This window comes from Giraffa tippelskirchi, chromosome 12, assembly GCF_054371585.1.
Source record: "Giraffa tippelskirchi isolate mGirTip1 chromosome 12, T2T-mGirTip1v1.2.pri, whole genome shotgun sequence".
NCBI classification, from domain to species: Eukaryota; Metazoa; Chordata; class Mammalia; order Artiodactyla; family Giraffidae; genus Giraffa; species Giraffa tippelskirchi.
Window position 1 is genome coordinate 74,598,807 of NC_137286.1, and position 1,153,433 is coordinate 75,752,239.

Consider the following 1,153,433-nt stretch of genomic DNA (forward strand, 5'->3'; position numbering starts at 1 on the left):
GCTCCTCTCTCCATGGGATTTCCCAGTCAAGAATACTGGAGTGGGTTGCCATTTCCTTCTCCAGGGAAACTTCACCCTGAGACTGAATCCATATCTCCTGCATTGTCATGCGCATCCTTTATTGCTGAGCCACAAGGGAAACCCAACTTGGCAATTTCTAGCAAAGCTTGAAAGATGTACACCTTATGATTGAGTATTTTCATTTTTAGATACATATTCCAGAGAAAAAAAATGGTCATTAGTACATTGCTTAAAATAGAAGAATGAAAATTCCAATGTCCGATTGGGGAGAAATGGGTTTTAAATAGTTGTATATATATGTGTTCTATCAAAAAATAGAATAATCTATGCTAATTTAAAGAAATACGCTACATATCAACTTGAGTGGATCTTGACCACATAATGCCAAGTAAAGAAAGAAAAAGCAGCTTGATAAACTTATTCAGGGTATTACATTATGTGAAATTTTAAAAATACTTGTGAAAATACATCTATTACAATAGAGCTCCGTGCAATGATGGATATGTTCTATGTCTGCACAATCCAATATCCTAGCCACTAGTCACGTGTGGCTACTGAGCACTTCAAATATGGTGAGTGCAATAGAAAACTGATCTTTAACATTAAAAAAAATTATTTTAATTTAAATAATCACACTGGCTGGTGGCTTTATACAGAACAGCATAGACATATTTATGTCTGGATGTATAGATGCATGCATACATATATAGAAGGATGAAAATAGATTTGAAGGATACACAACAAACTCAGAATACTGGTTAAATTGAGGAAGAAACAGAATACATGTGAGGGAGGTTGCCAGAGAGGAATTTTGCTTTGTTGACAAAGTTATTTCTTCAAAAGAAGCAGAAGCAATTATGACAATATATTAGTTATTTTTCCTTGAGTAATAAGAATATATTCTTATATTATTACTTATACTTTTGGTTACACAAGTTGTAACACTATTATTGTATTACATTATTTGTTGTTGTTCAGTCCCTCAGTAGTGTCCAACTCTGCGACCCCATGGACTGTAGCACACCAGGCTTCCCTGTCCATCACTGTCTCCCAGAACTTGCTCAAGCTCATGTCCATTGAGCCAGTGATGTCATCCAACCATCTCATCCTCTGTCGTCCCTCCCAGCATCAGGGTCTTTTCTAATGATTCAGCTCTTCACGTCAGGTAACCAAAATATTGGAGCTTCAGCTTCATCATCAGTCCTTCCAATGGATATTCAGGATTGATCTCCTTTAGGATGGACTGGTTGGATCTCCTTGCAGTCCAAGGGACTCTCAAGAGTCTTCTCCAACACCACAGTTCAAAAGCATTAATTCTTTGGCTCTCAGCCTTCTTTATGGTCCATCATTTATAGTCCATACATGACTACTGGAAAAACCATAGTTCTGACTATACGAACCTTTGTCAGCAAACTAATGTCTGATTTTTAATATGCTGTCTATATTTGTTGTAGTGTTCCTTCCAAGGGGCAAGCATGTTTTAATTTTATGGCTGCAGTGATTTTGGAGCCCAAGAAAATAACGTTTGTCACTGTTTCCATTGTTTCACCATCTATGTGCAATGAAATGATGGGACCAGATGCCACGATCTTCTTTCTTAAATGTTGAGTCTTAAGCCAACCTGTTCACTCTCCTCTTTCACCTTCATCAAGGGGCTCTTTAGTTCCTCTTTGCTTTCTGCCGTAAGGGTGGTGTCATCTGCATATCTGAGGTTATTGATATATCTCCCAGCAATCTTGATTCTGGTTTGTGCTTCATGCAGCCTGGCATTTCTCATGATGTATTCTGTATGTAATTTAAATAAGCGGGATGACAACATACAGTCCTCACATACTCCTTTCTCAATTTGGAACTAGTCTGTTGTTCCATGTCCAGTTCTAACTGGTGCTTCCCGACCTCCATACAGATTTCTCAAGAGGCAGGTCAGGTGGTCTGGTATTCCCATCTCTTTCAGAATTTTCCACAGTTTATTGTGATCCACACAGTCAAAGGCTTTGGCATAGTCAATAAAGCAGAAATAGATGTTTTTCTGGAACTCTCTTGCTTTTTCGATGATCCAGCAGATTTTGGCAATTTGATCTCTGGTTCCTCTGCCTTTTCTAAAACCAGCTTGAACATCTGGAAGTTCACGGTTCATGTATTGTTGAAGCCTGGCTTGGAGAATTTTGAGCATTACTTTACTAGCGTGTGCTGCTGCTGCTAAGTTGCTTCAGTCATGTCCGACTCTGTGTGACCCCATAGACGGCAGCCCACCAGGCTCCACTGTCCCTGGGATTCTCCAGGCAAGAACAATGGAGTGGGTTGCCATTTGAGATGAGTGCAATTGTGTGGTAGTTTGAGCATTCTTTGGCATTGTCTTTCTTGGGGATTGGAATGAAAACTGACCTTTTCCAGTCCTGTGGCCACTGCTGAGTTTTCCAAATTTGCTGGCATATTGAGTGCAGCCCTTTCACAGCATCATCTTTTAGGATTTGAAATAGCTCACCTGAATCCCATCACTTCCACTAGCTTTGTTCATAGTGATGCTTCCTAAGGCCCACTTGACTTCACATTCCAGGATGTCTGGCTCTAGGTGAGTGATCACACCATCGTGATTATCTGAGTCATGAAGATCTTTTTTGTATAGTTCTCCTGTGTATTCTTGCAACCTTTTCTTAATATCTTCAGCTTCTCTTAGGTCCATACCATTTCTGCCCTTTATTGAGCCCATCTTTGCATGGAAAGTTCCCTTGGTATCTCTCATTTTCTTGAAGAGATCTCTAGTCTTTTCCATTCTATTGTTTCCCTCTATTTCTTTGCACTGATCACTGAGGAAGGCTTTCTTTTCTCTCCTTGCTATCCTTTGGAACTCTGCATTCAAATGAGTATATTTTTCCTTTTCTCCTTTGCTTTTCGGGTCTTTTCTTTTCTCAGCTATTTGTAAGGCCTACTCAGACAGCCATTTTGCTTTTTTACATTACTTTTTCTTAGGGATGGTCTTTATCCCTGTCTCCTGTACAATGTCACGAACCTCTGTCCATACTTCATCAGGCACTCTGACTCTCAGATCTAGTCCCTTGAATCTATTTCTCACTTCCACTGTATAATCGTTAGGGATTTGAATTAGGTCATACCTAAAAGGTCTAGTGGTTTTCCCTACCTTCTTCAATTTAAGTGTGAATTTGGCAATAAGGAGTTCATGATCTGAGCCACAGTCTGCTCGCGGTCTTGTTTTTGCTGACTCTATAGAGCTTCTTCATCTTTGGCTGCAAAGAATATAATCAATCTGATTTCGGTGTTGACCATCTGGTGATGTCAATGTATAGAGTCTTCTCTTGTGTTGTTGCAAGAGGGTGTTTGCTATGACCAGTGTGTCCTCTTGGCAGAACTCTATTAGCCTTTGCCCTGCTTCATTCTGTACTCCAAGGCCAAATTTGCCTGTTACTCCAGGTGTTTCTTGACTTTCTTCTTTTGCATTCCAGTTCCGTATAATGAAAAGGACATGTTTTTTGGCTGTTAGTTATAGAAAGTCTTATAGGTCTTCATAGAACCGTTCAACTTCAGCTTCTTCAGCATTACTGGTCAAGACATAGACTTGGATTACCGTGATATTGAATGGTTTGCCTTGGAAACAAGCAAAGATCATTCTGTCGTTTTTGAGACTGCATCCAAGTACCGCATTTCGGACTCTTTTGTTGACTATGATGGCTACTCCATTTCTTCTAAGGGATTCTTGCCCACAGTAGTAGATATAATGGTCATCTGAGTTAAATCCACCCATTCCAGTCCATTTTAGTTTGCTGATTCCTAAAATCTAGGCATTCATTCTTACTATCTCCCGTTTGATCACTTCCAATTTGCCTTGATTCATGGACCTAACATTCCAGGTTCCTATGCAATAGTGTTCTTTACAGCATCAAACCTTGTTCCATCACCAGTCACATCCACAACTGGGTATTGTTTTTGCTTTGGCTCCATCTCTTCATTCTTTCTGAAGTTATTTCTCCACTGATCTCCAGTAGCATATTGGGCACCTACCGATCTGGGGAGTTCATCTTTCAGTGTCCTATCTTTTTGCCTTTTCATACTGTTCATGGTTTTCTCAAGGCAGGAATAGTGAAGTTTGCCATTCCCTTCTCCAGTGGACCACATGCTGTCAGACCTCTCCACCATGACCTGTCCGTCTTGGGTGGCCCCACTCGCATGTCTCATAGTTTCATTGAGTTAGACAAGGCTGTGGTCCATGTAATTAGATTGGTTAATTTTCTGTGATTGTGGTTTTCAGTCTGTCTTCCCTCTGATGGAGAAGGATCAGAGGCTTACTGGAAGCTTTCTGATGGGAGAGACTGACTAAGGTGGATACTGGGTCTTGTTCTGATGGGCAGGGCCATGCTCAGTAAATCTTTAATCCAATCTCCTGTTGATGAGTGGTGCTGTGTTCCCTCCCTGCTATTTACCTGGGGCCAAACTATGAACTACTGACTTCCCTGGTGGCTCAGACAGTAAAGCATCTGCCTACAATTCAGGAGACCTGGGTTTGATCCCCGAGTCAAGAAGATCCTCTGGAGAAGGAAATGGCAAGCCACTCCAGTACTTTCACATGGAAAATCCCATGGACGGAGGAGCCTAGTAGGCTACAGTCCATGGGGTGGCAAAGAGTTGAACACAACTGAGCAACTTCACTTTCACTTTCAAACTATGGTGGAGGTAATGAAGATAATGGTGACCTCCCTCAAAAGATCCCATGCATGTACTGCTACAGTCCATGCCCCCAACCCTGCCGCAGGCCATCACCGACCCACGCCTTCACCAGAGACTCCTGGACAACTACAGGCAAGTCTGGGACCGTCTCCTGTGGGGTCACTGTTCCTTTCTCCCGGGTCCTGATGCACAAGGTTCTGTTGTACCCTCCAAGAGTCTATTTCCCAGTCCTGTGTAAGTTCTGGCAGCTCTATGGTGGGGTTAATGGTGACCTCCTCCAAGAGGACTTATGCCATACCCACACCCAGAGCCCCTGTCCCTGAGGCAGACCTGTACCTCCACAGGAGACACTCAAATACAGTTCTGTCTCAGTCTCTGTGGGGTCCCTGGGTCCTGGTGCACACAGGGTTTGTTTGAGCCCTCTGAGTGTCTCTGGCGGGAATGGGGTTTGATTCTAAACACGAATTCGCCCCTCCTACTGTTTTTCTGGGGCTTCTCCTTTGCTCTTGGACATGGGATATCTCCTCAACAGCCATTCAAGTGCCTACCGTCTTACTGGGGTTTCTCTGAGATTGGACGTGGGGTATCTCCTCTCGGCTGCTCACTGCTCCAGCGCCGCGCAGCCGCAGCTCTTAATATAGCTTTGATATACCACTGAAAGTGTTGACCATGCAGTAGAAGTTGTGTTAGGACTCTTTGGTTTCAGTAACACTCAGGGAAAGTAGAATCTGTGTATAAAGATATACAGGATTCTATAGAATCCACAAGCAGAGAAGCAGTGGACTTTAAGAAGGACCAAAAGCAACGACCAAAAGCCACTGGACTCCCAGATGAAATTTTGTCTTCTTGCTACATCTCTTCCACTCCCTGCATAACTTCTTTCTTTTTCCTTAGTTCCTATTGCATGACAGCATACATCCTTAACTCATGAGTTTACGTACTATAGTTCCAGTCCCCCGAGGGACTAACTCTCACTCTTGACCCTAAGCAGGAAATGTCTGGGAAGGCTCTTCCCCGTGGCATGGCATGGCATGGATCAGGAGCCTGTCAGGAGTTCAGCCAGCATGGTCAGAGAGTGGGACTCGCATTTCACCCAGAGCTGCAGAAGCAGCAGGCCCCAACCTTTGCGTCACCAGAGACCGGTTTTGTGGAAAACGGTTTTTCCACGGACAGGGCAGGGGGGTGATTTCAAGATGACTGAAGCACAGTAGGGCTCATGCTCCTGTGAGAATCTATGGCTGCCACCAAAATGAGAGAAGGCGGAGCTCAGGCAGTGCTGGGAGTGATGGGGAGCGGCTATAAATACAGAGGAAGCTTCACTCACTTGCCCACCTCTCACCTCCTGCTGTGCAGCCTGGTGCCACACAGGCCATGGACTGGTGGTCCTGGCCTGTGGTTCAGGGGTTGGGGACCCCTGTGCTAGAAGACTACCACACGTGAGAAGCAGGCAATCAAGGGGATATTTACCCAAGCAGACACTCCAAATGATATCTACCAGAGCTGTATTCCTTCTAATGGTGTACAAATCATTATTTTGTCATGTATTATATTTTTTATTTACCCAAAAACGTTCCATTTAAAAGAATGCTAGTTGCACCCACTCATAAAATGAATCATCACAATTTTAATATATCTTGTGGATAACTTTCAAATTTCCGATAATCACTCTTATTTAAATAAAAATCATTGGCAGTCACTTTCCAAAAACTTTACAACATGAACAAGTATCATAAGTATGTTCAAGAAGAATTAGCCTGTTTTGCTTTCATATTACTAAATTAGACTGCACGCACTTTAGCTATTTTATTTAATTCACTTCAGGTACTAAATGTTGCCATATTCCCTAGAGCCAGTGAACTTACCTTTTAAACTATTTAGAAGACACACCATGTGTATTTTATGTCCACAACATGGTCTAATACAGTGCAAAGGATGATGTTTTTAAAGAGAACTGAAAATCGTCCCCAAAAAGTCTTTGTAGTCTTTTGGTGTCTGGTGACAACCTCTCTCTTCAGAATGGACAAGTAAGTAATGAAATTCAACGTAAAGAGTATTTTATCTACATTTCATTATAGATTGTTTTTTCCAGCATTCACGTTTCCTGAAGTATTGAGGAATTTTGACTATATACCCATATATCCTGTTGATGAGTAACTTTCAGTTAAATTAGTAAATATTAGAGCAAAGTTTCCAGAGGATTCTGACTCCAAAGCACATGCAATTAGCCCTCACACTCGTAAGAAACGGGAAAATGCTGGGATCGTTGGCAAGGTAGAAGAGGATGAGATAGATGTGCTGTCTTTAGTCATGTCAGATCTAAAAGGGAAAAGATGTGCCAAGTATCAAGTAGTAGTTTAGGCTATAAACGGGTGAAGGGCAGATTTGGAGATGCCAGTTTTGGGAGTTATCTTCTTACAACACATTGTTAAAGCTTTATAAATGACCAGGCTTCTAAGGAATAATATAAAATCTGAGAAGCTGCTCAAAGGTTGAGCCTAAGGAAAAAATCACACTAAAGAGCAGAAGAAAGGAAGTAGCAGAGAAAACAGAGAAGCTATAGCCAGATTGCTGGAAAGACTATGATGCTGGGAGGAAAAATAATATGAATGGATTGTTAAAACAACTGAGCTAAATTAAGTTAAAATGGATTTTCTTGACAACCAACCTGTAGACAATGCCTTAATAAAACAATAGAGATATATTTATAGTCCCTTTCTTAGCACATCCTGTTCATTTTTACATTACGGACAGCTTCATTGTCATTACATGTGCTAAATATTTCCTTAAATCCAAATGAGACAGAATTATAGTAGTAAAATTATATTTCTATGATACCTGTCCCATTAAACGACAAAGCTGGGATTTAAATCCGTGTCTCTCCAGCACTCTGGCCACCCTCTTAACCAGTACACATTCTTGAAACATGGAACAAATAGAGATGGAGAACACTGCTAGTTTTATATCATGAAATTTCTATTATTTATATCATAAACATCACTATCATGTTTGTAAATATGACCTTAGATAACATTAACTTAGCAAATATTTATTAAATAAATCACATAGAAGAAAGTTATACCCCTTTCCAATTCTTTTTCAGTTTGTCTCATGGCCTCAAGAGGAGGCCATTGGTTTCGAGTAAGTGTTTGTATTAATAATATCTCCCTAACACTTGCCAATGTCCATTTTTCATGAAAAAGAAAGATAGCAGGCCTTAAGGTCAAATATTCTGTAGACAACAACTTCTAACTATAATTTATTAACATTGCTTTGTTTTCTTTGTTTTTATTTTTTATACTTTCTTTCTATTTATGGCAAATTATTTTACTTTTCCATTTTCAGTAGTCAGTAAAGTTTCCTGTCTAAATACAGATAAGATTTTTAATAGTGCCTCTGTCCAAAAACTTATATAAGGCAAGCAATAATACTGGAAGAATGTAGATAAATGGCATAATTTTGAGAGTGGCTTGTAAATGACTAAAATTAGGAAAAACTGCATTGTGTTAAACATCCTCTACCCCATGAAACCCTTAATCATAACCTTGGTGCCAATTACTTGGGATCAATTGCTTATTTTCCTCCCTCCATTCCTGTCACTCTTTCTGTAGCACTAATCCAAGCTATCTATGCCTTCCATGTGGTTATTCTGTTCATATGGTAGATTTTTTCTTTTTTTTCTTTTACTTTTCCTTTCCTTTTTTTAACCCTTGCAAAGAGTAAAACAATAACCAGGTCAACAAGACAGAAGAGATTTTGGATCTCTAAATTTCAGCGACAAAAAAGTGTATAATGATACTTTGAAATAGATGCTTCAGCAAATGTTTCTGAAAAGGGTAATAAATGGAATAATTTTATAAAGCTTCTACTTGACTCAGAGATGGTAACCATTCACTATTTTTAGACATAAGTTATCCAAATCATTCCTCCAAATATTCTTCAAAATTCTTTTTTTAAATAAATTTATTTATTTTAATTGTAAGCTAATTACTTTACAATATTGTAGTGGTTTTGCCATACATTGACATGAATCCACCACGGGTGTACATGTGTTCCCCATCCTGAACCCCCCTCCCACCTCCCTCCCCATCCCATCCCTCTGGGTCATCCCAGTACACCAGCCCTTAGCACCCTGTCTCATGCATCAAACCTGGACTGGTGATCCATTTCACATATGATATTATACATGTTTCAAAGCTCTTCTCTCAAATCACCCCACCCTCGCCCTCTCCCACAGAGTGCAAAAGACTGTTCTATACATCTGTGTCTCTTATGCTGTCTTGCATATAGGGTTATCATTACCATCTTTCTAAATTCCATATATATGCATTAGTATACTGTATTGCTGTTTTCCTTTCTGGCTTACTTCACTCTGTATAATAGGCTCCAGTTTCATCCACCTCATTAGAACTGATTCAAAGGTATTCTTTTTAAGGGCCGAGTAATATTCTATTGTGTATGTGTACCACAGCTTTCTTATCCATTCATCTGCTGATGGACATCTATGTTGCTTCCATGTCCTGGCTATTATACACAGTGCTGCGATGAACATTGGGGTACACATGTCTCTTTCAATTCTGGTTTCCTTGGTGTGTATGCCCAGCAGTGGGATTGCTGGGTCATATGGCAGTTCTATTTCTAGTTTTTTGAGGAATCTCCACACTGTTCTCCATAGTGGCTGTACTAGTTTGCATTCCCACCAACAGTGTAAGAGGGCTCCCTTTTCTCCACACCCTCTCCAGCATTTATTGCTTGTAGACTTTTGGATAGCAGCCATTCTGACTGGCATGAAATGGTACCTCATTGTGGTTTTGATTTGCATTTCTCTGATAATGAGTGATGTTGAGCATCTTTTCATGTGTTTGTTAGCCATCTCTATGTCTTCTTTGAAGAAATGTCTGTTTAGTCCACTGGCCCATTTTTTGACTGTGTCATTTATTTTTCCGGAATTGAGCTGCAGGAATTGCTTGTATATTTTTGAGATAAATTCTTTGTCAGTTGCTTCATTTGCTATTATATTCTCCCATTCTGAATGCTGTCTTTTCACCTTGCTTATAGTTTCCTTTGTTTTGCAAAAGCTTTTAAGTTTAATTAGGTCCCATTTGTTTATTTTTGCTTTTATTTCCATTACTCTGGGAGGTGGGTCATAGAGGACCCTGCTGTGATTTATGTCGCAGAGTATTTTGCCTATGTTTTCCTCTAGGAGTTTAATAGTTTCTGGTCTTACATTTAGATCTTTAATCCATTTTGAGTTTATTTTTGTGTATGGTGTTAGAAAGTGTTCTACAAGTGTTTTACAAGTGGTTAACCAGTTTTCCCAGCACCACTTGTTAAAGAGATTGTCTTTTCTCCAACGTATATTCTTGCCTCCTTTGTCAAAGATAAGGTGTCCATAGGTGCGTGGATTTACCTCTGGGCTTTCTGTTTTGTTCCATTGATCTATATTTCTGTCTTTGTGCCAGTATCATACTGTCTTGATGACTGTAGCTTTGTAGTACAGTCTGAAGTCAGGCAGCTTGGTTCTTCTAGTTCCATTCTTCTTCCTCAAGATTGCTTTGGCTATTCGAGGTTTTTTTTTTTTTTTTGTATTTCCATACAAATTGTGAATTTATTTGTTCTAGTTCTGTGAAAAATACTGTTGGTAGCTTGATAGGGATTGCATTGAATCTATAGATTGCTTTGGGTAACATACTCATTTTCACTGTATTGATTCTTCCAATCCATGAACATGATATATTTCTCCATCTATCTGTGTCCTCTTTGATTTCTTTCACCAGTGTTTTATAGTTTTCTGTATAAAGGTCTTTTGTTTCTTTAGGTAGCTTTATTCCTAAGTATTTTATTCTTTTCATTGCAGTGGTGAATGGAATTGTTTCCTTAATTTCTCTTTCTGTTTTCTCATTGTTAGTGTATAGGAATGCAAGGGATTTCTGTGTGTTAATTTTATATCCTGCGACTTTACTATATTCATTGATTAGCTCCAGTAATTTTCTGGTGTAGTCTTTAGGGTTTTCTATGTAGAGGATTATGTCATTTGCAAACAGTGAAAGTTTTACTTCTTCTTTTCCTATCTGGATTCCTTTTATTTCTTTTTCTGCTCTGAATGCTGTGGCCAAAACTTCCAAAACTATGTTGAATAGTAGTGGTGAGAGTAGGCACCCGTGTCTTGTTCCTGACTTTAGGGGAAATGCTTTCAATTTTTCACCATTTAGGATAATGTTTGCTGTGGGTTTGTCCTATATAGCTTTTATTACGTTGAGGTATGTTCCTTCTATTCCTGCTTTCTGGAGGGTTTTTATCATAAATGGATGTTGAATTTTGTCAAAGGCTTTTTCTGCATCTATTGAGATAATCATATGGTTTTTATCTTTCAATTTGTTAATGTGGTGTATTACATTGATTGATTTGCAGATATTGAAGAATCCTTGCATCCCTGGGATAAAGCCCATTTGGTCATGATGTTTGATCTTTTTAATATGTTGTTGGATTCTGTTTGCTAGAATTTTATTAAGGATTTTTGCATCTATGTTCATCAGTGATATTGGCCTGTAGTTTTCTTTCTTTGCGGCATCTTTGTCTGGTTTTGGTATTAGGGTGATGGTGGCCTCATAGAATGAGTTTGGAGGTTCACCTTCCTCTGCAATTTTCTGGAACAGTTTGAGTAGGATAGGTGTTAGCTCTTTTCTATATTTTTGGTAGAATTCAGCTGTGAAGCTATCTGGTCCTGGGCTTTTGTTTGCTGGAAGATTTCTGATTACAGTTTCAGTTTCTGTGCTTGTGATGAGTCTGTTAAGATTTTCTATTTCTTCCTGGTTCAGTTTTGGAAAGTTGTACTTTTCTAAGAATTTGTCCATTTCTTCCAAGTTGTCGATTTTATTGGCATATAGTTGCTGATAGTAGTCTCATGATCCTTTGTATTTCTGTGTTGTCTGTTGTGATTTCTCCATTTTCTTTTCTAATTTTGTTGATTTTATTCTTCTCCCTTTGTTTCTTGATGAGTCTGGCTAATGATTTGTCAATTTTATTTATCTTCTCAAAGAACCAGCTTTTAGCTTTGTTGATTTTTGCTATGGTCTCTTTTGTTTCTTTTGCATTTATTTCTGCCCTAATTTTTAAGATTTCTTTTCTTCTACTAACCCCAGAGTTCTTCATTTCTTCCTTTTCTAGTTGCTTTAGGTGTATAGTTAGGTTATTTATTCGACTTTTTTCTTGTTTCTTTAGGTAAGCCTGTATTGCTATGAACCTTCCCCTTAGCACTGCTTTTACAGTGTCCCATAGGTTTGGGGTTGTTGTGTTTTCATTTCCATTCATTTCTATGCATATTTTGACTTCTTTTTTTATTTCTTCTGTGATTTGTTGGTTATTCAGCAGCGTGTTGTTTAGCCTCCATATGTTGGAATTTTTAATAGTTTTTCTCTTGTAATTGACATCTAATCTTACTGCATTGTGGTCAGAAAAGATGCTTGGAAACATTTCAATTTTTTTTGAATTTACCAAGGCTAGGTTTATGGCCCAGGATGTGATCTATCCTGGAGAAGGTTCCATGTGCACTTGAGAAAAAGATGAAATTCATTGTTTTGGGGTGAAATGACCTATAGATATCAATTAGGTCTAACTGGTCTATTGTATCATTTAAAGTTTGTGTTTCCTTGTTAATTTGCTGTTTAGTTGATCTATCCAGAGGTGTGAGTGGGGTATTAAAATCTCCCACTATTATTGTGTTATTGTTAATTTTCCCTTTCATACTTGTTAGCATTTGCCTTACATATTGCAGTACTCCTATGTTGGGTGCATATATGTTTATAATTGTTATATCTTCTTCTTGGATTGATCCTTTGATCACTATGTAGTGTCCTTCTTTGTCTCTTTTCACAGCCTTTATTTTAAAGTCTATTTTATCTGATATGAGTATTGCTACTCCTGTTTTCTTTTGGTCTCTATTTGCATGAAGTATCTTTTTCCAGCCCTTCACCTTCAGTCTGTATGTGTCCCTTGTTTTGAGGTGGGTCTCTTGTAGACAACATATATAGGGGTCTTGTTTTTGTATCCATTCAGCCAGTCTTTGTCTTTTGGTTGAGGCATTCAACCCATTTACATTTAAGGTAATTATTGATAAGTATGATCCCATTGCCATTTACTTTGTCGTTTTGGGTTCGAGTTTATACACCCTTTCTGTGTTTCCTGTTTAGAGAAGATCCTTCAGCATTTGTTGAAGAGCTGGTTTGGTGGTGCTGAATTCTCCCAGCTTTTGCTTGTCTGTAAAGCTTTTGATTTCTCCTTCATATTTGAATGAGATCCTTGCTGGGTACAGTAATCTGGATTGTAGGTTTTTCTCTTTCATCACCTTAAGTACGTCTTGCCATTCCATTCTGGCCTGAAGAGTTTCTGTTGAAAGATCAGCTGTTATCCTTATGGGAATCCCCTTGTGTGTTATTTGTTGTTTTTCCCTTGCTGCTTTTAATATTTGTTATTTGTGTTTTATCTTTGTTAATTTGATTAATATGTGTCTTGGGGTGTTTTGCCTTGGGTTTATCCTGTTTGATACTCTCTGGGTTTCTTGGACTTGTGTGACTATTTCCTTCCCCATTTTAGGGAAGTTTTCAACTATTATCTCCTCAAGTATTTTCTCATGGTCTTTCTTTTTGTCTTCTTCTTCTGGGACTCCTATGATTCGAATGTTGGGGTGTTTAACATTGTCCCAAAGGTCTCTGAGGTTGTCCTCATTTCTTTTAATTTTTTTTTCTTTTTTCCTCTCTGCTTCATTTATTTCTACCATTCTATCTTCTACCTCACTTATCCTATCTTCTGCCTCCATTATTCTACTGTTGGTTCCCTCCAGAGTGTTTTTGATCTCATTTATTGCATTATTCACTATATATTGACTCCTTTTTATTTCTTCTAGGTCCTTGTTAAACATTTCTTGCATCTTCTCAATCCTTGTCTCCAGGCTATTTATCTGTAACTCCATTTTGTTTTCAAGATTTTGGATCATTTTCACTACCATTATTCTGAATTCTTTTTCAGGTAGATTCCATGTCTCTTCCTCTTTCGTTTGGTTTGGTGGGCATTTATCCTGTTCCTTTACCTGCTGAGTATTTCTATGCATTTTCATCTTGTTTATATTGCTGTGTTTTGGGTGGCCTTCCCGTATTCTGGCAGTTTGTGGTATCCTTCAAAATTCTAAGAAGTCAAATAAAATTATCAATAATTAAATGTTAATTATAGATAGTTTATTAATGTGATCCAAATTTTCAAGACCTTATCTGACACTGGGTTCAAATGAGTCTGCGTTAGCATTTCTGTACCAATTTTACTGTCACTTTTCACAGCATAACTACAGGACTTATGCATTACTTATTGCCACCCTGACAATAATGAGTTCTAATTTTGCAAGGACTCCTCAGGAGATGTGTAACACTTGGGCAGCAACAGTCCTCCACTGTGTTCTGCTCTGGCCTCTTGTTTTGTCCACTGGCTCGCAACCCATCACAATAAAGTACTTGGATATAATCATCATACCATGACCTCTCCATTTCTCTGTCTAGGCATTATTTATTCTGACCCTAACCTGCAAAACCTCAACATGTCAAAGAGCAATGTTTTCCCTCCACCATGTCTTCTGTGTAAAGTGGGGCCAGCCCCTCTCTAAATCCTGGTAGCACTTGGTTCACCTGGGACCCAGAGAAGTTCTGCTTACTTGGTGGGTCACACACTTTGCTTTTGAAATAGCATTTGCTTCAGCCCTCAGATTCCCTAAAGCTCAAAAAAGAAGCTGCACAGAACAGGGTTAACAAACTGACACTGCACTGTCCTCTCCAATCTTCTGTCTTGCTGAAACCTCCCCATACCTCTCGCTCACTCAAGTAGATGTCAGGGAGGTCCTGACTCAGCCTGTCTATCAAACACATCTGCACTTTTTTAACCCCAGCTGGGAAACATCTTTCTTTCTCCAATATTAGTTTCAATAATCCAGATTTCTCATATAAGTATATTTTTTTACACAGATGGATAGTTTTAAATGCAGTAAGCCCATTTTCCTTTTCTAAATTAATCTGTTTATTTTTGTCTGTGCTCAGTCTTCATTGCAGGGCATGGGCTTTTTCTAGTTGTGAAGAGCGGGGCATAATCTTCATTGCAGTGTGTGTTTTGTCTGGGTTCAAATCCCATCACAGTCATGAGGTTTTGGGATCACAAGAAAGAACAGGTAATTATTATTATTTTAATCCATTAAGCTTTGGGGCAGTCTGTAAGGCAACCAAAGTAAACAGAACCTGGAATATTACACACTAACATGTATGGATTGCCTACTATGTGCCAGACACTTACTTGTATCATTTTCTCTGGTCTGAACGATGACTCAGTATTTGCTTTTATACTATATTATTGGACATATCTGTGATTTATTTTATGCTAAGTTTTTGTCAATAAAGCAACTCCCAGATATAATATTGTCCCTCAGGAAAAATAAAATTTTAAGATGTTCTGCTTCCTAGTGGACACTCACCTAGAGGCAGACATCCTGGAGTGCAAAGTCAAGTGGGCCTTAGGAAGCATTACTGTGAACAAAGATGGTGGAGGTGATGGAATTCCAGTTGAGCTATTTCAAATCCTAAAAGATGATGCTGTTAAAGTGTCTCACTGAATATGTCAGCAAATTTCAAAAACTCAGCAGTGGTCACAGTGTTGGGACCAGCCCCAAAACGAGCTGACCTGAGGGAGCAGTGCTGCAGAAGAATAAAGAAAAAGAAGATTGAGAAATAAAGTGGGGATCAGGGGGCTGATGCCATTAGCAGGCAAAAGCCTAGATCCTAATCCTTGCATTCCTTTTATTGTTAACTTCTACTTCCTTATTCGTGCTCTAGAGATATCTGTTCTTTATAATCTCAGATCAAGGATAAAGATATGCAATGCACAGTCCTCAATGTCAAACCTTCAAGCCTATCATGACTTTGTTTAGCTCTTCGGCCATTTCTTAGCAACTCCCTGAAGGCTCTGGTTATGGGAAGAACTAATGACTTTCCATTAATGAAGTCACAGCAGTACTTCAACATCTTGTTTTCAAGATGTCTTTCCATGATTTACTTTTTACTGCTCCCAGCCCTTTGCCTGGGGGTGATGAGAAAGTCATTCTTATTTTTCAAAGAGGCTCTGTTAATTATAGTACAGGCCTCTGCATAGCATATTCCTTACACCATAGGACTGGAAAAGGTCAGTTTTTATTCCAATCCCAAAGAAGAGCAATGCTAAAGAATGTTCAACTAACATACAATTGCATTCATTTCACATGCTAACAAAATTATGTTCAAAATCCTTCAAGCTAGGCTTCATTACGTGAACCGAGAACTTCCAGATGTACAAGCTGGATTTAGAAAAGGCAGAGGAACCAAAGATCAAATTGCCAACATCTTTTGGATGATAGGGAAAGCAAGGGAATTCCAGAAAAACACCTACTTCTTCTTCATTGACTATGCAAATGCCTTTGACTGTGTGGATCACAACAAACTATAGAACCTTTGTAAAGAGATGGGACTACCAGAGCACCTTACCTGTCTCCTGGAAAACCTGTATGCAGGTCAAGAAGCGATAGTTAAAATTGGACATGGAACAACTGACTGCATGGCTCAGTCAATAAAGAATCTGCCTGCAATACAGGAGACCTGGGTTCGATTCCTGGGTCAGGAAGATCCCCTGGAGAAGGGAATGGCAATCCACTCCAGTATTCTTGCCTAGAAAATCCCATGGACAGAGGAGCCTGGTGGGCTACAGTTCATGGGATCGCAAGAGTCGGACATGACTTAGCGACTAAACCACCACCACCATATATATAGAGAGAGATTGTATATATATAATATATATAGTGACACTGATATATAGTGTCAAGGCTGTACAGTGTCACCTGCTCATTTAACTTATATGCACAGTACATCATGAGAAATGGTAGGATGGATGACTCATAAGCTGGAATCAAGATTTCTGGGAGAATATCAACAACCTCAGATATGCAGATAACACCATCTAATGGCAGAAAGTGATGAGGAACTGAAACCTCCTGATGAAGGTGAAAGTGAAAGTGAAGTCGCTCAGTCATGTCTGACTCTGAGACCCCATGGACTGTAGCATACCAGTCTCCGCCACCCATGGGATTTTCCAGGCAAGGGTACTGGAGTGGGTTGCCATTTCCTTCTCCACAGGATCTTCCTGACCCAGGGATCGAACCTGGGTCTCCCATATTGCAGGCAGACGCTTTATCGTCTGAGCCACTAGGGAAGCCGAAGGTGAAAGAGGAGAGTGAAAAGGCTGGCTTAAAACTCAATATTAAAAAAACTAAGATCATGGCATCAGGTCACATCACGTCATGGCAAATAGAAAGGTAAAAAGTGGAAACACTGACAGACTTTATTTTCTTGGGCTCCAAAATCACTGCAGATGTTGACTGGAGTCGTGAAATTAAAAGATGCTTGCTCCTTGAAAGAAAAGCTGTAATAAAACTAGACACCATATTAAAAACCAGAGACATCATTTTGCCAACAAAGGTCTAATAGTCAAAGCTATGACTTTTCAGTAATCACATATGGATGTGAGAGTTGGACTGTAAAGAAGACTGAGCACTGAAGAATTGATGCTTTCAAATTGTGTTGGAGAAGACTCTTAAGAATCCCTTGGACAGCAAGATCCAACCAGTCAATCTTAAAGGAAATCAATCTTGAATATTCATTGGAAGGACTGATACTGAAGCTCCAATACTTTGGCCACCTGATGCAAAGAGTCAATTCATTGGAAAATACTGTGATGCTGTGAAAGATTGAGGCCAGGAGCAGAAGGGGATGACAGAGGATGAGATGTTTGGATGCCATCATCAACTCAATGGACTTGAGTTTGAGAAAACTCAGGGAGAGAGTAAAGGACAGGGAAGCCTGGAGTGCTGCAGTCCATGGGGCTGCAAAAGTTGGACATGAGTTAGCAACTGAACAACAACCATTTCCTAGTGCTGTTACCACTGTGCCACTTGATTCATACAAAGGAGTACTACTGTTAGGTAATGAAAACTCATTTCAGGGTTTATACTCAGCAAGAAATATTTTGATGTTGACAGTTTTGAAAGAAAATAATTTTTAAATTATCAAAATTGAACTCTAAACTGCCTTCTTTCTTTAAGGTTTAATTCTATAAACTTATCAATATATTTATTTTTGGTGTACCACTTAAAAGAGGGAGTTTTAGTTACTTTTATAAAATATTTCTTCTTCTACTTCTTCTTTCATAATAACTAATATCCATTTTCCTTTAACTTTGCTGAAGCTAAGAAGTGTAAGGGAAAAAGTGGTCAAATAAGATAGAAATAGTCTTTTATAAGTTTTAAAAAATATATTTTATACCCAATCCTGACTTTTTACAGAAATACAACTGGGCTTATAGCTCATGTTTGAAGATGACACATAGTTCCCCAAGTCAATCTGTATTATGCAAACATAAAAATAACATAGTAATACAGCAAAATTACACATATACCCATAGATATTATATATATGTATGTTTAATTTTATGCATCCATTTTGTTAGTGCTAATTAGTAACACACACAATACTATTATTTTTAATAAATATTTTAAGTATTTATTACAAATATTTTTGTCATTATTATTATTGAAATACTTAGGGCCAAAAGAAATTCAACTCATGTGGAGTTCAAAGCAGCAATTCAAACTGTTTTCTTTCATCGGTCATCAACAAATGGAACAGATGCATTGTTTTGCTGGCAGATAATAGTCAGTGATATATTGGCTCTTGCACTAGAAACACTGGTGAATATTAAAGTCATAAATAATTCAATCCTTTGTAGCATCAGTATATGACCTCAGAATAACCCTGTTCAGTCTGAAGCTACTGGTAATTGCCCAAAGTTCAGCAAGGCCAAATCATAGCCTGCCATATATAGTAACACGCTGTAATGCAGAGCTTCAACAGAGAAAATACAGTTAGCATAATAATGAGGCATTAGCTGAAATGCACAAGAAGTTGTTGACCTGAAACAAAAAGTCTACAGAAAGGATATGTTTTAAAGGATGCTGACAAAGTAATTAAAATAACTAGAGAAATAGACCTAGCTTGAAACTTAGCAAGTCATAAGTCCTGTCTTAGTCACTTAACCTTTAACTTATGCTCCCTGATCCTTACAGACCATTTTAATATTCAGTTATTCAATAGAGTAAATTCAGAGCATTGCTGTATTCAATTTCAACGCTCCTGCCACAAGGACCTCTATCCCGATGCCAAACTTTGCATGATTTCCATAATGTATTCATTTCTTTTCCTCTTTGTGCTGTGCTGTGCTTAGTCACTCAGTTGTGTCCAACTCTTTTGCGACCCCATGGACTGCACCCCGCCAGACTCCTCTGTCCGTGGGATTCTACAGGCAAGAATACTGGAGTGGGTTGCCATGCCCTCATCCAGGGGATCTTCCCAACCCAGGGATTGAACTCAGGTCTCCTGTATTGCAGGTGGATTCTTTATCGTCTGAGTCACTGGGGAAATCCTTTCCTCTTTGGTGGCTCTTTACTTAATTGTGTTCTTAGCCTTGAATACTCTTCTTCTCCTTTGGGCTGCAGACTTCAGGTCTGTGAACCCTCACCTGATTTACCTAGACAGAACTTCTGCCCACCATCTCTGTGCTCACATGTTATTTTGTAAATCCATTTTCTCTAGTTCTTACTGTACCACAGTGATATCATTTGTGTATATATCCACCCATTTCTCCTTTCACAATTTGAGGTGCTTATAGGCAAGGACCTTATTTCATCCTTTTTTTCTGTAGTTGGTCACAAAGCTTAGTGGTCAACAGTGTGGACTTGGAAGTTCGATATCCAGATTTGAATTTCGGCTCCACCTTTCATCAGCAGTGTGTTACTGGGAGAAGGCTCTTGTGAGTCCCTTGGACTGCAAGGAGATCAATCCTAAAGGAAATCAGTCCTGAATATTCACTGAAAGGACTGATGCTGAAGATGGAACTCCAATACTTTGGCCACCTGATGCGAAGAACTGACTCATTGGAAAACACTCTGATGTTGGGAAAGATTGAAGGTGGGAGGAGAAGGGGACAACAGAGGATGAGATGGTTGGATGGCATCACCAACTCAATGGACATGAGTTTGAGTGAGCTTCACGAGTTGGTGATGGACAAGGAAACCTGGTGTGCTGCAGTCCATGGTGTTGCAAAGAGTAGGACCTGACTGAGTGACTGAACTGAATTGAACTGAACTAGGAGAGCTACATAGCTTCTGACCTTCATTATCTGCCAATGGACTATAGACTAACAGGAACTCTTGGAAGATTAAATGATATAAAACACATGTACACAGAGTATTCAATAAACATTGGTTACTGAATGTAATAAATCCTTGCTGTCATCTGATTAATTTGAAATGCTTACTCTAGGTTCTATCAGACTAATGGGCTGAAATCAGTGTCAGATATCATTTGTCCTTTCTGGGTTAAAAAAATGTTATCCACTTATGTGTGTTACCCAACAAATCTCCAATGCATCTTGGGCAATAATAAAAAGAATCCATAGAAATATTATTTGACTCAATACAGTAACCTCTTCCAGAACACCCTCAAAACCACACTATGGTCATCATTATCATCATAGTTATCAACTTATACCAAATTCACTCCCAACAATCCTTTTCTATTAATAAGGGGATGTATTTAAATTCATTTCTTAAAATTTAAATGTGAAAATGAATATATTTTTGTATTATAGAAAATATTAGTTTATTATATATGAAATATTCAAAATATACCAATTATTTAATATCTTATAGAAAATGTTACTTTATTATATATGAAATATTCAAAATATACCAACTATTTGATATCTTTAGAAACAGCGGCTAGTGGTAAAGCAGTTGGAACCATAAAGGAATAGTTTTTCGTTTGTTTTCTTATATAACAGCACTGGCATCATGCTTAGCCCTATACTAAAAAAAAATGCATCATCATTGATAGGGAGGATAATCAAATAGCTAGCTTAGAAATCCCACTAGGGAATTGTAGACAGAGAGGGAGCTTTAGGGGGCTTTGGAAGATCACAGTAAGGTTAATGATCACTCAAAAAAGTAATGGGAAAATTCTGAAACAATGTGGGCTTGCCTGACTCATAAAGTAGAACAAGTCGCTTAGCATCAAAGCCAGATTGTCTTGCTGAACAATAAAATCAAGCTAACTTGCTTAGCAACAAAACCACGTAACAGAAGCACAAGACATGCCCCAGAACAAACATTGGTTACATGAAACAATGATGGTGGCATGAGATCTACATCCTGTCCAGAGAGTTCAATGAGTTAATGAACCCCCAAACACGTTCTTTATTTCTTTTTCTCGGGGATGGTCTTGATCACTGCCTCCTGTATAATATCGTGAACCTCTGCCCATAGTTCTCCAGGCACTCTGTCTATCAGATCTTTGGTCAAAACTTTGGCCAATACTTTGGCCACCTGATGCAAAGAAATGAATCATTGGGAAAGACCTTGATGCTGGGAAAGATTGAAGGCAGGAGGAGAAGGGGACGACAGAGAATGAGATGGTTGGATGGCATCACCAACTCAATGGACATGAGTTTGAGCAAGCTTCAGGAGTTGGTGATGGACAGGGAAGCCTGGCGTGCAGCAGTCCATGGGGTCACAAAGAATTGGACACAACTGAGCGACTGAACTGAACTGAACTGAAACACATTCTTTGGTTCCTAAGACATGCTCTGTGCACCATGCCCCCAAAACAATAAAACAGTAGTAGAGAATAAGGTGTACCACGCGTCCAGTAGTGTCATCAAGTTAATGACCTCTAGGACATACTCTGTGCACATAGAAAACAATCATTTATGGAAAGTTGAGTTTCCGAAATGAAAGACTCTCATTGTGCTGGGACCTGAAATAATTTTTCCAAAGTTCTATGACAGTCCTGGCTTGACCATATAGGGAAAAGAAAGCTTCCTTGCCCAACTGGGGGAGGAATCAATGATAGAAGTGTGAGGTCTATTCAAGAAAGACAAATAAGGTCTTCTTCTCTCTCTTCCTTTGATTATAAAAATGTTCCTACTGAGTCCTTGGGGCAGTGCAACACTTGCCTGCCTGCTTGTGAACCTTACAAGCGTCCTAGCCTAATAAATCACTTTTTATCTATCACTTTGCCTCTCACTGAATTCCTTTCTGTGCTGAGACATAAAGGACTGTCATATTGGAGCTCTTTGGGGCCCCCAAAATAATACCAAACCATTTTGTTATTTCAAAATATGCATCTGCAGCCTCCTGTGAAACTGATCACACAGCAAAGGCCACAGTCAGGTTCATGATCTGTTTAGTGGAGGAGAGCAAGTGAACTCTGCCTGGAATCTAATTGTGCTTCTGTTACAGGACCAGGAGCCTGAAACATTCTGTATTTTTTCAATATCAAACTCACCTTAGAGTGAATTTAATCTGAATAACTGATTGGATCTACGTTTATCTCATTCATGGTCCTGGATGGTACTAACAGTGAGCTATATTCTCGGGCTTCCCTGGGGGCTCAGATGGTAAAGAACTCACCTGCAGTGCAGGGGACCTGGGTTCAGTCCCTGGGTCGGGAAGATCCCCTGGAGGAGGGCATGGCAACCCACTCTAGCATTCTTGTTTGGAGAATCCCCATGAACAGAGGAGCCTGGTGGGCTACAGTCCATCATGGACAGAGCCTGGTGGGCTACAGTCCACGGGGTCGCAAAGAGTGGGACACGACTGAGCCACTAAGGACAGCACAGCACAGCCAACTGCTCAAGCTATAGCCCTGAACAGAAGAGCAGAGAAGTCAGAAGTCCTTCTCATGGAAACTAGGGCATGTAAGGAAATAGAGCAAAAATGACCCCTGTCTCTCCCATCCACACCAACTTTTCTTGCATAGGGACTGAAGACACCTTTCTCCCCCTTTATGTGCAAATGAGAAGTAACACCAAGGACAGATCCTACTACTTTAAAACTGCGTGGAGGAGGTGAAAGTTAAGAACTGAGCTGAATAATAACACTGTTCAGCATTTCCCTCCATTATCATTGCTCTTCATTTCTTCTTATACTTAAGCTCTTTTTAGAAATGTCAAGCAAATAGCCAGTATGGTATTACTTTGAAATGCACACTCTATCTGCAAATAGTGGGGAATGGGGTTGATCCTTATTATATATAAAACTGTAAGCCTACGTAAATTAATTCATTATCAAATTTAGACCTCCTGGCAATTGACAGCTTAAAAATTGATTATTCTGACTTTAACAAAGTAAAAGGAGATTTCTCAGTAAGTATTAATAAGCAGAATTAAATGTAATGAATAAAAATGTAAACAGATTAGTAATGCTTTGAATTTATACCATTTTTATCAATTATATCTCAAACTATGAAGTATATTTTTTGTTCCTGTTGCATCATTGTATAGGTAATCTTTTAATATTCATTTTATTAGTAGTAATGAAAATGTTTTATACACACACACACACACATATGTGAAGTTAGGCAACTGTCTGTAATTTTGATGGTGAATGAGTTAAATGGAGAACTCAGGAATCCTGAGCAATTCAAGTCAATAAATATATTAGCTGTCACAAATTGTCAACCCTAACCCTAGCTAAGAGACTTGTTGTACTATTGACTAACTGAAAAGAAAAAGTAGTCTTTTTTTTTTTAGTTCATCTTTGTACTATCTATAGGTGTCATCAGGTGGCAATAAGTTAGGTCCCACTAGAATTTTTACAGGAATGTAGAAACATATCTTTCTCATCAAAGAAAATATATTCAGAGACATACAGTCAGAACTTCACAGGGGTAGAAATAAACTTCAAAATTGGTCTTTCCCAGCAACACGCTGACAAAGACTTACTTTTTCCAATTCCTCTTATCCCATTCTCACTGAAACCCACTCCATTTTGCCCCCCATTATGCCATTAAAGTTGCTCTTGCTAAGGTTATCACAGACGTCCATATTGCCAAATCCAGGGCTATCTTTCTTCCTCACCCTTTCTGACCTATGAGTGTTGACATTTAGCACATCGACTTATCAGCCTTGACACTGAACACAGTTTGAGCACCTGTCTTTCCCTGATACACATTCTTCACTTGGCTTGCAGGATACTATACTCTTGATTTTTCTCCTACAAGAAAGAAAAAAAAACTTCATAGAAATTGAACGATTTGAGAAATTTTTTTTTAAATGTGTCTATGTTCAGCAAGGCAGCCTTTGCCAGTGTCCTGTAATCTAAAATGTCTGAAGGTCTAGTGACTTGAAGATTTGCAATATAATAAAAACAGAATTCTTTGCACCAAACTAGAGAGATGCAAACAAAGCAGGAGATGGGAAATCTAGCATGAGATGAAACTGCTCTTTTTAAAAAAAAGGCCTAATGTTCAGGTTCCTAACTAATATCTCTTGTTATGAATTCTCTTCTTGCAAAAGGGAAATAACCATTCTAATTGCAAATATGCAGTGGGCTTGCAGCTTGGGGGCTCAAATCTGCTTAGTTATTGCCTATTCACTTGAAGACCATATGTTCACTATGCCGTGAGACAAAGGACAAAATAAAGATCTTGACACCAAGATCTGGGCAAATGAAGAAACTAAAGGTGTTTATTAAGAAGTACAAATCCCTACTCAGATTTGAAGTTAAAAGACTCTTTAATTTAACCAAGATTAAACAGGTTTCGTGACTAACCCGTGAAACTGCAGAGTCAACTAAATTCTTAGATTGCTTGCTAAAGAAATCTCAAATTTAGTAAATAAATGCCGGTGATTAATTCCTAAATCCTAAGTAATCCTTCCCTGGTGACTCAGACAGTAAAGAGTCTGCCTGCAATTCGTGAGACCTGGGTTTGATCCCTGGGTCGGGAAGATCCCCTGGAGAAGGAAATGACAACCCACTCAAGTATTCTTGCCCGGGCAATCCTACAGATGGAGGAGCCTGGCAGACTACCCATCGGGTCGCAAAGAGTTGGACAGGATTAAGAGACTTCATTTTAAGTAATCTTTAGACTTCCTCTCAGTGATGTCCTGATAAGTGACAAAAGTGGCTATAAGAAGGTGGACCTTGATTCAAAGCGTTTGCTGATTTCTCTAGTATAAATACTTCCATCATGGCCATTTCAAGCTGTCATTATGTATCATTGGATTCAGAGTTGGCAAGAGATATACAAAATTGGCCTTCTTTGCACCAACAGGAAATAGACTTCTTACAGACACAACTTCACCAGAAAGTGACTGGTCCTTAGTGCTCATTATCTATGAGGGATACTAGACTAGGGAGCTCCTTCCAGAGACAGGATGAGAAGCAACCAGATTGTATATGCACAAGGATTTGCTTTTACCCCCCAGGCAAGCTGTGATATATACTGTTGAATCAATGACCACTCTTGGTTGTTTCCTGTGCTATCCTCTTCTCTATATCCTGTCCTGTGCTTAGTCACTCAGTAGTGTCCGACTCTTTGCGACACCATGGACTGTAGCTCACCAGGCTCCTCTGTTCATGGGATTCTCCAGACAATACTGGAGTGGGTTGCCATGCCCTCCTCCAGGGGATCTTCCCAACCCAGAGATCGAACCCAGGTCTTCCACATTGCAGGCAGATTCTTTATCATCTAAGCAACCCTCTTCTCTATATGGATTCTAAATGGAAATTAGGCTATTTTAACCAGCAATTGCTTTGTGAGTTAATTGAAAGTGTTTAGGTTTTCCATATGTCCACTGGTTCTCAGATCAGGAGAAGTATATCCAGATCTATTTGAAAACATGTATTATCCAGATACCTTAAATTTAGTCTTAGATGCAGTAACTGAACCAAACTCTCAGTTGTCCCCCTTGGGGAAGGGCAGTAATGCCCAAAGAAGTGTGTGTCATTAAGTGCCAAGCTAAGGGTGCTTGGAAATTTATATATGTGGAGAAAGATGGGTATTGGAGCTGAGTTATCAGAGGATAGACTCTACTTGGTTTTCTCCATCTAGCAGTCACTCTCTCTTTTGCTAACAGTGCTGTATTTGGATTTCTTTTGGGTGCCCATTACCCTTGCATTCTCATCAACGCAGAGAGGTACAATTTAATCTTTTGTTCTAGGGAGAAATATGTGACTCAGGTCCTTCCAAATAGACCTCTGCTTTCCTCTAGGGAACAGCTTGCTCTAGAATGAGAATGTGACCTCCCAAGTGGTTCAGTAAGAATAAAACCTAGGACTTTCACTGAGTTACTAGCAAGTTATTTTCCCTTTCCTTCTGGACTTGAATCTTGGAAGATAAGAAGAGAGATGTAGAAGCCGCCATTCAACACTTTAAAATGATATCCCACAATGAATGGCACGGTTGAATAAGGTAAACTGACTTCTTTTTAGCTACTTCAGTGCAGTTCAGTTCAGTCACTCAGTCGTGTCCGACTCTTTGCAACCCCATGAATTGCAGCACGCCAGGCCTCTCTCTCCTTCACCAACTCCCGGAGTCTACCCAAACCCATGTCCATCGAGTCGGTGATGACATCCAACCATCTCATCCTCTGTCGTCCCCTTCTCCTCCCGCCCCCAATCCTACCCAGCATTAGGGTCTTTTCCAATGAGTCAACTCTTCGCATGAGGTGGCCAAAGAATTGGAATTTCAGCTTCAACATCAGTCCTTCCAATGAACACCCAGGACTGATCTCTTTTAGGATGGATTGATTGGATCTCCTTGCAGTCCAAGGGACTCTCAAGAGTCTTCTCCAACACCACAGTTCAAAAGCATCAATTCTTCAGCACTTAGCTTTCTTCACCGTCCAACTCTCACATCCATACGTGACCACTGGAAAAACGATAGCCTTGACTAGACGGACTTTTGTTGGCAAAGTAATGTCTCTGCTTTTAAATATGCTATCTAGGTTGGCCATAACCTTCCTTCCAAGGAGTAAGTGTCTTTTAATTTCATGGCTGCAGTCACCATCAGCAGTGATTCTGGAGCCCAAAAAAATAAAGTTTGACACTGTTTCCACTGTTTCCCCATCTATTTCCCATGAAGTGATGGGACCAGATGCCATGATCTTAGTTTTCTGAACGTTGAGCTTTAAGCCAACTTTTTCACTCTCCTCTTTCACCTTCATCAAGGGGCTCTTTAGTTCTTCTTCACTTTCTGCCATAAGGGTGGTGTCATCCGCATATCTGAGGTTATTGATATTTCTCCCAGCAATCTTGAGTCCAGCTTGTGTTTCTTCCAGCCCAGCATTTCTCATGATGTACTCTGCATATAAGTTAAATAAGCAGGGTGACGATATACAGCCTTGACGTACTCCTTTTCCTATTTGGAACCAGTCTGTTGTTCCATGTCCAGTTCTAACTGTTGCTTCCTGACCTGCATACAGGTTTCTCAAGAGACAGGTCAGATGGTCTGGTATTCCCATCTCTTTCAGAATTTTCCACAGTTTATTGTGATCCACACAGTCAAAGGCTTTGGCATAGTCAATAAAGCAGAAACAGATGTTTTTCTGGAATTCTCTTGCTTTTTCAGTGATCCAGCGGATGTTGGCAATTTGATCTCTGGTTCCTCTGTCTTTTCTAAAACCAGCTTGAACATCTGGAAGTTCACGGTTCACATATTGCTGAAGCCTGGCTTGGAGAATTTTGAGCATTACTTTACTAGCGTGTGAGATGAGTGCAATTGTGCGGTAGTTTGAGCATTCTTTGGCATTGCCTTTCTTTGGGATTGGAATGAAAACTGACCTTTTCCAGTCCTGTGGCCACTGCTGAGTTGTCCAAATTTGCTGGCATATCGAGTGCAGCACTTTCACAGCATCACCTTTGAGGATTTGAAATAGCTCAACTGGAATTCCATCACCTCCACTAGCTTTGTTCGTAGTGATGCTTTCTAAGGCCCACTTGACTTCACATTCCAGGATGTCTGGCTCTAGGTGAGTGATCACACCATCGTGATTATCTGGGTCGTGAAGATCTTTTTTGTACAGTTCTTCTGTGTATTCTTGCCACCTCTTCTTAATATCTTCTGCTTCTGTTAGGTCCATACCGTTTCTGTCCTTTATCGAGCCTATCTTTGCATGAAATGTTCCTTTGGTATCTCTAATTTTCTTGAAGAGATCTCTAGTCTTTCCCAATCTGTTGTTTTCCTCTATTTCTTTGCACTGATAGCTAAGGAAGGCTTTCTTATCTCTCCTTGCTATTCTTTGGAACTCTGCATTCAGATGGGAATATCTTTCCTTTTCTCCTTTGCTTTTCGCTTCTCTTCTCTTCCCAGCTATCTGTAAGGCCTCCTCAGACAGCCATTTTGCTTTTTTGCATTTCTTTTCCATGGGGATTGTCTTGATCCCTGTCTCCTGTACAATGTCACGAACCTCTGTCCATAGTTCATCAGGCACTCGGTCTATCAGGTCTAGTCCCTTAAATCTATTTGTCACTTCCACTGTATACTCATAAGGGATTTGATCTAGGTCATACCTGAATGGACTAGTGGTTTTCCCTACTTTCTTCAATTTAAGTCTGTATTTGGCAATAAGCAGTTCATGATCTGAGCCACAGTCTGCTCCTGGTCTTGTTTTTGCTGACTGTATAGAGCTTCTCCATCTTTGGCTGCAAAGAATATAATCAATCTGATTTCGGTGTGGACCATCTGGTGATGTCCATGTGTAGAGTCTTCTCTTGTGTTGTTGGAATAGGGTGTTTGCTATTAACAGTGCATTCTTGTGGCAAAACTCTATTAGCCTTTGCCCTGCTTCATTCTGTACTCCAAGACCAAACTTGCCTGATACGCCAGGTGTTTCTTGACTTCCTACTTTTGCATTCCAGTCTCCTATAATGAAAAGGACATCTTTTTTGGGTGTTAGTTCTAGAAGGTGTTAGCTGCTAGATCAAGCCAAACCTGAGGAAATGGTTACATGGGCCAGTAAGTTATTTAACTAGCTTAAATTGGGTTTTCTACCTCTTACTTCAAGAGATAAAACCATCTCAAGTACATACTTCTCTTAGCTTATTTTAAATTAAAGAGAAAATTTTACAGTGAATTATAGTTTTATCTTTTAATCCTTTGGCTTCCTCAGATTCCCCTAGCCACAATCTACTTATTCAGTGGAATACTAACATTTCAAAAAAAGTCAGATCACATTTAGGAAAGACAGAATACTTCTTACTTGATTCCCTATCTGCTATCTTTTCAAAAACTCCAGAAAATTCATGTGTAAAGCAAACATTTGCATATTTATGCTTATTGAATCTTGCTTCTTGTCATGTTGCATTCAATTTTACTGACCTTCAGACCTGTCAGATTTTTTTGTCACTGCAGAAATCAAGATGTTAAATAGTTTATATAATTATATAATTTAATACTCTAGTAAAGGATCCCTTTTTGCCATGGCATAAAGAAATATTTTGGAATAGGTTTACCTTTTGGTGTTCTTCAAATCAAAATTGTACTGGAAGCTCCCACTTTGCCAAATTATTGCAACAAATGTAGTGACTTCTTTTAAAGGCTTAAGTTAAACAAAATATGTCTTGAAAGAACATGAAATTTTGATTATGACAAAGCTTTACATAAGATAATTATCATTTGATACATGTAAGTTGCAATCCATATATAAATTCATATAGCTGTTTTTTATATTTAATGATCTATAATATAAAATAATATAGTTGATCTTTCAGTAAACAAAAATGTTACATTTTTATTTTCCTTAAACAGATGTTTCTTTACATCTTCACATTCTCATATTCATAAAGAAGAGACTTCATTTTAAGTAAGTTCATTTTAAGTGACCCTCTACTTTATCTGAGGGTCAGATAAATTTCCAGGTTGTTTCTTGAACTATCAGAACTCACTTGGTGGTGTCAGAAAGACCTCTGTTTGAACAGAAAGAAATTAGGTACCAAATTTGTATCTTAAGGAAAAAATGTAGGCACTGAATGAGATACAGAAATTCAAGGAAAATTTGTTGTTGGTTTGCTGTGCTAGGTCTAGACCAATTCCTCACTCAGAGCTCAGAGGGCACTTCTGAGTGGCACTTTTAAGTAATTTTAATTACTTAGAATTAAGTAAAATGTTACATCTAGTCCTCTGGCTTCAAGTTCCTTCTCCTTGAGATAGACATTCATTTAGTGTGCCCATTTTGTAAAATTTTCTGTAGAAGGATATTTTAATCACACTCAGTCAAAATCACTGTCTCTTTCCATTCTGCATTGGAATTCTACATGTTAAGGATTTACCTAGGGAGAACTGATTATGTTGGGTTTGGAGATCTCTGTTTATGTAGATTGTAGGCACTTCCCTGGACACTGTTATTCCTTGCTGTCCTGGTGTGGGAATGACTTCCAGAAGTATTCCTTCATCCCACTGTGCAAATCCATGCATAATCATGATACAGGAACATCAATTACAAATTTGTTAACGAGTGCTATCAGATCAGTCAGTGCCTAAGAGATCTTGAAATACCTTGAATCCGATGGCTCAGATATAAAAGAAACTTGATAGAGGATTTTCCAAATTTAGCAACAATATTAAAATAGCATATGGGCTTGATCACCAGGAGTTATGAAGCTGAAACTTCTCTAAACTTTTAATAAGGATAAATAAATCTAAGCTAACTATGCTAAAGAAAAGTCTGAATTATCTTTCTATTCTCTGGATAAAAAAGCTGTATTCTGAAGCTTTTGTCATATGAAGAGACAATTAATGGGTATGCTGCTAAAAAGTGTAGGGAAAAAAGTATTGTAGAAAAGTAACAGGAAATCCATCAATTAAAATAATTTTGTTAATTTTCTGAATTTTGTGACTTTGTGATATTTCAGGCTTTTGAAATTTGCAACTTGCTACAATTTATATATATTTCTAAATAATAATCACTTTATTGGGCTTCCCTGGTGGCTCAGTGGTAAAGAATCCACCTGCAATGTAGGAGACACAGGTTTGATCCTTGGATCTGGAAGAGTCCCTGGAGAAGGAAATGGCAACCCACTCCCGTATTCTTGCCTGGGAAATCCCATGGACAAAGGAGCCTGGCAGGCTACAGTCTACAGGGTGGCAAAAGAATCGGACACGACTTAGCGACTAAACAACAACAGCAGCAATCACTTTATTACCAAATTTTATATTCAAAACTTTATCTTCTTTTGCTTAAAGAAATCCTCCTCCCCAAATTGTATAAGCTTCAGCACACACAAAACTTGGATCCACACGTGCCTTCAAAATAAATATCAATAAAATTCTATCTATTTCAATGCAAAGTAAAAAAATTCTATAAACTAGGAGTTTCCAGATATCTAGATGATTTCCTGAATTTTAAAAAACTTCTCATCAGAATCACTGTCTCCTCAGATAGTTGTAATTACTGACATTTCAGAATTAGAATCTGATTTACAGCCTCTGTCAGTTCTCCAGGCTATGAAATCTCATTTGTTTGAGGTTCAATCCCACTAAAAATCAAAGAAAGTTTTAAATAACTCTGGTTATCATGGAAAATAATGTTCTGGTTCTTTGCCTCCTATCATATAGTTCTTCTCATCTAAACACAGCAAGTTCTTCCTTTACATTTTTATTCAGTACCTTTTGGCTAAGAATAAAACAGTCACTATCAATTTCTCACCAGTTCCTGAACATTCCTAAGCTGAAATTATTTTAGAGTAGTTATTCATGGGGTTTGCAAGTTGAATTGAAAAAGCACAGAAAATCAATTTCATTATAAGCTTTGAAGTAAAGGGATGTTGCCTCAATAAGCTTGACTGGTTGGTAGGTGGTATTTACTTATTTTATTCTGGAATGCTATAGCACAACAGCTTTTAAGCCACTGAAAAACCCAGCTGGTGATTTTCTGAAACGCATTCCCTGTACCTAATCAGAGAAGTGTCACTTGACTGGGTGCTTGCACAGAATCCACTGAAAAGAATACATCTGTATTATTTCATGGCAGTGACTTCATTTATAACATTATGCACTTTCCTTCTTATAGTGAATGTGTCAGTTAACGATCCTGTTCCATAGTGGATTGGATATTTTCCCTGGTGAGTATCAAGATAGTGAGACTAACAAACGGTTCTCAAAATCCTTAGGATAATTCGAAAATCAAAGTTTGCAATACTTATTGGGCCAAAAGCCTAAGGTTTAAAGTCATACAAGCACAAGCAATGTGATGTAGAGAACAGCAATTGACACTCAGAAATTTTAACAGCCCCACATGTTACTAACTTCTATGGGAAACCAGAGCTCTTCCCAAATCCCATTCACTCCAACCAGTGAAAAGAGTCAAGAACAAAACGAGGTCCCAAGTACACACAGTTTAGGTCTTGATATCAGGAGAGGACAGTTTAGTGGAAATGCAAAGATTAGTCGATAGAATTCAAATGAGACCACCATCCACCCTTCCTATGCCACTGAGCTGGCTTTCTTCATTCTCTTCCCTTCACCATGATTATACATCAAGGTAGAACCTTAGGGTATTTCCTGCATGGGAGTCCCTCACCACCCCAATTTAAACAGTGTAGTCCCTTATGGGTGTTGGGATATCCAAGATCAAACAGAGGGCCGTTAACCAGCAGAATCCTTACTGAGGATGCTCTAACTTTGGAAGGTCTATGACAGCAGGGTGGGGCTAAGAAGAGGAGACAGGCAAGCTCCTATCCAGTCCTTAAAGATAAGACTCTTGTTTTCTCTGGAACGTCACAGGAAAGTTTCAGGTGGTGAGGGTCAGTTGTTTAAATCAATCAACGGAGATGTAGGAAAAAGCCCCCAACCTGTCTATGGCATTCAGTTCAGTTCAGTCATGTCTGACCCTCTGCGACCTCATGGACTGCATGACGCCAGGCTTCCCTGTCCATCACCAACACCCAGAGCCTACTCAAACTCATGTCCATCGAGTTGGAGATACCATCCAACCATCTCATCCTCTGTCGTCCCCTTCTCCTCTTGCTTTCAATCTTTCCCAGCATCCGGGTCTTTTCCAATGAGTAAGTTCTTCACATCAGGTGGCCAAACATGGAGCCCATGCAGTCCATGGAGCTTCAGATTCAGCATCAGTCCTTCCAATGAATAGGGCTTCCCTGATAGCTCAGTTGGTAAAGAATCCACCTGCAATGCAGGAGACCCTGGTTCAATTCCTGTGCCAAGAAGATCTGCTGGAGAAGGGATAGGCTACCCGCTCCAGTATTCTTGGGCTTCCCTTGTGGCTCAGCTGGTAAAGAATCCCGCTGCAATGCAGAAGACCTGGGTTCAATCTCTGGGTTAGGAAGATACCCTGGAGAAGGGAAATGTTACCCACTCCAGTATTCTGGCCTGGAGATTCCACAGACTGTATAGTCTATGGGGTTGCAAAGAGTCAGACACACTGAGCGACTTTCACTTCGCTTCCAGTGACTATTCAAGACTGATTTCCTTTAGAATAGACTGGTTTGATCTCCTTGCTGTCTAAGGGACTCTCAAGAGTCTTCTCTAACACCCCAGTTCAAAAGCATCAGTTCTTCGGGGCTCAGCTTTCTTTATGGCCCAACTCTCACATCCATACGTGACTACTGGAAAAACCATAGCTTTGACTATACGGACCTTTGTCGGTAAAGTAATGTCTCTGCTTTTTAATATGCTGTCTAGGTTTGTTATAGCTTTTCTTCCAAAGAGCAAGCATCTTTTAATTTCATGGCTGCAGTCACTGTCTGCAGTGATTTTGGAGCCCTAGACAATAAAGTCTGTCACTGTTCCCATTGTTTCCCCACCTATTTGCCATGAAGTGATGTGACCTTATGCCATGATCTTAGTTTTTCGAATGCTGACTTTTAAGCCAGGTTTTTCACTCTCTTCTTTCAGTTTCATCAAGAGGGTCTTTAGTTCCTCTTGGCTTTTTACCATATGGGTGGTGTCATCTGCATATCTGAGGTTATTGATATTTCCCTGCGAAATTGTGATTCCAGCTTGTGCTTCATCCAGTCGAGCATTTCACATGATGAACTCTGCAAGGTGACAATGTACAGCCTTGACCTACTCCTCTCCTGATTTGGAACCAGTCTGTTGTTTCATGTCTGGTTCTAACTGTCGCTTCTTGACCTGCATACAGGTTTATCAGGAGCAGGTAAGGTGGTCTGGTATTACCATCTTTTTAAGAATTTTCCACAATTTGTTGTGATCCACACAGTCAAAGGCTTTGGCATAGTCAATGAAGCAGAAGTAGATATTTTTCTGGAATTCTCTTGCTTTTTCTATGATCCAGCAGATGTTGGCAATTTGATCTCTGGTTCCTCTGCCTTTTCTGAATGCCTGTGGTGTGGTCTGAAGGAATACTCATGTATCTAACACCCAACTACAACACTACAGTGGGTGGTCAGACAGGGGTTCTGACCAAACCCAGACATCAGACTTGCATATTACATTGACTGTGAGCATCAGGCAGGTAACATGACTAGCCAGGCAAGCCAAGCCTAAGGAAAGTAAGGCATGAGTGCCACAATACATGATCAGGGGTACCCACCTTCAAGGTCAAGGGGACAGGAGGAAGTGGTGGAGTGTGTGAACTAGAGACCCTGCCCTGTCAGAAGTCAGCAGTTGCCCTTCTAGTCCAGGGAATTATTGTCAGCCATGTCGATTTTTCAAGGGAAATTGGAAATCTGGATTTTCATGTGAAATCTCCTGATTTTTTTGTGTGCATGCGTGCATGCTAAGTAGCTTCAGTCTTATCCGACTCTTTGTAACCCTATGGACTGTAGCCCACTGGGCTCCTCTGTCCATGGGATTCTCCAGGCAAGAATACTGGAATGGGTTGCCATGCCCTCCTCCAGGGTATCTTCTCAACCCAAGGACTGAATCTGCATCTCTTGAGTCTCCCACATTGGCAGGTGGGTTCTTTATGACTAGCACCACCTGGGATGCCCCCTGATTTTTTAAGTTTCATCAATTAATTAAAACTTTAAAAAAACACTGGTTGCTATCACACAGGTCAAGCAAAAAAATAGCTGCAAACAGGATGTGTTTTATGGGCCATCAATCTGTAGTGTCTGCCAAGTGTTTACCATATGTTATGGGATCTTCATGTCTCATGACTCTGTGTGGCAGTAAGTTGTTGTTTCAGGAATCAGATAATCTAGGGTTTCTACCCCTTTATGTGAGATGATGGGACTAATACTATAACTTAATACCAATACTATACATTCTAAAAACAAAATGGAGAGATGTGAGTTCCAAGTAATATAATTGTTATATTACATTGAATTGGAATTGGAATTGGAAATGAAGGTGATAATTTTGCTTTCACTTTCATTTCCAAAGCTGGGTAGAAAGAGAAAAACCAATAGAGAGCCCTGAAATACTTAAGTTGTAATGCCCAGTGTGGATGGGATTTTGAGGATAAATTTTTATGTAGGATAAATACTCCAATTTTTAGAATATGGAATGTTAGTGCCCAGAAAAAAAGTTATATTAGATTTGGAAGTAAGAGTAGGAAGCTCTATCTACAGAAAATCTGAAAGTGTACCACTAGTATATGAGCTGTTGTAACATGATTCAACTCAGGAGAAAACCCCAAAAATTTTAGTACCTTTATTTCATTTTAAAAATATAATAAAAATAAGTGCCTTTATTAGGGAAAATACATGGGTTAATTTAAAGGAAATAAGCCACAGGCTCTCTGAAGATAATTTAAAAATATTTCATAGGAAGCTCAAGAGAATGTGTGACATGAATTAAAAAGACTAGATTTCTGGAAGAAAAATATCATTCATGGTTGATTGCAATGTCTAAAATCATGCAATGGCAAAGATGCTATCAGAGAAAAGTAGAGCTTTTCTTTAAACATATTAAGCCTGCTCAAGGGGAAGGTCAGGTGAAAATAAAATTATGTGTGGAAAAAATATCCAAGCCACAGTGTTATGTGGCAACCTGGATGGTAGGGGGATTTGAGGGAAAACGGATACATGCATATGTTGGGATGTGTCCCTTCACTGTTCATCTGAAACTGTCACAACATTGTTTGTTAATTGTATGTATTCCAATACAAAATAAAAAGTTTTTAAAAGTTCCAAATTAACCTTGGAATTTTTTTAAAATTCCAAGCTAAATTAACATCTCAATGGTGTATAGAGATACACACACACACACACACACACAAGAGTACCAGTGAGATAGGATATCTGAATAAAACTTGATGGATTGAGTCATGTTAACACATTAATATTCTGGTTATGATATTGTACTATTGTTTTGCATGACGTTACCACTGGGGAAACTGGGTAAAGAGTACATGGGATCTCTGAATATTATTTCTTACAACTGTATGTGAATCTACAATTACCTAAAAGTAAATTTTTAAATTTTAAAACACTAATAAAATGTAAAATACCAATCATAAGTTGTTAAAATATTGAAAGGTAGGAATATTGCTACCAAGGGACATAATAAGGACAGTGTGAAACATATACAGAGGAGAACAGAGAGAGAATAAATGATTTATTTGCTTCAGTCAGAGAAAGACATGAGGGAACTTTTCATTTTCATAGTGTCTTTAAAAGAGAAAGGTAATAGGTACTGTATCAAATATTGGCAATCACCCAGGTGGCACTAGTGGTAAAGAACCTACCTGCCACTGCAGGAGATGTGAGAGACCTGAGTTTGATCCCTGGGTCAGGAAGATCCCCGGGAGGAGGAAACACCAACCCACTCCAGTTTTCTTGCCTGGAGAATCCCAAGGATAGAAGAGCCTGGCGGACTACAGACCATAGGTTGCAAACAGTGGGACATGACTGAAGCTACTTAGCACGCGTTCATGGTAGTCCAAACTAAGTTGTCCCTGTCACCTGTCAGCCACCGTGGGCTTGAGGATAAGCACGCTGCTTTATTATCTTGGTACAACTATTGCCTTTGAGAGTAACTGGCACATAATAAGCATTCAATAAATGCTTATTTTTCTTTTAAAAAATTAATGAATGAGGGAGTGAAGGCCTGAGGATTAGTGAAATGCTGGGATCAACACCGTCCTCAGGAGGCAGTGTAACTCAATAATGAAGTGAATAGGGACTAAACTTGGACTTCCCTGGTTCAAATCCTGACTCTGTCCATAACTAGCTGGGGGGTTACACAAATGCTTTATTCCTTACTCACCCGTAAGCTGAGGATGATGAAATAACACCACTTATCTCACAAGTTTTGGGAAACTCAAAAAAGTTCAGTATAACAAGAGCACACGGCACAGAGCCTAAAACACAATAAACACTCAGTGAGCCTCAGCTCACTCTGCATAAGGAAGAGCCCAGTGCTAGCTTTGAGTGTTACAGGCCAGTAATCCTTTTTCTATACTGTGTAAATTAATTAAAAGTAAAATAAGAGTAGTCACTAGCGAGGAAGATAAAAAGAGCAAATTTAAGAAGACAACTCTTGCACATCTGTTGGAGCTCTTCATGGAAACAATTGTTTATTAAATACATAGTAAATGGCAGAAACCTTATGAAGTATTTAACTTAACTCCAACAATAATGCCAACAATTAATTCAGCAATAATTTTTAACGAATATTTTTAACACGATAATAATTTAATGAAGTATTTAACTTAACTCCAACTTCACTCCAACAATTCATATGTGAATGCCCAGTTCACATATAAAGAAAGCAAAACCAAAGAGGTCAACTAGTTAGTCAACCAACAAAGTCAATCAGCCTGAAGTTGGAAAAGCCAAACTCTAAGTTAAGGGACTGCCTTGAGAGCTCCCTCTTTTGGAAGAAAAAGAAAATTAAACTGTGATCAAGGATTTAAATACCAAAGGACGTACTATAGATTTTCAAGCAGTACATATTTTATTATATTGTTGTTGTTGTTGTTATTCAGTCACTCAGTCATGTCCAACTCTTTGTGACCCCATGGACTGCAGCACGCCACGCTTCCCTGTACTTCACCATCTCCCAGAGCTTGCTGAGACTCGTGTCCATTGAGTCAGTGATGCCATCCAACCATCTCATCCTCTGTCATCCCCTTCTCCTCTTGCCTTCCATCTTTCCCAGCATTAGGGTCTTTTCTAATGAGTTGACTCTTTGAATCAGGTGGCCAAAGTATTGGAGCTTCAACTTCAGATAGCACAGTAACCAACAAAATCTGTGAAAATGGGGTTTTGGAAGTTGACAGAAATTATTTCTAATGGCTCTATAACTAGTAACAGAAACAGTTTTGTACATAAAAAATATATATGCATTAACTCCATAATGCCATTCCAGGAGAAGTGACTAAAAAGATCACGTAATTTCTGGAAAAATAAACAGAAAACAAGTGACTTGCTTACCTCTGAAAGAACCTGAGTGACTAGAAGATAGAGAAGATCAGAGACTTTTTTAAAAATTAATTTTCACTGAATATAGTTGATTTACAATGTTGTGTTAGTATCTGCTGTACAGCAAAGTAAATCAGTTATCAATATACACATGTCCACTGGTTTTAAAATTCTTTTCCCATTTAGGTCATTACAGAGTACTGAGTAAAGCACCCTGTGCTATACAATTAGTTCTTATTAGTCATCTATTTTATATATAGCAGTGTGTATGTGTCAATCCCAATGTTATATCTCTCGAGTCCACTAGCAAATGATTTGGAAACCCAGCACCTGTGTTTCCATGATTTTTCTTTTCAAGATTAAACAAAACCAAACCAGCACTATTGTTATTAGCACTTACCAAGATATTGTTAGAAAGTAGGATATGCCTATGGCTTTACTCTATATTAGGTGCATTACCAAATTGCCAATATCTGCTGGATCATTGAAAAAGCAAGAGAGATCCAGAAAAACATCTATTTCTGCTTTATTGACTATGCCAAAGCCTTTGACTGTGTGGATCACAATAAACTGTGAAAAATTCTGAAAGAGATGGGAATACCAGGCCATCTGCCCTGTCTCTTGAGAAACCTGTATGCAGGTCAGGAAGTAACAGTTAGAACTGGACATGGAACAACAGACTGGTTCCAAATAGGAAAAGGAGTATGTCAAGGCTGTATATTGTCACCCTGCTTATTTAACTTCTATGCAGAGTACATCATGAGAAATGCTGGGCTGGAAGAAACACAAGCTGGAATCAAGATTGCCGGGAAAAATATCAATAACCTCAGATATGAGGATGACACCACCCTTATGGCAGAAAGTGAAGAAGAACTAAAGAGCCTCTTGATGAAGGTGAAAGAGGAGAGTGAAAAAGTTGGCTTAAAGCTCAATGTTCAGAAAACTAAGATCATGGCATCTTGTCCCATCACTTCATGGGAAATAGATGGGGAAACAGTGGAAACAGTGTCAGACTTTATTTTTTTGGGCTCCAGAATCCCTGCTGATGGTGACTGCAGCCATGAAATTAAAAGACGCTTACTTCTTGGAAGGAAGGTTATGGCCAACCTAGATAGCATATTTAAAAGCAGAGACATTACTTTGCCAACAAAAGTCCGTCTAGTCAAGGCTATGGTTTTTCCAGTGGTCATGTGTGGATATGAGAGTTGGACGGTGAAGAAAGCTGAGTGCTGAAGAATTGATGCTTTTGAACTGTGGTGTTGGAGCAGACTCTTGAGAGTCCCTTGGACTGCAGGGAGATCCAATCAATCCATCCTAAAAGAGATCAATCCTGGGTGTTCATTGGAAGGTCTGATGTTGAAGCTGAAACTCCAATACTTTGGCCATCTCATGCGAAGAGTTGACTCATTGGAAAAGACCCTAATGCTGGGTAGGATTGGGGGCAGGAGGAGAAGGGGACGACAGAGGATGAGATGGTTGGATGGCATCACCGACTCGATGGACATGGGTTTGGGTAGACTCCGGGAGTTGGTGATGGACAGAGAGGCCTGGCGTGCTGCAATTCATGGGGTTGCAAAGAGTCGGACACGACTGAGCGACTGAACTGAACTGAACTGAGGTGCATTATGACACATTGATAGTAATATTTACCTATTGTGGCTCTTTAGTCAGCTTTCAGTAGACTTGAGGCTGCTTGGCTATATGGAGTGAGGTAAAGCTTTAAAAAGTGGTGAGTAATACCTTTTAAAAAGGATTGTTACATGGCCTCTGGCTGTCTAGCTTTGTGGTAAACATGGTAGAATGACACATATTAATAAAAGGGTTCTAATTAGACAGTCAGGGAAGGTGGCTTTTCTGTAGAAGTGGTGTCTGAGCTGAGATCTCAAAGTAGACAAAGTAAAAAAGGAAGATGGAATCAAAAAGAGAAGCAGCACGTGCAGAAACCTAGATGCAAAATGCTTATCAACAGCTGCAAGATACCAATGTGGCCAGAAAGAAATCTGAGGGTGGTAAACATGAGAGAAGGCTAGACTGCGTCTTGTCCTTCATGTACCCCCATTATCTAGCTTAGAGTTCTGTTAATAAGAGCTGTGAAGCCATGAGAAAGATAGGAATTAAATGACTAGTCTTCTGACCAGATGAATAAATAGTACAGGTTATTACCTCTCCCTCTAAGCCAGTCCTGCAGATATTACACACACAAATAATAGGGAGGTTAGGGATCTGAGAAACTAGGTATGAAAAATCCCCTGGATGAACAGATCATGATTAGGCCCTACTGTTGAGGGGCAAGAACTGGAAGCCCAGTGCTGGAAAGGCAGAGCACCATGGGAGCAGGGGCAGCGTAGGCTGGCGGGGATTCTCCCAGGGGGGCAGCACATTGTAGCAGTCAGCTCCTGGAGTTCTCCTCCAGGGCGTTACAGCTGAGGGGAAGAAGGAGGGGAAGTTCTACCATCTGCCACTCTGGTGAGGGCCAGATTCCAACTCACAGGCTCTGGGCTTTGAGGACATCTTTACCTTTCTCAGCTCATTGGAATAACACACCGGAGCCCGCGCCTGGCTTCTCTCTTCTGCCACCATCTGATACAAAATCCCCATCCTCTCCCGTGACCTCAAGGGGCAAAAATAAACTGGTCATCTGGGACCACAGCATTACTGCAAAAGACAACAGGCTGCATCCCTACTCCAAATCACAGGGAATAAAAAAAGACCCTAGACTATGACAGGTTGAATGTTAAAAACAGAACGTTCATAAATCGTAGCAATGTTCTCTTAAGTCAGTCTCTCAAGGCAATAGAAATAAAGCAAAAATAAACAAATGAGGCCAAATCAGACCTGTAAGGTTCTGCACTGCAAAAAGAACCACATGCAAAATGAAAAGACAACAAACAGAATGGGAGAAAACTCACCTGCAAAAATGCAACAGACAAGGGCCTAATTTCCAAAACATACAAACAGTTCCCATACTCCAACATCCAAAAACTAAACAACCTAACCAAAAAATGAGCAGAAGACCTAAATAGCACCCCTCTAAAGAAGATACACAGGTGGTCAACAGGCACACAAAGATACTCAACATTGTCAAGCATTAGAGAAAAGCAGATCAGAACTACAATGAGGCACCTCCTCACACTGGTCAGAACGGCCAGCACTGCAATGTCTACAAACAACCAATGCTGGGGAGGGTGTGGAGAAAAGGGAACCCCCAAACCTCTAGTGGAAAGGCAAACAGGCACAGCCATCAGGAAAACAGCAAGGAGACACCTCAAAAACCAGAGTTGCATATGATCCAGCAATTCCACTCCTGGAAACACAACTGGAGAAAACTCTAACTCAGAAAGATGCATGCACCCCAAGGTTCACAGCAGCACTATCCACAACAGCCGAGACGTGGAGCAACCCAAGAGTCCACCGACAGTGAACAGACAAAGATGTGGAAACACACACGCACACACAGGGTGCTGCTCAGCCATAAAAAATGCCATTTGCAGCAACATGAATGAAACCAGAGGCTGTCATACTAAGCAAATCAAACAGAGAATGAAAGACAAATACTGTATATCACTTATATGTGGAATCCAAAATATGATACAGATGAACTCATCCGTGAAACAGAAACAGACTCACAGATAGGAAACAAACCCATGGCTACCAGAGGGGAAGTGGGTAGCTAGGGACAGATTAGGAGTCTGAGACCAGCAGACGCAAACCACCATATACAGACAGACAAATAGCAAGGCCCCACTGCTTAGCACAGGGAACCAGACTCAGCTCCTGCAATAAGCCAAAACGGAAGACATGAGAACAAACACATGGAATATCCATGGAATATTGATTGGGACAATGAACTGAGGAAACTGGTTAGCATACATATGTTTATTACATTGTTTTATCAGCAGCTAGCGGGGCCTAGAAGCACTAACACCTTGGTATCTAGAACATATCTAGTACCCAGATCCTGGTTTCTTAATATTATTCTCCAATAAAGAAACCATGACTTCTTGGATAAATGGCTAACTTTGGAACAGAAAAAATAGAAGATGAACCTGGAGCATCTTATGAAGCCAGAAAGTGAGAAATGCTTAAAACAACAACCTCACAATGAGGGGGGCATACCAAAGGAACACAAGAGCCAACTGTGAGAGCTCCTAGTGGCCAAAGAGGCAACACTTTGAGCAAAATTAAGTATTACTGGACTATTTCCCAAAGCATAAAATGAACAGCTGTAAGTCCATAGTGGTACAAATAAATGTAATAAATGAGAGAAGAGACTAATTTTGTTCTATAGAGTTTCAAATAACTGCTGTAAACATTCCACCCTCAAGAATACCACAACTCCACTCTTCTTAAGCGTGGGCTGCACACAGTGATTTCATTCCAAGGTGTACAGTTTTGTGGAGACGGGGTAACTTTACCCCATGGAAAAAAACCTGCAAATAAGACCTCAGCCAGGTGACCAAGGTTAACCTCAACAATAATAGGTAATGTTGATAGTATGTACTCTTAATATGGGATGAGAATGGCATTTACCTCTTTGATCTTCCTTGCAAAATCCCTTGATATTTTAAGATCCCCAAATCCTAATTATGAGAAAAACTCAATCCTAAATGAGAAGCTTTCTACAAAGTTTTGGACTTGGGACTCAAGCTTGGGACTTCCTGGTCGTCTAGTGATTGAGAATCCACCTGCCAATGCAGGGGTCACGGGTCTGATCCATGGTCTGGGGAGCTCCCACGTGCCATGGAGGAAGCAAGCTCCGAGTGCCACAACTCCTGAGCCAGTACTGTAGCGCCCACGAGCCACAATCCCTGAGCCCCAGGAGCTGCAGCTACTGAAGCCCACGTGCCTACAGCCTGTGCTCTGCAACAAGAGACACCCCTGCAATTAGAAGCCTGCGCATTGCAAGGAAGAGGAGCCCGTCCATTCCCCCCCAGTCACAAGTGAAGTCGGTGCACAGACTTCAAATCCAAAAATAAATAAGTAAATCTTAAAAAAAAAAAAAAAAAAACCTCAAGCTCATCAGAAACAAAGAAACTCCAAGAAGATGTTACAGCCAAGAGAAGCCTAAGAAGAGAGGATGACTAAATGTAATATCCTCAGTGGGATCCAGGTTGCTTTTTTATGTGTGAATTTGTAGGGACTGAGCCACCTTTTTGTGTTCCTATGGGGCTTGCAGAATTTATTCCTCTGGGGTTTTATTTTTCTTAATTAAAATTTGAGATATAACCCAAAATTTCAATGCAAAAGTTCATTGACATTAATTTCTTTCACCCATTATTTGTCTCATGTCACAAAAGCTGTCAGACCTCTGAGTTCCCAGTGGAGGAAGGTTTTCTCACTCAGGTAAAGGCATCTGATAACCATATCTACCCACCTGCCACTAACTCCCAGATACCACAGGCTTTCAAAAGGAGAAGACTTACTCTTCATTATTACCCTTTAGGCTTTTCCATGGAGAAGGAAATGGCAGCCCGCTCCAGTACTCTTGCCTGGAAAATCCCATGGACAAAGAAGCCTGCTGGGCTACAGTCCATGGGGTCGCAAAGAGTCAGACACGACTGAATGACCTCACTCACTCACTCACTCAGGCTTTTTCAAATATTTTTGTCATGTATATACTTGTAAAACATGCATTTCTTAAAAAAAATTAAATGACCAAGGCTTGAAGTATCCAGTTTGATACTATAAAATGCTGACATCTCAAACAAATTATTCCTGTTGTAGTTATTGAATTAGACAGACCTTGGCTTCAAAGCAATATGGCATTTGTGGTTTTTAAGATCAATTTTTTGATTATTATATTAACCTTAGACTTCACACAATCTCATTACTAATTATCTTAATAATTTTAATTTCTATGCAACTTCAGTCTGTTAGTATTAAAGTCTAATTAGCCTTTTAGAATCTGGTCCCAATTTTATATATTTCTTTGCACATCTCCTTAAGTTTCAATAATGAATTTTGTGGTAGACTGAATTTTTTGGGTGTCCCAAAAGAAGTGCATGTCCTAATCCTCAGAAGAATTTTTTGTGTGTTACCTTATTTGGCAAAAGGGGCTTTGCATGTGATTAAGTTAAGAATATTAAGATGAAAAATGGATTACCTAGGTGGACCCAGTATAATCACAAAGGTACTAGTATAAGGAAGACAGGATAGTCGGAGCAGGAGATGTAAGGATGAAAGAATAGGTAAGAGTGATGATTTCCTAAAGGAAATCAGTCCTGAATATTCATTGGAAGGACTGATGCTAAAGCTGAAACTCCAATACTTTGGTCACCTGATGCGAAGAACCAACTCATTGGAAAAGACCCTGATGCTGGGAGGAAGATTGAAGGAGGGAGGAGAAGGGGACGAGAAGAGGATGAGATGGTTGGATGGCATCATTGACTCCAGGGAAGTGAGTTTGAGTAGGGAGTCAGTGATGGACAGGGAAGCCTGGCGTACTGCAGTCCATGGAGTCGCAAAGAGTCGGACACGACTGAGCAACTGAACTGAATTGAAGGGTGATGTAGCCCCAAGCCAAGGAATACAGACAGTCTCAAGAAGCTGGAAAGGCGAGGAACAGATTTTGCTGACATCTTGATTTCTCACGTGTAGCTCTAGGAGACTCATTTCAGACTTCTGACCACCAGAACTATAGGATAATAAGTCTGTGTTATTTTAAGTCCCTAAGTTTGTGGTGTCTTGTCACACTAGCAGTAGGAAACTAGTACAAATGCCTTGTTTCCAGTTCTTTTAAAAGTGTATATCAGTGAACAGGTATATGGATAATTGTCAAATCTAAAGATATACAACATAATAAAGATTTTACTATAAGCAAGCAGTTTATCCACAAAATTCAAGGGTATTATATCAAGAAGAAACAATCAACAAAATTAATTACATCAACAAATTTGTAAGCAATGAATGCTTATCTTAGAAGTAAAAGTTCATTATTACAATTAAATTTGATTAAACAGATATTTACTGACATAAGCTAGGTGCCAATAAAGGTCTGAGGCCCAGGTGAGTTAATCCAGGTCTACAGAACTGAGTAGAGACCAAGAGCAGAATATCAGCCACGAGGCCATGACGGATGAGGGAGTGTTTCCGGAGGCAGAGCACGGAGGGTGACCAGCACACAGCAGAGGGATGGTGGAGGGAACCTGTGGGTAAGGAGAGGGCCTGCACCCCCACCTGTGGATAAGGTGGAGTCGTTGGGATCTTCCCAGACACCTGGGATAGCCACAGTGATTTGCCCCGTCCAATTCAGGGCTTTATCCTTTAGCTGTGACTCAGTAATCTGCAGAAGGCAAGTAGGTTTTTCCCATTCAGAACTACAGTACATGAATAATTAATCTCCACAACGGCCATAAAGTCAGTACAAAAATTAGCATATGAGCAATCAGAACATGGTTTTATAAAAGAATGAAAGAATCCTAACATTTTATTTAACTCTTTGTGTCCCTCTGTTCCCTCCTTCCCCTGACTATCATTTGTCCTTAAGTTCAATAGATAGACTGTGAAACATTTATATGAACCTATTTGACACATCTTAATTTTTTTAACTTTCTTTACCAACCGTTTTTGTAAAAATAAGCCATAAATGTTCCAAACATTGTATTCAGTTTAAAGCAATTTACTAGCAATTTCTTGGACATATCTTCTCTTAGAAATAAAAATGGCAAGAAAGCAGTGTTGTTAGGTAGAATTATAATTCATTTGGTAAAACAATGAACGTTTGCAAAGTGCAAAATGAGTTAAATTTCATACAGACTGACTAATCATTTCTACTTCACTGTTTTGACTTAAACAAATTTACCTAACTTTTAAAACAAAATTGAAAAAACTAGTAGCCTTAAAATCAGGTTAAATGCGCTATGATTAAATGGGGTAAGTCTTTACTTCAAGAGATAATTCAGAGAAATTTACACCAAAAGGCGGTTAAATCTTAACTTGTACTTATTGTGCTCAAATCCTATTATTCTCTACAGTAAGTTAACCACATGGCTCACAATATATTAAAGAATGCTGCCCAAAAATAAGAATTAAATAAGCTTATGATATGATCAGTAAGTCAAATTAAGTTGACTCTAATAATTAAAGATAATAGGAGAAAAACTATTTTGACAAAGAGATGATGAATCAAGAATGCTAAGTACTTAATACTTTCTATGTTGTCATTTATGGGGTATTTGTACCCTACAAGTAACGTTGAGATTGCTGCTTGACCGTGGCTGTAGTTATAAATTACTCAAGCCTTTGCTCCTCCTGACTTGTTGTCGAAACAGAGAAATGTTTGTAAGTTGGGCTGCTGGGAGGTGTCTTGCTAGAGCCTTCTTCTGCCCTATGAACTGATCTCCCTGGCACAGTGGTGGATCCAGGCATGAGGGTGCAGCCTAAGCCTTGCTGTTCATGCCATCTTATCCCAGGAGAACAAAGGACTCAAGATGAACCTTTTGAAGCTTCACCATGATCTGAAATTTCCTTCCACAATGATGCTGAAACTGAGAGGAAGTGGTCGTCCGCTTCTGTTCCCTCCACTGCCCTGAAACCGCCCTGGCCAAGAGCACCATTAGCTTCAGATTGCCAGAGCTAAGTGTCACTTTCTTCTCTTCCTTAACTTCTCAGAAGCATTCAAAGCAGCTGAATGCCTAGTCTCCCAGTTGACAGTTTTGCCCTCTTGGCTTCGAGGACACCACACTCTACATTTTCCCGTACTATGCTGGCCATTTGTTCTGAGACTTCTTGGCTGCTCTAAAATTCAGTACTCTAGGGTTATTTCCCTGAAACTTTTTTTTTTTCTTCTATCTATGCTCTTACTCTAGAGACTCTTAAATGCTATAGATAAACACCATATACATGATAATGGGACCCAAATCTTTGTCTCCAAGACTGTCCTCTCATTTTTACCTATTTAATGTCTCTCTCAGATGTCTTTGGAATCTCAGACCAACCATGATAAAACATACTTTGTGATTCTCACACTGTATGCATCCCCCAACCTAAACTATCTGCTTCCCTCTCAGTTTTCTCCACCTGAGGAAATAGCACCCTCAACCCAGACCTAGCTGGTAGCATGAAAATACAGGCATCCTCCTTAATGGCTCTTATTCTCTTGGCTTCCAAATCAACAAGACTTGTCAATCTACCTCCAAAACATACCCCAAGCCTACTCCCTTCTTTCTAAATCCATTTCAGTTCAGTCAGTTCAGTTGCTCAGTCACATCTGACTCTTTGCAGCCCCATGGACTGCAGCATGCTGCCTCCATTATTATCCTAATTCATTATTATCCTAATTCCAATATCACCCTAATTCAAGACACTATCATCTCTTACCAGGGTCGCTACAGTACCTTCTTACTGGGCATTTCACGCCTCTTCTATGTTCAGTCACTTCTTGCCACAGCATCATCTGGCTTCTTGTCATTCAGATTCAGTTTAAGTTTGATCTCCTCAGAGGAATTTTCCATGACCAGTCATCCCATCCAGCTTTTAACTTTTCTCTTTCTTTCTTGCTCTCACCTTAACTTAATGACACAAAATAGGAGCCTGTGCTCCATGTCTTGCTCACCATGTGGCTGTAACATCTAGTACAGAATACTGACTTGATAAAACTTTGAAGGAATGACTATGCTCCCTAAAGCTTCTCTAAGTTTAAATCTCTTTAAATCCGTTGCCACCCCATAAACCTCGGTGTATTTCACAGTAGCTCTCTATGCTTCCAAACCGAGTCGTTAACCTTGTCCCTGTCATAATTTCATTGCCCTGTTTCTAAGAAGCACCCAAGTTTACAAAGCTGAGGTCTCTATCTTTCACTTACTGATTTGAAACGTTCTTTATACATCAGGATATTACCTTCTGTCAATCAAATTGCATTTTTTCCCAATTTTGTTGTTGATACTTTAAATTTGTCAATGGGTTTTGATGTTTTTAATATATTTGTTACTGTATAAATGTTTAAATGTTTATGTTAGTGTCTTTAATGTTGTGCTTAGAAATATTTTTTCTTCCCAAAGATTATATGAATATTGATTTATTGTTCTCTGGTATTGTTTTGCAAATTGTTGCACTTAATTCTTAATTCCTATGGAAATTGTTTCATTGTCAGGTGGGAGGTAAGGATTCAATTTTATATTTTTCCAAATGATAAACCAGTTGTCCCAATACCAGTTATTCGTAAGTCCATCCTTTTGCCAGTAATGTGAACTTGAGGCAGATTGTGTGGTAATTAAAAGAATGACTCTGAGTTCAGAGACCATGGATTAAAACCAGGCTGATCGTATTATGTACATGTTGTCTAATATTTCTAAAGCTCAATTTCTTCATCTGCAAAAATAGGGTAATAGTAATAACTACCTCAAAGAGTTGTAGTGGAAATATTGTGAAATACTCAGCATGATTCATGGGATGTGGAAGCTACATTACTCTTCTTGTTAATGTTAGTATTATTATTCTTATATTTACCATTTTAATACCTGGTAGGGTAACTCCTCATGACCATTTTTTTTCTAAACTTTTTTTCTTAATCTAACCTTTCAACTTCAAATGGAATTTTGGTTGAAATTGTATTGAATATTTAGATTATATTATCTATATAACCACCACATTTGTAATATATAGTCTTCCCATCCACAAACACAACATATCTGTCTTTTTTCATGTTTATTTTAAAGAACTGTGCTTTCTCTTTCTTCATTCTTATTAACCTTATTTATAGGTAATTTATATATTTTATTGTTATCTTAAATGGAATCTCTTTTGTCACTATGTTGTCTATTTCATTAGTTGTATTTAGGATTATATCATTATTTGAAGACTTTTTTCTGAATTTGTAGTCATAACCTCTCTTTACTAATGATATATATTTCTTTTTCTCTCTTTTTTCATTGGTCAGACTTTATGATGTTTGCCTGTATCACTGACCTGTATCAATTCTATTTTTGTTTTGTCTATCTTACTGTTCCTATTTTAATTCATTTTTTTCCTTAAAGACTTATTAATTCTTCCTGCTTTCTTTTTGCTTATGTTTTTGGAGTTTTTCCCCAACATTTTGTTGTGAGTATTATTTAATTGAAATATAGCTTTGGCTATATCACATTCCCCTGGGATGTTCTCATTGTTAATTTCTAATTTCTAAGAGACTTTCATTTCTGGCAACTGTAAGCTAGACTATTTAACATGCCCGTGGAAAACAACTAAAAACTTCCTGGAAATGTTATTGATTAAACTACTGCACCCCACTCCAGTACTCTTGCCTGGAAAATCCCATGGACGGAGGAGCCTGATAGGCTGCAGTCCATGGGGTCGTGAAGAGTCGGACATGACTGAGTGACTTCACTTTCACTTTTCACTTTCATGCATTGGAGAAGGACATGGCAACCCACTCCAGTGTTCTTGACTGGGGAATCCCAGGGACTGGGGAGCCTGGTGGGCTGCCGTCTATGGGGTTGCACAGAGTCGGACACGACTGAAGCAACTTAGCAGCATCCACATATGTTTATGTCTTGCCCACTTAATAGTTTCAGTTTTTACCATACATGCAAAACTAAACTCAAAATAAATTAAAGGCCTAAATGTGAGACCAGACACTATAAAACTCCTAGAGGAGTTTTATAGGCAGAACACCCTTTGACATAAATCAGAGAAATATCTTTCTTGATCCATCTCCCACAATAATGGAAATAAAAACAAAAATAAACAAATGGCTCCTACTTAAACTCAAAAGCTTATGCACAGCAAAGGAAACAATAAACAAAATGAAAAGACAACCCACAGATTGGGAGAAAATATTTGCAAATGAAGTGACCAATAAGAGATTAGTCTCCAAAATTTACAAATAGCTTACGATACTTAACAGCATCAAAACAAACAGCCCAATCAACGAATGGGCAGAAGACCCAGACATTTCTCCAAAGAAGACATACAGACAGCCAAGAGACACATGAAATAATGTCCACCATGACTAATTATTAGAGAAACACAAATCAAAACCACAATAAGATATCACCTCCCACCCGCCAGAATGGCTATCATCAAAAAATCCACAAACAATAAATGCTGGAAAGGTTGTGGAGAGAAGGAAACCCTCTTACACTGTTGGTGGGAATGTAAAATGGTACAGCCACTATGAACTAAAAATAGAGCTACCATATGACCCTGCAGTGACACTCTTGGGAATATATCTAGAGAAAAACATGATCCAAGAGGATATGCATGCACCTTAATGTTCCTTGCAGCACAGCTTAAAGTAGCCAAGACATGGAAGCAACCTAAATGTCCATCAACAGAGGAATGGATAAAGAAGATGTGGTACATATATGCAATGGAATATTATTCAGCCATTAAAAAGAATGAAATAATGCTGTCTGCAGCAACATGGGTGTACCTAGTGATTGTCATACTTAATGAAGTAAGACGGGGAAGGAGAAATATCGCATGACATCCCTTATGTGTGGAATCTAAAAAGAAATTATACGAATGAACTTACAAAACCTAGAGAATGAACTTATGGTTGCCAGGGGGAAGGGATAGTTAGGGAGTTTGGGATGGATATGTACTCATGGTTGTATTTAAGATGGATAACAAACTAGAACCTACCATATAACACATGGAACTCTGCTCAATGTTATGTGGCAGCCTGGATGGGAGGGGAGTGTGGGGAATAGATACATGTATGGCTGAGTCCCTTTCCTATTTACCTGAAATTATCATAACATTGCTAATTGGCTATACTCCAATACAAAATATGAAGTTTAAAAAAAAAGTTTCAATTTTTACTTTTAATTATCTCATCCTCTGGGAATTTATAATTTTAGATGTGTATTTGTTATCCCTTTCTGTGTAACAAACTACCACAACTCAGTGGTTTAATATGACATTTATTTATTTAATTTATTTTTGGCCATGCCAAGGGCTACCCACTCCAGTATTCTGGCCTGGAGAATTCCAAGGACTGTATAGTCCATGGGGTCGCAAAGAGTCAGACATGACTGAGAGACTTTCACTTTCACTTATGCTTATGGGGTCTTAATTCCCTGATCAGGGATTCAATCTGGGTCCCTGCAGTGAAAGCAATGAGTCCTAACCACTGGACCACCAGGGGATTCCCACAACATACATCTATTGTCTCACAGTTTCCATAAATCAGGAGGCCAACATGGTTTAGATGACCCTCTATTTATGGTCCCACAGAGCTAAAGTTAGGTGTCAGGCAGGCTGTGATTTCCTCTGGAATCTGGTTTTCTCTTCCAAGTTTAAATGGCTTCTGGTAAATGCAGTTCCTTGCAGTCCTGAGGACCATCTTTCTCCCTAGTTGTCAGCTAGGAGTCATTCTCAGCTCCGACAGGCCCCTGTCGGTTTCCTGCTGTGTTGCCTTCTTAGAGGGCCTCTAACTACAGAGGCTTCGAAGACTCTCTGATATCTAAACACTTTATTAAAGTGTTCAGCTGATTAGGTCACACCCATTCAGCACAATATCCCTCCTGACTAAAGTCAACTGATTAGAGACCTTAATAACAGGTACAAATCTATTCACTCCCCCCTCAGATAACCTAATCAAGCTGTGATACCCATCATATTCACAGGTCCTGTCCATAATCAAGTATAGTAGATTATACAGGGAGTGTACACTGACAGACAGGAATCTTGGGGGTGATCTTAGAATCCTACCTAATTCCATTTGAAGTTAAGTGAAGTATCTCAATTTTTATCCAGAGAGAATCCATAACACCACTTGAATAATTCTTTTTTCAGTAGGTTTCATGTTCCACATTTATCATATATTAATTTATAACATGCATCTCAGTATCTATATGGCTCTATTTCTGGAATTGTATTGATTTTCATGAAGACTTTGTAATATTTTAATATCTAGTTTCAGTTCAGTCATTCAGTCATGTCCGACTCTTTGTGACCTCATGGACTGCAGCACGCCAGGCTTCTCTGTCCATCACCAACACCTGGAGTTTACTCAAACTCTTGTCCATTGAGTCAGTGATGCCATCCAACCATCTCATCCTCTGTCATCCCCTTCTCCTCCTGCCTTCAATATTTCCCAGCATCAGGGTCTTTTCCAATAAGTCAGTTCTTCGCATCAGGTGGCCAAAGTATTGGAACTTCAGCTTCAGCATCAGTTCTTCCAACGAGTATTCAGAACTGATTTTCTTTAGGATTAACTGGTTTGATATCCTTGCAGTCCAAAGGATTCTCAAGTGTCTCCTCCAACACCACAGTTCAAAAGCATCAATTCTTTGGTGCTCAGCTTTCTTTATAGTCTAAATTTCATATCCATACATGACTACTGGAAAACCAGATAAGGTTAGTTCTGTCTCACTATTCTTTTTTAAAAAGAATTTTAATATTTTATTCTTGACTTAATTTTCTATATAAAATTTAGGAACAACTCTTCTAGAAAAAATTTATTTATTGTATTTTATTAGGACCATATTAAATTAGCAGATAAGTTTAGAGGAATCTGATTTGAATGCTAATCAAGCATACAATATGTCTTTTCATTAATTCAAGTGCTCTATATATGTCTTTTCTTTGTATTTAAATGTTTTATTCATAGAGAACTTGCAAACTTATGAAAAAAAATGGGTTTGGGGCTTTAATTTTTTCCACTCTTGGCATAGATCCAATAGTTCCAATTGGAGTTATCTCTTTTTTAAGATTATATGAAATTCCTGTAAAATTGTCTGGAGCTGGTAATGTCTTTAGAAGATCATGCTTTGACAACTGCTATATCTTTTTGAAAATTGGTCTGTTTATATATTCATTCTTTTTTATGGTAATGTATTCATTCTATCCAGGTTTTTCGATTTGTTTGCATGGAGCAAAGTAATCTCAGAATTGCAGAGTAATCTCAGAATTCTTGAATGTCCTCCCTTCTGTCATTACTTTCCTACTGTCATTTTTCAATCTATATGGTTATACTTTCCTTGTAGTTTTCCTTCAGTTGACTCATTTATGTACTCTGTTATTTTCTACAAATACTGAGGTTTGGATTTATTTATCACTTCAATTTTCTGTTTTTTTATTTTAATTCATTAACTCAGCTTTTATCTTTACTAATACATCCCTCTGTGTTTCATAAGTTTATCTTGTTTTTCTAACTTTTTAAGTTAACAGCTTAGTTCATTTATTTTTATTCCTTTTTTAAAGTAATGTGAGAATTTAAGGCTATGCCTTTTTTGAGCACATACATTATCCCTATCTTTGCATTTTAGAAATTCTTCAACTTCAATGTGTAACTCTTATTTGACCCATGACTCAGGTTGTTAAGAATTATTTATATTATCAGAAGAAAGAACCATTTTATTTTTTGTTTCTAGTTTTATTTTATGGTGATCAAATACATTGATTGATGAACATGCTATTATCTAATTGTAAACAATATTCATGACTGCTCCATGGGTGTTTGAAAACAAGATGTAGTTTTTTTTCATGGACAGACTTCAAAATGGATGAATTGAACTTTTTAAGTAATGTTGTTTAGGTCTTTTAAGATCTTAGAATACAATAGTACTGTATTTTTGGACATTTCTTTTTGTAATTTCTGTCATTTGTGCCTTATGACTGTTACTGCTAACTTGATTAGTGCATAGATTTTCATAGCTTTTTTATATTCATTGTCAATTATCCTCTTTGGCATAAAAAAGAACACTTTATATTATGCCGTCTATCTTGAATTTTATTTTATTTGATATTGATGTCATAAGACTTAATTTCAACTCTTTTGTAAATTTTACATATGTTTTCTGCATTCAGTGAAAAGTTAAGTTTTGCTTTTTTATCTGAAAATGTTTTTTCTTTTAATCGTTAGTTAACTCATTTATATACGAGCACATGATAGATATGGTTGGCCTTAGTTCTCTCATTTTTTTCTGTGTAGCATTATTTGATGACAGTTGTTTCTAAAAGTCTTTCCAATGTAATTTGTTTACTTTTGTGCAGTTTTTTTGGTTTGAGAAGACCTGCGTTTTACTTCTCTGTTTACCATTTTTAAAAACAGTATTAATTCTCTATGAAGAATTATGAGAATATTATAGCATTTTCTAATCTTGTTTCCTTTCATCCCTTTGTCCCCCACTATGTCAATTCAATTATATTTCTTACTGTTTGTTAACTTTTCTTTTACTTTCAGTATTTGCCTGTCAACTTGAAATAATATCCAGTGACTTAGAGATATTATATGTGCTCAGTCACTTCAGTCATATCTGACTTTTTGTGACCCTATGGACTGTAGCCTGCCAGGCTCCTCTGTCCATGGGATTCTCCAGGCAAGAATACTGGAGTGGGTTGCCATGCCCTCCTCCAGGGAATCTCCCCAATCCAGGGAACAAACCTGGTTTTCTTATGTCTCCTGCATTGGCAGGCAGGGTTCTTTACCACCAGTGCCACCTGGGAAGACCCCATTTTTGCCTGGAAATGTCTTCAAATCATTGCTTGCCTAGGCCATTCAGATCTCAGCGCAACTCCCATATTATACTAGATTTAAGTATATCTCCTTAACTTCTTTATTTCTAAATTGTGAGAAAATACAATCTAGATCTATTTTCTGTCTCCCTAGTCTCCTTATTTGTTTTAGTCTCATTATTAGTTCCGTGGTTAAGATATTTCATTCTCATTGGTTAAGATATTTCATTCTCATTGCAAATTCTTATGCTATTGTTTCCCTAGTTATTCTAAATTGATGAAGTTTATCTTCAATAATTTTCTCAATAACGGCCATATATATATGGCCACATATATATTCCCTGGTTGCTCAGATGTTAAAGAATTTGCCTGTGATGAGGGAGACCCAGCTTCGATCCCTGGGTCAGTAAGATCCCCTGGAAGAGGGCATGGCAACCCGCTCCAGTATTCTTGCCTGAAGAATCCCATAGACAGAGGAGCCTGGTGGACTACAGCCCACTGGGATTGCAAAGAGTCAGACACAACTAAAGTGACTTAGCATGCACACACACATATATATATACATATATATATCCATTTCTTTTTCAGATTTTTTTCCCATATGTATTATTAAAGAATATTGAGTAGCGTTCCCTGTGCTATACGGTACCTTTTTGTTAGCTATCTTTTTTATGAATAGTAGTATGTATATGTTAATCTCAATCTCCTAATTTGTCGCTTGCCCTTGTGCATATGTGTGTGTGTTCAGTCCTGTCTAACTCTTTGTAACCCTATGGGCTGTAGCCTACTAGGCTAGGCTCCTCTGTCCTTGGAAATCTCCAGCAAGAATACTGAAGGGTGTTATCATTTCCTCCTCCAGGGGACTCTTCCTGACTCAAGGGTCGAACCTGCGTCTCTTATGTCTCCTGCATTCTCCTGCACTGGCAGGTATATTCTTTACTCAGTAGTAAAGAAAAGCCTGGAAAGCCTATCAGTTGCCCCTATGTTTCCCCTTTGGTAGCCATAAGTTTGATTTCAAGGTCTAAAATTTGTTTCTTTTTGAAAAAGAAAAGTTCATTTGTTTCATTTTTATTAGATGCCGCATGTAAGTGATACCATATGACATTATTTTTCTCTGTCTAGTTTACTTCTCTTAGTATGATAATCTCCAGGTCCATCCATGTTGATGCAAATGGCATTAGTTTTGTTTTTATGACTGAATAATATTCAATTGTATATATGCTCCATGTCCCCCTGTTGATGGACATTTAGGTTGCCTCCATGTCCTGGCTAGTGGAAAAAATTGTGCTGCAATGAATATCAGGGTGTATGTCTCTTTTCTAACTATGGTTTTCTTTGTAAATATGTCTAGGATTGGGATCACTGGGTCATACAGTATGTCAGTTTTTAATTTATTGAAAAACCTCCAGACTGCTCCCCATAGTGGTTGTACCAATTCACATTCCCATCAATATTATAGGAGGGCTCCCTTCTCGACACACACCCTCTCCAGCATTTATAGTTTATAGATTGTTTTATGATAGCCATTTGACCATTGTGAGGGGATACCTCATTGTAGATTTGATTTGCATTCCTTTAATAATTAGCTATGTTGAGCATCTTTTCAAGTGCTTTTTGGCCATCTGTATACCTTCTTTGGAGAAGTGTTTATTTAGATCTTCTGCACACTTTTTGATTGAATTATTTACTTTTTTGATTGAGCTGCATGAGCTGTTTATATATTTAGGAGATTAACCCCTTGTCTGTCACTTCATTTGCAAATATTTTCTCCCATTCTGAGAGTTTTCTTTTCACTTTGTTTACAGTTTCCTCTGCAGTGCAAAAGCCTTCAAGTTTAAGTAGGTCTCATTTGCTTATTTTTGTTTTTCTTTTCATTATTCTAGGAGATGGATACAAAAAGATATTGTTGCGATTTATATTAAGAGTGTTCTGCCTATGCTTTCTTCTAGGAGTTATCTAGTATCTACCCTTACACTTAGGTCTTTAATCCATTTTGAGTTTACTTTTATGTGTGATGTTAGAAAGTGTTCTAATTTCATTCTTTTATGTGTAACTGTACAGTTTTCCCACCACTACTTATTGAGGAGCCTGTCTTTTCTCCACTGTATATTCTTGCCTCCTTTGTCAGAGACTAACCGACCATAGATGAAAGATTTTATTTCTGGATTTTCTATCCTATTCTATTGATCTATATTTTCATTTTCATGCTAGTACCATACTGTTTTGATTTCTGAAACTCTGCAGTATAGAGAACATGATTCCTCCAGTTCTGTTTTTCTTTCTCAAAATCGCTTTGGCTATTTGGGGTCTTTTGTATCTCCATAAAAATGTTAAATTTTTTTGTTCTATGTGTGTGGAAAATGGCATTGGTAATTTGATAGGGATTGCATTGAATCTATAGATTGTCTTGTGTAGTGTAGTCATTTTGACAATATTGATTCTTCCAATTCAGGAATATAGTATATATTTCCATGTGTTTGTGTTATCTTTCATTTCTTTCATCAGCATCTTATTGTTTTCTGAGTACATGTCTTTCACCTCCTTAAGTAAGTTTATTCCTAAGTATTTTATTCTTTTTAATGCGATGATAGATGGGATTGTTTCCTTAATTGCTCTTTCTGAACTTTCTTTGTTAGCATATATAAATGCAAGAGAATTTTCTGTGTTGATTTTGTATTCTGCAACTTTACTGAATTCCTTGACGACTTCTAGTCGTTTTCTGGTAACACCTTTAGGATCTACTATGTATAATATGTCATCTGCAAACAGTGACAGTTTTACTTCTGCTCCAATTTGTATTCCTTGTCTTTCTTTTTCTTCTCTGATTGCCATGGCTAGGGTTTCCAAAACTGTGTTGAATAAAAATACTTGAGAGTGGACATACTTGTCTTGTTTCTGATCTTAAAGAAAATTATTCCAATTTTTCATCATCAAGAAGGATATTAGCTATGGGTTTGTCATATATGGCCTTTATTATGTTGAGGGAAGTATCCTGTATGCTCACTTTCTGGAGAGTTTTTATCATAAATGGGTGTTAAATTTTGTCAAAATTTGCTTTTCCTGCATCTATTGAGATGGTCATATGGCTTTTGTTCTTAAATTTGTTAGTGTGGCATACTACACAGATTGATTTGTATAGCCTGAAACATCCTTATATTCTTGGGATAAGTCCCACTGGATCATGGTGTAGGATCCTTTTAATATGTTGTTGAATTTGACTTTCTGGTATTTTGTTGAGAATTTTTGTGTCTATGTTCATCAGTGATATTGGCCTACTATCTTCTCTTTTATGAGTCATCTTTGCTTGGTTTTGGTATCAGGGTGGTGGTGGCCTTGTAGAATGAGCTTAGGAGTATTTTTTCCTCTGCAATTTTTAGGAAGAGTTTGAGAAGGATAGGTGTTAGTTCTTTTCTAAACGTTTGATAGAATTCATCTGTGAAGCCATCTGGTTCTAGACTTTTGTTTGTGGCCATTTTTAAATCACAGTTTCAATTTCAGTGCTTGTGATTAGTCTATTCATTTTTTCTATTTCTTTCTGATTCAGTCTTGAAAGGTTTTGCCTTTCTAAGAATTTGTCTATTCTAGGTTGTCCATTTAATTGGCACACAGTTGCTTACAGTAGTCTCTTATGATCCTTTTATATCTGTGGTGTTTGTTGTCACTTCTCCTTTTTAATTTCTAATTTTATTGATTTAAGCCCTCACCCTTTTTTTCCTTGTTAAGTCTGGCTAAAGGTTTATCAATTTTGTCTAAAAAAATAAAATATTTTTTTTAAAAAATTTGATAGTAGTTGCTTTACAATATTGTGTTGGTTTCTGCTGTACAATGAAGTGAATCGGCTATATGTATACATATACACCCTCTCTTGGATCTCCCTTCCAACTCCTCTATCCCACTGTTGATGGGAATGTAAACAGATGCAGCCATTATGGACAATAGCGTGGAGGTTCCTTCAAAAACTAAAACAAGAACTACCACAGGACCCAATAATTCTACTACTGGGCTTATACCTTGAGAAAACCAAACAGACATGCACTCGATATTCATTGCAGCACTATTTACAATAACTAGGACATGGAAGCAAAATGTGTCCACTGGAGAAGGGAATGGCAAATCACTTCAGTATTCTTGCCCTGAGAACCCCATTAACAGTATGAAAAGGCAAGAAGATAGGACACTGAAAGATGAACTCCCCAGGTCAGTAGGTGCCCAATGTGTTACTGGACATCAGTGGAGATATAACTCCAGAAAGAATGAAGAGACAGAGCCAAACCTAAAACAACACCCAGTTGTGGATATGACTGGTAATGGAAGTAAAGTCTGATGCTGTAAAGAGAAACATTGCATAGGAACCTGAAATGTTAGGTGCATGAATCAAGGCAAACTGGAAGTGGTCAAACAGGAGATGACAAGAGTGAACGTCAACATTCTAGGAATCAGCGAACTAAAATGGACTAGAATGGGTGAATTTAACTCATATGACCACTATATCTACTACTGTGGGCAAGAGTCTCTTAGAAGAAATAGAGTAGCCATCATAGTCAACAAAAGAGTCCAAAATGCAGTACTTGGATGCAATCTCAAAAATGACAGAAAGATCTCTGTTCGATTTCAAGGCAAACCATTCAATATCACAGTAATCCAAGTCTGTGCCCCAACCAGTAATGCTGAATAAGCTGAAGCTGAACGGTTCTATGAAGGCCTTTTAGAACTAACACACAAAAAAGATGTCCTTTTCATTATAGAAGACTGGAATGCAAAAGTAGGAAGTCAAGAAATGCCTGGAGTAACAGGCAAATTTGGCCTTGGAGTACAGAATGAAGCAGGGCAAAGGCTAATAGAGTTTTGCCAAGACAATGCACTGGTCATAGCAAACATCCTCTTCCAACAACACAAGAGAAGACTCTACACATGGACATCACCAGATGGACAATACTGAAAACAGATTGGTTATATTCATTGCAGCCAAAGATGGAGTAGCTCTATACAGTCAGCAAAAACAAGACCAAGAGTTGACTGTAGCTCAGATCATGAACTCCTTATTGATTGCAAAATTCAGATTTAAATTGGAGAAAGTAGGGAAAACCACTAAAGTATTTAGGTATGACCTAAATCAAATCCCTTACAATTATATACTGGAAGTGACAAATAGATTCAAGCGATTAGATCTGGCAGACAGAGTGCCTGAAGAACTATGGACGGAGGTTCATGACATTGTACAGGAGGCAGTGATCAGACCATCCCCAAGAAAAGGAAATGCAAAAAGGCAATATGGTTGTCTGAAAAGGCCTTACAAATAGCTGTGAAAGAAGAGAAGTGAAAGGCAAAGGAAAAAAGGAAAGATATACCCATTTGAATGCAGAGTTCCAAAGAATAGCAAGGAGAGATAAGAAAGCCTTCCTCGGTGATCAATGCAAAGAAATAGGGGAAAACAATAGAATGGGAAAGACTGGAGATCTCTTCAAGAAAATGAGAGATACCAAGGGAACATTTCATGCAAAGATGGGCACAATAAAGGGCAGAAATGGTATGGCCCTAACAGAAGCAGAAGATAGTAAGAAGAGGAGGCAAGAGTACAGAGAAGAACTATACCAAAAAGATCTTCATGACTCAGATAACCATGATTGTGTTTTCACTCACCTAGAACCAAACATCCTGGAATGCGAAGTCAAGTGGGCCTTAGGAAGCATCACTATGAACAAAGCTGTTGGAGGTGATGGAATTCTAGTTGAGCTATTTCAAATCCTAAAAGTTGATGCTGTGGAAGTGCTGCAGTCAATATGCCAACATATTTGGAAAACTCAGCAGTGGCCACAGGACTGGAAAAGGTCAGTTTTCGTTCCAATCCCAAAGAAAGGCAATGCCAAACAATGTTCAGACTACCACTCAATTGCATTCATTTCACACGCTAGCAAGATAATGCTCAAAATTCTCCAAGCCAGTCTTCAACAGTATGTGAACTGAAAACTTTCAGATGTTCAAGCTGCATTTAGAAAAGGCAGAGGAACCAGAGCTCAAATTGCCAACATCCTCTGGATCATTGGAAAAGCAAGAGAGTTCCAGAGAAACATCTACTTTTGCTTTATTGACTATGCCAAAGCCTTTGACTGTGTGGATAACAACAAACTGTGACAATTTCTTAAAGAAGTGAAAATACCAGACCACCTGACCTGCCTCTTGAGAAAATTGTATGCAAGTCAAGAAGCAACTGTTAGAACTGGACATGGAACAACAGACTGGTTCCAAATCAGGAAAGGAGTATGTCAAGGCTATATATTGTCACCCTGCTTATTTAACTTGTATGCAGATTCAGTTCAGTTCAGTTCAGTCGCTCAGTCGTGTCCGACTCTTTGCAACCCCATGAATTGCAGCACGCCAGGCCTCCCTGTCCATCACCAACTCCCAGAGTCCACCCAAACCCATGTTCATTGAGTCGGTGATGCCATCCAACCATCTCATCCTCTGTCGTCCCCTTCTCCTCCCGCCCCCAATCCTACCCAGCATTAGGGTCTTTTCCAATGAGTCAACCCTTCGCATGAGGTGGCCGAAGTATTGGAGTTTCAGCTTCAACATCAGACCTTCCAATGAACACCCAGGATTGATCTCTTTTAGGATGGATTGATTGGATCTTGAGAAATGCTGGGCTGGATGAAGCACAAGCTGGACTCAAGATTGCCGGGAGAAATATCAGTAACCTCAGATATGCAGATGACACCAACCTTATGGCAGAAAGGGAAGAATAACTAAAGAGCCTCTTGATGAAAGTGAAAGAGGAGAGTGAAAAAGTTGGTTTAAAGCTAAACATTCAGAAAAGTAAGATCATGGCATCCGGTCCCATCACTTCACGGCAAATAGATGGGGAAGCAATGGAAACAGTGACAGACTTTTTTTTTAGGGCTCCAAAATCACTACAGATAGTGACTGCAGTCATGAAATTGAAAGACACTTGCTCCTTGGAAGAAAAGTTGTGACCAACCTAGGCAGCATATTGAAAAGCAGAGACATTACTTCACCAGCAAATGTCCGTCTAGTCAAGGCTATGGTTTTTCCTGTAGTCATGTATGGATGTGAGAGTTGGACTATAAAGAAAGCTGAGCACTGGAGAATTGATGCTTTTGAACTGTGGTGTTGGAGAAGACTCTTGAGAGTCCCTTGGACTGCAAGGAGATCCAACCAATCCATCCTAAAGGAAATCAGTCCTGAATATTCATAGGAAGAACTGATGCTGAAACTGAAACTCCAATACTTTGGCCACTTGATGCGAAGAACTGACTCATTAGAAAAGGCCCTGATGCTGGGAAAGATTGAAGACAGGAGGGAAGTGGATGACAGAGGATGAGGTGGTTGGATGGCATCACCAACTCAATGGACTTGAGTTTGAGTAAGCTCTGGGTGTAGGTGATGGACAGGGAGGCCTGGCGTGCTGCCGTCCATGGGGTTGCAAAGATTCAGACATATCAGAGTGACTGAACTGAACTGAGGACACAGAAGCAACCTAACTGTTCAAAGAACCAGCTTTTAGTTTCGATGATCTTTACTATTGTTTTTGTTGCTGTTGTTGTTGTTTATCTGTATTTATTTCTTCTGATCTTTATGAATTCTTCTCTTCTACTAATTTTGGGTTTTGTTTGTTCTTCTTTCTCCAGTTACTTTAAGTAGGGTTAGATTGTCTACTTGAGATTTTTTTTTCTGAGGTAAGATTGTATTGCTATAAACTTCCCTCTTACAGATGCTTTTCTTATGTCCTGTAGGTTTTGGCTCATTGTGTTTTCATTGTCATTTTTCTCTAGATAATTTTTGATTTCTTCTTTTATATCTTCAGTGATCCATTGGTTATTTTTTTGTTACTTATTACTTTTATTATTTTTTATTACTTTTTCTATTTTCTTTTTTTAAGCACTACCATATCATCCTGCATTTCTTACCTTAAAATAGTCACATATAGTGCTTCTTCATAGTTTCTTTATTATAGTTGACTTAAGATATTATATAAGTTTTAAGTGTACAGCATAGTGATTCACAATTTTTATAGATTATGCTCCATTTAAAGTTATTATAAAATATTAGCTGTGTTCCCTGTCCTGTAAAATATATCCGTGTGGCTTATGTTTTACACATAATAGTTGATCCTCTTAATCCTCTTCTCACATCTTGATCCTCCCGCTTCCCTCTCTCCAGTGGTAACCCCTACTTTGTTCCTTACATCTGTGAATCTGTTTGTTTTGTGATATTGATCTTTCTGTTTTATTTTTTAAATTCCACATATATGTGATAACAGAGTATTTGTCTTTCTCCGTATGAATTATCTCATTAAGCATAATATCCTCCAGATCCATTCATGCTGTTTCGTGTGGAGTCAGACCCTGGGTCCTGTGGTGGACAGGGTGGTGTCCTGGGGTGGTCGTGAGCTTAGAGGGTCTTAGGGCACGCTGCCTGGTGTAGTTGGCACTGTGTCTCCACCCAGCAACTTGCCTGACTTGAAGTATTTACAGTGCTTTTGCCAACAAGCAGGTGGAAGGGGCCAGGTCCCAGTGCTCCTAAGCTGGAGAAAGGATTCCAAAATGACCCCTGCCAGCACCAGGGTCTTTGTGGTAGAACAAGCTCTCAAAATGGTGCCTCCAGCAACTGTGTTTCCTAGGTTAGCTCCATGTGCTTCCTGCATCTATTGGAGACTGTCCAAGATTAGCAGGTGGATTTGATCCTTTCAAACTAATAATGCTTCCACTCTGGCTCCCAGAGCATTTAAGGATTTGTGTGTACCCGTGAAGAGTGAAGTCTCTATTTCCAACAACCTTATGTCTCTCCTGAAAGTAAGCTCTCCTGGCCATCAAAGCCAAACATTCTGGGGGATCATTTTCCTGGTTCAGGACCCCCGGATTGGAGAATCTCATGTGGGACTTGGACCCACTGCTCCTTTGGGAGAGCCTCTGCAACTGTAATTATCCTCTCATTGTTGGTGGCCCCCTTAGTAGTATAGATGCTGACTGTACTGTGACAAGCTTCCCAGGTGATGCTCGTGGTAAAGAACCCACTGCCAATGCAGGAGATATAAGAGATGCAGTTTCAATCCCTGCATCTGGAAGATCCCCTGGAGAAGGAAATGGCTACCCATTCCAGTATTCTTGCCTGGAGAATCCCATGGACAGAGGAGCCTGGTGGGCTACAGTCCATGGAGTCACAATAGGTCAGACACAGCTGAAGCAATTTTCACAGCACAGTACACATACTGTGTTTCCACCCTTCCTACCTGTCCCATTGTGATTCCTTCTTTATATCTTTGGTTGAAGATCTTTTCTGATAGATTTCCATCTTTCTCATCAGTAGTTGCTCTATAAATAGTTGTAATTTTGACGTGCTCATGGATGGAGGTGAGCTCAAAATCTTTGTATTCACCAACTCAACTAAGTTCATTTTGAGAGAGTCAATTCTTAGATAGGTTAACAAGAAGTCCGGGGTCCCCGAGGGGCTCTTGAGAAGGAGGAAAGGACAAACTTTTTTTCTACATCCCTTCATCTTAATCACATAAAATGTTTTTTTCTTTAAGCCCAGAGCTGATGGTTACACAACAAAACAACTCATCTTAAGCTCTGTACTAAAGATTATATAACAACTATGTATCCTACTTGAGGACATGTTTCTCCTTCTTAAGACCCTTCTGACTAATCCTGTCATCTTAAAATGTATATTGTGGGAGTGGGTCTGGTAAGATCCTTACAACCTTGAGACATTCTTTTGATTTACTATAATAACCAACTGAAAAAGTATATAGCTCCCTTGCTAACACTAGTGAGGGGGGGCACTCTCCATCCCCCTTCTGATGTCTACGTCAGAAGCTTTCTCTGTCCCCTTTTCACTTTAATAAAATTCTGCTACACAAAAGCTCTGGAGTGATCAAGCCTCGTCCCTGGTCCCAAAGCTAAATCTTCTTCTGAGATCATGAATCCAACGTCGTTCACTGTAAGCTATCAATTTCTTTGTGGTTTATTTCACAGAAATAATTATTTCTTTTACCATTAAAAAATATTCATTATGAAGTTTTTAGTACCAAGTATCAACTATCCCATGGCATTATTTTTGGAGAGCATTCTGTTCTTATATCAAGAATCACTTTTATCTTTTTTCCATAGTATCTTTTAGTCAATTCTGTATCACTTTCTTTTTCTGATCAACAGTGTCAATGAGTGAGATTTCCCTGCAGTTGATGCCTATGAAAGGGTTCAGAGGGTTGCAACTAACACCACTGCAATTACACTGCCAAAGATACCTTACTTTAATAGCATACAATTGACAAAACACTTTGACCCATGCTCACAATTTGACCCATGCTCTTATTTTTATTTTCATCCTATCAGAATCCTGTGAACCAGATAGGATAATTATTATGCCCATTTTTCAGAGGAGGATGTTTGAGATCAAAGAGATTGTAAAATGTTTCCAAGTATTAAGTGATTAGACCCTAGTCCCCAAGCCTAGACATCACTACCAAGTGTTTACCTCTTGGCAATGAGATATAACTTTTGTTATCATTAGGAAATGACTCAGTAAAAGAGTAAATTTATTGTTTATTTTCTTATTATTTGAACTTTAAAATTATATAGAAATTTGGGATGTTCTAAAGTGCAGAGTACATCATGAGAAATGCTGGGCTGGAAGAAGCATGAACTGGAATCAAGATTGCTGGGAGAAATATCAATAACCTCAGATATGCAGATGACACCACACTTATGGCAGAAAGTGAAGAAGAACTAAGGAGCCTCTTGATGAAAGTGAAAGAGGAGAGTGAAAAAGTTGGCTTAAAGCTCAACATTCAGAAAACTAAGATCATGGCATCTGGTCCCATCACTTCATGGGAAATAGATGGGGAAACAGTGGAAACAGTGTCAGACTTTATTTTGGGGCTCCAAAATCACTGCTGATGGTGATTGCAGCCATGAAATTAAAAGACGCTTACTCCTTGGAAGGAAGGTTATGGCCAACCTAGATAGCATATTTAAAAGCAGAGACATTACTTTGCCAACAAAGGCCCATCCAGTCAAGGCTATGGTTTTTCCAGTGGTCATGTATGGATGTGAGAGTTGGATGGTGAAGAAAGCTGAGCGCTGAAGAATTGATGCTTTTGAACTGTGGTGTTGGAGAAGACTCTTGAGAGTCCCTTGGACTGCAAGGAGATCCAACTAGTCCATCCTAAAGGAGATCAGTCCTGGCTGTTCATTAGAAGGACTGATGTTGAAGCTGAAACTCCAATACTGTGGACACCTCATGCGAAGAGATGACTAATTGGAAAAGACCCTAATGCTGGGAAGGATTGGGGGCAGGAGGAGAAGGGGACGACAGAGAATGAGATGGTTGGATGGCATCACTGACTCGATGGACATGGATTTGGGTAAACTCCAGGAGTTGGTGATGGACAGGGAGGCCTGGTGTGCTGCAATTTATGGGGTCGCAAAGAGTTGGACACGACTGAGCGACTGAACTGAACTGAAAGTAAATAGTTTCTTAGTTTACATTAATAAAATTTATTTCCTGTTCAGTGGATAATTAGCTGGTTATTCGACTTCATGGGTCTCAGAGTTTTTACTTTTATAGTGCCTAGGCTTAAACTCAAATATCTAAAACTAGTAATCAGTGAGACTAATTCTCAACACATAGTGACCTGAAACAAGACCAGGACATCTTGAATCAAACACAAGACTGACTCACAAGATGAGACTTTCATAATTCTACATTTCTGCAAGTATAACAGATCTAATGGACCCCCACGCCCCACACCCTGTCGCCAATGGGTCATTCTCAGCCTTAGTCCTCTTCCTGGCACAACAGGGAGCATTTCAAAGTTAAAATTTAAAAAAAAAACAAAAACAAAAACCGAAGCCAATGTCCAAGGTAATTCCATGGGAGAGAGCCTGAGGACCCTCTACTTCTTTTTTTTTTCTTCCATTTTGTTCTCCCCTCTATGCCTCTCCCCTCATTGCCTTTCCTTGATATAACATTGACGACTGTTGCATGTTTTTGACTCAACCAACACGTAATTTGTGCCTACCACATGCCAACACCATGGTAAGTGTCGGAGTTGTGATTGAGAAATGACTCTTGTTGAAATGTTATAAACCTTTGATCTACTCTGAGGAAAAAAGCTATGAAAATTTAATCAATAAAGTAGGGAGGCTGTTGTATTATAGCTTATTGTTATTTCCAATCTGGAAATGTAACAACAAGCATACTTTGTGGTATGCACAGTTTTTATTTATTACATACCATTTTCTCCTCCAGCCAGATTTGTGGCTTATAAAAATAACCAAATATTTGCTTACAAATTGTTATAATGAAAATCTGTAGCCTGCTGCAATAAGATTCATGGTCACAATAACTTTGAAAGCATTTGTTTGCATTTGGAGTGTGGAGCAATAATTTAAATTTAAAATTTTTGCATAAATTATCTATATGTTGAGTCCAAGATGCAATGGAATTACGACAACATTTTTTAGAAGTGAGGCAGAAGTTTAAAATTTACAAATAACTCTACATTTTGGTGGCAGTAGATATAATTTTCTAGAAAGCTGTATTTTTTTGTTGTTGTTTGAATAGTGGTTAGTTGTTTTCACTCTCTCTAACAGATGGAACCAAAGCATTGTGAACATTTTCATTAAAACAGAAAATAAGCTATGAAAGAAGTGTCACATTGCCAAGTATTCATCCTGCAAATTAAATTCTACAATTTAGCAGGTGGTTTAAGTCCCCTTTAGAAATTTAAAATCAGCTTATTTTATTTATCTTTAACAGAGACACAGGTTCACTGCTGTATTCACTTACACAGAATCTGCATGTTTCTTAGACTTGACAGTTGGGAAAATATTTGCCAACTCTCACTCAAAAGGGCTCAGAAATGCCACAGTCAGATGGTTGAGTCTTTGATTTCCTTCACTATTAAAGTCTACTATTTGTCTCTGGATTCAATTGCAAGGCCTGATGGATCCAAAAATTTAAAGCCCCTCACTCTGGATGTAATTTTTAAAACCATTTTGAGATATATTATCATTCAGGCACTGGACTATACTATCCAATATAGAAATTTTCATTATTAGATAGTAATCACTATGGACAGAAACTTTGTGTTGCCCCAAAATTCATATGTTGGATTCTAATTCGAATGTGATGGTATTTGAAGTTGAAGCCTCTGGGAAGTGATTAGGTTATGAGGATGGAACCCTCATGAATGGGATTAGTGTCCTCATAAAAAAGGCTCCAGACCCCTCCTCTCTGCTTCTGCCACGTGGGAACACAGTGAGAAGACGTCATCTATGAACCAGGACCTGAGCTCTCATCAGGCACTGAATCACCTGGCACCCTGATATTGAAACACCCAACCTCTAGAACTGTGAGAAATAAGTTTCTGTTGTTTATTAGTTACGCAGTCTATGGTATTCTGTTACAGTAGCCTGAAATATTTCTAGCTTAGAGAACAACAGTGAAGCAATTGACACTTCCAAATCTCTGCAGGTCTGTAGTGATGAATTTACTTGATACATTAAAGAGTGGCCTTCTGCAGTCATTTCAGAGGTGATGAAGTAGACCTACATTTTCTGTTTCTAATGTCAGTGCCATAAGATTAATTTCACAAAAACATAATTTTTCCTCCAAAAAGTTCTTATGCTTTCCCACTACCTCAGAATAAAACTTAGATTCATCATTCACGGACTTCTTCAATTTTTCCTCCAAACTCTTCTTCCAATTACTTCTCAAAAGATCTTCTTGTTCCAGGTAAACTGATATATTTATTAATTGTCTCCCCAATAAGTTGGTACTACTTTGTATGCCCCTCTGTTCACTTTTTATACACCTTCTTTCTTGATTGTCTAAATCCTTCTTTTCCCTGTAGGAACAACTTAAATCATAACACAATGAAATCCTTCTTAACCACCCTAGATTTTCTTCTTAAACATCTCTACCATCCTTTATTACGTAGCTTGTATGGTTCTTTGTATTCCTTGTATACATTCAACCTTCCCAATTAGAATGTAAGATCCTGAGGGTAGATATGCCATATTACACACTGAATCCCTATTACTCCAGTACCCAGGACAAAGTAATCAGTTTTTAGTGTTGATATTGGTAAGGTAACAGATTTTCCCAGGTTACATCAAAAAATATAAAACACATTTATTGCAACTTCATAGCCTTTGGGGTTAAAACTATAGCTGAAGTTTTGCTTGACCAGCATGCCTCCTCATTTTCTTTCTTCAGACTTTTCTGGGGTCTCCACCCTCCGTCTATGTGGAGTGTCAATTTTAGTGTTGAATTTTTCAGAATAAACCTGCACATGATCCTGGATGTTAGTAAATTCAAGCAAAAGTTGAATTCTCACTCACACTGTGTCCAGAATGCTTTGGTTCCAAGCTTTTCTCCACATTCTCCTTCCTCTGGAACTCAGGCTAATATTTCCATCCCTATCTGGAGCGATGAAGAAGCAGAGAAATAGAATGTGGTAAATGTGCACTGACTCTTACAACTTGCTAAGGATGGACTTCCCTGGTGGCACAGTGGGTAGAATCAGCCTGCCGGTGCAGGGAACATGGGTCCAGTCCCTGGCCGGGAAGATTCCCCATGCGGTGGAACAACCAAGCCTGTGAGCCACAACTACCGAGCTTGCACGCTGCAACTCCTGAAGCCCTCACGCCTAGAGCCTGTGCTCCAAGGAGGGAAGCCACTGCGGTGAGAAGCCGGCTCACTACAACAAAGAGTAGCCCTCTCCCTGTAGCTAGAGAAAGATTACACAGCACAACAGAGACTCGGTGCAACCAAAAACAAGTAAGTAAATAAAATAATTAAAGATTATTTCTTTAAAAACTTACGAAAGAAGTACACACATGTACTAGCAGAAGGCTAAACATCGATGAAACTGAATTGAGAACCCAGAATTAAATCTTTACACTTATCATCAATTTGAAAAATGGTCTTTTTAACATGGTGTTGAGACAATTAGATACTCACATAAAAAAGAATAAGGTTGAATAACTACCTCACACTGTATAGAAAGATTCATCCAAAATGGATCATAGACCTAAATGTAAACTAAATGTAAAATATAAAAATAACATGCAAAATTAAACAAAAAAGCTAAAATCCCATTTAAGCTAAACTCTTAAAACGGGATTAAATTTTCATGATCTCAGCTATATATGACACTAACAAAAATGTTTCCTTCTATATGACACAAGTAAAAGAGAAAAATAAATAAAATTAGACTTCATTAAAATGAAAAACTTTGATCTTCAAGAAAGTGAAAAGACAACCAAAGGAATGTGAAAACATATATGCAAACAGTATGTCTGACAAGGGACCTGTATCCAGAATATATGAAGAACTCACCACTCAACAATAAAAAGACAATCTAGTTAAAAATGGGCAAGTGATTTAAAAAGACATTTCTCCGAAGAAAATGTATGAATGACCAATAAGCATATGAAAAGATATTCAACATCTTTAGTCATTAAAGAAATGCAAACCAAAATCAAAACAAGGTACCCACAAGGACAGTTAAATTTAAAAGACAGAAAATTATAAGTGTTGGTGGAGAAATTGAAATGCTTATACACTGCTGGTGGGAATGTAAAATAGTTCAGCTGCTTTAGAAAACAGCTTAGCAGTTCCTCAAAAAGAGAAACATAGAGTTAGCACATTACCCAGCAATCTCACTCCTGAGTATATATGCAAAAGAATTGAAAAGAATAAAAACATGTAAACAAGTGTTCATAGAGGCATTATTCATAACAGCTCAAAGTGGAGACAACCAAAATGTCCATCAGTGAATGAGTGGATAAACAAAATGCAGTAAATCCATACCCTGAAATATTATTCAACCATAAAAAGGAATGAAATACTGATTCTACAACTGGGATGACCCTGAAATCATTATGTTCAGTGAAAGAAGCCAGTCATGAAAGGCCACACATTGTATGAAGCATCCAGAATAGGCAAATCTGTAGAGACAGAAAATAAATTAGCAATGGACAGGGGCTGGTGGGGGAGCAACTGCTGATGAACATTAGGTTTCACTTTGGAGCGATGAAAACTTTCCAGAACCAGATGGAGGAGATAAGTGAACAACTCTGTGAATACACTGAAAGCCACTGAACTATACAATTGAAGAGAGTGTATTTTATGGTTTGTGAATTATATCTCAATAAGAATGTTGTTTTTCAAAGTGACATCCATCCCTTCTTCTCCCTTTCATTGGTCAAAGTCACATGGTCGTGAGTTATCCCAATGAAAGACAGAATTGCAACCCTACGGTGTGCTTGGAAGGAAAGTGGAAATATCTGGTGGACTGTATGAATGACTGCAAACAGTGCCCTCAGCCTTTAGCTCTACAAGTAGGATGAATCTCAGGGTAGGCCAGTCATGACACTGCACCCTCCTGGACACAATGATTGGCGCTGCTGTTGTTATTGTTCAGTCACTCAGTCATGTCCGACTGTTTGTGACCCCGTGGACTGCAGCACGCCACGCTTCCCTGTTCATCACCATCTCCTGGAGCTTGCTCAAACTCATGTCCATTGAATCGGTGATGCCGTCCAAACATCTCATCCTCTGTTGTCCCTGACCCTTCTGGCCCTCAGTCTTTCCCAGCATCAGGGTCTTTTCTAACGAGTCAGCTCTTCAAAACAGGTGACCAAAGAATTGGAGTTTCAGCTTAGCATCAGTCCTTCCAATGAATATTTCAGATTGATTCCCTTTGGGTTGGACTGATTTGATCTCCTTGCTGTCCAAGGGACTCTCAAGAGTCTTCTCCAACACCACAGTTCAAAAGCATCAGTTCTTCAGTGCTCAGCCTTGTTCTTAAAGAATCCGCCTTCAATTCAGGAGACGCTGGTTGATTTCTGAGTCGGGAAGATCCGCTGGAGAAGGGATAGGCTACCCACTCCAGTATTCTTGGGCTTCCCTGGTGGCTCAGCTGGTAAAGAATCTGCCTGCAATGCGGGAGACCTGGGTTCAATCCCTGGGTTGGGAAGATCCCCTGGAGAAGGGAATGGCTACCCACTCCAGTATTCTGGCCTGGAGAATTCCATGGACTGTGGATTCCATGTCCATGCGGTCGGAAAGAGTCAGATATAACTGAGCTACTTTCACTTCACTTCAGTCTTCTTTATGGTTCAACTCTCACATCCATGCATGACTACTAGAAAAACCATAGGTTTGACTATACAGACCTTTGTCGGCACAGTGATGGCACTGTAGTGGGCGTGTAACAGAAGTTAGGACAACCAGTCCTTTTGTGGCTTGGAGGTATATTACAGACAGAAATATTGGGGGATTATTAAACAGGAGGATGAGAGTTGGGAACTATCAAAAGCCGTATATAAGATCCTTGTGGAGAGAGCCTGCATCCAGCTGTGACTTCTAACCCCCTAGGTTTTCAAGATGCCAAAGAATTCTGATTAATGAACCATTAACAGCAAACTGGATTTTAATCTTATAATTCTTTGCCCAGCAGATGTCTCACATGTTTCTTGAGAAATCCCGCCAGTGTTTCTACTTTGCCACCTTCTGGAATCTGCTCTCATTCCCTCACTGTTGATGCCTACACAGAAGGAATCTCCTTTTACCCAGTCTTTCACACTCCCCCTTGCTTACAACTTCAGACTCCACCTTTGATGCTTCCCCAGATTGAAAAATTTTTAATGGAGCTCATTGTTCTGTGTTTTACTGTTTGTGCTAAACTGCTTAAAAACTGATCCCTAATTCTCCACCTTTGCATGTGTGAGGGTGGGCTGGACTCTTGAGAGTGGGCTGGACCTGTGACCTGTGCTAGCAAATGATGGAATGCCACTTCCGAGGCTAGGTTATAAAAAACTCCACTTTCTGATTTGCTTGTCCCCTCTTGCTCTCTCTTCCTCATTGTGATAGATGCCAGACACCATTTTGTCAGTTGCCCTATGAAGAAGCCCATATTGCAAGAAACTGAGGGCTTCCTCTGGCCAACAATCCACAGGAAGCTGAATCTTGTCAATATTAAGCGAGTGAATATGGAACTGGATATTCACCAGCTGAGCCTTGAGAGTTCTGCAGCCCAGCTGGTACCTTGATTGCAGACCTGAAACAGAGGTCTCAATTAAGTAAGCCATGTCCAAGTTTCTGATCCATACAAACTGTGAAATAATATATATTGTTATAAGTCAATAATTTTGTCATACTTTGTTATGCAGCAATAAATAACCAATACAGTGCCCCTTCCTCGAAATCATGACACAAGTTCTTTTTAGATCAAGATTGGGAGTTGTTATATATGCCTTTGTTCTAAACTGCTCTCAAAAAGTATCTGTTTTTGGACTTGCCTGGTGGTGCTTTGGATAGGAGTTCGCCTGCCAATGCAAGGGACATGGGTTCGATCCTTGGTCTGGGAGAATTTCACAGGTTGCAGAGCAACTAAGCCTGTGCACCACACCTATTGAGCCTGTGCTCCAGATCCCAGAGCCACAACTACTGAAACCCATGTGACTAGAGCCCATGGTCCACAATGAGAAATCACCACAAGGAGAAGCCCAAACACGGCAGCAAAGAGTAGCCCCCGCTCACTGTGATGCCCTGCAATCAGACATCACGTTCTGTCCATTTCTGTATTGATGTGATGTCAATTCCTGTTCCTGTCTTAGGCTCTTTCAAGACGGTCTTGATGACTTCTCACATATGCAATCTACTCTGCAGTGCTTCAAAATTAAATAAGATGATATTGAACCTGCATGTCAGTTTTTTCATCCAAATAATGAATAGAATGTGAAATATTCAAGCCAGCGACAGAGTTGGTGAATGAGCCCATGAATCCTGTAGGAGAACCTCTAAATAACTGCAGGTAGAGCTGCCCAGCTGGCTTATTCTGCTTGGGTTTCTAAGGTTCCTCTGTCCCGGCCAACACTGCCCACCCATGGACACCAACTCACATGCTCAGCCTGACTCACTTGGTCAGAGCCCCGGGTCCCCTGCAGTGCCTCCCACCAGCACTGGGATCTGCCTGTTACCTCGCTCCTGCCAGGAGACTGGGCCAAGCCTGCCCTCTCTTGAGTGCTGATGCTGGTAACATAAGTTATAGCAGACAGTTCCTACTTCATCTCTCTTATGCAACCAAGGGGTCAGCCAGGGCTTCCTCCCTATCAGACAGTGGGAATTCCTGTCCATAGGCCAGTGCCTATCTGGACCCTCCCTTTGGTTCCCCACAGCCTCTACTCCTCTCAGAAGGTTTAACATCCATCTCTCCCTTTACACCAGTTTCTGTAAGAAATCCAACCAAATGAAGTAGGCTGTGATGATCTGTGGATTTTTAGCTCACGTTGGGAGGATCTGGAAACACGAGGGTCTCCATGCAGCCGTCACTGTCTGGCCCATCTGCCTTTTCACCACCTGTGTCCTCCCAGGGGACCCAATGTGCTGAGCACACTCCAGTCTGCCCTGGTACTCACAGCAGTGTCTCTGCCGGGAGTGCTGGGTTATGAAGTTTCCTCCTTCTCATTATACTTGCTTTGGGTGCAGTTTCTAGAATGATCTGGCCTGGTATCTTATAAGTTCTTCTCACCTATTCAACCACCTTCCCCCCAATAGCAAAAAGTAAAAGTTAGTCTTACAGTCGTGTCTGACTCTTTGCAATCCCATGGACCATAGCCTGCCAGCCTCCTCTGTCCATGGAATTCTCCAGGCAAGAGTACTAGAGTGGGTCGCCATTTCCTTTTTCAGAGGATCTTCCTGACCCAGGGATCAAATCCAGCTCTCCTGCATTGCAGGCAGATTCTTTACCAACTGAATCACTAGGGAAGACCAATAGCAAAGCACCTCCTTTTTTTCCTGAAGCTGGTCCTAGAACTAGGCTGCATTTGCCAGGCCTTGGGTATGTTGGACTGTTCGCCAGGATTTGGTCTCCCCTCCAGCCCCATTGTTTACCACTAAACCCCTGCTTTGGGAACACCTTAACAATTGACTGGGACAGCAAAGCTTTTTCCATTTCATAGGTGTGTGTGCTGAGGCCAAAGTGATGCTTTCTCCTGGGTCTGCGCACAGAGAGGCAGATTAATCAAAAAGCTCTTAAGCAGGCACTGTTTGTTTTGCATGAACAAACAGCAATTGCTCTTTGTTTAAATTTAATAGTTAAAAATGAACAGTTCTGGCGATAATTACCACATATTTATATTGGTATTTTACTTTTTAAGTTCTGGGAGAACAGCAGTTTAACTCGATTGAATCATATTTAGTAAGCCAAAGGTTAAGAGCTACTATTGCCTTTTAACATTAGAGAAGACAAAGAAATTACTAAGAAAATGCCCCGAATTAATAGTCATTTACACTATATGTGTCTTTTGTTGTGGAAGAGATGAAAAGAGAGCTAAGAGTAACTAACAGTAGATTAAAGGAAATAAATATAATGTTTATCTATTAATATTCAGAAACATATGTAGAAAATCATCATTGTTGCCCACATTTGCATATGGCTGACTTTGGTTGTTGGATGGATGAAGCATGTTTGTCACAGAAGACCCTGCAGTACAAATGAAACACTAAGCACTTCATGCCACAAAATGAATCCTGCTGATTCAGCCCTTATCACACTGTAAATAAGAATGTCACAGTGGTATTTTTAATAAAAATGTTGTTAATGATAATCTCATGATTTATGAAAAACATTGCTGGTTTTAGAATCATGCTTCATCTTAGTCCTGTTTCTAGCCACCAGAAAGAGGGAATTTTTTTCATTGTGATAGTCTGTTTGCACTTCTCTTTAAAATATGCTTTTCCAGTGCATGGCACACGGGTATTTTAATTAAAACTCATCCATATGGAAGCTTTCTACCTGATCCTAGTAAATAATTTGAAATAGAAATGCTTGAAAGAGACTGTTACAAATCAAAAACAGTTACCGATTTGGAATTATAAGTAGAGTAGATTACATAGAACATGTTTATAGAAATGAGCCTTTATAACAAACACATATAAAGATGCTCAACATCACTCATTATTAGAGAAATACAAATCAGAACCGCAATGAGATATTATCTCATGCTGGTCAGAATGGCCGTCATCAAAAAGTCTGCAAACAGTAAATGCTGGAGAGGATGTGGAGAAAAGGGAACCCTTTTGTTGGTGGGAATGCATACTGGTGCAGCCACTATGGAGAAAAGTGTGAAGATTCCTTAAAAAACTTAAATAGAACTGTCATACAACCCAGCAATCACACTGCTGGGCACACACACCAAGGAAACCAGAATTAAAAGAGACACATGTACCCCAATATTCATTGCATCACTGTTTACAATAGCTAGGACATGGAAGCAACCTAGATGTCCATCAACAGACAAATAGATAAGGAATTTGTAGCACATATGCACAATGGAATATTACTCATCTATAAAACGGAATGTGTTTGAGTCAGTTCTAATGAGGTGGGTGAAACTGGAGCCTATTATACAGAGTGCAGTAAGTCAGAAAGAGAAATATCAATACAGTATATTAACATATGTATATAGAATTTAGAAAGACAGTAAGGACGATCCTATATGCAAGGAGGTAAAAAAGACACAGATGTAAAGAACAGATTTTTGGATTATGTGGGAGAAGGCAGGGGTGGGATGATTTGAGAGAATAGCTTTGAAACATGCATATTATCATATATAAAACAGATGACCAGTGCAAGTTCGATGCATGAAACAGGGCACGCAAAGCTCGTGCTCTGGGACAACCCAGAGGGATGGGGTGAGGAGGGAGGTGAGTGGGTGTGGGTCCAGGATGGGGGGACACATGTGCCCCTGTGGCTGATTCATGTCGATGTATGGCAAAAATCATCACGATATTGTAACGCAATTATTCTCCAATTAAAATTAATTAATTAATTTTTAAAAATAAACCTTTAATTATTTGACTTTAGAGATTTAAGATAACAATTTAAATTATAGAATTATAGAACTGGAAGAACTTTACGTGTTACCAAGATCAACCTCTCCTCACTCTCCTTAGATAAGGTAAGACATTAATCATGTATCTGAGACTACACACCTGGTGGGAGGGATGAAACTAACATGAAAGGCTACTGATTTCTGGATTAGCACTCTCACATTCATTGTACAACCTCTTCTAGTGTTCCAGTAGCAAATAAAATTAATTTGAAGTATTAACTTGCATTGTATTTTAATAGATCAGTTTTCTCAATGCAATTAAGATGTCAATATTTCAACCAGTCAAACCATTGACTTTATATGCATATTCATGTTTATAGTGTTTTGCATATTGAAAATTCAAGATCTTCTTTTCCTAGACCTAATTTTCATTCCATACAATTACTCAAAGGAAGGATAAGACATAAACTTTCAATATTTGCATTTTTTCTGCCAAATGAGAGTTCAAAAAATTAGTTCCATTGAGGTTTTTAATATTAATATATATCTTGAATTGTAGAAGAATACATTAATAGGAAATACATATCATTCTAAGATAAGTAAAATGCTTAATCCATTGTTCCTAAGCTGATTTTTTTTGCTGTTTTTATAAGATTAGGTTGCAGATTTCCTTTCATTAGAAAAGTACTTTACAACATTCATTGAACAATATGTCATACAAATAATCTTTCTTGACAATTTGTAATAAATCAGGGACTTTCTGACAATTAAAAATAGAAATAGCCTTCATATATCACTGTATCAGATAAGCTGCTTCCAGCTACAAGAAACAGAAATCCTAAATTAAACTGATGAAACAAGGAAATGTATTAGCTTACAAACAGAAAGTTTGCTTTGGGTGATTTGGCAGCTCAATCATGTCATCAAGAGCTTTAGTTCCTTTCATTTCTTTGCATGAGTGTCCAAAATGCCAGCTCCATTCTCTGTGACGTAGGTACTAGCATCTCCTCATTTTACAAATAAGGACATTTATGGTCTTAAAATGATGCCATCCTGGCCCTTTGTTGTCATGGTATGGGCTTCAGTAACAACGAGGGCTATATCATTTACATCCAACGAGAGGTAGACACTAGCTTCCTGTTGTTCTCTATCTAAAAAAGGAAGGATTTTCACAGAAGTCACTGGTACACTTCTCCAATCTTACTGGCCAAAATTAGGCCTCAGATTCATTCCTATACCAAATATTGGTGCAGGGGTTACTTTGAGTCAGTCAGACCCACCCTTGAGTCAGGGTCAGTTCTCCAACAAGACATTGCTGGTGCTCAGTGAAGAGGGGAGAGGTTCTGCACTGCGCAGGCCCCAGCTTCGCCTCTGAAGCGCCTCTGCCTCTTAGCTTCCGTGACCCCACTGTTAGTTTGCCCTCGGGCTTTCCTGTTCTCGCTCCGCAGGCTCCTTCTCCAGCTGCTCTTCGGCTTCCCTTTCTCTGAATATTGGGGTTTCCCACGCCTCAGTCAACAGGCTGCATCTCCTCCTTTGACTCTCTCCCTAGGTTATCTCACCTGTTCCCGTAGCTTCGAATAACACTCTAAGTTGATAACCTCCCACCGAAACTCTCTCCTGAGCTCCAGATTCATACGTCCAGCTTTATGCCATGTAGATACTCAGGTAGCTGTGTTTCTTCCTTTTATGTATCCTGTTTCTCCTGTAACAGTGGTTCTCAAACTTGAGCATGCATCAGAACCACCAGAGGGCTGAGTCAAACACAAATGGCTTACCTCCATCCTCAGAATTTCTGATGCAGTAGGTCTGTGCTGGGGCTAGAGAGTATGTGTTTCTAACAAGTTTCTAAGTGATGCTGACACTGCTCATCTGGAACAACCCTTTGAAAACAAGTTTCCTCATACGAACATCCAAAGCTGAGTCTCTGGCACACAGAGAGTGCAGCCAGTGGGAAGGGATGAAAAGAGAAGATAAAGGAAGCACATCCACTGTCTGAGGCCTTGGCCCTAAAGGATTATCCAGCGTGCCTACTGACATTCTATTGGCCTCACATAAGTGAAAGGAAACTGGGAAGCAATTCAGTCGAGCATTCCTTTAACCCAGCTACATTCTAGCGCTGAAAAACAAGAGGGAGATGGGTGCTGGCGGACAGCTGTAAGTCTGCACCCCCTCCAGTCTTATAATACCAACCAGGCAACAGCCACACGTGCTTTCTTTTATCTTCTCCAGTGTCGGGCAAGTGTATTTGCACTTGTTTCCACACTGCTTTGTGTCTGAGTGTTAATTTATGAAGATGACTAGGTGAGAACATGGAGAAGTTAAACTTACCTTTCCCCAGAGAGAGGGGCAGGTGAACCACAGCGCTGAAGGGAAAGGGGATGCTCTAGGATCCGGTCGGTAGGCAGAACACATGAGCCAGGGGAAAGCCGAGGCCAAAGCCTTTTCTGAGGTTTCCACCGGAAAGGTGAGGCAGGGCAGAGTAAACAGGTGAGAACTGAGTAGCTGGACAGGCTTTGGGCTAGAGGGATGGTCTTTAGTTGCCTGGTACCTGGCCCTGGGATGATTTTGGGCCTGGGAAATACTGGCTTGGTGTGTGAGAACTAGATAAAGGAGCTGATGGGAGTATGGACTGAGGTTGATTGATTGGTTTACATATGAAAGTCATGCTATAAGTTCAGCCCTTTGCTACCTCTAAGAATTGACTACCCTTGAGAGTCTTTCCCTAGGTCTATACAGATCCAGAGTGTCAAAACATCCTACAGTGCAAAAAATATAAAACATGATTAACACACACACATTCCTCTGTGCTTTGCATATGGCTGATTCATTCTCATCTTTGGTCTTGGTTTACATGTCACCTCAATAGAGGAATTATTCAAGAAATACCTTGCTTTAAGTAGACATCAGTCTACCTCACAAATTCTTGTTTATTTTCTTCTCATCACTCAAAACACCCTTTTCCAACAACACAAGAGACAATTCTATACATGGAAATTACCAAATGGTCAATATCAAAATCAGATTGATTATATTCTTTGCAGCCAAAGATGGAGAAGCTTTATAGAGTCAGCAAAAATAAGACCTGGAGCTGACTATGGCTCAGATCATCAGCTCCTTATTGCAAAATTCAGCCTTAAATTGAAGAAAGTAGGGAAAACCACTAGGCCATTCAGGTATGGCCTAAATCAAATTCCTTATGATTATACAGTGGAAGTGACAAATAGATTCAAGGGATTAGATCTGATAAGGCAGAGCACCAGAACAACTATGGGCAGAGGTTCATAACACTGTATAGGTGGCAGTGACCAAAACTGTCCCAAAGAAAAAGAAATGCAAGGTGGCAAAGTGGTTGTCTGAGGAAGCTTTACAAATAGATGAGAAAAGAAGAGAAATGAAAGGCAATTGAGAAAGGGAAATATATGTACCCAACTGAATGCAGAGTTCCAGACAATAGCAAGGAGAGATAAGAAGGCCTTTTTCAATGAACAATGCAAAGAACAGAGCTAAACAATAGAATGGGAAAGACTAGAGATCTTTTCAAGAAAACTGGAGACATCAAGGGAACATTTTGTGCAAAGATGGGCATGATAAAGGACAGAAATGGTAAAGACTTAACAGAAACAGAAGAGATTAACAAGAGGTGAAGTCAAATGGGCCTTGGGAAGCATTAGTATGAAAAAGCTAGTGGAGGCGATGGAATTTCAGCTGAGCTAAATCATAAAAGATGATGCTGCTTAATGCTGCACTCAATATGTCAGCAAATTTGGAAATTCAGCGGTGGCCACAAGACTGGAAAAGGCCAGCTTTCATTCCAATCTCAAAGAAAGGCAATGCTAAAAAATGTTCAGACTACCGTACAATTGCACTCATTTCATATGCTAGTGAGGTTATGCTCAAAATCCTTCAAGTTAGGCTTCAGCAGCATATGAACCAAGAACTTCCAGATGCACAAGCTGAGTTTAGAAAAGGGAGAGAAACCAGAGATCAAATTGCCAACAATTGTTGGCTCATAGAGAAAGCAAGGGAATTCCAGAAAAACATGTACTTCTGCTTCATTGACTACACTAAAACCTTTGCCTGTGTGGATCACAGCAAACTTTGGAAAATTCTTTAAGAGATGAGAATACTCGATCACCTTACCTGTCTCCTGAGAAACCTGTCTGTGGGTCAAGAAGCAACAGTTAGAACTGAACATGGAACAAAAGACTGATTCAAGACTGGGAAAGGAGTATGAAAAAGCTGTTTATTGTCACCCTGCTTATTTAACTTCTATGCAAAGTGCATCATCAAAAATGCTGGGCTGGATGAATCACAACCTGGAATCAAGATTGCCAAGAGAAATATCAGCAACCTCAGATATGCAGATGATACCACTCTAATGGCAGAAAGTGAAGAGGAACTAAAGAGCCTCTTGTTGAGGGTGAAAGAGGAGAGTGAGAAAGCTGGCTTGAAACTCAACATTTGGGGGGAAGCAGCATGAGGTGTTGGATGATCGCCGAGGGTTACTGAAGGGGGCCACCAGGGCCCTCTGCAACCTGCACTATATTTTTGGAGATTTTAGCCCTGCTGAATTCAATCAGTTCTCTGTGACTCCTCACACTTCAGTAGAGCTTCCTCTCCATGGTGGGACAGTTCTGGGTGGTGCACAGGCTGCTGGTGACCTCCCCAGCAGCTGGACACAACTATCAGAGAATTGAATATACGGTTAATGAAGTAACTGAACCCAGTGACACTTTGCCAAGAACTCCAAACTACAGTATTTCAAGCACACTGAATCCTCAGGCACCTGAATTTGTCCTTAGCTGTACAACTTCCAAAAAGTTCCCTAATGACATTGATAAAGAAGTGAACTACAGTTCTGCTGACTGCCAGTACTCAGGCCCTGCCCTTGCCCTGGATGGCAGCTCTCATGCAGAGTCAGAAGTTTTAGAGAACAACAGTGTTTCAGGTGGTCTCAGACAGTTCAGTTCAGCGCAGTTGCTCAGTCATGTCTGACTCTTTGTGACCCCAAGGACTGCAGCACGCCAGGCCTCTCTGTCCATCACCAACTCCCAGAGTTTACCCAAACTCATGTCCACTGAGGGAGTGATGCCATCCAACCATCTCATCCTCTGTCGTCCCCTTCTCCTCCTGCCCTCAATCTTTCCCAGCATCAGGGTCTTTTCCAATGAATCAGCTCTTTGCATCAGGTGGCCAAAATATTGGAGTTTCAACTTCAGCATCAGTCCTTCCAATGAATAATCAGGACTGATTTCCTTTAGGATGGACTGGTTGGCCCTCCTTGCAGTCTAAGGGACTCTCAAGAGTCTTCTCCAACACCACAGTTCAAAAGCATCAATTTGGCACTCAGCTTTCTTTATAGTCCAACTCTCACATCCATACATGACTACAGGAAAAACCATAGCCTTGGCTAGATGGACTTTGTTGGTGAAGTGATGTCTCTGCTTTTTAATATGCTGTTTAAATTGGTCATAACTTTTCTTCCAAGGAGTAAGGGTCTTTCAATTTCATAGCTGCAATCACCATCTGCAGTGATTTTGGAGCCCCCAAAAATAAAGTCAGCCACTGTTTCCACTGTTTTCCCATCTATTTGCCATGAAGTGATGGGACCAGATGCCACAATCTTAGTTTTCTGAATGTTGAGCTTCAAGCCAGCTTTTTCACTCTCCTCTTTCACTTTCATCAAGAGGCTCTTTAGTTCTTCTACACTTTCTGCCATAAGGGTGGTATTATCTGCATATCTGAGGTTATTGATATTTCTCCCAGGAATCTTGATTCCAGCTTGTGCTTCATCCAGCCCAGCATTTCTCATGATGTACTCTGCATATAAGTTAATTAAGCAGGGTGACAATATACAGCCTTGACATACTCCTTTCCCTATTTGGAACCAGTCTGTTGTTCCATGTTCAGTTCTAACCGATGCTTCCTGACCTGCATACAGGTTTCTCAAGAGACAGGTCAGATGGTCTGGTATTCCCATCTCTTTCAGAATTTTCTACAGTCTGTGGTGATCCACACAGTCAAAGACATGGCATTGTCAATAAAGCAGAAATAAATGTTTTACTGGAACTCTCTTGCTTTTTCAATGATCCAACGGATGTTGGCAATTTGATCTCTGGTTCCTCTGCATTTTCTAAAACCAGCTTGAACATCTGGAAGTTCACGGTTCTTGTACTGTTGAAGCCTCACTTATAGAATTTTGAGCATTACTTTACTAGCATGTGAAATGACTGCAACTCTGTAGCAGTTTGAGTATTCTTTGGCTTTGCCTTTCTTTGGGATTGGAATGAAAACTGACCTTTTCCAGTCCTGTGGCCACTGCTGAGTTTTCCAAATTTACTGGCATATTGAGTGCAACACTTTCACAGCATCATCTTTTAGGATTTGAAATAGCTCAACTGGAATTCCATCACCTCCACTAGTTTTGTTCATAGCGATGCTTCCTAAGGCCCATTTGACTTCGCATTCCAGGGTGTCTGGTTCTAGGTGAGTGACCACACCATTGTGGTTATCTGGGTCATGAAGATCTTTTTGGTATAGTTCTTCTGTGTATTCTTGCTACCTCTTTTTAGTATCTTCTGTTTCTGTTAGGTCCATATCATTTCTGTCCTTTATTGAGCCCATCTTTGCATGAAATATTCCCTTGGTATCTCTAATTTTCCTGAAGAGATCTCTAGTCTTTCCCATTCTATTGCTTTCCTCTATTTCTTTGTACTGATCACTGAAGAAGGCTTCTTATCTCTCCTTGCTATTCTTTAGAACTGTGCATTCAAATGGCTGTATCTTTCCTTTTCTCCTTTTGCCTTTTGCGTCTCTTCTTTTCTTAGCGATTCATAAGGCCTCCTGAGACAGCCATTTTGCTGTTTTGCATTTCTTTTTCTTGGGGATGGTCTTCATCCCTGTCTCCTGTACAATGTCATGAACCTCCGTCCATAGTTCATCAGGTCGCCATTATCTTCATTACCTCCACCATAGTTTGGCCCTAGGTAACTGTACAAAAAAGATATTCACGACCCAGATAATCACGATGGTGTGATCACTCACCTAGAGCCAGACATCCTGGAATGTGAAGTCAAGTGGGCCTTAGAAAGCATCACTATGAACAAAGCTAGTGGAGGGGATGGAATTCCAGTTGAGCTATTTCAAATCCTCAAAGGTGATGCTGTGAAAGTGCTGTACTCAATATGCCAGCAAATTTGGAAAACTCAGCAGTGGCCACAAGACTAGAAAAGGTCAGTTTTCATTCCAATCCCAAAGAAAGGCAATGCCAAAGAATGCTCAAACTACCGCACAATTGCATTCATCTCACATGCTAGTAAAGTAATGCTCAAAATTCTCCAAGCCAGGCTTCAGCAATATGTGAACCGTGAACTTCCAGATGTTCAAGCTGGTTTTAGAAAAGGCAGAGGAGGCAGAGATCAAATTGCCAATATCCGCTGGGTCATCGAAAAAGCAAGAGAGTTCCAAAAAAACATCTATTTCTGCTTTATTGACTATGCCAAAGCCTTTGACTGTGTGGATCACAATAAACTGTGGAAAATTCTGAAAGAGATGGGAATATCAGACCATCTGACCTGTCTCTTGAGAAACCTGTATGCAGGTCAGGAAGCAACAGTTAGAACTGGACATGGAACAACAGACTGGTTCCAAACAGGAAAAGGAGTACATCAAGGCTGTATATTGTCACTCCGCTTATTTAACTTATATGCAAAGTACATCATGAGAAACGCTGGGCTGGAAGAAACACAAGCTGGAATCAAGATTTCCGGGAGAAATATCAATAACCTCAGATATGCAGATGACACCATACTTATGGCAGAAAGTGAAGAAGAACTAAAGAGACTCTTAATGAAAATGAAAGAGGAAAGTGAAAAAGTTGGCTTAAAGCTCAACGTTCAGAAAACTAAGATCATGGCATCTGGTCCCATCACTTCATGGGAAATAAATGGGGAAACAGTGTCAGACTTTATTTTTTTGGGCTCCAAAATCACTGCTGATGGTGATTGCAGCCATAAAATTAAAAGACGCTTACTCCTTGGAAGGAAGGTTATGGCCAACCTAGATAGCATATTTAAAAGCAGAGACATTACTTTGCCAACAAAAGTCCATCTAGTCAAGGTTATGGTTTTTCCAGTAGTCATGTATGGATGTGAGAGTTGGACGGTGAAGAAAGCTGAGCGCCGCAGAATTGATGCTTTTGAACTGTGGTGTTGGAGAAGACTCTTGAGAGTCCCTTGGACTTCAAAGAGATCCAATCAATCCATCCTAAAGGAGATCAGTCCTGGGTGTTCATTGGAGAGACTGATGTTGAAGCTGAAACTTCAGTACTTTGGGCACCTCATGCGAAGGGTTGACTCATTGGAAAAGACCCTAATGCTGGGTAGGATTGGGGGCAGGAAGAGAAGGGGACGACAGAGGATGAGATGATTGGATGGCATCACCAACTCAATGAACATGGGTTTGGGTAGACTCCAGGAGATGGCAATGGACAGAGAGACCTGGCCTGCTGCAGTTCATGGGGTCGCAAAGAGTCTGACACCACTGAGCGACTGAACTGAACTGAAATAGCAGGGAGGGAACACTGCTCTACCCATTACAGAATATTGGACTAAAGATTTACTGAGCCTTTGCTTTCCCATTAGAACAAGACCCAGTTTCCCCCTCAGTCAGTCTCTCCCATCAGAAAGTTTCCATAAGCCTCTTATCCATCAGAGGGCAGACAGAGTAAAACCCACAATCTCAGAAAACTAACCAATCCGATCATATGGACCACAGCCTTGTCTAACTCAATGAAACTATGAGCCATGCCGTGTAGGGCCACCGAAAATGGATAGGTCATGGTGGAGAGTTCTGACAAAACGTGGTCCACTGGAGAAGGGAATGGCAAACCACTTCAGTATTCTTGCCTTGAGAATCCCATTAACAGTATGAAAAGGCAAAAAGATAGGTCTTGGACAAAGGGAGTGTAAAGAGAAGCAAAAACATCCTCCTGGATACTGCAGTTGCTTGAAAAATATATAGCCCCTTTCTATAACAAAAATGCCTTAATATCTGAATACTGAAATAACATAAAACAACATGAGGAATGTGAAGGGAGGAAAAGCCTTTCTGCTTTGGAGGATAAGACAAGGTTTTAGTAGAGGAGAAAACATTTGGCCTGTATCTTTCATGAAAGGCTGCATGTTCACATGCAGAGATGAGCAGTGAAGAATGTATGCCACGGTGGTTGGCAAGGGAGAACTAACAAACATGTTACAGACAATGAAACCTAGGAAGAGGAGGGCAGGGAAATGCAAGACTGTGTAGCTCATGGCTGGTAGGATGGCTTAGCACCAGTACAGACTTAAGAAAGAGGTCTGTGGAGGTGAGCCCGTGGGAAGTGCTACTTCTCGTGGAGGAGGAGTTTCAATAACTAACTAGGAAGGCTCTGGCTTTTTTGGCAATGAGGTGCCATGAAAAGATTTATAGCGGGGCAAGAAAGTGACATGAGAAAAGTGTGGCAGACACTGTTAATGTCCCTCCATGGGCATCCTTCCTTTGGTTTGCCCAGTTTTAAGACATGAAGACCACCAGCTCTGACAGTGAAACTGAAATCTGGACAATGATTTGTAAGGAAGATCTACTGAGTGCTCCTGGGAAATAAGTTTTTTTAAAGAGAAAGATATACAAAGGGAAAATCGTTATGCTCTCTCCTTCACTGGTTCCCTTTGCTGAACTAACCCTGTGAATTCTGTTGTGTACAGATACAGACAGTGCTTAGAGCTTCAGCAGCAATCTTGAAGAATGATCTCTCACACTCACAGATGGTTAAGTGATAAGATTCGAGAAGCCTGGGTCTTTGATGACATTATTGAACTGTTGAGTCAATTCCAGGACTGCCTGTTCCCAGACGACCAGTTAAGCAAATAGTAGATACATTATAGGTTAAGCCACTACTGGTTAGTGGCTTGTTTTTTGTGACCACACCGTTCAAACTAATGCTGAGAGCAGTGTTTTAGGAAGATTCATAAGAGATGGATGGGATGAACTGATGTAGTGTGAAAATAAGGATAACCAGTAGAAAAACAATTACTGAGCATTTCTTGTGTGCATCTTTGAAATTAAGAAACACATGTACAGCACTTACAGTGCACCAGATACTATGAAGCACTTCGCTCATTTCTCGTTCAATCTGTGTGAGGTAAGTACTATCATTATCCCCATTTTTCAAATAAGAAAACTGAGTCATAGATTAGTGATACAGTTTCCCCAAGGACACAGAGCTAGCATTTGTGGAGCATTTACCCAAGCAGTCCAGCTCCAGACTGTGCTCCCAGTTATTCGTATGCGGTTAATTTACATGCAAACACTATCCTACTCTTTTGTGATGATCTTATGAGGGGAAAAGCCACCATTATAGCCATTTTTTCAAGTGAGGAAACTGAAGCAGAGAGGTTAAGTAATTTAAGGTCATGTATATAACCAGGAATGGCGCGGAAAGTCAAGGCCAGTTCCACCTGATTCCAGAGATACAACCTTGGTTCCAAATCTCCAGCGATGAGACTGATCCAGACATCTGAATCAGAGCAGTGGCTCTAGAAATGTAAAAGGAGGAACTTACAGAAGACAGAGGATAGACGAGGATTAAGGGCAGATTTTCTGTTAGGGGAAAGGATGAAGGCGATTCTGGTTTTTCAAAGCTAAGTTAAAGCACACGGATACTGTGGTTTTTTGTTTTTGTTTTTTTTGAAGTATAGTTGATTTTCAGTGTGTGTTAATTTTAGCTGTACAGCAAATTGATTCACATATATATATATTCTTTCTCAGATTGTTTTCCCATATAGATTATTACAAAATGTTGAGTATAGTTCCCTGTGCTCTAAGTAGGTCCTTTATGTCCTTGTTGTTTAAATATAATAGTGTGTAATGTTACTCAGATTTGCAGATGATACCACCCTTATGGAAGAAAGCTAAGAAGAACTAAAGAGCCTCTTGATGAAAGTGAAAGAAGAAAGTGAAAAAGTTGGCTTAAAGCTCAACATTCAGAAAACTAAGATCATGGCATCTGGTCACATCACTTCACGGGAAATAGATGGGGAAACAGTGGAAACAGTGTCAGACTTTATTTTTGGGGGCTCCAAAATCACTGCTGATGGTGATTGCAGCCATGAAATTAAAAGACGCTTACTCCTTGGGAGGAAAGTTATGACCAACCTAGACAGCATGTTAAAAAGCAGAGACATTACTTTGCCAACAAAAGTCCGTCTAGTCAAGGCTATGGTTTTTCCAGTGGTCATGTATGGATGTGAGAGTTGGACGGTGAAGAAAGCTGAGCGCCGCAGAATTGATGCTTTTGAACTGTGGTGTTGGAGAAGACTTGAGAGTCTCTTGGACTGCGAGGAGATCCAATCAATCCATCCTAAAAGAGATCAATCCTGGGTGTTCATTGGAAGGACTGATGTTGAAGCTGAAACTCCAATACTTTGGCCACCTCATGCGAAGGGTTGACTCATTGGAAAAGACCCTAATGCTGGGTAGGATTGGGGGCAGGAGGAGAAGGGGACGACAGAGGATGAGATGGTTGGATGGCATCACTGACTCGATGGACATGGGTTTGAGTGGACTCTGGGAGTTGGTGATGGACAGAGAGGCCTGGCGTGCTGCAGTTCATGGGGTCTCAAAGAGTCGGACACGACTGAGTGACTGAACTGAACTGATATGTTACTCCAAAATTTCTAATTAGGGATACTATTTTTTTTTTAAAGAAAGTCTGGAAAATGAATATTTTAAATGTATATTTTGAGAAAATACTTCAAAATCCTTGTCAGCATACCCAATTAGTTAGGGCAAACTCCAAAAGTGGATATCAAGGTGAACCATCTTGTTTAAGTGGCAGTTTCTAGGTGCATCTAAAAATGTGGCCCAGGAGCAATGAGGAGGGGCCTCTTCCACTTAATCCTTTTGCAGCTTAAGATCCTTGAGGTAATTCTCTAAACAAACCCACAATTGCCTCCCCACCCCCAGGCCTCTCCCACAGCCACACACAGTCTCCCTCTGTCAGCTAGGACACATTTTGGCTTCTAATTTCTCATCTGTGGTTATCAACCACCCTTCAGGAAATTCAACTTTCCAGGCAGACAATGCCAGATCCTGTGCTCCTTCTAGGACACAAGGCATCATTTGTTTTGAGAACATAATACATGTAGTGCTGTGGGAGGAGTCTTGTGATGGGAACTATATTCACGGAGTCTCTGTGAGCTGTTTCCTGGGCTTCCTTCACAGGGTCACCTAGCTGCTGCTCACTAGCTCCAACCCTCTGTTTTTCCACAGAACCTTATTTCTACCCCTTGGACAAGGTGGATGATTTTTCTTAGTTTCTGTCGTCACTGTAGAAGTTTAGCTCTAGATGAAGGTTTTGGTTTGGGATTAAAATGACTTTTTCCATCTCCACCTGAAACTATTCAGTGGCCTCCAGGAATTTAACTTAATTCATTCAGTTACTTCCATTAAACTTTGACTAAGTGCCAGGCACCACACTAGAACCTTAAAGTCTAGGAAAGCACTGCTTCTCAAACTCTGACTGCATGGGAAATGCCTGGGTATTGATTAATGCCCCACTGCAGAGGCAATAGGTCAGAGGTGGGGTTGAGATTCTGCATCTCTAAAAGGCTCCTGGGTGAGTCCAATTTGAATAGCCATCGAGAAAGATGGAAATATAAACAACTAAGAAAGAGTTATAGATCCTATGCTAAGTATGTGAGAAAGCGAAAATGGAAAGAGGTTTTCCAAATTTCTCTGGTCTGCACCGCTTCCTCAGCAACCTCCCTAGACTGCTCCTGATTTATTTCAGTATTTCAGGTCCTGCTTTAAACCTCTGCCATCAACTCCTACTGTAAATATTTGCTACACACCTACTCCAGCTAATATTCCCCTATGCTTACAAAAGCATCTTTCTGCATCACTAATTCCCTCATACTTCTCCTTTGTTTCACTTAAATATTTGCAGAATTCCCTCATTTTGGCTTTAATTTCTCATCTGTGGTTATCAACTACCCCTCAGGAAATTCAATTTTCCAGGTATACAATGCCAGATCCTATGATCTCACCCTAATGAACACTAGTAGTATATAAACATATACATGTCATACATTTATATTTATATGTTGATTCTTTGTATATAATCATAACAATAGTTAACATACATGAAGAGCTTAAAATATGCCAAGCACTGTGATATCATCAAAGTTTGTGAGATTGGCACTAATATTATCCCATTTGAATAAAACTGAGACAGAGACATTGAAGTCACATTGCCATTAACCAGTTTGAAAATTGTATCTTCAAAGAATGGTGCCATTTAAAATGAAACTACTGCTGCCACTGCTAAGTCGCTTCAGTCGTGTCCGACTCTGTGCGACCCCATAGACGGCAGCCCACCAGGCTCCGCCGTCCCTGGGATTCTCCAGGCAAGAATACTGGAGTGGGTTGCCATTTCCTTCTCCAGTGCATGAAAGGGAAAAGTGAAAGTGAAGTCGCTCAGTCGTGTCCGACTCTTAGCGACCCCATGGACTGTAGCCTTCCAGGCTTCTCCGTCCATGGGATTTTCCAGGCAAGAGGACTGGAGTGGGGTGCCATTGCCTTCTCCGAAAATGAAACTAGTTACATCTAAATCTACTCACCATTGTGTAAGTTTGGGAAGATGTGTTTCTGTGGTGTGGGAAATCTCCTCCATGCTATGGATGGAATCAGAAATTTTCTCCGTCTATGAGTAGGAGAAGACCTGGTGTCTGTCAAATGTGCTTTCAAATCTGGTTAAATGGCTGTGTCAGGGCAACTTACGACTCTAGATGAGTCAGTTAAACTCTTAATTCAGTTCTGCCTTATACAGATGAGAGATTCACTTTTATTTGATACTTTAGGTTCTGATCAAGTCTTTTAGTCAAGTGTCTCAAACATGCAAACACAAATCTTCATTTTATAAAATCATCTGGATTTAACAGAAAATCTGATCTCACTAGAGAATTGTACCATGCTGGGTTCCTTTTATGCTGTCTCTATAATTGAATTGCCTTCTCACCAAAAAGATTATTTTGAACTCACGGAAAACTTCTTAAAAAAATAAATGACAATGAAAGCCCAAAGGACATTCAATATGAAACCAAATTATTATAGCATTAAAGGATCTAAGTTAAATCCACGAAGGCAAGAAAATTCAAAGCAGGGTTTTAGGAATAAAATTCCTTCAGTTTCATGCCTCACTGCATGTGCAGGACCACTTCCTTAAACATTAGGATGGAGTAGAGGCAATGAAATTCTTTAGCTGACAACTCCTGTGGAACTTTAAATCAGTGAAGGAACTCAAAATATTGGTAATAGGACAAGAATCAGAAAGGAATAATACAATTTTTTTCTTTTCAAATGGAACCTTTCATTGCTACTGTTTTCTCATCCTCGGTATTTTCTTTGTCCTTGGTATTTTCTTCAGCATACTTCCCAGAAGCTATCTTTTGGTCATAAAAATGATACCACAAAAGTGAGATTCCATTTCGGTTGCCATTACCACTCCCTCACCTGACCCAATCACCTCCTACCCGTGGCCCTCACTGCCTGCCAGATTCTGTCTTCTCATCTTCATTTCTTTCTCTCCGTTGCTCAGTCTTAAAAACAAATGTGAGCTGCTTCTGGCAGGAGAGAGCTCGCTACAGGGCCCCTTCTGTTTTGTCTTTTCCTGTAAACCAGGCACCGCCACCATCTGCTCATTTCAGGCCCAGCACTCTGCTCCAATGTTACAGTCACATAATGCCTTGCCTAACCTGTTGGTTCTCCCCGCAGCTCAGAAAAGTAGAAGTGAAGACCAAGCAGCTGACAGGTGACCAGATCTCTCCCTCAGCTTCCCCATCAATGATCTCACAAATAAACTGCATGAACAAGATAGCAAATAAAGGAAAATAACAAGCCAATAAGCCTGCACAGCAACCTGCGCACGATGCGCATGGTGGCGACTCTGAACCCCAGCTCAGTGATCAGCTGCGACCACTTCCCTGGTTCCCGTCAAAGCTTTCATGGCTGAGCAGAATCTCCAGAGGTGTTTCTGGGAGAAGACTGAGTCCACCATCTCCCCAGATTGCCAACACTCTAATTAAAAGCAGTTTTCCTCTCGACCAGCTTTTGCCTCTCTCAAGCATTGATCTTTGAACGGCAAGCAGCCAGACCTGATTTGGTAACACAATCTTTCTTTGCTCTTTCCATTTAGTCCCCTAATGAACCTCAAATTCAAACCCTTCACGAGCTCACTGCATCACTCAGATGACAATGTCCAGCTGTTTCAACGTGCACACGTGTGGGGGGTTCTGATACAAGCGGGCAAGGAGAGCACTCCAGAATCAGTGGGCAAGTGGCAGCTTTTGTCTATTGCATCAGATCATTCAAAGGGCCTGGAAGTTCATGTGCTTCACATTGAGCCTAAAAGCCAATATTACCAGCCTCTTCCTATAAGAAAGTAAAGTAAATATTCTGGAGTCACTTTCACTCCTAGGGGATAACTCTTTTCTGTAAGTGACAGTAACCTCTGTCGGCTCCCCCGATTTCTTTCCTGTGACAACTGGAGGGTGTCCCTGTCTCACAGGCTCTGGTGAGTACACAGTGCAGGCGTTTATCCAGGGCAGTTCTCTCCTCTCTCGTCTGTGCCTAGCAACAACTGTGATTCAATCATGTACACTGCTTTGCAATTCAGAGTATCAGGCATAATTTATTTCTCTTCTTCTTTCTCACTTTGGAATCAAAATGGTCTGAAATTCGGTAATTCCTCTTGCAAGGTTTCAATTCAGTATGTTAACATTGCCTTTTTGGCCGTTTTCCATGCTGCAGAAAAATCTGGGAGGGTGGAAAACCCACCTATATTCTATTTCTTTTTACATTGAGTCTAGCTAAGTTAACGGAAATGTGCTAATTAATCTCTATTATACACAACTCTTTAGCTGTACAGCCCTTTTTCCACCTATTTAAGTTTAGTCACATAAAAAGGTAACACGATGCAGTTCTGCATCATTTTCACTAGATGGCACTGCAACTTTCTGTATTTATTACTGAGCAAGGAAATAAAATACAATTCTAAAATTTATAGTTTAAATTACATAAATTATAGTTGAATATTAAAGAGAATATAATGGCACACAACTATATGATGATCTAATTTTCTTTAACTATTTTAGCTCCCTTTAAAAAAGTAATCAGTGAAAATCAGAACAAACAACTTTTTTAAAAATAAATTTCTCCTTTGTTTTGTTTTATTTTTGGCTGTATTGGTGGGTAATTTTCTTTAACTTTTAAAATTTGTATTGGGGCACAGCCAATTAACAAACAATGTTGTGATAGTTTCAGGTGAACAGTGAAAGGACTCAACCGTACATATACATATACATGTATCCATTCTCCTCCAATATCCTTGGACAGCAAGGAGCTCAAACCAGTAATCCTAAAGGAAATCGGTCCTGAATATTCATTGGAAGGGCTGATGCTGAAGCTCCAACACTTTGTCTACCTGATGCAAAGAGTCTATTCATTGGAAAAGACCCTTGTGCTGGGAGAGATTGAGGGCAGGAGGAGAAGGGGGCAATAGAGGAGGGGATGGTTAGATGGCATCACCAACTCAAAGGCCATGAGTTTGGGCAAACTGTGGTAGACAGTGAAGGACATGGAAACCTAGCATGCTGCAGTCCATGGGGTCACAAAAAGTTGGACAGGACACAATTGAGTGACTAAACAGCATTGTCCCCCAAACTCCCCTCCCATTCAGGCTGCTACATTACGTTGAGCAGAATTCCACGTGCGATACAGTAGGTTAGAATGATATGACATGATATTTTCACTGATACAGAGATGCTAAACCTCTAGTTTCTACTTTCTTTATTCAATTTTTCTAATAATGTAATAAATTCTTATCTGGAGTTCCATTGTCATTAAAAGTGTCAGATTTTGTTTCCCAGAAATTTAAGCTAGGGAGAAATCAGAACTATGAATTCAAATTTAGATCTTATTACCATCTATAAGCACAAACTTGTAAAGAGTAAACATTTTTCAGAAGAAGATATAGATAGTGCAAGTGATGGGGGAAATAAAAGAAAAAAGTAAAGAAGGCATAACTACTTAAATTCTTCTATGTCTGTGCCCTGAAGTGTGCAGTTCATGTAACTTTATGCAGTCATAACAGAGAACATTTATTGAGTTCTATTCTATGCTAAACACTATGCTGAATTCTTTACATGCATGAGCTCCCTTGATTCTCCAAGCTCTATGAGGTGGTTACTATTATTATCCATATCTTAACTGGGACAGACTAACACTCAGTAAGGTCATACATTCATTCATTTCTTCTTTCAACAAGTGATTATTGAGTGCCTACTATGTGACTTGAGCATTTGAACACGGCACAGCTTGAGTTAAACCCAGAATCTACTGAGACCAAAACCTAAGACTCCTTCACTTAATTACAGAACTATAAAGAATCAATTTCTCAGGTAAGCCTAACAGGCAATTAAGTGGTGAAAAAGAGAAAAGAAACCCCACCGTAAAATGAGTAAGCAACCGACACACCGCCTGAATCAGCTCTGGTTTCTCGCTCTATGTGTTTTTCATAATGTCGATTTGAAGTTCCTTTATTCAAGGTTCAAATCGGCCAGAATACAGTGTGTATGGTAATTACGGAACAATTCAACAACCATTTCTGGCACACCGAATATCTCTCAGAGTAAAAAACATTTGGGGGTTAAAATAAAAAAAAAAAGGCCTGGAATGACTTCCAGTTAAAATGGTAGGCTACACAGAGGAGAAAAACCCCTCTATTTCTTCAATAAAAACAACAAAAGCAGACATCTCAATAAAACATTTTGCATTATTTTGATAGTATGTAGCCAACCTCAACACTAGGAAAAAAACCTCAGGCTACATGAATAAAGAAGGAATTTAAAGGTTCATGTAAAAAGAAACAAAGTTGCACTGTCCACTAGGCACCAGGATACCACACTCAGGGTCTTCACATTTAGTGGACATGAGACTCAAGCTGCAGATCCTTGCACAGCCAGAATTCCATTTATTGCCTAACCTGGAAGGTGAGAAAGAATTATCCTGCCACGGGGCTGACTGGCCCCAGAGACAATCATCTGCCTGGGGATGAGGAAGAATTAGTCCACACAGGGAATCAAAACTATGCTCAACTGAAAGGATCTAAATTCCCTCTACCTACAATATGCAAACATTTGAAACTGAAAAACATGACAATTAAATCAGAGCACCAGTCCAGGTAATACGAAACCACCCCTTTCTAGGCCCATGTGAAACTGCCTGGAAAAAATAAGTCTTAAGGAAGATGAACTTAGCAGAAGTTACATGGAAATGTGGAGGCCAAAACAAGAACCCAAAGTGTAGAACTCAAAGCCCCACCAAACCGTAGATTTCACTGCTATAACAAAGAAATCTAAAGGGGACTTTAAGCAAGTTTAAAATGTTCAAAAAGAAAGAATATATATATTGTGTATATATAAGGCAAAAAGATATGACATTGAAAGATAAGCCCCTGCAGGTCAGGTGTCCAATATTGCCACTGGAGAACAGAGAAATAGCTCCAGAAAGAATGAAGAGGCTGAGCCAAAGCAGAAACGACACCCAATTGTGGATGCGTCTGCTGGTAAAAGCAAAGTCTGTTGCTGCAAGAACAATATTGCATAGTAACTTGGAATGTTAGGTCCATGAATCAAGGTAAATTGGAAGTAGTCAAACAGGAGATGGCAAGAGTTGGCAAAACATCAACATTAATCAGTGAACTAAAATGGACAGGAATGGTGAATTGAATTCAGATGACTATCACATCTACTACTGTGGGTCACAATCCCTTAGAAGAAATGGAGTAGCCCTCATAGTCAACAAAAGAGTCCAAAATGCAGTACTTGGGTGCAATCTCAAAAACAACAGAATGATCTTTCTTCGTTTTCAAGGCAAGCCATTCAGTATTGCAGTAATACAAGTCTATGCCCCAACCACTAATGCTGAAGAAGCTGAAGTTGAATGGTTCTATGAAGACCTACAAGACCTTCTAGAACTAACACCAAAAAAAGAAATACTTTTCATCATAGGGGACTAGAACGCAAAAGTAGGAAGTCAAGAGATATCTGGAGTAACAGCAAATTTGGCCTTAGAAAACAAAACGAAGCAGGGCAAAGGCTAACACAGTCTTGCCAAGAGAACCCAGTGGTCATAGCAAACACCCTCTTCCAACAACACAATGAACGACTCTACACATGGACATCACCAGGTGGTCAATACTAAAATCAGATTGCAACTGATTCTCTGCAACTGAAGATGGAGAAGCTCTATACAGTCAGCAAAAACAAGACTTAGAGCTGACTGAGGCTCAAATCATGAACTGCTTATTGCAAAATTCAGACTTAAATGGAAAAAAGTAGGGAAAACCACTAGACCATCAGTTCTGTTCAGTTTCTCAGTTGTGTCCAGCTCTCTGCCACCCCATGGACTACAGCACACCCGGTCTCCCTGTCTAACACCAACTCCCAGAGTTTACTCAAACTGATGTCCACTGAGTCGGTGATGCCATCCAACCATCTTACCCTCTGTTGTCCCCTTCTACTCTCAGGAAGAGGAAGCACTGCTATTAATAAAGCTAGTGGATGCTATGGAATTCCAGTAGAACTATTCAAAACCCTAAAGGATGATGCCATCAAGGTGTTGCATTCACTATGTCAGGAAATCTGGAGGACCCAGCAGTGGCCACAGGGCTGAAAAGTGTCAATCCTCATTCCAATTCCCAAGAATGGCAGTACTAAAGAATGTGCTAACCATTGGACAATTGCACTTATCTCCCATACTAGTAAGGTTATGCTTAAAGTCTTGCATGCTAGGCTTCAGCAATATGCAAACCAAGAACTTCCAGATGTCCAAGCTGGATTTAGAAAAGGCAAAAGAACCAGAGATCAAATTGCCAACATACACTGCATCACAGAGAAAGCTAGGGAATTCCAGAAAAACCTCTACCTCTGTTTCATCGACTATGCCAAAGCCTTTGACTGTGTGGACCATAATAGACTGTGGAAAGCTCTTAAAGAAATGGGAATACCAGACCATCTTACCTGTCTCCTGAGAAACCTGTATGCAGGTCAAGAAGTATCGGTTAGAACCTTGTATGGATTGGTTCAAAATTGAGAAAGGAGTACGACAGGGCTGTCTGCTGTCACCCCGTTGCTTAATCTATATGCTGAGCACATCACGAGAAATGTCAGGCTGGATGAGTTACAAGCTGAAATCAAGATAGGCGGGAGAAACATCAACAACCTCAGATACGTGAATGATACCACTCGCAGAAAACAAAGAGAAACCAAAGTCCCTTGATGAGGGTAAAGAGGAGAGAGAAAGAACTGGATTAAAACTAAATATAAAAAAAACCTAAGGTCATGGCATCCAGCCCCATTACTTCAGGGCAAACAGAGGGGTAAAATGTGGAAGTAGTGACAGATTTCCTCTTCTTGGGCTCTAAAATTACTGTGGACGATGACTGCAGCCATGAAATCAGAAGGTGTTTGCTTCTTTGTGGGAAAGCTATGACAAACCTACAGAGTGTGCTGAAATGCTGAGATGTCACTCTGCCGACAAGGGTCTATATAATCAAGTGGTTTTCCCGGTGGTCATGTATGGTTGTGAGAGCTGGACTGTAAAGAAGGCGGAGCGCTGAAGAATTGATGCCTTTGAACTGTGGTGCTGGAGAAGATGCCTGAGAGTCCCCTGGACTGCAAGGAGATCCAACCAGTCAATCTTAAGGGAAATCAACCCTGAATGCTCATTGGAAGGACTGATGCTGAAGCTGAAACTCCAGTATTTGGTCACCTGATGGGAACAGCCGACTCAATGGAAAAGTCTTTGATGCTGGGAAAGACTGAAGGCAGAAGGAGAAGAGAGTGTCAGAGGATGAGATGGCTGGAAGGCATTACCAAAGCAGTGGACATGAACCTGGGCAAACTTCAGGAGATGGAGAGGGACAGAGGGGCCTGGTGTGCTGCAGTCCATGGCGCGTTCGCAAAGAGTCGGACTGGGCAACTGAACAACAATAACAAAAGAAGTATAAGTTGACCAACATTTTCCTCTTGCACAACCATGGTTTTCTTTTCAGTGGAAAACTTGCCCAAAGTGGAGATAACTGACAAGGACATACAGTAAAGCTATTTGTGGTTAAGGGACTGTGTATTGTCTCTCCAGGTAAAAGAGGTTGTTCATTGCCTTCCTAAGAAATCTCCTGTTACACGCTGCTGCTGCTGCTAAGTCACTTCAGTCATGTCCGACTCTGTGCGACCTCATAGACGGCAGCCCACCAGGCTCCCCCATCCCTGGGATTCTCCAGGCAAGAACACTGGAGTGGGTTGCCGTTTCCTGTTACATGAGCGAAAAGTAAACTTAAAGATTTTTTTTGTTTGTTTCAGTAAGAAAAAGGGTTAGAGGGCCATAGACTTTCAGACTTCAAAATGTCAGCAATAAAGTTTTTCCTTGAAGAATTTTGTGTATAGCTGAAGCTGTTCACCTCAGATTGGGACTTGAACTCACATGTGGGGACTTGAACTCAGCCAAAATCCTGCTTGAGACTGGATCCCACATGGCCAAGACTCGAACCTGGCCAAACCCCACAGTCTTCTGAGATTACACATCTCATGTGTGAACCCAGTGGGGCTCAGAGTCTTGATGTCTCATTGCAGGAAGAATTCAGTAAGAGACAAAGCACTCGGTAAGAAGTGGATTTCTTTAGACAGAAACACACACCACAGACAGAGGGTTTGTGTCTGGGCTGCCACAGAGGGCAAGTGTGGTGTGGTAACTGTGGTGTGGTAAAAAGTTTGTATCAGGTTGCTCAGACAGGAAAGAATCTGCCTGCAATGCAGAAGACCCAGGTTTGATCCCTGGGCTGGGAAGATCCCCTGGAGAAGAGAATGGCTACCCGCTCACACTTGCCTGGGAAATCTCATAGACAGAGGAGCCTGGTGGGCTACAGTCAGACACAACTGAGTGACTTGCACTCAGCTTTTATGGGCTGGGTAATTTCATAGGTTAATGAGTGGGATTATTCCAACTATTTTGGGGAAGCGGTGAAGATTTCCAGGAATTGGGCCACCACCCACTTTTTGGTCTTTGATAGTAGGCATTGGAACTGTCACGATGCCTCTAAGTGTGTTTTACTTGCTGAGGTGTTACAATGAGCGTATACTGAGGCTCCGGGAGAGTGAAGGACAGGGAAGCCTGGCAGGCTGTGGTCCATGGGGTCACAAAGAGTCAGACAGAACTTACTGACTGAACAACAACAACGACAATACAGAGGCTCAAGATCTACCTGTCTTCCATCTTGGACCTACTTGGTTCTGATCAGCTTATGTCGTGTCTTCAGGCTATGTCATTCATTAAACATTGTGCCCTGTCCTGTTTGATAGCCGCAAACCCAACGCATTGCGTTTTCTCCAGCGTTTTAGACCAGTTTTCAAGTCTATACTTCGGGCAGGAGTAGCTAGGAAACATGTAACTCTTGGTGTTTTAAATTTGAAACAAACTAATTCTTCTTATATAGGGTCTGTCCTGTGCTTTGCAGGGGGTTTAGCATCCCTGGTCTCTACTCACTAACTGCCAGGAATTCTCTCACACGACCAGTTATTCTGACAACTAAAATTCCCCCTTATTTCTGGAGAACCAGTTTCATTGCATCACAAGACTAATTGGTTTTCTTCTCCAGAGCTACCATCAGCACAGTGCCTATCTAAAGACATGCTCTTATCACCATCACCCATTCCCTTGTCACCTAAGCAGTTAAACGGTGCTGGCTGCAACCAGTTTTGTTTGACGCTAATTCCCAGTCTCAGCCCAGTTATAGCTGTTGCAATATATTAATATAAAAATGTTCCCTAATTAATCAATCCTATTGAAAGCAATTCAAGTTAAGAAAACTCAAGTTGTAGTCGAGAGGTTTGTGCACTTCCCATCTCTGCGCTGTTTCTGTTCCCCTGTCCATTGGCAACAAATCCTTCAGCTTGTCTTAATTTTGAGCCCCTGAGTCAGAGCCCTTCGACCTCTTCCACACTGTTTGCACCTAGAAATTCAGCCTCAGATTCATCTGGTCAAAAGTCTGAGAGGATCAATATTTAAACCACTTGAAAGTCAGTGAGAATATTTGGGAAGAGCATTTTCATAATCATGAAAAAATAACAGGCTGAAAAGAGTAGCTGTTTCCTGCTAAACCCCACCCCTTTCCAGGCTTCACTGAGCCAGGCAAGTGAGGATGTGATAAAGATCTTTAGACAGGACATCAGCCTGTCCTTTTATAACAGTATTTTCTCTTGGCGATAAGCATTCTCTCTAGTTAAAGAATAGAGGGAGAAAAATGTGATTGGTGAAATCAGTCAGTAACAAAGTGATGAGGTTGGCTTACTTAAGTAGACAGGGTCTTTCGGAGGCCTGTTGAGATTGTACAGCCTTGGTATCGGAAATAGACAACACAGAGAGACTCTATGTAAACACAGGACGAGGAGACTCAGCAAGGTGTCAAGCTGAGCCTGAGGCTGAGGAAGAAGCCTGCAAAGGGATGAGGACGCAGAGAGCAGCAACAGCCTCTCTGTTCTGTGTGACACTGGGAGGCAAGTGTCCAGGAGAGATCATGCAGGAGGGCAAGGCTGCTGGAGGAAAGAGAAAAAGAAAATTGTGCCTATATCCAGAACAGGTACACCCAGGACATCAAGCATTAGGTAATGCTCAATGAGTCCTTCTTTCACCCAACCATTCATTTCTTCACCCAGCAAGTTTTTATGGAGCTACTATTACATGTGTTATTACATGGTTTCCCTGGTGGCTCAGCTGGTAGAGAATCTGCCCTGCAATGCAGGAGACCTGGGTTCCATCCTTGTGTTGGGAAGATCCCCTGGAGAGGGAATGGCTACCCACTCCAGTATTCTGGCCTGGAGAATTCCAAGGACTGTACAGTCCATGGGGTCACAAAGAGTCGGACATGCCTGAGCAGCTTTCACTTTCACTTTTATTATATTTCTGACACTGTGCAAGATGCTGCACAAAGATGAGCATAATAAAATCCCTGTCCTTCAGGTTTAGTGAAGAAAACTGACAAATAAACAAGCAGGCAGAAAACACTGTAATCAAGTGTTTTAGCAGAATGCTACATGTTGTAGGAACTTACAGCAGAGAACGACTTTTTCCTGGGTTCACAGAGAAGGCTGGAAAATACTTCAGGGATATTTCTTCATAGAAAAGCTGAAACATAGAGGCGTAGGACGGGACACTGAGGTATGGAAGCTGCGATTGGCTCACCATGATCTGAAGCCAAATCACCTGTGAAACAAGACAGCAGGTGAGGCTAGAGAGGTGGACAGAGGAGGCCTGTTCATGAGACAGCTGTGCCACATGAGGAGTCGACTTCATGGTGAATGTAAAGAATCTCATTCAAGGAGCAATACGGCCAATACTTTTTAAAAAACTAACCAACAACCATTCCTGATTTCTTACTTCCTTGCTCATCTCTCTCTCTAGAAGATGAAAAAACCCCTATATATCCATGTTCCTGTTCTCTCTTGTAGCTTACATGGCCATAGGACCCAGTGCTGGTCAATGGGACATGAGGGGAGGTCTCAGGGGCAGACTTCTAGGAAAGAGCTTCCTCCCCGGCAGAAGTTGACAAGTATGTAGGGGAGCTCTCTCACCAGCTTGGCCACACTTTTGCTTCTTAGTTTTGAGGCCTGGGGACACGATGCTGGTGCTGCAGGAAAGAAACATCAACCCAATGCCCTAAAATTTGAAGCTGCTGATCTAATCCCCAAACCATATGCATCCAGGTTTGCGTTATATAAGTGATACCCTATGACTTAAGCCACTTAAGCTTAACTCCAATTTAAGCTGGAGTTTTCCACAATTTGCTGTCCAAAGCATTCCTGTAACAGCTAGTTATTGAGAATTACTAAAATGTGGTATTCATAAACTAAATTAGACTTATTCTAGAATTTACTAAGTACTCTAAATCAGTATTCTAGTGGCTCTCAACTTTGCAAAGCGTGTTGCAGATGCTTGGAATTCCTCCTGCTTTCTGGAACTGTCCTTTCTTCAGTGTGCCAGCTATGCAATGGCGGGTTGGTCCCAGTTCACCTTTACTACTACCTTACTCTTTAATTATAGTCATATCTTGGGGATATCACAGGTTTGGTTCCAGACCACTGCCATAAAGTGAATATCACAATAAAGTGAGTCACACAAATTTTTGGTTTCCCAGTACATGTAAAAGTTATGTTTACACTATATGAGTGCATGCGTGCTAAGTCACTTCAGGGGTGTCTGACTCTTTGCAACCCTTTGTTTACAATATATTAAGTCTGTTAAGTGTACAATAGTGTTACGTCTAAAAAAACAACGTGTGTGCTGTGTGCTCAGCCGCTTCAGTCATGTCCGACTCTTTGCAACCCCATGGACCATAGCCCACTAGGCTCCTCTGTCCATGGGATTCTCCAGGCAAGAATACTGGAGTAGGTTCGCATGCCCTCCTCCAGGGGATATTCCTGACCCAGGGATCGAACTTGCATCTCTTACATCTCCTGCATTGGCAAGAAAGCTCTTTACTACTAGCGCCACCTAGGAAGCCCAAAAAGCAATGTACACATATTTAATTAAAAAAATTATATTGCTAAAAAATGCTAACCATCATCTAAGCCTTCAGAAAGTCATAACCTTTTTTCTGGTGGAGGATTTTGCCTAGATGTTGATGGCTGCCAACTGGTGAGGTTGGTGGTTGATCAAACAAAACAACAATGAAGTTTGCCACATCAATTTACACTTCCTTTCATGAATGATTTCTCTATGTCATGCAGTGCTGTTTGATAACATTTTTACCACAGTCGAACTTCTTTCAAAATTGGAGTCAATCCTCTCAAATCCTGTCTCTGCTTGATCAACTGAGTTTATTTAATCTTCTCCATCCTTTGTTGCATTTCAGCAATTTTTATAGCATCTTCATCTGTAGTAGATTCCATCTTAAGAAACCACTCTCTTTGCTCATATATAGGAAGAAGCTCCTCATCCATTAAAGTTTTATCATGAGATTGCAGCAACTCAGTCACATCTTCAGGCTCCACTTCTAATTCTAGTTTTTGTGCTATTTTTACAACATCTGCAATTACTTTTCCACTTAATTCCTGACCCCCTCAAAGTCACCTGTGAGAGCTGGAATCATGTTCTTCCAAAGTTGTGTTAATGTTCATATTTTGACCGCTTCCCATGAATCACAAATGTTCTCAATGGCATCTAAAATGATGAATCATTTCCAAGAGGTTTTCCATTGACTTTGCCCAGGTCCATCAAGGGAGTCATTATCTACAGCAGCTAGAAATGCACTTCTTAATATGACTAAATTCAAAATTACTCCTGATCCATATGCTGTGAATCCATGTGTGTTATCAGGCCTGAAAAAAAAACATTAATCTCAAGGTACATCTCCATCAGAGCCCTTGGGTGACCAGATATTGGGTTTGGCTAAAAACTTCATCCTAAGATGTTACAAAAAAGCCCAAATGAATTTTTTGGCTAACCCAAAACATTATCTATGAGCAGTAATATTTTGAAAGAAATCTTTTTTTTTTCCCCCTAAGTAGTAGTACTCAACAGTGGGCTTAAAATATTCAGTGAACCATGTCGTAAACAGATGTGCCATTATTCAGGCTTTGTTCCATTTATAAAGAGAGTAGGTTTATCATAATTCTTAAGGACCCTAGGATTTGGGGGATGGTAAATGAGCATTGCTGTTCAATTGCTAAGTTGTGTCTGACTCTTTGCAACCCCATGGACCACAGCACACCAGGCCTCCCTGTCCATCTCCAAATCCTGGAGTCCACCCAAATCCATGTCCATTGAGTCGGTGATGCCATCCAGCCATCTCATCCTCTGTCGTCCCCTTCTCCTTCTGCCCCCAATCTTTCCCAGCATCAGGGTCTTTTCCAGTGAGTCAGCTCTTCGCATGAGGTGGCCAAAGTATTGGAGCTTCAGTTTCAACATCAGTCCTTCCAATGAACACCCAGGACTGATCTCCTTTAGGATGGACTGGTTGGATCTCCCTGCTGTCCAGCGGTCTCTCAGGAGTCATCCCCAGCCCCACAATTTGAAACCATCAGTTCTTCAGCACTCAGCCAGTGAGCATTGGCTTCAACTTAAAGTCACCATCTGCATTAGCCTCTAACAAGAGAGTCAACATGTCCTTTGAAACTTTGAGGCCAGACATTGACTTCTCCTTTCTAGATATGACAGTCCTAGATGACATCTTCTTCCAATATAATTTCATTGAAAACTGGTTGTTTAGTACAGCCACCTTCATTCATTATCTTAGCTATATCTTCTGGATAACTTGCGTGGCTTCTACATCAGCACATATTGCTTTTCCTTATACTTTTGTTATGGAGACACTTCTTTCCTTCAACTTCATGAGCCTCTGCTGGCTTCCAACTTTCCTTCTGCAGTTTCCTCACCTCTCTCAGCTTTCATAGAATTGAAGAGAGTTAGTTAGGACCTTGTTCTTGACTGGCTTAAGGGAATGTTGTGGCTGGTTTGATTTTCTTTCCAAACCACTAAATTTCCTCCATATCAACAATATCACTTTCTTACCATTCATTTGTTCACTAGAGTAGCACTTCTTAATTTCCTTCAAGAACTTTTCCTTTGTGTTGATAGCTTGGCTAACTGTTTGGTCCTAGAAGCCTAGCTTTCAGCCTGTCTTGGCTTCCTACATGCCTTCTTCACTAAGCTTAATCATTTTTAGCTTTGGTTTAAAGTGAGAGACATGTAAGTCTTCCTTTCACTGGAACACTCAGAGGCCATTGTATGGTTATTAATTAGCCTAATTTCAATATTGCTGTGTCTCAGGGAATAGGGAGGCCCAACAAGAGGGAGCAAGATGAGGGGGAGGGGGAAGGGAAACTGCTTGTTGGTGGAGCAATCAGAACACACATATTTATCAAGTTCACCATCTTATATAGAGACAGTTTGTAGCATCCCAGAACGATTACAATAGTAACATCAAAGATCACTGATCACAGATCACTGTAACAAATATAATAATAATGATAAAGCTGGAAATATTGAGATAATTACAAAATTGTGACACAGAGACATAAGTGAGCAAATGTTGTTGGAAAAAATGGCATCAAAAGACTTGTTCTACATAGGGTTATCACAAACCTTCGATTTGTTAAAAACACAGTATCAGTGATAAGTAAGCACAATAAAACAAGGAATGCCTCTCAAGACTATTAACTTCATCATTATCAATTTAGTTTGTTTTGCATTCTTTGGTTAAGCTTACAGTATAGGCTTATTTTCATTTGAGCTATAATTTTTCAGATACTGGGCTTTAGTTCATGTGTGCACTGTTCCAAATAGAATGCACCCATATTGCTACTGATAAAGAAGTACCTCTCACCAAAAGTTGTTCATATAAGGATACTTTAATGATGATGAGTTACTATTGGGCTCATCCTTTTTTAAAATTTATAAATGTTATCATGGTGTTATAAAACCACATATAATTATATAAGCTTAAATATGGTGTCATGGTTGCATTCTTCTCCTAAAATATAAGTAGTTCATGTGAGTTGTGAAATATAAACATGTGGGCTTACATTTCTCTAGAATGCTTCTCTGAGCCTGCTCCCACTGGAACTGCTCAACAGCACTGCTAATCATCACTTGGGACTCTGACCCAAGTCCACTCAGTAGGCTGATACCACCTTGCTTGAGGCCACCATGGTTTTTTATTTGGTCTCTTCCGACAAGTACATCACACTGGGCAAGTATTTACAGATTTCTCTACTGGAGCACTAGCAGGGTAAGAGTAAGTTTCCAGCTAACACAACATTTTAATTTTGGTATCAAAGGGAAGGGCACCAGAGACTTCTACTTTCACACGGAAGTCAATTTTCCTTCACAGCCTGCCTCTCCTGCTTCCAGGACAGGTCATGCCCCCTTCTTCAGCATTTTCCGTCTGAACCTCCACTCCCTTCTTTTAGGAGCGTGCCGTATCTTTGCACAGTATGAGACCCCATTTCCTGGTTCCTTCCCTTTTCCTATCACACAATACTCTAAATATACACTTCAGTCAGATGGTTAGGGTTAGATTCTATTTCCATGTGTGACGGTAGATACAGGTCTTCCATCTTGAGTACCTGTTTACTTTTCTGGTGGCTTCTTCATCTGTGTGTGCGTGTTAGTTGCTCAGTCGTGTCTGACTCTTTTGCAACCCCACAGACTGTAGTCCACCAGGTTCCTCTGTCCATGCGATTCTTCAGGCCAGAATACTGGAGTGGATTGCCATGCCCTTCCCCAGAGGATCTTCCCAACCCAGGCATCAAACCCTGGTCTCCTTTATTGCAGACAGATTCTTTTACTATCTGAGCTACAGGGTAACATGCAGATAATAATAGTATCTATCTCATACAGTGGCTAAGAGGATTATGTGATAGCTCATGGCTTATAATAGTGACTGGCACATAGAAATTACTATCAGAATGTGTTTTTAGAAAATAACGTGAATTCTTTCTACTAGTGTATCTAATTAACATAAGCATATCTCTCAACAACAAATACTGTTTGTGTAGCTTATTTGTTTCTGAAACAGAATGGTCAAGTCCTGTGCCAGGGCTATTAGTTTGTTTAAATAAATGAATAAATAACTACTAAAAGGTTCAATAGTACTATTCCAAAAAACAGAAATGCAGGGGGGAAAACTGAGACTGGAAAAGGACATTGAGTTATTTTAAAACAACATAAAATAATATTTAAAAAAAGAATGTATATTTATGTATAATTGAATCACTTTGCTATATAGTAATAATTAACACAACACTGTAAATCAACCACACATCAATTAAAAACCACAATAGGATAAGTAAATGTTTTAACATTATACAATGTATTATTAGAAACCAATAAATTATAATATTGAACACTGGACAGAAAAAAGAAAAGAAAGAAGGAAAAGTGAAAGAGCAGAATGGGAAAACATACTCTTACATAATAGTAAGAAAACATATTATGGAGGAACAAATAAAAAAATGGAAGAAAATCAAGTTGTTTGTTTCATTAAGCAAGCTTCCGAGTTAATGAATCTGATTTTCTTTGGAATATGGCCAGAAGAAAATGAACACTTTAGGTAACGACCAATCCTCACTGGAAGCAGACGTCCAGGAAATTGCCAAGACAACAGCAGCTATTTATGACATACTGAGAAGAAAGGATGTTGAGAATTTCATTTTATTAAGTAGCTGAGACAATAGCAGGATACCATCAAATGGTGGAGATGAGGAATGGAGCATGTTCAAAACTCAGCGGAAGTGTAGTCAATAGCAATGCGAATGTCGAGGATGCTCGAAGTGTTTTCTTTTTTAATTCAGTTGAGTCGAACAATTAAAAAAATGTGAAAACAGTGCAAAGAAATATGGAAACCAAAGGAGAAACAGAAGGAAAAGTTCTGTGCTCTGTAAAGATGGGACATAGCTTTTAGCCCCAAAAGAAAACTTGAACTTGGCTTTGAATCCTGATGGCGTCCCTCATTGGGCAACTTACTTAGATATTCTGAACCTCAGTTTCCTCACCTACAGAAAGAAAATATTAGAAGATCGCTACGAAATTGAGTGAAATAATGTCATGTTGTCCCTGCCTGTTTTACAATAATTGTGTTATAAATTATAGACCTCTCTCTCTTTCTGTAACTAAATGAAAAACCTTTTTTTATAGAGGAAAATGAGACTATTAAAAATTAGAAAGCATGAAACAGTAAAATGTTTTAATGATGTGTGTTTGGACTATAATTAAAAGTGGAAAACAAGGGAAAGGGATCTGAGATTTATTTCAGTTCTCTAAAAAGTTGAAGAATTAAATCACTGAGTTTAAACCTTCATACTGTATGTACTTAGACTAATTTCAGGATACAATTGGCTTTACACTTAAATCTAACTCAAACTTACATATTGTTGTTCCTAAACTACATCTTTGCTTGAATATCTCATAGGAATCTCCAACTTTGCATGTTCAAAGTCCATCTTCTGAGTCTTTCAACACACAGATCGCTATAGGGATTTCTCATAAAGGTACATGGCACCATTTTCACTTAATTCAAACACGAAACTTAAGAGGCTTCCTTGATTCATAGTTTCCTTCAGTCCCACACCAACTTTCCTTCAAGTTCTTTTCATCTTACCGCCAAAATCTGTGGATTCTTCTCCATGTCTCTTTACCATGTCTCTGCTACATGCCAGTATCATCTCTAATCAGAAATGCTGCAACAGCTTCTACTCAGCTTCTGACATCCTGGCTTGCTGGCCTTAACATAGCCATGAGAGTGAGCGTGATCTTTGAAAACATAAATCTAACCATGTCATTCTAATGCTAAATGCCTTAGGTGGGATCTCTTTGAACTTAGAGTAAAATTCCTCTCCTTTCCAGTGCCTGCAAAGCCCTAAACAATCTGGCCCATGACTACACTCAACCTCATCGCCCCCAGATTACACCAGGCTCACAGACTTTTGACAGTTTCTAGAACATTCCATGCTTTATTTCTGGGCTTTTAATATTTGTTATTCCCTTTGTCTATAAAGTTCTCCCCTAACTCCTGCTGTAGTTGACCTCATCCTTCCTTTAGGTCTCAGACAAGCCTTTTCTGAACATCCAATGTAAATAATTCTTCCTTTTTACTTTCAATCACTATCACAGCCCATAATTATTTATTGATATACTGCTTTAGCTTTTAGTTCTCTGTCTCTCCCTTGAGAATTTCGGCTTTATCAGTGCAGAGATTGTGTTTGTTTTATTTTGAAGTGTATCTCTTACATTCAGAACTTGTCTGGCACATATTAGATGCTCAATAACAATTTGTAAAATGAATGAATTTTTAGTATATTCCCTATATTTCTATATATGTGAACATACACATTTACACATATACTCACTTTTAAAAAAAAGTAAGACCCCATGAGAATGAAACCAAAAGTTTTTCTTCTTTTAATTTTACCATCATTTAAAAAATATTTGCCTTTTGTTGTTTCTGTGGGTATTCAAGCCAAACATGAAGACTACTTCCTCCAACAGTAATTAGCTCCTTCTGGGAAAAGTTTTTAGAAAAATTCTTTGTGGTCTTGCCCAATTTGAGCACTGGTCTTATGTTAATTTTTTTTTTCCCCTTATATTTCATCTCAACTGGCACAAATACTGATTGACAGCTTAAAATCCGTGTCCCTCTCTTGGAGCAGGAATTGATACAGGATTAGGAAACCCCAGCACAGGGTTAGAAATCCACCGGCTGCTACAAATGTGAAGTCCAACAGAACACCCAGGCCAGATGGTTTAAACTTGCCTCTTTACTAATAACTTGGTACAAAGAACAAAATAACTCTCTAGCTAGATAGCATGTTTCAAACAGTTTTAGAGATGGGAATTAAGGTAATGGAAACCAGGTGAATAAACCAATTTTTCTCATTAAAAGTGCAGGTGGTACTTTCCAGTGCAGCTGCTATGTTTTAGGGGAAGATAATAGCAATGTACTTTTCATATTTTATGATTTTGAAACTTGATTTTTCTTTGGGAAAGTTTGAAACGTTACACAAATGCATTAAGTTATGATGGTTATTAATGTTATTAATGTTAACATTGCTATATGTATGAGTTACCAACTGCTGTGTGACAAATTATTCCCCAAACTTGGCACTTAAAACAATCCTTACGAGCTCATAGTCTCTGAAGCTCAGGAATCCGGTCATGACTTACCTGGTTCTCCTGCTCAGAGTTTCTCACAAGCTGTAATCAAGGTGTCAACTGGTTTGCGGCAAACTCAAGGCTCAGGTAGGGAAGGACCCACTTCCATGCTCACTCATACAGCCGATGGTGGGGCTCAACTCCACATGAGCTGCCAGTCAGAGGCCACCCTCAATTTTCCCTGCTGCTGTGGGTCTCTCCACAGCATAGCTCACCACATGGCAGCATGCTCCAGTAACATGCGTGAGCAAAGGGGCAGGAAAGAGTGCCAGCAGGCAAGAGTGCGATTAAGACTGAAGTCACAACCTTGCACAGTGTAATGTCAGAGTGGCATCCCATCATTGTTGCCATATCGTCTGTGTTAGAAGTCAGTCACTAGCCCCTTCCTGTCCCCAAGGGGAGGGGATTACATTCGGGAGTGAATACCAGGAGGCAGTGAATGTTGGGACCATTGGAAACAATTACCCCTGGGGTGGTAGACTTACCATTACCACCCTAAGTGTGCTGAAGCATCGTCATATTGCACATAAGAGCATGACCTTTGAAGCTGGAGAAAAGAAACTGAGTCCCAGATGTGTTACTTATTACCCATGTGACTGGACATATCTGTGGAAATCTGGCCTGTGCAAATTTTCATTTTCAAATTTGTAAAAATTGTAACACTCAGTTCAGTTCAGTTCAGCTACTCAGTCATGTCCGACTCTTTGCGACCCCACGGACTGCAGCACTCCAGGCCTCCCTGTTCATCACCAACTCCCAGAGCTTGCTCAAACTCATGTCCATGGAGTCGGTGATGCCATCCAGCCATCTCATCCTCTGTCGTCCCCTTCTCCTCCCACCTTCAGTCTTCCCCAGCATCAGGGTCTTTTCCAATGAGTCAGTTCTTCACCTCAGGTGGCCAAAGTATTGGAGCTTCAGCTTCAACATCAGTCCTTCCAATGAATATTCAGTCCTTCCAATGAACATTGCACACACAAATACTTTCTAAATAGTTTTGGCTTTGTCACTTGTATGGCCTCATAGCAATAACAATTGATAATGTGGAAAATTCTTCAAGAGATGGGAATGCCGGACCACCTGACCTGCCTCCTGAGAAATCTGTATGCAGGTCAAGAAGCAGCAGTTAGAACCAGACATGGAACAACAGACTGGGTCCAAATTGGGAAAGAAGTAGGTCTGAAGACTGTATGTTGTCACCCTGCTTATTTAACTTATACGTAGAGTATGTCATGTGAAACACCGGGCTGGATGAGGAACAAGCTGGAATCAAGGTTGCAGGGAGAAATATCAATAACCTTAGATAAACAGATGACAGCACCCTTATGGCAGAAAGTGAAGAAGAACTAAAGAGCCTCTTGATGAAAGTGAAAAAGGAGAGTGAAAAAGTTGGCTTAAAACTCAACATTCAGAAAACTAAGATCATGGCATCCAGTCCCATCACTTCATGGCAAATAGATGGGGAAGCAATGGAAATAGAGACTTTATTTGGGGGGGCTCCAAAATCACTTGCAGACAGTGACTGCAGTCATGAAATTAAAAGACACTTGCTCTTTGGAAGAAAAGCTATGACCAACCTAGACAGCATATTGAAAAGCAGAGACATTACTTTGCCAACAAAGCTCCATTAGTCAAAGCTATGATTTCTCCAGTAGTCATGTATGGGACGTGAGGGTTGCTGAGCACCGAAGAATTGATGCTTTTGAATTGTGGTGTTGGAGCAGACTCGAGAGTCCCTTGGACTGCAAGGAGATCCAACCAGTCCATCCTAAAGGAGATCAGTCCTGAATATTCATTGGAAGGACTGATGCTGAAGCTGAAACTCCAATACTTTGGCCACTTGATGCGAAGAACTGACTCATTGGAAAAGACCCTGATGCTGGGAATGATTAAAGGTGGGAGGAAAAGGGGATGACAGAGTATGAGATGGTTGGATGGCATCACCAACTCAATGGACATGAGTTTGAGCAAGCTCAGGGAGTTGGTGATGGACAGAGAATCCTGGCGTGCTACAGTCCATGGGGTCGCAAAGAGTTGGATACAACTGAACAACTGAACTGAAGTTTGTCATAGCTTTTCTTCCAAGGAGCAAGCGTCTTTTAATTTCATGGCTGCAATCACTGTCCACAGTGATTTTGGAGCCCAAGAAAATAAAGTCTGTCACTGTTTCCATTGTTTCCCCACCTATTTGCCATGAAGTGATGGGACCAAATGCCATGATCTCATTTTTTTGAACATCGAGTTTTAAGCCAGCTTTTTCCACTCTCTTCTTTCACCTTCATCAAGAAGCTCTTTAGTTCCTCTTCACTTTCTGCTGTAAGGGTGGTGCCATCTGCATATCTGAGGTTATTAATATTTCTCCCAGCAATCTTGATTCCAGCCTGTGCTTTATCCAGTCTGGCATTTCACATGATGCACTCTGCACAGAAGTTAAATAAGCAGGATGACAATATAAAGCCTTCTCATATTCCTTTCCCGATTTGGAACCTGTGTTTTGTTTCAAGTCCGGTTCTAACTGTTGCTTCTTGACCTGCATACAGGTCGTTTCAAGAAACTAAAGATACTCAAAAGTCACTCCCCAATTTCTATGAACAACCCTCTAAAAGTGAACCTCTCCAATTGATATAAATATACAAATTTAAAATGTGTGTAATTCAGAAAACCCTACTGTTTTCAGATTGCTTGTGTTCTAGAAGATATACAGTTTAAAAAAACACCAGAGATGTAGGGCTGAAGGCTCTCTGGATTACACAGGAAAAATGAGCCTCACTTCAGTAGGGAGCAATATGTGGAGAATGTGGCATCCTTGGATGTACTGAAGATTGGCGGATCACAACCCTGGTGGTGGGGTGGGGGGATAAAATGTATGCCTGCGTACGTGCATGCCTGCTAAGTTGCTTCAGTTGTGTCCAACTCTTTGCAACCCCATGGACTATAGTCCACCAGGCTCCTCTGTCCATGGGATTCTCCAGGCAAGAATATTGAAGTAGGTTGCCATGCCCTCTTCCAGGGTATCTTCCCGACCCAGGAATTGAACCTGTGACTCTTATATCTCCTGCAGGTGGGTTCTTTACCACTAGCGTCATCTGGGAAGCCCATAATATGTATAGTAAGGCCAATTTTCCCCAGCATGATATTCAAAGACAAAAGGACAAAATCTCAATACTTGAATTGCAATGTATATCCTAATACTAAATTTCTCTCCTTATGTGTACCACCTCACCTTACCTTCAACACTCTGTCTCCCAATAAAAGAGATAACTAGGCTTCCTGTGTTTCAAGAATATCCATAGACACCTGAGAATAGCTTTCTCCCATTTCACTCCATTTTACGGGATAGTATTTGGTACTTTTAAAAGTACTTAAAGAATCAGAACAGTCTTACTTTTTAATTTTATATTTTATCTTTTAGCTGAATTAATAACATTGAGGGACTTTTTATAGAGTCAGATCTTTTAGAGACAGATACAATACTTACAGATGAAATGATACAATGTCTGGGAAGTACTTCAAGTGATTTAGGGCATTGGTGGGGACTGCAAGTTTACATGAAACAAGATTGATAATTTTTGAGCCTGAGTGATGACATTCGCTCATCATACCATTCTCTTTATTTTTGTTCATTTGAATTATTAATAATAAAAAATTAAAAAGAATTTTTACAGAATATCATTAAAATCTTCTAGATTCTGCATGTCTGCTTTTGTTTTCCCAGTCCCACCTTAGGTCACAGCACTGACCATATGGACTTAAAAGCCTAGTGGTTGGGAGTATGGTCTGGTCCAAACTGTTAACAGTTCCAACCCTGCTCCAGCCCTCACTGTGCGTGTGACTGGCACAGGCTGAAAGAGGCAGGATGCCCTCTCTGCGGCTCAGCTTTCCTTTCTGTAAAGTGGGAGAAAAATATCAATCTCAATTTTGAACATACAATAAAATAATGCATGTTAAATGCAGAGTCTGACAAGTAGTAAGTGTTTATTCAGCTAGCTAATAATGGCAATCACAAATTAGTTCAGTTGATTATTTATTGACTACTTACTCCTTATGGGGCACTTTTCTAAAAGTAGCTATCATTATTCTCAGATGTAGCTATCAGCTATAAATACACAGGAATGGTGACTAAGAGGAGAAATTTGCAGAAACTCTAGAGTTGAACTGAAAAAGGAAAGGCACTGAAGAATCCGAATGAGGAAAAAGAAAATAAAGTCGTAGGTGCTGGTTTGACTGTGTTTTCCCCCTTTGTCCCTGTCTCTTTACACAATGAGATAAAAGGACACCTTTGGTTTTTGAAGGACTTAAAACTCCATGGACAGAAGATATCCTTTGCAAGTCCTCTTTATAAAGGATAGGAATACAATTGCTTGGTTTAAAAAATAAAAATCTGCTCACTGGGAGCCTTATCCATTCTGTAAGAACAAACCCAGGAGAATTTTTATCTCAACCTCACAACCTTAGGGGAAAAGATTCCTGAGGATTTGATACGCATTTCTTTTTCAAGCTGCATCTAATAAAAAAGCCCCTCACCTCAGCAGTGTGTCTGTGTTGCTTATTTACCCCCTAGCCACCTTGGCTTGAGAAGGATTCAGAAGCGATGCAGGCAGGAAGTTATTTCCCACGGACAGAGCTTCGCAGTGAGCGCCTCTCTCCTTCCCCCGCAGCTGCCCGGTCCTACCCCTGGGCACTAGTTCTCCCCGGCCTCTGCCTCTGGTCAGGGCCCTCGGACCCCCGGTGCCCGAGCCCTGCATGGACGCTCCCCCGCCCTGGTCTCCTGCCCCCGCCTGCCCCTGGCCGGTCTGCTCTGGCCCCGCAGCGTCCCTCCCGGTCCACCCCTCTGCCCTCTTGGTCAGCAGCTCGGTGCACCTGCTGCCCCTTGGGCCGTGGTGCTGTCAGGAGAAAATAAAAGCAAGAATCATGACCCTGGAGACTAAGACTCTTCATAGCAGCAGAATTATGGGAGTTGTATTACACACAGCATGTATGAAAGAAAAACTGGGTTTCTTTTTAATATATACACACAGATATAGCATATCAGTTTCTCTTTTTTTAACTTTTTATTTTGTATTGGGGCATAGCATAGTACCAATGTTGTGATACTTTCAGGTGAACATGGAAGGGACTCAGCCATCCATAGCCATGTAGCCATTCTCCCCCAAACTCCCCTCCCATCCAGGCTGCCACGTAACACTAAGCATAGTTCCATGTGTCATAGAGTACGTCTTTGTTGGTTATCCATTTTAAATATAGCAGTGTGTATGCATCCATTCCAAACTCTTAAATTATCCTTTACCCTTATCCTTCCCCCTCAACCCCCAGCAACCATAATATCATTCTCTAAGCCTGTGAGTCTGTTTCTTTTTTGTAAGTTCATTTGTATCATTCACTTCTAGATTCCACATATAAGGATGTCATATGATATTTCTCCTTCCCTGTCTGGCTAACTTCACTCAATATGACATCTAGGTCCATCTATGTTGCTGCAAATGGCATTGTTTCATTCTTTTAAATAGCTGAGTAATATTCCATTGTATCTCTGCACCATATCTTCTTAATCCATTCCTCTGTCAATGGACATGTCTTGGCTTCCATGTCTTGGCTATTGTAAACAGCACTGCCATGAACACTGAGGGGCATGCATCCTTTCAGATCATGTTTTTCCTCTGGATATATGCCCAGGAATGGGATTGCAGGATCATATGGTAGCTCTATTTTTAATTCTTTAAGGAACTTCTGTACTGCTCCCCATAGTGGCTATACCAATTTACATTCCTATCAACAGTGTAAGAGGATTTCCTTCACTCCACAGCCTCTCCAGCATTTACGGTTTGTGGATTTTTTATGACAGTCATTCTGGCTGGTGTGAGGTGGTATCTCATTGTAGTTTTGGTTTCTATCTCTCTAATAATTAGCAAAGTTGAACGGTTTTCAGGTGCCTCTTGGCCATCTGTATATCTTCTTTGGAGAAATTTCTATTTCGACCTACTACCCATTTTTTGATTGGGTTGTTTGCTTTGATGCTGTTAAGCTCCATGAACTGTTTGTAAATTTTGGAGACTAATCCCTTGCCATTCACATCATTTGCAAATATTTTCTTTCAATATGGGTTGTCTTTTCACTTTATGTATTGCTTCCTTTGCTGTGCAAAGGCTTTTGAGTTTAAGTAAGTCCCTCTCTGGATCACAGGGACTGGGGAAGCATAAAACCATATTTTCCCTACTCCCATTCTGCTAGGGATCTAGATGAGATTTAGGGAAAAAACAAAAGTAGGTCACATTTTTTTAATTTCCATTATTCTGGAGAATGGATACGTTTCTTAAAAAGTGGAAATTTTGTTTAGGAAAAGAATTCTTTTAGAATGCATTTGAAAGAATACACTCTCTTAGAAAAACATAAAGTTTTACATAAGTCTCAATTATGTTACCTAATTTGAGGTGAATACAGAGTGACCTCACTTTTCGTAGGGAGTCAGGCCTCCTCTCTCCTCATGGTGTGGCATCTGACAAAGTAAGTTGATCGACATGTTCTTTTAAGAATAATTCCCTCTTTTTTGATATGTGTCAAGATCTGAATTAAAAGCCTTCTCTTTCATTTTGTTTCTTCTTTTTTTTTGATTTATTATGTCAACACTTAGGGAGAGCAGGAGAGTCATCCTATAGTATCCAGCAGTGACGTTTGTTAGCTATTACAGGGAGCAATTTGAGACTCAGTTTGGATGATGCGATCTTTCAAACGTCGCTAGGAATATTCTAGAATGAATGATGGCCTCAGTGACATTTTTGCTAATTTGAGGGTAGAAAGTTGCTGGACTACCTGCTTTTACCATCTTGGGGATACTGGCAGAATTCAGTTATTTACAGTGTTCGTCAGTAAGTAGCATCCCATGTCGATCCCACCATTGCAGCCACTGGAGACGGTGACAGCTGTCCTTAACTCCCAAGTCTCCTTACTCCTTCTACTTCTGCTGCTGTTATCACCCTTTTTGGAGAAGCCAAGACTCTAGAAAGCGAGCTTTTTCAGCTTTTCTACTCTCCACTGTGATTCTCAATATCTGTATCATCTCAGTGAAGATTAAAATGTTTGTGTGGTGGGAGAGGCAGGCAAGAATTTTGAAAAAAAATACTAGTAGTAGTATTCTCTAGCGGGGAAATTAAGGGATTGCTGCTTCTTAAAATTTCCATCCTTTGCAAATTGTTAGGAAAGATAGTTAATAGCATTTTGATCAGGGGGAAAAAAAAAACCTCTGTTTTGCAAATGACCGAAAGAAATATTTTTTCTCTTCTCTTCATTATCTCTTCCCTTTCACCTCTTTTGGCACCCTCTTCACTCCCTATAAGAGAGTCAGCGTCAGTTTCAGAGCAACGGCGCATGGGGTGGGGACCTCAGAAGAAACAGCCCTTTCCCCTAAGCTCAGCGTTCACAGTTCCCAGGGGCCCGGTTTCCCTCTATCGTCACAAAGCTATCTCCCCTCCATTTTCACACCTCATCCCCTGGTCTTATTCTCCATCCCTTTTCCAGACCCTCTCTCTCACACAGCACAGACCTTGCCCGATCCTTCACCTTTCCTGTTCTCTCTCAGCCCTTCCTGTGCCTTGAAGAATTATAGGTCCGCGCTCAGCAAAATCCTGCCTCTACTTTCTTGAAAGTCCCTTGTGCTTCTGGTCTAATTGAAACCTGGTTATTCCCTGAGGACGCCACTCCTGCAACACTCATACTCCTTTTGTCTCAGGGCTGGGAGTAAACTGTAGACTGCTCCCCATTTCCATACCCGAGATTTTCTCTTCTTTCAAAGCCCAAATCCTCTGATTCTCCTTCTCTCCTTTGTGCCACGTTTTCTCCCTCTCTTTGGCTGTCATCTGCTGACCCCCTTCCTAGGCTCTTCTCTTTGAAGATGTTTGCTTGACACTTACAGTTGTCACCGTTCTCAGACACTTGACACCCACAAGGATGACACATCTCGGCCTTTCTGGCCTTGCCCCTCCAACTCGTAAACATTTCCTTCACCGACTTCAGAGACCCACACCCAACGTCAGAGTCTAGCTTGTTGTCACAGTAATGGCATCTGAAATCAAACTAGAATATGCTTCTTCTTAAATGCAGTCTTCCACATTTCCAGCTCACTGTCCACTGCATATACTGTAATAATGGTTCCTCTTCTGTTTTCATGGTTCATCATTCCCGGCAACTTCCCTGCACACACTTGCCCCTCCATTCTTCCATCACATTCACCTGTCGAAACTCCGACCTGCTTAAGCACATATTAGCACCAACGTTGCTAATGGCTGCCAGGAAAATGTTTCAGAGGACCTATGCATTCAAATCAGGATTACAAACCCCTGTTGAAATAATTTTCTAAATCCAAGATGGAGCTGTTTCTGCCTGGGGTGCCCATCAGCAGACTGAAACTTAGATCACATTGTGTCCCTGTAGCTGCACCCCCTGACCAGAAACAGTCTGCTCAGTCAACCTCCAGACACAGAGCTGACTCCCGGCCTTCTCACCCCAAGTCGACAGTGTGGCCCCACACAATCAGATATTTTGTTTGTCTCTTCCTTGGTCTTCATTCTTTATCCTATACAAGCTTCCTGCCTTCCACCCTATTTTGCAGGTCTTCCAAAGGAGACTTTCCACATCATCAAGTGTTTAATAGTTTGCTTGCATCACCTAAATTGTCTTTTTAAATCATTTTTTAATTGCATTTATTGATTTTTGATTGATCTATGATTGATTTACAGTATTGGTTTGATTTCTGTCAGACATCAACATGAATGAACCATAGGTGTGCTTATGCCCACCCTCTTGAAGCTCCTCCAAGGCTGTTACAGAGCCCTAGCTGGAGTTCCCTGAGTCACACAGTGAATTCCCCTTGGCGGCCTCTTTACATATGGTAGAGTGTAGGCTTCCACACTGCTGTCTCCATTCATCGCACCCTCTCCTCCCTCTCCCTTGCCTTTGTCCATCAGCCTGTTCTCTGCCTGCTTCTCCATTGCTGCCTTGCAGATAGGTTCATCAGTACCACCTTTCTAGATTCCATACATATACATTAATATCTGATATTTGTTTTTCTCTTTCTGACTTACTTCACCCTGTATGGAAGCAACCTAGATGTCCATTGACAGATGAATGAATAAAGAAGCTGTGGTAATATATACAGTGGAGTACTACTCAGCTGTGAATCATTTTTTAATATCCTAAACAGGGGGCTGGGGGCGGCGGCCGACAGGGGCTAGGCCAGGCCGGGGGCAGCGGCCGGACCCGGGGGTGGCGGCCGACAGGGGCTAGGCCGGGCCAGGGGCCGGGGGTGGTGGCCAACAGGGAAAACTAGCTAATCTGATCACACGGACCACAGCCTTGTCTATCTCAATGAAACTAAGCCATGCCGTGTGGGGCCACCCAAGACGGATGGGTCATGGTGGAAGGGTCTGACAGACTGTGGTCCACTGGAGAAGGGGATGGCAAACCACTTCAGTATTCTTGCCATGAGAACTCCATGAACAGTATGAAAAGGCAAAAAGATAGGACACTGAAAGATGAACTCCCCAGGTCAGTAGGTGCCCAATATGCTAATGGAGATCAGTGGAGAAATAACTCCAGAAAGAATGATGGGATGGAGCCAAAGCAGAAACGATACCCAACTGTGGATGTGACTGGTGACAGATGCAAAGTCCGATGCTGTAAAGAGCAATATTGAATAGGAACCTGGAATGTTAGGTCCATGAATCAAGGCAAACTGGAAGTGGTCAAACAGGAGATGGCAAGAGTGAACGTCGACATTCTAGGAATCAGTGAACTAAGATGGACTGGAATGGGTGAATTTAACTCAGATGACCATTATATCTACTACTGTGGGCAAGAATCCCTTAGAAGAAATGGAGTAGCCATCATGGTCAACAAAAGAGTCCGAAATGCAGTAGTTGGATGCAATCTCAAAAACGATAGAATGATCTCTGTTCGTTTCCAAGGCAAACCATTCAATATCACGGTAATCCAAGTCTATGCCCCAACCAGTAATGCCGAAGAAGCTCAAGTTGAACAATTCTATGAAGACCTACAAGACTTTTTAGAACTAACACCCAAAAAAGATGTCCTTTTCATTATAGGGGACTGGAATGCAAAAGTAGGAAGTCAAGAAACACCTAGCGTAACAGGCAAGTTTGGCCTTGGAGTACAGAATGAAGCAGGGCAAAGGCTAATAGAGTTTTGCCACGAGAACGCACTGGTAATAGCAAACACCCTATTCCAACAACACAAGAGAAGACTCTACACGTGGACATCACCAGATGGTCAACACCGAAATCAGATTGATTATATTCTTTGCAGCCAAAGATGGAGAAGCTCTATACAGTCAAAAAAAACAAGACTGGGAGCAGACTGTGGCTCGGATCATGAACTGCTTATTGCCAAATTCAGACTTAAAATGAAGAAAGTAGGGAAAACCAATAGACCATTCAGGTATGACCTAGATCAAATCCCTTATGAGTATACCGTGGAAGTGACAAATAGATTTAAGGGTCTAGACCTGATAGACAGAGTGCCTGATGAACTATGGACAGAGGTTCGTGACATTGTACAGGAGACAGGGATCAAGAAAATCCCCATGGAAAAGAAATGCAAAAAAGCAAAATGGCTGTCTGAGGAGGCCTTCCAGATAGCTGGGAAGAGAAGAGAAGTGAAAAGCAAAGGAGAAAAGGAAAGATATTCCCATCTGAATGTAGAGTTCCAAAGAATAGCAAGGAGAGATAAGAAAGCCTTCCTCAGTGATCAGTGCAAAGAAATAGAGGAAAACAACAGATTGGGAAAGACTAGAGATCTCTTCAAGAAAATTAGAGATACCAAAGGAACATTTCATGCAAAGATAGGCTTGATAAAGGACAGAAATGGTATGGACCTAACAGAAGCAGAAGATATTAAGAAGAGGTGGCAAGAATACACAGAAGAACTGTACAAAAAAGATCTTCACGACCCAGATAATCACGATGGTGTGATCACTCACCTAGAGCCAGACATCCTGGAATGTGAAGTCAAGTGGGCCTTAGAAAGCATCACTACGAACAAAGCTAGTGGAGGTGATGGAATTCCAGTTGAGCTATTTCAAATCCTCAAAGGTGATGCTGTGAAAGTGCTGCACTCGATATGCCAGCAAATTTGGAAAACTCAGCAGTGGCCACAGGACTGGAAGAAGTCAGTCTTCGTTCTAATCCCAAAGAAAAGCAATGCCAAAGAATGCTCAAACTACCGCACAATTGCACTCATCTCACACGCTAGTAAAATAATGCTCAAAATTCTCCAAGCCAGGCTTCAGCAATACGTGAACCGTGAACTTCCAGATGTTCAAGCTGGTTTTAGAAAAGGCAGAGGAACCAGAGATCAAATTACCAATATCCGCTGGATTATCGAAAAAACAAGAGAGTTCCAGAAAAACATCTATTTCTGCTTTATTGACTATGCCAAAGCCTTTGACTGTGTGGATCACAATAAACTGTGGAAAATTCTGAAAGAGATGGGAATACCAGACCATCTGACCTGTCTCTTGAGAAACCTGTATGCAGGTCAGGAAGCAACAGTTAGAACTGGACATGGAACAACAGACTGGTTCCAAATAGGAAAAGGAGTACGTCAAGGCTGTATGTTGTCCCCCTGCTTATTTAACTTCTATGCAGAGTACATCATGAGAAACGCTGGGCTGGAAGAAACACAAGCTGGAATCAAGATTGCCGAGAGAAATATCAATAACCTCAGATATGCGGATGACACCACCCTTATGGCAGAAAGTGAAGAAGAACTAAAGAGCCTCTTGATGAAGGTGAAAGAGGAGAGTGAAAAAGTTGGCTTAAAGCTCAATGTTCAGAAAACTAAGATCATGGCATCTGGTCCCATCACTTCATGGGAAATAGATGGGGAAACAGTGTCAGACTTTATTTTTTTGGGCTCCAAAATCACTGCTGATGGTGATTGCAGCCATGAAATTAAAAGACGCTTACTCCTTGGAAGGAAGGTTATGGCCAACCTAGATAGCATATTTAAAAGCAGAGACATTACTTTGCCAACAAAAGTCCGTCTAGTTAAGGCTATGGTTTTTCCAGTAGTCATGTATGGATGTGAGAGTTGGACGGTGAAGAAAGCTGAGCACCAAAGAATTGATGCTTTTGAACTGTGGTGTTGGAGAATACTCTTGAGAGCCCTTTGGACTGCAAGGAGATCCAATCAATCCATCCTAAAAGAGATCAATCCTAGGTGTTCATTGGAAGGTCTGATGTTGAAGCTGAAACTCCAATACTTTGGGCACCTCATGCGAAGGGTTGACTCATTGGAAAAGACCCTAATGCTGGGTAGGATTGGGGGTGGGAGGAGAAGGGGACGACAGAGGATGAGATGGTTGGATGGCATCACCGACTCGATGGACATGGGTTTGGGTGGACTCCGGGAGTTGGTGATGGACAGGGAGGCCTGGCATGCTGCAGTTCATGGGGTAGCAGAGAGTCGGACACGACTGAGCCACTGAACTGAACTGAAACAGGCATGAGACTGCATCGAACAATGCTGCATTTCCCGGGTGAGTTTGCTGTCTGGATATCTGAAGTGAAATGGAAGTGAAAGCCGCTGACTCATGTCTGACTCATTGTGACCCCATGGACTATACAGTCCATGGAATTCTCCAGGCCAGAATACTGGAGTGGGTAGACTTTCCCTTCTCCAGGGGATTTTCCCAACCCAGGAATCAAACCCAGGTCTCCCACATTGCAGGTGGATTCTTTACCAGCTGAGCTACAAAGGAAGCCCAGGAATATTGGAGTGAGTAGCCTGTCCCTTTTTCAGGGGATCTTCCCAACCAGGGATCGAACCCAGGTCTCCTGCATTGCAAGCGAATACCTGAAACTGCTCTTTAATTCATACCTTCCCCTCTCTTATCACTCCAGCTGATGATCATTCCTCATTCTTTATGGATAAAACAGAATAAAAAACTCTTCCTTCTTCCTTTAACAAATAGAAAACCTACTTACTTCTTACATCTTGGCCACCATCTCTCTCTTCCTGAGACTTTGCTCCTTTAACTCTGCCCTCTCACTGCAGCGTCCTCAGACTCTCCCTATCTTCTGGCTCGTTTCCGTTAGCACAACAGACATGCTCCAGCGTGTCCTCTTTAAAACCTCAACCTTCCTTTACCCAGTGTACCTCTCCAGCTTTCTCCGTATTTCTCTTTTGCTTTTCACTGTAAAACATCCCCAAACAGGTTCTACACTTACTTCATCCTCATTTTCTCTTGAAATAATTTCACTCTGGCTTCTGCTTTCATCATTCTTTCTACTTAATGTCTAGCGTACACCTAAAAATCAACTTGTTCAAAGCATTTCCCACCCCATGAAATCATCCACCTTCTGGTTTTCCACAGGTCAGACAGTGGAACCACCATCTGCCCAGATGATCAAGCCAGAAATCTAAGGGACATTTTGCTTCATCCCGTTTCCTCCTCCTTGGCCCAATCCATTAAATCCTGTCATTTCTTCCTCAAAATATATCTAGAATCTGCCGATTCCTCTTCCTATTTACAACTGCTTCTATCTTCCAGGATAATGCTTCCTTAAATGGGCTTAAATATCTACTCTTACACTTCTTCAATCCATTTTGCACAAAGCAGCCAAGAAGAGTGGTCTGTTTAAATGCAAATTGGATCTTTCAGCACAGCCTTTAATGGCACCCATTACACACACACAGTACACTCCAAATCTTACCTCTTACTCTTCCCTCAGGGCACAGCCCAGATGTCACTTTCTCCAGACCTGCCTTCTTTCATTCCACCCCACGTCTGAATCAACTGTCCCTCCCAGAGTCACAGAGCAGCCTGCGCTCCCCCCGTAGCTCTATCCCATCATCTTTCCTTCTTTCCTGCCTCTCTCATGCTGCACATTCTTTCAGAGCTGGGAATATGCTTACTGTGCTCATGACTGCATTGAAAGCTTTTAGCAAATTGTCTAGCAGACAGGATACCCTTGGTAAATAATTAGAATGTTGTTGTTCTTCAGTCACCCAGTTCTGTCCAACTCTTTGCAACCCCATGGACTGCAGCATGCCAGGCCTCCCTGTCCCTCACCATCGCCCGAAGTTTGCCCAAGTTCATGTCTATTGCATCAGTGATGCCATTCAGCCATCTCATCCTCTGACACCCTCTTCTCCTTCTGCCCTCAATCTTCCCCAATATTGGGAACTTCATCAGTGAGCCAGTTGGTCACATCAGGTGGCCAAAGAATTGAAGCTTCAGCTGCAGCATCAGTCCTTCCAATGAGTATTCAGGGTTGATTCCCCTTAAGATTGACTGGTGATCTCCTTGCTGTCCAAGGGACTCTCAGTGTTACAGCTCCATTTTATTTAGAAAATAAAGGAAAATACATCCTCAAGGCGTGAGGGCATGCCAACCCAAAAGACGCGAAGAGAAGAGAGAGTGAGATAGAGAGAGACCCCCGGCCCTTTGGCTCCTCTTTTTGTATGTTTTTTCTCCTCCCCCTGGGCATGCCCTACATAAACTGGGCTAGCCAGGAGTGCTGTTTGTTCTACCAGAGGTCCTCACTTCAGTCCTCAGACCTTCGTTTGTTCTATTTTTTCAGGCATTTCCCTTCCTTGTCTTTCAGCCACCGCCATTCTGGACTCCTTTTTCCTAACATTCCCCGCTCAAGAGATGGGAGGCCCAATTCTTTGGGAATAGGGATGTTACGGTCTCTCTGGCTACTTCCTGCTGAACTGGGACGGAGTGGGTCATTGGGCCTCCCCTCTTGCTAGTCTCAGGCCTCAGAATCCTTATTAGCGGTGTCCATCTAAGGATGAGTGATATTTTCCATGGTCAGATGTAGTTTTATATACCCTTGTTGAACTGATACAGCATGTTGTAGCTTGTTGACCTGAGCAGAGACAAAACAGGTTAGACAATTGGTAATATGTGGAGCAATCATAAGCAGCATCAATACGGTATAACAAGGACTAGTAGGAGCATTAGTCAACTCCAAATTCCCATCACCAGGATGGCTCAAGGCCCTCCTTGTTCAGGGATCAGGAGATCCATCTCCTGTCTGTTTTGGAGTACAACCCCTGCCACGCTGTGTTGACTCTTTAGAGCTGTCCTGAGAAATCTTATCCTCAGAAATTTTATTTTTGGGGGTGTTCCTGAGAATGGCACTCATTTGCAGATCTGAATAGGTATCTGAGATCTCTCAGGGGCTCACAGGTGTATTGAGTGGCCTCATCTGTTTTCTTCCACAGCTTGACTCATGAGTAGTGAATCCAGGAGTCATGTCCTGGTACCTTGACTGCTGTGGGGGTAGAAAGTATTACAGGGTAGGGGCCCTTCCATGTGGGCTAGAGTTGAGCCTTTGGGAACACATCTTTCCAGACTTTAATTAGGACTTGAGTCCCTGGAGCATATAGTGGTGACTCCTTAGAATGTTTTGGGTCCTGGTTGACACCCCACAAGCGTATATCCTGTTGGAATTGACCAATGGCCATGGTATAAGACCGCAGGGTCTGAGCCTCTGGATCTAGGAAGAGGTCATTGACATAAACAAAAGGTCTCCCATATAGTATCTCATAAGGACTAAGACCAACATGTTCCTTAGGGGCAATACAGGTGCAGAGGAGAGCTATTGGTGAAGCCTCCTTCCATCCCAGGGAGGTCTCCTGGGCTATCTTTTTTGGGGGGGAGGAGGGGCTATCTTTTTTATCGCTGATTTTAAGAATTGATTGACTCTTTCTACTTTTCCTGCAAACTGAGGCCTCCAGGCACAATGGAGATAATAAGTAATCCCCAATGCATTAGAGACCCCTTGGGTGACCTTAGAAGTAAATGATGTCCCATTGTCACTTTGTAATGACCTGGGCAGACCAAATCTCAGAATGATTTCATGGAGCAGTTTTCTTACCACCTCCTCAGCCATCTCAGTCCAGGTGGGAAAGCCTTCAATCCATCCTGTGAATGTATCTATTATGACTAGTAGGTATTTATACCCTTGAGAAACTGGCATCTGGCTGAAGTCCATCTGCCAGTCCTCTCCTGGGTAGGCGCCACATCATTGGACAGGCTGGGCCAGCTAGGCTCTTCGATGTCCTTGGGGGTTGTTTAATTGGCAAGTGGGACAAAAGGAGACCATTTGCCTTATATCGTTTGGAGGTCCGTTTCTGTGAAAGACCTTTCTAGTAATCTTTGGAGGGCCTTCTCCTCTAAATGAGTAATGGCATGTAAGGAGTTAACCAACTTCCATTGGAGGTTTCCAGGCAGAAAAAGGAGTCCCTGCTTTTGCAACCACCCTGTATGATCTTCTTGAAAGCCCTCACTCTTAGCTTTCAGAGTCTCACCTTCAGTATATGAAGGAGTTTCTGGCAAATCAGTCTGTGGAACTAAGGTGGTGACCCTTATTAGATCATTGGTCTGTAATGCTGCTCTCTTTGCTGCCTGACCAGCTACTTGGTTCCCTCGTGCCACTTCCGTGCTCCCTTTTTGGTGCCCTTTACAGTGGGAGGCTGAAACCTCAGTAGGCAGATGGACTGCCTCCAAGAGCCTAAGGATTTGATCACCATATTTGATTGGGGACCCTCGGGTGGTCAAGTGGCCTCTTTCTTTCCAAATAGCAGCATGTACATGTAGCACTAGAAAGGCATACTTGGAGTCAGTGAAAATGGCTGCTCTTTTTCCTTTTCCCAGCTCTAAAGCTCGAGTCAGGTCTATGAGCTCAGCCAATTGGTCTGAAGTACCTGGTGGTCTATGGTCTCAAAATTGGAGACGACTTCATAGCCAGCCCTTCTTTTTACATCCAAGACAAAGCTACTTCCATCAGTGTACCAGAATTCCTCAGGATTGGTCAGAGGATCTTCCAACAATCCCTCTTGGAGTTTTGTCCAGTGGTCCAAGGTTTCTAGGCAAGAGTGAAATGGGAGAGAGCCCTCGGGGGTAGGCAGGAGGGTGGCTGGGTTAAGAACCTCACAAGCGGATATAGTGAGGCCTGGATTTTCCATCAGCACTATTTGATATCTGAGGATCCTTTGATCAGGCATCCATAAATGGCCTCTCTCATTCAGGAGTTGTTTTACTTGGTGGCTGGTAAAACTAGTTTGCCCCCAAAAGAGAGTTTTAAAGCATTTTGTATCAGGACTGCAATAACTGCAAGATTTCAAAGGCAGGGAGAGATTTCTTCCCAATAAGAAAGGAGGATAGTCAGGGACCACTGGAAAATATTTGTCCATCCCAGCAACAAAGTGCTCAGGTGAATCTTTTATAATTGTTTTTCCTGTATCACCCAAAATGATACAGGTTTAGGAGAAGAAGGCTCTGGAGTAGGAGGTCAGGACAGAGTAGTAGCCCCCGTGTCAACCAAGAAATTCTAGGCCCTACCTGCCACATGCAGTTGCACCCTTGGCTCCAGCCCTGTGATGGTTATCTGTGAGAGGCGGGCCGGCTGGAGAGGGCCGCTTCAGTCCTGTTGAACCATCGTGAGGGAAGGCTTGGTGCTTGACCTTGAGGCTCTTGGGTCCCCGGGGCAGAGTGCTGCCAAATGTCCCAATTTATGGCATTTGAAGCAAGCCATCTTAGGAGACTTGTCACAGTTTGGATACTCTTTGGCCCAATGCCCCGCCTGTCTACAGATTAGGCATTTGCCTAGTGCCTTGTCCTTCAAGGACTCAGGGTTTACCACAGGGATTCCCTGGAGGGCGGCCAGCATCTGGGCATGCCTTGTCTCTTTCCTTTTCTCCCTCTCCTGGGCCTTGGCCTCCTTCTCCTGTTCTCTGTTATAAAAGGTATTGGTGGCTGTCTGGACCATCTCATCTAAAGGGGCAGCAGGGTCCTGCTGCTACAGCTGTTGTTTGTAACTTTATCCTGATGTCTGATGCACGCTGGGACAGGAATTTGTCCTTTAAAATCGCCTGTCCTCATAAGAGTCTAAGTCCAGATTGGTAAACTTTCAGAGGGCCTTTCCAGAAAGGCAATGGGGTCCTTGTTGGGCTCCTGAGTTATTGCTGAGACCCATGCGTAGCTGATTACTTTTTGCTGGGCTGCTTTCAGTCCTGCCTTCACACAGAGCAGAAAATGATCCCTTTCCCAGATGTGTTCAGGGTCATTATAATTCCAGTTAGGATCTGAGGAGGGGACTGCAGTTTCCCCTACTGGGTATTTATCACTTGACATGGGAAGCCCCGTTGCATACCTTCGGGCTTCCTTTAAGACCTTAGTACGCTCAGGGTCAGATAAAGTTTGACTAAATATGACCATGATGTCCTTCCACATCAAGTCAAACGCCAAGGTAATGTGTTGGAATGTATCTATACATTTGCTGGGTCATCTGTGTAGCTTCCCAGGTCTTGTTTGATCCGTCTTAGTTCTAAGAGGGAGAAGGGTTTATGGACCTGGGTTGGTCTGAATTCTTCTCCAGTTTCGACTCAGGGACATATTCAAGTTAGCTTTTGTGGAGGGGGTGCTCCCGGATGTGGGGGCACTTTTGGATACAAGGAAGGAGCACCAGGCAACTCGGGAGCTGTGGGAGGTAAGCCTTCACAGGGGGGTTCCTTCTCTTGGTTGTCTCTGCCTAACACCATTTGCCTATTAGGCCCCCTTTTAGGGCATACAACGATCCCATTCTCAAGACAGAGTTCCCTCATATCTTAGTCAGAAGAAAATTTGGACATAGGGGATCTCTGTCCATTTCCCTTGTCTTTTGCAGAATAATTCTAGCTGCAGGACGGTATTGTAATTTAAATTCCCATCCTCAGGCCAGTGTTCCTTGTCCCCCAGAAGCACAAAAGAATTTTAAGTGACTTCTCCTTAGAGTTAAGAGGATCGAACAGCTTCCAGATATCAAGGATGGATATCAAGGGCATCTACCAGGAAATGGATTGGTTATTTCCCATCTGAAAGACAGTCATGACAGGGAGGAAAAGAAAAAAGAAAAAACTAATAGACCTCCTTCAACTTCCTTGGGTGGACTTCCTTAGGGGTGAGTCTTTTTGAGACTTATCTTACCCAGTACTGTTGCAACCTGAGAGCTGTCCCTGGGTCAGGGTGCAGATACCCAGGCAAGCTGAGGCATGGTAGTCTCCTGGAGATCGAATCCCTGGGCAGGTCGAGGCAAGTCGGTCTCCTGAGAATTGGGTCCCTGGGCAAGTTGAGGCATGACGAACTCCTGGGATCCCTGGACTGGCGGATCCCTGAGCAGGTTGAGGCATGACAACCTTTCAAGGACCAGATCCCTAGACAGGTCGAGGCAGATGGGCCTCCTGGCACCCCTGGACTGGAGTTGGGTATCCCCAAGGTCTCCAGCATGACCAGTGCTGGGTAGGATTAAGGGGCTGTAATCTTAACTCATTGCCAGTTTGTTCACCGCAGATGGGAATAGATACCATGGTGTAAAGCAATCCAAGCCTGTGCCCTGAGACTGTGAACCTGGTGAAACAGCCATAAGCCTTATCCTCTTACTGCTCTAAGGGAAGGTAGGTCACTGATTTCCTTCCCTAGTCCTCCATAAGAGCAGCTTAGGGTGTTTCCAATGGTAAACATTTCATTGTAATAGGCCCACTTTAGGTAATAACAGAAGTAATGACAAAGGAGTGGGTTATCTGGCCCTGTTGGGGCATTAAAGTATTTTAATAATAGGCTGGATGGAGCAATGTTCCCCACAAGGGGGCAGGGTCCTGGTGGTAGGAGTTAGTAATTGGCTTAAGAACAAAATGGTAAGAGGCAAGAGACCAGATGTTCCATAAACAGGGAGTGGAGATTTGATCCTGGGGTATGTTTGTAACTTTAGGAGAACGGTGGTAAGGATTTGGGCTGAAACAGGCTCCAGGGCTAACTCCCAAAGTGGCAAATGTTATCCTGGAAGCCCAATTGTCTTTGAAGGGATGCCACCAGATGGACTTCTAGCAGGCATTGTGTGCCTGTCTCCCGCCCTAGCAGGTTCACTGAGAGATGCTAATTTTGCCCATGCTGTAGGAAACACGGAAGATGAAGGCCTGAATATCTAGAGGGAGTGGATATTATACAGCATTTCCCTCGCAAGGGCCAGCTATTTTCTGGTTGTCCCTCCAGAAGATTGTAGAGGCAACATTGTGGGTCCGGATGGGGCTCAGGAAAAGAACCTGAAACAGGAGGGAAGGGGACAAGACACAGCTTTTGAAAGAATGACATAGCGCAAGGGCATGACATAAACCAATTAAAATCAAATGGGTCCAAGATGACAAGTCAAATTCAACTAAATCTTGATCCTCAATCTGTAAGCTAAATGCCACAGCGAGGTGGCAGGACAGCTCCAAGGCACCAAAGATGGAGGAGTGGGTGGTTCCCCAATGGTCGGGATGATCCTCCCACTCATTAACATATGAATTCACCCAGATATCGAAAACTAACCAGACCACATTCCATGACCAAAGCACTTGCCCTCTGTGATGACCCACACCCTGCGGAGTGTGCTTCTCTCTGAATCTGAACAAATCCACCTCTGACCTATCGCTCTGTCTCTAACTGAATTTTTGCGATGAGACATCAGAGCCTAAGCTTCATTAGGTCCTGAAGCCAGGCCTCATAGGGTTTAGCCGGGCTCAAGTCCTGGGAGAGAGGAGCTAAAAGACAGGAGGAAAAAGCAATGGGAAAAACGTGCTGAGGAGTCCCCTTCATAACCTGCCAGAAAATCTGCTAAATACCTGACCTGTGTTCCCAGTTTCATTAACCTGATCCTTGGCACAAAGATTAAGGACAGAAGAACCCCCACCGACTTCAGTAATAACTACTGGGGCCCAGCAGATAGTGGAGTCTTTGGGGCACACTGGGTAGTAGCCTCTCCAGAGTCCCTCAGTTGCACCCACTCCTGCTCACCTGTTCCCAGGGGGTTCAAGGAAAAAAGAAACAAGAGATTGTAAAGGAATTAAAATTTTGTTAGGCATATGTCCCTCCAGGCATAGGAGCTAGGACCTCCTACCTTAACTGGAGCTCCTCTGGAATCTGAGACTGAGCTGCGTGAGCTTTCTGCTGAGTTCGTTTTTCACTGTCCCGGTTTCCAGCACGCTGGGCTTCTTGTCACTTCCCCTGCACTGGGCTTTCTTCGTGTTCAGCTTCCACGACTGGAGCTTTCGCCGACCGGAGCTTTCGCCGACTGGAGCTTTCGCCGAGTTGGGCTCCTGCTGTGCTTGGCCTCCTTCTTGTGGGGGCCACACCAACGTTGTCTCAGCCAAGTTAAATCTGAGAAACGGTACCACAGATGTCGGGGGAGTGCGTCATTTCCTCAGTTCTGTCTCCTCACAACAAAAATTTGAAGCTATGGACGTTAAAGCTCTTAGCATGTCTCAGCTCACAGACAGATCAGTGTTACAGCTCAGTTTTATTTAGAAAATAAAGCGAAATACATCCTCGAGGCGTGAGGGCATGCCGACCCAAAAGACGCGAAGAGAAGAGAGAGAGAGAACACACGAGACAGAGAGCCCCGGCTCTTTGGCTCATCTTTTTATGTCTTTTCTCCTCCGCCCGAGCCTGCCCTATATAAATTGGGCTAGCCAGGAGCGCGGTTTGTTCTACCTGAGATCCCCACTCTGGTCCTCGGATCTTCCTCTGTTCTATTTTCGCAGGCTTTTCCCTTCCTTGTCTTTTAGCCACTGCCATTCTGGACTCCTTTTTCCTATTCTAACTACCTAACACTTGCACTCATATGGTAAAGAATCCTGTTACCGATTTAAGTGAATGTTTAGTTAATATAGATTCATTGACCTTTATTTGTTGACAAATAACAGAAGCAAGAAGTTTCTGCAGTCTGTAGAAGATCTGGAGATGTGAAGGTTTCCATGAGCAAATTTTCTCCTGTAGTTCCAGTTGACATAATTACATGTGAAATGGTGACAAATATTTGGGACCTTCAAGCTTATGCTGCTAATCACAGAAAGATCTATCCCAAGGGCCTACATCCAGGAAAGAGAATCAGTGAAAAAAAGAAAATTATAGTCACAACTATAAGTAAAAACTTGCAGCTTGACGGTTTTTCTTCTAGGCATTGAAAGAAAACCACAAGCCCAAAATGGCATCACTCGTGCTAAAAGCTCAGGACACCAAACCTAGATTTAATGCCTGATCTAATTGCAGTTTCAATCTCTCTCAGAAATGTAATCTTAATCGACCAGGCTGAAATTTTCTGGTCAAGCACCAGTAAAGTAATCAGTCCTGTGGGCCCTCTCCATCCCCCAGAGGAAGAAGAGGCAATCTGCATGATAAAACACTTGCCATTCCCTTTCCCTGCAAAAGATGTCCTGGCCTAAAAACAATTCTTTCTTTTCTTTCACTAAAAGCACCCTTGGGGTCACCCTTCTTCCTTTAAAAATCTTCCATTTTCTACAGCTCCTTAGATTGCCCTTCCACTTGTTCATTGGGATGCTGTTGGATTCAGGAATCGTTGAAGAAGTCAATTAGATTTCTAAATTAACTGAGTTTAATTTTCCTTTCTTAACATAGATACAGCTTAAAATTAAGCCAAAACTCAGTGAAAAGTACATTTGAGTGATTTTGAACTTTAATTTTTTCGAAATACCTAAATATATATTACAGAATATAACCTTTAAGCTTTATTGTTTTAATTCATTCAGTCATTGTTGTTCAGTCACTAATGTCCAGAGAGTTGTGTCCAACTCTCTGAAACCCCATGGACTGTAGCACACCAGGCTTTCCTGTCCTTCATCATCTCCTGGAATTTGCTCAATCTCATATCAATTGAGTAGGTGATGCCATTCAACCATCTTAGCCTCTGTTGCCCCCTTTTCTGCTGCCTTCAATCTTTCCCAGCATCAAGGTCTTTTTCCAATGAGTTGGCTCTTTGCATCAGATGGCCATACATTCAATCACTGTTTATTGAGAGTTTCTATGTGTCAGGCACTGAGCCAGGTACCAGAAATACAGCAGAGAAAAAGATTTGAAGAGTATCTGCCATCAAGGAGATTACATTCCAATAGAAAGGCAGATACTGAACAATTATGTAATTCATTTTTTAGTTATAATTGTGACAGTTGCTATAAATGAGAAACAAAAAAAACTACGACCACACACGGGGTGGACAAACTTTGCCTTTAATATATATCCTCTCTTTGTTACCACTGCTGTTGCCTCAGAGTCATACCCCTGCCTCTCTTTTTAATAGAACCCTATAACTCTTATCTAGGTTTCAGGAGAGTTGGTGGAGATTTCTCACAAAACGTGGTCCACTGGACAATGCAATGGCAAACCACTTCAGTATTCTCACCTTGAGAATCCCATGAACAGTATGAAAAGGCAAAAAGATAGGACACTGAAAGATGAACTCCTCAGGTCAGTAGATGCCCAATACACTAGTGGGAGTCAGTGGAGAAAAAACTTCAGAAAGAATGAAGAGATCGACCCAAAGCAAAAACACCACCTAGTTGTGAATGTGGATGGTGATGGAAGTAAAGTCGGATGCTGTAAAGAGCAATATTGCATAGGACCTGGAATAGGTCCATGAATCAAGGCAAATTGGAAATGGTCAAACAGAAGATGGCAAGAGTTAACATCGACATTTTAGGAATCAGTGAACTAAAGTGGACTAGAATGGGTGAATTCAACTCAGATGACCATTATATCTACTACTGTGGGCAAGAATCCTTTAGAAGAAATGGAAGAGCCATCATAGTCGACAAAAGAGTCTGAAATGCAGTACTTGGATGAAATCTCAAAAGCAACAGAATGATCTCTGTTCCTTTCCAAAGCAAACTATTCATTATCACAATAATCCAAGTCTATGCCCTGACCAGTAATGCTGAAGAAGCTAAAGCTGAACGGTTCTATGAAGACCTTCTAGAACTAAAACCCAAAAAGATGTCCTTTTCATTATAGGGGATTGGAATGCAAAAGTAGCAAGTCAAGAGATACCTGGAGTAACAGGCAAATTTGGCCTTGGAGTACAAAACAAAGCAGGTAAAAGGCTAACAGAGTTTTGTCAAAGGAATGCACTGGTCATAGCAAACACCCTCTTCCAACAACACAAGAGAAGACTCTACACATGGACATCACCAGATGGTAAACACTGAAATCAGACTGATTATATTCTTTGCAGCCAAAGATGGAGAACCTCTAAACAGTCAGCAAAAACAAGACAGGGAGGTGACTATGGCCCAGATCATGAACTCCTTATTGCCAAATTCAGACTGAAATTGAAGAAAGTAGGGAAAACTGCTAGACCATTCAGGTATGACCTAAATCAAATCCCTTATGATTATACAGTGGAAGTGACAAATAGATTCAAGGGATTAGATCTTACAGACAGAATGCCTGGTGAACTATGGTTGGAGGTTCATGATATTGTACAGGAGACACAGAACAAGAGCATCCCCCCAAAAAAGAAATGCATAAAAGCAAAATGGTTGTCTGAGGAGGCCTTACAAATAGCTGAGAAAAGAAAAGAAGTGAAAGGCAAAGGAGAAAAGGAAAAATATACCCATTTGAATGCAGAGTTCCAAAGAATAGCAAGGAGAGATAAGAAAGCCTTCTTCGGTGATCAGTGGGAAAAAAAATAGAGGAAAACAATAGAATGGGAAAGACTAGAGATCTCTTCAAGAAAATTAGAGATACCTAATACCTAAGGGAACATTTCATGCAAAGATGGGCTCAATAAAGGACAGAAAGAGTACGGACATAACAGAAGCAGAAGATATTAAGAAGATGTGTAAAGAATACACAGGAAAATTATACAAAAAAGATCTTCATGACCCAGATAATCATGATGGTCACTCACCTAGAGCCAGACATCCTGGAAAGTGAAGTCAAGTGGGCCTTAGGAAGCATCACAAGGAACAAAGCTAGTGGAGGGGATGGAATTCCAGTTGAGCTATTTCAAATCCTATAAGATGATGCTGTTAAAGTGCTGCACTCAACATGCCAGCAAATTTGGAAAACTCAGCAGTGGCCACAGGACTGGAAAATGTCAGTTTCATTCCAATCCCAAAGAAAGGCAATGCCAAAGAATCCTCAATCTACCACACAATTGCACTCATCTCACATGCTGGTAAAGTAATGCTCAAAATTCTCCAAGCCAGGCTTCAACAGTACCTGTACCATGAACTTCCAACTGTTCAAGTTGAATTTAGAAAAGGCAGAGGAACCAGAGATCAAATTTCTAACATCCGTTGGATCATCAAAAAAGCAAGACAGTTCCAGAAAAACATCTACTTCTGCTTTATTGACTACGCCAAAGCCTTTGACTGGGTGAAAGTGAATGTCGCTTAGTCTTGTCCAACTCTTTGCAACTCCATGGACTGTATAGGAATTTTCCAGGCCAGAATACTGGAGTGTGTAGCCTTTCCCTTTTCCAGGGGATCTTCCCAACCCAGGGATCAAACCCAGGTGTCCCGCATTGCAGGTGGATTCCTTACCAGCTGAGCCACAAGAGAAGCCCAAGAATACTGGAGTGGGTAGCCTATCCCTTCTCCAGCAGATCTGCCTGATCCAGGAGTTGAACCAGGGTCTCCTGCATTGTAGGCTGGTTCTTTACCAACTGAGGTATGAGGGATCGCAACAAACTGTGGAAAATTCTTAAAGAGATGGCAATATCAGATCATCTGACCTGCCTCCTGAGAACTCGGTATGCTGGGCAAGAAGCAACATTTAGAACTGGACATGGAACAGCAGACTGGTTCCAAATTGGGAAAGGTGTACGTCAAGGCTGTATATTGTCACCCTGCTTATTTAACTTATATGTGGAGTACATCATGCAAAATACTGGGCTAGATGAAGCGCAAGCTGGAATCAAGAATGCTGGGAGGTTATCAATAACCTCAGATATGCAAATGACACCACCCTTATGGCAGAAAGAGAAGAATTAAAGAGCCTCTTGATGAAAGTGAAAGAGGAGAGTTAAAAAGTTAGTTTAAAACAACATTCAGAACACTAAGATCATGGCATCTGGTCTCATCACTTCATGGCAAATAGATGGAGAAACAATGGAAACAGTGACAGACTTTATTTTCTTGGACTCCAAAATCTCTGCAGATGGTGACTGCAACCACGAAATTAAAAGACGCTTGCTCCTTGGAAGAAAATTTATGACCAACCTGGACAGCTTATTAAAAAGCAGAGACATTACTTTGCTGACAAATGTGCATATAGTCAAGCTATGGTTTACCCAGTAGTCATGTATGGATGTGAGAGTTGGACCATAAAGAAAGCTGAACACTGAAGAATTGATGTGTTTAAACTGTGGTATTGGAGAATACTCTTGAGAGTCCCTTGGACTGCAAGGAAATCCAACCAGTCAATCCTAAAAGAAATCAGTCCTGAATATTCATTGTAATGACTGATGCTTAAGCTGAAGCTCCAATACTTTGCAAAGAACTGACTCATTGGAAAAGACCCTGATGCTGGAAAAGATTGAAGGTGGAAGGAGAAGGGGACGACAGAGGATGAGATGGTTGGATGGCATCACCGACTCAATGAACATGAATTTGAGTTGGTGATTAACAGGAAAGGCTGGCATGCTGCAGTCCATGGGGTCACAAAGAGTCAGACACGACTGATTGGCTGAACGACTGAACGACTGAACTGAACTGAACTGAGGTTTCTGGATGTAGTTGCAAACTAGAAAAAGCAAGAACTGGTTAGAACAAATTAAGCCTGAGATGGTGGCAGATTTCACTTCCAGTCGACCTTGTGCCTCATTAAAAAACCATTTAATACATTAGCTAAGTGAGAAACTCAGCAGCGCCATGACAATTGACAATTGCCCTGACAACAACCAGAAAAGCCTAGGTAAGGACTGATAAGCAGTTTTTCATCAGTTCCAGGTCTAAACCACATTTTTGTTCTGAGAGAATTCATGGATACTCCTTCCACTTTTTCCAATTCTCTTTCTTTCACTTCAACCCTCCTGTATATCTGATGTCACCAGAAGTTGATTCGCAAACTAGATTCCCGATTCTCCATTCTTTGGCTACCGAATAAAGCTTGTGCTGTTCTGGTCTCAGTTTTGTTACTGGTTATGTGAATCTGACCAGAAGAAGAATCTCCCTGGCTGAGATAAGGGTCTTGGCCTGGCTAGCACCTCAGCAGAGATCTGACCAGTTGGATAACATTCCTTCTCTGCTCTGCCCTGGGAGGCTGACCTCTTCGGATTCCTTGCTCTCTGGCATTCCTTTGGTTCAAGAGGATATGGGAGAGCAGAAAGGGATCCAGGTCAGGGCAACTGCTGCCCAAACCCCCTCCCAGGCCGACCCTGGCAGACAGTAGTTGCACCTCTCCCTTCGGGTTCTGGGAATCCCTTCTTCCCCTTGTCACCTAGGCCTCGCCTCGGCCACAGCTCCTTCACGACCGTCTGGCATTCCTCACGGCCCAGGAACCCTGCAGTGTAGCTGTTGGGTCATTTTGTTTAGCTCATCAGTTTCCTGATTCGTGTGCCAACTATTTCCTGTTAGGCTCCCTATGGACAAAAGTTGAGAGGACAGAACTCATGTTTAAGCTGCAGATTGAAGGGTGTTGCTCTCCTGGGTGGTCCCTCCTACGCCTGCTCTCTTTCCATATAACATCCACGTGTCCAGAGGAGAGTAGCAGCGTAGGTCATCAGTTGTTTGTTGCTTTATCCCTTTGCTTACGTGGCCCTCTCCCAGCCCCAGCAGGAAACGCTTTCCCTTTCTGTTTTCACTGGGCCAGGTCTTCCTGAGCTCTGAGATCAGTCCCCTCTTCCTCCTCCTCCATCGTCCATCTTTCCTGTCCTGTCAATATTCCTTAAACATGTGCCCTCCAGGTGACCCAGGCTGTGATGTGCGGGCCTCCTCTCTCACTGCCCCTTTGTATTCAGCCGCACTAGAGTTTTTGCTCTTCAATGCCTTTGTTCAGTTTTTCTCTGGATCACCCTAACCTCATCTGTCCTTTCTGTTGAAATCCCCTCCTGTTTAAACGCCACCACTCCACAAAGCCTTCCTAAAGGTCTCAGCGGGAAGTGTGTTCCCTTCCATTATTTTTTATCCCCATAAAGCCTTTTCTTTATTTTTACTTTCTTTGTTCTTCTCACATGATTTATACTTTTGATATTTGTGAAAGTGTTTTACGTCTCTCCCATCAGCTCTGGAAAGCAGGGACTAGTGTGTCTATGAAACATCTACAATACTCCATCTAATACAACAGCCACTATTTAGCAGGAGATGCTGAATTTTCATATCCATTGATACATATTTTATCTTCTGTTGTAGAAAATCATTTTGGAATTAATCCCTTACACAACACAATAAGGGAAACTGTTTGCGTGCTCTCTTTGTATGTGGCCCCTGGCCTGGTTACTTTCATATTGTGCTTTTTATTGTAATGTAATTAAATTGTACAGTTAAACCAAATATAACTAGGGGACATAGAGCTCAGACTATTTCCTCCAGTTACAACTTGGAGGGCCAGGCTTTATCCCGCCATTTCCAGTCTTTTAACATTCAAGTATCAGTCATGCCAAAGCATTTATCATCTCAGAAAAAATCAAACAAAAATATTATAAAGGCCTCTAGATACCACATAGCTGCATAGAGCTGGAGAAATAGGCATGAAACACAGGTTAATTGAGGTGGAAATAAAAATATGGTTCCTTTAGCTTCATGCTCCATGCTTCAAATTGAGATTTCTGTAAGTTCTCCTCTAGGAGGCCTTTGCTATGTCTATTGTTTGGTTTGCTGAGATTGGAAGTTGAGGAATTTGGGAATTTGAAGGAAATGGCACCCCACTCCAGGATTCTTGCCTGGAGAATCCTGTGGACAGAAGAGCCTGGTGGGCTGCTGTCCATGGGGTCTCACAGAGTCAGACACGACTGAAGTGACTTAGCATGCATGCATGCATTGGAGAAGGAAATGGCAACCCACTCCAGTGTTCTTGCCTGGAGAATCCCAGGGATGGGGGAGCCTGGTGGGCTGCCGTCTATGGGATAGCACAGAGTCGGACACAACTGAAGCGACTTAGCAACAGCAACTCCAAAAAGACTTTTCGACTCTGTGTATTCTGTGAAATTGAATTGATTTTAAATGGTAGTTTGTATACTTTACATATTTTAAATAAAGTAATAATATTAACTACCACTTATTAATTATCCAGTAATCCTTTTAACCTTATAACCAGATCCAATGCAGATATTATTGTCCCCATTTCATAGATGAGGAAACCGAGATTCAAGATGTTTACTGCCCTCTTCCAGGGCACAGTTTTCAGGTGACAGCTCTTCCTTGTCCAATGCTCACATTCTTAGATGCTACTGCACACCTCCTCCTGGCAATATCACTGAGGTGATGCCCATTTGCTTGGCCATCCTCTATGTACGGTGCAAATGTTCTGCAACATTCTGAAACTTGTATGGTCTCAGAAAGCTTCTTCCTTAGGGAACAGAGCTGCACAGATTGCTGGGGAAGAGATAGCCTGGCGGCAATATGGTGGGGAAATGGACCACCCTTATTCAAAGTCCTGCTAGGGCTTCCTCTGCCTTCTAAACCAGGAACAGCTGGGGAATGAGTCTGTTAATACGCTGGGAAGGAGAGTCTCTGGAAAAACAAAGAAGGACTTTCTTCCCTGCACACATAGGTAAGCATGCTCTGAGAGCATATATTATCTTCTATTTTATAAATCTGAGAAAGTTTGTTTTAAAGTGGTTGGGTGGTAGATTTTTTTACATTGCTTTCTATGCATATTTAAAGACATTTTTTTTCTCCAGTTGTTAGCAAAAGTTGTTTAAACATCAAAAGCCTGAAAAACATAAAGTCCAAAGAAAAATGTTTTTTATTGAATTGAAGCTATATTTTTTCAATCAAGAAAGCAGTCATGTAAGGGGCTTTTCCTATTTTCAGTTCAGTTCAGTTTAGTTCAGTCCCTCAGTCATGTCCAACTCTTTGCGACCCCATGGACTGCAGCACGCCAGGCTTTCTGGTCCATCACCAACTCCTGGAGTTTACTCAAACTCATGTCCATAGAGTCAGTGATGCCATCCAACCATCTCATCCTCTGTCATCCCCTTCTCCTTCCACCTTCAATCATTCCCAGCATCAGGGTCTTTTCAAATGAGTCAGTTCTTTGAATCAGGTGGCCAAAGTATTGGGGTTTCATCTTCAATATCAGTCCTTTCAATGAATATTTAGAACTAATTTTCTTTAGGATGGACTGGTTTGATCTTCTTGCTGTCCAAGGGACTCTCGAGAGTCTTCTCCAACACCACAGTTCAAAAGCATCAATTCTTCAGCACTCAGCTTTCTTTATAGTTCAACTCTCACATCCATACATGACTACTAGAAAAACCATAGCCTTGACTAGATAGACCTTTGTTGGCAAAGTAATGTCTCTGCTTTTTAATGTGCTGTCTAAGTTGATCATAACTTTTCTTCCAAGGAGTAAGTGTCTTTTAATTTCATGGCTGCAGTCACCATCTGCAGTGATTTTGGAGCCCCCAAAAATGAAGTCTGTCACTGTTTTATCTAAGGGGCTTTTCTTATTTTTTATCTCACATATAACATGACACCTCAACAGTAACATGAGAGACAGTATTCAGAAAGCAATTCCAAACACATTAAATGAGCTGCTTTGGAAAAATGAGTCAAGTGAATTTTCTCCCTCTAAAGGCTACAAAAAAGAAACACCCTTCTCACAGGGCAATAGGTTGAAAAGGGGATAAGGGGGAACACAATATCTCATCTAAAATCTTGCCGGCAAGAACGTTTATTATTGCAGGAAGCAGAAGGTGAGCCTAGCTTATAAATGAGATCCTGCAGACAAGGGAGATGTATCTTGTTGAAGTATTACTGTACAGAATGAACCTTTAAAGCTTGGACTCCAAAGGCATAAACCATTGTCAAATAAATCTAACTGATGTATTCATTTTTAATAAAAGAAAATGCGACATAGCATGGCCGTAGTAATATGTAATTTCATCCTTGCATTTCCATTCTCAAGGGTTATTTAATTTTCCTTAAAACATTACAGAAAATGCAAGGAGTTAGATGAAAATAAATATTCTCACCTGGAATGATATTAATTTCATCAGCATTTTCCCTGCCAGTAAGAAATAATAGTAGAATACACAAATATTAAGACCCATCTATGGTTTATCTATACAATAATTACAATACCAAATTAACATATAAATAGTTAAGAGAAGAAATGGCTAAATTTTTTTCTTTTAAAATTATTTTAGGGTCTTTCATTTGGATATTTAAATTCTCTATAATGAAGGCAAGTCCCACAGGAACAACATAAATATTAATTGTGAAAAATAAAAAGAACTGAACCAGCATACAAATATTCTATTAAAAATGGTTCTCATATGAATAATCCATGGGGTTAATTGCAACCTTGAAGCAAATGACTGCCAAAGCTGTTTTTAAAAAACATTTTCTTAATGTGACATTGAGTTTTTTATCTGTTTTTTTCTCCCTTCTTCCTCTTCTCTATTTTCCTTCTTCTATATTCCTCTCTTGCTATTTTTAAAGTAGAATTTAAATTAATTACATTAAAAACATATAAAGGAAGTAAATAAAATAGAAATGTTACCTGAAACTAATGATTTCACTATAACATGCTATGAAGATTGTAGAATCTTTTTGTGTTACAGTGTAGCTGAGTGAGTTTTATGGTGATCCAGGTAGATGTTAGACATTTTATTTTAAATTGAGATACAGTTGATGTACAACAGTATGTATCAGGTATATAATGCAGTGATTCACAATTTTTAAATTTATAGTTATTATAAAATATTGGCTATATTCTCTGCTTGGTACAAAATATCCTCATAGCTTATTTTATACATAGCAGTTTGTAGTTAATCTTCTAACCCTATGTTGTCACTCCCCTCTTCCCTCTCCCCACTGGTAACCACTAATTTATTATTTATATCTGTGTGTCTGTTCCTTTTTTGTTATTTCACTAGTTTGTTATATTTTTTAGACACCACATATAAATTATATCATACAGTGTTTGTCTTTTTCTGTCTATTACATTTAGCACAATACCCTCCAAGGCCAGCTATGTTGTTTCAATTGACAAAATTTCATTCCTTTTTGTGGCTGAGTAGTATTCCATTGTGTGTGTGTGTGTGTGTGTGTGTGTGTGTGTGTGTCTGAATATCACATCTTTATTCATTCACCTGTTAATGGTTACTTAGATTGCTGCAGTCCATGGGGTCAAAAAGAGTCGGATACGACTGAAACTGAACAACAATAAAGTTGTTTGTATGTCTTGGCTATTGTGAGTAATGCTGCTGTGAATATTGGGAAGCATATATCTTTTTGAATGTTTTCATTTTTTCCAGATATATACCCAGGAGTGGAATGATAGCTCTATTTTTAGTTTTTGGAGAAGCATCCATACTGTTTCCACAGTGGCTAAAATAATTTACATTCCCACCTATAGTTCACCAGGGTTCCCTTTTCTCTATACCCTTACCAACATTTGTTTTTTGTGTCTTTTTTTTTATGATAGCCATTCTGACAGGTGTGAAGTGGTATGTCACTGTGGGTTTAATTTACCTTCAGGTATTCTTTTTTAATGACCAGAATCATCAGTAACTTTCTTTTCACTAGTGCCCAACATACCAAGGAAAACTCTATTATATAATCATATTTAATGTAAGGATGCCTTTCTAGAAGATTGTTTCACTCAAAGGAACAAATATAGTTACTCAAATAATGAGTTGATTCCAAAAATCTGGATGCAATTCACAAATACTGACTTTCAGGGTTATAGTGTCTAAAACTTAACTTTCTATGTTGAAAAGAATCTTAAAAGTTTAAAGAAGAAAACAGTTTGGCAGTTTCTCAAAAAGTTAAACATAGAATTACCATATCACATAGGATTCCAGTCTTCAGAGTATACTCAAAAGAATTGAAAACAAATACTCCAGCAAATACATGTATCTGCATCTTCATATGAGTACTAGTCCTAACAGTTAGAAGGTGGAAACAGCTTCCATCCATCAGTGGAATGAATGGATAAACAAATTATGGTATATAAACACAGTGGTATATTACCCAGACATAAAAAGGAGTGAAGTACTGATACATGCTATGGTGTGGATGAACCTTAAAATCATTATGCAAAAAAAAAAGAAGCTAGACACAAAAGGTCACATATTGTCCGATTCCATGTATGTGAAATACCCAGAAGAGGTAAATCCATAAAGACACATGCAGACTGGATGGCTTCCAGGGGCTGGGAATGGGTGAGCAGTTGCTTAACTTTGTACAATGTGGTAAAAATGTTTTGGAACTAGAGAGAGGAGGTGGTTTCACAGTATTGTGTGTGTTCTAAATATCACTGAAACGTTCACTTTAAATAATGTTATGGTGTATGAATTTCATCTCTAAAAAATGAAAGAAAGAAAATCTTCCAGAAAAATATGTTAAAAAACGAAAACTCAAAGCCACTGAAATTTAAATTATAGCTCAGAAGAATATGGACAGGAGGCATTAGACAGTCAGAATTGAAGTAAATGAACATGTAGTAAGGTCAAGAAACAGAGAAGAAAAGTGAGTCCAATAGCAAGTATATTATGAACAAAAAACTTCCATAGAAAGGTATAGTCAAACAAAAGGAAACTCTCTCTAAAGCAAATTTAGGAGACGCTCTTTTTAAACGAGCGAAATATAAATAGCAGATATATTCTTAAATTTTATATTATTTAATCAATTATGCAGTAAAGTCCTAATTTATTTTTGTGGTGGATATTACATAGCTCATTTATAGTTTATTAAATTGAATACTTATTATCAAATGTATAGTGTAATTCAAGAAGTTGAAATAGCTCCCTCAGTATCTTTTTTTAAGCATAGGTGATTTATAATGTTGTGTTAGTTTCAGGTGTACAGCAAAGTGATTCAGATTGATAGGCAGATATATACCATAAGAATATATAATACATATATTCTTTTTCAGATTTTTTCCATTATAGGTTATTACAAAATATTAAATATAGTTCCCTGTGCTATGTAGTAGGTCCTTATTGTTTATTTTATATATAGCAGTATGTATCTATTTATCCAAAACTCCTAACTTATTCCTCCACCATTTTGTCTTCCTCCATCTCATTTCATTAAAGTTTTGCTCATATGGTTCATTTTCAGAGAGTAATGCAAAGGAAATTTTCAGTCTGTCTTTGGTCTGTGGTCAAAAAAAAAAAAAATCTGAGTAAGGTTTAAATGTTTGTAGCACCAAAACAAAGAACTGTATCAGAATGAAACATGTAGAGCAATTCTTAAATACAGAAGGAGGACTAAAAAAGTCCACATATAGGGTCTGAGTTATAGAGATGGTATGATACTGTTATTTCAGATAATTTTAATGATTAAGGTAAGTTAATCTGAAAAAAGGAGAAAAGCAATTTGAAAAACTGGAGACTATGTTGAGTACAATAGAGAAGGATAAGACAGCAAATGGGAAAAGGAAATGGAAGTATTCAGGAAGCAATTACGAGCTAGCCCAAGGTTCTGTGAATGATCTGACAGTAGGTGCCTGGTGAGTGAATAGGCCCTGAGGGAAGTAATCAGAGATAAGAATACCAGGATAAAGCATACAGAGATAGGATGACAAAGTTTACAGCCTGAACTTAAAGACATTGCACAATGAGAAAGAAAGCTAAAGCTGAGAATTGAATAAAGGGTCTGCTTGCAAATATTATGAAAATGTGAGATGATGGAATACAAGCTCACTGGAGGAGGCAGGATGGGCACGTGAGAAAAGCCGGAATGAGGTGCAAAAAGCAGGAGCATGATGAAAAGCATAAGTGAATTTTTAGGCTTCGTGTTCAAATGTGCAGATAGCAAAGGTGAACAGGTGCTGTGGTTCAGAATATTCTCAGAAGAAACAATTTCAAAAAAGCACAGTCTCATTTTAACTGAAAAATAGAAAATTAGTCCCTGCAATCAGGAAGATATTGTGGCTGGCCAGAGTTTCTCTTCTAGAAGTTCCATGGAAATGCAGCTGTTAACTGTTAGAAACACAGGAGAACTGAGAGCCTTTCCCAAACACCGACTCTGTATCTGGGAAAATGTGGACAAACAGCACAATGCAAATGTTGGGAAGAAAATAATCACTTAAAGTTCCATTAGAAATCATTTATCATCACATACCACATTCACTAACTAACGTGTAAACTGAGGAGCATATTTAACTATTTGAGTTATACCAAAAACAGTTCTACCTCCTCACAACCCCTTCAAAAGTATTTATTTATATTTTTGTATAAATATTGGTGTCAAGCCAAGTGTTTTGTCTATAATTACTGTTTTAAATGTCAGATGATATGGTCTTACATACAACCTTGTTTCTTTTCAGTTGTGTCCTTAATATTCCTAAGTCTCAGTTTTCCTGTCTGTGGAGAGGAGCAGATAATACCTGCATAAATGAATGTCTATTGTCATTGAAATGATGGTATGAGATAATGTCAAGATGCACCCTGCAACTTGTTGAATCACTATTAATCTTGCTGTCACTGATATTATTTGCCATAAATGGTCATGTTACCAGTATGCCTCAGTCAAATAACATGGAAAGGGGGAAAAAGAGGTTATAGCCAAATACAATATAAGCCTATTTGTTGTTGACATAACATAATACTAAAAAAAAACACCCCTCACTTTTTTTCATACAGAATTTTTAAATTAAATGTTTTATTTTTATTAATAACCATACTTTTAGTATAAAAGAGGAAAGCTGCACATTAAAAAATGCTTCAAAGAGAAATTAGTCAGTGTAATTACTATAAATTATCAAAATACTGACATATAAGGGTATATGTGCCCTATTACAAAAACCAGGTGTTTAAATAAGATAAAATTGCCTCCTGAATTGGAAGAGGATTGGACTTGAGTTGTGCTTTTCAAATATAGAAAAGATTGTTTCTAATTGCTTTCTCCATAGGTACCAAATCTGTGCATTTTGTTAAAATGTTTCAAAAAGAAGTTATCAATGCGATTGTGAACATTTTGTATGCATTTCAGCCACTCTGGATGTATCTTTGGCCCTGACTAAGAAAGAGAATTTAAATATCAATCTAGTATAGAATAATAGATGGGAAAATGCTAACCAAAATAGATGGAAAAAATATTCTTCCAGAACCTTGAGCTTAGCATAGAGATTTCTGCATAGCTTTTGAATCCCAGGAAGGGCATGTAAGGATGGAACAAGGTCCTGAAAGAGGCCGTAGGTGACTGGCTCAAGAGGCAGGTGGTGGGTCTGGCCTTTAAAAAGGACAAGGAGACACAGTAGCCCCTGAGACAGGCTGAAAGAACTGAGTGCAGGTGTGAATGCAAATAGTTTATAGACAGCAGGTCAGGGTTTAAGAAAGGTCATGCTCAATGGCCTCATTTTTCTTGATTAATTGGGAGGCAAGATTGTCTTTTGAGAGTGGAGCAGGCAGGGGCAAGTGGGGAAGGCTAAAACCAAAAGCAAAACCAAAGAAAGCATTAGTCATTGCCGCAGATCCAGGGATGAGATTAACCCCAAGAAATGTTAAACTTTTGTTGCAAAGACACGAAAGATCACAATCTCGACTAATTCTTTCACATGGCCATCAGATTATCCTTTAACTATCTATGCAGCTTTTGCATACTGTGTCTCATACATATTCCTCACTAAACTGCTAGAGATACACATAGTTTGTATCTGGCTCTGGTTGAAAAACCAATGCATTCATCTCCAGTTCTGCCAGGTTATCCACTCTTGCAAAAAGTGTTCACCTCAAATTGATAGGAGAGGTCATTTTCAAGGCCTCATATATGCATGAAGCTGTCTCCCAGCAATCACATCATTATCAAACCTTGGTTCCTACTGAATGTCTTAGTCTCTGAAGATAATATTCTGGGGAAAATGCCTGCAATTTCTACTCTAATTAATACAGTGCTCTGAAGGAAGCTCTGTTTGAAGGTGAAGTCAATTGTTCTCCTTTTTCAGTCTGCCAGGAAACAACTTAAGGATCTCATCCCTTCCATTTTGATTAAAAAAAAAATAGTCAGATAAAAGAGAAGCATTAATTATCCTGCCTACAAAATTTCCTGTTTATTTAGCAATAATAAGCATCTTTTCAGTTGGTGCAGTTGTAAAGAATTAACCTGCCAGTGCAAGGGGTGTGGGTTCAATCTCTGGGTCAGGAAGATTCCCTGCAATAGGAAATGGCAACCCACTCCAGTTTTCTTGCCTGAAAAATTCCATGGACAGAGGAACATGGCAGGCTACAGTCCATGGGGTTGCGAAGAGTTGGACACAAATGAGCAAAGCACTGCAACAATTGTCACGTGAGTTGTAACAAGCATCATTTCACCCCTCAAACATTGACAAAGATCCTCTCCTTGACCAAATTCTAATCAGGCATCTCTGAGGTCTATTTCAACTAGGTTTCGACTTTTAAACTTCTCTGTTCATCTCTGCAATGTCTGGTTTTAGCAAGAATTCTCCTTAGTCCAAGTTTAGACAGAATCCCTCACTCTCCGGGTCTGATCAGACTCAATATCTAATCTCATCCTCCACCACCTCTGGGATGATGTCTGATCACCCTGAGGTTCCTTCAACAAGAATCCTGCTAGACTGGTTTAGCCAGGATTCTTCTTTTCTTCTGAGGTTCTCTGGTAGCAATTTTCCACCCATTGACCTCCACCCTGCTCCTTGACTCTAATTCCCATTCTTTGTTGTTGTATTTGGAGTTGAGGCAATTTCTCTCTGCTCTCCCCTCCCCCCCACGCAAGACCCCAGTCAGAGCTCCCTTCATCTCTCACAGTCGTCCCCCTGAATCAAGTCTGACTTAACATTGTTTAGTGTCATCAATCTTTTTCTCCAACAACATCAACACTTAAATGTGGATTTAGAAAGGTGACCCAAGGGACTTCCCTGGTGGTCTAGTGGCTAAGGCTTCAGGTTTGTAATGCAGGGGGCATGGGTCGGGAACTGAGATCTCACATGATGAGTGACATGGCCAAAGAACGAAAACAAGTGACCCAAGCCTCAGTCCTAACATAAATTGGTCAAACCACAGTGAAGTGGGACCCATGATACCGTGATACCAGGTGAAATAATTGTCTTACTTGAGGACAAGTCATTGGAAGGACTGATGCTGAGGCAGAAACTCCAATATTTTCGCCACCTGATGTGAAGAACTGACTCATTAGAAAAGACCCAGATGCTGGGAAAGATTGAAGGTGGGACGAGAAGAGGATGACACAGGATGAGATGGTTGGATGGCATAACCAACTCAATGGACATGAGTTTGAGTAAGCTCCAAGAGTTTGTGATGGAGAGGAAGACCTGGTATGCAGCAGTCGGTGGGGTCACAAAGAGTCAGACATGACTGAGCGACTGAACTGAACTGATGACAAGTCCTTTGGGTGGATGGATCCAAGATATTTCTACTTTCTATTATTTCTACTGTTTTTTGCCAAAGCAAAAACAACACCCTATTGTGGATGTGACTGGTGATGGAAGTAAAATCTGATGCTGTAAAGCGCAATATTACATAGGAACATGGAATGTTAGGTCCATGAATCAAGGTAAAATGGAAGTGGTCAAACATGACATGGCAAGAGTGAACATTGACACTTTAGGAATCAGTGAACTAAAGTAGATTGAAATGGGTGAATTTAACTCAGATGACCATTATGTCTATTACTGTGGGCAAGAATCCCTTAGAAGAAATGGAGGAGCCATCAAAGTCAACAAAACAGTCCAAAATGCAGTACTTGGATGCAGTCTCAAAAACCACAGAATGATCTCTGCTCATATCCAAGGCAAAACATTCATTTTCACAGTAATGCAAGTTTATGCCCCAACCAGCAATACTGAAGAAGCTGAAGCTGAACTGTTCTATCAAGACTTTGGTGGCTGAGACGGCGCACAAGCGCGGCAGAGAGGAGCTACCCCGGGCCGGGGGTCAGGGGCGGCGGCTGAGAGGAGCTATCCCATTTCTGAGGTAAGGAGCAGCGACTTCACTTTGCTGGAGTAGCCGTGAAGAGAGACCCCGTGTCCAAGGTAAGAGAAACCCAGGTAAGACGGTAAACACTGAGAGAGGGCATCAAGGGGCAGACAGACTGAAACTACAGACATGGACAACTAGCCAATCTGATCACATGGACCACAGCCTTGTCTAACTCAATGAAACTAAGCCATGCCATGGGGGGCCACCCAAGATGGACGGGTCATGGTGGAGAGGTCTGACAGAATGTGGTCCACTGGAGAAGGGCATGGCAAACCACTTCAGTATTCTTGCCTTGAGAACCCCATGATCAGTATGAAAAGGCAAAAAGATAGGACACTGAAAGATGAACTCCCAGGTCAGTTGGAGCCCAAAATGTTACTGGAGATCAGTGGAGAAGTAACTCCAGAAAGAATGAAGGGATGGAGCCAAAGCAAAAAAAACATCCAGCTGTGAATGGGACAGGTGATAGAAGCAAGATTCTATGCTGTAAAGAACAATATCACATAGGAACCTGGAATGTTAGATCCATGAATCAAGGCAAATTGGAAGTGGTCAAACAGGAGATGACAAGAGTGAACATTGACCTTCTAGGAATCAGTGAACTAAGATGGACTGGAATGGGTGAATTTAACTCAGATGACCATTATATATACTACTGTGGGCAGGAATCCCTTAGAAGAAATGGTGGAGCCATCATAGTCAACAAATGAGTCCGAAATGCAGTACTTGGATGCAATCTCAAAAATGGCACAAAGATCTCTGTTCGTTTCCAAGGCAAACAATTCAGTATCATGGTAATTCAAGTCTATGCCCTGACCAGTAACGTCAAAGAAGGTGAAGTTGAACAGTTCTATGAAGACCTACAAGACCTTCTAGAACTAACACCCAAAAAAGATGTCCTTTTCATTATAGGGAACTGGAATGCAAAAGTAGGAAGTCAAGAAACACCTGGAGTAACAGGCAAATTTGGCCTGGGAGTACAGAATGAAGCAGGGCAAAGGCTAATAGAGTTTTGCCACGAGAACACACTGGTAATAGCAAACACCCTATTCCAACAACACAAGAGAAGACTCTACACATGGACATCACCAGATGGTCAACACCGAAATCAGATTGATTATATTCTTTGCAGCCAAAGATGGAGAACCTCTATACAGTCAGCAAAAACAAGACTGGGAGCAGACTGTGGCTCGGATCATGAATTGCTTATTGCCAAATTCAGACTTAAAATGAAGAAAGTAGGGAAAACCAATAGACCATTCAGGAATGACCTAGATCAAATCCCTTATGAGTATACAGTGGAAGTGAAAAATAGATTTAAGGGACTAGACCTGATAGACAGAGTGCCTGATGGACTACAGAGAGAGAGGTTCATGCTTCAGCTTCAGCTTCAACATCAGACCTTCCAATGAACACCCAGGACTGATCTCTTTTAGGATGGATTGATTGGATCTCCTTGCAGTCCAAGGGACTCTCAAGAGTCTTCTCCAACACCACAGTTCAAAAGCATCAATTCTGCGGCACTCAGCTTTCTTCACCGTCCAAATCTCACATCCATACATGACCACTGGAAAAACCATAGCCTTGACTAGATGAACTTTTGTTGGCAAAGTAATGTCTCTGCTTTTAAATATGATCTCTAGGTTGGCCATAACCTTCCTTCCAAGGAGTAAGCGTCTTTTAATTTCATGGCTGCAGTCACCATCAGCAGGGATTCTGGAGCCCAAAAAAATAAAGTCTGACACTGTTTCCACTGTTTCCCTATCTATTTCCCATGGAGTGATGGGACCAGATGCCATGATCTTAGTTTTCTGAACGTTGAGCTTTAAGCCAACTTTCTCACTCTCCTCCTTCACCTTCATCAAGAGGCTCTTTAGTTCTTCTTCACTCTCTGCCGTAAGGGTGGTGTCATCTGCATATCTGAGGTTATTGATATTTCTCCCAGCAAGCTTGATTCTAGCTGTGTTTCTTCCAGCCCAGCGTTTCTCATGATGTACTCTGCATATAAGTTAAATAAGCAGGGTGACAATATACAGCCTTGACGGACTCCTTTTCCTATTTGGAACCAGTCTGTTGTTCCATGTCCAGTTCTAACTGTTGCTTCCTGACCTGCATACAGGTTTCTCAAGAGACAGGTCAGATGGTCTGGTATTCCCATCTCTTTCAGAATTGTCCACAGTTTATTGTGATCCACACAGTCAAAGGCTTTGGCATAGTCAATAAAGCAGAAATAGATGCTTTCTAGAACTCTCTTGCTTTTTCGATGATCCAGCAGATATTGGCAATTTGATCTCTGGTTCCTCTGCCTTTTCTAAAACCAGCTTGAACATCTGGAAGTTCACGGTTCACGTATTGCTGAAGCCTGGCTTGGAGAATTTTGAGCATTACTTTACTAGCATGTGAGATGAGTGCAATTGTGCGGTAGTTTGAGCATTCTTTGGCTTTGCCTTTCTTTGGGATTGGAATGAAAACTGACCTTTTCTAGTCCTGTGGCCACTGCTGAGTTTTCCAAATTTGCTGGCATATCGAGTGCAGCACTTTCACAGCATCACCTTTGAGGATTTGAAATACCTCAACTGGAATTCCATCCCCTCCACTAGCTTTGTTCGTAGTGATGCTTTCTAAGGCCCACTTGACTTCACATTCCAGGATGTTTGGCTCTAGGTGAGTGATCACACCATTGTGATTATCTGGGTCATGAAGATCTTCTTTGTACAGTTCTTCTGTGTATTCTTGCCACCTCTTCTTAATATCTTCTGCTTCTGTTAGTGGAGTAGCCATCATGGTCAACAAAAGAGTCCAAAATGCAGTACTTGGATGCAATCTCAAAAATGACAGAATGATCTCTGTTCGTTTCCAAGGCAAACCATTCAATATCACGGTAATCCAAGTCTATGCCCCGACCAGTAACGCCGAAGAAGCTCAAGTTGAACGGTTCTATGAAGACCTACAAGACCTTCTAGAACTAACACCCAAAAAAGATGTCCTTTTCATTATCGGGAACTGGAATGCAAAAGTAGGAAGTCAAGAAACACCTGGCATAACAGGCAAGTTTGGCCTTGGAGTACAGAATGAAGCAGGGCAAAGGCTAATAGAGTTTTGCCACTAGAACGCACTGGTCATAGCAAACACCCTATTCCAACAACACAAGAGAAGACTCTACACATGGACACCACCAGATGGTCCACACCGAAATCAGATTGATTATATTCTTTGCAGCCAAAGATGGAGAAGCTCTATACAGTCAGCAAAAACAAGACCAGGAGCAGACTGTGGCTCAGATCATGAACTGCTTATTGCCAAATTCAGACTTAAATTGAAGAAAGTAGGGAAAACCACTAGACCATTCAGGTATGACCTAGATCAAATCCCTTATGAGTATACTGTGGAAGTGAGAAATAGATTTAAGGAACTAGACCTGATAGACCGAGTGCCTGATGAACTATGGACAGAGATTCGTGACATTGTACAAGAGACAGGGATCAAGAAAATCCCCATGGAAAAGAAATGCAAAAAAGCAAAATGGCTGTCTGAGGAGGCCTTACAAATAGCTGGGAAGAGAAGAGAAGCGAAGAGCAGAGGAGATAAGGAAAGATATTCCCATCTGAATGCAGAGTTCCAAAGAATAGCAAGGAGAGATAAGAAAGCCTTCCTCAGTGATCAGTGCAAAGAAATAGAGGAAAACAACAGATTGGGAAAGACTAGAGATCTCTTCAAGAAAATTAGAGATACCAAAGGAACATTTCATGCAAAGATGGGCTCGATAAAGGACAGAAAAAGCAAGAGAGTTCCAGAAAAACATCTATTTCTGCTTTATTGACTATGACAAAGCCTTTGACTGTGTGGATCACAATAAACTGTGGAAAATTCTGAAAGAGATGGGAATACCAGACCACCTGACCTGTCTCTTGAGAAACCTGTATGCAGTTCAGGAAGCAACAGTTAGAACTGGACATGGAACAACAGACTGGTTCCAAATAGGAAAAGGAGTACATCCAGGCTGTATATTGTCACCCCACTTATTTAACTTATATGCAGATTACATCATGAGAAACGCTGAGCTGGAAGAAACACAAGCTGGAATCAAGATTGCCAAGAGACATATCAATAACCTCAGATATGCAGATGACAATACCCTTATGGCAGAAAGGGAAGAAGAACTGAAGAGCCTCTTGACGAAAGTGAAAGAGGAGAGTGAAAAAGCTGGCTTAAAGCTCAACATTCAGATAATTAAGATCATGGCATCTGGTCCCATCACTTCATGGAAAATAGATGGGGAAACAGTGAAAACAGCGGCTGACTTTATTTTTGGGGGCTCCAAAATCACTGCTGATGGTGATTGCAGCCATGAAATTAAAAGACGCTTGCTCTTTGGAAGGAAAGTTATGACCAATCTACACAGCCTATTGAGAAGCAGAGACATTACTTTGCCAACAAAGGTCCATCTAGTCAAGGAGATGGTTTTTCCAGTAGTCACGTATGGATGTGAGAGTTGGATTATAAAGAAAGCGGAGGGCCGAAGAATTGATGCTTTTGAACTGTGGTGTTGGAGAAGACTCTGGAGAGTCCCTAAGACTGCAAGGAGATCCAACCAGTCCATCCAAAAGGAGATCAGTCCTGGGTGTTCATTGGAAGGACTGATGTTGAAGCTGAAACTCCAATACTTTGGCCACCTCATGCGAAGAGCTGACTCATTGGGAAAGACCCTGATGCTGGGTAGGATTGAGGGCAGGAGGAGAAGGGGGCAACAGAGGATGAGATGGTTGGATGTCATCACCGACTCAATGGACATGGGTTTGGTTGGACTCGAGGAGTTGGTGATGGATGGGGAGGCCTGATGTGCTGCAGTTCATTGGGTCTCAAACAGTCCTACACAACTGAGCGACTCAACTGATTTCCTTTAGGATGGACTGGTTGGATCTCTTTTCATCCAAGGGACTCTCAAGGGTCTTCTCCAACATCACAGTTCAAAAGCATCAATTCTTCAGCGTTCAGCCTACTTTATGGTCCAAATCTCACATCCATACATGACTGTTGGGAAAAAGAAAGCTTTGACTATATGGACCTTTGTGGGCAAAGCAATGTTTATGCTTTTTAATGTACTATCTAGGTTTGTCATACCTTTTTTTCCAAGGAGCAAGAATCTTTGATTTCATGGCTGCAGTCACCATCTACAGTGATTTTGGAGCCCAAGAAAATAAAGTTCTCACTATTTCCATTTTTTCCCCATCTATTTACCGTGAAGTGATGGGATCAGATGCCGTGATCTTACTTTTTTGAATGTTGAGTTTTAGCCAGCATTTTCACTCTCCTCTTTCACTTTCATCAAGAGGCTCTTTAGTTCTTCGCTTTCTGCCGTAGGTATGGTATCATCTGCATATCTGAGGTTATTTATATTTCTCCCAGCAATATTGATTCCAGTTTGTGCTTCATCCAGTCCTGCATTTCTCATGATGTACTCTGCATTTAAGTTAAACAAGCAGGGTGACAATATACAGCCTTGACCTTCTCCTTTTTAAACTGGGAACAGGTTGTTTGTTCCATTTGTAATTCAAACTGTTGCTTATTGACCTGCATACAGGTTTTTCAGGAGCAGGTAAGGTGGTCTGGTATTCCCTTCTCTTTATGAATTTTCCACAGCTTGTTGTGATCCACAGAGTCAAAGGCTTTAGCATAGTCAGTGAAGCAGAAGTAGATGTTTTTCTGGAATTCTGTTGCTTTTTCTATGATCTCAATGGATATTGGCAATTTGATCTCTGGTTCCTCTGCCTTTTTTAAATCCAGCTTGAATATCTAGAAGTTCTCGGTTCATGTACCACTGAAGCCTAGCTTGGAGAATTTTGAGCACTACTTTGCTAGTGTATGAAATGAGTCCAATTGTGTGATAGTTTGAACATTCTTTGGCATGCCCTTCTTTGGGATTGGACAGATAACTGACCTTTTCCAGTCCTGTGACCACTGCTGAGTTTTCGAAAGTTGCCAACATATTGAGTGCAGCACTTTCACAGCATCATCTTTCAGGATTTGTAATAGCTCAACTGCAATTCCATCACCTCCACTAGATTTGTTCATAGTGATGCTTTCTAAGGCCCATTCGACTTCACATGCCAGGATGTCTGGCTCCAGGTGAGTGTGAATGAGCACATCGTCATGATCATCTGGGTCATGAAGATCTTTTTTGTATAGTTCTTCTGTGAATTCTTGTCACCTTTCTTAATATCTTCTGCTTCTGTTAGGTGCATACCATTTCTGTCCTTTATTGTGCCCATTTTGCATGAAATTTTTCCTCGGTAACTCTAATTTTCTTGAAGAAATCTCTAGTCTTCCCATTCTATTATTTTCCTCTATTTCTTTGCACTGATCACTGAGGAAGGCTTTCTTATCTCTCCTTGCTGTTCTTTGGTACTCTATTCAGATGGGTATATCTTTCCTTTTCTCCTTTGCCTTTTGCTTCTCTTCTTTCTCACCTATTTGTAAGGCACTTCAGACAAACATTTTGCCTCTTTGCATATCTTTTTCTTGGGGATAGTTTTGATCACTTCTCCTGTACAATGTCACGAACCTCTGTCCATAGTTCTTCAGGCACTCTATCAGATCTAATCATTTGAATCAATTTCACTTTCACTGTATAATTGTAAGGGATTTGATTTAGGTCATGCTTGAATGGCCTAGTGGTTCTCCTTACTTCCTTCAATTCAAGTTTGAATTTTGCAATAAGGAGTCCATGACGTGAGCCACGGTCAGCTCTAGGTCTTGTTTTCACTGACTCTACAGAGATTCTCCATCTTTGGCTGCAAAGATTATAATCAACCTGACTTCAATATTGACCATCTGGTGATGTTCATGTGTAGAGTCATCTCTTGTGTTGTTGGAAGAGAGTGTTTGCTATGAGGAGTGTGTTCTCTTGACAAAATTCTGTTAGCCTTTTACATGATTCATTTTGTACTGCAAGGCCAAGCTTGCCTGTTACTCCAGGTATCTCTTGACTTCCTACTTTTGTATTCCAGTCCCCTATGATGTAAAGGACATCTTTTTTTGCTGTTAGTTCTATATCATATAGGTCTTCATAGAACCATTCAACTTCAGCTTCTTCGGCATCAGTGATTAGGGCATAGACTTTGATTACTGTGATATTGAATGGTTTGCCTCGGAAACAAACATAGCTCTGGAAGAACCATAGCTCTGACTATATGCACTTTGTCAGCAAAGTGCTATCTCTGCTTTTTAATACACTTAGTTTGTCATATCTTTTCTCCCAAAGAGCAAGTGTCTTTTAATTTCATAATTTCAATCACTGTCCACAGTGATTTTGGGACCCAAGAAAATAAAGTCTGTCACTGTTTCCACTTTTTCTTCATCTATTTTCCATAAAGTGATGAGACCAGATGCCATGATCTTCATTTTTTGAATGTTGAGTTTTAAGCCAGGTTTTTCACTTTTCTCTTTCACTTTCATCAAGAGGCTCTTTAGTTCCTCTTTGCTTTCTGCCATTTTCTGCCATAAGGTTATTGTCATCTGCTTATCTGAGGTTGTTGATCTTGATTCCACTTGAGTTTCATCCAGCCCAGCGTTTCTCATGATGTACTCTGCATATAAGTTAAATAAGCAGGGTGACAATATACAGCCTTGATGTACTCCTTTCCCAATTTGGAACCAGTCCGTTGTTCCATGTCCGGTTCTAACTGTTGCTTCCTGACCTGCATACAGGTTTCTCAGGAGTTAAGTAAGGTAGTCTGGTATTCCCATCTCTTGAAGAATTTTCCACAGTGTGCTGTGATCCACACAGTCAAAGGCTTTGGCATAGTCAATGAAACAGAAGTAGATGTTTTTCTGGAATTCTCTTTCATTTTGTATGATCCAACATATGTTGGCAATTTGATCTCTTGTTCCTCTGCCTTTTCTAAATCCAGCTTGAACATTTGGAAGTTCTCGGTTCACGTGCTGTTGAAGCCTGTCGTGAAGGATTTTGAGGATTACCTTGCTAGCATGTGAAAAGAGCACAGTTACGTAGAAGTTGGAATATTCTTTGACATTACCCAGTCCCTTCTTTGGAACTGGAATGAAAACTGACATTTCTAGTCCTGTAGCCACTGCTGAGTTTTTCGCACTTACTGACATATTGAGTGCAGCACTTTCACAGCATAATCTTTTAGGATTGAAATGACTCAGCTGGAATTCCATCACCTCCACTAGCTTTGTTCATACTAAGCTTACTAAGGCCCACTTAACTTCACACTCCAGGATGTCTGGCTCTAGATGAGTGATCACACCATCGTGGTTATCATGTCATTAAGACCTATTTTGTACAGTTCTTCTGTGTATTCTTGCCACCTCTTCTTAATATCTTCTGTTTCTGTTAGGTCTTTACCATTTCTGTCCTTTATCATGCCTATCTTTGCATGAAATGTTACCTTGGTGTTGCTAATTTTCTTGAAGACATCTCTAGTCAAGATTATCTACATTATTAGCAGAGGTACCTTACTCATTGCCTTGAGATGATATAAAGGAGATGTGTGGAGAATGCCCGGTCTATTCTGGTGCAGCTTTGGGGCAGAAATGTATTAGGGTTTTGAGCATTTGTCATCTGTGGGGGAATAGAGTTCACAAAGGCCATGGTTTATGAGGAAACAGTAGAACAGGGGCCAGACTGAGCATTCAGTACATGTCACACCCCAGCGACCAGATCCCTCTCCAGGGTCAAGGAGACAGGGAAGGCCAATTTGCCAGCCCTTCTCCTTTGACCATTTATGTCCCGTCCTCCCTGAACACCCACACTCAACCCTCCCAGCTAGACAAAACTAGCACAGAACTCACTGGCTCACCTCTTTGCCTAAAGGCTGGCAAGAAAATGTTCTTCTCTGACTGGATAATGCAGACCCGTCAGGCTCCCATGGAATCCCCATTGCTCAGTACTCCAGACCCACCGCATGGCCAAGCCCTTCTCCAATTTCCCACCCAACCAAAGCCAAGGCCCCTCCCTTAAAAAAAAATAGTTTTATATACTTATTTGGGGCTGTGCTGCGTCTTCATCGCTGTGTGTGGACTTTCTTTAGTCGCAGCAGCGGAGGCCCTGCTCCAGCTGTGGTGTGCAGGCTTCTCACTACAGCAGCTTCTTCCATTTCTGAACACGGTCTCTAGGGCATGTGGGCTTAATAGTTGTGGCGCATGAGCTCAGTAGTTGTGGTTCCTGAGATCTAGAGTACAGACTCAGTAGTTGTGGCGCTCAGACTAAGTTGCTCCATGGCATGTGGGATCTTCCCAGACCAGAGATAAAACCTGTGTCTCCTGCATTGGCAGGTGGACTCTTTACCACTGAGCCACCAGGGAAGCCAGCCAGGCCCTGTTACTAGCCAGGGGCTAGCTGCTCCTTTTCTATTTTTAAATTTGGCCTAACCTGTTTGTGGTTATTGCATTTGAAATGACTGTACCACAGCTGCTTGGATGACCTGGTACACATGACTAATTCATCAAAGGTATGTAGAGGAAAGAATTGACACTGTACTGGTTAGCTGACTATGAAGCTTGGCCAGTTTAGACACTGGTCCCAAGTCTCCAGGAAGATACAGGAGAGATTGATAGTAGAGGTAGAGATTTTCCATCTCCATATGCCTTTGAGTCCCATAATAATTTTATTACTTGGTTACTGTATGTGGTTGATGTGGGAAAGATCTCAGAAAGATTATGAGTAAAGCACTGGAAGAGAGTATCATTAAATACACTGATCAAGCCAGTTCTTCACTGTGGCGATGGTATTGGAAAGTGTTGTGTTAGTGTGAGGAATACAAGCCAGAGATGATATGAGAAGTGAGAAGGCAGAAGGAGGCAAAAGATAAGAAACAGAATATAAACTTGAACCATATGAAATAGCCATTTGTGTAGGTCAAAAACAAAATATCACCAATTTCAGTGTTCACCCTAATAAAAAGATGCATACTATGGTCTCAATTAAGATATGCTCAAGAAATAAATAAGCTATTTCATATCGTTGAATAGCTCATTCATTATGTCATTCATTTGACAATGATTTATTGAGATATGTGCCGGGTAACATTCCAGGTGCTGGGGTTCAGTAGCAAGTAGGACAACCAAATATCTCTGCCCTCTGGTAAAGAAAGACAGTCAATAAACAAACTATAACATATATCAATATACACACTCAAAAGCATCAAATATGCAATATAATATGTTAGCTATATATATGTATACATATGTATGGTCAGGCCACTCAAAATGACTTTTCTCTTGCTCTCTATACATCCCCTACTTGGCCAGTGCTTGATTCATCTGCACCCTACTCACCTGAACTTCGTATATTTTGCCCCAGTCACCAGCTGATGATTATTCTTGTCAAAGGGGCAGTGAAGACAATGTCCCTCCACAGGTTTCCCTGGTAACTGATGAGCCAAAGTGATGTTTATTCCCCCTATAACTGGCAATCTCCCCATACCCCTGGGTGTGAAGCCTGCCCATCATCATCCACCACACTTGGTAGGGTGTTACTCCAGGATCTTGTTTCAGACATGTAAGATCCCCTATCCATTAAACCATTGATGGCTCTGCCACCAACTCTGGTTCCTTTCTTTGGTCTTGAAGCTGGGAAAGCACAGTCCTTTTGTCCTGAAGAGTGCAGCCCAACAACATAGTATTGCTGTCTATCATAAGCAATGATAATCTCTAACATTTTATGTAATAAACATATCAATATGTTTATGTATATGTATGTATACACATTATCAGATAGTGATGCCAAAAGCTTGGCCTCTGTGCACCAGTGCCAAATTCAATCTTGGAGAAAGAGTTTTGGGTGAAGTTGAAAAGAATAGCTTTATTTTTTTTGCCAGGCAAAGGGGGAAGCAGTTGATCCCAGCCCTGAAAACTATAAGCCCCAACCTAGAAGGATTTGACAAGGAGTTCAAAGGTTCAAGGGTAGGATTGATGATAGGATTAGAGTGTGTGTACAACCTCTGCTCTGCATCAGGGACTCATTTGAAAAGACCCTGATGCTGGGAAAGACTGAAGGCAGGAGGAGAAGGGGATGACAGAAGATGAGATGGTTGGATGGCATCATTGACTCAACGGACATGAGTTTGAGCAAGCTCCAGGAGTCGGTGATGGACAGGGAAGCCTGGCATGCAGAGTCAGACACAACTGAGCAACTGAACTGAACTGAAAAACATCTGCTCCTCTAATCTGGTCTCAGGTAATCTTAATGACCTTCTCTGCTTCCTTTTGGGCTTCCCTGCTGGCTCAGAGGGTAAAGTGTCTGCCTACAATGCAGGAGACCTGAGTTCGATCCCTGGGACCAGAAGATACCCTGGAGAAGGAAATGGCAACCCACTCCAGTACACTTGCCTGGAAAATCCCATGGAGGGAGAAGCCTGGTAGGCTACAGCCCATGGGGTTGCAAAGAGTCGGACACGACTGAGCAACTTCACTTTCTGCTTCCTTTAATGTAGCCTAAGGTGGTCTCTTCTCTGGTAAGAAGAATGCTGACATCTTATAGGTTTAAAGATATAATTATGTGTATTCTTTCAACCAGGACCCTGCCCCAAGCCTGTATTATTGTTTCCTGGCTACCCCTCCTTTGTCTTTTCATCCCTTCCCTTCCCAAATTAGCAACTGATTGAATCCATCCTTTGGAAAACAGGGAAAGACATGGAGGCTGGAGTCCTTTTATCCTCCTTTACGGAGGATAAAAAGATTTCCACAACAAAGAGCCCTATGGGGTCCTCCTTGGTTTCAGTAGTAATATGCACTATAAAGACAGATAAATAGGAGAGGAAGATACAGAGTGACAGGTTACACAACTATGCAATCGTATGTAAATATGGTGACTAAGAATGACTTTATTGGTAAGTTGACCTTTGAGCAAAGATCTAAAGGAGATAATGGACTAAGCCAAGAGGTTATTTGGAAGAAGAACCTTCAGGAGGAGGGAACAGCAGAAACATCAATGTGACTCCAATGCAATGAGTGAAGGGTGGAGTAATAGGCAGCGTGTTCAAAGAAGTAAAAGGGAGCCTACCTTTCCAGGCACCATAAAACTTTGTTGCTCTGAGTAACAAGGGAGCCACTGGATAGTTTTGAGCAGAAGAGAACAACGCTCTGATTTACATTTTAAAATAATTCTGGCTGTTCTGTTGAAGAGATCCTTTAAGTGTAAGGGTGTAAGCAAGAAGAAGAGATAGAAACTGTTACGGTGATTCAAGGGAGAGAGTGAGAGGGTAGTGGTCAGGACTGAGGCATATTTTGAGGACTGAGTGAGTAGTGTTTACTGTAAGATTGGGCATGGGATGTCAGAGAAAAGGAAGTCAAGGAAGACCAAAGATTTTGGTCTGAACAACTGAAAGCGACACCAAAATTCCATCTCTGTGCACCAGTTCCAAATCAAATCTGAGAGTGAGCATTTTGGGTAAGGTAGAAAAGAACAGCTTTATTGCTCTGCCAGTTAAAGGGAGACGTAGTAGGCTCATGCCCCTCAAAACTGTGTGTTAAACTTATGAGAATTTGACAAGGAGCTTTACAATGATGGTTCAAGGATAGGTCATTGATGAGGATCAGGATGTGGGCAGAGCCTTCATTCCTTTAATTTGGCCTCACTTCCATTCAGTTCAGTCGCTGAGTCATGTCTGGCTCTTTGTGACCCCGTGGACTGCAGCACGCCAGGCCTCCCTGTCCATCACCAATTCCTAGAGCTTGCTCAAACTCATGTCCATTGAGTCAGTGATGCCATCCAACCATCTCATCCTCTGTTGTCCTCTTCTCCTCTTGCCTTCAATCTTTCCAAGCATCAGGGTCTTTTCAAATGAGTCAGTTCTTCTCATCAGGTGGCCGAAGTATTGGAGTTTCAGCTTCAACATCTGTCCTTCCAATGAATATTCAAAACTGATTTCCTTTAGGACAGATTTGTTGGATCTCCTTGCAGTCCAAGGGACTCTCAAGAGTCTTCCCCAACACCACAGTTCAAAAGCATCAATTCTTCGGCCCTCAGCTTTCTTCATGGTCCGACTCTCACATCCGTATGTGACTACTGGAAAAACCATAGCTTTGACTAGACAGACATTTGTTGGGAAAGTAATGTCTCTGCTTTGTAATATGCTGTCTAGGTTGGTCATAGCTTTTCTTCCAGGGAGCAATCATCTTTTAATTTCATGACTGCAGTCACCATCTCAGTGATTTTGGAGCCCATGAAAATAAAGTCTGTCACTCTTTCCATTGTTTCCCTATCTATTTGCCATGAAGTGATGGGACCAGGTCTTGTCCTGATGGGCGGGGCCATGCTCAGTAAATCTTTAATCCAATTTTCTGTTGATGGGTGCAGCTGTGTTCCCTCCCTGCTATTTACCTGGGGCCAAACTATGGTGGAAGTAATGAAGGTAATGGTGACCTCCCTCAAAAGATCCCAGGCATGCACTGCTATAGTCTGTGCCCCCAAACCTGCAGCGGGCCACCACCAACACACTTCTTTGCCAGAGACTCCTGGACACCTACAGGCAAGCCTCCTGTGGGCTCACTGTTCCTTTCTCCTGGGTCTTGGTGCACAAGATTCTGTTGTGCCCTCCAAGAATCTATTTCCCAGTTCTAAGTTCTGGCAACTCTATAGTGGGGTGAATGGCAACCGCCTCCAAGAGGACTTATGCCATACCCGCACCCAAAGCCCCTGTCCCTGCAGCAGACCACTGCTGACCTGTACCTCCACAGGAGACAACTCAAACACAGTTCTGTCTCAGTCTCTGTGGGGTCCCTGGGTCCTGGTGCACACACGGTTTGTTTGAGCCCTCTGAGTGTCTCTGGAAGCCCTCTGAGCATCCCTCAGTCAGTCTATCCCATCAGGGAGCTTTCATAAGCCTCTTATCCTTCTTCATTAGAGGGCAGACAGACTGAAAACCACAGTCACAGAAAACTAATCAATCTGGTCACATGGACCACAGCCTTGGCTAACTCAATGAAACCATGAGCCATACTGTATAGGGCCACCCAAGATGGACGGGTCATGGTGGAGAGTTCTGACAAAATGTGGTCCCCTGGAGAACGGAATGGCAAACCAATCAGTATTCCTGCCCTGAGAACCCCATGAACAGTATGAAAAAGCAAAAAGATAAGGCATTGAAAGATGAACTCCCCAGGTTGGTAGGTGCCCAATATGCTACTGGAGATCAGTGGAGAAATAACTTCAGAAAGAATGAAGAGATGGAGCCACAGCAAAAACAACACCCAGTTGTGGATATGACTGGTGATGGAAGCAAGGTCCAATGATTCCATCGAGCAATATTGTGTAGGAACCTGGAATGTTAGGTCCATGAATCAAGGTGAATTGGAAGCGGTCAAACAGGAGATGGCAAGAGTGAATGTCGACATTTTAGGAATCAGCAAACTAAGATGGACTGGAATGGGTGAATTTAACTCAGATGACCATTATATCTACTACTGTGGGCAGGAATCCCTTAGAAGAAATGGAGTAGCCATCATAGTCAACAAAAGAGTCCAAAATGCAGTACTTGGATGCAATCTCAAAAATGACAGAATGATCTCTCTTCATCTCCAAGGCAAACCATTCAGTATCACGGTAATTGAAGTCTATGCCCCGACCAGTAATGCTGGAGAAAATGAAGTTGAATGGTTCTATGAAGACCTACAAGAACTTCTAGATGAAAAGATGTCCTTTTCATTATAGGAAACTGGAATGAAAAAGTAGGAAGTCAAGAAACACCTGGAGTAACAGGCAAGTTTGGCCTTGGTGTACAAAATGAAGCAGGGCAAAGACTAATCGAGTTTTGCCAAGAGAACACACTGGTCATAGCAAACACCCTCTTCCAACAACACAAGAGAAGACTCTACACATGGACACCACCAGATGGTCCACACCGAAATCAGATTGATTATATTCTTTGCAGCCAAAGATGGAAAAGCTCTATACATTCAGCAAAAACAAGACCAGCAGTTTACTGTGGCTCAGATCATGAACTCCTTACAGCAAAATTCAGACTTAAATTGAAGAAAGTAGGGAAAACCACTAGACCATTCAGGTATGACCTAAATCAAATACCTTACGATTATACAGTGGAAGTGAGAAATAGTGTCCTTCTCAGTTTCATAGGGTCATAATATTGTTACCTGAAATCTGGGTTTGCCTCTTGGTAAGTGATACAACCAAAGGTGGGGAGAGGGAAGGATGGATTACTTACAGCAAGTAAGGAGATCGTTGTGGGGGTGGGGGGGGTGGGGGAGGAGGATTTCCCAAAGCAGTGTTTCCCTGAACTGCAAACCTGGGGAAGTTTTAAGCTAAGGGTGTGTGCATATTCATGAAGGGCCTCAGGCAGAGGAAAATTCAGCATAGAATTGGGGCAAAGGTCAACAGAGTTCAAGCTTTAGATGACTGAAGTCACAAGGGTCAGATAATTCTTCGGTTCCAACTGGTCTGGGGTCTCAGCAAGTAGCTACCATCCTCCACCTGGGTGGGAGCCTTAGTTCCTACAGAACTGATGTTCCCTTGAGGTGTTCCTTTGAGGAGGAACTAGAACTGTATTTTATATCACTCAACCATTGTTTCTTGACTGCTTCTCCTTTGTTCCTGCATTCTCTTAAATCATTAATTACTGAGACCTATTCAAGGGCACAGAGAAGGCAATGGCACCCTACTCCAGTACTCTTGCCTGGAAAATCCCATGGACGGAGGAGCTTGGTACGCTACAGTCCAGTCCGTGGGGTCTCGAAGAGTCAGATACAACTTAGCGACTGCACTTTCACTTTTCACTTTCTTGCATTGGAGAAGGAAATGGCAACCACTCCAGTGTTCTTGCCTGGAGAATCCCAGGGACAGAGGAGCCTGGTGGGCTGCTGTCTATGGGATCGCACAGAGTCGGACACCTCTGAAGCGACATAGCAGCAGCAGCAGCATTCAAGGGCAAGCACTGAGGCTGACTTAGATCACAAAATGACTTGGGCCAAAATCGACTTCTGTCAGGAAAACCATGCCTGTGTCTTTTTTGAGGGGATCCACTAATCTAGATAGAATAACCCACTATTACAAAATGATAATATTCATTCCAGAGCCAAACCCATAAACATTTTCATATATTTATAATTTTTAAGACCCCTCTAATGATTGCTTATGTGGTTATATAAATATCCGGTGGTTTAAAATTAACTTTATTTTTATATTAGCCCTTATGTTAACATATTATTTTCCCAAATGAATAGGAATTATAACAACTGATGGCAAAGAGTGTTATACAAAAATAAGCAAAGGTAGAATTTGATCCAACTTATTTTTCATCTAGACAAAGCTATGGTTTTTCCAGTAGTCATGTATGGATGTGAGAGTTGGACTATAAAGAAAGCTGAGGGCCAAAGAATTGATGCTTTTGAACTGTGGTGTTGGAGAAGACTCTTGAGAGTCCCTCGGACTGCAAGATCCAACCAGTCCATCCTAAAGGAGATCAGTCCTGGGTGTTCACTGGAATGACTGATGTTGAAGCCGAAACTCCAATACTTTGGCCACCTGATGCGAAGAGCTGACTCATTGGAAAAGACCCTGATGCTGGGAAAGATTGAGGGCAGGAGGAGAAGGGGACGACAGAGGATGAGATGGTTAGATGGCATCACTGACTCAATGGACATGAGTTTGAGTAAACTCTGGGATTTGGTGATGGACAGGGAGGCCTGGCATGCTGCAGTCCATGGGGTCACAAAGAGTCGGACACGACTGAGTGACTGAACTGACTGATTTTGCATATTCATCACATAATTTGGAAATTTTTGTATTTAAAAAAAGTACACACATTTCTGGCTACTGTTGGTTTCACTTCCAAAGTCATCTGCGCGGACAAAACTATGAAAATTGAAAACTATTGATCCCAGTTTACCCACATGTACTTGAGAGAAATAAAATCTGGCTCATTTCTTTTTTTTTTTTTTAATTCATGAGTTATATCTTGCGTTCAGTCATGCAGGACTGTAATTTGCTACTCATGTTCTCTTCATTTTAAAGTCAGCTTATTCGAGTCTCTGGTGTCAGAACAAATGTGTCCAGAGTTCCAAAGCATGTACATCACCCCTTTCATTTCACAGCGTCCCAGAGAAATCAGGATCTGAGGCTACTCAGAACACAGTCTATGCTGACCCCAGGCCTGTGGGTCAGAGACAAATGGATGTGTGAAGTAGGAATACAGTTACATTCATGTCATTATTTCTGTGATTCAGTTGATTCAACTTGGACATTTTATCACATTTTTCACTTGTTTCAACAGCCTTTAGGTAAACAATAAAAGAACCTTGGATTTTAATTAGCAGGAGAAATTCTTAGATGGCAAAAAGAATGAAGAGAGGGATAAGGGAAGAATGCAGTTAAGGATAAAGATAGAATTCTTTTTAAAAAGAAAAGGAAGGAAGTATGGGAGGGAGGGAGGGGAGAAATGAACCAAGGACTCCTCCAAATCCAACTTTGGGTTTATTACATTTTCTCTAGTGTTTTCCTGCATCTCATTTCCTAGCCACTACTTTGCTAAGTAGTTTTCAGATTCTGACTAGTCTGGTTTTGTGATTTCTGTCCATCTAATTATTTTCCTTCTATTAATATTAACCCTCAGAGAGCTTAGAAACAGATATGTTTGCCTATTTACCTAAACATAACATTTTGATCTAAGCAAAAATCCAAAGTGAAGAGCTGATTATACAATTAACAGCATAACTTCATTTTAACCTCAAGATCACCAAGGGTTCCTTCCTAACCTCCTGAGGAAGGGATGGGCTCCCCCGCATCAGCGAGAACTGTAATAAATCTGAAATCTCATGCTTGGGCTGCTATCTGTGAATGAAATGTATTTAAAGACAGAAAGCTGCAGACTAGTATTTTTAAATTAAATTATTCAGGTAATTACACAATTCTTCATATCATTACCCTATTAGCAGCTTAAGCTGATATACGCATCGACTAAGCTAAGGGCTTGTCTGAAATGCTAACTTTTTATTCTGCTTAGTTGCAACCATTGAGGTTTCCTATATTCCTTTTATTGGCCAGTCGTGTCCGACTCTTTGTGACCCCATGGACTGTAGCTCACCAGGCTCCTCTGTACATGGGATTTCCCAGGCAAGAACACTGGAGTGGGTAGCCATCCCTTCTTCCAAGGGCTCTTCCTAACCCAGGGATCGAACCGAGGTCTCCTATATTGCAGGCAGATTCTTTACCATCTGAGCCACCGGGGAAGCCTTTTTTAGTCACTAGTTTCAAAAGAAATGTAAGGAAGAAAAAAAAAAGTAGAAAGAAGAAGGAAAGATGAGTGATTTGATCATCACAAACCCCAGAACCCTGTTAAAAAGTATTTGTACTTTAAAAAATCTTTTTTGCTGAAAGCTTTTTCAGGAGAAATAAATTATACTGACTCTATATAAATAAAAGCAGAAAAAGAGCAAAGACGAACATGAACATATATTACCAATGCCATCCATCAAATATACTTGACACTTCAATCTAATCCAGCAAATGAAAACACAGAAGTCTATAGAGTTATAGGAAGTAAGCAATTTAAACATACCAGGGCATGAGGTCATCTAACAATACAAGAAGGAAGATGTTCCCTTTTTTTTCTCTTTCATTCTTTCACTTTTCTCAGATACTGATTGATATCCGTGTTTCTCACAGGGTGAGGTGATCGTCAAATCAGATAATTAATAATAGCAGCCCAAATGTTCCTGAACAATCCTCCTTGCTCTAATGTCATAAAATAAAAGGACTTTTCATGCATTTCACACCATCATTATAGTGCAGGATTTCTCTTTCCATAATAAAGTAATACATTTCTTACCTAATTAGTTCATTAATTTTAAATGTGATTCCCAGTTTAAAAAAAAAAAAAACCTCTTTGAGACAGTTAATCCTTCTTAAAAGTGTGTGAGGTTATAAAACCCAGTTCCCTGAGCACTGTCCCCACCAATCATTAACGGTCTGAATGGGTGAGGAAATACAGAGCTGAGAAAACACATCTCATTTGTTTTTGAAGGCAGACCTCCAAGGCTGCTTTATAACCAGAAATCATATCCATGTCATGCAGATGCTGTGGTAAACTTTACGGTTCCAATTAGGAAAGGACAGTTTTCAATGCACTGCTCAAACGCTTTGCTAGTCTATATGTAAATACTTCACTAAAACCACTGAACGGTGATGGAGTTCAATATTAATATCGCAAATTAAAGATGACATCTGAATGCCTACTATCCAGAAGAGTGATCAGCGCTCACGGCAAGGCAATAATCTGCGGCTTAAGCAACTTTCAAGCACCATGGGGGAAAAAACAAATGTGATGGAGCTTGGAAATTGCACTGGTGCATGAAGAACATACCATAAAGCAACTGCCGATTGACCTGGTGATGAAGTGGAGGATACTACCATATGCTGCCATGAAGGATATTTGGAAACAGCCTCGAGAATATCCCCCAAGAGCTCATGAGTATTACCTGGTGTATTCCCATTAATTGACAATGTAAACTTTATCTGTAAGAGTGAAATAAGCTGTCAAAATAACTGCCTGTCCTGGGAGGAAAAAATTGCCTGAACGGTGATCACACCCAGCACACTTTTCCACCACAAATATTGGAGGATTATGATGCCTGGATTCCCCTTAAGTTCCATTGTCACTGCCTTGAGGAGAAGAATGGTTTCCCCTTCTGTACTTGGATCATCTGGATGGGGAAAATAGGTATGCTCACGTGAAAATTGGAATAGAAAGTCATAGGAGAGGTAAGAGATGATCAGAGAATTTAGAATCTCAAGCGCATTGGGACTCTAAATCCCAGACTTAGAATCCCGAGTCTGTGATATGCTAAGGACACTACACTGAGCCTGCATCCTCCGGGAAGTCAGGCTTTACTTCTAGAAACCAGTCATAGGAAGCGAGCAAGGGAGTGGACACTGACCTCAGACACGAGGCCTAAATCCAAGAATCCCCCAAAGGAAGCCACGCAGCTCCGCAGACACCGGTTCCTCTCTTCTTCCTTCATGTTGAGCAAAAGTCAAGAAGTGAAAATGAACACAGATGCAAAGAGATACTATTTTCCCGTGACAGCCTGTGCCGGGGTCACAAGGACAGACTGTGAGGGAAAGTCTGCTGAGGTTCAGTTCCTGGCCCTGCTCCCTCCCAGCTGTGTGGCCTTGGGCAGATTACTTTGTCTCTTTGTGCTTCAGCTTTCCTCTGTGAAACGTGGCCGCCTCACAGACCAGGGCAGGCCCTGCGTGCTACAGCCGGTGCTTGCTGGCCTTAGTCGCTCAGTCGTGTCCGAGTCTTTGCGACCCCATGGACTGCAGCCCGGCAGGCTCCTCTGTCTATCGGGATTCTCCAGGTCAGAAGACTGCAGTGGGTTATCACACCCGCCTCCAGACGATCTTTCCAAACCAGGGATCGAACCCAGGTCTCCCGCATTGCGGGCGGATTCTTTCCTGTCTGAGCCACCAGGGAAGTTGTTTTTGTCTTCCTGGCACTAGAACAGTCTAGGGCCATGTTGAGAGAGTAAATTAAGGATGCAAGGTTGTTCTGGCCTCAGTTCATGCTGTCTCTGCTTCAAAAATGAGAAGGGGGATTTTTTTTTTTTTAACGTCCAATGGATGAGTTGTTTTTAACTCCAATTGTTGGATTGCACATCCCATTTATCTATTTACTTACTTACTTTTGGCTGTACTGCAGCATGCGAGGATCTTGGCCTTCTGTTAGGGACCACAGCCCTGCCCGCTGCGGCGGAAGCAGAGTCTTAAGCACTGCCCTCCGGGGAAGGCCCCCGAAGGGGAACTCGTCTCCTGGAGACGCCTCACCCCAGCTGCTGAACCAGGGCCCGGGGTGCTCCTCCCCGACGCGCCCTCCACCCGCAGAGCTGGCGGCGGGCCGGGCCCACAGCGCGGCCCTGTGGCCGCTCGGCTTCCAGGCGGGGAGACAGATCCCGCTCCAGGCAGGAAGAGGAGCCAAACCGCCCCGGGCGCCCCGACACTAGGGGAAGCTCAAGTCTTCTCCCCTGGTTTTTTTCGGGGGGGATTTGCACTAGAATCCTTGTCTCGGGGTCTTCTGGGGAATCCCAGACTAAGACACTCAGTTGGTGTCTGCTGGTGCTGTCACTGGAGTGTGAAAAAGGTTAGGGAATCCAGTGGTTGCATACCTTTGGGTGTAAGACCACTGTCAAAACAGCAGGCCCCTGCGAGTGGGTGAGCCAAGTGGGAACTGACCATGAACACTGGCAGGCTATGCTAATCTTCACGGCTCTTTCTGAATGTTTTTTTGTCCCAAGGGGCTTTCAACTAGGAGTGTGTAGAGGAAAGGAACAGGATATGGGAAGAGTACCGAGAGAAGCCTGCTTTCTGCTCGAACTGCTGTGAGCAGAGACAGGCTGCGCAGAACAGATGCTGTGTCAGGTTGAGAGTCCCTCACCTGTACTTTTCCAGGAGGCTGACACCAGCCGGACGATGTGACGAGGGGGCAGGCCCCCTGTAACAACCATCTACCACGGCTGCACAATCCATACAGCTGTGATAGAGAAAGCAACAGTAATAAAGGCACATTACCTCGCCTCTGTGAGATCAAACAGTGCTCAGATTGATGGAGGCTACACTTTGAGGTCTCCTGAAAAGTCCGTGTTTCTGGATATTGCTGAACTACCAAGGCTTTTCCTAAGGTAAGGTTAAAAAAATAATTGTGGTTTAGGCTCCTATTTCAAAAGGAGAACAAACTGCTATTTAAGTTCTGTGCGAGAACAACAGAGACCCCAAATATAGACAGTGTCTCTGACCTGCTGTACCATAGAAGTAAAATAAAGCTAGGCCATCCATTAATACCCGCCTTGAATTCAGGAGTAGTTGGGGTGCAGGACAGGAAGGAGGTATTATTATTTTTTAATGGCTACTTTAACAGAGATGTACACGTGAGCCTTCTTCATGGGGAAAAAGCTTCCATTCTCTAAGACGCCTGACACTCTCCAATTAAAAACATATTTATTGTCAAGGAGTAGTAGAATATTGGTTTCCTTCCACCTGTATTTTGTCTATTGTTGAAAACCTTACATAAAGAAAAAGTTAGAGGGTGAGATGAGCTTTTTGTAAGTCCAGAGTGGGGAAATATTGCCACTTAAAAAATAACATTTCTGAAAGAAAGCAGAGGTGTCAGAGACAAAGAGAAAAGGGGGTGATGTGTCAGCCAGTCAGTAGTCTTATTGAACACTCACCGTGTGGGGAGAACATGAAAGGCATAATATACTCCTTGCTTGTTCTCCAGGAGCTTGGGATCCAAAGAAAGGACAAGCATTAACACAAGGAAACATGCATAAAGCATATGACTAATTGCAACTTAAAAGAGCCATGTGTGAGTGAATGAGAGAGAGTGTGTGTGCATGGGTGAGTGTGAGTGTTTAAAAGGAACTTGAAGGTAAGATGCAGTCCTGGCAATGAAATCAGAGGATAAACACCACTGAACACAGGAGAAATGATACAAGAATACAAATGATCCTGTAGTACTTTTGTCTTTCAGCTGACTCTTCTCTGAGTGTAAATCAGAAGTGGGAATATAACACAGGATACCATTCTTGTCATTGGGATGTCGAGTAACTGGCATCCTCCCTTGTCTGATAGCTGACGCTTCAAAGATATGCATCATATGTATTACTGTTCCACCTCACGAAAGTGATTTGACTTGAAAATGCAATGACAGGGAGCCATATTGGGGAACAGAAATTGTTTACATAATTGCTTGGTCTGTTGGTGAATACAGACCTTCATTTAGAATTCATTATTTTATAAACTGCACAAAGGGATTTCTAAGTTGTCAAGCTTGGTTTGTAAAAAATAAAATAAAAAGATAATGATAAAATGTCTGGCACCAGCTTTTCTGACTGTAATTTTTTTCCTTCCATTCTATTCATCTTCCCAGTCATAGCAGGTACTCCATCAGCTGTGATAGCTGCTATTTTCTCTGGATTTAGATCAAACAACCTCAGAACATCCATCAGGGCCATTTTTACATCCTTTCTCCTTTGATGCCAAACCCCAAAGATTCCCTATCACGTAGAGTCTGCAAGTTGTTGGACTGACGAGCATTAGTAACCTTGGAATGTCACCCAGACGCAGCTTTCATACTGGAGGAGGCTAATGAATTTTTCTGTGACCAACTTGGTCTTGAAATGATTTTTCTTTAGGTCACCTTTCATAGTTAAAATAGTTTGCTTTCTCATAGTTTAGTTTTTGTCTGCTGAGTGAAGGTGGCAGAGAAGACTGGGCCAGAGAACAAGAGTTTGGAGGGCAAAATTCTGATGTGTGCTTTTAACACTGCATATTTTAAAATCATCTCAGCAAACCCTTATTTTTTACACACACATATTAAAATTATATTAAAGGTACATATATTGTTTGGTTTTATTTTTAAAGGATATCTTATGCTTAAAATGTTAAAAACCCTAAAGTATGGGCTATACTTTTATAATCATATTTAGCAGATGAGGACCATCTAAGCAATAAAATTTTGTCCAGATTAAAAAAACGTACAGTCTCAAAAGCCCATGTCAGAATTTTATGCTCTAGCCTCTCTTGTTCTGGGGCTCAGTCCTCTTTGCCACCCTTAGTCAGCAAGCAAAAAGAAAACCAGAAGAAAATGACTAACGAAAAATCATTTTACACACACATACACACACAAGACTTTTAAGTATAAATACAATTTTCATTCAGTTCAGTTGCTCAGTCGTGTACGACTATTTGCGAGCCCATGGACTGCAGCATGCCAGGCCTCCCTGTCCATCACCAACTCCCAGAGCTTACTCAAACTCATGTCCATCGAGTCGGTTATACCATCCAACCATCTCATCCTGTCATCCCCTTCTCCTCTTGCCTTCAATCTTCACAAGCATCAGGGTCTTTTCCAATGAGTCAGCTCTTTGCATCAGGTGGCCAAAGTACTGGAGTTTCAGCTTCAACACCAGTCATTTCAATGAATATTCAGGACTGATTTCCTTTAGGATGGACTGGTTGGATCTCCTTGCAGTCCAAGGGACTCTCAAGAGTCTTCTCCAACACCATAGTTCAAAATCATCAATTCTTCGGCCCTCAGCTTTCTTTATACTCCAACTCTCACATCCATACATGATTACTGGAAAAACCATAGCCTTGACTAAACTGACCTTTGTTGGCAAAGTAACATCTCTGCTTTTTACTATGCTGCCTAGGTTGGTCATAACGTTTCTCCCAAGGAGTAAGCATCTTTTAATTTTATGGCTGCAACCACCACCTGCAGTGATTTTGGACCCCCCAAAAAATAAAGTCAGCCACTGTTTCCACTGTTTCTCCATCTACTTGCCATGAAATAATTGAACCAGATGCCATGATCTTTGTTTTCTGAATGTTGAGCTTTAAGCCAACTTTTTCACTCTCTTCTTTCACTTTCATCAAGAGGCTCTTTAGCTTTTCTTCACTTTCTGCCATAAGGGTGTTGTCATCTGCATATCTGAGGTTATTGATATTTCTCCCGGCAATCTTGATTCCAGCTTGTGTTTCATCCAGCCCAGAGTTTCTCATGATGTACTCTGCATATAAGTTAAATAAGCACAGTGACAATATACAGCCTTGACGTACTCCTTTTTCTATTTGGAACCAGTCTGTTGTTCTATGTCCAGTTCTAACTGTTGCTTCTTGACCTGCACACAGATTTCTCAAGAGGCAGGTCAGATGGTCTGGTATTCCCATCTCTTTTGGAATTTTCTACAGTTTATTGGGATCCACACAGTCAAAGGCTTTGGCATAGTCAATAAAGCAGAAATAGATGAAACTCTCTTGCTTTTTCGATGATCCAATGGATGTTGGCAATTTGATCTCTTGTTCCTCTGCCTTTTCTAAATCCAGCTTGAACAGCTGGAAGTTCACAGTTCATGTACTGTTGAAGCCTGGCTTGGAGGATTTTGAGCATTACTTTCCTAGCGTGTGAGATGAGTGCAATTGTGAGGTAGTTTGAGCATTCTTTGGCATTGCCTTTCTTAGGCACTGGAATGAAAACTGACCTTTTCCAGTCCTGTGGCCACTGCTGAGTTTCCCAAATTTGCTGGCATGTTGAGTGCAGCACTTTCACAGCATCATCTTTTAGGGTTGGAAATAGCTCAACTGGAATTCTATCACCTCCACTAGCTTTGTTCATAGTGATGCTTCCTAAGGTCCACTTGACTTCTTCACATTCCAGGATGTCTGGCTCTAGGTGAGTGATCACAGCATCGTGGTTATCTGGGTCATGAAGATCTTTTTTGTATAGCTCTTTTTGCTACCTCTTGTTAATATCTTCTGCTTCTGTTAGGTCCATACCATTTCTGTCCTTTATTGAGCCTATTTGCATGAAATGTTCCCTTGATATCTCTGATTTTCTTGAAGAGATCTCTAGTCTTTCCCATTCTCTTGTTTTCCTCTACTTCTTTGCACTGATCACTGAGGAAGGCTTTCTTATTTCTCCTTGCTTTTCTTTGGAACTCTGCATTCGAATGGGTTTATCTTTCCTCTTCTCCTTTGCTCTTTGCTTCTCTTCTTTTCACAGCTATTTGTGTGCACGCCAAATACAATTTTGGCGTGCACAAAAATTTGCTCGTCCTTCAAAACAACTGAGTTCCACGGGTTTAAGAGCCACTAGTGCAGGGCTGTTGCAAAACTATTGTATTGTATTCAATGCAAAACTATTTCTGTTCTGTAATGTGCTCATGTAGAGAAGAGCGTCCATGTGGGCAAGTCGAGAGTTCAGGATTCACGTATTTAGGTAATTCATAACATTTGCTGACGACTAACGATATGCATTTCACGACTGTTTACCCCGACCCCACGCCCAGGGGCAGAAGAGACCCTCAAAATTCCAATCAAGACAAATTAGAGAGAAAGCAGCTAGAGTTTCCTCCCTCTCTCCAGTTCCTAACTACCAGCTGCGTTACCGTGGTAACCGGGGTCCCGCCCTCGGCAGCGCGCAGCGAGCGTAGGGCCTGGGGAAACTCGCCTACTGGCTTGTCCTGCGGCGCCTGCGCCGTGGGCGCGGCCCTCGCGCCGCTCTTCTCCACCAGGGGGCGCGCTCCCGGTTTCCGGACCCGCACGCCGGTCAACGCGGCGCTGCTGTATCACTCCATCCGCGGGCGCCCAGAGCGCGGCCGTCTCCCTGCCCCGCCTGAACGCGGCTCCCACGGCTTTGCCTCTCTCCCCCAACCCCGCCTGGACGCGGCTCCACGGGCGCCTGAGGACGACCTGAGGACCCCGGACCTGAAGCTGTCTGGGGCTGTCCTCCCGTGCCGGCCCCTCCCCGCGGCTGTATCACTGACTCTCCATCACTGCAGCAGCAGCTAAATCCCTTCAATCGTGTCCGACTCTGTGCGACCCCATAGACGGCAGCCCACCAGGCTCCTCCGTCCCTGGGATTCTCCAGGCAAGAACACTGGAGTGGGGTGCCATTTCCTTCTCCAGTCCATCACTGCAGATCCCACTAAATGCCAATTCTGATTTAGTAAGGCTGACCTGGGCCTGCATCTCTCAGGGGTGGGACTAGGCACAAAATTCAGGGGAGTGACAGAAAACTTAGCAATCAAGATGAATGATATTTTAATGCAATAGTAATAGTATTTAATGCAATATTTGAAATATATTTATTAAAATTAAATTACACCTGTTATTAAATTATATTAATATTTGTTAATAATTACTATAATACACGTTTATATAAATAATAATGCAATATTGATAGTTAATGCAATATTTTGAAAAATACGAATTTTACCCCAAAACCCATGATGAACAGAATATCCAGCTTTTAAATGCAGGATTAAATTTCCCAAGCAATGTTAATCTGACCACATTTTTAGCAGCAAGGCCCCAGAGTCTAACACATCTTAATTTCCTCCAAGAGGTAACATTTACCCTCCATTTTACCAGTTGTGTACCAATGTGCTTAATATGAGCCCATGTTAGGACCACTGATAACTTGTGAGACGTCTGTGTGATCCTCACCACTAAAGTGAAGTGGAAACTATAAGTTGATGAGGAGACACTCTAGAGCAGTCGTTCTAAAGTGAGGGAGCAGATCTAGCAACGCTTGGGAACGTTTTGGGTTGTCACAAGATATGAGGGCTCTACCGGCATCTGGTAAGGAGATGCCAGGAATGCTGCTGAGCCTCGTACATTGCACAAGACGTCTGTGCGTGCGTGTGTGCTGAGTCGCTTCAGTCGTGTCTGGTTCTGAGACCCTATGTACTGCAGCCCGCCAGGCTTCTCTGTCCCTGAGATTCTCCAGACAAGAACACTGGAGTGGATTGCAAGTGCCCTCCTCCCAGTGTTCTTCCTGACCCAGGGATCGAACCTGTCTCTTACATCTGCCTGCATTGGCAGGCAGGGAAGCCACCTGGGAAGTCCAGTGTTAGGCTGCATAGTCATATTTGACTCTTTGTGACCCCATGGACAGTAGCCCGCCAGGCTCCTCTGTCCATGGGATTTCCCAGGCAAGAATACTGAAGTGGGTTGCCATGTCCTACTCCAGGGGATCTTCCTGATCCAGGGATTGAACCCACATTTTTATGTCTCCTGTATTGGCAGGTTGGCAGGCATATTCTTTACCACTGAGGCTACCTAGGAAGCCCCTATTATTACGTAATTATAGCTATACGTGGGGTTTCCCTGCTGGCTCAGACGGTAAAGAATCTGCCTGCACTGCAGGAGACTGGGGTTCGATCCCTGGGTCGGGAAGTTCCGCTGGAGAAGGGAATGGCTCCCCACTCCAATATTCTTGCTTACAGAATTCCATGGACAGAGGAGCCTGGCGGGTTACAGTGCATGAGTCGCAAAGAGTCGGACATGACTGAGCGATGATCACATAGCTATATATAGACTAATTTATATATAATATACATATGACATTATATATAATGTTAATATAGCATTTTCATCTCATAATAATCTTTTAGGAGCATTACAAATGATGGCACTCAAACTTACTCTGTACACTTTTGATGACGAAGCTCCAAGGCATAAAACTGCTACAAGTGGTTTTAAAGAGTCCTAAAGTAAATTTTACCTGCTCTGTACAGAAATGTAAATAAAACGTTCCTATATGAGTTAGTGATTATTGCAGAGCTCTGGATTGATGATTTGCCTATTGTGTCTCAGCTCCAAAGCCGCCTTTTTGTGACCTGCTCTGTGATGCTGTGGCTGAGATTCTATGAACAGTATTTCCCAGATTCCGCGTGGGTCCCCCTTCTGTTAGGCTCTCTAATGGAAGGCAGGAAGAAGAGAGAGGTGTTTCTGTCTTGTTCTCTTGCTCCAACAGTCCAGCCTCGGGCTCTGTTAACACTCTCAGCACCTCTGGGACCCACACCAGGTATGGGATGAAGTAGAGCCCCCCTGAAGTTCTGCGTCCTAATGACCCCTTGCCCTCTCTTTTGTTTCCCTAGCCCTAAGGGTAGTAGTTGCCTCCAGAAGTTACTAACCCTAGGGCTACTTCAGCAGTTCCTCCCTGCTCTTTCAGGCTTCAAAGTCATGTAAATAATACCCTGCATGAAATCCCTCTGCTTGAAATACTTATTCTGGCTTCTGTTCTCCTGACTAAAAGCTAGCTCATATAGCCTATTATAACAATAAAAATATGGATTATATAATATATAACAACAAAATGCATGCAGTGTGATTGCACCTTTTCAGATACAGCTTACCGATTGTGCATTTCTCAGTGACTCTAGTAGAAATTTCACATGCAAGACATTATACCGCATGCTTGGAGCAGAACAGGTGCTCATGAAAGAGTGTACTTCTTTGCCATTTGTGCTTCTTTTTTCCCAACCAGAGGAAGTTAAAGATCAAAATTATTTTTAAAAAAGATTCCAACTGCTTGACCGAAAGAAGCAATATCTAGAATGTATTTCAATAATGTACCTCAACCAGATGTTAACTCGAGTTTTCTCCTTTTTAAAGAGCAAATGTGCCCATCCAAGAGGAAACACTAATCATCTTACTCTCCCTTTGGGACAGTGGAAAATTGTTGCTTGCAGATGCCACCTCATTGATCACATGTGGGTCTATGTAGGTGAGTGTGTAAAACTCCCGTTGCTCTATTTCTGACTTGCCTGTTCAGTTTTAACAAATATATATCCACTTTTCTGTACATCCTGGATGTTCTTAAGTCTTAAGGAAACTTGAATATTTTGGCAGCCTGGCTTCAGTCATTTAAATTATACTATGCACAACTGGGAATGTTTTTCCTAAAATACAGACTCCTAGGAAAGTTGAGATTTATGAGTATTCTGACAGTCGTTTTATTTTATACAAACACAGCAGTTAGTGATTTTTAAACCACTTCAATGACACTTGATAAGTAGGTAGACCATAAATAAATGACTGCATTTTTATAAAACCAGTTAGACATCTTCAAAAATACAATACTCATTGTTCAAAATATTCCTGTTAAAGGAGAATGTGAGTTTTGTTGTTTGTTTGTTTGTTTGTTTTTGTCTTCATTCACATCAATCAAATTGAGTGAAGTCAATGGTTCTATTTATATGGCCACTTTCTGCAAGTTACCAGTGGCCCAACACCATGAACTACCCAGTAAATGTAGAACATCTTGGATGCTATTTATAGTAGGAGTACCAAAGGGACATAAGATATAGACCCTGCTTTCTCAATCAGTAGCCTTTGGCAGGCAGCGGTGGGGTCCTCATGTGTCCTTGTATCAGTGTGGGAAACTTTGCATATACACGTACATGCAGAGGGCTGTCTGGCTGCCCTGAGACACGTGTAGGCCCTGAGACACGTGTAGGTGACAGATGATTCATGGAAGAGAAGCCTTGTGGAACTTAGCGGAATAGTCAACAGTGACCTGCACAGTCTACCCAGTCTGTTGTTTTAACGCAAGTTCCTCCCAAAAAAACAAAGCCTGAGCCCTAGGCTTCTGTGCAGGTAGTTTATTTTGGAAACTGATCCTAGGGATCAAGGAGCAGGGAGAGTGGAAGCAGGAAGGAGGAGAGGGCGCTCTGGAGTTCCACCCTGCCAGCACCTCCTAGTGCTGAGAGGAGTGGTCCACCCTAAGGACCACAGGGAGGGGCCCGATCCGCAGGCTCCAGGAGCTCCCTTGGAGCTCCTCTGGTGAAGAATCGCCCACTAGGGGTTAACTCTCTCCTACTCCTGAGGCCGCAGGTATCCCCCACCACAGGCGGGGAGCCCAGGCAGGTGAGAGAAGCAGTACTTTCAGCAGGAGATGGGTCAGAGTTTGTGCAGACCTGTCCGCTGCAGCCACGGCCTCAACGGGAAGCAAGACAGAGGGCCCATGGCAGGGCTCTGATAGGACCAAGGACGTCTGCTAGAAAAGAGATCTCACTCTTAGGCTGCAGTCAGCGTTTCCATTGCAGGTACCTTTCACTTGATTCTGGTTTATACTTTCTCTCTTTCTTCGTTTTTTTGGCCGCACCGCAGCTTGTGGGATTTTAGTTCCCTGATCACAGATTGAACCTGGGCCCTCAGCAGTGAGAGCACGGAGTCCTAACCACTGGATTGCCAGGGAATTCCCTATATTTTCTTATTTTTGTAGAACATTTTATTTTCCCAGATGTTTCACTACTAAAAATTAATTTCTTAGCTCCTGTGTAAGTGATATCTCACCAACTTTGAAGAAAGGGAGACGTTCCTGTCTTCTTTTAATGCGGCTAGGGTTTTAATTCTTGTTGTACACCGTAACTATTCACAGAGCCATCCCTACCTTGGGGTGAGCGGAGACAAATGTTTTTTCAAACAGCAACTGTCCGTATAAACAACTTGTGTTAGTTGCTCAGTCGTGTCCAGCTCTTTGTGATCCCATGGACTGTAGCCAGCCAGGCTCCTCTGTCTATGGAATTCTCCAGGCAGGAAATACCGGAGTGGGTAGCTGTTTCCTTTTCCAGGGGATCTTCCTGACCTGGGATTGAACCCCAGTCTTCCTCATTGTAGGCGGATTCTTTACCGTCTGAGCCATCAGGAAAGCCCAGACAATAAACAATTTGAGTTATGCAGAATCAGTCTGGCCCCACTGTTCTGGTGACCCGTACATTCCTCTGACAGAAAGACCTTTTGCAAGAACAATTTGTTCACGGGGCCGCCCTCCAGGTATGGGCAGCCAACCGCAGGGCTCCAGGACAAGCGCTCCATGGAGCCTGTGGCTCCCCACCCCTGAGGGCTGGGCCAGGCCACCGCCCTGCTGGGTTGGCTACCCACCTGAGGGGGCTGCGAGGGTCTGCGGAGGCGCTCCCCCCGCAGGGGGAGGGGGAGCGGGGAGCTGGCGACCCCGGCCCAAAGTCCAGAGCTTTCTGCGAGGGTCTAAGCGCGGTACTAGTTCTCCTGGCTGCCTTTTGTTTCAGCACATGCTTTCTTGTGATCTAATCGCTGTTACTCTGGCGGCCTAAACGCTGGGCTTTTCCTTGGTGAGCTCGAAGTGGAGCCGGAGCCTGCGGTCCTTCCCTTCCCTCATGTCCTCTGCCTGCCTTTTGCCTGTGGAGAACTTTAGGCAAAGATTAAGTTTAATCAGAGAAATGAGAAGTACAGAAACAAAGGAAAACAGTTAAAGGAGACCAGATAATAATAATAATGTAGTCATTAAGCATAGTCAGGGACCTTCAGTTCTTTCTCAACAGCTGTAGACAATATTCTGAGCCACATCCTGTGAGCTGTCCTATAGATACTAAAATATCATGGACATCACCAGATGGTCAACACCGAAATCAGATTGATCATATTCTTTGCAGCCAAAGATGGAGAAGCTCTATACAGTCAGCAAAAACAACACCAGGAGCTGACTGTGGCTCAGATCATGAACTCCTTATTGCCAAATTCAGACTTAAATTGAAGAAAGTAGGGAAAACCACTAGACCATTCAGGTATGACCTAAATGAAATCCCTTACGATTTTTCAGTGAAAGTGACAAATAGGTTCAAGGAATTAGATCTGATAGAGTGCCTGATGAAGTATGGACGGAGGTTTGTAACATTGTACAGGAGACACGGATCAAGACCATCTCCAAGAAAAAGAAATGCAAAAAGGCGAAATGGCTGTCTGAGGAGGCCTTACAAACAGCTGAGAAAAGAAGAGAAGCAAAAAGCAAAGGAGAAAAGGAAAGATATACCTATTTGAATGCAGAGTTCCAAAGAATAGCAAGGAGAGATAAGAAAGCCTTCCTAAGTGATCAATGCAAAGAAATAGAGGAAAATAATGGAATCAGAAAGACTAAAGGTCTCTTCAAGAAAATCAGAGATACCAAGGGAATATTTCATGCAAAGATGGAGAAAATAAAGGACAAAAATCATATGGACCTAATAGAAGCAAAAGATATTAAGAACAGGTGGCAAGAATACACTGAAGAACTATACAAAAAAAGTCTTCATGACCCAGATAACCAGGATGGTGTGATCCTCACCTGGAGCCAGATGTCCTGGAATGCAAAGACAAGTGGGCCTTAGGAAGCATCAGTAGGAACAAAGCTAGTGGAGGTGATGGAATCCCAGATGAGCTATTTCAAATCAGGGTAAAGAACTACGTGATGACCAGACTGTACTCCTGACAAAAGCTGCCGCAATTCTGAGAACTGGCCTCAAAGAAATGAAAACAAACGGACCCTGGACCTGAAGACTAACTGTACCTAAAACAACCAAGGTGATGCTGGCAGACCACCAGAGGCCCCCGTGAAGGGGACTGTCAGACTGGCTGCCCCTCCTCCTTTCCATCAGTGCTCTCACCCCACGAGCTGCCTGCGGTGGGGAGTCGGCCTTTGGACAGATGTCCACCCTCCTGCCCCAACCCAGTTGCCAGCCTCTGAAATAAAGCAAACTTGCCTTTCCACTGACCTGACCTGTTTATTGGCTTTTGAGCGGCAATCTGGACCCTACACTCTTTCAGTAACATGCTAAGGCCAAGCGTTTAGAAATTGGGCTTTAATGCAGTACAGAAATACATATATATATATATATCAGGACCTGATTTTTATGTGCAGTGTAACAAAGGAGCAACTCACTAGCAGTATTAAAATGCCATCTTCATGTTTTATATATTACTCTCCATACATTCACATTCCGCTTAGAAGATACTCTTGGTTTAAACAGAATGGAATGTATCTTGTTTTCATTTGATCTGTAACAGAATGTATAGGTAACACTGTATATTTTCTTCTTTAAATGATACCTCTTTGTTATTTTAACACTGGCTTAATATTTCTTACACCTATATTTATATCACAGATTCTACAGAAAACACGATTATCAAGGTCAGACAGTGCAGATATTGTCACACACACCCTTTCTTCAATGACAGCGTTACGCTGCTGCTACTGTTGAACTGTTTCCATGAGGTTAACATATAAAAATGTATTATTCATGAAAGAAAATGAATTTCATATATTTTGCCAATTGTTATTATTGTTCTAGAGGGGGAAATAAATGAAAATGGTGGTAGTTGTGGAAATGCATCCTTATTTGGAACTTAATATACGATACCAATTTAGACTACTTACCTTTTTCAACTTTATACCTTCCATTAAACTCAAACCTTGATGTCAGCTAAACTCTATAAATGTTAATTTAAGGTCAAGGTGCTCCTGGGAAGCATTTGAATGCTTAGAGCAGAGCCCAAGAAAACTTCTTTTCAAAGATTTATGGGATAATATGTCTCCTTTCTGAAAAATAGGAACTCTATTTCTACTTTTTCCAATCACTTTCTATTTCAAGCTCTAGGACACACTTTCCTTTATGGACCTTTCTCAGATGTTTAATGGCATTCTGGAGATGTTAAAATGCAAATTTTTTTCCACGTGTAAGGTATAGTGTCTCTCCAATTTAATCTTCATTTAGTAATGCCAAATGCTCTGTATAGTGAGGAATGAGTCATCCGTAACTCGGAAGTCCCTTCAACCATAAAGTAGCCACAACACAAATGCATCCCTTTCAATATCCAAATTATCATGAGGTGGGGTTTTTAGCCAGTGGTCACTTCTTCTGAAATCATGAACAAAATGCATTGAAGCTTTGGTTCCAATGAAGCCCACGGTCCATTTTTCTTTGTTGTCTGTTACTAAGTGAAATAAAGTTGGGCACACAGGATGCTGTACACGTTCCCCCTTTTAGTCCGCCAAGTTTCTTTCAACAGGGTTCTGGAATCTTTGAGGGGAGTGGTTGGGGAAGCAGCACTGCTTGTTATTTGCCTGGAAGCCCCAAGGGCTCTCTGTTCTACTCGTGAATGCAGAGTTGAGAGCGTCGTCTCCTGAGGAGGGGGCGCATCATCGCCACATCCACGCAGGTCTCTGGGATTCGGGGAGGAGGCAGGCCGCATTCACTGCTCTCCTATGATCCTCTGCCCACCCTCCCAGCAGCTGGTCGAGGGAGGCAGGTCTTCACGGCCCCTTAAGCGTTTTGTACGGCATTTTATGCAGCACAGCGTCTCTGAGAGCAAGTAACGGAAGGCCAGCAAATACCTGGGCTCTCCCGAGGTTGATTAGGTGGTTTGGCACAGCAGCTTTGTGCAGGGCGATGAGATTTTTCTCTCAGAAATTTGAAAGTGAAAAGACCGAAACCCAGAAATGAGCAATTAGCAGAGGGGTTGGAGGTGAAGGGTACACAGAGCAGGCTGTTTGCCGAGGCCACCGAAGCAGTAAAGGGTATAAATGAGCAGAAGCTCTAACACTGCCAGAGGCGTAAAGCAGAAAATGGGCATCGGAGAGAAATTCCTCAGAAACATCAGGAGAGAGAAGCTAAGTCATGTTAATTACAAAATACCAGGATACAAACTGTCTCCATGAGACCCTGCTGTAAACCTCTTCCCAATTCCCTGAAACGCTCAGTGTCCTCATTCCCTGCCTTTCTTGTTAACTGAAGTGACCTGAATTCTTTGCTCAGGACTAACAGAAGGGGGCATGCAAATAGCTCTGGAAGCTTCCAGGTAAAGCTTGGATATTAACTAAGGAACGCTTTTCTTCTGATGGAGGACTCTTGGACTCACAGGACTGACGAGAGTTTGAATCATACACTTAACAATAGTCATTGCATTCCTGAGGAAAATCCTAATTAGCCCCTCTTTGCGTGACGGGGCTGAGAGCCCCTGGGGGTTGGCGTGGCTGTGACAGCAGCAGCAGCCACAGGAACCCCGAGCTTTAGAGAAACTGATGCCTGAGGCCGCGGGAGGGTCTGGTCCTATACGCCCGCGGGTGCCCAGCGGGTCAGTCGTGTCCGACTCTCTGTGACCCCAGGCTCTTCTGTCCACAGGACTTCCCAGAGTGGGTGGAGTGGGTGGGTATTTCCTTCTCCAGAAGACACACCCACGCTGAGACTATGAGGCCTGGTTTTCTAGACAGGAGCACGCCTTGTGGCCTCTCTTGGGTGTCTCAGTGTAGAAGAAAGACAGCGCAGTGTCTCTTGGAGACCTTGACACTACAGATTTCCTGCGATTCACGTGGGCTGCCCGCTGGGAACTCGTTCTCTCAGGGAAACTCTGGTGTAAAACGATCAGAGTCAAGAGGAAGGAGTGAAAGTCCAAAGGCCTCACCCAGCCTTGTTCCTGGGGTGGTGGGGGTGGACAGAGCGCTGAGGTGAGAGCTGAGAGCCCTTCACCGCACTTCTTGGATCTCAGCTTCACCCGGGGAAACTGGGTGATGGGTTAGATGGAACCTGAGACCCCAGCTCGAAAAGCCGAGGTCTGTGACTTGACGCGGACATCTCCACAGGTTTGGAGCCCTGCTCGCTCTCCCTGGCATAAGCTGGGGATGGGAAGGAATATGTTTCTGTTAAGAGCTTTGCAACCATGGGCTTTAATTGCCATTCGACAACATCCAAGGTTGTGGATACACGTGTAAATACTGTCACAGTCAGCTCAGACTCTATAATATTCTGACCTGATCAAATCTGAGACATGCACGAGGATGAGAAAGTACAATCCTCTTTAGCAGGCAGGGTAAGCAACTGTCCATCAGGCAGTCTGAAAAGATCCGGGAATTGACTTTTCTCTTGAACCTCAAGCAAAGGCTGATCAGAGCTGGTCTACAACTGCCCCTCAGGGGGGATATCATGAAGGCACATGTTCTGCCCGGGGCTTCAGAGTTTCCCTAGTGGGATTTGGCTCCAGATGCCCTCGATTGAACAATTGCTTAAACTGGCCCTCTGAGCCAGGGTCCAATCTCCCGCCTGCCCATGTGGTGTGCTGCTGCTGCTAAGTCGCTTCAGTCATGTCTGACTCTGTGCGACCCCACAGACGGCAGCCCACCAGGCTCCCCCATCCCTGGGATTCTCCAGGCAAGAACACTGGAGTGGGTTGCCATTTCCTTCTCCAATGCATGAAAGTGAAAAGTGAAAGGAGGGACGCTCAGTCGTGTCTGACTCTTAGCAACCTCATGGACTGCAGCCTACTAGGCTCCTCCGTCCATGGGATTTTCCAGGCAAGAGTACTGGAGTGGGGTGCCATTGCCTTAGGGCAGGGTAGTTAGTTTCAGGAAGAAAAGTCACATGTGCAGAGGTCAGGGGCACAGAAAGCAACAGTGAGTTGGGAAAATGGCAAGTAGGGTCGTTGTACCAGGAACTTAAAGTGGGAAACAGTGAGAGATGAGATGAGATGTGAAAGCAGTGGCCAGTTATGCCTGAGAAGCCAGACTGGCGGTTTGGATGTTAGTACGTGGTAATGATGGGGAGTCACCGACGACTTGTTAGGAGGGAAATGATGCCATCAGTTTTCCTTTTTGGAAAAGTGCTCTGGCTGCAACATGGATAAAGAAGAGGATGCAGAAAACTGGAGGCAGAAAGACCAGTCCTGAGTCAGCGGGCGCTGTTTACATGAGAGACTCTGGGGGTTTAGATGAGGTGGTAGCCTCCGGTTTGGAGAAAAGTAGGCTGTTATGCAAACTTTCCTTGGCACCCCCAAGCAGAAACAGGCAGCCTTTCTCTACTCTCTATGAATACTAAACGTCTTTCTGCATACTATACATCTCTCTGTGGTTGCCTTTATCTTAGCAGATTATAATTGTTTGCTTGCATGTCTATTTCTCCACTGGACAGTAACTTCCTTGAGGTGAATACATGCTTATTTTCATTTTCACCTTGTGTCCAGTCGGCCAGCTCTCTGCTTGGTTCATGGTAATTTCCTAGATGTTTGTTGAAGGAGAAATGTTTCCCCCTTATACATTCCACCCATTCTTCTAGTTCTGCTGCTTGGCAATAGTAAGGACTATATTTAAACCTGTGCTGTTGCAGGAAGGGGGACATTTTCCAGGGCCTGAGGGGGGACCCTTGTCTAACACTCAGAAATGAATTGTGCAAGGAGATACACAAGCTGACAGAGACAGAGACTTTATTGGGAAGGGTGCCCAGGCAGAGAGCAGGAGGGCAAGGGAAATGGGGAGGACTGCTCTGCCGCGTGGCTCCCAGTCTCAGGTTTTTGGTGATGGGATTCGTTTCTGCGTTGTCTTTGGCCAGTCACTCAGGGGCCTTCCTGGTGGCTCACGCATTGGTCAGGCAAGATGGATGCCAGCGAGAAGGATTCTGGGAGGTGGTAGAACACATCTCCTTTTCACCTTTCCCAAACTCTTGAGGTTGGTGGTGACCTATTAGTTCCGTGTTCCTTACCAGGACCTACCGTTGTAAAATAGCTCACACAAATTGTTACTATGGTGCCTGGCCAGAGTGGGTGGTTTCAGTCAATGTTACCCCTAACAGTTTTGTATTTAAAGTCTCTTCAGAGCTCCCCTTTCCTCTTCCAGTTTCAACAATCTAATGCTTTCATTGGTTCTGTGGTGCCTGACTTAGTTTGGAATCCTTCACCATCCTAGTTCACCTAAGTATGCAAAACTCCTAGGACTGGGCATTGCACTTCAGGAAACTTGGGAGAGAAAAGCCAAGCTCCAGAAGGTACGTGAGACTGGAGACCACCCAACACTGTCCCATGGACTACTGTCCACACGCAGCCTACATGACTCTTTTCTCCGAGGGCCAACTAGAGACTAAAGCAAAAAGAAAGTGCCCCAGGGAAGTAAACCACTTGCCCATGTATTGCACAATACTGTCCTTAATATAAAGACTGGGGAGGGTGGGTAGACTGTGGAGGAAAGGTCAGGTGGGCAAGGGTGAATCTGCCCCCTAGCAAAGAGGACAAGGACAAACAGCCAGCTGAAATAAGAACCCAAGGGCGTCTGTGTTGCAGTTCATCCCTTCGGAGGCCAAAGGACAGAGTATCAACTTCAATCCCACTCACAAGTTACCAGCCATTTCTTTCCTATAAAACTGAAGTTTTGAACATTCTTTGTCATTTTCCTTTAGATACACATGTATAAGCACATACTTTCTAGCAGGAGAAGGAGAAAGACAGCAATATTGGAGAAGAAAAGTTCCATTGTTCTGTTGCTTCTAAAGTAAATGATGGAAAATTATAAGCTAATTTACATATGGGAGATTAGCAGAGTATCCCTTTATTCCTATTAATATATTTTCCCTTCCTAATTATAAAGATTTGAATCTTTTTAAAATAACTTTATACAAAACATTTGTGTGGATATAAGAACTGCATGTTAAATGCTAATTCTGGATGAGTTATTTGCATAACCTTACAAAGGAGCTAAATTGCTTGTATTTAATAATAAATAGAGAGTTTAAAAGGATTGCGGATATCTTGAGAAAATGTGAAACAGAGAAAAAATTTGCTTCTATTTTAAGATATGGACTTTTTTTTCCCCCACTTTGAATTTAAAACTGCTCACTGTCCTCTAGGGAAAACTTGTCCTAACTTTTCAATAAGCTTAATATTTCAAGGTTCCAGCAGCATAACAATTCAAATAAGTTGAAGGTGAAGAGCTAATAGGTTTTAAAATGAACATGGATCATCTTCAAAAGAAAATAAACTACATCTAAAGTAGTTCTACATTTGGAAAATGGAAACTTGAAGATTCTAGATATGATAGCAATATGGAGAGAATTGTAGAGGTTATCCAGAGAATTCAGGGAGAACCAAAATTCATAAAGAGAGAAAGATGGAAGACTCTTCTTTAAATAATGTGATTTGACAGTGTTATGACTCAGCAGTTGTTATTTCTGTAGGTGAGCAGGAAAAACATGCTAGCAGGTAAAACACGTGCAGTAACTAAGATGCTAAATACATCTTAATTTTGATTTGATGTTCACACTTTGTGAAGTCAGGAACCAGTCTCTTAATCAGCATTCAATACAGCAGACCCTTCATCTTTCTCTTCCCCCTCCTCCCCTCAATTCCTTGCTCTCTTGATTTTCCTTCTATCTCGTTGCCAACTCTTCTTCAGGCTCTTTTGTAGACCCTTCTTGCTCTCTTTGATATCTGTTGTTGGCCTCTAATTCTGTCCGCAGCCCTCCTTCATTTTCACTTATCCCCCTCTTTCTCAGGGATCTCTTCAGTTTCCATGGCTTTAAATTCTATCTCTATGCCAAATACCAAGCTTATATTCCCAAACCTATCTTCTGAGTCCTGGTTAACAGATGTCTGTCAGCCCCCTGCTCTCAGATGTCTGTCAGCATCTCAAACACAACAAGTCAGCCCAAAACTGTACTCTCGGCGTGGCTCACCATTCATGTCTCCCCAGACTTCTCCACTTCAGCAATTAGCACCATGTCCACCATTCTAACTGCTTGATATCAGCATACTGTCTCTGTCATGTCATTGAAAGCATGTCAAATCTTTTTGCCGGTCCTCTTTTACACCGTTGTCACCTTAGTCTAAGCCACCATCCCACGTGTTGGCTTCCCTACCTGCTACTGACACTCATGTCTCCTCCAAAAAGTTTTTCCTACAATAACAAGAAAGTAATCTTTGTATGTCATTAATTATTACCAGCTGCCTTTCCTTAGAATTGACTTAGAATTTCCTTAGCTAAGCAGATTCTATAGCTAACTGCAAAATGGCTACTCTGGGTTGTCACAGGTCTGACCTGGTCTATGAACAGGTCATTTTATATTGAAACCCTGTCAGTGGCTTTCTATTACATAAGAATAAGATATAAATTCCTGACAAGGGTGTTATGTACTGATTGTTTGTGTCACCCATAAAATTCATATATTGAAATCCTAAACCCTAGTGTGATGATATTAGGAGGTTTAGGTCATGAGGGTGGTGCCCTCATGAGTGGGGTTAGTGCCCTACTAAAAGAGACCCTGGAGAGCTTCCTCACCCCCTTCTGCCATCTGAAGATACAGCAAGAAAACGGCCATCTGTGATCCAAGAAGCTGACCCTCACCAGACACTAAATATTCTGGTACCTTGATCTTGGTCTTCCCAGCCTCCAGATCCATGAGAAACAAATGTTGTTGAAGCCACCCAGTCCACAGTGTTCTGTTACAACAGCCCAAATGGACTAAGACAAGTGGTCTACAAAGGCCCCAGGTGATCTGACAAACTACCCCTTGCTTATCTTACAAAATTCATCTCTTGCCCTCTCCACCTTCCCCACTTTCCTTCAGCCACACTGGCCTTTCAGCCCTTCAACTGTCCTGTGCTTTTTCCAGGCTCAGAGACTTTGCGTGTGTTGTCCTTTTATTGAGACTATCCTGTCCCTTTATTGCGTAGCTGACTCCTTCAGTTCCCGGCTTAAATGGCACTCTCTCAGAGAGGCCTTCCCTGCCCAGCAGTTCTGAGTCAGCCCTCCTGTACCGTTTACCATGGATCACTTTAACCTGTTTGTTTCCTTCAAAACAATGATCATAATTTTTATGTCATTTTTTTTTTTTTGCTTGTCTAGTGACAGCCTCTGCTACTAGATTGTTAATACCCTAAGGACAGGGATTATATTTGTTTTATTATCTAAAGAGCCTAGTACAGTGCCTGTCACATCCTGAGCCTTCCATAAATATTTGTAGAATGAAGGAAGAGTAAATGAATGAGCTGAGGGCAATATAGGAGGAGGTTTTCTACAGTTTTTCATGAGTGAAGAAACTAGTCAGCTGCTAATTATCTAAAAACTGAGTAGTGAATAGCTGTAGTTTGCTGCCTGAAAACTTGATACAACTTCATACATAATTTCTTTCAGGAAGAAATTATGATCTACAGCAATCTTTTCAAGTCTGGAGAACATTAAAAGTTTTAGAATGTAGCCATTCAAAACGTCAAGTGCCTATTGTGTCGAGGTTTTTAAAATTTTCAAATGAGTTAAGCTACATTGAATTCTCTTTATTTACTCACAAAACACACACATGGCCTGGAGAAACAGACTCGAATCCAGTGAATGCTCGGCAGCACACAGAGCCTGCCACAGGTGTCCGGGCGAGTCTCCGGCTTTCCTGGTGGGAGACAGAGAAACACCACAGCAAGTGACTCTGGAGGAGGATTACTCACCACTGTGGGCTGAGACCCAATGCCTTTGCGAGTATGTGATTCTACGACTCTCCACACATTTAATGAACTGATATGGCTTCTTGGACTTCTATTTTCTCTGTTCCAGTATAAATTTTCCTTGAGTTTTAAATATTGCTTCTGTAGTTATCTAGAATAATTACTTATGCAAGGATATTGTAAAACCCTTGGCAATTCCCCCCCAAAAAATGTTTTGCAACCTACCAGGGAATAGCCTCTGCCCTGCTGATTCCTTTGAGTGACATTTCAAAGCTGATTACTTAGTCCTATTCAGACAGATATCCCACTGCAATCAACATCCTTCTTGTGTTTGCCTCAATAGGGATTTTGCCTTAATAAGAAATATAGAATTGGTTTCTTAGTGATAATTATGATAATAATTTTCAAAGGACAAGTCTTCCCCTTAATAAAAAATTCTTCTGTAAGAGCAAGCATCCTTGAATCTTATCTATGCTAATTTTCAAGTGAACATTTTTAAAAATCAATTTTGATACTGGAGACTTATGCAAGGATAAGTAGAACTCAGAAATGATAGATTCTGTTTTTATGTGTATGTAGATGTTTACCTAATGCCAATAGTAGGAGAAAAATAAGAAAATTTGTTTATTAAGGTCTTCTTTAATCTTCCAATGCCAAAGATAACCTCAGATTCATATAAAATAAAGCATCCCACCATTGTCCTAAATTAATTAATTAAAACCAATAGAGGCTGCCTTATCAGAGCATTGTCATCATTGGAGTTTAATATAAAGCAGGCAGTGTTTGGATGGCTTGAGACTATTTAGCACCTCCTATTTCCATCCATTATCCACCATTCACCTCCAATACATATTTTTAAGTAAAAAGAGAGCATTTGTTAGAGTTTAATTCCTCAGCTATCTGTTAAATTCACATTGCTGCTTCTAAGCTGCTCATATTTGCGGATTCTGGACCTACCAGTGGAGACAATATAGCGAGGTAGCTAAGACTATGCAAAGATTCTGAAGGAACACAAAGTAAAATATGTGACTGGGAGGCAGTGAGTACAGGGTACGGGGTTCTCATAACACTATCTCTACAGCGTCACAGTTCAAGGCAGATGCCTCCATTTCACGGTTACGATGGTGAAAGCACTGAACGAAGGGTTGAGTGAGCAGAAGTCTAATTCAGCCACTGTCAGCTGTGGATCCTTATCCAAGACTTCCATTTCCTCATTGTAAAATTGAATGTGTAAGATTTCTGTTCCTGGGAACATAAAGTAAACATCATTTCCTTGTTTGTCATATAAAATAAAACTTTAAAACACCAAACATATATATAAAACACATCAGAAGCTCCTGAAAGGTGGAGAGAAGAAGGCAGACAAACAAGAGGCTTTGGGACATGAAAAAAAACATGGTGGTGAGTTCTCCAAGCTCTCTTTTAGCCTCATATATCCAGACTTGGGACTGAAGAAGCCAATGATATGGGAATGCCAATGGGAGCAAGGAAAAAATAAAACTACAACAAAACCTGCTCTTTCTAGCCAAGAAATAAAAAATGGGCAGCCCATTAGAGCAGAAACTTTGGGAAAATAAAAGCCAAGCATCAGAGAAAAGACCATGGCCCTACCCCACTCATGCTGGCAAAGGAGGAGCGGAGTGAGGAGCTTGGACTTACACCCAGACACACCACAGCAAAGTGCCCCAGCAGCCCTCCTAAGACGATGTCTGAGAAGACCATGTGGGAGGGTGGAGCACTCACCCCTGCTGACCAGCAGTGAGTCCCCTTTCTTACGCGGTGTTACTGGAGGCCACATGAGAGGCTGTAGTCCCACCCTGATCCAGCACTAAGCAGATCTCCCTCCCCTTCCATGTTGGGGCAGTATCAGAGGAAGTCTAAGGAAGAGTTGGTACTTTCACCGTCAACCAGCAGCAACAAGGCCATCTCTACTGTGACGTCAGTGGAGACCACAGCTGTGCTGAAAGTTATACTCATCCAGCTTTAATGAAGACGCCTCCCACCAGGTGTCAACAGAGGCTGGATGGCCACAGAGGCGACCTTTACTTGGCAGTAACAAGGAAGTGCCCTCCTCTTTCTCTAAAAGAACAAGTGTCAGAGAAAGACAGTTAAAATAAATGGCGATCCACAGTCTTAAAATGAAATGAAGAAATAACCAGGTTTCCATCGAAAATTACTCATCATACCAAGAACAAGGAAGATCTCAAAATGAATTTGAAAAGACTGTTGACAGATGGGAACACTGAAATGGCAGAGATGTTAGAATTATCTGACAAAATTTTTCAAGTGGCCACTAAGTAAGCTTCAGTGAGGGACTTCCCTGGTGGGCCCATGGTTTGGAATCTGCCTTGCAATTCAGGGGACACCAGTTTGATCCCGGGTTTAGAGGATCCCATGTACCTTGGGGCACTGAGCCCATGTGCCACAGCTACGGAGCCTGACCTCTGGAGCCACGACTCCTGAGCCCATGTGTGCAGCTGCTAAAGCCCACATGCCCTACAGCCTGTGATCCTCAACAAGAGAAGCCTCAGGGAGAAGCCCTGTGCACCCCGCTCACTGTGACTTGAAAAACCCTGTGTGCAGCAACAAAGACCCAGCGCAGCCAAAAATAAATAAATAAATAATAAGAAAAGAAATTGCTAAAAAAAAAAAAAAAAGCTTCAATGAACAATTACAAACTCTTGAAACTTTTGAAGAACAGAAAACCTCAGCAAAGAATTCGAATCTATGAAAAAAGAACCAAATGGAAACTTTTAGAACTGCAAAATGCAATGAATCACTGAAATAAGGTAGACACAGCAGCAGAATGGAAGTGACAAGAGTAAAGAATTAATGAACTGCAAGATAGAACAATAAAAATTACTCAATTTGAACAAAAAGAGAGGAAGTATACTAAAAAATAAAATGATGAGAGCCTCAGAAATCTGGGGTACTATAACAAAAGATCTAACATTTGAGTCATTCAAGTCCTGGAGGAGAGGAGAAAACAATGACATTGAAAAAGTACACAAAGAAATAATGATTGAAAACTCCCTAAATTTGGCAACAGACATAAAACCACAGATTGAAGAAGCTGAGTGTAGCCCAAGCAAGGAAAAACTCAATGAGATCCACGACAAGACACATCATCATTAAACTTCTAAAAGCAAAAGACAAAGACAAAATCCTAAAAGCAGCCAGGTATAATAACATACTAGCAGTAAGGGAAAAATAATTCAATGACAGTGGAATGCTCATCAGAAATCATGCAAGTCAAGTCAGAGGGAAATGGAAATCAAAAAATACATTGAACCAAATGAAAATAAAAACACAACACAAAAATTTTGCATTACACAGCTATAGCAATGCTAAGAGGAAATTTATAAGACTAAAATCTGTTAACAGGGAAGAACGTTCTCAAATCAGTCATTTAACATTCCCCCTCATGAACCTCAATAAACAAGCTCTAGGAATAAAGAGAACAAAGTAAATCTGAGGCAAGCAGAAGGAAGGAAATAATAAAGAACAGAAGTTGGTGAAATTCAAAACAGAAAACAACACAGAAAATCAACGGAGCAAAGAGCTGATTCTTTAGAAAATCAATAACGTTGATGAAACTCTAGTATGACTGACAAAGAAAGAGAGAGAGAAGACAAATCATCAATATCAGGAATGAAACAGAAGCTATCACTAAAATCCCTACAGGCATCAAAGGTAATAACTGAATCTCCTTCAACAAATGAATGGATAAAGAAGATGTGACATATACATACTATGGGCAACTATCCAGTGATTGAAAAGAATGGAATGCTGTCATTTGCAACAACATGGAGGATATTATGCTTAGTGAAATAAGTCAGACAAAGATAAATACTGTGTGATATCACTTATGGAGAGTGATAAAGCTGGCTTGAAACTCAACATTCAGAAAACTAAGATCATGGCATCTGGTTCCATCGCTTCACGGCAAATAGATGGGGAAACAGTGGAAACAGTGAGAGACTTTATCTTTTTGGGCTCCAAAATCACTGCAGATGGTGACTGCAGCTATGAAATTAAAAGGCACTTTCTCCTTGGAAGAAAAGTATGACCAACCTAGAGAGCATATTAAAACACAGAGACATTACTTCACCTACAAAGGTCCATCTAGTCAAAGCTGTGGTTTTTCCAGTAGTCATGTATGGATGTGAAAGTTGGACTGTAAAGAAAGCTGAGGGCCAAAGAATTGATGCTTTTGAACTGTGGTGCTGGAGAAGACTCTTGAGAGTCCCTTGGACAGGAAGGAGATCCAACCAGTCCATCCTAAAGGAGATCAGTCCTGAGTGTTCATTGGAAGGACAGATGCTGAAGCTGAAACTCCAATACTTTGCCACTTGATGCGAAGAGCTGAGTCATTTGAAAAGACCCTGATGCTGGGAAAGATTGAAGGTGGGAGGAGAAGGGGACGACAGAGGATGAGATTGTTGGATGGCATCAGCTACTCGATGGACATGAGTTTGAGTAAGCTCCGGGAGTTGGTGATGGACAGGGAAGACTGGTGTGCTGCAGTCCATGAGGTCACAGAGAGTTGGACACGACTGAGTGACTGAAATGAACTGAGGAGACTAAGAGGTACAAGTTGCTATGTAAAAAATAAACAAGCTCTAGGAATATATTGTACAGCACTAGGAATATAGCTAATATTTTACAATAAGTATAAATATTTTAAAACAGCTTCCCTTATATTTATTATTATTTTGATTATAGATATGTTTGACTATTTAAAAATATGAATCACTATATTTTACACCTGAAGCATATAATATTATAAACCAACTATACCTCAATCAATAAAAAAAGTAAAAACAAAAATAAATAAATAAACATTTATCCCCAAAAAAACAGTTCACTCTTGAACAACATGAGTTTGAACTGTGCAGGTCCACCTATGCATAGAATTTTTCTATTGTAAATACTACAGTACTATACAATACACAATTGGTTAAATATTGTGATGTGGAATCATAGATATGGAAGGTCAACTACAGGTTATACATGAATTTTTGACTATGTGAAGAGTTGGTGTCCCTAATCCACATTGTTCATGGATCAAATGTACTAAAAATAACTCTATACAAATAAATTTGACAACTTAGAAGAAATGGACCAAATCCTCAAAATTACAGCTTACTACAAGTCACCCAATATGCAATAGATAATGTGAATAGCCCTAAAACTATTAAGGATGTTGGATACATATTTTTTAAACTACCAAAAATAATTATGTGATCTTAGATGATTCTACTGAAGAATTCTACCAAATGCTTAAAAAAGAAGTATCACCAATTTTACACACAAGCTCTTCAAGAAAATAGAATAGCAAAGGACAGTTCCCAATTCATTTTATAAACTAGTGTTACTCTGATACCAAAGCCAGACAAAGACAGTACAAAACAAGAAAACTGTACACCCAATATGTCTCATGAATATGGATGCAAAGTCTTTAACAAAATCTTAGCAAATAGAATTCAGCAATATATTTAAAAAAGAATTACATACCACGAGCAAAGGAGATTTATTCCAGGGATATGAGAGGGTTTCTATATTTGAAAATCATTCAGTGTAATCAATTTGACATAATCCACTATATTAAAAAGAGAAATAACGTGATCAAATCAATCAGTGCAGAGCAGTCATTGAACAAAACTCATGAAAAATAGGAATAGAGGGTAATTTAACATAATTTGGTAAAGACCATCTACAAAAAGCCCTACAACTGGCATTATATTTAATGGTACACTGCAAGTATACCTGCTTTCACCAATGTTATTCAACACAGGGCTGAAATTTCTAGCCAGTGCAATAAGGCAAGAAAAGGAAATAAAAGCATATAGGTCAGAAAAGAAGAAATATAACGGTCCCTATGACAGAAGACATGCTTGCCTATGCAGAAACTTTCAAATTCTACCAAAAACATCTCCTAAAACTGATAGGTGAATGCACACAATGTGACAGGATACAAGATCCACATCTGAAACTCGATTGTATTTTTATATATCATTACTAACAATGAACATGAGAATACTGAAAAACATAATACTTGTACAGGAGCTTAAAAGAGTCCTTACATGTCAACCTAACAAGACCTATATAGGAGTCATATGTTAAAACCACACAATGACGATATAAGACATTAAGGATTTAAGTAAGTGGATGTTCATGGGTTAGAAGAGTCAACATAGTATAAGTTATCAATTTTCCCTAAATTGATATCCAGACTTGGCACAATTCCTGTGAAAATATAACAAATTTTTTTTGTGGAAATATATATGTATTTATTACCCTGGTAAAGGGTACACTAGATCTCTCTGCATTTTTTCTTATAACTGCATGTGAATTTACAATTATGTCAAAATAAAAGTTTGACTTAAGAAAAGAAGGTAGCAGGGTAGTCTCTCACATAACTTCTCAATTCTGAGAGATTCTCATTCAGTTATCATTTTAGTTGAACAAATGTAAATACACAGAAGCGTAAACATAAGACACAAAGGTTCAGTTCAGTTCAGTTCAATCACTCAGTCGTGTCCGACTCTTTGCGACCCCATGGACTGCAGCACGCCAGGCCTCCCTGTCCATCACCAACTCCTGGAGTTTACCCAAACCCATGTCCACTGAGTCAGTGATGCCATCCAGCCATCTCATCCTCTGTCATCCCCTCCTCCTCCTGCCCTCAATCTTTCCCAGCATCAGGGTCTTTTCAAATGAGTCAGCTCTTCACATCAGGTGGCCAAAGTATTGACACAAAGGTTTATTTAAACTAATACATTTTTAGCATTTATGACTGAAGTGGAAATAGGTCACTAAGTTGATAATTAATAGACTATATTCAGACTAGTGAATTCTTGCATATTTACCTCAGGTTGAAAATAGCAGCTCTAGGGTCAACTTGTGAAATACTATCTGGGATAATGCAAAAATCTCATGTACATTTCTTATAATGGTGCAAAAAGCTTCTAGACAAAAATTCTATCACAGGTGTGTGGTCTGGGGCCAGACTTGGAGAGAGTGAAACAATTTCCCGTTCTCCACATAATAACATTCTAAAGAAACACAAGGTTATACAAACACTATGTTAATCTGGCAAAAGCAAAGAGAAACTATACACATCAAAACGATACAAAATAAAACAGAAAAGATGACCTATTCTCACAGTATGTCATTGTTCAGTCACTAAGTCCTGTGCGACTATTCGCAATCCCATCGACTGCAGTATGCCAGGCTTCCCTGTCCTTCAGCATATCCCAGAGCTTGCTTTCCCTGTGTAGGTAATGCATCCACTCTTCCTGACCAAACTCTTCTCTTTCAGGAGCCCAGTTTGACTGGAGGGACGGAGAACCTAGAAGAGTGCCCTGTCTAGTGCTGGACTGAGGTCAAGAATTGTCAGGGTCAAGATTAGGAAACAAATGTCAGGCAGGCAGTCTAAGTGGCTTCAGTCCCGGAGCCCACAATGAGAGACCAAGTCCAGATGAGAAGCAGCAGGTAACAAACCAGGGGGAGCAGAAATTTCACCCGTAACAGGAGAAGCCCGCAGACACTGTCCGCACCGTCGGGGCAACACTGAAGGTGTTCATGCGGGGCGCCTGTGTTTGCACTACAGGTGAGAGGGCTTCTGAAGTTTGGGGTCAGTTCACACATCTACTCAGCAGCTTTGCAGGAATCTCTTTATGTGCTGGGCGTTGTGCTAGCATTGAGGAAGCAAAGGCTATTTAAGTGCTTACATGGTTCAGTTGAAGAGAGGGATGAGGCAGCCACGACCAGCACCTGTTGAAAGATGGAGGGACGGACAGGAGAGGTGGGCGCCCCCAGGGAGGCACATCTGTGATCTGACAGTTTGCGGCAGTGGAGGGGTGGAGAGAGGGGCAGGCCAGAGAAAACGTTGCCAAGATCACACCACCGGACTGGGGCTTGAAAGGACAAAGGTGAGAGAGAAGGATTGGGAAAGAAATTTCAGACACAGGAAAGGAGAAGGAATCTGTGTGAGATACTGAGGCTTGAAAACCTATGATGCCTCAAAAATTCTATTTCTGGAGCAATTGATGAAGCTGGGGACTCTGGGGACACTGAATAGAGACCGCAATAAGAGTGAGTCACAGAACTAAAAGCAACGGCATTAAACTACACAAAGGAAGGGGGATCTCCATGCAGAATGCCAGCCTCCAGGCTCCTCCACCAAAGGCAGAGGTTCACTCAGACTTCAACCTACATATCATTCTCTAGAGGATCTTGCTGAAAAAGCACTCTGACACAGTAGGTTTGAGGATGGGCCTGAGATGCTGCATATCTAACAGACTCCCCATGCGATGCTGACTCTGCAGGTCCCTAAACCACACTATGAACATTAAAGGTTTAGAATGCTCTAGTCTCCAGAGTGGACATGGACTAGGGAAGGAAATGTTAGGGCTTACATCTATGTGAGCATGCTAAATTCCTTTAGTCATGTCCGACTCTTGCAACCCCATGGACTGTAGCCTGCCAGGCTCCCCTGTCCATGGTATGCTCCAGGCAAGAATACTGGAGAGAGTCTTTATCAAAAATGCAGGAAATTAAACGCTGTGCAGTAGTATACAGATCAAATCCGGCACCTTCACTCTTTCTGTCTCTTGGACAGTTGGCGTGTGTCATATATAAGGAATCTTGTAGAAGGGGTGGACATTCTGTAACTTGGAGGAATTGACTGTGGCACCTTTTCTCCTATGTCAAATTTCAATTTATAGCCACACACTGCAATTATAACATATTATTCAGTGGGTTTCTGGATTATATTATCTAATATTAACAACCTGAATTACATTAGGAATATAAATACAAAGTGAAAAATCAAGTGGCAGTGATAATGTTTCTGCTACTCTTGGAATGAGGTCTTGGTAGCTACATAGTGACATGAAAACAATGATTCCAAGCTCTATTTCCAAGCTTGTTAAAAAATAAATCTAAATTATGAATAAGACTATATGCAGTATTTTTTTATATCTACAAATATTAACAATTAACCCCACTATGGCCGAATATTGTTCCTTGGGATATTCGTGAAACAGCACTTTTCAAAACAAAGCATTTCCATGGAGAAAGATTGCAGTATTTCTCAGCCACACTTAAAGATATGTAATTGTCAATCTGGGGCAAAATTTTACTAAATTTGATGTTACATTTTTAGAAACCACTTTTGCATCTTCTTACATAATAGCAGAGACAAAAAGTCGTACACCGGGGAGTGATTTGATCTTTCTGATATAGCCCACCACCAAAAATGAACAGGAAAAACATACACTAACCAACACACAGAATACCAACAGTGACTCAAGGAAGGACTCCCCATCTTCTAGGTCCCTAGGTCAACACCAGTCAGCTAACAGTTGAGAATAGTACATGGGAGATTCGTTTGGAATCTTATTGGAAGATACTGGTTTTACAGAGTTGTGGTGGTCTCTGTCATACATCAATGCCAATCAGTCATAATTATATACATACACCCCCTCCCTCTCTAGCCTCCTTTCCCCCTTCCATCCCTCCAGGTCAGCGCCAGGCTGGGCTCCCTCAGTTATATATCAGCTTCTTGCTACACAGGGGCTTGTGCTTGTGCTTGAAGCACAAGCTGGAATCAAGATTGCCTGGAGAAATATCAATAAGCTCAGATATGCAGATGGCACCAACCTGATGGCAGAAAGTGAAGAGGAACTAAAGAGCCTCTTGATGAAAGTGAAAGTGGAGAGTGAAAAAGTTGGCTTAAAGCTCAACATTCAGAAAACTAAGATCATGGCATCCGGTCCCATCACTTCATGGCAGATAGATGGGGAAACAGTGGAAACAGTGGCTGACTTTATTTTTCTGGGCTCCAAAATCACTGCTGATGGTGATTGCAGCCATGAAATTAAAAGACACTTACTCCTTGGAAGGAAAGTTATGACCAACCTAGATAGCATATTTAAAAGCAGAGACATTACTTTGCCAACCAAGGTCTGTCTAGTCAAGGCTATGGTTTTTCCAGTGGTCATGTATGGATGTGAGAGTTGGACGGTGAAGAAAGCTGAACACCGAAGAATTGATGCTTTTGAACTGTGGTGTTGGAGAAGACTCTTGAGTCCCTTGGACTGCAAGGAGATCCAACCAGTCCATCCTAAAGGAGATCAATCCTGGGTGTTCATTGGAAGGACTGATGTTGAAGCTGAAACTCCAATACTTTGGCCACCTCATTGGAAAAGAGCTTGATGCTGGGAAAGATTGAGGGCAGAAAGAGAAGGGGATGACAGAGGATGAGATGGCTGGATGGCTTCACTGACTCAATGGACTTGGGGTTGGGTGGATTCCGGGAGCTGGTGATAGACAGGGAGGCCTGGAGTGCTGCGGTTCATGGGGTTGCAAAGAGTCAGACATGACTGAGCGACTGAACTGAACTGAAGATTCACAGGAGATTTTGATGGGCCTGGAAGGTGGTTTACATCACTTTTGCTCAGTTTCCATTGACCTGAACTCAAAACTTGACTGTAACTAACTGCAAGAGAGACTGGGAAATATGTCTACCAAAATTTTTAAAAGAGCTGGGTTTGAAGCCAGTATCTCTGTTGAGTATGTAAAGCTGAGAAGTGAGCCAAAGAAATATTGATATCATACTTGATGGTTAAAATGTGTGTATGTTGGCTTTTTAAAAATTATTTCAAAAAATAAGAAAAAGCATAAAATAAATTGGCATCCAGTCAGACATTTAGAACTAGCAACCAATATGTTCTGGGTATATGATTTTCTTTTATAAAGTTTTGTTTTATTTTGTTTTTGAAGAAATACCAGTATTTAACCCTATTCGAAAAATATAGCTAAAGAAACAAACAGGGAGAAATGCTTAAGATCAGCTAATATTTTATTCAAACTACATATAATAACTTTTACTAGAATTCTTACAAAACTAATGATCACATTAATAGATATTAGGGTATATTATGAAGACTAAGCATTAAAATATGTGAATCTAGATGGGTTTACTTTCTTTTAAAATTAGTCTATAAACTAGTATGTAAAATATCCATTTCTGAATGCTTAATTGATATCTAAAAATATTCTCTAGAATTTAGGGAATTAATCTAATTAATTTTGCTAGGCTGACAACAAAATCACAGAAAACAATTCAAGAAATGCAGACCATATAACAGATGACTGTTCTTATTATCTCTGGAAATAATAATTCCCAGAGAAGATAAAACGTTCATCATACTGTTGTAAAATGAATGAAAGCTGCAAATTAAAATTCCAAATCCTGATAACATAACTGTACAAGAGGGGAAAGTGAAATTTACAAAGAACAATTAGAAAAATTATAAATACTTAGGATTTCAAAATTATTTTATAATATATTTGATTGCTGAGCTATTAAGATTTTTTCTCTCATAAAATTATAATAAATTCTAAGCAGTCTGAAAATCCTATCAGCAGGAAGCATGTGTCTTTTTTTAATACAATGTAGCTTTAAAATGAGCAATTCCCAATTATTAACCTTAAACCATCTCAACAGACAGAAATAGAGATAAATGCTTTGTTTTCTAGAGCCTCACACCAGGCATTTTCATCCTCTCCTCCTTGCTTCATAGGAAGCAATTAAATCTTTGCATAGAAGATTTACAAGTCTTTGGAAAAGCAAAATCATTAGAACAAAACAATGTGGCCATTTGAAAAGAGTATCAGGGTAGGTAATAACAATTGAACTTTGAGTTATTAAAGCAATAAATTTTTTAATCAATTTGGGAAGTATGATGAGTATCTGAAATCTTTACTTGGTACTAAATGATTTTTCTCTCCTAACAATCATTCTCAGACTGACCTCTTAAGGTTTCTTGAAGACTTAACTCAATTATATTTTTCCTCAAACTTTCTAAAGAAATAAAGTTCTTTTGATAATCAGTATGGTACACAGTAGTAGCTATCAGAGAGGGAGGGATATGGGCGGAGGGCAAAATGGGTAAAGGAGGTCAACTGGACAGTGATGGATGAAAGCTAGACTTTTGGTGGTGAGCATGCTTGCTGTAGTGTATTCAGAAGTCAAATATAGTGTGGGACACATGAAACTCATAATGTTATAAACTGATGTTACCTCAGCATAGTCATTATGGTATTTGTTTTATTTTGTATAATTCTTTTTTTCTTTTTGGTTGTGCCTTGAGGCATGCAGGGATTTTAGTTCCCAGACCAGGGATTGAACTTGTGCCCCCTGCAGTGGAAGCAAGGAGTCTTAACCTCCAGACCACCAGTGAAAGTGTTAGTGGCTCAGTCATGTCCGACTCTTTGCAGCCCCATCAGCTGTAGCTCCTGTGTCCATGGAATTCTCCAGGCAAGAATACTGGAGAGGGTAACATTCTGTTCTCCAGGGGATCTTCTCAACCCAGGGATCCAACCTGGGTCTCCTGCTTTGCAGGCAGAATCTTTACCATCTGAGCCACCAGGGGAGCCCAGAATCTTAATAGAAGTTAGGTATCATATAAGCCTCAGGATATTTATAAAAACACTTCTCTTTTTTAACATGATGCAAAGTTTAGGGTTGCTAGAAAGCAAGAGCATCATTGTTATTGCTCTAAATAGAGTTAAAGTTTACACATAATGATGTTTGGCAGATCACAGTTTATGACATCATGGTAGGATGGTCCCCAAAGCAAAAGAATGAAGCAAAGTGCTTCAAAGGCCCAGTTTTAAAGTAAGCATACTTGAGATTGCAAACAGGAGCTGAGAAACCAAGACTGGAATTTGTTTCAAGTCTCCTGGGGAAGCTCTTTCAGCTAAAGAGAGTGCAAACACCATAAAAAAAAAAAAAAATCTTTCAGCTGAATGCTGATGAATGTGCACCCGAAGGGCTCACACCAGCAGATCTGCTGGATATGGCCCCCACACATCCGTGCTTATTCCCACCTCTTTGATTACATTCTCCAATCATCCTTCCTAGAATGTCTCCTTCCCTCTTCTCCATCTTCAATAGCCCAAACACTTGACCCAAATCAAGTGCTGTCTTGCAAGGCTTCTCTACTTCAACCTATACGCGTATCTCTCTTTAGTAAATTTTTTTTTCATATTTCTCTGTAATATTTCATGTATCCCATACTTGATCACACAAACGCTGAGTTAACCTCAGTCCCTGACACAGAGCTAGCTCATGAATGCTTAATAAAATTCACTACCTGAAAGCAAACCAATTTGATAGCCCTTCCACCCATTCAACCTGTGACCTGGTTTAGACATCGATACAACTCCCTCAACTGACCATGTCTTGGAACTGATTAACAGATGCAAAACTTTCACTGTTGAAGCTCTTTATAAAGAGAATTGATGACTATATAACTACAGTTTACTTAAGCCATCAATTTCCTTTAAATAAAAGAATTGTGTTAGTAGATTTTTCATATATATGTATATAAAAGCTTATGGGGATTTCTCCTATGTTAGAGCTATCAGGTTCTGTTTCTGCTTATTAAGGATGCACTTCATATTCATTTTACTTGACACTACAGGAAATTGTGCATTCTTGGGCTACAGAATTCTAAGCTTACTTCTGAATTACTTTGACTATCATTTCAAACTGTTACAAGGTCATTTGACTCTTAACATGCATCAGGTAAAACAAGAAATATGTACATACATGCTAATGTAAATTTCATAATACATTCCTATATTCAGTATTATCCATGACCAACTCATGTTCTAACATCACTTTTTTCAGAAGGTATGATACTTACACAAGATATTGCAAAAGTTACAGCATTGGCGTTTCAGTCCAATAAACAATTATAGCATATTTACCACTTTGGATTCATTTGCCACCTCAATGCAATTCCAACAGTTAGATGAGTAATTTAGCTATTTAAAAACTACCTTCTTTCAGAGTAGTTTTTCTTTTACTGACTTTTTCTTAGAAATCAAGAAATGTATGCTCATTACTAAAAATCTTGTCCCAGCTCTTATGCCAAGATTAGTGTTAAATAATTATTACTGGATATTACTATTACATATAGGATCCTTAAGAAGTCAATTTAAGCCTAACAGTTTACAACTTGACTCATGCAGAAGCGGTCTTCTGTTAGAAGTGGTACTAGTTTAGGAGTAAGAGTAGCTCTTCCTAATTTGAGGCAACAATTTACTGAGTATTTGTTATGTGTCAGATATGTGGAACGAACTTGAGCTTTATAATCTGATATAATTATCACAGTAATCCTATAAATAGGCATTTATACTAGTCTCATTTTTTGCCAATAAGGGAACTGAGGTTCTGAAAAGTTAAGTAACTTACCCATAATCACACAGATAATGAATCATATTTTAAATATTACGTTCTTCCCAGGTTGCTCTTGTTTTCAAGAAGCCCAGAACTATCTTTAAGGTTCCCCTTGAGATTGTTGTGAAGTCTCCCTTCTGTTTCACACCGTACCTCCTTTATCCAGGTAACTGCTGCCCTCCGTGCATAGCCAGCCCAGGGGAGCGGTTACTGCTCATGTCATTTCTTCACATAAATAATTTTAATCTTTTGTCTTGTCTGCTAAACTCATCACTGTAAATTTAACTCAGTTTAAAACTTGAGTATTAAATCTTGAAAAACACTATGTTTTAAAAAGAGATATTCAAAGAGGAATTGTTTAATTCAAAGGAAGCAATTGCTGGTGATAGAACTTAAGGCAGCTGTGAAGATGTAGGAATAGATCAGTGGTTCTCGGTCTTGGCAGCACTTTAGATCACTTGCAGAGATTTAAAAAAGAAAAATCTTTATCAGAGTTCCCCAGAGGTCTGATTCAATTGCTTTGTATGGTAGATACTAGGTACCAGTCTGCTTTATAAAAGCTTCAAAGGTAATGATAATGGTGAACTAGGGTAGAAAACCAATAGTTCAGATAAGAGATCACAGAATAGCTACGTATCTAAAAGATTGGATTTGGCCTTCATTTTTCTCAAATGGTGTGTCAGTCTGTGGCAGTGAGCTTGCTCTCTCAATGAAACACAAATTTCTTACCAACATGTGGGTGGTGGTTTAGCTGCTAAGCTGTGTCCGACCCTTGAGACCTGCCAGGCTCCTCTGTCCATGGGATTCTCCAGGAAAGAATACTGGAGTGGGTTGCCACTTCCTTCTCCACTTCAAGATTTTTAAACAAACTTTTTCTATGAAAGTGCTAGGAAAAAAAAAAAATGGGGAGAAATGTTTGTAATGCTGAAGTGTAAGACACCTGAGTTAGACGTAAATCCCAGAAGCCAAGACAACAACAAAGAAAAGATAAATTAGGCTACAATATGAGCAATTATTTTTGCATAGGCAAAATAATCATACATAAAGTCAAAAGAAAAACCTCAAACTGAGAAAAGCTTACTTGCCACATGTTGACAAATGGATAATCGCTCAAAATTCAAAGAGTTTAAGAGCTGAGAGGGCTGGGAGCAGCAGCACCCCAAGAGCAATGAGCATACTTGGAAAGCAAACCTTGTTTTCTAAATGAGATCCTTCATTAAAAGGAACCGGCTTGTAATCTTCGTAAGTCTCAGGATCAGGAAAGTCACGGAAAGACTGAGAAACTGTTCTAAACAAAAGGAAACCACAGATAGATTGCAACTAAATGCCACACTTCATACCCGATCCTTTTTCTATAAAGGATGTCATTGGGACAGTTGGCAAAACTTGAACAGAATCTGAGGACTAGATGGTAATAAAATATCAATCTTGATCATCTGACCTGGGTATTTTTTGTTATAAAGGAACATAATCCCTAAAGTATTTGGGGGATTATGGGATTCACATCTTAATCTCAATGGTTCAAAAAAAAAAATCTTTGTTCTGTATTCACAATTTTTCAGTAAGTTCAAAATTATTTTTTTAAAAATGCAATGCACTGGAATTTATTAGAAAGCTCAGTGAGGTGGAGATGTGAATCTACATATTTTCCCCCAGGGAAAGCAAGAACAATAACAGCTCTCTAGGTACTAGATATGGCTAAACTATACAGAATTTGTAAATATCAAAAATGCTACCTTGAGGCTCCCTCAGTGACCTGACCTTGCCCTCTAACATTTAGGATTGCTGGGAGTAAGGGACTTCTCCTAAAGGGAAAGACTTTTATTTCCTTCTCAAAATTCAGTGGAAGAAGGAAGAAATCTAGAGAAATATATATAAATAAATAAAGCACCAAAGTTCCGCAGCAAGTTTGAACGTTTATGCATTTGCAGTTTAAAAAACCGTTTTTTAAGTACAGACATTTATGAAGTTCCAACAAATATTTCACAAGTACACTCTTTTTCAGAAGTACATTCAGTTTTTGTAGAATGCTGCCTCTTATCAGAGATAAGAAAAACATACTGTTCATTGAATTAGACCTTAAAGAGACCTCTGGAGCTTATCTGACCCAAATACCTCCTGCTAGGTTATAACCACACACACACACACACGCCCCTCCCCCCCCCGCCCTGCCCCCCCCCCCCCCCCATCCCTTTGCTCTACCCTGGTAAGAAAAGAGATAGAAGTCATCCTCTGATCCTGCAAGCTCGGCCATCTGCCGCAGAGAGCCCGTCCCTGTGCGGCCAGGCCTGGTTCCCTGCAGATCCTCCAGCCAACGTGGATGTTGATGTTCCGTGGTTCACAAGCTCCACAGGCAGCAATGCTTCCCTCCCAGCTGGTGGTGTTAATCCTCTTGAACCATGTGGCCTGTGGACCAAGCTAAATGCAAAAGGGCAGAAATCGCCTTTCATTAGACTCCGAGGAAATCTATGGGACACACAGCCATCATATTTCACCCCGTCCCACTGTGTAATCATCTTTCACACAATATTGCTTCTTAGAGTCACCTGTCCAGCATCTCTTCCCAGACTTCACCTGCCCTGCAAAGAGGACATGCACTCAGTCCCCTGCTCCCCCTTCCTTACCTAGCCCCCTGTAAGATGGACCCATCAAGTGGACAGACTGAATTACCCCTACATTTTTGGCTGTCACCTAATAGGAGATAAGGGCCCAATGTGGGGAACACCACAAGAGAGGGAAGCCAAAGCCAGCTACTGCTGCTGCTGCTAAGTCACCTCAGTCGTGTCCGACTCTGTGTGACCCCATAGACAGCAGCCCACCAGGCTCTCCCTTCCCTGGGATTCCCCAGGCAAGAACAATGGAGCGGGTTGCCGTTTCCTTCTCCAATGCATGAGAGTGAAAAGCGAAAGTGAAGTCGCTCAGTCGTGTCCAACTCAGCGACCCCATAGACAGCAGCCCACCAGGCTCTCGCTTCCCTGGGATTCCCCAGGCAAGAACAATGGAGCAGGTTGCCATTTCCTTCTCCAATGCATGAAAGTGGAAAGTGAAAGTGAAGTCGCTCAGTCGTGTCCGACTCCTAGCAACCCCATGGACTGCAGCCTACCAGGCTCCTCCGTCCATGGGATTTTCTAGGCAAGAGTACCGGAGTGGGGTGCCATTGCCTTCTCCAGCCAAAGCCAGAGATAATGCTAAATACAGTGGAATGACTGAGGAGATCTGTCCCTGGAAAATCGGAGTTCAAATGTTTTATACCTGAAATAAACCACAGGAAATCAATGAATCTTCATAAAACCACAGAGTGGGAAAAGACTTTACAGTCACTTGTTCTGGCTGAACCCTGTTCACCATGAATAGTCACAGTTCTTGAACAATAATCCACATTCTTGGTTTACAAAAGTGTTTTTATTCCTCCTTAGATACAGAAGAAGCAAGTCTGTGTAGTGTGGCCTGGTCCCTATAATTTGTTAAGGATATAGAATCTGTATTTCCTAAGCGTCTCAACCTCATTACGAATGAGGAGCTATTATTTTCCCCATTTCTCAGATGAGAAAAATGATCCTTAGAAAGGTTCAGTGGTGTATCCAGGGTCACACAGCAGGAGTGGCAAGGCCAGGCTGTGAAGCCAGAATGACATGATTCTGACAGGCTATTTTAGTCATTTCATTTTTGAAAAGTAACTTACTATATGATAGACACAGAAGAATATTTGTGACATATGCATAATATTCCAGTTATTTATTGCAAACCATGTGGCTGAAAACAGCCGTTTAGGCCGCCGGAGCCGCCTGAGGGAAAGGGCCGCGCGGGGCCGCCCGGCGCCGGGCTCCTCCGCACGCAGCGCCGGGGCGGCAGCGCTCGGGGACCGGCTCCTCGGAGCGGCTGCGGGGCCCGGGCCGCCGGGCGCCTCCCCCGCGTGCGGTGCGCTCGGGAACCAGCTGCGGCGCCCACAGCGCCCTGAGAGGCCACCCTCTGGGCCCCGGGGTCGCGCCCCGCCCGGCGCGCCTCCGCGCCTGCGCCGCGCGCTCACCGGCGTCCGCCGGGCCGTCGGAGACCGCAGTTTGCGCAGCGCCCTGCGCCCCTCGCCGCCCTTCATGGCGCAGCTTCCAAAGCTGACGGCCCGAGCCGACGGGCGGCAGCAGCGCCCTTCGCTCTCCCCGCCAGCGTCCTCTGCCCGGGGGGCAGGTGGCCGTCCTGCGAGGTCTCCTGCGCGACCCGGTCCACGGATGAAGGAGCCCCCGGCCCTGTGCGAGGCCCCGCAGGGCGGCTGACCCCGCGGATGGACGCTCACGAGCTGCGACCCCAAAAGAGATCCGACTGTCTGGGTCCTCTCCCCGGACCCCGGGGAGGGTGCAGGAGGGACCCTTCCTTCCTCCCCGAGCGGGTCCAGCCTCTTTCTCCAGCCTTCCACCCTTCATCAGGGAATATTCTTCCCTGTCTGGGAAAGAAAAGCAGCCTCCAGGAAAATCCATCTCTTCCTCCAGCTTTAGAACCGCCTTGGGGACTGATGCCCCCCACCCCCCTCTTAAGGTGCTCGGGTGAGGGGGGTTCTGAGGTTCGGTCCCTCTCCCCAGCCCTCAGGAGGGGCGTTGCCCTAAATTCTATTATGAAAACACAGCCAGCTCCGAATTTATCTTGCTTGGAAATCCGGTCTTGAAAGTACCCTTTCTTCAGTTCAGTTCAGTTCATTTCGGTCGCTCAGTCTTTGCGACCCTATGGACGGCAGCACGCCAGGCCTCCCTGTCCATCACCAACTCCCGGAGTTTACTCAAACTCATGTCCATTGACTTGCGACATGTCGACTGACATGCATGTCCACTGACATGAGACATGGGAGCGCCATGCGGTCAGTCAGTCCCCAACTAGGAGGTCTCACAGCTCCTTTCCTGTTGTTCCCATTGTGTATGTGTTTGTGTGATTTTTAAGAAAATGTTGACTTAACAACAACAACAAAACAGCAGTTTATTACTACTGCTCACAGTTCTGAGCATTGATGCAGCTCAGTAGGGTGGTTCCCACTTGGGTTTCCACAGGTAGTTGCAGGCAGGTGGTGGCTGGGGCTGATAGCCAATCTGCAAACTCTCATGTGCTAGACACGCATGCTGACTCACTCACTCATACCTCTGGGGCCTCAGCTGGGATAGCTGTTGAGCCATCACTGTCTGTGCAGCCTTTCCTGTGGCTAACTTGGGCTTCCGCACAATGTGCTGTTCTGAGGTAGTTGAACTTCCTACATGGTGGCTTGCTTACCCAGTGTGTGTATTCCCAGAGGCCAAGAGGGCAGATACAAAGTTTCTTATGGCTTAGGCTTATAAATCACATAGTGCTATTTCTGCCAGTATCACTGTGGGAGAGGATTATACAAGAGCATGAATATTGGGAAATGTGGAGCATTGAAAGTCCATCTTTGTAGGCTGGTTACCAAATATAAGTTAAGATGCATAATCAAAACACCAATAGCCATCAAGGCACCCTTCAAATAGAGAAGTAAAACATTACTAACACCACTGAAGATATTGTGTGTTTCCTCCTTACCCTGCCCTCTACAAGTTGTAAATACTATTCTGAATTGTGTGTTTTTAGTCTCTTGCTTTGTTTTTTTTAAAAAAAGCAAAAAGTGAAACAGTGTCTGTATGTGTACAAGTTGTTTAATTGTGCTCATTTTAAAACTACCGGAATGGTATCAAACAATGGGTAGTCTTCAGGTGCTTTTTTTTACTCTCAAAACTCTATTTGTAAGTTTCCCTATTCTCCTGTATGTAAGCAACAGTTAGAACTGGACATGGAACAACAGATTGGTTCCGAATAGGGAAAGGAGTACGTCAAGGATGTATATTGTCACTCTGCTTTTTTAACTTATAGGCAGAGTACATCATGAGAAATGCTGGGCTGGATGAAGCACAAGCTGAAATCAAGATTGCCGGGAGATATATCAATAACCTCAGATATACAGAAGACACCACCCTTATGGCAGAAAATGAAGAACTGAAGAGCCTCTTGATGAAAGTGAAAGAGGAGAGTGAAAAAGTTGGCTTAAAGCTCAACATTCAGAAAACTAAGATCATGGCATCCGGTCCTATCATTTCATGGCAGATAGATGGGCAAACAGTGGAAACAGTGACAGACTTTAGTTTGGGGGGCTCCAAAATCACTGCAGATGGTGACTGCTGCAACCATGAAATAAAAAGACGCTTACTCCTTGGAAGGAAAGTTATGACCAACCTAGATAGCACATTAAAAAGCAGAGACATTACTTTGCCAACAAAGGTCTGTCTAGTCAAGTCTATGGTTTTTCCAGTAGTCATGTATGGATGTGAGAGTTGGACTATAAAGAAGGCTGAGCGCCAAAGAATTGATGCTTTTGAACTGTGATGTTGGAGAAGACTCTTGAGAGTCCCTTGGACTGCAAGGAGATCCAGTCAGTCCATCCTAAAGGAAATCAGTCCTGAATATTCATTGGAAGGACTGATGCTGAAGCTGAAATTCCAATACTTTGGCCACCTGATGCGAAGAGCTGACTCATTGGAAAAGACTCTGATGCTGGGCTTTCCCAGCTTGAAGGCAGGAGGAGAAGGGGGCAACAGAGGATGAGATGGTTGGATGGCATCACCGACTCAATGGACATGAGTTTGGGTAAACTCCGGAAGTTGGTGATGGACAGGGAGGCCTGGCGTGCTGCAGTCCATGAGGTCGCAAAGAGTCGGACACGACTGAGCAACTGAACTGAACTGAATCAATACTCATTTTTGCTGTTGTAGAATATTCTGTTTTCCTGAAAGATCCACAGTTTATCTGAAGTGTTCATGTTTTTTGCTACCATACTCAGCACAACTATGAACCTTCTGTGCTTGTCTCCCAAGGTACATATATTGGAGGCTTTCTCAGACATATACCCATGAAATGCCACTGGGTCATGGATCACAGGAAAAAGAGTCTTTCAGTCAGTCTCCCTGTCTCCAGGTTCACACTCCTTTAGTCCATTCTCTACACACATGATAGAGTGATCTTTCTAAAATTCGAATCTGGTGTCATTCCCTTACTTCAGGGCCTTTGGTGAATGCCCACTGACCATACCAGTTATTCTCAGACTTTGTGTATGTTAGGTGAACCTGAGGGGCTTGTCAAAAACAGTGTCCTGGTCCTGCCACTGGAGATTCTGACACCATCATAAAGGCAGATGTGTGTGTTTAACAAGCTCCCCATATAATTCTGTTGCATACCAAAATTTGAAACTCACTTGATAACATGATAAAATTCCAACCCTTATTTTACTTTAAAACCACCCCACAATTTGTTTCCTGTCTACCACTCCAGATTTATCTTTATCCCACCCCTCAAAGACAGCAAGACTAAAGGCTTCAAGTTCCTGAAATGTCTCCTCTTGCCCTATTGCCCATCCCATTTACTTCTTATTGTTGCATCTATAATTCTATACTCTGGTTATTTTTACAGTCAGTCTCTCTTTATTGTGGGGAAAGAACTTGGAAATCAAGGATTCTTTTCTATTACCAAAATATCTCCAACATTGTGCATAGTATTCAGATACTTAAGGAATATCAAAATCACTGATTTTCCCAAGGTCACAAAACCAGTTAATGGTGCATCTGGGACAAGAAACTACAGTTTTTTATTTCTAGTCCAGTGGTATTTCTTTACCATGTAGTCGGTCTTAATGACCAATCATATGACATTATCATAGTGTTCCTGGTATCTAGACTAAAAGAACGGTGACCTTCATCCTCATTCTTAAGAAAGACTGCATATTCACTCCTGAAGGAGTATATTGAAAACAGTGTGGGAATCTATGTAAATCCTCAAATTCTCCAAAGCATAGTAAATCATGATTTTCCAAAGCGTAGGAAAGTTTGCTTTGGTAAGTATTTTACCTTTGAAAATCTACCCGTGTTTTTAAGGTTGTCTTTGGGAAAGTGTTATCTACTTATTTATCACTCATTTTGTTTTAGCTTTGTTTACCTTCACTTGCATTATACACCCTTTCCCTATTATTTATAGTTGTTTCCATTGTTTTAATAAAAATGCAAAGAGACCATTGTAGAATCTAAACTACCCATATTTTATAATGCATTTTTGGAAGATGCTCTTTGAAGATTCCCCATAGAACAGATTGTAAATAGAGTTGTTGTTGCTGTTTTTTTGTTGTTGATTTGGCTTCTAGCTTTAGGATCCTCTTCAAATGCTTTCTCAGACTTCTCAGCTCATCTATAATTTAGTGTTTCCATGTTTCTGAACTGTTCCTTTGTAGAAAAGCCATGTTGTATGCAACTTCAAAAATATATAGAAACAACAAAAAGATTTTTCTGAAAAAAAATCAATTAAGGTGATGTTTAAATGAGGTTAATTGCACCCTGAAATAAGCCAAGATATTTCCCTTTAGTGACAGATCTTATTTTATTAATATGAATTCTTGCCCTGATAGTGAGCCACAGAAGACAATTTGAGACAAGAATAATGAATTAAAAGATATATTTCATGAAGCAGATGACATTGACAGAGCAAGAAATAAGCAGAGCAGAATTCACAGTCTGAAGATGAGGAACTGAAAAAATCCAGCCCTTTCAAGTGATATAGGTATTTTCTTCTGATGCTCAAAAATGCAGACGGCGATTCAACCCTTTAGAGTTCTGTTTTTCATCAGCTTTGATCTTAAAATTGAGACAAGTGTTTGGAGTCCTGTCGCTGATAAGGAGCAAAGCGAGGGCTGGAAGCACACTCGAACAGAATGTGGTTACTCAGGCCCGGAACGATTAAATACTCACTGCATTTTTTCAAAGGCAAATTCCACAAGTCACACAGTTTCAGAAATCATTACAGAGAAAAAGAACACCACACACAGTACTTTCATAAGAGCAGAAGCTGTCATGACCACAGAATACCAAAGAATAAGCTCTGCACATACTCCCGGCTTCATCTTTAGTCTTCCTTATTTGTTTCTAGACACTATTTTCTCTGCTGCTGACAGTGTTTCCAGCCTCTGCTTGTCACATAATGAAACAGAAGCAGAAAGCCTGATTACGGTGTTAGTAGTTTAGAAAGACACCAACAGAGCTAGGTGTCATATTTCCTTTGTTTTATTTTTATTATTTTTTAAATTCTCTCTCCCGAGACATGCTACTTTCTTAGTCTGAGGATCCTGAGGAATCCTAGGTCAGCAGAGTTTTGGTAACTGAAAGGTTACATTCATAGCTAGCTGCAGGGTTGAGATGGGCTTCCTTGGTCGCTCAGTTGGTAAAGAATCCACCTGCAATGCAGGAGACAAGTGTTCAATTCCTGGGTGGGGAAGATACCCTGGAGAAGGAAATGCAACCCACTCCAGTATTCTTGCCTGGAAAATCCCATGGACGGAGGAGCCTGGTGGGGTCGCATGAATCAGACACGAGTTAGCAAGTAAACCACCACCATGGTTGAGATGCAGTCCAATAAGATGGAAATTACTAGTGATATTTCCCCCCTGGAAGAGGAAGCGATATCCCAGATGCCAACCCTTCCTTGCAATTATAAAACCCTAGGGTCCAGGCCAGAGGTAGACTGATAAAGTGTGGAACTTCCTCAGCTGCGCATTTCATTCACTGCCCCTCTTCATTTCGGGTGGGGATGCAGCTGAAAAACAGAAACTTCTCACTTAACTATTGGGCTTTAGTTTCCCACTTTGCATTAGCAGAATGTGTGAAATCTCCTGAGAATTGTACCTTTTTGTTATCTATGCTAAATATTCACGTGAGACAAAGTAGTATAGTTCATGAAATCATTTAAACATTACTCAGCAGATACTGCAAGGCCCTGGAAGCAGAAAAGGGAGTAAGACATACCATGCCAGACCTCAGACAGTCAAGGTCTAGTCAGAGACACAGAGACGCAAACATGTGATGACAGCATAGCGTGGGAAATGCGGTCATCACCTCCGCGGGGAGCTGCAGGAGCAGGGGTAGTGTGAGCTCATCCTGCTGAGGTTCCCGGAGAGAGGAGCTGGGACTGTGCAAAAGGAAGGATCAGCTGAGCTGGAGCTCTCCAGGAAGAGAAGACATAGAAAGCCATTCCAGAAAGAGCCGCCTGCAGAAGCCAAGGCTGGGGCAGTGTTTGGAAAGGTGTGTGGGAAACAGCTCATTGGGAAAGTTTGTTATCGAGTGATCTCTTCGGATAAGGGAGAACCTTGGAGCAAAGAGATAATTCCCGCACCTTTAGCACTGGCACCCTGAGAGAAGCAGATGAAATCAGTTAGAGTTGCTCTGAGAAAGGGAGGAGAGGTGGAGATGGGGCAAAGAGGCCACAGGGGGTGCAAGAGGGGCTGTGGGGAGGAGGAGGCCGCGAGGCGCCCCGGGTCGTGCCCTTCTGTTTACAGACTGTTTCGCGTCCAGGTCTTTACCAGGCGGATTCCTTTTCATTTCTGCACACGTTACCTCCGTGATGGGGCCTCTAAAGCAGCATGGACCTCATGAGTGAGCAGAATTGGAGATGCTCCCAGCTTTGCTATGTCCTAGGACATCGCTGTCTAAATCCCAAGAAATAGATGTAGGTTAGAGGTCTCTGCAGAAAAATAAAAACAGAGGAGAGACAAAGACTGCCTCCATAGGTAGTGGGGTCCTGAGGAGAGCAAGTGTTTGGGAGAATTGAGCCTCTAACAGCAGTGAAACGGGGGATAAAAGCAGAGGCCTGTCACCAGAATGACAGGGACTCTTGGGCAGACTCACTGCTAATGCTGTGAGGGGTGACTGAGGAGACAGGATTTCTAGCCCTGGAGGGGTGCTCCACAAAGATTCAGGGCAAACCGAAGTTTGACAAGAACAAAGACACATTCTCCTTGGTCTCCAGGTTTTCACACTTGCCACTCCTTCTGCCCCAGCTGACACTGTGTCATTGGTTTTTGCAAATTCAAGCTGGATTGAAACACAGCCATGTCCATTCTTTCAAACTTTGTCTACAGCTGCCTTTTTGCTCCAATGGTAGGGCTAAGTAGTTGTGACAGAGCTTTGTAGCCCGTAAACCCTAAAATGTTTACTATCTGACCATTTCCAGAAGAAGTTGGCCAACCGCTACTCCAGATCTATCTTAGAATTTTCAGGAAATATGGTGGATATAAGATCAAATCAAAATGGTACCACAATGATGCCATCAGCCAGATCCAGAATGTTGCACATTCCACCCCAGCACTGAAAAGAGGAGAGGGATATTATACTACACAAGAGAATTAACACACACAAATTCGTAAAATTTGCCAAATGTAAAACAAGAGGGAATGGGTGGCAGGATGTCTGTGAGTTCACATGTAGATTTCTAAACAATGTCACAGACTCAACAAAACCTGATGATTGAATCTGGCCAGACACAGCAACCTGTGAGCTATTGTATGGATGGTGAATGCTCCTAATGCAGCTGATTATTATTATTATTCATGTAGTTCTCAAGCTTTTTGAAATTAAATATCAGTGATTTTATTGTCTTAGTTATTAATAGGTCTATTTATCACGCCCAAGTCCTGTAGAGTTGTATCCTCTTGGATTTCTTTTGACTTGAAATACCAGTGTTTTCCCCCAGTGAGCCATAGTTGGTATTTTCCCAAGATTAATCACATGTCATGATTGTCCACTGCACATTTCTAACCTTGTTAGTTGCATATGTACCATGTTTCTATTCTTTCATCTGTTGAAAACACCTCATTTAGTACCATCTGCAAAGTTTAATAAATTATTTGTTCTCTCAAAGAACTAATGAGAATATTAAATGAAACCTTTTAAATGGTAACCAGAATTTGCATAGCTGAGTCTGTGACACTGTATGTGATCTTAGCGAAGCTGTTTAGTTTCTAGGTAGATCTCCATTTCAGTACTTTTCACCACTCCTTCAGTCTTTTCACTTATTTTACTTATTATCTTGAATGCAATTACTTGCAAAGCTACCTCTTGCTTTTTGTAAGAATGAGTATCAGAATTATGGGATGGACAAGTTGATACACTTCCTTTCTTAAAAATATTTGTTTTTTTCTCCCGAAAGTAAATATTTCACAAAAGAGTTGCATGCAGGTGTTTATACATGAATTTGTTTTTGATTCTGCTGCTGTCATTTAGCCACATTGTGATTAAAATGTGTGTTTGTAAAATGCAAACAATATAACTACAAAAAAGATGTGAAGTGCTGCTCTAAATTCCTTCTAAGGAACAAAATTGGTTATAGAAGTTAAATACAACTATATAAGGTAAATGAGAATTTATCATATAAGCATCAGAAACTGTACAGAATTTCAAATGACAGATCCATAGAAAGATGTCTAAATGTCCTCTTTGAAAACTGAAGGATAAAAGACTAAGAATTTCATGGAAAGATGGAGAAAAGACACAAACACAGTTCACCAAAAATGTATAAAAATAGTCCATAGTATATGAAAATATTTTCAATAAAATTATGATATTATAAATATCAATTAATTAAATGTTTCACACATAATTAGAGAAATTCTAATTAAAACAACACTGAGATACAAGTTCTCATTATGTAGTTGGTGATATTAAGAAGTATGACAACATATTCTGTTGGCCAGGCTCTGGGGAAATAGGAACTCTCATACATGGCTGCAAGAATGTAAAGTAGTTAAAATGAATCAGGAAGTACAGGAGACTCAAAACACCCAAGGCAACAAATTTGGAAAAGAGTATTATGAGGCTAAATACAAAGAACTGTACCCAATATAGTTACTAAATTTGCTTTTCACTGTGATAGTCACTGGGTTTTCACTCACAATTAAGCAACTTCATTATGTGTATTCCAGAATGGATTGAGTAAGTAAATATATTGCAGGTCATGAGAATTTGGCTTCCCACTGCTGGAGAAAGAATGAGGCAGGCTAGAATGAACCACAGAGTGGGGATTTGGAATCAGAGTTATCAGTGAATTCACGGTCTTTAATATATTCAGAGAGAGAGGGAAGAGTGTGTGTGCAATGTATGTGTTAGACATACATTATATTAATATTTCTTGTATTTTTTTCCTTACAGGAGCCTGGAAACAGTGACATTTCAGCATTGAGCCCACCTGGCATTCAGATCTTGGTTTTAAATCATTATCCAATAAAAGGAGTGTATTCTTGGCTGATTCCAGGACTGAGGCAAGAAAAATTCGCGAGGAGTCTGAAATGCACCGTGGTATCAGAGAGTAAGGAAATGAATGATAGAGACATATGAAAAACACAGAAGTTCACTTGAGGGAGCTTCCCTGGCTAACGCTGGGGAAGGCAACAATATTAATAATGAGACTAATAGGATATAACCTATAGAATAAAATAAAATTCCATGATTCATACTCAGAGAAATAAGTCATTAATATCTTTATGTGAACTTTTTTCCCCACAGTATCTTCTTCTATAAAAGTAGGACTAGAAATATTTACCTTGCAATATTATTGTGAGGATTAATTAAGGGAAAGGGTTTGAAAGAACAATGCAAACTACATGAAAGGTGTCTATAAATTAATTTACTTTCCTGCCTAGAGGGATAGGAAAGGTGGGAGGTGGGAGGGAGGTTCAGGAAGGAGGGGACATATGTAATTTATTTTCCTGTCTCAGTTTCTTTTTACACAGTCATTTCCTAGAAGCCAGAATATCACAATTTTGAAGTGAAATGACTGGAGTTTCTATTTCGTTTTAGAAACATGATCTTAGTCTTTTTTTTTTTTTTTAGCAACCTCCTTCGAAATGGAAGCATCTACCTATTGACTTGTCAGTGATAGTTAGCCTAGAATAGTCTTGAGAAATTCACCATTTCCCCATGAATTCTGCCCCAGCTGCTTCTCCCCTCCAGGTGCGTCCTGGAAGCGATGCTGAGACTGGAGCCTCAGAACGGGCGATCCTGCCGCCTGCCCTGGACAGCTGGCCGTTAGAGAGCACTGCAGGCTTGCAGGAGGCGGCCTGTCCTCTCCTTGGAGTTCAGCTCGCTGAGTAAGCAGCTGTCATCTGAACAAAGACGCTGATTTTCCGAGGAGGAAGTTTCAGCCTGGTTGGAAAATGTCTTTTTCTGTCCTGATATTTGGGTGGTCCTCTTTCATGGTTGTTAAAAAGAGTCTGATGAAGCCCTATTTTCTATGCATGTTGTCCTCTCCTTGATTTAACATAATCCTTGAAGGCAGAGAATGTTTATATTTTTCTTTGATAATCCCTTAGCATCTAGTTTAATATTCGCACTACTGGACTTGATGCTATCAAGCCAGTTTTGGGTGCAAACTGATCTTAGGATACAGATATAAATCCAGTGTTACTTCTGTTAGAGGGAGATAACCCTACCTTTTACATATTATATAGAGGTATGTGGTCACATCTTTTCTTAAAGTTAGACAAACACTTTGTGACTTTTTAATAAGAGCTTTGATCTCTAGCATAAGTGTAAATAACTCATTGAATATACTATGACCTCACTTATTCAACAAATATTTATCAAGCCTTCATGATCCCCCTGGCACTGTGTTAGTAGTGAGGGTAAATAAAACTCAGGGGCAAATAAATGGTAGTATCTGCCCTCAGCAGGCTTGCACTCAAATAGAGCGTGATACATGTGTAAGTAAGTGTAGCAAAGTGCCATGGGATACGAGCTGTGATAACCACTTCTACAGGATACACTGGGACTCAGGGAATGTCCAACGATTCCCCTGAAGTTGTTGAAAAAAGCTTCACAGAGAAACTATCAATTTAAGCTAAGTCGGAAAGAGATCTTGCAACAGAATGATGAACAGGTAAAAGGGAGGCTTGACTGAAAACACGGAGACCAGTGAGGGGAACAATTCCGAAAGTAGAGGCTGGAGACAGAGGGATCTGAAGCAGCAGACGGTGGGCCCAGCTCTGTGCAGGGCTCAGCCGAGGGTCGAGGGCAACATGGATTGAATGTGTGAAAGAGGAAACTGATAGAGGCGATTCATGTTAGTGTGGATGTGACAGGAAATAATCATCCATTCATTTAACATTTATCATGCATCTACTAGACATCAGACATTGTTTTAGGTAATGATTGCTGCTGCTGCTGCGTCGCTTCAGTCGTGTCCGACTCTGTGCGACCCCATAGACGGAAGCCCACCAGGCTCCGCTGTCCCTGGGATTCTCCAGGCAAGAACACTGGAGTGGGTTGCCATTTCCTTCTCCAATGCATGAAAGTGAAAAGTGAAAGTGAAGTCGCTCAGTCGTGTCTGACTCTTAGCGACCCCATGGACTGCAGCCTACCAGGCTCTTCTGTCCATGGGATTTTCCAGGCAAGAGTACTGGAGTGGGGTGCCATTGCCTTCTCCTCTAGGTAATGATTACACAGAGTCTATAAAATAGAGTCTGTTTTCAGGAAATTACACACTGATGGGAAAGGACAATAAACAAATAGTCAAATAAATATTGATCTAAGTCAGATGCGTATAAGCGATGTGCCCACAAATGAAGCAGACTAGGGCACGAGGGGCAGTGGGGGAGCGGGCTGCTGATTTATGTCAAGTGGCTGGGGATGGTCTTGCTGAAGGTTTTTGTATCCGTGGAGAACTGAAGGAAGGGAGATGGGGAGATGAAAGGCCCAGAGGAAACAGGGAGGCTCGTATTTCTGCACAGAGGGAGGGAGGGCAGAAAGGCAGCAGGTGGGGCAGAGAGGAGTGAGATGGATGCCCTGAGCAGGCCGCGGGAGGACGGCTCCAGGAGCACCGGTGTCCCAGGGGCGTGTGCACAGATACTGAAGGGGCCCTGGGGCCTCCACCGGCAGCGCCTTCGATGGTGGAGATGGCGTCTCCAAGCTCCGCGGGGCTCCAGAGCCCTAGGCCGTTGAAAGGGAAGACTCAAGAGTCTGCCTTGTGGGCTTCCCAGGGCCACCTGGACAGTTTGGGAAAAGCAGACTGAGGAGGTGGCAATGATGGCGGTTTGGATATGTTGAGTTTGAGTTTCCTAGGGGAGGGCCAAGAGGGATGGTTTATGCAGGAATCGGTAGCTCAGGAAAGACTTGGAAGTGGACAGAAGAGTCACGTGCTCGTTGGTGACAGTGATCTGCGGGGAGTTACGTGGTCACCGAAGGAGGAAAGAGAGGGGAGGAGGACGGAGGTCAGCTCGGGGGGATTACCGACATTTTAGACAGGGCAGGGATAAACAAGCCTGCACAAAGTCTGAGGAGGAAAGTTGGGGAGCAGGAGAGACGTGGCATCATAGAAGCCAGAGGAGAAGAGACTCCTCGAGAAGACAGGAATGAGGGCTTCTCTGGTGGTCCACGGGTTAGGGCGTGGGTATCACTGCCGTGGACCTGGGTTCAATCTCTGGTTTGGGGAACTAACATCCCACAAGCCATGCAGGATGGGAAAAAAAGAAAGAAAGAAACAGCACGTCAGGAATAATCAACATTGTCCAGTGAGGAAACACCAGTGGGAAGTGAGAGCACAAAGATACTGAACCTAGACTTTTTTTTTTCCAGGAAACTTTGCCGTAAAGGGAAGTTCAGAGAGCTGACGGCTGGAAGGGAGTCAAGGCGACTGAGGTGAGGCCGTCTTTGTTTTGTTTAAAGGGAGTTGATGCTTAAGCAGCTTGTAGCCTTTGGGGACCAAGTCTTCCCTGAGAGGAACCTAAGGACCTAAGAGACAGAAGAAATAACTGATTGGGTAAACGCTCACAAGAAATGAGAGAATGGAAAGAAAAGCAGTTCTTTCGGAAGACTGGTTTACAAGTGAGAACTCTCACACTTCTTACAAAACTACGATGCTGTCGTTATTTAAAATGTGAATATTTCATCCAAATTTTTGGAATATTCAATCAAAAAATTGTGTATTTTTACTTTAATTTTGCTATCTTGAAACATTGCATTAAAGTGTTTATCTTGATTATGAAGTTTTTGCCCTCTAAACTTTGCACCAGAAACAATCACCCTAGTCCCAGCCCTGTATGAAACAGACACACCTTATCTACCAATGAAAATGTTGTTAGGATTAATCATCAAGGAAAGAGGCTAATTCTAGAAAAGCACTGGAGACTAGAAGTACATTAGGGACGTAGGCAGAGTTGGGCACTGCCTGCACTCAGAGATGTGAAGGTCCTAGGTTCCAGGAATGCAGACACATTCAATGACATCCCTAAAAGGCCACTATGCAGAAAGGCACCCACAAGGGACACATCCCTCCCCCCCACAGGTGGGCCTGGCCTTGAGCGTGAGCACATATGATAATAGCCATTGGATGCTCACTAACTCATTCTTCTATGATCTAACCCCTCTAACTTCAGTAAAGTCTTCTTTCTACCAATGACAAACTATTGCCCAGCAAAAATATCCCAGACTCTAGCTAATAAGTTCACGTTATCCCCAAACTGCAGTACATTGCAGTACATTGCAGTACATTGCAGTACATTTCCTCGTTTTAATATATTTCTTTCTTTTCACATAACACAATTTATGTCCTTCCTCTTGGGATAGCTTCTTCTCCATCTCTGTCTGATATATTTATTCAATAGACTTATGAGTTCCATATCTTTGCTGATTTTCTAACAATATAAGGCACTACCCACACAGTTGATTGAGACAGTGTTTTTATTTTTTGTTGAAACCTAACTCAATTCTTCATTGCTACCGATTTTCAGTGTTCACTGGTGATAAAGAGAGAACAAGGGAAACCACTTGTGACTATCAGAGTTCACAGCATTATTAAAAAATAACTGCTGCTGCTGCTGCTAAGTCGCTTCAGTCATGACCGACTCTGTGTGACCCCATAGATGGCAGCCCACCAGGCTCCTCCGTCCCTGGAATTCTCCAGGCAAGAATACTGGAGTGGGTTGCCATGTCCTTCTCCAATGCATGCATGCATGCTAAGTCGCTTCAGTCGTGTCCGACTCTGTGTGACTCCATAGACGGCAGCCTACCAGGCTCCTCTGTCCACAGGATTCTAGTTGATGGGAAACTGTCCCACTAACCAGTTACGGAAACGTAAGTTAGTGTTTGGTCAGGCATCCACAAAGAAATAGACATCCATTGACACTGCCTTAGCCAAGAATGTGATGGTAAACATTTAACAACTAGCTCTCCAGAAAATAAAAAAGCCCTAACTTTTTTGTATTGAACAATTTCCATAGTGTAAATGCTCTTACAATGATTGATTTCAAGTCGCCAACCTGACATCACTGAATGTAGAATGGAAATAAGTCACAAAATAGCATAACCTTCATAACCTATGAAATTTCTGCCATAAACATACAATAAATGTGTAAACGTACAGGTAGGTGTAAAATAACAAGGAAGTGATGAATTTTGAGTGTTTATTAGTTTAAAAAATTTAGCTTAGTTCTAAGTTTATACAATTCAATTGTTAAGAGTGGCTTGCAAAATTTTTGAAAATTTAACAGTCATAGTGAGCGTGTGTGACAGAGTTCCAGGACAACCTTACTCCTTACTACCCTTAGTGAAAAGGAGTCGGTTAAAAGGAGACAGACGTGAAGCATAAACCTCCTTATTGGTAAGACTAGCATCAGCTCAGAGGGATGGTGCTGGCCTGCATCGAAGGAACAAAGGAACAGATAAACTAGGAGGCAGAGCAAAAGGAGCTTTTCAATGCAAGGGTTCAAAAGTGAAACACATAATCATGACTGTCTCACCCTCTGAAAAATTCTTGCTGCACTGATGTACCTAGTTTTGTGCTATACAAGTAAGACCACGCTACTGTATTTGCCCTATTCCACAGCTCTGCTGAGTGACTTTGTTTAGAAACTTGAAATGCTTTTCCTTCCTATGTTTATAAAAAACAAGGATTTCACACTGGAGTTAGAAAATGGGGGCTCATTGTAAGGATGGTTAGTCTTCCCAAAATTAATACGAGGAATTGTTATTATAAAATAATGCCTCTTACTGGACATGGAACAACAGACTGTTTCCAAATAGGAAAAGGAGTACCTCAAGGCTGTATATTGTCACCCTGCTTATTTAACTGGAATCAAGGTTGCCAGGAGAAATATCAATAACCTCAGATATGCAGATGACACCACCGTTATGGCAGAAAGGGAAGAAGAACTAAAGAGCCTCTTGATGAAAGTGAAAGAGGAGAGTGAAAAAGTTGGCTTAAAGCTCAACGTTCAGAAAACTAAGAACATGGCATCTGGTCCCATCACTTCATGGGAAATAGATGGGGAAATAATGGAAACAGTGTCAGACTTTATTTTTTGGGGGGGCTCCAAAATCACTGCAGATGGTGATTGTAGCCATGAAATTAAAAGATGCTTACTCCTTGGAAGGAAAGTTATGACCAACCTAGACAGCATATTGAAAAGCAGAGACATTACTTTGTCAACAAACGTCCATCTAGTCAAGGTTATGGTTTTTCCAGTGGTCATGAGTGGATGTGAGAGTTGGACTATAAAGAAAATTGAGCACCAAAGAATTGATGCTTTGAATTGTGTTGTTGGAGAAGACTCTTGAGAGTCCCTTGGACTGCAAGGAGATCCAACCAGTTCATCCTAAAGGAGATCAATTCTGGGTGTTCATTGGAAGAACTGATGTTGCAGCTGAAACTCCGATACTTTGGCCACCTCATGCGAAGAGCTGACTCATTTGAAAAAAGCCTGATGCTGGCAAAGATTGAGGGCAGGAGGAGAAGGGGATGACAGAGGATGAGATGGCTGGATGGCATCACCGACTCGATGGACATGGATTTGGGTGGACTCCGGGAGTTGGTGATGGACAGGGAGGCCTGGCGTGCTGCGGTTCATGCGGTTGCAAAGTGTCGGACATGACTGAGCGACTGAACTAAACTGAACTGAGGATCCTTTTTAAAAAATAAAATTTATCATGCTAGGGTTGGAGGAAACATTCCATTCTCCCCAGTCTTATGTCAAAGTCAGAGCAGTTTGGGAGAAAGTGTTTGTAGCATCTCTGAGTGGGCCATGGTCTGGACCCACATTTCCAGTGATCAGTCACCAGAATTGAAAGGCCTGGACCTAGGATGTGTGCAAATTCTAATTATTGGGGGGATGCTCATTCTGGAGAGAGGCAAGAAAGCTGACTGCTTATTATGGGTTGCTCCAGAACTCCAGCCCATCACACCTTGGAGAAAGCCGAGAATGCAGAACTGAAAATGCAGTCTTGAACTTGGAGCCATTTCTATGCCTAGTGGCAAAGCAGAATACTGTAAAGCAAGTTTTTCATGAATGTAGCTATTATATATTATTATTTTCTATTTGTGTGCTACTTAATAAATTGTCATCCTTTGAGCAAATTACATGTTGATTGCTTCTCTATTCTGGCTATGAAGTCTGCCAGTCAGACAAGGCATTTCTGGTATAGTGCAGTGGTTTTCCAAAGATCTTCTTAATAGGAGACACTTCCTGAGCTGTTCCTCTCTGTTGTTGACTTCTGAGTAAGATTTTATTTGATAAAAGAGTTTCCCCAGCTCAAAAGTCAAGTTCAGAAACCACTGGTAAGAGAGAAAAGAGTCTGTACCTGTGTTACATGACAAAAGTAAGAAAGGATTAATCTGGAAGCATTGGAACATCATTGTTGGAATTTATACTTTGATACAAACCAGTTGGTTTAAAGCTAAAAGAGATGTGAAGAAAGCCCTCAATATTAAATTGAAGATTGTTGTCCTGATATCATTCTTACTCAAGGACTATTGATTTTTTTACAAAATCAAGCTGTTTAAAAATGTTGTGCTAAGGATGAGACCATATTCAATGACAAATGGACTGCATAAACTGTCTTCCCAGAGCCTTATCAAAGCTTTTCACATGGTGCTTGGATAGTTCATTTTTTGATGGGCAGAATCTGAGTCGTGCACCCTTATCTGGCTTCATTATTATGGATATGAACATGGTTCCCGAGACTCTCACTGGTTCCACAAAAGGAGATTTCTAAAAAGGCAGCCTGATAAATTCCCCATTCAATGAGAGCTGAGGAGTGTTTTATTCCACTGTACTGTAGTTTAAAGGCATGTGACCTGAGTTTCTCCAGGAAGTTGTTTTTAATAGGGAGACTATTTAGGTTACAAACCTTGAATCCTCCTTCTCTTCCTCTAAACTCAATTTAAATGCTTTCCTCCTCACATCTATTTATGCAAGAGAGCCTGGAATGAAAGAAAGGAATCTGGAAAGAGGAAATTGAGAGCCCTGCCAAACACCTGGAAAAGCAGTTAAGAACACTCAATTCACCTCATACGAATTCAGATCCATCCAATTCACATCTGAAAAAAAGAACAGTTTTTGGTCTGAAGCCCTGGAGGACCACATTTCTGCTACCGACGCCCTCCAATGTGTGCTGTTGACCCCTTGTTTTTTCATGACTCAGAAGTTGAAAAGGGCTTAACTAGTCAGTCAGGAAAGAAAGAATCTTATCATTAGGGTGAGTAGTATCAGGCTCTCAGTTTCTTGGCGAGGATATTCACTGCAGGCTGCGCATTATGCTAACACTATCCGATCTATTTCTTATAGCAACTCCAAGGAATGAAGCCTTATTATCTCTACTGTGTAGGTTAGGTAGTTGAGGTTTAGAGATATTGTATGATTTACCTAAGGTCACTCAGCCAGCAAATGATAGAAAAAGGAGGTGACTCCCCCAGCAGTGGGACCCCAGGCCTGAGCACTTCACTGCAGATCCTACCACAGTGGAGCCGAAGGAGATGGTGGAGCCGTGTGACCCGTCGAGGCAGGGATGGAGAGACTGCAAAGGTCAGGAGCAATTGTTCTTTTCCTCGTAAGGGCTATTTTAGGCCTTGCTTCTTAGCATTCATCTACGCACTAGAATACTTTTTGTTTCCATACATAATGCAAAATTGTCTACATCTCTAAAATTTTATTATGAGTCTTATGTAATAATTTGTATAAGGTCAAATTTGCATAAGTCAAATGTTAAGTAACCAGGTTAGCATCTGCACATCACTATCTATAACTAAATAGAAAGGGAAATGAGAAAGACTGGTAGCATAGGTTTTTTCCACGGAGCCTGAGAGAGGATTATAGGGAATAAAGAAGTGGGAATGGAGAGGCAAACAGAAACTCTGAGAAAGGAACCCAGTTGAAGAGGAGAACTTAACTCTTAAAAAAATTTTTTTTTTAATTATGAAAATATGATATATTTTGAGCTTCCCCAGCAGCTCAGCATTAAAGACTCCACCTACAATGCAGAAGATGCAGGAGATGTGGGTTTGATCCCTGGAGGAGGGTAAGGCATCCCACTCCAATATTCTTACCTAGAGAATCCCACAGTCAGAGGAGCCTGGCGGGCTACAGTCCATAGGGTTGCAGAGTCAGACACGACTGAAGCGACTGACCACACATAGCACACGATAACACATTCACAGGAAACCTGGAAAATACAAAACAAGGTTACAGACAGTTCCACTATATATTACAATTATTTTTTACGTAGATAAACTTTGAGTAGATTTTTAGTTAGAGTTTCAATATCAAACTCTCAAACATCAATAGAATGAATATACAGAGAAGTTGAAGGATATAGTAGACCTGAAAATTACTGTGAACCAATTCAACATAATTAAGATTTATACAATTTTCACACAACAATAGGATACAAATTCTATTCAAGTTCTCATAGACTGTAAACTAGGAGACACTGAAACATATCCAGGGATGTAAAACAAGGTGCAAAAATTCCATGGTCTAAAGGTAGAACTTAATTTAAGTCAGTTATAAAAATTCACATGCTAGCCTGGATCCTTCTCACTTCTCTTTCCCTTCCTTTCTCCTTCCTTCCCTCCATTCCTTCCCTCCTCTCTCACTCTCTGCCCCCTTCGTCCCTCCTCCTTTCTCTCCTTCCTTGCTTGTTTGGTTATTAAGCTCTTTCAGATTCTCAGGAACATAAATATGTTCAGCACAGCTCAACCACGGTAGTTACTTGTAAGAATATTGGAGAAAATAAGGAAGTAAGAAAAACCAGGAAAAGTCCAGCATTAAACCATCAGGTCTTAGGAATAATAGCCCTCAGTTCCGAGTCGGACCTCAAGGATACTAAGAACAACGTTTAGCGGCTCCCAAGGTCACCGTTCGGAGAAGGCAATGGCACCCCACTCCAGTACTCTTGCCTGGAAAATCCCATGGACGGAGGAGCCTGGTAGGCTACAGTCCATGGGGTCGCTAAGAGTCGGACGACTGAGCGACTTCACTTTCACTTTTCCCTTTCATGCACTGGAGAAGGAAACGGCAACCCACTCCAGTATTCTTGCCTGGAGAATCCCAGGGACGGCGGAGCCTGGTGGGCTGCCATCTATGGGGTCGCACAGAGTCGGACACGACTGAAGCGACTTAGCAGCAGCAGCAGTAGCAGCAGCAGCAGCAGCAGCAGCAGCAGCAAGGTCACCGTTGGCCCTCCCCACGTCAGAAAAGTCTCTAGAGCCTCTGTCTCAGCTTCTACTTCACTCACAACCACAGATTCTACTTATTCTTTCTACCTCATGGCATTTTCTTGCTCTTGACTTCAACTATCTCATAGCTTTGTCTTCCTTCTGTATATATCACAGCTTTTGACAAATCATACAACAAAATCTAGTTTAACTCATTCTTTTATTTGAAGAATATTTAGCATGAGACACTTCTCTTATACGTTTCCTGAACACCCATTTATTCCCTGTATTGAAGACTTTTCAGAACATCTGACCAGTTCACAAGAATCCCCTTAACTATCCATCTACTCCCTTGTCGATTTGTACATGATCCCACTCACCTATCAGACAGACCAGTCCCAAGACCAGCCGATCAGCGTTTCTTCTCTGGCAGCACTGAGAGAATGGGCCTACCCAGGTAGCTGGGTTTCTAACTTATATAAAAAGGCTGTCTTCCTTCTTGCCATGGACTGTCTCATTTGTTCCAATCCAGACAGAACTCAGCTCTCTATCACCATTATCATTACAAATATCTGGTCATCAAGTATCTTTCAACTTCTGTCATCTGTTGTTAGTGAGGAGAAGGGTAGAGGAGTCCTGCAGGTTCTTCCCTCCTCCCTGTCCTTTCTCTGTCCCTCCTGGGTCACACTCACTCTTCTTGTTTTAAGTGTAGATTGTGCAACTTGAGCATGTCCTCAGGGCTCACCCACTCAGCCTACCAACTTATCCAGGAATTACTTCATACTAGGTATTCCTCCTCAGAGGAATCCTGGGCAATTTATTTTCCTGAGACAGTTTTATTCTTGGGAGCTGTGGCCAGATTTTTAACTGTGAGCAGTGCTTCAGAGTAGCCCTGACGGGTGAGCCATCTTGGGAAGCAGATGAAGAGAAGTAGAGAGGAGGGTCAGAAAGAGCACTTCCGGGTGGACGGTGTCTCTCCAGTCCCCGTCCCTGTCCTCTCCAAGGGCAGGCTGCATTCTCTCCCTTGGGTTCTCTGAAACAGCCCGTTAGTTAATAATTCCTTTCTTTGCTTAGATAGCCTAGATTAGCTAGGCTATCTATTTGTCAGCCAATAATCCTAATTAAAAACTCCTCCATCAAAAAAGCATCACTTTTTATTACCATTGACAGTTACATCTGTGCTCTTTCTTGACTGAAAGCTTCTCAAAGGCAAGGGCTGCATTTGTCTTGCTCACTGTTTTACTCCCAGGACTTAGCATGTTTCCTGGATACTTAATAAATATATTTGGATTGACTCCACAGTTATCGATTACCACCCGCACCAAGCACTGTGAATGAAAGATGAAAGACACGATCCTCACAGTGCTTAGAGTCTGTGCATGCGTGCTCAGCCCTGTCCAACTCTTTGCAACCCTGTGGACTGTAGCCCTCCAGGCTCCTCTGTCCATGAGATTCTCCAGGCAAGAATACTGGAGCAGGCTGCCATGCACTCCTGCAGGGAATCTTCCCAACCCAGGGATTGAACTCATGTCTCTTACCTCGTCTGCATTGGCAGGTAGGTACTTTACCACTAGCGCCACCTGGGAAGAGTCTAGTTGCTTCCAAATCAGCCCAGTTCTACTTCTACTTTAAGTGTCCCTTGTATTAGTGAGGACTTTTTGAGCTTCTGTGAAGGAGATAGGGTTGGCTCCAGCGACCAAATCTCACAAGAGACAAGGATAAAACTGGGCTGTGGGAACATCTGGAGCCAGGGACAAATGTGGCCAGGACTTTGCTCCCTTTCTTGTCTCTGTCTGTGGGTTAACTTCTCCACATCAGGCTTACTTCCTCCCAGGTATGGAAGAGTGCTGCGGTCCATGGGGTCGCAAAGAGTCGGACACGACTGAGTGACTGAACTGAACTGCACTGATGGGAGAATAACAACCAGCCATCTTCACACTTCCACTTTCCCGGCTTTATCATGAGTTTCCACGTTTACAATTCAGAAAGTACTGGGCAGGCCTTCCAGTTGGCTCGGATTTTGTTTAAGGCACTTCTCTGGGCCAATCACCGTGGAGAGAAGGCCCTAGGATTGTTTTAGTTTGGGTTTCCATCCCTACACCAATCACCACCCGCAGGACCTGTCAGATGGTGGCAGACAAACTAATAGGTGTCTGCCTACTCCATCTCCTTGACCTCACACGTATCAACCCTTTTCCCTGGCTTTATTTAACAAATATCTACTAAAAGTTCATTTAGTGCAAAGCATTGTGCTAGGTTATTAGATTAAGCATTTACATTTAATGTATCAAAATTAAATATTGTAAAGGAAAGCAAACATCTTTCCTTAATCCCTACAGTCATAATTCGGTCTCTTCATGATTATTTTTCAGAGTCACAGTACAGAAAAACCTTCAAGCACAGGTTTATTTGGACCATCCTAGTACACACGAGTCGGGTGATTTTTATCTTTTGTTCCTATCCTTGCCATCTCTAATCTGTCAGGCAGTCCTGAATCTATACCATCAGGCTTGTTTGTTCTACTTCTCTATCCTTTTATCATAGTTCCATTAACTCACATCCAAGGATGTCAAGAGAATAAATAGTCCAATAAAACAGAAGAATATACTTCCAGTTTTAAAAAGAAAGAAGCATACAAGAAATACATAAATCATATCGTATGACAATAGCCTGGAAGATTGCATGGGAGGATCTTTGTGCTTTCTGTAGAAGAAAAGAAAAATGGCATCTCCATGCCTTGCATCAGCACTTGACAGCTGAATATTGGGCAGTGAAAGGAGGAAAGGGTATCAGGAATGATTTTGCCTGAAATAAGCACAATTCCATGGAGGATGACCACATGTTTTCCCTGGCGATCATCTTATAATTCAGGATAATTTAAACACGAGCCTAAACCTACATTTTATCTAAGAAATTCTTAATCATAAACATTTCCTCCTCATAAAACATAGTCTTTTACAACATGGGTTTGACACACAACTCCCTATCACTTAATGTCACACCAATGTAATGGACACTCATGTCTCAATGAACTCTTCCCAGATTAACAGAAGGCACCTGTCCAAGAGTAATAAACACTTGGTACACAGGTTGCTAAGAGCACAAATAAAGATAAATTTGTTAGCCTGACCTAAATGTTCTCTGGATCTCAAATTAATCTAATGTTATCTGGCATTTGGCACTTTCTCTATCTAAACTGAAAAGACCACTCTATTGTCAGGGTCTCATCACTCTTTTTCAAGAAGTAATTGTTCTTTTGCCTCCTGGTGTTTCCCTGCTGCTTCAATGGGGTACATTGTGAGCTCCAAATGTGGCACCCAGATTCAAGTAGAATCTAATTCAAAGTCATTCAAAATCAAATGTTTGGTTCTTGGAGTCAACGCTGATATAAGGCTAAGCCTAACATCTAAGGGGAATTTTTTTTTTAGATTTTCTACATGACTTGAATTATAAATTTATTATATTAGCATTTAAAAATTCACTTTAGGGTTCTCAATTTAAACGCATAGTTTTACAGTTGAGGAAACCCAGACTCCAAGAACTAATTTCCCCAAGGTCACACAGACCTTAGTGAGTGCCAACTTACGCTAGAATAGAATTTTGTTTTACCTTAATTATAGAGAAACTGAAACTATTTAACTGCTCAAAATATGTTCTATACATTTTAATATGTTTAGTTATGACAAACAAAAAAATGTTCTCTGTCAATAGAAAGCTGGATTGGTGAGCAGCCAACAAGCTTACCTGCCAACTTCTGTAGATATTCCCAAGTTAATAATTAGTTTTCCTTTCTAGGAAATAAAGATTCCGTACACCGATCTCTGAGAAGGAGAAGAAGGAGAAGAGCCACGGAGAAGGTCACCCGCTTTAAACAGAGAAACACGTGCCCCAACCTCCCCATTAAATAAGAACACTTACACTAATATTATTGCTCTTATTGCTAGTTAATATAACCTCTGATGTCCTCCCAGAGCAAGTTCTGGAACGTGGTTTACAGCTCTTAGGAACTGACTCTCCTTTTACAACCAAAGCTTGTTTGCTGTTGTCTAGAAATCTGGTGTTTGAAAAAAGTCGCTTGCTGACAACTATGACCGAAATGAAAGCTTTTCCTCATCACTCTTACATGAACCTAACCTGATCTTCTGCCTGAAACAGGCAAGATGGCTTTACAATAGGGCATGTACTTCAAATTCACACGTCCAAAGGGTCATGTGACCACTGTGTGCTCCCTGCAAACCCTCCCAGGCTTGTGAATTTCCCTTGTTTGCCACTTTGGCCACTTGGTCAGTCCTTCTACTTCACCTACCCTCTCCACAGGATTGCCGTACAATGGTACAGATTTTTCCCAAGCATCTGCCCATTTTATTTGTTTAGAAGCAACAGTTCTCCAGCTGACTCTGTCTGTCCTCCTATCAGGACCAAATGCTCTTAGGGAAATTATTTTATTATTATTATTATTTTAAATTTTCTCCTCTTAAGATAGTTTATATAATCCTGCATTTGTTTAACATCAGAGTGAAATTTAAATAAAAGGAAATTTGCTAGCCTTTCTATGTTCTGCAGGAGGCAGATATAGAAATTGTAAATCCTGTGCTACACAGCACTGAGACAGAATCCACATGCACATCACGGAGGAATCTCCCAGTGTGATGTTTAGCAAGAGAAACGGGACCCAAAGAGAACGTGCTGTATAATCCCATGTTTGTCAAGTTCACAATCAGCAAACCTAAGTCTATGGTTATACAGGTCAGATAGTGCTTGCCTTTGGCTGGGGTATCAACCATCAGTGGGCATCAAGAGACTGCTGGTGACACTAGAAAAGTAGTGTCTTGATGTGGGTAGCGGCAAAATTAACTTATGTAAGTACTCACCTAATGTAAACATGAATTGTATACTTTACTATATGGAAATATGCATGTATTATGTTTTAATTTTAAAATTATGTTGTACCTTTTTTTTTTAACTTTTGTTTAACGATCCAGTGATGTGCTTGAATTGTGATTTATATAAGAAGCGTTCCTCAAGGTCAGGTTTCCCTTTTGGCTCAGCTAGTAAAGAGTCTGCCTGCAATAGGGAGACCTGGGTTCAATCCCTGGGTTGGGAAGATCCCCTGGAGAAGTGAACGGCAACCCACCCCAATATTCTGGCCTGGAGAATTCCATGGACTGTATAGTCCATAGGGTCACAAAGAGTCAGACACAACTGAGCCACTTTGCCTTTCATTCCTCAAGGTCACCATTACTGTAATTATAAATTTCTTTTTCATGGTGCAGAGTCTGTTGTTCTAGCCTTGATCAGTGGGGAGGCCCATGCTTCACCCCACCAGCCTGGTTGCTCTTCCAGAAGACAATCTTAGCCAGGCTGTTCTGCAAAGGATGTGGGCTCCCACCTCCCTGCACTGGTCTGCATCTCCCAGTGTTGCTATGATTACCTGGTGTTTTCTCCTGGTCAGAATTATCTTCTAGACATCCAGAGTACACACACATCTTTCTGGATATGCCAGGCAAATCCAAAAGAACACTCATAAATCTTCCTACAAGTACTTTAAAAGTATTTTAAATATAACAGCATCACAATACCAAAGAATATTGTGGTCAATTCATAATCTTCATAATTAATAAAAGAAATGAAGGAGTGTGAGCCCAATGATTATAGCATGCTAACTAATCACTTGGTTTCCTGTGTCCATGTTCTTTGTCCATCCTTGTCTATACACACACATAATTTAAAAGATATAGTCATATCATATAGGCATTAAAAGAGGTACACAGATCAATAGAATGCAATAGAGTCTTTCCAATCTGGATATCTTTTGTTTCATTTTCTTGCCTAATTGCTCTAACTAGTACCTCTAGTATGATAGCGAATGGATGTGGTGAGAGCAGATATTCTTGTATTATTCTTAATCTTGGAGGACCTGGTTTTCCATCTTTAAGTATGATGTTAGCTGTGGATTTTTAGACATGGCCTGTATTAGGTAGAGGGAGTTACTGTCTACTTTCAGTTTACTGAGCTTTTCTTTCATGAAAGGGTATTAGATTTTGCCAAATGCTTTTTCTGTGTCTGTTGAGTTGATCATGTTGTTTTTTTCTCTTCACTGCGTTAATGTGGTATATTACATTGAATGATTTTTGTGTATTGAATTACCCATGCTTTGAGGGGATAAATCCTGCTTGGTCATGGTATATTATATTTTTATATGTTGTAGGATTTAGTTTGCTAGTATTTTGTTGAAAATTTTTGCCATCTATATTTATAAGGGATATCAGTCTGTAGTTTTCTTGTGATGTCTTTGTCTGGTTTTGGTATCAGGATCATACTGGCTTCATAGAATGAGTCGGAAAGGATTCTTGGACCTCAACAGGCAGCATCTGATGGCAGGACATCTCACAGGAAGTTCTCCACTCCCAGGCATTGGTTCCTGGGCTTCCTGCCTCAGAAGTGCAGCCACCAGCCTCAGGAGAAAGTGAAAGGCTTCCTTAAGGATGACTCTTGCAAGCCCATGTACCTCTCAGCCTTCCTTGGCTGCAAGGCTGGCATGACCCACGTTGTGAGGAAGGTTGATAGGCCAGGGTCAAAAGTTCATAAGAAAGAAGTTGTGGAGGCTCTGACCATAGTGGAGACTTTGCCCTTTATGACTGTGGACACTGTGGGCTGCGTGGAAACACTATGAGGCCTCCAGACCTTTAAGTCCATCTTTGCCAAGCATATCAGCAATGAGTGCAAAAGGTGTTTCTATTAGAACTGGATTAAATATAAGACAAACGCCTTCACCAAATACTGTGAGAAGTGACAGGATGTAGACAGCAAGAAGCAGCTGGAGAGGAACTTCAACATCATGAAGAAGTACTGCCAGGTCATCCATGTCATCACCCACACCCAGATGTGCCTGCTTCCTCTGCCAGAAGAAGGCCCACCTAATGGGGATCCAGGTGAACAGAGGCACTGTGGCCAAAGAAACTGGACTGGGCCCATAAGAAACTAGAGCAGCAGGTCCCTGTGAACCAAGTATTTGGGTAGGATGAGATGATTGTTGTCATTGGGGTGACCAAGGGCAGACACTACAAAGGGATCACCAACCATTTGCACACCAAGAAGCTACCCTGTAAAACCAGCCAAGAGTTTCACTAGGTCGCCTGTATTTGGGTGTAGCCTCTTGCCTGGGTGGCCTTTCTGTGGCTAGGGCTAGGCAGAAAGGCTGCCATCACTTTAGAGAGATCAACAAGAAGATCTACAAGATTAGCCATTGCTACCTCATCGAGAGTGGCAAAATGATCAAGAACAATGCCTCTACTGATTGCAGTGTGTCTGACAAAAGCATCAGCCCCTTGGGTGGCTTTATCCACTGTGGTAATAACTTTGTCATGCTCAAAGACTGTTTGGTAGGAACTCACCCTGCGCACGTCTTTGTTGATGCAGACCAAACAGCAGACCGTGGAGAAGATTAACTTCAAGTTTATTGACACCACCTCCAAATTTGGCCATGACTGCTTCCAGATTGTGGAAGAGAAGAAAGGGCTCATGGGACCACTTAAGAAAGACTGAATTGCAAAGGGAGAAGAAGGGGCCTAGTATCAGAATAGATTGTACAACTGGCAGAATCTCAATAAAGTTAATTTCCAGTGACAACAAAAGAAGAAAGTGTTGCCTCTTCTATTTTTTAGAGAGTTTGTGGAGGATTGATGTCAATTCTTCTTTAAATGTTTGATAGAAATCATCGGGATATAATTTCCTTTACACATGTAAGTGGTATAGTATTAATATAGTGCTATTTTAGCTTGTATTTCTTTGATAACTAGCAAGGTTAAACATCTTTTTAAAAACTTATTTTCTTGAATATTTATTTGTTTTCACTGTCAATCCAGGCATACACACACACACACACACACACACACATATATTAGACATAGCCAATCCATAAGGTAATAACCTCCCTCTGAGTCCTTGTTGATGGTTCCATTTACTGAGTCCGATTTGCTGAGTGCCATGCCTACATGCTCAGCTCAACACAACATCTAGTTCAACTTCCCCCAACTTTTTTACCCAAGGGAAACATCAAAATGAAAAGCAAGCCATTTAACCAGCATGTATCTTGAAAAATTCATTCAGTTCACCATTTTAATGAAAAGCTAATGAAGAGGACTTGAGTCTTCTATAGGGACAAACATTTGGTTAATAAGACCAGTTGGCATATGGTCTGCTTAGAGGATTTTAAACTAAAATGTCATTCCCTACAAGCCTGTAACAATGCCTGGACAACCCTCATTAGAAAATGTATTATTTGTGATTAGATTTGGAAAAGACTTATTCCCTATATATTTTGTGTGGGTTATGTTTGTGAAGGTGAGTGGACTGTGGATGTGTGAGTTTAAATGAAATAAAAGGAAATAAAACACATAGAGGGTTTTTTTTAATTCCATAATTTTTTAAATAAAATTTTATTTACTTTCCTAAACTTCTCACAATTTAATATTCCACAGAGGCATTTTTGCTAGCACAGAATAAAAACCAACTCACTCAAAGTCAGCCTCAATAAAGTAATTTAAACTACCTAGTATAGATTTTCCCTGGCTCTTTGCACTGTCACTGGAAACAAAACTGCGGTTTATGTTTCGGAGATTTTTATGTCCTAGTCTCTTGTCACTTTAGATGAGTACACACACGGTTATACTATGTTTTCTCACACCAAACCTATAGAAATAATATACATGTTGACTATGTGGAAGGTGTTTTAATCATTCCTGTGTTTTTCATTCTTCTTTGGTCTATTTCTCCTAATCATAAATTGATCCTATTCTGTACATTTTATTCCTTTAAGAAGTTGTTGTTTAGTCTCTTAAGTCATGTCGTACTCTTTGCCACCATATAGGTTGCATCATGCCAGGCTCCCCTGTCTTTCACTATCTTGCAGAGTTTTCTCAGATTCATATCAGTGAGTCAGTGATGCTATCTAACCATCTCATCCTCTGCAACTCCCTTCTCCTTTTGCCTTTAATCTTTCTCAGCAACACAGTCTTTTCCATTAGATTAGCTCTTCGCATCAGGTGGCCAAAGTATTAGAACTTCAGTACCAGTCCTTCCCCTGAGTATTCAGGGTTTATTTCTTTTAGGATTAACTGGTTTGATCTCCTGGCAGGCCAAGGGACTCTTAAGAGTCTTCTCCAGAACCACAATTCAAAAGCATCCGTTCTTCCAAGCTCAGCTTTCATTATAGTCCAATTCTCACATCTGTACATGGCTAATGGAAAAAACCACAGCTTTGAGTATATGAACCAATGTTGGCAAAAGTGATGTCTCTTCTTTTTAATATGTTGTCTTGGTTTGTCGTAGCTTTTCTTCCATGGAGCAAGTGTCTCTCAATTTCAAGGCTGCAGTCACTGTCCACAGTGATTTTGGAGCCCAAGAAAATAAAATCTGTCACTGTTTCCACTTTTTCTCCATCTATCTGCCATGAAGTGATGGGACTGGATGCCACGATCTTAGTTTTTTGAACACTGAATTTCAAGCCAGCTTTTTCACTTTCTTCTTTCACCCTCATTAAGAGGCTCTTCAGTTCCTTTTCACTTTCTGCTGTTAGAGTGTTATTATCTGCATATCTGAGGTTGTTGATATTTCTCCTGGCAATCTTGATTCCAGCTTGTATTCTGCATATAAGTTACATATGTACTCCTTTCCCAATTTGGAACCAGTCTGTTGTTCCACGTCCAGTTCTAACTGTTGCTTCTTGACCCATATACAGGTTTCTCAGGAGGCAAGTAAGGTGGCTTGGTATTCCTCTCTTCTCTTGAAGAATTTTCCACAGTTTGTTGTGATCCACACAGTGAAAGGCTTTAGTATAGTCAGTGAAGCTGAAGTAGCTGTTTTTCTGGAACTCCCTTGCTTTGTCCATGATCCAACACATGTTGGCAATTTGATCTCTGGTTCCTCTGCCTTTTCTAAACCCACCTTGTACATCTGAAAGTTCTCAGTTCATGTACTACTGAAGACTTGCTTGAAGGATTTTAAGCATGACATTGCTAGCATGTGTAATGCGATTTTACAGTAGTTTGACCATTCTTTGTTGTTGCCTTTTTTTGGGATTGGAATGGAAATTGAACTTTTCCAGCCCTGTGGCCACTGCTGAGTTTTCCAAATTTGCTGACATGTTGAGTGCAGCACTTGAACAGCATTATCTTTTAAGATTTTAAATAACCCAGAGAGAATTCTGACACCTCCACTAGTTTTGTTCATTGTAATGCTTCCTTAGGCCTACTTGACTTCATATTTCCAGGATGTCTGGTTGTAGGTGAAAGACCACACCATCATGGTTATCTGAGTTTTTAAGACCGTTTATATATAGTCCTTCTGTGTATCCTTGCCACTTCTTCTTAATCTCTTCCGCTTCTGTTAGGTCCTTACCATTTCTGTCCTTTATTGAGCCCACCCTTGCATGAAATGTTCCCTTGATGTCTCCAATTTTCTTGAGATCTCTAGTGTTTCCCATTCCATTGTTTTGCTCTATTCTGTGCATTATTATCAAAGAAGATCTTCTTATCTCTACTTGCTATTCTCTGGAACTCTGCATTCAGTTGGGTATATCTTTCCTTTTCTCCCTTTTGTTTCACTTCTCTTCTTTTCTCAGCTGTTTGTAAAGCTTTCTCAAACAACCTCTTTGCCTTTTTGCCTTTATTTTTCTTTGGTATGATTTTGTTCACTACCTCCTGAACAATGTTATAAACTTCCATCCATAGTTCTTCAGACACTCTGTGTACCAGATCTAATCCCTTGAATCTATTCATCACCTCTACTGCATAATCATAAGTGATTTGATTTAGGTCATAACTGAATTTTTCCCTATTTTCCTCATTTGAGCCTGAAATTTCAATAAGGAGCTCATGAGCTCAGCCACAATCAGCTCCAGCTTTTGCTGCCTGTATAAAGCTTCTCCATCTTTGGCTGCAAAGACTATAATCAATCTGATTTCGGTATTGACTATTTGGTGATGGCCATGTATAGAGTATTCTTATGTGTTGTTGGAAAAGCATGCTTGCTATGACCAGTATGCTCTTCTGGTAAAACTCTGTCAGCCTTTGCCCTGCTTCATTTTGTACTCCAAGGCCAAACTTCCTGTTGTTCCAGGGATCTTTTGACTCCCTACTTTTGTGTTCCAATGATGAAAAGGACATTTTTTTATGTTAGTTATAAAAGGGCTTTCAGATCTTCATAGAATCATTCGATTTCAGCTTCTTTGTCTTTAGTGGTTGGAGCATAGACTTGGATTACTGTGATGTCGACTGGCTTGGAAACAAACTGACTCCATTTCTTCTAGGGATTCTTACCCAGAGTAGTATATACAATGGTCATCTGAGTTAAATTCACCCATTCCCATCCATTTTAGTTCACTGATTCCTAAGATGTTGATGTTCACTCTTGCCTTCTCCTGCTTGACCACATCCAATTCACCTTGATTCTTGAACCCAACATTCCAGATTCCTATGCAATATTGTTCTTTACAGCATCAGACTTTGCTTTCACCACCAGACATATCCACAACTGAACATTGTTTCTGCTTTGGCCCAGCCACTTCATTCTTTCTGGAGCTATTCATAATTGCCCTCTGCTCTTCCCCAGTAGCACATTGGATACCTTCCAACTTAGGGGGCTCATCTTCCAGTGTCATATCTTTTTTTCATGGGGTTCTCTCAGCAAGAATACTAGAGTGGTCAGCCATTCCCTCCTCTGGTGGACCGTGTTTTGTCAGAACTGTTCACTATGACCCACTCTGTGTTGTGTGGCCCTGCACGACATGGCTCATAGCTTCACTGAGTTATGCAAGTCCCATTGCCACAACAAGGCTGTGATCCATGAAGGGGACTTTAAGAAGTATCCCTCATATTTTTATGTGGAATTTAATAGATAATGTATGCCTACATGATCCTTGCAAAATGTACCTAACCTCTCTGGGTCTGTTTCCTCATTCCTAGTAGGATGATAGCTCTTTCAAGATTGCTGAGAGATTCTACCAAACCTTTGCTCCAGCCATCTTAGCAGAGGTAACAGGAATAGAGGTCACTGAACAAATAAAAGGCAGCACAGGATCGAGGAGCATCATCAAGGACCAAACCCTGTCCTCTCTGCTGCCCAGATGATTGCAAACCCTTGCCCTTTAGCTGAAAAATCACCCTGAGTGAAGGGAAGGAGAAAAGAGACAGAAAGGCCTTGAAGTTCTGTAACTATGTTAAACCATGGGTAAGTAAGGAAACACTGGACTAACTGAGTCCACCATGAATTGCCCAGATTGACTTTTCTACATTAACCTGCCATTGTGAGGCTCCTTCTTTGGAGAGAGAAAAATAACAGAAGCCTATTCTCTTCAATCACAGTTGGATCTAGTTTGACAAAATAGTTGGAAGATTTGGGGAGGAGGGTTAGATGACTGTTTCTGTAAACTTTGTCCTTATTATATCCTTCATGGATATCCTATCCATTATTAGATCCTAAGCACTGACATCAGCACATAGAAATATGCTTTCTTTTGAAGTAGACAAAAGTGTGAGTCACTGCTGGTGCTGGAGAAGACTCATGAGAGTCCCTTGGACTGAAAGAAGATCAAATCAGTCAATCTTAAAGGAAATCAACCCTGAATATTCATTGGAGGAACTGATGCTGAAGTGGAAGCTCCAATACTTTGGCCACCTGATATGAAGAGATGACTCATTGGAAAAGACCTTGATGCTGGGAAAGATTGAGGGCAAAAGAAGGGGGTAGCAGAGGATAGGATGATTAGATAGCATCACCAACTCAATGAACATATATTTCAGCAAGATCTAGGAGATAGTAGAGAACAGAGAAGCCTTGTGTGCTGCAGTCCATGGGGTCCCAGAGTTGGACACGACTTAGCAACTGAGCAACAATAACATTGCTGGAAAACTTTTTTCCAACCTCAAGTCAGTCTTTATGTCTGACCTATTGCTAATGGAAATGTTCTACCAAGTCTAAGAAAAATATACCCTTTGCACATCTTACTCACATAATCATCAAATTATGAAAGTATCTACAGTCCTGACTAAGTGTATCAACATTGCCACTAACTGTAACAAGGTCATCAGAACTTGAAATAGCTAACAAGCATTACCATTAGCAAGAGCCCATAGAGCAGAGGTCAAGAGTTAGGTTTTCATATAAGTGAAAGGCTTCTAAAAGCTTTAACATAGGAAACTGTTTATCAGCTCTTTCCATCCAGTGACATGGATATGTGTTATTCATCTAGGGAGCACATACACATTGATACTGTGAAGCAAGCACCTCCTTCCTGTAGACAACTCTTATGGCTGTTAGTGATGATGCTTCCGATAAGAGTCAACGTGGCGCCTTCACATTATCTTTCTACAACTGTGAACCCCTCTCAGCACGTTGCGAGAGCAGGAAAATGAGCAAATGAAAACCTGAAAACAAGTTGGAAATGGAAGCACCCCATTTAACTGAACTGAGAAGTTCTTCCTGAGTTTGTGGCAAACTCACTTGGCAACAAAGTGTGAACTGATATACAACTGTTTAAAGACTATTTATCCTAGTTAGCATGAATATTCATTCATTTCTCTGCAGAAATAACAATGTGCTTGATTACAGGGCACAGACCTGTTGAGAACGTTATATTATACATCAGCACATTACATAAGTTATATGCATTTGATTATCTTTCTGAAATTCAAAAATCTCTGAATTCTAAAATGCTTGTAGCCTCAAAGGTTTTAGGTAAAAAAAGTGTGAATTTGTACTCATTTCTCTAATTAGGTTATATAGAATTATTCTAACCACTTTTATTTCATATGGTAATATACCTGGTCCATATTCCCGCTTCTAGTTTCCTCATTTATATCCATGTCATAGTATATCTCATCCTAACTGGAGTACTAGGTAATTTATGATAGCTGAGCACTTAACATGAATGTATGTATGTATACATATATAAAACCTATATGTTTATGTGACACAAATACACACAGAGAACTGCTATGGGAACCACCTCAATTTTAGTGAAGGTGAAAGTGAAGTCGCTCAGTCGTGTCCGACTCTTAGAGACCCCATGGACTGTAGTCTACCAGGCTCCCCCATCCCTGGGATTCTCCAGGCAAGAACACCGGAGTGGGTTGCCATTTCCTTCTCCAGTGCATGAAAGGGAAAAGTGAAAGTGAAGTCGCTCAGTCGTGTCCGACTCTTAGCGACCCCATGGACTGTAGTCTACCAGGCTCCCCCATCCCTGGGATTCTCCAGGCAAGAACACCGGAGTGGGTTGCCATTTCCTTCTCCAGTGCATGAAAGGGAAAAGTGAAAGTGAAGTCGCTCAGTCGTGTCCGACTCTTAGCAACCCCATGGACTGTAGCCTACCAGGCTCCTCCGTCCATGGGATTTTCCAGGCAAGAGTACTGGAGTGGGGTGCCATTGCCTTCTCAATTTTAGTAAACACAGGTATATAACTGATACTTTCATTCAAAAACCTATTTCTCAGGAGCAAAGTTTAAATCAAGTGTACTGACAGTGACAGAAGGAATATCACTGAAAAATCTGGTTTAAAAGAGGCTGTCTTCACGAGGGGAACTTGCAGATGTCTCTTCAAATTGCTGAATATCTTAAAGGAAGTTGATCATCACGCTGGAAGTCAGTTTATATGTAAACTGTTTAAAGAGCTTGTATGTGACATCCACAAATACAGAGAACACTGCAAGAGTTTCTTCTTGAATATATTGCAAGAAGAGCTTGGGTTTCTATTTTTCAAAGAACTGTACCATGTATTCTCTGTATTTGGTTTTGTATATTGAGGATGATAATAATAGCCACCCCAAGAGTTGTTTTGAGGGTTAGATAACACGTTAAACATCAAGCCCAATGCATTCTACATGGTACCATTGTGAGGTAGTATGTGTGTGTGTGTGTGTTAGCTACTTAGTCATGTCCAACTCTTTGCAACCCCGTAGACTGCAGCCCACCAGACCCCTCCGTCCGCGGGATGGTCCAGGCAAGCACACTGGAGTGGGTTGCCATTCCCTTCTCCAGTGGGGCAGTATAGCTAGCATCATTGTCCTCAGTTTTCAGATGGGGCCTAGAAACCGTAGGTGGCTTGTGCAAAGTCACATGATCAGTACATTAAAAAAGTGACACTTGATCTCATTTTGCCAGCAGCAAGTTCAGTGTTCTTTCCACATCTTCTTACTATCTAAAATCAATGAGGAAGACATGGCAACCCACTCCAGTATTCTTGCCTGGAGAATTCCACGGACAGAGGATCCTGGCAGGCTACAGTCCTTAGGGTCACAAAGAGACAGACACAACTGAGGCAACTTAGCAAGCGCACATCTTTTATCATAACTTTTGCTAAGTGGAAATAGCTTTATTATTTTTACTGATTATTCAAACAAAACATGCTCATTGTATAAATAAGTGCACAGATCTAAAATTGGACAGATGTAAAGAAAAAAAATACCAAAAAATCACATCATCCAATCACCCAGAAATACCCATGTTTAATTAGAAGCATCATCTTTAAGACATTTTTCTACACATAAACACATGTAAATACAATATAACAGGATTTCCCTGGTGACTCGGTGGTAAAGAATCCACCTGATAATGCAGGAGATAAGGGTTCGATCCCTGGTCCAGGAAGATCCCACACGCTGTGGAGCAGCTAAGCCACAGCTCCAGAGCCTGTGCCACAGCTACGGAAGCCCGCAAGGCCCAGAGCCCGTGCTCCACCGCAAGAGAAGCTACTGAAAGGAAGCCCTAGAGCCTGTGCTGCACCGCAAGAGAAGCTACTGAAAGGAAGCCCTAGAGCCCGTGCTTCACCGCAAGAGAAGCTACTGAAAGGAGAGGCCCGCACACCGCGCCGAGAGAGTAGTCCCTGCTCGCCACAACTACAGAAAAGCCCACGTAGCAGTGAAGGCACAGCACAGCCAAAAATAAATAAATAAAATAAAATAAAATAGCTACAGCTTCCAAAAAAAACCCAAACAAACAATGTAACAGTTAAAATAGGGTAACATATCATTTCTATAGTGCATTTTTTGTAAAATAAATTATAGACATCTTTATGTATTAATAAATATGTTTTAGTTATAAATTTCAAAATATTTACTAAAGTGCATAAAACTTACAGTTTTACTGCGTAATTTATTTTTAAGACCCACAACTAGTAGAAAATTCCATCTGGGCAATTCATGGTGGACTCTGTTAGTTCACTTTTTTCTTGGTTACTTATGGTTTGACACAGTCACAGCACTTCGGGACTTTTTTCTCTCTTTCTCAATCACTTCACCCATGGTGATTTTTCAGTTAATGGTCAAGGGCTATGAATCATCTGGGCAGCAGAAAGAATAAGGTTAGAACCTTAATGATGCTCCTCTGTCTTATGCTGCCTTTTATCTGCCCTTTAGGCAGCAGTTTTCATTCTTGCTATGTCTGGTAAGAGGGTTGGAATCACTCCCTGACAGCTGGCTGTCAGGTTGTTATTCTGCATCCACTTTATTCCAAACACAAGGTCTTTTCAAGTCTGCCCACTAACCCATCTGCTTTAGTCTGTTAAAACTAAGTATACCATAGGCTGCGTGGCTTAAACACTAGACATCTCTTTTTCACACTTATGGAGGCTGGGAAGTCCAAAAGCAAGGTGTCAGCAGATTCAGTGTCTGTTAAGAGCCTACTTCTTGGTTTGTAGACAACCGTGTTCTCACTGTGTCCTCACATGGTAGAAGGGGCCAGGGAGCTTTCTGGAGCCTCCTTCATAAGGGCACTAACACCGTTTATGAGGGCTCCACCCTCATTACCAAATCGCTGCCCAAAAGCCACACCTCCTAACACTATCACTTTCAGGGTTAGGATTTCATAGATGAATTTTGCGGGGACACAAGCATCCGCTGTGTAACATCATCTGTGCCCTCTCAGTTGCCTTCCCAATGCCAAACTGAGATTACCCTTGGGACCACCTGCTGACACAGCTGACACAGCGTTTGCTACTCCACTGCTAGGGCACCATGCTGCAGTGGCCCTCAAAGGTGTTCACATTCTTGTGGTCAGAGCTTGTGAATATGAGACTTTACATGGTAAAAGGGGCTTTGCAGATGTGATTAATTAAAGATCTTGATATAGATTATATCAGCTTATCTTGGTAGGCCCAACATAATCATAAGACCCTTATTGAAAAGGGAAGTACGAAGATCAGAAGCTGCAAAGGAGATAAACAGAGAAAGGGAGATGCTGGAAGATGCTACACTGCTGGCATTAGAAATGAGAAAAGGGTTATGAGCGAAGGAAATCTCTAGAAGACAGAAGAGGCAAAGAATAGATTGTCCCCTAAAGCCTTCAGAAGGAATGTAGATTTTGCAACAACTTTGATTTTAACACACTGAGACTGATCTTGTGCTTCTGACCTCTAGAATTATGAGGTAATAAATTGTATTGTTTTAAGTCACCAAGCTTGTGGCAATTTGTTATAGCAGCAAAGGCTGTACCTAGAGAAGTAAAGCACAGGCACCCTCTTTACGGGTACGCCTTAGTTTAAATTGGATTCCTAGTCTCCCCACTCACCCCACTGTCAAAGCTTGGTCAACACGAACGCGAAGAATTATATTCCTTTTCAGAGAACACTGATAGCAGCCAAATTTGCTACTCTCCTCTCTCTGTGAAAAATAAAGTTGTTCCTTTGCCCAGAAAAGGGAAAAACTCTCTAGACAGTTACTCTTCCAAATCCATCACTTGTTTTAACACTTTAAGATTTCGACTTCTAATGTGAACAACCAAACTTTTCAAACTAAACACCTTTCTCTCACAAAGTCCAGCTCTTTAAAGCCTAAGCTTTTTAAATTTAAGTTTAAAATTTCATTCACATACATATGTATGAAGTTTAATTTGTTCTTTTCCTAAGCCAATAAATGCATTGATTCAGTGATAGGTGGAGAGAGAACCTGGGTTAATATCACCACAATTTATCTCTGTTCATATAAACTTCCATCAACAGTTTTTATTGAAGTACAGTTGATTTACAACTTTGTGTTAATTATTACTGTTCAGCAAATTGATTGAATTATATGTCTATAATACATATATTTTTAAAATATTCTTTTTCATTATGGTTTCTCATAGGATATTGAATATAGTTTCCTGTGTTATGAAGTAGGAATTTGATATTTATCCATTTTAATATATGAAAGCTTGTATCTGCTGACCCCAACTTCCCACTCCGTCCCTCCCCAAACCCTTCCTGCTTGGCGATCACCAGTGTGTTCTCTATGTCTGTGATTCTGTTCACAGACGCAGGTTCATTTGTGTCATATTTTAGATTTCACATAAAAGTGATATTATATGGTATTTGTCTTTCTCTTTCTGCTTGTTAATATGATAATATCTAATTGCACCCTTGTTGCTGTTGCTGCAAATAGCATTATTCTGTTCCATTGTATATGTATACAATGTACAATTCATCCATTCATCTATCATCCACCAATATTTTTAATGATTATAAAATATTCTACTATATGGTGACTCCAGAATATATTTACCTAATTCCCTTTTGATGGACATTTTGATTGCCAAGTTTTTGCTAATATAGTGTGGACATAGAGTGGAAGGAGAGGGTGGGACAGATTGGAAAATTAGCACTACCAGGTGTAGAGTAGATATCTAGGGGAAACGTGCTATAAAGAACAGGAAGCTTGGCTCAGTGCTCTGTGATGACCTAAAGGGGTGGCATGGGGTGGACTGGGAAGGAGGTCAAAGAGGAAGGGGATAGATGTATACATAGAGCTGATTCACTTTGATGTTCCACAGAAACTAACACAGCATTGTAAAGCAATTATACGCCAATGAAAAATAAAGACCTACATGATTCTAAGTTAAAAAAATCCAGAAATGAATTTTGATCAGTTGTGACATCATTTCTTTAAAAAAAAGCCTTAGGAACAGATTTTCTAGTTCAAAGTGTATGCACATATTATACTTGGAAACTTGTTACCAAATTGATTTTTTCTTATGCTGGAAGTAAAAATGAATTGTCCTTTTTGTTTTTCTCTTGTGTATAGTCCGGTGTATGAGAGTCCTACTTTATACACACTCTGTCCAATCAGAGGAGTTAGCAATTTTTCTTCATCCCCAATGGATCAACAATAATATCGAATTGATGTTTTACTTTGTATGTCTTTGATTATTGGATTAAATGTTTACTGGTCATTTTTACGGTCTTCCTGGGTAGCTCAAACTGTAAAGAATCTGCCTGCAATGCGGGAGGCCCAGGTTTGTTTGATCCTTGGGTCAGGAAGATCCCCTGGAGGAGGGCATGGCAACCCACTCCAGTATTCTTGCCTGCAGAATCCCATGGACAGAGGAGCCTGGCAGTCTACAGTCCATGGGGTGGCAAAGACCTTCTCTAGATTCATCAATCATAACCTCAGTCCATTTTTTTTAACATTGCCTTCTTCATTTAAGCTTTTTCATGCCATCACAACGTTTTCCCCTATGCTTGTCACTTATCTTTTTTCTTTTATTTCATTTTGTGGTTTCTCTGCCTCCATTAGATGTCAAGTATGTCAATCATTCTCTTAAATGTTCTGATTTAGCTAGCACTCCTGCCTTCAATTTTAGTACTGTTGGTGATTTCCAGAATGTGATATTTGAATGTTTGGATTAAGCAGGAACATTTAAAAGTAAAACCTTCTACTTTTCTCCCCCCAAAGTATGTATTTATTTAATTGATATCGTTGCATTTAGGTCTCCAATCTTACTATTACTTTCTTTCTTTTTAACATACAATTTTATATTAGTGTTATTGTGATATTTTGTGATTTGATGTACTGTGGTTTTATGTATTTATAAAATGATCACCACATTACTGTCCAGTTACCATGTTACACTTGGAAACTTGTTACCAAGAGTAACAAGTTACTGTCTGGTTACTATTATAATACAGTTATTACAATATTGTTGACTATATTCCCTATGCTATATATTGTATCCTCATGATTTATTTATTTTATAGTTGGAAGCTCATCCCTATTAATTAATATCCCTCATCTATTTCACTCAACCGTCTACCCTTCTCCTCTCTGGCAGTTTTTTCTCTATATCTGTGAGTCTGGTTCTGTTTTGATTTGTGTGTTCACTTGGTTTGCTTTTTAGATTCCACAAAGAAGTGAAATCATATGGTATTTGTCTTTGTCTGACATTGCACTTAGAATAATATCCTCTACGTCCACCCACGTTGTTGCAAATGACAAGATTTCATTCTTTTTTATGCCCAGTGAAATACTATATATAATGGAATGTTATTTATTTATTATATATAGCTCCATATATATGATGGAATGCTTCATATATATATATATATATATATGTATGTATGGTTCCAGATGGTATGATACTATATATATAAAATCCTAAAGACACCACCAAAAAGTATTATAACTAATAAATAAATTCAGCAAAGTTTCAGGATAGAAAATTACATACAGAAATCTGTTGCATTTCTGTACACTAACAATGAATTATCAGAATGAAAATTTAAGAAAACAATCCTATTTACAATTGCATAAAAATAATAAAATACCCAGGGATAAATCCAAACAAGGGGATAAAAACTTAGACAGCTATAAGATACTGAAAAAAGAAATTGAAAACAGCACAAATGGAAAGGCATAATGTGTTCATGGGTTGAAAGAACGAATATTGTTAAAATGACCATACTCCCCAAAGCAATCTATAGATTCAATCAATATCTCTTAACTAATTGTTCATGGATATGCACATAATTTTCATTTTGTCACGCATGGTACACGAGCCTCTCTTGCTGCAGAGCACAGGCTCTGGGGGCGAGAGTTGGGTAGTTCTGGAGTGTGGACTCAGTAGCTGTGGCACACGGGCTTAGTTGCCCTGTGGCATGTGCAGCTTTCCTGGACCAGGGCTCGAACTCATGTCACCTATGCTGGCAGGTTAACTCCCAATCACTGTACCACCAGGGAAGTCCAGTTTCTTCAGTTTGAACACACTGGAACAGCCTTGCATTTTTACTCTCTACTTCCCTATGTTTAATGTTTTTTATTTTATATTACTGTTTTGTATATCCCTTAACTACTTATTGTGGGTATAGATGATTTTGCTATTAATACTTTGTCTTTTAACTTTCCTACTAGCTTAATAAATGATTGGTCTACTACCTTTACTATATATTTGTCTTTACCAAAGAGACTTTTTTTCCTTTCATAATTTACATATTTCTAGTTGCAGTCTTTTGTGCCTAGAGTTCATTTAACCTCTTGTCAATCCAGTTTAATGGAGCTGAACTCTTTTGCTTGTCTGTAAAATTCTTTCTCTTCTTCAGATCTGAATGATGGACTTGCTGCTTAGAGCATTCTTGTTACAGTCTTTTTTTTCTTTCATCTCTTTGAACATATTTTGCCACTTTTTTCTTGCCTGCAAGATTTCTGCTGAAAAATCAGCTGACAGGTTTATGGGAGTACCAATGTACCAAAATAGCTGCTTTCCCTTGCTCCATTTAAGATTCTCTCTTGATCTTTAACTTTCGCCATTTTAATTAAAAGTGTCTCAGGGTGGGCTTCTTTGGGTTTCTTTTGTTTGGGACTCTCTGTGCTTCTTGGTCCTGGATGCCTCTTTCCTTTCCCAAGTTAGGAAAGTTTTCAGCTATTATTTCTTCAAATAGATTCTCTGACCCTTTCTTTTTCTTTTCGCTTTCTGAGGTCCTATAATGTGAATGCTTGATGTTGTTCCAGAGGTCTCCTGAACTATCCTCAATTTAAAAACTTTTTTTTTCTTTTTCTGTTCAACTTCGGTTATTTCCACCACTGTGTGCTCTAGTTCACTGATCCATTCCTTTGTATTATCTAATCTGCTATTGATTTCTTCTAGTATTATTTTTTTATTTCAGTTATTGCAGTCTTTAGATCTAGCTCTTTGTGTTTCTAAACTCTTTTCAAACCTTTCACTGTGTTCATCCGTTCTTCTCCTTAGTTAGTTGAGCATCTTCATAATCATTCCATTAAACCCTTTATCAGGTAGTTTGCTTAGCTCCACTTTGCTTAGTATTTTTTCTGGGGTTTTTATCTAATCCCTTAACCTTACCCCACCTCTCTTTGACTAATTTTCTGTATTTAATTTTCTATGTTAGGATATGTATCCCAATTTGGAGTAGAGATCTTATGGAGGAGACATCATACGGGCCCAGCTGCATACTCCCCTCTGGTCATCGGGTATATATGCTCCAGGATCATCTCCTATGTGAGCTGCTTGGGCATTTCTGTTGTGGCAGGCCTGGCCACTGTGGGTATACTAGTGGGCAGGGCTGGCCTATGGCACAGGGGCCTGCTAGGCCCTGCATCATGTGGTGGCTGCCAACCCACTGCTATGTGGCAGGATCTACCTGTGGGACCAGGGGCACCCTGAAGCTGGAGTCAGCCTGCTGGTGGTAGGTGGGGTCAGGTCCAAGGGCAGTCCAGGCTGGTGCAGGTAAGCTCCCTGTGTTAATGGGCTAAAGGTGAAGTGAAAGTGAAACTCACTCAATCGTGTCTGACTCTTTGCGACCCCATGGAGTATAGAGTCCGTGGAATTCTCCAGGCCAGGATACTGGAGTGGGTAGCCTTTCCCTTCTCCAGGGCACCTTCTCAACCCAGGGATCAAACCCTAGTCTCCCGCATTGCAGGTAGATTCTTTACCAGCTGAGTCACAAGGCAAGCCCAATGGGCTAAAAGGGGGATTTCAAAATGCCACTTGTATACAGAGCATTAATATCTTCTTTGTAGAGCAAGCTTCCAAAAACGGCAGCCACCAGCATTTATGCCCTTGTGGGGAATCCCAGTTGTCTCCTGCCTCTCCAGGAGACTCTCAAGATCAGCAAGTGGATCTGACCCAGAATCCTTTCAAATTACTGCTTTTGCACTGAGGCTAGAAGTGTGTGAGATTTTGCTTGTACTCTTTACGGGTAGAGTCTGTGTTTTTCCCCAGCTCTCCTGTATCCAAGCCCCACTAGTCTGTAAAGCCAGTTCTTCCGGGGGCTCCTCCTCCTGAAGCAGGACCCCTGGCTTGGGGAGTCCGGCGTGGGGCTGGCACCACTTGCTCCTTTAGGAGGACCTCTACGGTTGGGATTACCCTTCCATTTATGTGCTGCCTACCTGAGGGTCTGGGTCACAACCGTACCACACCTGCGCCCCCCGTCTAACTGCGGTTGCTTATACCTCTGTCCGTGGAAAACCTCCCCTGCCAGTCTTCAGGTTGTTCTCGTAGACAGTTGCCCTATCGATAGTTGTAATTTTGGTGGGCCCATGGGAGGAGGGGAGCTCAGTCAAGTTCTTCCCTCTCCAAAATCTTGGCCATATTATACAAATAAACAATGTAACCATAGTTACAAATAGACATTTCCTTGACACATCACCAGGCTTCGTTTTATAATAAATAAATAGATGTACTTTGTTTAACTGAAGATTTGTTGTTTAGTTACTAAGTCGTGTCTGATCCTTTTGCAACCCCGTGGACTATAGCCCGCCAGGCTCCTCTGTCCATGGGATTTCCCAGGCAAGAATACTGGTGTGGGTTGCCACGTCCTTCTCCAGAGGATCTTCCCAACTCAGGGACTGAACCCGTGTCTCCTGCATTGGCAGGCGGATTCTTTACCACTGAGCCACCAGGGATGCCAACTGAAGATTTAGGGTCTTTAAAAACTGTCAGCTGAGTAACTTTCTGAAGTTACCCAGTAATGTTTGTAACAGTTGCTGAGAAAGCACAGTCAGTGTTTGTGATTCAACTAGGTGTCACACTCAGCATCTTTTTCTTCTACAAATTAATAAACTCACTAGAATCCATTTATCTGAGATTTCTCTTTCTGCCATGTCTGTTCTTTGCAGAATTATTTGAATTTTTGAGACAGTTTGGAACATTAGTCTCTAGCAGCTTCTTTCAGTGTACACTTGGGTGCTGGAGTTGAATCACCGTTGAGCACACCAGAATTGCCTCCCCAGAGAGCTCTGGCTGCCTTGTTAGGTAGGCATATAAGTTGCATCTCCAAAATAAATGTATCCTCTAAACTCACCAGTGGGGGACCCCAGGGCAGTGTTTATATTAGACTACTAGATCAAATATTTTAACTAAAATGAACAGTCAATTCAGTCAGGTTATTTAACTGGTACTAAAGCAAGCAGTTTTTTGTGTGTGAAATAAAGGAACTAACCAGTGATTTAAAATTAAAATAATTTTCATAGCCTTGATATTTTAACACAGTATTGCCCTTGGTTCTCTGTAGGGTGTGTGAGTGTGTGTGTGTTTGTGTTCATGTGTATACTGGGGAGTTGTAAGCAGTAAAGAGAGAAATTCATGTATGTAATTGTTTTATAGGTAAAAGTGCTTAACATGGGATTTTTTTCAAGTATCAGCAACTCCTTTAGAGACATTCTTGATAAACTGATATTAATGAACAATTATGTAAACAAACACTATTATAGTTATGTTCCAGATAACCTACATGTCTCCACTTAAAATAACTAAGTGAATGATACTGTAAAACAGGGGTCGCCAGATGCTGGGATCTAATGCCTGATGATCTGAGATGGAGCTGATGTAATAATAATAGCAATAAAGTAAGCAATAAATTCTCAAATCATCCTGCAACCATCCCCCCAGCCCTTGGTCATGGAAAAATTGTCTTCCATGAAACCAGTCCTGGTGCCAAAAAGGTTGGGGTTCACTGCTGTAGCATATTATATAGCTATTAAAAAGAACAAACATAAATTAAAAATTCATACTTTTTGCAATTTCCCCCTCATGTATGTCTAACAATTGAAACTTACTTCAGTCAGCTAACAAACATATTCAAGAATTGTCAAGCTACAAATGGAAGCAAAACCAATGCACTTATTTAAAAAAAAAATAAAAGCTGTGGCTTAAAAACTATCATATTGAATATTTCTAAATGTCAGATATCTTCAATGCTAGAAATCTTTAATTCTGCTAAAACAGCTTGGTTAAAAGTTGAGTATTATTTTTTTTTTTCACTGATAAATTCAAGTAGCTTGTATAAAAAATATCTGACATATTTTCATCTTAAAATCTTTACTACAGTCAGAAAGCTTTGATTTCTCCTGACCACATTCTATCTAAATCAAATTCATTTTTGTCCAATAAAAAGTTCAGGAAGACTGCATAAAAATACTATGAATGTTGAAATACCAGACATTTTCTAGATAATTTTGTAGAAAAGATAATTCTGAATAGGATTCTTTTATCTTGATAGTGTGCTGTTTTTCATTTTTCTTGGAAACACTTTTTTCTGATACAGTTTTTCTCCTGTAGTGGAGAAACCATTATTTTGCTAATAGTTAACAATATATCTCCCAGATGGTCATTTCCTCTGCATTGGTTCCTTGACCTTTCTCTTCAGCAGCATGAAGTTCTTTCCTACAAATTCTTTCCGAAGCTTTCCGAAAAACTAGTGAATACTAGCTTTTAACAATGAGGTTTGCAAGGAACCCAACAAACTCTCTAATTGCTTTTCACCTTTGACCAGCTAGTCATTTTTGGCTGCAGATTTATGTGTCCAGAATACCTAAATTCCTTATCATGCTTGTTATCAATTGTTCTTTTTCAAGATCTTCACTATTTCTAAATGGTAAAAATGTCTCTTCATTTTTCTTGTTAAAGAAAATTTTTTAAAAAATATTCCAGTGTCAAAGGACATAATTAATTTAGGGCTTGTCCTGACTTATTAGTAAGTTTGCTTCCTTTCTTTGTAATTTGTTCCCCTGATATATTTGTTAACACTCCGTTGATTAGTCTTAATCCTTTATATTAATAGAATATTTTGCTTACTTGCAAACATATATCTTTTCAACTAAAGTTATCCCTTATCTGATGTGTTTACTTTGCTTCCTTGGCATCTTCTTATTTCCCAAATAGATTTTATTCATCAAAATCTTTTTTGTGGTATGTACTCAAGTCACTTGTTCCATAGAGTTTTCATTCCTTAAGGAATTAAAGCTATGCTGGGTTTGCATTAAAATCCTAAGTTGAACATTTCCTTCACACCTCTTGATTTAACATTTTTCTTCTGCACTTGGATTAGTTGTGTATTTTTTTCATGAATTATTATATAGTCAAGTCTCTAATGTTATACTGGGGTCATTAATTTTCTCTACCCATACCTGCTTTTACATCCATAATGTTCTAGAAAATACTGGGCTTCCATGGTGGCTCAGTTGGTAAAGAATCTGCCTGCTATGCAGGAGACACAGGTTCGATCCCTGGGTGGGGAAGATCCCCTGGAGAAGGAAATGGCAACCCACTCCAGTATTCTGGACTGGAAAATCCCATGGACAGAGGAGACTGGTAAGGGTTATAATGGAGCCTGTTATACTGGAGTCATTAATTTTCTCTACCAATATCTGCTTTTATATCTATGCGAGCATGTGTGAAAATCGCTCAGTTGTGTCTGACTTTTGCGACCCCATGGACTATACAGTCCATGGAATTCTCCAGGTCAGAATACTGGAGTGGGTATCTGTTCCCTTCTCCAGGGAATCTTCCCAATCCAGGGATCGAACACAGGTCTCCCAGGTTGCAGGTGGATTCTTTACCGGCTGAGCCACAAGGGAAGCCATTATGCCCTATAAGATAATAATTTATATTTCAACAACAACAAAAAATCTTTAAAAAATTCCTAAAAAGAGAGGCGTTGTCCTCTATCTCTTCCGAAACATCTTAAGAATTTAACATTTAAGATGAGTTAGTCACTCAAATGTGTCTGACTTTTTGTCACCCCGTGGACTGTACCCATCAGGCTCTTCTGTCCATGGAATTCTCCAGGCAAGAATACTGGAGTGGGTAGCCATTTCCTTTTCCAGAAACAGGTAGTAGTAAGACATAAAACCAATGCTTTAGAAAGATAAAATTAAGGAGCAGCAAAAATGGTTAGAAAAAAAGGAGACCAGGTGGGAGAATGCAGCAATAATACAGGAGCATGAATGGGAATGGAGAGAACATGTCAGGAGATTTTGTTTAAGACAGAATATTCTGAACTTACAGACTGGATGGGCAGGGAAAGCGAGAGGGCAGAACCAGAGATAAAGCTGTGGTTTCCAGCTCAAGTGGCTGAGCAGATGCAGTGCCTTTTAAAGGGATAAGGAAGTCAGAGGAGGAAGCAAGTACACAATCAGAGTTGGGAAGGGAGTTACGGGCTCCACTCCTCCAGAGTTGAGAATGGGAGGATAACTTTACAGCCAGCATCCATGATTATGATTCCACAGCCACAGATTCAAACAACCACAGATCATGTAGTCCTGTAGTGTTTATTTTTAAAATAGGCATATAAGAGTACCCCTGAAGTTCAAACCTGTATTGTTCAAGTGTCGTTATAGAGAGTGTGCAAGATTATTAGTTCTATTTTGGACAGAGTGTTGCTGGAATTTGGAGAAAATTGGTTGTAGTTACCCTGACTATATAGCACAGAATTTAAGATTAGAGCCAAATAGAAATGTAGGATTTAACCCAAGAGGATAGTTCAAGTCATGACAGAAGATGAGATGCTCCAAAAGTAAGAGAAGGAGAGTAGTACACCTTTAAGGTTAAGAGAAGAAAAAGGACCCAAGAGGAAGAAAACCTTCACAGGGAATGAATTGAGAGTGGCAAATGCTACAGAAATGGAAAAATGAGGACTGAGGACACAGCATTTCTAATCAGAGTAGGAGGTACCTTGAGTAGTGGAGGGAGAAGCCAAATTCAAAAAGGTTAAGTATTAAGTGACGGTAAGAAACTGAAATAAATTCGAATTTGTCTGCACCCCTCCCATCTTTTTTCATCCCAGAAATACTGGTTAGGTGTGTAGTCACATGCCTCTTTCCTTTTTTTGGCATCCCGTGGCCCTCCAGGTAGTGATTTGAGTAATTAAGCTCTTCTTAAATAAAGAACTAATTTAAGAATATAATGATTAATTTAACTTGTTGAAATGGGAAAGTCACAAAATCCATTTTAGAAAGCATTTGAGTCTTAGTACTGCAATTTCCTAACTATGATCTTGGTTGGATTACCTAAGCAATCTGGGTCTAGTCCTCATCTGTAAGTGTTAATAGGAAGTAATTTTGAGAATAAAATAAACACATTATTGAAAGAGCTATGTAAGTTGTAACATACTCTGCATAAATTAAGTTTTATTGAGACTCCATTGTTTATATAAGGGATCAGGAAACATGATGTTAATTGATTTAAGGGTAAAGGTTTGAGCTGGGGAAAGTGTATATATTAAAATAAGATTACATGTAGTTCTTGATGTTAGAGAAACAAAGAAAAAGAGAGTCCTTCCTATTATTTTGAAGACTTAATTCTTTCGTGTTTTTCTTCTCAGTAGTTAAAGTTAATTGCGAGCTCCTCTAACCTGTCCCACTATCTCTCTTTTCTAAAGACCCTGTGTCTCAGAACAGCTGTTCCTAGAGCTGGAGAACACAGCTGGGCTGCACAGACTGTATAGGGTGTGTCTCTTTCACTCTCCCAGAGAACCTTTACAGAGGTTTATACCTAGTCACCGCCCTCAAGAAAGTTTAATAGTGCGGGTGAGCGTGGTGGCTGCAATGGTGCACGAGCGAGCGTGGCCTAGAGGAGCTACCCCAGCCAGAGGTTGGGGGCAGTGGCTGCGTTATGTTGGAGCAGCCATGAAGAGAGACCCCGTGTCCAAGGTAAGAGAAACCCAGGTAAGACGGTAGGCACTGAGAGAGCGGATCAGTGGGCAGACAGACTGAAACTACAGTCACACAGTTAGCCAATCGGATTACATGGATCACAGCCTTTTCTAACTCAGTGAAACCAAGCCATGCCATGTGGGGCCACCCAAGAAGGATGGGTCATGGTGGAGAGGTCTGACAGAATGTGGTCCACTGGAGAAGGCATGGCAAACCACTTCAGTATTCTTGCCTTGAGAAATCCATGAACAGTATGAAAAGGCAAAAAGATAGGACACTGAAACATGAACTCCCAGGTCAGTAGGTGCCCACTATGCTACTGGAGATCAGTGGAGAAATAACTCCAGAAAGAATGATGGGATGGAGCCAAAGCAAAAACAACACCCAGTTGTGAATGGGACAGGTGATAGAAGCAAGATTCGATGCTGTAAAGAGCAATATTGCATAGGAACCTGGAATGTTAGGTCCATGAATCAAGGCAAATTGGAGGTGGTCAAACAGGAGATGACAAGAGTGAACATCGACATTCTACGAATCAGTGAACTAAGATGGACTGGAATGGGTGAATTTAACTCAGATGACCATTATATCTACCACTGTGGGCAGGAATCCCTTAAAAGAAATGGAGTAGCCATCATGGTCAACAAAAGAGTCCGAAATGCAACACTTGGATGCAATCCCCAAAACGACAGAATGATCTCTGTTCATTTCCAAGGCAAACCATGCAGTATCATGGTAATTCAAGTCTATGCTCCCACCAGTAACACCGAAGAAGCAGACCTACAAGACCTTCTAGAACTAACACTCAAAAAAGATGTCCTTTTCATTATAGGGGACTGAAATGCAAAAGTAGGAAGTCAAGAAACATTTGGAGGAACAGGCAAATTTGGCCTTGGAGTACAGAATGAAGCAGGGCAAAGGGTAACAGAGTTCTGCCAAGAGAATGTACTGGTCATAGCAAACACCGTCTTCCAACAACACAAGAGAAGACTCTACACATGGACATCACTAGATGGTCCACACCTAAATCAGATTAATTATGTTCTTTGAAGCCAAAGATAGAGAAGCTCTACACAGTCAGCAAAAACAAGACCGGGAGCAGACTGTGGCCCAGATCATGAACTACTTATTGCCAAATTCAGACTGAAATTGAAGAAAGTAGAGAAAACTACTAGACCATTCAGGTATGACCTAAATCAAATCCCTTATGACTACACAGTGGAAGTGAGAAATAGATTTAAGGGACTAGATCTGACAAACAGAGTGCCTGAGGAACTATGGATAGAGGTTCGTGACATTGTAGAGGAGACAGGAATCAAGACCATTTCCAAGAAAAACAAATGCAAAAAAGCAAAATGGCTGTCTGAGGAGGCCTTACAAATAGCTGAGAAAAGACAGGAAGCGAAAAGCAAAGGAGAAAAGGAAAGATATATCCATTTGAATGCAGAGTTCCAAAGAATAGCAAGGAGAGATAAGAAAGCCTTCCTCAGTGATCAGTGTAAAGAAATACAGGAAAACAATAGAATGGAAAAGACTAGAGATTTCTTCAAGAAAATTAGAGATACCAAGGGAACATTTCATGCAAAGATGGGCTCAATAAAGGACAGAAATTGTAGGTACCAAACAGAAGCAGAAGATATTAAAAAGAGATGGCAAGAATACACAGAAGAACTATACAAAAAAGATCTTCACGACCCAGATAATCACGATGGTGTGATCACTCACCTAGACCCATTCATCCTGGAATGTGAAGTCAAGTGGGCCTTAGGAAACATCACTACAAACAAAGCTAGCGAGGTGATGGAATTCCAGTTGAGCTATTTCAAATCCTAAAAGATGACGCTGTGAAAGCACTGCATTCAATATGCCAGCAAATTTGGAAAACTCAGCAGTGTCCACAGGACTGGAAAAGGTCAATTTTCATTCCAATCCCAAAGAAAGGTAATGCCAAAGAATGCTCGAACTACCGCACAATTGCACTCATCTCACACGCTAGTAAAGTAATGCTTAAAATTCTCCAAGCCAGGCTTCAGCAATACGTGAACCGTGAACTTCCAGATGTTCAAGCTGGTTTTAGAAAAGGCTGAGGAACCAGAGATCAAATTGCCAACATCTGCTGGATCACCAAAAAAGCAAGAGAGTTCCAGAAAAACATCTCCCTCTGCTTTATTGACTATGCCAAAGCCTTTGACTGTGTGGATCACAAAAAACTGGAAAATTCTGAAAGAGATGGGCATACCAGACCACCTGACCTGCCTCTTGAGAAACCTGTATGCAGGTCAGGAAGCAACAGTTAGAACTGGACATGGAACAACAGACTGGTTCCAAATAAGAAAAGGAGTACGTCAAGGCTATATATTATCACCCTGCTTATTTAACTTATATGCAGAGCACATCATGAGAAACGCCAGGCTGGAGGAAGCACAAGCTGGAATAAAGATTGCTGGGAGAAATATCAATAACCTTAGATATGCAGATGACACCACCCTTATGGCAGAAAGGGAAGAAGAACTAAAGAGCCTCTTGATGAAAGTGAAAGAAGAGAGTGAAAAAGTTGGCTTAAAGCTCAACATTCAGATCATTCGGATCATGGCATCCGGTTCCATTACTTCATGGCAGATAGATGGGGAAAGAGTGGAAACAGTGGCTGACTTTATCTTTCTGCGCTCCAAAATCACTGCAGATCGTGACTGCAGCCATGAAATTAAAAGATGCTTACTCCTTGGAAGGAAAGTTTTGACCCACCTAGACATCATATTAAAAAGCAGAGACATTACTTTGCCAACAAAGGTCCGTCTAGTCAAGGCTATTGTTTTTCCAGTGGTCATGTGTGGATGTGAGAGTTGGACTATAAAGAAAGCTGAGTGCCGAAGAATTGATGCTTTTGAACTGTGGTGTTGGAGAAGACTCTTGAGAGTCCCTTGGACTGCAAGGAGATCCAACCAGTCCATCCTAAAGGAGATCGGTCCTGGGTGTTCATTGGAAGGACTGATTTTGAAGCTGAAACTCCAATACTTTGGCCACCTGATGCGAAGAGTTGACTCATTGGAAAAGAGCCTGATGCTGGGAAAGATTGAGGGCAGGAGAAGAAGGGGACGACAGAGGATGAGATAGTTTGATGGCATTACCGACTCAATGGACATGGGTTTGGGTGGACTCCGGGAGTTGGTGATGGACAGGGAGGCCTGGCGTGCAGCAGTTCATGGGGTCACAAAGAGTCGGACAAGACTGAGCGACTGAACTGAACTGAAGTTTATGTCTGCACTGTGGCCCTTTATAAAGTCACAAACCATTGTAACGAACTAAATTTCATTGTCCTTATGTACCAATTTTAACCTTCTACAAGGTTGTTATTTCCTCTGTGGAGAATTTGTGTTTCACCTTCATGTGGGGAACAGATGCAAGGATTAGTACTTCAGCTTCATCCTTCCCCTCCGTCCATTCTCATGGTAAGTCTCTCCGTAGCTGAAAATACTTGAAAGCCAGGGCGAGGTGGGGCTCACCAATGCAGTCTATACGGACCGCCCTCTGAGGGCACAGGGCTGGGTGGAGAAGGTGAAGAGTGGACTCAGATGGTTGAACAGAAGATGTCAACACAGAAAATATGCCAGTAGCCGTGAAATCCATCTTCCATGTGGGGTGGCTTGGAGAAGAGGCAAAGCCAAAAGTCAGAAGAGGCGTGTTCTAAAGAAGACAGAGCAGACAGGCAATCAGATTAATAAAAAGAGAGCTTAACACAAAAGCCAAACTAGTAGCAATGGCTGGGATATTTTGAGACCTAGTTCTTTCCCAATACTTAAAGCATGAATCCTTAATCTCATGCGAGGATTGACACTCTCCTGCTCCTGTCTTAGTGGGTTCCTAGTTCATTAAGCTTCTGCCAGGGATGTGGTCCAAAAGGGTTGAGTACAACTTTTCATTTGATGAAAGGATTAATGAGACTTAAGACATGATGTGGAAGAATTAGAATTTGTGTCTAATTTCTAATAGACTTCCTGGTGTATCACATTATACTGCAACATTTCTTTGACTGACCCAAATTTATCAACTCTTTCCTGAAAGCTTCCACTTAAATCTTCCACATTTCACTTGACTTCCCTTTAGATTTTACAAATAGTTACAAACATTCACACTTAGTAAACAATTCTCAAGCATTCACATATGGGACTTTTTTCTCTTGTCACTAATTATTAGTAACCCCCAAATTTTCATATTATATAATATGTTTGTCATTTTTTTGTGGATATTATTTTTATTCTTTGTCTTACAAGGTAGCTGTCCATTAGCAAGTAAGTAAGGCTAGCCTATCAACCCACATTCACATTTATTTATTTATTTATTTATTTTAGTTGGGGGCTAATTACTTTACAATATTGCAGTAGTTTTTGCCATACATTGACATGAATCAGCCATGGGTTTACATGTGTTCCCCATCCTGAACCCCCCTCCCAAAGCCCTCCCCATCCCATCCCTCTGGGTCATCCCATTGCCCCAGCCCTGAGCATTTGTCTCATGCATCGAACATGGAATGGTGTTCTGTTTCACATATGATAATATACATGTTTCAATGCTATTGTCCCAGAACGTCCCACCCTCACCTTCTCCCTCAGAGTCCATAAGACTGTTCTATGCATCTGTGTCTCTTATTCTGTCTCACATATAGGGTTATTGTTACCATCTTTCAAATTCCATATATATGCATTAGTATACTCTATTGGTGTTTTTCTTTCTGGCTTACTTCACTCTGTATAATGGGCTCCAGTTTCATCCATCTCAATAGAACCGATTCAAATGTATTTTTTTTTAATGGCTGAGTAATATTCCATTGTGTATATGTAACACAGCTTCCTTATCCATTCGTCTGCTGATGGACATCTAGGTTGCTTCCATGTCCTGGCTATTATAAACAGTGCTGCGATGAACATTGGGGTACATGCGTCTCTTTCCATTCTGGTTTCCTCGGTGTGTATGCCCAGCAGTGGGATTGCTGGGTCATATGGCAGTTCTATTCCCAGTTTTTTAAGGAATCTCCACACTGTTCTCCATAGTGGCTGTACTAGTTTGCATTCTCACCAACAGTGTAAGAGGGTTCCCTTTTCTCCACACCCTCTCCAGCATTTATTGCTTGTAGACTTTTGGATAGCAGCCATTCTGACTGGTGTGAAATGGTACCTCATTGTGGCTTTGATTTGCATTTCTCTAATAATGAGTGATGTTGAGCATCTTTTCATGTGTTTGTTAGCCATCTGTATTTCTTCTTTGGAGAAATGTCTGTTTAGTTCTTTGGCCCATTGTTTGATTGGGTCGTTTATTTTTCTGGAATTCAGCTGCAATAGTTGCTTGTATATTTTTGAGATTAATTGTTTGTCTATTGCTTCATTTGCTATTATTTTCTCCCATTCTGAAGGCTGTCTTTTCACCTTGCTTATAGTTTCCTTTGTTGTGCAAAAGCTTTTAATTTTAATTAGGTCCCATTTGTTTATTTTTGCTTTTATTTCCAATATTCTGGGAGATGGGTCATGGAGGATCCTTCTGTGATTTATGTCGGAGAGTGTTTTGCCTATGTTTTCCTCTAGGAGTTTTATAGTTTCTGGTCTTACATTTAGATCTTTAATCCATTTTGAGTTTATTTTTGTGTATGGTGTTAGGAAGTGTTCTAGTTTCATTCTTTTACAAGTGGTTGACCAGTTTTCCCAGCACCACTTGTTAAAGAGATTGTCTTTTCTCCATTGTATATTCTTGCCTCCTTTGTCGAAGATAAGGTGTCCATAGGTGCGTGGGTTTATCTCTGGGCTTTCTATTTTGTTCCATTGATCTATATTTCTATCTTTGTGCCAGTACCATACTGTCTTGATGACTGTGGCTTTGTAGTAGAGCCTGAAGTCGAAAATTACTAGACCTAATCAATGAATATAGTAAAGTTGCAGGATATAAAATTAACACACAGAAATCCCTTGCATTCCTATACTCCAATAATGAGAAAACAGAAAGAGAAATTAAGGAAACAAGATCATTCACCATTGCAACAAAAAGAATAAAATACTTAGAATATATCTACCTAAAGAAACAAAAGACTTATATATAGAAAACTATAAAACACTGATGAAAGAAATCAAAGAGGACACAAGCAGATGGAGAAATATACCGTGTTCATGGATTGGAAGAATTAATATAGTGAAAATGAGTATACTACCCAAAGCAATCTATAGATTCAATGCAATCCCTATCAAGCTACCAATGGTATTTTTCACAGAACTAGAACAAATCATTTCACAATTTGTATGGAAATATCAGAAAGCTCGAATAGCCAAAGCAATCTTGAGAAAGAAGAATGGAACTGGAGGAATCAACCTGCCACATTCACATTTAAATCAGCCTTGCATTTAGCAACTTTCAGGGCCATCCATGAAGTGACTCTTAAACACAAAATATTTGTGTACAGTGAGCTAGCTCTTCATTTTGTGGCACAAATTATGCATTGTGATGGTTTTTAGAAATAGAGAAACTTGCAAAGACATAGTAAGGGTGCACACTAATTGAAAATCTATGGTTATAAAACATAAAAGCAATATATTTCTCACAGGATTTTCATTTTGTTACCCTTTTAGATGGCACATAAGAGAAGTCTTCAAATATGCGCAATTAGAAAGAATAAAGGGGTGACATAGTCCTTATTCTTTTTCTGATAAAGCCCTGGAACAAGCTGAGTTTTCTCAGTTTATCTAACACTCTTTATAAGAGGCACAAAAATGAAACAAATGGTAATTTTAGGAGAATAAATACTGACTCTATTCTCCTTAAAATAAAATTACACATTCACTTATAAAAGAAAAGGTGTCAGAGCTAGCACAGAAGAATGAATTCATGTTATTAAGAATTCACAATTAAAATATTAAAATTCTGACATTATAAAAATGCTCATAAACCCACACCCATCACTTGATGTCAGGATGATATTATAGTCATTAAAAAATAATATTACCTAGAAATTCCGTCTGAACAAAGAAATTACATAGAAGAATTTTATTAAATAAAATTAACATTCCTAAAGATATTTGAAATCTACTTTGTAACTTTTGTGATTGTGAACTACAAATAAGAGCATTAAGCACATATTTTAACCTGGTGAGGCACAATCACTTTTTATTTTGATCACATATTGAGTTCTGCAATTTGTAGGAAATACTAGCAAATTTGTATTCAGATCAGCTTTCACTGTTTATATGAATATAACATGTTTATATGAATATTTAAACATGGTAAAGATACATTTCTTAGCAACATGACAACTCAATAGGCACTAAGTATAGTGAACTTAGCACTACCAATATGTTAATTCACCAATATATTCATCAGTAAAATATAGAACGTTTTTATTTATTAGTTTTTGCCTTCATAGTACGGTAGTATAATCAATTTTTAAATGAAAGTCTGAATCTATCCTTTAGATTTACTTTATCTGGCATTAGAAGCAAGAATTGAGTAAAACAATTGATACAGATTTGGAAATATGTAATATAACTGCAAACTTACTAATATAAATTATAGTAAAACAACAATAAATGGACATTTTAAAAGTATATTTTCCCCTATGCCATGTAAAATAGAAACATTCATCTACAGACCATTATGAAAAGTTAACTCTTTTCATTTGTCAAAGTTCCTTCCTTTCTAGGCTGTATGCATTAGCAGTGAAATTCTCAAAATTTGTTAGTGGAGGTATTTTTCTGTGAAAAAATGTCTTTTTTCTTTATAATGGAGAAAATGATATTTACTACTTCCCGGAATGTGACACTTGGCTTTATTATACTGCAAATATGGGAATAAGGATTTTATGATTTTAGGGGATGATTAAATTTTGTATAACAAAATTATCATTTTCAATATACTCCAGCAAACTGTTATTTTCACTATCTTCATACATATGTTGACTCTCTAAGGAAACATGTTTGAAATCTCAGGGTTCATATATTCAGTTTACCCGGAAATATCTTTGCAAATCTTACCAAATTAATTTTTCCGTGCCTGTTTTTAGTTCTCAGTTCAGTTTAGTCACTCAGTCATGTCAGACTCTTTGCAACCCCATGGATTGTAGCATGCCAGGCTTCCCTGTCCATCACCAACTCCCAGAGCTTGCTCAAACTTTTGTCTGTTGAGTTGGTGATGGCATCCAACCATCTCATCCAACTTTTAGTCCTAGTAGTATACATTTGTTTGAAGTAAATACCCCTTTGCCTTAACATGTAAATGAAGCAAATATATAAGTTCTGCTATAAGAATATTTTAGTTACTTATAAGTAGAATATCCTGAGACATAGGACATCTTGTCTACAGTTATTTATCCTACCTCTGTGCTTAAGAATGAATGTTCCATGCTTTCTTTTTCACTGCCACCTACATAATAGCTTGCTCTTCTTGGTCAAGTATATGCCTTACCTTCTTCACAGCCTTACTGAAGTCCTATCACTGTTCCTTAAACCTTTTCCAAAACCATAGAATTGTGCGATTGCCTTCATGGTAAATGGCAATGGATATTGACCAGGTGGTGCTAGTGGTATAAAATCAGCCTGCCAACGCAGAAGACGTGAGAGACAAAGGTTCAATCCCTGTGTCAGGAAGATCCCCTGGAGGTGGGAATGGCAGCCCACTCCAAAATTCTTGCCTGGAGAATCTCATGGACAGAGTAGCCTAGTGGGCTACAGTCCATCAATCACAAAGAGTCAGACAAGACTGAAGCGACTTAGCACTCATGCGTTGACCATTGTGGAAGGCAGAATAATGGCCCCACAAAGAAGTCTGTGTCCTAATCTCTAGAATCTGTAAATAAGTTACCTTATAAAGCAAAAGAAAATTCAGGGTGTAGATGGAATTAAAGTTGATAATCAGTAGATCTTAAAATAATGAGATTATACTTAATTGCTTGGGTGGAGCCTTAAAAGCAGAGGAGAAGACTAAAGGGTCAGTAGAGGTGTGATGATAACATGAAGAGGCCGGTGAGATTTGAAGCCAGAGTGGGACTTGCTCTGAAGTTACTGGATTTAATATGGAGAGAGAGGACCATCAGCTGATGCATGTGAGTGGTCTGTAGATGCTGGGATGAGCCTTCAGCTGACAGTCAGCAATAAATGGGAATCTCAGTCTACAACAGTAAGATGTGGATTCTGCCAAAAACTTGCATGAGTCTAAGCATGCATTCTCCCCTAGAGCCTCCAGAAAGGAATGGGCCCTATTACACCTTCGTTTCTGTTTTCCGGCCCTCTGTCAGGCTGGGGAGGTGGGCACTCTGCTCCTTTCCCTCAGGGAAACCTGCAGGCCCCCAGGAGTGTTCCTGATCATTGCTCACAGTGAACTTACTGTGTGTGGAAACCTTCCTGGGTACCAAGGCTTGTGTTGAGAACTTTAGGAGTCTTTGTCTCTCTTGAGCCCCTTCATGGCCCAGTGAGGTCGATGCCATTAAGCCCCATTTAGTAGAGAAGGAAATGGCAATCCACTCCAGTGTTCTTGCCTGGAGAATTCCATGGACAGAGGAGCCTGGCGGGCCACAGTCCATGGGGTTGCACGAGTCAGACACGACTTGCGACTAAGCCACCACCCACCACCACACCTTAGTTTTAGTTTGGTTGAGACCTATTTTGAACTGACTTCCAGAATTACAAGATAAAATAAGCTTCTGTTGTTTTAAGCTTCTGTGCATGCTAAGTGTCTTCAGTGGTGTCTGACTCTTTGCAGCCCTATAAACTGTAGCCCGCCAGGCTCCTCTGTCCATGGGATTCTCCAGGCAAGAATACTGGAGTGGGTTGCCATTGCCTTCTCCAGAGGATCTTCCTGACCCAGGGATCGAATCCACATCTCCTGCATTGACAGGCAAGTTCTTTATCACTTGGGGAGCCCTGCTTTAAGTTTAGTTTTTGGCAGTTCGTGTGACAACAATAGAAAACTAATACAATCACATTCACCTCCAACTGTTAATATACTAATTAATTTATTCTATCATCCATTAACTGTCTTATAGATATATAGGATTGCTTCTGTTCCACTGGGACAAACTGAGTGAGGGGATTCAGCTCCTGTTCTCCTCAGGATTCTATTATTAGCATAGGAGCAAATAGGAGAATAAAGACTAAAGAATCAAAAACAAGAGTGGAAACATCAACAGACAAGAGAGTTTAATGAATTTGTGGAAGACAGAGAATGTATGCATGCTAAGTCACTTCAGTCGTGTCCAACTCTTTGCAAACCTGTGGACTGTAGCCCACCAAGCTCCTCTGTCCATGGGATTCTCCAGGCAAGAATCCCAGAGTGGGTTGCCTTGCCCTCCTCCAGGGGATCTTCCTCACCCAGGGATGAACTCTTGTCTCTTATGTCTCCTGCATTGGCAGGCAAGTTCTTTACCACAAGTGCCACCTGGGAAGATAGAGAGTATTTTGGAGCATATTTACGAGTAAGCTGGATTGGAAGAGTGTACAGATCAAAACCTACACAAGAAAATTGATAGAGAGTGTCAGTTCAGTTCAGTTGCTCAGTCCTGTCCGACTCTTTGTGACTCCGTGGATTTGCAGCATGCCAAATTATATTTGCCAGGCAAATGTTATAAATGTTGACAGTGTGAATGATAGACATGGCAGGGGGAACTGATGAGAGAAGTGGAAGGAATTAATTTCCTCGTTTTATGGCAGTTGAGAGATTTCACCTAAAGATGCTGAAAGGAATGGGCTCTATTACACCTCAGTTTTAGTCTGACTGAGACCTAAGAAACAAGATTCAAGTATGCATATTATTTAAAACCACTGGGAGGTAGCTTATCATCGTAGGCAGTCTCTAAGTAGCCCACAGTTATCCCTGCTTCCTGTATTCATGTCTTTGTGCCATCACCTCACCTGGAGTGTGGGCTAGGGTTATTGATTAACTTCTAGGAAATAGAATACAGCAGAAATGAGGGGATATGAATTTGAGATTAGGTGGTTAAGAGAAGACTGAGACCTTAAGCCTGAGTACTTCCTTGCATTGTGAGCCAGTCTGGTGAAAGGCCAGCAAGTGATCCTTTCCCTGTTGGTGAGCCTTCAGATGAGACTAAAAGCCTGGTTGGTAATTTGACTGCAATCTCAGGAGAAATCTTAAGGCAGAGGCACTGAGCTAAGTCACCCCAGATTCCTCATCCAAGGAAACTGTGAGATAGTAAATGTTATTGTTACATTATTTTTTATTATACACCTATTACATGGGTAGTTTATTATGCAGCAGTAATGAATATACACATTTATATATATTTTTACATATAATACACACATGTCATTTTTATTGATTTTGTAAATAGATTTTGCTATATAAAGTTTAAAATTTTTTATTCAAATATATCTCATCATTTTTCCATAAATTAAAATTTTCCTATCTATAAATTATACATAGAGTATCCTAGTTTTTTTTTTTTGGAAGGATAATTGCTTTACAATATTGTGTTGGTTTCTGCCATACATCAACATGAAGCAACCACAGGTATACCTATGTCTCCTCCTTCCTGAACGCCCCTCCCACCTCCCTCCCCATCCCACCCCTCTAGGTTGTCACAGAGCACTGGGTTGAGCTCCCTGCATCACACAGCAAATTCCCACTGTCTACTTTGCGTATAGTAATATATATGTTTCTGTGCTGTGCTCCCAATTTGTCCCACCCTCTACTTCCCCCACTGTGTCCACAAGTCTGTTATCTATGTCTGCTTTGTGTAAGGATGGTTTTTTAAAATTTTACAGTTATAATTTTAATTCATGTGAAGTTAACTTTCTGGCTAGAAGAGGTTCCTGTTAGACTTTTCCCATATGCCTAATCAGTTTTACCAAAAAATTTATTAAATAATCCATCATTTTCCCACTTATGTAAACAAAAATCAAATAAATTTAATGAATTATGATATGTAATTGGATTTGTTTCTGAAGGCTATTCTATTCTACAAATCCATTTGCCTCTTCCTATACCAACATCTTATGGATATGTTGATGCATGCACTAGCTGATTAGTAACAAAAGCTGTGACCCCATCCAAATTGCTTTTCATTTCTACTTTTATTGGCTATTTAAACTACAATGTACAAAGAGCTCAAGATGAATAAGAAAATGACACATCAATTTTTTAATTGACAAAAAAAATGTTATTTACCAAAAAAAAGCAAATTCAAATGACCAACAAATATAAAACTCTCCAATATTCAGTAATAATCTATTAAATTAACAATGGGCTTCCCTGGTGGCTCAGACAGTAAAGAATCCTCCTCCAGTGCTGGAGACGTGGGTTCCATCCCTGGGTTGGGACGATTCCCTGGAGAAGGGAACGGCTACCCACTCCAGTATTCTTGCCTGGAGAATCCTAGGCAAGAATCCCATGGACAGTAGAGCCTAGCGGGCTACAATCCATGGGGTTGCAAAGATTTGAAGTGACTTAGCACACACAAATTAACAATAAGATATATAACCTTACCCTATCTAATTGGCAAAAATCTGAGAGTTCTAATTTCTATTTCCAGTGAGAATGCAAAGTAAATGAATACTTACCTTAATGACAAGGGAGTGAAATTTGCATCGTTGCAGTATAGACCTAATAGAAGAAGAAGATATTAAGAAGAGGTGGCAAGAATACACAAAAGAACTATACTAAAAAGATCTTAATGACCCAGATAACCACAATGGTGTGATCACTTACCTAGAGCCAGACATCCTGGAGTGGGATGCTTAGGAAGCATCACTACAGACAAAGCTAGTGGAGGTGATGGAATTCCAGCTGAACTAGTTCAAATTCTAAAAGATGATGTTTTGGAAGTGCTGCACTCAATATGCCAGCAAATTTGGAAAACTCAGCAGTGGCCTAAGGATTGGAAAAGATCAGTTTTCATTCCAATCCCAAAGAAAGGCAATGCCAAAGAATGTTCAAACTACTGCACCGTTGCACTCATCTCACACACTAGCAAATGATGCTCAATATTCTCCAAGCTAGGCTTCAACAGTACGTGAACTGAGAAGTTCCAGATGTTCAAGCTGGATTTAGAAAAGGCAGAGGAACCAGAGATCAAATTGCCAACATCCGCTGGATCATAGAAAAAGCAAGAGAATTCCAGAAAGACATCTTCTGCTTCATTGATTATGCTAAAGCCTTTGACTGTGTGCATCAAAACAAACTGTGGAAAATTCTTCAAGAGATGGGAATACCAGACCACCTTACCTGCCTCCTGAGAAATCTGTATCCAGATCAAGAAGCAATAGTTAGAACTGGACATGGAACAACAAACTGGTTCTAAATCGGGAAAGGAATATGTCAAGGCTATATATTGTCATCCTGCTTATTTAACTTATATGCAAAGTACTTCATGCGAAATGCCAGGCTGGATGAAGCACAAGCTGGAATCAAGATTGTTGGGAGAAATATCAATAACCTCAGATATGCAGATGATACCACCCTCAAGGCAGAAAGTGAAAAAGAACTGAAGAGCCTCTTGATGAAGGTGAAAGAAGAGAGTGAAAAAACTGCCTTAAAACAAATTTAAAAAATGAAGATCATGGTATCTGGTCTCATCACTTCATGGCAAATAGATGGGGAAACAATGGAAACAGTGACAGACTTTATTTTCTTGGGCTCCAAAATCACTGAAGATGTGATTGCAGCCATGACATTAAAAGATGCTTGCTCCTTGGAAGAAAAGCTATGACCAACCTAGGCAGCATATTAAAAAGCAGAGATATTACTTTGCAAACAAAGGTGCGTCTAATCAAAGCTATGGTTTTTCCAGTAGTCATGTATGGATGTGAGAGTTGGACCATAAAGAAAGCTGAGCACCGAAGAATTGATGCTTTTGAACTGTGGTGTTGGAAAAGACTCTTGAGAGTCACTTGGACTACAAGGAGATCCAACCAGTCCATCCTAAAGGAAATCAGTCCTGAATATTCATTGGAAGGAATGATGCTGATTCTGAAGCTCCAATACTTTGGCCACCTGATGCAAAGAACTGACTCATTGGAAAAATGAGTTATAGGTCACACCTAGGGGTTCCACTCCTGAGAATCTATACCATAGAAATAAATAGCACTTAAGAATATTCATTTGTCTCAGTCACTGAGATGTATCTGACTCTTTGCAATGCTATGGACAGCAGCCCACCAGGTTCCTCTGTCCGTGGGATATTCCTGACAAGAATATTGGAGTGGGTTGCCATTCCTCCTCCAGAGGATCTTCCCAATCCATGTATCAAACTCACGTTTCCCATGCCTACTGCATTGCAGGTGAATTCTATATTGCTGAGCCACCGGGGATAAACAGTACTTAAGAATATTGCTATAGAATGTTTATTGCAGCAATGATCACTGTGGCACAAAGAAAAAAACATTTTTCATGCCCATTAGTAAAAGTATAGTTCAATAAATCATGGTGCATGTATATTATGAAATCTTCAACTATTTAAAAGGTGTCTCTTATAACTCTACTAGTCAGTTTAAAGATATTTACACAAAAAATGAGCAAGAAGAGGAAAACACAGTAAAGTGTAGGTAACATGATCTCAATTTTGTAAAATAACTAATGAGCAAGAAAACTTTTACGAGTATCATCTCTTTGCATGTAGAGAAAAAACATGAAAAATGACTGTGTAAACTGAAACCTTGCACATTGATTTAATAAGCAATAGATCAAACTATGATTGTTCTGAAACCCTTAACACATTTAGTCAACACTTTAGTTCTCTTAGTGTCAATTACACATATACACGCTAAGTCGCTTCACTAGTGTCCAGCTCTGTGCGACACGACAGACTATAGCCCACCCGGCTCCTCTGGCCATGGGATTCTCCAGGCAAGAATCCTGGTGTGGGTTGCCATGCCCTCCTCCAGGGGACTGAACTCCTGACCCAGGGACTGAACTCATGTCTCTTAAGTCTCTTATACTGGCAGGCAGGTTCTTTACCACTAGGGCCACCTGGGAAGCCCCAGTTACATAGAATTAGGTATAAAAGTATAGAGAAATTATCAAATGTAAAATGATATATTTAGTACACTTTAAGTTCAAATGTTAGGATCATTAAGAATCAAATGACTTTATTTCACTGTAAAAAACCCATTAAAACAAACTTACCAAAGATGATTGGAAGAGTACTGACTTCTCCACTGGGTAGCTTACTATAATGGACTAAGTATCTTTTCTGTGCGTTGGCAAACATTGCTCTCCTTCTCTGGTTTTGGCTAGGCTGTGCTGCTGGGCCAGTCTCAGCTCCCCAGCCAGGGTCTGAATGCTGGCCACGGCAGGGAAAGCCCAGGATCCTAACCGCTAGGCCAGCAGGGACTCCCGCCCTTCTTATTCTAAAGATTGATTCAGCTTCTGACATTTTATCCTTTTAATATTGCAAAATATCTCTAGAAATTGCCTTAATGTGAAGTTTCCTTTTTTATTTGCGTCACTTCCTGGGGGACTCCATTCTCCCATCACAATCACTTTCTTTACTCATGTTGGTAAGTTCACCTTCACTGAGTCCCTCTGGCTGCGTAGCTGGAGTCTCTCAAATGGCAGTAGTGTCAGCATCCCCATGGCCAGTATTTTTATGTCAGTTGGAGTTTCACTTCAGCATTATGACTTTCCGTTTTTTCCTGCACTTTCATCTTTGTTGTGTATTTTCCTTTTTGATTATTCATTTTGTAAAATGTTACATAGCTTTACCATTGGGAGACAAGGAAACAATATACTACAGGCTTTGCTGTCGACACACTGAACAAAAAATAGGCAGTGATCAGTCACTAACAGATTTTGAAAAAAGTGTCATGATTGGTCAAGATCATAATGTATATTTGTTATTTACAAGGTGACTTGTAGACTAACAAGTTGGCAGTGAAGTTTGTACTTTATACATGCATTCTCAGTTAATATATTGTGGCAACTGAAATTCAAACCAGACTTCTTAGCAGACTGGTGTTACTTAACTGAGCTGTGGTCAGAAAAATTTGTTTACATAGTAACTGGATAGAGTGAAGATTTGCTGTAGATTTACTCATTTTAACCATTTTAAGTATGTAGTTCAGTAATGTTAAGTATGTCCACATTGTTGTACAATAAATCTCCATAAATTTTCCATCTTGCAAAACTGAAACTCTTCATCCATTGAGCAATGTGTATGTTTTACATTATTATAAAATCACATCATTGTTGTTGCTGTTCAGTTGTTCGGTGGTGACCGACTCTTTGAGACCTCATGGACTGCAACATGCCAGGCTTCCCTGTCTTTAACTATCTCCCAGAGTTTGCTCAAGCTCATGTTCATTGAGTCGATGATGCCATCCAACCATCTCATCCTCTGTCACACCGTTCTCCTCCTGCCTTCAACCTTTCCTAGCATGAGGATCTTTTCCAATGAGTCGGATCTTTGGATCAGGTGGCCAAAGTATTGGAGCTTCAGTTTCAGCATCAGTCTTTCCAATGCATATCCAGGGTTGATTTCCTTTAGGATGGACTGGTTTGATATCCTTGTTGTCCAAGGAATGCTCAAGAGTCTTCTATAGCACCACATGAAGAAACATCAAAAGGTTTAATTGGCTGTTTAATAGGCAGGAAAGCTATGACAAACCTAGATAGTGTGTCGAAAAGCAAAGCTATCTCTTTGCCAACAAAGGTCTGCATAGTCAAGGCTATGGTCTTTCCAGCAGTCATGTATGGATGTGAGAGCTGGACCATAAAGATGGCAGAGCACTGAAGAGTTGATGCTTTCAAACTAGGGTGCTGGAGAAGACTCCTGAGAGTCCCTTGGACAGAAAGGAGATCAAACCAGTCAAACCTAAAGGAAATCATCCCTGAATATCCATTGCAAGGACTGATCCTGAAGCTGAAGCTCCAATACTTTGGCCACCTGATGTGACGAGGCAACTCATAGGAAAAGACCCTGATGCTGGGAAAGCCTGAAGGCAGAAGGAGAAGAGAGCGACAAAGGGTGAGATGGATGGATGGCATCACCGATTTAATGGACATGAACTTGGGCAAACTTCGGGAGATGGTGAGGAACAGGGAAGCCTGGTGTGCTGCAGTCCATAGGGTTGTGAAGAGTCTGGCACAGCTTGGTGACTGAACAACAACAAAAAACATTTTTGAAACAAGAAGTAAATGTGTTTCTGAATTAAGAGAGGGAAAATTAGGCAAAAAAAGAAAGAAAGAAAAAACTGCATTAAGATAAAAATCTATACCATATTGTCACATTTATGTATTTATGATAAATGTGTATAAATATTTGTGTATATATGGAAATAAAAATAAAGGTAACATTAAACAGAAATAAAAGTTCAATTAGCAAACTTTGAAGGGAAGAGATAGCAGAAGAGGTAGGGGTAAGCTAATTTTCTTATCTTTCATAATAGAGTCAGTTGATACTGTTGAGTACTAATAAACTGAGAAAACAGGACGTAAGTATAATATTCAGTATTACACAAGTAAAAACCAAAGGAACTTGAAATAAAAGCAGCTAAATGCAGTTATCTCTGCTAAATAGTACTAGGAGCAAAGAATGGGAGATTTTTGCTTTGTGTTTTATAATCTTCTATAAATTGGATTTTTTATTACCATATTTATTTTATTTTTATAACTTAAAAAATGGTAAACTTAGTACATATTCTCTGGGTGCTTACAATCAAGTTTCACACCACACAAAAATTAAAGTACTACATAGGGCAGTAATCCTTCTTCAGCATAATTATCTGTTTTGAAATATGCATATAATATAATCATTTTTCCTTAAGAATTGAAGTTTGGTAGTAGCATTAATGAGGAGAGAGGAGGCCCGCACTAAAACCTCTGTGATCATTATGCAGACGGTAATGTCCAACACTGTGAAATACTAAGATGAATGAAGGTGAGTAACAGGACAGCAGTAAGAACATTAACCTAAAGTTTGAAACCAATTTAAATGTTCTATGGTCAGCTCTACTATATAATGAAAAACCATGTCAGTTTCCTCCTTAAGTGAATCAAGGCACTTTAGCGTTACTATTAGGCAGGCATAATAGAAAAATGGATCTTGATCTAAAAGGTTTTCTAAAACATGCTTGATGTTGAGTAATTTTAGAAATCATTCATTTCCTTTAAAACTAGTCACATCTAAATTATGGCTTTAAAAATAATTGTGGGCAAATTTGTGACTTCCAGAGACTGTGTGAATATGCATAAATATGGCAGGGGGAGAGTGATTGAATTGCCAGAATTTATAAGTAAAAATAAGGTAACCTTTTATAGATGTTAAATACCTTGGAGAGCATGACAGTGTGATAGCTGTGTTTGCGCCCCTGCTACTGTTCTTAGAAGAGTGTGCTGGTATTTTTGGATAAAGCTAAAGGAAGGCGTGGACTTTTTATTTGCACATAATGTAAAATTGTGGTTGGTAACAGGCATTCTTCTCTCTAAGTTTTGGCATTGAAAGATGACATAGTAACGTGAGAAATTAGATTTTGTTTTTCAGGAGGAGCAGAAGATTCAATTACACTTTCTCAATACAAATTTTCAGAATGAATCATGTGAATAGACAGAAAGAATGAAATAAATTAGCAAGCCACATGTAAGAAAATATCTGTTGTTCAGTCTTACACATGGCATTTAAGGAAAGTATACTATTTGCTTGACCCTAGCTATCTCCAAATCCACATGAAAATTCCTCTTGCAGCTATTTCCAGAACTTTTACAAAAGCATTGACTCCTCAGAGTTTAAGAGAGAGAGAGAGACAGAGAGAGGGTAAGATAGATTAGTCATTTATTTAACATTAGCATGATTTCTTCATGAAAATGTACAGAGGAGGTTCCATGAATCAGTGTATACAAAATCTCTATTTTCAATTTATTTGCTTTATTTTGTAACCACATACTCAAACCTACTAATCACCTACCATGATTAAAATTTCTTTTTCTCAATTTAGTCCTCAAGATATAGTCCATATTAACAAAAGTAAAGCTGTGAAAAAAATTGAGTAATCAAACAGATAACTTTCAAAAAATTTAGCATTTAAGATGACTGGAAATTCATATTAGTGATTGGGCAATTCTCCTTGTTATTCTGTGAAACAAAAGCAAAATGTTGATTCTATCTTTATGCTTTTTTTTTTTTTTTTACCAATTCTGTCTGTAATAAACTCCCAATTCAGCTCTTCCTAAAAATTAAACTTAATTCCTTTCTCTCTGAGAGTATGAAGAGCCTCTTTCTAATCTTCAATAAACTTTCAATAATGCATGGGCCAAGGTGTAGTCAGTAAACCCACATGTAGAAGAAAGGAAACCCTAGAATATAGCTCAAAAGTTGCATGAGAAAAGCAAAGAAATAAAATTACCTGAATAGGTAATGGCAGGTAGGGAATGTATAAAAGGGATTCTTAGAATTGTTAGGAAAGTTACACTTGGTAAATGTTTAAAATTCCCTCTTGTTATCTCTGAATCTTCAGAAGAGCTTTGTCTATCATGGCAGACTGCCCATCTACCCTGAGGGGAATTGTGAGACAGGTCAAATCCTTACAAATAATATGCACTGGCTCTGCTTATGAAAATCTGCTCTGGAGAAGACTCCTAGTCTTCACATTGTAAACACACGTTTCTTGTCACTGTCCTTCCATTTGTCCTCTCAATCATTTCACATGTGAGTTTTGCAGAAAAGGTTTAGGGCCAGCAAGACTCACTGTGCTGTTTATCTTTTATGTAAAAATCTAAAAACTGTACCATAATCCCAACTTAATGATGACATTTTTTTTATACCCTTGGATGCACACTAGCATTAGAGAATGTAAAAGAAACTAATCTTTATTGAATGTTCAGACTGTAATATTATTCATCTCATTTAATCTTTACACTGCGGATCAGAAAGATTAAAAAACTGCAAACAATAAAGATGACAGTCAAACCCCACGGGTTTTGTGTGGCTATCTCAATTTTGCCTGCTAAGGATACTGTCCCACCTCACCCTAATCGGTGCAAGCATCCCAGTCTCCTGTTAGGAATTCCACAGCAATTCCTCATGATTTGAATGTACCTGCCCACCTCATTGTCTCACTTGTGTGACTTCTCCTCTGCCCCATTACATCCCCTCAACAAACCAGGGCATTTCACTCAGGTGTGATCAATCAGAGCCCTCCCTAAACTTTATTTGCTTGAATTAGTGAAGACCAGCTAAACCATTTCAGTAGGAGAGAAAAAGTGGATGTGAGAGATGTCAGGGAGAAAGAGAGAAGGAAAGGTCCCAGTTGATTTGATCCAGCACACCCTTCTCATGGCCATACAATGTGCACGTCGCACAGGATCGTGAACTTGTAAGGGCCTCACACAGAAAGTTCAATGCTCTGCTGTAGCCATCTTGAATGTCTTATTAAATTTTAAACAAGACATCTTGTTTTTTCATTATGCAAATTATATAACAAATCCCAAACTCCAGGTTCAGCTTCTGAGATCTAGTTCTTTTTGTTATTATATTTTTCTGTTATTTAAAAAGACATGCCCTTTTCTGCTTAAGCTAGTTTGAGTTGAGAATTTGTGACTTGCAATGGAAACACTTATGACAAGCATATCTTCAAACCTGCCCTTTCTATCAGTCTTCAGGTTGTGAAAACATCAACCTTGATCATATGGAAGCATAAGTTATTCACTTATGAATGATTTATGCCACAGTTTTAACACTAAATGCTGTTTTCCTGCCATCTGTCATGCTTTCAGCCAACTTCACAACATCAGTTAGATCGTCCATGGAATGAAAACTAATGATAACAACTCTGAAAAATATGTATGTTGCATTTAAATAAAATGTAAATACTTAAAATAAAATATAAATTAAAAAAAGCATACCTATATAGCAGGCAGCAAATGCATGTCAAAGAAAATTATAATATATACATACTTTAGAGTGATTTTCCATTTATAAAATGTTTATATATACAACATATTGCTATCAGTTCAGTTCAGTTCGGTTGCTCAGTCGTGTCCGACTCTTTGCGACCCCATGAACTGCAGCACGCCAGGCCTCCATGTCCATCACCAACTCCCGGAGTTTACCCAAACCCATGTCCATCGAGTCGATGATGCCATCCAGCCATCTCATCCTCTGTCATCCCCTTCTCCTCCTGCGCTCAATCTTTCCCAGCATCAGGGTCTTTCCCAATGAGTCAGCTCTTCGCATCAGGTGGCCAAAGTATTGGAGTTTCAGCTTCAACATCAGTCCTTCCAATGAACACCCAGGACTGATCTCCTTTAGGATGGACTGGTTGGATCTTCTTGCAGTTCAAGGGACTCTCAAGAGTCTGTCCAACATCACAGTTCAAAAGCATCAATTCTTCAGCACTCAGCTTTCTTTAGAAAGTTAAGTTAAAGTAAATGTAGTACTTAATTTCAAAAAGCATTTAAGCAAATTTATTAACGACAGAGGAACATGTGGTTACTAAAAGTATCAATAAATAGATTAAGACTGAACACTAGGTTTAACAAAGTTTTGGTGGAGAGCTAACAAGTGTTTTCATAGCTTTGTGGTTTTATCTGTCAAAAATATAAGAATTAGGAAAAAAGTCTGGGTTAGAGTGTCCTGGGTGTCTGTCCCCCTGAAGACTTTAACGGGGCCTCGCGCACCCACTGTCTGCTCAGCCGCCTCCTGACGCTCATTTCTTCCTTGGCCAGACTAGTTTGTCCCTGGTCAGCCCCACTTTTCGGGAGATGGGTAAAGTGCAGCTCTTCCTTGTCTTGGTGTAAACGGAGAGAGGATGTTTTGTTTTGTTTACAACAGTTCACTGCCTCTTGATAGTAAGAAGTGAACATTAGGTTTAGGGAATCACATAACTGAGAGAGGTGAAAACAGTTGGAGCAGCGGCGGGACCTTAAAATGAACTCAGGATTTAGTAACCACCTGAAGGATGACAGCAGATGGTAAGTTTAGAGGTGCACACATATAACGGGAAGAGGTCAGATGGAGTTCGATAGCAATCGCAGGAGAACTGCGTGATCGTTTTGAGGAATAAAGAAGAGAAGAGAAACCATCTGGTGAGATAGTAATTAGGCTCCAGCATTTGCCTTTAAGAAAAGAAAAATCTTGGAAACTTATTTATGAAGATGTAACCTGAGGTCAAGGAAAGGACTTATTGGAAAATAGAAGAAAGAGAGATGACATTAGGGTCTAAATTGCAGACTCTTGAAGAGATTTTATAGTAAAATTGAAACTAGGAAGATGAAAAAAGGAAAAATAGTCATTTAAACAACAGAGAACTATAAATCAGGCTTCCTCATGATAGGAAGAGTAGAATAGTACTGAGAAATTGAAGAGAGATCCCAAAGAAATTATTTATAAAACTAACCCAAACCATTTTGACACTGAAGATAAACTTAGTGAATTCCCTTCTTATTAAAATGCAGATCTCTTCTTCATGTCCAGGAGGAAAAGCAAAGACAGTGCAGAGAGAAGTCTCCGCAAGTGAGGTGACCACCTCAACTATTAAGAGCTTACTAAACTCCTTGCTAAAATCGTTCCATTCTCCAGGTTAGGCCAAGTTCCTTTTAAGTCAACAAAAGGTATGTATTTCATGGCTTCAGGAAACTAGTCCGAATGCTTTTCGGCTGCCTATTCTCCAGTCAAGGCAACCTGCAGGCCATGTTGGTTTATGGCGGTTTCTGCTTGAGAGGTTTCCCCTCTTACTCTTGTGAGGGATCAGAGAGATGTGGTAGCTGGAGGAGCTGGCTTTTAAAACCGGGGAGAAAGTAGGCAATCGATAACCATTCAGAGAGCTCTGTGGCAGCAGTCCATAGGATGCAGTGGGTGGGAGGGCGGTTTGGCCTTGCAGGAGAACAGGGCCTGAGGCAGGGCAGTGGTGTGGAGAGAAGGGATTTGAGGTGTGTTGAGGATTGACCGGATTTAGAGGCTGAATGTGAAAGGGTGCAGGTTTCGGCTGAGGTAATGGGGTCGGCCATGGTGCTGTCTGCTGAGGTGACTAACTGAGGGAGAGGCGGAGAGCAAGATGTTGATCTCACTTTTGTGTGTGTCGGATTTAGGTGTCTGTGGGATGATCTTTATTTCTCCTCTCTAGTTCTGAATGCCAGCCTTCTGATGAACATTTTTCTTGACAAAGATTAATGTACTCTTGATGTCAAAGTTATCAGTCCTTTAACCTAGGAAAAAACCCAACAGCTTTAATTAGTTTGATTCTCAGAGGGGCAAACATTCCTCCTTTTCGTACTTTGGGCTGGTGCTCACTGTTCACCCCGTGCCCTCTTGACATGGGTGTAAGTTGTCAAAGGCAAAAATGTTAAAAATAACTTTCAGGATTTCTGCCTGGAATGCTGAAGAACTATGGTGGTGCTGGCAAACATAAGCAATTGGGATGGAGATTGTGAGAGGTTCAGTTTTGTTAAATGTTTAAATTGGGAAAATACTAGAATTGTGATATCATAAAATGTCAGCCTGAATGGGACTTTCAAGGAGAAGGAAAAATAACATTGAACATCTGATGTGTACCCAGCACTTTGTTAGAACCCTTTTGTATGTGTGCATGTTTGCTAAGTCGCTTCAGTCATGTCTGATCCTTTGTGACCCTATGGACTGTAGACTGCCAGGCTCCTCTGTCCATGGGAGACTACAGGCAAGAATACTGGGATGGTTTGCCATGCCTTCCTCTAGGGAATCTTCCTGACCCAGGGATCGAACCAGCGCCTCTTATGTTTCCTTCATTGGCAGGCTGGACTTACCACTAATACCACTGGGTAAGCCCAGAACCCTTTTGTATATGTTACTTCAATTAATCTTGAAAATATGCTTGTAAATTACTTCTCCTGTTTTGTAAATGGAAATAGAGATTCTCAGACAATGAGTAAGTAGCTCAAGTCACCCAGTTAGTTATACAGTGAATTATTTACAGCATTTAGAGGATGAGAAGTGAGCTGATATCACTGCTGGTGTCTCATGCCTGGTGGCTCAGATGGTAAAGATTTGCCTGCAGTGAAGCCTACCTGTGTTCCATCCCTGGGTTGGGAAGATCCCCTGGAGAAGGAAACGGCTATACACTCCGGTATTCTGGCCTGGAGAATTCCATGGACAGAGGAGCCTGTCTGTTGCAAAGAGTCAGACAGGACTGAGTGACTTTCACTTTTTTTTTCATCTCATGCCAAAAGTATGAAAGCTGGTTCTTAGGTGGCAAAAAAAGTTCTCTTTTTATGTATAGTGAGGTGAGTGAAGTTGCTCAGTCGTGTCCGACTCTTTGCGACCTCATGGACTGTAGCCTACCAGGCTTCACTGTCCATGGGGTTCTCCAGGCAAGAATACTGGAGTGGGTTGCCATTTGGTTCTCCAGGGGAATCCTCCTGACCCAGGGATTGAACCCAGGTCTCCAGCACTGCAGGCAGACGCTTTACCCTCTGAGCCACCAGGGAAGCCCTTTTATGTATAAAGCACTGATAAACAAATAAAAATTTACAGGGGGGCAATTAGGAGAAACATTTACAAAGACTCTTTCAGGGTGTGATAGTATAAAAAACAAAATTGAGAAAAGCTGATTTAGATCCCATGTCATTTAATAATTTTTTTACTCTATTTTTGCAAATCCTTTTTTGTTTCACATGAAACCTTGTGTTGAAGAATTATATATACAATAAGTAAAAGCAGTGTTGGTTTAAATATTCCTCGGAAGAGGGCCCAGAATCATTCCATTTCCTTTTCCCTCCCTGTCTATAGTGGCCTTGGAAGGACTGATATGAAAGATTAGAGCTCTGAGCATCTTAGTTGGAATATCTGAAGAACAATTTAACCTCTTCATTTTGCAGATAAGAAGACTGAAGCATTCTTGTATCATAGAATCATGAACTCCTCTAGTCATTTTGTTACTTGAAAGCCATGTAAAAAGTGGAACTGAACCAAATTTTCTACCTTGAGGCATACTACAGGGTGAGACATTATTCCCAGCAAAGATTAGGGAAAGACTGTTTAGAGACACTGAGAGAAATAAGCAAGTAGAGATGTTTGAGAAGGATACTTATCACAAGAAAAAAAAAATTGTAACTATATAAGGTGACGTGTGTTAAGTAGAATTATTGTGGAATCATTTCAAAATATGTACAAGGTATTCCCTGGCAGTCAGTGGTTAGGACTGTATACTCTCACTTTCAAGGGCCCAGGCTCAATCCTTGGTTGGGGAATTACGATCCCACAAGCCGAGTGGCATAGCCAAGAAAATATATATGTATATATTAATACCTATGTACATCAGTTCAGTTCAGTCGCTCAGCTGTGTTCAACTCTTTGCGACCCCATGGACTGCAGCACACCAGGCTTCCCTGACCATAACCAACTCCCAGAGTTTACTCAAACTCATGTCCATTGAGTTGGTCATGCCATCCAACCATCTTACTCTCTGTCGTCCCCTTCTCCTCCTGACTATAATCTTTCCCAGCATCAGGGTCTTTCCTAATGAGTCAGTTATTTGCATCAGGTGGCCAAAGCATTAGAGCTTCAGATTCAGCATCAGTCATTCCAATGAATATTCAGGACTGATTTCCTTTAGGATTGACTGGTTTGATCTCCTCGCAGTCTAAAGGACTCTCAAGAGCTTTCTCCAGGACTGCAGTTCAATAACATGATTTCTTCAGCACTCAGCTTTCTTTATGGTCTAACTCTCACATCCATATGTGACTACTGGTAAAACCATAGCTTTGACTATACCGACCTTTGTTGGCAAAGTAACATCACTGCTTTTTAATATGCTGTCTATGTTGGTCATAGCTTTCCTCCAAGGAGCAAACATCTTTTAATTTCATGGCTGTAGTCACCATCTGCAGAGATTTTAGAGCCCAAGAAAATAAAGTCTGTCAATGTTTCCACTGTTTCCCCATCTGTTTGCCATGAAGTAATGGGACCACATGCCATGGTCTTCATTATTTGAATGTTGAGTTTTAATCAGCTTTTTCACTCTCCTCTTTCACCTTCATCAAGAGGCTCTTTAGTTCCTCTTTGCTTTCTGCCATAAGGATGGTGTCATCTGCATATCTGAGGTTATTGATATTTCCCCCAGCAATCATGATTCCAGCTTGTGCTTTATCCAGTCTGGCATTTCACATAATGTACTCTGCATATAAGTTAAATAAGCAGGGTGACAATATACAGCCTTGAACTACTACTTTCCCAATTTGGAACCAATTCATTGTTCCACATCTGGTTCTAACTATTGCTTCTTGACCTGAATATAGATTGCTCAGGAGGGAGATAAGGTGGTCTGATATTCCCATCTCTTTAAGAATTTTCCATAGTTTCTTGTGATCCACACAGTCAAAGGCTTTGGTGTAGTCAATGAAGCAGAAGTAGATGTTTTGCTGGAACTCTCTTGCTTTTTCTATGTCCAATGGTGTTGGCAATTTGATCTCTGGTTTCTCTGCCTTTTCTAAATCCAGCTTGAACATCTGAAAGTTCTCAGTTTGCATACTGTGGAAGCCTAGCTTGGAGAATTTTGAGCATTACCTTTCTAGCATGTGAGATGAGTTTAATTGTGCTGTAGTTTGAACATTTTTTGACATTGCCTTTCTTTAGGATTGGAATAAAAACTGACCTTTTTCAGTCCTGTGGCCACTGTTGAGTTTTCCTAATTTGCTAGCATATTGAGTGCATCCCTTTCACAGCATCATCTCTTAGGATTTGAAACAACTCAGCTGGAATTCCATCACCTCCACTAGCTTTGTTTGTAGTGATGCTTTGTAAGCTCAACTTGACTTCACATTCCAGGGTATCTGGCTCTAGGTGAGTGATCACACCATGGTGGTTGTTTGGTTCATTAAGATCTTTTTTGTATAGTTCTTCTGTGTATTCTTGCCACTTCTTCTTAATATTTCTTGCTTCTGTTAGGTCCATACCATTTCTGTCCTTTATTGTGCCCATCTTTGCACGAAATTTTCACTTGTTATCTCTGATTTTCTTGAAGATATCTCTAGTCTTTCCCATTCTATTATTTTCCTTTATTTCTTTGCACTGATCACCAAGGAAGGCTTTCTTATCTCTCCTTGCTATTCTTTGGAACTCTGCATTCAGATGGGTATATCTTTCTTTTCTCCTTTGCCTTTTGCTTCTCTTCTTTTCTAAGCTATTTGTAAGGCCTCCCCAGACAACCATTTTGCCTTTTTGCATTTCTTTTTCTTGGGATGGATTTGATCATCACCTCCTGAACAATGTTACGAACCTCTGTCCATAGTTCTTCAGGCACACTATCAGATCTAATCCCTTGAATCTATTTGTCACTTCCTCTGTATAACCCTAAGGGATTTGGTTTAGGTCATACCTGAATGGTCTAGTGGTTTTCCCTACTTTCTTCAATTTAAGTCTGAATTTGGCAATAAGAAGTTGATGATCTGGGTCACAGTCAGCTCCTAGTCTTGTTTTTGCTGACTGAATAGAGCTTCTCCATCTTTGGCTGCAAAGAATATAATCAGTCTGATTTCGGTGTTGACCATCTGGTGATGTCCATGTGTAGAGTCGTCTCTTGTGTTGTTGGAAGAGGGTGTTTGCTATGACAAGTGTGTTCTCTTGGCAAAACTCTGTTAGCCTTTGCCCTGCCTCATTTTGTACTCCAAGGTCAAACTTGCCTGTCACTCGAGATATCTCTTGACTTCCTAGAGAATTCCAATTCCCTATGATGAAAAGGACATCTGTTTTGGTGTTAGTTCAAGAAGGTCTTGTAGGTCATCATAGGACCATTCAACTTCGGCTTCTTCCACATTACTGGTTGGGCCATAGACTGGGATTACTGTAATGCTGAATGGTTTGCCTTGGAAATGAATAGAGATCATTTTGTCATTTTTGAGATTGAACCCAAGAACTGCATTTCAGACTCTTTTTGTTGACTATGATGGCTACTCAATTTCTTCTAAGGGATTCTTGCCCACAGAAGTAGATATAACAGTCGTCTGAATTAAATTCACCCATTCTGGTCTAGTTTATTTCACTGATTCCTAAAATGTTGATGTTCACTCTTGCCATCTCCTGTTTGACCACTTCCAATTTACCTTGATTCAGGGACCTAACATTCCAGGTTCCTATGCAATATTGTTCTTAACAGCATCGGACTTTGCTTCTATCACCAGTCACATCCACATCTGGGTATTGTTTTTGCTTTGACTCCATCCCTTCATTCTTTCTGGAGTTATTTCTCCACTGATCTCCAGTAGCATATTGGGCACTTACTGACCTGGGGAGTTCATCTTTCAGTGTCCTATCTTTTTGCCTTTTCATACTGTTCATGGATTTCTCAAGGCAAGAATACTGAAGTGGTTTTCCATTCCCTTCTCCAGTGGACCACATTTTGTCAGAACTCTCCAAAATGACCCTTCCATCTTGGGTGGCTCTACACGGCATGGCTCTTAGTTTCATTGAGTTAGAGAAGGGTGTGATCCAAGAGATCACTTTGGTTAGTTTTCTGTAATTGTGATTTGCATTCTGTCTGCCCTCTGGTGTATAAGGTCATATGTACCTATATGTGCCCAATGACACCCTGACAATGTTGATTGCTTTCCTCCATTTTCACTGTTAAAATAGCTATGCGAAAATTCACCAAGTTTAATGTTTTCTTTTTTTTAAATGCACGCTGAGAAGACAGCTGTCACAATACAATCTAAAAAATTGTTTCTAATGAAGTCAAAGACAACTGAGCACTGCTACAGTCATTTTATGGAAAAAACTGAATGAACATTTTGGCCAACCCATTGTTACTCAGTCCTCCAGGGATTTCCTGGCAATGTTTGGGGAAAACTAGCAGTAAAAGTCAGGAATGATGTTACACATCCTACATTGTATAGGATGGTCCCTCCCATAACATACAGCTCCAGAAGTTAATGGTGCTGAGTTGAGAAACTCTGTATAGACCCATGCATTATATATCAGTGATAAATCTGCGAATGTGATTTGACTTTTTTCGCCTAACATTCTATTGTAAAACAGCAGCAATTTTAACCAAGACAGACAGACATGTGGAAAGCGTGGTAGAAGCCATGTCTCATATCCAGTCCTGGAGGTATCACTGCTTTATCTTGTCATCAAGGATTTGGAATGAAAGTGCAAAGTCATTGCTAATGGCCAGACAATTATTTGAATACCCTGTCATTAAGCACAAAATGCTACAGAATTTATGGATAGTGAAGCATTCCTCCACTGGAATCAGGTGTTAAAGCAGTGGTGAAAGTGGTAATATTAAATTTAACTAGGTTTGAATTAGTGAGTGTAGTTAAAGTGTTAGCTGGTGAGTCGTATCACTTTATGATCCCATGGATCCCACCAGGCTCCTCTGCCCATGGAATTCTCCAGGCAAGAATACTGGAGTAGGTTGCCATTTCCTAATGGTTCGTGTTTTAATACACTGACCACTTGGAAAGTATTCACGGCAAAGAGTTGAATTTGTAATTTAACTGAAAGAGGAAAATGTAGTGATTTTCCTTGTTTGCTCTGTACTAATTTAAGGGAGAAAATGGATGTGAGAGGAGAGAATAGAAAAAAGTGGAAAGGCAGGTGGAGAAAGATAAATGTTTGATTACTCAAAATTAAAAAAAAATTCAAGTCATCCTAAAAGGGAATTAATTACTTCACTTTTCCTTACATGAACTTAGGAAAAATGAAATAATTACTTTAATTATTTTAATTAATAATTACTTTAATTAAAATGAACTTACTTCCTTACATGTTAGCTCGATGCCAACAAATTAAAATTTTCTGAAGAAATCGGAAGAGTTAAGGGAGCTATATCTAAAGTTCCTTTATTTTTGTTAGCTTGTGTATTTTGTTTAAGATTTGATATTAAAAAAAACTTATTTTCACACCAAAAAACCCCTTAATATGAAACATGTCCAATAAATAGAAAATTACCAAAAAATAGACACAAATATACTCACTTACTGAGATTAAATACATGTTACCATTCTGCTAGATTTACTGCAGGTCTTTCCTTTTTTTAGCTGTAATTCTCATAATATTTTAATTCTGTTCTGAAATTGGTCTACAAATATCTCTACATAACACTAAAGTCAGTGATTCAATAAATAAGAGGAATGTACTGATCGCTTTGCCATAAGCAAAAATAAGCCTTATACGTCCATGTCTATTTATTATATTTGTGGAATCAGTTTCCCAAGGCTTATGAAACTAAAGTGTGTGCACGCCACATACACACACACCACTATATTAAAATAAAATGGATTTATAGTATCAAATTAATACTATGTAAAATTTATAGCCAGATGTTGGCGTCTCTTAATGGACTGGAACCTGGTGGTACGGAGTCAACGATAAGAAAGTAAAGGAAGGAAAGAAGGAAAGAGGCTGATACTCTCTGGTTTACACAGAGTGTCAATATAACTCCAAGACAAAGAGTTAGCACTGTCTATGTAGGCTCAGGGTGCCCTCTCAAGGAAGTCTTGAAACCCTGGGCAAGTAAGTAGACACAGCGGACCCCTGTGCTCCATAGAAGCAGCCTGAAGGAGGGGGAGAGAGAGAGAGAAAGAGAGAAAAATGAAGAAAGACACGGGGACCAATGTTCTGATGGAACAAGGGCGTTTATTCAACATATTGTGGGCGTATATCTACTGTCTTACAAGATAGCTTGTTCAGCAGAGATAGGGATCAAAATTCATCCAGGAAACATGAGGGTAGAATCAATCTCAAAGAGAGGGGTTTGTAAACAGTTACTTTCCATATCAGAAGGGAAGAGAGTTGTAAATGGTTACTTTTCATCGTATGGAAACACTAACGAAGAAAATGCATAGATTCCTTTTATTCCCGGGAACCGCTTGTAGCTCCTCTCGCACCTGCATTCAGGAGCTAATAAGGAACAGAGGATTTATGCAAGACCGAAAACAGCACACAGGAAGCCTCCTGTTAAATGCTTCCTGACAGCCAGATAAACAACATATGAATTTGACTCATGAATACACTGTGGATCATGGGTGCCATACCTCACAAGTATGCGTTTCAGTTAAGAAGAGGGAAATAACTGCTTGGGTGGGTTTTAAGTGAGCACTAGTCACCACCAGGAGAACGCAATGGCACCCCACTCCAGTACTCTTGCCTGGAAAATCCCATGGAGGGAGGAGCCTGGTAGGCTGCAGTCGATGGGATCGCTAAGAGTCGGACACGACTGAGCAACTTCACTTTCCCTTTTCCCTTGCATGCACTGGAGAAGGAAATGGCAACCCACTCCAGTGTTCTTGCCTGGAGAATCCCAGGGATGGAGGAGCCTGGTGGGCTGCCGTCTATGGGGTCGCACGGAGTCGGACATGACTGAAGCGACTTAGCAGCAGCAGCAGCAGTCACCACCACAATCACAAGAAATTAATTTAATTACAGTATGCAAAGAGTTAACATACATGTGGATATTAAATTGACTCTACAGTAAAACTTTAAAAATCTGCAAAAAGATATTAGAATGTATGGTTTATAAAACCACTAGCTGCCACAGATTTTCAGTAGATGGTCCAAAGGACAATCAGGTTTTTATACCACCATCAGGGAAATGGTCTTGGTATGTCTCTTATGTATCAAGGAATAGCAGAGCGCAGAATTCAATATGCTGGACCAGGTTTGTTTACTCCAGGATCTTTCCCTTTTAATAGATAAAAACATTTACAGAAACTTTAGCAATAACATTTCAGCTTAGTTCCTTCCTTTCTTCTTTGGAACTAGATGACATCATTGTGTTTATTTCCCTCGTGTTTTTGCAGTGTTATCACATATACACATTACATTTATATATATTATGCTATATATTAATATATACAGACATTTAATTTCTCTATTTTTGAGATTTATCCATATGTAGGTCTAGTTATTTGTTTTAAATGCAGTGTAGAAGTCTACTGCATAACAAGCCTCTCTGTATTCTATTCCCTCCCTGACTGCAGAATATTTAAATGCTTTACCCTTTTTAGTTCTTACAAATGTTAAGAAAATATTTTTGCACAGCATCTTTGAGCTTCTCCAGGGAGACATGAAACATGGAATTGCTGGGTCATAAGTACATGCACCTTTACCATTTTCAAGTTGCTGTCTAAACTGGCTTTACTGGTTTTTCACTCTTATCATCTAAGGAGAAATCCCTACACGTTGGTGAAAACTTGGTGACATGGAACTTTGCCATTTTGCCAGTCTGATGAAGGTAAAATGGTATCTCATAGAGTTGTCATTAAAAGAAAATATTGAATGGGAATGATCCATCTCTTCCCTAAACATTTCACAACTTGCTTATACAATCATTAAAGGTGAACCCTTGAATGGATTGCATTACTAATTGTTTCGATATTTAGACTGAACAGAAATGATAAAGCAAAGAAACACATTCCTAGATTCCAAGCTTCTCCAGTTCTGCTTTTTGCTTCATTCAACTTTGTTCCAGCCCTGGGCATGGAGGCTGGCACAGGTAGCACTTCCAAAATTGCTGACTTGGGGGGTTTATCATATCCTTCTTGTTGGGGCATCAGAATGAGGGGCAGTACATGCTGTTGTGGTGTTTAAGTAATAAACATATATAAAATGTACTTTAAAAATGTGAAATTTATTAATAGACAAAGATATTTTCATAGGTGCAGTATAATTGCAAGAATTTCCATGAGAAAAATGTAAAGGTGCTCTATATAAAGCTTGAAAATCAATTATAATAGTTCCCACTTATTTATATTTAGTACCTTCTCTATGCCAAGGACCTGAGGTGGGCCTTGGTGTTTTTGGAAGCTGGCCTGACATTCACAGACAGGCCTTACTGTTCTTCTCATGGACATAACCAGTCTTACAGAATAAGGTTGATGGGAAGTCACTACTAAACTTTATGAGAGTATCAGTGACTGTCCTCCTTTGTCAATTATGGCTTTAGCCTCATTCTTTAGCCTGCCATCCAAGATTTACTAAGATATCGAATCATCGAACTGTCCCCAATCCCTGACAGCACTGAAATTCAGAGTAACCCTTCTCACTCTGCTTCTGAAGAGTCTTCCAAAATCACTTAACCAAAGTCCAAATCCTTTCAGGCCTTTCTAGCACCTTTTACTGAGCAACCCCATCCCAAAGTACATGTTCTCATTCTTTATGAGTAATAAACTCCATTGGTTCAACTACATGCGTTCCTCCTTCCTGGTAGCCTTTGCTGGGAGGGGCTTTCACAGACATTTCTAAGAACTTTACATGTGCTATCTCATTTAAGCCTGACAATTCTGATTGTTAGGTATTGCTATTACCCCCTTCTGCATTTGAAAAGGCAGAAGAAAGAAATTTTAACATCACCTTCAACATCAAATAGCTAGTAAATAACAGGAGTAAAATGTGCATATGGGTCCAATGATCACCAATAAGTAGGAACTACATACTTGCAGTTCTCCTGACCTTTCTGTTCTCCTGGACTTTCCCCTAAAGATTAGGTACTTTCTGAGTATAGAGACTGGCACAGAAGCTTTGTACAAATAAATAAACATAATAACAAATACAAATAAAACAAATAAACTTAAACAATCCTCCCTCCCCGCATTTTCTCAACCTCTATGCTAGCTCACATCCCATCCAGCTAGGACATCACAGAGCAACCTGTGCTAATCAGCAGGTTCCCACTAGCTATCTATTTTACACAAGGTAGTGTATATATTCCTAATCTCCCAATTTGTCCCACTCTTCCCTTCCCCACAGTGTCCATATGTCTGTTCTCTCCCTCTGCGTCTTTATTCCTGTTTTGAAAATAGGTTCATCTGTACCATTTTTCTGCATGAAGCACAAGCAGGAATCAAGATTGCCGGGAGAAATATCAATAACCTCAGATATGCAGGTGAGTGGCTTCCCTGGTAGCTCAGACGGTAAAGCGTCTGCCTGCAATGCGGGAGACCTAGGTTTGATCCCTGGGTAGGGAAGATCCCCTGGAGAAGGAAATGGTAACCCACTCCAGTATTTTTGCCTGGAAAATTTCATGGATGGAGGAACCTGGTAGGCTACAGTCCATGGGATCGCAAAGAGTTGTACACTACTGAGCAATTTCACTTATGCAGATGACACCACCCTTATGGCAGAAAGTGAAGAAGAACTAAAGAGCCTCTTGATGAAAGTGAAAGAGGAGAGTGAAAAAGTTGGCTTAAAGCTCAACATTCAGATCATTCGGATCATGGCATCCGGTCCCATCACTTCATGGCAGATAAATGGGGAAAGAGTGGAAACAGTGGCTGACTTTATTTTTCTGGGCTCCAAAATCACTGCAGATGGTGACTGCAGCCATGAAATTAAAAGACGCTTACTCCTTGGAGGGAAAGTTATGACCAACCTACACAGCACATTAAAAAGCAGAGACATTACTTTGCCAACAAAGGTCCATCATTTTCCAGTGGTCATGTATGGATGTGAGAGTTGGACTATAAAGAAAGCTGAGCGCCAGAGAATTGATGCTTTTGAACTGTGGAGTTGGAGAAGAGTCTTGAGAGTCCCTTGGACTGCAAGGAGATCCAACCAGTCCATCCTAAAGGAGATCAGTCCTGGGTGTTCATTGGAAGGACTGATGTTGAAGCTGAAACTTCAATACTTTGGCCACCTGATGAGAGGAACTGACTCATTTGAAAAGACCCTGATGTTGGGAAAGATTGAAGGCAGGAGGAGAAGGGGATGACAGAGGATGAAATGGTTGGATGGCATTGAAGAGGGAATTTATAGGGCTTGGACTCCATCTTAGGCCTGTTCATGCTGATCATGCTTGGCCACCTCTCTAATGGACTCTAAACTCTGTGCTTAGTGCCTATGGAAATGACAATAAAAGGATAAGACCCCCTTCCTACAGGGGAACCTTGAAGATCGTATCCAGGTTACTCATCGCCTTAGAGAAAACATACACTAATCACCCCTGTCTCCGGACAGGCCATAAATTTTCTTGTACCTATCGGAGTATAACCTCGGGCTTATTGATTATTGGTCAATTGCTTAACTGTTTGAACACATAACACATGATTGATGGGCTTATTGTGATTGTGTTTACCCTTCCTTTGTTTATGTAAGTCTCAAGGAATTTGGGGTGGTGAGTTTGGACACGTATACATGGGGTATAAAAGATTTTCACAAATGCTGGTCAGGGTCCTTGGCTAAGAGAAGACTCTGCCTTGGGCCCGTCGGTGTAATAAACTGCACTCAACTACCTGAATTGTCTTTCTGAGTGAGTTTGTTTCCCAGAACGCGTGGCTACAACAGCATCACCGACTCAACAGACATGAGTTTGGGTAAGCCCCAGGAGTTGGTGATGGACAGGGAAGCCTGGTGTGCTGTGGTCCATGGGGTTGCAAAAAGTCAGACACGACTGAGCGACTGAACTGAACTGTACCATTTTTCTAGAGTCCACTTATATGAATTAATATACAAAATTTGTTTTTCTCTTCCTGACTTATGTCACTGTTTGACAGACTATAAATCCATCCACATCTCTATGAATAACCAATTTCATTCCTTTTTATGGCTGAGTGATCTCTTCAAGAAAATTAGAGATGCCAAAGGAACATTTCATGCAAAGATAGGCTCAATAAAGGACAGAAATGGTATGGACCTAACAGAAGCAGAAGATATTAAGAAGAGGTGGCAAGAATACACAGAAGAACTGTACAAAAAAGATCTTCACGACCAAGATAATCACGATGGTGTGATCACTCACCTAGAGCCAGACATCCTGGAATGTGAAGTCAAGTGGGCCTTAGAAAGCATCACTACGAACAAAGCTAGTGGAGGTGATGGAATTCCAGTTGAGCTATTTCAAATCCTCAAAGATGATGCTGTGAAAGTGCTGCACTCGATATGCCAGCAAATTTAGAAAACTCAGCAGTGGCCACAGGACTGGAAGAGGTCAGTTTTCGTTCCAATCCCAAAGAAAGGCAAAGCCAAAGAATGCTCAAACTACCGCACAATTGCACTCATCTCACATGCTAGTAAAGTAATGCTCAAAATTCTCCAAGCCAGGCTTCAGCAATACGTGAACCGTGAACTTCCAGATGTTCAAGCTGGTTTTAGAAAAGGCAGAGGAACCAGAGATCAAATTGCCAATATCCACCGTATCATCGAAAAAGCAAGAGAGTTCCAGAAAAACATCTATTTCTGCTTTATTGACTATGCCAAAGCCTTTGACTGTGTGGATCACAATAAACTGTGGACAATTCTGAAAGAGATGGGAATACCAGACCATCTGACCTGTCTCTTGAGAAACCTGTATGCAGGTCAGGAAGCAACAGTTAGAACTGGACATGGAACAACAGACTGGTTCCAAATAGGAAAAGGAGTACGTCAAGGCTGCAGATTGTCACCCTGCTTATTTAACTTATATGCAGAGTACATCATGAGAAACGCTGGGCTGGAAGAAACACAAGCTGGAATCAAGATTGCTGGGAGAAATATCAATAACCTCAGATATGCGGATGACACCACCCTTCTGGCAGAAAGTGAAGAAGAACTAAAGAGCCTCTTGATGAAGGTGAAAGAGGAGAGTGAAAAAGTTGGCTTAAAGCCCAATGTTCGGAAAACTAAGATCATGGCATCTGGTCCCATCACTCCATGGGAAATAGATGGGGAAACAGTGGAAACAGTGTTAGACTTTTTTTTTTTTTTTGGGCTCCAGAATCACTGCTGATGGTGATTGCAGCCATGAAATTAAAAGACGCTTACTCCTTGGAAGGAAGGTTATAGCCAACCTAGATAGCATATTTAAAAGCAGAGATATTACTTTGCCAACAAAAGTCCGTCTAGTCAAGGGTATGGTGTTTCCAGTGGTCATGTATGGATGTGAGAGTTGGACGGTGAAGAAAGCTGAGCGCCGAAGAATTGATGCTTTTGAACTGTGGTGTTGGAGAAGACTCTTGAGAGTCCCTTGGACTGCAAGGAGATCCAATCAACCCATCCTAAAAGAGATCAATCCTGGGTGTTCATTGGAAGGTCTGATGTTGAAGCTGAAACTCCAATACTTTGGCCACCTCATACGAAGAGTTGACTCATTGGAAAAGACCCTAATGCTGGGTAGGATTGGGGGCGGGAGGAGGAGGGGCCGACGGAGGATGAGATGGTTGGATGGCATCATCGACTCGATGGACATGGGTTTGGGTAGACTCTGGGAGTTGGTGATCGACAGGGCGGCCTGGTGTGCTGCAATTCATGTGGTCGCAAAGAGTCGGACACGACTGAGCAACTGAACTGAACTGAACTGCATACCCCAGTTGCACTCATCTCACACGCTAGTAAAGTAATGCTCAAAATTCTCCAAGCCAGCCTTCAGCAATATGTGAACTGTGAACTTCCAGATGTTCAAGCTGGTTTTAGAAAAGGCAGAGGAACCAGAGATCAAATTGCCAACACCCTCTGGATCATCAAAAAAGCAAGAGCGTTCCAGAAAAACATCTGTTTCTGCTTTATTGACTATGCCAGACCCTTTGACTGTGTGGATCACAATAAACTGTGGAAAATTCTGAAAGAGATGGGAATACCAGATCATGTGACCTGTCTCTTGAGAAACCTGTATGCAGGTCGGGAAGCAACAGTTAGAAATGGACATGTAACAACAGACTGGTTCCAAATAGGAAAAGGAGTACGTCAAGGCTGCATATTGTCACCCTGCTTATTTAACTTATATGCAGAGTACATCATGAGAAACGCTGGGCTGGAAGAAACACAAGCTGGAATCAAGATTGCCAGGAGAACTATCAATAACCTCAGATAGCAGATAACACCACCCTTATGGCAGAAAGTGAAGAAGAACTAAAGAGCTTCCTAATGAAAGTGAAACAGGAGAGTGAAAAAGTTGGCTTAAAGCTCAACATTCAGAAAACTAAGATCATGGCATCTGGTCCCATCACTTCATGGGAAATAGATGGGGAAACAGTGGAAACAGGGTCAGACTTTATTTTTTGGGGCTCCAGAATCACTGCAGATGGTGATTGCAGCCATGAAATTAAAAGACGCTTACTCCTTGGAAGGAAAGTTATGACCAAGCTAGATAGCATAGTTAAAAGCAGAGACATTACTTTGCCAATGTAGGTCCGTCCAGTTAAGGCTACGGTTTTTCCAGTACTCATGTATGGATGTGAGAGTTGGACAGTGAAGAAAGCTGAGCGCCAAAGAATTGATGCTTTTGAACTGTGGTGTTGGAGAAGACTCTTGAGAGTCCCTTGGACTGCAAGGAGATCCAACCAGTCCATCCTAAAGGAAGTCAGTCCTGGGTGTTCATTGGAAGGACTGATGTTGAAGCTGAAACTCCAATACTTTGGCCATCTGATGCGAAGAGTTGACTCATTGGGAAAGACCCTAATGCTGGGAAGGATTGAGGGCAGGAGAGAAGGTGACGACAGTGCATGAGATGGCTGGATCGCATCACGGACTAGATGGACATGGGTTTTGGTAAACTCCGGGAGTTGGTGATGGTCAGGGAGGCCTGGCGTGCTGCGATTCATGGGGTTGCAAAGAGTAGGACACGGCTGAGCAACTGAACTGAACTGAATACCTCATTGTACGTATGTATTACATTTTCTTTATCCATTCATCAGTAGATGGACATCTAGGTTGTTTCCATGTTCTATTACTCCTCTGGGCCTTGCCCCTACCTGGAACGTCTTTTTGCTGAAAGTCACGCCACTCTTTTCTGTCCAAAGAAAGTCTTTGCATCCTTCCCTTCTTGTCGCCAAATCCTTTCCTTCAGACTTAATACTTTGCTTTTATTCTCAAGAAGTTTTAAATTAACTGTTATAACATTTATGTTATTTCATCTGCGCAAGGATTTGTGAAGCACATTACTAGTCTGTGAGCTCCTCCAGGAAGCGCTGTCTGGTTTTGGTGGCTGTCTCTGCCACCCCTGAGAGGGCTCCCAGCTCTCAGCAGGCGCTCAGAGTGTGGAGAAAGCGTCCTCTGGGGCGTCCTGGGCGCTGCGGTCCTCTCCTGCTTAGCGCCCCTTCAAGTAAAGATCCCAGAGGAACTACTTTTCCCAGTGGCCGTCACACCCGCGCCTCCCGAGACGCGCGGAGACGGGGAACAGATGATTTCGCATCCAAGCTCTGCTCAAACGGCGGCGCTGGGCGGGTCCCGCCTGCCTCCCAGGTCAGCTGGACTCTCCAAATTCCAAACACACCCAGACAAGTCACTTCCCGGTACTCTTCCCGCACTTCCAAAGCCGGCTCCACCCAGCGCCCTTCAACTTGGGCCACCAGGCCCTCCCGAGGCTTGAGCGGCCTAGGAACGGCGGAGCCGCCAATCACGCTTCTTCTTGCCCGGAAGGGGCGGTGCCCAGGGCGCGTCACTCCGCGCGCCGCTCCGGATTGGCTGGGCCCGGGCTGGGCGGCGGCCCCGGATTGGCTGGGCCCAGGCGCTAGGCGGTGGCGGGAGTTTTCGGATGTGTAGGCGGCGGCCGCGGCCGGGAGGTAGCGGTTTGACTCAGCCGGGGCGGCGCCGTCGGCGACGGGACTGGGGAGGCTCGTGTGCCGCGGACGCCGGGCTCCCGCCCGCTGCTTGCAGAGCTGCAGCCTTCTCCTCCCTCGCCTGCTCTGAGCCGCGGAAGTATGGACCGGCACCGGCCGCGTCTGCGTGCCCCGGCGCAGCGCTCGGCCGCCGGGGCCGCCTGCCCCGCCTCCTCCTCGGGCCGCAGCCGCGGGGACAGCGAGGCGCCGCGCAGGAAGGGCTTGCAGCGCCCTCCGCTGCCCCGCGGCCCCGCGGCGCCTGCAGAGAAGCGCCCCAAGTTTGTAAGTTGGGCCTGGGTCTGGGAGAGCTGCGGTCCCGCCTTGGGTCCCTCGGTTTTCCTCAGCTCCGCCCGGGCTCTTCTGTTTTCCTCAGCTCTGGCCGACAGCGTGGGCGGGTTCCCTGGGCCGAGCCACGAGCCACCCTTTGTTCTAGATCGTCAGAGCTGCCGTCTCCTCACGGGTTTTGACGGCAGGGCCCGATTCTGTTTGGATCCTTTGACAAACACCTGATCACTGCCCCAGCTTTCCAAGGCTGTCGTGAGAAGCAGCTTCAAACGTATAAGTCCTGATGTCTCTCGTGCACTTTGCATTTTTAAGTTAAACTTTTCCTTTTTCCCTTAGCATCTGAGGGTATGAGATACAGCGAAGTGATCTTTAGGGGATGGTATTGCTTTTTCTGCTTCATATTTTAATTCCCAAGAAGAACTTTTTAAAAGTATGTTATAACTTTACAAATTGCAACGGCTCGTTTTAAAACTTGGCGGGTCATGCAGTCACCGCTAAAGAATGTTTTGTTTAGTTTGCAAAGAAGTCTGAGTATTTGAAACCTGCTTTTCCGGTTGCTTCTCTTACTCACTTAAACGGTCAAAGAAGTGTCGTGATTAATGCCTTGTAAATCTTTGTATTGGCACTAACTAGTGAAAGCACAGGCAGTGAAGATGGTTTTGCTGTCTGTGTGTGAATAAATCACGAGCAAACTACATAGAGGGTTGATACATTTGGAGTGAGACAATTGAAAATTTAATACCCTTCCATTTTACTTAGGAATACGGGAAAGCATTTTAGTCATAGGTGAAATTTTAGAGTACAGCTTGTTCCTTCTGTGAACAAATGAAAGTTGTTAGAAATGTAAGTCAAGACACACAAATTAAGGGATGAAGGCTTGTCGAGGAAGAGGGAGTAGCTACATATACCAGTCAAAAATGATACATGAATAAAACCGCAGAGCCTGAGATGTATCAGAACACTGAAAATGACATAGATTAATGATACCAAATTAAGTATCAAGATGGCCATAGGAATGGTGAAATTTTACAAAGAGGATCAACTATGTTGTTGATTATGATCTTGACAGGGACGAGGAATAAAGATAGAGTTAGATTGGCAGTGAAAGATTCTACCCCATATGGGAAGAATCCACTGGGCAATGACTTTTCTTCTTTTTACTCTCTGGGTTAATGTCATCATTCCAGTTTGTCTCTGACTCCTGTGCTCCAGAATATATGAGGTGTAATTTTCTGTGACTCCTTTCAGCAAGGGGGTCATGAAAATAGAACCTAAAATAATATTTATTAATAGGTTTAGTTTCCTGGAAGGATGTATCAAGTGATGTGAGTTCTAGGTTCTGTGCTGTTTTTCACTTCTTAGGTATGTTGTAAAGATGAAAAAAAATGTCTATAGACACACACTTTTAAGCCCTCAATCTAATAAATACATTCAAAATACTGTGTGTATTTTTAGATCGGTAGGAGTCTGATTTGAGTCATGACTTTAAATTAATTAGAAGTAATTTGGATTCTTTGTAATCTCATAAACCAATTTAGATGCTTGCTTACATGACGATTTCTTGGTATTTTCCATTTCACTAATTCTGTCATCAGCTGTGTTTAATCTGTTTAACTTACTCTGAATATTTGAGTTCTCAATTATCTTTCGGAGAAGGCAATGGCACCCCACTCCAGTACTCTTGCCTGGAAAATCCCATGGACGGAGGAGCCTAGTAGGCTGCAGTCTATGGGGTCGCTAGGGGTCGGACACGACTGAGCGGCTTCACTTTCACTTTTCACTTTCATGCATTGGAGAAGGAAATGGCAGCCCACTCCAGTATTCTTGCCTGGAGAATCCCAGGGACGGGGGAGCCCGGTGGGCTGCAGTCTGGGGTCGCACAGAGTCGGACACGACTGAAGCGACTTAGCAGCAGTAGTAGCAGCAGTAGCAATTATCTTTTATTTCTATAAGTTCCATTTGCTTCTTTTTCAAATCTGCCTAGTTACTGCATTCTTTATATTGCTGTTTCTTATTCCTTTGTTCCTTTAGACACTGCCTACTTTACTCTTTTTCTTCTATATTTGGCATTTATGTTATGTGCATCTTTGGACTGTGTACACTGACTTGCACCCATGGTAGAGTGGTCTCTCCTTCCGTGCTTGTTAAATTTTGTTTTGATAATTTCAATGCTTAATCTTAACCTGTCTTCTAGGAGGCCTAATGGGGAGACTTTTCTTTGGACATGATCTGAGTCTATTTCTCCCAGGAGCCTGAAAGCGCCATCTCTCTGTTGGATTGGACTCATAGAGGGCCTAGAGTTCCAGGCTCAACTCTAATTCTCTCCTAGCCTAGGCTCAGTATCCCAATATGAAGGTTACCTTCTGAGCAGACCTTTCCAGTCTGCCTGCTTCTTGCTGTTCTCAGTCCCACTTCAGAGACACTTGTTAATCGGTTGGAGGGTGATTTTGGACACCACCACTTCTTCGTGAGATCTCAGCAGTGCCCCAAATAGTGATTGTTCTGTCGTTCAGTCTGCTGTACTGCTGGACCTCAAGTCCGTTCTTGGCTTTCTCTTGATTTGGACTGAAATGATGCTAACTAGTCTGAATCCCTTCAGGTCACATAGTCGTTAGGTCACCTGGTTGGTTTTGACTGTAACAAGTCATGCAGGTTGGTGATAATGTGTGTGACTGGTGTTTGCAAGCCACAGAGCTGGAAGCTTGTGTGGAACTCCAGGTAAACTGGCCACTGGCTCCTAGTGTAAGAAGGTAGGAGCTCTGGTCTCCACTGAATTTCTGTTGTACTTTGAACCTAGATAAAGTAGACAAATCCCCATTTTCTGCTACTTGAATAGTTGTGGGCCTCTAGTTAGTTTTGCATTGTGTATAAACGTCTGTAGCATAGAACTTCTCCCCATAGATATGTGTAAATAGTAGAGATTTGTCTGTTGTAAATGTGGGATAGTTTGGCTGCACAATAAATCAACTTCTTTTGGGCTGCTTGTGAACTCACCCACTTGCTTTCGGCAGGGGATGTGGCAAGCAGTGTGTGTGTGTGTGTGTGTGTGTGTGTGTGTGTGTGTGTGTGCACGCTCAGGTCCTGGGGATAGTTACCGAGGGACGGGGTGCAACCAGCGGAGGCTGGAAGGACAAGGCAGGAGCCTGGGTGAAGACTTTGTGAAGCTGAAGAGAATTCAGTAGGATCATTAAACTGGGACTTGCCCTAGGTCACACAATTCGTACCTGGACCCAAGTTCTATTTCCCTTCTAGAACAAAACAAAATGGTTTCCTCCTCATCGTGAAAATTCTTTGAGTGACCCTAGACGTTTAATTCTTGCCTCCCACTACTAGAAATGCACAGTATAGACAGGGGAAGCCCCCAGATCCAGAGTGAGAGCAGGACGTGTGGCTTCAGGCGAAGTCTCCATCTCCAGGATGTGGGTTCATTCTTTGAAAGGGGGCCTGTAAATTCCGTGATCCAAGCTGGCAAAGTAGCTCTTCTTTTTCAGTTAGGATATCCTTTAAGAGTTCTTACAGACTTTAGTGTAAATCTCACATCTCATCTTATGGTTTCCATTGTATAGATTGTTATTACAGCATCTAGTTCTGTCATTACAGTATCCTGTTTTGATATGAGAGGTTTTTCACCAGATCCATTAACATCTGTATGTCTACTGTGGTTGATCATTGTTATAAATAACAGTTAACCTTAATGAACCAAGCAGTTTTAGGTGCGTCATAGATTTCAGCTCCTGTAATTTGTTTAACAACCCGATGAGGTAGATAGTATGAATTAGCCTTGTTTGCTAGAAGGGGAAACTGAGGTGCAGAGGTTAAACCGCCTTTGATTGCACTGTTGCCTGTGGTGAGGCTGGGATTTGACCCCATGGAGGCTGGCTCCAGCGGACACATCCTTAGTCCCTGTCCTGTGGTATTCTCCCACGCTACTGGGAGTTTTACTCAGTACTGCTGCGTTTTTCATTCAGGAACCATTAACACTAGTTAGTAATGTCTTTAATCAATATAGATTTAGTGATTTCCTGTTTGTACACAGGTTGTGAGGTGGGAAGAGGTGTTAGGTTGGAGGACTTTTGCTTATTGTACTGGGAACTTGAGAACTAAAATCGGGGTGGGCTTGGTGAGAATGCTGTCTGCTTACCTCATTTCCTTGGGCTTCTTTGGAGGTAGGTGTGGTAGGCTGAATAATGATCCCCCTCAAAGATTCAGCTCAATTCAGTCACTCAGTCGTGTCCAACTCTTTGCGACCCCATGGACTGCAGCATACCAGGCCTCCCTGTCCATCACCAACTCCCAGAGCTTGCTCAAACTCATGTTCATCGAGTCAGTGATGCTGTCCAACCATCTCATCCTCTGTCGTCCCCTTCTCCTCCTGCCGTCAGTCTTTCCCAGCTTCAGGGTCTTTTCCAATGAGTCAGTTCTTCACATCAGGTGGCCGAAGGATTGGAGCTTCAGCTTCAGCATCAGTCCTTCCAGTGAATATTCAGGACTGATTTCCTTTAGGATGGACTCGTTGGATCTCCTTGGTGTCCAAGGGACTCTCAGGGGTCTTTTCCAACACCACAGTTCAAAAGCATCACATCTTAATTTCTGGAGCCGGTTACCTTATGACAAAAAAAAGACATTAAAAAATGGAGATATTATCTTGGGTTATCTGGGTTGACCCTACATGCAAACACATTTCCTTGGGAGAGGGAGGAGAGGGGATTTGACTACAGAAAGGAAGAAGGTGAGGTGACTGCAAGGCAGAGATGGGAGATGCAATGACATGCTAAAGAATGCTGCAGTCATCAGAGACTGGGAGAGGCAAAGGGCTGTTCCCACCATAGAGCTTCTGAGGGGAGATCGGCCCTCCTGACACCTTGATTTTGGCCCAGTTGAAAACATTTCTGTTGTTTTAAGCCATGAGGTTGTGGTATTGATAATTGGGTACTGCCGCCACAGGAAACTAACCGCAGGTATAGTTATGAGGATGACCACATTGAAAGTTTTGGCTTCACAACTTGAAGTGTGTGGTTTAGAAGAACCATCAGATTCATTTAAATCTCTTCCTGTGGTATCGTTTATTTTAGATTGGTGATGTGAGCAAAAAGAAGATAACCACAGTTTCGTTTCCTGAATTGACTAGAACCTTCGTTCACCTTGCTGTGCTGTATCTTTCTCATAAAGCGACTATGATCATGATACAGTCAATTTCTGTGTGCTTTTTTGGAATTAATTTCTTCATTGAGTCCTCAGAAAAGTGATGCTTTCAGTTGTCCTAGATTTGCACTGTCAAGAATTGGAGATTGTGTTCTTAGTTGAAGGCTTTAGGCATCTGAATTTTATTCATATCAAAATCCCACCTAACCCAGCAGGCACAGAAACCTATTTAAAGTAAAATCACTTTATTCAGCCCAGTCTTCTAAGTAGAGTTGTCTTTCGGTATCCACGGGGGATTGGCTCCAGGACCCTCCTTGGATGCTCCAGTCCCCCACATAAAATAGCATAGCATTTGCATATAACCTATGCACAGTGTGTTGCTCAGTCGTTTCCAACTCTTTGAGACCCCATGGACTGTAGCCTACCAGGCTCCTCTGTGCATGGGATTTTCCAGGCAAGAAGACTGGACTGGGTTGCCTTTTCCTTCTCCAGGTAACCTATGCATATCCGCCATTAAATCATCTTTAGATTACTTATGATACCTGTTACAATGTAATTGGTGTGTGTATGGTTGTAAATACAATGTAAATGGTGTGTGTATGGTTGTAAATACAATGTAAATGGTGTGTGTATGGTTGTAAATACAATGTAAATGGTGTGTGTATGGTTGTAAATACAATGTAAATGGTGTGTGTATGGTTGTAAATACAATGTAAATGGTGTGCAAGTAGTTGCTGTGCTTAGTTGCTCAGTCGTGTCTGACTCTTTGAGACCCCATGAACTGCAAGCTGCAGGGCTCCTCTGTCCAAAAGATTCTGTAGGCAAGAATACTGGAGTGGGTTCCCATACCCTCCTCCAGGGATCTTCCTAACCCAGGGATTGCACCCAGGTCTCCTGCACTGCAGGTGGATTCTTTACCGACTGAGCCACCAGGGAAGCCCTGTGAATGAGTGAGTGAAAGTCGCTCAGTCGTGTCCAACTCTTTGCGACCCCATCGACTATCTTATGGCAAATTCAAGTTTTGCTTTTTGGAACTTTCTGAAGCTTTTTTCCCCAAATATTTTTGATCTGTGGTTGGTTGACTGCTCGGATTCGGAACCTGCAGATACAGAAGGTTGAATGTAAATTGCTCTGAATCATCTCAGCCTTTCTTTTCTTTCTACTTTTTACTTTTGTTTGTTAATATGACTTATTAAAAGAAACAAAATATATCGAGTGGCTTTTGGGGAGTATATTAGCTGCTGAGAATAGATGATAGATGGTACATAGCTTTCTGATCATGTGGATCTTTGTAAATAAGAAGGGGTGGGAGCAGGGATGATTGTTTTAGATTTAGAGCAAGGCTTAATTGCTTTTTTCAAAGACTCATGTCTTTAATTATGAAGCAGGCAAACTGACATACATTTATTGCACTGTGAAACCTTGCATCTCATCTAGTCTGTCTTGCAGCAATTGCTTCTGAACAGATGTTACCTGAAACACCTTTGTGCAGTTGGTAGAATGCTAAAATTTGTCATGCTTTTATTATTGTTGTCTTAAATTAACTCTACTTTATGGCATAACTTTATTGCTGTATCCTAGAATCTTTATATATTTATTGCCTTATAAATTGGATTTAAAATTGGCTTTTTATATGGAATGTAAATTAACATGTGTATAACTTGTTTATGCTTACAGAATAATACAAGACAAAACTGCTTTGTATTACACTTATGCAATTGTCTTTAACTCAGCACATAGTATACTGTCTCCAAACTTGGAATGAAATGAATGCTACAGAATATGCTTACCATCACGCTCTGCTTGTTTATCCCAGAAGCTAATGTGACTTTTAGATCTATAAAATATAGATTAAGCATAACCTTTTACTTCATGGGATATTAAGGATCAAAGCATGAGCTTTCTTTGAACAGGATCTACAAAGGTAACTCTCTCTCAATAGCAGCAGGGTGGCGTTGAAACACCTTAGCGCTGAGAGTAATTTTCGCAAATAGCAAATCACATAATGATTATTAACTCAGGGGAGAATTTGAGAGTTTCAGTAAGTTAAGTTTTGATGCCGGAATATTCAGAGTACTGTCTAATGAAAACTACTTGGAAATGCTTGCCATAGATTTTGTTCTTCAAATGATCCACTGCCATCCTTTCTCACAAATTTTCTGTAGAAGAGACATTATGGATAATATTTCGGGGCAGTGACTTGTATCAGTTTTGGGGCTTGGATTCCAGCTGAGTCACTTATTAGCTGTGTGAACTCAAGCGGGTTGTTTAGCCTCTCTCTGTGCCCGTAAAAGGAAGTTGTTATGAAGATTAGAAGTTAATGTGATGGGTTGAGAACGGTACCTGTAACAGCGTTTAGCCTCTCTCTAAATATTTACCATTTATAGTTTTGTTGTTGTCATCATTAGTAGTAATAGTAGTAGTGGTAGTTCAGTTTTTGTGTAGGCTTTAGGGCATTGGGAACATTACAATGCATATCTAAACAACTTTCTTATATTGGGAAATCTTACTTGGGGCATAGTTTTTCCTCATGGTGAGATGGAGGCATTCTGTTCCCTAGTTTTACCCTGACAGGCACAGTGATGGGGACTTCTGATTCTTACGGCTGAGAAGTCAGAGCAAGTTTATGAATCTTTTGGAGGGGAGTGTTTTTATTTGTGAAAAGAGTTTCATGCAACTATGAAACTTGAGTACCAATGAAACTTACAAAAAGGAACTTACAAAGGAAACAAGCTCAAATTTAGGAAAAAAATTCTTGTGGCACTCCATTGTGAATTGAATGATAGTAAAAATAATGTTACTTATATATAAAAAAAACTAAGTATAAATATTTATGCTTTGGCCTCTTTTACAGAACAGATTTATATATAAAATCCAAAACAAAACTATAAAACCAATAAAATTTAAATTGGTAATATTAACTTAATGTGATTGATGATTTTTGTTGAAATTGCATCCTCATTATTAGATTTAATAGTGGAAAGATACATGTGTGGTTTGCTGGGTTCCTTTTTGTCACCTTGGCTCCTGGGACAGAAGTGGGATTCCAAAGCTGAGGAGGCTCAGCGCAGACCGATGGACCAAAGGCCGAGCTCTGAGAGGCAGGTGGAGGCCTGTCACTGAGCACCTTGTCCTTTTCACAGGGCCTGGGCTTGAGGCTCTGAAGTGAACAGCCTCACTGGCTCTTCTGGCTGAAGTAGTGAACTCTTGTGATGTGTTTATGATAAAAAAGAACCATATGTAATTTTTTTTTTTTTTAGTAAATTATATGAAACTGTTGAAAAAGAACAGAAAGAATTGGAGCCAAGACCACCAGTCCCTGTATTCATTTTTTCTTGAAATGTAACTTTCTGTAGCTGTAGGTTTATTGTTCCTTGAATAGTGTCATTTTCGAATTATACCAGCCTTTGGACCTGAATTTTTCCTAAGTACAGGAGTTTGTGAAATGTACACGGCATGCTGTCCATGTTGTTTGGCCTGCTGACACCATGTTGGTAGTGCACATAAAGGCAGGCATGTTCACCAAAAGTGCCTGAGGGAATGTGATTTAGAGGGGGCTTCCCTTGTGACTCAGCTGGTAAAGAATCCACCTGCAATGTGGGAGACCTGAGTTTGATCCCTGGGCTGGGAAGATCCGCTGGAGAAGGGAATGGCTATCCACTCCAGTATTCTGGCCTGGAGAAGTCCATGGACTGTAGCAGCTTTCACTTTCAGATTGTCCAGGACGTGCTTGATGGTGATGATTTACTCACTAAGTTGTGTCCAACTCTTGCGATCCCGTGGACTGTAGCCTGCCAGACTCCTCTGTCCCTGGGATCTCCCAGGTGAGAATATTGGAGTGGGTTGCCATTTCCTTCTCCACCAGGATGTGCTTGCTTTATTTCTAATGTTTAATATAATCTTGAAAAAATAGAAAGTTTTAAAATTCTGATAGAATTGGAGAGTCTGTAGAAGGGCCCTGCAGACCTCAGTTTGAGGAACTTGGAGATGACTTAAGGAGTTAGGAGAGTCCTTGAACAGGCAAAGGTTTTGTCCCTTTGTTTAGTGTCTCATTTCATGATGAACTAAAAGTGATTAGTAAGTATTTATCAGTAGTGAAGGATGTATATAATGTGCTTCAAAACAGTCTACCTCTAAATGGTTTTCTGAGCGTCAGCATTTCCCTTGCAGTCTTTAAAAGATACATTTTATCTTACAAAAGTGGTATAGAACACTGTGTACTGCTCACCAGTAAGCTTCAGAAGTGAAACATCATAAACCCTACTGAAATGTTCATTTCTTCCCCTTCTATCCCCATCTCTGTATTGTCTTTGCTTTTCATTTCTTTGAAGTAAGGGCTTATGTGATTTAAACTTTTTTTCCATTTTAATTTTTTTTCGTCAGGGGGTTTCCAATTTATATATATCTCTTTTTCCCTAAAAATAGACCCATGAATGGAATTAGTACCCAATAACTTTCTAGTCTCTCCACCATTGAGCATCATGCTGCTGCTAAGTCGCATCAGTCGTGTCCGACTCTGTGCGACCCCATAGACGGCAGCCCACTAGGCTCCTCCGTCCCTGGGATTCTCCAGGCAAGAATACTGGAGTGGGTTGCTATTTCCTCCTCCAGTGCATGAAGGGGAAAAGTGAAAGGGAAGTCGCTCAGTCGTGTCCAACTCTTCGAGACCCCATGGGCTGCAGCCTACCAGGCTCCTCCGTCCATGGGGTTTCCCAGGCAGGAGTACTGGAGTGGGGGTGCCATTGCCTTCTTGGAGATTGAGCATCATAGCCCATCTTAAATACCTGAAAAGGAGGGGGCGCTATGATTTAATGTATGAAACGTCTCCTAAGGGCATCCTGTGTGCTAAGGGCCTTGGTAGTCCCAGGTAGCTGTGGTCTATGTCAGACCTTCAAGGAAAAGATGGATAAGTAACCTGTCCAAAACTGATGAAAGAAATTAATGCTAATTCTAGGTCATTATAGATGTTAAAAAAAAAAAAAGTATATGCTTTTTTTGGAGGTAAGGTGTAGAATTTCTTAAAACTCTCAGTAAGATATTGATACTTGGATTGATCTAATTGTAAGATACATAATGTTACATTTATTTTTCCAATCTTATTGTGAGGTATCTTCCCAGGATGTGGGGGACTTTTTCCTGTAGTCACTGCATTTTGCTGAGGCAGGCTGTTTATTTGGGTGTCATAAAAATTAAACTTTGTTAACATTCAGTTTTTAACCAGGATTTACAAATTGGTGACATTAATTATAGATTGTACTATGATATTAAACTGTTTTTGTTTACCAAAACTTTGGATGGAATGCAATTCAAATGACAATTACAATTCATTTCTAATGAAAAATATGACAGCCTGAGAAATGAACATGAAAAATAGAATGCACATAATCTACATTCAGAAATCCACCGTGACAGTTTCATTTCTTTATAAAAGGTGATGCTGCTGCTGCTGCTGCTAAGTCGCTTCAGTCGTGTCCGACTCGGTGTGACCCCATAGACGGTAGCCCCCTAGGCTCCCCCGTCCCCGGGATTCTCCAGGCAAGAACACTGGAGTGGGTTGCCATTTCCTTCTCCAATGCATGAAAGTGAAAAGTGAAAGTGAAGTCGCTCAGTCATGTCCGACCCTTAGCGACCCCATGGACTGCAGCTTACCAGGCTCCTCCGTCCATGGGAGATCCCCCGGCAAGAGTACTGGAGTGGGTTGCCATTTCCTTCTCCGATAAAAGGTGATGGTTTCCATTAAAACCATGTTCTCACTGCACTCACCCCTCTTCTGAGGGTATTATTTTGCTCTTATTGATGTGTTATCTTGAGCCTGCTTTCAGTTGCTATGTGCATATGTTTGTAAGTGTTTGGAAGTCCCTTTCTCTCTTGGTGGTGCCTGACACAGGCTTAAGCTTACAACGTGAACACTTGGTTAATTGAAAATCTATTCAAAACTGTTCTTGTAATCTTAACACCGCCTGATTCACTAATGTAGTCATGATTAATTTAAATTTAAATGTTATTGATATACCTTTAATGTCTATTTTCTTTTCTCTGAAAGATTGCAGTGGGGGTGGGTGAGGGCATGGAAGTGTGTGCTTAGTTGCTCGGTTGTGTCCGACTCTTTGCAACCCCATGGACTATAGCTCACCAGGCCCCTCTGTCCATGGGATTTTCCAGGCAAGAGTACCAGAGCAGGTGGCCATTTCCTACACAAGAGGACCTTCCCGACCCGGGGATCGAATCCATGTCCCCTTTGCAGGCGGATTCTTTACCGCCAACACCACCTGGGAGGGCATGTAGAGACTAGAAACATATCTGGGTCATTGGAGGCCTGAGCCTGCTGACTCAGGTCCTCCAGGGGCCTTGCAGCGTGGCTTAGAACCTACCTCCCACCCCTAACCACTGTGATAGAGAGGCTTGGGTTATATAACTTTGGGTGAATTAACTTCTGTGCCTCAGTTACCCTGTCTGTAAAGTGGAATAGATAGTCATAGTATTGTGACGATTAGTCGAGGTAATGTGTGTTGTTATAATAGCTTGGGCACAAAACTAGCAGTTAATACATGACAGCTTTTATTACAGCTCTTTCTGGAATTGGCATGGGATTAGGGCCCGATAAACTAGTTGTAAGTTAAAAATATCGTAAGTCAAAAGTGCATGGACTATGCCTAACCTGCTGAACATCATAGCTTAGCTTAGGCTACTTTAAACATGCTTGGAGCATTGCATTGGCTTATAGTCAAGCAAACTCATCTAGCAGAAAGCCTGTTCTATGATGGAGTGTTGAATGTCTCTTGTCACGTACTGATCACTGTTCTGAAAGTGGTAAACAGGCTGGTCGTCCAGTCCGGAGCGGTTGCGTCCCCTGTGACCATGTGGCCCCACCTTGGGAGAGGACCCTGCACCTGTCGCTAGCCTAGAAAGGGTCAGAATTTAAAATCTGGAGTACAGTTTCTATCGAATAAGTATAGGATTTGCATCATCGTAAAGTCACCCCTTTGTAAGTGGGAGACTGTAGTTGTATTCTTTTGAGTCTTTCCCAGACCCCAGAGTAGGGGAGATTTCCACCTCTGCAGTGTTGGGCATCCTGAAGGGCAGGTGACCAGCTCTCAGTTGCTGACAGCGTCTTGACCTTTCTCCTTCTGCTGCCGCCTCCCTCCATCCTGCTTCCCCCATTCCTGGTGTCCAGGGACCCGACCTCAATTCCAGTAGCGAGCAGATAAAGGGGCTTGGTGCCTGGCTGCATTCCCCTCCTTTCTGTTTCATTTAGACCTTCATCTTCTGCCCTGGCCTCTCTTCCTTTCTCTGTCAGCCCCCTGCTGACAGCATTTGCTCCACACCCTACAGAAGGAACCCAGGACTCTTTTTGAACTAGGATGCCTTCACATTCCTTGCCTCCCCAAACCTGATATAACATGGAATATCAATAAAGAAAAAGAGCACTGGCATCCATGTCCACTTGCTTCCTGTCTCCAAGCCTGGTGTGACCTGACAGGCTTCTCAGTGACGGACCCATGCTCTGTGGCCTGGAGGAGACCCCGCCTGCCCTGCAGACTGCAGCCTTAGACGTGGGGAATCTGTGGACCTACTGATTGGCAGGGCCTCCAGTGCTCTTGATCACAGTCGTCATCACTGGCACTGCACTTACTTAGCTCTCTTGGTGGACTGTACACTGCTTTAATCACTTACTACAGTGCTTTAAAGTAGGACTCTCACGACCCTGGTGTTACGCTTGATGGGACTGAGGCGAGGAGAGAGGTGTGGGACGTTCCGAGGTGCTGCGGCGGGGGACGCAGCCTGGTGGGTGGAATGCAGCCGGACGGGCCAGGGCCCTGGCTTTGAGCTAGCTTTCTGGCTGCTGCTGTTGCTTAGTTGCCCAGTTGTATCTGATTCTCTTTCGACCTCATGGATTGAGATTTTCCAGGCAAGAATACTGGTGTGGGGTGCCATTTCCTTTCTCCAGGAGATCTTCCTGACCCAGGGATTGAACCCACATCTCCTGCCTGTGTCTCCTGCATTGCAGGTGGGTCTTTGACTGCTGAGCCACTGGAAGGCCCCGCTCTTTGGTTACATCCTTTTTTACTTCTCTCAGCATTTATGCTGAGACTGTATTCACTCTTTTTACCTTCTCTATGGGTCTGATTCCTTTTTGTTGTTAATAGTTTTTTAAATTGAAAAAGTAATGTATGAACCTCTTAAAAAGCCCAACAGTATAAGAGTTCAGGGTGAAATTGACCGACTCCCTTACATCCCAGTTGAGATTTTCCCCACACAGAAAGAGTGATGACTTTCATCATTTTCACTTGGATGCTTTACTGATACTCTGTGTGTATGCGTAGCTCCTACTTGGAGCTACCCTGGCACAGCATTCGCTGAAACTGTCTTAGAGATCATTTCTCCTGCCTCTCCACGCTCAGCCTTGACACCTTCTTCAGAGAGAAGATAAAGCCCATATTGCTTGAACTGGCTCAATTTCCTGCTGTTGCACCAATAATCTATATCTGCAACTCTTCCTCCTTTCTCCTCCAGTATCTGTAGAAGTGTCTGGTTTTCTATTCAGGGTTAACCCCTTTGCCCCTGATCTTGATCCAGTTCCATTGCAAGAGGTTGTTTCACTCTTCACAGGTCCCATCTTATTAAAATGCTCAAATATCTTCTACTCTGAAAGAAAAAGCAGGAGCAAAACCAAACACCCTCCCTCTCCCAACTTTCCCATGACCCAGACACCTCTCTATACCATGCTCTGTGTCCTTCCCTTATAGCCAAATTCTGTGAATTTGTTGTTTTCATTTATTCTGTAAATATTTGAATGGCACAGTTGGGTACAGTTTGGTCCCTGACTTCAGGAGGCTTGCACTCAGTCTGGCATGGAGACAAGTGGTGCAGTATTACCAGGGAGCCCATATTGTGTCATTTTTAAGAACTCAGGCTCTGAAGGTAACCTGGGTTTAAGTCCTGGCTCTGAAATTGGTAGCTCTGTGACCTTGGGAAATTACTTTTGTTACTGTTGTTGTTCATTTATTCATCTATGAGGTGGGATGTATTATAGTTAGACATAATGTTTTAATATGTTATATTGAGGGTTAACATTTAAGTACTAAACAGCTCTCAGCTCATTGCTCCTGTCATGATGGCATTGCCAAGGTTAGAGAGCGCTCGTAAAGGGGGGATTCAGACACCTCCCACAGGCTTCTCAACTTTTGCTTCTGTCTTTCCACTAAAATTTGGCAGGTCAACAACTGTCAACCCAGTGGCTGGTCTTCATCTTCAGTTCAGTTCAGTTCAGTTCAGTTGCTCATTCATGTCCGACTCTTTGCGACCCCATGAACCGCAGCGTGCCAGGCTTCCCCGTCCATCACCAACTCCCGGAGTCCACCCAAACCCATGTCCATTGAGTCGGTGATGCCATCCAACTATCTCATTCTCTGTCGCCCCTTCTTCTGCCCTCAATCTTTCCCAGCATCAAGGTCGTTTCCAGTGAGTCAGTTCCTCGCATCAGGTGGCTGGAGTATTGGAGCTTCATCTTACTAGACTTCAGAGTGTGAGCACCGACCCAGCATTGCTTCAAATCTGTGCTCTAACTTGTTCTTCTCGTCCAATCTTTGCTTATCCCTCTTCCTACTCTCTTGGTGTTCCAAGTACTATCTCTTTGATCTTTTACTTTTTTTGACTTGAGGTTTCCTTCCAGCATGGATTCATTCATTTCACTAGCTACCTAGTGATACAGGAGTCTCCCTGTATCAGTGCTGTTCAGTACAACTTTCAGTGATGATGGAGCTTTCTGTTCTGCTGGGTCCAATTTGATATCACTAGTCATATGTGGCTAATGCTATTAGAGGGCTGACTTTTAATTTGATTTAGTTGGAACTAACTTTTGAAATAGCCATATGTGACTAATGGCTAATGCCATACTTTGACCCACGTTCATGTTTAAAGGGACTGCCTGTGGCCTCAGAGTCTTTATTTGTAGGTCAGACTGCCTTCCAGTGATGTGACGGTTTGTTCCTACTGGGTAACTTGGACATCTTGTTCAGACAAGGATGATACACTTTCACAGCCTCTGAAGCTACCCTCAGCGATGGGTTTGTGAGTGAAATGCCTTCAGTGATAACAGAAACAGGCTTGGGATCACGTCTCTTAGGATGGCTGTCATCAAGAAGAGAGAGAGCAAGCGCTGGCGAGAATGTGGAGGAAAGGGAACCCTTGCGCACTGTTGCAGGGAATGTAAGCTGGTTCAGCCTCTAAGGAAAACAGTATGGAGGTTTTTCAGAAATTTAAAATAAAACTATTATAAGACTCATCAATCCCAGCTGTGGGTATATGTCTAAAGTAAATGAAAACTGAACCTCGAAAAGGTATCTATGGTGCTTCCCTGCTGGTCTAGGTTGGTCAAGAATCTGCTTGCCAGTGCAGGGGACACGGATTGGATCTGTGACCTGGGAAGGTTCTCCATGCCACGGCACAGCTAAGCCTGGGCCACAATTACCGCAGCCTTGCTCTTGAGCTCTCGAACTACAGCTAATAAGCCTGTGTACCTAGACCCATGCTCCCCAAGAGAAGCCCACTGCAGTGAGAAATCCAGGCACTGCAACGAGAGAGTAGCCCCCACTTGCCCCAATTAGTGAAAAACCTGCGCGGAGCAACAAAACCCGGCGCAGCCAAAAAACCTCTCTGGATTCCCATGTGTATTGCAACATTACTCACAGTAGCCAAGACATGAAAGCACCCTCAGTGTCCGTGCACAGGTGAACGGATAAAGAAGGTACGGCACACACTGAATATATACAGTGGAATCACATTCACCCAGGGGAAAGACTTGCTGCCGTTTGTGACAACATGCTTGGACCTTGAGGGCATTATGCTAAGTGAGAAAAGCCTGAGGGAGAAAGACAAATAAAATACTGTATGATGTTACCTACATGGAGAATCTGAAAAAGCAGGGTAGGGGAATGTGTTAAAGGAGATCAACTTTGGAGAGATGAGTTAAAGGGTGTAAACTTAGAAGAGAAGTTCTGGAAATCTAATGTACAGCATAGTGATTATAGTCAACAATGGTGTATCATAAACTTCAGAGTTGCTCAGAGATTAGATTATTAATGTTCTCAGCATTAAAAAAAATGATAATTATGTGATGTGATAAAAGTGTTAGCTAAAGCTACTGTGGCAGTCATATTGCAAAATATAAATGTATCAGTCAACATGTTGTATACCTTAAAGTTACACAATGTTGTATGTAAATTATATCTCCATAATATAAAAAAAGCAGGTACAGTAGATTTATCTTCATATCCTCACAGAACTGACGGTGATCAGTCATTTGCTCCAGGTTATTATGATCACTGGGGGACCTTTGTGCCTGTGGCTGTCAGCTGCTGACTCCCCTGTAACCCTTGTTGACTTGTCTTGTTACTGTGCTTGAATGGTGTGGTAATCAATATAAAACTGTGTGCTTTCAGAAGTCCTTTACAAATACACTTGGGTTATTACTAGAGAGTCATCACTGAAGTCTCCTTGGCTTTGTTGGTGGATTGCCAAGGGCAGTTTAGGCTGCAGTTGTTTGATCTTGCAGCTTGAGTATAGAAATTGGTGTGTTTAAAACCTGAATTGTGACATAGAATGTTACGTGTTGGAATGTGGCTGTGTCATCGTGTAACACAGTGTAAGTTTGATACAGTACTGCACTGCTCTGTATCTAACCTCATTCATGAATTTCTGTATCCAAATATCTCAGATTTCTTTGGATCAGAAGTGCAATGAAAAATATTAAGGTGAGGAACCCATGTGTTTCAGCATGTGTAGCACTGGCAAGATAGTTTCTTATGTTACATTATTTTTTGAATAGCTGAAAAGGGAAATAAGTGACCTAGGTTATTTATTTTTTCCTCTGAAACCTATTGAATTGTAAACTCCTTTGAGGACAGGTACTGTGTTTTATAGGTATTTGTATACTAGACCAGACGTGATGTCTTGCTAGCTTGAGTGCATGCTAAGTCACTTCAGTCGTGTCTGACTCTTTGCGACCCAGGCTCCTCTGGGCCCGCCAGGCTCCTCTGTCCATGGGATTCTCCAGGCAAGAATACTGGAGGGGCTACCACGTCCTCCTTCAGGGGATCTTCCCAACCCAGGGATTGAACCTGCATCTCTGACATCTCCAGCCTTGGCAGGCAGGTTCTTCACCACTAGTGCTACCTGGGGAGCCCCTTGCTATCTTAGATGCTCAATAATGATACCTTGCTTGGTTAGTATTTCTAAAAGAAGTGTCAAGTGTAACGACATTTTATGTATAGTACTGGGACCGTGTGTAAGAGCTGGAATTGTGCTCTTTTTCTCCCTTCTTCAGATGTCGAATTTTAAATATGCAATAATCTTTTTGACTCATTTTAAGTAACAAATCAATTTAGAAGTAGTAATAAAAAGTAGTAATCAAATTATGCAAGAAAACTTAGTGGTGATTTAAAATGTTATTTAAAAAAGTTCAAACATCAATAATTTAAAAGAAATTTTCTTTAATTAGACTTGTGTGTGTATATATTTTAATGATATTTTGAAATGTGGATATTTTTGTGGCTTATGTTTAGTCTTATTTGGAAGCACATGTTATATAAGGCATGTACTAAAGTGTAAATTCTATGAATAACAAAAAATATTCATTACATTTCTTTCTTTCTTTTTTTTTTTACATTTCTATTTTACACTTAAGCAACTTTAAAAAATATAAGGGAAACTCCCTAGCAAAACATATTTTTTTGTGTCAATTTTCAGAAATTACAATTCTCCCAGCTTCTTGTATTCAACTTTCAAGATAAAACTTTGTAGTCAGTGTTATAACACTTAATAACTGTCCAGTTGGAATTATGCTTATCTTTCTTGCTAAGATTTTATTTTCAACTTCTTTGCCTAATAAACAACTCAGAAACTGCTTTATTTCTGCTGTGGGTCTTCCTCCCTAGGTTTGGGACCGCGAAGACTGAGGGAAGGGAAAGGGAGGGGTCTGAGCCTGGGTTTGGGTCTCAGTGACCAAGACTCCGTTCTCAGACTGGCCACTCTGGCAGATCACTTGTGTGACAGTCAGTTTCCTGATCAGTGAGATGGGCATTCGCTGGTGGCTCAGTGGGAAAGAATTCGCTTGCAATGCAGGAGACACAGGTTCGATCCCTTGATTGGGAAGTTGCGTGGGGCAGAAAATGACAACCCACTCCAGTATTCTTGCCTGGGAAAAATCCTTATGGACAGAGGAGCCTGGCGGGCTACAGTCCATGGGGTCACAAAGAATCAGACACGACTTAGTGACTAAACCAAGGTGGGATAATGGCTAATTTGTAAGATGGTTGGGTGTGTTAGTAGTTACAGTAATGCTCAGTAATTGTTGCTAGTAATGGTGAAGTGAGGTCGGCTATATCATATGGGTGCTTAAGCCTTCATTTTGCAATCTTGGTTTCTGTCTCAGTCAAGGTCTTTTTTGGGCTTAAAGGCACATACACGATCTAGTTTAAGCTGAGAAAGAGCAATTGTAAAGATGCACGGGGCTGTCTCCTGGGATCAAAAACAGTAAGTTTAGCTGTTCCTCTTTTGGACTGGAGCTGAGAACTGAAAGCTGGCAGCTTCCCTTTGCTGGGATCACACTGTCTCCTGTTGCCTCCTAAGAGGCATCTGCTCCACTGTTGTGTCTCTGCATTGTGTTGCTTCTACTGCTTTGATTTTGACACAGCTAATCCCAGAGCCTCACAGTTCTAGGTATATGTGATGCTGTTGGTCCTTATTCTCATATCTGAATCCCAAGTCTGGATTTCTGGGAGAGTGAGGATTTGATTGGCTTTGCTTGAGCTCTGCTTACATCAGCTGTGGCAGGGCTGGCCAACAAGGAACAGGAAGACTGCCGGTCCCCACTCTGAGACAGAGAAGGGATTGTGTGCTTGAGACACATAAACCGACAGATGTCTGCCTTAGCTGCCCCTGTGGGACTTTGGAGATTCCTTGATGCTAGGCACTGAAAGACCGAGTTCTTAGTAGTTTGCCCAGTTTAGTGGTTGCTAGCAGTGGTTATACACTAGAGTCACCAGGAGGAGCTCAAGTACTTATGACAGGCTGTATTGTTGGGTGTTTTGATTCAGTTGCTTTGGGATATTACTCAGGCATTTGTATTAGGAAAAGAAAACAAAAACTCTAAACCACTGGCAAAGTTCCCCGCACTGTGGTATGTCTAGTGCAAAGATAAGGGAAACGAGGTTCCTGACACATTTAAGAAAAGAGAAAAACATACACACATGATCTGCCAAACAGTGATTGTAAACAAAAGAGCCCTGGACGACAGAGGTGGAGTCACCATTTCTTGACGATACTGACGGTTCACCCACCCGTACTGTAAATGTATATGTGTGTTGCCTACTCAGTCTGTTTGCTTCCCTCACGTCTTATTTTCCCCTGAAGCTGTCAATGTCCTGAGACCCAGGCAGCATGCTGGCTTTAGGGATGGTGCTGAGAAACTGCTGCTGACTGGAATTTTCAGCCCCAAAGAAAAATGACAGCATGTGAGAGACCCCAGCAGCGGAAAGGAGGGTGGTTCAATACCATTAACACTCAGAAAAACCTAAGAAGCCTGTATGCAGGTCAGCAAGCAACAGTTAGAACCAGACATGGAACAATGCACTGGTTCCAAATTGGCAAAGGAGTATATGTCAAGGCTGTATATTGTCACCCTGCTCATTTAACTTATATGCAGATGTAGTCATGTGAAATGCCAGGCTGGATGAAGCACAAGCTGGAATCAAGATTGCTGGGAGAAATATCAAAAACCTCAGCTATGCAGATGACACCACCCTTATGGCAGAAAGTGAAGAGGAACTTAAGAGCCTCTTGATAAAGGTGAAAGAGGAGAGTGAAAAAGCTGGCTTAAAATTCAGCATTCAGAAAACTAAGATCATGGCATCCGGTCCCATCATGTCATGGGAAATAGATGGGGAAACAATGGAAGCAGTGACAGACTTTATTTTCCTGGGCTCCAAAATCACTGAATATGGTGACTGCAGCCATGAAATTAAAAGACGCTTGCTCCTTGGAAGAAAAGCAGGGACAAACCTAGACTGTGTATTAAAAAGCAGAGACATCACTTTGCAAACAGAGGTCCAGCTAGTCAAAGCTATGGTTTTTCCAGTAGTCATATATGGATGCGAGAGTTGGACCATAAAGAAAGCTGAGCTCTGAGGAATTGATGCTTCTGAACTGTAGCGTTGGAGAAGACTCGTGAGAATCCCTTGGACTGCAAGGAGATCCAACCAGTCCATCCTAAAGGAAATCAGTCCTGAATATTCATTGGAAGGACTGATGCTGAAGCCGAAGGTCCACTCTTTGGCCACCTAATGGGAAGAGCTGACTCGTTGGAAAGGAGGAGAAGAGGGTGACAGAGGATGACATAGTTGGATATCTTCATCGACTCAACGGACATGGGTTTGAGCTAGCTCCAGGAGGTGGTGAAGGACAGGGCAGCCTGGCGTGTTGTAGTCCATGGGATCGCAAATAGTTGGACACGACTGAGCGACTGAACAACGGCAACAGCAGACTTGCTGATAAAATGGAGTCAACTGTCCCTTGCTGTTTATGTGGATACTGTTAGCATGTTTTTATGCTTGAGCGTTTGAAACTGTTCCGTTAGGAGAATAAAGGCCCACGTCCTCCAGACGGCCTGGTTCGGATCTGCCCCTTCCTCTTCTCTGATTTGATTCCTGTCACTGCAACTGCTCTGGCGCTCTCCTTCTTTGAACACTAGACGGGCTCTCTCCTAATCACCTTTGTTCCGGCTGCTCTTTTATCTGAAGTACTTTCCCCACTTGTCCACATAGCTACCTCCTTAGTCCACTTCCAGTCTGCTCAGATGCTGCCTTCTCAGTCAGCCTTAGGCTCGCCTCAGTTCCTCCTTTTAAGACTGCATCCTCCTGCTCTGCTTTGCGGGCCGGCCTGCCTTTGAAGAACTTTTCATTTTTAGTGGAGCTCTCATCACCTTCTGACATCTTCTGTAACTTACTGCGTTTGTTGTCTGTTTCCCCAGTGGAAGGGGAGCTTTTCTAGGACAGAATTCGTTGTTTTACTGATGGATCCCTTGCCAGTAACATAGTAATATTTAAGAAATATTTGTTGAGTGAATGAATGTTTTAGGAGTCTCTCATTCTGTGAGGGTAAATTTTGCCCTACCAGTTTTCCCTAAACCATGGCTAAAACTTATTTCTGCTTTAGTTTTAGATGGTTATTAAATATTTGTGTCTTAATTAGCAAGTATTTATGCAAATGTAATTAGTATATAATTAGCAAATATAATTAGCATATAATAGAGACTCTGCCTTTTCTCCCTGTCAGCGTTGAGCACTTCTGTTACGGTGCTTGTCCCACTGTCTTGCATTTGGTTATTCACTCACTTGTCTTGCTGATCCTTTGGTTGTAAACTCATAAGGGCAGGGATTGGGTCCCCTTTATATTTACTGTAGTGTCTTGCACATGTTGGGAGCCTAATTGTATTCTGTAGTAGCAAAAAAATAAGGATTACGAGACTAGATTGAAAAATCATGTCTTATTTCTTATACTTTGTTATCATGTCTTCATTTGCATTAAGGGGTTATCAAGTGAGTGGTACTTACCTTAGCTTTCTCAAGATGGCATGGGATCATTTACATTTTCAATAAGGAACAATGATAGATTTCTTTTATTTCTGACATTAATAAGTGTCATAAAGTAGAAAAATAAAGCTAAGTCAATATATTATTGTTGCCACAGAAATTGAATTTATGTCAAAAGGATTTGTGCTTGTGATGTAGTGATTCGTATATTTTTCTTGAAATTAAGTCTCTAGCAGGTGACAGCATCAATAATTCACAAAACCAAGGAGCCTTTTGAGATAGGTTAATTTATATATGTGGATTAGAAAACAAATGAATAATGTGCTTAATGTATTCTGACATATTTGAAAATATGCATCAAGAAACTCAGCCTATTAAAGAGGCTTTCACAGTATTTATTAGATTTTTATTCTTACTTCTTTTACTGTCTCATACATAACATCTTTATTTAAAAAGGAATGAATCTGTATTTTCTGCTTGGTGTGAAAAGTATTATCCATAGTAATTAAAAAACTTTTCTCATTATAAAATAAATATGCTCATTCTAGACAACTGAGGAAATACAGAAAAAATGTAAAAAAAAAAGTTCCAAATCCCACAATTCAGACAGATAAAATTAACAATGGTTCCTGTCTGATTTTTTCCCATGAGTATATATATTAACAAAGTTAGAATTATATTGCAAATGCAATTTTACTTTAACTTTGTTTCATGTAACATTATATTATAAGCATTTTCCCTATGGCAGAACTGTAATCTATTTACTCTTTCCCATATTCTGAGTTTTAGGTTGATTGCAATTCTGGTTATCTAAAATAACACTGTAGTGATATATATGTTTGTGTATAAGAATACATGATTGTATTTCTTATTTTCTCGTATAGATTCTAGAAATAGAATTACTAGGTTAAAGAATAATTACTAGTAGAATTCTTAGTTTGAACATTGGATTTATTTCACCAAAATTGTTCTCTAAGGTTTAACCAAATTTATTTATGGTGATGCTAGAATGTAAACAGAAATAAAATCCTTCTCAAATAATAGATGCACTGATGCTTGGTACCATGTGAGCCTCAGGAATATCCAGTCTAACTTTGTGTCTTGTGCATGACATCTAAGAGATGAGGCAGTCTCAGAAATAACCTAGTAGTTGGATAAGCTTCAGGCTGATCCTGGAATCTCTGGGACCGTTTAAAATCTCCCTACTGCCAATACCTTACTTTTCAGCCTTCAGGTGATGAAAAGGTTTTTGGTTCTCATGACCTGGAACAAGACTTACTTGTAAAGGGGTTCAGGGGTTTGAATTGTCTTTTCCTGGACCCATTAGAGAAGAGTTTTTGATCTGGTAGTTTAGGTGAAAGAAATTGGAACAGCTGAAGAGAATATCTTAAAATAGATATGAAACCTGTGTTCCTAGGATTAGTCATTACGTTTTCCCTTTGAAGGAAGAGGAACACAGGAATTCTGCTAGAATGAAAAATGACTTGTAAGGTGTTCAGCCCTGTGATGTGTAATCCAGGTGAGAGTGCCCAGTAGCAATTTGAGAATTGCTTTTTCTGGAGAGGTAGTTGTTTTCTAGCAGTTACGTGGCAGACTTTTGACCCTTTTGAAAACCTTGTGCCCTTTTAGAAATGAATCTTTTCTTTTCACATCTGTAAATGGTTGAATGATGCCTCCTCCTGAAAGCTGGTCTTTTACAAAGAAGGAGTTATGGAGAAGGCAGGTCTGGATTCTTAGAGGGTAAGAGTGCTGAAGCTTGGATAATGGACAGTAGATACGTGTTTATCGTCCTGAAATAGGCAGGATTACGGTTTTGACTAAAGGAACAGATGAAGGTGCTGGTGAGCTTTTTCTGCTTCTCACCTGTTCTAACATCGCCTCACTCACTTTCTTCTACCTCAAACTGCAAAAATGACCACATGAACAGTGAGGCGACTTAACAAAGCTTTCCTTTGTAGTATCAAAGAGCAGCTCTGCTCTTGTCCTCAGGGCTGGGGAAGCTTCAGGGTTATTTTTGAACCCTTCTGAGATATTGGAGCCCTTGAAGAGTGGTATTTTCTAGGTGTATCATGTGGTTCCTGGGGAGATGACCCTTAGATTTATCCACAGGTGTGTTTAGTGTCACGGTTGCTACTGGTAGCATTTCCCATTTCTATACTCTTTATAATTAGCATTGATATTAAAATAAAGACAGGTGTGTGGCCCAAAAATGTTACTAGGTTAAAATACATATTCGTTACTGCATTAGTGGAAGGGAATAATCTGGACTTTAAAAAAAAATGTGAGCAGATTATGATTAAGAGAGGGTTGAGCCTGGCCCTTTTCCCTCAAGGTGTAACTTGGTTGTGTTGGTCAGAACCTGTCACCCATTTTATCAAGCAAATAGTGCCATGTTGTGGTTTGGTATAATGAACAATCCTTGATACTTAGGTACTAAATATATGCTTATGAGACTGAATTATCTTACCTTAGAAAGAGATTAAGCATTTGGACAAACGATGCAATTGGCAGTTCATCGTGCACCCAGGGATTGTTGAATTCTCTTAAATCAGTGCTAATGGGGGCCTTCAGGGACTGTCCCCAACTACCGACTCCCTGTCTCTCACTCTGAAATCGGCTGAGCTTCTTCTCTGCAGCCTTCTTTACGTTCGTTCCAGGGACACGGGCTTTCAGCGGGCCACGGGAAAGGTGTTGGCCCGCATGCCGCCTGGGATGCTCAGTGCTGAGCGAGGTAGCCTGGGCGCTGGGCCCCAGGCCCCGCCCCGCCCTGCAGCTCCAGGCCCTGCGGAAGTGGGGCCTGTCCGCTCGTACAGGGCGCGGCTGGGTGCACACCGACAGGCCGAAAGCCCGCCGGTCTGCGGGGCCAAGCTTATCAGAAGTGCGTCTGAGCCACTCATGTCTGAAGGCTTCAGCCTTACAGTTTGCCTCTTGTTGGCAACTTCTCATAATGAGTCAGTTAAGCGGCATAAACTTAATGGAACTAATTGCCACAGCTTGTTGCAATTGTTCTAAAATATTTCCACTTTCTGACTGTGCTGACAGTGATCTGAGCCTGCTAGCTTGATGGCTGGTGGGCCTTCATGTGTCTGAGGACATCAGTAGACAGATCTCTTGCTCCCTGCTAACCCACAAGTGCCAACCAATGAAAGAAAATGTAAAATTTGTAAGAGCTTTAGGCTACAGTTTGGAATCTTTTTCTCGTTGCATGTGAACCTCAGAGGTTTGTACGTTGCTTTGTATTATATAATTTATTTGGTCTTTGTTACTTGTTAACTAAGTTGGTAGGACAAGGACTGTTCTTCATACCTCTTGATATTGACAGCGTTTTGCACAGCACTCTGAAAGCTCTAGATCTGGTTTTTGACAGCATGTGCTGTCTTCAATAAAGGTTTTGATGCCTTGCTGAAATGGGAATATAGAAGCCTGTGTTCTGTGTTTCTGTGTCCCCACCCCCACCCCAGCTTTTTGATTCTCTTGTTCTTTTGTATAAAAATATTTAAAGCCTTGTTCTCTCTTTGAATTTCAGAGTGATCCTCTTGACCATTCATTCTAGGAGCTGTGTTAGTAGAAGGCCTGTCTGTATGCAGAGCTGCTTGCTTTTCAGGGAGAAATAGAATTAGCAATTTGAGATGCATCGGACCGCAGGGAGGTGGGTCAGGCTTGGCTGAGGAGGAGACTGCCCCTGTGCAAGTACCAGACCTTAACTGGTTGCCAGTGGTCCTGGCTTCAGAGTTATTTGTATTTTGATATTATCACTACTTTTGTTTTTATCCCGTGGTTATAAAGCATTGACACCTATAGAATCACAGGCCAGATAATGGAAGTAAAGGTCATAAAGCCACATCTAGGTGTAAATGCTTTAATAGGTTTAACTTTCTGTGCTTTCAACTTTATTCCCCCACTCCCGCAGATACAACCCTAATGTTGCTGTCAGGTTCTCATTTTTAAAAGTGCTCCTATTCGATTTCATTTACTAGTAGTTTTATGTTTCTGTTCCCTTTCTGGTCTGGATGTCAGCAAATTCTGCTCATAAACTGGATTGATGGGGCAGTTCCTGTTTTCACCACCAGACGATGTAGTGAGGAGCATGCTGGTAGCTATGAAACAGAAATACTTCATTTCTTTAAGTGTCTTGGTTAACCAGACATTTAAACAGTATTTAGCCTACTAGCATAAGAGCAATAATTCTTTATAATAAAGCCTTTGTTTTTTTTTTTTTAAATTAAAGATATCACCCTTGTAGTTTCGTATCTACGAAGCAAGGCCAGAACTCCACAGAGTTATCTGAGGCTTTTATGTCAGTCTTTCTGCTCTCCTTCTCTCTCCACTTTTTTAGAAGTCTGTAATCTAAACAGGTAGAACTTTGACATAACCTAAACTTTGTGATAAGCTTGAATTAATAATTGGTTTTCAGAGATCCTACAAAAAGATGCCACTTGCTCTAACCTGTACATTTTTTCACTAAATATTTAGTATTTCTCCTCCCCCACCCCCATCATGTTTGAAATGGACTGTGATTAGACAATTAAGTTTTTAGGAGAAATTACTCATCGTTCTATTTACTCAAATTTTTTAAAGCTCGTTTGTCTTTAGAGGTTTGTTTCAGATTGTGTGTTGGGTGAACAAATAGCTATATAATCTCTATTTTCTGTAAGCTGAATCTTGAGGTAGAGCTTATTCTGTCTTTACTGTAGCAGCCAACACTTTTAGATGAGTTTCCTTTAAGTCACCATCTCTAGTCCTGTCATGGCCCCTTGAACTTGCTGCCATTGTACCTACTGGCTTCTCTTGCTGGAGGGAGAATGGATAGATAAGTGTGGTCCAGGGGAGAAGGAATCATGAACCTGACCTGAGCTTCTTGCTTGTCTCTCAGGCTGTTAAACTTCCCCTTCCCATGCTTTAGGTTTTCTTATTTTTCTATGTAAGCCTTATAATTCTGTTGTAATACAGCACATGTTCTTTGCTGTGAAAGATTGTCCCTAATAACATAGTTTGTAATTGGACTTACATGCATGACTGTATAGTATTTGAAGAACAGACCAAGCATTTAACAAATTAATTGAGTTTCTAGACCCTCAATGAAATAGTTTTAACAACATTAAAAAAAAAAGTTACCAAAAAATGAACCCTTATGTGTCTTGTTTCTACTCAAGAGCGACTATTTTTCTAAAAGTTATGAGTCCAACTCTAGTTTAAAAGGCTGTCCTATTTTTAGGTCTTTGAAGGTAGATAAAAATATTTCTCTTGTTTATTTACATGTTCTGAATTTTACATCGTGTAACCTATATTCTCTACATTTTATGTACAGTACTTTATCTTCTGTGCAGTTTTTAGTTCATAAATCTTGCATAGGTCCTAGTCTCATTTCTCTTGAAATTGTTGGTATGCTTTCGTTGTTTTTTCTCTCTCCTTTAACGTCACTTTATGGCATTTTCCTCAGGCAACTCAAACTGGCATTTTGGGATTATTCATTTGTGTCAGTATAGTTTTTCACTTTCTTAAGACATATTCTTCCAAATAGGACTTCAGCTTGATGCTTTTTCATTAGCCTCCCTTTTCAAGCCTTAGGCCGCTTAGAGCTGTTGTATCAGAAGTTGGCTCTATTCCTTTTCTCTTCTCAGATGAACTTGAAATGACCCATTTCAGGTGTGATGTGAGTTGTGATTGGGATGATACTTCTAGTTGGAGAATGAGAGAGCAGTATGTTTAACCAAGGGCTTCCCCGGTGACGCTAGATGTAAAGAACCCATCTGCCAGTGCAGGAGACATAAAAGACATGGGTTGGATTCCTCTGTCAGGAAGATCCCCTGCAGGAGAGCATGGCAACCCACTGCAGTGTTCCTGCCTGGAGACTCATGCACAGAGGAGCCCATAGGATCGCAAAGAGACGCGACTGAAGCTTCTGATCACACACTCACGGTTAACAAGTGCTGTTGGCTGGAATACCCTGCTGGCGGGAGGGCACATACACAGCTGGCAGTTAGAGGGGGGGACCCCAAACAGGCTTGCCTCTGGTTCTTTCTCTGCAAACTCAGGAGCCACGTGGACCTAGGTTTAATTCTAGTTCCGGTCTCTGGGCTGAGACTGGCCTGTAGCGCCTCAGGGCCACTCCCGCTCTCAGGGGCCCCTGTGCGTACTTGTTAATTTCAGTGCTGAGGTTCACAGTGATTAACCGTAAATTCTACAGTCCAGGCTTCAGATTACTCTTTCCTTAATCCAGTATTATTGCTAGTTTGCTCTTGGTTCAGAGTGTGTGGTCTGCTGATCTGGCAGTTCAGTCTGGAGCCTAGTGGCGTGCTGACCGGTCCGGCTGCATTCTCTCTGGTGTACACTCAGCTCATGCCAGCTCCCTTCTGTCCCCGTTTCTCCTGCTCTGCGAGAAAGAGCATCTCTGAAAGGGAGAAGACTCTAGGGTAGTGCTTTATGCTGTACAGGTTTTCAGTCTGAATTATCATTGAGAATAGATTCCTGAGCATTACAGTGAATTCTTGTATGTACAAGTGTGAATGATAAATTTCATTCTGTCGATAAATGTTGGATTTACCTATGTGCCACTTATTCCATTAGATGATGAAGTGTTAGTCGCTCAGACGTGTCCAACTCTGCAGTGCTGTGGACTGTAACCAGCCAGGCTCCCGTGGACAGGCCCCTCTGTCCGTGAGATTTTCCAAGAGAGAATACTGGAGTGGGTTACCATTTCCTACTCCAGGATTAGATGTTGACGGCTGACCCATGTCCTTTTATACTTGTAGACCTGACTTGATTTCCTGTTTAGGAAATGTGCTCGACCCTTTCTCTACCATTTTAAAGGTCTAATGGTACAATGAATAATAAGAAGTGGAAACTGACTTCAACTACTTGAGTACAAAATCTTCCCCAACTCCAGAATTTATAAAAACTTGTGTTGTTTTTCCCCCAAATGCTTAATTTTGCTCTTGAACTCCACTTTGCAGGAAACCAATTTATTCACTTTCTAAAGTGGCCTAGTGTTTGTCTAGCAAGGAAATCAGCAAAAGGGTTCTCAAAGAAGTAGCAATGAAATTGAAAAGTGTCTGCTGTCACCACTGGTGATAAATCAAACTGATGTTAAAGATGCAAATAGTTATTCCAGTACTCTCTTCTCTGTTATTGGAATTGTTTAAGTTAATTAAGCCAGCGAAGTACTTCATTATCTATTATGCTGCATGCTAATGGCAGATTTAAAGTTTCACTTTTATCATTTGAAAAATTTTCTGAAAATCTTATTTAAATTCCTACATCCATTGCCTTCTAAGTCTGAATACTTAATGGTAGCTAATACTGTTCTTTGGGAGAATATATTTTTTGTACCACAGTGAGGTTTCTAGTTTGTGAGGTTTACAAAGCCAAGAAATTTTAGGAGATTATCACATTCAAGGTAACTTTTGTCCATCTTTTTGAGAAAGTGATTCAAACAATATATAATGCATTTTTATTAGACTGTCAGGAATTTAATTATATTCAACTTAACATTGTAGAATTTTAAATGTACTCTATTAACTAAAATTAAAAAAGCTGTTGTAAATTACTGATATGATTGATTTCTTTCATTTGCAGCATTTAAATATCAGGACACTGACGGATGATGTGGTAAGATGATCCTTGAGGCTTCCTTTGTTACAAATCTTAACTAACCCTCTGCTGTTGATGGTGTGCTCCGCTATCACCTTTAAGATGGCTACAAACTGCATGTTTTAGAAATGGACTCTTTACAGTGCTAAAGTAAAGGTTGAACTGGTGAAATATACTACATTGTTGCTTTTGAATAGTAAAAGGGACTAGTCAATATGTTCATTTAAAATTTTTGTTTAATCACAATTTGTTAGTCAACTTGGAATCATTCAAATCAGCTCTCTTTCTTTGGGGATGAATTGCACACTTCAGAAAGAGGTACAATAGCTAAAGACATGTCAGCTTTTCAAAAATACGTAGTTACTAATTAAAGAAAGCCAGACTAAAATATCACTGATATATCCTTAAAATTTTGTTTAAAAACAAGAGAATTGGATAAGCCTTATCCTATATTCTGCATGCTGAAAACAATAAGCTTTCTTATAAGTACTTAAAACTTCATAGCACTGTTGTAGATTTTTATATATTCAAATAAAGTTTTCTGAGAAATATGTTTTTGAATGTAATGCTAGGTTAGTGGTAAAGAATGGCAAGACCCAGATAAACAGGAACATCAATAATACAGAAGCATGATACAGGGCCAGGCGCAGTGCTCTGATAATGAGAGTTTGAATTCAGCTTCACTTTATGTCAAACATGAAACAGTACCTGGAATACAGTGAGCTCACAGACTGTTCAGCACCCTGGTATCCAAAAGTGCCATCTTAGGCATGTGGTTCAGGTGGGCACACAAAGATGAATGAGACATAGATCGGGACATGCACGATTTAAAAACTGAATTAGAATGCTACATTTTCTCTTCTGGATAGAATCTAAGGAAAGGATATTTATATAAACTTTTCTGGATAACATATTTTTTATAGGACAATATTCAGAAATGGTGGTAATATTGAGCAGTAATGAAGATTTTGGGTATAACTTCTCACCCTGCAAGGTGGGTGATGTCCTTATTTAGTGCTGAGCGCAGTGGGGCTCAGGCAACTTAAGTAGGTAGCTTGCCCACATATGCACCACTGGCAGTGGTGTAGCTGTGGCTGAGGTCTTGTTCCTCCTAGCTCCAAACCCACACACTTTCTGTGCTGACTTAGCTTTCAAATGACTTCTTAAGGCCAACAATAAAACCATGTGCAATTATTATGTGTGATCCTTTATGAGAATTTAGAGTGGTATGTTTGTAAAGCCTCATTGAGATATAATTCATATAGCATGTAGTTCACCCATTTAAAATGGACATTTCAATGGTTTTTTAGTATTAATATATTCGTTCTGAGAGAATAGCATTGAAACACGTATATTATCATATGTGAAACAGAACACCATTCCATGTTCGATGCATGAGACAAGGGCTCAGGGCCGGGGCAATGGGATGACCCGGAGGGATGGGATGGGGAGGGAGGTGGGTGGGGGGTCCAGGAAGGGGAACACATGTAAACCCATGGCTGATTCATGTCAATGTATGGCAAAAACTATTACAATATTGTAAAGTAATTAGCCCCCAACTAAAATAAATAAATTTATTAAAAAAAAAATATATATTTGTAGAACTGTAAAACCATCACCACAATCAATTTTAGAACATTTTCATCACCTAAAAAGAAACCTCATGCCTATGGATAGTCACTCCCAATTTATTCCCAAGTCACCTAGCCCTAGGCAATGGCCAGTCTCTTTTCTGTCTGCAGGTTTGCCTTTTCTGGACATTGCATGTAGGTGGGGTCAGTTGCTCTTCCGTGGCCGAGTCCTCTCGCTTGACGTAGCGTTTTCAAGGCACGTGCCTGTGGTGGTGTGCGTCATCGCTCCCTCCCGTTGCTGCATGGCAGTCTGTGTGATGGTGTTCTTGAGGCCTGTTCTTATTTTATGGGCACTCTATGTTTTTTCCCTCTTCATTCAGATCCCACCCTTATCTTTGTTGTGTTACTCTGTCTTTTCGCTTTGCCAACCCTCTGTCTCTACCCCACGTTCTAGAAACAGTCATGCTGTGGAGTGGCTTCAGCCTACTGCGCTGGAAGCCAGCATGCTTTGATTTTTCTGTTAGTTAATGGGCTCTTCCTCCCTCCTGCCTCTTTTCTTCACCTTTCTCCTTCTCCTTGTCCCTTGGCTTTGTAAGGTGAGAACTTTTGGGCTCTACCATACCCTGTGCATATTTTTGTCAAAGCAGTATATGATTTATGATCTGTCTTTCTCACTAGTTTAAATCTTTTGAAGACTGAGACAGCATGTTATTATTAATACTTGCAGACCAGTTATCTGACACATGTTAAGCATTTTCATCAGTTTGTTGAACAAATGAAAGAGTGAATCTCGGTTTTGCTAACCTGCCTGGTATTGTGTTTGTCTTGCATCTGGTCTTGGCTTGGTCCCGGCAGGCTTTCCAGAGATGGATCTTGGCTCTCCACAGGGTGGAGTGGCTTTGACAGGGACCTGCTCTCAGCCTTTCTGACACCTGCTTGGGTCACTGACTGTTGCCTGCATTCACCTTAGATGGTTCCTTGTTCCCCTTCTCTTCCAGGGGAGGCTCAAGCAGGCAGTCTAGTCTAGGCAGCTGGCCCAGGGTAGTGGAGGCCAGACATTAAGCATGGCTGTCTTGAGCAGGAGACCCCGAGTAGCCCTTTCTCGGTCGCTGCTGACTGCTGCCGTGAGGAAAGAGCACTGGACTTGGAATCAGGCGTCTCTCGTTGGAAGACAGAACTTCACCACTTCTTTGCTCTGTGACCGTGGCAGATCACTTAGATGGTTCACTTATACATAAAGCAGGACTAATTTTATACCTTTTCTGTTTTCCTCATAGGGTTTTGGTGAGTCTCATTTAAGCTAAAGTATGTTGAGCTGTTGCATTCCGTTCTGTCCCTTTTTACCCGCTGTAAAATATACTTCCCCATGTAGACAGAGGGGTGGTATGACTGATTCATTTGCAGTTGAGTCTTACAGGGTGTGTGTGTGTCGTAGATCGTACAGAGGTTTGAGGCGAGCAAGGATAGCTGGACCCTTTGAGGGCTCTTTAAACTCTTCCTGACAAGTCACAACGCTGGGAAGCCTTTGCCACTGACGTTCGACGTGTGCTAGCAGTGTGTTTTCTAATTAACCTTTCCCACCACTGCGACATGGGTGGCATGCATGCCTTTAATATAGAACTTCCTGATGTGAATAGACTTGTGTGGGGCAGGACTTGGGAGAAGGCATATAGGAAAGAAGTTTGTTGTAGTCATGTGTTTGAATAACAATATTTTAAAAACATTAATCGAGACATCTTCGGAAACACTGATGTTAGAAACTCATCTTAGGTTGCTTTTTGTTAAAGGCCTGCAAAAGTACTTCACATTTCAAATTACTGTCAGAATTAAATTTCATAGGACACTGTTGGATTAAGAGAATGGAGTATTACAGTAGCCTTGAGGTCCATAGGCAGAATTAATATACTTTAAACAGTGTTCGTTCTATGAATATCTGGGCGTCTACTGTGTGTAAAATGCTGTTCAAGGTGCTAGGGTAATATAAAGGTGAAAAAAGTAATTTAGCTTACAACACTCTTTTGTTTATACTTGGGTTGAAAAGAAAGGTTTCCTTGTACAGATAAAAAGGTTGGGAGGAGGACAGTGAGGGGCCAAGTGTGAAAGGCAAGCTGGATGAAATTGAATGTGCACGTCACCATGCTAAGTTTTCCATCAAAGTGTCCCCTGGGTGTTTTTGTGGGGTAGGGGTTATTTTTGACCTGCTTTTTTCTCCCTTGTCCTTCAGAACCATTTGTCTAAAGTGCAGTCCTCCTGCTGATCTTCCTCTCTCCTTTTATCTCGCTATAGCCAGCATTACTATTGTAATCCCTTGTGTGACCTGCAGCAATGGTTTTCAAGCTTTTTTGACTAGGATCCACAGTAAGAAATACACTTTAGTTTGTAGCCCATCACACATACACATATTCTCTCTGTTGAAACAAAAGTTTTTAAGAACCTATATTTAATGTTTCTAAGTGTAATGGTCAAACCTGATCAAACCAGTCCATCCTAAAGGAAATCAACCCCAAACATTCATTGGAAGGACTGATGCTGAAGCTGAAGCTCCAATACTTTAGCCACCTGATGCGAAGAGCCGACTTTTTGTAAAAGACCCTGATGCTGGGAAAGTGGAGAAGGCAGTGGCACCCCACTCCAGTACTCTTGCCTGGAAAATCCCATGGATGGAGGACCCTGGTAGGCTACAGTCCATGGGGTCACTAAGAGTCAGACACGACTGAGCGACTTCACTTTCGCTTTTCCCTTTCATGCACTGGAGAAGGAAATGGCAACCCACTCCTGTATTCTTGCCTGGAGAATCCCACGGACGGCGGAGCCTGGTGGGCTGCCGTCTATGGGGTCGCACAGAGTCGGACACGACTGAAGCGACTTAGCAGCAGCACCAGCAGCTGGGAAAGATTGAAGGCGGGAGGAGAAGGGGATGACAGAGGGTGAGATGGTTAGATAGCATCACTGCCTCAATAGACATGAGTTTGAGCAAACTCCAGGAGATGCTGAAGGACAGGGAAGGCTAGCGTGCTGCAGTCCGTGGGGTCGCAAAGAGTCGGACACGACCTAGCGACCGAACAACAACAAAGCCTAATGAACTCTGATTTTCTCTTTCCCTTACTTTCTACTCCTTTTACTCCTATCCGTCCCATGGAAAAAAAGAAAGTCCACTAAATTGACTTCATGACACCAAATAGTCTACAATTACGACTAGCAAAATAGACATGTCCTGTACCGCAGCCGGAGGAAGCTCTGAGCTCTGTGAGCCTCTGCTCAGTCCACATGGGCGCGTGTCGGCAAGCAGGGTGAGGGTGCCCGCCCTCCACGTACCAGCTATGTGCCTTTGAGTGCGTCACGGGGCTTCTGAGCCTTGGCATTCTTGCTTATAGGGATTTTTTTAAGAGTTAAATTAGGTAATATATATTAGTAATTTGTAATAAGCACTTTAAAAAATGAGGTATGATTCCATATAATATAATGCATTAATTTTAAAAGTGCAGTATGCATTTTGGCAAATGTATGCAATCATGCATATACTACAGTCATGACAAAAAACGTTGCCATCACCTCTGTGTTCCCCGAGTCCCTCTGTGTCCTTTGCAGTCAGTTCTCTTCACCCTTCCTGGCTCTTGGAAAAAACTAATCAGTTTTCTGAGCTATCCAGTAGTTCAGTTTTGGAATTCATTTAAATGGCATCACATTGCATCATGCCATTGTGTCTGGCTTCTTTTACTTAACATAATGCTTTTGAGACTCATCTAACGTTTGGGTGTATCAGAAACATGCTCTTTTTATTACTGAGTGGTGTTCCTTGTTCAGTAATGCTAAACTTGACTTATATATTCAACAGTGTGGTTGTTAGCAGTTTTTGGCTATTATGAAAAACTGCTATGAACATTTGAACTCAATTTTTTTTGGACATATGTTTTCTTTTTGGAGGGTGAATTATGTGGTTTAGCTCTATAAGATATGACACGTTATTTCCTCTAGTGACTAATGATGTTGGATATTTTTCATGTGATTATTTGCCATTCCTGTCTTGTTTGTGATGAAATGTCTGTTACTAAATACAGGGCTATTCAAATTTTCTATTTCTTCTTGAGTGAGACCTGGTAGTTTATCTTTCAAGGAATTTTTTTCATGTTATTTATGTTGTTGAATTATGAATTATTTGTGATATTTCCTTGTCTTTTTAATGTAGGATCTGTATTTATTTCCTCTTTTTCCAATTCTGATATTGGTGATTTGTCTTCTGTTTTTCCCCTGATTAGTGTGCCTAGAGGTTTATCAATTTTATTGATTATTTCAAAGAACTGGCTTTTGGTCTCACTAATTTTCTTTATTCTTTTATTTTCATTTATTTGTTTTATCTTTATTATTTCTATACTTTCGCTTTATTCTTTTCATGGCTTCTTTAGGTGGAAGCTTAAATAATTTATTTGAGAACTTTTGTTTTCTAATGAGAATTTTATGCTGTAAATTTCCTTTTGAGAACTACTTTAGCTGTTAATCTGAATATCAGAGAAGGCAATGGCGTCCCACTCCAGTGTTCTTGCCTGGAAAATCCCATGGATGGAGGAGCCTGCTGGGCTGCCGTCTATGGGGTCGCATAGTCGGATATGACTGAAGCGACTTAGCAGCAGCAGCTTCTGAATATCTGTAATAGTTTTAAGTTTCCTGTTGATTTCTTCTTTTCCCCATTGATTATTTAGATATAGCTTGTTTAATTTTCAAATATTTGAGGGTTTCGGTGGTATCTTTCTGTTGCTGATTTGTAATTTAAGTCCCTAGTGACCAGTGATTTCATACTTTGTGTGATTTCAGTCTTTTTCAATTTGAGTCTTGCTTTCTGCCCCAGAATGTGGGCTGTCCTGGTGGATGCTCATGTGTATTCTGTTTGTGTTAGAATTGGTGCATAAGAAGTAAATACACCAAGTTGGTTGATTGTGTTGTTCACATCTTCTATATTCTGATTTTCTGTTGCTTTTTCTAACAATTATTGAGGAGTGTTGAAGTGTCCACCTATAATTTTGGATTTAACATTTTACTTAGTACTTTCAACTTTCGCTTCATGTTTTATGAAGCTCTGCAGTTAAGTGCATATGCATTTTGTGTTGCTTCAGTTTATCATTATGAAATGATCCTTTTTATCCTCAGTAATATTCATTACTTTTTAGTCTTTGGACATGTAATGGATTTCTCTGCTCTGCCTGATACAGTTATCTCCTTCCCTTTTGAAGAACAAAGGTTTCTTGGCCTCTGTGGCACCAAACTTGACAGGTTTCCACATCCCTCGGCCTTTTCCCTCTCTGTCTCTGTTATGTGTGTGTCCCCTTTGCCTTTCTTAGACTGTCGTCATTTCTCAGCTTGCTTTCCTGCAGCCACTCTGCCCTGCTTTGTCTCTGGTGCTTGGCTTGGGTGATCACCTCTGTGTGTATCTGTGGCTTTTCCTCAAGCTGAGGCATCCATGCACTGGCCTACTGCATCCATGCACTGGCCTACTGAATACCTTCAGATGGATGTCTCATTTTTATGTGAGACTCTTTGTGCCCCAAATTAAATTCGTCACTTCCCTCTTAAGCATATTTCTGTTCCTATATTTTCATAGAAGGTAACTTCACCCTTCCAGTGTTTCTGATTATTTCTTGAATGTATTCGCTTCTCTTCTGTCAGAGTACCAGTCCCCTTATTATTTCATCAGGACTCTCACAACTTGCTATTGCTTCTTAAAAAGCCAGCTTCTTGGGGGACTTCCCTGGTGGTACAGTGGTTAAGACTCTGCACTTTCCCTGCAGAGCACATGGGTTTGATCCCTGGTTCAGGAAACTAAGATCCACCCTGTGGAAAGAAAAAAAAATCTGACTTTAAAAAAAAGCTAGCTTCTTGTGCAGCAGCCAGCATGACCTGTCTGAATTGCACGCCTGACAATACTTTGCCCTATTTGTAACTGCGTGCGTAGTTGCACCTTTACCTATAGGTCAAGCCTAAAGCTTTTTGCCATGGCACATAGGCCTCCATGGTAGGACCCTGCTTCTCTAACCTGATATACATCTCAGTCAGCAAGCAGGAGTGAAGTAAATTGCTGGAGAATTTACTCAGAGAATGTAAAAACACAGCTGCTGCTTGGAAAAAGGTGTGTTAAGTGATAGTGAGGACTGTTTATTAGCTGTGTGCTAAGTAGCATTCCAAATACTAGCTTTATAAACACATTTAGTTTCCACAACGAGCCTCTGAGTAGGCCTTGTTACTATTCCGTTTTTCAGAGGTGACGAAACTGAGGCAGGAGAGAGCACGACTAACTTGAGTGAAGTCCTGTGGGGCAGCCGGGAAGCTGGCAGACTGGCCCCAGAGAGCTTGACCTGGTGCCCCTCCCGGGTCCTCTGGAAGGGTGCCTGAGAGGCCCGGGGGTCCCATGGGCTGGGCGTGGGTGCTGAGGGATCTGTGAGAAGCGTTCCCGGTTCTCCGCGGGCCTGCAGACCCGCTCAGGATGGCTGACTCCGCTGCGCTCCTGGGTGGTCCCTGTGCCGCTGCATCACTGGAGCCTGAGCTCTCAGGCCAGTGTCCCTGACAGGCCTCCGTTTGGCTGCCTGCAGCCTAGGCCTCCAGCCTACCTGAATGTGCTGTTTCTTGTGGAATGGATATAAATTAGACATCACACTTATGAAAGAAAATAAAATGATTTTTATTATCTGAATTTGTGCCTAACTCCCAAGTCTGGTCATGGAACCTAAATCATTACCTTTTTTTTTTTAAAAAAAAGTTCAATGGAAAAGAATAATTTAAAATAATTTTATCATACTGGCCTAGTAAGATTTAAAGCTTTCTGTACTGTAATTTAAGTTCATTTTGCATTTTTATTAATTTATTTTTCCTTTTAAAGTTAAAAACGAATGATAAAGCAAAAAGTATCGAAATATATTCCACAGCTTTTCTGCAAAACTATATATTCAAAATATTTTGTGGAAAGTCAATATACCAGGAACTTACCTGGTGGTGCAGTGGTTAAGAACCCGCCTGCCAATGTGGTGGGGTGGGTGTGACCCTCGTCTGGGAGGATTCCCAGTGCCAGGAGAAGCTGGGCCCGTGTGCCACGACTACTGCGGCCTGCGGGGCTTGAGCCTGCACGCTGCAGCAGGGGAGTCGCTGCACTGAGAGGCCTGCACACGGCAGCGAAGACCCAGCGCAGCCAAGAATCAGTCAAGGAGTAAAATAAGGCAGATACACCAGCTGGACAACTGAATATACCTGAAAATAAGTCATAAAAAACTTCAACTCTTCACTCAGTTTGGTGGGCCTTTCTGAGCAGATTAATATGAGCTAGTTAGCACTTCCTGTATTTAGATTTTCAGTAGTAACACTTAAGTGCTATCTTGGATTTTTAAATATTTATGGGCTGGTTTAGAGAGCTCCTCCTCAAATCAGTAGGATCGTGGAAATAAGATCAAGAGTTCTCAGAGTTGAGTATGCTAAGATGTAGTAGGGTATGCAGACTTGTTTATTCATCCTTTTATCCATTCATTCATGGAGCCTTTATTGAGGGCTTGGTACTGTTATAGGCATGCAAAGATGAATAATCTGTCTATGCCCTCTGGGAACAGTGGGGAAAAAACCTGTGTACAAAACCAGTATACAGTTGTAGTGGGCTGGAATGGTGAATGGTAAGGTCAATTGTGGTCTTGGAGAAAACTTCATAGAGAAGGTGACTTTGCAGCTGAGTTTCAAAGGACAGCCTGGAATACAGACTGGCAGGAATGGTAGTAATTTTTTTTTTCTTCCTAATGATTTTACTCGTGAATATCACTGAAATGGATTACAATGCCTGTGTCAGGTTGGCAAGTAGAAAGCAATTGTTGATATCTTCAGGTAATTTTTGGGTACTTTTTGTCTAGGTCTTGAAAATAATGTGATATTTATAGAACTAATTTGTATTTCCTTTCAAGCATATAGTATTATAATATTTGAGTATATGTAATTAGAAACTGTACTTTAAGTAGATGTGGATAAATATAACTCTGAGATATTTTGAATATTCACTTCAGCTCAGTTTAGTTGCTCAGTCGTGTCTGACTTTGCAACCCCATGGATGGCAGCACGCCAGGCCTCCCTGTCCGTCACCAATTCCCGGAGTTTACTCAAAACTCATGTCCACTGAGTCAGTGATGCCATCCAACCATCTCATCCTCTGTCATCCCCTTCTCTTCTCGCCTTCAGTCTTTCCCAGCATCAGGGTCTTTTCAAATGAGTCAGCTCTTCGCATCAGGTGGACAAAGAATTGGAGCTTCAAATTCAGCATAAGTCCTTCCAATGAATATTCAGGACTGATCTCCTTTAGATCCACTCCTTGACTGGGTGGATCTCCTTGTAGACCAAGGGACTCTCAAGAGTCTTCTCCAACACCACAGTTCAAAAGCATTAATTCTTCGGCTCTCAGCTTTCTTTATAGTCCAACTCTCACATCCATACATGACTACTGGAAAAACCATAGCTTTGTCTAGACGGACCTTTGTTGGCAAAGTAATGTCTCTGCTTTTTAATATGCTGTCTAGGTTGTCATAACTTTTCTTCCAAGGAGCAAGCGTCTTTGAATGTCATGGCTGCAGTCACCATCTGCAGTGACTTTGGAGCCCAAGAAAATAAAGTCTGTAACTGTTTCCATTGTTTCCCATATATTTGCCATGAAGTGATGGGACCAGATGCCATGATCTTTCTTCTTTTGAACGTCGAGTTTTAAGCCAGCCTTTTCCCTCTCCTCTTTCACCTTCGTAAAAAGGCTCTTTAGTTCCTCTTTGCTTTCTGCCATAAGTGTGGTGTCATCTGCATATCTGAGGTTATTAATATTTCTCTCGGCAATCTTGATTCCCGCTTGTGCTTCATCCAGTCCAGCATTTCTCATGATGTACTCTGCATAGAAGTTAAATAAGCAGGGTGACAATATATAGACTTGGTGTATTCCTTTCCCGATTTGGAACCAGTCTGTTGTTCCATGTCCAGTTCTAACTGTTGCTTCTTGACCTGCATGCAGATTTCTCAAGGTGCAGATCAGGTGGTCTGGTATTCCCATCTGTTTCAGAATTTTCCACAGTTTCTTGTGATCCACACAGTCAAAGGCTTTGGCATAGTCAATAAAGCAGAAGTAGATGTTTTTCTAAAACTCTCTTGCTTTTTCGATGATCCAGCAGATGTTGGCAATTTGATCTCTGGTTCCTCTGCCTTTTATAAATCCAGCTTGAACATCTGGAAGTTCAGGGTTCACGTATTGTTGAAGCCTGGCTTGGATAATTTTGAGCATTGCTTTGCTGGCGTGTGAGATGAGTGCAGTTGTGTGGTAGTTTGAGCATTCTTTGGCATTGCCTTTCTTTGGGATTGGAATGAAAACTGACCTCTTCCAGCCCTGTGGCCACTGCTGAGTTTTCCAAATTTGCTGGCATATTGAGTGCAACACTTTCACAGCATCATGTTTTAGAATTTGAAATAGCTCAACTGGAATTCAATCACCTCCACTAGCTTAGTTCGTAGTGATGCTTCCTAAGGCCCACTTGACTTCGCTTTCCAGGATGTCTGGCTCTAGGTGAGTGATTACACCATCATGGTTATCTGGGTCACGAAGGCCTTTTTTGTATAGTTCTTCAGGGTATTCTTGTCACTTCTTCTTAATATCTTCTGCTTCTGTTAGGTCCATACAATTTCTGTCCTTTATTGAGCCCATCTTTGCATGAAATGTTCCCTTGGTATCTCTGATTTTCTTGAAGAGATCTCTAGTCTTTCCCATTCTATTATTTTCCTCTATTTCTTTGCATTGATCACTGAGGAATGCTTTCTTATCTTTCCTTGCTATTCTTTGGAACTCTGCATTCAAATGGATATATCTTTCCTTTTCTCCTTTGCCTTTCTCTTCTCTTTTCTTAGCTGTTTGTAAGGCCTCCTCAGACAACCATTTTGCCTTTTTCCATTTCTTTTTCTTCGGGATGGTGTTGATCACCGCCTCCTATACAGTGTCACAAACCTCTGTCCATAGTTCTTCAGACACTCTGTCTGTTGGATCTAATCCTTTGAATCTATTTCTCACTTCCACTGTGTAATCGTAAGTGATTTGTTTTAGGTCATACCTGAATGGTCTAGTGGTTTTCCCTGCTTTCTTCCATTTAAGTCTGAATTTGGCAATAAGCAGTTCGTGATCTGAGCCACAGTCAGCTCCCAATCTTGTTTTTGCTAACTGTATAGAGCTTTTCTATCTTTGGCTGCAAAGAATATAATCAATCAGATTTCTGTATTGACCATCTGGTGATGTCCATGTGTAGAGTCTTCTCTTGTGTTGTTGAAAGAGGGTGTTTGCTATGACCAGTGCGTACTCTTGGCAGAACTCTATTAGCCTTTGCCCTGTTTCATTCTGTTCTCCAAGGCCAAATTTGCCTGTTATTACAGATATTTCCTCACTTCCTACTTTTACATTCCAGTCCCCTATAATGAAAAGGACATCTTTTTTGGGTGTTAGTTCTAGAAGGTCTTGTAGGTCATCATAGAACTGTTCGACTTTGGCTTCTTTAGCATTACTGGTAGGGGCATAGTCTTTGATTACTATGATATTGAATGGTTTGCCTTGGAAACGAACAGAGATCATTCTGTCGTTTTTGAGATTTCATCCAAGTACTGCATTTTGGACTCTTTTGTTGACCCTGATGTCTCCTCCATTTCTTCTAAGGGATTGTTGCCCACAGTAGTAGATATAATGGTCATCTGAGTTAAATTCAACCATTCCAGTCCATTTTAGTTCGTTGATTCCTAAAATGTTGATGTTCACTCTTGCCACGTCCTGTTTGACTACTTCCAATTTGCCTTGATTTATGGACCCAACATTCCAGGTTCCTATACAATATTGCTCTTTACAGCATCGGACTTTACTTCCATCACCAGTCACATCCACACATGGGTGTTGCTTTTGCTTTGACTCCGTCTCTTCATTCTTTCTAGAGTTATTTCTCCACTGCTCTCCAGTAGCATATTGGGCACCTATCGGCCTGGGGAGTTCATCTTTCAGTGTCCTTTTTGCCTTAGTGTAGTACACAGACTGTATAGTGGGGAAGCACTAGGTGTATGGGCATCTAATACAGTCTTGAGGTGTCAGAAAGGCTACTACATGAGATGTAGTGCAAACTGAAGTCTGAATTGAAATTATCCAGATAAACGGAAAGGATCTAGGCACAAGAAATAGCTTGTGCATGTGTAGAAGTTTCTAGGTTATTCATTACATCTAGATCATATAGTCTAATGGTGGTGGAGTCATGAAGAGATTTTCTCAAGAGGAAGTAAGATTTAGGTTAAAGTGGACCTTTGAGCCATGGTAAGATATTTGAGTGTCATCCTCTGAGCAGTGGGATTACAGAGGCACAGGAGTGAGGGACATGATTTGATTTGGATTTCAGTAAGATCTGTGGAGAGATTAGCTCAGGGAGTGGTAGGGACAGGGGCTGGTGAAGACACTGGAGCCAGTTAGGAGGCTGTACCAAGTGTCCAGGTGGCCTGACTAGGGTAGTGGTGGTAGGGGCAGAGGGCAGAGGTAAGATGAATTAAGATACAGTCCACTTGGTTTGATTTCTGTTTCCTAGTTAATATTTATTAATGTTATGATAGTTCAAATCACTTTTCTGCTGACTGGACACAACCTCTGTAGTCCACATCTTCAGTATGCATGCATATGCTTCTCCCCCAATCCAGGTCCGTGTATTTTTCTAATCTGATAGTATCTCCCAACTTCTAAAGCCTTCAAAAACCCTCCTACTTTGCCCATTGGAACTCAAAGTCTGTCATCTTTGGATGTTTGCTTTACTTGTTGCTGTGCTTGAAACCTAGGGGTTATTTGAAGACTATTTTCCTGGTAGCTTTTTCCTTCAAAGGCTTCCAGCTCTTGAGCATTTCTATTGCATTTCTCCATGTTAGTCTCACCTGCGGGTCATCTTATCCCTCCCACTGATTCATTGAAGGCATTAGAACTTAAGTTCCTTTCTTTTACACCACTATTTCTGTTATTATTCCACCCCTACCTACTGGGGACACTTACTCTGGGGTCTATGGACCACCAAGGGGTCTGTGGTAGAATTCATGGTATAACTGAATTTAATGGGAAAAGGATTAAATCTTTTAAATTAACCTTTAAGTAAAACTTAGTATTTTAAAAAATTATACACATAAGCAAAACAAAAAACCAAATGATGAGCCAAACATACGAACAGTAGTTTTGGGCCTGTGACTTTATCACAGATAAGGAAAGTCTCTTTCCTATGTGGGCACTTCCACCGGCTACTCTGCATATGGCACTTGGCTGTGGAATACATACTGCATATTCAGTTCAGTTCAGTTGCTCAGTCGTGTCCGACTCTTTGAACCCCATGGACTGCAGCATGCCAAGCTTCCCTGTCCATCACCAACTCCTGGAGCTTGCTCAAACTCATGTCCATCAAGTTGGTGATGTCATCCAACCATCTCATCCTCCATCATCCCCTTCTCCTGCCTTCAGTCTTCCCCAGCATCAGGGTCTTTTCCAGTGAGTTGACTCTTCGCATCAAGTGGCCAAAGTACTGGAGCTTCAGCTTCAGCATCAGTCCTTCCAACGAATATTCAGGACTGATTTCCTTTAAGATGGACAGGTTGGATCTCCTTGCAGTCCAGGAGACTCTCAAGAATCTTCTCCAACACCACAGTTCAAAAGCATCAATTCTTCAGCTTTCAGCTTTCTTTATGGTCCAACTCTCACACCCATGCATGACTACTGGAAAAACCATAGCTTTGACTAGACGGACTTTTGTTGGCCAAGTAATGTCTCTGCTTTTGAATATGCTGTCTAGTTTTGTCATGGCTTTTCTTCCAAGGAGCAAGTGTCTTTTAATTTCATGGCATAACTTATTTTCAAGCAATTTAAAGGAATTTTAAGATTATAACTGTTAAGTGTATTTCTCACTTCATGATATTAAAATACTACATAAAATCTAAATGTGAACAAATCATTGTAAGTAAGTAATTTTGGGGAGGCGGTGATACATTTTCATCTTTTCAAAGGATCCTCTGGTTAAAGACAGATAAGGAAATGGCAGCCCATTCCAGTGTTCTTGCCTGGCCAGTTTTCCTCCCCAGAATGATGTCTCTTTGCGACAGTGATGTCACTTGCATTTCAGTAAAGATCATGGAACTCTTCAGCTGTTAACATGCGCCATCTCCTGTAATTCTGATTTAGCCTCACCTGGTTTCCTTTGCATCACTTTCCAAAGACTCTTTTGAGATTTCTTCTCCACCCCAGAATTAATCACTGGTCTCTATCTGTTACTAATTTACTTGAGGGCATTTACAGTATTTTACCTTTATTTGTAATTTGTCACTGTATTTTTTTTTCCCCCAAGTGGTAATCATCTATGGGATGGCACTATATTTTATATATTTTATCATCCAGTAATTGCTTAGTCATACCTTCAGGTACTAATTGGCTGCCGGATACTATTTTGTAAGCTAAACACACAATGGTGACTATCAGTAATCTGCTGCTGTGTAATAGATTAAACCAAATCAGCAAACATTTCTTATCTCATACTGTTTCTGTGGGTCGGGGGTTTGGAAGTTGCTGGGCTGGGTGGTTGTGGCTTGGTGTCTCCTGAGGTTGCAGTGAAGGTTCTGGCTAGAGCTCTCGTCATCTGAAGGTTTGACTGGGGCTTCTGGGATCCAGGCTCACACACGTGGCTGTTGGCACGCTGCCTCCCTGCTTCTCTAGCTTTGTTAGCTCAGATCTTTGCCCCGTGGGCTTCCCCCTACGTCTTCTTGAGTGTCCTTGTGATCTGGCACCAGGCATATCCTAGCATGAGTCATCCAAGAAGGAGCTAGACAAAAGCTGTAATGTCTTTTGTGACCTAGTCTTGAAGTGACACTCTGTAATTTTCATAGTGTGCTGCTGCTTACACAAGTCAGGGGATCCCTGAGGGCTGTCCTGGAGACTGGCCAGCACAGCTAAGACAGCTGATGATTTGTCTAGTGTGGCACTTACATTTTAGTGGGAGAGAGGCAGAGTCAACAATTACAGAAGAAAATGACAGGCTTTCTTAAGTCATACTCAGCGCAGATGAAGGGAATAAACCGTGTGCTGTGACAGACAGGGATGTGAGTGGGCTCATATACTACTTTAGATGGAGTGGTCCGCCTTTTAATCTGACGCTGAGAGGTGAGAAGTACTTTTATTTCTATTAACAGCTCACTGCCATATTAATTAAGCATGGCATGCCTCCTCCAAATAGCATTGTAATGGCATTCCCTCCGTCTTCTGTGAATTTAACCAGCTCTTCAACAAAGGCAAACTGTGTTTTTCGCCTACTTGGGTTGTGTTTCTATCTCAACTTTAAGAGAATTTCACATAAAATTAAGAGTAGCCATCCAAGTGCACATTGTAAAATACATACGGTTGCAGTCAAATTGCCAAATGTAAACAACAGTCGATGAACACAGGATGATGGTGATTTCTGTTGTGTTTTTATGTACAAAACTATTTTAAAAGTTTGCTTTTATGTTCTCTTGTGCCTTGCTTTAAGCAAATTGTGTGTGTAGTTCCATGAAAGATGAATTAGGAGTGATTCCACCCCCCCCATTTATGAGTAGAGTCATAGAATCATCCCTTTAAAAAAAGATAAAACTTCCTTAGAACATTTACACTGACTTGATAATAACGTTCACTCTGCACCTAGCTTTGTAATAGTGCCCACAGTATTTGAAATCTACTTGTAGCACTCGATAGAGCATTACATACCTGGGAATGTTTTCACTTTAACCCTGAGGTCTTCAACAAATTCAGTTGACTGTTTGTTCTAGTCTAGGAGGAAGGGTTGTATTTATTTTTCTCCCATGGCTCCTTCCTTATTTTTCTTTAATTCCTTTCTGATCTAGGAAAATAAAAGCATTGAAATTATGAAACACTGATTTTTTTTTTTTTTTTTTACATCTTTATAGATTTAGGAGTTAGAAGAGGGATGTGCTAATTTTTCCTATCTTGTCATTAGCTAGCTAGGCTAGAGATCTGGTGCACATTTGTTTTAACACTTGAATAAAAGCCAACCCTCCCCCAGTGTTTAGGTGCTAAGCATATGGTGGAGATGTGCTAATTCTGTATTATTATTGTACAAATTGTAGTTTTATTTATTGATACAAATGCAGTTCTATGTCTAAAATCATAGTGCATTGATTTTTTTTTCTTTGTGCTATTTTGTAGTCTAAATTTGTTGTTCAGTTGCCTAGCTGTGTCTGACTCTTGGCAACCCCATGGGCTGCAGCATGCCAGGCTTCCCTGTCCATCACCAACTCCTGGAGTTTGCTCAAACTCATGTCCATTGAGTTGATGATACCATCCAACCATCTCATCCTCTGTTGTCTCCTTCTGCTCCCGCTTTCAGTCTTTCCCAGTGTCAGGGTCTTTTTCAATGAATCGGCTCTTCGCCTCAGGTGACCAAAGTAATGGAGCTTCAGCTTCAGTCCTTCCAGTGAATATTCATGGTTGATTTCCTTTCGTATTGACTAGTTTGATCTCCCTGCTGTTCAAGGGACTCTCAAGAGTCTTCTCCAGCACCACAGTTTGAAAGCATCAGTTCTTTGGCGCTCAGCCTTCTTTAGGGTCCAGTTCTCACATCCATACATGACTACTGCAAAAACCCATAGCTTTGTCTATACGTACCTTTGTCGGCAAAGTGACGTCTCTGCTTTTTAATATGCTGTCTAGGTTTGTAATAGCTTTTCTTCCAAGGAGCAAGCGTCTTTTCATTTCATGGCTGCAGTCACTGTCCACAGTGATTTTGGAGCACAAGAAAATAAAGTCTGTCACTGTAGTCTAAATAGCATGACATTTTTATGTATAATAGTGTTTTGGAGCTTGTTTTTTGTTATTTAAACAATTAGTTTCCTCATTGAAGAATTAAACAAATGCATTCAACCTGATGCTTCATTTCAGTCTCTTAGCACAGTGTGTAGATATAGAAGGGGCTCAATTAATAATGAGTTATGGATTCATGTCAATGTATGGCAAAACAAATTAAAAAAATAATAATAAAAAAACAAATAAGAAAAAATAATTAGTTATTGTTATTTTTATGACTTTTAGAGGTTTTTATTTTAAAGCATTTTGATTTTTGGTGAAAACTAAAATTTGGATTTCTTCTAGCACTGTTGGAAGTTAAGTATTCATAAATTAGCTTGTGAATTGCTTAAGCTTACTCTTCCCATTCATTGACATGTTTACAGTTATAATATTGATGTTGCATTAATAGTGTTTTGCTTAATTTAGCTTCCTTATAAGTTTAGCATATTAATTAACTTTGTGTGTGTGTGGTGTGAAGAGGAGTCAGTATAGTTTCTACACTCAAGGATTGATGTTACATGTATAGAAGTGATGGCAGTGAAGTAGTGATTCAAAAGACTGAGGAACCAGCCCCATTTCTTAAAACAACTGTTCGATGTCCCTAGTTTTTTAAAACAAGTATCAAGAATTGAAGTACTGATGTCCATAGAGATATAACTTCTGGACATATATTCATATGAAATAATTTCATGTTTCTGAGCTGTTTCACAGCAGGGAGGTTTTATGTTGGTGAGTTGGCTGCCCTTTTTCTTTTGCTACATTGTATATACTTCTTATTACATTTTCTACATAGCCATATAATTACCTGTTTATGTGCTCTCTCCTCCACTTGATTGTTATTTAAGTTGTTTACATTCACATAGCTCATTTATTTTTGTATCACTGACTTGCTCTTTATTTCTTTTTCTATATTTGGTATTCCATTTCCATCAATTCTGCATGAAAAACCTCTTTTGACACTTTTTCTAGTGGCGGTCTGCTATAGACAGATTCTCTCAGCTTTTGCCTGCCTGGAAATGTCTTTCTTTTGCTTCTGTTTATGAAAAGTATTTTTACTAGACACTGAATTCTAGGATGAGGTTATTTTTCTTTCGTTCCTCAAGGATGCCATTCGGTTGTCTTTTGCTGGCATTGTTTCTGGTGAGAAATTTGTATCGTTTTTTTTCCTGTATATAATGTCTTCTTTTCTTTGGCTGTATTTTTATGGTTTGCCCTTTATTTTTAATGTTCAGTAGTTTGACTGTGAGGTTCCTACGTATGGGTTTTTTGTTTGCTTGTTTTGTATTTTTTCTGGGGATTGCTGAGCTTCTCTGTGAATTGATATACGTATATGTATATTTCTATATCTGTTTTATAATACTCCTTCTCTTCTGCTGGGGACCCCAGTTACACTTGTGTTACAACATTTCATGTTGTATCATGAATATTGGTTGTTCTGTTTTTTTGTTTGTTTGTTTCAGGTTGAATCCTTTCTATTGACCTGTGTTTAGGTTCACCAGTTCTTTCCTCAACAGTGTTCAGGTTCTTTTTAAGCCCATGTAATGAATTCTTCATTTCTGATACACTTTTCATTCTAATAGATTGAAAAAAATAGTGTCCATGGTTTGCTACTGAAATTCCCCATTGCATGGTGGTAATTTCATTATATCCTTTAGCATTATTTTTATAAATCTTCTTTTAAATAGTCTGTCTAGTAATTCTGCCCTCTAGGCTGTCTCTCGGTCACTTCTTTTGACTGTGGGCCATATTTCTGGCTCCATTGTGTCTAGGAACATTTGATTGGATGGTGGACATTTTATTGAATTACAGTAGAAATTAAATAATATTTGCTTCCAAGAGAGGGCATGCTCTTCTTCCAGACTCTTGGAATGGGGGCTATGTCTCTGTGATCTCTAGTTGAGCTGGGTTTGGTCTTCCTACTGCTTTAGTTTTATTCAGCTTGTCTGTGGCCTCAGATGCTTTGTGGACTTGGGATCTGAGTGCTAATGAGATTCTGGCAATTTGCTTTTTGGCATTAACAGTTGAACTTTGGCTTTGGGAACCATGGAATATCTCTTTCTGCTTTAAAGTCTTGATGCCCATTTTTAGGATTTCTGCAGTGTTCTTTTTTTGTTTTCAATTCCATTGCTGGCTCTCTTTCTTCAGAGACTTGGTATCCTGCCCCCAGCCTTCAGATAGCAGCTGGCACGTGTGCTCCAAAGGTCTGGGTTTCTCTCAGGTCTTCTGGCTGGTCCAGAGGCTTTGGCAGGCAGCTGCTTTGCTGAGAGAGGCCTCTCCTGCCTCAGGGAGCATCCCCACATTCGGCTTTCCTTCTCTAACCCTGGCCGCTGGCATCTACCCCCTGTAGTGTGTGAAGACTTGAGGGAAAGAGTTGGTCGGAGGGTGCAGACTCGCTCCATGGCTGGGACTTCATGACCTAGGATTTGGAAGTCTAATCTCTCATGCCAGCGCTCATGTGGCTGTCAATAGTTCGTTAAAAAACTTGGCTGGTTTTTCTTTACCTTTACTGAATTTATTCTTCATCAGCTGTTGTCAGGGATAATAGCAGTCTGTTTCCTCCCAGTATTAGTCAGTACAGATTTCCTTGTGTTCTTAGCTTCCTGAGGTCAGCTTCCTGATGGGTTGAAAACAACAGCGAGAGGAATTTTGCTGGGTGTCTGGCTTCTCTTGGTGTTAGGATGAGAGCAGTGGTACTGTGGGCTCTGTAATGCTGCCAGGAGCTGTCGTGTTGTTAGTACTTCAACGTTTGGTTCGTGTTGGATGGGCCATGTGAGCACATATAGTACATGCTGTTTTTCCTAAGGGTTCTCTTCAAAGTGAATTTAAAGGCCTGTTTTGAAAGACAAGTGTTATTATCTTGGCATATTATTATTTGAAGGCTTCCCTGGTAGCTCAGCTGGTAAAGAATCTGCCTACAATGCAGGAGACCCCAGTTCAATTCCTCGGTCAGGAAGTTCCCCTGGAGAAGGGATAGCCTACCCACTCCAGTATTCATGGGCTTCCCTGGTGGCTTAGATGGTCAAGAATCCGCCTACAATGCAGGAGACCTGAGTTTGATCCCTGGGTTGGGAAGATCTGCTGGAGGAGGCCATGGCACCCACTCGGACATTCTTGCCTGGAGAATCTCCATGGACAGAGGAGCCTGGCTTGCTGCAGTTCATGGGGTTGCAAAGAGTTGGACATGACTGAGCAGCTAAGCACAGCACATTATTATTTGAAAAAAATCCTGTTTCTTTAGTGAAGTGAATAATCAATACTGTGACTTACTGTCTTTTTAAATAGAGAATTTAAGTGTTATATTTCTTTAACGGGCCCTCGTAGCTCTATTCAGTAGAACTTCTGTCATGATAGAAGTGTACTTTATGTGTTTGACCAGTGTGGGAGCCAGTAGTCTCTTGTGGTTCTTGAACACTTGGTATGTGACTAGGGCAGCGAAGGAACTGAGTTTTAAAATTTAATTTACATTTAAATAACCACACGTAGTTAATGGCTACCACAGTGCATAGTACAAGTTTATGTACTACACATATATATGGTGAAAACAGTAGCTTAATGTGTGTACAGTTATGCTGAACAGTTCCAGGATCATAGTGTTTTTTAAGTACCCTTCTTTCCCTTTTTGATGGTTACCACTTGAAATGGTGTGTGTGTCTGGATTCTCTATGAGGAATAGAACTTGCTAAATTTACGCTATTTTCAATGAATGAACAATTAATAAACTAATCTATGCATTTTCAAATATCTGTGAACTATTTGTTGATAAAATTGTAGAAGAAATCTCATTGCAGTAAAAACCCAGTTTTATTTCTTGAGGCTTCAGTCTACTCTGTAGTTGTTCATAAAGTTCAAATACAGACTCATCTGAGTAAAGAGAAATGTGATGTCTGTCAGGCCAGGCGGTGGGGATGTAAGTAAAACTCAGTCCTCAAAGTGCCTGCGTCCCCCCGTCTCCTCCCAGTCCGAGTGCAGTATGTGCTGTGAAAAGGGCACTGGAGGAGGGGCCTAGAGGGTGAACTCTGAGCACCCGTGTGGGTGCCAGCCACCAAATTAGCTGGACTTCCCTCGTGGCTCAGTTGGTAAAGAATCTGCCTGCAATGCAGGAGACCAGGGTTCGATTCCTGGGTTGGGAGGATCCCCTGGAGAAGGAAATGGCAACCCACTCCAGTATTCTTGCCTGGAGACTCTCATGGACAGAGGAACCTGGCGGGCTACAGTCCACAGGGTTGCAAGAATCAGACACGACTTAGCGACTAAACCACCAAATTAGCTAAATTGCCTTTGTAAAAATGCTTAATTTGTTTATCTGTAGCAAAGGTCATTTATCATTAGAGTCTTCATTCTACAGTCTTAAGATTGGAAAGAATCTTTTGAGGTTGCCTCTCCTGCCTTCAGACAGGATGGTTATGAAGACTCTTCACTTATTTTTATATTTATTATTTCTTTTAATCTTAAATTTTACGTGCTAAATTGAATGCCTCCTGATGAAATCACAGTGATGATATAACTGACCCTGTTTTTTCATCTTGGAAGTTAAGTAAGTGTTGTTGAGAAGGGAATACTCACACGTATGCTTTTTGTTTTTTCTGTCTTCATAGATGGATAGATTTGCCAGCATAAGAATTCCAGGGAGCAAGAAAGAGAGGCCTCCACTTTCCAACCTGAGGACCGCATTTTCAAACAATGAGTGCTCTTCAGAAATGAATGAAAACATTCCAAAACCACTGTCAGAGAAGGAAATCTTAGAGCTTTTTGAAAAGATGATGGTAAGAATTTTGATTCATTATAAAATGTTTGATGTAAAAGCCTTAGCTTTGGCTTCTGTTCATGGAAATAAATGTGTCTGAAACTTAGGTTCCATAGGTGATTTCTGATGTCATTAAGATAGCACTCAAGGCATAGAGTTTTAGGATTACAAAAACAAGAATCCGAAGAAAGTGTCATACCAGTTGTTTTACACAGAAGCACATACAAACATAAACCCTCTAAGGTATCAAATGACATACTTTTATCGTAAATAGAGTGTCTGAGTGGCATGTCTGTTAGGGTTGGTGCACTGGAGAATGACAGTCATGACGCTCCTCTGTGTGTTAAGTGTGCTGGTTTGGGGGCCTTGTTTGAGCTCTTAGTTCTCACAACAAGCATGTTTGCATAGTCCTGCCACAGTTAGGTCTGCAGACACTTAACTCCCTTGCTTTGGGATGTGCCTTTGTAACTCTTCTATAATCACGAGTTAATATAATTTCAGTCCAGAACAAGGGGAATGTAACCCCCCCCTTTTTTTTGCTAGCCTTTGCATCTGTCGGGGTGGCGCGCGGCGTGGCGCGCCACGGTCACCGCCACCGCCGCGGCCACCGCCACCGCCGCGGCCGTCGGGAGGGGGGCCTGCCCGGCGGTCGTCGTGTGGGAAAGAGAAAGAAAAAGGCCGGGGGCGGCGACCGACAGGGCCTAGACCGGGTCGGGGGGCCGGGGGCTGCGGCCGACAGGGCCTAGGCCGGGCCGGGACCCGGGGGCCGGGGGCGGCGGCCGAGAGGGCCTGGGCCGGGCCGGGGGCCGGGAACCGGGGGCGGCGGCCGAGAGGGGCTAGGCTGGGCCAGCGGCCGGGGGCCGGGGGCGGCGACCGACAGGGCCTAGGCCGGGCCGGGGGGCCGGGGACGGTGGCCGACAGGGGCCGACAGGGGCTAGGGTGGGCCGGGAGCCGGGGGCAGCGGCTGACAAGGGCTAGGCCGGGCCGGGGGCCGGGGGCAGCGGCCGACAGGGCCTAGGCCGGGCCAGGGCCCGGGGGCCGGGATCGGCGGCCGACAGGGGCTAGGCCGGGCCGGGGGCCGGAGGCGGCGACCGGCAGAGCCTAGGCCAGGCTGGGGGTCGGGGGCGGCGGCCGACAGGGGCTAGGCCGGGCCGGGGGCCGGGGGCAGGGGGCCGGGGGCGGCGGCCTACAGGGCCTAGGCCAGGCCAGGGCCCGGGTGCCGGGGGTGGCGGCCGACAGGGAAAACTAGCTAATATGATCACACGGACCACAGCCTTGTCTATCTCAATGAAACTAAGCCATGCCGTGTGGGGCCACCCAAGACGGATGGCTCATGGTGGAGAGGTCTGACAGATTGTGGTCCACTGGAGAAGGGCATGGCAAACCACTTCAGTATTCTTGCCTTGAGAACCCCATGAACAGTATGAAAAGGCAAAAATATAGGACACTGAAACATGAACTCCCCAGGTCAGTAGGTGCCCAATATACTAATGGAGATCAGTGGAGAAATAACTCCAGAAAGAATGATGGGATGGAGCCAAAGCAAAAACAATACCCAACTGTGGATGTGACTGGTGACAGACGCAAAGTCCGATGCTGTAAAGAGCAATATTGCGTAGGAACCTGGAATGTTAGGTCCATGAATCAAGGCAAATTGGAAGTGGTCAAACAGGAGATGGCAAGAGTGAACGTCGACATTCTAGGAATCAGCGAACTAAGATGGACTGGAATGGGTGAATTTAACTCAGATGACCATTATATCTACTACTGTGGGCAAGAATCCCTTAGAAGAAATGGAGTAGCCATCATGGTCAACAAAAGAGTCCAAAATGCAGTACTTGGATGCAATCTCAAAAATGATAGAATGATCTCTGTTTGTTTCCAAGGCAAACCATTCAATATCATGGTAATCCAAGTCTATGCCCCAACCAGTAATGCTGAAGAAGCTGAAGTTGAACGATTCTATGAAGACCTATAAGACCTTTTAGAACTAACACCCAAAAAAGATGTCCTTTTCATTATAGGGGACTGGAATGCAAAAGTAGGAAGTCAAGAAACACCTGGCGTAACAGGCAAGTTTGGCCTTGGAGTACAGAATGAAGCAGGGCAAAGGCTAATAGAGTTTTGCCACGAGAACGCACTGGTAATAGCAAACACCCTATTCCAACAACACAAGAGAAGACTCTAGACGTGGACATCACCAGATGGTCCACACCGAAATCAGATTGATTATATTCTTTGCAGCCAAAGATGGAGAAGCTCTATACAGTCAGCAAAAACAAGACCGGGAGCAGACTGTGGCTCGGATCATGAACTGCTTATTGCCAAATTCAGACTTAAATTGAAGAAAGTAGGGAAAACCACTAGACCATTCAGGTATGACCTAGATCAAATCCCTTATGAGTATACCGTGGAAGTGACAAATAGATTTAAGGGTCTAGACTGATATACAGAGTGCCTGATGAACTATGGACAGAGGTTCGTGACATTGTACAGGAGACAGGGATCAAGAAAATCCCCATGGAAAAGAAATGCAAAAAAGCAAAATGGCTGTCTGAGGAGGCCTTCCAGATAGCTGGGAAGAGAAGAGAAGCGAAAAGCAAAGGAGAAAAGGAAAGATATTCCCATCTGAATGCAGAGTTCCAAAGAATAGCAAGGAGAGATAAGAAAGCCTTCCTCAGCGATCAGTGCAAAGAAATAGAGGAAAACAACAGATTGGGAAAGACTAGAGATCTCTTCAAGAAAATTAGAGATATCAAAGGAACATTTCATGCAAAGATGGGCTCGATAAAGGACAGAAATAGTATGGACCTAACAGAAGCAGAAGATATTAAGAAGAGGTGGCAAGAATACACAGAAGAACTGTACAAAAAAGACCTTCACGACCCAGATAATCATGATGGTGTGATCACTCACGTAGAGCCAGACATCCTGGAATGTGAAGTCAAGTGGGCCTTAGAAAGCATCACTGAGAACAAAGCTAGTGGAGGTGATGGAATTCCAGTTGAGCTATTTCAAATCCTCAAAGGTGATGCTGTGAAAGTGCTGCACTCGATATGCCAGCAAATTTGGAAAACTCAGCAGTGGCCACAGGACTGGAAAAGGTCAGTTTTTGTTCCAATCCCAAAAAAAGGCAATGCCAAAGAATGCTCAAACTACCGCACAATAGCACTCGTCTCACATGCTAGTAAAGTAATGCTCAAAATTCTCCGAGCCAGGCTTCAGCAATACGTGAACCGTGAACTTCCAGATGTTCAAGCTGGTTTTAGAAAAGGCAGATGAACCAGAGATCAAATTGCCAATATCCACTGGATCATCGAAAAAGCAAGAGAGTTCCAGAAAAACATCTATTTCTGCTTTATTGACTATGCCAAAGCCTTTGACTGTGTGGATCACAATAAACTGTGGACAATTCTGAAAGAGATGGGAATACCAGACCATCTGACCTGTCTCTTGAGAAACCTGTATGCAGGTCAGGAAGCAACAGTTAGAACTGGACATGGAACAACAGACTGGTTCCAAATAGGAAAAGGAGTCCGTCAAGGCTGTTTATTGTCACCCTGCTTATTTAACTTATATGCAGAGTACATCACGAGAAACACTGAGCTGGAAGAAACACAAGCTGGAATCAAGATTGCCGGGAGAAATATCAATAACCTCAGATATGCGGATGACACCACCCTTCTGGCAGAAAGTGAAGAAGAACTAAAGAGCCTCTTGATGAAGGTGAAAGAGGAGAGTGAAAAAGTTGGCTTAAAGCTCAACGTTCAGAAAACTAAGATCATGGCATCTGGTCCCACCACTTCATGGGAAATAGATGGGGAAACAGTGGAAACAGTGTCAGACTTTATTTTTTTGGGCTCCAAAATCACTGCTGATGGTGATTGCAGCCATGAAATTAAAAGACGCTTACTCCTTGGAAGGAAGGTTGTGGCCAACCTAGATAGCATATTTAAAAGCAGAGACATTACTTTGGCAACAAAAGTACGTCTAGTCAAGGCTATGGTTTTTCTAGTGGTCATGTATGGATGTGAGAGTTAGATGGTGAAGAAAGCTGAGTGCCGAAGAATTGATGCTTTTGAACTGTGGTGTTGTAGAAGACTCTTGAGAGTCCCTTGGATTGCAAGGAGATCCAATCAATCCATCCTAAAAGAGATCAATCCTGGGTGTTCATTGGAAGGTCTAATGTTGAAGCTGAAACTCCAATACTTTGGGCACCTCATGCGAAGGGTTGACTCATTGGAAAAGACCCTAATGCTGGGTAGGATTGAGGGCGGGAGGAGAAGGGGACGACAGAGGATGAGATGGTTGGATGGCATCACCGACTCGATGGACATGGGATTGGGTGGACTCCGGGAGTTGGTGATGGACAGAGAGGCCTGGCGTGCTGCAATTCATGGGGTCGCAAAGAGTCGGCCACGACTGAGCGACTGAACTGAACTTGCATCTGTTTATGAGACTTGTATAAAGTAGATTTCTTCAAGACTACCTTTGAGGACTCAAGATAGTCAAGTGCCCCCTCATTCAGGCATCATATGTTTGAACCACTGCCTAAATTGTCTGTGAGATTCTGGATTGGTACTTTTTTGGTTTACCTTGTTAAGAGAGTTTTCTCCTTTGTATCATAGTTGCTGGTGTCATCTCAGTAAGTAGAGCAAGTAGGCCAGTGATAGACGTTTGCGAAGGCTTACCACAAGCTGTCAAAGTATAACCACATAGGAAGTACAGAACATAATTGATGGTTTTCTGTTGTGAAAATGATGACTTTAGAAGTATTTTTCTGTTAACCTTACCCTGCTCCTAGCTAAGAGTATTAGTTTTATTTATGTGAACAGGGCAGATGGATATTGGCACCTTTGAAGTGTTGACATATTTAATAACTGGACCAGATCACTTGTTAAATCTTAAACAGGTCTCCCTGTTGGCAGATGATCTTTTGCAGTCAAACTCACTTTACTCAGCAGAAGTAAAGTGGATTATTGCTTTCTTAGGACTGCCAATTTGCTAATGAGTGAGTTTGTCACAACTAAAGGCTTTAAAAGAAATAAGGAGTGGGTTCTTTGCCTTTCTGATACCTTGATGGTATCACAGTACATTGCAGGGAGAACTTGGAGATTCTGAAGCTGAGAAGGGCCTTTCTCCTTCTTTAAATGTGGACTCACCTGGTGATTTTCAGGCTTGTCAATCGGAGTACCACATCTGACACATTTAAAGCTATTTCTAGGTCTGGGGAGGATGCTAGATTTAGGTTGGGGTTTATTTTTGGCTTTGCCTATCTGTACCATTTTTATTAATAAAAATCCTTCAGAGGAAGCAACGTTGAATGATCTGCCATTTTTGTTTTTTGGCATTTGCCTTAATGAAGTTTCATTTAAAAGTTGTGACTAGATTCTTTGTCTTGGCATTGTACAGTTTAAAAAACTTATGTAATGTTCTCAGAGGTACTTAGATGATTTTTTTTTTGCATGAAGTAAAAAAGAACACCTCTGTTTCCTCCTCGTGATGGTTCTTTGAGAAGGACTGACTTGATTGCTTAATGAATGCAAAGTACAGTGTCATCCTTCAACATTTGTACTTATTTCACTTTTATTTGAAAAATGATTTAGTTGGTCTCTGGGTAACAGTTTTAGTGCACTTTTAAAAAGTAATAATGAGTTTTTAGTTCTGCTACTTCTTAAGGGCTTTTTTCCTCCCGTTTTCATCCAGTGAAAGGAGAATTTTGATCTGAAAGCTCATTTTGGTTTCTCTGTGGATCTTAGATATATGAAATAGTTGCATGAGCATCGCTATATACACAACTTTGATTTCTGGATGTCAGATTTCAATGGTTGCTCTTGAACTCACGGTAGGTCTGTGTAGCTGGCTTTTTGACCAAGGTGAACATGGCAGGTACAGATTGAAAGTGACCTGTTTGTTCCAGCAAAGTGCCTCTTTCAACCAGCCCTTTCAGCTTATTCCTGCCTGCTGCCAGATAGCTTTCACCACAGGTCCCAGAGTTTTCCATTTACTTTCAAGATAACGCAAGCCTAGTTTAATTTAAATAAGTTAACTTTTATCCGGAGAAAGCCTCTCCCTTGCCCGTTCTGGGCTGCTCCGCTCAGAGCCTGCAGCGCCCTCGGTGGGGCCGTGGGGGCCCTGCTCTGTTCCTCGCCCTGCGATTCTCCTCCCCGCTGCTCTCCATGTCCTCCGTGGGGAGCCAGTTTGTGCTGTGCCCAGCCCCCGTCTTGTTCCCTTCAGAGCCTGGCCTCCACAAAGAATAGTTGACTCTGGCGCTTTCTGCCCAGAGCTTTGCCTTTGGGGGCTGTTTTGCTGCGGACGTAGACCCCTCTGACTGCAAGTGGCCTTCCATCCGTCAGACCCTGCTTGCGCCGTGTCACGCTGCATAGCTGGCCTCTTGGGTTTCTCTTTCCTGTGGTAGCAGGACACTTTCTCCCTTCCCCTGACTTTCCTCCTCTAGCCAGTTCATACTGCTTTACTTTCCCTGTTTCGTCCTCTGTCTGTCCTTTTATTTCCTCTGAGTGTTGCCTCTGTCCCTTTTGTCTTGTCTTTATCTGCTTTGGTTCACTATACACTCCTTCTAAGGAATTGGAGCCCTTTCATATTGTAGAACATCCTGTATATTCTGACACTCTGCTGAGTCTTTTACAAAGAGCAGCTATAATTGAGCTCTTTAAAAGATGTTAAACTTCAGTTCATTTTCTTATTTTTTCTCAGTGCTATTGAGTTACAGTTGACATTTAATATTGTGTAAACTTAAAGTACACAATGTGATGATTTGATAGATGTATATTTTTAAAAATGATTGCCACAATAAGGTCAGTTAACACATCCATCACCTCACATAATTATCATCTTTTCCCTTGTGGTGAGAACTTAACGCTCTTCAAATCTTTCAAGTATATGATTTTTTTTTTTGTAAAACTAGAGTTACCATACTGTTCATTACATCCTAAGAACTGATTCATTTTATAACTGTAGATTTGTACCCGTTGACCATTTCCCCACCCCTCAGCCCCTGGCTACCACCAATCAATGCTGTTTCTATGAGTTTGATATTTTTAGATTCCACATTTCAGTGATAACATACACATTTGTCTTTCTCTACCTGATTTATTTCACTTGGCATAGTGTTCTCAGGGCCCATCTCTGTTGCCACAAGGTGGCAAGATTTCCTTTTTTAATGGCTGAATAGTATTCCATCACACCCTGCCCCCTCTCCCCCACACCCACACCAGTTTCTTTATCCATTTATTTGTCAACACATATTTAAGTTGTTTCTTTATATTGGCTATTTTAAGTAATGCTGCATTGAATATGGGCATGAAGGTATGTTTCAAGTAACTGTTTTTACCTTCTTCAGATAAATACCCAGAAGTGGAACTGTTGGGTCATATGATAGTTCTATTTTTAACTTTTTGAGGAACATCCATACTACTTTCTATAGTAATTGTAACAATTTGCATTCCACCAGGAGTGCATTTTTTTTCAAATTCCCCCCAGCACTTGATACTTCTTTTTGACACAATTCTGACTATGTGAGGTGATACATCATTGTGATTCTGATTTGCATTTCCCTGACTATGGCAAAGCCTTTGACTGTGTGGATCACAATAAACTGTGGACAATTCTGAAAGAGATGGGAATACCAGACCACCTGACCTGCCTCTTGAGAAACCTTTATGCAGGTCAGGAAGCAACAGTTAGAACTGGACATGGAAAAACAGACTGGTTCCAAAAGGAAAAGGAGTATGTCAAGGCCGTGTATTGTCACCCTGCTTATTTAACTTATATGCAGAGTATATCATGAGAAACGCTGGGCTGGAAGAAACACAAGCTGGAATCAAGATTGCCAGGAGAAATATCAATAACTTCAGATATGCAGATGACACCACCCTTATGGCAGAAAGTGAAGAAGAACTAAAGAGCCTCTTGATGAAAGTGAAAGAGGAGAGTGAAAAAGTTGGCTTAAAGCTCAACATTCAGAAAACTAAAATCATGGCATCTGGTCCCATCACTTCATTGGAAATGGATGGGGAAACAGTGGAAACAGTGTCAGACTTTATTTTTTGGGGCTCCAGAATCACTGCAGATGGTGATTGCAGCCATGAAATTAAAAGACGCTGACACCTTGGAAGGAAAGTTCTGACCAACCTAGATAGCATATTAAAAACTAGAGACATTACTTTGCCAACAAAGGTCAGTCTAGTCAAGGCTATGGTTTTTCCAGTGATCATGTATGGATGTGAGAGTTGGATGGTGAAGAAAGCTGAGCGCCACAGAATTGATGCTTTTGAACTGTGGTGTTGTAGAAGACTCTTGAGAGTCCCTTGGACTACAAGGAGATCCAACCAGTCCATCCTAAAGGAGATCAGTCCTGGAAGGACTGATTTTGAAGCTGAAACTCCAATACTTTGGCCACCTGATGCGAAGAGTTGACTCATTGGAAAATACCCTGATGCTGGGAAAGATTGAAGGCAGGAGGAGAAGGGGACGATGGAGGATGAGATGTCTGGATGGCATCACTGACTCAATGAACATGGGTTTGAGTAAACTCCGGGAGTTGGTGATGGACAGGGAGGCCTGGCGTGCATGGGGTCACAAAGAGTCGGACACGACTGAGCGACTGAACTTAACTGATAATTAGTGATGTTGTGTCTCTTTTCATGTACCTGCTGGCCATTTGTTTAACTTTTTTGGAAAAATGATTTTTTAGTTCTTTCCAATTTTAATCAGATAGTATTTCTTTGCTTTTGAGTTGTATGAGTTCTTTATGTATTTTGGATAGTAACCTCGTATCAGATATGTAGCTTGCAAAGATTTTCTCCATTTCACAAGTTGCTTTTTAATTTTGTTGATTTTTGAGATTCTGTTTTGCTGTACAGAAGCTAATTTGATAAAATCCTTCACATTTATTTTTGCTTTTGTAGCTTGTGCTTTTGGTGTCATGGTCAGAAAGCTCATTGCCAAAACCAACATGGAAAAGCTTTTCCGTTATGTTTTCTTCTAGGAGTTTTAGAGTTGCAGGTCTTACATTTAAGTCTTTAATACATTTTGAGTTCATTTTTGTGAGTGGTATAAGGTGGGGTCCAGTTTCTTTCTTTTCTTTCTTTTTCATTTGCATGTGATTATCCAGTTTTTCCTTCTTTATTAAGGAGACTGTCTCTCCCCATTGAGTATAATTGGCTCCCATTTCAAATATTAGTCAATCATATAGCATAGGTTTATTTCTGTACTCTTGATTCTGTTCTGTTGTCTCTGGGTTTGTTTTCATACTAGTACTGTGTTGTGTTAATTACTGTAGCTTTGTAATATAGTTCAAAATTGAGATGTGTAATGTCTGCAACTTTGTTCTTTTTCAAGATTGTTTTGGTTATTCATAGTCTTTGGTGGTTCTATTTCTTTTTTTCTATAAAGAATACCATTGGAATCTTGATAGCATTGCATTGAATATATAGATGGCTTTGAATAGGATGGACATTTTAATTATGCTAATTCTTCCAACCCATGAACACAGGATATTTTTCCACTTATTTGTGTTTTTTGTAGTTTTTTTCATCAATGACTTAAAATGATCAGTGCCCAGATCTTTCACTCCTCAGAACTTGTGTGTAAGTCCCTTGTGTAATTTTATCCTTTATTATTTTGATATGTCTCTATGCTAGATTAAATCCATGCAACATTATTCAGCTGGTTTATCAGCTCAAATAACTGCCTGTTGAATCAAGTGTATCTTTCTGACTTTTAAGATGTCTAAGATTTGATATTTCTTTTCACCTTCAATTCTATGTTTTGGTGGTAATTAATTATCAAATTTTGGTTTGCTGGATAACATAAAAATGTTAAAATAATGAATAGGAAGAGAATTTTCATGTATTCATACCTTTTTTGTCTTTTCACTTTCACTATATGTTGAGAGAACAAAAGATGCAAGGTCATCTATCAAGCTGTGATCGTCCCCAGGCATTAAATGAGTGCCAGTGATGACAGAATTACTTTGAAAAAAATTATTTAAATTCTGGACTTCCTGTCATCACTTGTAAGCATGGAAGAAATGGTCTAATAAAATTGCACAAAGTACTTAAGGATGAATAGTAATGCTCTAATCTTTTCCTGGGAATATGTTTACTAGGCTCTATTGTAATGTAGGAGAAAGTGCATTTATCGATTGCCGTTAGCATTGTCTCTTAAGCATGTGTTTGAAGTGTCTATTGGCATTAAGAGCTTAGATGACCTGCTATTTAATACATATTTTCGCTTTAGTGTGAGGAAACATAGTACAGATAATACTAAAGCCATTCAAAATTTAATTTTGAAACAATTTTCAGATGTATTATAAAGTTGAATCTATTTTTGTTCAGTGGCGTTGTTTTTAAATAGGGTATTTGAGGTACACAAAAAACAGTGGAACATATATAATTAATTGAAATGCTTTGTGTGCTTTTTCAATCCCAGCCTTCTTTTTGACATATACAAAAAAGAACAGAACGCATGTAATTTACTGAAATACTTGATGTACTCCTTTCAATCGCATCTTTCTGTGTTGTTAACTAAAATTTCCGAGAAACAGAGACCTGACTGAATAAAGACTGGGACTGTGCGACTGTAGCCCAGGAGATACAGATTCAAGGAGCACTTGAGTTCTGTTCCTGTGGACTGCAAATTGGGGGAGGCTTAGAAGGGCAAAAACCCTGCAAGGGTATTAGAACTGGAATTGGAAAGATGTAACAGTGCTTGTTGGGCAGGGATAGGCTGGGGTCTGAAATGATGACACAGTTGTGAAAGGGGATGGACTTTGAACCTGTTAACCCAGTCTGAGCTGGTGGTACTTGCTTCTTGCAGGGCATCAGTGAGTGGAGAGACGAGCTGTTGGGGCAGGGAATAATGACCTATTTAGAAAGCCAGCAGGTCTAGAGGATGGTGGACTAGGGCCCCAGAGGCTGCTTTTATACTGAAAGAGGTGGCAGTTGTTGCAGAGTTCTTGGTGCAGAAATTCTTTGTTCTTGCCGTTGTCCACATGGTTCCTGTAAATCTTCAACAAGACAAATGTTATTTCTGCTCCTCAACATTTTTTCTCTATATGAATGAAAATGTTATACATTTAAGGATTAAATATTTAGTCTCCTGTCCATGGAATTCTCCAGGCAAGAATACTGGAGTGAGAAGCAATTCCCTTCTTCAGGGAATCTTCCCAACACAGGGATTGAACCCAGGTTTCCTGCGTTGCAGGCAGATTCTTTACCTGCTGAGCCACCAGGAAAGCCCAGTGAGTAAAGTGTTATACATTTAAGGGTTAAACCTGGGAGGTAGAGCCTTAAGAATAGGCTACCGTGTATATTTCAGGCTGTAGGCACCATTTTTTTTATAAAGGTGCAGAGCCAGCGTGACTAAGAGAGGCGACAGGGCACAGAGGTTAGAGCTACAGGAATCGATCCAGGATGCAGTCAGGCTTGTTCCTTGTTAGAAAACCACAAGGGTGCAGCTAGCATATGCTGTTTTCAAGTGGTTGGTTGTGTTCTTCAGTTTGTTAAAGTTGAGAGAAAATTCACATTCTCAGTGATGCAGGAATGTGTCTAAAACCACATCTATAATGGTCTGGCTCCATTTGGATGCCTGAACCATAGTTACTCCATTTTGATTTTTAAATAGTCTTAAATATATCATCTGTATGTTTTTCAAGAAATCCTTCTCTATCCTGACATCATAGGTCTGTTCTCCTATATCCCTAAAATCTGATATGAGACAGTATTTTTCCTACATGGGTAACTAGTTTTTCTATTATATTAATAGCATTATTAATATAATAGACTATTATGTTATATTGAATAGCCATTCTTGTCCATCATTTGTAATATATCCACTGTTATATATCAAGTTATTGCTCATATCTGTGTTTGTTTCTAAAGACTGATTTTGTTTCATTGTTGTATTTGTCTAGCTCTGCAGTTATATCCATTGTCTTAATTACTTTAACTATATAATAAGCCTTGACATCTAGGACTTCCTTCCTCTCTTCAAAATTATCCTCACTGTTCTTGGCCCCTTTGTGATTTTACATTAATTTTACAATCAATTAAGTTTTATTATAAATCCTGTTGGGATCTTGATTGGAATTGCAATAAATTTATTGATTGAGACAGAATAAATATCTTTGTGATATTAAATTTTCCTGTGAACATTGGCTATATTACATCTATTTATTTAGATATTTTTCTGTTCCTAAACTGTAACACTTATAATTTCCCACTAGAGGTTGTGTGTATCTTTTATAAGATTTATACCTTGGTTTGTTTCTAAAATGTAACTAATATTTTTAAAAACTTAAAATTTTCAGTAAGATTATTAATTTGTGTGTTGCCTTTTGCATTCAGTAATCTTACTGAATTCTCAGTTTTTATTATTTGTAGAGTTCCTCATATTTTTCTATGTCTATAATCAGGCTATCTGTGGCTAACTTTTACATCTTTTTCTGTTCTTATCCCTTTCTTTTTCCTTTCATTGCAATGAGTAGAAAACACCAGAAAAGAGTTAATCTGTTTTTTTTTTTTACCCTGTTCCTAAAGTATTTAGTAAAGGTTTTTTCTTTTTTTTTTTCATTTTCCATTTCAGTTATTTGAATAAAGTTGGCCAGCCCTTCACTAGAATCTTCTTCTGATAGGGTAAACACGTGGCTCTGCTAATTTTTATCCTTTAAATGGAGTGTATCATCCACTACTGATCAAATGAGTGACTATGTATGATAAATTTCTGGTTTATTCATTATTTAATTAGATCAGGTTTCTAATATTTTCGTGAGAACTGTATTTGAATGGGCTTGGAACATTTCCCTGTCTCCGTTTGTCCCCGTTATGCTTCCGCAGGGTGTACTGCATGAATTGTTGGATGAGCGGCTTTGCTTCTTCTGCTTTGGTGAATACCACGTCTAAGCAAGAGAAGACAAATAAGGGCACATAGAGTTAACTCCTGAGATATCTTTGTGTTCTTAGCTCTGTAGTCAGTTCAGGTATCTTTGAAATGTAAGGTCCAGAGGAAAAAGAAGAGCTCGAGTGAACTGATGACATTGAATTGGATACTTTGTGGGGCGGTTGCAGGGAGCAGAGTTCATCTTGCCGTCCTCCTTCAGTGTTGTCACTCTTTGGGCACATGCTACAGATGATTTTCCTTTTTTAATCTTTGTTTTTCCTTTTTTGTAGTTGGTGTTAAGGATTTATGCTTGGCTGTTTCTTCAGCCAGACAAACGAATGAATACCTATTGTGTTTGATGTGTGAGTGATGTCTTAAGGGTCACTAGGAGTCTGAAGGAAAAGAAACCAAGGAGGACTCCTTTGTGTTAGTTCTTTAAGTGCTTATTGACTGCTATAGATTCCTACTAGCACTGTATTTCAAGCATTAGCATTTTTTACAAATCTACTTTTTCTGTATCATGGGGTTTTTTTATTTCTTAAAAACTATGAAAGTATATTTTGGCTTGACGAGATAAAATAAGAGAGGTTCTATGGTAATGCTTTGTTCTGATCTGTTAGTTGTCACCTTTCTCCCTCTCCTTTAGGTAGAAATGGAAACATTTGGGGAAAGGTTGTTTAAAAGCAATCCAAATAATAATCCAAATAGGAGGAGGAGGAGAAAGAGGGGGTAGACGTGTAAGGCGATTGTCAAGTTGATTCATGGGTTGCGTTTGTCGGGGGATAATGTCAGAGCGGTGTTGTTTCTTCTAGGTCCAGATAAATGAGAAAATAAATGATTTAGGAGCACTGGATTTTGCCTGGTGGGAGTTTGTCGACCCAGTCAACAAACGATTAGAAAGGGGAGTTTTGCAAGGATAAAGGTTATGTTAATGTTTAAGTTCCTCTTTCGCTCATTAGGAAGTGTGCAAGTAGAGCCTTTTCCAATCGTGAAGGTTTTTTTTTTTTTCAGTCTAATTTTCTTCTCTAGAGAAGTCAGCCTTTGTGTTTTGTCAGATGACCCTTTAATTATCCTTTATGTAATTTATGAAGAAATGGCCATTTGTGGAGAGCAAATAAGTGAGTTAAACCCCTTTTATAAGTAGCAGTGTTCTTTTCTGCTGGACTCTGTAACAGCTGTGATTGTAGGTGCTTATGCATAAGCTTGAACAGTTCCAACCAGATTATTCTAAAATAAATTAGAGTTGAGCAGCTTGCTGCATATTCCTCTCATTTCTTGTCTGTTCTGCTGAAATTTATAGTATGTGAAAAAATGATACTTAAGTTTCTTGTGTGTTTGTCTCTGATACTGGCTTTAGATTAAATTGAAATTTGGTTTCAAATGGAGATAGTTTGAACTCTTTGTGTAAGCTCCAGTTAGAAAGAATATTTGGTTGGATAAGAATTTTATGAATTCACTGTCAACCTCTGGGTAAATGCTGTTTTCTGGCTGCAATTCTGTTACTGAGCCAGCCATCTGATTTTCTGTTAATTTTAATTGGATTGAGTAAGGACATTGAGAATAGAATAGTGAATCTAACCCCACTATTGGTGAAACCAAAAAACTGACTCTTCATGATCATAGTTTTGTATAAAAATGAAAGGATTATTATAAAGGCTTGTGCAAGAACATGAGCTTCCCTGGTGGCTCAGATGGTAAAGAGTCTGCCTGCAATGCTGGAGACCCGGGTTTGATCCCTGGGTTGGGAAGATCTCCTGGAGAAGGAAATGGCAACCCACTCCTGTATTCTTGCCTGGAGAATTCCATGGAGAGAGGAGCCTGGAAGGCTTCAGTCCATGGGGTTGCAAAGAGTTGGACACTATTGAGCAACTAACACTTATATAAGAACACAGTAAAAATGATGGACAAAGAAAGAAAAGCTGTTTTATAGCTTTAGCACATTTATGGGCATCTTGAATATAAAGTAGTAATAAAGTTAATTCCAAGTTCCAGGGTTTTGGCTGTATTTATCTTTTACAGGTTTTCTGATTTTACTTAAGCTTAATCTAAGAATGCAGTTTATTAAATTGCAGAGCTATATGAGATTCAGTTACTGGGCACTGTTTGAGAGTATATGATTACATGGAATGAGATCATGAAGTCTTCGATTTTGCATTTGGTGCTACACCGTTCCTGGTGGTAAGAACATAGCTCAGTAGGGGTAAGCATCAGCAAGACCTTCTGACATGGTGTGGTGGGGAAGCTGAATTCCAGTGTGGTGAAGGGCAGCATCACACTTTCAGAAGAAACATGGGTGAAACTGTGCTTATAGTATGTTGAGCTCTGAGGTCTCAGGAGAAGTAATTAGGGGGTCATTGTGGACTTCTTAAAATGCTTAACCAATTTGTGGCTCTACTGGAAAAAAATTTAGCAAAACTGCTACCAAGAACAATTATTTTGGCTTTAACCCATGGAACAAGCATTGAACACTATTGAAATCAGATGATAACTGTTGACTTAGTAAGAATGTTTGATTTTGGTATTGCTCTGCTTCCAGTTTTTACATTTTAATATTTTGCTTATTCATCCATACGGATGTTTTGATCCACTATTGTACTGTTTTTCTAGCACCTATTTTATAACGCTAGTCATGCTTCTGCTTGTCTGTAGTGTTTTTCCACTCTGGGTGAATTTCCTTGCACCTGACCATCTTCAACTTGCTGCTTGTATATTCACTTAATTCTCCAAATAGTCAATCATTTTAAATTTAGTCTGACTCTCCATGGCGTTAACTATCCCACTCAACTTGATGTATGTAAATTTAATGAAAATGCTGTCTTGTAAAATCCACATTCATGAATGAAAATAGTCTAATGTTTGTAGTTCAGTTGAAACAATGTCCACTCTCTGTTTGCCGTTCTCTGCTTGATTACTCCTCGGTGCTCACTAGTTGTCTGTGTGTACATGAGTATTAAGATTACATCTGTTTCTCTTTCTCAGTTTTGCCAAAGAAAATGTGGAAGGTGTATATTTTGTGTCAGTGTTTTATCAGCCTAGGATGGAGTCAAGGTATGTAAAGATAGTAGCGAACTTGGATTATCCTGGTTGGTGGGAACTTCCAGCCCCATCTGACACATAGGAAGAGTTCTCTGGAGCATCTTAAAACCTGCTGGCTCGACTCCATGTCACTGACCTGGCTTCCAGGTCAGGGCCACAACTGCCCATTTGGTGTTCTTGTGCAGGTTAGAGAAATGTGTGCCCCTTCTTTCCTCTAAGAGGACGCAGCACAGCACGGTCACCCAGTCTGGTCTCGGCGTGTCTCAGCCTTATTCGCCTCTCGAGCAGGGGCTGCTGTGCGGGGCTCAGCCGCACGCAACCTGATCGGGGTCCGTGGTGGCCTGTGCTTCTGCTGGTGCTCCCTGAAGACACGACGGGCTTTGAGCTTGGCCAGTGCTGGTGCCACCGCCTGGAGACCCTGCCTCTGGAGCTGGGCCTGGTTCCCATCATTGTTCTAGTCTCAGACTCCGATTAATATCTCTGGCTCCAGCTCCATCTCCCAGAAAACTACCTGCCCCAAAAGAAGTTTAGCAAATTCTATTTGGGAGTTTTTGTGATACTTCATTTGATAGATATCTAAAAAGTATATGCATTGTGAATGACACAACAAGTGAAGAAAGGAAATCTTTTAAAAATTATCTGTGAAGGAGGAAAAAGAAAGGAATATATAAAGGAGAGCTAGGGTCGAGGGGAGGCTTTTTTCTTTTAATTTTTAATCCATTTAGGATTACCATCTTTATATAATGAGACCCAACTAGAAGAATTTAGTGAAATGGGATTGAAGCAAGGTAATTGATGTGCAGTGCCCTTTTAGGAGGGGAGAGGAAAGAGGATCCAGAGCGTAAATGAGTGGGATTATCTTTGGATTGATGCAGGAGTTGGTACAGAAGAATGAGTATACAAATAAATTGGTAATAGAACAGACAAGAAATTGAATGGTGTGTTCCTTTTCATGGAGAAAATTAAAATGTGCTTACTGAAAATGATAGGTAGACGTGATGGTTTTATAGCTCCTGGAGAATGGCCAGTTTGAAATAAGTACTCTAGGGAATGTGAGGAGAAATTCCTATGATTTCCCATCAATGATTTCCCATCAATGTTATAGGAACAGGTGGACCACAGAGTTAGCCTGCTTGGGAGATAATGGAGTGGGTCATAACACTGAGGTTTCACTGAGGTCGAGAAATAGGTGGCTTGGAAGCGGGAGAAGTGAAAAGATGGAAGATTGTGGTCAGAGAAGAGGATCTTGGAGATATGATGATACTTGAGGTAGGACCGATTTTAAATAAAGAAAAAGCCCAGGTGTGGTCATGAAGAGCATGGGTGAGGAAAGTGGAAATGAGGATTGCTGGTTGTGGAGAAGCCAGGAGGGGTGTCACAGCATGGGCAATAGAGGGAATCCACTACCGAGGGTGTTAGATGACCTTAGCCCCGAAGGAAGGGGGGCTTCAGATAATGGAGATACACAATATGGAAATAAGAATGGAGGCACAAATCTGAGCTGCAAGGCTTACGGTAAGCCTACAGAACTTCCTTCCGTCTCACTTCTCTAATCATTAAAGAATAGACAGGCCATAACCCAAAGGGTCATTCCTGAGTATTAAGCCAATGGTGCTGAGTGTTGCAGCGTGGTGCCTGGCTCGCACTGAACCATTGTTTAAGGTTAGAGACATGCCAGGTCCTGGTGAAAAGATGCAGCAAGGGATGCTGGGAAGGTGAGTGAGAGGACAGTTCCCAGCACATTGGGGTGGATATGGGAGGACATGTGGTCAGCTTGCACTCCGTGGTTTGGAAGACTCCAAACGATACCCAACCTTCAGGTTTCCGATGGACTTCTGTTAATGCGTGTCTGACTCAGAGTTGTCCTGATAGCGGTTTCTTGACTTCCCTCTCCTCTATCAAGTTTGTGTGTATTTACTGTAAGCAAATACACTACAAATGTACTCCTTTTATTTAGTGGACTTTAAAAAAATTGCTATATATATATTTTTTGTTTTTAGCCTCACTGTGCAGCTTGTGGGATCTTAGTTCCCTGGCCAGGGGTTGAACCCTGGCCCTTGGCAGTGAGAGTGCACAGTCCTAACCCCTGGGTTGCCAGGGAATTCCCCCAAAATTACTATATTTTTTAAAAATGTGGGATGTTCCATTTTTCTTGTTCTTTTCAAGTTGTTTTGTATAGCAGAATTTTTATGAATATTTTAATTTAGTTTTTAAGAACTTTATTTTGAAATAGTCTTAGTAGAGTTGCAAAAACAGTACGGAGGATTCTTTTATACCCTTCACCCAACTTCCTCGAATGCCAACGTCTTTTATAACTTTAGTGCAGTTATTAATACTAAGAAATTAATGTTGGTTCTTACTAAACCACAGACTTGATTCAGATGTTGGCAGTTTACCCACTCAAGTGCTTTTGCTTTTCTGAGATCCAGCCCAGCATCCCTTTGTGTTTGGTTTGCCGTGTCTCTTTCATCTCCTCATCAGTGGTACTTCTTCATCTCTGATAATCTTGACACTTTCCAAGAATCCTGCTTATTTTGTATCATACCTCTCAATACTTTTTCCTTCAGTATTTCTTCCCTGTATTTTTGAAATCTGCCCCTAGTGCCAGTCAGACTCACATAGTGAAATAGCACAGTGATTCAATTTAGGTGTAGTTTTTAATTAGAAAGTAATTAACTAGAGGAAAATTACTTTTTGGTGCTGCAACTCCCAATTTCCCCAGGCAAAAAATTGTGTTTAAACATGTATATGAAGGTAGTGCTATAAATGAATTAATTTATAATGTATGTTACTAAGGCATTAATAGAACGTTAGCAACAAAACTGATAATTACTCTTTAGGCTGATCAAAACTGAAGTTGTGATTGATAACTGCTTAAAAAATATTTTTGAATGAGATATATTCTGTTAAATAGCCAACTGATAAGGTTTTTCCAATTAAGGAAATAGATATTTATCTTTATATCCATGGAAGTATTAGTCTCATTCAAAGTATTCCTCAGGCCTTGTACAGTTATGTATTCTATGCATTATTTGTTCATTATTTTATTTATTATAGGTATTTAATGAATTATATATCAATATTTGCACATATGGAAGTAAACTGTTTTTTAGGGCTTTTATAAAATCTGTAACTACAGTGTCCTTTTGTGTCCATACAATGTACAGGTGTATTGACCTATGTTTGAATGGAAGAGTTGGTAAACATGCAGAAGTTTATGTTACTTGTGTCAGCCATGCATGAGGATCTCTGTATTATCAGTTCTGCTTAGAAAGTAACCTTGTTCCACTACTAAGTAAGTTGTTCTCAAACGGTGTAGTGGATGCTGTTGTTGCCCCTCCGAGTCCCCCTCCGCGTGGCCGGTGTGGATTCTGTTGCTGCCCCTCTGAGTCCCCCTCTGTGTGGCCGGCGCAGGCGCGCTCGGGTGTGCGTGTTGGCTCCTGGCGGCTCATGGCTGCTGTTGGTGCCCCTCCGAGACCCCCTCCTCGTGGCCGGCACAGGCGCGCTTGGGTGTGCGTGTTGGCTCCTGGCGGCTCACTGCTGCCTTCTTAACCCAGAGCTGTGGCTTCAGGGAGCTGTGTTTCTGCAGACAGTGGCTGACTGATGGATGCTGTCAAGGTTGTCTCTCCATCTAGGGACAGCTACTACCTGTTGCAATTCAGGCTCCAGTGAGAATCCAGATGCCACTGTTTATATATATGCTGCTGCTACTGCTGCTAAGTCGCTTCAGTCGTGTCCGACTCTGTGCGACCCCATAGACGGCAGTCCACCAGGCTCCCCCGTCCCTGGGATTCTCCAGGCAAGAATACTGGAGTGGGTTGCCATTTCCTTCTCCAGTTTATATATATATATATATAATTTAATTTATTTATGGCAGTTCTGGGTTTCTTCCTTAATTCCACATATACAACTTTTGTGTATAAGCCCATGTCATCTTGAAAAGGCATTTCACGAAAGAAAGCAATAGCCTTTTCTTTCTTACAAGTCTCTATCTTACAATTTTGTTTTGATTTCAGTCACAGTAATGGGCTTTCTGTTTTTTATTTTTCTGTATCTATTAAGTATTTTAATTTGCAGGTTAAAGAGGCTGGATCATGTTTGGGCATTAGATCGGAACTAAAAAACATAGTGAATAATTTAAAACGGATGTTCTTATGTACCCACTCCTACCTTTTATAACAATTGCTCCTTAACTTCCTCGCTAGTTTTCCTTAGTTAATATTTTTTATAGCTCATATAAGCTATCTTCACTCACAATTAAAAAATCAATTTATCACCTTACTGTACTATGTAATAAAACAGTATATGTGTGTGTTTTCAAGTGTGTCCAGCTCTGTGATCCCCATGAACTGTAGCCCGCCAGGCTCCTCTGTCCATGGAATTTTCCATGGAATATTGGAGCAGGTTGCCATTTCCTTCTCCAGGGGATCTTCCTGACCAAGGGATCAAACCTGTGTCTCCTGCGTCTCCTGCATCAGCAGGAGGGTTCTTTAGTAGCTGAGCCACCAGGGAATAATATAAACCACTGGCCATTGACTACTCAGAAAGGTACAATAAAGTCACATTCTGGAATCTTTGCCTCATGCCACTGTGAATACAGCAGCTACAATGTAGGTTGATTTAGGTGGTGTTCTGTTCTGTTGATTCAGATACCACAAGCAGTGTTGTCCTGGGATACCTGAATTTCAGAAATGAAGCACAAATAATGGTGAAGCTTAAAATGAAGACTGGAACTATAATTGACACAGTAGTTGGATTTTTGGAAAATTCAATATGTATTAAAGATATATAATATAAAATATTAAATATGTAACAACTTACCTATTAATTCCATTGTATGTGTTACTTCATTGAATTAGAGTCTAGGCTTAGATAATTATGATTTTCCCTCTCTCTTTGTGCATCTCTCAGTGGGATGCAGGATAACTCCTTGTTGTGTAGGACTAGTCCATTTGTTGCAGAATGTCTAGCATACCTTTCCCCTGTAAATGCTGGTAGCATCACCTCAATCACCATGACAACTGAAATGCCCTGAGACATTTCCAAAATGCTTCCTAAGTAGTGTTAAGACCTGTTGAAAATCACTGGCTTAGAACGAAAGAAAGAAAATAAATAATTATTCACATAATAAGATGTTTCTAACCTGAACAGCCAAGAGTGACATTACTAATTACTACCTTTTATTGGAATTTCAAATGCAACAACTTCAAAGATCTTAAATTTTATATCAAGGTGAAATGAAGGGAATTTTGACTTATAGTGCTTCAAAGGTTTGGTAGCCAAAACCTGAGTCAGCTAAAGGCATATAAACTGTAGTGTCTGAATTGTAGCACTCTTACAAAACTTAGAAAAAATTTTAGCTTTCAGCCTCCCTAGGTGATCCAAAGCCCCAGTTTTTAGGGGCCCAGTTCTGAGAGGGTATGGAGTTTATATACATTCAGATGTCTTGGTATCACACACAAATGACCCAAGGCTAAAATCAGATGGAAAACCATTTGAACTGCTCTCTCCTTCAGCCACTTTTGTCTTATGTCAGCCTCCCTTCTTTTGTCAGAATAGCCTTTTCCTTAAGCAGCTTAATTGATAGATTCTGGTCGCATTTCATATCTTTATCTGGATATTCTTGACTCGTATTTTTTAGTCACAATTAGACCTATAGCAGGATCTAGGTTACATAAACCTTTATTTTGAATGGTGCTGTTAAGAAATGTAGGTTTTTAGGTGGTACGTCTTTTTATGAGAGCAACTTTTCTGTGATTTAGAATTTTCAATAAATAAATAAATTAATTAATGTATGTTTTTGATAGGGATAGGTTTCCTGGATAGCTCAAACAGTAAATAAATAATCTGCCGGCAATGTGGGAGACCTGGGTTTGATCCCTGAGTTGGGAAGATCCTTTGGAGAAGGGAATGGCAACCCACTCCAGTGGGCTACAGTTGGGAGCCCAACCCAGCCTGGTGGGCTACAGTCCATGGGGTCGCAGAGTCGGACACAACTGAGCAACTAACACTTCATTTCTTTGCTGGGGTGAAGAAGTGACAGTTCAGTAGGATGCTGTGCTTTTTGTTGGGATCAGTATTCAGTATTTGGTATGTGCTTGCAGCTTATCAGAATCTGGAAAGGGATAGGCTTATTTACCTTTTAATTTTTATGATACATGAAACAGTGCTTTCAGAATGGTGCAAGATGGCTTTAGGTGCAACTGTTGTTAAAAAAAAAGCTTATATATTTTTATATATTTCACAATTATATTGTAAATCCTAATACGTTTATGGAAGGCAGAAATCTTCAACTGTCTAATTATCTATAATGATGTCAGTGTAATTTTACTAGCCTGCTGTGAATTTCAAAAGTTTTTCTGGTAAGTATTTTATCTGCTCAAATGATCTAGAATACTCTTCTCTGTATCTCTAGTTTCTTTCTTCCTTTATTCCTCCAGGCAGAGCTACATGGAAATCATTCCAAAACAATTACTGCTGCTTTAGTCACAAATTATTGATTTTCTGTTCATTGTGTATGTAGAGTTGCTGCTCTACTTAGATTCTAAAACAAGGCTTTTTAATTGTGTTTTCCAGGAAGATATGAATTTAAATGAAGATAAAAAGGCACCATTGCGGGAAAAGGACTTCAGTATCAAAAAAGAAATGGTGATGCAGTACATTAATACTGCTTCCAAGACAGTAAGTAAAGCTGTCAAGTTGAGAAATACTGCTGAAACATGTCGTAGTACAGCGAACAATAACGTTTGTCTAATGAGGCACCTAAGTTTGTGGGCAACTATAATCAGAGAGCTTTTGAATGTATAATTAAAGGTACAAGTATTATAGTAAGTTTGTTTTATTTAAAAGTATTTCTTACCTTATGGCTTTTAAACTGCTTTTAGTTTTTAGCCATTCACAGTGTTAAGAAGTGCTGTGGTTGCTTGGTCTGCTCACTTTAGGTCATCTCTCCTTGTTAGTGAATTAAGATGGGTATTGATCTCTCATGTCACTTATAAATTAGGATAATATTTGTATTGTAGAAAAGTGAGACTGATTTGACTCTAACTGCCTAACTCAGAATGCGTAATCGTGGCTTAGAGGCATATGTTTAATGTGAGTTTCCCTGTGGATAAAATTGGCTTGTAACGAATTATAAATGTAGACTCTGAGGGGAGCGTTGCGTCTCCACATGGCTGCTGCTTTTCTAGGGAAACAGGGAATATGTGGGTGGGTGTAATGACTAAATGTCTGAGAAACATGACTGGCATATAGAATTCATTTCATGGAACAACAAATGAGCTTGACCAGTCAGAGAATTGTGACTAAATGGATTGGATGAAAAATATACAATGGAAGCTAATGAGGAAGCAAGGCTCAGTAAAAAGACAATATAGAATGCTTTTGGCTGAACATAAAATAGAACTGGACTGGAGGAAAATCACTAAACACACTGTTGCTTTCATGGGATACTTTAACCTAAGGCCGGCTTACAAGAACCTGAGTTATTTATACTGTGACTCCATTTACCTACTAGGCCACTCAGTGACTCAGGTATTTCTTTTGGAAGAAAGACTCAAGTGATGTGTAATTTTTAAGCACGTCTCATTGTTTGGCAGTCTGATGTTCAGGTGTAGAATTCACTGAGTACTGTGTTTTCCCAGCTCTTTCTGTAGATGAGCCTGCATCCTGCCACTGAGATGGGCATTGCTTTCGTTCCGTGATGATATTCAGCCATCCCAAATTAGCAGCGGGGCTTTAGACTGACTGTGTTTTAGACTGACTGTTTGGAGAAGGAAATGGCAATCCACTCCAGTATTCTTGCCTGGAGAATTCTCTGGACAGAGGAGCCTGGTGGGCTGCCGTCTGTAGGGTCGCATGGAGTCAGACACGACTGAAGCGACTTAGCATGCATGCATGCATTGGAGAAGGAAATGGCAACCCATTCCAGTATTCTTGCCTGGAGAATCCCAGGGACAGAGGAGCCTGGTGGGCTGCCGTCTTTGGGGTCGCACAGAGTCGGACACGACTGAAGCGACTTAGCATGCGTGCATCATGATGACAAATGAAAGGCAGATAATGGAACAATAACAACAACAGATTAAAAAAAATAAATAAATAAAGGAAAAAAAATAGACTGACTATTTATCTTCTGTTTGATCTTCGACATCTAATTTTGTCTTTCTGATCCTCAGTCTCCTTCTATATAAGATGGAGCTAATACTAACTTCACCATAGACCTGTTGTTAGAATTAAATTAACTGTGATTAGAACATAACAGATTTTTAACTGGTGGTTGCCTCTTGTGGTAGCAGAGGTTGTAGTAGCAGTTGTTTATTTTTTATTTTTCTTTGTGATTTATTATTCTTACTGTTGAAATCATTATACTACAAAACACAGTTAAAAATGTAAGTAAATGTACCTTAGTAAAATACAAATTTCTTATTAGTTAGTCTGCATTTCTAAGACATGCACTAAACATGTTTATTAAGTGTCTGTACGTAAGGCACTACTTAAGGCCCTAGTGATTGAGCACCAAGATAGTGTGTCATTGTGTTGTGTGGAGCAACATGGGACACACGTGACAAACACACAAATGTGTCATGGGAGGTGAAGTGTGACGTGGGGGGAATGCAGGGGGAGTGGGGATGTTTTCTGTAGAGTCATCAGGGCAGAGTCTCCTGTTAGAAAATTTTAAATCCAACAAGCATGAATCCACTTAATATAATTACAGGAGATAATACGTTAGTTGGAACTGGTTTAGAAAACCTTGGCATAGTAGTGCAGTTTAATTCTGGAATTTCAGATAAGCAAACTTTTTAATAGAACAGAACATTTTGAACTTCTACACAGTGGATCTGTTTCAACTCACATTCACTGATTTTAAAGTTTAATCCTCTAATTATTTTGGACTGGGGTTGGAATTTATTTACCAGAATTAGATAATTAGATTATCAGAATTGAAATAGATTAACTATCTGAAGTATGATTAAAGCTATTAATTGGTGTGTGAAGGGTCATGACTCTCCTAGAATGGTTCTGAATAATTTGGCAAATGGTTAACATTGTAGAGAGTTCAGTCTGACCAGTCGTCTATTTTTGCTGTGGAAGTAAAGCACATTCATTAACTCTGGGATGTGGACTTTGTTAGGCCAGTATATTTAGGTTGATGAGTACTGAAAAAGTTTCTCTGAGAAAAGCAATGAGTTCATAGATAGGTTGTTCTAGAGAGAATGTGGGAAGTTTGTGTCAGATGTTACCATTTTAGCCTTAGAATTTGCTTTGAGATTCTCTTTTGTGGGTAAGTATTAATATTCTCTTTTGGAAGATAGTATTGATGCCTACTGTTGGTGATTTGATAACGCTTTAGCAATGTTAACCCTTAAATTAGCCCTGAAGTAGATCTGGTTGACTTTAAAATGGGTGAAAAAAAACCAACACTAAAAAAGCCATCAGTCAAACTAGATTGTTTTCAAGATCTTACAAGTTTCTGTTTAGGTGGCCAAATAGTACAACTGAATTTCTTCAGTTAGGAAATATTATTAAAATGTACTACGCAGATATCGTATTTAGACACTAAAAATGCCATACTCACATGTTTCTAACTTCCTAGGCCTGGGTATGTGATCCAGGCGTGGCCCGTGCAGTCCGACGGCCAGGTGTGGAGGGGATTCTGAGAAAGCTCTCCCGGACCAGACAGGACGGCTGCCTTCCCTGCTGCTGGTCATGATGGGGATGGGGTGGGCGGTGCTCGGCGACCGATGCCACGGAGCTGCTGCTCTGGCTCAGTGCAGTCCTGTGCCAGATTCTGCTGTTACGGGAGGTGATGTCCGCTCTTATTTATGCTGCTTTGAGCTGGGTTTTGCTTTGCTGTTGTAAACATCCTGTAGGCCATTCAGGTGTACTTTTGTTTATGTGGGCTGTCTCTTTAATTCCCTTTGGAAATTTCTCTTTCTATCCAAAGAAGTATCTTAAAAGATCCTTGGACTCACTGCAAGGCTTGGTGGCCATTTCTTGGTAAATGACTTGCCTTGGATGCTTAGCAGCAAGTTTATTGCAGAATGCATGTATGCATGCATGCTAAGTCACTTCAGTCATGTCCGATTCTTTGCGACCCCATGGACTGGAGCCCTCCAGGCTCCTCTGTCCATGGGATTCTCCAGGCAAGAATACTGGAGTGGGTTGCCATGCCGTCCAGGGTATCTTCTCGACCGAGGGATTGAACCCATGTCTCTTAGGTCTCCTGCATTGGCCGGAAAGTTCTTTACCACTAGCACCATCTGGGAATTACTGGAGAACACTTCTTTCAAAAAGAAAGTGGCACTGGTGGTAAAGAATCTGCTTGCTGATACAGGAGATGGAAGAGACGTGGGTTCAATCCCTGGGTCAGAAAGATCCCTTGGTGTAGGAAATGGCAGTACTCTTTCCTGGAAAATTCCATGGACAGAGGAGCCTGGTGGGCTGCAGTCCATAAGTCTCAAAGAGTTGGACACGACTGAACACACATGACTTGCCATTTCCTACTGCATGGAATCTTCCTGACCCAGGGATCGAACTGGCGTCTCCTGTGTGTCTCCTGCATTGCAGGGGGTTCTTTACCGCTGAGCCACTGGGGAATCCAGCCTGCAGAGGATTAGTAAAAATCTCTTTCCCATCTGTTGAGAAGAAAGAATTTGCTGTTCCACTTTTAGGGTTTTTCAGGGTGATTTGTGGTGATTCAAAATGGAGACAACCTGAGGGGCCAAAACCTGTATCTCAGAAAGTGAAAGCAAACCCTCTGGAAGAAGGAAGAAGGTCAGAGCAGGTGAGAGGGAGTGAGGAGGAGAATCGGCCACGCCAGGAGAGAAGGGACGGTGCGGAGGGGCGACTGGTGTGGGGATGTGGGGGAGTCGGGGGATCAGGAGAGAAGGGACAGGCGGAGGGGCTTCTGGTGTGGGGACGTTGGTTTTCAGGGAAGAGAGGGAGAGACATTATTTGAAGAGTTTGGAAGGACATTGTGTTTTACCCTATGTAGTGAACACCTTTCAGTTCAGTTCAGTTCAGTTCAGTCGCTCAGTCGTGTCCGACTCTTTGCAACCCCATGAATTGCAGCACACCAGGCCTCTCTGTCCATCACCAACTCCCGGAGTCTACCCAAACCCATGTCCATCGAGTCGGTGATGCCATCCAACCATCTCATCCTCTGTCGTCCCCTTCTCCTCCCACCCCCAATCCTACCCAGCATTAGGGTCTTTTCCAATGAGTCAACCCTTCTCATGAGGTGGCCAAAGTATTGGAGTTTCAGCTTCAACATCAGTCCTTCCAATGAACACCCAGGATTGATCTCCTTTAGGATGGATTGATTGGATCTCCTTGCAGTCCAAGGGACTCTCAAGAGTCTTCTCCAACACCACAGTTCAAAAGCATCAATTCTTTGGCGCTCAGCTTTCTTCACACCTTTATTATGTCTTTAAGAACCACTGTGTCTCTAAGAAGGACCATTCACCTTTTTTTTCTTTTAACCTAGTTTACTTTTATATACTGAGATGATGACACTGTTCAGGCAAGTTCTCTTCTATACAGACTACAACCAGACACCTGTCAGCACATAGTCTTTTTTGGTTGTAGATATAATGCTTTAAAAATCTTTCTTCAAAATGTATACTTCTAGTTCCTGAGGATTGTGCTAGCTTGGAATCAAAAGTTTTTACAGGCTCCTCAGCCCGTGCTTCCCCCCACCCCCCTCCCATCCGTATGTCTTCGGAATCTGTCCCTGCTACAGTTAACAAGTTCACTTTAGGTGGGCTTGATGAAAAGAAAAGACCCAACCTCACATTTCTAACGTGCCTAGTTAGAACCTCCATCCTTCATTCCCTGTTGGTGTCTTTATTTGCCCTCTTGGATTGCTTTACCCAGGGAACGAAGCAGAAACTCTCTTCTGTAAGCGCTCCTGGAAGCTTACTGGCTTCCTTTGACTTGGTTTCTAATTTTTTTCTTTCCTAGGTTTTCAGGTCTAGAGTGGAATCAAGTGACTGCAACGGTTCCTCTGTTAGAAAAGTTTGGATGGCATTTACTTTACTCCTTGAATTCTTTCTTAAATATTATTTCTTCTTTAGTCTTCTTTAGTAAGAAATAAAGGTCAATGACAAGTATTATAGGACATAATTTTAAAAGTCACATAGAAAGACTGTAACAAAATTTTTTCAAAAAGTGTGATGAACTGACTGAGTGTACATTGAGTCCTTAAATGTAGGATTATAGACGTTCGTATATTTGTATGTATGTATATAGGTGAGTATATGTAGTCTTCAAAAGTCTTTTTGAAAGGTATTATCACTTGTTGTAGCTCAGTAGGATGTGATATTCTCAAAACACGGAGGACGTGGTTTTCTGCATTATCAGCCTTCTAGGCATATTTTGATCAGATCAGGAAAGAACTGCTTTGAAGAAATATTAGTTGTATGCTCGTTTGTATGTGTGCTTTTTCTCTAGGTAGAAAATCTAGACTTGATTTGTTAATATTGTAATATCAGTGAGGGTATTTTCATACCTTTTAGTATGTATTTTATTTTTTAGAGTTCGGTTTCATATGTTAATTTTGGAAACATTGTCAGATATGGGTCAATAAAGTTGTTGTCTCTGTTTTATTTTCTCACTTTTTGTCATTACTGTTATTTAAAAACAGAAACTTAGATAAATCTTAATTAGTTACACATTCTTGGTAGAATTAACATGGGTTTTTCTGGCTCACATTTCAGGTTTGGGATTTGATCAAAGCACCCCTCCAACATAAAAGCTTGGTTAAGTGTGTGCCTGGTACTTGGTGTTAGACACTTACCTATTTATCATCAGTGCTCTTGGGATACTTTGTCTGTCTGTCTTCAGGTCTTGCTTGCTGAAGAGAGAAAATTTCAGAGCCTCAGAGCAATGGACCAATTTCTTGTTGAGAGGATTTCCTAATCTGTCTTGCATTTTCATTTCCATTTGTGCCTTTATAGGGCAGGTTTTATTTATGTACAACTAAACTTATCCTCCAGCAGCTCAGATTCACCCAGCCTCCGTTGTCTGAGCAGCACCAGCAGCGTATTGTACTCTCTGTTGTTACTGTATTGTGTTTTTGTTTAGGCAGGAGATGAATATGAAGGCCTATCTTTGCATGAAATGGTATGGACCTAACAGAAGCAGAAGATATTAAGAAGAGGTGGCAAGAATACACAGAAGAACTGTACAAAAAAGACCTTCACGACCCAGATAATCACGATGGTGTGATCACTCACCTAGAGCCAGACATCCTGGAATGTGAAGTCAAGTGGGCCTTAGAAAGCATCACTACGAACAAAGCTAGTGGAGGTGATGGAATTCCAGTTGAGCTATTTCAAATCCTCAAAGGTGATGCTGTGAAAGTGCTGCACTCAATATGCCAGCAAATTTGGAAAACTCAGCAGTGGCCACAGGACTGGAAAAGGTCAGTTTTCGTTCCAATCCCAAAGAAAGGCAATGCCAAAGAATGCTCAAACTACCGCACAATAGCACTCATCTCACATGCTAGTAAAGTAATGCTCAAAATTCTCCAAGCCAGGCTTCAGCAATACGTGAACTGTGAACTTCCAGATGTTCAAGCTGGTTTTAGAAAAGGCAGAGGAACCAGAGATCAAATTGCCAATATCCACTGGATCATCGAAAAAGCAAGAGAGTTCCAGAAAAACATCTATTTCTGCTTTATTGACTATGCCAAAGCCTTTGACTGTGTGGATCACAATAAACTGTGGACAATTCTGAAAGAGATGGGAATACCAGACCATCTGACCTGTCTCTTGAGAAACCTGTATGCAGGTCAGGAAGCACCAGTTAGAACTGGACATGGAACAACAGACTGGTTCCAAATAGGAAAAGGAGTCCGTCAAGGCTGTATATTGTCACCTTGCTTATTTAACTTATATGCAGAGTACATCATGAGAAACTCTGGGCTGGAAGAAACACAAGCTGGAATCAAGATTGCCGGGAGAAATATCAATAACCTCAGATATGCGGATGACACCACCCTTCTGGCAGAAAGTGAAGAAGAACTAAAGAGCCTCTTGATGAAGGTGAAAGAGGAGAGTGAAAAAGTTGGCTTAAAGCTCAACGTTCAGAAAACTAAGATCATGGCATCTGGTCCCATCACTTCATGGGAAATAGATGGGGAAACAGTGGAAACAGTGTCAGACTTTATTTTTTTGGGCTCCAAAATCACTCACTGCTGATGGTGATTGCAGCCATGAAATTAAAAGACACTTACTCCTTGGAAGGAAGGTTATGGCCAGCCTAGATAGCATATTTAAAAGCAGAGACATTACTTTGGCAACAAAAGTCCGTCTAGTCAAGGCTGTGGTTTTTCCAGTGGTCATGTATGGATGTGAGAGTTGGATGGTGAAGAAAGCTGAGCACCGAAGAATTGATGCTTTTGAACTGTGGTGTTGAAGAAGACTCTTGAGAGTCCCTTGGACTGCAAGGAGATCCAATCAATCCATCCTAAAAGAGATCAGTCCTGGGTGTTCATTGGAAGGTCTGATGTTGAAACTGAAACTCCAATACTTTGGCCACCTCATGTGAAGGGTTGACTCATTGGAAAAGACCCTAATGCTGGGTAGGATTGGGGGTGGGAGGAGAAGGGGACGACAGAGGATGAGATGGTTGGATGGCATCACCGACTCGATGGACATGGGTTTGGGTAGACTCGGAGTTGGTGATGGACAGAGAGGCTTGGCGTGCTGCAATTCATAGGGTCACAAAGAGTTAGACACGACTGAGCGACTGAACTGAACTGAATATGAAGGTGACGGTTATCTTTTCTTTTTTAATAGGAAGAAATTATATTGGATTCAAACTAGAATTGTATATTTTTGGTTTTTTAAAAATCTTACTGTTAGTTAAGACATTTTTTCCTTTGTTATAGCACTTTAAAAAAGATTCACCAGATACAGACACACTGTTAGTTATTAGTAAAATGGACTAGAATTTCACAGCCTGACAGGGTCAATGGTGCTTTTCCAATTGTGTCATTAGAGGTCATGTGAGATTGTTTTCATCTTGCTTATTGAGCTGTTGCTTAATCTAAGATATTTTGCTGTGTTTGTGATTGCTTTTTAGATTTTATGAATACAATTAATCTTATGTCTAATAACTGCAAAAGGAGTGAAAGCTTTGAAAGTGCCAGAAAGAAAGAGGCCTGTGATTATGATGGAGATGAAAGGGAAGAGCAGGTATCTTTATGGAATGGACCTTCTGAAAGCAGGAGCGGTTCTAGAGGAATAAGTGAAAAATGGAGAAAAATGCTGTGTATGTATGATTGTTTTTCAGTGAATAAAGGGAAAAAGTATGTCAGTGGAAATAACAAACAATCTATAATAAAGAACAGAAAAGAATTTTATTTGAGGAACAGTGGTGCTCAACCTTGATATCCATTAGAGTCATTTGGGGAGCTTTAAAAATCTTGATGTCTGGGTTGTATCATTTTCAATCAAGTCAGGTGGGACCCAGGGATCAGTATTTAGTAATGCTCTCCTGGTGATTCCAGAGTACAGTCAAGGGTGAGAACTACCCGACTGGACAAGGTGAACCTTATCACTGGGTGTCTTCATGTAACCTGAGTTCAGCCAAAGACTAGAAATTAATAGGATTGAAAGGCTGAGCATGGTGAACATTTACTCATGAAGCTGTTATCAAGCAACTCTGTGTTTTGGGCTAGTTTGCATGTGTGTAAGTGAAAATGAATGTTCAAAGAGCATACTGTAACTACAGAGAAATTCTCTGACAGTTGGTCTCTTGTGAAAAATCATCAAAGTAGGGGAAGATTATCTACTATAACAGATGGAATAACTTGGTCTTTTTTGGAAAAAGATGCCTGGTAGAACAGATACTAGCAGGGAGGAAGAGGGTATGCCTGGTTTTCAAGTTTCAGTGGTGGCAATAAATTTAAACTCCTCTTAAATTTGGTTTGTATTAATACTTAATAGACATACTTTCAGTTCTTACTTACTCCTAAAAAGAATAAATCCTATCCATGCTTAAAACTCCTTAGCGGGTTGGCCATCTTGTGGACAGAAGGCTTTCCTTCCTAATTTCGTGCTTCCCTGATACACTACCATTTCCTCACTGGTGTGATATTCTGTCCTCGGGATTCTGTGAGGTATGAAATTGTCCAAAAGTAAATTCAGACAATATTTTTGTCTGCTTGCACGTGTGCTAAGTTGCTTCGGTCATATCTGACTCTTTGCGACCCCATGGACTGTAGTCCGCCGGGCTCCTCTGTCCATGGGATTCTCCAAGCAAGACTGCTGGAGTGGGTTGCCATTTCCTCCTCCAGGGGATCTTCCTCACCCAAGTATTGAAGCTGGGTCTCTTATGCCTCCTTTATTAGCTGCTGCTGCTAAGTCACCTCAGTCGTGTCCGACTCTGTGTGACCCCATAGATGGCAGCCCAGCAGGCTCTGCTGTCCCTGGGATTCTCCAGGCAAGAACACCGGAGTGGGTTGCCATTGCCTTCTCCAATGCATGACAGTGAAAAGTGAAAGTGAAGTCGCTCAGTCGTGTCCGACTCTTAGCGACCCCATGGACTGCAGCCTACCAGGCTCCTCCGTCCATGGGATTTTCCAGGCAAGAGTACTGGAGTGGGGTGCCATTGCCTTCTCCAGGCAGGTTCATTACTACTAGAGCCACCAGGGAAGGTTTTGTCTACTCGTTGTATATAATTACTGTTAAACTAGTTTTCTTTTGGTAGCCTTTGGGAAAGCTGTAGTGCATTGATCAGTGAGTTAAAAATCATTTTGCTGTTTTTGTTAAGGATGGTTTTGTTATTCTCTTCCATATAGTAGAGATTTTTTTATTTACTCAGGTGGTCTTTTATTTATATTAGGTCTGAAATTATCTTAGAGCATTTCAACATTTTGCAAATGAAGTATGTGACAACCTCCAGATAGTAGTTAGGACTAGAAACTAGGGTTTCTGATTTTTAAACCTTTTTATTGTAAAGTAAAACAGAGTTATAGAAAACACTGACAAATAAATATGTAGCTTAATGAGTTATAAGAACATCACCCATATCAATAAACAGAACCTTGTCAGCCATCTTAGAAACTCCATCATTTACCCTGTCAAACCTTACTTTTTTTTCCTTAAATCACTACCGTGACTTTTATAGGAATTACTTCCTTGATTTTCTTTAATTTTATCACTGGAAATTGTATTACCAGACACCATTTATTGTTGCTTATATTTTGATATTTGGAATATCTTTAACAGTGTTTTAATATTCAAGTTCCTCTCCATCCCTTTATTTTATCTAACGCAGTCTAGATTTTACGGATTGCATCCTCGTGATGACGTTAATGTTTCTCTTTCTCTTTCCTTTTTATTTCTTGCAAAATGGCAGCTAGTTCAGAGGCTAGATCAGACTCAGGTTTGATCCCTTTGGTAGGACCGTAGGAGCATGTTCTGTATCAGAGGTTACTTCATATACAGTTTATAGTTAAAATTCTGTAATTTTAATTTCATTTATTAGTTGGAATATGTTTATAAGGAGACATTTTCTCTCAAATACTGATTACCGTGTGATATAGGAAATTTAGGATAAATCCTTGATTCTCTCTGCCAGTTTTCAAGATACTGAATTGGTTCCCTATCATCCTATAAAGGTGATTCTTTATTTTTAATATTATTATTATTAATGAAGCTCAAATTGTCCCATCTTCAACCAGTGGGATCTTGTCCAGCTGGCTCCTAGTCATTTTGGGGTGACCCTGCTGTTTTACATTGTTTCATTTCTATCCGGTAAGATAAGATGACCTGCACTCTCCTCTTTTCCCACACTAGACCTGGAGTCAGTCATTTCTTTTGGTGGGAAATAATACTGTAAGAACACTCTGGCTGTCAAGGATGCTTATTGCTAGTGCGTTAATTACTGTTTGTAGACCTTTTCAGTGGAGAGACAGCAAAGGAAAAAAACGTGTATGTGTTTAAAAATTTTTTCTTTTACATTTACTGTCCACATCTCCAACTGTTTTTGTTGTTATACTATATCTACATGGAGCATATAGACATTACATTTTATACTCTTTTAGCGTTTACATTAGATTGGTACAAAAGTAATAGCGGTTTTGGATCCTGAATTTTAAATCAGTATAACTAGGCTCAGCCATATCTCTATTAATCAAAATAGGAACCATTACAATTAACACATTTTTTGCCAAAAAGAAATAAGTGTTTATTCCTGTAGCAAAAAAATCCATGCTTTGGAATTTGATGAACTCTTGGAAAGCATTTTCTGCCTCTGGTGCTTGTGGAAGCGTTTTCCCTGCAAACAGCTGTCAAGATGCTTGAAGACGAGGTAGCCAATGGGTGAGAGGTCAGGTGAACACAGTGCATAAAGGAAACCTCGTAACCTGATGTGCAGGTTGGGTGTGTCACATGCGGTCACCTGTTGTCATGGAGAAGAATTGGGCCCTTTCTGTTGACCAGTGTTGGCTGCAGTTGAGGCAGTTTTCAGTGCATCTCTTTGATTTGCTGAGCATACTTCTCAGATGTGATCGTTTCACTGCAATTCAGAAAGCTGTAGTGGATCAGACTGGCCGCAGACCACCAAACAGTGACCATGACTGTTTTGGGTTCAGGTTTGTCTTTGGGAAGTGCTTTGGAGCTTGTTCTCAGCCCAAGCACTGAGCTGGTTGTCTCTGGTTGTCGTATAAAATCCACCTTTTGTTGCACGTCACAATCTGATGGAAAAATGTTTTGTTGTTGTTGCATAGAATAAGAGAACATGACACTTCAGAACAACAGTTTTTTTTTTATATTTGGTCAGCTCATGAGAAATCCACTTATCAAGCTTTTTCACCTTTCCAATTTGCTTCAAAGGCCGGGTGACCATTGGTGAGCATTGAGTTCCTTGGCAACTTCTTGTGTGACTGTGGAGGATCAGCTCCAGTGACTGCTATCAGTTGGTTGCTATCAGATTGCAGTGGCTGCCCCCTCTGCCCTCATCGTCCAGGCAGACTTCCTGAACCACCCCTGCAACATACATTCATTAGCAATTTCTAGGCCAGATGTGCTGTTGATGTTGTGAATTGTCTCTGCTGCTTTATGACCCATTTGGAACTCAAATAAGAAAATTGCTGCATTTGCTTTTTGTCTGACATAATTTCCATAGTCTAAAAGAAATATGTGAAGAACTAAAGAGCCTCTTGATGAAAGTGAAAGAGGAGAGTGAAAAAGTTGGCTTAAAACTCAACATTCAGAAAACTAAGATCATGGCGTTCGGTGCCATCAGTCAGTCATTGCATTCGCTCAGTCGTGTCCGACTCCTTGCGACCCCATGAATCACAGCACGCCAGGCCTCCCTGTCCATCACCAACTCCCCGAGTTTACCCAAACCCATGTCCATCGAGTCGGTGATGCCATCTAACCATCTCATCCTCTGTCATCCCCTTCACCTCCTGCCCCCAATCCTTCCCAGCATTAGGGTCTTTTCCAATGAGTCAACCCTTCACATGAGGTGGCCAAAGTATTGGAGTTTCAGCTTCAACATCAGTCCTTCCAATGAACACCCAGGACTGATCTCCTTTAGGATGGACTGGTTGGATCTCCTTGCAGTCCAAGGGACTCTCAAGAGCCTTCTCCAACACCATAGTTCAAAAGCATCAATTCTTCGGTGCTCAGCTTTCTTCACCGTCCAACTCTCACATCCATACATGACCCCTGGAAAAACCATAGCCTTGACTAGACAGACCTTTGTTGCCAAAGTAATGTCTCTGCTTTTAAATATGCTGTCTAGGTTGGTCATAACCTTCCTTCCAAGGAGTAAGCGTCTTTTAATTTCATGGCTGCAGTCACCATCAGCAGTGATTTTGGAGCCCAAAAAAATAAAGTCTGACGCTGTTTCCACTGTTTCCCCATTCTATTTCCCATGAAGTGATGCGACCAGATGCCATGATCTTAATTTTCTGAACGCTGAGCTTTAAGCCAACTTTTTCACTCTCCTCTTTCACTTTCATCAAGAGGCTCTTTAGTTCTTCTTCACTTTCTGCCAGAAGGGTGGTGTCATCCGCATATCTGAGGTTATTGATATTTCTCCCGACAATCTTGATTCCAGTTTGTGTTTCTTCCAGCCCAGAGTTTCTCATGATGTACTCTGCATATAAGTTAAATAAGCAGGGTGACAATATACAGCCTTGACGAACTCCTTTTCCTATTTGGAACCAGTCGGTCCCATCACTTCATGGCAAATAGATGAGGAAACAATGGAAACAGTGAGAGACTATTTTTTTGGGCTCCAAAGTCACTGCAGATGGTGACTGTAGCCATGAAATTAAAAGACGCTTGCTCCTTGGAAGAAAAGCTATGATCAACCTAGACAGCATATTATAAAGCAGAGACATTACTTTGCCAACAACGGTCTGTCTAATCAAAGCTATGGTTTTTCCAGTAGTCATGTATGGTGTGAGAGTTGTACTATAAAGAAAACTGAGTGCCGAAGAGTGATGCTTTTCAACTGGAGTGTTGGAGAAGATGCTTGAGAGTCCCTTAGATTGCAAGGAGATCCAACCAGTCCATCCTAAAGGAAATCAGTCCTGTATATTCACTGGAAGGACTGATGCTGAAGCCAAAACTCCAATACTCTTGCCACCTGATGCGAAGAGCTGACTCATTGAAAAGATCCTGATGCTGGGAAAGATTGAAGGCGGCAGGAGAAGGAAATGACAGAGGATGAGATGGTTGGATGGCATCACCGACTCCATGGGCATGAGTTTGAGCAAGCTCCAGGAGTTGGACAGGGAAGCCTGGCGTGCTGCAGTCCATGGGGTCGCAAAGAGTCAGGAACAACTGAGCAATTGAACTGAACTGAACTGAAATATAAAATATACAGCAAATAATAAGTCATTAGCAAAAAAACATAGAGCGATAAATGTGCATTAAAATGAAGTGTACCTACATTTATTTAAGAATGTGTTCTAATGTCAAATGACAAAGTTCAGCAATGCAAAACCACTGTTACTTTTGCATCAACCTGATAATTCTGCTTTAGGTATTTGTCTCATTTCTTTCTAGCATATTTATATTAATCTCTCTTAGTTCATTTTGAAATTGAGAGTTGCAGTTTGCCATGTTTATGGTTATGCTTTTGTCAGTAGGATTGCTCAGTTCCGTATTGCTTTCCCTCTCAGCACTTTCTCCACCTGGGGACCCTGAAGGGAGCCCTGACCGCAGTGTTGGGACAGCCGTCCTCACAGGACACTGACGTCTCCAGTTGTCTGCAGATCTTCCTGCCTCTGACCCTCATCCAGAGCTGGTGTGGGCCATACCTCACCTGGTTTCAGCTGCTGTTCTCACACTGTTTAAGAATAGCTCTGGGCTGTTTTTGATATGTTTTCACATCATCAGATGTCTTGTTGCCTTCTCTGCTTTTTTACATCAGACCTTGATGCTGTGCAGATTTTGTGACTGTTAAGTGGTTTCTCTCCAAATGCTTGGATTTTGAGGATCATGGAGATACCTTATTGGTCAATATTGTTAGGTTTTGCTATTTAGTTGTTTTGTTTGTTTTTCTTTGGAGATCCAAAAACTATACTGCTGCTCCCACCTGCCCAGATCCTCTAATCTTCTGATTTTCAGTCTCGTTTTCTTTTCCTTATTTTAGGTCAGTTTGTGTCTTTGGTTAAAAACCGTTTCTGAATTGTTACTATTGTTCGTCTTGCTTGCCCCACCCAGTGTTGACTGTCAGGGGAGAGAAGGACACATTAAAGCATGACATTTTCCTGTGTAATGTCAACTGCTAGCACTAGGTTTTGCTGCTTATTTCATTCATAAACTGTCATCAAATCTTTTAATGGTCCATGACGTACAAGTATGATTAAATAAAGCACTAGCTTTAGTCTTAATTTCTATATTATGTTTGTGCAGTGCTACCATCTCATATAATTTAAATAAGTTATGCAGAATGCATTGTTATTTATATCCCATTGATCATTGGGAAATTCAGACTGCCCTTCAATGCTTTACCCCACCATGGAAAAACAGGTCTCAGCTGCTTGTATGTGTCTATAAATTAGTGAGTGTGTTAAATCTATCACAGCATGAAATCACTTGAAACGCTGAAAGACTATCTTAAAGAATTTAAATTGATTGCAGATGTTGGTGCAATTAAGCAGGCCTGATGAGCTAAGAATCATGTTTCTCAGATTTGAATATGAATACATTTTAAAAATTATAGTGATGTACTCCATGTAAATGGAGTTCATAGGCGTCTGAGAGTTTCTGTCACCTTGTGCTTTAAAGTGGTTCAGCAGTGTAAAAAGTGATGTGTGACCCCTTATGCATGTACCTGTATTACTTAAATGAAAATGTATTACTTAAGTATTACTTAAGTATGTAATACTTTAAATGTATTACTTAAGTATGTATGTATTAAGCATGTATGTATGTATTAAGTATGTATGTATGTATTACTTAATTATGCATTACTTAAGTATGTAATACTTAAAATGTATTACTTAAGTATGTGGTTCTGTGTATCTCTAACCAACTAGAATTGACTTTGAATGAATATTTTCCTTCGTTATTTCATTTGCCTACTAAATTAGTCTACTTTTGTGCCTATAATTCATTTGAAAATTAGTCTATAGATAGAGCCCAGTGGCTTGTGGGATCTTAGTTGCTGAACCAAACCAGGGATTGAACTCACACCCTTGGTAATAAAAGCACAGAGTCCTAACCAGTGAACTGCCAGGGAATTCCCTCTCCTTTAATTGCTTTGGCTTTAAACTGCTGAGATGTAGAAGAAATTTTTCTATTTATTATTTTAAAATATAACATACTGACTTGCAAATTAGAAAGTGAATTCTGAAATGACTCTCTTAACAAGGTTAGACAGTCTGAAAGAGATGGGAATACCAGACCACCTGACCCGCCTCTTGAGAAACCTGTATGCAGTCAGGAAGCAACAGTTAGAACTGGACATGGAACAACAGACTGGTTCCAAATAGGAAAAGGAGTACGTCAAGGCTGTATATTGTCACCCTGCTTATTTAACTTATATGCAGAGTAACATCATGAGAAATGCTGGGCTGGAAGAAGCACAAGCTAGAATCAAGATTGCCGGGAGAAATATCAATCACCTCAGATATGCAGATGACACCACCCTTATGGCAGAAAGTGAAGAAGAACTAAAGAGCCTCTTGATGAAAGTGAAAGAGGAGAGTGAAAAAGTTGGCCTAAGGCTCAACATTCAGAAAACTAAAATCATGGCATCTGGTCCCATCACTTCATGGCAAATAGATGGGGTAACAGTGGAAACAGTGTCACACTTTATTTTTCTGGGGGCTCCAAGATCACTGCAGATGGTGATTGCAGCCATGAAATTAAAAGACACTTACTCTTTGGAAGGAAAGTTATGATCAACCTAGACAGCATATTAAAAAGCAGACACATTACTTTGTCAACAAAGGTCCGTCTAGTCTAGCCTATGGTTTTTCCAGTGATCATGTATGGATGTGAGAGTTGGACTATAAAGAAAGCTGAGCACCGAAGAATTGATGCTTTTGAACTGTGGTGTTGGAAAAGACTCTTGAGAGTCCCTTGGACTGCATGGAGATCCGACCAGTCCATCCTAAAGGAGATCAGTCATGAGTGTTCATTGGAAGGACTGATGTTGAAGCTGAAACTCCAATACTTTGGCCACTTCATGCAAACAGCTGACTCATTGGAAAAGAGCCTGATGCTGGGAAAGATTGAGGGCAGGAGGAGAAGGGGACAACAGAGGATGAGATGGCTGGATGGCATCATCAACTCGATGGACATGGGTTTGTGTGGACTCTGGGAGTTGGTGATGGTCAGGGAGGCCTGGTGTGCTGTGGTTCATGGGTTCGCAGAGTCGGACACGATTGAGCGACTGAACTGAACTGAACAAGATTAGAGTGTTCAGTGTGCTCATTTTCAATTTTTTTCAGATTGATCTGTGCACATTAAGTAATTAAAGTCATCAATTTTTGCAACACATTGTAAAATGTTATGAACTTTAGGACTTTATTATGTATACTGTAGTAAAATGAATCACAAAAATGATGAGTTATTATATTTAGATACTATTTTTAAATGCTAAGAAAATTACTGAAATAGTATAGTAACACTAGTGATTTGAAATAGGAATGGAGAATAGATTATATTTTTCTGGATGGTGTGGATTAAAGCTGTGTTCTATAATATTTTATAAAAGCTTATTTTACTCATCACACAGAGTGTACTTTGTCTTCAGAGACTGAGGATTACTTTATTACTTCTAGCTTTGTAATTCCAGAATGTTCATTATACTTCTCAAAGACTTAGTTTAATAAGCAATAAAATTGAGGAGTCTGTATGAGAATGATGGGATGAGACATAGGGCAATGATTAAAGTCTCATGTTATCTTTATTTTAAATCTCTTGATAAGTCATCTTACCGAAGTTTACAGTAAAGTATAAAATGGGACTGGGTGAATGCTATAGATGAAGCATTCTTAAATCTGATTATACTGGAATAAAAAATTGAATACAAATTATTAAAACTAGTCATCGTTAAAAATACATAGTCTTTTTTCTACTTAGAAGATAAAATTATATATTCGCCTGCTAGTATTGAATCTAGAGCCAAGCCCTTTGCTTTGAGTAGGAGTTGCTAGTACTGAATCTAGAGCCAAGCCCTTTGCTTTGAGTAGGAGTTACTCCTACTTTTTCTACATAAAGCATGAAGCATCATCCATGATCACCACTTGTGTATTTTAATTCAACCAAGAATTTATACTTGTAGAAACAGTCTAAGGTCAGGTTTACAAGATTTGTATGATTTGTATAGTGAGCTCTTTTCAGTTATCTTGATCATACCTAATTTGAAATTAAGTTTTTTCAAAAGCAGGTCATCCTAATCTTGATTTTTCCAAGCATTAATTTGTCACAGAAGCAACCATTTTCATTTTCATATATTATTACATTAACAAGAACAAGATTATCATACTTTATGAAGTCTGAGGTTTATTTTAAACTATCAGCTCTTGGTATTTACAGAATTCGATTCCTAGGAATATGGCCTACAGCATACTTTGGGCTTTGATCACTCTGTGTTATATAGTTTAGTGGAAAGCCTGATACTAGATGTCTGTCTCTAGCATGTTAAAGAAGTCACACTCTGGTGAACTTAATTTTTTCCTTTCCTTTCTCCAACGGGGTCAGAAAAACAGGAAGATGCTGGCTCCTGCATCTGAGAAGCCCTGAGGTATGCTGGCTTCAGGGAGGCCTGGATCTGGGTTCTCAAGTGACACAGGACTCTGTCTTTTGTATCTCTTAGTACTGGTTTGCCATGTCTTGTCTTTATTCATGTATGTTCTTTCCATGCTATGTCTAGATGGTCAACAGAAGCTTCTGGCTCAGTTTCTATATTTTAGGTTAGTAGACTCAAAATTTTTGATCACTTAGCCGATCGATTAAAAGAAAACCAACTGATCATATGTAGTGTACTGTGCTGAGTCCCTCAGTCGTGTCCGACTCTTTGTGACCCCCTGGACTGTAGCCTGCCTCTGTCCATAGGTTTTCCTAGGCAAGAATACTGGCTGCTACTGCTGCTAAGTCATGTCAGTCATGTCCAACTCTGTGCAACCCTATGGACAGCAGCCCACCAAGCTCCTCTGTTCATGGGATTTTCCAGGCTAGAATACTGGAGTGGGTTGCCATGCCCACCTCCAGGGAATCTCCCAACCCAGGGATTGAACTCATGTCTCTTGCATCTCTGTATACCACTGAGCCACGTGGGAAGCCCTTATGCTAATAAGCCAATAAATGTTTATTGTAAACATATCCATTATATTAATACTTCACATATAAATTAATATTTTATCTCTAATATATAAATGAATTGAGGATATTAAGATATAAATCAAAGTACTAATAATTCATTAGACAATTTTTTTGCCTTATTCACAAATCCTTTTATTGTTTTTTGTAGTTTTTAATCACACTTTAGTATGCTAGATTCATGACAAACAGATACATCCCTTTTTCCCCTACTCAAATATTTTTATACAGCCTACAAATTACTGATGACTTTTCAAGAACTATACAGTTTGCTGGGCTTGATACCTTTTTAAAAGTAAATTTTTAACTTAAATTATTTTTTATTAGTTTTCTTCTAAAAACTGTACTCTAACCCTCAATTTTAAATCCCTTTTTAACTTTAATTACCCATTATTTTTATCTTCTTAGGACAGAATCTATCATACCCATTCAGGAATGTTCTGGGAGCACACGCAAGCATGCTGTAACCTTCGTTCATGGGGGAAAATTTTGTTCCTTGAAGTTCCTATTGACTTCCATTTTGTCCACATCATTCCTTTCTGCTTCCTCTTTGTACCACTAATTAGCTCCCATCTTCCACTTAAGCCACATTTAATTAAAGACCTAATTTGTGCTGTTTGACCTCAGCACTGCCAGTCTCCTTGCCAATATGGTTAGTGCTTGAGCTTCCCAGGTGGCCTGGTGGTAAAGAGTCTTTCTGGTAATGCAGGTGATGCAGGAGAAGTGAGTTTGATCCCTGGACTGGGAAGATCTCCTTGAGGAGGAAATGGCAACCCACTCCAGTATTGTTGCCGGGGAAGCCCTATGGCAGAAGAGCCTGATGGGCTTTAGTCCGCGGGGCCCCAGGGAGTAGGACACGACCAAGCCCAAGCCCAAGCCCAAGCACGAATGAGCCCTGTCTCTGCCTGTTTGGTTAGTGCTGGAGGGTCGTGAGGCACGTGTGCCCTGGAAAAAGAAAGACACGCATCAAGGTCATGCGTCACCTGGACAAGATAGATTCCTTTGTGACAGTATTATCTCTGTGAATTTATGACTGTCTACATGTGACAGATTTTGAAGCCTCACAAACTTGGATGGTCAACATTCTAAGACTCAGTATGTATTTTGTGGGCAGGTATACAATCTAAGCTAATGCATTAAAATCCAAGTATCATTTTAACATTACATGATCAGAAATATTATTATTAAGGAGAAAATTCTTGGATTGTCTTCTCTCTTTGTAAGCTGTTGTATATAGAATGCCACATGACAGGAAGTTGCTTACTTGGTTTGTTGGATGATTCACTATGAAGATATTGGGCTGTGTGCCCATGGCATCATATGCTTTCCCTATCTTAACTGTCATCATACTTCATGTATGAATTAAATTAATTGAGTTAATGAGAAGTTAATGAGTTAATTCATTGAGTTAATTGAGAAGCTCCATGTAGACAGGGAATACCTGATGCAGCAGAAACTAGGTCGTTGGCGCCCTTTTCTACGGGAATCTCCACGGAACTCTGAAGTTTGAGTCTCTGGATATGTGCACAAGTAGCCCCGCAGACTGCACCTCATATAACACCAGTATTATAGTACTGTTAGAGTACCCCCAAATTCCAGAGTTCATACTTTTTACTGTAATTAAAATAAATTCATTTTATCTTGAGGTTACACTCGATCTTGGTGCACATGTGTAAACTCTTGGGTCATTTTAATAGGAGCCTTATTATCTGTTATATTTTAATTTTTACTAATTCATCATCTGAAGTCAATTGTAATTTAAGGGATGAGGGCACTGTAACAGTTGGCAAAATTCACCTCCCTTGAGGTTCACTTCTTAACTCCTTCTGGAGGAGAATGTGACAGGAGCTATTGTCCTCATTTACTCTTTCACTAAGTATTTTTATTTTTATAGCTTGTGATCTTTATACATTTCCCCCTGTCATTTAAAATAAATTTTCTTAGGACACGAAGGCTGTTGAAATAATCAAAATGATTAGAAATTCTAAGATCAACTTATTTTGTAATCAAGTAACATTCTAAGTGTCATTCATTTATTCAGATACTCAAATTTTAAATTATTAAAATCAAAGATACATCTTAAAAAGATAAGATTATTACTTAGTGAGGTGGTCTTCAACCAATGTGGAATAATTTCTTACTGCTATTGCTTTTGTCCTTCCTTACTGAGAAATGAATATGATTTTTCAATACTTTTCACATTAAAAGTTCTGTAGAGGTATGTTTTCTTATGAGATATGATCAGAATTCAAATATCATCTTAATATAAAATAAAAATTAAAAATAAATAGATGGCTGTAAGTAATTATTTAGTTTTGTATAAAGCTTTAATGTGACTCATGGGGAATGCACTGAATAAAGGTAGTAAAACGGTAACAATTTGTTTCTTATTTCAAAAATACTTCATTGTTACAGAAAGTTTAGAAAATATGACATCATAATGAAGGAAAGAAAATCTATCAACCCAAGATAAAGTCTAAAAAAAGAAGAAAAGAATCTAAAGAGGAATTATTGCAATAATAAAACTAAGGTTTCTATGGCAGAAATATTAAACGTGACATTTCCTTCTGTGTCAGCAATTAGGCAGAAGTCCAAAGGCTAAGGATAGCAAGTGGGCTAAGGATTCCGTTCAGTTCAGTTCAGTCACTCAATCATTTCCGACTCTTTGCAACCCCATGGACGGCAGCACGCCAAGCCTCCGTGTCCATCACCAACTCCTGGAATTCACCCAAACTCATGTCCATTGAGTCGGTGATGCCATCCAACCATCTCGTCCTCTGTCGTCCCCTTCTCCCGCCTTCAATCTTTCCCAGCATCAGCGTCTTTTCCAGTGAGTCAGTTCTTCACATCAGGTGGCCAGAATATTGGAGTTTGAGCTTCATCATCACAGTCCAGAAGGACTCAGTGCACATGAGTTTGAGTAAACTCTGGGAGTTGGTGATGGACAGGGAGACATGGCATGCTGCTGTCCATGGGGTCGCAGAGAGTCGGACATGACTGAGCGACTGAACTGCATCCTTAGCCCACTTGCCATCCTTAGCCTTTGGACTTCTGCCTAAGAAGATACCGAAACAGTGTGGCCTTGAAAAGAGACTGTGCAATGGGTTGTGAGTGAGCGGACAGTAGCTCAATATTTTAAGCTAACAGCAGCCTACAATATGTAAAAAATAGAAGATTGAAAGAGAGGCTTTCTTTGGAGGTACAGGTGTCAGCTGTGGCATTATCTCTAGCACCTGCTGAGGGAATGAGAACCGGATGGGTGGACACTTGCGAGAGCCACTTGGGCTGACTGATTCTTTTCAGCTTAAGGACACAGGGGCTGGGAACTGACTGTCTGTGAGTGACAGATCTGTGAGCTGCTTTGGTGTCAGAGCAAGGAGAAAGGATTAGACCTGTTGTTGGAGCAACTTGGACTTGTATCAGAACAGTGACTGGCTATGGCTTCTCAGAAGGGAGTTGACTTTTGAGTTGTCCTGGAAGGAATTTTGTCCAAGGGGCCCACGTGCACATGCAGTGACCCCACAGAGAAGGCCTGTGTGGGCTGGACTCCATGGTCTCAGCGAGGGAGTCTCTGAGTCACCCACATCTGCCTTCCACAGGAGGAGCAGGTAGCATCTGCCTGTCAGCCACGACAGAGGACAGTGACACCTGACGACTGTAGTTTCCACACCTTGACTTTCTTTCCTCCCTACTCTCTTTAGGCCCAGAGGTGTTGGAGGAAACCCGGTGAATAGGGATGATGGAATTGAAGGACAAGAGGGGAAAACAGTGAAGCTTCACAGCCGTGTGCAGCATTATAGATTTCCTGCTCTGAGTGAGGCCACACTGAGGAATGGGAGGAACTTTAAGCTAGCGAAGATTGAGGTTTTAATATTAGGCATATCTGTTCAGTAAGGAAAACTCAGCCTTGCTAGGCTGGGTACTTGTGTGAAGTGTAGAGTGTTATTCTGAGGTGATATGACTAAAAATAATCTTGGAGTGAGAGAGTGTTCTTAAGCAAGTTTAAATTCAGAAAATGTAAAGGAAAAGGTGAGTACATTTAAAAAAGAATATTTTTATTTTGCGGCTTTGGGTCTCAGTTGCAGCTCTTGAGATCTTCGTTGCATCATGCGGGATCTTTGCTTCTGATGCACCAACTCTCTAGTTGTGGTGCATGGGCTCAGGAGAACCACATGCAGGCTTAGTTGTTTTGTGGCATGCGGGATCTTAGTTCCCCTACCAGGGATCAAACTCACGCCTACTGCATTTCAAGGTGGATTCTTAACCATTGGGCCACCAGGGAAGTCTGTACATTTGTTAATGTAACAACTTAAGGCTCCTGTATGGGCAGTGTCAAGGAAAGGGAGGGCGTAAACAAAGTTAGAAGAAATCAAAAAAATTGGAGGAAATAGTTGCTGCATGTCACTAATGTGTAAAGAACACGTACAAATCATTAGGAAAAAGATGAATAACCCAATAGGAAATTCTTTACTTAATATGAGTAAGCAATTTACCTAAGAAAAATACAAATGGCAAACAGCCACTTGAAAAGATGTTCAATCTCAATATGTAAATTAAAATAGATATGGAGAGCATTTTTCATCTGTCAAAATAGAAAAGCTAAAAGAGTGCCGACGGGACGTGTTTGGCGAGGGTGTAGAAATATAAAGCAGTGCAGCCTTTTTGGAGTCCAATTTGGCAGTATTTATCAAAATAAAAAACTTGCATAGGTTGCTTATCTAACGATCCCACTACTTTAAATCTATTTATATCATAGTACCTTGAAGGTAAAAGATCTATGTATGAGATTGTTCCTTGTAGTACTGGTAAAATAGCAAAGAAATTTAAAATAACTAAAGTATCCATCGGTGGAGAAATGGTTAAGTAATTTACAGCACATTCATGCTGTGATCAATAATACAGCTATTAAAATGAATGAATTTATGATTTGGAAAGTTAGCTGATACAGAAAAGGATAGAGAAGCATGCGTATAGCACAAACCAAATTTTGTTTAAAGAAAGTTGTTTTGTGAAGACATACATATATACGTGAATGAGTTGGTGTCTGTGTGTGTTTATGCATTTAAAGAAAAACTCTTGATGTATTCTAGCCAAACTAGTTATAAAAGCACTTGCAGATGTCTGTCATTTGGGGCTAGAATTGGAGAAATTGAGGCAAGAATTTCAATTTTTGTCTCATCCTTAAATAAAAGGAGTCCTGGGATTATGTATGATCTACTTTTTGATGTTTTTGTGTATTTCTCAAGATATAAAGGGTTTTTTTTGTTTGTTTGTTTGACAAAGAGCAAAGAGGATGATGTGGGGCGAAGAGCAGGATGGTCACCGACCGGATTCCATCAGACTTTTGCATGCGCCTAGGTGCCTGCCTCTTGATTTCAGGCTGCAGTAAGCCAGTCTTGCTTCTACCACATGCAAGAAACTTTGGGAAGCTAATGTAAGACAAGGCCTCAAGTATGTCAAGGAGCTCGCAGTTTAGTAGACAACATGTATCAGCAGATAGGATCAGTACAGTGGGATCCGTGGGCCCTAAGTGGATAGTGTTGCCTGCAGCTGTGTTGAGAATGCCTCATGTTCTTTCTTGGGGGTGGTCATGGGGAGACCCTGGACTTTCCCCAGTCTCCTGGCTGGTGCCCTGAGCAGGTCAGTGGGCTGCTCCTACTGCAGCTTCCTTTATCCAAGTTTTCAGTATTGGTACCAGAAACTGTCTTTTTAGAATAATATTTTCTTAGCAGAATCAAAATCGGATGTTGCTAATATAAAATACCATTTTTGTCTTGTTTACCAAGTCATTTTGCCATAGTGCAGATGGCCTGATAACACGGACCACATTTCAATTAGGAAAATAAAAACAAATCAGCAGAGTTAATAGTATGCTGTTTGCAAAGCTTTTAAATACAACTTGGAATAGCACACAGATTCATTTTACATTTTTGTAGTAAATTGGCACTCATTTAATAATCTCTTTTATTTACTAGAACTTAAGTTTTGGAAACATCTGGATAAATCTATGGCTAATTTAAATGTTCAGTTTGTGATCATTGCCAAATAGTGTTTATTAAGCATTTACCTATACGTGACAATGCTGGATGATGTAAAAACCATAATAAATGAAAAATATAGGAAACCTTGGAGACTTGACTCATAAGAAGTGTATTACCACATTAAATATGTATGAAAAGAATTATTTATATTTGAAATATTTCATGTGATTTTTTTTTCTGTCTGCCTTAGAATTTATTTAGTATTACTGTAATTGATTTTTTCAATATGAAAAATTAGGGCACTAGATCTGATAACATCTAAATTACTTTTCATTTTTGAATATTCTTTGTTTCCTTCCTTTACCAGGAAATGCTTCTCATGTATTATCCTCTTCTTTAGAAAACTTGATGTCTTCATCTTAATATATTTTCAAAAAGTAATGTATATCATTGCAGACAACACATATAAACCAAAAAGAAAAAAAATAACCATCCACAATTTCTTCACCAGAGATAACTGTTTTTAAACATTTTTGGTTACTTTTATTCAGTGTGGAAAATGAGGTTGAGACTATCAGCTCAAGCGGTAGTATGAAATACTATGTGTTATTACTGCATGTATGGTGTCTGGCATATATGTTAGGTAAAGCATCTAGTAGTACTAATGAAAGGAACATTATTTTTACAGTTTCAGCCTTATTTCTGGTTTTTTTTTTAAATTTTAATAGTGTCCTCATTATGTTCCAACTCTTCTTATTCTGATACTTATTAGAGACCCTTAGTAACTGTCACCTTATAGTAAGTAGTATAAGATACTCTTTGTAAAAAGTACATTTCTCATGTAAGTGTATTTTGATATTATCCAAGCTTAGCTGGTAAAGAATCTGCCTGCAATGTGGGAGACCTGGCCTGGAGAATTGCATGGACTGTATAGTCCATGGGGTTGCAAACATTCGGACACAACTGAGTGACTTTCACAATGCTCCATTTCAAACAAAACTTTAGTGTTTACATATATAAAAATTCAGTCTGATCAAATGCTTGTCTTTGGAGAGTAGCAAGGAGTATATTTTTTTTCCCTGAAATTCATGAAGTTGGTCACAGTATGTCAGAAATTGGTCATGGGGTGCCAGAGATTAGTTTTCATGTTCACTGGTATAAGGACATGATTGAAAACTTCTCAATGAAATTAACTTAGCAAGAACAGGAAAATGATGGAGCCATTGTGGAAAACCTCTGTTAAGGGAATAGAGGGGGAGAACACCAATAAAAGATTCTGAGGTGGTACTACAGCTTTATCTTCAACTGTAGATATGATACAGAGAGCTCAAGAAGAATTAAATGGGAGAGTCTAGGGAGAGGAGGGCTCAGGTGGAAAAATAAAAAAAAAAAAAATGTTTTGCCTCAGGAAGATTGGCAGAGGGGCTCTGAGAAGAGACATGGATTAGGAGTTTCCTGTTGGTCATTTGTAAGAGAAACTCTGGGAGAGGGCTGGTGAGGGCACAGGCAGTTGTGTGAAGGCTTAAGAAGTGAGTATACTGAATATATTGAGGAAGAAATATATAAGGAAGGAGTGAATACACAGCATACTTGTCAGTGTTTAGTGGTGATAGAAAAGAAAGAAATGAACTAATAACCTGAGGGGAAGCAGAATAATGGAGGGAGGTTTGAGTGAGAGGGTGTGTCTGGTTGAAAGGTTTGTAGAAATGGAATCACTATACAGAGAAAGAGGGAAATAGGGGCTGGGATTAGACTGATGGTGTAATGTTAAAAGTCATAAAAATAAAGGAGCACACGTTTCTCTGTGTAGGGAGTCTTGTAAAGATGGAAGAAACTGGTTTCCTTGATGGAAGATGAAAGATAACTGTTCACTGTTCTGAGTCTTTGTTCTAATACTAGGGCAAAGATAGGGATAGAACTGAGCTGATGGGTGTTAAACCGGTGTTGAAGGAATGGAATATGAGTAAAAACATCTGAAGATTCTCTTGAAAGCCCATTTGAGGTTGGAAGATAACAAACAAATACTAAAGAAAATTCTCTTTAGTGTAATAAGCTTTTTGTGAAAATATAGTCTTATGTAGCTCCCTCCCCACTCCCTGCCGTGTCTCAAAGATAAAAATGGATCTGTTCTGTTGTAAAAAAGAGTAGTGCGTCTTAGAGCCTGTGGTTAATTAACGCTCTTGTGGTCAACTCTAGCCATGTCTACCGAAGCCTGGAAGGGTATACAGGAGAGACTCACATAGCCTGTCCTGATGGGGACAAGTAGGAGGCGCAGAAAAAGAAGGTGATAAATTGGAACCATGATGTCATCTTCTGTTTAACTACGAATAGACCGGGACTATCTCGATCGGACAAATAGCACCAGTTTAAGTGACTCAGGGATTAAGGCAGGCTGAGGAGCAAGTGAATACCACAAGGTCAGGTAAGGAGCTGTTCTAGGAAATTATCCAAAGAAAGAAGCACCTTGTGGATCTGAGAGCTTCGTTTTAAGCACATGCTTCCTTGGAGTCTGGAAGTCAAGAGATGTACAGAAGCAGTGTAACAAATGAGGTTACTGTCATGTGACTGGCCCTCTGAGTGTGGTTAGCTGATGTGGTGTGTGTGTTGGGAATGAGATGTGGGACTAAAGAGAAGTGTTGCTCCTGGGTTGACTCACAGTTGTTGGGAGTGAGTGTCGGGAATCTTCTTCGGGATCCGATCGTGTGAATGCTACAAACGGCAGGCGATGCCTCCGTGAGCCCGCGGCCACCTTCCTGCAGTCTTCTAAAGCTCCGGGAAGGCATTGCGGCAGCCTGTCATGTTGTGTAAATCCAGAATGAGCTTTAGTAAAACTTCTAGAGAGGCGTTCTGGGGGCTGTTTTTCCCAATTCAGAGCTCCTGTCCCACCTCCCTTCTCTCCTCTGGGTGCTGAGCCTGCGAGTCTGAGTCCTCACTCCTTTCCTGCCAGGTGAGAGGAGCTCAGCACCAGGTTTTGGGGCAGAAAATTTTGCCTTCTGTGGTTGTTATCAAATGGTTATTATGTAGACAGACTCATCTTCTCTAATTGTTAAGAAAAAGAATGGTAGAATTATATATGCAGGAACAAAGCCTTCAGGAATCTGGGTTTTAAAATGTAAAATTGTAAGTACTTTCTAAAATTAAGGATTAGTCATCATATCCATAACTTTCTAGCCCAGTATCTGGAAATGAAGCTTACCTCACTTATGGTATAAAAAGATAGAAAATTCAAAGGATAAAAATTCTGTGAAATTGTGTGCTGAGAAAAAGACACATTTGTCAAATGGAAACTCTAAGTGTATTATTACCATCGTTCTTAGGGATAATTTAAATAATACTGTCAATTATACTTACATTTCAAAAGCTTTAGCTATTGTGCATTAAGAAATAATTAGATTCATTTTTCTTAAACCATGTAGTGATATTTTCTCTGTATAAACATGCGGAGACTTAGAAACATTGACATGGGTAGTGAGAATAGGAAATGATTTGTATAGTACCAATTTTCTAGTACTAGCATAAAAGCCGTAGTGTATCAAACGTAGCAATTGATGTGGGAGAGAACATTGCATACGAACCAAATCTCTTTTAGTTGTCAGTTATAGAAGCCCAACTTGAACTAACTTGAGCAATAAAGGCAGTTTGCTGATTCTTCCCTGGAAGAGAAGGGTGTGGCTGGGATGAAGAGCTCATACCAGGACCATCTCTCCCCTCGTCCCTTAGCCTCTGACCACTGATGTCTTCCCACTACAGATCAACCTCTTCCAGAAATGGAAACCTCGAAACTGTAGGAGAAAACATAAGGACGTCCCTGGAGGTACAGTGGACAGGACCCCAGCTGCCGATGCAGGGCCCCGGGTGCTGTGCCCCCTCCGTGTGGCACGTGGGCCTCTCCAGTGGCAGCACCACGGGCTCCGGTGGTGCACAGGCTCTAGCGCGCTCGGGCTCAGGAGTGCTGGCGTCTGGGCTCAGCTGCTCTGCAGCATGTCGGGATCTTAGTTCTCCGACCAGGGATTGAACATGTGTCCCCTGCTTTGGAAGGTGGATTCTTAGCAACTAGACTGCCAGGGAAGTCCCTTACAATCTAATTTAAAAGAAGGGAGTATATGCTTATTACAACAAATCAGATAAGGTATCTTTCAAGCATATTTCAGTTTTTACAGCTTCATCCACTCCATTAACACTGTAAATATTTTACACTGAGAAACCAGAGGTCAAAGTGGGATGTAATTCTGATGCAAAGATCTTGTTTCTTCCTCTCTGCTATTTATTTTGTCCCATGTTTAGCTGTGAAAGTCACTCAGTCATGTCTGACTCTTTGCGACCCCATGGACCATACAGTCCATGGAATTCTCCAGGCCAGAATACTGGAGTGGGTAGCCTTTCCCTTCTCCAGGGGATCTTCCCAACCCAGGGATTGAACCCAGGTCTCCTGCATTGCAGGTGGAGTCTTTACCAGCTGAGCCACAAGGGAAGCCCGAGAATACTGGAGTGGGTAGCCTATCCCTTCTTCAGCGGGTCTTCCCGACCCAGGAATCAAACCGGGGATCTTCTGCATTGCAGGCGGATTCTTTACCAACTGAGCTATCAGGGAAGCCCTAGAATGTCATTTATAAGAACAATAATCTGAGAAGTAGATTAGATTTTATGCTGTTATATGTTTTTGAGCTTTTTACTAACATAAACAGTTTAGATTTGTAGGGTACCTTGTGTATATGAAGAGGCAGGATGCTTTTCTTGTATGAATCAAGGAAAAGAAAGAAGAAACAACGGAAGATGGACTTTCAGGATAAATGTTAACAGAGACACTTGAAAGTACTACTCAGAACTGTGGAGGCAAATAATCTTGCACTTAGCTGGAGGGATAGAAACACAAATTGCCTCATTTTAAAGGCTGAAACAGCTGGTGGTTTTGACACCCACCCCCCCAACCTTTTTTGGTAAATTCCCAGTGAAGTTTTGTTGTGTTTTTCTTTCTACATAAACATAATCAACACAATAAAGAAGAAAATGAACCAATGACTAAGCGCATCAGCACATTTTTTCCTTCAGATGTGCCGAATAGATCTTTATCCTTCGCTGAAGCGTCGAATAGAGACTGGCGAGTCAGAGCGTCCGTGTCTGTTTGACCAGCTCTCCCACCCTAACCTTGGACTCCCCCCGCTAGTTCCAAAAAACAGTCTGAAGATGCTGAAGACAAAGAAGTGTCCTTATTTGAGATAGGGTAACTTTTTAGCAAGAAAATATACATTATTTTGTATAAAATACCTTAAATGGCATGTTTTAAGATGTAAATTAAACATTTAAAAGAAATTCAATTTGCGTGTACCTATCTAACCTTAGAAATAACATAAAGCATCAAGTCAAAACTAGTAAATTTGAAAATGGCGTTTTAGCACTTTACACGCATCGAGTCCGCCTATCTTTAGTGTAGTGTTGGGCAAACTGTGCCAGAATAAGTACACCCACGTGACCACGGCTTCACTGGGGACTCCATTGTCCTGGTGCCGGCCCGCCCTCCTCCCCAGGTAATTCCTCTCCTGACATCTCACACTACAGATTTATTTTTTTTCTGTTTTATAAATGTTTTTTAAAAAGTTTATCGTGGTGGTATACAAGTCATCATTTTAGCCATCTTAAAGTATACAATTTATTGGCATTTATTATCTTCAGAGTGTTGTGCACTTATTGCCACCACCTAGTTCCAGAACATTTTCATTAACACCAGGGGAGACCTCGTGCCCTTTCAGCAGCCACTGCCCGCCCCGACTCCCTGTGTATTTGACCCGTAGAAGCCCCTTCAAAACTGGGTCCTCTGTCCTTCAGCACACCCCCTTCCTTCTTTGAGCACTTCGTCTCTCTCCAGCATGAAATCTTCCAGGGCCATCTTGTGCTGCCCTAGCCTGTCCTTTTTTGTGGAGAATGCAATTTAAAAATCATGAGTGCTAGATCTTCTAATAGGATATCTTAGACTTCTTTGCCCTGCAGACAGAGCTAGGACATGAATGTATGTATGTATGTATGTGTATGTTCTCAGACATATATATATATGCTATGCATAAAGGTATATGACACATTTATATACGTGTGTGCATATTTGGATTTACATATGTATATGTATAATGAATACATATAAAATATGTATATCCATATATGAAAAACGTGTATACAGACACCCATCTTAAATATATTTTTTTACCCACCTTACCATCTTTGCATGTATTTCTTTTCCTGTCTTTATCTATCTATCCATTCAAATGCCCCCCTCTCTCTCCCAAAACCACACCTTCAAATTTTATACTCTAGCTTATTTTTCTGATGTTATTGTTCATTTAAAATGCAGTTAGGTTTATTTGGTTTGAGTTAATTTTAAGATCGTCTTTCCATTGTTCTTAATTATTTTTTCTTTCTGAGTGTATGAAGCATCAACGTAGTTCTGAAAATCTGAATTATACAGAAGCATATTCAGAGAATGGTCACTTACTGTCCTTTCTCTTAGGTGTCGCATTCTCTCTTCTTCTCTCCTAGGTTCCCTGTGAGTGTGGCACTGTAGTTCATGCAGTGTGTTCATGGGGTGTGGCTGACCGTGGCTTATTCAGTAACTATCCTCTAGCTTTTGGTAGAAGCAACTGACTGTTAACTGCTATCGTATTCCCCTTTTGAGGCTTAAAAATCTAAAGAACACCTCAATTCTGATCATGGTAAGCAGGTAGAAGTGTTGTAATGCATTCAACAGTTGGAGCAACACTTCTTAAGTAAAAATAGTCCAAGTCTTTTGAAGGCAGTGGGCCAGCAAAGGAAAGCTTTCTTCTGAATGGAAGGGAAATTGATGCTGGTTAGGTATAGGTGGATAATACAAGAAATATAGCATGTTGAATGTCTTCTATTATTTATTCAAGCTAATATCTTAGTGACTAAAATTAATGTGGGATCAATCGTTTTTTTTTTTCTTTGTAAAGATATTTTACAAACAATGGGAGAAGAGCAGCAGATTTTCTATATTTTACCATGTTTCTTTGTAAAATGTACTTGGTAGTAATTCTAAACTTTTAACATATGCTATTTTTATTGTACGCTAAGGCAACTTCTAAAGTTATAGGAAGAATTCTAGGTATGTAATCGTGTTCTTTAAATGCTTATGAAAAAAAAAAACCTTAACTCTTTATGAGAGCTCTGCGCTAAAGTTAGTTTTGTTAGTGAATGCTCCTTTCTGTAGCGCTTCTCATCACTCATTGTTTCTACTGTGAGTTTGCATAATATCGTCTCTGAATAGCAGATTTTATTGGCAATGGAGATCTATTGGGGTTGCAAATGTTCTGAAAACAAGTAATTCATACTGCAGTGACAGCTTAGTGTTTCTTTTGATAAGTAACATTAGAGATGCTAGAAATCATTTGAAAAATGCAAGGAAGTTGTCCCAATGTGTTTTAATAGTGATATCCATGATAGTAATTTAGATCATAATTACCCCCTTGGCACCAACTCTGCTTACCCCTTTTTGTACAGTGCTGACTCTGCTGTTTTTTTAAAATGTTGCTATTATCAATGCAAACTATTTCTTTAAATAGTCTCCACATTTTGTATCATTTTATCTTCTCAAGTCTCATCACCTGAATGCTGCTGCTGCTAAGTTGCTTCAGCCGTGTCCGACTCTGTGCGACCCCATAGATGGCAGCCCACCAGGCTCCCCCGTCCCTGGGATTCTCCAGGCAAGAACACTGGAGTGGGTTGCCATTGCCTTCTCCAATGCATGAAAGTGAAAAGTGAAAGTGAAGTCACTCAGTCGTGTCCGACTCTTAGCGACCCTGTGGACTGTAGCCCACCAGGCTCTTCCATCTATGGGATTTTCCAGGCAAGAGTACTGGAGTGGGGTGCCATTGCCCACTCTACTAGGGACTAAAAGGCCATTTTCTCACCTACATGGGCGTTATGCTGTGTTGGCTTCCTGTAGAGCATGAGGATTTTCTAGATTTAGCTTTTTACTTTTATTATTTTAAAAGTTAAATCATCATTATGTGGTGGATTCTCCCTGGTTGTATAGAAATAATTCAGTTATTTGAAAAAGGAAAGTCAGCTCTTTGGTACTTTTCACTAGTACCTTGGAAATATAACATATTTTTAATTTGTCATAGAAATGGTATTCCAAATGACTGCAAATAAACAAATGAGGCAGAATAATGAAGAAACATATGCTGATAAATCTTACACCTGAACTGAGATGAAATGCAGGTATTGAGGCAGCTACAAATGAATCTGTTCTAAGACAGGTCAAAGGAAATGGTTGCTATTTTCTTTAAAATTAAATAGCAAAAGAACGAATGTTTGATTTTAGAAAAATAGAAATGGTAAGGGAAATAAGTATTGAAAATATATTACTTTTTGTGCCTTAGAATACTTTTAACAAAAAATAAGATAAGAATAATGTATGTACTTTCCTGACGGTCCTGCATGTGGTATTTTAGAATAAAATTTACTAAGGGATTAAGATTTAAAAACTATGTTGGATAAATACCCTTCTAATTTTTGTGATGTCAGGCAGACATCCTTATCTCACTAATGTGTTTCGATATCACAGGGGATAAAGCTTCCTAAGTGTTTTCATCTTCATGTCTAATGCGCTTAGAGATATGCAGGCGTGAGTACCCTCCTCCCTCCCTGGCTGCTTGCTTCCTTTGAAGTTATGTGAAATGAAAGAAGCACAAGAAGGGCCATGTGTAAAAGGCATAGTTCTGATTATTCATGTAACATAGTATTTTCTCCCCTGAATTTCTTTTCTTTTGTACCTGTATTTTGATAGTAATATAATAAAAGGGAAGAAGTGGTGCTGAAAACTAATCTTTTGTTTATCTTTATTCCCTATGTCTTTATTTATTTATTTTTAGAGTTTTTTATTTTTTAAATTGTAAAAGTATGATAACACATTTATAGAAGACTTGGAAAATACAGAGCAAAGTTAAATATAGTTCCACTATACATTGAAATTATTTTTTAAGTAGATAAATTAAGAGTTTTAGTTGGAGTTTCACTATCAAGTTCTCAAAAATTACTAAAATGAATACACAGAAAGGTAGATGGGTATATTAGACCTGAAAAACACTATGGACCAATTCAAAATTATTAAGATTTATACGATTTTCACACAACAGCATGATATAAATTCTGTTCAACTTCCCAGAGACCATAAACCGGGAGATACTGGAGCATATCCAGGGACATAAAACAAGGTGCAAAAATTTCATGATCTGAAGGTATTGAAATCATATAGAGTCCTCTTATCACTGTAGAATTATGTAAGAAATAAATATCGAAAGATAAAATAACCCACATGTTTTCAAGTGCAATGTGACATTTACCAAGAGAGACCTTTGACTTAGTCATTGAAAGCCTCAGTAAAATTAAAAGACTGATAAAGCACGGAGGGTGATTGCAGAGCAGAAAGCATTTACATGAGAAATTAATATCAAAATGAGGAATTAATATCAAAGATACTTAAAAAACCTCATGTATTGGAAGTTAAGTGTTTACTTTTAAATGATGGGTATATCTAAGAAGCCATAACAAGGAAAATTGGAAAATATTTGTAACAGAATAAAAATGAAAAGAGAATTTATCAGAATTTGTTGCATGCAGCTGAAGCTACTCAGTGCAACTAAATAGAATGTGGAATCTTGAATAAGGTATGAAAACAAAAATAATGGACACAAGCATAAATTTTGTGAAATTTGAACAAAACCTGTGCTTTAGTTAATAATACTGTATCACATGTTAATTTCCTAGTTTTTATTTTGTTTGGATACATGGTGTTTCTTAATATTCTCAGAATTGGATTAGAAGTTTCAAGCCTCATTCAAATAAAAATAACTAAAATAATAAGCTTTCTAGACTTTTAGCAGTAATACCAGTTTCCAGAGTAAATGGAACTATATCAAAGTTTTGATTGAATATAAATTAGAAATCTAGCATTCTATTCATATTTAGTCAAACAACTGGGACCAAAATGTCATAAATTTTTCATAAAATTTTTAACTTTTCTAAAATATCTATATTTTATTATACATGCTATTTATGTGTGTATATATACATACATACATATATATATATACACACACATATATATATGTATATATATATATTTTTTACACATAGGCTTCCCAGGTGGCTCAGTGGTAATGAATCTGCCTGTCAAGCAGGAGACACAAGAGACATGGGTTTGATCCCTAGGTTGGAAAGATCTACTGGAGTAAGAAATGGCAACCCATTCCAGTATTCCTGCCTCAAAGATTCCATGGACAGAGGAGACTGGCAGGCCACATTTCCATGTAGTCGCAAAGTGTTGGACACAGCTGAGCACACAGGTTCACTAGAATCATATGTAGAGCTTTGGGGGAAAAAAACAATACCTGGGCATTTATATTTTTCAAAAATTTCCAAGACAATTCTAATGTGCATCTGAATTTTAAAAAGTGATTATAGGTTTTTCTATTAAAAGGTAGTTTTAGTGATAGAGAGTTCTATTATTTTCTGTTGATCAATCATGATACAATGATAATAAAAGGAATAATAGTTACATAATCACTTTGTAAAGATATTTATCAGTTTTCACAATCAATAGCCAGACAAAAAAATAAAAGATAATTATAATTGCAAGCGATAATGGAAACATGATTAACCTAATATAAAATAGTTGCATACTATTTGAGGGATTAAGTAGCGTGATGTGGTAAGTGAAAGTGCACACATGCATATGTTTTCATCCACTCAGCCAGTCTATGTCCTTTGGTTGGTTCATTTAATCCATTTACGTTGAAGGTAATTATTGATATGTATGATCCTATTACCATTTTCTTGTTTTGTATTTATTTTTTGTAGGTCTTTTCCTTCTCTTGCTTTTCCTCCCTCAAGAAGTTCCTTTAGCATTTGTTGTAAAGTTGGTTTGGTGGTGCTGAATTCTCTTTACTTTTGCTTGTCTGGAAAGCTTTTGATTTGTCAAATTTGAATGAGAATCTTGCTGGTTGTAGGTTGTTTCCTTTCATTACTTTAAATATATCATGGCATTCCCTTCTGACTTTGAGAGTTTCTGTGCAGAAGTTAATTGGTAACCTTATGAGCATTCCCTTGTATGTTATTTTTCATTTTTCTCTTTTTGCTTTAAATATTTTACTTTGATTAATTTTTGTCAGTTTGATTACTGTGTGTCTTGGTGTGTTCCTTCTTGGGTTTATCCTGCTTGGGACTCTCTGTGCTTCCTGGATTTGGTTGACTGTTTCTTTTTCCAAATTTGAGAAGTTTAAAGCTACTAGCTCTTCAGATATTTTCTTGGGTCCTTTCCGTCTTCTCCTTTTGGTACCCCTATAATCAAACATTGGTGCATTTAATGTTGTCCCAGAGGTCTTCTCCTTTTTTATTCAATTATTTTTTTCTTTATTTGGTTTTGTAGCAGTGATTTCCACCATTCTGTCTTCCATGTCATTTATCTTTTCTTTTGCCTCAGTTATTCTGGTTTTGATTCCTTCTAGCATATGGTTCATTTCAGTTTGTTTGTTTTTCACTTCTAGGTCTTTAGTAAACATGTCTTACGTCTTTTCCATTCTGTTTCTGAGATCTTGGATCATCTTCACTATCGTTATTCTGAATTCTTTTTCTAGAAGTTGCCCTATCTCCACTTTTTTTGGTTGTTTTCCTGGGGTTTTATTTTTTCCCTTCATCTGGGATATAATCTTCTGCATTTTCATTTTGATTAACTTTCTATGATGTGGATTTTCCTTCTGGTTGAAGAAAGATTGTAGTTCTTGCTTCTTCTGTCTGCCCTCTAGTGGATGAGTCTAAGTGGATGGGAGGGACTAGCAGTGGAAAAAATTGAGTCTTGCGCTGGCGAGCAGGGCTGTGCCTTATGCCAATTGTCTGCTGATGGGCGAGGCTGCATTCTCTTTAGTTGTTTGACCTGAGGCTTCCCAGCCTTGGAGTCTATAGGCTCTATTGTAGGCTCATGCCAAGGGGCATCTCCCAGGATTGCTGCTGCCAGTGCCCTGTCCCCATGGTGAAGCCACTGTCAACCCATGCCTCCGCAGGAGACCTCCAACACTAGCATGTAGTTCTGGTTCAGTCTCCTATGGGCTCACTCACTGCTCCATTCCCTGGGGTCCTGGTATGCACACGATTTTGTTTGTGCCCTCTAAGAATGGAGTCTCTGTTCCTCAAATTACCTGGGGCTTCCTAGTCTCTTTCCCGGATCCCTAGGCTGGGATGTCTGACGTGGGGCTTAGAACCTTTACAACAGTGGGACTACTTCGTTGATACTATTATTCTCCAGTTTGTGGGTTGCCCAGTCGGCAAGTATGGGATATCATTTTATTGTGATTGCACCCCTCATACTGTCTAATTGTGGCTTCTCCTTTGCCTTTGGATGTGGGCTATGTTTTTTTGATGGGTTCCAGAGTCCTCTTGTCGATGGTTGTGATTTTGGTGCTGTCAAAGGAGGAGGTGAACGTAGGTTCTTCTACTCTGCCATCTTGAATGAATCTCCTATTTCCTATTTAAATTGAAGTATTCCTGTCAAACTAAGCATTCATTTGTAAGAGTGTTTTTTGTGTGTGACTTACCTGCCTGTCCATTCTTGTTATCCTTAGTCTCTGTATGGCTTCCATTTAACAACCTCATTCATTCACTGAACACTAGGCACTTTTCAAGGCACTGGTGACACAGTATTGAATTCACTTCCCATGAGGCAGATGCTGCCCTAATGAGTGTGTTCTAGTGGAGGAGATGGCACCACACAGAGGTGCTGATGTTTCTAGAAGTTTTGCCCACCGAGCTCATTGCTTTTTTTCCTGCTCCACCACTGTCATCATCCATCCTGAGTTGATCGTTCATGTAGGTGATCAGTTTAACATCCCACGCTGTCATTTCCTTGACTTTATCACTTCCAAAAATCTTTGTTTTTCCACCCAGTCTCAACCTCTCATTACCTTGGATGGTAAAATACCACCTCTAAATATGGTTGCGAACTTCCTTTCCTGAGCATTATCTACCCTCATACTTACTTAATATTTCCACTTTAAGAATTCTATCACCCTTTAAGAACTGGGCTTCCTTGGTGGCTCAGCGGAAAAGAATCTGCCTGCCAATGCAGGAGGTATGGGTTCAATCCCTGGGTCAGGAAGATCCACTGGCAAAAGAAATGGCAACCCGCTTCAATATTCTTGCCTGGGCAAATCCTTAGGACACAATTTAGCAACTAAACAATAACAAAAATAATCTACTGACTCTACAGTTTTCTCATGTCCATCACCTCCTCACTTTCATCATGTTCTCATCTTTTTGACCTTAGATGCGCAGTCCTTTGTTCTCTTTCATAAATATTCAGTGCATTTGCCTCTCTGTTCACATACACTCTGCCCGTGGTTAATGGAACTACCTGCTTGCTCTGCGTTTGCCTGTCAACATAGCATGGATCTCAGTTCAGTCAGTTGCTCAGCTGTGTCTGACTCTTTGCGACCCCACGGACGGCAGCAGGCCAGGCCTCCCTGTCCATCACCAGCATCCAGAGTTTACCTAACCTCATGTCCATTGAGTTGGTGATGTCATCCACCATCTCATCCTCTGTCGTCCCCTTCTCCTCCTGCCTTCAATCTTTCCCAGCATCAGGGTCTTTTCAAATGAGTCAGGTCTTTGCATCAGCTGGCCTAAGTATTGGACTTTCAGCTTCAACATCAGTCCTTCCAATGAACACCCAGGACTAATCTCCTTTAGGATGGACTGGTTGGAGCTCCTTGCTGTCCAAGGGACTTGGGAGTCCTGTCCAACACCACAGTTCAAAAGCATCAATTCTTCAGTGCTCAGTTTTCTTTATAGTCCAAATCTCACATCCATACATGACCACTGGAAAAACCATAGCTTTGACTAGACGGACCTTTTTTGGCAAAGTAATGTCTCTGCTTTTTAATATGCTGTCTAGGTTGGTCATAACTTTCCTTCCAAGGAGTAAGCGTCTTTTAATTTCATGACCGCAGTCACCATCTGCAGTGATTTTGGAGCCCAAAAAATAAAGTCTGTCACTGTTTCCATCTATTTTCCATGAAGTGATAGGACCAGATGCCATGATCTTAGTTTTCTGAAGCTTGAGTTTTAGGCCAACTTTTTCACTCTCCCCTTTCACTTTCATCAGCTTGAACATCTGGAAGTTCACAGTTCATGTACTGTTGAAGCCTGGCTTGGAGAATTCTGAGCATTACTTACTAGCGTGTGAGATGAGTGCAATTGTACAGTAGTTTGAGCATTCTTTGGCATTGCCTTTCTTTGGGATTGGAATGAAAACTGATCTTTTCCAGTCCTGTAGCCACTGCTGAGTTTTCCAAATTTTATGACATATTGAGTGCAGCACTTTCACAGCATCGTCTTTGGGATTTGAAGTAGCTCAACTGGAATTCCATCACCTCAACTAGCTTTGTTCGTAGTGATGCCTCCTAAAGCCCATTTGACTTCACATTTCAGGATGTCTGGCTCTAGGTGAGTGATCACATCATTGTGATAATCTGGGTCATAAAGATCTTTTTTGTATAGGTTTTCTGTGTATTCTAGTCACTCCTTCTTAATATCTTCTGCTTCTGTTAGGCCCATACCATTTCTGTCCTTTATTGTGCCCATCTCTGTGTGAAATGTTCCCTTGGTATCTCTTATTTTCTTGAAGAGATCTCTAGACTTTCCCATTCTGTTGTTTTCCTCTATTTCTTTGCATTGATCGCTGAGGAGGCCTTTCTTATCTCTCCTTCCTATTTTTTGGAACTCTGAATTCAAATGTGATCACATGGACCACAGCCTTGTCTAACTCAATGAAACTATGAACCATGCCATGTAGGACCACCCACGACGGAGAGGTCACAGTGGAGAGATCTGACAGAATGTGGTCCACTGGAGAAGGGAATGGCAAACCACTTCAGTACTCTCGCCTTGAGAACCCCATGAACGATATGAAAAGGCAAAAAGATAGGACACTGAAAGATGAACTCCCTAGGTTGGTAGGTGCTCAATACACTACTGAAGTAGAGTGGAGAAATAACTCCAGAAAGAATGAAGAGATGGAGCCAAAGCAAAAAGAACACCCAGTTGTGAATGTGACTGGTGATGGAAGTAAAGTCTGATGCTACAAAGAGCAATATTGCATAGGAACCTGGAATGCTAGGTCCATGCTGCTTCAGTCGTGTCTGACTCAGTGTGACCCCAGAGACGGCAGCCCACCAGGCTCCTCCGTCCCTGGGATTCTCCAGGCAAGAAAACTGGAGTGGGTTGCCATTTCCTTCTCCAATGCATGAAAAGTGAAAGTGAAGTCGCTCAATCGTGTCCAACGCTTAGCGATCCCATGGACTGCAGCCACCAGACTCCTCCGTCCATGGGATTTTCCAGGGAATAGTACTGGAGTGGGGTGCCATTGCCTTCTCCTTAGGTCTATGAATCAAGGCAAATTGGAAGTGGTCAAACAGGAGATGGCAGGAGTGAACTTCGACATTTTAGGAATCAGTGAACTAACATGGACTGGAATGGGTGAATTTAACTCAGATGACCATTGTATCTACTACTTTGGGCAAGAATCCCTTAGAAGAAATGGAGTAGCCCTCATAGGCAACAAAAGAGTCCTAAATGCAGTACTTGGATGCAATCTCAAAAACGACAGAATGATCTCTGTTCATTTCCAAGGCAAGCCATTCAGTATCACAGTAATCCAAGTCTGTGCCCCGACCAGTAATGCTGAAGAAGCTGAAGTTGAATGGTTCTGTGAAGACCTACAAGACCTTCTAGAACTAACACCCCCAAAAGATGTCCTTTTCATTATAGGGGACTGGAATGCAAAAGTAGGAAGTCAAGAAACACCTGGAGTAACAGGCAAATTTGGCCTTGAAGTCCAGAATGAAGCAGGGCAAAGGGTAACAGAGTTCTGCCAAGAGAACGCAGTGGTCATAGCAAACACCCTCTTCCAACAACACAAGAGAAGACTCTACACATGGACATCACCAGATAGTCAATACCGAAATCAGATTGATTGATTATGTTCTTTGTAGCCAAAGTTGGACAAGTTCTATATGCTATGCTATGCTATGCTATGCTATGCTAAGTCGCTTCAGTCGTGTCTGACTCTGTGCGACCCCGTAGACGGCAGCTCACCAGGCTCTGCCGTCCCTAGGATTCTCCAGGCAAGAATACTGGAGTGGATTGCCATTTCTTTCTCCAGTGCATGAAAGGGAAAAGTGAAAGTGAAGTCGCTCAGTCGTGTCCGACTCTTCGAGACCCCATGGGCTGCAGCCTACCAGGCTCCTCCGTCCACGGGATTTTCCAGGCAAGAGTACTGGAGTGGGGTGCCATTGCCTTCTCCGAAGTTCTATATAGTCATCAAAAATAAGACCGGGAGCTGACTGTGGCTCAGGTCATGAACTCCTTATTGCCAAATTCAGACTTAAATTGAAGAAAGTAAGGAAAACTACTAGACCATTCAGGTATGACCTAAACCAAATACCTTATGGTTATACAATGGAAGTGACAAATAGATTCAAGGGATTAGATCTCATAGACAGAGAGCCTGAAGAACTATGGACAGAGGTTTGTGACACCGTACAGGAAGCAGTGTTCGAGACCATCCCGAAGAAAAAGAAATGCAAAAAGGCAAAATGGTTGTCTGAGGAGGCCTTACAAATAGCTGGGAATAGAAGTGAAAGGCAAAGGAGAAAAGGAAAGATATACCCATTTGAAGCATGCGTCTGGGAGGAAGCATACAGCCACACTGACTAGTGGTTTCTCAATGACCACAGATGACAGAGTGAGCCTTTAACAGGTGTTCTACCACGTGACCCTTGTCAGTGTCCTTTTTTGCCTTTTGAAAATGGTTTCTTATCTTCTCTCATACCTGCAGCTCTGCACCCTGACATTTAGCTGATTGTAGTATTGCTGCTTCTGTCACTGAGACTGTCGATGTAATCAGAATAGAACCACCCTACCTTACTTCCTAATCACCAGATCTGACAATCTACCTGAATCTGTGCCCTTTGATTCTGTTTTTGTTCCTTTTAGAGTGCAGTTTCCTTGCTACTGTGTAAGGTCAATGATTCCTCTTGTAAAGTAGGTTACATCAGGAAAACCTCCTTAAGGATGTTTGGTTGTCACTGTTTACTTGTTTGTCTTCCTGCATTTGTGCCTACCCTTTGCATCCACCAGTTTCTTCCTGTCTGCTTGCGTTATTCCCATCAACATGCAAACAGGATGTGGTTTTCCCCTCATACCCGATATCATACCACAGGGGTTCCTTTCTAGCTACTGTCCTGGTTCTTTGCTGTCATTTACAGAATCTTCTCAGAAAAGTTGCCCATTCTTGCTTTCTCCCTTGAACTTCTGATCTGGCTTATCTCTAGTCTACCACCCAAGCTGCTCTTATCAAGGTCACAGTAATCAGTAGGTGGTGACACCATTCACTTAGTTGTTGACACCTAAAGCTTTCTCATCATCTTTGTGTTTTCATTCTTTCACACCTCACCCCTCCCATTCAGACTGTCTGTAATTCTAATCTGATCTTCCTTCATACTGAGCAAGCCTATGCCTTCCATCATGGGCACTGTATACTAGGCTGCTTTCAACTCTTGACCAGACAATAAAAAAGACTTCTAATTGGTTTCCTTGTTTCATGTTTTGCCTCTGTGTGTTGCCACACAGTAGTTAGAATAATCTTCAGAAAACGTTTATTGGGTCTTACAATTTCTGTTCTTGGTTCTCTCAAATGTTTTTCTGTCTATTCAGGATAAAACCTAAAGTCTCTACCATGGTTGATAAGGCTCTGTCTGGGACCAGGAGCCTTTCTTAAATGGCCGGATCGGAGACAGTTCAGGCTTGCGTGTTATACATGGTCTCGGTTGCTCCTGTGGCTGCTCTTCTTCTTCTGTCTTATCTTCCTCTTCCTCTTCTGTGTTGCAAGCTTTTAGAAACGTGAAAACCATTCTTAGTTGAAATGCAATGAAAACCCTTGGCCATGGGCTGTGGTGTGTCAGTCCCCTGCCTGTTTTATCTGTCCCTGTCATCTGTAAGTCCTTTGCCACCCTCACTGGGATTCAGATGAGCTTCCTTGCTGTCCTTCAGATATGCCAAGTTCCCTCCTGCCTTAGTGCTTAATGTTTGCCCTTCTGTTTGCTTGAAATACCCTTCTCCCAGAATGCTCATGCTCCTTCCTTTCTTCATTTTGGTCTCTTCTCAGATTTTCTTTTCTTCTTTTTTTTAAAAAATTTATTTATTTGGCTGCATTGAATCTCAGTTGTGGCACTTTGGATTTTTGTTGCACCATAAGGCCTCTGTAGTTGTGGCATGCAGGCTTCATTGCTCTGTGGCCTGTGGAATCTTAGTTCCCTGACCAGGGTTTGAATCTGCGTCCGCTGAGTTGCAAGGTGGACTCGCAACCACTGGACCACCAAGGGAGTCCCTAGGTTTTATTTTCTTAGACAGAAAAAAATATCACTTGCTCAGACCTATGACTCTTAAGTAGCTGCTTCCCCTATTCCTCCTTCTTTTTCTTGTGTCTTTCCCATTTAGGTAGTTAGCCCTACATTTTGGCTCATGCCTAATACCTAGGAGTCATTGTTGACTTTTATTTCACCACTGTATCCACATGATACAAACAATGTCTGATACTTAGTAGGTACTCAATATATCATTTAAATAATAAATAGTAAAGTTATTTTAAAAATATTTATTTGGCTTTATTCATTGATTCAGCATCTCATCTAATAAATAGAAAACTACTCTGAGGAATTGTACAAAATGGAAGGGTTTTACAGAAGGAAGGATTGGTGTGTAAGGAAGTTTTCAGCGAAAGAAAGAACTTTTTCAGTCTCAGTCATCTCTTCTTTTCAGGGGAAGGGGGACAGAAGGGGGTCTTTTATGCAGATTACCTCTCTAGTGCTTATGAGGAAATTTCAGATTTGTCTGTTTATAGGTCACATCCCTGGAAAGATTGAAACTGCAATCAAGTCTTGGTTTGCTGTACTGGGGGCAAAGACTCCATTTTGGGTCTGTTTCTTCTCCTTTTTTAAAAAAAACAGTAATGGTTTATGTTCTGCTGATATCATCACTCTCTGAGTATCAGAAGGGCCATCTTACACTTTCTTGATAGTCCTAAAACTTCACATTGATGTCCATTAGGAAAAAAAAGCACCCCTGCTTCAAAGATATTAAAATATAGGGGAAAGTGCTCATGCTAGATTTGATGAAATAGGATCCATGCTATGTTACCTTGGACCTAAGACTTATGAGGTCTAAGAAATACTGTCTGCAAAGTGCCTGGTATAATACTGGGTGTATCACTCGGGGTCCAGCCAGGCAAAGAAGAACCCCTCCAAGCATGTAAAGCACAGAATTTTATGCTGGCATTGGTGACACCGTGACGGGGGTGGTGAAAGGACTGGAAAGCCCCGGAGAGGACAGTGAGACAGCCTCGAGGTCAGCAAAGACGAGGAGCTGCCCGGACCCTACCCTGCAGGGGAAGATGGGGGAGCTGACATTAATGCAGCCTGGGCGAGCACCATGCTGTGGGGGCTGGAACCACAGCAGCCTGTCCTGGAGGCGCTGGGGCCTCAGGGGAGCCTGTGTGCTCCTGGAGACGTGCAGAGCTCAGACAGGACCGGGAAGGAGAAAGCACCTGGCGTTTTCCTCCCTCCTCCCTTCCAGTCTCCTGCCCCAACTCCCCTTGGCCAGACCCACGCCTGAAGGCAGATGCTCTGAAGCCTGAGAGGCTGCGTCGGGCAGGGACAGGATCTGCAAAGGGAGAGCAGCCGTTCCACAGAATCAGGGCGGACGGGCTTGTGTGCGCGGCCTAGTTGCGCAGTCGTGTCCGACTCTGTGCAACCCCACGCACTGCAGCCCACCAGGCTCCTCTGTCCATTGGATTCCTCAGGCAGGAATACTGGAGTGGCTGCCGTTTCCTTCTTGGTAAAACAGGTTTGGTAAAACCTTTATTGATCTGATACAGTGGCATTCTAAGATAGATTTTCAACCTCAGGCACGCTGTCCGCTGAAATCTCATGAGGGCCTCTACCACAGACAGATGACTTCCTGCGTCACCGAGCTCCCAGCCGGCCAGAGTGGAGTTGCAGTGTGGCGCAGTCAGGATGACTGGACTCTGCTCTGGGGCTCTCCAGGGCTTCGGAGTGACCTTTGAGGAGGGCCAGCCTCTGGACTCACGCTTGAAAAATGGAAATCATGACTCTCAGGCGGTGTTCTCTCGCCCACAGCACACTCCACTTGGCTCTTCATCTTTGCAACCCCCTGTCTAGAAGTCTCTACAGTGTTTTTTGAAAGAAAGGAGGGGATAGTCTAAGAAAATCGATAATGTACCTAAGGTCACAGAATTGGCAAATCGTAAGGAATTCAGTCTGCACTCTTCTTGTTCTTTTGTGCCTGGGGCATCTTCTGGCCGAGGAAGGCTTGTGCAGAGAAGGGCAGGAGTGAGAGCCATCAAAGCCCCGTGGCACCTGGCATTGTGCTGCGTGCAGTCAGTGTGCTGGCTGGCGTGCCAGTGCAGGGTGACCTGCCGGGCGTGGCTGGCTGGCGGAGGACCTGCCCGCCCCGGGGAGCTCAGGGTCTTCTCCTGCTGGCTGGTGACCCGCGCCTTGGTGCCTGGGGGCAGTGGGAAGCCCCCAAAGTTAGTTTGTACAGAGTGGCAAGTGTTTTGAAAAAGCAGTCCAGAGATGGGGGCAGGGACTCAGTTTGGGTGGCTTATAGAAGCCCTGTCCTGGGAGGTTAGTTTCAGTGAGGTCTGACTGAGGCCTGGGGAGCCCGCTCAGGGGCGCAGTGTGGGGTGGAGGTGAGGGCGCTGAGGCAGGGAATGTCGGAGGGCAGCGCAGAGGCCGTCAGGCAGTGGATGGTTCCGGCTGGACAGACTGGATATGGTTGAAATAGAGAATTCTCTTTTGCCCAGTGTCTGTTGGAAAAGCCTGGTGCTGCTCCGTTTAGGACGCTGTGGTAACCCCTCGTTCTCTAGCCATGCGCACCGGTAATAATGAACAGCTCTGCTTTCCTGTCTTCAGTCACAGTGGCCCCAGAGGAAGCACTGATAGTTGCTCTTGGTCTTTCCTATAAAGGGAACCATACACCATATTCTATTTTTTTTTTTTTTTTGGTTTGTTTGTTTGTTTGACTTCTTTAACTCACCATAGTTTTTGGATTCATCTATCTTGTTGCTTTATGAGTAGTGAACTTTTTTTTTTTTTTTTTTACTGTTTCATAGTATTCCATTGTTTGGGCTTCCCAGGTGGCTCTGTGGGTAGAAAATCTGCCTTAGTACAGGAGACGCAGGAGATGTGGGTTCAATCCCGGGGTCAAGAAGACCCCCTCGAGAAGGGCATGGCAACCCACTCCAGTATTCTTGCCTGGAGAATCCCATGGACAGACGAGCCTGGCGGGCTACAGTCCATTGGGTCGCAGAGAGTCAGACATGACTGAGCACGCGTGCACACACTCCACTGCATGGCTATACAACACCTTGCTGATGAATATTTGCATTGTTCCCAGTCTTTGGCTTTTATGAATAAAGCTGTTCGGAATGTCATACGGCATTTTTTCCCCTCCTGCTTAACACCTAGCTGTCTTACTTGCTGAGTCAGTATGTATTTAACTTTAAAAGAAATCTCTTAACTGTTTTGTAAAGTGGTGGTGCCATTCCACACCTCCACTGGTTGTGTAGGAGAGTTCCAGGTGCTTCACAGCCTCACCATTCTGGGGGGGGGTGTAGTATTATTTTGTTTTTGGTTTTGTTTTGCAATTCCCTGATTACAGATGATCCTGAATATCATTTCTTGTGCTTACTGGCCATTCATATATCTTCTCTTGTGAAGTCTTTTATTCATGTTTTTGGTTGGGTGGTTTGTCTTATTACTATTGAGTTGTAGGAGTTTGTTAAATGGTCTGAATAGAAATCCTTTATGAGATATATTTATATTAGAAGATGAAGTCTCCTGTGGACCCTGGATATTCTTGTATGTTCTTTCTGGTTATGCCAGCAATGCAAGGCCTGAGGGTTGTTTATCCAGATCATTTTTCAGGATCGTGTTTACAGGGAATCAGCCTTAGAGATCACTTTAGAGAGGGCTTCCCTTGTGGCTCAGCTGGTAAAGAATCTGCCTGCAATACAGGAGACCTGGGTTCAATCTCTGGGTTGGAAAGATCCCCTGGAGAAGGGAAAGGCTACCCATTCAGTATTCTGGCCTGGAGAATTCCATGGACTGTATAATCCATGGGGTCGCAAAGAGTCGGCCTGACCAACTTTCACTTTCACAACCTTAGACATGAAGTTATATCTCTGTGGATAATTAATGGGCTTGTCACTGTTCGCTATAAAAGTGGTGATTACCCCAAGCTCAGCGTTCTTCTCTTGTAACATTGAATACAATCCATTGCATGTGTAGACATCCATCATCAGGAATTTCTGCATCATCCATTTGGGACTTCGTTTGGGTTGGGGAACCAACATGTGTAATAGAGTCCTTTTGTCTCTAACTCAGGATTCTTAAGTTTTCTCTCAGTATTTGTGAAACAATAACAGGCTAATTTAGCTTGTATATAGAGTACAATATTAGACTCTACATAGTTCTTGACATGTATTGCAGTGTTTTCTCAATCTGTGGTTTACCTTTCATTTTAATGAAGCTGTCCTAATAAAAGAGTCTTTTGCGAAGTGGAAGATTTACATTTTGATGAAATCCAATTTTATAGTTAGTGCCTTTTGTATCCTAAGGAATCTTTGCCCTCCCCAGGATAGTGAAGGTTTTCACTATGTTTTTTTCTGGATATTTTATAATTTTAGCTTTATATTTAGGTCTAGAATTTAGGCTCACATTCTTTCATATGGATGTTCAGTTACTCCAGCACCAATTATTGGAAAGATTGTTAATACCCGATTGAATTACATTGAGATCTTTGTTGAGAATCATTCATTACATAGATTCAAGTATATTTATATACTCTTTTCTGTTCCCATTAATGTTCTATTAATTCTACTTTGATTACTGTAGCATTTCAGTAAATCTTGAAATCAGATGAAATAAACCCCCAACTTTAGTTTTTTCAAAATTATTCTGTTGTAGGTTTCCTGCATTTCCATATTAATTTTAGAAACTGCTTCTCAATTTCTTCAAAAAAGCTTGCTGGGATGTTGATGGTTATTATATTGACTTTTAGATTATTTTTCAAAAGCTGTTTTTCTTAATGGATTTCTTGAGATTGAGTCATCTGATCCATAAACATGGTATAACATTTTCATTTATTTAGGTCATCTTGTCTCCACAGTGTTTTATAGTTTTTAATGTTTAGATATTTCCCTTCTTTTGTTAAATTTTTTCTTAATGATTTTCTATTTTTTGATGCTATTAGAAATGGTTTATTTAAAAGATTTGTTTTCCAATTGCTGGTAGTATTTAGAAATGAGAATTATTTTTCTATGTTGAGTTTAATTCTGTGACCTTGGTAAATTCCTATAGATAATCTAGTTTGCTTATAGACAGATCTACTTCTTCCTTTCCAATCTGTGTGTGTGCTGTTGTTATTATTGACCTTGCTACATTCCTGAATAGGAATGATGAGAGCCGACATTGCTTCTCATATTCCCAATTTTAGGGGCAGCCAACATGTTGATTTGGCTAACATGGAAATTATAGTAGCTGGAAGACTTTATGAATGGAGACATTCTGTTCCTTGAGTGCCCTATTCTGTGTCATTAAAGCAAATTAAAGCATTGCTAAGGTTTTTGGATACCTGCACTCATCTCTCTAGGAACTTTGATTTGAGGATCCCATAGAATGTGAATTCAGCTAGCTCTCATTTCATGGAATGGCATTGTTTGGTTCAATTTAATTTACTTATAACTGAAGCCAGAGGGAGGGAGAGTACAAATTCTAATGTTTTATAAGTCTTTATATTTTTAAGTCTTTTTATTTTATATATTTTATAACGGAAGTCCAAGGGAATATTGAAAGGTTACAAAGTTTAAATGTATCAGAATAAGCACATAATTTACGTATGTTAAGTAGCTATCAGAGAAATTGTTTGGGAACTTAAAAGTGGTTGTCTTTGTGAATTAGGGCTAAGAGGTGAGCAAGTAGCTTTTTATTTATTTTTAAAATACCTTTATATTCCTTTTAATCCAGTGCACTTATTGCTTGTTAGTCTTATATTTTAGAAGTATTTACTTTAAATACTGGGGTTTACCCAAATATTTTTGAAGGTAACAATTCATATATTCAGTCTTGGTTTATTTTGGTTCTACCAAAGTTATAATTCTTTTCAATAATAAATTCAGAAAGGACTACAAAAGATTATCTAGTTTAACCTCCATTGATATATATTTGGATAAAATTATTGGCCTTGCAGCCTACATCAGAAACTTGAAGAAATTTACGATCCAAAGAAATTGTAAGCAAACTAAATGCTCATTAATAATGGTCTAAATTAGGTAAGTAGTATTATGTTAATCCTGGAAGAAGGCATGGCAACCCACTCCAGTATTCTTGCCTGGAGAATTCCCATGGACAGAGGAGCCTAGCAGGTGACAGTCCATGGGGTCAAGAAGAGTCAGACGCAACTGAGCAACTAAGCGCAGCACACCACAGTGTGTTGATAATAGTCTGTAGGCAGGAAGGGGATAATTTCCTTTGGGAATTAAGTATTAATACTAGAATATGTTCTTTCGGAGAAGGCAATGGCACCCCACTCCAGTACTCTTGCCTGGAAAATCCCATGGACGGAGGAGCCTGGTGAGCTGCCGTCTCTGGGGTCGCACAGAGTCGGACATGACTCATGCGACTTAGCAGCAGCAGTAGCAGCAGCAATGATTAAATATCATATTTTTTATAAGTAAAGTATATATGTTTTAAGTATGAAAGCTTATATATTATATATGTATAATGTAGGAGAAAAAATACTTAAAACATAGAAATATCAAGCTATTAGTTGTTTTTAGACACTTTTTCTTTGTTTTTCTCTTTTCCAAATTTTCTATGTTGAACAAGAAACACATTTGTAAGTTAAAGCAAAGAGATGGATAAATGATATACTGGTATAAGTTTAATGTATTCTCTTTTTAATGAGAGATAGCATAGTCACTAATTAAAAAATCTGATATTTTCAGTTTTCTCATCATTTCATTTTTATTTTATCATTTTGTTTTTTGAGATTTTGCCCTGAATTTTTCTTTAGTAAATTAGGACTTGCCGACTATGAAAATCACCTGTTTCCCAGGGCTAATTTGTTTTGCTTTATTGGGAATGTTTTCTTGTGCAACACTGTAGCAAACAAATGAAAAAGAAATGGGAAAAATGCATCTAATTTCCTACCATCCCAACGAATCTAGTTTTGGACAAGTACAGATCCTTTCCTTCCCCTTGGATTTATAATCTGTAATTTAAATAGAATTCTGAGGTTTACTGTTAGTTGGACATCCTCATCTTTAGACGTCCGTCTGTTAGATGGACATTCTCATGTTCATGTGGACCATACATATACCTGTTCAACAGGTCTTTCTGCTTCTGATGCTTCTGATCTCAGAGTGTAAGTCCAAGTTCTTTGGTGGCCTGTAAGGCCTACAGTCCTCTCCATCACAGCTCTTTTTCCAGACTTGTACAAGGTTCAAGCTCTCACATCCTTCAGAGTTTGATTCTAAGTTTGAGTCCTTCAGAGTCTTCTCTGAGACTTTCTTTGACCACCCTGTTTGAAATTAATCCCACTTCCTATGCTGCTTATTCCTCCTATTGCTTTTTTTTTCTCTATGGCACTTAACACTATCTACAGTTGGATGTGTTTTAATTACTTTTCAGTTATTGTCTTTCTTTCTTTACCTTTCCCTGTGGAGAGTAAAGCTCTGTGCAGTTAGGGATTTTTGTCTTTAGTTCACTGGTCTTTTTCAGCACTTAGGACATTGACTGGCCCTTGCTAGGGAATCAATGTGTTGAATAATGAGTGAACACCAGCTCTTGGCATCTGTGTTTCATACTGCTGCTAGTGTGATAAGCTGTTTGTGGAGTGATGCTCTACTGGTCTAGGACCTGGCCTCCCATTTTCAGTTGTATGTGCGTTCGTGTATTTTTTGGGTATGTGCTCGTGTGTTAGGTTTTTGTCTGAAAGGTGTTCTTGACTAGGTCTTTGCCTCCTTAACTCTTATTTACCTTGCCCTTGACTTCTTCCCTCATCTCTCTGCCAAGTTGGCTTTTCTTCCTCTGAGCCTTTGGCGTCGTGTTAGAGGAATTAGGAGCTTCCCTTTTGGCTCAGATGGTAAAGAATCTGCCTGCAGTGCAGGAGATCCAGGTTTGATTCCTGGGTCGGGAAGATTCCCCTGGAGAAGGGAATGGCTACCCAATCCAGTGTTCTTGCCTGGAGAACTCCATGGACGGCGAGACTGGCGGCCTACAGTCCATGAGGTTGCACAGAGATAGACATGAGTTAGCACTGGAGGAATTAGACTGCACTGAAAAGTACTGTTTTTTTTTACTTGGGTTTCTCCTTCCAGACTTAGGTTTTGATAATCTCTGTGTCTGTAATGCCTCGAACTAGTTGCTTAATGATTTACAACTTTTTCTGTATTGCTTAGCATATTTATTTTAATGGAGTTATTCTTATATTGAGGTTTGGTTTTATTTTGCATGTTCCTAAAACACATTGGTATACTTTTGGATATTTCCTCTGTTTTCCGTCATAGTATGGATTTGACAAGGCAATTAGTTTCTAATTTGAAAACCTGTTGATGTTATGTTGCTAAGTTTCACGGATACCATGAATTATGAATTTATAGATTTATGGGCAGAAGTAAGGAAATCAGTCTCTCAAAATAATAATACTATGAGTAGCCGTGTATGTTAATATGAAAGGTGGGATTAATGCAGCTGTAACTATTTTAATAATCTTCACACAGCATGAATTCAGTTTTTTTACTTATTTTATAGGGAAGTCTTAGGAAAAATCGACAGATCTCACCTCAGGAATTCATCTATGAACTGAAGATGGGGTCTGCAGATGAGAGACTCTTCACGTACCTGGAGTCCCTCCGCGTGTCTTTGACAAGTAATCCTGTGAGGTAATTCGTCTATCTGAACATAAGGGCATGTTACTGAATTAAACAGATGCCATGATCTGTCACTTTTATACTTCATGGTGCCTGTGAATAAATAGCTGGTCTACCTCAACAACTTCTCAAGGTAGCAATTGAATACATAATATTTATATGCACTTGGCAATATTGTCTCAATATACTTTTTGTATTTATTACTGAGTAACATATAGCTTGTAGACTTTTTAAAAAGTCATGTTTTTTTTTTCTTAGAATTTTTAAAAACTTAAGCTGTTTTTCAAAAGAGAATAATCATGATCAGAAGCTATTGATTTAATGTGGTTGAGTTTTACTCTGAATTTTGGCATTGTATATATACTGGCTCATTCCTCTTTGACATAGCAAGAAATGCCAATAATTTGTTTTTTCTTTTATTGGAAGTGGTATCTTTATAGGAGCCCATAGGTTAGTGTTGTCAGATTTAGCAAATAAAAATATAGGATGCCCAGCAAAATCTGGATTTTAGACATACTTACAGTAAGAAATTATTCGTTATTTTTTCAGAAATCCAGATTTCACTAGGTACACTGTATCTAGCCATACTATAGTAGGTGCCTTGATAAATCAATTTTTAGACTTTTTAGCCCAGCATATTCTTGAAAAATTTTAAATAGAGGTTGTTATAACATGAGCAGTCATAGAATTTCCAAGCTGTAAGAGTCTAAGGTTGATTAGTTTTGATTTCTTATTTGTATAATAAATGAATGCTTATTTCTATGTGTGTGTGTATATATATATATAAATATATTCTAGTCTTCTCTATATATGCATATATATGTATACGTGTATGTGTGTATAAAATATAGACAAAGGGCCAGAATGACAAACTCTTTGGAGATTAATGATATGTAAAAGAATTTTTTTTGATATTCTGATATTCTGGATATTTCTTAATTTTGGCTACAGTAAGATAACATCCTTGACAGTATAATTTTTAAAATAAAAAGACCCTACCTGATGAGAGACATGAGAGTGAGGTTTAACCAAGGAGTATGAAGAGTGAGCAAAGAACCTCTATTATTTCAATTTTATCTTTATTTTTCCATATTTTACCATTTTGGTCTGTTCTCTAGGGTATAAATTAACGGTGGGTATGAGACCAGGGACTTCATATGTCTTAATATTCATTTGACAGGTATAATCATACATGAAGAGTTATGGTTTTCAGTTTAATCTGTACTGTTAAATGTTTTCATTGAAAAATGTTGATGAGCACCTGCTGTTTTCTAAGTACCATCTTAGATGTGTGGCTTGAATAAGCAGCAGAGTAGGTCCAGGCCCTGTTCCTGTCGAGTTTAAACGTAGGGGTCAACTGAGGAGCTATACTCATTTTCAGTTTATCTGGCAGCCACCTGGCACTGGAGATAATCATGGAATTTCAGTATAATTAGAAGTAGTCTCTCCCATTACCTCATCTCCTTCTTATTTTGAATATTTGAACATGTTAGTGAAAAAAACTGTGAAAGGACTGTATGTGTGAATTCAAGCCTATTACAATGGATGTAGTATTTCCTGTGATTCTACCTAAAGGCACTGGGAGATGATGCTGTATGTTTCATTTGAATCTTATTTCAAAAATAAGAATTTGTGGAATTATTTCCTCAAGAGTGGCCAGTTCTAGAATATATTATTAGGAAGTCACACGTATTTGTTTCCTATGAAATAGTCTTTTTGATTGGAAAACCATATTGTTAGAGAAATTTTTCTGAAATCATGGTGCTTTATGTAGATAGAAAACTGAGACACTCAAGAACATTTCTGTGCCCAGTGCTCCAATTAGAGGAAAAACGTAGCTGAACATATAAAACTTGAATCTATTTTTCTGATCAAATCTTTGGACTTTGCAGTTAGTTATGATGCAGTTAGCTGACAAAGTCAATTTTTCACATTTTCTTTTTAAAACATTATGTGATTAAATTTCAAGAGAAAAGGAATTCCAACTTTTTGTAAGCTTTTGAGATTATTATTAGATCTATAGTATTACTGAGAAAATCAGAATTACATTTTTTAATGTCTGTGAATACAATTGAAAAGGAAGCAAGTGAACTGATTAATGACGATTCTCCAATGCTGGTTTGGGATCAAGATTTATATAAATCAAAAATCAAAGAAAAATTAGGAGCACCCTCCTCCCCGCCCAGCCCCATCGCTGATATATACTGTTTTAGCGCCATTCACCAACCTCTGAAACTCTGCCTAGCTATTAGCAATTATGAAACATGTTGTCCTTTGACTATCTGGATAGGGAATTATGTATAAACTAGTGCTTTAAATACCAAGTTATTTGCTTTTATTTTATGAAGAGTTGATTTGAAGATCACATAATTCTTCTTTTTGAAGTTTTATTGATTATTCAATATTCTTAAGGACAATTTTGAGCTTAAAGATACAGTTCTTTTATTTTTGGAACATAAGGGAATAGGCCAACTTCTTCAAGTATAACTTTTTAGTGGATCTCCACTAAAAGATGAGTCAACAACTATGTCAGTGACTATGTTTGCACTTTCAAATACATGGAAATAAAATATAAAAAGTAGAATCTAGTAGGGCTTCCTTCGGAGAAGGCAATGGCACCCCACTCCAGTACTCTTGCCTGGAAAATCCCATGGATGGAGGAGCCTGGTAGGCTACAGTCCATGGGGTCGCTAAGAGTTGGACGACTGAGCGACTTCACTTTCACTTTTCCCTTTCATGCACTGGAGAAGGAAACGGCAACCCACTCCAGTATTCTTGCCTGGAGAATCCCAGGGACAGCGGAGCCTGGTGGGCTGCCGTCTATGGGGTCGCACAGAGTTGGACACGACTGAAGCGACTTAGCAGCAGCAGCAGCAGCAGCAGCAGTAGGGCTTCCTTCATAGCTCAGTTGGTAGAGAATATGCCTGCAATGCAGGAGACCCCCGTTCGATTCCTGGGTTGGAAAGATCTGCTGGAGAAGGGACAGGCTACCCACTCCAGTATTCTTGGGCTTCCCTTGTGGCTCAGCTGGTAAAGAATCCGCCTGCAATGCAGGAGACCTGGGTGCGATCCCTGAGTTGGGAAGATCCCCTGGAGAAGGAAAAGGCTACCCACTCCAGTATTCTGGCCTGGAGAATTCCATGGGCTATACAGTCCATGGGGTTGCAAAGAGTCGGACACGACTGAGAGACTTTCACTTTCATCATTATGATTGATAAGTGTTTTAGTCCATATTCATCTTTGCATGTAGACGTGGCAGTCAAGAGAAGGATTTCTGTCTGAGAAACAGCAGTCTTCTTTGATCTTTGTGTTTTGTGATTTTTAGGCATTAGTTTCTTTTATTCACAGTTAATGTGTACATTTTGAAGTTTACTGTTACTATTTTACAAGTTACCATTTTGTTAGAAGATTTCTAAGGAGATTTTGGAACTAGATTTGATTAAGTTAACTGTAACTTTGAGAAAATCACTTTAGGAAGTTTTTTCATAAAATGTAAGTTCAGCTGGTAAAGACTCTGCCAGCAATGCGGGAGACCTGTGTTTGATCCCTGGGTTGGGAAGATCCCCTGGAGGAGGGCGTGGCAACCCACTCCTGTATTCTTGCCTGGAGAATCCGCATGGACAGAGGAGCCTGGCAGGCTGCAATCCATAGGGTTGCAAAGAGTCACATGACTGAGTGAGTAAGCATGTGTTTACTGAAAAGCAGGTAAGCGGTCTGTGTGTGTCATTATTCCATTTAATCAGTGCCATGTTTGGAATGTAGGTTTTCTGCATTTCTGGGCTTGAAAACACAAAACTGGTAGGAGAACTGACTTTTGGAATTGCCGTGCACTGCATGTGTGCGAACAGTGATGGAAGAGTTTGAGGTGAGCAATGAGATCACTGTATTCCGTGTTGTCAACCTGATCTAGAGCAAAAAGCAAGACCCAAAATTTGAAGTTACTAATAGCTTGACTTATTATAAAAATTATTTTTATAAAATGTTTAACATAACAAAGGCTACAGTGACACAAATACCCACTTTACTGATGAGGCAACTAATGAGGCTAACCTACGAATATTGCCTATGACTTTGAAGCTTCCATGCCCCCTCAATTCAGATCCCTTGAATTTTGGATTTATCATTTTTTTCTTTGCATTATAGATAACCATATATGTATCCCTGATATTCTTCTTGGTTTTTTATATCTTCTGAGCATTACTTAAATGGCGTCATCTTCTGTGTTCTCTTTGAAGACTTTCATTTTCCTCTCAGTTTTCATATATTTATAGATGTTGTGTACAGCTACTCACATTTTATAACATGCATTTTTCATACTTTTTTCTTATATTTTATAATAGTATCATTTCAGTTCAGTTGCTCTGTTGTGTCTGACTGTTTGCAACCCCGTGGACTGCAGCACACCAGGCTTTCCTGTCCATCACCAACTCCCGGAGTTTACTCAAACTTATGTCCATTGAGTCGGTGATGCCTCCAACCGTCTCATCCTCTGTTGTCCCCTTCTCCCACCTGTAATCTTTCAGAGCATCAGGGTCTTTTCAAATGAGTCAGTTCTTCACATCAGGTGGCCAAAGTATTGGAGTTTCAGCTTCAACACCAGTCCTTCCAATGAACACCCAGGACTGATCTCCTTTAGGATGGACTGGTTGGATCTCCTTGCAGTCCAAGGGACTCTCAAGAGTCTTCTCCAACACCACAGTTGAAAAGCATCAATTCTTCGACACTCAGCTTTCTTCACTGTCCAACTCTCACATCCATACATGACCACTGGAAAAACCATAACCTTGACTAGACGGACCTTTGTTGGCAAAGTAATGTCTCTGCTTTTTAATATGCTATCTAGGTGGGTCATAACTTTCCTTCCAAGGAGCAAGCGTCTTTTATTTCATGGCTGCAGTCAGCATCTGCATTGATTTTGGAGCCCAAAAAAATAAAGTCTGACACTGTTTCCACTGTTTCCCCATCTATTTGCCATGAAGTGATGGGACCAGATGCCATAATCTTACTTTTCTGCATATTGAGCTCTTTTTTTTTTAAATTAGTTTATTTATCTATTTTTTTAACTTTACAGTATTGTATTGGTTTTGCCATCTATTGACATGAATCCACCGTGGGTGTACATGTGTTCCCCTTCCAGAACCCCCCTCCCACCTCCCTCCCCATCCCATTTAGGCCAACTTTTTCACTCTCCTCCTTCACTTTCATCAAGAGGCTCTTTAGTTCCTCTTCACTTTCTGCCATAAGGGTGGTGTCATCTGCATATCTGAGGTTATTGATATTTTTCCCAGGCAATCTTGATTCCAGCTTGTGCTTCCTCCAGCCCAGCATTTCTCATGATGTACTCTGCATATAAGTTAAATAAGCAGGGTGGCAATATACAGCCTTGAGGTACTCCTTTCCTGATTTTGAACCAGTCTGTTGTTCCATATCCAGTTCTAACTGTTGCTTCCTGACCTGTATGCAGATTTCTCAAGTGGCAGGTCAGGTGGTCTGGTATCCCATCTCTTGAAGAATTTCCCACAGTTTATTGTGATCCACACAGTCAAAAGCTTTGGCATAGTCAATAAAGCAGAAATAGATGTTTTTCTGGAACTCTCTTGCTTTTTTGATGATCCAGCGGATGTTGGCAATTTGATCTCTGGCTCCTCTGCCTTTTCGAAATCTAGCTTGAACTTCTGGAAGTTTACAGTTCACGTATTGTTGAAGCCTGGCTTGGAGAATTATGAGCATTGCTGTGCTAGCGTGTGAGATGAGTACAATTGTGCGGTAGTTTGAGCATTCTTTGGCATTGCCTTTCTTTGAGACTGGAATGAAAACTGACCTTTCCCAGACCTGTGGCCACTGCTGAATTTTCCAAATTTGCTGGCATATTGAGTGCAGCGCTTTCATAGCATCATGTTTTAGGATTTGAAATAGCTCAACTGGAATTTCATCACCTTCACTAGCTTTGTTCCTAGTGATGCTTCTAAGGCCCACTTGGCTTCGCATTCCAGGATTTCTGGCTCTAGGTGAGTGATCACACCATTGTGATTATCTGGGTTGTAAAGATCTTTTTTGTATATTTCTTTCTTGTCACCTCTTCTTAATATTTTCTGCTTCTCTTAGGTCCATACCATTTCTGTCCTTTATTGTGCTCATCTTTGCATGAAATGTTCCCTCGGTATCTCTAATTTCCTTGAAGAGATCTCTAGTCTTTCCCATCGTATTGTTTTCATCTATTTCTTTGCATTGATTGCTGAGGAAGGCTTTCTTATCTCTCCTTGCTATTCTTTAGAACCCTGCATTCAAATGGGTATATCTTTCCTTTTCTATTCCTATTTAAAGCATTCCTTTAAATAGTGTAAGACTGCTTTTTTTAAAAAAAGTATTTTCTGATAATCCTTGTCTTTACTTTGTAATTCATATCAATTTAGAAATATATTGGAATTGATGTGACATTTCACTTCAGAATTTCAGTTTATGCTGCTTTTTCCATGGTCCTCTTCTTCCTCCTTCTGTTCATCCTTCCCCTATTCTTTTCTGTATTCTTTTCCTTCTTTCTCAGATTCTTTTGATAGATTTAAAATTTCTCATTTTATTTTTCCTCATTTACTAGTTTGGAAGACATTCTCTTTGATCTTAAATACTTATTTAGAAAGGAAACTTTGCTTGAATGTGTTTATAAGGAACACAAGAAAGCAATGTCTTTTCTTCTGAACCTAAGATACATTAACACTAATCATCTTCTCTTGATTTTTATGGTAGTTCTGTGTGATATTTTAAATTTCTCTTTTTTCATATTGTAAATTAGCTGTCTTTACTACTGAGATACTTCCCAGGTGGCGCTACTGGTAAAGATCCTGCCTGCCGATGCAGGAGACACAGGTTCGATCCCTGATTCTGGAACATCCCCTGCATAAGGGCATGGCAACCCACTCCAGTATTCTTGCCTGGAGAGTCCTGCAGGCAGAGGAGCCTGGCAGGCTACAGTCCATGGAGTCACACAGAGTTGTACAGAACTGAAGAGACTTAGCATGCACACATGCACTACTAATATATGCTACAGATAAATATTTACATATGTTTATATACACATACTCGTCATTTGTTTTTGGTTCATCATGCACTTTTTTCTAATTTTATTTTTGTTTCAGATATATCATTACATTTCTCTAGTGAGAGTACTTCAGTGGTAAAGCTTTCTTTTGTTTGAAAGTGAATTTGTTTGCCTTTACTTTTTTGAACAATAGTTTTCCTAAGGGCGTGAAATTATTTGATCTTTTCTTAGTCAATTGAAGATATTGATACCATTTTTTCCTGTACGTTACCTTGCTTCTTCGAGAGGCAGTTTCTTCCTCTAAAACTCATTCTGTTCTAGGTAATTTGCCTTTTTTTCTGGTTTTATTATGTCTTGTTTTTGATGTTCTCTAGTTTGTTCTATGTGTCAAGGTGGATTTTTTCTTCTTTATTTTTACTAGGGATGTTTTTGTGTTCCCTGAGTATGACTGGTGTCTTTAATAAATTCTGTGAAAATTTCAACCATCGACTCTTTGAGTATTGACTGCCCGCCCCATTTTGTATGTTTTCGATGTTCTTACTTTATACAGTGTTATTTCCTAACCTCTTTGAAGTTTTGTCTATTTGTTTCTCTGTATTGTTAATATATTCTAGTTTCCTAATTGTTTTTCATTGTCTAATATGCTGTTTACTTTGTACGTTGTATATTAAATTTCCGCTCCATTATAATTTCATCCCTTCACGCTTACTTCTTGGAGGAAAAGCTGTGACCAACCTAGACAGCATATTAAAAAGCAGAGACATTACTTTGCCAACAAAGATCCGTCTAGTCAAGGCTATGGTTTTTCCAGTAGTCATGTATGGATGTGAGAGTTGGACTGTAAACTGTGCTGTTGGAGAAGACTGTTGAGAGTCCCTTGGACTGCAAGGAGATCCACTCAGTCCATCCTAGCGGAGATCAGTCCTGGGTGTTCACTGGAAGGGTTGAGGCTGGAGCTGAAACTCCCATACTTTGGCCATCTGGTGCAAAGAGCTGACCCATTTGAAAAGACCCTGATGCTGGGAATGATTGAAGGCGGGAGGAGAAGGGGACGACAGAGGATGAGATGGTTGGATGGCATCACCGTCTCAATGGACATGAGTTTGAGTAAACTCCAGGAGTTAGTGATGGACAGGGAGCCCTGGCGTGCTGCGGTCCATGGGATCACAAAGAGTCGGACATGACTGAACAACTGAACTAAACTGAAAGCTCTATCTTTATTCATAATATTTGCTTTGTTACTTTTGTCCCATTTATTATTTCTCTAAATATATTACATATTTTATATTCTTTGCCTATATTTCCAGGAAATAAAGGTTACTAGGCCTACTCTTGGAGTTTTTTTTCCCCCACTTTACTTATTTCTTGTTTCTCCATTTTTTAATTTTAGAATGTGTCCTCCTATTCCTTGGAGCTTTTTCTTTGAGATTTATTTTGAAGATATTTTGAATTAATCTAAATGAATTACTCTAATTAAATTTTTGTTTTTCTATTACTGAGTGCATAGTGACCGAGGGCTGCCTTAAAATAAATTGATTTTTTTTTCCCTCCACATACATATGCAAGGTTGGGTTATGAATTATCAAAAGACATTTGCCTTGATGTCCCCTGTACTGGGTTGTTTATTGCTGGTCTCTTTCTTAGTGAAGATGTGGCCTTCTGAGAGCCTGTGTGTCTCAGGCTTGATGGTGGCTTGAGGCTGTAATTCTTGTCCCATTCGCTCTGCTGAGCTACCACAAAGGAGATGTTGGGTTTCCAAGGCTTTAGTTGGCCCCAGAGCAAATGAAGTTTGAGTCAGGCTTTCCTGTCAAAATTTTTTTTTCTGTCTCAGCTCCTGCATTCACTTCAACCCTGTTTTATACCTTTGTTTTGTTTGGACTCTCAAGATCTTTCTTTATGACTCATCCCTAAATCCCACAAAAAAGAGATCGTTTACCATTTATTCAATTTCCTGTAAGGCAGCTGCTGTCCTCTTTGACACATGCAAAATACTGTGATACTAATATACCTTGGTTTTGCTTTTGTGTTCTGAACTGTATTAAAAAAAATAGATAGAGGAATTGTTCAATGAATGATACAGGGTGCTCAGGGCTGGTGCACCGGGATGACCTGGAGGGATGGGATGAGGAGGGAGGTGGGAGGGGGGTTCTGGAAGGGGAAAACATGTACACCCATGGTGGATTCATGTCAATGTATGGCAAAACAAATACAATATTGTAAAGTTAAAAAATAGATAAATAAACTAATTAAAAAAATAGATACAGGAATAGAGCAAGTACAAAATCAGCTGTACTGCTGGAAAGATAGAGTGGAAAGTGAAACTTGGACTTGAACTGTACTTCTTGACTTCTTTCCACTGAATCCCTTACCAGGTGGCCATAGTTAGAAAGAGCAGGGAGCCGCCGGCTGGAGTCCTGTGCGTTTAGGAGCAGTCTGTGTTTCTGTCCACTTCATCAGTTTGAGAAATCAGTTCTTCTCGGGGGATATTCTAATCAGGAGATGGAAGGAGTGACCAGAAGTAACCCTTGATGTTGTTTTCTGGGAAATATAGAAGAACTCTCCCTTTGTAGAAGTGAGGGAGGGCGGATGATATTCTATGAATAACATGCTCTAATTTATTTTCATTCTCATGATGTTTTGGAATTTTAAGTAAGACGTGAAATGTAAAGTTCCTTAAGAAAAAACCAGCTTTAGAAAAATCAGCAATATGTACAGATTTACAGTGATAGTCACAGTGATAATTTCTGAAATGGACAAGAGAAGTAAACGTTTTCCTTGGAGATGTGCATTCTTGTAGTCTTTCCTGTCTTCCCTTTCCTTCTTTTTCCTTCTCTTCCATAATGATGTCGGGAAGATAAGTAATGCAGATGACTCTGTTTCCTTTCCTGTGCTGTTTAGTGCAGTACCTATCTTACGGCTATTTAATTAATTAAAATTTAATGAAGAAAGGCAACATTTCAAATGCTCAAGAGGCACATGTGGCTAATGATTCCCATATTGGATAGCACATATGTACCACTTTAGTAGATATTGCTGCTTAAATGCTTTGGTTTTTCTGAGTAGCTGTATATATACATGAATATATCAAACATTTCTTTGATATGTTTATTATATGGTTGCTATATTCTCAAAGTTATGTTCAGGACTATGAGAATACATAAGGAATTAAAGTCTGAAAGATTAAAGGGTTTTTTTTTAAAACCTCCAAGGATGAATGAATATTCATGTCAAGAGAATCAAAGAGTGATATAAGGCAGTCATCTTCAACGTTTTTGGCACCAGGGACTGGTCATGGAAGACAGTTTTTCCATGGATGGAGGGAAGGCAGTGGTTTGATTCAGGTGCATTACATGTATTGTGCAGTTTATTTCTGTTATTATTATATTGTGATATGTAGTGAAATAATTAAACAGCTCACCATAATCAGAGTCAGTGGGAGCCCTGAGCTCAGGCGGTAACGCAAGCCCTGGGGAGTGGCTGTAAAGACAGATGAAGCCTTGCTGGCTCTCCCATTGCTTACCTTCTGCTGGTGCTGGCTGGGGACCCCGACCTAAGGGAGGCTGCCTACACAGGGACTGCTGCCTTGGCAGTATATGGCTAAGGGAGTGGGCTTCATAGCAACGTCCAGACCAGAAAAGGAAGACAGAGGCTGGGGTGACAGACAGGCCGTGCTGTAGCTGTGGTCCATGGTGGCTTTCCTGTGGCTGCCTGTAGTCAGGACGAGGGAATCATCAATACGGCACATCCTAGAAGTCATGGAAACATCCTCTTTGGTAGGTTTAACATATTAGTGAGGCACATGTTTCTTTTAAACAGAATTTTCCGCACAGATGTGCTTACTTTTACCTCTTAGAAGCAATTTTTCCAGGTTGTTTTCCAATAAGAAGTCAAAGGGAAACGTAGGATATTACTATTCTTCTTTACCTCTTTAGGTACTGCCATATATCTTAGGATATGCCTTTTATTATTTATGTGTAAATTATCATTCAGGATTCATAACTTTTATGATAATATTGCTTATTAAAGAAATATTTGTTGAAAATGACCTCTAATTTTAGGCCATTTTGCTGTTCTTTCTGAAGTGCTTGAAATGAATGAAATATTAATGAAAAATGCCCTGGAAGAAAATAGTTGTTAATGTTTCCAGGTGCATGCTCACTTGACGTTTTTGAGGGGCAGGCTGTTCCTGCCCAGTGCACTCACAGCCCCCCCAGAGCTGGAGCCGTTTTCCTGAGGCCCCTCTGGGGACTCACAGCTCCCCCAGGGCTGGAGCCATTTTCCTGAGGCCCCTCTGGGGACTCACAGCTCCCCCAGGGCTGGAGCCGTTTTCCTGAGAGCCCTCTGGGGACTCGGTGTCCCTGGCGGTTGGGAGGCCTTCTCCTCTGAGTGCTGTCATTCATGCTGTCACTTGGCTTTGGCTCATTGATGTATTAAAGTGTATTATAGTTATTTGGTTGCGAAGTTAACTTTGCCTGTACCTTAAAGCTTTGGCTTTGAAGGCTAGGTTAACAATAAAAGTAGAGTACGTTGAAAATAGAGTAATTGCTTTTAACAGACAAATACATACTTTCCGCACAAGGTGAATAGAACATATATAGCTCAATTTATACTTGAGCTGAAAAGTCCTAGAATTATAAAGTGTTGCCAATGTATTTTAAAATGTCTCCCAGTCTTTTTAAAATAAAATATAAATTGCTGTTTGAATTGCCAAGATTAATTCAAAAAATCAAATATAAAGTCAGTTACAGTATAACATAGGGTCTCAAATTTTGCTTTTAAAATAGAGTAGTTTGATATTTAGGGGAAGGCAATGGCAACCCACTCCAGTACTCTTGCCTGGAGAATCCCATGGACGGAGGAGCCTGGTAGGCTGCAGTCCATGGAGTCGCTAAGAGTCGGACACGACTGAAGCAACTTAGCAGCAGCAGCAGCAGCAGCAGTTTGATATTTAGGCGTAAAAGAAATAATATATCAATGAAAACGAATTATTTCTAAAAATTAGGTTACTGTTTTAAAAGACTACAATAAATACTTTTATGCCATAACAATGTGGGAAAAATACTGCTATTAATCTGAAACAGTTTCTCGTGGATCTAGAGACAAAATATAAGAAAAAAAAATTTCTTCTTTCCAATGATAATTGTCTGCATTTTTAGAGAATGTAAACCTTCTGTAACAGCTATCAGTATGTATCAGCTATCAGTATGATGTTATTTACTGAATACTTTGGTTTCTTTGGTAAAGATAAATATTTTCAGTGGAAAATTATTGTACTGCAGGCACTAAAGCTTCTAATTACTTAGTATCCTATGTACAAAAAAATGAAATAGTTTAGTTCTGAGACTAATTTTTGGCCTTGTTACTATGTGTTAAAATATATTGCTGTGTGCGTTAAGGATTTAAAATATGATCCTTGTGTTGGTATTCCCTGACATATCTGTACATAAAGAAATATGTAATTGTACACAAAGAAAGGCAAGAGAAGGAAATTTCAATTTTCATGATTCAGAAAACCATATAGAGTAAACTCAGTTTTATATTGCTGCAGATTTCTAGTTCTCTTATTACAAGGGGTAATGTACATCAGAAAGAAATAGGTATACTTTTCATATGTTAAACATTTTTTTTGTGTTAAAATTTATCAAAGAAAATGATAAAATTGTAAAAATTTATAATTACAAAAGAAAAATATTTTGTATGTTAAATTTAGAAAAGAAACATACTGAATTTTGATTAATTTAAATTTAAATATCCAGTTGTTACTAGTGGCTACCCTGTTGGACAGCGCTCTGGTGGAGATCAGAAACATATAATTTTACTGTTGCACTTGTTTGAGCCTTTGCACTCCTACGTGTAGATACGCCTGCCCCCTTTATCATGCTGTGAAATTCTGAGGCGGGGGGCAAACTGTTCCACTGTTGTAGGGCCTTAATATGGGGCTCAGAAGAGAAGATCAGAGGCAGGTTAAGTAAACTTGCATAGTAACGAGAGAGTAGGGAAATTCAAGTGTGAAATAAAGTGACATGCTGAGCCTGGCTTGCTCATTCTTCAGGATTGAGGGCGGGTATTTGCGTGTTTCTGTGTACCTTCCTGTTACAAAGCTGGAAGAGGTGAGGTGCTTCTCCTGGTCCTCACACTGCTGAGAGTCCGTCTGGAGAGGAAAGTCTTAATGAACATTAAAGAGTAAATGGTACCATCAGATCTGATCTCAGTAAGTTCTTAAGTATGTGGTATGGATAACATGCCCTTAGAGTACAGCAGAGGGTGTATTAATCTACCTGGATGAGGTCCCACAGTACCAAGGGACATACTGGGGAGGGACGTAGAAAATAGAAGTTAACGAAACAAAAGATGTCATCAGTTCAGTCCAGAAAAAATAAGGGACCCGCAGTGAAGCTTTCAGGTGCTAGCTGGTGAGACTCTAGGCTTTCTGAGGTGGTGAAGTTTGAGAGACCAAGAGGACAAGGAACTGGGTGAGAGGACTTAGGCTTTGGCGCTGGGCCTGGGGGGTGTCTGGGCGGCAGACACCCTGTATATATATACAGGTGGGGAAACAGAGGCAGGTGGGCGGGGCTGCCGGAGGGGTGGGCATGGTCAGGTCATGGAGGCCTTCAAGTCACAGGAGGGAAAGTGGATTTTTTTTTTCCCCAGGAGAAGACTCTTTTTTTTTTTTTTTAATAATTTGTTTATTTTAGTTGGGGACTTAATTACTTTACAATATTGTAGTGGTTTTTGCCATACATTGACATGAATCAGCCATGGGTTTACATGTGTTCCCCATCCTGAACCCCCCTCCCACCTCCCTCCCCATCCCATCCCTCTGGGTCATCCCATTGCCCCAGCCCTGAGCATCTGTCTCATACATCAAACCTGGAATGGTGTTCTGTTTCACATATGATAATATACATGTTTCAATGCTATTCTCTCAGATCGTCCCACCCTCACCTTCTCCCACAGAGTCCATAAGGCTGTTCTATGCATCTGTGTCTCTTATTCTGTCTCGCATATAAGGTTATCGTTACCATCTTTCAAATTCCATATATATGCATTAGTATACTGTATTGTTGTTTTTCTTTCTGGCTTACTTCACTCTGTATAATGGGCTCCAGTTTCATCCATCTCAATAGAACTGATTCAAATGTATTCTTTTTAATGGCCGAGTAATATTCCACTGTGTATATGTACCACAGCTTCCTTATCCATTCGTCTGCTGATGGACATCTAGGTTGCTTCCATGTCCTGGCTATTGTAAACAGTGCTGCGATGAACATTGGGGTACACGCGTCTCTTTCAATTATGATTTCCTCAGTGTGTATGCCCAGCAGTGGGATTGCTGGGTCATATGGCAGTTCTATTCCCAGTTTTTTAAGGAATCTCCACACTGTTCTCCATAGTGGCTGTACTAGTTTGCATTCCCACCAACAGTGTAAGAGGGTTCCCTTTTCTCCACACCCTCTCTGTGGTCAGGTCATGGAGGCCTTCAAGTCACAGGAGGGAAAGTGGCTTTTTATTGTTGGTAAGTGAGAGGCTCTTATGGAGTTTTAAGCAGGAAATGGAGGTTCCTGTTTAGAAAGCGTGCTCCTGATGCTGTGGAGAGAACAGATTCTAGATGGGAGGGTGGACAGGGAGAGCAGGAGGGAGGGTGTGGCATCCCCACGGGGCCTGAGGAGGCTGGCTGAGGACTGCAGGCTTGGGCCCGGATTGAGGGGATTGTGCAGATAAGTGCAGGAGAGACCACAGGACATGTTGGTGGGTTGGATGTAGGCTGGGAATGAAAAGGAGGACTCTGGAAGGACACCTCGATTTTTGAACCTGAGCACAGAGGTTGATAGTAGTGCTGTTAACAGATGTTGACTGAAAAAAATTATAAAACCTCAAAGTTGAAGATTACATTTTATTCAGCAGACTTACTGAGGTCTTAAGCCCGGGAGACACCCTGACAGACAGCTCTGAGGGGCTATTCTGAAGAGGTAAGGGAGCTGCCATGATATATAAGTGTTTGCGAAAAGAACTCCAGGTAGTTGGCACATTAAAAAATTACTGCTTGTTAAAGCAAACCAGACATCTCACGTTAATGAATTTGAGATAGCAGGTGAAGAGATGAATACGTGAATCTGCAGCTCAGTGGAGGAATGTGGAGTGAAGGTAGATACTATTATTTATATGTGGATTGTACAGAAAACTTTGAAAATGGCAGAGATCCAGGGTTGGGGTGTGTGTGTGTGCATGTGTGTGCATCCAGTGAGAGCCAAATATACAAGAGTTCCTGGAAGAAGCTCTGAGAAACTCAGCAATTCTGTGTGGCCCAGAAGGGGAGGAAAAACCGGGAGAAGAGACTGAGCTTTGGCTGGTGGGGAGGAGCAGAACCCAGGAGCCTGGTTTCCTGAACCTAAGAGAGGAGAGTGTTTCAAAAAGAAGGGAGTGGCAGACCACGCTGCACACCGCTGAGATGGGGTGAAGTAATACTGTGGTAATTGCCAGCAGGAGGGCTCTTGGTTACCTTTGAGAAAAGCAATTTTGTGGAGTCTGCATGGCAGACGTCAAATTGAAGTGAGATGGAGCGAATGGATGAAAATGTACACACTACAGTTGTGATGCAATCATTTGAGACCTCTGCTATAAAAGAAAGGGGAAAAATGGACAATAATAGGAGGTGTCTAAGGTCATGGGAGTGAAGCCCTTTGAGCCAGTGCTATGCTATTCTGCCGTGTTTCAGTCGTGACTGACTCTGTGACCCTATCAGTTGTAGCCTGCCAGGAGCCTCTGTCTCTGGGATTCTTGAGGCAAAAATACTGGAATGTGTTGCCATGCCCTCCTCTAAGGGATCTTCCCGACTCAGGGATCCAACCTGTGTCTCATTATGTCTCCTGCATTGGCAGGTAGCTCTTTACTACTGGTGCCACCTGGGAAACCCTTTGAGCCAATTGCTGTTCCGTCTCCAGGTTGTGTCCAACTCTTTGCAACCCTGTGGACTGCAGCACGACAGGCCTCCCTGTCCATCACCGTCTCCTGGAATTTGCTCAACCTCATGTGCGTTGAGTCAGTGATGCCTTCCAACCATCTGAGCCTCTGTCATCCCCTTCGCCTCCTGCCTTCAACTTTTCTCAGCATCAGGGTCTTTTCCAATGAGTTGACGCTTCATGTTAGCTGGCCAAAGTTTTGGAACTTCAGCCTCAGCATCGGTCCTTCCAATGAACATTCAGGACTGATCTCCTTAAAGATTGACTGGTTTCGTCTCCTTGCAGTCCAGGGGACTCTCAGGATTCTCTCCAACACCACAGTTCAAAAGCATCAATTCTTCAGTGTTCAGACTTCTTTATGGTCCAACTCTCACATTTGAACATGACTACTGAAAAAACCATAGCTCTTGACTATATGGACCTTTGCTGGCAAAGTGATGTCTCTCCTTTTTAATACGCTGTCTAGGTTTGTCATACCAATCTTCCAGAGAACAAGCATCTTTTAATTTCATGGCTGCAGTCACTGTCTGCAGTGATTTTGCGGCCCAAGAAAATAAAGTCCGTTACTGTTTCCATTTATTCCCCATCTATTTGCCATGAAGTAATGGGACTGGATGCCATGATCTCCTCTTTCACCTTTATCAAGAAGCTCTTTAGTTCTTCTTCGCTTTCTGCCATTAGGGTGATATCATCTGCATATCTGAGGTTGTTGATATTTCTCCTGACAATCTTGATTCCAGCTTGTGATTCACCAGCCCAGCATTTTGCATGATGTACTCTGCATATAAGTTAAATAAGCAGGGTGACAATATACAGCCTGTCATACTCCTTTCCCAGTTTTGAACCAGTCTGTTGTTCCTTGTCTGATTCTAACTGTTGCTTCTTTGAGCCAATGGAGAAACTTAAATTAGCCAGAGTTCAAACAAGAAGGAAACTCGAATTGACCCTTGAAAGATGAGATCATTCCATTTGTTACAGAAGAGGCAATTCTGTAAAGGGGAGCATTGTGAGTGAAGCTAGGAGTGACCTTCATAGAATCAAGGGCAGATTATGAACTTAATAATTAAGTTTATGGATTGATCTGATCTACTGGAGGAGTATTGAGCAGTAGTGGCAAGTATTTAGAATGGGAGCAAATAATGGAAGGTCTGAATGGTGATAACAGTTTTTCTTTCCGTGTATGTTAGCTGTCAAATTAGTTTGTACTTAAAATGAATAATTTAGTTAATGCTTTCCTAAAGAAAAATACATTTGATACTAAGAAATTTGCTTACTAATAATTAACCTGATAGTTTTAAACTGTCTCATTTTCTGCAGTTTGTTTCTTTTCACAGTGGATAAGTTTTGCATAGAGCACTTAGTGCTACGTGTGTGTGTGCTCAGTTGCTCAGTCGTGTCCAACTCTCTGTGACCCTCTGAGCTGTAACCCACCAGGTTACTCTGTCCATAGAATTTTCCAGGGAAGAATACTAGAGTGGCTTGCCATTTCCTACTCCAAGGGATCTTCCTGACCTAGGGATCGAAGCGTCTTTTGACACTGAGTCTTTTGTGTCTCCTGCATTAGCAGGCGGATTCTTTACCACTGCACCACTTGGGAAGCTCACACAATGGTATATATTGTTTTAAATCCATAGTTCTCTTACTGTGCTTTCATCTAAAGATAAAGAACTCATGTTTCCTGTATAAGGTGCTTCATTTTTTCATCATTGCAGTTTGTCTGCTTTTCTTTTAATTTTATTTGTAATACTTTCTCTGAGCATTTTATCCCCTTTAATATATTGTAGTTAAAAAGTAACTTTGAGAATGGATTATTCACTTTGTTTCTTCATTATCTAATCTAATATTAGAGGGGGGCACGAATAGCTAGTTTTAAGTACATAATTTCTTTAAAAGTTAATTCCTAGAAAATAAACATGTTAATTGTTTGTATTTTGAAGTTTGGTATGTTTTACAGTCAGAGCATTATTTAGTTCCCGAATTCCCTGTCTGCCTGTATAATTTAGTATAATTTTTGTGGATAGACTATTGAATGGGATGTGGGTGTGTTTGTTTTGCCCTGCTGGGCATGTTAATTGCCTTATACTCTCCCCTAGAACGCTTCATCTTAAGTGTTAATATTTAGTCACCTTGCTAAGAGTAGGTGAGAATGAAAGCTTAAAATAAGCTATAATTATATTTAGCATTGTTGATATAGTGCTCTGACAGAGGAATATAAATTGGGTCTGGATATTATACATATTAAAACTGACCTTCTAAGTTTAAGATCTGAAATTTGTTACTTTGTCACATGTGACTGGTAATATATTTTTTCCTCTTTCAATAACTCCTTATATTGATTTTTAGCAAAATAGTTTTGTATTTCCCTAGGCGTTAGTGCAAAATTATTATTTTTGGTAAGTAAAACATAGTGTCTTACAGCAAAAAAGTATAAATTCTTGCCAGGAAAAGAAACAATACACCAAAGCAAAATGAAGGAGAAGTGAAGCATCACCTATGTGCAAAGACTCTAACTCCTTGGGTGGAAGTGGGCGTGTGTGTGAGGAGGTTCTCTTGTGTACTGCCGTGGGGTTCATGTGAAAAATGTTGGTTGTAGCAGGGAATCATAAACTAAATGATTCATTCAAGACATAAGCATCCATTTTATTCCTAGATACGAGGTGTGGAGCCCAGAGCTCTCCTTGGAGGAGACACAGGCTGCCTGCCTGAGGCACAGCCGTGTCGTTGTCCTCATGTTGGTCTTCACTGTGGAACAGCAGTGTGAGGGTCTACAGAGTAACCTGAGTATAGATTCCCTACTCTTAAAATAAAAGTCTTTTTGGTCTCTCCCAATAAATTTACACTTGTGTCTACACCTACTTCTATGGCACTTTTTAAATGTCATCTTTTAAAAAATGTTTCCAAAGCATTAGACTTAGTTTTCATAGAAATAGCAACTCTTCCCAATGGTATGTTGTCTATGTAATTTAGATTATATAATAATAAGTGCAACTTGCAAAAATGGGTTTAGAAACAAATCCAACTGATTCTTAGTGGGAGCAGAAGTGTGTGGATGTATGAGACAGTAGAACACTTGCCTGGAATGTTCATTTTGCCATGGATGTTAGCCTGTATTTCACACATGAAAAGGAAGCCAGGAGGTAAAGAAGTGAGCTGATTAGGTAGGAGATGATTAAGAATGTATTTGTATGGCTCCACATACATGACACATTTCCAATATGTGAACACGGACAAGTACTTTTGAAAAAAAAAAGTAGAAAGTATTGTGTTACCATATGGTAAAATACCATATTACCATATCTGCTTTTTAAACTTCACATATGTTAGCATATTTCCATAACAAGTTTGTAGGCATAAAAATTTCTGTGATTGAGGATTTTTTCCTAGCCCCTGCCATGTTACCTGCTTCTTTAGTATCCTTTTTTTACGTTTGTCCTAATGCTTATTTTAATGGTTTTGTTTGCCTCTTCTTATTTCTCCTTCAAATTTCTGCCATCAAATCTTTATCCCCTATTATGTTTATTTTGTCTACTCTTATCACCCTTTTTCTTTTTTAATTCTTCTGCAATCAGTATTTTACTCTTACAGAGTTATTTATAAACTGGTCTTGAGTTGAGCTTTTTAATGGTTCTTTTCAGTTTTTATCTGAGCCCACTTCAGCAGTTGATCCCTGCCTCTTATTTATTTTCTCTTTCCACATGATTTGTATTTTTTTTAAAATATTTTTTATTGAAGTATAGTTGATTGACAATGTTGTGTTAGTTTCTGGTGCGTTCCTTAGGACTTGTTAGGTCATCTTCACGACCTTTTTTCGGTGCCTTGGTTGAGAGTTTCTTTGTATTCTCACATGTTAACTGTAGATGTTTCAGAGTTGTGTTTCTAAGAAGATGGAGTAGATACACTTTTACCTATTCCTCCCACTAGGCACAACTAAAAGAATAAGACATTGTATGTGAAATAAATACCTAGTGACATTTAGGCTAGGAATCTTGGGACCCAAGAGACAACATGGAGGTGAGTTCTCTGGATTTTCTTTTGCCTCTTCTACCCCTGCTTTGGGCCTAAAGAAGTCAGCAAGCTAGAAACACCAGGAACACAAACAGAATTCCAATAAAAGGCTACTATTACTCTTAAACCAAAGGGCCGTGAAAGGGGCCGCTGGCAAGATAGAAAGCTACGACAGTAACCAGGGCGTGCCTGCTGAAGACTACAAAGGACAGCCCTTGCCTCACCATCCCCCTCTGTCAGAGCCTGCTAGCGCCCTGGACTGAGACCCCCGGGCAGCAGGAACGCGGAGCTTGTCTCTCTCCGCACTGTGCGGGCGCCTTAGGACATCAAGGAGAGTCAGGACTCACACCACAGTGCAGTGGTCACAAGATTGCTCTCCTCTCCACCTCTCTTGTTGGTGCCAGTGGAAGTTCCATGCAGAGCATGGAGAGGCAGTCCTGCCTCTTCCTGCCAGAGAGGTGCCACGGATGGCAGGTAGGGAACCCACGCTCCCACCTGATCAAGCAGCTCTCCTCTGGGTGGAGGCCAGGCGCGGAGTCTGGACTTCAGTTCCCACCTGGCAGACTTGGTGTGACACCTCTCCTTCCTCTACTGAAGCAGTGTCACAGGAAGCCAGCCTGAAAATAAGAGGATTAAATAGGTCTAAAATCTCCTAGCTTGATATCCCAAGTTTCTCAGATTCAGTATAAAATCATGTCATCCCAGGAAGTAAGATCTCAGACTGAATGAAAAAAGACAACTGGTAGATCCCAGCACTGAGATGACATAGATACTAGAATTATCTGACAAGGATTTTTAAAGCAGCCATCATAAAACGATTCTAGTGAGCAATTATACACATGCTGAAACAAAACAAAAAATCAAAAGTCTCAGCAAAGAAATAAGAGAAACTTTATTCTTCTTTGAAGATCCAAATGGAAATTGTATCACTGAAAAATACAGTGACTGAAATTAAAGAAAAAATAGTTTATTGGAGGGGGCTCAATAGCAAAATTTAGGGATGAGAGGAAAGAATTGGTGAACTGCAGGGTAGAATACTAAAAATTAAAAATTACCTAATCTGAATAATGAAGGGAAAAATAAACAAATGGAAAGAACAGAGCCTTAGGGGCCTATGGCACCATTACCAAAAGTCTAACTTTTCTGTCTTCAGAGTCTTGGAAGGATTTGAGAAAGAGAGCAGGAAAAAAAAATTGCTTGAACTAACGGTGACTGTATACTCCTCAAATTTGGCAAAAGACATCAACTTAAAGATTAAAGAAATTGAATGAACCGCAGGTGGGATAAACCCAAAGAAATTCACACTAAGACACATCATAGTGAAACTTCTGAAAACTAAGGGCAGAGAAAAAAGTCTTGAAAGCAGCAAGAAATTACACTTTAGTTATGAGAAAAAACAATTTGAACGACTTTGGATTTCTTATTAAACTGTGAAGGCCAAAAACAAGTGGTGAAAGTTTTCGTGTGAAGAAAGAAAATAACAATCAGCTCAGAATCTTACAACGCTGTGAAAATATCCTTCAGTAGTGAAGGGAAAATCAAGACATACTCAAAGGAAAGGAAACCAAGACCATCTTTAAGCCAGCAGACTTAACCTAAGAAAATGAGTCAAGGATGTTTTCTAAATAGAAAGGAAAAACTAGAAGGAACCTTGGGATATTAGGAGGAAAAAAAGAAAACTGTTAAGTCTAAAGGTAACAATCAATACAGTATACTTTCCTTCTCTTGATTTTTATAAACTTGATGGTAGAAGCAAAATTTATAATACTGTCTGATGCCATTCTAAATCTGTGTAGAAGAAATACTTAAAAAACAATGATTCTATAATGGGAAGAGTAAAGGGAGGTTTGCTAGGGCTGTCAGAACAAAATACTGCAGACTGGGTGGCTTAAACAACAGACATTTATTTTCTCACAGTTCTGGAGGCTGGAAGCCAGCAGGGTTGGTTTCTCCTGAAGCCCCTTTCCTTGACCTGTGGACGTCTGCTGTCTTACCGCGTCCGCGCTTGGCCTTTCCTCTGCATCCTTGGGGTCTCTTCTTATGAGGATACTAGTCATACTGGATTAGGGACCTCCCCTTATGACCTCATTTAATTACTGCTTAAAAGGCTGTATCTCCAAATGGAATCACATTGTGGGTTTGGACTTCAGTGTATGAGTTTTGAGGGACACTTTTCCATCCATAACAGGAGGGAAGATTTCTATAATTCATTCAAACATGTGAAATGATGACACCAAGAAAAAATGTGATATATTATGATGTAACATCTAGAGCAATCACTTAAAAGAGCAATACAAAGAGATATACATAAAAACACAGTAGGTAAATCAAAATGGAATCTAAAACACTTTCAGATAAACCATGGGAAGGCAGGAAAAAGAAGATAAAATGAACAAACTAAAGTCAAAAATGGTAGAATGAAGGGCTAACATAACAGTTATATTAGGTGTAAATGGTTATATGCTAATTAAAGGAGATTTGCAGAGTTGATTAAAAATATCACTAATTATATATTTTCTATCAGAATTTTACTTCAAATATATTTATATAGGCAAATGGAAAGTAAAAAGATATTATACATATATACAAATATTAATAAAAAAAGGCACTTGTGGCTATTTTAGTATAATTTAGACCTCAGAGTAAAGAAATGGAAGAAATTGATTGTATATAATGAGTCATACCACCAAAAGAGCAATCCTAAACATGTATGTGTCAAATCACAGATGTGTAAAACGCAAGAAGTAAAGGAAAGAACTGAAAGGAAAAATGGATAAATCCACAATTAGGTTTGGAAACTTCACAACTCAGTTAACAATTGATAAAACATATGAACAAAAAATCACTAAGGGTATATAAGAAACTCAACACTACCATCAAGCAAAACTATATATTGATAGAAGACTCCATCCAGTGGTAGCAGAATTTCTTCTTATTATCACATAACGTATACCAAGATAGACCATAGGCTACAGAGCAAACCTCATCACACTTAAAGAAAACTGAAATCATATCAAATGTGTTCTGTCACCAAAATGGGCTCAAGTTAGGAAGATAACAGGAAGATCTCTGGTCATTTGGAAAGTAAACAACAACAGCAAACAGCACACTTCCATATAGTCCTTGGGTCAAAGAAGATGTCTTAAAGGAAATAAAAAAATATACCAAACTTAATGAAAATGAGAATTGTTGTTGTTTGGTTGCTAAGTTGTGTCCGCCTCTTTGTGACCCCATGAACTGTAGCACGCCAGGCCCCTCTGTCCTTCTCTATCTCCCCGAGTTTGCTCAAACTCATTTCCATCCAGTCAGTGATGCCATCTAGCCATCTCATCTTCTGCTGCCCCCTTCTCCTTTTGCGTTCAGTCCCAGCATCAGCATCAGTGAGTTGGCTGTTGGCATCACATGGCCAAAATATTGGAACTTCAGCTTTAGCAAGAGTCCTTCCAATGAATATTCAGGGTTAATTTCCTTTAGGATTGACTGGTTTGATCTTACAGTCCAAGGGACTCTCAAGAATCTTCTCCAGCACTATAATTTGAAATCATCGATTCTTTGGCACTTTAGCCTTCTTCATGATCCAACTCTCACATGACTTCTGGGAAAACCATAGCTGTGACTAAACAGACCTTTGTCAGCAAGGTGATATCTGTGCTTTGTAATACGCTGTCTAGGTTTGTCATGTGGATTCCCAGGGTGGCTCAGTGGCAAAGAATCTGCCTGCCAGTTCAGGAGACGCAGGAGACATGAATTTGATCTCTGGGTTGGAAAGATCCCCTGGAGGGGCAAATGGCAACCCACTCTAGTATTCTTGCCTGGAAAACCCCATGGACTGGAGCTTGCTGGGCTCCAGTCCATTGCGTCACAGAGTCGGATATGACTGAGCGACTCAGTATACACAGAGCTAGCTTTGTTATAGATTTCCTTCTGAGGGGCAAGCATCTTTTAAATTTAAAGATCACTTTTAAATTTAAATTTAAAGTAACCATCCTCAGTGGTTCTGGAGCCCAAGAAAATGAAATCTGACACTGCTTCCACTTTTCCCCCTTCTATTCACCATGAAGTGATGGGGGCAGGTGCCATAATCTTAGTTTTTTGAATGTTGAGTTTTAAACCAGCTTTTTCATTCTCTTCTTTCACCTTCATCAAGAGGCTCTTTAGTTCCTCTTCACTTTCTGCCATTAAAGTGGTGTTATCTGCATACAACATGAAAATGCAACATTAAAAATTTTGTGAGACACTTCTAAAGTAGTACTGAGACAGAAATTTATAGCAGTTAACACATACATTAGAAGCAAGGAGAAGGCTCAAATTAGTAATTTTAGTTAACACCTTAATCAAAAAAAAAGGAAAAAACCCAACAAAATGAAAATTCCCTGGTAGTTCAGTGGTTGGGAGTCTGCTGAGAGTGCGAATTTAATTCCTAGTTGGGGAACTAAAATCCCACACACTTTGCTGCAAGGCCAAAAATAAATAAATAAATAAATAAAGGAGCACATAAGCTCAAAGTGAGCAGAAGGAGGGAAATAATAAACAATAGAAATCAGTTAAATCGAAAACAAAAACAGCAGCGTAAGTCAGTGAAACAAGGAGCTAGTTCTTTGGAGAGATTGGTAAAATTGACAAGCCTTCATTAATATTAATCAGGGAAGAAAGAGAAGACACAAATTACTGATATCAGCAGTGAAGCAGAGTGTCACTACAGACCCTACATCAAGAGGGTAATAGGGGAATGCTACAAGCAACTGTAAACACACAAATTTGACTACTTAAGATGAAAAAGACTGATTCTTTGAAAAGCACGAAGTACTACAGCATACCCAAGATGAGACAGAAAATTTGAATAGTCCTCTATTAAGGAAATTGAATTACTAATTTAAAATTCCTTGAAAGAGCAAGTACAGATGATTTCACTAGAGAATTCTACCAAACATTTGAAGAAAATAGCATTATTTCTACAGTCTCTTGCAGAAAATACAAGAGCAGGAAACAGTTTGCAATTTATTTCATAAAGTTTGTACAGATAGCAAAACCAGAAAAAGGCAACAAGACAAAACAAAAACAAACCCCCTACTTTTACATAGCAGTGTCCATCATAAATAGAGACACACAAATCCTTATTGTAATATACTATATAAAGTTAGAGAAAAACAGTCACATGATCATATCAATCAGTGCTGACAAAACCCAACACCTATTTCTTGATCAAAACTCTCAGAAAAATAAGAACAGATGTTATGGATTGGATTGTGTTTCCCAGAAAGATGTGTTTAAATACTAATTGACACCTTAGAATGTGACTTTATTGCAGGTGTAGTCCTTTATTGGCTTCCCTGGTAGCTAAGACAGTAAAGAATCCGCCTGCAATGCAGGAGATGTGGGTTCGATCCCTGGATCAGGAAGATCCCCTGGAGAGGGAAATGGCTACCCATTCCGGTATTCTTTCCTGGGAAATCCCATGGACAGAGGAGCCTGGTGGACTACAGTCCATGGGGTCACAAAGAGTTAGACACGACTGAGTGACTAGCACTTTCACTTTTTAATCCCATATAAGTGGTGTCCTTATGAGAAAAAAAGAGACATAGAGAACACACAGTGTGATGAGAGAAGTGTGGAATCCTAGATGAACGATTACACCAGGAGCTAAGAGGAGGCAGGAAGAATTTTCTCCAGAGCCTCAGAGGGAGTCTGATTCTGCTCTGACAGTTTAATTTTGAGCGTCCATCCTCCAGAACTATGAGAATAATTTGTTATTTTAAGTCACTCACTGTGTGACACTTTGTTACAGCCATCCTAGGAAACTAGTGCACAGGGGTACTTTAACTTGATAACATGAGCCTACAAAATGCCAGAGCTATCAATACTATAGTATTTAATGGTGAAAAACTGAATAATTTTCCCTTCTGATTGGGTGCCAAAGTAGGGACATTCCCTCTTACAACTCTTAATCAACTAGAAGTTCTAGCCAGAGCAATGAGGCCACAAATGAAATAAAATACATATGAATCAGAAAGGAAGCAATAAAATTGTCCATATTTTGAGATGACATGATTGTTTACACAAAGTTCAAGAACTAATTTGAACTGAGTTCAGCAAGATTGAAGGATTCAAGATAAAAATCAATGTGTTTTGCAAGAGGAAAAGTTTTAGAGCTCTGTTGTACAACCGTGGGTAAGTAGTTGACAGTAGTGTACTATGCACTTAAATATTCCAAGAGTAGTTGTTCAGTCGCTCAGTTGTGTCCAACTCTTTTTGACCCCATGGACTTCAGCATGCCAGGATTCGCTGTCCTTCACCGTCTCCTGGAGTTTGCTCAAACTCATGTCCATTGAGTCAGTGATGCCATCCTCTCATCCTCTGTTGTCCCCTTTTCCTCCTGCCTTCAGTCTTTCCCCAAATCAGGGGTCTTTTCCAATGAGTCGGCCCTTCTCATCAGGTGACCAAAGTATTGGAGCTTCAGCTTCAGTCCTTTCAATGAATATTCAGGACTGATTTCCTTTACGATTGACTGGTTTAATCTCCTTGCAGTCCAAGGGACTCTCAAGAGTATTTTCCAACACCGCAGTTCAAAAGCATCAGTTCTTCAGCGCTCAGGTTTCTTTATGGTCCAACTCTCACATCGCTATGTGATTACTGGAAAGACTGTCACTGTGAATATATGGAACTTTATCAGCAAAGTAATGTGTCTGCTTTTTAATACGATGTCTAGGTTTGTCATAGCTTTTCTTACAAGGAGCAAGTGTCTTTTAATTTCACGACTACAGCCACCATACACAGTGATTTTGGAGCCCAAGAAAAGAAAGTCTTTCAATGTTTCCATTGTTTCCCCATCTATTTGCCATGAAGTGATGCGATCAGATGCCATGATCTTATTTTTTGAATGTTGAGTTTTAATCAGCCTTTTCACTCTCCTGTTTCACTTTCATCAAGAGGCTCTTTAGTTCCTCTTTAGTTTCTGCCGTAAGTGTGGTTTCATCTGCATATCTGAGGTTATTGATATTTCTCCTGGCAGTCTTGATTCCAGCTTGTGCTTCATCCAGCTCCGCATTTTGCATGATGTACTCTGCATTTAAGTTAAATAAACAGGGTGACAATATATACTGCCTTGACGTACTTTCCCAGCTTTGAACCAGTCCGTCGTTCCATGTCTGGTTCTAACTGTTGCTTCTTGACTTGCATACAGTTTTCTCAGGAGGCAGATAAGGTAGTCTGGTATTCCTATCTCTAAGAATTTTCCACAGTTTATTAGTGAAGCAGAAGTAGATGTTTTTCTGGAATTCTCCTGCTTTTTTCTGTGATCCATCGGATGTTAGCAATTTGATCTCTGATTACTCTGCCTTTTCTAAATAGCTTGTACCCCTGAAAGTTCTTGGTTCACATACTGTTAAATCCTAGTTTGAAGGATTTTGAGCATTTCCTTGCTAGCATGTGAAATGAGTGTAGCTGTGTGGTAGTTTGAACATTCTATTGCATTATGCTTGTTTTGGATTGGGATGAAAACTGACATTTTCCAGTCCTTTGGCCACTGCTGTGTTTTCCAAATTTGCTGGCGTGTTGAATGCAGCACTTTAATAGCATCATCTTTTAGGATTTGAACTAGCTCAGCTGGAATTCCATCACCTCCACTAGCTTTGTTTGTAGTGATGTTTCCTAAGGCCCACTTGACTTCACATTCCAGGATGTCTGGCTCTAGGTGAGTGATCACACAGTGATGGTTATCAGGGTCATTAAGATCTTTTTTGTACAGTTCTTCTGTGTATTCTTGCCACCGCTTCTTAATATCTTCTGCTTCCATTAGGTTCATACTGTTTCTGTCCTTTATTGAGCCCATATTTGCATGAAATGTTCCCTCGGTAACTCTAATTTTCTTGAAGAAATCTCTAGTCTTTCCCATTCTATCGTTTTCCTCTATTTCTTTGCACTGATCACTGAGGAAGGCTTTCTTATCTCTCCTTGCTATTCTTTGGAACTCTGCATTCAGATGGGCATATCTCCCCTTTTCTCCTTTACCTTTCACTTCTCTTCTTTTCTCAGCTATTTGTAAGGCCTCCTGAGACAACCATTTTTCCTTTTTGCATTTCTTTTTCTTGGGAATGATCTTGACCGCTGCCTCCTGTACAATGTCACGAACCTCTGTCCATAGTTCTTCAGGCACTCTGTCTATCAGATCTAATCCCTTGATTCTGCCGCTTCCACTATATAATCATAAGGGATCTGATTTAGGTTTTTCCTGAATGGTCTAGTGGTTTCCCCTACTTTCTTCAATTTGAGCCTAAATTTGGCAATAAAGAGTTCATGATCTGAGCCACAGTCAGCTCCTGGTCTTGTATTTGCTGACTGTATAGAGCTTCCTCAGAGGGTATATTTTTATTATCTGTTTTTTTCACCTGAACAAAGTGCTATATTGTATTTTTGTATGCTGGCAATTACTTTTGGAAAACAACACTATCATTCCTCATAACAAAACAAAACAAAACTCCATTTTAAATTTAACAAATTGTGTATAGGATTTATATGCTGATAAAAACTACAAAATTATGATGAAGGAAATCAAAGAGGGTCTAACTAAATGAAGAGATATCCTGTGTTCAAGAATGAGGAGACCCAGCCCTGTTTGCTTGATTATTTGGGTTATTAGCAGAATTCAGTTCCCACAGTCCTGGGACTGGCATCCATGTTTCCTTGCTAGCTGTCAGTTTGGACTTGTCACATCCTTTTAGATTCCTCCCGCTTTCCTTGGCTCATAGCCCCTTCCTCCATCTTTACAGCCCCTGAAGGCAGATCAAGTCCATCTGAAGCTGTGAATCTCTTCTTCCATATCATCTCTCCAACCCGGCTGGGGAAGGGTCTCAGCCTCAATGCATTAGGTAATTATATTTGGATAATACAGTTTATCCAAATCTTCTGGATAATCTAGTTTCCCTATTTTAAAGTCATATGATAGTAATCATAAGTCTGTAATTAATTTCCCATTTCCTGTGCAAGGCAGTGCCTTCCTAGCTTCTGGTGTCAGGACGTGACCGACTTTGAGGGACAGGTGTGGGGTTACTCTGCCTGACGCATGCACACCCCGTGGTGGCTGCCACCCCTGTTGTGGCCTGTCAGTGCCTGTGGCATCGTTCAGGCATTCCTGCATGTGGGGTGTCAGCACCAAAATCTGGCGATGTGCGAGTCCCTCCATAAAGTAGTGTTTGCCTATGACCTATATGCATTCTCCTGTATACCTTAAATCATCTCTAAATTACTTATCATGCACAATACAATGTAAATTAGGCCTGGCAAATTGGTGTTAATACAACAGAAAGGCTATGTAAATAGTTGCTGCTATGTGGCAAGTTCATCCTTTGCCTTTTGGAACTTTTTGGAATTTTTTTTTCAAATGTTCTCGTTCTGCACTTGGTTGAACTGGTGGATGTGAGTGCTGACTGTGTATAGGTTTACACAAGGGCCTTCTGATCCAGCCACTTGGGCTCAGCATAGGCCTTGCTTTTCATATTTAATGGTTTTGAACATATTCCCTCTGGCTTAGCAACTCCTGTTTCTTTCTGTCACTGATTCTTTTAAGACTCAAGGCAGACATCAGCCTGTCTGGCCCCTGGAGAGGTCGATGCAGCTGCACCTTCAGTTCCCTTGTTGCCATGATTATAGTGCTACTTACATTATGGGAATACTTTTGCTTGACATTTGTTTTAACCAATAGTCTGTGAGTTTTCTCAGGGGCAGAGAATGTGTTTTTTTCAGTTTTGTATTTCTCATTCATCCAGTCTCATCACTTCATGGCAAATAGATGGGGAAACAGTGGCTGACTTTATTTTTTGGGGCTCTAAAATCACTGCAGATGGTGGTTGCTGCTATGAAATTAAAAGACACTTACTCCTTGGAAGGAAAGTTATGACCAACCTAGATAGCATATTGAAAAGCAGAGACATTACTTTGTCAACACAGGTCCGTCTAGTTAAGGCTATGGTTTTTCCAGTAGTCATGTCTGGATGTGAGAGTTGGACTTTAAAGAAAGCTGAGCACCAAAGAATTGATGTATTTGAACTGTGGTGTTGGAGAAGACTCTTGAGAGTCCCTTGGACTGCAAGAAGATCCAACCAGTCCATCCTAAAGGAGATCAGTCCTGTATGTTCATTGGAAGGACTGATGTTGAAGCTGAAATGCCAATACTTTGGGTACCTGATGCGAAGAGCTGACTCATTTGAAAAGACCCTGATGCTGGGAAAGATTGAGGGCAGGAGGAGAAGGGGAGGACAGAAGATGAGCTGGTTGGATGGCATCACCGACTCAATGGACATGAACTTGGGTGAACTCCAGGAGTTGGTGATGGACAGGGAGGCCTGGCATGCTGCGGTTCATGGGGTCGCAAAGAGTCGGACACGACTGAGCGACTGAACTGAACTGAGTGCAGTATCAAGCACACAGTGACCCCCTACTAACGGCTGACTGACTTGATTAATGAACTGGTTTTTTAGTAGTGGTGAAACATCGACCTTGGAGCAACAGTCAGTCAAGTCCTAAAGTGTGATGTAGGACAGGGACTCAGGTTCATCATTCTTGGTTCAGGATGGACAAGTACTAGTTCTGGGATAAGAATCGGTGTTTCTGGCATGAAGGCTGAGACAGGCTTGGTGATGTTGCATGGACCGTGTCCTCACTTGGTGCCTTTTTCTACATGTATCAAGTTAAGGGCAGGAACCTGGGCATTGGCAGACCAAGGTACTGTTTCAAGCGACCTTAACTTCTGTTGATGTGTCCCGTTACTTATACAGTTGACCCTTGAACAGGATGGATTTGAACCACATGGGTCCACTTACTTTTTTGGTTGTAAATACTATTATACTGCACAATCTGAGGTTGCTTGAATCTGAAGATATGGAGGAACCCCAGATATGGATATGGAGGGCTGACTATAGTAATACACTGATTTTTGACTAAGTGAGGGGTCAGTAACCTTAAGCTGCGTTGTTCAAGTCTCAACTCTGTGTAAAAGTGGGAGGTTATTCAGCTTCATTCTAAAACCGTTTGAGTGCTTAGTCTGTGCCAGGTGATTTAAACATAAATAAGAAATGGTCCCTGTCTGGTAGGTCTATTCCCCCGCTGACATCCATGACGCGTTTGTCTTTCTCTTCTTTAGAGTGCACTTGGGAGGAGAGGTAGTGACTTTTGTGTGTAGGAGGAGAATAGACGGCGCTTTATTCCTCTGGCCAGGGAGTCAGTTTGAGACCCGATTACCATTTTTGCTTAATGAGGTGACTATATTTGTTTCATAAAGCCAAAAATACACCAGAAACCATTTTGCACTTTTGATGTCATCCTCTGTCTGGAAGCAGTAACAGTTTCAAAGCCTAAGCTTCTTTGAACATTTGAAGGTGGTTTGAACATTTAATCCAGGACCAGCTGCCCTTCTCCCTCTTTTTTTTTCCTCTTCGGTTACTATTTCCCCCTCTTTTTCTTCTACACGGAGACCCCTTCTAGGAAGTGCTAAATGGTAATAATACACTTAGAAGTTTTTCTTGAAGCAATTAAAAGAGAAGAGTTTGGTATTTCCTGTCATAGAATTTTAAGAGGTAGCTTTTGTGTTAAATTAGTACTTAGCACGTTATTTTTGCTGTTTTAAAGCAATTTTTTTTCCATTACAAATGTCATACTAATCTCTGTCATTTCTATTCATGAATAAAAAATACTTACACAGTGCTTCTTCATCCATGAGTGCAAGTTTTAGTTAAACCTCATGCTGCCTTATGACACTATGCTGACAGGCACAGAATAAATAGAACAGATTTTGTTTCCTGAAGATTGATCATTTATAGATCAGTTGATAATTTTTTTTCCAGGTTGCTTCTTACATCGATGATGAGAAATTTTTCACTTCTGTAGAAAGCTATGGATTTTAATAAACCTTTGTCAGGACTGCTGACCTACCTACTCAATATCACTTTTTTATTTTGAACATCTTTTCCAGCAAAGATAGGAAGTGATATTTGCCCCTATTCTTAAAAATAACATTGCTGAAAATTGTAGGGGTGAGGGCAAAGCTTTTGAGACAATGAGCTTGTGAATGATAATTTGTTAATACAACAATATGTTGGTCTTGCAAATTTTCAAGGAAAACAGGAAACCGTTTAATGCATATTTATTTTATTTTAAACCATTACGTATTCAGTAGTTGCATTCACCAGCTTTCTTTTTATGTTTAAATATTTGTGCTTCTTTTGTTGTCAAGCATCTTAGCTTCCTCTCCCTGCATCCTGTCTGACTTGCCTTGTTTTTGATATGTTTTATGAAATGTAAAGTGTAGTCTGGCTTTCAGCAGGCTGTTGCCAGTCTCTCTGACTTTATTGTTGTTGATAAATTAATTCCCACCATGCGTTAAAGGCTTATAGTGTAAAGTAACAGGGTACAGTGCTTCTTTACATTCAACTTTTATAGAGAATTAGTTCATGCCTAATACTTTGGCCACCTAATGTGAAGAACTGACTCATTGGAAGAGACCCTGATGCTGGGAAAGATTCAAGGCAGGAGGAGAAGCAGACAACAGAGGATGAGATGGTTGGATGGCATCACTGGTGCAATAGACATGAGTTTGAGTCAACTCTGGGAGTTGGTGATGGACCGGGAGGCCTGGTGTGCTATAGTCCATGGGGTTGCAAAGAGTCAGACACGACTGAGTGACTGAACTAAACTGAACTGAATATGCATGAGTGGGTATAAGTTTTACTTTAATGACTCATATTCTACATTGTAGAAGACAGTTATTTAGTTTGTCCAGAAATAGTTGATTTGAGAACTTCTGTGGATCCCAGTATTCTATAATTATAAAGTTGTTATATTAGTAATGATACATTTTTTAAATAGCTCTGTTATATTAATATTTTTTATTAGTCAAACTTGATTTACCTGGGTTGATATACTTCCTAAATTTTATAGTGGGCTACAACATGAACATACTATGGGCATGTGTGTGTACGTTCTAAGTTGCTTCAGTTACGTCCATCTCTGTGTGACCTTATGGACTGTAGCCCGCCAGGCTTCTCTTTCCATGGGGTTCTCTAGGCAAGAATACTGGAGTGGGTTGCCATACCCTCCTCCAGAGGATCTTCCCAACTCAGGGATCAAACCCATGTCTTTTACATCTCCTACATTGGCAGCTGGCTTCTTTACCACTGGCGCCGCCTGGGGAGCCCATATTATATGCAATAATATCTTCTTTTTACATTAATATAATTTTAAAGTATTTGTATATTTTGTTGTAAGGCAGTTTTATGAGTAGTAAGTTTATTTTCCATAATGATTGAAAGTCATAGCAGTATGAATGATCCTAAGCCATTTATATTAGCTTTAGAATATTTTTTATGGGTATACTTTTGAAAACAGAGATTGTTGAAAATTCACCAAGTTTTACTGTGAAGTGCTAAGACAGGAGGGCCTGATGAGCAGAGTCTGTCCACATATCAGTGCCAGCTCTCAAAAAACCCTCAAATTACTTCTTGTGTGTTTGATTTCAAGCTTCCCTGCTGCAAGTGAAATTAGAATAAGTACAGAATAGGATGTCATCAAGGAGTTAAGTGGGATGTTATAGGTGTTTTCATGAAATGTGAAAGTAGATTTGAAATGACTACAAGTAATTTGTCAAGTGCATTCTTGAATTATTCTTATAGATAAGAGATGAGTAAAATAGTTTGAGAAGAGTCTGTCAATCTAAAAGGCAGATTCTTTTTTGGGTGGTGGTTAAAATCAAGGTGGTTTTAGAAAAGGCAGAGGAACCAGAGATCAAATTGCCAACATCCGCTGGATCATTGAAAAAGTAAGAGAGTTCCAGAAAAACATCTATTTCTGCTTTATTGACTATGCCAAAGCCTTTGACTGTGTGGATCACAATAAACTGTGGAAAATTCTTCAAGAGATGGGAATAGAGATGGGTCAGATCACCTGACCTGCCTCTTGAGAAACCTGTATGCAGGTCAGGAAGCAACAGTTAGAACTGGACATGAAACAAAGGACTGGTTCCAAATAGGAAAAGGAGTACCTCAAGGCTGTATATTGTCACCCTGCTTATTTAACTCATATGCAGAGTACATCATGAGAAACGCTGGGCTGGAGGAAGCACAAGCTGGAATCAAGATTACCGGGAGAAATATCAATAACCTCAGATATGCAGATGACACTACCCTTACGGCAGAAAGTGAAGAAGAACTAAAGAGCCTCTTGATGAAGGTGAAAGAGGAGAGTGAAAAAGTTGGCTTAAAGCTCAACATTCAGAAAACTAAGATCATGGCATCTGGTCCCATCACTTCATGGGAAATAGATGGGGAAACAGTGGAAATCGTGACTGACTTTATTTTTTTGCGCTCCAAAATCACTGCAGATGGTGATTGCAGCCATGAAATTAAAAGATGCTTACTCCTTGGAAGGAAAGTTATGACCAACCTAGACAGCATATTGAAAAGCAGAGACATTACTTTGTCAACAAAAGTCCATTTAGTCAAGGTTATGGTTTTTCCAGTGGTCACGAATGGATGTGAGAGTTGGACTATAAAGAAAACTGAGCACCAAAGAATTGATGCTTTGAATTGTGTTGTTGGAGAAGACTCTTGAGAGTCCCTTGGACTGCAAGGAGATCCAACCAGTCCATCCTAAAGGAGATCAATTCTGGGTGTTCATTGGAAGGACTGATGTTGAAGCTGAAACTCCAATACTTTGGGCACCTGATGGAAGAGTTGACTCATTTGAAAAGACCCTGATGCTGGGAAAGATTGAAGGCAGGAGGAGAAGGGGACGACAGAGGATGAGATGGCTGGATGGCATCACTGACTCAATGGATATGAGTTTGAGTAAGCTCCGGGAGTTGGTGATGGGCAGGGAGGCCTGGCATGCTGCAGTCCATGGGGTCGCAGAGTCAGGCACGACTGCACGACTGAACTGAACTGAAGTCAGAAACTGAATATTTAGGTGATTAAGTTATGTTCACCTTAATGTTTGTGTATAAAAGTGAAGAAAATGGAATTTTAAAATAATATTTTTATTTTTCATGCAAATATATTACATTTGGTGTTTATTCTTACTTTCTAAGGAATACACTGTTGTGTCTTAATTAAGAAAATGGCATTATGTCCTGGTATGTGACTTAAATTTTTTTAATCTTTATAACATCCTGCTTCTGATTATTGTTATTAACATTCCATTTTTTGAAGACTACCCCTCCCACATGCATAAAATCATACATACGAAATATATATACAAGCAAATTTATGAAAAGAAATATACATATATTTCATATTATATCTTTTTCTTTCCCCCACTTTTTAGAAAATAAATTGTTACCATTATTTTATTTATTGTGCTAGGTTTTCCAGATCACCACTGATTCTTGTAGGGTAGTTTTAGTATAGTTGGTATGAGCTGTTGTTTGTTGGCAGAGTTATCCTAATTACATATGCGTTGTTCTTTAATCACTTTGTGAAAGAGAAAGTGAAGTCTCTCACTCGTGTCGGACTCTTTGCAACCCTATGGACTGTAGCCTGCCAGGCTCTTGTGTCCAAGGGATTTTCTAAACAAATACTAGAGTAGGTGGCCATTTCCTTCTCCAGGGGGTCCTCTCGACCCAGATATCGATTCCACATCTCCTGCATTACCACGTGGATTCTTGACCACTGAGCCACCAGTGGAAGCCCCGGTTACATACATACTGTGATTTTATTAATGGGTTTATGGTATGGCAGTGGTTGTGTCATGATGGAAATAATGATGATGAAACTTTTTAAAATAAATACAGTTGAAGTTTGAAACTTTAAGAAATTGTTAACATTTATAAGGATGTGTTTTAGTGATTCAGGAAATTCTCATAGAACATGCTTTTTACAGCATTTTGACTAATTTTTTCAGTAATCTTTTTCTTTATGTGACCAGAGTCTTCTCTCTTCAAATGTTGCTCCCTTGCCCAGTGTCTGCTCTTTGGAACAGTCTCGAGTGAGGCTTGCCCAGTGGTGAGCTGGTGAACGTTTCACCGCCAGCTCTCTGGCTGAGGTGGTGCTCTGCCCAGCAGCATTGGCTGCTTCAGTCGTGTCAGTTCTCCCGACGCGGCAAGTGTGAACCGCTTACGTGACGTCAGTGGACATGGGGTTCGGACGAGCTGGGCTCGCTAAGCTCTCACAAGGCTGAGTGCAGGCTGGGGTCCCCCTCCCGTGGGCTGTCCCGTCATTGCTGCTGCTTTCACAACTGAGACTATGAATCATGAGTACCTTTATATACAGTGTTATTCTTTTGTTGTATTATGACTAGATTATCACAAATGCAAAATATTTGCGAGTATATACCATTATCGTGATATTCTAAACTAGAATACTGACTTAATATATGACTGTCGGTTTTTCTGTTTTCCAGTTGGGTGGAAAGCTTTGGACATGAGGGGCTTGGATTATTACTGGACATCTTGGAAAAGCTGATTAGTGACGAAATGTAAGTATTGCTAATGATTATTTCCAGTTAAGCTACATTTGCATGTCCAGTGATGATTCCAACACTGATATCTTTCATGCAGACAAGAAAAAATTGTGAAGAAGAATCAGCACAAAGTCATACAGTGTCTAAAGGCCTTGATGAATACCCAGGTATGCACATAGGTAACTGTATTGTTCTTTATTAGTTCTTACAGAAATTCTTATGAAGTAGAGTTATGTAATACAGAATTTGCAGCAAAGTGATGTATTGCTTTGATAAGCTGTTCAGTATATAATGGAAAAATACTGAATTGTGTTATTTCTGGTTTTGTATCAAATGAACTGTGTATCAACAGGAGACACTTGGGGATGAATAGACCCTCTTCTGCAGCTTACTCCGTCGTACACAGATTAGTTCTCTTTTCCTCCTGTCCTTCCTCCCCACCTCAGTACCTCCCTGTCTGTCTGCGTTTTGGTTCCCCTTTCTTCTTCCCTTCCTTCTTTTTTAATTTTCAAAAGTATAGCATGAATCAGCTTAGAAATCATACATGATTATTAAATATGATCTGCAGTAATACTTATTACCAAAGAATTAAGTTGGAAAAACTTTGTTTTTATAGTGTAAGAATTTAAATCTTTAATGAAATTAATGTGAACAGATATGAACAGATCTCAGAGGTGGAGCAATGATGCTTAATGCAAGTACTTAATGCTTAATGCTTGCACAATGCATGTTTGAACTTCACTGGTCCACTTACATGAGGATTTTTTGAAATAAATACATATTTGTACTGTAAATGTATTTTGTCTTATTTTTTTTTCAATAACATTTTCTTTTCTCTACCTTATTTTAAAAATAAAGTATATAATGCATTTAACGTATGAAATATGTCAATCGACTATTTATGTTATTGTTAAGGACTCAGGAGCAGGCTGAGTAGTGAAGCTTTTGGGGAATCAAATATTATACTCAGATTTCTGACTGCCTGAGGAGTTGGTGCCCCTAGTCCCTGTGATGTGCAAGGGTCAGCTATGATATTGACACCAAATATAATCTGGTGGATTTCCAGTTTGAATATTTAAGGAGCATCCATTAGAAGAGAGAAATGGTTTACGCCCTGTAGTGAAGCTGGATTTCTCTAACAGTGTTTCCTTTCTTTCATACTGTTAACTGCAGAAGTTAGCTCTATTCCAGGTTGTGTCTCTAGCTCTAACATCTAAATGCATCTACCTCCTTATCATGTGGAAGAATGATAGGTGTTTTCGTTCATTAGACAGTGGGAGAGGAAATTTTACCTATGGTGGATGATGATGTATGTGTGTTTTATAGCAAAACTGTATACTTCTGATCATTTTTAAAAATTCATTTTAAAAATGAATCCTTAGAGACTTCATACTTAAGTACTTGTTAAATTATTAACATTTACTTTTCTATTGATTAAATGGAGCAAATAGTTACATTTTCTAATTATTTTTCTTGCTGGACTATTTATGAATTTTTCATCATTTTCTGAAGCGTAACTTTCTGTTTTTAGCCAATGAAATATTTTTAACCTCTCTGCTTCCTCCAATCAGATATAATTTCAGGGAAAATTTCTGTTATAGAAATCATAACCCTTTTCTGTATTGAACTGATTGTTTTGTGAAAATTTGATTTTAGATATATTATATAGCTTTTGTAGAGTATGTTTTAGGAGTGAGTGAATAAAGGAATCACACTGTTAATAAGGAGTTTCCAGACTGAGCCTGTAATACCTGCTTTGGGGGGATGAGGGTGAAGGTAGGGGTGTGGGACCTCCTAAAGTAGGAATATGAATTGGAAATTTCAGTGGTCAGGGCTGAGTAGAAAAAACTCAGGAATGTTTTTTAAAAACCAAAGGGGTATTTGTGTCATAATTTGAGTTTGAGAAGAATGTCATGGTTAAAGTGAGGGGTTATATAGGAGATAATATTCTGACTTGGTTTGAGATCGAATTGGAACGAGAGTAAACTTTATGTGTTTATATTCTAATTAATATAATGTGATTTAATTATTATAGTATTGGATCATTTTGTTTATAGTTTATGTATATGGAATTTATGTATATACATTAAATATATTATCATTTTCATTTATTGCTACCACTTATGCTGATACAAATAAAAACTTACTAAAAAAATTTACTGATACTTGGAATTAGTATTATGTCTGAATTCTAAAGTTAATTGTATGTAGATTTTTGGTTAATTTTTTTTTCCTGTACCTTACCGTGAAATCTGATTAAAAGTTAATTGAATGATGAAAAATATAGTCTTTAAGAGAAAAAACCAGTATGATACCTTATTTGGTGCTAGTAATTAATTATATAATTGATATTATGGGCAAATCTAATAGGATTGCATGAAATTGAATACTAAATTGAAGTTTATAGTAGTTTTTAACCAGAAGAAAATTTTGATTATTTATGAGAAAATAAAAGTCAAGATGAAAAGTAAAATAACTCTGGATTAAGAGGTGGAACAGGGGCTTCATTTTGGTCAGTTAGCTTTTGGTTTGTTTCTTAAGGCACTCAGCTAGCTCGCCTTGGTCCTGAAGCCAGTCTTCCTCTTTGCTGCTGGGATTAACTCGCTGTGGATATTATTCAGCACCAGTGTTAGGTGTTCCACACAGGATTTAGGGGATTCACCTTCCCCCATCGAACACAGCTTCAGTGGCCCGAAATTCCATCTATTAAGTAATAATAGGCCTCAAGTAGAGAGCAAATGGAACCTGGCACTGGTTCTCAGTTTAGAACATTTGTGTTTTCCTATGATCTGGAGTGGATCCTTGGCATTCAGGGGAGAGACATTCTCAGACCTTCCACAGTTTGCCATCATCTCTCTAACCTTATAGTAGCCTTTATTTAATGCTCTTTAAATGCCAGTGCTGGTAAGTTGACTGTTTCTCTCACAGTTGATGGGTTTTGTTTTATGTTTATTTTTTTAAAAATAATCGAATGAGAATAATTTTATAGAAGTAGGCAGTAGTTCAGTGTTTAGCTCTAGATACTCAGTTGTGGTAATCTGGCCTCATTCCAATCTCAAAACAAGCACTGTCCAATATTCTGTTAGCAAAGTCAGGAGAATATTGCCTGTGAAGAAGCTTTGAGTTCACAGGATGCTGGTGGGAACCAGGAGATCAGGGAATGCTCCCATTCCGCTCTGGGCGTGTGATTCTGATGCCGGAAGGGCAGGTGGTGGGAAGGGCAGGGAAGTGCTGGGGGCAGCTTCTCTCAGTCTCAGGTTATTAAGGCAGAGCCAGCCTTTGGTAGTTCGTAATCAGCGGCTGATTGACTTCTTGAATTGGGTCTAAGTGATAATTTACAAACCTCTGACAATTCCCTGGAATCATTGTCAAGGCATGTTGTAGTCTCTGGCCCCATGCCTGCTTTTCTTTGTTTCCAGGTATGAAACAGCCTAGGATATCACAGAAGTGAGCATTTCTTGGCTGGTTCAGCTGCTGCTTTGTAAACATTTCCCTGTGGCCAACAGGGTAGAGAAGTCACTTCAAAAATCATACCCTGGGGCCCTTGCCCTTCTGTTTGTACTTCTTTCTTTGTGCCTGTGTTCCTTAGATAGTGGTTTGAAGTGAGTGCAGTATTTCACCACAGTGTGAAGCTTCTTTAAATAAATGCCATATGTAAGATAGGAAACATAAATAAGATTTCATAGCACTCAAAACATTTGGATCTAAGCTTGTTATAGATTTAACTTTGATACTGATATCTAATGCTAATTTTGAGTTTAATTGGGATTAAGTTCCTTTTTAGAGCTTAGTATTAATAATAATTCTAATCAACTAATTTCTCACTCTTTAAAAGGATCCTCTGGGATGTATGGTAAATAAATAGTACTGTTTTATTGCTTTCATTTATACTCTGTTATTTGATACTTATCTCCTATAGATTGTAAGTGGGCCCTGAGAGAAGTGTACATGTTTAAATCAAAATCAAAAAACATAACTCCTTATCTTCCAGTAGGATGTGACATCCTAGCAGTAGCAAACAAACCTTGTTTACATTCAAAGTCATCCCATTTATATTAATATCATGTGTTGTCTTTCTGATGACAAAATATCATTCTGATCAGAATACATATATTCCTACTGTAGTTTCTGCATGGTATCAGCCCAAATCACCCTTCAGCTTCTGCCCATTTATGAATCAAGTGTTACTGTCTTACCACATGTGGCTCCTGAGCCCTTGAGATGTGGCTGCTCTGAACTGAGATGTACTGTGAGTGTGGAATACACATTGGATTTTGAATACTTAGGAAGAAAAGAAGTAAAAGTATCTCGTCAATAAGTGTTTTGTAGTGATTACATGTTGAAATGATAACCTTTTGGATATATTGGAACGCTTCTATCAGAATGAGTTTTCCTTCTTGCTCGGCACTTTACGCAGTGCCTGGGGTTCACGCTGTGTTTCTCTGGACAGTGCTCTGGGCACTTCCTTGTGGTCCTCACCTCTTAGCAGCCTTCCTGCCCCCAGGAGAGCTCCTCCTGGGCATTCTGTGCCTGCCTGTTGGGGAATCTCAGTTTTCCTCGCTGCTTCTCCCTTTTTCCAGTTGGCCAGCTGCCTGTCTAATAATTGTCAGTTATACTGCTGAAAATTACCTGTGAGCAGTCATCTGTATTTGATTGATTTTCTTAGTTTTTAATGTAAAGGGAATGGTTCTATGCATTTTTTTAGAATGTTATACATTCTTTATGTTTTCTCACTTCACTACATGTGCAAGTATATTTTCTTATAAACATTCTTTTAATAACTACATTTTCTTCAGGGCAGTATTTTTTTTTAATTAACCACTAAAATTTAACCCCTTATTTCCAAAATGTTGTAGTATGGCTTGGAAAGAATTATGAGTGAAGAGAGGAGTCTTTCTTTGCTGGCCAGAGCCATCGATCCTGAGCACCCTGGCATGATGATGGATGTGGTGAAGCTCCTTTCTGCAGTGTGCATCGTAGGGGAGGAAAGCATGTAAGTCTCCTCAACTTGTTTCTCTAATTACACAGTAATTTAGTACAGTCTGATTCATTAATGTTTTCATCATTCTATTTTAGTCTAGAATTTACTTTAAATAAATGAGATATACTTAAGCAGCTTATTTAGATTCATATTGGCTGAACAGAAATGAAAAATTTTTCTCTTAATCAATACAGTAGTTATGGGCTGACATGTTTCTCTGAAAAACGGATTTATTTATTATTTTTAAACTGTTTTGAACTCAGACCCTCAATAAACAGTCTAAATAAAGACTTTGAAAAATACACAAATTGGTTCTGTTTCTTATGATTTTTTTTTCAGATATAAGTGAATAATTGATAATGTAATGATTAAGGGTACAATGTCCTTGACCATAAAGTATATACTAAAGTTTGAACTTTAAAGACGTTATCCACAATTTCTAAAGCTGTAACCAGAAAGCCATTACATGTATTGAAATATAAAGAGAAACCTTTTGTCTTTTTAAGGAAGATTAGTGTTCTTGTTATAAGAGAGCATTTAAAAATTACTTAAAATGCCTTTTGTCTATGGTAAAGATATTGAAACTGAACAACCAACAGACCAAACAGAAACAGCCTTCTGACCTGTAAGTGCAGGCACAGCCCTGTGAGTGAAACCTCCAGCACGCATTTGAAACTTGTCCCTGGAGGTCCCCTGGGTCCGCAGACTATAGCCCCGCCCAGGTGGACTTCCCTGGAGAGGCAGCGGGCTCCCCCCGGCCGTGCCCCTCCCTGGATGAGGCCCTGTCTGCTGCCTCCCAGCTGCAGAGCCAAGCCTGCAGCTTTAGCACCTTGCCATTGTAAGAAGGCCGCCCAAGTGTGAATTTACTGTGGAAGCCCGACTGCCTCCTCTGTCCCCTCCCTCGCCTCCTTCCCTCCGTCCTCCTGTGTCTTCCTCCACCGCCCTCCTCCCCTGCATCCCGTCCTTCCCATCTGTCTCCTTCCTTCCCAGCCCCTTCCTCCTTCCCTTCTTGTCTTCCTCTTTCTCTATTCTCTTTCTCGTTTTCCTCCTTCCTCTTCTACTCCTTTTCCTTCACTTCCATGTTACTTTTATTATTTCTTGACTTCAGATAGATTATTTAAATGATGTAAACAACTCTTAGGGCTAAAGTGTCTATGTCCACAAACTGAGATTTTATAGTATACTGGGTACTGTTAGCATAAGTATTCTTTAAAGAAATAGCAAGTATATTTCTTACATAACCATCGTTCTTTATATTTGACTATAATTACTTACTACTGTATGTTTTTGCCCACCAGAGCTTCATTTACTCACGCTCAAGGCAGAGTAGGGTTGTAGTGGTTAAAAGCTGTCTGGATCCAGATCCTTTCTCTAGCACTGTACCATTTAGTAGATGTGAGACCTTAGACAAATTGCTTAACCCTTTTCTGCTTCACTTTCCTAACTTACAGTATAGCATAGCGATAATAGCAACTTTGTAGAATTAGGTGCACTAAGTTCAGTTCAGTTCAGTCGCTCAATCGTGTCCGACTCTTTGCTGACCCCGTGAACCGCAGCACGCCAGGCCTCCCTGTCCATCACCAGCTCCCGGAGTCCACCCAAACCCAAGTCCATCAAGTCGGTGATGCCATCCAACCATCTCATCCTTTGTTGTCCCCTTTTCCTCCTGCCCCCAATCCTTCGCAGCATCAGGGTCTTTTCCAATGAGTCAACTCTTCGCGTGAGGTGGCCAAAGTATTGGAGTTTCAGCTTCAACATCAGACCTTCCAATGAACACCCAGGACTGATCTCCTTTAGGATGGACTGGTTGGATCTCCTTGCAGTCCAAGGGACTCTCAAGAGTCTTCTCCAGCACCGCAGTTCAAAAGCGTCAATTCTTCGGGGCTCAGCTTTCTTCATAGTCCAACTCTCACATCCATATATGACCATTGGAAAAACCATAGCCTTGACTAGACGGACCTTTGCTGGCAAAGTAATGTCTCTGCTTTTTAATATGCTATCTAGGTTGGTCATAACTCTCCTTCCAAGGAGTAAGTGTCTTTTAATTACATGGCTGCAATCACCATCTGCAGTGATTTTGGAGCCCCCAAAAATAAAGTCAGCCACTGTTTCCACCGTTTACCCATTTATTTCCCATGAAGTGATGGGACCAGATGCCATGATCTTAGTTTTCTGAATGTTGAGCTTTAAGCCAATTTTTTCACTCTTCTCTTTCACTTTCATCAACAGGCTTTTTAGTTCTTCTTCACTTTCTGCCATAAAGGTGGTGTCATCTGCATATCTGAGGTTATTGATATTTCTCCTGGCAATCTTGATTCCAGCTTGTGCTTCTTCCAGCCCTGCGTTTCTCATGATGCATTCTGCATTTAAGTTAAATAAGCAGGGTGACAATATATAGCCTTGACATACTCCTTTTCCTATTTGGAACCAGTCTGTTGTTCCACGTCCAGTTCTAACTGTTGCTTCCTGACCTGCATACAGGTTTCTCAAGAGACAGGTCAGGTGGTCTGGTATTCCCATCTCTTTCAGAATTGTCCACAGTTTATTGTGATCCACACAGTCAAAGGCTTTGGCATAGTCAATAAAGCAGAAATAGATGTTTTTCTGGAACTCTCTTGCTTTTTTGATGATCCAGCGAATGTTGGCAATTTGATCTAGCTAATATATTTATAACACAGTTTACATAGTACCTGATGTGTAGTAAGCACTGTATGAATGAATGTTTGATAAGTAAATATGATCATAGGGTTATTATGAGGAATAAATGAATATGTAGCATGGTTTGTGTTTGATATGTGCTATGGAATCAGTAAACCACTTTTAAAATGTTATTGCTTGCCTAGAAGTAGTGACTCTGGAGCTTAGTAGGTTAAACTATTGTACTGAGTTACTTGGGTTATTTGCTGTTTGCAACTTAATTTGTAATTTCAAATTTTCTAATAGCCTTGAAGAAGTCTTAGCAGCTTTAACATCAGCTGGAGAAGAAAGAAGAATTGACAGATTTTCTTCTATTGTGGAAGGTCTTCAGCACAATTCAGTTCAATTGCAAGTAGGTTTCATTTTTATCATGCGTACATTTTGTAAATGTTTTCTGACTGACTTATATTTAATAATAACATGATACTGTATATGCCATTTAATATTTTATGCCATTTTTAATAAGGATGGCTTTCTAGCTTATACTATATCATAATTTATCTTACAGATACAACTTTGTATACACCTATAATTATTTCCTTCGGTTCCTAGAAAGTTGACTTACTAGGTTTCTCTGTGAAATATATAATCATAATAATCCATGAATTGTTGTCTAAGGAGTTGATTATTATAATTTTTTAAAAAGTTTCAACAATTAAGTGAATTGTGGCTTTTCATTGTATTAGTTTTATATCTGGAAAGTTGAGAGTTTTCATGAGTAAAGAGACCAAGGTACACTTAGAGATTTTCAAATATTTTATTTTAAATGCTCCCAAAACATCACATTAGATTGAAACATTATAGTACCCAAGTTACCTATCTAATATTCATTTAAGTTCCCTGTCTTTCTTGAAACAATAATTTTATTGCTATAATTTTTGTTGTAGCCATTGCTAATAAAACCTGAGTATCTTTAAGGAATTATTGTAGCCTGGTTTCTATCTTCAAATTTTTAAAAATCTAATTGGTGTGGTTGTTACCTGGCTATAGAGAATTTTATAAGATCCTCAGATGTTTATAATGTATAATAAAATTTGGAAACTGAGACTGCTAATAGATATGAAGTAAATCTGTTTTACACTTAATAGTCAGACATTATAGTTATAAATTTTATTTTAAAACTGTATACCTTGATGAGTTAATTGTTCTCAATTTGGTAGGAATAGAAGAGCCAGATCTTAGTGTTAAATTAATAAAAATGAGCAAGATGTTTGATGACAAATCAGAAAACGTTTAGTTAGTTTAATCGCTCAGTTGTGTCCGACTCTTGCCAGCGTGCCAGGCGTCCCTGTCCATCACCAACTCAATGAGCTTGCTCATACTTATCTCCATTGAGTCGGTGATACCATCCAACCATCTCATCCTCTGTTGTCACCTTATCCTGCCGCCTTCAATCTTTCGCAGCATCAGGGTCTTTTCCAATGAGTTACTTCTTCGCATCAGGTGGCGAAAATATTGGAACTTCAGCTTCAGCATCAGTCCTTCCAATGTATATTCAGGGCTGATTTCCTTTAGGATGGACTGGTTGGATCTCCTTGCTGTGCAAGGGACTCTCAAGAGTCTTCTGCAACACCACTGTTTAAAGCATCGATTCTTCGGCTCTCAGCTTTCTTTATGGTCTAACTCTTACATCCATACATGACCACTGGAAAAACCATAGCTTTGACTAGACGGAACTTTGTTGACAAAGTAATGTCTCTGCTTTTTAATATGCTGTCTAGATTGGTCATAACGTTTCTTCCAAGGAGCAAGCGTCTTTTGATTTCATGCTGCAGTCACCATCAGCAGTGACTTTGGAGCCCAGGACAGTAAAGTCTGTCACTGTTTCCATTGTTTCCCCATCTAATTGCCATGAAGTGAAGCAATCAGATACCATGGTCTTGTTTTTTTTGAATGTTGAGTTTTCACCTTGCTTTTTCACACTCTTTCACTTTCATCAAGAGGCTCTTTAGTCCTTCTTTGCTTTCTGCCATAAGGGTGGTGTCATCTGCGTATCTGAGGTTACTGATGTTTCTCCTGGCAATCTTTTTTTTTTTTTTTTAAATAAATTTATTTATTTTAGTTGGGGGCTAATTACTTTACAATGTTGTAGTAGTTTTTGCCATACATTGACCTGAATCAGCCATGGGTTTACATGTGTTCCCCTTCCTGGACCCCCCTCCCACCTCCCTCCCCATCCCATCCCTCTGGGTCATCCCATTGCCCCAGTCCTGAGCATTTGTCTCATGCATCGAACATGGAATGGTTTTCTGTTTCACATATGATAATATACATGTTTCAATGCTATTGTCCCAGAACGTCCCACCCTCACCTTCTCCCTCAGAGTCCATAAGACTGTTCTATGCATCTGTGTCTCTTATTCTGTCGTGCATATAGGGTTATCGTTACCATCTTTCAAATTCCATATATATGCATTAGTATACTGTATTGTTGTTTTTCTTTCTGGCTTACTTCACTCTGTATAATGGGCTCCAGTTTCATCCATCTCAATAGAACCGATTCAAATGTATTTTTTTTTAATGGCTGAGTAATATTCCATTGTGTATATGTAACACAGCTTCCTTATCCATTCGTCTGCTGATGGACATCTAGGTTGCTTCCATGTCCTGGCTATTGTAAACAGTGCTGCGATGAACATTGGGGTACATACCTCTCTTTCCATTCTGGTTTCCTCGGTGTGTATGCCCAGCAGTGGGATTGCTGGGTCATATGGCAGTTCTATTCCCAGTTTTTTAAGGAATCTCCACACTGTTCTCCATAGTGGCTGTACTAGTTTGCATTCCCACCAACAGTGTAAGAGGGTTCCCTTTTCTCCACACCCTCTCCAGCATTTATTGCTTGTAGACTTTTGGATAGCAGCCATTCTGACTGGTGTGAAATGGTACCTCATTGTGGCTTTGATTTGCATTTCTCTAATAATGAGTGATGTTGAGCATCTTTTCATGTGTTTGTTAGCCATCTGTATGTCTTCTTTGGAGAAATGTCTGTTTAGTTCTTTGGCCCATTTTTTGATTGGGTCGTTTATTTTTCTGGAATTCAGCTGCAAGAGTTGCATGTATATTTTTGAGATTAACTGTTTGTCTGTTGCTTCGTTTGCTATTATTTTCTCCCATTCTGAAGGCTGTCTTTTCACCTTGCTTATAGTTTCCTTTGTTGTGCAAAAGCTTTTAATTTTAATTAGGTCCCATTTGTTTATTTTTGCTTTTATTTCCGATATTCTGGGAGGTGAGTCATGGAGGATCCTGCTGTGATTTATGTCGGAGAGTGTTTTGCCTATGTTTTCCTCTAGGAGTTTTATAGTTTCTGGTCTTACGTTTAGATCTTTAATCTGTTTTGAGTTGATTTTTGTATATGGTGTTAGGAAGTGTTCTAGTTTCATTCTTTTACAAGTGGTTGACCAGTTTTCCCAGCACCACTTGTTAAAGAGATTGTCTTTTCTCCATTGTATATTCTTGCCTCCTTTGTCGAAGATAAGGTGTCCATTGGTGCGTGGGTTTATCTCTGGGCTTTCTATTTTGTTCCATTGATCTATATTTCTATCTTTGTGACAGTAGCATACTGTCTTGATGACTGTGGCTTTGTAGTAGAGCCTGAAGTCAGGCAGGTTGATACCTCCAGTTCCATTCTTCTTTCTCAAGATTGCTTTGGCTATTCGAGGTTTCTTATATTTCCATACAAATTGTGAAATGATTTGTTCTAGTTCTGTGAAAAATACCATTGGTAGCTTGATGGGGATTGCATTGAATCTATAGATTGCTTTGGGTAGTATACTCATTTTCACTATATTAATTCTTCCAATTCATGAACACGGTATATTTCTCCATCTGTTTGTGTCCTCTTTGATTTCTTTCATCAGTGTTTTATAGTTTTCTATATACAAGTCTTTTGTTTCTTTAGGTAGATATATTCCAAAGTATTTTATTCTTTTTGTTGCAATGGTGAATGGTATTGTTTCCTTAATTTCTCTTTCTGTTTTCTCATTATTGGAGTATAGAAATGCAAGGGATTTCTGTGTGTTAATTTTATATCCTGCAACTTTACTATATTCATTGATTAGCTCTAGTAATTTTCTGGTAGAGTCTTTAGGGTTTTCTATGTAGAGGATCATGTCATCTGCAAACAGTGAGAGTTTTACTTCTTCTTTTCCTATCTGTAATCCTTTTATTTCTTTTTCCGCTCTGATTGCTGTGGTCAAAACTTCCAAAACTATGTTGAATAGTAGTGGTGAAAGTGGGCATCCTTGCCTTGTTCCTGACTTTAGGGGAAATGCTTTCAATTTTTCACCATTGAGGATAATGTTTGCTGTGGGTTTGTCATATATAGCTTTTATTATGTTGAGGTATGTTCCTTCTATTCCTGCTTTCTGGAGGGTTTTTATCATAAATGGATGTTGAATTTTGTCAAAGGCTTTTTCTGCATCTATTGAGATAATCATATGGTTTTTATCTTTCAATTTGTTAATGTGGTGTATTACATTGATTGATTTGCGGATGTTAAAGAAACCTTGCATTCCTGGGATAAAGCCCACTTGGTCATGATGTATGATCTTTTTAATATGATGTTGGATTCTGTTTGCTAGAATTTTATTAAGGATTTTTGCATCTATGTTCATCAGTGATATTGGCCTGTAGTTTTCTTTTTTTGTGGCATCTTTGTCTGATTTTGGAATTAGGGTGATGGTGGCCTCATAGAATGAGTTTGGAAGTTTACCATCTTCTGCAATTTTCTGGAAGAGTTTGAGTAGGATAGGTGTTAGCTCTTCTCTAAATTTTTGGTAGAATTCCGCTGTGAAGCCTTCTGGTCCTGGGCTTTTGTTTGCTGGAAGATTTCTGATTACAGTTTCGATTTCCGTGCTTGTGATGGGTCTGTTAAGATCTTCTATTTCTTCCTGGTTCAGTTTTGGAAAGTTATACTTTTCTAAGAATTTGTCCATTTCTTCCAAGTTGTCCATTTTATTGGCATATAGCTGTTGGTAGTAGTCTCTTATGATCCTTTGTATTTCTGTGGAGTCTGTTGTGATCTCTCCATTTTCATTTCTAATTTTGTTGATCTGATTCTTCTCCCTTTGTTTCTTGATGAGTCTGGCTAATGGCTTGTCAATTTTGTTTATCTTCTCGAAAAACCAGCTTTTAGTTTTGTTTATTTTTGCTATGGTCTCTTTTGTTTCTTTTGCATTTATTTCTGCCCTAATTTTTAAGATTTCTTTCCTTCTTCTGACCCTGGGGTTCTTCATTCCTTCCTTCTCTAGTTGCTTTAGGTGTAGAGTTAGTTTATTTATTTGATTTTTTTCTTGTTTCTTGAGGTACGCCTGTATTGCTATGAACCTTCCCCTTAGCATTGCTTTTACAGTGTCCCATAGGTTTTGGGTTGTTCTGGCAATCTTGATTCCAGCTTGTGCTTCATCCAGCCCAGCATTTTGCATGGTGTGCTCTGCATATAAGTTAAATAAGCAGGATGACAATATACAGCCTTGACATTCTCCTTTCCCAATTTGAAACCAGTCTGTTGTTGCATGTCTGGTTCTAACTGTTGCTTCTTGACCTGCATACAGACTTCTCAGGATTCAGGTAAGGTGGTGTGATAGTCCCCTCTCTTTAAGAATTTTGCACCGGTTTTGTGATCCACACAGTCAAAGGCTTGGTGTAGTTAATAAAAGAAGTAGATGTTTTTCTGGTACTCTGTTACTGTTTCTATGATCCAACAGATGTTTTTCAATTTGGTCTCTGGTTTCTCTGCCTTTTCTAAATGCAGCTTGAACATTTGGAAGTTCTCAGTTCATGTACTGTTAAAGGCTCGCTTGAAGAATTGTGAGCATTACTTTGCTATCGTGTGAGATGAGTACAATTGTGCTGTAGTTTGAGCATTCTTTGTCATTGCCTTTCTTTGGGATTGGAATGAAAACTGATCTTTTCCAGTCTTGTGGCCACTGCTTACGTTTCCAAATTTGCTGGCACATTGAGTGCAGCACTTTCACAGCATCATCTTTTAGGATTTGAACTAGCTCGACTAGAATTCCATCTCCTCCACTAGCTTTGTTCGTAGTGATGCTTCCTGAGGAACACTGACTTCACATTCCAGGATGTCTGGCTCTAGGTGCTTGATCACACCATCTTGGTTATCTGGCTCATTAAGGTCTTTTTTTGTATAGTTCTGCCACCCATTCTTAAGATCTTCTGCTTTTAGGTCCAAACTATTTCTCTCCTTTTTTGTGCCCATCTTAGCATGAAATGTTCCCTCGGTATCTCTAATTTTCTTGTAGAGATCTCTAGTCTTTTCCCATTCTGTTGTTTGCCTCTATTTCTTTGTATTGATCACTGAGGAAGGCTTTCTTATCTCTCCTTGCTATTGTTTGGAACTCTGCATTCAAATGGGTATATCTTTCCTTTTCTCCTTTGCCTTTCTCTTCTCTTCTTTTCTCAGCTATTTGTAAGGCCTTCTCAGACAACCATTTTTCCTTTTTGCATTTCTTTTTCTTGGGGATGGTTTGATTACCACCTCCTCTACAATGTCATGAACCTCCGCCCATAGTTCTTCAGTAACTCTGTCTATCAGATCTAATCCCTTGAATCTATTTGTCACTTCCACTGTATAATTGTGGGCTTTGATTTAGGTCATTCGTGAATGTCTCGTGCTTTTCCCTACTTTCTTCAATTTAAGTCTGAATTTGGCCATAAGGATTTCATGATCTGAGCCTCAGTCAGCTCCCGGTCTTGTTTTTGCTGACTGTATAGAGCTTCTCCATCTTTGTCTGCAAAGAATATAATCAGTCTGACTTCGGGGTTGAGCATATGATGATGCCCACGTGTAGAGTCATCTCTTGTGTTGTTGGAAGGTGTTTGCTATGACCAGTGTGTTCTCTTGGCAAAACCCTGTTATTCCTTGTCCTGCTTCATTTTATACTCCAAGGCCAGAAAATATTAGGTATTGTCTAATGATTTTTTCTGACCTTTCTGAGGATGGTGTTTGTGAATCTCCTTCTGATGACAGCATTTGCTAATGGCAGTGATGAGCCCTTTGCGATTGGTGTCTCGGAGCAGTAGGCAGCCTTGAAGGTCTGAGTCCTGTGTGATCACTCTTGCATGAGTCCAGTCCCTAGAGCTTCTGGAAATGAGCCCGCCCTTCCTCATCTGGGAGTTGGGCCTGGGCTGTGTGTCCACGGCTGACTTCAGCCCTGCTCCTTCAGTTGCTTGTCGGCTGGGGTCTGTTCATTCATACACCTTTACCCTTTTCTCCCTTTCCCCTCCTTTCTCATTGGCCCCAGATTTCTTGTTCACCACAGTACTAATGAAGGGTGAATCTGAAAGAACCTGTGTAGAGAAAAGCTGAACAATCACTTTATCTGAGTTTTCTTCTAATACTCATGTACCTTTAACTTTTATAGTATCTGTGCAAATCCCAGTAGGTTATTAGATTAATTTTGGTAATTTGTGTAGCATATTAGAAATTATGCCTCATTAAAAAAAATCTCAGTATAAAATGTGATAGTTACATGTAAATTTTAAGTGAACACCTTTTTGTTCTAATACATGCTTTTCATATTTAATGACACACATGTTACAGGAATGATGAAATGAATAGAGTTTTGAATCAGCCAGACTTGAATCTGAATCCAACTTTTCACATCCTAGCTTTAAGAGATTCTAGATCATTTCCTCAATCTTTTCTATACCTCAGTTTTCCCAGTTTCAAGATGTCAATAATCTCAGTACCCAGCTCATTGTTGATGCAAGGATTACATAGGATATGAATTCAAATGCTTAGGACACTGCTTGGTTCATTAACAGAAGCATTCAGTAAATGCTGGCTTTAAAAAGTATTTTGGTAAATTGAAAAGACAAAGTCAGTGTAGATTAAATGTGATCTTCATTTTTTAAGGAAACATTACCAGTGCTGATATTAAAATTCGTACTTAACTATGCAGCATTTAATGAAAACGTATTAACAAAAATTTATGTTCACACATAAATGCATGCACAGATTTTTATAGTAGTTTTATTTGTCATAGCCTCACACTGTGAACAACCCAGATGTCCCTCAACAGGTGGATGGTTACACTGTGGTACACCTGTACATAGAATACCCTTCGACATTAGAAAGGATGAACTATCGATTTATACAGCTTGCATGAATCTTCAGAGAATTATCCAGATTGAAAAATGCTAGTCCTAAAAGGTTACACGCTGTGTGATTCCATTCTTGGAATCAAATGGATTGTGATTCCATTCTTGGAATCAAAGCAAATTATAGAGAGCAATTTTCTAAGAACAATTTACTGCTTTACTGGTTTTGAAAGGTTTGGAATGGGGTCTGGAAAAGTGTTGGATATGGCTATAAATAATAGCAGGAAGGAATGTTGTGTGGTTAAAGCTCTTCTGTATCTTGATTGTGTTGATGGTGACACAGATCTATACATGTGATGAAATTGTGTAGAACTGTACATGCATCCACAGTTGAGTGTAAAGCTGATAAAATCTGAAAAAACTCTGTGGATAGTACTAATTTCAACTTCTTGGTTTCAGTATTGTACTATACTGATGCAGGATGTTACCAATGGGAGGAATTGTGTGAGGAGTACTGAGGACTAATCTGTATTTTCCTTCCAAACTTCCCATGAGTCTGTAATTAATTCAAAATAAAAGGTTTAAATCTTGATAAAATTGAGCTTCCAACTTTATTTTTTTGCATCATTATTACATCATTTGATATTTGAAAGCTGTGAGGGACAAGATCAAGGGCTTGCTAAGAGCAAAGCTGACTTCTGCCGAGGTACGTGACAGGGTTGACTCATTGACTGGGAGGTCTGCCCTTCACTGTTGCTGTCTAGTCACTAAGTTGTGTCCGACTCTTTGTGGCCCCGTGGACTGTAGCCCGCCAGGCTCCTCTGTCATGGGGCTTCCCACGCAGGATCAGTGGCGCAGACTGCCGCTTCTTCCTGCTGGGACTCTTCCCTGCCCAGGGACCGCACCTGGGTCTCCTGCTTGGCAGGCAGGCTCTTTACCACTGAGCCACCTGAGAAGCCCTAGGTCGTTTATACTTTTTGGTTATTATTATGCTACTGTGAATATTTGTGGAGATGATATTTTTAAACAGCTGATAGTTTGCCTTACTCCGTGCTAGGGCATTAAGGATGGCGAGGAGGGGCTGGCAGCAGCCTCTTCCTGGACAGCGGTGGAAGCCACGCAGTTAATTCACTTCTTGAGAAGTTTTCACCAGGATACAGTTGGCTGATTATATTTGCTTTAATGAAACCAACTGCCTTATTAATTATATTTTCTGTTATGCTTAGTAGTGTTATTTTTTTAAGTCCTATGAACACTGAAGTTTCTTGGTAAAATTTTTGAAGTTTAATTTTCATTGAGAAGTAAAGGTCATTAGCATCATTTAAATTTCTTTCTTGTGGTCTTGATTAAGAATAGACAATGGTAAGAATTGTGCTAAATTCTAATATCTCTACTGAATAGTTTTGTTGTGAGTTTTTACACTAATGGATGTTTCTTCTTATAAAACCAAATATATGAAACAGCTAGCAGGTAAGAAGTTAAAAGTAAAGATATTATTTTCCAGATAGCTAACTTGGGGGGATATAACTAAATAAATTCTTTTTCTGGGATTGCTTGTGCTCTATTTCCTTTGAAATGGTCAAACAATACTGTAGTAGTAATATCTAAATATCTTTTCTTTTTGGGTATTTCTCAATTAAATAGAAATAAAAAATATTTTAGCACTAGCCAGTTATAGTTTTTCCATATGGCTACTGCTCTAAGTACCCATTTTATTCCATTAGTTATATAAGTTGCACTTATTAAAATGTACTAGACAGGAGTGATATTAGCAAATCAAATTAAAAATAAACATTATTTGTCTCCGAATAAAGTAGAAACCAGTTGTCTGCTTTTAAATTTGAGAAAATAGGAGATAGTAAAATTTTTTTAAAAAACCTCATTGTTCTTTTATTACAAAGTATATTTATTCCAAAGTACTTTTTAAAGGAGGATCGTTACATTTTCTTGAGTCTTATAATAATAATCATGAAGATAATGTGACTGCTTCTGATTTTGATAGAATTGAGCAGACTTCCATTCCTCTCCCCACATAGTATAGTAAGAAAGTGCACAATTGAGTACCAACAATAACTTAAAATTATTTCAGGCCTTATAGAATCTTATCAGAAAAGAAAGTATAAGTGTAAATATCGCACTTAAATGTACATTACTTTCTTTTCCCAAGTGTGTCATACAGAGGTTTTCATCTTCAAGCAAAGTAATCCTCTGGTTAATTTAAGTGGGAAACAGGACTGAGTACCTTACAGAATTTCTAGTAGTCTGGGGCCCCTGTGTGGATTTATGTAGCAGCAGTAATGCGGAAGAGGAGACAGCAGACCACATCCGGGAATGCCCTACTGGAAACAGCACTCCTAATCCCTGCCTTGGGCTGCCCTCAAGAGCTCTGCCACCCTGCTGGGGGAGCTTCAGCCACACCCACACCTTCGGTCACAGGGTCCAGCCTTCAGGTGCGTGATCAGCCTCTTGTGTTGGCTGGGTCTTCCGGAGAGGAGGGTTGGAATAATGTGGATGGGCCAATCTCTAGTGTCTGTCACACTTTGATTTTCATTTCTCTCCTCTTGTTATTTTTTCTATGTGTGTTTTCTCTCTTCTCTTGTTAGAGCCATACTTTGCCAGAGTGTCAGAAGCCTTACATTCTAAATTTTGTTCCACCCTGTGTTGTTGAGCACAGGGCTGATGGAATTGCGGTATATTTTTGTAAGGAATGGAATCAGGGTGAGGGAATCCTGGAGTTTTTTGGGTGGCTCTTTCACTTTTCCTCTGCGCCTGTGTCCTCAGTGACAGCATGCTGTACCTTCCCTTCCTGCGGCGTCTTCCTGATCCAGTCTTCTTGGACTTGTCGCTGGGAGGGTCAAGAGCACAGAGGATCTGTGATTTCTTGCCACTTGTAACCGACTGTGTTAGTCTGCCGTCCTCGTAGGGGTGGTGCCATCCAAAGACACGGACTCCTAGGTCTAAAACAAAGGACTCCCTTTACCCACAGCCATAGCAGTAGCTCGAGTTTCAGCTTTGTCAGCCCCAGATTCCAGGTGCAGGGGTCACGTTAGAGCAAAGCCACACTGGGCAGCAGTTACTCTGACCAGTACAGGCTGTGATGAGATCAGTGCCGTTTGTCTCCTTGAGTCTTCGATGAATCCTGCTGGTCAGCCGTGCTTCAAGCAGCAGGTTGAGGCTGCCCGGCACTACGGACCTCAGCCCTGCCTCTCAGATCGCAGATCCTGCCAGCCGAACACATCCTGTAAACCACCGGCTCTATCTTAGGCCACCAGGAAGCTTTCTTAGTTTCTTCTGTTGCTGTTTCACTCAACCTTAGGTCTGAATGATGGCACAGACTTTGTTCAGCAAGGCGGACATTGCGGCGACTCTTTCATCCATGACAACCCTGGTGGTGAGTTGAAGCTGATCTGAGTGCCCCCCGGGGCTGACGCCGTGTCACTGATTACTTCAGCCAAAGCTAGGGGCGTGTTTCTCGGGGCCTGTTCCTTTGGTGTCTCATCGTAGGTGTCTGTCTGCTGGTGCACGTACGTACTTTCTCTCCAGGAAACTTGCCAGAGGAACCAGAGTTGCCTCAGGGTAGAGAGATGAGCACAGTTGTGTAAGGCTGTACGTGTGCAGGTCCTGACTCCTCAAACACCTACACATCTCTTAGGGGTGCCTCTCAGGTGCACGTCAGTGTTTTTGTACAGAGAGGCTTCCCCATAAGATACACAGTCTTGCAGGTGCCCTTGGTGCTCCTGGACGGAACGTGCTGTCTGTAGTTCTCGGGGTCCCCCCAGTTGGGGAGCTGCTGGGTGACGGTGCTTTCAGTGAGGCCTCCCAGCTGGCTGGTCAGGACAGTTGAGTCCAGGCCGTATTTGAAGGGGCTGTGTGATGGCATGGCAGAGATGGCAGCCGTGTCACGGGAGAGGAACTTTACGCTTGAGGAGCACAGATCTTTCAGGATGGGCTTGGATCTGCTTGCCCTCTGGCTCTGGAGGGTGGATGCAGTCTCTGTCTTCCAAGGCGGTTTGTTGTAAAGACAGCCTGGTAAAGGTCTTGCAGAAGAAGACTTGCAATGCTTTCAGATCCTTGAGAGCCCCTCGAAGCGTTTCCTGGCAGCGGCGAGCAGAGCTCTGCACCTCCTCCTGTCTCCTTCTTGGCTTCTTTTCCCTCAATCTGATGCTTCTGGAGTTGTTTCTGTACATTTGCTGTGCCTTGATGTCACGTGAATGGAACAAAGCCTTCACTACTTTTGGTTCGTGTAACAGTACAGGGAACTTATTTCCCCTAACTAATTGCTGTTTAAAGGGAAATGTGTTTTCTAAAGTTTCTCAGTCAGAGAGAAGAACGAGCTCTGTCAGAGAACAGACGTGAGTGTGGGTGCGTGGGGACACTAGGCTCAGAGGGGCAGAATTCTGGTTCTCTTGTCTTTGGTGCACTGATGCCAACCCGTAGCAACTTTAGTTTCTGAGCTTGATCAGAATATGTTTAAATATAAATTTAAATATGGGCTTCCCTGGTAGCTCAGATGGTGACGAATCCTCCTGCAATGCAAGAGACCCGGATTCGATCCCTGGGTCCGTAAGATCCCCTGGAGAAGGGAATGGCAACCCACTCTACTCTTCTTGCCTGGAGAATTCCATGGATGGAGCAGCCTGGCAGGTTATAGACCATGGGGTCCCAAAGAGTCAGATACAACTGAGCAACTCACACACGCACACGTGCATACATACTTTAAATAAACGTAAATCCTTAATTGCCTCCAGGTTTCTCAAAATTTGACTTAGTATATTCTTAGATACTTATAGTTGGCTGGATCTTTGCTGTATTTCTGTGGACCACTCTTATTTTTTAGTATTTACTTGTTTATTTGGCTGTGTTGGGTGTTGGTTGCTGTGTGCAGAATTTTGCTGTGTTGTGGGGTCCTTTGATGCAGTGCAGGGACTCTCTAGTCATGGCACTTGGGCTCTGGAGTGTGCATACTCGGAGCTGGTGGTACATGGGCTTAGTTGCTCCATGGCACATGGGATCCTAGTCCCCTGGCCAGGAATTGAACCTGTGTCCCCTGCATTGCAAAGCTGGTTCTTAACCATTAGGCCACCAGGGAAGTCTGGACCACATATTTTTTGCTAATAACCCAGATCTTGTAATTTCTCTTCATCCATTATTGAAGCACATATCCATTATTCTTTTTTTAATTGTGGTAAAATATACATAACATTAAATTAGATAATTTGAAAATAATACTCTTGCTGCAACTTGCCTTGTGGAACCAAGACTGTTCATCTGGGTTCCTTGAGTCGCAACAGGTTTGATGTGCGAGGGACTAGAGGAAATGCCTCCAAGGGAATCTGGAGAGGAAGTTGAGAGAAGCTGGAGGGTGTCAAACTCAGTGTTGCTCTGATGGCAGGTGAAGGAGAGGCGGCAGGAAGAAGGGTTGAGGGGAAGTGTCTTAGGTCACTGTGCAGTTCTATGAGGACTTAGCAAGGTGGTTGGGGGAATCCTCCAGCCAAAGTCCTGGGGGTCTCAGCATCGGGCACATTTCAACATTCTTGCTGTGATCAGATGTTGGCTGGTGGAGCCCACGGGAAGTGCGGCTCTATCATACCTGTTGTGATGGGTGTCACAGGGCTGCAGCCAGGGCTGTTGGTCGTTTATACTCACTGCAGTCAGAGATTAAAAGTGCATGTTCATGGCTGCTATAAAGACAAAGGTTTCTTAACTTAAAAAAAAACAGCTTTTTCAGTCTTTATGGATTTTGTTGAGTTCAATTACAGAATAGGTCTTTGCAAATTTGATTGCATCAGATTTTTCCATAATACTAAAAAAAAAAAATGGCAATTTTCCCTTTTTTTTTTTAATGTAAAAAATTGAGGGGCTTCCCTGGTGGTCCAGTGGTGAAGACGCCATGCTTCCAGTGTAGGGAGCACAGGATCAGTCTGTGGTGGGGAGACTAAGACCCCACAGGCTGCACAGCACAGCCAGCCCCCCAGAAAGATACTTACCTGGTGGATAACTGGTTTCGGTTCACTAAAGTGTTAGAACCAGAGCAGGAAAAGTGACCCTTAGTTCAGCTATTATTGTGCTTTGAAATATGTTACTGGGCAGTAATTGACAGATATGACATTGAAGAAAATGTTACAATGCCTGTTTGAATTTAGCCAAATTTATTAGCTTCTGTTTGTTTCCCTTATGGTTAAGGCTCTTAAGGCCCTTATGCTCAAAACGTACCCGAGTTTAATTTTGCCCATGACCAAACAAAGGTCTTCCTATAATGAATGGTCATAACTTGATTGACTGTTGTTTTTTTTGTTTGTTTGTTTGTTTCAAGTATCTCCTACCCCTTCAAAAAAGTCAACGTTACGTAAAGTTACTTTTAATACCAAGTAAGTCATGCTTACATTTATTGAAGGCCCAAATGAAGACTACAGGGTATAGTTGGACATTTATTTTTTAAGACCACTGTTGGGGCATTCCAGAAGGATGCAGAGATCAAATTTTTTAATTTCTCTCTGTTTTTGATTACTACTTTTATTGAGGCTTGCAACAGTATGGTTACTATATCTGTATGAATCAAAAGGTTAATATATTAAATGAACAAGTAAATAATATTCCATTAAGCTAATAAATATTAAAGAAACAAGAGTAAAATAATATTCTAATGTAAACTCATATTATCATATGGAACACACCTCACTATAGTAAACTAGTGGGTAACATTTTTATCCTAGAGTATACTGCCAATTTTCTGAATCTATGTAATGCATTTTTTCACTTATGCTATAACAGACCACCAGAAAGATAAAGGTAACTCATGACTCAAGGTAACTGCAAAGTTTCATAATTAACCAGTCGGTAAATTATTCACTGATTGCTGTTCAGGGTTCTGCTAGATACTAGAACAATAAAGATGAATGAAATACACTCCTTAAGCTCTTAAGAAGCTTATACTCAGGAATTTAGAGCTTGCTAATATTTCGTATGAATATTGCAATACCAGCATCTCAACAAAATGCAAGAACACAGAAAGAATTCATGGATAACTCAGGGGGAGTGTCTCAATAAATATTTAAAAATCCAAGTTCTGTCTTGAATCCATCTGATCCTATCATGTAAATTCAGTTCAGTTCAGTCGCTCAGTCGTGTCTGACTCTTTGCAACCCCATGAACCATACAGCACGCCAGGCCTCTCTGTCCATCACCAGCTCCCAGAGTCCACCGAAACCCATGTCCATCGAGTTGGTGATGCCATCCAGCCATCTCATCCTCTGTCCTCCCCGTCTCCTCCTGCCCTCAATCCTTCCCAGTGTCAGGGTCTTTTCCAGTGAGTCAACTCTTCCCATCAGGTGGCCAAAGTATTGGAGTTTCAGCTTCAACATCAGTCCTTCCAATGAACACCCAGGATTGATCTCCTTTAGGATGGACTGGTTGGATCTCCTTGCAGTCCAAGGGACTCTCAAGAGTCTTCTCCAACACCACAGTTCAAAAGCATCATTCTTCGGTGCTCAGCTTTCTTTATAGTCTAACCCACATCCGTATATGACTACTGGAAAAACCATAGCCTTGACTAGACGGACCTTTGTTGGCAAAGTAATGTCTCTGCTTTTTAATATGCTATCTAGGTGGGTCATAACTTTCCTTCCAAGGAGTAAGTGTCTTTTAATTTCATGGCTGCAGTCACCATCTGCAGTGATTTTGGAGCCCCCAAAAATAAAATCTCTCACTGTTTTCACGGTAGCCCCATCTATTTGCCATGAAGTGATGGGACCGGATACCATGATCTTAGTTTTCTGAACGTTGAGCTTTAAGCCAACTTTTTCACTCTCCTCTCTCACTTTCATCAAGAGGCTCTTTAGTTCTTCTTCACTTTCTGCCATAAGGGTGGTGTCATCTGCATATCTGAGGTTATTGATATTTCTCCCAGCAATCTTGAATCCAGCTTGTGCTTCCTCCAGCCCAGCATTTCTCATGATGTACTCTGCATATAAGTTAGAGCTATTTGTCTGAATTTGTATGAGATATATGCAGTTACCCCAAGCTTTGACTTGTCCTCTTACTGTGTCTATCATTTGTAGAACATTTTATTAGAAATATAAGTACAGTACAGGACTTTACATTTGCTCACATAGTTCACCCTTTCTGTGTTTGTCTTCATAATGTAGTAGTCAGGTTTAGTTTATATTCTGGATTAATGCTTGAGATTTTAAAATTCCTTGGTATTTCTTTTGTTGCACTGGAGGCAAGCTATTTGTCTATAAGCATCATTTACTCATTTTAACTTGATTAATGTCGAATTTGATTGTGCAAAGAGAGACAGATGATTTCTACTGTGGAGCCGAGAAGATGAATAGCTGTGTAACCTGTTTCTCCCAGGCCCAGATAGCAGGTACTCACAGATTCTGATAGAATTTTTATTTAAGTACTTTACTCGTGCTGGTTTGCAGTCTGCATTCAGCTTGTGAAGCTGATATGTGTTCAGTGTAGTATAGCCATCATTTTACATAAGAAAACATCTCCTCATATTCAGGATGAACCTGATGCCCAGTTGTGAGCTTTCTAAAGAATACTTGCTTTTGCTGTTTGTGGGATACCTTTTCAGTTCCTTCGGCATAATCTTGGAGAAAGCATCTGTGTTGGTGGCCTCGGCAAAACTCGGACAAGCCTGTGGCTGGTCTTAAGCATCACAGCTCTTCGTGTGCCTGGAATTTTGTGCTCAAACTTATTAGTTGAAAAAAGGTTGGAAACCGAAAGTTAAAGATGCATAAAATGTTAATGTTTTTCTCCTTTTGTGTTGCACATAGTGATAGATAGCATTACATTAAATTATGTGGTAGAGGAAATTTAGGTAGTATGTATTTACATATGAAGAAACCTCCTCACTTCATTTTCAAGGGCAGAAAACTACTTTGCTGATTAAGTGATGTTAATTCCTGTGTGTGTCTTTGTCTTGCTGTTTAACTTCTTTCTACTTCTGATGATTTCCTTTGATCGTTTGCCTTGTTCCTAAGATTGCCTTTGACAAGCTCTGTCCTTCATATTGAATATCTTTGTGAGTTTTGCTTACAGTTTATTTGTGCCCTGTTATATGTCTTTACTTTATAGCTTACGTCATTGCTGACATTTTTCCCACTATTTGTGATTACGGTTTTGGCTACATGTTTTCCTCATCCTTGGCCGTGTGCATTTCACTGGTCTCAGCTTTTGCAGTGCATTTTCCGTTTGTTGCTGCTCTTGAGGAATCCCTCAGCTATCCTGAGTTCTCGCTGGCATGCCTGTGTGCATGTGTGCAGACATGTCTTTATAGCTAGAAGTTGTGTTAAAAGTAGCTTTTCTCATGTAAGGTTCCTTTTCGATAATTGGGGCAAGAGTAACAATTAAGTTTATAGCATTTACTTTCTAAATCATTAAAACGGAGTCCATGATCTAACACCTAAAGATGTCTTACTTAGAAGCCTTGTTTGGACCAAAGATTAATAAGCAGTGTTTCTAAAGTGTTATAAAGTGTTAATAAAGTGCTTCTAAACACGCATTTGTAGTAAGGAGGAGAATATTTTAGGGTCAGTTTAATTGTATGCTTTCATGTACTGTTGTTGATGGGACATGTGAGAGAGAGTTTTCCATGTGGAAGAGCAGTTCTGTGCCTTTGTAGAAACTGCTCGTTAAGTCACCAGTTTGCCAAATGCAGTGGTAATGATCTTATTTGACACAGTTGATCACTCTCCCTGTTGACACACTTTCCTCCCATACTTTTCGGACTTCTCCTTGTTTGTTTTCTACCACATTATAGCTTTCTACTTTTCTTTAACTAACTCATTTCCCCAACCTGCAAATCATAACCTACAGTTGAAATTGATGAAACTGAAATGTCCCAGCCAGTTCTTGGAACTCTTCTCTCTCTCTCTCTTCTCTCTTGATGATCATCCGAGATTTGGTTTTTACATGTAATTGCTATGGTAATCTCTTTCTTGAACTAGGGTCTCCTATATCCAGTTTCCTTTTCTACTTCTTTGGATAAGGATTGATAATAGTTACTTCCAACTTAACATCTCTAAAACTGAACTCCTGATCTTTCTTCCCAAGCTTGTTCCCTCTATTTATCCTTATTTATTTTCCATCTAAATAAATGACTGTCAGCTTTTAAGTTGCCCTGGTCAAAAATCGTGGAGTCAGTCTTGCCTCCTCCTTTTCTTCAGTAGTGATTTCTGTCTTTTTCATTTCATAGTTGTGTCCCCAGTACCACAAGTCCTTAGTAGACATCATTAACAGGCTTGGAAGGAACGAAATGCATAACCTAGTAAACAGAGAGGGTCTGAGGCCCAAAGATAGAACCTTTTTTAACTTAGGATGCTCCCAGGAGGAGGGCAGAAACTCCTGTTTTCTTACCCTCTTCAGTTATCAGTTCTGGGGCGAGGTAGCTTTTGTGTGCCTTTGAAACTGTTAGTATGGCATACTTAATGCGAATTAAAGGAGATCATATATGCTATGTTATTGGAACATCAAGCAGAACATGATTAATTCTTTATGATGAAGATCACACTTTCATTATTTCCTGGAGTTTTTGTGACTATCCTAGCATTCAGTAGCTAATTTTTTAAATGAATGTGTGATCCCTAATGTACGTTGCATTTTTAAAAGCAGGATTTATTCTAGTCTCCTGTGAAATTTGTTTCTCTCCTTGCATTTCATGTGTCTGTTAATATTCCCACCTCCTATCTTGTTGAAAAACAAAGGTGGGAGAACTTGCAAATTCTTTTCTTTGGTCCCAACCACATGTTCACCCAGCTATCACGTATTTTAGAAAGGTTGTTCAAGACCTCCTCACTGCTCATCGAGGTTACCTCTGTGATAGCTTTTTTTCCCTGCCATGCTTGCTGTGTGGCATGTGGGGTCTTAGTTCCATGACCAGGGATCGAACCTGTGGCCCTTGCACTGGAAGCTCTGTGTCTCAACCATTGGACCAATAGGGAAGTCCTAAGATCACTTCTTAACTTAACCTGTTACCTCTATTATTACCTCTCCTCTGCATGAAATTCTTTATGATTCTCCCTATTTCCAGCTGAACCAGCACTCTCTGATTTGGCCCAGGAGGCTGTGCTTCATCTGTCTGGCCTCATCTTTAATGAGTCCTTACCCTGCACTCCCACTTCCTACCTTTACAGACTGCTCAGAAAATCTGAATTCCTTGTGATTCAACAGAAGGGCCCAGGGCTTTGAATATGTTAACTCTTATATTTGAACACCTTGGTCTTCCTCTTCATCTGGCTGCCTGTCTTCCAGTTAATCCTTGAGAGTCAGTTCTGTTCCTCAGCTGTCCTTATTTTTATTACTGTCTCCATATGCTCATATAATATATTCTCATATATCTGTTAGAGTATATTTTTGTTATTGTATACCTACTTATCTTCACTAGGGTAGACAACATGGGCCGTTTTACCTTTTTAGTTCCTGAGCCTTTTCTACTGTCTATAGAAATTGATTTATATGCTGGTATGCTGTATCAGTGTGAAATCATGTGGTAGAATAGGTCCAAATATCTCAATATATGTATTAAAAACCTAGGATGAACTCTTTGGTCTTTACCTTGATTATAAAATTTTTCATCTATAAGATAAATCAATACATTTTACTGTATGTAGACATATGTTTACAGGATATAAATTAATCAAAGAGTGGATATAGGTCGTGATAATGGTAAATTACCATTAGAATTCAGAAGGGATCTTAAAGAATTAAATTCATTATTTCAGTTTGTCAATTTCCTATTTTTCCTTTTATGGGAAATTGCCTTTAAAATGTTTCCTGGAAGCAATTTGGATGATCCTTTCCCCTTCTTTCTCCTCAATTTTGTGCTAATATTGTTCTATACATATTGACTTTCCATTTAGGTGATATTTGCTGCTAATTTTTAGGGTGTTTATTTTTGCTGCTTTCTTTGAGTTATCTATAATTTGTATCTTTTCTGGAAACCTGGTGACTAATGTAATTTAATTTCTCTGAACGTAGAGAAACATGATTTGTGTGTTGTTTGAGATCTTTTATAATGCTGAAAAAAAATTTGTGGGTACTGGGTAATGACTGGCAAGGAAGTGCAAAGAAAGCCTTTTAAACTTGACTTTTTGACATGAACTGTTTACGGCTGAGTGAACATGTACTGAAAGGTAGACTCTGTTTTAAGTTTTTCTTATCTTTTTCTTCTAAGTATGTTTTTCTCTTCCCTTTCTTTCAGGTGTTGACAGTAGAGGCATGCTGGCCAGATTTTAGTGTTTAGATATCAAATAGAACAATTACAATATATTTCAACCAGCTGGAATTCAGACCCCTGTTGGTGTTTTAATTCCAAAATGGCATTTTAAATTCATGTAAACCTTGCCTTAAGGGATGGAGAAAGGACAATTTAGAGAACAGCATGAGGTTAAACATATTGATCAGGAGGCTAGTCTTTCTTGTTGGCTTTTGGTAGAATGTAGACTTAGAAAAATAACCATCAACAACAACGAAGAATTCTTTGCTTTCCTAGAAACAACCTCCTTTGTTTTCATTATATAGATTTTTGGTAATGAAAGATACAATTCAGCCAGTGATTTAAAAAAAAAAAGATATACAAGTTGCAAGTTGGAGTTCCAGGGTGAAAGTTGAGAAAATATGATTTTTAATCTTTAGCTCAGTTGGCCATGTTATTTCTTTATGTCTTCTTAATAAACATATCATAGAGTAGGTCTGAATTTTTGTCAAAGTGCAGGGACCGGTGCCTGGTCAGTTAAGTAAGTAAATAAGTAAGTAAGTGTTAGTCACTCAGTTGTGCCCGACTCTTTGTGACCCCATGGACTGCAGCCCACCAGGGTCCTCTGTCCGTGGGATTTTCCAGGCAAGGATACTGGAGTGGATTGCCATTTCCTTCTCCAGAGGATCTTCCAACCCAGGGATTGAACCAGTAATTAGCCTTGCAATGTTCATAATACAGTTTTTGGTTATAGCAACCCCATTAACTAGATTCATGCCTTAGTTAATTCTTATTGACTTAAAGTCTTTGGGTTTCTCTGTATGAATAGGAAGTTATTTTATTATCCTAGTTTAGATAAGTGTTATCTAAGGATATTTATGGTTTTTCCACTAATATGTATTCAGTTTATGTCTTGTGTGCAAAGAATGATATTTTTGGACAAGAACTTAACTTTTGGTTGGAGTGAATTAAAAACTCCACTGGAAATATATTTCTTGCATAATGTGTAACTGACTAAAGTATCTTCCATTGACGTTCTCGTTTTGGTAGCTGCGCCCGTGAAGGAGGATACTGGATGGCACTTGGAGCACAGCCGTGACGTCTCACTGCTGTGGCTCCTGTGAGTGTCTGAGCCGAGTCTGAGTCTGGCTGTGTGATCTATTACAGGTAGCGTGTATGCAGCTCATCAATGCCCTTGTCACATCTCCTGATGACTTGGACTTCAGGCTTCACATCAGAAATGAATTTATGCGTTGTGGATTGAAAGAGATATTGCCAGTAAGTGCCCTGCAGTCTCCTTATTAATATTTAAATTAGAGAAGTACTTGAGTAGGGGGAAATTTAGATAAACTACTTTCAAGAATAATTTATCTATGGGAAAAAAGGCTTGAGTATAAAATCTATTTTTGAAATACAGACGATAAGTTTTGAGTATTAGTTAACACTTTAAGTCTTTGAACACTATAAATCAAGTTGAGTGGTTTGTTTATTGTTTATATTTTTCACTAATTTTTTGCATTATTAAAACCAAACAGTTCCTCATAATTTCTATTTAATATCTGTAGAATTTAAAGCATATTAAGAATGATGGCTTGGATATTCAACTTAAAGTCTTTGATGAGCATAAGGAAGAAGATTTGATGGAGTTCTCCCATCGCCTCGAAGATATTAGAGCTGAATTTGAATATCCTTTTGTGTGATGTCCAATCAAATATGTATTAATTACTAATAATTACTGCTAAATCTTAAACAGTCAGCCCCTAACCCTAAAATATTAAACTTCTGAAGCCATTTCTAGGTAAACGCTGTAAAATCAAAACTTTATTGAATCAGAGGGATGTTTGTATAAACCTTTCTATTTTATTAGTTTCTATGTGTTTTTATGAAAACATGCATATATAAATGAATGTTGCACCTTAAAACTGGGTACTGTAGGCCTCTGAATGTGTACATGTGCCGTCTGTTCTCTCTGTTTGGAGCCTCCATACCCCCAGTGCTTTCCGGCATTAGGAGTAGGTCCCTTAGCCCGCTGGTTATTTCTGTCCTGTACCTTGGGTGTTTTTTCATACGGGCCTTTGCTGGCTCTGTCCATCTGCAGATGTCTGTGTTTGTCCAGAAATGAGCCACATCTCAGTCTTCCCCTGGGGTGCGCCATGGTAGGTAATGCCTGGCACCAGCTCTCTCGGTCACGGCTGCCCCAGAACCCAGTGTAGCCTTTGTGACCAGCTCTCCACCACTCTCTGCCAGAGTGTCTTGGCTCAAGAGAGGAAGATTGGTTGGAGTCAACCATGGAGGAGAAGCCAGAAAGTATCAGATGAAGTTGTGATTTGTACAGTTTCCCTCTACTCTCATACCTGACTACATGTATTTTATTATATGCTTAATGTATACAATACCTATTTTAGAGTGAGACACAGTAATCTTTTGAGGCCTTACAGAGCAGATTCTGTGTCACGTTACTGCAGTTCTTTGGTGTAGAGGGTAAATAAATCCACATATTCCTTAATCAATTTACTGAAGTGAATGATCTTTACAACATGGTGTGGAACACAGTTAAGGAAACCAGAGCAGAGGGGTATTTCATTTCAATTCTGCAGCATCTTTTGCTGATTCGAAATGATTATTTTATAAGGTAAGAGGAAGCTATATTCTAATATTTTCTTTCACTAATAAAATTATATTGTGAAATTCACCAGCTGTTTGATTTGAGCATGCCCATATTTTTAAGATTTCTTTCTTTCATAGTATTAATTCATGGTATACAGTGTTTCCTATGGGCATATATTTAGGTAGATGATGGTATAAAATGATATTACTATTACTTTTTAAGCTCTAGCAGATTCTTGGTTACAACTTTTCATCTGAATAAAAATAAGAACTCGCAACAAATTTACTTACTACTAATTTATTGCATGATGGATAATATTTTCTGGTTAGTCCTGAGGTAGTAGGAATAGTGTTGATAAGTTTCTTTTCATAAGTTATAAAAAAGATACTAAAACATCACTTTTATTAGTGTTTAAGTAGCTAGAAATTTCCTTAATAGTACTGCTGCTGCTGCTGCTGCTGCTAAGTCGCTTCAGTCGTGTCCGACTCTGTGCGACCCCATAGACGGCAGCCCATCAGGCTCTGCCATCCCTGGGATTCTCCAGGCAAGAATACTGGAGTGGATTGCCATTTCCTTCTCCAGTGCATGAAAGGGAAAAGTGAAAGTGAAGTCGCTCAGTCGTGTCCGACTCTTAGCGACCCCATGGACTGTAGCCTACCAGGCTCCTCCGTCCATGGGATTTTCCAGGCAAGAGTACTGGAGTGGGGTGCCATTGCCTTCTCCGCTTAATAGTACAGTTATGGTTAATATTGCTAATGTATCAGAAAGGTAGACAAATAACTTTTGAAGTCATTTGATTATACCTTAGACATCTTGAGCTCAACAAATTATTTAAATAACTGTTATCTATATCTGCCTGTAGTTATTTGGGTTTCCCAGGAGGTTCAGTGGTAAAGAATCCGTCAATTCAGGAGACTCAAGAGATGTAGGTTTGATCCTTGGGTTGGGAAGATCTCCTGAAGGAGGAAATGGCAACCCATTCCAATATTCTTGCTTTGAAAATTGTTCAGAGGAGCTTAGTGAGCTACATACAGTCCATGGGGTCACAAAGAGTCAGACACGACTGAGTGACTGAGCACCAGCATCTGTAGTTATATGTGGATAGCAGCACTTAAGCCACTCTATTGTTGAGAAGATTGAAATGGTAACATGGGTGAGACTCCTTGCCAGATATGGTGTATGCTCAATAAATATTATTTGTACCTTCTTTCCTCTTTTATTACTGTTTTATTAAGGAAGCTATGATCTTTTGCATATGAAGCCATTTTGGCCACCTTTAACTTTGCTGAAATTTTTTCTCAAATACTGTGGATAGTACGTCTTTCCTTATTCTGATTTCAAGTAGGAGGAGTTGTTAGTGTCATTCAGGCTGTGTCCTCTGGGTGATGTCAGAGGGAGTAGTTTAGGTTTTTGATGTACTTAACAAGTGAACAGAAGTCTAAACATGATAAAACTTTAGGTTGAGATGAGTACGACCACCTGCCCTACCTCCTTCCTTTGTAGAATCGGCAAATCCCAAGGTCTTCTAAAATATGAGTCAGGAACCTGTTTGAGGCTTCATTTGCTTGTTTCTCATATTTTATTAAAATAAGACAGTTTATTGAACCACTTTATAAATGCTAGATAAAAAATACTAATACTTGATTAAGTAAGATTTTTAAGAATCATGCTGCTGCTGCTGCTGCTAAGTCGCTTCAGTCGTGTCCAACTCTGTGTGACCCCATGGACAGCAGCCAACCAGGCTCCTCTGTCCACGGAATTCTCTAGGCAAGAGTACTGGAGTAGGTTGCCATTTCATAGGTACTCTAATTGTAACATTGTACTCTTCTGAAAATTTAACAATAAACTTGAAACTTTTACTCATTCTAAAGTAACCCCATCCTTTTATTAATCTCTGTATTTTCCAAGAATTTAAGACTGTTGATTGCTTTTGAAGGTTTGAATGTGTCCATAGTGTGGAAAAGGGCTTCTCTGGTGGCTTAGTGGTCAAGAATCTGCCAGCAATGCAGGAGCCTCCCAAGACGTGGGTTTGATCCCTGGGTCAGGAAGATCTCTTGGAGGAGTGCTCGGCAACCCACCTCAGTATTCTTGGCTGGAGAATTCCATGGATGGGAGCCTGGCAGGTGACAGTCCACAGGGTCGCAAAGAGTTGGACACCCCTGAAGCGACTTAGTACACACACAGAGTGCTGTGAAGGAGGTTATTTCTTACTTCGGATCCTAATCCCTTCACGTGTGTTCTGGGGGCCATGTGGTTTTTAAACTTCAGAACAGATTAAAAAGCACAACTCTTGTGGGGCATGCTCAGGCCAGCCTATTACTTCAGTAGAATCAACTGTCTAGAGAAATATTATACATCGTAGTGTTACTGAAAATACAAGCCTGCGCGCCTGACTCAGTGAGGCCAAACAACACTGAGACTTTGGAGTTTGAAACAGAGAAAAGTTGACTGCAGAGCCAGGCAAGGAGATGGGTGGCTCATGCTTTAAAAATCCCAAATTCCCCCAAAGCGTTCAACAAAGCCCGTATATAGGAAAGGTGGGGAGGGGCGTGGTTAGTACAGTTGGTACAGACTTCGTGGTGTGAAACCCTTGTTCTTGAAGTCAGGTCACAGTCAGGTGAGGATGTTCCTGTAAATCTCTACCAAACAAATGTTCTTCTCTGTCCTGACAACAAAGCGCCAAGTCCCAGGGCACAGCGCTCACCCTCCAAAGTCCAGGTCCTGGCCAAGAGCAGGCCCACCTCGGTTGGCCAGGTTCCCAGACTCTGCCCAGCCGTCATCGCCGAGGAGCCGGGCGCCCCGGACCCACCTTGCCCTCCGTTCCTCAGGCCCCCAGCTGGGGGCAGGGGGCAGGGCGGTTCCCCAGCGCCTCAAGGGCCCGGCTCGTGGGTGGCCGTGGGGAAGGCTCTGGAGCCTCCGTGACGCACCTCCGGCCTCCTCCGTGGGCGCGCAGCTCACCCGCCTCTTTCCTGGCTCTCCCTCATGGCCGCTCCCCCTCTTGGCTGACGCCCCCCGCCCCGTTACCTGGCAACGGGTCCCGCTCAGCCCCTGGTCGGCGCTACAGTGGGCCCCGCCCGCAGGCAGCCTCCTGTCAGGAAGCGCAGTGAGCGGCGCCGCACTGAGCGGCGAGGAGGGCTGCGCAGCAGCGGCTGGGCGCTCAGGGCGGCCCTCAGGGAGCCCTGTCACAGAAGCATTATCGAAGTGATCTCCGTGAGCCATAGGAGTGCCTTTCCTTTGGTCAGGTTTTCAGTTTTCCATTAAACTTCAACAAGAATCAGCCATGGGTGTACATATACCCCCTCCCTTTTGAACCCCGCCATCTCCCTCCCCATCCCACCCCTTAGGTTGTTTATTCTTATAGTGGGAATATATTTATTACAGGATAGAGTCAGAATTATGCTCATTTACATGATATTTTTGCTATATACTCTGAAAGATTTTTTTTGTATTTACCTTTTAGTTCACATACAGTAAATTTTACTTTTTCTTGTGCAGTCCTATGTACCTTGTTCTTTCGGATTTACCTCTTCATTTTTTTTGGTTTTGCTATCTCAAATGGACCTGGATTTTACCTTTCAGAGATCTTCAGTTTTCTGGACGTTTTCACTTGATGAACATTTAGAATTAGTATTGATAATTAATAAAATTTTTAAAGCTTTTACTAAGTTAATTTTCATTGTAGAGTGCAAAATATTCTCATTTAAAAGAATTCAATCTATGAATTTAAATCTTTGCTCACTTTTGCTTTTGGGACAAAAGGAAATTTTACTGAAATGGAACTCAGTTGGAAAATATACAGCAAAGGCCCCACGAAAAATCAAATGCAGCAAGATAATTGGAAGGTAGATAGAAGATCAAATTCAATTCTGTAACAAATTATTGATGGCTTCTTGTGTGCAAAATAGCGTGTGAGTTGAATGTGCATGGGAGATAATTTCTGATTTTGCTAAAAAAAAAACTGCAGACAAAGTGAAGGTGCCTTCAAAATATTCTCCAACAAAAATGATATTTTATTAGTGAAGTAATGACATTTATATTTATTCCTTAATTAGGTTGTTTACCTATTCCTCTGACATATTCACTACCTTACTAATATCTTGCATCGAGATTATTTTCTAGATTTACATCTCTAGAATCCATAAGTATATTGTTCTTTACTTGTGTTGCCTTGCTGAGTTTCTGCATCAATTTTCAGCTGCTTTATAAATGAGCTCATAATTTAGAATGGTAACTGAGAAAGCATTTAATGAAATTATGGTTTTAAAAAAATGACACAAAATAACTTGTGTTAATTTAAGAAATGTTTATTAAAACAGCATCGTGATAACATTAAATAAGAGTAAGAAAGGGACAGAATGTGTCACCTCAGTTTTTAAATGGGATAGAAATGTGTGCAATTTATATATTAATACCTCAAGTGTAAATGTGGTTATTATAGCTAAGATATTAGGGAATAAGAGGTTATTATCTTTGAAAGAAGTTGAGAAAATTGAGGAGAGCAATGATTATGCCTTCTTGCCTTGATCTGTACCTAAGAATACTCTCTTGAATACTGTTACTCTATGACAGTTAATGAATATTTTCTTATTTGCTAATGTTGAACTAAATAATGTAGTTTATTTTATTCAGTGTAATGAACGGTTTATTGGGTGTAAGTAAGTAGGTTGAGAGCAGCAGGTCATAGATTATAGGGATGGAAAGCTGAAGTTGCTGAGGTGCCATCACACACATAGTGAGAAGGAGGTAGAGAGGAAAAACTGCAAAATGTCATTGAGAAGAAGCCAGTCTTCCTGGGTGGGTGGGATGGAGGCCTGTGACCCCCGCTCCTGCCCATCACTGTAGCTTGGTTTTGTTGGTAAAATCTTCTGGATACTTCTTTTGCATTTTTTGGTTTGAGTTGTTTCAAAGGATGTTCTTTAACTTGTTACTCATACAGGTGGACTTAATTGTAGTTACACATGAAGCCTGCTTGAGGATTTTAATTAAATTTAAACTTTGGAGAAGAATTTTTAAACTGAATTTTTCTAGTTTTCTTTTAAGTAAAAAATATTCATTTGATATTGTTTATAATTCACAGTATCCCAAACATTGTAAAAGCAGTGAACTGTATGGTTTTAAGAACCTTCCAGATAATTTTTTAGAAAATATGTCTTCTGATTTGTAAAATAAAATGAATTAATGGTAACTCTTTCAGTATGGTATAGTGATAGGCTGATGATCTCTGCTGAGGACTGTGTTTAAGCATGTATCAGTATCACTTCATTTGAATATTCTCTTTCTCACTGCCTACTACTTAAATCAAGGTTCTGACCTTCATAAGAAAATAATCTTTAAAGCACACCGTATTTGTAACTAAAAGATTATGAAAACATTAATGTGTTAAAATCATTAGAAGGAAAGTGACATTTGTATTTACTGTCATTCCCATGTTAGATTTGTTATATCAACTGTTACAACTGTACACTAGTATATTACTGAATGGGAAATCAAGCTCCTGAATGAAGTAGCTTTGCTTTGATATAAAGTTACATTGATAAATTGAGTGCACCTTTATTCTTTTCCTTGGTTCTAGGCAACAGTACTTCAAATTAATTGATGAGTGTGTATCTCAGATTGTACTGCATAGAGATGGGATGGATCCAGACTTCACATATCGAAAAAGACTAGACCTAGATTTAAGTCAGTTTGTTGGTGAGTATGTCTCTGTTATTTAAATGGAAATACCTTCTGTCCCTTACCCATGGGTTAGCGCTAGAGTGTTGTTTCTTGCAACGTAGACTCTGGAGGGTCCTGGATACCCTTTCAGAAGGCCCTACTAGTCAAATCTATTTTCACAATAGTACTGAGGCATTATTTGCCTTTTTCACTGTCTTGATATTTGCAGAACAATATTGAGAAAACTGCTGGCACCTTGTTGTGAAGTAAGGCAGTGGCACCAAACCCCAGTAGCCTTGGGGTTCTTTGGTAAAACAAAAGAAATGAAACTGCTATTTTTTACTCAAGAATGTCCTTGATAACTAAAAAATATCGATTTTATTAGACATTTACCTTTGTGTATACAAATTTCAATATTCTGTGTGACTATATTAAAATTCAGTATTTTGTATGTGTGAGTCACTTGTGATGCAAACCTGAGTCCAAAAGGAAGTGCTCGTGTAATTGTCTGAGTTGCCAGATGAGATGCCTGCCTTTTTTTTTTTTTTATCTTTGAAAAAATGATTGTTATACAAATTGTGGCTACCTAGATGTGAGTGTTTGGCACACACTTTCCTAAAAATGAAATGAAGATGATAGACTATGTTACCAGTGATAAAATCCAAGCATTTACGTAAAACTTTGAGTTTGGAAAACTTGTATTTGCTACTGTCATCTTGGAAGCTTTTTTTCTGATGAGATTAGTGGTGATATTACCCTATATGGTTATTTTGATATTGTGTGATGAGATGTATCACTATTTGAAGGATCTGTATGACTCTGTAAACTACTCTTTCCCAGATGACCAGGGCTTGATGTGTCTAAATGATTTAAAAGTAACAGAGTGCAAAACAGTCTTTGAAATGATATGTGATTCCACATGGTAACTAATGTTTAAGAAGTTACCATATGTCAAATCTTGATTTACTATTCAAAGAGAGTATTATTTGCATGAAGTTGTTTTTTTCCTCATAAAATATTTGAGTTCAGGAAGAAGTGTGGAATGTATAGAATGAGAAAGTAGTAGATAATGCTAATGACAATGATAAAGAAAATACTTGTTTCTCTCCCTAAGAGAGAAGAAATTAGAAGTTCCTGGGGGTAGGAGGGACATAGAAATAAAGGAAAATATGTGCTAAATATGTAGCAAACTAAAACATGGAATGAGTTTGAATAGCATCTGAAGAGAAAGTTTTTTTCTACTTGGGCATTAGGAATATTTTTCTTGAGTAGGTGAGAGGTTTTGACATGGAATTCTTAAGAAGGAAATAAAATCTTTGAATACTTCTTGGCTATATAAGTGAACTATAGTTACACAGTTAAATAAATTATTCTGTTTATTGATTATAAATGTTTCCAATAAACCTATAGACACAATGCAGAAGACTTGAATACAGAAGGGAGTGTCGCTGTGTTAACATGCTTAGGTGGGGGACATGTTGGAAAGTATAGGGCATAGATAACATATTAAGGTGGGATTCAAGAGATGCTGTCTGTGCAACAGAATCAGAGGATTAAGTATTAATTTAGTGCTACAGAGCCAGCCAAATGAACAAAAAATTAGAGAGAATTAGGATTATACAGGAAAGGGTTTTCTTAGGAAGTTATTCATAAGGCCCTACATAGTTAAATCAAGAAATAATTGTGTACCCACTGTATGTAGAGTTCACCAGAGTAATCGAATACAGAAAGAGCTGTAAGTGGTCCCATTTAGGAAGCAGGGCTAGTTTTGGATGTAGTGATTTGGTTGATTCTTGCTTCTCGTAAGTTGTTCTGTAGTATGTTTTATTAAACAATGTTCATTATTCCTTTCATTAAAAAAGAAAGAAGGGATATAGTACATCATGAGACATCCATATGAGTTACTTCTCCTGTGAAGTATCCTGTCATGTGGATTCCTGTCAGAGCTTTTTAATATATTATTAGTGGATATTTAAGTTATTTGCAGTTTTTTGCTAACTATTTTAATGAATATTCTTGCTTAAAAGCAAAGTCCTAGAAATAGAGTTACTGGGTGAAAGAAAGTAATTAAGCTTTAGTACACATTGCATAGTTTCTTATTAGCAAAGTTCCTTAATTATACTTCCAACTGTTTTTAGGAGAGTGGGTTCCCCATGCTATCTCCAGTACTTGGCATTAGGGATTATTTAATCTTTGCTTATTTCTAATTAAATATTTTTATATTTTCATATTATTAGGAAAATTCAATGATCCGTTCTTATGACTTATCAATTTTTAGATTTTTATTCCTAATTTTATGCTCATTGCTATTGTACATTTTCCCCGTTTGTATGGGCTATCATCTTCTTTTCCTTCAAAATATGAACTGAGGATAGCAACCTTTGGGTATTGTATGTATAGTTGAACTCTCTCCTCCTTTTGCTTAACACAAGCTTAAAACTGTAGCTGGGTTTATCTTTCTTCTTATATTTTATGACCTTGGTATCATGCTTAGAAAATCGTTCTCTGTTCCAACATTATGTATTTCTCCATTTTGTTTATTACTGACAGTATTTCTAATTTTTATCTGTGATTTTTTTCTTTCTAAACTTTTAAAGTAACAGTGAATTTAAGAAAAATTTTGTCGTTGCAATTTTAGATATTTGCATAGATGAAGCAAAACTAGAAGGGTTTGAAGAGAAAGCATCAGAACTTAACAAGAAAGTAAGTAGTCTGACTAACTTTGCAAGACCGCGGGGGGGCTCCTGCAGCTGTCTTTCTGCCTTAGGGGCTCTCTGTGCTCTTCCAGTTTCCTTCTTGACTTCCTTTGGGTGTTTGCACAAATGCCATCCTCTGAGGACTTCCTGTTTAAACATTTAGACTCCTCACTCCCAACTCTGACCCTCCCTGTGCTTCTTTCCTTGTTTTTCTGCTGTTGTGTTTATCACCATCTGACATGCTGCATCATTTATGTATCTGTGTGTGTATATGCAAATGTCTTGTCTGTTTCTCCCTCTGTAATTTATGAAGGATTTTTGTTAGCTTTATTCACTATCATGGCACCTAAAACAATTCCTGGACTGAAAACTAAACATATTTTTTGAATGAGTGAATAAATAAATGATTGACAATATACAGAGTCAGAATTTTAAGACTGGAGTATTTCTCAACGCCTCAGATAATTTAGGCCCTTAAGATTGAAATTATATCTAAAACTTTTAAGAGAACGTTTAACTTGATTTTTGTTTTGATTAAAGTTGCTTCATAAGACTAGGCAGAACCATTTAAAGTTGTCTTTTCTGTAGATCATAAGTATTGGATGGCAGCAGCTTCATTTGTTCCTGTCCCAGTAGTGTTGCTGACCATCCAGCTGTCCCCCACTTTTCTTTAACATAATGTATTGTGCTTTTGTCTCTACTTAGTGGCCACCTATTACACTTGTTCTTTGATTTTAAAATTTTATTTTAAAATTTTATTATCTTTTGTTGTTGGATTCTTCACATTTTAAGTAGTTTACTCTGATTTGAATTCTTAGGGCTGGTTTGTTTCATTGGAGGAATCATGATAGTAACTGCTACCACTACCTCAATGAACATTGTACTCAAGGAACATTTAGACGGAGTTAGGCACCATGCCAGTGAGTCTACATTTTTGATGTGTCAAGCCCTAAATGAATCTTGAGAGAATTGTACATTTTTAATAGACTTTTAAGATAAAACATCCCAGGGCTTCCCTAATAGCTCAGTTGGTAAGGAATCCACCTGCAATGCAGGAGAGGCCAGTTCAGTTCCTGGGTCAGGGAGATCCACTGGAAAAGGGATAGGCTACCCACTACAGTATTCTTGGGCTTCCCTCGTGGCTCAGCTGCTAAAGAATCCGCCTACATTGTGGAAGACCTGAGTTCCACCCCTGGGTTGGTAAGATCCCCTGGAGAAGCGAAAGGCTACCCACTCCGAGAATTCCATGGACTGTATAGTCCACGAGATCGCAAAGAGGTGGACTCGACTGAGTGACTTTCACTTTCATTTTCACAAGGAGAACTTTGTAAGTGCCCTGTCTAAGAAGTCCTGCTGCTGCTGCTGCTGCTGCTAAGTCGCTTCAGTAGTGTCCGACTCTATGTGACCCCATAGACAGCAGCCCAGCAGGCTCCGCCGTCCCTGGGATTCTCCAGACAAGAATACTGGAGTGGGTTGGCATTTCTTTCTCCCTAAGAAGTCCTAAGTTTCACCAAATACTTAGAGAATATCATCTCCCAGGCCTTTGGCTGCAGGCTCAGAGTTCAGCTATAGATATTAATATCGCCATTTTTTCGAAATGACTTAGTTAATGGGGGAAACAAAGTAATAGATACTTTAAGTGTCATAAGTGTTCTAGTTGATAGATGTTTGTGTTGTATGGTGACCTCTCACCCACTGACTCTGTATTCCAAGCTCAGTAAATAATACTTTCACTCACTGTAGGAAAGGAGTAGCAAACTTTTAAGTTACTTGGTTTGAATGAATCTCAGATAGTTTACGGAGAAGGCACTGGCAACCCACTCCAGTACTCTTGCCTGGAAAGTCCCATGGATGGAGGAGCCTGGTAGCCTGCGGTCTATGGGGTCGCTAAGAGTCGGACACGACTGAGCGACTTCACTTTCACTTTTCACTTTCATGCAGTGGAGAAGGAAATGGCAACCCACTCGAGTGTTCTTGCCTGGAGAATCCCAGGGACGGAGGAGCCTGGTGGGCTGCTGTCTATGGGGTCTCACAGAGTCAGACACGACTGAAGCGACTTAGCAGCAGCAGCAGCAGCAGCAGATAGTTTAAATTGACTTTTATAATCTTTTTTTTTTTGGCTTACAGTATTTGTATATGATAACTTTCTCAAAACATTGTTTTAAAATTGTAAGCTTTTAATGTAAATAGAAGAAAGACCTTGTTCAAGGTTAGTTGTCTCCTTTCAGTCAGCAGTTATGTGTCTTAGGTATATTCAGAAAATATTGTTCACTCCATAAAAGATTTCTATTGCCATACCATTTTGTATGTGTCAGCAAGAATTTTTTCTGATAGCTTTATAAGGACACATGTAAATACTTTGCTTTAGGCAGGAAGCTATCATGGTTGCCAGACACATTCTTTGTTTTAATGCATAAATTTGAAAAATGAAGACTAGAAATGTCAGAAAGTACACAGAGAGTATTGAGTTATCAACCTTCTTGTATAGATGCACTAATTCATTTACCTGAGGGAATGAAATTAAGTAGAGCCTCAACCTTAACTGTGTTTCTTGACATTTTTGCATGTAATTTTGTAAGCGTAATATTGCTCTACTGACTCCTTTCGGCGGGGAAGCCTATCATTTCAGTTTTTCTAAAGTGCGTCTTTAATGGAGATTCATTTTATCCTCAAGGCTACTGTGATTTGACTATGGATATTATAAAAATGCTAAAGCAAAGTTTATATTTCGTCTGATCCTTTTAGAGGGGAGGATGTAGAAATTTATCTCTCCTGTAAGTAATACAGATGCTCTCAGTATGGTAAAGTTAATTTAGTAAGCTTTCTTTGAGTGTAGTAACTATGATTCTGGTTGTTTTGATAGTTTTATTTTTGTTCCTATAAATAATTCTTTTTCCTTCTGCATCTTATTCTAAGACCTAAGAAAGGACAGTGTACATATTGATATGAGAAAGGCTTCCTCATTCTTACTCTCAGAAGAATTTAGTTTTCTATTTCTTGCTAAGCAGCAATAAACATCGACTGAGCAGTCATAAAGAGGAAAATAGAGAAAATGACCTCACAGAGATGTTTGAGACTGGGAGACGAGGACCTTTATGATGTGGACATGGTTATTCAACATAGAAAGGGAAGTGTGACAGGAATTGGCTGATGATTTCACTCAACAAATGAGTTTAATTTTAAATAGAAAGCTTTTGGAAAGGTGATGATGAAACAAGAAAAGGTCTCATTATCAGTGAGCTTCCAGGTTGGTGAGCATTACTGAGGTGTATGATACTACATTTTGATACTTTTATAATACAGGATGATAATTGTTTTAGGAAAACCCTGTGTGGTATGTAAGCCTATAGGGAGGATCTCGGGTGGCCAGGGAACACTTGCCCCGGGAAGTGATGGCTAATGTGAGCCCTGATGGATAGTGGGAGGCAGCAAGGTGACTGGCCGAGGAGGAGGCACAACTACATTTATCTTGAATTTCTTGTATCAGGCTTAACATCTTCAAAACTAAATTCTTCATTCTTGTCTCTAAAAAATGTCATTCCCTCAAATTATAATCCTTTTTTGCCAGCTTGCAAAGCCACAGAACAACGTTGTTATCTTAGTTATAGCCCCTTCGCTCATTTCCTCTGTTCAGTCATATGCTAATTTTTGATTCTGTTTATATATATATGTATATCCCCCCCCTTTTCTTTCCGTTTTCTTTCCCTGTTTTCTGACTTATTCCCGCAGGGCTTTAGTCCTTGCTTGGATAATTGCAGTGCCTCATTTCTATGACTCCGGTATATCTTCCAGTCCACTGTCCATGCTGCTGCTGGTTGGGTTTTCTAAAGTGAAAGTTTGATTATGTTGCTTTCTTGTGATAAATACTCTAAAAGTAGTCTGCAGTTACTAGGGAAAAGAAGAAAGCTTTTTGGTTCATTGTAAACTTGCTTTCCCTAGTTTCGCTCGGGTGTCTCTCGCTTCATCCTCTGCAGTGTGTTCTCAGACCTCACTTTGTGGCCTGTCACTCATGCACACGCTGCGCTAGTCGCTCTAGTTTAAATGCGAGCTACATTTCTCAGTTGGTGACTCACTTCTTCAAACCCTAGATCAAGCGTCATTGCTCCAGGAATGACACACATGCCTCCTGTCCTTTCTCTATTGTGAGTAATTCTCATAGATTTTGGATAGTTAGTTTGTTTTGATTTTGCCACCAGACACTATACTTACTAAACACAATGATCATATTCTTTTAAACTCTGTATCCCTAGTCCCTGCCACTCTGAGAAACACGTAATAGTCATGCTATTAGATATTTATTGAATAAAGGAAAGAGGTGGAATGGGACCAGATATCAGGTGGTTCTTAAGTATTAGGTTAATAAGTGTGATTTTTATAATGAAGCCACTTAAGATTTAAGACAAAGGAGTCATGATATGTGAGCTATCTTTTGGATGGAACAGCAGTATTAAAAAAACAAAGTTTGAAGAGAGAAAGACAATATTGGTTTTAAAAACACTGGAATGCTTCCTTACTCTTGAAAAACCTTGCTTAAGTTGGAAATATATTTATAGACTGGTTTGCAGTCTGGAATGCAGTTGTGAATCTGGAGCTGGTGTTGGGGACTTGGAAGCCACCAGTGTATGGAGACCCTATTCCTAATCTGAACCCTAACCCTTATTTGACTGTGTTTTAAAGTCTCAAGACTACATTTGTAAAGTATTTGTATTTTCTAGTGATTACTTTTTTCTTTTTTAAAAGGGAGTCAAGTATGTGTTCTTGATCATGAGACAGAAATCCTGTTCATCTCTGTTAGTAGAGGGATTTTAGTCAAGATGATGGCAAGGTGAAACTTTTGAGTGCAGGATGGTGACTTGTGATAAGTGGCTATGTCAATTAGAAAACTCATTGAATTTACCAAATTTTATCATTTGCCTTCTTCCCTCAAAGTATTGCACTGTCTTTGAAAGATTAGTTTATCATTAATTTTCCAAAGATTAATGATAAAGAAGATGGAGTTTATCCTCTTAAACTTTTGTTGAAGGTTAGAACCTATATTAGGTCCCTAAGTGTCTGATGTTGTTTTACAAAAAAAGGAAATAATTGATGCATTTACAAAGTGGCGTTATTTATTAATAACAAATACTGAAATGGAATTCTTTTAAGTCATGTTGATAAACTTGAGAAGTTTCAAGTGTAAGTTCTCACAGGTGCGGGTCAGGGGATTCAGTGCAGTGCCTTGCTCTCCATTATTTTACCCAGAGTTGCAGTGATGTTTTGGGACTCGTAAGAGAAACGCCCGTGTTCTGGACAACTGTAAGCTCAGATTGTTCTGCTGAGCGGAGAGGGCCACAGAGTTCATTTCTGGCTTCCGCTGCCCCTTTGCAAATGAGTGATTTTGGTGGGACCCTGAGGGGCCTAGAGAAAAGCTGTGGGCGACTTAGCAAAAACCTACCCCTACTCCTTTCATAAAAGTTATGTGTCGCTAACAGAGCATCAGAGGCAGGTTTCTATATGAAGAATAGTGCCTTTCATTTTCATCTTTCTCTCTCTGTGTCTTGTATGTTTCTTTTTTTTTTTTTTCAGTTTGAAAAAGAGTTTACCGACCACCAAGAAACTCAGGCTCAATTGCAGAAAAAAGAGGCAGAGATTAATGAGCTTCAAGCAGAGTTACAAGCTTTTAAATCACAGGTAAATACTATCTACCTGGAGTGAATTTGGGTATTGAAAACTTACAGGGTAACAAGGGTTGTATCATATCTTCACAGCATCATAATGTTGAAACTTTAATTTTACCTGTATGTTTTCATATTTTTGTTTATATATATTTCTATTCTGCTGTGTTTAAATTTTTTAAATTATTTTGCCTCGTTTTTTTTAATTTGCATTTTTAAAAAATGTCTAATATCTTCCTGTGTTTCATTTGGGTGTTGTTCCTGATGTCATGTATTTGCTAGGTAATTAAGCACTAAGGGTAAGAAAGTCTTTTATTATTAGATTTGTCATTCATCACTGATCTTTATCCCACTACATAAAATTATTGCTCAAGCTATTTATTTTTCAAAACCTTCAGCCTATGGGTACCTTGCAGTGAAAGATAACCTCTAGCTGAATGAGAACATTTTCTGATAATTTTTCAATTTCCAAAAGTAAACAGATTTAAAACATGACAAAAAAGGGAGCACATCTGGATTATGAAGTAGATAGCTCACATATACTCGCTGCACACGAAACAGTTAGGTAGCAAGAAATACATTATCTACATGTTTTACATGGATGAAAGTAAGGAAGTAGAATATTCATAGCTAAATTCCTTCATGTAGATTTACATGCAAGCAGTAAGTATAGTTTTGCTATCTTCCTTTCATCCTAATTTATGGTTATGTTGAAATAATGTTAGGCATACTTTTTCCTATGTTATTTGCAATTTTGTTCTCTTTTTTACTTAGTGTATAATTTTGTCACAAAGTCTGTCTGAAGATACCCTAGGAATTATCTGTTAGTGTTCAATTTGAGGGATAAAAATAGAATCTATCTACAAGAAAATTCTCAATGATCATCTTTCTTTAGCTCTGCAAGAGAAGGTACCACAATTTGTTGAAAGTTTTCATTTTATGTGGTTCCCTATCCCTCATATTAAAGAAACATTCGGCTGTGTTTTCTGTATTTCAGATTGAGCTTTAGACACTGAAATATTCATGACAATTTTTTTCCTGGTCCAGGCTAGTATAAATTTAGATTTGCTTTTCTTTTAATTTTTCCCAATTGAAGCATTTCTTGTAAATCTATGCTAGAAAATTTTAGTTTATATAAAACATATTCACTGTGTTTGAATATGTTATTGCTGCATATGATTTTATATAAAACGGCACTATATTTACATTTTGAAACGGATTAAATCAAGGAATCTCCTATGTTTTAAATTGTGTACAGTGATAACCTCTGTTTATGTCTATCAGAAGAAAGCCTGTTATTCCAGACTTGATATTGACCATATAGTCATTTTTGAAGAACAATTGACAAATACTTTCTTTGGATTCATTTGTATTTCTCATGAAATGTATGCATTTGTCTTAATATACTTCTCTTTGATCAAAGCCATGCTGATTATGAAGGTTATGAATAAAATGTGTTCTGTTATCCATGATTTCATTCCTTGTGTCACGTAACAGCCAAGCACTGTTAGATGCTGAGGACAGACTAGGGGGCAACGTGGTCTCATCAGTGACGTACTCAAGTTAATCACACTCATCAAAGTATAGAGCAGAAATTCAACTATACCTTTATTTTAAGACATTAATTGTTAACTGTAAATGTCTATTGAATTTGAGTACAATGTACATACATCCTTAACATTCAAAGGGCTGTGCGATCCATTATCACAGCAACCCAGCCCAACACTAAAGTGATTCTTCTTTATAGTTAATGTTTTTGATAAGGGATGTTTTTTGATTGTGGTCTCAATTTCTCTTAAATACTTTTTCTTTGTGCTGATTTTGGATGTTGATTTCAAGCCTTTGTACATAATCTATTTTCCATAATTTTACCATAAAACTTTTAAATGATTTATTAATACTTATATAGCTATATGGCTTAAAGTTGAAGTTAGTTTCAGGAAATCATCATCACAAAAATTATTTATCAACTCCTATCACCTTCATGGTAGTAAAAATACATCTATTTTTATTAAGCAACAGAAACATAAGGATAGAAGTGCCTAGTAACCAGGTCATGTCTTGCTTTTGCAGGTCTTACTAAGAATCTTAGTTAATTTTTCCTCAAGAGCAAAGGCATGATGTGGCAATATTATTTCCCTCTCTTTTTCTGGATCTTATTTTTTTTTAAATTTTTTATTTTTACTAACTTAAATGCTGATGTCCCGCAGAATTCTGTACATAAACCTTTCCTCACGATCCGTCCTCTGGGTGAAGTTACCTACACAAATGGCTTCGTCGGCTGTCCTGTTGAGACTGCTGACTTGCAGATCTTTTAGACCTGTGTCGCTGTTCGCCTCCTGGACACCTCCCACTGGATGACCCTAACTACCTTAAAATGGGGAGCAATATTTCTGACAGTTACATTTTTATGAAAACAAAAGCTAGAATAATACTCTTAAATTGGGAAAAAAGTTGTTGAAATTTTGTTTGTAGGTTAAACCACATGGCATTACTGAAATTCAGTTGTTTTCGGTTTAAAACAGTATTTTTGAGGACCGTGTCCTTGCACCTGCTGTGTCGAGAGCCCTCTCTCATGGGTCTCATTTTTTTCCCCTGTAGTTCGGGGCCTTGCTAGCTCCTACCTGTTCGCCTCCTTCAGATGGAAACGGAACCGGCCCTCCAGCCCCGCCGCCGCCGCCTCCGCCGCCTCCGCCGCCCCCGCCGCCGCCGCCGCCCCCCGGGGCGCCCTTACCGCTTGGCCGCGGGCCTGTGCCCCCACCCCCTCCGCTGGGACTCCTCAGCGGACAGACCGCTCCCCCTCCACCGACCCTGCCTTTTGGGTTAAAACCAAAGAAAGAATTCAAACTGGAAACCAGCATGAGAAGATTAAATTGGTTAAAGGTAAAACAGAAACAAGTAGAGAAATAATACTATTTCTTAGATTGAAGCTTAAGTTTGTATTTACTTGTATATAATTTCCAGTGGGAACCTTATTCAAAATGACATTAAATAAACAGGAATTATTTTAAGAACAGTGTTGAGTTAAAGCCCTTTACTATTGACTAAAGCTTTCTAGTTTATATATTGGGTAGGAGTCTTTGATAACTGCACTGGGATTTGGTTTATAATCACATACATAACATTTAAATTAAATACATAATTTAATATTATCATGATTATATCATGTATTTTGAAGTGTTTTAAAAAAGTATAGAGAAGTATTCTTAGGAACTTTTTTATGTTGGTAGCTGTTTCAAAAAGTATTACTTGCTGTCAGAGGTGGCTATTTAGTTGAGACACAGGAATTCTGAATCCTGCAGAAAGATGGTTTCACAGTCACATAAATTGAGCATTGCTAAAGATTAGGAGATGTGTAACTGAGAAAGAGCAAACTTCATCCCATTCAGCTTCACATCCCTAACTATTTGAGAATGGAACCTTTTTTTTTTTCCCTTTTCCCTAATAACACCTTAACTTTCTGCAGAACTTGTATTTCATTGAACACACTTTGGAAAAAATCTTGTGGAGATTACTCCATAAATATCTGCTGGCAGCTATGGGGTGCATGGTGTGTAGATGGTGACTGGGTGGGGGCCAGATGAAACACGCAACTATTTGTGAATCTGTCTTCTCTCTGACTGCAGATCAGACCTCAGGAAATGACTGAAGACTGTTTCTGGGTAAAAGCAAATGAAAATAAGTATGAAACTATGGATTTGCTTTGTAAACTTGAGAATACATTTTGTTGTCAGCCAAAAGGTAAGTTTAAAATCTTGGTTATTTGTTACTTTTAGTACTTTAATATTGCAACTCTTTAGATGCTTTCAGTAGTATTATTTGTATCCTATAAATGATGTTTTTACATTACTAATGGATACATGAAGTTTTTTATGTAGAGTATCAACTGAGCAATTTTTAAAATGCAAATAATTAATACCAGAATTAAAAAAATTTCTACATAATACCTTCTTTGAAGATAGAAGTTAGACTTTTATAAAGGAGGATGTTTTCAGAGAAAATTTTGGTATGAAAATTCCCTCTAGTCAATGAGAAATAGAAAAACAAAAAATGTGAGTCTTCCTCTAGTCAGAATTTTCCCACTCTTTAATGTTGCAGTGACTATCACGTAATTAATTAGTATGACTCATGGGACAGAAATATCAGATTTATAGATTATCTTGAAAGGTAGCTTGAAATAGTCTATGAGTAGATTATAACTTTTCATTATGATCAATGAAATTCATTTTCAAGAGCTACCCACAGATAGCTTTTACCTATGCACTGGGATTTTTCTCTTTTTAACAATTATATTTAGGAATTACTCGTCTGAAATTTGATTTTGTCATGGGCCTACCACTTATGTTTCAGGGTTGGTACTCACATGCACTGTTTAGTTCATTTTTGAGTAACACAGTTTAGATTTGTAGTACAAACCACTTATATTAGGCATTATCTTTTAATTTTCAGAACGGAACCTTTTAGCAGACTTATGCCACTTATATCCCTGGGCTCATCAAACAGAAAGATAGGTGGTGGGGAGAGATTGCACTGGACAGAGCTGGGAATGCTTGGTGCAGACTGGAGAGCTGACTTCTTAAAGTGCCCACTGCATGCTAGGTACCATGCTAGATGCTTTGTGTACCTGATTTAACTTGATCATCACAGCAACCAAGGGAGGCTGGCAGATACCAAAAACATCATTTGCATTCCTTTGAAATGCTTTCTAAAATATAAATTAGAAACTGTTTCTAAAAAAATGATATAAGTTAGAAACTCTAACAGTAATTGTAAATTAGATTTCTAGAATTTGTTTTAAATCCAAAGCCTTTATATCAGATATTTTGAAACACCATTTTTCCTGCCTAAAATAGTAAAAATAATATATTTTGATCTTTGAAAAACCAGAGGAATTTCTTAGTAAGCTTACCCTAGTAAAACTTATGAAGTAAGCAGATCTTAATTTTACCTTTTGATTATGGAGAACCAAAATTTTCTTTGAAAAAGATTAGTGCACTCTTCAGGCAATCAAGGAAAATATATGGCAGTTAAAATGTGTGTTTGCATGTAAAACACTTTCGAATTTCAGATTTCATAATCTGGAATTGATTAGTTTTCCCTTTGCTTTTCTTGTAGGTGGAAAGGGTGATATCTAAACGCTGTTTAAGTAATACTGCCATCCAGCTACTCTTTTTTTCCTCTCTGTACTCTGATTACTTTCTTAATTAATGAGGCTCAAAAGGGAAACTTGTTAGCATGCCTTCAATTTAGCTGTAGTGTTAGCCTTAAATGAAATAATTGGACCTTTAAAAAATTCTAAAGTCATCTAACTTTAGCCTTATGATTTAAGATTGAAAAAAATAGGCATTAGCTCCATCTAATACCAGCTGTAGAGGTTAAGGTGAGGAAATGATGACCCTTTTCTGAACATCCCGTATCTCAGTATCTCTCTGACTCTGTGTGTATCCCCAGTGCTCCGAATCTCTCTTCGGTTTGAATTAGAGGCTGGAAGAGGCCTACGACATCTTTTCTCTCAACTCAAATGCAGCTTCCTCTTTTTCTGTGACACTATAATATCTCACGATCAATGGAAAGATGAGGAAGCCCAGGGTCGTAACGCTGGGCAATGCTAGCATCTTACAATGCCAACAGGAGGCGCTGTGAGGGTGACTGATTTTTGGTTAGGATTTTAAAGAATAATTCCTAAAAAGCATTAGTTGAGGAGCCTTAAGTGTGGTTTTTGGCATTATTAGTATTTTATTAGAAAAGGTCATTCGTTGCAGCTTTCAGACGGACAGGATTTTGTGTAGATATCTTTCTTATAGGAAAGATCAGAAAGGAGGGCAAGACAAAGGTGCCTGGAAAACTTAGACAAGACATGGGGGTGTTGGATAGGTTGCTCCTTGTTCCTTTGTTCATGGCCTGGCTGCTACTTTTGCCTATTTCCCATGATGCCAGAGTTTTCTTTGAATCAGTTTTGTCATTTCTGCAGAATTCAAAATGGAAATACAGTTGCTCTCCCCTCTCTAGCAGGCAGGGGGCGATAGAGGCATGGACATGGGTTGATTGTTGTCCTTGGCTTGCATCACAGTTTGGCAGAGGACAGGGATTCAGATTACTGAAAAATTACGGAGTTTTAGAGAACAGGTATCCTTTTTTTTTTTTTTTTTTTTAATTGTAGTACCTCTTTGGACTAAGAACTAGGGCTCTTTCTCTGATTACAAAGGTGAATGTTCTGTTCCAGGCATTTTAAATGGTAGACACCAATCTTTGTGCATTTGAAATTGGCAGAAAGGAAAAGAAAACAAAAAAGAAAAAAAACAAACAGAACTGAAGCCAGTAATTTAAAAAGAACCTTGGGATTTTCTCTGATGTTCTTTATTTTTTTGTTACCAAGTGTGGTTCTTTGTCTTATAATGCTTTAGGTTTATGAGGCATTTAGGTTAAGATAATTGGGTTTCAGAGGTCTCATACCCAGAAAAGGAAGAGGAACTAATCATTCCTATTGAGCACCTATGGTATACCAGCCCTGAACTGGGTCTTCTTCATGTGACCTTGTTTAACCTTTACCACATCTCTTCTGAGGTTTTTCTCTTGGTTTGATGATTGAAAAACAGTTGTTAACTCCACACAGTACTACCCTGCCCCACCAATTCATAGATGGAGCAAGATGTTCTTGGTGAGAGAGTTGAGCATTTCCTCTTAACTCATGTTGCTCTTTATTATTTTCTTCTCTTGTTTTCCAGTTAGATTTTACTTATCTTTCTTTTTAAACTAGTCTCCTTCCTATGACTTTTATAACATTGCTTCAATGGAACGTGTCTTGTGTCATATCATAAGGAGTATGGAAATGCCTCTGAGTAATTTCCTATGAAATCAACATTTTTTTCTGATTCAGTTATATCATTTTCTTTTTTATACTTTATTTCCCTATTAAGTATCTCACTTTAGTTTCCTTGCTTCTCTCCATCCTAAACTTTTGAGATGAATCTTAGTTTTCCATAGTTTAGATTCTTTTGAAAATAACATGTTGGCATTTTTCCTAATCATATTTTTTTTTCTCATCTGCCTCCTTAATTTCTCCTGCTTTTTCTCTATCCTGTTTATCTACAGTTGTTCATGTCAAGCGCTTACAGGGCACATATTGTATGTGAAGCCTTGTGTTTTGCACTGGGCACTGTGGCGAGGAGGTGGACATGGCCCTGGACTCCCATTGCCTTATGGCCTCGGTGACGCGCAGTCAAGTTCGGAGATGAAGTCTCATAACCAGGAGTGAGATAACCAGTGCTGATCGTGATTGTAGAAAAGACTGCCATGTGTTGCTGTTTCAGGCTTCTGTTAAGACTTAACAAGGTTATAAAAGAACATTGTTTATATATCTCTCAGAAATTTAATCACAATATTCATATACTGAACATTTGGTATCATCAAAATAATGCTAATGACCTGTGTATTTTTTACCAGATTGGAAGCATCTGTTGGTTAATTTTTACAGGCTGTTGGAAAATGGATTAACGTTTACTAACAGGTTATTGGTGTTGGATTTATCAAGTAAAATTAATATTAATTACTTTCATTATTCACAAACTGTTAACTTAATAGGGATTAAAGGGCTTTCTGAAAGTATGTGAATAGTCTAATTTGCTTAGACTGATTTATTATGAAAATGTGATTCCACAATTGTTAGCTTTCTGAAGTAATCACATTTTATAACAGGTGTGTCATATTTGCCAGATAGAGTCAATAAACTGGTTTATAAATAATTTCTCAACTGAACAGTTATGGCATATGGAAACAGCTAATGGATTATGTACTTAAAAACAAATCAAGCTTAGATTTCTGACATCATAGTTCAGTGGACAAAGTATTGAGGTGGAGAGTGATAAACCATGGATTATCCCAGTGACTTGGCTGTGTTCAGGATATGTCTTTGTGTTTGAAACACAATTTATTACTCTGTACAAACCAAAGTGTATAAAAATCCTGAACTACCTCAGAAGCCTACATTAAGATGAACAATATAACTTGTAACAGAGAAATACGGTTCTTGAGGGCATGTTAATATAGAAATGATGCCAAAGTGAACATAACATATCTTTAACATCTTGAAGATTTCTGAGAAGACATTTGACAAACACTAATTTAGGAAGTTTAGGGAGGAAGTTTGTGGATAATTAAATAGTTTTCTAGGGATCTATTTTGGTTTTTGTCTGTGACTGTATTTGAAAAAACTTGAAGGAAATTATGAGGTAAGTCAGGAATGTCATGCTTGTTTCACCATTAGGGAGTATCTCATTGTTACCAGTTGTATTCTGTTATACTGCAAAAGAAACCAGAATTCATCTGAAAGCTTTAGTGAAGTAGCACCTAAAGAGAGAGGGTAAAGAAAGGATTGTTTAGGGTAGAGCCACAGGCAACTTTCAAGTCCACAGAATGTGTCAGTCACATGCTTAGTTACCCAGCGTATCTTTGGCATGTTGTGATAGAAGCTTTAAAAGTCCCTGTAAATAGACATGTTTCTTATACACTGTGGTGATGCTGTAAACAGAAAGGGAGGAGGCTTGGATGTGCTTGCATAGTCCTGGGAGTGTGTGCTCGTAAACGTGGCTTTTCCCCCTTTCCTTTTTTCTCTTTTTTTGTTTCTTCTTCCGTCAGAGGAAGGTATGGCATCAGGGCACTGGATTCAACTAGAGTCACTTGACTAGTAGGAGATTGGGCAATGCCATCTCCTGTTTTACAAGTAGTTCATCTTGGTGTTTTATTTCTAGTAGCAGTTTTCCGTGGTGCACCTGTAGCTATCAAACCTTCACAAAATTGTAAATTTGTTAAATTCTGTCATCATCAGTTAGGAGTTTTTCTCTTAGGATTTCTCTTCCATCCCCTGCATCTTCTGCCTTCTCCCTCGTTCACACTGGCATCTCTTGTTACCCTCTTATTGCTGAGTGTACACTTTGCAATTGCCTTGTCTGCAGTATATTCTATCACTCAGGACTCCAACATAATTAGTGCCCAGTATTATTCTTCAGAAAATAAAAATGAGGCTCTTCCTTCTGAGTGTGTTATTTTAATCTAAAGGAATATTTTTTAAATCTGGCTGTTCACCACTTCCCCTCTTCTCTGCTCTTTCCTGCCCCTCCCCACCCCCGGCCCACCTCCACACACACCACTTCCTGGGCTTGGAAGACCGAGAATCCCGTGGAGTTAGCACTGTACCCGATCCATTTCTGGAGCACAGGCAGGAAGTGGGCTCATGGTAGGAGAGTCATAGGAGGCGGGTGCTCCTTGCTGGATTCCAAGCTGTAGGAATTCGATAAGAAACAGTGTAGTAAGTTTGTTTGTAACAGAAAAAAATAAAAAATTTCTCATGGAGATAACTTTATTATAATTGTATAACCTTGAATTTCCTAAGTTAGATTTGGAGGTGATTTATATTCATGTGTTTCGTTAAGCTGGGTGTTTTTTTTCCCCCCCTTCAAGGTTAGGTCATTTGGGCATGCACTTTCAAACTTTGAACATATTCTATGTATAGAATAAGCTTTCATGAACGTCATGGCATCTGAGGAGAACGCCAGCTTAGAGGCCTTTGTTTGTCACAGGTCTGGCTTGTCCAAGTGTGTGTCTGTGCCTTAAAAGAATGGATATTTCAAAGTTAGACACGCTGTATCCCAGGAGTTCTTAACTTGGAGTCTATCTATGAACTTTGAAAAGAAAAATAAAAGTAACATCAATACTTTCACTGACCTCTGATCAATATTTAGTTTTTCCTTCAGTTATAAATGTAAACGATGAACAGAGCAGTGGCTGCTCCGTTTCTGTCTGTAAGGTTTATGTGTGCTTTGCGTCTTGCGTGGCTGCAGTCACTCAGTCATGTCCGACTCTTTGCGACCCCGCGGATTGTATCCTGCGAGGCTCCTCAGTCCATGGGATTTTCCTGAGAAGAATACTGCAGTAGGTAGCCGTCTCCTCCTCCAGGGGATAGTCCTAATTCAGATATCGAACCTGTGTCTCCTGTACCTCCTGCATTGTAGGCAGATTCTTTACTGCCAAGCCACCAGGGGAAGCCCGTGTACTTTCATATCATGTGAGAATTGTTTCAGGTACATTGAAATATCATTGAAACTCATCACTACTTCAACATTAGCATATAAATTTTTCGACTTTCAGCTAGACTTTGTTACTTAAGACATGAATAAAAAAAACTTGTTTTGTTGGTTGGGTCCTCCTGGAAGCAGATGCTGAGATGTTGAAGTGCAGGAGGGATTTTTAAGAGTTAAGCAGTGGGTAATGGGTGTGAAAGGTAAAAGATGGTGAGAGCAGGACTGGGCAGGAAGAACCGGGACTGTCCTGCAAATCTGAGAAATTCTCAGCCCTGGAGCCCAGGATGCCTGTGGAGGGGTCCCGGGTTGGAACCTGCTGGCTGGCCTGAGCACTCCTGCCACACTCGGTCCTTGGCCGGGCCTCCAGCCGAGGAGGGGCCTGAGGGGGCTCGAGGCATGGAGCCTGTCAGCTTAGGGTGCTCTTTCTGTAGCCTACTGGAAAGTTCTTTTCTGAAGGGAGATCTGAGCATCCATGGTTGTCAGATGTGTATGTGACTGGTCCACAAACTGGCATTCAGTGCGTTTTAATAACTGCATTTGAGAACAGTTTACTCCCTTTGAACTAGTATGTATTTTTTATGCATTTAAAATCAGAGAAGGGGTCTCTCTCATTGATCGCAGTACGAGTCCACGCCCACAGACGTTGCGGGCCCTGCTGTGTAGGTGAGACTGCGGTCAGGGGCCTGTCCTCGCCTGCTGCCTGTTCACATGCTCAAGTGTACGTGGCTTTTGGGTTTGCTTGTTTCGTAATTGAAGGGCCCGGTGTATTATTTGTAATGAGATATTTCATCCAACTTAGAATAATTTTTTATGGTGGTTCCAACATCTGGACATCCATTTATTAAATAATGCAGTTGTTAATAAAAACATATATCAAATGTGGAACAAATATAAATCTTACTCCCTAATTAGACAATAATAAAGGAACAGTATTAATAATGTGTCCTTTTTAAAAGTAATGTTTACTTCATTTCTGTCATTTTATTTGCTCCCCAAAGCAATCCTGTGAAGCACCCCAGGCAAATGTTCTATACATTTTATCTTTAAGAAAAAGTTGTGCTCTTCAAGTGAAGTTCAGCTAAAAGGAGCTGCCATTCTGAATGGAATACAGATCTGAGTGTAAAGTCGTTGTTCCTTCTTCTGTGCCATGCTGCTTCTCTGATTAAAAGAAATCCTATTATGTTTTATTTAAAGTTCTCTTCTTTGATTTAAAATAATTTTCCTCTCATCTCCTGCCACCTTACCACTGCCCCACAGCAGTTCATCCTCATCCCATGATTTATATTAAAGGCTTTAAAAACCTGCCTTTTTTTATTAAATCCATCTTTCATCATTCGGTACCTCTTTTCACTTCTGTAAGTATTTGAGCTGTAAATACTAACATCACGCTGTGGAGTGTGTGGAAGAAGTGAGAGACTGGAGTTCAGCTACGAGTGTGTGACCCCAGCCCTTAGAGCTGTAGGTCTTTCCTCTCTAAAATATAGGAGGTAAGATCCAGCTCATAAGGTTATTGTGAGGATCATATAATGAATATTTTAGGACATCTTTTGCAACGCCTAGTTCATTGTAGTTGCTCAGGAAATATTAGCTGAACTTAAATTCTGAGAATGCAGGCTCATCTTTACTTGCAGTGTTTTGTGTATCATCTCTGAATCTTCCACAATAGTAACAAGTTAAATGACCTCCCTCCAACTTGACCTCACTTTCAAATGAAGCTTTCTAAACTGCTCTGTCGGAGAAGGCAACGGCAACCCACTCCAGTACTCTTGCCTGGAAAATCCCATGGACGGAGGAGCCTGGTAGGCTGCAGTCCATGGGGCGGCGAAGAGCTGGACATGACTGAGCGACTTCACTTTCGCTTTTCACTTTCATGCACTGGAGAAGGAAATGGCAACCCACTCCAGTGTTATTGCCTGGAGAATCCCAGGGATGGGGGAGCCTGGTGGGCTGCCGTCTATGGGGTCGCACAGAGTCGGACACGACTGAAGCGACTTAGCAGCAGCAGCAGCAGCAAACTGCTCTATTAATGGACCTCTGGTAATAGTCACTTATGAAGACTTCTAGAACACCGTTTTGTATATCTTGTTTCTTTCATTTTTGTGTACATCTTCACTGTCTAATACTTTATTAAGATTCTGTGGAGAAGGATCTGTTGAATCAATGTAAAGACCTTTATTTCCCTATTTAAAAAATTCTTTTCTGTGTTTTTTTTTTTCCTTCCAGTTTCTGAGTGATTAATGGAGTTGGTGCCCAACAATGTATAATTTAATGACTGAAAAATTTAACTTTGGTTTTCTTGGTGTGATTCTGTTTTAGATTATTGAGCTGATGAGAATGATCTTGGAAAGTTCATTCAGTTCTTTATAAAACCTTACTGGATCTTGTTAATAATTCATTATGTTTGATGGTTATAGTTTCAACCTAATGAGGGTGATACGGATGGCTTAATGTCTTTGTGGAACTGGGATGCATTAAGATCCCAGTCCCCAACCTTGTTGGCACCAGGGACCAATTTTGTGGGAGACAATTTTTCCGTGGACTGGGGCCGGGGGGATGGTTTCGAGATGAGCCAAGCACATTAGATTCATTGTGCACTTTATTTCCAATCTAATGCCACCATTGATCTGACAGGAGGTGCTCATCTACATCCCAGAGGTTGGAGACCCCTCTTTAAGGCAAAAGGAGCCTTGAGTTGATAGGCAAATCAGAGTGCCAAGTAGAGCTTATGGCCTAAATTCCCCCAGGGTTTGCAGGAAAGATGAGAACTGTTCATTTTCTTAGTTTCATAGAGTGCTAGCAGAAGGTTCAGAGGAGTGATAATTTCTCAAGAACAGGCCCCTCCTCTTTTTCTTCTCCAGCTCTGTGATGTAACCTAAAGAAATTATTTAGGTCAACTGTATAACACTGACTTTTATACTTTTGACTTTTATCATTTAGCCTAACTCTTATTTCCTAAACAGGTGACATATTGAAATACATAAAGAAATGTCTTTAGAACGTAATTGAAAATGGGTATTGTGTTTCTTCTTCTCCAACAGCCTGTCTAGTAATAATAGGGGAGGCAAAACTCTGAAACATGTTTATCTCAGAATGATTTACAGCCAGGAAACCTGAGACTGGCAGATGAACTTGGAAATTTACATGCTGCATTAGTGTATGTAAATCAGTCTTTTCTGATGAATCCAGAAAAGAAAGTTCGCCTGCAGGAAATAGTACGCAGTTAAAAGTGATTTAAAACAGAAGCCTGGTGCTCTGTAGTCCCGGGGTTGGTAACTTCAGTATCCAGTGACCCTGTCAGTAGTCTAGATTGACTTCTCCTCTGCCTCCTGTCTCTCACCCGAGTTTCCACGTAGCCCAGCTGGCAAAGGGGAGGGGATCAGTATGCTCATGCTCACAGATGGGGCTTTGTGTTAGTTTTTTATTGCTGCTCTAAAAATGTCTCCAAATTTGGTAGGTTAAATCACATAAATTTGCTGTCTTAGGGTTCTGTAGGTTAGAGTCCTGTGTGGGTCTCCTTGGGCTAAAATCCAGAGCTGCATTCTGGAGGCTCTCAGGGAGACTGTCCCCGACCTTGTCCAGCGTCCAGCGGCCTCCCACATTCCCCAGTTTGTGTGTTCCTCTTCAGCTCCTCAAAGTCAGTAGCCGTGAGCTGAGCCTCCCTCACCTGATATCCTCGAGTACGTATTTCTCAGACTCGGACCTAAATCACGAAAGTTTCTTTAAAGACTCGTGATTGAATTGGGCCCATCTGGATAATCAGGGAGACTCTCCTAATCTTAGGGTCTTTAACCTTAACCACATCATCAAAGTTCTCTTTTCTTTGAAAGGTGACGTATTCAACAGACTCCAAGGATAGGATTTGGAAATCTTTGACAGAGAAGAACAGGGCTTAGAATAAGTGGGTGCCGTAAAATTACAACATTTCACAAGATACTTGACCCTGTTGATTCTGCTCATTAAAATTATACGTCTCCTTTTAGCCCTGCATTCCCTTAATAGGAATGCTATTTTTGGATCTGGGGACATTTTGACTTAATTGTTTAAATCATTTGTTCTGTTCACTAAATATTTTTGAGCTGTGGATCTTTGCTAGTCACACCAACATGTTTTTATTACCACAGCTAAGTGCCTTTCCGAAGCCTTAGGCAAAATCCTCATATCATATCTAAGAGCCAGGCATTGTTTTTCCTCTTCTTTATTTAAATATACTATATTTAATTAATGTGCAACAGGTATCATAGCCTACTGTATATTTCCGGTTTGAAATGTATACAATTAATTTCATTTTTTCTAAGATATTAATAAATTCTGCATATATGTATTTACTTACTTTTTTCACAAGTCAGAAATACCCTTCAGAAAGCTGCGGTAAAGAGCCACTGGTATTTACAAGCAAATTGATTCTTGACTTTCACTTTTTATCATTTAATTATTTTCTAATTTAGAAAAAGAAATGTGTTATATTTTTTAACTTATAAACTTTTGTTGGGAGATAACTGTTGCTGTATTGCCTTGTTGAAACACTTAATTCTCTCACCTTGAAGTTTAGTTATATTTTAAAGTACAGTTTGTTTTATGACATTTCACAACATATTTTTATCTGAGGAATATTTATATAATGCTCAAACCTAATATGCATCTACAAATGGATATGAATATATAAATGATTATAATTGTGTATTTCACTGAATAACTAAAAATACAATATATAAAAAAAGTTTATTTTAATTGGGGAAATTTCATCACTGAGGGAAATCACATTTGTCAAAAGATCTACTACAGCTGCGTTTCTCACAGAATAAGCCTTTGTTTTCACCTACTTGTTGTCTCGCAGTTCCTCGCCAGCGCACTCTTCTGTTGTCATGTTGCCTTAGACTCATTCTTCCTGAAGCTCTTCTCCCTTCTTTAATCTTCTTTTCTTCTTCAATTAGAGAGCCAATTATTTTTCAGGGTTTCACAGGTCTCGGTGGGAGAGTTTGGTGCCCTTGGTCCCGTTTCTGTAAGATTCAATCCAGCAGAGTTGAAATAGCCAGTGGGATCATTGTGTTTGTTTTTGAATAAGGGACATTTGTTTTTGGAGCTTTTGCGTTTTTCTATTTAAAAATTATTCATTTTTTGAATGTTGTTTAACTTGCCTGAGTTTTATTTAGCTTTGCTTAAAATCTCACCTAGCTGTATAAAACTGAATGTGAACTTTTAAAATTGACCACTCATTTGTATTTCCATTAAACTTAAGCAGATTTAGCAGTGTTTTCAATACCAATAGCAAGGAAAACAGCAGTTTGTGTCAGCTTCAGGGTGGTAACAGTACTTTTGTAATATATTTACCATATATAAGTGTATATGTATATATACACATGTGTATATTATCTGAAAGTATATTGTTCCATAGACTAGGCAGTCCAAAAATGACTAATCAGTGGATTATTGTTTTTTGTTTTTTTGAACCATCTTTTTTCCTCAGCTAGATTGTTGAGTGCAGAATAAGCAATGGATATGATGGTCTGAAGCCCACTTTTGTACCTGTGAGGTGTGCTTTATCAAAAGAGCTGTTTTTGTGAATGTGTTCATGATGAATAGGCATAACCTACAACCTCAATAAATCACAATTTCTCATTATTCTTCATTATACCAGGATTGTAGGAAGGCCACACAGCTGGTAGAGTCAAAAAGGAGTGAGAGAAAGGAGCTGACTTACACAGGAAAGGGGAAGTAGGTGCTCGCTCAGCTCCTAAGCGGGCCCAGTCCTCACATCATGAGAGTCAGGCCTTTGTTCACGTGAGAGCCTTAGGCCTTGAGAAGTTAAAAATCTAAGTCTCCACGTTGCATCATTAGAAAGGTGTTGAAAGTCAAGAATTCGTTTCTTCTTGACTTCATGCATGGAGCTGGCGCCACTCTCTCCTGCTGAGATTCGGGAGGAAAGGCGGGAGAGGAAGGCGAGGGAGCATGCTGGGGGCCCGGCTGGCAGTCCCTGCACACGGGCGTGGCAGGGACCCGAGACCCGCTCCCTGACCGCAATGCGGCCTGACGGCACCCTCTGATTCAGTCCTGTCAGCCTTAGAAGCTGTGGGAGCCGTTTCTTCATTAGTCACCTTCTTACAGCATTTTTTTTCAGATTGTTTTCTCATAGTCTTTTTGTTCTCAAGACAGTCATGTAAACTATCTTCAGATTTATTATCTCTAGAGATGTCACATTAATCATCTCCCATGTCTGTACATGTTCTAAGGGATTCAAAGAAAACAGCCTTCCCTGTCTCGTGTTTGCAGCCTCTGCATTCAGGTTCGGACTGTGTTTCTAGCTGTACGCTTCTCGCTGTTCCGCTCCGCACACCACACTCCGGTACGTTTGGTCTACTTTTCTGTTAAATTTGGCTGTGCATCTCATTGCCCCTCGCTGGATCTTCATCACTTACTCTGAATGTTTAAATTTGAAGTCCCTCCCCATTCTTTGGCTTCTAGGGAAATTCCCCATGGGAGCTGCTGCCGCCTTCTCTCCAGCGTGTCACTGACAGGTCAGCACTGGAGAGCTCTCCTGGCCTCCTCCGTGCAGCTGTTGCACCTGCCATCACGTGGGCCAGCCAGTCCTTTCTGCTGGGAGTGGACCAGAGCTCGGGAGGGCTCACTCCTGCCCCCCAGCTTTCTCACTCCCTCTGCTCCCACCTTCCTCTCAGTTCTTCTACTTCAGCCACACTGGAGAGCCTCTGGGGTAGCCCTCAGACATGCCAGGGGCCCTCCTGCGTGGGCTCTTTCCTCCTTGGGACGCTCTTATTTCAGATAAATGCTTGAGTCAGCCCTCACCGCCTCCGTGTCTTGACTCAAGTGTCTCCTTCTCAGTGAGTCTCCTTTGCTCACCTCCCAGGTCAGTACTGTCGCCTGTGTGTTCCCCCCGACCACCTCAGTCCAATTCTCCCTACCTTATGTTTTGATTTTTGTTTTTATTAAATATCACTGATCACCTTTTAACATCTTATTTATTACTTATTTGTGAGGTATAGATTTATCATTTTCTCTCTCTGCCCTCACTGGAAGTTAAAATCCTTTAGGAGAGGGATCTTCGTTTCATTTACTAATGTATCCTAAGCGCCTAGGAGACTTGCCAGGCACCTGTTCAGTAGCTGAGTTGTGTCTGACTCTGTGACCCCGTGGACTACAGCATGCCAGGCTCCCGTGTCCTTCACTATCTCCTGAAACTCCCTCAAGTTTGTATCCATTGAGTCGGTGGTGGTATCTAATCATCCCATCCTTTGCCACCTGGCACCTAGTGGGCACCAAATTAATTTTGGCTGAAATGAATGGTTTTTCATTACTTTAAAGAAGAAATATAATCGTTTCAACTTCCTCAAGCAAATTGTCTTTTTAAATTTTAAGCAAATAGGAATTTTGGATCAGTAGATTTCTCGGTTGTGTCCGACACTTGCGACCCCATGGACAGTAGCCTGCCAGGCTCCTCTCTCCATAGGATTCTCCAGGCAGGAACACTGGAGTGTGTTACGATTTCCTTCTTCAGGGGGTCTTCCCGACCTGGGTCAAATTGAACTCAGGAATCCATCCCGGTTTCCTGCATTGCAGGCAGATTCTTTACTGAGTGAACCATGGGGAATTTTGCAAGGAGAGTAGAATTGGTTAAATGATCTAGATTCCATTTAACTCTACCACTGATGACTTCAGCTCTGCTGAGTAATAGACTCTTTTGTAAATCAGGTAAAAAATTAAGAGAATAATGAAGGTGGTTGAAAGAGTGGTATAAGTTCAGGGTCTAAATGCTAAAATGCTTCACATTTTTTCCTGTTTTAACGGCAAGAATGTATGTGAGAAGAAGGAAAGTGTTTAGGTAGATTCTGTTATTGTTGGATGAACCTTGATTCGAATCAACAGCCCCAAGAACAATTGTTAGCAAACAGCTTGTAACAATTCATTTATTTTTCCTGAAAATTGCTACTTTGTTGGATGTTGATTTTTTACAGTTGTTGTTAATTGGGGTACAATTCACATCATGTGAAATAAACCATTTTAAAGTATGTGGTTCAGCGGCGTTTAGTACACTCACAGTGTTTTGCAACCACTACCTCTGTCGAGTTACAAATGATTTCCATCAGGTCAAAGTAAAACCCTGTCTCTTTCAGCAGTTTCTCCCCACTGTCTCTTCCCCTTAGTGCTGGCAACCACCAGTCTGTTTTCTGTGTCTAAATTGATCTTAGCTGGGTTATGCCGTGTGTGACTTTTTTTAATCTGGCGTCCTCCAGCATGACAGTTTTGAGAATCATCCACATTGTCGGGTGTATCAGTATTACATTCCTTTTGTTGTTGTTTAGTTGCTAAGTTGTGTCCTTCTCTTTTATGACCCCTGGAGCTGTAGCCCACCGGGCTCCTCTGTCCGTGCGATTTCCCAGGCAAGAATACTGGAGTGGATTGCTATTTCCTTCTCCAGGGGATCTTCCCAACTCAGGATCGAACTAGTGTCTCCTGAATTAGCAGGTGCATTCTTTACCACTGAGCCATCAAGGAAGCCCAAAACGTTGGGTTTCCGCCCCTGAGTGGGCTCAAACCAGCAGCCTTTTGTTTAACAGCCAGATGCACTCACCAGCTGCACCACTGAGACAAATAGATTCCTTTTAGTGGCTGAATAATAGCCTCTTATATGTGTTATACCTGCATTGCATTTCCTTCCTTGGAAGGAAAGCTGTGACAAACCTAGACAGCATGTTAAAAAGTAGAGACATTCACCTTGCCAACAAAAGTCCATACATATAGTTAAAGCTGTGGTTTTTCCAGTAGTTATGTATGGATAAAGAAGGTTGAGTGCTGAAGAATTGATGCCTTTGAATTGTGATGTTGGAGAAGACTCTTGAGAGCCCCCTGGACTGCAAAGAGATCTAACCAGACAATCTTAAAGGAAATCACCCCTCAATATGTGTTGGAAGGACTCATGCTGAAGCTGAAGCTCCAATACTTTGGCCACCTGATGTGAAGAGCTAACTCATTGGAAAAGAGCCTGATGCTGGGAAAGATTGAGTGTAGGAGGAGAAGGGGCTGACAGAGAGAGGATGGGATGGTTGAATAGCATCACGGACTCCACAAATGTGAGTTTGAGCAAACTCCAGGAGATAAGGGAAGGACAGGGAAGGAAGCCTGGTGCACTGCAGGCCATGAGGTTGTAAAGAGTCAGACATGATTTAGCAACTAAACGTTTAGCAACTAAACGGCAAAAACGTGTTATGATTTGTTTACCTATTCTTTGCTTGATGGACATTTGTGCTATTTTCTCCTTTTGGCTATTGTGAATAGTGCTACTATGAACATTTGTGTACATATATTTGTTTGAGTACAGGTTTTCGGCTCATTTTGGCATTTTTGAGGAACATCCAACTGCTTTCCAAAGCAGCTGAATTGCTTTACATTCATACCAATGATGTACGTGGGTTCCAGTTTATCCATATCCTTCCAATATTTATTTTCATTTTTTATTGATAAGTATTGATTTTTAGCTGTAAAAATATTAAAAATTTACTGAAAACTGTCCTTTTATAAAGATTCAGGCACAGAAAAGAAAGTATGTTAACTCCTTTTCTTATAGAGGCTAATGAAAACTTTAATTACATAGAGAAACCTCAGGATACAAATAAAATTTAGTTATAACAAATTTATTGAGTGAAATGTAGTATAAGATTCAAATGGTTATAACTGGGAAGCTTGAGATTTTACATGAAAGATAAATGTTTCATGGGTTATTTTGTATTATAACTTTGAAGTAGTACATGTGTGTTAATAAGGAACAATATTACTTAATGTCTTTATTAAAACTGTATAAAGATAATTACTCTTAACTATTTAAACTGCTAACATTTATTCATTATAAAGCAACTAAGTTAGGGAAAATTGAGAAGTGAATGGAAGAAAAGAATACCATCCTAAATACCACTACCCTATTTGAATTAATCATAAGACTTGAGTATATTTCTTTTTATCCTTTTAATATTTGTATATGTAGTATAATTTTTTGTTACTTTCACACATGGTTTCTATGCTAAGTAGCTTTTATCATATATTTATTGACCATATTACATCAAATCATTATATCACAACTATTAGACATTTTAAAATCTATTGATTTACACTGGGGTAATTACAAAAGACCTTATAAAGGAGGTAGCTTCACCTTACTGACCCCATACATAATTCATTTTTTGGCTTTAGTGTCATTTTCTTAGAGAAATGCTTTCTATGACTTTCCAAACAGCAGCCTATCTAACAAATTAGGTTAGATCCCTTTGTAATTCAGTCCCATATTGCTCATTGTTTTTCATTCATAACACTAGCTTGTGATTCAAATAAAATTTGTCTTTTTTTTTAATATTCGCTTTTCTTATTTGATTGTAATCTTTACATGTAGGGCAGAATTATGTTTTCTCCCCTCTGTATTCCCTTTACTCAGGCCAGTGTCTTACATTAATTGAGCTTAATAAGCCAGTTTTCCCTTTCATGCACTGGAGAAGGAAATGGCAACCCACTCCAGTATTCTTGCCTGGAGAATCCCAGGGACAGCGGAGCCTGGTGGGCTGCCGTCTATGGGGTCGCACAGAGTCGGACACGACTGAAGCGACTTAGCATTAGCATTAGCAACAAGCCAGTTGGATGGATGAACGAATGAACACAGAGGGTGATGGAGCTGAGACTGTGAACATGTTTGCTGGGTGTGTTTGGCAAATATGTGGGCTTGGAAGTTCGCGTACTGATGGAATGAACTTTAGTCTCTGGAGATGGGGAGATGGATGGGACGGTGTCACTGGAAGATGAATGTGGAGAGAGTTGTGTTTATATTGTGGAGGTCTTTATGTGCAGATTTAAGGATTTAAGTTTTGTTCTGTCTCTTGTTTATATATATAATAAGTTAATAATTTAAAATATTAAATATATTAAATTCTATCACAAAGATTGGAATGTTTTGAGTAGAAGTATAGCATGATATAATCTATGCTTTAGCATGAAAATTTAGTATTGTGCTGGTCTGTGTCATAGTAGAAAGTCCATAGGCTGGGGTATCAGTTAAGACACTAATATAATTAATGGGGGATTAGTGATGAAGTTCTGAATCTATAATACTTCCATGGGAATGCATAGACATGGGAGAGATTTGTGGATTATAATAAACCAAGTTTAGATAATTATTAGCTGATGGACTTTTGAAAGAATTGCAGAGCCATGAGGTGATTTAGGTTTATAGCATGAATTAGGTTGATGTTTATAGATTTTTAGGCTGAAGACAAACACATTTTTATCTAGTTGGCTTGGAATGCTATTATGGATCTCCAGCATAGTATGGGAAAGCTTTTCTATAAAGGCAAGAGTAATTATTTTAGTCTTTATGGGCTATATAGCAACTGTCATAGTTATGCAGCTGTGCTGTTATAGTTCGGAGAAGGCAATGGCAACCCACTCCAGTACTCTTGCCTGGAGAATCCCAGGGACGGCGGAGCCTGGTGGGCTGCCGTCCATGGGGTCGCACAGAGTCGGACACGACTGAAGCGACTTAGTAGCAGCAGCACCAGCAGCTATTATAGTTACAAAAGTAGCCACAGACTCTTGTGTTAACTAGTAGTCATGGCTCTGTTCCAGTTAGTTCTTTGTTCACAAAGCAGGCGGCAGATAGGCCTTAGCCATGGGGCTGTAGTTTGCTGACCCCTGGATTATGTTGCTGCTGCTGCTAAGTCGCTTCAGTGGTGTCTGACTCTGTGCGACACCATAGATGGCAGCCCACCAGGCTCTGCCATCCCTGGGATTCTCCAGGCAAGGACACTGGAGTGGGTTGCCATTTCCTTCTCCAATGCATGAAAGTGAAAAGTGAAAGGAAAGTCGCTCAGTTGTGTCCGACTCTTCGCGACCCCGTGGACTGCAGCCCACCAGGCTCCTCTGTCCATGGGATTTTCCAGGCAAGAGTACTGGAGTGGGTTGCCATTGCCTTCTCCTCTGGGTTATGTTACTGAGGTTTTATTTCAGATTGTATTATTAATGCATAGTGGATCCCAATGGAGGTTATGTGATATCCTTCAGCAGGGATCACTAACCTGAAATAGGACTGGCAAAATGTACATTGTATTTAAATGTCAAATAAATCCACCTCCCAGACATTTGTAATTGAATGTCAGATAAGTAAGACAGAAACAATATGGTAGGAACTACCTTAAGAAGTTTGATCAGAAAATCTAAGCTGGGTGGTGAGAGAAATAAAGATTGATTGGGTGTCAGCAGGAAACTGGGTGGAAGTACAGGTGTAGAGATTTTATTGTTTTCTCTTTTGGCTGTGTCGTGCATCTTGCAGGATCTTAGTTCTCTGACCGGGGATCAAACCTGTGCCCCCTGCGGTGCACGCATGGAGTCCTAACCACTGGACTACCAGGGGTGTCCTGAGAGTTTGTAAATGTTAAGAGCAAATTTCTTGAACATGAGAAGAGTAGAAAACTGTGGAGTTTTAAGTACTACTTCTTGGAATAATAACCTTGCAGAGATAGATCTTATTCTAGCACTTGTGCAACCAGAATGTTAGAATGAAATAAGGGGAACAGAAGCAAGATTCTAAGGTCGAAATTGACAGTGAAAAGCTTCACCTTTGGAATCAGACTGCCTGGTTGGAAGGAATTCTGTCTCCCTGATTTTTCTTGACTTTGGATAAATTTTCACAATATTTCTCAGATTACCTTCAATTTTCTCATTTGAAAAAGAGAGATAATAGCTACTGAATGTGGTCCACTGGAGAAGGGCATGGCAAACCACTTCAGTATTCTTGCCTTGATAACCCCATGAACAGTATGAAAAGGCAAAAAGATAGGACACTGAAAGATGAACTCCCCAGGTCAGTAGGTGCCCAATATGCTACTGGAGATCAGTGGAGAAATAACTCCAGAAAGCATGATGGGATGGAACCAAAGCAAAAACGATATGAAGCTGTGGAGGTGACTGGTGATAGATGCAAAGTCCGATGCTGTAAAGAGCAATATTGCATAGGAACCTGGAATGTTAGGTCTATGAATCAAGACAGATTGGAAGTGGTCAAACAGGAGATGGCAAGAGTGAATGTCGACATTCTAGGAATCAGCGAACTAAGGTGGACTGGAATTGGTGAATTTAACTCAGATGACCATTATATCTACTACTGTGGGCAGGAATCCCTTAGAAGAAATGGAGTAGCCATGATGGTCAACAAAAGAGTCTGAAAGGCAGTACTTAGATGCAATCCCAAAAACGACAGAATGATCTCTGTTCGTTTCCAAGGCAAACCATTCAGTATCACAGTAAACAAAGTCTATGCCCCGACCAGTAACTCCGAAGAAGCTGAAGTTGAACGGTTCTATGAAGACCTACAAGACCTTCTAGAACTAATACCCAGAAAAGATGTCCTTTTCATTATAGGGGACTGGAATGCAAAAGTAGGAAGTCAAGAAACACCTGGCGTAACAGGCAAATTTGGCCTTGGAGTACAGAATGAAGCAGGGCAAAGGCTAATAGTTTTGCTAAGAGAATGCACTGGTCATAGCAAACACCCTATTCCAACAACACAGGAGAAGACTCTACACGTGGACATCACCAGATGGTCAACACCGAAATCAGATTGATTATATTCTTCGCAGCCAAAGATGGAGAAGCTCTATACAGTCAGCAAAAACAAGACCGGGAGCAGACTGTGGCTCAGATCATGAACTGCTTACTGCCAAATTCAGACTTAAATTGAAGAAAGTAGGGAAAACCACTAGACCATTCAGGTATGACCTAGATCAAATCCCTTATGAGTATACAGTAGAAGTGACAAATAGATTTAAGGGACTAGATCTGATAGACAGAGTACCTGATGAACTATGGACAGAGGTTCGTGACATTGTACAGGAGACAGGGATCAAGACCATCCCCATGGAAAAGAAATGCAAAAAAGAAAAATGGCTGTCTGAGGAGGCCTTCCAGATAGCTGGGAAGAGAAGAGAAGCGAAAAGCAAAGGAGAAAAGGAAAGATATTCCCATCTGAATGCAGAGTTCCAAAGAATAGCAAGGAGAGATAAGAAAGCCTTCCTCAGCAATCAGTGCAAAGAAATAGAGGAAAACAACAGATTGGGAAAGACTAGAGATCTCTTCAAGAAAATTAGAGATACCAAAGGAACATTTCACGCAAAGATAGGCTCGATAAAGGACAGAAATGGTATGGACCTAACAGAAGCAGAAGATATTAAGAAGAGGTGGCAAGAATACACAGAAGAACTCTACAAAAAAGATCTTCACGACCCAGATAATCACGATGGTGTGATCACTCACCTAGAGCCAGACATCCTGGAATGTGAAGTCAAGTGGGCCTTAGAAAGCATCACTACGAACAAAGCTAGTGGAGGTGATGGAATTCCAGTTGAGCTATTTCAAATCCTCAAAGATGATGCTGTGAAAGTGCTGCACTCGATATGCCAGCAAATTTGGAAAACTCAGCAGTGGCCACAGGATGGGAAAAGGTCAGTTTTCGTTCCAATCCCAAAGAAAGGCAATGCCAAAGAATGCTCAGACTACTGCACAATTGCACTCATCTCACATGCTAGTAAAGTAATGCTCAAAATTCTCCAAGCCAGGCTTCAGCAATACGTGAACCGTGAACTTCCAGATGTTCAAGCTGGTTTTAGAAAAGGCAGAGGAACCAGAGATCAAATTGCCAATATCCGCTGGATCATCGAAAAAGCAAGAGAGTTCCAGAAAAACATCTATTTCTGCTTTATTGACTATGCCAAAGCCTTTGACTGTGTGGATCACAATAAACTGTGGACAATTCTGAAAGAGATGGGAATACCAGACCATCTGACCTGTCTCTTGAGAAACCTGTATGCAGGTCAGGAAGCAACAGTTAGAACTGGACATGGAACAACAGACTGGTTCCAAATAGGAAAAGGAGTACGTCAAGGCTGTATATTGTCACCCTGCTTATTTAACTTATATGCAGAGTACATCATGAGTAACGCTGGGCTGGAAGAAACACAAGCTGGAATCAAGATTGCCAGGAAAAATCTCAATAACCTCAGATATGCGGATGACACCACCCTTATGGCAGAAAGTGAAGAAGAACTAAAGAGCCTCTTGATGAAGGTGAAAGAGGAGAGTGAAAAAGTTGGCTTAAAGCTCAACGTTCAGAAAACTAAGATCATGGCATCTGGTCCCATCACTTCATGGGAAATAGATGGGGAAAGAGTGGAAACAGTGTCAGACTTTATTTTTTTGGGCTCCAGAATCACTGCTGATGGTGATTGCAGCCATGAAATTAAAAGACGCTTACTCCTTGGAAGGAAGGTTATGGCCAACCTAGATAGCATATTTAAAAGCAGAGACATTACTTTGCCAACAAAAGTCCGTCTAGTCAAGGCTATGGTTTTTCCAGTGGTGATGTATGGATGTGAGATTTGGACGATGAAGAAAGCTGAGCACCGCAGAATTGATGCTTTTGAACTGTGGTGTTGGAGAAGACTCGAGAGTCTCTTGGACTGCAAGGAGATCCAATCAATCCATCCTAAAAGAGATCAATCCTGGGTGTTCATTGGAAGATCTGATGTTGAAGCTGAAACTCCAGTACTTTGGCCACCTCATGTGAAGAGTTGACTCATTGGAAAAGACCCTAATGCTGGGTAGGATTGGGGGCAGGAGGAGAAGGGGACGACAGAGGATGAGATGGTTGGATGGCATCACCAACTCTATGGACATGGGTTTGGGTAGGCTCCGGGAGTTGGTGATGGACAGGGAGGCCTGGCATGCTGCAATTCATGGGGTCGCAAAGAGTCGCACATGACTGAGCGACTGAACTGAACTGAACTGAACTGAAAGGATTATTATGAGACTGTGTCTATTCAATGCCTAGCATGATACCTGATTCACGTTACTTCAAAAATGGCAATGTTTTTATCATTATCATATTAATTTCATTTTATTTGTATTGCATCATGGCAAAGAAGTAGAATAGCTGTTGAAGCTTTAATGAATGGGAATTGGACTGGATATTCCAATGACGTTCTCTTCTATATCTAAGATTCCTTTTTTATTAATATCATTCCTGGTTTCTTCAGTGATAACTAGTTTATTTCTTTGACTTCCCCTTTTTTAAAGCATAGGATTTAGTCTCACTCTTTTGAATAGTTGCAATCATATGAGATTTATTATAAAAAATGTTATTTGAATGATGTGAAACTCCCTTTCTTTTGATAGTCTTTAAATTAGATCATAGGTTTAAATTATATCTGATGTTGCTGCTAAGTCACTTCAGTCATGTCCAACTCTGTGTGAACCTATAGACGGCAGCCCACCAGACTTCTCCATCCACAGGATTCTCCAGGCAAGAATACTGGAGTCGGTTGCCGTTTCCTTCTCCAGTATCTGATGTTACTGCATCAGAATTATTGCTTCTGTTGATGAAGTGGCACAGTAACTGGGGTTGATGCTTGCCATCAGTTTATTTCAAAACCATTAAGTGTTAAAAGAATCAGGGAGTGAGCTATACAGAGTTAAAGCTAGAATTGCTGTTTTTGCTAATGACATTTTAACTTTTTTTGAAAACTGTTGAACATGAGCATATGAGTCTTTATACTAATTGTAATGCATTACTGTACCCCATAATCTATGAGAGTGTTCACCTCTGCACTCTGCCTGTCCAGCTGTTGTCTTGAACAATTATCAGCAAGTTATTATTCCGGTATGAGCTGTGTCATGCTCGAAAGTGGGATAAAAAATGTTAATGAGTGTGCATGAATGTTGGTTGATGAAGGTTAAGTGGTTGCAGATACGCTCTCTGCATTCTTTCCTGTGAATGATCAGACTGAGGCAATGGGTTCTGATGAGGGATTACAAACAAATGGTGCTGATTGACAGTTTTTCATTGAACATTAAAATGGTATCTAAAGGCAGATCTGTGTTTCAGCTGAACAATAGACACAGTGTTGTTGACCCCCAGTGCAGCACCACACTTCAGCATCAGTTTTATTTTACAATTTTCATTTTTTTCTATTGTATGAGATTTTCACATTCTCTCATTTTATATTACACATTATTTGAAAGATGTGCCTGGCAGTGGTGGTGTTATTTAAAATTTTTTTTTAAATATGTCTATTCGGTACTTATGTTGTTTAGACTAATAACTGCAATTTTAAGTATGATCAAATTATTGTATCCAGTAGCTGTTCATGTTGATAAGCATGGGCCAGTATTCATCAGCGACATGTTCTTTCTCTTTGTGTCAGTTTGCATGGATTTTGAAATGATGACTATAATGATTTTTAGCATTTGTTATTTGCGTGCTAGTTAAAATTAGCTGTGTATATATTCCCTGGGAATCTTCTGAGTTGATTTTTGTGAAAATTGCATTTCACATGCTGTATATTGAGCAAAAACTTTACATACAGCCTTTTTTTCCTAAGAAATGACTCCATGGAACGGTATTAAGTAGTGTTGATAAGGCTTTCTTATTTTCTTCATAATTAATAAGCCAGAACTTGGTTTTCAGCTTTTATGCTTTGTAAAGTGTAAAATGTTATACAGGTATTTGTTTTTAACCTTTTTAGTTGAAAGGACAATCCATAAGGATCACAGTGCTTTGCATCTTGTAAGAGAAATAGAGAAAGTGGGAATGTTTGTTAAGTGAGCATTGAATTATAAAGTTAGTAGGATCTATAGTGATCATTCTATCATTTGATAGGTGAAAATTTGATAGCTAAGCAGAGTCAACTTAAACTGTTTGCCAGTTGAACCATCACTGGATGCATTTGGGTTATTTGTTGACCATTGAGAAATGTTTTCTTTGCTTTTCTTATGTGCCTTATGGAGACAATACCCTGTAATTCATTGTCTATTTAACGTAAGAGTTTTTAGTAATAACCCATAGTGTTATTCTGAATTTTTATATAGACATTTTAATGTGTGAAGCTTGCTTTTAAAAATTTAATTTATAGTTAAAATTTTTTTTTGTTAAAATTAATTCATGATTATTATAGAAAATACTTGTGCATGCACCCTGAATGAATTCTGAAGGAAATAGGACTGGAATACCCACCCACAGCTTTGGCAATGGTTCCCACATCTATACTGTGGATCGATTCTTCTCTGCAGAAGAGGGCCTTATCTCCTAGCCCAGCAGCTTTGTGCTTAAGGGCTATTTCTCTTCAGAGCTCTGTAATCCCTATTGTATTAAGTGCTTAAGTTTTCATGCTCCTATGGCTTTTTTTCTGTCAGTGAGTGAAATTGGATATACAAATCATACTCCCTCAAGGCTAGCTACTTGTTAATACCATGCCTAGGATTGCAGTTATCTGCCATCAGCAAGCAGTGGCTCTGGTTTTGGTTACTGAATAAATCACGGCAAATCATGGAACATAGCTGACCAGCCAGTCAGCCAAACAACAAATAATATTGGATGCCCCCCCATGAAAGATAGTGTCCTATGTCCTGGGATGTGGTGCTGAGCAAGACAGATATAAATTCTGCCTTGACGTAATATATTTTCAAACGGAGAAGATAGAAAATGAATAGATAGATAAGGAAAAATAGCCATGGTGTTGGAATGTGCTCTGAAAGTAATGACCAAGTTGTGATGGTGCTGGATTGGCGAGGATGGTCATGGAAAGGCTCTGCGGTCGTGACATGTAAAGGGAGACTCAAAAAGAAGCAGAAATGTGTCCGCCAAGGGGCCGAGGGGCAAGGTCTCCAGGTGTGGGAAGCTGCGTGTTCAAAACCGTTCAGGTTGGAAAGGATCTGGTGCCCAGGATCTGTCCAGTTCAGTATGACTTGGGCATATTATGTGAAAGGGAGAATGGCAGAAGATGAAGTTTGAAGCCTTCTCTGGAAAATCTGAGTTGTTCTGAAGGATGGCTGTGCTTTTTGAAAGCAGGAAGGAAGCGTGAGACTAATCCTGCAGAAGGAATGGTGGGGGCCGAGGAAGAGTTGACACCCTGTTGAGCTGCCTGCTACCTGAGGGCTTGGGAGACCAGTGATGGCGGTGATGGCGGTGATGGTGGGGATGGTGGCACTGATGGCCAGGTGGGGAGCGAGTGGTGGTACAGAGCTCGAGTGTGGTCTGCTTCCAGCCTAGAAAGATTGATGCCAAGGGAAAACTCTTTTTAAAGAACTTGCTTCTCTAAAAAAGAGGTAAAAGAGTCTATAGCCCCTTTATTTCTAACACACAGAAAAGCTTGTTTGAAATAAATTAGTTTTTTGACTCAACTATGCATTAAGAAATGAATATATTTCAGTAAATAAATAATCAAAAATCCCACTGAATCCAAATCATGGCTGTCCATCGTTTAATTCAGCTTCCCTGTAAGGGTTGGTTTCTCTCCTGTCTGAGATTCACAGTGAATTCATGTGTGATGATTATTCTTAAATTAAACCCTCCTGTTCTTCAGCTGCCTTAAGTGGAATAAGACTGGAAATGATTGAAGCTCTTGCTCTTTGTATTTGTTTTTTACTCAGCTTTCCTTCTGCATTCTATAGAAAACTTAGTGAGAACTGTTATTTTACTATAATGTGTGTGTATACAGACATATATATTTATGTACAGAGTGACTCTTCCTGGAGACGAAAGAAACAGAATGCATTCAAGTCTTGTCTTGTCTATCCATCTGTTAAGGCCCACGTCTGATACCCTTTATTCTATGAAGATTTCCCTTATCAGTCTAGCCATACGTTATTTTTTTTGTTTTGCCTCTGTGAACCTTCATGCATCTTTTTTCTTGATAGGCTTCATTTTCTTTAGTCATTCAAAATTTTGCTCATTTTTTAATAAACTCTTTTACTAGGCTTTTTATTGGACATGTATCAAATGGTGCATGCTTCTCTAAAACTTTTCACTTGATATGAATGATTGTATCATTCTGTGTTTTATCTCTGTGCATCTTACTGCTATAACTTTAAAATTCTTTAAGGACAAGGACTGTTTTACTTTCTGTGTCCTGTGGATGGCCTCAGTGCCCTCTGAGTGAGTGAGGGAGGGAGACTTCAGATTTTCTCTGTAGTGCCGAAGGTGTCCTTGGGGAGCTCCACACTGATGTCTGTCACAGGTCTCGTTGTTGTCACTGCTCTAACTGGGCTTTCCGCCCTGGGTGTCCTCCTGCAGGACGTGGAGGGTGGTCACAGTGAGAATGGCCTGGGATCAAGCTGGATTAGTCCTGAGTCTACCACTAGTAGTTGTTGGCCTTGAAGAAGTCAGTTCTCCTAGCCAAGGTTATATATCAACAAAACCAGAGTTCATTTTAGTTTAACATTTATAAGTTACCAAAAATAAAATTTTAAAATAATCTGTTTTAAAGTAATAATAATAATCAGGCTAGAATTTTATCTAGAATTAGAATTTTATCTAGTTCTAGTTACTAGAACTGGAACTGTGCTAATAGTGGTAAACTGATCACACTTTTTATTCTCCTCGTAAGGGACTAGATGATCACTTGGTACAATTAAAAGTAGACACAACAAATCTTATATATGTATAAGGATGTTCATTGTAATGAGATTTTCGATAGCAGAAGTTTATAAACAACTTAAATACTCACCAGTAAGGAAAATAGTTAAATTAGGATATTGTTGAATTACGCTACCTAGGAGTATGCTGCTGCTGCTGTTGCTAAGTCACTTCAGTCGTGTCCGACTCTGTGTGACCCCATAGATGGCAGCTGACCAGGCTCCCCATCCCTGGGATTCTCCAGGCAAGAACACTGGAGTGGGTTGCCATTTCCTTTTCCAGTGCATGAAAGGGAAAAATGGAAGTGAAGTATCACCAGTACTAGTTTTCTTCGGGGAATCTTTGTAGTAACATGTAGTAAGGTAAAGCAACCTTCACTTTATGTACTTTTATACTGTTTGAATTGTCGTATAATGAATTTTTAAAATTTATTTTTCCTAGAGAGCAATTCCAGAATAAATGGGCAATTAGTTGGAATAGTATGTTTAGTTTTTCTTTTTTTTTTTTTTAGCCCTTATATACTTTATATGTGTATTGTTTAACTGGAAAGGAGAAAAGTGACTTATCTTACTCAACATAAATGAATCCCCCAAATTGTAACAAGATATATAGGTCATTTGTTTTATTTTTAAACAGGAATCACCTTAGCTTTCTGAAGTGAAAGAAATTTTTGTCAAGTGTATAACATAAGCAAGGTTCTATTAATTCAGTAAACTGCATTCAGAAAGCAATATATTTGATAGTTAATTATTCCAAATGGTGCCAGTGATCAAAAGGGACACCCATTTGTAATAGAGGGGATCTGTGTAATGGTTGTTCCTGAAGAATGTTTGCTTAAGTGTGAGGACAGCAGTAATTGATAAAGTGAAAAGTTGCATGTATCTTTCTCAGGCTTGGAAGGAGCAGCTTGTGAAAAGCTGTGAAAGAATTGTGTATATTCAAGTAAACTAGCAGGACTATGTATTGGGATAAGATTTTAAATTTGATAATTTGAGGTCCAGTATTGTATTTCCCTGGTGATGGGACTTCCCTGGTGGCTCAGATGGTAAAGCGTCTGCCTGTGATGCAGAAGACCCAGGTCCAGTCCCTGGGTCGGGAAGATCTGGTGAAGGAAATGGCATCCCACTCCAGTAATCTTGCCTGGGAAATCCCATGGATGGAGGAGCCTGATAGGCTACAGTCCATGGGGTCGCACAGAGTCGGACACGACTGAGCGACTTCACTTTCTTTCCCTTTCACGTTGTATTTCACATTGTATTGTCACTCAGTGGTAAAGAATCTGCCTGCAGAGCAGGAAACCCAGGTTTGATCCCCGCAGGAAGATCCCCTGGAGAAGGATGGCAACCCACTCCAGTATTCTTGCCTGGGAAATCCCATGGACAGAGGAGCCTGGTGGGCTACCGTCCATGGGGTCACAAAGAGTTGGACACAATTGAGTGACTGAACAACCACAACACACTAAGACTTTGTGCTTCCCTTATATTCTGCATCTTTCTTTTCAACTGCTGATGGTGGGATCTTGTCCTTAGTTTTAAGCAGTTAAAGGAGAATTCTATAAATGCATTAAATTTTTTCCTAAGTACTCAGTTCTTGCAGTTGAACCACAAAAGCTTTTAAGACTTTTGTCCACTGTCAGTATTAACAGTCATCTAATTTTATGCTCAGTGTTGAGGGATGGCCTCCTGTTCTAAGTGTTATCTTTCCCCCCAGAGGAGATAAATGCCATTGATCCTGAAACGACAAGTTTCTGGGAAAAATCTCAGGAAAGAAAGAAATTAATCTTCAGTAATCATCTTCAATTATTATCGGACTCGACTTTCTCGGCAGAGTAGAATGACTCTCTGCCTTTAATTCCGTTTAATTCTCATCACATTTGCAGTTTCTACTGATGGGCAGACTAGATAGGCTCTAAGTGGCCAGGACAGTAAAATTTCCCAAGTGGAATAAGCACAAGAACAGGAGTCCAGAAGCCTGATGTGCACTCTCCAGATTCTTAACCTCCTCTGCCTAATTTTTTTGTTATAAATTGAGAATTTTTTATTTCATAGTTTTTTACTATCCATTTTAATTGGGAGAAAAAGGGTTTGAAACTTTCAGAAATTCAAGTAATCGTTTGATATATAGATTTGTTGTTTTGAGCATGAAGTTAAGTTGTCTTAAGAATAGAAATACGATTTATTTAAACATTTTAAAGATTAGGAATTTTGACATGCACCAGAGAGTCACAATTAATAGGTGTTCCTAGGTGTCAAAAGTGTTGTTCTGTTTAGTATTTCATTTCCTGTTCTGCATTGGCTTGCTGGTGTATGTCTTTTGATCAGTAACTTTTACTGTCTGACATTTTCATGAAGCATTTAAACTGGAAATAGTGTTTAATTAGTAAGGTTAGATAGTTTATAGTAAGTGATATTTCAGTTCCTGTAAAGATTCTTCTCCACTAAGATGTTAATGCTTCTCTTCTGAAGTGTCAGGTGGCTCAACATAATTGTGAAGTAATTGAGTTTATAGTGAGATTTTCTAAGAAGATTTAAGCCACTGCCTTCCCATTAATGAAGGTTTCTTCCCTTCCCCTTCACAGAATGGTTCTGTCAAGCACTTTCTTCTTTTTTTGGTTTGATAGCACATTTGGTTAGTCCGCTAAAGGTGAGATGTTTTTTGGGAGGCAGGCTGGAAGACATTAGGAAATTATGATTTTATTAAAACCTGTAACTCTAAATATAGACATTTGGAAGGAAGCAGAAATTATGCTTATCTTAAATTCTAAGAAATTTTTGTTGGACTTTGGCAATTATAAAGCATCAAGGGGTTCAGAATTCAGTTTTGAATCAGCTCTCCTTTTTCCTTGATAAGATATACCCATAGGGATGCACAGCACAGAAAGATGAAACCATTTTATTATAGTGACTTTTGTCTGAATGCACTGACTAGGGCTGTCTAGTCTTGGGCACCAGCTGTCTCGATGGAGCAGTGACCCAGCAGATGAGAGGGCCAGCTCCGGTGCTGGGCAGTGTCTGACCCTCCTGCCTGCCGCCTGCTCTTCAGCAAGGGCGGGGTTAGCAGGTGGGGAGGTGGCAGTCTGTGCCTCATCGCTTAGCGTGGAGGGGTAGAAGAAAGGAAGGAGAGCCATCAGACCTCCTTTAGTACAAAAATCTACTCGTGCCTTTTTACCTATTTATCTCTAATTACAAAGTAGTTGATAACAGGCCACCATATTTTTAGATCTCTGAGAGCTGGGTTGTGACGTTGAAGAAAATGGAAATGTGATTAGGTACTTAAAACACACAAGAATTAAGTTCCTTGTCCAATTAGGAGAGAGAATCCAGAGTGGGAGTAAGAGGGGAAGGACTCTTTGGTAGCAGTGTCAGCTGGGGAGGGGATAAATGCGCTGTGGGGGCACAGGCAGGGCAGGAGAGGGGTTAAGCCGTCGTGCGCCGCGGGGGCATTGGGCAGGGCACGAGCACTGTCCTGGCCTCACCAGGTCTTGGGAAAGGGAGAGGAACAATGTGTGTTATAAGTGGTCCCAGCCTGGTCCGGTTCAAGAGTTTTGAAATCACTTAGATTTCTGTCCCTTCATTAAAATAGCAAAAAAGTGTTTTGACTGTATTCATTCTTGCATACATCTTCAAATCAAGAAGTGGTCAAATTAACATCATTTAAAAAAACAATGATTTGAAATCTACCCTTAATATTTTTTCCTATTTTAAAAAATTGTGGTTAATTTACATAACAGAATTTTACAATGAAAATTATTTTGAAGTGCATACTTCTGTGGCATTAAATGCATTCACATTGTTGCATAGCCATTACTGCCATCCAGCTCTAGAACTTTTTCATCTTCTCCAACTGACACCCATTAAGCACTAACCCCCCATTTTCTTGTCTCTCTCAAGTGAAAATCACATTTTGAAACATCCCTCAGTCACAGTATAGCATGTTCCTTCCTGGTGCTCCGTTAACCACTCCCCTATAGTGGGAGGGTGTGTGTTGGACCTTTGAGCCACGTCTAGGGGAGTGATGTGTGCACGCACTAGAGGTTTATCTGGCTGTGTTGGTTTCACACAATATGAGATCGAGCTTGAAGGGACAATAACATAGATGCACAACTATCTAAAGCCCAAATTAAAAAAAAAAGTCCAAAGTTCAGGTGGTTATGGGAAAGCAATGAGCACATAATAGTTGATTCTAGAAAACAGACGGGACAAATAATGGAGCTCCCTTTAGGTAGAGCAACTGGAGGCCAGTATGATCTGGAACCTTGACAGCATCCTGGAACATAGAGGAATAAAGATATAGTAACTGAGAAATCAAGGAAATAACTTGAATTTTCAACTGAGCTGTCAGAGATGGGTATATACAATCAGGACAGCATAATTACCTATCAGAAAGGCTGTGTAATTAAGGTTGAATTGAACTGAGTAAACATCCAGGTATTATCTCCATCTCTTCTTCCCCATAACTGGCTCCTGTGTATGCACACGTACACACACACACACACACACACACACACACACACACGTTTTTTGATCAGGGATGACACCTATACCCCTTTCCTAGGGCAATGCCAAGTCCATAGTTGGAGACAAGTCCAAGGTTTTTATGATAGAGTGCCAGAGCTTCATTTTTCTAACACTGAAATGTGAAATTCATGGTGATGCTCTATACTCTGATTAGTTTTTTGCAAAAATGCAAGATCCTAAAGAATGTAAGCATGCTGTTACTGAATAGAATTACGTTCATTGTAAAATTCTGCTTCGTAAGTCTGAAATTCTTTCTCAGTGTTTGGAATAATCGCTTTATGTCTGATCACATTTCTTCTGCGTTCTGTAACCTTACAGGCCATTTTGATGAAACTCTGCGTCATGTTTTCCCTGCCAACGGACGCATCACGGATGACCTGCTCCCTGTTTAACATGCTTTTATCTTTAGTTAGTATAATTTATTGTTACTTTTTCTATTCCCAGGTTGCTTAGCACTGTGTATACAGATACTAATAAGTTGGCTTATTAAGTCTTTCAATTCTACACCATTATCCAGAATTACCTCTGTCCTCATTTGGATTTGATCCTTCTTTTAAATTAGGATGTACACTAAGTTCTCATTCTTTTCATAATAGGTTGTTTTTTTCCCCTTCAGTAGATTCTCTTCTGTATGCATTAGCATGTCAAGCATTAACTTTTAGTCTTTGCTGTGTAATTTCTTTAGCAGAGGTATATTTCTACTTTCTAATATCATCAGAGGATATATGATAGTAGCTTGTACTGGCAAAAACAATAGTTAGAAAAAATATTTTTTATGAATAAATGTAATAATCCATGACTGGGAAACAACAAAATTCAGAAGGAATTCATAGGGGTAAGGACTAGAAAGATTCCTTATAGTGGGGAGATTTTGGGGATACAATTTAGGGATGTTTTCATGAGAAATTGTGGTGGAGCCAAGAAAGATTGTGTGAGGATAAACTTCAGTTGTCTTGTAGCTGAGCATTTAACTTTTTCATGATTCCTTGTATTTTTTTTCCCTCATAACCTATGGTTTATTCAGTCAGAAGTCATCTCAATTTGTAATTAATTTAATTAAAACAGTTAACATTAAGACATACCTGATACATAGGCTTAACTGTCTTGAAAGTAAAAGTCACTCAGTCGTGTCTGACTCTTTGTGACCCCATGGACTATACAGTCCATGGAATTCTCCAGGCCAGAATACTGGAGTGGGTAGCCTTTCCCTTCTCCAAGGGATCTTCCCAACCCAGGGGTCGAACCCAGGTCTCCCGCATTGCAGGCAGATTCTTTACCAGCTGAGCCACAAAGGAAGCCCAAGAATACTGGAGTGGGTAGCCTGTCCCTTCTCCAGCAGATCTTCCTGACCCAGGGTCTCCTGCATTGCAGGTGGATTCTTTACCAACTGAGCTATCAGGGAGGAGGGCTATTTTTCTCCCTAGTACAGCTTGTTTAATTTAAAAAAGGTGTTGAGTATGTGATTTAGAAGGGTGTGATGTTTTATTTGGTTTGAACTCTTGTTTTTCTGCTGTCTAAGTCTTTGGTCATGAAGGGGTGCTAACAACAAGGGAACCTGCAGAAAGTGGTTCTTTAGTTTACAATGACAATACTTTTGAGATGAGCAAAATAGCTCATTTCTGTGATTGCAGAGGTCCTCAGGATCAAGCACTTCTGTAACATTTATTTTGATCAGTTTGTATTTTCATATAGGGAAAAGAGATGGGGAAGACAAGTGCTTTTAGTTAAGTGGGTAGAAATCATTATTATTTTGAAGTATATGCGTTAAATTCCTTATAAAGTGTATTCCCAATGCCTTAATAATCCTTTTGTACATGGTTTTAAAAAAAGTCTAGCTATGACTCTAGTTAAAGGCTTGATAAACAGTGAAATCTTTCTCCATATCCATGTAGGACTTGAGTAGCAGAGAGAAGTCCTTCAAGGAAATTTGTTTTATGCCCTTGTCTCCTAGTCACATAAAGAGAAATGCATTTACTTGCTATACTTTTGATGGTTGCTGTTATTGCATCATTCATTCTGTAAGGTTTTATTTAGTGCTTCAGCTACTCTCTTATATATTATATAAGTCTTAGCGTTGAATTACCAGATAGACAGCTTTTTGCTAGTAAAATGCTCTTATTAATTATGGCAGTCATATATTAATATTTGAATAGAAAAATAACCTGTTTCTCCCCTATTTATTTTCTTTGTATTTAGATACATAGCCATTTATCTTTGTGCCTAGAAATATTAAAACTGGGTTTGACAGATCAGGTGTGACTGAAGCTATTTATACAATTATAGTTTTCAGTACCAAAGTGTTTACTTTGATATTTTGCCAAGGGGATATTGCCAATGAAAAAATAACTAATTTATTCCAGGTTTTCGCTTTTTTTCTATGTACTCTGTATCTTCTGCCTCTGAGCTGCCTAAGTCTTCTTTGAAACCATATCGTCTTATCACAGTCTCCAGTGTTAGTAACTTTCAGAAATCTGCTTTCTTTGCTCAGCCTTTAGTCTGTTCTCAGTTCACACCCGTGAGGCTCACTGACCCATTCCAGTCACCCCGTTTGGCTGAATAACTGAGCCTCACCCAAAGGGAGCCGCCATGTGAGAGTAGTGATGAGTGAAGTCTCGATTTTGCCTTTGGAACTGTATAGTTTTTCCCATAGCTTTAAATCCTGCTCATTGTTGTAAAGAGACCAAGCATTTCTCCTCCTTCCCCGGTCCACTTCCACCGCATGTCTCCCATCAGCTGGAAGCCTGAAGCCTGGGGAGTCCCCTTCCTCTTGCTCACCCGATTGCAGACTGTTCTCCTGCTTCAGGTCTCCTGGCCCAGAGCTGATCTGGGCCTGTGGTGTGGGATCAGGGTTCTTGTCTGGGATCTGGTGACAACTGAGGCCTTTTTGTGACCTCAGGCAAGTAACTCATATTTTCTGTACTTGACACAGAAAAACCTGTGGTTGATACATGTTTCCTCATTGATAGAATGAGATGGTTAAACTTCATATTCAAGAGCCTTTAAATGTGGACGCTATAAATTTTTGATACTCTTTATTAGACTCTTAGAACCTCAGTAGTTAGAGAAGCTGGAAGGAAAAGCAATCACAATCATGCAGATGGTGTCTAGTTTATAGCTGTCTGCCCCTACCTTCCATCGCACTTGAAGGCTGTGGTTGGCTTCCGTGATCATATACTTTACGTTCACTTTATTTCTGTAGTTGAGATGATTCTTATTGGCTTCTCTCAGTGTCACTGAGAATGGTTATTCAATCGGGTGCACTTCCTTTTATCCTCTGAAGGCTAATGTTATGATAATCTAATGAACAAAAAAATGGTAATGTAAACATATAAAGTAAACTTTAATAGCAGTTGTGCTAAATGAAAACTGTTTGAAAAAAATTGAAATTTTTTTTGAAAAAAATTAAAATGCTTAGTATTTTAAAAACATATTGTCATAAGATACAGTAACCAGAAAGCACTAACAGAAATAGAATAAAAATTATTAGTAGCATTTATTGTTTAAAATATTCAATTATGAAAGTAGAAAACTGTTACATTTTGTGCCTCTACTAGCTACTTACACATTTATAACTGCATATTCTAGAATTTTTTGCAGTCCTTAAATTATACCTTAAATAAAAGAACCTTAAAATTTATGTGGAAACTTACTTGTAGAAAAAGGTCACATTTTTAATCAATCTGATTAGAACATAATGTACAATGAACTAGAATAAAATGTATAACCATGTACCATGGAAGTGTGATTTTTAACAGAAAATGTAGTATGAAAGAAAAGATTTTGAAGGGAGATTCTTTATATAATTTTGCAGCTACTTTTGAAACTTTGAAAATAGAAAAAGAATAAAGAAAAAATGTAATTAAAAAAGACTTCTTCAGGTCACGGCTCTCAGCAACAAAGAAAGTTTTGTCATCTTTGACTTCATTCTGACATAAAACCCTCATGAAATGTGGCATAGGTTGTGTTAGTGATTAGAACCATTCGTGAACAGGATTAATCTTCTCGGAAAAATGCAGCCTTACTTGACATCTCTAGGAAGTGAGATTAAACACAGACTTCTAATGGCAAAAAAGGCTACATCATAAGTATAGATGGCACTAATAATCTGACATCCTGACTCATACTTGAGGAAAGCCAGTCTTTTCGTGAAAGGGTGTTGCTCCTGGGTTTAGAAGATGCATCCAGCAGTGGACAGGATGCATCTAAAGGTGCTCACTCTGGGCTCCTGAGCTGTGGTCAGGCACTCTGTTCCTTGTCCCTCATTTCTCTGTCACTGCAGGGTTTAGGAGATGGTTTCAGGAAGCTAATGATTATTTCCCTTCATTCTCACAAGTCCTTAGAGGGACAGTGTCCCTAGAGAAGGGATGTAAGCCACAGTGGGCTTCTTGTCTGGTACTCTGGGGCCAGTTTTCAGAGTCTGGCACTGGGATCCCAAGCCCGAATTCCCTGCAGAACCCTGCACTCCCTGGCTAGTATTTGACAGAGGTACCTTCAGCATGGGTAACTGGATTTTGTGAAAAACTTTCATTCTTACTAACAGCTTCCTTTATTCTTATTTGTCTTTGTGTGTTAGTCGCTCAGTTGTGCCTAACTCTTTGTGATCCCATATTTCTCTTTAACGCATCCTTATTGTTGCCGACATGTATATCCTGCTTTGTCAGTGACCTTTGCATAAACATTTTCACTGGTTTTACTCTCATTTGAGGCAGTTCATGATCTGGTTGTGTTTTTTTTTTTTTCCCCCAAAGCAGTACTTCTCATTATTTCTCAGCATGAAAGATTTTAACCGAACCAGTCTGTTTGGATAATAGACTTGATTACCTGGTTTCATAACTATGTTAGCGTGTTTCTACCTTTTTTTTTAATCCTGGTTTGCTTTTGTTTTTAATTTCTTTTTAGTTTAGAAAACTCTGTTTCTTCCTGTCTCTTTACTCTATTTCCGCTCTGTCTTTCCCCAGCCATCCTTTGACTCTCTGGCAGCAGAGAAGAAAGGAGAAAGCCATGATGTCCATTGCGTGACGTATGCTGATACATTAAACTCCACAAGAGCCTAATTTATCATTTTTATTAAAAAAACCCAATTGATTGAAGTTGCTTCGGTTTCTGATTTGCAGGTGAAGTAGTGAAGATGCTAGGTAAACTTTTTTTACTTGACATCTAGCATATTTGCAACTAGTAGAAAGGTTGTCACAGTGTAGTGACTCATTCTTTCATCAGATCTGTTGCTTAAAGATACCTCAAGCATTGTTTTTCTTGTAATGATTATGATGATGATGACAGTAGTCACAGAAGTAGTATTACTCTTATGTAAGTTATATAAGCAAGTGCACCAGGAAGTGTTCAGTGTAACGTCAAGCAGATATTCAGTCAATATTATTTAAAATTTAAGGTTATTTGACTTTTTTCTTTATGTACACAAGAAGATATTTCGGAATGTGATAGGTTACTGCTGTTGAGAAATAAATTGATTTTTAAAAATGTAGAGATAAGCCTTTTACTTGAGGATCAAGGTAGGAAGATAAAATGTATACATTTTCTAAAAAGTAAAGGATTGCCATGGGTTCAGGTTAAGGAAAGAAACTCCACTGATAAAATTTTTACAAGCCTTCATCTGAAAATTTTAACCAATACAGAAAGACAAGGAAAAGACTTCTATACTAGGAATAAGGAGATGAATGTGCCGTCATTTGCTGATACCTGGATAACCCATGACAACCAGTGAAATAATTACTAGGATTGATACATTTTATCTCTTGACATGTGGAAGTACAAGAGCTCCTCATACTGCACATGTTTAAAACTGGAGTGGGTCAAAAGTGTTCCATTTGTTGCTCAGTTAAGTAAACAGCACCATCATCTGCCTGATTGCTTAAACCTGAGGGTCCCCTTCTTTCTCCATTAGTCGGCAGGTACACAGGTACGTGCGCATATACCTACAACAGACCTTTACTGAGGTCTTGCTGTGTTCCAGGCTTGGGGCTAAGTATACACTAGTGAACAAAGTAACTGCCTCTAACCACTTGCTTCCTAATGTGGGGAGAGAGACGATATCAAATTCATGGTATGTGGGGAGTAAGGGCTTTAGAGGAGAAAACCGGGCAGAGGGCTGTGACAGGGAACAGCAGGCGGGAGTGGCCTGCTAGCCTGTGTAAGGAAGCATGTCTTTCCTGCTGAGGTTTGACAAGAGTCTGTAGCTCTGTGTGGGGAAGAGACTGCAGTTGGGCAAACTTGGAAGTGGGGAGACTAGTTAGATGATACAAGTGAGAAAGGATAGTAGCCACAAGCAGTGGGGAGGGAGTATAGTAGCCAGGGATACAGTAAGGGGTGCTTATTTTAGTGAATAGTTTGAGTTAGAATTGATAGGATTCACTCTTGGACTAGATGTAGTTAGGGGTTAGTAAAAGAAGGATGACTTACATCTGTGTCTCTTGCGGACACTATGGGAGAGGGCGAGGGCGGGAGGATATAGGAGAATGGCACTGAAGCATGTAAATTATCATTTGTGAAATGAATTGCCAGTCCAGGTTCGATGCATGATACAGGGTGCTCGGGGCTGGTGCACCGGGATGACTCGGAGGGATGGGATGGGGAGCGAAGTGGGAGGGGGGTTCGGGAAGGGGAACACATGTCCACCCATGGCGGATTCATGTCTGCTACTGCTGCTAAGTCACTTCAGTCGTGTCCGACTCTGTGTGACCCTATAGACGGCAGCCCACCAGGCTCCGCCGTCCCTGGGATTCTCCAGGCAAGAATACTGGAGTGGGTTGCCGTTTCCTTCTCCAGTGCATGACAGGGAAAAGTGAAAGTGAAGTCGCTCAGTTGTCCAACTCTTAGCGACCCCATGGACTGTAGCCTACCAGGCTCCTCCATCCATGGGATTTTCCAAGCAAGAGTACTGGAGTGGGGTGCCATTGCCTTCTCCGGGATTCATGTCAGTGTATGGCAAAACCAATACAATATTGTAAAGTAAAAAATAGATAAATAAATTTAAATTAAAAAAAAAAGTACTGCAAAAAAAAAAAAAAGAAGGGTGACTAAGCTCTGTGACTCGAGCAGTTGCCGTAAGAGCCTCGCCGTTGCTCACGGATCGCTGCCACTCCCCTCCGTCTCGCCTTCTACCGTTACTTTGTGCCCCTCTTTCAGTTCTCCTTCAGTAGGCTGAGTTTTTTCTAAAATGCAGTTCTTTTGATGTCTCTCTCATACTTAAGCCTTCAGTGGCTCCACGTTGCTCTAAGAATAAAAGCCAGAATTCTTCAGTCAGTCAGTTCAGTCACTCATTCATGTCCTACTCTGCAAACCCATGGACTGAAACACGCCAGGCCTCCCTGTCCATCACCAACTCCTGGAGTTTACTCAAACTCATGTCCATGGAGTCAGTGATGCCATCCAACCATCTCATCCTCTGTCGTCCCCTGCTCGTCCCCCCTTCAGTCTTTCCCAGCATCAAGGTCTTTTCAAATGAATCAGCTCTTTGCATCAGGTGGCCAAAATATTGGGAGCTTCAGCATCTGTCCTTCCAATGAATATTCAGGACTGATCTGCTTTAGGATGGACTGGTTGGATCTCCTTGCAGTCCAAGGGACTCTCAAGAGTCTTCTCCAGCACCACAGTTCAAAAGCATCAATTCTTTGGCTCTCAGCTTTCTTTATAGTCCAACTCTCATATCCATACATGATTACTGGAAAAACCATCGCCTTACCTAGATGAACCTTTGTTGGCAAAGTAATGCTTAAAAGGTTTCACATGTTCTGGTGCCATTTCTTTCCACCCCATATTCTTTGTTCTTATTGTCTTACTTGTTTCTGTGCCCTTGCAGAACCTGAAACACTATCCTTCTGTAATCTGTGTCCTTCCTTCTCCCACCCCAAACATTTCTCACTTGCCTATCTCCTTTTCTCATTCTAGCTTTTGCTTAGATATCACTCATTCCATAGAGACTATCTATTACAAGTATGAGTTAATCTTCTTTAGTCTCCTGTTGTTCTTACGCAAACACTGTAGATATATCTATGAATGTACTTTAATTGGATTGGTTCTTAAATTTTTTGAGGCCAAGACATGTCCATTTTGTCTAGCATGTTCTTTTTTACTTGGTGCTTGATAGATACTTATTTGAACGAAAGAATAAATAAGTAAAATGAATGACTATAAAACATACATGCAAAATTCAACAAAATTTCTATATTGTACCAGTAACTAGTAACCAAGTCTAGTGGGGAAAGGCTGAGTTAATCAGTGTGCCCAGAGACCTAGGAGTGTAATACACATGCTTAGGGCAGCTAGCACTAACAGTACATGTGCAGGATGCCTGTGCAGAATGCTGTGTCAAGTTGAAAAATTATGGACACATGTCATATTCATGAGTAGGAAGTTTGGAAATTGCCAACATATCACATTTCCCTGAATCTGTTCATGAATGCCTTACAATTCAAATACAATTCAAATGGATTTTATTTTTAGAACTTTGGAATTACTCTTAGGTTCATGTGGAAAATAAATGAAAAAAGTGAAGAATGTTTAGAAAAAAAAGAAAAATAATTTGAACAGTCAATTAGTAAGATATATCATTAATCCTACAGTGCTGAAGGCGGAATGATAGTAGCCAAAGAGTAGTACATGGAACTGCCGAGCAGAATTAGACATCCAGGAAAGCAAATATACAGTAAAAGTGTAACGCAAAATCAGTTGAGAAAGATGGTTGATTATTCATAAAATGATAGAAATAATTAGTAAACATTTTGAAAAATATACAATTTGATCCCTATTTCACACTATGTACCCAAACATGTAATTATAATGCTTTTCTGATATACAAAAAATTTAATTATAATGTGCTATCTTATATATGAAGATTGTTTTTGAAGTTTCTTCAACATTAGTGATTTATTTATACATGTCTAGCTAAAGGATTTGCTCCATTGTTCTTTGTTTTCAAGATCCTAATTTCGTACAGGTGAATGACTTTCATCAGGAATGCTGCCCATGTGTACAAAGGAGAGGAGTGATGCCAGGATCACTTCACTGGTTACAGCTGTTAACCATGACTGTCATGGACTCTGCTGTAGTCACGATTCAGATATTGTTCAGCATGATGTATTTATTCTCTTCCTTATTTTTTAGCAAGAACAGAGAAGTTAAATGCATTTGCTGATTTTTAAAAGCCCGAATAAAGTAGGCTGAATATTAAAATTTGAGTATTTTTCAAATATTTGGAAAACAAATTATACACATTCTACTGTCCAGTTTTATATGAACTGTCTGTTTAAATAAATAAGGTCTATCAAACATAAAACAGCTGGGTGTTTGTTTAGCACTCTTAGAGCTAACTCCTTAACCTCTCCCAAGTGTAAGAACACTTATTTTTATGATCGTGTACTGTGTATTGTTGGATGAACTCACTGTGCTTATTCTTCACCTGATGGCTTTGGTTTCCATAGTGAACAACAACTTTGTTTTTGTTTTTTGTTAGACTTTTAAATATTTACTCTTAGTTGTTTTTTAGGTAAAGAGCTGCCAGACCCTATCTGGAATAGTTTGGGTCTTGGGATCTCTACTATTCTATTGTTTTTGTAACTGATTTAACCTATTCATGTCTTTTTTGAGATTCTTTTATGACAAAGTTTATGTCTTCTCTTTTGACAGTTGAGTGCCTTACTACCCTTAACATGGATCTATCCTTGGTTTTACAGAGAAAAGAGAAGAGGAAGATTTTGAAGAGAAGAAAGCTATTAAGAAACGAATTAAAGAACTTAAATTTCTAGATTCCAAAACTGCCCAGAACCTTTGTAAGTATCAGATTTCGATATAATTAAATTAGCAAAGCACACGACTGAATAAACTGGTTCCTTTAAATTATGTCATTTTCTTTTTGACTCTTTTTTCATTTTATGTTAATTTTATTATCATCACTTATAATAGATTCAAAGATAACATTCCTTTCCTATAACTCATAATTCCTTCGGGAATTATGAGTTAAATTCTTCAAAAGATTAATGCATATTAGAAAATAAAGCTAGGAAAGGGATTTAAAATAAAAATATATTTCCCATTACTGAAAATAGACCTACCCTTTAAAATCTTTCTGTTAAATATACCAATAAAGAATTATGGCATTTAGGTGATGACATCATATTTTGAAAAAAAAAGTTGGTAGTGGATTATTTCTTCTGTACCTCTGAATCTCTATTATTTGTGATACTTGATCAGACACAAAGGAGTTTGGAATATTAATGGGAATAAGGATGGTGATTAAAATGAATTCTGTTATCCCATCTGAGCAGTTCAAAGCCTTTCCTCAAAAGTACTGCCTGGAAATATTTTAGATTTAATTACTGTTACAGGAGCTAAATACTTGGTATTGAATTGTCTTCCTGGCTGAATTACTGTGGGAGAAGAGGGCAAATGGGTTTGCTTTTGACTCATTTCAGCTGCATCTTAAATGCGTCAAAGACAGTTCTGTTTGAAACTGAGATAATATGATCTGGATATATTACTTTCTGATGCTACAAGACGGATAAAATGTGGAGAATCGAGAGGCATGAAGAGCTAACGCAGTGCGCCATTCAGTTATTACATGCCTCAAGGGAGCGTTTTGCAAACACTTGGACAAAACAGTCCTTGGCGAGAGGATGCGCCTCCATGCTGTTGATGCAAGAGGGAGTGAGTTCCTTTGTGAAAGCTCTGGAACCCTCTTCTTACCCTGCTCACTTTTGGCAGAGAGCGGTGTCTTGTCTGCGCTGTGCGCCTGACAGGATGTAAGCTTGACAAGACACTATGGGTAGTGTGCAGAATTAGTGTTCTGGCCACAACAGCATTTCTGCTTCTGGGCACCGGTTGACTGAGCATGGCTGCCTCTTTGCTGTGGAGCCACATGGCTTGGTCGGGCCCGGGAAGGTGCCAGCAGGGGTGCGGTGTGGAGGCGTCAGCTGCCATGGGGGCGGCTCCAGTGCTGCCTGCCTGCGCTCAGAGCACCGTCCTCCCAGCGCGAGACACACGAGGCAGGGAGCCTGTCTTCCCGGTGTCTGCTGAACATGTGGTCTGAAGTAGAGAGGTTTTGGGGCTGGGAGGTTAGACCAGTGAAATTTTGGTATTTGTTATTTCAGGAAACTTCCCTCTTAAAAGGAGGGAAAAGCATTAGTAACTTAAATAATGTCAAAAAGTTCTATACTCTGTGATTTGAAGAATGATTTTTGCCTCCATTACAAATTGTCTTGTTCGGGGTCCTAAAGAAATAGTATCTTGAATATGATTCTTTTTTGGTGGGTTAGCCGTGGTCAGATAGCCTAAACAGCCATCTCAAAGTTGACTGACTGTCTGTTGAGCAGTGTTCTGTAGTATTCGTTATGTATTACACACACGTGTACCAAACAGGATTTCAGGTTTGCGTGTAGTAGTAGGCGTGCTGGTTCACGATGTGCCTGTTCAGCCTTTGCAGCAGCCTCTCCATGTCGGCAGTTGTGTTGACAGGGTATGTAGGGTGTTCTTAGCATGGCAGTTGAGTGACTTGAAAAAGATTCCTGATTTTGAAAATGGCTGTTTAGAGAAAACAAAATAAAGACGGATACTATTTGTCTGGGTTGCTGTAGCTTAGCATATGAATCCATTCATTTAATTATTAGACACATTTTAAAGTATAAGATCAAAAGTTCAGAATTTATACCAGGTCATCATATTATGATGTAATCCATCTTCGATCATGCTTACCCTCTCTGAGTGTAGCGAGTGTTATGATTTAAGCTGTAAGAAGCTTTAGCAGCCTGTAATCTTAACTGCAATTACAATCTGATCCACAGCTGGTTTTTGTCCATGAAGTTCAGTCTTCTGAGACACTGAACTCTGAGAAGAGTCACGTGATGGTGACAAGACTCTATCTTATCACTTAGAAACCTAAGGTACTTTCTCTTAAATTTCTCCTAACTGAAATACTTCACAGAGTTTTGAGGAAGGGTCTAAAGATCTGTCGATTTATGTACCTATTTATTTAAAAATGGGTTGTGTGTGTTAGTCGCTCGGTTATGTCCGATTCTTTGGGACCCCATGGACTGCAGTCTGCCAGGCTCCTCTGTCCATGGAATTCTCCAGGCAAGAATACTGGAGTGGGTGTATTTTGAGTTTGTGAAGTTTGTCCGAGTCTGGGTTCAGGATAAAAGAACTCTAGCCGTTATAGGCTGAAGAGATGGCTTGGGAGTTTTACAAGGTTCCTATGCTTTACTAAATTTTTTTGGAGTAGATATTAAAGCTATAAAGGGAGGAAACCTGGAACCTAGAAATTAATATAAATGTTTAAATATTATAAGTTCCCTTGCAGAAAACATGTGTGACTGGGTTCTAATATCTGTACATTCTACACTCCTTTACTGCACTTGAAACTTCTGACTGGGATCAATATAATCACATTTTGAGGGATAAGGTGCATGTTAGTAAAAATATTCAGTTTAATGTGTCTTCTGGAGGCTTTAAATAAGCATCTTATAATATTCTCAATAACTTTTAAATACAGTGTTTTAAAGATCTGTGCTTCTCTTTTGATTTGTGTGTTATGCATTAAGTCCATTTTCAACTCTTCTGTAATTTACTTGCCCTTCAGTTCAGTTCAGTTCAGTCACTCAGTCGTGTCCGACACTTTGCGACCCCATGAACCGCAGCACGCCAGGCCTCCCTGTCCATCACCAACTCTCAGAGTTTACCCAAACTCATGTCCATTCTACCATGCTTGCCCTTAGTTATGGCAAATGTCTTCCCAAAAGCTTATTCATAAGCAAAAAAAAACACCCCACATTTCAGTCTTTATAAATATATGTTATTTTAATTATGGAATAATACCTGTAAGTAGTGGATGAATTACAATTATAGAAGAAAGTTAAGAAGTAAGTTATATCTATCTGCAAAGTTGATTTTTCTATTCACATTTAACTTTTCTTTCATATATTATTGTTAAACATGTATTACTAGTTATAAATAGCATGTGTAACTAATGTTGCATATGTTTATATGATTAGATAACTGTGTAAGTGAGACCACAGCTGTGTTTCATCTGCAAAGTTAGGGGGTTCCCAGGGCTGCCCTCACTACTGAAACCAGTGGCAAGTTTAGGGGTCCCCAGGACCACTCTTCAGGTTGATAATTTGTTTGAAGGACTCAGAATTTACTGACAGCTGTTTTACTCACGGTTATTACAGCAAAATGATACAGATTATAATCAGCAAAGGGAAGAGTGGGGCAGAGTCCAGGAGAGCTGTAAGCATGGCCCTGCAGTTGTCCTCTCCCGGTGCTGACAAGGGCAGCACTGGCTTCTTCCAGCAATGATGGGGGACTTCTCACAGGTTATTGCCAACAGAGACCCAAGCCTTGGGATTTAGTTTGCACTGGGTCTTGGTATAGCTGATCCCCCATATGTTTGACCTTAGTTTCCAGACCCTCCACAGTTCTGGCTAATATGCTGTGGCTCAGTGCTCTTAGTAAACAAAGACACTCTCGTGATGTAGGACTTTCCAAGGGCTTACAGAGTACCTCATAGGAGCCAGAGCTCACTTGGGTAAACTTAATCCTTTACCACACAGTAAGAATCTGCCTGCAGGAGTCCTGGGTTCAATCCTTGGGTTGGGAAGATCCCCTGGAGAAGGGAATGGCAACCCACTCCAGTATTCTGGCCTGGAGAATTCCATGGATAGAGGAGCATGGTGGGCTACAGTTACCATGAGGTTGCAAAGGGTTGGGCATGACTGAGCTACTAACACCTTCATTATTACTATGGCTGCTTTGGGGCTGCAGTAGTAGAGTTGAGTAGTTGTGACATTGTATAGGCTCATAAAACCTAAAATATTTACCAATGTGGCCATTTATAGAAAAAATTTGGTAACTTCTACTTTGAATATAGCGCTTCTCTGGATTGGTAAAGAATTTGCTTGCTAATACAGGAGACATGGGTTTGATCCCTGGGTTGGGAAGATCCCCTGGAGAAGGAAATGGCAACCCAGTCTTGCCTGGGAAATCTCATGGGCACAAGAGCCTGGCACTCTGTAGTCTATCGGACATGACCTAGCAACCAAACAACAACAACAACTACTCTGCCAGTTCTGCATTTGTACCAGTTTTCTCTTCCAGTATCAGAGCTTTTGAGTGTTCCCATTCTACCACTTCTCTAATGCTTGGAGTTTTACACGAAGTTAATGTAGCTTTAAAGAAAAAATATACTGTGTTTAGGACTTGTTTAGCTTCCTTGTTCTGATGATTGGTCTCTCTCTAAAATTTTGGGAAGTGACATCTTCTCTTTAAATATGCTTCTTCCCTGGTGTGTGCATGTGTGTGTGTTCCTTTCAGAACCTCAAGAAGACGTTTCTAGGTGTCCTTACTCATCTTCCATGTCTCTTAACCTAGTATTTTTCCATCTCTTTGTCTTTGTGGTTTGGAGAGCATCTCTGCTTATGTTACCTGTTTTCTCTTTATCTGATGTCTAATCCATATGAATTTTCTACTTCAGTAGCTAGATGTGCATATTTTTATTTTTAAAGATTTTTTTTCTCCTTCAAATATTTGTTTCTTTATAATACAGTTCAATGGTTTCCTGCCCAGTGTTTCAAACTTGTGTTTCATTTCTTTAAGTAATTTTTTCATTTTCTCCAGGTTTTCTAATTTCCTTTCTTTTGGGATAGCTCAGAAAAGGATTTAAAGATTAAAATAAAAATAACTTAAAAAAAACATTTCAAAGTTCTCTCTCCACTTTGCCATGCCGCCTGAAATAAAAAACTATGATTTCTTTCTCCCTCAATTATTATGTTATGCTTCCATGTAATTCTTTCCTTTTAATCTTTTTTTAAAGATATTCTTTTATTTTTTTATTGGAAGATAATTGCTTTACAATTTCGTGGTGGTCTCTGCTGTACACCATCACAAGTCAGTCATAATTTTATATATATATATATAAAATACAAAGTTTTATATTATGAAATTTAAAAATATTATTGAGAATTCAAAATTTTTTACATTTTTTATACCTCACATGGGCTTCCCTGGTGGCTCAGATGGTAAAGAATCTGCCTGCAGTGCAGGAGACCCAGGTTCGATCTCTGGGTTCAGAAGATCCCCTGGAGAAGGGATCTGTCTGCTCTGTCCATGGAATTCTCCAGGCAAGCCTCACTATTCTTTTCTGGAGAATTCCATGGACAGAGAAGCCTGGCAGGCTATAGTCCATGGGGTCAGAAAGAATCGGACACATATAAAATAAAAAACTATACACATATAAAATAAAAAACTCCCTCTTGAGCCTCTCTCAATTCCACACCTCGAGGTCATCATAGAGCGCCAGGCTGGGCTCCCTATGTTACATAGCAGCTTCTCTCTAGTTATCTGTTTTACTAGATAACAGTGTATATATGTCATTGCTACTTTCTCAGGTTATTCTACCCTCCCTTTTCCCCACTGTAACCACCAGACTGTTCTCTATGAATGCTTCTCCATTTCTTCTCTGTAATAGTACTGTTTTTCTAGATTCCATATTATGCATTAATATACAATATTTGTTTTTCTCTTTCTGACTTATTTCACTCTGTATAACAGGCTCTAGGTTTATCCACTTCCCTGCAACTGACTCAAATTCATTCCTCAATGGACATGGGTTTGGGTAAACTCCCGGAGTTGGTGATGGACAGGGAGACCTGGTGTGCTGCGGTTCATGGGGTCGCAAAGAGTCGGACATGACTAAGCGACTGAACTGAACTGAACTGAACCACAACTTCCTTATCTGTTTATCTGTTGACCCTTTTAAACTTTTTATTTAATATTATAACCTTTTCTACATTTTGTTATTGTGCCCATAGTTAGGTTTCAAATAGAATTTATTGTTTCTCAAAGGAAATTTTAAGGATTGTGATTAATCTTACTAATCCTTCTAACTTGCAATTCAGATGATATTTTAGCAATTTGCCTTCTCAGTTTGCTTACTTCTGATATTTAACAAATTACATATTATTTTTTGGTCATTTTTTCTTATTCCTTTGAGTTTTCATACATTTTCCTCATTTTCCTATTTGGACCTCACTGTATTCTGAATGAACTGGTTAAAAGCCTTCTGAATTTTGAGGCACATATATCTCCTAAGTTTTCTTGATTTCTCATTGTTTTAGGTGATTTGACATTAGTGTTTTCTTTTTATTTTGTCAGATATAAGTCTTTTCATGTTTTTTCATTGATTATTATGAGTAAATTCTGTAATCATAAATTAGCTAATTTACCATGTTCAATTTCTTTTAGTATTCCTCTATGTTAATGTTTGGATTTCTCTTGTGGCTCAGCTGGTCAAGAATCCGCCTGCAATGTGGGAGACCTGGGTTCGATCCCTGGGTTGGGAAGATCCCCTGGATAAGGGAAAGGCCACCCACTCTAGTATTCTGGCCTGGAGAATTCTGGCCTGAGTCGCAAAGAGTCGGACACAAGTGGGCGACTTTCCCTTCACTTCACTTCATATTAATGTTTACATTTAATCCTAGGGTCATATGCAGCTTGCTTTATGCATGATGTACAGACTTAGACTTTATTCCCTATCAGTTATTCATTAACTGTCTCTTTAAGATCATGGACGTCTTACATTTTCGTGCTCTCCAGTCTACTGATGGGTTATCCTTTAGTCATTCCACAAATCTCTTTTGCAGTATCATTTAGCTCATTTGTTCCTTCTTGTTCTTGCATTATTGAACATTATACATATTATAATTTCTAGCAGCATATCCCACATTTATAACTGTGAGTTCAATATGTGTGAATGAAGCTGATGATAAGAACACAGATGATGTTCTTATTATTCATCTCTAGTTGATCCATGGTACCCTCAGGAATATAGCCTTACTCCAAGAAAGAAGGATCATGTTCTTTCAGTCTCATGAAACATAGTGTTTTTATATGAAAATAACCTACAAATAAAATGATACAAGTTTGGTATATAAAAGTAGTGGGTGGTGGTAATGAGGTCTGAGTGTGTTCGAGAAGTAACATCTGTCACTGGGGAGAGAAAACAATAGTAGCATAAGGGGGACCCAGTAAAACATTAAATCTAATGCTCTGAAAATACTCTTTTACACTTCAGTAACTTTTGAGATCATTGGGTTTGAACATTAGATGTATGAGGTATGAGTGTGTTAGCTGATCAGTTGTGTCCGATTCTTTCTGACCCCATGGACTGTAACCTACCAGGCTCCTCTGTCCATGGAATTAGTGGATGTATATGGAAGTGGATAGTGGAAGAATACTGGAGTGGGTAGCTGCTAGTATTCTTGCCTGGAGAATTCCATGGAGAGAGGAGACAGATCCCTTCCAGGAGATCTCCACCCAGAGATCAAACCCAGGTCTCCTGCACTGCAGGCAGATTATCATCTGAGCCACAGGGAAACCCATGTGAGGTATAAAAAATGTAAATAATGTTGAATTCTCAATAATAGCATTTTATCCCTTCTAGTCCATTTGGATAGTTTCCATTAAAATTTGTGTTCTGATATTGCATATTTAAGTTTTAGTTATATGCAGAATGTATTTCTCTGGCATATTGTCTGAACATTAGGGTGCTCCTATGACTTATAAAAGTGTTGTGCACTGCTTAGCAGTTTTTTTTGTTTTAATTTTGTTTTTAATTGGAGGATGATTGCTTTACAATATCGTGATTGTTTCCGCTGTATGTCAGCATGAATCAGCCATAGGTGTACATGTACCCTCCCTCCCGAACCTCCCTCTGCCTCCCTCCCATCCCCCAGTGACAGATGTTACTTCTTGAACACACTCAGACCTCATTACCACTACCCACTACTACTGTGGTACATACACACAATGGAATATTACTCAGCTATAAAAAGAAATGCATTTGAGTCAATTCTAATTAGGTGGCTGAACCTACAGCCTATTATACAGAGTGAAGTGAGTCAGAAGGAGAATGACGAATATCATACATTAATGCATATCTATGGAATATAGAAAGCTGGTACTGATGATCCTATTTTCCGGGAAACAAAGGAGATGCAGGCATAAAGGACATACTTTTAGACACAGTGTGGGAAGGAGAGGGTGAGATGATTTGAGAGAATAACACTGAAACACACATTTTCAGATATAATAAGTAGCTAGTGGGGATCCGCTGTATGATTCAGGGAGCCCTAAGTCAGTGCTCCGTGAGAACCTAGGTGTGTGTAAGTCCCACAGCTTCTTTATCCATTCATCTGTCAGTGGACATCTAGGTTGCTTCCATGTCCTGGCTGTTGTGAACAGTGCTATAGTGAACAATGGGGTACCCGTGTCTTTTTCCATTATGATTTCCTGAGGGTGTATGCCCAGTAGTGGGATTGCTAGGTCATATGTTAAGCAATTTTCTGAAGAATTTTTTTTGAAAGTATTTAGTAACATCAGAAGATGTTATGTAGACTAATAACACACACGTCTAGATAAATATTATGTGTACATATTGGGGTTTTACGGTTCTTTTTATTACAATATGATACCTCTATAGTGTCGTAAGCCACTTTAGTTTTTAAAAAATCACATCAAATTTGGCACCATTCCTATATTAGGCTAATAACTAAGCATTAAAAAAATCATCCTCAGAACCAACATAACAATATAGAACTGTTGTTTAAATGTAGTTCTAAAACTGGAGAAGAGTAAGAAATGTGTTACTGAAAGATTCCTCCACAGTAATTATATTGAATATTTAAAATTTCTTTTTATGAATCATTTCTTATTTTATATATAGAACTACATCTCAAATTCTTTTCTTATAATACTGTAAAGCAGTTATCCTTCAATTAAAAATAAATTAATTAAAAAAATATTCTTTTCTTACCTTCTTTATTATGTTTTTTTTCCTCCTCTTCTTAGCAATCTTCCTGAGCTCTTTCCGGGTGCCATATGAGGAAATCAAAATGATGATTTTGGAAGTGGATGAAACACAGTTGGCAGAGCCTATGATTCAGGTAAACAAACAGACAGAGAGCTTAAATTCCTATAGTTCATTGCAGGCTTCTCATTAAGCAGAAATCTGTAAGTGAAGCAAAATTATTAAACCAAATCATTCAACTGGAAAATCTTCGCTGCATAATTACTTTTAGCATAACTTCTGCGTTGCCAGGAGATAGAGCTTTGCATGTTCTCTTAACTGCATTCTAAATATAATGCTATCAAATTATTACATTTCAGTTATTTTAAATGACTGTTTCTGAAAGGCAGATTGTTTACTTTTACATGTATGTTTATGTTTTTTTTACACTTAATAATATGCTAATTTAAATTTATTTGTATGATACTTATAGAATATGATTTTCTTAGGCTTGTATGTCTTATAAAGTTGTATTTTTGTTTGGTAAAGAAGATTGAGGGGGTTTTCTTTTTATTTAGAGTTACTGTTACTAACAACGTTACTTGAGTCATTTGTGTTTCCATGAATACTAGAAATTGTTTGCATAGTCATTCAGAAGGCTGGAAGATTTTTAAAATAGCTACTACACATAGAATTATTTTATAAGTACTAGTACCCTGTTGGCAGAATTGCTTCCTGAATTCTATGTAAGCTACCATTAATACAGGTCTTGACAGAATTTAAAGTTGGAGAAGCCGACCACAAATTTGAGAGAATATTATCTTTAGTTTGATACCTTCATTCTTACAACATACTTAGAAAATGATTCTTTTAGCAATAAAAAGAAACCAAATATTATTTGTTCGTGTTAACAACTGATTAAACATATTCTTAATGTTTTAACCCATCATAAATGGTATCCTTGGAAGTTCTTGTTTTTTTTGGTCCTGTCTTCTAAATGTGGTGTTAATATATAATCCCATCAGTGAATGTGCTAAGTCTCAGACTGTTAAACTACCGAAGTCAGCAACCTTTCTTCAAGCGTGTTTTTCCCCCAGCAGTTTCTCTTAGTTTTTGTCTTTGTTCCTTTTGGTTGTGAATGTGCTTTGTTCCTGGGAGTATATTTCCAAGTTCTTTCACTAAAATGTTTCTACTTAATGCATATGTAGTTTTTATAATGCATTTGTAAATATTATAAATATATAAATATTTATATTTACACAGTAGCTTTTAACTTGATTATGTGAATATTTTGCATGATCATCTCTTTTGTTGTTTGAGTGGAAAAAAGTTTGGATTTTAAAATTCATGTCCGAAGAACATTCAGTTCCACATAATTTATTAACATATTACTTCTCTATTACTGCTTTAACAATTTACCACAAATTTAGTGGCTTACTATAAAACAAATATGTTGCATTTTTGTGGAACAGAAGTCTGGTGTGGCCTTACTGTGCCAGAGGCCAGGTGTTAGCCGACTTGCATTCCTCTCTGGAGGCTTCAAGCTGTTTTTGGTTTCCCAGCCCCTCACGGCTGCCCGCGTTCCTTGGCTGGTGGACACACCCCTTCATTTTCTCAGCCAGGACTTGGATGCTCTGTCCTCTGTTCACAGAGACCTTGTAGAGCTGTCCCCACATCTCCCTCTTGCTTCTGTGCCCTCCCTCCTCCATGTCTTAAGACCTTTGTGGTTCCACTGGGTACATCCGGATAATCCAGGATAATCTCTCTAGTTTAGGGTCAGCTGATAGCAACTTAATTCCATTTTAAACCCTGGCTCGCTTTGTCATGTAAGTTAATATTTAATAAGTTCTGGGGATTAAATGTGGAGCTCTTAGTGGGGTGGGTCATCCTTCTGCTTACCACACTTGCTAAATATAAAACCAGTCTTATGAATTGAAAATCTAAAAATTTACTTTGGACATATGCAAAATCTTTATATATTCATTAAAAAGTAAGAATTCCATGCTGTTTGAAGTCTTATTTTTAATTTTAAAAAAACTTTATAAAGTGAAGAAATTGCCTATTTTGAAAAGAGCATAGAAAAAGCAGTACTTTGTAATAATCATTAATTAATTTAGCACATATTTTATAGAGCCTACCATATGAAGGCATGGCGTTAGGCTCATTCAGGTATAGGCTTGATCAGACATAGACTTTACCTTTGTGGAGTTTATAGTGTGGCAGGGGAGATAGCATTTATGTATATATATAATTATAATTTTATATATATGATTATAATACAAGGTAAACCTGGCTGTATTGAGATTGTTAGACCTAGATAATATGTGAAGTGTGTCAATGTGTGTGAGTGTGTGTGTGTGTTAGTCGCTCAGTCATGTCCAACTCTGTGACCCCATGGACTGTAGCCCACCAGGCTCCTCTGTTCATGGGATTCTCCAGGCAAGAATACTGGAGTGGGTTGCCGTTCCCTTCTCCAGGGGATTTTCCTGACCCAGGGATCGAACCGAGGTCTCCCACATTGCAGGCAGATTCTTTACTGTCTGAGCCACCAGGGAAGCCTGAATGTGTGTGTAAAGGTCCTTAAAGGTTGAATTAGTTCAGTTCAGTTCAGTCGCTCAGTCGTGTCTGACTCTTTGCGACCCCATGGACTGCAGCACGCCAGGCCTCCCTGTCCTTCCAACTCCCAGAGTTTGCTCAAACTCATGTCCATCAAGTTGGTGATGCCATCCAACCATCTCATCCTTTGTCCTCCCCTTCTCCTCCTGCCTTCAGTCTTTCCCAGCAACAGGGTCTTTTCAAATGCGTCAGCTCTTCACATCAGGTGGCCAAAGTATTGGAGTCTCAGCTTCAGCATCAGTCCTTCCCATGAATATGGCATGTATATAGGCAGACGGAGCCTGTGAGAGAAAAGCTGTGTGTGGCAACTTTGAAGACTTTACTTTGAAAGGAACTTGGGATGGGAAATATGATAAGGGGAACACAAAGAAACGTTGGGCCTGTAATCTTACAAATCTAATAGTTTTATTACTTTAGAAAACAAAAATAATGAAGTGAAAAAGTAATGAATTTGTGGTAAAAGATTAAAATTTAAGTATATATTAACTAAAAATATTCAAGGTGGTTTTATGGTTATCTAAAAAGATGCTGAAGAAATTCAGTGTAATGAATAGATCAGCTGTCAGCTAGAATGATTAACAGAAACCGAGTCTTTTATTAATAACCGAGTCTTCTGGTCTTAGGCAGTTTTACGGAAAGAAACTTATATTTATAAGGGAAAATCATATTCCTTTATTGTTTTTATTCGGTTTGGTAGTATTAATGTTGAATATTTTTTTAGAGATGATCTTAAATTGCCACTTTTTTGCTTGTTTTTTGGCCAGTCAATCAAGTTTTTGTCCAAAGGTACACAGTGAGTGAAAAACTTGTTCTTTGATCTAACTCTTTGATATATAACATTCTCTAACATTATTTTTTAACTAATAACACCATTGGGATTTTTTTTCCTTAAATATATTTAGCATGATATAGGCTTAATTATAATTTGAATTTGACTTTGGGCTTGTACAGAGTTTACTTATGCTGTAATTTGGAATTGTGAGCACCAACCACTCTTTTTTTCTTAATTTTAATGTCAGTATACTAATTTGCTATAATACTATTATTGTCAATCATATTTTGATACAGAGGGTCTATATAGACTTTGTCAAAGGGGTGGTTTAATCATTTAAGTTCTAACAAGGAAGCATAATTATATGTGTTCTCTTTTTGGGCTGAAGATGATTGAGGCAAAGGGCTGTTACAGCCATGACACTTAAGTTCTCTCTATATTCTTTTATCTGCAAGGTTTATCATCCTGTGTCTTAAATGCCTTTTTGAGTTTTCTTTCGTATCAGAAAAGTCACGTTGTCTTGTTTTAGAGATATCTTCATTTTTATTATTAAAACTGGAATCACATTGGTTAAGTCTTTCAAGTGCTGTCATTAAAATTCCCTTGATTTCTATTCTTGCTCTTGCCTGTTAGAAGCAATATGATCTCTTTTATCCCCCTGAGTGAAGTGCTAAAACATGTTTGGCTTTGCCTGAAAATTTCTGACATTTAATTCCCAATAGCTGAAATGTAACTGATCACATTTATCCAGGTGAGAAAGCTGTCCTTTGGTATAGGTTGAGTTCTCCTTTCTCAATTATATAGGTAATCAAATAAACATTGAGTAGTGCTTGATTTGAATATGTAATAACCCTGGATAGAGAAGAGGAAAATTAGTTGCTTTCAAGATACAGAGACTAAAGCTTAAGGCTTAGTATTTGGGAAGTTAACTAGAAATAAAACTGAAGATTAACTTAATCAATGATTTCCTTCTCACAGTTTATTGATAAATTTTCCTAGAATTTAAGAAGCACATTAGTGAAGATATTTTCTTTTGGTTTTAATTTTAGAACTTAATAAAACATCTTCCTGATCAACAACAGTTGAGTTCACTGTCTCAGTACCAGAGTGAATATAGCAACTTATGTGAACCCGAGCAGTTTGCTGTTGTGGTGAGTACCCTGTCAGCTCTCTTTGGAGGGGACCTCTGTACTGTGCACAGAGAAAAGAGAATGTAAGGCTTTTCACATCGTTACTGTTCACCAACATTTAATGTCCACTTTGCTTTTTTTTTTTAACCTGAGGATATTTATGGGAAATTATCTTGATTTTAAAATATATGTTGAAATTCTATCCGTAAATGAAATCCAAGGAGTTTTTTCAAAAGCATAAACATGAGTTTTTTATCTTTTCTATTTAACGTGAAAATGGAAAATGAAACCTGCCTTCCTATGACTAGAGAGTGTATTTGTGCTTTATTCTAGAGCTGTGTATTCCAACATATTGCAAGAGTAGTTTCACTTTCTCATTCTAATCATTCACTTCAGTTCGTCTCATGTTTTAGACTCTAAAATTAGAAATATAGTTCTTTTTGGCCATGAGGATGAAAAAATCAATGCATTTTAGAAAATCTTCAAGACACCTCCAGCCTCCTATTTTATAGAAGTTGGGGTCTAAAGAGATGAACAAAGACTTTCCAGTGTTATATGTTAGCTCTAGTGCAACTTGAATTTAAGATTTTTATCAAGTTTTCTTCTCTCCTGCTCTTACCTTCTACCATTAAATTATCATGTTGACGTTGGTTACCTCAGCCATCATGATGATGTTTAAAGTACTATTTCATTTTTTTTTAATATGTAAGACTTTTTTTCCCTAGAGTCTTCAGCTATATTACCAACCTCCAGGGATGTGATAGTATTATATTTATATAATTTTGAAAGCTTGGGTTGGATAACTAAAGGCCTATGTTTGCATACTATTATTATTTGGCATGTTATTGACACTTGCTTTCAAACTTATTCCTGTCTCTTCATAAATCCAATCTACTCAGCCCTCCCTGCAGTGACTCCCCTGCCCCTAAAGTTCACAGACTCAGATTAGAAAGGAAAAAACAAGACAGGTTTTCCTGTTCATAGCCCTATAATTTTTATTATAAAACTTTTAAACATTATTTTTAGAAAAATGCTATTTTTTTTTAACCCGAGTCTCTGCAGAGAGCTCTTTTATCCTCTTGTCTCTCTCTCTGTCTTTTTTTCTTTATTTTCTTGTTTATTTTCTATCACCTGATCGGTCTTTCTCCTGATCCCTGTGTGACACAATATCTTCTGTATGAGACAAGGAAGAATTTGCGTTACATTTTTAACCACAAGCTGCTTAGATTTTTGATGTTTGTCCATCCTTTTTGATTCTTAAATGAAAATCATAGCATGTAAAATTACAATTTTGAAATGTTCCTATCCATGTTAAATATGAAACACAAACTTATATGAAAATATCTACTTACCAAGAACTCTTTATGTTGCATATCATCACAGAGATTTAAAACTATTCTCACGTTTTTCTGGTGATTGTCACAGAAGAATGAACTCTAACTTACAGATGTTTTAGGTTTATTTAAATAGCCACGTTATGCCTGCCTTTGAAAAACGAGAGTTCACATCAAAGAGGCATGATTTACAAGTATTGTCTCAGAGGGGTCAGAAAGTTAAAATAAGTATATTCCCAGATACCAGGGCTTACGACATTATAATTTTGATTTTAACATTGACATGCATCCACCAATGTATTGCAAAACAAATACAATATTGTAAAGTTAAAAAATAGAAAATAAACTAATTAAAAAATAATTTTGATTTTAAGACAGAAATAGTTTCAGGACATGTCAATGCAAACTTGACCTTGACTCTACACATTCCATGCTGATCATACCTGACTACAACTGGAATATAAAGAGAACAAGAGTGGTACTGTTGAAAACCATATGCTATTATCTGTTGATTATGAACATTTCTAAAAATATTGTTTCAAGTTCTGGTTTGTGTTACACTAACATTTTAAAATATGTTTGTTTTGATGAAGAAAGGAGAAAGACAATTGAAGAAAAATGTGAAGTTTTTATATACTCTTTTTTGGGGGGAGGGGGTAGCAAATAGTAATATTCTTCACTTCATCTTTTTTTCATTCCAACTTTTCACCATTTTCAACATGGCTCTCTTTACTTCTCAAACCCCCACACATCCCCCAAAAGACAGGAAAACTTGCCTAAAGTTCTAAACAGTTGAGAGTTACCCCCAAAACGATGAACCACATGTGATGCCTGACGTTTTCTGTTCTTTCTAATTTAAAAACTCAGCGAGTTCACTAACTCATTAAAGAGTAATGTGTTTTCAGTTTATCAACATTTGTATAAATGATACCATAATTTTTTGGTTTTAAGAAAGTGATTATAATTACCATGTATATTTTTTAAAGATTCTCATAATGCTGTTTCATTTTTAAAGTAATAAGCCTAGTATACTTGTGTATATATTGAAGATGGGCTGTTAACTAGAGGTAAACTAAACTGCAGATTCCTACAAGACTTTGCTCTTGTAGAAAAACCTTTACCTATTGACTAAACCTATATTTAAAGTGCTAATCATTTCTAGCTGAAAAATCTTCAGAGTCACAAACAAGAAAGAGTCAGAGGTGTTCGTTCCACCCCAAATAGGATCAAAACTTGCCTTTTCACTTGTTCTCGCCGTAGATATACCAGTGTTAACGGTTTCATCTTCAGGTTCTGTGCCCGGATACTGTCATTTCTGGCATTGTTTTCATTTTTATAGAAATCAGTTAAAACCCTGCAGTTATTTTAGTTGCCAGTCAGTTTACATTTTTCTTTTATCCAATTATGTAAATTCATTAATTTGATTCATGTGAATTATGGATGTATTCTATTTATGTAAACACTCAAATCTGATACAGTGGATAAAGTCACTAAAGTTGTTTGCATTATATAATCCTCTTTAATTCCACATAAGAATTAGGTAAAACAGCAAACAAACAAAATCCAGCTTACCTGGACATCAGTGTTTGTCTCCATTATTTCTGTTTCATAGAAAGGCAGTTTGTGAAAGTAACACATCCAAATTGCTGATAATCAATGTCAATTAAAGGCCAAATAGAATAGAGACTTCCTTGGCCGTCCAGTGGTTAAGACTCCAACCTTCCAATGCAGGAGGCATGGGTTTGATCCTAAGGTCCTACATGTTACGTGATGTGTCCCCAAATACCAGATAGAATATATAAAACACAACATGTAAATTAGAAGTATGTTCTGCTTTTGTCATGTATTACTTACATACAAGTATCCCAGGTTCTATGGTCTATAGAGTATGGTATTCAGATATACCATTCAGAAGAAATATGTGACTATCCATTAAATTGTATGTCTCTTATGTTTTCTTTCAACCACTAAACCGTTTGCTATGTCTATATTCTCTCCACGTTTCCTGTAATACGGAGTTTTCATATCCACTTTTATTTATTTCTCCCTAGAAGTTTAAGCAAAGTTCTTTATCCTGATATTATCTCTGTTCTTTAAAAAATAGTCTTAATGCAGGCGAGCTGTATCTTGGTACTTTTACGGTTCTAAACATTTAATTGCTCATCTTAATTATGTTAATTACTGGTAATTCAGAATCTTAAGGTATGTCCCTGAACTAATTCTTGCAGCCCTTCTAACTTGAGCCTTGGCCAGTTTGAGCAGGACAGTTCTCAGGTGTTCCAGAGGTGGCACCGTTGATGCCTTGTAGTCTAGTAGTGGTATTGACATGGGAAGCTGGTACATTTTAGAAATGGTAACCCAGTGCTATGAATTCAGGACCTAGGAGTTTATTGATATTATTGACTTGTTTTGTGGCCAATAGCTATGTTTTCCAGGAAATTTTGGCATAAGGAAAAAATAACCCATCAAATAGTCTGAACAAGCTGTCATTTAATTTTGAGAGACTAAGTGTTCTAGTCAAATGATATTTTGTTATTTTAGAGATGTGTTCTGAGAGGTGGTCCATCTTTATATCTTTCTGTGTAATGTGAAATGAATGAGACAGTTTACAGTTAGTGTTATTTGTTAGTTTAGATTTTGGGCTCCCCTGATAGCTCAGTTGGTAAGGAATCCACCTGCAATGCAGGAGACCCCGGTTCGATTCCTGGGTCGGGAAGATTTGCTGGAGAAGGGACAGGCTACTCACTCTAGTATTCTTTGGCTTCCCTTGTGGCTCAGCTGGTAAAGAATCCGCCTGCAATGTGGGAGACCTAGGTTCGATCCCTGGGTTGGGAAGATCCCCTAGAGAAGGGAAAGGCTACCCACTCCAGTATTCTGGCCTGGAGAATTCCATGGACTGTATAGTCCAGGAGGTCGCAAAGAGTCAGTCATATGACTGAGCTAGTTTCACTTTTTAGGTTTTGGGCAGAAGACATTGAATACTAACCAATGTGCCAAATTTGAAACATTCTTTTCCCTAGACAGTCCAGGATAAAACTTTTTGTTGAGAAATTGTTTCATATTTGGAATGCCCTAGTCTCATGCTTTATTCAGCTTAATTTTCTATCAATAATATTATGAAAGGAAAATTTACTTCTTAGAAACTCTCACTCATTGGATCAGTTAGCTGTCTTTTTTCTTGGATTCCTTACTTTTCGTCTTCAGCCTTAGTATCTCCTTGTTTATTTTCCTCAAATACTGCCTACTCATCAAAGGCTGGTTTCTGTTGAAAGAACCTGATTTTAGTTGTATGACTGTATTTTTTATATTTGCAGTCATCTTTTGATCAATAAGCCATTAGGTAAAATCACTGTGCTCACAGTGGTACGGTTAACTGTGTGAGAGGCAAGATATGTAAACATTCAATGGGATCACAAGATTTAGCTGAAGCTTAGAAAGAGGCCTAAATTTGCATTTGAAGCTTGGTATACTAGAATTTCTGTGATGAAAAATTCTAAGCTTTTGAGTATTTGTCTCCACATTGTTTAGTTCTGTTAAGCTGCCAATTCTTCAAAGGAATTGTGGTGTTTATAGGAGATTGGATGGACCACATGTGCTGTTTGTGTGCTGTATTGTGATCTGCCACCATTTGGTGTCACTGTAGGCAGGGCTTTTAAACTTTGTGCAGTAGAGACTTTTTTATTTTTAACCAAAACATGTTGTAAGAAGTCCATGCAGATTTCCTTCCATTAAAAATGCCTCATTTAAAATACACCTAAATATTCTTGTTATAAAACATTTACATAACGTATAAAAATATTGAATACAATGTAGAAGTTTCCTTGTATCTCACTACCCACTGCATTCCATGTAAATGATCTTTTTTAATGTTTTTCTGGCTTTCCAATCCTATTTCTTTGTATTTACAAATGTATGCATATTCATTTGCACATTGTTCTAAAACTTTTCACCATGAAATATGTTTTGGAGATTTTGTTTTTATGATGTGATGTTTTGAAATTCCTATATGGTATTTCATGGTGTGCTCAGTCATGTCTGACTCTTTGCAGCCTCATGGACTATAGCCTGCCAGGCTCTTCTTTCCATGAAATTTTCCAGGCAAGAATACTGGAGCAGGTTGCCATTTCCTACTTCAGGGGACCTTCCTGACCGAAGGATTGAACCCTCGTCTCCTAAGTCTCCTGCATTGGTAGGGGGATCCTTTACCACTGTGCCACCTACTGATATTTTGACTTTTTCTATAACTATTTCCTGATGAAGGATGGTTAGTTTTGGTTATCCCCCAGGTTTAAAAAAAATAATTCTGCATACCTTGTTTGCATATGTGTTTAGAGGGAGTGTTTTATAGAGGTTATGTGCATGAACTCTGGGTTTAAATCCTACATCAACCTTACAAGCTTTGTGATCTTGGGTAGTTGTTCATTTTCCTGTACCTCACTTTGCTTATTTGTGAAACTTACGTTAGTTTCCTGTTGCTGGTGTAACAAAGTACCACAGATTTAGTGGCTTGAAACGAAATACATTTATTGTCTTAGAATCCTGGAGGCCAGGAGTCCAGAATGAGTTGTTAATGCTGTGTTCCTCTGAGAGCTCTGGGAAGGATTTCCTTCCCTGCCCTCCCCGTGTTGGGCGGCTGCTCACACTCCGTGGCTTTATGGTCTGGGGTCGCTCTCACTTCCCCTTTTTCCTCACACCTCCTTCCCTGGCTGTCTCCTCCGCTTTCATAAGGACCTTGTGTTTATATTCGCTAATCTAGGGTAATCAAGAAGCTTAATTTAATCACATCCACAGCGTCCCTTCTGCTGTGTAAGTTAACATATTCAAAAGTTTTGGGGATTAGTATGTGGCCCTATTTGGGGGAATCCTGGTTCTGCCAACCACAGGGCCCGTAGTGCTGTCTGCCTCCACTGCGTTCTTCTGAGTATTAAACAGATGCAATGGTGTGTGTAAATCAGCTTGTAATCCTAAACTCTTTTAAGGTTAGCTTTTGTGGTTAATATTATTATTTCTTTGTAAAATCACAGAATTTGAATTCCTAGATGAAAACTACTGTTAATCTTGATCATTCCTGCCAAGTTACCCTTCTAGAAATTATGTCAATTTATATTTTTATGAACAATATACATGAGGATGTTTTTCTTGCACCATCACTAGTACTTAATAAGACCTTTTTTTTTCACTTGTGATTTTTTTTTTTCACTTTATATTTCCAGGCTACCAAATGACATTGATGCAGTTTATTATATATTTATTGGTTATTTATACTTCTTCCAGGATTTACTTTCTTATTATATTATCTTTCTTTCCTTATAGTTTGTAGAAGCTCTTTATATACCCTAGTGTTATTCCTTTGTAAATATTTACAGATTTTCTTATTGCCTCTCACTTGTCCTTCCACATTTATTTATGATGTCTTCTGTATCCTACATTTTTGAAGTCTGATTATGAAAATGAATTGAAGATCCATGGTCCTCACTCAAGGAATGTTCTGTGTTTTAGGAAAAGCTCAGTCCTTTGCACATAATAGGGACGTGTAAATAGCAGTTGATTACGTCTTTCCATGGATGGAGTGGAGCATCCTGTAAAGTTGTGAAATGAGTGAAATGCCACTTACTGTCCCTCACTGACTCCTTGAGCTACTTTGCTTGCTTCTTATAGCTTTACATGGATGTCTAAAATTCTTAAAGAGTCTGCCTTAAAAACAAACTAACAAAAAAACTGCATTGAAGTATAGTTGGCACACAGTAAAATGCACATATTTAAAACTTGTAGAATTTGATTCATTTTGATATAAGTACACTTGTGAAACCATCACCATAATCAAGATAATGAACATGCTCATCAACCCCGAGTACTTGCTCAGACTTCTTCTTCCTGCCCGCTCAGGCACTAGCCTCAGGTCTTTGAGGAGCAGTCGCAGCCGCTCCTCCCACCTCTTGTCTCGCCCGCCCTGTGCTTCATCAATCCCAGACCACTTGCTGTGTTCTCAGCGCCCACGCCCAGGTCCGTCCACAGCCTGCTGCCCCTCCTCTCTGCTTTGGGAAACTCTCTCTGGAATTCTTTCTCTAGCACTTCTGTTATTCCTTGCATAATTCAAGATCCTTCCTCTTTGTTATCGTAATGCCCAGTACTTATCTCTAGATGGTTCTTATTTCCCTGAAATACCAGTATGTCACAGATTTCATTTATGCTTGGGACTTTTTGACAGGCTGAAGTATACTATGCTCATCTTTATATTCCTGACCCCACGGTTCATCTTCCGGTACGTGGTGGCTGCACCATACAGGCTAAGTGAGTGTGTGAAAAATAAAAGAGATGAACAGAAAGGAGGGACAATATATATAGCAAGAATAGTAAAATAAAATGAAATTAAGAATTGTTTTTGATATTTTACTTTTTAATTTGTTTTCTGACCATAAAATTTTGTAATAATTTGAAATTATCGACAATTATTAGAAAAAAGGCTCACAGAAAAATTGGGGCAAGTAACAGAGATTTTCTGTATGCACCTGCCCAGCCTCCCACTTTATCAATATCATCCACCAGAGTAATACGTTTGTCACAATTCATGAACCTACACAGACAGATCATAATTGCTCAAAGTCCATTGATTACCTTAGGGTTCGTTCTTGGTGTTGTACGTTCAGTGGATCTGGACAAATATATAATGATATGTGTCCATCATTATGGTACGATACAGACAATTGTTTTTAAAAATCACATTTTAAAATGAAAATGTTGTGTACTTTTGAGATAGTGATTTTAATTTTTGTTAACATGAGTCTCTGGCCAGTTATTTCATTGGTAAGAATGAGTTAATTCAAAAGTAGCCCAAGTAACCAACAATTTTGAGCATAAAAGTCTGAATTCATATTTGTATTCAAAACAGAATATAACCACTCTATATGATTCTGCCACCTACTTTGTAAACTAAGTCACTTTGTAGACTTATTCCACTTTTCTCCTGGTGCCAACCTGTGTTGGACTTTTTCTTGATCCTTCTTTAACTCATGAGGCCATGCTGTTTAAATCTGTGAACACTCGGGTACCTGCCCTGTACAGTGCTGTTTTTGGTACCCAAAAGAAATTGAATTTTCTAAAAGGTTGAGGAAATTGTGATTTGGTGTAAGAATCATGGCTTATTGAAACAGCTTCAGAAAAGACTGACCAGAATTAGCGTGGAACCTGAAAGAATATGTCCACTGAGTCATCACTTTCCCAGACTGAAAATATCCACCTCTCTTTCATTCAAGTGTTGATTATTTGGAGTGCTTTGCAAATGTCCAGATACAAAATTGTTCATGTTTCACAGAATTATCAAAGAATCCATTTTGGCTTCTTGTGATTACTATTTCCTTTTCTCCTCAATAATTCATCTTCAGTCTTGTCTGTCAGTGACATAAATCTCTCCAGTCTCTCCTCCTGGAAGATAGGAGTTCTGTTTGTCTCCAGTTGCTGCCTTCGTCCCAGGTCCTTCACATTTCAGTGTGCTCTAGACAGCACTTTGGCAACCTCATCTGCAAATCTTTCACCATCCAGGAGGATATTTGTTTAGAATAATAAGCTGTTATAACTCTGTCCATAGCTATTTAAATCTTAAAGTTCTGCTACTCTTAAGATGATAAACATTCAGCTGTTGTTCAGTTATTCTGGTCCCTTTGCTTTGCAACCTTCTTGACACATTTCTACCAGGATCCAGTACTTAATATAGGCTCCCTAGCACAGATGGCTTTTCTTCCACCTAGTTTAAGGCTTGTTAATTTAGCTTGCTTTCAGTTGTCATTGGTCTGTAGCCTGAAATTCTTCAGACATGTAATACTGCTGTCATTTTCCTTATAATCTGATTTCTGCTTTTCATCTCATTCAGTGATCTAAGTCAAAATGATCACAATGCCATTTGAATTTTTAGTGAAACTTACAGAAATTTTATAGGTTTAAGTAGTACAACATCAGTTGTCAGGTAAGAGAAATTTGTTTCACCCATCCTAGTATTTTCCCTGAAGATCTTTTCTCTCACAGATTTCTTCTTAATTTTGCCTACATATGACACAGTGGAGGTACATGTTGACAAAACTCTTAAAAGGCCATTAACACCTTTTCTTTACATGTTTCTTTACATGATTTTTGGTAGTATAAAATAATGTATAACAGATTTATTGATTTAGGCAAATATACTGAAATTCACAGAAAATTAGAGACTTTTTTAGTGGTTGAACTTAACATGGCTTCACTGTTGGTAGATAGAGTATATTTAAGAACACTTCTGATATTAATTTCAGTTCTCATTTAGATGATTCTGAGAAAATGGCTTCATGTCCACTAGCCTTTTGGTTTACAGGGGTCTGAATTACCAGAATTGTATGGATGAATTTAGACCTTGAGATTATATTGATAACTAAACCACTATCTCATGTGTTTCATTTCACTACCTGTCCCCTTGGTTCAGCAAGGATTCATTCATTCATTTGTACATTTATTTGACAAATATTTATTGGACACCTACTGTGTGCTCGGCCTTGTTCTGGATTCTGAGTTTGTTGCAGTGAACACATCTCTTACATTTTAGTTGCATATAGTGACGGTAGATACAAAAATGAAAGCATAGAGTCAGGTGATCCTCAGTACTCCTCAGGACATGGTGGTGGTGGGGGGTACATGCGTGTGACTAAATGACTGGGGAAGGCCTCTTCCCTCTGAGCAAACACCTGTGTGACTGTCTGGGGGAACCGGTCACAGACAGAGGCCGCACAAGCGCCAGGCTTGCGGGGACAGTGGAATCTAGCGCAGGGGAGCTGCCCTGACGCAGAGCAGATGGAGGGGAGCGGCAGTGGGAGAGGATTGGAGGGAGGCCCCAGAACCTCGCAGCCATGGTGTGAGGCCCGTGGCCGTTACACTAGGAAATCACTGGAGATCTCTACATAGAGAAGTGAAGTTATCTGGTCTGTGCTTTAGATTTACGTCAGGTTCATTATTCTGGCAGCTGTGTGAGGAACAGGTGGTGGGGTAGGCGCATAAATTGAAGCCAGTGGCCAGTAAACATGCTATAACTATAAAGGTGAGAAACGGTGGTGGCTTGATGGCAGTGTCCATGGTGCGAAGGGCAGAGTCCATATAATATTTCAAAATTAGGGAAGCCAGGGTATCCGATAGGTTGGATTTAGGGAATGAGAAGAGTCAAGGATGATCCCAAGGTGCTTGGCTTGTGCAATTAGATAGATAGGAGATCCTATTTCCAGAGAATAGGAAAAGACTCGAGAAAGATGCAGTCTCAGGGAGGGAAGATCACTCAGAACATCTGTGGACGTGTGACTGGACCTATATAGAAAGCAGTTGGGATGTAACCTGGAGGTCAGGGATGGAGGCATAAATTCAGGAGCTAGTCACATACTTGTGGAATTTAAGGCTGTGGCACTAGATGAAATCACCCAGGGCGTAAATCAGAAATGTAAAAAGGAAGCCGTGAGGGCATACCAAAATATGCAAACCTGACTGTTTGTCTCAGTCTTCTCCCTGGAGAGGGACTCATCATCTGCAAGGTTTTATTTGTTTTTGCTGCTGGTTACCACCTCTCTGAGGAGAATTGCAATCCCTGGTCTAGGGAATTGTACAAGGTGATTTTTTTATATGACACTATTGCAGTTTGTTTCAAAAACTAAGCATGAGGCAGGGCGAGAGGGCTGTTTGGCATTTGTGGGATATAATTCATCAGGGACTTTTGGAAAGAAGCTGGTGGTCATGAGAACAGTGGTCGTGGAATATGTATCTGAAAAGAAAGAAAAAACTGCTTTTGCCTGCAGATCTTGCTCTCATGAAGGAAAATGGAATGATTTCTAATATATCATAGTAAAAAATGTATAGTGCCTATATTATGAACTAAGATAAAGTTAAAATGCCAGAAGTGTGCAGACATATTCTGTGATACAGTAACTCTCGTTTATTCAAGGGAATGAGTTCATTTAGTTCAAATCTACATCAAAATAGTAATATCAAACAAATCCTGCCATCAATGGGAAAAATCACTCATGTACTACCAATTGTGTTCTCTGCAGAGTGGGAGGGTAAGTGGAATTGAACTCTGAATGAATTCTTTTATGAGCATTTGTTACCCTTATTCCCCTGAAATTAGTAGAATGTCAGCTATGTTAAAAAACTCTGCAATTCTTTAATTTATGAGAACTAATAAAAACACAGCATGATCAGAATAATATGCTATTTCATTGAGTTGCCAACTCTTGTGAGTTTCTCAAAAAGTTTGAATTTTCAACTGTAATTTATATTGGTCTAACCCCTTTTTTCATGTGTTAGCAAAAGGTACATTGTATTGTTTATGTTCTATCTTATAGGCATGTAAAAATGTAAAATGTTGTGAAATAATTTGATAATACTAAGAAGTGATATCTGTGTCAACTCATCTTCACTGCAGTCTGTTCTTAACATAGCAGTTAGCGACATAAGGAAATGGCAACCGCTCTAGTGTTCTTGTCTGGGAAATGCTGTGGACAGAGAAGACGTGGGCCACCGGCCACGGGGTCGCAAAGAGTCAGGCCCGACTGAGCACAGGCATAAGCAGGTGGTGACGTCGGGTGGATAATGCTGTGTCTCTCCCTGCAACCTTACACTGGCCTCCACCTTGGAGGAGGAGCCTAAGGCTTTGCTGTAGGTGACGAGTTTCTGCATATGTGACATGGCCCTGATGTTTTGTGTCTCATTTTCTACCGCTGTCCTCTGGCTAACTCAGCTTTAACCATGTGGCCTCCGTACTGTCCTGTTGGCTGTATAGTCTCCTTGGACTTACTTTCTGTTTATACCCAAATGGCTTGCTTCCTCATATCCTTTTGATATTTCTTCCTCAGTCAACTTTTGGAGGTCTTCTCTGAGCACCCTGTTTCAAATTGCATGCCCAGTTGCTCATGCACTTCTTTTCCTATTCCCCGCTTTATTTTTCTCCCGAGCACTCATTACCGTCTCATTTACTATATTGTATTCTGTCCATTAAGCTGTTTATTAGCTTATCATAAGAATGGCCATGGTCACAACATGAATCATTCTCTTAGACATATGTTAGTGAATTTCTAGTGTCTTGAACAATACCTGGCATGTAATAAGCATAATATATATCTGATAGATGAATAAATAACTTTCCCTATGATGCTTGATAGTTAATTTTAGATACTGAAAAACTATAACCATTTAGAGCTTATCTTACTGAGACTTGAATGCAGCATGTTCCTATCACTGAAACACAAATCTGAGTTAAAACAATTTCATCTTGGTATTTGAGATTCCTGCAAATATCCTTCATTGCATTTCTAGTCTAATTAGAGGGTTTGAATTCTTAGTTTACTATTTACTAGTTTTGAAATCTTGGGTAAGTTTATTAATACCCCTCAGTTTAATTTGCTTTGTAAAATGTGCCTGAATTTAGAGCCTATCTCACTAGATTGTAGTGAGATTTAAAGGAGAGCCTGCATGTTTGGAGTCAATAGCGAATAGTAAGTGCTCAATTCTGTTAGCTGCTGTTATCCTCATTACAAGTTTATTTTGAATGTTTTTCTTTTCATCTGTAATGATCCAGTTCAGGACCTACTTTCTTTCTTTAAAGCTGGTTCCTACTTTACACTGAGGATTTTCTCTCTCACCCTGTTATTTTCTAGCATGTTTTATGTTTGTACTTTTGCCCCCATCACTGTCTTAAGCATTACTCTCTTAGGGTATGGACAGCCACATAGTTTCACATCCAGCACGCATCCTTCATCTCTCATCTTGTGCGCGCTTGACCTGTGATCAGCATCTCACCCTGTCCGCCTAGTCTGCTCTCCTGTCCTCTCCTCTTGCTCCCTGCTGCTGCTTTTCTGACTCCTTCCCTGGCGCTTTTCTACTCCTTACACTTAAGTGAGCATCTTGCTCAGATTCTTCCCTCTGCTCTCTTTTCATACCTTCCTCTTTCTCAAGGGTTTTATTCACTCCACAATTGTTTTCTAATAACTCTTGACTATTTTTTTTAGAGCTCCCAGTGTTTTTGTACTTTAACTTTTGAACATACACAATTTAATGTCAGAAAGTGGCAAGGGCATCAGTTAGGATATTAGCATAAAGGCCAGTACTGACTCATGAGCCATCTCAGTTATGATCAGCTGTCATGACTTCCAGGTCTCATGATGAGTTATGGTGCTGAAGTATTTATATTCTATTCATTGGAACAGTTTGAGAAACTGATTAGGATGAACATCTCTTATTAGTTTCATGTGTTGGAGCCAGAAATATGAGCTAAAAGCTTTCTACCTCTAGCCCTCTGACTAGGTATATCCAACTGAGGATCTTAGCCTTAGGAATCTCCTGAAATTAAAATCATCCAGTTGCATACAATAATAGCTTGATAGTTATTATAGAAAGTGTGCTTAAGGACAAAAAAAATACTCCAAATTCATTTAAAATGTCTCAGATATTATAAAGCAGCAGGTTAGCCTCTGCTTGTGAATCGTGTCACGTGGTAGGAAAGCTGGAGGAGATTAACATCTTACTCTACATTAGTTTAGTCTGATAATTTTTTTATATAGCATCTGAGACTTGTTACACTTAGAAGATGAGAGTGTGGATAATAGGAACAAAGAGGGAGATTAATTTCGGAGTTTCAGGTCAATGACATATGTATTGTATCAAATTAGCAACTATAGGACACTCAGGTAAGTGCATGACAGTTGTATTACTTGAATTTGAAAATGAAAGTTATAGTTGCTCACTCATGTCTGACTCTTTGCAATCCATGAATTATAGCCTACCAGGCTTTTCTGTCTGTGGAATTCTCCAGGCAAGAATACTGCAGTGGGTAGCCATTCCCTTATCCAGGGGATCTTCCCGACCCAGGGATCAAACCCTAGTCTCCTGCATTGCAAGTGGATTCTTAACCATCTGAGCCACCAGGCAAGTGATGTACAGTTCACAAGGTATATTTATATACATATATCTGATGCATCTATCCTTCTGAGACAACAGTCCCTTAGGCTTATGAGAACTTAAACTCATTTAGAATAGGTGATTTAACCAAGAAATCCCACACCTCACAAACAGAAGAGAAGGATTCAAACTCAAGATTTCTGACTCCACTTTTCTATATCATGTATTGTTTCTATTTCTTTGCTTCTGGATATAAGACTCTTGATCTATTGGCACAGTCTTATATGTATACAAGAGGTAGGAAAAGGCAAATGAATGCAAAGGGAAAGTTTTTCAAGGTAGTCTTTAGCCTGCATTGCAGTTTTGCTTGAACTAGTCCTGCCTCTGCTTTTCTTTGCAGAAACTAAATGCTAACCATTTTTTATCTTTAGAAACTCAGAGCCCATATGGGAGGGAAATAAATGCTCTTCTTCCTTAAGGAGCTGGAATGTCAACCTCCTCATCCGTCTTATTACTCTTTGACTACTGACTTCGCTTGAGAAGCCTTCCCCTCATTTTCTGTCCCCGGGTTGACAGGGAACTAACTGGTGCTCTGAGGCCCAGAGTAAGAGCCTTTGGAAACTCCTTTAGATGCTCAGAATCTCAATTGCTTACATTTTACTCAGCCTAGTTTGCACTGTGGCTCCTGGCACTGAGTGTTTGTGGTGATGTTTCAGTTCTGTATTTATTTGGTTCTTTATAGTACTTGTCTGGTTGAAAAAATTTTTTGTTGCTATTTATTTGTTCTTTTCCCTCTTTGCTTATATTTTTATTTTGTATTGAATTGTATGTTTCATTAGACATCCTTATCTTCCATCCCAGACTTGGCTTTTTTGAAAGGATAAATGCAATTGTTTTCTTTTCTCTAACATTGGGTGAAGTTTCCTGTCCTGCAACTCAGCTGTTATCCATTATTAGTGCTATTTTTCATTCTTTACCAAGAATGCCAATTTTGTATCCAAGGTGACGTATTTATTTAAGGACTGATAGGGAACAAAGTAGCTTTTCTCCTCTTTAGTGAAAAGCTAACATTAACTTTCTTACAGCAGTATCACTAGTGCCAAATCATTTGACTTTTATTTTTGTCCAAATTCCCATCTGCTAGAAAAATCTAATTCTCTGTGTGTATGTGTGTGTGCGCTACATCACTTATTGACTTCCATTATTGATCACCGTTGGCTGACATTAATGTTATTATTCAATTTAGTCTAAATTTTAGTATGTTTGAGTTCTCATGGTTTGTGGCTTTATTTTGAAACTGATTGGACGAGTATTCTGTTGATGTTTTGTTCATTGGTGTCACATTGTGTGTTTCTTCCTGTAGAAAACTATGTGACAGGACTGAATTTTATGCTGTGGGCAAGTAGAGTCTTTCAGTCCTGTTTTATCAATGTTTATTTTGTAAGTAGCTCCCCATGGAACTGCTAGCCACAATGAAGCACCTCAGTCATCTGATCAACTGAATGCCAGTGTACTCTGAAAGGATTTAAGATTCTACTGGCTTTGTATTATGAGTTTCCGTGACACTGTCTTTATTTACGCTTCTCCTAATTTCTGAGCCAGAATCTTTTGAGGCATTCTGTATTTTGAATGTAACTAAGAGGGAGCAGTTTGGTGAGCTGCATCACAGGCCTTTCCTTATTGCTTAGTTGTCTGTTTGCTATTCTGTTCTCATTCTATTACTTTACACTTTTTTTTTTTTTTTGCCTAGTTTTGCTTTTATTATTCTTAGCCTTTAATTTCTTAGTGGATTTTTATAATCTCCTCTGGAACTGTCTGTATTCTTGTCTACGTTGATTTTAGTAATTGCCTCTCTTGCCAGTTGAAGACTACTCCCCCAACCAACTTTAACCACCCCAAAATTCAGGTTTCCACCTATTTTTTCCTAAACATGGGTCTTAACTGTAGCCTAATCCTGAATTAGTTATGCCCCTCGTCTAAATCCTGCCTTCAGCCTTCCCTGTGTCTTGGTGCACTTCGGTCGGTACCCACGTAGTTCTCCCATGCTGCCGGAAAGCATATCACAGACCCAGTCCTCAGGCATCTGCGGACAAAGCGATAGACGTACTTTATTACTAAAGGGCAGAGGAGTCACCTGAAAAAGGTATCACAGTGGTTTGATTTGAATGCTCCCAAAACACACCCACCAAATCAATGGCTTGAGCTGAAACATGATCCCAAACACTGAATGAATTTCTGAAATGCCATTGATTTATTTTTAGGAGCCCCTGAATGAATTTTATTTGTCCTAATGTTGAAACAGAATAAAAACTACAAACAATCAATACTAAGAAACGCAGGAAGGTGTCATTTTTAATGGGTTTCTGTTTGGAATAAATGCAGAAACACTTTTGCCATTAATATTCTGGCATTAGAAAAAGAGCCAAAATTTATAAAATGGCATAGGGAAAATAGTTAAAGAAATCAGCCATTTAAGACTATTTTAGGGAGAGTTATTATTTTAAAATATGACTTAGCAAATGTTATAGGAAAAGGCCCTCTATATTACTTTTTTTAAAAAACGACATCTGGCCAGTTTTATTAAAGGAAAATTGTACATGATTTCCTTTTTACCCGTCTGTTCCGACACGCGTCTGCTGACAGCAGAGTCGCCTGGCTCTGGGACAGCCAGTGTGCATACTCGGTGATGTTCTCCACAGGCTCTGCCCGGTGCAGGGCTGTTGCCACCGTCAGGATGGACACCAGTTTTGGCCAACATGGCATAGTACTCTGTTTCAGGTTTCCTCAAGGCTGACCTCCGTCTGACCATTTTCAGAGGCTGCTTGTACCCCAGCGTGTACTTTCCACTTTTCATAACCAGTTGGAGCCTAGAGTTGATCGACTCCAGTGACTTTTTTATCTTCTTTGTGGCCACCATCTTCCTGCCTTAGGTGTGGGATGCCCCCAACCAAGAGCAGCTGCCAAGAGAGCCGGGGAGAGAGAAACTTCTTTATTACTTCTGAATGAACTACTCTGGAGCATAGTTTCTCCTGTGTCGCTTTCTCTCACCCCCACTATCCTGACCCCGCCTCCCTGCAGTGCACCTGGAGCTTTTCCTGTCTGTGATGTCAGCTTCTGGAGGGAGAGATGAAAGGGTCAGCTGGCTGCCATTACATCCAAGAGTCTGAGTTCTATTTTTGATGTCCAGCTCCAATTTGCTGTTTTACTCTGGGACTGACCTTTACCTGGACCACTGATTAACCTTGAACATGTAGTAAGTTAACCAATTGTCAATTTATAGAATTTAGCCAAAGTGGCTCTGAAATGTAAACATTTTGATTATGGTATTTTAAAGACTTCTCAGAATCCCTCTTTTGTTAAGTGAAATTCTGAAAGTCAGGCATACCTAAGATTGCCACACCTAAGGAGCTTTATGCACTGGTCATAGCAAACACCCTCTTCCAACAACACAAGAGAAGACTCTACGCATGGACGTCACCAGATGGTCAGTACTGAAATCAGATTGATTATATTCTTTGAGCCAAAGATAGAGAAGCTCTATACAGTCAGCAAAAGCAAGACCAGGAGCTGACTGTGGCTCAGATCATGAACTCCTTATTGGCAAATTCAGACTTAAATTGAAGAAAGTAGGGAAAACCACTAGACCATTCAGGTATGACCTAAATCAAATCTGTTACGGTTATACAGTGGAAGTGAGAAATAGAGTCAAATGATTAGATCTGATAGAGTGCCTGAAGAACTACCACGGAGGTTCCTGACATTGTACAGGAGGCAGTGATCAAGACAATCCCCAAGGAGGAGAAATGCAAAAAGGCAAAATGGTTGTCAAATGAGGCCTTAGAAATATCTGTGAATAGAAGAGAAGTGAAAGGCAAAGGAGAAAAGGAAACATATACCCATCTGAATGCAGAGTTCCAAAGAACAGCGAGGAGAGATAAGAAAGCCTTCCTCAGTGGTCAGTGCAAAGAAATAGAGGAAAACAGTAGAATGGGAAAGACTAGAGATCTCTTCAAGAAAATTTAGAGATACCAAGGGAATAGTTCATGCAGAGATGGGCTCAGAAATGGTATGGACCTAAGAGAAGATACTAAAGGAGGTGGCAAGAATACACAGAAGAATTATGTAAAAAAGATCTTCACAACCTAGATAATCACGATGGTGTGATCACTCACATAGAGCCAGACATCCTGGAATGTGACGTCAAGTGAGCTTTAGGAAGCATGAATACGAAGAAAGCTAGTGGAGGTGATGGAACTCCAGTTGAGCTATTTCAAATCCTAAAAGATGATGCTGTGAAAGTGCTGCACTCAGTATGCCAGCAAATCTGGAAAACTCAGCAGTGGCCACAGGACTGGAAAAGGTCAGTTTTCATCCCAGTCCTGAAGAAAGGCAATGTCAAAGAATGCTCAAAGTACCACACAATTGCACTCATCTCACACACTAGTAAAATAATGCTCAAAATACTCCAAGCCAGGCTTCAACAGCACGTGAACTGTGAGCTTCCAGATGTTCAAGCTGGATTTAGAAAAGGCAGAGGAACCAGAGATCAAATTGCCAGCATCCACTGGATCATCGAAAAAGAAGAGAATTCTAGATAAACATCTACAGCTGCTTTTGGCTATGCCAAAGCCTTTGACTGTGTGGACCACAACAAGCTCTGGAAAACTCTTTAAGAGATTTGTATACCAGACCTCCTGACCTGCCTCTTGAGAAATCTGTATGCAGGTCAGGAAGCAACAGTTCAAACTGGACACGGAACAACAGACTTGTTCCAGATTGGGAAAGGAGTATGTCAAGGCTGTCTATTGTCACCCTGCTTACTTAACTTATATGCAGAGTACATCATGAGAAACGCTGGGCTGGAGGAAGCACAAGCTGGAATCAAGATTGCCGGGAGAAATATCAATAACCTCAGATATGCAGATGACACCACCCTTATGGCAGAAAGTGAAGAGGAACTAAAAAGCCTCTTGATGAAAGTGAAAGAGGAAAGTGAAAAAGTTGGCTTAAAGCTCAGCATTCAGAAAACTAAGATTGTGGCATCTGGTCCCATCACTTCATGGGAAATGATGCTGGGAAGGATTGGGGGCAGGAGGAGAAGGGGACGACAGAGGATGAGATGGCTGGATGGCATCACGACTCAATGGACATGAGTTTGGGTAAACTCTGGGAGTTGTTGATGGACAGGGAGGCCTGGCATGCTGCGATTCATGGGGTTGCAAAGAGTCAGACAGGACTGAGTGACTGAACTGAACTGGTTTGTTGAATATTGCGTTTTTGTTTCAAGTCCTGTGTGATGATTTTGCCTTTTTTTACTAGAGTGGTCATTTTCTTTTAATGTGTTTATTAATATAGTGGGATTTCAATCTCACATCTTGTTATTCATTTTCTATTTTTCTCATCTATTCTTTGGTATTATTTTACTCTTGGATTGAGTATTTTAATGACTTTATCTTTCTGTTGGTTGGTTTGTTACTACTTTTTGTTTTATTTGTGGTTGCATTAGGGTTTACAGGTTATATTTTTAACTTCCTTCAAATGATATGATATCACTCTACGTGTGGTATGAAGCCTCACAATAATATACTCCCATTTGGGGCTTTGTGCATTTGTTATCACACATCTTACCCTGAGTTATGTTTAAAACTCTTAACATGTTGTAATTTTTACTTTCAACAAAGTAGTTGTCTTTTTTATCTACACACTCCACCATTCATCACTCTGTTGTGTAAATCTTTATTTCCATCTGGAATCATCTTTCTTCCACATGAAAAATTGCCGTAACAATTCTTCCAGTGCTAATGAATTCTTTCAGTTTTTCTATGTCTGTGGAAGTCTTTCTAACCTTCATTTTGAAGTATTTCCATCAGTATAGAATTCCAAGTTGATCATTTTTCCTTTCAGAGTTTTAAACATGTTAGTACACTGTCTTCTAGTTTGAATTATTGGGGCAGGAAATTTGCCATCACTCATAACTTTGTTCCTCCGTACATGTTTCTCTTTTTCTCTGGTTGTTTCGAAGATTTCTCCTTTGCTTGATTACTTTGATTGTGATGTAGTTTGGGTGTGTAGTTTTTTTCATATTTTTGTCCTTGGGTTTCACTGAGTTGGATCTGTGGATACTGGATTTGTAATTCTTTTTAAAGTTGAAATTTTTTTAGACATTGTGTTTGTCAAATATCTTTTCTGTATCTCCTCTCCTCTATTTCTGAAACTTAAGTTGCATCAGTTCAGTTCAGTCGCTCAGTCGTGTCCGGCTCTCTGCAACCCCATGAATCGCAGCACGCCAGGCCTGCCTGTCCATCACCAATTCCCGGAGTCCACCCAAACCTATGTCCATTGAGTCGGTGATGCCATCCAGCCATCTTATCCTCTGTCGTCCCCTTCTCCTCCTGCCATCAATCTTTCCCAGCATCAGGATCTTTTCCAATGAGTCAGCTCACACTGTTTCCTTTCTGGTACTCTGTCCTGAGAACGCAGCTGCGTTGGTATTCCACGCTCTTACCTCTGTACCAGTCATGACACCTCGGGGCTCCCCCTGGCTTCCTTTTCAGACAGCAAGCTGCAGCACTCACGGATGAACCTTTTTCCCCTTCTCAGTCCGTGTCAGTGTCTGAAAACTGTTGCCTCTGGGTGTGGAGGGGAAGGGAGATAAATGCAGTCCCTGTTTTTCCATTTTTGGCCCGAAGGGGAATTTCTCTCTGATTGTGGTAATGTTTTCTAAATCCATTTCAGTTTGTAAAATGATCTTGTATCTGTTTTTTAGCCAATGCAGGAGACCCAGGTTCCATCCCTAGGTTGGGAAGATCCTCTGTAGAAAGGAATGGTACCCACTCCAGTGTTCTTGCCTGGAGAATCCCACCGTCAGAGAAGCCTTGCAGGCTCGAGGCCCATGGGGTTGTGAAGCGTCAGACACAACTGAGCGGCTTGCAGATTTCAGCACTCCCTTCTTCGTCCACTGTGCTTCAGCTGCTTTCATTTCCTACTCCCTGCTCGGCTTTGCTCTACCCCTGCCTCTCGCTCTGCTTCAGCCCAGATACCCCTTCCCTGGGGTAGGACTCATCATCCTGATGTCTCCCACCATTCTCTATGTTATCCTGCATATTCATGAGCAATTACCCTTACCTAAAATGATCTTACCTATTTATATTATTGTTTCTCCTTTTATTTCCCTTTCTTTATCTGTTTACTTTAGTACATCCATTTGGTCCCGGTCCCTGTCATCTTATGTTCAATGTGATTCTTTGGCACATAATAAATATGCAATAAATAATTCAATATATAAATGAATGAGTAATTATATCTGTCTCTCATATAAGTCCAGAAGTAGTCATTAACATTTCACTGCTGAGGCAGCTTGTTCATCCATCTAGTAACTAGTATAGTTCAACTGTGAACCAGACTTTCATGATGCTGAAGGACAGCCTTCTTTTTTTTTATGGTGGCAATCACTCTTGTGTGTTTGCTGTAGGTTCCCCCTGTACTTGAAGTTGCTTTTAGCCATGGTTTCTGTATGCTTCATCACTGGCACAAATTTATTTTTAATATTTAAAGATTGACTTGAGTTAATGATAAATACAAATTACTTAGTGTGTTTGTGGAGGAGTTTAAATTATTGAGCTGTTGAATTCAGAATTAATTTTGGGGAATTTTGTCAAGTTTCTACTTTTTCTACTTTGGTATTTTAAGTCTTCTAAATAGACAACTAAAAAGTGGGCTATTTGAGTCCATAATAGGGATTATGGTTGTTTTTGGTATAGAAACATGATGCTTTCTTGTCAGACCATCTATGTAGCATTGAAATTTTATGGCACAATCTGTTTGATGTGTTTCATTTGCAAAAACAAAACATCGTTATAGTCACTTACTAATTACTAGCCATGAATCATTCATTTGAAAGAAAGTCGAAAGCAATTTGTAGTTGTAAGCAAAAAGGTCTCTTCTGAGTCATCACTTTGCAGACAACATTGTTTTAAGGTTGATTTTTAGATTTGAGTATCATCTAGTGCCTGAGAATCATTTCCTGTATTCTGCAAATCTCATTATATAGGTCTAGATGCTGTTTTCTAAGACTGTTTTGGAAATATAATGGAAAATGGGAGACTGGACTTCTGGAACTAAGTTACTATATAAGTGAAAGTGAAGTGACTCAGTCGTGTCCGACTCTTTGCGACCCCATGGACTGTAGCCTACCAGGTTCCTCTGTCCATGGGATTTTCCAGGCAAGAGTACTGGAGTGGGTTGCCATTTCCTTCTCCAGGGAATCTTCCCGACCCAGGGATTGAACTCTGGTCTCCTGCATTGTAGGCAGACGCTTTACCCTCTGAGCCAACAGGGAAGCCCCTAAGTTAGGCAATTTTATTGCTCTGGTGGCTTAAGGTATAATTACAATAAATATTGACTGGTTTATTTTATATCTTATTCTTGAAGCCATCTGGAAAGCTGTATAAATGTACATTTTTAGTCAAGTTGAGTGAATACTATAACCAATATTCTATATTTAATGGCTGTCCCCTTTAACACAAAGGTGAACATTTGATGAAAATAGATTGTATACAAACTATTTATATAGTCTTAAATCATCTTCCTTATAAATAACATTATATAAGAAAGTATTGTAACTTTACATTGGAAAAACTGATGGACATCACCTTAGCTAAATATTATGTATTATATTATTATAATATATGTATATATATATATATTTCCTTTAGTATACATATATGTGAAGAGGAAGAGAGAAAATATGATGAAGCAAATGATACAAAATGGAAACATTTGGTTAACCTAGGTAAAGAGTTTTTTGTATTTTTAAAACTAAAATTGTAATAAAAGCATTTTAAAATTCCATTTACAGTAATAAAACCACAAAATACTTAGGAATAAATTTTTAAAAATCTGTGGGGATCTCCCTGGAGGCTGGGCTGTGCATACGCGGAGCAAGATTTGCCACATGGCACTTGTTGCACAGATGCCAGGGGTCCGTCCTTCCTCGGAGTCATTGCAGTTCTGTCCCTGCGGGAGTAGAGGTAACTCTCACGGACATACTTGGCATTCACCCAAACAGCTAGTAAGCTTGTGCCTTAGGAAACATGACCAACGTCCTGAAGGAGAACCTACACTAGCCTGACCCTCACAAAATGAAGTCTGCGGTCTTCTCTGGGAAGAACGCGTCCTCACAAGTGAGAGGGGCTCTCCACAGAATGTGAGCCTACACCTGGAGAGACTATAAATAAGCCTATGGAGAAACTTAAAGGCGATTACCCAATGATTGATTTGCCTGCTAAATCTAGAAGGAACATTCTTCAAAGTAGTATTATACTTCAGGAGTTGTTATGGCATTTTATTATTTAATTAAGAAGTTGTGGCTCAGCTGGTAAAGAATCTGCCTGCAGTGCAGGAGACCCTGGTTTGATTCCTGGGTCGGGAAGATCCACTGGAGAAGGGATAGGCTACCCACTCCAGTATTCTTGGGCCTTCCTGGTGGCTCAGCTGGTAAAGAATCCACCTGCAATGCAGGAGACCTGGGTTCGATCCCTGGGTTGGGAAGATCCCCTGGAGAAGGGAAAGGCTACCCACTCCAGTATTCTCACCTAGAGAATTCCATGGACTGTATAGTCCATGGGGTCGCAAAGAGTCAGATACGACTGAGTGACTTTCACTTTCAAAGTTAATAAAATAGAATGTATCGTCAAAGGAAAAAACAGTCAAATCAATGAGGGCCCAGATTTTAGATTTCAAATATAAAGACTTTAATGTGGATATTATAAATATGTTTAACAAACTAAAGGAAATTATCTTTGAGAATTAAAGGAAATCAAAACTGAAAAGTTCAGTAACTGAATTAAAATATTCAATATGTCGGTTAAGTATATTGGAAATAGACAAACTAAAACACCTGTAATTGTAGTCTCAAAAGGATAAGAGAGTGAGATTGTGGCTGGCAAAATATTTGAAGAAATAAGGGCAAAGAAATGTCAAATTGAGTGGAAAAAATAAACATGGTTCAAGAATCTCAGTAAACCACATTCAGGATAAATATAAAGAAAAAGACACTGGCACATTCTAGTTAAACTGCTTAAATACAAAGACGAGAAAGTAATTTGAGGTGGAAGGGAACATATGAGAAAATAAGGAGATGGATATAGCTGATTTTCCAGAAATAATCAAAAGCAGAAGTCAACAGAATGGTGTATTTAAAAAGCGAGACAGAATAAGAGACACAGATGCATAGAACAATTTTATGGACTCTGAGGGAGAAGGTGAGGGTGGGACGTTCTGGGAGAATAGCATTGAAACATGTATATTATCATATGTGAAACAGAACACCATTCCATGTTCGATGCATGAGACAAGGGCTCAGGGCCGGGGCAGTGGGATGACCCAGAGGGATGGGATGGGGAGGGAGGTGGATGGGGAGGGAGTCCAGGAAGGGGAACACATGTAAACCCATGGCTGATTCATGTCAATGTATGGCAAAAACTATTACAATATTGTAAAGTAATTAGCCTCCAACTAAAATAAATTTATTAAAAAAAAAAAAAGAAAAAAATTTAAAAAAAATAAAATGCTGAAATAAATAAAACTGTATAAACTCAAAACTCTCAGTTTAGTAGATACCCTTCCCAAATAGGGTAAAATGAATACAATTTTAATTATATGAAAGCAGAGAGTTTGTGCCCATCACAGCTGTCCTACAAGAAAAGCTGAAGTTGTCCTGCAGGCCAAATCAAAGTGATACTAGATGAAAACTGGTATCCACAAAAAGGAATCAATACCATGTGAAATAAGAGATGAGCTGTGCTTTTTTTCTTGGCATAGTTTACTTAAAATAAACCTGATAATTAAAAAATGTCATTGCAGGATAGTGTTTATATGTATATAGAAGCAAAAGATGTGATGGTAGTTGCATAAATGATTGAGTAGGATGAATGAAATTGCACTATTGTAACATTATGACACACATGAAATGAGTCAGAAAGGGTGAAGGGTGACTGAAATGCTAGAGGGGGGAGTCAGGAAATGAAAACCATAAGAAAGCATAGTATGGACTTAACAGTCACTCTAAATAGACTACATAAAGATGCATACTGTTTGTCCTAGAGGAACCAGGAAAAAGCAGAAGAAAAAAATAGAGTACTAAAAATTGCTTGATAAACACAAAAGCAGGAAAGGAGAACAGAGATGTAAAGGGCAGAAAGGACAAATACAAAACACATAATAAGCAGTAAGAAAAGTAGCATAGCTACGTGTATTTCAGAGAATGCATATTTCAAGACAGATCATCTTTTAAGAGATAGTGGCATTACACAAGGATACAAGGAGTAATTTACAAGAAACAATCATCTTAAATATGTATGCACCTAATAAAGAGCATTAAAATTCATGAAACAAAACCTGTAGAATTAAATGGAAAAATAGATAACTTCCCAATCATAATGAGATTTTAATGCCCTTCTTTCATTTAATTCTAGTAAAAGTATATCAAAAAAGAAGACAGTAAATATTTGAAAAAACAAGACTGTTTTAGCAACCAGATTGTTCTATTGGTATTTATAGAAAATTTCCCATGTAACTGCAAAATATACATTCTTTTCAAATACGCATGAACATTCACCAAGGTAGACCGTATGGAAACATAAAATAAGCTCAGTAATTTTCCAAAGATTAAAATCTTGTAGAGTATGCTTTCTGTCTAAATTGGAATTAAATTGGACAAAAACAATAATAGAACATCTCTCACTGTTTGAAAATTGGATAACATAGTATTAAATTGTTTGTGGGTCAGAGAAGAAATTATTTTGAAATTCATGAAAATGAAAGCACTGAAAAAACTAAATTCTCAAATTTCAATCAGTAATCAAAGAAGGGGATCTATTACAGAAAATAACCTACTACAGACCCATATCATATATAAACATACATGAAAAAATTGTAATAAGATATTTTCGTTTCAAGTAGTGCAGTGCATAAAAAGGAGAGTGTATTGTTACCAAATTTGTACAAGGTTGGTTTAACATTTGAAAATTAATTAATGTAGTTGACCATATTACAAAAAAAGAAGGAGGAAAATCATACAATTATCTATGAACAAAAAGCATTTGACAGAATTCTACCTTGTTTATGATATGTAAGAACTCCTAGCAAGTAAAAACAGAACAAAACTTTCTCACCCTGATAAAGGACACCTGTGGAAACATGGGCTGTTCGCATGCTTAGTTGTGGAAGATTAAATTCTTTGTCATTTATAATTTGGAAACCAGACAAGGAAATCTATTCTTATCACTTTTCTGCATTATAATATATATTCTAACTTGTGTAATCAGAAAATGAGATAAAAAGCCTGTATGTTGGAAATGATGTAAGTGAACTTATTATCTATGTGAATACGTAAGGAATCTATAGGAAACTTAGGTCACAAAATAGTCACTATATGAAAATCAGTTGTATTTCTCTATATAAGCAATGATATATTGGAAAACAAAGTAAAAATAGTACTCTTTACAATAGCATCAAAGATGTAAAATACCTAAGGATGCATTTCACTGAACATGTGCAAATTTTCTATACTATAACTACCAAGTTATTGCTGAGAGAACTTATGGAAGTTGTAAATAAATGGTGATATATATACCATGCTTCTAGAGGAGAAGACTAAATTTGTTAAGATTACATTTTTCCCTCAAATGATCTATAGATTCCTAATACATACAGTCTTAATCAGTCCCAGCAGGTCTTATAATAGTAACTGACAAGATTTTACAAAAATTCATATGGCATGAAAGGACTTGGGATGGACAAAATCAATTTTGAGAAAGATAAATTTGGAGGACCTAGAGTACTGATTTGTTATCAAGACAGTATCGTTTTCGCTTAAGGATATATAAACTTTTTTCTTTAAAGTTTAGACTTTAAAGACTCACAAAGATACCATCAATTGATTTTCGACAAAGACTTGAAGGCTATTGAGTAGAGAAAGGAACTTCTTTGTACCAAATGATGCTGTGAAAAGTCCCTCATCATACCATGTGTGCATGCTAAGTTGCTTCAGTCGTGACCGACTCTCTGCAACCCTATGGACTTAGCCCACCAGGCTCCTCTGTCCATGCGATTCTCCAGGCATGAATTCTGGAGTGGGTTGGCATGCCCTCCTCCAGGGGATCTTCATGGCCCAGAGCTCGAACCTGTATCTCTTAACATCTCTTGCATTAGAAGGAAATGGCAGCCCACTCCAGTAGTCTTTCCTGGAGAATCCTATGGACAGAGGCGCCTGGCAGGGCTATGGTCCATGGGGTTGCAAAAGTCGGACGCGACTTAGTGACTAAACTACCACCAGTGCCACCTGGGAAGCCCTCATCATACCATACAGACTAGTTAATGAAGGGTGGAGTACAGACCTATACATGAAAAGATAAAGCTTCCAGAATAAAGCCTAACATTGGCAAACGAGGCATCTAAGTGGTATAAACCACTTTGTAAAAAGTTTGACAATTTTTGTTAAGTATTCATTTACATTCTTCCTTTTAGATATTTAATAGAAATGAAAAGACTCAAACAAGAGTTTTCATAGTATCCTATGTGAGTGTCTCTGGGCTGCCACCCCAAAGGTCCACAGTCTCAGTGGCTTAAAACAACACTCATTTATTCTGTCACACCCCTGGAGACCTTTGGTCCCACATGGTGCTCTTGACAGGGTTGGTTCCTTCTGGAGACTCTGAGGAAGAATCTGTATTTTGCCTCTCTCCTAGCACCTGGTAGCCTTTGGTATTTCTTGACTTGCAACAACATGCCATTCTCTGCTCCTTCTTCATATTCTTCATGTTGCCTTCCCCTGTGTGTGTCTTTCTCTCTCCTTTCCCTTAAAATGGCATGGCATTAGATTCAGGGATCACCCTAAATCCTGCATGGTCTCACCTGGAGATCTTTAAGTACTCAATCATACTATGTGTATGCAAATCTCGAAGTCATTTTCTTGAGTGAAAGAAATCAGATACAAAAAGTGTTTACTGAAAATTTCATTTATATAAATTTCAAGAACAGGCAAAACTTACAGCAATGAAAACATCGGTTTTCTGTGTTAGTGTGCGGATTGTCTGGAAGCAGACGTGAATGAATTTAAGACACCAGAATGGTTCCGGGTGTTATGCCAGCTTTTTAATTCATCAGATATGAAACTTATGTGTGAAGAGGATTTTGCTAAGACTGCCAAATTAAATAAGAAGCCTCTCGCTCTCTAACTTCACAACTTGCAGATCCTGAGTATCTGCAGAACTCATTTGGACCTGCTGTGAAATCCTTAGTGGTCCAGAATTGATAAGCATTGTATAAAAAGAGAAAGCATATCTGATGTCTATAGCAATTGCCTATTTCTTGACTAGCTGAAGGAATATACATTTTATCCTTTTAATATTTTTTGTATAATTCTTGGGTTTATCTTGCTCCTATAGCAAAATGTAAAAAAATGCCATATTTACTTTGCTGTTGTATAGTTTAAAAAATAATTTTAGCTTATGAGCTTTATTATCATAAGGGCACATTTATTTTAAAAAACAGTCTTGATAGTCTGAGCACTATCCAGGAATAAGGCACTTGAATAGCTATGTTTTTGATGCCTTTCCTGAAGTGCAATGAACTCTTTTTTTTTTTTTTTATTCTGAGGATTCTGGAGATCATGAAAATATTGGCCAGCTAAACAGTAAAGGGAAGATATTTTTCATATAGTTTGCTTGGGAAAAGCAAGTTCTAAACCCTTTCCGAAGGGTCTGTTGTTAGACCTTCCTTCTCAGACAGCACTTTCCTCCCATCCCTGCGTTATTTTTTCTAGTCTTGGCTTTCCCAAAGATCCACTTGTTTTTTTCATCTTCTCCTTGCTTCTCACACCTGTCTTACAGGGAGGGGAAGAATTAGCTAGTATGAAAATGTGAGTGACAAGTGCAGTATCAGGGGACAATAAAGGTGGATCTGGAAATACTTAGGGTAGTTGGGTAGCCGCAGAAGGAAGGAAAGGAATGTGAAGAGTAGCAGGCAGAGCTCACAGCAGGGTCGCTCGTCTCCATAGTGTTTGATCTAATAACTGCTATGGGGAAATTAAAGTCTGTTCTTGTCTGTAGGAAAATATGGTAGAAGTAGTTTGAGTATCAGATGGCTTTTAAGTTGCAGTTGTTAATTTTCATGTTATGATGCTCTGAGTGTCTTGCACACGTAGTTGGCAGCAAGTTAGCTCTAGACTCATGCCCTCTGGACCTGTGACCTTGCAGGAGTCATTTAACTTTCCAGAAGCACTGTCCCATTATTCCTTACAATTATGTATTTAGAAAGTGTCTAAAGTAAAGGTTCAAAGTAGTATTGATAAATCAATTAAGACTCAAGCTAGTAGCTTTTTAATCAGCAGGTTACTTAAGTTAGAAAGTTAAGTGAATGATTAACTAGTCTTACAATAACTTTAGGGAAGAATAATAAAGATATGGAGTGTGTTCTCAGACTTCTTGTGAGGTGCGCCTACACAAGGCTGCAGGTAAGAAGTGAGGGAAAACCCAAAAAGTTTTGAAAAAGTTCGCTTCTGAAATACCATGTTTGTAAAAGAAGCTGAATAAAGAGGACCAGATATGGTGTTAAATGTAGTTGGTATAAAAATGTCAAATAGATTCTGTTTTTCTCCCCCGTGAAATAATAGAGAAAATTAAAATTATACGTGAAAAACATAACCATAATGAGATTATGGGAGATTATATCTCCTGGAAGACTTTTCCTCCTTTTTGCCCTTTAAGACAGATGGCAAGAATTCGATGACACAAGGGCAGCAACCACGACTTCTGTGCCGCTCACAGCACTGAGTGGGCACCCAGTCAATGCTTGTTGGTTCACTGATTTTTCTAAAGGTCTTTTCGTCTTACTTTGTACCTGCTGCAACCATACAAGTGTTGCCAATGAACAAAATCTTGAAATAAAAATTACCCTCTGTGTTCTGGATATCGCTTTCGGTTTTATCCAGCCTCTGTTCTTGGTGTTGTCACTCTGGCATGTGACGTCTGTGGGCATGTGATGGCATGGTCGCCAGAGCACTACTCCCTGCTTCAAACAACAGTAGGAAAATCAAAATGTTTCTACTTCTTTTTTATGCCTTTAGTTTGATCTCCAGAGTATAACTCAGTGTTATCAGATTTTGGTGCTATGAGTTTATATTGCTAAGACCCTGTAGTAATAAATGTAAAGAATACCTCTGGAAAAAATGAATTCTAATTTGTTCTAACCTTCTAATTATTTGCTATCTTATAATTAAGCTTTTGTAGGAATCTTTCCTTTTTTTCTTTTTTAATGATTTTGTTAGTTTTGAGAATATTTTTTGAGCATCATAGCTCTCCATTTCTCCATCCAGTCTAGTCTTTGGCAGACAAGTCAGAGTTCTAAATTTTTGAGCAAGAAAACCACAGTGCAAATGTCCAATTTGAGAGAGTGTGTGAAAGGCTGAAGAAACCTTCAGGATTTAAAAAAAAAAAATTTTTTTTTAATTTTTAACCTTTTTCTTAGATCCCATCTGAAGAAATAGACTTTGATTTGACCAATAAGAAAAATAACTGCTGTTATCTTTATAGATCACAAGATTTAGGTCTTAGAACATTAGGTTTCATTGAGGTCTTTTTTTTCTTTTAAATAAAAGGGAAAGCCATTTGGTCTGGGGCATCAGTGTAGGCTGAGTGGTGGGCTATAAGCATGCTCGAGTTCTGGTGGTTTCTCAAGTTCCTTTCCAATATGGTAAGTTTGTTCACTAAAATGCATTTGTTTATTATCAGTCAAAATACTAACTTTTCAAAATTGGGAGGAACAAAATAATATGAAAAGGACATCTAATTACAAAGAGTGTTAAAAGATCTGTTTACATTATCCTTCCTGACTTTGCTTTGTCAGGACTTTCCATAAACTCATAGCACTTTTTCCTGCATTACATCACAGACTTACTCTGTGTTCTCAAGGAACCTGTCCCTAGTGCCAGGTAGACTCATTACTCATACACATCTAGGTTATATTTTTCTAGGAAAATTAATTACTTTGTACTGGCTACATGTGGTGAGCTTGTCAGCAGAAAGCTTTCACATACTTCGGGGTAGTTTAATATAGGCTTTTAGGCAGTCTTCTTTATCTTTGCACATGAGGTAGTATATTAATATATGTTAAAATTAATCTATTTTGCAATAATAATATTTTGCATCAGGTATTAGAGAATTCTTTCCGTGTTTATTGTTGTTTTTGTTCAGTCTCTAAGTCATGTCTGACTCTTTGCAACCCCATAAACAGCAGCTCAGTGATTCTGTCTAGCCATCTCATCCTCTGTTGTCCCCTTCTCTTCCCACCCTCAATCTTTCCCACCTCACGGTCTTTTCCAGTAAGTCAGTTCTCACGTCAGGTGGCCAAAGTATTGGAGCTTCAGCATCAAGAGTCTTCTCTAACACCACAATTTAAAAGCATCAATTCCTCGGACTTCAGCTTTCTTTATAGTCCACCTCTTACATCCGTACATGAATACTGGACAAACCATAGCTTTGACTAGATGGGCCTTTGTTGGCAAAGTGGTGTCTCTGCTTAATATGTTGTCTACGTTGGTCATAGCTTTTCCTCCAAGGAGCAAGTGTCTTTTAATTTCACGGTTCTTGTTTATAGCGAAGTACCAAATACCTGACTTCATAATCATGAATGAGGGCATAGGCTGAAAGCAGAAATGGCTGTGGGTCCATAATACACCTTCTTAATGGCTGTGTGTACATGTGACTGCCCCCTTGTATGTCTTATTGTTCTTGAAGGCTAAATTAAAAGTAATAGAGTATCATATAGAATTTTTCCAGTACAATATAATTATGTACAAATAGTAAATTTGTAATATTTAAGTAAGGATACAAATTCCAGGTAAGTAAGTTCATTTGGAAGCATTGTATAACAAATGAAATGACTTTATGAGAAGTAATCACAGCTTATATCTACTTTCTGTGCTAAGACATACAATGTCCAAACAATGATTTGTGTCCACTAAGAAAAGGTATCCTATTAATGCCTCACTTTGTCTTTCTAAAATTTATTTTTATTACTAGAATCATTCTATAAAATAATTAGTAATGTTTCCTGTACTTTAAAAAGTTGTCCCTTTTGACCTTGCAGTTTCTATACTTTCTTCTAGGAGAAAATATTTTATCTGGATGGGAACTTGAAGACATTGATTGGATTCAAGGAATTTTAAGACATTCCTTAGAGTACTTTGTAGAGGGACTTCTTAATAACTGTATTAGTTTAGGTTATAGAATCTTGATTGTATATGTGTAAGCATTTAACAGGTCAAGTGGGTGGGAGAATACTATATGTACATTAGATATTTAAATTATTTGCTGAGAAAGTATTCAGTAAGTCTATGAGTTCAGTTCATCTGAAGATGCTCTCGGAGGTATCTACTGAGAGCTTTTTATTGCTCCGCTTTTGTTAGATGAGTTAACTGGGTTATTTTTCTGTGTTACTAAGGTGGTATCTGTAGTGTCCTGTTGGAGTCTAATAAGTTCAGGCTTTTGTATGGTAGATTTTATTTTAAATAACAGTCATTATATTATGAGCAGATAGCTTTCTGTCTCCTTAATGAAATCCTGTAAGCTTCACATGACGTTGCTTTTTTTTTTTTTTTTAGCTTTTCCTTTAGGGTCTGTGACAAACACAACTCTCCTATTTTAATCCTGTCATATCCTGTCACTGTTTTTTCCCTCACGTTGCCTCAAAATGCTGATGTTTATGGTTGTTATTGAAGTTCACTGGTTTGGCTACTGCTGCCCCATCAATCCGTTTTGTCTCAAATTTCTAATATGTTTGGTCAAAGAATTCACGTGTAACTTAAACTGCGTACATCCCAAGTCCTCTGGCTCCTCCGCTCCTGTGTTGCTCGGGTGTGGTTTGGGGGCAGACTGAAGGCCAGAGCTTGCTGGCCCTCTGGCCCCTTGCTCTTTGTGATGCCCTCAGCCCCTCTCACACCCAGGACAGGAGCCCGAGTCCCGACGGGGCCTCTCGTGCGCGTGGCCGACCCGTGGCTGCCGCCGGGGGCAGCCCTGCACGGGCTTCCCAGCTCTGACTGCCCCGAGCCTGGGCAGGGGTCCCTCTGCGGCCCTGTGTTTCTGAGGGAAGTCAGTAAAAACTGGGACCTATTTACTCTCCCTTGATCTAACACACACTGTTAGCCAGCAGGCTTCTTGTGGACAACAGTTGCTCTTTGAAGAAAACAAACCCCCTTTAGACCTATCTGAATCTGTTTTAAATATGACCCAGCATAGTTCAGTATTGATCAAAAATTAAAGCAGTGCTATGTATGAATGCTGTGTAATTTGTTGCATCTGTATCCTGTTACCTTTTAAAAATTGGTTTTTTAAAAAGTATATGTACTTTATTATTCAGTTAAACTTTGTCACTTAACTGAAGCTTTCTTTTCAACGAGCATTTAAATTGTTAATTTTTTCTTTGAGGGATGACTCTGGATTCTTCACAAAAACATGCAGGGTTTTTCTCTCTTCCTGCTATCAGTTTTAGGGGACATATTGCTTCTTCCGTACTGTCATACCAATAAATCATTCCAGATTACTTGCAGCCACACAGTACTAAAGTATACCATGCATTTTAAAGGAAATCTGCTATTTTCTTTTCAATCAGATGAGCAATGTGAAGAGACTACGGCCACGGCTCAGTGCTATTCTCTTTAAGCTTCAGTTTGAAGAGCAGGTGAACAACATCAAGCCTGACATCATGGCTGTCAGTGCTGCCTGCGAAGAGATCAAGAAGAGCAGGGGCTTCAGCAAGTTGCTGGAACTGGTGTTGCTAATGGGAAACTACATGAATGCTGGCTCCCGGAATGCACAAACCTTCGGATTTAACCTTAGCTCTCTCTGTAAAGTGAGTTTGTTATTTGTTTTTCCAATTTATTTTTTAATTGGAGGAAAATTGCTTTACAATGTGGTGTTGGTTTCTGCCATACAACAACGCAAATCAGCCATAATTATACATATATCACCTCCCTCTGAACACTTATTCTTAAATGTCAGCCCTGACTACATTATTTATTCTTTAGTTTGATGTGCTCATTGTCAATAGCTTATACTGAACCATCAACCCAAACCCAGAGTGAACTGAGCTAATTTACTCAACCTCCGAACTAAATCCAAATATTAATTATTTCTGATCTGCAAATTCAAATGAAAGATTTTTGTTTAATAGCAAAATTGTGTTGTAAATCTATGCTTTCTCAAATTGATGAAATGGAACATCAAAATATTATTTAAGCCTAATATTCATTCAATATAAATACCTGCATATGACAGTATATATATATTGAGAATTGCTTGTGATTGCCACTAAAATTTTTACCTTTGGCTATTTAAATGTTTCTTTGCATTTTTATTTTTTGAAAGCTGACTAAAGGGAAAGAAAATTGAGACTGCTTTATATAAAAGGAAAGTCATATTAGGAATAAACATAACTCAGATGTCTTTAATGATTTTGAAATATTTCTACTTAAATATAATGTTGGAGGAGATGAAAATTTAGTAAGTTTAGAGTTTTTTTTTTTCCTTCAGTTTCTTTTGTAGGTTAAATTTTCTTACAGCAAATCCATTCATTGTTTTATATAGCAGAGCTCTGTCTTAAGAAGTGGGCCATAGTAATAGTGCTTTATTGATCTGCTTACAACAAATTCTTCTCAGTTACACAGCACAAGAAAAGCTTCTCTTGTTCTTGACCTGGTCACATCTACACTCCCTGATTAAGGAATTTGATTATTGTTATTGCCAGTTTGATAGGGGAGGCAAGAAACACGTTCAGCTTTAGCTTGGGTTACTGAATAGTTAATCTCTTGGTGCTTTCATGGCTTTTCTTGCACGATTCCCCTGGCTTATGCTTCCTTTTGGTAGCAGTGCCTTGCGAACTTTTCTCCTCTCCCATATCCATCTTTTCATTCTTCTCTCCTTGTTTTCTTAGCCTGCTATGTTCAGTGAAGATCCCTAGCAAGTATTAAGATGGAACTCATAATACATGTGTTAAAAACTGCACATTTATAGAGTGCTTACTTACTCTTGTGTAAAACGCTTGTCCTCATCATCTCATTTTACATATATGATTAATATTTACCCGGGATACGTGGAATTCATGTTTTTCATATGTGATCCATTAAGCATGCTTAAATATTTCCGTGGACCTGTATACTAAAGTTACTGCAGCAGAGTTAAGAGAGAATGGCTAGCTGGACTAAGGGAAGGCAGCTACTCACTCGGAGAAGAGCAGGAATTTGAGCTGGATCTGGAAGGATGAGTAGATGTTCCCTGAGAGGAAAAAGCGTTCTAAAAAAGCATCAGCAGTTCATATAAAGGGTTATATCATGGCATGTGTGAGTATACCAAGTGATCAGTTATTGTTGAAGGGGCTTCACTGGTAGCTCAGATGGTATAGAATCTGCCTGCAATGTGGGAGATTAGGGGTCGATCCCTGGATCAGGAAGATCCCCTGAAGAACGAAATGGCAACCCACTCCAGTATACCTGCCTGGAGAATTCCATGGACAGAGGAGCCTGGTGGACTACAGTCCATGGGGTTGCCAAGAGTCAGACATGACTGAGCGACTCACACTTTCCAAAAGGATGGAGGAGGAGTGGAGAAAATAGAAATGAAATAGTAAGCTGGTCTCAGTGGTGAAGAGCTTAGGTGTCATGCCATATGGTAAAGGCTTTATGAAGGCATATTAGTTCTGTAGGTCAGGTGACATTATCATCTGTCTTCCAGGAAGATAATTCTAGCAGCAGTGTGGAAGAAAGGCCAGCTGCACCTTCCAGTACTGTCACCATTAGCTGTATAGGACTTTTCAAGTTTCAATCAATTACTATTTAAATAAACTTAAAAATTTAATTCCTCAGTCACACTTAGCATGTTTCAAGTGAGTCAGTGTCCATACATGCAGACAGCATAAACAGCACATTTCCATCACTGTTCTATTGGACAGCATTGGGTTAGGGGGTTATAGTGGAGAGACTCAGTGATTGGCTGACCTGTGTCACGTAACCTAGGAGGGTACCGGGGGAAATGGAGCTAAGAAGATAGCTGGGGATGGAAAAGGAAAAAGGGAGGAGCCAAAGATAATTCCTTGCTACTGACATGTTTGAAGCTATTGCTCAAAAGAGAAATGAGTTCAGGCTGATTTTGGTGTTTCCTATCCCTAGTTTCTAGAGTAGGCAGTGGCACCCCCTCCTGTATTCCTGGCTGGGAATCCCATGGAGAGAGGAGCCTGGTGGGCTGCGGTCCATGGAGCTGCAAAAGAGTCAGACATGACTCAGTGACTAAACCACAAACAACAGTCTCTATTACCTCAGTGTCTTAAAAGGCATCTGATTGAAGCTGCCTTCTTTATATATTTTACATATATTTGAGGGTCCACTATGAAACGGTCACTGTGCTCTGAGATGATGGAGATCTGACTAAGGTAGTTGCAAAGGAGTAGAGGGGATGGAGGGAAGTGTCCACATTTAAGGAACATCTAGGAATTGGGAGGGCATGGTGATTATGAGTTTGGAGGCTGAAGGGAAAGGAGGCAAGTAAGACTGCCAGTTCAAGCTTCCCCTGAGAAGGGAAGCCAAGGAAGAAAAACAGGGCCGGGGGTGAGATGGCGGAGAAGTGAAGTCCACACGTGGAAACTTCAGATTTTGTATCTCGGAATGATGGCCAGCTCACAAGAAGCTGACCACATACCTTCCCTCATGCCTTCCTTCAAAAGAGAGGTGGAGACAAGAGGTTAGGTCTGGTTAATGAAGTGGGACTGTCTCATGTAGTGCTTGGTACATAGTAAATGCTGAATAAATAGCTGCCGAATGGATAACAGTGCACAATGCAGTACATTCAGTGTTGTGTAAAGACAGTGTTATTATGTAGTTGAAAATAGATATCCTTTCATATTGATACACAGTTGCTGATGCATAATGATTTAAAACCCTTTGCAAATAGAGTGCTTCCTGCTAGTATTTTACTATAGTCAAGCTATAAACCTGTTAATCTGTCTCCAGGTAATAGGGTTGACTATATTTTCGGTCAACGATACTAGATATTTTGATCATCCCTGTTAGGAGCCTTCTGTTGTACAAGAAACAAAATAAATACTACAACTTCATATTTTTTATTAGCCTGTATGTCAGGTTGAAAGCATTTATTGAACAAGATGATATCTCATCATGTCTGTTATCAGAAGTAGCAGCTTGATCTTTGACAATTGTGATTGAATTTTCACACTGAGCATGAAGCATTTGCTTTGATGATAAGCCCCATATAAGGAATTCCATATGTGTTTGACAGTAGAAAGACAGGGTAATATTTTAATCTGTTCAAACATGCTGGGTAATTATATGCCATTTAATATTCTATATCCAAAATCTTTACTTTAAGTGTGCTTTATAAATTTAGCTTAAGTATGAGGAAAGTTAAGTTGTTAACTTTGCATTGTTTAGAGATAAATACATGAATAGTGAATTCTATATGCATTGTAATTTGGTTTTAGGGAGTATATTATCTTTGCTTATATCTGTGATTGAGATGACTAACTATAATAAACTATTATAATTTATATTATAATGACAAACTATATTATAATAAAACTATAACATCACCAACTCAACGGACATGAGTTTGAGCAATCTTTGGGAGATGGTAATGGACAGGGAAGCCTGGAGTGCTGCAGTTCATGGGGTCACAAAGAGTTGGACACAACTGAGCAACTGAACTGAGCAACTATAATAAATGAGTTCAGAAAGAAAAGATTTTACTTTCTTTTACCCAAAGATTTGATAGGGTCTGTGATAAATATAAAAGTAAAATTTGAGCCATAAAGTAACCATAGACTAGAATGTATTAAGATGTAAGCGTAAATTAAAGTAGATGGTAGGCTTGAGGCTTTCTGATGGAAATAGTGAAGTGCAGAAGACGGTCATGAGACTTTGTGAACTAAATATTTTAATTTCTCTTATTAGCCAAGGCTGCACTTCATGTGAAATTTTGCCTGCATGTCATTATAAATGGAAAATAGGATGTCGAGCAGTGCTCTTTAAAATAGCAAATGAAAAAAATCAGTATCATGAAGATCTTTCTTTTAGAACCATCTCCCCCCCGCCCCCATCACCCACTCCCGTCTCTTGCAAATACGTACTCAGAGCCTGTTACGGGGTAACACTCTAAGAGAACCCTCATAGTAAGATGCTGCTGGTGCTGTTTAGTTACAAAGTCATGTTCGACTCTTTGAGACCCCGTGGACCATAGCCTGCCATGCTCCTCTGTCCATGGAATTTCCCAGGCAAGAGTACTGCAGGTCCTGAATAAAATATAGTAATCTCAAACTGCTTATTATCCAAATTTATCTAAAGTTTAGTAATATCTTTGGAGGATTTTACAAATGTCAAGCACTCTCTCCATTCTTCTATATAGTCTGACGTTTATCCTTTTAAAAAGCCAAGCCATCAGAAAGCAAGGCACTTATATCGTTTTGCTTAAACTAGGGATAGCATTACTATAACTGAAGAGTACACGTGTATCATTTGATAATAAGCAGTTTGAGATTACATTCTTTTATCCAGCCCTTCTCTTGACTAAATGCAAATTTGTATCCTTAGAAATCCAATCAGCAATTAGGTAGGTGCTTGTCTGATGAAAATGCCCACCTAGAAAAATGTATATATTGTTCATGCTAAAATTAGTAATTTTAGAGAACCTGTGTGGAGGCAGGTAAGTCAGTATTCTAGAAAAAGGGGGTTGACTCTACCATCAAACTCTACACCATATCAAATATATGAGATGATTTTAACTTGTTTTTAAAAAGATGTTGTCAATTCAGAAACAATGATTATAACATGCTTATATGTATTACTGATGTCTGCTAAAATGTGTGATTTCTAAATAACAAATCATCCCAATTAGTACAATTGAATGATGGAGCTATTTGTTCTAGGTAGCTAAATAAACTGACTCCCTGTACTGGGATAGTAAATATAAGTTTTGGAAGAGTTTACCAATGATAATAAGTTATATCAGTTTATGCAGTGTTAGTTAGAGGGGAGGGATTGCAGAAAAAAGTCACTGTTGTTTTATCTATAAATTTATCCATATTATCACTTATAGGAAATTTCCTATTATCAGTGGCAGTAGAATGTTCAGTTAATTCATTTCAAACGTGAAGCTATCAAAGCATACGTAGTAATGGGACTGTTGATATGGGAGTTAGATATTAAATGCAATGGTGGCAGGCCAGTTTGATTTTTGTCTGTTATCTTTTCAAGCGCATGAAATTCTTATTTGGTCTGTATGTTTCTTTTATAAGCATAGGCTAACCAAAGTCAGATAATTGCACTGAAGCTGTGATGGGGAGGATTTTTAGAAATACGATTCGTCTCCGCATTCTTTGGTGCCTTTGCTAGCAGTCGTGAGTGGTCTCCTGAAGTGTGTGCAGCTCTCCTTCAGGGCCTCAGTTCTCACCCCTCAGCACCCTTTACAAATAGCAATGTGTCAGCCTCGCATTGGGTCAGGTACTGCAGCATGTGTGGAAGCAGATCCTGATGAGTGGCAGCTTCAAAAAGATCCCACAGGTGATCTTTAATGTTCAGACTGAACTGAGGATCATTTTGTCTGCCCCACTTACCCCAGAATGAACAATCCTTGATAGGTGGCCTGGAGCCAACCAACCAACAAACACGCAAAAGCTAAACCTAACCAATATGAGAGCAAAACAAAGATGAAACAACTCTACTTCCTCACTTAAGGGTTAGAGGTGAAAATATTCCCCCAAACTGCAGCTTTTCTTTGGTGCCACGCTGAGCACTGTTCGGAAAGGGGAGGAGATGAGTGAGAGAGGTCTGACGCCCAGCGACACGGTGGGGCTGAGATACGCTGATGGTCAGGGTCCTGAGTTAGTTGTCAGGACCTGGTCAAGAAAGCAGAGTCTCAGTGATTATGAAGAGCAGGAAGCAAATCCCTCTACCTGTCACATGTGTTTATATTCTGCAAGCTTGTCACAGTCACACAGGTTACCACTCGCGATCTTTTTTTGTGAAATCTTGATTCTCGTATATATCACCTTTTCCTTTACTATGTGAAGTTATTTTTAAGAAAGACCTTTTCAAACAAATCCATTGTTCCATCGGCATTCATTTTTTCAGAAGGATTTTAGAAGAATTTTTATTTGCTATCAGATTGGAAAGCCACTCCAGTAAGTTTTGGCACCCTTTGAAAACAAAGCGGTTTCTGGCCAAAGACTTGAAGATAACAAATGCCACACATCCAGCCAATTAAGTCTGAGAAAAATCTGACTTCCAAAGCAGTGTGAAACTACTTAGATTGCTTAACTCTATCGGACTCATTCATTAACATATTTAATCTGTAGCATTTTCCAAGAAATAATTAATTAGCTTTACTAATAGTGTTTCTGATAAATTATTCACATCACCTTTGTTTTCTCAGTCACTGTTGGAATTATCCGTTGGTTACAGTGATGAAACCCAGGGGGTTTTGTTCATGAAGAGTCAGGGTGCTGCTCGGGTGCTGGCCTCTCACCGCTCTCAAAACCAGAATTCCTGACCTGTCAGCCTCCCTGTCCCCGAAGCTGACAGACTCAGATTCCTCCTTAACACTGCGCTTAGAGATTAAAAAAAAAAAAGATCTTAATGATCCAGATAATCACGATCATGTGATCACTCAGCTAGAGCCAGATATTCTGGAATGCAAAGTCAAGTGGGCCTTAGGAAGCATCACTACAAACAAAGCTAGTGGAGGTGATGGAATCCCAGTTGAGCTATTTGAAGTCCTAAAAGATGATGCTGTGAGAGTGTTGCACTCAATATGCCAGCAAATTTGGAAAATTCAGCAGTGGCCACAGGACTGGAAAAGGTCAGTTTTCATTCCAATCCCAAAGAATGCTCAAACTACTGCACGATTGCAGTCATCTCACACGCTAGTAAAATAATGCTCAAAATGCTCCAAGCTAGGCTTCAATAGCACGTGAACCGTGAACTTCCAGATGTTCAAGCTGGATTCAGAAAAGGCAGAGAAACCAGAGATCAAATTGCCAACATCTGTTGGATCATTGAAAAAGCGAGAGAGTTCCAATAAAACATTTACTTCTGCATTACTGACTATGCCAAAGCCTTTGATTGTGTGGATCACAACAAACTGGAAAATTCTTTAAGAGGTTGGAATACCAGACCACCTGACCTGCCCCTTGTGAAACCTGTATGCAGGTCAGGAAGCAACAGTTAGAACTGGACATGGAACAGCAGACTGGTTCCAAATAGGAAAAGGAGTACATTAAGGCTGTATATTGTCACCCTGCTTATTTAACTTATATGCAGAGTATATCATGAGAAACGCTGGGCTGGAGGAAGCACAAGCTGGAATCAAGATTCCCGGGAGAAATATCAGTAACCTCAGATATGCAGATGACACCACCCTTATGGTAGAAAGTGAAGAAGAACTAAAGAGCCTCTTGATGAGGGTAAAAGAGGAGAGTGAAAATGCTGGCTTAAAAACTCAGCATTCAGAAAACTAAGATCATGGCATCTGGTCCCATCACTTCATGGCAAAAAGATGGGGAAAAAGTGCAAACAGTGACAGACTTTATTTCTGAAATTAAAAATAAATAAATCTGAATGAAAGTATTCTCTTAACCCAAGAAAAGACATGGAAAAATGTATAATATTAAATAAAGGAACTTAATCTGAAAAGCCTACATACTCTTATCCCCAACTTTGACATTCTGGAAAAAACGAAATTATGGAGACAGTAAAAAGATCAGCAGTTCCTAGAGGCTGTGTGGGACAGGGAAGAAAGAACGGATGATTAGGTGGAGGACAGGAAATTTTTCAGGGTGATGAAACTATTCCCTGTGACTCTGTAACGGTAGATATGTGACATTATGAATTTGGCAAAACCCATACAACTTTAGAAGACAGAGTGAACTCCAAAATAAAGTTTGGTTCTTACTTAATAATAATGTATCAATAATATCAATATTGGTACATACAATTTAACAAATGTATCACACTACTGGAAAATGTTATTGATAAAGGAATTTGTGTGTGTGGAGGAGAGAGTTTATGGAAAATCTGCATGTTTTGCCCAATTTGTCTTAAAGCTGAAACTGCTCTAAAATATAAAGTCTGTTAATTAAATAAATTAATCAGGATAAAGCCCATTTAAAATTAGTGTATTTGATCCCTTTATGTTAACTGAAGAACACTGATCTATTTAAAACCTCTTGTGGAATAAGGGGATAGTGTAAATAGAACATTGAACAATATAATAGTCCAACAAGATAAAATTTTACTAAAATGCAAAAATGGTTTTCATGCCGAAATGCTCACTAAAATCCAGTAGAAATATGTTTCAAACATAATTAAGAGATGGTGTGTCTGTGAGGATGTGGTAGAAATCTAGTTTAATTATAGAAGTTGACATTATTGAAAGCATTTTCTTCCTTATTTAATGTTTTAATTCTTGTCATTTTAAAATGAAAAATACTAAGCATTGGTATGAGTTATTTTTATATGTGAATGCCCATAAATTTATGTAATAACTATTTTACCTAATATAGTTTATCTCTACCTATCTTTAAAATCATTATGATAGTTTTGTTATATGTGTTAATGGTTGTGGCAGTGACATAGATGATGCAAACCGTCTTGTTTATGTTAAGATTTTAAATTTCCATTTATTTTGGAGAGATACACAGTATCTTTGAAAAATTTAATTGGCACAGTGATTATTTTTTAAATATGTATTTATACATATCAGGGAATAGTTCATTCTATAATTGTAGTTGGTTTCCCTAGTGATTTTGGACCTAGACATTGACTTTTTGACTTCATAACTGAGCAGTTATGATATATTCATTGGCAGTTCATATTCAGACATCCATTTACATGTGGGTACATGTAACTTACATATAGAGATGTTGTTTCAAAGATAAACTAAATACTTTATTCTGCCGGTGATTTAAGATGGAATATGATGTTAGTAAATATACTTGGCTAGGTCTCTCAAAGATGAAACTGTATAGTTTCATTCAGCCATATTTGTATCATATTTTGTCAGCACTGATCCTATTAGCAATATGGAAAGACTTTGAGCTTTCCTGGTGTCTCAGATGGTAAAGAATCTGCATGTAACGCAGGACACACTAGTTCAATCCCTGAGTTGGAAAGATCCCATGGAAAAGGGAATGGCTACCCACTCCAGTAATCTTGCCTGGAGAATTCCATGGACAGAGGAGCCTGGTAGGGTAAAATCCATGGGGTTTCAAAAAGTTTGACATGACTGAGTGACTAACACTTTCACTTTTTTCACTTTTGCATTTGAGGTAAAATTCAGGGAGCATTTTATTAATTTTATGGATAGATCAGTAGAAAGAATGCCATGCTTTCAAAACTAGAAGAGATTTCAGGGTAGAGGTATAGAGGCTTTCCAAGCTAGAATTAACATGTTATAGAGTTTCAGTATTTTAAATTACATTCGTTAGTGTTCTTTTATTGTCTATTTTTATCCACTGTGTTTTTGAGAATTTTGATTTTTTTGATGCATTGTGTGTGTGTGTGTGTGTGTGTGTGTGTGTGTGTGTGCGCGTGCGTGTGCGCTTAGTCGCTCAGTTGTGTCCAACTCTTTGCAACCCCGTGGACTGTAATGTAGATTAAATGTTTTGTAGAGGAGCTGTATTTTATAGTGGTTAAGAGCTTTGGATTCACATAGAAGTGGGGTCAAATAAATCTTGGCTCTATTGCACAGTAGCTGTGTGTTCTGGGATGTGCTGCGCGATGTTCCATACCAGTTGCTTCCTCATAGGGATGGAATGTTGTAAGCACTTAGCTGGGATTACAGTGTTTGGCGAGTCCTTCTCTCCTAGTAAGTGCCACACAAGTAAGAGTGGCTGCTGCTGTCCTCGGCGCTCAGACTACTCACAAGGCAGGGTCTTCTAGAATGTTTGCGGAGTCATTACAGACCCTCATAATTGTTTCATTTTCCTGGTGTTCAGCAATGTCTACAACATCTAAAGAGTCAGTGCCATCTTGGTAATGTAATTAAAGTACAGGAACATATATAATGAGGAACAGTTCCAAATCTGACACTATTCTTAAGATAAAAGTTTCATTATTCAGGGTATAAGGGATTGCAGTTCTCTGGATTCTGAAAATTACCAAGAAGATGCTTAGTTTTTATTTTGGGTATTTTCTTCCTTGTGACTAAAACAATGGAATATTCTTTAAATGTTATCCAAATATGTGCTGAATACCTTAAAAATATTCCTAAACCTTGCATTGTAGCTACAAAGGAGTTCTATCCCAACTGACAACCAGGCCATGATTTATTACAGGATCTCCTTTTAACATTATTTTGTTTGGAATGAACAGAGCGGCTGAAGAAACTCCATCCATCTTTTTATTTATTTGACATCTACGGCACATTAAATGTACCTTAAAGAAGCAATATATAAATAAGAAATTCTCCTTAACAGTAATGATTACTCATCAGTAAGGTAATTTCTTGACAGTGATACCAAACGAATCCTGTCAAGCAATGTTAGTGACAATTTAAATAAAGCATATTTCTTAAACTTAACAATAACGTTTGAAAGCAGATATTTTAGCTTCATTTTCTTTCCAAGGGAAAGACTATGCTCAAGTTGTGTTTTTCTCTTTAATGAAATAAGCATCATCTCTCAAGTTTTCCTGGTTCTAGCTCAATTGCTGATTATGTATGATGGATAATTAGTATAAATAGAGTGTGCCCTTTTTGTTTTTAATGTGTATCAAAAGGTAAAAAAAATATTGATCAAGTAAGTGAAGACTGTGATAAATGTATTTTGGTGTGCTTTCATACATTTTCATGTGCTTTCTGGAAGGATATTTTTGTTTTTTGTTTTTTTTTTAAAGTGATTTGGGGGAAGGAAGGAAGGGAATAGAGTAATTGAGGCAGTAAGAATACCTTCTCAGCATTGCGCAGTTTTTCCTGAGAATGTTAGGAAGTAAAGAATCTCTGTCCTGGAATTTAGAGCAACTAGTAGTTTATTAGTGCTACAGTTTATAAGTTCATTCATCATGAACAAATTGTCACTCTCTGTGTTTCTTAACTTCTTATCTTTTATTAGGTATATTTTCAAATTTATTTTGGAATTTGAGTATTTTTTTTTTTTTAAGTCTCTTGATAAGTATAGATTTTGGAGGAATGGGAGACTTTTACTTATTTATTATTCAGTGAGTATATTTTCAAATGATAGACGGTGACCTGTATGTGAGTTGCTAACCTGCTGATGTCAACAATACAGCCGGATAGATCCCTCCTCCCTCAGTTAGTGTGTAAGTTTATGATTGTCTCTAAATATTTGAATCTCTGTTTGGCCTACATCCTTAACATTTATTAAATTTGTAGATGCCATAACCCATAGTAGATACCACAATTCTAATTCTCAAATCTTTTCACTCTTGAGGAAAGATCAAAATGATCCAGTTGCTTAATGTTGGATCATAGACATTTCTTTTTTTTTTTACTTTTTAAAACTTTTTGTTTTGTGTTGGCATATAGCTGATTAACAATGCTGTGGTAGTTCCAGGTGGCACAGCAGAACAACTCAGTCATACATATACATGTGTCCATTCCCCCCAAACTCCCCTCACATCCAGGCTGCCATGTAACACTGGGAAGAGTCCCCTGAGAGCACCACAGTACTGGACCCACATAAGAATGCACTTAATTGGGCAGCCAGCCGATAGCCTCTCTAAGGGAGGTTACTGATTAGGTGGGGTCTCTCTCTTTCACGAGTGCCCTTGCTCCAGCTGTTAAGACTTTTGTTCACGCGATGAAAGTATCTTTATTTTTTTTTGTCTTTTTTTTTTAATAAATTTATTTATTTTAGTTGGGGGCCAATTACTTTACAATACTGTAGTAGTTTTTGCCATACATTGACATGAATCAGCCATGGGTTTACATGTGTTCCCCATCCTGACCCCCCCTCCCACCTCCCTCCCGACATTTCTTGATATATTTCAATTCTCGAAATAGCTGGCCATTTAGTTACATCACAAACAGAACTAGAAAGCTCTTTTCAGGTGCTTGTCTTAATCAGCATTCCACACAGACCATGTATCTGGATTCACATGAACGGAGTATGAGGAAGGCAGTACACTGGTGACAATCAAGAGCTGGAAGTTCATAGAAGGAGTAGTATTCTCCAGCCATTGCTTTAAAGAGGGAGGTGGGGAAATAGAGGAATTCAGTATTGTTGTTGTTCAGTTGCTTAGTCGTGTCTGACTCTTTGTGACCCCATCACACACCAGGCTTCTCTGTCCATCACTATCTCCCTGATCTCTGATTCCTCTGCCTTTTCTAAATCCAGCTTGTACATCTGGAAGTTCTCCTTTCACGTCCTCTGAAGCCTAGCTTGAAGTATTTTGAACATAATCTTGCTGGCATGTGAAATGAGTGCAATTGTATGGTAGTTTGAGCATTCTTTGGCATTGCCTTTCTTTGGGATTGGAATGAAAACTGACCTTTTCCTGTCCTGTGGCCACTGCTGAGTTTTCAAAATTTGCTGGCATAACAAGTGCAGCACTTTCACAGCATCATCTGTAGGGTTTGAAACAGCTCAACTGGAATCCCATCACCTCTAGTAGCTTTGTTCGTAGTAATTTTTCCTAAGGCCCACTTGAGTTCACACTCCAGGATGTCTGGCTCCAGATGAGTGACCACATCACTGTGGTTAACTGGGTCATTAAGAGCTATTTTGTACAGTTCTTCTCTGTATTCTTGCCACCTTTTCTTAATCTCTGCTGCTTCTGTTAGGTCCTTGCCATTTTGTCCTTTATTGTGCCTATCTTTGTATAAAATGTTCCCTTAGTATCTCCAGTTTCCTTAAAGAGATCTCTAGTCTTTCCCATTCTTTCATTTCCCTCTATTTGCACTCTTCACTTAAGAAGGTTTTCTCATCTGTCCTTTCTGTTCTCTGGAACTCTGCATTCAGATGGTTCTATCTTTACCTTTCTTCTTGGGTTTTCACTTCTCTTCTTTTCTCAGCCATTTGTAAGGCCTCTTTAGACAACCTCTTTGCCTTCTTCCGTTTCTTTTTCTTGGGGATGGTTTTGGTCATCACCTTCTGTACAATGCTACACACCTACATCCATAGTTCTTCAGGCACTCTCTAACAGATCTAGTCCCTTGAATCTATTTGTCACGTCCACTATAGTTAGTCATAAGGGATTTGATGTAGGTCATACCTGAATGGTCCTGTGGTTTTCCCCACTTTCTTCAATTTATAAGAAAGTTGAGACTGAAAGATTCTGACTCAAGCATGCAAAAATAACTTCTGAACTGAGATTGCAAATAGGTTTCTTTGTATTTTTTAAGACAGATTTTGCAGTATCTACTATCTCTTAAGTCCACTATAATGTATATTTAACATTTTTGAAGTGGGAGATAAATTTAGAATTTCCTTTTCCTGTCCAGTTCCATATTCTCATTTTACTTGTGTGCATCGGAAGTCTGATATCTTGCCCAAGGCAACTTGACTAGTTAAAGGCCAGTTTTAGTGTTATCTTTTAGCAGGTCATTCACACATGTTAGTGGCCATTGGTCTAATTAGTGATCAGAGTCATTTTTTTGAGGAACAATATTTCAAAACAGATGGATGTTGTCTCTTATATTCCTTTTAAAAGGCATCAAATAGGAGACCCTGTTCATATCAGTCAGTTTTTAAAGTGCCAGGAACCATTCTTTTGGTTTCCATGTTGAAGAGACCTGTGTAGCATTTGAATCTATTGTAAGAGTAATCATGTGAAAGCCAGGCTTCTATATTTGAGTGGCTCTATGAACGGATATTCCAGTACTCTTGCCTGGAAAATCCCATGGACGGAGGAGCCTGGCGGGCTGCAGTCCATGGGGTCACTGAGTCAGACACGACTGAACGACTCCACTTTCACTTTTCACTTTCATGCCCTGGAGAAGGAAATGGCAACCCACTCCAGTACTCTTGCCTGGAGAATCCCAGGGACGGGGGAGCCTGGTGGGCTGCCGTCTATGACGCGACTTAGCAGCAGTAGCAGCATGAATGGATATTTCCAGGGACAAGATAGTTTTTGCATCAGTATATTGTGTGTGTTAGTGTTTGTGATGACCCAGAATGTATCTTTCTGCCACAATTGGATAGTAACTTTCATTTGATGTTTTTCTGATAGTGATATAATATTTATTGACATAGATTTTGAAAAAATACATATGGATGTATGTATATATCTATATGTGTATGCATACATATATATGTATATTATTGTTGTTCAGTCACTCCATTGTGTTCAGCTCTTTGAGACCCTATGGACTACAGCACACCTGCCTTCTCTGTCCTTCACTCTCTCCTGGAATTTGCTCAAACTCATGTCCATTGGGGGCTTCCCTGGGGGCTCAGATTGTAAAGAATCCTCCTCCAATGCAGGAGACCTGGGTTCAATCCTGGATTGGGAAGATCCCCTGGAGAAGGGAATGGCAAACTGTTCCCAGTGTTCTTGCCTGGAGAATTCCATGGACAGAGGAGCCTGGTGTACTATAGTCCATGGGGTTACAAAGAATTTCACACAACTAAGCATCTAAAACTTTCACTTTCATGTCCATTGAGACAATGATGCCATCTAACGCCAGGCTTCCCTGTGCATCACCAACTCCCAGAGTTTGCTCAAGCTCATGTTATCGAGTCAGTGATGCCATCCAACCATCTCATCCTCTGTCATCCCCTTCTCCTCCCGCCTTCAATCTTCCCCAGCATCAGGGTCTTTTCTAGTGAGTCAGCTCTTCCCATCAGGTGGCCAAAGTACTGGAGCTTCAGCTTCAGCATCCGTCCTTCCAATGAATATTCAGGATTGATTTCTTTCAGGGTTGACTGGTTTGATCTCCTTGCTGTCCAAGGGACTCTCAAGACAACACCACAGTTCAAAAGCATCAATTCTTCGGTGCTCAGCTTTCTTTATAGTCCAACTCTCACATCCGTACATGACTACTGGAAAAACCATGGATTTAATGTATATTAAAGTAGGAAATTGTTGAAAAGTAAGCAAGTAAGTAGGACTGTACAGTTAAGTATAGCAGGAATCTCACCAGTTCTAAATTAAATCCTGATTTTTTCCTGCCTTGTGTTTATCTGATCTGGTTCATTACTCATTCACAGGGAACACTACCAGGTTGTGTATTTGCCTGTTCACACATGGTACCCCCTACCCCCTCCACTCACAAAACCCAAGCTGACCGCTGTTTATACCTGGTTTGTAGCCTGCCCTTTGATTTAGGGTCCGTCCATCCTGGTCTTCTCTTCAAGTCTCTTTTCTCCTTTCTTTTATTATACTGATTTGTGTTTCTTTAGCTTTGGAGACTAAAAGCTCACAAACTGGTACTCCTAGAATAGTTCAGTCCTCTAAATTCTAACTAAGTATTCGCTACAGTTTATCACCCTCAAGGGATAAAAAGTTGATTCTTAGGGAGCAAAATTGTCTTTCCTGTCTTATAGTCTTTTTGTGTAAAGCACAGAGGTACATTCAGTACAGAAACATATACAGTATATGTATCATTTTTAAATTTCATATTTACAAATGATTAGGAAAAACTTGCCTGAAAAACTTAGACAGCTATAATGAAAAATAGATTAAGAAATGAAATATAGTGAAAGATTGTGCTACACTTACATACATCTCCATCCTTTCCCAACGTCTGCACTTAGATGTTACTGAGAAGCTTCAAACTCCCTTGTCCCAAACTGAAGCAATTGTTTTTCCTCTGCCCCGCCCAAGCCTTCCTTCTCGTCCTCTCTGTTCAGCGGTGGTGAAGGGCATCACGTGCGCATCCATGCCCACCTCGTCCCCTTGTCTCATGCCGAAGGCGTTGCTGCAGCACAGTCTGTTTTCTTTGACTGCCTGGATTATTACTGCAGCTTTAAAAATCATTCTTCCTGCTCTGTTCTTGCCCTCGCTCTAATCTTCCATCCACACTGTGCTGGGAGGACCTTTCTAAAATGTACGCCTGGTTCTCTCTCATGTAGTTAAAAACCTCCCAGCTCTTGGGGATCAGGATTCTTTATCCACAGAGTGCTCTGCCTTTCTTGTAATTTTCTGGCGTTTTCCTTCTCAGATTTCTGTCTACTCTCTCTACTTCCCGCTCTCCCCAACATACACTTTTATTCTGGAGTCAGTTAGACTCCTCTAAAGTGCCACTTTCTTCCTCATCTTTGGTCTTATTCAAATGCTCTGATACTGTGCCTTTGAGGTTTTCCTTTGCCTCTGCAGCCCCGTACCACTTCCTTTCTGCTGCTGTTCAGTGCAGGTACCCTGTCCTCCTAGGCATGCAGTGTGATTATTTTTACCATACTCTTTGTCACACAGGAAGAAATATATATTTTCCTTTTTTTACACTAAATGGCTTCCTGAGGAATGATTTATTTGTTGTTGCACCTCCAACTCCTGTAGTATCTAGCAGGCATTCTATAAATATGTGCCAAATGAAAAAATGAACAAGTGTGTGAGGCTGTTTTAAGTGCTGATATTATATAGATTCTTAGGTTGTCCTGTTTTCCTGAGCATTTTACCATGTATTTTCCTCCCATGAAATATTGCATACTAGATTGAATTAAGCTTATTCCTTCTTTACAGGAAATATTAATGATTTAGACCAAAGAATAATATATGATAACTTGCTTTTCAAGTGTTTAAACATTGGATTTTCAAAAACAGCATTAACTAGTTTTAGAACTGATTTGTTTCTTATCTGTAAGAAGCAGGATTAACATTATTTAAATAAAAAGATTATCAAAATATTTTTGATTCTCTGTATTTTTTTCTCCCTCTCATTCTGTTTAGCTAAAGGACACAAAATCAGCAGATCAGAAAACAACACTTCTTCATTTTCTTGTGGAAATATGTGAAGAAAAGCATCCTGATATCCTGAACTTTGTGGATGATTTGGGACATTTGGACAAAGCTAGTAAAGGTTTGTGCTTTGATAGAAAACATTTTCATATTCTGGGTCTTAAGATGGTATAGAAAATAATGCCTTTTATTTGAACGTGCTCTCCTCTTTGTCACAGTGTTTTCTGTGCATCACATATGATGCACATGTGATGCGTATACTGAATGCATCATTTTAAAATTAGAGAGAAAGTTACAGGACATTTACTTTATGAATTGTCATTTCTGCAGCTATGAGTTTAGCTTGTTTGATTGGGTAATGAGACCCTCTCTTCAGGAGCTTGGAGCTCTGCTGTCTAAGCCTCGTGAGCGCCTGCAGCCCCACCTCTGCCGAGCCCCCGCACTGTGGCCAGTACGGTGCTCCTTGGACGAGGGTCACTCACAGCCACCTGTGGTGACTGTGTGCCTGAACCGCGCGCCTGCAGTCAGTGTCCCCCTGGCCTGAATTCTGAAGCTCCATCCGCCTGCCCTGCAGGTAGCGTGTGCTTCCTTTGCCCCGGGGTACCGGACTGCCAGAGATTCCGGTGACTCCTCCCTGATGCCCCAGTTTCTGACCGCCTTATCCCCACTGTGGGTTTGTATCTGGTTATAGAAAGGGTCAGAGAAACGATAGGCCCTATTGATATTATTTATATTTGCTTTGAATATGACTTAGGCAATGTTTTGATCATCTGAAGAATCTAGGTTGTATATCACATCCGTTCTGTGGGACAAAACTTTACTTGACTCAAAAAATGAATTTATGAGTACACATGTGTGTGAATATGTACAAATGTATGGATATACATTTTGGAAGATACCGCATTTGAACTGGGAGAATATCTGTATTCTTTATGTGTAGGCCACTGGTTATTTATCAACTTAAAGAAGGATACTTTTTTCCTGTATTATAGTGAATATTTCTGGAGAAGGCAATGGCACCCCACTCCAGTACTCTTGCCTGGAAAATCCCATGGACGGAGGAGCCTGGTAGGCTGCAGTTCATGGGGTCGCTAAGAGTCAGACACGACTGAGTGACTTCACTTTCACTTTTCCCTTTCATGCACTGGAGAAGGAAATGGCAACCCACTCCAGTATTCTTGCCTGGAGAATCCCAGGGACGGCGGAGCCTGGTGGGCTGCCGTCTATGGGGTCGCACAGAGTCAGACACGACTGAAGCGACTTAGCAGCAGCAGCAGCAGTGAATATTTCTTTTAAAAATCACTTTTATTATTTCATACTCCTATGAAACTATTTCTTTTATAAAGTGGGGTTTGTAGCACTTCTTTGGCAGAGAGGCATGTGCCTGCATGAGAAATTCTTTCACATTTTTTTCCTGAGATATATGTTTCTTTGAAGTGTATATCTGGTACAGCTGTTGAAAAAAAAAGTTGGAAACAATCTTTTTTTAAGACATGAAGTAACCTTTTAAACTTTTCTTTCTTGCAGTCTAATGTTCTAATGACATTGGACTACTCCTTAGTTTGCACTTGTGCTTCCATAAAATGTTCTTGGCAAGAAGATGATGTCTGTATGTATAGGTGTAAATGTTTTAAGGGAATTTAAGAAGAGAAAATAATCCAAATAATTTTCTCATAATAAACAATGTGAGATTGAGCAAAAGAGCACAGAGGAGAAAAGAAAAACATTTAAAATGACTTACTGATACTCAAAATAGCTTTTCAGTGATTAAGTTCATTAATTCAAGGATGATAACGTTCTTAAAACAAATTTTCTGAAATTTTGGAATAAAATTTGAGTACACAGGATGAAAAAGAATTGAAAGTGGGTTTTCTTGATGAACGTTAAGCTTGATAATTAACAGATGAAAAAGTGTTACCAAGTGCCTTGAAATATGGAGGAATTTCTTTTTCTGGGGAAAAGATGGTTGAGTAGTTGTTATAACAGCTTATACCAGCATTAGGTCTTTAAAAAGAATTCAATCAGTGTGGGCCTTTTCTGATAATAGCAGTTTGCATTTCTGATCACTTCACCATCTTTCCTACTAGTTCTAAAACCGAACAGTAAGCTGGAATATGCTTCTCTTTCAGGTGTCCTTTTTAAAAATAAAGTTCTATGTCTTTACTGGGGCTGCGCTGGGTCTCCTTTGCTGCACCTGGGCTTCCTCTGGTGGTGGGGCTGGCACTGCTCCTGGCCGCGGCGTGCGGGCCTCTCCCTGAGGCGCATTCTCTTGTGGTGGAGCACGGGCCCTAGGTGTGCACATGGCACAGTGCCCCCGAGGCACATGACACTTTCCCAGAACAGGATCGAACCCGTGTCCCCTGCATCGACAGGCTGATTCTTATCCACTGTGCCACCATGGAAGTTCTCAGATGTATTTTTTATTGTAGAACTTATTTTCTAACAGTTTTTGTTATGAATTAAGTTTTCAAAATGTCATTTATCTATTGTGACTCATTTGATTGTGCTAAAAATCCAGTATAAATATTATATTTTGCTTTTGAGAAATGTTTAACTTTCATAAGGGCTTGCTTGCAGAGTTGTAACTTGGTAATGAGATTCTTCTGCTTTCTCTTTTGGTGTTTCTATGCGGGTATTCTGGGGCCTTGGAGGTTTTAGTTTCCATCTGTTACAGTAGAGGCATGCATATGTGTATGGGTCAGCAGATGCCGTGAACGAGTTTCACAGGGAGCAGCCAACTTCATATTTGAAATAGAAAAGCCATCACTGAGAGAATTTTTTTATATTGTAGGTGATTGTTGAGCCTAGTTTCTTTTTATGATTGTATTAGCTTATTAATGGATGAGATTTTAGAGGAATAAATATAATGTTTTAGATGAAATAAGTCAGTTTGCTTTAGGAAAGTTTCAGTGCTCTTGTATTTTATATCATCATTTGAAAGTTTCCAGATTTGAAGTCTCCTCAATGAGCTATCACATGAATTAAAAAGTATCTTTGTTTTTGAGACACAACAAATCCTGGCCATTAGGTACTCCTGGATCAGCAGGGAGAACTTTCATTACAACTAATGAGCTTACCCGTATGACAATTTTCAAGAATCTACTTCATTAGGGCTGCTTGTCTGCTAAAAGATAATGGCCTACAGCTTTCCTGTTGTATTTCGGTGAAAATATTTTGGGTCATTATTGTATGACTGTATACCATTGTAATATTTCTTTCCTTTATGGATTTCTAAGGGTTGGATACATTTTCCCCTGGTCTAAACAGTTGAAATTAATGAACTCTAATCCATGATGGTTTTACTGATTATTTCACAATAATTTCATCATGAAATTGGAATGGTATTTTACTAATGATTAGAAAAAAGGACCAAACTTTGTGGATTTTGGAATGTATGAAAATAATACCAAGGTAAATTTACAATTTCACCTTGTTGAACCCATGTCTTTTTAGGATATTATAGCTCTTCCCTGGTGACTCAGATTGTAAAGAATCTGCCTGCAATGCAGGAGACCTGTATTCGATCCCTGAGTTGGAAGATCCTCTGGAGAAGGGAATGGCTACCCACTCCAATATTGACTGAAGAATTCCAAGGACAGAGGAGCCTGGCAGGCTATAGTCCACGGGGTCGCAAAGAGTCGGACACGACTGAGCGACTATCACTACTACTACTACTATAGCTCTTCCACGTATTTCCATTCTGCCCTAGATAGTTAACCCTGAATTCTCGAGATGCCATGCTAATGTGTTTTGTAACTCACTTATTCACTCATTCATTTAGCAAGCACACGCTGTGTGATTACTGTGTCAGGAACTGTGGCCTGTCTTGCTGCTGGTCCAAGGTGTGGTTTCTGTGTCCTGGCGTTGCCCTGGTTACCTCACTCCCATCTGACTTCTGTCCCGACTGCCTCCTCCCTTCTCCTCTCACATACTTGACTTCCTCTCCCTCTGTACGCCTTTTCAGTAGTGCTGTTAGTACTGGGCTAATACTGAGTCCTTCTCTTTTTTGCTCCCTGTAGCTTCTCCTTAGGTGATCTCTTTAGTCCCAAAGGGCGTAAATAGAATCATTAAATTAATGACTTACAAATTTTTTTTCTAGACTTCCTTCTAAGCTCCACACTTGTATATCCAACAGCTTACTTTTCATCTCCAGCTACGTTGCAATGTATAGATCACACTTTGCTGTAAACGTGGCTCTTGATTACGACTGCTTACTGTCTCCTCCCCAAATTTGATTTACTTGAAAAAATCCTTCTTGGCCCACTGTCTCCTGAGTTCCTTTCTCTCATTCCCCTGACTCTTTGGAGCCCTTCACACCTCAGCTGAGAACTGGGTGGTGCTTTCTGTGGGAAGTGGCTGCTGTGTCTGGAAAGGTCTCTCCTGGGTCAGGCATCTTGCGGTAAATGTCCTTTCCCCTTGGTACTTCTTCCTGGTGCTTGCTGGGAGCCTCACTTAGGTTTCTGTGTATTCCAGTCTGTATTTAAGGGTACATTTTTAGATTTTCCAGAAAGTCTTAGACCGCTGTTTAAGGACTACTACTCAGTGTTAACCACTATTCCTGGAACTGCTGAGAAAGGAAGTAGCTTCCAGAGAGAGGGCAATATTCAGTGTATTTTCAGAGTGGGTTTCATGATTGCCCGTTTCTTTTTTTTTTTTTTTTTTCACTTTTTCCATTTCTACATTTTCAGCTTTCAGGAGCATTATTTGATGCTTTATATTTGAGTTTTTGTTTGCTCCATTTTATAGACCTCTCTGCTTTTAAGACAGTTTGCTTGCTTTTAGCTAGTAATTCCTTGGTCTGACCCAAATATTTGTCTAGTCAAATACATCTCCTGGTTTTCAATTCCTCGTGACTTTCCAACATTTTATGATAAATGCCTTACTAAATACTGAATGTTTGTCTTTTGTTTACCTACTGTGAGCGCTTAGAGCGCTTAATTTCCAGGTGGCTGCCACCTGGAAATGCACAGTGTTTGAAAATTTCTAATTCATCTGCTGTAACAAGCAGAAAGCATTTTCAAAGGCTTCCATTAACCTCCTTATGCTATAGACTTCCAAAAATGACAATTAAAAATATATTAGCAAGTTGGATATGTATTTTAGATATTCAGCATTAGTTATTATTTCAGCTTCATTTTATATTTTAAATGTTAAAAATATTTATTGTGCAACAAAATTAACAACACAACTGACATAATTTTTGGAACCATTGTGTCATGAAGACTAATGTTGGAGTCTCATAGTTTTGCAGGATAAATAATTATTTTGGTATTTCAGATCAACTGTAAAATTCTAGAGTTTTATGAATATACACATTAGTGTGTATGTCTGCTAATACAATGAAATAATTTGACAGGACACATTGGTTGGGGGCCTTTTATAATATTATTTAGTTAAAAGAAAAAACAACCATGTACGATATCGCTTTAACTGAATTGTCAATAAAGAGCACAAAATATATTGTTATGGGCTGAATTCTGTCCCCAGATATTGGAGCCCTTCATATGTTGAACCTAGTACCTCAGAATGTGACTGTATATGGAGATAGGGCCCTTAAACTGGTGATTAAGTTAAAATGGGACTCTTAGGGTGGGCCCTAATACAATCTGACTGGTATCCTTCTAAGAAAAGGCAGTTTGAAGACACAGAGGAGATGTCATGGGTGAGCATGCAGAGACCAGCCCTGTGAGTGCACAGGAGAGGAAGTACGAGCCAAGGAGAGCTGCTGCAGAAGAAGCCAAACTTAGGAATTAATATGATAACTTGAAACGTTTTTCTTGCTTAGTTTTTTGGCTTTAGGATGGCCTATTTTGTGTTGTTGTTTGGTTGCTAAGTTGTGTCCGACTCTTTTGTGACCCCATGGACTGTAGCCCGCCAGGTTTCTCTGTACGTGGGATTTCCCAAACAAGAATACTGGAATGGGTTGCCATTTCCTTCTCCAAGGGATCTTCCTGATCCAGGGATTGAACCTGCATCTCCTGCTTGGCAGGTGGATTCTTTACCACTAAGCCACCTAGGAAACCCAGAGTGGCCTATACTGCATGATTTTTGACTTCATCAGATAACTTGAAGAAACAATCATAGACCTGCAGTGTTGGGTGGTCACTAGTAATCAGTTTAGGAATAGCAAAGGTTCTTATACAAACCATAAATTATCACATGATTTTAAATAATCACAAGTATGCATCAATTCTGTCTTGAATAGGCATGACACATAAATTAGTATATGTATGAGGAAATATTGAGGCATTCTAAATAAATATATTCATGAGTGTTTACATTTAATTTTCAGAGTACGTTCTGACATCTCCTGGATTTTATTTTAGAATGCATTCATTTACATTGAGCTAAATTTACAAGTTTCAGTTTTGTTTCATCATGTCTTTTGCTCACCACATCTGCATATATTTCTTTACCACTCTCTGTTTTGCTACTGTATAATAGTTGATTTTTTCTTGTAAGCAAGTAGCCAACAAAGACTATTTGCACTCTGAATTATCTATTGATACTTTTCCAAAATTGAGATATGAATAGATGGTTTTACCCTTTTTTTTTATTAGCGTGTGGAAATAGTGAAAGTATTACTCTACATGTAGATGGCGAGTAAGAAGCTATGTCTTGAAAGCTAGTCTGTGACTCCTGTTTAGTTGTGTCTCAATGATCTATTTTGACCATCTCTAGCCATCTAATACATATACTCAGAAATTGTAAAGCAATTTTAATATTACTACAAATTAAATATGATTAAAAATAAATTAATTTTAAAAAGGCAATTCACATGTAGGTTTGCATATACTTACTAAAAGGGCCATATATGTAAAATTTTACATTCAACAAGTTAACACTTTTAACATCAAAGGGTATGATGAAATACAACTGAATCATTCACAAGGTAATTGTAGGATTTATGAAAAATATTTATAGTGCACTGGGAATATGGTGTACTGGTAAAGAACCAATAGGCTCAAGTTGTTTGGTGAGCAGCATTTTCCTTAAATCTTGCCACTTTATTTCCATGGACTATCTAAGTAAATTTGGCATCAAAAGTTGAAATTGGTGACTTGCAGGTGAGGTTGTAAATATTACACTATTTTATGATACAAATGTAAACTGTTTTGGAAGGCAGCAGAAAGGAGTATAGGAAGAATATGGCCAAAATCTCTAGAAGGATTAAGGACTCTGTAGACTGACATTGAAATACACTGGCATGAAGGAACTACTTGCAGTTAAAGATTGCTTTCTGAGATATGGAGCCAGGAACATTTCCTGAATTGGCTGCTGCTTGGGCTGATAGATGATGGTGAAGAAGAAAACTGCATCAGGAAGACCTCTATATCTTTTTGGAGGTTAGCAGACTGAAAGTGGCATCAATACAGTGTTAATCTTTTGGAGAAACTAACAGTTTACAGTGTTTGCAGATTTTTGTCCTCCTGCAGATTTGCAATAGCTACTTGAACAGTTCTGTCACTGTCACCTATGAGCCAGAGCTAGCATCAAGCAACAGGACAGGGGCAGCAGGGACAGCCAAGGTCTTGGAGCTTTCTTAGACTGCTGGGTGGAAAGCAGTATTTACTGCACTTCAATTTTGCAACATGAAGTGGGAAATTACAAACCAGGTAGATAAAAGAAAACTCCAGGGTGTTCTGAAGGATAGCTTAAATATAACAAATCTATGTACTATAAAGAAGCCTAAGCAATGGATGGAGCAAACACAGTTATGGCTGGCTGCTGAATTTCATTACTCACAAGGTTGACATGTAACCAACCGAGTGAAGAGTGGTGGAGCTGATAAGATACTGAAGATAGAACTGCTAACTGCTTCCCAGAACCAGACTGTGTTTATATAGCTTGCCGAGTCTTGAATTAGTAGTTGTATTAGTTTCCTAGGGCTGCCATGAGCTATCACTACACACCAGGTCGCTTTAAACAGCATAAATTTAGTACCTAGATGTTAGGAATACAGAAATCCAGATGTTGGTAAGATTGGGTTCTTCTGGAGCCTCTGTGGAGGAGCCATCCAATGCCTCTCTCTTAGCGGCTAATGGCTGCGAGCAAGTCTGCCAGCAAGTCTTGCCATTGCTCTGCCCTCAGTTTTCATACTGCTTTCTTCTCTGTGTCCCTGTATCCTCACTTCTCACTATAAAGACACCAGTCATCTGATTTAGGTCCACCCAAGATCCAGGGTGATTTCATCTTGAGATCCTTAACTCTTTACAAAGACCCTGTTTGAAAATAAGTCACATTCTGTTGTTCTGGGTGGATGTGGAGTTTGGCAGACACTATTCAACTGAATCCTGTCATCACTCCCATAAGGGCATGGAGGCAGCACCATCATCTCTGAGTATTATAAAATAGTTAAGGGTAACTACAGTGTTAGGTTTATATATGAAACACATTTATATTATGTTGTGAAATGTTTGGGCATTTAAGGGTTATTGTTGATGAGCTTGTGAAGCAATAAAAACTGAAATTTATTAACATGCCTCTGAATTTAAGGAGGTTTTATTGACAGGTAGTGATTACAATAATTCTCATAAATGATTTCAGTGGGTGAAATAAAAACGTGATAGTTCTCCCTTATATTATGGGAGAGGCTGTTAATACCATCATAGACTCTCAGACTAGACAGCTGGGGTTTAAACTCTGACTGCCCATTTCTTATCCTCTCTGGGCCTGGTTTTCTTACCTCTGAACTGAGGATGATACTAGGATTTAATTTAGAGCTTTGGTGTGAGGATTCCGTAGGTTTCTGTGTGAAAATATTTATAAACTTGTATATAGCACCTAGTAAACACTGTGTAAATATTCTCTGCATTTATAGTAGTTGTTGTTGCTGTTGTTTTTCAGTGATTATTTCTTATTTACACATATCTTCCTATGGTTTTATTAATGATGCAGATAAACATGGATCTCTGTGAATAATGTATTATTATATAATTTTAATATATATTCTCAAAAGTTGTTTGAACGGATTCCAGCTGCATCTTGCCTGAAATGTATGCAAGCTTTAGTGTACAGGACCAAGAATTTTGTAGATTTATGTTGTTGAAAGACTTCTGTGCTTTTCTAAAAATTAGGGAATAGCATACATATAGAAATTTGCACAAATCATAAATGTATAGCTCAATGCATTTTCACCAGTTGGATACATCAGCATAGGGAGTGGCAATTGGAAAATGGATTCTCTTTACCCTCTGTGCTTCAGCCTGACACTAGAGTTTTATTTCGTGTTTTGAAGTTTGGTAGAAGATTTCTTTTGAAAAAAAGGTTTCTACTACTATACAACCTTTGAAACCAGTGAGTCTCCAGCAGCTCTTCAACAACTTCTAGATCTTTTTTTCTGGAGGTATTTGCATGTTAGGTGAAATCAAATTTATTAGCCCAGGATTATTGAGAAATGCCATATGGAAATATGAACTAATACTGATGATAAATGATAGAAACAATAGAAACATTCAAAAAGATGTTTATTCACCTTCATAGGAAAACCTGAAGAAAATGTCTTCTTAGATAACCTTCCCCTCTCTTCTCAGAAGCAGAGATTTAAAACTGATCAGTTGGTAGACCCTTGTGGCATGTAAATGTCTGTCACCATGATGGCAGCTTCTCAGCAGCTGTCTATCAAACTACATATTCTATGGAAAAAAGAAATAGTGTCCATTAATAGTTTTTGATGTGTTTTGAAAGGATTCTTTTCAAAATGTTTATTGAACTCTCACTGCCTAGCAAACAGTGTCCTAGGCACTTGTACTAATAAGGATTTGACTAACAGAAAACAAAATCAACCAAACAAAAAAGAATAAGGCTTAGACTGACTTTGAATGACAGAAAAAAGGTAGCAGCAGCTCATTTATGATGCATTCATTCAGTCAGTATTTGATGAGTTGGTTTTTGAATATATCTTCTGTCTCAGGTGCCATTTGGGGTACTGGATAGAGTTACTGTTGTTGTTGTTTAGCTGCTAAGTCATGTTCCCCTCTTTTGTGACCCCATGGACTGTAGCCCACCAGGCTCCGCCGTCCATGGGATCTTCCAGACAAGAACACTGGAGTACACTGCCGTCTTCTTCTCCAGGGGATCTTCCCGACCCAAGGACTGAACCCGCTGCTCCCGCGTTGCCTGGTGGATTCCTTACCATAAGCCACCAGGGAAGCCCACTGGGTAGAGCACATGAATGCAGAAGAAGTCTCTGGTCTCTTGACGTTTACATTTTAGGTGGTGGGTACAGAACAGAGAGAGAAGTCAGTATATACCATGTTGGGTAGTTAGCTGTGGAATTCTAGGCCAGTACTTTTTTTTTTTTTGAATGTAAGTTAAGAGGTCAGAGAAGGCCTTTGCATGAAAACCTGACAAGGTGTGAGGAGGTAAGACAAGGTATGTGAGAGAAGCACATAACAGGAGGGACGCGCGGGTGCCTGAGGCCTAGATACAGGTGTGACCGGGGCTTGGGGGTGGAGAGGGTGTAACAGGAGATAAGCATCAGAAAGGTCACATCCCATAGGACACTGCCCGAGAGCCAGTGATTAGGTTCATCGCAGCTGTGTTGTGCGGCTTTGCCGAGACTCTGAGATGAAGAGGCACAGGGGCCTGGTGTCACAGCGAACACGTGGGTGCTCTGGGAGGCCATGCGTGTCCTGCACCCAGAGAACATGGGACGTCTCTGCAGCCCCACCTTCCTGCTCTTGCCCTGTGCCTGTCTTCCATTTGGCTATTCCTGAGTTAGATCCTTTATAGTAAAAGCTGTACTAGCAAGTACAGTACTTCCCCGAGTTCTGTGCATCATCCCAGTGAAGTACAGAAAATAAATAGGGTGGGGGGAGTGCATGAGAACCCTTGAATTTATCATTGGTTAGAAGTACAGGTGATCCCGGTAACTTGCCCTCTGAAGTGAGGGCAAACTTTATGGGACTGAGTCCGTAAACACATGGGTTCTGGGCTAACTCCAGGCAATGAGTGTCAGGGAGTTGAGAGACACCAGTGGGTACTGGAGATGTGGCTGGTGTTGGAATGATGTGTTAGATATCAGAAGAAAATAAATAATCCACTTAGGTTCCTTCCCAGTGTTTGCCTTGTGCTTTTTGTTACACGGGAGTTCCTTATTTGTTTTTTCTCTAGATATCTGCCAGATTTGATGTGTGTCTGTGTGGAGTAAAATTTGATCAGCGGTTTAATCATAATATTTTAAGTATGTGATTTTGTTCAATAGTATGTTAATACATTTAATTCAAATGTTAATTAAAAATACAGTTTATCTGTCTTCCAACCATGCATCTATCCACAGAATGCTTAAGTGTGTTCCCCTAGGTTTAGCCGTACATGGATTACTTGTGACTTTTACTAGGCAAGAATGTATACAAAAAAACACTTTATTATTTAATAAACAGAGTTTACTTGTTCTCAGAGTACCAGTAAAGAAAGTTTGAAATTTGTTCCCATGATGCTCAAATAACCCCTGATATCTTTTCATTCCTGATGTAGGTGACCTTGGACAAAAGAGCAGAGTTCCCCCATTTTTTCTTTGCACATTTTTCCCTCTCAAAAGACCATCATTTTGAAAAGTGCTCAAATTATATTGAAACAGATTTAATTTTACAAACATACTCTTTCTTTGCCATCTTTTTCTTAATTTACTGATTATTTTGTAGTGTTTGTAAAGGTCAAGGACTTTGATTTTCAACAAAAGATATTTCTTATATGTGGTTTGTGTATGTGAGCTTTACCAAAATTTTCCTGTTTTTAAAAATCTTTTATTTTCTTCATTTCTGGATTTAAAAATTAAAATGTTTTTAAAACTTTAAGTGAAATTCACCTTTCCTTTATTTTTGTGGATTTTTCATTATTATTGTAAGGTTTTTCATGTGTTTTGTTTCTAGAATATTTTACTTTTTTATATTATAATTTCGTCCTTTTAAGACGTGTAATATTCTCTCTTTTAGTTTCTGTAGAAACCCTGGAAAAGAACTTGAAGCAGATGGGAAGGCAACTTCAACAGCTTGAGAAAGATTTGAAAATCTTTCCCCCTCCTGAAGACTTGCATGATAAGTTTGTGACAAAGATGTCCATATCCTTTGATAGCTAAATAACTTTAAATTACTAGTCAATTAGGAATACAATTTACTTAACATTTTAAGTGTACTTGCATAACCAGAAATCAGTCTATAATGCCTAATTACAGAAAATTTATCCTTTACCTTCTTGCAAGGAAATTTACCAAGGGTTTTGCCTGTAATGAATAATATAGAGATTTATTCTGTTAATTTCATTCCTTTTTTTCCTTTTTGTTAATCTAATACATTCTCTCCTCATTTTCCTTCCATATGCCCTATTTCCTTCATGGTAAATTGAAAGGATAGGAAAACTCAATTTGAGGAAGTTTGAATTTAATATCATGTTGTGATATAGATACTTTTGAAATGGACCAATACTTTTGAAGCAGATGAAGACTTTATAAACTGGTGTGACTGTCAGCTTAATTTCAAAAATTAATTTTTGCATATCAAAAATTAACTCATGTTCGAGAAACTTTAAAATTTCCTTTAGAAATACTGCACTGCTCCAAAAAGCAAAACTGAACTTATCACAATCCTACTGATATAGGTATTTTCCAGACCCAAAATAAAATTGACCAATACATGTGTGTATGTATGTGTGTAGATATGCATATATACATAGAAACTAACAGCATTAGGATTGTCCTGCTTAATTTAGGTCCTTTGAATTTCAGTATCTTTGGTTTCACTAACTTTGTCAGTGGGAAGTGAAAGTCGCTCAGTCGTGTCCTACTCTTTGCTACCCCATGGACTATACACTGGAATGGGCAGCCTTTCCCTTCTCCAGGGGATCTTCCCAACCCAGGGATCAAACACAGGTCTCCTGCATTGCGGGCAGATTCTTTACCAGCTGAGCCACAAGGGAAGCCCAAGAATACTGGAGTGGGTAGCCTATCCCTTCTCCAGCAGATCTTCCCGACCCAGGAATCAAACCGTGGTCTCCTGCGTTGCAGGCGGACTCTATACCAACTGAGCTATTAGGGAAGCCCCGCTTTGTCAGTGAACTCGTCTTTAATGAGTAATTGAAGTAATAAACTTTTTTTTTTTTCAGAAACTAATGTTGAGTTACTCTCCAAACCATTCTTTGAAATTAGAGACTGATATCTTTTGCCTTATAATAAAATATTACAACTGTACATTTTAAAAATCCTATATGGGCTTCAGAATTCCATATGAAAGGATAACCCACTTCTAAACAAGCACTTATAAGTAGATACTCCTAATATTTTATTTTAAACTGAGATAGTTAAAATAACTACTTTTCCTCTTTTCATCTCTTCTTCACTGAGAATTGGCAAATCACAAAATTATTATTTGGCTTGTCATAGACTTTATTGTACTGTATACTTTCACTTTGTGAATTAGTTCAATTTTAGCTTTCTGCACCATCTCTTTTGGGAAATATCATAAAAATTCACTCCAGCAATAATCAGTTCATGCTAATGTGTTTGTTTCCTTTCATATGTTTCCTATCCACACAGTTTCTTCTCTTATTAGGCGGGATGTCTTTATCACTACATTTGAGAAGGTTGTGTTTTGAAAACTGAAGATGAAGTCTGTGTTTATCCATCGAATATATGTTTGCCACACCTTCTCCTTTGGCAAAATATGGTTAAGCCTAAATTTGTTATTGTAGAGTTACATGTTGCATCGTTTGTAACTCCCCCCACCCACCGTTTGATCATGTTACAGTATCCATATGTGACAGTACTGTGGTCATTAAGAACTGTTCATTGAGGCACTTGTTATTGTTCCCTATAGATGGAAAGCATTTTTGAAAAGGTTTTACTTGCTTACAATTTCCAGTAATACATTGTGCATGTACTAATTATGAATCTCAGTTATCCGGAACGTAAGACCTGAAATAAATTCTTGAGATGAGAATAAGGTTAGTAGAATCCTGTTCAGCAGACAATTCCAGACCTATCCGTATTTGTGTTCATATGACACAGAAGCTGAATGATGTTGGCTTATTGAAAGGTATGCAGCTCATAAAAAGCAGCCAGCAGGAAATCAGAAACAGGAAGGATGAAGCTTTGTTGGAAACAGTTTTTCATTCTGAGTACAATTATACTCCATGGACAAGAAAGCTCCTACATCCTGTCGCTAAATATCACAACCTAGATGCCTCTAATGAACTGATTAGCATTCGTGTATCTCTTGGAAGTCAGATATATGAACAGTTGGTGCACTTTGCTATTGACAAAGCTTATAATCATAAATACTCTTTGCTGAGATTAGATTGCACTCATTTGCTTTTCATCTTAGACATACTAGTTTCTAAGTAATTAAATTCATTCATTGCAAAGCTTTGTTTACTTTAATTAGGACTGACAACAAGTCAGATTTTGAACATTAAATACATTTATACAAATTTTATTAAAATGGCAAATTGTGAGCATCTTACATCTAAGAAAATGAAAGAATTTGGGGGCTAAATGCACAATAAATAAAACTGTGTTTAACTAAAGTTGGGGTTATTAACACTGGCAGTTTGTTTATGTTTTAAGTCTTAGTGCTTATTAGTTGAAAGACATAATCAAACGTTTGGTTCATCAATCAATTCTGAAAGAATATGTGTGTTATCAAAGTTATTAATGATGCATTTATGCAAATAGATATTTAAACAATCATGATTTAGTGTACTATTAAGTAATTTGTTAATTGTTTTATATTATAGTGATACAATTTTGTTGTAATTTCATGAAGTTTCATGAGTAGCACTCAATTATAGTATATTGTATTTTTATTCTGCCAGTACTTGTTTTCTTTACATGTACTTCTTAATATTAAAAAATACAAAATTACATTCTTTAAAAGGCATACACAGTTATTTCATTATCACATTGACTTTTTAGTAATAATTACCCTACTTTTCAATTGCTAAGTCTGGTGAGAAGTGTAATTAGAGTAATTTCACTGTAAGTATTTGCCTGAAAAATTTGTCATGTGATTTGTGGTAGGGTCACCAATATTGTTATATATCGATATAAAGTATTATATGTAAGGTATACATACTTTTTAAATTCTTTATCCATGAGAAACTAGGAAAATCCCAGGATTAGTGTCAGGCGATGCTTATTCCTTTCTTTTGACCTTTACATTCTGGAATATATCTTATTTTAAGGAAAAATAACAAATAGACCCTAGCACATCACCCTCAAAATTCTCCTTGCACAAGCCTTTACATTTCTCTTTTCTCCTTGTCCCACTGTCTCCCAAGTCTCATAGAAAAAATCATTCTGCTTGATATTTTTTTATTTGCCGCAGAACTTACATGACAAGTTATTTGTCACTTTTCCATTTTTTTTAGTCTTTAAATTTATTCTTTGTAATCACACTTTATTTTCACATTTTCTTTTTTGCTGTCCCACTGTATAACAATATTTTGGACACTCCAGAAATTACTAGGTAGATGCTAAAACTGTCCCAATAAATTCCTTGAGAGGAAGACTTGCATTTTACTTATATCTATATTTCACACTGCATAAAGCACAGAATTTTTCTGGTAAAGCAATTTAGTACATTTTAATTTAATTGAAGTGTGATTAGGAAGTAAAATGGAACAGTGGAATGAGTGAAATGTAAACTTGCATAATACATGGTCCATTTGCAAGAGTGGGAAGTTAGGTAATTGAGTGATTTGTAAGAGCAGATTTTTTGTTGTAAATTAGAGTTCTTTCCTCCTTTGTTTTTCCTGCTTTCTCTCACTTGTTTTCCATTTCACACATTCTCAACAAACTTTAAAGACTTGGGTTAAAATATCCTGCTCTTCGTCCTCGGTCCATCCTCAGGTCTATAGTGATCTCTTCCTTCGCAGAGGTCTTGCTATATTCACTATGTTGAGCTTGACAGGCATGCCTCAGTCACTGTCACTTTCTCAGCCAGGAGCTCCCTCACTACCCAGCACAAGTTAGGCTCTTTCACTCTGTACAACATCACACACAAACGTTTGTTTTTATCATCCTTATTACTGTCTGAATATCTCATTCATTTATTTATTATCTGTAACCACTCTCTGGAATGCATGTTTCATGGAGATGGCAACTTTGCCTGCCCTGTTAGCCACTGTTCTCCATTGTGCCTGGAAGAGACGTCCTCAGTGGGGCTCAGTGAGGACTTGCAGATGAGCTGGCTGCCTGGCCATCTGGGTCCAGGGTGATTAAGAAGATCTATCAAAGGTGTTAGATGTGTAGGACCGGTTGAAGCTGATCCTTGTAAGGTGATTAATGGAAGTAAAAGGTATCTTTGGTGAGGAGGTGCAATAATATGCTAATAAAGATAGAATGTATTTGTGCCGTATTGCTTGGAAATGAACAGAACTTGCTTAAATCCCAAATCTCAGGCTGACTATTCAATTGGCCAAAACTAAATGTATGTTGTTCGATGTGTGTGAACACAGATCTGGTTCTCATGTACCTTTCAAATGGGAAAATTCCACAGGGTCAAGTAGAAGTTCATAAGAATATTGCCTTAGTCTTAGTAAAGGTAAAGAAAACAGATTTCACAAACATACCATGTAATTGGAGATATATCAATATTTCTGTAATGAATTTTATCAATCTTTTATTGAATAACTCGCTTTCTCTTTATAAAGCTCTTTATAAATATAGGACTGGCTGGGGAAAAAATAAAGCCTTGTTACTACTACAATTATGGGCATTAATTTCTAACTGGAGTTCAACAATTGGCATGAGAACACCTGTGTTTGCTTTTTCTTTCAGATGATGATTTTTTTTTTAATCTGAAGGTTCTGCCATCTCTTAATGAGACAGTACCCATCACTAGCCTCATTAAAGTAGCTCTTTATTCCGTTCTATCAGAGTCATTTTATACTTCTGAGAATTTATTTGGCTATTTCCAACATCGTTGCAATTCAATCACAATTTTACCATTTTGGGGGGTAATTCCACTATTTAAAGTTCTACTTCATTTCCTTTGGGAGCAAATTATTGTACAGATAACAATGATAAGAATATTTAAAACTCTCTAGCTGTTGGAACAAGACCATGTAATTTCCATGGTTTTGGCTCTTGATCCTCTTTCACATCATTTAATGGAATTTTGCTATTTTTATTAAGTATGTCCAGGCATATTTCTGATATTTTATTAACTCTTGATTCTTACCTGAAAATCTAAGAAGTGTTATTGAATAATAGGGCTTTATTTGAACTTATTTACCAAGCTGATTCTTGTGAATGAGCATATTCCTAGGTATTAGAAAAAAAACTATTAGTACCCGTTATTACCTATGGCTGATTCATGTTGGTGTATGGCAGAAACCAACTCAATATTATAAAACAGTTGTCCTCCAATAAAAAATAAATAAAAAATCAAAAACCTGAAAGCCTTATAAGTCATTCTGAGGCAAAATAGGAGTAACTATAGAACATACAATTAGGAATACCCTCCATGTAGTGCAACCTGTTGTCCAGGGTAACTACTTTTTAGGAACTCTGTTAGCTCATAACATTACATCCAAATTGTATGTGTTTGTGTGTGTGTGTGAATGTATATATGCATGATTTTATGAAGAGTTCCATGATTTATATCCAGCTTTTTAAAAAATTTGTTTTGTAATGGGAGGAAAATTGCTTTACAGTGTTGTGTTGATTTCTTCCATACAACTTGCGAATTAGTCATATATATTACATATCCTCTCACATGAGACTTTGGAGACTTCTTATCTTTCCTACCACAATTTAGGAGTGATGACAGTAGAGTGAAATTAGTCATCAGCACCAATACAGTTGCAAATGATTTGACTTAATACAGCATCTAGACAAAGGGCAGACAGTCACAGGTGATCAGCCCCCCAAATGTGGCAGGTGTGAGCGAGTGAAGTTGCTCAGTCGTGTCCAACTCTTTGTGACCCCGTGGACTGTAGCCCGCCAGGCTCCTCCGTCCATGGGATTTTCCAGGCAAGAATATTGGACTGGGTTGCCATTTCCTCCTCCAGGGGATCTTCCCGACCCAGAGATTGAATCCAGGTCTCCCGCATTGCAGGCAGACCCTTTACCGTGTGAGCCACCCGGGAAGGCAAGAACAAAGCACTACTAGGAGGACAAACAAAGAACTTCATTGCACAGAGTACAGTGGACTGTAGGTTCTGTGCACTGAGGGGAACAAGTGATCACTCTTAGTTGCAGAGATTAGAGAAGGGGGCTTCATGGAAGAGGAAGAATTGAACTGAGCTTAGAACGTTAGGTGTGGACAAGCAAAGGCAGAAAATGATTCTTGTTTTAGACAGGAGTTGAGGCTATATAAATAATCCATGTGGATATAGTCTCTATTTGGGACATAAATTTTAGTTTATAGATTGAATAAATGAACCAACGTTGATTTCTGAACTTACTAGGTAAATAAAGGGATGCTTACTGCACATTACAAATGAATCACCATAAGTTCCATGTAATGATATTTCCTGAATGCGTTTCAAATGTGATTTCTACTTACATAAATTGACTTCACCTACAGCATTTCACAAATATGTTTCACAAGACACAGTTTATGGAGATACATGTATGTATTATTATAATTGCTTATGATTTTGTGATTTTAGTATACAAAATCTTTTGTTCATCCAAGGATTAAAGATGATACTAGATATAAATGCATTGACCACTAGTACTATTATGATCTAGATTTTTAAAAAGTATAAGGAGACATTTGAATATCATTGAAACTACTGAACTATAATTTTAAATCATATTGTGAGATGTGATAAGATAGGCAAATTAGGAGAAAAATATCCTTGAACCCAATTGTAAATATATAAATATTTAACTTTTCTGATTGTTTTACCACTGTTAATTAGGAATCACACTGAAGATTTCATCACTACAGTATGGAATGAATTGTAAGAACGGTTAACTGTTACGGCTAGTTTTGGCATTTTGGAGATGAGTGATAATGGCTAACAATTAAAACATATGACTTAAGGATTTTTTTTTTCCCCTAAAACATTTCTTTGTAAACTTCAGAGTACCTTAACTGTAATATACAGCTTTGTTATCAGTGCAAAAGAACAATATGAGAAACTTTCAAAATTACATGAAAACATGGACAAGTTATACCAGAATATAATGGCGTACTATGCCATCGATGTGAAGAAGGTGTCCATAGAAGACTTCTTGACTGATTTGAATAACTTCAAAACTATGTTCATGGTATGTTAAAAATCTTCATTTGATTTTTAAAAGTGCTTATATCTATATTACTTCATTTACTGTTTAGTAATTCATTCTACTCCTGTTGTCTGTAGTAAAACTTACCTTTTCTGATCTTGAAAGTTAGCTTTAAAATTTTTAGATTTTTAAATCTATTGAAAAATGTGTATTTTGTTCTCTTTTTGGCCTTCCCAACATTAAGTTGTAATCAGAAATTTTGATTGAAAAAGTGACAAATTGTGAAGTTTTTCATAAAGACTCCCCTCCTGGCTAATTACAAAGCACTTTGGTAATAAGGTTTTGGCTCTGAATTTGTTTCTTTATGCTTAAGATCAGTTTTTATTTTTGTGGTATAATTTCACCAAATTCTGTACAGTTTTTATGACGCTTTTTTTCCCTTTTCTTTTCTTAATGCATTGTACAATAAGCTACCTGCGATTTGCCTTTGAATGAATTTTACGTTCCTAGGGTTTCCTTTAGATGCTTTAATAGGGAGGTCAGGTCTCTGATGTGGAATCCTTTCATTTAGGCATTAAAAAGATCTTTTGAAAAGCATCAGCTGATTAAATGGGGGAAAAAACCCACACACATATTAAAGTAAAAAAGCATTGCTGTCTCCCTAGGGAAACTGGTGATACATTTTCATTTCTACAATGAAAAATTACATTGTTTGTAATAGATAGGTGAGTCACTTTTGTGTTTCAGCAAATGTTTATGGGGATTAAAAACTTTTGAGGTGTAAAGAAAAAAAAAAGGTTGAATTTAAAGAAGGTTGAATTTATTTTTAATTTCAGGAAAGCTTTATTGCTGAATTTATTGGACTTAGTTATAATCACCTGGTTATGACTAGATAGCCTTTCAATAAAAACTCAGTATTTTAAATGAAAATTGGTTCACAAGTCTAGTTTATTTCCTCCATAAATTCACAGTGTTTTTCAAAATTATGTTTTCACTAGCAGAAATGACTTTGACTATTAGATATACTTACTATGTGCCTATATGTGTGATATACTGCATAATATGCTACTTTAATTTTTATGTTTTATGACTCAACATGGCTTAGTAGAAATAGCAAAGGCTTTGCAGTTTGGGAGAGCAGGGTTTGGATTCCACACTAGTTATATGACTATAAATATTTTTAACATTCTCGAGCCTCAGTTTCCATATTTGTAAAAGGGAATGTTAATTCTTTTCTCATGGGAGTATTTAAATACTAAATGAGATAAGTATTTATCACAGCTCTTGGTACATGGTAGTTGCTTAATAAATTATTATGCCATGAAGGGTTAACTCAGTAGACTTGAGATACTCAAACCCTGCACATTTCAAAGAAATTGCTGGTCCTTGACTGGCTCTGGGGAGAACAACTGTAAACTCTTGGAATATCCTGCCCAATGAAGCAGTTTTTGTATACCTGGGATCTTGGGCCAAGCTAGATAGTTATACAAAAAAAATGTGGTTTATTGTGAACACTTGTTTTTGTTCACCCGGGGCCTTGAGCCACACTGTGCCAGCTCATCCTGTGTGGTGTTGAAGACTGAGGGCCAAGGTCATTCATGCTGGAGCTCTGCATTCTGGTCTGCATGACTGACCTCCTCAATACCTCTCGGTATCAAGGCTTGGCTGAACTTCACTTCTGGGCAGTACGTCATATCACATGTGTTGTGACACATTGGTGCTGGGATAATGAAGCCCTCCTGGGAGAAGACAACTGTGATTTTACTCTGTATCCTTTCCCTGTGAGAAACTGTAGCCGTGAGTGTGACAACGTTTCCGAGTTCTGTGGCTCCTTCCGACAGATGATCAAACCTGAGGGTGGTCTTGAGGATCCATGACACAATTGTGCATAAAATTGTGAAATAACAATACCCATCAGATACTGGATATTTTCTATGACCAAGATATTTTTCCAAATGCCTTACATATATTATATCAGCCAGTCTTCATGATAACTCGGCATCCTTTTGCTGTTTCTGACCCCCACTTTGACAAATGAAGAAAGAGACCAAGTCCGTATTGTATGGTTTTGAATCACCTCTAATTCCTCATCTGTGTTAGATCTAATAAATAAATAGCTACCTATTTTCAATCAATAGCTCTGTCATTAAATTATGTCTATAATTTTGTAAAAGTTATGTTTCATCTAGTTAAAGATTTATCTTTTATCTTTTTTCAGACTTTAAGTTGAATTTTGTTTCATGTGATTGAAAGGTACTGCGTAGTAAGCAAATATAAAATCAGTTGTGACTCATTTTGTCCTGCTGCTTTTGTTGATTAAATACAACTTATCTTTCCAATGAATACTAAGACTAAAGTAGTGATTTGCTGAACAAAAATGAAATCATCCAATGAGAAAATATTTTTAGTGTAAAATTTTTGTATATAGGACAGCTAGAGCAAATCTCATTTTGCCAACTCATTTAAATTACCCAGAAATGATTTTTGTTAACACTAAATATCCTTTCTGATGATTACTGTATAGATCAAGTAGGTGACCAGCAGGAACTCCAAGGGCACTAAGCATTTTCTATGTGTTCCTAAAATCTTGAAGATGGACTTGTTATAGTTTATCAGAGAGAAGAAATTCATGTGAAGTTCCTGGTATTGGTTGTCGAGCCAGCTTATGTATTTCTAATAGGAAGTGTCTTCTATCCTGATTTTGGTGGGGATACAATTTGAAAATTACCTTCATTGGACTATTGTTATTCCGAGATCATACTTAGAAGTATAAAGCTCCAAACCTAGAACAAAATAAATATTCTATTGGATCTTCTTTTATTCTTATCCTTTAGTATCTGTTTATTTAAAGAATTAGATCAGTTCCAGGTGCTGAATATTTGGGTTTGCAACTTGAAAATGAATACTGTTATGTTCTTCTAATCTTTTTTCTCAATTACACCTAGATTAATTGGCTTAACTTTTCTCTTTACTTAAAAGATTTTTTCTTACTGTGCATTGCTCAGTGGGGTAATAAATGCATTTGACTGACAGATTCTGTATGAGTAAATTACTGGTGATTTGTATTAATGTATCTGTTACATTTTAAATATTTTGTTTACTGAAATAATATCTCATAAAGTAAAGACTAGATAATTTTTTTAAATAATGTAATCAGATTTATTTAAGAATGTATTCTAATATCAAACAGCAAAGTACAGCAATGCAAAACTACAATTGCTTTTGCATCCCATGGATGGAGGAGCCTGGTAGGCTGCAGTCCATGGGGTCGCTAAGAGTCAGACACGACTGAGCGACTTCACTTTCACTTTTCACTTTCACGCATTGGAGAAGGAAATGGCAACCCACTCCAGTGTTCTTGCCTGGAGAATCCCAGGGACGGCGGAGCCTGGTGGGCTGCCGTGTATGGGGTCACACAGAGTCGGACACGACTGAAGCGACTTAGCAGCAGCAGTTTCAAGTGAAGAGTGAAGGAACTCAGCCATACATGTACATGAATCCATCTCCCACCCGTCCCCCTCCCATCCAGGCAGGCAATAACATTGAATAGAGTTCCATGTGCTATACAGTAGGTCCTTGCTGTTTATCCATTATGAATATAGCAATGTGTGCATGACCTTCCCAGGCCTCTTGACTCTCCCTCTCCCCTGACAACCATAAGTTTGTTCTCTGCGTCTGTGTGTCTGTAAGTAAGTGCATTTATATCATTGCTGACTCCACATGTAAGAGATGTCCTATGATATTTCTCCTTCTCCTTCTGACTTACTTTGTGCCACTGTCTAGGTCCATCCATGTTTCTGCAAATGACATTATTTCATTCTTTTTAAAAGCTGAGTAATATTCCTTTTTATATATGTACTGCTGCTGCTGCTAAGTCGCTTCAGTCGTGTCCGACTCTGTGTGACCCTGTAGACGGCAGCCCACCAGGCTCCGCCATCCCTGGGATTCTCCAGGCAAGAATACTGGAGTGAGTTGCCATTTCCTTCTCCAGTGCATGAATGGGAAAAGTGAAAGTGAAGTTGCTCAGTCATGTCCGACTCTTAGCAACCCCATGGACTGTAGCCTACCAGGCTCCTCCATCCATGGGATTTTCCAAGCAAGAGTACTGGAGTGGGGTGCCATTGCCTTCTCCGTTATATATGTACTGCATCTTCTTAATCTAGAAAGACTAGATTATTTTTATACAGTAATAAGAATGACAATTGATAATGGGGAAAAAAGGACTCAAATAGCTGATACATCATAATAAGTATATTAACTCACGTAATTGAAAAGATAGCATTTAACTAGCGTACCACAAATGAAAGTGAATAAAGCAGCATATTCTTTGTACGTTAAATATGCTGGTCTTCCATGTTCTGAGCAAAGAGAGAGAAGGAGGGGAAAAAAAAACACTTGGCTTAAGGCTACTTTTTATGTTATGTTTAAACATTACCAGGTTTACATGAAAGTTGCTGGGTTTTGACTGGATGATTTCCCTGAAGAACCGATTAGCAATAGTTTAAAAAAAGTCTATCCTGTCCACAGGCTGTCTCTAAACACTCTTCCTCATGGCTGCTGTCTTGTGTCTAGTCGTGGCTTTATTTGGCCTTATGATTGGGATATTAAAAGAATATATTTATAGTATATCACTTGCAAATACAAGGGAAGAAGACATATTTAATGGAAAAATCAAATTCTACTTTGGGAAAATTTAATTATGAACATTTCATTATTTATTTATTAAATACGTTGTTGAATAGTTTGAAAAATCTCATTTATTTGAAAATTTTAGAAAGTGCCTGAAGGAATTGCAAACAAACTCATAGCACAATTATGAAAGGCCAGTAACATTAAGTCCCTAATGCGTTAACATGTAATTTGATGTTTCATTTGAGACTGACTTTACAACAAAGAACAACTTGAAGCTAAAACTGTTTAATCATAAGCACCTGTACATCCTTTGGGACATTCTCAAAGGATAGGTTTCTATTTTCATAAGTTTCACAGGTCGTGGAAAGTTCAACTTATAACACCTTGTCGTGAATGTTAAGATGATGAAATTTTGGTGCCAGAATATCATGCTTCCCAGTTCTCATTGATAACATTTTTAAATTGGATTTGGTAGTACCAGAGGACATAGCTTGATTAATTTTTACTGTCATTCTAGATGCCTTTCTAAAGCATCTACCTTGTAATTATTGCAAATAGAGGTTTCTAAGAATAAACTTGTTTTTCATGAAGTAGTTATAATCTATTTAGTTAAAAAATAATTTTGATGGAAAGCTGATACTTAGATCACATACCTTTTATATCCTTAGGGGCTTTTTTGACTGGTATTAATTATCTAATTTTTTTCTTTCATGTTGCATATAAGTAAGAGTACAGGAATGCATTTTTAAGGTAGTCATAAAGAATTTCTAGGAAGCAGTCATGCCATATAGCTGAACATTGCCTCTTCTTAAGGTTAAGTAAAATCCTAACAAGCATTTAGTGGGAATGTACTGGACTCTTCTATGATTGTTTACTTCGAGAAAATTAGCCTGTGTCTTCATAGTCCTAATACCCATCTCTCTGAAAAGCATGCAGATTTAAATTCAGTTAGTCTTATCTCATTTTAGGGACTTGAGACAAAATTGAACACTTAGGCAAGAAGAAAAGATTTTTGAATTTAGTAAAAACTATACTAAGAAATCCCTGGCTTACATAGCTTAAATATCCATTAATGTTGAAATGAATATAACTCTGAACAAGAAGATATTTATAACTTTTTTTATTTAATAAAATTTCCATGAATTTTCTGTTATAAAAATATATAAGAAATTATCTTGTGTTGAACAGTGTTGAGGTGGGCAGATTAAACTATTTAAATGGCAACAATCAAATAGAGAAATAAAATCATAAAGTCAGGATCTGTGCAAGTCTCCTTGTGTACTTAAAATTTTATATTTTAGTACACTTTTATCTTATAAATAAGACATATGTTTGTCAAGTAAAGGCCTATTTGGTGTATATACTATTTCTTAGGCTTTTTGAAGAGAGGGTAATAGGCACATTGATTTTTTAAAATTTGCACAGGAAACTCAAACTGTAGCTCTGTGACAACCTAGAGGGGTGGACTGAGGTGTGAGGTGGGAGGGAGGTTCAAAACGGAGGGGACATATGTATACCTATGGCTGACTGTGTTGGAGTAACGTAGAAATCAACACCATATTGTAAAGCAATTACTCTCCAACTAAAAATAAATTTAAAAAATTTTACTTTTGGGGGAAAATAAAGCAATTATTAATTGTATTATTGGGCAGTGTTTTACGGAGAAGGCAGTGGCACCCAACTCCAGTACTCTTGCCTGGAAAATCCCATGGATGGAGGAGCCTGGCGGGCTGCAGTCCATGGAGTCATGAATAGTTGGACACAACTGAGCGACTTCACTTTCACTTTTCACTTTCATGCATTGGAGAAGGACATGGCAACCCACTCCAGTATTTTTGCCTTGAGAATCCCAGGAACAGCGGAGCCTGGTGGGCTGCCGTCTTTGGGGTTGCACAGAGTTGGACACGACTGAAGCGACTTAGCAGTAGCAGCAATGTTTTATGTTAACTTATCAAAAATACCAAATTTTAAGTGAGGAATTTTGGGGGAAAGCACAGAAAACTAAACTCTTCCAGGAAAAAAAAAAAATCTCATAAAGTATATTAGAGTATTAAAAACAATGTGAGTGTTTGTGTGTGTGTGTATGCTGGGCACTTCTGTAAGCCATTTACGTGTATTAATTCATTTAATTATTACAGTATCCCCATAAAGTATATGTGTAAGTGTAATTCATATATATAAGAATTAAATCTTTAGTGGTAAATAGCTAGACTTGAGGTCAGGAATACATCTGACTTCCATGTTTAATTCACCTCTTTATTTTCCCTGCCAAGTAATCCAACTGTGTTGTGTGCATGCTTTAATGGTATTCCTATCAACTCCATGTCCATATTCCAACATCTCTAGATGGAAGGAATTTATAATTCTCATGCTGCTGCTAAGTCGCCTCAGTCGTGTCCGACTCTGTGTGACCCCATAGACGGCAGCCCACCAGGCTCCGCCGTCCCTGGGATTCTCCAGGCAAGAATACTGGAGTGGGTTGCCATTTCCTTCTCCAGTGCATGAAAGGGAAAAGTGAAAGTGAAGTCACTCAGTCATGTCTGACTCTTAGCGACCCCATGAACTGTAGCCTACCAGGCTCCTCTGTCCATGGGATTTTCCAGGCAAGAGTACTGGAGTGGGGTGCCATTGCCTTCTCCCATAATTCTCATAAGATCTGTGAAAACTGGCATTAGCCCATTTTCTTGATAAAAACATGTAAACGATGTAAGCTGGAAAGTGGCTCTTCCTTGAGTTGTTGCTGGATAAATAATTGTGTGTTTGAGGTATTTGGTTAATGATATAGTAATAATGAAAATAATTTTATAAGTTTGTAATAATATAATATTACTAGTAATAGTAGGAATAGGCACTTACATTTATAAAAGGGCTACTGTGTGTCAGGCACTTCTGTGAACCATTTTCATGTATTAATTTATGTAATTCTTATAATATCCCCATAAAGTAAATATTAGAGGCTTCCCTGGTGGCTCAGACGGTAAAGCGTCTGCCTGCAGTGCGGGAGACCCAGGTTCAATCCCTAGGTTGGGAAGATCCCTGGAGAAGGAAATGGCAACCCACTCCAATACTCTTTCCTGGAACTTTCCATAGACTGAGGAGCCTGAGTGGGCAACAGTCCATGGGGTCTCAAAGAGTCGGACACGACTGAGCAACTTTACTTTCACTTTCAAAGTAAATATTATTTTGCCCATTTTACTGAAGAGGAAACTGAGATAGAAGTCACACAGCTATTTAGTGCCAGGTGGAGTTTCAAACAAAGACAATATGACTTAAGATTTCTGCCTTCTAACCAGTATGCTCTAGAGTATACAGCAATAAGCTCAGATTTTTAAAAATAATTTCTGAAAGCAGTGAAATATCATACTTATTGTATTTTTAAAGACATTGTTTCCATTCAGGAAACTTTCTGAGTGCCTGCCTAGGAGTCATTTTATATGGGTATGCAGTGTTAAGTTGTTTACCTTTACATTCTAAAACATAATGTATAAGGTACCCAGGGGAGTGTCAAAGAACTGCTGCCTTATACGAAAGTATTTAAGAAGTAAAGATCTATGTATTGGTCAGCCTTCTGTGAGAACTCATTTTTAAGGACTTTGCTTTTCACAGTATGGTAATAGGGATTCTTAAAGGTTCATCTCACCACAGTTCAACAAAGCATTCTAAACCATGGCTGTATCGTGTGAAAGTAAGAGAAATCTCTGAGAGTAAAAAGAATTAAGGAGAAAAGAGCAGTGCTAAAAGTTATACGTTGAGCATAGATACACAAAGGGGAAAACCAAGATTAAAACCAGGGCTAAATGCAGGGTAAGTACATCAAATAAGAAATATACACAAAGACCAGGACATAAGGAAATTAAACTTATACAGGTTACAAATGATACCTGATTCTTTATAGAAACAAAAGGTCTGTGCAAGAGGCAGTTATAATTTAGATTCTCAAGATTCTCACAAATTAAGTTTAATCAAATAAGAGCATTTAATCACAATCAACAAACACATAAAGAAACAAGGGGTTGTATGGTAAAATGATCCTGTAAGAACCCTGAGACTCCACATATTGAATTACAGTTTGTAAAATGTTTAAGGAAATATCAGCTGAAATTAAAGAGAGAAACTGAAGATTACCAAAGATGACCAAGTAGGTTTGAAAAAGAACCAAATCAAATTTAAGAAAATGGAAGTATGATGGTTGAAATTAAACATGCATTAAATAGCAGACACACATTTCACCTACTGTCAAGTTTATGCTCAAAATCCTTCAACCTAGGCTTCAACAGTACATGAACCAAGAAGTTCCACATGTACAAGCTGGGTTTAGAAAAGGCAGAGCAACCAAAGATCAAATTGCAAACATCGGGTGGATCATAGAAAAAGCAAGACAGTTCCAGAAAAACATCTGCTTCATTGACTACATTAAAGCCTTTGACTGTGTGCATCACCACAAGCTGTGGAAAATTCTTAAAGAGATGGGAATGCCAGACCACCTTAGCTGCCTCCTGAGAACTCTGTATGCCTAGTTCTCAAGAAACAACAGTTAGAACCAGACATGGTGTTCCAAATTGGGAAAGGAGTACGATAAGGCTGTATATTGTCACCCTGCTTATTTAACTTGTATGCAGAGTACATTGTGAGAAACGCTGGGCTGGATGAAGCACAGGGTGGAATCAAGATTGCTGGGAGAAATATCAATAACCTCAGATATGCAGATGACACCACCCTTATGGCAGAAGGTGAAGAGGAACTGAAGAGCCTCTTGATGAAGATGAAAGAGGAGAGTGAAAAAGTTGGCTTAAAGCTCAACATTCAGAAAACTAAGATTATGGCATCCGGTCCCATCACTTCATGGCAAATAGATGGGGAAACAATGAAAACTGTGGCAAATGTTCTTTTCTTGGGCTCCAGAATCACTGTGGAGGATGACTACAGTCACTGCCCACCTGAATATTCATTGGAAGTCAACCTGAATATTCATTAGCAATCAACTCTGAAAATTCATTGGAAGAACTGATGCTGAAGCTGAAGCTCCAATAGTTTGGCCACCTGATACCAAGAGCTGACTCATTGGAAAAGACCCTGGTGCTGGGAAGGATTGAGGGCAAGAGGAGAAGGATTCGACAGAGGTTGAGATAACTGGATGGCATCACCGACTCAATGGACATGAGTTTGAGCAATGACCAAGAAATAATGAAGGACAGAGAAGCCTGGTGGGCTGCAGTGCATGGGGTCACAGAGCCTGACACGACTGAATGACTGATCTACAACAACAAAACAGCAAACTCTACTCTGCTGAAGAAAGAAATGCTGAATTAGACACTAGCTCTAAGGAGATTGTCCAGAATACAATCCAGGGAGAGACTAAGATTAGAAGTGTATAAGATAGTTAAGAAACAGAAGACAGGGTGTAGAAGGTCTTCACCTTGTACAATGAAATGTCTCAGATAGACTCAAAGGAATGAATGAAAGACAACATTCAAAATGATGGCTGTGAGTTTTCCAGATCAAGTATCTGCAGAATAGGAAGCACAACCTATACCAAGCCAGGTGAATAAAATGAAATTCACTTGAGAAAATATCGTAGGGGAACTTTAGAACACTAAACGACAAGATCTTAAATTCAGACAGAAAAGACATGATCGGTGTGCATCAACAATTAAATGCAGATAACTTTCTGTTAGCAAAAATGGGAACAAATAGACACTGAGATATTTTCAAGTGTTGAGGAAAAAAGTTCTTTTAAAATGGGATATTCAGCATAAGCTCTTTATAGAACAAGGACAAAATTAAACTAATTACAGTTTAATAATAAAGATGTTTCCTGTGAATATCCCTTTGTTAAAAGACCTTCTAGAGCAGAGCTTGGCAGACTTTTTGATGATCAGATAGCAAGTACATGCAGGTCATAGAATCTCTGTTGGAACTACTCACCTCTGCTATAGCTTGCAAAAACAGCCATGGGCAGTAGATAAATGAATATGTGTGGCTATGTTCCAATAAGACTCTATTCATAAAAATATATAACTGATGCAAGAATTGTAGTTTGCTCACCCCTGCTCTGAAGGATACATTTCGAGAAGCAGAGTCTTTTTAAGGAAAAAATTGAGAGACAAGAGGGCATACCTACCATGAAACTAAATATATAGCAATAAGTATACAATAAAACAATGTGTAGTTCCTTTTGCAGAGAATGGGATAGAGCTTAACTGGACAAATTGTTAAGTAAATTGAAAGAGATAGTGTTTGGAATTCAGATATTTATATTCTCTGTATTGTTCAAAGAGGAAGAAGGGAGGTCAAAATATCTATTAACTTGAAACTTTGTTAATTTGTGTGATAAAATTACAAGTATAGCCAGTAAAAAATAGTGTAAGTTCCAAACTGGAGGAGGAGAAATGGATTAAGAAAGATACATGAAGTAAAACAAACACACAAAAATGTCTAAAAGGAGCATAGATAAAGCAGAACAAATAGAAGAAATAGTGTAAGAAATGAAAAACATAAAATAGGCTTAAGGGAATATTACTTCATGACGATAAAAAGCTTAACTCACCAGAAAGATACAGTTCAAAACTTGCCTGTGCATGATAACATGGTACCAAGGCAGACATGTAAAATATGACAAACTATAGCAATAAGTTGACAGATATAGCATTATGTTGGACAACAACAAAGTTCTCTGACAGACGCTGCTGCTGCTGTTGTTAAGTCGCTTCAGTCGTGTCTGATTCTGTGTGACCCCATAGACTTACAGATGAGTCAAACATAAACATATTACTAAAGACATGGGAGCTTTAAACAATTCAATTATACATGTATATGGAACCCCACCCAGCAATTAAAGAACACATATTCTTCTCAATCACAAGTGGCTCTTTTATCAAGTTTATCATATACTAGAGATCTGAAATGTGTGCATGCTGAGTCATTTTAGTTGTGTCTGACTCTCTCTGACCCCATGGACTGCAGCCAACCAGGCTCCTCTGTCCATGGGATTCTCCAGCAAGAATACTAGAGTGGGTTTCCATTTCCTTCTCCAAGAGATTTGAAATAATTTTAATAAATTTCTAAATTTCAGCTTTGTTCCTTGACCACAATAATATGAAATGTGAAATAAAATTTAAAAGAGTGATGTTTTAAAACCACTTAGAAAACAGTCTAAAAGCATACTAAGTAGCTCATGTATCAAGGAAGAAATCATAGACAAAAATAGACCAGAACAGTGTTTAAAATAAATCAGAATTTGTGGGGCACAAAAAGTGATATAAAGAAATTTATATCCGAGTCTTTGTATTCAATGCAGAGAGTAACATGGAAACTTACATTAGCATATGTAAAATAGATAGCCAAGGGGAATTTGCTGTATGGCTCAGGAAACTCAAACAGGGGCTCTGTATCAACCTAGAGAGGTGGGATGGGGAGGGAGATGGGAGGGAGGTTCAGAAGGGAGGGGATATATGTTATACCTATGGCTGATTCATCTTGAAGTTTGACAGAAAACAACAAAATTCTGTAAAGCAATTATCCTTCAATTAAAAAATAAGTAAATTAAAAAAATAAAATATCAGAAAGGCAAAGTTAATAAACTAAGCATCTGACTTGAGAAATTTATAAACAATTATACAATCCAGGGGAAAAAAACAGAAGGAAATGAAGGGAGAAAAATGACTTTAGAGAATTTTTAAAAACCAAAATGTGGTTATTTTGGAAAGACAAGTTAAACTTCTGAAGAGATTGAATAAAGAAAAAAGAGTATTGAAAATATAAAAAAGAATATAACTCTAGATATAAAATATACTAAAAAGAGAAAGCATAGTATAAGAAATTTACAGGCCAGAATTGAAAAGATTGATGAGATAGATAAGTTCGTAAGGAAAAGATTTCATATTGAAACTGACTTTAAAGGAAATAGAAAGCTTGAATAGGTCTATAAATAATTTTAATTTAATGACTTTTCAAATCTGCCAAAAAATTAAATAATTGGCCTAGAAAATTTTATAGATGAGGTTTCTCATTTTTTAAATGATTATTCTAAACTAATAGAGTGTAAAAAAAAATTATGAACAAATGTTCAAAAGGATAAATTCTCCATGTCCAAGTTGAGTTTATCTCAGAAATGGAAGTGTATGTTGTGTTAGAATATTCACATCACTACATTAATAGTTTCAATACATCAAGAAAACACTTGATAAAATCCAACCCTTTTTCAATTTTTAAAGCAAAGAAAATAAATTAGTTGAAACCTCTATCCCTCAATGTGAAATGAAGGACCCTCTTCACCTAATAATGGAAATTTAACTCTTAGCTAATACAGTACAGTACTCAAGAATGAAAAATATAAAAACTGGAAAAGAAGCTAATTACTTCTTATGTTATCTGTGAATAATTAAAAAAGGAAGCTGTAGGAAAATTGTTAAAAATAAAAGACTTTATCAATGAAATATATAGAATGAACTACATTTTATACATTAGTTACAAACTATTGGAAATCATATTGTTTTAGAAAGACATCACTTAACATGGAATAATAAGTGGCAACAAAGAGAAGACACAGATAACAAAAGATGCCCAAGACCTGAATGGTGTAAATTCTCAGTTTTTTTTCAGTAGACTTTAAAAAGACAGTAGCTCAGTTGGTAAAGAATCTGCCTGCAATGCAGGAGACCGTGGTTTGTTTCCTGTACTGGGAAGATCCGTTGGGGAAGGGATAGGCTACCCACTCAAGTATTCTTGGGCTTCCCTTGTAGCTTAGGTGGTTAGGAATCCGCCTGCAATGCGGGAGACCCTGGGTTCGATTCCTGGTTGGGAAGCTCCTGTGGAGAAGGGAAAGGCTACCCATTTTAGTATTCTGGCCTGGAGAATTCCACGGGCTGTATAGTCCTTGGGGTCACAAAGAATCAGACATGACTGTGTGACTTTCACCTTTACTTTCTTAAAAGACAAAACTGAATGGAGAGCCATATCATGTTCATAAGTGGAAAGATTAAACACTAATATAAAGATATCAATTCTATATTAATCTACAGAGTCAGTAGTTTTGTTCAAAATTGTAATAGGCATTTTTAAGAACTTTAACAAATCTGTTTTGAACTATAGATGACAAAGCAAAGGCCTGAGAATAGTGAAGTCATTTCTAAAAAGAAGAAGAAGAAAGAAAAATCTTTTGTTATCTGTTATCTTCTCTTTGTTATTTATCATTTATTATTCCATTATAAATGATATCTTTCTAAAAAGTTATAATTTCCAATATTTTGTAACTAGTGTATAAAATGTAGCTCATTCTATATATTCCATTGATAAAGTCTCTTATTTTTAATAATTTTCCTATAGGTTCCTTTTTGAATTATTCATAGATAACATAAGAAGTAATTAGCTTCTTCTTTTCCAGTTTTTATATTTTTCATTCTTGAATATTGTACTGTATTAGCTAAGAGTTAAATTTCCATTATTAGGTGAAGAGGGCTCACCTTAATACACTATAATAATTAAGACAGAATGGGTGGCACTACCGGTAAAGAACCCTCCTGCCTTTGTAGGAGACATAAGAGACGTGGATTTGATTCTGTGTCAGCAAGATCCCGTGGAAGAGGGCGTGGAAACCCACTCCAGTATTTATGCCTGGAGAATCCCATGCTCAGGGGAGCCTAGCAGGCTACAGTCCTCAGGGTCGCAAAGAGTTGGACATGCTGAAGCAACTTAGCACGTACACCCATGGTATTGCTGCAGACATGGATACAGTGATCAAATGGACTGAAACAGCTGCAAAACATCAACACTTAAAGTCCAGATGAGTGGCTTTGTAAGTCAGTGATGGAAAGAAGAGGCTATTTGTGAAGTCATTATGGGTCAAGTCATTTTTCATGTGAAAAAATTAAACTGGAATCATACCTCATTTTACTCACAAATGTGTTCACAAATGTTGATCCCAGTTAAATAACATAGGTGCTGAAATATGAACAACATCATTTAAGACTTTGAGGAGAAAACATGGAAGAATATTGCTGTCTTTCATGTTCGGAAGGATTTCTTAAATGTATTAAAGGTATCAACAATAAAGGAAACAAGGTTTTTGGCTACTATGTAAATTTGAGAACTTCTGTTTACAAAAAGGCAACGTAAATAATGTACAATGATATGTAAAATCCAGGATATACTTAAAAAGCATAAAGGTAACAAAAAATAGCATCCAGAGTATTTAAAGAGCTGCAGATCATTAAGAAAATGATAATGTACTGAAACAGTGGATAAGAGAGATGAAGAGGCATTTCATTAAAATAGGAAATGCGAATGTTTTGTAAATGTGTGAGAAAATGCTTGAATTAGTAACCATAGATATACAGGTTAAAAACATGATGTAATCCTCTTGTATACCTGCTGTATAGACAAAAGACTGATAACAGTATTAGTGAGTGTGTTAGCTATGACTCTATACTGATGGTGGGGGTGCGCATTGGCTCAGTCACTCTGAAAGCACTTTGACCTCGTTCAGTAGAAAGACTGAAGATGAACCTCTTCTTTTGTTCATCAGTGGTGCTCCTATCCTAGAAAGCAGTGAATTTCAAACTATTTTGTCCTCACCGACAATGGAACCTCTAACTCTTATTTTTATGTGTTTTCAGAACAGAGACAAACAATACTTATCCTCAGTCTTTATGTTCTCAGATGTTATGTTCTATAATGAAGGAGTGTGCTCTTTCACTAAAGAGTATCTGTCAGCAGTTTCTAAACAAATCTAAGAACCAATGAGACCTACGATTTACAAAAAAAAGAAAGAAAGCTCTTACATATATACACAGGGAAATGTACAAGAATGTTTGTAACTGCATGATTCATCATAGCTCAAAATTGGAAACAACCCAAATCCTACTGATAGGAGAGTAAACAATAATACCCAATTTAATTTTATAAACAGTGACAAGGAAGCACAATTTATACATAAACATATGGATGAATCTTAAAAATACAGTGTTGAGTGAAGAAAACAAGTCATAGTAGTTTACAATAAAGTATAAGGCAAATATCAAAAAACTAAAAAAGTGATTATAGTAGGCACATGTTACAGAGGATTACAGTGCCAGACTCCTAAATTTTACATTCCTACACGTACACACATCCATTTAATTTTACTGGCTTTGGGTTATTTTGGTTTCGCTGAGGGAAAATATGTTGTATAATGCTGTAATGTATATTTAAACTAGTTGTGGCAAAGTTCTTATTATTGCATTTAGTTATGTAGAAAGCATAAATTGTAGGGAAACAATTGTGAACTGGTTTATTTTCTTCCAGAATACACACACATGCACCCACACATGTGTGTACGTGCATGTGTGCATGTGTAGTCTCTGCAGTCGTGTCCAGCTCTTTGTGACCCCCTGGACTGTAGCCTGCCAGGCTCCTTTGTCCGTGGGATTCTCCGGGCGAGAATACTAGTGTGGGTTGCCATGCCCTCCTCCAGGGAATCTGTTTGTTAACATATATGTATGTATACATACATTCCTTAGTATACCTGTATATTTTTATAGATACTGTAGAATCTTTTGTTATTATTAAAAGCACATGAGCCTTAGGAATGGAGGTGGACTATTGGTTATGCCTTTGACATGGGCAGTCCAGATGTGTCTGCAGGTTTAAAGCCCTCTGTTGTCTTTGCTCTAGACTGGTAAGCTCATAGATCTTTCAGACAGAAGCACGCACCAGGTTGTGTCTGCAAGTTCTGCAAGCATGCAGCATTTCTTTTGGTATTACACGGATGGAAGTTGGGGGCAGTGCATTTTGTTTGCCAACTGACTATATAGTAAACCAGGTAAAGCATAGGATGATTTAAAGACATTGGTAGTGAACTAACTTCATGTATGTGCATGTGTGTGCTCAGTCACTCAGTCCAACTCTGCGACCCCATTGACTGTAGCCTGCCAGGCTCCTCTGTCCATGGGATCTTTCAGTTAAGAACATTGGAGTGGGTTGACATTTCCTAATCCAGGGACCTTCCTGACCCAGGGATCAAACCCACCTTTCTTGTGTCTCCTGCATTGGCAGCTGGATTCTTTTCCACTGTAGCACCTGAGAAGCTCTTACCTTCATATAGGACTCTCCCTAAACTTCCTTTCTGGCTTCAGATTTTGGAATTGAAGAAACTAGTAGGCAGTTATACCTAGAATAATGTGGTTTTAGAACCAACTTTTCTGTTTTAGGCTACTTTTACTTCTCAAAATTTAGCATAAAAAAAACCCCAAATTACCACTTGAACTGAAATAATATTTTCAGACTAAATACCTATTTCTGTGCTGTCTGTTGGTATTTTTCCAGCTAAAATTCTTCTAATAGTTATAATGTCAGAATAAGACATTTTTAAATGAGATAGTCTTTTAAATGGAAATCGATAGTGCATTTTCCATAGAACAAGATAGCTTTAAGAACTACTTCAGACCTTATTTCTCAAGGTAAACATTATTTCTATAGATCCTGAAAAGTAATTTTGACTTTTTATTACCCAAAGGAATGCTAAAAAGGCATGGCTATTATATCTAGTAATAGGTTACCTATTTGATGTTCTCATTGAAATGCATCCAGTCATTAAAGCAGAAAATTCACAAAATTCAATTCTGGAAATTGTATACTTTAATAAGTTTCAAAAAAAAAGCTCCATGATATTTTTACCTATTACCTGTTCCTCTTACTCATCTCCCTCAAACAAGAAACAAGCTTTGATGCCCATGTGTTTGCCTGTCCTTTTCTCTACCACTATTCAGTTTTCCTTTCCCATCTTCTGTATACCCACATGGGCACACATGCACACACACACACACACAGACATACACACTTGCCTGTAAGAGCACACTTATTTTTTACTTTGGGGTTGCCTTCTCCTTTCCTAGCCTGCGTTGATTTTTATAGCAGCTGTCGTCCTGTACCTGGTGCCTAACATATGCTCCATCAGTGTGAAGGCACATGGCAGAAAAAAACATAAACTGCAAGTAGCTTTCAGGTATTGCTTCTGCCTCTTAGTCCTGTCATTGCAGTGAAGAAGAACAGAATTATTCGGAGCCAGAAATAGAGGATGCAGATTCCATTTTGCGGAAACAAAGAATTGCATATTAAAATATATATTTTTGGAGCTGGAATTTCATAGCTTACCAATAGTATTTAATGTTAATATATGTCATGAACTGTGAAGTTTCTGAGAATTTACCAAAGTTTCACGATTTCCATAATTTCGTGAATGTTGGTAGAAGGGAAAAGACCGTGGGGTCAGAAACAAAGAATAGTTTATTATAGCAAAAATAGTAGCCAGAGTAAACAGATTGGTGGATTTCTGAGCTCAGAATTCCCACAGGGCAGTGTGAGAAGGGCTGGGGTGGTACCTGCGCGCACAGTGCTCTGTGTTACTGTAGGGAGATCCTGCATTTGGAAACCCAGTCTTCTTTCAGAATTAAGACTATTTGACTGTTGCCCCAGTTTATCATTCTGGACAGGAAACAAATCCATTTGCTTAAGAGGGAAACACTGCCTCTATTTTCTAAGACTGTCTTTGAAAAGGTAGTTTGGAACAAAGTGCTTCATTAGGGCTTGTATCTCACTTAATTTTACACTCTCTTACTTGAAGATCTTTTGTTGTTTCCTAGTTCCCTCGAAGGAAACTGTAACTCCTCGTCTTGTTCTCGAATATCCTAAACGATCCAGTCCCTGCACACCTCCTAACCTCACTTAACACCGCTGCACTGGCCCCTTCTCTCTCCAGCCCGCCAACAGCCTTTGCCTTTGGCTCTCCTAGATCATGACCTAGGTGGCTCCTTGACTTTGAGCTTGGATTAAGTCGAAGAGGGAAGCCTTATCTGACCAACTAAGATAAAATGACTCTCCAGGAATTCTATCACGTCCCTCCTTTTTTTGTAGTAGTATACTTGTTAAAGATTTTAATTGTTTATAATCTGGCTTTGCCTCCCGACCCAACCTAGCACACAGAATGTAGCTTGTTTTAGATACATTAATATGTATCCCAAGTCTTTAGCACAGTGCCCCTTATTGTTCGGGCTTCCCAGGTAACACAGTGGTCAAGAGTCTGCGTGCAGTGCTGCAGACGCAGGAGACTCGGATTCGATCCCTGGGTCAGGAAGATCCCCTGGAGGAGGGCTAGGCAACCCACTCCTGTATTCTTGCCTGGAGAATCCCATGGACAGAGGAGCCTGGCGGGCTACGGTCCAGGGGGTCGGAAAGAGTCAGAAACGACTGAGCAACTGAGCATGCTTGCAGGTGTGCGTTTACAGCTCGGTCTCTCAGTGAATGTTCTTGGCATGGATGAGTTAATAATCCCTCTAGAATGGCCTGGAAGCATGTAAATTATCATATGTGAAACGAATCGCCTGTCCAGGTTCAATGCATGATACAGGGTGCTCAGGGCTGGTGCACCGGGATGACCCAGAGGGATGGGATGGGGAGGGAGGTGGAAGGGGGGTTCAGGAAGGGGAAAGTATGTACACCCATGGTGGATTCATGTCAATGTATGGCAAAACAAATACAATATTGTAAAGTTAAAAAATAGAAAATAAACTAATTTAAAGAAACAGAAAAAAAAAATAAAGTGATACAAAAAAAAAATACTCCCTCTATTCTATTCTTTTTGTTTCTCCTTTTTTCCCTTGCAATTTTCCTTTTAATTGTTTTGATCAACAATATCAAACTTTATTATTTGATTTCTAATGAAGGACTTGCCCTATCTCTTGGGCTAAAAAAAAGGTATTATAGTCAAGAAAATTAAAGCCTCACCAAAAATAACATGGCACATACTTGTTAAAGTTTAATTATATACTTTTCTAGTTAATTCTATTAGTGATAAACTAGCAATTAGATAACCTGTTTGGCTTCGTAGCTACTGAGAATAGTCTCCACAGGAGATTGTAATGTGATGACATGCTGTTTGTTGGCACTTTGAAAAATCCATGTTTACCTGCTGATTCCTACAAATGCCACAGGAATGGCATTTCTTGATTTGCATAATGCTTATAAAAGTGAGAAAATAACTAATCACATATCTATTGAGATCTTCTTATGTTTCACTTGTCATTATTGGTTTTGATGAACAGTCAGAGGCCCTGACTTCGAAATGCCATATATTTCTTCAGTCATCCTTCTGATACTTCTATCTGTATGAAAGAAATTGTTAAACATAGATTGTCATATAAGGTAGCCATTACAATATTTCTGGTCTTTACCATTTTTTCATCAGTTATTTTTCTTGTACTCAGTAGTTTACTTAGTAAAGGAGGTATGGGAGAGTAATACATTTGCTAGGCACTCTTTTGGAAGTATATATAGGAAAACAGTTTTGATTTGTAAATTAAGTCCTTTTTTATTTTTAGTTTCTGTCTTCCTTCTCTTAGTTGATTTCACTGAGATGCAGGTGCTTTAAATGTAATAGTTGTATTTTTAGATACATAACACATTTAACAGGGGTTCATGTGCTAATCTTGTAAAAGACTGTTACTAATACAAGAAGTAACCATTACCTAAAAGATATTTAACTACAGTTTTACAGGTGAATAATTTTACATTTTCTTTGTTTAATCATTGTAGTTAAAATTGATCATTTTCCAAAACTTGTTTATAACAGCAAGCAATGAAGGAGAATTTCAAAAAAAGAGAAGAAGAGGAAAAAGAAAAGCGTGCCCAGATAGCCAAAGAACTGGCAGAGAAGGAAAGACTGGAACGCCGACAAAAGAAAAAACGCTTATTAGAGATGAAGACTGGTGAGTGCTATCACATTCGCTGTTTACACTGTGTGCACCAAGATTCATCAGCACTGTAACAGACTCCTGTGAAAAAGGAAGACGTGTTCACTTATTTGTATGGATAAACAGTAGAGCATCCTTTCTTGTGTGGGCTTTCCCCGCTTCAGGTCACTAACAAGTACTGCTTTCATTCTGATGTTGGCCGTGGGTGGTTTTGCTGTAGTTGCATTATATGAGCATTTCTTTGGCTACTACTTAAATAACCAGTCTGCAATAATTTATTTCAGTGAATAAATTAACAACTATAGGAAACTGTGAGAAATTCTACAGGACAAGTAACCTATCTTCTTTAGCAAAATACTCTTGAAGAAGGGGGAAAAAATGATGGAGGGGACACTTACTGATTAAGGGACCTATCATCCAGCTGTTATAAATGGAACTCGTGTATACTGCAATCCAAACAGATGGAGAAAAAAGTAGTCTGAAAAATGTGAATGCTTTAGTTTTTTCTTGTGGACATTATTACAACATTGTTGTGAATATGTTTTAAAGTGTCTTTTAGAGACTCGTGGTGAAGTTTTATAGATGCAAAGATGTAGTGTCTTGGATTTCAGTCAAAATAGCCTTGCATGACTGGAATAGGCATGTGTATAGATGACACAAGATTGACTACAAATAATACTTAGTGAAGTTGAGTGATGGGTACTTGGAGGGTAGGCTATGTTCACTATACCATTTTCTCAACTTTGAAATTTTGAAGTTCTCTGTTTGGAAATTTTCTTTAATAAAAAGTTCTTAGAAAAAATTGAAAAGAAAAAGTACAAAATTATTGTTTTACAGAAACATATATGTGTATTTTCTAAATGTAAAAGGTATCACTAACTTAGTAGCAAAAGAGGTAAAATATAGTTATATTTTTGCCCCCTCAAAATCCTGGCTCTTCCATCTCCAAGCCACCAAGGACTGTAGAAGACTAATTAAAATCTATCAACCTCACTGCTAAATTACCGTAGTTTACAACTTAGGGCTGCAAATTCACCTGAAGTTTCCCTGTGGGTAAAAACCAAGATGCCTTTTTCCCTTCTTCACTTCCATTTTTACAGACATATTTTATCTTTAATAAAGCAAGCTGAGTACCTTAATGTATTGCACATGTTTTTTCCAGGGATTAGAAAATTGTCCAAGCACAATTTCTTGTTTATAAGAGTACACTTGAAATTCATAAAGTGTTCTCAGAAATATCTTAAAGTGTTAACACAATGTAGATCAGGACAATTTAGCATTGTTTTTTAAAAGATGCTTCTGGAAACCTTTTAAAATAATATATTCCTGTCTAGTTTACCAGACATTCAGGTGTTTGAACATTATTAGTTCATTGAGTTTTGGTTAACAGGTCATCTAGATGGGTTGCCTGATGGCAGAGTGACTGTGTCTGCTGTGGGGATTCACCTAAGGCTCTGTCACACTAAGCTTCTGAGCAAGTAACCTGGAGAGTTGAAACCTGACAGGGAGCAAACAGTTTAATGAAGCTTTGCACCCAATGCAACCTTAATAATATTTCCATTTAAATTTCTTTTTCTTCTGAAGCAAGCTTCCATTTTTAAAGATAACTATGTTTATTTTATTTTTCAATTTGAAAATAGTAATTTCATGTTATAGAAGACACCTAAAAAGTATTTGAATCAAAAGACCATAATCCAAAGAATCACTGTTAATATCTTGACCTGTTTTTCTTTCAATTTTAAAAGCTTCTATCTTTTAACAGTAGTTACATGATTCTAGCCAACAGTTTAGTGTCACACATTATCTTGCTGAATTTCCAGAATGTTTCATTTTATGTAAATTGTGATTTTTAATTTATAATTTTTAATATCTATGTTATCGCATCCATTGGATGTATCATGTCTAATTTAACTTGCAATTAATTTTACATTCGTGAGTATGAGGTCATAGAGCAATATTTATTTCCAGCTTTTCTGTGTGATAGTTATTTATGCATACCTAATGCATAAGTAATTGAAAAGTGTTTGTAATTATTAGAATATGGAAGAAAAAAGGTTAAATAGTTTTACCAAACTGATTGGTACCAGTGCTACCAAACTGATTTCCAGAAATATTTTTCTACTTTCACCAACTTTTAATATTTAGTTTATGAATGTGCCTTGGTTTGCTATTTCTCATTTTGTAAGGTTTTTGTTAACTTAATAGATTAAAAAGTTGTTGTTTATTATCGTAACCTACATTTCTGTGAATGCTACTGAAACTGGACTTTTTTTGCATTTATATTTCTTCCTTTGTGAGTGGTATTGTCTTAGTTATTTTTCTCATAGATTTATGTATTCATTATGCATCAATATTTACATTTTAAATATAGGTTTTTTTTTACTTTTTTAAAAAATAACATAACCATGTATAACTGTATCAAGTGGCAAAGTTCAACAATGCAAAACCAAAATTACTTTTGCACCAACCTAATCATTTTACATACGGTAATGCATATGCTTCTGTGCTTGTCTCTCAGTTCTTCCAACCCTCTCCTTTCCATATTAGATGTAGAACATGCTTTTTGTCATTAGATATTATATTGTTATGAAAAATATAAGTGCTGTGGTCTTCTATTATTATTTTATTGGTATAGAAAAAATTAATAGCTATGCCACTTTTGTTTCTTTTATTCAGCCACAGTTCCCTGCCGCCACCCCCGCACCCCCACCCCGTGTGCTAGAACTGCAGTGGGTCATTATCTTATTCTCTTATATTTGTAAATATCTTGTACATAACCACAAATATAAGATAATTTCAGATTATAAAACGTTATGTGAAGTAAAGTAAGACAAGATAATGAGATAGAAATGGAGACTGGCTGTGTTGGTGAGTGCACGTGATGAATTTTGGTCCTCAGAACTCAGAAAGGAGAATATTAAGATAGCAGACTTATTAATTTAAAATATTGGTTATAAAACTCCTTATAAACTGTTAGGATAACTAGGCTCATGTGATTTACTATCCTATATATGCTAATATTGTGAACTTTTTAAACATCTTATTGTGAAGATCAGCTGAAATTTCATGTATTTCTTTCTGGGTGTTATTATTTTCATATAGAACATACTATTAGTGTAATCTTTGTAGAGGTTATCAGCCTGACTTTTCTTTTATCTAAAGAAAATAGAAGAGCACGTTGTTTAATTTACAGTGGTGTTTTGTCACCTCTCTGGATCAGGAACTGTTTGTTTTGTCTTGTTTTTGTGTGTAGCACACATACCCCTGAATGATGGAGGGGAGAAAAGTCTTCAACCTAGGCCTGCCCTAAGCACACAGGGAGCTTCCTTCCATCTATTTTTATGACTGTAGTATTTTCATCATGCAAATAAGAACTGTGTTTTCACAGATGTACAAATTCTTGCGTCACCACCTGAGGTGCTGGAGTCAATTTAATTCCTGCTCTTTCTTATCCATCGTAAATCACTACTTGCCCTTGGCAAGAGAGCAAACAACTATTTTCAAGTCTACTATTTATTATCACTATCATTTCAGAATGTTACTTTTGTTAGTAGAATGAAAATAAACATTGAATAGTGGGCTAAGTTTTACTGAGAAGAAAAATGAAGCATTAAAAATCCTTTTGAGTAGCAAAACTAAGCAGCACAGCATCTCATATTATCATGTAATGGAATTAAAAGGTCATTTGTCTCATTTTTGTTCTCTTTGAAAATGATGAGCCTGGAGGTCTCTTAAATATTCACATATGCAGTTGTGGTTATTTCTGTTGAATGGTTTGATATTACATAAAACAAACAACTGCATTTTCAAGATGTCTTTGTTTAATTGATTGAATTTTGAATACATTTTCTGAGGTTGATGTTTAAATTTGAGTTATTTTAATTTGGAAGATACTGAAAGTATTAAATATCTGATGTAGAAATTTGTTTAAGTATAGACACTAAAATTTATTTAAAGTGCCTAGCTATCCTTATATGTGATCATTTCTAGTGAGACAAATAGTGAATTTATATGATTATGTATGACTTTTTCAAAACTGCACTTCGGTTTCTTAATCATGGAAAAGAATAGGGTGTTTGATAATAGAATTCAAGTATTATGCTTTAAGACTTCCAAAGTATGTAAGTTGATTCACTTAATTTTTAAATTGCACATCAGAATGGTCTTGAAATGGACCCAGTGTTATATAATTATGTTTTGTGGAGGAAGTAAATAAGAGCTTATTTAGTGGAGCAATAAAAACTATATGAGCAGCTTCTATATTTTAGTCTTTAGGTTGCAATTTGTTTATTATTTATTAGACTTAAATGTCTCATTTGGTATAACTTCAGTCTATTAAATAAAGAGATAATTAGCTTTTAGAAATCTGTTGTTTACCCACATGGCCAAAACTGCTCCTTTGTTTTCTATTTTGCAATTTAGAATAACTAAGCAATTAGGCCTCCATTTTAGAGGAAATGCATATTATAGAAATACTGCTTGGGAATGTCTCTGCCAGTCTCAACAGAGATGCAATTAATGTGTGTACTTGCTTTTACAAAGGTTTGACATTTACCCTTTCCTCTACATATATATAAAACTTAGATTATTTTCCATAATTGCATAGAGCCTAGTTTTATAGACTTCCTGTTTTATAGTGCTTTCAGTTTTGTAGCATCTTTTGGCTATTGATGATGCATAAGAGACCGTAATTTTAATTGTTTCTCTACTTAGAAGAATATAATAAATTAAATTGGCATTGCTTTTTTTCTTACCTTCAGCTTTTATGAAATAATAATAATGCTACTAGTAATAAAAGCAATAACACCCAATATTACTGTTATTATTACTACTACCACCACCATTTTATAGATCACATATTGTTTTCCAGGCTCTGAATGTGTTCATTACTGCATGTAATAGTTGCAATGATCTTAGGAGACTATTTTTATCAAAGAGTCAATTAATTCCTTTTGTACATAGTCACAAATGTAGCAAGCCAATACTCATGTTTTCTGACCAGGGGTCATATTTCTACTTTTATTTCTTTAAATTTTTTAAATTGACCTATGGTTGATTTACAGTACTGTATTATTTCAAGTATACAGCTTTAGATTATTTTTCATTATAGGTTATTACCCTGTAAGAGATGCAGATTCGATCCCTGGGTCAGGAAGATTCCCTGGAGGAGGAAATGGCAACCCTCTCCAGTATTCTTGGCTGGAGAATCCCATGGGCAGAGGAGCCTGGTGGGCTACAGTCCATAGGGTCACAGAGAGCCAGACACGACTGAAGCAACTCAGCATGCACACATAGGTTATCACAGGATATTAAATATAGTTCCTTGTGTTATACCATAAATCCTTGTTTATTTTATATATAGTGATGTGTATCTGTTAATTCCAAGCTCCTAATTTATCCCTCCCCTTCTCCTGTCCTCTTTGGTAACGATGTTTGTTTTCTATGTCTGTGAGTCTGTTTCTGTTTTGTAAATAAGGAGATTTGTATTATTTCTTTAGATTTCACATATAAGTGATATCATATAGTATTTGTCTCTCTCCGTCTGACTTACTTCATTTAGTATGATGTAAGGTTGATAACCCAAAGGTTGTATTTTTGGTTATTCCTTTACTGGTGACGACTTAACCATTATACAGAAAAATGGGACCAGAACAACCTCAGTAATTGGTGACAGGCCCTGGACTACACCTATGTGGGAAATTGTGCTCTCTGAAAACCTCTGAGAGCGGCTCCTGTCTCTTCAGTAGTACCATGTCGGTGGTTTTCCCCTTGTCCTTGGACATTTTGAAAGGACTGCCAAATTTGGAGTGCTGCCCTGGTGCTGCTTTGATTCTTCTGCTTGTTCAAAGATTCAGAGGAGGGATTTTTCAGTGGTCTGGATAGTTCTGAGCCCATAGCTCAGTAGCTCTGCAAGGAGCAAAAGTGTCACCAGGATTTCCACTGCTTGACGCGGGTTGGAGGTTAGGGACCCAGGGCACTCCCTGTGTAGTGCTCTGAAAGGGCACAGGCACCGTAGTGTGCTTCCCTGGGGCTCAAGTGCCCTGAGACACCCCACCCCAGCTCTACCACGTGAACGTTTCTAAGTGTATTAAGAGACTGAGACCCCGTGAAGTAGGACCAGGGGTTGTCTGGTGGGAGACTTTTCCTGGAGTCTCATCAGCAGAATACAGGTTTTCGTTTGGGTACAGCAGTCTCTCACGGGAAAGCAGAGCTTCAGTTGTGGAAACTCACTCAGAGAGTGGCTTCTGTGTGCCTCCCAGATGTCTTCTCTGCGTGGCTGTGCAGCGCTCACACACCATTTTGTCTCCTTGAAAAAGGCCCAGAAAAGAGAAATTAGCAGAGGAGGCTGTCAAACCTCCAGCACAATGTACCTTGAAATCTTGATTCTTTTTTTTTTTTTTAACTTTAAACGTGTCCTTTGTTAAACATCATTATGGTACATCCTCACACTAATTGGTTTATGGCTCATCCAATATTTAAAATGACCCAGAGGGATGGGATGGGGAGGGAGGTGGGTGGGGGGTCCAGGAAGGGGAACACATGTAAACCCATGGCTGATTCATGTCAATGTATGGCAAAAACTATTACAATATTGTAAAGTAATTAGCCCCCAACTAAAAAAAAAAAAAAAAGTCATTTGCATTGCCCTTCTTATGAAAATTATATAATATTAACTAATTGCTATTAGGTTTGTTTTAGAGGGAGAGATTAAATGCCAATCATCATAAACTTCATTTGAGGGGGAAATAATTTAAATGTTTATGGTAGAGCATGGATTACTTTTAACAATGTTAGCAAAGAAGTAGTTTTATTAACATCACTTATTCAGAAAGTTTTGTATTACTAAGCACAGATTCACCCTGTTTATGTTCTAGGCAGAAATCACATCAATCAATAATTTTGATCTTATTACAGTGGGGAGATGCTATAACTTTAATAGCATCAGCTACGTTTATTGTACGTAGTTGAGGACTCGATCACAGTAGCACCATCTTTGTGTATAATCTTGAGTACTCCTTAGGTAACTATCTCCCTAATCAGTAGTTATTAATACAGTGTACACTTTCCAAACCAGTGTCTTATTGTCACCATGAGCCCTTCCATGTCAGATTTCTGAGTGGAATTATTATTTGTATTTGATGGAAAGTTGTTACCCTTAATTTCAGAGATAGACAGTGAATGTTGTCTTGTTATCAGGCATGATCACAAGTCTCTCTTTTAAAAAACTTATCTCGTTTCTATAATCTAATGCATTCTCTTTAAACGTTAACATAAATCTCGTTTTTTAGCATTTACCCTGAGAAACAGAGGCCTCCATAAACCTTCAGTTGCTTTAGATCCAGAGGGTATAGACTTTTTAACCTGACTGTTACTTTATCCAATCCAACACATTACACTATTTATCCATACTTACACACACATATCAGGGATGATATACATTTCACCTTTTTTTCAACTATTATGTATATATATAAATATATATATATACATATGTATGTGTATGTATATATTTGTGCAGAGCAACCAGAGAAAATTGCAACCAACAGAGAATTGTTTACGTCATTTGCACAGTTAAATATATCTACAACCCCTTTTACAACTCAAAAATGTGTGGTGCTCTGAAAATCAAAAACTTTTGTGTCCAAACTGATTTGATGCCAAACCTGACTTAAATTGATAGGAGGCTCCATCAAAGGTGAATATTAGTGCTGCAGAAATAGTAAGATTTTTAATTAGAGGATGCAGCTCTAAGTTGCTCCGGGTTTGTTGTGGTTTTACAGCGTGTACACCTTTTTGACCTTTCGGCAGTCTGCAGAACTTCAGTTCTGAAATAGCTGACTGTGGAGCTTACAGATAAGACTGTAACCTTGAACTTCTCGGTGACTGTCCTCCTCCGTGTTGGACTGGTTATACCATCCTCTCCACCTCTGGCACAGTCATGACTACTTCTCTGAGTTTATGTCAGATGTTCTCTCTGCCATCAGTACTTTTTTCCTAATTATTAATTGACCAAATCTAACAAAATGTGATTTAACAATTCTTGCATTCTCCAAAAAGTCTTCTCTGAATATTTGCCCTTGATGGGAGACAGTCTCTTTTTTATAAACCATTATAGTCTTGCCATATTAATTATGTATTGAATATTTGGTTATGCTCATTTTATTTGCTGTAGTCTTATGCTTCTAATAGGTTGTGCATTTTTCAAGAACATGGCCTTATGAATTCTTCTTTTCATAGGACCTAGCACGCTGTGTGTACATAGCAAATACCCAGAAAGACACTTAGAAGATTTGCCAAAAAATTGATACATATTTAGCTGGTTGAAAGACATCTGTTTCATTTTGTGTTCAGCTGAGCATATTGTTATTTACATGGAAAGTAAAAATGTAGATCAAACTACAGCTCTTGAGCCAAGTCAGCCGGCACCTATTTTTGTAAATAACGTCTGTTGGGAGATAGCCACACTCCCATCTTTACGTACTGTCTGTGGCTGCCTGTGTGCTACAAGTGCAGAATTGAGTCACTGGGACACAGACTATTTGTCTCATATTTACTATCTGGTCTTTTGCAGAAAAAGTCTGCCAACTCCTAATATATGTCAGTAATCTATAGATACTATTCTTTCAGTTTGGTAACACAGAGTAAAAAAGAAAATTGTTCTATTAACTTTTTTTTTTTTAATCTTCCTGTGGCCAAAGCGTGCATTTGCAAAGTGGCTGATCTGCGTTGCAAACTGAGGATCTGGTGGTTAAATCAGTAAAAAGTATTGATACGCATTTCCAACAGCAGAAAATTACCTGACTTTTAGGTTCTGTTCATTTGAAATGGAGAGTTGTACAGTTGAACTTTTGACGTGCTAGCGAGAGCCAGGACTGCCAGTTGGTCCTGATCCAGCCAGCACAGCCATTGTCCTCCTACCCTTTTATCCGGCTCTTGTCCACAGCGTTTCTGTGCTATTGTTTGTGTATCTTTTGAGATGAAAATATCAATGTGTCAAAAGGGCATAGGGGGAGCCAGGTTTTTATTTCTTTATTAATAGGCCGTCTCTCTTCTCTCTCTGTTTCTGGTCATTTTGACATTAAATCCTTAAAGTCGAAGGAAATTCATTCAGTGGTGTTGAACTTGGTCAACAAAGTTGCTCCAAGTCTGAAGTGATTATCTTGCTGAGTATAAAGAAACTCAGTAGTGTTTGGCTTTTGATGGTGACTAAGTATACCCTAAGGCAGACCTGGAAAATTAGCCAGAGAAATTGAATATTTATGTGTTACTTGAAAAAGGTATAAATCGGCACTAGTGCTTAGATGAAATTAGACATTATTTTGTAATAGGATTTTAAAATATTGTTTCCTCGGTAGCTTCCTTCCTGAGATAGACAATGTTCTTCAAGAAAATTAGAAGCAGCGTAATATTAATGAAGTTAACACTGAGGACAGCCTTTACCCAGGCGAGGATGCCCTAAGGCAGGAAGAATTTGACAGACTGCTGTAATACAGAAAATAGATGACTGACTGTTTTTGGAACAAGCAATTCTTGAGAGACATTGCCAGCTAGAGTGAATTATGTCACCATCGAACTTTCACCAATAATTATCATTAATGGGTGAAAGTGACAGTAATTTTAGTTTAATAGAATCCTTTGAATGTTCATTTTTAAATTATTAGTGGTTTTCATGAAGGAACTCTTGCAAAGCAGAGTTCTGTCAAAATTAGTGTTGAGTTAGAGGCTCCATCACCAACTTTCAGGAGAGTTGTGTAAAGGATCATTGCAGGAGGAGCCTGCAATGCCCTTCAAAACCATTCCCTCTCCATTGCTTTGACTTGCCATTAGTTCTAAGCTTCTAAATGTTCAACATTTCCTCTTTTTAACTCAACTGCAGAATATTCTTCAAATGTCATAAAGTCAAGAAGATTGGTGAAAAAAGGGGATTCTTTATTTAAAAGCCAAGAATTAAGAAAACGGCAGGTTTTCTATTGCACTTAAAATGTATAAATATTGATTGAATTGAAATTATGATCACTTGTTTCCAATGGATATTCTCCATGCTAATTAGATTATGTTTTCTGTTGGTTTCACAGGTAAATAAAAGTACTTACTTTTCTTTTTCTTTGCCCTCCATTATTTATTTTAATATGGAACAATGTTGAGCTCCCAAAAAGCATAGTAATTTTTGATAGTAGTCAGTCACTATTTCTTGATTGCATCGAGTATTTTTATTAGATAGAGGTTAAATCAGTAAGTAAAGAAATTTGTTAAGTATTTCAATCATTGCTCCTGCTACCACTTTGCTGTGTCTCGATCTGTTACCCTCTGATTTCAGCTTTGGTAGACGAAAGTATCACTTGTGATCATGGGAAGCACCTTTGATCCTTGCAGAATGACCCTGTTGTTGCTCCCCTTCCCCACAGACTGCAGCCTTGGGAGAACTTTTCCATGGGAAACTCAAGGAACTTGGTCCAGGGAAGCCTGAGGCTTGGGTTATACTGTGTTCTAACTGATTCTCCTGTTTCAGCACTTTGCTGTGCCCAGCGTTGCAATCTGAGACAGTATGTTTCCTGAATCATGGGGAAGTCTGCTGAGATTGAACATAGAATGGCCTCATGACATATTTAGAGGCATAGTGGGGAATTTAGAACTGTTTCTTCTGTGCCTGGAAAATTTGAAGAGCCCAAATGAGAGCAAGCTTTGTTCAGAACTACTGCTGTCACATCATGGGGGGAAACTTGGGAAGGAGAGTTGGTTTTCCAATTTTCCTCCTCCCCAAGAGAAAATTCCCATTTGATGTTTCGCACCATCCTATTCCTAAAGCAGTGCACCTTGATGGAATAGAAATAGAATACAAACCCATTGCCATGTATCGACTCTAAAAAGAGAACACCAAGAAGAGAAGGGGGACGTATCCGCAACGGTGTTTAGCATTGTTAGAATCGGGGCAGTTCTTCCAGGTAGAAAAATTACCTAGTGTTACAGCTTAGCTAAGGGAGGCTTGTGTGTGTGTGTGTGTGTGTGATTGCTTTTACCCTGCTTCAATTAAAGGTCAGCTAATTATGAAAATAAAAATCAAAAGTTTCAAGAATTTGGTGTACTCTCCCTAAAAACTTATCAGAGCCCTCTTTGGAGTAAAAAGTTTCTCTCATTTCATTAGTTAGATGATATGTACCTTCTATAAAATGTGAAAAAAGAAGAAAATGACACAAAACATTTACTATAGTTATTTTGAATGACACTTCAATTAATGTTCTGATTTAGCTGCTTTATACTGAAAATTAACAGACTTGTATTTCTTAAGAAATTTGCAAACTAAAATTCTTTCATACAAAAATAGTCACTTTTTAAAAAATATACCTTCAAGTGAGTTTCTGTTTCTAATACAGTATCTTTCCTTAGCAGGTGTTCAATGAGCACTTTTAAAATATTAATGTAATTCATGTCTGTGGGACAAAAATCCCTCAATTGTACACATTCTATTTGAGTAGACTCACTTCAAAATCACTGCAGATGGTGACCGCAGCCATGAAATTAAAAGATGCTTACTCTTTGGAAGAAAAGCTATGACCAACCTAGACAGCATATTAAAAAGCAGAGACATTATTTTGTCAACAAAGGTCCGTCTAGTCAAAGCTATGGTTTTTCCAGTGGTCATGTATGGATTTGAGAGTTGGACTATAAAGAAAGCTGAGAGCTGAAGAACTGATGCTTTTGAACTATGATGTTGGAGAAGAATCTTGAGAGTCCCTCGGACTGCAAGGAGATCCAACCAGTCCATCCTAAAAGGACACCAGTCCTGAGTGTTGATTGGAAGGACTGATGTTGAAGCTGAAACTCTAATACTTTGGCCACCTGATGCGAAGAACTGACTCATTGGGAAAGATCCTGATGCTGGAAAAGATTGAGGGCAGGAGGAGAAGGGGACGACAGAGGATGAGATGGTTGGATGGCATCACCGACTCAATGGACATTAGTTTGGATAAACTCTGGGAGTTGGTGATGGACAGGGAGGCCTGGCGTGCTGCAGTCCATGGGGTCTCAAAGAGTTGGACACAACTGAGCAATTGAACTGACTGACTGACTGACTGACTGAGTTAAAGGTAAACTGACCCAATCCCAGGACAAGATATGACATCTGTCAAGTTTGTTGATCTTATAGCATTGATATCAAATAGGTATTTCAGTCAAGAGAACAAATTCAGGTCTGCAAAGATAGAATATTTCTATAAATGCAGTTTAATTTCTGACCCTGAACCACCAGCCTGCCTGTTGGTAAACAACTTAGGTAATTCTCTGTGTGTTTTAGCTCAGTAATTCTGGTGTAGAATCCAGTTATTGATGTTTGAAATTCCCTGCCAAGCTCTCTCCCTAAAGGAACTCCAAGGTTGAAAGTCAGATTGGGGTACACGTCTAAGGTTGTGCATTCTTCTTGACTGAGTTCTGTGTGGACACCAAACACCCTCCCTGCTTAGATATAATTTCTCCTGGCTGCTTTTGGTAAAAATGATGTCTGCTTTGCTCTTGAATCATGACCCCTGAGATCTGATGGGTTGCTCTTAGACACCTCCTTTGCTCCCTGACATTTGTTCTTCTTGTTCAGTTGCTAAGTCGTGGCTGACTCTTTCTGACCCCATTAATTGCAGCACACCAGGTTTCTCTGTCCTTCACTATCTCCTGGAGTTTGCTCAAACTAACGTCCATTGATTCGGTGGTGCCATTCAACCATCTCATTCTCTATCAACCCCTTCTCCTCCCGCCCTCAGTCTTTCCCAACATCAGGGTCTTTTCCAATGAGTTGACTCTTCTCATCAGGCGGTCCGAGTATGGGAGCTTTCTCTTTAGCATCAGTCCTTACAATGAATATTCAGGACTGATCTCCTTTAGGATTGACTAGTTCGTTCTCTTTGCTATCCAAGGGACTCTCAAGAGTCTTCTCCAGCACCACAGTTTGAAAGCATCAATTCTCCAGCACTCAGCCTTCTTTATGGTCCAACTCTCACATCCCTACGTGACTAGTGGAAAAGCCATAGCTTTGACTAGATGGACTTTTGTTTGCTAAGTGATGTTTCTGGTTTTTATCATGCCGTCTGGGTTTGTGATGCTCAGACGTGTATCTGAGTTCTTTGATGGGACTTTCTAGCCTTCTTGTCTCCCCAGCCAGGGCCCATGGGGACTCCTTGCTCCTCCCGCAGCTCTCAGGTCCGGGCTGAGGGTGTTCTGCAGCCCGCTTGCTCCCTGCTTGCTCCCTGCTTGCTCCTGGCTTGCTCCCGGCTTGCTTCCAGCTTGCTCCAGGACCAGCCGTCGGGCACACAGCGCACGTGCACAATGCTGCCTGGATCTGCTTGTTGGACACAAGGCGCTTCCACTCTTTACTCCACTCTCCGTGACTCCATGGGCAATTCTGCCTGTGGTCCCATTTCCTCTGGAATGAGGGGCAGTGTGTCGGGGTCCCACCCTATGTGGACTCACCTCGTTTTCTAGTCTCCCAGCAGATGGAGGGTTTTTCTGTTTATTTCCCAGCCATGTGGTGTGTGTTCTCCCCTATGGGGATAGCTCCTGTGTGCTACTGGTCCTTTATGCTTCCACTTTATGGAAGAAGGGAGGTTGGGCTGGCATCTAAGCAGCAGTGCTGACACCTCTGCTGGTCTGTGGAATTCCAGAATCCTGAAGTAGGTGAATACCGAATGAACGCATACTGATGTAAGTCAGGGCTTCCATGTCTGGGAAGCTACTGGCCTGAGTAAGTTAAGACACAGAGGCATGAAATCCATATTTTAATAGCAAAAACCAAAGTAGCAGGTCTAGTGTGAGTGTTTAGTAGAGCTGTAATAAAAGAGGAAGCTAAATTGGAAGATGGGAGAGTATGCTGCTGTGTTTTGGATTTTTGCTTCATCCTGTAGGCACACTTCAAGGGCATTGTGCAGATCAGTAGTAACGTCTTCTTTTTAGAGAGATGGTTCTGATAGCAAAAAGGCAGATAGACTAGAAAATGCGGGGGGTAGGGGGTAGAAAGACTGAGAGAAATTAGGAGACTTGTAATTTTGCAAGAGTTAAATTGCAAACGCCTGAACTAGGATGGACTCAAAACAGGAAGACTGGATGCATTGGAAAGGCAATTACAGGTAGTACCAATAGGCTTTTGTTGCTGATTGGGTTTTCAGAGCGTGGAGAAACTTTCATGGCAGGGTGGGTGATGTCTATATAGCTTTAGGACACATTGAGTTTGCATCTCCAATTTAAATCCTTTTTATTTGGATGGTAATTGAGCTTCCCAGGTGGTGCTAGTGGTCAAGAGTCAAGAGATACAAGAGACAAGGAGGTCCCATCCCTGTGTCAGGAAGAACCCCTGGAGAAGGAGATGGCAACCCAATTCATTATTCTTTCCTGGAGAATCTCAGGGACAGAGGAGCCTGGTGGGCTACACCCAATGGTGTTGCAAAGAGTCGCATATGACTGAGTGACTGAGCAGGCATGCTAAGGCCTGAACAGACCTGGCATAAGGTTATGGCACAACAACTGCACATAAATGTTAGCTTCTTTCTTAGAGGAAAGAAACAAATTTCTTTGTTAACAAAGACAGTTTAGTTGTGTTAGGCATTTTAGTAAGTACGGTGACCAAGACCACTTAAGAGCAGATCCTGTTAGCTCATGAGGATGTAAGCTTGGGGCAGCCCTGCCCTGAGTCTGACCGAGGCTTGGGATGTGCATCAAGTACAACAGACTGCGTGTCCCACCATCCTCTCTGAAGGGGGAGCTGGGTCACTCCTGCTCCTTCCACCATAGCTGACATCAGCTTGGACATTCAGTGCCAAGGCTCTGGGATTCTCAGTGTAGAAATTTGTTTTCACATTTATTTACCTGGCATGTATGGTGTGATTTGGCATTTTGTGATTTTTTTAAGCATTAATCACACCTTATCTAGCAGAACAAAAGACAGCCCTACGGTTTCTGTGTGATTTACTCTTGTGGTTTTAAATTTCTGACCAAAAAATATACAAATTGGCACTGGAGTGCCTTCCTTCTTTAATAGAATTATTAAATTATTACTGTCATGGTGAAAAGTATCCTTCCTATCAAAATGTTACCTTCAGTTAACAAATATTCATGGAACACATGGTATGTCATGGCACTGTAAAATGAGCGAACATCCCTGCCCTTGTGGGCTTATATCCTGGCAGAGAAGACAGTGTTTAAGATGAATTCACTGCAGTGTTAGAAGTCAGTAAGTTCTGAGAAGCACAGAATAAAGCAGGGCCCTGGGGTAGGCCGTGTGGGAAGGAGTGCCCAGGTTCAGCCTGTTGTGAACCCTGAGCATCATGCTGTAGTGCTGAGTGCCCCAGCCGAGGGATCGGCATGACCAGGTTTCCAACCCCAGCTCCACTGGCCACTGACACAGAGCAGGTTGGTTAGCTGCCCAGAACAAGGTCTCCTCATCCGTAAAGCAGGGTTTCTTTTGACTCTGAAATCTTGTTGATATTCTACAAATTAATTTTTAAATAAAATATGTGCTGTGTTAGAGCCCAAACAACCAAATGTGTTTAGCTCTCCACTCATTCTGTAACACTGTCCTCTATTAAAATACAAAGTCTATTATGATAAAACTCCCTTTGTATTTGGCAGTGTCTCCTGTGCAGTGTGTTTTATTTTTCTTTCCATTTGGCTGTAGGACAACTATGAAAGTTAACTTGTTCAAAATGTTTTCCCCATGCTTTGATCAGTGAAAGAAAGATATATGAGTTTAGGAAAAGTTACAGATAAGAGGAACTTGGGGAAATATGTATGTCTGCAGATGTGTATGTGTGTATACGAACAGATCTTTTCTTTTCTTTTTTTTTTTTAATAAATTTATTTATTTTAGTTGGGGGCTAATTACTTTACAATATTGTAATAGTTTTTGACATACATTGACATGAATCAGCCATGGGTTTACATGTGTTCCCCTTCCTGGACCCCCCACCCACCCCCCTCCCCATCCCATCCCTCTGGGTCATCCCATTGCCCCAGCCCTGAGCCCTTGTCTCATGCATCGAACATGGAATGGTGTTCTGTTTCACATATGATAATATACATGTTTCAATGCTATTCTCCCAGAACGTCCCACCCTCACCTTCTCCCTCAGAGTCCATAAAATTGTTCTATGCATCTGTGTCTCTTATTCTGTCTCGCATATAGGGTTATCGTTGCCATCTTTCAAATTCCATATATATGCATTAGTATACTGTATTGTTTTTCTTTCCGGCTTACTTCACTCTGTATAATGGGCTCCAATTTCATCCATCTCAGTAGAACCGATTCAAATGTATTTTTTTAATGGCTGAGTAATATTCCATTGTGTATATGTACCACAGCTTCCTTATCCATTTGTCTGCTGATGGACATCTAGGTTGCTTCCATGTCCTGGCTATTGTAAACAGTGCTGCGATGAACATTGGGGTACACGCGTATCTTTCAATTCTGGTTTCCTTGGTGTATATGCCCAGCAGTGGGATTGCTGGGTCATATGGCAGTTCTATTCCCAGTTTTTTAAGGAATCTCCACACTGTTCTCCATAGTGGCTGTACTAGTTTGCATTCCCACCAACAGTGTAAGAGGGTTCCCTTTTCTCCACACCCTCTCCAGCATTTATTGCTTGTAGACTTTTGGATAGCAGCCATTCTGACTGGTGTGAAATGGTACCTCAAGGTGGTTTTGATTTGCATTTCTCTAATAATGAGTGATGTTGAGCATCTTTTCATGTGTTTGTTAGCCATCTGTATTTCTTCTTTGGAGAAATGTCTGTTTAGTTCTTTGGCCCATTTTTTGATTGGGTCGTTTATTTTTCTGGAATTCAGCTGCAGAAGTTGCTTGTATATTTTTGAGATTAATTGTTTGTCTGTTGCTTCGTTTGCTATTATTTTCTCCCATTCTGAAGGCTGTCTTTTCACCTTGCTTATAGTTTCCTTTGTTGTGCAAAAGCTTTTAATTTTAATTAGGTCCCATTTGTTTATTTTTGCTTTTATTTCCAATATTCTGGGAGGTGGGTCATGGAGGATCCTGCTGTGATTTATGTCGGAGAGTGTTTTGCCTATGTTTTCCTCTAGTAGTTTTATAGTTTCTGGTCTTACGTTTAGATCTTTAATCCATTTTGAGTTTATTTTTGTGTATGGTGTTAGGGAGTGTTCTAGTTTCATTCTTTTACAAGTGGTTGACCAGTTTTCCCAGCACCACTTGTTAAAGAGATTGTCTTTTCTCCATTGTATATTCTTGCCTCCTTTGTCGAAGATAAGGTGTCCATATGTGCGTGGGTTTATCTCTGGGCTTTCTATTTTGTTCCATTGATCTATATTTCTATCTTTGTGCCAGTACCATACTGTCTTGATGACTGTGGCTTTGTAGTAGAGCCTGAAGTCAGGCAGGTTGATTCCTCCAGTTCCATTCTTCTTCCTCAAGATTGCTTTGGCTATTCGAGGTTTCTTATATTTCCATACAAATTGTGAGATGATTTGTTCTACGAACAGATCTTTTCAGTAATGAATTGTCTCATGTCAATTACTAGTCTGCTTCTATATTAACTTAATTTTCTGAATGGAACATGTTTAGTATGTATGTAGAACAGAAATGAAAATGCAATTGATTATAGAATTGGTTGACCCTTTAACAGATTGAGAACTTCTTATTTTCCATGACAAATACTCTGTCAGCACTTCAGTCTTTTAAGAGCAGAGCTCATTAACACACATAAACTAGCAGCTTGATCTAGTTATAATGTCTCTTTAATGTCTGACTTACGCAGGGTAGTGTGGGTCCTTCGTCTTGTAATAAAACGTAGAGTGGCCTCCCTTGAGCAACAAGGTTCTGAGATCAATATAACCTGGGTAAAACCTTTATCCATAACAACTGTCTTTAGGAATGACTAGCATTTCACTAATTAGCCCACCATTTACAACCCATAAGCTTCTCACAGATGGTGGATGTTTATAAACACCCGCAGATGTTTGCACAGCTGACTCCCAGTTATCCGCAGGAGTAGGGGACATAGATAATTTAGATCTGCTTACGATACAAACCCCTCATTTTAGCTAGTTTCAAGCTCCTTTCTCTTTGGACTTTTTACCACAGCTGTTAATGAAGTAGCAAATTAACTAACCTAATTTCAACTTCTCCTCTTATTGATGCATATACCCCTTGGTGAAAGCACTATTATGTACAAATGTGGTCACAAGATGGCTGGCAAGAGGATGGAAACAGGAGGCTCAGGCTTAGACGAGTGCACGGGGCCATGGCACATCGTTCCTGCACGTCAGTAGCTGTGTGTCTAGGAAGAGCTTTCCGTTTGTGAAAGCTCAGCAAGCCTCCCACATCCACAGCGTCACACGTAAACTCCCAGGAGTAGAAGAGAATATCTTTTTAAATTTGATAAAAAGGAAAGGACATCATTTTCCTTTCCCATCAGGCAGTCTGATCCTGGTTAACTGTTTCTTTTCCGGTAACTCTTTCTGTGATTTGATCTCAAGTTTTCATTGTAATATTAGCCTGTTCACTGTCTGATGCTGGATGAAGATGAGGAGCTGTCAGTGTGATAACCTGAGCACATGAAGTTATTTCCTTCCCTTATTTTCTTCAGCCTGAAGAGTATTAGATCTGGCTCTTCCCTTCTAGGTTTTTTAATCTGAAATTTTCACCCTCCTCTATGCCTGCCGTGCTGTGCCATGCCAAGGCACTTCAGTCGTGTCTGCCTCTGCGACCCTGTGGGCTGTAGCCCGCCAGGCTCCTCTGTCCATGGGATTCTCCAGGCAAGAAGACTGGAGTGGGTTGCCATGCTCCCCGCCAGGGATTCTTCCAGCCCCAGGGATTGACAGGAGTCTCCTAAGTCTCTTGCATTGGCAGGTGGGTTCTTTACCTCTAGCGCCACCTGGGAAACCCTCTCCTTTGTGCACTGGGCTGTATTTTACTTGTCCCAGAAAGTTTAAAGGCATTGTTTAAGCGTACCCAGAGCCTGGAGTCGTGTGGAGATAGTTGAGGTCCACAGACCCTTTATTTACAGAATAAGATGTGAAGGGCAAACATTTTGCTTCCCAGTGACCTGCAGAATGTGTACCATCTCTTTAGGCTGAGGCATTCATTAATTAATATCAGTTGTTTCCCAGAGTTTCCTTACTCGAGAAGCATTGCTTTATTTTGGCTTACTGAAGAGGAAAATTAATCATTCCATAACAGCATGTTATAAATGTCCAAAAATGTTTAAAGAAGAGATTTTATAATGGATTAAATGGTGGTCAAAATTGTAAATTGTAGAACATGAATTGTAGAAGAATATAGAAGAGAAAAGAACTGTTGTACCACTGGAGCTATCCAACAGATCGGTAACTTTTCACATCAAGGATACTGTAGTTTTGTTGTTGTTTCATTGAAAAGAGCTTGTAAGTGCTGATTGGGCTTCCCTGGTGGCTCAGACAGTGAAGAATCTGCCTGCAATGTGGGAGACCTGGGTTCGATCCCTGGGTAGGGAAGATCCCCTGGAGGAGGGCATGGCACCCACTCCAGTATTCTTGTCTGGAGAATCCCCATGGACAGAGGAGCCTGTAGGGCTACAGTCTGTGGGGGTCTCAAACAGTTGGATACGAATGAGCGACTAAGCACAGCACACAACAACAACAGGTTCTATCAGTCTTCCTGGATATTTCCCCAGTATGAACAGTGACTGGGAACTCTGTGCTTTGTGACAGATCCGTTTATGTGTCCTTCAACAGTTGCCATCTGACTTTAACAGGTAGTGCTGTTCTCTGAGATAAGGAACACCAGGAGGAGATGAAGTTTGGGGGAAATGGGGACAAAGTATCTGTAGGACTCCTGTGTCTGGTGAATGATTAGCTATAGTCTAGGGTAGCCAACTCCTCCCAGTTTGCCTGAGGCTTTCCCAGCCCTGTATTCCAGGAAACCCCTTAATCTTCAGTCAGTGTAGTCAGAGCTCAGGGGTAGAAGTTGTACTGGTGGTGGAAACTTACAGTTCTTAGTTTGCAGAGCTATAGAAGTTAATAAAATGCCGATGGAGCACGTGAAGGATGGTGTAAATGTGGAGAGAGGAAGAGGCTGCGGGAAGAGAGTTTTAGAAGCAGTCACCATGGAGGAGGGAAGGGAATGGAGAAACTCTCATATCATGAAGCCCCGGGGGAGAGACTGTTTCACAGAAGGGCTAGTCAGTGTTGTCAGATGCTGCCCAGATGCCACAGAGTAGGCCGACTGACCGTGTCCTGTTGACCTCAACTCGAGGGACAGGGAGGAGGGCTGATGAATGAGTATGGGAGGCACCAGAGGGCTTCAGGATCAACAGAGCACAAAGCAGGTGTTGCATTTGTTTAATGTAGATCGGGGAAAAGGAGAAGGGAAAGGAGGCAGGGAAGGAGTGATCCTCAAACAGCACGATCCTGAGGGCAGCAGGATGAGGGAAGACAATGTGACATCAGTGTAGGCAGAGGCAATTGTCTTAGGCACACCGACTTCTGCTAATGTGACGAGTGAGAAGGCGGAAAAGCTGGACCCAGTGCAGATATATTTGTAGATTTGATGGTAGGAAGTTAAGGGTTTTTTTTATCAAGTCATTGCTATTTTATATCTGATACAGAGCAAGTCCTGTGCTGAGGAAGGGTAGCTGGTTGAAGGGCTTGAAAGACGCATCGGAACAACCGGTACAGGGAGTGGGAGTGAGAGCCTCCGGGTGAGCATAGATGGAGTGCTGGATGGCGCGAAGAATCCAGTTGAGGCTGGCTCCTGTGATTATGTACCAGCCCCGATTCAGCAGTATTGTTTTTCACCGCAGTTATTCAGGAGCTAGCGTGTAGTGCCAAGAAGATAGACTTTTCAGCTCATTTAAGTTTTACTAGGAGTCTGAAAAAAGACCCTGCGGGAGGAGGAAAGTAAAATAATGGCTCGTGCACTGTGGTCAAAGTGATGAACCTCAGATAGGCAAGAAGACGACAGGGGGGCCAGGGCGCTGAACATATCCCCGGAGAAATGACAGGATGCAGAGAGGAGGGGGAGGGAGATGAGCAAAGACAAAAGGAGGACAGATGGCATATATGAATTCAGATTAATAGAAGTAAAGGAGTTGTGGGTGGTAGCAAAGCTCAGATTATGGATGTGAGAGTGGGTAACACAGGATTGATAACCTGAAGATGCAGAAGGTCAAGGAACTAATTTGCTGTTGGATTGGTAGTTCATATAGAGTTGAATTCAAGAAGGATGATGGCAAGACTTGGCTAGAAGAGGAACGCCGAATCAGATGACAAAGTCAGATGGTGAAGACATATGAGAGGATGAGCGACATCTCCTAGGAGGGGACAGGGAGCCCATCTCTCCAGTTTAACGGTAGTGGTTAGTGGAGTCTTCATTGAAGATGTCAAGGTAGTAGAGAGTTGTTTATGTTAATAAATACTGGAGGAAGGAGTGATCAGAAAGGACTCGCCTCTTAGATGTAGTGACTGTGAATATTAGTGATAGTGGTTTGACTGGCCTCAACATTTTAATCCAACTGTAGCCATCGTCCAATAGGTGGCTTGTAGGCAGGGACCAGGAGGCCACTGCAGACTGGCCTGATTCTGGTATTTCTGGATACTCCTGGTCCTAGGAGAAGGAAGATGTCTCTGCTCTTTTCCTGTGAGGAGGTAGCCATTAGTGACCTGTATCTCATTCATCACCTGGTTCTGGAGAAAGACGTCTGGCTTCCAGTGAATTTGGGGAAAACGAATCTGTGATTGTTGAGTTCTCAGCTATGAAAGCCACTGTTTCTTTCTGATTGAGGCATTTCCTGAAACAACTCTAAGTACAGCTCAGCAAAGCTGAGGATTTGAGTACTTTTCAGTTATCATACAACACACAGACGGATTATCAAGGGGCTCACAGTGTTGGAGGGTCACAATGCAGAGGGTCAAGAAAAGTCAGTATGATGGAAAGCATGTCAGCTTTAGAACCAAAAGATAGTGGTTCAGACCTCTCCTTTGCTCTGCTACTGCTGCTAAGTCGCTTCAGTCGTGTCCGACTCTGTGCGACCCCATAGCCGGCAGCCCAGCAGGCTCCCCTGTCCCTGGGATTCTCCAGGCACGAACACTGGAGTGGGTCGCCATTTGCTTCTCCAGTGCATGAAAGTGAAAAGTGAAAGTGCAGTCGCTCAGTCGTATCCGACTCTTCACGACCCCATGGACTGCAGCCCACCAGGCTCCTCCGTCCATGGGATTTTCCAGGTAGGAGCACTGGAGTGGGCGCCACCGCCTTCTCTGTCTCCTTTGCTGCCTGCGTGTTATAGGCCTTTTAGTGCATTGCTCACCTCTGAGAGCTTCAGGTTCCCTGGCTTTAAAATGCATCTGGTAACAGCTACCCTGCAGGGCTGGAAAGTGAAAGTGAAGTCGCTCAGTCCTGTCAGACTCTTTGAGACCCCATGGACTGTAGCCCACCAGGCTCCTCCTTCCATGGAATTTTCTTGGCAAGAGTACTGGAGTAGGTTGCCATTTCCTTCTCCAGGGGATCTTCCCAACCCAGGGATCAAACCCGGATCTCCCGCATTGCAGGCAGACGCTTTACCATCTGAGCCACCAGGGAATCCCTTTCAGGGCTGGAGTAAGACTTAAAGCAGAGAATCTAGGTAAAATGCTCCACACAGATCCTAGTACAAGGGTACTCAGTGATGGTTCCTCATATACCTAGCTCACATTTAGTTTATGTTCATTTCGATATGCATTCTTTCTTTTCTAAGTAAAATTGTTCTCAAACTTACCTAATATCAGTTTTTATTTGGGGGCTTCTGTATTGATTTGTCAGCTTTCTGTAGTCAGGGCAAAATCTTCCTTTGTTCTCTTGAGAGTTTAGCACATTTTTGCCTCCAGTTTCTTTGCAATTGTTAATGAGTTCATCAAAAGTTCATTGTCTCCCATTTTCATTTCCTTTCTGTGCTACTTGCTTTCTCAAAGCATATGTCAGTTCCTTTTCCTCCTCACTTTCCACGCGTTCAGACTGGCCTTAGTGTCTTTGCTGCCTTCTTTTCTTTCAAAAATATGGTGCTGTCACCCTGATTAAGATTTTAAAATATCTTTAGTTTGTAATATTAATGCCACAATTCCCACATCTGATTGAAGAAGAAATACTAGTGCAGAATAAATCTGTATTTGTCCTTTGAAATGTACTGAAAAAATAAAGAATACTTAGTACTTTGAAACACAAATTCATACTTGAAATGAACTTAGAACTTGAATCTAGTAAAAATTACTCTGTGTTGGCACAATTGGCAGAAGTGAGGTGGCATTTAACTAGGAGTTCTCTTGGCACACACAATATTAATACACAAATTTTCACTGTTTACGTGCTATCTATAGGGTTGTGTGTTTCAAAGTACAAGTAAAACCATCTTCAGAAACGTAAGTGCAAATACAAGTACAGATTGTTTTTGTTGTTTAGTCACTAAGTCTTGTCCAACTCTCTGCAACCCCGTAGACTGTAACCCACTCAGCTCCTCTGTCCGTTTGTTTTTGTTGTTTAGTCACTAAGTCTTGTCCAACTCTCTGCAACCCCATAGACTGTAGCCCACTCGGCTCCTTTGTCCGTGGGATTTCCTAGGGAAGAATACTACAGTGGGTTGCCATATCCTTCTCCAGGGAATCTTCCCAACCCATGGATCAAACCTGCATCACCTGCATTGGCAGGCGGACTGTTTACCATTGAGCCACTCAGTTCAGTTCAGTTCAGTTCAGTCGCTCAGTCGTCTCTGACTCTGCGACCCCGTGAATCACAGCACGCCCACTAGGGAAGTACAGAGAGCAAAGAAGAATCCCTGAAGTCATCACTGAGCGGTGGTAGCTATATCTGACCTACTGCCTCTGTATTAAACAATTTCATACAACTTTGCTTTCATTTTTGGAGCATTCTTCATTTAGATAGTCACGAGTTATGTGTTGAAATTGCCCTTAGACTGTAAGTCCCATGGCAACAGGGCAGGGGCTGGTTTCAAAACGTGCCTGCCCCATATTCCTTAGTGCATATTTGTAGGATTGAATTGAACTACAGACTTTATAGTTTTATATTTCCAACTGCTTCTTGGACAAAACAGTTGGACTCAAAATCAATTCATCGAAAACCTAACTTACCATGTTCCACATAAAACCTGGTTTTCATGTTCTCACTCTGGGTTAATGATACCACCGTCATCCTCGTCACCCAGGCTTGACATGTTCACACTGTGCCAGCTTTAATCATAGTGAGTCCAGTTTTGATCTTTCACACCTTCAGCAGCCCACCCTGGCAACTCTCCAGCCCTGAGTCCGCCCCGCTCAGCCTCCCTCGCCGCCCTCCCCGCTCTCGGCACCATATGCGGCTGGAGCCTGACTGCTGGGTCCCTCCAGGCCCCAGTCACTGGTTCAGCCACTGCTGGTGAAGAGGGGCCCCCACAGCCTCAAGCCCCCTTGTCCCTGCTTCTTCTGAAGGAAAATTCCTATGAAATCACTTCTGTTCCCTAGCTTAGTCTCCCCTGGATTCTTGGTATTGAATTAAGCATTTTTTATTTTCTCTATCTGAAGTCATTTCATTCTTTGTTCCAAAACTCTGTGAGGAACAAAACCATTGAAAAGTCTTCCACCAAATTTTCTAGTATATGAAAATATTAAAAAACAAGTTTAAAAATATATGCTAATATGTTTTCTATAAGAAGTAAGCAATTGCACTGTCAGACTTATTTCTCAGAGTACAATGAAGCTCTTGTGGGTGAGCTTCTACTTAGAATAGTGATGTTCTGCCATGTAATTAACCTTTTCCTCTCTGGGTTGCTGTGTGTTTATACAGTCATGGGTGTTCATTGTGTGTGAGAGTCTCATCTTGTTAAATGTCATCATCATTTCACATCGACATATGTATTTCAATAGATACATTATTTTTCCCCTGACTTTTTGTGTTTTTTGCATCTGAGGGCCTCTATTCAGCACCCTTAACCCTATACAACACACAAGGACATCTTTGTCAACGTTATTTTGTCAAGGAGTCAATACTGATTTAAATTTTGGTTTTTTTAGTAACTGTTAGAATAGGTCACCATGAACAAACTAATCAGAGTGGGACGCCTGTGGAGTAACTGCTAAGCAGAAAGTGGGGAAATGTATCCTCTGCTTTGTAGGTGACAGTTGTGGGTGGTCATGGAAAGGTCTGCTCAGTGTCTTCACTGATAAAATAAGTGGTTGGCTTTTTCCACTTACTATGTTTTGGATTTTGTCTATATCAACAATTTAAATATGCTTCATTATTCTCTCTCGTCTCAGCATACTTTGGTGTAGGAATGTCATAGTTTACTAAGTTTGTCTCTTGCAAATTGACATTTAAGTTGTTTTCAATCTCTTATTATTTATATACAACATTGTAGTGAACATCCTTGTGCATGTATGAGTTAAGATAATTTTCTTAGGAAGAAATTATTTCATCAAGTGGTACGTGCAATTTATTTCTGATACAGATTGCCAAATTGCATTGCAAAGAGGTAGCATTAGTTCTGTATTTCCCATAACAATGTGTGGAATGATCTGTTTTCCAATCTTCACCAGTTATCCTCAGTTGTTGTTATTGCCATGACCATAGGTGAGAAATGGTCTCTTATTGACATACTTGAAAAATCTTTAATTATGAATGAGGCTGAGAATTATATCCTCTGTATAAAAGCCCTGTTTGTTTGTCTTCATGATGGATTTCCTAAATATGTCATTTGTCCGAATTTTTGTTTTTAGTTTTTATTGAACTGTTGATTTTTTTTCTGAGTCATAAAGTTCTTTATTTCAAGAAAATCAGTTTTAGGGAATGCCTGTTTTCAAATATTTTTCCTAGTTTATCCTTTTGTTGTTTATGTGTAGTGTAGACTTTGTTCTATTATTCTTGTGATTTGTAGATATTCATTATACTACAGACCATATGACATCTGGGTATTCAGATTTTTCCTAGGAAGATCTTCCCATTTCAGCCCTAATGAAAAATGCACTTTTCCATACTGTGTACTATTCCTTGCAATTTTATTTTTTAGTGTTGAAACATTTCATCCACTTGGGATCTTTTTGGTGTTAGTAGGAGGGTAGGATCCAAGTAAACTACCATCACAGTAATTACTGAGTCTTTTCTTATCGTCTACTGATTTGAAATGCCACATTCATCATGAATCATGAATTGAGTTTTCATATTCAATTTAAAATTCACTCATGAATTTCATTTATTCAATATGAATTACAAAGAGCCATATGTACTATATATTCTTTTCCATGTCTCTATGACCACAGAACCACCACACCCCTCCACATTCCCCACAACACGCACGAACCCACAGAACTTCCCACAGGCTCATATTCTGTGGTACACACGTAGGGAAATTGTCTGACTTACTGAAGTTGTAAGTTGAACTATGGATAGAGGTTCATGACATTGTGCAGGAGACAGGAATCAAGACCATCCCCAAGAAAAAGAAATGCAAAAAAGCAAAATGGCTATCTGAGGAGGCCTTACAAATAGCTGGGAAGCCAAAAGCAAAGGAGAAAAGGAAAGATATAACCATTTGAATGCAGAGTTCCAAAGAATAGCAAGGAGAGATAAGAAAGCCTTCTTCAGTGATCAGTGCAAAGAAATAGAGGAAAACAATAGAATGGAAAAGACTACATATATCTTCAAGCAAATTAGAGATACAAAGGGAACATTTCATGCAAGTTCAGTTCAGTCGCTCAGTCGTGTCCGACTCTCTGCGACCCCATGAATTGCAGCACGCCAGGTCTCCCTGTCCATCACCAACTCCCGGAGTCTACCCAAACCCATGTTCATCGAGTCGGTGATGCCATCCAACCATCTCATCCTCTGTCATCCCCTTCTCCTCCCGCCCCCAATCCTACCCAGCATCAGGGTCTTTTCCAATGAGTCAAACCTTCGCATGAGGTGGCCAAAGTGTTGGAGCTTCAGCTTCAACATCAGACCTTCCAATGAACACCCAGGATTGATCTCTTTTACGATGGATTGATTGGATCTCCTTGCAGTCCAAGGGACTCTCAAGAGTCTTCTCCAACACCACAGTTCAAAAGCATCAATTCTGCGGCGCTCAGCTTTCTTCACCGTCCAACTCTCACATCCATACATGACCACTGGAAAAACCATAGCCTTGACTAGACGGACTTTTGTTGGCAGAGTAATGTCTCTGCTTTTAAACATGCTATCTAGGTTGGCCATAACCTTCCTTCCAAGGAGTAAGCGTCTTTTAATTTCATGGCTGCAGTCACCATCAGCAGTGATTCTAGAGCCCAAAAAACTAAAGTCTGACACTGTTTCCACTGTTTCCCCATCTATTTCCCATGGAGTGATGGGACCAGATGCCATGATCTTAGTTTTCTGAACGTTGAGCTTTAAGCCAACTTTTGCACTCTCCTCCTTCACCTTCATCAAGAGGCTCTTTAGTTCTTCTTCACTTTCTGCCATAAGGGTGGTGTCATCCGCATATCTGAGGTTATTGATATTTCTCCCGGCAATCTTGACTCCAGCTTGTGTTTCTTCCAGCCCAGCGTTTCTCATGATGTACTCTACATATAAGTCAAATAAGCAGGGTGACAATATACAGCCTTGACGTACTCCTTTTCCTATTTGGAACCAGTCTGTTGTTCCATGTCCAGTTCTAACTGTTGCTTCCTCACCTGCATACACGTTTCTTGAGACAGGTCAGATGGTCTGGTATTCCCATCTCTTTCAGAATTTTCCACAGTTTATTGTGATCCACATAGTCAAAGGCTTTGGCATAGTCAATAAAGCAGAAATAGATGTTTTTCTGGAACTCTCTTGCTTTTTCGATGATCCAGCGGATATTGGCAATTTGATCTCTGGTTCCTCTGCCTTTTCCAAAACCAGCTTGAACATCTGGAAGTTCGCGGTTCACGTATTGCTGAAGGCTGGCTTGGAGAATTTTGAGCATTACTTTACTAGCACATGAGATGAGTGCAATTGTGCGGTAGTTTGAGCATTCTTTGGCATTGCCTTTCTTTGGGATTGGAACGAAAACCGACCTCTTCCAGTCCTGTGGCCACTGCTGAGTTTTCCAAATTTGCTGGCATATCGAGTGCAGCACTTTCACAGCATCACCTTTGAGGATTTGAAATAGCTCAACTGGAATTCCATCACCTCCACTAGCTTTGTTCGTAGTGATGCTTTCTAAGGCCCACTTGACTTCACATTCCAGGATGTCTGGCTCTAGGTGAGTGATCACACCATCGTGATTATCTGGGTTGTGAAGATCTTTTTTGTACAGTTCTTCTGTGTATTCTTGCCACCTCTTCTTAATATCTTCTGCTTCTGTTAGGTCCATACCATTTCTGTCCTTTATCGAGCCTATCTTTGCATGAAATGTTCCTTTGGTATCTCTAATTTTCTTGAAGAGGTCTCTAGTCTTTCCCAATCTGTTGTTTTCCTCTATTTGTTTGCACTGATCACTGAGGAAGGCTTTCTTATCTCTCCTTGCTATTCTTTGGAACTCTGCATTCAGATGAGAATATCTTTCCTTTTCTCCTTTGCTTTTCGCTTCTCTTCTCTTCCCAGCTATCTGGAAGACCTCCTCAGAGAGCCATTTTACTTTTTTGCATTTCTTTTCCATGGGGATTTTCTTGATCCCTGTCTCCTGTACAATGTCACGAACCTCTGTCCATAGTTCATCAGGCATTCTGTCTATCAGATCTAGTCCCTTAAATCTATTTGTCACTTCCACTGTATACTCACAAGGGATTTGATCTAGGTCATACCTGAATGGTCTAGTGGTTTTCCCTACTTTCTTCAATTTAAGTCTGAATTTGGCAATAAGCAGTTCATGATCTGAGCCACAGTCTGCTCCCGGTCCTGTTTTTGCTGACTGTATAGAGCTTCTCCATCTTTGGCTGCAAAGAATATAATCAGTCTGATTTCGGTGTTGACCATCTGGTGATGTCCACGTGTAGAGTCTTCTCTTGTGTTGTTGGAATAGGGTGTTTGCTATTACCAGTGCGTTCTCGTGGCAAAACGCTATTAGCCTTTGCCCTGCTTCATTCTGTACTCCAAGGCCAAACTTGCCTGTTACGCCAGGTGTTTCTTGACTTCCTACTTTTGCATTCCAGTCCCCTATAATGAAAAGGACATCTTTTTTGGGTGTTAGTTCTAGAAGGTCTTGTAGGTCTTCATAGAACCGTTCAACTTCAGCTTCTTCGGCGTTACTGGTCGGGGCATAGACTTGGATTACCGTGATATTGAATGGTTTGCCTTGGAAATGAACAGAGATCATTCTGTCGTTTTTGAGATGGCATCCAAGTACTGCATTTTGGACTCTTTTGTTGACCATGATGGCTACTCCATTTCTTCTAAGGGATTCTTGCCCACAGTAGTAGATATAATGGTCATCTGAGTTAAATTCACCCATTCCAGTCCATCTTAGTTCACTGATTCCTAGAATGTCGACGTTCACTCTTGCCATTTCCTTTTTGACCACTTCCAGTTTGCCTTGATTCATGGACCTAACATTCCAGGTTCGTATGCAATATTGCTCTTTACAGCATCGGACTTTGCGTCTATCACCAGTCACATCCACAGTTGGGTATCGTTTTTGCTTTGGCTCCATCCCATCATTCTTTCTGGAGTTATTTCTCCACTGATCTCCATTAGCATATTGGGCACCTACTGACCTGGGGAGTTCATCTTTCATTGTCCTATCCTTTTGCCTTTTCATACTGTTCATGGGGTTCTCAAGGCAAGAATACTGAAGTGGTTTGCCATGCCCTTCTCCAGTGGACCACAATCTGTCAGACCTCTCCACCATGACCCATCCGTCTTGTGTGTCACCACACGGCATGGCTTAGTTTCATTGAGATAGACAAGGCTGTGGTCCGTGTGATCAGATTAGCTAGTTTTCTGTAGTTTTAGTTTTAGTGTGTCTGCCCTCTGATGCCCTCTCGCAACACTTACTTTCATGCAAAGATGGGCTCAATAAAGAACAGATATGGTAGGCACCTAATGGAAGCAGAAGATATTAAGAAGAGGTGGCAAGAATACACAGAAGAACTGTACAAAGAAGATCTTCACGACCCAGATAATCACGATAGTGTGATCCCTCACCTAGAGCCAGACATCCTGGAATGTAAAGTCAAGTCAGCCTTAGGAAGCATCACTACAAACAAAGCTGATGGAGGTGATGGAATTCCAGTTGAGCTATTTCAAATCCTCAAAGATGATGCTGTGAAAGTGCTGCACTCAATATGCCAGCAAATATGGAAAACTCAGCAGTGGCCACAGGATTAGAAAAGTTCAGTTTTCATTCCAATCCCAAAGAAAGGCAATGCCAAAGAATGCTCAAACTACCTCACAATTGTACTCATCTCACATGCTAGTAAAGTAATGCTTAAAATTCTCCAAGCCAGGCTTCAGCAATATGTGAACCGTGAACTTCCAGATGTTCAAGCTGGTTTTGGAAAAGGCAGAGGAGCCAGAGATCAAATTGCCAACATCCGCTGGATCATCGAAAAAGCAAGAGAGTTCCAGAAAAACATCTATTTCTAGTTTATTGACTATGCCAAAGCCTTTGACTATGTGGATCACAATAAACTGTGGAAAATTCTGAAAGAGATAGGCATACTAGACCAGCTGACCTGCCTCTTGAGAAACGTGTATGCAGGTCAGGAAGCCAGAGTTAGAACTGGACATAGAACAACAGACCGGTTCCAAATAGGAAAAGGAGTATGTCAAGGCTGTATATTGTCATCCTGCTTATTTAACTTATATGCAGAGTACATCATGAGAAACGCTGGGCTGGAGGAAGCACAAGCTGGAATCAAGATTGCCAGGAGAAATATCGATAACCTCAGATATGCAATAACACCACCCTTATGGCAGAAAGTGAAGAAGAACTAAAGAGCCTCTTGATGAAAGTGAAAGAAGAGAGTGAAAAAGTTGGCTTAAAGCTCAACATTCAGAAAACTAAGATCATGGCATCCAGTCCCATCACTTCATAGCAAATAGACGGGGAAACAGTGGAAACAATGGCTGACTTTATCTTTCTGGGCTCCAAAATCACTGCAGATTGTAATTGCAGCCATGAAATTAAAGGACACTTACTCCTTGAAAGGAAAGTTATGACCAACCTAGATAGCATATTAAAAAGCAGAGACATTACTTTGCCAACAAAGGTCCATCTCACTTCAGTTCAGTCGCTCAGTCGTGTCCGACTCTCTGCGACCCCATGAATTGCAGCACGCCAGGCCTCTATGTCCATCACCAACTCCCGGAGTCTACCCAAACCCATGTCCATCGAGTCGGTGATGCTATCCAACCATCTCATCCTCTGTCGTCCCCTTCTCCTCCCGCCCCCAATCCTTCCCAGCATTAGGGTCTTTTCCAATGAGTCAACCCTTCGCATGAGGTGGCCAAAGTATTGGAGCTTCAGCTTCAACATCAAACCTTCCAATGAACACCCAGGATTGATCTCTTTTACGATGGATTGATTGGATCTCCTTGCAGTCCAAGGGACTCTCAAGAGTCTTCTCCAACACCACAGTTCAAAAGCATCAATTCTGCGGCGCTCAGCTTTCTTCACCGTCCAACTCTCACATCCATACATGACCACTGGAAAAACCATAGCCTTGACTAGACAGACTTTTGTTGGCAAAGTAATGTCTCTGCTTTTAAACATGCTATCTAGGTTGGCCATAACCTTCCTTCCAAGGAGTAAGCGTCTTTTAAGGTCCATCTAGTCAAGGCTATTGTTTTTCCAGTAGTCATGTGCGGATGTGAGATTTGGACTACAAAGAAAGCTGAGCACCGAAGAATTGATGCTTTTGAACTGTGGTGTTGGAGAAGACTGTTGAGAGTCCCTTGGACTGCAAGGAGATCCAACCAGTCCATCCTGAAGGAGATCAGTCCTCGGTGTTCATTGGAAGGACTGATGTTGAAGCTGAAACTCCAGTACTTTGGCCACCTGATGCGAAGAGCTGACTCATTGGGAAAGACCCTGATGCTGGGAATGATTGAGGGCAGGAGGAGAAGGGGACCACAGAGGATGAGATGGTTGGATGGCATCATTGACTCAATGGACATGAGTTTGGGTAAACTCCGGGAGTTGGTGATGGACCGGGAGCCCTGGCGTGCCGTGGTTCATGGGGTTGTGAAGAGTTGGTCACGACTGAGCGACTGAACTGAACAGAAGTTGTGTTTTGGTGTTTTTCTAAAAAATACATTGCTTTTCTATTTAATACAACACAAATAAGTTTTTTCTATAGTATTTTGTAATAACTAACTCATTCATAGGTTGTATGGTTTGTTTAAATCTTGTGCCTTATGTGTGTTTATATTCCAAAAGTGGTTGTGCCCTTTTTATTTGAGAGGAGAATTAAATGAGCAGACAATACCTGATTTTTCTGAAATTCTGTCTGTTATTTATATTATTAATAGTTTTTGAAATGAAAGATCTTTCATAAAAAATTCCAGAAGAAGGTAAATCAGAGTTAAACTAAATGACTATGATGCCAAAATCATTTTCTTACAACTATCTAAATCATAAGAAATTTGGCAATTAAAAGTTAATAACAATACATTTTGATTTGTAATAGTAAATTTATATTACCACTTTTCCCTGGTTGTTTATATAATTAAAATAGAACCATGCTTTAAACGTGACATTCTGTAATGGATTTCTTTCTTTTCTTTGTGGTTTTTTTTTTTTGAGACTGGAAAGTTCATATAAGAAAAATTTTTTCGTTTACAAATGCCTCTATAACTCTAATATGGCATGAAAATTTAGATTCCAATCTGAATATAATGTAACAAATAGTATAATAATTATAGTTTATACAGTGAAATGTATCTGCAAAATATATTTTTCACTCAAGCTTTGAAAATGTAGCCTTCTATTTTATGCAGAGCCCCTAAAGAATGGCCCTGTGTTGTGTGCTCAGAGTTACGATGACTGTCACAGGTCCAGGCTTATCCAGGGCAGTAGGAAGGGGTCGCATCGTGCCACAGCAACCACAGCTGTCACACCGCCAGTGGACATTCCAGATGGGCAGAGGAGGGGGGAGGTTATCACATCTGCCTCTTCTGTTTCTAGCAGCACCGTGCAGGTGATCAGTTAGCTGTATCGTTCGGAAACACATCGGAGGGCCACCCTCAGCTTCACTACAAGGGAGCTTTGGAAAATAAGGTTTTAACTTTTCCAGCCTCTGTAGGGGAAGCAAACAGAGTGGATAGGGCATGGATATGTTGTTTTGGCCATTCAGCAATGTGTGCCATATTAGTGAATAAGAATAGTCTTCATAATATTAAAAATAATAGTAATATGTATTGAAACCCTGCTGTGTGTGAGGCACTATCCTAAGCTCTTTACTAGACTAGCTCACTTGATCCTCACAACGGCCTCTTGCAGTGGGTTCCGTCTTTATCCCCATCTGGTAGATGAGGAAACAGGGGGCACAGGTGGGCTTTAAGGCGGGCACACAGCTGGGGAGAGCCCAGAGTTACATGCCACAGCTTGGCTCCTTGACTTCATTTTTGTTTTGGGAGAAAAGAGAAATTTCCTTCTTTGTAAAAGATTCTAATTTTTTCCTTCTAACTTGTTTTTTGTAATATGTATGTATTTTTAATTGACAATTGCTTTGCAATATTGGTTTGATTTCTGTTATCAGCATGAATTAACCATGGGAGTACATATGTTCCTCCCTCTTGAATCTCCCTCCCGCCTCCCACTCATTCCCACCCCTCTAGGTTATTGTAGAGCCAGCTTGGCCGTCTGTTTACATGTGTTAGTCTGCAGGCTTCCCCACCACTCTGTCCATCGCGCCCGCGCCCTCTGCTCCCCACTCTTGGCTGTCTATTTACATGTGTTACTGTGCAGGCCTCCCCGCCACTCCATCCATGGCGCCCATGCCCTCTGTTCCCCGCCCATGTCCATCGGTCTGTTCTCTGGGTCTGCGTCTCCATTGCTGCTCTACAAACCGGCTCATCAGTGCCATTCTTATACACTAGTTATGAAAAGTCACAAAGAGAAACTAACCAATCAGTCCCATTTCCCATTGCAAATAAAAGGATAAAATACCTAGGAATAAACCTCCCTAAGGAAACAAAAGAGCTGTATACAGAAACCTGTAAGACACTGATGAAAGAAGCCAAAATGACACAAACAGATGGAAGGATATTCCATGTTCCTGGGTTGGGAGAAATCAATGTTGTGGAAATGTCTGTACTTCCAGAAGCAAGCTACAGATTCAGTGCAATCCCTATTAAATTACCAACGGCATTTTTCACAGAACTAGAACAAAAAATTCCCTTCTGACTTGTAATAGGAAATACATTTAATTTAAGATATGCAAATAATGAAGAATAGTGAGTAAAACCAGAAATACTAAAGTATTGGGTTTTTAAATATAAAATTCCACTTCTCATGGTTGAGCCATTCATTTAATTATAGTATAAGAGATTACTGATCTAATTATTGTTTTATTCCTTAAATTCCAATGAAAATTGACTTTTTAATTATTTTGAGTCAAATTTTCAGTTTCACATCTAGATTATGACACATTTGGGGGCTCATAGTTCTGAGGGCATTAGCCACTGTGTTTCCCCTTTGGTTGGCAAAACAATAATAATGATAATTGTAATAATAGTTAATATTTTATACACTGAACAACAGCAAAATACATATAATAATGATAGCAAAGCTATTTTTTCCTACCATGCTGTTGTTTTTGGGTCGTTAAGTCGTGTCCATCTCTTTGTGACCCCATGAACTGCAGCACGCCGGGCTTCGCTGTCCATCACCAACTCCCGAAGTTTGCTTAAATGCATGTCCATTGAGTTGGTGATGCCATCCAACCATCATCCTCTGTCGCCCCCTTCTCCTCCTGCCACCAAGCCTTACCACTATGAGAGTCTTTTCCAATGAGTTGACGTTTAACATAAGGTGGCCAAAGTATTGGAGCTTCAGCTTCAGCATTAATCCTTCCAACGAATATTCAGGGTTGATTTCCTTTATGATTGACTGGTTTGATCTCCTTGCTGTCCAAGGAACTTTTGAGTCTTCTACAGCACTGCTATTCCATAGCCACCCCTCCCCCTCGAAAAAGGCACATTTAAAAACATCATTTTAAGGTATTCCTGTCTTTTTGCTATCTTGGTTAATTCATATTTTGAGCTTTGTTCTAGAAGACTAAAGACTGAACTTGGTGACCAAGTAAAGCAAGTACAACCTGGTTCCGAGAAGGTCTTAACTAGCAGCATGAACAATAAATTCATGTAATTTTGTTGGATCCACTGTCTTGTGTTTCTGTTAAAAAGAGTTAAGTTTAACTCAGAGCCTATGAATTTTGAACTTCAGTTGCACACTTTCAACACTTCTTTGCAGAAACAGCTTTTCTTCCCTATCCTCATGCCAAACTCTAGGCGGTTAATATATCTCTTACTACTACTGAAGTCATATCGTATGTGGTGAGACTTAAAGAAGGTGTGCCAGAGATGGTGGGAGTAAAAAGGGGAGCTCTGGAAGCACATTCAGAATGAACACAATGGAAGATGTTCACAAGTTGCAAACAGTTGTGAACTGTTCACATTACATACTGGTTGCATATTAGTTTGCCTTGTGGCTTCACCCTCAGCTCTCTTTTCTTACATCTACACACACCCTTCCTAACAGAGCTCATGCTATGTTGTAATACCAATGATGACCACGGCAAAGCTTAACTGTTAAGTTCTTATTATGTGCCAGGAACTCTGTTGAGTGATACACATGACTGAGCCCCTTTAATCCTCCCAATAATCTTATGAAGTAGGTGCTATTATTAGTCACACATTAAAGTTAAGGAAAAAAGAATGGGGGTTAGTAAGGTTAAGTACTTTGCCCAGTCACACCAATTTTCTAATTGGAAAGCCAGAATTAAAATACAGGTTGTCTAAATTTAAAACTTGTATTCACTGCCATTTCACTATGCTTATGTATTATTCTGTATCTCTGAGTATGACCAGTATGCTTCTAAAATTTCAATCTATTATTAATAGTATAACCAATTCTTCTCGCCAAAGTTTCAAACCTGTAAGCCTTCTAGACACCATTAATCACCTGTAGTTGGATATCTCTTGATCATTTCAACATATACAAACTGAATTCCTATCTTGGCTCAGGCGCGTTGTACCATGAAGCAAAAATAATTCAGTACTTGGTGACGGTAAGTGTTGCGAGAGGGCATCAGAGAGCAGACGCACTAAAACTAAAACTACAGAAAACTATCTAATCTGATCACATGGACCACAGCCTTGTCTATCTCAATGAAACTAAGCCATGCCGTGTGGGGACACCCAAGACGGATGGGTCATGGTGGAGAGGTCTGACAGATTGTGGTCCACTGGAGAAGGGCATGGCAAACCACTTCAGTATTCTTGCCTTGAGAACCCCATGAACAGTATGAAAAGGCAAAAGGATAGGACACTGAAAGATGAACTCCCCAGGTCAGTAGGTGCCCGATATGCTAATGGAGATCAGTGGAGAAATAACTCCAGAAAGAATGATGGGATGGAGCCAAAGCAAAAACGATACCCAACTGTGGATGTGACTGGTGATAGAAGCAAAGTCTGATGCTGTAAAGAGCAATATTGCATACGAACCTGGAATGTTAGGTCCATGAATCAAGGCAAACTGGAAGTGGTCAAAAAGGAAATGGCAAGAGTGAACGTCGACATTCTAGGAATCAGTGAACTAAGATGGACTGGAATGGGTGAATTTAACTCAGATGACCATTATATCTACTACTGTGGGCAAGAATCCCTTAGAAGAAATGGAGTAGCCATCATGGTCAACAAAAGAGTCCAAAATGCAGTACTTGGATGCCATCTCAAAAACGACAGAATGATCTCTGTTCATTTCCAAGGCAAACCATTCAATATCACGGTAATCCAAGTCTATGCCCCAACCAGTAACGCCGAAGAAGCTGAAGTTGAACGGTTCTATGAAGACCTACAAGACCTTCTAGAACTAACACCCAAAAAAGATGTCCTTTTCATTATAGGGGACTGGAATGCAAAAGTAGGAAGTCAAGAAACACCTGGCGTAACAGGCAAGTTTGGCCTTGGAGTACAGAATGAAGCAGGGCAAAGGCTAATAGCGTTTTGCCATGAGAACGCACTGGTAATAGCAAACACCCTATTCCAACAACACAAGAGAAGACTCTACACGTGGACATCACCAGATGGTCAACACCGAAATCAGACTGATTATATTCTTTGCAGCCAAAGATGGAGAAGCTCTATACAGTCAGCAAAACAAGACCGGGAGCAGACTGTGGCTCAGATCATGAACTGCTTATTGCCAAATTCAGACTTAAATTGAAGAAAGTAGGGAAAACCACTAGACCATTCAGGTATGACCTAGATCAAATCCCTTATGAGTATACAGTGGAAGTGACAAATAGATTTAAGGGACTAGACCTGATGGACAGAGTGCCTGATGAACTATGGACAGAGGTTCGTGACATTGTACAGGAGACAGGGATCAAGAAAATCCCCATGGAAAAGAAATGCAAAAAAGCAAAATGGCTCTCTGAGGAGGTCTTGCAGATAGCTGGGAAGAGAAGAGAAGCGAAAAGCAAAGGAGAAAAGGAAAGATATTCTCATCTGAATGCAGAGTTCCAAAGAATAGCAAGGAGAGATAAGAAAGCCTTCCTCAGTGATCAGTGCAAACAAATAGAGGAAAACAACAGATTGGGAAAGACTAGAGACCTCTTCAAGAAAATTAGAGATACCAAAGGAACATTTCATGCAAAGATAGGCTCGATAAAGGACAGAAATGGTATGGACCTAACAGAAGCAGAAGATATTAAGAAGAGGTGGCAAGAATACACAGAAGAACTGTACAAAAAAGATCTTCACAACCCAGATAATCACGATGGTGTGATCACTCACCTAGAGCCAGACATCCTGGAATGTGAAGTCAAGTGGGCCTTAGAAAGCATCACTACGAACAAAGCTAGTGGAGGTGATGGAATTCCAGTTGAGCTATTTCAAATCCTCAAAGGTGATGCTGTGAAAGTGCTGCACTCAATATGCCAGCAAATTTGGAAAACTCAGCGGTGGCCACAGGACTGGAAAAGGTCAGTTTTCGTTCCAATCCCAAAGAAAGGCAATGCCAAAGAATGCTCAAACTACCGCACAATAGCACTCATCTCACATGCTAGTAAAGTAATGCTCAAAATTCTCCAAGCCAGGCTTCAGCAATACGTGAACCGTGAACTTCCAGATGTTCAAGCTGGTTTTAGAAAAGGCAGAGGAACCAGAGATCAAATTGCCAATATCCGCTGGATCATCGAAAAAGCAAGAGAGTTCCAGAAAAACATCTATTTCTGCTTTATTGACTATGCCAAAGCCTTTGACTATGTGGATCACAATAAACTGTGAAAAATTCTTCAAGAGATGGGAATACCAGACCATCTGACCTGTCTCTTGAGAAACCTGTATGCAGGTGAGGAAGCAACAGTTAGAACTGGACATGGAACAACAGACTGGTTCCAAATAGGAAAAGGAGTACGTCAAGGCTGTATATTGTCACCCTGCTTATTTAACTTATATGTAGAGTACATCATGTGAAATGCTGTGCTGGATGAAGCACAAGCTGGAATCAAGATTGCCGGGAGAAATACCAAAAACCTCAGATGTGCAGAAGATAACCACACTTATGGCAGAAAGCGAAGAACTTAAGAGCCTCTTGATGAAAGTGAAAGAAAAGAGTGAAAAAGCTGACTTACAACTCAACATTCAGAAAACTAAGATCATGGCATCCGTTCCCATCACTTCATTGCAAATAGATGGGGAAACAGTGGAAACAGTGGCTTACTTTATTTTTGATGGCTCCAAAATCTGTGCAGATGGTGACTGCAGCCACAAAAATAAAGACACTTGCTCCTTGGAAGAAAAGCTATGACCAACCTAGACAGCATATTAAAAATCAGAGATATTACTTTGCCAACAAAGGTCCATCTAGTCAAAGGTATGGTTTTTCCAGTGGTCATGTATGGATGTGAGAGTTAGACCATAAAGAGAGCTGAGTGCTGAAGAATTGATGCTTTTGAACTGTGGTGTTGGAGAAGACTCTTGAGAGTCCCTTGGACTGCAAGGAGATCCAAGCAGTCCATCCTAAAGGAAATCAGTCCTGAGTGTTCATTGAAAGGACTGATTTGAAGCTGAAACTCCAACACTTTGGCCACCTGATGCAAAGAACTGACTCATTTAAAAAGACCCTTATGCTGGGAAGGATTGGGGGCAGGAGGAGAAGGGGACGACAGAGGATGAGATGGTTGGGTGGCGTCACCGACTCAATGGACATGAGTTTGAGCAGCTCTAGGAGTTGGTGAGGGACAGGAAGGCCTGGCGTGCTGCAGTCCATGGGGTCACGAAGAGTCAGACATAACTGAGTGACTTGAACTAAAGTCGTGAAAGCTACGTTCTCTTCATTTTCCTTGCTCTTTGTCTTGTCTCTTCTCAGAGTGATCTTTCTAAAGTAAAAATTTGACCATGTTAGTTCTTCACTTAGAAGAAGTTAATGGCTCCCTTAAAAACAAACCTCAAACTCCACAGTCTGGCGTGTTTAGTGCTTCATGAATTGGCCCCCACCTCAGCATCACCTCTCAGCACCCTGACTGGTGCCCTGCCCTTCATTCCTACGGGCATGGGAGCTCTCCCGTGTGCTTCACGTCCCCTGCACAGCTGTTCTGGGCCCTCTGCAGGGCCTGCCCTCTGGCAAACGTAAAGACTTCTCTAAGTCTTAGGTCTCCAGGAGGCCTTCTGTGGATGTTGTCCCTCTTTCTTTGTCCTCTGCCAGAGGTCCTTCCTCGGTGGGGATCTCCACTGCCTTACTCTCCATTGTGTATTGGACCTTTTGTTACCTGTCTTCTTTCCCTTGTCATAGGAAAGCACATTTAGGTCAAGAAGCAGCCTCTTCTCTTCTCTTCTTCCTTTTTGGTTGTCTCTTCCTGTTAGGAATTTTTTAGATTTTTCATACTCATCATTGTGGACTTGTAGCCTGCCAGGCTTCTCTATCCATGGGAATTTCCTGGGCAAGAATACTGGAGTGGGTTGCTATTTCCTTCTCCAGGAGATCTTCCTGATCCAGGGATCAAACCCGGGTCTCCTGCGTTGCAGGCAGACTCTTTACCGTCTGAGCCATAAGGGGATCCACGATGTGATTTCTACAGATTTCTAAATGAAATACAGTATGCTTACAGCACGGTACGTGATCCTCCCCTTCACCCTCTCAGCTCCCACTTCCCAGAGATAACCGCTTTTAATTCTCAGACCCTCTTTTTTTTCTGATATTTACCTCTTCTTTATTTCTAGTAATATACTTAGTCTATCGTTGTCAGTTTCTCATTTTAAACGTTGAGTTCCTAAGTGGCAAAAAGTTTAGTTCCTTTGCGCCGTCTCCCCGCTTACACTGTCCTCATTACACCCTTTCTCCTTTACCTCCACTGTCATCACATTGTAACTGTGTCATACTTGATGGTCAGAGAAGAGCCAGAGAATGCAGGAGACCTGGGTTTGATCCCTGGGGTTGGAAAGATCCCTTGGAGAAGGCAGTGCCAACCCACTCCAGTATTCTTGCCTGGAGAATCCCATGGACGGAGGAGCCTGGCGGGCTGCAGTCCACAGGATGGCGAAGAGTCGGACACGACTGAGCTTGCAGACATACATCCGTAATAGTGCAATGATGTCAGTATTCCTCACCCCTCTAGCTAGTATTCCATGATTGCTTCCTGTAGGACAGCAAAATTATTTCTAGGTTTATACTAGTAATTAACAAAAATTGCTTGGTATTAGTTCAGTTCAGTTCAGTCGCTCAGTCGTCTCCGACTCTTTGCGACCCCATGGACTGCAGCACGCCACGCCTCCCTGTCCAACACCAACTGCCGGAGCCCACGCAAACTCATGTCCATTGAGTCGGTGATGCCATCCAACCATCTCATCCTCTGTCGTCCCCTTCTCCTCCTGCCCTCAATCTTACCCAGCATCAGGGTCTATTCCAGTGAATTAGCTCTTCACATCAGGTGGCCAGAGTATTGGAGTTTCAGCTTCAACATCAGTCCTTCCAATGAACACCCAGGACTAATCTCCTTTAGGATGGACTGGTTGGATCTCCTTGCAGTCCAAGGGACTCTCAAGAGTCTTCTCCAACACCACAGTTCAAAAGCATCAATTATTCAGGACTCAGCTTTCTTTATATTCCAACTCTCACATCCATACATGACTACTGCAAAAACCAAAGCCTTGACTAGACGGACCTTTGTCGGCAGAGTAACGTCTCTGCTTTTTAATATGCTGTCTAGTTTGTGAAAGTGCTGCACTCAATATGCCAGCAAATTTGGAAAACTCAGCAGTGGCCACAGGATGGGAAAAGGTCAGTTTTCATTCCAATCCCAAAGAAAGGCAATGCCAAAGAATGCTCAAACTACCGCACAATTGCACTCATCTCATGTGCTAGTAAAGTAATGCTCAAAATTCTCCAAGCCGGGCTTCAGCAATACGTGAACCGTGAACTTCCAGATGTTCAAGCTGGTTTTAGAAAAGGCAGAGGAACCAGAGATCAAATTGCCAATATCCGCTGGATCATCGAAAAAGCAAGAGAGTTCCAGAAAAACATCTATTTCTGCTTTATTGACTATGCCAAAGCCTTTGACTGTGTGGATCACAATAAACTGTGGAAAATTCTTCAAGAGATGGGAATGCCAGACCATCTGACCTGTCTCTTGAGAAACCTGTATGCAGGTCAGGAAGCAAGTTAGAACTGGACATGGAACAACAGACTAGTTCCAAATAGGAAAAGGAGTACGTCAAGGCTGTATATTGTCACCCTGCTTATTTAACTTATATGTAGAGTACATCATGAGAAACGCTGGGCTGGAAGAAACACAAGCTGGAATCAAGATTGCCGGGAGAAATATCAATAACCTCAGATATGCGGATGACACCACCCTTCTGGCAGAAAGTGAAGAAGAACTAAAGAGCCTCTTGATGAAGGTGAAAGAGGAGAGTGAAAAAGTTGGCTTAAAGCTCAACGTTCAGAAAACTAAGATCATGGCATCTGGTCCCATCACTTCATGGGAAATAGTTGTGGAAACAGTGTCAGACTTTACTTTTTGGGCTCCAGAATCACTGCTGATGGTGACTGCAGCCATGAAATTAAAAGACGCTTACTCCTTGGAAGGAAGGTTATGGCCAACCTAGATAGCATATTTAAAAGCAGAGACATTACTTTGCCAACAAAAGTCAGTCTAGTCAAGGCTATGGTTTTTCCAGTGGTCATGTATGGATGTGAGAGTTGGACGGTGAAGAAAGCTGAGCGCCAAAGAATTGATGCTCTTGAACTGTGGTGTTGGAGAAGACTGTTGAGAGTCCCTTGGACTGCAAGGAGATCCTATCAATCCATCCTAAAAGAGATCAATCCTGGGTGTTCATTGGAAGGTCTGATGTTGAAGCTGAAACTCTAATACTTTGGCCACCTCATGCAAAGGGTTGACTCATTGGAAAAGACCCTAATGCTGGGTAGAATTGGGGGCGGGAGGAGAAGGGGACGACAGAGGATGAGATGGTTGGATGGCATCACCGACTCGATGGACATGGGTTTGAGTGGACTCCGGGAGTTCGTGATGGCCAGGGAGGCCTGGCTTGCTGCAGTTCATGGGGTCGCAAAGAGTCGGACACAACTGAGCGACTGAACTGAACTGAACTGAACTAGTTTGCTCATAACTTTCCTTCCATGGAGTAAGCGTCTTTTAATTTCATGGCTGCAATCACCATCTACAGTGATTTTGGAGGGCAAAAAAATAAAGTCTGACACTGTTTCCACTGTTTCCCCATCTATTTGACATGAAGTGATGGGACCGGATGTGATGATCCTAGTTTTCTGTATCTTGAGCTTTAAGCCAACTTTTTCAGTCTCCTCTTTCACGTTCATCATGAGGCTCTTTAGTTCTTCTTCACTTTTTGCCATAAGGGTGGTGTCATCTGCATATCTGAGATTATTGATATTTCTTCCGGCAATCTTGATTCCAGCTTGTGCTTCATCCAGCCCAGCATTTCTCATCATGTACTCTGCATATAAGTTAAATACGCAGGGTGACAATATACAGCCTTGACGTACTCCTTTTCCTATTTGGAACCAGTCTGTTGTTCCATGTCCAGTTCTAACTCTGGCTTCCTGACCTGCATACAGGTTTTTCAAGAGGCACGTCAGGTGGTCTGGTATACCCATCTCTTTCAGAATTTTCCACAGTTTATTGTGATGCACACAATCAAAGGCTTTGGTATGGTCAATAAAGCAGAAATAGATGTTTTTCTGGAACTGTCTTGCTTTTTCAATGATCCAACGGATGTTGGCAATTTGATCTCTGGTTCCTCTGCCTTTTCCAAAGCCAGCTTGAACATCTGGAAGTTCTCGGTTCACATATTGCTGAAGCCTGGCTTGGAGAATTTTGAGCATTACTTTACTCGCATGTGAGATGAGTGCAATTGTGTGCTAGTTTGAGCATTCTTTGGCATTTCCTTTCTTTGGGATTGGAATGAAAACTGACATTTTCCAGTCCTGTGGCCACTGCTGAGTTTTCCAAATTTGCTGACATATTGAGTGCAGCACTTTCACAACCATCATCTTTCAGGATTTGAAATAGCTCAACTGGAATTCCATCACCTCCACTAGCTTTGTAGTGATGCTTCCTAAGGCCCACTTGACTTCACATTCCAGGATGTCTGACTCTACATGAGTGATCACACTATCATGATTAACTGGGTTGTGAAGATCTCTTTTGTACAGTTCTTCTGTGTATTCTTGCCACCTGTTCTTAATATCTTCTTCCTCTGTCAGGTCCATACCATTTCTCTCCTTTATTGAGCCCATCTTTGCATGAAATTTTCCCTTGGTATCTCTGATTTTCTTGAAGAGATCTCTAGTCTTTCCCATTCTTTTGTTTCCCTCTATTTCTTTGCACTGATCTCTGAGAAAGGCTTTCTTATCTCTCCTTGCTATTCTTTGGAACTCTGCATTCAAATGGGTATATCTTTCCTTTGGTATTTGTATATACCTATCATTGTTCTCTTCAACTTTCTGACAGGTCTGTGAAATAAAAAAACAATATTTTTGTAAATGGGCCACCCCAGCAGATTTGCTTTTAGTTTCTTGGCCCCCTTTCTCTTCTATAGCCTAGTTGTCTCCCTTGTGATCTCCTTAACAGAGCGCCTCTCTGCCTGTCCCTGTATCCTCTTGACTCTTCTTTAGAAACATCTAATCCCTAACTCTCCCTTGTGATTCCTTTGAAGCCAAGTGACTTTTTAAAATAAGATTTACAAATTAAGCAAGGTGATATGTTATTCTGACAAAGCACAGGTTTGACTGTTGCAGTTAGTCTATTTATTTAGAAGAGTTTTCACAGCAGGAGAGAGGATATAAATATTTTGAATATCAATTGACTTGTAGTTAAAGAAATTGAATTCTAGTCTATGATAAAAATGGCTAATTTTTATTTCTCTGGTTTGTCTTAGAATAATGTAAACATGAGTCATTTAAATACTTTTCTTGAGTTTGGACAATCCCTTAAGAAGGAAATGACAATACACCTCAGTCTTCTCACCTGAGAAAGGACAGAGGAGCCTGGCAGGCTATAGTCAGTGGGGTCACAAAGAGTTCAACACCACTGAAGGACTAAACAGCAGCAACAAAATACTGTATTATACCTCACTTCTGTTTTTATTTTTAACTCTTGCCTTTGTATCTGCCTCTCTTCTGCCAGATGTGTTGTTCCCTCCCCAGTCCCTGCCATAGCCCACTCATGCTTGCTCACCAGGTTCTAATTCACTGGGAAAGCTTACGTATCCAATATAACCCTCCATACCGAGCTCACTTTTCCACTTCTGGAGAGCTGAAAGCACCTCTTGTTAATTCTTGGGACCTAGATATCTTGAAAGCCTAGTAATATTCTGGCACATCAGAGCCCTCAGTAAATTTGTGTCAAGTGAAAATTTCAAATGCATTTTCAGCATTTGGAAAAACATCCTTATTTTGTGTCCGCATGTTACCCATTGGATTATTTTAAGAGTCTAGTTGTATTTCTGATCGGAACTTCCCTTAGAAATGATGTTATTCAAAGGCATAATCAAATATGCTATAAAAGAGTTATTTAATTCATAATGTATCAGAAACAATACTGAGAACATAATCGAATATTACATAAACTTCTTATAATGTACCGTGGAGTTCGTTTATGAATTTATTTCCATACATTTTTGTATCACTTAGCAATTTACCAAGTGCTTTCATTTGTATGATCTCATTTGATCCTCTCCTGAACCATGGAAATGTATTATCTCTATTACGCATGTCAGGAATGATTACGTAGCCAGTTGACAGCACAGACTAGAATGCAGGTCTTCTTACTTTGATACTATATAATTTTCATTATAGGAGTGGGGATTGGAAGACAAGGAAAACTGTTAACACTGAGGAATAAGTCCAGGGACAGAAGTTCCAGGTAGAGCCTGATGGATGGGAGAGAATGTTTGTGGAGAATCACAGGAGGTTGCCTTTAGTAAAAGAACAGGTTGTGATGTTGGAAATCAGTGATATGATTTAAAGAGCAATTGGAGTCAGTGTCAGGGCCAAGTGAACGAGTTGGGACTTTATATTGTGGGAAGTGAGTGATTTTGAAAATTTGTGACTAGGGGATCATAATTCTGCTTCAGTGCTGTATGGAATGAATTGAATTAGGGAGAAACTAGAAGCAGTATCATTTCAGGCAACACATACAGTATTTCAGGTGAAAAATAGTTGAGTTCTGGACTACCGACATTAAGTTTAGTCAGAAAAGGAAACAGCGGGTCACTTCCTGGGATACTGGCATGTGCTGAACAAGGTTCGGCTGCTGAATGGACATGTGAGACCCAGGGAAGGGGGGAGCCGATCAGCACTGTGACTAGTGACGGGGCTGTGCTCCCACTCACCCCCCGCACCAGGACTTCTGTTCTTCTGTGTGGGGACTCCTTCCAGCTGACCACACCCGCGCTTCAGTTGCTGATAGAGACAACATACCTTGATAAACACTTTCTTTGCTAAATGTTACATGAAAGCCGTAATCCTTGCCCTCAGTGAACTCATAGTCTCGTGGTAGAAATGATCACATAAACAATATTATAGAGGATTGATTGATATATGTACCTCAAGCCATTAGGACACAGAAAGGCACCCAGTTCAGCATATATAGGTCTGGAAAGAATATTTAGTTGTCTGTCTGGAAGGAGAAGGAGAAAACAGGAAGGATGTCCTATGTAGACAGAACAGCATGATCAAAGGCATGAAATTGAGGACGTGAAACTGAAGGTAGTTGTTTAGTGAGCCTGACCACGTCAGCATCTATCTCCTAAGAACAATGGCATTATCCTACTTGACCATAATATAATTATCACACTCAAGTGAGTGGTGGTGGTGGTGGTGGTTTAGTCGCTAAGTCATGTCCGAATCTTGCGACCCCACGGACTGTAGCCCGCCAGGCTCCTCTGTCCATGGGATTCTCCAGGCAAGAATACTGGAGTGGGTTGCCATTTCCTTCTCCAGGGGGCCTTCCCCACCCAGGAAGCGAACCCAGGTCTCCTGCATTGCAGGCATATTCTTTACCGACTGAGCCACAAGGGAAGCCTCAAGTGACTAACATTGGTATAATATAATTATTTAATACCCAACACATTTTAAAATGTGTTTAATGGGCTTTCCCAATAATGTCATCTGTGACTTTTTTGCAGTGCAAGAGGTAATCAGAGATTGTGTGTTGCATTTAGTTGTCATGTCTCTTTAATCTCCTCTAACATAAAATGCTGTTTCCCTAACCTTTTCTTCTCTTTTTTTCTTTCTTGGTCTTTCATGATATTGATGACTTTTAAGAACCTAGACTAGTTGTTTCACAAAATATTGTTTCCTTACATTTAGATTCAGGTTAAATATTTCTGCACAGGTTATATTGTGTCCATTTCAGTACATGACCTCAGGAGACAGTTGTTGTCCATGTACCCTACTGGTGATGTCAAATTTGATTATTTGGTTAAGGTGTTATCTGTGAGATTTCTCCATGCCATGTTCCTCCATAACCTCACATACAATAGTTTTTGTAACCATTGATGATTTCTGCCTAATTAATTCTTATTGTGTGAGTTGTAATATGGTGAATTTTCTTTTTTCAATAGAGTTTTTTCTTCCCCTTTTTAAATAAAATTTAAAATGTTTAGTGTCAGTATGGATTCCTGATTCTTTTTTCTGATGTATAATAATGCATTTTCATCATTACCTATTCAGCATTCAGAGTATCCTAAATTTGGCTAAGGCTCTTCTTCCTTCCCTGTTACCTAAGGCTTCCCTGTTAGCTCAGATGGTAAAGAATCTGCCTGCAGTGCAGAAGACCTGGGTTTGATCCCTGGGTTGGGAAGATCTACTGGAGAAGGGAATGGCAGCCCACTCCAGTATTCTTGCCTGGAGAATTCCATGGACAGACCATGGAGTCGTAAAGAGTTGGACACGACTGAGTGACTCACACTTTCACCTTTGCTTTCATTATTCAGTCTGGCCCCTCTTCCCACCTGTCTTTGAGCACTTTCTTATTTTCTGGCACAACTGTGGTTTCCTGACTGATTTAGCCTTGCTTGATCTCAGCCCTAGCATCAGCCAGTTTTCTAAGGATCCCAGTTCCTCTTAGTGAGTAATAGCACTTAAAAGCCAAGATTCGAGGCCAGCTGTGCTCATTGCTCCTGTAGTGCCACTACTTCTCAGCTCTTTGGGACCACAGAGCTAGAAAAAGCACTTTTGTAAAAGCTTGAGCTTTTGTATCTGATGCCTTTCTGTCTGATCCACCACTTCACGGTTCTTCCTCTCCTCTCCCACTTAGTATTTGAATTTCCCAGCAAGCATTCCATGTTCAGCATCAACGTGTCTGCCCATCTGCTCAGGCTTATAATACTTGTGTAATAGTTTCACAATCACGTCATCCAATACTACTGTCAACCACAAACTTACTACGGAAAGTTCAAGGTTTCCTTTTACTAATGAGATATGTTCACAACTAATATCATACTAATGATAATATCACACTAATGAGATATGTTATATATTTAGCTTTACCTGCAGTTCTTTTTAGGAAAAATGTAGTTGAGTTTGAGTGTAAATTTCCAAGATTGCTAGATAGTATTTAAAATATCTGAAATATTTAATGTATTTTCATTAAAATAGCCATCAAGCCACTTTAGAACTAAATTTACATGTAAGTTAACAACCTCCAAATACTCTATTGCTCACCCACCTTTTTTCACATTACACCTATGAAGTTTAGTACTTTTCTAAAAATGAAACAGAGCCAGATTGCAAATGGCTGATGCATATTTATATTTATATATCTGTTTATAAACTGTAAATGAGTATGTTATTTGTACTCTACTGCATTCATTTGTCATGTTTTCCCTAGAAAAGGATTGCATTTCAAAAAAAGAAATAAAAAATCCAGAGGAAAATAGTTATGTAGTATTTTAGACATGACTGTGTAGTAGTCATACAATTTCATAGAGAATGCCTGAAACTAACTACTCTCTCAGGGACCAAAATAAAACCAAAATCTTTGGCATTCCCATGAATTTAGTTTGAACTAGTAGTTTCTTTGAACCTTTTTTTTTTTTTAACAGCTTCCTTTAAAAAACATTTAGCATGGACATATGTAACTATAGATTATTACAAAATAACTGAATACAGAGAGTTGGCTCTATATCCAGAATCTCATCAATTATATGTAGAATGTCAGTTTAAATTAATCATAATGTATTTCCATCCTTCAGATTTTTCAGAGCCTCTTTTGGTTTATTTTTCATTAAAAAGACAAACTTTTCATACTTTCTGTAAAAGTTTGCAGTGATTGTTCTGTGTCACTGAACTTCTGGGGACAATTATCCTCTGGTATGAAGAATCAGCTATTGGGAGCATGTTCACAGAAGTTGGCCTGGAAATACAATTTTGTACAATAAATTTAGACATCAGAATCTGTATAACAACAGAAACATTCTCCCACACCTGGTCGATTTTAGAATAGGAGCTGCTGCCTTGAAAATAACCCATTTCTACAAGGGAAATGTGATTTATGATCACCCAACACACAGATATGACTAGACCCACATTCTATTTAAAGTTACTGTGCCACAGACTATAAAAACAGTGCTCTGAAGTGAATCAGTGGAATTTGCTTCTCTTTAGTGGACAGTGGCAGAGGCACTAATGAGACAGATTTCATTAAAAGATATTTGATTTCTGGGGGAGTTAAAGTCCTTTCATATTTTGAAATTACTGGCTTAGTCCTGGCATCTGATCTTCTTCCCCCTGCCATACCATCAGCAGTTCCTGCGCATGCTTTGACATTGCTGTGGTAACCCGGAGGGATGATGGAATTCCCGCTTCTCTTTTCACAGAGGGTGATGAGACAGGAGTGATGGATAGTCTGCTGGAGGCCTTGCAGTCGGGGGCTGCCTTCCGTGACCGAAGGAAAAGGACACCGAAGCCAAGAGGTGAACATTATGCTTCTTTCGTGTTACTTTCTAGGGAACTGTAACAAAGAACAACACTCCCCTTTTTTATAATTCTTTTAAAGTCATGTGTCAAGAGTGTAGTGCTGTGGGCAACAACTCTTCAGGAGTTTTATAAGTTCACTTAATCCTTCCTTTGCAATGACAAGTGTCAGAGAGAGAAGCGTTCCAGTTGGCCAGTGTCACTAGCATATTAACAAGCCAATGCACTGAACCTGGGAAAGCCTGGTTAGTGTGACAGGTCTCATCTAAGGGACCATATGTACCTTATCCCAGTGGAGTTCACAGTAGCATAATTAAATGAGAAGTAAAAGTCATAACATTAGTGCTTCAAGTATATCAGGGTACTGAAGCATTGCTTCGCTTCCAGAAATACTTAACCTTGGAAAAATGTCTAATATTGTTATACTTCCTGAGATGAACAGAGCTCTATATTAAGTTTCTTTTATATATATGTATTTTTAACAGATATTCGGCAGAGTCTCAGTCCAGCATCTCAGAGGCCTATTCTGAAAGTTTGTAACCATGGTAATAAACTGTATTCTTAAATTGCACATTCTTCCTATCTACTTTTATCCTGTTGATCTGTAATTTTAGTAGGCTGCTGTGATGTTTTTGAGTTTCAGTGTGACTAAAATAGTAAAAATGTGTGTATGTACATATTTGTGATGAGATTGTACTCTCATATTTTCCATCCCTCCATTAGTGCCTTGAGGTGGTGTCAGAGATTCTTCTTTCAGGTCTCAAGTACATATTTTGCTTTTATTATTACTATTTGAAGTTACCTCACACATTTATAATCAGTGTTGTCCAAAGTCTCCTTTCAAAAACATTGTTTTCTCCTAATCCTATTTTGAGCAGTGTATTTACTTTACATTAAGATACAGTTTGAAATATTGAATTGTTACCTGTTTTACTCTACCATATTTGCCAGTACAGTGTGAAACACTGTGACCAACTCTGTAGCCAGATCTTTAATACAGATGAGCTTCATGTGGTATTATTATGGAAGGATGTGCTAGAATCACTAAAAAAGGTGAGTTAACTTAGTCTCCAATATTTACATGAGACTGACTCCTTTTATACACCCCCAGCTGGCTCCTGAACACCCAGGCTCATGGAGCCCTCTTCCTGTCTTCAAGATGCCATTTTGTGTGGATTGGGTTTTATTTACTTTGGCTTCCTTTCTCTCACTGTTATGTATTATGGTTTCTGCTTCCCTTTCCTAGTCAAAATCAAATTCATCCATTGTGATTGACATTTATTCAGTGAGGTGTTACCAAAGTTTACTAGATTTATAAATGAAAAGATACTTGACAGACTTTATTTGGGTTGTTTTGGGTACAGATGAGTTAACGTTCTAGAAGTATTAATGTGTGACTGAATAGAGAAACTTACGTCGGATTTCTAGGGTAACCTAAAAAGAATATGAGGTAAATAAGAAAGGGACATGAATGTAATGATCTTTTAATAGCTGTGTAGATGCTTACTGATCAAGATGAAGTATACATAATAGATGCTTAATAAATAAAAGAAAAGGTAAAAAAATGTACACCAAAATTTTAAATAGATCTTTTGACTTTTTTCAACAGTTTGTTTTTATTGTTTTGCTTTTATCCTAGAAATAGGAAGAAAAATTGTACTAAGTCAGAAAAATTCATTGTGGATAATTAATTCCTAGCTTTGGGTAATTATTTACTAAATATTGGCAAAAAGTGTAGAAGATAGAGTAACTCAGAGAGGCTGGGAACTTTCTAAGAGTACAGACCTAGTTAGTGACACAACTGTAACATCAATGTGGATTCCCATCATGTTTCTTGTTTGATTGCATACTTAGATTTTTAAATTATTATGATTAATGCAATATGTGAAATAACTCAGCCCCCATTGTAAGTCATTAAAGAAAAGATCCAGTCATGATATGATATGATTATAATGGCATACAGATACCCATGCTGTGATTAAGTATTCTGGCTGCTATGAAGGGGAAAACTTTTTAAGATAAATTTGTATACTGGCCTTGAGAAGAACAGTCCTTTTGTGACTGTAATGTTAGTAACGTGTCCAGGCTACAAACGTTTGTCTATAATTATGATTGTGATATTTTTGGTCCAGATGAAAAAAAGCAGGTAAACATTGTACTTCTATCTCTATCAAGGCTGATATACTATCTTAAGTCTAAGGTTTTTGTGATAATTAAGCAAGTAAATTATATAGCAAATCAAAGGAGATATATCTTAAAGATCACATTCTCTGTTCTAATATAAATGTAATGGTTTAAGGTATTTTTAAAACTTATTTTCATTTATATTTATGTTTTCCCTTTATGATTCTCACCAAGTAGAAAAAAAATTCAAATGACCAGATTGATTTTTAAAGATACGTGTATAATGGCAGATTTATTAGACTAGACCTTGAAAAATGCAGAATTTGGTTAAGAACATTGCAACAAGGATCATGAGTATTTTTTGAAAAGATGACATTTTCGAATTCATTTTTAAATCTATTTTGAAAAATTACTTTGTTTTCACTAAAAATATTAACCTCACAGCTGAACTATGTGATTGAAATGTAACGTAAACCCCTTTTGTTTTTTGATTTACTTTCATGTACTTGGAGAAGGAAATGGCAATCCACTCCAGGATTCTTGCCTTGAAAATCCCATGGACAGAGGAGCCTGGCAGGCTGTAGTCTACAAGGGTCACAAAGTCGGACGCGACTGAAGCAACTGCACTTCATGTACTTAAAACTAACAACTGATATTTGTATTTTCTAAAAATATATACTAGTTGATATCTTATTATTTTTAAAAGATCTATGAGATTTTCTACAATATTTTAAATTTGTTTGCATCTTAATAGTAATAATAGTATTCATAGGCTAATATTTACTACATTACTTTGCTTATTGAGTTATTTGAGTTAGAAGCCAGGCAGTATGTTGAAATGCTTTATATATATATCCTTTTTAATCTTCTTAATAATCCTATCAGATAGTCATTGTTTTTATCTCTGTTTTATAGTAAAACATAACCAAAGATTGAACAGGTCTCATAGTTTGCCTCTGGTCCTGTGGCCAAGTTTCAAACACAGGTCTGCCTGACTTCCGAGTCCAGCTTCTCCGTCTCTGTGCTGCGCCGTGCCTGAACACGGCAGCGTGAATCACTTTTTTCCTCTTCTCCTCACCCTGATGAGCCGTGTGTGTCCATGCTCTCTCTCCTGTGACATGAGTCCGTGCCATTGAGACACGCTCTCACACGCACGCAGACACGTTCCAGCCTCTGGTCTCTCTCCTCCCTCGTCCCCACTAGATAGCACTCTTATCTGAGGCTCGGATCGCAAGAGTAAACCACCTTCTGGAATTAGGACCACTGTTTATTTCTTTTCATAAACTCTGTATTAAAATATCTGTATTAATTTAATAAACTTACACTGTTAGAAAGATCATGAAAATTTTAGATTATAAATATAGACTCTGTGTGTGTGTGTGTGTGTGTGTGTAGACTAGAAAGAGGGGGATTCATCTTTTTATTTCAGAATGAGAAAATCCTGATAATGTATCCTCTGAGACCTTGGAGCTAAAGTATCACAGGATATATTTTGGCAAAAGATGGCCTCAAGCGCTCTAACTCCTATAAACCTCACAGAGAAATTGTACTCACTGAAGAATGTAGTCCTTGTGATGTGCTAAACCTCTACTCAAAATACTTTGGTTAAAACCTCTAGCTGTGTTATCTTTTGCTTTGTCTGTTAAGACCTAGTAAGAAATTGTGTGTGGTATTTTTCCTTGTTAAGCCTTCACTTACTCAGTTGTTTAGCAAAATGTATTAAGCATTGCTGGACACTTTAGATGCAGAGATAGCGTCTAAGAATTCACCATCCAGTTAGGAGACAGCTGAGTAACAGTTCTCATGTGTCTGGTTAATGCCAGGATAGCAGCAATGCACAGAGCTTTTGGAATACCATCAAGACCAATCCAGACTTTATGAGACAGTTCAGATTTGGCCTCTAGAGGGACCTGAAATCAACACTGAGTTTTGAAGGATAAACAGAAATGAGGCAAAACCCTGATGGCAGGAGTGAGCCAAAAAGCAGCAGCAGCCTGTGCGCACCTTCCCGGGAGGCCCCTTCTGAGCTGCAGTCTGAGCCCTGTAAGACTGCACACTCCTCAGGGCTCCTCCGTCACTTCGTCCACCTCCTCCCCTCGCTGTGTCCCCCAGTCTGTTCTCTATTCTCTGTCTCTGTTCCTGCCCTGCCAGTAGGCTCACCAGTCCCATTCCTGTAGATTCCATATACATGTGTTAAGGGGCAGTATTTGTTTTTCTCTTTCTGACTTACTTCACTCTGTATAACAGGCTCCAGGTTCAACCCATGGACAGAGGAGTCTGGCAATCTGCAGTCCACGGGGTCACAAAGAGTCGGACGCAAGTCAGCACACACAGGTTCACCCACCTCACTGGAGCTGACTCAAATTCATTCCCTTTTATGGCTGATTAATATTCCATTGCCATTTGTAAAATAGATAGCTAATTGGAAGTTGCTTCATAACACAGCGAGCTCAAGCTAGAAGGGTGGAATGGGGTGGGGGATGGAAGGAGCTTGAAGAGGGAGTGGACATGTGTACTTATGGGCGATTCACACTGTTATATGGTAGAAACCAATACAACGTTGTTAAAGCAACTATCCTCCAATTAAAAATAAATTGAAAATAAAACAAACTATGTGCTCTTCTTAGTACCTGTGTGCTCTTACTGGCACCCTGGTCTTCCCGTTTTGCACCACGCATTCCCCTCCAAGTGTTCTCATCCAGCGTCTGCCTCATCACTCCTCAGTCCCATCGCTGCAGACAGGGAGGATCTCTGCCGTGTTTACTGCTGGAGCCCCAGTTCTTCACTGGGTTGGCGCCTGACACATGGATGTTTTTAGTGAGAATGTGTTGAATGAATATAGACATGTCTATGCTTAGACTTGAATAGAACAATTAATGTACATTGAGTAAAATCACATCTGCAGTTGTTACCCAAATATGTAGGGCTTAGTATGTCACTCGCTAAAGCCCCAGCTGTGACCAGGTAACTCCTGCTCATCTTCTCCCTAGAAGATTATCTGTCATCAGAAGGAGATATTTGATCATTACAGGTTTGAAGATTATTACATCAGATGTGAAGGGTGAGGTTCAATCTTGATTAGATTATTCACTCCTTAGCAGTGGGGAATAACTTATGAATTTGATTTCTTTCCCTTACTTAATCAGGCAGTTTAACAGCAGTAAATAAATGAAAGCATCTGCTAATAAGTACAGGGCATTGTCTGATTTCTTTACTCAACACAGTGCATTTGAAATCTAAAGATTTTCTATAGTTGATAGAAGATAGTAACTCAAAATAATCAAAATATTTATTAATGCATTTTAATAAAATCATACCATATTTGGGTATTAGTGAATAAACTGACCTGGTTAAAAATAAAGGCCCAGATAGGGAAGAAGTATATTGAGAGTCTGATGCCAGGCCAAGAACTTGGACTTTTGAGGCTTTTGAGCAGGAAAATGACAAGTCTGAGCAATTTGTATGGAATTGCAGTGACACGTTAGAAGAAAGAATCGAGCCATTTTGAAATTTCCATAGATTGGCTTCAAGGAATGGGGAGAGTCAGAGAGCTTATCAGGGTGTTAGGAGAGAAGCCAGGTCTAGAGCTCTGTGTTGAGATCCTCACAGAGACGTGCTCACAACTGTATAAGCAGATGAGTTATCTGCAGGAGGTCTTCAAACCGAGAGAGTACCAGGACTGCGCCTCAGGAGTGGACACAGGCAGTGACAGAACCAGCTAGCGATGAAAAGGAAGATCGCGTGATAGAGGAACCTTCACTGTAGATTGAAAGAAGACTTTCAAGGACTTGGTTTACCCCATTTTTTTTCTTTAGTTGTTTCTTTCCTTTTATCGTCATAAAACTGAGTGGTATTACAACTGAGGGACCAGTGTTTTTCAGGGTACAGTAATTTTTGCTCTCTTCAGGGACTTCTTTTCCCCTATAGACTCTAGAACGTTTGTGACAAAGGTTTTACAGACAGGAATTGTTCAACCACATCTTATGGCGCATCTGCTAGCAGTTTGATTGCCTCTCATTAGATGGTTCTTTTTTCATTAAGTGGCACTGTGGAATTTTTTTTTCAGTTAAATGGATATAGAGTAATCAGAAAGAATTCTATAAACTATATGCAATTAAAATCCCTAATGATAAAACTATTTAACTGTGACAAAATAAGATAAAACATAATCAAAATTTTAGGCAAACAAGTATTACACATTTTTAGTGAACATCCATAACCTAAACAAAATCTTGCTATATTATCTTTACACTAAATCAATTCTTAATAGCCTTAATTTGGATTTGATTATCTATTTTTACTCTTCCACTTATATATGGAGCTTTGAGAGATTTTTATAGAAATAAGATTGTATTGCCTCCAGGCACAGCTGCTCTGCCACTCTAAGATTGGAAGTCAGAATTAAATGTGAAGCTAGTTAGATATCTTTGAATTAGCATATTTCTCACAAAATAACTCTAAAGGAAGCTCACAGGACAGGTTTGTTATTGATGTATTAAACCTTCACACACAACCATCCCCCCTCCCTACTGCACTCAGCCTTCAGTCCCTTTATTTCTTGACCTACCTTTTCCATGAGCAGCAAGAATTTGTCTTGAGGCACAATTATGAACTGTGTAAGATTTTCAGTGGTGTCTGCTGAGCACGAGCTGCCTTCAGGCTTTTCTGAAAATAGGGAGGACCATACCAAACCAGTCTTTGTCTAGAAAACCTCATCTATCAGAGGAGTATATGGGCTACCATTTTCATTAAAAAATAATAATAATATCCTATTTTAAAGTAGAAAAGCATAACGAATAATATGGCTTATTTTCTTGAGATTAGTTTTTGTTCTCTTTCTGATGAATTTGTGCCTAAGGACGGGAACTATTAAAATACTAATTGTTTTTGACACCCTTACACTTGGCTTTCAAGCAGAATTAAATAATACCTGTAACTGTCAAAACACTTAAATATTTGTTAAGGAGACTTTTCTAGGCCAGGAATGTAAAACATTTTGGGTGATTTTACATTTTATTCAAGCATCAGTCCCTCCTCTTTACTCTGTAGTTGAGCACAAGGAAGAGCAGACTCAGTAGGCTTCTGCCTGGGTCCTGATGCCCTGTGGGTAGACAGAAAGGCCTTTCTCCTTTGTAGTCAGAGCGGTTCAACCTTTTGGCGAGTCCTTATCAGACAGACTCTTAAGCATGAACAGGTTAGAAAATTCTCAAGTAGTGAGGACCTCAAGTTGTTTTAAAAGGACATTTGTGGAAGAAATAACAAATGCCTTTCATTTAATGAGCATTCACAGTTGTATGCTGAAGGCTGAGACTAAATTGAGTGAAAAGGAGATAAAGAACCATTGTATAAAGAAAGGGATGTCCTTGACTTCCCTGAAATAGTTGTTATGATTAATATGTCTCTGTGTTACTCAGTGGACAATAATTGTTACTTTTAAATGTTTTTGGTCCATTCTAAATCTATCCTTTTCTTAAAGCATAGGTTCAGAATCTGGATTTACAAGGAGTCAGTGGATGGACTTTAGCAACTCCTTGAACTCTATTTTTGTTCCATATTTTGTGCTGGGGCTTTTTTTTTTCCCCCTGCTAAAAGGATTTGTTGATTTTATCAAATTCCCCAAAGAATAAAAAATAATTTTTTTCTTGTTTGATTACTGGTTTGTTACAAATTTTCTGTTTCTACGTGTTACATTGTTATACATATATGCATGATGCACTTTCCACATTTGTGACTGCATCAGTAAGAGTCTCATGATGTTTACTGTAATTTTTTTGTTGTTTGAGAATTAATCTTTAATTGACATAGTCACAAATGTGGGGAACACATCAAACGGTTGATGATCTATAATTTTAGTGACCAGTAAACTGTTTAGAATAAGCAGTTAAGGTCCAGTGAAGCAGCACCGCTGTTGGGGTTCACTCAGGATGCAGGCAGTGGACAGCATCATACGTACCCAGGCCAGTCGTTAGTCTTGCTGGATCTCCCGCACAGGAAGATGTGCAAGACTCACTAGACTCTGCAGCTGGGAAGGAACAGTCTCTGAGAGGCCAAGAGACAGAGCCGTCCGCAAAGCCACAGGCTTGAGAAAGGCCCGGTACGTCAAGGCTGGAGGCCCACCAGGCCCCGAGCGGGTCCACCTCTGGCAGAGTGTCTGTGGGAGGACAATAGACAGCAAAGCCAGACAGGGCTGCGAGCAGGCAGAGTGGAGGCCGACCTTTCTAAAAGCCTGGGTATAAGAGAACGAAACAGAAGGGGAAGAGCTGAAACTAAAGCATGTTGTGGTTCAGTGAGACGGTCGTGACTCTGTCTTTTGTGTGGTGTTGGCTTTAGCGTCCATTCTGAAGGGAAGGCGCTCTGGTGGGGGGAGATGTGTGTTTGCTGGGGCGGTAGTGAGGGTGAGGTTCCCAGGGGTGGGATGCGAGAGCACCTGGATGGTGAAAAGGCAGGATGTGTGGAGAGAAGGAGACGCGGATATTGAGTCGGGAGCTTGGGGGTCTCACCTGATGACGTCCTTTTTCTCTGAGAACTAGAATGCAAGGTCTTCTCCTGCAAGTGGCAGGCTCTGTGTGGGCAAGGGGGGCAAGGGCAGCAGAGAATGGCACATCTCCTAGACAGATTGTGAAACGTTACTGCTGAGGGAGATGCAGGAAAATGTTTGCATCAGTAGTCCAGGTGAAAAGAGAGACTATTACTTGTGTATTACTAACTGTCTGTAAAACCTGAGGGAAAGAAAAGTAGCCGAGGTGCTCCCCAGGTCCCATGACAAAGGGCAGTTGGTTCTCCAGTTGCCTGAAAACTCTACAGGTTAATCTCCAAGTGTAACCGCAGGGATCCGTTTGGCAGTCGGCCAGCTGAGGGAGCTTCAGAGCACCAGCCAAGCAGAGTCATCCCGGTTTCCAGAGGATAAGGTGTTCCAGGTAGTAGTAGTTACAACAGTGTAGTAGTTAATTAGTAAAGTAAAGGCAACTCTGTTGGAACATGGGTGCCACGTGTGTTTCAGCGTAGTTTGGGTGTCGTGTTCCATGTGAGGAAGGCATTCTCTCAGGGATGGCAGGGACCCTAATGCTGCTGGTTTTCCTCCAGGCAGGTGCCAAGTGCATTGTGTGTCTGAGGTCTTTTCCTACCAAACAACACTTGGTGCTAAACTTATTTCTAAGGGACTACTAGATTTGTTTTTATATTTTATTTTATTTGCTCTCATTAAAAATAAAGGTCAGTTTGGGGTAGTCACAGATAGAAACCACTTTCCGAGATTGTTGTCGGTATCAGAAATAAAGGTTTTGCCAAATGCCTGTCAGGCATAGTAGTTACTTAAATCCATAGCTGTCCATACTCACTGACTATTTGTAAAAATAGTCATATTATTGAATCCGGTTTCTAAAAGCCTTGGGTGATCTGGCCGAATAGTCTGACCTTGAAAACAGCATGGAATCAGGCACCGGCTTCAGGGGCAGTCAGGCCTTGGTGTGACTTCTTGACTTGATAAAAAGATGACCCTAGCTGGTTATTTAACCTTTGGATTTACTTTTACTCAGCTATAAAAAAGAGAAGTTATATTATGTGCTTCTTAGACTATTTAGAACATTAAGTGACGATATGTGGAAGGACTCTACTGAAGTACCTATGTGGTGTCCTCAGTCGCGTCAGTTGTGTCCGACTCTGTGCGACCCCATAGACGGCAGCCCACCAGGCTCCCCATCCCTGGGATTCTCCAGGCAAGAACACTGGAGTGGGTTGCCATTTCCTTCTCCAGGGGGTCTTCTTGACTGGGATCGAAACCTCATCTCTTTCATCTCCTGCATTGGCAGGCAAGTTCTTTCTTTACCACTCTTGCCACCTGGAAAGCCAAACTACCTATTATAATTGAGTAGATATTCCATAAGTTCAGTATTTGTTAGTTCCTGTGCATTTTTTCTCCTTTTCTGCCTACCATGCATGATGCATTTGTCAATAGAAAGTTATTATAAATTCTTGTGCAAAGTGGCAGTAGTATACAGAATGGGTGTACTAATTAGATTGAAGTTAATTCTTTTACATATGATAGTTCCTATACAGCACTTAAGATGTATTAATTGGTATGAACTAGTTTCGAAGAGAAAAAGAAAAAAATTAGAAGTCTATAGAGACTTTGGTTTTAAAATAAAATAATAAAGGTGTTTTTACCTCCTTTTCCCCTTGGGTGTTACCGCAAAGCCACAAGGAGAAAAAGCAGCAAAAACCACCATCAAATTCTGTGAAGTCAAGACATGATCAACCTGGAACAGCAAGATGTGGAGACAGGAAAGAGGATGCTGTCCGGGGTCGTGGGGGGAGCTGGGATCCGGGAGCGTCAGGGCTTCCAAGCCGATTCCCCAGCCTGAGGGCCTGGGGAGCGCTCTGTGGGGATCTCCCTGCAGGCTCTGAGGGCGGCCTGTCCTGCTGTCTCTGTTCTGGAGGTGGCTGCCCTCCGGGCTCCTCGACTTGCAGCCGCGTCAGGCTCGTCTCAGACTCTGCCTGCACACAGCCCTGCGGTGTATCTCTGTGTCTTCGTGGGCCCTTGTTTTTGGCCGTACCGCATGGCCTGCGGGATCTTAGTTCCCCAACTGGTATCAGATCCATGCCCCCTGCAGCGCTGGACCGCCAGGGAAGAGCCGTACGTGACCTTCTTATATGGACTTGAATCTTTTGGTTAGGGCTGCCCACCTTAACCCTGGAGGAGGGCATGGCGACCCGCTCCAGTGTTCTCGCCTGGAGACTCCCACGGACAGAGGAGCCTGGCGGGCTACAGTCCATGGGGTCGCAGAGTCGGACACGACTGAAGTGATTGCGAGCACATAACCCCCGCTTTAACTTGATTACATCTGCAAAAGCCCTATTTCCAAATCAGGTGCCGTTCATAGACACCAGGTGTTAGGGCTTGGACATGAGTCTCGGGTGATACAGTTCAGCCCGCAGCCACAGGGACCCCAGTGAGAAGCACTGACGTGCCCTCACAGGAGCACCCAAGGGCTGAGAAGCCGCGGGTGCCAGGAGGCACTGACAGGTGGGGTGGGACCTCCAGTGGGGAGCGGGGTGACGGGGGGCGGGTCAGCCCCATGCAGGTGGCAGGGCCCCGCGGCAGACCCGCGACGCCCTGGCTGCACTGCATGTCTGCCTCCCCAAGAGGGAAAGAGGACAGATGGCCTCCGGAAAACTTAGGCGGAGGCTCTAGAACTGGGGTGCCAGGCAGAGGCAAGGTGCTGCACTGAAGACAGGAGTTACCTGAACACAGAGGCAGGTCTCCAGGAGAGAAGAGGGGATGTGAGTGGGACAGTCCTCTCCGGGCCCAGCCACCGCTCAGTGTAAGCCAACTCACGCTCCAAGCACAGGACAGAAGGTTCTCCTGGGGATAACCGACAGCCTGCTGCTGCTGCTAAGTCACTTCAGTCGTGTCCGACTGTGCGACCCCATAGACGGCAGCCCACTAGGCTCCCCCATCCCTGGGATTCTCCAGGCAAGAACACTGGAGTGGGTTGCCATTTCCTTCTCCAATGCATGAAAGTGAAGTTGCTCAGTCGTATCCGACTCTTCGCGACCGCGTGGACTGCAGCCCACCAGGCTCCTCCGTCCACGGGCTTTTCCAGGCAAGAGTACTGGAGTGGGTTGCCATTGCCTTCTCCAACTGACAGTCTAGAGAGAGGGCTTTCAGATACTGGTGTTTTGGACTCTCTTCCTATAAAAACTTCTAGCTTATTACAAGAGAACTCCACAGAGAAGCCCACTAGTTAACCTACTCACACAAGTTTTTTTTTCTGAAGTATTCATTGGGGCCAAGGATTCATTAGCTGACACTTGCGGAAAACATTCAACCTAAAAAAACAAGGGAAAACAAACCAGAAGGAGCTCTTTAGTGAACAGAGAAAATGTGGAGAAAAGCACCATAATTAATAATTGCAAAGATGTCAAATATTTCAGTGATACGTCATATTTATAATATATGCAGTATATGTATAAAAGGATTAGAAACAAATCTGTTGGATGAAAAATATGGTAGCAGAAAAAAATAGTACAACATTTGGAACAGCATAAACAGAGTTATAGGGAAGATAAGGGGAAAAATGTAGAATTTACAAATAATATGTATCTAACTTTTTAATTTTTGTTATATTAATATTTGTATAATTGTATATCAGTTCAGTTCAGTCACTCAGTCATGTCCGACTCTTTGCAACCCCATGAATCACAGCATGCAAGGCCTTCCTGTTCACCACCCACTCCCGGAGTTTACCCAAACTCATGTCCATCGAGTCGGTGATGCCATCCAGCCATCTCATCCTCTGTCGTCCCCTTCTCCTCCTGCCCCCAATCCTTCCCAGCATAAGGGTCTTGTTAAATGAGTCTGTTCTTCGCATTAGGTGGCCAAAGTATCGGAGTTTCAGCTTCAACATCAGTCCTTCCAATGAACACCCAAGACTGATCTCCTTTAGGATGGACTGGTTGGATCTCCTTGCAGTCCAAGGGACTCTCAAGAGTCTTCTCCAACACCACAGTTCAAAAGCATCAATTCTTCGGCACTCAGCTTTCTTTCTAGTCCAACTCTCACATCCATACATGACTACTGGAAAAACCATAGCCTTGACTAGATGGACCTTTGTTGGCAAAGTAATGTCTCTGCTTTATAATATACTATCTAGGTCGGTCATAACTTTCCTTCCAAGGAGTAAGCATCTTTTAATTTCATGGCTGCAATCACTATCTGCAGTGATTTTGGAGCCCCAAAAAATAAAGTCTGACACTGTTTGCACTGTTTCCCCATCTATTTGCCATGAAGTGATGGGACCAGATGCCATGATCTTAGTTGTCTGAATGTTGAGCTGTAAGCCAACTTTTTCACTCTCCTCTTTCACTTTCATCAAGAGGCTCTTTAGTTCTTCTTCACTTTCTGCTATAAGGGTGGTGTCATCTGCATATCTGAGGTTATTGATATTTCTCCCAGCAATGTTGATTCCAGCTTGTGCTTCCTCCAGCCCAATGTTTCTCATGATGTACTCTGCATGTAAGTTAAATAAGCAGGGTGACAATATACAGCTTTGATGTACTCCTTTTCCTATTTGGAACCAGTCTGTTTTTGTGTATAACTATGTACAATTGTGTAATTGTATTGCAAAGCTTTGAGGACAAGTATGGAAAGAGTGATAGGAACTTAGAAAATGAGACAATTATTCTAGAAAAAATGATATACATTTGACCCTTAAACACCATGGGTTTGAACTACCTGGATTCACTTCTATGTGCAATTTTTAAATAGTAAACATTATAATACTACACCATCTGTTGGTTGAATCCATGGATGTGGAACCACAGTTGGCAGGAACTTCACGTATGGAGGAACCTCACATATGACTATAAATCATATGTAGATTTTCAAATGCTCAGAGGTCAGATCTCCTAACCCCATATTGTACAGGTGTCAGATGTATAATCATGACACTCTACTTCATTTAACATGGCCTCATATGCTATTTTATAGTCATAATAGTAATAAACACTCTGGTAGACAGATTCCAAGGAGGCCCTCAGTGATCCTTGCCTCCCAGGGTTCCTTATTTTGTAGGTCACCTCAGCAACATTCTCTAGGATTAGTCTGCAACTAGTTGAATAAGGCAGAAATGATAGTATGTCTCTTTTGAGATTGGGGCTTCTCCGATGGCTCAGTGGGTAAAGAATCCGCCTGCATTGCAGGTGTCACAGGCGATGCGGCTTCGATCCCTGGGTCAGGAAGATGCTCTGGAGGGGGAAATGGCAGCCCCCTCCAGTATTCTTGCCTGAAAAATCCCGTGGACAAAGGAGCCTAGTGAGCTACAGTCCATAGGGTCGCAAAGAGTCGGACATGACTGAGCGACAAAGCACACACACACACACACATCTGAGATTAGCTTGCAAAAGATACTGTGGTTTTCCTCTGGGGTGCTGTGTCTCCCCCTCTCTTGGTTCTGGGGGAGGCTATGTTGTGAGAAGCCCTATGGAGAGACCCAAGTTGTGAGGATATGAAACTTCGATCTCACAACAGGAAATCCATGTCTATAGTTGATGAATCTAGAAATAACAGGAGAAGCGTCAATAAGGCAAGAGAGTCAAGGACAATGGACTTTTATATTTTATTGGAGGCCTTTGAATAAGTAGCCATTAACTTTCTTACAAGTTAAGGTTAGAAATATTAAAGTTCTAAATGGGCAACAGGTGGGCAGTCAGGACGGGAAAACGCCTGGTGACTCAGCTTATCTGTTAAGAATAACCGGAAGCTCAAAGTTCTCCTGACATTGATCGTTAATTCTCCTGACATTGATCGTTATCTGTCTCTTTCTTTACTAGAATACCCTGATGTTTATTTTCATTTTCTACTTCTAATTCTATGTGTAAGAGGGACTTCTCGCCCTTCTGGCTCTCAGCTTTCATTCTTATGTGATCCAGAGACTGACGTGCTCTTCCCTGTGTGTTCGTTCAGTGATGAGAGTCAGTGACGGTGGTACCTCTAGTTCAGGATAGTGACTGCGCTTCTCCATGTAAATCAGACCATCTTCCTGCTTCTTTCGTGTCCTGTAGACAACATTGGCCAGTGATTTTGCAGCATGTATCTGAATATTTTTGCCCTTTGCAATTCTTAATGTGAGAGAAAATGATCAAAATGCATAAGAGAAAATCAAGTACCACTCTACTTTTTGTGGGGTGGGGGAGGGTTTGGCTTTTAGAGCAAAGTAGCCTTCCAGTGCTCCATAAGAATTTGATGTCTAATCTTTATTCACTGACTCCTTAGAAAGCAAGGGAATGGGATGAGATTTGGATTTGGAATTCATATTAGTTACTATTATTGACTATTTGTAAATAGATTGTCTTAATACACTATACTGGCTTCATGAAAGCCAAGGATGCATTAGTGTAGCTAGAAGAACTATTTGTGTATTCGAGGGAATGGTGATATGACTACTTGTTATGTAGTCTAGGTAAGTAGGTAAATATTTTTCTACTTTAAAAGCATCTATAAATTTATTTTAGACAACATTGACATGCATTAAGAAAGCTACATCTCCCATTGATTCCCAAGTAAAGTAGAAATGATTAGTGTTAGCCATGACGTAAGTTATTGTGATATGACAGCATCTGGCTTAAGCACTTTCACCATTTATTAGCTCTGATATTAGAATAAATGATAATGATCATTAAGTGCTATGTACATTATCATTTAACTAATCATGCTTGCAATCTCCTTCTATTAGTCAAACCTCTTTGGGTTAATTAGTCAGAGGAGCTGCCTAATCCCGATTTCTAGAGGAATGATGAAATAAAGGAGCACTGAAGTATGCTACAGAAAGTGTTACTGCATCACCACTTACCGTGTATATTGGCTTCGTTTACCCTCACTCAGTCCATTATAGTAGCCTCAAGGTTAAAAGATTCTGGCAGTTGTTTTTTATTTTGAAATATGATTGGGCCTATTAAATTATATTCATATATTTTTTCCATTAAAGCACATATGCAGCAGGAAAGTGCTAATATGATATGCAAATAAAATTCTCATTTACCAATATATCCATATTGAAAGATAAACCAATAAACACTGTTTAGACTGAGCATTTAAAATGTTAATAACATCTTACGCTTTGATTCTGACAAGTTAATAACTCAAGATCTGTAGAATATCAAGGCTACAAATATAAGATACAACCAGGACACTTTTATTATTAGTCCTTTTATTATTCTTGTTAATATGGTTAGGCTAAGCGGTCCTTAAGCTGATATTTGATAAACCATGAGCAGAGTTTTATTTAATCCAAAGTATATTTTATCATTGGGTGAAAAGTATAATTTCATCCCTTTTTCTTAGTCTTTCTCATGTCTCAAAGGAGGAGAGAAAAGAGAAAGGGATCTTTTAAAATTGATTGTGACCTGTCATGAAGCAGCTTCTCAAATAATGATGATGATGATTGTCTATTTTTGAACACGCAGGCACAAGTCAGTGAGGGCATGGTGCATGAAGAGGTGACCCGTGTAGCCTCCAGGCAGAGAAGCACCTCCTGAGAGCACCCCTGAGCCAGACCACACTGGTCCCATCGGCAGTACCGTCCCCTCCGATGTGTCTCAGGGTTTTCTCCATGTCCTAAACTCTGCTCTCTATGTTTGCTACTCACTTGCTGGAAACTGGTCGAGGCCTGTTCCTCTCCACTCTACTGATATTAACCTCTTTCCTCTTTGTTCACTGATCCCCATTTCCTTTGCTCACCTAAATACAAAAAGACACGATCTGCTCAGGGTGAGAGAGAAATACATTCAGTAACAGCGTGGAGCAGACAGAGTCGGGGACTGTGGGTACTATGTTGTAGAAACTTGGAATATTCCTAGAAAGCAGCACTGTCTTCTACATATTCTTTTATTTTAAAGCCAGGGAAAGGGAAGGTTTTGAAAGTAATACTTTTCAATATTTGTGATGAGTTTTCATGTCCTGCTGCTAAGCCCTCGTCGTGGTTGTTTCTGTGCTCCTACCTTCATGCCTGTCTGTTTTGAGAAGTGTGATTTCTTTGTTTCCATGTTGTAGACCCACAGGGTCACTCGTGTGTTCCTCTTCTAAACATATCTGCAATCCTATCTAGAATCTCTGTAGTTTTATTCTAGGATCTTCTTTAACCCTTCAATGTCCTCTTTCAGGAAATAACAAATACTATTTCTTCATTCTTTTTTTTAACAATTTTATTGGAGTAGAGTTGGTTTACCACGTTGTGTTGGTTTCAGATGTACAGTAAAGTGATTGATTCAGTTATTATTTCTGGGCCTTTGGGCTAAGATAAAGTGTAGTATCTGATCTTACTTCAAAATCAGGCATTAAAGACTGTAAATATACAGATTGTTGCCTCAGCAAAACCCTCTCTTAGTGTCACTAAGGTACTTGGCACTGTGCATTGCACTCAACTGGGAAGTATTATTTTGTTTTATTTAAACTTTTCTTATTCTCTTGTACTTCCTGATGCTGGCTCACAATGGTAAAGAATCTGCTGACAATGCAGGAGACCTGCCTGGGTTCAATCCCTGGGTTAGGAATATCCCCTGGAGAAGGGAACGGCTACACACTCCAGTATTCTTGCCTGGAGAATTCCATGGACAGAGGAGCCTGGTGGGTTACAGTCCATGGGGTTGCAAAGAGTTGGATATGACTGAGCAACTAACACTTGCAACTTTCTTGGTGATGGTGTGGTGGTTTAGTTGTGTTCGACTCTTGCAACCCCATGGACTATAGCCCTGAAGGCCCCTCTGCCCATGAAATTTCCCAGGCAAGAATGCCAGAGTGGGTTGCCATTTTCTTCTCCAGAGGACCTTCCCTAACCCAGGGACTGAACCCACATCTCCTGCATTGCAAGTGGATTCATTACTGCTGACTTACCAGGGAAGCCTTACAGTTCTTACCTCATTTTAAATATTTACTTTATATAGAAGAATAACGTGTATAAAACTACAACTACACACTTCTGAGTATCTGGCTTGATGAATGCTCATGAAGTGAACTTACCTGTATAACCAATACCTTGATCAAGAAGCAATGTTATTAGAAATGCAGAACCCCTTCCAGCTCCTTCCTCCCGTTCATAACCTCACATCCCACCCCTGTCCTGACTATGACAGCAGTGACCAGGCTCACTCTGTTTATTTTTTATAAAAACAGTCTTGCACTTTGTATCCATATTGTTGTATGTGGTTATAATTTGTTTATTCTAATGATTATTTACTACTCCACTCTGAATATATGAACTTTTGTTCTTTTGCTGGTAGATATTTATATTGTTTCTAAAATTGGGGTATTATAAATAGTACTGCTAAGAACATCCTTGTAGGTATCTTCTGGATCTGTCAGAAATATATGTAGGCACGCAGTTCTTGTTTCACTAAATAGGCGTATGTTCAGCTTTAGTGAATACTGCCCAACAAATTTCCAAAATGATTGTACCAGTTTATACTTCCATCAACAATGTATGAGAATTCATTTCAATAATTTTGGTAGGATATGTCATTGTGGTTTCATTTTGCATTTCCCTCATGACTAACATAAATACTATTCCATGTTCCTTTGGCTTTTTACATAATATTTTGCACATAGTATCTCATTATGTGAAGTGCCTATCCGAGTCTTTGGCATATTTTTCTATTGGCTTGTAGGAGTTTTTCATATTGAGAATAAATAGATTTTGATACAGCTTAGAACTCCATCATAACACTTACGTCACACTGCCCATTAAAAGCAAGACTGTGTTACTTTATAGTAATATAATACTCCACCTCACTCAGATCTTTGAGTGAGAAACCTTATATGACAGGTCTGGTCCATATATGTTAAAAGAGCAGCATTTTGTGGAGCGTATAAACTGTTGCTATAAAACATTGTCTCAACTTGTAACTCACAAACCTGTATCAGAGGTGAACTCTCAAAGTAACAAACTTACAATGCATTTAGATTTAATTTTCTAAAATTTGAGTAACTTTTTTTATAAACTATTTTTGAATAGTCTATTACCAAAGAAAAATTCAGTGCAATGCACGTGATTCTATTATTGATGAGTTAGAACCAGATTAAGTGAATAAATGTATACATTTCTTCTAGAAGATTATTTTCATTTATCTGTCACAAAAAAGTATATCTTTCAAGGTCAAATTTCAACATATTAATTAAGGTAGTTTTAAATTAATAGAGTTAATATGAAATAGAAGCTACTCTTATTTTTTATATTATTTATTTTCAATTGAAAGATAATTGCTTTTCAGTATTGTGTTGGTTTCTGCCAAACATCAATTTGAATCAGCCGTAGGTATACATATGTATACTTTTATTTTTAAAATGATAATTCTAACCTATCAATTCAGTTCAGCTGCTCAGTTGTGTCCAACTCTTTGCGACCCCCGTGGACACGCAAGGCCTCCCTGTCCATCACCAATTCCCAGAGTTTACTCAAACACATGTCCAATGAGTTGGTGATACCATCCAACCATCTCATCCTCTGTTGTCCCCTTCTCCTCCTGCCTTCAATCTTTCCCAACATCAAGGTCTTTTCAAATGAGTCAGCTCTTTGCATCAGTTCAGTTGAGTTCAGTCGCTCAGTCGTGTCCAATTCTTTGCAACCCCATGAACTGCAGCATGCCGGGCCTCCCTGTCCATCACCAAATCCTGGAGTCCACCCAAACCCATGTCCATTGAGTCAGTGATGCCATCCAACCATCTCATCCTCTGTCGTCCCCTTCTCCTCCTGCCCTCAATCTTTCCCAGCATCAGGGTCTTTTCCAATGAGTCAGCTCTTCGCATCAGCTCTTCGCTCTCCCACAGTATTGGAGTTTCAGCTTCAACATCAGTCCTTCCAATGAACACCCAGGACTGATTTCCTTTAGGGTGGACTGGATGGATCTCCTTTCAGTCCAAGGGACTCTCAAGAGTCTTCTCCAACACCACAGTTCAAAAGCATCAATTCTTCGGCACTCGGCTTTCTTTATAGTCCAACTCTCACATCCATTCATGACTACTGGAAAAACCATAGCCTTGACTAGATGGACCTTTGTTGGCAAAGTAGTGTCTTTGCTTTTCAAAATGCTATCTAGGTTGGTCATAACTTTCCTTCCAAGGAGTAAGCGTCCTTTAATTTCATGGCTGCAATCTATATCTGCAGTGATTTTGGAACCCGCAAAAATAGTCTGTCACTGTTTTGATAGGACTGGATGCTATGATCTTTGTTTTCTGAATGTTGAGCCTTAAGCCAACTTTTTCCCTCTCCTCTTTCACTTTCATCAAGAGGCTCTTTAGTTCCTCTTCACTTTCTGCCAGAAGGGTGGTGTCATCTGCATATCTGAGATTATTGATATTTCTCCCAGCAATATTGATTCCGGCTTGTGCTTCATCCAGCCCAGCGTTTCTCATGATGTACTGTGCATATAAGTTAAATAAGCAGGGTGACAATATACAGCGTTGACATACTCCTTTTCCTATTTGGAACCAGTCTGTTGTTCCATGTCCAGTTCTAACTGTTGCTTCCTGACCTGCATACAGGTTTCTCAAGAGGCAGGTCAGGTGGTCTGATATTCCCATTCCTTTCAGAATTTTCCAGTTTATTGTGATCCACACAGTCAAAGGCTTTGGCATAGTCAATAAACTAGAAATAGATGTTTTTCTGGAACTCTCTTGCTTTTTCAATGATCCAGCGGATGTTGGCAATTTGATCTCTGGTTCCTCTGCCTTTTCTAAAACCAGCTTGGACATCTCGAAGTTCATGATTCAGGTATTGTTGAAGCCTGGCTTCGAGAATTTTGAGCATTACTTTACTAGCGTGTGAGATGAGTGCAATTGTGTGGTAGTTTGAGCATTCTTTGGCATTGCCTTTCTCGGGGATTGGAATGAAAACTGACCTTTTCCAGTCCCTTTTCCAGTCCCTTTTCCAGTGCACTGCTGAGTTTTCCAAATTTGCTTGCATATTGAATGCAGCACTTTCACAGCATCATCTTTCAGGATTTGAAATAGCTCAACTGGAATTCCATCACCTCCACTAGCTTTGTTTGTAGTGATGCTTTCTAAGGCCCACTTGACTTCACATTCCAGGATATCTGGCTCTAGGTAAGTAATCACACCATTGTGATTATCTGGGTCGTGAAGATCTTTTTTGTACAGTTCTTCTGTGTATTCTTGCCACCTCTTCTTAATATCTTCTGCTTCTGTTAGGTCCATACCATTTTTGTCTTTTATTGAGCCCATCTTTGCATGAAATATTCCGTTGGTAGCTAATTTTCTTGAAGAGATCTCTAGTCTTTCCCATTCTATTGTTTTCCTCTGTTTCTTTGCATTGATCACTGAGGAAGGCTTTCTTATCTCTCCTTGCTGTTCTTTTGAACTCTGCATTCAAATGGTCATATCTTTCCTTTTCTCCTTTGCTTTTCACTTCTCTTCTTTTCACAGCTATTTTTAAGGCCACCTCAGACAGCCATTTTGCTTTTCTGCATTTCTTTTTCTTGGGGATGGTATTGTGCCCTGTCTCCTGTACAATGTCACAAACCTCTATCCATAGTTCATCAGGCACTCTGTCTATCGGATCTAGTCCCTTAAATCTATTTCTCACTTCCACTGTATAATCGTTAGGGATTTGATTTAGGTCACACCTGAATGGTCTAGTGGTTTTCCCTACTTTCTTCAACTTAAGTTTGAATTTGGCATTAAGGAGTTCATGATCTGATTCACAGTCTGCTCCCGGTCTTGTTTTTGCTGACTGTATAGAGCTTCTCCATCTTTGGCTGCAAAGAATATAATCAGTCTGATTTCGGTGTCAACCATCTGCTGATGTCCATGTGTAGAGTCTTCTGTTGTGTTGTTGGAAGAAGGTGTTTGCTATGACCAGTGCGTTCTCTTGGCAAAACTCTATTAGCCTTTGCCCTGCTTCATTCTGTCCTCCAAGGCCAAATTTGCCTGTTACTCCAGGTATCTCTTGGCTTCCTACTGTTGCATTCCTGTCCCCTATAATGAAAAGGACATCTTTTTTGGGTGTTACTTCTAGAAGTTATTGTAGGTCTTCATAGACCCACTCAGCTTCTTTGTCTTTAGTATTTGGGGCATAGACTTGGATTACTGTTATATTGAATGTTTAGCCTTGGAAACAAGCAGAGATCATTCCATCATTTTCGAGATTGCACTCAAGTACTGCATTTCGGACTCTTGTTGACTGTGATGGCTCCTCTATTTCTTCTAAGGGATTCTTGCCCACAATAGTAGATGCAATGGTCATCTAAATTGAATTCGCCCATTCCAGTCGATTTTAGTTCGCTGATTCCTAGAATGTTGACTGTCACTCGCCATCTCCTGTTTGACCACTTCCAATTTGCCTTGATTAATGGACCTAACATTCCAGGTTCCGATGCAATATTGCTCTTTACAGTACTGACTTGACTTCCACCACCACTGGGCATCCACAACTGGGTATTGTTTCTGCTTTGACTCTGTCTCTTCTTACTTTCTAGAGTTATTTCTCTACTCTTCTGCAATAGTCTATTGGGCACCTATCCATCTGGGGAGTTCCTCTTTCAGTGTCCTATCTTTTTGCCTTGTCATACTATTCATGGTGTTCTCAGGGCAAGAATACTGAAGTGGTTTGCTGTTCCCTTCTCCAGTGGACCACGTTTTGTCAGAACTCTCCACCATGACCCATCCGTCTTGTGGCCTTGGCCATAGTTTCATTGAGTTAGGCAAGGCTGTGGTCCATGTGATCAGTTTGATTAGTTTTCTGTGATTGTGGTTTTCATCCTGTTCACCCTCTGATGGAGAAGGATAAGAGGCTTAAGGAAGCTTCCTGATGGGAGGGACTGACTGAGGGGGAATCTGGGTCTTGTTTGCTGGGCGGGGCCATGCTCAGTAAATCTTTAATGCAATTTTCTGTTGATGGTAGGGGCTGTGTTCCCTCCCTTTGACCTGAGACCAAACTATGGTAGGGGTAAGGAAGATAATGGGGACCTCCTTCAAAAGTTCTTGTGCGTGCCCTGTTGTATTTAGTGCCCGTGACCCTGGTGCCGGCCACTGTCGACCCCCACCTCCCCCGGAGACTCCTGGACACTCACGGGCAGGTCTGGGTCAGTCTTGGTTGTGGTCTCTGCTCCTTTCTCCTGGTCCTGGTGTGTAGGTCATGGTCCTTTACCGTTAAGTTGGACTGAATTAGAGTGAGTCAGATTTATTTATCTGCATATATGAACAATTTTTTTTTTAACTCTAAGATTATTTGTTTTTGTTCTTGACCTGGTTTGGTTGTCCTTAACTGAAAAACTAAGTAATACAATATGATCTGAACTCTGGAGATACATTTTGAAGCTATTAAGTAGGATTATTTCTACCAGACAATAAAATATTCTTACTTTTCATACTTACTGCTGCTGCTGCTGCTGCTGTGTCGCTTCAGTCGTGTCCGACTCTGTGTGACCCCATAGATGGAAGCCCACCAGGCTCCACTGTCTCTGGGATTCTCCAGGCAAGAACACTGGAGTGGGTTGCCATTTCCTTCTCCAATGCATGAAAGTGAAAAGTGAAAGTGAAGTTGCTCAGTCGTGTCCGACTCTTCGCGACCCCACGGACTGCAGCCTACCAGGCTCTTCTGTCCATGGCATTCTCTAGGCAAGAGTACTGGAGTGGGGTGCCATTGTCTTCTCCCTCATACTTACTACTAATAACTAATAATAGCTCCCACTACTAATAACGGCTTTCCTGGTGGTTCAGACCGTAAAAAATCTGCTTGCAAGGTGGGAGACCTAGGTTCAATCCCTGGATTGGGAAGATCACCTGGAGAAGGGAATTGCGACCCACTCCAGTATTCTTGCCTGGAGAAGCCCATGGACAGAGGCTACAGTCCATAGGGTCACGAACACTTTCACTTTCACTACTAATAGAGTGTTTCCTTCTTAAAATAATCCTTTACAAAATGAAAAAAAAATCTCTGCATGAGTTAAGGGTTATAATTTCTAATCAGATTGTTTATTATGTATGTGTTCAGACATCTTGTACCAATACCCATAGCCAGTGTGCTCAGTCAGAGTTCATTTCTCTCTCTTTACCCCAAATTTTCCACATCCTCAGATACTTATTTAAGAAGTCTGCCTAAATTAAATATCATTATGCTTATTGTGTGTACCACAAATTTTGTTTTCATTTAGACTTTTCACATTTTAGAATTTGTGCTTACTGTTGTTGTGGAGAAAAAACTGAAGTTTTAGAATTACTAAATTACTGATAGTAGTTGTACCGCACAATAAAGTTGAGGTAAAGAGAATGTTATAGGATAGACTTGGTTTTGAATTTCAGCTAAGTGCTTATATGCTGCCAGTTACTGAGTCTCTTTGCACCCTGGTTTCATCTCATGCCAGTGGGCAGAAGTCATGCCCACCGTATAGGATTAATGTGGAAACTGAATTTAACAAGCCATGCGCAACACTGTGTATTCAATAAAAGTTAACTGTTATTACTGATGATAATAGTTGGTCCCATGCTGACAGGAGTGTTGGTTAAGAAGGGGAAATGTTTGAGTTTTGAAAATTTTAGCTAAGATGGAAAAGAAGATCGTCCTCTGCCAAATTCTAGCAACTGGGCCTCACTGTCCCGTGCTGCCTGCACCTCCTGCCCTTCCTGGCTCATGAAGATGTGCTCCTGGATCAGATCCGCAGAGTGGTTTACGTGACTGTGAGGGGCACTGACCCCGTTATGTAGCTCACCTGCAGAGCCATTTAGTGGTAGCCAAGGTAGCTTATTTCTATGTCATTTAGATTAATTTTTCCATTTAACTTGTATTACTACCAACCCCATTGCAAGATATTTCCAGTTTTCTGCTTTCAAAATTTACTTTTAAAAGCAGTGATAAATAGGCTCCTGTTTGATTTTAAATGGTTTTCTATAACGACACAATTTTAGCTCTACATAAAAATTGCTTAGATGTTGTTGCTCCTTCCTCCATAAAATTGCAAACACCTAGGGCTTGGTTGAATATCCAGGTGTAAGGAAGCTCATGTTAATTTTTCAAAGGTTGTATATATTTCTGTCATATCAACTGATTGAGGAAAAAATGGATTTGTATATTGTTGCAACAATATAAGTAATGGCTGCCTCTTAAAATAGGAAATAGAAAAATCAAGTTAAGAGGCATCTAATGTGATCACTAATTATTTTACCAGAGTTTTAAAAGAATGTATCAATAGTGGGTTTTTGTTTCAGGCTATTTGCAGCCAGAACCTTGGCTTCCAAAATTAAGAAATCAGCTCTTGTTAATTAAACTTAAATATGACGGCAGAGATCTTTGTGCTGTGAAGCGAGAGCCTGCTCTCTGGCTGTTTCATTCTCTACTCAGTATAATGCAGTACACTGTTCTCAGCCAAAGCCCTGTGTTGTCTGGGCAACTCCCGTTGCCATAGCAATGAAATTCTTTTGCAGGAGCAGGGCGAATGCTAATTGTAGCCATTTGTTGTTCCTTCTGTCGATCCCTTAACTAGCACAGTTGTAGAGCAGCCAGAGATTCTGGGTGAACAGCACGGAGTGCCCCCAAAAGCATTACTGCTGAAGGCAACCGGCTGCTCTGCTTAAAAAATCATTGGCGCAGCCGCCAGTGCTGACAGTGCCACTGTGTGGGCAGAAGCACAGCGTGACTCCGGCCTGACAACTGTTGAGCTGGGCCTGGGAGGGAAGGAGAAGGCTGTTGAAACCTGTTGAGAAGGTGCTGATGACATGGAGATTAATTTGACACCAGTCCCTCAGAGGTAGGGAGGCATATCATAACAACTGTTTATCCAGGCTAAATGCAGTACTGGAATGCCCAGAGGCTGTGGGAGACGAATCAATGGTTCTTCCTTTCATTTCCATCCAAAACTGCATTACCGTGGCCTAAGGTAAAATGATTCATTTGGTTGGAACCGACCAATTGTAATTCACATAGGTATTAGAGTCAGTTAATATTGGTAACTCCCCCCTCTCTTTATAATCCTTTATTTTTAGACACTCATGATTTAGCTGCCAGAAATGAGTTGAAACTGAAAATCATCTCAACATAAATGAGAACAGACTCCTTTTGAAAAATAAATGACCAAGTAATATCTACCAATTATATGGTCTATCATGATACTTTAATTCAAGAAAATATTATTAACCTAGCTCATAATTCATTGTAAAGTCTAATTGCTATAGGTACTTGGGTAAGAAAAAAAATAGTATTAATGGTAAGAGAAAACATGTGAGGCACAATTATACTATTATATTACATTTTCCCTTTAACAGTGTACTGACCCATAAAAACTGGTCAAGTTCATGAGATTTTTAAAAACTAGCTTCTGTGTAAGCATAGTAATAAATTTCAAGGCAGTTTTTTTTAGGTATAAATAGTCAGACACGACTGAGCGACTTCACTTTCACTTTTCCCTTTCATGCATTGGGGAAGGAAATGGCAACCCGCTCCAGTGTTCTTGCCTGGAGAATCCCAGGGACAGCGGAGCCTGGTGGGCTGGCGTCTATGGGGTCGCACAGAGTTGGACACAACTGAAGCGACTTAGCAGCAGCCTCTTAATATATGTGCCTCTATATTAATAGACTGAAGGTACATCCTGGCTGAAATGTCCTTAAAATGTAGAGGAGCTGATATCACAGGCTTGTTATAGAAAGCTATTCCTCATCATAGTTGTTTTGTTTGTATTGAGGTGGTCAAATTTGCTGTAAGGATGGCCCCTCATAACCACAGATTCCTCCTTTTACTGGGGACTAGGGAAAGAAGTCTTTCAAGTCAATGTGGTGTTTTTTTCTTGAACTGCATATATATTTAATATTTTTATCGCTTGTCTGGCTCTTTTCAGGGAGGCAACTACCAGAATATCATTCAGTGTACTAAAAGAAATTGGTTTCTGATGATAGTGATCATAATAAGTCATTTGTGTACTTCAAACAGTAAACAAATTAGTCCCATTCCATTGTTTAAAATAGATATTCAGCCTATAAATTCCAAGGAGAGAAGAGTTGAAATTTGTTGAAATTTTCTAAGATACACAGTTTTCTTCTTTTCATTAATTAAGAGAAGAAAATATCTGTAAACTATATAATAAACACTATTTTTGAATATTATCTATATCTTATTTGTGAATTTCATATGCAAGATATTGCAGATCTTCCTTAATAAACTTTTTTGGAATTTTTTTAAAGATTATTTTTACTAAATCCTCAACATTAAAATATTTGGTTGTACTTCTAAAACACTACATTCTCAGTATAATAAATGAAAAAAAGAGCTTATTTATTTATTAATGCCTTTAATTCCTCAGCCTACAAAAATCAAGTTATTATTAAATTTACCACCAAGCATGGCTTCTGGCCCCCCTCAAATGATTAGGTCTCCCGTAGAGTTCCAAGAATGATTGAAGTCTAACCTTACCACCAGCCTGCACAGAGAGAATTTGTGTCAACATCCCACTTAGCAGTGGACTGGGTTGTAACTGGCAGGATAGATTTCCATCACGATCAGTCCACAGTTGCCCTCTGGAGAAATCAGAGTAGACCATCCATCCTCAGTCAACCAAGTTTCTTTTCCTTAATAGCCAGAGATGAGAAGACTAAAATCTGATTACGGGATGAGGAATGCTCTCACATCAAGGAATGTTCTGAAAGCACATCATAGAAATTAAGCCTCATCCAAAAAACCAGCTCTTTGAGGTACCTACAGCTTTCTTCCAGGGGCAGAAATAGACCATTGCTGCTTGTCTCCTGAGCCGGCCACTGTGGAAACCCACAGCCCAGCTTGTCCTGTTGGGTGATCTGTAGGACTTTGCTCTGAATGGTGTGACAGGCCAACACCTGGCTCACTTGGGCCAGACACACTGAAGCATTCCCAAGCAACTGCCAGTGGAAGGTGAGAGCCTGCAGGCGTTTAGAATCAGGGTTGCTTGGTAGGAGTGAGTCTTACACCAAGGCTCCGTCTGGGAAGGAGGAGTTGACTGTGGAAGGAGAAGTCCAGGGCCCAAGCTGCTTCTCCTGCTTCAGTCTGGTGTGGGTGGTGGGATACTCACTTCCGACCTGACAGATCATTCACATCCGAGACAGTTATCGTCTCAAGAAGAGAGCGCCTCCTAGGGCATGTGTCAGGAAGCCTACGCGATGCACATGAGCACGCCCCATTAGGGTCCCTCCACTTGTCAGCAACGAAGGCGGGGCCTGAGGGCTTAGAAGAACCACTCTGTTGGGAAATGAGGGCATAAGCAACCTAAATTTTAAAATTCTTTTTTAACCCCCGTTCAAACACTCTCTCCTTGTCCCTCCTTTTAAGTCAAGGAAGCGTGAAAAAGCTTATGTCCCACCCTGATTCTCTGTGGAAGATTGATGAGCTACTCTTGCAATACATAGATGGAGGAAGACTGCGTTAAAAATCTGACTGTAAAATCTGTACCTCATATGGCTACTTAGAAGATTTGGTTCCTCTTGATCTATGCCACAGTCAAGCCCTTCCTAAGTACATACACCTCACTGATAGTCCTGAATAACAGTGGTGATGTTTTTTTCATGTAGTGGTAGTTGGTAACGTGGGTCACCTTGGCAACCTGTTAGATATTTTTTAGTAGTTTTGTGGTTTGCGGTTTAGTTCATTTTTACAGTTATTTCTCAATTATTTTTAGTCAACCATGTCTTAGTCATAGTTTAGCCTTCTTTTTCATTATGCCCAGCATTAAACAATTTGCTCCTAAGAAAACTAGGTAAGAATGAATGTTTATAACTTTGGATGATAGTTCAGGTTTTTAATTTTTAAAACTTAAATTCATTTTTCTCCTTGTCAGTCATTACATGAAAATGATTAGTCAAAAGCCAGAAACTATCACTCTCTAAATTATAAATTATACATAATGAAAAACTCTACTGGTAATTCCAAACCTTCTTGCTGTGTGTCAGAAACATTGGGAAGCCTTATTCCAGAACTACTGAAGTAGAGCTTCTGGGGGTAGGTTCTCAGGAACTGTTTTTAAATAGAGTTCTAAGATGATTATTGTGTCCCTAAGATATCCCTAGTTGGAGAAAGAACATTTTGGAAACAATGATCTGAGGGTAATATTTCTCACTTTTTAATGTCCGATTTCAATGTGAAAACAAGGTTCTAGGAATACTCACAACTAACTGGCTCATATTTTTATTTTTTGTTCTTTTTTAATGTTTATTTTTCTCTAAAATGAAAGTATTTCAAATATTTGACTATAAAAGATATGTACGATAAAAATGGTGTTAAATAGGTAGTGGTTTTAAAAAAAAAAGGTAGTGATGGTGGTGGTTTAGTCATTAAGTTCTATCTGACTCTTTGCGACCCCATGGACTGTAGCCAACAGACTCCTCTGTCTATGGGATTTCCCAGATAAGGATACTGGAGTGGGTTGCCGTTTCCTTCTCAAGCAGATCTTCCCCACCTAGAGATTGAAGCTGGGTCTCCTGCATTGCAGGAGGATTCTTAATGTAAGTCTTATTAACTAGAAATAAAATTTAAGCAAATATAGAACATGGACACAATTACTGGTTTTAAGGTGTAAAATGTTGTTATAAAATAACACCCCAGAGTGTAAAAAAAATAGTTGGAACTGCATGAACCAGTAGTTTGGAAAGATTCACTTTTAATCCATATCCTTCCAGACTATTTACTTAGACTAGCTTGAAACATACTTTCAGCGTTAGCGAAAATTGCCTAACAAACAGAGCAGACATAATTGGCTGAAATTTAATTAGAAAATTTCTTTGTTTAAAAAATAATTTTTAGGAAACCCTGAAATATACATTGATTGTATGCATTCATTTTTAGTCAGTTTGCTGGTGACAGTTTGCCTAGAGCTGAGAAGGACAACTCTAGGTCTAGCCTCCAGCTCCCCAGCTTATAGCAACTCATTGGTTCAACGAAGTCTGGGCTGCTGAAGCGTGGGGTTATGAGTGACCACTTAACCTATGTTATGTGAAGGTGCAACCTCAGTTTGCCTCATAATATTATACACACTTGGGAATGGGTAACCACTGGCTTGCAGGCATTTCTCAGTTGAGTAAGGACTGTCTGTTGCACACACTAGTGTCATCAAAAAACAAAATAAAATAAAACCTGTAAGGCAGCGAATAAGAGAAGAGTTTATTTGGAGTCTTAAGAATTATAATTTGGGAGATGCAGATTCAGGGAAGAGAAAGAATTGAATTTATAAAGCAAAGCCATGAGGCTATATTCTGACACAAGAAAGGAAATGTTTATCCTTGAGGAATGTCTGTCCCAAGTTGATTTTGGTAAGAGTTTGATAAGTATTTTCAATTTCTGGCTGATGTTCTGAGTGCCTTAGTTTGGACGATAAGTCATCAAAAAGTCAGGTTCCATCCATGCTGGGACATGTGTGAGTTGCACTTCCTCCGTGGCCCCGGCCTCCGTCTTAGAGAGCTCACTTAGCAGTACCCGCTCCATGCTGAGTTTCCTGCCACACCAGCCGTTAGTGAATCTCTTTCTTCCCTTTTCCCACTCACATTTTAAGAGAACTCAATGCCCTTGAACCACTTGTCTGAAATATCTTTTCCAAGTTCTCCCCTAGTATTGGAAGGATAACCCTTCAGATATAGCAGAAAAATTCCTAAAACCTTTGGCATTCTGTTTTTAGCTAGCCCTTAGGTTAAACAGTAATCACGCTTGAGATGGTACTGGCCCTGCCATGTTGGGTTTTGGTCCTTAAACAGCAATCACACTTGAGATGGCACTGGCCCTGCTGTGTTGGGTTTTGGTCCTTAAACAGCAGTCACACTTGAGATGGCACTGGCCACTGCCATGTTGGGTTTTGGTCCTTAAACAGCAGTCACACTTGAGATGGCACTGGCCCCTGCCATGTTGGGTTTTGGTCCTTAAACAGCAATCACACTTGAGATGGCACTGGCCCTGCCGTGTTGGGTTTTGGTCCTTAAACAGCAGTCACACTTGAGATGGCACTGGCCCCTGCCATGTTGGGTTTTGGTCCTTAAACAGCAATCACACTTGAGATGGTACTGGCCCTGCCGTGTTGGGTTTGGTCCTGTCTCCCTTCTGTTTCACTTGCTTTTTTGATTCTCTTGCTTTGTTCTTGTTAAACATGCTGACAAACCTCAGGCTGTGTGTTAAAACCAGAGGAAAAGGAAAGACAAAAAAGTAACTTAAGTTTTAAAATGCTTCCTTCCAGGCAGGCTAAAGTTGTCAGGTCTTTTGAAAGCAACTGCAGCAAGAAACCTTTCTGGAACAAAAAGGCCCGAGTTTTATAAGTTGTCCTTAGACTGACTGTGCATCCCTAAGTAAAGCACTTTAGTCGTTCCACATCTCACTCCCTGAGAGTCTTCTTCTCCCTCCTCAGGCAGGTTTCAAAGCTCCCTTTGATGTCAGCTTCCAGGCCCACATCCCATCCCTCTGCTGGTCAAAGAAACAGTCCCCGCGGCTCCCTGCCACTGTACTGCATTCTGCCCCTCTTCCACCTGGCAAGCCGTGGTACAGTTGTCGTTCTTACTGGAGTATGAACTCCTAGATGGCGGGGGTCATTGTCTCCATCTCCCACTCCCTAATACCTAGCAGAGTGCCCAGCAGATGTGTGTATTAAGTGGTCCTGGTGGTGGTAGTTGTCAGTTGCTAATTTGTGTATGACTATTTGCGATCCCATGGACTGCAGCATGCAGGGCTTCCCTGTCCTTCACTGTCTCCCAGAGTTTGCTTAGATTCATATCCACTGAGTTGGTGATGCTATCTAACCTTAGTGGTTATTATTATTCCTACGCATAATGCTGTTACTGGGTCCAAGCTCGCTCTACTTGCTGCACGAGGAGTTAAGGCAAGGAAGAGACTTTAATTGGGAAGCCGGCTGACTGAGAAGATGGCAGGCTAGTGCCTCAAAATAACCGTCTTATCAGGGTCTGGATGCCAGGTTCTTTTATAGATCAGAGAGAAAGAAGCAATGAGGAACTAGAATCGAAAGGCAGAATAGGAGGGAGGGGCAGTGTGGGTCTTCACTCTTGCAAAACATCTCCAAGGGAATGTCCAGCCTTTGGAAGTGGTGTGTTAATCTCTTCTATTCACAGGTGGGTAGGGACATATCATCTCTCTATGAGCTGAATGAAGGCACTTTAGTTTATAGTCAAGCAGAGGGCAGAGTTCTCAAGGCAAGCCAGTAAGTATGATTATAGTAACAAGAGCAATGAAAAGCAAGTCAAACAAAAATTCCAACATGGAGTCAGAATTGACTTCTTTCCTGCAGCAGTCTCATTTGTCTCTAGATCATATTTTTTCAGGTAATTGACTGGTATGACAATCCAAATGTTGGATATTACATCTTCATGTGGTATCACACTTTAAGTCATCTTTAAAAGTTAGGTTTTATTTTTGGTTGCTACAGTCTTTTTGAATTTTACATACCTGCAGAAGACTCTGCGTTTTTGTGCATGACTAATGCACACATCATGAGTTCAATGTATTTTCTCAAAATGAACTTGCCATATAACCAACATCTCTATGGTTTTTCAGTGGTATAGAAGCTTCAGTTCAGTTCAGTCGCTCAGTCATGTCCGACTCTTTGCGACCCCATGAACTGCAGCACGCGAGGCCTCTCTGTCCATCACCAACTCCCGGAGTCCACCCAAACCCATGTCCATCGAGTCGGTGATGCCATCCAGCCATCTCATCCACTGTCGTCCCCTTCTCCTCCCGCCCCCAATCCTACCCAGTGTTAGGGTATTTTCCAATGAGTCAACCCTTCACATGAGGTGGCCAAAGTATTGGAGTTTCAGCTTCAACATCAGACCTTCCAATGAACATCCAGGATTGATCTCCTTTAGGATGGATTGATTGGATCTCCTTGCAGTCCAAGGGACTCTCAAGAGTCTTCTCCAACACCACAGTTCAAAAGCATCAATTCTGTGGCGCTCAGCTTTCTTCACCGTCCAACTCTCACATCCATACATGACCACTGGAAAAACCATAGCCTTGACTAGATGGACTTTTGTTGGCAAAGTAATGTCTCTGCTTTTAAATATGCTATCTAGGTTGGCCATAACCTTCCCTCCAAGGAGTAAGCGTCTTTTAATTTCATGGCTGCAATCACCATCAGCAGTGATTTTGGAGCTCAAAAAAATAAAATCTGACACTGTTTCCACCGTTTCCCCATCTATTTCCCATGGAGTGATGGGACCAGATGCCATGATCTTAGTTTTCTGAACGTTGAGCTTTAAGCCAACTTTTTCACTCTCCTCTTTCACCTTCATCAAGAGGCTCTTTAGTTCTTCTTCACTTTCTGCCATAAGGGTGGTATCATCCACATATCTGAGGTTATTGATATTTCTCCCGGCAATCTTGATTCCAGCTTGTGTTTCTTCCAGCCCAGCGTTTCTCATGATGTACTCTGCATAGAAGTTAAATAAGCAGGGTGACAATATACAGCCTTGACGTACTCCTTTTCCTCTTTGGAACCAGTCTGTTGTTCCATGTCCAGTTCTAACTGTTGCTTCCTGACCTGCATACAGGTTTCTCAAGAGACAGGTCAGATGGTCTAGTATTCCCATCTCTTGAAGAATTTTCCACAGTTTATTGTGATCCACACAGTCAAAGGCTTTGGCATAGTCAATAAAGCAGAAATAGATGTTTTTCTGGAACTCTCTTGCTTTTTCGATGATCCAGCGGATATTGGCAATTTGATCTCTGGTTCCTCTGCCTTTTCTAAAACCAGCTTGAACATCTGGAAGTTCACGGTTCACGTATTGCTGAAGCCCGGCTTGGAGAATTTTGAGCATTACTTTACTAGCATGTGAGATGAGTGCAATTGTGTGGTAGTTTGAGCATTCTTTGGCAATGCCTTTCTTTGGGATTGGTACTAAGACTGACTTCTTCCAGTCCTGTGGCCACTGATGAGTCTTCCAAATTTGCTGGCATATCGAGTGCAGCACTTTCACAGCATCACCTTTGAGGATTTGAAATAGGTCAGCTGGAATTCCATCACCTCCACTAGCTTTGTTCGAAGTGATGCTTTCTAAGGCCCACTTGACTTCCAATTCCAGGATGTCTGGCTCTAGGTGAGTGATCACACCATCGTGATTATCTGGGTCGTGAAGATCTTTTTTGTTCAGTTCTTCTTTGTATTCTTGCCACCTCTTCTTAATATCTTCTGCTTCTGTTAGGTCCATACCATTTCTGTCCTTTATCAAGCCTATCTTTGCATGAAATGTTCCTTTGATATCTCTAATTTTCTTGAAGAGATCTCTAGTCTTTCCCAATCTGTTGTTTTCCTCTATTTCTTTGCACTGATCACTGAGGAAGGCTTTCTTATCTCTCCTTGCTATTCTTTGGAACTCTGCATTCAGATGGGAATATCTTTCCTTTTCTCCTTTGCTTTTCCCTTCTCTTCTCTTCCCAGCTATCTGTAAGGCCTCCTCAGAGAGCCATTTTGCTTTTTTGCATTTCTTTTCCATGGGGATTTTCTTGATCCCTGTCTCCTATACAATGTCACGAACCTCTGTCCATAGTTCATGAGGCACTCTGTCTATCAGGTCTAGTCCCTTAAATCTATTTGTCACTTCCACCAGAAATAATATAGAATTGATCTTTGTATGTGGGATTCCCTTGTTGCTCAAAGGGTAAAGAGTCTGCCCGCAATGCAGGAGACCTGACTTCGATCCCTGGGTTGCGAAGATCCTGTGGAGAAGAAATGCAACCCACTTCAGTGTTCTTGCCTGGAAAATCCCAAGGACGGAGGAGCCCAGAGGGCTACAGTCTTATAGGGTTGCAAAAAGTCGGACACAACTGATCTTAATATGAAGTTAGTGTTAGAAATGATTCGCCACCGGTTTACTTGATTCTGTGTGTGTGTGTGTGTTTGTGTGTGTGTGTGTGTGTGTTTAGACAAGGAAGTGACAGTGATGCCTGTGGCAAGTAGACTTTTTCCCTCTATTAAAGTGCTTTTTAAATTTTCCTTTTTGCATTCCCTTGGCAATTTCAAAGGAAATTGAATTTAAATATGCTTTTCTAGCTGCATTTAAATGTATGTAAATGGATTGTAAATAAAAACTTTAAAGGAAATGAAGATGATGTACAAATATCCCATTAATTCCCCAAGCATCCCTGTATGACTCTGAAAAGGGCAGTTGTCATAGAATCAAAAGGCTAGAAGAGATCCTTCAGTGGATCTGTGAGCAGCCTCACAGAGAGATAACTGGCCGCTTTCTCTTTACAATGTTCAACCTAGGAAACTGGCACTCTCTCTGGAGAGCCCTCAGTGTGGGCCGTCACACGGGCCTGTGAGGGGTGGGGTGAAGACAGAGCATGCCCTCCCCGAGGCATCCCTCCGCACCCCAGCCCCAGACAGACGCGGGGCCGTGGGAGCCTCTCGCCCCCCGCCCACCCCACCCCCCGCCCCGCCCTTATTGCTGTCCCCTCAATGGAAGCCCCTGCCGTGTCCTCAGCACCATCCCATGCCACGGTCGCTGAGAACAGTTCACCCCGGCCCCAGGAGGCTGCCCACAGCTGGCCCTCCCTCTCTCAGCGCCACTGCCTTCCCTTCCCCTCCCATTTCTGGACACTTGATTTTATTATATCAATGGGGTTCCCATCACTCTCCTTCCTTCCAGCTTTCCTCCCATCCGCTTCACTCCTGAGCACTGCTGCTGCTGCTGCTAAGTCGCAGCAGTCGTGTCTGACTCTGTGCAGCCCCATAGGCGGCAGCCCACCAGGTTCCCCTGTCCACAGGATTCTCCAGGCAAGAACACTGGAGTGGGTTGCCTGCTACTAAAGAGATCGTCTACAAATACGGGCATTTCCGTGCTCTGTGTAAATGCCGGTCGGTCAGAATGTAACTCCCCCACACACACACACACATACACACACAGTGACCCTGCCTGTACCCCAGCCCCACTTTTCTCTGTTCTGTCCCCAGACTCTACCAATGGTACTGGAACCGTTTGCAATGCCCAGTATGGCCCAAACTTTTCAACTTGTACAATTCCTCCATCTTCTAGGAATGGTTTCTCTGGTGTTCTCTGCTGTTTCACATTCAAATTTTTATTAAAGTTAAAAATGTGAACTCCTACTCTGAGAACTCTCACCCTCAAAATCTATCATCTCTTTAATTCTGAGGAGTCTTGTCATCATGTGTGAAGGGTGAACTATCAAAGCTGCTTCAATATAAACATAAAATGTGATCGAGTAAAGTATAAAACATGACCTAGGGTAGAGTAGACATGTCTTGATCTGTTCTTTTTCCCTTTTTTTCTCTCCTTTTAGTAGTATCTGTATTCAGATCACATGCTGGTTGTAAGAAATAGAAACTTGAGGTAGTCCGTTTTCAAGACAAAAACTCTGAGTGGAAAATTACTAACAGCTAAATGTGCAAACATGATAAAGTTGAGACCTGAACTCTTTAGATAAAGTTAGGGTGGCAGGAGGGAGATCAGACTGGATCCTAAATAAGATAGGCCCCCACCCATTGCCTGGGCCCTGGCTCTAAACTTATCTAAAGGCTTGCAGACTTGACAGTTCATGCACCTGGAGCATTTCTAAGCAAACAGGATGTTAGCAGACGGGATAAACTAGCAAGAAAGTCTTTGTTAAGAAATGTAGATATAAGTTGGGAAGGGAGAAAGAAGGACACGCTTTAAGGAAATAATGAAACTTAGGTGACGTCCGAGAGGATTGTACACCCCCTCAGTTCAGTTCAGTTGCTCAGTCGTGTCCAACTCTTTGCCACCCCATGGACTGCAGCACACCAGGCTTCCCTGTCCATCACCAACTCCCAGATCTTACTCAAACTCATGTCCATCGAGTCGGTGATGCCATCCAACTATCTCATCCTTTGTTGTCCTCTTCTCCTCCTGCCTTCAATCTTTCCCAGCATCAGGGTCTTTTCCAATGAGTCAGTTCTTCACATCAGGTGGCCAAAGTATTGGAGCTACAGCTTCAGCATCAGTCCTTCCAGTGAATATTCAGTACTGATTTTCTTTAGGATTGACTGGTTGGATCTTCTTCACAAATCAAAAGCATCAATTCTTTGGCACTCAGCTTTCTTCACTTACTCCTTGGAAGGAGGGTTATGGCCAACCTAGATAGCATATTTAAAAGCAGAGACATTACTTTGCCAACAAAAGTCCATCTAGTTAAGGCTATGGTTTTTCCAGTGGTCACGTATGGATGTGAGAGTTGGATGGTGAAGAAAGCTGAGCGCCACAGAATTGATGCTTTTGAACTGTGGTGTTGGAGAAGACTCTTGAGAGTCCCTTGGACAGCAAAGAGAACCAATCAATCCATCCTAAAGGAGATCAATCCTGGATGTTCATTGGAAGGACTGATGTTGAAGCTGAAACTCCAACACTTTGGCCACCTCATGAGAAGATTTGACTCGTTGGAAAAGACCCTAATGCTGGGTAGGATTGGGGGCAAGAGGAGAAGGGGACGACAGAGGATGAGATGGTTGGATGGCATCGCTGACTCGATGGACATGGGTTTGGGTAGACTCCGGGAGTTGGTGATGGACAGAGAGGCCAGGCGTGCTGCAGTTCATGGGGTCGCAAAGAGTCGGACACGACTGAGTGACTGAACTGAACTGAACTTTCTTCACAGTCCAACTCTCACATCCATACATGACCACTGGAAAAACCATAGCTTTGACTAGACTGACTTTTGTTGGGAAAGTAATGTCTCTGCTTTTCAATATGCTGTCTAGGTTGGTCATAACTTTTCTTCCAAGGAACAAGCATCTTTTAATTTCATGGCTGCAGTCACCATCTACGTGATTCTAGAGCCCAAAAAACTAAAGTCTTCCACTGTTTCCACTGTTTCCCCATCTATTTGCCATGAAGTGATGGGACCGGATGCCATGATCTGAGTTTTCTGAATGTTGAGCTTTAAGCCATATTTTTCACTCTCTTTCACTTTCATCAAGAGGCTCTTTAATTCTTCTTTGCTTTCTGCCATAAGGCTGGTGTCATCTGCATATCTGAGGTTATTGATATTTCTCCCGGCAATCTTGATTCCAGCTTGTGTTTCATCCAACCCAGCGTTTCTCATGATGTACTCTGCATATAAGTTAAATAAGCAGGGTGACAATATACAGCCTTGAGGTACTCCTTTCCCGATTTGGAACCAGTCTGTTGCTCCATGTCCAGTTCTAACTGTTGCTTCCTGACCTGCATACAGATTTCTCAAGAGGCAGGTCAGGTGGTCTGGTATTCCCATCTCTTTCAGAATTTTCTACAGTTTATTGTGATCCACACAGTCAAAGACTTTGGCATAGTCAATAAAGCAAAAGTAGATGTTTTTCTGGTATTTTCTTGCTTTTTCGATGATCCAACAGCTGTTGGCAGTTTGATCTCTTGTTCTTCTGCCTTTTCTGAATCCAGCTTGAACATCTGGAAGTTCCCAGTTCACGTACTATTGAAGCCTGGCTTGGAGAATTTTGAGCATTACTTTGCTAGCATGTGAGATGAGTGCAGTTGTGCTGTAGTTTGAGCATTCTTTGGCATTGCCTTTCTTTGAGAATGGAATGAAAACTGACCTTTTCCAGTCCTGTGGCCACTGCTGAGTTTTCCAGTACAGTCCGTAGTACTCAGCCAGTGAAGAACTGGTGAGGAGGGACCAGTGTTAGGGAATAAATTGCTTGTTGTAACCACTGTGGGTGTGCCTGCCCACCAGACACCTGATCCTGCAAGACCGACATTAAATGTCTTGCTTTCACTGTGCTTCATGTCTCCAAGTCCATCCCATGGCTTTGGACCTGTGATTGGGTTCTCCCACTGGTCTTTTTAGGTTACTACTCACTTGTTGATTGCTGGAAATACTGTGGGGAGGGATTACAGTGTGTAGGTGATGACGGTGAGTTCCTGTAATTTCAAGCTGATATTCAAATTTCTTCAAATATTCTCTTATTGCCCTGAGTCGTCTTTTGCTTGTCAGCATCCACATAGTTGTGCCTTGTAGTGATGCTTCTTACATCTCAGGCTTTTTGTATCAGAACCTGGTATTGTCACTGCTTTGCGCATAGCCACCTCCCGTGGTTGGGAGAGTGCTGTGTTACCGTTGTTTCTCCTTCATGCCCACGCTCTGTACTGTGTTGTACTTTCTGACTTGTCTCTGACTTGTCTCTGCCTTTCCCCAGCCATTTCTTCATTTGGCTATTAAATCAAATGCTGTTCAGGACTCTGAAACCTAAATCTAGAGAATTTGTGTTTGGTGAAAATCCGCAGGGGTGTGTGTCAGCAGTACGCATCCTCCAATTCAGTGTTTTACAGATAAGCCTTTTAGCGCATTATGATTCTTTTCATTTTTTCATTGAAAATTGAGGGGTTTTTTACATTGTCATTTAACCTTTTTCTGCTTTAAGTTTTGATATATATGTGTTGTTTCATTTTTGAACTTTTTACTGAAATGTTACATACATGCAGAAAAAGGTACAAATTGTGTGAGTAAATAGCTCAATATATTTTCTCAAGATAAACATACCCTGTAAGTCCACTCGTGACAAGGGACAGAGCAATGCCCAGGAGGGCCTTCGCTAGTCCCCTCCCATCCCTGCCTCCCTCCACCCTGCCTCCACTTCTCAAGGGTAACCGTCCTGTGCCTTCTAAGACCATCGTGTAAATGGAGTGTCACAGTCAGTTCTCTTTGGAATTCACCTTCTTTCCCTCAACATATCTATTAGAGTCGATTGTGATATTTTGCAGAACACCTGTTTCCTAATTCTTATTGCTAATATTCCATTATTTGATTAGCCTATAATTTGTCCATTCTGCTGTTGAAGTATCTTTGATTGGCTTAGTGCTACTATGAACATCCTCAAACATACATTTTGATGCACAGATGTGGACATTCCTATCAAGTAAGCACCTAGGAGTAGAATTGCTAGATCACAGTGTATGCTAATATTTACCTTTCGCAAATACTACCAGTGGATTTTTCAAAGAAACTTTACTAATTTATCCTTCAGTCAGCAGTGAATAAAATTACAATTGCTTCACATGCTCAACGATGTTTGGTATTGCCAGTTTTTTTAAAGTTCTTTTTAATTTTAACCATTCTATTGGTGTGCACTGGTATTACACTGGGGCTTTAACTTGTATTTCCTTTAATTTGTAACCTCTTTTATGAAGTGCTTCATTAAGTCTTTGTCCAATATTCTGCTAAATTGTCTTTTTCCTGTCAATTTGAGGAGTTCTGTGTATACTCTGGACCCAGGTCCTCTGGTGGATATATGTAATACAGCTGTCTTCTTCCACTCTGGAGCTTGCCTTTTCACTTTTTGAGTGATGTTTTTTATTTTTAAAACAAAAAGATCTTACTTTTAATGTAGTCCAGTTATATCTTTATCTTGTATTTTTCATTCTTTTTCATATGTATATTCTTATACTTTACTGTGGTAAAATATATGTGATGAAAAACTTATCATTTTAACCATTTTTAAGTGTACAGTTCTGTGGCATTAAATACATTCATATTATTGTGCAACTATCCCCACTCTCCATCTTTAGAACTTTTCAGTCTTCCCTAACTAAACTGTGTACTCAGGGAACACTAGGTCCATATCTTATTTCTATATTTTATACAATAATATTTTTAATACTTTCCACTTTTCTTGTAACAATGTTAGTACTTTTAAGCTCTTAACCCCAAATTTTTACCAATCCTAATTTATAACTTTAAAGTGCACAGTCAAAAAAGAGCAAAGCTTAAATATTTTTTTAATTTTTTGTTGTTTCATTTTTAAAAATTTGTGTTACATGATTTTGATTTAGCATTATTGAAATTACATTGAGGAGGCTGAAAAGTATTCTTATGTCAATTTAAGGCAATACTCATGACAAAAAATCAATTAAGAAACTATGAATAATTTCCACAGACTTCTTTTTGTATTTGTAAATCATGTTACATTGAAGAATATTCAAATAGGTCAAAGTTTAAAATGTAAAAGATTTTATTTTCTAGGCTTTTACTTTAGGCATATTAGCTATATTTGAACTGAGCTATAGATTTTATTCTTACATGAAATCTTTATCAGTCTACCTAATTATTTTTAACTTATTTAAGATTATGTAAATAATTTAGTATTACAGAGTAGAATATATTGCTAAAATTTTTTTGCAACCCTTTCTCTTGTTGCTAGCGATCCTTACAATTCTCTTATACTAACAGTGCCTTCCATTGTATTCTTTCTAAAGTACACTGAAATCTCTAATATTAAATCTATAGTATTATGTAGAAATGAGAAACTCAAATAGCTAGTACAATAGCGTAAGGAGTAGTGTAACTTTTCCTTTTCCTTTGTGTTTACTCACATTCTCTCTCTGTGTGTTTGTCTTCCATGCGTGAACCCCTAAAATACCCCTGTAACGGGAAGAAATTCGGGGGAACAACCTTCCCTGTGTCTTCCTTCATCCCTTTCTTGTAAGTGGCACCTGCTTGATGCTAAGTTTTTCTTCAAGACAATCATATGTGTCTTATCAGGGATGACAGTGGGTTAAATTAAACATGACCTGTTAATGAGGAGAGTGGGGTACAGGAAATACCTGCCTCCTGGTCCCCTGTGTCTCCCGGTCACCACTTCACCTCGCCCAGTGTGCTCACCATCCCTGCTGGCCTTGAGTGTGGACACCTGGGGCCACCTCTCTGCTCACCAGCCCTGAGGAAATGCCCTCCACGCTTCCAGGCTGGACCTTCTCAACTCATCTTTCTGCTCGGCCACCCCCTGCTCCTCAGCCCCTTGCTATAGTGTAGAGTATGAGGGAGGAATAAGTATAGTGTTTCTCTAATACAGTTCATATGGATCTAAGTTATTTTAAAAAGGCAGATAAGTTATCTAATTCAAACTTGTTAAAAGTTTCTTGAACCTTTACATGCAACTTTTTTTTTCTTTACATACAACTTGATGAAGTTTTTTCTCAAGATACCAAAGCTAGAATTTAACTTGCTTTTACTTTCTTCCATGGCATTTATATTTCCTTCTTAGATGGTCATTGTTTGCTAATTTTGTAGTTTCTAGAAGGCTTCGGTCCATGGTGTCAGACGTAGCATGTGGGAAATCCCAGCACACAGGCTAATTAAATGTCATTAGTACTATCTTTGTAATTAATATTAGAAGATAGCATTTACTGAGAGTTCTCTATGTGACAGATACTGTGTACTTATCTTAACTCTTATAATGATGCTGTGAAGCAAGTCAGACTGTTCCTATTTCCACAGTAGAGAGAGGTGAAATCATTAACATATGATCTCATATGTAGAGTATGGTAAGGAGGGATTGGAACTTGGATCTTTTAGACAAGAGTGTCTTTTCCAAGGATACAAGGGAAGAATCTTAAGAAATGATGCTGCCACCTACTCTTGAAGAAGTAGGTGAGAAGGGTGCAGACACAGTATCCTCATGAATGGTGCATGTCTGTTAAACCTTCATGATTGACATGTAAGTACGTACACTCTTGTGTATTTTCCAGTGCCTTCCGTTGCCTTTTTCTAGTGCTTAAATTAACAGTAGTCAGTGTAGCACTGTGGTAAGAGGATATGCATTGTGATAAGCAGACCAGAGTTCAAATACCTGGTTTGATATTTACTTAATGTTTACTCTTTATATACCTCTTCTTTCAGTTCAGTTCAGTTCAGTCACTCAGTCGTGTCTGACCCTTTGCAACACCATGAATCGCAGCACGCCAGGCCTCCCTGTCCATAAGCAACTCCCGGAGTTTACCCAAACTTATGTCCATTGAGTTGGTGATGCCATCCAGCCATCTCATCCTCTGTCGTCCCCTTCTCCTCCTGCCCCCAATCCTTTCCAGCATCAGGGTCTTTTCCAATGAGTCAACTCTTCGCATCAGGTGGCCAAAGTATTCAATGACTACTGGAAAAACCATAGCCTTGACTAGACGGACCTTTGTTGACAAAGTAATATCTCTGCTTTTTAATATGCTATATAGTTTGGTCATAACTTTCCTTCCAAGGAGTAAGCGTCTTTTAATTTCATGGCTGCAGTCACCGTCTGCAGTGATTTTGGAGCCCAAAAAAATAAAGTCAGCCACTGTTTCCACTCTTTCCCCATCTATTTGCCATGAAGTGATGGGACCAGATGCCATGATCTTAGTTTTCTGAATGTTGAGCTTTAAGCCAACTTTTTCACTCTCCTCTTTCACTTTTATCAAGAGGCTTTTTAGTTCCTCTTCACTTTCTGCCATAAGGGTGGTGTCATCTGCATATCTGAGGTTATTGATATTTCTCCCGGCAATCTTGATTCCAGCTTGTGTTTCTTCCAGCCCAGCGTTTCTCATGATGTTCTCACCTCTTCTTTACAATCCATAAAATAGTCCATAAAATAAATGTATTTTGTAGATCACTGTAGGTATCTTAATTAATCTTAGTTAATTGCTTTAGAACCTAATTGTTGTGTGCCAAGGGTTTTCACAGAATGCTGGTGCGGAATGATGTTCAACAGGCATGACACACCGTAGGTGGTGTTATGTGTCTGATGTTGCTCGTCCTGGTGGTGTTGTTGTCAGCTCTCTGAACAGCACTGTGAGCCACACGTGTTGATGTCAGTATTCCCAGTTAACAAATGAGAAAATGCATACATGCATACTCAGGGTAGTTAACTGTCTCACATGGCTACATACAGAACAAAGAATTTCTGATTCTTGCATCTAATGTGGGGCTTCCCAGGTGGCACTACTGGTAAAGAACCCACCTGCCAATCCAGTTTAGACATAAAAGACGCCGGTTCGATCCCTGGATCGGGAAGATCCCCTGGAGAAGGGAATGGCAACCCATTCCAGTATTCTTGCCTGGAGAATCCCATGGACAGAGGAACCTGGTAGACTACAGCCCACAGGGTTGCACAGGGTCAGACACAACTGAAGCGACATCTAATGTGGGTTTTCTACTATACCTTGTGGCTTCCAGTAGTTCAATATTAGGATGTCAAATGCATTCAAGATTCAAATTATAGATCAGTAGATGAAATGTCAGGCTCCCCTGGTAGCACAACTGGTAAAGAATCCGCCTGCAATGCAGAAGACCCCAGTTCTATTCCTGGGTTGGGAAGATCCCCTGCAGAAGGGATAGGCTACCCATTCCAGTATACTTGGGCTTCCCTGGGGGCTCAGATGGTAAAGAATCCACCTGCAGTACAGGAGACCTGGGTCCAATCCCTGGGTTGGGAAGACCCCTGGAGGAGGGCATGGCAACCCACTCCAGTATTCTTGCCTGGAGAATCCCAAGGACAGAGGAGCCTGGCGGGCTACAGCCCATGAGGTCACAAAGAGTTGAACACAACTGAGCTACTAAGCACAGCACAGATGAAATGTCATTAGTTTAGTTTCATGCAGCACGTTATTCTAGAGGATCACCTTCTTAATAAAATGCAAATTCAAAACTTCAGATCCATGTGCTAATCCCTCTACTAACTGTTGTCAATTTAGATACTTTGGCTGTAAACATGAGGGATAAATCCTTACAGCATAGTCAAAAGAAACGGAAAGTAAGGAGAGAATTTAAACTTCATCCCTGAAACATTCTTAATATGTGAAATTGAATTACTTCATTGCTGTCTGACCAAAACACACACACACACACACACACACACACACACACACACACACACTCCAGCTTCCAAAACTGGGAAAGCCATTGGTTGTAAACCCAGTCAAGTTTCTGTTAACAGATGATATATTGGTGAAAATATTTCAGTATAAAGGAGAGACAAGTAATAATGTTCAGGGGTCAATTGACTGCCTTGAATTTAGGAAGAGACATTCAGGTCAATCTGTCAGTGTTATTGGAAAAGAAGCAGAACTGGTTTGATTTATAGAATTCCCTTATGGGTGCTACAAGCGATTATATGAAGGAGTAAGCTTTTCAAAGTGGTGTCAGTTATAACTCTCTTCATGGGGTAGTGGAATTACAGGTTTTAATTGTATAATGTTGAGGAATGTAGTCTCTTGTGCATATTTTCTTCTTGGTAGTCTTAGTATCTGACAGTCGAGCAAATCTCTCCCAGTTGCAGGCGCGCTAAGGTAACAGCGCGTCCCCTTTCCCGCGGAAGGAGCCCTGAGGGGTGTGCAGCCCGCGGTGCTCGGGCCTGGCGTCTTCGGTCCGGCCGGCGCGTGGCAGGCGCGTGGCCGTGGCGCGCGGTCGCTGTGGGAGAGCTCTGAGCCCTCCCGACTTCGGCAGCCCCATCCCTCCCTGCTGCGGTCCCACCCATTCTCAGGCCGTCTTCTTAACGAAGGTCTTTATTGGCCTCAAACCACTGTTACCAGGGGTACCAGCTGTGGTCAGGAATTCTATAAAGCAGGTAATTTTACATTTTAAATGAAGAAGATAGGTATCATACGTTTCTGAGGCTTGGCAACTAAACGTCAGGTGTCTGAAGGTGAGGGTTTGTGTATAAGGGGGACAGTGAAAATAATATTTAATAAGCAACTACCAAATGTCCACTGAAAATTCAGCCTTTTCTTGAATAGGTTAATTCGTTTCAAACTCAAATCAACCTTTTTGAGGTAAGTCCATTTTTATAGGTGAGGAAAAGGCAAACTAAGAGAGTAACTTGCATTGTACATCCAGTTAGTAGTAGCTGAACTGAGGTTTAAATCAAGCTGTGTGAATACATGTATGCTGGGATTTGGAGCTGGTAGAACTTACTACCTTACTCCTGCAGCGCTCTCTACATCCACAACTGCCTCAACCTCCTTGGTGGGTTTCTGTCTTGTTTACCTGCCCGTGTTTTATTCATTTTTCTATGTCTAATGCTTTGTTTAGCATAAAACTCGTAACAGGTTTTTACTAAGTGGTAAGGAAATGAAAAATGAACATAGAAAAAATATAGGCACTGAAATCAAGTTGAACTGACTTCGAGTTCAGTTTGACATGCCCCTGTGTCGTCCTTTATAAAGTGGAATAAAAACGTCTACCCTTGGGGTTTGAGGAGGCAGTGATATCACATATGTAAAGGCCCTGTCTGTGCCGCACGTAAAATAGGTCCTTAATGTTTCCTCTCTTTCTCCTCTCCCCTTAAAGAAATGCTTTGTGTTATTATGAATGATCTTTGTTTTGTTTTTATTGTGTAAGATTCCTGTGAGAATTGTTCATTCTCACTTAAAGTAGTTTTCTACCTAATGTGATGCCAAATGTATCCAGATTTTATATTAAGTGTTTCTTGATGTTGAAAATTGCTTAGTGAGATGGTACAAATTCTCGAAGTGTTCTTCAAATTCTGCAAATTAATCAGGGCTGTTTTCTTTTCCTTCAAATGATTCAGTGTTATTTAACTCCAGAAAATATTTAAAGTGCACTGGCCTTAGTTCATAAGTAATAACTTGTTCAGAAAATATTATATTTTCATGTCTGCGAAGTATAATCTTTTATAATATTCAATGCTTGTTGACTAATACTTGCTTATTATATTTAAATGTTTCATTCATTTTGTAATGACTGCGAAATAGTAAAAACATGTCTCATTTAGGGAAATTTTCTTAAAATATTTCTTAAATAATCAATTAAAAACATGATGTCAGATCTGAAGTAATCTAAAAGGAAATGTCATTTTTCTCTATTATGTCTAAAATCATAGAATTTGAATATAAAATTTCCACTTTCAAAGTTTTAGCAGTATTTTAGTCATTCACTTTAAAAATCAAAGAATAGGAACATTGTGTGGTATTAAGTTACGAGATTGCTTGCATGTACTGTTAGACACTTCAAGAAATAAATTTTGTCATTAATCTACCTTAATAGTTATATTTTTAAAATTTGAAAAGAAAATGAGGCCAGGTGGACTAAAAAGAGTCTCCAACACCTTTCTATGTGGTGGAATTGCTATTGATTTATGACAAATGCCAGTAAGAGCAGGCCGGGACTGGTTTGTTGCTGTCAGATGAGAACTGAAAGCAGACAGGTTTTGTTATCAATCACTGGTCGTCGCTGTCAGACAGCAATGGCTGTTATAATTGATTTGATGGCTGCGAATGACTTGAGCTTTAGTGGCCAAAGCCGATTGTGGCAACTCAGCCATGCAAGACATTGACATAAAGAGGAGGTGACATGAACCCTCGGAGGCACAATCAGATGATTTAGAGGGGCAAATTTACCTACCAATTCAATAACTCATAAACTCTAACTTTTGATATGAGATGATGTTGATGAGCAAAAAAGAAAACTAGTTTTTAAGTTAGACTTTATGGTGCTTTTTGTTGGATTAGACTAGCATTTTATGTTTTCCTTTTTACCTCCCAAGACTCTGTTATCTATAAACTACACTTATTATATTTGCTTTAATGCAGAACCCACTCCAGTGTTCTTGCCTGGAGAATCCCAGGGACGGAGGAGCCTGGTGGGCTGCCGTCTACGGGGTCACACAGAGTCGGACACGACTGAAGTGACTTAGCAGCAGCAGCAGCAGAACATCATGTATTATATGTCACTTCCATTACTAAGCCATTTGATGGGAATGTGAGTTTTACTGGGGAGCAAAGAAAGGGAGATCGTATGGACCAGATATCCACCTTCATATATGACCTTGATTCCTGATTTTGGAGAATATGAATACAGTGAGTTTCCTTCAATGAAGCAACTGCAAGAACTAAACACAGTAGAAGGCTTGAATTACTGACTGTATCTGCCTCATCATCTAAATAAAAACATTTCATTAGGTGTATATGTATTAGTCGAGCAAACATACAGGCATGTGTGTATGTGTGTGTTTTATGTGTGTGTGTGTTGACAACCTGCTTTCTCTGCCATAGTTTTCTCACATGCATGGATTCTGATTTGGACCAGATGTGGAAAATGTTTCCTTTCAACAGCCTGTTGACTGGTAGTCGCTTCCCGAAGCATTGCACAGGGAAAGGCTCAATTGGAAAAAAACACCGTGCTCATTCAGTGATGTCTGTGTTCGATGCTGATTATGACACCTTTATGAAAATGGCACCTTTTGTACTACTCTTTTCTGACTTTAAGTAGGTGTGTGTGCATGTATGTACAGTGTGCATGCGGGCATACTCAGTCACTTCAGTCGTGTCCGACTCTCTGTGACCCTATGGACTCAAGCCCACCAGGCTCCTCCGTCCATGGCATTCTCAAGGGAAGAATACACATTTGTTGGGGTTTTCTCTCCCTAAGCAAATATTAATATATATCAGAAATTTAAGACACCATACATACTGCAGGCACAGAAGACTTGGATATGCCTAAACCCTGGTATCTGGGATATCATTCTTCAGATTTTATCTGTAATGAATTCATCAAAGGTGATAGTTCATCCAGAAATCTTTTAGGATATTTTATTTTTTAACTTAGAATAAGATGATAGAACACACTAGTTAGAGGCTTCCCAGGTAGCTCAGTGGTAAAGAAGTTGCCTGCCAATGCAGGAGATGCAGGACATACAGGTTCAATCCCTGGGTCGGAAAGATCTCCTGCAGAAGGAAATGGCAACCCACTCCAGTATTCTTCCCTTGAGAATGCCACGGACGGAGGAGCCTGGTGGGCTACAGTCCATAGGGTCACAGAAAGTCGGACACGACTGAAGCGACTGAGTATGCCCGCATGCACATTGCACACACATGCACACACACCTACTTAAAGTCAGAAAATAGTTCAGTTTTTACCTTTACTTCATTGTGATGTAGTCTATTTTCTTTTCTAATCTACTGTATTTCATTAAAAATAAAATAATATAGTAACAGTCCTGATGGGTAGAGACCTGATATTTTAGAAAATACTATTCTGAACTTATTCTCTCAGTTTATTCATTAAGACACTAAAGCCAAAACTGAGAGGTACCCTTTGTAAAAAAATAACAATAATAGTAATAAATTAATGCAAACCTCACGGTCTCCTATTAAGATGTAAGAGAAATTGAGCTCCTGGCCGTCAAAGAATTTATAGACTGAAATGTAAATACAACTGTATATATTATATCATTAACAACCAACCTTTTTAACCTTATAACAAATAGAATTACAAGTAAATATTTGGATTATACTAATGAGAAGAATATGGATAGACTAAAAAAACTTTATAAACAAAAGTCTTATTTGAGCTAAATTTTGAAGGAGTAGACAAAGATAAATTTGTTTTTTTCCAGAAAAGGACTGTTTAGGGAAGGTGTTTTAATAGCATTCTATACAGAGAAAGAAAACATGGCAGATCAAATTTTACAGAACAATGAGGGTCAAGGTTGGAGATTGTTAACTCACTGTTGTGGTTCTAAATTACTCTAATATCCTACAAAAATTCAGCATAGTTTAGCACAATGAGCAGTTCTCATAATAATAAGCTTTAAATATTTTCAGTGACATAGACACCAGGATTCTGACAGATGATCAGTAAAGACCCTCTAGATGTTAAAAGTCTTCAAATTCAAATAAAACCAACAGAAAATAATCTAGAAATCTTTCTAAATTTGAGTACAAGCATTTTCACTTCAGCTGTGAAAATCCAAGCAACCTGACTTTTTGGTTCTTCTGGCTGTTTTCCTTTTTTTTAAGAAAAAATAATTATACTGAACTATAGATAACAAGCAGCCTTATATGATCTTCAAATATGGCAATTATGTCTTTTACGTTGATTTACTAGCTCATTCTGTTTCTAAGCTTTTTAACTGTGGTGATCAGTATAATTACAAAGCTGCCTATATCATGTGAAGTTGCAATTTGCAGGTCAAAAATGTTACGCAGAAGTAGGTATGGTGGCTGTCTAATTAGATTGCTTAATATTTATCAGAATAGCACTCACTTTTGTTGTTGTGCTTTGCTTGTCGCAGCGTTCCAAGTGTTCTTTTTTAATATAATTACATGATTGGATTTTCTTTTGAACTTTATGAAACATTAATCATAGTTAAACACTTAAGCTTGAAATGTGATTCGCTGTTGGACAGAATCTGGAGTTTCTGTGTTCAGAAACTCCAAACATCTTCAACTCAAACATCTTCATCAGTGTTTTGGAGTTGAAGCTGAGAATTCACTCAATAGAAAGATGTTCATTGTGCAGCTCCTGTAACACCTGAAACTCTAGCTGGTTTTACTATTAACAGACCTTACGAAGTTTACCTTCTCTTGCAGCAGCATTCTGCATTCATGGGACTTTTAGAGTCAGCACCTTGTCAGGAAATCTGGTGCTTGTTTTCTTTACCATGAGAACATTTTGTTCACAAGTGGTTCCAACTTATTCCGCCAAGTGCATTATTTTGCCTTCTGACTATCTCATGATTAATGATGTCATCCAGAGTGACGTCATCCATTCCCAATGACCCCATGGACTGTAGCAAACCAGGCTCCCTGTCCATAGAACTCTCCAGGCAGGAATACTGGAGCGGGTAGCTGTTCCTTTCTCCAGGGGATCTTTCCCACCCAGGGATGGAACCTAGATCTCCATTTCATGCGGATTCTTTACTGTCTGAGCCACGAGGAAAGTCCTATATCTCTTTATACAGATAGAGAAAAATTCATCTACATAAGTGTATTGACTTTTTTCACTAAGTATCACTGCTTCTCTATGGAACAAGGATCAAATCCAGTTTATAAATCATATATACAGGAAATTTAAGATGATCCCCAACACCCCACCTCAGACACATGGTCTTTTGTTGTCAGTGCAGTTGTGGCTGGTCCTCCCTTTAACATCAATGTTCAGAAGAGAGTGTGTTGTATTATTCTTGGTCAGGGGCAGAATTTAGAATCTCTGGTCATGACCACTGAAAGTCAGGCCATTCCACTGTGTAGGTGATTCTGACCGAATCTTGTCCCTTCTGTAACAGTTGATGTTTTCTAGTTAAGAGCATTAAATTTGTCATTTCAACAAAGTGTGTACAACCTACTAATGATGATCTCAAATGAAAAAACTGTGCATCCATACAAATTGAGATCATACCTCCATCCTTGGGATATAGTTATGATTATATTGAAGACACAAATCAATAATAACCATCACCACAGCAGACTTCTTTTGTTTTAAATTAGTAAAAAATTAAATATCTTATGATATTCAGCTGTTTTTATATTACTGCATGTCCTATAAAATATCAGTCCATGTTAAGTCATTTACAATAAAATTATCTATGGAATTTTTTTTCGAAATAGATAAGCTAATTATAAAATTCAAATGGAAAAACAAAGAAGTGAAAACTAGAAAAAATATTTTAAAAAGAGAGAGAAACTGGCCAGTGGGGTTCTAGCCTTACCAGATGTGTTATAGCACAAAGCAACAAACAGGAAACTTGGACAATGTATTTCAACTCACGAAAAACTAATTTCTCGGTTTTCTTTTTCATGCTGAAATTGTCAGATTGTCCAGTGAGAACCCTCTTCAGGTTTCTTCCCCTGGACTCTTCTTAATGTGTCCCTACATTTCGGCAACAAGATGTTCCAGGCTCATTTTGACTATTGACTTTCCCTGCTGCAGAATTTGGAATCAGTTACTCTCCACAGCACTCACTTTCTTTAACAGAAAAGACTGTTAGAAACCAAAATGTGGGCATTATGGCTGCATATCAGTTTATGCACAGTTGGCCCTCCATACTCACAGATTCAACCAAATTTCAGAAAGAAAATATTTTAAAAATTCCAGAAACTTGAATTTGCAGCACACTGGCATTTGTTTATATAGTGTTTACATTGTATTTACAACTGCTTACATAGCATTTACATTGGTTAGGCGTTTGAAGCAATCTAGAGATGAGTTAAAATATAAGGAGGATGTTGGAGGGTGTTCTAGGATTAAGTAAATTTTATGCAAATAATATGCCATTTTATTAGGTTGGTACAAAATCAATTGTAGTTTCAGACCGTGAATTTTAAATCATTATAACTAGGCTCAAACACATCTTTATTAATCAAAATAGGAACCAATATATTTGATTGATTCCAATAGGAATCAATATATTTTTGCCAACGAGAAATAAGTTTGTTTATTCCTGTAGTGTAAAAATCTGTGCTTTAGGATTCCATGAACTCTTGGAAAGCAGTTTCTGCCTCCTGCTGGTTATGGAAACATTTTCCATATAAAACGTTGTTGAGATGTTTGGAGAAACAGTAGTCAGTTGGCAAGAGGTCAGATAAGGCAAAACTTCACGTCCAATCTTGTTGCCAAAATGTAGGGGCACATTAACGTAAGTCCAGGGTAGTGTTAAAAGGACACAGGCACAGACATTATGAGGCAAAACTTCATATCCCAATTCATTCAGCTTTTGAAGTGTTGGTTGTTCAGTGTGCAGTCGGGTGTTGTAGTGGAGAAGAATTGGGCCCTTTCTGTTGACCAGTGCCAGCCGCAGGCATTGCAGTTTTCAGTACATCTTGTCAATTTGCTGAGTGTACTTCTCAGATGTAATGATTTCACTGGGATTCCGAATGGTGTAGTGGCTCAGACAGGCAGCAGACCACCAAACAGTGATCATGACCGTCTTTTGGTGAAGTTTGGCTTTGAGCAGTGCTCTGGAGCTTCTTCTCAGTCCAGCCACTGAGCTGGTCATCACTGGTTGTCATATAAAATCCACTTTTCATCACATTTCACAACCTGATCGAGAAATGGTTCCTTGTTATCGAGTAGAATAAGAGAAAACACTTCAAAAAGACGATGTTTTTGCCTTTCAGTCAGCTACTGAGGCACCACTTATCAAGCTTTTTCACCTTTCCAATTTGGTTCGAATGCTGAATGACCATAGAATCATTTACATTGAGTTCTTTGGCAACTTTTTGTGTAGTTCAATGACCCTATCAGTTGGTCATTGTAAATTTCTGATGTCTAGCCACTATCCTCCTCATCTTCAAGACTCTTGTCTCATTTGCAAAACTCCTTGAATCACAACTGCACTGTAAGTTCATTAGCAGTTCCTGGGCCAAATGCACTGTTGATGTTGCACATTGTCTCTGCTGCTTTACGACCTATTTTGAACTCAAATAAGAAAATTTCTCAAATTTGCATTTTGTCTCACCTCATTTCCATAGTCTAAAATAAATACAAAATAAACAGCAGTTAGTAAGTAGCAAAAAACATAAATCAAGAAATGCTCATTAAATTATGTATAACATAACATTTATTCAAAAATGTATTCCATATCAAATGGCAAAGTTCAACAATGCAAAACCGCAATTACTTTTGCACCAACCTAATATATGAAATGGGCATCCATGGATTTTGGTATCCTCGTGATTCCTGGAGCCAACCCCCCATGCATACTAAGGGATGATTGTATATAGTGGTAGGCTGGCTGTATAAGGCCATAACTAGGCCACTTTATAATAGACCAGACAAGAAATTGCTTTTTTAAGTTCCAAAATTCATGATGGTTTATTTTCTCTACATCACATCTTCCTAATAATAGAAATAGCAGCCAACATTTACGTAGCTCCTACTATAGCTGGGAACTACATCATGTAGCCTCCACTGCCTCCTTCTGTGTAGGTAGGCAGTGTTTTGCCCTTACATGTAAGTAACTCATTCCATCGTCACCAAAGTCCCGTAAGGCATAGGTATTTATGTGTGTATGTGTGTGTGTGTGTCTGAAAGAGGAATTTCACAGAAAGTTGCTAAATAACTTGCTCAAGGTTAAACAAGTAGTAAATGTCCCAGGTGGGATTCAAGCCCATGCACTGTGCATATCCTCTGTTTGAGAGAAATGAATGAGTGAGGATAAATACACCTATGGGACAGGATTTCCAAATTCCAGTTTATTTCAAGCAGACATTTGGGAAAGAGGTGACTGTGTGTCAGCCCGGACAAGTTAGAATAGTCCTCTTCCCTGAATATCAAGTAATAGTTTACTCTGTGTTATGTGACCTCAAGGATATAATACCTAATTATTATCCCAGTCTCCTAAACAACACCCTGTACCCCTAAGGATCTGACCACCTAGCTGTTGCCAGAGGGAAAGGAACACTACACCCCTTTGTTCCTTCAGGTCACACTGACCTTGCAAGAAATCCACAGAGATTGGCTATGTTTTTGAAGAGCCTTCTCAGAATCAATTCACTGCCTCCACTGAGAAGCATAGTAAGCAGTGAAACACTTAATGTGAAAAAGAGACCCTCTTTCTTTGAAAATTTTCAATCTTTTTATAGAAAAGATAGTTTGTATGAGACACCTTTATCAACTAAATACACTTTATTATTATCGTGGATTTCTAACCTCTAATCTTTTTTTTTTCTAACCTCTAATCTTTAATACATTCACCAAGAGCTGTTAGCCAGCAGTCATACATTATTATTTTTAATGTGTTTATATTTACTTCTTTGTGCCTAAGGCTAATTTTTAAAATTATTATTATCTTCATTATTATCAAATATCTAGTGAGGATAGTTAACTATCAGTTGGAAACTGAAATCTTAAGACAGGAAGAATCCAAAAGATCAACCCTCTTACGAGTGAGGGGCTGCAAGATCAGCCATCTGGAGAGTGTGCCTCTGGATCTGTGCCTCAGTGGAACAGGAAGAAATGCTTAAAGGGGCGGAGGATTCCTTGGCCGGTTAACTGGACCAGGGGGCTCAATTATCTCATGAGGCCTAAAGGTGTCTCATGATTCCAGGATCTGTGCACACAGTACAGAACCCAGTGAGGGAAAGGTCAGAGAAATGAGAGCCCTCCACTGCCTAGGGCTGATGGCTACCCTCTCCCAAGGTGTTAATGTTTAGGTTAGCTAATTCTGTCTGTTCACAGACATATTCAGACAAATTCAGAACTGATTCAGCGATTCCTGTCTTACTGTACGTGCCTGCTGGAGAAAACATCAGTTACATATAAAGAATTACATATGTAATTACATATGGAGGTCAATACCCATACACACACATATAAAATATTATTAATATTGGGGTAGAAATAACTGGTTTTGTACAAAGTTCTTTCTATCAATTTGATTATATGAAATAACATATGTAAACCTATATATTTAATTCTTACACTTCTAAACTGAAGTTCTAAAATATGTGATAGAATGAACCTTGCAATCTATCAAATATGGCAGCTATGTTTTCAAAACAAGTACTTCCTCCCCAAGTTAATAATCAGGTTTGAGTTTTAATAAGTGATTGTAAATTTTTAGCAGAGAAAAGGCATTGGTCAGCAAAGTGTATGGTGATATTTTCTTTTCTGTCTCTTACCTTTGTAATGAGGTGTTTTCTTAAGTCATTTTCTGCCGTTTAAAATGTAGTGTTCATGTTCTAGCTATAATTGTAGAGGTTTGAATTATTATAAACTTTGAATATCAATTCCTCCCCTTCCATGACAGTTCTACCACTAGGGAAGTCAGGCTTGCAAGGTCTAATTACTGCAGCATTTTGATATCCCCAGCCACAATATTGGCAGGAATTTAAGCCACAGTAGAATTCATTGGTGACACCGTTGTAACTAAAAAGCCCAGAATCTGTTTTCAAGCTTGTTCAGGATGGAAAAAAAGTATCAGATGATGTCAAATAGTCTTGCTGTAAGTTCAGAAGTGCCTTGGATGATTCTAATATGAAATGCTAATTATTTGCAATAGGATGTAAATAAGGTGGCACCAAGTCTTATTTGCAGTGACTAATGAAAGCTGTTGTACTGTAATCAGTGAGATACAGAGCAACAGGGCAATTCATTAGGAAAACTATAGTTGACAAGCAGTTAATGCATGCCAGTCTGAACCTTTCCTCTTGCTTCTGTTTGCTTCTATTATTTCTTCTCGTTGATAATAGTAAGTCCTATATGGAAAACATATAACAAGGATAAGATGAAACTAGCAGCTAAATTTTGCCAAGCTAGGCCAAATATCTGCAGGCTGTAAGTCTCCTTTAGCTTTTCTTTGCCTATGAAAAACAACTGCCATATTAGGCTGATTGAAAATACAGTGGTTTTCTAGTCAACAAATTGCTAGTCTGAGAATTTTTCATGTTATCTCTCCAGACTTGAGCAAAACTTAACTATGCTACAAATTGTTTTATTTTCCAGATATATATTACATTTCAAAGTTTAACCACATTTTCACTTCTCATACTTAACAGCAGGACACTTTTAACAAATAAAAATGAAAATTGCTTGATATACTGTGCTCTTCTCTGTGTTATCCAGTACATCCCTTAGTATATAAAGAAAAGTTGAAACTTTGGAATAGTTTTTCTTCCCTGGGTTGTATTTTCATCACAGCAACAGTAGTATAGAATACTCTTTCAATACTTGTATAGCCAAATTTCTAACATATAACTATTTAGAAAAAAAGAGTTATGTTTTATTCCCCACAGTTGGAAAAATTAGGAAGGTGACTACTTTTCTGTGTCATTTTTAGACCTATTTCTTTCACTGATTCTCCATGACTACCATAAAGGAAAGCCAACTCATCAGTCAGCATTTTATGGTCCCTCTCTTTTTCTGAAAGATTTTAAGCTACTTTTTCTATTTGAAGTATGAAGAAGTAACTGAAAAGTCAGTACTGTGATTTATTTTTGAGCTCCCTGACAGCCATGAGTAAGACAGGAAGCAGAGTGGGTTCTAGACTACCAAAACTAGAGCTGAATTCTCTGGGCAAGAGCATGTTTGAATCTCGGTTCAAGGAAACAAAATCCAGGAAATACCAAGAGTCTGAGGCAAGTTGAGAGTTTAATTTACTTTGTATCCCCTTCAGTTAAAATGCCATGAATTAGCCATACTGAGCTCTTTCCTTCCATCTGAAAGTGTCTTAAATCCTTTAGACCGTCTGGGGCTCCTAAGCTGGTATATACAGAATAAGAAGTGGTAGTGCATGCACGGGGTTCTCCCCTTCTTTTATCTAGGATTGACAGATAAAACACAGATGGTCAGTTAAATTTGAATTCTAGTAAACAATGAATTCTTTTTTTAATATCAGTATGTCCCATAAATACTTTAAAAATATAAATATATCCCTTACATTCTATGGGACATACTGACAATAAAAATATTATTCATGGTTTATCTGAAACAATTGTTAATCTGAAATTCAAATTCTTACTTTGGTAAGTCTGGCAACCCTACCCAAAACCTGCAAGTAAGCCTCACAAACTATAATAAGGAATTGTCCCTTTATCACAAAAACTTTTACTTTTTTAAAATTTTTATTGAAGTACAGTTGATTTACAATGTTGTATTACCTTCGGGTATACAGCAAAGTGGCTCAGTTATACGTGTACATATATCTACTCTTTTTTAGATTATTTTGCCATATAGGCCATTACAGACTACTGAGTAGACTTCCTTGTGCTATATGGTAAACATCCTTTTTTTCCCTTTTTTTTAACTTTTGTTGAGACATTGATGGCCATTAATAGAAAGACCATTGTTTTCTAACAAAGAGAGGCTTAAAAAGGATCTTTAGATCCTACATAATAACCAAACCAAAAAGGAAACTTTTATCAAGAGACCTGGTTGGTTATTTCAAGTGAGCTATGAAAGAACGCAGACTCATACACGTACCCTGAGTATAGTTAAATTAAGTTTCCAGGTATTAATAAAATTGCCAGAGAGATTGCATCTTCTGGGAAGTTGGATGGCTGCATGGCAGGACTGGATGTGGCATTATCTTAGCTCTCTGTTACGTCCAGGAACTAATGGAAATCTGCAGTTTCCAGAACACACTCCTGGAAAGAAGGGTCTCACTGTACATACTGTTCTGTTATCCTTGGGGTTTTAAATTCTGGATATTATTCTGGAAGTACTTATACTAACAATCTGAACACTTCGCATCAAGGGACTGTTTAAGCATTGGCCTCTCCTCATCCCTGAACGCATGTCAGTGTCACTAAGAACACATCTTCATTCTGAGTGCGCAAGAGCGGAGTAGCATCCGTTAGTCCCTGAGTATTGTTTTGAAGTGGTCCTTCCACTATAGACTTTAAACTCTGCCTTGCTCTTTTCTCTGCACACAAACTGGAAGTGCATTTCTTGGAAGGGGTATTTATATGCTGGCATGTGTTTAGATTAAGGTTCAGCTGCAGAAACCAGAATCCAGTTGAAGCAGAAAAGTATTTATAATGGCATATTAAATGTGGAAAATTCTTAAAGATATGGAAATACCAGACCACCTGACCTGCCTCTTGAGAAATCTGTATGCAGGTCAGGAAGCAACAGTTAGAACTGGACATGGAACATCAGACTGGTTCCAAATAGGAAAAGGAGTATGTCAAGGCTGTATATTGTCACCCTGCTTATTTAACTTATATGCAGAGTACATCATGAGAAACGCTAGGCTGGAGGAAGCTCAAGCTGGAATCAAGATTGCCGGGAGAAATATCAATAACATCAGATGTGCAGATGACACCACCCTTATGGCAGAAAGTGAAGAAGAACTAAAGAGCCTCTTGATGAAAGTGAAAGAGGAGAGTGAAAAAGTTGGCTTAAAGCTCAACATTCAGAAAACTAAGATCATGGCATCTGGTCCCATCACTTCATGGGAAATAGATGGGAAAACAGTGGAAACAGTGTCAGACTTTATTATCTGAGGCTCCAAAATCACTGCAGATGGCGATTGCAGCCATGAAATTAAAAGACACTTACTCCTTGGAAGGAAAGGTATGACCAACCTAGATACCATGTTTAAAAGCAGAGACATTACTTTGCCAACAAATGTCCGTTTAGTCAAGGCTATGGTTTTTCCAGTAGTCATGTATGGATGTGAGAGTTGGACTGTGAAGAAAGCTGAGTGCCAAAGAATTGATGCTTTTGAACTGCAGTGTTGGAGAAGACTCTTGAGAGTCCCTTGGACTGCAAGGAGATCCAACCAGTCCATCCTAAAGGAGATCAGTCCTGGGTGTTCATTGGAAGGACCGATGTTGAAGCTGAAACTCCAATACTTTGGCCACCTGATGCGAAGAGTTGACTCATTGGAAAAGACCCTTATGCTGGGAAGGATTGGGGGCAGGAGGAGAAGGGGACGACAGAGGATGAGATGGCTGGATGGCATCATCGACTCAATGGACATGGGTTTGGGTAGACTCCGGGAGTTGGTGATGGACAGGGAGGCCAGGTGTGCTGCTATTCATGGGGTCACAAAGAGTCGGACATGACTGAGTGACTGAACTGAACTGATTAAATGCATTACAGTATCATTGGGAGAAATGAAGAGACTATCTAGATTGATATTTCTGAATAACATCAAAACCAGACCACAGGCCACCAATGCAGTCACTCCCTCCTCTGTGAGACGGAACTGCCTGCTGAACTGGGGAGCTGCTGCTTGGAACCTCACTTCCAGTCCTGACATGAAGTCCCCATGATCTAGAAGCCCCCATAGTTACTCTTAGCGTCAGAACTGTCCCGTGCCCTTGTGGTCTATGCCAACATAGCAGATACCCAGTTTCATGCCTTTCAGTACCCACCAAGTTAGTGACCAGATCCTTGGAACTCACCAATGTGTCCAAAGTCACATTTGTGAGCAAAATTAGCAAAACTGTGGCCTCTACTTTACTTTCACCTTCCTAACCTTGAGCAGTTGGGAGACTGGCCAGACCAAATCACATCCAAACTGGATGTGATTTTTGAGATGGTTCTTAGTTTTCAGCCAGTATAACACAGGAAAGCAATGTAGTAGGTGGTTAAAATGGATGTTGAGTGTCAGTTCTCCATAACCAGGATACATAACCTTGTTTACAAGTAATCGTCATATCTTTGTAATTAATCTGCCTCCTACAGAAGGGAAAAATCAATAAAGGCCATGTTACAAGGCTCTCAGATGCTTTATAGAAAATATTTCAGAGGACCTTCTGTAACTTACATCATTAGTATTTTCATCTATATGGTAATATACAATTCTTGAACAGTGGCAGGTTTTTTTTTTTTTTTCTTTCTGGCCTTATATTCCTAACGGCTTTGAACACCAGATCTCCAACAGGAATAATGAGATGTCTTATGGACAATGTTTGACCACAGTTCTATGTCAAATGTAAAGCCTTCTTTATGTGGTTGTATCTTTATTCAGAAACATTTGCCTTGCTTTCGTTGTCAAGTGAAGTCTGACTCCTGAACGGACAGGAGCTGCCAGTGCCTTTCTAGCTGTTACTTTGATGGTGCTCAGAAACTGTTTTTCAGAACTAATCTGCCTTGACTGATTCTGCTTTGGCTCCTCCAGACACAAGCAGGTAGCCTGATGGGACTGGCATTCCTTCCCTTTTCACCTACTGTTGTGGCTGGGTTGATGACAGTGGGCGTACTCAGACCCGCCCAAAGGTTCTTCTGTTTATAGCACAGCCTTCTTTTCTCTGTCTTTGCCGTTATTTTTCCAATGGACCCAAAGTGAAATGGTGAGAGGCAGATAGGATAGAATTAGTGATGGTCCAGAAACACTTAGGGCTGTTTTTCCCTCAGGATTTTTATTTTGTAGGAAATAGACAAACCCACATCATTGATTCACTTCATTCTTGCACAGTTGTGGATATGTTGACAAATAACTTTAAAGAAACACGAGTTTACAGTTTGAGTACTAAAGTATGGTTCCTCCTTTTATATAACTTGAGGAACCATTGTTGTATAAAAATCAGAGAGCAGTAAATGCAATAAAAATCATCTTTATTTATCAATATTTATTACCAAGACATGAAAATGAAACTGACAAAGTAAGTTACACATTCCTATCAATCTTTTGCAAATTTCATGTATTTGTTCAGTAAAAAGGCCTTACTTACAAATTCCATTTGAGCTTTTCTAATCAAATTTTCATATAAATTGTTTGTAATTGTTATCCATCTCTTTTGGGAAAATAAGTGATTTTTTAAAAATAGAATCAAAAAAGATGTATCATGGTATAAATGTTAAATATAAATCAAAATTCTCAACTTATATAGATGGTTAAAGAGTTATTTATGGAATTTGTCAGTATGAAAATTCAGCCAAGTATACAGTTAGTAAGTTGCATTCTTTTGGATTGCTTTAATAGGATAAAAATTATGGGAATTAAGGCTAAGTTCCTACAATACTTCTTTGATAGCAACCCTATACCCCACCCCACATAAATTCTTAATTTTTCACTTGGGTTTGTTACATATGCTAGTCTGTCAATGAAAATGAGTTATTGGGGCAGATAAATAAATGAACTTACAATATTTGCTTACTGGCTTAAATAACTGCCTGTAACTGTACTCTGCTAAGCTTTGAAAATTCCAGTCATTTTCCTCTCTGTCTGCCTGAAGTCTTTCTCATACATTCAGTTTTATAGGTAACAGTCAGGCACGTACAGAGGAGAACATTTGCAGTGGCGATGTATTTTATGCTGTTGCGTTCATTCAGCCAGCATTTTTGAGCGACCACATGTAGAACCTTTGCTACAAAAGTGGCACAGTGTTTCCTGACCTGATTGTACTTCCATGTTTTACAGAAGAAACTACTGACGTTTATATCACATTTTCTACTTTTATTAAATAAGTTATTTCCAGATTTTTATGAAAAAATATTATTTTTTCAAATAATAAGCCTAAATAGTTTCATTAAATGTTAAGTTTCTAATATTTCAGACGTAATATTTTATTAATTTTTAGACTCTATGTTTTAACTTAATTTTGACTAAGTAAATCATTCCTGTGGTTCAAATTGAGAATTTCTAAAGAAAATTCAGTGAACAGTCCCTCTTCCCCTTGTTCTTCAACCAGACAGTTTCCCCCTTCCCAGCAAAAATGCATATTGGTTCAGATTAGGTTCAAGCGCATCTAAGAGAAGACTCAAATATCATTGACTTAAGTAGTTCACTTAGAGATATTTAAAGGTCTGATGCTTATACCAAAGTTCCACAGTGTCATCAGAGACTTGGACTCCTGTCTTTTTGGTTTGCAGTTTTATAACTTTGACCATCAGTGGTAGCTCTCATCCACACTGACTGTAGATTTTTGAAGGTGGTGACAGGAACATCGGTAACCAACCTGTAGAGCTTGTTTGGGGAGTCTTCATCTTCTATCCGTTTTCTAGAGGGCCACTCGGGGGTCCAGGATGGGACGTCACTGTCACTTTGGCTCAGCTTCGTTGAGTCTAGTGTCTGTGCGTGTCTGGAGCGCCGCCTCCTTCACGGGCATGTGCGGCTGGGCTCCCAGTCCATGCACGTGCTTGTGAACGTGGATACTGTGCTCTCTGGTCACCCTTCATTCGTGGTAGGCCTGCTCACCATTCTTCTTTGCAGGAGCCATTCTTCCAGGTCCAGGTTGGAAACAATAAGGGTGAGGAATTGTCTCTAACGAGCTTTATGCTTCCTGTCTTTATCCTTTAGCTTCTAGTCTCCAGGCTGCTTCCTTGTCCAGTTTGGCTCCTAGAGTGCTAGCTGTCATTTCTGTTACTCCAGGGAGGAGAAAGAGGTCAATAAGAGCAGAAAGTCCTAGCTCTTTATAGAGCTTTCACCAACATCAAGAAGAGGAGATGCAGAGAAAAGTTCGGATTACAGGGGACTCATGTGAAAGAAATGCCTGTCGTGGACAGGGCATGAGCCGCTGGTGAGAAAGCATGGCCTGGAGTGGAGCATCAGCAGGGGCAGCAGCGCCACAGGCAGGCTTCGCTTACAGTGTTTCAGTTTTTTGTTCAGGAGCAACCTCTTTTTTTTCTTTTTTGTCTTTTTTTTTTGGCAAGAACATTTAAGGTTTGCTTTCTTAGCAGATTATAGTTATACAGTATAGTGTTATCAACTGTAGTCACCCTATTATACATTAGATCCTCTGACCTTATTCACTTTATTACTGAAAGTTTGCACCTTTTTACCTTTCCCTATTTCCCCTACCCATACCTCCCACTACTGGAACCACTTTTCTAATCTCTGTGTCTGAGTTTCATTTTTGTGTTTTTCTTTTTTGGATCCACATAGAAGTGATTCCATGCAGTACCTTCTGTCTGGTTTATTCCACTTAGCATGATGCCCTCCAAATTCATCCATGATGTCAGGATGAAATGGAAGGACTTCCTTGTTCTTAAGACTGAATAATATTACATTACATATTGTATACATATATGTATGTGTGTGTGTGTATATATATATATATATATACACACACACACATGCCATATTTTCTTTATCCATTCATTCATTGATGGGCACTTAGGTTATTTCCATAGCTTGGCTATTGTGAATAATCCTGTAATGAACATAAGAGTGCAAATATCTCCTTGAGATAATAGTTTCATTTCCTTTCTAATCTTTTTGAAAATTAAAAACCAGCTCAAAGGGTTACTGTAGTGGCTTATAGCCTACCAAAAGTATTTCACAAATAATTATTTTTTTAAAAAAAGATACTACTCTTTCCCACCTTTCTCAACATTTCACTATCAAAAATTCTCAGTTACACATACTGTATAGTACATGCATTAGTGGAAGAGTCTGTTTTAAAGAGATATTATTAGCAGACAGTACCATCTGACTTTTGGAAACTTGCTTATCGTGATCACCTTCCTTCCTGGTATCATTTTAACAGGCTCATCGCATTAAGCTAATTCATTAAGCATTTCCCATTCAGTAGCTATGAATAGGATTAGATAGTGTGTTTTATTTAGGCCAGGAACATTCTGGTGTTTATAATTTATAGTGTTTTTCCTTGAATAAAACACTATCAATATTTTTGAAAATTCAGATGGTTTGTCAAGTGCTAGACAGATTTGAATTTGAGCTATTCAAAGATAGACTTTAGAACAAGAGAAATTTAGCTTTGCAATTACAAGAGTTATCACAGTACCTTCTCTAAAGGTTTAGGACCTCATTAGAGTGGTTTATGTTCAGTGTTATTCTTTTTAAAGGGAGGAAAGTTGAGTGTGAGTTTTTCCTCACCACAGGTGACATGGTGTCAGGAAGGCAGCCAACAGCACAACCTTGGCCTTTAAGCCTGTTTCCTCACTCTTACACTGAAATAGCAATTCCGACCATAAAAGATTGTTATGAGTCTAAAAATGAATATATAGAGGGCCTGGCTAGTACCTGGTGCATGCTAGTTCAGTCATTATTGATTTTTCTTTCTTTCTGCTGGTAAATTTCCCTGTTGTGGTTTAGTGATCTCTGTAGAGATGATTAGAGATAAAAAGTTCAGTATAAATAGTGACATATAAGATTGGCCATTTTAATAATTGTCTTCTTTTTAAACATTTGGAATTCAGAGGCTAGCACTTTGGAAGGTATATCCTCCTATACATAACTCTCTTGGTTGCTGTAAACTCAATGGTAGTAATTTTGAGGTGGGTTATGGCTGTAGAGAAAAGTCACCAATGTTTCTCTTGCATGAGTAACTGGAAACATAATGGCATCATTATGGGTCTTCTTTCTTTATTTATTTTTGGCCTTTCTGGCTGTTCTGTGATGCGTGCAGGCTCTCTCTAGTTGGGGTGTGTGGGCTCCAAGAGCGTGGGCTTTAGTAGCTGTGACACACAGGCTCATGGGCTTAGTTGCCCCGCGGCATATGGAATCTTCCTCAACCAGGAATTGAATCCAAGGCCTCTGCATTGCAGGAATTCTTAACCCTGAACCACCAGGGAAGTCCATCATTATGGGCTTTGTGGGGGCTTTTCTATAAATATGATATTTTCAGTATATAATATTCATTCATTACCTAATAGTAAATACGTGGCCAAAAAGTAAGACTTTTCCCAAAGGGTCTGAGTGAGTAGTCTCTTACCCTTGGCTGGACCAGGAACATTGGGCTCTTGGATGACAGATTAATGGAGGACTTGGAACTAGACAAAGCAACCAAGACCACAAGTCCCTGTTCCAGTGGCTCACTGAATGGCACCGAAGGTGGCTGGCTGACAGGCAGCTGCCTCTGTGCAGACTCTCAAGCAAGCCCCTGAGAAGCACTTACAAATGCTGTAAGTGCTTACAGCTTAAATCAGTGCATATAGATTGAAAATTGTACCAATATATTATGCATTTTTAACATTTTAATGATCATAAGAGTTTATCATTGTTTCACAAACTCAGAGTAGTTCTAAGTATTTTTTTCTTAAATTATCCCAGCCCTTGTTGGTCCTGTATTTTGATTGCTATTTAAAATGTCAACCCTCCTGGACTGGTGCATTACAGAGCTTTTGAATATATTTGTTCTGTGTTTCTGGGTGCATTTTGTGACAGTTACTCCAGTGTGCAATTTTTTAAATTAAATTAGAATTTATTATTATTACCTTTTATTTTTTTAATAGACACACCTGTCACTGTAGTTACAGTCATCACAAAGGAGAGATGAGGTAATAATTTAAGTCAAGTATCCCCTTGTTGGGCTTCCCTGGTAGCTCAGCTGGTAAAAAATCTGCCTGCAACGCAGGAGACCCCAGTTTGATTCCTGGGTTGGGAAGATCCCCTGGAGAAGAGATAGGCTACCCACTCCAGTATTCTTGGGCTACCCTAGTGGCTCAGACAGTAAAGAATCTGCCTGCAATGTGGGATACCTGGGTTCGATTCCTGAGTTGGGAAGATCCTCTGGAGGAGGGCATGGCAGCCCTCCAGTATTACATGCCTGGAGAATACTCCAGTATTCTTGCCTGGAGAATCTCCATGGACAGAGGAGCCTGGTGGGCTACAGTCCAAGGGGTTGCAAACAGTTGGACACGACTGAGTGACTAAGCACACCACAGCACATCCCACTAGTGGTTAGATAGTTAATCTCATTTAAAACAGAGTTCAGTGAGTGAATGTATTTTATAATGATTCTGTTAGACACACTTATTTTGTGTGTTAAGAAACTAATAGAGGGAATGTAACTTCCAAGGGCAGGCTTCAAATTTAGCGTCAACCACTTATAGTGAAACCTTCTTTGAGTTGTTTAAGCTATCTTATGTTCAGTATCACATTTATAAAATGGAGATAATAATATCTACTTCAAAAGGTCTCTATGAGTACTTGAAGCTATTCAGATGTCAAGAGTTTGGTATGCATGTTGCCTGGCAAAGAGCACTTGCCCTTGAGAGGTACCTGTGTTTTTGTTGTCGACATCATTTTCATTATCGTCAGTTTTGAATTAACGTTTCTTGGATGTCCAAGTCCAGCATTATTCCCATGAATTTAAGAAAAGTGGAATCATGAATATTTATGCATTTCAATATAAAAATTTTCATCAGGAGAATAATATGGCTCTAGCCATTGTAACCCACTGCTTGTGGGTTATCTGTTGAATTACATATCTGTGCATTGAGGTCTTAAATCTAATTGGTATTAACATGGCTGGTCCACTTCACAGTGGAGGTTTTAAACACTCTCATCCTTTTGCAAAGGGTGATCTTTAGAGGCGCTCAGTGGTGTCATTATCTTCATGCGCACTGTAAAACATGCTCACACGGAAGCAAGCCTATGTATGCTCACTTATGGTGTCTTATCTGCTCTTCACAGTAAGCGTGCATGTGAAGATTGTCATTCTCATATTAGATAAAGAAAACATCAGTGGTAGAGGCTATAGGGTTGGTTTACAGTGATACCTGGTCCTGTATCCCCAGGTCACTCTTAGTTCCATTAAACCGCCACTGTCTTTCTCAAAGGGCTACGCTGTGCTGTGTTAGTCACTCAGTCATGTCCGACTCCTTGAGACCTCCTGGACCGTAGCCCGCCAGGCTCCTCTGTCCACGGGATTGTCCAGGCAAGAATACTGGAGTGGGTTGCCATGCCCTCCTCCAGGGGATCTTCCTGACCCAGGGATCGAACCCAGGTCTCCTGCATTGCTTTGCCATCTGAGCCACCAGGGAAGCCCAAAAGTGCTATAATTGGGACAATCTATGGGAACCTCCTCTCCTCTGTTAACTGGGGAACAGACTTGGTCTCAGTCTAAAGAACATTCTCACAGTTGGGACAGTACAATGACAGGCTGACTCCCGTAGGACAGACCGACCTCTTTCCCAGTTGTAAGATTCAAGTGCAGGCAGAATTGTTGTTTGGCAGGAAAGTTATGAAAAATTCAGGGTTATGTGAACGACTGGGTTTTGTATCTAGTAAAGATCTTCCGAAACACAAAATTGTACCTTCTAATGATTTGTGTCCTCACTCTTCCTCTAATCAGATGCCATATCACAAAGATTTTATCAATACTGTCACAAAGTTTCAGACCCTCACAAATATAATGCTAGAAAACAGATGCATTAAACAAATATTTGATTGCCTACCATGTGTTGGGAACTTTGCTAAGCAGATAATTTGTGACATCTTCTGGAGGTGAATTCTGAATAATTCTTTGAGGACAGATAAATTGATGTGTGCTCATTAACGTCTTGGAGAAGGGCATAGCAATCCACTCCAATATTCTGGCCTGGAGAATCCCATGGACAGAGGAGCCTGGCGGGCTACACTCCATGGGGTCACAAGAGTCGGACACGACTTAGCGGCTAAACCACCACCACCATTAACGTCTAGATAACAGATGGTTATATGGTAAACAGTAACAAACAGGAAGGAAGACAGCCATATGCCTCATATAGATGGATAAGGGGGGAAATAGGACCTGCTTCTGGCACATAAGCATCTCAATGTATAAGAAGTTTTGGTTAAAAGAAAATTATTTCACACTACCCCTCCTCATTTGTCTCCCTGTTTTCTTATTGTACTTAATGTGTCTCTTGAAGTTGGAGCATCCTAACTGATTTGGATGGGCTGAGAGAAGGAGCCCTGTGAAGGTGAAGTTGGGGATATGGCATCTTATTAAAGGAAGAGGGACAGAGAAAAGGTAAAGATAGAAACACAGAGGTTTAAGATCTTGACATCTTTAAGTAAAACTTATTTTTAGTTTGACTTTTGTAAAGGCTTAAACAATGTCATTAAGGATTTAGACTTCTTCTTTGCTCTCCATGGCTATTTTTTTGGGGGGGTAGGGGGTGCTCATCAATTCATGCTTGCAAGGTGACTGACATCACAGCTGCATACACCCACATCTAAAGACATCTGGGTCTAGGGAACACCTCTCTTCTTTTGAGTCTCTTTTGCTTTCAGGAAGGAAAACTCTTTCCCAACAGTTCAGCTGCCTTCTCTGCCAGGACTGAAACATGGCCAGTGGGGAGGCCATTTCTGCCATTGAAGAACACCCCCGGTGCTCTCCCTTCTTCACGTCTTTACGCTCTTTAGTCCATCCAGTGCCGCAGAATGTTTCTACTGCAAACAGGGGTTTGATCAGGCCATTCTACACTTAGCGGTTGTTGATGGCTTCCCTTCAGACGCTGAAGGGAGTCACCTACTCCCTGCCCTCCCCCTTCCCGAGTCCCCCTGCACAGCACGTACATGATGTCAGTCCTGCTTGGAGTTGGGCAGTGTCTTAGTCCTACTGATAAACACTTTAAGATCATACACTGAATGTGTTTTTAGATTTCTAAAAACAGGGACCTTCAGGATACTGCAGATGATGTATTATGTGAAGAAATATTCATCAGTATTTTGTTAAGCAAATATTTATTGTATACTTCTTATGGGGCAGGCCCTGTACTTGGAGTAAGGATTGAACAAAACAAACACTGTAATGTTGTCAAGGGGCCTATGATCTAGGAATAAGGACATTAAGTTGAACAAGTATTTGTAAGTCAGTGTGACAAACGTCAGAAAGGTAGAGAGGGACAGAGACTTACTAACAGAAGGACAAACCCCACTCTGAAGGTGAGCTTCCCCAAAGGAGGTGTTTAACTGAGAGCTGAGGGGGTCCTTGCCAGGTGCAGAAGGTGAGGACGGAGGCCAGGCATGTGGAGAAGCGCTGGAGACTGACCAACGCTTGTCGCAATCCAGACGGGAGATGATGGTGGGCCGAAGCAGAATCGAAGCAAAGAGGACAGAAAGAAAACATGGAGCACAGTCAGGAGTCGTGTGTGGGGAATGAACACGTGACGGGAGCACGTGGATTCGACTGTCGTGTCCTGAGAAACGGATCAGGGCTTGGTTAGAGAAGAAAGACTTGGAGAGAGCGTGTTGCCAGCCACCACGTCAGCCAGCCACTCGCTGCTGCCTGACAGCGCGCTGGACAGGACAGCGCTGTCTCTCCCTCTGTCCGTTTGCTTATCGATACCAGCAGGTCTAATGCCCCTTGGTTGTCTTCACTTTATGCCTTTAACCTCTGCCTTCGCTCTGGTCCTTGAGTTCAGTGTTCCTATGCTATGTCTGCCCCCTCTGTAATGATCAAGTCTAAAATATCCTATAGGTCAGAGTCTCCTGCCAGTTGTCCAGGGACCCATCACCACTGCTTCATGACCCAAAATGTGGCAACTTGTATTTATCTGTTTATGCAGCAGATATTTTTTTAGCATTAGATTCATGCCAGTGATACACTGGGCCATGGAAAGAACTTATGTTTTGCAGTTATTAAAATGTAGAATTCTGACTTTCCCATTCACCAAGTATGTGAACATAGGCCAAAAACTATTCTATCGGGCTCTGTGCCTTGACTTCCTCATTTCTAATACCTGTCATGAGTTGTCCTGAGGATCCCATGGCATAAGTCAAGGGCTTAGTTTATTATCTATCATGAGAAATAATATAGGGGTAAGGGCAATGTCCTGAGAGCAGTAAAGGAAGTCTTTGAGGCTGTGGGAAAGTGTGGTGGGGATGGAGGGAAGAGTGGACGGTTTGATCATGAGAGGTGAGGGGTGCTGATAGTTGATTATGGCAACAAAACTGTCCTTGGCTGCTTTCCTCAGAAGGGCTGTGGATAAGAAGACACTCAAAGCTTCAAGGACTGTCCAGTACAAAGGAGTTCTTAAATTTAGTTGGGCTCTATTGTTAAGAAACAAATCACTCTGCTCACTTAAACTTGGACCTTGGAGAGTATATTTTATGAGTTCAACCCTGAATTACTTTCACAGTTCAGGAACACTGACAAAGTGACTTAAAAGTGTACAATTACCTAACTATTTCAGAAAGTCAGTTTACGGGTAGAAAGTCTATATTAAAATGGAAAGAACAGTGCTCACTCGCATGTACTTTAAAGGGCATGTTAAAGCCCTGCTTCTTGGCCAGGGTGCCGTGTGGTTATTCAGTTACATCCTCTGAGCGTTTTGTCTTTTTGACAGAACAAACTGATTTCAAAGTAGAGCTTTGTTCTCTGTAACTGTTGCTTAAAAACTTTCAGGCAGAATTCAGAGCTCAGTGTGAATACTCTCTTTGCTTTAATTATTTTTGTTAATTTGTTCTTTTGAGTAGTTTTCATGGAGGAAAATTTCTTAGATAAAAAGATGTAGTAAACAAGTTTAAGAAATTAAATATAATGACAATAATAGTTAACATTTAAGTCCTTAGTTTATAGATCAGGCACTGTGCTAAGATATAAATATTTACATGCATTGTCTCATTTAGTAATCACTATCGCGAGATGAGAGCCAGCCTTCTCTTCATTTTTCAGATAAAGGAGCCAAAACTTAGACTGCCCCACGCTCACACGACTCAGAAGAGAGAGCCAGCATTCATACCCGTGCTTCTAACCATGTTGTTAGTTGAACAAGTTCTTTATTATCCCTTTACCCTTGTTTCTTTAGCAATACTTGGATAAGGATTGAGTTCAAATTCAGTGAAAGTTGAATTCTATACTTTTTGAGAATTGAATCGTTTTATTAATATCCCTAATCTACTTGCTTGTTGTAAATTCCATGCCTTTTTCAACTTGCAGTTTTGATTATCATGTGTTATGTCACTTTTTAACTAACTTTAAATGTAGAGAGTACATTTGAAATAACAATAATGAGTTTTTTTGAAGTCTATAATAATGTTTGCAGATATATGGTAATTTTTAAGCCCAAATCTTCTACCTTAACTGTCATCCATCTGCTTTTTTTCAAAATGACCAACTTAATAAAAGTAAATATGTTAATAGCAACCATTCTATAAAATTACAGGCTCACTCTGAAATAAAAGTTATCCATTAAAAATATGAAAAAAACACAAAAGATAATGTCCTCATTAAGATACCTTGTCTTTGACAGAGGAGGCAAAAACATACAATAGAGAAAAGACAGTCTCTTCAATAAGTGGTGCTGGCAAAACTGGTCAGTTGTGTGTATAAGAATGAAACTAGAACGCTCTCTAACACTGTTCACAAAAATAAACCCAAAAGGGATTAAAGACCTAAATGTAAGGCCAGAAACTGTAAAAGTCTTAGATGAAAACATAGGCAGAATACTCTCAGACATAAATCACAGCAAGATACTCTATGATCCACCTTTAGAGTAATGAAAATAAAAACAAAAATAAACAAATGGGATCTAATTAAACTTAAAAGCTTTTTCACAGTGAAGGAAACGGTAAGCAAGGTGAAAAGACAAGCCTCAGATGAGAGAAAATAATAGCAAATGAAACAACTGACAAAGGATTAATCTCCAAAATATACAAGCAGCTAACACAGCTCAGTACCCGGAAAACAAACAACCCAATCAAAAAGTGGGCGGAAGACCTAGACAGACATTTCTCCAAAGACAGAGAGATGGCTAATAAACACATGAAAAGATGCTCAACATCACTCAATATTAGAGAAGTGCAAATCAGAACCACAATGAGGTACCGTCTCACACTGGTCAGAATGGCCACCATCAAAAAGTCTACAAACAGTAAAAGCTGGAGAGGGTGTGAAGAAAAGGGAACCCTCTTACACTGTTGGTGGGAATGCAAACTGATACAACCACTATGGACAGCAGTGTGGAAATTCCGTAAAAAACTAGGAATAAAACTACAATCCCACTGCTGGGCATACACCCTGAGGAAACCAGAATTGAAAGAGACACGTGTACCCCAATGTTCATTGCAGCACTGTTTACAATAGCTAGGACATGGAAGCAGGCTAGATGTCAGACGAATGAATAAGGAAGTTGTGGTACATATGCATAATGGAATATTACTCAGCTATAAAAAGGAATGCATTTGAGTCAGTTCTAATAAGCTGGATGAACCTAGAGACATTATACAGTGAAGTAAGTCAGAAAGAGAAAGACAAATATCATATACTAACACATATATGTGGAATCTAGAAAGATGGTATTGACAATCCTATGTGAAGGGCAGCAAAGGAGACACAGATATAAAGAACAGACTTGTGGACTCAGTGGGAAAAGGAGAGGATGGGATGATTTGAGAGAATAGCGCTGAAGCATATATATTACCATATGTAAAATAGACAGCCAGTGCGAGTTTGATGTATGACTCGGCACCCAAAGCCGATTCTCTGTGACAACCTGGAGGAATGGAGTGGGGAGGCTCGTGAGAAGGGGGTTCGGGATGGAGGAGACACATGTATACCTATGGCTGATTCGTGTTGATGTATGGCAAACACCATCACAGTCAGTTCAGCTCAAACACTCAGTCATGTCTGACTCTTAGCAACCCCATGGACTGCAGCACGCCAGGTTCCCTGTCCATCACCAACTCCCAGAGCTTATTCAGACTCATGTCCATCAAGTCAGTGATGCCATCGCCATCCAACTGTCTCATGCTCTTGATGTCCCCTTCTCTAGCCTTCAATCTTTCCCAGCATCAGAGTCTTTTCCAATGAGTCAGTTCTTCACATCAGGTGGCCAAAGTATTGGAGTTTCAGCTTCAGCATCAGTCCTTCCAATGAATATTCAGGACTGATTTCCTTTATGATTGACTGGTTTGATCTCCTTGCAGTCCAAGGTATCCTCCAATTAAAATAAATAGTTTAAAAAGATATATGCCCATTTAAAAACAGTTTTTAATTGCTATTTTGTTTCAAATGGACATAGATCCTGTGTATTTTTTCATAGATTTTAATAAGTTTATATGTGTCTCAACATAGTTATCTGTAGTTTACGAAAAGAAGTGATTTATTCATTTTTATAGCCATCATACTTAGCAGTTAAGATAATCATACATGTCAATACAGATTTTTCGCAACAGTGAACTTTTAGTTTTTGACTGTCCACAGTAAATAGAGTCCCTCCTTTTTTTTAAGTCCAGAAGAAAGACAGTATATGGGGTGGGGGGAGATTATAAAAGCAGTACAGCTTTAAAATATTCAGAAAATGCATTCCAGATATCGGTTAGGCTTGTGGGATACTAATTCGGGAACTCTCAATAGGCACATGGCACTCAAACAGTTAGACTGAGTGGCTGATCTCGAAAATAGTGTGGGCAGAAAGGTAATGTTCAGGGCCTGAGCCTGGGACTTGCTGTTACAACACTTAAGGGCTCAGGACAGTGAGGAGACACACAGAACCCTGAGCAGGAAGCCCAAGCGTTCAGATGGCCTGGAAGCAAAGGAAGGCGACCTCAGGAAGGAGAGTGAGCAGCCCTGATGCTCACGGCCGCGGAGGGAGTCAAGCTAGGTGAGAACCGAGACGGGACCATTGGTGTTTTTATTGTGGAGGAGACTCTGCAAAGCGTAGGACAAATACCTGGTTGAAACGGGTTCAAAAGGGAATAAGGGGAACTGGAAACTGAGATTACAGATAATTCTTTCAAGGAAATTTGATATAAGAGGAAGGAGAAGAGTGAATTGGTAGTTGGAGGAAAAATTGAGGTCCAGGAAAGGATATCTGCTTGCTTTAAGATGAAAGAACATTTGTTTGCTAAAGAGAAGAACCCAGGGACACTGGGAGAAGTTGATGCTGTTAGAAGATGGTGAGGGGGTCACTGGAGTCTTGTCCTTAAATGAGAGGCTGTGTGGTCTGGGTCAGGGGACGGGGTGGCCCTGTTAGAGCTGGAGATGGGAGGGAAGGTGGGGTGTGGGAGGGAGGGAGGCAGGTGAGGGATGGCACAGTGAAGGGAGTTTGTAGTAGTTCATCTCACCGGTTTGTAAGTAATCTTCGTTTCTTCTCTTCTAGTTTAAGAATTTTATGGGAAGCTTTTTCTGTATTGTACAGTTTATTCAACCTTGATATGAAATATATCTTCTGCTCTTGTAACTTATAAACTGTGGGCAATTTAAACTTTCTATAAATACCAGATTTTCTCCTTCAGTCCCTTTGATTCCAATTACCTTTAATATGTTCACCCAATTTTAACTTTCTCAAACCTTATTCAGCAGTTTTCTTCCTGATATGCTGTAACTGTGCGAAAGTCCATTTTATTTCTCTGAGCTTTCACAGTTAACTGGAGAAAGCCCTCTTCTCCAGATATTTAACCCGTTTCTAAATTACTTAACCAGGTGCCAGTATACTGGATTTAATGCACCAAGTAATGATTACTGATTGCTGGTCAATCCATATTCTAATTGCCTTTCTCCTCAAGGTATTGTTCTCTTGGGGGAGATTGTCAGCTGTTCAATGTTTTGAGACCAGAAACCTTTAAAAATGCATCAACACCTAAACTCGGAGCTGGGTAGAAACCTTCAGCTGGCTCTACTAGTAGGCTCTAATCCCTTTTTTCAGGTAATGACTATGATTTCCCTTTGTGTTACAGTCTGTTTTCTCAGACAGATGGATATAAGCATTTTCTGAAATTATTTCCACAATAACTGCTAATAATAAATTCATAGTTAGTTCCTTCATTTATATGTATGTGTCAATGCTCAATCAAAATATTCCCATAGAAAATATGTTATTAATATAAAATATTAACATTTTTGTTGGTAGTTTCAATTTGAAGAAAGCAATATAATTCTCTTACTGTCCAAAAGTGCTCATATAACTAAATCATCCATAACATCTGAGAATAACTAACAGGAAAGAGAAGACGGAGAAGGAAGAGAGGTTATCTCTCGGGGGCTACTCTGTCTACTGGTGTTAGTAAACACAGATCTTTCACAGCTAAAGCTTGTCTTAAGAATTCTTGTTTAAGAATTTAGATAACAAAAGAAATAACCTCTTAAAGTGATGATGTGTGGCTTTGGCCACCTGTGAGTATCTGTTCATTTGAGGTCTTCTCTTACTTTACAAATCAAAATATCGGAACATTCTTCAAAGTCTATTAAGAAAATACATTGAAGTAACTGAAGCACCATTATTTGCAGCCAGCTTCCAGTTTCACAGTTTGTGTTCTCCTCATGTTCTTAATGACTCTCATTTCTTCTTCTCTGTTTGGTCTAGTAACTCCTCAACTGAAGCCAGGAAGAGATAGCTTCATTTCTTTACTACTGTTTTTTCATTTTATGTATTACTAAGTTTAAGTTTCGAGGTGACTAAGAATTGTAAGGTGTAAGAGCTACATACATACATGTATGTTAAGTGATAACAGCAATATCAAGAGTGAGGAAACCTATAAACAGTATAGACACTGTTCAGTCGCATGAAACACAGAATAGCGTTGTTAGAGACCTGCTTAGTGACGTTAACACAGAAAGGTGTCACATTCTAAGCCTAGAAATACAGGCCTTGTTTGGGTTTTTTGTGGGATGTTTTGTTTGCTTTTCTCAATCAGTTCTTTTTTTAGTTGAAATAAAGTTGATATACAACATTATGCTAGTTTCAGGTGTACTACATAGTGAGTTGACATTTGCATACATTGTGAAATGATCACCATGATAAATCTAGTAAAGGCTTTGTGGAACCTAGTAATTTCATCTGCCATAACATTCCATGTACTTCCATGCACTCTTCTTCCATGTATTCTTAATTCTCACCTTCCAATGCACATTGTATACTTTGAAAATTATATGCTTAACCATAGGACTAAATAAAGAAACAAAATACTGAAATACTTACTTCAGACATATTTCACTCTTACTAATTTTTCAGTTTCTTGAAATTGCCTTCAGAGCCAATTTACAAACCCCACAAGAAATCCCATTTACCTCATAGTCAGAAGGCAATGGCACCCCACTCCAGTACTCTTGCCTGGAAAATCCCATGGACGGAGAAACCTGGTAGGCTACAGTTCATGGGGTCGCTAAGAGTCGGACACGACTGAGCAACTTCACTTTCACTTTTCCCTTTCATGCACTGGAGAAGGAAATGGCAACCCACTCCAGTATTCTTGCCTGGAGAATCCCAGGGACAGCGGAGCCTGATGGGCTGCCGTCTATGGGGTCGCACAGAGTTGGACACGACTGAAGCGACTTAGCAGCAGCAGCAGCAGCTTCCCTCATTGATCAGAAATTTTGTGAGTTGCCTTTTTTATCAAACCTCCCTCCAAAGGGATTCTGTTTTTTCTCTAAAGCCAGATCTACTTCCCAGGGGAAAATTTTCCTGCCACCATTGAAAACAAAGGTGCTGCAGGCCCTGAAAGCAATTATACATTGTTCTGACCAGAATCTGAGGGGCATCAAGGGACTGAGAATATAAGTTTTCACAGAAACATTTGAAGGGCTTGTTGTTAATTAGGGTCCTTATAGGTTTAAAAATTCATTGTTGCTCTCTTGTCATGCAAAGAAAGGACTTTTTTTTTTATTTTATAATCTCTATTTTTTGCCAGTCTGTGTCTTTGGTGTACAAAATGTGCTGTTTTATTTTTTTACTGAAGTGTAATTGACATACAATATTATATTAGTTCCAGATGTAGAGCATAATGACTCAACATTTGCACATACGTTGTGAAATGGTTGCCACAATCAGTCCAGTTACTCTCTCTGCTGTGTTCATTTTTGAATGCACAACCCTGTTTGCCACAGATTAAGGACCCAGTAAACGGTGGTAGAATTTTTAAGTATTTCTTGGAAAGACAAATTGTCTTTATTTAAGAATCATTATTATTCAGGTTTCTCTTATCTTACCAATACATTGATCACACATTCATCCTTTTCTTCTTTCCATGTTTTTCGAGAACTGAAGATGCAGGTGTAAAATAGACAAAACTCAACTTATCTTGGAGGATACATTCTATAGAAAAGAGAAGATGATAAACTAAATGAATAAAATACATAGTGTGTTAGATGGTGAAGTGTGCCATGAAAAAAAACAGTAGCAAACTTTTGCTTCCGGGTGAGGGCGGAGCTGGTGGCGGGTCATCACCCCTGCCAGAAAAAGCTAGAATGCCACATAAAACATACAGATCATCCAAGAGATACGGAAACAGTGAGTTCAGAGGAACGAACAGTGGAGAGGAGCTGGCTTTTCGCTAATACCTGCTCCCGTGGGATGAGACCTGCGCTGCTAAGGCTCGAGACCGGAGGCTGGGGCTCTGGCCATGGCCCCAGGAAGAGGGTGGCTGCTTCAGAGCAGCTGAACCAGCCAAGCTCCGACAGTCGTGTGGGGCTGGGCTGGCGGAAACAAGCCTGGTGGGGCCTCAACACAGAGTCAGTGTCCCTCTGTGATGCTTACTACTGTGTTCCGAAGGCGTGGGAAGTCAGGAATTGCAGTAGACTGAAAGTCTAAGCAGAAAGTGTCTTTTTGAGGAAATCACAGCCTGTCGGGCAATTATTTAGACACTCTTGAGGGCAATACCCTAAGAGCTGGGGCAAATCAGAGTAGACTGTCTTACTAAAACTATAGCTTAGACTGGAGTCAGTCAGCTCAGTCCCTGATTGAGAGTGAATCCTAAGGTAGTCACTCATTCACCCTTCCTGGGAGATGAGAGTGTGAACCCTCAGGGAGAACCATTATCTGGACATAAGTATATATAGGAGTTTGAGCAAACTCCAGGAGGCGGTGAAAGATAGGAAAGCCTGGCATGCTGCAGTCCGTGGGGTCGCAAAGACTGAGTGATTGAACAACAAATAAGTATATACTTAATGTCTAGATTGCGATAAAACATTTCTATATATGCCAAGAGATATAGGACATATGAACACACATACCCAAGAAATTTATACACAGATGATCCAGACATCAAACTTGTCAGATGTTAGACAAGGACTTTAAATGAGATTGAAATATTCAAGAAAATAAAATAAAAAAATAAATAAAATAGATAAGAAGATAAGAGTGTTTTACTGGAGAATTCAGTTCAGTTCTGTTCAGTTGCTCAGTCGTGTCCGACTCTTTGCAACCCCGTGGACTGCAGCACGCCAGGCCTCCCTGTCCATCACCAGCTCCTGGAGTTTACTCAAACTGATGTCCGTTGAGTCGGTGATACCATCCAACCATTTCATCCTCTGTTGTCCCCTTCTCATCCTGCCTTCAATCTTTCCCAGCTTCAGGGTCTTTTCAAATGAGTCAGCTCTTCGCATCAGGTGGCCAAAGTGTTGGAGTTTCAACTTCAGCATCAGTCCTTCCAATGAATATTCAGGATTGATTTCCTTCAGGATGGACTGGTTGGATCTCCTTGCTGTCCAAGGGACTCTCAAGAGTCTTCTCCAACACCACAGTTCAAAAACATCAATTCTTTGGCGCTCAGCTTTCTTTATAGTCCAACTCTCACATCCATAATGACTACTGGAAAAACCATAGCCTTGACTGGATGGACCTTTGTTGGCAAAGTAATATCTCTGCTTTTTTAATATACTGTCTAGGTTGGTCATAACTTTTCTTCCAAGGAGTAAGCATCTTAATTTCATGGCTGCAGACACCATCTGCAGTGTAAAGAATTAAATGGAAATTCTAGAGTTGAAAAATACAAAATATGTAAACAAATTGATGGGTAAAGTGATGGTTAAAATGTCAGTATAGGTAAAACCAAATTGGTGAACTGGAAGACAGGTCATTAGAAAATATCCAATCAGAAACACAGAAGGGAAAAGGGAGAAAAAAATGTAATGAACGTGAGACACCCAAATATGTTCAGTAGAACTGTCCAAAAGACATAAAATGGTAGGGTACATATGTAACTGAAAGAGTTGAAATTGATTTAACCATATATTTTATTTGACCCATTTTTAAATAAAATATGATTTCAACATGTAATAACATGAAAATGTTCTTACGGATACTTTGGTTTCCTTTACTCATGCAGAGTTTTGAAATCAATGTATGTTTTACACTTGGCCACATCTCAGGCTAGACTCTCCATGTGGCTATAGCTGCCATATTGGCAGGTCAGGTCTACATGTATGTGGCTGGGACCCCAGAAGGAAGAGAGAAAAGGAGTTAGAAGGAATAGTTTTTAGAAGATTAGGTAGGAAAAGGAATAAATACAGCTAAGTATTGGTAGCTGGACCATGAGGAAGTATATGACGTTAAAGAAAGAAAGGAGAGAAGGCCTGTCTAAGGGCAGTATTGAGGGATAGACATGGTGATGAAGGAGTAGGTGGCTTTGGCAGATGGAGGAGACAAGAAGACTGAAGGCAGTGTCTGGAGGTAGGAATATGCCGGCATGTTTAAAAAACATCAAGGAGGCTGGTATGTGGTGGATTAACAGAGAAATGAGAAGATTAGGTCAGAGAAGCAAAGGGGAGCCAGATCACATAAAGCCTTGATAGACTTCTTAAAGTTTATCTAGAGATAAAGAATATGTAGGCATACCTCATTTTATTATGCTTCAAAGACTCTGTGGTGACTTTAACCTGATTGAAGGTTGTGGCAACCGTGCATAGAACAAATCTATTGGCACCATTTTTTAGTAGTATTTGCTCATGTTGTGTCTCTGTGTCACATTTTGGTAATTTTCTCAATATTTCAAACTCTTCATTACTATTATATTTGTTATGGTGATCTGTGATGTTTGATGTTACTGCCACTTGCTGAAAGCTCAGATGATAGTTTCTTAGCAATGAAGTATTTTTAAATGAAAGTATGTACCTTTTTAAGACATAATGCTGCACCCACTTAATAGACTACAGGATAGTGTAAACATAATTTTTATATGCACTGAGAAACCAAAAAGTTTGTGTGAGAGCCTTTATTGCTTTCCTGCAGTAGTCTGGAAGCAAATTCATACTATTTCTGACATATGCCTTTATCTCTGCCTTTTCATGTTCTGTTTATTCTCTTCATATTGTTGACCTACAACAAACAATGCCAGTTATTTCTCCACCAAAAATGAGTTTGTTCGGAATCAATAAAGAATTGTAATTCAGGGTTTGCAACTATGGCAAGCTAGGTGCAAGCTCCCACACAGGAGGGCGAGAAGACTCTTCCAAAGAGGGAAAAGGAAGCTGAGAGGGCTGGAGTAAGCGACTATTTTACAGGAGGAACTTGGAGTTTGAAGTAACAGTGGCTTTTCATTGGCTCATTTGTGATAGTCTCGTATTATCTGAGTCCTTGCCAGGCAAGAAATGCAGTCTTCTCTCTCTGGCTGTGCTGGGTGTCTGCTGCGGCGCGCAGGTCTGTCACTGCTGCGCTGGCTGTCTCTGGTTTCCGCCCGCAGGCGCTGCCCCGATCGCAGTGCACGGAACTCTTCATTGCCGGGGTGTCACATCACAGAGCACAGGCTCAGGTACTTGGGCTCAGTACTCGTGCTGCACAGGCTTAGTTGCACTTTGGCCTTTGGGAGCTTAGTGCCTGGGCCAGGGATCAAACCCATGTGCGCTGCATCGGCAAGCAGAGTCTCAACCATTGGTAGCAGCGTGCGCGTATGCTCTCTTGTCTGGCTCTTTGCAACCCTTTGGCGTAGCCCACGAGGCTCTGCTGTCCATGGGATTTTTCAGGCAGGAATACTGGAATGGGTTGTCATTTCCTCCTCTTGGGGATCTTCCTAACCCAGGGATCGAACCTGTGGCTCCTGTGGCTCCTGCACTGCAGGCAGATTCTTCACCCGCTGAGCCATCAAGGAAGACCTCTTAACCACTGGACCACCAGGGACGTTCCAGGAAAGGTAGTCTGTCTTCTTCCTATTGAGCTCTGATATTGTCATGGTGTGAGAACTCCCTCTTTGGCCTCCCAACTCTATTTTAATTGAGGTTTCTCTTTATTCTTTTTACCGTATTAGGAGTGGAGATTTTAAGCCTTAAAAATTGGCTCTGGCTTTTCTTCTGTTGCTAATTGAAAGAATACTTCCTGAGAGTGAGTAATTAGTAAATCCATGCAGTGCTGTCAGAAGTGTGCCCCTAAGCATGCAGTGTGAAGAGTCTGGGCAGCTGTGTGTGTGTTTGCAGACTGACTTTCAGAAGTCCCTTTCCCCTAGTCTCTGGCATACGATCAAAGCTTTCTTCACATGTTGTTATTTAGTCACTAAGTTGTGTCTGACTCTGTGACCTCATGAACTGTAGCCCATCAGACTTCTCTGTTCATCGAATTTCCCAGGCAAGAATACTGGAGTGGGCTGCCATTCTCCAGGAGATTTTCCTGAGCTTGGGATTGAATCCACGTCTCCTGCTTGACTGGCGAATCCTTTACCACTGAGCCACCTAAGAAGCCCTCTGTTAGCATAGTTGTTTTTTTTTAAATAACTACTTTTCCACACTGTGAATGTAATAGCTTATCAAGAAAATCAATACAGCTATTAATTTTCAAATTTCTGCCATTTTTTTCTATTTTAAAGATTGGAAATAGCCACATTCAGTTAGTTAAGCATGCATTTTTAAAATTATAAATAGCTTATTCTTCAGTATATTGTGTATTAGGGGATGGGAGGATCATCTGGTTAAAAAGATAAGGCATTTCTTCACCTGACAAATGAAGATATCAAAACAAAGGATGCATGAGTATTATATATTGTCTTACTGCTCAAAGGTATTTAAAAATGTAATTCCTATAGCCAAATGGAAAAATAAATATGAAAATTCATTTGCTGAAGTTGAGTGAGAGGACTAATTATGGTAAAGGAACAGACAACAAAGACAAAAGCCTGGGGTTCTTCAGGGATTGATATTAGCTCTAGGCTTACTTAACACTTTTACAAATAATCTGGAGAAAAGCAGTACTTGGCCAAATATCAGAGGTTTTAGAGAACGCATAACTTTCCAGTAGGAAAGCGTCAGTACGTTGGTGAGGGTCCTTAGGGAGGCTCAGGCAGCTCTGTGCGGGGGTGCAGGGGTCAGTGTGGCTGAGTGTTGAGAGGGGCAAACGCAACGACCCAGGGTTGGTCACTGAGTCGCGCGCGCGCGTGTGTGTGTGTGTGTGACTTCAAAGCAGTGGCTGTTTTCCTTTTTGAAGAGTACTCTGAAAATCTGATTAAAGTTACAAACTTTTTCCTAAGGAAAAAGTTCATAATCCTCATAATAAGAAGTTATATTTCAAGATAGTGGTCTTGAACTAGCTTAAAAGTTCAAAAATAATGTTCCTTAATCTGTTTATTCAATGAGGGAACAAATGTTTACTGAACTTCAGTTATAATCTTGGCCCTGTATAAAGTGCTGGAAAGACAAACTTGGTATCTGACCTTGTGAAAGTTACAGTTTGGGCAGGAGATAGATCACCAAGCATTTGTGCTGGAATGCGATAACTGTTCCCACCCCCTTGCTAAAGTGCTGTGAGAGTGCCTCAAGAGGCATCTAATTCATATTTGAGGGGTGAAGTGGGGATTTCAGAGATGGCTATGAGGGGGCATCTAATTGACATCCAGTGGTTACCTTCAATCAAAATTTCACCTAAAAAAGTCCAGAAACATATCTTTATTACAGCTATATTGCAAACGTGTGTATCTGTAGGTCTGATATACCTTATAATAGGTACAGTGGAATAAAGCAAGTAATATGAACAGAAGAACAAGAGTGATATTTTGGACTAGAAGGCAGAAACTAAGGGAGAGTCAGTGTAGTGTTGACAAAGACTTACTCACTAAATCCCTCAGCACTAGAATAAAAGAGAATGTCCTTGACACTTGACCTGAGTGGCTTCCTTTACTAAGTAAATAAATTTCAGGGCTCGTTATCCTAAAGATGATGCTAGAAACAAATATTAAGGGAAATTAAGATTTTAGAAAGAGTACTGAAATAATCTGTTTCATGTTTAAGGCTCCAGGTGGTGCTGGTGGTAAAGAACCCACCTGCGCTGCAGGAGAGGCAAGCGATACGGGCTCCATCCCTGGGTCAGGAAGATCCCTGGAGACGGGCATGGCAACCCACTCCAGGATTCCTGCCTGAAAAACTCCATGGACAGAGGAGTCTGGTGGGCCACAATTCGTGGGCTTGCAAAGAGTCAGCCACAACTCAGCGACTGAGCCCAGCACTACCAAGGGTAGCCAGTCTTTATTAGTTGGGGCTTCCCAGGGGGCACTCGTGGTAAAGAACCCACTTGCCAATGCATGAGGCGTAAGAGACTTGGCTTTGATCCCTGGGTCGGGATGATTCCCTGGAGGCGGGCATGGCAACCTACTCCAGTATTCTTGTCTGGAGAGTCCCGTGGACCGGGGAGTCTGCCAGGCTACAGTCCATAGGGTCACAAAGAATAGGACATGACTGAAGCGACTTAGCACACACACACACGATGGCTTAACTGTCATAGCAAACAAGTCCTGGGATCTCACTGACTTAACGCAGTACAGGTGAATTTCTCTTCTGCATGAGGTCCAGGGTAGGTTAGAAGACCTCCTTCATCATGCATCTAGACCCTCTAGAAGACCACAGTCTCTGCTGAAGGGAAGGAGGGAAGGAGACACTTTGGCTAACTGCCTTATCCTTAATGTGACACACGTCACTTCAGCTCAGTCAGAGACCATAGCTAGTCACATGGCCCCAGCATAATCGCAGAGCAGTCCAGGGAGTATAGGAGGGTACCTGAAATACTTGGTGAGCACTGTCTCTGCTACACCTTTCAGTACTGCATTCTTTGTGGACAGGTGTCAGCAAAAGCATTTGGTGGCCTAAGAAAGGAACTTGTGTGCACCCCTGCACACACACACATGCCTCCCTCTTTCCCAGGGTTTGCCGAAACAAGAAACTCCCCCCCAGAGAAATCGAGTTCTATCTGAGTGATTGCTGGATAAAAGGGAAGCAGAAATGTGCGGCTAGAATTCCTGTTCCCGCCTCTTTGTCCTTCCCCAGGATAGAACTAGGGTGATGGGCTGAGTGGCACAATGTTGGTACCACTAACAGACTGGGAAGGTAAGGAGGAAGAGCAGGTGTTTCTCCCAGGGAGAAGAGAAGTCTGCATTTAGACGCAAGGGATTTAAAGAAAGAGAAGATGGCATCCTCCACACACACAGATAGAAACGGATCTGCAGCTCAGAGAAGTGCTTAGCATAGAGGTGTCAAGTTTGGAGCCAAAAGCCTAGAGTTGAAGCCATGGGCAGAGGTGAGCTCTCTAGAAGAAAGCGCCAACAATTAAGGTTGACACGGAGAGAGAGTGAGGTTGGAGCTCAGGGAATCACAGGGTAGAAGAAGGAGCTACATGACTGTAGGGGCAGCAAGGATATACGGAGAGGTTTGGAGGGAGAAGGAAGACAGAGAGCAGCTCTTTCCACCCCATTTGGAGATGAGAAGAGCCAAGTGAGGCCGTCATGCTCCTTCCCCTCAGCAGCCCGTGCAGGGTCGCTGCCTGCCAGCCCTTCCCCAGTGAGCTCTGAGTCCCTGGAAAGTGCAGCCCAGACGGAGGTGGGGTGAATGAATGGAGTCACTTCCCAGCAGAACCCTGGGGTTAAGGCCAGTCTCCACCTGTAGGAAATAAACCAAAGAGTGTATTAAAATGACTGCTCCTGAGTCGCCATGTCATGTTTTCCCTGGATCTCTTAGGAAGGGGAGCAGTCGAGTCGCGTACCTCTCCCATGTACTGCTGTAACCCCCTCGTACCTGGCCTGCTGGCCTCCACCCACAGCCTCCTCTGCTCTGTTCTGAACGCAGCAGCTGGAGAAAACTTGTTCAGGTGTGGGTCGGACTGGACGCTGTTCATCTGGAAACCTTCCAGTGGGATAAGGGACCCATAAGGCCGAGTTGTCCACCCGCTCGTGTTTCTGACCTCGTTTCTGCTGCTTTTACCTTGGCTTGCTTGTCAGCTACCCCTAGAACGCTCTAGCCTGCACCTGCTGTGGCTTTTGCCTGGAACATTGTTCCTTCCAGAACATATGCATGTTTACCTGTTTTCCTGCAGATCATGGCTCCGTTTCCTCTTGATCCGAGAGGCTCACTCTGACCATCCTCTGTAAAGTACTGACTCCAACCCTCAGGGTGTTTACGCTGCCTTTTTCTCCACTATGCCGACCACCCTCTGACGTATGATGTCTTCACTTGTTTTATTTGTCTCTTGTGACTCTCCACTGTCTCACCCCCAGACCACAGGCTCCACGAGGGCAGGAGCGTTTTCAGTTTTTCTGTTTGCTCTTTCTAGAACAAAGCCTGATTGATAATGGGGGTTCAGTAATTGTTGAATGAGTGAATGGATAGAAAAATGGTCCTTTGTAGTCACCTATATTCTATTTTTTCCTTTTTTCATTGAAATACAGTTGAGTTATAGTATTGTGTTATTTCATGTGTACAACAAAGTCACTCAGTTATATATGTGTGTGTATATATATTTTTTCAGATTATTTTCCTTTATAGGTTATAATAAGATATTGAATATAGTTCTGTGTGCCATACAGTGAATCTTCGTTGCTTATCTATTTTATGTATAGTAGTTTAGATCTGTTAATCCCAAATTCCTAATTTATCCTTCTCCCCTACCTTCCCCCTTGGTAACCATAAACTTATTTTCTATGTCTGTGTCTGTTTCTATATTATATAGATTCATTTGTATTATTTTCTAGATTTCACCTATAAGTGATATCATGTAATATTTGTCTTTATTACATGTATATTTCATTTTTAATGAGAATATTTTAACACCCCCAAGAAAAGGGCATATGGTAATTCTCAATTTATATAAATTTAGCTTCAGGAATCATTATTTTTGTCACTTTGCCTCACTGAACACTTGGGAGCGCTGCTGGGGACCATGTCACCACGCCATCCAAATTCTCTTAGATCTCTTAGTCCTTGCTGGGTGTTATTTCTGTTGTTCATAGGAAATAAATTGCTTCAAGCTGATTTAAGGAAATAAGAATATCTGCTTACTTCCTATTTTTAAAGGAAACAGGAATATAGCTTATTGTGCTTCTTTTTATCAAAATGTACAATTATAGTACTTTTTTGTGCACCACTTTAACAACACTTGTGTTTTCCATATTCATTCCATAATGGTTTTAAAACAGATTTTTTTTTTTTTTTAGTTTTTTTGTTTGTTTGTTTGTTTTTAGTTGGGGGCTAATTACTTTACAATATTGTAGTAGTTTTTGCCATACATTGACATGAATCAGCCATGGGTTTACATGTGTTCCCCTTCCTGGACCCCCCTCCCACCACCCTCCCCATCCCATCCCTCTGGGTCATCCCATTGCCCCAGTCCTGAGCATTTATCTCATGCATCAAACATGGAATGATGTTCTGTTTCACATATGATAATATACATGTTTCAATGCTATTCTCCCAGAACATCCCACCCTCACCTTCTCCCTCAGAGTCCAAAAGAGTGTTCTATGCATCTGTGTCTCTTATTCTGTCTCACATATAGGGTTATCGTTACCATCTTTCAAATTCCATATATATGCATTAGTATACTGTGTTATTGTTTTTCTTTCTGGCTTACTTCACTCTGTATAATGGGCTCCAGTTTCATCCATCTCAATAGAACCGATTCAAATGTATTTTTTTTAAATGGCTGAGTAATATTCCATTGTGTATATGTACCACAGCTTCCTTATCCATTCGTCTGCTGATGGACATCTAGGTTGCTTCCATGTCCTGGCTATTGTAAACAGTGCTGCGATGAACATTGGGGTACACGCGTCTCTTTCAATTCTGGTTTTTAAGGTGAAAGGAATATTTGCTGGTGCTTTGTTATCTTTAGTATCATTAAATATAATTTCACAGTCAAGTTGCTTCAGTAACTACTAAGTTCTAAATTTCTGATTTCCAGATGTAGCAGGTTTTCATAGAAGGTTCATTGTTACTTTTGTTTTTTTCTCCTTTTTTTTTATTAGTTGTTTTGAGGCGGTAAAACAGTTTTGTGTTCCTTCATTAGAAAGACATCACTTTAAGTTATTTTAACCCTTCGAAAAGACCACGTTACCACAGGGAATCAGAGCAGTGGCTGGGAAAAGGCTTTAAAACCCATATTAAGCTCAGAATGAAATTGTAATCAGACAACCCATTATTCAATTTTCTTAACGATGCACTTTCTAAATGTCAATGCAGTAACTCGTAGAGAGAAAAATAGTAAGAGTATGAAATGTATTGATACCTATAAAAAGGAAGACAGGCCTCTGTTTCAGTACTCATAAAATAAGCATTCTTCAGTTTATGCATGTTTGGGCAAAGGTATTTTATTGAACTTTCCTAGAACGCACTGGTAATAGCAAACACCCTATTCCAACAATACAAGAGAAGACTCTACACGTGGACATCACCAGATGGTCAACACCGAAATCAGATTGATTATATTCTTTGCAGCCAAAAATGGAGAAGCTCTATACAGTCAGCAAAAACAAGACCGGGAGCAGACTGTGGCTCGGATCATGAACTGCTTATTGCCAAATTCAGACTTAAATTGAAGAAAGTAGGGAAAACCACTAGACCATTCAGGTATGACCTAGATCAAATCCCTTGTGAGTATACAGTGGAAGTGACAAATAGATTTAAGGGACTATACCTGATAGACAGAGTGCCTGATGAACTATGGACAGAGGTTCGTGACGTTGTACAGGAGACAGGGATCAAGAAAATCCCCATGGAAAAGAAATGCAAAAAAGTAAAATGGCTCTCTGAGGAGGCCTTACAGATAGCTGGGAAGAGAAGAGAAGCGAAAAGCAAAGGAGAAAAGGAAAGATTCCCATCTGAATGCAGAGTTCCAAAGAATAGCAAGGAGAGATAAGAAAGCCTTCCTCAGCGATCAGTGCAAAGAAATAGAGGAAAACAACAAAATGGGAAAGACTAGAGATCTCTTCAAGAAAATTAGAGATACCAAAGGAGCATTTCATGCAAAGATAGGCTCGATAAAGGACAGAAATGGTATGGACCTAACAGAAGCAGAAGATATTAAGAAGAGGTGGCAAGAATACACAGAAGAACTGTACAAAAAAGATCTTCAAGACCCAGATAATCACGATGGTGTGATCACTCACCTAGAGCCAGACATCCTGGAATGTGAAGTCAAGTGGGCCTTAGAAAGCATCACTATGAACAAAGCTAGTGGAGATGATGGAATTCCAGTTGAGCTATTTCAAATCCTCAAAGGTGATGCTGTGAAAGTGCTGCACTCGATATGCCAGCAAATATGGAAAACTCAGCAGTGGCCACAGGACTGGAAGAGGTCGGTCTTCGTTCCAATCACAAAGAAAGGCAATGCCAAAGAATGCTCAAACTACCGCACAATTGCACTCATCTCACACGCTAGTAAAGTAATGCTCAAAATTCTCCAAGCCAGGCTTCAGCAATACGTGAACTGTGAACTTCCAGATGTTCAAGCTGGTTTTAGAAAAGGCAGAGGAACCAGAGATCAAATTGCCAATATCCGCTGGATCATCGAAAAAGCAAGAGAGTTCCAGAAAAACATCTATTTCTGCTTTATTGACTATGCCAAAGCCTTTGACTGTGTGGATCACAATAAACTGTGGAAAATTCTGAAAGAGTTGGGAAAACCAGACCATCTGACCTGTCTCTTGAGAAACCTGTATGCAGGTCAGGAAGCAACAGTTAGAACTGCACATGGAACAACAGACTGGTTCCAAATAGGAAAAGGAGTATGTCAAGGCTGTATATTGTCACCCTGCTTATTTAACTTCTATGCAGAGTACATCATGAGAAACGCTGGGCTGGAAGAAACACAAGCTGGAATCAAGATTGCCAGGAGAAATATCAATAACCTCAGATATGCGGATGACACCACCCTTATGGCAGAAAGTGAAGAAGAACTAAAGAGCCTCTTGATGAAGGTGAAAGAGGAGAGTGAAAAAGTTGGCTTAAAGCTCAACGTTCAGAAAACTAAGATCATGGCATCTGGTCCCATCACTTCATGGGAAATAGATGGGGAAACAGTGGGAACGGTGTCAGACTTTATTTTTTTGGCCTCAAAATCACTGCTGATGGTGATTGCAGCCATGAAATTAAAAGACGCTTACTCCTTGGAAGGAAGGTTATGGCCAACCTAGATAGCATATTTAAAAGCAGAGACATTACTTTGCCAACAAAAGTCCATCTAGTCAAGGCTATGGTTTTTCCAGTGGTCATGTATGGATGTGAGAGTTGGACGGTGAAGAAAGCTGAGCGCCACAGAATTGATGCTTTTGAACTGTGGTGTTGGAGAAGACTCTTGAGAGTCCCTTGGACTGCAGGGATATCCAATCAATCCATCCTAAAAGAGATCAATCCTGGGTGTTCATTGGAAGGTATGATGTTGAAGCTGAAACTCCAATACTTTGGCCACCTCATGCGAAGGGTTGACTCATTGGAAAAGACCCTAATGCTGGGTAGGATTGGGGGCGGGAGAAGAAGGGGACGACAGAGGATGAGATGGTTGGAGGGCATAACCGACTCGATGGACATGGTTTTGGGTGGACTCTGGGAGTTGGTGATGGACAGAGAGGCCTGGTGTGCTGCAATTCATGGGGTCGCAGAGAGTCGGACACGACTGAGCGACTGAACTGAACTGAAGGTGTTTAATTCTTACCAACACATAACAGAATTTCCCTTTCTTTGACCACCAGTTCTTAAAATATTAGTTAAAAAAAAAAAAAAGCCGGGAGCATTATTTATTTCTGAATAAAATTTTATATAGAAGCAACCATTTTATAAAAGCACAATTACCATCTGACAGTGAAAGCCTAATCATTCATTATTCCTAACCCCTTTCTTGTAAATATAAAAAGATTAGTGTAATAAACAGCTGAGTGATTTAAAGTTGTTTTTAAATACCGTGAACGCTTGTCATTCTTTGCTTTTATCAAAAGGTAATCTTTATTCATAGCTTGTATGGAAGTGGAACCTCAGATTCCAGATAGTTTCAGTGGTGAGCTTGAAACGGGAGTCTCAGTCACTGGCAGGAGGAGTGATTCTTGGATCTATCAATTGTTACAATACTTGTCTGTCGCAGCCAAAGGGGCAGTACAGTCTCCTAGTAGCTATAATGATTAATGCGCATTCACACATTGCCTGTTTGTGGTGATATTTAAATAAACAATATAATGTATATATAAACACACATATAATTATAGATATTGGTACATGAATCTCAATTCCTTCTTTGAAAAGCATTTCTGCCCTCTTGCTTGTTATTGTCAAAATGTAGAGTATTTTGAGGACGTATTACTAATAATATTTCATATTGATGTGTCTAAATTTTTACAGCTATCATTGAGTTATGTAGCCCTCAATATATCACATGCCAGTCAAAGTAAATCATTCAGAAATTTAGACTTAAGATAATCCAAATCTCTTGGGAAGTAATTCCTTAATCTAGTTGAAATACAATTCAAGTTTTATTTTACAAGTAACTAGGATAGAATTACAAGCCTATACATCTCAATTAATACATCTCAACTAATAAAACGAGAGGATTTTTTGGTTGCTTCATTAAGGATTTGCATAAAATCAGGAGCCTACTTCTCACATACAAATAGAGAAAACATAAAGCACTGTAGAAAATGCAGTTTAGCATTACAGAGATCGCTGCAGCCTGATAGCTCTTTATCTGTACCAATGTATGAAAGCACCCCTAGCAGTGCATCAATTTTCACAGCCATTTGGTAGATTAGAAAGCAATTGTAAACAGTGTAAAACCCACATTAACTCCTGTCAACATCCTGCTTTTTTTTACTCAGTTATGGATTTGTTTGAAATAACAGTGAGATCTAAAGTGATTGCATCGACATCACAGATTGTATTATAAATATGAATGAGCCCATTGTAACAGGATGCGTAGCACGGTATGGCAGGCGTTGGTCCTCCCTGTCATGGGAACAGGTTTATGACATCAGCAAACATGGCACTGTCTCTAAGAAATGACTCCACATGTTCTCAAATGGTAATCATGTCGACTGACAGCTTTTCAGAGTGCCCCAAATTTTATTTTCTAATATTACACCATTAATAACCGTCTGTTGTTTAATGTTTAAAAATCAGCCCATCTGATAGGAAATCCAATGAGCTATTTCTGAAAAGTGATTATTAATTAAATTATGTGCCATTTTGATTTTAGTAGATTATCTTGATTGATCTCTGGCTAAAAGCCTAAGATCAAGTAACCATCTCATCGAACAGACACTGGTGAATAGGGCTGGGTACAGCTAACACAGAATTTCTTTTGAATGAAAGAGAAAAGTTGCCACACCCTTACCTGTCAAGCTTTAGTAAGGACTTATTTAGTAAGCTGCTGCTTTCTTCCATTTGAAAGATGTGAGAGTGTACCTTAGTCCCTGATTTTTATTTTGTTTCTAAAGATAACCACTCTGAGAGGTTTTGGTGGTGGAACAAGGAATTGTTTTAAGTCGTTTTTTTCTTACTGTTAGATTAAAAGAAAGTGTACCAATGCATATCTTTTTAATTGCTTGATTCAGCTTGAATTGTCCTTCTTTTTTTAGATAAGGGTCATTTTATCCTACTACTTAATGTCCTTTTGTTAGAATACTCTTACTTTTGTAAAAGTTTAGTACTAACTTCTTAAGTACATCTTTTAGTCTTCAGAAAGAGTAAATGCATATTTTAGTATCAGAACCTTGAATCCAATTGGGTTTTAACAGTTCACTTAATAGAAGATAACTTTTTACCTGATTGCTGACCTCTCTTTGTTAGGAGCCTTGCTGTTAGCTTTTCTGATGCTTAGGAGGACGGGCAGTGGGCACCTGATGGAGCTGTTCGTTTCGTGACTTTTACGTGAGAAGTACCATATTTAATGCTTTACATACCTTCTATTATCTCACTTAACAATTCTCCTTTTAACCGGTAAATATTTGAAGTAGAAATTATCTGAACATATTGAACAGTGGGTTATTTCCAAATACATAGTTTATTTGCAATTGCAAGTCCCAAGAGATAATAGAAGGTTAATATTACACCCCCTTGTTTTTCTCATCCTAACTCTGTCCATCACCTGAGTTCTAGAACCAAGAAAGATGAGGAAAGTCCTACTGTGCTATCCCTAAGGGAGAGACATCCATGCTTGTGTCAAGTAAATATCAGCACCCAGCAATATTTACTCCTAACCCCCTTTACCTGTAAATGGAGCTGGCCACATTATCTGTGTGTGCATACTCAGTCATATCCGACTCTTGTGACCCCATGGACTGTACCTCACCAGGCTCATCTGTCCACGGAATTTTCCAGGCAAGAATATTGCAGTGGGTTGTCCTTTCCTATTCCAGGGGACCTTCCCAACCCAGGGATCGAACCCATGGCTCTTGCATCCCCTGCACTGGCAGCCAGATTCTTTACCACGGCACCACCTGGGAGGCTACATTATAGCTACAGCAACCCTGTTCTTCCAGTTGAGACATAAGACGTGACAAAGCCTAACTAGAAACCTACAAAATATATTCATTAGAAGCTGTGGCAGTGATTCAAAGTTAGAAAGATGATCAGTATGTTCATTTTTATCAACTGTAGCACTTTATGATGCTTATGGAAATATTCTTGGTAAATTATTCAATCAAATAAATTTTACATGAAGGTTTTACTAACAAGTCTAAAAAATTATTTTCAACTAAATTCAGTCAGACAGATGGATTTTGTTCTCCAGGTGGTTGCGTATTTTTTTTTTTTTTGCTCGATAACCTATTTGGCGGCACTCTTTTGAACCTGTGAATATTTATATTTCAGGGCCATCTCAATAATTAAGAAATCCTCATTCAGTCCCAGATGTTTCAGATGACTAAACAACTTTGTTTTATTCTATAACTGTAACTTTTTTATTCTCCTTTTTTGTTTTTGTTTTTAATAACATTTCCCTAAGAATTGGGAACAAAGCAAGTATATACTAAAGTCTTCTGTTCACCAAGAAGCTATGTTAAGGCTAATTTCCTTTATTAAGTAGAAATGGGGCATCCCAAGAGCATTATTTATTGTAACAATCTGGTATTTTAGAAGCTATCAAAATTAGTTGGTTTATAATGTTTGTAATGTTTTCAGCTCTTAGGTTGTTAAAGTACCCAACTAAGAAATAAATTTAACCTTAGAAACCACGAAAATATGCTTTTCTCCAATGAATTATGTAACTTTTTGATGTAGAGCTTTACATTTTTCAGTTAGGAATTGTGCTACAAATGAAAAATGGCATATCTTCCTTTCTAGTACGCTAGACCAAAATAAACATGTATCAACCTCATAAACTTACTCCTGGAATAAACACTCTGATCCAAGAAGAGATTCTTACTTCTTACAGCAAATAAATCTTCAGTGTCCTCTGGAGATTGGTGGTCATGCACAGTTCTCTGAGCGTTTTGCCAGTCTCTGATTTTGTTTTTGGGTGTTAGTTCTAAAAGGTCTTGTAGGTCTTCATATAACCGTTCAACTACAGCTTCTTCAGCGTTACTGGTTGGGGCATTGACTTGGATTACCATGATATTGAATGGTTTGCCTTGGAAACGAACAGAGATAATTCTGTCGCTTTTGAGATTGCATCCAAGTACTGCATTTTGGACTCTTTTGTTGACCGTCATGGCTACTCCATTTCTTCTAAGGGATTCCTGCCCACAGTAGTAGATATAATGGTCATCTGAGTTAAATTCACCCATTCCAGTCCATCTTGGTTCTCTGATTCCTAGAATGTCGACGTTCACTCTTGCCATCTCCTGTTTGACCACTTGCAATTTGACTTGATTCATGGACCTAACATTCCAGGTTCCTATGCAATATTGCTCTTTACAGCATCGGACTTTGCTTCTATCACCAGTTACATCCACACCTGGGTATTGTTTTTGCTTTGGCTCCATCCCATCATTCTTTCTGTAGTTATTTCTCCACTGATCTCCAGTAGCATATTGGGCACCTACCAACCTGGGGAGTTCATCTTTCAGTATCCTATCTTTTTGCCTCTTCATACTGTTCATGGGGTTCTCAAGGCAAGAATAATGAAGTGGTTTGCCATGCCCTTACATTCTGGAATGTGAAGTCAAGTGGGCCTTAGAAAGCATTACTATGAACAAAGCTAGTGGAGGTGATGGAATTCCAGTTGAGCTATTTCAAATCCTGAAAGATGATGCTGTGAAAGTGCTGCACTCAATATGCCAGCAAATCTGGAAAACTCAGCACTAGCCATAGGACTGGAAAAGGTCAGTTTTCATTCCAATCACAAAGAAAGGCAATGCCAAAGAATGCTCAAACTACCGCACAATTTCACTCATCTCACACGCTAGTAAAGTAATGCTCAAAATTCTCCAAGCCAGCCTTCAGCAATACGTGAACCGTGAACTTCCAGATGTTCAAGCTGGTTTTAGAAAAGGCAGCGGAACCAGAAATCAAATTGCCAACATCCACTGGATCATAAAAAAAGCAAGAGAATTCCAGAAAAACATCTATTTCTGCTTTATTGACTATGCCAAAGCCTTTGACTGTGTGGATCACAATAACCTGGAAAATTCTGAAAGAGTTGGGAATACCAGACCATCTGACCTGTCTCTTAAGAAACCTGTATGCATGCAGGTCAGGAAGCAACAGTTAGAACTGGACATGGAACAACAGACTGGTTCCAAATAGGAAAAGGAGTACGTCAAGGCTGTATATTGTCACCCTGCTTATTTAACTTATATGTAGAGTACATCATGAGAAACGCTGGGCTGGAAGAAACACAAGCTGGAATCAAGATTGCCGGGAGAAATATCAATAACCTCAGATATGCAAATGACACCACCATTATGGCAGAAAGCGAAGAAGAACTGAAGAGACGCTTGATGAAAGTGAAAGAGGAGAGTGAAAAAGTTGGCTTAAAGCTCAACATTCAGAAAACTAAGATCATGGCATCTGGTCCCATCACTTCATGGGAAATAGATGGGGAAACAGTGGAAACAGTGTCAGCCTTTATTTTGGGGGGCTCCAAAATCACTGCTGATGGTGACTGCTGCCATGAAATTAAAAGACGCTTACTCCTTGGAAGGAAAGTTATGACCAACCTAGATAGCATATTAAAAAGCAGAGACATTACTTTGCCAACAAAGGTCCATCTAGTCAAGGCTATGGTTTTTCCAGTGGTCATGTATGGATGTGAGAGTTGGACGGTGAAGAAAGCTGAGTGCCGAAGAATTGATGCTTTTGAAATGTGGTGTTGGAGAAGACTCTTGAGAGTCCCTTGGACTGTAAGAAGATCCAACCAGTCCATCCTAAAGGAGATCAGTCTTGGGTGTTCATTGGAAGGACTGATGTTGAAGCTGAAACTCCAATACTTTGGCCACCTCATGCAAAGAGTTGACTCACTGGAAAAGACCCTAATGCTGGGTGGAATTGGGGGCAGGAGGAGAAGGAGACAACAGAGGATGAGATGGTTGGATGGCATCACTCGCTCAATGGACATGGGTTTGGGTGGACTCCGGGAGTTGGTGATGGATAGGGAGGCCTGGTGTGCTGCTATTCATGGGGTCGCACAGAGTCGGACATGACTGAAGCGACTTAGCAGTAGCAGCGGCGGCATATCGTGGTAGGCAAATTGAAGGTGGAGTATTTGGCAACTGTGGTTTATAGATAGCACCAGACAAATAATTCAGAATCACCAAAATAAAACTTATTTGAACAATCACATTTTTCAGGATATTGCTAAATGATTTTTTTTTGTGCTGAATTTAAAATGTTGTATGCTAAAAGATTATCATTTCATGTTTTATTTCAGAAAGTATTTCATTGAAAATTTACTTTTGGCCTTTTAAAACGAGGATTATAAATATCCTTTAAAATTCAGTTAGAAAAAGTCTGTGAGTCTGTTTTGTAGATAAGTTCATTTGTATCATTTTTTAGTTTCCACATATAAGTGATATACATTTGTCCATCTCTGACTTACCTCACTCAGTATGATAATCTCTAAGTCCATGCATATTGCTGCCAACAGCATTATTTCATTCTTTTTTATGACTGAGTAGTATTCCATTGTACATATGTACCACATCTTCTTTATCCATTCCTCTGTCAATGGGTCTTTAGGTTGTTTCCATGTCTTGGCTGTTGTAAATAGTGCTGCAGTCAACATTGAGCTGCACATATCTTTTCAAATTATGGTTTTCTCTGGATATATGCCCAGGAGTGGTATTCTTAAGTCTCAGATTTCAAAAACAAACTTATGGTTACCAAAGGGTAAGAGTTTGGGGCAGGGATAAGTTAGGTATTTGGAATTAACATATACACACTACTAATATATATAAAATAGATAATCGATAAGGACCTATTGTTCCCTATTGTACAGGGAATTATACTCAATATTCTGTAATAAATTATAGGGGAAAAAATCTGAAAAAGAATGGATATATGTATAACTGAATCACTCTGCTGTATACGTGAAACTGACACAACATTGTAAATCAGCTATAGTCCAATATAAGATAAAAATTAAAGAAAAGGAAAATACAATTTACAATGTAAATTCAGGTTTACAATGCATAAGGTACTCCAATTTGTCATATAATTTTGTAACAATTTCCTTTGTCTTTTTATTTAAAAAAACACTATATAGTTTTCACTCTTTTGTAGGTATCACATACCTTGTGAATTTTGCATGAACTTTGTTACTTTTCTCTAAGATTGGGAAGTATGCTATTTTTGCTCTGCAATTTGTTTTCATGTTAGATTGCAGTACTAAGATACTAAATATTATATGATGCTACATAAAGACTATCCAAAGAGCTCTTGCCTTCAGTTGTTTTTACAGCTAGGAGAGGAGAGTGAGAAGAGATAACTCTTCTCATTCTCTGAACTCAGGACATGTACTATGAAAGCTGAGTTCTGGTAGGTTATCCACTTTAAATGTAGTAGTATAGACTAACAAGGACCTACTGTACAGCACAGGGAATTTTGCTCTATATTAAGTCACAACTTAAATTGGGAAAAGAACTTGAAAGAGAACAGATACGTGTATATGTATTACTAAATCACTTTGCTGTACACCTAAAATTTATGCAACATTGTTAATCATCTATACTCCAATATAAAATAAAAAGTTAAAAGAAAACTGAGTTTTATGACAAGGACCATCAGAGAGATGTGCATCTCGGCAGGTCACACTCCGGCTTAATATCTGTCAGTGGCCCCCGGTGGTTTTGGGAATAAGATCCCAGGCCTCTTCAGGTCTCACTGGAGTGACTGAGTCCCTTGCCTTAGGTCACTGCATTCTAACCACAGGAGTCTTCCACGCACTGGCTTTATGCAGAGTTTTCTGCCTGGAATGATGTTCTCCGATTAAACCTGCCTCACTAAGTCTTTAATTATCTTTCTGGTCTCAAATATTATTTTCTCACTGAAGCATTCCTATAACTGCCTTGTCTCTGAAACTTAAGTCAGGTCCCCTGTTACACTTCATAATTGCATCCTTTACTTTTCCTTCATTGCATTTACAAGTTATAATTACATATTTGTTGGATTATTTGTTTAATGCCTGCCTCTCCCAATAGAACATAAGCTCTGTGATTAAAGAAAGAGCTGGAGTCAGAGGAAAGACTTTATTATATTCAGTATTTCACACTTTTGACAGGTAAATTAGGCCAAAATAATTCCCAAGGGGCAACACAGAGCCCACAAACCATAAAATCAAGGAGAGGCACTTTGTGTCATAGAGGAGGCACATAGGCTGATTTTCAGAGGCCTCATAGAGGAGGGGTGATGGTGGTGGGTGGTTTTTACATGGAAAGCATGTACACTAGCTGTTCATTTGCGGCATGTCTCTTGACCACTCTGAGCTTCAGTTTCCTGTGAAAGAAAACCTGAAGTTCTGTGGTTATAATATAGTCAGCCTCAAACAGAATAGAGGGAGACTTGGGCTCTGACATTCTGTGTTTTTTAGAAAGTGGGTTATAGTTGGGAACCATGCTGAAGATTGCAGACAGAGTATTGAGCTTCTTGTTTTGGAGTGATAGGGTGCGGTATAGATGGGCTGGAGGAGGGATATAGAAACTAATAACCTCTTTGGCTCCAAATTTAGAATGTTATCAATATTTATCACAAATTTGTAAAACTCAGCAGTAGCCACAGGACTGGAAAAGATCAGTTTTCATTCCAATCACAAAGAAAGGCAATGCCAAAGAATGCTCAAACTACCACACAATTTCACTCATCTCACACGCTAGTAAAGTAATGCTCAAAATTCTCCAAGCCAGCCTTCAGCAATACGTGAACCGTGAACTTCCAGATGTTCAAGCTGGTTTTAGAAAACGCAGAGGAACCAGAGATCAAATTGCCAACATCCGCTGGATCATCGAAAAAGCAAGAGAGTTCTAGAAAAACATCTATTTCTGCTTTATTGACTATGCGAAAGCCTTTGACTGTGTGGATCACAATAAACTGTGGAAAATTCTGAAAGAGATGGAAATACGAGACCACCTGACTTGCCTCTTGAGAAACCGATATGCAGGTCAGGAAGCAACAGTTAGAACTGGACATGGAACAACAGACTGGTTCCAAATAGCAAAAGGAGTACGTCAAGGCTGTATATTGTCACCCTGCTTATTTAACTTATATGCAGAGTACATCATGAGAAACGCTGGGCTGGAAGAAGCACAAGCTGGAATCAAGATTGCCAGGAGAAATATCAATAACCTCAGATATGCGGATGACACCACCCTTATGGCAGAAAGTGAAGAAGAACTAAAGAGCCTCTTGATGAAAGTGAAAGAGGAGAGGGGAAAAGTTGGCTTAAAGCTCAATGTTCAGAAAACTAAGATCATGGCATCTGGTCCCATCACTTCATGGGAAATAGATGGGGAAACAGTGTCAGACTTTATTTTTGGGGGCTCCAAAATCACTGCTGATGGTGATTGCAGCCATGAAATTAAAAGACACTTACTCCTTGGAAGAAAGGTTATGACCAACCTAGATAGCATATTTAAAAGCAGAGACATTACTTTGCCAACAAAGGTCCATCTAGTCAAGGCTATGGTTTTTCCAGTAGTTAAGTATGGATGTGAGAGTTGGACTGTGAAGAAAGCTGAGCACCGAAGAATTGATGCTTTTGAACTGTGGTATTGGAGAAGACTCTTGAGAGTCCCCTGGACTGCAAGGAGATCCAACCAGCCCATCCTAAAGGAGATCAGTCCTGGGTGTTCATTGGAAGGACTGATGTTGAAGCTGAAACTCCAATACTTTGGCCACCTCATGCGAAGAGTTGACTCATTGGAAAAGACCCTGATGCTGGGATGGATTGGGGGCGGGAGGAGAAGGGGACGACAGGGGATGAGATGGCTGGGTGGCATCACCGACTCGATGGACATGAGTTTGGGTGGACTCCGGGAGTTGGTGATGGACAGGGAGGCCTGGCGTGCTGCGATTCATGGGGTCACAACGAGTCGGACATGACTGAGTGACTGAACAGAACTGAACTGACACCCCTTTTTAGCATCCCACTCCTAAACATCAACCCTCCTTTTGCTCACCAAAATTTTATTGATAAATTCTCAGGATTCAGAAAAATAGCTATGAAAACTGACATTCTTTTCTTAGGGGAAAAAAACACACTTTTGTCAAAGCTATAAGGAATCTGAACCAAGTAAGATAGGAAAAACATCAAATTTCATTCCATTTTTACTTACCAAAAGCATAGAACAGAATACTAAAAACTACAGCTGGGGTATCCTATATTCTGAATTTTATGTGTGGATTTTTAAAACCCTTTTGACTTGCCTTAGGCTGAATGAAGTCCTAATGAGTACATTGCATAAGCTTCATGCTGAAGGGTCAGGATTATTTTTAACTAGTGCTTATAATGGATCAGTGGACTGTATCCTTTTGTTGATATTACATATGAAAGAAGCACAGTTTACTTAGTCCTAAACACTCTCCTTCAGCATCTGCAAATGGATACGTGCTTGAGTATTAAAAGTTCCTGGTGAACACAGAGTACGTGAGTCCAAACACGTCCCCTTTGTCTCCTTTCCCTTTCTCCAGCTTTGCCTCCTCTCTTTTGGGTCATTAGTTCTACATGCATTAACTCAAATTGATCTGTGTGCACACTGAAATACCAGATGAACTTTTATTTTGAATTTCCTGAAGCATGTGTTTACAGTGAAATGGTTTCTTACAGTGAAAAAAATTCTTAATTTTGCTAATGTAAAAGCACATTAGTTTAACAGAAGCAAGCATAAGAAAATTGTTGAAATACACAAACTTTTATTTTATATGCTGATCCTTTATCATATTTCCTAAAACACTAAATATCATTAGGCAAGCTCTTATCATATTTGATTTCATATAATTTAGCAAAAGATTGGTGAAGGTTAATAATGCAACACACAGAGTTAAAAACAGTACTAATGAAATAAGTAGGCAGAAATCTCCATTCTCCATGCAGGGCAGGAATCTCTGTAACTTTCTGGATCTAGTCATCCTCTTTCCTTTGGAAAAGCCAAGAAGATAAGATACTCCAAAAGGCCCCAAGATGGACCAACTTTGCTTATATACTAATTCTGATCCTTTCTGGGGGGTTGGGGTGAGGTAAGGTTCACTTTTGCTGAAGAATGAAGTTTTTTCTCTTTTTCTGTTGAAGTATATTGAAGCGTAGTTGATGGACATGAACTTGGGCAAACTTCGGGAGATGGTGAGGGACAGGGAGGCCTGGCGTGCTGCAGTCCATGGGGTCGCAAAGAGTCAGACATGACTGGGTGACTGAGCAACAACAGCAACAACACAGCTGATTTACAATGTTGTGTTAATTTCATGTGTACAACAAAGTGATTCAGTGATGCAGACATATAATCTTCTTTTTCAGATTATTTTCCCTTACAGGTTATTATAAAATATCAAGTATAGTTCCCTGAGCTTCTTTCTTACTCCCTGCACACCTTAAGTACATTTTGTAGTCTGCATTTCACAGGTTACCATATTTAGTTTTCCTCTTGGTATCAAGAAAAAGGTCTTTTTGGTCATCTATTTTATATGTAATGTGTACATTTTAATCCTGAACCCGTAATTTATCCCTTTCACCCCTTCCCACTTTGGTAACCATGAGTTTGTTTTCTGTATCTGTGGGTCTATTTCAGTTTTGTATATAAGTTCATTTGTATCATTTTTTTTTAGATTCCATATTATAAGTGATATCATATGTTTGTTTTCCTGTTTTACTTCACTCAGTATGATAATCTGTATGTTTATCTATGTTGCTTCAAATGGCATTGTTTCATTCTTTATTATGGCAGAGTAATATTCCATTCTATAAATGTAGAACTTTCAAAATAGGAGGAAAAATTTGCAAGCAATGCAACCGACAAGGGACTGATCTCCAGAATACACAAACAGCTCACACAGCACAATTTCAAAAAAAAAAAAAAAAAAAAAAACTCTCTCCCTTTTTTTCTTGATGAGTCTGGCTAAATGTTTGTCAATTTTGACAATTTTGATTATCTTTTCAAAGAACTAGTTTTTAGTTTCATTGATCTTTTCTATTGATTTCCTCTTTTCTTTTCGTGTACTTCTGCTCTGATCTTTGTGATTTCTTTCCTTCTTTGGGATTGTTTGTTTCTCTTTCTCTAGTTGCTTTAGTTATAAGGTTGGTCGTTTATTTGTGACTTTTCTTGTTTTCCTGAGGTAAGAGCCTATTACTGTCAACTTCCCTCTTAGAACTGCTTTTGCTGCATCCCACCAGTGTAGGAGACGTAAGAGACGTGGGTTCAGTCCCTGAGTTGGGAAGATTCCCTGAGAAGGAAATGGCGACCCACTCCAGTATTCCTGCCAGGAGAATCCCATGAGAAAGGAGTTTGTAGGGTTGCAAAGATTCAGATGCAACTGAAGTGACTTAGCACACATAGGTTTCGGATCCGCGTGCTTCCATTGTCCTTTGTCTCTAATAGTTTTTTACTTCTTCTTTGATATCTTGAGTGACCCATTGGTTGTTCAGTAGCATGTTGTCTAGCCTCCATGCGATTGTGTTGTTGACAGTTTTGTTTTTTGTTTTTTCTTGTAGTTGATTTCTAGTCTCAGAGCTTTGTGGCTGGAAAAGATGTTGGATATGATTTCAGTTTTCTTAAATTTACCAGGGTTCACCTTGTTATGCAGCATGTGGTCAATCCTGGAAAATGCTCCGTGTGCGCTTGAGAAGAACGTGTGTTCCGCTGCTTTTGGATAGAGTGTTCTGTAAATATCAGTTAAGTTCATCTGGTCTAATGGTTCATTCACAGCCTGAGTTTTCTTATTGATTTTCTATCTGGACGATCTGTCCATTGGTGTAGGTGGGGTTTAAAGTCTCCCAGCATTATTTTGTTACTGTCAAGTTCTCCTTTTATGGCTGTTATTATTTGCCTTATATATTAAAGTGCTCCTGTGTTGTGTGCATATATATTTACAACTGTTATATCTTCTTCTTAGATTGATACCTTATTCATTATATGCTGTCTTTCTCTCTTGTAAGAGTCTCTGCTTTAAAGTCTATTTTCTCTTCTATGTTATTGCTACTCCATATTTCTTTTGATTTCCATTTGCATAGTATACATTTTTCCATCCCCTCACTTTCTGTCTGTATGTGTCCCTAGATCTGAAGTAGATCTCTTGTAGACAACATATATGTGGGTCTTGTTTTTGTATCCGTTCAGCCAGTCTGTGTCTTTTGGTTGGAACTTAATCTACTTACATTTAAGTAATGATTGAAATATTTGTTCTTAGTGCCATTTTGGTAATTGTTTTGGATTTGTTTTTATAGGTCTTTTTTCTTCTCTTCCTCTTTTGTTCTCTTCTCTTGTGATTTGATAACTAACTTTAGTGTTGTGTTTTGATTCCTTTTCCTTTGTTATGTGCATACCTGTTGCAGAGTTTTGGTTCACAGTTACCATAAGACTTTGATATAGCAGTCTATATATAAACGAGATTGGTTAAGTTGCTGTCTCTCAATTTCAGCTGCGCTTCCAATATCCTGCATGTGTGCTCTCCTCTTCTTATAGTCGCTGTTTTGATGTCATGTTTGTGTGGAGATGATTTCCTACCTTTACTTTGTTTGGGCTTCCCCAGTGGCTCCATGGTGAAATATCTGCCTGCAACGCAAGAGACACAGGTGACATGGGCTTGATCCTTGGGTTGGGAAGATCCCTTGAAAGAGGGCATGGCAACCCACTCCAGTATTCTTGCCCGGGGAACCCCATGGACAGAAGAGCCTGGTGCACTACAATCCATGGTTTTGCAGAGAACTGGACAAGACTGAGCTTTTCCATTTATAATTTTCTTGTTTCTAGTTGTGGCCTTTTCTTTACCACTTAGAGAAGTTCCTTTAGCCTTTGTTGCAAAGATTTTTCAACATGTGCAAATCAATCAACCACATCAACAGACTGAAGAATAAACTATATGATCATCTCAATAGATGCAGAAAAGGCTTTTGACAAAATTCAACCTCCACTTATGATTTTAAAAAAAAGAAAAACTTTCCAGAAAGTAGGCAGAGAGGGAACATACCTCCATGTGGTAATGCCAGATATGACAAACCTACAGCTAGCATCATACTCAGTGGTGAAAAGATGAAGGCGTTTCCTCTGAGGTCAGGAACAAGGCAAGGATTCCAATCTCATCACTTTTATTCAACGTAATTTTGAAAGTCCTAGCTACAGCAATCATCAGAGAAAAAGAAGTAAAAAGAATGCAGTTGGAAGAGAAGGAAAACTGTCACTGTTGGACTTCTTTGGGGTCCAGTGGTTAAGAATCTGCCTTCCAATGCAGGAGACATGGGTTTGATTCCTGGTCCTGGGAGATCCCACATGCCATGGGGCAGCTAAGCCCATGCACCTCAACTACTGAGCCTGAGTGCCACAGCTACTGAAAGCCACACACCTAAAGCCCGCACAGCATGCTCTACAACAGGAGAGGCCACCGCAGTGAGAAGCCTGCCACCACAACAGGGTAGCCCCAGCCTCTGCAGCTAGCAGAGCAAACAGCTAGCTAGCACACAGCAACAAAGACCCCATGCAGCCAGAGTTAAAAAGAAGTAAATAAAATGTTTTTAAAAATTTCATTGCAGATGACATGATGCTATACATAGAAAATCCTACCCATGCTATCAGAATACTACTAGAGCTTAACAGTGAATTTGGCAAAGTTGCGAGATACAGAATTAATACCCAGACATCTGTTGCATTTCTATACACTAACAATGAAAAATCAGAAAGAGAAATTAAGGAAACAATCCCGTTTACCATCACATCATAAAGAATAAAATACATCAGAGTAAACCTACCTAAAGAGACAAAAGACCTGTACTGTAAGATGCTGAAAGAACTCAAAGATAATACAAAAAGGTGAAAAGGTACCCTATGTTCTTGGATTAGAAGAATCAATATTGTCAAAATGGCTATACTACCAAGGCAATCTACAGATTCAGTACAATCCCTTTTGAATTACCAATGGCATTTTTCACAGAACTAGAACAAAATACCCTAAAATGTGTATGGAACACAAAAGACCGACCACAAATAGCCAAAGAAATCTTGAGAAAGAAAAATGGAGCTGGAGGAATCAGATTCCCTGACTTCAAACTATACTACAAAGCTACAGTCATCAAAACAGTGGTACTGGCACAAAAACAGAAATATAGCTCAATGGAACAGGAGAGAAAGCCCATAAATAAATCCGTGTACCTTTAGTCAATTATTCTACAACAAAGAAGGCAAGACTAAACAATGGAGGAAAGACAGTCTCTTCAATAAATGATGATGGAAAAACTGGACAGCTACATGTAAGAAAAATGAAATTAGAACATTATTTAATACCATACACAAAAATAGAATGGATTAAAGATCTAAATGTAAGACTGAATACTATAAAACTCTTAGAAGAAAAGATAGGCAGAACACTCTCTGACATAAATCACAGCAACATCTTTTTCAAGCCATCTACTAGAGTAATGGAAATAAAAACAAAAATAGACAGGACCTAATTAAACTTACAAGCTTTTGCACAGCAAAGGAAACCATAAACAAAACAAAAAGACAACTCACAGACTGGGAGAAAATATTTGCAAATGATACAGAATTAGTCTCCCAAATTTACAAACAACTCATGCAACTCAATATCAAAAAAAAAAACACACACACAATCAAAAAATAGAATACCTAAATAGACATTTCTCCAAAGAAGACATACAGATGGTCAAGAGTCACATTAAAAGAATGCCACTCAATATTGCCAATTATTAGAGAAATGCAAATCAAAATTGCCATGAGATATTTCAGAATGGCCATCATCAGAAAATCTACAAACAATAAATGCTGGAGAGGAAGTGGAGAAAAGGGACTCCTCCTACACTGTTGGTAGAAATGTATGCTGGTACAGCCACTATGGAGAACAGGGGTATGGAGGTTCCTTACAAAACTAACTCTAGAGCTGCTCTAGGACCCAGCAGTGCTCCCCCTGAGTGCCTTGAGTGACCTTCTTCGCCTTTGCATCCCCAGCCCCAGCACCATGACGGGTAAGTGTACAGTAGGCAATCTGTTCCTGTTTCTTCAATGCATGAATCAAGTAACCAATTATATGAAATCTCCAGGTACAGTCTTCTACTTTGAAACCAGCTGTATGCTGCTGCTGCTGCTAAGTCGCGTCAGTCGCGTCCGACTCTGTGTTACCCCATAGACGGCAGCCCACCAGGCTCCCTCGTCCCTGGGATTCTCCAGGCAAGAGTACTGGAGTGGGTTGCCATTTCCTTCTCCAGGGCATGAAAGTGAAAAGTGAAAGTGGAGTCCAGTTGTATACCCAAAGTTAATTTTTAAATCAGTTGTTTTGAAACTGGCAAAGCAATTTCCCACAGAAACAATGTTATAAATGTTACAAATGATGGGTACCTTCCCAGGCTAGACTCTTCCCCTCAAGAGTCTATTGAACCCATAATGTAGCTGAAACACTATGCAGTTGTAATGAAAAATAGCAGAAAGAAACACTGGTACAAATGTGCAGTATTTTCATTACATTAAGTAAATAAATTCCTCTTCTATGTAGAAACTGGAATACAGGGGAAATTGTATCAATGGGCAAATGTAATGTGTCCCAGCAACAAGAACTGCATGCAGGCCAAGCTTCTTTCACTAACTTGCCTAGTAAGTCGTTTGGCCCAACTTTCTAGATCTGTGTCCTCCAAACTTGGTATTTCTTGCCTCCTCCTCCTGAAGAAAGAGCAAAATATAAGTACACATTGAAACATACAGGGAGAACACTGCAGTGTGTATCATGGAATAAAGTGCCTACAGACAAATGAAATTAAACCAAATTATAAACATTTAATGCAGTAGCATCTAGGGTTTAAACCTCATTTGGCCTGACCCCAGAGCTGGGAGCTGTTTAGCCACCTGTTACCCACCTTCATAATCCGTGCTGCAACCCGTGCGTTAATCTGCCTGGGCCTTAGTTTCCACTTGAGCAAAGAGACATTGAGGTTGATGATGTTCCATTTCTCGGTGTCTATACTTACTGTTATCTGGGAAGAGTGGTTACTTTGGTGGGATTGAAAATGTCCTGGAGGCTATTAAATAAACATGGTCTGAGTTTCTTCAACTGTCTCTTCTGTGATGAGTTTGCTCCAAGCCCCACTTGCAGGAGGAAATGGCATCCCGCTCCAGTGTTCTTGCCTGGAGAATCCCATGGACAGAGGATCCTGGTGGGCTACAGTCCATGGGGCCACAAAGCAATGGACAGGACTAAGTGACTAACACAAGCCCCACTTGCATACTTTATATCTTTACTGCTTTATATAGTTGTTTCCTTAGTCTGCTGAGCATGCCTACCTTAAAATCAGCGTGTCCACCAACTTCGGCTGTCAGAACCCACACAGGAATGAGCTTCTGTCACATAGCCGTCTCCACCCAAACTCATGGAAGAGCTCTCCTCTCGTTCCTCACCCAGGATTCTGTTCCCTCCCAGGAAGAGGGAAGTTATGCATTGATTCTGGAGCACCAGAGAGTGTGCTCCAGCTAGCTGTCTGATCGAGCTTTCTTCTCTATTAGCAGCCATCTGTCTGTGATGACTGCTCCATTTGTTTTTTATTTTAATGCAACCCCTTTTAGCGCCTTTGTCTGTTTTTACCATGCCACCTGTGCTTCCCGCTTCCCCAGCTCATTCCTTCCTTCCTTGTGTGGGTGCCAGAGGGGACAGAGTGCGATGGATCAGTGGGGTCTGCTGTCCTCCAGACAAGATGCTGGAGGCTCCCCCCCTTCTCTCCGATGGCTGAATGCCTCTTTCCTCAGTCTGTTCAAACCCTCTTAATTTGCTGCCCTATATTTAAACTTCCCCAGAATATTTGTGTCCTTTGAAGAGACTTTGCTGGAACAAAAGAAAGAAGTTGGTAAATTCTTGAAATCTTTAACTTTCCATAACAAGAGATTCAAGTTTTTCTCTCACACAGTCATTGCTTTCCTTCGGTGCCTGAGAGTCAACTAGTCTATAACCCCTTCTATGCAGACAACTGTTATTGGGTCAGGCACCATTAGAAGAATGTTTTCTGTGTGGCATCCCTGACACAATTTGACGTTTAAAAAGTTAGTATTCGATTGCCCATGTTATGTTGTCTTGATTGTCTCCACATGTTCATCTACATGAGTGTCACTTGTCCTGAACCTTAAGATCTACTAGATGGGACCTTTGTAATAATTTTTAGTAGATTTCCCCTTAAGAGGGATACCCTGCAAATTGTTTCTGAAGTGTCTTAGTCCCGTTATTACTGCAGAGCTCAACTGAGTCCCTGCCCTTGTGAAGCCTGCCTTCACTTAAACTGTCTCCAGGTAGACCTCACTTCTCTGAAATCCTAGTGCATTTGTTGTGTGCACAACTCATCTGGTACTTCCCTAAGACTAAAAAGTGAGCCAAATAAGCACTTCTTTTGTCCACGATCCCTTTCAGACCAGCAACAGTACCTCCAACTTCTTGGTGGTATGCAACTCTATAGCTCATACATATAGGTGTACAATAAATATTCATTGATTCATTATTCAATTACATATTGACTTATTTGTGAAGCTGAAATTTTCAGTGGATCCATATTTTGACCTTTTCAGTTATTAGTGGTTTTTTTTGTCTGTTTTCAACTACTCAGTTGCATTTTCACCATCAATAGGTTATGTCTATAAATAGAGGTCTAGAGACATTTTTAATGTGTTTAGGAAGAAGTTCAGCTTTTGAAATTGCGGATAAATATTATGGTAGTGATTAACTGAAGCAAACATTTGTAAGCAGTTTATCTGGCTGAGGAAAAACCAAGAGGGGCATCCCTTGTGACTAGAGTTTCAATGACTTCCTTCAAAAATAGTCATTTTAAAGTATTTGTTTCCTTTTCCCTTAATCTCTCATATTATGAATACTATTTAGTTGAACTCCCGAAGCAACTGGGGAAAGAAAATCTTTGGTGTTGATTTTGGATAAAATATGAGACATTTACCTTTGTGAATTTTAATCTCAGAAGATTTGAACACAGTGTTTTGTTCTCTGGGCTCCTGGATCGTTCAAAGATTTAAATTTAAATCTTTGTAGTTTTGACCACTAGAAACACCACTGAGACACCTAAGTATGACAGTTTTAGTTAATAATATCTATAGAAGCTCATTAGTCTTATAATTATCATTTCAGTAACTCCCAGATGGGTAATGTCTGTCTTTCTATAGGCATTTTATAGAATAATCATCCTAATGTTACACTGCATTGTAGTTCATTATTTCTGTGAGCTTTTAGTTTTACTTATATTTGCTTAGCAACCAAGTTAATTGTTCAAAAATTATTATTCTAATTAATTATGTACTGAATCCTTTAGATACATCATTTCAAAGCACTCAGATGTCAGATTTTGTCCATTTCATAAAAAGAGTTAAAACTCTACTTCTTATATTTTTGACCTTATAAAATTCTTTCTCCAAATTTCAAAACCCATTATCTCAAAGTACATTAACAGATCTGAAAATTCATGTGTTCTTTTAAAATATATACTTGTTGAGGACATATATTAAATCAAAAGTTTTATCAGCTGTAATTTCCTTTAAAAAAAAATTTTTTTTTAATCCAAAGTAAGTTACTTCTCTTTGGTTTAAACATGTTGGCTGATTTTTAGACTTGGATGAATTTCACTGTAAATTTCTGTTCGATGTGACTTAAGTACCCAGGAGCTGTCAGGATGGCTCAGTGATTTAACGCTGGTGTCCTGCAGCTTTGACTGTAATCAGCAGATGCTGTGGTATTACCATAAATGTTTTCCTAACTGCTTCTGTCAAAAAGAGAAAATTCCTCCTTCCCTGAGTCTGCTGCTTCTGATTAAATTCAGTTTGCCTTCTTTTGCATAATTAATGTCCCATGATGATCTCTAACCTTTTGTTTTTAATATTGCCTTTTGGTCTAGACTCAGTTTATGCAGAGGCCCCACCAAGAGCAGACAGAGAGAAAGGGACGCTGCCTTTACATGAACCCCCAGCGCCTGCATGGCTCTGAAGGCGTTACCGATTTATTCACCATCACTTGTCAAAGATTATGGCAGGTGCTGGTCTCTGCGGTGTTTCTCACTGTTGGGCCACTGCTCTGTTCTACTTCCGAAGGCTGTTTCTGCAGTGCTTTGGTGCACATGGTTTTGCCTGAGGGTGTGCGATGGGATCTGCTTTAGAATGTGCTCACCTCGGTGTATTAACTGTGATAAACCTCTGGCACCAACCAGGCAAAAGCTTTCCTGGTCTACAAAACTTGTACCTCTAGCCCAAAGTTTATCAGACACTGTATTTGGCACAACAAAGGAAATGTCTACAAAATATGTTAAAAATGAATGCCCTGTTTTGTCAATGAAAGCATTCTTTACATTATTTCAATGGGAAAAAAGATCCTTGAATTTATTAAATATCAACAACTTTTCCCTGAAGAGCCCAAAGTGCTTCATCATTTTCCTGTTTATTCTATAAAAACCTGTGAGGACTCCTGCTGGCAACCACCTGTGACGGTTTTTCTTTTTCAAGTAGAACATTGATGTGAATAGATACTCTTTGTGATGTTGTTCTTACTGTATAAGATAAAAAGTATACACAGCATCTCCAAGGTGCTAAATCCAACCAACAGCAATGGGCAGATTTACAGCTTAGAAATGCTCTGTCATCATATCGTCTAAAATTAGGCTCCTGCAAGTTCCTTCATTTCAGAAGGAAGGATGAAAGGCTGAGCTTCACATTTGCTGTGGTTTATCTACTTCTTTCTCCTATACGAGATTCTACTAACAAATTTTTTTGTTTTTATCTCTTTAGATTTTTTTTTTAATTTTTTTAATTTTTTTTATTTTTTTACTTTACAATATTGTATTGGTTTTGCCATACTTGACATGAATCCGCCATGGGTGTACATGTTTTCCCCATCCAGAACCCCCCCTTCCACCTCCCTCCCCATCCCATCCCTCTGGGTCATCCCAGTGCACCAGCCCCGAGCACCCTGTCTCATGCATCAAACCTGGACTGGCAATTGGTTTCACATATGATAATTTACATGCTTCAATGCCATTCTCCCTTATCATCCTGCCTTCTCCCTCTCCCATAGAGTCCAAAAGACTGTTCTATACATCTGTGTCTCTTTTGCTGTCTCACATACAGGGTCATTGTTACCATCTTTCTAAATTGCGTATATATGCGTTAGTATAGTGTATTGGTGTTTTTCTTTCTGGCTTACTTCACTCTGTATAATAGGCTCCAGTTTCATCCATCTCATTAGAACTGATTCGAATATATTCTTTTTAATGGGTGAGTAATATTCCATTGTGTATATGTACCACAGCTTTCGTCTGCTGATGGGCATCTAGGCTGCTTCCATGTCCTGGCTATTATAAACAGTGCTGCGATGAACATTGGGGTACACATGTCTCTTTCAGTTCTGGTTTCCTCAGTGTGTATGCCCAGCAGTGGGATTGCTGGGTCATATGGCAGTTCTATTTCCAGTTTTTTAAGGAATCTCCACACTGTTCTCCATAGTGGCTTCTACTAACAAATCTTTATCACATTATTTTTTGTATAATTTTATTTTCTTCATTGTATCAAAGGACTTTAGAATGGAAAAGGATCTTAGAAAAGTGTTCCTTTTGTGAATGATAAAGCTGAGTCTAGGTAACATAAAGCCACAAGCAGTGGCACATTTTACTTGGGGATTTTCAGTTCTTAGTTACTGAAATGTTAACTTTGAATATAGATCTTCTTTTATCTCAGATTAAAGCAAATAAAAGAGAAACAAGGTAATTTCAGAATATATGTTCAGACCCCACATATATTCCCCATAAAAGCCAAAGCTATGATCAGCAGAACTTTGCCTTTTTTCTCACTCAGACTCTTTTCCTGCACAGTCTTTAGGCTCATAGCTGCTGTGATCTCCTGCAGCTCTGCTGTATTTTCCCACACAAACACCAGCAGTGCCGCTTTGCCACCTCTGTTTGCAGTAGACGACCACATCGACCATCTAGAGCACCCCCTTCAACAGATCAGCTCGTCTGCAGCCCCCAAGACGGTGGAGGGTGCCCCGTGAGACATGGGGACTTGGTGTTCATTCTGCCTCTGCCTTTTCCTCACTAGGCCACTGGAGTAACCCGCTTAACGTCTGGGCTCAATTTCCTTGTTAGTAAATGGAAATAAACAATAACCACCTCACAGGAGGATTAAATGGATGCCATGTGTGCTCATGTGTCCACACACCTGCTTCTTTGAGACCCGTATCTGATGGCCAAGGAGAACCTGGAAGACACTTGGAAAAGGCAAGAGCACAACAAGAATGCTTATATTTAATTAGTGGTTTTAGTGGTTCTTCTCGGTCTGTTCTGTTTATTCATAAACATACTGTGTTAGTTACTACTCAAAAAAAAAAAGCCATAGATATGGTTCTTTCAGGATAGTTGAAGGAAGTCACTAAGAAAAGCACCAACATTTTACAAAAATGTGAAATATTTCTCTGGCTCTAAGGAAGAAAAATCTCCTTTCTACCCCAAGCATGTCTCCCCCACACCACTAAAAAAAAAAAAGTTTTCATAATTTTTTAATAACTAGAGTCCCTGAGATCCTTAAATTTGATTCTTAAATGTATTGCTGTTATCATGCTTTAAGAAGATTATTTTAAATGACAAAGAGCTATAATTCATAAGTAGTATCACTGCCATTCTCATCAGATATAGTCAAAATTTGGATATCCACCCACCTATTCCCAGAAAGTTAACACATAAATATGCATGACTGGATTTATCACTTTAACCATGAATTTAATGATACTACATGTAAGCATAAGCCAGTTCACTGATGAAATAGGTTATACTGAAAATATTAGAAGTGAGTTTGTGTTTTTTACATTGAAAGACATATCTTGCTTGATCAATTATCCTGTTAATTAAAGCATCTATGGCTCAGTTTTTACTCAGAGTTACATGACCTCAGGGGAGAAGGCAATGGCACCCCACTCCAGTACTCTTGCCTGGAAAATCCCATGGACAGAGGAGCCTGGTAGGCTGCAGTCCACGGGGTCGCTAAGAGTCGGACACGACTGAGCGACTTCACTCTCACTTTTCACTCTCATGCATTGGAGAAGGAAATGGCAACCCACTCCAGTGTTCTTGCCCGGAGAATCCCAGGGACGGCGGAGCCTGGTGGGCTGCCGTCTATGGAGTCGCACAGAGTCGGACACGACTGAAGCGACTTAGCAGCAGCAGCAACATGACCTCAGGAGTACATGTTACTAATCTTCCTGCTGTAACCATCAGAGAAGAGGGTGAAACACGTCAAGATTTGTGAGGAGTGGACCCCAATAATGGCATACAACGTGGTGGTCTCTCCTCATCTGAGAGTTTTCATACATGTTTTTGTCATAAACATCCTGTGTAGGTTTGCCTTATTTAATCTTTACAAGTAAACAAAGAAAGGTGCTGGAGTAGAGATTAAGAGAATCATTCTAGGATAAAAACAGTCAGTGACGGTGCTGAGACGAAGCCCTTACAGTTTCTCCTTTTGCTGTGCTGCGCTCAGTTGTGTGCAAGTCTTTGTGACCCCACGGCCTGCAGCCCCACCAGGCTCCTCTGGCCATGCGATCCTCCAGGCAAGAGTGGGTTGCCATGCCCTCCTCCAGGATATTTCCCTGACCCAGGGATTGAACCCATGTCTCTTGCATCTCCTGTGTTGACAGGTGGACTCTTTACCACTAGCACCACCTGGGAGGCCCTTTTAGATTAAACTACCCCCATAGCTGTAATTCCCTGGTGGCGCAGTCAGTAAAGGATCCACACCGCCTGCAGCACAAGGAGACCCGGGTTCCATCCCTGGGTCTAAAGATCCCCTGGAGAAGAAAATGGCAACCCACTCCAGTATTCTTACCTGGAAAATCTCATGGACAGAGGAGCCTGTGGGCTGCAGTCCATGGGGTCGCAACAGTCGGGCACGACTTAGCGACTAAACCACCACCACCCACAACCCCATAATAGAGCACCCTCTGGCCCAGCTCACCACAGGCGTGGAGTTTGCAGCTAACCAGATGGGCCAGGGAAATTGCTGATGGTTCCCTTTCATGTAATTCTAAAGAACAAACAAATCAGTAAGCCTACAGCTTGATAAATGGAAAGGTTGTTCTGTGGCAGTAAGCTCAGCTAAAACCAAATCTGTAGAGATGGCAGTGGAGGAAGTAAAGCTAACCTTGCCCCCAACACAAGGGCCTCTAATGCGCCTGAGGCAATCGTCAGAGCCTCTCTGGGGGAATGAGAGGACACAGGTGCAGAGGCAGGAGCATCGTCATGGCCTAACAGTGGCCGACCTCTTGGCCTCGGTTTTCTCCTTGTGTCATGGGGCTGTCAGCAGCTTCCCAGAGAACGACGTGGGAAAACGCACCCCTCATCGTGTCCAGCACACAGAGGCACAGTAAATGGTAGCAGCAACAGCGTTGCCATTTGACTAAGACCCAGGAGAGATGTTTTTGGTAGAATGTAGTGGAGAAGGGATACATTAATAGTCAGTTACTCAAACCTGTCACGCTTCTGGTAAATGCAGAAGGAAAAGAGGAGGCTGCAACGAGGTGGGGCGGGGGCGCTCCCTGGGGAGTGGCCTCCCTGAGGACACTGCGAGCTGACTCCACACTGACTGCAGAGACTGGAAACCAAGCACCCGTCTCTCAAGAGAGGCCCAGTTGGGGCAATGAGTCCAGGTTGCTCTGCTCCCTGTGAACACAGCCTTGCCCACAGGGAGACTAACAGAGCTTTAAGGTAGGGCAGGGGAGGCAGCGGCATTCTCATCTGCATCTGGAGCTAGAGTGCCTCAGACTCAGAAATGCTTATTCCAAACCCACCTCCTCCTTCCCGTGCTGCTCCTCAGATCCTGCCCAGTTCACCCTCTATGAGCTCTCCCCGATTTGATTGGCTCCTTTCCTGCATACCTACGTAGACTCTTTTCTCTCCCGTCTCCTGCCTTTCCGTCCATCCCCCAAATGGCCTCATTTATTGGCTCTCCTTAGAAGACGTCCTCTAACCAGGGTCCGCTACCTTCTGCTTGCGTTCCCTTCATTTGTCATCCGCCAAAAGGGATCTAACACACCCACAGGACTTAAGTGTTTGTGTGTATTATTTAAGAGGCACAGATCCTAATTTTGCTAAAAGATATCATAACAGATACCAAATTCAATAATGCACTTAAACAATGAGAGGCATAATTGACAGCTCAGAACACTTTTTAAGCAGTTCTTGCTATTTCCCCTTGTTATAGATATAGATATAGATATATACACACACATATATAGATGATAGGGGAATATAGATACAGGTAGGTAAATATAGATAGATCAAGGTGGTTAGGTTGTAGGCTTCCTGAAGGCAGGAGCTGTGTCTGCTCATTTCTGCTGTATTCCTGACACCTAGCATAATGCGCCCACTGTTCATACTTTTGGAATCAATGAGTGAACACATGTTATCCGTCTTGGATCCTACAGCATGTCAGGAATTGATGGAACATAGCCTCTGCCCCCTTGAACGTAACTCTTATGCGATACAACATACTGCGTGCAGAGCACTGCTCTCAGCACCACGAGGGGCGACGAGCCCAGGCCCTGCTCCCCGTAGTGTGTGGTTCCATCGCTCGACCCTGGTTTATATGTCACAATCACTAGCTTTATGTATTTTCTAACATATTAGTGAATCTGGGCCGTAGGTTTTTCTTCTTTTATGAATAACTAGTTATATTGCAATTTTAAATATAGACAGTACTTCATACTACACAAGCAAAAACCCTGGAAAAATATATTCCTGGTTCTGTCTAACTAGAAAGCTCAATAAATTTTTAAATGATTTGTCAGAGATAATATTGGTAAAAGTGAAGGGTTTCGTAGTTCCTTTTGGTTCCTTCTGCTAATACGGGAATACTGTCTGCTTCTCCTTCAGCATATATAGCTTTTTTTTTTTTCCAGTTAGATAACAGTGCTATAGTTTGAAGCCTGGAGTTGAATCTGGTTCCAATTGTGCTTGAATTTGAGCTCTACCCTCAGGTTGCTCCTGACCTTGGGCAAGTTTCTTAACCTCTCAACGCATCCCTTCCTCCTATGTGAAATGGGCAGAATCAACATTTCACTCGATTAGATTCTTTGATGACTCATGTAAAACACCTCATGCAGACAGGAACTTAATAAGTGCTCAAACATGTTCACTTCAGTTCAGTTCAGTTGCTCAGTCGTGTTCGACTCTTTGCTACCCCTTGGACTGCAGCACACCAGGCCTCCCTGTCCATCACCAACTCCCGGAGTCCACCCAAACCCATGTCCATTGAGTCGATGATGCCATCCAACCATCTCATCCTCTGTTGTCTCCTTCTCCTCCTGCCCTCAATCTTTCCCAGCATCAGGGTCTTTTCAAACGACTCAGCTCTTCGCATCAGGTAGCCAAAGTATTGGAGTTTCAGCTTCAACATCAGTCCTTCCAATGAATATTCAGGACTGATTTCCTTTAGAATGGACTAGTTGGATCTCCTTACAGTCCAAGGGACTCTCAAGAGTCTTCTCCAACACCACAGTTAAAAAATATCACTTCTTCAGTGCTCACTTTCTTTATAGTCCAACTCCCACATCCATACATGACCACTGGATAAATCACAGCCTTGACTAAACGGACCATTTTCGGCAAAATAATATCTCTGCTTTTTAATATGCTATCTAGGTTGGTCATAACTTTCCTTCCAAGGACCAAGCGTCTTTTAATTCCATGGCTGCAGTCACCATCTGCAGTGATTTTGGAGCCCCCCAAAATAAAAGTCTCTCACTGTTTCCACTATTTCCCCATCTATTTGCCATGAAGTGATGGAACCGGATGCCATGATCTTAGTTTTCTGAATGTTGAGTTTTAAGCCAACTTTTTCACTCTCCTCTTTCACTTTCATCAAGAGGCTCTTTAGTTCTTCTTCACTTTCTGCCATAAGCGTGGTGTCATCTGCATATCTGAGGGTATTGATATTTCTCCCAGCAATCTTGATTCCAGCTTGTGCTTCATCCAACCTGGCATTTTGTATGATTTACTCTGCATATAAGTTAAATAAGCAGGGTGACAGTATACAGCCTTGACGTACTCCTTTTGCTATTTGGAACCAGTCTGTTGTTCCATGTCCAGTTCTAACTGTTGCTTCCTGACCCGCATATCGGTTTCTCAAGAGGCAGGTCAGGTGGTCTGGTATTCCCATCTCTTTCAGAATTTTCCACAGTTTATTGTGATCCACACAGTCAGTCTTTGGCGTAGTCTATAAAGCAGAAATAGATGATTTTCTGGAATTCTCTTGCTTTTTCGATGATCCAGCGGGTGTTGGCAATTCGATCTCTGGTTCCTCTGCCTTTTCTAAAACCAACTTGAACATCTGGAAATTCATGGTTCACGTATTGCTGAAGCCTGGCTTGGAGAATTTTGAGCATTACTTGACTAGCATGTGAGACAAGTGCAATTGTGCAGTAGTTTGAGCATTCTTTGGCATTGCCTTTCTTTGGGATTGGAATGAAAACTGACTTTTTCCAGTCCTGTGGCCTCTGCTGAGTTTTCCAAATTTGCTGCCATATTGAATGCAGCACTTTCACAGCATCCTCTTTTAGGATTTGAAATAGCTCAACTGGAATTCCATCACCTCCCCTAGCTTTTGGAGAAGGAAATGTCAACCCACTCCGGTATTCTTGCCTAGAGAATCCTGTGGACCGAGGAGCCTGGTGGGTTGCCGTCTATGGGGTCGCACAGAGTCAGACACGACTGAAGCGACTCAGCAGCAGCAGCAGCAGCAGCCACTAGCTTTGTTCATAGTGATGCTTTCTAAGGCCCACTTGACTTCACATTCCAGGATGTCTGGCTCTAGGTGAGTGATCACACCATCGTGATTATCTGGGTCGTGAAGATCTTTTTTGTACAGTTCTTCTGTGTATTCTTGCCACCCTTCTTACTATCTTCTGCTTCTGTTAGGGCCATACCATTTCTGTCCTTTATTAAGCCCATCTTTGCATGAAATGTTCCCTTGGTATCAAACACATTAGTATTGTTTTTATTATTAGTCTTTTATAAAACAAAACCTGAAGTTAGGAGGAAACCATACAATTGCACTAAGCCCCCTACATATGAATGTATTCCATGAGGAAAGTGCATCTGTAAGCCCGATTTGTTAGTCCAGCAGAGCTAACCTGGGTGCGCTACTAGGACAATGGGCTGTATGTACTATAATAGATTTGCAAGGCTTTTCACACAAATGATACAGAAGAAACAAATGCAAAAAGTAAAATAATTAAAATCTTGCAGTGTAGTACCTGGAAAAGTATAGTAGTACAACCAATACAGCAGCTGGCATGTGGGACTGGCATCCAGTGGATGGGAAAGGAGTTACTGACGGAGGAGGGAGGGGGAATGGGGATGATCTGAGGACCGTCAGCGATAAGAGCTGCCGTGGCAGTCACGCCTGACACGGGTGGCACACACCTCACCGCTTCGCAGGTTTGCAGCTTGTTCATGTTTACGGGACTTACTGTATTTTATTAATTGTAATTTTATTCATTATAGTAAGATGGTGATAAAGTGACTGTATTTTGTTAGAACTAAATCTGAATTCCACCTTTGCAAATTGTGTTGTAGTTGAAATTTTTGTTGCTTTTTAACCAAGTATTTTTTGGTTCGATGCATAGTAAATAAAGCTCATTGGACAAATGAGGAATGACTCACCCCCTCATTATAATTAGACATTCTGAAGTTCATAGCAAGCTTCCAGCATTGATTACTTCTTTCCTCTGATGAGATGTAAGATGATATGGCTTGCCTATTCCAGAAGAAAACAGACACAAGATATTACATTAGAGAAGTAAAATCATTCGTGTTGGAAAGGCCCTGAATGTTAGGATCACCAAATGGATGTGGTAAAACTGCAGAATAGAGAACTTCTCTGATCTACTCCAGAAGAGGCTTTTTTATGTTACAGAATTCCATTACTTGAAATGATCTTTTTCCTCTTCCAATCAAGTGAGAGCCTGTATGGAAAGCTGGTACCATTACAAAATCTAAGGTCATCAGAAATAGAATAGTTAACTAGCAAACATATTATCACTGTACTGTAACAATTAGAAAAGAACGTATTATGTTCCATATTTTTAAGTCACTAAAAATAAATTATTCAAGGTGCTCTGCTGCTGCTAAGTCACCTCAGTCGTGTCCGACTCTTAGCAGCCCCATGGACTGCAGCCCACCAGGCTCCCCTGTCCCTGGGATTTTCCAGGCGAGAGGACTGGAGTGGGTTGCCATTTCCTTCTCCAATGCGTGAAAGTGAAAAGTGAAGGTGCAGTCACTCAGTTGTGTCTGACTCTTAGGGGCCCCGTGGACTGCAGCCTACCAGGCCCCTGGTAGGGGGCCATGGGTTTTCCCAGGCGAGAGGACTGGAGTGGAGTGCCATCGCCTTCTCCCCAAGGAGCTCTAGTGCCCATTTAATGATTAGTGACAGGTGTAACTATCTGACCTCTAGTGGCAATAGCTCATTGCTGCATCTCAGTTGATGTGTTAAACAAAAAACTGACTGTGAATGGAAATCTCAGCTCTTAAGAGTTCTACAAGTGACTGTATGATTAGCTTCCCGGAATTTCTTCTCGTCTGATTGCGGGTGTGCTGCCTCAGAGAACAGAGTCCAGAACTAACTCTGTGGACCTCTCAGTTCAGGGTGCCTGAAACGTGTCCTCAAATGCCGCACTAAGGCCTAGTAGCCAGGTGTTCTCTGCAGCATTTTTAATAGACATTCTGAAGTTCACAGCAAGCTTCTAGCATTGATGTTCAGCATTGTTCTATAGGCTTGCACAAAATATTTTTAGAGTACGTATCTATTAAATGTCTACATGAATGTGTGTTTCATAATGTGTAGATGTTACATGTTTGTGTGAATATTTTCTGCTTCAAATTGAACAGCATTACCATTCCTCATATACTGCATCAAGAGTTAAGGATGCTGCTTGTAAACAGGAAACAGATTGGAATTGACCAACAATTTGAAAATACTAAACCACTGAACTAAAGAGACTTATATACTCCATTTAGTTTGGTGCCCCAAACTGAAAAAGACTAGGAAAATTTACATTACCTTCCCTGGTGGCTCAGACAGTAAAGAATCTGCCTGCAGTGCGGGAGACCTGGGTTCGATCCCTGGGTCAGGAAGATCCCCTGGAGGAGGAAATGGCAGCCCACTCCAGTATTCTTGCCTGGAGAATTCCATGGACAGAGGAGCCTGGTGGACTACAGTCCATGCGATTGCAAAGAGTCAGACACAGCTGAGCCACTAATACTAAGGCTGAATAATTCAAAAAACAACATTCTGCTATGTGATAGTAACATGCTTTTCTTTAACATAAACCATTCTGGAATATTTTTTTCTTTTCATACTTTGTATCTCAGCTAACTGAGTACTTTCATCTCAATAGTTTAATGAACTATAAATTGCTGGATATATGGCTAACGTGGGTCTCCAGTAATTTTTTTTTAATTGCAGATACCATGTGGATTATGAAGTTCCACATACTTTAAGATTTCTTCCATGCTAACACTTGGAGCTCTTTTAGGAGAATATACAAGAAAAGGGACAACCAACAATTGCTCAGTCTTATCCTGTGACCATTTTCCTGTAGTCAGCACCTTCTCTAGCTTACCAAGAGTACTGCACTATTATATCTTTCTGTTCTGCCTGCTATGTGATACATTGCTCCTACCTTGTATTTTGTGTTACCATGGAGACAGGAGGTGCTCCAAAGCCCTGGGAAGATGGGTGGACGCGCGTCTTTGAGGAAGCTGTCCCTGCTGGCTAGAGAAGCCTGAGGCAGGAATCTAGCAGTAAATGGAAAGAGGGAATTACGTGGTCAGATCTGACTGTGTGTCCAGAGCATCTTAGGAAGTACAGGCCCAGCCGATGCTGCATTCAAAATGAGTTGTTTACAGAAACCAATTTTTCAGAGATCTCGATGCAATCTGGGCTTTCATAGGAACCAAGCTTAGATTTTTATTGCAAGAAAATAACTGAAGTGACATTGACTTATTTATTTTACTGTTTCCTCATTAAAAGGGAACAGCTTCTAAGAAAGATCCTCTTTGCCTGACTTATTTTGCCGATCAAAAATTTCACCTTTAAAATGCAGATCGATATTCTTTGACTCAGCCGAAACTATCAGAAGTCAGATTGCAGGCTGAGCACAAGGGACTCTACAACCAGCACCCAAATCATTGATCCAAATATGCTAGTTCTAAAAATAAGTAGTTTTTACCCTAAATTGTCCTGTACGCCTTCCATATTTTAGAAAGAAAATTTAAAGCCTTTAAACATTTCTGTTTCCTACCATATTATTTTAACTCATACTTGTTAATATTTTTCTTTAGGAGAAATCTGCTAAAAGATTTCAAAAGAACATATATTTTTTCATGCTTTTTCCTTCGGATATGTGCATGGGGATTACTGCTGAAGGCAGCCTCTTTTTCAGTAGGTAAGATCCATACTCAGGGTGTTTCCTGGATTTTTGTCACATTATCTCGCAGCCTCAGCAGGGAAGGAATTCAAAGGACTTGAGACACCATCAGCATATCTTCCTAGATTACTGGTCCAAGGGCATAGTATGCAGAATTGTACTTTGGAGGAAGAAGGCCAGTGAGCTATAAATCTGTAGAAAGAATATGGTTGAATAAGATCCTCCTACTTAGCTCAGACAACAGCAGTAGGCAGTCATATAATAGCCTGAGCTGCTCTCTGAGGCAAGGGCTGTGACTCATGCCAAAATCTTTTTTACTCATTTCCTAGAAATACAGGAAACCAAAATCTTAGTCGTTTCAGATTTTATAATGAAACTTGGTACCATCAATCCAGTACAAGATAATGCTGCTGGGCTATGAATAGAACAGTCAAAAAAGGCAGGTCTGTCAGCTTTAACAGGTGCCTCTGCACCTCGGCCCAGTGTAGGTCCTGTTCAATCTGAATAGGAGAATGGCAAGAAATAAAGGTCAACCTCATTTTGGAAAGAAGGAGAGTCACATTTAATATGTTAGATCCTTCTAATCTTCACTGATTTACTAAAATGTCTACAGAACTACGAAGTAAAAGTAAAAGAATCTGAATGGTAACTTGGTCTCCTTACGCCTTGGTGGCTGAATAAACATAGTCAAAACAAAGACAGTGGAAACAATAGGTATATCATTATAGCATTCAGTTTCACGATTGCACTTTGAATCTTTAGTCATTGCCTATTTTACTGTTCACAGAAGTTACATAAATCCAAATTACCTAGGAATGTACAACTGTGGCTTCCTTTCCTTATAAACAAAATCACAATGAAATGCTAAATTTTGGAACATTGCATTCTTTCACTTGGATGTTTTTCATGTAGCTAAAAAAAAATAATAATGTTTGAAAAGCATTTTCCTTCTGTAGTAACTGATTCCTTTAATACTTTATCTTTTACTTATGGACCTAATCTCAATAAGGTACGTATTTGGGGATTTTTCCCCCTCAGTTTTAGGGTTGTATTTTTATCTACAATTTATTTCCCTATATAATTCAAACAGCACATATTTACCTGGTATCTAATTATTATTGTCATACAATCTGTGACCATAGAACAAAGCTAAGATTTCTAATCTGAGTTACATAAGGAAATAACTTGCTGATTTAAATGCATCCCTGACACTGAGGAGACAAGTTCCAAAGTGCATATCCATACAAAGGTGGAGCTTGTGATCTTGATTTTATAACTTTTACTTTAACCTTTGAACCGTACATCCCCCTATATAGTGACTTATAATAAATTTAGAAGTATTTTTAGGAAATATGGGGAAATGGACAATATTAATTTCTACCAGGATATCAATTTGAACTTTTAACTAAATTTTAAAAATTATTTTTGGTATAATCCCTAAATTTTGTTAATACTAATTATTAGCTTTCTAATAGTACAAAATCCATCTGAGATGGTTACTCATCACTGAAGTTTTCTATGAAGTTACCTGATTCAAAAATCTTACAGGTGTTAGTTAGCACTGGTAGCATCTCCAGGTTCTAGACCTGTGCTGTCGGGACAGTAGCCAATAGCCGTGTGTGGCTCTTGAGCTCTCAGATTGTGGCTAGTCTGAATTAAGATGTACTTCCAATAGGGCAGTACATGAATTTTGAGTGAAGGAAGTAGTTTTTGGCTGTGCACGTGTGTTTGAGACATGCATATATAGATAGAAACGAAACGTGAGAATAGCCACTGAATAGAAGAACTACGACGCAGAACCATCGGTCAGTTCAACATTTAATAATGTGGAAAAAGACAATAGCGAACTCCAATTAAGTAGCAAACTAAGATATGTTTTATTTAACTTAAATTAATTTGAGCTTTGCCAGTCTTCCATGTAACTAGTTTTGGCTCAAGAGCTATGGTACATTTAGGCTTCTTTGGATTGAGACTATTTCTCTTTTTCTCAAATGCTACAAAGAAGCCTGGAAACATTCAAACTGATAGCAGAAAAGATAAACATTTCTGTATTGAATAGAAAGCTATTTTCAGTTATTTATTCATTAAATTATCTATCTGAAAATATGTATTTATTTTTGTAAAAATATATATTTAATTGTGTACTTATACAGTACAAATTTATAACATGAAGAATAGAATTCTGAATTAACTCTATCTTTGAATTGTTGCTTGTATGTGTGTATGTGTTAATTGCTCAGTCATGTCCAACTCTTTGCAACCCCACGGACTGTAGCCCGCCAGGCTCCTCTGTCCATGGGATTCTCCAGGCAAGAATACTGGAGTGGGTTGCCGTTCCCTTCTCCAGGGGATCTTCCTGACCCAGGGATCGTACCCAGGTCTCCTGCATTGCAGGCAGATTGTTTACCATCTGAGCCACCAGGGAAGCCCTAAAATATGTATATTACCATTTAAATTGTGAACTTAGAATGTTATTACAAAGATCTAAATGTAACATTGGTTGTAAAATACAGAAATTATTTTGCAGTGTGAGAATATACAGTCAAAACTCTTCCCAAAGGCTCGCGTGCTACCACTTCATTGTGTCCCGTTGTACTGCCATCCTCAACACGGAACCTCCTTCTCTGGTTCTAAAACAGCTACTCTGACTCTCACACTAAGTCTTTGCGAGGTGAAATAAGTAAGATTTTTTTCTTTTAAGGACATAGATGGGAAATTCAACATGTTGCTTTCATTTACTTTCACTGGCCTCATCTAGTGTCTGGTCATGTGGGGCTTCAAGGAATAACGGGAAATATAATCTGCACCTGTATTAATGAATTTAGGGCGAATTACCAGTTTTCTATATCAGCCTGAAAAGCATTAGATATAACAAAGCCTTGTTGTCCTTATATGTGAATAAAATATATGGAAAAAAATGTACTATAACTATAAAATACATATTTGATTTTGAAGACTTAGTACAAAAGAAATGTTAAGGATTTCATTAGTATATTTTTTATTTTGCTTACATGTTGAAATGATAATATTTGGCATTGGTTAAGTAAACTACCATTGTTCAGACTAGTGACACCTGATTTCCTTTCCCAGTTTTTAAGGTGACCACTAGACAGTGTTAAGTAACAAGTGTAGCTCACTTTCCTGATGCTTGTTATATTTCTGTTGGACAGTGCCATTCTAGACTTGAAGCTAGGTCCTCAAAAGGCCAGAAAGCACAAAAATATACATTAAATAAAAATAGACATGACATCAGTTTTTCAGAGTGTTATTCTGAAGTGCTTTCTTTGGGAGGGATTAATATAAAGTAAGGTGGTAATGGCATGCTTAGGTTTTGTCACTCAAGAAATAATGTTTTAAACACCTGTTAAAAAGCAAGCACTATTCTAAGAACTATTTTATTTATTCTTTGTGAATGAAACAAAGATTGTTGCCTTTATGGAGCTTACATTCTATCAAGTTAGATCAGAATTAGATGTTATGAGTTTGTTTTTCTTGCTCCTTGAACATACTGCTTTTGTTTTGATATGGCTAGTGAATGTGACTATATGTGTGGTGACAGGCTGGGGAGACCTAAAGGAACATTTTTATATACAAAGTCACACCTAAAACTATTTCATTTAAAATCGTCGTCATTACAAATGTATTGCAGGACTGAATTCTCCAATGAATAAATACAGATAGTTTTAAGCAGATTTTTATTAGGCTGAAAATCAACTTCAAGGCTTTAAGGTTATATTCAAAAAGATTCAGTGAGCATCAGTTCTCGTGTGTTTTGGTACTGGTACACAAGTTGGATTTGTTTTTTCTGCAGAATTTTGGACTACCAAATGAATATGGTTTTGCATGTTCATAATAGAAATGACAGGACCCTAAATGTTTCAAAGCCTGAGTACCTAGCATGGTGGATAAGTACTCAGTGGGTTAACTAATGAGTTAACTTAACAATAACTTCAGCTCATGATCTCTGGAGGAACAGTTGAAGAAATTGTGGATGGTTGGCTTCACAAAGATTTGGGGTTGTGATATCTGTCTTTAAGTAGTTGAGGAACTGGTGGATGGAAGAGGAATTAAGACTCTCTTAATACGGCCCTAATGGGAACAATCAGTCGGGCTAGTGACTAAGATCTTAGGGGAACAAACACTAGGTAAATATAAGTTAAAATATTTAATTATTAGAGGAATATATTGCCTTGTGAAATGGTGAGACTGTGACTAGAAGACTTCAGACTTAGACTGGACAACCATTTGACAGAATTCTGAGTAAAGGGAATTTAAGCATTGGATAGATGGTTCTGGCAACTCACAAAGGGTCCTTCCAAACCTGAGGTTACATACCTCTATATTATATGATTCTATGAAAGTGAAATTGAGTTGAAATAGCATATATTACTCATTTAGGAAAAAAAAAATCTGCGTTTGCAATATCTAGTAAATGTTGAATTAGGAAATATACAAAATGAAAATATGTAAGCGCACTATAAGATACCACTTAGAAATGGCCTAAGGAAGATATTTGGTTCCTATAGTATTCATCTGGTTATTTTCCAGCACAGCTTCTTGGTCATTATCACAGCGTATAGGCTTGTCCTCAAATCTCAAGTGTCAAGTGCTCCTTACCTTTCACAGTATGCTTCTTTGCCATGGCCTCATCCTCTGCCCCCAGAGCTGTGGGGGAGTAAGATGTGAATTATGTCTGCTGGAGGCAAATATCAAAGTCTCTGTGACCTTGAGGTTCAGGGACTTAATCTAAACCTCAATTTCCTCATTTATTAAGTGTTAGTGAAAGTGTTAGTCGCTTAGTCATGTCCGACTCTTTGCAACCCCATGGACTGTAGCCCACCAGGGATTTTCCAGGCCAGAATACTGGAGTGGGTAACCATTCCCTTCTCCAGGGGATCTTCCCAATCCAGGGATCAAACCCAGGTCTTCTACATTGCAGGCAGATTCTTTACCATCTGAGCCACCAGAGAAGTTATTAATACTTTTACCTGAGAGTTGTTGGAAAATGTTTTAAATGACATGTAAAGGATTTAACATATATTATGTATCCACTAACTGTAATATCAAGCTATATACCTGTGTAATTTACCTACTTTCTTCCTCATAAACCACCAGACCAACCCATGGATTTATTTATTATCTGGTATCCATTAGCTGACAGGCAATTGCATACTTTAAAAACCATTTACTTAATGGCTGCTAAGCCACACACTGGTGACCACAAGTGCCTAGTAGCTTGAGACAGCTGTCAGTGACAGATATCAAGACTAGTAAACAGACACTTTGGTTGGTTTTGGTATATAAAATTTAAGAGGAAGTTGCTTTGCATGTGAAAGTTTGAATTGAAAATGTGTTGTGTGGTTGTGCTGGGCATTTCGGTGGAAATGCTGAGGCAGACACAGTGCTGAAGCTCTCACCTTAGGGCTGGAGCTGTGGATGTGGGAGAGTCCTTCCTAGAGGAGATGGCTGAAGCTGTGAGATCTTGGTAAGCAGAGGGCAGAAATGGGCCAAGGATCTGAATGGCCACAAAGAGAGTCCTTGTCTCTGTAAGGGCTTGAGAAGGTGAAGTCAGTAAGAAGACTGGGAATGAAGCATCAGTGAGGGGAGAAGTGTGGTGAGGGGCCCTGTCGTGGTGGAAGGTGCCCCGGGGTCTCAGGACGTGAGTCTTGTCTGCCTCTGCCTGCTGCCTCAGCTGTGTGTAAAACAAGGTAAAGTCACCCCTGCCACCTCTCACAGGAGCACTGGAAGAATCAAGAGCAGCTGTGTGGGGAGAGTGCTTGCCAACTATAGCATGTGTGTGGATAAAGATCAGATAGGGATACTGATGCTAAGTTAGAGATGACATCCGGTAGTGACTTACGACACCAGGTATCAGGGATTAGCCCAAACTCTAGAAGTCACAGGCCTCTAAAAGACTGCCCTTACACCAGCTGCAAGTTTGGGGGTGCCAAGTCCTGCCTCCCTTCTGGCTAGGTGGCTACAACTTTGGGGGTTTTTCACTATCTCCTCAGGTTCAATAATTCACTAGAATGACTCTAGATTTCAAGAAGTGCTGTTTTGCTATTTTGATTTCCCAGGTGGCACAGTGGTAAAGAATCCATCTGCCAGTGCAGGAGACACAGGAGACACATGTTTGATCCCTGGGTCAGGAAGATCCCCTGGAGGGGAAAATGGCAACCCACTCCAGTATTCTTTTCTGGGAAATCCTATGGGCAGAGGAGCCTGGTGGGTTACAGCCCATGGGGTGGCAAAGAGTTTGGACACGACTGAGCCAGTGAGCAATACTTACTATTACAGCTTTATTATAGCGAAAGTACACAAGTCAGAACCAGCCAGATATTCCAAACTTAAGCTTCTGTTGTCCTCAGGGATATATCACCCTCCACCCCCCAGCGTATATATACATCATGTTGTCAGTGTGTGACAGTACCTATGGCCAACCAGGAAACCTCACCTGCTCCTCAGAGTCCATAGATTGTATTGAGGCTTTATTACTCGGGCATGATTGATGGGCGCCATGACTGAACCCAGTCTCCACCTCCCAACACTCCAGACACATGACTGGTCTTTCTAATGTGGCCACTCCCATTCTGAATCACTCATTAGCATAAGTCTTCAGGTGTGGTCTGAGGGGCCCACCATAAATAACAAAGACACGCTGTTCACTCTGTTAATTCAAAGGGTTAGAGGCTACCTTCTAGAACCTAACAAGGGCTAACCAATTTCTTTATTATACACACTCTATAAAGTGTGGAAGGCACGAGGAGAAGGGGACAACAGAGGACAAGATGGTTGGATGGCCCCATGTACTCAATGAGTGTGAGTTTGAGCAAACTTCAAGAGATAGGAAAGGACAGGGAAGCCCGGCGTGCCGCAGTCCATGAGGTCGAAGAGAGTTGGACACGACTGAGCAACTGAACAACAACAAAATGTTGCAACAAAGAATTGATGCTTTCAAACTGTGTTGCTAGAGAAGACTCTTGAGGGTACCTTGGACTACAAGGAGGTCAAACCAGTCAATCCTAAAGGAAGTCAACACTGAATGTTCATTGGAATGACTGATGCTGAAGCTGAATGAAGTTCCAATTCTTTGGCCACCTGATGCGAAGACTCGAGTCATTGGAAAAGACCCTGATGCTGGGAAAGATTGAGAGCAGGAGGAGAAGGGGATGACAGAGGATGAGAAGGTTGGATGACATCACTGACTCAATGGATATGAGTTTGAGCAAACTCTGGGAGATAGTGAAGGTCAGGGAAGCCTGTGTGCTGCAGTCCATGGGGTCACAAAGAGTGAGACACAACTGACTGAACAACAATAAAACTGTTGCAACAGTAACAGAAAATGAAGCGTGGGAAAATTCCATTGAGTTTAGAGATTTTGAGGCTTCTGTTATTCTTATAGGGAACAGTTTTAACAAAGAGGTACAGATGAAAGCCAAATTAGAATTTGCTTAAAAATTGGGTAGAAATGTGAGAAAGAGGAAAGCACATACAGAGTGGGGTATTCAATTCACGTAATATAAATCAGAAAGATAAGTAGTTGACCGGAAGAGTTTGCATTACTATTCTCTTCAGAGGAAAGAGCTAGATGAATCCTGGATTCCTGTACCCAGGAGCCTGTGTCATCTTAAGGTCCTTCTCACATTATGTCAGATGAGGAGGGCTGAGTATAGGAAATTGCAAAACAGCAAGTGCTGTCTTTAAATTTTTATTCACAGGACAGTAAAATAGAGCAAGACTGAATTATTGTTATTGTTGTTAAGTCGCTCAGTGCTGTCAGACTCTTTGCAACCCCATGGACTGTAGCATGCCAGGCTTTCCTGTCCTTCACCATCTCCTAGAGCTTGTTCAAACTCATGTCCATTGACTGAGTCAGTGATGCCATCCAACCATCTCATCCTCTGTCTACCCCTTCTCCTTCCGCCTTCAATCTTTCCCAGCATCAGGGTCTTTTCTGATGAGTTGGCTCTTCACATCAGGTGGCCAAAATATTGGAGCTTAAGCTTCAGCATCAGACCTTCCAATGAATATTCAGGGTTGATTTCCTTTAGAATTGACTGGTGTGATCTCCTTGCTGTCGAAGGGACTCTCAAGAGAGTCTCAAGACTCTCTTCTCCAACACCACAGCTCAAAAGCATCTATTATTTGGCATTGAGCCTTCTTTGTGGTCCAGCTCTCACATCCATACATGACTACTGGGAAAACCATAGCTTTAACTAGATGGACCTTTGTCAGCAAAGTAATGTCTCTGCTTTTTAATACACTACTTTTCTTCCAAGGAGCAAACATCTTTTAATTTCATGGCTGCAGTCACCATCTGCAGTGATTTTGGAGCCCAAGAAAAGAAAGTCTCTCACTGTTTCCAATGTTTCCCCATCTATTTGCCAGGACGTGATGGGACCAGATGCCATGACCTTCATTTTTTGAACGTTGAGTTTTAAGCCAGCTTTTTCACTCTCCTCTTTCACCTTCATCAAAAGCTTCTTTAGTTCCTATTGGCTTTCTGCCATAAGGGTGGTGTCATCTGCATATCTGAGGTTATTGATATTTCTCCCGGCAATCTTGATTCCAGCTCGTGCTTTATCCAGTCTGGCATTTTGTATGATGTACTCTGCATATAAGTTAAGTAAGCAGGGTGACAATACACAGCCTTGACATACTCCTTTCCCTATTTGGAACCGGTCAGTTGTTCTATGTGCAGTCCTAACTGTGACTACTTGCCCCACATACAGATTTCTCAGGAAGCAGGTAAGTGGTCTGGTGTTCCCATCTCTTGAATTTTGCACAGTTTATTGTGGTCCACACAGTCAAAGGCTTTAGCTTAGTCAATGAAGCAGAAGTAGATGTTTTTCTGGAACTCTCTTGCTTTTTCCGTGATTCAACAGATGTTGACAATTTGATCTCTGGTTCCTCTGCCTTTTCTAAATCCAGCTTAACATCTAGAAGTTCTCAGTTCATGTACTGTTGAAGCCTCACTTGGAAAATTTTGACCGTTACTTTACTAGCATGTGAGATGAGTGCAATTGTGCGGTAGTTTGAGCATTCTTTGGCATTGCCCTTCTTTGGGATTGGAATGAAAACTGACCTTTTCCAGTCCTGTGGCCGCTGCTGAGTTTTCCATATTTGCTGGCATATTGAGTGCAGCACTTTCACAGCATCATCTTTTAGGATTTGAAATAGCTCAACTGGAATTCCATCACCTCCGCTAGCTTTGTTTGTAGCTATGCTTCCTGAGGCCCACTTGACTTCACACTCCAGGATGTCTGGCTCTGGGTGAGTGATCACACCATCATGGTTATCTGGGTCATTAAGATCTTTTTTGTATGGTTCTTCTGTGTATTCTTGCCACCTTTTCTTTATATCTTCTGCTTTTGTTAGATCCATACCATTTTCTGTCCTTTGTTGAGCCCATCTTTGCATAAAATGTTCCCTTGGTAGCTCTAATTATCTGGAAGAGATCTCTAGTCTTTCCCATTCTATTGTCTTCATCTATTTCTTTGCATTGTTCACTTAGGAAGGCTTTCTTATCTCTCCTTGCTATTCTTTGGAACTCTACATTCAGATGGATGTATTTTTCCTTTTCTCCTTTCCCTTTAGCCTCTCCTCTTTTCTCAGCCATTTGTAAGGCCTCCTCAGATAACCATTTTGCCTTTTTACATTTCTTTTTTCTTGGGGATGGTTTTGATCACCACCTCCTGTTCAGTGTTACAAACCTCCATCCATAGTTCTTCAAGCACTCTGTCTGTCAGATCTAATCCCTTGTATCTATTTGTCATTTCCACTGTATAATCATAAGGGATTTGATTTAGGTCATACCTGATAGTCTAGTGGTTTTCCCTACTTTCTTCAATTTAAGTCTGAATTTTGCACTAAGGAGTTCATGATCTGAGCCACAGTCAGCTCCCAGTCTTGTTTTTGCTGACTCTATAGAGCTTCTCCATCTTTGACTCCAAAGAATATAATCAGTTTGATTTTGGTATTGTCCATCTGGTGATGTCCATGTATAGAGTCGTCTCTTCTGTTATTGGAAGAGAGTGTTTGATATGACCAGTGAAGAGAAGTGTATATATCTAGTTAATGCAAAAAACCTAATTTAATTGTCAATTATCTCCTTTATTCAGAAATGGCTTTTATCTGTCATCTCTGCTTTCTTTTGTTTAAATTGGGGGAGTAATCTTTTTTTTGTCATTTTTGTTTCAACTTAATTGGTTTCTATAAGAATTTCTTGACACTCCTAAAAGATTTTTAGCTATATATAAAATGCCCTTTACATCTTTTTATCATTTTTTATATGTTTTCAATACAAAAAGTAAAATAAACAGCAAAATGAAGCAAAGAAAAGGCAATTATTTATAGCACCAGTAAATCAATAGTAAGGAAAACCACAGGGGTAAAGGCTGCAGGTGGCCAGCAGTAACTTCAGTTATTGCATAGATTAAAAACATATATTTGTCACACACTTTACTATCATGTAGGCCCAGTAGTGCTTTAAAATTATATTTATGGGTCATTTTTTTCTCCTGCCAAAGAAATGGTATTACTGGGTAAACCAAACAGCTACTTAGTAGGTCAAGGTAATAGTTAAGAGCAAAAGGTAAAGAACTGTAAGAAAAGATCAAATTTTAGGAAGACTGAAGAGATGTAGTCAATTTAGGACACCAGAATTCTATATTCTTCCTCCTGTCAAACTGGCACAGGCTCACCATTGACCACAAAAGGCAGGAGCTCAATTTCATATTTCATCTGAGAGTTGGCACTTCTAAGAAGCCAGTGCCCATTAGAACCACAATGTGATGGAGGATCAATACTGACTTAAAGGGAATAATGCCTCTTTCTGAACCATAACTGACATTTCCTGTAGCAGAAAGGGTTTTCCCCAAGGGCTGTCAGCCAGAGTCTTAGCCTTGCCTTCTTAGCTCAGGAAGCATAACAGCTGTTGGCTGAAATATTTCCTCATTTAGATGCCTGGGTGCATATACATTTATATTTTCTTTTTTGTCAGTGACTTTCCCGGTTCCTGTGTCTTTTATGTTACTCAGGAAGTGGTGCAGAAGTTAACTCGGATGGAAGGTTTGGGCGCGGTGTTTTGTGTCTGGCTTTCTTTGTCATCCAGATCTGTATTCTGCTGAGGTCATGTTGAGTCCAGCCCAGTGTGTGGTTTAAGGCTTTTATTCTCTCTCTCTCTCCCTCTCTCAGGTCTAGCGGATTCTCTGTATTTCAGACCCATTCAACTTTTCATCAATTTTCAACTTTTCATTTAGATTCAGGAAAAAAACTGTGTGGGACTGCAGAACCAATTCTATAGTAAGAATCACAAAAGGAATTAAATTGAAATAAGTGAGTTTCCCTATCTTAAAGGATAATGACATGTATTCTCACTCTGTTTATTTCCACAAAAACATAAATACAAGATGTATAGATTGGATTTCCTGACTGGCCTAGCACTAAAAATAGCAGTTTGCCCTGGCCCGTCTGTATTCCAATCACCAATGGCCTGGATATTGGCAGTAGTCCTAGATAGATCATACTTCTTTTCACAGACATCAATTATAATATCTTAAAAGCAAAAAAAAAACCCTTGGGTTTGGTTCATAAAATAATAGCACAAGTTTCCTGTCTTTGGAGAACTAAGGAAGCATTCTACTTTGCCTTAATGTTTTTCATTTCCTTTTTAAAATGTGTATTGGTAACGATTTGACTTAAGGGAAAATAGAAAAATGCTTCTCTTTTTATTGACACCCAGCCTTATCTTCCATTTAAAGAGTCCATGTGTCCAAGTGTGTCACCTTGTATTTGGAACTAATTTCACATAAAAAAAGATATAAGCCCTCTGGCCTCAAATTGCAATTTATTTCATAGCTCTGAGCACCTATATAGAGTTTTCGCCAACTTGCAGAGTTGAGGTATCCCCTGATGTTTGAAGTGAACCATTTAGAAATTAAGTGCATGTTTTTTGTGTGGAATTTGGGTCTCCAGTTCAGCCCACAGGAAACCACCAATAGCAGACTTTTAAAATAGTATCAATAGTAATGGCAACAGACACCTGAACCAACATGGTAATAAAATGTCTGTATAAAAGAGAACTTCCAACTTGGGAGTTTCTCATAAACATTTTCTCTAGTTTGCAGTGGGACGGGGATCCTTCACCTACCCGGCTTCTTTCGTTACTTTGCAGTCTAGGATGTGACTTCCTCAGTGCTACAGCTTGGGCCTCCCAAGGCTGAGAACCAGGATGGGGGCTGTTGGGATGCTGAGAGATAAAGGTGAGGGCTGGAGGGAAGTGTTATCAAGGAATTTCTAACAGCTATACGCTCATTCTAAAAGGAGCTCTTTACTTTCTCTTTTATTTCTTCAGTGGTCTCAGGAATGACCTGTTTTCATGTTATACTGTCTTGTCTATTGCTTCTCATGAAAGATTCTCTCCATCTAAAACCACAGAAGAGTTACATGCCAGCTTGGTTTTTCTTCTTATCACTTTGTGCCTAAAGCTAGCCCAAAACTATCTGAAGTTTTCTCAAGAGGGTGGAAACACTTTTGCCTGCATTGGCTGCCCAGTGTTATCCACCTAATTCTCTGCGGAAGCAGATGGTGAAAGAAAAACCCATCCTCGGCTGGGCATTTCATTCTTGAATCTGATATAGGTCAAGTAAAGGAGAACAAAAGTATCCAAGGGGTGTGTCAATCTTGTTTTTAGCAACGCTAGTTTATTAGTGGCCTTGGCGAAAGCTGTCTCAGAAGAGTAAAGGGTCAGAAGGGAAGACCCCCTGGAGAAGAGAACGGCAGCTCACTCCAGCATTCTTTCCTGGAGAATTGCACAGACAGAGAGCTTGGTGGGCTACACGGGGTCCCAAACGGTCAGGCACGACTGAGCATCTGAGCATAAAGGGTCAAAAGCACGATTGGAGCAGGTTCAAGAAGAAAAAGGGAAGAGAGGAAATGAGGCAGCGGTATCGGCAATTCTTCTGAGATGTTTTGTTGCCAAGGCAGCCAACAGTGGAAGAGGGAATGGAGTAGGATGTGGAGAGAGAGACATTTCCTCTCTGAAGATTGGGGTCGTTACTGCGTAGTACCTGTATGCTGAGGGGAATGGTTGTTTAAAGAAGGAAACCTTGAAAAGCAGGAGAGAAGAGGGCACAGCTGCCACAGGATGGAAGGCAGGTGCCCATCCTGAGGGGCGGTCCTTGGAGGAAGCACGGGAGGGAAGGAGTGTGGATGCTGCAGTGAGCAGCTGATGGAGGGGCTCTTCTGATCGCCTCTGTGGATGAGTGAGGTGAAGGTGAACGGGAGCAGGCTGGGTTTTTGCTGGGAGAGCAGAAGGGGAGAGGGTGGTCTAGCAGAATGGACAGGGAGTGCCAGTGCCCTGTGGGGGTAAAAGCTGTACCTGAAGTTCACAGTCAGGAGTTTAGTTAATACCAGGAGAGAAAAGGAGTCTACATGTGACCTTGGAGATGCTGAGGTCGTTGACATAGGTACACCATCCACAGAGCACAGGGGCAGGAAATCTGTCAGAAAGCATTTTGACGCATAAGTACAGGACATTGCTATTATGAAACTTAGCTTTGAATTACTTAGCACTTTTTCTTGGCAAAAAGCTTTTTAAATTTCTTTAAGACAGCGTTAGTATCTCCAGAGACAGCATTTGGCTCCTGCCACTGATTTACTCAGTAACTAAGTCTAAGCAAATGATTTAACCTCTTTTTGCTTTTACCTCTAAATCTATAAAATGACAGTGGCAATGTTTCAAGTGCAACAAATGCCTTAAAAATAAAAGTGCTACATAAATACAAGCTATTAATAAAATGGTATTTCAGCCCTCATGGGTACGGTCACCAGAAAGTCAGAAAGGTCAGAGCATCTGAACACGCCCTGGGTGGCAGAAGCCTCGCTTGGAAGGCTTGGGCAGGGGAAGGCACCGCCAGGCACCTCAGAGGAGGCGTCACCCTCATCCTTCCCTTTAGTTCTCGCACCTGCTCTTGGAGTTTGACTGTTGAAACCTGATACTCACAGAGGTGAGCTACCCTGTAAAGCCAAGGGGTGGGACTTGGGTTTCAACCTGATGTACCTTCAAATCCCATGCTAGTTTCGCTTTGCCACCTGTGGAATTGGGCTTGATACATTATAGCCGGGAAAGGTGTGGAATACTTTATTTATGTACAATATAGACCTATATTTTAGCCAATCGAATCTCTTCTCTGTCATCAAAAATGTAATGAGAGTTGCCCAGCGACAAAATAAATTATAGTTTGTTGGGTATATCATCATGATGGAGTTGTTTACAAGAACTCAAATGACAAGAAAAGATAGGAACGTTTTGGGAAGGAGCAGTAAGCAGACTAAAAATTTGCACTTAGCTACAGTGCAGGTTTCAAACACTTTGGGGCAGGAGAGTTGATGCTAGAAAAAAAAACTTTCGTGTGTGGTCTTAGGAACTGTAGGAATACAGTGTTAGCTGTGCTTTTTACTGCAGACATGATACGCACGTGATAAACTGTGGAGATAAACATTCCTAAGAGAAAGTCACTGCTCTGTAGATTTTTACTTTTGGGTAACAATTGCCCACCTGATAAAGAAGGTGACAGGAAGAGTGTATTTATTTTCTTCCAACAGCTAAAAGGTGATCAGACTTCTAAAATTTGTTGAGATTGTCCAGGAAAGTGAGTAAAATACTCATCCATCACTGGAAGCCCCAGACAGGAAATGACAGTGCAGTAAATATCTTCAGCAGCCACCTTTTAATGTACTAGATGTTTTCAGTTGGAATTTTCAGCACTCAGATAAAACACACTGTCATGAGTGACTGCTTCTGCTCCAAAGTCATCGCTATTGGGATAATGGAACATCTCTCAGTGAATAACCAAAAAACTTAAATGTCATGTCAAGTTTGTTGAAGCCATTTTCAGGTCACGTTCAAGGTTATGTGAATATTGAGGGTTCTGTGTTTTTTTGAGTTTGAGATGTACATGAAATTACTCATAAAGTTGTATGATGTGAGAGTTAATTAAGAGAAAATCTGTCGCTCTTTGGGAAAGTCAATTGGCTAGAGTCATTTAGCTGTTAGCTATTATACCTCTTCCCTCACAGCCTGGAGAACTTGGGATTGCCGTCACTTACCAATGAAAGAATACACATGTGTGTATAGTTTACAGGTCTGTATTGATATATGTGTATGCATTTGGCAAATTATGACATTATTTTGATTTGCTAGGATAAATTTTGACAATTTGATTTTTAATTTCCTGTTAGTTTTTCCTTCTTTTTATTTTCAAAAGGAAGTTAATCTCATCATTATTCAAACTAATACCTGTCTTAGGTGTAGAAATAAATTATTTGCCCAATGCGTATTTATTGAGCACCTACTTTGCTCCATGGCCATCCTAGGCACCAGTGTTACAGCAGTGTTTAGAACAATGTCCTTGCTGTCAGCAGAGCTTACATTCCAGTGAAGACATAGACAACAGACAAGTAAGCAAATATATGATGTGTCCAGTGGTCATAAGTTCTGTGAAGGGAAAGATGAGGTTAAGACACAGTGATGGAAAGGGGAGTGCTATTTTAGACAGATGATCAGAGATGGCCTCTCTCAATAGCACTTGAGCAGAGACCTGAATGAAATGCAGGACCAACATTGCTAATAACTGAGTGATGGGCCAGGCACAAAGGAAGCAGGAAGTAAGCATTAATACTAATGAAATAGTTGCCTATTTATATTTTTTAGCGTATTCTTAACCTCTGTGTGTTTATTTTAAATCTACCTTACTCTTGAATATTTTTTAGTTTAGTCTGTCAAAAAAGACTTGTTTGTTGAGAATAATTATTTTAATGTTTCATAATGTGCACAATCCTTGCTTATCACAGTAATAAGTTTAATGTTTCTTTCTTCCTTACTGTAGAAAATCAGAAGTTGCAGTTGACAGAAGGGTCACGTTCACACTACAGTATCAATTGCAGCTCAACAAGGATTGCAGTCGTCAAGGAGCTTAATTACAATGTAGATACTCGCCCGTGTGCAGGGTGGATCCAGGTGGTTGAGGAGAAGGAGGCCTGTGATGTGGAAAGCAGCAAAAGAAAGGAGACGGAGCTTCCTGGCGCTGTCTCTAAAAACGAACCCATTCCCGAAGTTGAAGCCCTGCTGGCAAGATTACGAGCTTTATAAATTAAACTGGTAAAAAATGATTAAGCCAAATATAAAGCCATGCTCTAAGCTGTAACACTTGAAAAAAATTGCTTCTTATATAAATGACTTTATATAGTTTTAAATTAGGCTATATATTAGAAAAATAAAGTTAGATACATGATTGCAGTGCTTTTCCTACGCACTTGAGGTTTTGGCTTATCCAGGATTGTAATGGGCTCTAACGTTTCTCTGTCTCCCTGTGTCCGTGTGTTCTGTATTTGGTGGTTGAATTATACATAATGCTTCAGAGAGCAGGTAGGGGGCCAGGTGTTCAGCGGTGTGTCCTTAAGAAAATGCCATCTTTCCAAGTCACTGTGATTTTTACTTTACTATTTTCAACATTAATGAGCATCATATCATCAGCCTCCAGTTTTGCTACATATCCATGTATATACCATGTATGTTATTTATATAGGGCCAGGTTTTTCCTTAATTGGGATCTGTATGCTATCAACGTAGCACGGAAAACATAAAACTGGATATAATAAAGCTGTGAGGAGATGATTGGTAAGCTCATTATGATCATTGTTAAATTCATGTTAATTAGACACTGTTGGATACTATATGGCAACTGAACACATTTCCAAAACTGATGGAATAAGAATATATGCCCTCTCTTTGCAGAATACACGTACCTTTGTGTAAATGGATATATGCCATATCACAGTGCTGCCGAAACTCTTAGGGGAGAGAGAGCATCTTTTTTTTCCCCTGATAATGATGACTCTGGGGTCGAACTGCCATTTTGAAACTTTCCACATTAAGAATTTTTAATTTCTGTGAACAAACTTGAAATTGCAGTTTCTTTGATCTGACAATCGATAACTTTAACAAAAATCTGAAGTGTTTCAAGGAAAGTCTTCCTATGCAGAGGTTGCAATTTTACCTCGTTGCGGGCATCAAAGTAACTCTGTAAGAAAATAAACTTGTTATTTGCACTAAATAAAAAAAGTTGCACCTTTTTGTCTTGTAATTAGCATATTCTGTGCATTAGCTGGAAAGAGACTGCTCTGCAGTCCATCTGAGCATCTCTTTTGCTTTATGACATGCAGTAAGCAAGTGACTGCTGTTTTACCTTCAGTTAAAAAGCAGTTATATGGAACTAGTCTGGCGAGGTCCACTGCCTTTTATTTCCTTGCTTAAGTTGCCACCTCCTTTCAGCTCCAAGTTAATAAAGTTAATTAATTAGAACAATGAACCAGGCCCTGTGTATAGACACTGGGGAACAGAGTGTGATCCATAGTCAAGGTGGGAATAAATTGTTCTCATCTGTATTGCTGAAATGTGCGTTTACCCTCCAGTTGCAATTCCTATTTTCCTGAGAGCAAATCTTAAAAATCAGGAGGGGTGAAGGATATTTACACATTTAAGCAGACAGGAGCCCTTAACAGCAAGGAAAGAAGCTAAATGAAGGAATCCTGACTATCTGTTCTTCACATGATTTTGTGAAGGCTTGAGATTTTCAGAAACAAAACTAAAGTTCAACCTAATAGTTTGGACACACCAGATGGCAGGTAAATGTCAATTTAGGACGAGCGAGCGGACACAGGCGAGAAGCCGCCTGGCCGGTAAAGGAGAGTGAAGTTGACACAGTCTCCCAGGGGTGGAGGAAGCCCCGAAACTGAGCAGTCTGCCCCAGCGCATCTGTCTGCAGGACGTTCTCAGGCGGGGGCCTGTCCCCAGCAGGCCTGGACAGGAGGCTGCAGCTGTGAGGGGGAAAGCACAGCACAGTCAACAGAGGTACGAGGCAACCAAGAAACACTGGTTTCTAATGCAGCTGCTTCTTCCAACGATAAGCAGGGAGATATAGTTAGGATTTTTAAAGTCATAACATTCCCTTAGTCAACTGTGGATGAAAACTATAGCGAGGCAGACCTTGAGATACAGTTGTGTTTCTGAGCAGGTAGATTTGGTTTATTTGAATTAGTGGGTAAAAAGTCAGTACCTTGACAAGGATGCTCCATCCAAGCTAGTGATAAACCCAAAATAGATTCCCCTCCCCTTTCTCTCAGGTCAAAGGAGAGCATTTGGCAAGAACACAGACAACCAAGTGATCATCAGGGGGTCCAAAAGCAAAGACCTGCTTGTGGGAAGCCACACGTTTCCCAATCAAATATTTAAAGTAATTTAAAAATAAGAAAAACAATCTAATGTAATCATATACACATATATGTCCTTTTCTTAACATGTATTTGAATAGTTAAAATATGCCAAACATCTAATGTTTATATTAGGAAGTAAACATTTCTGTAATTTATCTGAAAAAATCCTGCTAAAGCTAGAAAATGCAATTATTTATACTAAGTAAATCTAAAACTCTTAGTTGTTACCAAGTAAGTGTTTATTAAAAGGAGTGTTTATTAAAAAGGAGTGTTTATTAAAAAAACAAGAGTTATTAATAATTTCAAAATGTTAGTTTAGCCACAAATGATTATTTATTAGGTGATTCATCCTCATTCTAAACTCTCATGCTCAGCCACTTCCACTGAGCCCACCAGGCCCCTCTGTCCCTGGGATTCTCCAGGCAACAACAGTGGAGAGGGTCGCCGTTTCCTCCTCCGGGGGATCTTCCCACCCAAGGATCAGACTCGTGTCTTCTGCATCTCCTGCATGACAGGCGAGTTCTTTACTGCTGAGCCACCAGGGAAGCCCCTAAAATATAGTTCAATGTAGATCTGAGTTTACTAGTTAGAAACTAAATCTATAATGTACAAATCTTTCATCTTATTAAACTCTCCATTATAGATAAGCATCGGTGGATTTTGGTAATAAGTTTTGTGGCAACCTTTTGTACCGAGTGTAACTTTTGGAAAGTTGTAGGTCTTAATATATAAACTGCTGTCTGCCCGCAATGCAGGGGACCTGGGTTCGATCCCTGAGTCGGGAAGATCCCCTGGAGAAGGCAATGGCAACCCACTCCAGTACGCTTGCCTGGAAAATCCTGTGGATGGAGGAGCCTGGTGGGCTACAGTTCATGGGGTCGCACAGAGTCGGACAGACTGAGCGACTCCACTTTCACCTTTCATCTAATATGAATGAAAATTTATAAAAGTGGCATTCATTGTCTTTTTCTTCATGTTAATTATTAAAAATTTTAGATCCAGGAATTGAAGCTGTCAGTGACCCACTATTTTTGTCTGGTGAATTGTTCAATGGTAGCTGTTACACGCCCTTGCCAGGCGTGACTATTATTAAAATAGGTTCTAGGGCCAAACTGTTCAACCGTTATGCTCAAGAGCTACTGTTTAGCAAAACACGTGGAGCTGCCAAAGAGCCACAGTGACTGGATGACATTTCAGAATTGAATCCAAAGCTCCCCATAAAAAGAAACTAATGGAACCTTAAACCATAAAAGTTCATTATTCCTAAGTAGGCCATTGCCTTTTAAAGTGGCTATAAGGGAAGAGGTTACAGCTAAGATGGGAACAGGGTTTAAGGTAGAATGAAAGTGAGCCATGCCCCTAATTAGGGTTTGACTGTGAGGATCTCTTTACCTCCTACTCGCCTTGTTAGATTTTGGCTTCATACTCTCCTTTCAGCATCTCCAAGATGACAGGAGCTTAAAAGGAATCTTAATTTATTTCAGGAAACCTTAAAATGATAGATTTTTTTCCCCCTTTACTATCCATTTTGAAATTCTAGCCATTGTATAAAAATGCTTTGAAAATTCCAGGAATTGTCTTCTTCCAGTGAATATCAGTAACATAAATCCAGGTTCCTACAGATCTATGTTGTTATACATTTTATGCTATTTGAAATCTAAATTTTTTAAAGGGATTCTGATGATGAAATTAGAAGCCAAATTATTGGATTATCACTTCAGGACTGCCTATTCATTTTCCTTTACAACAACCTTTTAACATATTATGTGTTATTTAAGTTTGAAAGCGAAAGTGTTAGTTGCTCAGTCGTGTCCAACTCTTTTCGACCCCATGACTATAGTTCACCAGGCTCCTCTGTCCATCAGTTCAGTTCAGTCTCTCAGTCGTGTCCAACTCTTTGCGACCCCATGGACTGCAGCACACCAGGCCTCCCTGTCCTTCACCATCTCCTTGAGTTTACTCAGACTCATGTCCATCGAGTTGGTGATGCCATCCAACCATCTCATCCTCTGTCATCCCCTTCTCCTGCCCTCAATCCTTCCCAGCATCAGGGTCATTTCCAATGAGTCAGCTCTATATAAAGTTTGAGAGTTTTCATTTTCTCTTGGTATTTTTTATTCCATGTTATGTTTGGATTAAAAACCTATTTATAAAAATTTCTTTTCCCTTGTTTTCTAACTATGGGTTACTAAAAATTTATTTTAAATCTCCAATGACAATCTAATCTTAATATTTTATATATAGTTTGGGTGTGACTGATGATCAAATATAAGGAAGCTATAACAAAATAAACAGATTGAATCAAGCACCTTGGTGAATTACTTCTTGAGAAGGGGACCAAGTTCTCAGGTGAGTGTGTCCAGGTAATTTTCCCTTAAGTGTCTGTTTTCACTAGCATGGCTGATCCTGAGAGAACAGGTCTGTTTGTGTAAAAAAATATTAACCAGAAATGTTTAGTAGCATACATATTTAACTTAATATATTTAATAACATATATAAAGGCAAATTATAGATGGTGTAGATGTATTAATAATATGGACATTATTATTTACATGCTTTGTCATAATTTCAAAGTTTGATATGTGTAAAGCATTCTCTGTTAAAATATATCAAAATCTGGCAACAAAATTTAGAACTCATAATTAAAGTACCTGATTTCTGAGGGAAGCTCAATTTTAAGATGAGGCAATTCTTCCCTTCCCTTCCCTTCTGTCAGGCACAAATACTTGACCTTTTCCACACAAAACCAAGCAGGTGCCTCTCCAGCCTGAACATACGGCGTTTTTTGGAGGGCCGCCTCCTGACCTCCTTCCTTTGCTTCATGGCCTACCGAGGGCCGTTCTGATGCCTGTGAGGGCGCTGCCTGACGTCCCGCGCCTGCGGCCTAGCCGAAGCGTGAGAGTCCAATCTGACTGACAATAAATAAAGTCTTGTCGTACTCTTATAGGATGTTTGGCAAGGACAAGAATTAAGGCACTTTTATAAGTCCCCAAGGAATCTGGTGATATTTCTAACGTGATCTCACACATCATTCTGTCCTGCCTGACCTTCCTTGTATCACCCTCCTGAATTATAGCTTATATCCGTCACCCTCCCCTCCTTCCGCAGCCTCTCCTCCCAATAACGGAGTGCTGACCTGAAGAAAACAAATCTGGTTTTTTTTCAAGTTTGTAAGAAAGTCAGTTAAAGTGTCCTGGAACTCACTCCGTATGTTTTCTGCCGAACATTTGCTACCTCCATTAGATTAAACGTATCTCTCACATTATGAAATGAATCCTAAAGATTTCTTAGAGGTTAAAGGGCCTCACAGAGAGGTGTCCAGCTTCATACCTTCATCCCTTCTGGGGTCCCAGGGTGTTACAAGAAACACTGTTCACCCAGTCCACCAATCCACCCACTTCTTCAATGATTAGTTCCTTTATCCTGAGAGTCTCTCGGCAGAGTTGCCTCTCAGGCACTTTCTCATGATTCCACTTAGAAAGGGAGTTTTTTGATATGTTGTAATGGCTTTCCTCACGCTCTCCAGAGAAGCTTAACAGCTTCTGTCTGATGTGCCAGAGAGCACACTTACATAAGAACAGGCACGCTTCAAGGACACTGTTAAGCATAAGGATGTTAGTGGCTCATGGGAACAGCATCCATGCCTGTCGAGACCACAGACCCAGTTCAGGAGGGCAAACGCGGTTAGGATGAGTGTTCCCTGAGCCTGTCCCAGGCAGCGCCTGGGGAAGGGGACGTTTCATGCTAACCGCTCCTGATAAGTTGAGCTTCTCCATCCTTACGGCTTCTCCTCCTCTATACTTGAACCTCCTTTGAGTTCTTTATGTGGATAACAGCATATGCTCCTTGGAAGAAAAGCTATGACCAACCTAAATAGTGTATTAAAAAGCAGAGACATCACTTTGCCAACAAAAGTCCATCTAGTCAAAGCTATGGTTTTTCCAGTGGTCATATATGGATGTGAGAATTAGACTATAAAGAAAGCTGAGCACCGAAGAATTGATGCTTTTGAACTGTGGTGTTGGAGAAGACTCTTGAGAGTCCCTTGGACTTCAAGGAGATCCAACCAGTCCATCCTAAAGGAGATCAGTCCTGAGTGTTCATTGGAAGGACTGATGCTGCAGCTGAAACTCCAGTACTTTGGCCACCTGATGAGAAGAGCTGACTCACTGGAAAAGACCCTGATGCTGGGAAAGATTGAGGGCGGGAAGAGAAGGGGACGACAGAGGATGCGGTGGTTGGATGGCATCACTGACTCAATGGATATGAATTTGAGCAAGCTCCAGGGGATAGTGAAGGACAGGGAGGCCTGGCATGCTGCATTCCATAGGGTCACAGAGAGTCGGATACAAGTGAGCAACTGAACAAGGAATAGCAGCAGTGTTACCCTTCATTGAGGGCATGTGCATTTTGCATATGACCTCTAAGAGTTGAAGGCCTGCTAAAGGAGAACCGAGAAGAGACACGGTGAGGGAGTCTACACCCACACACTGAACAGAGCCCTGCGTTCCACCTTCCCCTTATTCTTTCCGTCTGACACCGCTGCCATCTTGTCTTCAGGGAGCCAGTTCCCCTTCACTGCTGAGGTCAAAGCATGCGCAGAAGTCCCTTTCCTCCATCCTCCTGCAGAGCTGAGGAAAGATGGGCTTTTGAAAACACTTAACAAAGCTCTGAGTAGAAAAGCAGAGGGACAGATAGAGGTAGGAGGAAGTATCAGGACGTCCAAGCTAATAAGCAAGAGTTCTCATCCTCCACAGCAAGCGGTGCCTTTTCCTGAGGCACCACTCGCCCTGTGGCAGCTTCGAGTGTCCTCCAGAATGGCAGCCACTGATTCGGTTCCAGGGTCCCGGCCCACACACTCATCAGGGTTGTCTGGGCATTGTGCGTAGGGGGGTGTTCTTCGCTCAGTCATGACTGACTCTTTGCAACCCCGTAAACTATAGCCCGCCAGGCTCCTCTGCGCATGGAATTCCCAAGGCAAGAATACTGGAGTGGGTTGCCATTCCCTTCTCCAGATGTTCCCAACCCTGGGATCAAACCCAAGTCTCCTGTGTTGTAGGCAGAGTCTTTACCGTCTGAGCCCCTAGGGAAGCCCCTGGGTATCTTAGCCTTGCCTAAAGCTCAGAAACAAGACTCCAGGCCTTGCTTGAACGGTATGGTGTTGACACTGTGCAGACCCCGGGTTTGACGTCTTTGTTGGTTTGTGTTTGCGGTGGTGCACTGACTGCAGGGTGTGGGTGGCTCAGGAGCCTGCACACGTGTGGGGTGTTAGGAGGGCCGAACAGGACGCGGTCACAGGAGGGTCGATGAAAGTGCCAGCGGGGCGTTCCCCACGGCGAGGGCGGGAAGCAGTGCGGACGCGCAGTAACAGCGCGCCGGGGTTCAGAGCGCGGAGGACTCGGGACAGGCTCGCGGCCTGCGGGTCTCTCCACGGTTAGTGTGGAAAAGACAGCAAACTTACCCTGTGTGTCTCCAGGGGACAGCGCCGGGGCCAAAAGCCTAGCTGGATAAGTATTTCAACCATGCAGCCGCGCCCCCTGAGGTGAGAGGCCGTCCGTGTCAGGAAGTCATGCGCCTGAGAATTCCAGCACGTCCTTGTGAGGGGCTTTGAGTCATCTCCAAACCCCTGTTCCGCGCCTGAGGTGGACGGACTTGCCCGCCCCACACCCCCACCCCGGGGGCCGTCTCCTCTGTGAGCTCCCGCCCTCCTCACACGGCCGCCCTCACCAACTACCAGAGCGGTCGAGGGCCGGCCTCGGACTGGGAGATGGTGAAGGAACCTGTGACTCAGGTAGACGGTGGGCATGTTCGAGCCCTGCAGGACCTGATCGCTCTCAGAATCTGGGTTCGGTGATTGTCTGCAGTCGTAAGTGCGGCCCCCAGCCTGGGGCTTATCACCTCCACGCCGTCACACACTCTGCTTATCTCTCTGAGGAACATAGTAACTGTCTTGATTTATTCATGGACCTGAACCAGGTCTTGCAACTGAAATAAATCAGCCCACCCCTAGAAAGAGTCAGACATGAACCCTGGAAAGAAGCGGTCTGGAAAGGCAGAGAGCTGCTGAGGGCCTAGGCCACCCAGCAGCTCACCCCCGCACACGGAAAACGCTGATGTGGGCTCCACACTGTCCAGGAGGGTCACGTGTCTTATCTCACTTATGTGTAACAGCCTTATGAAGAGTTGCTCTCAGAGCTCGTTTTACCAGTGAACAAGTAGAGAAGTTAAGGAATTTATCCATGGGCACCAGTCAAGACAGACATTCACGGAATTAAAATCTAAGCATTCCAAAACTTCAGACCGTGCAATCTTAAGCTATTCTGTCTCCCTTTGTGATTCTAAAATATCTTCTAGAAAAACACCAGAGGTAAGACTCAAACACCCTGCCTGCTCCATGTTTTGCAGTTTTATAGCTGCCGTTAGAGATGACTCACCACTCAGCTTCATTATTTTGTTTGGGAATGCTATGATTTCCCAGAATCTCCCATACTTATATACCAAAAATGAAAACAGATAATTTTATAAAATATTTTCTCATTTGAATTCCTGTCATCAATGCTTCTCTTTGAGTACAGTATTGTCAAATAATCACACACATAAATATAAGGCAACTACGTTTAAACATGAACATCTGTTGCCATTGTTGGTCAAAATGACAGAAGCATCGGGTCCTCTGAGGTTGGTGAACTTTGCAGACACCACTCCCACTAGGAATGCTTCTCCTGCACAGATGAACAGCTTGTCAAGCCCTCTATGTTTTGAAGACTCATGAGATTTCTGTTAGTATGGTATGTACAAAAGATGAGTTCTTTGCAAACCGTTAGCCTCTCAGCAGAATAACAATGTACATCATTTTTGTTTTTCCCTTGGCTTCCTTTTTTCTTTCTGAATATATGGGGGAAATGGAAGTACAATGCATAAGTCATAATTTTGACAAGACATTTTTTTGCCAAAATAATCACTTTGCTTAAAATAGCCCTTTTAATAACATTTAGAAAATTGAGTACATTTGAGTTTGAGGTTGTTTTAAAAATAAATTCATAATGTGTAAAGTTTTTAGAAGGTAGTCCACTCATCAAGATATTTCTCTTATCTTTCATTAGTACTCAACAGTGCACTTTGGGATAACATATTGTGAGAGATTTCTGAATTCTATTATTTGAATGAGCAGCAATTTATGTTCCACTCACACTGAAGATAAGAGATTTATTGTAGATGAAATGAACCAGTATTATCCTCCCTATACATGCTTTTTCTATTCTGTATCTAGCAATACTAACAAATAAATAATTGAATTTTTAAAAGACAATTTAAATGAAAATCAAATTTGCCTGTTATTACTAAAACATATAAGGTTTCTATTTGTCTATCTTTTTTGTTCTCAAATGTAACCCTTCTAAAGTAAAAAGTTACTGACATTATTCTTACACACAAACCTCGTGGCTTACATATCCATTATCTGACTTGCTTATATTTTTTTGTCTTTTTTTTTTACTTGCTTATAGAAAACAAGCTCTATACTTTGTTAAAAACCATATCTTCAATGTCCTGCATGCTACCATAAAGCTCAATAAAATTTACTTCTACTGTGTTGAAAATAATTATGAATGATTTGTATGTTTATAAAATATCAATTAGATGCAAGGGCCCATCATAAGCTGTTCAGATATGAATCCTTCCGTAAGCCCATTAAGTCAATAATGCCAGGGACTCTGCTGAGTACTGGGGACATAAGGCTTAAGGAGGTGTATGAGGTTGAGTGGAAGCTAATCAAGCCAGCATCCTGCTTCCTCTATAACACACAGACATATGTTTCTCTTGAATTGTTGGAATTTTTTTTTTTAACTTGTCAAGAGGTTGAATAAATTTCATTGAGCCACCTACACAAGGAAAACAACTAACAATCACTCATAGTAACAATTACTCATCCTTAAGTTTTGTTTCATCTTTATAAAAGCAAAATCTAACCAAATTAGGAAGCTTCAAATTTTTATTAATTTTACATGCATTGAGATTTATATTTAATGCATTCGAAGGTGAACATCTGTTACTAGATTAATTATGGTAAAAAATTAGTCTGCACTAAACTATCTCGGTATTTAAGGCAAGCATATCACCTTCCTACTGATACATTTTCAGTATATGCTTTCATGGGTTTATTTTAGAAAACAGCCATAGGGTTTAAGATTCAGCCTATCACTCTAACTTTTAACACTACTGGTACATGCCATCAGATCACCCACACCACTCTGGGACATATATTCTTTAGAAATGATAGGGAGGAAAAAATAAGAGTATGCAGACATAAGCGTTTTGTTTGATTTTTCAGAGAACTCTATTTTTTTTCTCCACCGATGCATACTTTTCTAACAAATGCTAACAGTGATGTTTTCTCTAAGACCCATGCAGGCAAGGTTGTATGCACTAGGGAGCCTCCCAAAGACAGTCGTTTTCACACAATAGAGCAAAAAATGCATAGATCAGCCAACTAAATTATGCTTCATTAATGTCACACATCCAGAAAGCATGAAACTTTAATGTGATCTCACCGAAGTCAAATAAGCCAAACAGGAGCTACCGAAACAGGCCTGGTGTTTTCATCTGGAGAAGCTTCTGTCAGGCCGCCTCAGAGAACACAGCGTATGCTGAAAGGGCAGGCCAGCCTCGCTGCTACACGCGTTCCCCTGGACAGCAGAGAACTACAGAGGACACTCAGCAAAGTGTCTGGGGGCCCAGGTTGATTAATGTATAGCTTTATTTCACTTCGGGGTGAAGCACCAGAGGGAAAAAAGACCATAAGCTCCTTTGACAACTGTAAAGGTCACAAAGGGAATGATGGAGGGAAACGTGAAGCTGTCAGGGAGGCGGGGGTGCTGCCCTCAGAGCTTGAGGCAGAGGCTGCCGGAGTGAGGTGCCAGCTGACCGCCAGCCACTGAAGGTTTGAGACAAATGAACCCTGAACCTCCTAGAACCCCGAATGCTCGTGCGGGACCCTCTTAACCCAGTCAGTAAAGTGAAGAGGGTCGTCTGACGCCAGGATTCCCAGCTCCTGGGTCGTCTAAGGGCCTGACAGGAAGCTCTTGCTCGCTGGGGTGTCCGTGTCACAGACACTCACCTCCAGTTAGCACACTGCCAGCTACACGGGTAGGTGAGGGACCAGGCTGCCCCTCCTGTGGCGTTCCCCTTCGAGAAAGCCCCGTGTAACTAGATGACTGGCCGCGTAGGGGACCCTGTCTCTCCAGTGCCGCTGAATAGAGTAAAGCCCTTGAACCCAACGTTTGGACCCTAGTGAAGCTGGTCCCAGTTCACGCTCCCTCCCTGTCTGGCGACCTCGCCCACACTGCGTGCCCTGTACCCCCCCAGGACCTGTGAGCAGTGACTGTTCCTCCTCAGGTTCCCGCGTGACTGTTCACCAGAGAGCGTCGCGTGATCCTGGAACCACAGGGGCCGCAGGCCACCCCCTGCCCCGCGATGGCAGGGCGTGTCCCTGGGGCTCGCCTCAGTCCTGCAGACCAGGCAAGTGGCCGGGCACTCCCCGCTGAGAACACGACTGTCATTAGACTGGGAGCAGAGAAAAGGCAGCTCCCTCCTGTTCGTCCATGCTCGCTGGCTCACGGAAACCAGCCTGTGACAGCCCTCGGGGCCCGTGAGAGCTGGAAGTGGTGGTGTTGGTAACCCCGCCATTCCCTGTTGCAGAACAAGAATCTGAATGGAACCACAGCTACCAGAGGACCAGGACAGGCGCACCTGCCAGTTTGCTCTGTGTTTTCAGACAAGGAAGGACCCTGTTCCTTCATTTCTCCAAGTCTTTAGGCAAACAGCCTGTTCTTGAAGAGTGTATGAAGAAGGACAAGCAATCCTAACACAACTGTGACTTTAGGACCTCCCTAGACTGAGAGTCCTGGGGAAATGGGAATAAACTGAATAGTTTCCCGCCGCTTCTGTCAGCATCAGCTGACAGAGCATTCGCCTCCCCAACTGGTAAATTGAGCATTCCAGCGGGCGCGTCCCCATTTCTGGGCCTTGCACGTCCCTAACGCCCTCCCATTTCATTCAGCTAAGGGCTGTGGGGCTGGGAGTGCTAAGACCTTCTTCCTCCAAAGTGGGAAGAGCACAGAAAAAATCATCCGAGCAGTATAATCCCATAAAACTCACATGTCATTATGATAGGGACAAAAGAAATCAACGTGGAGGAATTCACACCCTTTTTCCCGCCAACCCACATGCCCTTGCTTGGATGTCTCTGTGGAGGTCGGGGTGATGAGTGAGGGTGGACTATTTGGGGAATTTGTAGAAAAGGGTAGCAGGATTTACACTGAAAAGAACAGAGCAGACAGCATGAGTGGGCAGAAGATACTAGAGACGTCCCTGGTGAGACGTTTGCCGCTGATGTGAGGACCTGGTGGAGGTGCAGGGGGCAGAGGCACCGAAGGCGTTTTCCTGTGGACCACACAGGCCTGCAGCTCTGCTTCCTGAAGACCTTCTAAAAACATCCAGATGATTCCTAAGGCGACTGGAGTCATATCTGTGGGAGGTGCATAAACGGCTCAGCTGTACTTGGGTAGCACGGAGCTATCCAAACAGGAGACAACCCGTGTGAATCCCTGCAGCCTCCTCCAGAACCGCTCATGTCGTTTGGTTTTTGTTATAACTGTCATTTTAAACCTTGGTTTCCTCTAAACATATGACTTGTTGCTGCTATTTTTGCACTTTCAGAAGTGCAGTTTCAGCTTCCAGATCACATTTCCATCCGTAATTGTAACAAACCAAACGGGTCTAGTGGAAAATACTGCTCTGCTTCACTTTTGGCATCCGAGATGTACCCCACATAGTTAGTCTCTGTATCACACTGAGTGAAAAGACGAACAGTTTCGCACCCAGGAGATCAAATTAACTAATGAGGTAAATTTGACATTCATGGGTGAAACACCACACAGTGTTTAAGGATTCATCTGAAAAGGACTTTACAGAAAGTCGTTAGAAGAAAAAATGTTATTTTCAGGGTATTATGAACAACTCTTGAGAATTTGCCGCTGTTTGAGCTAGGGCAAGCAAGACAATGGAAATAAAGGGACCGAGACTCGGGGCTCAAGCCTGTGGCAATTAATCTCCTGCTCAGCTGGCCTTTCGAAGGGGGCATACCCCACAAACCATTCAGAGCCAGGCTGGGGGTGACTGTGTGTCTTAGTATCGGCTTTGGGGTGGCTCTGGGTGGGGAGGTGGGAAGAGGAGGGAGCCGGCAGCTTAAAGAAAAAGGCCACGGAGGAGGGGGCACGGAGCGGGGTTCCTGGCCAGACCTGGGGGGGCAGGCACCGTTTGTCTCCAGGTCCTGGGACAGGAGGTGAATCACCTCGCTGTGGGGAAGCTGAGGACTGAACTGCAGCTGCGAACCCGAAGGAAGGCAGGACAGAGGGGAAGCGAACACTGTCTGCCACAGCCACCTCCTTAATCGTATTTTCTGCCTTAAAGAATATTATTTACTGGAGAAATTTACTTGTATTTAATATTGATCGGCTAGGGCTTCCCTGATTTCAGTGAGCCCAGATTCCTGCATCTTCCCATACATAGAAAAATGCTAAATCCCTTAGCTTGAGATGTCTAGTTCTCTTAAACAGTAATCTTGGGCTTCCCAAGTGGCTCAGTGGTAAAGAATTTGCCTGCCAATGTAGGAGATGCAGCCTCAATCCCTGTGTCAGGAAAAACGCCCTGGAGAAAGAAATGGCAATCCACTCCAGTATTCTCGCCTGGGAAAAAACCCGGACAGAGGAGCTTGGTGGACTACAGTCCATGAGGTCGCCAAGAGGCGGACATGACTGAGCACCGCTAGCACTAAGGCTTCCCCGATGACTCAGCAGGTAACGAATCTGCTGGCAATGCGGGAGACAGAGGGGACTTGGGTTCGATCCCTGGGTCGAGAGGGTCCCCTGGAGAAGGGAATGGCAATGCACTCCAGTATCTCTGCCTGGGAAATCCATGGACAGAGGAGCCTGGTGGGCTACAGTCCATGGGATCGCAGAGTCAGACACGACTAAGCGCGCGCACACACACACAGAGTTATATGTATAAACGGGCAAAATCATTGCTTCTGGTCCAAGAAATCAAAACAATGATGGTGCCATTGATAAAAAGTGAAAGAACTGGGAAGTGTGTGAGTGTGGGTGTGCATGTGTGCTAGAGGGCGGGATGAGAAGGGTGGAGGAGCTCTGGCAATGAGGGGAAAATAATAAACAGGGCAGAGCAGAAGAGGGAAAATCATAGAAAAGTGATTTACATGTATTTTTAAAGTTCACGTATTATTATTTTCATGCTGGCTGTACAGGTCTTGGCTGCCGCATGGGCTTTTCTCCTGTTGCAGCAAGCAGGGGCTGCTTCCCAGTCACAGTGAGGCCTTCTCCCTGCCCCGGCTTCTCTCGTTGCCTAGTCCAGGCTTTGGCCCACAGGTTTCAGCAGCTACAGCCCGCGGGCTCTGGAGCTCGGGCTCAGGAGCTGCGGTGCGAAGCTCACCTGCTCCGTGGCACGCGGGATCTTCTGGACCAGGGATGGAACAGGTGGCCTCTGCGTTAACAGGTGGATTATCTGCCACTGAGCCACCAAGCAAGCCCCGTTTCCATGTATTAATCATCAGAGAAGGGCCCACAACATGAGGGTCCTTTGTTGAAAGATGACATAGTTGTAAAACACTATAAGACGACACATTCGTGATGGTAAAATGATCTCCTGAGGGAAGAGTGATTGCTAAGTACTCACCATGGAGGAAAGACAGGGACAACAGCAACACAGATGGGGCTTCATTGTTCATAAACACAGTCCGCCTTAGGAAGCTCAGTTAAAACATTAGAAATGACAAAAACAATGGTCTCAGGACAAACCTCTAGGGAATTACAAACACTGGCTGTTGCAAAACACAGAAAATTCCCTTTTAAATGTCCTACAGTCAGACAAATTCAGCTTTATACATATCTTATATACATATACAAATATTGTAAATGCAGTTATGAAGAAACTGGCAAATACCTTAAATTTCACTGAAAATCATCACCACTAACATTTGGGGATGAAATGATTTTTCTTAAACGTTGTTTTCAGACAAAAAACAACAACAACAAAAACCGTGTTGCCTGACTTTTCTGTCAGACGTTGTGAGTAGAGCCAGGGGAGCTTCCCTCACAGACGCTCTGAGGGCTCCCTCTCACTCCTCCGTGAGGTCACACAAGGTCCCCAGGCTGAAACATGCAGGGTGCGCTGGGAGGGGCTCTGGGGTCTCGATCCGCATTTTTCCATCTGCACCTTTGGCCCTTCAGCTCCTGAAGCTGCTGCTGAGGAGCAGTCTGCACACGCCTCCCCCCGGTCCTGCTCTGGACAGTCGAGGAGTCCTTGCAAGTCCATCCTGCTGGTGACTCCACTGAACCCAGACCCGTGGCCATGCTTGGAGTCCAGTCTCCACGAGTCTTCTGAATTTTGTGTGCACCAGCTGGAGATCAGAGTCTCCATGATAGATGACAAGGTACCTAAGGCTAGGTCCAGGAAGGTCCTAAGCACAGGACCCTCTGTCGCCCTGGAGTTGGGTACATCATCTTCCCAGGGGGATGAGTTCAGCAACCTGGAAAACTCCCCAAAACCCCAACTACTGGGGTTTTATGGAGGCTTTCTCACATAGGCATGATCAATTACTGACTCCATCTCTAGCCTCTCTCCCTTCTCTGCAGAAAGTGGGGTAAGGCTGCAAATTCCACGCTTCTCTTCATGGCTCGGTCTTTCTGGTGAACAGCCTCCATCCGGGAACACACATGGAGTCACCTCATTGGAACAAAACCTACTCCAAGTGCTCTTGTCACTTAAGAATTCTCAACAGTTTACGAGCCTTGTGTCAGGGATGGGGTCAAAGACTAAACGTTAGAACAGGGGACATTCTTCGTGGTCTCATCACCCAGAAAATCACAAGGCTCTGTGCCAGGTGCCACGTGCAGATAACATGCTCAGCGACTACAGTCGTGTCTGACTCTATGGACTGTAGCCTGCCAGGCTCCTCTCTCCATGGGATTCTCCTGGCAAGAATACTGAAGTGAAAAAAAAAAAAAAGAATACTGAAGTGAGTTGCCATTTCCTTCTCCAGAGGATCTTCCCGACCCAGGAATTGAACCGGGGTCTCCTGCATTGCAGGCAGATTCTTTATTGAGCTAAAAGGGAAGCCCAGATATGTTCAAGATTTTGTCAATTTTCTTTGTCTCTTAACTGTGCTTTGTATACTTTCTTCCAATCTGTCTTCCAGAACAGTAATTTCTCTCCAGCTGTGTCTAATCTTCTGGTTAATCCATCCACTGTTTTTAACATTGACTGTTACATGGTTCATTGTAGAAAGCTGTTCACTTCTTTTTCAGGTCTACCTGGTTGCATCTAGCAGCCTCTTGTTCCTTCCTCATATTTTCAGGCTTCTCCTTTATTTATCTACAAATATTAAACACATTATTTTAGAGTTAGCATTGGATAATTTTTATGTCTAAACATCTTGCCAGTTTGTATGTGCTGGCCCTTCCTTTTGGTGTTTTATTTCCTTTATTTTTGAATGTGAACTTATTTTCTTTGGAATCTTCTCTCTAGAGTTCTTTGAGGTTTACGCTGAATTTTTATGCCTACAGAGAGGATCTGTACTTGCTTCTGCCAGTTGCCTGAGGCTACTGCCAGCTGGAAGTGTTTTAGGACTAACTACACCAGATAATGAGAATTGTGACTGCAGAACCTAGGCAGGCTGGCCAATCCTCCGGGTAGGATTTTTCCATTCATTGGAAATAGATTTGTCCATCTGTGCCAAGGCAGTGACAGGCAAGTTTCTTTGCTCTCTCCTGGCACACAACAGGTCTTAGCTCTCATTCACTTTTAAATAAAGGTATAGTGGTCCCAGTCATGTCCTGGCTTTACCTTGTCCCCTTCTCCTGGAACAAGCAACAAAAAAAGAGATCTGGGTCAGTAGGGCTGGCAGACACCTTCAGAGAGAAAACTGTTTCCGCCCTCACGTATCTCACAGGGTTCTAAGTTCCACTTTTGACCTCTGCAAACTACTATGCTTTTCCCAGCTCAGTAATACATTTTAAAGAACTTAAAAACTGTTAATCCAGCATTTCTAACTTTTTTCAGGGGAAAATAATTTCAGGCTTTGTATTCTACAATAGTGCCACTAAGTTCTGTCAATATTTTTTCTTCGTATATGTCCTATTAGTTTTTTTAAGTATACAGAATTTCGTATTTTACATAACAATTAAGACTGAAAACTATTATTTCATATTTTCTTGACATAATTAGAAACACCTACTCACATTTGCTTCAAGATTATAAATATGTGTTCTTTTAGTATTTTTATTGCTTGTTTTTTCTCATTAAAATGATTGTTCCTCTTCAATTAGTTGTGATATAAGAAATGAAGTTGGGAATCCAGCTTTTTATTTTTTACAAATGGTGGCCAGTTGCCCTAACACCTTTTATTAAGGAATCATTATTTTCCGTAAGGATTGGAAATACTTCCATTTTCATAAAATGTATTCCTGAATATTAATAGTATTCCTGTATTTTCTTGTGTGGATTTCTAGGCTCTCTATTTTCTTTAACTCATCTGTCTTCTTGCACAAGGGTTCGTTCATTTCAATTAATGAAGTTTTAAAATCAAATGAAGTGTCAGCTAAATTGAGACAATACTCATCACTTTTGCTTTTTAAATATTTTTTCAGAAAATTTTTAACCATGTTCTTGAATATTGTTTCTTCCAGATGAAATTAAGAATTAGTCTATCAAGTTTCTATTAGGTTATTCTATCAAGTTTCCCAATAGTCCTGTTAAAGTTGTGACTAGGAAGTATGTAGTTATTTCCATACTCCCCTTTACATATTTTACAGTGAGTATCATTAAAATATTGCTGTGGTTTCCTTCAGGGAGCAATCAGGAAAGCAATAGCGTCTTTAAAGGGTTTCACGGAAGAGAAGTTAGTGAAGGTGCTGCTTCCAGAGGTGTGGGCAGGTACGAGGAGGCCAGCAGGAGGTGGGGCAGCAGCCCAAGCCCCCGCCAGGAAAGGACTGTGCCCTGCCTCCCCCTTCCCTCCTGTTTCCTGTTGTGCCTTCTATTGGACAAGCCCAATCAGAAGCCAGAGAAAGAGGAGCTTGGGGAAAGCCTCTCCTGCAGCACAGAGGCGGTGGGAAAATGGATGCGCAGGGGCAAAGGTGAAAGACTTAGCATAGCTCAATTTAGGGCCTGGTAGCTTTTACACTTGCAACGCTGAAGTGTTCTTAAAATTTGAAAGATATTCACGGAGAGACTCCATGGAAAGTCATTCTAGAGAAATGCCTGACTCATTATTCTGTAGCGGTGACACTGTGAAAACCCCATGCACTGTGACCTGAATTGGTAACAGTTGTTTTTCACTCGTTCGGCTGCAAGCCTTTCTTGTCAGGTGGTGGAGTGAGAATTTTCTGGTGGCGGAGAGCAGCAGCGAGCAGAGAGCGCTGCCTCCACCTCTTCGCTCTGCAGACACGGAACCTCACATCTCATCTGTTACAGGACAAGCTCTCATCCGCTTCGACTTCGAAACACGATTTCTACTTCTTGATTGTAAAAGCCCCAGCGATGCCTCCGAAGATTTTTATTTTTCTCCCCCCAAAATGCAGAATGGTAATTTTTCACAAAGAGAATCCAGAGAAACTAATAAACAGTAATGTATGTCCAAGAGTACCTGGAAAGTGTGCAGGGATCAGCAGATGAGGAGAAATTGGGGCCTTTCCAGGAAAGGTTATTTGAGATCATTGCTCTCCTATCACTAATTTCTCCGCCAGCCTAACCACACGAACCTGCGGTCAAATGCCTTTGACTTAGTGGGAAGTGAAAAACCCAGTGAAGTCAGCCTTTGTCAGCCCTCTGCCAGCGGACATTGTCCCTCCTGATTTTACCTTCAGCCAAGTCTATGTTAAGAACAGACGCGGCGGCGCGCTCCTCCCGGGAATTCAGGGCAGCTTGAGCGTGCAGAGCGGACAGGCTTCCGCTGAAGGACAGACGCGAGCGGCAGCGAACGCTCAGCTCTCGCGTTATCGCCAGTCATCTCCTCCGTTATGTGCCAGCAGGGTGGGGTTAACCACGAGCCATTGTGTTCCGTGGAAACACTGCCTTCAGTCCTGATGAGGTGCTTTGGCATCAGAGTGTCGGAGCAAACGCAGAGAACGCCCCTGTGCTGCCCCCGCGGCCCTGATAAATCGCCCATCAATGCAGTCTCAGAGAGAGACTCTAGCAAATGAACAGATTATTGGATTTTTTCAGGTCATTTGCAGTATGCGATGCTGCGTAGGAAAAGAAAGCAAATGGGTCTGGCGCTTCTTTGTGTCACGTTCTTTGCCATGCACGTTCTAGAATGGACTAGGGCAGGGCTAACCTTAAGGCCAGGCTCATGCCGCTAATTTTTGTGCATCATTTCTGGTTAATGCACCATGTTGTGAATATAATTTTAAAAATAATTCCAGAGACAGGTTTGCTTTTGGTTTGCTTCTGGAGGCGGATTTGTTCGGGCCTGATTTTGCCTTTCCTGGGAACCCTCCCCGCCCACATCCTGGCTTCTGCGGCTCCAGATCACCTCCTAACGCCTTCCTCCTCTGCTCGGTGCCTCAGGGAAGGGCATCACCAGGGTGTCCTGGGGCATCACCCCCTCCCTCCCTGCACGGACTCAGCTACAGCACAGACCCCTCGCTTGAACGCTGGATCCCCCACTGATGTGCTCTCACACCTTAGACTGCACACGCAGGGACTCAGCTGGCACTTCCTGGCACCGTCCCTACCAGCCTGGCACCATTTTCTAACCCAGGATAAAGACATCAGATTCAATGTCTCAGTTTCCCTTATCACCTTATGTTCAATCTTTTTAGGTAAGACTCTTACCTTCTCTTACCTAGATTGTTATTGTTACAATAGACACCCAACTACCCCTCTCTGTGTCTCTAATCTCTTGTGGTTCAGTTCATTGGAGGATGCGGCCAGATTAATCATATTGGAAAACCACTCTAGTCATGTACCCTTTTTTCAGCCAAAAGCTTGCTATGGCTCTGTGGGCCGTATGTGGGCCTATTACCTGTCTAGTAACTGACTGAATCACAGTTTAGGGTCTGGGGTGCTGCACCACCTCAAGAGAATGTTAGCCCTCCCATTATTCCCTGGACCAGCAGGCTGCAGCCCGTTAGCCAAGTTCGGTCCATCAGCTGTTTTGTAAACAAAGCTGTATGAAAACACAAGCCCACCCGCCTGTTTACACGCCATCCATGGCACTTTCCACACTGCGATGGCGTAGTTGAATTGTTGCCACAGAGACACCTCGGCTCACAAAGCCGAACATCTTTGCCATTTGGCCACTTATGAAATTTGGCTGATTCCTGTCCTAGACGTATCCATCTATTACAACCAAACTTTGTAATTTGCCACTTTCCAAACATTAAGCCCCAAACTTCCCACTTATATACTCTTCACTCTCCTGGAAGGTTTTTCCTGCCCCAATCCTACCATTTCTTCAAAATTTTCCTCAAATGTCACCTATGGAATAAACCTTTTATCCAGTTGCTCTTGAATCACTTGATCACTGAATCACTTGTTTGGCAAATGTCTTTACTGAGCGTCTGTCATCCCGGCTCTGTGATAGGCCATGTGGGCATTGTGGAAATAATGGCCCTGGGAAACTCACCACCAAATAGAAGACTCGCATCGAATAGCCACACATCTAGGCATGTGATGGCAAGCTTCATCAGTGGCATAAAGAAGCATCAAGGTGCTAGAAGAGAATATGAACAGAGACCCAACCTAATGAAAGACTCAGGAGAGGCTGAGAGCTAAACGGTGAAAAATGGGGGTTAAAAGGGTTCCAGGCTCCAGGAGTCCCGGGGAGGTGACCCTGGGGCAGAACAGAGCCTGACAAGGTAGAGGGACTGATGTGGATTCAGGTGACTGGTGCTTCTCAGAAAGCAGGGAGAATGTGCACGCTGCCAGGCTGAGAGGCAGGCAGAGCCCAGTCTGGAGGCGCTTTGGAGACCATACTAGGAGTTAGATTTTTTTCATGAAAAATCACTCGTATAGTTTTGAGCCTGAGAGAATATGCTCTGATTAAAACAGAACAAAGCAACAACAAAAACCCTTGTTCTGGCTTCTGTGTGGAGACTAGGTTGGAGAGCATGGAAATGCAGGCCCCCTGGCCTCTAGCCCCCAGCACACTTTGCTAACCCTCCTTTATGACCTCCCTCCCCTTCCCCTTGTCAGGTCATTTCTTCTGTGAGATTGTGTGTGCGTGTCCTGCGGCCCTTGGATGCTCACATTCTGCAGATCCTGGATGCTTTCATCCACCTTTGAATCTTCTGTACCATCCACCACTGTGCGATGCATAAACATCTGATAACTGATGAATTAAGTTGAATTAGTTATCCAGATTGCCCTGAAGTCACACACTTCCATATTTCTCTGACACAAAATTTCTAGGCTCAGCTTTATTCATTAATCTCATTGGAAAGGAACTGAATTTCCCTTGGGTATCTCCAGAAGCAGGACGACAGGGGGGAGTTATAGAGAGCAGATTTGGGCACAGTATTGGCACATTATCAGGGCTATCTTTATGAGTTTAGCAAGGATGGAATCAGCTGCCTTGTGAGGGGAGGAATTGCTAATCATTCCTGGTTTGTGCCGTGATGGCCAAAGACACCATGGATGACGTTATGGGTTGAATGGCGGCTCCCAGGAGATCTGTCCACATCCTAATCTCAATAACCCGTGGGGAACAACATCTTACTTGGAAAAAGGATCCCTGCAAATATAAACGAATTGAGATCATCCTGGATTATCTAGGTGTGCCTTAAATCCAATGAGAACTGTCCTTGTATAATACTAAAAGTTCAGTTCAGGTCAGTCACTCAGTTGTGTCCGACTCTTTGCGACCCCATCGACCGCAGCACGCCAGGCCTCCCTGTCCATCACCAACTCCCGGAGTTTACCCAAACCCATGTCCATCGAGTCGGTGATGCCATCCAACCATCTCATCCTCTGTCATCCCCTTCTCCTCCCGCTCTCAATCTTTCCCAGCATCTGGGTCTTTTCAAATGAGTCAGTTCTTCGCATCAGGTGGCCAAAGTACTGGAGTTTCAGCTTCAACATCAAAAAGTAAGAAGATGCAAACCCAGCGGACAAGGCCATGTGAAGATGGAGGCCAAGACTGGAGTAATGCTGTCACCAAGCAAGGAGTGTCTGAAGCCACCAGAGACTGGAGGAGGCGGAAGAGATTCTCCCACAGAGGCTTTGGAGGCAGTGTGGCCCAGCTGACATCTTTATTTCAAACTTCTGTCTCCAGAACTGAGAGAATGAATTTCTGTGGTCTTAAGTTCCTGGAAATTTATTACAGCAGCAATAGGAAACTAATACTGATGGAATTCCTGTATGGTGAAATCTATTTCCCTAGAAGCATGATTTTCAAGCAACTTTTTCAAGGTCTAGATCCTTCAGTTCAGCTGGGACATTACTGGGAAAACGAGTGATAAACACCCAGAAATTCGCCTGCTGTGACTGAAGAAAATGGCCAGAATCCTGCCTTCTCGCCATTCCCCCACTCTCCAGAGGTCTGTCAGCAGTGAGATGATTCGCAAGGCCCCGTGCAACTCAATAGGTTGATATTTCAGATGACAAGGGAAGACGGAAGTCCAGGAAACATGGGTGAGTCAGGCTGGGGACCCCCAGAAGCCAACCTTGAGTTTATTGGGGAAGTTATCCCAGGGCCCCCCCAACAAGGAGTGGGGAAAGAAGATGGGAAACTGACGGGCACGTTAGAGGGCAGCTTTCTTCTGGGGGCAGCCAGGTTGCATCCTGTCAGGGCCTCTGGAAGGTGGCGCATTCTCCCTGAGAGGCCCCAGAGGTGGAACTCTGATCCACTCAACTCAGTTCGCAGCTGGTTAGGGCTGTGCCAGGGATGGGCACTCCCCAGCACCTCTGACCCGTCCCCTTCTCCCGCTGAGCATGCACGTGGCCAGCAGGAACTCTTGGGCAGAGCCCCAGTGCTGGTGTCGTGAAGCCACTGGCACAGCCTGGGATGAGGCGAATGAGAGATGGCGGGGCTCGGCCGGCAGGTCTGGGAGACCCTCGAGTTGGCCCCTGAGAAACAACTGGGAGACCACCTACCCGGTCCAGGAGGGAACCGGTGAACAAGCCACTCATCTCCCTGTGGGTAACCCTAATCCCGGAATGGAAACTGCTCTAAAATTAGCTTCTGAAAAGAACCTAAGAATGGATATGCGTAGCTGTATAATGGATTCGCTTTGCTGTACAATTGAAACTAACACATCGTAAATCAACTATACTCCAATAAAAATTAAAAAAAAATAAAATGTGCTTCTGTGCAGCTAGTCAATCGACTATTTGTAAAAATAACTCACAGAACAACTGAGCATTTGCAACACAGTTCGTGACACATAGAGCATACGGGCAAAGGAAGAAAAGGAACAGAAACGGTTAATTATCCAAAGAAACTGACTATCTTTGTCCTAAATAAGTTCTCAGGAAGAAGAACTAGGAACAATGTCCTGATATTTTTATTAAAGGGTGTTGAGGATTAAATGTCCTTAAACTAAACAAGATATGGTAGGTGAACCAGGTTTGTTGGTAGAACACCAAAGAAAGACACAAATAGCAATGGCGCTGAGTACATCACTGTTTGTGGTTGGCAGAGTCACAGGATATCAGAGGGAGCAACTGCCGTTGCTGTTGTTCACTCACCAAGTCATGTCCAACTCTTTAAGACTTCATGGCCTGCAGCACGCCAGACTTCCCTGTCCCTCACCATCTCCCAGAGTTTGTTCAAACTCACGTCCATTGAGTCGGTGACGCCATCCAACCATCTCATCCTCTGTTGTCCCCTTCTCCTCCTGCCCTCAATCTTTCCCAGCATCAGGGTCATTTCTGATGAGTCAGCTCTTCGCATCAGGTGGCCAAAGTATTGGAGCTTCAGCCTCAGCATCAGTCCTTCCAATGAATATTCAGAGTTGATTTCTTTTAAGATTGACTGGTTTGATCTCCTTGTAGTCCAAGGGACTCTCAAGAGTCTTCGCCAACACCACAGTTCAAAAGCATCAATTCTTTGGTGCTCAGCCTTTTTTATGGTCCAATTCTCACATCTATACATGATTACTGGAAAGACCATAGCTTTGACTAGACAGATCTTCAGTGGCAGTGAAGGAGCTGTGTGGTGGTTCAAAGCAGGTAGGCAAGTCCTGTCAGCCCTGGATGGAATCCAAGCCCCACCACTCACTAGTGGCTTGGCCTAAGTGGACAACTTTTCCTCTTGTGTAACAACAGGGTCAGTCAGCCTAGTTCTAGTGAGGCCGCAGGAGCAACATGCTGCGATTCATGCCTGCACAAACCTAAGGGCTTCCCTTGTACCTCAGCTGGTAAAGAATCGCCTGCAATTCAGGAGACTTGGGCTTGACCCCTGGGTTGGGGAGATCCCCTGGAGGAGGACACGGCAACCCACTCCAGTATTCTTGCCTGGAGAATCCCCATGGACAGAGGAGCCTGGTGGGCTACAGTCTATGGGGTCGCAAAGAGTCGGACACAACTGAATGACTTAGCGACTAAGCCCAGCACCACAGGGCTTAAAAGGTCACTTAGTCTGTTGTTTGTAGGATGCTCAAGCCTTTCTTTCTGTCTCTGAGGGACACATGGCCACGGGGATGAGCAGAGAGAAGGGGACGGGGGCTTCTTCAAGGGCACAAGCAGAGCTAGAGATTTTAAGTCACTGTAGTTTTCTCTCAAGATGCTCAAGACTGGGGCATCATAGTTGATAGCATGCCAAGCAGTGGCTTATGAGCCCAGCTGAAATCTAAGTCTGCAGAAAAAGAGGAGTGACGTCTGTGCCAAGAGCTTCCTGACTGCCCGTGACTCCCTGAAAGCGCTGGCCCCTGGTCTGTGGGAGACCAGTGCTCCCGGCTGGAGGGCCGCCGTGGGGGCGGCCGGCCCCGCCGGTCCCACTCCAGCTCTCCAGACCGTGTCTTCATCAGCTTTTCCCCAAACATCCACCTTCCCACTCACTTTGCAAAATGCCCTCGCTCTGAACCCTCCCACCCCAAGCTACTGACTGTTCATGAATATTTTAAGCAGATATAGTGGAATTAACAAAAATATCTATCTCCAGGACTTTTCTCTTGAGGAACCTGAAGATAAAATTTGAGCGATGCAGAAGTCCTCCTGGAGCTATGTCTGTACCTGCAGAAAGGTAGATTAGCGAGAGGACTGTCTCCTGATGAATGGTGTGAGTCATCTTCGGGCTAAGATCCTGGAGTTTGGATGCCAGGTGTGCTGCCAACCCGCTGGCAGGCCGAGGCAAATTGCCGATACTCGCTGTGCCTCAGTTTTCCCATATGCAAAGTGAAGATAAAAATACACCTCCCCAGTGGGGATGTTCTGAGGATTAACAGAACAGTATCAGGAAAGCACTTTGTGGTGTTTTATACGCCAAAAGGTATTACCATTATAAAAATGCACAATGTGAGACTCTATTTTTTACTTTGTGACTTTGATGGCATGAACAAACTTCACCCTCCAGCTTTTTAATATGATTATAAGCCCTTTACAAGAATACAGCTTTCACACTGCACAGCAGGAGACATAATATTTCTTATAAATTTAATTTAGAAAACGGCAGGAAAATAATGTTGAGGATTTTCCCTAAACCTACTAAAGCAAGGCAATTCCATTAATACTGCACTCCATCTCTAACTCCACACATGGCACTTTAAGATGACAGTCTTCTAAGATCCCTGCTATTCTTTGGAACAATAAAGGTAAACTTGAGATATAGGACACATTTTGTCTCTGAATTTGTCTTCCTAAAGCTGTGCAGTCGGATCGCTAACAACGCCCTTCGTGTTTAGCTCTTCTTTTGAAGTAGCGGGCTGAAAAGTTCTAAGGTAAGTTTCACATTGACTTCCAATAATGGATGCTCTTCCCTTAGCTGCCCACGCGGGGCTTCTGAACGCCTGCAGCCACGGAGGAGCTGGCTTACACAGCACATGCCAGAAGAGAGAGTGGAATTGGGAAGCTTTTAGGTTTTGGTTAAAGATGAGCAGTTGCTTGCCTCAGAGACTGAAAAATGATTCATGACTTTGGACAAACTATCCCTGGTGAGAGGGCGTCTGCATCACCCTCTTGGGAGGAAGGTGCACTAGTCTCCTGCGGCTGCTGTAACAGGGGGTCACAAACTGAGCGGCTTCAAACAGCACATGTGCACTAGTTCACACGTCTGGGGATTTGAAGTTCAGGGTGGGTCTCATGGGGTCACAGTCAAGGCACCCACAGGACTGTGTTCCTTCTCGCGGCTCCAGGGGAGAATCCATCCCGGACGCTCCCTGCCTCCGTGGTCTCCTTCTTCCGTCTGCAGGAGCAGCCATCGGGGAGCAGTCAGTCTTGTTGGTTGCTGTTGACTATGCTAGGTTTTCGGTGCTGCGTGGGCTTTTCTCTGGTTGCAGCATGTGGGCTTCTCACCGAGGGGGCTTCTCCTGCCGCTGAGCACGGTCTCTGGGCGTCCAGGCTTCCGAAGTTGTGGCTCAGTAGTTGCGGCTCCAGGGCTCTGGAGCACAGGCTCAACAGTCGTGGCCCACGGGCTTACTTGCTCCTTGGGATGGGGGATCTTCCTGGTCCAGGGATTGAACCTGTGTCTCCTGCATTGGTGGGCAGATTCTTTACAACTGAGCCACCAGGGAAGCCCGTGTTCTTCTGCAGTCATCACTCTGACCTTCTCTTGTGCGTCCCTCTTCTAATTTTGAAGACTTTTATGACTGCGTTTGACTACCCAGATACTCCAGAATAATCTTGCCCATCTCCAAGTCGGCTGATTAAGACCCTAACTTTCCATCTGTAACTTTAATTCTCCTTTACCATGTGATTTAACATATTCAAAGTTTCCGGGGAATAGGACATGGATGCGTTTAGTGGTGGGAGCCTTCTCCTGCCTACCACAGGATCCAAGTATGTTCCCAGCTGTTGTTACAATGGGTGGGCCTCACGGACTCCAGGGATGGCGCCCTGGGATGCTGTTCCTGGTGTCAGAAGGGGTATCGGACCACTGAGCTTCCTCCCTGCTTGAGTCTCTCCTTCTGTGAGCAAGGGCATCTTTCTTTTCAGGCCTTTTCCCCAAGTCCAAGCTTCCCTCTGCTCACCGGTGAGCGGTTCATCAAATCCAGGTCAGGGCCGACACAGGCCTCTCATGGAGATAATTGCGAGTGATCTGCATACATTTTGAACATTCTCAACACTGACCACTAAACTCAGTCCTCATTATATTAATATACCTCTGTCCTCCATATGTTGAAACAGCAACTGGTTTATGTTTTTGCATCCCCCACTGAAGCCAAATCCGGCCATGGTTGAACTCACTGGGACACCCACTATGCATAAGCACCCAGCACCCTCATACCTCTTGAGACACGCAGAATGCCTTCTTCGTGCCCATTATCATCCGTGTCCCCTAATTTTTGTGCAGAATTTGTCCTAAAGCAGACTCCTGGATTGGAAGCAATTGGTTAATTACCCAGGAATTTCTTATCCTTGGAAAGAAGCCCTGAGGAGCAAAGGAAATGTGTAGGGGAGGTTCCCACGCCCTAACACTCCACAAAAGAGGCCTTTGGTCTCCAGGGCCCCCAAATCCTTCCATAGACTGCATCTCTGTTTCAGCCACAGCTCGTCCCATGTGGAGGCAAATGCAGCCCAAACATCCCTTCTGTGAGATTCTACAGTATTCAAGGAGGGGAGTGAGGTAGACAGACTGGCAACCAAAGATTAATTGGGTCTGTGTGGGTAAGTGGCTGATGGAACAAGGTCAACTTCTGCTCCGCGTCGGCTTGAAAGAGGATGCGGGGATTGGAGTCAGGAGGCTGTGAAGGGCGGCCTGGGGGTCAGAGTGACAGCAGCTGGGGGAAGGCTCAGGCTGTGAAGTAAGACAATCACAAGTGTCAACGACCTGGGGCGCTGATGATGTGGGGCAGAGACCTTCCTGCTTTTAGACTGACATTCAAATGACTCAAGTATCACTCGCCTCAGCAGCCTGATCTGCGCGAAGGGAGAGTGAACGCAGATCATCATCCAAGTTTATCGTTTACTAAACAGAGTGTTAAAAGGTTTCTGGGCCCCTGAGGTTTGAAGCCTCTGATAATGCCGCAGTAAGGTGTAGTTAAAGCAGCTCCTGGGTGGGCCCATTTAAAATATTTATCTCTAAATGAGCCTATTAAATTTCTAAAAATGTTAAATCGATAACATACAGACCTTTCCCCTAAAGACAGATGAAAAGAAAAACACATCAAATGCCTCGGCGGGCATCACTCCTGACTCATTTGAAGCGCGGAACTGTGAAACAGCCCTGGTGATTTCTTATTCTATGTGGATATCCATCTTCAAGGGAAGGTGGGAGGGAGGGAGGGAGGGAGAAGATAAATAAGACATTTTCAGCATTGGAAGAGTTACCATGTGGAAGAGTGGTTGATGCACAGCCGGGGAGTCCACGTGTGCAGCTGGGGGTGGCCGTCCAGGGCGGCCCGCGGCCACGCCCCTGGGGCCGAGGCCACGCCCTCTGTGTCTGGTGTTTCCCAGAGAGGAGTTAAGTTGGGGGGGCTGACTCCAGCTAACCAAACTCAAGAGTCTAAATGTAGACAGGGTATTATCTTATCACTATTCATCGGGAAATATGCTTTTACTGGCAGCCAGGTATATAGGAAGTCAAGTTAATAATCAGCAAGTTGCTTGACTTGCAGAGAATCATATCAAAAGAGGTGGAGACTAGGGAGTGTATGTAGTCCATCCCAGTCATGGGGTAACTTGCTGGAAGTGTTCAAGCCTATAACATGGCACACCTAATAACATCACATTAAAACTAATATTTATTTAGCATCCAGACATAACAGGCAGAGAGCTAAGCAGTTCACATGCTCACAATTTTTATTCCTTCTTTACGGAAAAGGAACTTGTGACTTAGAATTGATAACTTGTACTAGATCTCATGAGCTACAGAGTGATAGATCTGAGGTTAAACCCAGGTCTGTCTGCCTCCAGACCCAGGCTCGTAGCCACCATTATATACTTCCTCTGCACTCGGCAAAGCGTTCCCACCTGCAGATTGACTGCTTCCTCCTTGACAGTGCTAGAAAAACACTGCCAAATCCTTGCTTTCTGACTCCCCTTTGTTTAAGCTGCCACACTGACCATTCCTTGCTGTTAACATAATTTTTCTTCTGTCTCCTCTCTTCTAATTCATGCTTTCTGTCGGCAGCCACAGTGATCTTTCTAAAGCACAAATCTGATCCTGTCACTTCCCCTGCTTAAACCTTAATTGGGTTCCATAGAATAAAACACAAAAGCCTTTGCCTGGATTTCAGGTGTCTTGATGATCTGCTCGCTGCTCATTGCCCCTTCTTCACCTTCCGCACCCTCTTCCACACCCCCCTTTATTCTCCTGCTGTGTTTAAACTGCTTTCTGTCCTTGGAGTCTCAGTTACTTTCTCCCACTGTCTCTAGCGCTCACTCCTCTTCCTGCTTCGTCAGCCTCTCTGCGAACCCTTCCACCTCTCGGTCTCTCCTCCCTGCCCCTCTTCCTCCAGTTCCTCGTTCTCCCCTCCTTTTCCAGCTGACATCATTCATCCTTTTATTCCACAAACATTTAATGAGCACTGGATACATTACCAGGCACTGTTTTATGCACAACAGTGAAACACGATAGACAAACAGGAGCTTCCATTTTAATGGTGGTAGACAAACAAGATCATATACGCCAATAATAAGGGACCCCCCCCCCCAGGTATGATAAGAGGTATGTGAAGAATTAAACTGGAGGTGGTAGGGTGGTAAAGAAAGAGCTCAAGGAAGACAGCTGGGGCTGTGACCCTGTGGTGCGATCTGGGTGATGTCACGTTTAGCAGGACCAGCCTATACACAGGCTCACAGTTGGGAAGGAAGGGGGTGAATCTGGGGCACAGAAAGCCCTCTATGGCTTTGAGTGAGCCACAAAAGTAGGAGCTGAGCTTGGAGAGAAAAACAGGGGCGAGAGCGTATGTGACTTTATAAAAGGAGTACAGGATATGTACAGGTTCTTTCTTGAGCTCAGTCTTTTCTTCATCTAACCAGTCTCCTAGATTCTGTTTCTGGTTTTACTTTAGCAGTCCTGAGGGTCCTGGGGAGGGCAGGGGCCAAGCTTTATTTGTTTTACTACCAGCCCCTTGTGCAGTATCTAGCACGTACAGATGTTCAGTAATAATTTATTAAATGAATAAGTTGACCAACGAACACAGAGTTCAGCTTTATCAAATATTTTATAGCAATTTGGGCCTTGGGTTGCTGATCTGTCATCTCCCAAATCTGAGTTTTTTTATGAGACCGTTGGGTGACGTGACAAAAGAGCTTACAGAGGGACATTATTTAAAGGAATGCACTGTTTATAACAACATAAAATGAAGTTTCAGACATTCCTCTGACTCTATCATCTCTTTTCCTATGGGAAAATCACTTGGAAACTCTTCATACTGAGGAGGTGCCTGGGAACAAGGTGATATTCTGAGTGTCCCAAGCTTAGATTTCCAAACTGATTTCAAGTAGCTCAACTCCTGTGATACAAAACAGAGCATCAGATTATTTCCTACTTTCCACCCGCCTTCTTTAGGGAGACCTTGATGTGAGGATTAACTGAGAGATGAGTGTGAACAGCTTTGCCCTAGTAAGTGCTGGGTGTTACATTATACCACCCATTTGAGCAATATCCGTATTTATCCAATGAAAGCTGCCTTCTAATAATAAGTATTCAATTGTCCTGTAATACCAGGGCTCAGGTCATTTTGGTTACAAATTCTAAGGTTGAATAAATACACAAAACAGCCTAATACTAAGTCAAAGGTTTGGAGTCTAGAATAGCTTTCAATAATAAGGTTCAAGAGAGGCTTGTTTATTAAACCATCACATATTGAGATACATCGTGGTTATAAAGTACACGGCAAAAGCCCAATAAACACTAGGATGCAGAGTAAGCACTCTAAGGGGAGTAACAAAAGTTTAAGTTCCTTCCAAGAGTAACTATATGTTTTTAACAGAAACGAGTGATGAGTAAAGATTCCAGTCTTAACAAAAATTTCCCCAGGAGCAGTGACAGCGAGATGGCTAAAAGATCATGTGGGTAAAGCCATCAGATTATAGCTAGTACTTTAGATTCATCTATTATTTCTGAAGTTTTTTTTTTTTTCCTGGCAAAAAGACAGGAAGCTCTGAGTTATAGGATGTATATGAAAACAGACTAACCAAGTGACTGGGGATTTTTTTTTTTTTTTCTTTCAGCAGAGGAAAGCGAAAAACAAAAAGAAGCAAGAGTTAACTTGTTTTTCTATACAGGAAAACAAACACACTCCTTCACTGGATATGTCTTGATGGTTTTGTCTTCCAACAAACCCCCAAACACAGATAAAGCGCTTCAAGTGCCAGTTTGAATTTGGCAGGCAAGTTGAGCTGCAAATGATCTAATTTATCTCAATTCAAATCAGCTTAGCAGATTTGGAAGATACTGCATGAAGATAGGTAACATGGGAGTCACAAACACATGAATTTTAAGGTCTTTAAGCAGAAGTGACTTCCTAGGACTAAGTGTTTCCTGTTACCCTTCCAGTAATCAGTTCACACAGAAACCTGGGAGACAGGACAGGCTACTGGGTAGCTTGCCTATTGAAATGCTTGGCTCGAAAATAAGAATTACAAGCCACCTGCCTCCTTTTCAGAAGGAAAGAAACTTTCAAAAGGCAACAATCTAGCTGAAACCCTAGGAAGAATTGGGAGAACAAAGAGAGGCCGCAGCGGGAGAACACAGTGATTATTCAATAATTATCGGCAGTGAATAAAATGCATGAAAGGCAGGTATAAATTATAAGGCAAGAACGCCATCATGTTCTAATGGCAGGGCCCCCTCAGCACAGGAAAGAGCACCCCTGAGGGTGCCTTTTCCAAACCCTTTACTTTGCTAAGGGAGCTTTAGAAAGGGTGGCAGACCGGGGGTTTACAGAAGCCACAGCACATTTAGTAAGAGGACTGCGGCTCAGATCACCGAAAAATTCTGCAACTTCACCTTCCCTTTTTCGGAGTTTGGTGATTTTAGTATAAAACATAAGCAGTAAGCGGGATGTTTCCTTAACCTGAGAACAATGAGGGAAAACAGCAACACCAAAGAAAACTGAACCAAAAAATGAGGCTTTCAGGCATGGGCAAATTGATTGTTATTTTTATGGCCATCAGGGCCACTGAAAACAAGAGATTAGTGTTACAGACCGCCTTACGTTGGTACACTGCTTTGCACGCACGCGCGCGCGTGTGTGTGTGTGTGTGTGTGTTAGTCACTCAGTCATGTCTGACTCTTTGCAGTCCCATGGACTATAGCTCTCCAGGCTCCTCTGTCTGTGGAATTCTCCAGGCAAGAATACTGGAGTGGGTTACCATTCCCTTCTCCGGGGAATCTTCCTCACCCAGGGATCGAACTCAGGTCTCCCACATTGCAGGCCAATTCTTTACCATCTGAGCCAACAGGGAAGCCCAGTATATTGCTTTATGGTTTACATATGCTTTTATATCCATTTCCCATGGCTCTCACAGAAACCCTGTTTTAGGTAGGAATTATTAAATGAAGCAAGGGGTATGGAAAGTGCCTGGCATATGCTTAGCGTGTAGTTGGCACTTGACAAGTGAGAATATTAGGGGGCAAAGAGGTTAAGTGAGGATCCCAAGGTCACATCTTCTGTTTGTACCTAAACCATTTCAAATTCAGGTCTTCAGATTCTCTGCACAAACCACATTTCCATTACCTCATACTGATTTTCTGGGTTCTCAGGGCCCAAAAAGAAACAACCTGAAAACGTCCACTTATGCAAGAGTTTTCATTAGCTTCTCCACAGAAGATGTTAATTGGTAATAATGTTAAACAATTTCATTTCTTTGTCCTCTTCTAGAGGTGATGCTGATGGGCAGAAAAATGAGCCATCAAAAGGAGAGAGGGAATTTCAACCCTCAACGATTAATCACTGCTGCTCTATGAAAAACTGCAGGAGGTGCAAGACTTTTTTCATGCACTCATTCCTTGGTTACACAACCTCAAGCAAGTAGTGCACGCATCTGATCGGTGGACTCTTCCCTTCTTATATTCTCCAGAATCTTGGTGCCCATCCAACACAGAATGAGGATGGGATTTAGAAAACATGGGATTGATTTTATCAGTATATAAAACTGGAGACCTCAGGACTCAGAGGGGATTTCTGAATCTGACTATCTCTGCCTGCCCTTAAATGTTCCCAAGGAGATGGCCTTCAGTTGGAGCCTGGGTGAGACTTCAATTTATCCTTTATCCAAGGAGGACGCCTTCATTTGTACATCCCATGCAGACATCTTGTTTGCTCCAGATCCTAGTCCAATGGGTCATTTCTACTTTGATGTCTCACAGACACTTCAAAGTCCACATCACAAGTGGTACTCAACGTTCCCTCAACAACGCTGGCCCTCATCACTTCTGCCCCATAGGATGGGCACGCTGCTTACCTGCCGCTAGTCTAGCCGAGACCCAGGAGACTGCAGAGGGTCCGAGTGGGCCACACAGAGGTCAGGCTGCCCAGAGAACCCCAGCCCTCACCCCGCTGGTGGGGTGCAGGGCCCTGGAATAACACGGACTGCTCTTGACAGCACTGTTCCCAGCACCCCTCTCTGACCTCCACCTGCTTTATTCCTGAAGCCGCCCAGATGACAGTCCCCAGCACTCAGCCAGTGCCACCTCAGGCAGGAGCCGGCTGAACGCCTGCTGTTTCTAATGAAGTTCACTGGGACGGCCACCCCCACTCATTTGTGAATCTAAGGCTGCAAGGCGAGAGCTGAGAGGCCGTCCTGACAGAGAGCTTATGTTCCTCGAAGCCTATCTGGATCTCTACAGAAAGATGCTGGCTTCTGCCTGGACAGCACATCAGATGGGCCCCATGGATGCCCAGAGCATGGTCCCCCACTCGGGTCTATGACGCTCTCTCCCAAGCCCAGCTCCTACTCTCTGAGCCTCCACACTTGGCATCCGTCTTCGCTAGAACTCAGTGTCATCAGCAAAATCCTCTAAATCCTAAGCCTCAAAGTGCCTTGCGTTTGCTTGTTCCTGTGGATGCCCAGCTGTCCCTTGAGGCCAGTCTTTTCCCTTCTGAGTGCTCAGTCGTGTCTGACTCTTTGCGACCCCATGGACTGTAGCCCACCGGGATCCTCTGTCCATGGGATTCTCCAGGCAAGAGTGCTGGAGTGGGTTGCCATGCCCTCCTCCAGGGGATCTTCCTGGCCCAGGGATCGAACCCAGGTCTCTCGCATCTCTTGCACTGGCAGGCAATTCTTTACCACTAGTGCCACCCGGGAAACCCCAGCTTTCCCTGAGGCTGTCTCAAATACAGACTGTCTTCCTTCCCACCACCCCCATGGACAATTGGACCTAGAGTGGTGATACTCTTCATTACCACTTCCAGACCATCATGCTTCCTGCCTCCCTGATCCCATACAATGTCTTCAATTATACTATTTGATACCCTCTTTTTAATAATGACTTACCATCTTTCGCCTTAATTAATTGAAGGTTTAGGCCCAGAATTACTGGAAGTTTCTCTATCACTATTATATTATCCTTTGTGTCTTTATGTATATAGACATCTAGGGATAATTTGTCCAACAGTTTGTCTTTACCTCTACAGATCTTATCTTCCATTGCACCTTAGTTATCCAAACCCATGGTGTGCTTTATTACCCGTTACATATATCTCTTTCAAAATTTCAATTTGAAGCATCCCTCTCTGATCATTATCTCCTAGTTTTTCATCTCACTCTAATACCTCCATAACAATGATTTCTTTACCCTCTTAGACCTTCTATCTGGGGCTTTCCCAGTGGCTCAGCACTAAAGAAGCCATCTGCAATGCAGGAGCCACAGGAGACAGGTTCGACCCCTGGGTCGGGAAGATCCCCTGGAGGAGGGCGTGGCAACCCACTCCAGTATTCTTGCCTGGAGACTCCCATGGAGAGAGGAGCCTGGTGGGCTCATGACCATTCAGTCACAAAGAGTCGGACACGACTGAAGTGACTCAGCACACAGACCTTTATTCTTGGGCTCTACCTCTTTCCGCTGCCCATCACTGCCCTACATCCTCACTTCTCTCCTTTATACAACTTAGATGCCAGACTCCATGTTTATAGCTGTTCCCTTACATCACCCTCAAACCCCTTCTTACCTTCTGTCTCCATTGTGATCACATTCAAAACTTTAATCTTGATCAAATCCAACTTTTCACACTCTTCTTTACTGTTCCCAAGCAGCTGATAATGGCTGAAAAAAAAAAAAAGCATGCACAGAATGCTGCCGGCTTTGAATGAATGACGACTGTCCTCAAGGGGCTCTCAACAGCGCACAGGGAATCCACAACGGTTCCATAGTCAATGCACCCTCTAACTGTCAAATATTTCACACTTACTTTTCTCCTATAACAGCCCCCTTCCAATCCTCCCCCACACACACACTCAGCGATGTCCTTGATTCTTATCACAGCAGGGAATGAGTTGCGGGCCGCTGGTCTCCCCACATCTGTCTTCCCTCTGAGGTCACCTTCCCCACTCGGAGGACGCTCTCTGGCTCTCTGCCCCTATAGTGCGTTAACCTCTCCAGCTGTGCGCTGGGTCCCACGGCCTTCTTGCTCAGCAAAGGACGTTGCCTCTACTTTTAACCCCTTCCCTTCCCGCGTTATCCATTTCTCCTCTTTTCTAGACTATTCCTACAGGCACATAGACTTGCCGGTATATCTCCAATGTGAAAAACTGAATCAAAACAAAACCAACAAAACACCTCCCTTGACCACACATTGCTCTTCAGTCCCTTTTTTCTGTTCCTCTTTGGAGGAAAATTCCTTAAGAATTTCTGCACACAGCATCAAAGAAAAGCTTCAAAACTGCAAATCAAATCATGCCACACTCAGCCAGTCAGTCCTGCAGAGTTTCCCCCACACACTGGAAATAAACTCCCAAGTGCTAACCACAGTTTAAGAACCTTATATAATCAGACCCCGAACCTGACCTCTCCTTTTATTCCTTTTCTCCACAATCGTGCTCTCTATCTGCTTACCCTGCTTTATGGTTTTCATAGAAGTCAGAACTTGACTGTGGTTGGATGAATGTGCCTGTGTACTAAGTCACTTCAGTTGTGTTTGACTATTTGCGACCCCATGAATTGTGACTCGCCAGGCTCCTCTGTCCATGGGATTCTCCAGGCAAGAATACTGGAGTGGCTTGCAATTTCTTCTTCCAGGGAATCTTTCCCCACTCAAGGATCGAACCCATGTCATTTACATCTCCTACATTGGTAGGCAGGTTTTTGTTTTTTTTTTAAGACTAGTGCCACCTGGGAAGCCCTAGTTGGATGAATAATGGTCCCCAAAGATGTCCCATCTTATCCTCAGATCCTGTCAATATGTTTGTCCCTTTGCATAGCAGAAGGGACTTTGCAGGTGTGATTAAGTCAAGGATGTTGAGTTGAGGAGATGATGCTGGATTATCTGGGCGGGACAGGAGCCCTTACATGAGGGAGGCAGGGGGATCCTGGTCAGGGAGGACCATGTGACAGGGAAGGCGGAGGTCAGAGTGAGGCTGAGCTAGGACGGGAGCCGTGAGCCGGCCACGCAGGGGCCCTGAGAGTTAGAGACGCTGAGAAAGTGGAGTCTCAGAATGCAGTCTTGCTGGCACCTTGATTTCAGCTGGTAAGATCTGTTTTCAGATTTCTGAACTCCAAAATCGTAAGATAATGAATCTGTGGCATTTTAAGCCACTATGTTTATGATATTTTATTATAGCAGCAATAGGTAGCTACTATACTGATCTCATGTAGTTTCTTTACCTGTTTATTATCTATCTTCCCTAATGCAATGCAAGTCCCATGAATTGCGGTGTCCGCTTTCTCTTTTTCAGTGCGATACGCCCAGCAGTCAGGTGACGGATATTTGTTGAACTGACAGATATGTGCCTGACTGTAGAACATGAACGAGTCACTCCTTCTCTGGCTCGAGCGTGTCCCTTGTGCTTCCTGGTGGCCACGTGGCACAAAGATCACAAGACGCAGCCCTGCTGGCTCCTTTGACCCCTGTGTGTCTGATTTCCATACAGGGTCGCACTGTATCGAAGAACAAGTCCTGAATTCTCTCCAGCACCCAGATCCTCTGCCTATGGATCACCATCAGAATGTTAAATTAAGGAGCTCATTTTACTTTCTGGAAATTTGTCCATTTCTCCTGTATGCTGCCTGATATACGAGCAGATGGATTTAATAGAAAGGGCATTAACTACAAATTGAATCCTAAATTCATTTAAACCCATTTGCTTTTCTTCCTCATTAGAATATAAGTTCATGAGGGCCCAAATGTCTTATTCACTGCTTTATCCTCAGGGCTCAGAAGTCCTCAGCTTGTTGCTTAGTAGGCTGTAAATCAGAATTGAATGAATGAACAAGTTTTCTTTAATGTCTCTGCCTCTCAACTTCAAATCCAAACAGCCTCCCAATCTTGTAGATTATCTTCCCTAGCATATTTGAATCTGCTCTCCATCCTGTCTGGCCTCAGTTCGGGGCTGCCACCCTCCCTACTGGGGTGAATGGAATAATTCCAGAACTTCTGCGCACCGCTGCTAGGAGGTCTGGCTCAGATCCAATCACACTAACCTCCCACCTGCAGTGGCTTCCCCGTTGCCTACAGAACAGAGTGCCCCTCTGGGTATGGTGTCAGCGACCATCCATATCCCGTCCCTGGCCCTGCACACTAGGATCCGCACATAGTCAAGGTCTGGGAATTTAGATCCAAGACTGACTGGCCCCTGCCCAAGAGAAAGCCTGCTTTTCCCCTCCTCTCATTGGCCATCTACACACACTGTTTAAATTATACACCGGCACATCCACCTCTCCTAGGCACTTCTAAAGTTCTAAACTCCCCTTTGGTTTTCAGGGAAGAGCTTTTATAGGCAAAATGTTGGGTGGGGTGGGGTGTGACTTTCTTCCGATTGGTTGGTGCTGAGGTAACAGGGTGGGATTCCAGGAGTCTCAATCATCAGCCTTCTGGCTCCAAGCAGGCTGGGGTTCATGGTGCTCAGCCTGCAGCAGTCACCCCGGCCTGGGCGGGGAGGGGGTCGCGCCTGTGGAAGGACTCACCGCTCCATCCGACTGTCACATGCCTCGAGGACGTCCCGGGACCCTTTTCGGATTGCTGCACTCTATTTTCCCGCTCACTCCTCCCCTCTTTCTGCACCCCCTCTCATCCCTGCATAGCGACTGTCTGCACCTTCCCTTTGGAGCTCAGGGAAGATCAAGGAGCCGGAAGGAAGCCATTTCTTACAAGTAAGAAGCAGGGACGTGGAAAGGATTTGTCCTTGGGAGGGCCCCACAGGGTCCCACTCACTTTCAGCAGTTCCATTTGTCCAACAGAAAAAAAAAAAACCCTGTCTGTTCTTGAGGATTAAATTAACCAGAAAGATGCTTCACACGAAGTATTTAAAAGACGAAAGTTCAAATGGAGTTGCTGACCGGGGAAGCTCATCTCTGAGGCACACACGCCTGGATCTCCCTGCACACTGGGATTTCATAGGATCCTGGCCATATTTAAGATAAAAGGAGAGAAAATTACCTCAGTGTCAGGAGGTACTTTAGACTCATTTGAGGAGGTCAAAGATCCTAGCTGTAGACGGACATTTTGCTGGAGGAAAGGGGAAGTTTGAATGTCGCTGAGCATTTCAAGTGCTCACGGGCTGGAAACAGCTTTGGAGGTAAAAACAGAGCTTTAGTGCTGTTTCCTTCCCTCAGTGGACTCCAGCTGTTCGTGGGGAGTGCCCACGGGGCACCGGGGCACCCACAGAGATAATGGGCAGGCTCTGCAGCTCCTGCTGACACCACGGCCAGGAATTATCCCCAGAGTTTACCGACTGATCATGTGCATAATAAATGAAGAAAACCGTTAGCACGGTGATAAAAAGTCTAATACTTCTCTGTTCAGATTTAATTTTCCAAGTAATAAAAGCTTCTAACATAACAAAGGTGGTGGAGCTCCTAAATTATTTTTAAAAATCTTTTAAGATTTTTTTGAGTATCTCATTCCAGTGACTAATCAGGAGATGACACCAAAATAGCAAGTGACTTAGATTGTTCCATCAGTATTACAAAGCCAACATTTTATGGATTCAGTCCTTTTGGACGTGATTTCCTAATTAGCTTTTAAAAGAGAAATACAAAGGTTAAAAGCTGCTGCCTTTCTAGAATTGAAGTATTTAAAACTTCACTGCCAACCTGGAAACTTAATTTCAAGGCTAAAGCAATCTGCCCAGAGTATCTAAATAAATATCTAGTAAAATCTGTTTATAGGTGAAACAAAAGAAGACTTATGACAAATCTTGTTATAGACTGTTTTTTTTTTTTAAATTCAATGCTTTGTGGGCATAAATAGTGTCTTTATAAACCCTATACCAAGGCTTATTTCATGCTGTTGCAAGGTGTGAAACAAATTTTGTGTACATGTCTGATATTCTTCTAGGTCAGATTAACAAGAGGAGCTGATTTTTTTTTTTTTTCTTTTTTCTAGCAATTGTTAGAGAGGCAGAGAAGAGCTATAAATGTGAAAGGACAAGTCTGGTGAAATAATGACTCATATTCTTTCAGAATCCCATCCATATAGTATGGTTTTGTTATTTAGTCTGACACACAAAATTACACATATTTTCGCTGATCAAGTGTGTTCATCCTTTCCTTTGACTTCTTTCATGATTTCATATATAGAAGTGGAAGTGGTGTGTGTGAAAGTCTCTCAGTTGTGTCCGACTCTTTGCAATCCCATGGACTGTAGCCCGCCAGGATCCTCTGTCCATGGAATTTTCCAGGCCAGAATACTGGAGTGGGTAGCCTTTCCCTTCTCCAGGGCATCTTCCCAACCCAGGGATCGAACCCAGGTCTCCTGCATTTCAGGTGGATTCTTTACCAGCTGAGCCACCGGTAAACCCAAGAATACTGGAGCGGGTAGCCTATCCCTTCTCCAGCAGATCTTCCAGACCCAGGAATCAAACTGGGGTCTCCTGCATTGCAGGCAGTTTCTTCACCAATCGAGCTATCAGGGAAGCGCACTTTATGTATAGAAGACTCTTCCAAATCCAGATTTTAGAGCATATACATCCATATTTTTTTCTGTAATTTTGTGTACTTATATTTTTATTGAGGTAAAATTCACAAAAATATTTACACATATATTTTATTATCTATTTTAATGTATCATATATATATTTATATGTAAATAACCATTTAAATTATAAAATATATGACTTAGTATAGCATGTACAAAGCAAAATTTGCCACTCCAAAATGTGTTCTTTAGGCATGAGGATTAATTTAGACTGATTAGTTTTAAGACCCAAAAGAAGAACTTTTGACCTTCCTCGTCTTTGTAGATGTGCTCAGTTGAGTCCAATTCTTTGCGACCCACCAGGCTGTAGCCCACCAGACTCCTCTGTCCATGGGATTCTCCAGGCAAGAATACTGGAGTGGGTTGCCATTTCTTACTCCAGGCTTCCCTATAACTGCCCAAAAGAATGTAGATTGATGACTTGCTCCAGGAAGGGAGCTATCACCATAGATAAGTATTCTATGAACTAGCCAGGTGTGGTAGGCAGAGAGGAACCCAGCAAAGCTTGTTTGTTAAATTTCCTCTCTGTGCCCCACCATCTCTGCATGGAACAGCAGACATTTGTTTACCAAACATTTGGTTTTCCTTCTCCACAATATATATATATATATATATTTGAATATATATATATATTCAAAAAATATATATTTTTGAATTGTTTTCCTCCCCTTGGAAGTCCCAGATCCCTACCCCACAACATCCACTTTTGCTTTTAGTTAAAGGTTGAAATTTCCTCCTCCAGGGGTCTTTCCAACCCAGGGATTGAACCCACATCTCTTGCATCTCCTGCATTGGCAGGTGAATTTTTTTTACCAACTGTGCCACCTGGGAAGCCCTAAACACTTTAAGACAGCATTTAAGATAAAGGTTTGCCCATTTGGGAGAGTTCCTCATTTGGGGTCTCTACCATGTATTGTTGCTGTTCACTCAGTCATGCCTGACTCTTTGTGACCCCATGGACTGCAGCACGCCAGGCTTCCCTGCCCTTCACTATCTCCCAAAGTTTGCTCAAATTCATGTCCATTGAGTCAATGATGCCATCCAACCATCTCTTTCTCTGTTGCCCTCTTCTCCTCCTGCCCTCAATCTTTCCCAGCATCAGGGTTTTTCCCTTCACATCAGGTGGCCAAAGTATTGGAGTTTCAGCTTCAGCATCAGTCCTTCCAATGAATATTCAGGGTTCATTTCCATTAAGATTGACTGGTTTGATCTCCTCGCTGTTCAAGGAACTCTCAAGAGTCTTCTCCAACACCACAGTTTGAAAGCATCAATTCTTCAGAGCTCAGCCTTCTTTATGATTCAACTCTTACATCCATACGTGACTACTGGAAAAAACCACAGCTTTGACTATATGGACTTTGTTGGCAAAGTGATGTTTGCCAACAAACATCAGACAAATGTCTGTCTGTTTTTTAATATGATGTCTAGTTTTGTCACAGCTTTTCTTCCAAGGAGCAAGCATCTTATACTTTCATGGATGCAGTCACTGTCTACAGTGATTTGGGAGTACTGTTAACATTCATTCTGGTGTCTCCATATTCCTTGGTAAGGTACCTAGTTATTTTATCTTATTACTTTGTGCATAACATTTCCTCCTAATATTAATTTGGGGGGCATTTATGTTTTTAATTTCACTTATTAATTCTAGTTCATTTTCAGTTTATTATCTGATATTTTTTACATAAACTGATGTACATAAACTTGCATGATTTGTAAGTAACAATAATTTTCTTTCTCCTTTCCAATAGCTATAGCTTTATATCTTTTTGTTGGGTGAGAACTTTCATGACAGCAGACTTCATTTTGTTTATTCTTAAACTTCCAGTGCCTAGAAAAAATGTATGTACTTAATATATATTTTTGAATAAAGAAGAGGGATTTTTGTGTAATAATTGTTATAGTGGGCTTCCCAGGTGGTACTAGTGGTAAAGAACCCACCTGCCAATGCAGGAGATGTAAGAGACACAGGTTTGATCCCTGGATTGGGAAGATCCCCTGGAGGAGGGCATGGCAATCCGTTCCAGTATTCTTGCTTGGAGAATCCCATGGACAGAGGAGCCTGGTGGGCTACAGTCCACAGGGTTGCAGACACGACTGAAGTGACTCAGCACACATGCGCACAATCATCATAGCAGGCATTCTCGCTTCACTCAATTTTCAGTAGAAAGGCTTACAGTATTTTATTTGGTTTGAAAAGAGTATTTATTATAGGAAAATCGTTTTCTATTCCTAATTTTTAGAAGTCTTAAAATTAAGAATGGGAGTAAATTTTTATCAAATGCATCTTCAGAATGTACTATTATAACATTTCTTAATTATTTTGACTTTCAAAATGGTATATTAACAAATTCACTGTTAACAACTTATGCTTGGTGATTGTGAAATATTATTTTAAGGTAATCTTGAACTTAATTCACTAGTACTGTATTTGGAATTTTCATAGAAAGTTTCAAAATTAGCTTGAAGGGTGTGAAGTTGAGAGGCTTGCCTCTGGGCTCACTTCCTGCCTCACTTCCCCTCAGGGTGTGGTCCCTGTGTTCCTGGAAGGAACTGAACTGACATCAGGAAGGAAAGGATTAGCACAGCCCCTAAGGAAATAGGGCCTGGTATTTCACATTGGAAATCAGTCCTCATTTTATTCAAATTCTCGGAAGCCACAGACTGGCATCAGCTACAGTGGTGTCTGACGCCTATTGTTAGGTCAAAGCATTTGCACCAATCCCTCATTGTCTACAGATTTTTCTTTCCTTTTCCATGTTCTTTTCCTTAAGGGAGACTCAAGCTACCATAAAGCTTGCATTTTTTCCATTTCATGGGATGGTTTTATTGTTGCTGTTTCCTTGAGATAGGTTCAGAACCCTAATTTTCATACACTTTGTTGGGCATTAGGTATCAAAACCCTTTTATCAGAAGCCAGAATAACTGGTAGTAAGAGGATTAAACAATTCATATTCAGAGCCCTCCGCACAGGGTAATGTGGGAAGAGCACTCCTTAGCTAACTGGTGACCATCCCCCTCCTGCGTCCCAGCACCTCAAGGTGGTGCAGGAATGCATAGCATGAATGCACAGTGCAGCTTACTAAGCAAATTTTTGCTGTCTCAAAGCACAGAACGTACAGGGGAGGGGAAAATCACTAGTAACTTTTAAAAAGTGCTTCTGCCATCAACAGAACACTAGTGTCTCCCACAGCCCCAATTCATATGCTGAAACCCTGATGCCCAGGGAGATGGTATTAGGATGTGGGACTTGTTTGAAGTGCTTAAGTTGTGAGGTGGAGCCCTCATGAATGGCATCCGTGCTTTTATGAAAGAGACCCACAGACATATCACTCTCCTTCCGCCATGTGAGGACTAACATGGTCTCAGACATAATCTGTGCCCGACATCGTCGGTGCGCCCTGAGATGTGCGTGTTTCAGAACACACATCAAAGACAGACAGAAATGGTTATTTTTGAAAATGTACCAACTTGAATAATAGAAAATATTATTACGTCCTGTAGATAATGGAAGTTTGACTATAATCTAGCTTCATTTCTGTATGAATATTGTGGACGTTGTTGTTTAGTCACTCAGTTGTGTCCAAATCTTTTGCGACCCCATGGACTGTAGCTTGCCAGGCTCCTCTGTCGATGGAATTTTCCAGGCAAGAACACTGGGCTGGGTTGCCATTTCCTTTGCCAGGGGATCTTCCCAATCCAAGGATCGAACCCACGTTGAACCCTGCTTCAGCAGGTGGATTCTTCACACTGAACCACCAGGAAACCACATGTGAGTGGCTAAATTCTGTCTCTTCAGCCATACCGTTGGTGGAGTTGTGGAAACATTTTCCACATTCTCAAGTGATTAGGACCTGCCTAAATAAAATGACCTGAACAAAAGGGAATTCCACATCCTCCAGATACAAGTCTTCACAGTGCCTGGAACTTTCTGGGTGTTCAATCAATATTTGAGGACTAAATAAATGCATGAATATTTTTGGTACCAAAGGATGCAGTTGACTATGTTTGAATAAATATGAAGAAAGCGACAAATACTTTCTACCCTTTCATGGAACACTATAATTTTTAAAATAAAAACTGAGAAAAAAAGTTACCAGTTTTTGTGAAGTTACATAAAAGACCTAGGGGAGTAGCCCTCAAAGTGAAGCATTCAAAAAGTTTCTGTGGGCACGTTCCCTTCCCTTCACATCCTCTTAGGAACAGAGGTGGGGACAGGAGTGGGAAGGGGCGGAAATTGAAAATGGGCTTCAGGGAAGAGCAATAAAAATGATGAGCAGATGGATATACGATTATGAGGAAAGGCCGAGAGAATCAGGACTTTAGATAGATGAAAGGAGAATGAGAAAACTTAATATTCTCTTTCAAGGATATGAAAGGTTATAGTGAGGAAGACACTGGCCAGCTGCTCTTAACTGTCACAGAGGACAGAACTAAGAAAAAGAGGGATACTTTATAGAGATGCAATTGGACGTCATAGTAAGGCCTATTTAATACTTGGCTCTGTTACCAAAATGGGAAGGGGGAAGGTATGAGCCCTCAGTGGTTCTCAAGTGATGCTAATGAACCAGCACTATTAGCATCACCTGAAAACTTTTTAGACATGCAAATTCTGGAACCTGGTCCCAGACTTACTGAATCAGAAGCTCCGTGGTTGGGACTCAGCAACAGCCCATTTAACAAGCTCCCTGGGTGATTCTGATGGACTTTAGGCTTGAGAATCATTTGTTTTTGTTGTTGTTCAGTCGCCCATCATGTCCAACTCTTTGCGACCACATGGACTGTAGCACGCCAGGCTTCCCTGTCCTTCACTATCTCCCAAAGTTTGCTCAAACTCATGTCCACTGAGTCAGCGATGCCATTACAACCATTTCATCCTCTGTCACCCTCTTCTCTTGCCCTCAGTCTTTCCCAGCATCAGGGTCTTTTCCAGTGAGTCAACCCTTTGCATCAGGTGGCCAAATTGTTGGAGCTTCAGCATCAGTGCTTCCAGTGAATATTCAGGGTTGATTTCCATTAGGATGGACTGGTTGGATCTCCTTGCCGTCCAAGGGACTCTCAAGAATCTTCTCCAGCATCATAGTTCAAAAGCATCAATTCTTCGGGGCTCAATCTTCCTTATGGGCTTCCCTGGTGGCTCAGATGGTAAAGAATCTGCCTGCAGTGCAGGAGACCTGGGTTTGATCCCTGGGTCGGGAAGATCCCCTGGAGAAGGATGGCAACCCAGTCCTGTATTCTTGCCTGGAGAATCCCATGGACAGAGGAGCCTGGAGGGCTACAGTCTGTGGGGTCGCAGAGTCGGATATGACTGAGCCGATTAGCTCTTTCACTTTGAGAACCATTGGGATAAATAAATTCTCATGGTACTTTGTTCTAGATATTCTTGAGAAACAAATGTCTTGAAGAAACGAAAACATTAAGCCTTTTTCAGCATAATATTATCTGTATTTTGTCAAAAAGACAACCCCCATCACGGTAGTTTGTATCCGTCACTGCTTTAAAACTCAAGGGATAAAGTTGATCTACTTTGGAAGATAAAATTATTGACTGTTGGGGATATAAACTAGATTGTAATCAGGAATAGTGAAAACTGCTCCAGAGGAAAACGAATTCCTTTTGCTCTGGAAGTTACTAAAAGTACTTCACAGAGAATGCCACATTAAAAAAAAAAAAAAGAGTTTAAGGCACCAGTGAATGTTAAAATGTCAGTATCTGGTGAAAGAAGAGGACACGCCAAGTGATGCTGGCGATTGAGGTTGTTCTTATGAGGTAGCATTAGTGAAGAAGTCCAGATTGGTTTGTACTAGGGACGTGAGACAGGCACACTGACACTTCGCTAGAAAGATCGCAAAGGCTACCACCACAGTCTTTCTGGAGAAAAGCTTGGCACTGTACATTAAGAATCGTAAAAATATTCCACCTCACTAATCTACTAATTTAACTATTAGTAACTTAACCTAAGGAACAATCAGAGTGTAATCCAGAATGTTTGTTGTACTCTTATTGATTAGTAGTAAAACTTTTTAAAGCAATCCCTAACTGCTTTCAGATTTTCCCAATATAGGCAAAGAAATAAAAGTGACAGTATATAAAGGCTATATGTAAAAGAGGTATTCATTCATTGTTTGTAGTGCCAAAAAAAAAAAAAAAGCCAAACAAACAGAATCTGGAAACAAATGAATACCTTTCATTAGGGAATGGTTAAACACTAGTAATTGATGTCATGAAATATTACACGGACATAAAAAAATGAAATTTAAATCATTGTCTTGGAGGATTTTTCATAATGCAGTGTTAAGTGATAAAAGCAAGATGAAAGGAAGAATTCATAACATGTTTTCATTAAAAACAATGACAACTTGCCCATATATGTGTATGTTTGTTTGATTATATTAAAATATATGAATGTGGAAGCAAGCCAAAATATGTTTAGAAAATGCAGCTATGATAAAATTAACATGTATAATATGTTCCTATATATGGAAAATTATACAAATTTGTGTGTATTTATTTGTAGCAAGATATTTGAAAGTTTACTGACACTTCTTTGGGTGGTAGGACTTAAGGTGATTACTGCTTTATTCCTTATTCTTTTGCATATTGCTTGATTTCTTTGTATAATGAGCATATGAAACATAACTTTTTTGTTGTTAAAAAAAAGCCCTACTAGTGGAGGTATGAAAATGAACAGAATCCACTCACTGTGATGATTTAGGAAGTAGGAAGCAGAGGAAAAGCTGTGTTGCAAACGTATGAATGAGCGGAGATGGCTTCTGTGGAGAAGTGTTAGATGAGGCTGAACAGAGAGGGAGGAGTTAAGGAGAAATGGCGGAGGCGGCTGCAGTGACTACACAGTTAGAGGTGGTGTGTGGGAGACATGGGCTCTGAGAGCCTAGAACTGCTTGCCTTCTGAGAAGATGGAATCTGGGCACTTAAGCTCCAGCTCTGCCGGGCGCTGGGGAAGGTGTGAGTTGGGATGTTTTCAGGAAGTTTCCTGTTGATTCCCGGCATACAAGTTATCTGTGCCAACTTTCATGATTCCTACTATCTACACTTTCTCAAACAGCCTCTGCTCTGCCCTGCTTGTACTTCTGGACAATTCAGGCAGTAAGACGAGGAGAAAAAAAGCAGGAAGATGATTCCTGACCCCTGAGTCTCTCCATCTCTGTCATCTTGGGGCCCCGGGGAGAGGAAATGAATTCCCCTCTTCCTCTCAAACACTTTATATTTGGCTTCCTTTATAGCACTCCCTATAGTTTCTATAATATAGTTTCTTTTTTGTTGTTGTCAGTATCTGCAATTATCTTCAAAGTTCTTTAACATTACAGTCTGATATTGTGAGATGTAAAACTTAGGTTAAGCCCATTGTTGTTGGTTAGCTGCTAAGTCGTATCTGACACGACTGAGTGACTAACACAACACATCTGACTCTTTTGCAACCCCTTGCACTTTTGCCCACCAGGATCCTCTGTCCATGGGATTTCCCAAATAAGAATACTGGAGTGGGTTGCCATTTCCTTCTCCAGGGATCTTCCGGACCCAGCAAGAGCATTGGCAGGTGGGTTCTTTACCACTGAGCCACCAGGGAAGCTCTTACACAGGGATTAATTTCGAAAGCTTGGTCATGACATGGTCAGCTAGGATGCTAATTACATGCAGCTGAAGGGTCAAATAACACTATCAGAAAGGACCACATTCCAGATGTAACTATCATAGGCCCTCCAGTTATCCACATCTCTATCAACAACAGATTGTTTCTAATTAGCATATTTGATATTCAGAAATAGATTTCTATTTGCATAAAATGTAGCCTGTTGCTTAATGTGGGGGATATTAGAAAATGAACTGTCAGTTGTGAAATTAAGGTATTTAATACACAATGAATGTTTAGTAAACAGCATAAGTAGGGTATACGAATCCAGCAAGCCTTGTGACTGCACCCTCAGGGACTGCACTTTACAGGTTTGGTTTGTGTCCATGAACTCTAGACTCCGTCAGGGGATCCAGGTGGCAGAATCTTGCCTCTTGAAACCTGGCATTGTCCTAAAATGAGCCTTTCATGTAGTTAGTGGTTAAAGCATTTGAAAGGGAAAAAAGTGGAGGCCTTCTTCAGTCTACGGAAGTCATATGAATTTTATCCTAATTGATAAATTAGGATAAAAAATTTTAGTTAATAAACATCTATTGGTCTGACTTGCTTTTCACATAACCTACTGTCAGGAAATAGCTGACTCTCTCTACCTGAAACTTCTTTGATGGCCACCATTTTCTATAAAAGACCCCAAGAATTGTGCATATGGTCAATAGGTCAGTTTGTAGTAGTTGGCATCTTGTTTATTGTCTTCCTATTTCCTTAGAATGTAAACTCCTCATCTGGCTTACACAGGCACCTAGTACAGGGGCTGCTACAGTGCGTGTGTGGAAATAACTAACTTGTGAGTCAGTCGGCTGTGCTTTCCAGGGCTCCTTCCTACTCCTCCAACCTTCTTGCTGAAAGTAATCAAAGAAGCAGGACCTTTGACACTATTCAGGACACAACCCACAGCTTCAGTGGGTTCAGACCAGGAAAAGGGACTCTTTCCAGGCTGAGTTATGCATTTTATTCTTGGGCCCTTGGGAAACATGGATTGTGGCCACATGTTCACCCAGACTTCTTTTTAGGAGTGGTTGTGACAGATTGGACAAGTGGAAATGAAATAGTGCAGTAATAAAAAGATTGGTCTTAGAATCAAAGTCTTCTTTTTTTTTCTTTTAATTAATTTTTTATTGAAGGATAATTGCTTTATAGAATTTTGTTGTTTTCTGTCAAATCTCAACATGAATCAGCCATAGGTATACATATATCCTCTCCCTTTTGAAGGGAGGGTGAGATGTATGGAGAGAGTAGCATGGGAACTTATATTACTATATGTAAAATAGATAGCCAATGGGAATTTGCTGTATGTCTCAGAAAACTCAAACAGCGGCTCTGTATCCACCTAGAGGGGTGGGATGGGATGGGATGAACAGTCTTCTTTAACCCTGCTCCTCTACTTACTGATATGATTGTGGGAAAGTTTCCTCATAAAATTAGTAGTGACTTACAGGTTTGTTGGGAGAATTAAAGGAGATAATACATGCGAAATATTTAGAAAAGAGCCTACCATGCTCGAGGTAAGCTCTAGGTGATAATTAGCATTTCTTATCATCGGTATTATTTATACCAGGAAACACAGTTGTGAATAAAGTGTTTGGGTACCAGGTGCTCATTTCTCTAAGTAAGGGCTTTCAAACTGGGAAGAACATTGAATCATCTGCAGAGCCTGTTAAATATTTGGATTTTCAACCTCTGCCCCTGGAGACATTCAAAGTCTCTGATCTGTAGCCAGAGATTCCCCTCCGGTGATCCTTCTGTTAAGCGAAGTTGGGGAACACTGCTTTAAGTGAATAAGGAAATGAATTTCTAAGCACCTGCAATCATTTGGTTTAAAGCTGGCTTCTGATTAAGAAACCTGCCTGGGGCAGTCTTTGGTGCCTCAGGGCACCTTTTGGGAGAACTACTTTTCTTCCTTAAAGAAATAAGAGTTTGGGCTTTGGGCTCCAAAACAGTTGGATTTGAATCTGTTACTGGAGTGTGACCTCCAGCCTTTCTCAACTTCCACTTACTTATCTGTAAAATATAAACAACAACAGTTCCTCTCCTCCAGGATTCTTGTATGATTAAATGAAATTATTTTTCTACCATCTATCTACCTATCACAGTTCCCCTACAGAGCAAAGTCTCAGTTGTAGTTATTTAGTCACTAACTTGTGTCTGACTCGTTGTGACCCCGTGGACTACAGCACACCATGCTCCTCTGTCCTCCACTGTCTCCCAGGGTTTGCTCAAATTCATGCATATAAGTTAAATAAGCAGGGTGACAATATACAGCCTTGCTGTCCTCTTTTCCCAATTTTGAATCATGTCCCACGTTTTGTTCTAACTGTTGCTTCTTGAACTGCATACAGGTTTCTCAGGGGAAGGTAAAGTGGTCTGATACTCCCATTTCTCTAAGAATTTTCCAGTTTGTTGTGACTCTAAATCATAGGTAGAATTAGTCATAATCTGTCTTCCCCTTCCAGTGTGGCTTGAGAAATTCCTCACCCTCCTGTTGATAATAATGAAAGTTCTGGACAAAACTGAAAAACCAATGACCTAAAGGCATGACCAGTACTCTTGCCTGGAAAATCCCATGGACAGAGGAGCCTGGTAGGCTGCAGTCCATGGGGTCACGAAGAGTTGGACACGATTGAGCGACTTCACTTTCACTTTTCACTTTCATGCATTGGAGAAGGAAATGGCAACCCACTCCAGTGTTCTTGCCTGCAGAATCCCAGGGATGGGGGAGCCTGGTGGGCTGCCGTCTATGGGGTCACACAGAGTCGGACACGACTGAAGCGACTTAGCAGCAAAGGCATGAGAGAATGAAAAAAATCAGGCAGATTCTGCACAGGAGTAGATACCTTAAAAAAGGGCACTGCATGGACAAATTACTCATTTCAATAGTATTTAGTCTGAGGGCAGGCCAAAGTTGGCATTGAGATGTAACTAAAACTCTGGCCTAAAGAAACAGAGGACAAATTCATGTAACCACAGCTACTGACAAAAAAAGAGGAAATCCTGGAGAGTTTTTGAGGTTGAGCCCCAAGTTTTGTTTTGTTTTTTATAAAATCTGCCCAATCTGACTAACTGTCAAACCATGAATGGGACAACATATTAAAGAACTAAACTGAATTTTAAGGTATTGTCCAAGAGGCAGTATTTTCAGTTTGACTCTGAGGTAGAAATTGATAGGCAGTCAATGTAGAACTCTGAGACCTCTTGTTTTCAGTAAATATCCTGCTCCATTAACCTAAAACTATACCCTTTGTCCCAAATTCCTGGAATGTGTCCTTGGTCTGATAAATTATCAGCACTCAGCTCCAGGGAATTAACACAATTAACTTGTGTTCCATATGCCTGAGGGAAAAACAACTGCTGATCATCAGTCTTAAGCCCATACAACTGGTCCATTGTAAAATGGCCAGGGGACATGAAAAAGGGTGGTGACTTAATTCAAGGATCAAGATAAGCCATAAGGATGTTAAGTTAAGCATCTTTACCTTTAAACTGATTGGTTAAAAATGATGTATTTCAAGGACAGGAGCCAACCAAAAATGTACAGATTAATAGTGATAAAGATATCAGACTACTGTAATGCCTGACTTTTGGGGACTCTTTACCCCTCTCAGTGTCTATGCTGAGGGCCTTGTTCTTTCCTTCTCTTTCATAAGTCCTATTTGCTTGCTACTGTAAGTGTTAGCATGTTCGAGAAGTTCACTCTTCGGCTCCATGAACGAGAACTCAGATTCCCGTTTCAACTCCAACCAAATAATTGCTTACTAAAATAGAAAATTGTGCACTCTTCAGAGGAATATGAAAAAATTCAGTTTCTAAAACATAATACTTACAATGTCAAGGATACAATCCTAAATAATTTGACATTTAAAGAACCAGAAAAATGTAACCCTTTCTAAGAGAAAGACAAACTCTGAGATGAACTAGATGTTAGAGTTAGCAAAGATTTTCAAGTAAATATTTAACTGTGCTTAAGGATATAAAGAAAAATATGTTTTCAATGAATGAAAATATAGAAAAATCTCAGCAGAAGTAAGGAAAAATCATTTGGATGTTGTAGAAGTGAAAACACAATTTTAAAAAGTTACTGAATGGGTTTAGCAATAGAATGTAGATGACGGAGGAAAGTCAGGTAACTCGAGGTAGATTAATAAAAATGATCAAATCTGGATCATAGAAAGAAAAAGATTGAAAAAATTGAATGGAGTCTCAGGGTCCTATGGAATGATGTAAAAAGTTTTACATATGTAAAACTGAAGGCTCAGAAACAAAGGAGAAATGAAATAAATCCTAATTCTGATCTTCATGTGAGTAAATATAGGTGGGGTAAAGAAGAGGGCATGAAGAAATTTACCAGAATCTCACCCTATAGGAAGAAATTCTTTTTAGATGTCTCCCTCTACGATCTATTAAAACTGTTCTAAGTTTTCAAAATGAAAATAGCATCTCCTATTTGAAATGCTCATTCTTTTTAAGGTTCTTTCTCCCTCTTCTTCTTCCTGCTTCTTCTTCTTCCCCTCTTCCTTCCTCTCTGTCACCCCTGCTCTCTGCCTCCCCCTTCTTGTCAGCAAATGTTTATTGAGTTATTAATATATTTTCTGGAAAAGAAGAACTTTATCTAGTTCTTATCGCTGGCCTCCTACTGGAGAGTACCTACAAAACTCCTTTCTTGGTTGTAAAGATTTAATGCATCTTGGGTTAAATTGGGAGGGGTTGGCATGAACAGCATTTTTCTCTTGTCTAGTAGACTTAATTGAGATCTGAAAGGTCAAAAGCAAAGGATCACCACTGGAGATTCACCCCAGCACCAGATTCTCTTTACCAGTTTGTCTACTCAGAAAAGTGTCGACCTGGGTTTCATATCTCGGGGGTGTAGATGTTGTAGGTGCAGTTTTGGTTCTTTATAGGATTGATAAGAGGCTGCAGTTGTCTTAGCACCCACTCACCTCTGATCTATTGCTGTTAGAAGATTTCTTTCCTGTTTTCTTTACTCTCTGGCAATACATCCATCTACTGGGCAACTGGAATGGTGTTTTAAAATTTCAGTAGCTCGTAATAGCTGGCCTAACAAAGTTAAGCTTCTTATTTTGAGATCTAGGCTCCTTGTAGCTTTTAGGCCATCTTAAGCTCTCAGCAACTCATTAATATCCCAATTGCTTCATGTCTCCACATTTCTCCTCCCTCTCCCTTATCTGTCTGGTGGAGGTTTATCCAGGAATAAAATAACAAATGAACCAAAATCATGTACAGGTATGACCTGTGAGAATCAACCCAGACAATCCCAGAGAAAATTAAGGATTGTTTCCTTCAGTTCAGTTCAGTTCATTCGCTCAGTCGTGTCCGACTCTTTGCGACCCCATGAACCGCAGCACGCCAGGCCTCCTTGTCCATCACCAACTCCCTGAGTCCACCCAAACCCATGTCCATTGAGTCAGTGATGCCATCCAACCATCTCATCCTCTGTCGTCCCCTTCTCCTCCTGCCCTCAATCTTTCCCAGCATCAGGGTCTTTTCCAATGAGTCAGCTCTTCGCATCAGGTGGCCAAAGTATTGGAGTTTCAGCTTCAACATCAGTCCTTCCAATGAACACCCAGGACTGATCTCCTTTAGGATGGGCTGGTTGGATCTCCTGGCAGTCCAAGGGACTCTCAAGAGTCTTCTCTAGCACCACAGTTCAAAAGCATCAATTCTTCAGCGCTCATCATTCTTCACTGTCCAACTCTCACATCCATACATGACTACTGGAAAAACCATAGCCTTGACTAGACAGAACTTTGTTAGCAAAATAATGTCTATGCTTTTTAATATGCTGTCTAGATTGGTCATAACTTTCCCTCCAAGGAGTAAGCGTCTTTTAATTTCATGGCTGCAGTCACCACCTGCAGTGATTTTGGAGCCCAGAAAAATAAAGTCAGCCACTGTTTCTCCATCTATCTGCCATGAAGCGATGGGGCCAGATGCCATGATCTTAGTTTTCTGAATGTTGAGCTTTAAGCCAACTTTTTCACTCTCCTCTTTCACTTTCATCAAGAGGCTCTTTAGTTCTTCTTCACTTTCTGCCAGAAGGGTGGTGTCATCTGCATATCTGAGGTTATTGCTATTTCTCCCAGCAATCTTGATTCCAGCTTGTGCTTCATCCAGCCCAGCGTTTCTCTTGATGTACTCTGCATAGAAGTTAAATAAGCAGGCTGACAATATACAGCCTTGACGTACTCCTTTTCCTATTTGGAACCAGTCTGTTGTTCCATGTCCAGTTCTAACTATTGCTTCCTGACCTGCATACAGGTTTCTCAAGTGTCAGGTCAGGTGGTCTGGTATTCCATCTCTTTCAGAATTTTCCAGTTTATTGTGATCCACACAGTCAAAGGCTTTGGCATAGTCAATAAAGCAGAAATAGATGTTTTTCTGGAACTCTCTCATTTTTTTGATGATCCAGAGAATGTTGGCTTTTCTAAAACCAGCTTGAACATCTGGAAGTTCATGGTTCAGGTATTGCTGAAGCCTGGCTTGGAGAATTTTGAGCATTACTTTACTAGCATGTGAGATGAGTGCAATTGTGTGGTAGTTTGAGCATTCTTTGACATTGCCTTTCTTTGGGATTGGAACGAAAACTGACCTTTTCCAGTCCTTCATGCTACCATATTAAATCAATCTAAACAATTCCCCCCCACCCCACCCCCACATCTTATCATTTCTGAAATCAGGAGAACTTTATCACTGCTAGTATCTTATGATCACTGGTGGTCAGGCAGGCAGCAGTCATAACATAGTTATTTTTTATGTGCATACTTAAGGTTGGTTATTATATATGGAAACATGACTGACAACTGTAAACCCTCATTGTCAACACACTATTTAAAGAAGACTTTCAAAAAAGGATCATGATCTTATTCGTTTGAAATCTTTTGTTGACAACTTCTCCATAAAGTCAAGAAAAAAGCATGCAGATACTTGCAGAAAAAGTACCAGCAACTTGAAATAAAATCCTATTTTACATTGAAAGATATAAACTTGAAAAGCTCTGACTCAAAAACTGATATTGAAAAGACAAATTTTGAATTGGAAGAAATTTCAGGAGTATATTAAGCAACTTATTTCACTTACATTTTCCTTACAATGCATATACAACATAAAATGGTACATTTAAAGGTCCTTTCAATAAGTATAAAATAAAGCTTTTATATTATACTTATAAAGTATAAGAAAGCACTTATATCATTTATAAAGTGATAAGAAAGCATGATTATAATTTAAATGGTAGTAGTTTTTCTTAATGAGTCATTAAATAATAGTACATATTTACACTCCATAGTATCTTAGATTTGATAAGATAAAAAATATTTTTGTATATTCTGTTATTGTACCTGTCCTCCAGATTGTTTCAAATCTACTGAAATCTGTTAGGTTTAACATTCGTGTCAATGTATGGCAAAAACTGCTACAATATTGTAAGGTGATTAGCCCCTAACTAAAATAAATAAATTTATTTGAAAAAAAAAAAAAAGATTCTTAAAAGCCACGTGATGTTATATATATGTGTGTGTGTATATGTAATTGTGTATATCATATATTTAAACATATATATGTGATGATATATAGGCTATCTATCTACCCATCCATTCAATCATCTACCTACCCCTCTATGTATGCATAGAAGTACACTATCTGGTATATAGAAGATTTTTATAAATTTTCCTTAAAAGAAACTAAATTATAAAGGATATCAAGAGTGGACAAAGCCAGCATTAAAAAGATCAAATGGATCAGAAGCAGTCCTAGGTCAAAAGTGTGCGTTTCTTCTTGGCTAATCCTCTCATTCACTTTTTGTTTAGATTAGCATTGAAAGTTTATTATCTCCACACTCAGAACACTTGCCTCTAAGACTGATTCTAGAAAGCGTCCAGTAGTGACTGTGAAAAAAGTGTAAATAGGAGAGGCTATTTGTGAGTGGCTATGTAGTCATGTGGTTGAGATAGATGGTCAGTACCCAGAGTGGTCTAGGACCAGTGAGGAAGGACAGTTCTGAGAGATACTGGGCTTATATATACAGTCTTCAAATATTATTTGCATATTTTCCCTTTCACACATTTTTAAAAAGACCTCAAAGATGTTATTAATTGCAAAATGGTGCAATTTCTAGTATATTCTAAACATTGACATTTGAATATAAAAGTATTATATTACTCTTTTAAATTACCCAGTGGAATCTAATTACCATAATGATTGAATATCCACTAGTTTAAATATATATAATTATGCTCTTAAGTTTGGAAACTTTTGTTGTTATCTTCCTTGTCTCCTTGAACTTAAGTTTCCAATTTTAGGAAGTACGTATGCCAAAAAGATTCTATCAAATGACAATTGTACTTACTACTTTAAAATTTATAGGCATCCTATTTATCCAAATCAAATATACACCCAGAAAGGATAGGGAAAATAAATATACTGTTAATTTTACTTCACTTTTGCCACATTATATGTTAGTTAAAATACTTATTTCTTTGTATACTTATATATCTATTTTTTCACATTCTTTTCCCTTATAGGTTACTAAAAATACTTTTGTTTTACCTTGTGGCTTAAATAGTTTTTCATCTACAGCTTAGAGTGAAAATTTAGCTCATTAATGACCAACATAGGGCTTAGAGAGCATATGCACATTGTTAAACTGATGAACTTAATCAGACTTACTTTATCTCAATAGATGTCTAACTTCATTTTTTTGAAAAAAATTTACAACATTTTTAGGTCGTTATAGACTCACAGAAAATTCCAAAACGAGTAGAGAGAGATCTAAGGTACATTTCAGCCAGTTTCTCCCAATGATTACATTTACATATCAAAACCAGAAATGTTAGATTGTTTGCTATAGTCACAAATCTTTAAGGCTCTGTTGTTTTTTGTTTATTTTTTAATTCAGATTGGGTAATTTCTATTGCTTTGTGTTTTAGTCAACTGATTTTTTCCCTTGTCCTCTCTAAGTCATTTGCTGTTGATTCCATACATTGAGCTTTTAAAATTTCAGCTATTGTTTTTTTCAGTTCTAAAATTTCCATTTGGTTCTTTTTTATATCTTCTATTTCTTTGCTGAAACTTCCTATTTCTTAATATTTTTTAAATCATGTTTGCAATTGCTAATTGAAATATTTTTATCATGGCTGCTTTAGAATCTCTATCAGATAATTCTACCACCTGTGTCATCTTTGTGTTGGGGTATATTGATTATCTTTACTCATTTAAGATTTTCCTAGTTTGTGGTATGATGATTGAGTTTTATTATATTCTGTGCATTTTGAGTATTGTGTCATGAGATGTTGGATTTTATTTAAATGTTTTGTTTTAGCACACCTCCTCTGACACCATGCTGGTGGGCAAAGGTGGACACCACCATGGGATGCAGTAGATATCTAGGTTCTGTGAACACTCAGGGATAGGGTGACTCTTTGCTGTTGGGCAGGGGTGTATGTTTAAGCTTCCCATGTTGCCTCCAATGGGAGCTCTTTTTACCACTGGGTGATGGTAAAGGCCATGGGTTCCTGCTTAGCTTTGTCTGACACCACCCTGACAGTAGGGAGGTACATCTTGGGAGTGAGGATCTAGCCTCAACTTTTTTCATAGTATCTGCTTGGAGTAGAAAGCAGGCTTTGGGGATTTCTTTAACCCTGGACCTGTATGTTTCTGGTTTCTCTGGTGCTCAGTCTAGAATATATAGAAGGCAAACAGAAAAACTAGGGAAATTATCACTGTGCAAGGTCCCTCACTGGTCTGCCTTCTTTCTCTCTTCCTTTCAGAGTCTACTTATTTGCTTTTTATATAATGTCGGGAGCTGTGTTAGGCATTACTGACAAAATGGAGGCACGGCCCCAACCCCTTCTCCTCATCCCGCAGGCATGGTCCCAGGATAAAGAAGTTAGGTCTTGTGATTCTGACTTGTCCTTTCCTTCCTTTGATTGAGTTGGCTGGAAAGAATGTTAAGGTGCTTATTGTTCTTGCATGAGAAAGCACAAAGCCTTCTGCAGTTATGCCCAGGAAATAATCCATAAAGTTACATTTGTTCAAGGACCTTTACAAAGAATATTCCAGGATGAGCACATAGGCCGCAGCTTGAGGCCATGGGAAAGATTTTTATTGAGACCTGCTTGTGAGGGAAATGTTTATGGCAAAAGAAGTTTTCTGAGTTTAGGGTTTAGGAATAATTAAGAATAGTTAGAAGCTAAAAGTTTAAGGTATGTTGTAGTGTTGGCATATTTTACTATAGCTTATAGCAACTAAGAATTTTAGAGATACTAATGGTAGAAGCCTTTTTAGGAGATAATGATCTTAGGATACTAGGGGCTAGCAGGATTTCCAAAGATAAGAAATAAACTGAGGAATGTGGTATGCAGCCCAGAGATAAACATGAGTTACAATGTAATCACAAGGACACTTTTTGGAGACAATGAATCTGGGTGAGGGGGAACTGAAGATGTCAAACCTCTGACCTAATGCTTTTGTAAAAGTATAAAAGAAAACCCGATGCTTGAAATAAACATGCAGTCCAGCACTTTGAGTCAGAAGGTGCATCATTCTCTGCCGACACCACTCATCCCTTCAGGCTGACTCCCTGGCTGCTGGAACTGGACTCCGGCAATATAATGTCTTGAATTTTTAGCTGTACTTAGTTGTGGCAAGAATACACAGAAGAACTGTACAAAAAAGATGTTCACGACCCAGATAATCACGATGATGTGATCACTCACCTAGAGCCAGACATCCTGGAATGTGAAGTCAGGTGGGCCTTAGAAAAGATCACTATGAACAAAGCTAGTGGAGATGATGGAATTCCAGTCGAGCTATTTCAAATCCTGAAAGTTGATGCTGTGAAAGTGCTGCACTACATATGCCAGCAAATATGGAAAACTCAGCAGTGGACACAGGACTGGAAAAGGTCAGTTTTCATTCCAATCCCAAAGAAAGGCAATGCCAAAGAATGCTCAAACTACTGCACAATTTCACTCATCTCACATGCTAGTAAAGTAATAGTCAAAATTCTCCAAGCCAGGCTTCAGCAGTACATGAACTGTGAACTTCCAGATGTTCATGCTGGTTTTAGAAAAGGCAGAGGAACCAGAGATCAAATTGCTAACATTCGCTGGATCATCGAAAAAGCGAGAGAGTTCCAGAAAAACATCTATTTCTGCTTTATTGACTATGCTGAATCCCAGGGACGGAGGAGCCTGGTGGGCTGCCTTCTATGAGGTTGCACAGAGTCAGACACGACTGAAGTGACTTAGCAGCAGCAGCAGCAATAAGTAGATTTTTGAGGTATATAATAGACACTCTGAAGAAAAAGTATGAAATTCATCTTATAAAAATGATTACTAAAACATTAAATCCATATTTAAAATGTTTTTATTTAATATGTCTAATTTATCTATTTGTACTAAGATATGAAAACAAAATAATTCAATATACAGTTTCTCATTACTTAATTTGTAACAACGTGGTGTAATGTATAGGTAAAATTATGTCACAAAAAATTAGAGATTATTGTAATAGTCATGGCATCACTTAGGTAAATGTGTAGGCATGTGCATATGTTGTATGTGTGTGTATGTATCATATTTTGTTGTCTGGTTTTAGGTATAATTAAATTATATTCAGGTACACACGTAAGTAAGTAATAACTCCATCATTTTAGTTTAGCACTATGATCAAAATTTTTACATATGAAGAAGAGGAAGGTATACAAACTTCTGAAAATGAATCAGTCTGGCAGTAGCATGATTTTTTATTACTAACAGGTAGAAATATTAAACTTTTCATAAGATGGAGATAGAATGAATATTTTAAAATATGGCTAGATAAAATAGTTTTAAACTTCCCCTGTGGCTCAGCTGGTAAGAATCTGCCTGCAATGAGGGAGACCTGGGTTCAGTCCCTGGGTTGGGAAGATCCCCTGCAGAAGGGAACGGCTACCCATTCCAGTACTCTGGCCTGGAGAATTCCATGGACTGTATTGTCCATGGGGTCGCAAAGAGTCAGACATGACTGAGTGACTTTCACTTTCACTATTTAATAATACACACCAATTTCTGAAAGAAATCTTATAGAGGTTTATGTGAGGGTTTTACTAATCTATCTTGCAAAATTTGGAATCCTAAGAAACATTCTATTAATGTTTAAGTGATCTGTGTCACTAACCCATTCTGTTTTGGCTGATAGCGTGTTTTACTGTCTGAAGCAAGCTGCGTTTTTCCCAGCTTAAAACATGTCTTAAGGATGAGCTTTGAGAATAGCTGGAAAAAGTGCTTATATTTAAGTATATAGAAAGAAGGGACCACTTTTTTGTCTTCAGTATTTCCCACAGATATTCTTTTTACCTTGCTATCAACAGCTTCTCCCTCATGAATCTCCCCTCCCTCATGAATCCTTTGCTAATAGTCAGGAAATAGAAGAAGTAAAGTCACTAAGCAAAAATGATCAACTTACTGTGCTGTTATTTCATTTTACTTTTATTATCATCAGCCCCGCCTTATTGTATACGTGCATGTGGAATCGGGTGCTCACAAGATTCAACAGGTGCCCTCCAACCGTCTCTGGTGGGTTTGAGGTTTGATTTTCAATGTGATTGCCCTGTTCTACCACTTCATTGCAGCTTCTCCCTGTCCTTGGGCGTGCGGTATCTTTCTTTCGGTGGGTTCCTACGTCCTCCTCTCGATGGTTGCTAAGCATCTAGTTGCAATTGTGGTGTTCTCTTAGGAGATGAGCAAACGTGCTTCTACTCTGCCATCTTGGGAAATGCTCGCTTTCAATGACACCCTTGTGCTGTGAACTGCGGCAGCCACCGGATCTCTTAGGGTTTTAGTTTTCTCCGAGAATTCTTCATGACCCTGTGAAAGGCAAATTTTTCTTAGGCAGGACATCAGAACACTACCTCTCAGAGACCGCTGTCTTCCTTTTAAAATGGAACGAATATTGAACGCTCTGCAGGCCGTGGAGCTAGGTCAAAGCGCTCTTCATTTTTAATGCCCACCTTCATTCTTATCAGAAGTACATGAAAGGGAGAAACGACTGGAAGTCATAAGAACTTAGAGTGTCTTGCAGAGTCATGAACGAAGGCCCTCTCCCCTGATAATCTTTACACTGGGGCTGGGGAGTGAGGCCTTGGCTCACTTTTGGTGAAGTGAGAAAGGGGCCATTGGGGAACCCAGGAACATTCTCAGGCAAATCCTTCTCAGGAAAAGGTATGCGTGCAGTCTGAGAACATGTAACTTATTTTCTTGAAACTATAGAGCGGTACTTCCCTGGTGGTACAGCGGATAAGAATCTGCCTGCCCATGCAAGGGACACAGGCGTGATCCCTGGTCCAGAAAGATTCTATATGATGCAGAGCACCTAAGCCCAGGCCCCATGCTCTAGGCCCGTGAGCCACAACCGCGAGAGCCCGTGCTCCCCAAGGCGAGAGGCCGGCAGGGCGAGAGGTCCCTGCACCGCAACCAGGAGCGGCCCTGGCTCGCCACAGCCGGAGCAAGTCCGTGGGCAGCCGCGGAGACCAGAGCAACGAAAACGGAAAACAGGAGAAAGAAGCACTGCCGGGGGACTCTGGTTCAGGACGGTGACACAGAAGAACTCCAGATCCACAGCTCCGTACAGAACAAACTCTCCAGGACAAAACCTAGAAGCCGGCGACACGTCAAGGCGAGCGAGAGAAGGCCCGCGGGAGCAGGGAGGAGAGGCCGGGCACGGCGCGGTCCTCAGCCCGCCCTGCCGCGCTGCCTGACGACACTGCAGCGCACGTTTGACCGGAGCTTGGAGAGCGCATCCTGAAATATCTCATCAGAGAAAAAGAAAGTTTGTACCTGTATGCGGCGATGGATGTGGACTGTGATGATCATCTTGCAGTATATACACATATTGAATCATCTACATCGTACACCTGAAGCTAATGTAATGTTACGTCAATTTTACCTCATTAAAAAAAAAAAAAGAATGCCCGAACATCTACAGGCATTCCCACAGCCCTTGGAAAGTCCTTATGTACTCCCAGGGCCACGAGTGTCTGCTTTGACTCTCTCTGCTCAGATCAATGCTCTGGTGGATGGACCTTGGGATGCCAGAGGGAATAAGAGAGCTGATGTGATATCAGAGCCCTCGGAAGAGTGCCTCTTTAAAGAACTGTTAAATTATCAGTGTGTTCAGTGATAACCCTGACACAGAAGTTGTGAAAGGACACATGCTGAGTTTGAAAACTCAGAATTGCTTTTTTTCATGTTGGTTAGAATAATCATGCATTCCGTTTTTGTGCACTCTTGCTTATTTCTGAAATTTTGACTCTTTTCATTAAAATTATATGGGGTAATCACCTATTGATGGAGGTTTAAAATTAGCTGGAAGGGTACAAGGGTCACTAATTGGATTAATTTATTCAAACAATGAAGCTCTCTCAGGGCTAAAATACTGCCCTATGCTCCCTTTCTCCTGCAACAAGCCTGATTTTTTTTGATAACATTAGCATTTGTGCATAAAGGAGACAAAAAAACTCACAAGTTGCTTGTCCAGCAGTTAGAGAAATCCTCAGGATTTTTATACTTAGAATGAAGACCTCTTGGTTAGGGATTTTCAAAATTGTAAAACTCAGAGGCTGGGAGCTGATGATGTGTAACACCCTTGAGTAGAAAAGAGTGAACTGATATTGTCATTGCATCTGAAGGATAGAGTAGGAATTTTGTGTCAGGACCTACAGGCATTTTACCACTTCCCAGTCCTCCTTGACTCCTTTCATTCAGGCCCAGTGAGGTTAGTCTGCAACTTGTCACTGTCCATCTTTGCAGCCTGATGAGAAGCTAATCAAAACATGTGAAGGAGATGTAAGAAGGAAATTATACGGAGTAAAGTCTGCAGCCGAGAGCTAGGGTGGTCCTCACTGAAGTCACCCATCGCCCATTCACCCACCTGGCTCTGTAGCCAGTCGAGCAGGACCACTTGGGGAGCCGTATTTCTTTCTACCTGGGAGGAACCCTGCTGAGTCAGGAAGTGGACGGTGGAGTACTTGCTTCTTTTATGTAGAGTATTCCCAGTCTTCCATTTACAATTTTGTTTGGTTCTTCATGAAGAATGCCTTTGGATAACTACAATTTATGCCAGGAAAAGAAACTGTGCTTCTTTTCATATGTTATGGTTAATTAAATTGATTCTAATCAGTAAGTTTGCACATTTGAACTTAATTTTGGAGATTTTTTTCACTAAGCCCATAGTAGTGATGGGCTTTAAACGGAGGGTTTATGGAGATATCTTTTAATGGCCTTGATGTAAAGCACCAAGAAAGTTTATAATATTTTTAATGAAGAATGAATAAGCAGGGGAGCAGAACATAAGATAGTTTTTAAGTATTTATAGACCTTGAATTTTTGATTCCTTTGCAAAGTCTGTTAGTCACCCCTGACAAGAAGCCTGCAAGTTCAACTGTTGGCAGTTGCCTGTCCCTTCAAAGCTGTTCTCTGTGGGCTCCTGATCTAGCCTGATGCAGGCAAGAGAAGGGATTCTGTTTTATCCCCATTGTTTCCCAGAGCCTGTGGTATAGACTCAATATGTATTCATTAAATGGGTGGATATTTAGTCTTTAGTTCTCAATATATACTGTCCCAAGACAACAAAATATGCTTCACCATTTTGATCATGTGGCCTTTGGCAGGAAAGATTCTACAAGTGACTCTGGGACAAAGTCAAAATGCTCTAGGGTGGCCTTCATTTAAAGATGTTTGGTTAGGCTTGGTGGGCAAAGATTCAGTTCCACTAAGCCGTAGAAACTTAGGCCTCTAGTGACTTTCAATATTCCATCAACATTTCATAGTTGTGATTTCCTTGCAACTGGAGTGATTTTTTTCAAGGTTGCATAGGCAAGGATTGGCAGAGATGGAACTCAGTGCCAGGCCTTCTGACCCCAAGTCTAATGCATTTTTAATCCCCTGTGTTGTTTATAATAAGTCGATTATTTTGACTCATCAAGACTAGCATCCTGAATATGCATGTCATTGATTGCACACAAAAATGATTAAATGCAAACCCATCACCACTGCTTAAAGCAATGGCAGATACATACCTTGCCCGTAAAGGCCCCATTAAACAAGGATGTTGTTGAGAGGGGAATTTGCTCCCTGGGGCTCACAGCTCCTAAATGCTTTTCTCTGATGCTCTTGAAATTCCCACTGGGAACCAGGAATTTCCTGCTACTTTTCACCTCCTTCAAGAGGAACACTAAACTAGGGTGTTCTATTTTCTCTCCGGGCTAGCAGATTCCTAAGGGCAGTGACTATGAGTAGTCTCTTTGAAAATTTCCGTCCATCATAATAACTATCATGTTGATAGCTCAGTTGGTAAAGTATCTGCCTGCAATGCAGGAGACCCTGGTTTGATTCCTGGGTTGGGAAGATTCACTGGAGAAGGGAAAGGCTACCCACTCCAGTATTCTGGCCTGGAGAATTCCATAGACTGTATAGTCCATGGGGTCGCAAACAGTCAGATGTGACTGAATGACTTTCACTTCACTGAGATACTCAACCCATAGATGCTGAATTAATGAAAGGGCCTAGATAACTGGAGTGACTTGTCTAGATGGAATTAGCATCGAGGAAGTTAAGTAAATGTTGCATTATTGAAGCAAAATAAAAACTTAAATAACTCTGTTTTCTTTTTTTGAAACGCCAGCTCCTTCATTGTTAGCAGCCTCCTCTAGGCTTGCTAAATTTGACTCTCTGACTCTGGTTTCATCTGCTGCAATTCTGTGGATCTGGCCTTTCCTGCTCCATCAGTTGTCAAGCTGCTTCTCTTTTAATGCAGCATAACAAACTGTTTTAATAATGCATTTGTTGTACAATGAAGTTCTCTTAAATCTAGTTCTGATAGCGATTTGGAAGCCCAATATACTTATATTCTCAAATTTTGCTGTTGAAGAAAACTGAAATCTGAATATTTCTCTATCATTCTGATAAATTTCCATTATGGACCCTCATGTGAATAGAACAATTTAGCCAATGGCCTCTTATAGGATAATAGACCAATATATCAGAATTAAACAGAGCTGAGTCCATGCATCTTTTAAAATCATCAAATACAAAGTCCTCCTGGTCACATAAATATAAATGAAAGCTTGATTGTATCACAGCCTGCAGGCATACAATGTGTGTTAAGATAGCTGCATGCCAGCCTACGCTATTGATTATTAAACTCAGATGTGAATTTTTCCATCAGAGTCTTCAAAGTTTGGATTCTTTATTTTTCTCTTGGTAGCCACATTTTAAAAAATCCTATATTTTTTCTTTTTACATGCAGGAGGGCACGATCTTTCTTAGAGGCCAGGGCAGTGCTTTGGGTCTAGTGGAAGGGAAATGGATTCTCATACTGCTGCGTTCTGGGCTCCATGTTCTCAGCACAAGACTGCTGTAGCCCTTGCTGGGTTGTCCTGGGAAAGCTGCAGGAGAATTCTGCACCACTGCACTGACTCTGTCACAAGTTAGGCTGCAGATGGCTTTTCTCTGGTCTTTTCCAAGCAAACTCTTAAGTTTTTCAGACTATCCGTCGTTACTCCTTCAACTCAAGACAGATTTTTCAAAAGGGAAGATGCTCAAGTGGCAGTGGAGGAACAAGGGATTCACAGAGGTGTTGCAACAGGTACATTCATAGAGAGAGTGGCTCAGGATGTTTTTCTTCCTTACAATCTCAGGAAGGAACACACTGTGGACATCAGTGGCTCCAGAATTTCTACAACATTAAGTTCAGCCACATGAAACTGCTGACATGCAATCATTCTTGATGTTAAAAAAGGTTATTTCATAGGGTTCAACCTAATGGAAAGAGCTTAGGAACAGCAAGTTGGTTGGAGGTGGGAACTTGGGAGGCTTGTAACTGGATTTGCAAATAAAAACAAAATCATTGTTTTAACTATATATGTTTCTATATATGGATTGCTTAAGGGAAGCACTAATGGATATTATTGGGGGCCAAAATCCTCTCAATAGCCACCTACTGTGCTGGGCTTGATGGAGAGAAGGCAGTTGGGTAAAGGGCTCTGTTATAACCATCAAGAGTTAATACAGGTTCAGATTACTCTTATACACACATTCTTTTCTTTTTCTTTCTGGTTCTTCTATTTTTCAATTGGCCAGTGACCTGAAGAAGAGAAAAAGAGAGAATTTATCAGAAATTATCCCCCAAATATATTAGTTATAAATAGAGTCAGAATTCAGTGAAGCAGAATCAGGCATATGAATCATAACTGTGATTTTACTAGGATAAGCATTTATAGGACCAATTTGTCAATATGAAAGAACATATTTTGAAAATCAAAGAAAATATACTTTAGGCACTCAATGACAGTGCATTTTATGTAGCACAGAAATCCTGGCCAAGCAAACTGTAGGCATATGACATTGATGGGGATGCTCTGCATTTCTGGGGCTCTGTGTGTGTGTGTGTGTGTGTGTGAGTGTAACATGGAAGACCTCAAGGACATTTATAGATGTATAAACCTCTATAAAGCCTACTTTCTTTATTGCATCCCCCTTAATTTTTCTGCTTCTTAACTTCAGTCTTGACTGTCACACAGTAGAAGGAAAATGTCATGTGATAAGGCTCTGTACTCAGTATGAGACCACCTGAAGCCCTCAGTGGAATGGTTCTGGGATGCTAACACCGTTTATTCTACAATTTAAATCCTCTGTGAAATACTAGTGCCCCTAAGAAGGAAGGCACACTGACTTTTCCATCACTTCCAATCTCTACTTCTTTACCTAGTCCTGTGTTTTTTATTCCCTGCACGTTTTTTTAATTTTTTTTTTCACCTCTTCTTGCTATATCTACCATCACTCCCTTAGTTCAGTCTCTCATCTTCCTTGTCTTGGACTTCAGCAACCATCTCCCAATGATATCTCTCCCTCCGATATCTGGTCTTATCCTCCTCAAATGCACTCTCCACAGTCTGGCATTCAAAACTGACCAGTTAATCTACTGTGTAAAACCTTTTCTCCACAGGGTAAAGTCTAGATGGCAATCATTACATACTTTGGTTCCCTCCCGATCACCTTGAGTTATCCCATCTTTTCCACTGCCCCTTCACACTGGTGACTTGCCACACAAAGCAGTGCTTCATGCCACCTCCTTTTCCTCCATGCAGAAGAATCTCTTCTGCTTAGAATTTTGTTGTTCAGTTGCTCAGTCATATATGACTCTTTGAGACCCCATGGGCTGCAGTACACCAGGCTTCCCTGTCCTTCACCATCTCCCAGAGCTTACTCAAACTCATGTCCGTTGAGTCGGTGATGCCATCCAACCATCTCATCCTCTGTTCTCTCCTTCTCCTCCTGCCCTCAATCTTTCCCAGCATCAGGGTCTTTTCTAATGAGTTGGCTCTTCGAATCAGGTGGCCAAAGTATTGGAGCTTCAGCTTCAGCATCAGTCTTTCCAATAAATATACAGGATTTATTTCCTTTAGATCAACTGGTTGGATCTCCTTGCTGTCCATAGGACTTTCAAGAGTCTTCTCCAACACCACAGTTCAAAAGCACCAATTCTTTGGTGCTCAGCCTTCTCTATGGTCCAACTTTCAGTCTGTACATGACTGCTGGAAACACCATGACTTTGACTGGACGGACCTTTGTCTGCTGAGAACGACTCTCTCCACACCTGAGCCCGCAGTGTTCACACACGGTCACACCCGTATTGAGTTGTGCTGGTGTCATTTGCTCATTTACTCTTTCTTTATTTTTCTGCTCAGTTGTCATGGATAGTAGGTTAAGCCGCAGGTTTTAGTGACCTTGCTTTTATGTCACCATGAATACAGTTGGCACTCTGTATCTATAGATTCTACATCCATAGATTCAACCAACCATGGATTTGGAAAAAACTCGAGAAAGTTCTAAGAAGAAAAACTTGAAATTTCTGCACACCCGCAACTATTTGCATAGCATTTACACTGTAGCTAAAACTATATATAGCATTTACATTGTATGAGGTATTCTAGAAATGATTAAACTCTATAGAGGAAGGATATACACAATCACTATGCTCATTGCAGTATTATTTACAACAGCCAAGATGTGGAAGCAAGCCAAGTCCTCATCAGTAGATGAGTGGGTAAAGAATATATGGTATATATATACATGTATATATTCTATTGTGTATATATATAGATTCTGAGTCATAAAAAAGAACGGAATCTTGCCATTTGCGACAAGAGGTGTGTAAAGGGTGTTATGCTAAGTGAAATAAGTCAGAGAGAGAAAGACAAACCTGTATGATTTCCTTTCTATATGGATTCTAAAAAAACAAACAGTGAAAAAACCCAACTAAGCAGAAACAGAGTCATAGGTACAGAGAACAAACAGGTGGTTTTCGGGGTGGGGGTGGGACATGAGAGAAACAGGTGAGGGAAATTAAGCAGTACGATTTTCCAGTTACAGAATAAACGAGTCGTGAATATGAAATGTACAATGTCAGGAATATAGTCAATAATTATGTCATATCTTTGTATAGTGACAAATGATAACTAGATGTATTATCGTGATTATTTTGAAATGTATAGAAATTTTGAGTCATTATATTGTGCACTAAGAACTAAAATCGTGTTCTAGGTCATTAATACTTCAAAACCAAACAAACTCTTGAAAAACAGGTCAGATTTGTATTAGGGGATCAGGAGAAGGGAGATTAGGTGAAGTCAGTCAAAAGGTACAACCTTCCAGTTATAAGATAAATAAGTACTGGAAGTGTAATGTACAACCTGATTAATATAATTAACACTGCTGTATGTTATATGTGAAAGCTGTTAAGAGAGTAAATCCTAAAAGTTCTCATCAAAGGGAAGAAATTTTTTCTACTTCTTTTATTTTGCATCTATATGGGATGATGGATGTTCACTAAATTTATTATGGTAATCATTTCATGATGTATGTAACTCAAATCATTATACTGTACTCTACACCCTAAAATTATACAGTGCTGTATGTCAATTATACCTTCCAAACACAAACAAAATGAATAAATAAAGTGTATGGGAGCCTGTGCTTAGATTATATACAAATGCTATAGAATTTTGTGCAAACAACTTAGTATTCACAAATTTGTATCCATGAAGGTCTTGGAACCAAATCCCATAGGTACCAAGGAATACTGTGCTAAATTTCAACAAGTGGGGCTTTGGGGCAGAAGGGGAGCAAGAGAGTATTATGACTTAGACTAATTGTCTAATATTACTCCTTAGAGATGGTTTGATGGATTCTTAAGTTAGGGTCCGTGGATATCATGTGTCAGTGTATTTCTTTCTGGGGATGAAGTCCGTAGCTTTATTTATAGCCTCAAAGGAATCCAAAACCCAGAAGGATTAAGAGGAGAGTGTATGTATATCTTTGTGTGTGTGTGCGTGTGTGCACATTCCAGCTACCTTTTTTTATTCTTAGAAAATTTCCTTCCATTTTAGACCACTTCTACTCATATGCTATTTGTAATAAATTGCCTTTTCTTTCAAACATTTGCATTTATGCCTCAATTGAAAAATCCTTGCTGAAATTTTAAGCGATTCTTTAGCTTTTTCCAGAAAACCATGTTATTAGTACAAACAGATGTCTGACAATCAACAGAGAATGTTTAAACCTGGGCTTCAAAGCTTTTGAAAGATGTCAGATTACAGAAATAATGCTTACTTTTATCATAGATCTATTACTAAAGATCAAAGTCACAAAGTAAAATTTGTTGGCACAAGTTAGAAAAGGGTAAAACAACAATAACAATAGCAACACAGATATAAGAAAATATCTAAAGAAGTTGAAAGTATCGTTCTTGAAAATATGTACTTAAGTCAAACACAGTAAACAAACACAGAAATATATAGACAGATTAAAAGCCCATCAAATGGTAACGATGACCCCATATGCAAGACAACAAAAGAGACACAGATGTATAGAACAGTCTTTTGGACTCTGTGGGAGAAGGCGAGGGTGGGATGATCTGAGAGAATAGCATTGCAACATGTATATTATCATATGTGAAGCAAATCACCAGTGCAGGTTCGATGCATGAGACAGGGTGCTCGGGGCTGGTGCACTGGGATGACCCTGAGGGATGGGATGGGGAGGGAGGTGGGAGGGGGTTCAGGATGGGGAACACATGTACACCCATGGCTGATTCATGTCAATGTATGGCAGAAACCACTACAATATTGTAAAGTAATTAGCTTCCAGTTAAAATAAATAAATAAATTACAAAAATAAATAAATAAAAATAGAGCTAAAAAAAACTGAACCAAAAAAAAAGCCTATCAAATGCTCAACTTAAAACACAGTTATCTAGTGAAACCATGGATGTGAAAGAAGGTTTTATTTGAAAGAAAGATTATCTTAGATAGAAATTGAGAAAATTTATGAAGATTATATTAAGGAATTTGAAAACACTTTCTCTGATATCTAAATAAATAATTTTTAAAGTGCAAGGATCAAAGCTTGAACTTTTAAAATAAAGACAAATGAGAAATGTTTCTATGCTAGGGAGAATAATTTAGTGTAACAGTTTCAAAGGTTTTTTTTTTTCCCTCGCCCTGTATGTTCTAAGTTATAGTATGCTTGGGAATTGAGTGGAATAAATATTGCCCTGGGAAATTTGGGTAGGAATTGGGCTTCTCCCTGTTAGGAAAAGACAGTAAGTGATTGAAACTCCAAAAATGATAAAGAGCATGTAAAGTGAAGAAGGAGAAGAAAGAATTAGGAAAAAAGGGAGGAATAAGAAAAAGTAGAGGGAGAATGAAAAAAGAATAACAACAAAGAGGCTAAAAGAAAGAGGAAGGGGAAAAAGGAGAGGGAAAAGGATAGGAAGGGAGGAGGAAGGAGAAGATAGGGAGATAGGAGATACAAGACTGCTGGGCTGGAATGCCTTGCTTGTGATTGCTGTGTGTGATTCTGAAGAATCTCAAGAATCGTGTTCCCTGATCCTCTACACTGCCTGGTAAAGGATCAGGAGAGAACTTCTCAGAGGCAAGGTCCCAGTAGTTATGCATTTGTGCAATGTAAGAAGATTGCTTTTTCACAAGGTCTTAGCTGGGACCAGAATGTATAGAAGAGAGAATTCATTTCAAAGCAAAAGCCTTGAGCCAATGTGCCCATGCCATGGGATTCACCGGCCCTGTTGTGTACCCTGACATCCAGGAACAGCTGGCTTGGTAGCTCAGTGGGATGGTCCATGAAGATTCAGTTACCACTCTGGTTGGGTAGCAGCTCTGTGTGCAGCCTGTATGTTATTCCACAAGATGTGGATTCAACCTGAGCCAGTGACCAATATCTGGTGCTGTTTATTCCACAGCCTGAACACAGGAGTCCTGACACCAAAGAAGTGTGGCATATCTCACTATTATCACCAAATATCCTTAACAGTTTTTACTTACCCTTGTGTTACTGAACCTGAGTTCTGGTGCTTGCCACTCCAAAGCCAGTACTTGAGAGACAAGTGTTGGTAGGAATGGACTTGCTTTATTCAGTAGGTCAGCAACTTGAGAAGGTGGACTAATGTCCAAAAGTCAACTCCCCACTGCCAACTGGAGGCAAGACCTTTTAAAGGGGAGTTTTAACAGGGGTATAAGCAGAGCAAGGGAACTATGTGCAAAACAGCACAGTCAGCTCTGACAGTTACCTTGAAATTATTCCTGCAATGGTCTGGTCAGTGTCATGTTGATTGTTATAAGTGCAGCTAATCTTCAGTTCCAGGATCAGTTTGTTCCTATTTCTTTGAGGCCAGTTCTTGCAATTGTAGAAGACGGAGCCACTAATGTCAAAGCCATGGTCTGGTCATCATGTCGGTAACTTCTTCCACCTGCTGGGGGTTTCAGTATCTGCAGAACAGCTCAGAGGATGTGACACAGAATATTTACCTATAGCTCTTGGGGAGGAACTAAAGGTCTTTGACTTTGTTTAATAAGTAAACGGTTATTATTTCATCCTGTTTGACTGCCTTTCTTTGTTTCTGCATTTTTTTCATTTCTTTCATTAAATTTATTTAAAAGAATCATTTCCAGGACTCATGCAGAGGAGCTTTTCCCTGTGTTTTCTTCTAAGAGTTTTACAGTGTCAGGCCTTACATTTAAGTCTGAAATCTGTTTTGAGTTAATTTTTTTGTGAGTGGCATAAGAGAAGCATTTAGGCTTATTCTTTTGCAGGTGAATATCCGATTTTCCCATAGCATCTTTGTCCTTGTTAAATATCCCGTTTGAAAACTCCTCTGTTTCATCACCAACAGAGTTGGCTTTGTTGTAGGTGATCAAGAGCTCTGTCTGATATTATCCATTGCCCACTTCCTACCTTACAAAGCTAATACTTATAAAACTAACAGTTTATGAGGGGCTTCCCTGGGGGCTCAGATGGTAAAGAATCAGCCTGCAATGCAGGAGACCCCAGTGTGATCCCTGGGTTGGGAAGGTCCCCTGGAGAAGGATATGGCAACCACTCCAGTATTCTTGCCTGGAGAATCCCATGGATAGAGGAGACTGGCAGGCTATAGTCCATGGGGTCATACAGAATTGGGCATGACTGACTGACTAACACACACACAATAGTTTATGAAACACTCATCTCGGTGACTAGGAAGATCCTTGGATTGTGTAGGCAAATGGCAGTTACTAGATATTATTATGATATCCATATTTGTAGATGGGAAAGCTGAGGCTCTCAAGAGTCAAATAACTTAATATGTGGCAGGTCTGAGGCCTGCCAGTAATGCGTTGCTCTATCCTGTGATTCTTTTAACTATCTGGAAGGGATGGGGGAGAAATTGTCAGACCTAAGAGCCTGCCATGACTGCATTGTGAGTTCATTGTTGTCAGAGCGTATCAATATTCTCTTGAAAGTTTTGTCTATTTTCAGTACACCTGCTGCTCTGATGAGTAAGCCACTTGCCATCACAGGAGAGATGAGAGAGGACATCAGGAATATGGTTCAGAAATCTCTTCTAAGCATTTCCCGTAATATGTGAATGGAGGCTTTTCTGCTCATCCTTCCTAGGACTGGAAGGAGGAGTTCTGGAAATCAGGAGTCTTCCTCATTGTGTTGTAATGCATTCCCTTAGCTGTGTAATCTGGCCCAGAGCTCCCCACCTCAAAGCCCTCAGGGGCCTTTGATGGTGCTACTGAGCTCTTAGGCCATGATTTCCCTGCTCTTTGCTCTCTTGATGTTTTCTCTTAAACTACCTTGCTATTCTTTCCACTACTTCTCCTCTGGAAAAATGTTCTTTGCACCTATTGCTTAGCTATAATAGCTTTTGTGGATTGGAAAAAAGTTTCCTGATATTTCTTAAATAACGTCATATGTAACTTCATTTTTTCTAGTTATAAATAAATGCTCTTTGTAGTGTTTGCACCTTCCAAATAATTGCAGACATTTCTTTAGTCTTGCAATTATAAATATTTATCCCCATTAACCTTTTTATTTGCACCATACTTGGTGATTCTCAGTTCAGCTTTGTTTTCTATTCTCTGATTTTTTTCAAAAAGAATGTTGTAAAAAAATAAATAAAAAAAAGAATGTTGTTATTGTACAGTCACTAAATCATGTTTGACTCTTTGTGACCCCATGTGCAGCATGCCAAGCTCCCCTGTCCTTCACCTGGAGTTTGCTCACGTCCACTGAGTCAGTGATGCTGTTAAACCTTATCAAGCTGGATACAGGGCTCCAAATTAGACTTGCTATTCCAGGTTCAGATCCATTAGAGTTGGAAGGCAGGGACATGGGATTTCCTCTCGGCATGAGGCAAAACTTTTGTATTTAACCTAAAATAGGTCTCCTTTTGTGGTGGGGAATGGCAGCTTTCATGTAACACCACAAGATGTGAATATTCTGTGATTGCTGTCATATATGTATTACATATTCTGTGTCTCTTCCTTTTTTCCTTCCCTGTATTTTTAACGACTGCAGGTTTATTTATTACTGTGCTGTCTTCACTGGTATTAGCAACAGCTCTTAATTTAGTGTTATCTGCAAACTTCATTTAAGTACCATTTGCTGTCTCTGCTAGATCATTAATAAAGATGTCAACCATAAGCATCTTGGAAAGTTGCTACAACTTCTTCATCTTTAGGAAAAGGGGAAGATGCAGAGGAAGTATTTCCTGACATAAAATATTGAGCTCCTCTCCTTGTTTGATTGACGTCTGAGGCCCTCCCAAGCATCTGCTGAGACGGTGGCGCCTCCGCTAACAGAGACTTGGCTGCATGCTGCTTCTTGTCATGTTCTCACTGTGTTAAAATGAGTTTTCTTAAATTAAAAAAAAAAAATCTCTGATTTGTGTTAAATCAACAGGAAAAAAATGTCAAGTATTTCTAAAAATTTGAAATGATATTTGGGAAGTCAGATAGGCAAAGAACTGGGGAATAAGAGATTTGCTTCTCAAAAAACTAATTTTGAGCCAAAGAATTCTATTATCTCGGGAGGTGGCTATAGATAAAAAAGCAGCCTAAAGAAAGAAAGGAACCCATTTACCTGCCCCCAGGTGTGTTTTGGGTGAAATTTATGTATTTCCATCTTTCCCTTTGCTCTGATCTGCTCAGGGCTCCTTACACTACTGCACATGTGTCTGCCAGCCTATGTTTGGGTAATGAATACGTGCCCTCCAAGCTGTATGATAGCCTCTTCATCTTAGACCAGGGCAAACTTTTAGGTGCAGCCGTTGAAAAGAATCTTTCCTCTTTCACATGGCCTCTCATCACCTTGTCTCCTCCCGAAACTCAGACACAGATCATCACTTAGGTACAGGTTGGCTGACCTCCCCAACTCTTCAAAATCTGACAAACTCTGACTTAGGACCCAAGCAGAAAAGAACTTGCCAAATCAAAACAGATAGTCCACATACTGCAATACATTGGTCCTGATTTTACACACAGTCCCAGCAAGCTGGGGGCCAGATTGGTGATTCTTTGTGTGTGTTTTCTGTGCTTCTTCCTCTTCCTTTCTAAGCAGGTAGAAATTTTGCAGGGTGGGAAGCAGAGCCTGCTGAAGGGCTAGAGCTTTCTCTGTCATTTGTGATGTTAGTCTGGACTTCAGGCTCTCACAATATCTCTGCAAATGTTACTGCAGTAGAGAAAAAAGGTTTCCGCAAGACTGGGAAGGTCAAAGCAGAACTGGAGGCCTTGCCTGCAGCAGTCCCAGGACCTGATCTCCGTAGGGCTGGGGGAGCGGGTGGGAACTGATGCTGAAAGATCCCAGAGGATTATGTACCTGTGGCCGCAGAAATACTCCGGGGTTCTGTGAGCAGCGGGAAAGAGGCACTTGGAGGAAACCTACGTGTAATGTGCATTGACGACTGATGACCACGGGGTCTCAGGGGAACCTGGACACAACCCAGAAAGAAGAGACCAGCAACCCCAAAGAGTGCTATTTCTTGCCAGCCAGATGGCATGGATCTTGCAGTTAAAGAGATTTAAATAAAACAGTTAAAGTGCTTGTTCCCACCTAAGTTTGTGATCTTAGAGTTCTCTTTGCTCTATTTGATTATCTACTTGCCCAGTGAACAGTAAACTAAAGTGGATAACTGGTTTACTGACAGTCACAGAGGGTTCGCACTACTGACATAAAGAAAATAAAATCCTTTGATTTGGAGGGAACAGCTCATCAAGGATCCCTGGGGAAGTGGCAGCTGTGGAAGAGTTTATTGTCCCCAAGTGTCTCTCCTTCCTTCAAGTCACAGAGAACACCACCTCCCACTGTATTTCCCAGACTCCCTTACAGTTAGCTGTGATCATGTGACCAAATTTTGGCTGCTGAGACACGAGCAGAAGCCACTTTGCTGCACATCCTTAAAAATAAGGTCGCCTGGACTTGTTCCCTTTGCTCCTTCCTTTAGGCTAGAACAGAGACGTGGCATTGGCCCAGCTTTGATCACGCAAGAAAACAGATAACCCAGAAGAAGGTGAAGAACCAAGACAGAAGAAATCTGGTTTCCTGCGTGACTTTTCAAAAAGAAGCTACTCAACAAGCCTACACCATCTAGATGATTACAGGAGAGAGAAATAAACCTCTGTTTTATGGAAGCCTTTGTATTTTTAGTGACTTTTTGTTACAGGAACTTAGCATTTACTTCAACGCAGATACCAATATTTGCTTGCCATATTTGTTGTCAAACAGGTAAATGATAATGTTAATATCCTCTGTTTGAGAAGTAGAGAGTGAATAAAAATTCCAAAGATTGGATGTTTAAGTTTTAAACATACCATAGGCATAAACATTAGTTTTGTCCTTGAATTTTACGTTTAATGTATAATGAGCAGCTCTACATCCCCCCCCAGCCCACATCACCAAATATTCTTCAGAAACATTCTTTTTAATGACATGACATCTGGATATGCATACTTTATTAACGAACCTCATGTTGTCAGGTATTTAAATCATTTCCAGGTTTTTATGTTATTTGTAGTGCTGCCATGAATATTTTGGCACATAAATCTTGGTCTTTCTCTTTTATAATTTCCCAAGGTTGGTGTCTTAGAAGTAGAATATGTGATGTAGATATCACTTTTCCTCTTTTTTCCAGTCCTGGACCATCCAAGACACATCTTCAAACAGCCCTAACACAAAACCTTCTCCCTACGTACCCCCCAAAGAAAATATTTTAAACGATGTCTTATCCAAATTTGCTTCTAAAATGAAATCCATTTTCTATAATATGAAGTTCTAGAATCTCCTCAATTACAATTTACCTTTTACAAATTAATTTTTTCATCAAATTTGTATATGAATACTCTGCTCCTGCTGCTGCTAAGTTGCTTCAGTCGTGTCCGACTCTGTGCGACCCCATAGACGGCAGCCCACCAGGCTCCGCCGTCCCTGGGATTCTCCAGGCAAGAACACTGGAGTGGGTTGCCATTTCCTTCTCCAATGCATGAAAGTGAAAAGTGAAAGTGAAGTCGCTCAGTCGTGTCCGACTCTTAGCGACCCCATGGACTGCAGCCTACCAGGCTCCTCCGTCCATGGGACTTTCCAGGCAAGAGTACTGGAGTGGGCTGCCATTGCCCTCTGCTCCAGTTCAAATACTCTGTTACCTGGATGAGACTTAATATTTTATGCATTCATGCCCTTTTACTTGATTGGAACACCCCTTTTACCTTCTTTCTTTGTCACTATACGTTCATTCTTCAAGGCACCCCTTACAAGTCACCTCCTCTTTCCAGAGCTTCCACCCGCATGGCTATCTATTACCACGGGAATGTTGGAGCACGTCCCTTATCATTACATATTCGCTGTACACCTTATATGGCACCACCGGGATAACCCTGGATGACTGCCCTCAAGCGGTTCTTGAACAATTATGTGTGTGTGTACACGTATAAAGGGTATATTTGGAGTTGCTTCCTTTCCACAAGCCCATGAAGCTCTAGGTGCGCATGAATCTCCAGACACACTGGTAAACAGACGAGCTTCTGAGCTAAGGGCAGGCAATGCGGAGTGACCTTAACGGTGAGGAGAATGCTGCCGGACAGAACTGACAACCGTAGTGCTGTTCAGTGAGGTGAGGTCCCTAGAGTTCAGAGTCAGGCTGCACTGGGCCATGTTCAGATACGTGAGCAGAGGAAACCAGGCAAGACAGCAAATAACTCAGAGCAAAGTGTTTATGAAAGGCAGAGTTCAGAGAACTCACCATCAAGAGAGGGAGAGAGTAAGCGCTTTCCTTAATTCCTAGCACCGTTCTGATTTCCAACATATTTTACATGAGGCTCAGCTATATTTTCTTTTCTTCTTTGAGATAGCTTTACAATGAATCACAATTTTGTTTGAGTTCTCTCTCATGTGATTAAAAGAAGCTTGAACAGGACAAGTCCAATCAGGGGTCTGAGTTCTTTAACAGTAGGAACAATACCCTGTACTTTGTTCTCTCCTGCAGCTTTGTCCTATAAGTTGGTTCAAGCCATTTCCTAAAATATTTTTTATCTCTTCACAATCTCTTATTTCTGTCATTAATGATATTCTCTCCAAAAATGTATCTTTTCATGTATATATTCTTACAACTTCAGCATTTACATGGGTCTGATTGGATTTGAGTCCCAGTTCTATCATTTATTAGCTGTGAGATCTCACTATAAAGTGAGAAGATTACATCAGCAGATTGCTAGAAAGCCATTTATGCCACTGGGATTAGAAACCGTGATTAACCACCAGGGGAAGAAATTTGAGTTAGTGGCCTAACAATTACAGTCATAATTTTCCCACTGAGCAAGTGTCATGCGTGGAATAAAAATACAGCTTTTTAATAAAAACTAAGCTAATCAACAGAGCATATGCAAATATGATGATATTTGGGTTTGGACGATGTAGCACTCTATTCAGATACAGTGTGTGTTTGTGTAAAATATTTAAAAGAAAACAAAACAGATGTATGGTAATTGAAACAATGCTACTGGATAAAATTAAAAAAAAAAAAGGACCCAAGACAGACAATGAAATCTTTAAGGAGATGCATTACTCTGTTTATTATGAATGTTAATTATTAAGAGATATCTTTATTTGAGAAAGAAATAGCAAAAGCTCACATGTCTGGAGTTTTTACTCTATGCTCAGCATTTTACTTACTACACATCTTATACAAATCAACCCTCAAACAATTCTATGATATGAATTCTGTAAGTTTCCATCTTATGGAAAAGAAAATTGAGGTATAGGGAGTAAAATGATCTTTCCAAGAATTTGAACATAAATAATCTTTTTGATTATTCATGTCAAACTACATTACTTCATTGATGACTCCCTTTTGACATGTAAGAGTGACGAAAACGTCAAAATCTGTGTATTTCTTATTTTATTTGAGTTCTCTTTCATGTGATTAAAAGAAGCTTGAACAGGACAAGTCCAATCAGGGGTCTGAGTTCTTTAACAGTTTCTTATTCACACCTGCTAGAGTGCAAGCTCCAGAGCCTTGTAAAGTTCAGTCTAGTTATTTCTGGCAGTGTCCAGAGGATGTTTTATACAGGTTAATGACCAAATTTGATTGGCGACCATGTGTTTCACCAATTACGTGGGGTCAGATAATTGAAAGGACTCGAAGGACTCTAATAAGGTAGGCTTGTGAACGATTTATGACAAGCAAAGGCTGCGTGGTACCAAGATCCAGAAAACACAAAGCAACAGTATGGGAACCTGGAACACCTAGGCTCAGCTTTCAGGGTCCTTTTCTCAGTTGTGAAGAATATGTTCTGTCTCAGGATCATGGGCTGCCAATGTCACCATGAGCTAAGCTGCTCCGGGGAAGACAAGGCACAAGTGTTCTTAGAGGTCTTTCGTGCCTCACTGATGACACAGCCAAAATCAGTCTGAGTGACCAGGTAAACCAGGTGGGGATTGTCAATCTATACATTGCCATTAAACAAGGCAGACGAGCTGGCACTGGGCATCTCCAGGAGAATTTTGGGCTTTAAACAGCATAGCATAAATCATTAGCTAGAACATTTCATTGCTATCTCAGCCAAGGATCTGTACCATAGCTCCAGGAATCCCTGGAGATGCCTGCAGATGAGCTACAAATACATCTCATTGCAACAAAATGTGGATTTATCACTTAAGAAGTTCTCCCTTGCTCTAGCCCAGTGCCCAAACAATAAACTTTCTGTAAAGATGGAAATGTTGATCTGCGATGTCCAATACAGTAGCAACTAGTGGCTACTGCACACTTGACATATGACTAGTGTGACCAAGGAACTGAATTTTATTTTTTTAAATTTATTTTTTATTGGAGGATAATTGCTTTAAGAATTTTGCTGTTTTCTGTCAAGCATCAACATGAATCAGCCATAGGTATACATATGCCCCCTCCCTTTTGAACCTCCCTCCCATCTCCCTCCCCTTCCCCCTCCTCTAGGTTGATACAGAGCCCCTGTTTGAGTTTCTTGAGCCATACAGCAAATTCCCTTTGGCTATCTACTTTACATATGGTAATATGTTTCCATGTTACTCTCTCCATACATCTCAGCCTCTCCTCCCCTTTCCCTATGTCCATAAGTCTGTTCTCTATGTCTGTTTCTCCATTGTTGCCCTGTAAGTAAATTCTTCAGAACCATTTTTATAGATTCCATATATGTGTGTTAGAATACGGTATTTATCTTTCTCTGTCTGACTTTCTTCACTCTGTATAATAGGTTCTAGGTCCACCCACTTCATCAGAACTGACTCAAATGCGTTCCTTTCTATGGCTGAGTAATACTCCATTGTGTGTATGCACCACAACTTCCTTATCCATTCATCTGTTGATGGACATCTAGGTTGCTTCCATGTTCTAGCTATTGTGAATAGTGCTGCTATGAACCATGGGATACATGTGTCTTTTTCAATTTTGGTTTGCTGGGTCATATGGTGGTTTTATTCTTAGTTGTTTAAGGAATTTCCATATTGTTTTCCATAGTGGCTGTATCAATTTACATTCCCACCAACAGTGCAAGAGGGTTCCATTTTCTGCACACCCTCTCCAGCATTTATTGTTTGTAGACTTTCTGAGGACAGCCATTCTGACAGGTGTGAGGTGATATCTCATTGTAATTTTGATTTGCATTTCTCTGATAATGAGTGATGTTGAACATCTTTTCATGTGTTTGTTAGCCATCTGTATGTCTTCTTTGGAGAAATGTCTGTTTAGGTCGTTTTCCACTCTTTGATTGGGTTGTTTGTTTTTCTGGTATTGAGTTGTATGAGCTGCTTGTATATTTTGGAAATTAATCTTTTGTCAGTTGTTCCATTTACTATTATTTTCTCCCATTCTGAGGGTTGTCTTTTCACTTTGTTTATAGTTTCCTTTGCTGTGCAAAAGCTTTTAAGTTTAATCAGGTCCCACTTGTTTACTTTTGTTTTTATTTCTGTTACTCTAGGAGATTGGTCAAAGAGGATCTTGCTTTGATTTATGTCATTGAGTGTTCTGCCTATGTTTCCTCTAAGAGTTTTCTAGTTTCTGATCTTACATTTACATCTTTAATCCATTTTGAGTTTATCCTTGTGTATGGTGTTAAGAAGTGTCCCAATTTCATTCTTTTATATGTAGCTGTCCAGTTTTTCCAGCACCATTTATTGAAGAGGCTGTCTTTGCCCCATTGTATATTCTTGCTTCCTTTGTCAAAATAAGTTACCCATAGGTACATGGGTTTATTTCTGGGCTTTGTATCTTGTTCCGTTGGTCTATATTTTTGTTTTTGTGCCAGTACCATACTGTCTTGATGACTGTAGCTTTGTAGTATAATCTGAAGTCAGGAAGAATGGAGTCTAGTTCCATTCTTCTTTCCCAAGACTGCTTTGGCTATTTGGAGTCTTTTGTGTTTCCAAATGAATTGTGAAATTTTTAGTTCTTGTTCTGTGAAAAATACCATTGGTAATTTGATAGGGATTGCATTGAATTTATAGATTGTCTTTGTAGTATATTTATTTTCACAGTATTGATTCTTCCTACCCAGGAACATGGAATATCTCTCCATCTGTTTATGTCATCTTTGATTTCTTTCGTTAGTGTCTTACAATTTTCTGTGTACAGTTCTTTCATCTCCTTAGGTAAGTTTATTCCTAGATATTTAATTCTTTTTGTTGCAATGGTGAATGGGATTGTTTCCTTAATTTTTCTTTCTGATTTTTCATTGTTAGTATATAGAAATGCAAGTGATTTCTGTGTATTGATTTTGTATCCTGCAACTTTGCTAAATTCACTGATTAGCTCTAGTAATTTTCTGATACTATCTTTAGGGTTTTCTATGTACAGTATCATGTCATCTGCAAACAGTGGGAGCTTTATCTCTTCTTTCCTGATCTGGATTCCTTTTATTTCTTTTTCTTCTCTGATTGCTGTAGCTAGGACTTCCAGAACTATGAATAATGGTGGTGAAAGTGGACACCCTTGTCTTGTTCCTGATCTTAGGGGAAATGCTTTCAGTTTTTCACCATTGAGAATAATGTTTGCTGTAGGCTTATCATATATGGCCTTTACTATGTTAAGCTAGGTTCCTTCTAGGTCCATTTTTTGAAGAGTTTTAATCATAAAGAAGTGCTGAATTTTTTCAAAGGCTTTTTCTGCATTTATTGAGATGATCATATGGTTTTTATCTTTGAATTTGTTAATATGGTGTATCACATTGATTGATTTGCATATACTGAAGAATTCTTGCATTCCTAGAATAAACCCAACTTGATCATGGTGTATGAAATTTTTGATGTGTTTCTGAATTCTGTTTGCTAAAATTTTGTTGAGGATTTTTTGTATCTATGTTCATCAGTGATATTCGTCTGTAGTTTTCTTTTTTGTGTGTTATCTTTGTCTGGTTTTGGTATCAGGGTGATGGTGGCCTTGTAGAATGAGTTTGGAAGTATTCCTTCCTCTTCAATTTTTGAAAGAGTTTTAGAGGGATAGGCATAGCTCTTCTCTAAATGTTTGATAGAATTCTCCTGTGAAACCATCTGGTCGTCCTGGGCTTTTGGTTTTTGGGAGATTTTTGATCACAGTTTCAATTTCAGTGCTTATAATTGGGTTGTTCATAATTTCAAATTCTTCCTGGTTCAGTCTTGGGAGATTGAACTTCTCTAAGAATCTGTCCATTTCTTCCAAGTTATCCATTATATTGCCATATAGCTGTTCATAATAGTCTCTTATAATCCTTTGTATTTCTGCATTGTCTTTTGTAACCTCTCCTTTTTCATTTCTACTTTTGTTGATTTGATTCTTCTCTCTTTTTTTCTTGATGAGTCTGGCTAAAGGCTTGTCAATTTTGTTTATCTTCTGAAAGAACCAGCTTTTATTTTTATTAATCTTTACTATTGTTTCTTTCATTTCTTTTTCATTTATTTCTGCTCGGATCTTTATGATTTCTTTCCTTCTACTAATTTTGGGGTTGTTTTGTTCTTCTTTTTCCAGTTGTTTTAGTGTAAAGTTAGGTTGTCTATTTGATGTTTTTCTTGCTTCTTGAGATAGCACTGTATTGATATAAACTTCCGTCTTAGAACTGCTTTTGGTGCATCCCAGAGGTTTTGAGTTGTCGTGTTTTCATTGTCATTTGTTTCTGGAAGTTTTTTGATTCCCCTTTTGATTTCTTCACTAACCTGTTTGTTATTTAGAAACGTGTTGTTTAATCTCCATGTGTTTGTGTTTATTACAGTTTTTTTCTTGTAATTGATATCTAGTCTCATAGCATTGTGGTTGGAGAAGATACTTGATACAATTTCAATTTTCTTAAATTTACTGAGGTTTGATTTGTGACCCAAGATGTGATCTATCCTGGAGAACGTTCCATGTGCACCTTGAGAAGAAGGTGTATTCTTCTGCATTTGGATGGAATGTCCTGAAGGTATCAATGAGATCCATCTCATCTAATGCATCATTTAAGACTTGTGTTTCCTTATTAATTTTCTGTTTTGGTGATCTGCCCATTGTTGTGAGTGGGGTGTTAAAGTCTACTACTATTATTGTGTTACTGTCAATGTCTCCTTTTATGTCTATTAATGTTTGTCTTATGTATTGAGGTGCTCCTATGTTGGGTACCTAGATGTTTACAATTGTTATGTCTTCCTCTTGGATTGATTGCTTGATCCTATGTAGTGTCCTTCCTTATCTCCTGCAATCTTCTTTATTTTAAGTTCTATTTTGACTGATATGAGGATTGCTACTCCAGTTTTCTTTTTCTTCCCATTTACATGGAATATATTTTTCCATCCTTTCACCTTCAGTCTATATATGTCTTTAGGTCTGAAGTGGGATTTTTGTAGACAGCATATGTATGGGTCTTGTTTTTGTATCCATTCAGTCAGTCTGTGTCTTTTGGTTAGAGCATTTAATCCATTTACATTTAAAGTAATTATTGAATATATGTTCCTATTGCCATTTTCTCAATTGTTTGGGGTTGATTATGAAGATTTTTTTTCTTCTCTTGTATTTCTTGACTATATAAGTCCTTTTAACATTTGTTGTAAAGCTGGTTTGGTGGTACTGAATTCTCTTAACTTTTGCTTGTCTGAAGAGCTTTTGATTTCTCCATCAATTTTGAATGAAATCCTTGCTGGGTACAGTAATCTTGGTTGCAAATTTTTCCCTTTCAGTACTTCAAATATATCTGCCATTCCCTTCTCGCCTGCAGAGTTTCTGCTGAAAGATCAGCTGTTAAGCGTATGGGGTTTCTTTTCTATGTTGCTTGTTGCTTCTCCCTTGATGCTTTTAATAGTCTTTCTTTATGTTTAGTCTTTGTTAGTTTGATTAGTATGTTTCTCCTTGGATTTACCCTGTATGGGACTGTTTGTGCCTCTTGGACTTGATTGACTATTTCCTTTTCATGTCGGGCAAATCTTCAACTCTAATCTCTTCAAAATTTTTCTCATACCCTTTCTTTTTCTCTTCTTCTTGTGGGACCCCTATAATTTGAATGTTGGTGTGTTTGATATTGTCCCAGAGGTCTCTGAGACTATCCTCAGTTCTTTTCATTCTTTTTACTTTATTCTTCTCTTCAGAAGTTATTTCTACCATTTTCTATTTCAGCTCACCAATTCGTTCTTCTGCTTCAGAAATTCTGCTATTGATTCCTTCTGGAGTAGTTTTAATTTCAGTAATAGTGTTGTTTGTCTCTGTATGTTTCTTCTTTAATTTTTCTAGGTCTTTGTTAATTGATTTTTGCATTTTCTCCATTTTGTTTTCAAGGTTTTTGATCATCCTTACTATCATTATTCTGAATTCTTTTTCAGATAGGCTGCCCATTTCCTCCTCAATTATTTAGACTTCTGTGTTTCTAGTTTGTTCCTTCATTTGTGTAATATTTTTCTGCCTTTTCATTTTTTTTTTAACTTATTGTGTTTGAGGTCTCCTTTTCCCAGGCTTCAAGGTTGGATTCTTTCTTCCTTTTGGTTTCTGCCCTCCTAAGGTTGGTCCAGGGGTTTGTGTAAGTTTCACATAGGGTGAGATTTGTGGTGAGTTTTTGTTGTTTGTTTTTCCTCTGATGGGCAAGGCTGAGTGAGGTGGTGATCCTGTCTGCTGATGATTGAGTATGTATTTTTCTTTTGTTTGTTGCTTAGATGAGACATCCAGCATAGGATGCTACTGGTGGTTGGGTGATGCTGGGCCTTGTATTCAAGTGGTTTCTTTTGTGTGAGTTCTCACTATTTGATGCTTCCTAGGGTTAGTTCTCTGGCAGTCTAGGGTCTTGGAGTCAGTGGTCCCACTCCAAAGGCTCAGGGCTTGATCTCAGTAAGGGTATTGTGACCCATCACCACTGCTGTGCCTTTTCTAATTGCTGTTGCCAGATCTATGATGTAAGTCACCCCAGGTCACAGCTTAGGGGCCAGAACTTTTGGTTTAGATATTTCCATGGCAAGAGTAGAAACTCAGGAGCTGAAATCCTCCATAAGCACCACTGCTGGGGTATGGAAACCTTATCTGTAATTGACAAATCACTGGATGAATTTTAAATTTTAATTAATTTTTTAATTAATTTTGTGGGTTCTGGTGACCATATCAAACAGTGCAACTGTAGACTATCCCTGTGCTGGACTCAGCAATCTCTGTTGGATGCCATTGTGTCTGCTGGCACCATTGAGGCTTCCACTTGGCACCACCTTTGATCTGGGTACTGCTACCAGAAATGCTGGACTGGATGAAGCACAAGCTGGAATCAAGATTGCCGGGAGAAATATCAATAACCTCAGATAGGCAGATGACACCTCCCGTATGGCAGAAAGTGAAGAAGAACTAAAGAGCCTCTTGATGAAAGTGAAAGAGGAGAGTGAAAAAGTTGGCTTAAAGCTTAACATTCAGAAAACTAAGATCATGGCATCTGGTCTCATTATTTCATGGCAAATAGATGGGGAAACAGTGGAAACAGTGACAGACTCAAAAATCACTGCAGATGATGATTGGAATGAAATTAAAAGGCGCTTGCTGCTAGGAAGAAAGGTAATGATCAACCTAGACAGCTTATTAAAAAGCAGAGACATTGCTTTGCCAACAAAGGTCCATCTAGTCAAGGCTATGGTTTTTCCAGTAGTCATATATGGATGTGAGAGTTGGACCATAAAGAAGGCTGAAAGCTGAAGAATTGATGCTTCTGAACTGTGGTGTTGGAGAAGACTCTTGAGAGTCCCCTGGACAGCAAGGAGATCCAACCAGTCCATTCTAAAGGAAATCAGTCCTGAATATACATTGGAAGGACTGATGTTGAAGCTGAAACTCCAATACTTTGGCCACCTGATGTGAAGAACTGACTCACTGGAAAAGATCCTAATGCTAGGAAAGATTGAAGGCAGGAGGAGAAGGGGACAAGAGGATAAGATGATTGGATGGCATCACCAACTCAATGGACATGAATTTGAGTAAACTCCAGGAGCTGGTGGTGGACAGGGAGGCCTGGCGTGCTGCAGTCCATGGGGTCCCAAAGAGTCAGACATGACTGAGTGACTGAACTGAACTGAACTGAACCTTTGGTATGCATTGCTGCTACTTCTGCTAGTATGGCTATGTTCAGTGGCACTGCTGTGCCCTCTGTGGGGTATGGTGGTGGATGTACTGAGACACTCAAAGTGAGTGAGACTTGCTGCTGATTGCCTATGCAGACTCCCACTTGCTCAGTGTCAGAACTTGCCTCCCACTCTACACATCAAAGATTCTAGATTCTCATTTCCTAAACCTACGTATTTATGTCATGAGCATGTAACCCCACCTTGGTGAATGCAACCCGAAGAAATGTCTACTTTAGTTGTAAAGATAGATTTCCTCTGTGATAAAAGAGCATTCAAGAAAGCAACTCTTTACTTTGAGCAGATATTGGGGCTGTGTCATCCCCACTGCAAGGCGCTGACCCACTCCTCAGACTGATCCAGCAAATGCTGAGGATGAATGAAAAATAGCCATTAGTCTTAAAAATTAAATTGAAAGAAGTAGTGAAAGTGTTAGTTGCTCAGTTGTGTTATATTCTTTGCAACCCTATGGACTGTAGCTCACCAGGCTCCTCTGTCCATGCAATTCTCCTGGCTAGAATACTGGAGTGTGCTCCCATTCCCATCTCCAGAGGATCTTCCTGACCCAGCGATTGAACCTGAGTCTCCTGCACTGCAGGGGCATTCTTTACCACTGAGCCACCAGCGAAGCCACCAAATTAACTTAGAAAACCAAAATTTTATACACACTCAGAGTTTAAAAGGGTCACACTGTTCCATCAGTTCAGTTCAGTTGCTGAGTCTTGTCCAGAACTTTGTGACTCCATAGACTGCAGCATACCAGGCTTCCCTGTCCAACAACTCCCAGAGCTTGCTCAAACTCATGTCCATCTAGTCGGTGATGCCATCCAACCATCTCATCCTCTCTTTTCCTCTTCTCCTCCTGCCTTCAATCTTTCCCAGCATCAGGATCTTTTCAAATGAATCAGTTCTTCACACAGGTGGCCAAAGCAATGGAGTTTCAGCTTCAGCATCAGTCCTTCCAATCAATATTCAGGACTGATTTCCTTTAGGATGGACTGGTTGGATCTCCTTGAGTCCAAGGGACTCTCAAGAGTCTTCTCCAACACCACAGTTCAAAAGCATCAATTATTTGACACTCAGTTTTCTTTATAGTCCAACTCTCACATCCATACATGACCACTGGAAAAACCATAGCTTTGACTAGACAGACCTTTGTTGGTAAAGTAATGTCTCTACTTTTTAATAAGCTGTCTAGGTTGGTCATAGTCTTTCTTCCAAGGAGCAAGTATGTTTTAATTTCATGGCTGCAGTCACCATCTGCAGTGATTTTGGAGCCCAAAAAAATAAAGTCTCTCACTGTTTCCATTGTTTCACCATCTACTTGTCATGAAGTGATGGGACTGAATGCCATGATCGTAGTTTTCTGAATGTTGAGTTTTAAGTGAGCTTTTTCACTCTGCTCTTTCACTTTCATCAAGAGGCTCTTTAATTCTTCACTTTCTGTCATAAGGGTGGTGTCATCTGCATATCTGAGGTTATTGATTGCAGCTTGTGCTTTATCCAGCCTGGCATTTTGTATGATATACTCTACATATAAGTTAAACAAGCAGAGTGACAATACACAGCCTTAATGTACTCCTTTCCCAATTATGAACCAGTCCATTGTTCTATGTCTGGTTCTAACTGTTGCTTCTTGACCTGCATACAGATTTCTCAGGAGCAGGTCAGGTGGTCTGCTATTCCCAGCTCTTTAAGAATTTTCCACAGTTTGCTCTGATCCACAATGTCAAAGGCTTTGGCGTAGTCAATAATGCAGAAGTGGGTGTTTTTCTGGAACTCTCTTGCTTTTTCAATGATCCAATGGATGTTGGCAATTTAATTTCTGGTTCCCCTGCCTTTTCTAAATCCAACTTGAACATCTGGAAGTTCTCGTTTCACGTACTGTTGAAACCTTACTTGGAGAATTTTGAACAGTATTTTGCTAGCGTGTGAGATGAGTGCAATTGTGCGGTAGTTTGAACATTCTTTGGCATTGCCTTTCTTTGGGACTGGAATGAAAACTGACCTTTTCCAGTCCTGTGGCCATTGCTGAGTTTTCCAAATTTCCTTACAAAAGAATTGTTAAATGACTCTTGCCACCCTTAATGCAAAATACCGTGACACAACTTTTGCAGGTTTACATATTATTGTTTGATTTTACACTGTGGGAGACAATTTTAGCTCTCTTTTGCACAAATACCCACCTCTCCCACACACTGTGATCTCTTCCCTCCATCTCTTCTATACACATAGTTCTATTATAATTTTTTAAAAAAATTTTAAGAGTTTATTAAAAATTTAAAAAGTTATACTATTTTTAAAGGTTACTTTCCATTTACAGCCATTGCAAAATATTGGCTAGACCCCTTGTGTTGTGCAATACACCCTTGAACCTATTCTTTCTCCCACTTTTTTTTTTTTTTGGTTATATTCACATTTGTTGTATTGTTTTAGATTCTCCATGTGTGATGTCATACAGTATTTCTCTTGCTTTATTTCCCTTAGAGTAATGAACTATAAGTCCATCCATGTGATGCTGCAAATGGCAAAATCTCATTCTTTTTATGGCTGAAATAGTACAAATATACTCCATCTTCTTTATCCCTTCATCTATTGATGAAGGTGTCTACTTCATCTGTTGATGATGGTGTCTACTTAGGCTGCTTCAACATTTTGGCAATTGTGAATAATTCTGCCATGAACATTGGGTACATTTATTTTTTCAAATTAGTGCCTTTTTTCAGATATAGACACAGAACTGGAATTGCTGGATTATATGGTCATTCTCTTATGTCAAGGAAGTGCTGCTTTGTTCTCTTTATCCAGTGAACCCCTGGAAAAACAAATCATGGTTTGTCCATTTATCTGTTGATTGACATTGAGTAGTTTCCCCTTTGGGGCTATTGTGAGTAAGCTCTCAGAATATTTGTGTGAAGTCTTTGCAGAACTTATGCTGATAAAGTTCCGATATCCTCCTGATAAACACTTAAGAGTGGAATGGCTGGGTCATAGGATGTGTGTGTGTGCATGCTTGTGCTCAGTCATCTGACTTTTTGAGACCCCATGGACTGTAGCCTGTGAGTTTCCTTTGTTCATGGAGCTTTCCAGGCAAGAATACTGGAGCAGGTTGCCATTTCCTTCTCCAGAGGATCTTCTTGACTCAGAGAATTGAACCCCTGTCTCTTGCGTCTCATGCTTTGACAAGTGGATTCCTTACCACCGTGCCACCTGGGGTGAAAATAAAGTCCATTGCTGTAAAAAACAATAATGCATAGGAACCTGGAATGTTAGGTCCATGAATCAGGGTAAATTGAACATGGTCAAGCAGGAGACGGCAAGATTGACCATCAAAGTCTTATGAATCAGTGAGCTAAAATGGATGGGAATGGGTGAATTTAATTCAGATGACCATTATATCTACTATTGTGGGCAAAAATCTCTTAGAAGAAATGGAATAGCCTATAGCCTTCATAGTCATCAAAAGAGTCTGAAAGTTTGCAACTTCAAAAATGACAGAAAATAGTTCTTTTCCAAGGCAAACGATTCTCATCACAGTAATCCAAGTCCATGTCCCAACTACTGATGCCAAAGAAGCTGACATTGACTGATTCTATGAAGACCTACAAGACCTTCTATTGGAATGCAAAAGTAGAAGTCAAGTGATACCTGGAGTAACAAGCAAGTTTGGCCTTGGAGTACAAAATGAAGCAGGGCAAGGGCTAACAGAATTTTGTCAAGAGAACACACTGGTCATAGCAAACACGCTCTTCCAAAAACACGAGAGACAACTCTACACATGGACATCACCAAACCCCCAATACTGAAATCTGATTATGTTCTTTGCAGCCAAAGATGGAGACGCTCTATACAGTCTGCAAAAGCAAGACCTAGAGCTGGCTGACTCAGATCATGATCTCCACATTGCAAGGTTCAGGCTTAAACTAAAGAAAGCAGGGAAAACCACTAGGCCAGTCAGATATGACCTAAATCAAATCCCTTATGATTATACAGTGAAGGTAAAGAATAGATTCAAGGGATTAGATCTGTTAGGCAGAGTGCCTGAGTAATTATGGACAGAGGTTCCTAAAACTGTACAGAATGCAATGACCAAACCATCACAAAGAAAAAGAAATGTAAGAAGGCAAAGTGATTGTCTTAGGAGGCTTTATAAATAGCTGAGAAGAGAAGAGAAACAAAAATCAAGAGAGAAAGGGAAACATATACCTCACTGTATACAGAATTTTAGAGAATGGCAAGGAGATATAAAAAGGTCTTCTTAAATGAACAATGCAAAGAAATAGAGGAATACAATAGAGTTGGAAAGACTAGAGATATCTCCAAGAAAATTGAAGACATCAAGGAACAATTTCATGCAAGGATGGGCACCATAAAGGACAGAAATGGTAAGGATCTTACAGAAGCAGAAGAGAGTAAGAAAAGATGGCAAGACTACATAGAAGAGTTTTACAAAAAAGGTCTTAATGACCTGGATAACCACGATGGTGTGGTCATGCACCTACGGCCAGACATCCTGGAGTGTGAAGTCAAGTGGGCCTTAGAAACCATTACTATGAAATAAGCTAGTGGAGGTGATGGAATTTAAGTTGAGCTATTTCAAATCCTAACAGATGATGGTGTTAAAGTGCTGCACTTCATATATCATCAAATTTGGAAAATTTAGCAGTGGCCACACGACTGTAAAGATCAGTTTTCATTCCAATCCCAAAGAAGGGCAATGCCAAGAAATGTTCAAATTACTGTACACTTGTGCTCATTTCATATGTTAGCAAGGTTATGCTCAAATTCCTTCAAGCTAGGCTTCATTAGTACGTGAAACAAGAACTTTCAGAGGTACAAACTGGGTATAGAAATGGCAGAGGAACCAAAGATCAAATTGCCAACATTCATTGGATCTTGAAGAAAGCAAGGGAAAGCCATAAAAATATCCACTTCTGCTTCATTGACTATGCTAAAATCTTTGACTGTGTGGATTACAACCAAATTCTTAAAGACATAAGAGTACCAGACAACCTTATCTGTCTCCCGAGAAACCTGTATGTGAGTCAAGAAGCAACAGTTAGGACCAGACATGGAACAACAACTGACTGGTTCAAAATTAGGAAAGGAGCACATCGCTGTGTATCGTCACCCTGCTGATTTAACTTATATGCACAGTATGTCACAGGAAATGCCAGGCTGGATGAGGCACAAGCTGGAATCAAGATTGCTGGGAGAAATATCAACAGCTTCAGATACGCAGATGATACCACCCTAATAGCAGAAAGCGAAGGGCCTCTTGATGAAGGTGAAAGAAGAGAGTGAAAAAGCTGTTTTGATGTACACCCATGGCGGATTCATGTCAATATATGGCAAAATCAATACAATATTGTAAAGTAAAAAAATAAATAAAAACATAAATAAAACAGGAAAGAAAGAATTAAAAAAAAAATAAACTCAAAATTCAAAAAACTAAGATCATGGCATTTGGTCCCATCACTTCATGGCAAATAAAAAGGGGAAAAGTGGAAGCAGTGACAGATTTTCTTTTCTTGGGCTCCAAAATCACTGCAGACAGTGATTGTAGCCATGAAATTAAAAGACACTTGCTACTTGGAAGAAAAGCTATGATTAACTTAGATAGCATATTAAAAAGCAGAGACAGCACTTTGCCAACAAAGGTCTAAACAGTCAAAACTATGATTTTTCTGATAGTTATGTATGGACGTGAGAACTGAACCATAAAGAAAGCTGAGTGTCAAAAAATTGATGCTTTAGAATTATGGTGCTAGAGGACTCTTGAGAGTCTCTAGGACAGCAAGGAGATCAAACCAATCAATCCTAAAGGAAATCAGTTCTGAATATTCATTGTCAGGACTGATGCTAAAGCTGAAGCTCCAATACTTTTGTCACCTGATGCAAAGAGCTGACTCATTGAAAAAGACCCTGATGCTGGGAAAGATTGAAGAAAAAAAGGAGAAGGGGATAGCAGAGGATGAGATGGTTAGATAGCATCCCTGATTCAATGGACATGAGTTTGAACAAACTCCAGGAGATAGATGAGGACAGAGGAGACTGGCATGCTGCAGTCCATGGGGCTGCAAAGAGTTGGACAGGATTTAGCAAATGGACAATGGTGGTTCTATTTTTAGTTTCATGAGACACCACCATGCCATTTGCCACAGTGGCTACACCAATTTACCTTCCCAGCAACAGTGTACAACAGTTCCTTTTTCTCCAGATCCTTGGCAACATTTGTTATTTGTGTTCTTGGACGATGGCCATTCTCACAGGTGTGAGGTGATATCTCATTGTGTTTTGATTTGCATTTCCCTGATGATTAGCGATGTGGAGCATCTTTTCATGTGCCTGCTGGCCATCTGCATTCTCTTTTTGTAAAAATGCCTGTTCAGTTCTGTGCATTTTTTAATTGGGTTTTTATTTTATTTTTTTTGATATTGAGTTGCATCCACTGTTTATATATGTTGATATTAATCTCTTATCAGTCATATAATTTACAAATATTTTCTCCCATTCAGTAGATTGTCTTTTTGTTTTGTCTATGGATTCCATTGCTATTTAAAGCATTTAAATTTAATTAGGTTCTATTTTAATTTTTGCCTTTATTTCTTCTATCATAATTGGATAGGATCATTGCTTATTATGATTCTGAGATCATTATCAGAGTTGAGCATACAGTAATCAATGATTACATTTCTTCCTGCACAACTTTCTGTTCCTTTTGGAGTTAATAAGTCATTTTGTTTATTTGGATAGTTTTATGGTCAGGTGTGTCCTTATAACCATAATTGATATTCTCTCAATCATATCTTTGTGAAGTTTCTTCTACCAAAACCTGTGATCTGCTCCAGTCTGGAATGGGTTCCCTTTGTGCTGTATGACTTGCAGACTTGGTATTTTGCCTTACCATAATTTGAGATCTAAGAAATTAATTCCGGATTCAGGATCCTATGTCTTTTTCTTTATTGACTTTCTTTCTCATTTTGATGAAGTCCACTGTTGGTTAGCTTCTGGATAAGTGGTCAGTGGGAAATAACATTTTTGAGACCTTATTCTCCTCTCACTTTTATTTGATAACTTGTCTGCAAATAGAATTCTACATGAAAAATACGTTTACTTCAAAATTTTACCAACATTGAAAAATTGTTATCCAGTCTTCAGACAGAGGACACCATCCTATGGCAAAAAGCCAAGAGGAACTAAAGAGCCTCTTGATGAGCTTGAAAGAAGAGAGTGAGAGAGCTGGCTTAAAACTCAACATTCAAAAACCTAAGATCATGGCATCCAGTCCCATCACTTCATGGCATATAGATGGGGAAACAATGGAAATAGTGTAAGACTTTATTTCCCTGGGCTCTAAAATCACTGTGGATGGTGACTGCAGCCGTAAAATTAAAAGACGCTTGCTCCTTGGAAGAAAAGCTATGACAAACCTAGTCAGTGTATTAAAAAGCAGAAACACATTTCTTTGCCAACAAAGGTCCATCTAGTCAAAGTTACTAAAGAAAGCTGAGTGCCGAGGGATTGATGCTTTTGAACTATGGTGTTGGAGAAGACTCTTGAGAGTCCCTTGGACTGCAAGGAGGTCTAACCAGTCCATCCCAAAGAAAATCAGTCCTGAACATTCATTGGAAGGACTGATGCTGAAGTTGAGATTGCAATACTTTGCCCACCTGATGTGAAGAGCTGACTCATTGGAAAAGACTCTGAGGCTAAGAAAGATTGAAGGCAGGAGGAGAAGGGGACAACAGAGGATGAAATGGCTGGATGGCATCACCGACTCGATGGACATGAGTTTGGTAAGTTCCAGGAGATGGTGAAGGACAGGGAAGCCTAGTGTGCTGCAGTTCATGGGATCACAAAGAGTCAGACATAGCTAAGTGAATGAACAAAGTCTTCTGTCTATTGATTGCAAAGTCTGAAGCCATTTTGATTTTTGATTCATTATTGATTCCTTTTTTTTTTTTGGCAGCATGCAGGATCTTGCTTCCCTGACCAGGGATAGAACCAGTGCCTCTTGCAGTGGAAACATGGATTTTTAACAGCTGGACCCCCAGGAAAGTCTCCACACTGCTTGTTTTTAATAGTTTTATTGGAACACAGCCATGCATATTTATTTGCATATCGTCTATATCTGCTGTTACACTGTAGCTGCAAAGTTGCATAGTTTTGACAGAGATTGTATGGCTTGCAGTGTCTAAAACAATTTTTTACCTCACTATGGAAGAAGCCTGCCAATCCATATTATAAGTCCTGTGTTGGTTTCCTCTTTAAAGATTCGTAAGATTTTGTCCCCAGTGTTCTGATGTATCCCAGCCCATATTCATTCGTTGTGTTAAGTACAGTGTGTTTCATTTCTGGTACATTATCTTGAAATAGCCCCACTCTAATTTCTTCTCTCTCTTTTTAAAAATTTCTTCAGTTCTCTTTTGACTCATCCTCTATATTTTCTCTCCTTTCATTTTTTTAAACCTCTTTGCCTTCTTACTGTAACTTCTGAGATATTTCTTTGACTGTTTTCTAAAGTTTCTACCAAGAAATTTCTAAAAGCAGAACTTTTTTGGGTCTGCTAACATATTTTCAGTAAAAACTATATCCTCTTTACTCTCCGAGGCTAATTGATGCAACTTTTTGTCTTTGACATTTTTCTCTTCCCTTTATAACCTCTGTCTTACATGGTTTTGTTTGCTTACTTGGGGCACTTTTTCTGGAGAAATTCTTAACATAAACTTTCTGCGGCCTTATCTTTTCAGCTTGTCAAGTTTTCTAGGGAAGGCTTTTACAATATCTGGCCTGGGGGCTTAAACATGGAGTTAAATGGGAGAAAAGGTCTGGGGATTGGTTCTCAACATTTAATATGTTCATTTTTTCTAACCCTCCAGGCTTAAGAATGGTCTCCCAGCCATCAGCTGTGTCTAGTGCTCCAGTCAAGAGACCATCAGGCTTCCCTGGTGCGCAGCGGTAAAGGATACCCTGCAATGTAAGAGATATCGGTTCAATTCCTAGGTCAGGAAGATCCTCTGGTGGAGGAAAGGCAACCCACTTCAGTATTCTTGCCTGGGAAATCCCATGGGCAGAGGAGCCTGGTGGGCTACAGTCTGTGGGGTTGTAAAGAGTTGAATGCGACTGAGCAGCAGCTGCAAAAGACCATTTGTCCAACCCCCATCTTCTGCCTACAGGAGAGAAGAGTGGCTGCTCGGATACGCACGTGGGGAGTGGGGTCTGGGAGGGGCTCCATGTTGAAAGGATGGAGCAACTCTGCTTTGGTACTCTTTTGTTCCCCCTGCCATCATGACCCTTTTGAAATCTCGCTTGTATTGCAGGAGCTAGAAGCCCAGGAACTACATTCCTAGAATTATTTGCTGGCCAACTTCTGGATTCAAGTCTTCCAGTAAGAGACATGCCTGCAAGATTGGGAGGTATAAGAAAGGTAGAAACCACATCATTGGCCTCTAGCAGTTGTAGGCAATTTTGTGGACTTCAGCAAACATGAGATTTTACAGTTGCCTTGGAGTATTTTCTTGAAAATCACCTGCTATGGTGATTCAGACAGCTGTGATCATCCTTGGCAGTTTTCTGAAGTTTCTGCAGCCTCTTGGGTTCCTGAAGGACTGACTGCAAGTCCGAAAAGTAGCCATGGCTTTCTCTGAACTGCGCTGTTCTAATTTTCTCAACAGTTTTGAGGCATCTAATTCTCTGTATTGAATCACTTCCTGACTGGTACAGAATCTCAGTGATTCTTGATGGACTTTCAACCAGTCCTTCTGTTTTTAGCCTCACCTTTACTCCATGCCTAGAGGTAACTTGGTAACTTGGGTAACTTCTCGGCTTCCTCCACTGCAGACTTTCTCAGAGTTGATAAATCAAATACAACTTGCTCACATGTTTCAGACTTTAAAATTTTTGCATCTTTCTTTGTTCTCGGGGGTTCATGCCTTTAATAAAAGACTCATTCTCTGTTTGTCATTTTACAATGGGTTTCAGGAGGAAGTGGAGAAATTCAATCGTGCATTCAGTTCACGATCAGTCCACCTCAGCTTCTCTATTGACCCTTCAATCATTCCCGTATGGACACCGGCCTTCTTTCCAGCCTCGTCTTGTACCATTTTTTCACTTACTCCATTTACACTGACCTTCGTGATATTCCTTGAACCCACCAAGGTCTTTCTTGCTTCAGGATCTTTTACATACTTGACTACTTTGCCTGGTCCCTCTTCCCCTCCATGAGGAGTCTAACCTTGCACCTGTTTTTTACGTCTCTCAGAGAGGCCATCCTCGACACACTCACATATAAGTAAGATTATCCCCTTTTTTCTCTCATGGAACAAAATTCTTTACCTTTATTGCATTTATATTTTACAGTCATATTTATTTGCTTATTTTTAATGTCTATCTCCCTCACAAGAATATAAACTTTGTGCCTAGTATACATAATAGGACCTGTATCAATAACTGAATGAAGTGAAGTGAAAACCGCTAAGTTGTGTTTGACCCTTTGTGACTCCCATGGACTGTAGCACACCAGGTTCCTCTGTCCATGGGGATTCTCCAGCCAAGAATACTGGAGTGGGTAGCTTTTCCCTTCTTCAGGGGATCTTCCCAACCCAGGGATCAAACCCGGGTCTCCTGCATTGCAGGCGGATTCTTTACCATCTGAGCCACCAGGGAAATCCAATAATTTGAGTAAAGAAAAATTATTTTTAAGAAAAATTACAGAAAAGGAACATTATATATTACTTGGCCTGACAGCAAAAATATCATTCAAATAAAAAGGACATTCAGTTCAGTTTGGTCACTCAGGCGTGTCCAACTCTGTGAGACCCCATGGACTGCAGCATGCCAGGTTTCCCTGTCCATCACCAACTCCCAGAGCTTGCTCAAATTCATGTGCATCGAGTTGGTGATGCCATCCAACCCTCTGATCCTCTGTCTTCTCCTTCTCCTGCCTTCAATTTTTCCCAGCATCAGGGTCTTTTCAAATGAGTCAGTTCTTCGCATCAGGTGGCCAAAGTATTGGAGCTTTTCAAAATATTGGAGTAGTTCAGCTTCAGCATCAGTCCTTCCAATGAATATTCAGGACTGATTTCCTTTAGGATGAACTGGTTGGATCTCCTTGCAGTCCAAGGGACTCTCAAGAGTCTTCTCCAACACTACAGTTCAAAAGCATCAATTCTTTGGTGCTCAGCTTTCTTCACAGTTTGACTCTCACATCCATACATACTAGAAAAACCATAGCTTTGACTAGATGGATCTTTGTTGGTAGAGTAATGTCTCTGCTTTTTTAATACACTGTCTAGGTTGGTCATAACTTTCCTTCCAAGGAACAAGTGTCCTTTAATTTCATGGCTGCAGTCACCATCTGCAGTGATTTTGGAGCCCAAGAAAATAAAGTTTCTCACTATTTCCATTGTTTCCCCATCTATTTGCCATGAAGCGATGGGACGAGATGCCATGATCTTAGTTTTTTGAATGTTGAGTTTTAAGCAAGTTTTTAGTTCTTTGATTTCTGCCATAAAGGTGGTGTCATCTGCATATCTAAGGTTATTGATATTTCTCCCAGCAGTCTTGATTCCAGCTTGTGCTTCCTCCAGCCCAGAATTTCGCATATAAGTTAAATAAGCAGGGTGACAATATACAGCCTTGATGTACTCCTTTCCCAGTTTGGAACCAGTCTGTTGTTACATGTCCAGTTCTAACTGTGGCTTCCTGACCTGCAAAGAGATTTCTCAGGAGGCAGGTCAGGTGGTCTAGTATTCCCACCTCTTGAAGAATTTTCCACAGTTTGTTGCGATCCACGCTGTCAAAGGCTTTGGCATACTCAATAAAGCAGAAATAGATGTTTTTCTAGAATTCTCTTGCTTTTTCAATGATCCAACGGATGTTGGCAATTTGATCACTGGTTCCTCTGCCTTTTCTAAAACCAGCTTGAAAGTATGGAAGTTCATGGTTCATGTACTATTGAAGCCTGACTTGGAGAATTTTGAGCATTACTTTACTAGTGTGTGAGATGAGTGCAATTGTAATGAAAGGACATTGTAGAAGATTAATTTCTTAAAAGATTCACCCTCAAAGTATAAATTTCCCCATCCTGCTTTAATTCTACAAGCTATTATCAAGGAAAACAGGTAACAGGACCCATTTACAGGCTATATGGCTTAATATCCCTGTAAAGCCTTTCTTTCTTCTTTTCCTCTTTTTTTTTTAACTGAAGAAATCCCTTCATTTTCTTTTTTCATCCCCTTAGGCTTGAGCCTGTTGAAAAAAAAAAAAAGAAACTTACTTAATAGTGTTCAAATGAAAACAAAAAAGAAAAAGGAAAAGTGATGAGAAAATTAATATAATGAAATAATCAGTGCAAATGACATTCCATTGTCCAGAAAAAAACCCTCAATCAACTCTCTTAGAATTACTGAATCTGATGAGTAATTGTGGCTTAATCTCTAATTGTAAGATCAAGGCACATTGTCAGGAGTACTGCCAACATTAAATAGACGTTTTACAGTGCTCATTTTAAGGTGGAACTTGAAAGAAATCGAAAACCATTAATCAAAAGCATAAATCACCTACACCAGGTATTAACTGAAAATCCCTAAATCTTGTAAAACTAAAATTTACATTCATCATCAAACAACATTCATCAGCACTCTTCAAGAATAGGAAAAGTTTGGAGAAAATTTTTTATAATAATTTCAAACTGTATCGTTATCAGATGACTGAGTTTAAAGTGTGTCCACACAGCTAAAGAAACAAGTTTTTAGAGGTTGGGGATGGGAAAGGAAAGACATTTATTTACACTATTTCTTTAATGAAAATATGTAACAATGTAACCATTGCTTAAGTTCTTCTTTAGTGTTTGAGAAAACAATTTAATGATATTTTGTATAAGCATACACATAGCAGTTTACAGTTTTGAAAATGCTTTCCCATGTATTACTCATTTTGTAATAAGTTTTATTTTTATAATGATTTCTTAACCTCATTAAAATTAAATTGACATGACTGGGCTCAGCAATCATTACGACTTTTTCCAGCTTTGATTCTATTATGTTTTCAAACTAGGGCTTTGTCTAATCACAAGCACAGTTCAGCAAATTCCTCTCCTCTGTGTGTTTCTCTGTTTGTCTCCGTCACTTTGGTGTTCTCCCAGTAGACACATCAAGGGCATGCTGATTAAATTAGTCACATTAACTCTTTGCCTGACTCCATGCTCATTAGGCTAATGAGCAGACTCAGGAGTATGTCTGTGTGTCTCAGTTGTCTTAGGTCAGAAGTACCGTCACTAGGAGCATCAATGAAAAGTTGTAATTGTGACACTGTTTAGGAGTTTTTAGCTGGCAGCTCATTTTCCATCGTTTCTCGAGAGAGAGCATGTGGCTTTGCTGAATAGAAGCTGCAATGTGTTGGCTGATCTCATTTTCTCTGCTGGATCATTGTAAAACAAGGTGTAATTTTGTTTCTTCTCCCAGGAAAGAATTTCTTGGGTCAGCAAGTGTGAGAGATGTTGAACAAGTATTCATCAAAGGGAGGGGGAATCCGATTACAACCATAAGGTGCTGGAAAGTGATAGATCTTAATGATGGAGTAGCTGTGTGAATAGCTGCTCCCTAGGTTTGTTTTGATGAAGTGTGTGTTTGTATGTAGAAGATGAGAGGAGGTGACTTGGAGATGGATGTGGACGTGGGGGAAAGATGAATGAGGGAGGGAGTTGTAACAACCAGTTTTGAAGGTCGAGTGCCCTCTGATTCTAAAAGGCATGGTTCCCGGTCCAAATGACACAACAGGGCAATTTATTTGACTAAGTGACATTTCATATACATATTAACCATGGATCTAACATTTTCAGACTGGCTAAAAGATTTTCAGCATTTGCATACTTTTATAAAACTTAAAACACTGAAGGTTGATAGCAAAGTGGTCTGCACATCAGTCAGTTCAATTCAGTTCAGTCGCTCGGTCATGTCCGACTCTTTGTGACCCCATGAATCGCAGCACGCCAGGCCTCCTTGTCCATCACCAACTCCCGGAGTTTACCCAAACTCATGTCCATCGAGTCGGTGATGCCATCCAGCCATCTCATCCTCTGTCGTCCCCTTCTCCTCCTGCCCCCAATCTTTCCCAGCATCAGGGGCCCTTCCAATGAGTCAGCTCTTCACATGAGGTGGCCAAAGTATTGGAGTTTCAGCTTCAACATCAGTCCTTCCAATGAACACCAACGACCGATCTCCTTTAGGATGGACTGGTTGGATCTCCTTGCAGTCCAAGGGATTCTCAAGAGTCTTGTCCAACACCACAGTTCAAAAGCATCAATTCTTCAGTGTTCAGCTTTCTTCACCGTCCAACTCTCACATCCATACATGACTACTGGAAAAACCATAGCCTTGACTAGACAGACCTTTGATGGCAAAGTAATGTCTCTGCTATTTAATATGCTATCTAGGTTGGTCATAACTTTCTTTCCAAGGAGTAAGTGTCTTTTAATTTCATGGCTGTAGTCACCATCTGCAGTGATTTTGGAGCCCCCCAAAATAAATCTGACACTGTTTCCACTGTTTCCCCATCTATTTCCCATGAAGTGATGGGACATGGTGGGTGCCAAATTCATGGGTCTGAGTGGTCAGAAGGCCATGGGGAGCCGCAGTTGTGTTTGGATATCACTGCTGGCTGAGTCCCCACAGGGCTGGCATTGGCCTGCACAACGGCTTCCTCTGGATGAGCAAATAGTGTGGCTGAAGATGCAGAAGTACACTCAGGGATTGTGGGCCATTTATGATGGAAGTCCTTACTGGTTTTCTAGGAGGAAAATAAATTGCTATCTCTAACCCTATGAGTGAACTGTGAATTTCCAGATGTTCAAACTGGATTTAGAAAAGGCAGAGAAACCAGACATCAAATTGCCAATATCCACTGGATCATTGAAAAAACAAGAAAATACCAGAAAAACACCTACCTCTGCTTTATTGACTATGCCAAAACCTTTGTGTGGATCACAATAAACTGTGGAAAATTCTTCGAGAGGTGGGAATACCAGACCACCTGACCTGCCTCCTGAGAAATCTGTATGCAGGTCAGGAAGCCACAGTTAGAACTGGACATGGAACAACAGACTGGTTCCAAATAGGAAAAGGAGTACGTCAAGGCTGTATATTGTCACCCTGCTTATTTAACTTACATGCGGAATACATCATGAGAAACACTGGGCTGGAGGAAGCACAAGCTGGAATCAAGATTGCTAGGAGAAATATCTATAACCTCATATATGCAGATGACACCAACCTTCTGGCAGAAAGTGAAGAAGAACTAAAGAGCCTCTTGATGAAAGTGAAAGAGGATGCAGAAAAAGCCTTTGACAAAATTCAACATCTAGTTATGAAAAAATCCCTCCAGAAAGCAGGAATAGAAGGAACATACCTCAACATAATAAAAGCTATATATGACAAACCCACAGCAAACATTATCCTCAATGGTGAAAAATTGAAAGCATTTCCCCTAAAGTCAGGAACAAGGCAAGGATGCCCACTTTCACCACTACTATTCAACATAGTTTTGGAAGTTTTGGCCACAGCAATCAGAGCGGAAAAAGAAATACAAGGAATACAGATAGGAAAAGAAGAAGTAAAACTCACTGTTTGCAGATGACATGATCCTCTACATAGAAAACCCTAAAGATTCTACCAGAAAATTACTAGAGCTAATCAATGAATATAGTAAAGTTGCAGGATATAAAATTAACACACAGAAATCCCTTGCATTTCTATATTCCAATAATGAGAAAACAGAAAGAGAAATTAAGGAAACAATACCATTCACCATTGCAGCAAAAAGAATAAAATACTTAGGACTATATCTACCTAAAGAAACAAAAGACTTATATATAGAAAACTATAAAACACTGATGAAAGAAATCAAAGAGGACACAAACAGATGGAGAAATATACCGTGTTCATGGATTGGAAGAATTAATATAGTGAAAATGAGTATACTACCCAAAGCAATCTATAGATTCAATGCAATCCCTATCAAGCTACCAATGGTATTTTTCACAGAACTAGAACAAATCATTTCACAATTTGTATGGAAATATAAGAAACCTCAAATAGCCAAAGCAATCTTGAGAAAGAAGAACGGAACTGGAGGAATCAACCTGCCTGACTTCAGGCTCTACTACAAAGCCACAGTCATCATGACAGTATGGTACTGGCACAAAGATAGAAATATAGATCAATGGAACAAAATAGAAAGCCCAGAGATAAACCCACGCACCTATGGACACCTTATCTTTGACAAAGGAGGCAAGAATATACAATGGAGAAAAGACAATCTCTTTAACAAGCGGTGCTGGGAAAACTGGTCAACCACTTGTAAAAGAATGAAACTAGAACACTTCCTAACACCATACACAAAAATAAACTCAAAATGGATTAAAGATCTAAATGTAAGACCAGAAACTTATAAAATTCCTAGAGGAAAACGTAGGCAAAACACTCTCCGACATAAATCACAGCAGGATCCTCCATGACCTACCTCCCAGAATATTAGATATAAAAGCAAAAATAAACAAATGGGACCTAATTAAAATTAAAAGCTTTTGCACAACAAAGGAAACTATAAGCAAGGTGAAAAGACAGCCTTCAGAATGGGAGAAAATAATAGCAAACGAAGCAATAGACAAACAATTAATCTCAAAAATATACAAGCAACACCTGCAGCTCAATTCCAGAAAAATAAACGACCCAATCAAAAAATGGGCCAAAGAACTAAACAGACATTTCTCCAAAGAAGACATACAGATGGCTAACAAACACATGAAAAGATGCTCAACATCACTCATTATCAGAGAAATGCAAATCAAAACCACAATGAGGTACCATTTCACACCAGTCAGAATGGCTGCTATCCAAAAGTCTACAAGCAATAAATGCTGGAGAGGGTGTGGAGAAAAGGGAACCCTCTTACACTGTTGGTGGGAATGCAAACTAGTACAGCCACTATGGAGATTCCTTAAAAAACTGGGAATAGAACTGCCATATGACCCAGCAATCCCACTGCTGGGCATACACACCAAGGAAACCAGAATTGAACGAGATGCGTGTACCCCAATGTTCATCGCAGCACTGTTTACAATAGCCAGGACATGGAAGCAACCTAGATGTCCATCAGCAGATGAATGGATAAGGAAGCTGTGGTACATATACACAATGGAATATTACTCAGCCATTAAAAAAATACATTTGAATCGGTTCTATTGAGATGGATGAAACTGGAGCCCATAATACAGAGTGAAGTAAGCCAGAAAGAAAAACACCAATACAGTATACTAACGCATATATATGGAATTTGAAAAATGGTAATGATAACCCTATATGCGAGACAGAATAAGAGACACAGATGCATAGAACAGCCTTATGGACTCTGAGGGAGAAGGTGAGGGTGGGACATTCTGGGAGAATAGCATTGAAACATGTATATTATCATATGTGAAACAGAACACCATTCCATGTTCGATGCATGAGACAAATGCTCAGGGCTGGGGCAATGGGATGACCCAGAGGGATGGGATGGGGAGGGAGGTGGGAGGAGGGTCCAGGAAGGGGAACACATGTAAACCCATGGCTGATTCATGTCAATGTATGGCAAAAACTACTACAATATTGTAAAGTAATTAGCCCTCAACTGAAATAAATAAAAAAAAGAAAAAGAAAGAAAGAAAGTGAAAGAGGAGAGTGAAAAAGTTGGCTTAAAACTCAACATTCGGAAAACTAAGATCATGGCATCCGGTCCCATCACTTCATGGCAAATAGATGAAGAAGCAATGGAAATAGTGAGAAACTCTATTTTTTGGGGCTTCAAAATCACTACAGATGGTGACTGCAACCATGAAATTAAAGGATGCTTACTCCTTGGGAGAAAAGTTATGACCAACCTAGACAGCATATTGAAAAACAGAGACATTACTTTGCCAACAAAGGTCTGTCTAGTCAAAGCTATGGTTTTTTCAGTAGTCATGTATGGATGTGAGAGTAGGACGATAAAGAAAACTGAGCACTGAAGAATTGATGCTTTTGAACTGTGGTGTTGGAGAAGACTCTTGAGAGTCCCTTGGACTGCAAGAAGATCCAACCAGTCCATCCTAAAGGAGATCAGTCCTGGGTGTTTATTGGAAGGACTGATGCTGAAGCTGAAACTCCAATACTTTGGCCACCTGATGTGAAGAACTGACTCACTGGAAAAGACCCTGATACTGGGAGAGATTGAAGGCAGGAGGAGAAGGGGACATCAGAGGATGAGATAGTGGCATCACCAACTCGATGGATATGAGTTTGAGTAAGCTCTGAGAGTTGGTGATGGACAAGGAGGCCTGGTGTGCTGCAGTCCATGGGGTTGCAAAGAGTCACACATGACTGAGCGACTGAACTGAACTGAACCCTATGAGTATTGGGTGAGACATAAGTTTCTCTCCACGGAGCTCTCAGAAGACAACTGTATCCCCAAGTAACGTAGATCTGGGAGTAGAAAACGTGAGTATACACAACCAGCAAATATCTAATGTTCTGGAAATTATGTGAAAACTATGAGCCTTCAAAACCGTTGGACAATTTTTTTGAGTTATGGTTTTGTAGTGCACAAACCCCCTTTTTTTTGGTTCAAGTCTTTGGCGCGTGTGGGGGGGGCATTTTTAAAGTAATTTTATTTGTTCCAATATTGTGTCTCTTTTATGTTTTGATTTTTTGGCCACCAGGCATGTGGAATCTTAGTTCCCTGACCAAGGATCAAACCAGCACCCCTTTGCTTTGGAAGGCGAAGTCGCAACCACTGGACCACTAGGGAAGCCTCTCAGCTCTCCTGGACAGCTCAGAATACTGATTGGTAGATCCCAGATCTGTGTTTATGGCTCTGTGGCAGCTAAGAAATTTGTCTGCTGGGAACCATAGCTGATTCGAGCAGGGCCTGACACAACTCCTGTAATAACAAAACCCAAGTTTCTACACTTCTCCACTTTTCATTTGCCCAGCTCTTGCCAAGATGGTTAATAATTGCAAATAACTGGGTCTATCTCTGCCATCTGGATCAGGCATAACTCAGGCACAAGTACCATGGGAAAAACAAAGGCTTTTGGTAATGAACACTCTTGTCACCACACTGCTTCAGATTTCATCAGCAGGTTTATGTCCTGGCTTCACCTTCTACCATCTGTCTGTTTTTACTGTCCATTTCACCATCCATAAAATGGGATAATTTAACTATCTACAGGGCCAAGCAGGTAGCACTAGTTGTAAAGAACCCACCTGCCAATACAGAAGACATGTGTTTGACCCCTGGGTCAGGAAGATCCCCTGGAGGAGGGCATGGTAAACCACTATGGTATTCTTGCCTGGTGAATTCCATGGACAGACGAGTCTGGTGGGCTACAGTCCATAGTGTACCAAAGAGTTGGACATGACTGAATCGACTTAATATGCAAACACACAACTGTTTATATCATAAGGTCATTGTAAGAACTGAGTAAAGTAATCCATGGAAAATGCTTAATACTCAGCCTTGCACAGAGTAAGTACTCAAGAAATATTAGCTGCAATTACACATGTAGTCCATTGAATCTAGGGCTCCATTGAGTCCATTGCTTGTATCTTGTTTTTTCTAAATTTAAGCATAGTTGGTTTTTGCCATGTTGTGGTATTTTAAGGTATACAACAACATGATTCAGTTATGGAGCAGTTGCTTAAATCTTAAATATTATAGTGATTAGGGACACAATATTTTTCTTTGATAAAAGTACAACTTGTTAAAAAATTTGATAAAATCTTGCTAGTCAAGAGGAAGGCTTACTTCCTATGAGCACATGAAATAGAATGATTCCTTGAAGACTGATTTCAACACTGTCACTCTTGCAAAATGAGGATAATGCAATTTCTCTATTTTTCCCCATTGGAGGGAAGGGCTATGCAAGCAAAATGACTTAAGTGCTACAGTCTAACTGAGTTGGGTGATGTAGCTCTCTTGGCGAACACTAGCCTACCCAGTGGGTACAAAAGAATGGACTTGTAAAGTGGCACTGAAATTTCATAGGACATAGTGAATATTCCGGATCAAACTGAGCTCAAAGATCCAGAGCAAGCTTGGAGAAATGTGAGAAGTTACCTGGAGGGTTACTGTGGCCACAGTGTGATGTGTTACCTGGGGCCACAGTGAGGCGCAGCCCAGGAACCTGGAAAGATCACCTTCCAAGTATTTCTATGAAACAAACACTTACTATATTAGAGCAAAGATATATGATTACCTCACAGAGGCAGAATGCCTCCTAGGGTAACATGGAAGAGAAAGTACTCATATGGCAAAGGGAAAAAAATAAATGTCTTAATCTGAAAGCTTAGGTCAACAAAAAGGTCAATAATAGGGTAGTCAAAGAGGGCAAAGATGGACTTTCCACCTACAGTCCTGTCCAGAAGACTGGTGTCCTGAACCACAAGCCCAAGGCCCTGGCCTGTGCATGCAGGCATCTCATAGCAGATATTCAGGTTAGGTACAATCTTCTGATTTCATGTCTATCAGGCAATCTTCTGCCTAGATTTACCCATGGAGAGAGACAGTTTTGCTATAAGTGAATGGATTGGTGGTCTGGATTCTTAATGTCAGACTCAGGAGTTGTGTTGGTTTGAGTATGTCCCTGAGTCCAGTTACTCAGGAACATACTGAATTTCCAACCTGTGCATTCATGATCCTGGAGAAGGCAATGGCACCCCACTCCAGTATTCTTGCCTGGAGAATCCTAGGTACTGTGGAGCCTGGTGTCTGCCATCTATGGGGTCGCACAGAGTCGGACACGACTGAAGCGACTTAGCAGCAGCAGCAGCAGCAGCATTCATGATCCAGACTCTTGGTGACTGTACTAAGGATCTCCCCCTCTGTGCAAACCTGTTGGAGGCTAGCTGGCTTTTTCCAGAAAGTATTGCTCTATCTTTTTCAACTACAGTATGCATTTGACACAACCATAGGGGAAGTCAAGGCCTTTGTCAATGCAGTTAATACTGTCATCACCACCATAGAAATACTTGTGAAAGGGATTTAAAACTTGTCTCTGAATTTGAATTTCTTTTCGAAGTCTTCCAAGTACTAAAAAATGAGTCTCTACAATAGGACTTTTAGACTGACAGCAAAATAAGAGTAAAAGACAAGTCCCCTTTGCAAAATTCATCTCATCTACTATTTTTAAGTAGGAATATGTTAAGAGACAAAGTTTAGAAAATGATAAAATTAATATCCATGCTATAAATTGCTATGAAATCTGAGCTTTGAGCAGATGCAAGAATGACCTCTGGTGGCATTGATCAATAAATCTATCAATGGTTTAAATCTTTTCTAAGGTTTTTTTCCTTCTTTCATATAATTTGATACTCATAACAACCCAGCAGAGTATAGATAAGTAAATATTAGCAAGTATTACTATTATTATCTGAAAGTTGAAGAAACTAAGAGATAGGGCATGTATAGGTCTTCCCCATACAGGGCATCAAATGGTTGGGTAGTAGAAGAGAAAAGAGGCTCAAGCATCACCTTGAGTCCTTGGATATGTCCCCTACTGCACCACACTGTTTGCTCATGTCACTTGGGCTACTGACAATAATCAAGGCAGAATTGATTGCAGAACAATCTCCACAGTTAGTAACAGTGAAGACTGCACCCTAATCCACTCATTTCATAATCTATAGGTAGTCATTGCCCAAGAAGCCTCCAGCTTTAAAAATCATTCAGATTAGTTTGTGAGACTGCTCTAAATTATCATCATCACCCTGACCCTTTATTATGTGTTGTTTCCATCTCTATATAATCAGGTCCATGTTTCTAAGTCTTTTCAAGATTTTTAGCCAGGGAAGAAAGTCTGTTTGTTGTCTTGGAAAAGTTTGATTCCCACAGAGGCATCAAATCTGTAATTCTGGTCTTTTCATTATAGCCTCAGATAAAAAAATATCACCTTATCCCTTCCAACACAACTCTCGAAGTGGCTATTTATTCTTTTATAAACCCTTTTTACTTCGCTGCAGTTTCCTTCTGAGACTTCCTGCTTTTCACCGATTCCACTCCGGTCTGTTGAAAATGCTAAACCATTTTTCTTTTTCATCAGATCTGTTCTCTTCAAATTCCTCTGCTGCCTTTTGAAACTACATTTAAACTTTCTGGGATTTTTTTTTTCTTCTTCTTCTCTAAGATTCCTATCAAACTGAATTTTTAAAATAATCAAAATAAATAATAACTATAATACAACACTTCCGTTTTCAGCAACAAATAATTTTGGCAATGAGAAAGAAAAGAAAATTAACCTAATGAATGTATTTCCATACCATGCTGAGAAGAATAACTGTAGGAAATTATTAGATTCTCTTCTGTCAATGTCTTATAGAACCTGGCATTTTGCTATGTTTTTTCCCCCAAAGGGTGTGAATTATCTAGTCAGAAATTTCTATAAAGGTAAATGTGAACCAGGTAGTTATAAATAGAATAAGAGAGGGAGCCAGGGAGGAGAGAGACTGGGATGGTTGGAGCAAGAACAAGTGCTCAGCACAAGTTTGCGTTATGCAGTTTCTCTGACATGATACTGCTTCGGAGAAGGATCACGCAGGACTTTTCTACAACCATAGCATCAAGGCACTTCGATACTTTCCAGCTTCTGTAGAACAGCACGTTATGGCTCTGGCTCCTATAATTCCTATGTTAGTCCCAAGGAATAGGAACTAGTGTGCAAGGAACAACCACAGAACAGTTCACTGGAGACTTGTAATCAAATAAAAAATTGAATTTTTATTCTATTTTAGAAATGCACCTCTTATTGAACAAAATGACCTAGGCACTCCACAGTGCATTATAAGTATTTCTATAGGCCTTTGTGAAGGATATTGCCTCTGGAGACAAACCGGTGCTTTCTATAAATACAGCTCAGGTCAAGACCTGTCGGTCTTGATTCACTGGTATTTTGAGCTGTGTTACTGGAAGTCTGAGGTGGGTAGGGGTTGACTGAGCAAACACCAGTCCACTCTGAACCCACAAGGAATATCAAATCTGATAGTCAAATACTCAAAAGAGAAGATGCTGATATCATGTCAGTCTCCCATTAGTAGGAACTGAATGCAATAAGCTTTAGCTTTTCAGAATTACTTTATGTAAAATGACACAAATCAGAAATTAAGTTTGAGAATAGGTACAGTTTTTGACAACAGTTCATTACAATCAGCATTAACTGTATTGACTGGTCTCTGACACAGCACTGTTTACCAAAGCAATCTTCTCCTGTCTGCTCTTCTGTAACTGCTTATTTGGGTGGAAGTTTATGAGGTTTCTATGCTAAGTGTCTTGCCTTAAATCTCTTTTTCTTTCATGTTGGTAAATAGAAATAAGAAGTTTTCTTCCTTATAAATACAGAACAGAAAGGGATCACTAGAAAGCCAGTAATATGTCTTTCAAGATTAACAGATGTTAATAAAATGAAGTAATAAAATTGTTAATTGGATTTGGAAGGTAGAACTGTGGCAAGGAATATTTTTTAGAGGGTTTAGAAAAAATTACTTTTCTTATTCAAAGGAGGTAGATTAGAATACAACCCTGGTGTTGGGATCTGGAATGGCCTATTTTCTTTGGAAGGTCTCTATTTGCTGACTTATTGAATCCCGTTTTCATTGCTTCCTTGGGACAGAATACTCAGTTTTCTTAGATTTTATTCTCTGTTGCAAATGACAGGGCTTGAAATTATTTGATTTCAATTGATGCCTTTTTCCTCTGGAAAGCTGCAAAAAGGCAGCAGGCAGCAATTATTTATGCATTTTATTTCATTGTTAGTGCCCATATACTTTCTAACTCTTAACTGCTGCAAATAAGCATTTCATATTTGCCAACCTTCACTATAATACATTGGTCATTATCAACTACTACTGCCTTTTCATAGTTTTGTGTATATCCACGCATATATGTCTGCAGAAAGGAATATTCTGTATATGCTGTTGGAAGAATTTTAAATAAAAGTGGCTATAACTTTGATTTTTCAAATAGAATGCAAGGAAATACATTTTTAGTTTTAGCCTATTGTCAACATAATTTGAGGTCTGGAAAACTATAAGCCTTTCATTAATATACTTATTGGAAAAGAAATTCCTTTCTGAATATTTAATAGGTTGAAGATTCCTGGACAGTGAATGAGTCTTACATGCCTTTTTTTTTTTTTGCCTCAGTATCTAGTAAGAGTTCTATAATTTGTAATCTTCTTGCTTCAAAAGACTATTGAAGGTAGATTACCACTGAAAACACATGGAGAGTAGAATTGCTAAAGATAAAGGGAAAGAATTAAAATGTGATAGGCAGGAAGAGAATTATACTCCAAGCCTGGGCTAATATTGAATTCTGCAATTTTAGCTCTAAGTTTCTTGAGACAAGAAATAAAACATGATGGATAAATATTTTTCATTATTGAATGCAAGAAAGTAAATCATTTTGACAAGAGCAACAAGCTTTTATTGGTTAAAAAATAGTCTGAAATAGATTCATCATATGGATCTGTAGAGGGAGACTACTGAGCTGCATGAAGTCTATCTTACAGAGAATTTTTTTAAAAGCAGAAATGTTCTTGGTATGATTATTTATTATACAGATACATTAACAAAAATAAATCTGCTTGCCTACCATGAAAATGTAGTTCAGCAGTCACCTTGGACAAAAACATTGCACGGAAAGATTGTCATATCCTCAAAATTAGATGGCTGCTTGGAGCTACATAAACAAAGAAGAGCTGGAAAGAGTTCAGCATCATAACAGCAGCAACAAAAATACACTCAGGCAAAAGCTGCACTAAACAAAAGCCTCACCTTGGCAAGCAGCTGAGGGAAGTTGCTCAGACAGGGCAGAGCCCTTCCTGAGAACCCCCTGCTTCCTGGCTGGGAAGGCCCCCTCACCCCCAATCCCAAGCGTTTCCGGTCGTTTTGTGTAAGAATTCTGCCCAGGGTGACATTTGTTGGCTTCCACATACTCCCTCACTGCACCCTGATCCAGACACCAAGTGAAGGCTCTCTTCCCTCCGTGCCTCCCACATACAACCCCCTATGCTAAACGCCTCCCCTCCATGGCCATCTCCTCCGCCACTCTGGTCAAACCTATTGGCAGTCCTGCAGTGCCAACGTGAGTGCGCAGAACTTGCGTGCGCAGTCGCCTCAGTCGTGTCCGACTCCGCAGGGGACCCTATGGACTGTCGCCAGCCGAGCTCCTCTGTCCAGAGAATGTCCCCGACATACTGGAGTGGGTGACCGTGCCCTCCTCCAGGGTATTTTCCCAACCCAGAGCTCAAACCCAGGTCTCTCGCGTCTCCTGCACTGGCCGGTGGGTTCTTTACCGCTAGCTCCACCTGGGAAGTCCCTTCAGTCTTAGTCTGTTTAAGTACGCTTCCTTCACAGGCTTGTCCTTGACAGCCCAAATCCAAGATAGCTGCTCCCAGATCAGTGATTCTTATCCCCGGCTACATGTTAGAATCACCTGGGATGCATCTGAAACATTCTATTTTCACAGATTAAAACTGGAACGTTCTGCTTTGCTGAGTGATGCACAGATAGTTTTTAAAGTTCCTCAGGTGATACTACTAAGCAGGTAATGCTATGATACCATATGATATGGTATACCGTATGTTCCATATGATCTCTTATTCTTTGAATTTCCCTAGCATGACACTCGGGGAAGGCAATGGCACCCCACTCCAGTACCCTTGCCTGGGAAACCCCATGGACAGAGGAGCCTGGTAGGTTGCAGCCCATGAGGTCGCGAAGAGTCGGACACGACTGAGCGACTTCCCTTTCACTTTTCCCTTTCATGCACTGGAGAAGGAAATGGCAACCCACTCCATTATTCTTGCCTGGAGAATCCCAGGGACGGCGGAGCCTGGTGGGCTGCCATCTATGGGGTTGCACAGAGTCGGACACGACTGAATTGACTTAGCAGCATGACACTCACCACCAATTCAATTCAAATACTAATTTACAGAGCCTTTTCTTTGTGTATAGGATGATTTAGTGATTAGTTAGTGAGTAAAACAGGCCAGATCTCTATCTTTACGGAGCTTACAGATGAAAAGGGAGACAAATACTGAGCAAGTTGTTTGAAGTGTGATGAATAATCAAAGAGGAGCAGTACAGGGTACGATGGTTCTGTGTAACAAAATAGTAATCTAGTAGATTGAACTACCATTTGCAATTCTTGACATCCACCCCATAATGACCAGACTATAGAACTGGGCAGTGCCCTTCCACAGAGGTCACATTCTATTGCCTTGGCATTGAGGTTGCATTGACAATGTCCATTGCTTTGGTCAGTGGAAAGTTAATGGATGTCAAGGAGCAGAGGATGTTAATGCATTTGACATTTTGTGATGCTTCAGTGATCCACCATTAGGAGAGCATGCTCTGAGAAGTCTGTGCCACAGAATGAACACAAATGACTTAGACCTGAACCTAACTCGCAATGAGGAGCCAGTTCCAGCCAACCTTTGCTCTGAAGCAGAACGTATGCTGAGGCCTGACCCAGATTAAGCACACTACAGAGAACTAGGAGGCCTGTGGGCAGAACACATACTTGCTGTTGTAAGCCTCCACGTTTTGGGGTGGTTTGTGATACAGCATCACAGTGGAAATAGCTAATTAACATTCCAGTCTGGGGTTCAGACCATGTTGCATTTGCCAAAATAAACCACGTGTACTTATTCCTCCTTGTATTTCCTGTCCCTGACACACTGTGATATGTAACAGACGCTCAAAAAATATGTGTTGAAAGAATGCCAATATGGTTCCTGGCCTCAGTGATCTCCTAGGCTAGTGTGTGAGACAGGTCTTTGAGTAAATAGTTACAATGTGACATGATAAATGCAGTAATGGAAGAACTATGATCACACAGAGGTGGAAAATCTTCACGTGTGGTGTTACCGACATCAAGGGCAAGTGTCAAAAACCAAGCACTCAGATTTGAATATAATAAGAACTCACTTATTTTACCATCAGTAGCTTATGTTAAGTTTCCTGGTGCAAGCTGGTCTACTTTCAAAAATCATATAAATAGATTTATAGTTTCTGCCATGACTCAGTAAATTGTATATGTTTAAAGATTTTCAACATACACAGTGAATAAAATTATATATATGTACATATATATAGATAGATATAATATCTACATTGCATGCAAGGAAAAGCTTAGAAGTGGGGTCTACTGAAATGAAATGTTAGAGTTGTAGACTGCTTAAATTTTCTGAAAAAGCAAGTTGTTACCTTGTAAAGGTATATTATATTTATTTATCTTACAAATGAGAACTTAAGAGAAACTGGACAGAGGGATAGGGGGCTGGAGCTGGGGGCAGAGGGGATGATCACAATACAGGGTGTGCCTACTCCCTATTTCTTACTTCACATTAAAAGTAAGGTTATTCAGGTTCTCCCTGAATAGTTCAGTTCAGTTCAGTTCAGTCGCTCAGTCGTGTCGGACTCTGCAACCCCATGAATCGCAGCACGCCAGGCCTCCCTGTCCATCACCAACTCTCGGAGTCTACCCAAACCCATGTCCATTGAGTTACTGATGCCATCCAACCATCTCATCCTCTGTCGTCCCCTTCTCCTCCTGCCCCCAATCCTACCCAGCATTAGGGTCTTTTCCAATGAGTCAACTCTTCGCATGAGGTGGTCAAAGTATTGGAGTTTCAGCTTCAACATCAGACCTTCCAATGAACACCCAGGACTGATTTCCTTTAGGATGGACTGGTTGGATCTCCTTGCAGTCCAAGGGACTCTCAAGAGTCTTCTCCAACACCACACTTCAAAAGCATCAATTCTTCGGTGCTCAGCTTTCTTCATCGTCCAACACTCACATCCATACATGACTACTGGAAAAACCAGTGATCTCCCTGAATAACCAGTGATCAAAAATTCTGTCTTCTGACCTTGCCCTTTGAGAGTTCATTGACCCTTAACTTGATCAAGGTTAAAAATGATTGTCATTCTTGACTGGGTATTGCAGAGAGACAGATGTTTAAAAAAGGGTATCCACAGGGAAGAAATATTAATAGCAATATATTCCCAAGGGCAGAACCTCTCAGCATTTGCTGGGTCAACTGGCTGGCTTCTTTCTGCTGCCTCCTCTGCAGGCCCTTGGCTCCTCTTTGTCTTCTTCACTAAGCCAGTTACTCTCCTTTATACACTTTCCAGCTTCCAGAAACTGTCCTGAAATCTCTAATCTCCTGAGGTCTCTTCTTGCATGCTCCTTTTCCTTGTGGATTAATGTCCTTTTACTGATATTTTAGCCAGGTTTGAGAAAGGAGAGGGCTAAAGTGCTTGTAGTCTATCTGCCACTTTTCAAATCAGAAATTTAAAATATTATTCATTATAACTAGAAACAGAAACAACCTACATTTCCTGAGACAAGGAAGTTGTTGAATATATTAGGTATTACATGCACGCCAAAATAACACGTAGGCACTCAAAATCATGTATTGAAGATTATCTAATAAGAAGAAATACTCAGAAAATGATTATGAAAATCAGAATATAAAATTCTCTTTACAGTATGACCTCAATTCTTTGACTGACATGTCAAAATAATAATAGTATATCTGGATGAGGAGAGTGTAGCAAACTTATTTCATTTATTTCAAGACATTCCACATTTTGAATGTTACTTTTATAATCAGAAAAAAATAGTTTTTTAAAACCTATACCAATGTTTCTTCATATCTAATTTTTTAGCTAATCTCTCCAATCTTAACTCTGAATAATTTTACCTCTTGGTGAATAAAGCAATCACAATCTGATTAATTTGCCATCCAATTATCAGATTGATTGATTACATATTTTTTCAAAGTCTAAATTTCCCAAAATCTAGACACTTAAGCTTCCAGGATTCCATTTCTTCAGGGACATTTTGCTGCTTTCTACCACTTTCCAGATAAATAAAAAAAGGGAGTGGGGTTTTAGAGAGAAAGGTCTTCAAAATGAAGGATTACTAACACAAACACACCTTTTCAGTCATTTGCCTTTTGCATTCAGCTTTGCACAACTGGGTATGAAAAATACTCCCATTTCATCTACATTAAATGTTGTAAATTACACTGTCAAAAGTCCCTTAGGTGTACCTAACAGTCCACTAATAATTTCAAGCAGCATGACCAAGGAAGGAAGTTGCAAACCTAAATAAAGCAGGAGGTTCTGCTTAAAGCCTCACCATGGGACATTTCATGTATTCTGAACCTCTATGCAGTGATTTGTTCACCTCTAGGTTTTCAGATTGCAAGGAAGTTTTCTAGATTATAGAGGTGAGAGTACTAACATTTTCATCTAGGTTGTTAAATTTTGTAGCTCAAGTGAGAGGGTACATACATCTATGGTCAATTACCTTAAATGTCATGATGGTTTTTTTTTTTTTCTAAGAGTCTCTTGCCCTTGAATGAAAACCCAAGTTCCTTGCTATGTTCTTCAAGAATCTGTTGTGCAGTCTATAATTGTTGTTCAGTTGCTAAGGCATGTCCGGCTCTTTGTGACCCTACTGACTGCCACATGCCAAGTTTCCCTGTCCTTCATTAGCTCCCAGAGTTTGCTCAAACTCATGTCCATTGAGTCAGTGATGCCATCCAACCATCTCATCCTCTGTCATCCCCTTCTCCTCCCACCTTCAATCTTTCCCAGCATCAGGGTCTTTTCCAGGAGTCAGCTCTTCCAATCAGGTGGCCAAAGTATTGGAGCTTCAGCTTCAGCCTCAGTCCTTCAATGAATATTCAGGATTTCCTTTAGGATGGACTGGTTGGATCTCCTTGCTCTTGAGAGTTGAAGAGACTCTCCAACATCACAGTTCAAAACCATCAGTTTCTTTAGCGCTCAGCCTTCTTTATGGTCCAACTCTCACATCCATAAATAACTACTGGAAAAACTATAGCTTTGACTAGATGGACCTTTGTTGGCAAAGGGATGTCTCTGCTTTTTAATACACTGTCTAGGTTGGTCATAGCTTTCCTTCTAAGGAGCAAGTGTCTTTTAAGCAGTCTGTAGAGGTAACAGTAAAGAAATGAACAGGGTTAGTGAGGGTCTTGGAGGTAAGAGATGGGAACTGTGGGGAACACAGAGAGCTTGCCGAGCGTGGCGTTTTTAAGGAATGGCAAGAAAGCCGCTGTGGCTGAAGCACAGGGAGCAAGAAGGAGAGTCACATGGTCTTCAACAGTACAGTAGCCCCCACTTTACCTGGGAGGATGTGTTCCAAAACCCCTGCAGGATGCCTAAAACCGAGGATAACACAGTGCCCCATACATACTGTTTCTTCCTATGCTAATGGGCAGGGACAATTTAGGTCCTGAAAGGCCAAATCCTGGGCGGGATTGGCCAGAGATTTCATCACGCTACTCAGAAGACAAGAAATTGTATTTATTTCCAGAATTTTCCATTTAATATTCTCAAACTGTGGACTATGGGTAACCAAAACCACACCTTAGACTCAGAGTTACTTCTTACTGACCCACAGAATCAGCCTTTTCCCGATTTAGAAAAGAGAGAAATTTTGAGATAACCAGAAAGTAACTTAAGACAGTAACTTTACTCAGTCAGATCATATGCAATCCGACTTGCGAGAAATTCATGTGCTTCACCACACAGGGATAGGATGAAGCATGTGAGATATGGGGAAAATACTAATGTTGGTCTCATCTCGTTAACTTCATCTGTGAAGCACAGAAGAATGCATGGTACATGCAGGTACTAAAATAATGTTTGTGATACGCATAAATAAATGGCTGATTCTAGGGCTGGGATAGGAAGATATAAGATGAGCCTGGACCGGAAGTAAAGAAGTGACCCAGAAAAATGCGTGGACATAACAAAAGCACACATAAGCCAGCTTGAAGAGGCTTTTGCTGGCCAAGTCTGAGACAATTTTAAGCATAACAGTAACCAAGAGTAGTAACCCACTGAATAAAATAGGAATATATGAACCTATGCTGATAATAATTAGATGGTAAGAAAAATTGAGGAAAGAGAGAGCTCTTCCTTAAAGAATAATTCAGACAGATAAATGTGGATGGAAGAGTAGAATTAGAAATTCACCAGTTTTCAATCTGCATAAAAAGATTGATTTGGGGCAAGAATCATTAATGGATACTAAATCTAGGGGGATGAGTGTGATGAAGAGCAGGATTTTTATATAGTCTTAGAATGACTACCTCCAGATTGCTTATTAGTTGTAATGATAAATTCAAAGCAATGATATGACTTTGATTAGATACACTCTAAATGGAATATGTGATTTTAAGCTGGATTCTGTGTTGGACTGAAGCGACTTAGCAGCAGCAGCAGAATAGTTGACAACATTGGAATATAGACTGCTTTAGATAAAAAGCATCATATCTATGTTAAATTTTCTTAAGTTGTACCAATGATGCATAAAATAATAGCTTTATTCTTACCAAATCTATACTGAAATGTTAAGGGAGAAAGGGACATGATAGATGCTATCTATCTGAAAGAAGTTCAGACAGGAAATATTAGACAGAAAACATGCATACAGAGAAAGGAGAAGATACAACAAATATTGCAGATGTTAAAAATTTGTTTCTCTGTGTAAAAGGTATTATGCTTTGTATTATTTTGGCATCTTTTCTATGAGTTTGAAATTATTTCCAAATAAAAAGTTAAAGATATAATATAGCAAATACACAAAACAAAATAAGGTCAGAGAGGGTACAAGCCGAATACTACTGCTGGTCAAATATTGGGAGGAATTTTGACCAGAGGAAATGAGAGGGCAAGGAGGTCTTTAAGTCAGGAAAGAAACAAACAAAAACAATAATCAAAAAAACTTTACAGGAGCGGTGATATGGAGGAGGAAAGTAAAGGCAAAGGGAGAAGAGAGTCCTGTTTAGCTGAGGTATATAAAATTATAGAGATAAATTGGCAATACTAATTTGGATATACATTTGTGAGTCTATCTTGAATGTCCAAGTACAGATTATCAACTCAAATCCAAACAATTATAAGTAATGCATCCTATCTTCATATATGATAAATTACTGTAAGGACCCTAAAGGAAGATTTTTAAAATATTTTTTATTTTGCTTTACGGGTATAGCTGATTAACAATGTTGTGATAGTTTCAGGTGAACAGTGAAGGGACTCAGCCATGCATCTACGTGTATCCATTCTCCCCCACCCCTCTCCCATCCAGGCTGCCACGTAACACTGAGTTCCCTGTGATGTACAGTAGGTCCTTGTTGGTCCTCCATTTTAAACAGACCAGTGTGTGCCTGTCCCTCCCAAACTCCCTGACTGTCCCTTCTCCCTTCCCTTCCCTTTCCTGCAGCCATAAATTGATTCTCTAAGTCTGAAGACTGTTTCTGTTGTGTAAGTCCATTTGTATATTTTCTTTTTAGAGTCCACACATAAGGACTGTCACAGGATATTTTTCCTTCTCTGTCTGACTTACTTCAGGATGACAATCTCTAGGTCCATCTATGTTGGGAAGATTTTTTAAAGTATGATTTCAGAGAAGAAAAGATTATTTATAGCTCTTTCTAAATCTAAACAAACACTAAGCAAACAAACAATTCTATATGCGCTGCTCACGTATTTAGTTATAAAATGAAACCCCAAATATGCTGCTCAGAAAATGGTAAAAAAGTGAGAGAGAAGACAAGTTATTACAGTGAACGTTGGCCCCAATTCAAATTCCCTCAGAATTTTCCGTTTATTCAACCATTTGTAAAATTGATGAAAAATTATTTGAAAGATTTGCATTTTCTGATTATCAGCAGCTCTTTTCTTCCCTCAAGTTTCTTCAGCCTGCACAATCAACCCTTTCAGATGAAATACGGATTCTCCTGTCCGGGCTCCCCTCCCTGAGCTGGGAACTACTGTGGAGAAAGCAAAATGCCCCGAACCAGCTGCTCCCTGCTCTTCTGCCTTCTGGGCAAAGAACACATTCTGCCTGGTCCTTGTGGGAGTTATCAATGGACCCAGGGAGAGTGTTTCACAAGATCAAAGGCAGCTGTGAGGTCAAGGGGGCCCAGCTGGCCCTCAGCCCCGGGGAGGAGGTAATTGGTAGTTTTGTGTTTCAATGGAGTGGAGTGGGTAAAAGCTGGATTAGAGAAGGTCAAAGAGAGAATTGAAGGAAAGAAATTTACAGGAACAGATGTGGACTTTTGGCTAAGAGAAATTATTTAAGCAAAAGAACAAGGTCGAAGGAGAGAGAACCAAAGCCCAAGAAGTCAGCAGGAGATACTGTACTCTCCTGGGACGTGGCTCAGAGCCTGGGCCCTGTGAGCACGAGGGAACTGGCAGTACCACCAGAGGAAGGAGCTGAAAATCAAGGTTAATGGAAAGCTACTGATTATGAAACAGAGTTGGAGAAGTCAGACCCAGAGAAGCAGAGTCCAACAGAGTGTAATAACAAGGGCATTTAAATCCATAAGTCAGAGTGGTTAATGGATTAGAAGCTGTGAAAAGTATAAGTGGGACAAGGATAAAAGAGGAAAGAGTGCTACTAAAGAAAAAGGAACAGAGAGAGGCTTCCAGGAAGAAATATTTTATGTTAAAACAGTGGCTAAGCCAACGAAAAGAACTCAGCACAATGTTCTTTTACATAGGTGCCTAGAAGATGCATTATTGAAAAAGTTTTAACCATAAAATACTTGCTTCATAAAACTCTACCTTTAAAATACATACAAAATATAAGACAAAAATAATAGAATGAATACTCACAAACTTACTGCTCTATATAGGAACTAGCACATCACCAGCACCCCGGAAAGGGAAGCCTGGGCCCCCTCCCCGACTCCCTGCACAGAGCTCGTGTGGAGTCATGCATGTGGGGCTTATCCTTTCCTTTGTAAAAATATTTTTTCCACATATGTGTACATCCCAAGGAGAAGGCAATGGCAACCCACTCCAGTACTCTTTCCTGGAGAATCCCATGGATGGAGGAGCCTGGTAGGCTGCAGTCCATGGGGTCGCAAAGAGTCGGACATGACTGAGAGACTTCACTTTCACTTTTCATTTTCATGCCTTGGAGAAGGAAATGGCAACCCACTCCAGTGCTCTTGCCTGGAGAATCCCAGGGATGGGGGATCCTGGTGGGCTGCCATCTATGAGGTCGCACAGAGTTGGACACGACTGACGTGACTTAGCAGCAGCAGCAGCAGTACATCCCAAAGCATTACATTGGTTGGTCTCTCTTTTTGAGCTTTATAAATATGGTAACATGGTCCCATCTTTGCATGAAATGTTCCCTTGGTATCTCTAATTTTCTTGAAGAGATCTCTATTCTTTCCCAGTCTATTGTTTTCCTCTATTTCTTTGCATTGATTGCTGAGGAAGGCATTCTTATTTCTCCTTGCTATTCTTTGGAACTCTGCATTCAAATGGGTATATCTTTCCTTTTCTCCTTTGCTTTTCACTTTCCTTCTTTTCACAGCTATTTGTAAGGCCTCCTCAGACAGCCGTTTTGCTTTTTTGTATTTCTTTTTCTTGGGGATGGTCTTGATTCCTGTCTCCTGTACAATGTCATGAACCTCTGTCCATAGTTCATCAGGCACTCTGTCTATCAGATCTAGTCCCTTAAATCTATTTCTCACTTCCACTGTGTAGTCATAAGGGATTTGATTTAGGTCATACCTGAATGGTCTAGTGGTTTTCTCCACTTTCTTCAATCTCAGTCTGAATTTGGCAATAAGGAGTTCATGATCTGAGCCACAGTCAGCTCCTGGTCTTGTTTTTGCTGACTGTATAGAGCTTCTCCATCTTTGGCTGCAAAGAATGTAATCAATCTGATTTTGGTGTCGACCATTTGGTGATGTCTATGTGTGGAGTCTTCTCTTGTGTTGTTGGAAGAGGGTGTTTGCTATGACCAGTACACTCTCTTGGCAGAACTCTACTAGCAACAGAATGGGAAAGACTAGAGATCTCTTCAAGAAAATTAGAGATACCAAGGGAACATTTCATGCAAAGATGGGCTCGATAAAGGACAGAAATGGTATGGACCTAACAGAAGCAGAAGATATTAAGAAGAGGTGGCAAGAATACACAGAAGAACTGTACAAAAAAGATCTTCATGACCCAGATAATCATGATGGTGTGATCACTCACCTAGAGCCAGACATCCTGGAATGTGAAGTCAAGTGGGCCTTAGGAAGCATCACTACAAACAAAGCTAATGGAGGTGATGGAATTCCAGTTGAGCTATTTCAAATCCTCAAAGATGATGCTGTGAAAATGCTTCACTCAATATGCCAGCAAATTTGGAAAACTCAGCAGTGGCCACAGGACTGGAAAAGGTCAGTTTTCATTCCAATCCCAAAGAAAGGCAATGCCAAAGTATGCTCAAACTACTGCACAATTGCACTCATCTCACATGCTAGTAAAGTAATGCTTAAAATTTTCCAAGCCAGGCTTCAGCAATACATGAATGTGAACTTCCAGATGTCCAAGCTGGATTTAGAAAAGGCAGAGGAACCAGAGATCAAATTGCCAACATCCGCTGAATCACTGAAAAAGCAAGAGAGTTCCAGAACAACATCTAGTTCTGCTTCATTGACTATGCCAAAGCCTTTGACTGTGTGGATCACAATAAACTGTGGAAAATTCTTCAAGAGATGGGAATACCAGACCATCTGACTTGTCTCTTGAAAAACCTGTATGCAGATCAGGAAGCAACAGTTAGAACTGGACATGGAACAACAGATTGGTTCCAAACAGGAAAAGGAGTGTGTCAAGGCTGTATATTGTCACCCTGCTTATTTAACTTATATACAGAGTACATCATACAAAATGCCAGGCAGGATGAAGCACAAGCTGTAATCAAGATTGCTGGTAGAAATATCAAGAACCTCAGCTATGCAGATGACACCACCCTTATGGCAGAAAGTGAAAAGGAACTAAAGAGCCTGTTGATGAAAGTGAAAGAGGAGAGTGAAAAAGTTGGCTTAAAGCTCAACATTCAGAAAACTAAGATCATGGCATCTGGTCCCATCACTTCATGGCAAAAAGATGGGGAAACAGTGGAAACAGTGTCAGAATTTATTTTTTTGCAACCCCATGATTTCCAAAATCACTGCAGATAGTGATTGCAGCCATGAAATTAAAAGACACTTACCCCTTGGAAAGAAAGTTATGACCAACCTAGATAGCATATTAAACAGTAGAGACATTACTTTGCCAACAAAGGTCCATTTAGTCAAGGCTATGGTTTTTCCTGTATTCATGTATGGATGTGAGAGTTGGACTATAAAGAAAGCTGAGCACAGAAGAATTGATGCTTTTGAACTGTGGTGTTGGAGAAGACTCTTGAGAGTCCCTTGGACTGCAAGGAGATCCAACCAGTCCATCCTAAAGGAAATCAGCCCTGGGTGTTCATTGGAAGGACTGATAGTGAAACTGAAACTCCAATACTTTGGCCACTTCATATGAAGAGTTAACTCACTGGAAAAGACCCTGATGCTGGGAAGGATTGGGGGCAGGAGGAGAAAGGGATGACAGAGGATGAGATGGCTGGATGACATCACCGACACGATGGACATGAGTTTGGGTAAACTCTGGGAGTTGGTGATGGACAGGGAGGCCTGGCGTGCTGTGATTCATGGGGTCACAAAGAATAGGACACGACTGAGTGACTGAACTGAATTGAACATGGTCCCACTGGATGTACTTTTAAGTGCTTTTATCACTGATGTTTATGTGTTGTATTAGTCAAGGTTCTCCACGGAGGCAGATCCTTTGGGAGATATATATATAATTGCATTTATTTTAAGGCATTGACTCATATGATAACAGGGACTGGCAAATATGAAATTTATATACCAAGCCGACAGGCTGGAGATGGAAGCTCAGGCAGGGTTTCTACGTCACAGACTTGAGGCAGAATTCTTCTTTCAGAAAACCTCAATCTTTGCTCTTAAGTCCTTCAGCTGATTATATGTGGCCCACCCACACCATAGGCCACTCATGGACCCACATCATGGGCCCATTACTTTGTCAACAAAGGTCCATCTAGTCAACACTATGGTTTTTCCAGTAGTCATGTATGGATGTAAGAATTGGACCATAAATAAGACTGAGTGCTGAAGAATTGATGCTTTCAAACTATGGTGTTGGAGAAGACTCTTGAGAGTCCTTTGGACTGCAAGATCAAACCAGCCAACCCTAAAGGAAATCAATCCTGAATATTCATTGGAAGGATTGATGCTGAAGCTGAAGCTCCAATACTTTGGCACCTGATGCAAAGAGCCAACTCATTGGAAAAGACCCTGATGCTGGGAAAGATTGAAGGCAGGAGGAGAAGAGGATGACAGAGGAAGAGATGATTCGACGGCATTACCAACTCAACGGACATGAGTTTGAGCAAACTCCAGGAGATAGTGAAGGACAGGGAAGGCTGGCGTGCTGCAGTCCATGGAGTCACAAAGAGGCAGACATGACTGAGCAGCTGAACAACAACCCACATCGTCCTACTGATTATACATCTTAAATCACATCTGAAAATTTCTCCACAGCAACATCTAGACTATAGCGTTTTACCAAACCACCGGGCACCATAGCTTGGCCAAGTTGACATATAAAATAAACCATCACATGTTTCTAAGATTCACCCTTGTTTGTGTAGCTTGAGTTCATTTCAGCTCACTCACCATTCTTCCACATTCTCTTATCAAATTGTTTCCATTTCTCTGGTGTTGTGAACAAAGCCACAGTAAATATTCAGGTGCATGTCCCCTTGTGCACATATTCAAGAGTTCTTAAAGAGGGTAGGAATGGGATTGCTGGGTTGCAGACTACACTAACTCCACTTTAAAAGCTAGTGCTAAATTGTTTGCTAAGGTATTGCATCAACTTACATTCTTTCAAAACATTTAAATACTTGGAGTTTTTTCAATATTTGAGTTCCAAAAGTAGGTGTAGATATGTGAAGAGTTGAATTCATTTGATGATTTGATCCTTATCCATGCTTTCTTCCCTTGTACATCCACATCCGCCCCTCAATTATTTAGAAGCTGAAGTGAGAAGTAAGGCAACCTTTATGAAGAGCTTTAAATAAAGATATAGTAAGCTACTCTTTCACGCAGCAGGTATTTACTGAGCATCTGCTATGTACCCAGCACTGTGCTAAGGATTGGGCAGGATACTTAATGATGGATGATGCTCTATCCATGCCTTCATAACTAAGAGTCTAGAAGGGACATAGATATACCAGCAGACAATTATAACAGTGCTAGGATTGAGTAAGTATACATGTCAGCATATAGCAGGGGTACTTATTTATAGTCTAGAGAATTGGAGGACATTTCATAGGGTATTTAATCTCTTATGGTGATTAAATAATATATAAGCATTGGTAGTCATGGGTAGACATGTGGTTTTATGGCTATTAAATATTTGAGTTGCTATATAGTGTCTCTTGGAGATTGTACTAAGCCTACCTCCCTGGAGTAATATCAGACTTTTCACATATACAGAGAATTTTAGTGAAGCACAATTTCAACTTTCCACAGCAAGAAATCACTACCCTCAAGGTGGGAGAGGCCAGTATTATGGAACCCAAATTGCCCTGGTCATGCCAAAGCCATCTCTGAGCATTTCCTTTGGAAGCTTCTCCTTATCTCTTTGAGCAAGGTAGAAAGGAAGCTGTGGAAGTGATTTGTTTCTTGATCCTAACATGAGCATGACTTGAACTAAAAGTTCAGGAAGAGAGCAAAGAGGCTTTTCACTCTCTCTAGTGATGGCACAAGGGCTATTGCTTTTCATCTTCTTGAGTTATAAGATGTCAGTCACCTAAGTCTGCAAATGATACAGTTTATTTCTAAATGATACTCTTCTTAGAATAATGAGCATTTATTTCTACAGTAGTGGCTCTTAGCCTGTTGTTTCTTTGCTACATATTTGTTAACAAGTGTGTTTATTAAGAATGCAAGCTCTTTTCTTTGCATAATTCATTTTCTGTAGCTACTCTTCTTAATCAGGTTGTTGCATTCTGTAATAAGCGTCTTTATAGGAATGCATGACTATAAAAATAGGCTGAAATTCAATACACAGAAACAGTGAGCTTCAGACCAGCTAGCAGAAAGATTTATTTTAGCAATATAGCTCTGTGGAGGCTGCTGCCTGGTACTTTTTATCCAGCTTACAACATTTTATCTCCTTATGTTGGTCAGAGTTAGTCCTAAGAGTAGGATTCATCTTTAGGAAATCTTAAGTGTCAATAAACTATACTGGCCTTCCAGAAGGCTCCAGCCCCATACATTCTGAGGAGGATGGCACACCATCCCAGAAACATATCCGTTCCTTCCGACTCTGCACTCGACCTGCCTCTTCGGTCAATTTGTCGGTCCCTCTCCTGGGAACAGTAGAGTCATAGCAGTTGCGGTGGGTGGGGCACAGAGCTGGAAGCAGGGCCATTAAAACACACTAATCTTTCGGAATCCTCTACATTCACAACTCCCTTTCCCCTCCCTGCCACTGCTTTTCTGAACGCAAATGCAGCTAAACAGAGCCCTACGGGGCCTTCCCCAAGTTCCCTCCCCCATATCCTCTGCTTTAGCTCCTCTCTGAAGTACCTAGATAATAGTATCTGATGCACAAATCCTGAACTCTTTTACCAATGCTAAAATCCCCACCAAATGGAAGAAATTAACTACTCTACTGATGACCATAAGCACATGGCCCCAGGTGTCCTGGTGCATGAGGATTGATAATGATAATCCCTGTGACACCATCATCAAACAGTCAGAGAATTGTGTATGAGCTGATCACATAACCTGGGATGTCCTTCCCTCCTCTTGCCTTTAAAAATGTTTTGCTGAAACGCATCCTGGAGTCTGGGCTTTTTGAGCACTAGCTGTCCTGGACTCCTTGTGTGGTGCCTTAAACACTGCCCTTGCCTTCACCACAACCCAGGATCAACAGATGGACTATACTGTGTGCCAGTGAGTGGACCCTCATTTGGTTGGGTAACACTAATAGCCAGTTTTATGATGTTTCTTCACAAAATTCCCTTGCCCTCAGTGAGGGATTAGGGAATTTTTTTGAGACATAACTCTTCCAGATAAAGAGATCTCCAGATACTGACATTTCTCTTTTACCAAAAGCCTTGTTTTCTTCAGAACTAAACATCATCCAGTTTAGCTCATGAGTGGACAAGTCATGCCAGAGTGCACCATGCCCCACTGATGGACAAGCTATACTCAGAAACACTGAACTTCTAACCAGCAGCTTTGGAATTGCCAGCCTTAAATGTGAATGTTCAGCCAAGGATCGCTATCTATTTGAGGAATGCATCCACCATTAAAGAGAAAAACAAACAAACAAATAAAAAAATTCCCATAAAACACAGAGACAATGCAGAAGAAAACAAACAAAAATCTATATTTAATATCTTCAAAGCAATAAAAGATACTATATCTATAAAAGAAACACAAGAGGCTATAAAAAAAAAAACAGCGGATTAGAAAGAGCCCTTAAAATTAGAAATACAGTAGCAGAATACACAATTCAATAAAAGGACTAGAGGATGAAATTGAGGAACTCAGAAAACAGAACCAAAGGGGACAGAAAATGGAAGAAAGAAAAGAAAATTAGAAAATCAATCCAGAAAGTCTAATACCAAACTAGTAAGAGAGACATAAAAACAAAGATGAGGAAATTATAAGAGAAATAATAAAAGATTTTCCAGACATGAGATTACTTAAAAAGAAAAAAGGATCTTCCCTGTTTTCCTTCTTGGGAGGCAGCTGGAAGATGAGCTCAGGCAAAACAGAGAGTAAACAGAGGAAGATCCGGAGAAGTGGGTATCCATGTAAAACAGCAAGGAGATCAAACCAGTCCATCCTAAAGGAAATCAACCTTGAATATTCATTGGTAGGACTGATGCTGAAGCGCCAATGCTTTGGCCACCTGATGTGAAGAGCTGACCCACTGGAAAAGATCCTATGGGAAAGATTGAACATAGGAGGAGAAGGGGACGACAGAGGATGAGATGGTTGGATGGCATCACTGCCTCAATGGACATGAGCTTGAGCAAACTCCAGGAGATTGGGAAGGACAGGGAAGCCTGGTGTGCTGAAGTCCATCGGGGTCCCAAAGAGTCGGACGTGACTAAGTGACTGAAAAATAACAACATCAACAATCTAAAACAATAAGGAAGAAAGGAAAGCCTTAGATGTGCTTGGGAGGAGGAGCTGATGACTTGATCTAGATCGACATCTAGTTAAAAACTGGAAGAATTGGAAGAATATTAGGGACAATTACAGAAAAAAGGAGAAACAATTAACTTTAGGAAAAAATAACGTACAAGAAAGGAAATGTAACTGTAGCACACTTGTTGACTCAGTACAGTATTTATGTAGCTATAATAACAGAAAATAACACTTGTGAGATAATATTGAGAGGAAGAAGGGATGGGAAGCAGGGATGAATGGGGCTGAGGATGAGGTAGCAGCATTGAAGTCTCAGCCACCGTGTGTGTGTGTGTGTGTGTGTGCGTGTGCGTGTGCATTTGGTCGCTCAGTCATGCCCAACTCTTTGGGGCCCCATGGACTGTAGCCCACCAGGCTCCTGGGTCCATGGGATTCTCCAGGCAAGAATACTGGAGTGGGTTGCCATTTCCTTCTCCAGGGGATCTTCCCAACCCAGGGATTGAACCTGGGTCTCCTGAATTGCAGGTAGATTCTTTACCTTCTGAGCCCCCAGGGAAGCCCCTCAGACACCATAATAAGATTATGTTATGTCTACAGTGAATAAATCAAAAGGTAGCAGCATAAGCGTATTATTTTAAAATATGGAGTTACGCATACAGAAGAAACCTATCAAAAGTGTGGAAAGAGATGGAAACTGTGGAATGGGCTCTGAGATGGGAAATACAAGGGCAGGAGCTGCTGTGTTCAGCTTAAGTCTTGTAGCCTGCTTCATGTTTAAACTGTGTGCATGCGTTCCATTGGTGGAAACAAAAATTAACTTTCAAAATAATGCAATAGGGGTTATTTTATATAAATTACTATGCATAGCTCTAATTTTTTCCTTAGGACCAGTCACTAGAAATGGAATGACTGGATCAAAGGATTTGATCATTTTGAGGCCATATCTATATCTACATATCTGTATGTTTATATCTAGATATATTCAGTTTTCTCCCTGACTCCCTGGCAATTCAGATCTTGTCTGTTTCCTCACATCCCCATCACTGTGGAGTGTCCCCATCATTGTGGGGTGTTTCCATTAAAAAGTTTTTGCCTGTCTGATGAGTGAAACTATTTTAAAATTTGTTTAAAAATTATTGTAGGCTCAATATTTTAATTTATTTTAATTTTCAGTAGTGCCTTATATATAAACCACATAATAACATCTATGGTAAATGATCCAAACCTATGTAAGCACAGATTAAACGAAGAAGACAACCTTTCAATCCCTTTCTGGTCTCCACTCCCCTGCTCAAGAGCGACCAACTTGAACAGGTACAAATACTTATTTTTGTATAAAAGGACTCATACAACCCTTGTTTTACAAATTGCTTTCTACGCTTAGGAATACAGATTGAGAATTTCCCCAAGTCAAGGTTTTAAATACTTTCTTGTATGCATTTTGAACAGTGTGTTGTGATACATCCACCAAGGCAGGGTGGACCTCTACCTCGACTGTGGTCGTGATGACATTACGCAGCAGCAGGAGGGTGTGAAAATGCTTATTACTCACATAATGAGGCTCTCTGAGAAGAATAAAGCAGGCTGCCAAGCTGGTCCGGAAAAGGTGTAAGAAAGCAGCGAAGGGAGGTTTTAGGCTGGTTATGCAGCTGGAGCGGGAGGGGTGCGGCGAGGCTTCCCACTGCCGCTGTGTCTGCTGTGGTTTGCACTGAGCGCCGACAGACGGGCCTGCGGGGGTGGGGCCGGCTCGGGCCACGCGGCCGTGGCGCGCGGTCCGCGGTCAGACGTCAAACGTGTGGTCCGCCTTCTCCTCACACAGTGTTGCCTGTTCCTCCAGAACTTGGTGTACACAGGTCCTCTTCACTCTGGGAAAATAATCCTCTGACTCCCCAGGAGTGGATGGAGCCGAGAGACAGACTAAGCGATGACTGCATTTCTGTTGGGTTAGTAACCGCCCGGAGAAGGCAACGGCAACCCACTCCAGTACTCTTGCCTGGAAACTCCCATGGACGGAGGAGCCTGGTAGGCTGTAGTCCATGGGGTCACGAAGAGTCAGACACGACTGAGCGACTTCACTTTCACTTTTTACTTTCATGCATTGGGGAAGGAAATGGCAACCCACTCCAGTGTTCTTGCCTGGAGAATCCCAGGGACGGCGGAGCCTAGTGGGCTGCCGTCTATGGGGTCGCACAGAGTCGGACACGACTGAAGCGACTTAGCAGCAGCAGTAACCGCCCAGGCGCCGGCCCAGCTCCAGGGCAGGCCTGACAGCTCCGGGCGCCCCCTTGAGTCTCCGTCTGGGGGGCTCCTCAGCTCAGACCTCGTTTTTCCGCCGGACAGGACTAAACCACTGCACCAGGACCAATCCACCGCTCTGAAGGTCCGCGTTCCCAGCCTGGTTGTGCCCAGCTGTCCCCAGTAGCCGGATGTTGTTTCGGGCTCATTTCCTCTTTGCCTCTGGAGGGCTTTCTCCGTCTCTTTCAGGGAAGTGAGTTATCTTGCACTTTGGTCCTCCCCTCTCAGAGCTCTGTTGGCAAAGAGATAAAAGGTGGAAGGAGGCCTAACGTTTTCTCAATCTCAGAACCACAGGACTGACTATTGTCTACTCAGCAAGTGTGAAGGGCCAACTGAGAATAACCAGAAAGTGTGCTGACTGAGGTCTAATCACTGAATTTTGGGTAAAAGCTTGAAAACGGCCTGTTGATAGTACATAATAACCAGAACGATTATTCTCTCCCTTGCAGAGAATTCTAATTAATGGGGAAATGCAAAAGAAAAGGGTGAGCTAAGAACAGAAGGTCTCAGGCATCAAGAGCTTGACTCTCCCAGCAGCACTTAGAGCCCTAGGAGGTGTTTAAGCCCAATTTGACATTTCAGATGGAGCAGATGAAAGTCCAGGGTTTTCTCCACCTGGCATAATCCTAGACTGTGGAAGGCACAGTTAATAGTTATCCCCCCAAGCCTAGAGAGCATTCCACAATAGAATCTCTGGTCTTGGCAAGCCCAGGGTGGGTCGTGGCCTGCGTTTTCAAAGCTGGCACACAAAGGTCTGGCCGACTCTGGGTGAGAAAGTCTTCAGCGTGAAGTGTTCTTGCTCCCTTGTTCCCAGCCACTTTCCCACCACCTTTGCATCACTAATCTCTCAATTCCACTGCGCTCTTGGCATTTGAGAGTGACTTTGCGCTCAGAGGAACAGGTGGGCGTGTGGAGGAAAAGGAGGGAGACTTGTAATGGCTGAGCATATTGGGAGAGATGGGCCAAAGGTCCACAGTGGTCTGTCCCACCAGCACGCTGGAAACTTGAATTGCTGACAGGCTGAAGGGGAAGGATTTGGTCACTCACTAATGACAACAATGTGGGGTCACTCAGGAGGGAAGAAGTTACAATCCAAGGCAAACCCACATACAGATATTGGGCAACTGTGCGGTCCAGATCTGAGGGGACTCTGACAGCCAAGCTGACAGAATGGCAGATAATATTCCTAGAGGATTGCTCTATAAAGCAGAGTTCCTGCCACAGAGTCACTGCTATCAAACCACAGGCCTGGGACTCCCTGACAGTCCAGTGGTTAAGAATCTGCCTTCCAATGCAGAGGAGGTAGGCAGGTTTTGTCAGCGAAGTGTAATCTCCTCGGTTCTGTCTCCTCTCAACAAAAATTTGAAGCGACGGACATTAAAGCCCCCAGCGTGTCACTGCTCTCGGACAGTGTTATAGTTCCCTCAGTTTTATTTAAAAAATAAAGGAAAATACATCCTCGAGGCGTGAGGGCATGCTGACCCAAAAGACACGAAGAGAAGAGAGAGAGAGTGTGCGCGCACGTGCGGGAGAGAGACACCCCCCGCCTTGGCCCTGTGGCTCCTCTTTTTATATGTTTTTTCCTCCCCCTGGGCCTGCCCTATGTAAACTGGGCCAGCCAGGAGTGTTGTTTGTTCTACCCGAGGTCCTTACTCCAGTCCTTGGACCTTCCTTTGTTCTATTTTCTCGGGCTTTTCCCTTCCTTGTCTTTTAACCACTGCCATTCTGGACTCCTTTTCCCTATTCTAACTACCTAACAGTTTGATCCCTGGTTGGGGAACTAAGATCCCACACGCCACAGGACAGCTGAGCCCTCACGCCACAATGAAGACCCAGCACAGCCAAAGTTCAAAGAAGAAAACAAAACCCACAGGCCCCAGCTTTGCTTTGTCATCTATAATTGGTGCACCCTTACTCACTTCCTTTTCCTAGAGGTAAGATTTACCTCTAATTTCCCAGAGGTAAGACTGAGGAGATGACTATTCCAGTTTCTTCCTGGAGATTTTATATTTAAATCACAAATACCATCAGGTAAGATAATATACATAATCGCAGCACTGTGCGGGGAACACAGTGCTCACCTAACTGGTGCCACCCTCTACCTAGAGATGTGTGTTCCAGCCCTTCTCCTTCACCCATTTTTCATGTTCCTTTCCCCTCTCCTACACCCCCTTTCCCTCACCTTTCCTCTCACTGTCTTGGTATTTTGTTGGCTATCTCTGCACAGATACCATCCCTCCTATGTTGGATCGGAAGCTCTTGAGAACAAGACCTGTGTTTCTGGGTTTTTCTCTCCACTCTTATTGATTGGCACAGAGCCTCCCCTGTGGATTCACTTATACACACCAGAAAGTGACCTGTAATACAGCATCTCGTGGAGGTTACCCCTCTGTGGGAATGGCCTGACTCACTCCATCTTCAACCATTTAAAGCAGGGCAGGGCTGGTCCCAGAGCCCCTAAATGTCACTGTAAGTGTCACCATAACCGCTGTGTGCAGCCCCCATGGACAAGGCATGAAGGCGGAGAAAAGGCGCTGGAGGCAGAGGTGCTGCTAGGCAGTTACTACTCATGTCCTGTATTTGATGGACTTCAAAACTGACCAAAGCTGTCTTGAGGAAGCTTTGGACCAAAAGGGTGAGAGGAGGACGATTCGCTTGGGAACTTAACTCAGAAGACTTCCTCAAACCATGGCCTTTCTAGCTAAGGGACGAGCACCTGTATTTAATACACGCTTAGAGAAAACCCTGGGCCAAAGTAGCCAAGGGAGAGGCAGAAATTTTCTTCCCTTTTCTGAGAAAGGAATGAAAAAGTAAAATGCTGCTAGGAGGTATGGTTCTTCGCTAGAGAAGGAACTCCTGGTCACTGGTCACTTTTCATGGGCCCTAATATGTGGGTACGAGTCACCCACCCACTTCAGTGCCCTGCATCAGAGTCTCTGTCCCTTCATTCCCATCTGTCATAAGCACCCACTCTGCCCCTCCGGAGGCGTGCTTACTATCCAGACCTTCAGACTCCAGGTCCCCGCCAGGGCTCTGCACCAGGCCCAGGTTATCCCCCCTGGCCTTAGTTGTTACCTCTGAATATCGTCTGTCTTCTGTGCCATTCATTAAGGTCCTGATTGCTGACTTGAAATCCATGCTTTCTTGGGCCATTTCAGGGGCCAGCCTCCGCAGTCTAGTGCATTATTTCTATTTAGGAAGATTCTCCTATGAACCCAATGGTTTAAATCCAAAGACGAACTTCTAATGGTGAGGATTTCTTCTTTAAATCCAAAGAACTTCTAATGGTGAGGCATAAAAATGGATTAGGAGGGTGGGTCCATCTGAGTGGGGAAGGAGACAAAGCTTGAGCCTTGGTGTCCCATTGGTCAGGTTGGAACAAAGCTTCAGACTTCACTTGTAACATTCAGCTACCATTTCGGAGATGTGCTCTAGTACATGCTGAAAATCATTTCCTGCCTTGGACGTCAGGAAATCTGAGTCCCAGGTCCAGGTTACTGCTTGGTGGCTGTGCTATTAGGAGACTCTGGGTCTGTGTTTCTCATCTGTGAAATAAATGTGAAGGATGAGGTCATCTGCGAAGTTCCTTTCAGCTGTGATTCCATGACTTTCTGATATGGAACTTTGTAGGACTTGATTTAAACATGGTAGTAGGAGATTATTAAATGATACGCAGAGAGGGAGACAGAGTGACTATGAAACGCCAGGGTAAATTTAGTCATTTTGTTGTCTCGGTGTGAAAAGCAACGCTGGAGGCAGTCTTTCCCTAAGCAGCTCTAATTTGTGTGGAATTTCCATTGCTGAACTAGAAACACTCAGTGTGAACACTTTCAATTAAGTTAAATGACTTCATGTTCTGTTAAGTTCAGACTGGCTAGGAATTTCATGGCTTTTCCCTGACTTCTTTACAATAATGCTTAACACTAGGTCCACATGTGTGATGTCTACTTGATAGTATTTTCATAATTGTGCAGCTATCATCAAATTATGTTGATTCATGGCTGGATGAGGAATGACAGTGAATAGCATAATTGTGAGACTTCACAAGGTACTGACATTTGTGCTTAAGCACAGAAGAATTCAGCAAGTAAGACTACTACAGTGGGAGTGTGATTGTGAAGGATTCGTGGGAAAGTTCACGAATTCAAACGTAATTAAGCATGAATTAAACATGATGAGCTGCAGGGCTGATTCTAGCAGTGCCGAAGATACATTATGGAAATCCTTTTTGCAAATATGACCAGCTACTTTTTAAACATATGTCAGATGCCTAACATATGGTCTCCTAAGGCCTCCAGCATACCTTGGGTGATCCAGGGCAGTCAGCATATGCTTGGCACTGTGGAAGGTCTAGCTGATCAAGCCAGGAAGCCAAGAACATGATGGGCAATTGACCCATCCTTGTCAGAATCTCACTTCTCCTTTAGAACAAGTATAAATTCAAAGAGAAGTTTGAGCCTTTGTAGGATATAGTGCTGTGTCCTGACTTTTCATGCTGGTGCAAGAAGCAACAAATCATGAATGTAGGCTAACATCTGTTTTCAAACAGTTTACAGGGATGATAACAAAGTAAAGAGATAAATTTCATAAGCCACACTCACTGATAAATCACTTGGCAGCTTGATACCTTGTGCAGTTTGAGGGACAGAGGAAACCTGGAAAATAACACCCTTATAACCCTCTCTCATCCCCTGACCTCTTTTGCATCCACGTCCCCCCCCATTTCCTTTGCACCCCTCTCTCTGTCTCAAAGAGAAGAAATAAGCGAGGAATCTGAAAGGCAGAACTGCATGTTCAAACCTCAAACTGATTGTTATGGGGGCACTGATCTGCTTTTGGGGTCACCTTCCTTATATGTAAAATTAGGATAATTACATTACCTGTCCACCTCACAAGGCTCCTAAGTGAATGTGATGTGATGACTACAAAAGTCCTTCATCTATATCTGTCTATGTTTCTGTCACCTAAATAGGAGATAGACTTCTGATTGGTTCTGTTTTCTGACCATGTCCCTAGGGGACTATGGTAGATAATGATCACATTGATGAGAATAACAACATCAGTGACCATGTGTTATATTTACTCTGTGCGAAGCACCATACTAAACATCTTATATTTGCTTCATATATTTATAGAGAGACTTTAATTGTATGACATGATCCTCTCTTAATCCTAGAACTGTAAAATGTGAGAAGGCTCAAAATGTCTAAAATGCAGTTAACTAGTTTCTCTTTTAACTTCTCTGGGTGTAATTACTGAAGTGAACTATGTTTCTCCATTTTGGGGCAGTGGTTTGTGGTCTTCGTATCAGAAGTTGTGGCTGCATTCTGCCCCAGTGAAAGGTTTGGGAACATTAAGTTTTGTTTTTTTTTTTTAATCATATCTAGTAGTTGTACAAAGGAAGTTTCCTTTATCCAGCCCTTTATTTTTTTCCCCCAAACCCAGATACACAGAATGACCTTTGTTCAGTTGAAAAGAGATAAGTTTGGAACTTGAGAAGCTCACTGTTTACAAATAGTAGAGGACACTGATCACAAAACAGCTTGCAGGCCTGGTTTAACCAAATAACATACTTATTAATAGGGGTAGTAATTGTGTTCTTCAGGTTGGATGGAAGAGTCTGGAACTAAGAAGGTCGGGATTGTTATTTGAAATTCCTCTGTGTATAAGTGATGGGTGATGGCTGGTGGATGAGATCTTAGAAGTAATATGTAACGCTGAGAAGAGAAAAGGAGCAGAAGAGAAGTCAGCAGGAGAGACCACAAAGGAATGGAGAGATGGGGGCTGGAGTCACAGGAACCGAGAGAAGAGAAGTTGGCCCATGGTGTCAGATGCAGGGAGTGAAATGCAGGCGGGAAGGTGTTCACGGGGTTGCTGATTTGGTGAGAGCTGTTTCAGTTGTGCCAGGTGAATGCCTGCATGCTAAGTCGCTTCACTTGTGTGTAACCCTATGGCCTGTAGCCCACCAGACTCCTCCGTCCATGGGATTCTCCAGGCAAGAATAATAAGGTGGGTTGCCATGCCCTCCTCCAGGGGGATCTTCCCAATCCAGGGATCGAACCCTCATCTCTTATGTCTCCTGCATTGGCAGGCAGGTCCTTTATCATGAATGCCACCTGGGAAAACTGCCAGGTGAATAGGAGGTGACAAAGTAGAAATCGTTAGATATAAAAAAAAAGACTTTTAAGCCACCTGTGAAAGTAGGGAAGGAAAGGGTTAAAAGGATAACAATTCTTTTAAACAGGGAGAGACTTATCTGGTAACAGTGAGTTGCACAGAAGTTGAAGACCCAGGAGATGAAAGGAGGATGCATTTGATGGAGTACGTTCTCTGAGGACTTGGATAAAATGTGATCCCAAGTGCACAGGTGGGGTTTGGCTAGAGCTGCTGAAGAACCAGCTCTTCTGCGGTGGAAAGGAAGAGAGCAAAGATCCAGACAGCTTTTCAGGTCAACAAGCAGTGGCAGGAGGTTGAGGTATCTCTTACTCTGTGACTCTCAGTTTCCCCAGTAGAATAGAAGGTGCAGTTGGCTGAGAGTCAAGCTAGAAACCGAACTTGATGGCAGAAGAGAGTGTGCAAAAGAGCCTGCTCACGTGTTAACATTTTTGGATGGATCTGGTGAAAAGTGACTAGGTGTGCTGGGGGCTCAGATGAAGGAGGAGGTCATTCATTAGGAACTGTGCCATTGTACACAAGAGAATTCTCTCCTGAGTTCTGTGATCATCAGATCAGGTATATGAATGTAAGTGTAGATGGGTGAATTGATGCAGGGTTGGAGGTTTTCCTGGCAGGTTCGTTCAAGAGACAAAGATCACAAGATGACTCATTAAGAACTTGCAAATAGAGTCTCAGTAAGATTCAAGGACAAGCGAGCGTGCTGAGGGGGGGAGTCAGCCTCCCTGCCTCAGCTTTACCCTCTTTGTTTTTCAGTTCTCTCCCTTCCCCTGTTCACAGGCCATCTGCTCGGCTATGGACTTGATTCCACTTGCCTGGTTCCTAGAGTCCTTTTTCTCTGTACTGCATCTTTCACAGCCGACCTCAGGCATCATCTGACGCCTGGAGATTCTGCCACCTGGAGATGCCCGGTTGTGCCAGCCGGGCCCCTGGGGCCAGATCCCTGCAGGCCACTCCGTTCCGCAGCAGGCGAGCCTTCAGTGCACACCATGGGCCTAGTGTTTGGCTCCTGGCTGCCGCCAGGCGGCGGCATGCCTCCTCTCCAGATGGGTTACTCTCCTGCCTCCATGTTCCAAGGTCAGGATGTTTTCTGGGAGCTAGAAAAGAGAATAGGAAAGCACTACCCTTATTTTTATCTTATTGAAATATGTCATCTGGACATGGCAGAAAGGAGAAAAACTACCATTGAAACAGTTTCCTGCTTTTTGAGATTGAAAAGATGATTGCACATGATTAGGTCATAGAAAAGTGGCTGATAAATGGTCATATATTCAAATATTGGTCATATATTCAGCTTTTCTGGAATAATTCCAAGAAATCAGCCTGTTTCTGCTCTCCATCTTGACCATGTTTTCCTGGACCTGTGAGGGTCAAAGCCAGAGCCAGCCTTGGATTTTACGGATGTCAACAGGCTGCTGGCTCTCCGCCCTGGAGCGTTCTCCTGCTCCCTGCTTGATATGCAGGTCATACCTGAGAGCCCGTCTGTGAGCCGGCTGCAGGCCTTCCTTCTGTCTGGAGCTCGGCGGGACTTCACGTATCACAATAGGAGATTCACAGACACTGACAGGATTTTTATTTCACCTGCTGTTGATGGTTGATAAAGAAGACAAAAGTGAAAGTCCCATATATTCAGGCTATTTCTTTTCTATCCAGTATTCATTGAATAAATATTTATTGACCATCTACTAAGTGCCAGATGCATCCTCTCCTTGGTGCTAAGGAGGCTGTAGGGAATGCAAAAGGACATAATTCTTAATAGTACAGCTGGGGAGGGATAGAAGGAGAGCAATTAAATAATTTTTGAAATAAATGTAGAATTTCAGCTATAAACAGTGTTAAGGAGAAAAACTGTATTATGTTTTGAGAACAGGTGAGATGTTCTTGTCTCACTTTGTGAGGTTAGGGAGGATTTCTTAGGGGAAGTGACATCTGAGGGGAAGTGCGACTGATGGATAGGAACTCAGTAGGTGCAGAGTGGGAAGAAAGGCCCCGAGCAGAAAGGAAGCAAAAGGTGGCTGTGGGCTTGCATTCAGAGAATGTGGTGAAATGTAGGTCAAGATGAGCCCCCAGAAGGAAAAAAAACCTTTACCATTCTTTCAGAGAGAAGTAATATTATTTGCTAATATTTATGAAAGATCATTCACTGCAGTATAGAGAATGGATTCAAGGTGGGAAAAATGATTATTGGGTAACAGTTAAGGGATAATTTCGGTGGCCCAGCTAATCAATAACAATAGGCTGGATTAGGACTGTGGCAGCAGAGAATTCACACTGCGTTTTGGAGACAGAAATAGTAGGAGGTACTGATGGATTAACATGCCTCGGGCAGAGGGAAAGTGAGGAGCGACAGATGATTTACAGAACATAGCTTCACAACTGTGGCGATAGTGGTGACAGTGTTCAATCATAACACTAAAGGAGCAGCCATTTTGGTCTGTTAGGGCCCAAAATTAATACAATAATGTGGTTTGTTTTTTTCCATTTCATATAAAGTTCAGAACTCCTAAATCATTATTTTTAGTTTTTTAAAATTTGGAAACAAGTTATTTGTGAAAAGTGTGTTTGTGGGTCTTTTGAAATCATCATTTGAATCTATCATTGACTACATCATTAACATGTAGTCAAAGACGAACAACTGCATTAACAGCAAGAGGCGGAATGTATGTTTAGAAATATGGATGACAAAAACTCAAAAGGAAGTGGGAATTTAAGGCTCCTGATGGAAGAGAGAGAGAGAAAGTGTGTGTGTGTGTGTGTGTATGTGTGTGTAGGACTATATGTGGGCAGATTATAGTTTATAGATGAGCTTATTTCCTTAGCTACCACATCTGTAAATTTGCTACAGTCTTCCCCCACCTTGGTGTGTCATGAATATAGTAGATCTTATCCTCCTATGTAATGATAAATTGAGACAAATTTTCTCTTTCTTAGTTTTATGGCTATTTCTTCTCTCTAAAATCTGGAATAATGTTTTTTGTTTAAGTTACTGTAAATAATCATTCAACTTCAATGCTGAATATTCCAGCTCCTTTCCCCCCTCTAGTTCATTGCTATTGCTATTTTGTGTTAGATAGGGCACTGGGTCCAATTATAGCTTTGCACTTAATTACAAAGTTTGCATATGTGTGCATTAATTAGAAGATTTTATTGCTTTGTATTTTATGGCTGGAGGTTGTGAACTATAGCAATCCAATATACCACTTAAGGGGATAATACAAATTTAGAATAATAAAAAGAAATTTATAATGATCATCTCAGGCATCCAAAGTGTTGTATAGAAAAATAATAAAGCATAAATGCAATATACACAAGACTCAAGCCCATTCTCTTTCTTTAATTAAGAGGTTTAATCTTGTAAAGAAGACATTTAAAGATCTAGAACAACATATATTTGACACTTGTTTAGGCTAAGGATCTAAAAGTAGGACCTTAAGAGTGTGTTTAAATGTGCCTGCCCCTTAGAAGAGAGGAATGATGATGTTAAAACCCAATGTTATAAGATTATTTGTATATGAAAAAAGTGGTCCCATCCCTGTGAGAAGGGGCACGGATTGCTTGAGTAAGCCTTCAGTCAAGAGGCCTGCTGCTAGAAAAGAGTGAACCTCAGTAAATTTGCAAAACAGTATTTTGACTGAATAGCGTAAGACCAAAGACAAAGTAACGCTATACAAATGCTGTAATCTAGTTAGTGAATATGCTCCTCACGGGGCCTGTGTTAGAAATCCTGAAACATTTGATTATGTATTAGAGTTGCACAAATGAGACTGCATATCCACGTATGTGGTCAATAATAAAGGAGACACTGCCCTTCACGGATCACGGCCTTGCTGTGGTGAAGGTGTTTACATAACTCAGTGAAGCCAAGAGCCATGCCCAGAGTAAAGAGTCAGAGTAAAGAGTTCTGACAAAACATGACCCACTGGAGGAGGAAATGGCACCGACTCCAGTGTTCTTGCTGTGAGAACCCCATGAGTGGTATGAAAGACAAAAAGATGAACCAGAAGAGGAGCCCCCCAAGTCTGGAGGAAGAGTTGGGGGCAAAGCTGAAGAGCTGCAGAAAGAATGAAGCAACTGGGCCAAAGTGAAATGACACTCAGTTGTGGATGTATCTGGTGGTGGAAGTAAAGTCCGATGCTGTAAAGAACAGTATTGCATAGGAACCCGGAATGTTAGGTCCATGAATCAAGGTAAATTGTAAACTGGTCAAGCAGGAGATGCAAGAGTGAACACTGGCATCTTAGGAATCAGTGAACTAAAATAGATGGGAATGGACAAATTTAATTCAGATGACCATTATATTTACTACTGTGGGCAAGAATCCCTTAATAGAAATGGAGTAGTCCTCATAGTCAACAAAAGAGTCCAAAATACAGTATTTGGGTGCAATCTCAAAAATGAAAGAATGATCTTGATTTGTTTCCAAGGCAAACCAATCAACGTCACAGTAATCCAAGTCTATCCCCCAGTCACTGATGCCAAAAAAGCTGAAGTTGGACAGTCCTATGGAGACCTACATGACCTTCTAGCTGCTGCTGCTGCTGCTACTAAGTCACGTCAGTCGGGTCTGACTCTGTGCAACCCCATAGATGGCAGCCTACCAGGCTCCACCATCCCTGGGATTCTCCAGGCAAGAACACTGGAGTGGGTTGCCATTTCCTTCTCCAATGCGTGAAAGTGAAAAGTGAAAGTGAAATCGCTCAGTCGTGTCTGACTCTTCGCGACCCCATGGACTGCAGCCCACCAGGCTCCTCCATCCATGGGATTCTCCAGGCAAAAGCACTGGAGTAGGTTGCCATTGCCTTCTCCGAGACCTTCTAGAACTAACACCAAAAAAAGATGTCCATTTCATCACAGGGAATTGGAATGCAAAAGTAGGAAGCCAAGCAATAACTGGAGTAACAGGCAAATTTGGCCTTGGAGTACAGAATGAGGCAGGGCAAAGGCTAATAAAATTTTGTCAAGAGAACACACTGGTCATAGCAAACACCCTCTTCCAACAACATGAGAGACCATTCTACACATGGACATCACCAAGTGGTCAATATTGAAATCAGGTTGATTATATTCTTTGCAACTGAAGATGGAGAAGCTTTATACAGTCAACAAAAACAAGACCTAGAGCTGACTGTGGCTCAGATCATCAGCTCTTTATTGCAAAATTCAGACTTAAATTGAAGAAAGTAGGGAAACCGCTAGGCCATTCAGGTATAACCTAAATCAAATCCATTATGATTATACAGTGAAGGTGAATAGATTCAAGGGTTTAGAGCTGATAGACAGAGTGCCTGAAGAAATATGGACAGAGGTTTATAACATTGTACAGGAGGCAGTGATCAAAACCATCCCCCCACAAAAAAAGAAAGACAAGAAGGCAAAGTGGTGGTCTAAGGAGGCTTTACAAACAGCTGAGGAAAGAAGAGAATGGAAAGGCAAGCAAGAAAGGGAAAGACATACTTAACTGAATGCAGAGTTCCAGAGAATAGCAAGGAGAGATAAGATGGCCTTCTTAAATAAACAATACAGAGAAGTAGAGGAAAACAATAGAATAGGAAAGACCAAAGATCTCTTCAAGGAAATTGGAATTATCAAGGGAGTATTTCATGCAAGAGTGGGCATGATAAAACACAGAAATGGTAAGGATCTAACAAAAACAGAAGGGATTAAGAAAAGATGAAGAAAAATACACAGAACTATACAAAAAAGGTCTTAATGACCCAGATAACCAAGATGGTGTGGTCATTTCCCTAGAGCCAGTCATCCTGGAGTGTGAAGTCAAATGGGCCTTAGGAAGCATTACTATGAACAAGGCTAGTGAAGGTTGATGGAATTCAGGCTGAGCTATTTAAAATCCTAAAAACTGATGCTGTTCAAGTGCTGTACTCAGTACGCCAGCAAACTTGGAAAATTCAGTAGTGGCCAAGGACTGGAAAAGGTCAGTTTTCTTTCCAATCCTAAAGAAAGACAATGCCAAAAGATGTTCAAATTATTATACAATTGCTCTCATTTCACATGCTAGTAAGGTTACCCTCAAAATCCTTCAAGCTAGTCTCCAGCAGTATATGAATTGAGAACTTCCAGATGTACAATCTGGATTTAGAAAAGGCAGAGAAACCAGGGATCATATTTGCCAACATTCACTGGATCATAGAGAAAGCAAGGAAATTCTAGAAAAATATCTGCTTCATTGACTACACTAAATGCTGGGTTGGATGAATCCCAAGCTGTAATCAAGAGAGAGAAGTATCAACAACTTCAAATATGCAGATGACATTACTCTAATGGCAGAAAGTGAAGAGGAGCTAAAGAACCTCTTGGTGAGTATGAAAGAAGAGAGTGAAAAGGCTGGATTAAAACTCAACATTCAAAAAATTAAGGTCAGGGCATCTGGTCCCATCACTTCATGGCAAATAGAAGGGGGAAAAGTGGAAGCAGTGACAGATTTTATTTTCTTGGGCTCCAGAATCACTGCAGACAGTGACTGCAACCATGAAATCAAAAGATGCTTGCTCCTTGGAAAGAAAGCTATGACAAACCTAGACAACATATTATAAAGCAGAGACATCAATTTGCTGCCCCAGGTTTGTAAAGTCAAAACTATGATTTTTTCAGTATGCATGTAGGGATGTGACAGTTGGTCTGTAAAGAAAGCTGAACACTGAAGATTGATGCTTTTGAATTATTATGCTCGAGAAGACTCTTGAGAGTCCCTTGGACAGCAAGGAGATCAAACCAGTCAATCATAAAGGGAATCAACCCTGAATATTCATTGGAAGGACTGATGCTGAGGCTGAAGCTCCAATACTTTGGCCACCTAATGTGAAGATTCAGCTCATTGGAAAAGACCCTGATGCTGATGCTGGGAAAGACTGAAGGCAGAAGGAGAAGGCAGTGACAGAGGAAGAGATGGTTGGATGCCATCACTGACTCAATGGACATGAGTTTGAGCAAATTTCAGGAGACAGTGAATGACAAGGGAGCCCTGTGTGTTGCAGTTCATGGGGTTGCAGAGAGTCAGACACAACTTAGTGACTGAACAACAACAACAAAAGTAGGCAATAAACCAGGTTTTTCATTATTGGAGGAAGAGGGAAGGCTAAAACAAAATCCATGGTGTTGGCCTGAAACCAGCAACAGTATAAATTCCTTGACTCTGATATATACAAGCAGAGAGATGGATACCAAAATACACGTGTATTCTTGGAGTAGAATACACACAGGTACCCTAGCTCTGTCTGCTGAGAGGGCCCAAGAAGCAATGATACTACAATAGTGCTGAGTATACTGGATGCCCAGATACTGGTTTCCAAACACCATTCTTCAGTAAAAGAAACCAGGGTTTCATAGAGAAGAGGTTGATTCCTGAAGTTGGGGAGGGAAAACACAAGATTAACCAGGATCATCTTGTGGTATAAGGAAGTGCTAGAAAAAAGGAGGCATGCTTGCTGTAAGGGTGCAGCAGTGAGCCTGAAGTACCTCTTAACGTCTAAAGCTGGAATGATTTGAGCAAGAAAATAAACAATAAAGACACTGGTTATAATTAAGACTTTCTCAGAGGAGCTGGCTGTGGAGACCATAAGGAATTTCAAGGAGGAGCTTGAGGACCCAGGGGAGGAAGTTGGGCGGGGTTGTCTTCGGTTTGGTTGGAAAGTGGGAAGGGAACTTAGCTCCCTGAAGGAGCAGAACCTGGGAGATAGCAGCAGCTAAGTGGGGTAAGGGCTTCCCCAGTGGCTCGGTGGTAAAGAATCTGCTTGCAATGCCAGAGACGCAGGAGATTGGAATTTGAGCCCTGGGTAGGACAGATCCCTTGGAGGAGGGCATGGTAACCCACTCCAGTACTCTTGCCTGGAGAATCCCAGGGACAGAGGAGACTGGTGGCTACAGTCCGTAGGGTCACAAAGAGTCAGAACCAGCTGAAGCGACTGAGCACTCACACAGCAGGAATAAAAGGCTTTGAGCTCTGAGGGAAGTCAGTGTGATTTAGGTCCAAGTGGGAAGAAAACTCTGGAGTCTGGGCTAGGTTGAGTCATAGTGGCTGTTGCAGGATTCTCCCATTCTGTGATTCTGGATGAACAAACAGACCATGTAGTCCCTTTGTTTCCTTTGCAAGAATAGAGAAATCTTTTGGGAAAGAGAGTGGGAAAGCATTTCCAGGATTGTCATCCATGTCTGTCCATGGTGAATATACCGGCTCCTCTCTGAGGAAGGCGGGCTCTGAAAGAGAGACCTGGTGTTCCCCTACCTTGGGATTCTCGAGAACTCCAAGAAAAGGTGTGGTGAGGAGTATTACGAGCTATTCCGCATGTGAGGAACACGGTCACTCGCTGCCTTTCTCCAGGCTCTGCTCAGGCCTCCCTCAGTGGATGGTGTGAACGGCCGGACTTCAGCCTAATGATTTTCCTCAGTTCCTTTTATTGTCTCAACAAACTGCTTTAGAATATTCTAATTATTTCCAGGGTAAGGCCCCTTCTTATTACTATGTAAACTTTAGGTAGATGTCTTCCTCAGAGTTACATGGGTAAATTACATAAAGTGTTACGAATATTAAAGTAGAAGAGGGTTAAATAAAGGTCAGTGGACTTGACAGCCTCAGTAACCTTCCCTTCTACTCTGAATGATGCTAGGATGAACGGATCTGTGAAGAGAAGCTTCTGTGAGTCTGGCTCATCTTGGAAGAGTATCTGAAACCAGAGAATCCCTCTGAGAGTCACAGTGACCAAAGTCTATCTTTTCACGGTTCTCCAGGCCAGTAGTGGGTGGTGATGGTGAGGAACCCGATAGGAGTGAGGTTGGCTGTTGCCTATCTAACATTCACTCTCCCCATCTACCCTTAACATAAGCCCACCTTTGTTCAGAATTCGGTCCTCCCCACTGCAGCCCACGGAGGCAGCATATCGTACCTCCAGTTCCGAGGACCTGACTGGTACAAGGGGTATCATGTCTATTTAACAAATATCGAGGGGGATGTGTTATGGGCCAAGCCTTATTTTAGTTGAGTAAGATGGATGGAGGAGCCTGGTAGGTGCAGTCCATGGGGTCGCTAAGAGTCAGACACGACTGAGCGACTTCACTTTCACTTTTCACTTTCATGCATTGGAGAAGGAAATGGCAACCCACTCCAGTATTCTTGCCTGGAGAATCCCAGGATGGGAAAGCCTGGTGGGCTGCCATCTGTGGGGTCGCACAGAGTCGGACACGACTGAAGCGACTTAGCAGCAGCAGCAAGAAAGGTCCAGATTCCTTACACAATGAAGTTGATGTCATAGTATATGTGGAAAGAAATGCACAAACAACAGAACAAAACACACGGTGATGAAAGCTAGGGAGAACGGGGCCTTGGCAGGGCCAAAGGGGGTGCAGGAAGACGGGGCTGGGGAGTAGTTATTATTTGAAAGGGTGTTTGGGGAAGGGCTTGATGATATGATACGTTCTCCTTCCCTTGTCTCGCTTTAAAATGAGGTCAGTTCTGCTAATGAAACTAGGGGAAGTCTAATGGGGAAACTGTACAACAAAGATAGAGATGCAGGAAGAGGCACTCTCTCTCCTTCCTCTGGATGTTGTAATTGCATGTGATGCCAGGAAGAGCAGCAGAGACCTTGTTCCAGCTTGATGACACCAAGAATGGCAGGGTGAAGACAGAGAGAACAAAATTCGAACCTCGATTATTCTTCTGAGCCACAGAATTAACTAACCCTGAAGTCTGATCTGTGCCTGTGCTTTTTGTAATGTGAAGGAGTAATTTTTCATATTGTGTATGCCAGTTTAAATCAGGGTTTCTTTTACTTGCAGCTGAAGTCATCCTAACTGATACAGAATGGATTCTGCTAGCTCTAATTAACTGCAATACACCAGTCTGCAAAATTTTGAGTAGAGAGGGGTAGGAAATTGTGACATTGCTTATAACATGGGAATTTTTCTTGCACACAATCTCAGATGTAAGTTTGAAGCAGTTGGCTGGAAAAATGACTACCTGTTAGAACTCTCTTGCCCAAGACAATGACATAAGGAAATTCAGACACCATTCTTGGAAATCTCATATGCAGGGAATCATGGTCCACCTACCCTAATTTCCGACAAAGTATGGGTAAGAGCCGCAGAGATGGAGGAGAGCGCAGAGGTGGGTGAAGACTACTCCAGAATAAATAAATGATGTAGGGACAATGGAGTGGTGGTGATGGTGGTTAAGTGGGAAAGTGACCACACCGAGAGTTTGGAGTGAGCCTCTCAAAAATTCCCATTGTCACTGAGAGCTGGTGAGAACTACTGTCTCCGACTGCATTGCCACAAGGTGCTGCGCATGGTGGGCAGACTAACAGACTCTACTTTTGTGCAACATGTCTACATCCAAACCCCTGGAACCTGTGAGAATCTATGCTATGTGAATAAAAGAAATTTCTGCCAATGTGATTGTCAGATCAGTCACTCAGTCGTGTCCTACTCTTTGCGACCTCACAGACTGAAGCATGACAGGCCTCCCTGTCCATCACCAATTCCCAGAGCTTGCTCAAACTCATGTCCATCAAGTCGGTGATGTCATCCAACCATCTCATCCTCTGTCTCCACCTTCTCCTCCTGCCTTCAATCTTTCCCAGCATCAGGGTCTTTTCCAATGAGTCAGCTCTTCGCATCAGGTGGCCAAAGTATTGGAGTTTCAGCATCAGCATCAGTCCTTCCAATGAATATTCAGGACTGATCTCCTTTAGGATTGACTGCTTGTATCTCCTTGCTGTCCAAGGGACTCTCAAGAGTCTTCTCCAACACCACAGTTCAAAAGCATCAATTCTTTGGCGCTCAGCTTTCTTTATAGTCCAACTCTCACATCCATACATGACTACTGGAAAAACCATAGCTTTGACTAAATGGACCTTTGTTGGCAAAGTAATGTCTCGGCTTTTTAATATTCTGTCTAGGTTGGTAACAGCTTTTCTTCCAAGGAGCAAGCGTCTTTTAGTTTCACGGCTGCAATCACCACCTGCAGTGATTTTGGAGACCCCCCCAAATAAAGTCTATTACTGTTTTCATTGTTTCCCCATCCATTTGCCATGAAGTAATGGGACTGGATGCCATGATCTTAGTTTTCTGAATGTTGAATTTTAAGCCAGCTTTTTCACTCTCCTCTTTTGCTTTTTATCACTTTGGTTCTTCTTCGCTTTCTGCCATAAGTGTGATGTCATCCGCATATCTGAGGTAATTGATATTTCTCCCGGCAATCTTGATTCCGGCTTGTGCTTCATCCAGCCCGGCATTTCACATGATGTACTCTGCATATAAGTTAAATAAGCGGGGTGACAATATACAGCCTTGATGTACTCCTTTTCCAATTTGGAAACAGTCTGTTGTTCCATGTCCAGCTCTAACTGTTGCTTCTTGACCTGCATACAGATTCTCAGGAGGCAGGTAAGGTGGCCTGGTATTCCCATCTCTTGAAGAATTTTCAACAGTCTGCTGTGATCCACACAGTCAAAGGCTTTGGCATAGTCAATAAAGCAGAAGTAGATGTTTTTCTGGAACTCTCTTGCTTTTTTGATGATCCAACGGATGTTGGCAATTTGATCTCTGATTCCTCTGCCTCTTCTAAATCCAGCTTGAACATCACAGTTCACGTTGAAACCTGGCTTGGAGAATTTTGAGCATTACTTTGTTAGCGTGTGAGGTGAGTGCAATTGTGCAGTAGTTTGAGCATTCTTTGGAATTGCCTTTCTTTGGGATTGGACTGAAAACTGTCTTTTTCCAGTCTTGTGGTCACTGCTGAGTTTACCAAATTTGCTGGCATATTGAGTGCAGCACTTTTAACATCGTCGACTTTAAGTGTTTGAAATGGCTCAACTGGAATTCCATCACATCCATTAGCTTTGTTCATAGTAATGTTTCCTAAGGTCCATTTGACTTCGTATTTCAGCATGTCTGGCTCTAGGTGAGTTACACTACCTGGGTCATTAAGATCTTGTTTGTCTAGTTTTTCTGTGCATTGTTGCCACCTCTTCTCAATATCTTCTGCTTCTGTTAGGTCCATACCATTTCTGTCTTTATTGTGCCCATCTTTGCATGAAATGTTCCCTTGGTATCTCTAATTTTCTTGAAGAGATCTCTATTCTTTCCCAGTCTATTGTTTCCCTCAGTTTCTTTGCATTGATCACCAAGGAAGATTTTCTTATCTCTCCTTGCTATTCTTTGGAACTCTGCATTCAAATGAGTATATCTTTTCTTTTCTCCTTTGCCTTTAGCTTCTCTTCTTTTCTGGGCTATTTGTAAGGCCTCCTGAGACAATTATTTTGTCTTTTTGCATTTCCTTTTCTTGGGGATGGTCTTGATCACTGCCTTCTCTACAATGTCACAAACCTCCATACATAGTTCTTCAGGCACTCTGTCTATCAGATCTAATCCCCTGAATCTATTTGTCACTTCCACTGTATAAGGGATTTAATTTAGGTCATACCTGAATGGCCTAGTGGTCTTCCCTACTTTCTTCAACTTAAGTTCTGAATTTGGCAATAAGGAGTTCATGATCTGAGCCACAGTCTGCTCCCTGTCTTGATTTCATTGACTGTATAGAGCTTCTCCATCTTTGGCTGCAAAGAATATAATCAATCTGATTTCGGTGTTGACCATCTGGTGATGTCCATGTGTAGAGTCTTCTGTTGTGTTGTTGGAAGAGGGTGTTTACTATGACCAGTGCATTCTCTTGGCAAAGAAACTCTGTTAACCCTTGCCCTGCTTCATTTTCTACTTCAAGGCCAAATTTTCCTGTTATTCCAGGTGTTTCTTGACTTCCTACTTTTCCATTCCAGTCCCCTATAATGAAAAGGACATTTTTTTTTTTTTTTGGTGTTAGTTCTAGAAGATCTTGTAGATTTTCATAGAACCATTCAAGTTCAGCTTTTCAGCATTACTGGCTGGGCTATAGACTTGGATTACTGTGATATTGAATGGTTTGCCTTGGAAACGAACAGAGATCATTCTGTCATTTTTGAGATTGCATCCAAGTACTGTATTTTGGACTCTTTTGTTGACTATTAGGGCTATTCCATTTCTTCTAAGGGATTCCTGCCCACAGTAGTAGATATAATGGTCATCTGAGTTAAACTCATCCATTCCAATCCATTTTAGTTCACTGATCCCTAAAATGTCGATGTTCACTCTTGCCATCTCCTGTTTGACTGCTTCCGATTTGTCTTGATCCATGGACCTAACATTCCAGGTTCCTATGCAATATTGCTCTTTATAGCATTGGTCCTTGTTTCCATCACCAGTCACATCCACAACTGGGCGTTGTTTTTGCTTTGGCTCTCTCTCTTCATTCTTTCTGGAGTTATTTCTCCGCTGATCTCCAGTAGCATATTGGGCATCTATCGACCTGGTGAGTTCCTCTTTCAGTGTCCTATCTTTTTGCCTTTTCATACTGTTCACGTGGTTCTCAAGGCAAGAATACTGAAGTGGTTGGCCATTCCCTTCTCCAGTGGACCACGTTTTGTCAGACCTCTCCACCATGACCCATCCGTCTTGGGTGGCCCTACGTGGCATGGCTCATAGTTTCATTAAGTTAGACAAGGCTGTGGTCCGTGTGATCAGTTTGATTAGTTTTCTGTGATTGTGATTTTCATTCTGTCTGCCCCCTGAGGGATAAGTATAAGAGGCATATGGAAGCTTCCTGATGGGAGAGACTGACTGTGGGGGAAACTGGGTCTTGTTCTGATGGGCGGGGCCATGATCAGTAAATCTTTGATCCAATTTTCTGTTGATGGGCGGGGCTGTGTTCCCTCTCTGTTGTTTGATCTGAGACCAAACTATGGTGGAGGCAATGAAGATGATTGAGACCTCCTTCAAAAGGTCCCATGCATGCACTTTTGCACTCAGTGCCCCCGACCCCACAGCAGGCCAGTGCCGACCCAAGCCTTCACCTGAGACTCCTGGACACTCACAGGCAAGTCTGGGTCAGTCTCTTGTGGGGTCACTGCTCCTTTCTCCTGGGTCCTGGTTTGCACAGGTTTTGTCTGTCCCCTCCAAGAGTCTGTTTCCCATTCCTGTGTAAGTTCTGGCAGCTCTATGGTGGGGTTAATGGCAACCTCCTCCAAGAGGGCTTATGCCACACCCAGGTCTACTGCACCCAGAGCCCCTGCCCCTGCGGCGGGCCACTGCTGACCCGTACCTCCACAGGAGACACTCAACTCAAAGGCAGGTCTGGTTCAGTCTGTGTGGGGTCTCCTGGTGTACACAAGGTTTTGTTTGAGCCATCCGAGCATCTCTGGCAGGTATGGGGTTTGATTCTAAATGCGATTTCACCCCTCCTACCATCTTTCTGGGGATTCTCCTTTGCCTTTGGACATGGGGTATCTTTTTTTGGTGGGATCCAACGTTCTCCTGTCTATGGTTGTTCAGTAGCCATCGACAAAGCTGTAATTTTGTAGTTCTTACAGGAGAAGATGAGCGCATGTCCTTCTACTCCGTCATCTTGATTAGGACAATCAGACGTGATTGATTGTAGATGTAATAAAAATGTGATTGCAGATGTAGTAAAAATTATGGAGATGGGAGATTATCCTGGATGATCTGGGCGCACATGTGCTAAATCACTTCGGTCGTGTCTGACTGCCACTCTATGGACAGTAGCGCGCCAGGCTCCTCTGTCCATGGGATTCTCCAGGCAAGAATACTGGGGCTGGTTGCCATGTCCTCCTCGATTATCAGGGTGGATCCAATCTAATCCCATAGGCATTAAAGAGTGGAAATTTTCCACCTGGGGTCAGAGAAATGTGATGGATGAAAATGCGGGGTAGAGTCTAACTCTGAGAAGGATTCAACCTATCTTGCTGGCTTTGACGATGGTGGAAGGCAACCAGGAGCTAAGACATATGGGTGGCCTCTGGAAGCTGGGAATGGCCCTTAGCTGACAGTCAGCAAGGTCACAAGGATGTCATTCCTATAGCAGTGAGGAACTGAATTCTGCCAACAGTCTGAATGAGCTGGAAAACAGTCTCCCCTGGAGGCACCAATAAATGAGCACAGCTCTGCCAACACCTTGATTGAATCTGGAGCTCCATGTCAAACTTCTGACCCACAGAACTGTGAGATAATAAAAGTGTGTGGCTGTGAGCTTCTAAGTGTGTGGTAATTTGTTTTTGTCATCACAGGAATAGAAAATGAGCACAGCCAGCAAACAGAGAGCTGTGTCCTGGCTGGATGAGCATGGAGTGAACCACTGGGGCTTGTGGAAGGAGAGGGAAGTGCCACTTTGCAGCAGCCCAGGTAAGCCAGAGGCAAGGGGGCCAGTCTGAGTGGTGGGGTAGGGAAGACAGGGCAAGTGCTAGTGACAGAGCAGGTCTCTAGTCTGTGTAACAAACTACCCCCAAAGCTAGTGGCTGCGGACACCAGCAGTTGCCTGTGGGCCAGCGGTTAGCAGGGTCAGCTCCTTGGTCCTCCTGCTCAGGTCAGCTGCATCCTGCTTCACTGCTGGGCGGCTGCTGGCCAGCGAGGTGGCTGCCTCTGGGGTTGACGTGCTTGCTGGGGTGATGACAGGACTGGCCATGTGTTTCTGACCATCCGGCAGATTAACGCAGGCTTGTTCACAGGGTCACTGGCAGGGGTCTCCAGAGCAGCAAGAGCCGCTTTTCCAGCCTCTGCTTATGTCGTATTTTTCCTGTCTCACTGGCCTGAGGGAGTCACAGGTTTAGCGCAGAGTCAGCATATTAGTCTGCTCATGCTGCCTCCACAAAGCACCACAGACTGGGTGCTTTCAAGACAGAAATGTATGTTCTCACAGTGTGGGAGCCTGCACCTTTAAGGTCAAGGTGCTGGCAGGCTTGGTCTCTTCTGAGGCCTCTCTCCTTGGCTTGCAGGCAGCCTCCATCTTGCTGCCTCTTCACTTGGTCTTTTCTCTGCATGTGCTCCCCTGGGGTCCTTTCTTCAGACAAGGAAACCAATCAGTTTGGATCAGGGCACCACCTTAACATAATCATTTTAACTCAGTCACCTCTAGAGGCCTGATCTCCCAGTATGATTACATTCTAGGTACTGAGGTTTGAAAAAGACACAATTCAACTTGTAACAGTCAATACGGCAGGAGACTGCTCAGAAACAACGCTAGTGGAAGGCTTGAACAGATGGGGGTATGGGGAATTAACTCTAACAATCTATCACAGGTTACCAAAATGTCGGTGAGAAACTGAAAATTCACAGTATTTCCCAGGGTCAGTTTTGTTTATGATAACAGTGTCTTCGAGAAGGCGGTCTGCAAACTATGGCTGGGGGCTAAATCTGGCCCCCTCAATCTTTTTTTTTTAATTGGAGTGTAATTGCTTACAATGCTGTGCCAGTCTCTGCTGTAGAGCAGTGTGAGTCATCTATGTGTATACACATATCCCCTCCTTCTTGAACCTCCCTTTCCAAATTATTTTTGTAAATAAAGTTTTATTGTAAACCAGCCACACTCACTCAATTGTGTCTGGTCTGTGTTGTAACTGGCTTCCTGCTACAATGGCAGAGTAAGTAGCTGTGATAGAGACTGTGGGTGCTCAGTTGCTAAGTCGTGTCCGACTCTTTGCAACGCCATTAACTCTAGCCCACCAGGCTCCTTTGCCCATGGAATTTCCCAGGTGAGAATACCGGAGTGGGTGGTCATTTCCTTCTCCAGGATAGACACGGTACGGCTTGCTAACTTTTAACCTATTCGCCACCTGCCCTTTCACAGAACGCGTTTGCCGACTTGACTGTTGGAGAAGTCTAAGAAAACCATGAGCTGAGTAGAAGGGTGAAAGAAGCAGACAGCCAACCGGCAGTGCAAGGAAGGCGAAGGTGCAGGCTCCCTTGCTGACTTCTGATGGACAAACTACCAGAGAAGCAACAGGTCTGGAACAGTTACAAGGAGAGGTCTTAATGCGCCGCTTGTGAAGTTGGCAGGAAGGCTTTCTTGGAGCTGATTCACAGCCTCAGCCACCCACCCATCTGCTGCCCACACGTGCTTGTCCTTTCGAGTGTCATCTAGAGACATCTACTTGTCAACCGCAGAGAACAAAGCAGGAGTCTTGGCCTTGACAGGGATTTCCCCTCCTGTGATATTTCACACTAAGCCTCATTCACACCCAATGTGAAGGCAGGGCTGCTTTTAAAACCCATTTCACATTTTAAAACCAATTCTGTTAAGCATGACTTCAACTGTCACTTCTTGTTATTTTTGGAGAAGTTTGACGCTCACAGGTTTGAAACATCCCACCCATTTGTTCAACGGACTTCTGATAACTATCCCTGCCCACTGGCTATGAAGTTGACACCAATTATGCAGCTGACTGCCTTCGCAATAGAGCATTTGGGAATAGGCCGCGAGGCCTGGTTGTTCCTTACTACACCGGGCCGTGTCGTGCTGAAAGGCCTTGAAAACTGGTGCCATTTTACTATCGCTGCAAGTGAAGAGTTCAGGGAGAACTGGGGAATGCATGAAAGCTGAGAGTAGGCGGAGGGCTGTCTGCACTGCAGACGTGGTCCGCAGCCCCGCTGGGATCAAGAGAAGTAGGCTTTTCAAACCCTTGCTACATGAGCCTTGTTATTGCCAAAATAGACCACTTGAGATGGAAGTACAGATGAATTTGCTGCTGATCACAGCTCACCAGGACCCTGCTCTCCATCCAGGTACATTGATATGCATATTTGCTCTACTGGAAAAAAAATCGTCTCTTCTTCTACCCTGGGACGCTGCTTCTGTAGGATCGGAATCTGCTATTTTATACCCACCTGCTGCTCCAATATAAGCAGCCGCGATAGGCATCAAGCTACGAAAAGCTCTGAGGAGCACTGTTGCCGTGCGAATTGCTTCCTTGCTCGGCTCTGCTTGGTGATTGCAAGATGGATTGCCAGATTAGCACAGGCACAAGGAGTTTGTATAAGGAACAGGAAGGGTGATTTTTCCCTGCTTCTCCCAGCAGCTATTTCTCACCAGTCCCTTTGCTTACTATAAAAAGCGAGGTATTTGTTAATGTCATCTCTTGGTGGAAATTCACAGGGCAGAATCACTGACTCAAGTCCAGAGTAAAACTACTGTGTTTCTTCCTGCCCCTGGGCTGCCAGGCAAGGACTCTTGGGCTACTGGAAAAAGAGGCCACTGGCCTTTGCCCCTGCCGGCTCGTGGAAGCTTCCAGCACAGTGGTTTGCTGTCCTTTGCTGTTTTATGTCATGTGCTAGCTAATTCAACATAGCTCCCATTCCTCTATGCAGAAGGTTGTTTCCAAATACAAAAAGCAAGTCGATGAAACAGGTAGAAACACAGGCAGCCTGGAGGCGTGGAGGCAGCCTGATTCTTCTCCCGAAGACTCTTGCAGCCTGTGTGGGTAATCTATGTTAACATCTTGTCTTCAAGATGTTGACCTCACTTTGATTCAGACATTCTAGAAAAGAATTCATTTCTTCTTCATTTCAAAGCTGTTTATCTAGCTTAGAAAATAGCTGCTTTAAGCAGAAGCCTTTACACTTGTCTGGGTAAATTCAGTTCCAGTTTTTGCTTTGGCCACAAGTCAAAGATCACAGCTGTGTGCTTGTGGGTCCACTGCACTCTGCGTGCATGCTGGCTGCATCACCAACCCGAGGGAAGAACCAATGATTAGAACATTTTGGGTCATCTGGGAAAGAACAAAGTTTTCTCATGTTTGGAAAGGTGATGTGACCTCCCTCTGATTTTCCCGAATGTGAATCTGTCTGTGACTACAGGTGGAGCTGAATATACAAGCATGGGCTCACGGTCGGCCACCGTGTTCTCCCGTTCCCAAAATATCATCTAATAAATGGAGGCTCAAAATTATATTTAACGTTGGTCAGCTCAACTTTAGCTCTGCAGCAGGCCTGAGCTGTGGTAATGAGCAAAAGTCCTTGCATATTCCTAGCACATCAGCATTTCTGATCATAATGATTTATGACTCAGACCTTGAAAGCTGTGGGGTCTCTTCCTAGTTGAATCAATACAAGTTTACATAAATATATGTTTCTGTTTTCCTTTTGTTCTTGCTTCAGCATTCATGTTTCCTCGTGGGCAACAACAGACTCTGGGAAGGTGGGGAAAAGAGAAAAGGAGCAGATGGAGAGATGATTCAGAAGAAATTATTTGGGTGGGTTCTCACTTCTTTCTTGATTATGACTTTTTTGTTTATTTCATTTATGAGGGGTAACATGTTAGAATTTTTATTTGGAAAGGTAAAATGTCTCCCATGTATTTAAAGAATATGATCATTCAATTCTTACATCTGATTACAAGCTGAAGCCATTCCTACATGAGCTGCTTGTGTGTTGGGGAGTTTGGTGCGCTAGTACTTCTTCTGGCAGTGGTAGGTGTCCCAAAGCATGACTGCAGCAGGGGAGAAGAGACTGGTCTGCCCCAGATACAAAGAGCCAGGTGATCATTCCCTCCTCCTTCAAAATCTCACCCGTCAAGGAGACAACCTTGGCAAGAGGTGGTAATTGGTGGTAATTTTTTCCTTGATTTCATGCCATGTATGGGAGAAAATTTCACTTCCACTCAAATAATCAGAAGGACAGGGGAGAGGCCACCTTTTTGAAGACTTACCTGTGGGATGGTCCCTGTTACCAGAGCATGTTCACTCTGCTGCAAGATGTGCCCTGGGCACACGGGGGTGCCGCTCTCCTGCCTGTGCTGTTCGTGGAACATACAAGGCTCACTGACGTCACCTTGCGACCTGAAATTCACAGACTGCCTCTGCTCAGGGTCGGGCAGGAGTGGGATGTGTCCACGTTTATCGTATTGGTTAGAGGCAGCTCTGGGCACATTTGTGCTCTTGGTGTCAGTTTGAACCCCAAATTCTCTATGTCAATCATCCCTGACTTCCCTAGCCTTCAATCCCATTTCAATAAGAGAGGAAAAGAGTGTTTGTTCTTATTAGTTAATGTAGATACCTTTTCTGTGTCTGGGTTCATTTGGGTGAAACCCAGCTACACACATATCTCCCATTTATTTCTTTAAGGATATTTTCAATGACATTTTTTACTCAAAAGGAAAAAATGGAACCAATTAGAAAGCAATATGCATATATTGTATCCACTCGATTTAACCAGCACGTGACCGTTGAGATAGATTTTTGAGATGTAACCAAGATCGAGATTGATATTACTGGTTGGGAACAAAGAATCCTGCCTAAAAAGCCACGATATGAAAATACCAATAGCTAGCACTGATTGCTGAAATTATATACTCAGAGCACAGAGGATACCACCAAGTCATTTACAGGCTGTGTATCCTAAGGGCTGTGCTGAGAGCAGAGAACTCCAAAAAAGCCAGGACTGTTTAAATTTTTATCCCACGATAGAACGTGTAAGTTCAACCAGAGGAGACTGAGAACCACTCATCCTCCTCAAACAGGACACACATAGGGTGCCACGCTTCTGCGCCACGTTTCCCATCTACCTGGAGCATCCCCCCGGGACTGAAGGAACAAAGGGAGGTGGGAGGGAGAATTCACTGAACCTCAGAGATGCTGTGCTTACAAATGATTTCTCTGTGAAAATTTAGAATCTAGGGAAAGACAGGAAAGTGTGCAGCAGGGATTTTTTCCTCCTCAGCCTTCTAGCAGTGAACTGATTGGTGTGAGAAATTAGCTCTCCTGCTGAGGAGTGAGTTGTCACAATGTAACTGGTCCTTCAGTGAGCCTCTGTTTCTGATGCCCTGATCTTTAAATCAGGGAGCCCTTCTGGTGGTTTTCCTTCTGACCTTCCTCAGGTTGGCACACAACGGGTGTCATAAACAGATGGCTGGTCTCTATCCACTAATAGGTAAAACCTGATTAATTTTTATGCTGGTGCTTTTTCTCTTTTATTCCTCAAAGTGATTTTATCTCCTTCTCTTCTGTCAATGCCACATGTATGTTCATTTCACGATGAAAAAGGACCTCCATATTGTCTCCTTCTGCTGTATGGACTTAAACGAGTTTAGTGACTTCAGCTGCAATGCAGGAGACACAGTTTCAACCCCTGGGTCAGGAAGATCCCTTGGAGAAGGAAATGGCAATCTACTTCAGCACTCTTGCCTGGAAAAGCCATAGACAGTGGCCTGGTGGTCAAGCCTTGGGGTCATGAAGACTCAGACACGACTTAGCAAGGGAGCACTCAGAGTGACTTCAGCAGGACTAATCTCCCAACACACAGGCATAAATTATTATTAAGTTTTCTAGGGACCTAAAGAGAAAAGCATAGATGTTTCTATTAAAGAAACAGAAGGCAATTTTCCTATGTATCTGAAGTCAGATATTATTAATGATCGTTACGATCACATCCTCATTTTATTCCTACATTGAAGTTTTTCTCTCTGACCTGTCAGCATCATGAGAAGTAAACAGCTGGGGAAGGAATGAGTCAGTATATGTGGTTGGGCAGTAGTGCTTTAGTGCTTTAGTGTAGAGCTGATGTGCTACGTCCCTTTAGGATTTTACCCTTTTATTAGCCCCTTAGTGTTTAGTAAGTGCTGTCTTGTGCTTAAGGAAAGAAGGAAGAAAATGAATCATTTAAATGACCTACTATGTGTCATGCACTATGCTAGCTGCTTTTTGTGATCTCAGTTAATACTTATAACAGCCTTGTGAGGTGGGTGGTGGTTTTATTTTACAGATGAAGAACTAAGTAAAATAGAGTGAAGTGGGGAAAACGGAGAGAAACACAGGAGCTGGATCTCCAGTTCTTAGTCATGTGGGCTCTGACTTTACTAGACTTTCTGGCCCTGGAGTTGCAGTGGGCCCACATGGCATTTGAAAGGGGCAGAGAGGAGTTGTTCCAGCTGGGAGGTTACAGGTATACTATTGGATCTGAGATGGAGCAGGATTTCTTACCCCCAAATACTCCTCTTTGGCATAAAAATTATTTTAGGCTGATTATTTTTAAGAAAGAGCAGACCATGGAAATGCTCTGAAGACTGAGTAGCAGTTACCCTTTTGTAAGAGATATTTACATGCATTAGGGCATTTCTAAGTGTGTTTTCCTTGTAGCAGGAAAAGGATGGTCAAATCTCTAGAAATTCTTATCAGTGGGGAATGCATGGAACCAAAGTGGCATAAGCACCATGCCCCTGTTTACTGCTCTTTACCTGGTAAACACCCACACCTGGCCTTCCCCCTACTCCCCAGCATCTCTTTTCTTTACCTGGAGATGGTCTTTAAGGTGGTGTCTTTGGTCATTTTGGAGAGTTGTTCAGTTTTCCTGAATATCTCTCAAGTGTACAAGAAGTATACGTGATATTAAATATGTGTTTGTATTTCTCCTGCTAATCTTCTGTCATGGGAGTTCTCAGCCAAGAACCTGGAAAAGTAGAGGGAAAATGTCCTCCTTCTTCAGGAATGAGCTATTTCTGAGCCGCAACAGGAGAATCTGCTGGTGCAATCGTAGGGTGTGGGTGTCACCTAGTTTGGTCTTGTGGTGACATAGCTCCGCCCACTCCAAAGCTTGACAATATTGTATAAATAATAACCCACACTTACTAAGCATGTACTCTGGGCCAGACACTCTTTAGTGGCTTAACAGTTCATCCTCAGAACCCTATACTGCTAAGTCACCTCAGTCGTGTCGAACTCTGTGCGACCCCATAGATGGCAGCCCAGCAGGCTCCGCCGTCCCTGGGATTCTCCAGGCAAGAACACTGGAATGGGTTGCCATTTCCTTCTCCAATGCATGAAAGTGGAAAGTGAAAAGTGAAAATGAAGTCGCTCAGTCGTGTCCGACTCTTAGTGACCCCATGGACTACAGCCTACCAGGCTCCTCCATCCATGGGATTTTCCAGGTAGATGCTAATATTACCTCTATTTTACAGAAGGGAAAACTGAGGTAGTTGTTGAGTAGCATAGAGGTTAAGTCCCCTATGAAAGGTCACAAAGCTTGTCAGCAGTGGAAATGGGGTTTGCTCCAAGACAAGCTGGCTCCCAAGGGATGCTCTTCATCAATTCTGCTTCTGCCTTTCAACCAGGCCCTCAGCCTGTCATTGGTGAGGCTGATTCTTGGGCTTGAGGCCACTGTTTCTGTGCCTCTTCCCTTTCTTGGAGGGCGGGGAAGTCTCAGTTGTCACATTTTCTAGGAAGTGAGTAGAAATGCTTGCATTCCATCTTTTTAATGTAGCAAAGAAAAAATAGATCAGGCACATTTAGACAGGTGACTACATATCCTGCTATGGAGATAATCAAAGTACTATAGTAAAAGCCTGGGTTTATAGCTCCACTCCTCCATATAACTAGCTGGCTATGTACAGAACCACTCCAAGTCCTTGGCTTGTCAGCTATAAAACAGGTTTAATTTCTAGCTCATTGCATGGTTGTGAGAATCAATGAAGATGTTGTATAGAAAGTGCTCATCAAAGTGCCTGGCTGTAGTGAGCTTTTAATGAAAGATACATTTATTAATTAAGATTATTAAAACCCTGGTTGACTAAACAACTTGCTGAGACTATTGCATCTTAACTCTGCAGATGCTTTGAAGGCAGTACGATGCAGCGTATCTTCAGTCAGCTTGGGACTTGTCGTGCTCTGATCCGCCCTTTCTTATTGAACACTTTGCTACAGAGGAAGCGTGGTACTAAGTGTTTCTTACATGCTTTCTAATATTTACAACCAATGTCTTATGGGCCTCGTCCATCTCTAGCCCTACTTCGCTTTTCCAGACTGGGAAGGGACAGAGGTGGGATTTGAATACAAGCTTCAAATCCTCACCATTGTATTTTGCTTGTGGTCTGAAGCAGCAGCAAGGTAACTCCTTATTGGAATCGAAGTCTTGGGTGCAGGCCAATTAGACTCAAATTCTTTTTTATTTTCAAATTGAAGTATAGCTGACTTATAATATTGTGTTAACTACTGCTGTATAGTAAAGTGATTCAGCTATACATAGACATGCATGTGTGCATGCTAAGTTGCTTCAGTCATGTCTGACTCTTTGCAACCCCATGGACTGTAACCTGCCAGGATCCTCTGTCCATGGGATTCTCCAGGCAAGAACACTGGAGTGGGTTGTCATGCCCTCCTCCAGGGGATCTTTCCAACCCAGGGATTGAACCTGAGTCTCTTACGTCTCCTGCACTGGCAGGTAGGTTCTTTACTACTAGTGTCATCTGGGAAGCCGCATACATGTATGTAAAATATATGTATAAAATACATATATACATATATATGTGTAAACTACATACATATATACACACATTCTTTTTGAAATAGTCTTTTCCCTTTTGGTTTATCATACGATATCCTTCTCTTGGTGTCATCAGTGTGTCTTGCTGTTTTTGTTCAGTCACTGAGTCATGTCTGAATCCTTGTGACCCCGTGGACTGTAGCACACCAGACTTCCCTGTCCTTCACTGTCTCCTGGAGTTTGCTCAAACTCATGTCCATTGAATTGGTGATGCTATTTAACCAAATCATCCTCTGCCACCCCTTCTCCTTTTGCCTTCAATCTTTCCCAGCCTCAGGGTCTTTTCTAAGTAGTCAGCTCTTCGCGTCAGATGGACAAAATATTGGAGCTTCAGCATCAGCCTCAGTCCTTCCAATAAATATTAAGGACTTATTTCCTTTATGTCTGACTGGTTTGATCTCCTTGCAGTCCAAGGGACTTTCAAGAGTCTTCTGCAACACCACAGTTCAAAAGCATCAATTTGTCAGTGCTCATCCTTCTTTGGGAGAAGGCAATGGCACCCCACTCCAGTACTTTTGCCTGGAGAATCCCATGGAAGGAGGAGCCTGGTGGGCTGCAGTCCATGGAGTTGTGAATAGTCGGACACGACTGAGCGGCTTCACTTTCACTTTTCACTTTCATGCATTGGAGAAGGCAATGACACCCCACTCCAGTACTTTTTCCTGGAGAATCCCATGGAAGGAGGAGCCTGGTGGGCTGCTGTCTATGGGGTCGCACAGAGTCGGACACGACTGAAGCGACTTAGCAGCAGCAGCATCCTTCTTTATGGTCCAACTCTCAAGTCTGTACACAACTACTGTAAAAACTATAGCTTTGACTATACAAATAGGATCTTTGTCAGCAAAGTAATATCTTTGCTTTTTGATATGCTGCCTAGGTTTGTCAAAGCGTTCCTTCCAAGGAGCAGATGTCTTTTACTTTTATTGGTTATCTGTATTTCTTCTTTGGAGAAATATCTATTTAGGTCTTCTGCCCATTTTTGGATTGGGTTGTTTGTTTTTTGTTGTTGAGTTGTATAAACTATTTGCATATTTTGGAAACTAAAGTCTTGCCAGTCACATTGTTTGCAAATATTTTCTCTTATTCCTTAGGTTATTTTATTTATTTTTTTTGCTTCATTTATGGTTTATTTTGCTGTGCAAAAACTTGTAAGTTTGATTAGATTTCATTTGTTTATTTTTGTTTTTATATCTATTGCCTTGGGTGACTGACCCAAGAAAGCATTGATACGATTATGTTAGACAATGTCTTGCCTATGTTCTCTTCTAGAAGTTCTATGGTGTTATGTCTTATGTTTAAGTCTGTAAGCCATTTTGAGTTTAGTTTTGTATATGGTGAGAGAGTGTATTCTAACTTCACTGATTGACACGTGTTTTACAACTTAGACTCAAATTCTTGATAGCTAAGGGAGCCTAACTCTTCTGACATTTCTGAGTCTTTTTTTTTTCAACTAGAAAATGCAGTAAGACGGCGAATCCTGCAGCACTCTTTTTCAAGAAACAAACGAAAGAATTATCCAGGTCTTGCATGGGTGGTAAAGAGGCTGATTTGAACGAGAGCTTCATTTCCCAGAGTATGACACGCTTGAAGCCGGATGACTGGGGTATCTGTTGTCACCCCACATCAGGGAAGCTGACAAATGGGTTTACTCAGGAAAATGAAGGTACCTCAGGAAAAGGTGCTCCCTGGGCAAAACAGCAGGGCAGACAGTCCATTTCCCCCAAACTCATGTTTCACATTGCAAGATACGACGAAGAATATTCTAAATACAGAAGGCAATGCCATCAATGATCAACCATCTCTTTCAAGAGGTGAACATTCTTCTTTCATGGCGTGTGTGCATGCGTGCTCAGTTGCTTCAGCTGTGTCTGACCCTTTATGACCCTACAGACAGTAGCCCGCCAGGCTCCTCTGTCCATGGGATTTTCCAGCCAAGAATACTGGAGGGAGTTGCTATGCCCCGCTCTAGGGGATCTTCATGACCCAGGGATCAAGCCTGTGTCTCCTCAATACAGGCAGATTCTTTACCCACTGAGCCGTGTGAGACTGCTTCTTCTAGTTCAGCAGTTAGAATCATGTGGTCATGAAACTAAGGATGGTCTAGATTCTGAAAAAACGAGTTCAAGGTTAAAAAAAGTGACTCTAGGGCAAGTGAAAACTTGGATACATTTTTAAAATATCACCCAAAGAGCCTGAGTTTTCTACTTGTTCAGCCTTTTTGACGCCATTACATGTATCATTTTGACAATAAGCATAAAAGGGTGATTTGAGAAGGTGAAAATTTTGCTTCCTTGCAAGGAATTTTGCTGGTTGGATTTCAAATATGTAGGAAAGGATTATTCATGTAATATTTAAAATAAAACTTTTAAGAGTGACTAAAGCAGTAATGAAAAAAAATCACAATTCTCTAAATGTCACTTCACTCAGTAGCGTACATTGTCTGCGTTTCTTCTCAGCGAGTGGGAAAATGAAAAATGTCATGTACACACAAGGTTGACAAATTGATTTTTCTTTGTGAGTACACATCTCTACTTTAAGGATCAGAAAAAAATATTTGTACTTTACAGGTTTAGTGGTGAATTTATACCATTTGGCCCATTTAAAAATTGCTAAGAAGAGCACAGAGTAAGACATCAATATTTCTGTGATGCTTCAATATTTACCAGCAATGCTTTCTTAAGTATCACCTGCTCCAACGAAGCCAAATTCAGAAGGTAAATTGTAATTTTCGGGCATTATTATTTACTTTCAGCATTTCTGGACAGAAAATGTAAAATGTTAAAAATACTTCAAAACGACTTGATATATAATTTTTGCTCTTTCAAAAATGGCTTGATATGTAATTTTTGTTCTTTCTTCACTCAGAATTCCTAAATCCACATAAGATTTTTGCTCTAAACTCTGCTTCTGTGAGAACCCACAGCCCTCAGAATAAATATCAAATGTATAATTTTCCTCCTGAGGCCATCTCTAAGGTGATTTCCCAAAGGAACAAAAAAAATGCTTTTAAACAAAGGATAAACATGGAGTTTTGAAAACTCTGATTAAACTTCTTTGAAAGTTTTAAGCTGAGGCGAAAGGAGACAAGTGAGGCTGTAATAGAATTCATCTTACCAGCAGCATCATAGAGCATTTGGTCTCTTGCCCACGGTGATTTATTAGGGGACCAAGTTCATGTCATTGTGCCTGATCTTCAGAAACCTGGCTTCAAATCCTGATTTTACTCACAATTGAAACTGAGGCTGGTGGTCAGACTCCAGCCTCGTCTGACAGGCTTCTCAGCCTGCACTCAGGAGAAAGGCTGTCCTGACAAACGGAGTGTTAACCTGCAGGTCAGGGACTCACGTGTGTGTCAGCTGAGTTTTCATCTGCGGTGAGCCCAGGAGGGGTGTGGCTGTGGCTCCTGACCCTCTCAGTGGGAAGCTCATTAAGCTGCCTGCTGAAGTAGGCTAATACAGTCCTAACGGCCTCTGAAGGAAGCTTTTGTTCTTTCTTCTTCTTTTTCTTTTTTTGGGGTCAAAGCTTAAGAGAATGACTAATTATTAAAATTTTGGAAAAGAAATAGCTCTGGGACTTGGAATATCTGTGTAAAATCTGAAAGGCAGCCAATTTTGCTTCCTGGCATTTACTTGCCTCCTACAGCTTATAAATAGTTTCCATGTCTGTTGCTGCTTGAGTACAGACCTCTGATAAGACCACGGGGAAATTAGTTTTGTAGAAGTCTGTCAGTCTGGGGATAATGGGGATGCCTACGTGAAATTTTTAAGAAAGATTTGTTTTACAAGAATTTCCCTCTAGAGAAGAAAGGTTGTTTGCTAACTGTTGTGGAGACTGATAGGAAAAACAGAAGATTTAAGATGATCAATTTTATAATCTGAGATTAGACAAAAAAGCCAATTAATGTCATTAATTTCAATGATGAATTTAAGAGAAGAGTGATAAAAAAAAGACATGACTATAGTTTAAGGGTTTGTTATCCTGGAATCTCTATCCCCATACTGTGAGGCCACCTCTTACATTTGGATGATTATATATTTCCTACGAGAGGGAGATGGTGGACTTCACCATGGCCAGTATCTTAGGAAAATGCATGCCATTCATTCAGTGGTGCGAAGGGAACATGGAGTTGTCTGATTTGAATATAATCTAGTGGATCTTTTTTGGTAGAGAGCAAGGCTGCTTCAGACAGATGGTCTCTTTCCCCCAGAGAAAGGTCATGTCATCCATAGAAAAGCAGGTATTATCTGGAATAAACTATGGCTCGCCACCTATCTTGATAGACATTGAGTGGAGAAGGGGCTCATGACATTGACTTTTGTTTACCATAACCTTTCAAAACATTTACTAAGGGCCAAGCACTATTCTAAAGACCATACAAGTATTAACTCACTTACTCCTCATGACAATCCTAGGATGTAGATGCTATGATTATCCCCATTTCCTGGATGAAGAGACTGTGGCACAGAAAGGTTGAGTGGAAGGTCCAGTATGTGGTAAATGGGGAGCCAGGTTCAGATCCAGTCAGTCCATCCAGCTCTGCGGGCCTTGCTCATTCTCAACCACTTGACGGTGATGTGCCTGACTAACTAGTGAAAGTGTTAGTTGCTCAGTCGTGTTTGACTCTGCGGCCCCATGGACTTAGCCCACCAGGCTCCTCTGTCCATGGGATTCTCCAGGCAAGAATACTGGAGTGGGTTGCCATTCCGTTCTCCAGGGGATCTTCCTGACCCAGGGATTGAACCTGGGTCTCCAGCATTGCAGGCAGTTCTTTACCTTCTGAATCACCAGAGAAGCCCATTTTATATATAGTAGTGTATATATTTTAGCTACGAACTCCTAATTTATCCCCCTCACCCCCCGCCGTCCCTGCTATCCCCTTTGGTAACCATAAGTTTGTTTTATTTGTCTGTCTGTTTCTGTTTTTTAAATAACCATTTTTGTATCATTTTTTTTTTTTTTAGATCCCACATATAACTAATATTGTATGATATTTGTTTTTTGCCCTCAGAGCTGATTAACCCTGCCTGGTCGTCTCCAGCTCTACTGAAATTCTCATCAGAATGACCTCCTAAGAACTAACTTTAGGACAGATTTCCCCCTAACTGGTCAAGACGCTTTTTCTGACCTCTTGTGAATAGCCACCCCATATTGATTTGTAGAATAAACCTGGATTAAAACGACCCTTTCTTCGCTTGCCTCCCTCACGTTATGTAAGCTTGTGAGACAGGCTTTACGCCTTATTTGTCTTCTCATGGCCTCTCCCTAGCAAAGCCCCTGATTTGCAGTAGGTTCTCACAGGGATTCAGAGAGGTTTTGACTACATCAGACCAGCCGACGTTTGCAGTCTGATTTCTGAGGATTTCCAGGCTGTGCCAATGAACGAAGACTGTCTCCTCTCTACCGCAAGGAGTAGAGTTTGTGACTGATTCTAAGAAGTTAAGAAGTAGCTTTACTTGTGGCTTTGCTTGTCAAACAAATTTAATGACTATTAGAGATCTTGAAATAGAAATGGGGAAAAATGGAATTTTTATTGGGGAGAAACTCCCCAAATAGTTATTAAACATCAATTTCACAGAAGAAATTAGAGAGATTTAATTGCCCCTGGACCCATTTTGCCAACACTAAGGTGCCTTAAAAAATGAAAATAATGCCAAACAAGAGGTTATTATGAACACAGAAAAAGTGATTTTAGAGAATAAATGCTTCCCTCCTGCTTGTCCTGCTTGTCATTTGTTATATCTAGATCACAGAACATGGTGTAGTAATGAACCTCCCTTGACCGAAAGTCCAACATTTCCCAAATAATCTAAGTACAGAATCTAACCTCTTAGTCCTCTCCCAACATGCCTACTCACTCTAATCATCTCTGCTGCCCAGAATCTTCCAAGTCCTATCTCCTCGTTGTCATCTGAGGTGATTTTCAATTTTTATGTGGTTGTCCCTTGTCTCCCTCCCACATGACTGTGTGCATGCATGCACAGGCACACACGCGGAGTGGAGAGATTTTATCTTCTTTCAGCTTTTTCTCTCCTCTTGTCTCGGCAGTTTCATAGTAAAGATCAGAAGATAGCAGGGCTGTTTTGTGGAGGGAGGACAGAGTTGGGGATTAAAATTGGCTACCCCTCGCCTTCTAGCTGCGTGGCATTTTCTTATCTGCTTGTAGGGGAAGGTGAAAGTTTGCTCAGCTAGTAAGGAGTTATTTTCAGGATTTGCCAGCAGGAGTGGTTTGGACTGTTCGCTGAAGCAGAGGAGATTATGAGTAACCTAGGGAGGGTGTAGTACTGACTTCTAAGCAGGGATGTGCATGTTAGCTGTGGCCTGGCTTTGAGGTTTCTAGGCCTAGGCTATTTCAACATCTGGTGGGTACATCACTGTTTAAGAAATAAACTAAAACTTTGAGAATGACTGCATCCTTAACAAGAAGTATTCTTTTCCGAAGAGGAAGGCTGCAGCTGTCTAACAATGAATTACAACACTCCACAACTGTCTAGGCAGGAAATGAAGAAGATTATCCTGGCTACCTCAAAACAAGTGTTTGGGGAATGTGGGAGGATGTGAGTTGCTACAGACTATTCTGGAATTAGGGCATTGGGCTTGCCTGAGTAATTTTTATCTTATATTAAAGGGTTCTTGCTATCAGATTTCAGATAGCATTAGACAGGTTTGAACCATCTAAAATCACACAGCATGGTTACATAGATTCCACATCTATTAATTAGAGTGAACAATATGTCTACTTTTGGCAGCAAGCAGATTCCCCTTCATCTTCCCATTTGATGAATAAATGGCATTTAAAAAATTAATATCTCAGTTACATCAAAGTGAAACGTGATAGAGCTATGACTACTGGGATATCATTTAATAACTATTATTCCAGAAGACAACTGGTCCTATTTTTCTGAAGAATGTGGTCATTGAATAACTGCTCATCAATTGGCCATTTTGTGTGCCCTCCACGTTGCTTCACAAAGTTGTATTCACCAAGCACAGCTAAGGTCAGACTACTCCCCTTTTTTGGAAACTTTCAGTGGATGCCCACAATCCTCAGCAGTGTTTCTAAAATCTTAATGTGTAAAATTTCACTGGGGATCTTATAAAATTGTAGATCCTGGTGTGATTTGTCTAGGGTAGGGCCTGGGCTTCTGAATATCTAACAAGTTTCTCCTGGTCTCTCAAATGCACTCTTTTTTCTTTTTTGGCCGCACCACATGACTTGCAGGATCTTAGTTTCCTGCCCATGGATTGAACCCAGGCCCTGGGCAGTGAAAGCACCAAGTCCTACCCACTGGACCACCAGGGAATTGCCTCAACTGCACTCTGAACAGCAAGGGTCTGCAGGAGAAGTCTGACAGTGATGACAATGCACTAGGCTTCCAGTATTTTCCCAGGCTGACTGCCTGTCCTGTTCCGGACTCCCCACAGTCACGCTACTGTTTGACTTTCCCAGGCTGTCCCTGTTTCTCAGATGCATACGTGCTTTCTTCTGTGCTTTTGAGATGTTAGCCCCTGTCCACGTCTTACTTGCCTTTCTTTCTCTACAACCCCTTCTCAACTTGTCTCTACCCTTCCCACTCATTAGCATCATTCTTTCCCTGTCCTCCTCTCCTCTTACATTTTGTTTGGAGATCAATTTTGCAACTTACTACTGCCTGCCATTTGAATGCAGAGTTCCAAAGAATAGCAAGGAGAGATAAGGAAGCCTTCCTCAGCGATCAGTGCAAAGAAATAGAGGAAAACAATAGAATAGGAGAGACTATAGATCTCTTCAAGCAAATTAGAGATACCAAGGGAACATTTCATGCAAAGATGGGCTCAATAAAGGACAGAAATGGTATGGACCTAATAGAAGCAGAAGATATTAAGAAGAGGTGGTAAGAATACACAGAAGACCTGTACAAAAAAGATCTGCATGACTCAGATAATCACAATGGTGTGATCACTTACCTAGAGCCAGACATCCTGGAATGTGAAGTCAAGTGGGCCTTAGAAAGCATCACTACGAACAAAGCTAGTGGAGCTGATAGAATTCCAGTTGAGCTATTTCAAATCCTAAAAGATGATGCTGTGAAAGTGCTGCATTCAATATGGCAGCAAATTTGGAAAACTCAGCAGTGCACAGGAAAAGGGACTAGAAAAGGTCAGTTTTCATTCCAATTCCAAAGAAAGCCAATGCCAAAGAATGCTCAGACTACCACACAATTGCACTCATCTCACACACTAGTAAAGTAATGCTTAAAATTCTCCAAGCCAGGCTTCAGCAATACGTGAACCATGAACTTCCATGTGTTCAAGCTGGATTTAGAAAAGGCAGAGGAACCAGAGATCAAATTGCCAACATCTGCTGGATCATCGAAAAAGCAAGAGAGTTCCAGAAAAAATCTATTTCGACTTTATTGACTATACCAAAACCTTTGACTGTGTGGATCACAATAAACTGTGGAAAATTCTGAAAGAGATGGGAATAGCAGACCACCTGACATGCCTCTTGAGAAACCTGTATGCAGGTCAGGAAGCCACAGTTAGGACTGGACATGAAACAACAGACTGGTTCCAAATAGGGAAAGGAGTGTGTCAAGGCTGTCTATTGTCACCCTGCTTATTTAACTTATATGCAGAGTACATTATGGGAAACGCTGAGCTGGAGGAAGCACAAGCTGGAATCAAGATTCCCGGGAGAAATATCAATAACCTCAGATATGCATATGACACCACCCTTCTGGCAGAAAGTGAAGAAGAACTAAAGAGCCTCTTGATGAAAGTGACAGTGGAGAGTGAAAAAGTTGGCTTAAAGCTCACCATTCAGAAAACTAAGATCATGCATCCGGTCCCATCACTTCATAGCAGATAGATGGGGAAACAGTGGAAACAGTGGCTGACTTTACTTTTCTGGGCTCCAAAATCACTGCAGATGGTGATTGCAGCCACCACATTAAAAGACGCTATCTCCTTGGAAGGAAAGTTATGACCAACCTAGACAGCATATTAAAAAGCAGAGACATTACTTTGTCAACAAAGGTCCGTCTAATCAAGGCTATGGTTTTTCCAGTGGTCATGTATGGATGTGAGAGTTGGACTATAAAGAAAGCTGAGCACCGAAGAATTGATGCTTTTGAACTGTCGTGTTGGAAAAGACTCTTGAGAGTCCCTTGGACAGCAAGGAGATCCAACCAGTCCATCCTAAAGGAGATCAGCCCTGGTGTTCATTGGAAGGACTGATGTTGAAGCTGAAACTCCAATACTGTGGCCACCTGATGCGAAGAGCTGACTCATTTGAAAAGACCCTGATGCTTGGAAAGATTGAAGGCAGGAGGAGAAGGTGACAACAGAGGATGAGATGGTTGGATGGCATCACTGACTCAGTGGACATGGGTTTGGGTGGACTCCGGGAGTTGGTGATGGACAGGGAGGCCTGGTGTGCTGTGATTCATGGGGTTGCAAATAGTCGGACACGATTGAGCGAATGAACTGAATTGAACTGAACTGAAAGAATGATGCAATATGTCACTTTTTCACTACAGGGGGCTTGATAGGAGAATTGGTGGTCCTTGCCTAGAGTATGCAAGGACATTCGTAGCTGGGCAATATTAATGAACAAGCTTTTTGAATTAGAGTGACCTGGGCTCTAGTTTTGGTAATGTAACATATTAACTTTATTATCTTGAACACAAGCAATATTTAGGCAATTTTAGCCTCATTTTTCTCATCTCATGACAGGGTAAATAATACCCAGAGGAAGGATTATTTATATTAAATGCAAGAATGTGTATAAATTGCTTGACCCCACAACAAATAGTGGTGGGTGTTATTACAATCAATTTTCAGACATCAGTGGCCATTTTTTAGCACTTATAGTCCATCATTCATGTTTATTAATCACATTTCAACTATTAAAAGTTGGGGATGAGAGAGGATCTTTGTTTGTTGTTGCTGTTTGTTTGGTTTTTGGCAGTGCTGCCCAGCTTGTGAAATCTTGATTCTCAGATCAGGGACTGAACCTGAGTCCTGAGCAGTGAGAGCTCCAAGTCCTAACCACTGGACAAAAAGGAAATTCCCAGAGAGGGGTTCTTGACTGTAGCATCCAAATTCCTCCTTCTTTTTATTGAGCTCTGGTCACTGCGTTGAGGCCAGCCACTAGCCTCTACTAGTGGTAGAAGGAATAACTTCATTGGTGACATGATTTCATTCCAAGTCCATAGACATTGGGACTTGGGACTTATTAAAATAATGGTCTCAGTGAAGCTTGCAGTTATAGTGAACAATATTCCAAGTTAGGAAACTTCTGTTTTGGATGTGGAAGGGAAGTTGCCCAAGCAGCAAGGTATGCTATTCACCGTTTATCTTGGTCCAGGTGGTAGATCTATGTACAGGGCTGACTCGCATTAATAAACATCAGCAGCGGTGGAGACATGTCCAGGCCTTGCCCGTCAGTTTCCATTTTCATAGTTCTTGCGTAGCTTGGGAAACGTGGAAGGACAGCATGAATTCAATTTAACAGTCCACTAAGTTTCAAAGAAATGATCACATCTCTGAATCTAAGTGTTTTAAGCAAGATTTTTCAGATGGTAAGAAAAGACAAATCCCTTGTTTAGTAAACAGAAGCAGTTTAAACATTAATCATCCACCAAACATTAAGTGTAATCAAAGGTTCCATTTTAGTTCAAGTATAACTTATGTTCCCCAATTAATTACTTACAGGACTATGTAGTTTGCATTTTTAAATGAATGTTCTGCTTCCCAGATGTCTTCTTATAGGAATGCTGTGACCCTTCATAGAGAGGCTGGTTCTCTTATTGCAGTGTTTTCAAGGCCTCTTGGGGTGTGAAAAGATACGGTTTAAGTACCACCTGCCATATTGGACCCAATAAGGAATTTGTGAAGTTGGAATGCAGTTTCCACACTTAAGTAGGTTACATTCTTGGCAAAGAGACTGTGAGTTGAGATGATGTAATTCAAATTTGATTTTTTCCAGAGAAGCATGATTATAATGGAGCTATTTTCTTGACAAAGGGTCAAGTCTTAGTGGAGTTGCAGGAATGAGGCTATCACATTAGTAAGGAACCTCAAAGTAACCTGGGTCAGTTTTCTTTCTTGAGTCAGAAAAATGCTATTCTCACTTTTCAGATGAAACAAGTGAAATTTATTTAGAGTCTCAGTGTTCTGCTGATACGCCAACTAGCGGTGGGGTTTTGGAGGGTGAAAAAAGGGTCTAGAACAGTACTGTCCAACAGAATTTTCTGCAGTGATGACAATGTCCTGTGTATATCTGCATTGCTTAACACAGTGATGGTTAGCCACACGTGGCTACTGAGCACTTGAAACATGGCTAGTGTGACTAGAAAATGGAATTTTCGGTTTTATATAATTTTACATAATTTAAATTTAAATATAACTAGCCACATGTGGCTAGCACAGGTAAACCAAAGCTAATTTTATACATTTTGAAAGGCAACAGCTAGGTAACAAAATGAAAGCACAACCAAGAGAATAAAATCTGATGACATATCCACCCTGCTGACTGAATTGGTTATTTCATAATGAAGTTTAAGCATCATCAATCTGCTGGTCAATACCAAGGAATGTTAGTGGTTTATAGCATGGTAAAGTCTCAGAGCCATTTAAATGTTTTTATTGTACAAGAAAGAAAAAGCATAAAGAGAATCCTAAGGGCATGGGCGAGTATGGAATAAAACTTTTAGACTTAGGACAAGAAACAAATGCTGTATCTCAGAACAAAGTTAAGAATTTTAAGGATTTTAAAGATAGATTTCCTAAGGACAGTGGAGGGAGTTTCCATGAAAAATTATGGAATTTATTTTTAAAAAACTATACATGGTTTGACTGTGGCTGACCATAGGTTGGAGGCAAAAATTACACTTCTTATAATTCCTGTCACTAATTTGATTTTACTTTCAATTTTAACATATACCTACCTTTAAAAATTTGTAATAAAAAGTGCATGAGACATAATGTCTTAAATTTTTGATTGTACACTACAGTATTGCAGTAACTACAAGCACAATGTTGTACGGAAGATCACCAGAGTTTCCCATCTTGCCTGACTGAAACATTACACTTACTGAACAGCAGCTTCCAGTTCCCCTTTTCTCCCAGCCCTGAAACCACCATTCTACTTTCTGCATGGAATCATGCTGTATTTACCCTTCTGGAATTTCCTTATTTCCATTTGAACTGGATTGGAGAAGACTCTTGAGAGTCCCTTGGACTGCAAGAAGATCCAACCAGTCCATCCTAAAGGAGATCAGTCCTGGGTGTTCATTGGAAAGACTGCTGTTGAAGCTGAAACTCCAATACTTTGGCCACCTGATGCGAAGAGCTGACTCATTGGAAAAGACCCTGATGCTGGGAAGGATTGAGGACAGGAGGAGAAGGGGACGACAGAGGATGAGATGGCTGGATGGCATCATCGACTCAATGGACATGGGTTTCGGTGGACTCAGGGAGTTGGTGATGGACAGGGAGGCCTGGCGTGCTGCAGTCTATGGGGTCGCAAAGAGTCAGACACAACTGAGCTACTGAACTGAACTTAACCGAATCAGCATAATGTCTTCAAATCTCATTCATGTTGTAGTATATGACAGGATTTCTTTGCTTTTTAAGGCTGAATAATATCCTCTTGTATGCATGTAATCTTCATTCATTCATCAGTCAGTGGACATTTAGCTTGTTTCTACTTCTTGGTCATTATAAACAATGCTGTAATAAACGTGGGAGTGAATACATCTCTTGGAGATTCTGATTTCATCTTTTTTTTGTGGGGGGGATAAAATATCCAGAAATGGTTACTGGATCATATAGTAGTTCTCTTTTTCACTCTTTGAAGAACATCCATACTGTTCTCCACCATGGCTGCACCATTTTACATTCCTATTAGCAATAGGAATTGCTAATAGAAATTCTCCACATCCTGACCCACACTTGTTATTTTATGTTTTATTTATTTATTTTTATAATGGCCATCTTAACAGGTATGAAATGATATCTCATTGTGGTTTTAATTTGCATTTCTCTGATGATTAGTGATCTTGAATATCTTTTCATACCTTGTTGGTTATATGTATGTCTTTTTATGGATAAATGTCCATTTAAACCTTTTACCAATTTTTAAATCCAATTATTTGTTTTCTCTTTTCTAATGAATTATAAGAGTTCTTCAAATATTTTGGTCATTAATCCTTTTGGAGATACAGAGTTTGCAAAAATTTTCTCCAGTTACACAAATTGCCTTTTTTACTCTTTTTGATTATTTTCTTTACTTTGCAGAGTTTTGTGTTTGATATAGTCCCACTTATTTAATTTTATTTTGTTTTCTGTGCTTTTTGATGTCATATCCATTGCCAAGACCACCATCAAGAAGCATTGCCTTTATGTTTTGTTCTAGGAATTTTACAATTGTAGGTCTTACATTTAAGTCTTTAATCCATTTGAGTTGGTTTTTGTGTGTGGTATGAAATAAAGATCCATTTTCATCCTTTTGTGTGTAAATAACCATTTTTCTCAACACCCTTTGAAAAAATAAAGCTATCTCCATTGTATATTCTTGGCACCTGTGTTGAAGATCAGTTGATCATATATGTATGGATTTATTTCTAGATTCTCTATTCTGTTCCATTCATCTATATGTCTGTCTATAGGCTAGTACCATACAGTTTCAATCACTGTAGTTTTGTGACATATTTTGAAATAAAAAATTGTGAGGCCTTCAGCTTCACTCTTAATATTGCTTTGGCTATTTAGAGTCTTTTGTGGTTCCATATGCATTTTAGGATTTCCCCCACCCCCCACCCCACTATTTTGTTGGAAAAATCCTTGGGTTTTGATAGAAATTGAACTGAATCTGTAGATCAACTACTACTTAGGTTGATGTGGACATTTTAATAACGTTAAGTCTTCCAAGCATTGGATATGGGAGGACTTTCAATTTATTTGTGTGTTCTTTAATTTCTTTCAGCAATGTTTTGTGGTTTTCAGTGTACAGGTTTTACATGTCCTTGGTTAAGTTTAGTCCTAAATATTTTATTCATTTTGATGTTATTATTAATATAATAGTTTTGCTAATTTCTTTTTGGATTATTTATTGCTACTGTATAGAGACACAATTGATTGTTGACTTTTTAGCTTACCAGTTTGCTGTATTAATTTATTTGTCCTAATTTGTGTGTGTGTGTAATCTTTAGGATTTTCTACATATAACATTATTTCATCTATGAAAAAAAGTCAGACAAGACTTAGTGACTGAACAGCAATAACATCTGTGAACAGAGATGATTCTACATCTTCTTTTCTGATATGGCTGCCTTTAATTGTTTTTCTTCACTAATTGTCTGGCTAGGACTTTTAGTACTATGTTGAATAGAAACAGTGAGAGTGGGCATCCTTGTTTTGTTCCTGATCTTAGAAGAAAAGCTTTGAGTTTTTCTCTGTTATGTATAATGTTATCTATTGATTTTTCATGTATGGCCTTTATAATGTTGAAGCATAATCCTTCTATTCTTAGTTTGTTGAGTCTTTTTAGGATGGAAGAGTCAGATTTTGTCAAATGCTTTTTCTGTATCTATTAAGATAATCATGTGATTTTTAGTCTTCATTCTGTTAACATGATGTATCCTTCACATTGATTGATTTCCATATGTTGAACCATACTTACATCCCAGGGATAAACCCTACTTGGTCATAATGTATGATCCTTTTAAGGTGTGTTGAATTTGGTATGGTAGTATTTTGTTGAGGATTTAAAAAATCTATATTCATCAAGAATATTGGCCTCAGAATGTCTTTTCTTTGGCATTAGTGGTTGGGGCATAGACTTGGATTACTGTGAAGTTGAATGGTTTTCCTTGGAAACTAGTCAAGATCATTCTGTCATGTTTGAGATTGCAACAAAGTACTGCATTTTGGACTCTTGTTGACTATGAGAGTTACTCCATTTCTCCTAAGGGACTGTTGACCACACTAGTAGATATAATGGTCATCTGAAATAAATTTGACCATTCCCATCCATTTTAGTTCACTGATTCCTAAAATGTCGATGTTCACTCTTGCCATCTCCTGCTTGACCACATCCAATTTACCTTGATTCATGGACCTAACATTCCAGGTTCCTATGCAATATTCTTCTTTACAGCATCGGAGTTTTACTTCCACCACCAGTCACGTCCACAACTGAGCATTGTTTCCACTTTGGCCCAGGCTCTTTATTCTTCCTGGAATTATTTCTCTGCTCTTCCCCAGTAGTATATTGGACACCTCCTGACCTGGGGGCCTCATCTTCTGGTGTCATATCTTTTTGACTTTTCTTATTGTTCATGGGGTTCTTGAAGCAAGAATACTGAAGCAGTTTGCCATTGCCATCTACAGTGAACCATGTTTTGTCAGAACTCTCCACCATGATCCACCCATCTTGGGTGGCCCTGCACAACATGGCTCATAGCTTCCTTGAGTTACACAGGCTGTGATCCATGTGTTCATTTTTGTTAGTTTTCTGTGATTGTTGTTTTCATGCTGGAGGCTGTGGGATTGTAGTTCTTGCTTCTTCTAAAGAAGAATAGATGCTTTCAACTTGTAGGGCTAGAGAAGACTCTTGAGGGTCCTCTGGACAGCAAGAAGATCAAACTAGTCAACCCAAAAGGAAATGAGCCTTGACTATTCATTGGAAAGCCTGATGCTGAAGCTGAAGCTCCAATACTTTGGCCACCTGTCATGAAGAGCCGACTTCTTGGTAAAGACCCCGATGCTGGGAAAGATTAAGAGCAGGATGAGAAAGGGACGACAGAGGATGAGATGCTTGGATGGCATCCCTGACTCAATGGACAAAAGTTTGAGCAAATTCTGGGACATAGTGAAGGACAGGAAAGCCTGGGATGCTGCAGGCCAAGGGGTTGCAAAGATTTGGTCATTGGGTTGCAAAGATTCAGACATGACTTAGTGACTGAACAACAACAATAAGTGTATTTTCTGGCTTAATATCAGCATTAGCTGCTATCATTAAATGAGTTTAGGTTTGTTCTGTTCAACATTTTGAAGAATTTGAGAAAAACTGGTGTTAATTTGTCTTTAATTATTTGGTAGACTTTACCAGTGAAGTCGTCTGGTCTTGGACTTTCCTTTGATTACTGATTCAATCTTCTTACTAGTTATGAGTGTATTTGGATTCTCTATTTCTTCATGAGTCAGTCTTGGTAGATTGCATGTTTCTAGAAATTTATCCATTTCTTCAGGGTCACCCAGTTTGTTGGAGTATAATTGTTTATAGCCGTCTCAGCATCATTTTTATTTCTGTGGCATCAGCTTATATCTTTTCTTTCACTTCTGATTTTGTTTATTCTAAACTTCTCTCTTTTTCTTGATCAGATTAGCTAAAAATTTGTCAACTTTGTTGATTTTTTTAAACAGCTCTTAGCTGTGTTGACGTCTTCTGTTGCTTTTCTATTTTCCGTTTCTGCTCTAATCTTTGGCATCACTTTCCTTCTGCCAGCTTTAGGCTTGGTTTGTTCTTATAATTATCTGAGTTGTAAAATTGGGTTATAGATTTGAGATTGTTGTTTCTTTTTTACTGCATACGTTTATCCCTATAAACTTCCTTCTTAGTACTGCTTTTGCCATATCCCATAAATTTTGGTATGCTGTATTTTTTTCTTGAGATATTTTCGAATTTCCCTTTTGATTTCTCTTTATCCCAATGTACAAGGTGTGTTGCTTAATTTCCACATACTATAAATTTTCCAGTTTCCTATCTGTTATTGATTTTCATTGTGGTTGGAAAGATATTTGCTATGATTTCAATCTTCTTAAATTTGTTAAGGCTTGTTTTGTGACCTAACATGTGATCTGTTCTAGAAGCACTCCATGTTTAGTTGAGAAGAATATACATTTTGTTGCTGTTTGTTGGAACATTGTATATATGCCTTTAGGCCCATTTGACCTTTAGTGTTGCTCAAGTCTGTTTCTTTATTAACCATCAGTTTGGTTATTTTATCCCTTATTAAAAGGGGGATATGGACAGCTCCTACTGTTACTGAGCTGCTGTCTACTTCTCTCTTCAGTTCTGTCAATGTTTGTTTTATGTATTTAGGTATATACACCTCTAATGTTGAGTTATAATTGTTATATATTCTTGCGAAGAAGATATGTCATTGTATAATGATATAATAACATATCTTTTATCATTGTATGATGTTTTATCTTTGTCTCTTTAGACAATTTTCAACTTAAAGTTTACTTTGTCTGATATAATTATTCCCACTCTTGCTTTCTTTTGGTTACCATTTGCACACGGTACGTTTCCCATCCTTTCATTTTCAGTCCATGAGTGTTCTTAAACGTAGAATTTGTAAACAGCACAAAATTAGATTTTGTTTGTTGCTTTTAAATTAATTAAGCCAGTCTATGTCTTTAAGCAAGGTGAAAAGACAGCCTTCAGAATGGGAGAAAATAATAGCAAATGAAGCAACAGACAAACAATTAATCTCAAAAATATACAAGCAACTTCTGCAGCTGAATTCCCGAAAAATAAACGACCCAATCAAAAAATGGGCCAAAGAACTAAACAGACATTTCTCCAAAGAAGACATACAGATGGCTAACAAACACATGAAAAGATGCTCAACATCACTCATTATTAGAGAAATGCAAATCAAAACCACAATGAGGTATCATTTCACACCAGTCAGAATGGCTGCTATCCAAAAGTCTACAAGCAATAAATGCTGGAGAGGGTGTGGAGAAAAGGGAACCCTCTTACACTGTTGGTGGGAATGCAAACTAGTACAGCCACTATGGAGAACAGTGTGGAGATTCCTTAAAAAACTGGGAATAGAACTGCCATATGACCCAGCAATCCCACTGCTGGGCATATACACCGAGGAAACCAGAATTGAAAGAGACACGTGTACCCCAATGTTCATCGCAGCACTGTTTACAATAGCTAGGACATGGAAGCAACCTAGATGTCCATCAGCAGATGAATGGATAAGGAAGCTGTGGTACATATACACAATGGAATATTACTCAGCCATTAAAAAAAAATACATTTGAATCGGTTCTACTGAGATGGATGAAACTGGAGCCCATTATACAGAGTGAAGTAAGCCAGAAAGAAAAACAACAATACAGTATACTGATGCATATATATGGAATTTGAAAGATGGTAACGATAACCCTATATGCGAGACAGAATAAGAGACACAGATGCATAGAACAATTTTATGGACTCTGAGGGAGAAGGTGAGGGTGGGACATTCTGGGAGAATAGCATTGAAACATGTATATTATCATATGTGAAACAGAACACCATTCCATGTTCGATGCATGAGACAAGGGCTCAGGGCCGGGGCAATGGGATGACCCAGAGGGATGGGATGGGGAAGGAGGTGGGTGGGGGGTCCAGGAAGGGGAACACATGTAAACCCATGGCTGATTCATGTCAATGTATGTCAAAAACTATTACAATATTGTAAAGTAATTAGCCCTCAACTAAAATAAATAAATTTATAAAAAAAAAAACCAAAAAAACAAAACAAAACAAACAAAAAAAAAAGAATTTGTAAACAGCACAAAATTAGATTTTGTTTGTTGCTTTTAAATTAATTAAGCCAGTCTATGTCTTTTGATTGGAGAGTTTAATCCATTTACAATTATTTAAAGCAATTATTGATAGAACCTTCTAATGCCATTTTGTTAATTTTTTCTGTCTTGTAGTTCTTTAGTCTTTTCTCTTAATCTTCTCAGGCTGTTATTAAAATGTGTCACAGGCTGGGTAGCTTTTATACAATAGGAATTTATTTGCAATTCTGAAGCCTGAGAAGTCCTAAATCAATCTGCTGGCAGGTCAATTTTTCCATATTAATGATGTCCCTCTTCTATATACCTGCTTTTGATTGTATTTAGAGCTCTCACTTAGGCCAAATGATTGAAAAACATTGTATTTAAAATTTACAAATGATTTCCCATCACTTATATTAGTTAAAGTTCTTCAGAGAATTAGAACCTTCAGAAAAAAAATAAAATTATACTAAAAATTATGTATATAATTTTTTGTTTTAAGAAACTGTCTTACAGGATTGTGGGGAAGGGAGTTTTAAATCTGTTTGGTAGGTTATTATACTGAAAACTCAGGTAAGAATTGCAGTCTTGAGTCTAAAATCAGTAAGGTAGGTTAGAAGACTAGAAACTCAGGCAGAGTTTCTATGCTGCAGTCTTGTGGCATAATTGCTTTTTCTCTTAAGGCCTTCAAATGACTGAATGAGTCCCATTTACTTTATTGAGGATAATCTCTTTTATTTAAAGGCAACTGGTTATAAATGTTAATCACATCTAAAAAATGTAAAACCTTCCTTACATTATCTGGACTAGTTTTGACCAACCAGCTGGACATCATAGCCTAGCCAAGTTGACACATAAAATTAACCATCACAATATCTTGCATTATGTAAATCGACTAACCTAGCCTCACAGAGAATCAAAGATGTCAGGGTAGAAAAGGACATGGGATACTGCACAGTCTTCATTTAACAGGTAAGGAAAGGGAGGCACAGGTGGAATGACTTAGTGGAGACAATATGTATTAGTGGATAGAACTTGGGAGTCAGAAAGATATAAATATAATGAGCAGGTTCATCTTTTGTTAGCTGTATATTGTTGGACATGATATTAACCTCTCTCTCAGTTTTAACATCTGAAGTGAAGGGAAGTGTTAATTGCTCAGTCATGTCTGACTCTTTGTGACCCCATGGACTATAGCTTGCCAGGCTGCTCTGTCCATGGAATTCTCCAGGCAAGAATACTGGAGTGGGTGGCCATTCCCTTATCCAGGGAATCTTCCTGACCCAGAGATTGAACCTAGATCTCCTGCATTGCAGGTGGATTTCTTACTGTCTGAGTCACCAAGGAAGCCCCTTTAACATCTATATAGTGGAAATTATCTACTACTCTTACAGTAACATTTTGTAAGAACACTCCATTGCTTAATAAATGGAATTAACATTATCAATATTGACAACCACACGAACACTTAAAGGTAGCTTTCAACTTACTTAAGAACTCAGCTATGTAGCCAGGAGTATCACATTCCTAGTTCTTCATTCTCTATAATAATTGTGCTGTCACTAATAATATGAAATTATGTTAAATGTGATAGACTACCCACTCAACTGCATATACTTTTTATTCCTTGTGGTCCTCAGTTATTAAGACTGAAATAAAATCAGGAGATGTTTTGTTGGTTGCAAATTCTCATCAGGCTTAGAAGATTCCAGAAGTTTTCCCATTACTACTGAAAAGTATTTGGAGGGCTGTTCTGGTGAAGAGTCCTGGATCCATGTTGGTGAATTTCTGAGGTGTTGATCCAGGGCTCTTTGTTTTGTGGCTTTTGTGTTCTCATCATGAACACAGTTTTGCAAGCCTGAGGCTTGGAGATCATGGTGCTGTCATCTCTGCTTCATGTCAGAATGTCTGTTTTTGCCGCCTTGAGCCTCTGGCTCACCAGCTTAGCAGTTTCCCCATGCTTGCAGATGTTATGCAGAGAATACCTACATCGCCAGAGCCTGAACTAACCCTTACTTGTGAAGAAATCTCTGTCCTTTGATCCTTTACTATGTTGTTGTTTCACAACATCAAGAGCTGAAAAGCTTTGGTTTGAATGGTAGCCAAATGCACAGGCGTTAAGGACTAAGCTTGATCCTTAATCCACAAAATCAAAGGTTCTCCTCTCTCAGCCACAGGTCCTGCTTGTTACCTTATAAAATTGGGTTACTACTGTCACTGGAGCACTGTCTTTTCCTTTTATCAGCCAATCTAAAAATTTCGCTGCAGGTGTGCCAATAAAATAGCCAGACGGTTCCCACTTCCTACAAACACAGCAGAAAAACTGTCAACTAAATCTGTCTTTAAAAGTCGTTTTTCTTCAAACATTATTGAAACTTACTTCTCAGAAATGTTTTAAAATGCCTTCTAGTGACAGTTTTAACAAAAGAGAAAAATTAGTGTTGTTACATTAGAGTCAGAGGACATTCTTCCAGGCTCTACAGTATTTTTTCCCTTCATTTCTCCATTTCTTCTTGGAGGATGGGAGGCAGAGGAAAGAAGAGGGGAGTCAAAGCTGAAGAGTCAGAGAAAAGCTGGGGAACTTGGATTGGGAGCATAGGGCAATGCTTCTCAGACTTTACTGCGCATGGAAATCTTTTTGGATCATGTCAAAAGGCAGATTTATCAGGATCTACATTTTGTAATTCAAATATAGTTGATTTAGTTTATGCTGTACAGCAAAGTGATACAGCTATACATACACATACATTCTTTTTAAATTAATTAACCTATTTTAATTGGAGAATGATTACTTTACAATATTGTGATGGGTTTCGCCAAACATCAACATGAATCGACCACAGGTATACATACATGTGTCCCCCCCAAAATGAACCCCACTCCCACATCCCTCCCCCCCATCCCTCTGGGCTGTCCCAGAGCACCAGCTTTGGGTGCCCTGCTTCATGCATCGAACTTGCACTGGTCATCTATTTTACATATGGTAATGGACATGTTTCAATGCTATTCTATCAAATCATCCCACCCTCACTTTCTCTTGCTGAGTCCAAAAGTCTGTTCTTTACATCTGCGTCTCCTTTGCTGCCCTGCATGTAAGATCATTGGTACCACCTTTCTAAATTCCATATATATGTGTTAATATACAGTATTTGTCTTTCTCTTTCTGATTTCACTCTGTATAATGGGTTCCAGGTTCATCCACCTCATTAGAACTGTTCAAATGCATTTCTTTTTATAGCTGCGTAATATTCCATTATGTATATGTACACAGCTTCCTTATCCATTCACCTGCTGATGGACATCTAGGTTGCTTCCATGTCCTATCTATTGTAAACAGTGTTGCGATGAACATTGGGGTACACGTGTCTCTTTCAGTTCTGGATTCCTCTGTGTGTATGCCCAGAGGTGGGATTCCTGGGTCATATGGCAGTTTTATTCCCAGTTTTTGAAGGAATCTCCACACTGTTCTCCACAGTGGTTGTATCAGTTTGCATTCCCAGTTTGCAATAATGTAAGAAGGTTCCCTTTTCTCTATACCTTCTCTAGCATTTATTGTTTGTATACTTTTTGTATACCATTCTGACTGGTGTGACATGACACCTCACCGTGGCTTTGATTTGCTTTTCTCTAACAATGAGTGAATTTGAGCATCTTTTCATGTGTTGATTAGCCATCTGTATGTCTTCTTTGGGAAATGTCTGTTTAGGTCTTTTCCCACTTTTTTATTGGGTTGTTCTTTTTTTAATATTCTTTTCTATCATGGTTTATCATAGGATATTGAATATAGCTCCTTGTGCTATACAGTAAGACCTAGTTCATCTGTCCCATATGAAATAGCTTATACCTGCTAACCCCACCCTCCCACTCCACCCCCTCCACATGCCTTGTGTTTCAAGTAAAAAGGACATGGGGGGAGGGGGAAGCCAGGGCCCAAGAGCGCTCTGAGTGAGACATTTCACACGTTTGCTCCATCACTCCTAGCACAGCGCTGTACAGGTAATTTTTCCCCATTACAAATAAGGTTTCAAACTCAAAGAGGTGTGGCAGCTGAGTGGAGCTGGGACACATGTGCTGCCCAGCTGACGTCAAGGACCACAGGCGGCCTCTGCTCAGTGCTGCCTGCCTTCCGATGACACTCAGGCCCTGGCGAGGTGCACACAGCCTGTTTCTCACATCAGCTGCGCTTTCCACTCTCACCCACTCAGGGGCTTTGGTTTGGCTACAGGCCCCTTCCTAGGGGAACCCCTGGTGGCTCAGACCATAAAGAATCTGCCTGCAATGCGGGAGACCTGGGTTCGATTCCTGGTTTGGGAAGATCCCCTGGAGAAGGGAAAGGCTACTCACTCCAGTATTCTTGCCTGGAGAATTCCATGGACAGAGGAGCCTGGTGGGCTACAGTCCATGGGGTTGCAAAGAGTCAGACATGACTGAGTTACTAACACTTTCACAGCCCCCTTTCTTAACTCTATCCTTCTTTCTCCTCCAAGCACCCTACACAGAGCAGGCAGAGTGATTTTTAAAGTGTAGCTTTTGTCAAATGCTCTGCTGCTCCAAAACCTCCTGAATGTATGACACACTCTTTGGCTTGACATTCGAGGCTTTCCACAATATATCCCACCTTCCCAGGTCTCCCCTGCACATCTGCTCGGCTGCCACCAAATGGGGGCCCTCCTGTGCGCTTGACTAGACCTTGACCTGCCCTGCTGCCTGTCCTGCGCTTGTCTGATCTTTCTCCTGCGACGCTCAGCTCTCCGCCTCGCAGGTTAAGATGCTTCCTGGGCTCGTCTGTCCCCCTCAGCCAGTTACAGTGGAAGTTTCCAGTGTCCATCTCCGAGCACATTTTTCTCACTTGTGTGGTATCAACTCACTTGTTTGTACCAACCCCATCTTAGAGCAGGATGTGAGACAGTCTTCCCAGGTGTCATCGCCATTCACTATTAACCCTCCCTCATCCTGCCTGTCAGGGCCCAGAGAGCAGAACCAGCACAAAACAGTATTTCATGAATTAAGTTGCATCATGCTGTGAGATTGAAAACTATAAATGGGATTAGACAGTGAATGAATTGTCAGTTAAGCACTGTTGGACTATTAGTTCTTAGGTTTTTCTAATGAGCTGACTGGGGCTTCCCAGGTGGCTCAGTGGTAGAGAATCTGCCTGCCAATGCAGGAGATGCAGGTTCAGTCCCTGGGTTGGGAAGATCCCCTGGAGTAGGGAATGGCAACCCACTTCAGCATTCTTACCTGGGAAAATTCCATGGAGCCTGGCAGGCTACTACAGCTCACGTGGTCACAAAGAGCTGGACATGAGTGACTGAGCATGTGTGAATGTGCTAATAAAGCTCAGAATCAAATGTATGTCTGAAAATAGAGCATAATGTGTCCAATGCTCATTTTCATCATTATCTGTAAAATGCAAGAAATAAACCCCTGGCTCCTAAGGTTATACTTTTTTTTTTTCCATTTCTGTATCTGCAGCTATAGGATAACTAGCACTGGATAGTGCCTGGGATGTAGGAGAGGCTCACCAACTGTTGATTTCCATCCTTTTGCTCTCTAACTTCTTAATTGCATAGGACTGCTGAAAGGATTGCTTTGATCTAGAAAGCTTGCACAGCAGTGAGAAGGGAGCGTTTGGTTTTCGGCATCTTATTTAACTGCCAGGTGTAGAAACATCTTGTGAAGGAGTAAGTAGGAAGCTACATCTCCCTGGAAACCTTTCTGGTATTCTTAGAGAAATCAGAAGAGCAGTGAATAGCCATGGATAATAATAACTCTCTAGGCACCACCCGCCCTTGTCTTGCCAGAAGGTTTTCAAATGATTGGCAGTCTTTGAGTTCTTCCATAAAGCAGTCCTCCTGCCATGAGTCGGTTTGAGGAAACACTACTACTTCTTCGTCTATGATGGAGACTAAAGAAGGAAGATGAAACATAGTCTAGACACCAATTTAGTCAGAGAATTATTCAAATCACTGTCCTCTTCTCTGCATTACTAGAACTGGCCCACATGTCATCAGCATTGATGTCAAGATTGAAAAGATAGTTCTCAGCATGGATCGGTAACCGAGACCCTCTGAAATTAGCATGTGATTAGAGCCACCTGGGAAACTTGTTGAAAGTGTAAATCTCTGAGAAATTCTGATTTAGTAGAGAGTAGGACTTACGACTCTGATGCAAGTGGCTCTTGGATTACTTTACAGTGTTTATATACAGTTGAGGAAATTGGGGGTCAGAAATGCCATGTGATTTTCCAAAGACCACATAGGTAGAAATACAGAAAAACCAGGGTTTCAGAGATTCCAGAATACGTTTTTTTTTTTTTTTAAATGCCATCTACATTTATTACCTCTAACTCACAGTCGCCTCCAATTATCTAGGGATATAGGTCTCAAAAATTAACACAAATTTTTGTGTATGAATCAACTGGGGAGCTTGTCATAATGCAGATTCTGACACAGTAGATGTGAGAAGGGGCCAGACATGCTGCATTTCTGACAAGTTCCTGGGAGATACTGGCCTGTGGTGCACACGTTGATTGCCAGGATCTAGGACATGGCCAGGTATGGACCAAAATATTTAATGAAATTAGAGTTGGTCATGAGCTACAATAAATGGACCCTTTCTGACTTGTAGCCTCTACTGTGGATAACAAAGAGCAAATTGAAGGCTACTAGATAAATAAAAATAAAATTGAGTTGCTGAAAGGCCCAGGGGAATCAGTGAGTCTAAAATTAGATGGTGGTCCTGAGTGAATCTTGCCTTTTCCCCCACTTTGGTACTGTTTTCATTGTGATGTGTTTCCCTGGGAAGTGAGAGAGTCTGATGAAGGATTGCTTTGGTCTAGAAAGCTTGCACAGATGCTTTTTCCTAGAGATATGAACAAAGTACCAAGAAATAGAGAAGATACACGAGAGAAATAGAACCAAAGCATGGCTGGCATTAATGTGGATTTTTAAAGGCTCTGAAATGACCTAAAAACAAAAGTGAAATGGAAAGCATTTATGTATGTTCATAAGTACAGGTAACAGGTTTTCAAAAAATATCATAATATTAGGTTATGGAAGTGAGATTATTAACCAGAAAAAGAAAAATGGACACATAAAATTACCTGCCGCTTTTTCTGAAGTTTTCAAGGCTAGTTGTTTTATATCTTTTCAGAAAAGGAAAGAGAAACAAAAATTTGCATTGCAGAAGTATCTTATTTGGCATAAGAGAGAAGTTCAGAGTCTCTAAAAGTCTGAAAATAGTATATCGGGGGAGGATATAGACACAACATTCCCAGAAATTTTTAGAAAGTGATGCTTCTTCTCCGAAAAACTTCAATCAATTAGGGTTGGAACTCGTATTATATGCCAGGCATTGGGTGCAGGAATACTGCACCGATAAAAAATGGTACTCACACAGGAGACAGGAAACAGGTATGAAAACAGGTAACTTTAAAACAATGGAATCAGTGCAGTCTTGGAACTGATCAAAATGTGGGAGGTCAGTGGAAGAACTCTGTCTAGGACAATCAGGGGAGTCTGCAGAAAGGATGTAATACTTAATATAAGCATTGAAGGATCAGTAAGAGATGGTCTGGAAAAGTTTGTTAATATTCACTCAGTATTATTTATTGTTACAAAATGTGGATAATAAAAGATAGTCAACGGAAGCTAGCAGTTCTAAGTTCAAATTCTACCCTACTGCTTCCTGATTGTATAGAGTTGGTCATATTATTTCCCCTGGATTTTCTCACTTGAATCAGACTAAGGTATATACTATGAGGAAATAAATAACAGTAAATGCATGAGTCCCAGTCTTCTAGATATGCCTGAATTCCAAGGCCCACAGATTTAGGGTCCCACTGGGATCCTGACTGCATTCCCGAACGCATGATCTTTTGGGATGAGGCTGCTCCTCTTGGGTTGAATTCTCTGTTCTAAAATTTCCATTGACTTCCTGGTCTAGATTTTCCCTTAGGATACCTCTACTACGTTAAATAGTGTCCCCCACAGAATTCATGTCAATGCAGAAACTTAGAATGTGACCTCATTTAAAAATTTAGAAAGGTCTCTACAGATGTAATTAGTTACATTACAATCAGGTTCCCAGGGTGGGGCTAGTAGTAGAGAATCCCTCTGCCAATGCAGGAGATGCCAAGAGACGCGGGTTCACTCCCTGGGTAGGGAACATCCCCTGGAGTATGGCAACCCACTTCAGTATTCTTACCTGGAAAATTCCGTGGGCAGAGGACTCTGGTGGGCTACAGTCCACAGGGGCGTAGAGAGTCAGACAAGACTGAGCATGCGTGCACCACAGCCTGACTTATGGTGGCTCCTCTGTCCGTGGAAATCTTCAGCAAGAACACTGGAGTGGACAGCCATCCTTCTCCAGGGGACCTTCTTGACCCAGGGACAGAACATGGGCTTCCAACACTGCAGGCAGATCCTTCACCATGTGAGCGACCAGGGAAGCCCAAATACAGATGTAATTAGTTACCTTACGGTTGACCGGCTCAGACTGAAGTAGGGTGGGCCCTGAACCCAGCATGACTGGTGTCCCTGGAAGAAAAATGATGCCACACAGAGAAGCTGGGAAGACCTCACTGGACACAGAGGCAGAACTCACTGGAAAGAGAGGCAGACCTCACTGGAGACAGAGGCAGACCTCACATAAGACAGAGGCAGACCTCACTGGAGACAGCGGCAGACGTCAGTGGAGATAGAGGCAGACCTCACAGAAGAAAGGGGATGACCTCACAGAAGACAGAGGCTGACCTCAGTGGTCACAGAAGACCTCACTGGAGACATAGGCAGACCTCACAGAAGACAGTGGCAGACTTCACTGGAGCCAGAGGCAGAACTCACAGGAGACAGAGGCAGACCTCAATGGAAACAGAGGAAGACCTCACTGGAGACAGAGGCAGACAACCCTGGAGACAGAGGCAGACTTCACTGGAGCCAGAGGCAGAACTCACAGGAGACAGACGCAGACCTCACAGAAGACAGAGGCAGACCTCAATGGACACAGAGGAAGACCTCCCTGGAGACAGAGGCAGACAACCCTGGAGACAGAGGCAGACTTCACTGGAGACAGAGGCAGACCTCACGGAAGACAGAGGGAGACCTCATGCAGACAGTGGCACACGTCACAGAAGACAAAGGCAGACTTCACTGGACACAGAGGCATACTTCACAGAAGGCAGAGGTAGATTTCACTGGAGACGAGGCAGACCTCACTGGACACAGAGGCAGACCTCAGAGAAGACAGAGGCAGACATCACTGGAGACAGCAGCAGACCTCAGTGGGGACAGAGGCAGACCTCACTGGAGACGAGGCAGACCTCACTGGACACAGAGGCAGACCTCACTGGAGACGAGGCAGACCTCACTGGACACAGAGGCAGACCTCACAGGAGACGAGGCAGACCTCACTGGACACAGAGGCAGACCTCACATAAGGCAGAGGCAGACCTCACTGGACACAGAGATAGACCTCAGAGGAGACAGAGGCAGACCTCAGTGGAAACAGAGGCAGACCTCACAGAAGCAGAGGCAGACCTCACTGGAGACAGAGGCTGACCTCACTGGAGATGAAGCTGACCTCACTGGACACAGAGGCAGACCTCACAGAAGACAGAGGCAGACCTCACTGGTCACAGAAACAGACCTCCCTGGAGACATAGGGAGACCTCACAGAAGACAGTGGCAGACTTCACTGAACACAGAGGAGATCTCACAAAAGACAGAGGCAGACTTCACTGGAGACAGAGGCAGACCTCACAGAAGACAGAGGCAGACTTCACTGTACACAGAGGCAGACCTCACAGAAGAGAGGTAGACTTCACTGGAGACAAGGCAGACCTCACTGGAGACAGAGGCAGGCCTCACAGAAGACAGAGGCAGACCTTACTGGAGACAGAGGCAGACCTCCCTGGAGACAGAGGCAGACCTAACTGGAAACAGAGGCAGTCTTCACTGGAGACAGAGGCAGACCTCACTGGAGACAGAGGCAGACCTCACTGGAGACAGAGGCAGACCTCATACAAGACAGAGGTAGACCTCACTGGAGACAGAGGCAGACCTCACTGGAGACAGAGGCAAACCTCACTGGAGAAAGAGGCAGACCTCACTGGAGACAGAGGCAGACCTTACTGGAGACAGAGGCAGAGCTCACAGGAGAGAGAGGCAGACCTCACAGGAGACAGAGGCAGACCTCACTGAAGATGAGGCACACCTCACAGAAGACAGGGGCAGACCTCACTGGAGACAGAGGCAGACCTCACAGAAGACAGAGGCAGACCTCACAGAAGACAGAGGCAGACCTCACTGGAGACAGAGTCAGACCTCACTGGAGACTGAGGCAGACCTCACAGAAGACAAATGCCGACCTCAGTGGAGACAGAGGCAGACCTCAGTGGACACAGAGGCAGATCTCTCTGGAGACAAAGGGAGACCTAACTGGAAAGAGAGGCAGACTTCACTGGAGTCAGAGGCAGACCTCACTGGAGAGAGAGGCAGACCTCACTGGAGACAGAGACAGACCTTACTGGAGACAGAGTAAGACCTCACTGGAGAGAGAGGCAGACCTCACTGGAGGCCGAGGCAAACCTCACAGAAGACAGAGGCAGACCTCACAAAAGACAGGTAGACATCACTGGAGACAGAAGCAGACTTCACTGGAGACAGAGGCAGACCTCACTGGACACAAAGGCAGACCTCTCTGGAGACAGAGGGAGACCTAACTGGAAACTGAGGCAGACATCGCTGGAGACAGAGGCAGCCCTCAGTGGAGACAGAGGCAGACCTCACAGAAGAAAGGGGAAGACCTCACAGAAGACAGAGGCAGACCTCCGTGGTAACAGAAGCAGACCTCACTGGAGACATAGGCAGACCTCACAGAAGGCAGTGGCAGACTTCACTGAACACAGAGGCAGATCTCACAAAAGACAGAGGCAGACTACACTGGAGAAAGAGGCAGACCTCACAGAAGACAGAGGCAGAAATTAGTGGAGACAGAGGCAGACCTCACTGAACACAGAGGCAGACCTCACAGAAGACAGAGGCAGACTTCACTGGAGACAAGGCAGACCTCACTGGAGACGAGGCAGACCTCACTGGAGACAGAGGCAAACCTCACGGAAGACAGAGGCAGACGTCACTGGACACAGAGGCAGACCTCTCTGGAGACAGAGGGAGACCTAACTGAAAAGAGAGGCAGACATCGCTGGAGACAGAGGCAGACCTCACTGGAGAGAGAGGCAGACTTCACAGAAGACAGAGGCAGACCTCACTGGATTCAGAAGCAGACTTCACTGGAGACAGAGGCAAACCTCAGAGAAGTCAGAGGCAGACCTCACAGGAGCCAGAGGCAGACCTCAGTGGAGAGAGAGGCAGACCTCCCTGGAGAAAGAGGCAGTCCTCACTGGAGACAGAGGCAGACCTCAGAGGAGACAGAAGCAGACCTCACTGGAGACAGAGGCAGACCTCTGTGGAGAAAGAGGCAGACCTCACTGAAGACAGAGGCAGAGCTCACAGAAGACAGAGGCAGACTTCACTGGACCGAGTCAGACCTCACAGAGGACAGAGGCAGACTTCACTGGACACAGAGGCAGAACTCAGAGAAGACATAGGCAGACCTCTGTGGAGAAAGAGGCTGACATCTCTGGAGATGAGGCAGACCTCACAGAAGACAGAGGCCGACCTCACTGTAGACAAAGGCACACCTCACTGGATAAAGAGGCAGACCTCTCTGGAGACACAGGGAGACCTAACTGCAAACAGAGGCAGACTGCGCTGGAGACAGAGGCAGACCTCACTGGAGACAGAGGCAGACCTCACTGGAGACAGAGGCAGACCTTACTGGAGACAGAGGCACACCTCATTGGAGAGAGAGGCAGACCTCACTGGAGACAGAGGCAGACCTCACAGAAGACAGAGGCAGACCTCACTGGACACAGAGGCAGACCTCTCTGGAGACTGAGGGAGACCTAACTGCAAAGAGAGGCAGAGTTTGCTGGAGACAGAGGCAGACCTCACTGGAGACAGAGGCAGACCTCACTGGAGACAGAGGCAAACCTCACAGAAGACAAAAGCAGACCTCACTGGAGATCGAGGTAGATCTCACCGAAGACAGATCAGACCTCACTGGAGACTGAGGTAGACCTCACAGAAGACAGAGGCAGACCTCACTGGAGACAGAGGCAGATCTCCCTGGAGGCAGAGGCAGACCTCACTCGAGACAGAGGCAGACCTCACTGGAGACAGAAGCAAACCTCCCTGGAAACAGAGGCAGACCTCACTGGAGACAGAGTCGGAGACCTGACTTAGGCTGTCATGAGCCAAGGAATACGGAGGATTGCTGACAACCACAGAAACTGGAACCCAGAAAGTACTCTTCTCTGGGAATGGAAAAGCCTGTGGAGGTAACACAGTACTGCTGATATTGGGATTTTGGTTTTCTAGCCTCTAGTGTTGCGAGAATATACATTTCTGTTTTTTCAACTTGGCCAGGTTGTGACACTTTATTATAAGCACCAAGAAAATAACACAACACCTATACATCATCCACCTTCATTTCGAGTCCCAAAGTCAGTTGTAGAGATATGCGCTTGCTGTGCAGCAGTTTGACTTGAGCAGGCTGCATATCGTGTTGCAGAATCCTCTGCCTTGTGTGTATCTAATCATGGTGGCACAGGAGACACTTCTGTGCGAGCTTTAGGGGGCACAGCTCTAACGGCAGCGACTGTACAGTTTCTGTGTCAGAGGCTGAGTGGGCTCACTGGGTCTTCTGTCAGTCCAGCACAGAGGTGCACGCCTGCTGGTCCACCCCCTTGGTCGATGACTGCTCCATCTTCCCCTGGTCCTTTTGCAGTTTCTCTGACTCCTAGCCAAGAGTGTGTCTGACCCTGTAAGAAGGATTCATGTTTCTCCTGTGGGAGGCAGTGAGGGACTCACTGGTGCCAGCTCGTCTTCTCTGCCCGCTTTATGTCCACCTTCCCTTCTGGGCTGCCTGCCCTCTGGACATCGAGCTCCAGCATCAGATGCAAAGACAACGGCTTTTCAGAGACTATTTACTAGCTCCCTCAATTTTGTAAGTCAAATTCCCTCAATAAATTGCTTTTCTGACTGGACCCTCACAGATACAGGTACTCAGAGCTCTATAGTTTAGTCCCAAGCTTTCAGGCAATCTGTCCCTGTCTGCAGATGAGATGGCTGTATTTTCAAAATCCTTGCACCCAAGATTCTTGAACACACCAGGTGAAATGCCAAGTGATGTTGGATGTGAACTTACCTATTGTGGTTTTCAGCTTCTGTGAATTTAGCAGCTCAGGATAAAGATCTCTTGTTTCCCCCGCCTCATGTTTGTAATATTTCTCCATGCTCTGGTAGCACAGAAAAAGAAAATTACAGCCAGTTACTGCTGTTGCCTTCTTCTCCTCTTAGTGGGAGGAGGAGGCCTCAGGTTCTGTTTCATGAAACCTTTCTTAGCCCTTGTTCAGGCCAACTTTGGTTTGCCTGAGCTTGGAGCCCGGCGTCCACAGCGGGGGCCTCAGAGGGGCCCTGACTCTCAGTGACAGCCCTTTCCCTCCAGCTTAACCTAGAGCTTTTCCCCGAAAGCCAGACAGCATAATCTGGAAGTCCTGGTGGTGATGGGGAGAAGATGAATCACGATGATAATGGACATCGAATTTTTTTTAAACCTCATTCACTTTGTGCATCAAAGCTGGATATGACATTAGCAGCTGGCTCTACTGGCCGTCGCCGGCCGTTGCCTCATGCCAGCCCTGAGCTGGCTCTCCCGAGGCAGCCCACAGTGAGAACGTCACGCGGTTATAATGAAGATCCTGGAGCTGGATGAACAACTCCATTCACTGCAAATAGAACGCTTGCTGTGGATGTTCAATTATGCACAAGGGAGGCCTCCAGGATCACCTAGAAGGGGAGGTGAAGTGGTGATATCAGCTTGGGAGAAGCAGCTTAGTATGAACATAAGCAAAAGGGGCCTTGCTGTTCTCAATTCACACCGGCGTGTCAGTAGAGTGTGGGCTGCAACCTGGCACTCTGCTCCTCACAGGCTGCTGGTAACAGTCATTACTCACTGTCTCTAGAGGGTCCTTCTCCCCGGTGCTCGGGGCTGACCCACTAGCAGACAGCCACCTTGACAACCCAGCTCCCACGCAGCGGCTCTAATTCCTTTGGAATACCTGTGGTCTGTATATTTTTCTGCCTTTATTTACCCTATGCTTGCTTCCAGGACATTTCTTGCCTCTTTTCTATTTTGGGAACTCTTGTATTTTAACAACTAGTTCAAATATTACTACATGTGACATCCTCAGACAAAATAGTTTTTTTTTTTTGCTACTGTGTTCTTCCAGCATCTTCTTTAAATTTCTATTATTATCCACAGTAAAAAATCATGTAATTATTGACTGACCTGTCTAACCTAAAAATATTGAGTTTCTGTGAACTTGACTGATTCATCAGAATTTAGAAGAGTTTCTAGAATTAATGTGGAATTGATAGATTTTTTGAAGAGAATTAAATAGTATTGGAAAGACAGTAACTGACTTGGCCGAAGAGCTTTCAATAAGGGATTTGGGCACTTGGGTTCTAATCTTAATTTTGTTTATCACCATCTGACCTTTGAATTACCAGCCAGAGTTGAGTGACACCGATAACTATGAAAAGCCTGAATTTCTTCTTGCCTTGATTTCTTCTTTGTGTATTGAGCAATGTGATATTTACTTTGCTAACTTCCAGTTGTGTCTGGAAAGTCAAATGAACTAAAAAATATAAAAATAACCCCCCTCACCTTCACCCACTTCTAGACAGCACTGAGCAATGATGGTTATTCCAAGTAACTTTCATCATTTCTTCAGAGGTCACTAACTCTCTGACACAGGGGGCTGTCACAGCAGGCTGACCTGGACTGGGGGTGGTTTCTCTGGCAGCTGTGATTGGTGAGGAGGAGGTCCAGTGAGGGTCAGTGGCTTCCAAGACTTAGGAACATGACTGTCCTATTTGTTGTGGGCTTTGGGCTTTCTTGGGGCTTCCCTGATAGCTCAGTTGGTAAAGAATCTGCCTGCAATGCGGGAGACCCTGGTTGGATTCCTGGGTTGGGAGGATCTGCTGGAGAAGGGATAGGCTACCCACTCCAGTATTCTTGGGCTTCCCTTGTGGCTCAGCTGGTAAAGAATCTGCCTATAATGCAGAAGACCTGGGTTCGATCCCTGGGTTGGGAAGATCCCCTGGAGAAGGGAAAGTCTACCCACTCCAGTGTTCTTGCCTGGAGAATTCCATGGACTGTATAGTCCATGGGGTCAGAAAGAGTTGGAGATGACTGAGTACTTTCCCTTTCACTTTGGGCTTTCTTGCTCCTTCCTCTGTGCCAGAAACTTGGTAAAATGGTAGTGATTAAGAGAAAGACATGAACTTGAAATTCCAGGTTATTTAAATGGACTGAACTCCCTGAGAATAATCACTTTAAGAATGTTTCTTGAGAGGCTCTGGAGGGTTACCGAGGGAGAGTGTAGCTCTTCAGCATAAAAGTCTTTATGAGGGAGAGGCTCTGATTGCCCCAGGGTGACCCAGCGCTCCTCTTATGTGAGTCTGCCCAGATACGAGCTGACATGACCATTTTCTTTGGCAATTGGCTTCCCTCAGTTCAGTTCAGTTACTCTGTCATGTCTGATTCTTTGCGATCCCATGGACCACAGAACACCAGGCCTTCCTGTCCATCACCAACTCCCGGAGTTTACTCAAACTCATGTCCATCGAGTAGCTGATGCCATCCAACAATCTCATCCTCTGTTGTCCCCTTCTCCTCCTGCCTTCAATCTTTCCCAGCATCAGGGTCATTTCAAATGAGTCAGCTCTTCACATCAGTTGGCCAAAGTATTGGAGTTTCAGCTTCAACATCAGTCCTTCCAATGAATATTCAGGACTGATATCCTTTAGGATGGACTGGTTTGACCTCCTTGATGTTCAAGGGACTCTCAAGTGTCTTCTCCAGCACCACAGTTCAAAACCATCAATTCTTCACACTCAGCTTTGTTTATAGTCCAGCTCTTAGATCCATACATGACCACTGGAAAAACCATAGCCTTGACTAGACGGGCCTTTTTTGGCAAAGTAATGTCTTTGCTTTTTAATATGCTGCCTTGTTGGGTCATAACTTTCCTTCAAGGAGTAAGCGACTTTTAATTTCATGGCTGCAGTCACCATCTGCAGTGATTTTGGAGCCCAGAAAAATAAAGTCAGCCACTGTTTCCACTGTTTCCCCATCTATTTGCCATGAAGTGATGGGACCGGATGCCATGATCTTAGTTTTCTGAATGTTGAGTTTTAAGCCAACTTTTTCATTCTCCACTTTCACTTTCATCAAGAGGCCCTTTAGCTCTTCTTCACTTTCTGCCAGAAGGGTGGTGTCATCTGCATATCTGAGGTTCTTGATATTTCTCCAGGCAATCTTGATTTCAGCTTGTGCTTCCTCCAGCCCAGCGTTTCTCATGATGTACTCTGCATATAAGTTACATAAGCAGGGTGACAATATACAGCCTTGACGTACTCCTTTTCCTATTTGGAACCAGTCTGTTGTTTCACGTCCAGTTCTAACTGTTGCTTCCTGACCTGCATATAGGTGTCTCAAGAGGCAGATCGGGTGGTCTGGCATGCCCATCTCTTTCAGAATTTCCCACAGTTTATTGTGATCCACACAGTCAAAAGCTTTGGCATAGTCAATAAAGCAGAAATAGATGTTTTTCTGGAACTCTCTTGCTTTTTCGATGATCCAGAGGATGTTGGCAATTTGATCTCTGGTTCCTCTGCCTTTTCTAAAACCAGCTTGAACAACTGGAAGTTCATGGTTCACGTATTGCTGAAGCCTGGCTTGGAGAATTTTGAGCATTACTTTACTAGCGTGTGAGATGAGTGCAATTATGAGGTAGTTTGAGCATTCTTTGGCATTGCCTTTGTTTGGGATTGGAATGAAAACTGACCTTTTCGAGTCCTGTGGCCACTGCTGAGTTTTCCAAATTTGCTGGCATACTGAGTGCAGCACTTTCACAGCATTATCTTTCAGGATTTGAAATAGCTCAACTGTAATTCCATCACCTCCACTAGTTTTGTTCGTAGTGATGCTTCCTAAGGCCCACTTGACTTCACATTCCAGGATGTCTGGCTCTAGGTGAGTGATCACACCATCGTGATTATCTGGGTCATGAAGATCTTTTTTGTATAGTTCTTCTGTGTATTCTTCTTAATATCTTCTGCTTAATATCACCTCTTCTTAATATCTTCTGCTTCTGTTAGGTCCATACCATTCCTGTGCTTTATTGAGCCCATCTTTGCGTGAAACATTCCCTTGGTATCTCTAATTTTCTTGAAGAGATCGCTAGTCTTTCCTATTCTATTGTTTTCCTCTATTTCTTTGCATTGATCGCTGAGGAAGGCTTTCTTATCTCTCCTTGCTATTCTTTGGAACTCTGCATTCAAATGGGTATATCTTTCCTTTCCTCCTTTGCTTTTCGCTTCTCTTCTTTTCCCAGCTATTTGTAAGGCCTCCTCAGACAGCCATTTTGCTTTTTTGCATTTCTTTTTCTTGGGGATGCTCTTGATCCCTGTCTCCTGTACAATGTCACGAACCTCCATCCATAGTTCATCAGGCACTATGTCTATCAGATCTAGTCCCTTAAATCTATTTGTCTCTTCCACTCTATAGTCATAAGGGATTTGATTTAGGTCACACCTGAATGGTCTAGTGGTTTTCCCTACTTTCTTCAATTTCAGTCTGAATTTGGCAATAAGGAGTTCATGGTCTGAGCCACAGTCCACTCCCGGTCTTGTTTTTGCTGACTGTATAGAGCTTCTCCATCTTTGGCTGCAAAGAATATGATCAATCTGATTTCGGTGTTGACCATCTGGTGATGTCCACGTGTAGAGTCTTCTGTTGTGTTGTTGGAATACAGTGTTTGCTATGACCAGTGCGTTCTCTTAGCAAAACTCTATTAGGCTTTGCCCTGCTTCCTTCTGTACTCCAAGGCCAAATTTGCCTGTTACTCCAGATGTTTCTCGACTTCCTACTTTTGCATTCCAGTCCATTATAATGAAAAGGACATCTTTTTTGGGGAGTAATTTCTAAAAGGTCTTCATAGAACCGTTCAGTTTTTTCAGCATTACTGGTTGGGTCCTAGACTTGGATTACTGCGATATTGAATGGTTTGCCTTGGAAATGAACAGAGATCATTCGTCGTTTATGAGACTACATCCAAGTACTGCATTTCAGACTCTTTTGTTGAATATGATGGCTACCCCATTTCTTCTAAGGGATTCTTGCCCACAGTAGTAGATATAATGGTCATCTGAGTTAAATTCACCCATTCCAGTCCATCTTAGTTTGCTGATTCCTAAAATGTCCATGTTCACTCTTGCCACCACTCTTGCCATTGGAAGTTTGACCACTTCCAATTTGCCTTGATTCAAGGACCTAACATTCCAGGTTCCTATGCAATATTGCTCTTTACAGCATCGGACCTTGCTTCCATCACCAGTCACATCCACACCTGGGTGTTGTTTTTGCTTTGGCTCTGTCTCTTCCTTCTTTCTGGAGTTATTTCTCCAGTAATCTCCAGTAGCATATTGGAGATACCCTACATCCAAGGTCAGTAGCCAAGGCTGTGCAGCACTGGAGTGGTCAGTGGCCAAGAGGAGATACCCTACGTCCAAGATAAGGAGTAGCGGCTGTACTTTGCTTGAGCAGCTGTGAAGAGATACCCCACGTCCAAGGTAAGAGAAACCCCAGTAAGATGGTAGGCACTGAGAGAGGGCATCAGAGGGCAGGCAGACTGAAACCACAATCACAGAAAACTAACCAATCTAATCACATGGACCACAGCCTTGTCTAACTCAGTGAAACTAAGCCATGCCATGTAGGGCCATCCAAGATGGACGGGTCTTGGTGGAGAGGTCTGACAGAATGTAGTCCACTGGAGAAGGGCATGAATGGAAAACCGCTTCAGTATTCTTGCCTTGAGAAGCCCATGAACAGTATGAAAAGGAGAAAAGATAGGATACCGAAAGATGAACTCCTCAGGTCAGTAGGTGCCCAATATGCTACTGGCTTCATTATAACCCAGGAAAAACTAAAAAGCAGGTAAAAATGCCCTCTGGTGTCTTCACATCCCCTTATGTACTTTCTCCAACATTCTGATAGGTGCTTTTCCTTTACTTGGTAACAGGCAGGGGCCTTATTTTATCCTTTAGCTGTCCAAAATTCACTACTCCTTTTTTTCCTTTTCTCAAAAAGAATTAGTGGTTTATTGTTTTAATTACTAAAAATTCTCACTTTTTAATGAATTGATATCTGTTTCTTCTCTGTCTCCAGGATTTTATTGGGGGTAATACAGCACAATTTCAAAATAGACTATAGTGATACAAACTGCAGAGGAATGTTATTTTCTGATAATTTCAATATCTGTGCTAATTAATAGTTGTAGACATCTGCACATTTGACTGTGATGTGTATTGTCAGAGTTTTAGTGATTTCTCTTGTGTCTGTAAAGAAGTGATGAACTTCAAACACTCTCCAAATGGAGGCTTTTAAAATCAGGAAACAATTCATGCCTCTAGGGCAAGTCAAAACAAGGTGATCATTAGATTTGGGGGTGGGGGCAGTGGTAGGTATAAGATAAAAGGAGCAGATTTTGTTTTGCTTTCATATTAATAACACAGATGGTGACACTACTGAATACAGTCACATCTTAATAAATTATAGTTACACTGGCAGCAACAAAGAAACCTAGAATGAATACAAAGCAAATACACACTTCTTCATAAAGTAATGAGAGTTGCCATTAACACGATGAGTTTTCAACCAGTCAAGTAAAAATAAAGTTTGCTAATGAGATACGACAACCTTAAATATGGCCCGTGGAGTGAATTCACACATTAGGTACAGAAAAAAATGAGTTTTCTTGTTACAAACACAAGATACATTTGTATCTCATTAGTAAAAAATAAAACTTACTAATAGGTGATAACCTTGTTGTATCAGTGACATCAAGAGTGCCTTAATTATTGTAATGCTGTAGAAGTGCCTTCCATGTATGTTAGCGAAATAGACTAAAAATACTCCTCTGTGAAGATGAAAGATTTCCTGCTCTTCTCTCTTTTAAAGCAGTAATAAACACCTGGAGAGTGCTCATCCCTGCTCTTTTTGTCCAGCTCCTCTCTCCATTTCACAGACTCTTAGCTGGAAAGGGTCACCTTGTTCATGCACTCATCTGGTGCTTGGATGCTTTCCAAAGAGGAACAGACAGAAGGGCTTGGACTGCTCTGGTGATTGAGCCCCCATAGGCCCCTTTCTGTGCTTGGATGCCCCTGGCCGCTCAGAGCCCTCCTGCTCTGCATCTGCTTTGCACCGGCCCCGACTCCACTTGCTGGGCTGCACAGAATAGTGCCAACACCTCTTTGAAATGACAGCCCTTCAAGTAGTCATCAAGCCATGCAGAACCTTGTTTTCCCTCAGACTAAGCATTCTGCATCTTTCTATCATTCCTCACCAAACAAAGTCCAGACTCTCTTCATGGCTCTGGCCACTTTCTTCTGTCCACATACTTCTTAGATGCAGTATCAAAATGAAATGCAACTCTAGAAGTGGCGAACCAAGCAGACTAAGACTGCAAGTTTCCTTAATTTTTATAAAAATAAACATTTCATTCTGCTTGGACTCAAATTAACCCTTTCTAAGTCATATGAGATTGATTGAAATCAGTGATTTTTAAAAAATCATAGAGCTTCTACACAATGGCTACACTTCATCCTGTCCTTGTACAGCCATTTATATGAATCCACACGTCAGATGGTGACTGCAGCCAGGAAATTAAAAGAACACTTGTTCCTTGGAAGAAAAGCTATGACAAACCTAGATAGCATATTAAAAAGCGGAGACATTATTTTGCTGACAAAAGTCTGATTAGTCAAAGCCATGGTTTTTCCAGTAATGATCTATGGATATGAGAGTTGGACCAGAAAGAAGACTGAGCACCAAAGAATCGATGCTTTCAAACTGTGGTGTTGGAGAAGACTCTTGAGTGTCCCTTGGACTGCAAGCATATCCAATCAGTCAATTTTAAAGGAAATCAACTCTGATGTTCATTGGAAGGACTGATGCTGAAGCTGAAACCCCAATAGTTTGGCACTTGATATGAAGAATTGACTCACTGGGAAAGACCCTGATGCTGGGAAAGATAGAAGGCAGGAGGAGAAGAAGACAACAGAGGATGAGATGGTTGGATGGCATTGTTGACTCAATGGACTTGAGTTTGAGCAAACTCTGGGGGATGGTGAAGGACAGGGAAGTCTGGTGTGCTGTAGTTCAAGGGGCTGAAGAGTCAGACATGACTGAGCAACTGAGAAACAACAGCATATCAGACCACTTATTTATTCCTACTAATCTTCATTTTGGGCTTCCCTGGCAGCTCAGACAGTAAAGAGTCTGCCTGCAATGCTGGAGACCTGGGTTCCATCCCTGGGTTGGGAAGATCCCCTGGAGAAGGAAATGGCAACCTACTATGGTATTCTTGCCTGGAAAATTCCATAGACGAAGGAGCCTGGCGGGCTACAGTCCATGGGGTCGCAAAGAGTAGGACATGACTGAGCAACTAAATTTACTTTTACTTTAATCTTCATTTTGGGCTTGATTCATTATTCCTACCTCTTACACTCTTTTCAAAGAACTTTCAGAGTATGAGAGAAATGTCGAGATCATCCAATCCAACATCAAACAAAGATGCAAAGTCATTGACTCTGATGAGTGACAGTTGGAGTCCCCGAGGTTTCACTGTCTCCTCTTCTCTGTCTTGATCTCTTGTGATAATCTCTGTACTTCCAGTAACATTGCCTTTTCCTTCTAGGTTATTGAAGGACTGATTTTAAGAGCCCACTAGCTTTCCTTTGGGCTTCCCAGGAGGTGCTAGTGGTATAGAACCTGACTGCCAACGCAGGACACGTAAGAGATGTGGGTTCAATCCCTGGGTCGGGAAGATCCCCTGGAGAAGGGAATGACTACCCCTCCAGTATTCTTGCCTGGAGAATCCCATGGACAGAGGAGCCTGGTGGGCTACAGTCCATGAGGTCGCAAAGAGTCAGACATGACCGAAGCGACTGAGCATTCACGAATGCAACTTTCATTTGGATCACTACTGTAAAGCATTATTGTGAAAGATACTTTCTTGTTTCCTTTACAGAAGAAGTCCTAAAATGACATCCTTTTCCTGCCTGAGATCTGGTGTTCCACTGACATTTTGGGAGACAAATTTAATGATCTCAGAGTAAGTGCTGATACCTCAAATTGCAAATGCTTTAACAACAGTAACAATAAAAAAGATGAACCTTCTCACTGTGTTGGGATCCAGGAAATGTTCATTCTAATCCTGGCAGTATCTCCTTGGGCAAGTGAAAGCATCTCTCCCGGCCTCAGTTGCTGGAATGAAAAGAGCCAGATTGTGTTTTGTGACATCACGCCTAATGCTCGGCTATGTATAGAAACACCGCAGTTTCTTTATCAAGGAAGCAAGTTTAAAATTTCATCACTAGAAACTGAGCTCTCTGTGCTAAGGCAGGAGGTCTTCATTCAAGTCCAAATACTCCATGGGAAAATTCACGCGTGTAAATTAGCTGCTTGTACTGCAGAGCACTGCTTCCTGGAAGGTGCCCAATGGAACAGTTAGTGAGGGAAGCTCTGAACGGGGTGAAATTTACAGCAGGAAAGTGTAGGAGGGAGAGAGCTGAGAGATCACACTGGGAAACGGAAGGTCTCATGCGCTCCAGGGGGCGTCCGGAGGGAGACTTAGTATGGGAGGATGAAGACAAATTACTGTAGGAGCTGGAAGGGGATTAAGGAGCCCACCCAGCCCCATCCTCTCATTTTCCAGGTGAGGAGACTGAACCCGAGGTTGCCAGCTGTACGTGGCGGATCAGGCATCTGGTTCCCGTGCAGTGCTTTTCCTCTCGATCATGAAGACAAACGGCACCATTTCGCCTGAAACGGCTTGCTCTCAGGGTCCAGGACCATGCAGAGAGAGCAAGATTGATGAGGTGGTTGAGGCAGTCTCTCTGGGAGTGGAAAAGCCTCTCCCTGAGGCTGCGCAACCATGCACTCAGCACCACCCAGGTCAAGACGGCAGTGCGGCCGCCTCTGCGGAGATGGCAGAGACCTCAAAGTAGAGCACCCTTAGGTGCCCGTCTGGGGAGGCCGATGGCACCGATTAGCTGGGCTCAGAGTCCTGCTTGCGGACATTCACACAACGATTCTGCAGCTGAACATGTAGTCCTGGATGAAGACAGATGTCACCAATCAAACGGCTCCCAGACAAGGGGAGGACGCTCATGGAGTGAAGGGTGAAAGCCTTTGCGGGGGAAGGGACTCCATGGCCTTTGCTCTCTCCTAGGGCATGTGCTGAGAACTCTCAGTATTAGTATTTTCAGGTTTTGTTCCTGAAAGGTTGCCACTTTGGGATGTTTCTTGAAGCTTCAAGCTTGCTCATGGTGGCTGAAAAACCACTGGTCACCTCCTTCTACCAGCCTGGATCTCATCTAAAAGGAAGGCCTCCAAGGACAACACTCCACCGCTCCCCACTCCCCAACATAACTCTGCAAAAGGAGAGTCAAGGGCAGCCTTGCTTCCAGAGCAGCCCTCTGTGGTGGTGTTTCTTAAACACACAGGGCGTATGAATCACCCGGGCATCGTAAAATAATGCAGATTCTAACTCAGCAGATCTGGGATGGGGCCCAAGGTTCTGTCTCCCAAACAAGCTCCCAGAAGATGCTGCTGCTGCTGCTCCGTGGACCACACTTTGAGCGGCGAGGTAGAGGTCCAACTTGGCATCAGCCTGACACGGGGAGAAGCTGGTGAGGTCTGCTTGGGTGGTCTTTCCCCACTCCGTTCCTAGAAGACTGTTTAACCAGGACCTTCCTGGGCCCAGGGGGAAGATGATTGAGCCTATTAGGTACCAGCAGTGAATATAGTTCTTTGCACCTAAGCCTCCTTAATCAAATCTGCAATATTTGTGGGTGGGACCATTTGCTTTCACAGACACCCTGCACTTGCCCACAGTAATTAGGTAATTGAATTGCAAACAGTAATTAGCTGCCTAACTGCCTGCTTGTTCATGCAGGTATCCAATTTGCTTTTGAAATGTGGGTTTATACTGGTGAAAGTGGAAGCTGCCTAGAAAGACTCCAGGCTCGACTGGGAAGATCCACTGAAAATCCGATCCCAAGTGAGTGGCTGCTGCCTCCTTCTCCCTTATATATGTGTGTATATATATATATATATATTTAAAAATGTTCTCCCTATTCTAGTTACTCTGATGACATTTTTCTCTTCAGATTCAGAGAATCTTAGTTCCATTGTGTTACTTAGGATAAGGGAGAGGTGGTATTGGATGCTTGTTTTCACATCTTCGGGATAAAATTAAAAACTAAATGTTGTGCAATAGAGTGACAGCTGGTCTGCTGCTTTCTTAGTGAACTGACAAGCTTGTTTACTTCCCAAGAGCTTGTCTCTCTGCTCAGCCCATCAGCAAACAGGTGAGGGCTTCCCCTGCTATACGTGTGGGATGCATGCTCCACGTCGTGGCCCTGCAAACACGGCTCTCTTTAAACCTGTGCTTATTTTCATAACAAGGAGAAAGCTTAGAAATCAGAAACATCTGCTTCTCTGACAAATTGAGTTTGTGTCCAGGCTTCCCAAGAAGCTTCAGTGAGGAGATGAGGTGATCCCCCCACCCCTTTTGGAATTGCTAATTCTTTTAAGATATGTCTCACAGTCCTGTCTTCCCACCCACCTCTAATGTCTAAGACTGGACTCTCCTGTATCCTGGCCATGGGCCCCTGAGCATCTGGGCATGAGGTTGGTATGGTTATCTAATTCACATCACACTCGAGAGTGCTTGGGAAGCTGCTTCTAAAGGGTGACCTTGAACCTGCTGACCTACAAAATAGTGTTCAGCTAAGCCAGCCTATCCTTTCTAAGCTGGTCTGTCCTTTCTAAAGGTGAAATCTTTGAAACCCGCAATTATTCCACGTGTAGAACAACAGAGAGTTTGGTTAGCACAGTGCTGTCTTTGTAAATTATATTAGGATAGTATTCATTTACCCATGCTGCATTGTGGGTCTTTTCATTTCTTTCATGTAACAATAGTTTTGACTAGATTTTTGCATGAGGGTTAAATTTTTAGGGGGAAAAGTATCTTACAAAAATCCCCTCCTTTTTAAAAAAATGATTGACACAAAAACCATTGTGTAGTTTCCAACTTTAAAGGATGTATACAAAAGAGGACATAAAAACATTTAAGCTAGATTGTTGAAATCCATTTAGTTTTAATTTCATTAGGAAGTATATTGACGGGCCTGTGGTCAAGGCTGTTAGTGAGCTTTTGGAGGTAAGTGGAAATCTGAGATGTCATCAGTAAAAAATGAAAAGGAACGAAAACCAAGGGCAATTTTATATTCAGCGTAACAGGATGAAATTTACAAAAAATATGATTTTTTTTGAAATAATAATGAAGTAATTTTTAGGTTAAGATGAGAAATTAGAACATTAATGACTGTCGTTCATATAATATAAAAAGATAAGGTATATATTTTTAAGATTCTCCCTACTTTTTTTCTCAGATTTTTCAACAGGCACTAAAAGATTCCCTAATATTGTTCTTTCTATCACAGGGGCTGCAAAGATTCCCGAAGGATTAGGGATTTAACTTTTGCTCTCTTTCTTTGGCGAGAAGGGAGTGTGCTTTCCCAATGTTTTGCTCTGAGAACGACACTGAATTTGGTTTTCCCCTTCCATGCCTCCTGGAGTTGCCTTCATTTAGGCTCCCTAGTTTCTCTGCTGGGCCATGGCAATCCCATCAGTTGAGTTGTCCCTTCATCTTTTTTCTCTTCCTTGCACACTGTCCACAGTGGCACCAGGATTATCTCTTTAGAAAAACATCATTACATACTCCAAAGGGTTCCTGCTGCTCAGAGTTAAAATCCATACACAGCCTGGCTCCTATCTCATTAGGGAAATCTTGTCAGCAGCTCTCTGCCTGGCCATGCGCCCAGCACCCTTGTCATGATCAACTTCTCAACCTTCCCTGAATTCCTGTCTCTCCTTACACCCTCTCACCTGGTTCAGTGGACAGGGACTCAGACCAGGATGAAAGCAGGGAGCGGTTGTAGGGTATGGTCCAAGCTCTGGTAGAAGGGAAGAACTTACGGGTGGATAATTGGGAGTGATTGTACTTTAATCCTTTCAAAGTTTATTGAGTAGAAAGAACACTTGTCTAAATAAGCTCAGTGCATAGCAGTTATCCATAGCACATTGCTTTATAACCAACATTCAAGGAATTATATTAGCCTCCTGGCTACAGAGCATATGGAAGTCCAGATGGGGGTAGGTTTTTTTCCCTTTCCATTTTGTTCCACTTGTGCTGACGGTATCAGATTTTCCATCTCCAGAGTCATAGCTTGTACTTGTAAACATAGTGGGTTCAGTGGAAGAGGAGAAGGGAAGGCACAAAATGTGTTTTATGAGGAAAGAACAGAGTTCACCTTCCTTCTTAATGTCTGGTAATAACATGGGTATCCGTGACGATCAGCTCCTTTCTGGCAGGAAAAATTCAAGGTTTGGTGATCTTTAGGAAAGAGTCCTTTTATAACATCTGCAGCTTCACAGAGCTGAATGCATCTACCGGTTGAGTGAAATTTTCCCTTTAGATAATGTATAATCTGAGAACGACTTTCTGCAAACAGCATCCAACCTTTGATTTTGCTTATGCTCTCTTCTCTCCCTTGTAACCCACAGGGCAGGGCACTTGCAACAAAGTGGAATGACCTTCATTTCCAGGAAGCTGGAGGGAGGAGGGCCAGGGGAGCCGTGCTGGTACTGAGATTCCTCTTGCTGTTGGGAGAGGTCTCTAGTGACTCTTCCCTGGGAATCTCAGCAAATGAAGGGAGTTCAGGAGCCCTAAGAGTAGGAAACAGGATCTAGAAGGCACGCGGACTTCATATCTGCGTGTGCCTATGTGCTGTACTCGGTCATGTCCGACTCTTTGTGACCCTATGGACTGTAGCCCTCCAGGCTCCTCTGTCCATGGGATTTCCCAGACAATACTACTGGAGTAGGTCGCCATTTCCCCTTCCAGGGTATCTTCTCCCAGGGATTGAACCCACATCTCCTGTGTCTCCTGCATTGCAGGTGAATACTTACCTCTGAACCATGGCAATGGTGGCAATAAAAATGCAGGTGGACATGGCTGCCTTTCAGTCACAATCCTGTGACTTACATTGTAAGTGAGCACCTAAATTAGGACATGTTGTGAGAAATGTAATAAAATGTCAGATATTTTGTTAGAAGAAACAAGGTTTACCCTACACTGTAGAAAGTGAAAAAGCACGTAAGCCCTTACTGCCAGCTGCACTCCTGAGAAGGCCCTTCCTTGATTGGGATTCAGATGAATCAAACCAGAAGCAAAGCTGATCAATGGAAAGTCCATCCTGTTTAGAGCTGTCTCCTTCAACTAGTTAATGAGACAACTCAGAGCAATGGGGAGAAAAGTGAAAACCTGTGAGTGATAAGCTCAAACTGCTTTTCTCCTAGCAAGAATGGGCAGGCAATTTGAATCAGATCACCTGGAAGAGCCAAAGGCAGTGATTCAGGAAGCATACAACTTGCTTGACCTGTGACTGGGGTAGCCCTGGAGCTGCCTCTGAAGGAGAAGGTATATGCACTCTTCAGCAGGCTCTAATGAGAGTTGACATTTGAACAACACAGTTTGAAGTGCATGAGTCCGCTTCGTCATGGACTTTTTCAGTAGCAAATATTGCAGAACTACATGATCCATGGCTGGCTGAGTCCACGGCTGTGGAACTGTGGATGTGGGGAAAGATGTATTCAGAGGGGCCCACGATAAGTTATGAACAGATTTTCTACTGTGTGGAAAGTCAATGGTCCTAATCCCTGTGTTGCTCCAGGGTCAACAGCATGATGTATGCCTGAAACTGGGGAAATCTAGTGAATGTACTTTATCTCTGTTTTGATAGGGGTCACTCTCTGCTGAAAGATATAAGGGAGGGGAATAGAGGAGAACCTATTAGAGATATATGATTCAGGTAGCTCTTGATTATACCAAACACTGTGCTAGGCAAGTTTTCGAAATCTCCCAATGGACTCTGTATTCTAGTTTGAGGTTTCTAAAGCCTTGACTCTCATTATCCACATTGCATTTCCTCTTCATTTCAAGAGGAGAAGGGAGAGACTGGCAGCCTCACGTGCTGCAGGGGGGAATGCGATGCTAACAGTCCATATTGTGCTCAGTCTTCTTTTGCCAGGCGGATCACACAGCTGTAGCTTGTGCAGTTGAATAAGATGGTGCTGCATCCATCCTTCAAGTGGGAAGAATATGCAAAGCTCTAGGACCAGTGGAGTCAGGATCACTGAGCCCGATAGATGATGCCCATCTTTTGCTGTTATGGGCAGAATCGTTTCAATTCATAATTCATTCATTGAGGTTCTACTACCCAATATCGCAAAAGATGACTTTAGTTGAAGATAAGACCTTTAAAGAAGGAGTTAAATTAAAATGAGGGTGTTAGGACAGGCCTTTGAAATCTGGCTCATGTCTTTAGAAGAGAAGCCTTGGACGCAGAGAGAGAAAGAGAGACACTAGGGGTGCACGTGCAAGGAGGAGAGGCCACGTGAGGACACAGCGAGGAGGGGCCATCTGCAAATCGAGGGGAAAGGCTTAGTGTAGACTCTTCTTTTATGGTCTTCAGAGGAAACCAACCATGCAGAACCTTGACCTTGACCTTTCAGCCTCCAGAACTATGAGAAAATTAACTTCTGTTGTTTCAGCCACCCACTCTGTGGTTTGTTTTGGAAGTCCTTGCAAAGTAACGTACTTGACTTTGTAACGTTTGAATATTCTGTGGTCCAGTAACTTGATGGGTTAAACTTTCAAAGGAGATGAACTTTACTTCTCCCTGGTTTCCACTCAGACAACAGCTATTTTTCCATTGCTGTCCATGGTCACCAACCTGGACATGTTAAGGACACTAGGTTTACTATTTGCTAATCTCCCAAGTCCAAGGAGGCACTGTTAACTTGTCTCACGTGGACTGAGTTCTTTAAGAATAGAATCTGAAAAGTCTGCTAATATTTGATATTTTAATATTGACATGCTTGAAGAGAGGGCTAGGAAATAAATGACCACTTCAGAGCTGTTCTGGCTCAGTGATCCACAGTCCTACTTTGGAAGGACTTTGATCTTCTCCAAGGCTCTATGTAAACTCAAAGTACATAGTATTTCTGAAATATCCTCTGTGATTAAAATTTTTTCTATTGGATGTGGTAGGAAATCACATAGATGATATTTAATAATCAGGAGATTGACATGGAAATCAGCATTGTTTGAAAAAGCTCACTGATGCAAAGATGTAATTTTCTCTCTCCTCCCTAAACCAGTAAGAAGGCAAATAACAACTTTCTTGTAGTCCTGTGGTTAACAGATTGAAGATTTGTGTTGGAGGATATTAGAGATGCTTTTTTTCTGGAGCTTTCTGGTTGATAAAGTGTTAGATAATGCAAGCGTTTTACTGAAATTCATTTCCTCTGCTTATGACTAATTGCAGCAAAATACACATGGCTTCAAAAATAATGTCTTTTCCATTTGCATTTTTCCTTCTGATTCTTATATTTAAAATTCCAGTTGTGCTAGAAATCATGATATGTCTAACACTTTTTGAAAATTATATAGATCAAAAGAGAAAGCATGTTCATGAAAAGCTTTGATAGTCTCCTTCTAATAAACCCCCTTTTAGACATTTTTAATTTATACAGAAAAGTAATGTTCAGTTGGGAAATGCTCAGATATTGTGCTTTAAAGGCTTAATTTATGTGATCAGCTTGATTCACACGGTGCACATTATCCCTAACTTGTTGGCAGAGGGAAAAATTTAGCTTGATAATATTTTATACACTTTGTGAAAAGAAAATATGCTTATTAGGGAACCCAGGAGGCAATGCTGAGCTGCAGCTAGCACAGGTACGAGCCCGGTGTGTGCTCAGCTGCTGCGATTGGGCTAGGGAGACCTCTGCCTGTCCAATTTCCTGCGGGTCTAGTCCCTAAGAGATCACTAATTCCTTTCTTATTCTATAGCCAAATCCAGTAGCAACAGAAGACAACATCTGCGTTCAATGGGTATATTTTTGCCAGCTTACATTAAATAATTCATTACAAATGTTTGTAGGCTGAAATTAGCCTTTATTAAATATAGAAGCAGGCATCATCACCATTCCCTGATGAGCACGATCAGCCCCTTATAATGATTCCTCTCTCCAAGTGCTATTGTTGGGATTTTACATTTTTATTTTTTATTTTTTTTAATGAATTTATTTATTTTAGTTGGGGGCTAATTACTTTACAATATTGTAGTAGTTTTTGCCATACATTGACATGAATCAGCCCTGGGTTTACATGTGTTCCCCATCCTGAACCCCCCACTCACCTCCCTCCCCATCCCATCACTCTGGGTCATCCCATTGCCCCAGCCCTGAGCATTTGTCTCATGCATCGAACATGGAATGGTGTTCTGTTTCACATATGATAATATACATGTTTCAATGCTATTGTCCCAGAATGTCCCACCCTCACCTTCTCCCTCAGAGTCCATAAGACTGTTCTATGCATCTGTGTCTCTTATTCTGTCTCGCATATAGGGTTATCGTTACCATCTTTCAAATTCCATATATATGCATTAGTATACTGTATTGGTGTTTTTCTTGCTGGCTTACTTCACTCTATATAATGGGCTCCATTTCATACTCACCAAGTTTTCTGGGTGGAACTGTGTCCCTCTAAGAAGACGTTAAATTTTTAAGCCCCAGGACCTGTTCAACTGTGCCAAGTCACTTGAGTCACGTCCAGCTCTGCACCCCAGGGATCCAACCTGCGTCCCTCATGTCTCTGGCATCGGCAGGTGATTCTTTACCACTAGCGCCCCCTGGGAAGCCCAGATCTTCAGGATCATCAAGTTAGGATGAAATCATCAGGGTGGGCTTGAATCCAGTATAGCCGGTGTCCTCAGAAAAAGGATACATTTGGACACAGAGGTAGACACGCACACAGAGATGCTGACAGAGGGAGGACAATGTGAAGCCACAGGAAGGACACCATCTATGAGCCCAGGAGGCCAGGAGAGAGGCCTTCAGAAGGATCCAACCCTGCTGATGCTTGGATCCCAGACTGCTAGTCTCCAGACCCATGAAGCAATATGTTTCTGTTGTTTAATTGACCTAGTCTGTGATTCTCTGTTAAAGCAGCCTTAGGAAACTCACACACTAACTAAGTCTACTGTATCGGGTTGGGATAGTTTCACCAACTGGAAGTCTTTTTGTGGGTTACATGGGGTCCCATGTTAGCTTGTCACTTCATGGAAAATTGTACCACCAGACACTTTTTATGACCCTCTATTTATTTTTTCTCCTTAGCACTTACTGTCTAACATGTGACATATTTTTTTGTTCTTTCTGTCATCTTTCCCTTCACTAGAATGTGATCCTCACAAGCTCAGGGAGCCTTGACTGTTTTGCTTAACAATATCCCCAGCTTGTACAAGGGCGGTTCTCAGATACTTGTGAAATGACTGATGGAAAGGATTAATCACCTCCTCTTCTTTGTCATCTCCCTGCATTCCACACACACCTCAACACCCATCTTACTGGGAACACAAGTGCTCCACAGACAGCACTGAAAGTTAAGGAAAAAAAGAGGTAAAGTGAGAGTGTCTTACCTACGAGGTGCTGGGAATTTGCCTAATCTAGGATCTAGGCCATTCCAAACCACAGGTGGTAGGAGAATAAGATGACTGTTCTTTAGGGCAGATTCTTTCATCTTTCATTTCCATTCATCCCTATGTCTTGGAGTCATCCCATTTTAAGTCTATGAGATCTCAGTAATTTTGGAGCAAATAACATTTATTTCATAAATGATGGCACAGCCATTTTGAATGTCCATATTTTGCTTGAAATCTGTTTTTAGACTAACTGCTCATAAGGAAAAGTCAACAAGTTGTAACCTGACTCGGTTCAAAGTTCCATCCAGTACATTTTGGTGGCACTATGTGTGAACAAGAAAATCAGCAAGCCCTAGTTTGAGGGTATGAGGGGGTTTCATGCCTGTGAAAGGAGAAGCAAGAATCCATTACCCTGGCCCCCATGGGCAGGGAATTAGTTTATGTGGTTAAGGTTACGATGTCCCAGGCTGAGCTCCTTCCTCAGCTTCTTCTAACCTAGAATAATGTGGTCTGGGCTCTCCAGGGGTTTTGTTCAACTTCTCTCAAGGTTAGCCCAATATAGTGATACTTAGTGGATCACCATGGTTTTACACTGCTTAAACTGAAATTTGTTTCAGTTCACCCCAAAGCCTTTGAATGTGTGGATCACAACAAACTGTGGAAAATACTTAAAGAGATGGGACTACCAGACCACCTTACCTGCCTCCTGAGAAATCTGTATGCAGGTCAAGAAGCAACAGTTAGAACTGGGCATGGAACAGACTGGTTTCAGATTGGGAAAGGAGTACGTCAAGGCTGTATATTGTCACCCTGCTTATTTAACTTATATGCAGAGTACATCATGTGAAATGCCAGGATGGATGAAGCACAAGCTGGAATTAAGGTTGCCGGGGGAAATATCAATAACCTCAGGTACACAGGTGACACCACCCTTATGCAGAAAGTGAAGAAGTAAAGAGCCTCTTGATGAAAGTGAACGAGAAGAGTGAAGAAGTTGACTTAAAACTCAACATTCAAAAAACTAAGATCATGGCATCTGGTCCCATCACTTCATGGCAGATAGATGGGGTAACAGTGGGAACAGTGAGAGACTTTATTTTCTTGGGCCCCAAAATCACTGCAAATGGTACATGCAACTGTGAAATTAAAAGACACTTGCTCCTTGGAAGAAAAGCTATGACCAACCTTTTGGTCAGCATTTTAAAAAGTAAAGACATTACTTTGCTGACAAAGGTCTGTCTAGTCAAGGCTGTGGTTTTTCCAATAGTCACATATGGATGTGAGAGTTGGCCCATAAAGAAATCTGAGCGTGGAAGAATTGATGCTTTTGACCTGTGGTGTTGGAGAGGACTCTTGAGAGTTCCTTGGACTGCAAGGAGATCCAACCATCCTATAGGAAAACTGTCCTGAATATTAATTGGAAGGACTGATGCTGAAGCTGAAACTCCAATACCTTGGGCCACCTGATGTGAAGAGCTGACTCACTTGAAAAGACCCTGATGCTGGGGAAGATTGAAGGAAGGAGGAGAAGGGGACAACAGAGGATGAGATGGTTGGATGGCATCACCGACTCGATGGACATAAGTTTGAGCAAGCTCCGGGAGTTGGTGATGGACAGGGAAGCCTGGCACGCATTAGTCCATGGGGTCGCAAAGAGTCAGCCATGACTGAGTGACTGAACTGAACTGAACTGAAAACTGAAATTCATAATTCACCTGTGGATTACCCTTCCCGTCCCAGAACAGAGAGGAGCAATGGTCTGGGATCAGAGTCTCACCACTTGCTCTGCATGTTGTCTGGGGCAGATTACTTTGCCTTTTGAAGCCTATGAAAAAGGAGTAACAGTAGCTAACTCTACAGAATTATTGTTTAGAGAAAAAAAAATGTATGTAAGGCTTTGGAACGTGATAGGTGTTCTGTAAATGGCAGGGTGCTATTTCCGCTGGAGGCTGGCGATTCTGACAATGTGTTTTCTTAATCTACTGGCTCTGGGTTGCTCAGACTTCAGCAGAAATATTGATGGTGGAGCTTTTCTCATTGGTGGGGGAGAGAGGGAGGTCTCTGATCAAATTTGGCTCTTCTACGTTATAGCTCTGGATGTGCTTCTCTGCAGGAAAAATCAGGTTGCAGATGCCAAGGGGAGCAGGAGGGATGTTTGTGAACTCAGAAAGAGCCTCGAGGGCTCTCTGATAGAGTCTTCCATAAAATCCCACTTGGAAAACTCCCCAAGAACCAAAACCCTCTTACTTTGATAGTTGTTGCTATTATCCCAGACATGGAAGAGGTTTCTGAGTCCACTGCTGTGCCGCTCAGGCAGAAACACTTAGCCGCCCTTGAGCAACAACCTCACCTGCTTTTCTGAAAAGCACTGACTCCCAACTCCACTAAAACGGTGTGGATGTTCATTAAAGCACTTCACCAACATACAGAAAAAAGAAAATCAACTTGAAAGATAACTGATGAGCAACCTTTTTCAGTGTTTGAAAATATGCCAGCCCATCTAGCAGAAGCCACTATGATTGTTATGGATTTTTTTTGTTATTGCTGTTTGTCATTTTGGTATGATAACCACCTGTAGTCGTTAACTGTCCCTGTTTCTAGCACAGGGTCTCAAACATCTGCTGCTGCCACCAAAATGTCCCTCAATAGACTTAAACTTTATGTCCCTGAAATGGGAATTTCATTTCCCATCATTGGAATTAGGCGTATGTCTTCTTTAGCCTGCAGTCTGGCAATTCTCGACTTCAGCTCTGTTAAAGAAGTTTGCACCGCCCTGCTCATCCTTGTAACTGGGCTTTTGTTTTTAGGTATTTCCATAGGTGTCTTAACTCTCCTGCTGGACTTCAGGCTCACTGAGGGCAAATATGAAGTTTCCTGCAGTTTTATGTCTCATTCATACCTAGCAGACTGGGGGCTCAGGAAATGCTTCTTGAATATATTTTTCTTGCAGTGCTGTAGACACTGGGATATTGGACAGTTGACAGAAAAGGAGGAAAAAGGGAGGAGAGAGAAGAAACAAAAAGAAATCACTTTGGTTGTTTCTTTCAATGAAATGATATCCTAGAGTCATATATTGGTCATAAATCCTAAATTACTGCAGCAACTCAAATTATCTGTACTTATAATAAAGGGTGAAGACTCTGCACTGATATATATTGGAGGTTTTTTCCTTCCACCCTAAACGTAGGTTCTCAAAATAAAGGATGCTAGATTGAATTTTCCATGCAAATGGTTTATTCTGGAAATCCTTTTCTCCTAAGCACAACTCTGGGTATTTACAGCTGCGGCAGCTTATCAGTCTCACTTCAGTAAATTATACTAAGATATTACGATATTGTGTCTCAGAGGTTTTAAAGATATTAACATTGTATTATGACCCACCCCCCCTTTTTTTTTTACTGGAAAGAAACTGATGTAATTTGACCTTAAACCATGAAAATGTGATCTTCCATTCAGACTAGACAGAGGCTTCGTATCTCATGGACCACATTTATGTAAGTGCCTTATGTGTGTGCTAAAGGATATGTTTTTCATGGTCCGTAAGTGAAACTAAAATTGTGTGTGCTGAAAAATATTTGCTTTCTAGAATTTCCTGAAGGCTTAAAGAAGTGTACAAGCATGAGTCACAATAGGAATATAGTTTACTATCTAGGTGGCAGTTATTTTGAGTAAAAAAATGCTTTTATTTTGTTTAAATATGGATATATTATTCTTTTAATGATGAATATTATACTTGTGGATTAGTTACATAAGAAATGTAGAAAATTAGCCATAAAAAAAATTGCAAAAATTAATCCACGTATCTTCGGTGGGGGAGGTCCCCTGGCAGGCTAGAGTCACTGTCCTGTTCTATATACTGATTTTGTCCAGGCTTAACACAAGACAATTTTTAAATAGAAAACCAGACAAAATTCAGGAAACCAAATGTACTGTTTTTTTCCTTTTTCTTTTTAAAAATTTATGTCTTTTTTAATTGAAAGATAATTGCTTTACAGAACTTTGTTGTTTTCTATCAAACATCAACAAAGATCAGCCATAGGTACATCCATGTCCCCTCCTTCTGTTTTTAATTTTTTTCTTAATTTAAGACATAAGTAATAGGTGAGGACAGTGCTGCCCAAGGTCCATTTTGGGGTCCTTCAGGATAGCCCCCCGGCATGCTTACTGAGCTCAGAAAATACCCAAGTTAATCTGGAGAACAAAGTCGTCCCAATGGCAGGTCATTAGAAATAGAAGGAAAAGGAGGTTTGCTACATTTCTTTGCTGTGGGCTCAGCATTGCTGACAATGTCCAGTCTGTGTTCAGAGAAGAGAAAATAAGTGATGCAAAGAAATCTTAGTGAACATTGCCTTTTTGAGCTTATTTACTTCATAATAGAAGCCAGGGGATGAATGTGAGGATGTGTGCGTGTGTTTGGGTTGTGAGTGTGTGTGTGTATATGTGTGTGGTGCTAGTGGGTGTGTTCCATTATGTGTGTGAGTGTATATGCGCTTATGTGCACGTGTGGGACATATATGTGCGTCTGTGATGTGTATTTGTGTGTATATGTGTGTGTTTGGTGTGTGTGTGTGTTTAGTGTATGTGGTATATGTGTGTTTATGTGCACGTGTGTATGTGCAATAGATTATGTGAGTTTTGTGTGTGGTGTGTATGTGTGAGGAGGATTATTTATAAATATGTTTTTGTGGAAAGAAAAGTCCCTCCAACTTTTATCCCCTTCCATCCAAGCTCCTCTTTGCTCCAGGGTTCTCTTTCCCAGGCACACAGCTGAGTTTAGCTTATACCTGCTCAAGTGAAAAAAGGAAAGCAATGTTTGCCCTGGAGAGGGCGGCTGCGGAAGGCCGCGGCTGGCCCGCGCTCCCCTCCCGCCGGGGTCCTGAGCAGCCTCGGGGCGTGGGGCCGGGCTCTGGGTGGGACTATCCGGGTCCTCTCTGCCACGTACGGGCTTTGACTTTGGCAAGACTTCGGTCTCTAAGCCTCGCTTTCTCATTTAGACAGAGGGAATGATAATAGTACTTCTCCTTGAAGAATGAGTGTGTCACTGTGAAGATGGACCAAGTTAGTGTATAGAATGGACTCAGAACAGTGTTGGGCCAGCCAACGAGGGCCTTGGAAGACTTAGTTATTATCTGCCTCAGCGCATCCTGGCCTACCTATGTACGTGCCTTTTCCTTTGGGATAACTTTTCCTCTCCTACACATGTCAAATACCTTCCTGGTCCAGGTCAAATGCCATCACTGAAGTCAAGGATAAACCTTTCACTAAGGAAGCATATAGGTCAATGGTTTAGTGCTTGCATTAGGGATCAGAAAGATCTGGAGTAGAATATCCAGCCTCTGTCCTTTGTCAACTCCTTTTTAAAGGATAGCTTTGTCCTCAGTAAATCAGATGTACTACTAGGGCCTCCCTTTTCAGAGAATCAGCAGCCTTCTGAGTCCATGTACGGGACACTGTAGGGGAGCAAGCCCCTCCACTTTGGATGCCCTGGACAACCTTTCTTCTGCACGTGTACACTCAATTATTCTCCCTGTGTTATCCTCACCGAGTGCATGTCTAGACTGTGCCCATTGTTTTTCTTTTCCTCCTTTGCCTAGCATAGCGCTACGTTCATGATACTTGCTCAGAAAACATTTGTGGAATAAGCCAATGATGAGAACGAAAGAAGAATCAGAAAGTGAATCATGAGTTTCTAGGGTCAGCCTAAAAGCTATTACTGTAAGAATATATAACGATATTGATAAACATTCAAAGAGCTGCCTTTAAAAGTTTCATAGCTCAAAGAGACCCTGAAACCTTTGGAAGGCAAAAAAGACTTTTAAGAACCCACTTTAATTTATTTTCATCCCCATTTCTTTTGTTGTCATGTGGTGAACAAGGCTGATTCTCAGGGTCATAGCAAATTGATTTTGTGCTGTGCACTTAAAAGAACTGAAGTGGGTTCTTAGAGTTTTGTTCACCATTACTGTTCCTAAGGATTCTCATTCTGATCATTGATTTAATTTTTTTTACAGTAATAGCATTTTGAGCTACAAGAAAAAATTATTTTAGCAAAAATATTAGCCCTGTGGATAGTTATTAAGGCACTTTTTTGGGTGTTGTAAATATATGTGTAGAAATACCATAACTCAAATGATGTTCAAACATCATTTTTGTGGAATGCAACAAATATGGTTTCTGGTATTTATGTTTTTAAATGCCTTTAATGATCTTTTTATAATTTATTATGCAAATGTTCATGATCTGTAGTAGTAGTTAAAATGTGGATGGTAAGAGGGAATATGTGTAAAATGTTATATTTTATCATTTTATTGTTTACCTTAAAGAGAGTGTTTTAAAGCTATTTCTTAATTTTTCTCATAGTAGTTGAAAAGGGCTTTCAGACTGCCTGTTCTAACAGTTTACAGGAGAATCCAACAATTGCCTTTGCAAATATCAGAGCTAGTACATAAACTCTAGAGGGACCCTATCTTCAGCAGCCTGAGTTGGTCACTGAGAGATTGATTTTATGAATTGGTATTCAAAGTGTTTCTTGCCTTAAAAAAATGTAGCCTGAATGGGGTTCTATAATTCACCATTTTCTCAGATTTTTCAGCTGTTTTTTCAGATAATATTCTGCTGGGAGGCTATGTCCAACCCTCTTACAAAACAGTAATAAGTGGACTGTTTGTCCTTTGCAGTGGTTTTAGTCAATACCTTGGAGAGTAGAGGTTAAACCTTAAAAAAGGAAGTGATGGAAAATAAAAAAGGAAATTTCATAAGGTGATAAAAAAATTATTCCAATTATAAGTGGGTGATGTATAAAAATACTCCATTGATGAAATGACTTTCCTCACTGTGTGGAAATTAAAGAATCTTTGGACTCAAACCCCTTTAATACCCCCAAACAAGACTTCTGCCACAGCAGGAAGTCAATTATCTCCATGGCAACCAAAACAAATAGTGAATATTGCCTTAGCAGACAAGGTGGATAAAAGGTGCATCTAAAATTAATTTATGTCTTGGGATCAGACACTTGAGATGAGAGAACTGGTCCATAAAGTACCCAAGAGGAGCTATGAAAAGAGAAACAAAATAAGTCCCTTGTTGAGTTCCCCAGAGAGCTGTGGTTGAAGCGTATAAATCCTTTTTGCTTTGCCTTTATGGGGGAAAGTTGTCAATATGTCCCCATTTACATGGCTGCTTTGATGATGGCCCCTGTAAATCTCAGGCCTGCCAAAGAATGTTTATTAAGAAGTGCCTTCAAGAGTGATCTCTTAATCCATCCTCTAGTACAGCAGGGATATTTTTTATTATTATTATATACATCAATTCTGAGATGCAGAGATGCCCCCAAAGATTAAAGTTCAGAGGATTTTAAGTCTATAAAAATCTTGCATTAAAAAAACAAGAAGAAAGAAAAAAGCTCTCCCACAAATACATAGAATTCTCAGAAGCAACCATGGAGCTGTAAATTTTTCATTACGTGCAGAAATTAAAAACACTAATTAAACCACTGTTTGGAAAATAACTCCAAATAAACTCCAAGTAAAAGGAACTTTTCAAGGGGAAAAGTATCTCTGATTTTCTGCACCTGGAGATGTGGCTTTTGAAGTCAGGGGGACTCAGGTGGGCATTTCTTAACCTGAGCAGGAAGACGGTGGGACCGGAAGGCTGGGAAGGACGCTGACCCCAAGCCCTTCCTGTGAGGACAGAGTGTTCTCCCCAGACTGGAACCTCACATAATGCTTAACTTGACTCAGTTTCCTCTTTGTAGTAGATTTCCCCCACCCCTCACCATTTTTCTAAGATCACAATTTCCTCTTACACGCAACTTTCAATCAATCTGAGTCCAGCTGTTTCTTCTTCTGGAGATTGCTTGCCAAGTTCCCTTCCTTTCTATCTACCCTTGCGTGTGTGGTTACCAAGTCACTTTAGTTGTGTTGAACTCTTTGTGACCCTGTGGACTGTAGCCTGCCAGGCTCCTTGTCCACAGGATTCTCCAGCAAGTATACTGGAGTGGGTTGCCATGCCCTCCTCCAGGGGATCTTCCCGTTCCAGGGATCCAACCCACGTCTGCATTGGCAGGCAGGGTCTTTATCACTAGCACCACCTGGGAAGCCCATCCACCCTTATTACAGCACAGTGGGTGACTTTCATAGTCCCCTAATGTACTCTGCCATCTACTTGCCCTCTTCAGTCCTGTCTTTGCTATACACTGGTTGCATTCTTTTTTTTTCCAGAAGATCATTTTAATTTTCACTTCTCTCTAAAAAATGTAATAACTTCCTGTTGCCTGTAGCATAAAATACAAATTCCTCTATGTGGCATTAATGGTTTCCCACCAGCTAAACTTAACCTGCATTCTAAAATATCTTCCCACTAATTGCTTCCACAAGCCCATCCTTCTCCTCATTGTCATTTACCACAAATGCCTTATGCTTCTCCGTGGGTCTTTGCTTGTGCAATTCTTGTTACTAACTGGAATAGTCTCCCCCATGAGTACTTACTTCTTCCTCCCCAACAAAAAGAGCACCTCTCCTGCATCACTAATAAGCCAACTCCTGTTTTACGTCCGTGAACACTTGCTAACCCTGCAGCCCTCATGATCTCATTTTCCTCTGACCTCTATACCTGTGGTAGGCAGAATAGCCGACAAAGATATCTATGTTCTAGTTTCTGGAGTCGGTGTTGTGTTAAATTATGGGGAAATAAGAATCTGGCAAGTGTAACTAAAGTTGTTGTTGCTTAGTCACTTAGTTGTGTCTGACTCTTCTGCGACCCCATGGACTGCAGCCTGCCAGGCTCCTCTCTCTGTCCATGGGATTCTCCAGGCAAGGATACTGGAGTGGGTTGCCCTTTCCTTTTCCAGCAGATCTTCGTGACCCAGAGGTTGAACTCATGTCTCCTGTATTGACAGATGAATTCTTTACCACTGAACCACCAGGGAAGCCATACTTAAAATTACAGACCTTAAAGTAAGGAAGGAATCCTGTATTACCCAGGTGGTCTCAATCTTATCAGATGAGCCCTTAGAACCTTATCTGGCTGCAGATGGGGCAGGAGAGGAGGCAGTGAGGTGCAGCAGAAGGAAAAGGTAGAGGGTCTAACTGTGATGAGGATTTCACTGGCTGGCTTTGAGATAACAGGGACCCACCAGGAAAGACTAGAGAGAGACTCCTAGGAGTTGAGTGGCCCTCAGTGGACAGCCAGCAAGAGAATGAAGCTTCAATTCTTCAAGTGCTAGAAACTGAATTCCTCCAAAAACCCAGGTGAAATAGGAAGAAGATTCTTTTTTTTTTTTTTTTTAATAAATTTATTTATTTTAGTTGGGGGCTAATTACTTTACAATATTGTAATAGTTTTTGCCATACATTGACATGAATCAGCCATGGGTTTACATGTGTTCCCCTTCCCGGACACCCCACCCACCTCCCTCCCCATCCCATCCTTCTGGATCATCCCATTGCCCCGGCCCTGAGCCCTTGTCACATGCATCGAACATGGAATGGTGCTCTGTTTCACATATGACAATACACATGTCTCAATGCCATTCTCCCAGAACGTCCCACCCTCACCTTCTCCCTCAGAGTCCATAAAATTGTTCCATGCGTCTGTGTCTCTTATTCTGTCTCGCATATAGGGTTATCGTTACCATCTTTCAAATTCCATATATATGCATTAGTATACTGTATTGTTGTTTTTCTTTCTGGCTTACTTCACTCTGTATAATGGGCTCCAGTTTCATCCATCTCAGTAGAACCGATTCAAATGTATTTTTTTTAATGGCTGAGTAATATTCCATTGTGTATATGTACCACAGCTTCCTTATCCATTCGTCTGCTGATGGACATCTAGGTTGCTTCCATGTCCTGGCTATTGTAAACAGTGCTGCGATGAACATTGGGGTACACGCGTCTCTTTCAATTCTGGTCTCCTCGGTGTATATGCCCAGCAGTGGGATTGCTGGGTCATATGGCAGTTCTATTCCCAGTTTTTTAAGGAATCTCCACACTGTTCTCCATAGTGGCTGTACTAGTTTGCATTCCCACCAACAGTGTAAGAGGGTTCCCTTTTCTCCACACCCTCTCCAGCATTTATTGCTTGTAGACTTTTGGATAGCAGCCATTCTGACTGGTGTGAAATGATTAACACACAGAAATCCCTTGCATTCCTATACTCCAATAATGAGAAAACAGAAAGAGAAATTAAGGAAACAATACCATTCACCATTGCATCAAAAAGAATAAAATACTTAGGAATATATCTACCTAAAGAAACAAAAGACTTATATATAGAAAACTATAAAACACTGATGAAAGAAATCAAAGAGGACACAAGCAGATGGAGAAATATACCGTGTTCATGGATTGGAAGAATTAATATAGTGAAAATGAGTATTCTACCCAAAGCAATCTACAGATTCAATGCAATCCCTATCAAGCTACCAATGGTATTTTTCACAGAACTAGAACAAATCATCTCACAATTTGTATGGAAATATAAGAAACCTCGAATAGCCAAAGCAATCTTGAGGAAGAAGAATGGAACTGGAGGAATCAATCTGCCTGACTTCAGGCTCTACTACAAAGCCACAGTCATCAAGACAGTATGGTATTGGCACAAAGATAGAAATATAGATCAATGGAACAAAATAGAAAGCCCAGAGATAAACCCACGCACATATGGACACCTTATCTTCGACAAAGGAGGCAAGAATATACAATGGAGAAAAGACAATCTCTTTAACAAGTGGTGCTGGGAAAACTGGTCAACCACTTGTAAAAGAATGAAACTAGAACACTTCCTAACACCGTACACAAAAATAAACTCAAAATGGATTAAAGATCTAAACGTAAGACCAGAAACAATAAAACTCCTAGAGGAAAACATAGGCAAAACACTCTCCGACATAAATCACAGCAGGATCCTCCATGACCCACCTCCCAGAATATTGGAAATAAAAGCAAAAATAAACAAATGGGACCTAATTAAAATTAAAAGCTTTTGCACAACAAAGGAAACTATAAACAAGGTGAAAAGACAGCCTTCAGAATGGGAGAAAATAATAGCAAATGAAGCAACAGACAAACAATTAATCTCAAAAATATACAAGCAACTTCTGCAGCTGAATTCCCGAAAAATAAACGACCCAATCAAAAAATGGGCCAAAGAACTAAACAGACATTTCTCCAAAGAAGACATACAGATGGCTAACAAACACATGAAAAGATGCTCAACATCACTCATTATTAAAGAAGATTCTTAATAAGAGTTCAGCCTTCCAAGTACTTCCAGTTTTCATTCCAATCCCAAAGAAAGGCTATGCCAAAGAATATTCAAACTACTGCACAGTTGCACTCATCTCACACCCTAGCAAAGTAATGCTCAAAATTCTCCAAGCCAGGCTTCTACAATATGTGAACCATGAACTTCCAGATGTTCAAGCTGGATTTAGAAAAGGCAGAGGAACCAGAGATCAAATTGCCAACATCCATTTGATCATTGAAAAAGCAAGAGAGTTCCAGAAAAACATCTATTTCTGCTTTATTGACTACACCAAAGCCTTTGATTGTGTGGATCACAATAAACTGTGGAAAATTCTTCAAGAGATGGGCATACCTGACCACCTTACCTGCCTTCTGGAAATCTGTATGCAGGTCAAGAAGCAACAGTTAGAACCATAGAACAAAAGACTGTTTCCAAATTGGAAAAGGAGTACGTCAAAGTTGTTTATTGTCACCCTGCTTATTTAACTTATATGCAGAGTACATCATGTGAAATGCCAAGATGGATGAAGCACGAGCTGGAATCAAGATTGCTGGGAGAAATACCAATAACCTCAGATATGCAGATGCCACCACCCTTACAGCAGAAAGCAGAGAGGAACTGAAGAGCCTCTTGATGAAAGTGAAAGAGGAGAGTGAAAAAGTTGGCTTAAAACTCAACATTTAAAAAACTAAGATCATGGCATCTGGTCCCAACATTTCATGGCAAATAGATGGGGAAACAATGGAAACAGTGAGAGACTTTATTTTCTTGGGCTCCAAAATCACTGTGGACAGTGACTGCAGCATGAAATTAAAAGACACTTGCTCCTTGGAAGAAAAGTGATAACCAACCTAGGCAGCATATTACAAAGCAGAGACATTACTTTGCCAACAAAGGTCTGTCTAGTTAAAGCTATGGTTTTTCCAGTAATCATGTATTAGTGAGAATCAGACCATTAAGAAAGCTGAGTGCTGAATTGATGGTTTTGAACTATGGTGTTGAAGAAGACTCTTGAGAGTCCCTTGGACTGCAAGGAGGTCAAACCAGTCAATCCTAAAGGAAATTAGTCCTGAATATTCAGTGGAAGGACTGATGTTGAAGCTGAAACTCCAATACTTTGACTACCTGATGTGAAGAAGTGACTCATTGGAAAAGATCCTGATGCTGGGAAAGGTTGAAGGCAGGAGAAGGGGACGACAGAGGACGAGATGATTGGGTGACATCACCGACTCAATGGGCATGAGTTTGAGCAAGCTCTGGGAGTTCGTGATGGACAGGGAGGCCTGGTATGCTGCAATCCATAAAGTTGCAAAGAGTCAGACACGAATGAGTGACTGAACTGAACTTCCAAGTACTAACCAGGCCTGATCCGCCTTAGCTTCTGAGATGAGATGAGATTGGACATGTTCAGGGTTATATCACTATATACAAGCTATAGAATGGGAGAATATATTTGCAAATGATGCCACCAACAAGGGGTTAATCTCCAGAATATACGAATAGTTCATACAGTACAGTATCAAAGAAATGAAAATAAACCCAAACAAAAAATGGGCAGAAGATCTAAATAGATATTTCTCCAAAGAAGACATACAGATGGCCATTAGGCACATGAAAGGATGCCCAACATCTCTAATTATTAGAGAAATGTAATTCAAAACTACAAACAGCAAATGCTGAGAGGGTGTGGAGAGAACAGCAACTACATTGTTGTTTGGAATGTGAATTGGTACAGCCCCTATGGAGAATGGTATGGAGCTTCCTTAACAAACTAAACATCAGTTCAGTTCAGTCAGTTCAGTCATTCAGTCGTGTCTGACTCTTTGTGACCCCATGGACTGCAGCATGCCAGGCCTCCCTGTCCATCACCAACTCCCAGAATCCAACCAAACCCATGTCCATCGAGTCGGTGATGCCATCCAACCATCTCATCCTCTGTCGTCCCCTTCTCCTCCCACCTTCAATCTTTCCCAGCATCAGAGTCTTTTCCAATGAGCCAGTTCTTCGTACCAGGTGGCCAAAGTATTGGAATTTCAGCATCAGCATCAGTCCTTCCAATGAATATTCAGGACTGATTTCCTTTCAGATGGACTGGTTGGATCTCCTTGCAGTCCAAGGGATTCTCAAGAGTCTTCTCCAACACCACAGTTCAAAAACATCAATTCTTCGGCACTCAACTTTCTTTATACTCCAACTCTCACATCCATACATGACTACTGGAAAAACCACAGCTTTGACTACATGGACCTTTGTTGGCAAAGTAATGTCTCTGCTTTTAAATACACTGTCTAGGTTGGTCATAACTTTTATTCCAAGGAACAAGTGTCTTTTAATTTCATGGCTGCAGTCACCATCTGCTGTGATTTTGGAGCCCAAGAAAGTAAAGTCTGTCACTGTTTCCACTCTTTCCCCATTTATCTGCCATGAAGTGATGGGACCGGATGCCATGATCTTAGTTTTCTGAATGTTGAGTTTTAAGCCAGCCTTTTCACTCTCCTCTTTCACTTTCATCAAGAGTCTCTTTAGTTCTTCGCTTTCTGCCATAAGGGTGGTGTCATCTGCATATCTGAGGTAACTGATATTTCTCCAGGCAATCTTGATTCCAGCTTGTGCTTCATCCAGCCCAGTATTTCTCATGATGTACTCTGCATATAAGTTAAATACGCATGGTGACAATATACAGCCTTGACATACTTCTTTCCCTATTTGGAACCAGTCTGTTGTTCCATGTCCAGCTCTAACTGTTGCTTCTTGTCATGCATACAGATTTCTCAAGAGGTAGGTGAGGTGGTCTGGTATTCCCACCTCTTTAAGAATTTCCCACAGTTTATTCCACACAATCAAAGGCTTTGGCACAGTCAATAAAACAGAAGTAGATGTTTTTCTGGAACTCTTGCTGTTTTGATGATCCAACAGATGTTGGCAATTTGATCTCTGGTTCCTCTGCCTTTTCTAAATCCAGCTTGAACATCTGGAAGTTCACAGTTCACATACTGTTGAAGCCTGGCTTGGAGCTCTCATATGACCTTGCTCTCCCACTCCTAAGTATACATCTAGAGAAAACCATAATTTGAAAAGATACATGCATCCCAGTGTTCACTGGAATGCTATTTACAATAGCCAAGACATGCTGCTGCTGCTGCTGCTAAGTCGCTTCAGTCGTGTCCAACTCTGTGCGACCCCATAGACGGCAGCCCACCAGGCTCCCCCATCCCTGGGATTCTCCAGGCAAGAACACTGAAGTGGGTTGCATTTCCTTTTCCAATGCAGGAAAGTGGAAAGTGAAAGTGAAGTCACTCAGTTGTGTCCGACTGCCAAGACATGGAAGCACCCTAAATATCCACTGATGAGTGGATAAAGAGGATGTGGTGTACATAACAACTTAATATTACTCAGCCTTAAAAATGAATGAAATAATGCAGTTTGCAGTAACATGAATGGACCCAGAGCTTCTCATATATTAAGTGAAGTAAACCAAACAGCCTGGAGAAGGAAATGGCAACCTGCTCCAGTATTCTTGCCAGGAAAGTCCCATAGACAAAGAGCCTGGCAGGCTACAGTCCATGGGGTCACAAGAATTGGACACAACTGAGTGACTAACACACACACACACACACACACACACACACACAAGCCAAACAGAGGAAGACAAATATCATATGATATCACTTATATGTGGAATCTTCAGAAAATATGAGTGAACTTAAAAACAGAAATAAACCCATAGACAAAACAAACTTATGGTTACCAAAAGGGAAGGGAGGATGGATGCATTAGGGGTGTGGGATTAACACTTAAACACTAGTGTATATAAAATAGATCACCAACTAGAATGTATACTTATCACTTACATCTGAGCTGGACTTTTTCTCCTCCTGTTGTCCCACAGAGCATAATAGAATCAGTGCTGTGGGGGTTTCAAGAAGATTGCAGCTTTTGCTTCTTTGCAGTGCTCGGCTGCATGTGAAGAAGTCCAGGATGAAAGAGCGAGTGGAGACAGGCCCGGCCGGCCGTCACTTCAGACCTCCCTACTTAGGCCCCAGGTCATCAGGACACCTGGTTCCGGTCCAGCCACCAGCCTGCTGCAGACACAGAGTCCAGCTGAGATTGGAAGAACTGTGTGGTCAGCCCCCAAAATCCCGAAATATGATAAATTGTTGTCTTAATTTACTCAGCTTCATTTTTTTGTTTTGTTTTGTTTTGGCAGCAATACATACCTGATGCTAAAGGTTATCTTAAATTTCTTTCATAGTCCCCCATAGCCTCCTTACAGCCTAGCCCACCCTTGTACATTATAAACACTCAAGTGTTTTTCAATGGAATTAGTACCTGCTTTTTCCTTGATCTTTTTACAAATTCAATTTATTTAATTTTGTGTTTACTAAGTTAGATTTTTTAGTTGGCTCTTTTAGAAGCCTGATCACATATTTGCAAACTAGTTTCATAATTTGGATAAAAACATACTGATCTTTTGGGCTTCCCAGGTGGCTGAGTGGTAAAGAATCTGCCTGCAAATGCAGGAGACACAGGTTTGATCCCTGGTCCAGGAAGACCCACTGGAGAAGGAAATACTGACCCATTCCAGCATTCTTGCCTGGGAAAACCCATGGACAGAGGAACCTCATGGGCTACAGTCCATGGGTTGCAAAGAGTTGGGCATAACTTAGTGACTGAACAACAACAAACTTATCTTTAAGCTGTATAGACAGGATAAGGCAAGTAAGAAAGGTACCCCTGACTCTCATAATTGGGTAAGTGTGTGAGTCATATGTCTTTGATTTATGCTGATTTTGTGCAAGCCATATAGTTTCCTGGACCTTGATTAGCTTGTCTAAGTTGGGAAGTCTGCATCAGAGAGGCTGTACTGTCTTTTCCAAGCATTCTGTTTACAGACCTGGCTTAGACAGTTGTGGCCATAGGGGCAAGAACTGCTGAGTTCATTCTAAGTTTAAAGCAGCTGTCAAAGAGGAGAAACTGTTTTCTCTGGGGTAGAAGACAAGACCCAGTGGTCACTGCTTTAAGTGATTCAGTTTCATGATATGTTTTGTCATTTGTTGGGAAGGAAATTAATTTGTGATCCTTATCCAGCTCCCTCAGTCTACATCATAAAATATATCACAATTGACAGGTGGCTGGCAGCCTCAGCAGGGAGAACAAGGAATCATTTTAAGAATGAATGGGCCTCTTTAATTCAGCAATCACGTGTTTTCAGAAGACCATCGGAACATGTTTACTGTTACCAATTTCCTCACTGGAAATACTTTCAAATCAGTTAGAGCAGTCATCCATGATTTAGTAAAATTAAAAAAAATTTTTTTAATTAATTTTTATTGAAGTATAGTTGTTTTACAATCTTGTGTTAGTTTTTGTTGTATAGCAAAGAGAATCAGCAGACTCAAACCATATATCAAGGCCTTTATAAAATGTGTAAATTCTGCATAAAAATAATTAGATTTTGCATTTTTCAATAAATAAAAAGAAAATTACAGTTGAGATTATGCTCCAAGTACATTTAGTTAGATCTAATTAGAGTAATGATCATCTATCAATGTGAAATTAGGACTTTTCTATTAGATTAACAACTTTATTTTTCCAAGAAAAAATACTATGTGATTTGATGCAAACCAATATTATCTAAAGAAATCAATTTACTAAAAAAAAGAAAAAAGAAAGAATGAATGGCTCTCTTACACCTTGCAGAGTGGCAGTTTCTTTCATATTTGTGTTACAATAAACATATGTTGCTGCAATGCTGGAAGATGCTGAAGCTTGTTCTATGGTTGGTGAGTAAGCGGAAGTAAAGAGATAGCTTTCTTAACCTAAACTAATCTAAATAATGTCTTATTCCTTAGGGAGAAAACTTATGAATACAGATTTCTTTGTTGTTATCCGATTACTGCTCTCCATGGTAAGTGCATGCTGTTGATCACAGCAGAGTGCAATGGCCTCTCCTCTGGATGAAATATCTGAGGCCCACTAATGGGGGCAGTAGCTGCCGGCTCACAAACTATTGTTTCCACTCTCAGGTCTGAGGATTACGTGAGCTGATGCCTCTAACCTCCCGCTCTCTCTGATCTTCATTTCATAGACAGGAGCCAGAAGCTTCCTTGTCCTCTTGGCACTTCCCACCTCCATCTCCTGATTCTAGCCCAGAGACCAGCAGTTTGGGGGAAACCAACCTTTCCCCTCTAAGTCTAGTCCACCTTCTTGGAATTTATACTTTATCCTTGAATTGGGAAATAAGGATAAGACATCTTTCAAAGTTTCATAGCAATAGAGACAAGAATACAAATTTTCTGTATCTCTAGCCTGCTTCATGCAGATGGAATACATCTTCACATCTGAGACAGAAATAACTTCATCGTCATTCAAGGAACCTGGAAACTTCTGGTTCTTTCATCATGGCTCCTGTTACAGACAATCATATGTCACACACTCCAACGTTGTATATAACTTAAGTTCGGTGTCCTTTCCACAGCATTCTTGCAAGTAATTACCAAATATTTTTAGGCTTAATAAAAGGCAACATTATAAAAATTAATGGCCACTAGGCTACCTGTAAAATGTTAATATAGATTAAAGATTAGTAATACTTACCATTTTTTCGGATAACCCTCTCTTCTAAACCAGTATAAATTGAGGTATATTGAGAAGCTTGCCATATTCACTTAGATGTACAAACACTAGGTATAAAAACACCTTTCAAAACTCTTGTAAATACTTCTGCTTCAGATATAATGGAGCTCAGGGCCAGAATTACCTTCCTTTCTTACACTAGTAGAAAACTAGTCAAAACATATAAGAAATGATGTTCACCCATTGGAAGATGGGAAATGGACAGTGATTCCAGGAGAAGAAAAGCAGCTGAGGGGCTTTCTATAACTGCCCCAGGTCATGAACTGGAAAGGGTGTTCTGACTACATAAGGGGGAGGGAAAACCAAAAGCCAGCCTGTAGTCCCAGTGACCTGAGGATACAGAGTTCAGAGCATAGGAAGGACGGGATCAGGGCCCGAACAAGGGTGAGGAGAACAAGCCGTTTGTCTCAGGCACAAAAGTTAAACAGAGAAGGCAATGGCACCCCACTCCAGTACTCTTGCCTGGAGAATCCCAGGGACGGCGGGGCCTGGTGGGCTGTCTGTGGGGTCGCACAGAGTCAGACACGACTAAAGCGACTTAGCAGCAGCAGCAGCAAAAGTTAAAGGGATGCTGAAAACTAAGTACTCAAGAATAAAAAAAATTAATCCAATATTTTAAAAATTAAAATTAATATAAAAAACTCATGATGAGCAAAATATCAAACTTTTAAAAAAAGACAGAAACTGACTCTGAACATGCATGATTTGGCTGCCCTTGCCTTACTCTGATCCACCTCTATCAGAATTTTTAATTTTGATGAAGTCCAACATATCAATTTTTACTTGTATTTGGTTTACTAAATCTTTGCCTATATCAAATTTACAAAGATTTTCTCCTATATTTTCCTCTAGAAATTTTATTGTTTTTACTTTTAAATTTAAGAATGAATTTTATCAAATTAATTTTATTTATGTTGTGAGTTAGGGGTCAAGATTCTTTTTTTTGAATACAAATATATTAGTGGTTTCAGCATCTCTTGATGAAGTGAATATGTTTCTCTATTTGATGACATTTTGGCTTTTGTGAAAAATCAGTTGGCCACACATATGTATATAGGTTTTTGGACTCTATTTTATTTTCATGATATGTTTGTCTACCATTATATCATTACCACGTTGTCTTGATTATTGTGATTTTTAGTAAGTCTTAAAATAAGATGGTGTGAGTATTCTAGCTTGTTCTTTGATTTTAAAATTGTTTTCATTATTCTAGGTCCTTTTATTTGTATTTTGATTTTAGATTGAGCTTACTAATGTCTGCTACTATGACGTTTAAGTAAAATTTTTGAATCTGTAATTCAAATTTGAGGAGAATGTGTATCATATCAAGCCTTCTAGTTTATGAACTTGAACTTGTAATATTGTATATTTCTCTCCAATTAGTCTGCTTCAATGGTTCTCCATAATGCTGTGTAGTTTTTAGTATAGAGATCATGTGCTTTTCAAGTTAAATTTATTCAATTAATTTCAATTTTCAATTTTTTTGCTGGGGTATAGACATATAATTGATTTTTACATGTTAAACTTTTGCTAGCTATTAATAAAGTCACTAATCAATTTCAAAAAAATTGTAGATTCCTTTGAAATTTTATGTAGAGAAACTCATATGGTCTGTAAATAGAGATAAATCTGTTTCTCCATTTCTCTTTTCAAATCATGCCATTCCTCACTCCCTCTCCTGCATCCTTTCTTTCTTCTGTCTATATCTATCGTCTATCTATCATTTTCCAGTTGCAATAATTAAGACCTCTTGAGGCTCTGTATGTTTTTCTTCAATATTTTCTCTCTCTTTTCAAGTTGAATTATTGCTTTCTGTATATCTTCACTCTCGCTAATTCTTTCTCATGCCAGCTCTAAGATACTGTTAACCCCCATTCTCTTATTTTAGACATTTTACTTGAAGTTGTACAATTTATATTTAAAATTTTTATTTCTCTTCTGAGATTTCCTATCGATTTACTTATGGCCAACCGTGCTTTCTTTTACTTTTAAAATAACTTTGGCCCTTTGAACATATTTACAGTTGCTGCTTTAAAGTCTTTGTTAAATCCAACACATAAGTGGGATGAATTTTTTTGGCAGTCTTTTTTTTTTTTTTTGCTGAATATGACTCATATTTTCTTGTTTAATTATGGATTTGGTTATTTAGCAGTCATCTTTGACAGCACATTGTAGAGATTCTGGAAAATGTTGATCTTATTTTAGTGGGCAGTTCGATTACTGGCTGGTCACCTTGCACTTTATAATCTTGGCCTTAGTAATCTGCTTTGTTAGGATAGATGTTTGGAAAGATGTTTGGAGGGGTTTTTCAGCCTCTCACTTGATGGGACTCAATTTCTGCTCTTTGTCTTCCAGGAGATCTTGTCAGGGTTTGGTTTTAGGTTTTATTTGGGTAGGTATGGAATAAGACACAGGCCTTACTTCTAAAGGGCAGTGTTTTGTTGTCCTGGAGGATACCCAAAGTGCTAGGGAAATTTTTAACAAGCACTGCTTGACCACTAACATCTCTTTTCCAGGTTGAACCCTGTAGCAGCTGCTTTCTGGAAGCCTTCTGTGATATCAGTTTGACAGTGCACAGCACAGCCTTTGGTCATGCGGTATATGAGGAATCCTCTGTCCAAAATTTAAAGTCCCTACTGTGTGTATCTGCTGCTTCTGGTGTCCTGGCCCTATGGATTCCAGCTGTTCCAACTCTGATCCCTGCCTCCTTAGCTCGGATGGATTGCCACTTGGACTCCGGCTCACCACACTGCAGTCAAGAGTTGTCCCAAGATTTCCCCGGTGGTTCGGTGGTTAATACGCCATGCTCTGAGTGCAGGGGGCACAGGTTTGATCCCTGGTTGGGGAACAAAGACCCCTGCATGCTTCATGTGAGGGCAAAATAAAATCAACAAAAACCCTAATTTGTCCCCAGTCAGACAGCTAGGTTATCATGAATGAGACTCACATTGTGAGTTCCTTTTTCAGGGAGCACAGCCTTGAACGGCTTGTGGTCCAGTGCTGAAACCCAGATGCCTCATATATCTGACCCATTATTACACTTGCTTATGATAGGAATGCCACTCTGGTGCTAGTTACTGCACTATGGTCAGGGTCATTTTAATCTTTATATAATATCAATGACAGAGTTCTTTATATTTGTTCAACATATAGGCTCTGGCAGTAAAGAATCTGCCTGAAATGCAAGAGACCCGGGTTCAGTCCCTCAGTTGGGAAGATCCCCTGGAGAAGGGAATGGCAACCCACTCCAGTATTCTTGTCTGGAGAATTCCATGGACAGAGGAACCTGGAGGACTACAGTCCATGGGGACGCAAAGAGTCAGACATGATTAGTGCTTGTACACTTCACACTGTAGTTTTGATCATACAACCTTCTTGTGAATACACGAAAAACAAAAATATAAGTGAAAGGAATTGAGTATTATTCCTAAAACTTCAAATTCTTTTGAATTACTTCAACTCAGAGTTGTTGGTGCTTGTAATTTTCCATACCATTGTATGGTGCTCTGGGCCACTGAGATCGCTAGTGATTCCTCAAATGACTGATCTATTGATTCTGTGATTCTCTTCAAGTTGCTGTCACTTCTGAATTTTGATGTTGATACATTTAAGGAGTGTAAATGTGCAGCAGCATCGTATGTTATGACTGCCATCTGGTCCACAGTAATTATGAGATACCATGGGCAGTAAGAAAGCATCCAGATCTTCAAGATATTAAAATGTGGGTAAATGTGCAGATTAGAATCAGTGGTGTACAATATCTGACTCAAACTGTATGCATCTTAATTGTGAGAAAACTATAGACTAACTCTTAAAATATAAAAACATTTTTATTATATTACAGGGACTGTATTTAGCATGATTCTAGAATTAATCGCTGGTCTTTACTCTTATAACTAACACTGGATATATAATGTAATCCACTACTAATTTTTATTAATATAACTTAACAGAGAATCAAAGTTAATTTTGTTTTTTTCCTCCAAAGTTAATTTTGAATATCAATGTGGAAAAAAAATGTAGAGAAGAAAGAAAGATATCTACATACAAGGATTTATCGATTTCCTGTGTTAGGGCCAAGGGCAGGCTGCCCCAACACATACCTCAATGAATAGAGATTATTTTGAATTAAAGTTACTTGAGAAACAGTTGGTAAAAACAGATACACAAAAAACACCCTTACCCCCTACATTTCCCCTGAGAGCAGGAAATAAACCTTCCATGTAAAAGTGTCCTTCCTATACCAGGGGGATAGAAAGATTTCTTATCAACAAAGTTAGGGAATTCAAGGCTAAGGAAGCTATATAAACAGGCTTTATTACTTCTTCATTAGTCTGCTTCCCCAAGCACAAGCCTCTTTCACAGATACTTTTTTTTGTTTGTGTAAAAATAATATACAAACAGCCTACTTTGGTCACTTCAGGGGTCCTATTTCTATGAGAGCTCTGTGTCTGTGAATTAAATTAGTCTTTTTCTCTTGTTAATCTGTCTTGGTCAGGTAATTATTAGACCAGTCAAAAGAACTCAAAAGGCCTTCACCCTACATGAAAGATGGGTAAATGAATATGCTTTAGATTAAAAATAAACTATTTAGTGTGTATTTCTTAACACATCACTGCTCACATTTTGATAGCTTTGTCTTTGTAATGCTAAATAAGAGGGCTTCCACTCTACTGTTATTATGTCTGTTTTACAAAGGAAGAAATTGGAATAAAAACCAAGCAAGATTAATGAGGGAAACAACTATGATTACATAGTCACCCAGTGGTGGATGTGGGCTGCCCACCAGACAGTACAGTTTCAGAGACCCCACCCTCAAGTTTAACCTCTCCCACTGATTCACCACGTGTGCTTAGAAAAAGCATTTAGCTTCTCCAGATTTGAATATTTTTATCTGTTAAATAAAGGGAATTGTATCAGATATCTTAGTTCCATGAATTCTAATAATTAACTTCTATGACATAATTCTCCACCACTTAAGCATGGCTCTGATACTTAAGTTCTTCATGAATACTTTTACCAGACAGAAGCAGGTGAGGAAACATACTTTAAATATTTATTTGAATTTTTATAATACCATAGTGGTAACAGGGCTTCCCGTGTGGTGATAGTGGTAAAGAACCTACCTGTCAATGAAGGTAGACGTAAAAGATGAGGGTTCAGTTGCTGGGTTGGGAAGATCCCCTTGAGAAGGCACAGCAACCCACTCCAGTATTCTTGCCTGGAGAATCCCATGGACAGAGGAGCCTGTGGGCCATATGGTCCATAGGGTCGCAAAGAGTCAGACACGACTGCAGCCACTGCACACATGCCCACATAGAGATAACAGCACGGCTGAACCGAGACAGCCCAACTAAGGGTTGCTGAGGTCTTCTTTGATGATTTTATGCTTATCCAAAATTTCAAATTCCTTTTATATGGGCTCAAATATCAAGATAGTTAACATTTCCCTTGTCAAATATTCTAAAATTTTGTTGCTGTTGTTCAGTCACTAAGTCATGTTTGACTCTTTAAGATCACGTGAATTGCAGCAGGCCAGGCCTCCCTGTCCTCCACTATCACCTAGAGTTTGCTCAAATTCATGTCCATTGAGTCAGTGATGTGATCTAACCACCTCATCCTTTGCTGCCCCCTTCTCCTTTTGCCTTCATTCTTTCCAAGCATCAGGATCTTTTCCAAAGAGTTTGCTCTTTGCATCAGATGCCAAAGTATTGGTGCTTCAGCATCAATCCTTCCAGTAAGTATTAAGGGTTGATTTACTTTAGGATTTTCTGGTTTGATCTCCTTGTAGTCCAAAGAAGTCCTAAGAGTCTTCTCCAGCACCACAATTTGAAAGCATCAGTTCTTCAGTGCCCAGCCTTCTTTATGGTCCAACTCTCGCATCTATACGTGACTACTGGAAAAACCATAGCTTTGACTAGACAGACCTCTGTTGGCAAAGTGATGCCTCTGCTTTTTAATATGCTGTCTAGGTTTGTCATAGTTTTCCTTCTAATGAGCAAGCATGTTTTAGTTTCATGGCTGCAGTGATTTTGTAGCCCAAGAAAATAAAGTCTGTCACTGTTTCCATTGTTTCCCCATCTATTTGCCATGAAGTGATGGGACTTGATACCATGATCTTAGTTTTCTGAATGTTGAGTTTTAAGCCAGTTTTTTCAGTCTCCTCTTCCACACTCATCAAGAGGCTCTTTAGTTCCTCTTCACTTTCTGCCATTAGAGTGGTATCATCTGCATATTTGAACTAACACTGAAAGAAGAACTAACACTGAGAAAAGAACTAACACCAAAAAACGATGTCCTTTTCATCATAGGGGATTGGAATGCAAAAGTGGGATGTCCTAAAACTAATGCCAATCAAATTTTTGATACCTGAATTCAGATATCCTTTTTGAATAATGGTCACACTCTGTTTCTTTTGCAGCCTCAAAATTCTTTCCTGGCCTTGAGTAATGAACAGCTTTTGGTGAACATCTAAGAGCACCAACTAATAGCACCTCAGCATTCTGGAATCCTTTAATAATTTCTCTGGGTTGGTCAATATGTATTAGGCATTCTCTTTCAAAACTTTAATCATAACTAAAAAATCTACCATTATTTGGTAAACTTTTCAAAATATTTGACATTATTAGTGTCTATTGGGCAGTATATCAAAGATGGATTTTTCCTTAAAACTGTGTGTGTTTGGAATCCTGTGTCATTAGACTTAGAGTTGAACTAAAAATGTGTATAAAGTAAACGATGCTGATGAGCATAGAGTGCTATTAAGAATGTATATAATTGCTCAGTCACTTCAGTCGTGTCCAACTCTCTGCGACCCCATGGACCATGGCCTGCCAGGCTCCTCAGTCCATGGGATTCTCCAGGCAAGAATACTGGAGTGGGTTGCCAGTTCCTTCTCCAGTGATAAAGTAGGAAGTGAGTGAAGTGAGTGGAATGAAGTCGCTCAGTCGTGTCCGACTCTTTGCAACCCCATGGGCTGTAGCCAACCAGGCTCCTCTGTCCATGGGATTTTCCAGGCAAGAGTACTGGAGTGGGCTGCCATTGCCTTCTCCGATGTATATAATACTATGTAATAAAACAGATATACCCAGGAAAGCATAATTTTTCAATATATGAAAATAATTCTATTTTTACATTATTTATTATTTGATTTAGATCAGAGAATTTTATAATTAATTCCTAATCGATTCTTGGCAAAGTTTGCTGCTTTTACTTCCAGAAGATAAAGTGCATAGCAAGAATAAACTATTTCTGAATTTTTCCATGTTTTTGCACTCTATTCCCTTAGCCCTGCATTTATCTCTCAGTTTTCACACACAATGATCTAAATGAAATTTTTGAGATGAATATTAGTTTTTCACAACATACAACATCTGTTCCAAATTGAGGTAATAGGGTTATAGTCAATGGGATACAAAGTACTCATGGAAACATTCATGTTGAGAAAGAGTCTTCTGGGACAGCTGAAAGGTGGATCTTCTGTTTGCCAGGTGAGTGCCTTCCACTGGAGGCTGGGGAAGCATCAGGACTGGAAGACAACACAGATTATTGTTGAGATGAAGATGAATCTCAGACACAATCTGAGATCAGCCACGCACAGAACTTTGTTTATTTCTAAAATGGGTTGTTCAAACATGGTGTTCCTTATGTGGAAAAATGTAGTGAATGAAGGGACAGAGGGAGAAGGGTGACTGTTCTCAGATAAGCTGGAGACATTTATTAAACCTTGTTTTATCTTAAACATTTCACTAGGAGGGTGTGTGTAACACTGGCTTAATATCAGGGTACAGAATGAGGAAATTAAACAAGTGTATCTCAGAATGTATTTCTTTAAATAGACTCTTTCTTTCTTTACTCAAAGTCTTTTTTATTTATTTAAATAAATAAAGTTAAAAAGTATAGCCATTTATTTAAAGTCTTTTTTAAAAATTGACTTTGTTTTGATCCATGTAACAACTTCAGATTTGAGAAACAGAAGGAGCCACAAAGGATAAGTTATTAGCAAAGGGAATAGAAATAATTAGGTATACCTTCTTGCCCTTTCATATTTATCAAGCTCGTTTCATTCTATTTTAAAGCACTTCTGTGTCAGATGTATATTGGTAATTATTTTCAATGTAAAACCTGAGCGAGGGTGAGCTGGTGTGTCCTGATCTCAGGATGCTGTCTTCCTGTTCTGAGGCAGATACTGTAGGAAAGCTTGCTGCATCTCTTTCCCCAGAATCCCTCATTCTCCAGCAGAGACCATGGACTGCAGCTAAGGGTCTTACAAGTACCTGCCCACCTCTCAGATCTGGCTGAGCCTCCTTTGCCACGGGTGCTCTAACAGTGTGACTGGCTCAATTTCCTCGTTACAGAAAGAAAATAGTGTCTTTACTCCTTGAAGTGTGATAGCCGCTGCAATTGTTTTTGCATAAACATCATTTTCACCAGGATGAGTTTCCTCCCTGCATCTCTTTGTCATTCTAGGCGATTGTTCTCCCAGAGGCTTGGTTCTGAGGCTCTTCTGTGCCAACTGTGTTAACAAAACCGGCCTGTATAGGTGGCCCTACCAGGGATGGTGCTGCTTTCTCAGGGTAAGTTCCTCCCTGCTTATTGAAGATCCCCTAACCTAGGGATCCCCTGGAGAAGGGAATGGCTCCCCACTCCAGGATTCTTGCCTGGAGAATCCCATGGACAGAGGAGCCTGGCGGGCTACAGTCCATGGGGTCCCAAAGAATTGGGCAGGACTGACTGATTAACATACTCACCTCACTTCCTTTCTAACCTAGGCAGCACTGGGAACATCTGCAGTTTGAACATCTGCAGGTCAGTGGAGAATAAACCTCCCTCCCTCCGCCTTCAGCCGTGCCCGTGTGTCTGTCTTGAATGAAAACAGTCTGCGTGTTCTGAGAGGCACCTCCTGAGCTCTTCTCTTGCTGCCTCAAACCAAAAGGCCTTTTTGAAGCTGGGGTTGTCTTTAACCAGAAACCTCAAAAGTGAGTTCTACAAAGAAAATGTGTACATGTGCATGCGTGTTAGGAAGTAGTAGAATAATGCTTTTTCACAAAGTTTTTATAATCAACTGTTAATTAGAGAGTTTCAGAGTTCACTTAGGCCCTAGGGGAACAACAGGGACAAAAGCAAGCCCCCAGTAGTTGGATTCTTCTGGGACCTAAATTATAGAGTTTTATCAGGAGATTCTATCCCTTAATTATAAGAACAATTTTTGAACGTGGGGTAAATCCTGGGAGGTACCACTTAGTTCACTGTAGCAGGAATTTAAAAAATGGCACCCCAGTGACTTGACAGATTTTCATGCCATTTCAAAAGGGCCAAGTTTATATTCAGACACAGGAAAAATCTGGAGTGTTATCTGCATACACCTTAATCAGCTGCCTCCTTGCAAAGAGTCCACAGTGACGGGCGCACCAAAACCAGGGCTTCCTACGGTGTGGTCAGCACCTCCTCACGAGGCTCCCAGGGGCAGAGACCTCTGCTCACCTCACAGCCATGAAGCGTTTGCTCTGCGGTTCATGAGGGCTTCACCCCCACTACTCGATTTCACTGCCAGGCTCTTCATCTCAGAGGAGAGCGTCCGTGCCGGGACCCACGCAGTTTCAAGAGGGAAAAGAAAGAACTCTCAGCTCCAACAGAGGGTCAGGAGTCAGAGACCTTAACACCAGGCCCGAGGCCTCAAATCTGGTCTGAACATGTCAAGTCAAAAGGGAATGGGTCAGCACTGCAATACCCCCATCTACCAAGTCACTGTGATTCCAAAAAAAACAAAAAACCTTTTAGAGAACATATTGGAGTGACATGGAACACAAAAATGTCAAGTTTAAGGAGTAGGTGTAGAGAGGGCAACTGTTGTATTTTCAGAATTGTTGGTATTATCTTCAATAACTTAAAAGTTGTGAGTTCTAATCCCGTTTTCAAAGCTTTTTTATTCCTTACAATTTTTTTCCCCGCATTTATGGTACCATCCGCCTTAAGTCATTATGGTGAGAAATAATTCAAATGTGTTTAAAATTATTTTTTTCTTCCTTTGGGATAAAAACATTGCTATTTAAATGTGAAATAAAAGTTTCTGGTTTCATAGTTTATTTTTCTCCATCTGAGGTGTTGAACCAGTTGGAGACTAAAACTATCAACCCACCGAAGATCCAACAGAATCACGTTCACTGTTCAGCCTGGGTTGAAAGCAGTGTTTCCAGCACAAATGCTCAACAGACATTCAGTAGAACTACTCTCCCTTCAAATTTTTAACACCTGGCGAGTGACCAAACATTTTTATAAACAGTAACTGAAAAAAATATCAATTACAGCAGATATTTTAAACCCTTACATTGTCTGTCACAGAAGACCTTTAGATTGGCAGATTTCCAGAGAGAATGAGCGACTCTTTTGCACAGGATGGACTACATTCCGACTGAAAGAGTTCAGCCCGCTGTCTAACCAATGCCTTGTACAATCTGCATACATTCTTTCTATAACTCTTGTTGCCAAATTACACGTAATAAATGTGTTTTAGAGATCTGACTTTCTTCCCCCTACGCCAGTAAAAAAGTACATACTTTACAGAGTTATTTTCATGCTCATGATTTTTCTGCCCTTCCAAGTATGGTGTGTTTTGGTTATAAGACAAACTTCATCCAAAATCTTACAGCTAAGAGCTTGGTGATGAAATCTCTCCGGGAAACTGCTTTTGGCTGGAGCACTGTCATGGCGCTGTTGGGATCTAAGTGTCCGGGGTCCATGGTCATTTAACCGTATCTCTGGCCACTTTCCTGAGGATGCCAATAGAATCTGTCCTCTGTCCTTGGGTGTGACCAAAAAAAAATTGTCTCCAGGACCCTCCAAATGTCTCCTGGGGGGTAAAATCACTCCCAACTCCACTCCCCTGAAAACCAATGGATTAAAGGGCTGCTTCACAACATCCTGCTTGGAATTTCAATTTCATCTGAGTTAACACATTAGTAACAGTATATTGCATTTATAATTTGCAAAGTGCTTTTTGCTTAGAAGTACTATATTCAACTCTCCCAACAGCCCTAAGACACATTTGTTGACAGTGTTCTTTCAAAGGAGTGGAGACTGGCTCACGGAGGGCAGGTGACAAACTCTTACAGGGAGAGGTGACAGCACACTTCGGGTGGGGTTTCTGGGACGTGCCCCTTGGTATCCAGCCCCCACAGGCCAGTGGTTCCGTCTGTCTGCCGTGACCGTGCCCTGGGCTGTCCTACTCATTTCCTTTATGTTAGGGGTGGAAGGGGTCCTAGAGGTTTTCTGGTCCATTGTTTCTATTTCAGAGAGGAGAAAACTGGGATGCAGAGGACACAGGTGAGCTGCCCAGATAGCAAATGTGGCAAAGCCAGGACTTAAACCCAAGACTCCATTTCCTAACCAACCCACTCCAGTCTTCTTGCCCAGAGAGTCCCCATGGACAGAGGAGCTTGGCGGGCTACAGCAGAATCAACATTCCATGAATGGATGATAAAACAGGATACAAATAAATACGTGTGTGTGTGTGTGTGTGTGTGTGTGTGTACTGAAGAGGGTAGAGCTGTCATCTGTGTTCTCCAGTGTTTGAAATGGTGATGACCGCCTCTCCCCGTTTTATCAGGTGGAGTATTTCTGCCTTGGAATGAACGTCAGAAGAGAAAGAGGTGGTGGGAGAAGGGAGGAAAGACTAATTATTGTGCTTAAGAAGACAGGCTTTCTATAAACCTCATTGCACACCCCAACTCTCTAACCTCTCTCCTTACTGTAGATGAGAAATTGTCAAATTCTGTAAACTCAGCGCGCGCGGGGAGGGTGCGGGTTGTCTGCCCGGCTGGCCGGGGCTGTCAGGAAATCAGAGTGCTCTATGCTAATACACTCGTGTCCTGCACACTGATCCTTAGTTTCCGTGCCCCCAAAGTCTTTGCTTATGCAAATCAAGCCACTGGGGCACTTGAACATGTAAATCACATCATCTCCCTTGCAGGCGATGAATTGACAGGATCTGAAACTCCTTGACTGTTGGGAGGTGATGAATGGTACTTATTTAGCCTGCATCTTTGCTCTGGGAGCATCTCCCAATTCCAGCTTCCCACCATGGTGCCGCCCTGTCTGCTGAGCGATTGTGAACACCGCTCAAAGGAATCAGAGGGTTTCCAACTGCAGAAATGCTGACCCTCTTTGAGGAGGAAGGGCTTCCCAGGCGGTGCTCATGGTAAAGAACCCACCTGCCAACACAGGAGACATAGATGCACGTTCAACCCCTGAGTCGGGAAGATCCCCTGGAGGAGGGCACGGCAACCCACTCCAGTGTTCTCACCTAGAGAATCCATGGACAGGGGAGCCTGGCAGGCTACAGTCCCTAGTTTTGCAAAGAATCAGACACCACTGAAGTGACTTAGCAGACACCCACATATTGAGGAAGAAAGAAAGTCACTCCTCAGAAACTGTGCTTTCTGTGTCTCCTTTGAGGGTGGTTTTTTCTCCAATTAGTGGATGAACATTGAGTCCTCCTGGAAAAGGCTGTTTGCAGCCTGTTTCACAGGTAAAAGAGCCAAGGAGAGTTAAGGGACATTTCAAGCCCCCCAGCCCATAGGGAGTCGCAGGAGGCTGCCGCCTTCCCCAGCTGCCTCTGCAGCCCACATCCTGCCTCAGGCCAGCTCCCTTCCCAGGGGACTGGGAGAGTGCTGGAGATGAGGGAGCAGGGACCAGACCACACTGGTAAGGACAGTTGAGCTGCTTGGACAAAATGCGCTTGTTCCAGCGATCAAGTGTGAGTCCATGACAGCGAGTGATCTCCTGAGTCAGCCTACCTTGTCTTGGAACGTCTGTTACTGCATTTATTTGTTGGGAAGAAATTGACGGGAACAATACTTTGGCCCTCCAGCCTGAGTCTGAGCAACTCGGGCTTTTAATGGGCTGGTTGGTATTTGAAGGTTTTGACGATTGCTGCGTGCTCATTTCAGCCACTACCTGTGTGGCATTCTCCACCTGGGCAATGTTCCAAGACTTCTTTTGAACTGAGTAGCTGGAACTCAATATACATTTTTCCATAGAAACAATGGCTGTAAGGCTTCTTGGATGGTGGACAAAAATTAATTGGACCAGAATGTAACTGAAATCCTGTGCATTTTGCAGCTAAAAGCTAGCAAGAGAAATTAGAAGTATTAGAAGTTCACTTTTGTAAAAAATATTACATAATATATGTAAACCTATCTAAGCACTGCAGAACTTAAAACCACAAGCCCCTTGGCCTGCCTTAGTCTGATACTTTGGAGAAGTGGGAACAAGACCCCCCTGGGGCATTTCCATAACGTACCACCTGAGTTTAGGAGGGAGGAGGAATGAAAAGGGGATGCCGACTGAAATGCAGAGGGGACAAAACGTGACTTCATCCCCCTAAACCAGACCCCCGCCACCCCTTGCTGCTCGTCACATGATCGGGTGAGAGAGCGTGGGGAATGCTGTGGGTCCCCACCCATGCGCCCCAGATTCTGGGGGTGCAGCTGCTGCAGGCTCACAGCTGAGCACCTCTCCAGGAATCACCTTTGTCTGCTGGAGCCACCTTGCCAGAGGCCACGACCCCTTCCTGGAGCACTCCTGCTCTAAGAACCTGCCAATTTAGAAATCCAAAGCCCTGGCCCCCTTGGCTCAATTGGGACAGCTCTGAGGAACCGTTCTAGCTTCTGTGGTCTCCACAGGACAGACCCCTGTGGGACCACCTCCCAGTGCGTCGCCTTCCTCTGCCACACATCCTTTCCCTTCACATCCATCCATCACTCCTGTGCACAAGTCAGTCCTAACCGCATCCTCAAATAAACCTGCATGGGGATCCCCTCTCAGGGTGTGTTTCCAGAGAGCCTGACCTAAGACAGACAAGCAGACCAGTATGAGTGAAAATGAAAAGGTGACCAGTAAAGACTCTGTCCTTGACTGGTGGTGGTGAGGCTGGTAGCTGCTCCAAAAGGAAGATGAGCACTGTCAGGATTCCAGCAGAGAGAACTCTGCACGGAGGTGAGAACCGTTCATTCAGGGAGGGAAGGCAGGTAACACCATTTCTATGTGAAATGGACCCAGTGACTTGGCCAAAGCGATCTTCACACAGAATGCTGAGGAATTCAAGAGAGCTGCACTCCCCGATCGTCCTCTAGCGTTTCATCAGGGTTGAATGACAGCTGTTTCTGAAGCAATTTGAACGTCTCCTTGCTTTCTCAGGAAGATTCTTGTTGAGGTCTAAGCCTGGTATTTCCAAATAACATGTTCAAAGATTATTGATCATGGAAACACCTTTCCTCCACATGACTCCTTCCTGCCAGTTCAGTCAGCAGTGGTGCTGCGCGGGGCTGGGGGTCAGCTCACTTTATTAACTTAAGGCTTGGGTTGTGATGCTCCTCCTCCCACAGCTCTTATTCCTACTTTTATCACATTGAGCTTCTTCCTGTGGGCCAGATACATATTAAAAAATGGGCAATATGAAAAAAATATTTTCATGATTTCTGAGAGCTAGCCCTCTTTCCCAAATGCTGAGACTAAGGTGTGTCTAGCAGGCAGTGGATTCTAGAATTTGTGAGTTCACAGTGCATTGGAAAGACTCTGGAGGAGGATCAAGGAGCCCAAGATGAGAGTGCACCTGTCTCCCGTGCTAAGAGCGGGTGGTCAGGGTCCATCAACACTTGTTTGCAAAGCCTGTTTTCCCCAAGACCAAATGTGGAACAATATTATTAGGGGAGTTCAAAAAACAATTTGAAGGCCAATAAAGGAGAATTTGACCTGACATGCTTGGCAGACCCCAGAACAAAACATTATTTTATACTCTGATGTTTTAGCTATTGTTTTCCAGAAGGATGAGAAATGTAAAACTGTAATGATCACACTTATCCACGGATCCGCAGCTTGCAGAAGGAGCAAGAATACACAGAATTGTTCTGGAGGCCAGAGTAGATGGTTAAAACCTGACTTTTACAAATCCAATACTGTTTGGCTGGTCTGATAATGCAAGGGCTGAATTTTAGGTGGCAACCTGACTAACTGTAAGGCTGAATTTTAGGGCGGAGTTTTAACATGAATCTCTTTAGAGAAAGACTCCCTTACCATGTTGATAAGAGGTCATTAAAAAAAACCTTTTGATTTGGAACCATGGGTACACTGCAATGGTAAGATGAGCATCACAATATCCTCAGAAAAGGCCTAAATCCATCATTTATTAAACAAATGTCACTGAAGGCCAACCATGTGGTACTGAGCAAATGTTTGAAAAACTGCAAAAGTGAAAATTTCCTTCCAGATTGCAAATTGTTTTACATAGAACAAAAGATTCCAGTTGTTAATTTTTATGATATTAGGAATACAATAGCATTTTTACGATCTGTGGGTAAAATCCAACTTCTTACAAAGGTTTATAAAAGGCCTGTGTGACTGTGTCCTGCTAATCCTTTCACAACTGCACCCCTCTCACTTAGGGTGGCCTGTGAGTGTGCCTTGCTCTCTGCAGGCGCTTCTCTCTGCCGGGGAAACATTTCCACACAACACTGTCCCCCAGCCCCTCTGCCGTCTCTTCTTTTGACTTGCTAACTTGTGCTCATTCTGGGGATCTAATATTAGATTTCATTTTCTCTTAGGAGGACTTTATGAACCCTTCGGTGCTCCTATAATGCTCTGTGATTTCCCCATTGAATTACTCTGCTAGAGCTGACATCACAAAATACCACAAGCTAGATGGCTAAAAATCAGAAATTTTCTGGAGGCTGGAAGTCCCAGACAAAAGTCTGGCAGGATTGGTTTCTGGTGGGATCTCTCTTCCTGGCTTGTAGATAGTCCCTTTCATGCTGTGTACAAGATTATGAGCTCTCTCCACTCATGTGTCTTTCCCTAAGGACACTAATCCCGTCAGATGAAGGCCCCACCCATGTGTGTGTGCTCAGTCATATCCGACTCTTTTGTGACTCCATGGGCTGAAGCCTGCTAGGCTCCTTTGTCTGTGGAATTCTCCAGGCAAGAATACTGGAGTGGGTTGCCATTTCCTTCTCCAGGGGATCTTCCCAACCCAGGGATCGAGCCCGTCTCCTGCACTGCAGGGAGATTCTTTACCAACTGAACTACCAGGGAAGCCCAAGACTACTGGAGTGGGTTGCTATTTCTTTCTCCAGGGGATCTTCCTGACCCAGGGATTGAACCCTTGTCTCCTTTGTCTCCTGCATTGGCAGGCAGATTCTTTACCACTGAGCCACCTGGGTTATAATAATGGCCTCATTTTACCTTAATAACTTAATTACATTCATAAAAACACTGTCTCTAAGCGTAGTCACCCTGAGGGTTGGGGCTTTACCTGAATTTCAGAGAGACACAATCATTCAGTCCATTGTTGCTGTTGTTCAGTCACCTAGTCGACACGTTGTGACCTCATGGACTGTGCACACCAGGTCTCCTGTCCATCACCATCTCCTGGAGCTTGCTCAAACTCACGTCCGTTGAGTCAGTGATTCCACCCAACTCAGGTAGAAATTGCTAAGCAGTCAGCAAGGAAGGGCAGCAATTAACTTCTGTTCCATATACCTGAGGGAAAAACGATTGATGATCATTAATCTTAAGCCCATACAACTGATCCATTGTAAAACGGCCAGGGGGCGGGAAAAAGGGTGGCAACTTATTTCGAGGGTCAAGAGGATCCATAAAGATGTCGTTAAAACATTTTGACCTTTAAACTGATTGGTTAAAAATAATGTACTTTAAGGACAAGAGCCAAACACAAATGTACAGATTAATACTGGTAAAGATATCAGACTACTGTAATGCCTACTTTTGGGGACTCTTTACCCCTCTCAGTGTCTATGCTGAGGGCTTTGTACTTTCCTTCTCTTTTGTAAGTCTTATTTGCTTGCTAATGTGAGTGTTTGAGTATTCACAAAGTTCATTCTTTGGCTCAGCTAACAAGAACTTGGATTCCAGTTTTACAACCATCTCATCCTCTGTCGTCCCCTTCTCCTCCCACCTTCAATCTTTCCCAGCTTCAGGGTCTTTTTCTATGAGTCAGCTCTTCTCATCAGGTGGCCAAAGTATTGGAGCTTCAGCTTCAGCATCAGTTCTTCCAATGAATATGCAGTGTTGATTTCCTTAAGGATTGACAGGTTTGATCTCCTTGCAGTCCAGAGGACTCTTGAGAGTCTTCTCCAGCACCACAGATTCGGTCCACAATGCCCATTGTATTTCTTGTCCAGAGCACCCCCAAGTGCTGCAGTTCATGAAATGTCCTTCAGGGCAAAATGTAAACATCCAAGGACAGCCACTATAATGTGAGCGTTGCCCTCCCTTCATACTGTATTGCAATTAACTGTTCACTGTCTTTATCCTTCACTAGAACTAAAGCTTCATGAGGGCAAGATCATGCTTATCTTGTTTACTATTGTCTCCTCAACACTGATCACAGTGCTTCATAGTTATAGAAACTCAATGAACATATTGAGTAAATGACCTTGACAACAAAACACAACCAGATCAGATCTGTTTGTAATATTTGTTCTAGTCATTTGAGGACAGTTTATTTACTTGGATCCTGGTTTCTGGTGCAAAGCCTCTAACCATGTCCTCTGTCCTATTGTTTTTCTCAAATGGATGTCCTTATCAATTCCACTTTCCTGAGAATGAACTTTAACTATCTTCCTTCAGACACGTGTTGACTAAAAAGATGCACAATGTGAGGGGTGCAAGTTAAGTTTTATTTGGGGGCAAAATGAAGGCTGCAGCCCAGGAGACAGCACCTCAGATAGGTCTGAGAGGCTTCTCCAAAGAAGTAGTAAGGGAAGGTCAATATATAACATTTTGGTGAAGGGGACGTTCCATGCCATCAAGCGCTTCCTTTACAAAATGTTTTCTGCTAGTTGTGAAGGGCTGACGTCACCAAGAAGGGATTTAGTGATTTTCTAGATATGAAAAGATGCAAGGATAGGGATTATGAAGTCAGTTCCTGAAAATATCTGACTATCTAAAGACCTGTTCTGCCAGTTTGTCTGGAGCACAAAGTGCCTCTCTCTCCACCCTGATTGCTCTCAGGTGCTGTTGAAGGTCAGCCGCTGCAGCAGCACAGGGTTCCCCGCAGAGGAAGACGGCAAATGCCCTTGTTGTTTAACGCTCTCGGCAAGTTCCAATTTGTAGTTGACACGTGTGTCTTCTTTTTCGATGTTATCTTCCTGCACCAGCCTGCTTTTTCATCTGTGCCTCACAGGTTGAGTTATCTTGATTCTTAACCTTGGCCTCTCCAGATAGAAAGAGACTCACAAAAGTGATGCTGAGGCAGTTCGAAAACTGTTGATAGAACCTGAGGGAGTTCTCACACTGCAGGAAAGAATCTCTGGAAGCATTCTCATGAGAGTTCCAGGCCTGCTTCTCTGTTAGGTTGAGGAATGGTTGGGGTTTGGCTGGAGAACAGGGAACAAGGCAGGCAGTGTAGTGCGCTAGAAAGAACACTCAGCAAACCAGGAGACATGTGAATAATTACTGTATACAAAGCACAGAGCCCGGCATGGTGGAGCTGTTCATACGACAAAGCACAAACCAAGATTCTTGTAGATGATACCAATTTGGAAGATATATCATGAAAATGTAATCTTCAGTACAAGGCAGAATGTGGGAAAGACTGAATGAGCATCCAAAGAGAGAATTAGGAGTTAAAGGAGAAAAATAATCCTGGACAGGAGTATTCCAGGGAAGAGTCATGTAGGAAGTGGGGCTACCACTTTTCCTAAAAGGATGGCTTTAGATAGACTGACTTCCAGATGTCTCTCAAATTCATCCTTTCCATTCCAGACCACGTTGTTGAGTCACTGGTCATTATTGTTTAAATTTTGTTTCTTTAAATTGTACAGCTAGAATTCTCATTAAAACATTCAGACAGAATATAATAGTAAAATGTGAAATGACACATGAGCACATAAATAGTGAAGTTTTTAATAATTACAACAAGATTATATTATACTATTTTGCAACTTGTTTTTACCTTGAAAAGTATTACTTGAAAATTTTTTAGATTAATTAGTTTTATTGTTGGGCACACGAGATCTTCCTTGCTGAGTGCAGGCTTTGTCTGGTTGTGGTGAGTGGCAGCTGCTCTTCTTGGCCCTGCTCAGCCTTGTCACTGCGGTGCCTTCTTTTGTTGCAAAGCAGAGGCTCTAGGGTCTCTGGATTTGGTAATTGTGGTGCAAGGGCTTAGTTGCCCCAAGGCACGTGGAGTCATCCCAGACCGGGGATCAAACCCATGACCCTGCATCGCAGGCGAATTCTTATCCACTAGACCACCAGGGAAGTGCAAAGAATTTTTTTGTGTAACAGGATATACAGCTCACTCTTTGTCTTCCCTTTTTGCTTGGACTTTGATGAAAGACTATTCTATTGACTTCTGGCCTCTTCCTGTACATTCTTTTCCCAGTTGCTACCAGTGATATTTTAATGAAATGTATATACAATTATGTTACTTCTTTGTTTTGAGTCTTTCACTAGCACTTGTGTTAATTAAAATGATGGAAAGAAACAGAAAGCAAAACTCAAACTGGTTTAAGAAATAAATGGAATTTTATTGGTTCTATGCATTGGTTCATTACTGAAGATCCCAAAGTCGGTGGGCTCAGCACGGCCATCAGGAGCCTGGATTCTTTCTCTCTCTCCAGTCTGTGTGCCATGTGTCAGTTTTATTCTGAGACTGTCTTCCCTCCTGGCCGCAGCTTGCCCTTTACAGTTGTCTCAACATTATCAATAACACTTTTGGGCTTCCTTCTGTTTGGAAAATCTGTAGAACGATCTCCAAATGGAGACTGGAGGCTGATGGGAAATGAAGAAGCTATGCTAATGAAGCAGTCACACATTTACACTCAAGGATTTTGTTGTTTTGAAGTACAAATTACCGTTGACCCTTGAGGACTCCCCTGGTGGCCTGCCATGCAGGAGACTTGAGTTTGATCCCTGGGTGGGGAAAATCCCCTGGAGAAGGGAATGGCTACCCACTCCAGTATTCTTGCCTGGAAAATTCCATGGACGGAGGAGCCTGGAGGGTTACAGTCCATCAGGTCACAAAGAATTGGACACAACCCAGCAACTAACGCTTTCTTGAGTAGCATGGGTTGAACTTGTAAGTTCACTTATATGTGGCTTTTTTTTTTTTCAGTTATAAATAGTACACTACTGTACAATCCTCAGTACTACGCTATCCTCAGGAAAACACTAAATTGGTTATTGAGTGAGTTAATATATAAATAGCTATCATTTTAAAAAATAGTTATTTATTAATTTGGTTGAGTGGGTTCTTATTGTGGCATACAGGCTTAGTTGTCCCAGGACATGTGGGATCTTAGTTTCCTGACAAGGACTTGAACCCATGTCCCTTGCATTGCAAGGCAGATTCTTAACCACTGGATCATCAGGGAAGTCCCAAATAGTTATCATTTGTGAATGTAAGGTAAAAAAATTGATTTAACCATCATAAAAATTTACCTAACCATTTTTGAGAGATAGGTATTATTTTCCTTTTTTGCAGCTGAGGAAACCGAAGCTCAGAGAAGCTGGATGATTTGTTTTGGGTCATATAGCTAGACAGTGACAGAACTGGGTGCTTCTCTCTTCCGCTAACTCTCTCTCTCAAGTCGGAGTTGTTCAGTTCTGACAAATGGTAGACATAAAGTTTCAGCATCGAGCATGATGTCTTGCTGCATTGCTTTAACTGCTTAATGGAAAGATGAAATGCTCAATCTACCTCACAAGTTTCCAGGATTAAGAGATTATGTCTGTGACTGTGCTCTCAAACACAGAGGTATGTAACACTATGTAAATATGATATTATTTTATAATTTCCTTTGTATTAATAGCTTCAGCTTCATAATTAGCTCAGGATGAATGCTTTAAGGAAGTTTAATATTTTTATGGATGTGAAATGCAGTCTTGAAATGCATTTATAGAGCAGGGCTGTAGCCCCAAAGGGAAGGGGGGCAGCCTAAATTTATGGCCGTTGTGCAGGGCCAAGACCAAGGAGCCTTGCAAGGCATCTTTGTTTCACTCTTAGTTCTCACTAGCCGAATTCAAATTCCAGTGGTGAAAGTACACAGTTCTTCAGCTGCATAGAGACTGCCTCTGTAAAAGGAAAAAACAAATCTATAAATGTAATCATCTCTCCCTTGTCAGCTAATGTAACACAGTAGTAACTCTAAAACGGTTTTCTTTAGGTGCTTTTGTGGGATTTATTCCTCCTGGGATAGATCGGGATATGAGCAACATTTTGTTTCAATAGAGACCTTCTGGAGCTTTTAACCAGTTTCAACGGGTGTCTCTCTCTGCCTGGGCACAGTCCTGCAATAGAAATGACACAGCCTTTTAAGTCTTGAAAGAAAGGGAAATAGAACGCCAGTGGCAAATTGTCATTTCATCATCTTGTGGGGCAAATATTATATATCTGGGAAAAAGATTTTTAAAGAGTATGTAATTTAGGAGTGTCTAAGGGTGTTTTGTTAGGTCAACTGTGTGCCAGGAATTTAAAAGAAACGGCCTGTAGACCTTTAAATGCTCCCCAGATAAGGTGAGCTTAATCTGTTGCAAATTAGACTTCCCAGTCCTTTATCTGGGAGAAAGGCTTTCTGTCTTGCTTTCAGTATTTAAAATCTGAAATAATATAGACCCAGCTACCTAGGGGTCTGCTTCTTGGCCTGGTGCTTTTTCACCCCAATTGAGATGGGCAGGCTGGAAAGCAGCGAGTTCCCCAGGGTAATTCATGGGAGCGAGAGGCAGTGTTTTCTGCGTTTTCTCCAGAGGCTGGCTGGAGCTATACTCGCCTTGAGTTTCCGCCAAGGCACATCACTAAATAAGAGGGAGGTAAAATAAGGATAAGATTTAACCACTTCTTTCCAGGGAAGCTTGGAGACAGTCTTACTTCCTTTTTTAAAGTTGGAGGCAATTTTATTTGTTTGGGCAAATCTTATGGGAAATGAATAAGTATCAACTGACATGCTTCAGTAGGCTGAAAATAGATCCCAGTACATGATTTCTTTTTTATTTATCAGCCATATGTATTTATTCCAGGTTTCCTTTTCACAGCCTCCCAGATTGGGAGAATCAGAGATAGTAATAGCTGGCAGGCAGAGATCTTTTTTAGTTTGTTTGTTTGGGAGGTTACCTCCCAAATTTTTATTTTGAAAAATTTCAAACCTACAGAATAGTTGAAAGCATAATGTGAACATTTTGCACATTTGCTTTCCTTCTCTCTGTCTTTTTTTTTTCACCTAAAGTTGAAGTTAGGTTCATGTAGAATCTGGAGAGTTCGTCTGTAACTACTTTAGCATATATTTTCTTAGAACAAAAACACCCTATCATGATCATATCCAAGAAACTTAGCATTGATATGATGATATATTGTAACATACAGTCCATAGGCAATTTCCCACCAATTGTCCCAATAATGTCCTTTATGGCTATTTTTCGCTGTTGAATTCCAAGTCCAAAAAAGGATCACATATTATATTTCATTATCTTGTCTCTTTGGTCCCCACTCACTTGGTACAGCTCCCCTTGCCTAATCTGTTAATTGTGATGTCAATATTTTTTGAAGATTCCAAGACAGATGCCCTGTAGAAAGCCCCACAAACTGAATGTACCTGATAAGGCCCCAACAACAGTATTGTGTCTGTGTGTATGTATATACACACACATATATACACATATACATGTGTATATATGTGTGCATACTCAGTAGTTAAGTATGTCTGACTTTTTGTGACCCCATGGACTGTAGCCCACCAGGCTTCTCCATGGGATTTCCCAGGCAAGAATACTAGAGTCGATTGCCATTTCCTGTATGTATATATATAGTTAGATAACAAATTTCAAGACCTACTGCTTTTCTGTGTGGTTATGTCTTCAAGTTGATGTACAGTTAGGCTCATTTGTTTCTGTTTATATTTAATTTTAGAGTTTGCTTTTTGTATATCCTTTTTAATTTAAATTTAATTTCTGAATATGTAAAACATTTACTTGGCTCAAAAGACAAAAGTGCATTAAAAAATCTACACAGAGAAGTCTTTATTTCTGTCTCTATCTTTCTCCCAATTTCCTTTTACTATTTCTCAGTAGCCTTTTTCATTAATTTCTGGTTTATTCTTCCTACATTTCACTTTGCAAAAGTAAGCAAATAAGTTATATATGAATATATATGTATACATGCATTTTGCTATTGTACAGTTGCTAGGTCATGTCTGACTGTTCGCAACCCCATGAACTGCAGCACGCCAGGCTTTCCCGTCCTTCACCATCTCCTGGAATTTGCTCAAACTCGTGTCCATTGAGTTTGTGATGCCATCCAACCATCTCATCCTCTGTTGTCCCCTTCTCTTCCCCAGCATCCGGGTCTTTTCCAATGAGTCAGCTCTTCACATCAGGTGGCCAAAGTATTGGAGCTTCAGCTTCAGTATCAGTCCTTCCAATGAGTATTCAGGGTTGATTTATTTTAGGATTGACTGGTTTGATCTCTGTTATCCAAGGGACTCCAATCTTCTCCAGCACCACAGTTTGAAAATATCAGTTTTTCAGCACTCAATCTTCTGTATGGTAAAACTCTCACATCTGTATGTTACAACTGAAAAAAACCATAGCTTTGACTACATGGACCTTTGCAGGCAAAGTGATGTCTTTGGTTTTTAATATGCTGCCTAGGTTTGTCATAGCTTTTATTGCAAGGAGCAAACATTTTTTAATTTCATATATGTGCGTAGATATGGGCTTCCTTGGTAGCTCAGCTGGTAAAGAATCTGCCTGCAATGCAGGAAATCCCGGTTTGATTCCTGGTTGGGAAGATCCCCTGGAGAAGGGATAGGCTACCCACTCTAGTATTCTAGGGCTTTCCTGGTGGCTCAGATGGTAAAGAATCTGCCTGCAATTCAGGAGACCTGGGTCTGATCCCTGAGTTGGGAAGATGTCCTGGAGGAGAGCGTGGCAACCCACTCCAGTATTCTTGCCTGGAGATTCCCATGGACAGAGGAACCTGGTGGGCTATTGTCCATGGGTTGCCAAGAGTTGGACGTGACTGAGTGACTAAGCACCCAGCACACACAGCACATATGCATAAGTATATACGTATGTGTCTCTATATGTGTGTATATTGTGCTGTGTTACTCGCTCGGTCGTGTCCGGCTCTTTGTGACCCCATGGACCTTAGCCCGCCAGGCACCTCTGTCCATGGGGATTCTCCAGGCAAGAATACTGGAGCAGAGGATCTTCCCAACCCAGGGACAGAACCTCATATTGGAGGCAGATTCTTTACCATCTGAGCCACCAGGGAAACCCATATGTGTATAGGTACATATATTTCTGGTTTTCTGTCTTACGATAAGGTTTCACATATATATCCTTTTTTCATTTAATATATCATAGAAATTCCTCCACATTAGTTCGCAGATGTACTTCTCACTCTGTTCGCAACTGCATTGTGTTCTGTTGTGTTAGTCAGCCTTCTCTGGTGGCACATTGAAAATTTTTCAATGCTTTGCTATCAAAGCCCTGACAAGTAACCTGGTGCTTAAGTGTACTCGACTTGTAGAGCTGTACTTATAGGTGCCATGCTGGACCAAAAGGTAAAATACACATGAGGTTTTGTTACATGTTGCAAATACCCTCCATAGGGTTGTATCATTCTGCACCTCTGCAGTGTCTGAACATGTGTGACATAGATACTAACACTTTGCTTTATCTTACTGAATCTTAACAACAATATTTTCAGGAAGATTATTTTATTCCCTTCATTTTATGTTCAAGAGAGTAAGGCTCAGAGATCTTCACAAATGTCTCCAGGTCCACATGGCTAGTAAGTGGCACAGCCAGGATCTGAACTCAGACTCAAGCAACTGACCACTTCATTCTATGCTTTGCCTGCATTAAGCTGCATGAATCATGTTTTGGTATCCTGATAAAATTTAGGAGAGACCATTTATTTCTAGAAATGAAGTTCCTGAAAATATCAAGGAAAACTAGAGAGTCAAGGGAATTTATCATCTCAAAGAATGTTGGAGAAGTAAGAGAACAGTCCTCATGGTCAGCCTGTTTCTTAAGGAGCTGAGTGTTCAATCAGTTCCTAGGTTGAAGCCAAAAATTCTGACCTAGTGAGTTTAGCTAAGAAGTTTTAGAAAGGCCTTTTTGTGGAAACAAGGCAAGAGGGTAGAGGGAGCCACATTTAGTTCTGAGACAGGTGTTGGTGGGAGGAAGGCAAGCATTATGACCATAGATAAACATTTCAAGACTTTAGGCTGGTTCTCCAGCAGAGAGTGGGGGAGTAAATCAGGAACCTGGAAAGAATCTAAGGACCAGACTTAGATGGTCAGAAAGGATGAAAAGGCTGTGGCTAATGATAATAGTGAAGTTAATCAGGGATTCAGCCTATAGCAGGCAGCAACAAGGAAATATCTGATGTCAGATACAGATAAATGTTATGATCCAAGGGAATAGAGTTGAGAGCAATTGGAATTTTAGAGACAGCCTCTCTAAGGACGTAACACTTGAGGTAAGAGGTGACAAAAGAGAAGGAAATAGCCATGCAAAGACTTGAAGGAACAGCCTTATTGGCAGTGAAAGTGAAAGTCACTCAGTCGTGTCCGACTCTTTGCGACCCCATGGACTATACAGTCCATGGAATTCTCCAGGCCAGAATACTGGAGTGGGTAGCCTTTCCCTTCTCCAGGGGATCGTCCCAACCCAGGAGTCAAACCCAGGTCTCCCACATTGCAGATGGCTTCTTTACCAGCTGAGCCACAAGGGAAGGCCAAGAATACTGGAGTGGGTAGCCTATCCCTTCTCCAGCGGCTCTTCCTGACCCAGGAATTGAACCGGGGTCTCCCTCATTGCAGGCGGATTCTTTACCAACTGAGCTATCAGGGAAGTCCTTATTGGCAGAGGGAATAGCAAATACAATGTCCTGAGGGAGAATAAGCCTACAAGTCATATAACATGAAGACTGGTATGGCTGGGATATATTACTGATGAACAAGGGAGTAGTAATTGATGAGTAATTGACAGATTGGGCAGGGCCTTGAGGATCAGGGTAAAAGAGTTTGTATTTTATCTTAATTACATCTTGGTATTCTTGGGAGAGGCATGTTCCAAAGGACTTCTGAAATGAGTGGCATTTTAGTCATCTGAGAATGTATTTAAATTCAGTTATACAATATATGATATGTTCCAAGGAAATATAAATAGAAGTAATTGCCACTGATTGTCAAGAATTTATTTATTTTTGAGTAATTTTTCTTTAAGCAGCATGTAAAATGAGGCTGAACCTGAAGTTTGGCCAGCAGTGTGGGCTAAAGGACATTTACAAAAATAAATACATTGCTACTTACATTTACCACCTCCAGATAAGTCATCAACAGGAGCATATTCTTCACATTCAAGTATGAATAAACTGCATTTCAATAATACATATGTAGTAAACATATTCTATTTCACAGAAAGAGCTAGAAATTTTAAAGTATCTTGTGGTGTGGCGCGTGTGAAGCTCAGAATGTGGGCCACTGATTTAAATAAGCAGTACCGCCCACCCCCACCCTGCTCATCAGATCTTCATTTTTTGGTGGAATCAGGTTAACAGAACCGTTCCTTTGATTATAACCCTCATTTTGCACTCAGTATTTTTATAGATTCCTGAAATCAGAGGAGTTTATAATATTAAGTAAGAAATCAAGCTAAGAACATAAATCCTTGAGAAATAAAGAAAGTGAAAAGAGTTGAAATATGCCATATCTTAATCATGAAACAGCTAAAATAGAGTAAATGGCAAGACTGTAACTGAGAAGAAATGTTGAAATGAAACGAATGACGGCTAATATATTTAAAGTCATGACAGCCACATCAAAAATAAGGATAATTTAGTGACAAGTCAACTTTTAAGAAAAAACCCAAACATAATATTTAACATTAAAGCAAAATCATAATTAGCCAAGTAAAAATTCAGTAGGAACAGTAAACATGTGTGAATATGTTTTACATATCCTTCCTTAGGCTGATCTCTAAGACATGTCGATTGTCCAGGTATCTTTAAATATCTAGGTGTTTGACATCATGTAGATCAGAAATGCAGACATATGACTGAATTTTCTATTTTTAGCTGGCTACTTAGCATCATATAGATATAGCTTGAACAACATCTTTAGACTTATGAATTAGGCACAGATAATATTTCTTGTAGGTAACATATAATGTAATAAAATCTAAAGAGTGACCATTCATCAGTTCAAGACTGTAGCTGATTGTATAAGATGACTGTCATATATGTATTTAATAAGCATTTTTAAAAAAGTCGTTTGGACTAATTTATCTGATAGATATGTTTAGCTGATGAAAATGCTCACTGAGATAGGCAAAGTATTCAAGTGCTTTTAATGTAGGTAAAGAACTTCATTTACTGTACACAAATAGCCTTCTATAAAGGGGCATAACAACCTTCCCAATGTCAAAGAAAGAAGATTTCCTGGACCACCAATACTCCTGAAGATGTCCTAAGAGCATGTGACTGAGGTCAGGAGAACTTCAGGCTCTTCCAAGAGGCTTGCTCCATTTCTGGAGGGATTCCCTCTTGGACTTTATCACATTCTGTGGGGACTTTATCACATTCTGTGGAAGGACTGATGTTGAAGCTGAAACTCCAATAGTTTGGCCACCTGATGCGAAGAGATGACTCATTTGAAAACACCCTGATGCTGGGAAAGATTGAGGGCAGGAGGAGAAGGGGACGACAGAGGATGAGATGGTTGGATGGCATCACCGACTCAATGAACATGAGTTTGAGTAAACTCCGGGAGTTGGTGATGGACAGGGAGGCCTGATGTGCTGCAGTCCATGGAGTCACAAGGACACTGCTGAGTGACTGAACTGAACTGAACTGTGAAGACTTGGCATCCTGTCTGCCCTTTCCCCCGGACACCACATTCCAGAGTGTTGGCTTTGAGACTGGCTGAACCTGCACCCACTTCCTGGGCACCCTATTCCCCCAGAGGGAATACCTATAGACTGTGACTAGTTCTTTCTTTTAAAAATGATCAGACCTAAAATACGGAAATGTCAGTTCAAGACTATAAGCAGTAGTCAGTCTAATTTGTTGAAGCATTCTAATGATACCCAGGGTCTAATTTGGGAGTGTATTCTTGATCTGGAAGGCAATAGGGAGTCATCGTGCATACCTGCTTGAGGAAGGGAGTGCCAAGATGAAAATGATGTTTGAGGAGAATACTGGTGACATCTTTGGAGTGACCTGGAGATAGAGAAATGGGAGCGAGGCAGAACAAAAACATGATACACATGAATGTGGCCATCTTTTCCCACCTCTTTTGGTTTTAGCAGTCGGCTGTGTTATTAGCCTGAGTCCAGAACCTTTCACAGGAGATCTCGGTGGGAGGTAAGAAGAGAAGGGAAGTGACCAGCAGCCTGTAAAGCACACACGCCTTGTCTAAGGAACCAGTGGACATGAATGGCAGATTAGAAGGGGTGGTAGGTGTTACTCTGACAGAGAGGTGTGGTTAGCCTGAGCAGTCCCTGAGATCAAAGGTATTTGAGAAATGCTTCCACTGAACAGGTTGGTGCAGAACTAACTAAGCTTATGGCTCAAGATTACGCCCAAGAAGGGGTCTTGGAATGGAGTCTAAAGGGGACGCTAAGAAGGATCACAGCCCATGTATACCACTCTGAGTCCACACAGGAGGGAGACATGCAGCCATTACTTTAATGAGAAGAATTTAAAATAAAGAATTGTTTGACACTTATTGTTAATAGGTACTACCGAAATGAAAAGGCCAAAAGGGAGTACCAAGGGCAACTTCAGACTGCAGGAAGAGGGAGGAGGCTGGTGTTACTAACTCTGAGTGGCTGGGAGAGGGGTCTGTAGAGCCACCCCTGAGTCGCGTGTTGAGGCTGGTCCTTTGTGGGTTGCAGACTGGAGTCAATAGCTGTACTGGAATCAGCCATCAGGGTGAAGAAGGGCTGTTAGAGTGAGCTGGCAGAGAAAAGTGACGTGACAGCAGAAAACTGGAATGGAAGCAGGATGCAAACAGGAAGGAAGAACTTCCCTCTAGCATCCCCTCATGGGAGAGCGTCAGGTGGGGCTGCTGGCAAAGGAGGAGAAAAGGTTTTCAAGTCTCAGCCCTGGGGAGTACACAGGGCTGGGTCTGATGCTGAGAGACAGCAGCGTAATAACTAGGAAATCGGGTCAATACTGATTGGTAGAATGGGTGTGACTAGTGGAGTGATCGGTAGATGCTCATCATGGATGTTCTTTGAGAGAACATGATTGAGACAAATGATGAGCTCAAGGCCTCTTCCAAAAAGACCTACTTTTCTTGAGATTATGAACAGCTAATACTGAATAATACAAATCCCATCAATAGCATCATTGCAGGAGTACCTTTTATGTGCTAGGCTAAACTGTGAATATAATCTCATTTACTCTTCACAACCATGTAATTCCCATTTTGCACATCAGGAGAGAAGAGACAGGAAGAAAATCTAGCAGATCGTGATTCAAACCTGAGTCTGTCTGATTTTAAATTACCTAGGTGTTCTAAATTACCTAGTAGTTACCTAGGTGGTAATTACTATTTGAGTAATCTTCAGCTTTATCAACTCTCTTAAAAATAGCAATCAGTGATAGCTTTAGTAAATTTCAACTATCTGGGGAGAGTATGTAAAAGAACATGAGGAAATAGAAAATTTGTGTTGGAAATGGGAGAGCTCATTCAAAAAACATCTCCTCCAGTGTGTGGACTTTGTGAGTGCTCCACAGGTATTATTCAAAAACAATGAACCAACGCTCTCTTCTTGTGTATATTTTTGCCTGGATCATTTTTCCCTTGTTGGTTTTCTTGGGCATGTTGTACGCTTTTCTAAAGAGTTTAGCGATCTTTGGTTGATCGTTCATGCTTTGGTATGAGGCACTGAAAACTGACAAAACCTGCGTTTTGTTGGTAGAGCTTCTTGACTAGAGTCTTCTAGTGGTTAACTTATATTTTGGGGTGGAATCAGCTGGTAAAGAATCCTCCTGCAATGCGGGAGACCTGGGTTTGATCCCTGGGTTGGGAAGGTCTTCTGGAGAAGGGAAAGGCTACCCACTCCAGTATTCTGGCCATGGGGTCACAAAGAGTCGGACACGACTGAGAGATTTTCTCTTTCACTTTTTTCACTTTCTCTAAGAATTGGTAACTATAGGTATTTTCTCTGGCTACCAAAGTAGAAAAATTTTCAAACTGATAGAAAAATTTTAAGAATAGTGAATATATATAATTTTTTCTCTATCATTTATGAGTAAGTGGCCTACATGATACTTCTGCATGTATTTCCTATATATAAGGATGTTTCCTTATAAAACCAAATTGTAGCCACCAAAATCAGAAAATTAACATTGCTACCACTTAACCTTCAGACCCCATTTAAGCTTTCCCATAATGTCCATTGTGGAAAGAATCTAGGCTAGACTACTATGTTGACTTTTGCTGTTGTGTCTCTTAGTTTCCTTCGGTTTAGAAAAGTTCTTCAGGTCTTCCTCAACTTTTATGACCTTAACATTTGTGAGTGTCAGATATTTTGTGGAATGTCCTTCCATTTTGTGTTTTACTGATATTTCCTTCTGATTATTTTCATGTTATGTGTCTTCAGCAGGAATATTACAGCAGTAAACTTCTTATGCAACCTATCACATGGTGGTGCATAATTTTGACTTGTTCTGTTATTAATGATATTAAATTTGAACACTTGAGTTAAGTGGTGTTTGCCAGGATTCGCCACAGTAATGTTACTTCTTTCCTTTTGTAATTAAGAAGTGTTTTGCGTGGGAGATGCTTCAAGATTTTGTAAATATCTTGTTTTTCATCAAATTTAGTTCATTAGTGGAGATCAGTATGAACTCACAGATTTGTATTTTCTTCAATGGTTATAATTTGTTGTGATGTTATTTTCTACCGATGCTCAAATTGCCCTGGACTTGACCAGTAGGAGCTAAGATGACCACTGCATAGTTTTGATGTGGCCCCATCCTTCCTGGAGGACTACTTTTTCTCCAGCCGCAAGATCATCGAGAAGCCAGGATGATCTTTAGTAGTTCCTTTTAGTAGCAAATGTTTTTTAGAAACCCTGATTTCTAGGGTACACAGGCAGCACTCAGGTTCCAACATGCCCTCCAGTCCACCTCCCTGCCTGCTCAGCCCTCCTTGTCCTGCCTAGTTCTCATACCCCCGGAGAAGAGGGGGTATGCCTCCCCTCTTTCCCCACATATGTAAAGCTACGTATCTGGTTTGGCCCCAGCTACTAATCTGAGGTCAATTTTTCAAGAAAGGAAGAGAAGAGGGAAAGAATTAAGATCCATATTCTAATTGACTCTTTCAGAAAAATGGAGCAACTTCTGGAAGTTGGAGCGAGAAGGCAGAGCCATGTGGTTGAGCTCCATGACAATTTCAAGAATGCACACATGCATATAAATAATGTAAGCATATGTAAGTAATGTATAGCCTCTAAACCAAGTCAGTTATAATACTTTGCTAGGTCCTCAACCAAATAGCAGGGCTTCCCTTGTAGCTCAGTCGGTAAAGAATCAGCCAGTAATGCAGGAGACCTGGGTTTGATTCCTGGGTCAGGAAGATCCCCTGAAGAAGGAAATGGCAACCCACTCGAGTATTCTTGCCTGGAGAATCCCATGGACGGAGGAGCCTGGTGGGCTACAGTCCATGGGGTTGCAAGAGTTGTACACAACTTAGTCCGACTAAGACTAAGTGACTAAACCACCAAGCAAAAAACAGCATAGTATTTCCACACCCGTTGAATGAAAACACTACTATAATGGTTTTATCCAGAGCTCTTCCTGGGTTCCTAGGAGCTGACTTAGAGACAAGGATTCGGGTGTAAGTGATGTGTTTAGGAGGTCATCCCAGGAAATACTGGGATAGTAGAGAAGGCAATGAAGACAATTAAAGTTGTCTTCTGAGAAGTTATCTCTGAGAATGCCTGCAGCTCAGTTCCTTAAGGGTACTCTGGAGGTCAGTGTGAACATATTTCATTTACTCCAAATGATGGCCAAAGAAAAAGTGACATTAACCTATTACTTCCTTCATTGTCATTGATTGAAAATTCTGAGCGACATTAAATCTCCAGAGTGGCCAACCCTGACATCAGCTCTCCAGTGTGATCACAGACTGATGGAAAATCCTTGGGCAGAGAGTTCTGGGTGTTTTCATGCAGTAAGTGACTTAAGACACACAAGAGGATATCAACAGGGCGCTGACCACATTTGCTATATGTGCTGTGTCTTTGCAAAGCTCTGCACTCAAAAGTGCTCATACTACCTTAGGGAGATTTTCAAGGGTGTATTAGGTTATGCTGTAATTTGTGTTATACCCCAGTGAGATTCCAGTGAACTAGGAAAACCTAATAATATATAATATACATATATAATGTATGTAATAATACAATAATAAAAGCTTATAATATCTCATATTTTGAGTTCTTACTATAGTATGTACTATATATTTTATAATATTTTATAAATATATTTATGCAGTTATAATATTGATGCAGTTATATATTATATATAACCTTATATAATAGTTTCAACTGTTAATCTTATAATATTTTATACAGTTATAATATTTTATACAGCTAATTTTCAAAGGAACTCCCTATGATCAGTGTTGTTAAGTATTTACATTTGATGTATAAGGAAACTAAGACTTTGAGAAGATTAGTAACTTGCTGAAGATGGCACTGCTTGCTGGTAAGTGGTTTGTGGGTTATAAATGGAGGCAGGGAGGCTCCAGAACTACCAGCTTCTCTGTTTGCTAAAGCAAAGCCGTTGGCACTTCCCCAAGAGCAATAGAAAGAAGATCTCTGAGGAAGAACCACTAAAATGGTCCCACAATCAATCATCTAGTGAAGAAACATCGATCTCGTGATGAGGAAAGCTAGGATTTAGACAGGAGGTCTATAAATGTAAGTAATCAGCCTCAGGTTCTAATTGGAACCGTGGTGTAAAATTTTATCCTACAGAAACCTGTTGAGTTCAAAGCATCAGTCACATCTCTGGAACTGACTTCCAGCCTCTAGGAACTACTAACGAGAGAATCTCAAAAAATGCAACCGGGATCTAGAGGCTGGAAAAATGCCATTTGCTGTTCCAGGACTCTGACCTGAGAGTTGATATGTGTAAGTCATACTCTTGAAATCTTTCACTCCGTTTTCAGTTAGAAAAAAGTTATTATGCTTGTCCCTTTTGATTCAGATTCTGACAGGTAGAAATTCTTTTGTTTTTAAATTTTTAAAAATTGAAGTACAGTTGTTTTATAATGTTAATTTCTGCTGCACAGCAAAGAGATTCAGCTATGCATGTATATGTATATATATATATATACATACATATATACACATACACATACATATTCATTCTTTTTAATAATCTTTTTGTTATGCTATTTCCAGTATCATAGAATATTGAATATATCCCTGGGCTATACAGTAGGATCTTGTTGTTTATCCATTCCATATACCATAGCTAACATCTGCTAACCTCAACCTCCCAGTCTATCTTTCTCCCAACCTTCTGCCAGTTGGCAGCCATGAGTCTGTTATCTATGTCTGTGAGTCTGTTTCTGTTTTGTAGATAGGTTCTTTTATGTCAGATTTTAGATTCCACATATATAGGTATTTGCCTCTTCAAAATAGGAATTCTTAATGCAACAAAACTCTTATTTTCAACGTAGAGAACTACTTCTTGTCTCCAAAAAATCTAGGAAAAAAGGAAACTGAGTATTGATTGTAAAGTCAGTCTAAGTTTAATTCTGGATGGAAGTGATTGAAAACCATGTTAAGAGCTACAGAAAATGTACACTGCATTTTAAAGTGTCTTTAAGAAGGTAAAAAACTATCCTTGGAACATATGTACAGTATGGTTGAATGGTTGAATACGTATTTGGTTGAAACCAGGCCACTTCCTATTTTAACTAGGAAGATTTTTTTCAGCTTTAGTGTATTTTTAAATGCAGTATTGAAAAATGCAGTTGTTCATAGGCATTATTTATGTTTCAGCTGATGACCTCCTTAAGTGGGTGCCTAGGAAAGTGAGTAGGCTATGAATCTAATTAACGTGGATCTGAATTGAAGAGTTTTAAGGGTTTATTAGTTCATATGTATAGAAATCATGCAACAAAGGGAACTAGACAGAAATTACCAGGGATAAAAATGTAAGAGGGAGGATAATACTGGCTGAATTCAAAACTGTTTCTACCAGCCACACCACTTGTCACAAGACTTTTCAAACTTTGAAGATGCCAAGCAATCATCTAAGTTTTCAGGCCCTGGACTGAACTGGTGAACTGCCATTTAGCTTTGGGCATTGCTAGGACCCGAATGGATGAGGGAGACGTGTTTCAATTGTATTCAAGACCAGTCATGTGTTTTGTACCAAAAAAACAAACAAAAGCTTGTCTTTTTTTTTTTCTTTCTCTCTCATGAGAATACACTCTGGAAGAGCAGATCTCGACTTGACTGAATCTTATACTCTAGTGATCTGAGTGAGTAAGCGCTAAAGCTCTCCACTTCCCTCCACAGATTCTGAGTGATGGTCTTCACTTCTCTCTTAGCCCTATACAAGGACACTTTCAAATGCTAACCACTAACGTCCCAATAAAGTAAAGAGATAATAAAAACAAATGAAAATGTTCCCATCTGGAATCTCTTAGATTTCAGGGTGAATAAATTGGCACATACCTGGTGGAGCCCTGGGGCCACAACCTGAGCTTTTTCTGTTCTGTTTTCATTTCTTCCTTCTCCCCCTTGTCGGTTTACTACCCTCTGCTGATTTTCTGGGGACTCGAGCCTTCCTGATGGCCATTTGTCACGCCCTCAGCTTCCATGGCTGTTGGCTATGGATACCCAAAAAGCACCAAGGTGAAGAAAAAAAAAAATCAGGAAAGAATGATTAGCTGAATGTTGTCTTCCAGAATTTCAACTAAATTTGGAAACAGAAGCCAAGTGGCAAAGTAAAGATTTTCTTCCCATGGATCTTCTAATTGCCCCCCAGAGGCAGCCCTTGGGATCGCTGAGGATGTTAAGCATTCAAGGTGTGTTGACTGCAGGCCGAGAGTCATCAGGCAGATGGCAGGGAATCTGCTGGAAGGCTGAGTTTTCTCTGATGTGGAGGAGGGCTGACTGCACAGTAGTTAAGTAGGGTAGCTGTCAAGGAAAGACGCTTTCCCTCCCCTACAGGGACAATTGAACCACACACTTCCCGGTTCCCCGTTGCCCTGGGCGTTTTTCTCTGTTACAGCATTTCACTCCTGAAATGAATGGCGCTTAGCAGGGAAGGTGTCTTTGGTAAGTATTTTACAACAGTGCCGGAGTTAACAGTTTCTTTTTTCATTAAAAGTGAGTTTTGGTGGCTTCGTGACTGGCAGCCTGGAAACTTCTTACTTCCTTTTGATGCAGTGATCTCATAAAGGGTCTCCTTTTCCCAGACGCCTGCCAAAGGGAAGGTTATGCTTCTTTCCTCTCTTCCTTCTGCCTTTGTTCCCTGCTTTTCTTCCCTCCCAGGTGTCATAAGAGGTGTTTTTGCAGAATCCCTGTGAATATGCAACAGTGATAGACACTAGATAATACCATAAACACAACCAACAAATGATTTATTTACTAAGATGTGTGTGTGTGTGTGTGTGTGTGTGTGTGAGAGAGAGAGAGAGACAGAGAGAAAGTTTCAAAAAGAGCTTGGGTGACATAGGAGGTAAAAATTATAGCTCATTGAAACAGGTAACATAAAGGAGAGGAGAAAAAAAAGAATAGTAGTCACTTTACAACTGCAGAGAACATACCAATTGTCATTTTAGAAGCGTAGATCTGCTGCTGTTACTATGCCACTCATAGTCACTTAAATATTGTCAAGGAGGGCAATATACTATTGCAAGGGGGATACTATACTGTCCCAAATTCAGAACGTGTCTTTCTTAAGAACCGACATTATATCACACTTTTATGGCTGCCCAGAGCTTACCTGTGGCTTGACACAAAGAAAGCACTAGATAAAGATTTGTTAACTTGTGTTGAATAAAAGTTAGTAGATTGCTACATCATGGACTCGGCAAAAGTATTTGTGAGAATTACGGTAGTGATTATATGTAAGTGGAAGCTGATTTACGTGTTATTCTTCTGACCTACGCTTCATTGGCACAATCACTCTTCTGCTGGATGATGCACCTGAGACGTTACCAGTACTTAAAGGACCATCTGAAGCATCCAAGAAAAATTTGATTATATTCTGCATAATTTGAGTATTTTTAATCTTGAGAATATTTTACTGTACTTTAATTCTTTGAAAACTGGCAATCTATTGAGGATCCACAGGATAAATTGCTAGACTCAGAATCTTTAATTAACCAAAGCACCGAATGTGCATCAATTAAAAAACTGATTTCAGGTGGACAGAGTAGGGCTGGAAGGCTGATTTTGCAGTTGCTAGATTTGTGATCTTGGGTAGGTCCTTGACTCTCTCTAAACTTTGGATTCCTCATCTCTATAAAATGAGAAGAGTAGCATCTCCTCCCTCCAGGGCTGTCCGGAGGATGGAAGGAGGTAATGACTGTGCTCAGCAGTGACAGGTACTTGATAACTACTTCAGTAAGTAGTAGGAATAGGCGTCCATAGCTGCCCTGGTGTCTGTACCAGGCTCCACATTGGCTGTGCCCTGTGATTATTTTGTAGAAGATATCCTAGGAGAGAGGAAGCCCTGGGTGTGTGCCAGCAGGCTTTCTGTATTTCTGCTCTAGGGTTTCAAACTTCATACTAAGAAGGAAAGTGATAGGTAGGGGAAAAGCTTTCCCAGTGTTTGGCAGCATGTTATTAGTATCAGGGGTGGAATTAGTCTGGATGTATATTTTTCCAAATATAATATGTTACTTTCTAAGGTGGATCTATCCACATACCTGTGTTTTCCCTCCAGTCCCACAGGCAGTTTGAGATCAGTTCACTGAAAATGCCATCTGCTCTTTGTAGTCAGAAATGAAAAGCAACTGAGTTTTCAGGCTCACTCTGAGATTTGCATTTGAATAATAGGTGTCAGGTTTATATTGGTACCCACTTCTTTGAAGTGTGAAGTTAAATGCCTGTGGCTTCACTCAGTATTGGAAGCAGGGCATTAATATCATAATTATCTTTTTCCTTAATGAGATGATACTGAGAAGCAACTTTAGGAAAACTTATTGAATAAGGTGTCGAAAATGAAGAAAAGATGAATTGGCTGCCGTTTTCCTTCTCTCTCTTTGTTGGCCTTAAGTTGGAAAGAGGAAGAAGAATCCACGTGTTGTTGCTTGAAAGCTTAGGCTACTTTGCTTGGGTGCCTAGACGCTTTTCTGTGAGCTAGATAAAGGCTGAAAGTCTGAAGGGCTCTGTCTTCTAGCAACAGTTGGCGTTGCAGGGCTGGACCACTTAGAAAGTCACTGCAGGATTTCTAAAGTATTACAGATTCTCCCCATCCCTCCAACCTTCTCCACCTGCAATTTCAGGGGTCCGTAAGACTACCCTTAGTTTCAGTAATTCACCGGAAAGACTTGCAGAAGTCAGAAGAGCTGTGATACCCATGGTCTGTGTTTGGCACAGGGAAGGATGCAGATGCAGTCAGCAGAGGGAAGAGCTGCAAAGAGGGGGGTCCAGGAGACAAGCGCTGGGGCATCCAGTGGTCCTCTCCTGGGGGGGCTGTGTGGACAGGGCCTGTTTCTCTCAGCACTGTGTCTCAACACGTGTGCACCGCCAGCAGGGAAGCTTACCCGGTCTTTAACATCCAGAGTGTCGTTGGGGCTCAGCTATGTGACAGATGAGCGTCCCTGTGGCTGACCTTAGTCCCCAGCCCATCCAGAGGTTGAGCTGACGCCACGTGGACAAGGTTCCCCACCATAAGTCATTTTGTTAGCGTTGACTATCTAGCACGGCCCTACCTGCCCGTCCTCACCCCCAACAAAGATACCCTTACTAGTGGACATTCTTAAGGTTTAGAAATGACCTCCCAGGGGCTGAGGGGAATGGCCAAACCTAAATCTGGGCAAGGTTAATCCTGTACTGTATCCCACACTCTGATCGCTTCGAAAACAGAAGCATAATTTTGATACTGATAAGAATTAAATGAGGTGGCTACATAGAGTCGGTTGAGAAGCAGCATATCTCGTGTAGGTTCAACTTATTTCTGGCCCCTTGATTTTCTGAAGGAACTTGCAGTTGTCAGTGACACTTTCTATGTATGTAAGATTCGGCCAGAATTAAGGATATGGACAAATGGTTGTGATCTCACTGCCCTATGTACTCAGGCATTGCTTCACGGTACCATAAAAGAGCCTGATAACCTATGCCATTTTACTTAAGGGATTTCTTATAAACATTATTTTTCTGATCCTGAAACCAAATTTAACAATGGAAAGCCATATCCTCATGTTTGGAAGAAAGTTCTTATTCCTGCTAGCTTCAACTGAAAGAGAATTCTTTGCAGACCCACTCATCCCAAACACTGCATAAGGCTCTCTTGGGACTTATCAAAGAAAATAGTAATTTTTCACCCATATGAAGAAGTTGTGGGAGAGTGAGCCCTAATCAAAGTTTACATTTTCCCACTACATTTCAAGCAAACTTGTTGTTAGGGTGTATTGAGCTATTTATTATAAAAAGGTCATGTCCCTCCATATCTCACCTCCCTATTTATACTCGGTTACGAATTATAAATATTTATGGGACTAGGTGAGTTATGTGTGAAATAGGTCAGTAGATGACTGGATATTACTGGGAAGAATGGCAAAGTGGAGATTATCACTCTGCTGCAGAATTCATGTTCAAATTCTGCAAATATTTTACAGGCAAGTGAAACACATCTTTTGACAGACATGGCTCATGAACCACTAGTTTGGGACTCCTATAACAAAGGGATACAGGAGCAAACACCCTTATATTAAATTAGTAGGACAGAGTTTACTTTTTGGCTTAGCATTTCAGGTATTTTCAGATTATGCAATCCGGCTCGATGTGGGCTGTAAAAAGTCAGTTTTCCAACTTTCCTGCAAAATGTAAAGATAAAAGCTAAACAAAGAAATGTACTACATAATGGATGGAGGCATCAGGCAAAAAGAGTTATGATTTCATCCTATTCATTTTTCATTCTTTGTGGTAGGGACTTGCCAAGGAAAGGGAGAAACTGAAACCAAGCAGGACCCTGTGGAATTTGTGGCTCAAATCCTTTCTATGTCCCCTGTTTCTTGTTTGTAGGAAATAGGCTTTATTTAGCTTCCTTGATCTTCCAAAGGGCAGGTTCAAATAGTTACTAACCGTGGAAGGGAGGGGATGCAGAGGCAAGAGAGGAGCAGTCAAGAAAGAGTGATGCCTTGGGCTGGGTTCTGATGCCACCTCAAGGAAAATATATAATAACACTTCTGAGTTATTCTGTAGACCTAAGGCCCGGGATAATGGAAATGCATATTTTAAGGTACAGTGACATGGGAATCCAAGTTCCTGTTTGTGGAGCCGAAGAATGAACTTCATGAACACCCAGAGACTCATGGTAGCAAGAGCATAGGATTCACTAGAGAGGAGGGAGCACAAAGGCCCCGGCAGAGACACCGAGACGGGTAGAGAGTCCGCAGGTCAGGGATTGCAGCGGTTTATATCTTTACCAGGATTAATCTGTACAGTTTTGGTTGGCTCCTGTCCTTAAAATATGTCATTTTTAGCCAATCAGTTTAAAGATAAAGATGCTTAATTGTATATCTTTATGGCTTCTTTTGATCCTCAGATTAAGTCACCACCCTTTTTCCTTTTACAATGAACCAGATGTATGGGCTTAAGATTAATGATCAGCAGTTGTTTTTCCCTCAGGCATATGGGACAGAAGTGAATTACTGCCCTTCCCTGGATCTGAGTGCTGATCATTTATCAGACCAAGGACACATTCCAGGAATTTGGGCAAAGGGTATAGTTTCAGGTTAGTGGAGCAGGATGTTTACTAAAAAGAAGACAGAGGTCTCACACTGACTACCTAGCAGTTCCTACCTCAACAGAAAGTAAATAACAGTGGTAGTGATGGTGTAGTCGCTAAGTTGTGTCTGACTCCTGAGACCCCATGGACTGTACGCTGCAGGGTTCCTCTGTCCACAGGATTTCCCTGGCAAGAGTACTGGAGTGGGTTGCCATTTCCTTCTCTGGGGCATCTTCCCAGCCCAGGGATCGAACCCGGGTCTCCTGCATTGCAGGCAGATTCTTTACCACTGAACTGTCAGGGAAGCCCGTAAATAACAATATCTAATTTTTAAATTCTGGACAGTGAAATAAGAGTGGTAGGGAGACATGGTGTAATATTTTTTACATTTCCTATATAATTTATGGTCACAATATATACAGTTTATAAAATGTAGTTATGGAAAGTCAATCTATGATTATTTCATTGAGATTGAAGTATAGCTTTTTGCACTTCTAGCATGTAGTAGGCATTTAATAAACCTATACTGAATGAATTAAAAAATGCTTGCTTGGGTTCCTTCTCAGCACGCTACTGGGTTTCCCACGTCCAGAGAAAGATGATACACCATGCGTGGTGAACAATGGCCATCTTCTTTTCTTTGTACCCAGAATTAGAAGCAGAAAGGCTAGTATTTGAGTGGAAATTATTCTCTTGATAAAATTCCAAGTACTTGAACTTTTATAACGCTGACCTTCCCAGTGAGATTTTTAGATCCAGAGTTTTAGTAAAGAATTGGCGTAAGCACTCACAAGTGGAAACTGAAATTCAAACTGAAATTCAAACTGAATTTCAAACTGAAATTCATCTCTGCACCTTGAAAGGTTTTCTGAGTTCTAAAGTAGGCAGAGAAAGCCAGAAAGGGCAAAGAAATCAGAGAAAAATCAAGGAAAGTGATCAAAGCAAAAGCTTCATGGGCCAGAAAGATCTCAAGAGGGATTGGAGGGCAAGGGGAGAAAGGGAGAACACCGAAAGGGTTACTGAAGTAGAGAGGGTAGCGGAGGAGCAGGGTCAGCTAGAGAGAGCCAAGCCGGACGGAGTAATCAGGGAAGAGTGCTGAGGGCGGGCGGAGCACCAGGAAGACGGAGCCGAGGGGAGCGATTGCGGTGAGGAGAGCAGGGGTGAACCTGGGCACGGAGCAATCAGCCTGGAGAAGAGGGGCGAGAAACACGCTCTCAAGACGGGCTGGACGCTCAGCATCCTGTGTTTACAGGGAAGGACGTTTGTAAGAACTTTATTTTGATTGTGCGAGCTCAAACTCTTGAAAAGCGTTGTTTTTCTATTTTCCTTGTTTCTTCTCCCCTCCCTTTGTTAACATTTCCTCTTACAGAAGGGTAGAAGAGGAAAGAGGGGTGACTTGATTTTTTCCTGGACACTTTGAAGTTTGCTTATCAATACATCATGGGAGACTTAAAATGCCATGTATTGCAAGCCTTAAAAGATGCAACTGACTTGAAACAGAATATGAGCTATCTTTCTTCCTTCTGAAAATTCAATGTGAAGAAACTACTGTATTTGATGACAAGGAAAAAAGCACTTTTAAAATATAAATAAAATGCTAGTAATGATACAGCAAAAACAAATGTTTGTGAGCTCAAGTATTAAACAATAGTATTGCTTTCTGGAGAGGGTCTCTTCATCACACACTGAGAGAAGAGCCCGGTGAAGCAGACTGAGGTAACACAAGTGTTGAAAGACCATTTCTGCATGTCATAGCGCCTAGAATCGCGGTTTTAGCTGATTTGGGAGTTTATATCTCTTCCCAGTTCAATCCCATCCCTTACAGATAAAGAAATAGACATTCAGAGAAATTGGCATAGTGTTTTAAGGCCATACACTGCTTAACAGTAAGACTATAAAGTTTGTAGTGAATAAAAATTCTGACAAGCTGTGTAGCGTTTTACACCTTCTCAGGTTCTGAATTTATCTGTAGGTTATGTTGAGGTAAACCGTCATATGTAATTGAAATTAAAAGCAGAAATGCAGCTGTTTTGGTGTGACCTCTGAAATAATCCCTGGGTCTAGCTCCTGGGTACGTGTGGTATGTCTGCCTGGTTCTGTCATAACACACTGATAAGAATCGGCTCTTTCTTTTCCCCAGTCAGCTCTCACACGTACACCTTGACCCAGTCCACTGGAATTCGTTTTGTTTCACTATCATAAATGTGTGATGTTTGTTGCGAGTAGGAGGGTAGGAGGGAGGGGTCAAATAAGAGAGATGAATAAGCTATGTCTATCAGGGGCTTCCCGGGTAGCTCAGCTGGTAAAGAATCTGTCTAGAATACTGGAGACCCCGGTTCAGTTCCAGGGTTGGGAAGTTCCCCTGGAGAAGAGATGGTTTACCCATCCCAGTATTCATGGGCTTCCCTGGCGTCTCAGAGAGTAGAGAATCCACCCGCAATGTGGGAGACCTGGTTTCGACCCCTGGGTGGGGAAGAGCCCTTGGAGGAGGGCGTGGCAATACCCTCTAGTACTCTTGCCTGGAGAATCCCCATGGACAGAGGAGGCTGGTGGGCTACAGGCCATGGGGTTGCAAAGAGTTGGGGCAGTGAGCAACTAACAGTACATCAACAGTCAAAAACATGCAACTAAGATCACAACAGGTAAAGGCAGTAATCTTCAAATTAGAAATACGGTATAGAATTTTTGTCATCGTAAAACTCCTTTTCTCCAACACAACCTTACAGCCAAACAAGAAATCAAGAGAGTGCAGTGCTTACTTATTCTTCCTAACTCTGTAGACTGGCTGAATAAGAACATGCTACCCTCAAGCTCCACCATTAACTGCATTTCCGATCTCGGTCCCGAGTTCACGCAGTAGAAACTTTTATTAAAGTGACTCCTGACTTCCAGCAGTAAGCGGGTTACAACAGCTCCTCCGGCTACAGCTTCATTCTACCCGTCAATGTTAAATCCTCTCCATCCTTTCGAGAATCTTACCCAGTGGTTTCACTGTGCTATTTATTCTTCTCTCAATAATAGCTTTAACAATTTAACAATAATCCTGTAAATAATCTGGTGAATATTAGATTAGCAGACAGGCACTTTTTTCAAGTATTTTATCAGGAGATAAGATGGAGCTGTGTTGGGAATTCCCTGGCAGTCCAGTGGTTAGGACTCTATGCTTCCAGGTCTGGGGACCTGGGTTTGATCCATGGTCGAGGAACTAAGATCCCACAAGCTGTGAAGTATTCACAAAAGAAAGAGAGAGAGATAGAGCTGTGTTAAATATTTTTTCTTCTTTACATGCACTTTAGTGCATATCTCTTCAAATTATAAGTTTTTGAAGGTTCAAGAGTTTGGTTTCTCCTTAAGTAAGCCCCCGCTGCCCATGGAATAGTATTCAGAACACAATAGTCTTAAAGGGCTTACAGACCTCTGCCTAGGCTCCCTAGTATCTTAAGCAGTTTGTCTGACTTATTCAACAGTTGTTATGAGCAAACCAACTTCTTTAATCACTACATCCATCATTTTCCTTCTTGTATTTTTTGGAACTAATCAGATTGATTATTGTCTTTGATTTTCCCATGCATGGTTCTTTGCTTTTCACTCTGAGAAGATAACGCCTATATTACTTCATGAACTTGCTGTGAGGACCAAATGAAATGCTCTACACGTTTGAACAGTAGGTGTAGGATACATTACAAGCAGATGTTACTTTCAGAGAGTTCTTTCCCTTAGTGTGAAAGTATACAGGCAATTTACTTGTGAAACAGGGTGTAAATATATTATCTATAAATTTGGCATAGGGAAATGTTGTAAATTCTATACTTTATAACAGAAACACATTTTTATCAGGTCAACTATCAGCAGCAATAATCATGAAAAGTGAGTAACAGAAAAGCAATTTTGTTTCACTGTTCCACGGAGCAGAGATCTACAATTAGATGTAAGCACTGCTTACACATGCATGATGCAGGATCATGTGCTGCCCACTTGGGCTCAGTAAATATTGTCGGGCAGGGGTGTGGACTCTGGAGCAAGATTGCCTAGGTCAGAATCTGGCTCTTTTACTAAGTAGTTGAGAGTTCTTTCTGTCCCTTGTTCCCTATCTGTAAGAGGGGAGTGATGGAAATGAGCTCCTAACGTTTGTGATGATGATTAGATGAGCTGTCTGTAAAGTGCTTAGGAAAGTGCCTCACATATAGAAAACTCTATCTAGTTGTTAGCTGGTAGTGGTGGTGATTTAGTTCCTAAGTTGTGTCCGACTCTTGCAACCCCATGGACTGTAGCCCACCAGGCTCCTCTATCCATGGGTTTTCCCAGGCAAGAATACTGGAGTGGGTTGCCCGTTTCCTTCTCCAGGGGATCTTCCCAACTGAAAGACTGAACCAGCATTTCCTGCATTGCAAGCCAATTCTTTACCACTGAGCCACCAGGGAAGCCCCTGTTAGCTGGTTTCACTCTATTATATCAAAATGTATGATTGAAAGTGAGAAGCATAGCCAACCATTCTGGGTTTTGTTGTCCCAGACATTGAGCATCAGGCTTTGTTTGTGAACACGTACACGGTAGGCAGTGCTGCTCACCCAATTCCTACTCCGCCTGGGTTTTCTTGGTGAACACCTCCGAGTCTGCTCAATGAGGAGGGTAGAGAAGATAGCAGATAATAGTCGCAAAGAATCAGACACGACCGAGCAACCCAGCACAGCACAGCTCAGCAAGTGAATAGAAGATAAACTCAAGCTAGAACACCTGCCATTGCCAGACGGCAAGAGCACAGTCATGGGAGTCACTGCGGGGTCCCTACCCCAGCTCCGCCCTTGACCAGCCTGGTGGGCGATGAGGTCCAAGCTGGGAGGCTGTGTCACGACACGGAGCTGAGCGCTGGGATGGCTGGTGACTCGCTCTGCACGGATGTCAGTTTCTGTCCAGTTTGATAGATGGTTCTGTTTTGTTTAGCTTTCTAGCTTTGCTTTAATGACTTGAGAGAAACAGCAGATTTTCACTCCTTTTTGCAAATATTTTAGCACTTCAAGATTGTCATTCACACAGTTGTTCTGTCAATAACAAAGCAAGCCTGAGCCCGGCTGGAGCAGGGTGGGCTCCAGGGAAACAGCCTGTCTGTGTCTTCCTGGCCTCATCTGCCATGTATATTTCAGTTGTTAATTGGAGATGGAAATGTCTCCAAGTTTTCTTCTTCTGGAAGTATTGATCTCCTGGGCAGAACATAAAGTCTTAACTCCTTAAGCTTTATCACCATGCTTTCTCTACCTTATCAATTCAAATGGACTTAGCATGCATTATCAGTAGTTAGATCTTGACTTTCTTTCTCCTTCTTTCTTCTTTAAAGCAATCTGTCTAGTTGCAAACCTCTTGTTAGAAGAGATTATATGATTGTTTTTGGGTTTGTAATCTGTTTGAAGAAGTGGCAGCATACTTGAGGATTTAAAATGATGTCTTAATAGGAAACAGCTTCTCTGTTGAAAACCTGATTTCTCACAGAACTGCTTTTTCTTTCCTTACAAAAATTTTTCTACAATTGATCACATTGCTACCAGGATATTTGGTTGTATTTAAATGCAGCAACACAAACATCACTAATCTGGTTTAGGCAAATTCATTTGTGCACTCCCTGTCAATAATGGCTTTATCAGCCATCAGAATCTAATTGAAATGGTACTGCTGCATGTAGTCATCCGATAATTAGAAAATAAACAGGCTGAAAATTCAGAGGCATTTGAACAAAAGCCATCAAAGTAACTAAACAGGAGAAAAGGTAATCAAAGAGCTTTCTCTCTTCAGCTTTCAGCATTACAGGTTTATTTAAATGCAGCAGTAGCAGGAGACCTGAGCTGCATTGATTGGCCAAATTTGTTGGCTAATGGTGTTCTGAAATATGCCCCCATTAAAAATGTGGCAAAGAAATTTAAAAAGCACGATAATCATGGCACCTTAAAGCACACTTTATTCCCCCTCTGAGAACGTCCATGGCAATGCACACGTGACAGTTAATAATAGATGACCAAAGGCACTCCCTTTATCATCTAAACACCAAATCTTCAGAGACTTGGGAAGAAAGAACAGTCTGGTCCCTGACTATAAAGTTGTGACGTCAGAAGGTTGCTCTACACAGGCTATAAACCTCCGCTTGGGCTTTACTCCTGCTGGAGAAAAGGAAGCTCTCTGACTACCAGAGGCGGTAATGCATGGATGCAAGCAGTTTAGCAATAAGCAATTCAAACTTTTGAAAGAGAGGTAACAAAGACCTAAGAATAAGCCCTGGTCATGAATGTATATATAGCCCTGGGGCTGGTTGGCATAGCAACTATTTCTGAGAACCCTGGTGCTGCTTAAGTAAACAACTGAAGCACCGCGCCTGCCTCAGCTAAGCTGGGTCCATCTGTAGTATTAGCATGCAAGGATCAGAACAGGAACATTTTCTCCCGCGAATCAATGATATTTTGGTATTTCCTCCTAATAACTCTACTGTTCTCAGCGTTTCATGGCAAGGCTGTAGTTCTCTTTGTTTTTTCATATGGGCATTTTGTTGAACAATCTCAGTATAGGTGAATCTGATTGAATTGGTGTGGGAATAACTAAAAGGGTCTGGGGCTCCTCAGATGGCAAAGAATCCACCTGCAATGCAGGAGACCCAGGTTTGATCCTTGATTCAGGAAAACTCCCTGGAGAAGGGAATCTTCAGTATTCTTGCCTTGAGAATTTCGTGGACAGAGAAGCCTGGCAGGCTACAGTTCATTGGGTCGCAAAGAGTCTGACACAACTGAGCAACTAGCACACACTCACTCAAAAAATTGTCCGAGATCAGTATCTTTCTCCTGTTATTTGCTACGAACTTCCAAAGAAATCGAATCAATGATCCAACAGCAACTCATTATGATGATCCAACAAAAACCATATCTGCTGAAGGTTTCACTGCAAAGTTCAGCACACCAGGTAATTGCAAAGGTTTTGGAATCAGACAAACTTAGGTATAGTTTCTGGCTCCACTATGAAAAATGATGTGACGTTGAGCATATCACTGATCTTTTAGGGATGTTATTGATTCTTTCCACAACTGTCATCTCACGTATAAAATGAGAATAGTAATAAATACCTCATGGGTATTTGAAGATTAAATAAAACATTGTATTACAAGCTAAATGCAGTACTCAGGAAATGACAGTGCTAACAGGCCCTGCTGGGTTCCTACCCAATGGCCATTTTAGAACTTAATGTGTGCCCTGCCGGCCCCTTCTCACATGATTCAGCAAAAAGTCCTGACTTGTCTAAGCCAAGTGTGCTAGTCTAATGCCCCTCACCCGTGACTGGATGTGTCACCAAAAGTGAATGTGTGACTATCACTCAGATCAAGCTCATTCTGCTGGCCCCATGACAGGCCAGTGAATCAGGAAATGCAGTGTTGGGGCAAGCAACACAGCGACTTTATCTGGAAAGCTGGAAGTCTGATCAGGCAGCCAGTTAGTGGCCTAGAAACCGTCTTCCCAAGTCCGGACTCAGGCTTCTTCCATGCTCAAGAGAGAAGGCGTTTGCTTGTTTGCTTTGTTACTGCAAACTTCTGGGTGTCAGAATTCTTTGTTCTAGCAACTGTCCAGGTAGGTCAGTTCATGAGGCTCCTGTGAACCTGCAATAAGACAAAAGTTATTCTCTATTTTTCAATTTTTTATCTCTACATGAATGCAAAAGTGTTATACCCTTCAGAAGATTGAGAGTGGGCCATCCTGTATATTTTAGGATATAGGCAATATTTTTAAAGCAAAAGCAATGTAGTACAAAGGTTAAAGTAAAGGAAATAGACGTAATATGGAGTCAGATTTGTTCTTTCCCATTATGTGGCCGCTGATATAGGAGGAGTAAACAGCTGAGTGGTAAGAGAGTACATTCACTTGGACTGGGGTACTGGAAGGTTTCCAGGAGTTTCAAGGTTACAGAATAGCCAAGTAAACACATGATGACAACTTTTATGTGTTTGTAAGTGGATGCTCTTAAATATTTGGGATTTGTGAGTAATGAGTGGAAATTTCTATTGGGGCTGGACTTCATTGGTACCAATTCTTTGGGAACTGTGCTATGCAGACTATTGCTTTATAAGCATTTAAGAAGTGTACACACTTGGTGCTTTGAAAAAATAGAGTAATTCACCAGTCTTGTTTCTGTGGAGAAAAGACACAAAAGAAAAGCTCTGTCTCTTGGAAACGTTTGAGGTCTTCCTGGAAAACCCTTTTCAGCACTTGAGAGAATGTGAACAAGGGTTTTAACTGACAGACCTTTTCCTTCCTTGGGGGTCTGCTCTACCACCCTTTCTGATGAGGGAAGGGATTTTAATGAGAAAGACTCAGTTGTGGGGCCAATTTGAGTCTCTTTTATTGATATCAAAAGCAGGATTCTTCCTGAAAAAAAGGAACCGAGAATCATTGAGAACTTCTGAAGTCTGGAAAAGAACTCTGAATGTTTTATAGTCAGACTCCCACTCCTTGATACCCCTTATAAATCTTTGCCCCCAAAGTAGTCCTTCTAAGTTCAAATTGATTTATTTTTATCTTGCTTTTACTCCTGATAACTTTAAAGTTTTGTGTTTCCAAGAACTTGGAGTGTTTTCATGAATCATCTCTTTTTCTGATTATTTTAAGTTTTTCTTCCTCTGTGAAACTCAGGACTTTACAAAGAAGGATGAGTTAACAAAGGCTGAAACCTAGCATCTGTCTGTGAGCTGCGAGTTCCTTTCCTTGGGAGTTTCACTGAATAATCTGCCAGTAATATGATGCATGATATCGTCTTGGCAGTTTATTATTTTGAGGCAATAGAACACAACACATTGGAAGGAGTTATCCTGATCTATCGTATCAAGAAGCTACAATTTATAGCTCTGTCTATTTGGTAGTAAAAAGACACTTCCTGAGAGCTAGAAGGATTGTGTGTATATGCAGCGATGAGACTGTGGTCCTTTAAAAATATTTTGATGTCATTCCATTTATATAATATCTGTGACTAGGGTGAAAATTCATTTGTTAACCAGTTTATACTTTATGTAAACATGAAATATGTGTATTTGTTAAATACACATTATTACATTTAATCTCTACCACAGTCCTGTGAGGTGAATTATATGAATTCTCAATGCACAGATGAAGAGCCTGAGGTACAGAGGAAGTTAAATAAATTGTCTAAAGCCACATAACAAATGAGTGACAGAGAGACCCAACCCCAGGCTTTGTGATTCTTGATGGTGTTGTTGTTTTCATTTATTCACAGCTGCTTCTGTGAGTACCTGTGGTTTTGACGCAGGATAATACTCTTTTTTTCATAACCACTTGTAACAGAATATTTCAGAGCTGATTTGCTCACCCAACTTTAAGGCCATGGTTAGAGGCTGGTCAGTTTCCCTTCTCAGAACAATTGGTAAAGTCTGCATGCTCTTTCCCTTATGGAGCTCCCACACTCCACGGTTATTATTGTTGTTGTTCAGTTGCTCAGTCGTGTCCGATTCTTTGCAACCGATGAACTCCAGCACGCTAGCCTTCCCTGTCCTTCTCTATTTCCTGGAGTTTACTCAAACCCACATCCATTGAGTTGGTGTTGCCATCCCACCATCTCATCCTCTGTTGCCCCCTTCTCCTCCTGCCTTCAATCTTTCCCTGCATTACGATCTTTTCCAGTGAGTCAGCTCTCCATATCAGGTGGCCAAATTATTGGAGCTTCAGTTTCAGCCTCAGTCTTTCCAGTGAACAGTCAGGATTTGTTCCCATTAGGATTGACTGGCTTGATCTCCTTGCAGTCCAAGGACTCTCACAAGTCTTCTCTGGCATCGCAATTTGAAAGCATCATTTCTTTGGCTCTCAGCCTTCTTTGTGGTCCGGCTCTCACATCTGTACATGACCACTGGAAAAATGGTAGCTTTCTCTGGCTATTAGGCACCCATCTTAATTTCCCAAGAGCCAGATGCCACAACGAGGGCAGCCCCTATGTCTTGGAAGCTGTTAATCCAAATTGACTGATCCACAGGAGGCTTGATAAACCTAGTTCAGCCACCCCACTCGCTGTACTTTCTGCCTCCAACCCAAGCTGGTTGTGGTTCTCCTTCCATCCAGCCCTGGCCGGCCTTGAGCTTGGCATTCTGTCATCTGGAGCTGAAGTGATAGGGTTTGCTTTTTCTCTCCTCTGGGATGGTTGGATGGCATCACCAACTCAATGGACATGAGTTTGGGTAAGCTCCAGGAGTTGGTGATGGACAGGGAGGCCTGGCGTGCTGCAGTCCATGGGGTCGCAGAGAGTCGAACATAACTGAGCGACTCACCCTCAAAAGATTCTTTACATCTTACACAGCACCACTTTGGAGTTTAAATTTGTCTCTCACCTTCTTAGCTGAACTGTGGTGTAGCTTGAAGAGCTTTGGATGGAGAGACAGGTGACTGCAGGCTTTGACTGGCCTTGAGCAGGCTTGTCTGACCTCTCTCAGTCTCAGCTCTCTCACCTGTAAAATAAGTAGCAATGCTCAATGCAGTAGTTCCTGTTTTGGGTAGGTTCCTAACATTTTGCAGTAAAAATTGGGGTTGCAAAAGTGCAAGGGTATCTGGGAACAAATTGAAAGAGAAATATTCAACCAGAAGGCAGTGCCTACATTCTGTAGATGTGAAGCTTTCAGTATGGTTCATCCACATTTAAGTCATGATGACATGATAAAAGATGTCATGAAGAATTTCTTTTGTCAAAATGATAGAAGGGCACACAAAACTGGACTCTAGTGAATAAAACAATCATGGCCAATATCTACTTAGGCTGGTTAGTAGCCCATCATTAGAGCACCAGATGCTTGTTGCAGGGTTCTGAGAGTCTCCTTTCCAGAATGCAGCCTATGAATTCTAACACCATTTGTTATAGTTCCTTTGCATCTGTTTTTTTTTTTTCATTCTCTCTCTTTGTTTTATTTTTTTCTGGTTAGGAGCTTCAGAAGCTGCTGGAGCTGCAGATTTTGCTATCATTGACCTGCCTTTCTATTTGTTTGGCAGTTGATGAATCCTTGGGGAGAAGTGTCTGCAATCCTGATGGAGAGCCAGAAAATAGAGCTTCTATGAACAGCAGCCCCTGGATGCCTGATTTTTCTGAAAGATAAGCTCTTGATCAGGCAAGTAGGGGCTTAATGATTTATGCCTTCATGCCCAACTCCAGATAAAGTTAGACTATATCCTAGAGTGTATATAGAAGGAAAAGCTATTACAGCACTTTACTGGTTGGTGATACATTCTAAAAAAAAAAAAAAAAGAGAGAGAGAGAGAGACATATTATTAAACAGCTTGTATTTGAAATGGTTTTGAAATTTCAGCAGCCCAGGGATAATGGTAATAATAGAAGAAGAAGTCTTAAAACACTTTAGGGAGTCTCATCCGCTTCCACCAGGCTTTCTTTTTATTTAAGATTTAGCTTAGAGCTTTGTTCTGTATTTGTATTTTAGAAACAGAATGGATGAAAATATAGCATTGCTAAGGTTTAGAAGTAGCATGAGAATTTTTTTTTATACCTCTCCCTACCTTTTTTCTAAAGAAAATGATTGTATTTTAATAACCTAAATAAGATATGGGCTTAAGATCCCACCTTGGAATTAAAAATAGGGTGAAAAATAAATAAAGTCAAGAGTCTTAAGTTATAATATGAAATCATTCTAGAATGCCTGAGAGGTTTTGCCTGTTTTGTCATTGATTAGTTGTCTCATTTAGATCCAACTCTGCGACCCAATGAATTGTAGCCCGCCAAACTCCTGTGTCTATGAAATTCTCAGGCAAGAATACTGGAGTGGGTAGCCATTCCCTTCTCTAGGGGATCTTCTTGACTCAGGGATGGAACTTGGACCCCACACCCCCACCCCTGCACGCATTACAAGTGGATTCTTTACCATTTGAGTCACCAAGCAAGTATTTTACCACTTAGATTCTGTAATACTTTCTCCTTCATGTCTATCCCAATTCGACGTATTCCATGAGGTTCCTTACAGGTCATGAGCCACGTCCTTGAATGGAACTTTCCCTAACAGAGCAGACCTTGATCTTCTCTGCAGTTGCCCTCAGATCACTTCACCATTTCTGTGTTCTCCTTTGGTTTCAGCGTGCTCTTTCTTCGGACCACTGACAGCTTCTGGGTCTCTAGAGGACTTCCCTCAAGCTGCTGAAGCCCCTTTGCCTGCATGTTCAAGGGGCCCTAAGAGAGTGGGTGTGCTGGAGCGTCCCTGTCCTTCAGAGGCCCTGGGCCAGTGGGTGACTGGTACAGAAGCATGGGAACTCAGGACTCTTTCTGAAGAGTTCTTACGTTCCAGATTTCTCATGCAGGACCTGGTTGGAGTCATCTTCCATGAGACTTGAAATAGCTTCTTCCTCTTCCCTGTCCTACTTTCCTCATTTCCTTGGCAGTTTATTTTGAGAGCGTTTTCATAATGCACATCCTATCACAAAGTCTGCTCCTGGGGAACCTGACTGAAAATACAACTTTTCTGGTATCCCCTTTCTTTGAATTCTAACAGCAATCTTTGGTTGAACACTAGTAATATACTGTGCCACATTGGCCGATCGCTTTTCACTCCAATGAGATTGTGTCTCTCTGACAGTGCTTGGAACCCTGTCTTAATATCTACTGTTTTTACTTGGCTGCATCTATATCCAAAAAGACTTTAGGAGCTTTACAAGAAATGAGTAAGAAGGATAAAATAAAAACCAGTGGACAGAGGATGGGAAACAGAAAATAAAGGGAGATGAAAAGAAGATAAATCAACAGCTATTGACTGAGAAAAGCAACCAAAATAAGGAATAACACTTAGCTTATATCTCTTAGCAGCTAGGAGAAAAGCAGAAACATGATTTCCTTGCTTAGCTTTCAGAGTTTTTCAGTATAAAGTTGCTTTGCTTATCTATTGCTGTGTAACAAATTACCCCCAAATTTAGCAGCTTGAAACAACATTTATTCTCACTCACAGCTTCTCAGGGGCAGGAAGCAGGAGGCTGCTTAAGCGGGCGGTTCAGGCTCGCAGTCTCTAACTGCAGCAGGCTGTTGGCAGCAGCGGCCCGGCTTCAGGGCTTGACCGGAACCAGATGATCCGGTTCTAAGCTCACTCGTGTGGTTGTTGGCAGGCCTCAGTTCCTCGCTGGCTGTTGTCCAGAGGCTTCCCTTCTAGCACAGGTACTTCTTCACAGGTGGCCTGAATGCACTCATGACACAACAGCTGGCTTCTCCCAGAGCGAGTGATCTGAGGAAAGAGACAAAGCCAAAACAGAAGGTGCCACTTTTGTAATATGTACTCTGGGAAATGCTAACCCGTCCGTTCTGCCTTGGTCACTGGTTTCACCCTGCATCCCGAGTGCTACAGGGAGGGGCCTACACAGTGGGTGCATCGGGCGGAGCTGGAGAGCATGGGGGTCGTCGTGGAGGATTATGACCACAGAAGTATGTCACACATCTTCATTTCTCCTGAAAGCAAAGAGTAAAACAGTGCAAGGGAGGATTACATATGTACATTTTTTGTATGCTCCATGTACTTGTCATATGAAGGGTTTTCAATGAGTATTTATGGATATTTAAAGCGTACTAGTCTTCTAGGATGCTTTCTCTATAAAGAAGAGTAAGTCAAACGAAGCTATTCAGAATAAAATACTCTGTGCCTGATAACTACGCTGGATGCTGATTTAGGTACTTGTACATCGATCTTCTTTTTTAAAGTGTGGTAGGTATGTCACTTCCTCTTTATTTCTAACGCTAACACTCTAAGGCACGTGCTTAGATTTCTTCACCAGTTTCTCAATGAACCTGCCTCTGTCTAAATTCTCTTCATCCTGTATCTCCCTTTCATCATGTCATTATTGCTTAATGACTCATTACTAATAGAATAAAGTCCAATCTCCTTGACTTTTTCAAGAGCAGAATTTATCTATCTGAGTTTTTATTCCGCTGCTTCCATCGTGAGCCCTTTATTTCAACCTGGAAGTATTATCACTGTGTTCCAACTATCCATGCTATTTTTTAACTCAACTAATTTTTGTAGCTGTTTAATCCCCTGGGAATTTCTTATTCTAATATATATTACTTACAAGTGCTTGTCGAGTTGACCTTCTCAGTATTTCCTTTCTCTGTACCTCTGTCTTAGTTTGAGATCTCAGTGTTTCTTAGCTGGATGATTAACTTTTTTTTTTTTTTTTTTAACTTTCTGGCTTCTTTCTTAACCAATCCATCCTCCCAATTGCTCTATTATTTTTATAATGTGTCACACCAATCATACCATTTCCTTGCTAAAAAGGAACTAAACACTTCAAGGATTTGGCATTTAGTAAGTACTATTGTGTACGTGTGTGCTCAGTCGTGTCCAACTCTTTGCAACCATGGACTGTAGCCCGCCATGCTCCTCTGACCATGGGATTTCTCAGGCAAGAATACTTAGGTGAGTTGCCATGTCCTACTCCAGGGGATCTCCCCAACCCAGGGATCGAACCCATGTCTCCTGCATTTCCTGCATTGGCAGACGGGTTCTTTACCACTGAGCCATCTGGGAAGCCCCTCGTAAGTACTTAGTAATTGTTAATTGCATGAATGAAAGGTCCAGGTAAAGTCCCACTCTCTGTTTTCATGAAGTCTTTCTGTGATTCTGCCTCTCACTTAGATCTTTTGCTCTTTTGAAGCTCTGTGATCATCTGTATTGTCTGGGTCACTCATTTTGATGTTCTATAACATGTTTCCTCCTATTACCACTTAACTTTTCTCTTTCAGTCATTTATTCATTTATTAATTCAACATATCCATTGAATACATATGATATGCCACATACCATGCTAAATCCTGGGGGATATAATGACTAAGAAAAACAGACCCACTTTCTGCTTTCATGGTCTCTAGAGTCTTGTGACAAATAGGGACAAAATTAAGTAATCAGATTAAAGAGAAAGTGTTATAAAGGCAGGACACATGGTTGTGCATAGACGCATACACAGAAAGCAGCCCGAGACCTTCAGAGACGGTCCTCCGAGGACGCGAGTCTGAACTGGGATCTGAACAGTGGACAGGAAGCACGTAGAGAAGAGAGCCGGGGGAAAGTGAGGGTAAGAGAAGGTTTTCAGTGATGTAGTGACGTGGAGACAGGCTGTATGATGGGGCAAGCATGTCAAAGAAGGGCAGGGTGATTGCACCCAGGAACAGAAAAAGGACATTAGTAGAAAAACTGGTGAAATCTAAATAAGCATGGAGTTTAGTCGATAGTAACATACTAATGTCAGTTTCTAAGTTTTGGCAAACATATCACAGTAATAGAAGATGATGACATTAGGGGACTGAAACTGAGGGAGCTGTGTGTGGAAAACCTCTACTACCTATTCAACTTTTCTGCAAATCTAAGATTATTCCAAATTAAAAGATTATTTGCGGAAGAAAGAAAGATGGAAAGTTCCAGGGACCTTGTGCACCATCTTAAGAATGTTGGTCTTTGTCTTGCAGCGAGTGTAAGGCTGTGATGGTTTTAGGCAGTGGATGACACAGCAGAGCTGCATTTGAAAATATCACTGGTGTGGGGGCAGTGTGCATGGGTTAGAGGGCTAACTGGGTGGGCAAAAGAGGCCAGGATGGACACTGTTACAGTTATTTGACAAGATCTAGATGAAGGTGGGACAGACTCTCTTTAGTAAGATGTGTATATTCATCAGACATATTTCGTGGATGAATAAATGAATAGACAAACAGATGAACTAATGAAAAAGGATCAGAGCAGGTGAAGTCAGCCTTGACAGGAGCGTGGTGACACTGTCCCAGACTTGAGGGCTGAGACCTGTGATTTCTGACAGATCAACAGACTCTTCCTCAGGGTTTTTCCTCTTACTTTCCAGGACCTTACTCCAGAAATGGGTGGTTCCTTGTCTTATTTTCGGAATGCCTAGTGCTTGCCCAGAGGTTCTGGAAGGAGCACTGAAAGTAAAGGAGAGCTTCAAGACACACTTGGAAAGAAGATTTGAAAGTGTTCAATACCAGAAAATGTAAGCAAGTCAAGATGCACTGAGGCACGTGCACCACGGCTCCTTCTTTGGAGCAAGTTCATTCTGCAGATGGTCTGTACTTTGCTCTTTTGGCAATAGGAGCAATCGTAGCTTTCTTAAAACACCTGTAATTAGGAGCCCGTCACCTCCTGAGGGAGTTTCTAATTTCCCTACCAGAGGAAGGAAGCCAGGGGAAGGGCTGTGTATGAGGGAGGTGCCATACTAAGAGTTTTGTTTTCTCACTTTGGTGAGATCCAGCAGTTTGGGCAGGGGCAGGTCAGGCTTTTCTGCAAACTTTTCTCATTTGAAAAGACAATTTATGGTTTTTAAAGAATTATCTCTTGAACTAATTAGCTTGAAGATCAGGAGGAGCCTGCTGAGCTGCTTTCAATCTAGATGAAGAAGAAACCAAGAATGATTAGTATTCCAAGATTATTTCCGCCACGCAGCCCTGAGGACACCGGCTTCTCTTCTAGAACCTGTGTTCTAACATCTGAGCTCATTGTATAGAGAGAGTTATTGCTATCTGTGTTTGTTTTCTAACACATGACCAGTTTTAGCCAATGGAGTTTATACCACGGATCTCAGAGGTTAATCTTTCCCCTTTCTTGTCTCCTCTCTGCCCCAGACATGCATTCATTTGACTGGCAGCCTGGAAAATTGAAAAATGCCACCAGGGTTATTAAGGTTGAAATCGTTTCTGCTCCTTGAAGCTCTGCAAGCTTGTTATTCCTGCACCTCTAATATTCAGGCATCAGAACAGCACATATTGTTCTTAGCTTGCTTGACACAGGCGCATCTCAGCTGTAACACCCAGAGAGAATGAAGAGATCTCAAGATGTCATTTCTCTACTCTGAAACAGATCCCTTTAGTCAATTAAAACAGAGTCCCCAAAGTTATTAGAATATATTCTGTGTCTTTGTGCACACACGTTTGATTTACTTTTGTTCTTATTAAAAGGGTAAACCTGGAGAAAAGGAAAAAAAAGAATCTTCCATAATCCATATTTTAATAATTGCCTGTGCGCACACTGAGTCTACAGACTTTTCTTGTTTCTGTAACTGTTTACCTGGCTCCTTTACGGAATGCATATTCCTTACCTGGCCTGCAGACCACGACACAGCTCCATGCCTCTCCTGTAATTCTGAATTTGGCTCCCCGTGAGCCATTATCACGTGTTGAGTCTGCCTGTAAGATGGAGATATTATTTTAGTGGCTCTTTTTTTCACAATAATGGCTCCAAGTTGTATAATTTGTATTGAGTCATTATGATGTTAATATATAAATATTAAGAAAACCATTGGGAAAAAGTTACTCTGTAACTGAGAAAGCCTATTTTCCACTGTTAATAACTTCTTCATTAAATTTTTTCCTCATAAAAATATTGAAGGACTTTCATCCATTTTAAAGACTTACAAACATTTATTTAAAAAGAAGAAAGCATTCCTCACCCCACCTTAGTAACAGGAAACAGCACCACCCCTCCACTGGAAAGTTTCCGTGTATCATTTAAACACAACAAAGAAAATAAAAACGCTCCAAAGCCAGGGTGCCCCATGGTAACGAGAGACTTCAGAGAGACTCTTCAGGAGAGAGAATTTGCTTCTATTTAGCTTTAGGGCAAAAACATTTTTATCATGTTGCCTTAGGCAAACAATTCAATATTAACAGTAATGTCTGTTTATGACTAAGAATAGGAGGATGAAAAATAATCTACAACCCAAAAAACCCTGATCATAAAACTGAACTTAAATCCATGTCCTTCAAAAATTTCAGCATGTAGTTGGCTTACTACTAGTTGGTGTATCAATCAGGGTCCCTGCAGAATTCATTACTGATGGTTCAAATGAGAAAACTTTAATAAGAGGAATACTTGAAGGAATGCGCAGGCTGGGATCGAATGATAACGAATGAAGGATGAGCAGATGGTCCACTCACGACTGAAGCAGGAAGTCATTACCTCACTCTGACTGAGAGGCTGAGGAAAGGAGATATGTAAACCAGACACCCGTGAGCCCTGAACTTGTGGAGGGAGAGGGTTGCTGTCAGAATGAACGGACACAGGTGCCACCATAGAAAACAGAATGAGTGTGGAAGAAAAATGCCAGCTTCTTCTCCCGCCAACCATCTCCTGCATCTCTCTGCTGGCCAACCTTCCTCAGAAGGTGCCAGCAAGAGAGCCCAGGAGTGTGGTCGGCATGGACCACGTTCAAGGAAGCATATCCAGGACAGTTGATCTCTGGGTCACTAAAGGGTTAGCATTATTGATGTCTAAAGAAAGAAATTATTATACAACCCACTCCAGTATTCTTGCCTGGAATATTCCAAGGACATAGACGCTGGGCAACCTGCGACTCTATGAGGTCATAAAGAGTTGGACACCACGAGCAACTAACACTTAACACTTATGCTTTTTGCCCTTCGTGAAAAAGAAGCTAGGAGTTCCATATTTTGTTTCATGTGAGATGAAGATTTCAAAATTATCATAGGCAGGTTTTTTCTCTTGCTTTGCAAAAATGTCTCAAATTTTAGCTCATACTCCAATATCTATATGTGAAAGTGAAAGTTGCTCAGTCGTGTCCGACTCTTTGCAACCCCATGGACTGTATAGTCCCTGGAATTCTCCAGGCCAGAATACTGGAGTGGGTAGCCTATCCTGTCTCCTGATCTTCCCGACCCAGGAATCGAACCAGCATCTCCTGCATTGCAGGTGGATTCTTTACCAACTGAGCAATGAGGGAAGCCCTATATAAGAAACTGTAATCTCCAAAGGACTTTTTACAGACTATCTCATTTAACCCAAACTAATGTCCTAAGAGGTAGGCATTATTGATTTATTTTACAGATGAGGAGACGAGGTCAGGGCATAAAAGGATTTTCCCAATATCTTGAGTCAGAATTAGGAGCGTCAAGATGCAAACGTGAGTCACTTGACCCCAGCCCCCAGGTTGTTTGTCTTATACCACTCTGCCTTTTTCAGAATAATAATGTCATAAATTTGTCATAGCAGCTATACTGAAGAAGAACAGAACTGTCTGTACGTGCAGAAAATTACATTTTCAGGGGAACTAGAATCTTCAGATCAGGCAAGCTCAGTTCTAGGAAGTAAAGGACAGTCTAAACTATCAAGTCCAGCTGAAGGAAATGGGGCAGGGAGAGATTCAAGGAGATTCGAGAAGCAGAGACTGGAAAGATACCCCGAGGAAACGATAAGAAGTAAGGAAGAATCTTTTAAGAGGAATGTGCATTCCTGAGAGTGTTTGGTAGAGAGTATTAAGGATGTGAGCAAGCCTTCTTGAGTGTCAGGCAGAAGGCTGCAACATTTCTTTCTCTTTTGGATCTTTTTCTATTTTGGCCCTGCAGCCTGAGGCATGTTAATTCCCCAAACACGAATCCCTTCCCCCTGCAGCGGCAGCTTGGAATCTTAACCACTAGACCACCAGGGAAGTCCAAACAGCATTTCTTAATGTAAGTTTCATTCATGGGCCGCCTACAGCAGAATCACCTGGGTTACTTATTACACAGGTCTACACAGGATGCCCTCTGCCTTAGAGTCAGATCTGTTTCAGAGGACCCACGCAGTTGGACATTTGACACATCCTGTTCATTAGTCCCCTACTCTGCCCCCACGTCCTCTCCCCTCCTGTGCACTGAGGTGGAAAATCATTGATGGAGAGCAAATTTAAGCAGCTTGACTAAAAAGAGCTCTGTCACAGAACTATAAATATTTGGTCACTGTTCAGTTTTCCGGCATGGCTGAATATAAGCCATCTGATTACCTCTCTATCATCCCAACTTCTGTTTCTTTGCTTCAATCATACCTTCTGAATACGTTTTTGAAAATGTGTTTTCTAATTTTATGCTTTAATAAACAAGGTATATTAAACACAGATTGACTTTTCAGACTCTTACAGTGCCTTGAGTTAAATATTTTAAACATCAATTATTGTGAGCATTAAAGATGTGAATTTAGTAAGCTGGGAAAGTGGGTTGAAACTGTATGGATGATAAGGTTGTTTTAAAAAAGGAATCCCTAACACCAGCATATGTTCTTGTTATTTAGTCTCATTTTCATAAAAGTAATGTGATGAATGGACAACTTGCAAGACCTCTAAGGTGAGATAACATGGCTGGCTTTTTTTGTTTTTGCAAAATTACCAACAGATGAAGTCATTTCCAAGATACTTCCTAATCAACAACAAAAACTTCTTTTCTGTTTTTATTATCATCTTTTTGGAGCATTCAAAACATTATGTATTGTCACTTTGCTTTAAGACCCAAGTGTTTGTATGCCAGATATCTGTGGTTATAGTATGTTTATTGTATAGAATGCAATATTGATTTTCACTGTTTTTCAATAAAGGCTTTGTTGGTCATTTGGAACTTCATTCTGTAGAATATGGATGTTCTACCTCCCTACACTGTTATAACTTTCTTTCCATTTGGAACTCTGTAATCTGAGTCATCTCTCAACAAATGGCATTTCAAATCCTGTTTAATAATGGCTTTAAAAAATTGACTGAGGCTTGCTGTAACTTAACTGTGACTCTACAAGCCATGTCTGCGGATTGGCTTTGCTGATTTATAGGGAGGCAGAGATATTTTGTGGCTCAGTGATGAATCTGCCTGCAAAGCAGGAGATTCAGGGGACACAGGTTCCATCCTTGGGTGGGGAAGATCCCCTCAGGAGGGCATGGCAACCCACTCCAGTATTCTTGCCTGGAAAATCCCATGGACAGGGGATCCTGGTCTGCATAGTACAGGGGATCACAAACGGGTCCACAGGACTGAACCAAAAAAGATAATTTGTAACTAGTAATCTGAGGTTGAGTTAGAGCTACATGTAGAATTTTGCTTTGTTTATTGTAATTTAAAATGGCAATTATATTGCCTCCCCCTCACCTGAACAAACAACTGTAGCATTATTGATTAATCATAAGAACAAGGCCTGTTGGTTGGTTTTTTCCCCATTACTGGGTCATGTTTTAGGGTAGGCATATTTTGAGTTGTTCTTCCAGTAGTGGTCACAGGCTTGAATTAATTCATTAATCCAAGAGAGCAGTCTTGGATTAACATCTGTGGTTTTGATTTGGCTGACTTGGGTGGAAGCTGCAATCTAGAGTCATGGAACAAAACCAAAATAAACAGCTTATTTCAGAATTAACTCAAGAGTCTGACCTCATTTGCAACGTGCTCTACACCAGAGTTTATTGGTTTTAACCTAATGGATATTTTTAAAATTAAAGTCCTTATCTTTGGGGACTTTTCCAGAAAATCCAGCAATTACTTTTTCAAATATCCATTATTTCTTCAGGGGCATATTTGATAAGAGACAGAAGAAAATATAAGCATCATATATTTTGGTATAAAGATAACACAGCAATCGCTGTAGTAATTTCCTGTAAGTTCTTATCAAAGCAATTGAAAGCAAACAATTGGAAAGTGAAAATTAAATGTGATCACCTTTCTTGGAGCGTGTGCTCACAATGCCAAATAATCAATTGTATTGATTTCCCTCCCTCTGAGCTGACCAGTTTTGTTTCCATGTGGTGTCACCTCAGCGTGTACTTCAGAGCACTGTCTAGAAACAGACCTTAATAGGTGTTATCCCTGGGCTAGGCCATTATGGTTAAGATGGTGCTTTTATGAGACCTGACACTGACTTGAATGTTATTAATTCCTGGACTGATATTAAAAGAAAAAAAATCAGTTGTTCTTTTAAATTGTAATTACATATATGCATGCGTGTATGTCATTTCTCACACCCAGTTTTCTTTGCCTTCTGCTACACTATTACTGGAAAGCAGATGTTTATTATAAATTATATTTCTTTAATATGTGACTAAGTGAAGACATGGGGTTGAATTATTTATATTTTGAACTTATGCCTAAAACATTAAACTCTACTAGTATCAACTCTGCAGAAACTGTTTAAAAATAGGAGCAACTGGGGTGCAGTATTTCATGACTGAATTCTAAAGCTTTCATGCTGAAAGCAAAGCAGGAGGTGAGAACAATTGAAAGCCTCCAAATGCATCACATCTGAAAAAACAAATGACAAGCTGAAGGTATCAGGGTCTTCTTGTTGTATTCATTTCTTCTTGCTGTCCACACTACTGTAAGCCAACTGAGTTTTTTCAAAATTTTTGGTTGGAAATTTGCTTTCAAGCTAATATGAATTTTTCTATTCTGTAAATAGAGATGATTAATATTTATCATTAATTTGGTCATATCCTGAAATTAAATAGAATTAAAGTACTGTTCAAGGTTTTCCCCCAGTTGTCTTTACTTGACTATTGCACAGAAAAACAGCAACAAAGGACCGCTGATTCCCATCCTTTCAAGCTGACAGTCATTGCTATTTTTCCTTTTCCTGTTTACCATTTGAAATTTTGGCATTTTTCCTCTATATTGATATGGAACAGAAAAGCTTGACATGACAAGAAATTGAAACTATTTATATACTTTGTTTCCTTGTGGTTTGAAACATACCCTGGTCTCTGCCTTGGAAAGCAGTGGTTTTCAGCTGAGTGATTTTTGCTGCCCCTTCCTTTCTCTGTTTCCCACACCCCAAGGGCAGGTGGTGAGGTGTGGGAAGATTTTTGATTGCCAAGATTTGGGGGTGGGAGGGCTACAGGCTCCCAGTGAGAGATGCTGCCAAACATTCTGCAGTGCTCAGAACAGCCCAACGATAAAGAATTATCTAGCCCAAACATCAGTCGTGACAAGGTTAAGAAACCCTGTTCCAAAATAACCCCCTCCAAGAGAGGGTGGGATGATTTGAGAGAATGGCATTGAAACATGTATATTATCATATGTGAAATGGATCGCCAGTCCAGGTTCGATGAATGATACAGGGTGCTCAGGGCTAGTGCACCGGGATGACCCAGAGGGATGGGATGGGGAGGGAGGTGGGAGGGGGGTTCAGCATGGGGAACACATACAAACTCGTGGCTGATTCATGTCAATGTATGGCGAAACCACTACAATATTGTAAAGTAATTAGCCTCCAATTAAAATAAATTAATTAATTAAAAAACAAACAAACAAAAACCAAAATACCCCCTCCAAAAGCTGGCTTCACCCCTCAATCCATCCTAACGCATCTCTGGCTTTCCACTGCCAGGTCTCCACGGCTTGTTCACCCATCTCCTAGTTCACACTAACAATTCCACTCCACTCCACTCCGCTATTGAGAGTAACATGACTTTGTACAATTCTAAGGCTTTAAAAAGATCTTAACACCTCATCTTCTTCGACTGGGGAGCATTTGATCTTCCTGGCTTATCTATTTTGTTCTTTTTTAGCATACCGTTCTAAGTGCTTCTTCACATTTACTATCTTACTTTATGCTCATTTACTATCCTCACTTTATGAGGAAGATATTATTAACATTAACCCCGTTTTCCAGGTGAGGAAGCCAAACCAAGGTAACTTGGAAAAGGTCGATGCAGTTAGCAAGACTTATGTTCTCTTGAGTCTCTCATCTCTCCTCCTCTCACAGCCTTAGTCTTTTACTCTTTCTACCACGTTCCTGCGGGCTCAGACTCTGCTGACACCGTGGTAATGTGCTTTTTAGGTAGCACTGAGCCCTGGATTGTGCTGTCCTGGGCTGTCCCGCTGACTTGGTTTCCCTCATCCCACTTTGCGGTCTCACCTTGAAAGGTCCGCAGCCTGTGGAGAAAAACCGTGTGCAGACCATGGTGCTCTTGGAGCACTCAAGCATTCAAGCTTGCTCTCCTTCTAGGGTATCGGCCGTCTGTGTCAAGCACCGTCAAGGTGCTTGGCACGTAGTATCTCAAATGGGTAGACATTGGGAACCCTGCTGCACACAAGAGGAGACGAAGACTGAGGACTCAGCCACTAACTGCGGATGTTGACTGGTGATGCGCAGAGTGAGGCGTTGCATTCGGGACCGTATGATTTAAAGCCATCACTCTTTCCATGGGATCCTGGTAACTTATGTCCTGCCAATAGTGAGGGACTTCCCTAGCGCAGCTAGGTTTGTCCATGGTAGAGCCTGGTTGCTTTCCGTGAAGCATGGAATGGCTTTCAGATGACCACAATGGCTTGATTCATACTGGCCTGGTGTTCTCAAAGTCAGAAAATATTTCATCCAATTTTACTCTCTCTTTTGAGGCCACAGTCATGCACTTATTCAACATCTAGCATAATCCAGCAGCTGTGCCAGTTGCTGCAGTTCTGGGCTAGTCTCTCAGACTTCTGGAGTCAGGGGCCCAGGAGCAGCCGCAGCAGGGTCTGTGGTCTGACAGGCTCAGTTCGGCGCCAGGCTGCTCCTTCATGAAGTTCCTTCTCAGTCAGCTAACTCCTCTGATCTTCAGTCTGCCCACCTTTCAATCTGGGATAGGAATACTTTAAATCACAGCTTGTGGGGAGTCTGAAAAGTCCCAACGCACAAAGACTTCACGGACACGGAGCAAGCGGAGAGCAAAAGCCTGTACCATTCCCCCTCATTTCAGGTATAGGACATAGGTTCCCGGCAGGACGTGCCTGAGAGCAAATAAAACATCCCCAGACAAGGGGCTCGGGCATTACAAAAAACAGATGTCACCTGTCTGAAAATAGACGGGACAAGAGAGAAGGTGAAATGTGGAGCTTCAGTGGGAGAGTCTTTAAGTAGATATATTCTAGTATTACAACTCTTTTTGTAGTTTTGCTCTGGAGAAAGTGGGTTCTCTTCGCTTGCTTAACCTGTGTCGTAGACTTCCTGTGTTCAGCCTGGCCAATCACCGCCGTATCCTGTTTCAGAGATGGCCGCTCTTCTGTCATGGGTAGAAATTTTCCAGTCCATAAAAGTGTGAAAGTGTATTATGAGGGTATGAATGTTTTTGTAAGCAAGATATGCTAGATGTTATTTCTACCCACAATTGACTTTTGTGCTTTTTTTGAGTGCTTTGTAAAATCTTTCAAAATACCATCTAGATGGTTTCAGTCCCTCAGGTGAATCTCCGTCACCTGTGTGTTCCCTTATTTGTCTGTCCAGTTATGGCAGGCATCGAATTTTGTTAGATCATTAAACATTCCTCAACTCTTTCTGCCAGCCATTCTGGAGACTGGAAAAACCCAAGACTTACCTTGTCAGAATCCCTTTGTAGTTCTGAGAAACAGTTCTACCCAATAAAATACAAACAGAAGTCCAGAAGGGGGTCAGGGGAAACTTTTACTTCTTCCTAGTAAAAGTGACATATACTACATGCACCATAAGTACTAATCAGTCCTCCTTTGCTCCCCTCCCATCCTTTGTCATCCTTTCACCCTTTCATTCTTGTTGTCACTGTTGTTATTGCCTTGAATGAAGTTATGATGACTGGAACTGTAGCAGCCATCTTGTGATAGCTGGAGAAGATCCCCCCCCAAATCACAGAAATTCCAGCTTTTATCTTCTGAAATTGCAGAACTAATACCAGCAACTGCCTACCTCTAGGCTTTTTGTTTTGTGAAACAAGAAAATCCCCATTGCTTTGAATTGCTGTCCATAACTTTTTTTTTGGTTACTTGTGACTTATTAAATTCTGGATATGGTAACTCTGACCAACATATTCCATTCACCTGTGAATTCTCATAGATTTCCGTCATTTCTTGTCTGCTAAAAACTCTGCTCTTTCAGGAAAACATAAATGTTGAACCAACATCTGCATCAGGAGTACATTCTTTTTTTAATGATAATTATTAAACACTGTATTGGACATCCCTTTTACTTCCTGACTTTGCACTAGTTAATGCAATGTACTTTGCAATATGAATACCTTCCACTTGTTGCTATGCTATCCTATCAAGAGAGATTCTCAGCGATATTCCTATGTTTTGCTTTGTGTCTTTGAGTCATAAAGTCTAGTTAGTTTTTATTCCCTTAAGATGAACAATACAGAGCTCTCTTCTCATTGGACACCTCAGCAGGTATTTCTGATGTATGGACACACCGCATACTGAATTCTGCCAGCTGCTACTAGGCAACCAGAAAGGGTGTGCGTGTGTGGTGGTGTTCACACACGCAGAGCTGGGCTAGATGGGCTCCCATAGTGTCACTTACTTCAGCTGAGAAAGAGCCAGACTTGGAACTGCATCGGCCCCGGCCCCACTTCTTTAGCTCAGAAGTGCTTTTCTCAATAGCTTCCCACTGCAGGATTCCTTTCAGAGCTCAAGCCCTGAACATTTATATGGCATGTACATTAAGAGAGCTCTTTTTTTCAAAGTGCAGATCTTTTCTCCTTGATTTGGCATCTGACTGTGGTTATTTCTATTATTAAACATCCATGATTCATATTATATAACAGTAGTTATTCAGAATGAGAAGGTATAATATAAAGTAATAAGGTACCTTCAGCTGTGCATTGCTTTATGGTACTTGGGTGATTTAATTTTTTTCATATTTTATTTCTAGCCATCCCTATCATTTCAGTGAATTGCACACACAGTATTTCCTTTACATAAAAATTTACCTTTTTATTTCCCTAAAGGAAAACACTGAAAAGGGCAATGGATTTCAACCTTTTGAAATCAACTTCTTTTTCATACACAAATGCTTGAAAACCCTTATTAATTAGAAACAAAAGAACTCCACCCACATCCCTTTTGCTTCTCTGTGTCATCTCTGACAGTCACGAGAGACAACTATGTTTTCCCTCATTACTAACACTGTTCAAGCAGTAAAACCCAGAGAGAAGAAGTGCAAACAAATGCCAGAACATGGACATCAGCTCTACATGGACATGGGCTGACACAGACATGATTCAATCCTAGAGACAGAAAACACTCAACATCATCTATTTTTCCAAATTGTCAAGAATCTGAAGTTTTAAATAGCTCTCCGATGTCATTTTTTCAGGGACTGGTTTAAAATCCTTATTTCTGATTTGAGAGCATTAAGGGGAAGACAGAGAAAGCCTACCATTTCCTTTTTGAAATTCAGAAGGAATGGTAGCTGGGAAAGACTGATTGATTGGAATGAGTTGTTTAAGAACAAGATGAAGACTATAACACATCTTTAAAAACTCTGAAGTCATCTTGTGCTTGGCACAGGGTTAGCCCACTCTTGTCCTTCTGGCATGTATGCAAAATCTAACTCCTGGACGGTTTCTGTTTTGCAGTCTTCCAGCTAGATTGCTGCCTGAAAGGCAGGAAAGCTGCTGGCAAATGCATTTGCTGCACCAGAGTCCTCTGAGATGAAAGTGTTGGGGATGTAGAGCTGTTATCACACCCCTTGCAGTCTCATTTTCACTTGCATCTCAGCTATACGCTCATGGCTTCCTGACCACCCGCTTGATTACAGTGTGGAAATGTCTGGGTTCAAAGCCAGGCTGACGTCCTGATTGACTCACGGAGCTTGTTTTCCCTTCCTTTCTCTATCCTGCTTTGTTTCGGCCTCTTCTAATTAAAGAAGTAGAATCTTTTGACTTCCGGATCCTGTATTCCATTCACTTTTGTTGTTGATAAATGGAAATGTCAGAACAAGGCTGCCTGGAGATGTGGTTGCCGAAGAGAAAATACCTCTGGCTGGAAGAACCTGCCTGGGCCTGTCTGCCTGACACCCATCCGGAGACGCAAGTATCGCAACCCACGATGGCTGAGCCAGACGCTCCACCATCCCCTCTTCCTGTTCCAGCAGCATTTCTTTGTAGCCCCTCCTCCCTGCTGCTGTTTCTACCTGTCTCCACTCAACCATCTGCATCCTTGTAAACATCCCAGGGGCGCAAGTTGTGGGCGCTGAAACTTCCTAACTAGCTTACCTGACTTGTGGCTCTTGAAGGGGGATGTTTCCTGAGAACATGTTTTCTTGGAGTGGAAGATGTTGGAAAACCCACTAATAATAACATCTGTCACTAACACCTTTTACAACTGGAGTACCATTTCATACAGCATCTCAGTAGACTCTGACACAATCTCTCACAGAAAATGATATCGTTAAGGTGGGGCTATTATCTGCACTTTAAAGATGAGAAGATACCTTAAAAAAGTCACTCAGCTCATGAAGTCAGGATCAAATTCAAGTCTGTTGTTGCTACTTAATTTTGACGTGCCATCCCATCTCATTTAGAGTAGTCATTAATCACCTTTCTGAGGCCATCAATGCCTTTGAAAACCTGGTAAAAGCTATGGACATTTTCACAAGTATGCACAAATATTTTTGCACGCAGTGTTTTCATATAAGTTTAAGAGGTCAACTGTGCCCTAGTTCTTGAGCCCTGACCAGGAGATGAATAGCCACACTTGGGGGTAGGAAGGTAGAAGCAACGATGGGATCGCCCAGGCCACCCATCAACCTGTCAGGACAGGGGAGCCACGCCAAAGTAAGCCAACTGCCTACATATGTCAATAATGATTACATTTATGTAACTGCATGCTGTTTTCATTGGGTGCTTATTTGTGCCAGACCTCCTGCTGAGTGCCTTTCAGGACAGTTTCTTCCCATGCTCATTGCAACTCTCTGAGTCAGGCACCCGTATGGTCCCATTTTCCAAAAAGGAACTGAGGTTTAAACAGTGCATCCAGTGTCAGGATCACTGAGCCGGTCAGTGATTGAGGTGGGATTTGACCCTAGGCTGTTTACTTCCAGATCCTGACTCCTTATCCATTATACAAACGTTCATTTTGTGATATGAAGCCAACAACATGGGTTTTCTGAGGCCTGTCTTCATTATGATTTAAAGGCAGCTATGCCAGGCAGGGGACTCACTACCAGTCTTTTAAAGACAGCACCCATATTGAGGGCTCTGTGTCCTCTGCCTAAGAAGGCCTCCTTGAACTACTGCATTATGTTCTTCTCTATGATTTTTGATGTATAAAAATGCTGTTCTTCCTTTGCATTAATGCTGTTTCATGGTGCTACTCTACTGGATTTTATGACTTTTCTCTGTAACCTAAACTGCAGATCCCTTGGGTGGGCTCCACCTCTTCATACACACTGTATATTCTAGAGTAGTGCTTCTGAAACTTTACCATGTGCACTGGGCACTTGGGCGTCTTGATAAAGTACAAATTATGGTTTAGTAGGTCTGCAGTGGGGCCTGGGATTCTGTATTTCTGACACATTTCCTGCTGATGCCAATCCTACTGGCCTATGAATCACAATATGAGTAAAACACACTTTATAGGTTGCTAACTATCAACCTATGTGAGGAGTCAACAACTACCCATATGCCAGGACCAGGTTTATTTATTCAATAAGCTTTTACTGAGCTCCTATGGTGTGCCAGATTTAAGAAACAGTAGATTTTAACTCTGGATCAGACATAATTTGAACACGTATTTAAAATTTGAATTTGAAATTCAGACTTAAATTGAAGAAAGTAGGCAAAACCACTAGACAATTCAGGTATGACCTAAATCAAATCCCTTATGATTATACAGTGGAAGTGACAAATAGATTCAAGGGATTAGATCTGATACAGTGCCTGAAGAACTATGGATGGAGATTTGTGACATTGTACAGGAGGTGGTGATCAACACCATCCCCAAGAAAAAGAAATGCAAAAAGGCAAAATGGTTGTCTGAGGAGGCCTTACAAATAGCTGAGAAAAGAAGAGAAGCTAAAGGCAAAGGAGAAAAGGAAAGATATACCCATTTGAATGCAGGGTTCCAAAGGAGAGGAGAGATAAGAAAGCCTTCCTCAGTGATCAGTGCAAAGAAATAGAGGAAAACAATAGAATGGGAAAGACTAGAGATCTCTTCCAGCAAATTAGAGATACCAAGGGAACATTTCATGCAAAGATGGGCACAAGAAAGGACAGAAATGGTATGGCCCTAACAGAAGCAGAAGCTATTAAGAAGGGTGGCAAGAATACACAGAAGAACTGTACAAAAAAGACCTTACAACCCAGATAACCATGATGGTGTGAACATTGGACTAGAGCCAGATGTCCTGGAATGTGAGTCAAGTGGGCCTTAGGACTCATCATGATGAACAAAGCTAGTGGAGGTGATGGAATTCCAGTTGAGGTATTTCAAATCCTAAAAGATGATGCTGTGAAAGTGCTGAACTCAATATGCCAGCAAATATGGAAAACTCAGCAGTGGCCACAAGACTGGAAAATGTCAGCTTTCATTCCAATCCCAAGGAAAGGCAATACTGAAGAATGTTCAAACTACTGCACAATTGCACTCATCTCACATGCGAACAAAGTAATGCTCAAAATTCTCCAAGTGAGGCTTCAACAGTATGTGAATGGAGAACTTCCAGATGTTCAAGCTGGATTTAGAAAAGGCAGAGGAATCAGATCAAATCACCAACATCTGTTGGATCATCAAAAAAAGCAAGAGAGTTCCAGAAAAACATCTACTTCTGCATTATTGACTATGCCAAAGACTTTGTGTGGATCACAACAAACTTTGGAAAATTCTTCAAGAGATGACAATACCAGACCACCTGACCTGCCTCCTGAGAAATCTGTATGCAGGTCAAGAAACAACAGTCATAAATGAACATGGAACAACAGACTGTTTCCAAATTGGAAAAGGAGTATGTCAAGGCTGTATATTGTCACCCTGCTTATTGAACTTATATTCAGAGTACATCATGAGAAACGCTGGGCTGGATAAGCGCAAGCTGGAATCAAGATTGCCGGGAGAAATATCAATAACCTCAGATAAGCAGAGTCGGACACAACTGAAGCGACTTAGCATGCCTGCATGCACTGGAGAAGGAAATGGCAACCCACTCCAGTATTCTTGCCTAGAGAATCCCAGGGACAGAGGAGTCTGGTGGGCTTCCGTCTATGGGGTCGCACAGAGTCAGACATGACTGAAGCGACTTAGCAGCATTAGCATCAGCAGCAGATAAGCAGATGACACCATGCTTATGGCAGAAAGCAAAGAAGAACTAAAGAGTCTCTTGATGAAAGTGAAAGAGGAGAGTGAAAAGCTGGCTTAAAACTCAAAATTCAGAAAACTAAGATCATGGCATCCGGTCCCATCACTTCATGGCAAATAGATGAGGAAACAATGGAAACAGTGAGAGATTTTATTTTCTTGGGCTCCAAAATCACTGTAGATGGTGCCTGCAGCTATGAAATTAAAAGATGCTTCCTCCTTGGAAGAAACGCTATGACCAACCTAGACAGCATATTAAAAAACAGAGACATTACTTTGCCAACAAAGGTCCGTCTAGTCAAGGCTATGGTTTTTCCTGTGGTCATGTATAAATGTGAGAATTGGATCATAAAGAAAGCTGAGCACCGAAGAAATGATGCTTTTGAACTGTGGTGTTGGAGAAGACTCTTGAGAGTCCCCTGGACTGCAAGGAGATCCAACCAGTCCATCCTAAAGGAGATCAGTCCTGAATATTCACTGGAAGGACTGACGCTGAAGCTGAAACTCCAATACTTTGGTCACCTTATGTGAATAACTGACTCATTGGAAAAGACCCTGATGCTAGGAAAGATTGAAGGCAGGAGGAAAAAGGGATGACAGGGGGTGAGATGATTAGATGGTATCACTTACTCAATGGACATGAGTTCGAGTATGCTTTGGGAGTTGACGATGGACAGGGAAGTCTGGCGTGCTGCAGTCCATGGAGTTGCAAAGAGTTGGACATGTCTGAGCAACTGAACTGAGTGACTCCCACTATCCTAACTCAGGGATGACAGGATGGACAATTTTGTTTTCAATTTATCCACAATTAGCTGGAAGCCAGTATGTACACTGGAATAAGAATGACTTGGAAATTAGATGGACCAATATTTTAATCTTTCCAGTTCCGGTGATTTCTTAACCAGGTAACAATTATTTATTCCTGAATGAGTCAACAATTTTTATTGTTTACCTTCCAGATACCAGGCCTTGGGCTAAATTCTGCAAGTGTCAGGGATTCATGGGCCTATTCTAGACACTGGAGAAGAGGCAATCAAGTAAATGGGGCAATGAAGGTGAGTGTGACAAATGCTGTGACAGAGGAGTGATGGACTGTTTCGAGGGTATAGAAAGCAGCATCCATGTATGCAAATCAATCAATGTGATACACCATATTAACAAACTGAAAGATAAAACCATATGATAATCTCAATAGTTGCAGAAAAAGCCTTTGACAAAATTCAGCACCCATTTATAACTAAAACTCTTTAAAAAAACGGGCATAGAAGGAACCTACCTCAACATAGTAAAAGCCATATATGATAAGCACACAGCAAACATTCTCAATGGTGAAAAACTGAAAGCATTCCCCCCTAAGATCAGGAAAAAGACAACGTTGTCCACTTTCACCACTATTACTCAACATAGTTTTGGAATTCCTAGCTACAGCAATCAGAGAAGAAAAAGAAATAAAAGGAATCCAGATCAGAAAAGAAGTAAAGCTCTCAATGCTTGCAGATGACATGATACTATACATAGAAAACCCTAAAGATACTATCAGAAAACTGCTAGAGGTAAACAGTGAATTTAGCAAAGTGGCAGGATACAAAATCAGTACACAGAAATCAGTTGCATTCCTATATACTAACAATGAAAAATCAGAAAGAGAAATTAAGAAATCAACCCCATTCACCATTGCAGCAAAAAGAATAAAATACCCAGGAATAACTTTACCTAAGGAGACAAAAGAATTGTATATAGAAAATTATCAGATACTGATGAAAGAAATCAAAGATGACATAAAGAGATAGAGAGATATTCCATGTTCCTGGGTAGGAAGAATCAATATTTTGAAAATGATTATACTACCAAATGCAATCTGCAGATTCAATGTGATCCCTATCAAACTACCAACAGCACTTTTCACAGAACTAGAACAAAAAATCTCACAATTCATATGGAAACACAAAAGACCCCAAATAGCCAAAATAGTCTTGAGAAAGAAGAATGGAGCTGAAGGAATCAACCTTCCTTATATCAGATTATACTACAAAGCTACAGTCATCAAGACAGTATGGTACTGGCACAAAAACAGAAATATAGACCAATTGAACAAGATAGAAAGCCCAGAAATAAACTCATGCACCTATGGGTAATCTTTTTTTTGACAAAGGAGGCAAGGATGTACAATGGGGTAAAGACAGCCTCTTCAATAAGTGGAGCTGGGAAAACTGGAAAGCTACCTGAAACAGAATGAAATTTGAACACTTCTTAACACCATACACAAAGATAAACTCAAAATAGATTAAAGACCTAAGTGTTAAGACCAGAAATTATAAAACTCTTAGGGGAAAACATAGGCAGAACACTCAATGACATAAATCAAAGCAGGATCCTCTATGATCCACTTCCTAGAGTAAGAGAAATAAAAACAAAAGTAAACAAGTGAGACCTGATTAAACTTAAAAGCTTTTGCACAGCAAAGGAAACTATAAGCAAGGTGAAAAGACAACCCCCAGAATGGGAGAAAATAATAGCAAATGAATTAACTGACAAAGGATTAATTTCCTAAATATACAAGCAGCTCATACAACTCAATACCAGAAAAACAAACAACCCAATCCAAAAGTGGGAAAAAGATCTAAACAGACATTTCTCCTAAGGAGACATACAGATGGATAACACATGAAAAAATGCTCAACATCGCTCATTATTAGAGAAATGCAAATCAAAACTACAAATCAAACTAGTCAGAATGACCATCATCAAAAGTCTGCAGATAGTAAATGCTGGAGAGGGTGTGGAGAAAGGGGAACACTTTTTGCGCCGTTGGTGGGAATGTAAATTGATACAGCCACTATGGAAGATGGTATGGAGATTCCTTAAAAAATTAGGAATAAAACCACCTTGTGACCCAGAAATCCCACTTCTAGGCATATACACTGAGGGAACCAAAATTGAAAAATACACATGTATCCCATTATTCGTTACAGCACATTTACAATAGCTAGAACATGGAAGCAACCTACATGTCAATGGACAAATGAATAGATAAAGAAGTTGTGGTACATATACACAATGGAATATTACTCAGCCATAAAAAGGAACACATTTGAGTCAGTTCTAATGAGGTGGATGAACCTAGAGCCTATTATACAGAGTGAAGTAAGTCAGAAAGAGAAAGATAAATATCATATACTGATGTATATATACAGAATCTAGAAAGATGGTACTGAAGAATTTATTTGCAGGGCAGCAGACATAGAGAACAGACATTGTCATGGGGAGAGGGGAGGAGAGGGTGAGATGTATGGAGAGAGAAACATGGAAACTTACATTACCATATGTAAAATAGATAGCCAACGGGAATTTGCTGTATGTCTCAGGAAACTCAAACAGGGGCTCTGTCTCAGCCTAGAGGGGTGGGATGGGGAGGGAGGTAGGAGGGAGTTTCAAAAGGGAGGGGATATTTGTATACCTATGGCTGATTCATGTTGAGGTTTGACAGAAAACAACAAAATTCTGTAAAGCAATTATCCTTCAATAAAAAATAAATAAATTAAAAAATAGAAAACAACCTCCAAGTCAAATAATGAGGTGCAGGAGTTTGTTTGGGATAGGAATTAGTTGTTAAGGCAAAGGTGATCTGATTCATGATAATATTGATTTGGAGGCAGGTTTCAAGGCTTTGGACCTCAGTTCAACTCATAGCTGTGAATTGTGTAAGTTAGTTAACTCTTCAGGTCTCAGTTTCCTTGTGTGGGAGAGAATAATGAGCACTGTAGCGTCTTGCTGGAAATTATACGAGTAACTCACATGGAGCACTCGGTATGATGCCTAGCACGTGTGAGCACTCGTCACATGGAGGCTCTGGTAGAAGCACATAGGTGTGAAAGAGCATGTTTCACGTGCAGATCTGAAGTTGGTTTCCTTAACTGTGTGAAGAGGGTGTGTCTTTTTGAAAAAAGAGGTCTTTTTGTACTAAAATGAGGGAGTTTGGGGATTTTCCTGGTAGTCCAGGGGTTAAGAATCTGCCTGCCAAGGCAGGGGACATAGTTTCGATCCCTGGTCCAGAGACCAAGTTCCCCCATCCTACAGGGTAACTGAGCCCCATGCCACACCTACTGAGCCCATGCCCTAGAGCCCGCACTCCCAACGAGAGAACACACTGCAGGGAGAAGCCCGCACATCGCAGCTAATGAGTAGCTTCTGCTCGCTGCAATGAAGAGCATGTGCACCACAGCAAAAGACCCAGCATGACCAAAAATACATCAGTAAAAATTAAAGCAATTAGAGGGTTCGAGCAGAAATGTACAAAGACAGAAGTGATGGTAGGGGTGAGAGTAGGTGCTGTGGAAGAAAGAGGACTGTATAGGATTTGAGTCAGCTTTAGTTTCCCCATCTGTGGTATGAGAGCCTTCCTGAATTGAGACTCAGCACCTCTCTGCTAGGGCTTCCCGGGAGGCTCAGTGGTAAAGATCTGCCTGCACTGCAGGAGACACAAGAGACTCAGGTTTGATCCCTGGGTTGGGAAGATCCCCTGGAGAAGGAAATGGCAACCCACTCCAGTACTCTTGCCTGGAGAATCCCATGGACAGAGGAGCCTGGTGGGCTACGGTCCATGGGGTTGCAGAAAGTTGGATGCTACTGAAGCAACTAACACACACACACACACACACCTTTGCTGAACGAGGCGGCTCCAGCAGACTGGGGTCCCAGGTTCTCTTGGCTTCAGTTGTCTGGTCAGCTATCTGATCCTGCCTTTTGTTCCCTTTAACAGGAATTTCTGATCCCTGTCGCCTGATTGCCAGAAGTGTCACCATTGGCCATGTGGACAAGATGATCTGTGAACTCACTGAAAGTAAAGCTTAAATTTGGCAAGTTGTATGTGCTTAATAAATATTTATGAGTGTTGAATGGATGAAGAGTGGATATTTAATAAATTCTTGCTGAACATTGTATTTGTTTGCATCTTGTCATAGCTGATGTTCCTAAATTTGACTGGTGCTTAATTTATGATCCTTATTTGACCACCTCTAATTCAACTAGACTCACATAGAGTCTTATTCCGAAAGACCTTCCCCCAGTTCTAACCTGAAACTGTTTTTCCTGAGGGGCATATTTTTATATAGTTATTTCTAAGTACTTGAACATTGCAAAAGATAAGCAAAAACCTTTTTTCACCTTTGCATTCTTTCTGGGTTTTGTTATAGTTCTGTCTCTGTGTTTCTCTCCCTCTGTCTGTCTCGCTGTCTGTCTGTCTCTCTCTCTCACACACACACATACACATGCATGTATGTGCACACATGTTCATGTCAGAATTTGTTAATTTGTGCGTCTGAGTGTGTGTGTCTCTGTGTGTGAGTGTATGTGTCTCTGTGATGTCCAATATGTTTCCAAAATGTACTGGCACAAATCCATAATTTATTTGATTTGATTTCAGCACATTCTAGAGTTTTGTCTTCTCCAGGTTTTCAGAGTGACTTGCTCCCAAGGCTTTAACTGTCTTGTAAAGATTGATTGTAAACTTTGCTCACTTGAATTGTGACAACAGAAAGAAGTCAGAGATGGAGTGCGGATGTAGTGAGGAGTCCGTGGAAAATGAGAAGCTCTGGAGAAAGGAAATCATTCTGATTCTCAGTTTATCTTTCTGGTTGTTTGCCTGGTGGCAGTTCCTGGGGACCGGTTTGCCTCGTACACCTTGCCGACCTGTCTGCATATCCCCTCCAACTATGAAAAAGAAACCTCTTGTTTTTTATATTTGATAGTCTCTGCTAACTGAAGAGCCTGGGTTTTCTTCTTCTCCATTTTCTCAATAAGAAAAGATCGGGTAAAAGTTACTGTTCCAGCTGGCTCCTGAAATCTCGGGGAGTTATGCCAGCCATAGAGCTTCAGACTGGGTTTATGAATGGAAAAAAGAAGGAGGCTGTAGGCAAGTCTAAGAAAATTAACGTTAGACCCTAACACAGAAATGATTTCAGTGGTCGAGTAATCTAAAGTTGGCCATCAATTATCTGTTTCCTTTCTGGGTTCATCACAGAGTCCTGTCTGCTATGCAGCTGCTTCTTACTGATCATACAAATATTCAATGAGAAATTAGACTGTTAAGGAGATATATTTAGCTCTGATTATTTATATTTTTAACTTTACATATTATTTTTGAGTTGTTAGCAATTTCTAAAACATACATGTTGGATAACTTTATGGTGAATGGAGTGAAGTAACTCTGCATGTTACCTTTAGAGAAATGTTATCATGGAATCTTTTTCTTAGTCTACTCCCCATTTTATTCCTTTCCATAAGTCATTTCTCAAATTGAGGAGTTTTTTTTTTTACTAGATTAACAAAAAGAATAATTGAAATTTATATTATTTTAAAATTCCATACAAAAATTATGTAAAAATAAATTGTTCATAAGGAAAATACAGATTCTTTCTTCTACAGTAACTGCCAGCTCTGCTTGGGATATTTTTTTCTAAACACGAGACCAACTCATCAGCACCTGAGTGTCAACTGGGAGTGCCCTGGTGTGTGTATGTGTGTGTTGCAATAAGATAATACATTTTGTTTCATTCAAAGAAAATAAAGATTTTCAACTTAAAATCAACCTAATCTCTATGTTTAAATTATTTTTTACAGTTAAACCAAACCATTTAGTCAGCGTATGAAATTACTTAGTTTGATATTTTGTGTGGCAAAACTGTAGGGGTCATGTATATAACATGTCAGTTTAGAATATGCAGAGTCAAGGAACAAAGATAAAAGGGCTTGTTATATGATTGATCCCACTCTGCCCTGAAATAAAGTCAGATTTCTTCTGTGTCTGTGTCTTTGCTGTTTGAATAAGCAAATAAATATGTGTTGGTTGGTGAAGTTAGAGAGGAGGGGAGAATCATGTCTAATTTTAATGCTTTCCCTGCATTTAGCAAAATGTGTTTCAAATTTTTCTAAAAATGCATTTACTTTCCTAAATTGTAATTGTTAATGTTTATGCAAATATTGCATAAACCTTAATTCCTTTTTTGAATACTTTCCACATCTGGTCTTTGCCCTTCCTTTTGTCATTTTACTTCACAAGGCTTAACCTCGCCACACTAAATATTGTCCCCCAAAATTGCTGTGCTGAGCTAGACTGATTATCATTGCATAAATATCATCTCCAGATAAGATTTATTGACTGCCCACCCGTGCAAGGAACTGAATGAGGCCTCGCAATAAATGTTATTGAATAGCTTCCACCTCCATTCATAAGATCTGTGCTGCTCAAAAAGGTAAGGCAAAAATTACCTCATATCCTATTTCCTCCGTCATACTCTGAATATAGATTTATAGTTGGATTTCTTCTTTCTACTTTGTGATCTGGAAACTCATTATGAAGTAGCTGTTCTTTCCATAAACTTTTTAGATCTGTGTGAGCTCTCTTTTATTACTTTTTCATGCTTATATGCTCTGGCATCAAAGAATCCTTAAAAAGGGATATCTCTAGACCTATTCCTTGGTCATAATAGAAAACAAGACTTTTTTTTTTCATAAAATAAGAATTTGGTCCAAATGCAAATCATGTGCTAAAGTTCCACTCATTTAGTAGAACGTTCATCACTATCCATCTATTTGGTTAAGGTTTCAGGTATTTTGATTTTAAAAGTTAGTATTGTGCATTAAATACACTATTAGACTTTTAAACCAGTAACATAAATTGGGTTGAAAAGAACAAAAGTGGAAACACGGGTTTGATAGCATTGAATGTTTGCTTGTCTCTAGCATCATTTGTGTGTGAAAGTCACTCAGTCGTGTCTGACTCTTTGCGACCCCATGGACTGTATAGTCCATGGAATTCTCCAGGCCAGAATATCGGAGTGGGTAGCCTTTCCCTTCTCGAGGGCATCTTCCCAACCCAGGGATCGAATCCAGGTCTCCTGCATTGCAGGTGGATTCTTTACCAGCTGAGCCACAAGGGAAGTGTAAGAAAACTGAAGTGGGTAACCTTTCCCTCGCCAGGGGATCTTCCCAACCCAGGAATCGAACCGGGGTCTCTTGCATTGCTGGTAGATTCTTTACCAACTGAGCTACGAGGGAAGCCCTAGCGTCCTTTAGGAAATACATTAAATAGTTTGCATGAGAGTGTTTGGAGATGCATGTAGGGAGCAAAAATGGTCATAAGTTTGTACCTTTGAGAAGGACAAGGGGGTATTGTCTCCTTTGCTTGGTTGCTTTTGGAGAGTGTTGCTTTATGTCACACTCAGGGTCGGGTACTGAACAGACTCTTTCAAATCACAGCTTTGTTTTGCTTTATTGCCTGACTTTGGACAGCTCAACTCTTCTGACCCTCAATTTCCTTACGTGTAAAACTGGAGCAGAGATAGCTGTTTAGCTAGGTGGATGTTATGAATATTATAGATAATTTAATGTAAAGTGCCTTATACCTAGTCCATATTAGATATATAGGCACTATTAGTATACCTTTTAGCAGGCCTTGCAAATGTGTTTAAAAAATCATTTAGGTCCCCAAACTATGTCTGACTTGCAAATCTTATTAAACCTGCCATGTTCAGAGCGGCGCTCTTCCTGCGCGTCTCTGTTTTCTTATTACCTTATATTGCTTTCCTTAACCAATTAGTTTATGGAAAATATGCAACATGTAATCACAAATGAATTTTGTAAAAGCCTACCTAGAAGGACTTAGACATCTAAACGAGCCCTTTAAAGAGCCCCCATAGGGAAGCTCTCTATTACATCGACATTACTGCCATTGTTTAAGATAATTTTAGAGCTTCCCTTTGAAAATTGCCTTCAAAGTCAATATGCAAGCCATCTAGGAAAATTGATCACATTGCTTAGAGTCACTCTTTACTCATATTGAAAAGAAAAAGTGTCATCTAGCTTGGCTCTTAACTTTATTAAGAAAATATGTACCCGGAATTATGTTTAGTTCTCATTTCCTTTCCTTTCTCTTTGCCCTCCCTCCCTCCCTTCCTCCCTTCCCTCTTCATTTCTTTTTTGTTGCCTACCCAGTTCTATTGGATTCAACAAATATTTATTAAGCCCCTAGTATAAGTAGCATCTGGCTTCCCTGGTGGCTCAGATGTAAAGAATCGACCTGCAATGCAGGAGCTGCAGGAGACACGGGTTCGAGCCCTGGGTCGGGAAGATCCCCTGAAGTAGGAAATGGCAACACCTTCCAGTGTTCTTGCCTGGAAAGTTCCATGGACGGAGGGATGGCAGAGAGTCAGACATGACTGAGCACCCACACGTGCACATGTGTAGCATCAGCGGACAGTAAGAAGGCTCTTGAGTAGCACCAGGACTCCCGTCGAGGAATCCCCTCTCCTTGATCTCGTGACAGCCTAGTGTAAGGGTAAGTTCACGAGGGGCCCGCTCCACATCCTTCTCCTCACCTCCAGCGCGGTCACGGGCAGCTTGCTCGGTCGGACACTCTCTCCCAGGAGAGCTGAGCCTTGAATGTGATGATGTAAGAAGAAACAGATTTTATTAATTGTAGTCAAGCAATCCCAGGGCAAAACTTCATTGCTTTCCTGTCACAGGGACCTGTGGAGCTGCATTCTGTCTGTTCCCGTGTCGACTTCCTTCGGTTCTGTGAAAGCCCTCATGTTTTTCCAGCATTTTTTCCCTTACATTGGTGAGCTCAAGTTGATTGCTGCTGCTGGTATATACAGATGAAATGTCAGCTACCGTTTTATCTTCAATGTTTGGTGCTGACAGGTTTGTGTTAACAGCAATGTTTGTATAATTATTTGAATATCTCATTGAACTGTGCTCACTATTTAAAAAATTATATGTTGGAAAACATAAAAAGGAAAGTGCTGATACAGGTAATCAGAATTAAACTCTCAAATGAATATAGCTGAGATAAAAATGAAAGTTTAGCATGTCAACAATTCAGAAACATCAGAGCCTCAGGATTAAGGTAATTGACTGCATATTCAATCATGAGCAAAAAGAAGAAAATAAAAAATAGGTATTAAGTACTAAAATTATACAATCAAATCTTTAAGGAGAAGGATGATAGAACAGATTTTTAAAAATAAGAAATATTATTTTAACCCTTTAGGAACTTCTCTATGATACATATTTTAGTCTGCTTTTATTCTATTGGTATGCAAAGGTTTTCAAGTATTGATTAGGTTGTTATGTAGTAATAAACATTCAGAAAACTTAAATACTCAAGCATAGTATAATGGTCAAATGTTATAAATATTTATACAATGAAATATTATATAAACATTTAAAAACTTTTTTCATGAATCTTTATAGGCTTGAAAAAATGTCCACAAAATGAAGTTACCTATGAAAGAAAAGAATACTAAACTAGATGAAAAACATAAGCCAAAGTTAAAACAGTAAACTTTTTATATACATGCAAAAAAAAAAAAAAACAACCTGGAAATAAATACACCAAAATACTGACTCTGGGTAGTAAATTTATGGGATGTTTTTATTTTCTTTTTGAAACACTTATTTTTTTTTCCCAATTTTGCAAAACATAAATTTGTAAAATGTGCAAGAATTTTTAAAAAAAATTTAAATAAACATTTACATTAAAGTTGAAGATTTGGAAATAAGCTAATAAAGTATTTAAATGTAAGGCCAAGTGAATTGGACAAAAATGACAGGCCTGCTATTCTTCCACTGGTTATCTTTGCTTTTCTCTTCAGTTCTACAAAGTCCCAGGTTCCACTCTTCTGTGGTTAACCCTTAATTGTTTTCCTTAAATTTTCTGTGCTAGTCTGTCCCCAAAAGAAAAAATTTTGGAGAGGAATGAAGAATTACCTACTGAGTTAGACTAATACAGAAAGCTTGGCCAGAAATTCCAGCTGCTTAAACTTTTTTCATATTACTACTTCACTTCCAGTCAGCCTCATAAATAATCAGTTATCAAAGCCACCTAAATTAATTCTACTATCAGAGCAACCCAAAATATCAGATGCCTTCAGTCATTAAGTCCATAAAGAATAAGCACAATGAAACTCGTATAAACTTAGAAACAGCGGTAATCCAATAGAGCTCTGTGTTCCTTATACACAGTATTATAAAAATTAGTCAGCACAGTTTCATATGTATCCCCAAATTATTCTTAATGTTTTAAACTTCTGATGTGATCTCTATCTGGATATGTTAATGGGCTAGAAAACAATGAATTCAGTACCTTTCACATGCCCATATGTAAATTCTTCCCTTTGTTTGCTGAAAGTACTTGCTGTTGCCTTGGTTGTGACATACTGGGACATTTTGGGCAACTTCTTTCTCTCCTATGGGCAGGACTATTGTGTCACAAAGTGCATTGGATCGAAATTCTGGATATGCTGTGTTGAATGTTCAAATCAACAGCAGTAATAAAAGACATCACGTACCTTAACAAGATGAGCCTCCAAACATTTTCCTGAATAACATGACACGGAACATAGAATGCCAAATCTTCCAAAATAACTCAAATTAAACCACAACTCCCTTTCTGCTAAGTCGCTTCAGTCGTGTCCGACTCTGTGCGACCCCATAGACGGCAGCCCACCAGTCTCCCCTGTCCCTGGGATTCTCCAGGCAAGAACATTGGAGTGGGTTGCCATTTCCTTCTCCAATGCGTGAAAGTGAAAAGTGAAAGTGAAGTTGCTCAGTCGTGTCCGACTCTTTGCGACCCCATGGACTGCAGCCTACCAGGCTCCTCTATCCATGGGATTTTCCAGGCAAGAGTACTGGAGTGGGCTGCCATTGCCTTCTCCCTCTAGTCCTGAATAATATTAGGAATATCTGGAAATCTAGGCTTGGAAATTTTAAGTAGCACATTTAACTTCTTTGGTCCTCAAAAATTTGCTTGACTAGACACTAGACCCTCAACTTTTTCATTTTTCATCAGAGCAATCTATTACAAGTATATTTGTTGATGCCCTCAGGTACAGAAAAAAATCTTCAGTAGTTAACTTGCTTTTAAGGGATAATAGTCAATTTATTAAAGTTAGAGATTGAAAAATTGAGCTGTTCCTTAAGCTTTTAGGTTTATTTTACAAAATTTGCTATAAAAGTCTATAGTAACTCTTAAAGGCATTTGATTAACAGTTGGTTCTGTTTGCAAGTGTGTTGTTGCTGTTGTTTACTGGCTAAGTCGTGTTTGACTCTTGTGACCCAATGGACTGTAGCCTGCCAGGCTCCTCTGTCCATAGGATTTCCCAGGCAAGAATATTGGAATGAGTTGCCATTTCCTTCTCCAGGGGATCTTCCCAAACCAGGGATCGGACACTCTTCCCCTGCATTGTAGGCAGATTCTTTACCATTTAAACTTCATTAGCAGATTTAATATTTTCTTTTTAACTGTGTTGATGATATGACTGGCAAGTCTCAAGAATTTTATCATTTCTTATGAATCTAATAAATTAAAACTACAAATATGAAAAAGTCTTTTTAAAATGATCTGATACATAAAACCCAAAATTTCCACTTAGAAATTCGAAACATCAATGTATTTAAATTCTGGTTATACATTTTAACTCAGAATTATAAACCTGATGTATTATTTCAATAATCTAAGTTCTCTTAAATGCAACACATACTTAAAATACCAAATATTCACTGACTCATTGCTCAGTGAACATAATAATACAATGAATATGATTCTAGAGCTTTGCCATAATGCTAGAAATCTTAAACTTCACTTGACTATCTACAAATCTCTTAAACTTAACATATTTAAAACTGAACTCTTGATCTTCTACCCAAACCATGCTCCAGTGACAATCTTCCTATATCTATAAGTGCCAACTTTGTCCTTACAGTTGTTGAAGCCCCCAAACTTGGAGTCATCTCTGACTCTTCACACTGACATTTGGTCCTGAAATTGTCTAGACTCTACCTGCAAAATATGTTCAGAATCATACCATTCTCACTAGCTTCGCTAGACCAGACTAGCCTTCTGGTCCAAGCCATCGTCATTTCTTGCATATGTTTTCCCCCTTTTACTTTTTTAAAATTGAGATAAAATTCACATAACATAAAATTAACCATTTAAAGGGAATAATTTAGTGGCATTTGGCACATTCACAATGTCATTCACCACCACATTTATCTAGTTCCAGAATAGCTTCATCATCTCAAAGTAAAGCCACATACCCATTAAGAAGTTACTTCCTAAATCATCTTCCCCCAACCCCTGGAAACTACTATGAATCTTTATGAATTTCCCTAATCTAGATGTTTCTTATAAATGGAATCATGCCGTACATAACCTTTTGTGTCTAACATTTTTAACTTTAACACAATATTTTTGAGGTTCATGCTACTTTGTAGCAGGTATCATGCCTTCTTATGGCTGAATAATATTTCAATGTATGTAAATACCACAACTTATATATCCATTTGTCTTGTGTGTTATTTTGTAATAGATTTCAAATTGTTCTCTCTGCTTCTATCTTTGACCTCCTACAGTCTTTTCTCAACATAGTAACTAAAGAGAAGCTTTTAGAATTTACCACTTTATGTCACTCCCCTCCGCAAATCTTTCATATCACGTTATCACTTGGGCTAACATCCAAAGTCTTTACCAGACCTTGCAGAATCTGAAATACCTCCCCTCAGCTGTTCCCTCGCTGGTAGTCCACACTCTGCTCCCCCTCCACGTGCTCCACTGCAGTCACAGTGTCTCCAAAGTCCTGCAGGCAGCACGCGTCCTCCCACTCCAGGGCCTCTGCACAGACCTTCTTCCCTATATCCCCATGGTTTACCCTTTCAGCTCCTCAAGCCTTTGTTGAAAAACCTTTCACCATCTTGCCTCTTGCCTTTTAGTCTAGATCCTTCTTACTATGTTCTGTCTTTTCTATAGCATGTATCCCTTTTTAATGTACTATTAACGTAATTGTTGCCTAGAACACATCCTGAGACAAAATTTGAGTGTAAGTAGTTTGTTTGGGATGTGACCCCAAGAAAAACAGACAGGGGTGTAAGGAAGCTGGTCAAGGAGAGGCCGGTTATGGAGCAGATTATTGTGGTGGACTGCTGAGGTGCAACTGCTTCACGCCAAGACGTGAGGAGCCAGGGTGTGTATCCCCCAGCACCACTTCTGTGTTTGGATGAGGGCTCTTTTCAGGACCTCAAAGCTATTCCTGGAGTGTCAGAAGACTGTGCGCCTGCTGCTCAGGCAGACTTGCAGTTATTTATTCACAATTAATAGCCTTCAACCCATGAGGGTGGAGAGAAAGTAAGCAGGGCACTGGCATCATCAGTGCTGCTCATTTATTATATTTATTCCCTGATGAGAAGGCAAGATTTATACAGGTAGAGTTTTTCTATTTTGCTCATTAATGTATCCACTGTTCTCAGAAGAGTGCCTGGCTCTAGCACTCAGTCAGTAGATACTTTAGAATGAATGAATGGATAAATAAAGAGTATACATGATTACCTTGAAGACTCTACATTTAATTCTAAATATACATGGCTTGAACAATGTTTCCTTTGGGGGATGTAATTTTATTGCCTCATTCTTTAGAGTGGTTCACGAGGGATGTTTTTGGTTGCCTTCTCAATTTGCTGCAGTAATTAACAATCAGAAGTTCTGATCAGGAAGCAACAGATTCTTTGTCTGTGATGTGGATAAAGTGGATTGATCCTTATATATTTTATTTGACAGGGACTTCATAACTTAAAGCTATAGCTAATCATACACCATAAGTCAGATTACTCTATAATCCTCTTTTAGATGGCTATACCTCTTGATTGAATTTTGCTTATCTTTGACTTTTAAAATACATAGAACGTATTTCCTTCAAACATTGGAGACCCCTGAATTTGGTAATATTGTTGATTTTTTCATATACTTAAATTTTGTTTAGTATTTCAACTCAAGAGTTAAAAAAAAAGTTTGAAAGAATTTTTTTTTATATAAAATAAAACCTTACTAGGAATCCCAGTCCACAAAACAAATTCTGAGATTATCTGGTGAAAGAAGAGTGGGATTGGGGATCTGTCTTCCTAAAACTACTTGATCATTTTAGAAGTCTTGGAGGCACAAAGTAGGTCCACAGAAATGGAAGATTGTGAAAAACCCTTCTAATTCTAATTTTCAGATTTTCTGTACAAAAATCTGCTGCCTTTGGGAAAACTCTTTGGCTTTTTAATGCACTTTTACATGTAATTAGACTATAAACATAATTTTAAAAGCTACCATTCATTATGTATTTGCCACGTGCAAGGTATCATGGTAATTTGATTTGGATTTCTAAGTAAAGTAGTAAAGTTATTCCCATTGAATACTAATGCATATATATGGAATTTGAAAGACGGTAACGATAACCCTATATGCGAGACAGAATAAGAGACACAGATGCATAGAACAGTCTTATGGACTCTGAGGGAGAAGGTGAGGGTGGGACGTTCTGGGAGAATAGCATTGAAACATGTATATTATCATATGTGAAACAGAACACCATTCCAGGTTCAATGCATGAGACAAATGCTCAGGGCTGGGGCAATGGGATGACCCAGAGGGATGGGATGGGGAGGGAGGTGGGAAGGGGGTTCAGGATGGGGAACACATGTAAACCCATGGCTGATTCATGTCAATGTATGGCAAAAACCACTACAATATTGTAAAGTAATTAGCCCCCAACTAAAATAAATAAATTTATTTAAAAAAAAAAGAAAATGAAAGTGAAAGCTGTTCAGTCGTGTCTGACTCTTTGTGGGAATTCTCCAGGCCAGAATACTGGGGTGGGTAGCCTTTCCCTTCTCCAGGGGAATCTTCCCAACCCAGGGATCGAACCCAGGTCTCCCACATTGCAGATGGATTCTTTACCAGCTGAGCCACAAGGGAAGCCCAAGAATACTGGAATGGGTAGCCTATCCCTTGGGCAACCCACTCCAGTGTTCTTGCCTGGAGAATCCCAAGGACGGTGGAGCCTGGTGGGCTGCCGTCTATGGGGTCGCACAGAGTCGGACACAACTGAAGCGACTTAGCAGCAGCAGCATCCCTTCTCCAGTGGATCTTCCTGACCCAGGAATCGAACCTGGGTCTCCTGCGTTGCAGGTAGATTCTTTACCAGCTGAGCTATCAGGGAAGCCCGAAGTTATTCCCATTAAACATACAGATACTGGTGCAGAGTTGTTAATTTATATAGCTAGTAAGTCATAGAACCAATATTTGAACCAATCCTATCTGTCCTATACCTACATAGGTGTAAACTATGCTTTGTCACTTAGTGAATATTCAATGAAGAACAAAGAAGCAGCAGCATTTTATATGAAGAATGCTGCTGATTTTTTAAAGTAAGTCTCAGGATTTAGGATCGAGAGAAAACATGTTGTTTTTGACTGTAGTGTTCAGTCCACAAATTCACCACTACTATATGTGAGAATTAAAATTTATACTGGACAAAAAGTTTTAATCACCAACATAGGAATTTTAATGAGAAAGTCCCTAAAGCAAAAAGAGAATGCTCAGTTGTGCCATTTTCTCCGCAATGGACAGATGAATGAACCCATCACAAAAGAGAACAGTGTTGTTCCAAACGCCCTTTAAAGAGCCTTAGACAGTTGTGAGGAAGAGAGTAAGAGGACAGCGGGGAGATCCTCAGAAGAACGGGTGCGGCTGTGTACCTGTTCAAGGTGGTAATGGAGACGTGAATTGGAGGAAGAAGTCTTGCATCAACTGCAGACTCATTGTTTCGACCAAAATTGAAGTATGCTTTCAATGAGACCAGTTTAGGGAAGGGGAGAAAAAAGAAGCATAATGCCAGGGCATATTGAAATACCTGGAAGTTATTAATACAAGGCAAGAGGAAGCCAGTTATAATCATTGGATTTTTATAAGAAACAGCATTAATACAGTGTTGTACAGCTAGACTTTCTCTCTTATATCGTGAATACATTTTTGAAGAATGCTTTTAAATTGGGTTTGCTTATACTATAAGTGATGCAATTTAGGTAATTGTCATAATCATGAGTATGTTCTAGATGGCTTTTCTATTCTCATTTTTAACTGCCTGTTCTT

The 1,153,433-nt window shown here is 40.5% G+C and overlaps 2 protein-coding genes, 8 long non-coding RNA genes and 3 pseudogenes across 19 annotated transcripts; 7 read left to right on the forward strand and 6 right to left on the reverse strand.

Annotated features, from left to right (window-relative positions):
- Positions 1-123,334: 123,334 nt before the first annotated feature.
- LOC145529733 (uncharacterized) lies at positions 123,335-167,921 on the reverse strand. Its single transcript, XR_014071320.1, has 4 exons — positions 167,817-167,921; positions 129,936-130,195; positions 125,728-129,099; positions 123,335-123,884 (listed from the first exon to the last, which is right to left on the reverse strand). It is a non-coding gene; the product is annotated as an uncharacterized LOC145529733 (long non-coding RNA).
- A 33,395-nt stretch (positions 167,922-201,316) lies between these two features.
- LOC145528625 (uncharacterized) lies at positions 201,317-208,255 on the reverse strand. The gene is made up of 5 exons (XM_081547280.1): positions 208,227-208,255; positions 207,489-207,870; positions 205,664-205,879; positions 203,477-204,347; positions 201,317-201,974 (listed from the first exon to the last, which is right to left on the reverse strand). Exons 1-4 carry the CDS (start codon positions 208,253-208,255, stop codon positions 204,216-204,218), a joined length of 759 nt encoding a protein of 252 aa, XP_081403406.1. The 3' UTR covers positions 201,317-201,974; positions 203,477-204,215.
- A 24,871-nt stretch (positions 208,256-233,126) lies between these two features.
- On the forward strand, positions 233,127-234,307 carry LOC145530410 (large ribosomal subunit protein uL3 pseudogene; annotated as a pseudogene).
- Positions 234,308-294,675: 60,368 nt separating this feature from the next.
- On the forward strand, positions 294,676-838,187 carry DIAPH3 (diaphanous related formin 3). Of its 8 annotated transcripts, XM_081551706.1 has the most exons (29): positions 294,733-295,098; positions 324,408-324,440; positions 346,448-346,615; positions 369,109-369,213; positions 421,267-421,397; positions 457,767-457,841; positions 457,924-457,993; positions 462,683-462,819; positions 465,751-465,856; positions 486,934-487,044; positions 487,332-487,450; positions 488,282-488,398; positions 493,947-494,065; positions 496,668-496,732; positions 502,291-502,395; positions 504,981-505,262; positions 506,006-506,120; positions 547,111-547,206; positions 556,274-556,368; positions 560,649-560,750; positions 594,626-594,865; positions 611,859-611,988; positions 623,804-623,913; positions 630,901-631,086; positions 651,278-651,413; positions 700,860-700,955; positions 701,442-701,501; positions 836,953-837,224; positions 837,861-838,187. In XM_081551706.1, exons 1-28 carry the CDS (start codon positions 294,919-294,921, stop codon positions 837,213-837,215), a joined length of 3,552 nt encoding a protein of 1,183 aa, XP_081407832.1. In that variant the 5' UTR covers positions 294,733-294,918; the 3' UTR covers positions 837,216-837,224; positions 837,861-838,187. The 8 variants fall into 8 exon arrangements, with proteins under 8 accessions (XP_081407834.1, XP_081407838.1, XP_081407837.1 ...); XM_081551707.1 differs by having other exon boundaries at positions 623,804-623,928; positions 630,922-631,086; positions 836,953-838,187; XM_081551708.1 differs by lacking the exon at positions 324,408-324,440 and having other exon boundaries at positions 294,676-295,098; positions 836,953-838,187.
- Positions 576,921-577,874, reverse strand: LOC145530109 (large ribosomal subunit protein eL30 pseudogene; annotated as a pseudogene).
- LOC145530759 (U2 spliceosomal RNA) lies at positions 717,850-718,015 on the forward strand (annotated as a pseudogene).
- Positions 838,188-966,630: 128,443 nt separating the features above from the next.
- LOC145530617 (uncharacterized) lies at positions 966,631-992,243 on the forward strand. Its single transcript, XR_014071936.1, has 3 exons — positions 966,631-966,765; positions 988,417-988,531; positions 989,973-992,243. It is a non-coding gene; the product is annotated as an uncharacterized LOC145530617 (long non-coding RNA).
- LOC145530619 (uncharacterized) lies at positions 986,098-1,024,686 on the reverse strand. The gene is made up of 3 exons (XR_014071938.1): positions 1,024,469-1,024,686; positions 995,408-995,563; positions 986,098-989,227 (listed from the first exon to the last, which is right to left on the reverse strand). It is a non-coding gene; the product is annotated as an uncharacterized LOC145530619 (long non-coding RNA).
- An 85-nt stretch (positions 1,024,687-1,024,771) lies between these two features.
- Positions 1,024,772-1,029,375, forward strand: LOC145530618 (uncharacterized). Its single transcript, XR_014071937.1, has 4 exons — positions 1,024,772-1,026,485; positions 1,026,552-1,027,229; positions 1,027,929-1,028,393; positions 1,028,843-1,029,375. It is a non-coding gene; the product is annotated as an uncharacterized LOC145530618 (long non-coding RNA).
- On the reverse strand, positions 1,024,793-1,030,773 carry LOC145530615 (uncharacterized). The gene is made up of 3 exons (XR_014071933.1): positions 1,027,920-1,030,773; positions 1,026,541-1,027,217; positions 1,024,793-1,026,473 (listed from the first exon to the last, which is right to left on the reverse strand). It is a non-coding gene; the product is annotated as an uncharacterized LOC145530615 (long non-coding RNA).
- A 2,139-nt stretch (positions 1,030,774-1,032,912) lies between these two features.
- LOC145530616 (uncharacterized) lies at positions 1,032,913-1,068,590 on the forward strand. 2 transcript variants are annotated; one of them, XR_014071934.1, is made up of 6 exons: positions 1,032,913-1,034,754; positions 1,037,883-1,037,977; positions 1,038,216-1,038,299; positions 1,038,903-1,039,976; positions 1,040,145-1,040,249; positions 1,068,207-1,068,590. It is a non-coding gene; the product is annotated as an uncharacterized LOC145530616 (long non-coding RNA). The 2 variants fall into 2 exon arrangements; XR_014071935.1 differs by lacking the exon at positions 1,068,207-1,068,590 and adding an exon at positions 1,063,005-1,063,224 and having other exon boundaries at positions 1,034,072-1,034,754; positions 1,036,145-1,037,977; positions 1,038,903-1,039,878.
- A 42,987-nt stretch (positions 1,068,591-1,111,577) lies between these two features.
- Positions 1,111,578-1,123,957, reverse strand: LOC145528557 (uncharacterized). 2 transcript variants are annotated; one of them, XR_014070502.1, is made up of 5 exons: positions 1,123,434-1,123,957; positions 1,122,742-1,122,829; positions 1,118,605-1,118,876; positions 1,116,003-1,116,119; positions 1,111,578-1,113,272 (listed from the first exon to the last, which is right to left on the reverse strand). It is a non-coding gene; the product is annotated as an uncharacterized LOC145528557 (long non-coding RNA). The 2 variants fall into 2 exon arrangements; XR_014070501.1 differs by lacking the exons at positions 1,122,742-1,122,829; positions 1,123,434-1,123,957 and having other exon boundaries at positions 1,118,605-1,118,985.
- LOC145528558 (uncharacterized) lies at positions 1,119,118-1,122,540 on the forward strand. The gene is made up of 3 exons (XR_014070503.1): positions 1,119,118-1,119,354; positions 1,121,494-1,121,640; positions 1,122,269-1,122,540. It is a non-coding gene; the product is annotated as an uncharacterized LOC145528558 (long non-coding RNA).
- Positions 1,123,958-1,153,433: the final 29,476 nt, after the last annotated feature.

Bases quoted from the DNA above. Each gene is read 5' to 3' on its own strand.
- LOC145528625 (XM_081547280.1), bottom strand. From the start codon at position 208,255: ATGTCGCAAGTCAATGGACATGAGTTTGA. The intron at 207,871-208,226 runs GTAAACTCCGGG...TCCCTGATGAAG, and splicing joins GTCAATGGACATGAGTTTGA to GGTGGAAGGCTGGAGAAAGA. The intron at 205,880-207,488 runs GTGAGCGCGCGG...TTTTGCATTTAG, and splicing joins CGACGGCCCGGCGGACGCCG to CTTGGTCCACAGGCCACATG.
- DIAPH3 (XM_081551706.1), top strand. From the start codon at position 294,919: ATGGACCGGCACCGGCCGCGTCTGCGTGCCCCGGCGCAGCGCTCGGCC. The intron at 324,441-346,447 runs GTAAGATGATCC...CTGTCTTCATAG, and splicing joins GGACACTGACGGATGATGTG to ATGGATAGATTTGCCAGCAT. The intron at 457,994-462,682 runs GTATGCACATAG...AAAATGTTGTAG, and splicing joins AGGCCTTGATGAATACCCAG to TATGGCTTGGAAAGAATTAT.